Raw genomic sequence first — 975,175 nt, 5'->3', positions numbered from 1 at the left:
ACTTTTTCTTTGTTTTTTGTCCTTTCTTCCTTTTTTATTATTATTTATTTATTCTAACATATTCGTCTCATTTTATTTATGTATAATTTTCGAGTTTTAATCAACTTTTTTTGACAAAAAAAAACGTCTTTAAAGCTTCTCATTTATTTTCAAATATTCATTAAAATTACTAAAAGAAGCTCCCAGTGATTTTATTTTTTATCGACACTCGATTCTCATAAATTGCTATCATCTATCGCTTTCCTTTTTTTCATCTTCTTCATTTCATTCATCTTGTTCTTGTTTCATTTCAATAATTTATGGGTTACTCTTTTTGGATAATTATTTCTTTTTTAAGAGTGAACCCCCTTCTACCGGACGTGTATACAAAGTAGGCTAATTATGAAAAAACGACGAAAAATAATACACTACAATATAATATATATATATATATATATTTTGTATAATTAGGTATTTAAAAAAAAGAAAACGTAACATAAACATTCGTGGGCTATACTTCTTAATTATAATGAAAAATCTTAGTAGCTAAAAACGAAACTAAAAGTACATACGCAGTGTGCATAAAAATTATAAAGGTTTAATGCTACATCGGCAGCCGGCAGCATATGAAATATCACGATTTTTCATTTGCAGTAGACAACTGCAGACATTACATTTTTTTTATTTTATTTTTCGGCGATGCGACTCTCTTATCGCCTTTAAAAAAAAATTACGGGGTTAGAGGATTAAAGAGAAGAGAGAAAAAAATTTTCGAGAAATATCAATTTCCTCTAAATTTTTGAATTCCTTTCTCGAGAATTAATGACTCTTTTTGTTGGCTAGGAATAGTCTTTGAACAAATTTAAATATCGAACATTTATCAAAATATCGAAAATGTATTCGATGCTCAAATTTACAAAAAAAAAAAAAATAAATAAAAGGGAGGAGTCATTAATTCTGAAGAAATGCGGATATATTTTTTTTACATAATGAAAATATTCACACAGAGAGAAAGAGAGTCTAGATTATAATTTTTCTTTTTCTATTTTATGACAATTAAAACTCGTTGATTATGTAGAAATTGAAAAAGAAAGTATAATTTTAGCGATAGAATATTTTTGAAATGAGTTTTTCGCAAATGTCAGATAAGTCCTCATAGACTAAACAAAAAAAGATAAACAAACAAAAAAAAGTCCACTACACTATTTTTTTTCATCCTTATTATCTATACATAACCGAATTTGCCCTAAAATTGGTCTAAAAAAATTCTGCGAGTCTTCATTATCACTCTTCACACAAATTCACACTTTCTAAATCGAGAGATTAATTTATAAAAATTGTTATTTCACGTTTAGTCCAAACATACTTGTGGTTTTATATATATATGTATAATATATTAACATTCCAAAAAGTCTCTCTTTCTTTCTATGAAAAAAATTTTTTTTTTATCAAGTAAAAATGAATCGTCATTTGGACTCTATAATGACTTCCTTTTTTTGTTTGTAATAATTTGATGATAAATCGATGATGAAGAAAGAATGATGATTATTGAGTCAGTTCTTTTTGACTTGGAAAAAAGTTGATATCAATCGATCCTCTAAGTAATTTTTGTTTTTGTTTTTGTTTTTGTATAAAGACACACACATGTACACGATGATAATGATTTTCTATATAGTTTTAATTTTCTAATTCGATAATAAAATTTTTTCTATCAATTTTCTTCGTGTTACTTAGAGAATCGTTTGATTTTGACTCAATTCGAATGTTGAAATGGTGTGTCGAGTATGAATAGTGTGTGTGACACTACAGCGATCGCGTTCAACTTTTGGTGCTATCACTCAATGTATTAATGATTTAACGAGCCGCCCCTGTAACAAAATACCCAAAAAAAATGTTCAATTTTCTTTTTTATAAATTATATTTGAGAACCACTTTAAATAAAACATTTACATTACTTTGTAAATTTTTTTTTACACATAATTTACTTATTTAGAAGAGTGGTGACCCCAACATAATGGCAAAATTAAAATATTATTTTTAACACAAAAGAATATAATTAAAATTAATTGCAAACAATTTTGGAAGATCTAGTTACACTTTTGGAATAAATTATTAGTTTAAAATCTTTCAACAAATAATACATTTTTTTCCTTTTGGTAAAAATGCAATTTTTACCCCATTATTATAAAAATAGTTTCTTTTACTCACTGTACAGCATTATCTACTTTTTAATATTCCAAAAAGTATTTAATATTTATTTATTAAACAAATTTTGTATTGAATCTTCCAGAATTATTTTTTGCAAATAATTTCTATCATATTTTTGTTTGCGTTCAAAATTTATTTTCCAATTTTGAAGTTCTTTTAGAGTCACTAATCTCCTTACAATAATTTTATAAAACAATTTATAAAATTAGACTATTTACAAATTAATCTTCAAAAAGAAAAATTTTTCATTTACGTCAAATATTTTATATCTGAAAAAATTAAAAATTTGAAAAATTAAATAAATATTTTAAAAAATAAAAAAGTTATAAATTATACTAAATTTAATTAGAAGATTTAAGTTCTACAGTAGAATTCCAATTATCCGGACGTCCGATTAACCGGATTCTCGATTTAAAGAAAAACAGTTCTGCGGTTTTGAAATTTGCTTCTGATTTGGAATGTACGGATAGAAACCCGTCCAGAAAAGTTATGAAAACCTCTTAAAATAAAGAACTTGGGGCGTCAATGGTTAAATGGTTTTTGCAGCAGCGTTTTAAATAGCAGATTGAAATCTTATTACTCAAAATATATAAATCTTATGCTCATTTCGATTATCCGGATTTTCGCTTATCCGGATCGGGTCTGGTCCCAATTGATCCGGATAATTGGAATTCTACTGTAATTAAACTTTCCAATTAAATTGAAACAAATTTAATTTTTAATTAAACAGTGACAATAAATAAGAATTTATTTACCAATTTAAATTTTTATAGATAATATTTTATTATTTACGTTCGAATAAATTGTACATTGAAATAATATTAGATAATTTATCTTAAATAATTTCTTTACAAAGTTTAAAATTTAATTTGCCGTCAACCGGGGCTATTTTGTGCACCAAATAGCTATTTTTTGACTCAACGATTTATTAAAGTAATCAAAGTTTGTTTTTTTATAATGTTGAGCAAAACATTTTTTTGATCGTTTCTGCATTATTAAATCTTTTTTGTAAATATTCCAGAGTAAATTAAAAAAAGAAAGAGCTGGTAAAATTTTTTTGGTAGATATACGACAAAATGTAAAATAAAACACTAATTATTGAAATCTGAATCTACTGAAAATTAACAATTTTTCTTTAAAAATTCATTTTTATTTCATTTTTACGAGGTTTTTCATTTAAAAAAAATAGCGTGCACAAAATAGCCCCGGTCGACGGTAGTCATTTTTATTAAATTTTTTTATTGATAATATTAGTTTCCTGATAAATAATATTCGAAAGGAAAATTATTTTCTTGACTGTAAAATAACATTCATTTCTCAATAAAGAGAGAAAAAAAAGACGAAAAATATTTATTTACAAACAAAATATCAATCAATTTTTTCTTGCCCTCAATTTTTAATGCGATCAAAATGAAAACGAAGAACGAAAAAGGAGTCGTAAGGTAAGGTGAAAAATTAGAAATTTTTATCTGTACTATAGAAAAAACAAAATAATAATAATTTGGTAAAAAACAGACTTTCAATTTTTTATTTTTTTGTTTTTATTCTTTTTCATTAACATCAATAATCTAGAAAAGATACAAAAACATTATCAAGAATTTTTCTCGCAAAAAACTAATTTATTAATTTATTTATTGATCCATTTAAGTAATTTATTTATTTATTACTCATTCAACAAAATTTCGTATATAATTGATTTAATTTCAATTACTTTCTTCTTTTTAAATTGTAATTCGTTTCAATTTAAAATAAAAGTAAAAAAAACACTGTAGAACAGGCTGACAATGAATAGAATACAAATTTTCCTTTTCTTTTTTATCAAAAATTTCAAAAAAAAAAAAATAAAAATAAAATAAAAATAATAGGATAAGGACAAGAAGGAGAATGTGTGGCAGTTAGAAGATGGCTGATGTCTGATTTAGTTCTTAGACGAGTCGACGATTGCAGTATTCTGACGTACCCAGCCATTTATTTTCTTTTTAAGCCCAAAAGCAACTATAGTAATTCCATTGAAAAAAAGCATGTGAAATGGTTAATAGGATTAAAAAAAATTAATTTATGTGCAATTACTAAACGATATTATATGAGAGGCTTGTTTTCTATGTTTTTCTTTTGTTATATGCGAACACAAAATAATATATTTTTTAAATTTTATTTCATGAAACCACATTATTAGTAACGATTAGATGGATGTAAATGAATGACTGATCTTTACAATTGTTTTTCATTTTTTCTTTTTTTTGGTAATGGAAATGCGAATAGAGTGCCGATTAAATTACGTACGGTCTATATTTTTAAATTTAACTCTAAAAGAAAATTATCATCAATAATATACTATTTTTATCCTTTGATTAATATTCAATTATTTTAATTAATAATTAATTAATTTTATTAATAATTAATCAATTTCATCCAATAATTATGATCCTAAAATTATGAACCTTCAAAACTTGTGAATCGTCAATAATTAATTAATTTAATTTATCAATTTAATTTATAATTAATTTATTAATTAATAAGTATTATTGTATTCAGCAATTTTATATTAATATACTAATTTTAAAAATTATTTTCAATAAACAAAAAACGTAATATTTTTGAATTGGCACTTTATATAAAAAAAATGTGATTTGATTATATCGAAATGAATGGTTCGTTAAAGATTTTTCAACATTTTATACACTTAGGTATAATGAAAGCAGTGATCAAGGGAGCGTCTGTCAATTGATTAAAAATGTGATTAATGAAAACAAATGAAGTGCTGTTATTTATTTTTTGTTAAAATAAACAATTATTTATATATCGTTAATTATTTACCTAAATTTATATTCTTGATTTATTCGCATTTTAATATCGATTTATTTATTTATTTAACATATATTGTATATATTTCTAAGCATATGTATATAATATAGAGAATTTCGGTTAACTGTGTTTGAATTCGAATAACAAACAAGTTCCGATTGATTTACACAGCACAACCTTATTTTTTTTTTTTAACTATATATAGGTTTCGAAATTTCACGTCTCTTCCGCTCACTACGTGAGTTTTTCTTTTCTATTTCTCACTTTTGTATTTAGCATCAATTAAAAATTATTCTCCTTTATTTTAAGCGGAAGGAACGTATAATTGTTTTATAAATTCTCGACAGACAACTTCTCTTCACTGTCGTTTATCAGCCAATCAATTAAACTATTTTTTATCAAATAAAGATTATTAATTTTTTTCTTTAAAAATCATTTAATCTTAAAAAAATAATAGTACTTAAAACATAAACGAAATTCGATTTAATAATATTATCAGTCATTGAAATTAATAAAAGTAATAATAATAATAATTTTTCTCTCCTTATTGTAGCCACAAAAGAAATATTAATATTAATACAAACAACTTATTTGTTTATTACTGTAAAATAATAATAATAATAATAATAATAATAATAATAATAATAATAATAATAATAATAATAATAATAATAATAATAATAATAATAATAATAATAATAATCATAATCATAATCATAATCATAATCATAATCATAATCATAATAATAGTATATTAATAATAGTCAAAATAATAATTAGCATTATAAAATAATATATCTTAAGTGATAAAAAATAGAAATTAGTCAGCTGACAAACGATATAACAAAATTTTTTCAGCTTCGATATATATTGTACAATAATTTGTTTTTTGCGACATAGGTACACAAGATTGTTCTCTTAACGCACGCATTTTTAGTTTATTTATTCATTTTTTAATGTTTTTTTATTTTTTTTATTTTTTTTTTTTTTTACAAAAAAGTGAATTTTAGAGATCAATAATAATTTATCGATCGTCACGATTACATTTTATATCCATCTAACCGGGTGTTCTATTGCACTTTAATTTACTAATTTTCTTCGATTAAATTGCAGTTCTCTTATAACAAATTTCAACATTCATCAAGGAAATTATTTTATCAATAATATATGAAAAAATATTTATTTCAGTTATTATCGAAATAAAATAAAAACAAAAAAAAACAATTCCTCCACAAGAAAGAAAACTTATTGCAATTAAAATCGATAGACTACATTCGTATTTAAAAATCAAATTTCAATACCAATTACAAAAGTAAATTTTCAAGTTGAAATTATTCAAAATAATCGTTTTTGAATTGATAAAGAAATGTACGAAAAAAGTATCGACTCTAATACAAATTATCTATATTTCTACTTTGATTAAAACTCAATAGAATTCTATATATTTTTGTAATTATTTATTTATTATTTACAAAGTTTTTCGAAATTTGAATACAGAAAAAATTAAAAAATGTCTAAATAATTAAATATAGCATTGACATTGTAATAGTTGTTTATTTGTATTGGAAAATAACAAGACATATACATTCAGAAAATTAATGAAAAAACGAAAAAAACGAAAATTTTCTTGTAATTTTAATTTTAATAAAATTCGTTCAATTATATGCTAAAGTATTTAAAAAAAATACAAATTCGAAATAATAGAATTTAATTTTAATTTTAATTTTAATTTTTAATTTAGTCCAATTCAATTTTTATTTAATTTATTTCTCATTTTAACCAAATCATTCAAGGGAAAAATAAATAAAATATAGGGAAAGAAAGAAAGAAAATAAACTTCAGAGAGTAGAAATTAATTATAAGACAAAAAAAACTTTAAAATAGTCTTATTCAATTTATTCAAATGTATTAAAAAAATAAACAAAAAATTTAGAACAGTAGAAATTAATTACAAGACAAAAGAACTTAAAAATAATGTCTGATTTAATTTTCAATGTAATTTATTCCTTCTATGAAAGAAAAGAATAAAAATTTAGATCAGTAGAAAGTAATAAAAAAAAAAAACTTAAAAGTATAAAGTCTTAGATGCTGAGCGCAAACAAAAAAAGGGGAGAAAAGACAAAAAGATTTCCATGAAAATTAAATTTCACAATACGTACATAGTCTAGTATCAATTGCATTTTAGTTTATACCTTCATGTTCTTTGTTTCAATACCAAATTAAATACTTTTAAATCTGATAATAAATTTTTTTTCTGATTGTATCAATTTTGGTACTTTATTCCCCCCATTTTCCATGATACGTTTTTTTTTTCTTATTTTTAGAAGAAATTGGAGTTGAGTAAAGTAACAAAATTTGTATAAATAGGGCTTGATTCTTCTTTTTCAATTTACATGAGAGGGTAAATTGTTTATTTTAAATTTCAATCACGTTCTGTGATGTGAAATATATAAATATATATATTTTTTGTTTTGAAAACTTGTTCTCAATGATATATGTATTATAAAGTTTTGCGCCAAAAAGCATATCCAGAAATCTTTTACGAACCTGGTTGCCCGGCTGCTTGAGAAGGCTGCTGACCTTGAACGGTACCTTGTACCGCAACGCCCTGACTAGGCTGTCCGTGACCACTTGCCGAAGCACCGCTATTTAAAGAGGCAACTGCAGCCTTTTGCTTCAACATCGTCCAGTCAAACGTATAATCGTATTGATGATTCAAGGTGCGGAACAGAATACGAAACAGTTGTCGAAGGTACATATAATCTGGACTCTCTTCGAAGCGGAGGCCTCGCGTATAGTTCAGGTACATCGCAAATTCAGCTGGGAAGCCCTTTTAAAAACAAAGTCATCATAAAATTATTTACATAAATCCGAAATTAAAAATTCAAGATTCATTTTAGTTCAATCTTTTGTTACAAGTGTAACTTTAAACGTAATTTTCAAATTGATGAAAATATTCAAATATTTACATTGCAGTTTTGAACGTTCAATTTAACAAAATATTTCCAGAAATTACCAATTGCAATATAAAAAGTAAAAACAAACTTTATAATTCATTATTTTAATATCTGACTGAAAATTATAATAAAATTTTATTTTGAAATAATTTTGAAAGAAAGAAATAACAATTACCTTGCACAAAACTTCGACTGGTGTGGACATTTTTTTCTCACTGATTTTTTCATATTTTTGCTTCTTTGTGGCAGCTTTGAGTCCCTGCCAGGGAAGAGATCCACGATTGAAGTACATAAGTACGTACCCAAGTGATTCCATGTCGTCTCGACGACTTTGTTCAATTCCAACATGTGCATTAATGGAAGCATACCTCGCCGTACCAGTCAAATTTTTGTCTTCTCTGTACACAATATGCGATCTTGTGCGACTATCCCTGTATTTCTTCGCGAGTCCAAAGTCAATCAAAAAGAGCTGTCGGGAGTTGAGAAATTAATTTTTTATTAGTCACTTTTGGAAATTTGCAAAAAAAGAGAAAAATTACATAAATTTCAATGGAAAGAACAGAATACATAAGTTAACATTTCCTTTTATTTACAAAACTTCTGAAAAATTCTGTCTTCCTTTTATTCAAAAAAATATATTTAATGTTATTTTATAAAATAAAATTTTTAATTTTTTTTTATAGAATAGAATTTAATTTAATTAATGTTACAATTGTAGTTGAACATCATTGTCAGACATATGTGAGGCATTCCATTTCAAAACGACCCCCTTCGTAAACAATTGCCAATGTAAGACAATTTTTAAATGAATATTTCTTCCATTCTGTAGAACCAAATTACTTTTTATATTAGTGACTTCGAAAGTAGAATTTCTGAACTTTCTGATAATAAAAAAAAATATTTTTTTAATAATTTAATTTAAATAGAAAATTGAGTTTAAAAGTTAAACTTTGAAAAATCTCAAAACACGTTACCTCCGATTTTAATAAAATTCATATTAAAAGAAAGCTTGAATATTCTTCTTTTTATTTATCAAACGATAATAATGGACATTTCAGTGGATTTTGAGAAAATAATTAAATTTCACAAACATTTCGATGGTTATATTGAGAAAACCATTTATTAAGTATAGGGCGGCATTTGTTTTTCCCAATTTATGCATAATAACCTTCTAAATGTCTGTAAAATTTAATTATTTTCTCAAAATCCACTGAAATGTCCATTATTATCGTTTGATAAATAAAAAGAAGAATATTCAAGCTTTAGTTTAATATGAATTTTATTAAAATCGGAGGTAACGTGTTTTGAGATTTTTCAAAGTTTAACTTTTAAACTCAATTTTCTATTTAAATTAAATTATTAAAAAAATATTTTTTTTTATTATCAGAAAGTTCAGAAATTCTACTTTCGAAATCACTAATATAAAAAGTAATTTGGTTCTACAGAATGGAAGAAATATTCATTTAAAAATTGTCTTACATTGGCAATTGTTTACGAAGGGGGTCGTTTTGAAATGGAATGCCTCATGTATATTTATTTTAATATCCTTATTTTAGGCCTTGGATCGACTTCAAAATCCCAAAAAAGTCGCATAGTTTATTAATTATTCGCATAATTAATTATTTTCAAAATAGTTTTTAAAACTTTTTAACATATTTCTTCAAAAACATGATTATTTTAAAAAAAATAGTAATAAAATTCTCCAAAATATAACATTTATTTTGGTAAAATTTCATGAATTTATAATTGTTTGATAATTTTTTAATTATGTAATTACTTTCTGGAATTCAATTATCTTCAAAAAATTTTTTAATTAAAATTTGTCGAAAACCTAATTCTTATTAAATAAATATTTGAATACTTTTAGTAATTTACTTTTCAACAGAAGTTAAAATTTTTTTAAATTTCAATTATTTTCTATAATTTTTAACTACAATTACCCAGAAGTTTAATTATTTTTCAAATGAGTATTTCAATATAATTAAACTTATACATCAATTGAAATTATAAAAAGATTAAAATTGAAATCTGAAATTTAATTTTTCTAAAAATTGCTATTGTGTAATTTCTCCAAAATTCAATTTTTGTCCTAAAATTCTTACTGAAATCCTTTTCTAAATCATTTATTTTTAATAACTTTGAGAATTTAATTATTAAAAAAAAAGTTCACTTACAATACGTCTAAAATACAATTGTCTTCAATTTAATTTTACGAAACTTTGATTATTCAAAAAATTTTCAATTAAATATACGTATGTTCAAAAATTCCAAAAAATTATTAATTAATAACTAATTTCAAAAAAATTCGAATTAAAATTTTTCAAAGAACTAAGTTGTTTAGAATTTTTAATTAGAATTATTCAAAATTCAAAGCTGATAAATTCATTTTTTAAAAAAATCGAGATAAACATAAATTTAATAATTTAAGGACTTTACAAATCGACCTGTCACAATTAAAAACAGATCATTTTAAATATAAAAACATTGTTATAGAAATAAATTATTTCAAAATTTTTATTTTAAAATTAATTTTATTGGTGAAGTGAGGAAAGTCATTTGTTTCAATTTCTCGAAATAAGAAAATATTGATTTATCAAGTTTTGAAAACTTGCTCCTCAACTCTTTCAATACTAGAATGTTTTTACTAAAATTCTAATCTAAATCAATTATTTTTAATAATTTTCAGGAAGTTTTTCGAGAATTGGAGCTTCAATGGAAATGTCCAATCGACTTTGACATCTTTTGACAACATTTGTAAATGGCTTTTACTAACTAAATTTTTCTTAAATTTTTAAATGAAAACTGTGTAGAATTTATGTTTTAAATCTAATTTTCAATGAGTAAAACAAAATTGTAAAAAATAGTTAAAAAAAAAAAGATTTTTAAAATTAGGTGCTATTATTATTCTCCTTCGAGTACCCTTTTGGGATTTTTACGTTTTTAGAATCCCCATTTAAAAAGGAGAGAATTATAAAGTGAAAAAGTAAAAGAAAAACTCTCAGCAATATCGATCAATAAAGAAAAAAAAGAAGAGAAGAAGAAGAAAAATAAAACGCACCTTATTACAGTGACGTCCAATACCCATCAAAAAATTATCTGGTTTAATGTCCCTGTGAATAAAATGTTTGCAATGGACGAATTCAATTCTTCCAATCATTTGATCAGCCAGCATTAGAACTGTTTTTATTGTGAACCTTCGTGAACAGAAGGTAAAAAGGTCCTCTAGAGATGGGCCCAACAGATCCATTACTAAGACATTGTATTCACGTTCTTGACCATACCTAGTTAAATATTTATTATTATTAACATTATTATTATTATTATTATTATTATTATTAGCAAAACAAAATAGTGGAAAAAATTTTCCACTAACGAAACGCGTATGTTTCACATTTTTTGTTGATATTTTGTGAAAGAAATATTCTACATGCAAATAAAATGAAAAAACACGTTCGTAAAAATATAGACGTACTTTAATGTATTGAATCTTTCGATATTGAGAAATGAATAACGTTTGGCAAAAACATCAGACATTGAGTGTTATGTGTATGCAAGTGAGAAATGAGTCATTTAATTTAGTCAACACTGAATGCAACGAGTAAACATTGACAAATACAAATTCAATAAAAAAAATAGAAATTAAATATCGTTTCAAATTGATGAAAATGTAAAAAAAGAAGAATAAAAAAGTAAAAGTGGAAAATGAGAATTTATACACTCGAAACAGTTTTAAACAAATTTTTTATGATCTACAAGTTTTGAAGGTTCAAATGAATAAAATATGTTTGTGCAACACCTGTAAGGAAAGTAATACTTTGCATGCCTGTAAAGTAGGCGCAAAACAGTACTTTGCTGCACTAGTGCGGCAAAGAGCTTACTTTGCTGCACTAGTGCGAAAAAGGGCTTATTTTGCTGCACTAGTGCGGCAAAGTGCTTACTTTGCTGCACTTGTGCGGCAAAGTTCTTAAACTTTTGGGTTTTTTGGTGATATACATAGGTATTTGTTTTCTATTTGTAGAATACCTGTTTATTACAGTAATATACGCGTAGAAAACCACGTATATTACGTGCGGTAAAATACGTTCCAAACCCTGCTAAACAGTACGTATGTTGGCGTCAACTAGCGTTTCCAAACAGCTTTTTTTTATCAAAACCAAAAGGTGTTGCACAAAGTACTGTGTGCAACACGTACGAAAGAAGATTTTCCGAGTTCGTGCAAATTGCTGCCCTCGCTTCGCTCGGGACAGCAAACTTTGCACTCGTCGGAAAACAGCTTCTTTCTGTACTTGTTGCACAATATACTATTATATTCATTTTTTTATTAATTGATTACAACAATTTTAATTAAAACAAAAATTCAAAATCTAAATTTTAGAATCAGAAACTTTATAAATAATTTTTCGTAGATTTGAACGTTCAAAACTTGTGGATTATAATTTTCTTTCTAATTCGATAAAAGAGAATAAAAAAAAACAAATTAAGAAAACAGCAAATAAAATTTGTTCCTAAAGTCCTAAACGTTGAAAAACGAAATTTTGTTGGAAATTCAAATGTTATATATAACATTGCATCACGTAATGAAATTCAAAATGTTTAATTTACGCTTTTAAAATTTATCGCAGTGAGCTTTTTGGAAAAAAAATCAACATAAAGAATCTTCATTTGAACTTTCAGAAATAAAGAATCGTGACAAATAAAAGAATAAAGTACAAATAGAAACAAACAAAGATTCAAATAAATAAAATAATTAAAAAAGTTAAACTAAAATTTAATTTACGCTTTTTTTATTGCAGTAACTATTTTTCGAAAAAAAATCATGTTCCTAAAGTTTCGACCGTCAATATTTTTATTACTTCTTTTAATTTGAATTTTATTTACAAAATATTGTGTTTTATGGTTAAAAAAATGTTTTTTTAGCTAAAAAAATAATTAATTAACATATTTTTCCACTTTAGTCTATTAATTTTTAATAATATTGGAGCATAAAAAAATATTTCGTTCATTTGAACGTTGAATACTTTAGGAAAATAAAAAATCGACATAAAAATAATTTCATTTAAACGTTGAGAATTATGAATTGTGATAAATAAAAGAATAAATTTTAAATAGAGGCAAATAAAGATTGAAATAAATAATATAATGAAAAAAATAATAGAAGTTAAATTAACGCTAACTAGCTAATAATAAATAAAAAAACATTTTCCAACTAAAATGTTGTATACAAATAGATAAAATGTTGTATACAAATTTTGAAAGAAAACGTTTCTAACAAACGTAGAACTGTGAAATTAAGATTCAAATTAAAAAAGAAGATTTCAATTATTTTGAAAAATTGAAAAAAGAAAATTAATTACCAGCGTATGTGGGGTATTCCGATGCCACCGTGAAGAATTTTGTATAACTTGGATTCGTAAAGAAGTTGCGGGTGGCGAGCACGAATATTTTCAAGTTTAATAGCGACTTCCTGAAAACAAAAATTAAATTATCAACTCATTGTTTTCATTTATCAGCGTATAATGATAACAAACATCAAAATTTTCAATGCACTTAATTTTATCATACCAATAATTGAATTCAATTTTTGACACTTATGTAAATTTGTACATAGCTTACATATTTACAAAATATCTCTAAATTTAGCTGGTACGTTTTTTTTCATAAAAACCAATTTTCAAAATTGTCTCTCTAAAAATATGAATAAGAAAAAAAAGACCAAAAATTTAAGTAAATTAATATGGAAAAAATAATTTGTTAAATGTTAATACTGGAATGAAAACGAATTATAATTCTAGAAAGATAATAAATGTGGGACAATTAAAAAGAAGAATTTTGTTAAAAGCAAATTGTCTCGTTTGTAATGAAAAAATGATTTGAAAAAAGTATTTTTTTCTAAATAAATGCAATTTTAACGGGACGCCATAAACATGAAAACGGACTCCAAAATTTTGTGGGTCAAATATTTTTAGACCAGAGAATGAGGATTGAAAGTTGAGATCTTTGTGTCGTCATCTGGCGCAAATCATCCTATACGACTTCCTGGAAAAGTGAAATATAAATTTACCAAGATTGTTTCTGTTTTCGAGTACATATAAACAGATAATATAATCAAGAGACTTGAGAGAATCTAATTTGAAAATTTCGATCCGCACAAAATATACTTATATATATATATATATATATATATATATATATATGTATGTGTATATATATATATATACAAATGTTCGAATACAGTTAATTTTCACTTGAAAACAAATATGGTCATTTTAACAGCGTTAGTGTTTCAAGAAATGATTGTTTCGAGGTTTCTTGTGACCTCGAGTTAAAGTTTCGTAACACCTGCATCGCACTAGTTGGAACAACAAAGCACTAACTGATTTTCATGCAATCAGGTTTCTCTTTCATTTCCTTTCTCTTCATTTCTCTTTCGGGGCATTTAAAATGAAAATGTCAAAATAAAATAAAAAAAAATTTTCAAATACACTTTCCATTCTTGCGTCAAAGTCGTCAAAGTTTATTCCATAAATGGTGGAATCTTGAAAATTGCAATGAGTTTGATACAATTTCCATGGGTTTAGTGAAATTTCACACTCAATGAGGAAAAGGAATTGAAAAATCAAAAGAGAAGAGACAGTTAGACAGTTCGGACAAGGTGAATCGGGACAAAAGGGAGGTGTCGCGATCGAAAAACGGTATATATTTTAATTTTCTATTCACCTCTCCATGGGAGATGTTGATCCCAAGATAAATATCTCCAAAAGATCCAGAGCCAATTTTTCTTATTAACCTGTACTTGCCACCGACAATAAATTCGGATTTGCCTATAGCGAGTACCGACGTCATGTTGCCTGGTGCCTTCTTCGTTCTATGCCTGCCACGCACAAAACACTGCCCTTTTCAAGATCCGCACAATACGCACGAAATCTCGAACAATATTTCACTATCGCGAGCACCCTTTCGGTGCTTTTTCTTTTGTTATCAATCAAGGGCAGAATTTGCGTTAATGGGTTTTCTTACCCTGAATCAAAAATATGTTTAAATACAAAGAGAAATTGATGGCGAAAGTCACTAGTGGCACAGCAGACCCCACCAACACACCGACATTTTCCCCTTCGCCAAAGAGATACGAGCGAGCAACTGACGTTACGGAAATGTTCCTCTGTTTCGATATAGTCAATAGAATTTTTATTCTCAATTTTTTCTCTATATTCACTGTCACTAAATCACTTCAGTACGGAAAAATGTTATTTAACAAATTTATGTTTTGTTTCTATCAAATTTTGACAAGTGATTCATTTATTTTTTTCAAAAGCTTATAAAAAACAAGAGTGCGTTTGATTTACGTAGTAATCGATCCTATTTGTTCGATTCAGGGCTGTATAAACTTGAAACATTTTAATTTATTATTTTACAAAATTAATTTATTCTATGTTTATTTCTTTTCTGATTTTAAACAATAGTGGAAAATATTATTATAGCAACAGTGGTTGCTTTGGAGAGGTACTTAATAAAAACTCGTGCTTTTGTTAATATAAATGATTAAAATTGAAATAAATGAGTTGAAAATCTAATTTTTATTAAATGTTTTTAAATTGTTATTATTTTCTTACTTGGAACATTTACAAATAAATTAGTAAACGTTGCGTACTTTACATGTTGATTTACAAAAAAAACTTATTGGTACTTTTCAAATTTTATTGTTTGACAATTTGTGGGCATGAAAGAACCCGAAACACACTTTTAGGTACTTTCCTGAATCACATATGGCCGGAACCTTGTGCTACATATGAAATGATTGAAAAAGTTTAGTAATAAGTAAAAACGATAATATTTAGCCTCTTTTAGCTATTATTTATAATTTAAAAATAGAAATAACAATTTATTTATTTAAATAAATAAGTATAAGAAGCAAATTTTTAGTCAACTAGAAACTCAACGACTGGAGTTTTTGACACTAGAAATTCAAAATGGCGGCGCACGTGTGTTGAAAAAAACACTTGTTCTCCTTTCTTATTGTTAATTAACAAACCAAAAACTTATTTTTAGAAATTTTTAATAAATTATCAATGGCAGTATCATTTCTCTCATATAATAAGTACGTGAAATTATTTGGATGCTTAAGAAATAGTCGAATATTGTCTGTTACTTCGAAAAGATCTATTATGTCAACTAGACCGAGATTAGAAAAAGTATTGGAGAATTTGCAAAAAAATCCTTATTATGAAAAATATTCACAGAAAATTGCTAAACTACAACAAACAAGTCCTGAAGAATTTTTAGGACGTGTCAGTGAGAATGAGAGAAAAATACAAGAGGAAAAAGGTACACAACTCCAATTTTATTATCTATATTGTTTTATAAAATAATTTGTTTACTTATACGCGATGTTTATTTTTTTAGTCATTTTAAGAATATAGTTTAACTCATATTATTTAGTCTTTCATTGAAAATTTGTTCTTAAATTTTTAATTTACAGGGTGGCCACATGTCAGGCAAATGTCAGGAAAACAAAATTTTTTTTATCAGGGAAAATAACAACAAAATACCACAATTTTTAGTATAATAAAGTGCAACTTATTTCGATTTTTCTAATGCGAAAAATAACTACCTATAAACAAATCTTTGAAAAATTATTCTTGAATCATTTTTTAAGATAATAAAATTTTTGAATTATGTAAATTATAATAAAAATCTTTTTCAATAATTGAAATTTTGTAAAATTTAATTAAAAATAATTAATTTTTTTTCAAGTATTTTGTTACAATTTTTGAAAATCAACTTTTAAAGAATTTTAATTGCAAATTTTAAAAATACAGTGGAACCTTGATTATCCGAACTAACCTAGGCAAGGCCGGGTTCGCATAATCAAAAGTTCGGATAATAGAAATTTAAATTTTTTTCGTAATTAAAGTAAAAAAAATTGTACAGTTGAACAATATATATTTAATTTAATACATTTTTTAAATATTGATAAGTATGTATGTATATAGTATGTAAATATATATTAATTCATAATAATATATTAATAAAACAGAGAATTTTAAGATTTTTTTGTCATAAATTTCGGATAAAATGATTTTTGGTTCGGATAATCGAGGTTCCACTGTAATTGAATTATCAAAAATGTCAATGAAAAATCTTTAAATATAAATTTAAAAATCAAAATTAATGAAAATTAGAAGCTAATTTTTTAACATTCAACTTTTTCAGTATTTTCAATTCCATATTTCCAAAAATTTAAATAAATACAAAAAATAATAACATTTGAGCCTTCGGAAAGTATAACCACACATAAAATTCTGACCTCCATGCTAATTCAATGGGCGTCAGAATTTTATGTGTGGTTATAATTTCCGGTGGCTCATTTTAGAATTATTTTTAACATTTTGGAGAAAAAAATCATGTTCAAAATTTTTAATTAAAATTCATCAAAAAATTAATATTTTTTTTTAAATTATACAAAAATTTTGTTAAGAAATTCAATTATTTTCGAAAAATTACATTAAAATATTTTTAAAAACTAATTCTTAAAATTGTTTTATCAAAACTTTTAAAGATTCAATTATCTTCGAACAAAGTGAATAAAAATTTATAAAAATTTCGGAGAAATGATGGTCATATTATTACAATTAAAATTCTTAAAAAATTTGATTATTTTTATTTATATTTTTCAAAAATTAAATTATTTTTAAAACATTTTACCAAATTTCGATACCTCCGTGCAAAAAAAACCACTCTCACGTTGGTTCTCTAAAGTAACCAGAACTGCTTTTGTTTCCTAACCTCATCATATTCTCTTTCATTCATTTTTTATTAAAAATATAAAATATTTACAATGAAATATAATAAACATTTATACTCTATCAATAGTGACTGATTATAAATTGTGTTTAGATTTTCTTGCAAATAATAACCTTTAAATAAAAAATGTATAAAACAAAATACAAAATATTACCAGGTTATGAGGAAAAATACAGAGTGGTTACTTTAGAGAACCAACGTGAGAGTGGTTTTTTTTGCACGGAGGTATCGATTTCAATTGTTTGAAAATTTTTCAATTGTAGGTATATAATTAAAAAACTATTATTTTTCAAATCTTTTTTAAAAAAAATAATTGTAAGAATTTATTTATTATAATTTTTTGAAAATATTTTACCTTAATAACTTAAGAAAAAATATGGACAGTTACAATTATTATTATAAAAAATTGAGTTTTTGTATTTAAATAATTGAATTCCAGAAAAACTTTCGGAAAATTATTTAAAATAATTGATTTAGAGATGAAGTTTAGTTGAAGATTGAAGAAAATAATTGAATTCAGGTAGGGTTATAATTGTAATTTTTAGAAATTATTAAAATTTATCAATTTTACTCATTTTCCGTAAACTTTTATATTTTCTTGTAAAAATAATTTTGTCAGGGAAAATAATTATAATGTCAGTAAATTGTCAGGGAAATTAATAAACTGAAACTTGTGACCACCCTGATTTGTTATTTTATATATTGAGTAAACTTTTAGATTATAGTAAAGTAATTCGAAATTAATTTGGTATAGGTCCTTAGTTAATTACTTTAGTTTTTAAATAAATTTAAAATGTAAATACATTTTTTTCGTACTAATTCGAATGTTAAAGAAAAACGTGAAAGATGTTTTCAACGGACTGATGCAAAACCATTGGCAGAGACAAATTTACAAAAGAGAGAAGCAAAATTGGCCGACATAATGAAAGTTGAATTAATTGAGGATAAAACGAGGGAGGAAATTTCAGAAATTTGGCAAGAATATCACAAGCATAAAGATTGTATTGCAGGAATATTGACTGTAGAACAATATGAAAGAATATTTGAGCTTGGTGGTAAATATCCAACATTTTTACTGCCATTACCACGTGAGAAAGGCTATGAATTTATTATGGTTCAATTTCATGGATCAGAAATTCATATGACACCATTACTTTGGTTTCAAACTCATAAGGAAAATGCACCCGAGTGTCTAACAATGATTCACTATTGTGAATTGAAAGATACAAAAGGAATTGTTTTAATGCGCGGTGAATTTGATATAAAATCAATTGATGTACAGGAGGCACAATGTTTAGCAAATGAATTACAACTTTATTATTCTGCCGATGATCCTAAACGATTGGAATTAATAAAAACATTCACGGAGAAGCCAGATTCTTTTAAGCATATGGATCTCATCGCACAATTGGAAACAATTTCTCTCACAAGGGAGAATAAAAATACAAAATTAGTTGAAAATAAGAATTAAATTTTTTTGTAACAAAAAGAGCCATTTTAATGTAGAATAAATTTAATTAACTTTACTTCTGGTTTATTTACAAACGGACCTGTACCAAATTATTATTATTTTATTATTTCATTTTATTGTTATTTTATTTCTCTATAAAATAGATTTTTATTTTCTCCATTGTTTACTTTTTTATTTCAGAAATTTCATTCTTTTTCAAAATTTAAGAAACTATTCTTTTCTAATTAATAATTCTAAATTAGTTAATTTTTGTTTTTTTTGTTTGCAATTAAAAACTTGGTTTTGTTTCTGTAAAACATTAACCGATAATGTTCACATAAAATTGTGTTTTTTTTTAATTTATGTGAATTTTGAATGAAATTATTCTCTTTGTGATAATTTTTTGAAGAAGAATTATTTTATTAATTTTGTGAGATATATTATTGGTCGTAATTGTCTTTTACAGTAGAAATTCCTGCTTCGTTGCAATCAGTTAATTTGTCACGAACCTTCTTTTCCGCTTTGTGTCATCAAAATCGTTTTCAAAGAGAAATTTCCAGAAATTATTCATCCTCAGCAAGCGATTACAAATATATTACAACTCCAATTTTTTACGTCAATGATGGTAAAGTAATGTCTAAATTGATTTTTCTAGAAATTATATTGATTGTATTAGAACTTGAAATTTTTTGTAATTCTTTTGAAAATATTATTTGATAATTGAAAATATTCATTTTAAAATTATGTTGATGTTATAGTAAAATAATCATATTATTAATTATGATTATAAATTATATTATTATGAAATTATTTGCAGTTCCTCACATTGGGCATTTATATTCAGCGGCTGTGGCGGATACGTTTGCAAGATTTAATTCGATGTTAGGATATAAGACAATTTTGAGTACCGGAACTGATGAGCATGGAACGAAAATCGAGCGTGCTGCAGAGAAAAATAAACTTCCAAATGGAAAATATTGTGATAAAATTTCTCTCACTTTTAAAAATATGTGCGATACATTTAATATCGGATATTATGATTTTATCCGAACGACTGAAAATCGCCATCGTGTGGCTGTACATAATTTTTGGGTAAATATTGATTTAAAACAAAAATAATAATTTTAAGATTACATTTTTGAATTTTTTAATTAAAATCATATTCCTAAAGTTTTGAACTTTCAAATGAACGACGACAATTTTATTACTTCTTTTAATTTTAATTTTAGTAACAAAATATTATTTTTTATAATTAAAAGAATAATTTTTAACTAAATAAATATTCAGTTACAATATTTTTCTTTTTAGTCTAGTAATTTTTTAAAATATTGGAGTTGAAAAAAGTATTTTGTTCATTTGAACGTTTAAAACTTTAGGTAAATCTAAAATCAAATTATTAATTATACTGACAAGAAGATTTAATTAAACCGAATCACCACTTTTTTAAAAATTGAGCACTTGCAAATATATTTCTTAATATATCGCAGAATTAATTTTTATGTTTATATTTATAATATGAAAAAATATTAATAAATAGTGAAAATACGACTGAGTGATAGAATCATCTCTACTCCTATGAAAAAATATTGTTCTTGAATTTTTTTTTTTTTTGCTTTATAAACTTTGAAATCGACAAGAATTTGAATACAAAACCTAGAAAGCCTTTTCTATTTCTTACAATATTGAAATTGTAATTTACTTTGTAATTGTACAATCTAAATTATTACAATTTAACTTTAATGAAAAATTTTGAAGAAAGTATTTTTTTGAAAAATTTTTTTTTTCTAGAAATTAGTTAAATTTTTAAATACCTATATGTGACCTGGTCTATGAAAAGGGACCTTACGTGTCAAAAAATCATTTTTTACTTTTTTGTTGATTCGGATAGAGTTTGAAACGCTCTTTAAGATGGTGAAAACCAAAAAGTCATAAGTTGATTAGAAGTGTTAAAAAATTTTTTTTAAAGTCAAAAGAAACAATAGTAAAAATACGAAAAAAATGAATTTTTTAAAATTAAAATAACGAAGACGATAATTTTTTATTATTTTGAAAAGTTGACAGTTTTTTTGACAACTGTCAAGAGTTAAAATTCAAATTTGATATCATATTCGTAACCAACGACCTCAAAATCCTTATTACTGTCTTTTTTATAAAAACGACCACTTTTTAGAAAAGTTGACAGCTGTCAACTGTCAAATTGTCAATTTAACATCATAATCGTAATTAGTGGCCTCGAAAACCCTTACAAACATGTGTCAATTATTTATACTTATTGTTGCTATTTAGAAAACTTTTTGATTATTTTTCTTATGTTTGGGGAGTTTGTTATTAATTTATATAAACAATTATTAAAAAAAATTTTCATTACTTGTATGTTTTTTATTTTGATAATGTGATCCACGGTGAAGAAAATAAGCCTAAATTGATTGAAAAGTATTAATATTTAAAAAAGTTACAAGGGTTTTTCTAAGTTAAACTTTAACTGCTGTTTTTTCGAAAACTTGTTTTTCACGTAAGGTCCTTTTTCACTGTCCAGGTCACATATATGTTTAATTGAAAATTTTTCGAATAATTAAATTTTCAAAGAACTTTCTCAACCATTATTCAAAATAATTGATTTAAACAAAGAGTTTTAGTTAAAAATTCTAAAAAATAATTTAATTGAAATCTTAATAATGCAATTTCTGATAGAATTCATATTTGAAGAAGTAATAAAGAAAAAATCGTCAATCACTTTGAGCATTCGAAACTTTAGAGAATTAAATATATATTAATAAATTTTTTAATGTAATAATATTGATATTGATTAAATATAAATTTTTTAATGTTAGTATTAATAAATATATTATGTTAGAACAAATTATCTGAGCGAGGACACATTTATTCAGGAAAGTACAGTGGTTGGTACTGTGTATCAGACGAGGCTTTCCTTTCAAATGACGAAATAACTGAAAAGAAAAATAATAAAGGTGAACTTGTAAAAATATCCTTGGAGTCCGGCCATCCTGTCGAGTGGTACGAAGAGGAAAATTTTAAATTTCGTCTCAGCGCGTTTCAAGACGACGTGAGACACTGGCTGAAAAATGGTATTTACACGATAAAATATTTGCTCGTAAAGAATAATTTTATTTTTTTAATTACTATTTCATTTTTAGTATCATTTATAATTATTTAATTGTAATGATTTACTATTATTCAATTTTATACTATTATTAAATATTTATTGTTGTTATTATTTATTATTATTATTATTTTCTATTAAATTTTAAACATAAAATTTGATGATATTTTTAATACCTTCTTTAATTTATATTTTATAATAAAAATTATTTTGTGTATTTAAAAATTAATTGTTGTAAGTAAATAAATATTGAATTTACACTATTTTCCATTTTATTACAGTAATTTTTGAAAATATTTAAATAGAAAGTAAATTATGGTTGAGTTGAGCTTTGAAAACTGTAGTGATATAAATTCTATTTTATTATTAGGTATTATTTAGGGGCCGTACACATAATACGTCATGCGATTTTTGACCATTTTTAACCCCTCCCTCCCCTATGTCACACTTCGTCACAAATCTTGAACCCCTCCCCTTACGTCACGTCACACACGTAAATTCCACTGTAAATTTTATACATTGGACATTATATATTATATCCTACACTCTAAATTATTGAATCAGTTAAAAATAACTGATTTAGAAGCAAAAAGTCAGACACTAATTCAAATAGTAGGGGAGAGTCTCCAGTTGTGAGACGGGTTTTATTTTTGACCTGTAAATTGTAAACGGGTAAACGAAATTGTAAATAAAATACACCGTTCGAAAGGTAACAGAAATACGTAACTTTTATTAAAAGAAAGTATAGTGTTTCGATAAACTAAAAAAATTTTACGATACATTTTCCGAGCACATCGCTTTTTTCAAAAAAAAAAATATGTCTCATCCAGTTGTGAGACACTCATTAAAAATTGCTAAAATTTAATAAGTTTGACATAAAACGTTATGTTTAGTAGAAATAATTAAATATATTAATAATATATATTATTATATACTAAATAATAATATTTATTCGACAAAATATGACTATCAAATAAACACAATTTAATAGCTTCAACAAGAGCATTAAAATTGATTTCTTCTGAATCAATTGACTTTTTTCCACTTGACAAGCCCAAAAATACTAGAAAAAAATCAAAACAACATTTAAATAGTATGCCTGCAAAGTCGTATTTTTTGTGCTGCCCAGATGGGTGTCGACACCGTCTTACAACTGGTGATATGCTGTGTCTCACATCCAGAAATTGGCGCTATTTTGAAAAAAGAAAATTAAATTATTTTCAACCGTAGGTTGGAACAATGCAATATTGCATTACAAAATATAAGGAAAACACTAAAAGAAAATGCATTACATTTACCTTTCCTAATTAATTAACTTGGAAAAAAATTACTTTGCATTTATTGAAAAAACGCTTTTTAGTCGATTATCACACACAGTGTTGGTATTTAACAAAAACAGTTTATATATCCGCTTCGGCGTACAAGAAAAAGTTGGCTCATATAAAAAGAAATGTTTTTATATAAACCAATCGGCTTTTTAATATTGCATGTTTAAAAAAAAATTGACTGTCTCACAACTGAAGGTGTCTCACAACTGGAGACTCTCCCCTAATATTTTTTTCTGACAATTAGTTAAAAATAACTGACGTTTCAATACAATTTTTTTTTATTAATTCAATTAGTCACGTTTAACTACCTACATAGCACCGAAACTTTTCTAACAATTTATTAAAGATTTACTCGCACGCTTCGAAATATTTAAATGCAAAGTTTAGTGAAAATTGTGTAAAGATTTAAATATCCCACTTCAATAAATGTTTAGCGGGAAACTTTCCTGAAAATTTAACTTAAATTTTCAGGAAAATTTTCACGAAAGTATAATAGTCAAAAATGTAATTCAAATGTTCAGGAAAGTTTCAAGCTATATTTTTAAGAAAATTTGACGATAAACATTTATTGGAGTGAGAAATTTAAATCTTTACAAAATTTTAAAATAAACTTTGCAAGTAAATTTTTTGAAGTATGCAAGCAAATCTTTAATATACATATTTAGAAAAGTTTCAGTGTTTTGTGGATAATTTTTCAGTTATTTTTAACTGATTCAGAAGCAAAAAGTCAGTCACTGCTGATTGTCAGTTAAAACCATGATTTTTAACTGATTCAAATTAAGAGAATATATTATTTATCATATTATAAATAATATACCAATAGATGTTAAACCGGTACATAATAGATATTAAATATAGTTTAAAGCATTTTTAACTTGTTTCATTTAGAAAAAGTGACATTGTCACATATAATTTCTTATAATCTTTGAATTTAAAAGATTGTGACGTAACACATGAGTTCACCCCCCCACCCCTATGTCACACTTATTGTTAGTCCCAATTCTCAGACCCTCTCCCTCCCCCTAGCCGCGTGACGTATTATGTGTACGGCCCAAGTACGGCCCCTTACTATTATTTATCACCAATTTTCAGAGAATGCAGTGAGACCAGAGAAATTTTATAAAATTTTATTGCACTGGGCGAACGATGAAAGAGTTTTTCAAGATCTAAGTATCTCGAGACCCACAAATCGTGTCCCTTGGGGAATTCAAACGCCTAATGATGATACCCAAAGTATTTATGTCTGGTTCGATGCTCTAATTAATTACTTGACAATATTAGGATATCCAGATGAAAAATGCAAACAATTTTGGCCTCCATCTATTCAGGTATTGTAGAGTTTTTTTATCAATTTTTTTCCCGTATTTTCTCAATTTTCGATGAAAATGTGCTTTTTTATTTTCGCCACACACGGTGAAAAAAGGAGAATGCATCGTAAAATTACTTATTTTATAACACACATTAGGTTATTGGAAAAGACATTTTGAAATTTCACGGTATTTTCTGGCCAGCTTTTCTCATAGCAGCAGGCTATGAACCGCCGGAAACTTTATTGTGTCACTCCCACTGGACCGTTGAGGGTCAAAAAATGTCAAAATCAAATATGAACGTTGTTTCGCCATTTGATGCAGCCTCTCACTATACGCCGGAGGGAATTCGATATTTTCTACTGAGAAATTCTGTTACCTACAAAGACTCAAGTAAGGAGCTAAAAAATTATTAAATATACTGAGTATCTCTCTAGGTAAAAAGAAGAAAAAGGCAGACCTTGGATAGTATGATTTTTGTACTATTTTCGACTATTTGAAAAAAACAACTTTCTTCGACTCAGTTTCAAAATTAATGAGACTTTTTCTACTTTTCTTTCAAATATTGCAACAAGATATCACATTTTTGGTATAAAATGTAACTTATTTCAAGTTCTTTTTAGAGTGAATAACAACTATAGTCAAATATTTCAAATATTATTTTATTACATATCATAATCTTCGTTTTTTAACAATTTTTATAAGATAATTAAATTTTAAAAATATTTAATTAATATTATAGTTATTTACACATTGCAATCTACTTTACATATTGAAAAGTAAATATTTTACACACTGTTAAAAAAGTGTCACTTTACGCACAATTTTCAATGTGTAAAATTTCTCTTTAGGGGTTACTGTTGCAAAAATAGTTTTTAAATACTTGCTATTTGTAAAATTTTATTGAAAATTCTTGACTCTTCATTTCATTAAAATTCTTGGAAATTATATTTAGAATATTTTGAATAGGAAATTCTGAAAATAATTAAATTTTGAATAATTTTAATAGCATATTAAATTTTGGAAATTTTTTAATATGGAGCGTTCACACAATTTTTTGAGATTTTCAACCCCCCTCCCCCCTGTCACGCAATTTCATTCAATTTCACATGTAAAAAATACATTGTGTCACGTTTGGTAGAGACCCCCCCCCCTACCCTCAAAAACGTGACATCATTTGTGAACGCTTCCATAGCAAACTCTGAAAATAATTCAATTACATATCACAAAATTGATCCAATGTTTATTTTTTGATCATTTTTCTTTTATTAATTAAAATTTATTAATAATAAATATTGAAGTTTGTTGTTTTTGTTTGCTTTCTTGTTTTCTAATTTTTTTGAAAATTTTTCTTTTTAAATCGCTTGAATTTTAAAGTTGATAAAATTCTAATTTAATGTTCTGAAAATCGAATTATAATAAAAAATAATTAATAAATGGGTTATACAGTTACTGTTATTTATTTTAAAAGAAAAACTGGATTTTATTTATTTAAATGTTATTTTCTATGTAGAATGAGAAAATTAATTTCTAGATTTAGAGAATAAGTTTTATGATTAGGTTTTTTCCGGTAATAAGAGAATTTTTCATTAATTTTCAAAAAAATTTTATTAAAAAAATGTTATTTTTTTATAATTTTAAATCGGAAATATTTTAATTCTTGAGTAGGATTTTATTAAAATTTTAGAAAATAATTGAATTTTTTTCGATAAAAATGTTATAATAGTAATAATAATAATTGAATTCTTAAAGAATTTTAGGAAAATTATTAAAAATAATTGATTTAGAAAAGAAGTTTAGTTAAAAATTCTATAAAATAACGAATGACTTATTGTATTTGTAATTTTTAGAAATTTTCAGGTTTGAAATTGAAATTAAAAAATTGTTAATTCCTGTGCAACAATAAATAACAAGTATTTAAATATTTATATAACAAAATGATTGATATTTTAAATAATTAAATTTAGAAATGTGTGAGAAATCAAGGAAATAAAAAATGAAATTTCTGTTACAACACTGCATAAAATAAACGACTTTTTCGACTTTATTTGTATCTTTTATCAACTACAAGGACTTTTTTTGCGCCTTAAACTCGGTCCGAGGTCTGAAAACATTAATACCAAAAATAAAATAATAAATTTTAATATATGTAATACATATAAGTATTGACATTTTTAATAATTAAGGAATGAAATATAAAGTTAGAAAATAAATTTTGATATATAAATAAATAAATATATATATATATTGAAATTTATTGTATATATATATATATATATATATTTACATATTTGAAAATTCGATTTTAAAAATGTTCTTTTTGTAGACTTTAGCGCGAACACAGTGAGCGAGACTTTAAACGCTGATTTGGCGGATAATCTTGGAAATTTGGTGCGTCGTTGCACTGGCGATCTTATTAATCCACAAAAAGAAATTCCAAATCCAAAATTATTTGCCGACGTTTTAAAATCCGAGCAGGCATTGGAATTGAAGAAAAATTTAGAATCATTAAAATCGACAGCGGAAAGGAATTACGAATCTTTGGATATTCATCATGCAGTTGATGCTGTTATGACGACATTACACAGTGCAAATCAAATGTTTGACTATCATAGACCATGGAAATTGAGAAAAAATACATCCGATCCTGCCGTTGCCAATGAATTGAAAGCCGTGATTTCATTAACTTTGGAGTGCGCACGTATCTCAGCTCTTGTTCTTCATCCAGTTATACCAAAAATGACGAGTGATCTTCTCGACTTTCTTCAAGTTCCCCATGAAAATCGTACCTGGCAAGATACAATTCCAATTTACATGGAAGAATTATCATTAAATGAACGTCATTATATTAAGGATTGTAAATTTTTTGAGAAAATAAGAATAGCAAAGAAGTAACGGAAGTGTCTAGTTTTTTTAATACACTTTTCTTTTTTCTTTTTTTTTCTTTGTTTTGTGGAAGTCTTAAATGCATATATATTTACAGAGAACGATCATACGGATATAGTTTGTTTTTTCTTTTCTTTTTTTTTGTTTTGTTTTAGTGTACATAAATATTTTTTTTTCAACGAAACGTGCCGACGAAACGTCATATATATTTTTTATCTTGAAGATCAAAAAAATGATCTTTACAATAATAATTTATTTTTCCGTCGGTGCGTCGTATACGTTTTTTTTAAAGCTAATGAAGAATTTTTTTTCAAAAGGAAATTTTGTTTTTTCAATTTCCTCTCTTGATCAGATATGTGATTTATAAAGATCGAATTTTAGATTCAACGGGATTTATATATATTTTTTTTAATTTTTGCCAATTATGACGTTATTTTCATTAGCGTTACCCGTTAATTATTGACAAGAATTATATGACTATTTACAAGATGGAAATGAATTGTTTTTCACAGTGCACAGCCTGCGATTTTCTATATCGCTATATATAATAGTTAATATCGAGTCAGCAAATGGAACTTGGGATGTCGATAAGAAATCGGTTTAAAAAATAATAGACTTTTCGAATATTCTCTAAAACAAAAAAAATATAAATTTAAAAAAATTAATAAAAGAGCAATAATAATAATAATAATAATAATAATAATAATAATAATAATAATAATAATAATAATAATAATAATAAAATTTCCATTGAAAACATCCAATTTCTATGATAAAATAAATTAATAATATAAATATATACCATATAAATATAGTAAATAACAAATATTACAGGGTTGCCACAAAAATTTTAATTTGCTTTTCCCTAATTTCTAGACATAATTTTGCCTCCTTCCCTGATCATGAAAAATATTCTGATTCACTCTAAAAATGATTAGATACTCAAAAAAATGTTCTAGGTAATACTGTTATTTGCGAATTTCTTAAAATTTAAAATTATTTCAAAACATCAATATTTTTATTTAGAATAAATATTTAATTAATATTTTTCCATAGAAATTAAGATTTTAAAAAATTCCAAATCCAAACTTTATTAAATTTATGTAACAACTTAACAGAATGTTGTTAATTTCTTCAAAATTATTTTCACGATTTTAATTCGGTTTTCTAAAATTTTTAACTAAAATACCTACTTCTCTAAATTTATAATTTTTAAAATTTTTTGACAAAGTTCTTTGAGAATTCAATTATTCAAAGAGTGGAAAAAGTTCACCTAAAAAACATTATTTTCACAGAATTGCTAATTAAAAATATTAAGAATTTAGATTTTCAAAGATTTTAATTTGAAAGTTTTTCAAAATTCAATTACTTCTAAAAATTGTATTATTTGTAACTTCTCCAAAATTCAATTATTTTTAGTGTTTTTAAGAATAAATTTTTCTCCAAATAAATTATTTGTAATAATTAAATTAAAAATGCAACTAATCTTCAAAGAATTTGAATTAAAATTTTTATAAAAAATAAGTTCAACAAAATTTCTAATTAAATTCATTCAAAATTCAAATATTCTAAAATTTAAAGTGAAAACTTTTAAAATTCAACCCCTAAGTAAGAAGTTGTAAGCAAATTTGAGCAAATTTTGAAAAATTAAATTTTGTTATTTTTTTAACAATATTCTACTTATTGTTTATAATAATTCTAATAGTACTATTTAATTTTTTTATAATTATAAGAGTTTTATTAAATTTTGTAAGTGGTACATATATACATATGTGCCGGAGGCGCGAAAGGGTCAATATTTCCAAAGGTTTCTGGACACCAAAATTCAGAATTTTCTTCTGAAATGTAAAATTAAAGTTTTTTTTTGTACTTTTGATAAAATTCTCTGACTTTTCTCAGATTTCCCTGACCAATTTTACCTTCCCTGACTTTTCCCTGAATTCCCTGATTTCTTTGTCCTGTGGCAACCCTGTTATTAATGTTAAAAAAGATTAATATAAAATGTGAAATTATTATGTTAAAATTTGAATTGAAAGTTCAAGGAAACTGCACTGAAAAAAATTTATTTGATTCAAATTAATTACTTGACATATCAATTAAATACTTTTTAAAATGAAATAATTTTTATTTTAATCTAATCCTATTAAATAATTTTTTATTTAGATTTTGATAATTGTCAAGTAATAACATTAATTATGTTCGAATCGAGTAAATTTATTAATTTCAGTGTGAAGTCTATTCGAAAATTGATATTTTTTTGCCATCGATTTCAAACAGTCCCAAAAATAAATCTTTTTTTTTTGGATTTTAAAAAAATGTTTCGGCATTTGCGTTGTACCATAATTATTTTTTCAATTTATTAAAACATCGATTAAAACTCTGATCTTAAATTAATAAAATTAAGGCCTGGGTAATTTTTACAGAGGCGATTATGAAAAATTCGGCTTTTTCTATGTACAGGGAGATGCAAGCGAACATGACCAGAATTTTTTCCCTCTGTATTATTATATTTATTATCTATTTATTATTATTATTACTATTATTATTTTTTTATTTTTCTTGTTTATGATTTTGCTTGTTAATTATAATTTTTTTTATTGCAAGGAAGTGGAGATTTTTTTCTATAGAAAATGTAGGAAGAACATTAAGGAGCGCATTTTTTTTTCTATATTAATAATGTATTGTAGAATTCTTATTTTTTTAATTAAATTCTTTTGTGTATTTTTAAAAAAAGAGATTTTGTTTCGTAGCAACAGCAAAATACGCCTGTTTTGCTTGCTTCACCCTGTATTTCCGTTGGACAGACTTTTTAGGCAGAGAGTCAAAAAATTATCTCAGGATTTGTAAAAAAAAGGAAAAATTATAGACAAATTTTGATAAAGTACGTTATTTTTCGTTTTCTTTATAGAATTTGAGCAAAATCCTGAATTTTTTATGCTCTGCTTAGAGATATTGAAAACATTTTTATTTTCTTTTTTGTTTCGAGAAAAAAGAAATTTTTCCTATTTTTGTCATCGATATTTTTTTTGGATATGTCTCGAATTAATTTCGTTTGATTGTCTAGATTATGATGTCGATTTGTTTAATTTTTGTTGGTGTAAATTAATTATTTGGTAATTAAATTGAACTAACAATAGTGTCACGATGTTTTTGAGCAATAGATCCAACTTGACAGCTTTCGGCACTCGATCTCGGGCTAATATTACATTCGACGTAGGATCCATTGCGCTTTTGTACGACGACAGAACGAAATTCACCGCATTCGCTTGTTGATGGTTGATTCCCTCGTCCTCTTGCACCTCTCGTGAGAATTCGTTTGAATGCTTCGCGAAATTCGGTGTTGAAAATGCTGTAGATGATCGGATTGAAGGCCGAATTGCTGTAGCCGAGCCACGTCAGGACCTGGAATTTGGAAAAAAACGTTTTTTAAAATATGTTTTGAAATTAATGAATGATTTATACTTTTTGAAAATAGTTGTTGAAAATAAAGAAGAAAGTACCTGAAAAGCTCGATCTGGTATGCAAGTCTTGCAGAATGCGGCGACAATATTGACGCAAAAAAAGGGCACCCAGCATATGAGAAATACGCCCATGATAACACCGACAGTGATAGCTGCCTTGTGATCGGATACATGATAAGGAGTCGTTGGCTTCGTTTTCGTCTGAGGCTTTGGCGACTTGTTGCGAGCACTCTTCGAACGGAAGCTCTTCGTCAATGAGGTGTCAGGTAACTTCGTCACCGCTCTAATACTTTTTACGTGTTTTTGAGCGTAGCAGTAAAGTCTGCAATATATACCGATCATCACTACGCAAGGAAAATAGAATGATATGCAAGATGATACCACAGCGTAGGTGGGCGTCAAGTCGAGAGCACACGTCTGATACTCCTGCGAAATTACAGTCACATTTTACATTTTCATATTCAATTTTTCAAAAACAAAAATGTTTCATTCAATATAATAAAATCGATTATGTATATATTTTTCAGGCTTGCCACAGGTCAGAGAAGTCAGGGGAAACAATTTCATTTTTAGAATTCATACCAACTCTTTGAAATTTTAGAAAATTTTAATTTTTAATGGAGGGAATTAGAAATTTTAAAGAACTTAGTTTTTTGAAAAATTTTAATAAAATTTCTTTGAAATTAGTTAAATTTTTTAATATAGGGGAGACTGGGGCTAAATGTTAAATTTTGCATAAATGATTTTTTTAGACAATAAATCCGCTTAGATGCAAATATGAATAGGGGCCGTCCATAAACCACGTGGACACATTTGGGGGGGGGGGGTGAATCAAAAGTCCACGTTTGTCCACGAAGGGGAGGGGGGTGTTAAAGCAAATGTCAACTTGGACATTATAATCAAAGATATTTCCAAAAAAGATATCTTAAGCTTAATCAGGATGATCATACACGGAGAAAAATGAATAAGTTAAAAGTAGATAGTTAGAAAATATATAATCAAATTTATTATTTATATAGTCAGAAATATTATCTTCCTGAAATATTATTTATTCCCGTTTAGTATATCTAGATAATCAAATTTATTATCCTGAGTCAACTTGCCGAGCGCTTGCGCAGAAGTTTGATTACCGATCACACGCAAGAAACACACCAGGTCATGGCCAAATATACAGGCGCAACGCCAGTATGGGCCAACGTTAATTATATTCTATTCTATTCACACGCAAGAAAAACGGCACTGCCTGTTTCAAATGACGTGAAATTCGTAAACATTCATTTTCTAACAAATTTTTCTCTGTTCACAGGCACTTTTTACAGAATCTGACAACGTACATTTGTCACAAATGTTTTTAATTGTCTGAATTCAAAAGATTTTGTTAATCCATGCAGAAACGCGGTTGCAGGATGATTGGAAATAAAAAAGTAATGTAATGGCAGGCCACAAGACGTATGTTACAGCCATTTTGACAGTAGAGGGCAGAAGCATGCAGGGAGCGTAAAGGTTCAGCTGTCAAAATGATTCGTATTACATTGCTATGGTAATTCCAATACTGCAACCGCGTTTATACATGGATGGACAAAATCTTTTCAATTCAGACAATTAAAAACATTTGTGACAAATGCACGTTGCCAGATTTTGTAAAAAGTGCCTGTGAACAGAGGGAAATTTGTTAGAAAATGAATGTTTACCAATTACACGTCATTTAAACCGGTCAGTGTCGTATTTGTTGGGTGATAACTGTTGGTCGCACATTATCGAGAAATTTAAGAGACCATCGAACACCGTTAAAGAGTTTTATATTATTCGAAATTTAAAAGCATTGTCAAGTTTTTTATACTGAATTTCAGATATAATATTGCTTAAAAAATATTGTTAAAAAATATATAAAACTTACAATTAGCAACATAACCTTTAAACCTGTCAAAAGAATTTAAAAATTTCAAGGGTATCGTTAAATTAATGTATTTTGTTCTTTAAAATTTTCAGATTTTCCATAAACAATTGTTTATCTAGGAAAAATGTTCACTAATTTCTAAAAAAATTAACTTTTATCATTAAATATTTCTTATTGATCAATTTAGATGTGTAGGTATAAACACAGCAACTTGCGTTTATTATCTAGGATAGTCAAATGTGAACATCTTGGATAATGGCAGTTAGTATGTAAGTTTGATTATCCCAAGATACTAAATTTGAATATCTAGATGGTTGTCCTATAGTTGAGTATCCAAGATCATCACCCATGATTATCTAGATTATAAATTTGACTATCCATTTTTCTCCGTGTAAGTTTCAGTTAATCAATTTCCCTGACAATTTACTGATATTAAAATTAATTTCCCTGACAAAATTCTTTTTACAGGAAAATATGAATGTTTACAGAAAATGAGTAAAATTTATGATTTTAATTATTTTTTAAAATGACAATTATAACCGTTCCTGAATTCAATTATTTTCTACAATTTCCACCCAGTAAAAAAAAGTATTGAAAGAGAGCGAATAGTATTGTCGGTGAGTTTCTGCCAATACGGTTTTCACGCGAAAACGTATTGGCAGAAACTCACCGCCAATACTATTCGCTCTCTTCCAATACTTTTTTTACTGGGCAACTAAACCTTCGCCTCTGAATCAATTAATTTAAATAATTTTCCGAAAGTTCTTCTAAAATTCTGTTATATTTTAAAATTATTTTTGAATTTGATTGATAAATTTTAATTAAAAATTTTTAACATGATTGTTTCCTCTAAAATGTTAAAAATAATTTTAAAATGTTATTTTTTTGTATATATTTGAATTTTTGAAAATATGTAATTGAGAATATTAAATTTTAAAAAATTAGAAGCTAATTTTCGTTAATTTTCATTTTTAAATTTACCTTTAAAGATTTTTTATTCTACAAAAATTGTAACAAAAGACTTGAAATAAATTAATTATTTTCAATTAAATTTTACAAAATTTCAACTATTCAAAAAGGGGCCGTACACATAATACGTCACGCGATTTTTGACCACTTTTAACCCCTCCCTCCCCCTATGTCACACTTCGTCACAAATCTTGAACCCCCTCCTCCCCCCTACGTCACGTCACACACGTAAATTTCACTGTAAATTTTATACATTGGACAATATATATGTATATTATATCTTACACTCTAAATTATTGAATCAGTTAAGAATATCGGATTTAGAAGCAAAAAATCAGTCACTGTTGTTCTTTGATTGTTTTTATTATGTGCAAGCTTAATTTTTGAATTATAAAGAGACCCCTATATCTATTTTTTGGTACTAATGTGTGAAGGTCTATATTTCCGGTTTCCGGCTTCCTACTACACTGTTCGTCTTTGCTCGTTAACGTACTCGTTCTTTGTTCACCCAAGTTCTATCTTTGTATAAAAAGTCTCTATAAATAAATACAAATATAATAATAACATTATTATTCCACTTTATTAAATTCTGGCTTCAACAGTCACTAATTCAAATAGTAATATTTTTTTCTGACAATTAGTTGAAAATAACTGATGTTTCAATACAATTGTTTTTGATTGATTCAATTAGTCACGTTTAACTACCTACATAGCACCGAAACTTTCCTAAAAATTTACTAAAGATTTACTCGCAAGCTTCGAAATATTTAAATGCAAAGTTTAGTTAAAATTGTGTAAAGATTTAAATATCCCACTTCAATAAATGTTTAGCGGGAAACTTTTCCGAAAATTTAAGTTATATTTTCAGGAAGATTTTCACGAAAGTATAGTCGAAAATGCAATTCAAATGTTCAGGAAAGTTTCAAGCTATATTTTTAAGAAAATTTGACGATAGACATTTATTGGAGTGAGAAATTTAAATCTTTACACAATTTTAAAATAAACTTTGCAAGTAAATTTTTTAACTTATGCAAGCAAATCTTTAATATACAATATTTAGAAAAATTTCGGTGTTTTGTGGATAATTTTTCAGTTATTTTTAACTGATTCAGAAGCAAAAAGTCAGTCACTGCTGATTGACAGTTAAAACCATGATTTTTAACTGATTCAAATTAAGAGAATATCCCGTGTAGAAATTTCGCTATGGTCCGGATCAGGGACTCATCGGGCCTTCCATATTAGGGAATGAAACACACGGCCTGATATGGCCCTGATCAGGAAATCCACATTTGATCGTCGCCCCGATCTGGCCCAGGTCGGGCCGTGTGTTTCATTCCCTAATATGGCCATAATAGGGATATTTCTACACGGGATATTATTTATCATATTAAAAATAATATGCCAATAGATGTTAAGGGGTAACATCACCCAGAGCCTATACAAAATACGGTCTATTTCAATTAATTATTTTAAGAAAACGGTTCAGTACAATGTTGCTAGGTTTTCTGCAACGTTAAACACATGAATTAAACTTAATTTAAAAATAAAAAAAATTTTTTGTTTTCAAAATGGCGCCTTCACAACAGTTCAACGTAGATCACGTTTTTTAAAACAACCTCTGCAGCCGGAAGCTTTTCTACGTTCCATAAGCACCTAGGCAAAAAATTCAAACGAATTATGAAAGAGGATGACATTTACTAGAAAAGTACATAGGATATTTTAAAAATATCAATTTTTCGCAAAATGGTATGACTTCGATGACAAAAATGTTATTTTTTGTTAAAAAATCAAGGTAAAAATGGTTATAAAACGGAAACGCATTAACCGATCTAAAAAATCCTATGTACTTCGATAAAGAATGTTGTTTTAAAGCTACAGTCTAAATTTTAATTGAATCCGTCAAAAAATGTTGGAGAAATCCTTCCGGCCAGTTTTTTTTACAATTTTTTCACTGTTGGATGTGTAAAGGCGCCATTTTGAAAAATTTTTTTTTGTTTTATTTTTAAATTAAGTTTAACCCATGTGTTTAACGTTGGAGAAAACCCAGCAACATTGTACTTGACCGTTTTCTTAAAATAATTAATTGAAATAGACCATATTTTGTATAGGCTCTGGGTGATGTTACCCCTTAAACAGATACATAATAGATATTAAATAGTTCAAACCATTTTTAACTTGTTTTATTTAGAAAAAGTGACATTGTCACATATAATTTCTTATTATCTTTGAATTTAAAAGATCGTGACGTAACACATGAGTTCACCCCCCCCCTCCCCCATGTCACACTTAGTCACAATTCTCAGACTCCCTCCCCCTAGCCGCGTGACGTATTATGTGTACGGCCCCAAAGATTTGTTTATAGTTATTTTTCACATTATAAAAATCAAAATAACTTGTACTTTTTTTTTACTAAAAATTGTGGTATTTTGTCGCAATTATTTTAAGGAGGAATGGTATAGAAATTCAAAACATTCAGAATCTTTTGATATTTTGGGAAATGATTTGCTTTTATATAATAAAATTACCCACCAAATTTCAGAATTTTTCACTAAATAGTTTACAAGTTAAAAATTACTTAATTTAACATTGCCTCTTATGGAGAGAGCACGAATTTGCATGTTTATCACTAAAAATTTAATACTTAAAACATTCAGAATTTTTTGTAAAAATTTCATCTTGAAGGTCAAGATTTAAGCTTTATTAATCACGAAGGTTCTTTTTTATTCACTAACTAGTTTAAAAGTAATTAATTAGTTTCTGGAAGAAAACTAATTTTATGATAGACAAACAGAGAAAACGTGGCAACACTGCATATAAAAACTTACATGTGACAGCTGTTTAGTGGTACATAGAACCAAGAGATGGCGCCAAAGGTACCAAAAATGACAAATTTTCATTATTTTTAACCACATAAATGCAAATCATAACACTTGACACAGTTACCAACGATCAAAAAACAAACTACTTGCATTGCGAGGTTGTCACGATTAAACGCTCATTACAAATTGTTATTTGACAATGTTTATAATTAATAACATTAATATTACAGCATAATAAGACACATATATACGTAATAATAGCATTTTTTCAAAGTTTGCAATGGAATACTCGATAAATCCGAAAATAATTTTTAGAGAATTTCAGTAACTTTTATTTTCTTAGGTTTTAAATTCGTACAGACAGTAACAAAAATTATTTTCTGCTTTTATAAAAAATGTAATTTAATAAATTTATTATATTTTCCTTATTTAATATATACTTTTTAATATTCATTGATGCCTACTTTTATGATTTCAATAAGAAAAACTGCTATATGTAGCTTAAATAAAAAAATTACAAATTCCCCTAAATGTCACAAACTTTTGGCCCGATTAGGTATACCATTCCTCCTTAAATGAGTCGAAAAAAGTCACAATTTTCTTAATTTCCCTGACAAAAAATTTTTTCCTGACATTTCCCTGACTTTACTGGCATTCTTGCTTTGAAATATGTTCAAAAATAATCTTTTTTATTTTTTAACATACAGGAGTAAAAAAACTTATTTTTTTAATTTGCAATATCCACGTGGACAATTGTATAGGGGGGCAGGTCAAAAATTGGTGAAAAATTGTCCACGTGGTTTATGGACGGCCCCATAGATCAATATTGTAGGGCGACTTGTCCTCAACAACTTTCAATAAAAAAGTTTCTGATATTTTCGCGTAAAATACATGTTTTGTCCTTTTTTAAAAATTTTGTTCTTTTAACATTTAGCCCCATGCTGGGACTAAATGTTAAATGTTAAATTCTATTTCTAGCTTACTAAAACTACTTTCTGATAGGTGTTAAGTAGTAGGTAAGTTAAAGTATGCGTATAACAGGTAACACGCTTTAAAACAGTTTATAGAGTTAATAAATTAAAATTTCAAAATAAAAAAAAATTATATGTTTATTTCACGTGAGCGGTCTCGTTTTTTGACTGTGTAGTTGCCTAACGTCAAATAAATAATTTTTAAACATATAAACCTGAAAAACACGAAAAATGTAAAAAAAAAAACATGGAAAAAATACACTTAACATTTAGACCCAAAATCTAACAAAAAATATTTAGCAAATACCTTTAGGTATATCTTCAGGGGACCCGAATAGGCTAAAATACTTTTCGCGGTGAGAATAAATCCAAAAAATATACTTAAAAGTTGGAATTTTCTTTGACGTAAAAATTTACAAATGTAGGGTCAAAACACACTTATCATATTATGGACACCACAAAAATGAACAGAATGTCACATAACTTCGGATATTTATTTAGAGTGATAAGACCCTTCTATAATCAAAATTGTTATTCTCTAACTATTTCCGTTCGAAAGATAATAAATTTTAACTGTTTTGACTGTTTAACATTTGGCTCCAGTCTACCCTACATTTTAATTAATTATTAAAAATAATGGATTTACATATAGAAGAATTTTAGTTAAAAACGTTAAAAAGAATTGAATTTTGGAGGAATTTACAAATGATTGCAGAAATCCAATTATTTTCAAAAGTAATAAAATTCTTTGTAGAAATTCAATAATGTTTAAAAATTTAAAAAAATTCTCATCAAAATTTCAATTATCTTTATAAATAATAAATTTCTTCTCCGAACTTAAATTATTTTCAAAATTTTTATTAAAATTTTAAGCAAACATTTAATTATTTTCATAAATAATTAAAATTTCACAGGAATTCAATTTTTTATAAATTTCTTCGCAATAATTCCATTATTTTCATAAATAATAAAAAATTTTAAAGATTCAATTATTTACATAAATAATAAAAATATTTTTAGGAATTCAATTATTTTCATTAATTATAAAAGTAATTGCAGAATTGCAATTATTTTTAATCCTACAATATTTTTTTTTAACTAATTTTCTAAAAAAATGTAATTATGCTTAAAAATTTTATTAAAATTCGTCGAAAGAATCCAATTATTTGAGAATTTGTTGATATTTAAATAATTGAATTCGTGTAAAATTTTGTGATAAAAATAGATTTCAAAATGAATTTTAGTTTAAATTTTAGATAATAATTGAATTATATTAGAAGCATTATAGCGTGAATTTTTAGAAATAATTGAATTTTGAAAAGGTTTCAAATTAAAATCTTTGAAAATTTGAATTTTTCATACTTTTAACTAACAATTCTGTAGAATTAATTTTTTTGAAAAAGTTTAATTGAATTTTTTTTGAGATTATTTGAAGATTTTTTTTACTAATATATATTTAATTGAATGCTAAACAATTAATTCTTATTAATTATTTAATTAATACTTTTTAAAAAACTAACATTCAGATTTTCTCAACAAATTATAATAAAGAATTAGAAATTTTATTAAAAAAAATACTATGTAAAAATTTTATAAAAAATAATGTGATTGACAAATAATTATAATTATGAAAATTGTTTCCCATTATTTAACATCTAAAACTCTTAAAATTCCCAATCTTATTTTCAATTAAAAATTGTGATTAACAAATGAAATTTATAAAAAAAATTTTCCTTTAATTTAAAAAAAATTTTTATTTACGTTAAAAATTGTAATTAAAAAATATAAATGGTCCAAATTTTGTATAAAAATTGTGAAAGTTTTATTAAAAAAAATTGTGATTAAAAAATATAAGTGGTTCAAAAATGGTTTTGTTTTTCTTTAAAAGAAGAAATTAAAAGCGTAATAGAGGTAAAAAAAGGTTTTCTATTTTTTTTCTTTACTTTAAAAACGTTTCTGACTTATAAATTTTGTAAACGTAAATTTAAAAAAATGGATAAATGGTGGATTCCACGTTAGTTCAACACACTTATTTTCATGACTTGTTGAGATTTGGCTGTAATTTTGTAAATTTATTACTTTTATAGTGATAAACAACTCCACCAAATATTTTTTCAAAATTTTAAAAATTACCAAAAATATGGCATTTTCAAAATTTTTGTCTTTTTTTTTTAAAGTGCTATAACTTTGGTTCTAATTAACCGATTTTGGATTTTAAAAAAAGGATTTCTTTGGTTTTAAGTATATTTCAAGTTAAAATTAATATAAAAAAAAAAAAATTAAAAAAAATTTTTTTTTTGAAATTTTGAAAAATTAAAAATCCGTTTTTGAAAAAACATCATCTTTGATTTTTTTCAAAATTTTACTAAATGTTAGGGCAAATGTGCTTTACATGTCCTGTAAATTTCATCTTGGGATCTCAAAGGGATTCGGAGTAAAAAAATAAAACGTAACCACAAATTACGAACATATGGGGCAAAATTCCTCAACTGCCCAGGTAAAAAAATGAATTTTCTCTAAACTTTGCTAAAATGTTACTATTATTAGTAGAAGTGTAAATATTAATTTTTTTTTAATTTAATAAAATATTTTTTGAGTTATGGAGTTTCAAAACTTTGATTTTTTTGAAAATATCTTTTTTTCGATTTAATATATTGATAAGTAAAATTAATGAAATTTAAAGTATATGAGTAGTGATTTTTAAAGGGGTTTTCACGGGCTATAAGCTGGTGATGAAAAAAAAGTTGTTTTCTGTCAATTTGACCTTGAAATTCAAGGTCAAATTCTTAATTTCAATATACAGTAGAACCCGGTTAATACGATCCCGTTTAATACGATTTCCCGCTTAAGACGCTCATTTATGGTGGTCCCTGCAATTAAAGACATACATTTTATATCCCGCCTAATACGTTTTCCCACATAAGACGCATTCTTAGTGCGGTCCCTACAGAATCGTATTTAACCAAGTTCTACTGTATCTCAAAATCGGTGTTTTTTATTTTTTTGTAACCTATCCCAATCGAAAGCTTACCTTTTTTCATATAAGCCATGTAAAAATCAGCGTGGGACCATGGAACTTTTTGAAGAAATTAATTATAAATCATCATCATTTATATGTAAAATAATGATAAATTATTATTTTCCTCAAAAATTCACGTGGTCCCACTCTGATTTTTACATGGCTCATAGAAAAAAGGTCACCAGCTTATAGCCCGTGAAAACCCCTTTAAAAATCACTATTCATACTTTAAATTTGATTAATTTTACTTATCAATATATTAAATCGAAAAAAAGATATTTTCAAAAAAATCAAAATTTTGAAACTCCATAACTCAAAAAATATTTTATCAAATTCAAAAAAAATTAATATTTACACTTCTACTAATAATAGTAACATTTTAGCAAAGTTTAGAGAAAATTCATTTCTTTACCTGGGCAGTTGAGGAATTTTGCCCCATATGTTCGTAATTTGTGGTTACTAGAGATGTGCAAGAAGCTCGAAGCTCGAGGCTCGATAGAGCTTTTTCGAGCTTTTCATTTTTCGAGCCGAGCCAAGCCGATCCTAATCAGTTCGAGCCGAGCCGAGCTGTGCAAAAAGCTCGAATAATTTCGAGCACTAGAATTTTCTCAAGTACTCGAACGTTTCGAGTACTCGAATTTTTTCGAGCTCTCAAGTAAATTCGAGTTTTAGAGGAAAATCATATAATTTTTGCATATATTATAATTAGCAAATTGAAATACACTTTGAAATTGAAGATTTATTGACTTTATTGATTCGGTAATTCGCATAATTTCGAAATTTTCTACTTATTAATAGTTTTTTTGTCATTTCGAGTACTCGACTTCACTCGAGTACTCGATACATCGAGCCGACTTGGGCTCGGCTTGGCTCGAAAAAATTTCGGCTCGGCTCTGCTCGGAAATTCGAGCTTTTTGGACATCTCTAGTGGTTACGTTTTATTTTTTTACTCCGAATCCCTTTGAGATCCCAAGATGAAACTTACAGGACATGTAAAGCACATTTGCCCTAACATTTAGTAAAATTTTGAAAAAATCGAAGATGATGTTTTTTCAAAAACGGATTTTTAATTTTTCAAAATTTCAAAAAAAAAAAAAAATTTTGAATTTTTTTTTATATTAGTTTTAACTTAAAATATACTTCAAACCAAAGAAATCCTTTTTTTAAAATTCAAAATCGGTTAATTAGAACCAAAGTTATAGCACTTTCAAAAAAAGACAAAAATTTTGAAAATGCCATATTTTTGGTAATTTTCAAAATTTTGAAAAAATATTTAGTGGAGTTGTTTATCACTATAAAAGTAATAAATTTACAAAAGTACAGCCAAATCCCAACAAGTCATGAAAATAAGTGTGTTGAACTGACGTGGAATCCACCAAATGTAAATTTACAAACATTGACACATTACCTTTTCACCAACATTTAGAACTAGAGGATCATCAGGCCTATGAAGACCCAGACTGATAGGTACGAATGATATGAGACCAGCTAATAGCCACACTATGAAAATGCAGAATACTGCTTTTTTCCTCGTCACCCAGCGACCATATCTAGAGAAGAAAAATTTAATTATTGGTAAAACACTTAATATTCATATTCAATTAGAAATTTTTTTTTAATATCGTTCAATTGAATTAATCTTCCATTAATTTAAATTCGATTCTCGATTTTCATATTAAATTAGAATTTAAAATTCCCCTTTTTCACTAATAAAATATCAATTTAATTTTATAATTCAAATGGAAAGGAGACTGATTAATTAATTTAGCTTTCTTTTAATTAAAAAAAATAATAATCACAAAGAAAAATCATACTTTGAAAAATTTAATTAAATAAGAAAATTGAAGTAAAATAATAGTTCAATGTGATTAGCAAAAAATATCTGAAAATAAAGTAAAAGCAAATATTAAATAAATATTTAAAATAAGTAAAATAAATATGAAATTATATAATGAAGTAAATAAAAACATGATATAATTATTTGTAAGTAGAATGAAATTTAAAATTAATTAAAAGAAATTTAAATTATTTGCAATTAAAATGGTGTTAAAATGAAATTAAGATGAAATTAGAATGAAATTGTTAATTAATGAATGTAGTTAAAATAATAAAAATTAGATAATCATAAATTAATGTTAAAAAGTAGAAATAATTATTGAAATTAAATACCTTTTTTTAATAGATTTTTTATAAATCTATATATATATTGAAATTTGACAAAATCTGGTAACACGATTGAAATTCAAATATTTTTTTGAAAGACACACCCTTTAGTTAATTTTTGTTGTATTCTTTTTATATTTATGTCTTTCGAACATGCAAATGCAATTTTCTTGTACATTTTTCAAGTGTGTTTTACTCAGTGATTTACATTGTTTGTACTTTTTATTTTTTACTTTTACTTTTTTTCCTACATATAATTGCTCAGCTTTATGTAAATTTCATTTTTGTTCGACCTGAATCCTACCTCTGGATTACAATTGGCTGCTATATTTTCTCTGAAAAAAGCATTCTTGAATGTGTGTTAAAATAAATTTTAACTGTGAGATTTAGAAAATTTAAAGAAATAACAATAAATAGATGTATGGTAAAAAATAAAGAGTGATTATAAAAAAAATTAATTTTTATTAAATATTAATTGATAGAAAATTTATTTCAATTTATTATTAATTCATAAAAAATTAATTTTGGTTTATTATTAATTGATAGAAAATGAATTGCAACATTTTTTATTTAAAAACAAAAGTGATTAACAAATTTTTATTTAAGAAAACAAAAGTTAATTAACAAATATTTTATTCCTATTTATTATTATTTATTGAAAAAAAATTATTCCGAAAATTTGGTTTTTGTGATAGAAAAAAAGGAATTGAAAAATTCCGATATTAGGGCTCGAACTAGGTCCACAAATTACATAAAGGTTTGTTTTAGAATCCATGCTTTACACAATCTGTGATGTCATAATGTTACAGTCTGTAGTAGTCTTTACAACAGGACTATTGTAAAATAAGGTGACCGCGGCTGCCTTGCCTTCTTATTTTACTATAGTTCTTCGTAAAGACTACTATTGCTATATTTCTGATTACAAATGACTGTTGTAAAGTTAAAAAAGAAAATTTTCAACTAAAATAAAATTTTTTTCTAATTCATGACTTCTAATCATATATTGCACATTAATTTCACTCTTCCTAGACCACCCACTTCAAGATTAATTATATTATTAAACTAGACAATTTCACTAAACCCTAAGTACATAAATCTAACTTAAATACTAAACGCATAACATAATAACGATCGCTATTTACACATATTTATACATGACTTAAACTTCCTTATATACTAACTGCTATGAAAGTTCACCGCTTGCGAGAAAGACTTATACACTTTAAATGTAAAAAAATCACTTCGTTCTCAATAATTAATACAATTATTGTTTATTGTTAGTCTTTAATATTGTAAGGTCTATTTTTTATTACATTTCCATAGTGAAAATTTTTTTTTCTAATACACGCACCGAAGGTACAAGATTTCTTGCCTGTATAAATTGTTATATAATTTACACAACTTACGTAAGTTACATAACTTACGCAAGTTACGTAAATAACAAAATTAAGTTACACAAATAAGTAAGGAGGCATTTCACGTCAGAAATATCACGATTTGCAAAGGGTATGCCGATTTTCGCAAAACTTCGTGGGATTATAGTTCTATATAAGAGACTTCTTTCCCCCAAATTTAAAAAAAAAAATTCAAAATTGTTGAAGATACGCCATTTTGAATTTTAATATTAATTTTATAAAATTTTGAATTTCTCGAAATATTGTTTATGGATTTTTATGAAATTTACACATTTTTCAGGTAAAAGTATGTACTTTAAAATGCAAATAAAGTTAATAAAAGAAAATTAATTTTTAAATAAAAAAATTATAAAAAAATGTTTTAAACAATTTTTTGTTTATTTACTCCTCTCTGAGAAAAATGTTATTAACATATTTGGATTCCTTATGAATTCACCTTTAATTTTATAAAAAAAAATTGATGGAGACTCAACTGGGTCCGGAGATATTGAAGTATTTGTAAAAAAAAGCGTCGCCGCGCCATAGCACCATACTGCACAAGTCGCGCAGTACGTTACCGCAGTCGTGCATTGCTGCTGTAACTATGACTATTTTTTACAAAAAATTCAATATCTCCGGAACCAATTGAGTCTCCATCAATTTTTTTTTATGAAATTAAAGGTGAATTCATAAGGAATCCAAATGTGTTAATAACATTTTTCTCAGAGAGGAGTAAATAAACAAAAAATTGTTTAAAAAATTTTTTTTTAATTTTTTTATTCAAAAATTAATTTTTTTTTATTAACTTTATTTGCATTTTAAAGTACATACTTTTACCTGAAAAATGTGTAAATTTCATAAAAATCCATAAACAATATTCCGAGATATTCAAAATTTTATAAAATTAATATTAAAATTCAAAATGGCGTATCTTCAACAATTTTGAATTTTTTTTTAAAAATTATTAATAATTAATAATTTTATAATAATTAATAATAATAATAATATTATTAATTATATTATTAATAATAATTAATAATGAAGTAATAGCTTTCACTATACTTCAGGAGTAACAACACTCTTGAGGCAGACATAGAGGCTAAATGTTGATAATTTGTTTTGGAAAAATGAAAAAAGAAATATGATTTCTTTTTGGAAGGTTTGTTAAATACATATTGAAATATAAAAAAATTTATTTAAAATTTTATAACAAAATGTCGGCGATAAATTTCATAGTCAAAATCGACTATTTTCTTATGACCAAAATGCGAGCCAAAATGTCAGCATAATTTTTTTTTAAAGTTTAAGTCCTGAAACAGAAAGCAAAGAAATTTAATGATATATAATATAAACTTTGGTAGCACATATGGGATTTTTTATATTAATTCTTGTAAAAATTGCGCACTTTTTGAGTAAAATAATCGATTTTTTGCCAAAAAATAAACAGTAAATTCTTTATAAAATATAAAGTTTACATTGTGATTTTTTAACTTGAAAGTTGAAAAATCTATATGTACTTCCAAATTTTATAGTAAACAGATTATAAAATTTCTTTGTTTTTTGTTCTAGGACTTAAACTTTTCAAAAAAGTATTCTGGCCGTAAAAAATAGTCGATTTTGAACATAAAAATTTACCGCCGTCATTTTGTTATATAATGTAAACAAAAAGTTTTTTTCATATTTCAATAAGTATTTAATAAACCTTTCAAAAAGAAATCCTATTCCATTTTTTATTTTCTCAAAACAATTCATCAAATATATAGGTCTCTTTTTCTGCCTCTAGAGTGTGTAACCCTTTAAAAAAAGTAGCCAAATTTTTCATGTTTCATATTTTTGGCATTAAACAAAATAAAAAATAAAACATTAATCTTTTGAAACATAAAAATAACTTTATCTAAAGTTTAAAAGCAAAAATTAACAATTCTGACAAACATAAAATAAAACAAAATATGAACGCAGAATAAAAATGTTTTCTGGTTCAATAAATCATTTTTAAGTTACGTTAATATGTCAAAACGAAAGTCAATTTACTTGTCATTCATTATTTTTAACAAATAAAATCTAATCTGTAACTTTAAATATGATTTACTTCACTCATTTCATAAAGTATGCACAATATTGAAACGAGGAGAAAAGTAACAACGTGTTACTTTCCTCCTCACTCTATTTTTCAAGAAAAAAGTTAAAATTACAGAAAAGTATTACACGTAATTTAAAAATACACTGTTACAACTTAAAGACAGATAATTAAGCTTCAAAAAAACGAAACGCACATTTTATAAAACTGTGTAATTAAAAAAATATGAGGTTTTGAAAATTTAAACGAAAACTTACTTTTGACGTATTTTTGTAACGTCATATCACTAGCGGACCTAACCTAACCGGAAATGCTCTTGCACACTATGGAGAAGTTGTGGGGGGCACTACAGATTAAAAAAATTTAACTTTGTATATCGGCTAATTTGTTTAAAAGCTATAAGCGTTGTTACTTTCCTCCTCGGTCTCCCCTATGACTTATTATTGATAAACTATATGAGTTCTATAAACAATAAATATTGGTTTAATAAATAATGAATATATACAGTAAAAAGTAAATCTTAATTTAAGAGCTGCCTTAAATTCAACACTGTCTGCTATAATGTTAAAGGATACGAAAAACGTGCGTAAATTCAACATTGACTGTCTTAAAAATGTTGCATCTTAATTTAAGGCAGCTTTTGTGCCTTAAAATAAGATTTTCTTTTTACTGTGTAGGTTTCATGAATTACAACTACAGATTTAAATAATGTTATATTTTATTAAGAGCAAGTGAAATGTAGTTACAATTTTGGTTTTAACAAGTCATAAATTTTGTTATTGTTAAAATATAATACGTGACATTATTTTATTCTAAATTTTAAATTTAAAACTAAGTGAGCGGCTTTACCCCGAGTGTATTCCTCACATTTCAGAATAAATTTAATTAAATCTTTTTGAAATCAAACAAAACTATATAATTATGTACTTCGAAAAAGGTCATCCAATAGCATCAAAAAAAATTTGCCAAATAAATTAAGGTCATGTTATTCAGTGTGAAGTTTTTCCATAGTAAAGTATATGGGGCACGTGACCACTGAATAACATGACCTTAAGACTCAAAAATAATGATCGAAAAACTTAAAAATCCAAAAAACGTTTTTTTATGACACCTCCAAAAACATTTGATCGCCTCTGATTGATTTTTAAAAAGGTTTCAAATTAAAATCTTTGAAAATATGAATTTTTTATACTTTTAACTAACAATTCTGTAGAATTAATTTTTTTGAAAAAAGTTTAATTGAATTTTTTTTGAAATTATTTTGAAGTTTTTATTTTCTAAAAAATAATTATTTTATTACTCGGTTATCTTTAATTATACAGGAAGATTGATAACTTCATGTTTTATAATAATATTCCTAGGTATAACTGCCGTCCAGTTTAAAAAAGGCACTATCTACATATTTTATGAAAAATGAGTTTTTTATACCGTTGGATTCGTAATGAAAAGACGAATCTAATTGTCGTATTCGTAATTGAAAATTTTAATTAGATTAGAAGATAATTAGCGGTTAATTAAACTATCTACAGAAATTTTCGAGAAATATTTTTTAAAGTGTCACTATCTGCAGAAGGAACCGACCTATCTACAAAATTTTCAGGATTTTCAACCCACTTGACCCCTGAAATCCTGATTCACGAGCACTATTATTGAATATAAGTTTAAGTTTAAATTTCGGAAGTGTGAAGCGCATTGAATGTTGGGTGAATGAGAGAAGTGTTTAGGAGAGGAAGAGAGAGTTCCGGTGAGATAGATTTGTGTGAGCTTCGCTCTGAGAAAAGGACGCTAAGGCGTGAAACAATATCTTGTATTTTAGTATTAAATGTGACGGTTATCCGTGTATTATTTATGTTTTATTAAACTTTGTAAACTATTATTTAAATATATTTGAAATAAACTCCAACAAAATCAGAAGTGGGATACTAAAATGCCGATGTCGTTGCGGTGTATAGTTTTCGTGAGTGAAGCGTGTGGCTTGGTAATAGAGAAATGAACGATTTCGAGAAATTCCAGAGTTCAGTGACAATTTCGCCAATGCACGATAGTGACGAGGACATTGAAATGGCTGATGAGGAAAATGACAGAAAATTGGCGATGGCCTGCGCTGAGCTGGAGAGACAAAAGTGTAGGAGAGCGGAGGAACGCGCTTTGTACGATAGAAATATGAAGGAGATGCAAGAGAAGTTAGCTGCGGCTACAAAACATAATTCTGGAGAAGGTTTAGGTAATGAGACGCCAGGTGCAGCAGCACAGATGATGGGTCCATTTTCCGATGTTCTTTTTAACCTGAACAGGACATTAGAAGGTTTACATTTTACGATTGCAGCCCAAGGTCGGGAAAGAGCGGAGCGAGCGACGCCGACCGCCATGTTTGCTGATCCAAGCAGATTGGTGAGAGAATTCCAAGGCACGGAAACACCCGAACAAGCACGAGCGTGGCTCAATGAATTCGAAAACATTTCGCGCATACATGAGTGGACTGATGTTGTGATTTTAAGTGTGGCTAAGGCACAAATGAAAGGTGCAGCTTTAAAGTGGTTAATGTCGAAAACTACAGCGATTAAAGATTTTAACGCTTTTAAAACAGTGTTTGAAAATACTTTTCTTTTCAAACGAACTGTAAGTGACAAGTTAAAGGTTATGGCAGCCCGAGAACAGGATTATCGAGAAACAATTCAAGAATATGTATTAGACAAAATTTGGTTATGTACTGGACTTAACCTTACATCTGAGGAAATTCGAGACGAAGTGGCAGCGGGACTTTAGTCTAAGGACGCAGCAAATTACCTGTTAGGAAGAACCATGAAGTCAACTGATGATATTTTGAGGGAAATTCTACATTTCGATCAATTGGAAAACTCGAGACGTCAGCGGATTAACGAAAAGCGAGGACATACACCAATGAGGAAACAATCAAATGGAAGCATGTCAGGAGCTGGCACATCTACGGAGTTTAAAGGAGTTTCAAATAACACGTCATCAGCAACAGATAAGTATACTGAGGGAACACCATTAAGAAAATGTTATAACTGTGATTCGACGGAGCATTTGGCTCGTGATTGTACTAATCGTCGAAAAGAAATTAAATGTTTTAAATGTAACCGAATAGGTCATGTAGCTTCTCGTTGTTTTTCAGGTAAAGAAAAATCTAATGTTTCAATGAAGGATGTCAAATCTGAGGAAATAAATACAGTCCAAAGTGATAATAAGGTAGAAAGTAAAGATAAATTTTTAAAAACAATTTCTGTGGGTAATTCAAAGTTAGTGGCACAAATTGACATGGGTGCTACAGTGTGTACGATTCGAGCTTCCGTAGTACTCACAGAAAATTTTAAAATGCAAGCAGTTAAAACGATTTTAGGGGGATTTGGTAGTTCTGAGGTAAATTCACCGGGAATTATTAAAGAAACGGTTTATTTTGACAATTTAGTTCCAAAAGAAATTGCTTTTCGAGTTGTGCCGGACACTGCACAGAATCATGATATAATTTTAGGTCAACCATTTACAGAAGCACTTGACGTCGGTTACACACGAATCGGAAATGAATTAAATTTTCAGAATATAGATCCATCATTATTCGAAAATCAAGATAAAAATAAAATGATGTTTATTGCGAATGAAGAGGTCGAATTAGAGCCGGGAGTAATAAATTTCGTTAATGTTTTGGCAGAAAAGGTTGAGTATGTAATTCCAGTAGCAAATTCGGGAGATAAAAATATCAAAATAAAAAAAGGTCAACAAATTGGTGAAAGTATTTATTCGATTGAGGAAGCAAAAATATTTCAAAAGCGCGAAAGTAAAATTAATCCGGACGAAGTTAAAGTTGATGACAATATAAATTCAAATCAGAAAAGTCAATTGCTTAATATATTAAATGAGCATCGAGATTGTATTGCATTCGATATTTTTGAAATAGGATGTACGGATAAATTGAAAATGGACATTAAATTAAGGGAAAACGCGGTACCATTTAGAGCAAAACCTTACCGATTAAATCCTGATGATCGCGCTGAATTGGATAAATTAATTACGAAATATAAAGCGGCAGGAATTATTAAAGAAACAAACTCGGAATTTGCTAGTCCAGTTTTTGTTATTAGAAAAAAAGATGGGACACTACGAATGGTAATTGACTTCAGGAAAATTAACGCGATTACAGTGCCGTATAATTTTCCTATTCCAAATTTTGAAGAATTGAGGCTCCGGATCTTAAAAGGGCACACGCGCGAACACACGGCAAATAAGTTGGCCCCTGGAGATAAAATTTTGAAGTTGTTCAAAATGAATTTTAAATTATTGTTTCTTGTACAGAATTTCAAGGCGAAACTTTTTTTTTAATAAAAATTTTTTATATAATTTCTCGTTTTCACGTAAATTGAAAAAAACGTGATTTTTTAAGTTAAGAAATTTTAATGAATTTTTGACTTCAACTCGTGACTACTTCGTTAAATATTAATATTTTTCCACGAAATTTACACAGAATATTCTTCAAACTATTCCAAGAGTGAAACAATATTTGGAAATTTTAAAAAAAATTGTATGTCAAGGTAAATAATTATTTAAATAATTTTGTCGGAAAAATGATTCTCCTATTTTCAATTGAAAAAGTTGAGTGACGAATTTTCGTTTTCGGAAAACTTTCAGCGACAAAAATCTTCATTAATATGTTAGGAAGTTTTTTGGAAAATATCTCGCCATTTAATAATAAATTAAAGACAATAGAGCAATTTTAACATCGTCGCGCTCTGCTGTAAAATTGCGGCGTGGCGGCGCACGTGTAGCATGGCCGCCATTACAAGACCAATGCATATAGTTAGACATTGTTTACGTTTACAGCAGAGCGCGACAATGTTAAAATTGCTCTATGAACTTTAATTTATTATCAAATGGCGAGATATTTTCCAAAAAACTTCCTAACATATTAATGAACATTTTTGTCGCTGAAAGTTTTCCGAAAACGAAAATTCGTCACTCAACTTTTTCAATTGAAAATAGGAGAATCATTTTTCCGACAAAATTATTTAAATAATTATTCAACTTTGACATACAATTTTTTTTAAATTTCCAAATATTGTTTCACTCTTGGAATAGTTTGAAGAATATTGTGTGTAAATTTCGTGGAAAAATATTAATATTTAACGAAGTAGTCACGAGTTGAAGTCAAAAATTAATTAAAATTTCTTAACTTAAAAAATCACGTTTTTTTCAATTTACGTGAAAACGAGAAATTATATAAAAAAATTTTATTAAAAAAAAAGTTTCGCCTTGAAATTCTGTACAAGAAACAATAATTTAAAATTCATTTTGAACAACTTCAAAATTTTATCTCCAGGGGCCAAATTATTTGCCGTGTGTTCGCGCGTGTGCCCTTTTAAGATCCGGAGCCTCAATTATTAGAGAATTTAAATGGGGCTAATATTTTTATTACTTTAGATCTTGCTATGGGGTATCTTCATTTACCTTTAGAGGAGGGATGTAAAGATAAAACAGCTTTTATCACGGAGACACAAACGGGCGAATTTCAACGAGCGATGTTTGGCCTAGCAAATGCTCCCATGTATTTTGCAAAGCTCATGGACAAAGCTCTGGGAATAACCCGAAGAAAGGAAATAGCTTTCACGTTCTTCGATGATGTGTGCATATACGCAAAGTGTTGGGAAGAATTGATGATAAATTTTAGAGTTGTTCTTGGCCTTTTAAGACAAGCGGGGTTAACTTTAAATCTTTCGAAGTGTTCATTTGGCATGCGAAATGTGGAGTATTTGGGTTACATTCTAGGTGAAGGTAAAATTAAGCCAGGCGAGCGAAAAATAGTAGCTATCGAAAACTTTCCGAGACCGAAATCACAGCACGAAGTTCGAAGGTTTATTGGTTTGGCGAGTTTTTTCCGAAAGTTTATCGTTAATTTTTCAAAAATTGCAGCGCCGATTACAATGCTTTTAAGGAAAGATGAACCTTTTGTTTGGCGAGAAGAACAAGATACAGCGTTTAGTGAGTTAAAACAGAAATTGACATGTAGACCGGTTTTAAAAATATTTAATCCGAAAGCGACGCGCACAGAGTTGCATACAGATGCATCGTCATTGGGATTAGGTGCAATGTTAATGCAATCCGATACAGATAGCGGTGACTTACAATTGGTATACGCAATTAGCAGGAGAACCAGCGAAAGCGAGGAAAAATACCATTCGAGTCGTTTAGAGTTACTTGCGATTGCTTGGTCGTTGCGTCGTTTGAGAAATTACTTGATAGGTCTAAAATTTACTATTATTACTGATTGTCAAAGTCTAGTCAGTATGAATGCGTGGAAAACGCAAAATCCTCAGATAACGCGTTGGATAAGTGAGATAAGCGAATTTAAGTTCGAGATACAGCATCGAAAAGGGGAAAGAATGGGTCATGTAGACGCATTATCTCGCGCACCGATCGAAAATGAATCAACTACAAAATCAGGGGAAATTTTATCGATAATTACGAGAGAAGACGAACTATTAATGTTCCAGAGATCCGATTCTAAAGCTAATGAATTGATTGAGATTTTGAAAAGGAAAAGGGTCAAAAAGATCTCTATTATGTACCAAACAAGATGAGAAAATCGATAGCGATAAGATACCACGATCTTTATAATCACTTTGGGTTGGATAAAACTTTGAGTAGAATTAGCGAGCACTATTATTTTCCGTATATGAGGCGTTACCTTAAAATACATATCAGGAATTGTATAGAATGTATTATTTCGAAAGGGAAATCAGGTCGTCAAGAAGGAGAATTGCATCCGATTCCGCCAGGGAAAAAGCCCTTTGATGTAGTTCACTGTGATCATTTGGGACCATTTCCCACAGCGTCTGGTAAATATCAGTATGTTCTTGGTTTGATTGACAATTTGACGAAGTTCGCTACGTTGTATGCGGTCACAAATGTAAGTTCGAATGCTACAGTCAAGAAATTGGAAAATTTTGTTCAGAGCTTCGGAGCTCCAAAAAGAATTGTAACTGATCGCGGAACAGGTTTTACGAGCGAAACATTTCAAAAGTTTTGTTGTAAACATGGGATAAAGCATACGTTGAATTCGAGTCGACATCCCCAGGCCAACGGGCTAATAGAGAGATTAAATCGAACTGCACTTCCGATAATGAAAATAGCGACGCAAAATGGAGAAAAGAATGATTGGGACAAAAGTTTGAAAGAAATTGAGAGAAATTTAAACTGTACGATTAGTAAATCAATTGGTTTAACGCCGTATGAGGCTTTATTAGGCTACATTCCGCGACTGAATGAAGGAAATTTAAGATTGTTAACCGAAAATAGCGAAACGTATTCACATCCTAGTGTAATTCAAAACAAAATTATGGCGAGAATCGAAAGCGAGCAAAATAAATATAAAGAGTATTATGATAAAGGACGAATTCAAAATGTAAAGTATGATTTGGGTGATATTGTATTTACGAAGAAAAATCCAATCGCAACGGGATTTTCCAAGAAACTTCAACCAGCTTACGGTGGCCCAATGATTATCGTTAAAGTTTTACCGAGTGATACTTATGTTATCAAAAAACTGAATGAAACGGGAGATCGAGGTTTTACAACGACGGCGCATGTGAGCCAGTTGAAGTTATGGAAAGGCGAAAATAGCGAGGTTGTCGAGAGCGAAAATGAGTGTTCTAGTGGCGAGAGTGAGAGTAATAGCGAGAGTGAAAGTGATGAAGTTGAGGCAACGCAGCGAAATGTAAAAGATCTGGCGAGTAACTGTACTGCGCCTTTGGAAACAAATGAAACAGCTGATGTAAATCCTAGAGTTGATGTTAGAAGAATGGGAAATAGATTAAGACGAAAACCAGACTATTTAAGATACTGAATTCAATTTTCCGACTCAAAAATCAAAATTTAAATTACTGACGTAGAATCAATAATCCTGTAACTTTTGTAAAATGACTTATGTAATGGTTTGGAGGGCCAAACCAAGTGTCAGAATGGCCGAGTATTGAATATAAGTTTAAGTTTAAATTCCGGAAGTGTGAAGCGCATTGAATGTTGGGTGAATGAGAGAAGTGTTTAGGAGAGGGAGAGAGAGTTCCGGTGAGATAGATTTGTGTGAGCTTCGCTCTGAGAAAAGGACGCTAAGGCGTGAAACAATATCTTGTATTTTAGTATTAAATGTGACGGTTATCCGTGTATTATTTATGTTTTATTAAACTTTGTAAACTATTATTTAAATATATTTGAAATAAACTCCAACACTATGTACATAGGTTAGTCAGTAAACTGATCTCAAAAGTCACAAAAGTAGAGAACTATGTACATAGTGACGTTTTTCGTACATATTTTTCTCGAACTTTGGTTAACTTTTTCCCGGAGAGAGCACTATCTACAAGTTTTATTATGAAAATAAAATAAAAATAATAAAATAATTTACAAATAAAGCTTTTATTTTTTACTAACACATATATTTAATGCAAATTAAAAAACAATTTTAATTTTTTTTTGTAAAGTTAACATTTAATTTAATAAAAATTTCATGCAGAACATAATAATCAAATAAAATAAAGTTATAATGGTAAATAAAATTTATGTATTAAGGGGCTGATAGTAAAAATGGTTTAAAATAATAACGAGAGCAAAAGTGGAATAACATGGTTGCCACAAAATCTAGATTTCAAAATTCCAGGCTTTTTCCAGGTTTTCCAGGTCAAAAATATTAAAAATTCCAGGTTAAAATTTAGGAATTATTTGTGATGAAAAAACAAGTATTTTACAAAACAGTGTTAACAATATTCATTATTATGTAGTTATAAGTTAATGCCCCATTAAACAGTTAAAATCACAGGCATTTTTATGTCAAAGTGAGACTATTATTGTCACACACTTACCTATATAATGGTGATTTTTCTGAATGTGCTACATTTGATATTCGATTTTTCAATTTATTTTTTTTAAATTATATGGTTTTTTCTATTAAAACTACTGTATTTCATACTCAAGAGTAAGAATTTAAGTTGCGCAAAATTAATTTGAAAATATTAAAGCCCTTTCTTCTTTGAATTTTACTCGGGCCGATATGTAAAATTTAAATATTTATAAAAGCAATAATATTCCTCCTTTTTATAAATAATATATATGGAAAAATTAAACATCAGATCTTTAACTTTATTTTAATGTGCATTACAATTTTTTAGAGTATTTTTAATGTATAAAAACATCATTAATCATCATGATGTAATTTTAACTTAAATTGAAGACAAAATTTAAACATTTTTATCACATATAAAACGGAGGTCCAAACATTTTTAAAATGCACATAATGATAGAAAAAACATTGTATTTTCTGGCACTATTTTTAAAAAATTTCTAAGAATTTGAAAAAAACCATAAAAATTTAGTTTTCTTATAGAAGTCCTATTGGAGAAATTATAAAAAAACTTTGGAGATGAAATTATTTTAGTTATTGCATAAATTCAGTTGAATAAAATTGTTTAATTTTTTTTAATGATAAGTAAGTGCTAAAGTTTTACTATGAAAATGGTTAATAATATTATTAGAGAGTAGATTTTATAAAATTAATCGAGACATCAAAAATGTCACTTTCAGAAGAATCAGTCATAATTAGAACATTCAAGTCATGTCTAAGTTAAATAATTTTTATCTTTAAACTTTGTTCAAAATCTTAAACAAAAAACAACTAGTAACAAAAAATTTTGACAATCGTAATACTAATAAAGATATAAATTCCTTTTTTTAGAACAATCTTAACAACATTTTTCAGTTTTAGTTAATAATTAAAAAGAAAAATTAAATTAATTTAAAGAGAAGATAACATGGAAAAGGAAAATTGTATGTTAACATTTTTAAAGAAAAATAACATGTTGAATGGAATTTTTCTTAATATCTTTCATTAACCAAAAAAAAATTCCAGAAATTTGTTCAAATTCCATGTTATTTCCAGGTTTTCCATACTCTTTTTCAAATTCCATGCTATTTCCAGGCTTTCCAGGTTTTCCAGATTGTGTGGCAACCATGAATAAGTGACTTAGAAGCAAAAACAGATTAAAATGATTGTGTAATTTCTTGATAAATTAATTATAATAATTACAAAATATTAATTCAAATAAAATAAGTTTTTTTATTATTGACAATATTTTTTAAGCATTAATATAATTAATTTATCAATAAATTACATAATCATTTTAACCCGTTTTTGCTCTCAAGTCACTTATTTCCACTCTATTGTTCGTGATTTTTTGTTCGGTATTTTCAAAATTAAAAAATATAATATAATAATAAATAAAATAAAATATAAAAAAATAATAAAAATATAACAGAAATAAAGGATTGTATTAGAAAATAATGTAGACAGTGACGCTTTAAACAGGAAAGTGGACCGACAAAGCAATTTTAAACGTACTATCTACCACATAGTGCACTTTTCATGTATTCTCCATAATTTTCGGATAAAAAATGTACACTATCTACAGTTTTATTAATGAATAATTAAAATTAATAATTTTTGTTGCACCAATGAAAAGAGCGTGTCCGAATTAGTCAAGAATATAAGTTTGATTACATAATTTTAAATTTTATTAAGAGTTCCAGATGCAAACGCTTTCCTTCAATATCTCCGATTGAGCGAAAATGTAGATAGTGTCTTTTTTAAAAAGGACTGTTAGAAATCACGTATTTTAATTAGTTAGTTCACTTGTTCATGGAAAAGGATTGCGAATCTCGTAAAGTTAGGTTTATAGAAAATAACTGGTAATTATTATCGTAAAGACACTCTTAGTTAATAAAAAGAATAATCTTTATTTAAGAAATGATTTAAACTAAAATTTATTAACATTAGAATTAATCGCACTTAATTGACTCACTCGGCCTATACGTGTTTCTCGTTACTCGATCTAAATCGCACTGCCCTTCGCGGGGACTTATCGCCCAAAACCGTCGCACTCACACACACACACACTAACGAACATTACCGAAATCATAAATCACACGCTATCACTCGGCCATCCTAAAGTATCTCGTCTCGAGATATCCATTTATAAATTCGTTGAAAACCAAAACAAAATTTTTTTTTGTAATTTTTAATTAACATTATAACCATAACGCAATGGAATTTTTCGCACTCTCTTGGGTCGAGAATTTACAATACTTTCAGAATCAGAGATTTCCGTTGCTTTATTATCATTACAATCTTGAATTTTCATACTCTGAATCGATTCATTATCGCTCTCATCGCCACTTACAGAATCTAATTTTTCTGGTTCTGCAGGATGCCATAATTTTAATTGTGCTGCAGACGCAGTAGCAGCGTAACGACGGCCTTTTTCTTTCGACCGTAGATCAGTAATTCCGTACGTATCAGCCGGATAAATTTTTGTAATAACTAGAGGACCACGAAATTTTACTTGTAATTTGGTTGACTCGCCTGTAACCTTGGGTACGTCGCGCATAACTACAATATCGCCCACAGAAAATTTCACAAGCACATGGGTAGAATCGTTACGAGCTTTATACTTTATCTGTTCATTTAATATTTTCTCTCTCGCATTTTCTCTAAGTAACGACGGTGGAGTTTATCGTTCTGGATTATCAATCGTTAAGTGTCGTAAATGTCTTTCGTCATGTCTGTTCGCGTATCCGAATAGTAATTCAAAAGGGCTCTTTCCCGTAGATTTATTCGGCGACTCATTTAAATCTCTTTGCACCTTTTTGAGTATTTTATCCCAATCGTTCCCATTTTCATTTTTAATAGACGCTTGAATAGCGGAAATTATTGTAAAATTAGCTCGCTCGACGAGCCCATTTGCCTGTGGGTGACGTGGTGAATTAAAGGTAATTTTCACACCGTGTTTCGCACAAAACTCTTCATACATGTGGGATATAAAGGAGGTTCCGCGATCGGAAATAATTCGATCAGGCGCACCATACTCAAGAATTACATTTTCTAATACTTTTATTACATTCTTAGTTTTCGTATCTCGAACTGCATTCAATATAACAATAAGTTTGTCAAAGTATCCGCGATAACAAGAATGTAACGATTTTTTGAAGGAGTGGTTACAAACGGTCCCACGTGATCAATGTGGATAAGAGAAAAAGGTCTATAAGCAGGTGGAATAGGGTGAAGCTGTCCTGCTTGTGGACCAGTTTTAGTTTATGTAAACAAACATTGTATGCAACTACGAATGTGCTGGCGAACATATCTGGTCATATAGGGAAAATAATAAAATTGTTTAATTTTTGAGATGGTGCGATCTAATCCGGTATGACTTTGAAGGTCGTGAAAACGTATTACCAAACTTTTGCGTAAGGCGGGGGAAATTACATATAAGAGTTTACCATTTACTCGTTTGTACAAAATTCCGTTCTTTAATTCGTAATCTTTTATTTTGCTTAATTCGTATTTCGTGCGCGCGCTCGCAGATTTTAAAAGAATTTCACTTTTTCTACGTAATTTACTATCAGTAAATTGGTACATACTAATTTCATCCTTAGTGTTTATAATCGAAAATACTCCAATCGAACGCTCTATGAAATCGTCAAAGGTGCTGGCCTCATGAGGGGCACGACTCAAGGCGTCCACATGTGGCATTTTAATACCCGCGCGATGTATTATGTCAAAATCGTAATCCGAAAGAAGATTTGCCCATCTTATTATTTGGGCGTTTTTCGTTTTTTTTGTATTCATGTACAATAATGCTTGGCAATCAGTAACTACGGTAAAATGAATATTTATTAACCACGTACGAAACCTTGAGACCGCCCATATGATTGACAGCAACTCTAACTTACTCGAGTGATAATTGCTTTCAGGTTCAGTTGTACGGCGACTTATTGCATACACGGGATGAAATTTTGAATCATCCCCTTTTTGCATGAGAATTGCGGCCAAACCCACAGAACTTGCATCTGTGTGTAGTTCAGTAATTTTTGATGGAGAAAAAGCTTTTAATGCCGGGGGATGACTCAATTTTTCGCACAATTCTTTAAAAGCATGTCGTTCACATTCACCCATTTTAAATGTTACATTGTTTTTTAATAAATTGTACAACGGACTGGCTATCGAAGCAAAATGGTGCACATACCGTCGGAAGAATCCACATAATCCCAGAAATCTACGTGATTGATGCACGTTAGTAGGTTCCGGAATTCTAAAATGGCACGTAATTTATTTTGACCAGGCTCAATACCATTGGCAGAAATTTCGTGACCTAAATATGTCACTTTTTTCATCAGGAATTTTGATTTCTCCAAATTAATCGTTAAACCGGCATCAGACCAGGCTTGTAAAACGGCAATAAGTCTTACTCTTAAATCGGCCCATGATTTTCCCGGGATAAAAATATAATCAAGAAAATACAAAACTTTCTGGTCGCGTAATGGTCCCAAAACTTTTGCCATTAATTTAGAAAAATAAAAGGGTGCGTTCATCAACCCGAAAACCATACGTGTAAACTCACCGGTCTCGTCGGGTGTGATGAACGCAGTCTTGGGTTGAGCATCGGCTGTCAATGGAACTTGCATATACCCCATTTTTAAATCAAGCGTTATAAAAAGACTACTGTCTCTGATCAATGACAAATGGTCGTCTAAATCGGGGAGGGGGAAATGCAAACGAAGTGTCTGACCGTTCAAAGCGCGATAATCTATCACCAATCTATATTCGCCATTTTTTTTGCGTATTAACAAAACAGGACTCGCGTAAGAAGAATTTGTGGAACGAATGAAACCTAATTTGCGATATTTATTCAAAATTTCTTTCATGATTAATCTTTCCTTGTTACTCGCCCGATACGGTTTCTTCCACACGGGTGTGCTACCATCTTTTTCTAATATTTCCATTTCGATTAAGGATGTACAGGCTAGTTCATTTAAATCTAACGAAATTACATGTCGAAAATCATTTAGAATACTTATCAAATAGTTGACAAATAGTTGACTCGTTCACTTGTATCGGAGGATAACTCACTTTTGAGAATTTTCTTTTCCTTGTTGATAGGTATTGGTTTGTTGCTCATATTCACGAGGGGCACCAGCAGATCGTTATCAGTACCTGAGGTAACACTTATACAACACACAGAGTGGGGAGGTATCTGACAATTTTCGCTGGCATTGTACTGCTCGAAGGAGGGGTGAGAAGAGGGGAGATCGTAGAGGAACGCTTCTTCACATTTTGAAAACTTCAATGTGTCACCAATTTTCGAATAATTAATAGAAGGTGCATCCGTAAACGATCTACCAATTAAAATATCAACTTCTTGATATTCATCCGGCACTATATGTATTAGCACTTCACGCCCTGTCACCTCATCGATGGTCAATTCCGCGAGAAATGCACCATTCGAAACCACTGTATAATTTTGTGGTCCCCAACTTTTCAATGTAATTTTATCACTAACAATTTCGACGTTCAGCGTACGTGCTAACGAATCCTTAATCAGACAGTCAGAACTGCCCATATCGATCATTCCGTTTAATATCACATTTTTCACAATCACTTTTTTCAGATATTTTTGTAAACTATTGTCTAGTCCGGCGTAAGACTGGTCGGTCGTCTCTCGATTTACAACTTGTACTGGGTGTGTACAATATCTTTGAGTGTGGCCAGTTTGACCACATTTTTTGCATTGTAATATTTTTGGTGGTTCTGGGCAATTCCTGGACATGTGTCCGAAATTACTACAGTTATAACATTTGAATTCACCTTTTTCGTTCTTCATTGGGGGTCGTTTGTCGATATTTTGATTTGCGGAAGTACTTGTTTCACGGTCACTGTTCGAAGTGGATGTATTTCCCTTTGACTGCTGCGTTTGAGGAGAATTAAATTTATTTTTGTGGTTTGATGATGAGTTTTGCCTTGCGCTTCTAATTCGGTCTACACGTTGATCATTTAAGCGTTCGAATTCCACTATGTCCCATAATAATTTGTCGACATTATCATGAGTTCTTGAAGACGTGGCCATACAAGTGTCTTTTGACCATAAACCAACCAGTAATTGTTGTTTGGTTTCATCAAAAGATAATCCCAGTTGTACACATAACTTGATTTTTGCGTAAAAGTATGTGTTTAATTTCTCATTTTTCTCTTGAACTCTTGATTTCATTCTCTCCCATTTAACAGTTTTGCTTTTTTCACAAACGTAGGAATTCCAAAAAGCTTGGCGAAAAGTAATCCAGTCTTTGAATTCCCTCCTGCGTAGACAGTACCAGTCGTAAGCACCATCAGTCAGGTTCATTTTTGCGATTTTTTAAATCGCACTTCGCCTTGCGGATTTCTTGAATTTTGCATCTGGTGGGGATGGAAAAGGTCGTCTCGTACGTTGAAATTGTTTGGAGGTGGTCCTAACTGCGCACCTCCTGCGCCCACGTTCAAATCAAGTGCGCGACGGGCATGTCTCGCTGCGTCACGTGGTTGCCCCCCCAAAATAGGGCTCAGATTCTGTGCGTTCGGACCGGATGTCCAACTTCCTCGTCCCCTTGTTGACCATCTTCGCTCTCGTTCTTGGTTAATCGGAGTAAAAGAGTCATTTAACTGATTTGCGAATGCTTCGAATTCATCGTTTAAAATTGCTGATGGATCACCTCCGGTAGCCATAATTGTTTCACTAAATACTAGTACACTACAATCAATTTATCATACCATGTGTGAGACCGACGCTACATCGCGGCATGGCCGACGCCATTTTGAATAAATAATTTACGCACTATGAAATTTTTCTTTTTCACAGGTAGAAACTAACTCAGTTCGAAATTTAGTCACTTAGAACGTAAATCCGTCTTTAAACAAGAAGAATCCCACTTCTGAATGTTTGAAATCACGTATTTTAATTAGTTAGTTCACTTGTTCATGGAAAAGGATTGCGAATCTCGTAAAGTTAGGTTTATAGAAAATAACTGGTAATTATTATCGTAAAGACACTCTTAGTTAATAAAAAGAATAATCTTTATTTAAGAAATGAATTAAACTAAAATTTATTAACATTAGAATTAATCGCACTTAATTGACTCACTCGGCCTATACGTGTTTCTCGTTACTCGATCTAAATCGCACTGCCCTTCGCGGGGACTTATCGCCCAAAACCGTCGCACTCACACACACACTAACGAACATTACCGAAATCATAAATCACACGCTATCAGGACGGCAGTATACCTATAAGTTATTAAATTTAAAAAAGTATGGATTTCGAATTTTTGAGAATTTTGCATAGGAATCATCTTATGGAAAAATAATAATATTTAAATATCTATTTGAAATAAAAATATTGATGTTTTTGAATAATCTTACAATTAAAGAAATACGTAAATAAATAAAATAGAATATTTTTGTAAGTATTATTTAATCATTTTGAGAGTGAATCAGAATATTTTTTATAGGGTCAGAGAAGAAGTCAAAATTAAGTCTATAAATCAGGGAAAAATAAAATAAAATTTTTGTGGCAACCCTGAAATTATTTTCCGAAAAAAAAATCTAAATTATTTTCAGAACTCTTTATGCTATTTCTTTTACTTTTGTATTTGAAAAAATCGATTTTGATAAAATATTCTTTAAATTTTGAGTAAATATTCCTTTAAGCAGGACTCCTGCCTGGTAAAAAATATGAATTTGGATTTAAATTTTGAACTATACATGTGATTTTGGGTGGATTCCACATCAGTTCAACACACTTATTTTCATGACTTGTTGGGATTTGGCTGTACTTTTGTAAATTTATTACTTTTATAGTGATAAACAACTACACCAAATATTTTTTCAAAATTTTGAAAATTACTAAAAATATGGCATTTTCAAAATTTTTGTATTTTTTTTTCAAAGTGCTATAACTTTGGTTCTAATTAACCGATTTAGGATTTTAAAAAAAGGATTTCTTTGGTTTGAAGTATATTTTAAGTTAAAATTAATATAAAAAAAAATTCAAAATTTTTTTTTTGAAATTTTGAAAAATTAAAAATCCGTTTTTGAAAAAACATCATCTTCGATTTTTTTCAAAATTTTACTAAATGAGGAGTTGTATCGAAGAACTCGCTCGACGCTCGAACAAAAGGGATAATACCAGCCAGGTAGCAGTGAACGACCCACAGGCCCTCACTGCTGCCTGACTGGTATTATCCCTTTTGTTCGAGCGTCGAGCGAGTTCTTCGATACAACTCCTCAAATGTTAGCGCAAATGTGCTTTACATGTCCTGTAAATTTCATCTTGGGATCTCAAAGGGATTCGGAGTAAAAAAATAAAACGTAACCACAAATTACGAACATATGGGGCAAAATTCCTCAACTGCCCAGGTAAAACAATGAATTTTCTCTAAACTTTGCTAAAATGTTACTATTATTAGTAGAAGTGTAAATATTAATTTTTTTTTTAATTTGATAAAATATTTTTCGAGTTATGGAGTTTCAAAACTTTGATTTTTTTGAAAATATCTTTTTTTTGATTTAATATATTGATAAGTAAAATTAATCAAATTTAAAGTATGAATAGTGACTTTTAAAGGGGGTTTCACGGGCTATAAGCTGGTGATGAAAAAAAAGATGTGTTTTTGTCAATTTGACCTTGAAATTCAAGGTCAAATTCTTAATTTCACACGCTAAAAAAAGTTCTATTAAAGTAGAGATAACATTCACTATAATAGCTATAAGTTTCACTGTTTTGGCTCCATCGATAATCCATTTTCTCTGATGCAGCGAAAATGATATTTCTTGCGTTACCTTTTGAAAACAACACAACCTCAAAATAACACTTGAATGAAAACATTTTTAAATTAATGTTCAAAGCGTATATTCAAATTCTATTAATTATATTTTTTATGTTATAACTAATAAAATGGAAAATTAGTAAATTAATACGTATTTAGAGGTAAGAAATGTAAATTTGACATTTGTGATTTTAGAGAAATTTCTATGAGAATGGTAAACTGTCAAATATTTTCAATTTTCAATATGGCTGACCAGTTATATTCATTTTCTCTATATCAGAGAAACAGTTTGACTACTGCATTGGAAATCATTCACTGAATTAGTTGCATAGATTCGTTATATTACTAATTTTCGAAATTAGCTGTATCCCACAGTAAAAATTTTGTTCCGTGCAATATAGAGTAGAACCCGGTTAATACGATTCCGTTTAATACGATTTCCCGCTTAAGACGCTCATTTATGGTGGTCCCTGCAATTAAAGACATACATTTTATATCCCGCCTAATACGTTTTCCCACATAAGACGCATTCTTAGTGCGGTCCCTACAGTATCGTATTAACCAAGTTCTACTGTATCTCAAAATCGGTGTTTTTTTATTTTTTTGTAACCTATCCCAATCGAAAGCTTACCTTTTTTCATATAAGCCATGTAAAAATCAGAGTGGGACCATAGCACTTTTTGAAGAAATTGATTATAAATAATCATTTTCTATGTAAAATAATGATAAATTATTGTTTTTCTCAAAAATTCTCATCGTCCCACTCTGATTTTTACATGGCTCATAGAAAAAAGGTCACCAGCTTATAGCCCGTCAAACTCCCTTTAAAAATCACTATTCATACATTAAATTTGATTAATTTTACTTATCAATATATTAAATCGAAAAAAGATATTTTCAAAAAAATCAAAATTTTGAAACTCCATAACTCAAAAAATATTTTATCAAATTCAAAAAAAATAATATTTACACTTGAGCAATTCCATGTGAAATGATCGACGATTTTTGGACATTGTTAGTAATTTTCTTGAAACTTTTTTTTCTTGTAGCTATAAGGATAAGATATGATAAAGTGAAGGCGATTTTGAAAATTTCGAAAAAATTTTGAAAATATTCAAATTTGAAAATTTATGTACTAATTTTTTAAAATTAAGATAACTCCGGTTTTTTTCAATATTTTTTCAAAAATTTTTTTTTCAATTTCTCAGTATAACTAGTACTTTTTAAATAAATTTTTTAGAAATTATTAAAAATTTTTCAAAAAAAAATTTTTTTTTTAATTTTTTGAAAAACACCCCCCCTCCGATTTTTTTATTTTTTTTTATAGTGATAGCCGAAAGTAATAAGAAAATTTTCGTAAAAGTTTTATAATGGGATCGCGATAACTTTTCGAGAAATCAACGAAAAAGTCTATGGCGCCCTGTTGACACTGACGCGCTCACGTACGTATGTCCAAGAAGTTGGCAACGCCATTTCATTTTTTCTCAACAAAATTTTGATAAAACTAAAAAACGAAAATTGTGCTACACTTAGAAAACGATAACAAATATTGTGCTGGAAAAAAATTAAAATATTTTTTAAAAATTAAAAAAAATTTCTTATTCTACTTCAATTTTTTTGAACATTTTTCAAAAATCAAAATTTTGAAAAAATAAAATTTGTGCTGAATTGTTCTCAGCGAGGACAATAAAAAAGTCTAAGAACAATTGTACAAGTTAATAATTATTAAAAAAAATCACACTTTTTGAACCTTTTTGAAAAATCAAAAGTTTGGAAAAATAAAATTTGTCCCGAATTGTGCTCGTGAGCACAATAATACAGTCTCAAAACAATGTTTCAAAAAGTTAAAGAATTATTTGAGAATAATCATAGAGGAAATTGGGGAATTGTGGGTCACCTCCATTATTTAACAATTTTTAAAAATTTTTGATCATCCAATTTTTTTATTTTCTTTTGTTTGTCAAAATTAAATTTTTTATTAGCATTTCATAACTTTACAGTATTTCCCAATTACCTATAAGTCATAAACAACAACCAACTGAAAATTGCAATAAAATATTTATTTTGGGCGTTCAAGTTTTTACAAGAATTTAGAAGAATTGCCTAGTTAAAAAAAATTTTAATATATATTGTTTCTTTTTCTTTTACTTCGACTCCACAAAAAATTTGCATGAAATTTAAATAAAAAAATAATACAAAGCTTTTTGTAAAATGAAGCATTCAGGGAATTGTGGGCTACTATTTTTTTAGAAGTATGCAGGTACATAATATTAAAATCACATATAGCTAAAATAGTAATTTAATTAAAACAATTCTATTCATTGCAATGAATGAGATAGAGCTGTTGTAAAATTGTTTTTTAGACTTTTTTATTGTGCTCGCCGAGCACAATTCAGCACAAAATTTATTTTTTCAAAATTATGATTTTTGAAAAATATTCAAAAAATTTTAGACTCAAAAAATATGATTTTCTTGAATAATTATTAACTTTTTCAAAAACTGTTATACACTTTTTTTATTGTCCTCGCTGAGAACAATTCAGCACAAAATTTATTTTTTCAAAATTTTGATTTTTGGAAAAATGTTCAAAAAAATTGAAGTATAATAAGAAATTTTTTTTAATTTTTAAAAAATATTTTAATTTTTTTTCAGCACAATATTTGTTATCGTTTTCAAGTGTAGCACAATTTTCGTTTTTTAGTTTTATCAAAATTTTGTTGAGAAAAAATGAAATGGCGTTGCCAACTTCTTGGACATACGTACGTGAGCGCGTCAGTCTCAACGGGGCGCCATAGACTTTTTCGTTGATTTCTCGAAAAGTTATCGCGATCCCATTATAAAACTTTTACGAAAATTTTATTATTACTTTTGGCTATCATTATAAAAAAAATAAAAAAAATCGGAGGGGGGGTGTTTTTCAAAAAATTTAAAAAAAAATTTTTTTTGAAAATTTTTTAATAATTTCTAAAAATTTTTGTTTCTAAAAAATTTATTTAAAAAGTACTAGTTATACTGAGAAATTGAAAAAAAAATTTTTGAAAAAATATTGAAAACAACTGGAGTTATCTTAATTTTAAAAAATTAGTACATAAATTTTTAAATTTGAATATTTTCAAAATTTTTTCGAAATTTTCAAAATCGCCTTCACTTTATCATATCTTATCCTTATAGCTACAAGGAAAAAAAGTTTCAAGAAAATTGCTAACAATGTCCAAAAATCGTCGATCACTTCACATGGAATTGCTCACTTCTACTAATAATAGTAACATTTTAGCAAAGTTTAGAGAAAATTCATTGTTTTACCTGGACAGTTGAGGAATTTTGCCCCATATGTTCGTAATTTATGGTTACGTTTTATTTTTTTTACTCCGAATCCCTTTGAGATCTCAAGATGAAATTTACAGGACATGCAAATCACATTTGCCCTAACATTTAGTAAAATTTTGAAAAAAATCAAAGATGTTTTTTTTTAAACGGATTTTTAATTTTTCAAAATTTCCAAAAAAAAAAAATTTTGAATTTTTTTTTATATTAGTTTTAACTTAAAATATACTTCAAACCAAAGAAATCCTTTTTTTAAAATACAAATTCGGTTAATTAGAAACAAAGTTATAGCACTTTAAAAAAAAGACAAAAATTTTGAAAATGCCATATTTTTGGTAATTTTCCAAATTTTGAAAAAATATTTGGTGGAGTTGTTTATCACTATAAAAGTAATAAATTTACAGAAGTACAGCCAAATCCCAACAAGTCATTAAAATAAGTGTGTTGAACTGACGTGGAATCCACCTTTGGTAAAAGTTGAAAATTTGAATTCAAAAAACTCAATTTTAGTACTGTAAAAGGTTCTAAAATTTTTACCGAACAGAAGGTTTGCATAAAGTCGAACAATTTGAAGAATATTTTTTATCAAAATCGATTTTAGTGAAAGAACTACCTTAAAAAAACAAGAATAAGTTTTGATTCTATTTTTACATACAATTGTTCTTTTCTTTACATAAAAAAATTAAATTTCTAGTTTTAAGTAAAATGTTCTCTTATTTGACTCAGATTGGTTATATTTTTTGTCAGCAATTGGTCCGCAATTTGAAATACTTTCACTGTGGTTCGAGCCCTGCGATATTAATCAAGTTTTGAGTATAAATTTCAGATATTGGAAAAATGAAAAAGAAGAGAAAAGGAAAAGAAATTGAAAAAAATGTTTTGAACTGACCTCAGCGGATCTTTGATGTGAATATAGCGATCGAGCGATATGGCACAAAGGTTAAGAATTGAGGCAGTGCTGCACATGACATCGAATGCAATCCAGGTGTCACAAAATTGTGGGCCGAACATCCAGTAGCCGAGGAGGTCGTTGACACCGGCAAAGGTCATCACGAGGCATCCCACAAAAAGATCGGCTATGGCCAGGGAGGCCAGGAACAAATTGCCAATCCTCCTGAGTCCTCGGTCCGTGTATATTGCCACGCACACCAAAACATTACCCGCGACCGACAGGAATATCAGAATGAACAGCAGAAAACCTACGTTTTGCGGCGATCCCAAGAAAAGAAAATAATTAAATGACTTCTATTTTTAGACATGGGATTATTGATTATAGCCCCTCGAAGTGTCCAAGTTGGAAAAAATTGTGTTAAATATTTTTCGAAATTATAATTTTAATTAGAATTGTTAAAAGAATACAATTAATCATTCATTATTTTGCAGATTACAACAGTTTTTATTTTCCAATAAGAAAATTCTGGGGTATTTTTTTAACAATCGAAAGCTTTTTTCAAAATATTTTAAAAATTATTTGGTTTTGATTTAGACCCGCTTTTTATGGAAAAAATTAATCCAAAAATAAATTGATTACTTTAATCTTTTTTGCACTGAGAATTTTTTTTTTTAAATTTAAAAATAAGTAGCCAATCAAGAAAATATGTTTAAATTAATGATATTTTATTATTGAATTAAACACAACTTTTATTCACATATTAACTAATTAATTATTAATATTTTGTGACGAACATCGCGAGTCTTTAAATAATTCTAAAAAGAGCGAAAGTCAGGGTTCGGCTCGCGATAGCCGACACAATAATTTGAGCAGAGATTCCATAATCGAATATAAAGGGCAATCCAACCACTGATCTCTATATACCTCTGTATTGGAAATGCTGTGAGCAGAACTTTTACCACGGCGGCCATCTTTCATTGTAGTAAAAGTACAAAATTATGGCGCGAAAGCCTTGTTTCATATTACAAAGTAAATTTCTTTTTTATTGTAAGTAGATGTATGAATAAACAACTCATGTATAGAATATAAAATGTTAAAATTGATAATTATTATTATCATTATTATTATTATTACTTAAAATACAAGCCTTTGGCGCCATAATTTTGTACTTTTACTACAATGAAAGATGGCCGCCGAACCTGCGACGTAGTTCGATGAGCAGTTGCGAATCGAGACGAGCCACACAGATGAGTAAAGATTGATCAAACTTACCAAGTTCGCAGATTGTTGGTTCGCTGATAAGACGAAAAATAATCCTATTATGGAGAAGGCGCACAACACAAGAAAACAATAAGATTAATAATTGAAAAACATTTAATAAAAGAATAAACTTAAATTATATACAAAATAACGAGGATGCGACGCAGCGCATCGATTACGCGCGGAAAATCGCGGTTTGAAGTCTCGCTTCTCTCTGATGAGAGAATCGCTTGAGATCGTCATCGCAATCCATAACACGTTTCGTGTGTGGCCCGATGACACCCGAATATATAATTCGGTTAATTACCGAAGGTTGCGGTACCTTATGGGCTATCGCTGGGCGCGATAAGTTGTAAGATGGAGAAACTACGAGAACGGCATATTTACAAAAATAAGGAAAACGATTTGGATCGTTACAATTTATTATCTTCAAAAATCTTAATAACATTTTTGGATTTTTGAATTTTTTATAAAATTTTTTATAAAAAATTATTTTAAATTAAAGATTTTAATAAGATTCTTCGAAACAACTCAATTACGTATATATATATATCAATTTATGTATTCAATTTATATATTATTATTATATTATATTATATTATATATTATTATTTATATATTCAATTTATGTATATATATATATATATACAAAAAGGTGAATTATAAACATTTTTAAAATTGAAAAGAAATTCATTAAACGCAAAATTATGTAAATATGTAAAAATAATTTTTAAAATTAAAGGTTTCTTGCAAAAATATACCTAATCTTAAATGTTGTTCTCTACATCTGAATAAGTAAAAATTTGAACTAATTAAAATAAAAATGATAAGAAATTTGTAAAAATTAATTTTGTACCTAATAATTCTACACAAACAATAGTCATTAAAATATATAAAATCCAATTCTTCTTATAAAATAAATGTCATAAATCGTATTTAGTGTTAATAAAAATTAGGGTTTCTACAATTATTTACAAAAAATTTATTATTTAATTAATTTTAAAATTCAAAACGTAAAAAAAATTGTAAACCAAAAAGCAAACATAAGCGACTAATAACTTCAATGTAGGAACTGATATTCGTAGTACAAGATTATTTGGAAACATTTTTTGATCATTTCTATTTTTCATTATTTCTCTCGATTAACTTTTTTACATGTCATTAAAAGAGAAAACTAATTTATGTAATTGATAATATTCTATCAATATTGGAATAATTTTTAGATATTCCAGAGTTGAATTTGGAAAACAAAATATTATTACAGATAAAATTTATAAACGGAATATTGTGTGAATATTAATAGATTATTATTTTACAATTGCAATTGTACTACTATTATTATATATAGAGTTGTCAAAGGCCAGAGAAAAACTCAGAAAAGTGAAATTGATCAGGAAAATCAGGGAGAAGTCATAAATTTTTTTCAAAAGTACTGCAAAGAGTATTAAATTTTTAAAATTGATAACACAATTCATGGTGTTTGGAGTTTAGTAACCTTTGAAAATATTAAAAACATTTAATTCTTTTTGAATTTTTCATGTTCACCTTACAAACTTTGAAATCACCTCCAACATTAATGCTAAACCAATTTTTCCATTTCTGAAAATAAAATTGAACTTTACAGAATATAACATTGAATTTATTTTGAATAATTTAAGTCTTGAAAATTTTTTATAAAATTATTATTTATAAATTATTTAGAAACAATTTTACTTGAAAATTAAAAAAAATAATTGGTTTTTGAAATAGTTCAGTTTTGAATTATTGAATTTCAAAAAGTTTATTTTCTGAAAGTGAAAATATTTTCTAAAGACGAAAATAGTAAACTTCGGGATTAGCAATTTTTATTGCGCATTAATGGCCCAATAATGGGAGCCACCATTCCATTATTTTCCCATTATTGGCACCCAATAATGGACCACTAATGGTAAAATCGTGGGATGTCCACGCCGATGCCAATAATTGGCAAACCATTATTGGCACATTATTGGCTGCCATTGAAAAACAAATAATAAAAAAAATTTTGCTTATTAAATTTTATTAAATAATAAATTTATTTATTTAATAATTATTTTATTTATTATTATTATTATTATTTATTATTATTAAAAATATTAATTTTTTTAATTAATTATTTTATAGAAATGGTTATTATTTTCTATCACATCAAAATGTGAATAACCCTTTCGTTCAGAGTCTAAAAATTATTTACCTCACATCCATCAGTGCAAAAATAGGAGAGGACGGGCAGAATAAAATTCTACAAATATTCGTGAGAATGCTGCCTCCTTATATACTTTTCAAGTTTCATGTTAGTTCCGAGAGAGTTTTAAGCAACACCTCCTATGGGGCGTTGAGCGAACTACATACTTATTACATGATAATTTCTGCAGCGTCGGTAAGTAATTGTATGTAGTTCGCTCAACGCTCTGTAGGTGTTGTTTCAAACTCTCTCGCAACTAACATGAAACTTGAAAAGTATATAAGGAGGCAGCATTCTCACGAATATTTGTGGAATTTTATTCTGCCCGTCCTCTCCTATTTTTGCACTGATGGATGTGAGGTAAATAATTTTTAGACTCTGAATGAAAGGGTTATTCACATTTCGATGTGATAGAAAATAATAACCATTTCTATAAAATAATTAATTAAAAAAATTAATATTTTTAATAATAATAAATAACAATAATAATAATAATAATAATTATTATTATAAAATAAATAAATTTATTATTTAATAAAATTTAATAAAAAATTTCTTTTTTTATTATTGGTTTTTTAATGGCAGCCAATAATGTGCCAATAATGGTTGCCAATTTGCCAATTATTGGCATCGGCGTGGACATCCCACGATTTTACCATTAGTGGTCCATTATTGGGTGCTAATAATAAACCTAGAGAAAACCAATGGCTTCCAATATTGGGTCATTAATGCAACAATGGTAGACTAATGGCTATTTCCCATTGGGGATTGAAAAATTGCGGAAAAAGTGAAGTTTTCAAAAATTTTAGTGTTTCTAAGAATAGATTCTACATTGATGAAAATTTCAGTGTTCTTATATTTCACATTAAATCACAATTTTAGGTTCTAAATTACAATGTTGAAATAGAATAAAAGTTTTTTAAATATATTAAAAAATAAAATATAAAAGTTAAAATCGAGAAAGTAAAAAAACATAAAATTATGAAATACAATAAGGGAGCTTTCACAAATGATGTCACGCAATTTTTCAGGATTTTAGATCCCCCCTCCCCCTGTCACGCAATTTCAATAAATTTCACATGTAAAAATACATTGTGTCACGTTTAGTAGAGACCCCCCACCTCCCCCCCAAAAACGTGACATCATTTGTGAACGCTTTTGTATTATTCTGTGATAATTAAAGTGAAAACTAAGTTAAATAAAAAGTAAGAAAATGAAAAAATTCTGTGACAATCAGATTTCCACATATTCTTTTAAATGTTTATGATTATTATTATTATTATTATTATTATTATTATTTTATTATTATTATTATTATTATTATTATTATTATTATATTGTAATGGGAGCGTTCACAAATGATGTCACGTTTTTGGGGGTAGGGGGGGGGGGGGTCTCTACTAAACGTGACACAATTTATTTTTCACATGTGAATTTGAATGAAATTGCGTGACAGGGGGGAGGGGGGTTGAAAATCTCAAAAAATTGTGTGACATCATTTGTGAACGCTCCCAATTACAAAATATACAAACTATTAATAATAGTCAGTATGGATACTCGAGACTCTTGGTCTTGACATTATTGCTCTCATCTCATCTCGCCTCGAAAAGTTTGAGCTTGCAGCAACACTACATGAAGAAAAATATATAAAGTAATAACTTTTAGTACTTTCATAGTAAAACCTAAACTGTCAGAAACTTCTGCGCATTTCTGGTAACGTTTACTACTTTCGGAGTAAATTTTGCCACGTTCAAAGTAAATTTTACTAATTTTTTACAAATATGTTCTTTGAACGTAGTAAAATTTACTCCGAAAGTAGTAAAAGTTACCATAAATGTGTAGAAGTTTCTGACAGTTTAGGTTTTACTATGAAAATAGTAAAAGTTACTTTAGGTATATTTTTCTCCGTGTACAGAAAAATATTCCCAAAATTTTTAGAGATTCCAAGAGAATAATTATTGTATTACTATAAAAAGAAGTTTCCTGAAATATTTAAAATATATTTTTGTAATTACAATATTATTTTATTATATAATAAACAAGTTGTTCACTTTATGACCATTCATCTTCCTCAATATAATATATACGTACCAATTGCTTAATGTTTTATTATCTGATAAATATTTTAAAGTGTTAAGATAAAATTTCAAAAACTACAAAATTTAAATTTTTTGTGGAAAATAGAAATAGCGATTACTTTTATAAATTTTGATAAAATGTATATACTTTAAATACCTACATCAATCGATTTTCCTCTTGACTATATATATATAGGTACTACACTTGAAAATTTGTAAAAATAATTGATTCTAAAAATTCGAAAATCGACTTTATCATCACTATAAAGAGGAATCACTTTGAGAGAAAGCAAAAAATTATAATTCTTCGAGAACAAATTTACAAAAATATTCTAGAACAATGTTCGAACACCGAAAAAAATGCCTAGGACCCGTATACCAGGAATTGACTAGGTTTCCTAGTTACGAGAGGAGCCAACTATAGAATCCTGGTCAAAGTAATAAGATTCAAGCATAGTTAAAGTGACCAGGAAAATTAGTCGATGTAATCAGGAAAAAATAGTCAAATTGACTAGGAGAATAATATTAGATTCACACTGTGTATCATAATTATTTGAAATTGCTAATCAAATTCTTATTATCAAATAAAAGAGAAAAACTAATTAAAAGAAAAAAGAAAAAAATTAATTATTGTATTTGAACATATTTATATTTGACTTTGTATTTATACAAAGTCAAAAATATATACAATATTTACAAAAACATATACCTTAGAATTAATTTAAACTTATGAAATAAATATTTGACGCAGGGGGGACGCGAACACCTGAACCTAACGAATACTCACTTTGAAATCCGGAACGATAACCACTACACTAAACACGACTTGGTATTTTAATTGAGGGGCTGGATGCTATAATGTGTTACGCGTGAACACACGGCCAGTCAGTTGGGTCATGGAGAGAAAATTTTGAAGTTGTTCAAAATAAATTTAAAATTATTGTTTCTTGTTCAGAATGTCAAGGCGAAACTTTTTTTCTAATAAAATTTTTTTATATAATTTTTTGTTTTTAAGTAAATTGAGAAAAGCGTGATTTTTTAACCTAAAAAATTTTAATGAATTTTTGACTTCAACTCGTGATTACTTCGTTAAATATTAATATTTTTCCACGAAATTTACACACAATATTCTTCAAACTAGTTCAAAAGTGAAACAATATTTAATAATTTTTCAAAAAATTCTATGTCTAAGTAAATAATTATTTAAATAATTTTGCCGGAAAAATGATTATCCTATTTTCAATTGGAAAAGTTGAGTGACGAATTTTCGTTTTCGGAAAACTTCCAGTGACTAAAATGTTCATCAATATGTTAGGAAGTTTTTTGGAAAATTTTTCGTCATTTGATAATAAATTAAAGAAAATAGAGCAATTTTAACAGTGTCGCGCTCTGCTGTAAAATTACGGCGTGGCCGCGCACGTGTGGAATGGCCGCCATTACAAGACCAATGTATACAGTGAGTCAATGTTTACGTTTACAGCAGAGCACGACGCTGTTAAAATTGCTCTATTTTCTTTAATTTACTATCAAATGACGAAAAATTTTCAAAAAAACTTCCTAACATATTGATGAATATTTTTGTCACTGGAAGTTTTCCGAAAACGAAAATTCGTCACTCAACTTTTTCAATTGAAAATAGCTGCATCATTTTTCCGGCACATTTATTTAAATAATTATTTACTTAGACATAGAATTTTTTGAAAAATTACTAAATATTGTTTCACTTTTGAACTAGTTTGAAGAATATTGTGTGTAAATTTCGTGGAAAAATATTAATATTTAACGAAGTAATCACGAGTTGAAGTCAAAAATTCATTAAAATTTCTTAGGTTAGAAAATCACGCTTTTCTCAATTTACTTAAAAACAAACAATTATATAAAAAAATTTTATTAGAAAAAAAGTTTCGCCTTGAAATTCTAAACAAGAAACAATAATTTTAAATTCATTTTGAACAACTTCAAAATTTTCTCTCCATAACCCAACTGACTGGCCGTGTGTTCACGCGTAACACATTATAGCATCCAGCCCCTCAATTTTTTAATAGACACTAGATTTTCGAGTCAAAATACAATACTTAATCAGATGATGTTTTATACATTTCGAGTACACAATTTTATACACTTGTCAAAAACTATTTATTTTTAATTATTTATGACATTCAAATGAAAATAAATTTAAATACACAAATTATTGCAAAGGTAAATTTTCAAACACACTGCGCGATTAAAATAGTAAAAATGTTGTCACCACGTGCGTAAAAATTTCGACGATTTATATTGAAACCTAACCAAAAAAGTCTGAAAGAATTGACCATGAAGTAGTATAAGGAGTTCCCACTCTCTAGAAAAGTTGAAGCAAATTTTTCCGTTTCTCTTAAAACTAACAGAGGTGGCGAACCCTGCAGGGAAAGTTTGGTAACTCCTAAATTTCGTCCGCTAAAAGTGACATTTTAACGAATAGTGATTTAAACATCAGAAATATTTGCTATATATAAAAATATAGTAAAAACACAAGTAAATAATTGATAATATTATCTTTAAGTGACTAAATTATTAAACTTTAAAAAGTTAAATTAGTACACTGTAAAAACAATGTCTCAATGTAAAACGTTTTTGTCCCCATTTTTGAAACATTTGAGGTGTTTTACCTCAATAATTTTGAGGTAAAACACCTCAAATGTTTTAAAAGTGGGGACAAAACGTCTTACATTGAGAAACTGTTTTTACAGTGTACTAAATTAACTTCTTAAAGAAAAGATACCAAGTACCAAGAAAGGTACCCAAGAAGCAAACGAATTATAGGTTGGGTTCGTGTTAGATTTATCTCGATTAAAAGTTTATTTTTAATTATTTGAATTTGAAACCAATTTTCATTAAATATTTTGAATATAATGAAGACTTGAAGACCAACAATTTTTAATTAATAATTGATTCTCTTTCTGTATTTTTACTTAAAAAATTAAAAACATAACCTCAAATTTTTTGCTTCTTATGTACCTTTCCTCAGAGCGTGACACAAATGTTAAACTAATTTGTCTGGCAACCTTTTACAGAGCAACTCATTATAACAATTCTCAAAAAATATTTAAATACAAAACTCATAAAAGAAAACACGACAAAAAAAACGTTCAACTGTTGACAGCAGCGACGGCAGCCATTTGCAAAGGGAGTTTCATGTGTAGGAACTGTATGAACACACCTTATGTCAGTGTGTGTATTAGTTCCAAACTTTTCCGGTAGGTTCGACACCTCCGTTAGTTTTAAGAGGAACGGGAAAACATGCTTCAAATTTTCATGGACTCAACACAGCAGTGAGGCCTCCTTATACTACTTCATGGAATTGACTAATATAATTAAATAGTTTACTTTCTAAAACATGGACCATCTATATTTCCAGAGGTTCCGAGAAACCAGCAATTTTGATGTATGTAAGAACTCCATTTTATGTACAAAAAATAGACGCGAGTAATGATAAAAAATCGTTTTACGAAATCACGACAAATGACGCGAAAGATATAGAGGTAAACACTGTCAGAACAGAAGCAGACGCGTGCGCATTATGGAAATAGGCAAAATTACTAAAATCCTAGTCAATTTGACAAGGATTTGCAGGGTTGTTTTTGCCAGGCTTGAATTTGTTGAATCAACCTAGCGATCCCAACCATAATGATTAGGAATCCTTATTACTTTTACTAGATTAAGATTAACTATTGAGTCATAGTTAATAATACCATCGAGATTTTTTTCGGTGAAAAAAATGTAAAATTGATAGAAAAAGAATAATTGCAAAGTTTAAAGAAAATGTGATAAACAAATAAAAGAATTGACTACATAAATCAGATTATGATTACAGCTTAACGATTAGATACGAGATTACAAATTGCGAGAGCATGATGGGTGAGATTTTATCTCCCGCACTAATCGCTTCTTAGAAAATCTCCAAGTTTCAAAAGGGCTGGCAATGTGTGAGAAGAAAAAGGAAAAAAGCATTGAATTATATCTATATATATACATAAAGAAAGAGGGAGAGAGAGAAAAGTTTGGGTTACTTCGAGGGGCGATCGATCAAATATAGAAAGTTTAGCGAACCAACTAGTAGCACCGACAACAGTGAGAAGGAGTCATCCGGAAGATCCTCTCCATCTGTCAGGTTTCTCTGTAAACAGAAAAGTATTTCCGTTTAATAAATCATGTTCAAGCCGTATATACACATATATTCCTATACAATCTTAAGAGAGGTATTTGCAACAGGACATAATTTATTCATAGATTTCTTTCTGATGGCATTAAAACTTTAATATATCGATAAATTTACTTATTGTATACTTGAGAAGAGTATGCGGGGAAAAAAGATTTATACGGAAATATAAACTTTACTGGTTTCCACAAATATTCGATAAAAGTTTATTATTAAAACAAAAAGTTGTCATATTATTAAGAATTATTATAAATTAAAATTACAAAGTTTGTTATTTTTAAATAACAACTTCAATTTTTTAATAATTTATTCATATTCAAAATTTTGAAAAAATTACTTATTAACTAATTAAATATTATTTTCGAAAATTTTAGTAAAATTCTTCGAAAGAATTCATATAGGAATATTGCTGAGTAAACAGGCTGCAATATTGTCGTAAAATTGACACAAGCTCACGTCATGCTTGCCGCGCAAGATTGCAATAAGTTTACTGCAAATAATTTTATTCTATGAAATTAATAAATTGTAATATCATGAAAAATAATTTATAGCAGCAAGCTTACTGCAAGATTATTTCCTGTCTGGGTACACTGAGAAAAAAAATTAATACTATTGAATTCAATTTTTTTCAAGATTTCTGTATTGAAATAAGTAAATATGTACCAAACAAATTTGAGTTAAACTCTAATCACAGTAACTGTTTTTATCAAAATTGTAACAACTGCACCTAGTCTCCCCTATTAAAATATAATCATTTATAATAGACAACTAGAAGCATAATGTTGTCTACACTGTAAACAATTTAGGGAGTTAACGGACTCGGGAGTAGGGAGTTAAATTTTTCGAGTTAAAAATCAACTCCAAAAGAGAGTTAATTTCTAACTCCCTTCATTCAACACCCGCGCGAGTTATTTTTTCTATGGGGAGTTAGCATTTGGGTGTTAAATATTAACTCTCTTTATTTAACTCCCCTGGCATTAACTCTTCAATGGGTGCGACTTTTATAGAATCCCCTGGGGAGTTAAAATTTTACTCCCTTTTTTTACAGTGTAGTGAAATATCAAGGTTGCCACAAATCAGGGAAAAGTCAGAGATTTTTATTACAAATACTGGAAAAAAATTCAATTTTTAGAATTCATAAGAAAATTATTCTGAATTTTGATGTCTTTTTTGTTTGCTTCATAAAAACTATAAAATTACTACGAATTCTAATATAAATCCTTCCTTTTTTTCTATTTCTGACAATAATTTCTTTTTAAACAATAAAATAAAATTATTTTTAAATACCCGTGTAGAAATTTAACTATGGCCCTAATCGGGGTCAGATCTTTTGATCATTCTGTAGGCCATAACATGGCAATTTCTACACGGGTAAGTCTGGTTTTAAGCCTGATTATGATTAAAACAACTTATACATTAGTACAAATATATATTGATTAAATTTCTAATTAGAAAATGGATTTTAAGACTTGTAATTGTCTTATTTTTATTTTACCCCTTTTGTGCCCCCGCGGGAAACACAGACAGTGGATTTTATTAAAACTTGTTACTCGACGGGTTTTTGAGATCCCTGATTACGAATCTTAAGTCAGATTTTCAAAATTTTTAAAATTCAAAATGTTTCAAGCGAATATGAGCAATTTTGAAAAAAAATGTCCATCAACTTGAATTTTGAAAATTTCAAAAATCTGATTTTAGATTCGTAATCAGCGACCGCGAAAACCCCTGAGTAAGAAGTTTTAAGCAAATTTGAGCAAATTTTGAAAAATTAAATTTTGGTATTTTTTTAACAATATTTTACCTATTGTTTATAATAATTATAATAGTACTGTGTAATTTTGAATTTTTTTATATATAGTAGTTACGTTGGTGATTAAAAAAAGCTATATTAATTGTTAATAGGTTTAAAATTATAAGAGTTTTATTAAATTTTGTATAAGTGGTACATATAGGGGGAAGTCCCCTAATGCCGGACACTTCTAGTTCTTCAACAAATGACAAATCATCAGATTAAAAAATTGTCAAAAAAGTCGCGGAAGAACGTAATAATAAAGAATCAGAGTTTGTCAATAACGCGAATGACCACGATGAGAACACTAAATTGTTTTTTTTAGCGAGAAGACGTTGTATCGTATAAATTTCAAAGTGCGATTACTCCCAAGTAGAAATGTAATACTGGCATAGTACTGACCCAGTACTGACTGCCAGTATAGCAGTACTGACTCCAGTACTAAATCAGTACTGGGAAATCCCTGGCTGGTAACGCTGTCCAGTACACTGAAAAAAAAGTTCTGGTTGGAATTACCAGAAAACCTGTTTTTAACTAGAATTTCGTGTTAAATATGCCCTAACTAGATTTTTTCTGGTTAGGTTAACCAGAATTCTAGTTAATTTAACCAGAATTCTGGTTGTTTTAACTAAAATATCGTGTTAAATATACCCTAACCAGAACTTTTTTTTCAGTGTACTGATTTTTTACCGGCAGTCAGTAATAAGTCAGTATTAAAATATCACTGGCAGAACACCGCCTAATTACTGATTCGCAGGTAAAATTTAACAAATTTGGAAAATGCTGTAACGCGTTCCCTAAAACAAAATTTACCTTTAGAAGCTTATATTAATTTGTTATTTGATTATTAAAGAAAAGGGAGTAATTTATTGAATACTAATAATTGTTATTAATATTTCTGTAGTAAATAAACTTTTATGAGTAACAATAAAAATGTAAATAATTAGCAAAATTGCTTTTATTAAAATAAGTTTAAAAAAAAATTTTTTTCTTTTTTTTTTCATTAATTTATACAATCTTATTTATTTTAATTAATTACTAAATAATTATTATTATTGTTTATAATTATTTAAATTTATATTTTATGTAACACTGTTGAGAATTATACACTAAACACTTAGAACTAAGACGGAAAAATATCGCACGCACGGGGGATCGAACCCTAGACCTCGAGGACGCAAGTCGAATACACTAACCGCACAGCCACGCAAGCTTGGAAGTGATTTTACTTAAACTTCCTCTTGAATTATGGGAAGGATATATACAGTGCTATAATAATAAATTCACTGTATATTATATTTATTTAAAGAAAAATTATTATAAATATATGTTTTATATATTTATATACATTTTAACAAGACGTTATATATTAATTAATAGGTATAGCATAAAAATATGATAAAAATTATTAATTTAATTATTTATTAATTATTATTTATTTATTATTTAATTATTTATTAAAATTATAATAAAAAATGTATATATTTATACATTTTTAAAAAATAAAAAAATTTTATTATTAATAATACATAATAGTAAAAATAATTAATAAATAATAATTTATTATTATTATGATATACCTATTAATTAATAATTAATAATATATTAATTAAGTGTCTGATCTTATTGTTGATGAATAATGTTTTTAAAAATCTTGGAAAATATTTTAATAGTTAATAAATCAAACGATGTTGTTATTAATAGTGGCCGGTTTGATGCCATTATAACAAATTTTTTTTGTTTTTTAACTCCTTCGCAGTACTGATTTGGTGTTATGCCAGTTTTCTGTCAGTACTGATTTTAATACTTTTTTAACTCCGACGTATTACTGATTCGGTTTTGGAGTCAGTATACTCCCAGTACTGATCGGGTTTCAAAAGTCAGTACCGTCGGTCAGTACTGAGTCAGTACCATGCCGGTGTTTAACTCCGTCCTAACTCCGGACATTTCTACTTGGGTACCGGAGGCGCGAAAGGGTTAAGCCCAAAAATGAGTTAAATTGATAAAAGAACACGTTTGAACTGTAAATAATTTTTTAAGACTTTGTTTTTGTTTTGTTTTACAGTCCCGCGTAAAAATGGCAAATGTGGGAAAACTATGGATTAAATTTTTTTAAGACTTCACCCATAGTTACGCCACTATGGGTTAAGTATGGGTTTTGTCCAAATCCCATAGTTACACACTAAAAAAAAAGTTTTACTTTCAGCCTATTTTTGAGGCTGAATTTATGATGTAAACGGAGTCAGCCCCGTTAAACAAGGACAGACTTATGTGAAATACATGGGCTGAATTTAAGGTGTAAACGGAGTCAGACTTTTTTTTTACTGTGTAAACTTTGGTAGTTTATGAATCAAACACTTGATAAAATTTCGCCGATAGTTGTGCCATACTATGGGACAAATATGGAGTTTCTGAGAATCACTTAATTCAAGTGTACATTCTAAATTTGAATCAGTTAAATATCATAGTTTTAACCAACAATCAGTGACTAACTTTTCGCTTCTAAATTAGTCAAAAACAACTGATTGTCAGTGAAAAAATCACTGATTTGAGTAAAATTAATTAAAAAAATTAATTATTTTTGACTAATTGAATCACTTAAAAATATCTTTTAAAATAACTATTATTTTTCAATGATAATCATAGTTTTATTTTTATCTTTTTCTTTACCCAAATAATGATTTTTTATTGAGATTCACGCTATAATATTTTTATAAATTACAGCAACAATCTTTATAAATAACTATAATTTTCATAAGTTATTACTAGAACTTCTTATACTTTAAAAACTGTCCAAGCAGTAAATTTGTTAATGGTTATATTTGCGTTTACAACAAAAATAGTTTTTTCAGTAATAATTTTACTAGGAAATTTTTCTTGATAAATGCTTTTTCGGTTAGGAACAATTAATATCAATATTCAACTATTTAAAATAATTATAAACATATTTTCCGACCCGCCATGGATTTTTATTTCTAAACCCTTTATCTTAAAAAAAATTTGTTAATATAATTATCAAAACGGAAAAAAATTGTTCTTAATTTATTTTATAAATAACCAAGTCCTGCTCTACGCGAATAATCACCCAAATATTAATTTATTTCTTAGTTATTTCATGTAAAATGTTTTCGGGAGTGACTCCCGGAAGTAAAAAAAAATTATTTATGATACGTAAAATGTCACTTTTTTGTCTATTAGGGAACGTCCATAAACTACGTAGACCAATTTTTTGGAAATTTTAACCCCCCCCCTTCCCCACGTGGACGAAATTACACGTATTAGCGCCATTTTTTCCACTTATGGTAGACAATTGCTTGACCCCCCCTCCCCCTAGACGTGCTACGTAGTTTATGAACGTTCCCTTATAAATAAAATTAAAAACATAGAATAAATAAAAGTTTTTCTAGATTCTGTCCAGTGATTGACCAGAAAATCTGGCAAGTGATTAATTAGAAATGTAACGCGCTGCTTTAGCAGTCACTGGTTAAATTATCTGGCCAGTGAGTGGCAAGAAACTGGACAGTTTTCTGCTCAAAATTTAGAATAAAATAAAATTTTTTCTGGCTCTTTTTATTTTGTTTTTAATTACATATTTATTTATATTTTTGTGTTTATTCAAATATTTAAGACTAATGGCCAATTACTCTACCAATAACACTTAAATCTAAGAATGAAAAATTCGCACGCATGGGCGATCGAACCCTAGACCCCGAAGACACAACGCATGTGCGTTACCACGCAGCCACGGTGATTAGATAGTAAGTTATCATAACTACAAGTTTAAGAACTGAAGTTCTATTCCGATTGTGACCAGAATTTCTGGCCAGTGACTTGTCAGAAGTAATGATCAGAAATCATGGCCAGATAAACTGTTTAGTCACTTGTCAGAGACTTGATGGCTTATCTTGTCAAAATTTATAAAAATGTAAACTTTGGTAATGTGACAGTGAAACGATCATAACTTTTATATAAAGTTATTTTAGACTTTTCTGTTTTTGACCGTATGGAACATAAAAAAAAAATATATATATATATATATATATTACAAAAAGATATCGTCGTCGCCGCTGTTTCAAGATTCTGTAAGGGCGCCCTATCCCAAAGGGGCCGTCAAAATTTATGTCAAAATTGACCTATTTTTTACCTATAGGTCAAAAAGAGGATAAATAACGGCCTCACATTACGTTAATATAGGTCAATTTTGAGGGCAGTTTTGACCTAGGCGTCAAAATTTGACAAAGAATTCCCGCTACCCTCAAAATTTAGGTCAATTTTGAGGGCAGTTTTGACCCAGACGTCAAAATTTGACAAAGAATTCCCGCTACCCTCAAAATTTAGGTCAAGTTTGAGGGCAGCTCTGACATAGACGTCAAAATTTGTCAAACAATTTCCGCGCGCAGACTTAATGATGAGGTGAAGTTTGGCATCTTACCTAACAATGTAAGGTAATTTTAAAATTGTGTTTGCTCTTACACCTATCATTTTGACCTAATTTTGACGTTTTATTTTTACTCCCTCATTTAGTTACGTCATAATCTATGTGTAATTTGACTTTTATTTAACTACAACTTAAAAAGGGACAATAAAGGACAATAAACGTATCTATGATACGTCAAAATCTATTTAAAATTTAACGTCTTTTTAACCTATAGGTTAAAATGGGTCAAAATATATGTCAAAGTTTAATCTAATTTTTGACATATAGATAAAAAAGGTACATAACGATTGTTACATTACGTCAAAATCTATGTGTATTTTGTCATGTATTGTATGCAATTTATTAAGATGCATTGATATTAGGAAAAAATTACTTTAAATTTATAAAAATTAAAATAAATATAAAAATAGAGATAGGGGGTTGGCGCGCAGAGGGGCAAAGCTAGTATATATATATATATATATATATATATATATATATATATATATATATATATATACTAGGGGGGCTTCGCCCCCCTGCGCGCTTCGCGCGCCAACCCCCTATCTCTATTTTTCTATTAATTTTAATTTTTATAAATTTAAAGTAATTTTTTCTTAATATCAATGCATCTTAATAAATTGCATACAATACATGACAAAATACGCATAGATTTTGACGTAATGTAATAATCGTTATGGACCTTTTTTATATATATGTCAAAAATTAGATTAAACTTTGACATATATTTTGACCCATTTTAACCAAATTGACCTAAATTTTGAGGGTAGCGGAAATTCTTTGTCAAATTTTGACGCCTAGGTCAAAACTGCCCTCAAAATTGACCTATATTAACGTAATGTGAGGCCTTTATTTATCCTCTTTTTGACCTACAGGTAAAAAAATATGTCAAATTAGACATAGATTTTGACGTAATGTGAGGCCGTTATTTATCCTCTTTTTGACCTATAGGTCAAAAAATAGGTCAATTTTGACATAAGTTTTGACGGCCCCTTTGGGCTAGGGCGCCCTTACAGAATCTTGAAACAGCGGCGGCGGCGGCGGCGATATCTTTTTGTAATATAGGTAGATATATATATATATATATATATATATATATATATATATATATATATATATATATATGTATATATGTAAAAACTCGCTCTCGACTCTACAGATATTGGAAGAAAACAAGTAATACTTGAAAAATTTTTACCTGGGGATTATGATCTTCAGGAATGAATTTTTTTTAAGTTGTAGGTTTAACAGTATTTTTTTTGTATTTTTAATTTTCCAAAAAATTGTTTTTTGCCTATAACTTTAAAAAAATGTTAGGACACATATAAATGTTTTTCCCTAATTTCGTATTTTTTTGATCCATCTTCTGAGCCCTTATTGGACGTTTTTCGTCCATATTACCCGGAAATATTAAACTTTTAAAAATACCCAAGTAGAAATGTAATACTGGCATAGTACTGATCTTGTACTGACTGCCAGTATTGCAGTACTGACTCCAGTACTAAGTCAGTACTGGGAAAACCCTGGCTGGTAACGCTGTCCAGTACTGATTTTTACCGGCGGTCACACTGAGAGAAATGGATAGTCAGATTTTGATGTTAAAAAGATGATGTTACACGATACTATCATTATGCTACTGCCAACCATCACAGATGCTAAAAAAATATAGTTATGCTACCCCGTACTACCAAGATGTTACTCCTGATGATATTGATGGTAACGGTGACTATCTAGATAGCTGTCTGTATACGTAGCATTAAAGATGGTCACCCTAACCACAATTATGTTACCCACTACTATAAATTTCTCTCCGTGCAGTATAAGCTCCTTATTTAATTATTAAAGCATGGGGAGTAATTTATTGAATACTAATAATTATTATTAGTATTAATTATTATTAATTAATTTTTAGAATTCCTTTTATTAAAATAAGTTTTAAAAAAATATTTTTCTTATTTTTTCATTATTTATTTAAATTAATGACTAAATTATTATTATTACTGGTTATTAATTATTTAAACTTATACTTTATGTAACACTGTTAAGAATTATACACAAAACACTAAGAACTAAGACGGAAAAATATCGCACGCACGGGGGACCGAACCCTAGACCTCAAGGACGCAAGTCGAATACACATACCGCATAGCCACTAATGGTAAAATCGTGGGATGTCCACGCCGATGCTAATAATTGGCAAACCATTATTGGCACATTATTGGCTGCCATTAAAAAACCAATAAAAAAAAAATTTTGCTTATTAAATTTTATTAAATAATAAATTTATTTATTTAATAATTATTTTGTTTATTATTATTATTATTATTATTATTATTTATTATTATTAAAAATATTAATTTTTTTAATTAATTATTTTATAGAAATGGTTATTATTTTCTATCACATCGAAATGTGAATAACCCTTTCGTTCAGAGTCTAAAAATTATTTACCTCACATCCATCAGTGCAAAAATAGGAGAGGACGGGCAGAATAAAATTCCATAAATATTCGTGAGAATGCTGCCTCCTTATATACTTTTCAAGTTCCATGTTAATTGCGAGAGAGTTTGAAACAACACCTACTATGGGGCGTTGAGCGAACTACATACTTACTACATGATAATTTCTGCAGCGTCGGTAAGTAATTGTATGTAGTTCGCTCAACGCCCCATAGGAGGTGTTGTTTCAAACTCTCTCGCAATTAACATGAAACTTGAAAAGTATATAAGGAGGCAGCATTCTCACGAATATTTGTAGAATTTTATTTTGCCTGTCCTCTCCTATTTTTGCACTAATGGATGTGAGGTAAATAATTTTTAGACTCTGAACGAAAGGGTTATTTACATTTCGATGGGATAGAAAATAATAACCATTTCTATAAAATAATTAATTAAAAAAATTAATATTTTTAATAATAATAAATAAAAATAATAATAATAATAATTATTATTATTAAATAAATAAATTTATTATTTAATAAAATTTAATAAAAATTTTTTTTTTATTATTGGTTTTTTAATGGCAGCCAATAATGTGCCAATAATGGTTGGGAATTATTGGCATCGGCGTGGATATCCCACGATTTTACCATCAGTGGTCCATTATTAAGTGCCAATAATAAACCTAGAGAAAACCAATGGCTTCCAATATTGGACCATTAATGCACCAATGGTATAGACTAATGGCTATTTCCCATTGGGGAGTTGCTTTAAGTGTTTAAACCATTGAGATACAAAATCTGTCTTATATTGAGGCATTTAATTTCATCTTGTGTCTCATTTTAAAACATTAAAGGTGACTCAATGTTTATAAGTCACATAAAACGTCTTTTTACTGTGAGACGGATACTCGAAACACATATCGTATCTCAAAATGAAGTGCTAAATGTGTGAGACACTTTGAAACGTCTTAAAATGAGACACATATCTGTTTCAAATATGTGGACACAAGACATCTACGCGTTTCAAATATGTGGACAAAACGTCTCAAAATGAGACACTTGTTTTTGCAGTGTAGATCAAAGTCCAAAATAATAAAATACAAATTTTTATGTTTAAAGTTAATTTCGGGTATTTATAGTTTAAATTATTTGTAAATAAAATTATATGTTATTTGCTAAAAAAATTCTATAGTTATTTATTTCTTATCATTTCTTAATTACCAAAACGCGTAATGGTCAAGTTATATAAAAGAATCCAAACCGCGTTGTGGCATTTCTTGATTACCACAATGCGTTGTGGCTGAATATTATAGCAGCCACAAAGCGAACTTCGCGTAGTGGCCCTTTTCAAATTACCACAACACGTTTTGAATACTTTTTGTCATGCCACAACACGAATTTCGCGTTGTGGACAAATTGAAGGAGCCACAACGCGTTGTGGACTATATTTGCGCTCAATGAGCGTTTTCGGTCTTTGAGCCTAACATATTTTTGAGTAATCTCGCTTACAATATACAAACGGATTTGAAAATTCTGAATCAACTTTTTCAAAAAGTATTAAAAATAATTGATTTAAAGAAGAGTTTTAGTTAAAAATTCTGGAAAATAATAATTGAATTGAAATGATGAATAAAATAATTTTGAAGAAGTTATAATAACAACATTCTTATAATGTAAAAGATTTATTTAATCACTCGGTCATCTTTAATTATTATATAAAACATGAAGATATCGATTGCTCCGAGTCTTCAACTCGGAGTGATCGATATCTTCATGGTTTATAATAAATAATATTCTTATAAGTTGTTGAAATTTTTGAAAATCTTAATTCCTATGGAAAAATAATAATGATTAAATATTTATTTAAAAATGATGTTATTGATGTTTTCGAATAATTTTACAATGAAAGAAATTCGGAATTAAATGTAATAAAAATTTTTTTGAGTATCTAATTATTTTTAGAGTGAATCGAAATATTTTTTAGGGTCAAGGAAAATGTCAAAATTTTGTTTGGAAATCAGGGAAAAGTCAGGGATAAACAAAATTAACTTTTTGTGGCATCCCTGAATATTTAAAATGGTAATAATAAATAATAATAATAATAAATAACAATAATAATAAAATACAAGATGAATTTAAATCTATAGTGCAATAATTCTGCCGTTTGAAATAAAAACTTAGGTAACTGACATTTATATCGAAACGAGAAAATAAGGAAAAACTGTTTGCTTTCAAAACCCTAATAAAAATTAAAAAATTGTTCAATTCAACTTCACATACTGGGTATAATGATGGTGCTCTATTTAATTACACTACCGTCGGGAATTATCGGTACGGCTGCACACGCACGGCCCAAAAACATACAAATCTTTAAATCACGATTTTTTTGTAAATACAAATGTCAGAAAATTAACAAATATACCATTCGAAAGATTATTAAATACTACAATTAATGGTACATAACTGAAAATTTTAATAATTTATAAAAAGATTGCAGCAATCGACAAATTTGACAAAAAAATTTTAAAAATACAATTTTTTTGGAAATTTTTTCAACCCCTGCACATTTTTTAATAATTGCAAAAAAATTTTGAAACTTATATAGGTGTGATCATTTAAGTCTCAACTTTAATTTAAGACCAAAAGTGTTTAAAAATCTTATTCGGTTCGTGAGATATCATTATAAACGTCCGAGCATGTTTTTTGACAAATGCATTGAATTAGTCGATTTTGAACGGTTTTTGGCTGAAAATGCTTGGACGTTTATAATGATATCTCACTAACCGATTGAGATTTTTAAATTTTTTTGGTCTTAAATTAAAGATGAGACTTAAATGATCACACCTATATAAGTTTCAAATTTTTTTTGCAATTATTAAAAAATGTGCAGGGGTTGAAAAAATTTTGTATAAAAATCTTTGTATAAATTATTAAAATTTTCAGTTATGTACCATTAATCGTAGAATTTAATAATCTTTCGAATGGTATATTTGTTAATTTTCTGACATTTGTATTTACAAACAAATCGTGATTTAAAGATTGGTATGTTTTTGGGCCGTGCGCGTGCAGCCGTACCGATAATTCCCGACGGTAGTGTATGAAATAAAAAATTAATTATTTAAACAAATTATATGAAAAAATGCACTTGCGTGTTTTTCCGAATGCAAATATGAAGTAAAAAGTTAGGTAAAGTCCTTTGCGTAGTTGCTCAACAAAAATGTACGCGAGCTCGGTCCTCCGATTTGATGGAAAAACTTACCTAACTGACAATGACGTCATGTGGTAAGGGGACGGCTGCTTGCTGCTTGCGACCCGAGGATAAACCGAGTTTAGCCGAATGCAGTTAAGTAGTCGTTCGGCTCTGTCTCGACTGACTTTTTGACGGAATAACTTAGGTAATTGCAAGCGTTGCAGATGCAAAGTTTTTATTTCAAATCCAACGCTCAGACTCGACTACTTATTTGATACAAAAAACACACAAATGCCTTTAACTAAGTTTTTCCTTCAAATCTTACATTCGAGCTCGTAGCTTCGTTTGTTTTTTGGACTACGCAAAGTCCTTTCCTTAACTTTTTATCAAATATTCCTTCATTTTCTGCAATTTCTTAGATTTTTAATATTAATTTTTTACAAACAATAATTTGCAAAAAAAATTTAAACTATAACTATTAGACGCAGTTTTTTCTTACGAGTTCATTGATACCAAAAACTCATTTTTCACCAAAATGTCAGTTAACTAAGTTTTTATATCACACGGCAGAATTAATAGTACATGTTATTAAACCAACAGTACCTATTTGTATTCGAATGATATTGATTCAATAGCATTTTTTTCTCAGTGTGCTACAAGATTATTTCCTGTCTGGTTATTCAAGAGGAAAATTGTTTAATAAATAAGAAAATAAAATCACATAAATGTATTTTAAATAAAATATTTTAAAAGTACAGAAAAAAAATATCTTCATCTGAAATTTTTTCGTTCTTCTTTTTCAAAAAAATATAAAGTCGTTGATGTAGATTCATTTTTTGCGCATATATATCTAAGAAAAGCAACACGTGACAGTTTGTTTCTGATTTAGTTGTGCAACTTGAAAGGACCCTTTACGCCCACACAAGAGTTTCTCAAGTTTGTTAGATTTGCTTTGTTTCTTGTAAATTTATATCAGCGACTATATACTCGAATTCAAATATAACGTATATAGTAAAACTGTAAAAGCTGACAGTCTTAACAGTCATGGGGGTTTTGCTGAGAGAATTCCCTTGGAAGTTTTTCACCAAAAGAGACACGTGACATTTTCACGGTCTTTGAGAATTTCAAGGAGTAAACGCGTTTTCCAAGGGGGAAAAACTAGACATCGAGATAACAGTACATTTACATTCATTTCGCCTGAAGAGACGAGAGGAACGATTACTTTTTAGCGAGAAGACAAGTTTTTTTCTTTTTTTCCTCTTCTGTTCATCTCCTACTTTCTGATCCCTCCAATAGAACAAGTTTCTTATCTCAAAAGATTTTTAGATGAAAAATAAAAAAATTTAAAACCACCAAGTAATTGGTCTTTTTGAAAATTTTTTCTAAATTGCAAAATTTGTTTAGAATTATTATTTTTATCACTTTTCTATATTTAATTTTTGTCGAATATTTTTAAAAATAGGTTTATTAATATCATAATTTTTCTCTTAAAATAAAGAATATCAATTTACTTGAATTTATTATAATTTTTAAATTATTTATAACAATCCGATAAATATTTAAATCAAAAAATAAGTAAACAGTAATTATTGTTAATAGGTACTTTTCACGGACAGTAAGAATATATTTTTCAATTATTTAAAAAAAAGTTAAACTAAAAATTATTAATACAATAGTACTTATAGTTTACTAATTTTACAATATAGAATTTAATATTTCACATTTTCTAAAGAAAAACAATCAAATCTATAAACTGTAAAATGTGAGAATTAATTTTAATTAAATATTTTTTTCCAATAAAAAAAAGAAAGACAAAATATCTTGCACCTCTACAATCCCGGGAATTTTCTCCTTTTATAAACACCTTAATTCTGATTCAATTGGAATCTTATTATTGGAATTTGATTTCAGTTAGAGAAACATTTTTATTATAAAAAAATATTTTTTTCTACTTTTTCTCCATCATTGAACTCTCTCGTTTAAATCCCTTCTACATAGAGTGCAATATAGTCTCCAGCTGATTATTTAATAGAAAAGAAGGAGAAGAAGAAGTCCTGGGGACGGAGAAACCCTGCACCGTTAACGATTTATCGTGAGGACGTTGTCTGTAAAATCAACTTTTACGAGCATCCAAAACAGAAAAAATTAAATTAAATTCCACATCTCTCACTTTAAAGTAATTTGAAAATGTTAGTTTAATAAAATAACAATTTACTTCTTAAGTATATAAGAAACTATTTTCAAAAATTCTTCTCTCTAATCAACGTTACAAAATTTATATCTTTCTTAAAAAACGGAAAATTAATTCTTAAATGTATTTCAAAAAAATAACTCTACACAATATTCCAAGAAATAGAAATAGAAATTTATATTTGTTATTCTTGAAATATTCCTTAATACAGAAAAACCTAAAGTCACTTGAATCGCATTTCAGAATTTTTCAAGTTTTTAACTTTTATATTTTATTTTTAAATATTTTTAATATTTTCAAAAATGTTTCTTTCCATTTCAACATAATTTAGAACCTAAAATTGTGTTTTAATTTCAAATATAAGAGTACTGAAATTCTTCTATCAATTTAGAATTTAGAATCTCTATGCCTGGTTGCTGGACACCCAAAATCTGAATTTTTCTCCAGTTCTAAAAATTTAATATTGATTACAGTATTTCTGATAAAATTCCCTAATTGATCTCTAATTTCCTTGAACTAATTTTAATTTCCCTAAATTTTCCCTGAATTCCCTGATCTGTGTCAAAAAATATTTTAAAATATATTTCTGAAAGATACACTAAAATATTTTAAAAAATTAAAAAGTCTACAATATCCAAGAATAAAGAAAATTTGTTTTCAAAAATTTTTTTTTCTCGAGAAAGAAGATAGAAAATTACTATGAATATTCAAGAAACGTATATTTTTAAAATTTTACTGTATATACTCTCCAAGAAAATAATTTTGCAATATTCTATAAAAAAAATATTTTCACAATAATATTCTAAAAGAATTTAAGGAAAAATAATACCCTCGATAATATCTTATTGCAGAATATTAATGCAGAAGAAAACATTAAAAATATAAATTATAATTGTCTAAAATTCTCTGCAAATAATTTAAACATGTTTCAAGTAAATATTCATAAAATATTAAACGATAAAAAAAATTTTTTCATTACTTCAGGAAAATAGTTTTAGAATATTCGAGAAGAATGTTTTCTAATAGTATTATTGAAAATAATTCTCCAATATTTCCAGAAAAATATTTAATATAATTTTAGTAAATAATTTTCGGCCGTCACATATATGTGATTCTCCAAAAACCGGTCACTTTTAAGTTGATAAAAATTTTTTTTTTAATGTTTAAAAATTGAACTTTCTTTTATTAATTACTGTTCATTGGTATTTAAATAAACTATATTTGAAGTAGGTACGCTACAAAACTATTTAAAGTTTAAAAATAATATTAAAATTATTTAAATTTCACCAGGATCATTTTGAATTTTTTCACGTCGCTCTTTTTCGACATTTGCTTTTTTCTGTTTGTTTAATTATTCTTTTATGTTAGACAATCCATATCAACTATATTTATTTTAAATTACATTTATTAATAAACATTAGTTTTCGTGTAATTAGCACTTTTCGCGTAATTGAAATGAGATGTGAAAAGTAAACAGGAAAACTAACCTCATCAGAGGCGTAACATCGAGGGGCACTGAAATTCATATTTCTTCTATATAGGTATTATTAATTGAATTAAATGATTTATTTTTATCATTTTTAAAATTATATTTAAAAATATATGAAAAGATTAGATAAATTTCAACTTTATTACCTATTTTAAAAAAAGTTTTAGGCACGGGCACACTTTTTACTTGTTTCGCACCTACCACGTGCAAATGTTTTGACACGACAAAGGACTCCACGACAATGGAAATTTGTACGAAATCCATTATTACATATTTTAAACAAAAGTAAATAAAAAAATGGCTAGGTATACACTTTTGTCCTACCAAACTGTAAGTTTTCATCCGTTTTTTATTGATATTTATATTGAAATATTAAAGTTATGACAGCGCACGACAAAGGAATGAATAAAAATACGCAGTGTTTTTCTAGTGTTTTTTCTTAAAAATATGAAAAATATAATTTATTTTCCAATTTCTCTTGGAGATTTGAAAAGTGACATGTTTTTTCTTCAATTTCCAATTGATTTTTATATAAAAAGTGCACGTCTTATAGTTTATTTATACACGTTTATCCTTTGTCGTGCCAGCATGGAGATTTTTAAAGACACTTATATTTTAATAATTATCAATAACTATATTGATGTATTAAAAAATTTCATTGATAAAAATTGAAGCTTTTGAGTTAATCTTTCATAATATTTATTGAATAATTAAAGATAGTTCTTTTTTTATAAGTAATAGTACTTTAAAGTTTGGTACTCAGAGGTAAAGACATATTGAATTGCTGTTTTCCAGCTGTTAAATGTTGTTTTCCACTAAATTTGTGTTAAAAAATTATCGTTTTTTATAAAGGGTATAATAAGTGATGTTTAAATAATATGTTTGTACAATGTTAATATTTAAATGTTAAGTTTTTTAGAAGATATAATTCAAAGACATGAAATTGCCCACTTTCAGGAGAATCACCCATATAGGAAAAGTGCCTTACGAGAAAAAAGCATTGCAATATTTAGTATCCTAGGACAATATTTGATCATCGACGTATGAAAATGATTGTTTAAATATTAAAGGAAAATATTTTAAAAATTCTGCATGGAATTGAGCCTCCGGAAAGTATAACAACACATAAAATTCTGACCGACATGCTAATTCAATGGGCGTCAGAATTTTATGTGTGGTTATACTTTCCGGAGGCTCAATTATTATACCAAAATATTCCAAAAACATTCTAGAAAAATATTTCTAAAATATTACAAAACTGTTTCTAAAATACTTTAGGAAATAAAGTAATAAATTTTAGTTTCTGAAGAGGACGATTGTATCGTCGAAACGTTAAAACGGAGTGTTTTTATTTTAACCTGACTTGGATAGATTGATAGTATTTCATCTCTAATTTATACAATAAAAAATATTATTAAAATAATCATAAAATATTTACAAAATGTTCATATACAATATTATAAAAGTATATCCATAAAATACTGTAGTGAGCTATACCTATCTAAAATAACATCAACTAAAGTATTCCTAAAACATTCAAGAAAAATATTTCAAGAATATTTCAGGAAATATTTCAAAACTATCGTTGAAAAATATTTTTAAAAATTTTTGGAAAAAAAATTCTAAAATATTCCTTCAAGTAAACAATATTTGCAATATTATATAAATAAAATATTTACAGTATAGTTCGACACGAAATATAATTTTAATAATATGGACAAAACTATTCTGAAAATTTTGATGAATAATGTATAAAGGTTGGACGAGAAAAAAGATTTATTTTATATCATAAAAAAAGGGAAAGTTAACAATTTTCATTAAAATTCCATTTTGCTCGTCCGTTTTGTTGAATTCATTTGAGATTCACTGACACCACAAATTCTCTCTGCTTTTCCAGTCGTATAAGCCACGTGCAAAAGCGTATTTTAGCCTGACGTCAGGGACAGTGCACTAGCATTATTAGGTTCCACCCCTATCAGGTACGTTCTCGCGCTATATGTGTTCCAATGCTTTTAAAAAAATACATTTTATTCCATTAAATTATTTCCATTTTTTCTCTGGTGATGATAATTTTTTTCTTTCCTTGTTATCAAAAAAAATAAAAACATTTTTTTTCAAAAAACGTTTCCATCTCTTTTGTTACGATGCAAAATACTCATATTTGAAAGAAACGAGAATAAAAAGAATAAATAACGATTTTATAAATCAAAAAATTTGTTTTTTAATTAAAACAATATATTCTCTAATTAAAATGTATTTCTAAAAGGCAAATCTTTTTTTAACAAAAATATTGTTAGCATATTCGACAAAGAAGGCAAGAACATGCTTATTCAGAAAAAGGCAAGAACGTGCTTATTCAGAATATAAAGTAACAACAAACGAATTCGAAAATTAACCTTTTATGTCAAATTTCAAATGGTACTTTTGTACAATTGTTTTACGAATAATTACTTTTATTTCGTTTCATTGAGAATCATTTTTTTAATATTTTGTTTTTCTAATATGAAAAGTATTATTGATATAATATTCTTGATAATTTAAAATCTGACTGAAAAAGTTAATTTTCGAATTCGTTTGTTTTTACTTTATATTCTGAATAAGCACGTTCTTGCCTTTTTTCTGAATAAGTATGTTCTTGCTTTCTTTGTCGAATAAGTATGATATTGCGCTAACCAGACGGTTTGTAATTCTATTCTAATTTCTTTAAGGGCAGGTGGGAGAAAAAGTCGGGATTTTATTTTATTTTTTGGAAAATATAGAGAAACTCTCTGGGACCCGCTCCCTTCTCGAAATTTAGCAAAACTTTGATAAATAATTATTGAAAAAATTATTTAAACATTCGGAAACGGTTGAACGGTTTGGAATTGACGTCTCATTTTGAGAGGATAAAATATTTCGGGTTCATATTTGGAGGGGTGATAGAGGAATTTCACTCACTGAGGCGCCTCCTTTTCCATTTTTGCAATAATTTTGCGGGAAAATTCTTTTATTAAGGATTGAGACATTTTTTTAGTTCAGCCGCGGCCACAAGCTCGAATTGGCGCCACCTTCTTGACCACTGACACATAGATCCACTTGTCTGTGTGCTCGCCGCCTTATTGTTCGTTACTTTTGCCAAAAATGCAAATTTTTAACTTTCTTTTTCAATAGTATACTTTTTTCCAAAATTACTTGCAAATTTGGAGAATATTCTTCATCAGCACGCTTTCCTCTAATTATCCTGACAAATCCGAAGGAGATATCTCAAGTTATTTAGGAGTGAGATTGAAAAAAATTGTTCATAGATAATTTTTAATTAAACGAACATTTTTTTTAATTTAAAAAATTACCAAATTATCATATTTAACAAATTTAGAAAAAAATTGAAAACAATTTATTATATTGTAATAATATTATAGATTTATAGGTATTTTTAAGGTAGCTCCATCTGTGACACGAATTTGAATGTTTGAAATTTCAGTTTCCGACAAGCTCTTGAGCGATAGACTGTAAATTTGAATCTGACGAATGGTTTTATTTAACTTATAAATATAAAAAGTTGTCTTCGAATATAAAAAAAATGTAGGGTCAGATGGGGTAAATAGAAACAAGGGGTAAATCGAAACAGTAGTTATTTCAGTTAAATAAAAAATTTTAAAAATAAATACGACCTTACATCTTGAAGCTTATATCACCCCCAACAAGTTCTAAGTATTTTCCCATTTTCCGTTTGTCAATTAGCAGCAGTATATACAAAAATATTTCCTATTGCATAAAAAATTGAAAATCAAAGAAGACACCCTTTCACTTTTTTGACTCGCATTTGGAAAAAAATAAAGTAAAAATTCATACTAAAATTTATAATTATCTCTTATTAATACTACAACAAAAATCAACTTTGATTTTTTCATTTTGCAAACTTTAATAAAAAATAGAAGACTGTTTCTATATACCCCTAAAAACTGGAAATTCGGGGTAAATAGAAACAGCAGAAATTTCAATAATATTTCTTATAATATGAATGAGAAAATTATTTCTATCAAATACAACACTATAATAAGAGAGAATAAGAGATAACGGGAGAGAATGAGAGAGAATAGGAGAGAACAAACCTTTATTTGTGTAATGTGTTTCAACTTTTGGCATGGTTTATTTTTATACTTATGTAATGCATTATTATTTATTAGTTTGAATTATTTTATAAATGACACAATTTTTTATGTAATTCTTTGTATCTTTTAACATTTCCATACTTGAAATTGATTTTTTCTTAAATTTTGCAAGAAATAATCAACTTTTTCTATTTACCCCTAAATTTTTGCAAAGTTGAAAAATTTAGGAGTAAATAGAAACAGTTGATTATTGCGATTTAATGATATACCCATATTTTTTACTTCGCTATAAAATTTGTTCCACGGAAGTGGCATAATAACTCAATACACAAAAAACCGAAAGTATTCCGATTTAAAAGAAAAAACTTATGTTATTAGTGAAACTTAGCAAATCTGTTTCTATTTACCCCAACTGACCCTAATATAATTTGAAAAAAAACTGCTATAAAAAAACAAATTTTTAAAATTAAAAGGTAGGGGAAAGGCTTGCAAGTTGTCCCACTTGCGTTATTTTGTATTGTAGAAATGCCATAATTAAAAACGCGACTGATATTGTTGTCAAATGATTAGTTATTACTTTTCATGATCTTTTGGAGCAAAATGAAGCAATAAAAATGTTATTGTTAAACAAATTCTGAAATTGACTTGTGGAAAAATTAAAAATGTGACTTTTTCATGTGCTTACAAATGAAATATTTTTATGGATAATTTAAGTTACAATTTTTTTCTGAGTTGCTTTTTTAATCAATTTTCATAATTCAAAAGGAATTTTTAAAATTGGTAACTTTTAGGTAACTTTGATAATACTTTTAACTTGAATTTAACCTACTTTTTAAAACCTGAACGTAAAAAAAATGTTGTGCCAAAATTTTCTTCATTTTCTTCCGTGGTTTGTAGAACTATACCCATATAAGTCTCATTTGTTATAATCTCATGGAAGAACATAAATTTGTAAAAAGAATTGACCTAACATTAATATATTTAGTTATAAGAATAAACGGAAAAATTTAGTTCTTATTTAGGGACTAGAATTTTTTTTAGGAAATATTTAAGTCACGCAATTGTGATTTAAGAGATTAGGATTATTATCCTAGCTAGAAATAGAATATTCGTCCTTGAACAACGAAAAAATAAACTGCAAGATTAAGGACAGGGAGGAGCGTACAGCGATCAGACAAGGGAAAGAACTTCTATAACTTACTTTTGGAGAAAAGTTCCATGTAATTAATTAATGAAACATTACTTGAATTTTTTAACTTAACTCATTAGTCTTTTTTCATTTAATCTTTATATGAGGAGAAACTTTTATTCTCTTAATCTGCTTCAATATATACTAGTTTTATTTCATTTTTCTTCATTTCATTTATTTCATGATTTTCTTTATTTCATTCCAATTTTTCGTTGATGTCTATTATTTTGTTTCTATTATTATTTCCCTTCTTGTTTTGTATTATTTGTTTCAGATTTATTTTCTCTCTCGTAATTTGCACTCAATATTTGTCTATTGTAGATTATATGAGACATAGGTATGCTTTAGGAAACATAATTTAATTGCAACATTTCTTTGATTCAGAGAAACTTTTTTCTTCACTGGAAAAAAAAATTATTTATTATTTGTTTATTTGTTTACAATGAATACATATTTTTATTTATTCACTTAAAACTTTATATAAAATTCTTTTTATCTATACTTTTATTTTAGTTATTTTATTATTTACCTATCTCATAATATTTTAATACCTTTTTTTCGACAGAGAAAAAATTATTAAAAAAATTTATTTCTGTTGTAATTTTTAATTTTTTTAATGACAAAAGAATTCTTTCAATGCATTTTTTATAGAAAGTTCTTTGTGTAAATAGAATTAATCAATTAATTATTAACTATTATTAATTGGTATAAAATACAGTATGTACTGTGACCAAGGGAAACTAACAATTAAATTTAATTTAATAAAACTAGAATTTTACTTTAAAATAAATCAATGATAATTTCCTTAGACTCTATTTGCTATTTAAATTTTAATTAGTCAAATACGCTTTCAGTCTAATCAACAATTAATTTCTCATGTCTCTCACAAATAAATTTTACTTTAAATAAATGCTCAGTTGAGCGCCAGTTATTTTACTTATTTATCAAATTACGAAAATAACAAAATAATTTATTACTCAAATAAAAATTAGACAACTAAAAAAAATAATAATGAGACTCTAATAATTCGGGTGAGATTCTATTGAGAACGCCACTGAAAGCACATGGCGTGAAACACAAATTTTAACTAATACTTCTATAAATGGACTCACCGATGTTGAAAGGAATAGGTTAATAAATTGAACGCTGGCTAATCCAAACACAATTTATTGAAGTGGTACGCTGGTTCTTCTCGTTAAACTCACACTTAATTTCGTTGAAAAACTTGTGAGATTTCGAAAAGGCGTCACTCACTGTCCATTCTCTCAATCAAATAATAATCCAAAAAAATATCCCAAACTTAAAGGCTAATCGCCACACAAAATAGTCTTCTTAACACTACACAAACTCTCTCTTTACTTAATATACAAAGTCAACGACAGACGCGAATTGTTCGTAATAATGAATTTCTCAAAATTTTACTATCGAAATACACGCCGTTCGTTATTATTATTATTATTTCCCTATTGAAAATCTCCATATGGGAAACCACATGGGAAACCACATGGGATCCTATGTCAGAAATCATGTAAAACCCTACTACTTCCATGAAGGAAACCACGTGGTTTATTATGTGGTTTCCCATGTCAAACTATATGGGAAATTGAGACAGGATTTTAGTTAGGAATAGACATGGGGAATTTGAACAGTTCATCTATGCATAAAACCATATCAAATCCCACATGTTTTTCCCAGTCAAATCCTAAACCGAATCCCATGTGAAAAACAGTATCATTTATTTATAATTATTTTCCCAAGTCAATCCCCAAGTGAAAAACAGTATCATTTATTTATAATTATTTTCCCATGTCAAATCCTAAACCAAATCCCATGTGAAAAACATTATCCGCCTTATTGAATATCCCTACATGGGAATCCACTTGGAATTTTACAAGGGATTTTACATAGGATTTTATATGGGAATTGACATAGGATTTCATGCAAGATTTCACCTAGGATTTAATGAGATATCACATAGTATTTTATTTAAGATCCAATGAAGAAATTTTCAAAGGATTAAAAATTATTTAATAAAAAATTAAATAATAAATAGTATTAGTGTTACAAGTCATCAAAAAAGTAAAAAAACGATCATTTGAAACACGTCCTCTCTGCTACAGGTTCTCAGCTTTTATATACTTTAAGAATCGTCTCAACAGCGAGAGAAGTCACTTTCGCCACCTAGCGGTGGATTTACATGGGATTTTACTTAAGAATTCATTTGGGAATTTATTTCTACTTAAATTCCTAAGTAAAATCCCATGTAAATCCCCACGTAGGAAACCACATGGAATCCTACGTGGTATTCCACCTGGTTTCCTTAGTAATGTTAAAGATTACTGTCGCTCCTATACTTTCACCTCTAGGTGGCGAAAGTGACTTCTCTCGCTGTTGAGACGATTCTGGAAGTATATAAATGCTGAGAACCTGTAGCAGAGAGGACGTGTTTCAAATGATCGTTTTTTTACTTTTTTGATGACTTGTAACACTAATACTATTTATTATTTAATTTTTTATTAAATAATTTTTAATCCTTTGAAAATTTCTTCATTGGATCTTTAATAAAATACTATGTGATATCTCATTAAATCCTATGTGAAATCTTCCATGAAATCCTATGTCAATTTTCATATAAAATCCTATGTGAAATCCCTTGTAAAATACCAAGTGGATTCCCATGTAGGGATATTCAATAAGGCGGATAATGTTTTTCACATGGGATTTGGTTAAGGATTTGACATGGGAAAATAATTATAAATAAATGATACTGTTTTTCACTTGGGTATTGACTTGGGAGAATAATTATAAATAAATGATACTGTTTTTCACATGGGATTCGGTTTAGGATTTGACTGGGAAAAACATGTGGGATTTGATATGGTTTTATGCATAGATGAACTGTTCAAATTCTTCATCCCACATAGCACAATAATTTTCTGCAAATTTGCGGCAAGTTTTCAAAGACAAATTTGAAAACTTGCCTGGCAAATTTGCAGCAAACTTGCGGTAAATACCAAAATGTCCGTTTGGTGGCAAGTTTGCAGAGCAAATTTGCAGAAAACTTGCGTGGCAAGTTTGGCTTTGAAAACTTGCCGCCAATTTGCAGAAAATGATTGTGCTATGTTGGATGTCTATTCCTAACTAAAATCCTGTCTCAATTTCCCATATGGTTTGACATGGGAAACCACATAATAAACCACGTGGTTTCCTTCATGGAAGTAGGGTTTTACATGGTTTTTGACATAGGATCCCATGTGGTCTCCCATATGGGGATTTTCAATAGGGTACTCTCTATACTCTCACAATACAATTCTCAAATCATATATGTCTACACCGGCGTTTTACGCACTTTCTTTGCCTTTTTCATACAGCAAGCACATGTTGACTCAAAACGGAAATGAAAAATCAACACACAAACCAAAATTAAAAACAATTAATAATACTCGTTAGCATATAAAATAAACTTTAAACTAGATATTAATTACTCTAAACAAAATAAATTTTCGTAAGAAAGAATTAAAAATTAAACAATTTTTCTAAATAATAATAAGGAATAATTCAAATATCGAACGGAAACGTCCATTTTTATCGCAGGGGCGGAACTATATAGGGCGCTACAATAAAATCACAATTTATAATCGCCAGTGACAAACCACTTTGTCACAATTCCCCCCCTTTGGCCGGTACTAGCCCGTAGTACCGCCCAGAATCACAAAAGAAAAATAATAACTTAGGCTTAAATGTTTCTATCAAAAACTTAATTTATCACAAAAAAGAAAGAAAAACGCAGGAGCTAAAACAAAAAAAAAATTAAACCATAACACTCTCACTAATCACTCCACAGTCAATGATTTGTGCGACGTCTTTCCTCGAAAAATTCACGCATCGCCAACATTTTTGCCTCGTCCGGCAATCCACGTGGTGCTTGGACCAATGCCCTGGTTCCTCCACAAAACGGTTAACAACGTCTCTGGTCCCGGAAAATTAACATCCTGCGGCCAACAACAATGACGCTGCCGGTAGTACCGAGTAGTTGAAAGAAACCACAGCAACAGTCCAAAAATGAAATCGACGGAATTGTTTATTGGAATATTTGGCACTGCTAACGACATCGTAAGATTCCCTTTATTCTCCGCTTCCCTCAATTCATCCCGTAAAACTCCTGAGTCCTTTGGTGAAGTGTCTGGTTCTGATTCCTTCTCTGAAACAAACCCACCCAAACAAACAAAAATCCCAAACGCTGGAGACAAAACAAAACAACAACAAAAAATAAAAATCAAATTTCACAAATTTATTATTTAATTTAACGCTAGTAACGCTGGAAAAATAAAAATAAATTATTGTCACAAAAAAAAAATCAATTATATAAAAAAAATTAAATAAAATACTCGATCAATGTAGAATTAACCCTTGTTAACATTTCGGGGTGGAAAGTAACGTTTTAGTTCTGAGACGTGCACCTTGGGAATTCGCCTATTATCATTCGTGCCTAACACACCCAGATAGCACAATACTTTGTAGGAACTTAGCAGGAAACTATCCGCGTTAAGTTCCGAACTTAACGCGGTTAAGTTCCTGCTAAGTTCCCTGAACTTTTAAATGTCCTCCGGTTTAAACTTAACGGTGTTAGCTTCCTGGAAATTATCGATATAAATTTGCTGAAAAATTGCAATGTAACTTTTGTGAAAAATAGAAATATAAGTTTAAAGAAAGTTTTCTGTGTAACTTTCCATAAAACTAGCTCTTCTAAGTTCCCTAAAAAATGATAAGCAATTTTCCCCAAAAATAGAAATGTAAGTTTTCAGGAAACGTAATTGATTAAGTTAAAGAATATAATATATGCTATTATATAATTATAAAATTGTACACTTGGAAAATTAATATGTATTTATTACTTATTATTACAATAACAATAATAATAATAATAACAATAATAATAATAATGAATTTATTATAATTTTTTTTTTGTTGACAAAATTAATTATTAATAATAAATACCATTATTAATTTCAATGGAAAAATAATTTTAAAAAATAATTTTACAACTTGCTCTTATCTATTTAATTTATTACTACCTGAATTAAGTTTAGATTTCTAACAACAATTTATTGCGAAACAAATGTTTTTTTAAAATAAAATTTGGGGGAAGTGGGAATTGAACCCTAGTTTGCAGAACAGAAATCGAGAACCTAACCACTAACCTAAACGACCATCTGAATACAGGAAACAAAAATTTTCCACGCATGATGCGCATACCAAGCAGATTGCGCGGGAAAATTTGAAAATGATTTCATTCAATGTAACACGAATAACTTTGTATATAGTTACTTAATATTTATTATATGATTTGTTAATTAAAACTTCATAATATAAATTGATTTTTAAACATTTCTATAAACAAAATTAGAAAATAATTAATTTATTATCTTTACATTTTTTTTAAATACACATTTTTTTCTGTAGAAATTTTTTCAAAAAAAAGTTTGAAAATTTATTTATTTAAATTTATATCTTTTACGAAGAATAAAATTAAATAATAATAATATAAATAAATAAATTAAATAATTGTTACTAAATATTATTGGTTAATTAAAACTTCATAAATTAATTTAAGTAATTTAATTAACTATAAATAAATTAATTTAATTGAATAATTATTTATCTAATTATTAATTCATTTTTAATATAAAACTAATAATAATTATTATACAATTAATTATATTAAATTAATAAATTAAATTAATTTTAAATTAAAACAATACTAAATTAAAATACTATTTTAAATTTATAATTATGCAAATTACAAAACTTTTTATTTTCAAATATTGACTTTAATTTCAATAATTTCACATTAAAAATTTAAAAGAATTCACTTACCTAATAAGAAATTAATTATTATTATTTATCATTTTCAAAAATTGTAATAAAATTACTGTAAAGAATTTCGATTTTTTAAATTTTAATTATATTCATTTAAAATTTGTTCACTGCAATAATGACTAAACTAAATAAATTTAATTTTAGGGTGGTCACAAGTTTCAGTTTATCCTATCTCTTGATTGACAACTCTTGCAACCATATCTCGAAGTCCATCTAATACGAGTCCATCTAATCTAATACGTTTCATACGATCAGTCCACAACGCTGGATCAATTCTCGTAACTGAAGTTGGATTTTCTACAACTCGGCGAAGACTCTTGACTGGTTTTGGATGGCGACCATAATTGAGAAACGCTGGTGATACCTTTGTTGACGCTTGTGTGGCGGTATTCATAGCATGTCTCAATTGACCTCTCAACCGGGTTCGCTTGAGGGTGGTACGGTGGTGTGGTTATGTGCTTTACTCCGCACTCCTTCAGCACTTCCTTCAAGTGACGGTTGTCAAACTCTTTTCCATTGTCGGTGAGAAGGAACTCTGGAGTTTCCCACCGGAAAAGAATGAGTTTCTCAAACGCTTTAGCAATTGTCTTGCCATTCGCTGAACGTATTGGTTTTAACTCCACCCATCGAGAGAAAAGATCTTGAAAGACCACAAGATGTTTGTACTGGCTTTTGCTCGCTAAAAACTCCATGGTGTCGGCAGCCACTACAGACCAAGGTCGTTCAACAATTCTCTCTCCCATCAATCCTTGAGGTCCCAGCTGAGAGACTTTATGAACTGTCAGTCAGGGCACTGCGTGACGAAATTGTGAACGTCATGCCAAATACCCTGCCAGTAATATTCCCTCGCCACTCGATCGTAAGTTTTGTCGACTCCAAGGTGACCAGCCGAGAATTCAGCATGCGCCACGGTGAGTATTTCCTCACGATGTTCTAAGGGAACAACCAATTTCCTCATTTCCGGTGACTGGTGTCAAAAGCGGATCGATTCTTGATCGGTATAACATCTCGTTCTCTATTTTCCAACCCGGAAAACGCTACGGGTGACTCCTAACCATTTCACGACGCTTTAGATACCACGGATCGTTTATTGTCTCAAACCCAGCAATTTGTTCCTCTTCGTCCTGCTCGACTATTCGCGAAAGAGCAACTAGAACTTGATGCAGCGTGCCCTTTCGATGAATCACGTCAAAATTCCACTGTTAGAGTTCCAATGACCAACGCGCAAGACGACCAGTGGGCTCCTTTAAATTACGCAACCACTTCAAAGCACTGTGGTCCGTAATTACACAAAATTTGGAACCCTCCAAATAAGGACGAAATTTCTTCTTCACTGACCACAATAACGCTAGACACTCCTTCTCGGTGACGCTGTAATTTTTCTCGTGCGATGTGAGTACTCGGCTAACATAAGCGATAGGATGTTCTCCATCCTCGGTCTCTTGTGTGAGCACTGCGCCTAACGCTGAATTGCTTGCATCGCACTGAACAGTAAATGGTTTGCTGAAATCAGGGCGTGCTAACACTGGTGCTGACGTCAATTTTGATTTCATGAGATTAAACGCATTTTCTTGTTCCTCACCCCACTCCCAACGCTGGATCTTTTTAAGAAGTTTCAAGAGTGGTAACTTCATTTCACTATCCTTCTCAATGAACCTCGAATACCACCCTACCATCCCAAGAAATCTTCTCACTTCTTTAACATTTCTTGGCGCTGGATAATTTAACACTGGTAAAATCTTGTCAGGGTCAGTTCTTAGTCCTTCGTTGTCAAGAACGTAACCTAAATATGCAACTCGAGAACAACCGAACTCACATTTATCGGGATTGATCTCTAATTTTGCATTTGGCAATTTTTTTAACACCACTTCTAACCAATGTAGATGATCTTCGAAGGTTTCGCTGATGATGATAATGTCGTCCAAATATCCGAATACGTGAGGATCGAATTCTGGACCAAAGAGCGAGTCAATCAAACGCTGGAAAGTACTCGGACCGTTGGTTAAACCGAAAGGTAAACGCTTGAAATGAAAAAGTCCAAATCCAGGAATTGAAAATGCCGTGAACTTTTTACTTTCAGGGGACAAAGGAACTTGGTGATACGCTAGTTTAATGTCGATTTTGAAATAAAACGCGCCTTTCTAAGCTTATCGAGTATAGAATCGATGCTGGGAATTGGATAAGCATAATGAATCGTTACTTTATTCAAATCTCTATAATCGAAGCACAACCTATAAGAGCCATCACTTTTCAGAGCAACAACTGGAGCACTGCTCCACTCGCTGGCTGAACGCTCGATTATTCCCATGTCCAACAGTCTTTTAATTTCCTTTATTCACCAATCCAAAATTGCAGGAGCCATTCTTCTCGGTCGTTGTTTGACTGGTGATGAATTGGAAACAACAATGTGATGTTCTGTGAGCGTTGTCATACCATGCTCTTTCGACGGTGGTATTATCAAATTCTTGACTAACTCTTGAATTTGTTCACGCTGATCACTTGTTATTTCAGAAATTCCTGCACACTCTGCAAAAATGTTACTGTCACTACGCTGGTTCATATTTTTGGCAAACTCGTGCCACTCTTTGCTGTTCACTCTCCACAAACCCTTTCCAAGTTGCATATCCATGTCGAACGCTCGACAAAAATCAACTCCTAAAATTACTTCCTGAGTCAATAAATCGATCGCCCTTAACTTGAATGGCTGAGAGACACCATCGACGGTTAACCACAATTTCAATTTTTTCAGAGTATTTGTAGAACCACCGATAGCACTCTGTATCATTGTGTCGGTTGAGACATTTTTGTCCCCAACGACTCTCAACACAATCCGCTTTTTTCTCTAAACTCAATTTATTCTCAAAAATTTTAACACTCTTATCTTCACAATCAGAGAAAATCTCACTAAATTTTATTTTCCTAATTGCACCTTTACTTTCTCTTGACAAAAATTGGTTGAATGGATCCCCTCCATTCGGTACGCTGGCTAACACCTCTCCTCTTCTGCTCTTGGGTGTGAGTAAGTCCGTCTCACTCAATTTTTCCCTTTCCACTACTCCTTTCTCTTTCTGTGGGAGAGAGCTCGCCTTACTCATAGATGTTTCTCGCTTCGAAACACCTTCGCTCGTGACTGAGAGTGGATCCCCTCCACTCTGTACGCTGGTTGTCATGACACCTTTCTCTCCTACTTGCACTGAGAGTGAATCCCCTTCACTCTGACTTCTACACGCTGGTACATCTGCACTCACAAATTTCTCCACTTTTACGTTGGTCGTGGTGTCTATGCTGGTTGCCCCGGTGTAGTGTTGAGGGGAGCAGGACAGTTCTGTCCCCCCGTACGCTCGTTTCCCAAAGCAATCTGATATTGTCTTAATTGAATACAATTAGGACAATTCGCGAACACGACTCCCGTTGTACCACAAACTTGACATTTTTGCTTCTAAGGACACTGATTTGCATAGTGTCCTTGTCCTTTGCAAAAATGACACACACGATATTGACACTCCGAAGCCTTATGGCCAACACCTTGACAATGGAAGCAAGCTCCCACAAAACCTTTTGGATTTGCTCTATTGTTCGGACCATTTCTCAACGCTGGCTGATTTTGCTGTTGCTGAGGTGAAGTCTGATTCGTTCCCATCATAACAGGAGCAAACGCTGGTGCTGAAGGCTGAGGTGGATTTAAAACACTTGGCGCAGTTGGTGCTTGTGTTTTAAGTGCATCCACTTTTTCACTTTTTTCTTTATTCTTCTTTTTACTCTTCTTCTTTTTCTTTTCTCTCTTTTTTACACTCTTCGTTGACTGGACGCTGGAAGAAGATTCACTTCCCAATTGTTCTTCTTTCAGCGCTTCCACCTTTGCGCCTTTTCCAGGAACAATTGCCGCTGCTGTGGGAAATTTCATTTTCTCCTTTGGCAATGGTGGTGAATAACGAAGATCTGTCGCCTTAGCCTTCTCGAATTCTCTCAAGACTCGTTCCATTTGTGAAAGTGAATTTGTTTTTGAATTTACCAACATGTGACGATACTCTGGAGTGAGACCATTATATGCGATCCGATATTGAAGATCACGAGCAAGTGGCTTCTGAAGATGACCCATAATGATTTTGAGGTTAGTCAAATATGTGGTGATCTTCTCTCCTTTCGCCTGAGTGCGACTTCTTAATTCCTCCATAATTTCCAAGTCATCACTCTCGCTGGAAAATTCATGTTGGAAAGCCTCACGAAATTCTTCCCAAGTCAACACATCGTCACGGATGGTGCGATACCAACTGCTTGCATTACTTCTAAGAACGCTGGGTATAGCATGCAACAACTCTTCGTCTGTGATTGCTGTACACAGCTGACAGTCTTCGACTCGATCCAGGAACTCCTCTGGATCTTGCTTGCCATTTCCGGAAAATTTATTTTCCCAATCCCTCAGGCTTTTAATTATTTTGTGTCGCCTCTCTGTCGTCGTAGTCCTGCGGCGTTGTGAGGTAAAGTTGGACGCTGGTACTTCCCCCTCATCGTACGATGATGTGAAAGCGTAAGGGGAATTTTCCCCCGCCTTTGGAACTTGTGAACCTCTCTCACTAGTATGGGCATGCTCTCTTTCTTTCCCTACTTTTTGCTTGGACTCACGCTCGACAATTTGATTTTTCGAAATAATTTCTTTAGAAAATTCCTCCCTTTTTGGACTATTTTTAATTACCGGTTCGGGTTGGGATTTTTCTAATTGCCTGATTGGGGAACTAAAATTTAAATATTCTTCCTCCAATAATTTACGCTGGGCTCCTTTCCACTCTAAAAACAATCTGTATTCAAGGTCATTTAATAATAAACTAAATTGTTGTAATTTAGCCATATTAGGGGCAAGTTCGGACAAAATTCGCGGAAAATTCGAAGATGATGTTGTGTGGACCATTACGCTGGCATTTGTGCAAGGCGACGTAGAAACGACCGACGTTGTGACGATACTCGCGGATGTCATTATCGGGGTAGAAGAAACTAAAGAAAAGATCAGACTGGCTTCTGTAACCGGGGTAGTATTTGATGCGATCACTGTATTGTCACTATTGTCTATACTAATCACGGATGATTCATGAGCGCTGGTCGCTTTAACCCCCCCTTTAGTTTTCTTCCGTTGGGTAACATTAGCCATAAATTCTGACGTTATCTCTGGCAATGCTTCGCAATCAAAAATTAATTGCGAGTTTCCTCCGTCAAAATTTTCGTCCCACAGAACGTCAATGTCGTCTGCTAATTCTATCCGCATTTCCGCACGAAACAAACGCTCGCGTAGTACTTGAATAGTACCTTCGATACTCGCCATATGTCTATCAAGACCACGAATAACTTGTCCTGGTGACAATGACCGAATTGCCGTCCAAGCTGCTTCAGCTTGGTCGAAACTGAATAACTCGAGAACTCGTTGTGTGTAATTATCCATTTTCAAAAAAAAAATTGTAATCAATAATAAAAGGAAAATTAAATTTAAAAAAAAATTTTTTTTATCAAAATATTAATTCGTAAACTTTAAAAAAAAATTTGAAAGAATTTTAAACGAGTTAACAAAAAATTTTACACTCACGAAAAATTAAAGATTCTCAAATAAACACTTAGAAATTTTAAATTCGAGAAAATTTCGCGCGCAGGAATTCAAACTAATGGTATACTCTTCTGACCTGCGCAATGGGCTTCTTCTTCCTTGAAAATAAAATTGGCTACCTAAAGCAATTTTCAAGGGACAAAATGGCCGACTTCCGAATTATTTCTCACCACGTGCACGACTCAAAACTAAATTCCAAAATTTCAGGTTATGTCACAATTATTCGTTTAATAATTATCACAAAAAAATGAAATGCGCTGGAAAAATAAATTTTACACACAAAATATTCGATGGAAATAATAATTATTACACACAAAAAATATTCGCTGGACATACACAAAATACAACAAAGAAAAATAGACGCGGCTAGAATAAAAATGTGCTTCAAGTCTCAACGTTGCCCCACGTTGGGCGCCAAAAATTGTGACCAAGGGAAACTAACAATTAAATTTAATTTAATAAAACTAGAATTTTACTTTAAAATAAATCAATTATAATTTCCTTAGACTCTATTTGCTATTTAAATTTTAATTAGTCAAATACGCTTTCAGTCTAATCAACAATTAATTTCTCATGTCTCTCACAAATAAATTTTACTTTAAATAAATGCGCTCAGTTGAGCGCCAGTTATTTTACTTATTTATCAAATTACGAAAATAACAAAATAATTTATTACTCAAATAAAAATTAGACAACTAAAAAAAATAATAATGAGACTCTAATAATTCGGGTGAGATTCTATTGAGAACGCCACTGAAAGCACATGGCGTGAAACACAAATTTTAACTCTTTCCTCAATATACAAAGTCAACGACAGACGCAAATTGTTCGTAATAATGAATTTCTCAAAATTTTACTATCGAAATACACGCCGTTCGTTACTCTTTAAACTCTCACAATACAATTCTCAAATCATATATGTATACTCTCTACACCGGCGTTCTACGCACTCTCTTGGCCTTTTTCATACAGCAAGCACATGTTGACTCAAAACGGAAATGAAAAATCAACACACAAACCAAAATTAAAAACAATTAATAATACTCGTTAGCATATAAAATAAACTTTAAACTAGATATTAATTACTCTAAGCAAAATAAATTTTTGTAAGAAAGAATTCAAAATTAAACAATTTTTCCAAATAATAATAATGAATAATTCAAATATCGAACGGAAACGTCCATTTTTATCGCAGGGGCGGAACTATATAGGGCGCTACAATAAAATCACAATTTATAATCGCCAGTGACAAACCACTTTGTCACAGTACCTAGAAATAAAATAGAAAAAATATAACAGAAAATTAGTTTTCTTGTGGAATATTATATGAACTAGCAACAATTCGCGATTAACTTTTTATTTACCATTTTATATAAAAATAAGAATTTTAAAAATAATAGAATTAAAAAATTTATAATTTTAACTTTTTTATGAAAGTAAAATATGAATTAGAATTCAATTACTATTAATAACTATAAAATCAATTTTATAATTAAGAAATTATAGTTTCTATAAATTAAATTCTTTCTTAAGGTCCTTATTTATTGAAAATAATTTTAGATAATTTAATTCATTGAAAATTTTATGACTTTTAACAAACAATTTTGACATTTATATAAAATATATTAAAATATATTAAATACAGGAAATATTTTTCGTTACTTTAAAGTTAAGTGTTTAATGTGTAATTATCAATAAAAGTGGGGATATTTTCTATTTCTTAATCGTTATATTTTAACAATATTCTAATTTTGTGTAAAAATAATGAAAAAATATGTATAATTTCGAATTGATAAACAATAGAGGTGTGCAAAAAGCTCGAAACCCGAAGCTCGAGCGGGTATTTTCGAGCTTTTCATTTTTCGAGCCGAGCCGAGCCGAGCCTATTCAGTTCGAGCTCGAGCCGAGCTCGGGCCGAGCCAAGCTTTATAAAAAGCTCGAATAATTTCGGGTACTCGAATTTTTCGGGTACTCGAAATTTTCGAGTACTCGATTTGATTCGAGCCCTTGAGAAAGTCCAAAATTTTCTACATTAATTTTTAATTAAATTTTTTTTTGTAAAAAAAAAAATTTTTTTTAATTTAAAAGCTCGAATTAAATCGAGTACTCGAAAATTTCGGGTACCCGAATTCATTCGAGTACCCGAAATATTCAAGTACTCGAGTGAATTCGGGTACCCGAATGTTTCGGGTACTCGAAAATTTCGGGTACCCGATACATCGAGCCCGGCTCGGGCTCGGCTCGGCTCGGCTCGAAAAAATTGCGGCCCGGCTCGGCTATTCGAGCTTTTTGCACACCTCTAATAAACAACAATTTTTAACAAAAGTTGTGATTTTCTTTAAAAAAAAAGGAAAACATTTGCAATAATTTCTTTTTAGGATTTTTTTAAAGAATATTTTCATTTTCCTATGAAGTATTTATAAAATATTGCTTTATTACTATTGGGAAAAAAATGGTTTAAAATATTAAGATAAATTGCAGTTTGTAAATTGTTTTTTTCAAAACAGATAAAAATAAATAATATCTACATTTTTCATAATTCTTCCCTATGAAAATGTCCTTATAAAGAAATATCCAGATTATTAAGATATTGAAAAAAAATGACAAATGAATAAAAAAATTTTTACGAACATTTTAAAGAGGAAAAGAAGAAAGATTTCTCAATTTTGTTACATAGATAAATTTTGGCAAATTTCTATGTATATCAAAAGAACTGTACTTTCTTTCTGTCTTCTTTTTTTCGTGTTTGATGTTCAATGAAGCGTTATCGATCATTCAAATGAAGTAAAGGAACGAATAGGTCAGAGAAGGAATCTCCTAGACCCCTGGGAGCGATTTGCTGGAGTGGTTTGCAGCTTCCATTTGTGGTTGATCGAATGGAACAGTGGAGAAAAGTAAAGGAGAGAGAGTGAGTGAGAAGGAAAGAGAGAGACATTGCCGAGAGTGAACTCTCAAAGTTCACTATACCTCAATTGAAATTATCCTGATTGAAGCAGTAGCAGAAGCACACTTCCTAGCAAATTTAGAAACCGAGAGAATGCGCGAAACTTTACTGCTGCTTTTGATAAGGGAACTGAAAGTTTCAGACTAAAAAATCAGATTTTACGAACTACTGCGTGCCTTTTAATATTTTTTTCATCCTTATATATATGTACTCTGTAAAAAAGTTTAAAATTTTAACTCTTAATAGGATTCTATAAAAGTCGCACCTTTTTGGAGTTATAATAAAAGGAGTCAAATTTTAATTCTCTAAATTTTACTCCTTGTGCTGTAAGTCCAAATAACTCTAGTTACCATCAATGTAACTGCGAAATAACTCTCAAAGTTTAATTCACTTCTAACATACATACTAAATTTTTATCTCGAAAAATTTTACTCAAATTGCTAACGCAATAATACAAAAAATGTGAATCAAATCATAAGCTGTTTACTGCAAATTTTATTAGTTCAGAATGTCGGTAGGGGTAAAATAAAATTTTATTATTTTGTGACCAAAATTTTTTGTACAACAGGTCAGACCGGTAAACCCTATACTTATTATATTAGTTTAAGAAGTATGATTTAATTTTAGTGAGGCAGAAAATATTTTTTGATTTATTATGTATTTCGAACTGACAGTTTTTCTAAGGATATCAATTGATATCCATATATTATATATCCATATATTCATATTGATATTTTATATTTAAATTGAGACAGAAAACGTAACAAAATTGTTGCGATGTAATGTTTTAAATGTTTTAATACATCAATGGTCTCAATTTAAGAATCTTAGAAAAACTAGGTTTGGATAATTATTTAAAACATAATTGTATGAATATATTAAATTACAACATAAAGTAATAATTTGAAAAAAATTCTTGAAAAATACGAAATATTTCAATCACATTTCTGGAACATTCTATTGAATGAAAATAATGAAATACACTGAGAAAACAATATTCTCGAATCAAACATAATTATTTTTGTTAATTATTTTTGTATACAGTCAACCAAAAATTATTTTTGAATTATAAGTGTGCATTAGATTTTCATATTTTAGTACCTAACAATTGGAATCTAGAAATATCGCAAACCTATGAAAATAAACAAACGCCTTCTATTAGTTTGGGGCACTTATGTCTGTTTTTTAACAGTTTTTTAATTAAGGGTGGATTTTTTGGGGGGTCGCGCAGGTTCTAACCTTGTGGAAATTGTTTAGTATATTTATTGAGGATTTTTAAAAATATTTTGAGTCAAAAATTTTCACACCTTCTATTAGTTTGGGGCACTTATGTCTATTTTTAATCGTTTTTTAATTAGGGGTGGAATTTTTGGGGAGTCGCGCCGGTTCTTACCTTGTGGAAATTGTTTGGTATATTTATTGAGAATTTTTAAAAATATTTTGAGTCAAAAATTTTCACGCCTTCTATTAGTTTGGGGCACTTATGTTTATTTTTAATCGTTTTTTAATTAGGGGTGGATTTTTTAAGGGGTCGCGCCGGATCTAACCTTGTGGAAATTGTTTGGTATATTTTTAAAGAATTTTTAAAAATATTTTGAGTCAAAAATTTTCACGCCTAATAGTGATATTTAATATTTTATTATTATGCATATATGTTATTTGGAAAGGGGTTGTTTTTCACCCCCAATATTAAAATTTTGATAATTTTTTGTTAGATATTTGTTGTATTTACTGTTCTGAACAAGATTATTGCAGAAAAGTTCATAAATAAAAGAAAAAAAATTTCGTTCAAATGAACTTTCAAAACTTTAGGGTCCTTGCCTGCACAGAAAAAAAATGTATTAAACTTCTTGCGTATAGTTTTCAGATGGTGTTATTTTAACACAACTCTAGTATTATTTTAACACACAAAAAATAGATATTAAATTAACCCGCTCTAGTGTCAATTTAACACATTCTAGTGTTATTTTAACACCAAATGTAGTGTTAAAATAATTTTTCTTTTCTTGTGTGTTCTCTCTCTACTGATTTTAATTTTTAAGACATTTGCTCATTTTCGACATTTTTTATCATTATTTTAGCATTAATATTGATTTTAAGAAAATAGAGAAAAATTAATCTTTTTGTAAAATCCGATTTAAAAATTAATACAATTCTTTTGTGTAGGAATCATTTATTGCATAATTTTTATTTTTTAGCTTCTTTAAGGAAAAAAAATGTTAACAAATATCCCAATTTTTTTTTAAATAAATAACCAATATTTTAATTTCATATCATAATTTTTTTAAAAGTATGGAATTTATACCAAATTGTACTAAATTATACCAAATTGATACCGAAAATTTAGCACGATTTTTTATTTGATCCACGTTTTTGGTATTAATTCGTTGCAATTTGATAATTTCGAGTTAACAGTAATCCTTACGAATTAAAAATCATAAATTATAATCGTAAAATTTAGAAAACTTTTTATCAATATAAAGATAAAATTTTTTAATTCGTATCTGCCTAAACTATTCATAATTTTATCATTTTTTATTATGTTAGATAATTATATAAATAAAAACTATTTGGATTAAATATCAAAATAAAATTCAAAGTGAAAGGCCGAATTTTAAAAATGTAAAATAAATTACACAATCACATCAGAAAAATTTATTTCTATAAATATTTATATGAATATGATATTTCTTGATAAACTCACTCTGATAATGTCACTGGATTCTGTCACAGTATCTTGTCCGGCCATTATTCTACAGCCTTCGCTTCTTCTGCAAAATAAAACGATTTCTACATTTATTTATTTTTTAAAACGGATAAAAAGTAATAGAAGTAAAAAAATATATTACTTTACATTATCTAATGTTAGAATATTTTTTAATTAATTCATTTATTATCAATTTTTAATTCGAAAAGAATATCCATATTCCAGAAATATTAATAATAAGAAATTGTAATGAAATTTATACTATTCGGTTTAAACAATAGAAAAATAAAGTTAAAAAGAATTTTTATTAAATGAAATAAATTTTGTTTTTGTGGAATTTGTTTAAAAAAAAAGAAAATAGAGAGTCGAAAGTGGAGTGCTTATGAAAAAGGAGGAGCACATAAAGTAGTCGAGACGTAGCGTAATATGGAATATGTAGTACGCGCACCTTCGGGGCAGGGTGACTTTCCAATTTGGATTTGTATAATGGAAGGCAATAAGCGGTGCCGCCACTCTTACGAATGAGTGCTCGTTTTACTTGCCGATCCCCGAGGAGAGAGAGAGACGAAAACGAAAATTGCGGCGCATCGCGATAGCAATACCCAACCATCGACTATGTATATATCTATCAGCAAAAATTACGGCGAAAGTTTGTTGCTTCACTTCCGGTCACGTATTTGTTACATTCGTAAATTTATATAATCAACTTTATACATATATTTTTTTTGTCGATAACATAATATATATATTTTTGAGATAAAAACGTCATTTCCATTTCGAAGGAGAAGGACTATTTTATCGATATAATATATATTTTTTAAACTAAAAATTAACTAAGCAATGAAACAAATTAATACATGGAAAAACAAGAAAAAAATTAACTGGAAAATTAGTAAAGTTAATGCAGTAGTAAACGATAAATTTATTGTTTACTACTGATTTTAACTCACACATTTTTGTGAATTTTTGTGCATGTTAAAATTAACGTCTCAGTAGTAACAATTAATTTTTGTCAGAAATATTTTTTAATAAAATTAATACTTTTCTAAAAATAATAATTGTCTGCATTACCTAAATTCCAGGTGTCTGAGAATCAGTAATAAAAGCCAGTTAAGTCAGACAAGAATTTATACCGTCAATTAAAGCATACATATAGAATCAGTATATCTCTAAGAAAAGTTTTTAATTTGAAAATTTTTTATTTGAATTGTAAATAAATTTTAATTTAGTTTCAGTGAGACACTTTTGATCTGAATTATTTCAATAATTTTCTAAGTAGTATAAGTCAGCTTTCAGGCAGCCGAAAGTAAGTATTTAATTTTCTTGTTCTGAATTTTGGTGTCTAGCAACGTTTAAAAATATTAACTAGATTTAAGTCTTTTTATAAATCTTTTTTCTTTCTTTTATAAACTTTGAAATCACCACTAATTTTAATATAAAACCTTAAAAACTTTCCAATTTAAAATTTCAGAAATTTTAAATAATATTTGAATTAAAAATTATGAAGAAATCAGTTTTTAAAAATTTTTTATTCAAATTGTTTTGAAATTGATTGAATTTTTTAAAATATATTTTTTAAAAATAAATTTTAATTAATACACTGCAAGCCCGATCAGCGGTCAGCTCCGGGGGTGCTCGACCGCTGATCGGGCGTAAACATATAGGACCGTACGAACTGTTTTATGATGGGTTACCATTACTTGACTACTGAATTTTTTTTTAAGGGGCCAGAGCGTCTTTAATGTATACGCTACTGCCACAACTTTTCGACTCCCTTATGGCCCCTCGCCCGCCTCATCTACAAACGACGTAAACAAGTGACCACTGATCGGGTGACCGCTGATCGGGCTTGCAGTGTAATTGAAATTTTGTAAAATTTGAATTGAGGCCTTGGATCGAATAACTCGCCCGACGCTCGGAGGCACGCGCTAATACCAGTCGGGTAGCAGTGAGTGGCCCAGAATCTTGAAAGCGTTATTTGCGTCGATTTAGACACGACACGAATTTTTCGTGAAAGTCCCTGATTTAAATAATGCAATATTTTTCGGAAAAAATTTGTTTCTTGAATAAAATGTAATTAAAATTTTTTTAAAATAATTGTATTTCCGAAAATAATTTTTAAAAATTGAAACAATTGAAAATTTTGTTAAATTTCATTGAAATAAATTTGTACATATATTTTAATGAATTTTATTTGGTGATTTAATAAATTATTTTGAAATATAATCGTATATTTTTGAAGAATTCTAATTAAAAACTTGGAAAATAATAATTTAATTTTAAAAAAATTTAGAATTAAACTTATTAACAGGACTTATTATATTTTTCCAGTGCGTGGTACTCGAAATGTTCAATTATTTAATCAAAAATATCTTACATTCAAGTTGTTGTTAGAAATATCTTTGTAATTTCTACTCGAGTTGTTCTAATAATTTTTAAATTTTTAAATTTCAAGAAAAACTATTGAAGGTGAAAGAAGTTAACAATTTTTCCAAATCAATCTCACAAATAAATCTCTTAAATAAATCTCTTAATATAAGCTCATGGGTTTTATATGTATCGACAGCACAGCTGTCGTGGGCTCATATCCCACCATGCTACCGTTTTTTCTGAGCTCTTTGATAATTTTAAAATTATTAATTAATTTCGAAAATATTTTTCAGATTAATCAGGTTTCTGTATTAGGGCAGCTGTGCTGTCGATACATATGAAACCCATGAGCTTATTAAGAGATTTATTTGTGAGATTGATTCGGAAAAATTGTTAACTTCTTTCACCTTTAATATTTAATTACCGAATGATAAATTCATTTCCTTTAATTAAAGAAAAACTGTTAGAAAAATTATATTTTTTTAAAAATGAAGAATTTTCATTAAATTTCAAAAAGAAACTCTTTTAAAGTAACAATAACAACGAAAATTTCACTCGTGCTTGTTCGCGTGTAGTTATGCTAGTTTTCAAAATAATTAAATTTTATATTATAATAAGTGATGCGCTCACAACTTTTGTAATGATATTGTAATGAGTCAATTCCCCAATAATCAGACAGAGAGAGCATCCGGATCAGGGAATTGATCACTCCCCAATGGGAAGTAAACGATTGGTTCAATAATGGGCCATGCTTGGCGAACTCCGTTCCATTATTGGAACATTAATGGCAACCATCATTGGACCACCAATGGTTTAAACTTGGGATGATCACGCTACTGCCAATGATCGGTAGCCAAGCATCGGGCCATTATTAGTTGCCAAGGAATTGCCAAGGAAACAAAATCGATTTTCAAAAGCTTGATTTTTTATTGGCAGCCAACAAAAAACCAAGGTTTTGAAAATTGATTTTTTTTAATTATTAATTAAAATTTATTTTTAAAAAATATATTTTTCAAAAATTTGTTTTAAAAAAATATATTTTTTAAAAATATATATTTTTTTTAAATTAATAGAACATATTAATTTAATTTGCCACCTCTGGTAAAACAAAGATGAAAGACTGATAAATTCCCTCACTTTATATCTTACAGTGAAGGGATAACTGTGAATGTCTTTGCGAGAGAGGAGCAAAGGTCACAAGCGAGAAGAAATCACTAGCATGCACTCTGGCGGCGCTTGACGGAACTGTTTTCTGGCGCGCATGCATATCGCGACATTATCGACACAGCGCTTGGCAACCAACGTTGCGCCACTTCCGACAAGCGCTGCCAGAGTGCATGCCAGTGATTTCTTCTCGCTTGTGACCTGTTACACTGGCTCTATAAGTACCTGCTCCACTCTTGCAAAGACATTCACAGTTATCCCTCCACTGTAAAATATAAAGTGAGGGAATTTATCAGTCTTTCATCTTTGTTTTACCAGAGGTGACAAATTAAATTAATATGTTCTATTAATTTAAAAATAAATTTTAATTAATACACTGCAAGCCCGATCAGCGGTCAGCTCCGGGGGTGCTCGACCGCTGATCGGGCGTAAACATATAGGACCGTACGAACTATTTTATGATGGGTTACCATTACTTGACTACTGAATTTTTTTTTAAGGGGCCAGAGCGTCTTTAATGTATACGCTACTGCCACAACTTTTCGACTCCCTTTTGGCCCCTCGCCCGCCCCATCTACAAACGACGTAAACAAGTGACCACTGATCGGGTGACCGCTGATCGGGCTTGCAGTGTAATTAAAAAAAATCAATTTTCAAAACCTTGGTTTTTTGTTGGCTGCCAATAAAAAATCAAGCTTTTGAAAATCGATTTTGTTTCCTTGGCAACTAATATTGGCCCGATGCTTGGCTACCGATCATTGGCAGTAGCGTGATCATCCCAAGTTTAAACCATTGGTGGTCCAATGATGGTTGCCAATTGTTTTGCCAAGAAAAAACCATTGGGCACCAAGCATGGCCCATTATTGAACCAATCGTTACCATTGGCAACTTCCCGTTGGGTCCCTAGAATAATTATTCTATTGTTGTTTATAACACTTTTCCCGTAGAGCTGAGTCTACGCGTTTGTTGTGCTCTCCTCTCAAATCTGAGATCATTTGTGAAGTTACCATTCATTTGATATGGACTAGATACCACCTGCCTTTCTGGTCTTCGTTGCAGAGGAATCGCATATCTTTTGATTTGTAAACTAATATTTTTATTATTTATATGCACTTGTGTGAATCTATAAATAAATTATAAAGTTATTTGTTATATTAAATTTAATTAATTTATAAAATGCCCCTGCAACATTCACCAACAAATCCCAATGCGTCACAATATAGAGAAGAATTTTGATGAATAATCTTGAAAATAATGCTAATAAGTTTTCAAACTTACAGTAGTGTGAATGAGATTAACTAATTTTTAACTCTTTAAATAATATAATTTACTTAATTTATTACTTGAATTTACTTTATGTTTTGACGAAGCCAAATAGGGCTCATGGAACTGGAAACGCAAACCCGGTGCTCTGGCGTAGAGCTAATAAATAATTATAACGTAATAATTAAGTTGATTAGTATAAGGTACTTTAAGGGTTGCGTTTTTTAGTTGTAAGTGAAATTGTATGTTTAGGTTAAGTAGTTTTTAACTGTATTAGAGAATCTTGAAACCTACGTGAGCAGGGAGAGTAAATACACTTATAATAAATTAAAAATAGGTAAATTTGAAAATGAAGAATTTATTTTACATTTAAATTGAAAATAATACTTTCTCATGTGCATCAGAAATATAAAAAAAATTATAAGCAATATTTTTCATTCAGTCCGGAACGAGAAATATTTCAAAAAACTTATATTCACTTTGAAAATTCGCAATCAAATGGCATTTTAGTAAATAAACATACCCCACAAAGCACAGACATTTTCTGAAAGTTTGCTGCAAGTTTTCCATGCAAATTTCGCAAGTTTGCATTGCAAGTTTGCAGCAAACTTGCATAAATATAAAAATGTCACCCACTTGGCAAGTTTGCAGCAAACTTGCGCCAAATAGCAAAAACTTAAATGTATGCGCAGTAGTTTACTATGACATCTAGAGCTGCGCACTATATTTTAGTCATCTTCCCTACAGGGAAGGTATCGTTCATCAAAATATATGCAATTTGAAAAAAAAAAATTTTTTTAATTTTTTAGGTATTTTAGAAAGTTTGCTGCAAATTTTCCTCAAGTTTTCATTGCAAACTTGCCAAGAGGGTGACATTTTTATTTGTATGCAAGTTTGCTGCAAACTTGGATGCAAACTTGCGAAGTCTGCATGAAAAACTTGCAGCAAACTTGCAGAAAAATACTGTGCTTTGTGGGACTACATATGTACATATAAATAAGAAATAAAAAAACACATATAGATATACTATTTTTGTAAGAAGCTTATCTAAAATTAGATTTAAATATTCCTGGTGTGTTCTTGAGTGTATATTCCATTTCTGTAGATTTTATAAAAGCGTTTTCTCTCTCTACTCTCTACTCTCTCTCCCTCACATTCCCCTCTAAATTTATTGAAAATTTAAAAGCTTTCAGAAATTGGGGATAATATGGAAAAAGTAAACCGATTTACTTTCAATTTACAATAATAGGATTTTCTCACAGGATTAAGTTATTTCTGAAATCGTACAATTTCAATATACCATGCGTTTTATTACATTAGCGATAGAAGAGTAAACATATTTTTGAAAATTATATTAATTTAACAGGTGTGTTTTTTGTTAGAAATTTACAATTTGAGTGGAGATTTTTTTATTCAATGAAATTAAAACAAAATAAATTTACTATTAGGTGTAATTATTTTGCTCATTTAGATATTTATTTATACATTTATTCATTTACCTATGTACTTATTTCTGAAATTGTTTATATCTATTTATTTCCTTCTTTCTTTATTTATTATTCACTTTATTTATTTATTTAATTATTTATTTCCTTGTTTATTTTTTTATATAATAATTTATCTACTTTTCTACTTCAGTATTTATTGATTTGCTTCCCAATTCATTTATTTATTTACTTCTTTATTTATACTTGCTTCATTTTTTATTTATCCATTTATTTGCTTACTTTTAGTATATAAACGATCCAAGAAAAAGAAATCCAATCACATGACGTCTACCTTTGTTTATTTAAGTCATTTGATTGACTGTGAAAAATAAAAGAAATATATGGACTTATTAAATGAGCATAGAGACTTTTGTCTTTAGCAATTTACATCAAATAACTTACTTAAATAAGTCGAAAAGAAAAACAACATCTATTCACTGAAGTTTAGTATTATAATTTTAATTATAATAAAATTAAAGGAAATTCAAAAAGTAAAAGAAAAAAATTTTTAAATAAAGAAAAGATTTTTTTTTCTCTTTTTTTCAGGAATAGTTGTTAAATTCACTCATATATATATATATATATATATATATATATATATAAACGCTCTGGCTGCACAACTCGCTGAACTAAATTGAATGCTTTTATATGCGAGCACTACATAAATCACAGTGCAGTAAAATATAATTAAATTGTTAATCTTAGGCTTGAATTTCTGCTCATGAGATTTAAAGTTCATTTATCGCGTGACAATACAATTATTCTTTATATTGCAGAGAAAGTAAAAAAGAACTTCATATATTTTTTCCTCTTTAGATTTTTAGACAAAAAAAATTCAAATTTTATTAAAAGTAAATATTAAACAAAAGAGAATTATGCAAATAAGGGAGGAAAAGTTACCTTCATCCAAACAGAAAGAAAAAACGATGTTCTAAATTTATGTTGGCTCCTCTTTAATCTTTATTCTGTAATTTATTTTCAGATTTAATATTCTCATGTAAAAAAAATAATTAAAATTTTTTTCTACAAACAAAATTTATAGGTACACTTAAAATAAGATGAAAAATAAAATAAGATTGTTTAAAATTTTAAATAAAAATCTTATATATTTAAAAGTATTTATTTACAATTTTATTTGCTTCATTTTTCAGTTTCCTAAACAATGTAAATTTGGGTCATAGAATGAAAAAAATAATCAATATCTTTACAATAAAAATTTATTTTTAAAGTAATGTTTTTACCATAAAAATTATACTTCAAAACAGTAATAATAACACAAGAATTATACTATTGAAGAACGAATAACAATCATACAAAGAAACAAGATAAAAAAATTTTAAAAAACTAAAAATGAAAATAATATAGGTGCTATTACTCCAATTTTTCCTATTACAAAAAACTCTTATTCAATTTAAATAATAATTATATTATTACACATAAAAGTGAGGATTTGAGATATATATTCTTAAAATTTGGAATAAAATTTTTTCGTTGGTTGAAAAATTTATAATAATATTCCTTCTTGGGAAATGATATTGAGAGAAGTCATTCGCATGGGCAAGAAAAAAAAGCTCGTCGTCATATAATGTTGACGTTAGCTTCCGTACTATATATATATATATATACACTACTTTTTCAAAAGAGTTTGCAGAAAATTGTCCGGATTTTCTTTCAAGTTGAAGTTGATTTTTTTCATTTTCTTTTTTTTTTCCTTGTGAAAAACGTTCAACTTTTGCTACTCTATACACAAATGCAGTGAGAGCGCGCGAGAGTAGATGATTGCGAGAAAGAGAGGGCGTATTCGCCTCCTGCGGCGGGTAAAGTGCTGTGAAAAATCTTAAGACAATTCCAAGGGAAGAGGAGCTCGAGAGAAAAATGCGAAACACTTTCTTTCTATATATATACAGTGGGCAACTACTTTCAACAACAAAAAAACAGAGGAAAACAAGAGAAAAGTGAATAAAAAAAACAACAACTTTATTATCATGACAATTTTCTTTTGACTTTTTTCCACTAGGAAAGAAAATTAAGACAGGTATTTTTAAAGTTTTGGCCCCTTCGATAAGAATATTGTTTTTTTAAATAAATATGTAAACAATTTATTAAATCATTGCACATATAGTTAAAAATTAGGCCAAAATTATAAAATTGTTGGCTCTTTATTTTAAAATACAATTATAATTGTGAAAAAAATGTTAAATTTGGTTCTGAAACTGTAAAATGGCGTTCAACATTAAATATAAACATAACAATGAAGTTAAAATAATTTTTTAAATTTTGAAATTGATAAATTGACAAAAGTATGACTTATACTTTTGCAATAAAAAAAGTATGATTGGAAATAGTAAAAATAAAAAATTTCCCTTTATAGTAAACAATTTTACATATATAAAACAAAAAATTTCTCTCTCCAAGAAAAAAGATTCATTTCCCTCCTGATGTTTTCGCATTAATATTTTTCTTTTTTCAGCTTTTCTCCTTGAAAATGTGACAAAGCCTCGCAAGGGGTAAATTAAAAAGTTAAAAAGAAAACAATTTTTGTGAAGAAAAATGAAATATGTAAATTAAGTTCGTAATTTTTTTATTTTAATTTTTTGTGTAATAAAATTAATGAGGTCGTGCTTTAATAATCTATATTATATTGAATATATAAACACACGGTTTAATGGGGTCGTGTAAGGATGTTGATATACATATAGATATGCATGCTTCACGTCTTACACTAATGACTTTCTTATTCACTAAAGACCCAGATCGAAGGAGCTCTTAACTCTTGAATTACAGGGATTTCAAACCAAGCGTCTCGTTCTTACATACCTGTCGCTGAATGCTTTTACTAGAGTTTCACATTTGTAATTTCCATCTTAAGAGTTGCGCAAAAATATCTCATTTTACTTAATTTTAATAAATAATTTCTTTCTCATTTTTATTTTATAAAAAAACATTCTCCAATAGCACGGAATATTCCATCCACATTTTAGTTATTTTTTTAAAAATTATTCCCATCATTTCAGTTCAATTATTATTTTCTAGAATTTTTAATTAAAATTCTTGAGGCCTCAATATTTGAAACCTTTTTAGAATTAAATTATTTCTAAAAATCCATACTCTAATGCTTTTAACATTCAACTATTATCTACAATTTTAACTGAAATTCATTTTTAAATCAATTTTTACTAGAAAATTCTACGAGAATTCAAATATTTAAATACAGAAATAAATAATTTTTGGAATATTGAATGTTTCCTAAAATTGAATTCTCATAAATAATTGAATCCTTGTAAAAAATTTTATTATTTAGGGGAGAGTGGGGCAAAATGGGGTAGACGGGTCAAATGGGGTACCTCTGTTTTTCCATGATAGGTAGTTTTAATTTTTTTATCCTTGACATATATCATTCATGTTGATAAGAAACTGTTATTAATTATGAAGACACTCAAAAAAAATTTTTTTTTTGAAAGTTATACAACTTTTAAGTTTTAAGTAAAAAAAATATGAATGTTTATCGAAATTAAAGTGTTTACAAAACTTTTTAGGATAATGCATTTAATTTGGCAAGTGTGGGATCTTTTTCAGTACTAATTCTAGAGTAATTTCCAATAGAATAGATTGTTAAATTGTTTACAATAACTTAGAAACATTGCATTTTGTTTTAATATGCAGTGTGGGGCAGAATGGGGTATCTAAGTGTGGGGCATGCCGGAAGCTACGCCGTTTCATTAAAACTATTTAAAAACATTATATTATGTATATTTAAAGGTTTCCTGCAGAAGAATCAATATTTTTGTTTGGAGACATTTATACCATCGATGTTTCACTATCGATATATCGATATTTTTCAATATCGATGTTTTGTATTTATAATCTCATACAACAAGAATTTAATAAATTTTGAAAAAATATTCCATGTTTTGTATAGTTATTTGATACCACCCCATTTTGCCCCACGGGTGGGGCAAAATGGGATTTTAGCACTTTCTCAGAAAATACGATATTAGTTCTTTCAAAAATTTTTTTCTCCGCTATTATCATAATTTTCTCAAAGCTAAGTGTACAAAGAACAATTTTGAAGTTTAGCTGAATCGGTTTATTCGTTTGGTTCTCTGTAAACAGCCAACTTCAAAAAAGTACCATATTTTGCCCCACTCTCCCCTATGAAAATAATAGAATTATTGCGAAGAAATTTATAAAATATTTGTAAATAATTGAATTCCTGTGATATTTTTATTATTTATTTATTTATTATTTATTTACCTACCTAAATGTTGAAAATCATTGAATCGAAGAAAATTTTTGAAAATAATTGAATTGCGGAGAAAAATTTTATTATTTATAAAAATAATTGAAATTTTGACGAGATTTAAAAAAAATTTTTTTGAAAATAATTGAATTTTGGAAAAATTTTATTCCAGTTAATTATGATAATTGAAATTTTGACGAGATTTTTAAACAAATTTTTGAACATAATTGTATGTCTGCGAAGAATTTTATATTACTTTTGGAAATAATTGAATTTCTGCAATCATTATTGCAACTTAGCCAAAATTCTTTTTTTGTGTTTTTAACTAAAATTCTTTTATAAATCCATTATTTTGAATAATTAATTAAATATAGGGTAAGTGCACCAATTGCCGAGGGTACACTAATTGTCGAGGATCATAATTTTCTTTTTCAGATAAATAGTACCTATAATATAGAATATTTAGAAACAAAAAAAGATTTTAAATAATCTTTACATTTTCAATTGTATATTTACGTATTCAAATTTCATAGAAATGCTATAATAATTATTTAATTAAAATTATAATTCACTGCTGTCAAATTTACTCGAATCGACATTTTCTTAATACTTCAGGTTGATTGAAACAGATTTATAGAAATACGAATTGAACGTATTTCTAATTACTTTTTGTGTAACAAATTATAATTATAATATTGTACGAGAACTAAATTAATTTTGTATGTATGTTTTTTTGTTAAAAAAATATTTAATATATTTAAAAAGCAAATCATCGGAAAAAAGATACGAAAATTTAGAATTTTCTTATGAATTCTAAAAATTTTATTTTTTTCTAGTCCCTACTTAGTTTTAATAAAAATCCCTGACTTCCCTGACCTGTGTCAACCCTGAATTAATATTAAAAAGAAATTAATTATTTATATTTCCCTAAAAAGAAACATTTCCATTAAGGAAAAGGAATAAGTAGTTCAGTGCAATAATTATGTAATTTTCATTTGGGGCAATATTTTAATTTTATCATGCGGGAAATTTTCATCACTGTACCAGGAAATTTGTTGAGCAAATGTAGTTAGAAATTTTGTGACATTGTTAAAGGTTAAAACTGTGCCTTGAACCGAAACGCACTCACACACATACACCTATATAAATATGCATGTATAATCTCGCAGACCACAGAATAGTTTCTGCTTCGGAATTTCTCAGTTTGAACTGGTATAACTGAAAATTAGCAGTCTAGACCGTCTAAGCAAATTGTTAACCGAAGTAAAATTATTCATTCTGTTTGATTTCTAGGTCGCTTTACATACATCACCAAGTAATATTTGAGTTTAATTTATAATTATTGGCTGAAAATTTTCATTTATTTCTGCTACGCGCAAATATTTCATTACTAAGACTTTGTATAGTTTTCACTAACAATTTTCATTACTATTTTAATTATTATTACAACTACAAGTCATTTTCATTCATTTTTCATTTATTTTTATGTTTATCATTATTTAAATGATATATTTAAATACGAAGTGGTAAAAATTCAACCACTTTTAATCATTTTTCAATGAACTTTGGTGAATTTGGTATTGCTAATTACGACTCTGCTGTTTGTTTTTCAAAATTCAAAATGGCGCATTCAACATGGCGGCTGGAAAAAGATAGAATATCACTCGGATGTGCTTGAAACTTGTTACTCGGGGGTTTTTGGGGTCGCTGCGATTATGATATTACAAAAGTATCAGATTTTTGAAATTCAAAATGGCGGATTCAACATGGCGGCTGGAAAAAGATAGAATATCACTCGGATGTGCTTGAAACTTGTTACTTGGGAATTTTTTATGGTTTCTGGTTACGAATATTAAATTTGATTTTAATATTTAAAAAGGACACCAAAAACCCCAGTGTAATAAGTCCACCATTTTGAATTTTTAAAATTAATTTCAGATTCGTAATCAGTGACCTCGAAAACATCCGAGTAAAAAGTTCCAAGCAAATCCTTTCAAATTTTGTATTTCTTCCAACATTTTGGATTCGGCATTTTAAAATTTGATGTGCTAGGGAAAATCTATCAACGGATTTTAATTCAGTGTAAAAAATACGTTAAAAAGCTTTTAATACGTTCTTGCTTTTTTGGGTCCAAAAGTTGACTTGAATTTGTTAATAGCAAGAAGACTAGAGACAGGAGGTAAAACTTCGGTAGTGGGGGTATGGCAATGCTGAGTCGCTCAGCTGATGTATGGTCAGGCGTTTACTTTCAAAAAAGTTTTCGCCGCAGTAGACCAGACGGACTTCTGCGCAATCTAACACACGTAAACACGGGAAAATATATTCTATACAAATACAATATGAAATATAAGTGTTTATATTTTCAAACATCTTTTAGTTATTAAAAAAACGTTTTAAAAGCAAAAAAATGTGTAAACTGTAGCATGAAGTGTATTAAAAGTTAACAAAAAGTAATAGTCATAGTGTTGTGTAGGTTTATCTTGCTTCTTGTTACAACTTTTCACACAGCACGTTTTCGGAATTTTGAACTATTTGAATAACACTTAATTTAATAATCACTCACATTATTTCTATATATCCGTTATGACACACATTGTCAATTGTGTCTCGATTGCACTGATTGCACTTTAAAGTTAACCTCAAATTAAAATCATATCATACACATATGTAAAACATATGGTATACAAGAATTTGACTTGATGTGTGAGTGATGTGCAGAAGCACCGCGCCGGCGACTTTTCGAAACGAAAAACGCCTGGTTAATGAAAGGCTCTTGACTCATTCCCACTACCGAAGTTTCACCTCCTGTCTCTAGCCTTCTTGGTTAATAGTAATTATTGTTGACAATAATAATAATTATACTATTACTGAACTAATAAATGAGAATAAATACGTATTGATTATTCCAGTTACGAGAGAAATTTTGGTAATTTTCTGAAATGTAAAATTATCAAAAAGTTGGAAACATAAGATGGAAAGGGAATTAGAGAAATAATGTTTTTGGTGTTATTTGCGTATATATGACAATGCCTACGGAAGTAATACGGCATGTCGTTAGTGTCAGCGACGTGTACGCAGTAATTAACCGCATCGTCATTACGTAAAGGACAATGCTGCTACACTCGTCGGGCGCACACACCACTTATGGTCAGCACGTCACTACGATAAATCCAAATAAATTGTTCCCTGTCGCATTTCATTTTCCCCGGATACGTGAAATTGTTACATTTTTATCCTTCACATCGTTATTTTAGAACAATATCTAAATCGTTGCGTCTTGCAAACACACACGCAGAAACGGAATTGCAAAAACACTTTGCGAAATTAATAATCTTAGAGTTTGAGAAACTCAAGACACTTGCTTGCTTGCTCTCTCAAATAAATTGAATAATATATCAAATAAAAATTATGAAAATCTCACAACAAATTTTTATAATTTTTTTTTGTTCTTTTATAGAATATTGTTTTTAAAAGATTAAAAAAAATAAGAGAATGCAAAAAATTGTATTTTTTCTTGACATACCCGAGTCGAACTTTTAGACCTGCTTACCTCCTGGTAAGTATAATTTAACCCTAACCTGCACCTAACAAACCCTTGGTGTTTTTTCCCTCCTGCGAAAGTTCTATTTGACTCTGACAACTCCTTTTTAAGTCCTAATTCAACCTTAAACCCTGTATTGCTTCTACCACATTCTTACGCAATAGGAAATGTTACGCGCGGTACAAGATATTCAACTTATTATTGTTTTGCAAATTACAAAATTTTTTATTTTGAAAATTTCACGAAAGAATTCAATTATTTTCTAAAATTTTAATAAATCCTTCGAAAAAATTCAATTATTTTTATAAATAGTAAAATTCTTCCGAAGAATTCAATTAATTTTATAAATAGTAAAATTCTTTGCAGGAATTCAATTATTTTCAAAACAATTTTAATTGAATTCCTTAGATGAATTCAAATATTTTAAAATATTTTCATAAATTGCAATTATTTTCTTAAACTTTAATAAATTCTTCGAAATAATTCAACTATTTTTATAAATACTAAAACTCTTTGCAAGAATTAAATAATTATTAACCCAATTAAAATAAAATTAAACGAAAGAATTTAATTATTTTCAAAAGTTCCCATAAAATTTAGTTTCAACAAGAATTAAAAATTTTTGAAAAACAATTTAATTATTCTCAAAATATTTAAAAAAAATTCTATATAAGAATTAAATTACTAGCTCAATACAATTTTTGAATATATTCGTCAAAAGAATTGAAATAATTCTATTATTTTCGAAAAGTAATTAAAATTCTTATGATGAATTCAATTATTTTGAATATGCTTAATTTTAATAAAATTCTTTAAAGAAATTCAATTATTTTCGAAACAACTTTAATTGAATTTTTCGAAAAAATTTCATGATTTTTAAATATTTCTATAAAATTCTTCATAAACAATTTAATTATTTCTTAAAATTTTAATAAATTCTTCGCAAGAAATCACTTATTTTCAATACAATTTTAATAAAATTCTTCTTCATAAAATTCAATTGCTTTCGAAATTTTCAATTAAAATTATTAAAAAAAACTCCATTAGTTTAAAAAAAAATTCAAAGAAATTTTTCAAAAAAATTTAATTAGGATTTTTAAAAATATTAATAAAATTCTTTGCGAGAATTTAGTTATTTTTCTAAATAAAGAAATTCTTTGAAGGAATATTCGATTATTATCAAATTTTTTGATAAAATTCTTTGCAACAATTCGAAGATTTTCAATACATTAATTTTAAAATTGAAAATATTTGAAAAGAAAAATTAAAAAAAGATTAAGAAACCAAAATGTAAACAACAATTAACTTCAAACTGCGAATAGGTTACAGAAACATGTAGGGGAATGTAGTCAAGGTTGGCCTACTGTCTAGGTAGGCCACTCGCGTTTTTTTGTCAAGTTCACTAGCGCCACCTACGCGCATTTTTGTCGAAGCTTGTCTTAGTGAAACCTAACTTTTTGTTCAATTACATTTTCGGAAAATCGAAAATTGTGTTTTCTGTGACGTCGGTACAAAAAAAGCTCAAAAAAAGTTTTGTGCATAATGTGAAAAACCATTAATAAAAGATAAAAAACAAATTGAATCGTCAAGGCAAGTATGCAGAAAATTTGTGGGACTCATGGTTGAAAGGAAAACAAAGTAAAAAATCGAATCCCGAAACGTATTTCTTTTTGTTTACAACAATTCGGTAATGTTACTTACTGTCAAGGTCGGCCACTATGTGTTTAAAATGCGCAAAGTTGAGGACGAGCTACTTCATTTGCAAAAACTGCAATTCTGTATAACTCATAATATAATTGATCATCTTATTAATATTTTTATTTAATTTTATTAATATTTTAGTGCAAAACTTTTTTTTATTTATATTTATTTTTTTATATTGTTTATTGTTATTATTTTGTTATTTCATTAAGTTACAAACTGTAAACAATAAAGAATCAATTTTCCGTAACTCCAAACATGTTATTTTATTTTTTAACGATTAATGCCCTTTGAATTTTAAACATGGCCGACCTTGACTGTAATGGCTAACCTGGACTACAAATTTTTTTTTTTTTAAATCTTTATAACTTTTTCATTTTTAAACCTGTCAATTTACTTTGTACAGAAAAAATGTTCCTATTAAACAGGACTTTCCAACCATATACTTCAATTGTCCAAATTCATTTTTAAAAAAAAGTTATAAACAAAAGTCAAAAAGGTGGCCGACCTAGACTATGTTCCCCTACTTTTTTATTATTAATTTATAAATATTATTTTTAACTGAAATGTTTTGAAATTTTTTTTAAATAATAAAAATATTAATTTATGAATGTTTAAAGGTTATTATTATTAAACAATTTATTTATTTGCTGTAGTGTATTAGTGTCAATTAATGCTTTATTGAATCACTCAACAAGTCACTGAAAATAGAGCGTCTGTGTTCAGTTAGGTTCCGTACACGGAGAAACTTTTAATACCACTAATTCTTAAAACTGGTGAGACATTTTAGTATGTTAGGTTAGATTCAAGGGAAAAACGACATAGGTTATAGAAATTGCTATTGAGACTATCAAAAACACTCATTCAGTATATATTTTACAGTTTTTCATAAGGAAACTAACGAAAATTAGTATGTTGTTTTAGAAAGAAAATAATAATTTTTGCAAAGTTGGGAAAGCCATGAATTAAAAAGAAACACAACAAATTAATTGTCTATAGATACACATAGAGACGATAGTGATACTTGGATCTGATGGTAGATGGCATTAGTGTATGTCACTGTAACTGTAGGTAAATATATTTAACACGACGTAAGAACCTAACCTATATTATTAACGCACATACGCACACGCAAGTAAAGACACGACGATTGGTCACGGAAACCGAAAGATCGCACGATTCGTTAGAAGTACACAGCTGAATCGTCCTTATATATTAAACGAGTGGAAAAGTATGTGCCTTCGAGAGAGAGCATTTTTTAAAATAACTTACTAATCAAATTATGTAAATAAGTAAAAGTCGTGAAAAAAATTATGTTATATTGAGGAACAGTTCTTGAATTTAATTTGGCATGAGGAGACATTCACGTTTATTAATAAAAGGTTTTTTTCTTTCATACACGTGTGAATTTCAACTTCGAAAACATTAGGGTTAGTTCGCGACGTCAGGTGATGGACTCGGTGATGCTCGGGTGAAATCGGTTAAGTCCGCCCGCAGTCCTTCCAAAATTGGTATGTTACGTTAGAATGTCTCTTATATATTCTATCTATATGTGTAAAAAAGGTTAGAATTACCGTATTATTTCACAAACAAAAACTAGCATTTTATTCTTTTCTAAAGAAAAATAAGACTATTTCTAATGCAGATAGTAATTTTTGTACACCGAAGGTTGCTTAATATATAACGAACTTATCATATTTTCGTATTAATGTTGAAATTATTAGCACAACGCACGAAAAATCCTCACATTCTAACGTACTTTTAGAATAAACATAACCAAATATATTTAATATTATAAGAAAAAGTTTCTCCGTGTAGCATAGTGGTTAGGGCGTTAGTTTCGTAGTCCGTAGTTGGTAGGTCGTAGGTTCAAGTCTCGCGTGCGTTAGATTTTATTTATTTCGTAGGTTTGCGTTTATTCCGATTTTTCTGTATTGTATAGGTATAAGTATGCAATTTAATGATTATATACACCGTTAAATAATTTAATTAACAAATATTAAATTAAAAATTTTTTTTTATATATAAATGGATATGTATTAATCCCCACATATATACTAACATTATTTATGAATTCGCTATTGGTCACGATTAAATTTAAAAAAAAAGTAAAAATCATTAAATAATAATGCCATTTATTAATAATTAAAGTTATTTATGAAAATTAGTTAAAAATGATCTCAAATATGCTATGAGCAGTTTTTCCAGGGTTTTTGGAGAGGAAAGAATTCTGTAAGTAAGGGTCAAGCAGTATTTAATAAGGTTCTAGGAACACCTGCTTTCCCCCTTTTACCATCTAAATTTGTCGCTAACCAGGGGTTTGCAGGAGGTAATCAGAGTTAACTTGCAATGCAAATAAACTCTGCTTTCATCCTATTACATCCTTACAAACCCTCAGTTTTAAGGAGGTAAGCAGGTCTAAAAGTTCGACTCGGGATATTTATTCGAATATTTCTTGCTTTTAAATTTGAATCGACAGATATAGTTTATAGGAATATTTCAATTATTATGGAATATTTCGTATATCTGTAAATCAATGTGAGTAAAATTAATGCACTTTGATTGTCCCAGTTCTGAACACACTTTATAGTGCATTATTCTCATGCACTTTGACGTCAAAATGTGTAATTCTTATGCATTTTATATTTTATGCACTTTAAAGTGCATTATAATTACACACTTCGACGTCAAAGTGCATGAAAATAATGTACTTGAAGTGCGTTCAGAACTAAGACACATTTATGCACTTGAAGTGCTTGAGTCACTCACTTCAATTTACACTGCAAAAACAAGTGTCTCATTTTGAGACGTTTTGTCCCCATATTTGAAACACATAGATGTCGTGTGTCCACATATTTGAAACAGATATGTGTCTCATTTTAAGACGTTATAAAATGTCTCACGCACTTTTAGCACTTCATTCATTCATATCTTTAGATATATAATTATGTGTTTCGAGTATCCGTCTCACAGTAAGAAGACGTTTTATGTGTCTTATAAGCATTGAGTCACCTTTAATGTTTTAAAATAAGACACGAGATGAAATTAAATGTTTTAATATATGACAGATTCTGTATCTCAATGGTTTAAACACTTAAAGCAACTCATTTTAAGACACGAGTGATGAGATACCAGTTTTTGCAGTGATATACATATGCAAAAATAGTATTTCGAGAGTATCTCGCAAAATATCCTGTAAATATGCCCTGACGAATATTTTTATAATATTTGTCGAAAATATTTATAATTTTTTTTATAAATGAATGATTAAATAAATATTTAATATAAGTGGGAGAAGAATAAATTTCCTGAAGTATTATTATTATTATTAATTATTTTAACTATAATAATCGTCGTATTCTGCCCATTCTGTTCAGTCTGTCCACACTTGAAGTTAGACTATTGTGCATGCTTTTGTTTTTTTGATATGTTCTGATAGATAATATTATACTTTATTATTTTTTTAATTAAATAATATTATTTATATTTCTCAAATAATTCAAAAATATTTTTATTAATGAGGCATTTCACGTCAGAAATATCATGATTTGCAAATGGTATGCCGATTTTCGCAAAACTTCGTGGGATTATAGTTCTATATAAGAAACTTCTTTCCCCCAAATTTTTTCAAAAAAATTTAAAATTGTTGAAGATACGCCATTTTGAATTTTAATATTAATTTTATAAAATTTTGAAAATCTCGAAATATTGTTTATGGATTTTTATGAAATTTACACATTTTTCAGGTAAAAGTATGTACTTTAAAATGCAAATAAAGTTATTAAAATAAAATTAATATTTTTAAATAAAAAAATTTAAAAAAATTTTTTTAAACAATTTATTGTTTATTTACTCCTCTCTGACAAAAATGTTATTAACATACTTGGATTCCTTATGAATTCACCTTTAATTTCACAAAAAAAAAAATTGATGGAGACTCAATTGGTTCCGAAGATATTGAAGTTTTTGTAAAAAATAGTCATAGTTACAGCAGCTATGCACAACTGCGGTAACGTACCTCCCAGTGAGAAATTGCCAATAGACTTTAATCGGTCCAATATCGGTCCAATATTGGTTGCCGTGCTGGGCGCCGATTGACTCCCAATATTGGACCAATATGGGCTGATGCTTGGGATGTAACGGCATCGCCAATCATCGGTTGTCAATATTGGTCCAATATTGGCCGAATATTGGCAACCAAGAGAAAAAAATTTTTTTAAATAAATTTTTTTTAATTAAATAATAATAATAAAAAATTAATGTTTATAATTTTTGTTTAATATATTTATTTGTTTAATTATTTAGTTTTAATAATTCATGTAAATAATAAATAATTTATTATTTATAAATTATAATTATTTAAAAATGCAGCAGCTATTAGAAAATAGCATTCTGCAAAAAAATTCTATCATTGAGAAATCAATGATAGGCGAGAGAAATCCGCGTCTTTAAAATAGATTCGCAGATGATAGACAAGAGATATCCGCGTCATTAAACGGATTCGCAGATATACTCTGGTCTCGCGACGAATCTCTCGATACTTATATACACTGGAGTCGCCGTGTCAGTTGCGAGAACGGTTACAGCGTCCCTCTTTCGGCGGAGATAAGAATTGTCACGTAAACTGCGGGTATAATAAGGCGGTCGGTAAAGCGATTTAGCAGTTTACGTGACAATTCTTATCTCCGCCGAAAGAGGGACGCTGTAACCGTTCTCGCAACTGACACGGCGACTCCAGTGTATATAAGTATCGAGAGATTCGTCGCGAGACCAGAGTATATCTGCGAATCCGTTTAATGACGCGGATATCTCTTGTCTATCATCTGCGAATCTATTTAAAGACGCGGATTTCTCTCGCCTATCATTGATTTTTCAATGATAGAATTTTTTTGCAGAATGCTATTTTCTAATAGCTGCTGCATTTTTAAATAATTATAATTTATAAATAATAAATTATTTATTATTTATATGAATTATTAAAAATAAATAATTAAACAAATAAATATAATAAACAAAAATTATAAACATTAATTTTTTATTATTATTATTTAATTAAAAAAAATTTATTTAAAAAAATTTTTTTCTCTTGGTTGCCAATATTCGGCCAATATTGGACCAATATTAACAACCGATGATTGGCGATGCCGTTACATCCCAAGCATCAGCCCATATTGGTCCAATATTGGGAGCCTTTATTGGACCGATGATCGGTCTCTTGGCTCCCAATATTGGACCGATATTGGACCGGTGAGAAATTTCTCACTGGGCTACTACGCAAGAAGACTAGAGACAGGAGGTAAAACTTCGGTAGTGGGGGTATGGCAATGCTGAGTCGCTCAGCTGATGTATGGTCAGGCGTTTACTTTCAAAAAAAGTTTTCGCCGCAATAGACCACACGGACTTCTGCGCAGCTACACAGGTAAACACGGGAAAATATATTCTATACAAATACAATATGAAATATAAGTGTTTATATTTTCAAACATCTTATAGTTATTAAAAAAACGTTTTAAAAACAAAAAAATGTGTAAACTGTAGCATGAAGTGTATTAAAAGTTAACAAAAAGTAATAGTCATAGTGTTGTGTAGGTTTATCTTGCTTCTTGTTACAACTTTTCACACAGCACGTTTTCGGAATTTTGAACTATTTGAATAACACTTAATTTAATAATCACTCACATTATTTCTATATATCCGTTATGACACACATTGTCAATTGTGTCTCGATTGCACTGATTGCACTTTAAAGTTAACCTCAAATTAAAATCATATCATACACATATGTAAAACATATGGTATACAAGAATTTGAATGTGTGAGTGATGAGCAGAAGCACCGCGTTGGCGACTTTTCGAAACGAAAAACGCCTAGTTAATGAAAGGCTTTTGACTCATCCCCACTACCGAAGTTCCACCTCGTGTCTCTAGCCTTCTTGCTACTACGCGACTTGTGCTTTTTTTTTTACAAAAACTTCAATATCTTCGGAACCAATTGAGTCTCCATCAATTTTTTTTTTGTGAAATTAAAGGTGAATTCATAAGGAATCCAAGTATGTTAATAACATTTTTGTCAGAGAGGAGTAAATAAACAATAAATTGTTTAAAAAATTTTTAAAAAATTTTTTTATTTAAAAATTAATTTTATTTTAATAACTTTATTTGCATTTTAAAGTACATACTTTTACCTGAAAAATGTGTAAATTTCATAAAAATCCATAAACAATATTTCGAGATTTTCAAAATTTTATAAAATTAATATTAAAATTCAAAATGGCGTATCTTCAACAATTTTAAATTTTTTTGAAAAAATTTGGGGGAAAGAAGTTTCTTATATAGAACTATAATCCCACGAAGTTTTGCGAAAATCGGTATACCCTTTGCAAATCGTGATATTTCTGACGTGAAATGCCTCTAATCTAAAAAAATTATTAATGTTATTATATTATTCATTATTTCCTTTGTTTCTAGAAACTTAGCATTTTGTAACAAACATTTTAGATAATTAACAAATGTACATCCTGCAAAATATTTTCTTTTTTTAATATGAAAAACTTAATTGCTTGACAAAATTTTGACTTCTTCCCTGACCCTGAAGAATATTCTGATTTACTCTAAAAATGATTAGATACTCCAAAAAAAGTATTTACGAATTTCTTTAATTCTAAAATTATTTGAAAACATCAATAACTTCTTTTCTAAATAAATTTTAATCATTATTATTTTCCAACAGGAATCAATAATTTTTAAAAAAAGTTCTTTGAGAATTTTAAAATCCATTTGTTTACAAATCAATTTTATGAAATTTAAATTATTCAGAAATTCTTCAATTAATTACGAATTAAAAAATAAACACTTTAAATAATTTCAGAAAAAACTTCAATTAAACTTTTTAAAATAATTAATTGTACAGAATTATTAGTTACAAGTATGAAAAATACAAATTTTCAAAGAAATTGATTTTGAAACCATTTAAAAATTTAATTATTTCTTAAAATTTATGCTATAATGCTTTTAATATTCAATTATTATGTAAAACTTTAACTGAAACTTATTTTTAAATAAATTTTTATTAGACAATTCAATAATGTAAATGCAAAAATAAATAATTTATTGAATAATTAAAATTTTTAAAAATTGAATTCTCATAAAGAATTTTATCAAAACTTTTTTAAATAATTGATTTCTTTTAACGCTTTTTCATAAAATTTTTAAGAACAATTAAATTTTTCGATAAATTCGATTAAAATTGTATTAAGAATAATTAAAACTCTGCGATGAGTTATATTTATGAAAATTATTGCGAAGAAATTTATAAAAATTTTGTAAATAATAGATTTCATATTATGAAATTCAGGAAAATTTTTGAAAATAATTGAAATTTTGACGAGAATATAAAACAATTCTTGAACATAATTAAATTTCTGCAAAAAATGTTATTACTTTTGAAAATAATTGAATTTATGCAATCAGTTATAATTTTTCAAAAATTTAATTTATTATTGGGAGGCTTAAAAATGAAATTTTGTTCAAAGTTATAGCAAAGCAGTTTTTTGGTCACAAATTTTTTTTTGTTTGCAACAGGAATTTGTCGTAACAAAGTAATTGAATAATTCGTAAAGTACAACTGAAGTAACATTTCAAAAAACTTTATAATTAATTCATTTTTTGAAAGAACAAATATGAAATTTCATGCAAAGTTAGCAAAGCAGTAATAAATTTGGTAAATTTCAATTTTTCACGAAATTTATTTTTCTTATTAAACGAAAAAATAGGCATAATTAAATTAGGCATTAATTAATTATAATTATTTTGTAATCATAATTTTTGCACAAAAGTTTGTTTTATTTTAAATATTTGAATTATTTTTTGTGATTACACATGTGCGTATAGGTACCAGTTTTTATTGTTAATAGGCATTATTATTAATTATCTATACTGACACCTATAATAATTTCAAAAAGCTTCCGTTTCCGGTACCGTTGAGTAGTGCACGCGTTTGTAAAGGGTTAAGAGTTTTTGGCAAAATTTTGAGTATTTTATTGAAGGGTGGGTAGTGTAGTGTTTGAGATAACAAAGGAAAGAGTGGTGGTGAAAGTAAAAAGAGTGTATGTGTGCGAGTGGGTAAGTGTGAGTGATAAAAAAGGTAAAAAAGAGAAGTGAATGTTGTGAGGTTAGGTTGCTTGAAGTGAGAGAAAAGAGAGAGAGAGACAGTGGGAAATATTGAATGATAAGGTAGATTGAAGAAGACTAGAGACAGGAGGTAAAACTTCGGTAGTGGGGGTATGGCAATGCTGAGTCGCTCAGCTGATGTATGGTCAGGCGTTTACTTTCAAAAAAGTTTTCGCCGCAGTAGACCAGACGGACTTCTGCGCAATCTAACACACGTAAACACGGGAAAATATATTCTATACAAATACAATATGAAATATAAGTGTTTATATTTTCAAACATCTTTTAGTTATTAAAAAAACGTTTTAAAAGCAAAAAAATGTGTAAACTGTAGCATGAAGTGTATTAAAAGTTAACAAAAAGTAATAGTCATAGTGTTGTGTAGGTTTATCTTGCTTCTTGTTACAACTTTTCACACAGCACGTTTTCGGAATTTTGAACTATTTGAATAACACTTAATTTAATAATCACTCACATTATTTCTATATATCCGTTATGACACACATTGTCAATTGTGTCTCGATTGCACTGATTGCACTTTAAAGTTAACCTCAAATTAAAATCATATCATACACATATGTAAAACATATGGTATACAAGAATTTGACTTGATGTGTGAGTGATGTGCAGAAGCACCGCGCCGGCGACTTTTCGAAACGAAAAACGCCTGGTTAATGAAAGGCTCTTGACTCATTCCCACTACCGAAGTTTCACCTCCTGTCTCTAGTATTCTTTGGTAGATTTCTGGAATGGCTGAATTTGATTCAAGTAGTATGCGAGAGAGTGAGAAAAAGGCGCGAATACTTAAAAGAGGAATAGGGAAGAATGGAAAGGTAATGACGTGTGAAGACTGTATAGACTTGATGGAGCTAGTGGAAATGTTGAATGAGGCAATGGAAGAGCGTTATGAGAGAGTGTGGAAAAATTTTGTAACGGTGTGTGATTTAGGTGATGAGAGGGGTAAAGAGATTGATGAATTAGATGAGGAAATGGAAAGAATGCAGGAAAAGTGGAAAAGGTTGGCGAGTGACTTGGAAGGTATGAGAGAAAGAGTGGATGATTTGGAAAAATTTATTTTAGAAAAGAAGGAAGGGGATGAGAAAATGGAGGTTATGTTAAAAAAGGGGGTAAAAATGTGTAGTGAGGGGAGTGAAAGTGTATATTATGAACAAAAGGTGAATGAGTTGGAAAGAAGAGTGGAATGGGTGGAAAAGGATAAGAGAAAAAGAAATATAATGATTAGGGGTATCAATGCAAGTTTAAGTGAAGGAAGAAGAGAGGTGGGGAGACTGGCTGAAAGGATAGGGGTGGAAATTAATATTAGGCAGATGAAAGCGATGAGTATGGATGCAAATGGAATTCCGAGGATGTGGTTAGTAGAACTGGGAAGTCAGGAGGAGAAAGAGGAGGTTATGAGGATGAAAGGAAGGTTGAAAGGATGTGTAGAGAGAATAGATGAGGATAGAACATGGAGGGAAAGGAGAATAAGATGGTTATTTGGAGAGAAGGCATGGATGGAAAGAAGGAATGGAAGAGAAGTAAGAATGGGTAGGGAATGTGTGTGGGTGGATGGGGTAAAATGGTGAGTGAGAGAATGTAATGGACGAGTGCTTGAGGTTGGAATAGATGATCGGGTGAATGAAGAAGGATAGGAATGAAGATGGAGGTTAAGGATTTAAAAGGGTGGGGCGTTAATGGGGAATCAGTCAGTATGGACAAAGGGAACTGGAAACGGAAGCCCTGGCACTGGCGAATTTTGAGTGGATTTTGAGTGGATGAGTGTGATGAGAATAGGTTAAGTTGCGTGTTGGTTGAAAAATTGTAATTAGGTTAAATATATATGTAAATAATTGTAAGATTTTGTAATTTATTTTGTAAAAGGATCCTCGAACCCTGCTGTGCGCAGGGAGAGTAAATAAAAACTAACTAATAATTTCAAAAGATAACATTTTTGTAATTTTTCATAAATTTTTAGAAGAATTTTTTTTTTTTTTTTGAAATTTTGTAAAGATAATCGAATTTCTTTTGAGTAATAATAATAATAATAATAATAATAATAAACTGAATACTTTGTTTGGCGGGCGTGACATTTGATACTTATTTATGTTATTTATAAAAAAAATTTTAAATACAAACTTCATAAAATTTAATTATTTTTTTTTAATTTTTAAATAAAAAATTATTCCAAAATAATTAATAAAAAATAATTTTTTCTCTATAGTTTTTCAAAAATTAAATTATTTAAAAAAATCAATTTTAAATCTGTAAAGTCTAATTATTGTTAACAACAGGAATGGGATATGTCCCGATAGCGTGGAGGCGTACAAAAGTTGTATTTATACCTAAAGAGGGCAAGAACGGTTATACCTCACCGAAGGATTTCCGTCCTATTAGCCTTACATCCTTTATCCTAAAAGGGAACGTTCATAAACTACGTAGCACGTCTAGGGGGAGGGGGGGTCAAGCAATTGTCTACCATAAGTGGAAAAAATGGCGCTAATACGTGTAATTTCGTCCACGTGGGGGAGGGGGGGGGGTTAAAATTTCCAAAAAATTGGTCTACGTAGTTTATGGACGTTCCCAAATTAGTTGAAAGGTTGGTGAGATTTTGGAGCGGTTCCCGCTACAAAAGGATCAATATGCGTATAGAGCGGGATGCTCTACGGAAAGAGCTCTGGCTAGAGCAGTAGACCTAATTCATGGGCAACTGCAGAATCAGGGCTTTGCTGTGGGTGTTTTTATGGACATTGAAGGAGCTTTTAGTCAGGCCTCTCCGGAATCCATAAAAAGAGCTATGACAGCTTTTAATATTCCTACAGGAGTGGTTGATTGGACCTGTCATATGTTAAAAAACAGGAACCTCTTATCAACTAAAGGAGACTCAGTCCTGAAAGGGACAGTCAACTCTGGATGCCCCCAAGGAGGTGTTCTTTCACCCTTGCTCTGGTCCTTGGTGGTGGATGAACTACTGAGAATTCTGACCGAAGCAGGATACCATGTAATTGGTTATGCGGATGACATTTTGTTAATCGTTCGCGGTCCCCACCTTGAAGTTATACTCGAAGTGGCCCAAAAGGCGTTAAACCAGGTAGATAAATGGTGTGAGAAGGTGGGTTTATCTGTAAATCTGGGGAAAACGGAAGGGGTTATCTTTACCAGACGGTACAAGTGGAAAGCCTCGTGCTCACTCACGCTGTCCGGAAAAGAAATCAAATACACAGAGCAGGAAAAATATCTAGGAGTAATCCTGGATAGCAAACTGCTTTGGAAAAAGCATTTAGAGGAAAAATGTAAGAAACTTGCAGCTGCTCTTTGGCAATGTAGAAGGGCCATTGGTGGTAGCTGGGGTCTCAAACCGGATACACTATTGTGGATCTATGAAGCAATTCTGCTCTCTAGGCTGACCTATGCTTGTGTGGTCTGGTGGAGTAGAGTTGAGCTAAAAACAGCACAAACAGAATTGGAAAGGGTAAGGGGGATGGTACTTAGAGGCATAACGGGGGCGGTGCGTACAACTCCTACTGCTGCCCTTGGTGCCCTCTTGGTGCTAGAACCCTTACACCTTACAATTAAAGCAGCGGCGGTTAAGGCTGCCCTGCGGTTGAGTGGTCCTGTGGGCCGCAGGGAGGTGGGCGGATGGCGTCTCCCAAAGAAATTGGTGAGAATCCCCCTTCTAAGTATGATTAGGGACAGAACTGTCCCTTTGTACCTCTTCGACAAAAAGTATAGGATTAATATACCTAGTAGAGAAGATTGGATAAATGGACTGACAAGTATTCCAGCTGACTGTGAAGTCTGATACACAGATGGATCAAAAGGCGGGAATGGAGTTGGTGCAGGAATCTATCATGTAACCTCCCAAGTGGGACACTCCTTTAAGTTGGGGACCACTGTTACTGTGTTACAAGCCGAAATTGTGGCAATATTTTATGGTGCTGTTGAAGCCTTGAAAAGTTGTCACAACAAAGATATTTTTATCCTTTCGGATAGCAAGGCGGCCATTTTCTCCTTGAAACGATACGTATCAACATCACGGCTGGTCGGTGATTGTCATGAATCACTTAACAAACTAGCTGAAACGAACCGCGTTACCCTCCTGTGGATCCCTGGTCACAGAGGATTCGCGGGAAACAATAGGGCGGATGAGCTAGCCAAAGAAGGGGCTAGAAAACAACTTATTGGACCTGAACCTCCCATTGGTGTTTCCAACAAATGCCTGACACTGGAAATTAAACAGTGGATAGCTGCGGAACACCAAAGGGAATGGCAGGTAACTAAGGGCTGTAGACAAGCCAAGGTACTCATGGGAAGTAGTATTAACCCTATGAGGAAAGCGGAATTCCGCAAATTAAATAGAAAAGAGGCAAAGATCATAACAGGGCTATTAACTGGCCATAGTGATCTGCGCTATCATAGGCACAAAATGGGGATCCTAGACGACCCGAAGTGCCGTAGGTGTGGAGAGGAATATGAAACCCCGATACAAATCTTGTGTCACTGCCCTGCACTTGTGAAGGAGCGGGAACACATTACGGGCTACTTCTTTCTGGGGGAGACCGTTATTGCTACCAGAAACCTGTTCGAAGTCCTCCTGTTGTGGAAAGGACTTCGGATATAGGGGTGGTTATGGGGAACGTAAAGGGATTACCCAAGCGTTAGTGGCGTTGACCTGCAAGGTCCTAAGTCCACAACCCTCTTCTTAATAATAATAACAACAGGAAGAGTTTGAAATAAATAAAATCTTTTCAATGCTGAAAAATAACATTCAGAATTTTCTTATGAATTCTTGAAACTGTATATGATTTCAGCACTTTTGACAAAATTCTCTGACTTTTTCCTGATTTCTCTGAATAAATTTAGAAAAATAGTGATTTTGTGTAAAATTCTTCTGAATAATTGAATTTTTGAATGTTAATGACATGAAAATAATATTAATTAATTTTGACTAGAAAACTATTAGAAACAAAATAATAAGTAATTAATTGTAATTAAATGTAATTTATTTTTGATAATTAATAAGTCAAAAATAATGTAATGAACATATCTTCCATTATCGTCTCATTGGCATTCACGCTTTCCTATGAACAATAGTCAACCTTAAAAGATAACATGCTTAATGGAATAAAAATTTAAGTCTTATTTTCATGTGGCATGTAATGTAAAAATTACATTATTATATTATTATATATGTTAAAAGTGAAATAAGAAACATCGTAAGAAACTTCACGGGCGTTATTTGTGCTAGTTCAATTAATAATATTCCAATGAAATATGACGAATGTGCCTTTAATATTTTTGTCAAAAAAAGTCTTTCATATTAATATTATTTTTCTATAATAAAATAATAATACAATAAAATAATATAAATTATTATATAATAATAAAATATACAGAATAATCATTTAAAAAATTAATTTTCTTATATATTTCCAGAGAATATTTCTACATAAAAATTATTTAGTTAAATAATTAAATCATACTGTAATACGATTAAAATATTTTATACTGAAGGAATTTCTTTTTCTAACAAATTTTGTACCAAAAACTTGCTTTGTATAAAAAATTGCATATTTTTCAATACACTTACACTACCGTCCGTGAGTATCAGGACGCCCCTTTTTTCATGAGTGGAAAAATGCTTAAAACTTAGAAAATAAGAATGACAAAAATTTTTCGTGTATTTTTTTCCTGAAAGCTAATGAAATTATGAAAAGACTGACACCTGATCGAAGAATTTTCGTTGACTATTCTGTCAGATACAAAAAAAATAATAGATTTTGCATGCTTTTCGTAATTTTTTAATTTCTCGAAAACTAATTAACTTTTATTAGCGCTCTTCGTCTTGTTTTAATCTTTATTTAATGTAGAATCTAAATAATTAACTGGTATTGTGAAATAAATTTTACCAAAAAAATTTGAAGCCGTAAAAGTAGGATTAAAAAAATTCAAAAAATTATCATGAATATTAAAGTGTCAAAAAGGTCAATGTAAAATATGTTCATTTAATATATATACTAAAATTCAAAAAAGCTTTTTGATTACTCAATTATTTAATTTAAAAAAAATTTTTTTTGTTGAAAAAGTGTCAATCTGTTTTTTAAAATTTTTTTATCCGACTTTCACAGATTCAAATTTTTTTGGAAAAATTTATATCACAATACAATTAATTAATTTAGATTCTACATTGAATAGAGATTGAAACAAGACCAAGAACGCTAAAAAAAGTTAATTAGTTTTCGAGAAATTAAAAAATTACGAAAAGCATGCAAAATCCAGTATTTTTTCTGTATCTGACAGAATAGTCAACGAAAATTCTTTGATCAGGTGTCAGTCTTTTCATAATTTCATTAGCTTTCAGGAAAAAAATACGAAAAATTTTTGTCATTCTTATTTTCTACGTTTTAAGCATGTTTTCACTCATGAAAAAAGGGGCGTCCTGATAATCACGGACGGTAGTGTACTTTGCTTCAGTAATGAGTTCATTCAACCGAAATATAAGGCAGATTGAGCAGAGCATTAAATATCAGTTTCAATTTATTTCATTGAGAATTATTTTTATGGGCAATATTTCCCCCCTATGAAGAAGATTAAACATTGTCATTTGGGTAGACTCACATGGTTGCTTGTTCTATATACAGCTTGTGATTTATAACACTGATTTTTTTGTGACCTTCAATTTTCGAAAATTAAAAAACGTGTCTTCTTTGGATAAAAATTTCCGCTGAATATTAAGAAATAAATTTACAGTGTGCCTCTTATAAAATTAAATTTTTGTTTATAATTAAAGTTTTCCCAGTGTAAACTTTTATTTTTACGAAAAAAGTGCTTCTTCTCTAATGAGGTGGAAAGATGTTTTTAAAATTTGCCCGACGAAACAAAATTGAAAGTTATGATTTCAAAGGAAAGAAAAACTTTAGAAGTGTAAAAAAATATTTGAATAAAAAAAGAGAAAATAATATATATATATATATATATATATTACATTTTGTGACTTTAAAAAGAAAATTATTTTTGAATTAATTTCTTTCTCGTTAAACATAAACCGCAAACGTTTTGCGAACGTCACTTTGGCATGAAATTCACGCGAATACTGAAGTATAAAATATAAGAAGAGTAAAGTTAGAAGAAAAGTTTAAAACTTTTATCTTTTATTTTTGACAATTATTATAATTATACTAATTAACTTGATAATTTTTGAAGTAAATATAAATTTTTCACTACATTAATTTACGTGTTTTAAAAATTTTCTTCCTTAAATGTTGCTACTGTTTTTGTTCAAAGCATGCATTTTTTAATAAAATCAATTTTTTTCATGTACAAAATTTAAAATTGACTTGAATTAATGAAATTAATTATTCTAGGTATAAGTCAAATATTAATTGCTATTAAAATTAATTCTACTTATATATATAATTAAAAATAAAAAAAATTTAATTAAAAAAAAAAAATTTTAAAATAATAATAAAAAAAATAATAATAATAATTTAATAATTAAAATTTAATTTTTATTAATTAATTAAACTATTTTCTACTTGATGATAAAATAAAAAAAATCTACTTGCAATTATCATTATACAATAAAAATTTAAGTTTAATTAAATATTATTTTATTAAAAAGAAAATTATTTTATAAATTATAAAAATTAAGTGTTAACAAATGTAAGTAGCGAATTTAAAGGTATTAATTTTTAGTTCAGTATAATAATTTTTGAATATATTTTAACAGAACAAAATTTCATTAATTTTAAAGTTAATATTTTAGTAAAATAAATATAAAAAATAAAAAAAAATTACATATTAATTATTATAAAAATATGTAAAATAATTATAAAATAGAAAATTACAAAATGAAAAATAAAAAATCGCTGCCAAGTTGTATATTTTTGTTATAATGTTGGTGCTATTAAGGGGCTATAGGTACTACTCATCAAAAAAAATTTTTTGAAATTTTTTTTATTGTATTAAATGGTACATAGTCTATCAAAGAATGATATGTAAATACTATTTTTTCGACAAAAATTCATTAAACTACTTTTTACATGACAATTAAAAATTTTAAATTTATTATAGTTTGTTGTGTGCTGGAATATCAAAGTAAAAATGAAAAAATTGTTAAGTCACTATTTGAAATATGTCATATAGTAAATGCATCCTGAAATTTCGCAAATGCGTTTTTCTCAAAACTACATTTTTCAAAACTGCGTAGACTACAGTCTACGCAAAAAAAAAAACACGCATTTTTTTTCTACGCATTTTTTTTCTACGTCAAAAATGGAGCGAGTTACAACTCGCTCCATTTTTGACGGATTCATTTGTCATTTTAACTGTAACTTCTCAGATACATTATCTAGGGAAGTACACATAGGTTTAGTCTAGTCTAGGTACTCTCTAAATCTGAATAAGTGAAATTTCACTTATTGTACGTTATAAGTCGTCTTCTCGATCAATAAGTGCATATGTGACGCGACACGAGAAAAGGGACCTATCGTCGCAAAAGAGAATTTTACAGGGAGAGCGTTTAAAGCGCCGCCATGCGCAGAAAACCCGTGTATTTACGCGTACATGCTTAAAATTCGGGCTTTATATTATTAACACTATTTAAGTTTTTCAACTTTTGATTTTTTCACGTGAAAGAGCAAAGAATAATCTGTCGAATAGCACCATAATCTCAAAATAGATTTTTTTAACGATAGGTCCCTTTTCTCGTGTCGCGTCACATATAGACTTATAAATAAGTGAATTTTTCACTTATTCTGAGTGAAATTTCACTTATTATAAGTGTATATGCACTTATTGAACGAGAGAGCGACTTATAACTTACAAATATGTGAATTTTCACATATTCAGATTTAGAGAGTATGGTTGAAATACCCTAACTGTTGGGCTGTTTCAATTCCAGCAATACTATATGGGTAATATAACCGAAATTATGCCTGTACCTTCCATTTTTAGGGTTCCGTACACCTACGGTGTATCGGCGGAACCCTATTGGTGAGACTCTGTTGTCCGTAGCCAAATCGTGTCCCCCCCCCTAGCGGCTAAACTATTTGACCTAAAGAGCTCAAATTTGGTCCAGATATGTATTTTCACTCGTAGATTACAGGAAAAATATAGCGAATGTGATTGGACGTGATAGGCATAGCGTTGTCAAAGAAATAACAAGATTTTTGGCCAAAAATGCATAAAAAGTGACCATTCCCCCCCTTAACTTCTAAATTATTCGACATGGAGAGCTGAAATTTTGCATGCTGGTGTATTTTTACTCGAATATTACAGGAAAAATATAGAGAACTTGATATGTAATGATGGCCATAGCGTTGTCAAGGAAAAACTAAAAAATTAAGAAAAATTTTTTTTTCCTAACTTTTACATTATTTGACCTAATGAGCTGAAAATTGGTATCCTAGTGTATTATTACAGTCTGACGACAAAAAATTTATTTAAGAAACTTTTTGAAAAAAAATCAAAAAAATTTTTTTTTAATTTAAAAAAAAAATTTTTTTAATTTTTTTTTATTTTTAATTAAAAATGTGATTTTTGAACTCCTGAGGTCAAATAACATAAAGATATGTCAAAAAATCGAACTTGAAAAATTTTTGTATTACAATACTTCCTCTTAGTGGAAGGAAAATAAAATAAATAGAAAAATAGAAAGTGTTACGGTCGAACTCCATAACTTTTTATATTGTTAATATCTTTTTAATTATACTCAAACTAAAATTTCGTACATTATTTATTCAAACAACACAAGATTTTTTTAACACATCATAAAACATTTACACTAAAACAACCCTTTGTAATTTCACAAAAGGGACATTCTTCTTTTTGAATATTTTAATCTAATAAAAGTGACATAAATGAAAAAGTAAAAGAATTGAAAAGAAGATATTGCAAATAAATATAAAGAATTTGTAAAAGAAATATATAAAGAATTTTATTAGAGAAATACATAAAAATAAAAAGAATTAAAAGTTTAAATGAAAGAATCTAGTGTGGGGAATCCATATACATTATTTTCATTAAGAGGGAAATTTCTAATTGATGAGAGAGGTGGTTTCACCAATTGGGCCCGAGGCTGGGAGGAGACTTAATGACAAAGAGGGGAATTTCTGGAGACACTGAGAAAATTTGGCACTATCATTTTACCTTTTGACAAAAACACAATTTAAAATTCGTATGTACGAAATTTAAAAGAACATTTACTTTTACTTGCAAGTTTTTCTTTCTATAAAAACAATTTTCGCCAAGTTTCGGCATTTGTTTAATTTATATTGTTAAGTGGATCCACGTGGCCGATCTTTGGATTGTTGTTTCAACAATATTTGTGATTGTGGACAATTTATGTGCATTTTTTGGATAAGTCTCTTTGTCTCTCATCACGATTGATTCCCACCCTGTTGGTTGTGATATTCTCGAGGGACGCCTCGCACCATAATTTTACCTTTGAAGGAAGAACGCTTCGATTACCCTATTGGAAGGAAGTTTAATCATCACCGATCCGAGTCGCATCATCCACACCAAAGCCTCATCAAAATTGAGTATCATTTGAATATTGTTTTTTTTGTAAATGTGTGTTTGGATGTATGTGAGTCGAGAGTGTTAATCGAGAAATTTATGTATGTTTGTAGTCTGGTTTGATGACGCGTAATATCTTTGTGGGTTATCAATTAATATTGTTAAAAAATCCTAATCCCCTCTTTTTTGGCAATATTTTGATATCAGAGCATTGTTGCGCTTCATTTAAATTCGATTGCATAAACGCAAGCTCTTTTTCTTTTCTTTTGGGGAAGATTTCATAGGGAAGCGTTATCGGTAAATAGGTATTATTATTAAAAATTTTCGGGAAATAACAATTTGTAAGACTTTTGTATAGAATCAGAAAACGGAGAGCTTTATTATTAAACGACTTACATTAATGTATAAAAATTATTGCGTTTTATTTTAGTAATTTCTTTAAATTCCCTAATTTGTTGGTTTAATTCTATTTAAAATTTATAAACTAATAAACTTACTAAATTTTTGTATTTGCTTGTAATTCTTATTTAGTATTTTGTTACACTAAAATCAGCAAAAAGAAAAGTAATTCAGTAAAAGAATTAATAAAAGAACATTAATTTGAATACATTTTAAAGACAACCTTTATTTACGGGGTTTGGGTATTGAATTTTGTGCAATTAGAAGGAATATTAAAGTTCATAGTGAAATATCAATCTAGTGAACCTAGATTATGTATTTTTTGAATTTTCTGGAAAGTCAACTTTAAATTTACAAAGCAGAACACATTTGATGGATTACTATTTCAAAAGGATTGAATTTCTAAGTATCCCAATGGGAAAAAAACCATTGGCGCATTAATGGCCCAATAAAGGGAACTACCATTCCATTATTGTCCCATTATTGGCACCCAATAATGGACCTCTAATGGTAAAATCGTGGGATGTCCACGCCGATGCCAATAATTGGCAAACCATTATTGGCACATTATTGGCTGCCATTAAAAAACCAATAAAAAAAAAATTTTGCTTATTAAATTTTATTAAATAATAAATTTATTTATTTAATAATTATTTTGTTTATTATTATTATTATTATTATTATTTATTATTATTAAAAATATTAATTTTTTTAATTAATTATTTTATAGAAATGGTTATTATTTTCTATCACATCGAAATGTGAATAACCCTTTCATTCAGAGTCTAAAAATTATTTACCTCACATCCATCAGTGCAAAAATAGGAGAGGACGGGCAGAATAAAATTCCATAAATATTCGTGAGAATGCTGCCTCCTTATATACTTTTCAAGTTTCATGTTAATTGCGAGAGAGTTTGAAACAACACCTCCTATGGGGCGTTGAGCGAACTACATACAATTACTTACCGACGCTGCAGAAATTATCATGTAGTAAGTATGTAGTTCGCTCAACGCCCCATAGGAGGTGTTGCTTAAAACTCTCTCGGAACTAACATGAAACTTGAAAAGTATATAAGGAGGCAGCATTCTCACGAATATTTATGGAATTTTATTCTGCCCGTCCTCTCCTATTTTTGCACTGATGGATGTGAGGTAAATAATTTTTAGACTTTGAACGAAAGGGTTATTCACATTTCGATGTGATAGAAAATAATAACCATTTCTATAAAATAATTAATTAAAAGAATTAATATTTTTAATAATAATAAATAACAATAATAATAATAATAATAATAATTATTATTATAAAATAAATAAATTTATTATTTAATAAAATTTAATAAAAAATTTCTTTTTTTATTATTGGTTTTTTAATAGCAGCCAATAATGTGCCAATAATGGTTGCCAATTTGCCAATTATTGGCATCGGCGTGGACATCCCACGATTTTACCATTAGTGGTCCATTATTGGGTGCTAATAATAAACCTAGAGAAAACCAATGGCTTCCAATATTGGGCCATTAATGCAACAATGGTAGACTAATGGCTATTTCCCATTGGGTAGTGAGTATAAAAGTCTTACACCACATAACACACACACTACCCTTTCAATCACACGTACATACGTACCCAATGGGAAGTAAACGATTGGTTCAATAATGGGCCATGCTTGGCGAACTCCGTTCCATTATTGGAACATTAATGGCAACCATCATTGGACCACCAATGGTTTAAACTTGGGATGATCACGCTACTGCCAATGATCGGTAGCCAAGCATCGGGCCAATATTAGTTGCCAAGGAATTGCCAAGAAAACAAAATCGATTTTTAAAAGCTTGATTTTTTATTGGCAGCCAACAAAAAACCAAGGTTTTGAAAATTGATTTTTTTAATTATTAATTAAAATATATTTTTCAAAAATTTATTTAAAAAAAATATATTTTTCAAAAATATATATTTTTTTAAATTAATAGAACATATTAATTTAATTTGTCACCTCTGGTAAAACAAAGATGAAAGACTGATAAAGTCCCTCACTTTATATTTTACAGTGGAGGGATAACTGTGAATGTCTTTGCGAGAGAGGAGCAGGTACTTATATAGAGCCAGTGAAACAGGTCACAAGCGAGAAGAAATCACTAGCATGCACTCTGGCGGCGCTTGTCGGAAGTGGCGCAACGTTGGTTGCCAAGCGCTGTGTCGATAACGTCAGGATATGCATGCGCGCCAGAAAACAGTTCCGACAAGCGCCGCCAGAGTGCATGCTAGTGATTTTTTCTCGCTTGTGACCTGTTTCACTGGCTCTATATAAGTACCTGCTCCTCTCTCGCAAAGACATTCACAGTCATCCCTCCACTGTGAGATATAAAGTGAGGGAATTTATCAGTCTTTCATCTTTGTTTTACCAGAGGTGACAAATTAAATTAATATGTTCTATTAATTTAAAAAAATATATATTTTTAAAAAATAAATTTTTGAAAAATATATTTTTTAAAAATAAATTTTAATTAATAATTAAAAAAAACCAATTTTTAAAACCTTGGTTTTTTGTTGGCTGCCAATAAAAAATCAAGCTTTTGAAAATCGATTTTGTTTCCTTGGCAATTCCTTGGCAACTAATATTGGCCCGATGCTTGGCTACCGATCATTGGCAGTAGCGTGATCATCCCAAGTTTAAACCATTGGTGGTCCAATGATGGTTGCCAATTGTTTTGCCAAGAAAAAACCATTGGGCACCAAGCATGGCCCATTATTGAACCAATCGTTAACATTGGCAACTTCCCGTTGGGTACTCTTTTTACACACATAAAAGTTAGATATATATATGTTTTAGGGTTTTTGGGTAAAATATACATTTAATTGTTTTCATCATAATTTTACATTATAATTTCAAACATCCTATAAATTAACCTATCTTCTCTTACTTTAACCTTCGCGCTACCGGACGTCCACCCAAGGTGGCCAACTAATACATAATGTTGTATACACGGAAAAAATTAGTTGCTGAAATTTTCCGCGACTTTGTAAAAGACTCTCGGATTTAGTGGAAAGTATTTAAATTTTTAAAATCACTGAGTTTTAAAAATCATATTAACAGGTTGCAGGAAAAATAAACCACATTCGAAGAGAATTTGGAAAAAGGATTCGAAACTTTCAGCGTCAGTCGCGGAAAATGAAAACACAGCCGGCGCGCGAACGTTTTGGCGACAGTCGCGGAAATCTTGTTCTATAGTATTCTAAACTTTCATCGATAGTCGCGGAAAATGAAAAATTCGGCCGAACAATGAAAAAAAAATTCTTTCAGTTCTTATTTATTTTATTCTTATTATGCCTTATATTTAATTATATTTATACATAATCACGACACTTATCGCATGTAGTCGAACACTATTTAAACACTAATTTCCTACGTCAAACTAAATAACTAAGACTAACACGCATGTTACCCTACTCTTTCGCAGTTTCGCACGCTACAAATCTACTTTTTCATCGTCCTTATATATTAAATGAAACATTTCTTTACCGCTTGCGAGAAAAAGTGCAATATTTTGAAAATTATAAATCTCAAATATTTCTGCTCAACATATTCTAGAATTTTAAAGAGTATTTTAGTATGCGTTAAGGACTATTTTACACTTATTTCCATTTTATTATTTTTAATTTATCACATGTATAGAAGAATTATAATATTTAATGAAAATAATAATTAAACCAAACAAATTTTTTTCTGTTAATTACTGTAAAAACTTCTTTAACGATTAATAATTATATTTTATATTATTGTATGTTATTATGTTTTTAATTATTTTGAATAATATGATTTGATATATTATATATTATTATAATAATCAATAATAAATTATAATAATTCATAATAAACAATCCTAAAAATGTTGAATATAAAATATGTAAATAAATATTAAAATATAATTCTACAATTTCTATAAATTTATAATGTGCGTATTAAAAGTATTATTTACAATTTAATTATAATGAAATAAGCTCGAGAGTGATTATATTTTTTGATGAAACAAAATATTCATTTAAAGTTGTTATTTAATTGTCACAAATTATTTTAAATTTCTTACCGGATTTTCAAACTCCTCCATCATAAAGGTACGCGATACCAGTTTATTTTTTATAATTTTGTTATTTGATAATTGATTTGAAATCGCTAAGAAAAAAATAAAAAAAATAAAATAAATAAAGAAAAATAAAAAATAAATAAAAATAAATAAAAATAAAATAAATAAAAATAAAAAATACGTAAACAAAGTCAGTCAAAATAATTATTTCACGTGACGTTTACCGCCTGAGAGTTTGCGCATCTTTTCTGCGCATCATTATCCGCGACTCGTCGACGAAAATTTCTATCAAAGTGTTACAATAATTCTACGACTATTTTCCGCTACTAGGTTTATAAAAAGTCCTCAACTTTTTTCAGAGAATTTCTGATAAAAGCGAAGAGTATTTCAAAAAGTCCGTAAAGTTTATTTTCATATCCGAGAGTCTTCAATTAGTAGCTGAAAACTTCAGCCACTAATTTTTTCCGTGTATCTGCTCGAATTTTGTATCAATCGATTCGCCATTTTAACTCACTGAACAAAATTTTATCTACTTTCGAAAAAAATAAAAATAAATTTTTTTTTACATTTCTTCTTGTTTATTTATAACAATTATAAAAGTATGTACAAGAATACTGAAAATTGACCGGGTGTTTTTTTTTATATTGCAAAAAAATAAAAATAAAATCATTAAACTTATACAGTAAAATTGTTTTATATTAATAAATAAAATATATTATGATGTTATAATACATTTTTTATTTGTTTAAACAAATTATTGTTGTTATTTTTTCCAGAATGCACCTAGAAAGTTGCAGTTTTTTCCTAACTTTGCAATTTACTAAATCTTATATGATTACAGATAAAGAATAAAAGTTGAATAAAAATTAAACTATAGTTTAAACAATTTTTAAACAAATTATTGATGTTATTTAACAACTTTTCGCAGAATGCACCTAGAAAGTTGCAGTTTTTTTCCTAATTTTGCAATTTACTAAATCTCATATGACTACAGAGAAAGAATAAAAATTTGATTAGTATTTAAACAATTTTTAAACAATTTTTTGTTGTTATTTACCAACTTTTCACAGAGCGCACCTAGAAAGTTGCAGTTTTTTTCCTAATTTTGCAATTTATTAAATCTTATATGATTACAAATAAAGAATAAAAATTGAACTATTGTTTAAACAATTTTTAAACAAATTATTGTTGTTACTTACCAACTTTTTACAGAATGAACCTACAAGGTTGAATTTTTTTTTTAATTTACACATTTACACATTTTTATTCTTTATCTGTAGCCATAAAAGATTTAGTAAATTGCAAAATTAGTAAAAAACTGCAACTTTCTAGGTGTATTCTGGAAAAAATTAGTAAATAATAATAATAATTTGTTTAAATAATTTTTTAGTAATAAAACATAAATGTTTTATGTCATAAATGTCATAAAACATTATTAAAATACAGTATTTGTATTAACACATAATTATATACAAAATGTTTGATGAATTTTAATCGTTTTGAGAACATAAAAGTAAAATAGCGTTTAGCCACCCCGGGTGGCCGTCCGGTAGTCCGCGTATACAAAAATCTTTGGTAGCGCGAAGGTTAACAAAAAGTAGGGTTCTCAACCTCTTAGTTGAATTAGTAACTAAGTAGAGGGGGAATCCACTACATTAAAGTTTTTTTCGTCCGAAGGACACGTTTAGTTAAAGTTTAAAAATTAACTTTTTAAAATTAAATATTAAATTTCTAAATTCTACTTTAACAGGAAGTAAAAGATAAGAGTTATAACATAAAAAATAGAAAATTAGAAAATATCGGAGGGAAATTTTAAAAATATTAATAGTACATTATGTCATAAACGAGGTTACCTCCCTTGTTGCATACTTTGCTTTATACAACAAAGGCGTATTGTGGTTACTCTTTGCTACCTGTACCGGTGCATGCTAAGTTCTCCCATATAACCCAGCTGGTCAATAAAGTAACCATTATTGCCCTAGGGAGATAAAGGGTTTCTCACACTATAAATAATCTGTAGAATATTATAATAGGTTGTATCCGTTATTTGACAAATTTACTCATCTGCGATCTATTTTTTCAAATTTTTCCATTAAATTCACTTTTCATAATTTAAAAGTTTTTAAAACTATCTTACGTGGGAAATGTATTATTGCGATATTTCAAAAAAATATTTCTCAAGTATTTATAAAGAGCCCTAAAATAATTTCTAAAATATTTTAAAATAATTCACAGTTTTTTTGAAAGTATCAATTTGATACTTAAGTCCATACCAAAAGGTATGGATCAAATAACGAATTGATCTAAATTTTTGATACCATAGTATCACTTTAATACTTCCAAGAGAAGTGTGTTTTAAAATATTTCTATAGTATTTCTAAAATATTCCTAAATTAGAAAATTTAGGATAATATAATAATTCTAGACAATTTTTTCTTCAAAATGAAAAGAAAAATTTATATGAAAATATTTTTGTAATTTGAACATTTATGTTAATATTTTCTATTATAGAATATTTTTAGAACTCAATTAAAGATACAAAGATTATATCAATATTTGCAAATATAAAGATTTTACATTTATTTTTCTAATGTAGAAAAATTTCTTGGAAACTTCTCGTATGTAGTAGAAAAAATACCGGACAAGTGCGAGTTGAACTCGTACTAAAACCGAGGGTTCCGTACCCGTACTGAATTTTTCTTAAAGTCTAAATATAAAAATATATACGAATATAAATCTGCAGTCCACTAGGTCAAGAATTGTAAACGCCAGGGATGAGTATGCACTTTTTTTTACTAAATTTTCAAAAATATCAATTTTTCGTTGAGAACCATATAAAGATCAACTCCAAATATTTTTGCTATATTATTCCTAAAATCTACACATGAAAATACATAAATAATGCAAAACTGCAGTCCACTAAGTCAAGAATTATGAGAGCCAGAGGGGTAAAATTTTTTTTTTTTACTAAATCGTAAAAAATTTCTAGTTTTTCGCTAAACAAATTTTAAAAATCAACTCCAATCCTTTTCTCTGTATTTTTTCTGTAATCTACTTGTGAAAATAAATAAAAATGCCCAACGCCAGTCCACTAGACTAAGAATTGTGAGAACCAGCATAGGTATAATTATTATCGAAAATTTGAAAAAAGATTTTAGGTTTTCGCTGAAAACACAATGAAGATTAATTCTAATCATTTTCGCTATATTTTTTATGTAATCTACACGTGAAAATACATAAGTGTAGGGGAGACCGAGGTTAGTTGAAACGATTTTTACATTATCCAGTATAACTCGGCTAAAAATTGTCCTATTTTTATGAGCTTTGTATTTTTGGATAGGTAGTTTTGTGTAGAATGTGAATCAGAAATGAAAAATGTAAAAAGTTGTAAGGGTTTACGAAAAAATTGCAAAATCCAAAACAGTTCCCGGTGTTACAACTCACCTAATACCAAGGTGAGTTGTAACACATGTCGACGTTAGTTGTAACAGTTGCAAATTTTGTGATTTTAATGAAAAAAATTAATTTTTAATAGCTAAAAATAATATTATATTGTTGGATATTTACAAATTGCAACGATACTCTCACAAACACTTACACAGAATTGTACCTACACAAACAAGTTTAAGTTTATTACTACGGTTCATACCTGAAGGACCAAAAATGGTTAGTTCAAAATTAACTACAGTCGAGTGTAGTTGATTGTCGTTTTTCCAAAATAAAAATTGACAGTTTTAAAGTAATAAGAATAAACCAAAAGACTTTCATATTATCTATTCATTACCTCACGTGTATAAACTGTGTTTATGTGCATATTATACGTTTTATAAAGGAATATAAACTGTGTGTTTTATTTGTGTTAACAGTAAAACCTATTTTCCTTTATTCTGAGAAATATTATTTTATCTAATATTTCTAACATATATAATATAATTTATAGAAATTTAAGAATAATAAAATTTTGTCTGCGAATTTTTAAATAATTAAAGAGTAAATAGAGGAAGAAAATTTATGAGATCAATATAAATCAAATTAAACCGAAAACTAAATAAAAAATGAGCAACAAGTTCAATAATAACAAAAAGACCTATAAGTAGAAGTTATTTTTGACTTTTGTATATGAAAGAGAAACTCGAAAAATAATTTTATTAATATTTTCTTTTACTTTCGAAAATATGAAAGAGATTTACACGTAAATTTGTAAAATTCGAAATACTTTTAAAGCCATAATATAATAAAACAATATACTTTAGCAAAAATCCAAACAGCCTCTATTCGATCAAGCACAAATTTGCGTAAACCTAGGTGAGTTGAATCAGCCTGTTACAACTCGCCTAGGTGTGAAAAACTGTGCATCGGTTCGAATAATTATTTTTTCGAGACTGACACAAAAAAATAAAACCATTTCATGAAACTAGAATATGCAACAGTTATTAAATAAGGTAAATATTAGAATAACAAAAATCTAATATGTGTCGAATAATAAAGTATCAAAATTTCGGCCGAAAACTTACTTTTAGCCATTTTTTTGCACACATATTAAATTCATCTCAAAAACTTTTCTCAGGTGATGGTCAAGTAAATTTGCATCAAATAGTGAATCAAAAATGTAATAAATTCACGCTTTTCAAAATTTTTAAAAGGTCATAGCTTTCGAGGAATCGGCTTTGTTACAACTCACCTCGGTCTCCCCTACCAATTTTCAGCTCTCTAAGTAAAAAACTGTGAGCGCTAGGATGAAATACACGCTTTTTTGACGAAATTTTTAAAAACTTGGAGTTTTTCGCTGAAAAAAATATGAAGATCAAATCTAATCATGTTCGCTATATTTTTCCTGAAATCTACACATGAAAATACATAAAATAAGCAAAACTGCAGTCCACTAGGCGAAGAATTGTGAAAACCAAGATGGGGGGGGGGTATGCACTTTTTTTCTAAATAAAAAAAAATTTCTAGTTTTTCGCAAAAAAAAATGTGAAGATGAACTCCAATAATTTTTTCTGTATGTTGGTTGAAATGTACACGTAATCTACGCGTAAAAATACTTAAGTATGCCACTTTCCTACTCTTTAGGTAAAAAATTGTGGGCGCTAGGGGGGGGGGGTACATGCCTTTTTTGCGAAATTATCAAAATTTTCGAGTTATTTTCTGAAAACACTACACTGTAAAAAATTTAGGGAGTTAACGGACTCGGGAGTTGTGAGTTAAATTTTTCGTGTTAAAAATCAACTCCAAAAGAGAGTTAATTTCTAACTCCCTTCATTCAACACCCGCGCGAGTTATTTTTTCTATGGGGAGTTAGCATTTGGGTGTTAAATATTAACTCTCTTTATTTAACTCCCCTGGCATTAACTCTCCAATGGGTGCGACTTTTATAGAATCCCCTGGGGAGTTAAAATTTAACTCCCTTTTTTTACAGTGTATGAAGATCAATACCAAATATGTTCGCTATATTTTTCCTGTAATCCATTTTTGAAATACATAATATGCATACCAATTTTCATCTTTCTACGTAAAAAAATGAAACCTCTAGGGGGAGGGGTACATGGTCATTTTCCGTAACCGTTTTAATAGGGTTCCCACTGTGTACGGAACCCTAAAAAACCAAAAAACGTTTCATGCATATTACAAAAATATAAAAATATAATTTGTACTCGTTTATGGTGAATAAATAAAAATGAATAAAAATATTCCGAAGAAATTTCAAAAATATTTTAAAGATATTTCACAGAAATTTTGCATAGGTATAATTGTCGGGAACAGTGAAAATATATTTCTTACAAATTAGAGTGTAAATTTTTCTAGTTTTATTATCACGACTAAAAATAAATTACTCCTTTGAAAATATGGAATAAAAGAAAAAGAACACTGCCTAAAAGTGATAAAATGACCCTTGAAAAAAATAGATATCTTACTCTTGTCACAATCGAATTACTGGGTCCCTAATATAGTCGTGAGCTTCCGGTGACTTTCACTAGAAAACGAGTGAAAATAAATTATCCTGTCTTCTTGGACCGATTTTTTCTTTCTTCCCCTTTTTTCTTCTCTCTTTCTTTCTTATATATATATATATATATATATATAAAAAATGTAGCTTGGATCCTAAGGGAGTTGCGCGAGACTTTGATCGGATTCTCCATGGTGAGAAATAGATATCCTCTTTGCGAGGGAATCAGTCAGAAGTAATGAGATATCGACTTGGAAAAATTCCCTATAGTTATATATATATATATATATATATATACGCAGGCACGTGTAAAAGAGGATGGAAAATTGATTTTCGGACATGGATCTTTTGTCATTATTCTTTTCTCTAATTCACAAACACTCTTATTCCCATTCAGTTCATTCTCACTAATTTCATTTAATTGAAGGGCTGGCTGCAATAAGGGGACGAACGCGAGACTTGGAAGGGATACTACCAGTCAGGTAGCAGGGACAAGCCTTGAGCCGCTCACTGCTACCTGACTGATAATATCCCTTTCAACCACGCGTTCGTCCCTTTATTGCAGCCAGCCCTTCAATTTCACTAATATGACATATTAAAAGATCATTCAAGAATCATTTAGTATTCATTTCTATGGATATATCACTTCATTTCTTCAATTTTCTACTTTTTTAGTAAATTTTTTATTTCATTTGTCAAATATTTTTTTAACACCAAAATGGATTAAAATAACATCAAGCATATCAATTAAACTTGATATGATTAATTTAATCTTTTTTGGTGATAATTTTTTAATACCACTTAGTTTACTGTGGCTTTCTTTTGCTTGTTGCTGAAAATAACGTTAATATCTACATTATATTTAAAAAATTTTCTGTACAACTTTCTGTTTTTTTCTTTTTATTATATGAATTTATGTACTTGAAAAAATTCGAATCTTAAAATAATTTTAATTAATTATAAAATAAAACTTTTAAGACTTCTCCGAAGTTACTTGCGAACAAAAAAAATAATTTCAATTTTAATGGACAAATTATTAAAAATTTTAATTAACAAAAAGCGATCGGATATCTTGTCAGAATATACTTCTCGTAATTTTGGGGCCTATGACTCCTCCAAATTATAATCTTTATAATTGTTATTTGATGAAAATTTAAACTTTACAATCATTATTTAATCGAAAGGTAGGAGTCTATAATTTAATGTTAACCATAGAGTGTCCAACGTCTTTCCGGCAGGACAAAAAAGACTCACGTGAGTCCCTCCGAAATCGCTTTGTAATATTAATATGGATTTAGAGCATTTCCATGAAAAACGTCCGTGCGTCACTATTATTAAATAGGCTGTATCTTTTTTTCTAATTATTATTAAAATACATTTTTTTAATTATGATGTATTAAGAAATATAGGAAATTGTCCAATTTCAATTTTACAGCATAATGATAGATAGTCCAACGTCCTTCCGGCAGGACGAAAAAGACTCAGGTGAGTCCCTCCGAAATCACTAAAGAAAACTAACATGGATTCAGATAAATAAAAAATGATATATATCATTGGAAAGGTAACGAAACAAGCTTTCAGCGCATATAAACATCGAGCTTGTAAGTTCAAAACTAAGGGCTGGGTAGTTTGAAGAAGTTACATGTTTCAAAAATTCACATAATTTTTAGTCACAGAATGACGAAGCCCGGTCCTGCCGGCAGGACGCTTTTCGCTTTATTTAAGAGACTGCCTAGCCCAGGTTTATAAATTTAAAGACTCGATATTTACATCATTTGAAAGCTTGTTTCATTACCTTTCCAACGATATATTTAGTTTTATATTTATCTGCTTCCATATTAATTTTATAGAGCAATTTCTAAGGGACTCGCGCCTGAGTATTACTCAGATATACTGAACAATATTAAAAATGAATTTTTTTTTAATTGAACAATTAGGTTTCATTCTTTGAACGTTTCTGAAGAGAAAGAGACTTGTCCGGTCAAAAAATATTGATTTTTGGGGATTTTACATTAAATTTACGAAAAAATGTTTTTTTCACTGTTTAAAAACATAGCAAGTTTGAAGGCTTTGAAAAATGGTTTAATATTATTATTTTAAAAAGTCAAAAATATGTATTTTTTCGTCTTTTCGTCTACTTTAACCCCAAAGAGTGCCAGAAAAGAAAAGTTGAATTTCCTTTTTTTAAAAGCCTTTTTTTCGGAACGTCCTTCCGGCAGGATGGGCGCTTGGACGATTTATCAATAATGTATCAAAGATGCTATTTTCAATGTCGTGATGCACGGACAAAAATGTCCGCTTTTTCGTGGAAATGCCCTTTAGATAAACATAACGAAAAATATATCGTTGGGGAGGTAAAAACGTCAGCTTTCAGCGCATGTAAATATCGAGAACGTAAATTCAAACCCCAGGGCTGGGTAGCTAAAAGAAGTTGAACATTTTTATAGGTTTTTTTTCATGAATCTAAAAATTTTTTTGACTTTTTAGAAACATAGGAAGTTTGAGGGCTTTGAAAAATGGTTTAATATTATTATTTTAAAAAGTCAAAGACAAGGATTTTTTTGTCTACTTTAATCTCAAGGAGTGCCGAAAAAAAATTGAATTCACTTTTTTTAAAAGCCTTTTCGAAAAGGCCTTTCGGAACGTCCTTCCGGCAGGACGGGTACTTGAACGTTCTATCATTAATGATAGATCGTCCAACGTCCTTCCGGCAGGACGAAAAAGACTCAGGTGAGTCCCTCCGAAATCACTAAAGAAAACTAACATGGATTCAGATAAATAAAAAATGATAAATACCATTGGAAAGGCAACAAAACAAGCTTTCAGCGCATATAAATATCAAGCTTGTAAGTTCAAAACTAAGGGCTGGGTAATTTGAAGAAGTTACATGTTCCAAAAATTCACATAATTTTTAGCCACAGAATGACGAAGCCCGATCCTGCCGGCAGGACGCTTTTCGCTTTATTCAAGAGACTACCTAGCCCAGGTTTACAAATTTAAAGACTCGATATTTACATCATTTGAAAGCTTGTTTCATTATCTTTCCAACGATATATTTAGTTTTATATTTATCTGCTTCCATATTAATTTTATAGAGCAATTTCTATGGGACTCGCGCCTGAGTCTATACTCAAATATACTGAAAAATATTAAAAATGATTTTTTTTAATTAAAAAATTAGGTTTCATTCTTTGAACGTTTCTGAAGAGAAAGATACTTGTCCGATCAAAAAATATTGATTTTTGGGGATTTTACATTAAATTTACGAAAAAATGATTTTTTCACTGTTTAGAAACATAGGAAGTTTGAAGGCTTTGAAAAATGGTTTAATATTATTATTTTAAAAAGTCAAAAATATGTATTTTTTCGTCTTTTCGTCTACTTTAATCCTAAAGAGTGCCAGAAAAGAAAAGTTGAATTCCCTTTTTTTAAAAGCCTTTTTTTCGGAACGTCCTTCCGGCAGGATGGGCGCTTGGACGATTTATCATTAACATTATTACAATATTGTGAATATATATTTGTTACAATATTTTATAATCAAATCTTATTTTTAATTTTGATATATTTTCTAAATATTGGAAATATAAATTCCAATAAATTTCACACTATAAAATTGAATGTAATATAAATTTTTCAAGTAGAATAATTAGTTTTTATGATTTGTGCACGGAAAAAAAGTACGTGAAATTTTCATTGACTCGGTACTTGACTTTTGGATACGACACAAAATACTAAAAACAGTCTATAGTACTTTTGCATGAGAGTTTCAAAAGCAGTCAATGAAAATTTCTAGTACCTTGCTTGAGAATTTCATAGACTTTCAAAAAAATTGTAAAATAAAAAAAATAATTTCCACTTGTTCACACAGTTTTTCTAAAATTCACTCATTCATTCACATATTTGGATAATTAATCACACAAACAAAGAACAATTGTTGTATCACTTTTCGACGTTCGTCAACACTTATGAACTAACCTATAACACACACATTATATTCGCGTATAACTTAAATATAAACACACACTTAACACTTAAAAGTACGTATCGAATTGTTCTTATATACCACATGGTGAAATTTTTCACGACTTCTGAGACATGCTATTTCACTGAATACTGATACTTACATAACATTCTGCTTTGTGAGAAACACAAAATAAAAAATATTTTTTTGAAAGTCAATTCTTGAAGACAAATATATATTAACACTATTTGTTTTTCATAAAATAATAGTATATTCACATCTGAAATTAACACAAATGGAAACAGACGATAAAGTGACCATATGGAAATAGTGTCAATGCGGGACACCCGCTTATTTATATGATTTAGTAAACAAAAAAAAGGGTCATTTGTCACAAGAAAAAAGAATCAGGGAATTTGTAGGAGTCAATTGGAGCGGAATTGAAACAAAGGCGCGTCTTATGACATTTACATATTTATATTATGCTTATTTTGTAACATTGAATCACATATGTTTCTGACGATTGAATTTTTCTTAAAATATCACGAAGTCTATCTCTCTCACACTTATATAGGGGAGAGTGGGGCAAAATGGGGTACCTTTTTGAAATTGGCTGTTTACAGAGAACCAAACGAATAAATCGATTCAGCTAAACTTCAGAATTCTTCTTTGTACACTTAGCTTTGAGGAAATTATGATTATAGCGGAGAAAAAAATTTTTGAAAGAACTTATATCGTATTTTCTAAGAAAGTGCTAAAATCCCATTTTGCCCCACCCGTGGGGCAAAATGGGGTGGCATCAAATAACTATACAAAACATTGAGTATTTTTTCAAAATTCATTCAATTCTTGTTGTATGAGATTATAAATACAAACAAAAAGTAGGATTCTTTATTACTATGAAAAAACAAGTAATATTTATTAGAATTTAACAAAAAAAACATGGATATTGCAAAATATCGATATATCGATAATGAAACATCGATAGTATAAATGCCTCAAAGCAAAAATATCGATTCTTCTGCAGGAAACCTTTAAATATGCATAATATAATGTTTTTAAATAGTTTTAATGAAACGGCGTAGCTTCCGGCATGCCCCACACTTAGGTACCCCATTCTGCCCCACACTGCATATTAAAACAAAATGCAATGTTTACAAGTTATTGTAAACAATTAAACAATCTATTCTATTGAAAATTACTCTAGAATAAGTACTGAAAAAGATCCCACACTTGCCAAATTAAATGCATTATCCCAAAAAGTTTGGAGAGCACTTTAATTTTGAAAAAAATTCATATTTTTTTTGCTTAAAACTTAAAAGTTGTATAACTTTCAAAAAAAAAATTTCTTTGGAGTGTCTTCATAATTAATAACAGTTTCTTATCAACATGAATGATATATGTCGAGGGAAAAAAAATTAAAAGTACCTATCATGGAAAAACAGAGGTACCCCATTTGACCCGCCTACCCCATTTTGCCCCACTCTCCCCTACGCTACTGTGCTAACCTGTAGATGCAGGATATTCTTAACTATTTTCCGGGATATGCAGGACATTTTATGTCAAATGCGGGACGTTTTGCGGGACGCTAGTCTTTGCGGGACAAAGGGGAAAAATCCGGGACAGTCCAGCACAATCCGGGACGTATGGTCACTTTAACAGACGATCAGCTGGCATTTACCTTGGGTAGAAACGCGCAACGCACACTGCGCATGCTCTACAGAATTTTCAAGCGCAGTCAACTAATCTTTCACGTACTTTATAAAACTGAACAAATGACTTTTCGTTAAAATTTAAAAAACACTGTTGCCCATACTAGTACTAGAATAACTCTAGGACTTTTCTATATTTTCTAATAAAAAGTATATGATACAGCCTTGTATTTTGTGTCCTATCCAAAAGTCAACCACTTTCAAGGAAGGATTCACGTACTTTTTTTTCCGTGTGTGGAATCTAAGTATATATAAATTAGTATAATTTTTAAAATTTCAAGTAATATAATTGTTAAAAAATTTTATATTTATTTCTTATAATTTTTATGAAATTTAATTTTTGTTTGAAATAATTATTGTTTTATGTATTTTTTAAATAACATAAATTTTAATCCCTGAATTATTATTATTTTAATTTTAGGTACATCATTTTAATTTATGAAAGGTTTATTATTTAAAATTTGTATTGCATAGAATTATTATTCAATATGCTTATTTTATAAACTTTTAATATATAATATATCTTAATTTTTACGCTACCGAATATGTGATTCGTAGTTTTGATCGGACAGCACCACATCAAGAATTTGAATATTCAAAAATTGCAAATGCAATATGTGACCGGGTCTGAGAAAAGGGACCTACTTACCAAAAAATCGATTTTTTTATGATGGTTTCTTATAGTTTAAGGCCCTAGAAATACAATGCAATCTACTCTTGGTTGTCTAAGTGTCAAGAATATTTCCCCTTACAAAAAATTCTACTTAATTCCTCGAAGATGATCCCCAAGTATACCCGTCATCGTATACCTGGTAAAAAAAAAAACGATGGATTATTGTAGAGTTCAGAATTATTCATTATTGTATCAGTTCTGAACTTGCATAAAAAATTTCAGACCTCTAGGACATCCGGAAGTCTTTTAAATTAATTTTGAAAATTTCATAATTTGACTTTTGCAAAGTAAATTGTTTATAACAATTACAGGGTTGTTTGAACAATTATTTAACCATGAAAATTGGATTCAGCATAAGAAAATACATAAAGAACACTCATCATGTTAATTTAAATGTCAAATGTTTCAAGAAATCTAATTTATTTGGATAGAAAACTTTAAACGCGTTTTTCTCGAAAAGTTGATTTTGGTAAGTAGGTCCCTTTTCTCAGACCCGGTCACATACACTACCGTCAGGAATTATCGGTACGGCTGCACGCGCAGGGCTCAAAAACATACCAATCTTCAAATCACGATTTCTTTGTAAATACAAATGTCAGAAAATTAACAAATATACCATTCGAAAGATTATTAAATTCTACGATTAATGATATGCAACTGAAAATTTTAATAATTTATACAAAGCTTGCAGCAATCTACAAATTTGACAAAAAGAATTTTAAAATAAAATTTTTTTAGAAATTATTTCAACCCCTGCACATTTTTTAAAAATTGTAGGAAAATTTTGAAACTTATATAGGTGTAATCATTCAAGTCTCGTCTTTAATTTAAGACCAAAAGAGTTAAAAAATCTTATTCGGTTCGTGAGATATCCCCGTGCAGAAATTAAAATGTGGGCCTGATAGGGTACTATTTATATTAATAAAGGTTATAATTTTTGTTTTCAAATGTATAAGTAATAATTAATATTTATTTAAATTTATCAATTATGTTTGAAAAATAGTTATTAAATATTGAAGGTGTTAAATTTAATAATCTCTCCAAATCATTTTCTCACTTTAAGCTAATATAATATAAAATAATTATTATTATTAATATAATATATATACAAAACAAATGATAAATTCATCCTATAAATTAATAATTATTAAAATTCATTAAGTATAATTTATTAATAATTGTTTATTAATTATTATTTTTTAAATTCATAATTTTTATTTTTAAATAAATGTATAATAATTAATTATTTAATAACTATTATTATTCGTTATTTATAATTTAGTTGTTATTATTAATAAATAAACTTTATTATAATATTGTACTTAAAGAAAAAAAAATTATATGTATTTTCGTTTTTTAAATATATTACGATAATTATTTTATAAAGTGTTTTAAAAGAACACGCTTTTTTTAACTTAAATAACTATTTTAAAAAATTAAATTCATTTACTTGCTTTTAAAACGAGGAAAACTGTCGAGGCCCTGATCAGAGCCCTATTTAATATCTAGTGAACACCTCACTTGGGGTTTTGGCAAGAAATTCTGGTCAAACCCACAAAATAAAATAAAAATCGGACAAGTGCGAGTTGCACTCGCATTAAGATCGAGGGTTCCGTACACCAAAATAAAACTAATTTTTTATAAAAAAAAAAATATATATAAGAAATATAATAAAATTGATTAAAAATAACATATATAAACTTATTGAGCTGAAATTCGGTATACATATTTCAGCTCACCAGGTTGAGATTTGTAAAAGTTAAGGGGGCGACTGGGTCATTATTTTTCAATTTTTTCAAAAAAAATTCAATTTCTTCCCCTACTAGTTCCCAAATATCTCCACCAATCAGGTTCGCTATATTTTTCCTGTAATCTGCATTTGAAACTGAAGATCCTTACCGAATTTCAGCTCATAAGGTTGAGATTTGTAAAAGTTAAGGGGGGGGGACAGGGTCATTTTTTGCAATTTTTTCAAAAAAATTCAATTTCTTTCCCTCCTAGTTCCCAAATATGTCCGTCAATCCGGTTCGCTATATTTTTCCTGTAATCTGCACTTGAAACTGAAGATCCCTACCGAATTTCAGCTCACTAGGTTGAGATTTGTAAAAGTTAAGGGAGGGGGACAGGGTCATTTTTAGCATTTTTTTCGAAAAAATTGAATTTCTTTCCCTCCTAGTTCGCAAATATGTTTGTCAATCGGGTTCGCTATATTTTTCCTGTAATCTGCACTTAAAACTGAAGATCCCTGCCTAATTTCAACTCACCAGGTTGAGATTTGTAAAAGTTAAGGGGGGGGGACAGCCCATTTTGTGTGGCTGGGACGGACACACGAGTGATTTCATAAGGGTTCCGTCAGTACACCTATGGTGTACGGAACCCTAAAAATTATTAAAACGATAGTATAATTACTCTCTTTAATTGTATTCTTCAATTGTTCATTATTTTTTATTAAAAGTAGGTAAGTTTAGAGATTTAATTTTTTTACACCTTATTTAAACAAGGAAAACTGTCGAGGCCCTGATCAGTACCCTATCTAAAATCTAATGAACACCCTACCTGGAGTTCTGGCTAGGAATTCTAGTCAAACCCCTAAAATAAAAAAATTATTAAATAACTAAAATAATGATTGCCTTTCATTGTTAATAGCTTCTACAACAAAAAGGAATTCTAAAAACTTTATTAAAAAAAAATTTAATAGGGAAAACTGTCGAGGCCCCGACCAGAACCCTGTTTTAAAAAGGGCAAAGTGGGGCATTTTCTGCACGGGTCATTACCCGTGCAGAAATTAAAATGTGGGTCTGATAGGGTACTGGACAGTTTTCCCGATCTCTGGTGTGGCTCTGGGTAGAGAAACTGACCAGTGCCCGACTAGTGTGTGACGCTGTTCACGACCAATGCCCTACTTAGGGAAAAACTGGTCAGGGCCTCGTCAGTTTTTCTTAAAATTGCCCTATTTTGTGAGGTTAATTTTATTCAAAAGAAATTTCAATAAAATTACTGTAATTAAAAATATTATTATATTAGAAACATAATGAACATATTCATTATATATACAACATATATTTATACATAACATAATGAGGTATTATAGTCATTTTGACTAATTTAAAAGTGAAAATGATAAAAATAATATAATTTCAAGAATAGAAAAACTTAAAAATTTTTGAAAAATATAATTTTTGGTTATATAATTAATATATTTTTCTTTTAGAGGTTGTCGCTCCTTTCTGCCTCCTTAATTTTATAATATTAATAAAGGTTATAATTTTTGTTTTCAAATGTATAAGTAATAATTAATATTTATTTAATAAATATTTTATTCAAATTTATTAATTATGTTTGAAAAATAGTTATTAAATATTGAAGGTGTTAAATTTAAAAATCTCTCAAAATCATTTTCTTACTTTAAGCTAATATAATAGAAAATAATAATTATTATTAAAATAATATAATATATAATATATATTATACAAACCAAATGATAAATTCATCCTATAAATTAATAATGATTAAAATTCATTAAGTATAATTTATTAATAATTGTTTATTAATTATTATTTTTTAAATTTATAATTTTTATTTTTAAATAAATGTATAATAATTAATTATTTAATAACTATTATTATTCGTTATTTATAATTTAGTTGTTATTGTTAATAAATAAACTTTATTATAATATTGTACTTAAAGAAAAAAAAATTATATGTATTTTCGTATTTTAAATATATTACCATAATTATTTTATAAGGTGTTTTAAAAGAACACGCTTTTTTAACTTAAATATCTGTTTTAAAAAAGTTAATTTTAAAAAATTAAATTTATTTACATGCTTTTAAAACGAGAAAAACTGTCGAGGCCCTGATCAGAGCCCTATTTTATATCTAGTGAACACTCCACTTAGGGTTTTGGCCAGAATTTCTGTTCAAACCCATAAGATAAAAATTTTTTTAAAAATGTAGTATAATTACTCCGCTTAATTAATTTCTTCAATTGTTTATAATTTTATTATGGGAACTAATTTAAAAAACTTAATTCATTTACACTTTATTCAAACGAGGAAAACTGTCGAGGCCCTGATCAGAGCCCTATTTAATATCTAGTGAACACCTCACTTGGGGTTTTGGCCAGGAATTCTGGTGAAACCCACAAAATAAAAAAATTATTAAAACGATAGTATAATTACTCCCTTTAATTGTATTCTTCAATTGTTCATTATTTTTTATTAAAAGTAATTTTAGAGATTTAATTTTTTTACACTTTATTTAAACAAGGAAAACTGTCGAGGCCCTGATCAGTACCCTATCTAAAATCTATTGAACACCCTACCTAGGGTTCTGGCTAGGAATTCTAATCAAACCCCTAAAATAAAAAAATTATTAATTAACTAAAATAATGATTGCCTTTCATTGATAATAGCTTCTACAACAAAAAGGAATTCTAAAAACTTTATTAAAAAAAAAATTAATAGGGAAAACTGTCCAGGCCCCGACCAGAACCCTGTTTTAAATAGGGCAAAGTGGGGCATTTTCTGCACGGGTATATACGTCCGAGCATGTTTTTTGACAAATGCATTGAATTAGTCGATTTTGAACGTTTTTTGGCTGAAAATGCTCGGCCGTTTATAATGATATCTCTCGAACCGAATAAGATTTTTTAACTCTTTTGGTCTTAAATTAAAGATGAGATTTCAATGACTACACCTATATAAGTTTCAAATTTTTCCTACAATTTTTAAAAAATGTGCAGGGGTTGAAATAATTTCCAAAAAAATTTTATTTTAAAAATTTTTTTGTCCAATTTGTAGATTGCTGCAAGCTTTGTATGAATTATTAAAATTTTCAGTTACATATCATTAATCGTAGAATTTAATAATCTTTCGAATGGTATATTTGTTAATTTTCTGACATTTGTATTTACAAAGAAATCGTGATTTGAAGATTGGTATGTTTTTGGGCCCTGCGCGTGCAGCCGTACCGATAATTCGCGACGGTAGTGTATACTATTAATAATTAATTGAAATAATGATTCCTTTGTAAATTATGAAAAGACAGAAAAATTTGGAAAATAAACTATTGGGGTGGGGATAAAAAAATTTCTTTTAAAAATGCGCAAGTTGTAAAAAAAGACAAAATGAAAGGGCAAAATTGACTATTATAGAAATTGAAGAAAGTTAAAATGGTTTTGTTTGGCGTGAGTGAGTGACTCTCTTGCTCTTAGATCTGATTGGGAAAGCGAATAAGGCTCGAGAGATTGTCGAATTAAGGGTCGCTGAGGTGATAAAGTACGTCATACAGGTAATGGGCTCATAGTTGCACTCATGTCGAGTGAAACAGGCGAAATTCGAGACGAGAATCAAAGCCCGATCTCCTAGTCTATATAACGTAATTTCCGCGTATATAAGCACAAAGGGTGGGTTGGACGGACGGTCGGTCGTCATTGCGATGGAATAAAGACGATATATAGAAGAGCATACACATTGCAATTTCATTTTCGTAATCTCCCCTATAATCGACAAATCATGTCGAGTAATTTCAATTTTATTACTTTTCCAAAGTGATGGCTCAAATTTTCTTTACAAGATTATTCAAGCATAATTTTCGGCCACAAAATTATTCAATTTACCTATAAAATCAGAGAAATTTGCCTTGTTACGATATACCAATTTTTAATGAATATATATGAAAATCTTCGCAGAATATTTTCTCGTACAATTTTAAACTTTTATTTTTCAATTTTTTTTAAATTTATTTATTGTTTACGATTTTTTAGTAATTGTTTGCTTACAAAATATATAAATATAAATAACAAATAAATAAATGTAAATAACAATACATAAACAAATAAGAAAAATAAATAAATAAAAAACAACTATAATAATTACACTACCGGCGGAAATTGTGCGACCGCTAACACTTCGAGCTATTAAAAAACACACGCGCACAGAAAGAGTGATAACTCCGTCAAAAATGAAGCTAGATGCTTTTTTTAAATTGCATTGAAAAGCTTATTAAATTTCCAATGAAATGCCACTATTTTAAGTTGTATTGCATAAATAAGAAGTGAGATATCATGTTATAAACACAAAAGAATAGTTCTATTTTTTTCGCAATTTCTTACCCTGACTTTGACTCCTGGCAAAATTTAGAAAAGTTAATGAAAAAAATTGTTACTTTCACAAACTATTCCTTGTAATCTAAGCTTTAAATAGGAACCAAGAACAGCAAAAAATAATAACGGGTTCCCGAGATATTAAAAAAATAGTCTGACCGTGCGAAGCAAAATTTTCAATCATCGATTTCTCTAATTCGCCGTTGAGTCAGTTGCGTGGCTGTGAAGAAAGTGTCGAAAATGAATTTTACCAAGTAGATTCTTACTGGGATCCATTTTTTAATTTAATTTATTATATAATGATATTTAGAAAGTGGATCCCAGTAAGTATGTACTTGGTAAAATTTATTTTTGACTCTTTTTTCACAGCCACGCAACTGACTCAACGGCGAATTAGAGAAAACGATGGTTGAAAATTTTGCTTCGCACGGTCCGACTCTTATTGTAATATCTCGGGAACTCGTTAATATTTTTTGTTGTTCTTGGTCTCTATTTAAAGCTTAGGTTACAGGGAATAGTCTGTGAAAGTAACAACTTTTTTCATTAACTTGTCTAAATTTTACCAGGAGTCAAAGTCAGGGTAAGAGAATGCGAAAAAAATAGAATTATTCTTTTGTGTTTATAACATGATATCTCGCTTCCTATTTATGAAATACAAATGAAAATAGTAGCATTTCATTGGAAATTTAATAAGCTTTTCAATGCAATTTAAAAAAAGCATCTAGCTTCATTTTTGACGGAGTTATCACTCTTTCTCTGCGCGTGTGTTTTTTAATAGCTCGAAGTGTTAGCGGTCGCACAATTTCCGCCGGTAGTGTAAGTATATAAATTCAGAGAGAAATAATTAAGTCAATAAACAAAGAAAATAAATAAATAAACAGTTATGCAAAAAAGAATAAAGAAGTAAATATTAAAATTAATACAACAAACAAATAAAAAACCGGACAAGTGCCAAAGGGCGTACCCTTTGGTATTTTCGCGTGTTTTCGCTTAAAAGTAAAAGTCCCCACTTATACCTCCCCTACACGGAGAGACCGAGATTACTAATTTTTGTATAAAATCACACTAGAATTTACTATTTTCACATTGCAACCACCGGAAATAAGAGGACTTTTTGTATTTTTTACTATTTTCTACACTTAGTCACTAATCCGACAAATGTTCACCAAATTAGCAAAGTTTCTTACTATTTCGTCCAATAGTTCCAAACAACTGTAGTAAACTCATAAGTATTGTGTACGTAAAATTACTATAGTCGTTTTGTAAATACAGAAAGAAAGAGTGAAAGAAAAAATACGGATTTTTATCGCCGGTTTCCCGTCAATTCTTGACTAATGGAGATAAACTGGAAGGTTTTTTACATATACACAGACACACACACACTTATATATTTGTTGGATAAATATTTGAAGACACACACCTGTTTTTTTTGTTTTTTATTGTTTATACTCCTGCCCTATTGGCCTTACGCACTTCGACAAGACTCCCCGAGAAATACTTTTTTTGGATTAAGTATAACCATTCTATATTTGAAAATTTTCTATACATTAACCTAATTTGCGTCTACAGCCGACTTTATTAGGAGTACTCGCATTGCGCCTGGACCACTCGTCAATGGGTTTTCTCGCCAGAGAAGAGGGAAACTGTAGAAAACCTCTCCTGAGTACAACCGGTTTATCGACAGTCGAGTTCTAATGGTGTGTACCGGACAATAATCGACGGTGCACATCATTATACCTCGACGTCAAACCTCCCGCTCAGATTGTCTCACGTGCCGGAAAAATACCAAGCCAAGTGGGCGCGAACCAAGGGTACTTATACCCTTGGTCCTTAAACGACCACCAACGCCAGGCATCTATCCGACTGAGCCAATCTGTCGGTGACACACACCTGTTTATTTTACTTATATGTATAGACGCCCGTGTGGAAAATGAAAATTGGTCCTAGCCAGGTCCTACCTATTTTGCCCTGTTAATAGCTTGGTCCTAGGTTGGCAGTGTAGGTTGGACCAACAATGGGTGGTGATGCGATTCTAGTCTGGTCCTAACTTGGGAGCCTAGTTAGGACCAGTTTATGGGTCCATTTTAGGACCTAGAAAGGACCATCTCAGACAGTATTTTCTATTTCATTATAATTTTAATTAGTTAATAATATTTGTTAAAGAAATAACCTAAATTATTAATAATAAGTATTAGTTTTAATTAATTATTATTTTTTTCAATTAAGTGATGACCAAAAGCGAATTCATAAATAATGTTAGTATATGTAGAGATTAATATATATTCCTCTAATATATACATTAAAAATTATAAAAAAAATTAGAAATTTGTTAATTAAATTATTTTACAGTATATATAATCATTAAATTGCATACTTATACGAATACAACGCAGAAAAATCGGAATAAACGCAAACCTAAGAAGTAAATAAAATCGAACGCACGCGGGAATCGAACCTACGACCTACGGACTACGAGACTAACGCCCTAACCACTATGCTAATGAAACTAGTTGAGATGAAAATTTTTATTGTCAGTGACTTGTGGACTTGCTTTTGATGATTCAATATAGTAATTATTGACACTAATACACGATAATAAATAAAAAAAATAGTTTAACAACAACAATAATAATAAAATAATATCCAAATATAAAAATTCAAAAATTAATATTTTTATATTATATCAAGAAAAAAAATATCTGTACATTTTCGTTAAAAACAGGTTTTTCATTGTTCTCAATCATTTTCAACATTAATTTCTTGGTCTAAAAAAAATATTCGTCTTTTGGACTTGGAAATTTTTCCTAATTAATTAAGCGGGTGATCCACTTTTTAAAAAAATGTCAAAAAAATGTATGTTAAAAACACGTTTTTCATTATTCTAAATCATTTTAAGCATTAATTTTTTGTTGCAAAAAATTTTTTAGACTTGGACTTAGAAATTTTTACTAATGAAACTAGGAAGCCCAGGTAGGTCCTGGGTTGGACCTGGGTGGGTCAGCCCACATTCGAATTGCAATATCTCTTAGTGTTTAGCACCAACTTAAACAAAACTTAAAATCAGCGAACGAAATTAGAAATATACTTTCCTAATGATAATTATATTGCAGTCTGTATCTGTTTAAATAAATAAATAAATTTTGCTGTTATATTAACTTTTGTAACAAATTACTTAAAAATTTGCAGTTTTTATCTAACTTCGCGATTATTACACTTGAGTAGTGAAATATGAAGATAATTTATAATTTTAACAATTCAGCATTTGTTTAAACAAAAAATTGTTGTTATTTATTAATTCTTAAGACAATAAAGCGTCTAGACACTTGTAGTCTTTTAAAATTTTGCAATTAACTAATCTGAGTATTTACTTATTGCAAAATTAGAAAAAACTGCTAGTTTCTAGGTTGATTGTGTAAAAAGTTAGTAAATAACAATTATTTGTTTAAACAATTGCTGAATTAATAAATTAATAAATTAACTTTATTTTATAGTATTTGTATAATTTTCTGATTTATGTCAAACAATAAATTGTTTAAACAAATATGATTATCAATTAATTTTATAAATATTAATTGAGAATATTTATCAATTTTTACATGTTTTTCATGTATCAATTTTGACACTTTATTTTCCTAAAAATTTTTCTAAGTCATAACTGGATCTCCTAGCTAGTACCAAGTTAGGACCAGCCTAGGATATATAAAAAGGGGTTGCCAAGTTAGGTCCAAGCTAGGGCCAATAATCATTTTAGGCATAGCATGGTGATTTCTACACGGGCGCGCGGTTAACTTATACACTAATACACAACTGCACGCACGACAACGAATTTCACTGAAACCCAGTGAGAAATTTCTCACCGGTCCAATATCGGTCCAATATTGGGAGCCAAGAGACCGATCATCGGTCCAATAAAGGCTCCCAATATTGGACCAATATGGGCTGATGCTTGGGATGTAACGGCATCGCCAATCATCGGTTGTCAATATTGGTCCAATATTGGCCGAATATTGGCAACCAAGAGAAAAAAATTTTTTTAAATAAATTTTTTTTAATTAAATAATAATAATAAAAAATTAATGTTTATAATTTTTGTTTAATATATTCATCTGTTTAATTATTTATTTTTAATAATTCATGTAAATAATAAATAATTTATTATTTATAAATTATAATTATTTAAAAATGCAGCAGCTATTAGAAAATAGCATTCTGCAAAAAAATTCTATCATTGAAAAATCAATGATAGGCGAGAGAAATCCGCGTCTTTAAATAGATTCGCAGATGATAGACAAGAGATATCCGCGTCATTAAACGGATTCGCAGATATACTCTGGTCTCGCGACGAATCTCTCGATACTTATATACACTGGAGTCGCCGTGTCAGTTGCGAGAACGGTTACAGCGTCCCTCTTTCGGCGGAGATAAGAATTGTCACGTAAACTGCGGGTATAATAAGGCGGTCGGTAAAGCGATTTAGCAGTTTACGTGACAATTCTTATCTCTGCCGCAAGAGGGACGCTGTAACCGTTCTCGCAACTGACACGGCGACTCCAGTGTATATAAGTATCGAGAGATTCGTCGCGAGACCAGAGTATATCTGCGAATCCGTTTAATGACGCGGATATCTCTTGTCTATCATCTGCGAATCTATTTAAAGACGCGGATTTCTCTCGCCTATCATTGATTTTTCAATGATAGAATTTTTTTGCAGAATGCTATTTTCTAATAGCTGCTGCATTTTTAAATAATTATAATTTATAAATAATAAATTATTTATTATTTACATGAATTATTAAAAATAAATAATTAAACAGATGAATATATTAAACAAAAATTATAAACATTAATTTTTTATTATTATTATTTAATTAAAAAAAATTTATTTAAAAAATTTTTTTTCTCTTGGTTGCCAATATTCGGCCAATATTGGACCAATATTGACAACCGATGATTGGCGATGCCGTTACATCCCAAGCATCAGCCCATATTGGTCCAATATTGGGAGTCAATCGGCGCCCAGCACGGCAACCAATATTGGACCGATATTGGACCGATTAAAGTCTATTGGCAATTTCTCACTGGGAAGTATACATCTTTGTTTCCTCATATATTGAATGATGAAAATTTACAGCACTTACGAAAAAGCAGTTTACTTTTAACAACTTATTATAAGACATAGTTCTTGGGACAGGAATAAATGCAAAATTTATTAATTTATAATGGTCAATTTCTGAGATAACGAACGACCTACGTTTCACTTTATATTTACTTATTGTAGATAATATCCAAATTTATTTTACATACGCGAAACATAGTCACTGTCAATGATCGGATGGCATCGGCTCATTTACGGAGATTGACGAAGTTAGCAACCAATAGAAATGCAGGCGCCATATGACTGCACTCGCTAGCCACACTTGCTCACCAAAAATTACTACAGTGGATAGAAGGTTTTAGTGGAAAATGTTTTCATTTGTCAGATTTTGTCTAATGAAATTAGAGAAAACTATAATCAGTTTTCGCTACATTTACAACTCTTACACAAAATATTAAAACTTGCTATTTCAATGTAGCAAATTTATCTATTTTTTTGTAAATTTATCTAATTCTGTAGTACATTATGCTAAAAGTCCTCTTATTTCCGGTCATTGCAACCATTTTTAGTAATTTTTACAAATGTGGGTCTCTCCGTGTACCATTATTTTTTTCACTCCTTCTATCTGGCACTGAGAATAGAGAAAACCATGATGCCCACACCAAAGAAATGGACGTTACTTCCTTAACTATTTTTCTATCTTTCACTCCTTCTCTAAACAAATAGGATAGACGATAAGTCCCTCTCTTTCTCTTTATCATGCTTTCTCTCTCACACTGTGACGGACAGAATGAATGACGGAATGAAGGAATATCAAGATTAATATAGTTAATTATTAATACATTTTGCATTACTTAGTTTTAAATTTTTTATCTTGTTAATAAATAAATATTCAAGTGCATAAAAAATGAATCAAATAGATTCAGTATAATAGTTTTGAATTGAATATATATGTATAAAGTTTCATTGGTTTAGAAGCAGTCTTATTTCAGTGAAACAAATCGAAAAAAGTCAGATATAGCGATTTGTCTGTGTATTCAGATTTGCGAGTTCAAGTTAAATTGTATTATTTCTGAATTCAGGACATCAAAATCGTAAATTTCTTCTTTTATTGTAAGACTTTTATTTAGGAAAACAGAAACAAAAAGAAATAATTTATTTTATGCTGAAGATATTTTAAAATATTTTATGCTGAAGATTTAAAAACAATTTTTTGTAAACAAGAATTATATTTATGTTATAAATCATTGTTAACAATTTAATTATAATAAATATGAAGATATTTAATTTTTTTTAAAAATAAACAGAAAGAAATATAAAAAAATGTTTGTCCAATAAAATAAAAAAATTGAATCAAAATTAAAAAATAATTTCGTACTGTAAATATGGATAAAGAGAAGAGAAGAAAAGAATAAAAAAAGCAAAAGAATAGAAAGCAGGAAAATAAAACTTAAAAGTAAGTAATTTAAATTAAAAAGAAATCACAATTTTTTTTTACAAAACAACCATAGAAATAGCGTTTTCTTAAAAATTTTAATAAAAACTTTTGTCGACCAATTTATTTTAATTTGAAAAAGGTTTAAAATTACATTTTCAGCTGTCCAAGAAAATAACGAGAAAATATTTTTTTTCAAAACAGGACAAAAAGGAGAGAAAGTTTTTGCTAGATGTTTTCTTCTTTCGTTTTTTTTATTTTTAGTGGTAGTGCAGACTTTTTTACGAGATTCATTAAAGACGTAAGGTTTCGCGCGCGTGAAAAAAGACATAAAATATACCTAAGAATGAAGGCAAATATATCCAACTTGTGCGAATTTGACATTTTCTTTTCTCTCGTTTAAAAACTAAATAAATATAGTAGTTCTTATTTTTTCTACTTTCAAATTTTGTTTAAGTAGTAACCTTATATACGAAAAAAATATATACTCGAAAAATAATGTCAAATCCAGCTGAGCGGTGAGAAACTTTATTTAACTCGTTTTTAACATTGAGGGAAAAATTTTTCTATTATGTCTCGAGAATTAAGTGTCACTTCTTGTCGCACGGTTCCGCCGTAAATAAGTATAAATAAGTATACAGTAAAAAGAAAGTCTTAATTTAAGGCAGGAAAACAGCCTTAAATTAAGGCGCAACATTTTTAAGGCAGTCAATGCTGAATTTAACCCTAGTAGAAATTTGTCATGGAGCCACTCGATTGTTCAAGTTACTGGACAGTTTTTGTCACGGACGCTGATTCTAGGCGGACTGGTAAATAACTGTAAAGTTACTGACCAACGCTCTTCGTCAAAGATTCAAGTTGAATTTTATATTGGCTAGACATAACTTCTGTCTAGTTTTTTTAATGTTAATTTAAAGTACTCCTACACGGAAAAAATAAGTTCAGCAGATTTTACGAAACTAATTTCGCACTATAGCGGATATTTAAGATTCCTTGACGAAGTTTTTCAAAAACCCAGAAACTTTCACTACTTTAAGCAGAACAATTTTCGAGAAACTGCAACCAGTGTTGTAATTTATAAAACAAGCTTGAATGTAGAAATGTTTCGTATTTTCTGGTGAACATTTTATCAGAAAATGGTAAAAATGTTTCGTGCAATCTAAAAACGCGTGGTTTGAGTTTTCACTTCGCTGTCTATCGTGAATTCTCGAACACAGAGTTTCGTAAAATTCTATACGGGGTGTACCAAAAGTCGCGTTATAAATAGATATGTTGAAGCTTGTCTCGTCGCGTCGGTATTAACTTGTCTGCTGTATATAGAGATAATATGGAAGGAAAAAGAGAACTGCTTTACCTGCCGGTAACATTTGGATAATTGTTTTCTTTTACGTATTTCACATTTCATTGTTCCAAATTCGTAACATTTTTTATGTGATTTTGTAATCCAAACTTTTAATTATTATTAATTTCTTTTAATTTACATTCCAATAAATTTCATAGTTTATCATAATATTTACCGATGACAATAAATGTACATATATATTAATTTCTCAAAATTTTAATTAATTCTAATTTTTATTAGTTTTAACTGTTATTACTTCAAATTTTAGACAATTTAATATTAAAATTTTTTGAGTTTGAATTTAATTTTGAAAATTTTTTTGCAATTTATTTATAATTTAAAATTAAGAATAAAATTATTTTTTAAAAATTGAAAAATTTTATAGAGATTTTATAACCAATTATAATTAAAAAATGTTATTTTAAAAACTATAAAATATTTTGTATAACTTTTAAAAAAATGATTTTTTTAAAAATTAATATTCAGTATATTGACATTTCTCACAAGCGCAGTTTTAATCTCCTCAGTTAGTATATAAAGAAACTCAATTCTTTCATCTACAAGTGCGAGTTATATTGTATGTGCGTTGCGTCAGAATTCGTTTATATGTATGCGTATTTCCGTTAAGTTAGTGTCAGAATAAAATAAGCCAATCCAAGCGAACCATTGCGTTGTAGAGTGCAGTCACATGTGTCGAACCAATCATCTATCTCCTATAGAAGACGAGAAAAAATGGTCTTGAGAGCTCATTGGTACATTAAGAAATTCTTTTTTCTGCTTTATTCGTTTTTTTCTCCGTGAATATTTTTTTCCGTGGCGCATGCGCTTCTGGCTAAACATTTTACAAAACTCTTGAATTAGAACGTCCAACCGATCATTTGTGAATTCCATAGAATTTTTTTTGAGTTTTCGAGAAACGCAGTCATCATATATTACTATTGATTCTGTTTTATCTTATACTAAACTCCTCTCCGTATCCGCTATTCCAAAATTAGTTTCGTAAAATGTACTAAATTAATTTTTTCCGTGTAGAAATTATAGTTCTAAGTTTGTCGTGTCGATAATAATTATAATTAAAATAAATTAATTAAAAAAATTAATTAACAATATTAATTAATAAAATAAATTAATAATATTAATAATCAATAAAATAAATTAATAATATTAATTAATAAAATTAATTAATAAATATTTACAATCATTTATAATAAATATAAAAATAATAAAATTAGTTAAAAATTAATTTTCTGAAATTCCATTTTAGTTTAATTATAATTTTCTATTAATTAAAAATTTAATAAATTTATTATTATTAATTAATAATCAATTAATCATATTAAATAATAAAATTAATCAATAAATATTTATAATAATTTATAATAAATTAATAAAAATAATTAAAAATTTAATTACAGTAATCAATTTATTTATTAATTGTTAACGTTGCAAATTAAATTACTAAAAAGTTATAATAATTATAAAATCATCTAAAATGTTTTATTACATAGAAAATATTAAAAGAATATACCAATGCTTAAAATCTCTAGTTACGGCACTGAACTGAAACATATGTGCAGTGGTTATTAATTCTCAGTATTCATTGGGTTGAACGGCCGAGTGCGTTAAGCGGTGCGACTTTAGTCCAGCGGGACCCGGGTTCGCTCCCCGTTACCCCCCAAGATTTTTTCGGTGAAATTGCGTTATCGTTTTAAGGTTTATATAGATTATAATTGTTTATACTAATAAAAAATATTTGTTTCAGTGTTATTGTTAATAATAGTGCATTAAAAAAATGAAAGTTGTTTAAAAACAGTAAATATTTAGGATATTCGAATTTAGAATTTTTTTAATTGAATTAAAAATCAAAAAGTAATGTAGAAAATTACATGTAATAATTTACTATTTACATTATTTTTATATAATAATTCAACTAATTAATTAAAAATTATAAAATATTATATAATTTTTTATTCTATTCCATTTATTATGTAGGTATATATTATAATGGATACAGAAATTATCCAAAAATATTTTTTATTGAATTTCTTTAATGCTAAATAGAAATTTTATATTAATTGCATGAAATAAATGTGTTAACTACAGTAAATCTTAATATTAAACAAATTTTCAGTATTTTAAAAGAATTAATTTGTCTAGTTTTTGTACAGAACCGTTGAACAGAATTTATAAAGTTGGGCTAGATAATAACTTGATGAAAAAAGCGTGACACTTCGTTCCAGTTATTAGCCAGTTGGCTTGTAAAGTAACTAGACAATTTCAAGTGCGACTGGACAGTTCCTTTATAATAACTAGGACAAATTTCTTCTAGAGAAGCAATGGATTTTGTACGATTTAACATTAAAGCAGACAGTGCTCAATTTATATACTAATTATTAAATAAATAAATAAAGAATACAAAAAATAGATAAATAAAGAGGTTACTGAATAAATAGATACGCAATATGTAAAAGAAAATTTAAAAAATAAATATTATATTTTATTATATTTATTAAATAATGAATAAATAAATATTAATTAAATTAATTTATAAAATTTTTTCAATTTGAAGGGATTTCTAGTCTTTTTTGTAATTCGAATAAATTTGCGGTTTTCCTAGTTGTCAATGAGTAATTTAATAATGTAAAATGGAACTTTTTTCGACAAGCGCAATAAGATTAAAAAAAATTGCTGTTTATTTTGAAAAACAACTTTTTTAAAGTAGCATTGTCGAGTGAAAATTCTGAATATTATGAAAGTCTATTGTTCTCATGAGCATTTGAGTGCAAATTGTTACTCAGTGAAACATATCTGTGTCAGTATTAAGTGTAAAATTGAAATTTCTCTCTGTCTCTCTCTCTTCCCCTTTTCTCTAACTTTTTCGTACATATATGTATATATGTACGGCCCCTTTTTGAACAAGTTTAACATTTTTAAGCTCTACTTAAATATCGATAACTTGAGTATTGTTAATATCAATGATAATTATTGTAGGAATTTAAATGTACAACGAATATATTCTCTGCAATAGTAGATTTAGGTGTATGCGTATTCTGGTGGGACCCTTCGTCAATTTTCGTGCGAACTCGAGATAAGAATTAAAATACGAAGTCAGTCAAAATCTAGTCACTGTAAAGTAAACATGCGTCGATCAATTTCTATGTAAAAGTTAATCTTATTAAATTATTATTTTAATTATGAAGTGCTGGGATTTAATATAATTTCACCTCCAAGACGAACCTTAAAAATAAATCCCACAAATTTGGGGGCTCGTCCGGGATCGATGCAAATGATAAGCTGTAAGACGATAAAAAAAACTAGAAAATTAACGACGACAATTTTGACTCACAAATAAAGCAATAAGACGAAATATCAGAGGAAAAATGTTATAATTGTTGAGGAGGAAAGCAGCCGATGATTTTTACCAAAGACGAAAATTGAGAGCAATTAACGACGAGTTCAAAGACGAAAAAGGCAGAAGCATCGAGGAATTTACGATTCAAGAAGTTTGGCAATTTTCATGAATAGCAGCCGATTATAATAAAGACGATCAAAGACGTTGATAGAAACATGAGGAAAGCAGTATAGACGAATGACGCAGAGGGTCACCGCAAGTAAGACGACGGTAAACAAAAAATAAATTTCTGTAAGTGACTCTGAAAATAATTATTAATTGTAAACACAGTGATATTTATTGTAGTAAATTAGAATTTTAAGACGCAACGACGAAATAATTTTAGAAATAATATTGGACTGATAAATTTAAAATTGATTTTTGATTGTTAAAATAAAGTCGATAGTTATGGAAAATTTAGCGCAAATAGATGCAATAAAAAATCGGTTAAGAACAGCACCACGCAAATCGATTGGTGCTTTGTATAAATTGATTTTTGAAGCCGATGGAGATCGGGGAAATCGCGGAAAATTGCGTGAATTTTCGGGATTTGAATTCGAGGAAAATTCGGACAGAATATTGTACATAGTTTAATCAATATAAATTCTTTGGTACCAATAGCCGACGAAACTGATACTGCAGACGATGACGAGAATAATATTGATGAAAATAATAGTTTTGACAACAGAAGTTCACAAGACGATATAAATGAAAATGAAACTAAAAGGGCGGGCAGCACTTCTGGTCAATATAAAAATAAGAAAGTGCAGTTTACAGTCGGATTTAGAGATGTCGAAGAGACAATAAGGGATTTTAAAGGTGATGACGATTTTTCAATAGAACGGTGGGTCGCGGATTTTGAAGACGCTGCAAGCCTTTTTGGTTGGTCAGATTTACAAAAAGTAATTTTCGCTAAAAAATCATTAAAAGGTCTTGCTAGATTGTTTGTGCAGAGTGAAACCGGGTTAAATAAATGGATTAAATTAAAAACCGCTCTTATTGACGAATTTTCAACGAAGGTCACAAGCGCACAGTTACACGTTATGTTATCTGAACGTAAAATAAAAGAGACAGAAAGTGTCTATGAATATTTTTTGCATATGAAAGAAATAGCATCACGTGGGAATGTCGAGCTTGAATCCCTTTACGAATATGTTATTAATGGTATTACTGATACTCCAAGTAATAAAGTTATTCTTTACGGGGCAAAATCAATTAATGAATTTAAGGAAAAATTAAAGTATTACGACAAGATTCGGGAAAAGAGTAGTAAAAGAAATCAGGTTTCACTCAAGGACAAGCAAAATAAACAAGACAATACAGACAAAATGACAAAGACTAATAGAATGCCAGAAAATAATAGATGTTATAATTGCGGAATTAAAGGACATAAGTCGAAAGATTGTCGAATTAAGAAACTTGGTGTCAAGTGTTTTAAATGTAATGACTTTGGTCATTTTGCCGCGAATTGTAAATCCGAAAAACAGGACAGTGGTTCTCAAGTAAATGTAAACTGTGTCAACACAATAAAAGATTCCACACCTTTTAAAGAGATAAATATTGAAAGCGTTAAGTTGAGTGCGATGATAGACACTGGTAGTCCAATAAGTATAATGAGAGAGGATGTTTTTAATAAATTATCAAATGTTGAATTAAAAGTAGTTAACAAACAAGTGTCTGGGTTCGGAAAAGGACAATCGATTACAAAGGGATATTTTAATACAAAAGTCGAAATAGATAATAATGAATATTGGTTAGATTTTTACGTGGTTCCTAACGACGCTATGGGTTTCAAAGTCATTATAGGTCGAGACATAATGAATCAAGCAGAACTAAATTTTAATAAAGACGGTGTAGAAATAAATAGAATTTGGAATGCAGAATTCATAGCGGCGATAGGTTTACCACAAGACACTCAAATAATTATTGATGAGATTTCTGATCTTGATATGAGAAAGAAAGTAAAAAACTTAGTTAATTCTTATAAACCTAATAAATCAAAAACAACGGGAATTGAATTATTTATTTCATTAAAAGATAATAAAATCGTTTATTCAAAACCACGCCGATTGTCATTTTTCGAACGCGAGGTTGTTGAAAAGCAAGTAAGAGAATGGCTAAAAAGCGGTATCATTAGATTGAGCTCATCAGAATACGCTAGTCCAGTATTAATTAGATTGAAAAAAGATGGAACTTATCGTCTATGTATTGATTATAGATTGTTAAATGCGAAAGTTAATAAAGATCGATACCCAATTCCTGTGATAGAAAATCAGATAGACAAATTGCAGAGCGCCAAAGTTTTTAGTACAATTGACTTGAAAAATGGATTTTTTCATATAAATGTGAATGAAGCTAGTAGAAAGTACACGTCTTTTGTAACGTCGAGTGGTCAGTATGAATTTCTTAAGGCTCCCTTTGGATTTTGTAACTCGCCACCTGTCTTTCAGAGATTTATTAATCATGTTTTCAGATCGCTGGCCAACGAAAATATTGTAGTGGTATACTTCGACGACATAATAATATTGGCCGATAACCTGGAGGAAGCATATCAAAGATTGAAAGTTGTATTCGAGGTTTGTAGTAATTACGGGTTGGAAATTAATTTTAAAAAATGTAAATTCTTGAGGGAAAGGGTGGAATATTTAGGACAAATTATTGAAAAAGGGACAGTTTTGCCATCGGAAGATAAAGTACGTGCCGTTGTCAATTATCCTGAGCCGAAGTCTATGAAGGAAGTCCAGAGTTTCCTGGGATTAACAGGATACTTCAGGAAGTTCATCAAATCATATGCAATAATCGCTAGGCCATTAAGCGATCTATTGAAAAAAGAGCAGCAGTTTCGCTTTGAAGAGGACGACAGGAAATCATTTTCAGAATTAAAAGTCGCATTAACAAGTAGTCCTGTTCTGAAGATTTTCAACCGCAATTTGCCAACTGAGTTGCATACTGATGCAAGCAGAGAAGGATTTGGAGCAGTCCTGCTTCAAAAACAAATGGAGGACGACAATCTACATCCAGTACATTACATGAGCCGTAAGACGACTCCTGCACAACGCAATCTGCATAGTTACGAATTAGAAGCATTAGTAGTAGTTGAGGCTGTTAGAAAGTTTAGAACATATTTAATGGGGATAAAATTTAAAATTATTACAGATTGCTTGGCATTCAACCAGACTTTAAAGAAAAAAGAGGTATCACCGAAGATTTGGAGATGGGCAGAGGAACTTCAAGGTTACGACTTCTCCATTGAACACAGGCCGGGGACCAGAATGCTTCATGTTGATGCGCTAAGTAGACATTCTGTCTACACAATTGAAGTGGATGACATCACAGCTAGAATTGCCAAACTGCAAGACGAAGACGACGAGCTTAAGCTGATTAAACGATCTGTACAGGACAAGGTCGATAAAAAGTATGGTCTGCGCGGTGGACTATTGTACAGGATGGTTGATGGTCTTGGTGGTTCCGACTGTGATGGAGGATGACATCATTCGAAATGCACATGAAAAGGGTCACATTTCGTCACAGAGGACTCAGGATTTGATTAGACAAGAATACTATATTCCACAACTTAAATCAAAGGTCGACAAGTATGTTTCGAATTGTGTTCGATGCAGGAAAGAGGGTAAAAAGGAAGGATACTTGCACCCCCTTCAGAAGCCGGATGTGCCGTTGCACACGTATCACATGGATCATCTTGGACCACTTCAATCAACTTCCAAGAGATACAATCATATTCTGGCAATAGTCGACAGTTTCTCCAAGTTCGTTTGGCTGTATCCTACTCGCTCAACAACGACGGAAGAAGTCATTGACAAATTAAATAAGCAGAAAATTACATTCGGGAATCCATGTTGCATCATTACTGACAGAGGTACTGCATTCACCTCTGAGCAGTTTCAGTTATACTGTAATGAAGAGAATATCACACACGGTAGAATAACTACAGGACTTGCTAGGTCAAATGGACAAGTGGAGCGAATCAACCGATTAATCATCCCAATCCTCACGAAGTTATCTGCTGATGATCCGAGCAAATGGTTCAAGCATGTGGAAAAATTGCAGTACACTATAAACTCGATGTACCAAAGAAGCATTTCGACTACTCCTTTCGAATTGCTAGTGGGAGTTAAAATGAGATGCAAAGAAGATTTGGAACTGAAGGCAATTATTGAGCAACAAATGCAGGACCAGTTTGTTGAAGATCGTCGAGAGCAAAGAGTAGCAGCTAAAGAACAAATATTAAAGACTCAGCAAGAAAATCAGAAGACGTATAATTTGAGGCGACGAAATCCCGAGAAGCGAAAGGAGGGTGATTTGGTGGCAATTAAACGAACTCAGGTGGTACCAGGGAAAAAGCTCAAGGCAAAATATTTGGGACCCTATAAAATTGTTAAGGTTAAGGGAAATGACACTTATGACGTAGAGAGAGCAGTATCAGGAGAAGGACCGCAGAAAACAAGCACATGTGCAGAGTTTATAAAATCATGGGTAGATTCATAACAACTTTTATTCGAGACGAATGCTGATTTCAGGTTGGCCGAGTTGTAGGAATTTAAATGTACAACGAATATATTCTCTGCAATAGTAGATTTAGGTGTATGCGTATTCTGGTGGGACCCTTCGTCAATTTTCGTGCGAACTCGAGATAAGAATTAAAATACGAAGTCAGTCAAAATCTAGTCACTGTAAAGTAAACATGCGTCGATCAATTTCTATGTAAAAGTTAATCTTATTAAATTATTATTTTAATTATGAAGTGCTGGGATTTAATATAATTTCACCTCCAAGACGAACCTTAAAAATAAATCCCACATTATTTATTTATTTTTTAATTTGTTAATTAAAATTGTTTTAAAATCAATAAGTAAATTTTTTAAGTTTTTGAAAGAATGTACATATGATATAAACATTTTAAGTTTAAAAGATGCTGGAAATGTTTATAAATGCAAAAGAAAATAGATTATTGGTTATATAATTATTAATAACAATGATAATTGTTAACTTTCAAATCATTTTTTTACAAAATAGACGTACATTACTTAAATAAACATAAATTTGTCTACAAAAAAAAACAATTTTTCTGACGGAGTCTTACCCATACTCTTACTTTTTTTCTACAATGAACGTACCCCTAGTAGAAATTTGTCGTGGCATGACTATAGATTTATTCAAGTTACTGTACAGTTTTAGTCATGGAAGTTTAATCTAGCTTAACTGGCGAATTACTAGACAGTTACTGCATAACACTGTTAAAGAAAATATAAAGTTTAACTTGATTATTACTGTATGGAAGTCCTGTACAGTTATTTTCATGGCACTATCGAGGCGTTCCGAGAAATTATGTTCCAAAGTCTGTCGTGGCGTTAGCGCTACCGCCAGTTTCAGTAACTAAACAGTTGTGTATTGACATTTTCGAAATATTTTCTATAAAATAAATCTTTTGGTTTTACAGTTTATAGTTTTCATATTTTTAATTTTGTTCTTTTATTTTACTGTTGACAACTAAATAACAAATTTTTTAAATTATTTAATATTAAAATTTTGATTTAATAATAAAAATTTATTTTTAATGAAAATTCCTTTAGAAAAAAAACTGTTTTCAAATTCGCTTTAATTAATTGAGTTAATTAAAATAACTAATTTTTTAAATTCAGAAGACAATTTCTTTTCAAGATTATATACTCTTATTATATGTATAAATATTAATTTAACAAACCTGTTTCATACAAAAAGTAAGAATTGGTCCAATAAAGTGAGGTTATGTTTTACATTGATGTATTGACGTTGAAATATGTATAGCTCTCCGATCTGTATAACAGAACTGTCTATAATTAATTACAGTAGCCAGTAACAATTTATTACTAATCCCTTACGGAAAAAATAGACATAATTCTAGTTATACCCGCGAATTATTTCTTTCAGTGAATACACTGATGTATTTATGGAAAATGTCTACATAACACTGTTCAGTTGCTGGACTGACGGTAGCGCTAACGCCACGACAAACTTTGAAACATAATTTCACGGAACGCCTAGACAGTACCATGAGAATAACTGGACAGACAGAACTTCTATACAGTAATAATCAATAAGTTCAACTTTAGAGTGTTATGCAGTAGCTGTCCAGTAATTCGCCAGTTGAGCTAGAAAAGATGAAAAAGGGAACTGCTTTACCTGCCGGTAGAGTATGGTTCTTATTTTTCCGGAATCGTCCATCGACTAAAACGGCCGTGATGCGTAAGCGTGCGTTTAGGTATTTCGTCCCAGTGTGACCCGAGTTCGCTCCCCGATACCGCTAGATATTTTTCGTTTGAACTAAATTAGTTCTTCATATTAGGGTTTACTTATAAGTTTGTAGTGTGATAAAATAATAATATTTATTTCAGTGTTGTGCTTAATTCAAGGAAAAAGTGAATGTTGTTTAATGTAAAAAAATGACATGTGTACAAGAATCAGTAATGTTTATATTTTTTTTTAATTATGTAGTTATTTAAAAATAATTTTACAGATAATTTATTATAAATCATTTATTATACGGAACAGTAGATACACCAACAGTAAAAATATAGTTTCGTAAAATTTTAATTTATTTAATTTGTTGACAAAAAAATTTAACGTTATATTTTCAAATTTGTACGTGTTTAATACGAAACGTCAATATAAAGAAAGTTTTGACATTTCCAAGTGAATTATTTTGTATAGTTTTTAGTTTTTCTACAGGACTGATGATAAGAAACTGTAAAATTTGACTGGACAATAACTTGAAGAAATTAGCGTGACATCACTTTATAGTTTTTAGCCAGTTTAACTGTAAAGTGCCTCGAAATTTTCCAGTGGAACTGTCCAGTGCCCTTAAAGATACTATGACAAATTTCTACTACACTTCGTCAGTATTTTAGGTTGCTCGTTATGCATAGCGTGTTGCATTAGCCAACACGCCCTAGGGGTACTTGGGAAATATTTTGTAATTTTTATCAATACAGTAAGTGTGAATCAAAAATCTAAAATTGACCCTCAAAAAATGTTTCAAGCTTAAAACGCGATTTTAGTTTCTTTTTTAAAGTTATTTTAAAAAAATTAGAACGAAAAAATGAAAATTTTGAAAAGTTACTTTCATATGTGAAACACAGTTTGAATAATAAATAATCACACTTTGTAGAAACTTGCAGTACATCAAGTTGTCTTTGGAGCGAAATCATTTCGATTTACGATTTTTAAATAAATTACAATTATTCATTACGCCCCTAAGCCATTATGTCCCGTTCCCCCAATATACGTGATTTGTAAATATAAATGTATGATTAAAAACATGTAAATCCGGATACAGTGGATGTGATAGTTTAATTCTTATGTATATAAGAAAAACTTTAAATTTACTGAAGATTTAAAAATGAACAATTAGATTAATTTTCTGCATGATTTTTTTAAAAGAACGTCCAAGCGCCTAAACTTTCGGTAGGACCTTCCGGCAGGACGCGCCTCTTATATAATTTATTAAATATATTAACAAATATTGTTATTATATGTTATTTTGAGCTTAAACAAGAAATTCACTTAGAAATTTTGAAAAAATCGCCATTTTTAATGCTATACAAATATTTGAATAACTTATAAAATAGTAAACGTTTTTTAAAGCTTCTCTTCTTATTTTAAAGGTCATTTTCAACAATATGAGAATTACTTCAGGTATTAATGTGTATTCTTTGCTTAGAAATTGTAAGCAAAGCAAAGGTAGGATACCCAAATTAGAAGAAAAAAATAATAAATAGCACAGCATTTCAAAAAAAATTTTAAAATAAGAAAATAAAAACAATCCTCCAAAATTTACCCATCGTTTTAACAAGCAAAAATAAATCACCTCTACTAAGATATGAGACAAAAAGTCAAAAATTCAAAAAAAGTTTTAAAAAAAATTAAGTTTTTCAAAAGTTATTGTCGGATAGACAGACAGACCTACACACACACTGTAAAAAAAGAGCGTCTTGGTTTAAGACGTTAACGTGGTCACATTGAAGACGTTTATAAGCGTCTTTATTTGCCTTCTAAAATGCATGTATTTGGAGGTTATGTTTTTCATTTAAGACGCTTATTTACATAAGACGTTTATAAACGTCTAAACGTCTTACTTTTAGACGCCATTTTTTGCAGTGCAGACGTAATCGCCGGACCATGTTTTTTGGATTTAGGGCACCTCAAAACGAAAAGATTTCATAAAATAAGCAAATAGTATATTAAGCAACAAGGTACGTAAAGGCAGCCTTTAAGTCCCGTGTTACTTACGATATTTTATTTATTATATTTTTATTTATTTTTTATTTTTAGGCACAAAAGTGTCGATTTAAGATAGCAGACGACAGGGAGTAAAAGTCATTCACTTGTTATTCGACTTGTACACGGAGAAAAATGGTGCTGAGTTTCTAGTAAAAGTTCCTATGGAATAGTAATAATTCTACTTTTATATTAAAAATTACTATTCATAGTAAAATGTACTTCGCATGAAGTAAAAATTACTATTTTTGGTAGTAAAAATTACTAATAGTAATTATTACAGTAGTCACGTTTAAAAATTGCTTTAAGAATTTTAATTTTTACATCGTCATTGTAAATTTTATGAAATTTTGTATTACTTTTTACATTCGATATGTTGTAAATATTACTTGTAGAAATTCTAATAATTAATACTGCGGAAAATAAAGATTGCTTCTGCAAGAAGCAACTTTTACTATTGCAGAACAAACTTTTTACTCGTAAAAGTAGTAATCCGTACCACTACTGTTACACACCTATGTGTGTGATCACGTCACTACTGTCATGCGCAGCGACCGTAACCTGACGTCAAAGTGATCCAACATTTCTAGGTTACAAGAAGCACGTGTAGCACGGTTCAGTTCTTTGGACAATTTTGTTTATATCAGTGGTGCGATCATTAATTGCTATATGCATTTTAATTATTTATCAATTTCCAAAGTATGCAATTCATGTATAATCACTTAATAATTAGTTAATTAATTTTTAATGAATTACTAATTAATTAATAAAAAATATATAAATAAATAAAATCATTAACATTATAATCTAATAATTTAATAATTAAAATAAGTAATTTTAAATTAATAATACTGTTTATTATTATTATTATTATTATTATTATTATTATTATTATTATTACTTATTATTATTATTATTATAATAAATGTTTATATTTTAATTCAGTAACTTATCTAAATAAATATAATTTATGATTCACTTTATCGAAAAGAGATACATATATGCGGGTAACATGAAATTTTCTCCATAGCGATTGCGTAGCCGAGAGGCTTAGTATAAATGCGTGCGATTTTAGGTTGCGTTAGATATAAGTTAGGTAGGGTTCGAAACTGTATAGATGTTAAGATTTTCCGATATGTTAAGTTGTTAATTGTAAGTAAGAATGTGAAAAAAAAGTAAAACTTATGAATAATGAATAATAATACACATGCAGAGTGTTAATTACTTGAAAAAATATTTTTTGAACGCACTGATTATTTTATTTTAATTTATTAAAATAAAACGAGACAATATAGCTCTCTACACCAGCATTTTTTTTCGTCACGGCGTGGACAGACGCGCAGGCGCGCCGGCATTCGTTTCGCCCGTCGGTGTGAGGCGCGTCATTGTGTGGATACGGATTACTACTTTTACGAGTAAAAATCTTTACACAAATAGTAATAATTGCTCTGATTCGTAATAAATGTTGCTTCGCTCAGAGTATTAATTGCTCGGGACATTTTAAATATTACTCGGCTTTTAATAAAATTTAGATTCCTTGAAGTAAATTATACTTTTTCAAAAAAGTAAAAATCGTTTGAATACGAAGCAAAAGTTACTATTTTTCGAGCAGTTTCAAAATTACTACTTAAAAGTAGTAATTTTTCATCGAAAAAAGTATAATTATTACTATTTATTTTTCTCCGTGTATGAAAATGGCGGCCTTTTTTTTACATGAGCAAAAATAACGCATGGGACTAGCTGTTTTTTTGCCCATGGGCAAAAAGTTTTGAGGTTAACTACCCAGTAAGAAACGAAAAATTGAAAAGTATTAAAAAGATTCTATTCTTTTGAATGCCATTTCTGTCCAATACTTTTCTATCCAGTGAGAGCAATATAAATAGTAACGATATCAATCCTCTTCAATACCCAGTAAGAAAGCAAAGATTAAGAAGCATTAAAAAAATTCTATCCTTTTGAATACCATTTCTGCCCTATGCTTCTGAATTCCGCAACAGTAGTATAATAATATAATACTAATATTGTTGACATATAGAATGTTCAATTACTTTCAAATAACTGCACTCATGAATTTATTTGCTATTTTAAAAAGGAATAATTATTAAATTATCAGTTAAGAGGGTTAAAAGTGTTTAAAGGTCTCTGAAATTTTTAGGTTATGATTTATTGTCTAACAGAATAACGGCCCTGACTCGTTTAAATGACGTTAAATTGGTAAACAATCAATTTTTCAGCAAGTTTTTCTTTGAACACAAACACTTTTTACAAAATCTGCCACTGTATGTATCTTATAAATTACAAAAATCCAGAAGATTGCTTGAATGCATGCAGAAACGCGGTTCCAATGAAAAATTGAAAAGTGATATAATGACAGGCTGTAATAATTTCGGATGGGATTGGAAAGCATTCAGAAAAAAATTTTGTCTTTGTTAAAAATTACGAAAATTACAAAAAGAATTGAATAGCATTCATTTTTAGACGAAACGTGGTCCTATCATGGTATAGAAAAGTATTGGACAGAAATGGCATTCAAAAGTATTGGATAATTTCTACTACACCATACAGAGTTTGAATTATTTCAATCCTTTTCAATTTTTCGTTTCTTACTGGGTATGGGCTCTTATGGAAAACACTTTATGTATCTTAGTTTTTAGTAACTTACACTTATGGCGCATCTTACGATTCTCAAGTAACTTATCGCTAAACATCTTATTGCAACAGAAACATCTTAATTTAAGATACTTTAAAGAACTTACCAAAGTATCTTACTTTTCTAAGATGGAAGAAATATCTTCATCACTGCTAAAACGTATAAAGCATCTTAAATATCAGTAAGATGCTTTAGAAAACATCTTATTTTAAGATGTAAGATACCATTTTTCCATCTTACATCTTATTTTAAGATATCAAAAAAGACTCCTATTTTTGCAGTGCACCAAATCTAATACCTTGTCATGTGATGAGAATGTAAAAAACCATTTCCAACAAGATAGGACCAAAAATTAAAATGTTAAAAAGAGTCAGACCAGCCCAACTGTGTAAAAAAAATTTCATTGATGTGTACAATGGGGTGAGAAGATGTGGAAATTAATGTAATAATTTTTTTTTCTTTGAGAAATTTTGATTTTTAGCGTTATTTTCGGATTTTTGAGTACTTTTTTACTATTTAAGAGCCTATAACTCCGAAATTTGACTTTCTATGAAAAAATGTTGTAGAGGAAAGTTGTTTGTATTTTTCTAATCTAAAGTAATATAAAGTTAAAAATATTGAAATTTGAAAAAATTGAATTTTTAAAATTTTGAAAGTACTGTAGTTTGTGTAGTTTTCGACGAAAATGGCTGGCTAACGAACTCGATCTGTATTTTAACAGTAACTTTGTACTTGCAAAGTTGCAAGTTGATACAATAAGTTTTTCAAAAGTTATCGTGGCGACACCATTGTGTCTACAGACAGACACGAAGACAGACATACAGACAGACATTTTTTTTATACCATGTTTTTCGGACTTTGGGGACCCCAAAACGTCGAGATTTCATGAAATTAGCGAAAGTCAATTTTCGACCAAAACTAATACTTTCTCATGTAATGAGAATGTAATAATCACATACTTTTTATAATGAGTAACATCATCAAATTTGTAATGCAATTCAGTGTTTTGATTCCAAAATGTTAATATGTACACGGAAAAAAAAAGTTCACGAATCTCTCGTGAACTAGTATATCACTTTTGGATGGGACACAAAATTCTTGAAAATCAACAAACACAGTTCGTCAAAATTTCATCAACTCCTTCACTAGAAACATAGTACGGTTTCCGAACTTTTCGTCAAAGTTAACGAAAAATTCGTGAACTTTTAAAAAATGCTAAAAACAAGAAAAAATAATTTCCAGACACTACTTTTTTATAGTATTTCACTTTATTTGATAACTTGACGCCTATTACGCATCCAACTACACAGAATACACAATTTTATCGCCATTAAAATTCGTAATTCGCTTTACGGGATTCGAACCTAGTACCTATACCCTATAACATAATATTTCTAACAACTAACCGCCACGGCTAAATCTAGATACACTGTCCTTCGACAGTTTTTAGTCAACCTCTTAAAATCGGCCAAAAATATTTTTTTTTCTATTCTATATCGAAAAAAACAGATACGTATTTTTTTATTTTTGTTTAATTGTCCAAATTTTTGAGTTATTAATTTTCGAAATTTTGGGCTTTTAATTGTAGACCTATATTAAGTAGCTTGTAAGTCCAAAAATAATGAGTTTAGGAAAAAGTAGTCAAAGAATGAAAGTTTTAGTTTTCTTTCGACTTTTAAGAAATGTAAACAAAAATTTTTTTTTTATAAACAAATTAATTTTTTTTAACTTTGGACCGGATTTTTTTTATTTTTTAAAAATTTATTTATACCTTATAGTATAGAGAAGATTTTCCAAATAGTTCCGAAATGGGCCTGATGTGTTAAATGAGGTTTAAACCATTTTCAAAAATCACTTGCAAGCATCACAGTGGGATTTTTTTACAATTAACTTTTTAAAACTGTCTACAGCGTAGACCCTTTAATTTAAAACAAAGAACACTTAAATAGACTAAAAATTATACGCTGTAGACAGTTTAAAAAAGTTATTTGTAATAAAATCCCACTGTGATGCTTGCAAGTGATTTTTGAAAATGTTTTAAAACTGATTTAACACATCAGGCCCATTTCGGGACATTTTGGAAAATCTTCTCTATACTATAAGGTATAAATAAATTTAAAAAAAATAAAAAAAATCCGGTCCAAAGTTAAAAAAATTAATTTGTTTATAAAAAAAAAAATTTTTTTAATAAAAAATTAAAAAAAATTTTTTTGTTTACATTTCTTAAAAGTTGAAAGAAAACTAAAACTTTCATTCTTTGACAACTTTTTCCTTAACTCAATATTTTCGGACTTATAAGCTACTGAATATAGGTCTACAATTAAAAGTCCAAAATTTCGAAAATTCATAACTCTAAAATTTGGACAATTAAACAAAAATAAAAAAATACGTATCTGTTTTTTTCGATACAGAATAGAAAAAAAAATTTTTGGCTGATTTTAAGAGGTCAACTAAAATCTCACGTGGAATGCAAATAAAAATTCATGTACTTTTTAGCTAATTTTTTTATTTTTAGGAATAAAAAAACTCTGTAAACTGTTTTACTAGTAACAACTAATAATAATTAATAATAATTACTACTAATAATTAATAATAATTACTACTAATAATTAATAATAATTACTACTAATAATTAATAATAATTATTAACAATAATAATTACAGCTAACAATTAACCCCTTCGAAGTAGGATGAAAAAATCGTTCTTGGGATACAAACGGTTCAAAAAAGAGTTTCTGAAAAACTTGACTACTTAAGTCATATTAAGTTTTTGGGGGTCACTGAATCCGAATTTAATGACGAGTTCCCAGCGAATCTGGAAAATTTTTACAATTTTTGGTCACCATATTGGATCAATCATTTTGGAATTTTTAAAATCTGACATCAGTTTCGAAATTAGCGATTTCAAGAAATAATAACTAATAATAATTAATAACAATTAATAACAGTTTATTAAAATTTATTGTAACATTTAATAAATTAATTGCACACTGAAAAAAATATATTTATATATGGTACTGCCGTAAATATGGCCAATTCTCACATATTATATTGATGGATATGGGACAGCCATACAGTATTGCTGTTTCAGCCATACGTCCTAACCGCATACGAGTATGACAAAATCGAAAATATCATTTTTTTCAGTGCATATATATTTAATTAATATTAATAATTAATACAAAACCATTACAAGTAAATGTTTTCAGAGTAATAGAAACTTATTTGGAGAAAATTTTAAATGTCTGACCATTAGTAACTTTTACTACTACGTGAGAAAGTATTGACCGGACCATGTTTTTTATATGTTTTTTAGGTCGCTTAATTCGAATCCGAACTCAGTTTTGCGCCGCATCACGTCAAGTTTCTTCAAAATGGCGGATTCAATAATATGGCTGTCGAATTTTTTAAAAATGTATCAGATTTACTTGAAACTTTTATATTTACTTCGGGGTCGCTGAATACGAATTTCACCTTAGTTTTAAAAAATCCAAAATGGCGGATCTAATGTGGCTAACGAATTATTTAAAAATTTCTCAGATTTTGAATTTTTGAAAATTAAGGTGGTCATCTTAAATTTTGAATATTTACGAATTTTTTTGATTGTTTAACATTATACAATATTTTTTTAGTGTGTTAAAGTTGTTTTTTAATAGATTCTTCTGATTATTTTCATTTATATCTTGTTTACAGTCAGTTTTTTGCAAATCTTAATAATTTGTGAAGAAACTTGACGTGATGGCTAAAAATAAAAACTGAGTTCGAATTCGAATTCAGCGACCCAAAAAATATAAAAAACATGGTCCGGTCAACACTTGGAGCGCGAAGCGCGACGACCAGAATTCGCGCGCCCCGAGGCGCGAGAATGTGCCCGCCCGAAGGGTGGGCAGATTTTTTTATTTAACATTTCTCAAAAAACTCGTCTCCAATACTTTGGTGTAGTTCTTCATTCGAAAATATTCCCGAAAAACCTATTTTCTTGTTCCCATGCTTTGCTGAACTGTCCCCGTACTTTATCGTTGTTAACCACATATACATTCCGAAGTATGGAAAACGCTCATAAGCCGTACTTTACTGTACTTTGCCCATAATATTCTGTACTTTGATTTCAGGGTCAAATTTTTCCATAAAATGTGGTGCCAAGTCCACTAAAATTGAAATAAAAAAAATTCTATGTACTCGACTGCTACTGTATCCCAGATTAAGAAGCAGAAAACTTGCACGCCGATTTGCAAGTGAAGGTCACCTGTTGCTCCCTCTACATGAGATTATATACGAAGTGTAATATTATATCAAAAACAAATTTTACAAGTTAAAAGTACAATAAATTAATCTCTTTAAACCGATTCCAGTTTACTTTATTCTTTCTATATAAAAAAAATTCATGAAGGTAGAAATTGTGCCGCAAAGTTGTCACTCCCCCTTAACATCCATACGCGAGGATTTTAAGGTCTTCTGACTGAAAATTTCTTTTTTTACTACCTCCGATTATATACCAATAAGCGTTCTTTACAAATTTCTAAATTAAATAAATATATATAATTTATAAAAAATTTATAAAAATGGAGTGAATAGAATAAAAATTAATAATAATAAATAAAAATGTTTGTAAATATTTTGTCTGGCTAAAACTATTGTTTTATACACTGTTTTTAGTTTTTACTATAATAGTAAATGAAAAAAAATTGTTCTAAAACTTTATTTCCAGAAATAAATGAGCTTAATTTTACAGCAAATTCTATAAAATGCACCGTGTTGAAGTTATTTGTCCTGTGAGCGTGTTTTATATTGATGGCACGAGGGCATTATAGGCGTGAAGATATTTATTGTCGAAATAACTAAGACTGTTGACGAGGTGAGCTTAAAGTTCTCGTAAAAACCGAAATCGCAAAAGCAATTAATAGTACGATCAGTGTGATTTAATGCTCCGTGTCACGAATCCACTTTTCTCGCTCGAGTTTCTCCCCTGGGAGTTTTTTTTATTCTGTTTTTTTTCCTTTTTCTACTGCACTGCATTTAATATTATTTCCCTCTCGCGACGACGACGACCACGAAGTTGCCTTTTGTGATGGATCACAAAACGCAGGCTTAATGCATAATATAAATAGAATATTCTATACGCAAATGGTCAAGTCCTCGTACTCTCTCTCGCTCTCTCTCTTTCTCTATAGAATATATATATATATATATATGACGGGTTCCACGTCAAGTGACCCAGGTCAAAAATTTACATGGAATATTTGAAAAATTTGTACACGGAAAAAAAGTACGTGAAATTTTCATTGACTCGGTACTTGACTTTTGGATACGACACAAAATACTAAAAACAGTCTAGTACTTTTGCATGAGAGTTTCAAAAGCAGTCAATGAAATTTTCTAGTACCTTGCTTGAGAATTTCATTGACTTTCAAAAAAACTGTAAAATAAAAAAAAATAATTTCCACTTGTTCACACATTTTTTCTGAAATTCACTCATTCATTCACATATTTTGATAATTAATCACACAAACAAAGAACAATTATTGTATCACTTTTCGACGTTCGTCAACACTTCTGAACTAACCTATAACACACACATATATTCGCGTATAACTTAAATATAAACACACACTTAACACTTAAAAGTACGTATCGAATTGTTCTTATATACCACATGGTGAAATTTTTCACGACTTCTGAGACATGCTATTTCACTGAATACTGATACTTACATAACATTCTGCTTTGTGAGAAACACAAAATAAAAAATATTTTTTTGAAAGTCAATTCTTGAAGACAAATATATATTAACACTATTTGTTTTTCATAAAATAATAGTATATTCACATCTGAAATTAACACAAATGGAAACAGACGATCAGCTGGCATTTACCTTGGGTAGAAACGCGCAACGCACACTGCGCATGCTCTACAGAATTTTCAAGCGCAGTCAACTAATCTTTTACGTACTTTATAAAACTGAACAAATGACTTTTCGTTAAAATGTAAAAAACACTGTTGCCCATACTAGTACTAGAATAACTCTAGGACATTTCTATATTTTCTAATAAAAAGTATATGGAACAGCCTTGTATTTTGTGTCCTATCCAAAATTCAAGCACTTTCAAGGAAGGATTCACGTACTTTTTTTTTCCGTGTAGTTTCTTTAAAACAAAACGAAAATACGTTTTCTATTTTGGATTTTGCTGCTGTTTTTCAACACTTTCTAATAGTGTGAACAAATGTAGAGAAAAAAAATTGTTTGACCTTGAAAAATTAAATTAAAAAATAAAATTTCATTTTTTTATCAAATGGGCAGTTTTTATTTTTTTAAAAAAAATTTTATCATAATGGTGAGGTTTTTTCCTAAAAAAATGTATAGGTCAAAACGTGGGACAAGAACTTTTAACTGGTCAAATTAAGCATTTACATCTGCACTGCACCGGCCCACAGTGGAATTTTTTTTACAATTTCCTATTAAAAAATGTCTATAGCTTACAATTTTTAACCGATTTGAGTGTTCTTTGTCTTAAATTAAAGGGGAATAAATTCTTAAGACATCCTTCGAGGCCGATTTTGGGGATTTTAATTATTTATAATTTTTTTAAATCAAAGTTAACAAATTAATACACTTTTTTAAAAAAGGACGTTTATTTTTTTATTCCGTTGTTGCACGTGATCTAATTCAATTTAAATTTATCCAATATGACCACCAGATAATTATTAAAGCATAAAATAATTAATTTCAATTGTTATAAACAATATACAGCCCAACAACGCGCAGGGGCGGTGGATTGCAGAAGTAAATGTTTATTTTTACCAGTTAAAAGTTCTTGTCCCACGTTTTGACCTATACATTTTTTTAGGAAAAAACCTCACCTTTATGATAAAATTTTTTTTAAAAAAATAAAAACTGTCCATTTGATGAAAAAATGAAATATTATTTTTTAATTTAATTTTTCAAGGTCAAATCTTTTTTTTTCTACATTTGTTTACACCATTAGAAAGTGTTGAAAAACAGCAGAAAAACCCAAAATAGAAAATATATTTTCGTTTTGTTTTAAAGAAACTACAAATTTTTCAAATATTCCATGTTAGACCAAAAGTTTAAACTTTGACCCCCTCCAGTTTTTATATTTGTTTAAATAAATTAATAATATTTGGTATTTTTAATTGTATCGAATAGGACTACTGTTTGTGCAAACTTTTAACCCGATCCCAAACATTTAAAATTTGGACCTGGGTCACTTGACGTGGAACCCGTCATATATATATATATATTCCAACTGGGAATATTATTTCACTTTTTTCGTAGCAAAAAATTTTTATCCTTCATAAAATACGTTTCCGTGAAGAAAATATTATTTTTCGTTTTGCAACGTGTCAAAAAATTTATTCGCTTAGCAAATCTAATTCAATTCAGTCAAAAATTTTCTTTTGCAAAAATAAGGGAAAAGAGAGGAAAATATTTTTTAAAAAGTTATCGTGAATTTAATTTTATAATTATGATTTTATAATATTAAAACTTATTTTATTATTATATAATAATTCGATACAATTTACAATTCTAACTTTCGTATATAAAATCATCAATTTTAGACTTTTTCGTCCTTTTTTCCTTTCAATCTTGACACGTTCTAATCTCATGTTATAATTTTTTATTTATATGTATTTTTATTTAAGAAATTTTTTTATTAAGGGCATGAGGAAAATATTCCTCGAAAAAAGTGTTTTCCCACGTATCGTCTCACTCCTAAATAACTAGAGATATCTCCTTCGGATTTTTCAGGATAATTAGAGGAAAGCGTTCTGATGAAGAATATTCTCTAAATGTGCAAGTAATTTTTGAAATAAGTATTGAAAAAGAAATAAGTTGAAAAGTTGAATTTTTGGCGAAAGTGACGGAAAATACGGCGGCGAGCACACAGACAAGTGGATCGATGTGTCAGTGGTCAAGAAGGTGGCGCCAATTCGAGCTAGTGGCTGCGGCTGAACTAAAAAAATGTCTCAATCCTTAATAAAAGAATTTTCCCGCAAAATTATTAATATTTTTTTTGTCTCTTAATATGGTTAAGAAGAATTTCTAAAAATATCAATCCAAAACAAATTTTTTGTAAAATTTATTAACAATTGTATTTTTTATTACTGCTAAAATTAACAAATTTTTTTCTCGAGTTCCAGTTGCCAGATTTAAAAAATTAAAATATGGGTTTTTTCGTCTTGAATTGTACTACAGTAGGATCTTTCAATAGTGCAGTTCTGAACAGTGCAGTCATTAGTGAGTTAAGTAGACAAGGGGTTTCGGGGGGTAAAGGGAAAGGGAATCTGTGACGTCAAATACAGTGCCGTCGCTCATTTGATTATTTAGTATCATTTAGTGGTGTCCGGTATTTAGTAGTGGGGAACCCTTAATTTTCTTGACACGGACCTGAATGTTTTAGTATTTGCACGCTTCGAACAGTGCACAATATTCCCGACGACTGCACTATTGAAAGATCCTATATTGTATTCGAAAATATTTTTTGTTTTTAAATTATTTATATTTTTTGTTTATAAAATGTTAATAAACAAATATGTTCTTCACGTCCTAACAAAAAAATTAAAATTGTATTATATTCCTTAAACGTCTTCGAGTGTAAAACCGTTTTGAAAAAAATTATTCTCAATTAGAAAGAAAGTTATTAATTAAAAACTGCAGCTGTATAGAGCTTTACATGACGTTAAACTCGCCCCGCGCACATTGGCATTTTTTTACAATTTACTGTTCAAAATTGTCTGGAGCCCACAAATTATATCGGATTTTGACAGTCCCCAGGAGGAAAAGTCGGACGAATGTCGGAGTTTACAACCGCCTGTGATCCGCGCCCGTGCGGACCGCCAGTACCGATGTTTTGTACCGATTCGGATCCCAAAATTCAACCGGCGCGGAACAGATTAGGCTCAGAATTTTGGATCCGCCTTTCTACTTTCGTCAGTACTGGCGTGGTACTGGATTTGTTCCGCCTGCGGATTTCATTCTTCTACACGGAGAAACTTTTAATACCACTAATTCTTAAAACTGGTGAGACATTTTAGTATGTTAGGTTAGATTCAAGGGAAAAACGACATAGGTTATAGAAATTGCTATTGAGACTATCAAAAACACTCATTCAGTATATATTTTACAGTTTTTCATAAGGAAACTAACGAAAATTAGTATGTTGTTTTAGAAAGAAAATAATAATTTTTGCAAAGTTGGGAAAGCCATGAATTAAAAAGAAACACAACAAATTAATTGTCTATAGATACACATAGAGACGATAGTGATACTTGGATCTGATGGTAGATGGCATTAGTGTATGTCACTGTAACTGTAGGTAAATATATTTAACACGACGTAAGAACCTAACCTATATTATTAACGCACATACGCACACGCAAGTAAAGACACGACGATTGGTCACGGAAACCGAAAGATCGCACGATTCGTTAGAAGTACACAGCTGAATCGTCCTTATATATTAAACGAGTGGAAAAATATGTGCCTTCGAGAGAGAGCATTTTTTAAAATAACTTACTAATCAAATTATGTAAATAAGTAAAAGTCGTGAAAAAAATTATGTTATATTGAGGAACAGTTCTTGAATTTAATTTGGCATGAGGAGACATTCACGTTTATTAATAAAAGGTTTTTTTCTTTCATACACGTGTGAATTTCAACTTCGAAAACATTAGGGTTAGTTCGCGACGTCAGGTGATGGACTCGGTGATGCTCGGGCGAAATCGGTTAAGTCCGCCCGCAGTCCTTCCAAAATTGGTATGTTACGTTAGAATGTCTGTTATATATTCTATCTATATGTGGAAAAAAGGTTAGAATTACCGTATTATTTCACAAACAAAAACTAGCATTTTATTCTTTTCTAAAGAAAAATAAGACTATTTCTAATGCAGATAGTAATTTTTGTACACCGAAGGTTGCTTAATATATAACGAACTTATCATATTTTCGTATTAATGTTGAAATTATTAGCACAACGCACGAAAAATCCTCACATTCTAACGTACTTTTAGAATAAAGATAACCAAATATATTCAATATTAGAAGAAAAAGTTTCTCCGTGTACGGGCGTCGGAAGAATGACGGATGTTAGGTCTGTACTGGCTCGGTGCTGGGGCGGATCCGACTGCGGATCTCGTCATTTATTGTTATAGTTCACATTATCAGTATAATCATAAATTTATTTTATTATATATATCATAGCTAATTAATTATTACAATAACTAATTGCATTTATTATAATAATAATATTATTATTATTATTATTATTATTATTATTATTTAACCAATAAATAAATTAATTGTATTGATGCAAAGGAAGAATATAAGAAACTTAATTTTTTCATTATATTTATAAAAATCCAACTTTATTAATGTGCAATTAAATAAATAATTTTCAATAAATAATAATATTAACTTGAAAGAAAATGTGTTCAATATATAATAATACCTACAATAAATAGCACATTAAATAAATATATAAAAAACAGATTATTAATTAATTTATTTATTGTTAATTAATTAATAATCTCTTTTTAATTTAAACAATATATTAAGTAATTATTTATTGACACTTTTCTGCAAATTAAATAATTAAAAAAATGTGTTGTGCATTCAAATTTCATTCAATTATTAATAATAACATAATAAAATATTAAAAAATATAATAATAAAATAACAATTTTAACAAGTTCCTTTTTAAACAAAATATTTTATTATTTATTGCCGCGTAGTAATTTTACAATTTTCATTTTAGCTAGTGAGACTTGAAAGCATTTAAGATTTGAGAGTTCCATGCGAGCGTAGCATAGTGGTTAGCGTGCGTGATTTCGGTGCGTAAATATTCGGTTAGGCGTAGGTTCGTACCCCAAGCGTTAGGATTTTTCAAATGTGAATATAAAAAAATACCGTTAAGTGTATAAAAAAATGTGTAAAGTGAACTATCAGTGAATTGTTATCAGTATTTATCTTTTGCAATTAATTATTATTTTTTTATTGATATTTGTTGAAATTATTATTTTGATCCGAGCCGGTTGTCAGGCGGTAGAATGCCAGCATTGCCAGCGCTCATCTGGCTAGGAAATAAAAGATCCGCAGTCGGTACAGTGCCGGGTCCCAGCCGGTTGAATTATACACGGAACGGCTCTTCGCGGCCGGTTACCGGGCGGTAGAATGCCAGTTCCGAGACGGATGGCCAGCCAGCTCCTGGCCAAGTCATCTTTTGGTAGAATACCAGTTCTCGGGCGGTAGGCAGGCGGTTCCCAGCCAGTACCACTACTCCGGCGTCGGTACAGGCGAGGATCCGCGCCGGTTGGAAATTTCCCACTTGGTCTTTGTCTTAAGTTAAAGGGGATAAAATTGCTAAGAGATGTCTCTAAACCAATTTTTAAATTTTAAATTGTTTATATATTTGTTATTACTCAAAGTTAACAACTTACAATATTTTTAGAAAAAATCATGTTTATTTTCTTATTTTTTCAATGCAAATGATTGAAATCAATTTAAATTATTCTAGCATGACCGCCAGACAAATAATAATGCATAATGCAATTCACTTCAATTGTTACAAACAACGTTAATTAACAAATAGATAACTTTGGTTCTTTTTTGAAAAAAAATTCTTTTTTTTGCACACAAATTTATGTTTATTTAAGTAATCTATGTCAATTGTGGTAAAAAATGATTTTGAACTTAATAATTATCATTGTTATTGACAATTATTATGAACAATAATCAAGTTTATTTGACATTTGTAAACACTTTAGGTATTTTTTAAACATAAAATGTTTATATCATATGTACATTCCTTCAAAAACTTTAAAAATTTATTAGCATAAACAATTACATTTGTTATAAACAAATTATTTACTTTTTAGACTTATAAATGGCTCATTTCTGCAAAAAAAGAAATTGTTTTTCTTATTTTAACCAAAATCGACATAGATTACTTAAATAAACATAAATTTGTATGTAAAAAAAGAATCTTTTTTCAAAAAAGAACCAAAGTTATCTATTTAATTGTTAATTAACGTTGTTGTAATTTGTCTGGTGGTCATGCTAGACTAATTTAAATTGATTTCAATCATTTGCAATGAAAAAATAAAAAAATAAACATGATTTTTTCTAAAAATATTGTAAATTGTAAGCTTTGAGTAACAACAAATATATAAACAATTTAAAATTCAAAAATTGGTTTAGAGGCATCTCTTAGAAATTTTATCCCCTTTAATTTAAGACCAAGACTATTAAAATCCGATATAATGTGTAGGCTCCAGACAATTTTGAACTTACCCAGGCGGAAAAGTCGGACGAACGTCGGAGTTTACAACCGGCTGGGATCCGCGCCCGTACAGACCGCAAGTACCGACGGTCTGTACCGAATCGGATCTGAAAAAGCAACCGGCGCGGTACAGATTATGCTCCGACTGTCGGAACCGTCTTCCCACTATTGTCAGTACCGGCTCGGTACTGGATTTCTTCCGCCGGCGGATCTTATTCTTCTGCGGCGTCGGAAGAATGACGGATATGTTAAGTCTGTACTGACTCGGTACTGGGGCGGATCCGACTGCGGATCTCGTCATTTATTGTCACATTATAAATTAAATAATTATTAAATTATTGCAAGTAATTGCATTATTTTAGAAAATAATTATTAATAAATGAATCTAATCAATATATTAAGTAATTATTTATTGAGACTTTTTTAAAAATTAAATAATTAAAAAAATTCGTTATTAATTAATATTATATATTATTAATTAACATTAATATTATTGAGAATTAATAATAAATTATTAATATTAATAATAATATTAATTAATAATATCTCAATAATAATTGAATAATTGTTTCTCAATATAATATAATATTGAAGGTAATGATATTAATTAGAGGTGTGCAAAAAGCTCGAATAGCATGGTTGAGCTCGAGCCGGGCTCGATACTCGAGCCAGGCTCGAGTTTTAGTTACTCAAAAATATTTGAGTGCTCGAAAACTTCAAGTGCTCAAAATTATTTTAGGTTTAATACTGCACGTGTCGGATGGAATTTGGTTCAAGTTCGGATTGATTTTGCTCAGCTCTGCTAGAAAAACGAAAAGCTTGAAATACTCGATCGAGCTTTTTGCTCAACTCTAATATTAATAATTTTAATTAATATCTTAATAATAATAAATTTATTGTTATTGATATATTATTAATTAATATTAATATTGATAATTTATTATTAATTCTCAATAATATTAATGTTAATTAATAATATCTTAATAATAATAAATTTATTATTATTGAGATATTAATTAAAATTATTAATATTATTACGTTCAATATTATTATATTGAAAAACAATTATTCAATATATGTATTATATAATAATAAAAATATAACAAGTTTCTTTTTTAACGAAATATTGAAATAGTCCTAAATATACATTCAATAAAGGATTGTAGGACAAACGTTCCAATTTAAAAGTTCCAAACCAGAAGTTCCAATCCAAAAGTTCCAATATGAAAAAGTTCCAATATACAAAATGTCCAATTTAAAAAAGTTCCAAAGAGGAAAAGTTCCAAAATAATAATTTCCAATATAAATAATTTCCAAATTTGAAAATACTGAAGTACACAAGTACCAAAGTAAGCTTTCTAGCTGCATTAATTTTTTTACAATTTCACTCTAAAGTTAGAAGCTTTGACAAAAAACAGTACAAAAAAATCAAATATGAAAAACTTTTCTAAAAATTAATCAAATTCGTTCGACACTCGTTACTTTGGGGGTTTCGAGGTCGCTGATTACGAATCCGATGTTAGTTTTTCAATATTCTAAATGGTGGTTCTAATATGTTGGACAAGTAACAAGTTTCAATATATTAAGACGTTCAGAAGCATAAAATCAACTTGGTAAACTTCAAAGTCGTTTTTCTCGAAATCTTTTTTTTTGACCTTAGGTCCCTTTTAACGTTCCCTGGCACATATTTAGAAATAAATATAAAAATCTAATACATATAAATAAATAATGCAAAGAATAAAAAGATATTATAAATTTAAGAACACATAAGAAACAGAAGAAAATTAAAAATTGTACAAAAGGGCATGTCCCGTTATGTTGCTTAAATAAATAAATATAAACAAAATATTAGAATGCCGTGAATACAGCATAAAAAAGTTTTTAAACTCGAAGTTTGAATTTTACAAAAAATGTTGGACATTTTGATATTTGGAAATAAAAATAATTGGAACTTTTGGCTTTTGGAAGAAAGAATTATTGGAACTTTTGGCTTTTGGAAAAAAGAATTATTGGAACTTTTGGACTTTGAAACAAAGAATTATTGGAACTTTTTTTCTCTGGAACTTATTTTTTGGAACTTTTTTCCTCCAACCCAATAAAGTATTGAAAATATAGCGGTATCATTGACGCGTAGTAATTCTGCAAGTTTTATTTGAGCTAGTGACACTTGAGAGTATTTAAGATTTAAGAGTTCCATGCGAGCGTAGCATAGTGGTTAGCGTGCGAGATTTCGGTGCGTAAATATTCGGTTAGGCGTAGGTTCGTACCCCCAAGCGTTAGGATTTTTCAAATGTCTATGTAATAAAAAATTGCGTTTAAGTGTATAAAAAAATGTGTAAAGTGCACGGAGAGAAATATCTGGGCTTTTTAGCATGAAGTTCTTCATACTACGATTGCAAGAAACCTATGCGATTTCGGTAAAAGTTTTCTGCAATGTGATTGGTCGGCCCAGGCTCTGGGCGTGGCCTAATAGCCAGTTGCAAGGGTCTAATACCGAAAAAGCATAGGATTCTTGCAATCGCAGTATACTTTCTTGCAGTCATAGTATACTAACATTTCATACTTTTAAAATACAAAGCATTCATGCTATAAACGATTGATTTTTCTCTCCGTGTGAACTGTCAATGAATTGTCATCAGTATTTATCTTTTGCAATTAATTATTATTTTTTGTATTGATATTTGTTGAAATTATCATTTGGATCCGACCCGGTTGTCAGTCGGTAGAATGCCAGCCCTCAGCTGGCTATTAAATGAAAAATCCGCGGTCGGTAGAGTGCCAGATCCCAGCCGATTGAATTATACACGGAACGGCTTCTCCCGGCCGGTCAGCGGGCGGTAGAATGCCAGTTCCGAGCCAGTTGCCAGCGCGCTCCTGGTTTAGTCACTATTCGGTAGAATGCCCGTTCACATTCGGTTGGCAGGCGGATCCGAGCCAGTACAGTTACACCGGCGTCAGTACGGGCTAGGATCCGCGCCGGTTGGAAATTTCCGCCTGGGTATAATTAATAACTTTCTTTCTAATTGAGACTCATTTTTTTCAAAACGGTTTTACACTCGGAGATGTTTAAGGAATATAATACAATTTTAATTTTTTTGTTAAGACGTGAAGAACATATTTGTTTATTAACATTTTATAAACAAATAATATAAAACATTATATTTAAATAGCGCAATTCAAGACGAAAAAACCCATATTTTAATTTTTAAATCCGTCAACTGGAACTCGAGAAAAAAATTTGTTAATTTAGCAGTAATAAAAAATTCAATTGTTAATAACTTTTACAACAAATTTTTTTTTGCTTGATATTTTCAGGGATTCTTCTTAACTATATTAAGAGTAAAAAAAAATATTTTGGTTCAAAAAGAAAAATTTTTAGTTTTCTGTGATCCATTTGGGAAATTCTGACCCTTATTATTTTAGTTTTTGTAGATTATGTTATAAATATTTTTTTTTATTTTATAATAAATATAAAATTTTTATTATTAATTACTTGAAAAAAATGTTTGTTATTTTTTAAACATTTTATTGTTTTTATTTATTAATTATTTTACTGAGAAAAAAGAAATTATTGATAATTTTTTCCTTTAAAAAAAAATGAAAACTTTGTAACTATTAGCTTCCTTAGTAGCTAACCTTAAAGTTGCTATTATATGGATAGCAATTATTGTTAGCTATCATTAACTATAATAATCGTCGTATTCATTCATTCATTCATTCTGTCCAGTCTGTCTACACCTGTAGTTAGTCATGGTTATTCTTTTGTTTTTTATTCGTTTTGATAGAAAATAGAAATAAAATATAAAATAACGATTTTTTAACAAAATTCATGCTTTTGTTTTTTATATGTTTTTATTGACAATATTATATTTCTTTATATTGTTATTATTTTTTTAATTTAATAATATTATTTTTATTTCTCAAATAATTCAAAAATATTTTTATTAATCTAAAAAAATTATTAATATTATTATATTATTCATTATTTCCTTTGTTTCTAAAAAATTAGCATTTTGTAACAAACATTTTAGAAAATTAACAAATGCGTAAATCCTGTGAAATATTTTCTTTTTTTTTAATATGAAAAACTTTATTACTTGACAAAATTTTGACTTCTTCCTTGACTCTAAAGAATATTCTGATTCACTCTAAAAATGATTAGATACTCCTATCCAAAACATTTTCCATTACATTTATTTACGAATTTCTTTAATTCTAAAATTATTTGAAAACATCAATAACTTCTTTTCTAAATACAGTAGGATCTTTGAATAGTGCAGTTCTGAACAGTGCAGTCATTAGTGAGTTGAGTAGACAAGGGGATTCGGGGGGTAAAGGGAAAGGGAACCTGTGACGTCAAATACAGTGCCGTCGCTCATTTGATTATTTATTATCATTTAGTGGTGCCCGGTATTTAGTAGTGGGGGACCCTTAATTTTCTTGACACGGACCTGAATGTTTTAGTATTTGCACGCATCGAACAGTGCACAATATTCCCGACGACTGCACTATTGAAAGATCCTACTGTAATTTTTAATCATTATTATTTCCCCACAGGAATAAATTATTTTTAATAATTTTTGAAAAAAGTTCTTTGAGAATTTTAAAATCCATTTGTTTACGAAATTTAAATTATTCAGAAATTCTTCAACTAAATACGAATTAAAAAATAAATACTTCAAATAATTTCAGAAAACAATTCAATTAAACTTTTTAAAAATAATTAATTCTACAGAATTGTTAGTTATAAGTATGAAAAATACAAATTTTTAAAGAATTTGATTTGGAACCATTTTAAAATTTAATTATTTCTTAAAATTCATGCTATAATGCTTTTAATATTTAATTATTATGTAGAACTTTAACTGAAATTCATTCTTAAATAAATTTTTATTAGATAATTCAATAATTTAAATGCAAAAATAAATAATTTATTGAATAATTAAAATTTCTTAAAATTTAAGTCTGATAAAGAATTTTATCAAAACATTTTTAAATTCATTTTTTGAAGGCACAAATATGAAATTTTATGCAAAGTTAGCAAAACAGTGATATATTTTGTAAATTTCAATTTTGAACGAAATTTTTTTTTATTTTTGAACTATTTTGTGATTAAGTAGTTAAGTGATTAAGTACCAGATTTTATTGTTAATAGGCATTATTATTAATTATCTATTAATACTAGGAAAAACTACACGCGCGTTTTTTTAGCTGTCACTTGTAATATTTATAAAAGATAACATTTTTGTAATTTTTCATAAATTTTTCGAAAAATTTTTTATTGAAATTTTGTAAAGATAATCGAATTTCTTTTGAGTAATGACAATAATAATAATAAATTAAATAATTTGTTTGGCGGGCGTGACATTTACTACTTATTTATATTATTTATAAAAAAATTTTAAATACAAATTTCATAAAATTCAATTATTTTTTTAATTTTTAAATAAAATATTATTCCAAAATAATTAATAAAAAATAATTTTTTCTCGATAGTTTTTCAAAAATTAAATTATTTAAGAAAATCAATTTTAAACCTGTAAAGTCTAATTATTGTTAAAAACAGGAAGAGTTTGAAATATATAAAATCTTTTCAATGCTGAAGAATAACATTCACAATTTTCTTTTTCAATTCTTGAAATTGAATATTATTCCAGCATTTTTGACAAAATTTTCTGACTTTTTCCTGATTTCCCTGAATAAATTTAGAAAAATAGTAATTTTGTATAGAATTCTTCTGAATAATTGAATTTTTGAATGTTAATGACATGAAAATAATATTAATTAATTTTGACTAGAAAACTATTAGAAACAAAATAACAAATAAATTAATTGTAATTAAATGTAATTTATTTTTGATAATTAACAATTCAAAAATAATGTAATGAACATATTTTTCATTATCGTCTTATTGGCATTCACGCTTTCATTAATTTTCATGTGACATGTAATGTAAAAATTACATTATTGTTATATATATGTTAAAAGTGAAACAAGAAACTTCACGCGCGCGTTATTTGTGCTAGTTTATAATAATGATGAAAGAAATAATATTTTTGAACCGACCCAATGGGAAATTTACAACTGGCGTAGTACTGCGCCAGCACTGGCAGCACTGGCGGCAAGGCTGAGAGCCAGCACTGGCATGGCGCTGGGATGATAACGCCGTCTGGCGCTGCCGAAGTACTGTCTGTCAGTGCTGCCAGACAGCGCTGGCGCAGCACTGGACCAGTGCTGGCTAAGAATATTGCCGCAATAAATGCCGTATTGTTATTAATTAGTCGTAAATTCATAATTATAAATAATTTAACAACAAAATGGTAAATAATATTAATAAATAGTTATTATTCATAAAATATTTCTCTTCTCAAAGAAATTGTATTAAAGATGGAGACTAACAATGGATATGGTAAATGAAGTAGAAAAAAATTGTTTATAACATTTAAAAATTAAATAATAAACAATTACAGTAAGTGTGCATTAGATTTTCATATTTTAGTACCTAACGATTGGAATCTTGAAATATCGCGAACCTATGAAAATAAACCAAATTGCTCACGAGGGGAATCGAACCTACGACCTACGGACTAACAGACTAACGCTCTAACCACTATGCTAACGACACATGTGTACAGTAAATTATTAATATCTCAGTATCATTCAGACATACAATTATTGAGTCAAAGATGAGAAAAAGATAGGGATACGTTAGAAATAATAAATTGAAATAAAATAAATTAAACTAAATTTTTAATAATTAAATTAAATTACTTTATTTATGCATTTAACATTTTACGTAATTCTTAAATTACGTGGTAATTTTTTAATAATTTTTTATTCATAGTAAGAAGTATAATAGTATTTTAATAGGAACCAAATTATTATTGAGATTAAAGTTTAAATTTTGTTTATAATTTTAATTTGTTTAAATAATTTATTATTTACAAAATTAGACAATTGAGGCCTTGGATCAAATAACTCGCCCGACGCTCGGAGGAACGCGCAACTGCCAGTCAGTGAGCAGTGAGCGCCTCTGGGCCACTCTCTGCTACCCGACTGGTAGTAAGCGCGTGCCTTCGAGCGTCGGGCGAGTTATTGGATCCAAGGCCTCAATTGTGTTAAATTCTTATTATTAAATTTAATAAGAATAAAAAATGAACAACTGAAAAGTAAAATATTAATTTTTTTTAATAAATTTATATTTATAAACATTTATAAACTTTTTTTATAATTTTTTTCAAGTTTATGTCAAAAAAGCAGTGTTGGCAAAGAGCGTTGTGAACAATTTTTCTATACTCAGCCAGCACTTGCTGCCGTGGCTTGTCCAAGCTTTGGCGAAACAAAAATTCTGTACTGCGCCAGCACTAATTGTCGAGGCTCGGCTAGACGACGCCAAACAATCGTCTGAGTACTAAGCCAGTGGTGAACATCGGCACTACACTGGCATTTCCCATTGGGGAACATTTATAAAGTGAAAGAAGAGATTTTCTTGGAATTAACAAAATTTTTTTCAGCTGTGTGTGGGATTAGCACACAGAGGATATATACAAAGCAAGCGTTTGTAATTCATTATGTCAAAGAGCATTGAGCATGTTATTCTCGATATATGCGACGTGGGATTGAAAACGGAACGTCATCAAGAAAAGCAGTCATAACCGGCTATGAGGAAGTTGTTGCACCGTTTGAATAACGTAAAGCCAAACTTAATCGATGCCCTAGAACTTGCAACTTGAAGTATAACTACACAAATGCATTTCTGTGTATATGTGTGTATTAAATGCCATGTGGTCAGTGTGCAATAAATATATATAAACATACAAAGTCTGCATTTGGAACTGAAATTGAAATTTCTGTTAGAGAGTGATGGCTGAGGCGTGTTTCCCAACGACACACAAATTTAACATATATTTCATCTACACAAGTACTCTCCAGCTCTCTCACTCTCGCGCGAAAATTCGACAAAATGGGCCCTCTTCTAAAAAGGAGATTTTTTTAAAATTATAAACCATTTTTTACAAGGTTAATGTTTGGGTGCAATTTCATTGTGTCATTTGAAGAAGAAGAATAGAAATTAAACTTATTTAAAATTTTTTAACAGTCTCTATTATGAATAATTTGACGAAATATTGAAATTTTCACTTCTATGAGTACGAAAACAAAGACTCTAACATCAAAATCTCTGGTTCTTCTGGTAAGTTATTTAGATAAGAATTGTTTACAGTCCAGGGCACCTTAATTAGAGATGAAAAATCAAGAGGTTTTAAATTTTTCCACACCTCCATTTTTAAAATACTGATTACTTTTGCAAAGGACCGAAAAAATGGGTCCTTTTCTTTTTTCTAAAGAACCAGTGAAATAAAGTAGTTAAATTATCGATAAATTAATGAAAACCCCATGATTCGACTTGTCAAAACATGTAGATGGATAATAAAAAATAAAAAGAAATTAAGATTTTGCTCAAAAATTACTAAATTGCGATTATCTCGAAAACTAGAACCGACAAAATGGGCCCTTTTCATGTGGACGTCCACACACACACAAACAATTTTTTTTATTGTCATTTGTGACTGTCCACGAGAAAACACGGCTTAGCTTTCACAGGGCGAGTGATTGAAGTTGAAGCAGAACGAAGGAATGCATACAATATACATCTTTAAAACGTTGTATTGTCAAAAGTAATTGACAATTTACAATTTTTGATTTTTCCATTTGAAAAAGCAATATAAAATCTATCGATTAGCATAAAAAACTCAAAATTGATTTTTAGAGCTAAGCCGTGTTTTCTCGTGGACAGTCACATTTTTGGAATTCTTACACGGAGAAACTTTTTCTTCTAATATTGAATATATTTGGTTATCTTTATTCTAAAAGTACGTTAGAATGTGAGGATTTTTCGTGCGTTGTGCTAATAATTTCAACATTAATACGAAAATATGATAAGTTCGTTATATATTAAGCAACCTTCGGTGTACAAAAATTACTATCTGCATTAGAAATAGTCTTATTTTTCTTTAGAAAAGAATAAAATGCTAGTTTTTGTTTGTGAAATAATACGGTAATTCTAACCTTTTTTCCACATATAGATAGAATATATAACAGACATTCTAACGTAACATACCAATTTTGGAAGGACTGCGGGCGGACTTAACCGATTTCGCCCGAGCATCACCGAGTCCATCACCTGACGTCGCGAACTAACCCTAATGTTTTCGAAGTTGAAATTCACACGTGTATGAAAGAAAAAAACCTTTTATTAATAAACGTGAATGTCTCCTCATGCCAAATTAAATTCAAGAACTGTTCCTCAATATAACATAATTTTTTTCACGACTTTTACTTATTTACATAATTTGATTAGTAAGTTATTTTAAAAAATGCTCTCTCTCGAAGGCACATATTTTTCCACTCGTTTAATATATAAGGACGATTCAGCTGTGTACTTCTAACGAATCGTGCGATCTTTCGGTTTCCGTGACCAATCGTCGTGTCTTTACTTGCGTGTGCGTATGTGCGTTAATAATATAGGTTAGGTTCTTACGTCGTGTTAAATATATTTACCTACAGTTACAGTGACATACACTAATGCCATCTACCATCAGATCCAAGTATCACTATCGTCTCTATGTGTATCTATAGACAATTAATTTGTTGTGTTTCTTTTTAATTCATGGCTTTCCCAACTTTGCAAAAATTATTATTTTCTTTCTAAAACAACATACTAATTTTCGTTAGTTTCCTTATGAAAAACTGTAAAATATATACTGAATGAGTGTTTTTGATAGTCTCAATAGCAATTTCTATAACCTATGTCGTTTTTCCCTTGAATCTAACCTAACATACTAAAATGTCTCACCAGTTTTAAGAATTAGTGGTATTAAAAGTTTCTCCGTGTACTACTCGAATAGAAAAACTAAACATTAATTTTCAAATTCTATGCAAAGTACAGACAAAAGTCTGATCTTATTTATAAAGATGATAATAATAATAATAATAATAATAATAACTTTTTTTTTTTGAAAACTTTTTAACTGACTAACAGAAAAAGCTATTTCTGTTTTTTCTGCGAGTAAACATTTTTAAAAAGTGAAAGTTAAGGACTTTGAGTGAAGAATTAAGGTGTATAAAGAAAAAATAAAATTTTTTGTAAAGACTGAAAATAGCGCTTTATGTTGTATTACTGAAAATACTCTGTTAGTGTAAATGCGGACGTTTGTAAATAAAAGCACGTACCAATAAAAATTCTATAGTTACGCACGTAAACCTCACACGTATAGAATCTTATTGTATTTCAAGAAACGTGCCAGAGAAAATATCTCCCAGATCGACATTCCTGTATCAAAGTTCGTGTTTCATCACACATAAAATAACATGTCCAGGAAAAATTTAAATTACTTTTGCACTTAACAAAATATGCTTACAATAAAAAATATTTTTACAATAAAAACTATACTTTTACAATGAAAACTATGTTTAGAGTAAAAAATTTTGTATTTCTTATTTTCATTATGTACAATTAATTTACATATTACATATATATTTTTGACAAATTATTACAATCTGCTGTAGTTCATACCTTAATTATATTTTTAATTATATAGAATCTTTTAAATATAATAGAAAATTTATGTAGGGTAAATGTGAGTATTATTGAGGAATTTTGTATACGTCATACATCCAAGTTGTTTAAAAATTATAAATAAATGTATATGGCTTTGTTTTTTTTTGTAAATGAATATTTAAGCTTTCTTTTCTTTAAAAAAAAATTGCCAATGTTATAGAAAATAGTTTTAATCGTTAAATAAATGATTAAATAGAAGACTCCTTTGCTTGTAATTTCGCGGGACTTGTAATGGCTTCCCAAGTGCGAAATGCCAAGACTGCAAAAACGGCCCATCATTGGTGCAGTAATGTCTGCCGAGAATTGGCAGTAGTTACTGGGCCATTATTGGTAACCAAAACGTCCCATTACTGGGCCAATGATGGTGCCGATGGTCAGAATTTCAAATTTTTTAAGACTGGGCCAGCTCTCGGCCCAATAACGGCACATTCATGGCAAAGTTTATCAATGTTTAATGTCAAAAGACAATTGCCAGTGATGTGCCGACCATCGGCCCAGTAATGGCTCATTATTGGCACTTTAATGGCAAAAAATTTGTATCGTTCATGGCAAATTATAATTACCAGTATTGGGGAGTAGCTTGGCTCAGTAACGGCATAATATTGGCAAAGTTGATCAATCTTTAATGGCAAAATTCAATTGCCAGTGATGTCACGAAGATCGGCCCATTAATGGCACATTAGTGGCACTTTAATGGCAAACATTTTGTATCTTTGATGGCAAATTATAATTGCCAGTATTGGGGCGTAGCTTGGCCCAATAACGGCACGTTATTGTCAAAGTTGATCAATCTTTAATAGGAAAATTCAATTGCCAGTGATGTGACGAAGATCGGCCCATTAAAGGCACATTAATGCCATTTTAATTTGGTATAATTTTTTATAAGAATTGAAATTTAAGAAACATTCAGGTATTCAATAAATTATTTATTTTGTATTTAAATAATTGAATAAGCTTGAAAAGGATTCAAATTTAAATATTTGAAACTTTGAATTTTCTATATTTTTAACTGTCAATTTTAAAGAATTAATTTTTTTGAAAAAGTTTAATTAAGTATTAATTTAAAAAAGAAGTTATTAATGTTTTCATATAATTTTACAATTAAAGAAATTCGTAAATAAATGTTACAGAAACCTTTTTTTGAGTAAAATTTTTCCTTTATTATCTAAAAATTAAGAAATTTTCAATTTCACTTTCAATTAATATTTGCAATTGACAAATAGAATTTATAAACATTTTTTTCCTTCATTTTTTAAAAATCTTTGAATTTTTCTTAAAGCAATTGTAATTAAGAAATAGAAATGATGCAAATTATTTCCTTAAGAAAATTTATTGAATAAATGAATGTTTTTTAAAATTTAATTCTCATAATTCAATTTTAAGAAACATTTAGTTATTCAATAAATTATTTATTTTTGCATTTAAATAATTAAATTCTCGTAGAATTTTGTAGTAAAAATTGATTTTAAAATGGATTCTAGTCAAATTTTCAGATAATAATTAAATACTAGAAATATACCATGAATTATGATATTAAAATTTTTTTAAATTCAATCGCCAATGATGTGACAAAGATTGGCCCATTAAAGGCACATTAATGGCACTTTAATGGCAAAAAATTTGTATCTTCCCTCACAGCACCGGGATATTCAGGATATCCCAGAGACGTCCTGGGGATATCGATTTGTTTTCGGAAGTTTGGATATCTCTGGGATATCCTAGGGACGTCCATGGATATCCAGAGGATAATCCAGGGATATCCAAACTTCCGAAAACAAATCGATATCCCCAGGACGTCTCTGGGATATCCTGAATATCCCGGTGCTGTGAGGGTTTAATGGCAAAATATAATTGCCAGAATTGGGGCGTTGCTTGGCCCAATAATGGCACATTCACGACAAAGTTGATCAATCTTTAATGGTAAAAGACAACTGCCAGTGTTGTGACGAAGATCGGCTCATTATTGGCACTTTAATGGCAAAAAATTTGTATCTTTCATGGCAAATTATAATTGACAGTATTGGGGCGTAGCTTGTCCCAATAACGGCACATTCACGGCAAAGTTGATCAATCTTTAATGGCAAAATTCAATTGCCAGTGATGTGACGAAGATCGGTCCATTAATGGCTCATTGTTGGCACTTTAATAGCAAACATTTTGTATCTTTGATGGCAAAATATAATTGCCAGAATTGGGATGTAGCTTGGCCCAAGAATGGCACATTAATGTCTATCATTTTGTATCTATGATGGCAAATTATAATTGCCAATATTGGGACGTAGCTCGGCCGAATAATGGCACAGTATTGGCCAGTGTAGTGTAGCTTATAAGAACCCTTTTGCTTCCTCGACTTCAAGTCAGAGTAGCAGAGTGGTCAGAGTGTTAGGCTGTGGAGCGTCAGGTTCAGGTATCGATCCCCGCGAGAGGTAAGAATTTTTCAAATATTTGTAAGTTTGCGTTTAAATTAGGGAAATAAGCCGTATAAATGTTATAAATTAATTAGTTAATTAAATAAAAAAAATTATTTTTATTTTTTTCTAATTTTGTCAACACTGGGGGAGTAATGGCAGCCAATATTGGGCCATTAATGTCTGCTGAGATCTGGCTGCCAATAATGGGCCATTAATGTCTGCCGAGATTTGGTGCCAATATTGGGACAGTAATGTCTGCCGAGATCTGGCTGCCGACGTCCAACCGCGGTTAACACCACAAGAGTCGGCGCAAAGTCGGGCCAATATTGTCTGCCAAGTCTCGATGCCAGCTTTGCCAATACTGGGCCAGTGTTGGGCCGCGTTGGTTTTCGCACTTGGGTTGAGGGTATTTTCGCGTGTCAAATATCGCGGATGAGTGTATTATCGCGTGATAAATATCGCGGATAATTTATTTATTGCTTTTTGGATTTTTGTAATAGTTACTTAATTAAAATGTAGTAAATGTAAAAAATAAATTAAAAGGAATAATAATATAGTTTTTAAAAATAAAAATATAAATATCACAAGAACTTGAATTAAAAAAAATGTTAAGCATTATAATAAATGGACGAATTCAATAGTAAACTAGTATCACAAGAAGAAAGATACTTGGTTTTATTATAATAATTTAATTAGTCTCAAAATATAAAATAATACTCTGATAAAATGTTCTAAAGCAATTAAATTATCAAATATTTCTAACGTATAGTCAATTCTCATTTGACACTTTTGCTCCTTTTTTATAGCTATTAAAATTTTTTTCCTTAAATATACAGATCTCACTTACTTTAATTTTTTTATCTTCTCCATTACTCTTTATTTTCTTGCTTGTATTTTGTAACTGTTATAAGATTTACTAAAATTCTGAAAGTTCAAATAAACGAAATTTTTATTGTGTCTAAATGTGTTTAACAGTTACTGTGCAAAGTGGAAAAACAATGTTAATTCAACATTTATTTAGTTGAAAATTAATTTTTTTTTATATATTTATACAAAGTACTTTTATTAAAATATAAATTAAAACAAGCAAAAATAATATCGGATATAATTTCAACGTTTTAAACTTTAGAGACACACTGCTAACCTTACTTTCAAGGGTTATGATAGGAGCCGCGAAAATACCCACATGTTAAAAAAAAGATGTCTCCATTATCGTGACTGTAAATATTTAATAAAAATCAATTTTTTTTAACTAAACAAATTTTTTTTATGAAGAATAACAATAAATTTACCAAAATATAAAAAAAGAATCATCTCTTAGAGTTTTATAGAACATAAAAACAATAATTTTTGACACCACTGTAGAGTTAAATCTCAAACCAAGGTGAGCCATTTTGAACTTTTTTCAGACAACAAATTTTAAAACATTTTTAATAAATTGATTAATAGAAAAATAATCAAAAATATGATGCATATTATAATGTCTTAGTTGTCAGGTTCAAGGAGTGATTTTTTAGTGTCAAAAATTTTTTATATTATTTGAAATATTCATTAAAATATAAAATACCGCGATAATACCCACACCCGCGATAATACCCACTTTTACCCTATATAGTATATTTCATGTGAGAAAAAAACAAAATGAAATGCAAATTTGAAATGTGTTTTAAATTTAAACTGTGTCACATAATTTCTCTGGCCTATTGTAATTTAAAAAAAAATTAATTAAAATTTAACATAATTTGGTATTTTCAAGAAAGAAAAAATGAAAAAATATTATTATTAATTAAGATTAAAGGGGAGAAACAAGTTTCTCTATTATATAAAGCATTTTGAGGTAATTTGATACAACACTTTGTGGTTTGTTAGAGGCCAAACCCAGTATGAGGCTAGTGACAGGTTGGCCTGTTATCTACGAAAATCTAATTACGCGATCAACCCTGAAAAAGACGTTCGACCATGAAAAGGAACCCTTGAAAAAATAAAAGAGTCTTTTTCTTAATAAAAAAATGAAAAAAAACAGGTCTCTTCTTTATAAACCCAACCCACTATATTTTGTATTAACGTCATAAATTGCATCGTCTTTATTATTATAACTATAACAACAATTCGTCCGCGATTTACTTTTTAATTACTATTTTATATGAAATTAAAAATTTTTAAATTTACAATTCAAATTCTTTTTTTATAAAAATAATATATGAATTGGAATTTATTTTAATTAGGGTAGAGCGGGGTGAAAAAGCCAAGGTGCAAAAAAGCCATTTGACTTTTATTTAAAAACTGTTAAACCGATTTACCAGTCACTTAGATTATAAATACTATATTAGGTAATACGCAACTTTTGATTCTAGTTTGGATGTTGTACCTATACCCGTGTAGAAATTTTGGCAGGGGCCTGGCCGGGCTTCCCTAAACCGGGGTGAAACAATAAAACCGACCGGGGCCATGGCAAAAGCCCGATTTGCCCCCGATTTGCCGAGCTCCTAGACCGGGGCCCGGTCGGATTCCCTGTTTCATGCGGGGTCTGGGCCCGGGTGGGCAATTTCTGCACGGGTAGTAATGTAGTTTTTATTGTAATTTTAATTTTTGAGTTGCTCTGCGTATAATATTTCGATGAACTTTTCGAACATATTACAACCTGTTTAAGTGAACGGGTAATAAAAGTAAATGTTTGTACATAAGGAGAAAACTATACTCAAAACGTATACAATGGTAATTTTTTGAAATTGAACTAAATTTAAAATTTATTATAGCTTTTAGAAAAACTGGTCTTGGGGGTGAAAAAGCCAGGGACAAAAATCCATTGAATATTATGTGAAATTCATTTGTTTTTTACTTAAACTAACCTTCTAATTTTACAAAATTTTCGCGTGTTTACTTAATAAAATTGATTAAACACGACGAAAAAATAGTTCAAAGTGCGCTAAGAAAATAAATAACAGAAAAACGGTTGCAACAAAAAATGTCATCTGTGGTAAAATTTAAGGAAGACTTTTAGAAAAGGTACGAAAACTTGGTAGTGTAAATCGAAAACAGGTAAACTTAACATAATATTCAATTTTCCTTGCTAAAAGCTCTTTAAAATTATTAAAATATTTTAAAAATAAGATTATTTGTCATATAAATAAAGGAAAACTATAAAAATACCAAAATTAATAACATATTTTGCTAAAATCGCGAGGTGGCTTCTTCACCCCACTAGATGGTACAAAAAAGCCACTTGCAGTGCTTTCGTAAAACTCTTATAACTTAGTCCTTTTATGAGATAAAAAATATTTCTGTCAAGAATTTTCAAGCTTAATAACAAAACTTTCAATACCAATTGGAAATTTGAGAAAAAATTGAAAATACAGATTTTATAGCATCAAAATAAAAATGTGATTTTTTCACCCCACTCTACTCTACTAGGTAGGGGAGGATGGGGCAAGGATAGTTAGGTAAGACCTTTTTGGATCTAGCGGACAAACTTGAATATGTATCTGCAAACGAAAAGTATTTTTGGAAAGCCTGGCTATTTGGATATAATTTTGCTATACATCATTTTACTGTAGACTCAAATTCCTACGAGATACGAATGAAAAAGTAAACAAAAATTTTTAACTATCCTTGCCCCAGCACCGGGCCAAGGATAGTTAAAGAATCCGAATGTTATAAAAAATCAGTAGATTTTCGTTCTCTTTATTTTATTCGATTTAGACTATTCAATATTGATATCTAAAGTATTAACAATATGTTTTGAATATTTTCTGAATTTTAATTATTATTGCATTAAAATTCGTCTGAACTTGAATCTCAGTTTTAACCAATTTTCTTCAGACAACTACCAATTTCTTGGTCAATAAGCTTTGTTTCCCGTATATAATTATGCACTATTATGTATGTCAGCCTAAAAAGAACAATTAAACCTTTTTTTATAATTTACAGTCGCATTAGCAGAATTGTACCGTGCCGTATTAGCTCTAACTATCCTTGCTTCATGGGGGGAAAAGGAGCCCATATTTCAATTTTTCCTAATTTTGTGGGAAACGACGTGAATTTAATTGAAAATAAATACGATATTCGTGTTCAGCAGGAAATTCCACTCCTGAAAACACTTACGTAAATAAATATTCGGAAGCACTAATAAAGAAAACAATATGATAAAACGTGACAAAGATTGCGTTGATATTTTTCAAAAACAGGTGTTTTTTAAAAATAAACTCCTAACTTCGCAAATGGTATCAGATTGACTTCCAATTTTTACTATCATCTTTTGGTGTTAAGACGCGAAAATATCATGAATGACGCGCTATTTTGAACAAGCCGTTTAAGCAATACAGCCACTAACCCAGTAAAAAAATTCGATACACGGACCGCGGAGTTCGTATACGAGCTCGGTAGCTCGTATGAGAAATATGAGAAAACTCTCATACGAGCCTTTTCGGTAATGAGAAGTGTATAGATGCTTGTATACGAGGTGACTTTTAAATCATTTTTATTAATGTAACTCTATTTTAAAGTAAATGTAGATAATAGAAATGAATTTTCTCATCTAAAACAACCCAGGCGCGAAAGACCAGTGCTGACGATGGGTTGAAACTTGACTGAGTCTTGAACGCCCAGCGTGGGTAACCCAGAGTTGAAGCAGTCTTTATATCATTGTCACTCAATATTGGTTCAGCATGGGACATCAATGTTCGTCCCATGCTCGATTTAACACTCGGTCAATCTTCGTGAGTGGAGCTTCAACATCCAGTCTTTATTCAAGCTTGAATCAATCTTGATAGTTTATTTATTACCGTGTGCACTTAACAATATTAGATATAAATACTTATAAATTATTTAATATTAAAATATTATTTCTGATAATTTTTAGTAATTTTTTATACTATTTAAAAATTATTATTCTTATTATTAATTATTATTAAATAATATAATAAGTATTATTATTATTATTATTATTATTAGGATATCAATTGGTAAATAAATATTAATATTTATTTAGTGTATAATATTTATATTAATTATATAAGATTCATATAAATAAAATTAAATTATATATTATTTTTTTTCTTGCAATTTCAAATTATTATTTTCAAAGTTCAAGAGTTTCGTTTATCTGAAAAATTTTTAGTGAAAAAAATGTTCATTAGGTAGTAATAAATATTTATGCCTAGTAGTTTTACACTAGGTTTAACTGTTTACTAAATATTATCAAAAATATATTTTTCGTCAAACGCGCGCGACTAAACACAAATAACCTTGAGACTTTACAGCGCGACGTTGCGATTGTCGTGCTCCCACCATCCCATCTACTCAATGCTTTCCCCTCATGACGTCACAGGCGGGGAATGCATTGAGTAGATGGGATGGTGGTATTTGTGTTTAGTCGCGCGCGTTTGACGAAAAATATATTTTTGATAATATTCAGTAAACAGTTAATCCTAGTGTAAAACTACTAGGCATAAATATTTATTACTACCTAATGAACATTTTTTTCACTGAAAATTTTTCAGATAAACGAAACTCTTGAATTTAAAAATAATAATTTGACACTGTGCGAAAAAAAATAATATATAATTTAACTTATAAAATTATCAGAAAAAATATTTTAATATTAAATAATTTATAAATATTTATTATTGTACAGTGCACACGGTAATAAAGAAAGTGAATATTGTATCAAGATTGACCGAGTCTTGAATCGAGCATGGGACGAACATTGGTGTCCCATGCTGAACCAATATTGAGTGACGGCACTGGCATTGATATAGTAGATTAGGCGAGAAGCCTTCCAGCTTTCTGTGGCCGAGCGGTTTAAATGCGTGCGTTGAGAACTTCCGGTATGCGTTAGGGGCGGGGTGCGTGAGTTTCGATCCCACATGCGAGCGAATATTTTTCATTCTTTGTTTTAAGCGTTATATAAAATAATAAAATTGTGTGTTGTGTTGTGAATAAAAAATGTGAACATGTTTATAAATAATCTTAAAAGCCTGTTAAAAAATCAAGAAAAAAAATGTAACAGTTAACGGAAAAATTGTTTTTTTTACTAAAATTATTTTTTTTAAATTACTATTCAAATGATATTTATTGTTAGTAATATATTATTATTTATATGGAAATAATATAATTATTATAATAGTAACTTATTATCATTAAATATATACACACATACATGAATTGAAATAATAACAATAATATTTATTATTATTATTAATAATTCATATATTCACATTATATTGAATAAACGTGAGAAACGAGTAAATTTGGGAACAGTGGAAGCAGTCTTGTTTCAGTCCTGCATTAGGCATCCGCAGCATTGATTGAGCATTGGTGCCAATGCTGAACCAAGGCTCGCGCTGCAGTCTGGAATCGGTGTTACATTGAAGCTTCGATCATTCCTACGGAGCGTTAAGCGAACTACATACTTACTTCATGATAATTTCTGCAGCGTCGGTAAGTTATTGTATGTAGTTCGCTCAACGCTCCGTAAGAGGTGTTGTTTCAAACTCTCTCGCAACAAACATGAGACTTGAAAAGTATATAAGGAGGCAGCATTCTCACGAATTTTTGTGGAATTTTATTCTGCCCGTCCTCTCCTATTTTTGCACTGATGGATGTGAGGTAAATAATTTTTAGACTCTGAACGAAAGGGTTATTCATATTTCGATGGGATAGAAAATAATAACCATTTCTATAAAATAATTAATTAAAAAAATTAATAATTTTAATAATAATAATAAATAATAATAATAATAATAATAATAATAATAATAATAATAATAATAATAATAATAATAATAATAAGGGTAAACTCTCTGAAGAGATACCAGGATGCACTTCCTTTGCGGAAACTTCCTGCTATCTTGGAGAGACACATCGACCTCCACGTCCGAACGAACTAGTTCACGTGCCCTTGGATATCATAGACGTCGCATCAATTCTCCGGCAATGCTATAACGTCTATGTAACTAACGGAGGCGGTTCAGGGTCCATCTTGGCCAGATGGTAGTACCCTGTATAGACTCGATCGTTCCCTCGATACGGGGCAAAGAATAAAAAAAATGAAATGGATAAAGAATCAAATAAATTACTCCAAGTGGGTACCTCTGTAGAGGGTAATCCCACCACCGATTCTGATCGGGTTGAAGCCGCGGTAGTCGGTGCAGACGGCTCCAAGGATTTTGGAGGGAGCCAAAGCAAAAATTCTGAGGATGTGGGACTTGGCAGATTCGAAGGTAATGTTTTAGAACAGGTCGATCTGATCCCTAAAATACTGGAAAGTATGTGGCGTGCTTGCAAAAAGCAAAGAAACATTAGCAAGGATGTTCAGGATGGAATGGTGGCATTGGGGAGGGTGCACGAGGTGCTTCGCAGTAACCTGCGCTTTATACCTAAGCCCTTCATTAGCCCATGCAAACCAAGGTCGAATCCTGAAACTCCTGGATCGATGTCGCACGCCACATCCAGCGAGAGCATGTCCATCGACGTAAGGAAGCGCCCTAGAGAGTTTAAAGGTCCGGAGACTGATTCTACTGTGACCACTCCCAAGGGTAAGAGGGTTAAAAGCAAAGAGACCAAGGCAAACCCTACTGCTATGGACACGGAGGTGAGTAAGGCTGCTTCGGCCAGGGTTGCTTCTTATTCGGAGGCAACTGTGGAAAATAAGCCTGAAAACAAAAAAGACTTCGAAACCGTCTCCAATAGGAAACGGGAGGCCCGTAAGAGAAAGGCCTTGAAGAAAGCAGAAGAGAGGGAGAGTCTTCAGAAGCGCCCCCCCAAAATTAGAACCACGGAGGCAATAAAAATTTCGGCCCGGAATCCAGAGACCTACTATGATCTTATAAAACTGGCAACAACTTCGGTAAAGCCAGAGGAAACTGGCACCGAGATTGTGAAAATTAGGAGAACTCTTAAAAAGGAGGTTCTTGTTGTGGTCAAAAAGGGGGGTGAAACTTCAAAGTTCGCTGAGAATCTTACCTCCGTCCTTCAGGACAAGGCCGAGGTTACGGCTCTTGTCAGAAAAAAGTTGCAAAAGCCCGAATTAGATGTGACTTGCCGACTTCTGACACGTTTTGGTGGTACGAAAGTGGCACTAGTACGCTTGAGTGAAACGGACAGCGAGAGTCTGCTTAAGCTAGGCAAAGTGCGTATTGGTTGGATAAACGCATCCATCCGAACGCACTTAGAAGTGACAAGACGTCAAAAGTGCCTAGCCTATGGACACGTGACCCGAATTTGCAAGGGCCCCGACAGAACAAAAAACTGTCGGAGATGCGGCGAAGCGGGACATTTCGCCAAGAGTTGTACTAGCGACAAGCCAAAGTGCATTACGTGTATAGATTTGGGAAAAACGGAAGTCAACCATATCCCTGGAAGAATTTCCTGCCCGGTTTACAAGGAGGAACTGGAGAAACTTAAAAGGGAAAATCCCTAAAGCTCCTTCAAGTCAACCTGCATACAAGTAAGGATGCACAGATGCTCCTGATGCAAACAGCTAGGGAAAATGAGGTCGATATCCTGTTCTGCAGTGAGCAGCAACAAAGAAGCGACCTCGCACCTTGGTATCAGGATAAGGCGAAGAGAGCCGCCATCAAGCTGTGCAACCCAGAATTGCGGGTTGACAAGTTCTTGGAGACAAGCAGCGGGTTTGTGTGGATAGAGGTGGCTAATATACGTATGTATAGCTGCTACTTCTCACCCAACGACCCACTGACCACCTTCGAAGCCAATATAGAAGACCTAGAATCGAGCCTCATAGAATCCAAGTTGAATGTCATCATCACTGGCGATTTTAATGCAAAGTCGCAAGAGTGGGGTGAGACGAGGCTCGACAAGAGAGGAATTCTGATTGGAGAAATGATCTCCAAGCACGATTTATTAGTTGTAAACCGGGGAAAAACATAGACGTTTAGACGAGGTGCAATCGGATCGATTATAGATCTAACGATCGCATCGTCTAATATATTTAGCCGCATAAGCGACTGGCGGGTCTCTGAGGAATATACAGCAAGTGACCACCAGTACATTGAGTTCTTAGTCTCAATGGGAGACACACGAGGAGGAAAAAGACAGAAAGCTCCTAGTCGCAAAACCTTCTCGTGGAACATTAAAAAACTCAACAAGGAGAAGTTCGGCCGGTCCCTAGAAAAATCTATCTTAATTAAGGATTCTGGTTGGGTGAGGAGGCCGAAAAGTCTAAATGGAGAGGTGCGAGCAGTGCGAAATATAATCGTCACCGCTTGCAATGCGTCGATGCCACGTCGCAACGGCGCCTTTGCAAGGAAAAAATCCTTGCACTGGTAGTCAGAAACGCTGGCCTCCTTGAGAAAGGAATGCCTCAAAGCAAGAAGGACATATACCCGATCTAAGGGAGATCCCTTGCTGAAAGAGGCTTTTAAGGAGGCGAAAAAGAACCTCAAGAAAGAGATCCGCAAGTCGCGACGCCGTAACTGGAAGGACCTAATCGAGGAAGTCGATAAGGACCCATGGGGTCTGGCTTTTAAAATCGTTACTAAGAAATTAGCGACGAGGCAAAAGACCCCCGGCCTGGACAATCCCGATTGGGTCAGAAGGATAATAAATTCTTTGTTTCCTCCTGCAGAGCCATACCTTAGAAGGGACTGGAGTTTTTGCAAAGTCGAAGAGAAAGAACTCTTCACACTTAGTGAACTACAAAAAGCAGGCAAAAGATTGAAAACAGGCAAGGCGCCTGGAATCGATGAGATAAGTAACGAGATCCTATAGTTGGTTATCGACACTTCACCCCAGATTCTGCTTAGATGCTTCAATCTTTGCCTTGAGAGAGGAGAGTTCTTTCGCGACTGGAAGCGACAGAGGTTAGTCCTCCTGAGGAAAGGTGAAAAACCTCTAGATAAGGTTTCATCGTACAGGCCTATATGCCTGTTGGATACGATGGGTAAACTTCTAGAGGATATGGTTCTGCAGAGAATGCAAAGCCACTTGACCGGAGAGAATAGTCTATCGGATCACCAATTTGGTTTTCGTAAAGGCAAGTCCACAGTTGATGCCATTCAGGCAGTTGTGGACATAGCCAAAGCAGGAAAAAACAAATTGGGACTTGGGAAAAAGAAGAGCTTCTGCGCGTTGGTAGCAATTGACACACGCAACGCGTTTAATTCCGCAAGATGGAAAGATCTCATCGAGTCGATGAAAAAGAAAAACATGTCGCCCTACTTGTTGCGGATAATGGATAATTATCTTAGCGACAGGTGGGTTATATATGAGGGAGACACCAGCACTCTTAGGGAAGAGATGCAGCGTGGGGCTCCTCAAGGCTCGAGGGTGGGTCCATTTGTATGGAATGTATCTTACGATGATTTTCTGCGAATGGATCTGCCCGAAGGTGCGGTGATCATCGGCTTTGCGGACGACGCGTTGTTCGTGTGCACTGCCGAAAGTGAGGAGGCTCTTGGGACATTGGTGAACGAATGTCTGCGACTAGCTAAAAGCTGGCTGGATACCAGAGGTCTTGAAATGGCCCTGGAAAAGACCGAGGCACTGCTGGTCACAGACAGACGTGGCTATGAGCTCCCACGAATCGTGATAGACGGATTCGAGGTCAAGTGGAGTAAGCAAATTAAATATCTTGGTGTGGAGTTGGATGGAAGGTTAAACTTCCACCACCACATGGCTACGGCGTCAAATAAGGCGGTCGAGTGTGCGGCTAATCTTTCACGGTTAATGCCAAATGTAGGCGGACCCCGTAAACACAAACGGAGATTGGTGGCAAGTGTCGCCCACGCTAAAATGCTCTATGCAGCACCAGCGTGGGCCCCATCCCTAAGGTGCAAAAGATGTGTGTCCATCTGTGAAAATATACTGTCGGCGCAGAGATCGATAACAACGCGTATCATCTCTGCATATAAGACGGTATCTACGAGTGCTGTGCAGGTCCTTGCAAGTGTCCCGCCAGCAGATCTTTTGGCGAGGGAAAGGAAAGAAATGTTTCTCTTTTCTAAAGAAAGCAGTTCCTTGGATGAGGAAATAAGACCAAGCAAGGGCCTGATCCGCAAAGAAGCGAGGCACAGGCTTATAGAAAGATGGCAAGAAAGATGGGATGGTGAGGAAAAAGGTCGATGGACTTATCGCCTTATCCTGGCACTCGCCACCTGGATAAATAGGAAATACGGTCAGGTTTCGTATTATATGACTCAGGCGCTCACAGGTCACGGGTGTTTTAACTCGTACATGTGTCGCTTTAAATTACGCGAGGACGAGGTGTGTGCATATTCCCAGTTCCCTGAGGACAACGCGGAGCAGACCCTCTTCTCATGCAAGAAATGGGACTTGGAGAGGCGGGCCATGTTTGAAGGTGTAAACAGTCAAGTTACACCGGAGAACATGGTATCGCTGATGACCCAGTCAGAAGACAATTGGCGGCAAGTCGAGAACTTCATATTCTCGGTTATGTCGAGGAAGGATCTCGACGGCCGCCAAAAAGCGTAATTTAAACAGCTTTTAATTTGTTTTGTTTGTTTTTTATTAATATATTTTGTGATTTATTTGTCCTTATACATTTTTTTTAATTGTTTTGTGATTTTTATTCATCTTTGTACAGTTTTGTCTTTTTAACATTATACGTGTTTATTTTTTTTCTTTTCTTTTTTTATATCCGTTTGCGATTTTATCTTTTGAATTTTTAAACTTTTTAAAAAATTTTGTTTTTTTTAATTATTGTTGTGCTGTAAATTCCGCTTAGACTATGAAATAGTTTTAATCATTTTTTTAACTACAGACGCAGGAAAACCGCAGAGAGAAGAAGAAGGTCGCATTAGCGACAGAGTTGGAGCGCCACCCTCGAAGGCTAAAGTCTTACGACAGTTCCGAGGGAGGGAAAAGGGCTCCAGAAGAAGGGTTACGGGTTTTAGTGGGTCGGGCTGGTAGTAGGTCGCCAGTTTATTAAATTTACTATAATATATATATATATATATATATTTTTCTTTTTTTATATTTCCTTTTGTTTTATCATACCAACCCTACATAACCTTGGAATGCGGAATCCAAGGTATCTGTAGGCAGATTTCCTAAAAGTCCCTAAGCAAAAAAAAAAATAAATAATAATAATAAATAAAATAATTATTAAATAAATAAATTTATTATTTAATAAAATTTAATAAAATTTTTTTTTATTATTGGTTTTTTAATGTCAGCCAATAATGTGCCAATAATGGTTGCCAATTATTAGCATCGGCGTGGACATCCCACGATTTTACCATTAGTGGTCCATTATTGGGTGCCAATAATAAACCTAGAGAAAACCAATGGCTTCCAATATTGGGCCATTAATGCACCAATGGTAGACTAATAGCCATTTCCCATTGAAGACTTTAATTAAAAATAAATTTTCATAAATTTTACTTGTTTTTAAATTGTTATATTATTTAAAAATAATAAATAATTATTTATTTATTACTTAATTTAGGATCATTGCAATCAATAGTGTGTTAATAATGATATAAAACAATTTATTTTATAATTTACATAAGAAATTGCATTTATTTTGCGCTAAGAAGTTTACAGCCCAACGGTCCTTAACAGGCAACGGGTTAACAGAAAAATAATTTTTAAAATTCAAACATATTTTTTTACTAAATTTTCTTGAAAAATCTACATCATATCATGTTTTATATTTTTTGAAGGATAGTTTTTTGTACAAAAAAATTATTTCAAATTGAAATTTTTATGTATAACTTTGCCGACCTGCAATCCTAGTAAACAAAAACTAATTGAAATAAATTAAAAAGAATTCACAAAGAGCTTCAGTGAATCCCGCTTTGTGACAAATACGAATTGGAGCTATGTTGCAATTTTCCTAAATTCGTCAAACTGTATTGAAATTCCAAACCTTCTATTCTTACTAATTCAATGGACAAGTTTTGGGGCCTTTAATTTTTTTTAATTCGCTAGCACGAATTAAATGCATGCCTTGGTCATTTCTTTCGAATGCGAATTCGTTTGCACAAATTCAGGCAAATTGAATCGAATTTAATCGAATATACAAAAAGCTTGAATGAATCCCGCTTTCTACCAAAAATCTTAATTCATTTCAATCCGTTTGAATTAGTTTTTTTTACTGGAATTTCTAAGAAAAAATTACACGTTAATGTCTACAAGTAATTCCCATTCTGTAGAAAATAACCTTTAAAGTAAGCTTAAGATCACGAAGTAGTATAAGGAGACCTCACGCCAATGCTTAGCAGCGGCAAAAATCAACACATTTTGGGGGGGTTAGAGTTATGAGTATTTGCACCACTAGCAGAGGTTGCGCCATTACGGCTGAAATGTAAACCATGGCCGCCATAACACTTCGTCGTATTTCACTAATTTGTAGGTTATGTTCATATACAGTAGCAGACGAAAAATTTTAGTACAATAGTTTAACCACAGAGGCGCAACCTCTGCTACTGGTGCAATTACCTATATCTCTGTCCCCCCAAATGTGTGCAGATTTCTATGTCCCGTTAGGTCTCCTTATACTACTTCGTGCTTAAGATCATTAAAAGTGTTAATGTTTTTAGAAGTTATTTAAATTTTTATAAAACATTGACAATAATGATTTTTTTAAAATATCTTACACGGAAATAGAATTGTTAAATCTCAATACTCAATAATCTAATTCTTTTAACTTACATTACAATTCCACACTTCTTATTTTTTTGGAAATTTTGTATTGTAGAAAAATAATTTTTAGATTGTGTATGGATTAAAAAATTCAATTTTGAAGTTCTGAATGTTCTTCGCATGCTTGATACTGATAGAACACTACTGCGCATGCCTGACATTGACAGAACACTACTGCGAATGCGTTATAGTGATAGATCACTACTGCGCATGCGTAATATCGACAGAACATTATTGCGCATGCTTGATACTGATAGAACACTACTGCGCATGCCTGACATTGATAGAACACTTCTGCGCATGTCTGACATTGATAGAATACTACTGCGCATGTGTACCATTGATAGAATACTACTGCGCATGCGTATACATATGTATGTACAATGAGTATGTATATATACGATACGATGAATAAATGATGAAAGTCGAACGACCGAACACAGCCATGCGCAGTAGTGTTCCGTTAATGTCAGACATGCGCAGTAGTGTTCGGACAATGTTACGCATGCGCAGTAGTGTTCTATCAGTATCAAGCATGTGAAGTAGTGTTCTATCACTATAACGCATGCGCAGTAGTGTTCTATAAGTATCACGCATGCACAGTAGTGTTCTATCAGTATCAAGCATGCGCAGTAGTGTTCTATTAGTATCAAGCATGCCCAGTAGTGTTCTATAACGCATACGCAGTAGTGTTCTATCACTATAACGCATGCGCAGTAGTGGTCTATCACTATAACGCATGCGCAGTAGTGTTCTATCACTATAACGCATGCGCAGTAGTGTTCTATCATTATTACGCATGCGCAGTAGTGTTCTATTACTATAACGCATGCGCAGTTGTGATCTATCACTATAAAGCATGCGAAGAACATTCAGAACTTCAAAATTGAATTTTTTAATTCATACACAATCTAAAAATTATTTTTCCTAAATACAAAATTTCCAAAGCCCAAAATGTTCAAAATATGAAATTTCTAAAATAAGAAGTGTTGAATTGTAATGTTAGTGAAAAGAATTAGATTATTGAGTATTGAGATTTAACAATTCTATTTATGTGTAAGATATTTTTAAAAAATCATTATTGTCAATGTTTTACAAAAATTTAAATAACTTCTAAAAACATGATAATTATAAGCTTATAAGCTTGAGATCATTAAAAGTGTTCATGTTTTTAGAAGTTATTTAAATTTTTGTAAAACATTGACAATAATGATTTTTTAAAAATATCTTACACAGAAATAGAATTGTTAAATCTCAATACTCAATAATCTTTTTTACAGAATGGGAATTACTTGTAGACATTAACGTGTAATTTTTTCTTAGAAATTGCTGGTCGGCAAAGTTGTACACAAAAATTTCAATTTGAAATAATTTTTTTGTACAAAAAACTATCCTTTAAAAAATATAAAACATGATATGATGTAGATTTTTCAAGAAAATTTAGTAAAAAAATATGTTTGAATTTTAAAAATTATTTTTCTGTTAACCCGTTGCCTATTAACGACCGTTGGGTAGTAAACTTCTTAGCGCAAAATAAATGCAATTTCTTATGTAAATTATAAAATAAATTGTTTTAGGTATATCATTATTAACACACTATTAATTGCAATGCTCCTAAATTAAGTAATAAATAAATGATTATTTATTATTTTTAAATAATATAACAATTTAAAAACAAGTAAAATTTTTGAAAATTTATTTTTAATTTAAGTCACATAGTGTATAAGGGTTTTTGGAGTCGGTGAATTTAATTAATATTAAAAAATTCAAAATGGCGGACATCATTTTTGAAATTCATTTGGATTTTTATCAATTTCAGTACCTATTTTTTCAGGTCGCTGAATTTGAGTTTGACCATCATTTTTAAAACTTCAAAATGCAGGATCCAAATTGGCGGACATACTTTTTGAAAATTTTTTAAATTCATTTGGATTTTTATCAATTTTAGTATCTAGGGATATTTTGGGTCGCTGAATTTAAATTTGTCTTTTAAAATAAAAAATTATGAATTCAAAATGAGGGACGTAATCTTTTTAATTCATCCCGATTTTTATCAAATTTTTTACTCTATTCTATATCCTTTGCATTAGCTGATAAAACGAATCATGACCCCAGAATGTGCCGCGTGGAGGCTGCAAAGGTTTTACATTACACTTTCTGTTCTTTGTTTGTTTTGTTTATAATATCTATTTAAAATTTAAAAATTTTGTCCGACATATTGGTCCGCCATTTTGAATTTTTTTGACGTCATATTTATATTCAGCGACCCCAAAAACCCTTGTATACTAAGTTTCATAAAAATTCATCTACCAGATTTTGCTGAACATTTTGGGCCAATCATATGATTATTTTTCCAAACAGCGAAGGGGTTTATAAGATTGTTTCAAATTTTTTAAATTCTTTTGGTCTAAGTTTATTGCCAACCTGCATCTTCTAAGAAAAAAGTTTAGTATATTCGCATAATTCAAGTTATTTGAATCAAATAAATATATAGATAAAAAAATTATTTGAATGACTACATAAATAATTATTTGACGCAATTAAAGAGATATCGGTCTAAATTAAAATAATTAATTATGAAAAATAATTGCATATTTGATATAAATAAGGGAAATTCCACGTCAACACGGACAGAGCTCTAAACAAAAATTGCTTTGATGGATTTAAACGTTCCAGGGCTTAAAAGATTTCTACATTCATGTACTTTAAGATGCCGATGGGCGTTTTTTGCAAATTTTTATTTCCAATGCCAATAGAGCTGTCAGAAGTCAAAAGGTCCAAAAATCTCAAAATACTTTAATGAATTAAAAGCAAAAAACGGGGTAAATTATTTTGTAACTCATTCTTTAACAGTTTTTAGGGTCCCCGAATATAAATCTAAAGTTTTTTTTAAATGCAAAATGGCGGATCCAATATGGCGGACAAAATTTAAATTGGAACAGATTCGATTAAAACTTGTTACTCGGGAGTTTTTAGGGTCGCTGATTACGAATCTGAAGTCACTTTTTAAAATTCAAAATTCAAAATGACGGAAAAAATTTTCAAATTTGTAATAATAACAAATTGTTTACATTATAGAACAGTATGAAACTAGAATTTCTTAAAAGTGACTTCAAATTCGTAATCAGATACGCTAAAAACCCCCGAGTAACACTTTTTAATTAAATATGATCAAATTTTAAAATTTGTCCACTATATTGGATTCATCATTTTCAATTTCTACAAAGTAACTTTATATTCATAATCTGCGACCCCAAAAGCACCCGCGTTACACGTTTGAAGGGAATAGGATCAAATTTAAAAATTTTTTTCGCCATATTGGATCCGCCATTTTTAATTTTTAAAAAGTGATTTTACACTACTGGTCATGAGAGACCACCTATTTTCAGGCGAATGAAAATCGTTTTAAAACATAAAATTTATTGAAACTAAAATTTTTTTCTGCTCATTTTTTTAAAGATGATAAAATTTTGAACAGACAAGATGTTTCAGAAGTCGTTTGGCCAATAATAATTCATTTAGATATTTTTAAAAAATCGCTATTTTCAATGTTTTACAAAAATTTGAATAACTTCTAAAATAATGAACGCTTTTTAATGATCTTAGGTTGATTTTAAAGGTCATTTGCTACACTTTAAGAATTACTTAGAGGCATTAACGTGTAATTTTTTTCTTAAAAAATACAGGCGGTCAAACTTGAACCAAAAAAATATAAAAAATTTGAAACATTCTTATTTACAGAAAAATAATTTTTAAAATTCAAACGTATTTTTTTTATTAAATTTTCTTGAAAAATCTACACTATATAATGTTTTATATATTTTCTAAAATAGTTTTTAGTACAGAAAAATTGTTCCAAATTTTTTGAATTTTTTTGGTCCAAGTTTGACGGCCTGCATTTTCTAAGAAAAAAATTACACGTTAATGCCTATAAGTAATTCTTATAGTGTAGCAAATGACCTTTAAAATAAGCTTAAGATCATTAAAAAGCGTTCATTATTTTAAAAGTTATTCAAATTTTTGTAAGACATTGAAAATGACGATTTTTTAAAAATATCTAAATAAAATATTGGCTAAATGACTTCTAAAAGATCTTGTTCTTTTTAAAATTTTATCATCTTTCAAAACATAAAAAGCAAAATTTTTTAGTTTCCATACATTTTATGTTTTAAAATTTTTTTCAATCACCTGAAAAAGGATGGTCTCTCAATTTTGACCGGTAGTGTAGATTCGTAATTAGCGACCCTAAAAACCACCGAGTAACAAGTTTTAATCGAATCTGTTCCAATTTAAATTTTGTCCGCCATATTGGATCCGCCATTTTGCATTTAAAAAAAAACTTTAGATTTATATTCGGGGATCTTAAAAAACTGTTAAAGAATGAGTTACAGAATAATTTACCTCGTTTTTTGCTTTTAATTCATAAAAGTATTTTGAAATTTTTGGACCATTTGACTTTTGACAGCTCTATTGGCATCGGAAATGAAAATTTGCAAAAAACGCCCATTGCCATCTTAAAGTACATGAATATAGAAATCTTTTAAGCCCTAGAACGTTTAAATCTATCAAAGCAATTTTTGTTTAGAGCTCTGTCCGTGTTGACGTGCGGAAAGTCCCATAAACCCAGTGAGAAATTGCCAATAGACTTTAATCGGTCCAATATTGGTTGCCGTGCTGGGCGCCGATTGACTCCCAATATTGGACCAATATGGGCTGATGCTTGGGATGTAACGGCATCGCCAATCATCGGTTGTCAATATTGGTCCAATATTGGCCGAATATTGGCAACCAAGAGAAAAAAATTTTTTTAAATAAATTTTTTTTAATTAAATAATAATAATAAAAAATTAATGTTTATAATTTTTGTTTAATATATTCATCTGTTTAATTATTTATTTTTAATAATTCATGTAAATAATAAATAATTTATTATTTATAAATTATAATTATTTAAAAATGCAGCAGCTATTAGAAAATAGCATTCTGCAAAAAAATTCTATCATTGAAAAATCAATGATAGGCGAGAGAAATCCGCGTCTTTAAATAGATTCGCAGATGATAGACAAGAGATATCCGCGTCATTAAACGGATTCGCAGATATACTCTGGTCTCGCGACGAATCTCTCGATACTTATATACACTGGAGTCGCCGTGTCAGTTGCGAGAACGGTTACAGCGTCCCTCTTGCGGCAGAGATAAGAATTGTCACGTAAACTGCTAAATCGCTTTACCGACCGCCTTATTATACCCGCAGTTTACGTGACAATTCTTATCTCCGCCGAAAGAGGGACGCTGTAACCGTTCTCGCAACTGACACGGCGACTCCAGTGTATATAAGTATCGAGAGATTCGTCGCGAGACCAGAGTATATCTGCGAATCCGTTTAATGACGCGGATATCTCTTGTCTATCATCTGCGAATCTATTTAAAGACGCGGATTTCTCTCGCCTATCATTGATTTTTCAATGATAGAATTTTTTTGCAGAATGCTATTTTCTAATAGCTGCTGCATTTTTAAATAATTATAATTTATAAATAATAAATTATTTATTATTTACATGAATTATTAAAAATAAATAATTAAACAGATGAATATATTAAACAAAAATTATAAACATTAATTTTTTATTATTATTATTTAATTAAAAAAAATTTATTTAAAAAATTTTTTTTCTCTTGGTTGCCAATATTCGGCCAATATTGGACCAATATTGACAACCGATGATTGGCGATGCCGTTACATCCCAAGCATCAGCCCATATTGGTCCAATATTGGGAGCCTTTATTGGACCGATGATCGGTCTCTTGGCTCCCAATATTGGACCGATATTGGACCGGTGAGAAATTTCTCACTGGGAATATTTAGTTATTTTAAAAAAATTATTTTATTGATGCAAATAAATATTTATTTGAATTAAAATCCATGCATTACTGAATCAAGTAATTTTCCTAATTGATTTGAAGCAATATTTATTAGATCCAATTATTCCATTCATTTGAATTAAATAATTCGAATTTGCTACAAATAACTATTTATTTGATACTACAAATTAAAATTTTTATATCAAGGGCAGTTCCATACGAAAAGTAAATGGTGGATCACCAATTTTCCTTAAAGTTTGTAATTTTGTAGTATTTGGGGTACTAAATAACTGTGCCAAAAAGTTTTGCAAAACAAAAATTTTTTTGCAAGATATTTAGATTTGGAAAATCAGAAACTGAAAATAAATAAATAAATGTCAATTTTTTATAATATTAAAAAAAAGTTAAGAAAAATTAAATTTTCAATAATTTGTTTAAACAATAATTTTTTATTGTTAAAAAAATATGCTAAGGACATCATGGAGTTTCCTAAAAAAATTATTTTCTCAAAATTTAAACCTTCCTTAATAAGTGGTTAAATTCTTAAAGAAGTGCTTTTTGATGTTTTTGAGAAAAAAATTTTTGAAGTTTGCGCTACGAGTTTTTGTGCGTTGCGCTAACTAAGTATCGCCTATATCAGTGCCCAACGGGAAGTTGCCAATGTTAACGATTGGTTCAATAATGGGCCTTGCTTGGTGCCCAATGGTTTTTTCTTGGCAAAACAATTGGCAACCATCATTGGACCACCAATGGTTTAAACTTGGGATGATCACGCTACTGCCAATGATCGGTAGCCAAGCATCGGGCCAATATTAGTTGCCAAGGAATTGCCAAGGAAACAAAATCGATTTTCAAAAGCTTGATTTTTTATTGTCAGCCAACAAAAAACCAAGGTTTTAAAAATTGGTTTTTTTAATTATTAATTAAAATTTATTTTTAAAAAATTTATTTTTTAAAAATATATATTTTTTTAAATTAATAGAACATATTAATTTAATTTGTCACCTCTGGTAAAACAAAGATGAAAGACTGATAAATTCCCTCACTTTATATCTTACAGTGGAGGGATAACTGTGAATGTCTTTGCGAGAGAGGAGCAGGTACTTATATAGAGCCAGTGAAACAGGTCACAAGCGAGAAAAAATCACTAGCATGCACTCTGGCGGCGCTTGTCAGAACTGTTTTCTGGCGCGCATGCATATCCTGACGTTATTGACACAGCGCTTGGCAACCAACGTTGCGCCACTTCCGACAAGCGCCGCCAGAGTGCATGCTAGTGATTTCTTCTCGCTTGTGACCTGTTTCACTGGCTCTATATAAGTACCTGCTCCTCTCTCGCAAAGACATTCACAGTTATCCCTCCACTGTAAAATATAAAGTGAGGGAATTTATCAGTCTTTCATCTTTGTTTTACCAGAGGTGACAAATTAAATTAATATGTTCTATTAATTTAAAAAAATATATATTTTTGAAAAATATATTTTTTTAAAATTAATTTTTGAAAAATATATTTTTTGAAAATAAATTTTAATTAATAATTAAAAAAAATCAATTTTCAAAACCTTGGTTTTTTGTTGGCTGCCAATAAAAAATCAAGCTTTTAAAAATCGATTTTGTTTTCTTGGCAATTCCTTGGCAACTAATATTGGCCCGATGCTTGGCTACCGATCATTGGCAGTAGCGTGATCATCCCAAGTTTAAACCATTGGTGGTCCAATGATGGTTGCCATTAATGTTCCAATAATGGAACGGAGTTCGCCAAGCATGGCCCATTATTGAACCAATCGTTTACTTCCCATTGGGTGTATTTTAAAAGATAAAATGACCTTTACTGCTCGCCTCTAATACATTTATTAATTATATACGTATATATTATTATTATAAACAGTTTAACTATATATTTTAAACTTTTTTATAAAAATTATTTTCCTTTTTAATTGTAAAAAATCTTTTCCTCCACACTTTATCCAGGCTTATATTTCTAATTTTTTATTTTTATGGTCTTCAGTGGAACAAAAGTCAAACGTTATTGTATCAAATTTATTTTTTACTAACTAAAAAAATGCTTTAAGGAAAAGATTTTTTACATTAACCCATTGATGCCAATAGGCAACGGAATGCAGATATAATAAAAGTAACTATTGGAGTCCTGGCATGGGATCTAATGATAACACAGGCACACAAAAAAATAAAAAAGTCAAAACCCAGAGGTCACACCCCCCTATCCCCATGTTTTTGGGGTCGCTGAAACCGAATAAGACCATGAAAATTTTTTTTCATCGGCCATTTTCCCGCTACCACCCCCTTACACCTGCTCCCGGGGGTTGGAATTTCAGTTTAAAAAAAAGTGGAGTAGGGTGTCTATTCCTATGTTTTTGGGGTCGCTAAAACCAAAAAAGACTACCAAAAACAAATTCTTCCCTTCCTTAATCCCCTACAACCCCCTTAACACCCGAAAGGTGGGGGGTCGAAATTCGAATTTTCACGAAAAGTCGATTACGGTGTCTAAACCTACGTTTTTTGGGTCGCCGAAACCAAAAAAGACTACCAAAATCAAATCCTTTCCACCCTCAACATCCTACAACCCCCTGCAATAATTTTTGATAATTAATATTTAATTTTCAATCTCCCGAAAATCGGTTCGTTTTATTTGAAAAAAATTATTACAGGGGGTTGTAGGGGATCGGGTGGAAAGGATTTGATTTAGGGAATCTTTTTTGGTTTCAGCGACCCAAAAAACGTAGGTTTAGACATCGTAATCGACTTTTCGTGAAAATTCGAATTTCGACCACCCACCTTTCGGGTGATAAGGGGGTTGTAGGGGGTTAATGGAGGGAAGAATTTGTTTTTGGTAGTCTTTTTTGGTTTTAGCGACCCCAAAAACATAGGAATAGACACCCTACTCCACTTTTTTTAAAACTGAAATTCCAACCCCCGGGAGCAGGTGTAAGGGGGTGGTTGCGGGAAAATGGCAGATGAAAAAAAATTTTCATGGTCATATTCGGTTTCAGCGACCCCAAAAACATGGGGAAAGGGGGGTGTAACCTCTGGGTTTTGACTTTTTTATTTTTTTGTGTGCCTGTGTAATTTTTGTCGTTGAATGTTAAAAAAATATTTTTTTAACAATTTTTTTTTATAAACAAACGAAGAGAAGTCGATTTTTATAAGAAACTTATAGCGCTATTTGATTCTACGCTAAAAACCACTACGAAAACATATATTACATAATTTTTTAAAAAAGACCTATTGGTGTAAAAATGTTATAAACAATTAGCCTGCATTCATACTGTATGAGGTATAAGGATCGTTTTTGAAGTTTAGGATTTTTTTAAACAAAATTAGCTTAATCAGGAGAGTTTTTGACGTTAAAAATTTTTTAAACAAAATTTTTACCTTAAAAACTATTTATGTAAGTGGAAATAAATAAGTAAAATGTCTTCCGAGCGAGCGTTAGCGAGCGAGGAATATGCACGTAGAAAAATGGATAGTTAAAAGTAGATAGTTAGAAAATATATAATCAAATTTATTATTTATATAGTCAGAAATATTATCTTCCTGAAATATTATATATTCCCGTTTAGTATATCTAGATAATCAAATTTATTATAGGCCAACGCAGAATAGATCTGTAACCGGAACCGCAATCGTAAGCGTAACCGTAAGAATGAGTTAGAGAAGGATAGGTATATTGTTTATCCTTCTCTAACTAATTCTTACGCTTACGGTTACGATTGCGGTTCCGGTTACAGATCTATTCTGCGTTGGCCTTATCCTGGATAGTCAACTTGCCGAGCGCTTGCGCAGAAGTTTGATTACCGATCACACGCAAGAAAAACGGCACTGCCTGTTTCAAATGACGTGAAATTCGTAAACATTCATTTTCTAACAAATTTTTCTCTGTTCACAGGCACTTTTTACAGAATCTGACAACGTACATTTGTCACAAATGTTTTTAATTGTCTGAATTCAAAAGATTTTGTTAATCCATGCAGAAACGCGGTTGCAGGATTGGAAATAAAAAAGTAATGTAATGGCAGGCCACAAGACGTATGTTACAGCCATTTTGACAGTAGAGGGCAGAAGCATGCAGGAAGCGTAAAGGCTCAGCTGTCAAAATGATTCGCATTACATTGCTATGGTAATTCCAATACTGCAACCGCGTTTCTACATGGATGGACAAAATCTTTTCAATTAAGACAATTAAAAACATTTGTGACAAATGCACGTTGCCAGATTTTGTAAAAAGTGCCTGTGAACAGAGGGAAATTTGTTAGAAAATGAATGTTTACCAATTACACGTCATTTAAACCGGTCAGTGCCGTATTTGTTGGGTGATAACTGTTGGTCGCACATTATCGAGAAATTTAAGAGACCATCGAACACCGTTAAAGAGTTTTATATTATTCGAAATTTAAAAGCATTGTCAAGTTTTTTATACTGAATTTCAGATATAATATTGCTTAAAAAATATTGTTAAAAAATATATAAAACTTACAATTAGCAACATAACCTTTAAACCTGTCAAAAGAATTTAAAAATTTCAAGGGTATCGTTAAATTAATGTATTTTGTTCTTTAAAATTTTCAGATTTTCCATAAACAATTGTTTATCTAGGAAAAATGTTCACTAATTTCTAAAAAAATTAACTTTTATCATTAAATATATAGTAATAAATAGTCAAATGTGAACATCTTGGATAATGGCAGTTAGTATGTAAGTTTGATTATCCCAAGATACTAAATTTGAATATCTAGATGGTTGTCATCCTATAGTTGAGTATCCAAGATCATCACCCATGATTATCTAGATTATAAATTTGACTATCCATTTTTCTCCGTGTGACGCTAGTTTGTAATTAATATAAATCTTCAAAAACCTGATTAACTTATTAAATTTTTTATGCACATAAAAAATTCAATTATTTTTAAAAAATAACATTCTAATTATCTCCAGAAATTGTTAAAGATAGTTAATTGTCTATGAATGATTTTAGTAAAATTGAATAATCAAAATATTAAATATAATTTTTAAAAAATCAATTATATTCAATAATTGTTACACTTAAGATTATTATAAAAATATTAAACTTTTGTATATAAATAATTTAATTCTCGAAAATGTTTTAAAAAATTATTAGAAATATTTAATTCAGAAGAAAAAATTAATTAAATTTGTAAATATAATTATTTTTTAAAGAATTGCAGTTTTAATTTTTAGAAATATAGTTATAACTTTTAGAATGTTTGAGGTAAAATTTTGAAAATTTTTGAAATTCTTGTGAAAAAATAAACAAGTATTTAAATTTTTGTATTTAACAAAATTATTTGATTTTTGAATAATTGAATTGAAAAATTAGTTAAACATGAAGGAAATGGAAAATTTGATGTAAATACTTAAATCCGAAATAAACGACTTTTTCGAACTTTTTTTATCTTCAATCGATTAAAGTAAATTTTTGCGCCTGAAAGTCGATCCGAGGTCTTCAGTTGCCGAATAAATGGATTTATTTTTTTTGTTGCGTTTATTCTATATAATGTCTTTAATTTTTAAAACTAAATGTAAAATTTTTAGAAACATTTGCCGAAAGCGAAAAAAGATTAAAAGTACTTAACAAACAAGAATTTGCATATACAACAGATGACAATGTTGATCGGAAAGTAGAAGCTACAAAGCGAACATATAGGAGCAAAAAAATTAAAGTGGAACCAGAAGTAGAGAAAACCTAACAGGTAGGATCCTAACATTTTATATTTTTTCTTTGTATTTTTTTATTAGTTTTAATTATATTTTATTTAATTTGTAGATTCAAACGACTCAGACAGCAGCGGTGCTTCAGTTTCAAGGAAAAGAGATAAAAAGAATTGACAAAGATTTAAGAAGAGGAAAATAGGTACATAATATTTGACCATTTTTATGTTTTGTTTCTAATAATTTAATTCGTAATTGCTTTTATTCCATTAAAATTAAAAATATAAAATTACAGATAAATTACAGGCTTGAAAGACAGCGATGAGTCAGTAGATGACTTAGAAATAAAGCCAATAGTTAAAAAGGAAAAACGCCTCTCTAAACTAAAAACGAAGACACTAAAAGAGACACAAAAAACAGAAAAAATCTCTACCGGTAAGATCAGAACACATTTTCAATTTTCTATGGCTATTTATTTAAACACATATTAAATGTAATATAAAAATATTATATTACAGAAATTAATGACTTGCATAATAGCGATGAATCAAGGGATGATTTAGAAATAAATCACCAAATTAAAAAAGAAAAATGCATATTTAAATCAGAGCAGAAGATGCCAAACGTCTCAAAGGAAAAAGAAGAAACTTTTACTGGTAATATCAGGACATATTCTATGTTATATTGCTATTTATTTATTTATTAAAAAAAATATATATATGTAATAAAACATAATATAAATTTATTACATTACAGATACTTTTGACTTGCAAAATACCGATGAATCAATGGATGATTTAGAAATTAGGCGGAAAGATGAAAATGAGAAGATATCAAATGTCCTAAAGGAAAAAGAAGAAATTTCTACTGGTATGATTAGGACATACTTTATTTCTTGTTGCAATTTTTTAATTTCTGTAATTTATATTCAATTTGTAGATTTAATCTCCATGGATAGCAGTGAACAACTCTCTAAATCTGAATCAGCGATAAGTATGCCACTATTTCAATTAGCGTATATGCGCTGTGAATTAGTGAAATTTCACTAAATAATCAGTGAAACTTCACTGATTAATTAGCGCATATACGCTGTTTTAAAATAGTGGCATACTTATCGCTGAGAATCAGTGAAATTTCGCTGATTCAGATTTAGAGAGAAGTGATTAAAAATATTTCGTCAAATGAACAAGCCGAAAGTGATTCAAAAGCTTTTAGGGAGAGAAATGCCGGTATATTTTTTTTGAATTTGTTTTAATAATTTAGAGTAACATTTCTTTTATTTTATTAATACTAGAAACATTAAAATTTAGATCTTATTGATTTTAAAAATAACGGTGACTCGATTGTTGGTGAGTAAAAAATGCCGAAAACAAATAAAGATTCTTCCAAATCAAGACAATATATATATATACCGACTCAGAAGACAGCAAAACATCAGTTTCAAGGAATTATGTTAAAGGACTATTCAATACCAACAACATAATTGCAACTGAACAAAATAATGAATATTCTCAAAATTATAAGGAGAGAAAAACAAGTATATATAATATTACGCTGACATATTTATACCCAGGCGCGAAAGACCAATGCTGACGATAGATTAAAGGTTGATTGAGTCTTGAACGCTCAGTGTGGGTAACTCACAGTAGAAGCAGTCTTTACATCACTGTCAATCAATATTAGTTCAATATTGGTTCAACATTGGACCCAATGCTCGTCCCATGCTCGATTCAAGACTCGGTCAGTCTTTATGAGTGAAGCTCGAACATCTAATCTTGATTCAAGCTTGAATCAATCTTTACTCAATATTCAGTTTATCTTTATTTATTACCGTGTTCACTTAATTAAATAATATTATAATAATTGTTTCAAATAATAATAATAATTAACATTAAGTTATCAATTGATAAATAAATATATTATTAATTGTAACATTCATATTTAAAGAAAGTTAAATGGAAAATTTTTTTTTATAAATGTTTTCAAAATTATTATAGATAATTAATAAATAATAATTAAAATGTGCAATAAATATTCCTGACACTGCATCATATTTAATCATTTTATTAATTATGTTAACTTTTAATATTAATTTAATTAATTATTATTTATTTATTTATTAATTATTATAATTTTAATAATTATTATTCAATTAATAAATATTATTATAATTAATAATAATTATAATATTTAACATTATAATTCATTATTATTCCAAATTATATTTATTTACATAATATATTATTAATATATCTAATAATAAATGTTAATAATTTTGTTACTGAATAATAAAAAATATCAATTATTTATCGATGTTTATTAAATTATCCATTAAATATTTTTAATTGTAAAATGTTTTAAAAGTTGAATTTTGTAATGATTACAATTTTATTATGAATTATTTATTATTCATTTTTAATAATTAAAATAATTCAGGATTAGTATGTGTAAAATTTTTAGTCATAGTTTTCACTTTGCCCTTATAAGTAACAAAGTATACGGCACTGGCATTAATATATTACATTAGCCAGAGGTCTCATCGAGACTCAGTGGCCGTGCGGATTAAGTGGTTGCGTCTAGGACTTCCGGAATGCGTTTGGGGCGGGGGGACGTGAGTTCGATCCCACATGCGAGCGGATTTTTTCATTATAAGCGGTTACATAAAATAATAAAATTACTATTTAATCTGTATAATTAATAAGTGTTGTGAATAAAAACTTGTGAACTTGTTTGTAAATAATATTAAAAGTCTGTCAAAAATGAAGTTAAAAAATGTACAAATTATCACAAATTGTGTTTTTTTTTTTGCTAAAATTATTTTTCAATATTATTATGTTAAATGACATTTATTGTTAGTCATATAATATTTATATGAAAATAATATAATTATTATAATAATAACTTATTGTCATTAAATATGTAAATACATATATATTAATAACAATACTGTTTATTATTAATAATAATAATTAATATATTCACGTTATATTGAATGAACGCGTGAGAAGCGTGTAAATTTGGGAACAGTGGAAGCAGTCTTGTTCAGTCCTGCTTTCGGTTTCCGCAGCATTGATTGAAGATTGAACGCCAGTCTTCAACAAAGACTGAGCGTCAGGTTTACATCGATGTTACTATTCCGGACTCAAGTAGCCTTGCTTTCGCTGTCCCACCAATCTTCAACCAATACTGACCAAGTCTCAATCAAGCTTCGTAAAGCCTGAACTCACTGTCAGCTCGCGCCTGGGTATGTTTTTTTACAGTTTTATCTACATTCTTTATGTTTACTTTTTTAAGTCTATTGTTTTATTCGTCTTAATTAATTAATTTTAAAAACATTACATTACAGATATTAATAAACTGCACGGAAAGAAAATTATATTAAATTTTGTAAAAGTGCTTCTCAATTTAGGGAAAAAATGCGACAAGGCGAAATTTTTGTATCAAAAATACTAAACAGTGAAAGGAATAATATGAAATTTAGTATAATAATATCAAATATCAAGAATTTTAATCTAACTTTACTAAATTTCAAATTATTTCTTTCCAAGCTGTAATAAAAATATTTTTTTATGAAATTTGGTTATTCCCTTCATGAATAAAAACAACTTTAAAAAATAATTGTTTAAACAAATTTGTCAAAAAGTTAAAAAAAATTATTTTTTAATAAAATATTATTAATATTCAATACATTCTCTTCAATTTTTATCTAAAACATTTTTTTCTAGGACCAATAGTTTACATGATAAAAATTCCTGAAAAAAAGTGACCAAATAGTTTAATTAACAATATCTTGCAAAATAATTAAAATTTTGCAAAATCCTTGAGTGTACTTGAAAAGCACCCTTATCACAACAAATTAACCAAGTATAAACAAAATCTGAGATTCAAAAGTTCGACAAGCTATGGAACGCCCCAATATTAAAATTGTTACAAAGAAAGATTGAATAATAAATTTCTAATAGAAATAAAAAATATAAATATATAAAAAAATATTTATCATCACTTTTAAAGGTATATAATTTATTATATACCTACTAAAAATTTTCAGGTGAGTACAGAAAAATAAATTAGAAATTAGAAATTAAATTTTTAAATTTTAAATTTTTAAATTATATACCTACTAAAAATTTTCAGGTGAGTACAGAAAAATAAATTAGAAATTAGAAATTATGGCTTTTTTAATTTATTTCTGAAGAAATCAGAATTTGGGTGAAAATTGTGATTAAAAAATATAAATTATGCCTTTTTTTATTTATTTCTAAAGAAATTAGAATTTTGGTAAAAATTGGCATTAAAAAAATGGAAATTTTGCAAGTTTTTTTTTTAAATACTTGAGATTTTATTAAAAATTGTGATCAATCGAGATTAAAAAATATAAATTTTGTATAATATCTTTGTATAAATTATTAAAATTTTCAGTTATGTACCATTAATCGTAGAATTTAATAATCTTTCGAATGGTATATTTGTTAATTTTCTGACATTTGTATTTACAAAAAAATCGTGATTTAAAGATTAGTATGTTTTTGGGCCGTGCGCGTGCAGCCGTACCGATAATTCCCGACGGTAGTGTATATATTTTGCATAATATAAATTTTGTAGAAATTTGTACATAACTTGTGATTAAAAAATAAGAATTATGCAAATTTTTTTCTTCATATTTTCTAAAACAAACTTATAATTTTGTGAACAAAAAATTGTGATTAATAAACAGATAACATGCACAATGGGGATATTTTCTATTTGATGTTAATCGTTATATTTTAATAATATTCTAATTTTGTGAAAAAAAATTGGCATGATTTGCAATAATTTATTTTTTCTCAATAAAATAATAATTAATAATTATAAAAACAATAAATTTTTTAAACTTAATAAACACTTATTTTATAAGTAATTAATAATAAAAATTTTGAATTTTTTATAAAATAAAAAAAAATTATAATAATTATAATATAATCTATAAAAACTTAACGAAAAACAAAAGCATATACAAAAGACTAACTTCAGATATGGTCAAAAAATTATTTATTTTAAAAAAAGAAACGACAGCATTAAATTCAAGAAATTTTTTCATATATACTTTTTAAAAATATTTGATTAATTATAACCAATATTAAAAACAATTGACCTAACAGGATTAGACCAATATTTTTCTAACATTTATTTTCGTTTTGTCTATTGCTGAAATTAATGAAAATATACTAATGGAGTCTAAAAAAATAATATGTGTAAAGAAAGTAAGAAACTCATTCAATCTTAATATTTGGCGTACATAATTTTCAATTTAGGGATGAAAATAACATGTGAGTGCACTTGAATTTTGAAAATTACGAAGTATATTGGAATTTAATAGCTCTTTCACTACCGCTCTTGAGAACCTGTATAAATATGTTTACGCTTGATAATGCAAACAAAATAGCAAGAGACTGTTGAATTTTGAGATTTTTTCACATAGTGGAAATTTTTATTTGTTTAGATTTTAAAATTTTATATTACACGACAGTAATATTATAATTTAAGTTGAAAAACAAAAAATATAAAACTTGAATTATTTTAATATGCCTAATAGGAAATTTTAAAGGAAATTATGGGAGTAGTTTAATTAGAGTTCACGTTTTACTTGTTTCCTGTGATTCTATTCATGAACTAAATGTCCTCATTTAATTGTCTAAAGTTCCGCTTATGTGTATATTGTTTTGTAGAATAATGAAAATTATATCTCATTTATTAAAAAAAAGAAATAAATAAAAAGTTTTATTTTCCTTTATTTTTAATAAATATTTCATTTTTTTAAATTAATTATTTTCCTATAAAGATTATTAATAATAAATAGAAAAGTAATAATATAGTGAGTATATACTATAACAAAAATTATTTCATTAGTAGTAATTACCTCGCTAATTAAAATCTGCTTAATTTTCCTTGCAATATTTTACACAAAATATTCACAGAATTTTTAAGGAATGCCAGATTGATATTTAAAAAATTTTAATTTCTTAAATTTTTCTTCATTTCTTTTATTTAATATTTTATTTTTCTACGCACAAGAATAAAAACTAGAAGAAATCTGTTTTAAAAAAGGTAATAAATAGATTAATCGATTGAGAAATAAATATTTTATTATTATCCTTAGTAAAAAATTTTAGAAAAAACAAAAAAAATTAAAAATGTTAATTCAGTATAAGTAGTAGAAAACGATTTTAGTCAGACTACTCATACTGATTCATATAAATTGTAGGTAGGGGAGAGTGGGGCAAGACGGGGTACTTAAGGTTTAAAGCGCAAAAAAACGAAAATTATCGAATATATACTTTATTATTATTTTTAATTATATCATCTTTGGGAATCAGTCTTTCGTAAAAAGGCGTACAAAGGCCATCTGTTTCTTAAAAAAGCTTATAATTAATAATATTGAAAATAATAATAACCATTACAATAGAGACAAGGTGTATTTTCCACTTTACCATCGCTAATTGATGATTTAACCTGACAAGCTTTTTTCTTTTTGGTCACTCTTATTTTATTCAGTCTTGATTTTAGTAGTTTTCTTAACTTCTCTTATTTCTCTTTTTTTTGCTTAATTTGTGAACCCCGTCTTGCCCCACTCTCCCCTACCCCATCTTGCTCGCACCTACGAAATTGAATAAAACGATTAATTACTACAATGGGGATCATTATATGTAAAGCTAATCTCAGATGGCAGCACCATAGCAAGACTTGTCTAGCGCTTAATTTTTGATTTCGCGAAAAGTCATATTTGTTTTACAAACAAATGGGCGAAGTAAATAAATACTTTTTTTGGAATTGTGAAAAGTTAAAAATTGAATTACTTGGGTGAGAAATTTGTGTCACAGGAAAAAAGACGGTTTTGCAAGTCACAGTATCGTAAAAGTATAGATAAAAAAAAATTGAGGTTATGTTGCCTGTTATTAAAAATATTGTAAACACATTTTAATTTTGAATCTCCCAACATCTTTAAATAGTTTTCCGTACTTTATTATAACCAATATTTCTGATTTAATGATTTTATTCTTCATTTACATGAACAAAAACCATTTATATTGTTTAATTAATATTATGCAACAAATCACATTTAAAATTTTGCGCCATAAAATCTTATAGTAGTGCTGCACTCTACTGGTCAAGTTTGGCTGTGAGGATCCCCATTTACGATTCAACAAAGAAAAAAAAACTTATGCTTCCCTTCTTCTGTAACCCTTGACAGTTAGAAAAAAATTTATACAGTTCATTAACTGTTATTATTAAGTAATAAACACCTCCTAAAAAAAGTGAAAAAATGACAAGAAAATCGTCAAAAACAGTTTTTTTTAGTAAAACAGATAAAAGATTTGTTCTCGTGGCTTTTAGGTTTTGTAAACAAGAAACTATCGTCTCGGTGCAGTATTATGTAAAATATAATCGCAATTGGTTAATTCGTTTGTTAAATAAGGCCGGTACCCCGTCTCTCCCCTACCTATGTCAGTATAGTAAAAAAACATTTTTGTCAAATAAATTTGTTTCAAGGTTAATTAATTAACTTCTAATTTATTCATTGAAAGTTAATTATTTAATTGTTAATAAATTAATTCTAGGGTATTTATGTAACTGTTAATTAATAAATTAATTAAAGTAAATTATTTAAGTGTTAATGAAGGAATTGAAAGTAAGTTTTTTAATTGTTAGTGAATTAATTGAATGTTGATTAACTAACATCTTTAATTGAGGGTTTAAAATCGATTAAAATGTTTAAATTCGATTAATAAATAATTTTTTAGTAGTAAAAGACAATGTAAGCCGACAAGATATTTGTAATTTTTGATAAAATTACTTAAAAAAGGAGTAATTGTTAATTTCCTGTTGTAACAGAATTTTTAAGACTACAATTCTGGAATCAATTTTATTAAATTTTAATAAATAGAGAGTAAATAAAATTTTCATTCATTGAAATAAATATAAAGTATATACTTTTCGTCCTGAATAACAATTTTATTGCTCGAAAAAATATAACACAATTTCGAAAATGTATTGTCGCAGGTAGACAAAAGAAAATTATTCATGCAGTCAACTTTCTAGTTTGGAGGCAATTCTTACAAAAAAATAACAATAAAAAGAAAAAGAGATAGAGGTCAAAACTATTCACTTCTACCATTTTCTACATAGCCCAGAACTAGGGTAAGTCCGGGGGAGATGGCCATAGTTTTTTTAAAGGACTAGCCCCTCCGACGGCCGCAAGCGGCCGTCTACGGTGCTAGTTTTTATATGTCCATTGTCCAAGTCCATTATTTCATTAATAATAATATTAATATTAATTATAATACAGACATTATAATATTCAATTTTTTTCAGTTAATAATTTGCTTATTTATATTTGAAATGTTGACGTTTTTTTTACAATGCAAAATAAGATTTATTATAAGTACTTTCTCTTAACAAAAATAAAATTTATATATTCGCGCTCTTTTTAAATAACATACGACTGCAGCGCCACCTGCACATGTCCAAACAATTTTGAAAACACCCTTCTCTTAATATTTTACATTCTCATTGCCCATTCTTTACTTCGATACTTTTCGATATATTCGACCTTTCCACTCCATGTCTTTTTTAAGAAAGGATTATCAAAATTATAAAAAAGCGTTTTTTGTCTTAACTTTTATTAATAATTAAACATTGACCACTTAACTTTAAAATTACGAAAAATAAAATATTTTCATAGAAACAATCTTAAAATTTACATTTTTCAAAAAGTGCATTTGTCCATCTCTCCCGGAATGCCCGGGTGAGATGGCCACATGTGTGCGGGAGAGATGGCCAATGCTTATAATTTTTGGCTTTTAGCTTAAACTTAATTTTTAATCGTTCACATTACTTTCCTCTTTTTCTGGTCACATTTTGAACATTTTTAGTGCAATTAAGTGCAGTTTTCATGTTGCCAAAAGTGTCGAATACTATCTTCAATCAATATCGTTTGGTTGTAACTTTCGGCACAACCTACAAATAGATCTTTATCTCTGGTGTCAATTGGACAGAAGTAAACATCAAAATATTAAATAAATAAAATAATTTCTCCCTTAATTTTTTGTTTATATCAAAGCGTAGGTTATGTACTACCCAATGAAATTAAAATTTTTAAATTATCACAAAAGGTCACAAAAGGTTGAAAATAAGGTAAATAAAATAATAAGTAATATTTTTTTGCAAATTCTGTAAAATATTTAAATTGCACGGAAAAAATAAGTTCAGCAGATTTTACGAAACTAATTTCGCACTAGCGGATATTTAAGATTCCTAGACGAAGTTTTTCAAAAACCCAGAAACTTTCACTACTTTAAGCAGAACAATTGTCGAGAAACTGCAACCAGTGTTGTAATTTATAAAACAAGCTTGAATGTAGAAATGTTTCGTATTTTCTGGTGAACATTTTATCAGAAAATGGTAAAAATGTTTCGTGCAATCTAAAAACGCGTGGTTTGAGTTTCCACTTCGCTGTCTATCGTGAATTCTCGAACACAAAGTTTCGTAAAATTCTATACGGGGTGTACCAAAAGTCGCGTTATAAATAGATATGTTGAAGCTTGTCTCGTCGCGTCGGTATTAACTTGTCTGCTGTATATAGATATAATATGTGGAAGGAAAAAGAGAACTGCTTTACCTGCCGGTAACATTTGGATAATTGTTTTCTTTTACGTATTTCACATTTCATTGTTCCAAATTCGTAACATTTTTTATGTGCTTTTGTAATCCAAACTTTTAATTATTATTAATTTCTTTTAATTTACAGTCCAATAAATTTTATAGTTTATCATAATATTTACCGATGACAATATATATATATTAATTTCTCAAGTTTTAACTGTTATTACTTCAAATTTTAGACAATTTAATATAAACATTTTTTGAGTTTGAATTTATTTTTGAAAAGTTTTTGTCAATTTATTTACAATTTAAAATTAAGAATAAAATTATTTTCTAAAAATTGAAAAATTTTATAGAGATTTTATAACTAATTATAATCAAAAAATGTTATTTTAAAAACCATAAAATATTTTGTATAACTTTTAAAAAATGATTTTTTTAAAAATTAATATTCAGTATATTGACATTTCTCACAAGCGCAGTTTTAATCTCCTCAGTTAGTATATAAAGAAACTCAATTCTTTCATCTACAAGTGCGAGTTATATTGTATGTGCGTTGCGTCAGAATTCGTTTATATGTATGCGTATTTCCGTTAAGTTAGTGTCAGAATAAAATAAGCCAATCCAAGCGAACCATTGCGTTGTAGAGTGCAGTCACATGTGTCGAACCAATCATCTATCTCCTATAGAAGACGAGAAAAAATGGTCTTGAGAGCTCATTGGTACATTAAGAAATTCTTTTTTCTGCTTTATTCGTTTTTTTCTCCGTGAATATTTTTTTCCGTGGCGCATGCGCTTCTGGCTAAACATTTTACAAAACTCTTGAATTAGAACGTCCAACCGATCATTTGTGAATTCCATAGAATTTTTTTTGAGTTTTCGAGAAACGCAGTCATCATATATTACTATTGATTCTGTTTTATCTTATACTAAACTCCTCTCCGTATCCGCTATTCCAAAATTAGTTTCGTAAAATGTACTAAATTAATTTTTTCCGTGTGGCCATCTGTCCCGTATGCTTATCTCCCCCGGACCAGTTTTATTTTTTTCTTCTTCAACGGAGAAAAAATTATTTGATTTAAATAATGGATCACTTGACAGATTCTCAAATAAATATCTATTTGTATCTAATAAATGCTATTTAAATTAATTAAGTACACATAGTATTTACTACTTCTAAATATAAATAATAAACTAAAAAGTTTAATTACTACTGATACGCAATTTAACTGAATCTAAAAGTAAACTCTTACTAAAACCATTTTTTACTACTGATAGACTACTTGTTTACAAATTTTTTATTATTTTGTCTTACTGTATCCATATTTTACTACTAATAAACTTGATTTCATTATTTTTATTAATTCAGTATGACTAAAACCATCTTTTATTACTGAGTCACAAATTATTATAATTTTTGCTTCCTCGTGAGGAAGCTTTGTAGTCGTTTAGTTTACAAAATTTTTAAAAATCCTTTTAACAAATTTTCTTCTATATAGGACTATGTTATATAAGACCCTGATCGGATGTATGTATGGATGTGTGTATGTGTGTGTGTGGATCCCGTTTTTTGCGAACACGATAACTCGAAGAGGTTTTAACGAATTTGGCTAAAATTTACCAGGTATATTTATCATAAAAATATCTCAAATGGATTGATAGACTTTAAAAAATTCTCAGAAAAAAATTTTTTTTTAACTTTTTTCTAAAAAAAATTTTTTTAAGTTGGTTATTGAAGTTAATATATAATAAAATCTTATTCTTTGTATCAAGACGAATCGATTGGTATATAAAATGTATAAATTGTTTGAGAATTTATAGAGTTAATCACAATTAAAGCTGAAAAATTCGCATTTTTATCAAAAAATGAGTTCTTTCCGCAAAATTATGTTGCCGTATAAGAAAATCTTACTCATTTATTTCTAAAATCTTATTCTTTGCACCAAGACGGATCGATTGGTATATATAAAGTATATATTGTATTTAAATTTATAGAATTAAAACCATTTATAGACAAAAAATTTGCACTTTTAATAAAAATTCATTTTTTCTTAAAAATCATGTTGCTGTACAATAACATATTATTTATTAAAAAATAAATAAAAAATCTTATTCTTTAAATCAAGACGAATCGATTGATGTATATAAAGTATATGTTCTATTGAAAATTATAGAATTAATTACAATCAAATTTGAAAAATTCACTTTTTTACTAAAAATTTTTTTGTTTATTTAGATTCATATTACTGTATAAGAAAATTGTATTCTTTCTATTAAGACGAATAAACTTTATTTTATAAATGTTAAATTGTATTAAAAATGATTTAAAAATTAAATATATTTATCGTTAATGCTTCCTCCACGAGGAAGCAAATTATTTTTGCTGATCGTAAAGAGGAAGCAAAATGTTCATGTAATGAACATCTGGATTTACAACTTGTTTAATTTAGTCTAGCTGTAAATTAATTCTTACTATTTCTTATTTAACGATTGATTAATCTTAGTCTAAAATTAAACAATATTTTTCTGACCAAGCGAGTCTTTTACTACTGATACTCTAGTTAATAAACAATTTTTTATAATTTACTCTCATTTAAACATTTCTTAAATAATTTCAAAAATGTTTTCTGACTAAAAATCTTGTTTACTACTGATACACTGTTATTAAAAAAGTGCGATTTTTTCGACCTTTCCTACAAATATTGTATGCAAAATACCACTCTTTTTATATTATTTCCGAGAAGTTACATTTTATCTTCCAAAAATCTTAATTGTAATTTATAGAAAATTTACTTAATTCATTAAAACAAATACATAATCAATGTATAAGTAATTAACTATTAATCTTTAATTATATTTATTTAATTAAAAGCGTTAAATTTAGTGCATCAAAATAGCTTTTCTTTATTAGTTCATAACCATAATTGGCAAATAATATACCTACGAAAGGAAAACCTTTGAATATAAGAGAAAAATATATATTCAGTTTAGAGGAATCCGCATCAAATCAAGATTACTTTTCTAGGGCGGAGATCTGGCTTTTACAAATCAAATGAAGAATTTTTTGTGCAACGTCCTAATGTTCAATAATCATTGGATCAACCATTCAACGAATAAAAATTATACTCATCATTCACGACAAAATGAAAATGAATATAAAATATTTGAAAAATTGTAAAAATTATCAGGATATTAGAAGGTGTCAAGATTGAAGGAAAAAAGGGCAAAGGACTTTTCCTTTGTAGGGGGTTAGGGAAGTTTGTAGTAACGATGGAGGGAAGCATTGGTCGATATGCCAACGTCTCCTACTTGCCAGTGCACCTGAGGTCATATACAACCCCTGGCTCCCACTTTGAACTCAACACAACTCCCTCCCTCACTTCATATTCGCGTTTCTGTTTTATTACAGCGTTCTTGCCTACTGCGGTAGAAAAGCCGTTATCCATGTGGCCGGATGCTCTGAAAACAAGCTCTGAATCCCTCCCCATGCCATAGTGAAGGCATGTGCTTGCAGGTGCGGCAATAAACAATAAAAATTTCTTGACCTAGGAGAAACTTTTCAGTTCTTGCAAGCTTTTCTCAAATGCCTTGCGCTGACTTTTCAACGAGCGCGCATTATAAGAAAAGTCCCTTTTTTCCTACTTTTTTTCTCCTAAGTGCACCCCAAACCAACTTTTCCTTGTATATTTATGCACAAACATGATTTAAAACTTTATTTCACTTCGCACATAAAAAACGTAATCTTTCCATTAAAATAAAAAAAGAGGAGATGAAAAAGATTGCTCTTCTTCATGTTCTATTCTACAACAATTTATCCTCACAAAAACATGAATATTCCACTTTCAAGGTAGAAAATAAAACTAATTTTCAATATAAAAACAAAATTATCTACTAATTTTTTTTGTTTGTTGAGAGAGATAGAGAGAATTATAAAGAACGATTGATACTACTCGAAAAACAAAAGGAAAACCTTCGCTGATAAATTGAACGAGAAGATTGAGAGAAATTGTGAGAGATAAGAAATGAAAGAAGGGAAAATGTTTCTTTCTAAGCCAGCATCATTCTGATTTTTTTCCAATTCTCATAATCATTTGATAATATACTATTGGATATAAACCCCCATATCGATTCAGATAAAAATATCTCAGAAAGCGACAGAAAGAAATTTGGCAATTATTTCTCTTGTTAAAGTCTGTCAAAAATTTTATTTTTGCAGATCTTTTTTGCTATTTTGTAACTAAACAATAAAAAAATGAAAAGTAAAAGCAGTATTAACAGAACACGAGCATTGAAAATAACATAGTAATTATCAGACTTAAATAATATAGTAAATAATTGTATTTAACAAAGAAATAAACACACTAAAAAAAAGTCTTACTTTCAGCCTCTTTTTGAGGCTGAATTTAAGGTGTAAACGGAGTCAGCCCCGTTAGACAAGGACAGACTTATGTGAAATACATGGGCTGAATTTAAGGTGTAAACGGAGTCAAACTTTTTTTTCCTGTGAATATAAGAATTAAATAAAGAAATTTCCTACTTTCTTTTTAGTTTTATTATTATTAATAAATGTCATTAATTATAATAATGAAGTGAAATAAATGAATCGTTAAGTAATTATTAATGGACATTGAAAATGGTGTCTTGAAAGATATATTATTTACATGTATGCACAGAAACTGCTATATAGAATCGATAATCCTTTGATAGAATAATGATTGCTTGCGCTTCCCAATTGGCACGTAACCCTAATCAATTATAGGCTTAATTAATAAGTCAATTAAACTATTAATTTTAATCACAACACACAGGGATCGAAATTTATCAATAAGCTATATATAACGTTTATAATATATTATATACAATCACAATCGACATAATATTTCCATTACATTTTCATAAGCACATTATCAATAAATATATATCTGCCTCACATAGAAATTTTTTAATATGAGGAGCATTCTATTTCAAACCGTTTCAACAACAAAATACGATCGCGAAAAAAGTGTTTTTTAATATTTTTAACTAAATTTTATTTTATGAAAAGGACCTATTAATAATAAGTTAAAACACAAATTGTGTTTTAAAAAAAAGAAAAAGAATTATATTTTTTTTATATGTAATTTCAATGTAATTTCAATAAATTATTAATTAATTATTATTTATTTATTATTTAATTATTTATTAAAATAATAATAAAAAATGTATATATTTATACATTTTTAAAAAATAAAAAAATTTTATTATTAATAATACATAATAGTAAAAATAATTAATAAATAATAATTTATTATTATTATGATATACCTATTAATTAATAATTAATAATATGTTAATTAAGTGTTTGATGTTATTGTTGATGAATAATGTTTTTAAAAATCTTGGAAAATATTTTAATAGTTAATAAATCAAACGATGTTGTTATTAATAGTGGCCGGTTTGATGCCATTGCATTATAACAAATTTTTTTTGTTTTTTAACTCCTTCGCAGTACTGATTTGGTGTTATGCCAGTTTTCTGCCAGTACTGATTTTAATACTTTTTTAACTCCGACGTATTACTGATTCGGTTTTGGAGTCAGTATACTCCCAGTACTGATCGGGTTCCAAAAGTCAGTACCGTCGGTCAGTACTAAGTCAGTACCATGCCGGTGTTTAACTCCGTCCTAACTCCGGACATTTCTACTTGGGCAGTATTGTAAAATGGCCAAACTGATCTGAGACGTTGTAGCGCCTTGTTAAATTTCCTTACGGAAATTAATAAGGAACTCTAAATATAGCAAAGTCAGTGTAGATGAATTAAGTTATAATGATGTTTCTTAGGATGATAAGCGGAGAAAATGTATGATATAAAGTCTAGTTTTGGAAACTACACATGTGCTTGAGAATCCACTTTAAGTGAAGTAAATTAATAAACGTTGTTATCAAGAACCCATATCCTGAGTTTTACCAGTGTCGGCCCAATGTCGAGCCGCAAGTATAGGGAAAATCTCGTCGAAGAGCAGAAATTGCGTTCAACAACGAAGGTAGACACTAATAAAAGGGAGCATCAGTATTTCTCTAGTGATATAAATATGTATGCAAAGCTGTCGTTTAAAAATCGAACCCTGCCACTTGACTGATATTCTGAAAGCGACTCTCGATAATCGATACCGACAGAATTAGAATGTTTTTTTATTTTTATATTCTTTTTTCTCTATCCAACCCTTTATGTATTCAAACAGCCAAGTTGAAAGACGTTGTAACGATTATATAATACACAAGATATCGTTATTTATTTTATTATTTTTTTCTTTTTTCTTATAAAAATAAACATTATCTTGATATAGTTTTTACTTATGATAATATATTTGATTCATTGAAAAATTATTCTTTTTTACTTTGAAATATTAATTTTAAGTAGGTAATAAATACAAATAAAATAAATATAAGATAATTTAGTACATAACGAAGTTTAATTAATTATTAAAATTTATAGTTTATACTGTTTTAATTAAATTTAATTAATTTTAACTTTTAATTACGTAGGTACAACATTATGAACAAAATTATTTTCTAGTTTTTCGTTATTAAAAACTTCAGTCTCATCTAAATCCGTTAATTATAGAGAAGAAATCATAAAAGAAAAAATAGTTTTAGTTTGGTTTAAAATTTTTTAAGTTCAGTTTTAGTCAGATTAAATTAATAAATTCCTGAAAAATTACAGAAATTAAGTTTCAGTAGTAACCATCGTTTTAAGTCAGACGAAATGTTGTATCTATCATGAAAATTAAAAATCAGTAGTAAATAATGGATTTAGTCAGACATTACTAAAAATCAATCATAGTCAGACTTGTCTTGTATACATTAATTGAGTATCAGTAGTAAAATAGATTTTAAGTCAGACAAATTCATCAACTGCTGAAACTTTACAAATAGTTATAACCAAAAAATCTATGCAGTGAATCTAAATCGTAATGAATTATATAAATAATTATATAATTAGTTCAAAGTAATTTTACTCAATCAAAATATTTAATAAATTAAAAATTATATTAATTATTGATGTATAAAAGTTGATGTATTTCTGTAAATTGAATATTAGTATTCAATTGTTTTAAAAAAATGTAAATTTTCAAAATTCAGATAAATTGTGAATCAGTAGTAAAAGACATGTTTTAGTCAGTCGAAAAAATTTCTCCACATCTTGTGAAATTCGTACAAGTAGTAAATATCAATTTACAGTCAAACTTAACTTGAATATTCATATAAATTGTGAAACGTGATATATTTATCAGTGTCAAAGACGATTTGAATTGGAATAAATTTTTCAGAACTCTTTTCAAATCCTTTCCAGAAGTGAAAAAAGACATTTCATCCATAAAAAAAGGAATTTTCTTCTTGAAGATTCATGTTAATAGAGTTAAGGAGTAGTAAAACTCCTCTTCGGTCAGACTAAAATTTTAAATATTCGTATAAATTAATTATAATAAAACATCTATTTTTTATCACATTAAGTTTAAGAAATATATTTATGCATTTTATAAATTGTGTTTGCATATAATCTATAATGTATATATTATTAATAAAATAATATAAATATATAGGGTAGGGTGGGGCATTACTATTCCTGTTTGGATTTTTGAGTCTAAAAAATGTATTTAAAAAAAAATAAAAAAATGCTTAGGACCGTTTGCAAACTTGACTTCTTAGGTACAATTTTGCCATGTATTATTTTGCTCTAATTCGATTCTGTTCCGAACTACAGCGATTTTGCGAAACCCTTTTTTTATGTCGAAAAAAACGAGAGGCGAAACTATTCCAGCAGCTATTAATGATATAATAGGTACTAAAAAAAATATAAAAAATAATTTGTTAATTGGAGGAGTTTTTCTCTTCCAATTTCTTACCATTCTAACCTAAAAACAAGCACAAAAAATACACTGTTTCGTAGTTTTCGCTGTCATCAGTGGGCGAATAGTTTCGCCCCAACCGCACATTTTTTGAAAAAACACTTGTAAAATTTTTGAACAATAGAATATCAAAAATCCATTATGATATTCGTGTTCAGCACTAAATTTGACTGTAGAAATAATTTTTCCGATAATTTTTCCGACCGTCTATCACTATTTACAATGGCAGACTAAATGAGTGAAAACAAGTAAGCGAGTATATCAAAATCCATTTTCCATTAGAAAAATTCTTTGCTAAAATAATTTTCAATTCGAAAAGTTTTTCGCTGAAATATTTTCCATACAAAAATTTATTTGACAACAATATTTTTCATTTATTTATTTATTTAAGTCTAAGCCCTCAATCACAAGGATCATTAATGGGCAATACAAACAATAGTATATTGTGCAACAAGTACAGAAAGAAGCTGTTTTCCGACGAGTGCAAAGTTTGCTGTCCCGAGCGAAGCGAGGGCAGCAATTTGCACGAAGTTGGAAAATCTTCTTTCGTACGTGTTGCACACAGTACTTTGTGCAACACCTTTTGGTTTTGATAAAAAAAGCTGTTTGGAAACGCTAGTTGACGTACGTAGTTGACATACGTACTGTTTAGCAGGGTTTGGAACGTATGTTACCGCACGTAATATTCGTGCTTTTTTACGCGTATATTACTGTAAAAAACAGGTATTCTACAAATAGAAAACAAATACCTATGCATATCACCAAAAAAACCCAAAAGTTTAAGAACTTTGCCGCACTAGTGCAGCAAAGTACTGTTTTGCCCCTACTTTACAGGCATGCAAAGTATTACTTTCCTTACAGGTGTTGCACAAAATAATAAACTATTAATTATAAAACACAATTATAATGTTGAATAATGAAACAAAAATAAAGTTTTTAAAAGTACGAAGTTTGAGATACAGTAAAATTATGGTGTGTCCGAATGTAAACATGTTAGTTGATTAACAATTACTGAAATCGCAGATGTGAAGATATCTATATCAATTGAAGAGTTTCTATAAAAAAAGTTAATAGTCTCTGTGACATTATATACATAGGCTGTTTTCGGCACTCACCCAGGGTTAACCCCGAGTTAAATATTATCCAATCATCAAAAACATTCTGTTGGTCTAACCAATCACCATTAACCCGGAGTTAACTCGGGGCGAGTGCCGAAAACAGCCATTGGCGCATGAAAACTTGTATACGAAGAAGGTAGAACATTAAGAAAAGGTTGATAGTGTCTACTATTAAATCTCGGAATTTTAAAGTTCAAAAAAGATAACAATTCTGGACAGTCAATAGAGTTATTTATAAGATTAGTTATAAACTTGAACTTAGTGATACTACTACGTTGGTCAAGTGTAAGAACATTATGTTCTTTACAAAGTAAAAATTAAAAAATTAAAAAATTAAAAAATTAAAAATTAAAAAATTATTCACTACCGAGGAGGAAAAGTCGACGAATGTCGGAGTTTACAACCGCCTGGGATCCGCGCCCGTGCGGACCGCCAGTACCGATGTTTTGTACCGATTCGGATCCCAAAATTCAACCGGCGCGGAACAGATTAGGCTCAGAATTTTGGATCCGCCTTTCTACTTTCGTCAGTACTGGCGTGGTACTGGATTTGTTCCGCCTGCGGATTTCATTCTTCTACGGGCGTCGGAAGAATGACGGATGTTAGGTCTGTACTGGCTCGGTGCTGGGGGCGGATCCGACTGCGGATCTCGTCATTTATTGTTATAGTTCACATTATCAGTATAATCATAAATTTATTTTATTATATATATCATAGCTAATTAATTATTACAATAACTAATTGCATTTATTATAATAATAATAATATTATTATTATTATTATTATTATTATTTAACCAATAAATAAATTAATTGTATTGATGCAAAGGAAGAATATAAGAAACTTAATTTTTTCATTATATTTATAAAAATCCAACTTTATTAATGTGCAATTAAATAAATAATTTTCAATAAATAATAATATTAACTTGAAAGAAAATGTGTTCAATATATAATAATACCTACAATAAATAACACATTAAATAAATATATAAAAAACAGATTATTAATTAATTTATTTATTGTTAATTAATTAATAATCTCTTTTTAATTTAAACAATATATTAAGTAATTATTTATTGACACTTTTCTGCAAATTAAATAATTAAAAAAATGTGTTGTGCATTCAAATTTCATTCAATTATTAATAATTACGTAATAAAATATTTAAAAATATAATAATAAAATAACAATTTTAACAAGTTCCTTTTTAAACGAAATATTAAAATATTCATAAACACCGGTATACCATCAGTCCGTATTTCCAAATTGCCTATTGCCGCGTAGTAATTTTACAATTTTTATTTCAGCTTAGTGAGACTTGAAAGCATTTAAGGTTTGAGAGTTCCATGCGAGCGTAGCATAGTGGTTAGCGTGCGAGATTTCGGTGCGTAAATATTCGGTTAGGCGTAGGTTCGTACCCCCAAGCGTTAGGATTTTTCAAATGTGAATATAAAAAAATACCGTTAAGTGTATAAAAAAATGTGTAAAGTGAACTATCAGTGAATTGTTATCAGTATTTATCTTTTGCAATTAATTATTATTTTTTTATTGATATTTGTTGAAATTATTATTTTGATCCGAGCCGGTTGTCAGGCGGTAGAATGCCAGCATTGCCAGCGCTCATCTGGCTAGGAAATAAAAGATCCGCAGTCGGTACAGTGCCGGGTCCCAGCCGGTTGAATTATACACGGAACGGCTTCTCCCGGCCGGTCAGCGGGCGGTAGAATGCCAGTTCCGAGACGGATGGCCAGCCAGCTCCTGGCCAAGTCATCTTTTGGTAGAATACCAGTTCTCGGGCGGTAGGCAGGCGGTTCCCAGCCAGTACCACTACTCCGGCGTCGGTACAGGCGAGGGTCCGCGCCGGTTGGAAATTTCCCACTGGGTATAAATATTTTCCACTCAAAAATTATTTACTGAAAATATTTTCTTTTCGAAAAAATTTTTGCAAAAAATATTTTCTATTCGAAAAATTGTTTGTTAAAAATATTTTCCTTTCAAAAAGTTCCTCTCCTTTCAAAAGGAAAATTTCTTTTGAAATGTTTTTCACTATAATTATTTTTCATTCAAAAATTCTTAGCTATAAATATTTTCCATTCGAAAAATTATTTGCCTAAAACATTTTACATTCGAAAATTTATTTGCCAAAAATATTTTCCTTTAGAGAAATTCTTTGAGAAATTCTTCGAAGCATTTTAATGCTTATCTAAAATATCTTTGAATTGAAAAATGATTTGCAAAAATATTTCACAAATTCGAAAAGTTTTTTGCTAAAAATACCTTCCATTTGAAATAATTCTCCGATAAATATAATTTCCTCTTGATAAATTGTTCGCTTAAAATAGGTACTTTCCATTAGAAAACTTATTTGCTAAAAATATTTTCTATTCAAAAATTTGTCGCTGAAATATTTTCTCTTTTAAGAAAATTGTCATTTTCCTTAAATCGCTCTTTCTGTAAATTAAATAGACTCGAAAAGTGTGAACCTCAACGATATTTACACGAAAAGTAGAAAACTTTTTTCTCCACTTTTGGAATACACCAAAGTTTTCATCTTAAGTTTACTTTTTTGCTTTTCAAATGGAATTTGGGGGTTTTGCTTTGCCAATAGAATTTATCTCTTTTGCAAGAAGAAAATCAAACATAACTATCTCTCTCTCTCTCTCTCTCTCTCTAACTCGCGCGAGAGTGTCAGCAGAAATTCAAGATTAGTTTCGCAAGAATTTCGTTTTGCCGCTTCTCTGCATTTCAAAGGAGGAATTTACCATCTATAATTTATGCCATGAAAAACAAATCCTAAATAGAAATTATAATTATGTGTATATATCTATTTAAGTTGTTTGTATAATTTTTGTACAAAATATTTTTTACTCGAAATTCATTTTCTTCTGTTTTTGTGTTGTAAATGTAAAAATACTAGTTGTAGGCTTTTCGTGCACAAACAAATTGAAAATTTTATCTTTACATTATTTAAAACTTCTTCTAAATTTTACGAATTTAATTTATTATTTCAAATTTATTAGAAAGTGAAATTAAACTTTTTCTTCTGTATTTTATTTAGGGCAAATCCGGGGGAGATGACCATACGGGAGAGATGTCCAATTCAAATATTTTACAGAATTTGTAAAGAAATATCACTTATTATTGGTTATTCGTCAACCTTTTGAGACTAATAATAAATGTGAAAAATAATTTGTTGAAAAATAATAAAATTGTAAGTAGAATCCTTCTTCATTTTTTTTGCATGGTCCCAAAAGAATTTGAGAAATTCAGATTTCTTATTGTTATATTTATATTTTTTAAGATAATTTTTAATTTTATTGAGTAGTACATAACCTACGCTTTGATATAAACAAAAAATTAAGGGAGAAATTATTTTATTTATTTAATATTTTGATGTTTACTTCTGTCATGTATTATTGGGTAAGATGGCCATAAGTGACTTTCATTTTAATTTTTTTATGTTAATTTTAGATATTCAAGAAATATTACAGAAAAACAAATTAAAAACCTCTGATAACAAAATAATTGATCCAATTGACACCAGAGATGAAGATCTATTCGTAGGTTGTGCCGAAAGTTACAACCAAACGATATTCATTGAAGATAGTATTCAACACTTTTGGCAACATGAAAACTGCACTTAATTGCACTAAAAATGTTCAAAATGTGACCAGAAAAAGAGGAAAGTAATGTGAACGATTAAAAATTAAGTTTAAGCTAAAAGCCCAAAATTATAAGCATTGGCCATCTCTCCCGCACACATGTGGCCATCTCACCCGGGCATTCCGGGAGAGATGGACAAATGCACTTTTTGAAAAATGTAAATTTTAAGATTGTTTCTATGAAAATATTTTATTTTATTTTTCGTCATTTGAAAGTTAAGTGTTCAATGTTTAATTATCAATAACAGTTAAGACAAGAAACGCTTTTTTATAATTTTTACAATCCTTTAAAAAAACTATGGCCATCTCCCCCGGACTTACACTATCTCTATTTCTTAATTTTGTTATTTATTGTCTCTGATCAATATTTTTTAATTTTTATAAAGAATTTATAGCGATTGGGGCTCAGTTTTAAATTTTTGACATTTCAAAATAAGGAACAGGTACAAAAAGTTTTGTAACAGTTTGACAAAAAATGAAAAAGACTAAATAATTTTGAATACAATTGTTTTCAAAATTATGTAGTCTTTTTCATTTTTAAATCAATTGACTACAATTACTATATGAGTTTTTAATTTTTTTAATTCATAATTATTTAATTCCCAAATTATTAATTTGCAAGTCGCAAATTCGCTATATTTACATACATGAAAAAATCTCATTTAGAAACCTTAAGAAAACTTGTCAACTTTCGTTCAATTATAATTCAATTTCTTTATTTATATAATTAATTTCACTAATTTTATTTCATTAGTTATTACCTATAGTAGAAATTTAAATGCATTAGGTATAAAATAAATTTTATTTTGGAAAATACTTTGTTGAAATAAAAATATTTTTTGAAATTTAAATTCATTAGTCGAAATTGATGTTTACTGGAAAAGGGTTTGAAATTAAACTTTATTAAGTTAATATTATTAATTAAAAAAAATGTAATATAGAAATTAAACTTGGTTAGATGAAAATTTAAGAAATAAGAAAAGTAATAAAAAAATATTCAGAAGATAAAGAAATAGAAATTTATAAAAAATAAAAGGTACATACAGACACAATTTCTTTTTTTATCATTTCTGGGGTTCTTTGTTGTTGAAAAAGAGAAATTATGCAAGAAAAAATTAATTTTGAACAATTTTTACAGAGAAAAGTCTAATTTTATTAATTAAGATATAGAATAATTAGAATTCCCTTTCTGCTAAAAAAATTCTTACTAAAAGAATTATAATTGAGAAAAAAAGGAAGTGAATTAAAAAGTAAAAATAGATTATCGTTACAAAAATTATTTTTCACTGTGTATATGAAAATTGAAAATAGTTTTATGGATGTATAAATCGAAAGACGAATAGAAATGGTACAACAGGAGTTGTAGGCAGAGGAAATCGAATTATTTGAATATGAAGTAGAACAGTCGAGAGTATTGTACGAACCAAAGCTAATTCGTTGCAGATAGAATAATAATTGAAATCTCAACTGCTCGACTATATTACCAGTATGTTTTCGATGTTTTCATTATTCTCGACAGAATATGGTCAGAGAAGAGATTCACTTTATTAATATTTGCATTTATAAATTGGGTTAAATAAACAAAGTTAATTGTTATGCTTATTATTATATTTCTCCAATATTTTTATTTCTATATATAAAAACACGAAAGTGTTGTAATTATTTTTATTTTCGAAACTTATTTTCCAAAACTTCTAAAAATGTACATAATTGTTTTGCAAAATAAAAAAATGTTTCAAAAAAATACTCCAGTGTTTATATTAACTCACTTCAATTCTGAGGTAATAAATTAAAAACTGAAGTTACAATATACAAAAAATATGCATAATATTTATTACATTTTTGAATGTTAACAATTTATTTAAAAAAATAATTTTTCACTTTTCGTATAGTAAGAAATTTATTTTTTTTATTCTTTTTTACATTAATATATTTATTTATATAACATTTTGTAAAAATTCCAAACGTTCTAATAAACGAAATATTTTCATTTACTGACTGCAGTAAAAATTAAAAATGTAAATTAAATACTCCAAAACTTTAAAAATTGTGTTTTAAAATACGTGATGCAATATTATTTCAATAAAATTTGTGAAAAATTTTCAATAAAAAGAGAAAGAAATTCTTTAATTAAACTTTCAGAACTTTTGTGATATACCTGATTACCTAGTGATATTTAATTAAATAAAATTATAGTTAATTAAATTAAGAAATTAATTAAAAAATGGAATAAAGAATTAATTAATATAAGGAAATAAAGAAAACAAAGAAATAGATAAAATACAGAAATAAAAAAAAATAGTTAAGTGCGATTCCATGAGAGATTTTAGTTTTTTCGGAGTAAGTAAACCAATTGCAATGAAACTTAGGAATTTTAATCTACTCATAAAAAGAAATATTTCCACCAAATATTACGTCAAAATATTCAGTAGTTTTTAAGATGTCAAAATTTTGGAAAAATTTTGAAATCGTTATATCTTCTTTCTATCTTAACCAAATCACTTAATTCTTCTTGGAAAAAATTCAGCATAAAAAAACCAAAAAATTGTTTATATTATGTTTACAAAAAAATTTTATAAACAAAAAAGTTATTAAATAATAATTGAATAACTTTTGAACACAAGGACGAAATTGAATGAGGCAAACACTAAAAAAATCTTAGTTGCGGTTTCTATAAGATTCCGAAATAAAAATTTTGTAATGAGAATGTCTTCGTATAATATTTTTAATATTTTTGTTCACTTTTGTGCATAAACATTAGAAGTTTCTGCTACTTGGGTGTAATTTCAGATGCGCGCGCAGACCTCTCTTTCTAATCAGCTGCTAACTTCTGGTTTTAGAGAGAGAGGTCTGCGCGCGCATCTAAAATTACACGCCAAGTAGCAGAAACTTCTAATGTTTATGCACAAAAGTGAACAAAAATATTAAAAATATTATACGAAGACATTCTCATTACAAAATTTTTATTTCGGAATCTTATAGAAACCGCAACTAAGATTTTTTTAGTGTTTGCCTCATTCAATTTCGTCCTTGTGTTCAAAAGTTATTCAATTATTATTTAATAACTTTCTTGTTTATAAAATTTTTTTGTAAACATAATATAAACAATTTTTTGGTTTTTTTATGCTGAATTTTTTCCAAGAAGAATTAAGTGATTTGGTTAAGATAGAAAGAAGATATAACGATTTCAAAATTTTTCCAAAATTTTGACATCTTAAAAACTACTGAATATTTTGACGTAATATTTGGTAGAAATATTTCTTTTTATGAGTAGATTAAAATTCCTAAGTTTCATTGCAATTGGTTTACTTACTCCGAAAAAACTAAAATCTCTCATGGAATCGCACTTAAAATAAAAGAATGACTAAAATAAAGAATAAATAAATTAAATTAAGTTCGTAAGTGCGAAAATACAAGTTTTTATTTTTAAAGATATTGTTAAAAATTTTTTTTCTTTTTGAAAAATAAAAACAAAAATGTAAATTAAAATTCTGAATGTCCTGTTACAGAAAGTTTTCGATCAATTCACTGTAACCGGCAAGAAGTAGACACTTTGCAAGTTATATTATAGAAAGTCGTGAGTTAAAGCTGCTTAAATCACATAATTTTATGGCTTATCGTATTTACAACTTTGCGTGAAGTTGTCGGTGTAAAAAGTACGTGCACAGTAACGTTATTTTCATCAAGAAAACTCCATTATAATGAGAAGAGAGAAAAAAAACTTTTTTAAACTCATTTAATGTTTGAACGAAAATTTTTATCCTGAAAATAAAAATTGATTTTCCCTTCTAAAAAGAAAATGGTAATAATAAGTAATCGCTGAAAAAAAGAAGAGTAATTTTTTCTTTTTTCCTAATTTTTCTTTACTAATTTCTTTAAATTTTATTACTATTATTACTATTATTGCTATTATTTTATCATTCTCAGATGATATGAATATTTAACTATCTTGCTTGTTGTTTTAATTGATATTGAATATCAAAAGTAGTATTATAATTTGTTGTATTAATAAATTATTTAGTTATTTCATTCTAATAATAATATTATTTTCAATCACAGCCCAGCAAACACGTTACGTAAGTGTTACATAACAAATAAAGCACCTTGTTATGTCTCACTGTGACAATATTGTTATGTAACAACTACATAATGAGATAGTAACAATATTATATAACACTGTTACTGAATGGTGATATAATAGTTACATAATTTTTTCAAATAACTATTATATAACTGTGTGATATATTCATTACATCACAGAGTGATAATTTTTGTCTTGTTAGATTGTTCTCTAATTGTTACATAACTGTTACGAAACTGTGTGACATAACAGATACATAATTTTGTTATAATTAATAAAGTAGGTTACATTATTATATCACACTGTGACAATATTATTATGTAACCATTATATAATGAGATAGTAACACTGTTATATAACACTGTTACTGGATGGTGATATAACAGTTACATAATTTTTTCAAATAACTATTATATAACTGTGTGATATATTCATTACATCACAGAGTAATAATTTTTGTCTTATTGCATCGTTCTCTAATTGTTACATAACTGTTACGAAACTGTGTGACATAATAAATACATAATTTTGTTATAATTACTAAAGTAGGTCACATTATTATATCACACTGTGACAATATTATTATGTAACTATTATATAATGAAATATTAACACTGTTACTGGGACGTGATATAACAGTAACATAGTTTCATAACATACGTATTATACAACAATGTGATACATTCTTTTAAACTGCACTTAAATAAATAATAGGCAGAATGTGTTTTTTACATAGGCAATTTTTTCCTAAAAACAAAAGCAATACACGCAAAGCAATTGCTTATTCTTTTTAAAAAGAAATTTTTGCTTTAGTTCCTAAGGTTAACATAACAAGGCAAATTTTAATTTGAATATTTAGAGAATACTATATTAAATAATAAATTTATTTATTCCAATATTCACAACTAATCCAATGAAGAGATTAAACCTTATAAACAGAATTAATATTATATATATATATATATTCATTTTTACTATCGTGAATATAATGATAATGTATTTTTATAGTTTATTATTTAAAAATTAAAAAATTATATTTTACATTTTTATTAATTATATGTGACGCGATTTGAAGAAAGGGAACTTAGAAGCAAAAAATTGTAGGATATGTTTGCAATTTTTTAAATGAAAATACAAAAAAGTAACAACCGTCAATATAAATAACTGACATTTTAAGTCTTTATTACAACTAAAATATTTAAAAACAAATTATTTAAATAGCAAACATGTTCTGTAACTGTTACGTAACATTTCTGTAGTAATAAGAGCTAAATTACGTAACTGTTATGTAATTTTTATGTAACATAAAAGTAACAATGTTCTGTAACTGTCGTTACAAAATTGTTACGTAAAATTGTAGTCTCTCTGTTACGCAATAAAATTATGTAATTGTTACATAACTGTTATGTAACATGAAACACTATTTTATAATTATTGTTTCGAATAAATATTTTTTATTATAAATCTAGTTTAACTGTTTAAGTTTATTAATTTACAATAAATTATTATTAATAATTATTATCAGTATTATTTATTATAATTATTAATGTCCAAAACTTTTAAAGAAGTACGTAAAAGTAAAGTGGGGTGAAGAAGCCGACTTTTGGAACATTTTACGATATTTAATATATCACTCACTTTTAATTTTATTTAAAATTTTTTAACGTACTCTGAAAAGTTTGTCTATTAAAAATTTAAAAAATATCTTAATTTTTTTTGTAAAAAGTTGTCAGAAATTAATAAAGAAAAATTTTTATTTGAACAAATTTATTTAAAATTAATTTAAAGTTTATAACTCTCAAATTTTATGTGAAGAAAAATAGAATTTTCAGAATAAAATAAAAATTTGTAATCCCGATTAGTATAATTGTAATCGTTTCTTTTTGTTACTCACATGTGTGTGACATTGTTATGTAAATGCTACAAAATTGTTACTTATATGTGTGTAACATTGTTACGTAAATGTTACAGAATTGTTACTGAACACTGTGACTAATGTGTGGTAGATATTTTTATTAACACGTTAATCGTATATTACAAATAAAAAAATCACAAGTTTGTCTTTGTTACGTAATAGTTACATAACAGTAAGTAACAGAATATACGGCACTGCAGTTGATATAGTAGATTAGGAGAATTCTCATCCAGCCTTCAGTGGCCGTGCGGTTTAAATGCGTTGCGTCGGGTCGTCAAGGGCGGGGGGACGTGAGTTCGATCCCACATGCGAGCGGATATTTTTCATTCTAAGCGTTATGTAAAATAATAAAATTACTATTTAATCTGTATATAAGTGTTGTGAAATGTGAATAAAATAAACTTGTGAACATGTTTATAAATAATATTAAAGATCTGTAAAAAAATCAAGTTTGAAAAATGTACTAATTAATAAATCAGTTTTTTACTAAAATTATTTTTGGATATTACCATGTCAAATGGCATTTGTTATTATCTATTGAATAAAAATAATAACAATAATTTTCACGTAGGTCATAATAGTGATGTTACAATTATATAACAAGCTCATCAAATTATGTAACAGAATCTCATAATTGTGATATAATAATAAGTCACAACGTGATATAAGTGTGATATAACAATTATGTAACATATTTACATAACTGTGATATAATAATAAGTCACAACGTGATATAAGTGTGATATAACAATTATGTATCAAATTCTTCTAATTATGTAACATATTTACATAACTGTGATATAATAATTAAATATCACGCTGCAACATAATTGTTATATCACCCTTCTTGTAACAATTATGTAACTGTGACCCTCATGTTACGACATTTCGTGTCACATGTTCATATCATGTTATATCACGTGTGATATTCTGTGACATAACTGTTACATAACTGTTATGTAACAATGTTTTCTGGGAGTTTTCTTAAAAGTATTAAACTGTTACCAAAATAAATCAAATTGACACAGAAAATTTGGATCAATTTATGATTTGATCTACATTTTTGGTACCAATTCGTTGCAATTTGATACTTTCAAAGTAACTGTGATCACAAATTATTTCTAAATTGAGAAATTACATTTCATAATGTTGTTAGAAAAAAAATAATTTTAAATTTCAATTACAAAAAAAATATAAAGAGACGCTTTAATTTTCTTATATCAGGAAAAATGTCTTGTGTTGTATGTAAAGTAAAGTAAAAAGTCGTTTGCATTATAAATTACTTCAGGCGTGAAGGAAAACAAACCCTAGAAATTAGATGAGACTATATTATTTGTCTAATGTCTTACATAATTCTTAACTGGGAAAAACTTTTTACTGAAACTTGGAAATATATTGTGCTGCAGATAACTTCCGGTTAAAAAAAATGAGATCTTGCTTTTTTATACTTGAACACATCACACACGAAATAATTAGAAAAAATTGTATTATTTGAACCAGTAATGAAAATATGCAAATTATATTATTATTATTATTATTATTATTGTTATTGTTATTGTTATTATTATTATATATATGAAAATAATAAATCGGTACTAGAGACAGTTTTTCTCTGAGCAGTATTTCAAATGTGGTGCAATTGTTCTTTTCTTTATATTTTCTAAGACAACAATTTTAATCGTTTTGGCAACAGTATCAGTATCAAGAAAGATTGTTCGCTTTCAGCAATGGATACGATGATGGAGAGAACGAAACGAAAAAGGTCGATTCATCGCGTTTACTTGGATCTTCAATTCTCAGCGAAGCGCGAAAGCATTGAGAGAAGAAACAACCTGGTCCAATTTCTCATCCCATTGTATCAAAATAGAAGAGGTTGAATCAAGAAGATATTGAAGCGACCAATATATAAAATAAGTTGACACCAAGTATATATATATATATAAATTTATTTATAAATATATATATATATATATTTATATATATATATATATATATATATATATATATATATATATATATATATACTAGGGGGGCTCCGCCCCACTGCGCGCCAACCTTCTTGTTTTTTCTTCTTCTTTCTTTAATAATTTACGTCAATAGTATTTTATAATATTTAAAAATTATAATTATTGGTTTTTAGCCAAATTCTTTGAAAAAATTGAGGGGCTGGATGCTATAATGTGTTACGCGCCATTCACTTAACATGGCGCGTAACACATTATAGCATCCAGCCACTCAATTAAAGATTTTTTTATTTTGATTAAGAATTTAATGAAAATTATGCCATGTGACCTATGAGTAGGGAGGGAGTTTTGAGGTTATGTTTGCCATGTTACCTGTGAGTGGGAAGGGGGTTTTGAGGTTATGTTTGCCCTTTGACCTTTGAGGAGGGGGGTAGGTTAAGTAGTAGTAGTAGTAGTAGTAGTAGTAGTAGTTAAGGTAGGTCCATAGTCAGAAACAAGTTACATTTGACCTAAATTCAGGTCAATTTTAAGGGCAGTTTTAATCTACAGGTCAAAAATTGACAAACTAATCCCTCAGCCTTCAAAATTTAGGTCAATTTTAAGGGCATATTTAACCTACAGGTAAAAAATTGACCAACTAACCAATATGCCCTCAAACTTTAAGTCAATTTTAAGGATAGTTTTGACTTAAAAGTCAAAAATTAATAAGCTTATCGCTCTGCCCTCAAAATTTACGTCAAATTTAAGGGCAGTTTTAACCTACAGGTCAAAAATTGACAAATAATTCTCTCTGCTCAAAAAATTTAGGTCAATTTTAAAGGCAGATTTAACCTACAGGTCAAAAATTGACAAACTAATCCCTCTGCCCTTAAAATTTATGTCAATTTGAAAGGCATTTTTAACCTACAGGTAAAAAATTGACAAGCAGAGGCATTTCACGTCAGAAATATCACGATTTGCAAAGGGTATGCTGATTTTCGCAAAACTTTGTGGGATTATAGTTTCATATAAGAGAAATCTTTCCCCCAAATTTTTTCAAAAAAAATTTAAAATTGTTGAAGATACGCCATTTTGAATTTTAATATTAATTTTATAAAATTTTGAATATCTCGGAATAATGTTTATGGATATTTATGAAATTTACACATTTTTCAGGTAAAAGTATGTACTTTAAAATGCAAATAAAGTTAATAAAAAAAATTAATTTTTAAATAAAAAAATCTGAGAAAAATGTTATTAACATATTTGGATTCCTTGTGAATTCACCTTTAATTTCATAAAAAAATTGATGGAGACTCAACTGGTTCCGGAGATATTGAATTGTTTGTAAAAAATAGTCATAGTTACAGCACACGACTGCGGTAACGTACTACGCGACTTGTGCAGTGCTATGGCGCGGCGACGCTTTTTTTTACAAAAAATTCAATATCTCCGGAACCAGTTGAGTCTCCATCAATTTTTTTATGAAATTAAAGGTGAATTTACAAGGAATCCAAATATGTTAATAACATTTTTCTCAGAGAAGAATAAATAAACAAAAAATTGATAAAAAAATTTTTTTAAATTATTTTATTTAAAAATTAATTTTTTTATTAACTTTATTTGCATTTTAAAGTACATACTTTTACCTGAAAAATGTGTGAATTTCATAAAAATCCATAAACAATATTCCGAGGTATTCAAAATTTTATAAAATTAATATTAAAATTCAAAATGGCGTATCTTCAACAATTTTGAATTTTTTTAAAAAAAATTTGGGGGACAGATTTCTCTTATATAAAACTATAATCCCACGAAGTTTTGCGAAAATCGACATACCCTTTGCAAATCGTGATATTTCTGACATAAAATGCTTCAGCAATTCCCTCTGCCTTCAAAATGTAGGTCAATTTTAAGGGCAGTTTTGACATAAACGTCAAAAATTCACAAACAATTCTCTCTGCTCGAAAAATTTAGTTCAATTTTAAAGGCAGTTTTAATCTACAGGTCAAAAATTGACAATCTAACCCCTCTGCCCTTAACCCCTTGACTGCCGATGGCAAAGATGTTTGCCATTTCGGACTTTGCTCTGACTGCCGGAAAACTGACAATCTTTGCCATGATAAAAATTGATGTAAAAAAGTCAAAAATCGCTGAAAATTGAAAATAAAATGATTTCTAAAAAGTCAACGCTATGCAGAATGCGACGCACGTTTCTGTTTTTAAATTCAATGAATTATAAAAATGTTATAAATTTTTAAAAACAACACTTTTAGCAAATTTTTTAAAATCTTTGCCATGGACAATACAATGCATTTTTATTTTAAAAATGTCTAAAATCGCCTGAAATCTATTACTCGGGGGTTTTGGGGTCGCTGATTACGAATATGATGTCAGTTTTTCAAAATTCAAAATGGCGGATCCAATATGGCGGACGACTTTTTTAAAAATTGATCTAAATTACCTGAAATTTGTTACTCGGGGGTTTTTAAGGTCGCTGATTACGAATATGATGAATATATATATATATATATATATATATATAAATGTTACCGGCAAAACCTGAAGACCAGGCATTTTGCGAAATGCCTAAGATTTTAGGAAATACCCGAATTAATTAATTAATCTAATATGACCACCAGACCGTTAATAAAGCATAAAATAATTTATTTCAATTGTTATAAACAATATTAATTAATAAATAGTTAAATTTTTTTTCTCTTCACTCCAATTTTTTTTCACGTTTAATTTTGAACTTAGGTTTATTCAAAAAATATAAGAATATAAGTTAACTCAACCTATACACTCCATTCTTTAATCAATTTCTCGAATTGACTAAGTAATTCGCGAAATGACGAAGCTGTTTTAGGCAAATTGCCAATTTGCCTAAAACAGCCCCGGCATTTCGTAAATCGCTTAGTCAATTCGAGAAATGCCTAGGCAATTCGAGAACTGCTTGTAAATCTCTAGGAAATTCGGGTATTTCCTAAAATCTTAGGCATTTCGCAAAATGCCTGGTCCCAGGCGGAAAAGTCGGACGAACGTCGGAGTTTACAACCGGCTGGGATCCGCGCCCGTACAGACCGCAAGTACCGACGGTCTGTACCGAATCGGATCTGAAAAAGCAACCGGCGCGGTACAGATTATGCTCCGACTGTCGGAACCGTCTTCCCACTATTGTCAGTACCGGCTCGGTACTGGATTTCTTCCGCCGGCGGATCTTATTCTTCTGCGGCGTCGGAAGAATGACGGATATGTTGAGTCTGTACTGGCTCGGTACTGGGGAGGATCCGACTGCGGATCTCGTCATTTATTGTCACATTATAAATTAAATAATTATTACAAGTAATTGCATTATTTTAGAAAATAATTATTAATAATAAATGAATCTAATCAATATATTAAGTAATTATTTATTGAGACTTTTTTAAAAATTAAATAATTAAAAAAATTCGTTATTAATTAATATTATATATTATTAATTAACATTAATATTATTGAGAATTAATAATAAATTATTAATATTAATAATAATATTAATTAATAATATCTCAATAATAATTGAATAATTGTTTCTCAATATAATAATATTGAAGGTAATGATATTAATAATTTTAATTAATATCTTAATAATAATAAATTTATTGTTATTGATATATTATTAATTAATATTAATATTGATAATTTATTATTAATTCTCAACAATATTAATGTTAATTAATAATATCTTAATAATACTAAATTTATTATTATTGACATGTTAATTAAAATTATTAATATTATTACGTTCAATATTATTATATTGAAAAACAATTATTCAATATAATATGTATTATATAATAATAAAAATATAACAAGTTTCTTTTTTAACGAAATATTGAAATAGTCCTAAATATACATTCAATAAAGTATTGAAAATATAGCGGTATCATTGACGCGTAGTAATTCTGCAAGTTTTATTTGAGCTAGTGACACTTGAGAGTATTTAAGATTTGAGAGTCCCATGCGAGCGTAGCATAGTGGTTAGCGTGCGAGATTTCGGTGCGTAAATATTCGGTTAGGCGTAGGTTCCGTACCCCCAAGCGTTAGGATTTTTCAAATGTCTATGTAATAAAAAATTGCGTTTAAGTGTATAAAAAAATAAAAAAAATGTGTAAAGTGAACTGTCAATGAATTGTCATCAGTATTTATCTTTTGCAATTAATTATTATTTTTTTATTGATATTTGTTGAAATTATCATTTGGATCCGATCCGGTTGTCAGTTGGTAGAATGCCAGCGCTCGGCTGGCTATTAAATGAAAAATCCACGGTCGGTAGAGTGCCAGGTCCCAGCCGGTTGAATTATACACGGAACGGCTTCTCCCGGCCGGTCAGCGGGCGGTAGAATGCCAGTTCCGAGCCGGTTGCCAGCGCGCTCCTGGCCTAGTCACTATTCGGTAGAATGCCCGTTCACATTCGGTTGGCAGGCGGTTCCGAGCCAGTACAGTTACACCGGCGTCAGTACGGGCTAGGATCCGCGCCGGTTGGAAATTTCCGCCTGGGGTCTTCGGGTTTTGCCGGTAACATATATATATGGGTGATTCTCCTGAAAGTGGGCAATTTCATGTCTTTGAATTATATCTTCTAAACAACTTAACATTTAAATATTAACATTGGACAAACATATTATTTAAACATCACTTATTATACCCTTTATAAAAAACGATAATTTTTTAACACAAATTTAGTGGAAAACAACATTTAACAGCTGGAAAACAGCAATTTAATATGTCTTTACCTCTGAGTACCAAACTTTAAAGTACTATTACTTATAAAAAAAGAACTATCTTTAATTATTCAATAAATATTATGAAAGATTAACTCAAAAGCTTCAATTTTTATCGATGAAATTTTTTAATACATCAATATAGTTATTGATAATTATTAAAATATAAGTGTCTTTAAAAATCTCCATGCTGGCACGACAAAGGATAAACGTGTATAAATAAACTATAAGACGTGCACTTTTTATATCAAAATTAATTGGAAATTAAAGAAAAAACATGTCACTTTTCAAATCTTCAAGAGAAATTGGAAAATAAATTATATTTTTCATATTTTTAAGAAAAAGCACTAGAAAAACACTGCGTATTTTTATTCATTCCTTTGTCGTGCGCTGTCATAACTTTAATATTTCAATATAAATATCAATAAAAAACGGATGAAAACTTACAGTTTGGTAGGACAAAAGTGTATACCTAGCCATTTTTTTATTTACTTTTGTTTAAAATATGTATTAATGGATTTTGTACAAATTTCCATTGTCGTGGAGTCCTTTGTCGTGTCAAAACATTTGCACATGGTAGGTGCGAAACAAGTAAAAAGTGTGCCCGTGCCTAAAACTTTTTTTAAAATAGGTAATAAAGTTGAAATTTTTCGAATCTGTTCATATATTTTTAAATATAATTTTAAAAATAATAAAAATAAATCATTTAATTCAATTAATAATACCTATATAGAAGAAATATGAATTTCAGTGCCCCTCGATGTTACGCCTCTGATGAGGTTAGTTTTCCTGTTTACTTTTCACATCTCATTTCAATTACGCGAAAAGTGCTAATTACACGAAAACTAATGTTTATTAATAAATGTAATTTAAAATAAATATAGTTGATATGGATTGTCTAACATAAAAGAATAATTAAACAAACAGAAAAATGCAAATGTCGAAAAAGAGCGACGTGAAAAAATTCAAAATGATCCTGGTGAAATTTAAATAATTTTAATATTTTTAAACTTTAAATAGTTTTGTAGCGTACCTACTTCAAATATAGTTTATTTAAATACCAATGAATAGTAATTAATAAAAGAAAGTTCAATTTTTAAACATTAAAAAAAAAATTTTATCAACTTAAAAGTGACCGGTTTTTGAAGAATCACCCATATATATATATATATATATATATATATATATATATATATATATATTATAATTCAACCTTCTATCCATCTTCTACAATGACAAAAATTTGTTTATAAAAATCCAATTACTATTGAGTTTTAAAATGAAAATTATACTAAACGTAATTAATTTTTTAGTATTTCTGATGTAGCTAAAAATTTAGAATTAAGTTAATACCTACACGGAGAAAACTGGAGTGTCAAATTCGGAGGTTCAAAAAGTGTATGTTTCCTTTGCTTATGAAGAGAGTTAAATAGTCCTTCTAAAATAAATTTTGAATTGGTAATGGAAATCTACTTGTATATTCAAATTCAAATTCATTTATTTGTTCATAGGTAAAAACCATTACAAATATATACATACATAATGCCTTATAACACGTGTTGCTCAGAAGGAACATCAACTCAATATACTAAGATTAATTTATTAATACAATACCAAAAAGAAAACTAAAATCAAGAATACAATATGCTGCATTTGCCGCAATTATAACCTGTACGCATACATACATACAGCAACAAAATACACACATAATCAAAATAAAAACAAATGCATCAACAACAATTTCAAGTCTCGATAATATACGTGCGCAATCTCAACACGGCTACTATAAAGTTGGCCACCTTTTTTAATTCAATCTGCGAGTCCGATTCTAGAAGATACACCCAGTACTGAGGCTTACTAATAACCTCCCTAGGCAAATGAAAGATGGAAGATCTCAAATCATTGTACATTGGGCAGGAAATCAGAATGTGGAATAAAGATTCACACTCTCCCATATTACACACACAGCAAGACTTAAGTGGATCGTAGATAAGCGAAAAACCCCCCGATCGAATACAACCGCGTTTTGAACCCATCATTCGTAGTTGCGCAATTACCTTAGGTATATACCTTGGCAGATTTAAGGACAAATATGTACTTTCTCTTGGACTTCCTGATAAATAAGGAAAGATTTCAAGGCTTTGCGAACTCTGCACTCTTAAAACATCTTTCCGTTTCAAGTACCCAAAATAATTGCACAACACCTTCTTTTTATTTTCAATTAGCCGCAGTGGCTCCATACCAGGCCACAAATCTTGCGAATTACCATCTATAAAGAATGCTTTTACTTGCAAAAGCCAATTGTATTTGCTCTCGTTCGGATGTTTAGCCGCTAAGTCATTTAATTTTAATAGACAAATCTTTGGAAATCTTCCATCTTCCATATGCAAGACTTTCTCAAACCATGACAAAGCTCTTTTACAAATGTCAAACGCAAGCTGTACGCAGTCAGTCTCCAGGCGGACAGCATAATTAGGCGTATACATTGGAACATCTAAGACTCTCTTTATAAACAATGTCTGGATCCTTTCTATATCTTCAACATAACGCAGCCGGATAAGGATAAGGAAGGGATTTCTCAAGATGGTTAATTTGTCCCTCTGTTATAAACTCATTTTCCCTCCAAGAGAAATGGCACGAATATCTGTCAATGGTGTATTTGAACATTTAGATTGTTATCCAATAGCTAACTCTCAAATATCAACGATTTGTCCCTCCAGATGTTTAGTCCAATACTCCAGTTTTCTCAGTGTACTAAAAAAGTAGTTTAATTACAGAAAAAACTACAAAATAATAGATATGTATAATGTAATATCATATTTTTGTTTACTGCTGCTAATATTATTACTCATTTATTTTATTATTTACATATTCATTTATATAGGGGAGAGTCTCCAGTTGTGAGACGGGTTTCATTTTTGACCCGTAAATTGTAAATGGGTAAACGAAATTGTAAATAAAATACACCGTTCGAAAGGTAACAGAAATACGCAACTTTTATTAAAAGAAAGTATAGTGTTTCGATGAACTCAAAAAATTTTACGATACATTTTCCGAGCACATCGCTTTTTTCAACAAAAAAAAATGTCTCCAGTTGTGAGACACTCATTAAAAATTGCTAAAATTTAATAAGTTTGACCTAAAACGTTATGTTTAGTAGAAATAATTAAATATATTAATAATATATATTATTATATACTAAATAATAATATTTACTCGCCAAAATATGACTATCAAATAATCACAATTAAATAGCTTCAAAAAGAGCATTAAAATTGATTTCTTCTGAATCAATTGACTTTTATCCACTTGACATGCCCAAAAATACTAGAAAAAAAATCAAAACAACATTTAAATAGTATGCCTGCAAAGTCGTATTTTTTATGCTGCCCAGATGGGTGTTAAAACCGTCTCACAACTGGTGATATGCTGTGTCTCACACCCAGAAATTGGCGCTATTTTGAAAAAGGAAAATTAAATTATTTTCAACCGTAGATTGGAACAATGCAATATTGCATCACAAAATATAAGGAAAACACTAAAAGAAAATGCATTACATTTACCTTTTCCAATTAATTAACTTGGAAAAAAAGTACTTTGCATTTATTGAAAAAACGCTTTTTAGTCGATTATCACACACAGTGTTGGTATTTAACAAAAACAGTTTATATATCCGCTTCGGCGTACACGAAAAAGTTGGCTCATATAAAAAGAAATGTTTTTATATAAACCAATCGGCTTTTTAATATTTCATGTTAAAAAAAATTAACTGTCTCACAACTGGAGGTGTCTCACAACTGGAGACTCTCCCCTATTTATAGTTACATTTAGTTATAGCAAGTTTACTTGGTTACTTATCATAAAAACTTGTCACTTTTTATAGCAATAAAAAACTATGATTTCTTTCAATATTTTAAGTCGAAAAAATGGAAGAAAGCATTAAAAAAACTTTCTATCTTCAGTTTATCTTTTCTTTACAAAAAATATGTAACAAATTTTTATCTGGAATCAACAATTCCATTCGGATATAATAATAAATTATTCCCATTATCTCCTCTTATCTAAATTAATTCTCTTTCAATATTTAGTTTCTATAAACTTGCTTTTATATGGAATTTTTAAATTATTAAATCTTCAATAAGAATATTTTGTCCATTTTCTGTTTCTCTTAAAGCCTAAGAGCGCAATATTTCCGATAAATTTTATAAAAAAGAAATTTTTGAGAATTTTTTTTCTTATTTAATTACATATTTAATTGCATTACAAAATTAATTAAACTATAAACTAATTGAATCAGTTAAAAAAAATTACTATATAAACATCAGTTATTTTTAACAGATCCTAATTTAGAAAGTATAATAATAATGTTACTTTATTATTAAATTATTATTAAAAAAAAATAATAAAAAAAATTAATATAAAATGCAGAATAATAGAAATAATAGAATTTTTCTTCTGAAATTACAAAAGTTTAGATTACAAATTAAGATAATCATTATTAAAATATAATAGATTAAATTAGTATGATAATATTGAGGTGACACAATTTTTTTCTTTTTCTAAAAGTTTTTATAATATCTTTTTTAAAACTGCTCATAATTATAAGAAGATTTACTTAAGTTTCTTTACGTTGGAAAAACTTTTTCTCATTTTCTCTTTCGAGAACCGCAAAAGCGTGCAAGAATACATTTATTTTTATCTAAAGTGAAATGAAGACGTTCTCTAAAGTTATGTGACTTTTCACAATAGAGTGAAATTGAAGAAAAGAAAAATTCTCATGTGGCCTACTCTCTGTCAGTATACAACTGAGGAAAATAAGAAATTACCGAGTCTTTTTTTTCAAAAACCCCCTTTAAAAAATAACCCTTTTACGGTAAAATGGAATAAAAAGCTCTCTAAAAATATGCTTTTCAAATATTCCATCTAAATGAAGTTTCATAAAAATGAGCAATCTCAACAATTTTCAATTATAGTTCTTGGTTCTTTTCAAAATTGTTCATTCATTCCAAAAATATTGTTCATTTTGAATGTAAAGGAGGAGTGGAGCAAAATGGGGTAAACTTACTTTTCTATGACAGGCTTTTTCATTTGTATCAAGTTCCATCCGTCTCTTTTGTATTATTTTGCAGTTTTTTTAAAGCATGCATACAACTTGTTATGAAAATTATGTTATAGGCAGTTATATCCTCATTTTTAGGGTTCCGTACATTTACGGTGTATCGGCGGAACCCTATTGGTGAGACTCTGTTGTCCGTAGCCAAATCGTGTCCCCCCCTAGCGGCTAAACTATTTGACCTAGAGAGCTCAAATTTGGTACAGATATGTATTTTCACACGTAGATTACAGGAAAAATATAGAGAATGTGTTTGGAGATGATGGTCATAGCGTTGTCAAGGAAATAACAAGATTTTTGGCCAAAAATGCATAAAAAGTGACCATTCCCCTCCCCCCCCCCCTTAACTTCTAAACTATTCAACATGGAGGGCTAAAATTTGGCATACTGGTGTATTTTATCGCGAATATTACAGGAAAAATATAGAGAACTTGCTATGTATTAATGTTCATAGCGTTGTCAAGGAAAAACTAAAAAAAATTTTGAAATTTTTTTTTTCTAATTTCTACATTATTTGATCTAATTAACTAAAAATGGGTTTATTAGTCTATTTTTTTTTTAGATTTTTTAACAAAAAAATTTTCAAAATTAGTTCCTCTACTTATTATTGTTTACAATATTAGATATATACAATACTTTAATTTTATTATTTATTTTTTTTATCAAATGATATTAATATATTTTTTTAATTGTTTATTTTAATTCTACCAATTACCGATAAATGTTGCAAGTATTGTTTTAATATTTGTGTACGGAACCCGCCATTGCAGTGCGAGTTCAACTCGCACTTGTCCAATTTTTTTTATTTATTTATTTACCTATAGGAATATATTACCTACTTATCATAATCGTCTTTCTGTCATTCATTCATTCTATCCTCACTTGAACTTAATCATTTTGTGTATACTTTCTTTTGAAATTTAATGTTTTTCCAATAATTTTTTCGATTTTTAAAAATATTTTTCTTTTAAAGACAGTAGGTAGGGGAATGTAGTCAAGGTTGGTCTACTGTCTAGGTAGGCCACTCGCGTTTTTTTGTCAAGTTGACTAGCGCCACATACGCGCATATTTGTCGAAGCTTGTCTTAGTGAAACCTAACTTTTTGTTCAATTACATTTTCGGAAAATCAAAAATTGTGTTTTCTGTGACGTCGGTACAAAAAAAGCTCAAAAAAAGTTTTGTGCATAATGTGAAAAACCATTAATAAAAGATTAAAAACAAATTGAATCGTCAAGGCAAGTATGCAGAAAATTTGTGGGACTCATGGTTGAAAGGAAAACAAAGTAAAAAATCGAATCCCGAAACGTATTTCTTTATGGTTACAACAATTCGGTAATGTTACTTACTGTCAAGGTCGGCCACTATGTGTTTAAAATGCGCAAAGATGAGGACGAGCTACTTCATTTGCAAAAACTGCAATTCTGTATAACTCATAATATAATTGATCATCTTATTAATATTTTTATTTAATTTTATTAATATTTTAGTGCAAAATTTTTTTTTATTTATATTTATTTTTTTATATTGTTTATTTTTATTATTTTGTTATTTCATTAAGTTACAAACTGTAAACAATAAAGAATCAATTTTCCGTAACTCCAAACATGTTATTTTATTTTTTAAAGATTAATGCCCTTTGAATTTTAAACATGGCCGACCTTGACTGTAATGGCCAACCTGGACTACAAATTTTTTTTTTTTAAATCTTTATAACTTTTTCATTTTTAAACCTGTCAATTTACTTTGTACAGAAAAAATGTTCCTATTAAACAGGACTTTCCAACCATATACTTCAATTGTCCAAATTCATTTTTAAAAAAAAGTTATAAACAAAAGTCAAAAAGGTGGCCGACCTAGACTATGTTCCCCTACTAGACAAGAGAAATTAATGTACCAAAATTTTTTTGAAAATTTTCGAAATTGTAAAAGTTACGCCATATTGAATTTTTTGACACTCATTTTTTTAAATATTAATTTTTCCGAAGCCATTTATCGGATTTTAATAAAATTTAAATATGTTATCCCTGAAATCATTCCTTTTAAGACTGTTGTATAATAATAATTTTTTTTAATTTTTGACCCAAAAAAAATCCCAAATTTTTTTTTAACCGTTTTTACTCGAATGGGACCGATTTTCGAGTAGTTTTCGATGTATAATAAAATATTCCTTATAATTTCACCTTTATTTTAAGACCAAGAAAACTATGGAGACTTCAATAGTTTTCGAGAAATCGCAATTTTCGTGAACGCGTGCAGCGTTCTAGCGCTGCAATGTTTAAAGTCTTCCCAGTCAGCTAAAAACAAGTTAATTATCAATCGGCCCTTTTCAGGGCCATTAGGGTGTCCGTTATTTCCCAAGTTTTCTATTTTCATTTGGGTATCGTCAAAATCGTTTCTTTTTGACCTAAAAACAATTCTAGAAACTAGAAAAAAATTTTACGATAGCGTTTAATCCTGCCTAAATAACAATACTTTTCCCATTTAATTAACATGGGATTTTTGCACTTTTTAGAAAATAATTTTTAATTCGTTTATAATACTCTTTGACTAACCAACAATGCTTGATTTTTCTTCTATTATGATTCCTTTAGATAGAGAAATTTTCATATTATTGCGAAAAATTTATTACACAAGTTTTAAAAAGGTCAATTTCATTTTTATTGATTTTTCTGATTATTTTGCTAAATCTACTTATTAATTAATTTTTATTCGGTATTTCATTGAAAGTTTCTTGTTTTATGCATTCAATTGGACCATAACAATAATTTCAATTCATAAACTATCCAAGAATCACACAGTAGACTGAATCCATTTCAAATCAGGCATGTCTACTAACTTCATGTTATAGAAAATAAAATTGTTTTGCTTGTCATTTTTTTCCTTTTAAGTATAATTTAATTTTCTTTTTTGGGACTTGTAGATGGTCTTGTCCTCTTCACAATCCAGTTAGAAATTTGAAAAAATATTTAAAATGATAAAAATAGGGGATGATTTTCTGAAAATAAATAAGATCAATTTTCTCAAAAACACCACCTTTTTTTGTTCTCAAATTTTTACTACAAATTCTTAAAATAATTATAAACTCTTCCTATAAATTTCAAGCGGGCTAAACCATTTTGACAATCAGGAGAATTTTTTTTTAATATTTATTTTTACAAATTTTCAAATTGTTAACGTTTACGTCAACAATGTTATAACGATTCATTTGTTTTTAAAAATGCAAGTTAACAATTTAAAAATTTGCAAAAATAAATATTTAAAAACAAATTCTCTTGATTGACAGAATGGTGTAGCCTGCTTAAAAGTCATAGGAAATGTTCATAATTATTTTAAGAATTTGTAGTAAAAATTTGATAACAAAAAAAGGTGGTGTTTTTGAGGAAATTGATCTTATTTATTTTCAGAAAATCATCCCCTATTTTTATCATTTTAAATATTTTTTCAAATTTCAAACTGGATTGTGAAGAGGACAAGACCATCTACAAGTCCCAAAAAAGAAAATTAAATTATACTTAAAAGGAAAAAAATGACAAGCAAAACAATTTTTTTTTCTATAACATGAAGTTAGTAGACATGCCTGATTTGAAATGGATTCAGTCTACTGTGTGATTCTTGGATAGTTTATGAATTGAAATTATTGTTATGGTCCAATTGGATGCATAAAACAAGAAACTTTTAATGAAATACCGAATAAAAATTAATTAATAAGTAGATTTAGCAAAATAATCAGAAAAATCAATAAAAATGAAATTGACCTTTTTAAAACTTGTGTAATAAATTTTTCGCGATAATATGAAAATTTCTCTATCTAAAGGAATCATAATAGAAGAAAAATCAAGCATTGTTGATTAGTCAAAGAGTATTATAAACGAATTAAAAATTATTTTCTAAAAAGTGCAAAAATCCCATGTTAATTAAATGGGAAAAGTATTGTTATTTAGGCAGGATTAAACGCTATCGTAAAATTTTTTTCTAGTTTCTAGAATTGTTTTTAGGTCAAAAAGAAACGATTTTGACGATACCCAAATGAAAATAGAAAACTTGGGAAATAACGGACACCCTAAGGGCCATACATGATAAACCATTTTGAATTTCATTCAACTAACTATTCAAAAAGAACAACGTCCAATTAATATATAATATATAAATATGGTAAATTTTCCAATTAGGGGTAGTTTTTAGGAGTTGATTAATTAACTCTAGCATGGAATTAAAGTCTGCTTAGCTGGTTCATTTTATTTATAATTTTTAGAGAGGATTTTGCCGAGTATTATTTTTTTAAATGTGTAATATAGTAAATTCTTCAATTTGGGGGTAGTTTTTAAGGGTTGATTCATTATCTCTAGCATAGAATTAAAGTCTGTTTAGGTAGTTCATTTTATTTATACATTTCGTGAAGATTTTAAAAAGTAATAATTTTTTAAATATGTAATATGGTAAATTTTTCAATTAGGGGTAGTTATTGGGGGTTTATTGATTAACGTTAGCTTGGAAATGAAGTCTGGCTAGTTAGTTGATTTTATTTATAATTTTCGTAAAGATTTTGCGGAGTGATAATTTTTTAAATGTGCAATATGGTGGATATCACGTCAAAAGTCCACCCAAAAAAAAATGTTGTCCAATTATTCCCAAATTTTTTTTATGATATGCCCTATAGGTTAGTAATTTGACGGATAAATTTTTTTGAATTTTATAAAAAATTGTCCGAGGGGGAGGGGGTAGAAGTTCTAAACTTTAGCGTGACACGCTCCACTTTGATTATTTCTTATAATTAGAGGAAAATTTTTTTAAAAAAATTAGGATATGGGTTTTTTAGATTTTTTTTATGGGCTTTCGAATGGCACAGTCTATTTTCAAAAATTTTTTTATTTTGACACAAATTTTGAAAAAATAAAAATAAAATTTCACTTTACGGATCTTTGGGTTCATTTTTTCTTTTTCCTTTTATTTTTAAAAGAAAGCTGAACTTTTTTCTGATGAAATACTTGTTTTCCAAAAAACCGTTTTTTTTGTTTTCAAGAAATGAATTTTTGAATATTGCGCATCACGACGTCGCGCCGCAATTTAATTTATAAAACACTAGAACCAAAAGGGCGCGCGTTGCGCGCCCACTCCTGGTCCTTTGACACACAAAATAAAACCTTAATGTAACCTTACAGTAAATCTTAATTTAATAAAAACATATGTTTATATTTTAATAATTATTTTTCTGTTAATAAGATTGTTTAAAAATTTTTTAATTTTTTTAATCTAAGTTTGACGAATTGAATTTTCTATAAAAAATTACACGTTAATGCCTATAAAAAATTCTCATTCTGGAGAAAATCATCTTTAAAATAAGCCTAAAATCATTAAAAAGCATTCAGTATTTTAGAAGTCATTAAAATTTTTGTAAAACATTGAAAATTATCATTTTTTAAAAATGTCTAAATAAAATATTAATTAAATGACTTGAAAATTATGTACAAACTCCAAGGATTAATTTAAAAAGAGAAAAATCAGTAACCTTTTATATTACAGAAATTGTGTAGATTTTTCTCTCAAAATACAGGCGAAATTTTTTTTAAATTAATACTTGGAGTTTTGCACATCAATACAGGGTAATTTAATTTTCCCAAAATATTGAGAACATTCTTGAATTTGCAATTGTTTTAAAGAATTGTTAATAACAATTTTAAAATTTTATTTTTTAACAATCCCTTTATTTTATCATTAAAGTATAGACTTTAAGCTGTAATTAAAAAAAATTACTTAATTATTACTTCCTCATAGAGGAAGTATTGTAATACCAAAATTTTTCGAGTTCGATTTTTTGATATATCTTTATGTTATTTGACCTCAGGAGTTGCGGACATAAAGTGAGCGTACTTTGTGATCGATTAATAAAGTTTAACTAAATTTTTTTTGGATTTTTAATTTTCCAAAAACACGTTCTTTGCCCATAACTATAAAAAAATGTTAGGACACCTATAAATGTTTTTCCATAATTTTGTAGAGTTTTTTTTAACGCATCTTTTGAGTTCTAATTGAACATTTTTCGTCCATATTACCGGAGATATTAAACTTTTAAACATCATAAATTTTAGAAAAAAATATTTTTTTGAAAATTTTGTTAAAAAATGTAGAAGTAATCTTAAAATTATCGTTACCAACTTGTAGAGCATTATAAAACGATTCGATTGATTTATTTTTGAACCTAATTCGATAATAAATTTCGAAATTATTGGTATTTTAAAAACCAAAAATTGTGGAAAATGACATTTTCTCAACTTTTCTGTTTGAAAATTTTTGTTTAACTATTAAACTATTATAACTATATTGTAGAGTATTTAAAAATACATTGATTGACCTAAGATTCAATCACTTTTACCATATTTATAAAAAGTTATTTATATATTTTCCTATTATTATTATTATCTCTATGAGGAAGCAAAGTGTTCATGAAATGAGCGCACCAAAATTATAAAAAATATACAACTTGGCAGCGGTTTCTTTATTTGTTTCAAAGTAATAATAACATGAAGATAAAATGATCTAAAACATTAACACCAAATTACTTTAACAATACAATTTTTTTTTATGAAAAAGTTTCCCTTATTGGAAAAAAATTTTTTTTTCCTTATTGGGTCAAAACCCATTATATTAAAACATCAAAGATGTTTTTGTTGGGATTAAATTATTCTTTAATTAATGATTTATTACCATTTATTAAATCAATTTTAATTAATTGTACACTATCTGGAAAAATTATGTAAATGCTACATTTTAGTGCTATAAATAATTTTTTCATTTTGCAAAATGTATTAATTAACATTTTTCCCGTCTAAGACACTAAAACTCAATATAAGTATTCAAAAATTAAACTTAAAAGTAAAATTTAATTAACTTTTCAAAATCATTAAAAAATTTCTTGACTTTGTCTTGTTTAATAAAATTAATATAATTTTGGAAATACTTTACATGTTTTAATGTTCTTTAGATAAAGCTGAAATAAGCATTCAATTTATTTTAATACAATTAATGTTAATAGTATTAATTTATGCTAATAGTATTTAACATTAAAATCTACAAGTAAATATGTAAATAAAAAAGCCAAACATGACAGAATGTTATGTATTATCCTAACTTCAATGCTTGGCCATTTCTAGTTAAAAAAAGTATCAAGCTAAAACAAAAATTGTCTGTTTCAAAACATTTACAATATAAAATGTTTTTTGCCGTTTTTCGCGAATTTTTTTTTTAAAGTAAGAATTTTTTTGAATGAAATAAAACATTTCTACTATGTTGTTCATATATTTAACTGTAACTCATATTTTTTATAAGCGTTTATATCAAAAATCTTCCAAATTAGGAGCTATTGCATATAGAGCTGCTCCGCCGGAGTTCATGACTGCCGTGCAGTCCTGAGCCCACAAATTTTGTCCGAAAGCAAAAAATCAAGTTTATTCATATTTTATAAATATTTTATTATTAAGTGAACTAACTTTTAAGTGAAAATATTAAAAATTGACACTACTTTAAAAAAAAATTCGATTTTTTGCCTACTTTTTTGCAACTTTTTTATTTTAAAAAAGGTACTAAAAATTTTTTTTCTTTTCAAGTTTAGTTCACTTAATAATAAATTTAATAACGAACAATTTCCAATTTTTCATTTTAAATCGGTCAATAACTTTTTGAGCTACACTGCACGGCAATTTTAAAAATCCTGTTTTGAGAAAAACGCATTTAAAAAAATAGTATCAAAAATTGATATTTAGGGGAGAGTCTCCAGTTGTGAGACACCTCCAGTTGTGAGACAGTCAATTTTTTTTAACATGCAATATTAAAAAGCCGATTGGTTTATATAAAAACATTTCTTTTTATATGAGCCAACTTTTTCGTGTACGCCGAAGCGGATATATAAACTGTTTTTGTTAAATACCAACACTGTGTGTGATGATCGACTAAAAAGCGTTTTTTCAATAAAAGCAAAGTACTTTTTTTCCAAGTTAATTAATTGGAAAAGGTAAATGTAATGCATTTTCTTTTAGTGTTTTCCTTATATTTTGTGATGCAATATTGCATTGTTCCAATCTACGGTTGAAAATAATTTAATTTTCCTTTTTCAAAATAGCGCCAATTTCTGGGTGTGAGACACAGCATATCACCAGTTGTGAGACGGTGTCAACACCCATCTGCACTGAGAAAACTGGAGAGTCAAATTCAGAGGTTCAAAAAGTGTATGTTTCCTTTGCTTACGAAGAGAGTTAAATAGTCCTTCTAAAATAAATTTTGAATTGATAATGGAAATCTACTTGTATATTCTCTCCCATTATATCTGAGGGTTAAAAGTTGCGCAGAAAATGTGTACGATCTGATGCGCGCGAAATTATTTTTCTGACATTTTATGTATTTAATTTAGGGGTTAGGTTGCCATATTTATTCATTTCGCGCCGGATAAGGAAGGGATTTCTCAAGATGGTTAATTTGTCCCTCTGTTATAAACTCATTTTCCCTCTAAGAGAAATGGCACGAATATCTGTCAATGGTGTATTTGAACATTTAGATTGTTATCCAATAGCTAACTCTCAAATATGAACGATTTGTCCCTCCAGATGTTTAGTCCAATACTCCAGTTTTCTCAGTGTGGGCAGCATAAAAAATACGACTTTGCAGACATACTATTTAAATGTTGTTTTTATTTTTTTTCTAGTATTTTTGGGCATGTCAAGTGGAAAAAAGTCAATTGATTCAGAAGAAATCAATTTAAATGCTCTTGTTGAAGCTATTAAATTGTGTTTATTTGATAGTCATATTTTGGCGAATAAATATTATTATTATAATGATTCTAAAACTGGCACCTTATTATTATGGCACCTGTTTATTACCTTCAAGACTCTAATTTTGAACTGAAATAAAAAATATTCTTTTTTTGTTTAAGACAACATAAACTTTTTTATAATAAAAAACTGGGTACTGCTTTAAGATTTATTAAAAAAATATTAAACCATGTAAAGTATTTCTGAAATTATATTAATTTTTTAATAAAACAAGGCAAACTCAAGGACGAGATCAAGCATTTTTAAAATGATTCTAGAAAGTTATTTAAATTTCTTTACAAGTTTAATTGTTGAAAAAGTAGATAATGTTAGTGACTTAGACGGGAAAGTTGTTAATTTATTACATACATTTCTTAATTACAAAAAAGAAAAATCATTTTATATCACTAAAAAGTAGTATTTTACACAATTTTTAAAAACTTACCTCCTTATCCTTATTTTTAATCACAAAAATTTTTTTCGTCTTTTAATTTTGAAAAGAGAAAAAAAGTGTTCTTCACATTGCACTTTTATTTTTCTGTATTATATAATGCGAAAATCTGTTAATAAACTATAACTACACTGTAAAAAAAGAGAGTTAAATTTTAACTCCCCAGGGGATTCTATAAAAGTCGCACCCATTGGGGAGTTAATGCCAGGGGAGTTAAATAAAGAGAGTTAAAACTTCACACCCAAATGCTAACTCCCCAATGAAAAAATAACTCGCGCGGGTGTTGAATGAAGGGAGTTAGAAATTAACTCTCTTTTGGAGTTGATTTTTAACTCGAAAAATTTCACTCCAAACTCCCGAGTCCGTTAACTCCCTAAATTTTTTACAGTGTATATATATATATGTATACTCAAGTATAAAATAGACTACCAACTCTCTCTCTCTCTCTCTTTCTCTCTCTCTCTGGTCACTCAATAGACTGCCTACTGGTTGAAAGAAACCCTTCAAACAATAGGCCAGGTACTCGAGCAGACCTTTCGTTTCTCTTTAAATTTTATATATATATATATATATATCTTTCAAATATCTTTCTGTCTTCTTCTCTCTAAATAAATAACATAAATCGGTCCCTGTTTATAACGCAGAAAATCTAACGCTATTGCTTTCTTCCTCTTTCCAAATAGAAATAACATAAATCGGTCTCTGTTTATAACGCAGAAAATCTAACGCTATTGCTTTCTTTCTCTTTTGAGGATAAGCAACATTAGACTGTCTCTCTTTACCTAATTTGCATATCTACTCGTTTCATATTAAGGATTACATTGAACTATTTTCTGCATTTTACAGGGTTGTGACTGACATTAGAATAATATAATGCCTGCACGGAGAGAAAAAACAAGGCTTTTCCCCGTGACTTCGTTTCATGCGTTTTTAGGTAGTAGCTTCTCATATGAATGAACGATGAAATCATAGGTTTTTAGGCTAAAATTTTTCGTGGGGAATAGCCAGAAAATTTAATGGTTTAAACGCATCACGTCGCGCGAAAGTCCTAAGAAAAATGCCACACAAGTATCGTAGGACTTTCACCGGATTTCCCCATGAAACTCCTGCGTTTAGCGTTTAGGCCACGCCTACTGGCCCTTACTGGATAAATTTCGATTCTCCCGATTCTCCTTATTTAAATCATTATATTAAATTGATTTTCGCGTAAGCATGCTGCAGTTTTGTTTTAAATTATTATTGTTGTGAGTTACGTTTTGTGTAGTTGTTCAGTTTGTTGGATTTCTTATATGTGGTGAGTATTAAATAGTTTTATATTATATTTATAATTTAAAAGTTTAATTTTCGTTTAATCCATATCTTATTTAAGTATGATATAAAGTAAACCGAAAAATTTCTTTTATTCTTTTAATTTATTTGAAACAGAATGAATACAATATTTAATAATTGTATGTTTTGAAAAAAGATAGGCGGTTTTTTCTTGTATACAAGAAATTTAAGAATATTTTTTCAGGATTTATTCAACTTTACGTTGATAAACAAACGAACTTAAATCAAATGGACGATAGTAGTACAAATCCAACACCAACTTCTAATTTTACAAACGGTTTGAAAATTTTTTTTTTTTTTACCAACAAGAAAATATAAGTTTACTTTAATTTCTTATTTTTATATTACAAATAATTGTTATTTCTTGATAATTCAGAGTAAGTTTAAAAAAATATATATATTTTTGGTCATTAATATATTTTTCTTTTGCACTAAGCACATTTTTCGATATTTTTTTTAAATATAAATGTATAATATGTTTAATAATGAATAATTTTATATTAAAAATTTTTAACAGACTTTTCGGGACAATATGTAATTAATACCCCAGGAGGTAAAACATATACCGATTTGAATAATTCATCAAGATTGATACCGACATTCCAACCGACAATTTCTTCGCACTTGGATTCGTCAAATAATTTTGATGCAAACAATAACACTTTTTCAAATGAATTTCAAGGTCCGGCTGTCTGTTTACTAATTGATAATCCCAATAATTCTTTATTTACAAGTGATAGAACAAGCGCAATACCTATTATTGAAGAAGGTATGAATAAATACATAGATTTAAGATAAAATTATTTTTAATAAACAAATGAATTTTTAATGAATTGTTATTTTTATATTCACACTGAAATAAGTTATTTGATTTAGTTGTTAGATTATAATCAAATAAATATTTATTAGTACAAATAAGTATTTTATATTATATTTATATTATTATTAATTTTATCATTTTAAATATTATAAATATTTATTGGTACAAATAAGTATTTTATATTATATTTATATTATTATTAATTTTATTATTTTTATTATTATTATTTTTATTATTATTATTATTATTATTATTATTATTAATATTATTATTTTTATTATTTCAAGGTACAACAAACAGTCGAATTTATAACTATGTGTATCAAATCTTGATGCAAAGTGGTGAGGGTGAATTTCTATTAAAAGCATATGATTTTGAACAAAATCAAGACAATAGAAAATATTTATTGGAGACGAAAAGAGAAACTTATTTCTCTACTCACAAAATTGCAAGACTGATTGTATTCCACGAGATTCATCGCAGCAAATCTTATACGTAAGCAAATACGCAATAGAAGTTTCTAAACTGTTTTGGCAATGTAACCGTTGTTTTGTAGAAATAATAACACATCTTTTTTCTTTTATATAGAATAACTTGTGATAGATTCGAGATTCTAGCAGAAAGTGCAGCAAAGCTTTTTCCATCTTATTTAAAAGAAACTTTTTATTGTCGGCCATCTGAGAATAATAATGCTCATGGTGTTTTTCAAAGTTTTTACTCCGGCTTGCGTGAAAAATCTATTGCCTTAAATATTATAAATTTAACACAAAGGCGGAAAAGAAAATTAGATGAAGGTATGTACACAAATATAATTATTTTCGGACCCCTAAAAAATATTCTAAAATTGTTATTTGTTTATGTTTAACAATTAGAATCAAATGAAATTTTTTTAAAAAATTCTAATTTACATTGGAAATAATTCTTTATTCCCTCATTTGATTTTATTTTACTACATTTCTAGATTTTACTTGACTTTACTAAACTAAATTAAATTTTTTTAAAATTTCAGTTGATTTAAGTTCTGATGATTTGAATGAGCTCAAAAAGGTGGTGAAAATTATTGATGAAAATTACAAAAAAAATGGTCTTCAACTGCAGTTGAAGAAAAAATCTTGTTTTATCGCAAATCAGATTACGATTCAATTTTTGAAGTTTTTCTAAATTTACAAAATCCACTGGGTTATACGTTGGTTAGTATTTCTTCACTAACATTTTATAATTTTTTATATTATATGAGAATTTTAGAATTGCTTTATTTTATAACTCATTTCATTTTACAGATACAGGCAGATTTTTATCATTCTTTTGGAAAATCCACAAACTTGTTCAACGAGAAGTGGCTGTATGTTGCTCAAAATATAATTAAATTAGCAAAGACGAAAAAAACAGACAAACAAATAAAAAATATTTTTAAAGAATATGATCCAAATATAGGTTAGTATATAATTACAATGTTCTAAATACAAGAAATTTTATTGTAAAATGAATGTACTTTTGTTGAATTTGTTATACCTTTAGGGTAGTTTAATAAAGTTATTATTACAATTATTCTAGGATGTGCCAAAACTGTTGCATTGATGCTTCTACCCTTTTTGTTTAAAAAGATAACTAAATTGACTAAACGTTCAAAATCGGGTAAACCGTGGAATCCTGAAAAAACGGAAGTTTTGAGTTCGTTCATTCATCACTTGAAGGTATTTTTTTTATAATTATTAATGATTCTGAAAAACATTTCGATTGTGAAAAAACAATTAACCTAATTTATATACTCTCTAAAACTGAATCAGTGAAATTTGACTGATTTTCATTGACTCTATTCTCGCGATTTAAATCAGTGAAATTTCACAGAAGATCAGTTAAAAATGATTGAAATTTCAGTCATATTTCACTGATTGGCTAATTAAAAAGTAATTGAAATTTTCAATATGCATGACAGAAATTTCTAGTAACTTTTAATTGGCCAATCAGTGAAAAATGACTGATTTTTCAGTTGTTTTCAACTGATTTTCAGTAAAATTCCACTGATTCAAATCGTGAGAATAGAGTCACTGAAAAGCAGTCAAATTTCACTGATTCAGATTTAGGGAGTATCAGATTCATAATATTTTCTTCTATTACATATAATGTTTTGTAACTATGTTGAATGTTTTTACTAACACGCACTCAAATTTTCAAAGACAAATTATAAAATGTCTAATTATTGTTTACAGGAAACAGACAATATCAGCGATTCGTTAAAAACGATATACTCGTCATTGGAGCAGTTGCACACTGACAATAAATTGACTGTAGCACCATTCATTGTCATTTATGGTCCAACTTTGAACGATATAAGATCTGCATATGTTGTGATTAGCAATAATAATATATTCCAAGCAGTAAATGCTGTAGATGCTGTTGATTTGTGCTTCCAGTCGGTCAAAGATTTCAGGAAAAATTTCTCTACTGAATGTAATCATGTATGGCAGTTTTTTGAGCGTGAAATTTATGGATTTGATGTTAAAAATCTGTACGGGTGTGTAAGTCAATTGATTGACAAATTGAAACAGGCTCTGTGAGACAAACTGTTAAATGTCATTCTATTGAGTAGGTTTCACTGTTTTTGAGGTATATTTTACTTCTAAAAATTTTTAAACGATTATCTTTTAAATATTTTATCACTGTTTGTAACAGTGCAAAATTTCTTATATTTAATCGATGTTAAATAGCGTCGGAAATTTTTTCGGATACTTGCAATCACTAACTAAACATTCCAATGGATTTCGGTCAATTTTTTGAAAATCCTAATAAAGATGTCATTGACAAAGAAATATTAAAGCTGACACTTTCTTTATACAATATCCCGTATCTCTGTCGAAAATCTGTTGATGAAGTAATTCAAGTTTTCCATAATTTTATTTCTCAAATATTTGTTCCTTTTATTCAAAAAAATATGGAAATTAATATTAAACCAATTTCAAGTGAAATATTGTATTCAAAAACACAATTTGTTTTGGAAAATGTTAAGGATATTTTCAATACACAAGGAATACACACAAGGAAATTTATGGTTAAAAAAGTACAATCATTCGAGTAAAATTATTATTCCAGTTTATTTATATTTTGATGAATTTGAAACAAGGAATCCACTAGGGAGTCATGCTGGAGAAGAAAAATTAGGTGCCGCATACATCTCGATTGCCTGTTTACCTCCCCATTTGTCTGCAAAATTAAGAAATATTTTTCTATCGACAATTTTTAATTCTAAATACTTCAAACTATTTGGCAATGAAAAAATTTTTGAAAAACTTATTACAGAGCTGAATTTTTTATCAAAAGAAGGAATACCATTGCTTGTTGATGGAATAATGCAAAAAGTTTACTTTCAGTGCATTCAAATTTTAGGCGACAATTTAGGTCAAAACATGATTTGTGGATTCGTCTAAAGTTTTAAATCAAAACGGTTTTGCAGAATTTGCTATGCTTCAAATGAAGAGTGCCAAGAGATGTTAGAGGAGAATGAAAATCTTTTGAGGGATAAAACTTCGTATGACAAAGATATTGCAGAAAAAAATTTTCCAGATAGCGGTATCAAGGAAGAATGTATTTTTAATAAAATTGAAAATTATGACATTTGTGAAAATATTTCTGTAGATGAAATGCATGATTTGTCAGAAGGAGCTGTATCCTACTCACTTTCAGGATCAATAGAAGGATTAATATCTACTGAGAAAATAACTTTGGAGAAGATTAATAATAGAATTGAAAGTTTTCCGTTTTGCGAAAGAGAAAAATCGAATAAACCAAGGCCGTTATTCTACTCACAAGGAAAAAAAGGAGGAAGAAAACTGAAAATTAAACAATCTGCCTCAGAAATGTTATGCTTGGTAAGATATTTTGGACTAATGGTTGGTGACCTTATTAGTGCAACAAATCCTTATTGGAAACTGTACATCTGTTTAAGAAAAATCATTGAAGTTGTTACTTCTCCCTCGTTACATAGAGGGCAAATTCAAAATTTAATCGAAGTCATAAAAAAACACAATAAATTGTATATTAAACTTGTTGGGAAATTGAAACCAAAAATGCATTTCTTGTTGCATTATCCAAGAATAATGCTACTTTTTGGGCCGGTGATACACTTTTCGGCAATGAAATATGAAAGGAAAAATAAAGAATTGAAGGAAATCGCAGTGGGAACGTCATCAAACTTAAATTTACCGTTGACAGTAGCAATTAAGCACCAACTAAAATTATGCTACACAAAAGAATTTTGCCCATCTGTGCAAAGTAGCATTATTCTTGGACCTGTGAACCAATTGAATGCGTATAGTGATTTGCAAAATCTGGTTCCAAACTTACCCTATGGACTGAATTCGATGACTCTGAAATATATTGAACTTCTTGGTGATAAATTATCACCAGGAACGGTATTTGTAATCAGAATTTCCGAAAATGGACCTCATTTTGGTAGAATTAAAAACATTTTCTATTGCAAAAATGTTTACCTACACGTGGAAGAACTGGAAACACTTTATTTTAATCATCATTTTCATGCGTATTGCATTCAGGTTAGCGAAACCCCTAATAATTTATTAATAAATATCGACTTAGTACCAAAAAAATCGCCTTGTATGCTAATAAAAAAAGGTGCAAACACATTTGTTGCGACGCGATATAGCATTTGACGAAATAAAAAAATATGTCCGATAATTTTTATTATTTTACAATGACAAAGAAATACCAATGACAAAAAAAGTCTTTTTTAGACTTTTAGCAAAGCAAATAAAAAATTTAAATATTTTACAATTGTCAATTTGTAATAAAAAAAAATTTAATTAAAATAAAATGTAGAACTTGAGATCTGCGTCTTTCGAAATTTGAATATAAATGTATAAAATGTTTATTTGTATAAAATCCATTTAAATTTAGATTGTTTCAAAAGCATTTTGATTTCATTACGCTAAACAAAATTTTTTCCATGAAAATTATATTTGAAATACAAAGATTTATTAATATTTAATACTAATTTTTGAGAAAAAAATTATTATTTCCAAATAGTGCTTTCTGCATTTTTTATTAAATTCAATTTATATTATCTAAAGTAACAAATAATAATATTTCGTTAGCCATTATATAAAGATAATTTGTTTTTGTTATTATTATTAGTTCTGTCAATACTTAACATACATAGAAATGATAAAATACAATAATTAATCTAAAATTTTTAATAAAAAAAATATTTATATATTAAATAATATTACATATTAAAATTAAATATTAAATAAAAGGAATATTTAAATTGAAAAATAAATTGGCATAAATTAACGTTTGCATTTATTTCCTAAAAACTGGTAGGCGTGGCCTAATCGCTCGTTGCAAGAACATCACCGGGAAAACCCGTGAGCGTCCTGCATTTGTACTGTGAAAATTCTCCTCCGATATTCGTATAAGTGCGTGCGCGTTAAACCCATTATGGCATTGAAAAGTACCATGTTTGTCCTGCCTATATTGCATGAACACTATTGTGCTAAAACACCATAATATCCTAGGATTTTTATGTGACTCTCATACTAATATCGTATGTAAAAATATCACGCGTTAAACCTATATTTTTTCATGGGGAAAAGCCTTGTTTTTTCTCTCCGTGTGTATTATAGTTTTTTTTTTTTTAATAAAAAAAAATTTAATTTTTTAAAATTTTTAACAAAATTAAAAAAAAAATTTTTTTTAGACTTTTATTTCTAATTTAATGCCTACATTTTTTTTATTTTCATTTCTTCCCATTTTTTTTATTTTTTGATGTTGAAAAATTTTCTCCAATTTTTAAATATTTCAAAATACTGATTTCGTTACATTTTCAAAACTGGTATTTTATTTTTTCTTTTTGTTGGCTTTTTTACTTTAGCTGTTCTCGACTTTGTCTCTGTACTTTTTGTTTTAGTGCCCTTATTTTTCTAATCTTTTGACTCGACAGGATATTCCTACAAATGACGAAAAATTGTTCCTTAAAATAACTTCGTTGGCTTTAAATTATGTGGAGTTTCCAGCATCAAAAGATTCAAAAAGTATGGGCACTAAAACAAAAAATGCAGAGACAAACTTGAGAACAGCTAAAGTAAAAAAAAGCCAACAAAAAAATAAAATACAGGCATTAAATTAAAAATAACATTGCAAAAAAATTTTGTTAAAAATTTTAAAAAATTAAATATTTTTTTTTATTTAAAAAAATAAAAAAAACTATAATGCAGGCATTATATTGTACTAATGTCAGTCTCAACCCTGTAAAATGCAGAAAATAGTTCAATGGAACGTTTTATAAATTAAATTGCGGCGCGACGACGTGATGGGCTATATTCAAAAATTCATTTCTCGAAAACAAAAAAACGGTTTTTTGGAAAACAAGTATTTCATCAGAAAAAAGCTCAGCTTTCATTTAAAAATAAAAGGAAAAAGAAAAAATGGACCCAAAGATGCGAAAAATGAAAATTTATTTTTATTTTTTCAAAATTTGTGTCAAAATAAAAAAATTTTTGAAAATAGACTGTGCCATTCGAAAGCCCATGAAAAAATCTAAAAAACCCATATCCTAATTTTTTTTAAAAAAATTTTTCCTCTAATTATAAGAAATAATCGAAGTGGAGCGTGTCACGCAAAAGTTCAGAACTTCTACCCCCTCCCCCTCGGACAATTTTTTATAAAATTCAAAAATATTTATCCGACAAGTTACTAACCTATAGAGCATATCATAAAAAAAAATTTGGGAATAATTGGACAACATTTTTTTTGGGTGGACTTTTGACGTGATATCCACCATATGGTAAATTTTTCAATTAGGGGTAGTTTTTAGAGGTTGATTAACTCTAGCATGGAATTAAAGTCTGGCTAGTTTTTTCACGCAGATTAAGAAGATTCTTGGCCGAATTTTTTTACTTACGTTTTGTGATAATTGTCGATGTACAAAAAGCCGGCACTTTTTGCGGTCCCTCAAAAACCCTACTTTCACCCTAAATTTTCAGGGTCTATTGAGTGTTAGGAGTAGTAAAGTAGGGTCTAATTCTAATACAATTAGACCCTACTTTGACTCCCAAAACAGACGTAAATTTGCCAATCTTCCATTTGGAAAGATAACCCGAGTCGAAATTTAAGCCCTACTTTCACCCTGAATTTTCAGGGTCTATTGAGTGTTAGGAGTAGTAAAGTAGGGTCTAATTCTAATACAATTAGACCCTCCTTTGACTCCCAAAACAGGCGAAAATTTGCCAATCTTCCATTTGGAGAAGCAAAGAAGGGTCTAATTTTAAGAAACCTATACCGTACTTTTAAACCTCGTAGACCCTACTTTCATACTCCTAGACCCTACATTCTAAAAGAAAATTTTGAATTATTTTTTAATGCATTACTTGAAACACTGCAAATGCAAAAAGTACTCCAAATTCATAAATACTGATGTGTTTTACTCATCCCAAGTGCTTCAATTGAATCTGAGCAAATCTTCAAATTTTTCTTTTTCTAGTTGTATGGTCTACGAGTATGAAAGTAGGCTCTACGAGGTTTAAAAGTAAGGTATAGGTTTCTTCGAATTAGACCCTCCTTTACTTCTCCAAATGGAAGATTGGGAAATTTCAGCCAGTTTTGGGAGTCAAAGGAGGGTCTAATTTTAAAAAATTGTATTGAAATCAGACCCTACTTTACGACTGCTAAACCTAAATAAGCCCTACATTTTCAGAGGCTAAGTAGGGTCTAAATTTCGACTCGGGGTATTGCACGACCCAGATACCATAATCGCAAAGATTCCCTTATAGTAATGAACTATAGAAATGCAATCATATATGCTTATTTTTGTTGCACAAAGACAGATAAAAACGATAATTAAAATAATAATATATTGTTATTAATAATAAAGTTGAAATTATCGATCACTCCGAGTCAGCACTGCAAAAACTGGTATCTCACTCGTGTCTTAAAATGAGTTGCTTTAAGTAACTCAATGCGTATAAGACACGTAAAACGTCTTCTTAGTGTGAGACGGATACTCGAAACACATTTCGTGTCTCAAAATGCATTGCTAAATGTGTAAGACACTTTGAAACGTCTTAAAATGAGACACATATCTGTTTCAAATATGTGGACTAAGACATCTTATGTGTTTCAAATATGGGACAAAACGTCTCAAAATGAGATACTTGTTTTTGCAGTGAGGTTGTACGTTTCAACGGCACATCCGTCCTCATCAGAACCTAAAATTTTATTATAAACAATTATTAAAAGAAATTACATAAACAAAACGAAAAATGTTTTACAAAAAAACAATACAAATAAAAAATACATAAATGAAAAAAATTATTAAAACTTCTTTTACCAGTAAAGTATTTTTAAAAAGAATAAATAATATTAAACATCTGAAAATTTGTCGTTCCGATCAACGCAAATTGCTACTTGACACTAATCAAATATAAAACTATTACACAGTCTGTTAATGATAAATAATAATCGAACGGTCATTAAACTAATTACAATAAGTGAAAATAAATAAGAAACGACCGACAGATTGGCTCAGTCGGATAGATGCCTGGCGTTGGTGGTCGTTTAAGGACCAAGGGTATAAGTACCCTTGGTTCGCGCCCACTTGGCTTGGTATTTTTCCGGCACGTGAGACAATCTGAGCGGGAGGTTTGACGTCGAGGTATAATGATGTGCACCGTCGATTATTGTCCGGTACACACCATTAGAACTCGACTGTCGATAAACCGGTTGTACTCAGAGAGGTTCTCTACAGTTTCCCTCTTCTCTGGCGAGAAAACCCATTGACGGGTGGTCCAGGCGTAATGCGAGTACTTCAAATAAAGTCGGCTGTAGACGCAAAATTAGGTTAATATCTAGAAAAATTTCTAAAGTAGAATGGTTATGCTTAATCCAAAAAAGTATTTCTCGGGGACTCTTGTCGAAGTGCGTAAGGCCAATAGGGCAGGAGTATAAACAATAAAAAAAAAAAAATAAATAAATAAATAGGAAACGTCACAGTACGATTAAACAGTGGAAATCACAAATATTATTCCTATCGTTAAGAAAATGTATATAACAATTACTAAGATTTTGAGTGTCATGCTTTTTGTTTTCTTAACGATAGGAAATATTTGTGATTTCCACTGTTTAATCGTACTGTGACGTTTCATATTTATTTTCACTTATTGTAATTAGTTTAATGACCTTTCGATTATTTATCATTGACAGCCTGCGTAATAGTTTTATATTTGATTAGTGTCAAGAAGCAATTTGCGTTGATCGTAACGACAAATTTTCAGATGTTTAATATTATTTATTCTTTTTAAAAATATTTTTACTGGTAAAAGAAATTTTAATAATTTTTTTCATTTATGTATTTTTTATTTGTATTGTTTTTTTTGTAAAACATTTTTCGTTTTGTTTATGTAATTTCTTTTAATAATTGTTTATAATAAAATTTTAGTTTCTGATGAGGACGGCTGTGCCGTTGAAACGTACAACCTGACTCGGAGTGATTGATAATTTCAACTTTATTATTATAAATTTGCCGAGTGATAGCTTCAATTATTATTTATATTGTTATTAATATTTTTTCTGATTAATATCAACTTTTTTTGTTGATTTGTTACATAATATAATAGAGGGGAGAGTCTCCAGTTGTGAGACACCTCCAGTTGTGAGACAGTCAATTTTTTTAACATGCAATATTAAAAAGCCGATTGGTTTATATAAAAACATTTCTTTTTATATGAGCCAACTTTTCTTGTACGCCGAAGCGGATATATAAACTGTTTTTGTTAAATACCAACACTGTGTGTGATAATCGACTAAAAAGCGTTTTTTCAATAAATGCAAAGTACTTTTTTTCCAAGTTAATTAATTGGAAAAGGTAAATGTAATGCATTTTCTTTTAGTGTTTTCCTTATATTTTGTGATGCAATATTGCATTGTTCCAATCTACGGTTGAAAATAATTTAATTTTCCTTTTTCAAAATAGCGCCAATTTCTGGGTGTGAGACACAGCATATCACCAGTTGTGAGACGGTGTCGACACCCATCTGGGCAGCACAAAAAATACGACTTTGCAGGCATACTATTTAAATGTTGTTTTGATTTTTTTTCTAGTATTTTTGGGCTTGTCAAATGGAAAAAAGTCAATTGATTCAGAAGAAATCAATTTTAATGCTCTTGTTGAAGCTATTAAATTGTGTTTATTTGATAGTCATATTTTGTCGAATAAATATTATTTAGTATATAATAATATATTATTAATATATTTAATTATTTCTACTAAACATAACGTTTAATGTCAAACTTATTAAACTTTAGCAATTTTTAATGAGTGTCTCACAACTGGAGACATTTTTTTTTTTGAAAAAAGCGATGTGCTCGGAAAATGTATCGTAAAATTTTTTGAGTTCATCGAAACACTATACTTTCTTTTAATAAAAGTTGCGTATTTCTGTTACCTTTCGAACGGTGTATTTTATTTACAATTTCGTTTACCCGTTTACAATTTAAGGGTCAAAAATAAAACCCTTCTCACAACTGGAGACTCTCCCCTACATATTTCTTTCCCATCAAATATAATCTCCACGCTTACGTTTCTTCGTTGTTTCGACTTCAAAATCAAACCTTTCAGTAGAAGAAGATTATTTTCTGCATTGAATTGTTTTTTCACCAATTGGGGTAAATGAGTGAAATCTTTTTGTGCCAGTAATTGATTGAGCTTTATCAAATCACTGTTTTAATGTTCTTGCCTTTTTGAGGTGTTCTTTTTCGGAACAAAATATTACTTTTATATTCGTTAAAGCAATTGAGCCCCATTCATACAAATCTTTTGCAGTTAAAATTTGTTTATCACTACTGCGTTGCAAACAAGCCCTGCTAGCTTCTCGTTTTATAGCACCCCCAATGTCATCACAAGGGCTTTTGCCATGTGATGTCGCAAAGAATTCCCAAAAAGCCTCGATGTCAAAGTCACGTCTGTGATAAAGCAGGTTAATGAAATTGCTTCTGTTTTTATATTGTGAAGCTGCGCCGTCTGAAAAATAAAATATTGTTCTAATAGAATGTCTATTTTTAATTCAGTTATAATTTTTTCCATAAATAAATGAACTGCGCTCGTATTATGTTCGAGATCTTCTGAGATTATGACATAGCTTTCACAAACAACTTTATTGTCATTTTTGAAATAAACGACAGCGGGATGAATGGTAATCTGTTTTTTGCTCCAATATTCACTTTGAATAACTGTTTCATAATTTTGTGAAAAGTCTAGTAATATTATGAAAACACCATCTTCAAGGGATTCCTTAGAATCTTTTAAAATGACTTTGTTTTTTGCGATAAAATCGTGTCTAAGCAATTCAGTAAGATAAGAAGCCAGTTTTTCCAAATATACCTCCGTTGTGTCACAAAAAGTTTCCAGTGATGTGCGATCTGTTGATGTCCAACCATTATATGTAATATTTTCAACGTAATTATTATCAAAAATCTTCTCCAATAATTCTGCCACAGGTGTGACACCTGGGCAAGTTTTACACAATCCAAAAAAGCAAGAAGATGTTTTTGAATCGCAAATCATTTTAGTCAAAATGGTCTTATATGATGTTAAAAATTTCATATTGGCATCATTAATTAGTGCCTCAAGATTTGCGCCATCAATTAAAAGTTTTGCATTCTCATGTATTTTGCAGACACAAGTAGAGTGTGTGCCACTAGCGCCAGAAAAAATGCATTCTTGGGGCCTCAATTTTACAAAAGTAGAAAATCCAACTTTTAAATTAGGATATTGCAGTTTAAAAGTTGCATAAACTTCCTTTAAATTTCCTACACTCTAAATCTGAATCAGTGAAAATTTCACTGATTTCAATTCAGTGGCCCAGTTCTCTTTAATTCATCAGTGGGATTTCACTGAGAATCAGTAAAAACCACTGATTGTCAGTGAAATTCCACTGATTCATCAAAGAAAACTGGGCCACTGAATTGAAATTATTGAAATTTTCACTGATTCAGATTTAGAGTGTAAAATTAATCTTTTTTGCAAAGATTTTCGAGTGTTATCACTTTGCTTTACAGATATTCTATCTTTTTTTCCTGGCAACTGTACACTAATATCCGACTCATAATAAAAATCTCGAACAGTTTGTACATTTTCTTCTGGTAATTTCTTGCCTGGTCGAGGATTTGGTGTTGACCCTATGCCATTTGCAATATGAAGTTGTGTAGCTTTCTGAGCTAGGGTATATGGCACTTCAAATTCGGTTGCCATTTTAAGAATACTCCAACTCTCTGGAAACATAGTTAAGATTTCTATTTTTCGAGATTTACTAGGGTTCTTTTTTAACTCCTCTTTAATTTCATCAATAAATTCTACAAAATCATTTTTATTATTTTCCGCTTGAAATACTTTTTTAAATTTATTTTCAAAATCCTCCCGAATTTTACTTACCTTTTGTTTTTGTTCCCGTTGCGTTCGAAGGTCTTTGCTAGTATAACCCAGATAGCACGCAAGCTTGCTGCAAACTTGCACTGCAAGTTTTGCAAGATTGCAGTGCAAGCTTTCTGCAAGTTTGCAGCAAGCTTGAAATGTCTGGACTGCTGCAAACTTGCACTGCAAGCTTGCAGAAAGTTTGCACAGCAAGTTTGTAGAACGCTTTCAGCAAACTTGCTGCAACCTTGCTGCAAAGTTGCAAAATTTTTTTGTATGCATAAAAAATTATGTTTTTTTAATCTTTTTTTGCAAATAATTTTAATTTTATTGAATTTTAAAAAGGTACAAAAAGCAGAATTTTTTATGAATATATATAAAAATTTGCAACTTTGCAGCAAGATTGCAGCAAGCTTGCTGTGCAAACTTTCCACAAACTTGCTGTGCAAGCTTGCAGTGCAAGTTTGCAGCAGTCCAGACATTTCAAGCTTGCTGCAAACTTGCAGAAAGCTTGCGTGCTATCTGGGAACAATTGGCAAAATATGTAAAATCTGTAAAATTTCATTTAATTTTCCAATGTCCTTTTCTCGTTCGTAATTAAAACTCATGTTTTCCATTACATTTTTATCCGAGTCATCAGGCTGAAAGAACTCTTCTTCAATTATTTCATCGCATATATTTTCCACAGAATTAAATACATCTTGTTTCTGGGTGAGGGTTGAAGATTTTGATTCTTTATTTATTTGAAGGCGACAAGTATTACAGATAAATTGATTGCTATTAATTGAAAATCTTTCAATAATTTATTTTGTAACAGGACGGAGAGTTTCTTTATTAGTTTTGAAATGTTGTAGTTTTGAAAAGTACCTTGGCATTGTAATGAAAAAATTATTACTCTAGTCGAACTTAAACTTAAACACTATCTAAAACTACTTATTACAACTAAATAAAAAGAATAATGAAAGAAACACTCAGAAAGACAAACAAAAAAACTTAAGAACTATAGATACAAAAAACACTGAGTTAATAAAAATGAAAAATAATAGGTACAAAAATAATATAAAAAAAATATTACAATCACATAGCACTTTTCAATATTAACTATTTTCCATGAGAATTAAGAAATAAATACAAACAAAGCTGCGTTATGCAATATACTCGCTGTGTGAAGACGCCTGTGCAGGTTTGTGCATGTTTGTCCGCTCGGTTCATATTCCGCCTTGCTACGGAGTATACTTCCGCGGTACGCGCTCCCACTAAAATCGCATATCTCGATAACTATTAGAGTCTCCATAATTTTTTTTTTCATGAAATGAAAGGTGAAATTACAAGGAATTGATATTTAGGTACTTATTAGAAAATTCAAAAATTAGGCCAACTGAACTAAAAATTAACTCAAAAATTTTTTTTGACAAATTGTGAAAATTTTGTTTTGGTTATAATATAAAATTAAACTACGTATGTCGCAATGCGAATAATAAATTGAGAGACCAAAATGTATATTATTATAAATTGACGAATGTGTGAGGGCAATTAAAATCTAATTATCGAGGTGTGAATGAATCATAGACGAAGCCAGAAAATAAGAAAGAAAATATTATCAGTACTCGATATAACTTCGCACACGAAACAACAGACTTTTAATTTGAACTTTATTAATTAATTATTGTAATTTTAAGGAAAACATGTGGAGTGCTTTTCATTGAAATTTAAACATTAACTGTAAATTGAATAAATATTTGTATTACTTTCGAATTATTAAATTGTGAAATATATTAAACTTTAATGTGAAGTGAATCTTATCATTGCTAATCCTTTCGCCAACCTATCAATAAATAACTATCAAAAAATAAACTTTTTATAAAACTGTGAAAACAAACTAAACAAACAAAAGTGAATTGATAGTGTTGTTCAACGTATTTTTAACTATTTCGCCTGTAAATTTTATTAAAATTGATCAAAAAGTTTTAGAGATATTAATTTTTGAAAAAAACGCAACACTCATTTTCAATATAGCGTAGCGGCCGCCATTTTGAAAATTTTTCAAAATCCTGTTAGTGTTAAATTTAACTCATACATAAGACTTTTATTTCCCAAGGTTTCAAAGAAATCGAAAGACCACTTGCAAATCGCTTTTTTTCTGACGGAGTCTTACCCTCTTACAAATTGTAAAAAAATATCGAATTAAAACTTGTTTTTAACACTGTAGTACTAAATTTACGCAATGGATTTAAAAAAAATTTTTAAAGACTAAAACTATATTCTTAACATTAGATCCTCAAAACTCAAGAATTGTATGTTTCGTCTGACTAAAGTCGACTTGGACTACTTTCACTTATGTTAAATAAACATAAATTAAACGGATTTTTTACTAAAATTAAATTTCGCTACTTATATTTATTTAAAAATATTTATATTGCAGTAGTTTGACTAAAAATTAACAATTTTTACGATAGTAATAATTTTACGTTGTAAATTTTATGTCATTTTTTATTTTTTTTAATAATTTAATTTTTTATAAAAAATGGAATAATTATTACACGGATAAAAAATATTAGTTTTTAAACTTAAGAAACTGATAATGACTACTGAAATTTTTTTTTTAATTCAGAAACGTTTTGTCATACGTAAAATAAAAAAAGTTCCTTTCTCTCTCTCTCTATAATGTGGAAAAATCTTTTTCTCTTAGTGTAAAAGATTTAGTTAACATATTAAATTGTTATGGTTATGTGAAAAATTTTTTTTCCCGTTTTCAAATAAAAATGACTTAGAAATTGTTTTGCGGCAGGAGATAAAAATAGAAAAGTTGAAAAAAGAAAAAAATTGGTGTATTTCTGTGTGTGAAAAGCGGAAGTCGTTCCAGTCGAGTAGTTGCATCGCAATTGAATTTCTCGGGAATATTTCCAGGGGCATTTCCTATGAAAATCTATAAGTTCCTATACACGTCGACGACGCGACGGTTAGAATATGCACTATATGTGAATACATATCGGTTCGATAAAGGCGAAGCCAACTGTTGCTCGTTGGTCTGCGAGATTATGTCAGTTTCAACGTTTGTACGAATTTTACATTCAAATCTATATACATGTATATATTTTAGCCGGCAAATTTCAAATTAATTAAGTGTTCATATGTGAAATTGCTTGCGTTTATAATTATTATATACTTTTGATCTCAAAAGCGATATGGAAAACAGTTGTAAACTAAATTTCGGTAAAGTAATTAATTAATTACCTAATTCATGTTTACCCAATTAATAATAATAAATAAGTTCTATTCTATAACTTTAAGTTCTATTTGTCTGGTCCATTGTCATGGCTCCCTGACTTGTTAAAAAGGATACAAATCGATATTGATTACGTTGTACAGTGAGCCTATGATAATGGACTTACTCTCAACTCGGATAAGACTCAGGCCATGCTAATATCATCATCGAGAAGCCCTGCAACTGTGACGTTCTCCCCCCTTATGGTAAGAGATAACCCAATTATCTTTAAAGAAACAGTGAAGGACTTGGGATTAATATTAAATTGTACTTTATCATGGAAGGACCACGTGGGCAGCATCACTCGTAATACGTACATGGTATTACAACAACTTAATAGAAGCAAGGACTCTTTCCCAACTGAAACTCGTCTTCTACTTGTCAAGACACTTATCCTCCCATTTTTGGATTATTGTTGTCCAGTTTATGATGATATTACTGATGAACTAAATTCTAAACTGGAGAGATCTTTGAATGCTTGCATACGTTTTGTTTATAACTTACCAAAAAGTGAACATATTTCGAATTATAGGATTAAAGCCGGTTTATTAAATGTTGCAACCAGAAGACAGTATTTTATGGGTAATTTACTTTACTCTGTTATTAATAATAAAATTCCTGGGTATCTTTATGATTTCCTTGAATTCAAGAATGATAAAGAATCAATTAGCAGTAAACTCCGAGAAAGAAAATCTGTATTAAAAATACCCTTCCATCGCACCGCTAAGATGCAGAAATCTTTTATAATTAGATGTGTGAGACTTTGGAATAAGTTACCAACTAACATTAGAGATGCTTCGAGTCAATTCATATTTAAAAAATTATTTTTTGATTTCTTATTTAAATGTAACAACAATTTGTTTGATGTAACATATTGGTAAAGTTTTGTTATTTTTTGATATACTTTTTAAAAGATTTGTTATCTTTGTCAAATGTTTTTCAATATCCAATTTTACAACTTTTTTCGCAGCTATATTAAATACCACTTAAAATATAATATACTTATTGTTATCTACTGAAATAAAATTATTTATATATATGTATTTGTTCCTCGAAGGGCTTTAAGCCCTAGGAACTTGATTTTCTTAAATAAATAAATAAATAATAATAAATAAATAACTAATTATTATTATATGAATATTAATAATTAATAATCATTAATATTTTCAATTTATTTGTTTATTTAGATATATAATTATATTGTAGGATTTAGAGAGGACTCTATTTAAAATACAGTGTTTATCAGAGCAAAAAATTATAATTTTTTGCTCTGATAAACATTTGTCTGACTAAAGTTGTTTTTTACTACTAATATTTAACACTATACTCCCGAGTTGAGTATAGTATTATATTAAAATTAAAATATCTCCTACTTGTAGGATCTGCAGAGAGCTTAAAATAAATACTTTCCTTCTCACTCCACTAGTTCTGCGTATTTTATAATAATTGTTTGCAACTTTTTCTAATAATAGTTTGCGAATAGGATAATGTGAATAATGTAAATTCACATAGGTAATAAAAATACTTAACAATTATAAAAATTAATATTAATTATAATTAATTATTACTAACTTGAAAGTCCCATTAATGACTGCACATTTTAAAAGTAAATAATGTAAATTCATGTAGATAAAAAAACATTTAACAATTATAAAAATTAATATTAACTAACTTGAAAGATCCATTAATGCCTGCACGTTTTAAATTGAATTAGAATTTGAACTCCATGGGAAGCGAACTACCGAACCGACTTGGATATGCACTTTCAACCTGTTCATATGAAGTTCAACTGTAAAAAAGAAAATTTTCCGATTATTAATTTCTTGCAAAAAGCGCTGTAAAAAGTGTAAAGTTTTTTTTATAAATAGGATAAATATTCATATGAGCTTACTTAATATAATAAACGAATACAACATAAATACACCCACAGAAAAAGTTTATTTGTCTCTGATGTGGTCTAAATAAATAATTTATTTGTGCCGAATAATATATTTATCTCAAACTACCAATTTCAATTAGTTAAAAATAATTAATTATTAGAAAAACTGTGGTTGATTTGTTGCTTCAGAAATAAGTAAAAAATATAATCAATTATTAGTAAAAAATTACTAATTATTAGTAAATAAATTAAATAAATACACGGAGAAAAATATAAAGTAACTTTCACTACTTTCATAGTAAAACTTAATACTGGCAGAAACTTCTGCGCATTTCTGGTAACTTTTACTACTTTCGGAGTAAATTTTGCTACGTTCGAAGCAAATTTTACAAATTTTTTACAAATATGTTATTTGAACGTAGTAAAATTTGCTTCGAACGTAGCAAAATTTACTCCGAAAGTAGTAAAAGTTACCAGAAATGCGCAGAAGTTTCTGCCAGATTAAGTTTTACTATGAAAGTAGTAAAAGTTACATTATAATATATAATGTACATTATACATTACATTATATAATAGAAAAATATTATAGAATCCTACAAATTTTGTTTATTGTTTCATTAAGTTAGTTTGAAGTTAGTTAGCGTTACTTTTTGTAACGTTCAGTAACGTATTATTTTCTTGTATTTGTAACCCTTCACAAGTTGTAAACCATAAAGGATACATTTTCTGTAACGCTAAAAAAGTTATTTTATTTTTTAAGGGTACCTTAAACAAACTTTTGCCTTTTCAAACATGGGCCGACCTAGATCATAAGGGCCAACCTTCACATACATATTATTCACATACATATTATTTTTTTTTTGAAATCATTATCACTTTTTCATTTTAAAACTAATCAATTTACCCTGTTCAGCAAAAGTGTTTCTATTACACAGGACTTTCTAACCATATACTTGAAATTGACCAAATCCATTTTTAAAAAAAAGTTATACACACAAGTCAGAAGGTGGGCCGACCTTGACTATGTTCCCCTACTATTTGAATCAGTGACTGGTTACTTACTATCATTATTGATGCACCTGAATCGCCTAAAACTGACTGTTTACATTTACCCCAAGATTTTGAAATTTTCCTAAAATTCGGGGTAAATGTAAACACCACTGTAGTTAAGCGAGGTTTAAGAAACAAGTTTTTTCAAGTATACTACTGTTTTAAGGGATAGAAAAACTGAAAAAAAATTCTTCGTAGATGTATAGTAAATCAACCAGTTGACTGATAATGTATCATGTTATCATATAAAATAAACAATCAACCATTACAAAATTAGTAATGTAAAAACTTGAATAACTTGAACAAATTTTAATAGATTCTCATTCAACTTGGTAAAAAGAAGTTTTTAAGGTTGCTGAATAAGAATCTAAAATCGAATTTTTAAATTTCAAAATGGTGGGTCCAATATGGCGGATGAACCTAAAAATAATATTTTTAAAAATTGATCAAATTTGCTTGAATCTGGCTACTAGGGGGTTTTTGAGGTCGCTGAATACGAATTTGACGTCAAATTTTAAATTTTAAATTTTTTTTCCTTTTCTATGTAATTTTACATTGCCAAAGTAATGAAATTGTGAAATAAAAGCAAGTTTATTCAATTATTTTCTTTTAAAATGTAGTTGAATTTCTGTTTACATTTACCCCGAGTTTTCGAATTCTCGGGGTAAATGTAAACACTTAATTATTTATTAACTGAATTGACGAAAATCAAAAATCAAAGTTAATTTTTGTTAGGGCATTAATAAGGAAGAATTACATATTTTTGTTTGATTTTTAAATTTATTTTTATGCAAATGCGAGACAAAATACTGAAACAGTAAAACTTTGATTTTCAATCTTTTTTGCATTAAAAGATAAATTACACTATGGCATTGCCAATTGTCAAAATCAAATATTGGCAATACTCAGAACATCTTGTAGGTGAGCTGAGGTAAAAATATTGACGTCGTACTTATTTTTTAATTTGTAAATTTAGCTGAAACATCTGCTGTTTACATTTACCCCTTGTTTACATTTACCCCAAATGACCCTAAATGAGAATTTTGACAATTAGGAACTTTGTTAAATGTGAATCAACAATTAGTTTGATAAATGCAGTTAAGGGGACTTTCTGGTGCAGAATTAGTAAAAAAGCACATTCTTTTATACTCTTATTGTAAGAAATGTATTATAGTTATTGCAAAAATACCGACAGATTGGCTCAGTCGGATAGATGCCTGGCGTTGGTGGTCGTTTAAGGACCAAGGGTATAAGTACCCTTGGTTCGCGCCCACTTGGCTTGGTATTTTTCCGGCACGTGAGACAATCTGAGCGGGAGGTTTGACGTCGAGGTATAATGATGTGCACCGTCGATTATTGTCCGGTACACACCATTAGAACTCGACTGTCGATAAACCGGTTGTACTCAGAGAGGTTCTCTACAGTTTCCCTCTTCTCTGGCGAGAAAACCCATTGACGGGTGGTCCAGGCGTAATGCGAGTACTTCAAATAAAGTCGGCTGTAGACGCAAAATTAGGTTAATATCTAGAAAAATTTCTAAAGTAGAATGGTTATGCTTAATCCAAAAAAAGTATTTCTCGGGGACTCTTGTCGAAGTGCGTAAGGCCAATAGGGCAGGAGTATAAACAATAAAAAAAAATAGTTATTGCAAAAATAAACTTTTAGATATTGTTACATATGACAAGAAGTTAAAAAAAATTTTGAATTTTTATATGTGACCTAGTCTATGAAAAGGGACCTTACGTGTCAAAAAATCATTTTTTTACTTTTTTGTTGATTCGGATAGAGTTTGAAACGCAAACCAAAAAGTCATAAGTTAATTAGAAGTTTTTTAAAAATTTTTTTTAAAGTCAAGAGAAACAAGATCGGAGTAAAAATACGGAAAAACTGATTTTTTGTTATTATACAAATTAAAATAACAAAGACGATAATTTTTTATTATTTAAAAAAGTTGGCAATTTCTTTGACAACTGTCAACAGTTCAAATTCAAATTTAATATCATATTCGTAATCAGCGACCTCAAAAACCTTATTACTGTCTTTTTTACAAAAAAGAAAAAACGATTACTTTTTAGAGAATTTGACAGCTGTCAACTGTCAAATTGTCAATTTAACATCATATTCATAATCAGCGGCCTCGAAAACCATTACAAACATGTGTCACTTATTTATACTTATTGTTGTTAGTTAGAAAACTTAGATTATTTTTTCTATGTTTGGGGAGTTTGTTATTAATTTATATAAATAATTATTAAAAAAATTTTTTCATTACTTGTATGTTTTTTATTTTGATACTGTGATCCACGGTGAAGTAAATAAGCCTAAATTAATTAAAAAATATTAATATTTCAAAAAGTTACAAGGGTTTTTCTATCTTAAACTTTAACTGCTGTTTTCTCGAAAACTGGTTTTCGCACATAAGGTCCCTTTTCACCCTTTTCACTGTTTAGGTCACATATATTTTCAGCGAAAAACTAGAAATTTTTTACGATTTAGTAAAAAAAATATTTTACTTCCCCCCTCCCAATGGGAAATTTACAACTGTCGGAGTACTGCGCCAGCACTGGCAGTACTGGCAGCTACGCTGACAGACAGCACTGGCATAACTCTGGGATGATAACGCTGTCTAACGCTGGCGAAGTACTGCCAGAGAGCGCTGGCGCAGCACTGGACCAGTGCTGGCTGAGAATATTGCCGCAATAAGTGCCGTACTGTTATTAATTAGTCGTAAATTAATAATTATAAATAATTCAACAACAAAATGGTAAATAATATTAATAAAAAGTTATTATTCATAAAATATTTCTCTTCTTAAAGAAATTGTATTAAAGATGGAGACTAACAATGGATATAGTAAATGAAGTAGAGAAAAATTGTTTATAACATTTAAAAATTAAATAATAAATATTACAGTAAGTGTGCATTAGATTTTTATATTTTAGTACCTAACGATTGGAATCTAGAAATATCGCAAACCTATGAAAATAAACAAAATTGCTGACGAGTGGAATCGAACCTATGACCTACGGACTAACAGACTAACGCTCTAACCACTACGCTAACGACACATGTGTACAGTAAAGTATTAACATCTCAGTATCATTCAGACATACAATTATTGAGTCAAAGATGAGAAGAAAATAGGGATACGTTAGAAATAATAAATTAAACTAAATTTTTAATAATTAAATTAAATTACTTTACTTATTGCATTTAACATTTTACGTCATTCTTAAATTACGTGGTAATTTTTTAAAAATTTTTTATTCATAGTAAGAAGTATAATAGTATTTTAATAGGAACCAAATTGTTATTGAGTTTAAAGTTTAAATTTTGTTTATAATTTTAATTTGTTTAAATAATTTATTATTTACAAAATTAGACAATTATGTTAAATTGTTATTATTAAATTTAATAAAAATAAAAAATGAACAACTGAAAAGTAAAATATTAATTTTTTCAATAAATTTATATTTATAAACATTCATAAACTTTTTTTATAATTTTTTTCAAGTTTATGTCAAAAAAGCAATGTTGGCAAAGAGCGTTGTGAAGAATTTTTCTATACTCAGCCAGCACTTGCCGCCGTGGCTTGTCCAAGCTTTGGCGAAACGAAAATTCTGTACTGCGCCAGCACTAATTGTCGAGGCTCGGTTAGACTACGCCGAACAATCGTCTAAGTACTAAGCCAGTGGTGAACATCGGCACTACACTGGCATTTCCCATTGGGCTGGCGCTCATAATTTTTTGCTTAGTGGACTACAGTTTTGTATTATTTATATTTTCATGTGTAGATTTCAGAAAAAATATAGCGAAAATGTGAAGTTGATCTTTATAATGTTCTCATAAAAAAAATTGAAATTTTTGAAAATTTAGTCAAAAAAGTGTGTACTCCTCCCAGGCGGGTACAATTTTTGACTTAGTGGACTGCAGTTTTACTTTCGTATATATTTTTATATTTATAAAACCCATAGGAAAAATGTAATGAAAAAGATTAGAATTCAGTACGGGTACGGAATCCTCGGTTTTAGTACGAGTTCATTTCGCACTTGTCCGGTTTTTTGCAATTGCAGTGGCGACTTAATTACATAAATTAAAAATTCAAACTGGATTTTCTTCATAAGAGTTTTTTGTAGACAACAAATCTCAAAAAAAAATTTTTTTAATATTTTACAATTCTTTATACACATTTTTTCAAAAAACCGAAAAAAAACCCACTATGTATATTAACAGGGGGTAAACATGTAGACAGAAAATTTTAGAGGTTTGTTGTCTAGTTTTTTATACAAAGAATTTAATAATTTTTGGTTTTACTTCCTCATAGAGGAAGTATTGTAATACCAAAATTTTTCGAGTTCGATTTTTTGACATACCTTTATATTATTTGACCTCAGGAGTTCAAAAATGACATTTTTAAAATGTGTGTATGTGTGTAAACATCACATTTTCATCAATATTTATTTATTTATTTTTATTTATTTGTTTATACACCCGTCTTAAGCCTACAATCTTGTCTATACAAGTGTTTTTACAACCGTAGAACATTCCTTACAAACATTTCTGAATACTAAATTTTTGCGCCTACAGAGCGACTTGAAAATTAGGAGTACTCGCATTTGCCTGGACCACCCGTCTAATGGGTTTTCTCGACAGTGGAGAGGGAAACTGTAGAAAACCTCTCCGAGTACAACCGGTTTATCGACAGTCGAATTCTAATGGTGTGTACCGGACAATAATCGACGGTGCACATCATTATACTTCGACGTCAAATAACCTCCCGCTCAGATTATCTCACGTGCCGGAAAAATCCCAGGCTAATGGGCGCGAACCAAGTACCCACATTTTCATCAATATCTCGAAATCACAAAGAGCTTTTGGGTTGAATTTTTTTTAAATTGTAGATCTCACCTGCGGATATAAAGTGAGAGTACTTTCTGATATATTAATAAAGTTTAACTAAATTGTTTTTTGATTTTTAATTTTGCAAAAAAACGTTTTTTGCCCATAACTTTAAAAAAATGTTAGGACACCTATAAATGTTTTTCCATAATTTTGTAGAATTTTTTAGACGCATCTTTTGAGCCCTAATTGAACATTTTTCGTCCATATTAACCGAAGTTATTAAACTTTTAAAAATCAAAAATTTTGGAAAATAAGACTTTCTTGAAAATTTTGTTGAAAAACGTAGAAGTAACTTTAAAATTATCGTTATGAACTTGCAGAGCATTAAAAAACGCTTCGATTGACCTATTTTTGAACCTGATTCGATAATAAATTTCGAAATTATTGGTACTTTAAAAACCAAAAATTGTGAAAAATGACATTTTCTCAACTTTTTTGTTTGAAAATTTTTGTTTAACTATTAAATTATTGTTACTATCTTGTAGGGTATTTAAAAATAAATTGATTGACCCAAAATTCAATCACTTTTACCATATTTATAAAAAGTTATTCATATATTTCTATTATTTTTATCTCCATGAGGAAGTAAAGTGTTCATGAAATGAGCACCAAAATTACACGGAAAAACCTTTGAGAAGTCTGCCTTCCCACTGTCACAAAATTTCGCTTCTCACTGCATGGAAAGTCTGATCGCCCGCCACTGGGTGCGTAGCATTACCGTTTTCGATAGACAAACTTCCCAAAAAGTTTAGAAAATTACAACTGGGTACGTTGGTCACCCAGTTTGGGAGTGCAGATGAACAAGTTTAGTGGTGGCGCTGACGCATAAGTTTCGGGTGAGCAGACTGCTTAAAGGTTTTTCCGTGTATTAAAAAAATATACAACTTGGCAGCGGTTTTTAAAATCGGTTCAGTAGATTTCGAGGACTGTTTAACAGCATGTGACTGTTACAGAAATCAATGTTAATTTTTTCGACCACTTTTCTCTTAAAATATTAAATAAATTAAGCTAGTTTTTTGTGAATAACTCTAAAATATAATAAAGAAGAGCAGTGATGTGCAAAAGTTTTAATAATTCTAAAATAAATTATAAAAAAATACTTTGAAATCGGAAAAGACGAGAAATTGATTAAAAGTGATTTTGAGAACTGATAATTTTAAAGTTATTTTTTAATAAATAATTTTAAAAATATTAAAACTTTTTCACATCACTGCCCTTCTTTATGATATTTTAGAGTTATTCACAAAAAACTAGCTTAATTTATTTAATATTTTAAGAGAAAAGTGGTCGAAAAAATTAACATTGAATTCTGTAACAATCACATGCTGTTAACGAGGTTCAAAATAGGCATAAGATTAGCATTCTCTAAATCGTTAGGTTTGACAGGGTTTTAAATAGGACTCCTTATGAGGAAAGTAGGCCCAAAGGGTTTTTGAATAGGACTTCTAGAACTAATAAGGCTTACAGGAGGTTCAAATGTAAAAATTAATAAAAATCAAGTAATAATGATAGGAATGTATTACGTGCAAGTTTGAAGAATGAATAGTATTTCATTTAGAATCTTTATTAAAGAACACATGTGATAATTAATATGTCCCTGAATTCTAAGGGGTTGGATATACTAGATCTAGATTGGCTTGTTACGATCCATTGTTCGACTACTGAATGCATTCTATATACTTTATAAGTGAATGTTGGCTACCGACGATACATACGAGAGTCTCGTTCAATAGTGGGAACAAATCAGTGGTACAACGTGTCCTGCACAAGGTTTCCTAGTCTACTGAATGATGAAAGCACCAAAAGAGAGATTGATAGAAACCCTTTTCAAGATAAGAGATGGCAAAAGGTAAAAGAAAAGTATATCATTGTAAGGAAAAGATCTCATCGATCTATACTTTACTACTTTCCCTCTCTCTCTCTTAACATTTATTGAATTACTATTCTAAAATGATTCGTCTTTTCGAAAAATCGTTATCACATTATTTACAATTCATTTTATCACAGAAAAAACTTAGTCTCAAAATGAGTAGCGTACGATACTCAAAATGAGTTGCAAAAAAATGAGACTCCTTGTCTCATTTTGAGCTTACATAAAAATTACTCATAATGAGACCAATCATATTCATTATGAGTATAAAAGATACGTGGAAATTTTCATCAAATAATGAATAACCCAATAAAAATATAAAATATATTAATTAACTGTGCGTAAATAACGTAAAAAATATTATGTAATATTCATTTCACATATATTTTGCCTACAATTTTTCAATAAAGGCAATCAAATTTTTAGGTTATAAATGTTTGTTGACATACCAGCAGGCCTGCATACCAGTAGTGCCAATCTGATTTCACATAACTTACTTCAATTAAATTGCGCTAAGTTTGAAAATTTATTCATCCTGTTATGTGTAATTTACTTTGATTAAGTTAATTTTTAATTAATAAATTGATTTTTAAATAAAAAGACATTAAAATATTTTTAAATTAATGAAAATTAACATTTTTCACAGTAAATATATATGAAATATCACAAAATGACAAAACTGCAAATGTTACCAACCCAACATTTTGAAAATGTTTATCGACAGGTAATACTCATTTTGAGCAACTTGAATTCAGTAATTTGTTAAAATTGAGTAGTAGGGGAGAGTCTCCAGTTGTGAGACACCTCCAGTTGTGAGACAGTCAATTTTTTTTAACATGCAATATTAAAAAGCCGATTGGTTTATATAAAAACATTTCTTTTTATATGAGCCAACTATTTCGTGTACGCCGAAGCGGATATATAAACTGTTTTTGTTAAATACCAACACTGTGTGTGATAATCGACTAAAAAGCGTTTTTTTAATAAATGCAAAGTACTTTTTTTCCAAGTTAATTAATTGGAAAAGGTAAATGTAATGCATTTTCTTTTAGTGTTTTCCTTATATTTTGTGATGCAATATTGCATTGTTCCAATCTACGGTTAAAAATAATTTAATTTTCCTTTTTCAAAATAGCTCCAATTTCTGGGTGTGAGACACAGCATATCACCAGTTGTGAGACGGTGTCAACACCCATCTGGGCAGCATAAAAAATACGACTTTGCAGGCATACTATTTAAATGTTGTTTTGATTTTTTTTTCTAGTATTTTTGGGCATGTCAAGTGGAAAAAAGTCAATTGATTCAGAAGAAATCAATTTTAATGCTCTTGTTGAAGCTATTAAATTGTATTTTTTTGATAGTCGTATTTTGGCGAATAAATATTATTATTTAGTGTATAATAATATATATTATTAATATATTTAATTATTTCTACTAAACATAACGTTTTATGTCAAACTAACTAAATTTTAGCAATTTTTAATGAGTGTCTCACAACTGGAGACATTTTTTTTTTTGAAAAAAGCGATGTGCTCGGAAAATGTATCGTAACATTTTTTGAGTTTATCGAAACACTACACTTTCTTTTAATAAAAGTTGCGTATTTCTGTTACCTTTCGAACGGTGTATTTTATTTACAATTTCGTTTACCCGTTTACAATTTACGGGTCAAAAATAAAACCCGTCTCACAACTGGAGACTCTCCCCTACTCAAAATTAGAAGCAACAAAAATGAGACCAAGTTTTTTCTGTTTTAGAAAATACTATAATTTTGTTAAAACTGTTAAAAGTAGTAAAAATTTTGTTTAAGTCAGACACAATTTCTTTAGTATATAAATAATTACTTGCATTAAATATCATGTTAATCGAATATCAATAGCGAAGACTTGTTTTGGCCAGACCAAAAGTTTAATTATTATTCATGATAACTGGAAATTAGTGATAAAAATGGTTGAACCTTCGAATTCTATAACAATAATTTAATTAAGAATACGGAGTCGGACTATTAATATGTAAAATTTTGTTTTAGTCGGACAAAAGTAGTTACATTCTAAAAATTTAAAAGCATTAAAAACTTACGGAAATTGAATTTCAGTAGTAAATAACAGTTTTAGTTGAACAACAGATATCAGAACACTTGTAGAATTCAGATTCAGTAGCAAAAGTAATTTTCAATCAGACAAAACAAGTACATATAGTGCGTGTATAATCGAGTTTCAGTAGCGAAGATCGTATTTGGTCAGACCACAAGTTTAATTACTGTAATATAAAATTAAAATTAGTGCTAAAAAGCAGTTTTAGTCAGACAAATTTTAAAAAATACTGTAATTTTGTTGAAAATAGTAAAATTTTGTTTAATTCAGACAAAATTTATTTCAGTATGTAAATAAGTAACTAAGAAAATTGTTAAATTTGATTTACTGAATTAGATGTACAAAATTTTAGTTGTATTGACATTATATACCTGAAAGTGAATTTAACTAAAATACCCTGAGAATAATTTTGAAACACATTTGCAAAACAATTTAAATAAAAATTCTGCAAGTTTAATTTATTCCAAAGTTTATGAGAGAAAGAAAAAAGTTTAGGAAGAATTAAATCTTGTTAATATTTTCAAACGCAGCTAGACATGAAAATCCAGAATTTTCTTATAAATTTTTGAAGTTTAATAATTTTCCAGTACTTTTAATAAAATTCCCTATCTTTTCCTTGAATTCTCTGTTTTCTCTGATCTGTATTTGACTTATTTTGATGAAATGTAATATTCGGTATAAAATGACACTTAAATTTTAAAGGCTACAAATTAAAATTTTTGAAAATTTTAATGTCGAATAATTTAAATTAAAAATTCTAAGGAACTTAGTTTTTAAAAAAATTCTGATTTATATTTTTTATAAGTTAATTCAATTTTTAAATATAAATATTTAATTGAAAAATTATCAAATTATCGAAATATTGTAAAATTTAATTGAAACCAATTTAATTTTGAATGTATTTTAAATGAAATTCCTTTTTTTAATAGATAAATAGTCAAAAAACTTTTTAAAAATTACTAAAAATAATTACTTTTATGAAAAATTTTATTTAAAACTTCTAAAAAATATATAATTTAATTTTGGAAGAATTTTAATTTTTATTATAAATAATTAAATTTTAGACGATTTGAAATTGTAATTTTTTTAAATTTTTGATCTTGTTGAAAAATAAATAATAATAAGTATAAATTACTGAAGTACTAAATAATTTAATAAAAGTAATTCGATTAATAGGAAAAAAAATTAAAACATTTTTAAACAATTGAGAATTCTTGTGAATGTTTTCTTGAAAAAGTACACTTGGGGTTAGGCAGCCAACGCTAAATTTTTTGTCTTTTTGTGTTGATTCTATTGATTCTTCTAAATGTTTCTTTCTTTTTTTTCTACTCCAATAAATTTTAAACTTAACATTTAATTTTATGAACCATTTTGTTTAAGAATAACAAATTTATATTTCCTTAAAATGTTTTAAATTAAATTTAATTAATGTTATTATTATAATATCCCAATGGGAAATAGCCATTAATCTACCATTGGTGCATTAATGGCCCAATATTGGAAGCCATTGGTTTTCTCTAGGTTTATTATTGGCACCTAATAATGGACCACTAATGGTAAAATCGTGGGATGTCCACGCCGATGCCAATAATTGGCAACCATTATTGGCACATTATTGGCTGCCATTAAAAAACCAATAATAAAAAAAAAAATTTTATTAAATTTTATTAAATAATAAATTTATTTATTTAATAATAATAATAATAATAATAATAATAATAATAATAATAATAATAATAATAATAATAATAATAATATAATAATAATAATAATAATAATAATAATAATAATAATAATAATAATAATAATAATAATAATAATAATAATAATAATAATAAGTATTATTATTATTATTATTATTATTATTATTATTATTATTATTATTATTATTATTATTATTATTATTATTATTATTATTATTATTATTATTATTATTATTGTTATTGTTATTGTTATTATTATTATTATTATTATTATTATTATTATTATTTTTTTTTTTTTTTTTTTTGCTTAGGGACTTTTGGGAAATCTGCCTACAGATACCTTGGATTCCGCACTCCAAGGTTATGTGGGGTTGGTATGATAAAACAAAAGGAAATATAAAAAAAGAAAAATAAATCTATAAAAAATTAAATTTAATACACTGGCGACCTACTACCAGCCCGACCCACTAAAACCCGTAACCCTTCTTCTGGAGCCCTTTACCCTCCCTCGGAACTGTCGTAAGACTTTAGCCTTCGAGGGTGGCGCTCCAACTCTGTCGCTAATGCGACTTTCTGCTTTTCTCTGCGGTTATCCTGCGTTAATAGTTAAAAATTTAATACTATTTCACTATAAAGCGGAACTAACAGCACAACAATAATTAAAAATAACAAATGTGTAATTAAGTGTAAAAAGTCAGAAGATAAAATTATAAACGGATATATAAAAAAAGAAAAAATAAACGCGTATAAAAAATTCAAAAAACATAAAACTGTACAAAGATGAATAAAAAACACAAACAATTAAAAAATGTATAAGGACAAACAAATCACAAAATAAATTAATAAAAAACAAACGAACAAAATTAAAAGCTGTTTAAATTACGCTTTTTGGCGGCCGTCGAGATCCTTCCTCGACATAACCGAGATTATGAAGTTCTCGACTTGCCGCCAATTCTCCTCTGACTGGGTCATCAGCGATACCATGTTCTCCGGTGTAACTTGACTGTTTACACCTTCGAACATGGCCCGCCTCTCCAAGTCCCATTTCTTGCATGAGAAGAGGGTGTGCTCCGCGTTGTCCTCAGGGAACTGGCAATATGCACACACCTCGTTCTCGCGTAATTTAAAGCGACACAGGTACGAGTTAAAACACCCGTGACCTGTGAACGCCTGAGTCAAGTAATAGGAAACCTGACCGTGTTTCCTATTTATCCAGGTGGCGAGTGCCGGGATAAGGCGATAAGTCCATCGACCTTTTTCCTCACCATCCCATCTTTCTTGCCATCTTTCTATGAGCCTGTGCCTCGCTTCTTTGCGGATCAGGCCCTTGCTTGGTCTTAATTCCTCATTCAAGGAACTGCTTTCTTTAGAAAAGAGAAACATTTCTTCCCTTTCCCTCGCCAAAAGATCTGCTGGCGGGACACTTGCAAGGACCTGCACAGCACTCGTAGATACCGTCTTATATGCAGAGATGATACGCGTTGTTATCGATCTCTGCGCAGACAGTATCTTTTCACAGATGGTCACACATCTTTTACTCCTCAGGGATGGAGCCCACGCTGGTGCTGCATAGAGCATTTTAGCGTGGGCGACACTCGCCACCAGTCTTCTTTTTTGTTCACGGGGTCCGCCAACATTTGGCATTAGCCGTGAAAGATTAGCCGCACACTCGATCGCCTTATTTGACGCCGTAGCCATGTGGTGGTGGAAGTTTAATTTCCCATCTAACTCCACACCAAGATATTTAATTTGCTTACTCCACTTGACCTCGAATCCGTCTATCACGATTCGTGGGAGCTCATAACCACGTCTGTCTGTGACCAGCAGTGCCTCGGTCTTTTCCAGGGCCATTTCAAGACCTCTGGTATCCAGCCAGCTTTTAGCTAGTCGCAGACATTCGTTCACCAATGTCCCAAGAGCCTCCTCACTTTCGGCAGTGCACACGAATAACGCGTCGTCCGCAAAGCCGATGATCACCGCACCTTCGGGCAGATCCATTCGCAGAAAATCATCGTAAGATACATTCCATACAAATGGACCCACCCTCGAGCCTTGAGAAGCCCCACGCTGCATCTCTTCCTTGAGAGTGCAGGTGTCTCCCTCATATATAACCCACCTGTCGCTAAGATAATTATCCATTATCCGCAACAAGTAGGGCGGCATGTTTTTCTTTTCCATCGACTCGATGAGATCTTTCCATCTTGCGGAATTAAACGCGTTGCGTATGTCAATTGCTACCAACGCGCAGAAGCTCTTCTTTTTCCCAGGTCCCAATTTGTTTTTTCCTGCTTTGGCTATGTCCACAACTGCCTGGATGGCATCAACCGTGGACTTGCCTTTACGGAAACCAAATTGGTGATCGGATAGACGATTCTCTTCGGTCAAGTGGCTTTGCATTCTCTGCAGAACCATATCCTCTAGAAGTTTACCCATCGTATCTAGCAGGCATATAGGCCTGTACGATGAAACCTTATCTAGAGGTTTTTCACCTTTCCTTAGGAGGACTAACCTCTGTCGCTTCCAGTCGCGGAAGAACTCTCCTCTCTCAAGGCAAAGATTGAAGCATCGAAGCAGAATCTGGGGTGAAGTGTCGATTACCAACTTTAGGATCTCGTTACTTATCCCATCGATTCCAGGCGCCTTGCCTGTTTTCAATCTTTTGCCTGCTTTTTGCAGTTCACTAAGTGTGAAGAGTTCTTCCTCTTCGACTTTGCAAAAACTCCAGTCCCTTCTAAGGTATGGTTCCGCAGGAGGAAACAAAGAATTTATTATCTTTCTGACCCAATCGGGATTGTCCAGGCCGGGGGTCTTTTGCCTCGTCGCTAATTTCTTAGTAACGATTTTAAAAGCCAGACCCCATGGGTCCTTATCGACTTCCTCGATTAGGTCCTTCCAGCTATGGCGTCGCGACTTGCGGATCTCTTTCTTGAGGTTCTTTTTTGCCTCCTTGAAAGCCTCTTTTAGCAAGGGATCTCCCTTAGATCGGGTATATGTCCTTCTTGCTTTGAGGCATTCCTTCCTCAAGGAGGCTAGCTCCTCTGACCACCAGTGCAAGGATTTTCTTATGGGAATGGCGCCTTTGCGTGGTATTGACGCATTGCAAGCGGTGACTATCATGTTTCTCACCGCTCGCACCTTCCCATCCAGACTGCTCGGCCTTTTCACCCAGCCCAAGTCCTCAATCAAAAGGGATTCTTTAGGGACCGGCCGAACTTTTCCTTGTCGAGTCTCTTCATATTCCACGAGGAGGTTTTGCGACTAGGAACATCCTGTCTTTTTTCTCCTCGTGTGCTTCCCATCGAGACTGAGAACTCAATGTACTGGTGGTCACTTGCGGTATATTCCTCTGAGACCCGCCAGTCGCTTATGCGGCTAAATAGTTTAGACGATGCGATCGTTAGATCTATAATTGATCCGATCGAACCTCGTCTAAAAGTCCATGTATTGCCTCGGTTCACAGCTAATAAGTCGTTTCTGGAGATCATTTCTCCAATACGAATTCCTCTCTTGTCGAGTCTCGTCTCACCCCACTCTGGCGACTTTGCGTTAAAATCGCCAGTGATGATGACATCCAGCCTGGATTCTGTGAGGCTCGCTTCTAGGTCTTCGATATTGGCTTCGAAGTTTGTCAATGGGTCGTTAGGTGAGAAGTAGCAGCTATACATACGTATATTAGCTACCTCTATCCACACGAACCCACTGCTCGTCTCCAGAAACTTGTCAACCCGCAATTCTGGGTTGCACAGCTTTATGGCGGCTCTCTTCGCCTTATCCTGATACCAAGGGGCGAGGTCGCTTCCTTGATACTGCTCACTGCAGAACAGGACATCGACCTTATTTTCCCTTGCCGTTTGCATTAGGAGCAACTGTGCATCCTTACTTGTATGCAGGTTAACCTGCAAAAATTTTAAGGATTTGCCTTTTTAATCTTTTGCAGTTCTTCCCAGTAAACCGGGCAGGCTCTCTTTCCGGACTCATGATTTGTTTCTGGCTTTCCCAGGTCCAAGCATGTAAGGCACTTCGGCTTAACGTTACAGCTCTTCGCGAGGTGTCCCTCTCCGCCGCATCTCCGACAGTTTTTACTTCTGTCGGGGCCTTTGCAGAATAGGGTTCTGTGTCCGTAACCTAGGCACTTTTGGCACCTAATTACTTCAACATGCTCACGAATTGGAGCGTTTATCCAGCCGATTATTATTATTATTATTATTATTATTATTATTATTATTATTATTTTTTTTTTTTTTTTTTGCTTAGGGAATTTTGGGAAATCTGCCTACAGATACCTTGGACTCCGCACTCCAAGGCTATGTGGGGCTGGCGTGATAAAACAAAAGGAAATACAAACAAATTGAAAAATAAATATATAAAATAGTAAATTTAATAAACTGGCGACCTACTGCCAGCCCGACCCACTAAAACCCGTAACCCCTCTTCTGGAGCCCACCACCCTCCCTCGGAACTGTCGCAAGACTCCAGCCTTCGAGGGTGGCGCTCCAACTCTGTCGCTAATGCGACTTTCTGCTTTTCTCTGCGGTTATCCTGCGTTAATAGTTAAAAATTTAAAACTATTTCAATATAAAGCGGAATTAACAGCACAACAATAATTAAAAATAACAAATTTGTAATTTAGTGTAAAAAGTCAGAAGATAAAATTATAAACGGATACATAAAAAAAAGAAAAAATAAACGCGTATAAAAAATTGAAAACATAAAACTGTACAAAGATGAATAAAAAAAAAAAAAAAAAAAAAAAAAAAAACACAAACAATTAAACAATGTATAAGGACAAATAAATCACAAAATAAATAAATAAAAAACAAACGAATAAATTAAAAGCTGTTTAAATTACGCTTTTTGGCGGCCGTCGAGATCCTTCCTCGACATAACCGAGATTATGAAGTTCTCGACTTGCCGCCAATTCTCCTCTGACTGGGTCATCAGCGATACCATGTTCTCCGGTGTAACTTGACTGTTTACACTTTCGAACATGGCCTGCCTCTCCAAGTCCCATTTCTTGCATGAGAAGAGGGTGTGCTCCGCGTTGTCCTCAGGGAACTGGCAATATGCACACACCTCGTCCTCACGTAATTTAAAGCGGCACAGGTACGAGTTAAAACACCCGTGACCTGTGAGCGCCTGAGTCAGATAATAGGAGACTTCTCCATGCTTTCGGTTTATCCAGGTGGTGAGTGTTGGAATCAGACGATAGGTCCATCTGCCCTTTTCCTCCCCATCCCATCTGTCCTGCCATGTCTCGATAAGTCTGTTTCTCGCGTACTAATTTGCGGATGCGGTCCTTGCTAGGTCTTTCTTCCTCTGGGTACTCGGGATTATTTCTTCTTTTAAAAAGAAGAAATACTTCCTCCCTTTCCCTTGCCATAAGATCTGCCGGCGGGACACTTGCAAGGACTTGCACAGCACTCGTCGAGACCGTCTTATATGCAGAGACGATACGGGTAGTAACACATCTCTGCGCAGACAGCATATTATCGCAAATGGTTTTGCTTCTTGTTTTAAGTGAGGGAGCCCACGCTGCTGCTGCGTAAAACAGCTTAGCGTGGGCAACACTAACCACCAGTCTCCTTTTCCTTTCACGTGGTCCGCGAACGTTTGGCATAAGTCGTGCCAAGTCTGACGCACACTTTATCGCCTTATTCAAGGCCGTCGCTATATGGTAATGGAAGTTTAACCTTCCATCGAGCTCCACTCCTAAATACTTAATATGTTTACTCCACTTGACCTCGAATTCGTCTATCACGATTCGTGGGAAACTATAACCACGTCTGTCTGTGACGAGCAGAGCTTCGGTTTTTTCCAAGGCCATTTGAAGACCTCTGGCATCCAACCAGCTTTTAACTCGCCGCAGACATTCGTTCACCAATGTCCCAAGGGCTTCCTCGCTTTCGGCTGAGCACACGACCAACGCATCGTCTGCAAAGCCGATGATGACCGCGCCTTCAGGTAGACCCATTCGCAGGAAGTTATCATAGGATACATTCCACACGAATGGTCCCACCCTCGAGCCTTGGGGGGCACCACTTTGCATCTCTTCCTTCAGAGTCCAGTTGTCCCCCTCATATATTACCCACCTGTCGCTAAGATAATCATTCATTATCCGCAACAAGTAGGGCGGTATTCTCTTCTCCATCATCGACTGGATGAGATCTTTCCATCGTGCGGAGTTAAACGCGTTACGTATGTCAATAGCCACCAATGCACAGAAGCCCTTCTTCTTCTTTGGTCCCAATTTGTTTTTTCCCGCTTTGGCTATGTCCACAACTGCCTGAATGGCATCAACCGTGGACCTGCCTTTGCGGAAACCAAATTGGTAATCGGATAGACTATTCTCTCCGGTCAAATGGGTTTGCATTCTCTGCAGAACCATATCCTCTAGAAGTTTACCCATCGTATCTAACAGGCAAATAGGCCTGTACGACGAGACTTTATCCAGAGGTTTTTCACCTTTTCTTAGGAGGACTAGCCTCTGCCGCTTCCAGTCGCGGAAGAACTCTCCTTCTTCAAGGCAAAGATTGAAACATCGGAGCAGAATCTGGGGTGAAGTGTCGATAACCAATTTTAGGATCTCGTTACTTATCCCATCGATTCCAGGCGCCTTGCCTGTTTTCAATCTTCTACCAGCATTTTTCAATTCTGTAAGAGTGAAGAGTTCCTCCTCACCGACTTCGCAGGTACTCCAGTCCTTCCTAACCCACTGTTCTGCAGGAGGAAATAGAGCTCTTATAATCCTTCTGACCCAATCGGGATTGTCCAGGCCGGGGGTCTTTTGCCTCGTTCCTAATTTCTTAGTAACGATTTTAAAAGCCAGACCCCATGGGTCCTTCTCGACTTCATCAATTAGGTCTTTCCAGCAACGGCGTTGTGACGCTCGAATCTCTTTTTTCAGGCTTTTCTTGGCCTCCTTAAATACTTCCTTTAGCAAAGGATCTCCCTTAGAACGGGTATAATTCCTTCTAGCTTTGAAGCACGCTTTCCGCAAGGAGGCCAGCGCATCCGACCACCAGTGCACCGAGCTTTTACGTTAAGCGGTACACCTGCGACGCGGCATAGATTCATCGCAGGCAGCGGTGATGGTTTTCCTCACCGCTCGTACCTCTGCATCCATGGTATTTGGCCTCTGCACCCAACCCAATTCCTCAATGAGGCGGGATTCTTCCAGGGATCGGACAAATTTCTCCTTATCGATTTTCTTTACATTCCAGGAGAGGCGTTTTCGACACGGTGCTTCCTGTCTTCCACCATTTCCTGTGTCTCCCACTGAGACTGAAAACTCGATGTACTGGTGGTCACTTGCGGTATACTCCTCAGAGACTCGCCATTCGTTTATGCGTCTGAATAGAGGAGATGATGCAATCGTAAGATCAATGATCGATCCAATTGCACCCCTCCTAAACGTCCATGTCCTTCCCCGGTTCACAATCGTTAAATTGCTCCTGGAGACCATTTCTCCGATCACTCTGCCTCTTTTATCGAGCCTTGACTCGCCCCACTCCGGCGACTTAGCATTAAAATCTCCGGTGACGAGTACATCCAACCTGGATCCTCTAAGGCTCGACTCGAGTTGCCGAATGTCAGCTTCAAAGTCCGTCAGTGCATCGTTTGGCGAGAAGTAGCAGCTGTACATACGTATGCCTGCAACCTCTACCCAAACGAATCCACTGCTCGTCTCCAGATACCTGGCAACCCGCAGCTCAGGATTGCACACCTGAACAGCGGCCCTACCTGATTTATCCTGGTACCAAGGAGCGAGGTCGTTTTTCCTGTGTTACTCGCTGCAGAACAGGATGTCGATCCCTTTTTCCTTGACCGTCTGCATCAGGAGGGCCTGCGCCGTCCTGCAGGTGTGCAGGTTGACCTGCAGAAACTTTAAGGGTTTGCCTTTTTAAGCCTCTGCAGCAATTCCCTGTAAACCGGGCAAGAGCTTTTCCCGGATATATGGACAATATCTGTCTTTCCTAAATATGTGCATGTTAAGCACTTAGGTTGTTCGACAGAACAGTTCTTTGCCATGTGACCCTCACCGCCGCATCTCCGACAGTTTTTAGTTCTGTCGGGGCCTTTGCATGATCGGGTCACGTGTCCATATGTAAGGCACTTTAGGCATCTCACAACTTCCAGATGCTCTCTGACTTGGACGTTTAGCCATCCTATTCTCACTTTGCCGATCTTGAGCAGAGTCTGACTATCAGCCTCTGCCAGGCGGACCAACGCAACTTTTGTGCCACTAAAACGTGGCAGAAGTCTGCACACTATGTCCGTGTCAGGCTTCCCCAATTTCTCCCTCAAAACTAAAACTACATCCTCCTCAGTCGTAGTTTCATCAAGGCCGTTCAATTCCAGACACCTCTTATTTACAAGAGCCGTAACCTCAGCCCTACCATGTGAGGCCGAGGCCAAAGCCCCCGCAAACTTCAAGGTGTCACCGCCCTTTCTCACAACAAGGAGAACATCTTTATTGAGTGCCCTCCTGATCCTGAGAACCTCAATATTGGACTCTTCAGGCCTCACAGAGCGTTTCATTTCAGTCACGATCTCAGCGATAGCCTTTGGGTTTTTCGCTGAGATCCTTACTGCCTCTGTATTTCTCGGCTTTGAAGGATACTTTTGGAGCTCCTTCTCTTCTTTCTTTTTTAAGGCCTTCTTTTTGGCCTTTGCCTTTTTATCGATGACAGCGGCAAAGCCGTCGCCATCCACTGTGTCATCCTTTGAGCTAACTGAAGCGTAAGTCTTTTTGACTTCTTTCTCGGCTTTTTCTCCACTACCTGGCTTCAACGGAAGGGTTTGCGCAGGTACTTCCTCGCACTTCCTCTTCTCAGACTGGCCATCAGGATGTGGACTCGCTTCTGGACCATTCCCGCTTCTCCGGCGCTTTCTATCATTAGTTGCACCGCTCGGACTCGCCGCAGCACGTCTCTGTGATGGTGATACACAGTTTGCGTTTGTTGGCTCTGGGATTATGAAGGGCTCGGGGATAAATCGCATGTTCCTGCGAATTATTTCGTGCACCTTTCCTAACGCCACCATTCCGTCCTGGACGTCCTTGCTAATGTTTTTCTGCTTTTTGCAGGCCCGCCACATACCCTCGAGTATTTTAGGCATTAGTTCGACCTGATCTACAACATTTTTTTGGAAACTGTTAAGTCCCTTCTCCGCAGAATTTTCGTTTTGGCCCCCCCCAAAATCCGTGGGGCCTGCGACGGTCTTTGAAAGACCGACGGGAGTATTGTCCCCTTGCGGGGTTCCTCCTTGGGGTAATTCATTTACACTTTGACTCATCTTCATTAATTTTTGGTTTTTTTTATCAGGGAACCACCCTGTTGGTTGTCCTTTAGTGAAAAGCCCCGCCACCACGGCAAGGTCTACCGAACATATCCAAGGTGACAGTCGTGTCTGGCAGCGACCCCACCTCTCCCAACTCATCAAAGAAATCAATCATGTCTGGCAGTGGACCCACGTCTCCCAACCCATCAAAGAAATCAATGATGTTCGGCAGCGGATCCACCTCTCCCAGCACATCAAAGAAATCAATGACACCCGGCAGCGGATCCGCCTCTCCCAGCAAGTAAAAGACATCGATGATGCTCGGTAGCGGACAACCATCGGCGGGGATTATTATTATTATTATTATTATTATTATGATTTATTATTATTAAAAATATTAATTTTTTTAATTACTTATTTTATAGAAATGTTTATTATTTTCTATCACATCGAAATGTGAATAACCCTTTCGTTCAGAGTCTAAAAATTATTTACCTCACAGCCATCAGTGCAAAAATAGGAGAGGACGGGCAGAATAAAATTCCACAAATATTCGTGAGAATGCTGCCTCCTTATATACTTTTCAAGTTTCATGTTAATTGCGAGAGAGTTTGAAACAACACCTCCTGCGGAGCGTTGAGCGAACTACGTATGTAGTAATTGTATAATTACTTACCGACGCTGCAGAAATTATCATGTAGTAAGTATGTATAGGAAACACGGTCAGGTTTCCTATTACTTGACTCAGGCGTTCACAGGTCACGGGTGTTTTAACTCGTGCCTGTGTCGCTTTAAATTACGCGAGAACGAGGTGTGTGCATATTGCCAGTTCCCTGAGGACAACGCGGAGCACACCCTCTTCTCATGCAAGAATTGGGACTTGGAGAGGCGGGCCATGTTCGAAGGTGTAAACAGTCAAGTTACACCGGAGAACATGGTATCGCTGATGACCCAGTCGGAAGAGAATTGGCGGCAAGTCGAGAACTTCATAATCTCGGTTATGTCAAGGAAGGATCTCGACGGCCGCCAAAAAGCGTAATTTAAACAGCTTTTAATTTTGTTCGTTTGTTTTTTATTAATTTATTTTGTGATTTATTTGTCCTTATACATTTTTTAATTGTTTGTGTTTTTTATTCATCTTTGTACAGTTTTATGTTTTTTGAATTTTTTATACGCGTTTATTTTTTCTTTTTTTATATATCCGTTTATAATTTTATCTTTTGACTTTTTACACTTAATTACACATTTGTTATTTTTAATTATTGTTGTGCTGTTAATTCCGCTTTATAGTGAAATAGTTTTAAATTTTTAACTATTAACGCAGGATAACCGCAGAGAAAAGCAGAAAGTCGCATTAGCGACAGAGTTGGAGCGCCACCCTCGAAGGCTAAAGTCTTACGACAGTTCCGAGGGAGGGTAAAGGGCTCCAGAAGAAGGGTTACGGGTTTTAGTGGGTCGGGCTGGTAGTAGGTCGCTAGTGTATTAAATTTAATTTTTTATAGATTTATTTTTCTTTTTTTTATATTTCCTTTTGTTTTATCATACCAACCCCACATAACCTTGGAGTGCGGAATCCAAGGTATCTGTAGGCAGATTTCCCAAAAGTCCCTAAGCAAAAAAAAAATAATAATAATAATAATAATAATAATAATAATAATAATAATAATAATAAATTAAATAATTATTAAATAAATAAATTTATTATTTAATAAAATTTTTTTTTATTATTGATTTTTTAATGGCAGCCAATAATGTGCCAATAATGGTTTGCCAATTATTGGCATCGGCGTGGACATCCCACGATTTTACCATTAGTGGTCCATTATTGGGTGCCAATAATGGGACAATAATGGAATGGTGGCTCCCATTATTGGGCCATTAATGCGCCAATAGTTTTTTTCCCATTGGGATTATTCAAATATAAATTTTTAAAGTTTACTGACAGAAAAAAGTAAATTAGGGACAACTACTTTGTAATGTTTCACCAATTTTAACTTTAAGATATGTTTATTGACTATTAAAGCAATTGGCTGCCTCACCCCGCGTTTTGCAAATATGCCAAAAACGTGGTCCTTTGGGAAAACGGTTGTAGAAATTTTTAAGTGCAACCTACGTCAAATTGTTCTATGGCGATTTTTTAGCCAAAAAGACAAGCTTTTTAACGTGTCATTAGAATTGAAAAAACCTATTCAAATAATTGCTTCGCAAACCAAAATGTGCCGTCTTGGATGCCTCGCCCCGTTCTACTCTACGCGAAAATGCCTAATTTTAAGTGTGGACAGAATGAAATTATTATTACCACTAAAACATTGTTTGTTTAATTCATTAAAATGTTCTTTTATTCTCGCAGATAAATATTGTATGAAATTATGAAAGTGAAATATCTAGTCTGAAAACAAAACAATTAACCCGTTGACTGTCGCTGACGCATATATGCGCAAAACTAAACTGGCCAAAAGTAGTTCATGTCGCATATATATGCGCAACTTAAAAAAGGTGATTAAAACTTCTTAAATGTTCCTGAAACCGCTTACTCGGGGGTTTTAAGGGTCGCTGATTACGAATCTAACATTAGTTTTTCAAAATTCAAAATGGCGGATCCAATATGGCGGACAACAAAATAAAAAATTAATTATAATGGCTTGAAACTGAATACTCGGGGGTTTTTAGGATCGCTGATTACGAATCTGTCATTATTTTTTCAGGGTATTTATCGAAATTTGATTTCACCAAAAATTATCATACTGATGTCAGATTAACCAGTTTCAAACAAGTTCAATAAATTTTAAAAAATTTTTCGCCATATTGAACCAGATATTTTGAATTTTGAAAAACTGATTTCAGATTCGTAATCAGCGACCCTGAAAATCCCCAAGTATTCAATTTCAAGCCAATCTGATCAATTTTTTATTTCGTTGTCCGTCATATTGGATCCGCCATTTTGAATTTTGGAAAACTAATGTTAGATTCGTAATCAGCGACCCTTAAAACCCCCGAGTAACAAGTTTCAAGCAAATTCGACGAATTTTGAAAAAATTTCCGCCATCTTGGATCCGCCATTTTGAATTTCAAAAAACTGATGTCAGATTCGTAATCAGCGACCCCAGAAACCTTAGGGTACTAAGTTTCATAAAAATAGATTAAAAAATTTTTCAACACACTTTCGGCCCAAACAGTGGAAATCTCGTTGACAGCCAAGGGGTTAAAGATATAATTCTAGCTTTATTGTTTTTCTTTGTTAGTTTCTTTTTTTATGATAGTGCGATAGGAAATCGATGTATAAAATCAAAGGAATATTATAGATATGTATATTTGATGAACGTCTACAATCTAAAACGACGCAAAATTAATCGAATTAATCGCTTCAACAACTATATCTAGATTATCCGACAAAGCGAATTAATTTACTGAAATATGTGTTCATGCTCGGCAAACTTCACGAAACTGATGAAATAAAAGAGAAAATAAAAAGTTCGAGTCATATATTGTGGATTGTGTGTCTTTTATGAATTCTACTTTCATCCAGATTTTCATTTTCCTGTTTTTTGAGCAAAAGGTGAAAGATATTATTATTTCTCTTACAATATAGACCAAATTCTCTTTTCTTTCTACTCATCTATGTCGTGTGACATAAAGAATAAAGAACAAAAGAAGGTAAAAAAAAATTTTAAAAAATTGAAAAAATCCACGAAGGAAGTAATCAACATTTTCTTTTCTCAAGATTTAAGAATTCTGCATGTATATTTGTTTCTTTTCTCTCTCTCTCTCTCTCTCTCTCTCTCTCTCTCTCGCACGCTTGACTCTGAAACGAAATGAATTAATGCAAATTACTATCTTGCCAGAAAGATAATACCGAAAATTCCTCAGTAGCATCATTCCCCATTGGGAGATTCTCTCTTCGGCGAATGCTGAATATGTAGACTGTAACAAATGCGATTTTAAGGACTTTTGCCCCACATATACATATACTGTATACATGTATATACGACTGCCATCCCCCAGTTGTAGTTTCAAGACTTGTTTCCAAGTGTCGTGAAAAGTTATTTTCAGACGCGAGAGGGGAATTTAAATCAAAACGTCATCTTTGTTTGCAGTCCGTTGAGAACGATTCAAACGTAATAGAACAATCGTCTTTTCACTACAATTCCAATTAAACTTTCCTAAACTGATTTTCATTCTTTTCTAAAGTGTTTTATTTTACACCGTAAGAGGAAATTTTTATTCAAAATTTAAAAGCTGTTCTTTAAATACAATTTCCATTAATCTAACAAAAAAAAAACAAACCATCAGTTTTCCTTTCTGAAACTCATACACAGAGAAAAAAATGCTATTGAATAACATGTGCTATTAATTATTGCACTATAGATTTAAATTTTCTTGTATTATATTATTACAGAATTCGTAGTGTTGACAGGCCGAGCGTAGCTGTTATTATTGCACGCTACGACTTTATTCATTTTTAAGAAAGATATATAGATGTATATATAGATGTATATATAGATGTATATATATATGACGGGTTCCACGTTAAGTGACCCAGGTCAAAATTTTAAATATTTGGGATCGGGTAAAAATTTTGCAGAAACAGTAGTCCTATTAGATACAATTAAAAATACCAAATATTATTAATTTATTTAAACAAATATAAAAACTGGAGGGGGTCAAAGTTTAAGTTTTTGGTCTAACATGGAATATTTGAAAAATTTGTAGTTTCTTTAAAACAAAACGAAAATACGTTTTCTATTTTGGGTTTTGCTGCTGTTTTTCAACACTTTCTAATGGTGTAAACAAATGTAGAGAAAAAAAATGTTTGACCTTGAAAAATTAAATTAAAAAATAAAATTTCATTTTTTCATCAAATGGACAGTTTTTATTTTTAAAAAAAAATTTTTATCATAAAGGTGAGGTTTTTTCCTAAAAAAATGTATAGGTCAAAACGTGGGACAAGAACTTTTAACTGGTCAAAATAAACATTTACTTCTGCAATCCACCGCCCCTGCTCGTTGTTGGGCTATATATTGTTTATAACAATTGAAATAGATTATTTTATGCTTTATTAATTATCTGGTGGTCATATTCGATGAATTTAAATTTATTTAGATCATGTGCATCAACGGAATAAGAAAATAAACCTCCTTTTTTAAAAAAGTGTATTAATTTGTTAACTTTGATTTAAAAAAAATTATAAATAATTATAATCTCCAAAATCGGCCTCGAAGGATGTCTTAAGAATTTATTCCTCTTTAATTTAAGACAAAGAACACTCAAATCGGTTAAAAATTGTAAGCTATAGACATTTTTTAATAGTAAATTGTAAAAAAAATTCCACTGTGGGATGGTGCACGGCAGAAGTAAATGCTTAATTTGACCAGTTAAAAGTTCTTGTCCCACGTTTTGACCTATACATTTTTTTAGGAAAAAACCTCACCTTTATGATAAAATTTTTTTAAAAAAAATAAAAACTGCCCATTTGATAAAAAAATGAAATTTTATTTTTTAATTTAATTTTTCAAAGTCAAACAATTTTTTTCTCTACATTTGTTCACACTATTAGAAAGTGTTGAAAAACAGCAGCAAAACCCAAAATAGAAAACTTATTTTCGTTTTGTTTTACAGAAACTACAAATTTTTCAAATATTCCATGTAAATTTTTGACCTGGGTCACTTGACGTGGAACCCGTCATATATGTAATGTAGGAAATTATTTGCTGATGAAGAATTTTAATTAAGGAAGATTTCGACTTTATCAGCAATTAGTGACATCTATTAGACGTCAATTGAACTCTTTGGTTTAGAGTCAGGTGTTATTCTTAAGATAATTATTCCGATATGGTTGTCGGTAAATAATTATATTATATATATATTATATTATATTATATTATATTATATATTATATATATATATATATATATATATGTACTAGGGGGGCTTCGACCCCCTGCGCGCTTCGCGCGCCAACCCCTATCTCTATTTTTATATTTATTTTAATTTTTATAAATTTAAAGTAATTTTTTCTTAATATGAATGCATCTTAATAAATTACATGCAATACATATATGACAACATACACATAGATTTTGACGCAATGTAACAATCGTTATGGACCTTTTTTATCTATATGTCAAAAATTAGATTAAACTTTGACATATATTTTGACCCATTTTAACCTATAGGTTAAAAAGACGTTAAATTTTAAATAGATTTTGACTTATCATAGATACGTTTATTGTCCTTTATTGTCCCTTTTTAAGTTGTAGTTAAATAAAAGTCAAATTACACATAGATTATGACGTAACTAAATGAGGGAGTAAAAATAAAACGTCAAAATTAGGTCAAAATGATAGGTGTAAGAGTAAACACAATTTTAAAACTAGGTAAGATGCCAAACTTCACCTCATCATTAAGTCTGCGCGCGGAAATTGTTTGACAAATTTTGACCTCTAGGTCAAAACTGCCCTCAAACTTGACCTAAATTTTAGCGGGAATTCTTTGTCAAATTTTGATGCGTAGGTCAAAACTGCCCTTAAAATTGACCTAAATTTTGAGGGTAGCGGAAATTGTTTGTCAAATGTTGACGTCTAGGTCGAAACTGCCCTCAAAATTGACCTAAATTTTTAGGGTAGCGGGAATTCTTTGTCAAATTTTGATGCGTAGGTCAAAACTGCCCTCAAAATTGACCTAAATTTTTAGGGTAGCGGGAATTCTTTGTCAAATTTTGATGCGTAGGTCAAAACTGCCCTCAAAATTGACCTAAATTTTGAGGGTAGCGGATATTTTTTGTCAAATTTTGCCGTCTAGGTCAAAACTGCCCTCAAAATTGACCTAAATTTTGAGGGTAGCGGGAATTCTTTGTCAAATTTTGATGCGTAGGTCACAACTGCCCTCAAAATCGACCTAAATTTTGAGGGTAGCGGATATTTTTTGTCAAATTTTGCCGTCTAGGTCAAAACTGCCCTCAAAATTGACCTAAATTTTGAGGGTAGCGGGAATTCTTTGTCAAATTTTGATGCGTAGGTCACAACTGTCCTCAAAATTGACCTAAATTTTGAGGGTAGCGGGAATTCTTTGTCAAATTTTGATGTGTAGGTCAAAGCTGCCCTCAAAATTGACCTAAATTTGGAGGGGAAAACTACAGGTCAACTCTTGACCTGTAGGTCAAAAAATCTTGAAACAGCGGTGGCGTCGGCGGCGATATCTTTTTGTAATATATATATATATATATATATGTATATGTATATATAGATGTCTTCTTCTATATCTATATATTCACCTGTATGCAATATTATGTCTGAGGAAATTGTAAACTTTGTAAATAAATAATTAAAAAAAAATTCAATTAAACTTTTTAAAAAAAATTAATTCTACAGAATTGTTAGTTAAAAGTATAAAAAATTCAGATTTTCAAAGATATTAATTAAAAAACATTTTCAAAATTCAATTATTTCTAAAAATAAAAAACAGAAGTAAATTATAGTACCGGGCCGGTGCTGACCCAGATATTTTTAACCAACCGGCCAGGTACATATTAACAGTACCGGTACAAATCAACATTTACCACCGGGCCGGTACTGGGCCAGTCGTTATGCTGGTCGTTAGTGCTGGCGCACCTCCAACTTTTCTACCTGGGTATCAACAAATTTTTAAATAATTGAATTCTTTCGACGAATTTTAATAAAATTTTTAAGAATAATTGATGGGCTGGATTCTATAAGGGGATACGCGCCATGTTAAGTAAAATGGCGCGTATCCCATTATAGCATCCAGCCCCTCAATTATATTTTTAAAGGAATTCAATTAAAATTGTATTAAAAATAATGGAAATTATGCAATGAGTTTTATTATTTATGAAAATAATTTAATTCCTAAAAAGAATTTCATTAATTACGAAAGTAACATAGTAAATTTTGAGGTATTAAAAAACGTTGCAGATTAAATTAACACCCAAAAAAGATTAAAATAATTCATTTTGATATTATTTTTGACTATGAATGAAGTTTTACTTCAAATCAAAACCAAGTGAATGATTTGTCAGAATTCACGAAATTTAGCTTAATCAGGAACAACAGATCCTGATCTACGTAAGTAAGCAAGCAAGAAAGGAAGCAAGTAAAAAATGTAAGCGAGTAAGAAAGTAAGCAAGGAAGCAAAAAGGAAATAAACAATAAGTATATGTAAACAAGTAAGGAAGTAAGCAAGAAGGAAATAAGCAAGTAGTAATCAAGCAAGTAAGCAAGTTATTTCCTTCTTGCTTACTTTCTTGCTTGCTTACTTCCTTACTTCCTTATTTCCTTCTTGTTTACTTGCTTACTTACTTTCATACTTTATTACTTGCTTGCTTACTTATTTGTTTCCTTACTTACTTGATTTCTTACTTACTTCCTTACTTGCTTATTTTCTTCTTGCTTACTTACTCAGATTAGTAGCTATTGTCCCTGGTAAAGCTAAATTCGGTGAATTTTGACAAATCATTGACTTGGTTATAATTTGTAGTAAAATTTCATTCATAGTCAAAAATAATACCAAAATAGTTTATTTTAACCCTTTTTGGTGGTAATTTAATCCATTCTGGTGTTATTTTAACATCTCACGATTTACTGTGTAATTGACTTCCTGTAAAAAATGTTATTATTTAATATTTATGAAAATTAAAGGTTTTGTATTAAAATTCGTCATAATTTCATACTTTAGTAGGTGAAGAAAAAAGAAACCAAAATTAAGAATTTTCTTCTGAATTCTAAAAATTAAATTTTTTCCAGTACTTTTAATAAAAATTATTATTGTCAGATTAATTTTACGAGGCCTTTAAATGGATTTAAATAGGTGTTATTTTAATAAATTAATCTGACAAAATATTTTAAAAAACGGACGTAAAATTATTTGAACAAAAATTATTATTATTGAATTACTTAATTTACTACCCCTAGGGATCGTAGGACCTTGCAGCTGGTGGGGTGGCTTAAAGGCCTAATCGGGGAGTACCTCTGGATCCCGTTCTTTCCCTCGTTGGTCATTTGCTGCGGCCTGCTCCTCATAAGGGAGGGACCGCCCAATAGACCAGCTCCATGGAGTAGAGGGTAAGAATGGTGAGGAAGCAACCTTTGGGCGTTCAGAAATGATCACCACTGGAAGCGGAGGGGTGTACTGCCTGCGGGGCCCCAACTAAGAAACGGTCCCCCAATCCAAGATGTTTCTGCCGTGTCGATGGATGAATGGCACTAGGGTTACCAAATCTGTCGCTCACGACGGGCCGGCCGCCTGTCTGTCTCTCGGGATTGTACTGGTCGGTGAGTGATCCCGTAAAGCTCGGGGGAGCGATCCGGCTGGGGTTCCGGCAGGCGGGCGGGCGGCTGGTCTTGGCGTGATGTGAACGGAGGTGTCTTAAACGGCGGCTCCGGAACACCGGTCGACCTTCCGGTAGTATTAGCCTTACTCCTGCAAGCGGGGCTCTGCAGGAGTGGACTTTCTTTTCCCTTGCTACTCGTGGGTCTTCAAATGGAGAATCAATTCAACAATTTAAATTTGGGTGACAAAGGGGTCTCGTTGGCTGCGTCTACAACCTCCTCGGAAGTTGTGGATGTGACGGTCTCGAATCCTGAAGTCGTGGGTCAGTCTCCCCCCTCCTCTTTGGCTGCTCCTTCGGGTTCTTCGGGATCTGATGGTAATGTGGTCTTAGGTGGGGGAGGAGATTCGGAGGCTGTGCAAATGGCCCCAATCAGAAGAAAGCGCCTTACCGGTTCTGAAAAGAAACGGTTAAGGAAAGAACGGCTAGCAGCCGGTGTAAACAACTCGGTTTCCTCGGGTGTTGCTACTGGGTCGAAGAGAAAGAGTGGCCAGGATGCATCACCTCTGGAAAAAAAAGAGGGTGTAAAAAGGCCAAAGTCGGTCCAACAGAGTACCAGGAGAGAGGGGTACAATGTTAGGCTAACAATGGCACAAAGGACAAATCCTCTAACGATGGTGGTCTATAGCGAGGGCTACCCAGATGTGGCGCTCACTGATGAGCAGTTTGGACTTCTTAGGAAGACCGTTCTGACGCTCACCTGTGAGGAGCCGGTCGAAAGGTGGCCGCGTTTTGAGACTTCCTTCTGCAGAGGAGGAGTCTTTATCTTCATCGCTTCCAACCCGGAGGCTGTGGAATGGCTGACAAAATGTGTGGCCGACCATGAGCCCTGGAAGGGAGCGAGGTTGAAAATTGGTGGGGTTGAGATGCTCCAAAGAATGGTAAAGGCTACTGCGTGGTTCCCGGGAGAAACGGCGGACGCGCGGACGGTCTTGCGACATTTGGAGGCTTTCAACCCCACGTTGAAGACATCGACTTGGCGTTTGCTGAATGTTGATGGGTCTCAGGTGGCGAACAGGGGGGACAAGAGTTTTCTTCTTGTCGCTCAAGTCCCTGAAAGTCAGGCGAGGGCTATAGAGGCCCTCGAATTTAAGCCTCACTATCACTTCGGGCGGATAACCTTTAAGGTAACTGTCCCTGATCGTGACGGCACAAGCAATGTAGAGGAGGGAGAAGAGCAAACATAATTCACTGTTTGCAAACTCTCTGCTATTCAGATTAACTTGCATCATAGCAAAGGCGCCTCATCAGTACTGACGAGGAGCATGGCTAAGTTGCACACAGGCATCTCACTAATCCAAGAACCATGGTTAGTAAGAGGTGTCATTAGAGGGCTTGGTGGGGTTGGTCTAGTTTGTTACAGGGACTGCAGAGCTGCCAAACCCAGAGCGTGCATTCTTACTAAGGGTGTCAACGCAACTCCACTATTGGATCTGTGTTCAGGGGACCTAATGGTGGTGGTAACTAACCTGGAGGGTATAGGTAAGACGGTCGTAGTATCGGCATATTTTCCATATGATAATAAAAATAATCCGCCAATTGAAGTTCGTAGGTTGGTGGACTACTGTATGGAAAAGGGACTTCCTCTGCTGCTGGGCTGCGATGCAAACTCACAACATACGGTGTGGGGGAGCTCAAAGGACAACCAGAGAGGACAGGAGCTACTGGAATATCTAATCGGAACGAATCTAGATATTCTCAACACGGGTTCGACCCCGACTTTTAGCAATGCGATTAGGCAGGAAGTGATTGATATCACTCTCTGCTCCAAAAGCATTGGAAATAAGGTAAGAAGATGGAAAGTTTCTAATGAACCTTCTCTTTCTGATCATTCACAGATAGTCTTCGAGGTGGAGTCTGCGGTCCGATCCGAAACTAAGTGGATTCGTAATCCCAGAAGGACGGATTGGGCTAGTTATATCTCAGAACTTCGAAGGACACTTTCTGGTTTACCGGGTAAGATAAGAGATTATCAGACCCTGGATGAGGCGGCCAATGATTTTACAAAGGCTATTAAGGCAGCTTATGAAAGTAGCTGCAAACCGACAAAAGTATTCTCGGGAAAAGAGGTGTGCTGGTGGAACGAGAGATTAGAACATCTCAGGAGAGAAACCAGGAGACTCTTTAAGCGTGCCAAGAAAAGGCGCACGACTAATGGTTGGTCTGATTTTACGAAAATGAGAGACGACTATAGAAATGAAGTAAGGAAAGCAAAACAAGACAGTTGGAATGCTTTCTGCTCTAGCATCGAAAAAGGGAAAGAGGCGGCCAGATTGGATAAGCTGCTCGCTAAGAACCCTGATGCAATTCTGGGCACTTTAATGTTGCCGGACGGGACTTTCTCTGAGTCGGACGATGGAGCCTTGGCTTGCCTGGTCCAGGAACACTTCCCGGGCTTTTCGAGGTCTGGGGAGGGCGGATCCGATCCTGAGCCGCCAACAAACCTTCCGCAGGCTGATTACCGGTCTCGGAGGCAGTTGGCTAACAGGATTGTGACTGCCGAGAGGATCAGATGGGCCACGGAATCTTTCAGCCCTTACAAGTCTCCGGGTCCTGATGGCGTCTACCCTGTCCTCTTGCAAAGAGCGATAGATGAGGCTGTTGGACCATTGGTAAGACTTGCTAGGGCGAGTCTGACTCTGGGATATGTCCCAGTAGCGTGGAGGGGTACAAAAGTGGTATTCATACCTAAAGCGGGCAAGAACGGTTATACCTCACCGAAGGATTTCCGTCCTATTAGCCTTACATCCTTTATCCTAAAATTAGTTGAAAGGTTGGTGGATAGATATATTCGCAGTGAGATTTTGGAGCGGTTCCCGCTACAAAAGGATCAATATGCGTATAGAGCGGGATGGTCTACGGAAACAGCTCTGGCTAGAGCAGCAGACCTAATTGATGGGCAACTGCAGAATCAGGGCTTTGCTGTGGGTGTTTTTATGGACATAGAAGGAGCTTTTAGTCAGGCCTCTCCGGAATCCATAAAAAGAGCTATGACAGCTTTTAATATTCCTACAGGAGTGGTTGATTGGACCTGTCATATGTTAAAAAACAGGAACCTCTTATCAACTAAAGGAGACTTAGTCCTGAAAGGGACAGTCAACTCTGGATGCCCCCAAGGAGGTGTTCTTTCACCCTTGCTCTGGTCCTTGGTAGTGGATGAACTACTGAGAATTCTGACCGAAGCAGGATACCATGTAATTGGTTATGCGGATGACATTTTGTTAATCGTTCGCGGTCCCCACCTTGAAGTTATACTCGAAGTGGCCCAAAAAGCGTTAAACCTGGTAGATAAATGGTGTGAGAAGGTGGGTTTATCTGTAAATCCGGGGAAAACGGAAGCGGTTATCTTTACCAGACGGTACAAGTGGAAAGCCTCGTGCTCACTTACGCTGTCCGGAAAAGAGATCAAATACACAGAGCAGGCAAAATATCTAGGAGTAATCCTGGATAGCAAACTGCTCTGGAAAAAGCATTTAGAGGAAAAATGTAAGAAACTTACAGCTGCTCTTTGGCAATGTAGAAGGGCCATTGGTGGTAGCTGGGGTCTCAAACCGGATACACTATTGTGGATCTATGAAGCAATTCTGCTCCCTAGGCTGACCTATGCTTGTGTGGTCTGGTGGGGTAGAGTTGAGCTAAAAACAGCACAAACAGAATTGGAAAGGGTAAGGGGGATGGTACTTAGAGGCATAACAGGGGCGGCGCGTACAACTCCCACTGCTGCCCTTGGTGCCCTCTTGGGGCTAGAACCCTTACACCTTACAATTAAAGCAGCGGCGGTTAAGGCTGCCCTGCGGTTGAGTGGTCCTGTGGGCCGCAGGGAGGTGGGCAGATGGCGTCTCCCAAAGAAACTGGTGAGAATCCCCCTTCTAAGTTTGATTAGGGACAGAACTGTCCCTTTGTATCTCTTCGACAAAAAGTATAGGATTAATATACCTAGTAGAGAAGATTGGATAAATGGACTGACAAGTATTCCAGCTGACGGTGAAGTCTGGTACACAGATGGATCAAAAGGCGGGAATGGAGTCGGTGCAGGAATCTATCATGTAACCTCCCAAGTGGGACACTCCTTTAAGTTAGGGACCACTGTTACTGTGTTACAAGCCGAAATTGTGGCAATATTTTATGGTGCTGTTGAAGCCTTAAAAAATTGTCACAACAAAGATATTTTTATCCTTCCGGATAGCAAGGCGGCCATTTTCTCCTTGAAACGATACGTATCAACATCACGGCTGGTCGGTGATTGTCATGAATCACTTAACAAACTAGCTGAAACGAACCGCGTTACCCTCCTGTGGATCCCTGGTCACAGTGGATTCGCGGGAAACGATAGGGCGGATGAGCTAGCCAAAGAAGGGGCTAGAAAACAACTTATTGGACCTGAACCTCCCATTGGTGTTTCCAACAAATGCTTGACACTGGAAATTAAACAGTGGATAGCTGCGGAACACCAAAGGGAATGGCAGGTAACTAAGGGCTGTAGACAAGCCAAGGTACTCATGGGAAGTAGTATTAACCCTATGAGGAAAGCGGAATTCCGCAAATTAAATAGAAAAGAGGCAAAGATCATAACGGGGCTATTAACTGGCCATGGTGATCTGCGCTATCATAGGCACAAAATGGGGATCCTAGACGACCCGAAGTGCCGTAGGTGTGGAGAGGAATATGAAACCCCGATACACATCTTGTGTCACTGCCCTGCACTTGTGAAGGAGCGGGAACACATTACGGGCTACTTCTTTTTGGGGGAGACCGTTATCGCTACCAGAAACCTGGCCGAAGTCCTCCTGTTGTGGAAAGGACTTCGGATATAGGGGTGGTTATGGGGAACGTAAAGGGATTACCCAAGCGTTAGTGGCGTTGACCTGCAAGCTCCTAGGTCCACAACCCTCTTCTTAATAATAAATAAATACTTAATTTAATACAGAAATTTTCTCTTCAAAAAAATTGACTTCGATAGCATTGGCGCTATTTAATCAAATTGTTTTTTCTGAGTGTAGGTCACGAAACAAACTGATGGTTTAAAATGAAATAAGAATGACAAATGGAATTTTAATTAATTTTAGTTTTTCAAAACTTATACTAAAAAATCTCATTGGTAGGTTACGTAATTACAAAAATTACGTCGAAATGTAAATCTTAAAAAGTACCGTTAAAGTAAAAAACATTGAATGTAAAATCAAAATTTGGAAGAAAATCACAGCGTTTAGAAAAAAACGTGTTAAAAATGACAAAGTTATAAGATAAAGAGTTGCAAAAATAAGAAATAATTTAATTTTAAATCTTCGTTTAGTTGAGGGAGTAACGGCTGTTATCGGAAATTCGTTATCCTTTTTATTCAGACCGTATCCTAACTGGTTTCCTGGACTGTAAATTGTGCTTGTTTGGTCCGAGCTGTCACGCGTAAAAATACATCGCATTCGACTCTTTCTCGATAACCTTATAGTGCATTTTAAGGTTTTAGAAGTGCATTCTCTCTTTCTCTCTCTCACTTTATACGAGTGCAAATATAAATCTTGCACTTCATTACAATCGTATCTTCCTCTTTCAAGTGTAGTGCGCACCAAGAAATAGCGACTTTCTTCCCGAAACAATTCTTTGGTTAAATTTAATTAGAAAAATTTATAATTAATTAGAACTAATTATTATAGAGTTTATAATAGTATTAGACCTAACCTTAAAAAAATTAAAGAGACTGTTTCATAGTGTCGCGAGGTGTTATGGCCACGTTATTTCTCGTCAAATTACGCTTCAGATAAGAATTGTTTACAGTCCAGGACACCTTAAAGATGCAAAATCAAGAGGTTTTAAATTTTTCCACACCTCCATTTTTAAAATACAAATTAGGTTTGCAAATGACCGACAAAATGGGTCCTTTTCATTTTTCTAAAGAACCAATGAAATCAAACAGTTAAATTATCGATAAATTAATGAAAACCGCATGATACGACTTGTCAAAACATGCAGATTGATAATAAAAAATAAATAAAAAATAAATAAATAACAAATAATAATAATAATAATAATAATAATAATAATAATAATAATAATAATAATAATAATAAATAAATAATTACTGTATTATGGAGAGATAATGAGTTATTGTTTAGGAAATTGAAGTTATTAAAGAGAATAATATGTTGAAAAAAACGCCAGTAATCATTAGAACGGAAAGAGAATCCCTCGTTTCCGCGAAGCGTGACATAACTCAATTTTTGATGTTTTTTCATGAAAACTTGTGTTACGAACTAGTCCAAGAGAATCGTTTTATATATATAAATGCAACAAAAAAGCAGAAAGAAAAGAAAAAAAACAAAAAATATATATGTATATAAATTGAGAGAGAGAGAGAAATATTAAAATTCATATCAAGTATGTACGACAGGACCCTACATAAAAGGGTTTAAAAATCATAGAGAGAAAACTCAGAAATACAGAAAACACATATGAAGTCGAGTTCCGGGCAAGAGGTCCCCCATTTTTTATTTTCTGCGTCCGACAGGATTAAACTTGAATTAAAACGTCGTCCTCTCACGAGTCGTAAAGCCGTACTTAATTACTTTTCGTTTCGCAAGGCACTCTCCTCGCACTTTATAAAAATGTTTTTCTTAAAAAAAGGAAAATCAGAAAACGGAAAATTGTTTTATCTGAAAGCAGAGAAATTTCGAAATTCCTTTATCTTTGGATATAATTGAAAAGAAGGGAAAAAAAAGTTCCATACAATTTAAGTCTTTCGTTTAACTTTTTTACAAACCTTTTTTAACCTTATTTTGTTACGTCTTTTTATTCTTTAAAATAAGAAAAAAAAAGAAATTAAAATTTAACAAAATAATTTAATGTTTAAAAAATTTTGTTATTCTAGATGAAAACTGGTACACTAGAAAGAAATTTCAGAGTAATATTATAAAGTTAATAAACACGTATAATACCAGTTTCGATATAATTCATGTCTTTAGAGGGAATTGGTAAGAACATGAATAATGACGCGGAAGATTTTATCATATAATTAAAATGTAAATTGCTTTGGAAATATTTTAAATTGACCTTAATTTTTGAGAAACAATTTCTATGAACAGAAAGAAACTAATTTTATATACTATATTCGAAATTATAGATAAATTATGAATAATCTCAATAATAATTATAATCATTTGTATTAAGAAAGTTGTTTTTAATAATAAAATATAATGTTTTATCTGCCTACTCTACTTAACTACTGATATGAAAAAAGAGAATTATAAAATATAAAGTCTGACTACATACTGATCTGTACTACTGGGAGAGAAATCACTTCCACGGGAAGTGATCTGAAGAATTTTCGATGATTTTAGCAATATTAATAATACTTACCGAATTTGTTCCCTCATATACATAGAATAAGAATGTATAAAAGTTTCGTTCCAAATCACTCTACAAGTCACAATTTTTTGCCAAAAGGATTTTTCTTTTTTTCTAAATCTTCGTAATTAAGTTTTCTATCGATCTCTCGAGCCCGGTTTTGAAATTTTGTTTTTAAACATTTTTTTAATAACAATAAGTGTTACCGGTCACCGTGTGAAGGGATGGGACCGGGCAAAGAAGCTACCCTTAAGGTTTAAAAGTAAAATAGTTGGAAATAGTTTGAAAGAAAATAAATTAGTTATATCTTATTCCCCTTTTTAATTATCATGATAAAATAAAGGAAGGAAAAGACTGTAGGTGGAGAAGAAAGGAATTTAAAACCCACGTACAAGACGACGAGTGCTAGGAAAGGAATGAGAAAGTATAAGGCCCGCGTTCAAGACGACGAGCGAGATTGGGATTTAGATAGAAGGCCCGCGTTCATGACGACGAGCAAGGTTAGGATGTCCCAGGCGGAAAAGTCGGACGAATGTCGGAATTTACAACCGGCTGGGATCCGCGCCCGTACAGACCGCAAGTACCGACGGTCTGTACCGAATCGGATCTGAAAAAGCAACCGCCGCGGTACAGATTATGCTCCGACTGTCGGAACCGTCTTCCCACTATTGTCAGTACCGGCTCGGAACTGGATTTCTTCCGCCGGCGGATCTCATTCTTCTGCGGCGTCGGAAGAATGACGGATATGTTTAGTCCGTACTGGCTCGGTGCTGGGCCGGATCCGACTGCGGATGTCGTCATTTATTGTCACATTATAAATCACATTATAAATTTATTTTCAATAAATGTGTCATAACTAAATAATTATTACAATAATTAATTGCATTATTTTAGAAAATAATGATTAATTAATAAATGAATTTAATCAAAATATTAAGCAATTATTTATTGAGACTTTTTTCAAAATTAAACAATTAAAAAAATTTTTTGTGCACTTATACTTTATAATTATTATAAATAAATTTATACTATTAATATAAATTTATTATTATTAAGATATTATTAATTAATATTATTGAGAATTAATAATAAATTATTAATATTAATAAATATTAATATTCATGTTAATAATTTATTATTAATTTTTTAATAATATTAATGTTAATTAATAATATCTCAATAACAATAAATTTATTATTATTGTGATATTAATTAAAATTATTAATATTATTATGTTCAATATTATTATATTGAGATACAATTATTTAATATATTATATAATAATAAAAATATAGCTGTAGCATTGACGCGTAGTTATTCGACAAGTTTTATTTCAGCTTGTGACACTTGAGAGTATTTAAGATTTGAGAGTCCCATGCGAGCGTAGCATAGTGGTTAGCGTGCGAGATTTCGGTGCGTAAATATTCGGTTAGGCGTAGGTTCGTACCTCCAAGCGTTAGGATTTTTCAAATGTGTAAGTAATAAAAAATTGCGTTTAAGTGTATAAAAAAATAAAAAAAATGTATAATGTGAACTGTCAAGGAATTGTCATCAGTATTTATCTTTTGCAATTACCCGAGTCGAAATTTAAGCCCTACTTTCACCCTGAATTTTCAGGGTCTATTGAGTGTTAGGAGTAGTAAAGTAGGGTCTAATTCTAATACGATTAGACCCTACTTTGACTCCCAAAATAGGCGGAAATTTGCCAATCTTCCATTTGGAGAAGCAAAGGAGGGTCTACTTCTAAGAAACCTATACCGTACTTTTAAACCTCGTAGACCCTACTTTCATACTCCTAGACCCTACATTCTAAAAGAAAATTTTGAATTATTTTTTAATGCATTACTTGAAACACTGCAAATGCAAAAAGTACTCCAAATTCATAAATACTGATGTGTTTTATAGCGTCTATATACACTTCGTGTATATAGACGCTATAAAACACATAAAATTCCACTTTTACTCATCCCTAGTGCTTCAATTGAATCTGAGCAAATCTTCAAATTTTTCTTTTTCTAATTGTAGGGTCTAGGAGTATGAAAGTGGGGTCTACGAGGTTTAAAAGTGCGATATAGGTTTCTTAGAAGTAGACCCTCCTTTGCTTCTCCAAATGGAAGATTGGCAAATTTCAGCCTGTTTTGGGAGTCAAAGTAGGGTCTAGTTTTTAAAAATTGTATTGAAATCAGACCCTACTTTACGACTGCTAAACCTGAATAAGCCCTACATTTTCAGAGGCTAAGTAGGGTCTAAATTTCGACTCGGGTAATTATTATTTTTTTATTGATATTTGTTGAAATTATCATTTGGATCCGATCCGGTTGTCAGTCGGTAGAATGCCAGCGCTCAGCTGGCTATTAAATGAAAAATCCGCGGTCGGTAGAGTGCCAGATCCCAGCCGATTGAATTATACACGGAACGGCTTCTCCCGGCCGGTCAGCGGGCGGTAGAATGCCAGTTCCGAGCCAGTTGCCAGCGCGCTCCTGGTTTAGTCACTATTCGGTAGAATGCCCGTTCACATTCGGTTGGCAGGCGGATCCGAGCCAGTACAGTTACACCGGCGTCAGTACGGGCTAGGATCCGCGCCGGTTGGAAATTTCCGCCTGGGGTGGAGAGGAAAACCCGCGTTCAGGACGACGAGCGTGGTTAGGATGTGGAGAGGAAAGCCCGCGTTCAGGACGACGAGCGAGGTTATGCTGGTTCCACATATACAAAACGCGCGCGTATCGCGTAGACGCGTAAGGCTTGCGTATGCGTATAGTAGTAGACTATACGCATACGCAAGCCTTACGCGTCTACGCGATACGCGCGCGTTTTGTATATGTGGAACCAGCATTAGGATGTGGAGAGGAAAACCCGCGTTCAGGACGACGAGCGTGAACAGGAGGTAGGAAAATGCCTGTGTTCAAGACGACAAGCGAGGGTAGGTAGGACTGTAGGAGAGAGAGAGAGAGAACCCGCGTACAGGACGACGAGCGTAACGAGGATGGAGGAAACCCGCGTACAAGACGGCGAGTACAGGAGGAGAGAGGGAAGTAGTCTAAGGCTAGAGTGGCTACAGGAGAAGGGGAAAGAACTACACGGAGGAGTTCGAGTTTCTAGTATTTTATTTGGTTTTTCCAGGGATACAAGTTTAAGCGGAGGACTTGGCGGCGGGGAATCGACTGAACGACTGTGTATTTTCGTCGCCTTTTATACCCACCAAACGTGTGCATAAAAAATCTGTCCCTTGGAAGGGGAAATTTTTTATACATGTGAGTGGGCTAACCAGAGACAAAAGTACTAGCCGTTTTACAAACATTTAAAATCTTAGAACTAAATCTTAAAACACACAAAAATAACATAAAATGTCGAATCTTTACTTAAAATTATTACCTAAAATAATTGATATTTATATAATTTCGATGCAAATTATATTAAAGACACGTTAATATTTATTTTAATATTGAATTATTAATTCTTTAATTAATAATGATTTAGTTATTGATTAAACGATTAAACAATATTTAAATTAATACTTCAGATAATATAAATGTGTTAATCCTGAAATTATTATTACATGAATCATTTCTTAAAGCAAATTGTTTAACATTAAAAGACGATGTAATAAAAGCATAGTAATGTTGATAATATTCGGAGTATGAGCAATAATAATAATAAATGATAATAATAATAATAACAATAATAATTTGTTGACACTTACTCAGTGAAATATACGTAGCTATAGTGGTTGCTGGGCCCTGTGGGTGCTTTGCCAGAAATGAAAAGAGAGAGAGAGAAGAAACGTAGAGTAGAGAAAGGGAGAGAGATAGATAGTAAAGAGACAGAAAAGTCGCGCGGTCAGGAAAAGCGAAGAGTTAGGCCCAGCCAGCCGATTTTTTCTACACGTCGGTGTCGAAAAAGTCAAACCCAAGGGAAGATACCACATTTTCACCGGGTTGTGACCTTCGGAAAAAGGTTCTCAACTTGAGCAGTGGTGGTTTTTTCCGCGGTAACTTTCACATGTAATGTGACCGGTATCATAAGTTTTAAAAAAATCATAAAATCGTAAAATATATTTTTTTCAGCTTCAATCATTCAGAAAATTAATCAAAAAACCTATTAAAAGAATGTTTGAGTGTTTCTGATGTATCACAAAAGTATACCAATTTATTAAATTGTTTAAACAATTAATTGTCATTTCTTTCCTAAACTGTACTTACCCAGGCACGAAAGACCAGTGCTGACGATGGGTTGAAACTTGACTGAGTCTTGAACGCCCAGCGTGGGTAACCCAGAATTGAAGCAGTCCCAATGGGAAGTAAACGATTGGTTCAATAATGGGCCATGCTTAGCGAACTCCGTTCCATTATTGGAACATTAATGGCAACCATCATTGGACCACCAATGGTTTAAACTTGGGATGATCACGCTACTGCCAATGATCGGTAGCCAAGCATCGAGCCATTATTAGTTGCCAAGGAATTGCCAAGGAAACAAAATCGATTTTCAAAAGCTTGATTTTTTATTGGCAGCCAACAAAAAACCAAGGTTTTGAAAATTGATTTTTTTAAATTATTAATTAAAATTTATTGTTCAAAAATTTATTTTTCAAAAATATATATTTTTTTAAATTAATAGAACATATTAATTTAATTTTTCACCTCTGGTAAAACAAAGGTGAAAGACTGATAAATTCCCTCACTTTATATCTTACAGTGGAGGGATAACTGTGAATGCCTTTGCGAGAGAGGAGCAGGTACTTTTAGAGCCAGTGTAACAGGTCACAAGCGAGAAGAAATCACTGGCATGCACTCTGGTGGCGCTTGTCGGAACTGTTTTCTGGCGCGCATGCATATCGTGACATTATCGACACAGCGCTTGGCAACCAACGTTGCGCCACTTCCGACAAACGCCGCCAGAGTGCATGCCAGTGATTTCTTCTCGCTTGTGACCTGTTACACTGGCTCTAAAAGTACCTGCTCCTCTCTCGCAAAGGCATTCACAGTTATCCCTCCACTGTAAGATATAAAGTGAGGGAATTTATCAGTCTTTCACCTTTGTTTTACCAGAGGTGAAAAATTAAATTAATATGTTCTATTAATTTAAAAAAATATATATTTTTGAAAAATAAATTTTTGAACAATAAATTTTAATTAATAATTTAAAAAAATCAATTTTCAAAACCTTGGTTTTTTGTTGGCTGCCAATAAAAAATCAAGCTTTTGAAAATCGATTTTGTTTCCTTGGCAATTCCTTGGCAACTAATATTGGCCCGATGCTTGGCTACCGATCATTGGCAGTAGCGTGATCATCCCAAGTTTAAACCATTGGTGGTCCAATGATGGTTGCCAATTGTTTTGCCAAGAAAAAACCATTGGGTACCAAGCATGGCCCATTATTGAACCAATCGTTAACATTGGCAACTTCCCGTTGGGGTCTTTATATCATTGTCACTCAATATTGGTTCAGCATGGGACACCAATATTCGTCCCATGCTCGATTTAACACTCGGTCAATCTTCGTGAGTGGAGCTTCAACATCCAGTCTTTATTCAAGCTTGAATCAATCTTGATAGTTTATTTATTATACCATGTGCACTTAACAATATTAGATATAAATATTTATAAATTATTTAATATTAAAATATTATTTCTGATAATTTTTAGTAATTTTTTATACTATTTAAAAATTATTATTATTATTATTAATTATTAAGTATAATTATAAAGTATTGTTAATATTAAGTAATATTATTATTGTTATTAAGATATCAATTGGTAAATAAATATTAATATTTATTTAGTGTATAATATTTATATTAATTATATAAGATTCATATCAATAAAGTTAAATTATTATATATATTATTTTTTTTCTTGCACAGTGTCAAATTATTATTTCAAAGTTCAAGAGTTTCGTTTATCTGAAAAATTTTCAGTGAAAAAAATGTTCATTAGGTAGTAATAAATATGTATGCCTAGTAGTTTTACACTAGGATTAACTGTTTACTGAATATTATCAAAAATATATTTTTCGTCAAACGCGCGCGACTAAACACAAATAACCTTGAGACTTTACAGCGCGACGTTGCGATTGTCGTGCTCCCACCATCCCATCTACTCAATGCTTTCCCCTCATGACGTCACAGGCGGGGAGTGCATTGAGTAGATGGGATCACTGCAAAAATAGGTGTCTTTTTTGATATCTTAAAATGAGATGTAAGATGGAAAAATGGTATCTTACATCTTAAAATAAGATGTTTTCTAAAGCATCTTACTGATATTTAAGATGCTTTATACGTTTTAGCAGTGATGAAGATATTTCTTCCATCTTAGAAAAGTAAGATACTTTGGTAAGTTCTTTAAAGTATCTTAAATTAAGAAGTTTCTGTTGCAATAAGATGTTTATCGATAATAGTTACTTGAGAATCGTAAGATGCGCCATAAGTGTAAGTTACTAAAAACTAAGATACATAAAGTGTTTTCCATAAGAGCCCATAGTTAACCTCAAAAACTTTTTGCCCCAAAAATACACAGAAAATGTGTACGAAGATACTTTTAACATCTTAAATTAAGATGTTTCAAGTAACTAAAAAGTGTCTACCAAAACATCTTAGAAATGACTACCAAAACATCTTAAATTAAGATACTTCTTTTTGCAGTGATGGTGGGAGCACGACATTCGCAACGTCTCAAGGTTATTTGTGTTTAGTCGCGCGCGTTTGACGAAAAATATATTTTTGATAATATTCAGTAAACAGTTAATCCTAGTGTAAAACTACTAGGCATACATATTTATTACTACCTAATGAACATTTTTTTCACTGAAAATTTTTCAGATAAATGAAACTCTTGAACTTTGAAATAATAATTTGACACTGTGCGAGAAAAAAAATAATATATAATTTAACTTATAAAATTATCAGAAAAAATATTTTAATATTAAATAATTTATAAATATTTATATTTAATATTGTACAGTGCACACGGCAATAAAGGAACTGAATATTGTAACAAGATTACTGAGACTTGAAACGAATATGGGACGAACATTGGTATTCCATGTTGAGTGACGGCACTGGCATTGATATAGTAGATTAGGCGAGAAGCCTTCCAGCCTTCTGTGGCCGAGCGGTTTAAATGCGTGCGTTGAGAACTTCCGGTATGCGTTAGGGGCGGGGTGCGTGAGTTTCGATCCCACATGCGAGCGAATATTTTTCATTCTTTGTTATAAGCGTTTATATAAAATAATAAAATTGTGTGTTGTGTTGTGAATAAAAAATGTGAACATGTTTATAAATAATGTTAAAAGTCTGTTAAAAATCAAGAAAAAATGTAACGATTAACAGAAAAATTGTCTTTTTTTACTAAAATTATTTTTTTAAAATTACTATTCAAATGATATTTATTGTTAGTTATATATTCTTATTTATATGAAAATAATATAATTATTACAAATAATAACTTATTGTCATTAAATGTATATATACACACATACATGAATTAAAATAATAACAATAATATTTATTATTATTATTAATAATTCATATGTTTACATTATATTGAATAAACGTTAGAAACGAGTAAATTTGGGAACAGTGGAAGCAGTCTTGTTTCAGTCCTGCATTAGGCGTACGGAGCATTGATTGAGCATTGGTGCCAATGCTGAACCAAGGCTCGCGCTGCAGTCTGGAATCGGTGTTACATTAAAGCTTCGATCATTCTTGCTCTCGCTGATTCACTCACGCTCAATCAATGTTGACCAATGCTCGGCCAATCTTTATAAAGCCTGAACTCGGCGTCACTTCGCGCCTGGGTAAGGTTAGAAATTTCTAGTTTTTTCTCAATTTTTCAATTTTTCAGGAGTAAAACATTTGAAAAAAACCAAATTATTTATTTATTACATTGTTTGAACAATTAATTGTTGTTACTTTTTCATAAAATATACTTATGGTGAAAATTCTAGTTTTTTCTCAATTGTTACAATTTTTCATGAGTAAAACATCTACTGATGATAAGAAATAAAAAATTATTTATTATAAAACTGTTTAGCCAATGAATTGTTGCCATTTTTTCATAAATTGCACTTAGGGCTAAAGTTTCTAGTTTTTTTAAAGTACAATTCATTAATAATAAAAAACTATAAATTAAATAATAAGTTTCTAGTTTTAAGTTCAGTAAATTGAAAACTTTACAAAAAATAAATTGTTTAAATAATTAATTTTTAGTTTTACTTTTATTCTTGAATGTTTTAGTTACAAAAAATGAACAATAAAAAAAACTAGAAGTTTCTAACCTTAAGTAGAGTTTAGGAAAGAAATAACAATTAATTGTTTAAACAATTTAATAAATTGGTACTTATTGTTATTAAAAAAATGTTTAAAAACAAAATTTCAAAACCGGGCTCGAGAGATCGATAGAAAACTTAATTACGAAGATTTAGAAAAAAAGAAAAATCGTTTTGGCAAGAAATTGTGACTTGTAGAGTGATTTGGAACAAAACTTGGGCCGCCATAAGCGAATACATGCACGAGTCCCGGCATGCCGCGCTGGACATTTTATTTTTTTTCTCGTAAAGTTATTGTTGTCCCCTAATTAAATTTATAGGAAGTATTCTTGACTTTATAGACAATAACTACAAAAAAAAAATTTTCAAATCGAAGAGGTATTTTTTTCAAAATTTTTATTCAAAAAATTTTTTTTAATTTTTCTTTCTTTTTATTTTTTTCTTTAAAGTGCTTCTTATTATGAGTATTTTCCAAAAAAAAATATCTTAATCGGTTAACAAAAAAAAAATTATGTGCCTTTTTTGAAAAACCGATCAAAATTTTGAGTAAGCGGTAACTCAAAAAAATTTGAAAATTTTGAAAAAACTTTTATACATTTTTATTCCATGTATATGAGGGAACAAATTCAGTAAGTATTATTAATATTGCTAAAATCATCGAAAATTCTTCAGATCACTTCCCGTGGAATTGCTCAATACAAAATCTTGAATTTCTGAACCGACTCAAATAACCTACTTCACTGCACCTAAAGAAAAATTCAATTTAAACTTTAAATATATAATTTATTTGAGTTATAAATAAAAGTCTATTTGTCTCAGAGCTTATTACTAAATTATTTATTAATTTTAAATAAAAATTTTATTCGACATAATATTTAGAAGTTTAAATAAATAATTAATCAATATTATTTTCCCACAGGAATTAAAATTTTCAAAAATTTTAAATTCAAACCTTTTGAAATTCAATAACTCATAAGATATTATAAAACCTGAAGATATCGACCGCTTTCTTCATGTTTTATAATAATTAAAGGTGACCGAGTGATAAAATCATTATTTCATATTATAAGAAAATTGTTACTGTAACTTCTTCAAAATTATTTTCATCCTTTCATTTAAATTATTATTTTCTACAATTTTTAAATAAAATTATCTTTAAATCAATTATTTTTAATAATTTTTGAAAAGTTCTTCTATGAGAATTTTTAAATCCATTTGTTTACCATTCAATTTTACGTGAAATTTCAATTTTCGAAAATTCTTCAATTAAACGTATTATATTAGAAAATAAAAACTTAAAACAATTTTAAAAATTTCGATTAAGCTTTTTGAAAAAAATTAGTTCCATAGAATTTTTAATTAAAAGTACGAAACATTCAAATTCAAGTTTTCAAAGATTTTAATTTTAAACCTTATTGACAACCCATGTAGAAAAAGCCACGTTCGAACCCCACTGTTTAGTGGCCCCCGGCGGGGACCTACGTGCAGGTTCCATGAGAAAGAATCCACGAGGGCACCAATAGGGCCCCGCTCTTTGCTCTTACGGTTACCCTGCTTAAAAATTTATCCAAGTTTCAAAAAACAATTTTTTTTATTAAAAAAGTTTAGTTCAGAATGCATTAAATTACATTTCAAAGCACCCGAAATAAACATTGAGTGACATTTTTCTGGATATCCTATCACAAAGTTATGGAAATTTACGAGGGCATCAGCAGGGCCCCTGCTCTTGGCCATTATGAATGCCCTGCTCAAAAAACGTGTTTTTAACCGAAATGTTTTGACATTTTTTTCTTTTTTAAAATAATAAAAATATTAATTTATGAATATTTATCGTTTATTATTATATTATTAATATTATGAATAAAAAATGTTTTGATTCTTCTGTTTGGCCTAATGGCTTCAGTATATATTTATATTTATAATAAGATGACGCGTTTCAATTATCTATGTAGATCTGATGAGGATGTGGTATTCCATATCGAAACGCGTCATCTTATTATAAATATAAATGAGGGCGTGGAACGGATAACTACCTGCAACGCATGGTCGAAAGGGACTATACCAGTCAGACATCAGTATGAGAGGCCTAGAGGCGCTCACTATTGTCTGAGACTGGTATAGTCCCTTTCGACCATGCGTTGCAGGCTGTTATCCTTTCCACGCCCTCAAATATATACTTAAGCCATTAGGCCAAACAGAAGAATCAAAACATATTTTATTTATATAATTTTATAGCTTCCAAAAATATTGAATTACTATTATTAAACTATTTATTTATTTATGAGTGTGTATTAGTGTCAAAAAATGATTTATTGAATCATCAATAAAGCAAGTCAACAAGTCACTGACAATAAAACATTGGAGTTCAACTAGGTTCCGTAGCATAGTGGTTAGGGCCTATTTCCTCATGACTATGGCATTTACCTCTCCCTCTCCAAATTATAAAACCTTTTTCTTTTTTTTAGTCTTGTTGTTTCCTTTTTTTCTGTTTAAAAAAAAGAAATAAATGTGATAAAAATAACTTATAACTGTCTTTTTTTAAATTGTATTTTATTTTGTAAATTCAGAAATTTAAGTTTCAATATAACTATTATAGCAATTTGCCAAGTTTCGATTTTTCTTTTTATTAAAATTAAGATTTATTCTCTTGGAGAACAATTTTACATTAAAGCCATAATGGGATATATATGGGCAATTCCACACATTTCAGTTCACATTTTAAATTTGACCAAAACAATTTTTTTTTTATTCTTTGGTGAAAAAAATGGATATAATATATATATATAGTATATTTTAAATAGTTATATTACATATAATTCAATAGTCATCCCTGCCATTATTGAATCAAATTAATTCCATTCAGTGACGTAAAAGAGATTAAAAAAATGTCCCACCTATAATTGAACAAAATTTCATGAAAACGATAATTAATTAATTTAATAATCAAATCATCATATACAGCTTAAATTGTGAAATGTAATTAAATGACATTTAGAGAGTATAATTGCGTCAAAATTCAATTTTCCAGTCACACACAGTCACATGAATTTAATATATATACATATACAATTGGTCATGTGTGGCATTAATAATCTCTGGCAATGGGAAATAGATATATAGTGATATTTGCAGACTTGATGGAGCTGCGAAAATGTGTGTAAATAGGCCGACGTTCTGATATCTTTAAATGCGTTATATAGACCCATTTGGAACGTTACTTTAACACGCACACCTCATACCATTTTCCATATCTAAATCTCAGCGTACATATAATATCCTACTGATATTATTTCATCATCATATTATTCTCATTGCCTTAATGACTTACTTTCATATTATATGATCACATTTATTATACAAAGTAAAAATATTTTATAATATTATACATAAATATTGTCAATTAAATAACACGAATATTTTCTTTATTATTAAATTTTATATATAAATATATAAACTAAATACAGCGCAATGTTTAAATTACGTCGTTAAAATTTACTGGACGCTTAAAAGTCCCATATATGGGATAATTTATTTACATGCGATTCCATCGCCTCCAAGTTAATAATTTCTCTTAATTAAACTTCGCTTGAATTAATTTTCTCGTGTGTGCTAAAGTTGAAATTATTATTATTCTATATATTAAAGCAGCTCATTTTGTACCCGAGTTTAAAGAAAATAATAATATTTTCACTATTTTATAAAAACAATTATATGCTATTAGCAGAAAATAATATATACAGTGTAAATTTGTCTACACTGAGAAAACTGGAGTATTGGACTAAACATCTGGAGGGACAAATCGTTGATATTTGAGAGTTAGCTATTGGATAACAATCTAAATGTTCAAATACACCATTGACAGATATTCGTGCCATTTCTCTTGGAGGGAAAATGAGTTTATAACAGAGGGACAAATTAACCATCTTGAGAAATCCCTTCCTTATCCGGCGCGAAATGAATAAATATGGCAACCTAACCCCTAAATTAAATACATAAAATGTCAGAAAAATAATTTCGCGCGCATCAGATCGTACACATTTTCTGCGCAACTTTTAACCCTCAGATATAATGGGAGAGAATATACAAGTAGATTTCCATTATCAATTCAAAATTTATTTTAGAAGGACTATTTAACTCTCTTCATAAGCAAAGGAAACATACACTTTTTGAACCTCTGAATTTGACTCTCCAGTTTTCTCCACATCGCGAAATATTACTATAATGGAATAATTAAGAGTTATCCACCAAAGTACATATCGATTTACAGTTTTACAACCCAACAAACAGTTACTTTTTTAGTTTTGTTAATTCAAAGAAAAATTTGGTTCATTTTAATTTTTTAGTAAATTCATAATTAAACCGTCAAAATAAATTTGATAAAATATTTTATTTCTTTTAAATAAATTTTTTTTTCTATCGAAAAAAAATTGTTTATAAGGAAACAAAAAAATTGAGTTGAATGCAATAACGTGTTTGGTTCATTTAAATAAAAATATTCAATTGGAAAATTTGGTTGAATTAAAAAATCATATTTAGTCAACTATAGAATAAGTCCGGGGGAGATGGCCATAGTTTTTTTTAAGTACTGTAAAAATTATAAAAAAGCGATTTATGTCTAAACTTTTATTGGTAATTGTTTAATTGTTTATTGAACACTTAACTTTAAGTAAGGAAAAATAAAATATTTTCATAGAAATAGTCTCAAAATTTATATTTTGTAAAAAGTGCATTTGGCCATCTCTCCCGGAATGTCCAGGTGAGATGACCACATATGTGCGGGAGAGATGGCCAATACTTATAATTTTTTACTTTTAGCTTAAACTTAATTTTTAATCGTTCAAATTACTTTTCTCCTATTCTGGTCACATTTTGAACATTTATCATGGGATTCAGTGCAGTTTTCATGTAGCCAAAAATTTTAAATACTGCACTGAATCCAATCTTCAATCAATGTCGTTTAATTGTAACTTTCGACTCAACCTATAAATAGATCTCCATCTCTGGTGTCAATTAGATGAATTATTTTGTTCTCAGACATTTTTAATTTGTTTTTCTTTAATGTTTCTTAAGTATCTACATAAAAAATTTTAAATAAAAGTCATTAATGGCCATCTTTCTTACATGACAAATGTAAACATAAAAATATTAAATAAATAAAATAATTTTTCCATTCATTTTTTGTGTATATTGAAGCACGAGTTATGCACTACTCAATAAAACTTTAAATTAAAAAATCCGTTAAAAAATAACAATGTATCAATAAGAAATCTGAAATTCTCAAATTATTTTGGACCCATGCAAAAAAAATGTAGAAGAATTACGCTTACATTTTCTTTTTCATTATTTTTCAACAATTTGTTGTTTACAGTAATCACAAAAGGTTAAAGAATAACCCATAATAAGTGATATTTATTAAAAAATTCTGTAAAATATTTGAACTGTCCATCTCTCCCATATGGCCATCTCACCCGGACTTACCCTAGCAATGGTTTATTTGGTTGATTTAACAAAAATTTCGTTTTTTCAATAAACATTTTTTCTGAGTGTGAAAGAAGGAAAAGTTGAATTTTTTCTAATTTTCCAAATTTCGGAAATTATTAGATTATTTCATACAACATATAATTAAAAACAGAGAATAGAAAATGAAAGAAGAAAGAAATGAAATATGGAATAGAGAATAAAATTTCTCGACGTTTTTCTATTACAGGTAGAGTACATAAAAATTGAAAAGAGACCAAACAATATTCCATTTTAGTTATATATTTGACGATTTATTAACAAACGTTTCCGATACAGGGTGTATCATTTATGGTTTGGAAAAGCAAGAAAGGGGAAGAAAAATACGTGACTTATTTCTTTGGACTTTAGTAATCCCCTTGGGGGATGGTGTATACGCCAGTTAAGAAACTCTCTTGAACAGAAGTTGCCGAGAAAGTAACAGCCGTTTCAGGGAAAACAAAAGAAGAATAAATAAATGAGCTTTTAAGATCGACATCGGAGTTAGAATTGTTAAGAGGACGATATAATTTTAGTGCCCTTCCAAATAAACTACCCCACGAATATATAAACGAAAGGAAAATTTTTATTAAATATTACAAAGGAATATTTAATTATTCCCTCTTATTCAGGAATAAAATAACTGCATTGTTTGCTTACATTTAGAATCCAAAATGTCTGACTGATGCCCGACTACTGAAACTGTCCTGATTTTTCATTAAAATGCTTATATTTTATTAAATACTCAAAAATTTGTAAAAAATGGTAAACATTTTGGTAGGGGAGATTGGGGAATTGTGGGCCACCACAATTATTTAATAATATTTATAAGTTTGATCATCCAATTTTTTTTTAATTTTCTTTTGTTCATCCAAAGTAAATTTTTCATTAGCATTTCATTACTTTACAACGCTTTATAATTACCTATAAAACCGTAAACAAAAATCACCTGAAAAATTGCATTCAAATATTTATTTTGGACCTTTATGTTTTTATTGTTTTTACAAGGATTTTCAAGAATACATTATGAAAAATATTTTTTTAATTATTGTGTGGGATTGGTACTTTGACTCCAAAAAAAACTTTGCATTAAATTAAAATGAATAAATAATACAAAGCTTTTTGTAAAATGAAGCATTTGGGGAATTGTGGGTTACTTTTTTTAGGGGTAGTATTTATTGCTTATTTTAGGCGATTCAATTGCAAATATTATTAAAATCACTCATAGTTATAGTAATTAAACCAAAACAATTCGTTTCATTGCGATTCATGCGATAAAACTGTTTACTTAAAAATTTGTAATTAATTCATTGTGACTCCGATTAATTTCATTTTCTTACTTTTTCTTTTCGAATTTTAAACTAATAATTAAACATTTTTAATATTTCTAACCATGTAGAGTAAATATATTTCATCGTTATTTTTGATTTTGAACTCAATTTAAGCAGTGGCCCACAATTCCCCAACATTTTTAAAAATCATAAAATTGCACTCTTTGGTAAAACTGAAATTTCTTTAAGGTAAGTGATAATTTTGGGAAACTGACTATGATATACATATGTTAGTTTGTACATCCTACTGACACGAAAAGTTTGAAAATTTGAAAAATAAATTTTGTGTGTAACATATTGAGCTAAAAATAGTGTGGCCCACAATTCCCCAATCTCCCTTACATTATTTTTTCGTGTGCTTAGATTCTAAAAATTATGTTAAATTTAAGTTAATAGTACTAGGGGAGAGTGGGGCAAAGGCGGTAGGTTTACATTTATCGATGTATACTTTTTAAATTAAGCAATTAATTTATGCGGTCTTTGTTTTTCATTATTCTAAAACTAATCAACAAGAAATTTTAATAGTTGTTATTTAGTATATTATAATTATAAATAATTATTTAATGAAATTTAAAAACAATGTAAAAAATGCCTTTGCCCCACACGCTGGGCAGCGACTTTTTCGCTTATATTTCTAAAAGAAAGCATTTATAAGCCTTAAAAAAATTAACAAGTGATATTTATTAGTATAATATTTACGAGACATAAGGTTAACAACATATTATTAAAAGAATTAAACTATTTAAATAAAAAATAAAAACTTTTAGTGATTTTAACCTTACATTGTGAATTAATACATAGAAAATTCGAAAATTCAATTGTTTTTAACCAAATTATGTTCATTATTGCCTTTGCCCCACATAACAAACTTTTTTTTTACTTTAAATTTAAAATATTTAGATAGGGGAGAGTCTCCAGTTGTGAGACACCTCCAGTTGTGAGACAGTCAATTTTTTTTAAACATGCAATATTAAAAAGCCGATTGGTTTATATAAAAACATTTCTTTTTATATGAGCCAACTTTTTCTTGTACGCCGAAGCGGATATATAAACTGTTTTTGTTAAATACCAACACTGTGTGTGATAATCGACTAAAAAGCGTTTTTTCAATAAATGCAAAGTACTTTTTTTCCAAGTTAATTAATTGGAAAAGGTAAATGTAATGCATTTTCTTTTAGTGTTTTCCTTATATTTTGTGATGCAATATTGCATTGTTCCAATCTACGGTTGAAAATAATTTAATTTTCCTTTTTCAAAATAGCGCCAATTTCTGGGTGTGAGACACAGCATATCACCAGTTGTGAGACGGTGTCGACACCCATCTGGGCAGCACAAAAAATACGACTTTGCAGGCATACAATTTAAATGTTGTTTTGATTTTTTTTCTAGTATTTTTGGGCATGTCAAGTGGAAAAAAGTCAATTGATTCAGAAGAAATCAATTTTAATGCTCTTGTTGAAGCTATTAAATTGTGTTTATTTGATAGTCATATTTTGTCGAATAAATATTATTATTTAGTATATAATAATATATATTATTAATATATTTAATTATTTCTACTAAATATAACGTTTTATGTCAAACTTATTAAATTTTAGCAATTTTTAATGAGTGTCTCACAACTGGAGACATTTTTTTTTTTTTTTTTTGAAAAAAGCGATGTGCTCGGAAAATGTATCGTAAAATTTTTTGAGTTTATCGAAACACTATACTTTCTGTTAATAAAAGTTGCATATTTCTGTTACCTTTCGAACGGTGTATTTTATTTACAATTTCGTTTACCCTTTTACATTTTACGGGTCAAAAATAAAACCCGTCTCACAACTGGAGACTCTCCCCTACAAAATTAAACTAAAACACCACGCCAGTTGTGTAGAGAAATATGTAATTTATTTACATGTTACGGTTTTAAAATTAAATACTTAAACATATGTTTAAAAAAATAAAAGTTTGTTCAGTAAAATTATGATTTTATTTTTGCAAAACAATTTTTTTGTTATATTTCTTAAAATATTTGATATTTTTAGGTTCTTCTTTTTTTAATCAATTGGTCTGATTGCATTGCAACTTAATTTTTAATACCAATTAGAATAGACAGAAAATAAAGGAGATATTTTAAAAAACGTCTTTGCCCCGCATAGCGCCTTTGCCCCACTCTCCCCTACTATAAAAGTTATCTGAAAGAGGACAAATTTAAAAAAGTTACTTCGGAGTTTTTGGTGTCGCTGAGTATATGTTTATGAACTATAAACTAGTAGGTAGTTACTGAATTTTATAAAAATTTAACATTTTTATACTCCATAGCACAATTCTGTATAAATTCAGATTACACTGCAAAAATAGGTGTCTTTTTGATATCTTAAAATAAGATGTAAGATCACAGTGAGAAATTTCTTACCGGTCCAACATCGGTCCAATATTGGGAGCCAAGAGACCGATCATCGGTCCAATAAAGGCTCCCAATATTGGACCAATATGGGCTGGTGCTTGGGATGTAACGGGTTCGCCAAGCATCGGTTGTTAATATTGATCCAATATTGTCCAAATACACTGTGCAACAATTTTTGGTTTATTGTTTCTTTCACAAATGAGCCTCTCTAAATCTGAATTAGCGAAATTCCACTAATCTTTCGAATAGTATATTTGTTAATTTTCTGACATTTGTATTTACAAAAAAATCGTGATTTAAAGATTGGTATGTTTTTGGGCCGTGCGCGTGCAGCCGTACCGATAATTCCCGACGGTAGTGTACATTAGTCACTAAAATAGAGTAAAACTAACAATTTTCAATTATTTTTCGGTTTTCTTGTCTTAAAATAATTCAAATTAAATTTTTAAGAAATTGCTAAAACCGATTTTTCAATTTCCATTTCCCATAAATAATTATAATATTGACATAAATAAATAAATGAAAAGTACTTTTTGTATGAATGTTTATCCCACTGAAATCAAAGTAATTTTTTAATATTAGAAACTTGATTTTACTTTTACAAATCTGTGATTTATGAGGAGGTTAAAGTTTTGAACGTTCAAATGAACGAAATTTATTTATTTCTTCTTCAAATTAAATTTTTATTACTATAATTTTGCGTCACTATTAAGCAAATTAATTATAATGTTTCTAAATGTAAAATTTGAGTTTTTAATTTGAATTGTAATCAATAATCTACACGGAGAAAAAAATGCTGTTGAATCAATGACATATGGGTTTGATTCATTGAATAGTGTCATAACGGGCTGCCTAACGTATATGCTGTTGTTTTGAAAGCACCGATTCTAATGATTCGATAGTATCACTTTCTTTGAAACAAAAGCATATTTCTCAAATTGACAGCATACTATGTTAATTCGAAGGTGAATCCTTTTGAATCAATAAACAAAATTTTTTAATTTAACAGTATATGCTTTTGAGTCAATGACTATAACTTTTAAATTTAAAAGCATCATTTTTATGATTCAAAAATTTGTACTCTTAATTTTTTTAGTTGTTGCTATCGATTGAATAACACCATACTGTTAATTCAATTCTTTTATGTGGTTAAATATATACCAACGATAAATTGAAAAAAGGGAATTTTTGTTCACATGTTTTTTATATACTATAATTAATTCTCACACCTTTAACACAACACTTTTTATACACATCTTTTTTTCAATTTTTCACACTAACATATACATCTTTATTATTATTTTCATTTTTCCCAACGGCTAAACACACACACACACATACACATTCAAACACACTTATCTTTTTTAGTCAGAAAAATACGGCTATTCCCAAGCGGTCACCCATCCATTTAGTAACCGCGACCAACGACGCTTAACTTCCGTGATAGACGAGAACCGCCGCGCTGCAATGTAATACATCCGCTTCTCAACGTTGGGCACTTACTTTGTGGTTAAATACCGTGCTCGAGATTTTTCGCGTATATAAGGGAATTTATATAGTGAATTTATATTTAACTAGTCATTAATTAATTAAAAGAATTTAAATAATACTTTTTTATATTAGAATCTCAAAAATGACAGGTTTAATAAACATATAAATATATGTGGGTAAGTATTTCAATAAATTTAGTACCTGTCAATGTCTCAAAACATAGTGTTCTTATTTTTATAGCATATGCTATAGGCAGTCCGCAATAGCACCACTCATTGAAACGAAAGCATATGCTTTCGTTTTCAGAGCGCGCTTCTTTAGAGCAAACAATTTTTCATTTGATTTAAATTTACATGCATTTTCTTCAAATTTATCTATTAGATGCTTCAAATGAATAATGTCAAAGAAGCAATAAATTATTCTGTTGCTATATATAGATGAACTATAGAAACAATTTGCACAATATCATTAATTCTACAGTACCGTACTTTTAATTTAAACAGTTTCATTTTTTCGTTTTAAGCAATATACTTTTCGATTAATAAATGTGTCATTGAATCAATGACGGGGAATTCAATAGCATGGAGATATTTGATTCAACAGCACTTTTTTTTCAGTGTATGAAAATATTTTTAACAAAAAATATTTCGTTCATTTGAACGTTCAAAACTTTTTGTTCATGATTTATGAAATTGTGCTTATAAAAAGAAATAGACCATTCGTAATTTGTTATAAACAAATTATTAATGAAATTACAACAAAAATTAATTAAGTCGATGACTTTTATGGATCCTCGTAAAATTTGTTACTTGGGGGTTTTCGGAGACGCTAATTATGAATCCAATGTCAGTTTTTAAAAATTCAAAAACTTAACGTATTCGTCTGAAAATCGGAGGTCAGTTTTTTTTAAATTAGCTATTGTTTCTATAATTTGTTCAAACAATTTAATTATGTTTTTTAGTTCTACTATATTTATAATTCATAGATGTGTAAAAATACATTAAATAAATAAATTATTAATAATAATAATTAATTAATTAATTAATTACTATTTATTAATATTATTAATAATTAATTAAATAAAAATAAATTAAAAATTAAAAGCAAGTTTAAAAACTAGAGGTGTGCAAGAAAGAAGCTTAATATGTCTAGCCAAGTCGACTTTTTGCGGGGCGAGTTGAGCTTGAGCTTATACCCCGAGTATCGATTTTCGTAATCAGCGATCCCGAAAACCCCCGAGTAACGATTTTTAGACGAATACGTAAGTTTTTTAAAAATTCGTCCTCCATATTAGTTCCGCCATTTTAAAACTTGATAAACTGACATTGGATTTTTAATCACCGACGCCGTAAACTCCCGAGTAACCAATTGTATAAAAATCCATCCATTATTTTTATGTTAATGAGAATTTTCTTGACACGATTTTAATTAAACTGTTTTTGTTAGTGCCATTAACTTAACGTTAAAGTAGTTTTCATTTACATTTAATTAAATAAAATAAAATTTAAACAATGTAGAGATAAAATTTAGAATGAATTTGCAAGTTTGACAGCTAGTTATTGATATAGAAGATTAGTTGCGTAGTGAAGTGCATTTTAGATTAGTGAATTGACTAATGTCAGTCATTGACCGACGGTTTTGCCTCATGAACCAAGTTCCTAACACGTGCACAGGAAGATAACGCTGAAATACATAATGCATGTTTCGTAGACATTCACACATACACATAAACACTCTGGCTTATGTGAATTTGTAGCTGAATGAACATTTACGTACAGGTGTATGTGCGACGCGTGTTAAAACGAGTCCAGTATATAGGGGTCGATGTCGAGCCCCCGGCTTGGAGATTAAATGAGACCATACTTTGAGCTTTACAGTAATCACAATTATATTGTCGATTCAAGTCCAAATAACTCTATTCTCGACTTCATTTCTCCCACTTTAATTGTATATATGTTTATCTGATAAAAGCCTATTTCACGCAATTCTCGCACAATACAATTATTTTCACTTTATTGCATATCTACCATTCACAAAATGTGCTGCAAAATTCATTATAATAATTCTATGCATTTGTATATCATTTTTTCGTGTTTCAATTCATTTTTCAATTCTTTCAGCATGTAATTAATTTTTCTTTTCTCGATAAATTTTTAATTCTCATGTGTGTAACCTGTTTATGCGTAAAAAATTGAATTTTTAAATTTCCTTATGTTAATAATTTTTGAGAATTCTGTCCCTACTAAAAATCCCTGTATAAGATCTTGTACAAGAAAATGCACACGTTCAGCAGCTGAACTTGTACAAGTTCTGGTAAGAACATGTACAATTTCTTGTACCAGGATTTGGAACAAGTTCTTGTATTAGAACTTGTACAAGAAAATGTACGAGCACTTGTACAAGAAAATAAACTTGTACAAGAAAATGTACAAGATTTTGTACAAGATCTTGTACAAGATCTTGTACGGGTTCATGTGCAAGTACTTGTACATTTTCTTTAAACATTATTTTTAAGTTGTAAAAATTAAAAACATTAAAGGCTACGCAGTAGTTTTTATAAGCTTTTAGAGCTGCGCAATAGTTTTTGGCTTGCCTAAAGTGGAGAGTCTTAATGCTTATAAGTTATTAAAATGCCAATTTTAAAAAAAAAATTTATTTATTAATTTACTTGATCCAATTTTCTAAAAAAAAATTATTTATAAATATACTTGTGCAAGAACATGAACGTGTTCATGTACTAATACTTGTACTTGAACTTGTAAAAGATCTTGTACATTTTCTTGTACAAGTTTATTTTCTTGTACAAGTTCTAATACAAGAACTTGTTCCAAATCCTGGTACAAGAAATTGTACATGTTCTTACCAGAACTTGTACAAGTTCAGCTGCTGAACGTGTGCATTTTCTTGTACAAGATCTTATACAGGGATTTTTAGTAGGGGTCTGACTGAAATTTTAATTTATTATTGTAGTATCAAAATGGTGAGAGTATTAAAAGTCTGGTCTGACTAGAGATAGTTTCTACTACTAGAAGAAGTAGAGTTCTGTCTGACTGAAACGAACTTGTACTACTATTAAAGGTTATTAAGGTACTACTACACTTTACAATTTAAAAAAATTTAATTTTTTTTTATTGTATTTTCTAACTCCTTATGACTTCAGAAAACACCTAATGTATTCATAACCAATTTTAAAAAATAAAAGTAAATTTTTCAAAAAATATTCTATAAATATAAAGAGCCATTGACAAATTAAGTAAGTCTTTAAGGGGATGGTGGGGTCCAGCTTTTCGTTACGACCAGTAGAAACATTGGTGCTAATGTATGTAACAGTGTCTGACATAAAAAAATGGTGGGGTTTCAATTTTCAAAAGAATTTTAGGTAATTTATGGATGGCCTCTAACGATACATAGGGGTGAGTGGGGCAAGACGGGGTACTTAAGGTTTAAAGCCCAAAAAAACAAAAATTATCGAATATATACTTTATTATTTTTTTAATTATCATCTTTGGGAATCAGTCTTTCGTAAGAAAGGCGTACAAAGGCCATCTGTTTCTTAAAAAAGCTTATAATTAATAATATTGAAAAAATTGCAAATCTCCCCATCTTACCCCACCGGCGGGTAAGATGGGGTACTAAAAAAACAACCTATTTCTGTCAACAAATTTTACAAGTAAAGGTTGCATTTTTATCTTTGACATCGACACCAGCACAACTGCTCAAAGCCCATTGGCCGCAGACAGAACAAGCAGCCCAGCCTTCATTTGAGTCTAAATAATAACCATTGCAATAGAGTCAAGGTGTATTTTCCACTTTACCATCGCTAATTGATGATTTAACCTGACAAACTTTTTTCTTTTCAGACAGTTTTATTTCATTCAGTCTTGATTTAAGTAGTTTTCTTAACTTCTCTTATTTCTCTTTTCTTTTGCTTAATTTGTGTACCCCGTCTTGCCCCACTCACTCCTATAACGTTAAACGCGTTTTTCTCAAAATAACGTTTTCTCAAATTGCGGACAGTTTATCTCTGAATCTACTGAACCGATTTTAATAAATGATAACTCGTTTTGTTTGTTAGCATGTCCTGTGTGAGAATTCACCAGAAAATGGTCAAAAAATTTAAAAAAAACATTTTTGCAGACTAGAATAATACTGAAAAACATAGTGTACTATGACAAAAATTATTGAAACATCTGCTATTTTTTTATTTTAGTCGATTTTTTATTAATGGTGGCACTGCAAAAACTAGCGTCTTCGAAACGTCTTATTTTAAGACATTAGACGTTTTGAAAACGTCTAGTCTGGAATAAATGACTAATTCATCTGTCTTTCATGCAAAGTGTCTAAAAATTTGAGACACTTCTTGCGTCTTACAAATGTAAACAAGTCACTTTCAGTGCTTATAATTTAAGACATATAATGTAGACGGTAAAAGTGTCTACATTTAAGTCATTTTTGCTAATTTAAGACGTTTTCGAAGTAAGACACTTTGAATAAAAGACATTTTGTGTATTCGAGTATCTTCGGTAATATTCGTCTTGCCTCGTCTCGATGAAAGTTTCCCGCGCAATATCAATGCATACATGCATTTTTAGGTTATGTATCAATTCAAGCAGAAATTTCATCTGAATGAAGACACTTTAAACGTCTCCAAAATAGTCACTTTTAACATCTTCCTAAAAGACATCCCAAAACGTCTTACAAATGAGGACAAAAGTGTCTCAAATATAGACACCTGTTTTTGCAGTGGGTGGATTTCTATGCAAGACACCTTCCTTTTTAAAAAGCAATTTGAATTTTTTGTTTCCGATTTGTCAATCTTAAGATAAACTGTCCGCAATTGGACAATTAACTTTTTGGAGTTTCGATCTGAATGCTGTCTGCAGATTATGATATTAAATAAAAATTAAAAACAAACCATTATTTTTATTCTCCAAATATGTACTAATATAGACAAAAAAGTTTTTTAAATATTTATAATAAAAGACCTAAGAAATTTTTTTTTTAAATTTGGTCTTTTAAGAGCCTTCTAAAGTGTAGTAGTACCTTAAGCAAAAATGTGAAATTTCAGAAAATTTTTAATGAGCAAAAATATCTTTTCTTTACTTACAAATAAAACTATAATATTTTCAAAGGAATTTTGTCTAATTATTGTGACTCACTTTTGCTAATAAGCCAAAAAATGTAATAATTGAAAAGCCTCCATTAGATTCAAAATTATATCTACATTTTTCATTTTAACCCTTAAACCGCACACTGGGTGTGCGACACCCGGGGACTTTTAAGTGTGTTCTCCAAGCTGGAATAGGATATTATCTTTCGGAAAAATTATCTTGTATAGCTCATTACATCTATTTTGAAGGAAAATAGGTTTCATAATGATTTATTTAATTTTAATAATTAAAAAATTGTTTTTTAAAACTACTGAAATTACCTTAAACCAAAAACTGGGTGTCAAACAAGCAGAAATTTTTCGCCGACAACTTCATAATGTTATCAAATACACAAAGACACTTGGAAGACTAATGTCCCTCACGGAACTTAAAGTTAAGTACAAAATGTATCGTCCAATAACGACACATGTTCAATTTTTACGAACTTAACCGAAATATTAGAGTAAAAAGCTAGAATATGGGTGTCGCACACCCAGGGTGCGGTTTAAGGGTTAAAGCTAAAAATTAATTTATGTCATTCACAGTCTGACTGGAATTAACTTTTACTACTGGTACACAAAATTTGTTTGACTAAAATTGACACTCACTACTCGTGCAGAAAGAATACCAATTAGAGTTTATTTGATCTGACTAAAATTGGCATTGACTAAAGGTTGAAAAAAGTGCTGACTAGAATTTAATCCAACTGATTAACACAGACTGACTAAAAATTACCGGTACCACTAAGACAAAAATAATAAAAATTAATTAATTTCTAGTCTGACTGAAATAGATTTTTATTATTTGGTGGAAATTAATATACAGAGAAAAATACGGAAATTCAAATTAATTATCAAAAGTCTAACAAAAACTGACTTTTACCCAAATTTTGATAAACTTTTAAATGAACTAAATAAATTGAATTATAAAAAATTGATTAATTTTTTTTGTATTTAAAACAAATTATTAAGAATTAAGTGATAAAACTATTAAAGAATAAAGTAGAAATAGATGCAAATTTCTTTATATTTCTTTTTCTGTTTTGTCGATAGGATGAAAATTGAGTGTAAAACAAAAATGCAAATTTCCACTTAAAAGCTATACAACTTGCCTCTCTTTTTTACACTTTACGATTCTCGGATAAAAATATATCAAATCCCATCAGGAACATTCAATAAAAATAGTTTATTGTCAATCTCCCTTTTTTCCTCCCTTAAGTTTTTTTTGTTTGTCCAGGTAAAAATAACTTCTTTCATTTCAAAATTTCAAATAAAAAATTTTTAAGTTGTAATTATAATTGGGTAATTATAATGAAGTAGAAAGTTCTTAATTCAAACAATTGTTTTTTAATTTAAGACTTTTAAAAATTATTTTGTATAAAATGTACATTATTTGTTTATTTATAAATTAATTAATTTATTAAAAAAAAAATCAATTTTTGATTTTATCCACATTTTTGTTATCAAATTGTTGCAATGTCATATTTTTAAGTTAAGAGTATACAAAACAATATAAGATAGTATTCTTTATTCTTATAGAAAAAATTAAATATTTCATTCATCTTCTTTTAATGATGAAATAAAGTTTAGATTGAGATATTAAAAACAGGAAATTTTTATATTTTATATTTATATTTTCGTATAAAATGTTATGAACTTCATTCTTGACTCGACTTTTTTATTTTCATTTTTTTTCTTTTAGGAAAGGCTGCGTTTTATGTTCCATGGATATATTTTATGCTTTACTGTTTCTTGATACTTTTCGGCTTACTTGGCACGATTTTCAAGAGTTGAGGCATAAAAACCGATGAATTTATTGAAATGTATTGAGAATGGTGAATACTTTTTAGGTCTCTAAAGGTGAAAAATATCAGTTAAACTTTCGGTTAAATCTAGTTTCATAGGGATTAATGGCATAAGAATATGAAAAAAAAATTAAAATCGATTCGAAAAAATTGTTCTTAGTCTAAATTAAATTCTTGCATTGTATTTATTTTTTATTTAAATTTTGTAAATATTAACATCACAGATAGTCTTCGAGGTGGAGTCTGCGGTCCGATCCGAAACTAAGTGGATTCGTAATCCCAGAAGGACGGATTGGGCTAGTTATATCTCAGAACTTCGAAGGACACTTTCTGGTTTACCGGGTAAGATAAGAGATTATCAGACCCTGGATGAGGCGGCCAATGATTTTACAAAGGCTATTAAGGCAGCTTATGAAAGTAGCTGCAAACCGACAAAAGTATTCTCGGGAAAAGAGGTGTGCTGGTGGAACGAGAGATTAGAACATCTCAGGAGAGAAACCAGGAGACTCTTTAAGCGTGCCAAGAAAAGGCGCACGACTAATGGTTGGTCTGATTTTACGAAAATGAGAGACGACTATAGAAATGAAGTAAGGAAAGCAAAACAAGACAGTTGGAATGCTTTCTGCTCTAGCATCGAAAAAGGGAAAGAGGCGGCCAGATTGGATAAGCTGCTCGCTAAGAACCCTGATGCAATTCTGGGCACTTTAATGTTGCCGGACGGGACTTTCTCTGAGTCGGACGATGGAACCTTGGCTTGTCTGGTCCAGGAACACTTCCCGGGCTTTTCGAGGTCTGGGGAGGGCGGATCCGATCCTGAGCCGCCAACAAACCTTCCGCAGGCTGATTACCGGTCGCGGAGGCAGTTGGCTAACAGGATTGTGACTGCCGAGAGGATCAGATGGGCCACGGAATCTTTCAGCCCTTACAAGTCTCCGGGTCCTGATGGCGTCTACCCTGTCCTCTTGCAAAGAGCGATAGATGAGGCTGTTGGACCATTGGTAAGGCTTGCTAGGGCGAGTCTGACTCTGGGATATGTCCCGATAGCGTGGAGGAGTACAAAAGTTGTATTCATACCTAAAGCGGGCAAGAACGGTTATACCTCACCGAAGGATTTCCGTCCTATTAGCCTTACATCCTTTATCCTAAAATTAGTTGAAAGGTTGGTGGATAGATATATTCGCAGTGAGATTTTGGATCGGTTCCCGCTACAAAAGGATCAATATGCGTATAGAGCAGGATGCTCTACGGAAACAGCTCTGGCTAGAGCAGTAGACCTAATTGATGGGCAACTGCAGCATCAGAGCTTTGCTGTGGGTGTTTTTATGGACATAGAGGAAGCTTTTAGTCAGGCCTCTCCGGAATCCATAAAAAGAGCTATGACAGCTTTTAATATTCCTACAGGAGTGGTTGATTGGACCTGTCATATGTTAAAAAAACAGGAACCTCTTATCAACTAAAGGAGACTCAGTCCTGAAAGGGACAGTCAACTCTGGATGCCCCAAGGAGGTGTTCTTTCACCCTTGCTCTGGTCCTTGGTGGTGGATGAACTACTGAGAATTCTGACCGAAGCAGGATACCATGTAATTGGTTATGCGGATGACATTTTGTTAATCGTTCGCGGTCCCCACCTTGAAGTTATACTCGAAGTGGCCTAAAAGGCGTTAAACCTGGTAGATAAATGGTGTGAGAAGGTGGGTTTATCTGTAAATCCGGGAAAAACGGAAGCGGTTATCTTTACCAGACGGTACAAGTGGAAAGCCTCGTGCTCACTTACGCTGTCCGAAAAAGAGATCAAATACACAGAGAAGGCAAAATATCTAGGAGTAATCCTGGATAGCAAACTGCTTTGGAAAAAGCATTTAGAGGAAAAATGTAAGAAACTTACAGCTGCTCTTTGGCAATGTAGAAGAGCCATTGGTGGTAGCTGGGGTCTCAAACCGGATACACTATTGTGGATCTATGAAGAAATCCTGCTCCCTAGGCTGACCTATGCTTGTGTGGTCTGGTGGAGTAGAGTTGAGCTAAAAACAGCACAAACAGAATTGGAAAGGGTAAGGGGGATGATACTTAGAGGCATAACGGGGGCAGTGCGTACAACTCCTACTGCTGCCCTTGGTGCCCTCTTGGGGCTAGAACCCTTACACCTTACAATTAAAGCAGCGGCGGTTAAGGCTGCCCTGCGGTTGAGTGGTCCTGTGGGCCGCAGGGAGGCGAACCAAGGGTACTTTATACCCTTGGTCCTTAAACGACCACCAACGCCAGGCATCTATCCGACTGAGCCAATCTGTCGGTTACTTTCTTTTTTATTCCACTTGGAAAAACGCCTTAAAATTGAGGCCTCTAGACCAGAATACCCCCTTAATTTAAGCCAACGGTAAAAACCATCAACCGGCAATATAGGGAACAATTACAATTACAATTTTCTACTATCAAAAATTTTGCTGTAGGTAATGCTTTATAAGAATTCACAATTTTTCAATACAATTTTAAAAAATAAATAAATATTGTAATATAAAAAGAAGTAAAACAAAAGGAGAACACTGCAAAATTTTGATTAAATTAAGAATTTTTATTTTGAAAGACTATATACATATATGGGGCATTTCTCAAATGTCCCAGGCAAAAATTAAAAGTCTTGGGATTGGCTTGATACTTTTGAAAATTGTTGTCCTATACATGAAAGTAATAAATTTGTAATATATTAGCTCTAAAAAAACTGTAGAAAATAGTGGGGGTTAAAGTTTTGACATTATAAGTAACACTGCCATTTTCAAATCCATATAACTTTTATAAAACTTTATCGATTTTAATTTTTCTTTCATGAATTTATTTTCATGTATTTTTTATGCACTTTCTGAAAATTTTACAAAACAATTTTTAAAAACACTTTTAATCCCCTTTTTTTAGTAGTAGAAAGTTACTAATGAAATTACGAAAAGTCGGCCATCAAATTATTTACCAATAATTATTAACAAATCAATAATAATTTATCAATTATTAGTAGAGCTTTACTAATTGCTTTGTAGAACTGTTTTATTAATAGTCGATAAAACAGTTTCACAAATTTATTTGGTGAAATAAATGACTTTCAATTAGTAGAATTTTACTAAAACATTAGTAATATTTTACTAACAATTATTAATATTCTACTAATTGAAAAAATTTTACTATTTGTTAGTAGATTTCTACTAATTCAGATTTACAGAGAAAAAAGAAAGCTTAATGCTTAAAGATAAAATATTTTTCTAATACGATTGAAATAAAAATTTATCTGCGTAATTTAAAAAAATTTTTAAACACTTTTGAAACAATTTTGAAAAGCCTGAGTTACTATTATTATATTAACTTAAGTTTGAATTTACAAAAGTTGTTTTAAATTTAATTGCAGAGCTATTAAATCATTTTTTGCAATTTTACTCGCTTTTTTTGTTGAGAAACTCGTGTATAGAACAGTGATATTTGTGTCGTTCAACGGCGCAGCGCCAGCGTAACGTACAGTAACGCGGGCGCACCATTTAGTTTGTGTATAATTTTCTTCTAAAATTATGGCCATCCCACTATAAGGTTTACATGTTTTTGTTTAGAAAAAATGTCAGTTTTTCAATAAAAATTAAAAATAAATTTTTTTTAATATACATTTGGGTCAAAATTAAAAAATAAACCTAATTTTTTTTAAAAAAGAGGGTTAAAAGTTTTTTTCAAAATTGTTTTGTAAAATTTTTAGAAAGTGCATGAAAAATGCTTTAAATTCATGAAAGAAAAATTAAAATCGATAAAGTTTTATAAAAGGTGGATTCCACGTCAGTTCAACACACTTATCTTTATGACTTGTTGGGATTTGGCTGTACTTTTGTAAATTTATTACTTTTATAGTGATAAACAACTCCACCAAATGTTTTTTCAAAATTTTGAAAATTACCAAAAATAAGGCATTTTCAAAATTTTTGTCTTTTTTTTAAAGTGCTATAACTTTGGTTCTAATTAACTGATTTTGGATTTTAAAAAAAGGATTTCTTTGGTTTTAAGTATATTTTAGGTAAAAATTAATATAACAAAAAAAAATTCAAAAATTTTTTTTTTAATTTTGAAAAATTAAAAATCCGTTTTTGAAAAAACATCATCTTCGATTTTTTTTAAATTTTACTAAATGTTAGGGCAAATGTGCTTCATATGTCCTGTAAGTTTCATCTTGGGATCTCAAAGGGATTCGGAGTAAAAAAATAAAACGCAGAGGAGAGTGGGGCAAAAGCGCTATGCGGGGCAAAGACGTTTTTTAAAATATCTCCTTTATTTTCTGTCTATTTTAATTGGTATTAAAAATTAAGTTGCAATGCAATCAGACCAATTGATTAAAAAAAGAAAAACCTAAAAATATCAAATATTTTAAGAAATATAACAAAAAAATTGTTTTGCAAAAATAAAATCATAATTTTACTGAACAAACTTTTATTTTTTTAAACATACCCAGGCGGAAAAGTCGGACGAATACCGGATCGTCCAACCGTCTAGCGCCCGCGCCGGTTGAATTGGAGAGTCAATGCCAGTGCAGGCAGTCTGTACCGATTCGGATGAGAATTTCTGCTGGCGCGGTACAAAGTCGGATCCGACTTTCGGTACAGTCTTTCTACTGTCGGCAGTACAGGCGCGGTACAAGATTTGATCCGACCGCCGGATCAAAATTTATACCACCTCGCAACCGGCGTTGTACTGGCATTCGTCCGTCTAACGACCCGAGCGGTACAGGCATTCTACCGACTGAGAACTATATAATTTATCTTATTATTAGTATATTAATTAATTTAATTTACTTACTTATTTATTGATTTATTATAAATAAATTATAAGTAATATTAAATAAATTTGATTGGATTTATTTAATATTACTTATTTGTTTATTTATTGATAATAAATCAATAAATAAGTGAATTAAAAATTATTAATTAATTTATTTATTAATAAGAATATGCTTAGAATATAGTAATTGTTACTAGTTTTCAAATTAGTTTTATTTTTATATTGGATAATTTTTTTTAAAATGCGCTTTTAAAAATCTTACCACAAATATCTTTTAAAATCTGACAAGTTTTGCTATTTTTTATAATAAAAATTAATAATAATAAATTTAATCTATCATGCTTTAAACATTTTTTGTATTAATAATTTTTAAAGAGTCGAAAGTACATTCGCACTGTCATTCTATTGCAAAATGCGTCCGGCTCGGTGCAGGTTTCAGCCCGCCAAACACCCGGCGTTGTACTGGCATTCGTCCGTCTAGCAACCAGCGCGGGCCAAATTATATTCTTTATTAAAAATTCAAATAAAAGAAATGTTTAATTAACTATGCAAGGTGAATGTTAATTAATATTTAATATTTCTTTCAAATTAATTACATTCATCTTTTTCTCTTTTTTAAAAACATTTATAAAGTATAAATGAAACGCACTAAGTTACAAATATTTATTTTAGTTAATTTTGTATTGATTTCGAATAGTTATAAAGTAAAGTGTTAAACTAATTATTCATAAATAATAAAATAAAGATAAATATTAACCCGTTGCCTGTTTGCGACCCAACGTTGGGTCGTGAAAGTTTTAGCAAAAAATAGAAATTTGTTATTTAAATTATAAAATAAATTCTTTTATATCATTATTCACATACTATAGGTATCAATGATACTAGAAAAAGTAATAAATAAATAATTGTTTATTATTTTTAAGTAATATAACAATTTAAAAGATTTTGATGGACATTTTGGGGCACTAAAATGAATATTTTTCCAAACAGTGAAGGGGTTAAAAACATTGAAGATTAAATAAAAATATAATAAAACTTTAAATTTATTTGCATAATATAAATAAAATGCTAAAATATTGAAAAATATTTGAGTAAAAATCATTATTCACTTTATATATAAGTTTTTGTTTAGCGGTATTGTATATTGGCGTTGTTATGCTCACATCCGCAAGCGAACGAATAGCGTAGTGGTTAGCGTATTAGACTTCGGTGTGTAGATTAGGATAGGCTTGGGCTTCGTATCCCACTGCGAGCGTTTAGAATTTTGATGTGTAAAAAAATGTAAAATGTGTAAAAAATGCTTCAAATGATCTATAAATAAATGTTAATTAACATGCACCATGCATAGTTAATTAAATATTTTTTTTACTTTATTTTTCAATAGAGAATATAATTTGGCCCACGTCGCTTGCTAGGCGGACGAATGCCAGTAGAACGCCAGTAGAAAGTCATGTTTCAGAACAAAATTTGGCCCGTCCTGGTTGCCAGACGGACGAATGCCGGTACAACGCCGGTTGTTCGGCGGCATCAAATCTGTACCGAGCCAGGCGCGCAGCCACTACAACACATTGTCAGGTTCCAGTACAATGTCTGCACCGCTCCGGTCGTCAGGCGGATTCATGCCAGTACAGTCTTACCGACGTCTGTACAGGTGCGGTACCCTGGCAGTGGGAAATTTCCGCCTGGGTATGTTTAAGTATTTAATTTTAAAAACGTAACATGTAAATAAATTAAATATTTCTCTACACAAATGGCGTGGTGTTTTAGTTTAATTTTGTATCTAAATATTTTAAATTTTAAGTAAAAAAAAAGTTTGTTATGTGGGGCAAAGGCAATAATGAACATAATTTGGTTAAAAACAATTGAATTCTCGAATTTTCTATGTAGTAATTCACAATATAAGGTTAAAATCACTAAAAGTTTTTATTTTTTATTTAAATAGTTTATAAATGCTTTCTTTTAGAAATATAAGCGAAAACGTCGCTGCCCAGCGTGTGGGGCAAAGGCATTTTTTGGATTGTTTTTAAATTTCATTAAATAATGTATTTATAATTATAGTATACTAAATAACAACTATTAAAATTTCTTGTTGATTAGTTTTAGAATAATGAAAAACAAAGACCGCATAAATTAATTGCTTAATTTAAAAAATATACATCGATAAATTTAAACCTAGCGACTTTGCCCCACTCTCCCCTAACCACAAATTACGAACATATGGGGCAAAATTCCTCAACTGCCCAGGTGAAACAATGAATTTTCTCTAAACTTTGCTAAAATGTTACTATTATTAGTAGAAGTGTAAATATTAATTTTTTTAAATTTGATAAAATATTTTTTGAGTTATGAAGTTGCAAAATTTTGATTTTTTTGAAAATATCTTTTTTTCGATTTAATATATTGATAAGTAAAATTAATGAAATTTAAAGTATGAATAGTGATTTTTAAAGGGGTTTTCACGGGCTATAAGCTGGTGATGAAAAAAAGTTGTTTTCTGTCAATTTGACCTTGAAATTCAAGGTCAAATTCTTAATTTCAATATACAGTAGAACCCGGTTAATACGATCCCGTTTTCTACGATTTCCCGCTTAAGACGCTTATTTATGGTGGTCCCTGCATATAAAGACATACATTTTATATCCCACCTAATACGTTTTCCCGCATAAGACGCATTCTTAGTGCGGTCCCTACAGAATCCTATTAACCAAGTTCTACTGTATCTCAAAATCGGTGTTTTTTATTTTTTCGTAACCTATCCCAGTCGAAAGCTTACCTTTTTTCATATGAGCCATGTAAAAATCAGAGTGGGACCATGGAACTTTTTGAAGAAATTAATTATAAATCATCATTTTCTATGTAAAAATAATGATAAATTATTATTTTCCTCAAAAATTCTCATGGTCCCACTCTGATTTTTACATGGCTTATAGAAAAAAGGTCACCAGCTTATAGCCCGTGAAAACCCCTTTAAAAATCACTATTCATACTTTAAATTTGATTAATTTTACTTATCAATATATTTAATCGAAAAAAAGATATTTTCAAAAAAATCAAAATTTTGAAACTCTATAACTCAAAAAATATTTTATCAAATTAAAAAAAAATTAATATTTACACTTCTACTAATAATAGTAACATTTTAGCAAAGTTTAGAGAAAATTCATTTTTTTACCTGGGCAGTTGAGGAATTTTGCCCCATATGTTCGTAATATATGGTTACGTTTTATTTTTTTACTCCGAATCCCTTTGAGGTCCCAAGATGAAACTTACAGGACATGTAAAGCACATTTGCCCTAACATTTAGTAAAATTTTGAAAAAAATCGAAGATGATATTTTTTCAAAATCGGATTTTTAATTTTTCAAAATTTCAAAAAAAAAAATTTTTGAATTTTTTTTTATATTAATTTTAACTTAAAATAAACTTAAAACCAAAGAAATCCTTCTTTTAAAATCCAAAATCGGTTAATTAGAACCAAAGTTATAGCACTTTAAAAAAAAAGACAAAAATTTTGAAAATGCCATATTTTTGGTAATTTTCAAAATTTTGAAAAAATATTTGGTGGAGTTGTTTATCACTATAAAAGTAATAAATTTACAAAAGTACAGCCAAATTCCAACAAGTCATGAAAATAAGTGTGTTGAAATGACGTGGAATCCACCAAAAGTTATATGGCTTTAAAAAGGCAGTGTTACTTAAAATGTCAAAACTTTAACCCCCACTACTTTCCACAATTTTTTTAAAAGAACTAATATTTTACAAATTTATTACTTTCATATAGGACAACAATTTCCCAAAGTATCAAGCCGATCCCAAGACTTTTAATTTTTGGCTGGGACATTTGAGAAATAATGCTCCATATAGGGAATTGGAAATGACAACAGGTGTCAATGGTAATTTTTCCGTGATAAATTGAAGTAATAGATTGGATGTAAACATTTGTTAGTAGCAGACGTGATCTAATTGTTAAAGTGGTTTACCCTGTTACAGCAAGTTCGAGCTGATAACTCCAGCTTTAATTCAAACGTAACTTCTCTCTACGTGAAAGTTTATATGTACACCGGGAAAAGGAGGGAGAGAAAGAGAGAGAAAGATGTATATATATGCACCATTACAAGAGTGAGATATATTTCAGAAACGAGATTAGGACAAGCCATTTGTCGTTTCACGAATCCTCATTCACTGCACGTGAAACGACAGAAGCTTCAAAAAGAATAAAAAAAAAGAAATATTCTCTGCATGTACTTGCTGAAGTGAATTGATATGAAATAGTACACTTTTCATGTAGCTTCAAACAAAATGTATAAACATTTCAAGGTAAACTCCTCTTAGAGATTCAATTCTTTGAATCTGTTGTTCTTATTACTCTATTTAAATAAATTGTTGTAACTTATGATTAATTAATAGGATTTAGAAAAATTATGAACTATTGCTAGACTATCGTTTGGTTAACGTTATTCTAACGTTAGTGACCAAAAAATGGCCTTAGATTAACGTTAGCCTAACGTTAGTCTAATGTTAACTAACTTTTCCACCTGGGAAAAAGCGTATCAAAACGTTGCATCGCAACAATTCTGATGCGTTCTTTTTCAATTTGATATTCTTAGAAAAACTAAGATAAGTAGACGATTCTACTTTCACTTTCATTCTCATTTTCACATTAATCGATTGGTAATTATGCAGTTAAGAGGTTTCTGTCATATCTAGAAATTTAGAGCTTTTTTAATATTTTTTTTGTCAGTTTCTCTTATTTTATGACTAACTAGGAGGGGCAGCAAGATAAAACAGGCAATTTCATTCTCACTTTCACTTCAATCGATTTTTATATCGCGGTTGTAAGGGATAATACCAGTCAGGTAGCAGTGAACGGCCTAGAGTAAAATATATGTTTCGTATTTTTTTCAAAATTTTGTTTTTTTACATTTAGCCCCATGCGGGGGCTAAGTGTTAAATTCTATTTCTAGCCTACTATAAACTACTTTATGATAGGTGTTAAGTAGTAGGTAAGTTAAAGTATGCGTATAACAGGTAACACGCTTTAGAACAGTTATAGAGTTTCTTTGACGTAAAAATTTACAAATGTAGAGTCAAAGCACACTTTACATTATGGATACGACAAAAATAAACAAAATGTCACATAACTACGGACATTTATTTAGAGTGATAAAACCCTTCCATAGTCAAAATTTCAATGCTCTAACTATTTCCGTTCGAAAGATAATGAATTTTAATTGTTTTGACTGTTTAACATTTATTCCAGTCTCCTCTACCAAAAATCCTCTTCATTGTTGACAATAAAAGATGACTACACTTTTATTAACTGTGTTAATTAGTCGCAAAATAAAAAGTCCCCTAAGATTAAACTGAACATTATTATTCTTTACTTAGTTTCTCAATTTCTAATTTTCTACTCTTACTTTTGGAAATCTTACCCTTAAAATAAAAATGTAATAATTTTTAAGAATTTTTTGTTTTGCACCATTTTTTACATGCAATTTTTTTGTTGTGCATTATCGTTGAAAACTATTATCGATTGCAACCATTATCGACTGTTCTGCTGACGAACCCCCCCCTCCTCTCCGCACTGTTCATACTCTCAACATAGGGTCCCTACGCTCCAGTGGATATATAGTAAACTTCATCGACATAAAGTTAGATCAAGTTTCCTTCATGTCACTAAACTTTATCATATGTCCTGTAATATTATAATTTGTTATCGAAATACTGTTTTCCATTATAAAGTTTTATTATAAAATAGAAAACAACATGACGGACAAAAAGTATCTTTTTTTAATATAGCAACAAAATATAAAGAAGTTGTATTATATTTCTACAAAATAATTTCTTGAAAAAATTCCGCTTTACATAGGCATTTTACTCAAACAAAGTGTGAAGGCTTGTAGGAAAAACATTTCTTAGTATTTAAAAAAAATTCAAATCGGTGGAGATTTATGTTGTCAGCAGAATTTTGTCCAAAACACTGCATTTCTTCCCACTGTATGTGGCGACCAGAATTTTAAAAAGAAAAAGGAAGAACAAATTTGATTTTAAATTTATTATTTTTTTTAAACTTACCATCCCTAGGCTTTTCGGATCGTTCATTTCAAATTTTATGTCAAATTTTTAAAATTCATAGTGGCGAACGATATTTCTCTGATAAGATGTTAATAATATCAGCAATAATTACAATCTCAAAATTTATATGAGAACCAGCAGGGGTAATAGTATTTTAAGCATGTATACAGTCTTTAGTTGTTTGTTTCAATTTTTTTGTTGTATTAAAAATGAAAAAGGAAAGAATTTTGTTAAGTTTTCTCAATATTTTTGACACCTTTATAGAATTTAAGCAAAAAAAAAACTGAAATGACTAGCGTTGATTATAAAATATTATTGTAATAATAAGCGGAAGTCAATTTTTTAGATCGAAATCCCATTTGGACTTTTTAACCTTAGAAAAAGTGTTTATCAGAGTATAAAAACATTATTTGCAATTAATATTTGTTAAAGTAAACAATCTGTCAAATGACATTTATAAACATTAAAAAATATATTTTATTAGATTTCACTAGTTGCTTATGTTAATCATTAACATTAACAAGTTTCAAGCGATTTCAAGTAAATTTTAAAAATACGACCGTCATATTGAATCCGCCATTTTGAATTGTGCAAATCCAACCGCAAAGTCGTAATCAGCGATCTTAAAAATCCTTTTGTACCAGATGTTTAAAATTTATATTAAACTGAAAGTAGGTTTACTTGTTGGTAAAATTTTATTTCACAAATTGTTTGGACATTTACGAAAACCCGTGAAGAAATTGCCCTATCTAGCCACATTTGAAGTAAGGCGCTGATATGGCCCTTGTCAGTTTCTTCATAAGTATGGCATTCCTTAAATGGCCCTTGTCAGCTTTTCCATATGTACGGCATTCCTTAAAGTGGCCCGCTGGTCAGTTTTAAACATACGTGTTTTGGTTAACAGAACGAGGGAAGTATAGTATATCTATATATTTTTCCTTTATTTTGATTTAATAGCCCACTGTACGGTGAATCTCTGAAAAGTGAAAACCCACGTGTTCCAAACATGATAATTATCTCACACTTGCGTATTTGACAATTCTCATTCTTATATCATATGATTGATATAATAGAAAGAATGTTATTGTTGAATTTAAAATTTAATTGATAATTTAATTTTCGTTTTCCCAAATTTAAAGATCCTCTAACAATGAGGCACGCGTCAAACTATATCAACTAATAAGATCTTGTTTTGACAACATATAGTAATAAATTCAAAGAATGATATTATGTGATCTAAATTTCTCTTTAATTTAATATTATATTATATTTTTGAGAAAATGTGCCGCTTTGTAACCAAATTAAAGGAATCTGCTCCAATAATTAATTATTCGGTAATTCATCTTTTGTTCTTTTCTATTTTATCCACTACTAAATAGGATAATTTTTTATCTTTCTTTCTTTCGTAGGATAATAATAAAATAATAAATTAATAAATTAAAGTTAAATTATAACAATTAACACAATTTTAACTATAAAGGAATCTTTTATGACGATATAGTTGCTATTTCCACATGAATTGACTCAATAAAATAAATTATAAGTGTCATTTACCTTGGGGTATATTTAACTTTCTCGCATACGATTAAATTGAACTGCTTCAAATATCCTTTAAATCAATTCTATAAACAAAATTTAAATAAAATTTAATTTTTAATCTTCACAAATCCTGCCTAAAATTACAAGGTCAAGTTTTCCCTATTCCCTAAATTAACTATTTTCTAACCAAATAAATATTCTTCAATATAACGTATGAATTTTTCAAATCTTGATTTATTTTAAATATTATAATTTAATAATATTAAAAAATGCTCAAATTTTGTTTAATTCAGCTACAGAAATCTATTTATTTCTCTGAAAATTTAACTAAATAATGAATTCAAGTGAATTAATTATTTCCTATTATAAATAATGATTTTGGAGTGTTAGGTTCAATATTTAATCCCTTTGATTGACTAGATTTAGGCGCTTACCCCTTCCCTTTGAGGACGCTCATTTTTGCCATGCATTTCTTACCGCCAATTCTATCCCACTTTTCACTTTTCGGAAAGCGTCTATTTCTTTTTGCCAATAATATTCAAATTTCATACTTAAAGACAGAGAGATATTTTTTTTCTCTCTAGTCTCCAACGTGTCTAACGTTTCCCAAGAACAATGCCATTGTTTAGTTGTCAATCACTTTTCTTTATGAATTTATTTTATTTTTCTTTATTTAAATAATTCTTTAAATAATGAATTTTTATTTATGCTAATTTTTCATAATAATATCTACTAATTTTTATCTATTTATTAATATAAATTTTATTATAAATTTTATTATATCTTTATTTGTTGTAGCTTATTTTAATTATTAAAATTAATACTATTTTTATAAAACAAAATATACAATTTAAATAAAAAATTAACATTGTGTTAAATTTTTATGATTTATTTTTTTAATAATTATTTAAACTCCCAATTAATTTTGAACTTCTAAAATATTAAATTTTCTTTTCTCTTTATTAACCTTGGTCTTGAATCAGCTGGGCCTTTTCATATTTTTGTGTATCTTAGTACACTCGTACTCAGTTAACCTTATTTTGAATTTCTGATACTCTGAATTTAACGAAATTATATTTCTTATTGTCAAAATTATATTTTAACATATAGCTGTTCTACACTGCGTATAGCTAAAACAGCAATACTGCGTATGGCTGTCCTATATCCACCAAATTAATATGTGAGTATTGGCTATATTTATGGCAGTATCATAAATATATTTTTTCCAGTGTAATATTATTATGTGGATTCCACGTCAGTTCAACACACTTATTTTTATGACTTGTTGGGATTTGGCTGTAATTTTGTAAATTTATCACTTTTATAGTGATAAACAACTCCACCAAATATTTTTTCAAAATTTTGAAAATTACCAAAAATATGGCATTTTTAAAATTTTTGTCTTTTTTTTGAAAGTGCTATAACTTTGGTTCTAATTAACCAATTTGGAATTTTAAAAGAAGGATTTCTTTGGTTTTAAGTATATTTTAAGTTAAAATTGATATAAAAAAAAATTCAAAAAATTTTTTTTTTGAAATTTTGAAAAATTAAAAATCCGTTTTTGAAAAAAAATCATCTTCGATTTTTTTCAAAATTTTACTAAATGTTAGGGAAAATGTGCTTTACATGTCCCGTAAGTTTCATCTTGGGATCTCAAAGGGATTCGAGTAAAAAAATAATACGTAACCACAAATTACGATCATAATTATGGGACAAAATTCCTCAACTGCCCAGGAAAAAAAATGAATTTTTTCTAAACTTTGCTAAAATGTTACTATTATTAGTAGGAGTGTAAATATAAATTTTTTTTGAATTTGGTAAAATATTTTTTGAGTTATGGAGTTTCAAAATTTTGATTTTTATGAAAATATCTTTTTTTCGATTTAATATATTGATAAGTAAAATTAATCAAATTTAAAGTATGAATAGTGATTTTTAAAGGGGTTTTCACAGCTATAAGCTGGTGACCTTTTTTCTATGAGCCATGTAAAAATCAGAGTGGGACCATGAGAATTTTTGAGGAAAATAATAATTTATTATTATTTTACAAAGAAAATGATGATTTATAATTAATTTCTTCAAAAAGTTCCATGGTCCCACTCTGATTTTTACATGGCTCATATGAAAAAAGGTAAGCTTTCGATTGGGATAGGTTACGAAAAAATAAAAAACACCGATTTTGAGATACAGTAGAACTTGGTTAATACGATTCTGTAGGGACCGCACTAAGAATGCGTCTTATGCGGGAAAACGTATTAGGTGGGATATAAAATGTATGTCTTTATATGCAGGGACCACCATAAATAAGCGTCTTAAGCGGGAAATCGTAGTAAACGGGATCGTATTAACCGGGTTCTACTGTATATTGAAATTAAGAATTTGACCTTGAATTTCAAGGTCAAATTGACAAAAACAACTTTTTTTTCATCACCAGCTTATAGCCCGTAAAAACCCCTTTAAAAATCACTATTCATACTTTAAATTACATTAATTTTACTTATCAATATATTAAATAAAGAAAAAGATATTTTCAAAAAAATCAAAATTTTGAAACTCCATAACTCAAAAAATATTTTATTAAATGTAAAAAAAATTAATATTTACACTTCTACTAATAATAGTAACATTTTAGCAAAGTTTAGAAAAAATTCATTTTTTTACCTGGGCAGTTGAGGAATTTTGTCCCATATGTTCGTAATTTGTGGTTACGTTTTATTTTTTTACTCGAATCCCTTTGAGTTCTCAAGATGAAATTTACAGGACATGTAAAGCACATTTGCCATAACATTTAGTAAAATTTTGAAAAAAATCGAAGATGATGTTTTTTCAAAAACGGACTTTTAATTTTTCAAAATTTAAAAAAAAAATTTTTTGAATTTTTTTTTGTTATATTAATTTTTTACTTAAAATATACTTCAAAACAAAGAAATCCTTTTTTAAAAATCCAAAATTGGTTAATTAGAATCAAAGTTATACCTAGCACTTTAAAAAAAAGACAAAAATTTTGAAAATGCCATATTTTTGGTAATTTTCGAAATTTAGAAAAAATATTTGGTGGAGTTGTTTATTACTATAAAAGTAATAAATTCATTAAATTACAGACAAATCCTAACAAGTCATGAAAATAAGTGTGTTGAACTGACGTGAAATCCACCTATAATTGTACAAAAATAATAACAATAATATTTATTATAATTATTAAATAAATTCATATTGAATTACTGAATGAGCGTGAGGAACGAGTAAATTTAGGACGAATCCTCAATCAAGAATCGTAAAGTATGAACTCAGCGTCAGTTCTCACCTAGGAAGGCAAATGTCGGGAAAACTCGTAAGGTCCTGGCAAGCTTTGCCCTCAGTGGGGTAAACCTCTGCGAAACGGTTTCAAACCACTACTTGGCCCAGACTAGTTGACCATGCTAGGCGCATGCCAGAAGTAGGGTAAACTGGCAAGGGCCATGAGAGGCCCATATTCAAATTTCTGCATGGGAATGTTTACTGGGCGTAACTTTTTGCATCGAAGATGTTTTTGATGGAATATAGTATATTTATTTATATAAAAATTATTTATAATACTTATAGTTGTTAATAATAACATTAAGTTGTGAAGAGTATTTCATAATGTTTTCCTATCATCAATCTCCATCATATGTCTATAAATGTGTAAGTAAACGGCAGAGAGTTTACTGCCGATAGTAAATAGTGTTATATTGCAACCTTAAAGTAAGAGTAATGAGACTTTCAAGTCACGGGCAAATCTTCCGCCTTGGTAATCTAAGGTTACGATTTCGAGCGCAATTATACTCATTAATGGGACAAACCTTGCTTAAATACAAAGTGCAGATCATGACGCATAAATATGTACATCTCGATGTACACTTACATGTATGCATTCAGTCGGCGGAATTTGAAAATCGATTATACACATACGCGGTTATAAAATCGAATCCCAAATGGGTTATTTGGATAATGTGGAGGGTCACACATTTACGACACGTGTACATATATAAACACACACAAAACATAGTTTCATACAATTATGTATAACTGCATGTAATTCCATGTGCGAATACCGCTTGAAATTAATCACGCAGATTTGCCTGCTACACGAAATATATATTCCGTGAGAACCCAAGCACTCCTCCTCCCTTTGCATTAGAATATTCCCATAGAGATTTTCTCCAGTAGGAAAATGAATGTAATGAAGTATAATTCCGTCTTGGAAAATTTATTGCGGAGAAAAAGAATGAGAGAATAGGAAAAGTAACATGGGAAAGAAAGATGGTTATAGTTTTCATTCAAATGTGTCATCATCTTCTTTTTAAAGACGTTTTCTATATTCTTTATCATTTCTTTCATTGATTTGTCAAGTTTATACCAATTTTAACAAAAATTTAACCCGGCAGAAGTACATAGGCAAGTGTATGGGGCAAAACCTCATTAACACGAAAATCCCGCTTTACACGTAACACGAAGTCAATTTGGTCTGATTTGGTCCCCTACTTTCATTATTACCTGGTTAATACGAATTATCATCAAGTATGATAGTAATACTAACATTGTCTCTAGAAAATTTATAAGTTGTTTGGATTCTATCTGATTGGAGTGTATTTTATTCGCGTAATCTTAAAACCCAAACAAGTATAAAATCTTTCTTTGAAAAAAAGTAATTTAATTATTTCATGCGCAAATTAAAAGATGACTATAATGTTTTTTAATATTCTAAATATATACATTTATATCATCGTTGAAATAAAAAATGACTTTTAACAATATACATATTTTATTTTGTGTCAGTTAACCCGAAAAAATTTGTGTTAAATGGGGAGCTCCTTTCCTCGTTAACTCCAAATTCCGGTTAACATGAACGACTCTCTATCCCCCTAAGAATTCGTGATAACGAGGTTTTACTGTAAAATTAATAAAATAAAAAGTTAATAAAATTGTATAAATTTAATACAATTTTATTAAACAAGTAATTTTAGGGAAATTTTTACTTAAGTATTCATGGATTTTGTCTGAATAAATTTCACTTTTGTCCCTTTGAAGTCTGACTAAAAATATGCTTCTCTACTGACACATAAAGAAGTGGAAATTAAAAAATATTCCCTCTTGTTGCACTGAACCAAAATTGTTAAATTCAATTAAATTAAATTTTAATTTTATTAAATAATTACTTAATTTTAATAAAATTTAATTAAATGTATGAACTATGAGTTTAATTGAAACCGTCTTTTACTATTGAAGTTAGAATACGACTTAATCAAAACCCAATTATTAATTAATTGAAACCAGAAATTAATATTATTATTGCTGTAATGTTCGTTCTATAGTAATATAAATTTTATATGCGCTAAATAATAATAATAATAATAATAATAATAATAAATAATAATAATAATATAATAATAATATATATAATAAAATAATAATAATAATAATAAATATATAATCATATAACTAATAATAATAATATATAATAATAATAATAATAATAAATAATAATAATAATACTAATAATAATAATAATAATAACTAATAATAATAATAATAATAATGAATATACTAATAATAATAATAATAATAATAATAATAATAATAATAATAATAATAATAATAATAATAATAAGAATAATAAATAATAATATAATAGATAATAATAATAATAATCATAATAATAATAATAATAATAATAATATAATACATATACTAATATAAGAATAATAATATAATAATAAATAATAATAATAATAATAATAATAATAATATATAATAATAATAATAATAAATAATAATAATAATATAATAATAATAATAATATATAATAACAATAAATAATAATAATAATAATAATAATAATATAATAATAATAATAATTAAGAGGCGTGTACCAGGCATTCAAGCGCCAAAAGAACGTCAGTCGTGACATCCAGGATGGCGTGCGGTTTTGGAGAGTTCGTTCTTAACAATTTGTAAGAATTTACGTTTATCCCCGAGCCGTTCAAGACCAGGCGCCGCAACATCCAACTGTGGGAGACTCGAGATCAGACGGAGAGCACGACTACAGCTCTGGACGGCGTAACCTGCACGCCCAATAGGCAAAGGGCGTTAATAAGCGCCCCAGGGAAGGTGCAAGCCCAGATGCGAGTCCGCAACGGGCGACTCAAAGCGGGAAAAGAATTAAGCGAAAGGATGCTCCACAGCTTGGTTCTGAGTCGCTAGATGGAACGAAAGAGGCGCCCTTAAATAGTCCTGGCAGTTCGTATGCTGAGACCGTTTTAAAGGACGGAGCGGACAATGGGGACGGCTTCAAAGTTGTTAAAAGCAAAAAGAAACGGACTCCAAAAGAGAAACCCTCAGGTGAGAAAAAAGAGCTTCCGAAGCCCCCTTTGAAGCTGAGGAGCACGGAAGCTGTTAAAATTACGGCAAGCGACCCAAAGCTTTATGAGGGTATCTTGCCGCTGCTAAAAGCAAAGGTAAACCCAGAAGATACGGGTACCGTGATCCGGAAAATCAGGAGAACCTTTAAACAGGAGGTTCTCGTGATAGTGAAAAAGGGCGGAGAGACCTTAAAATTTGCAGATGCACTGTCTTCGGCCCTGCATGGTAAAGCTGAGGTCACACCTCTAGTGAATAAAAGGTCTCTAGAGATTAAGGATTTGGACGAAGCCACCTCAGAGGATGAGGTAACTGCAGCACTAAGAGAAAAGCTGGGTAAACCCGACCTGAAGATGGAGTGTCGACTTTTGCCGCGATACAGAGGAACTAAGGTTGCTCTGGTACGTCTGACAGAGGCAGAAAGTAACACTCTGCTAAAGCTTGGTAAAATAAAAATCGGCTGGATAAATGCTCCAATTCGCGAGCATGTTGAAGTAGCTAGGTGCCAAAAGTGCCTAGCATACGGACACTCAACCCGAACCTGCAAAGGCCCCGACAGAAGCAAAAACTGTCGGAGATGCGGCGGAGAGGGACACCTCGCGAAGAGCTGTAAAGTTAAGCCGAAGTGCCTTACATGCTTGGACCTGGGAAAGCCAGAGACGGATCACGATTCCGGAAAGAGAGCCTGCCCGGTTTACAGAGAAGAACTGCAAAAGATTAAAAGGGCAAATCCTTAAAATTTTTGCAGGTCAACTTGCATACAAGTAAGGATGCACAGTTGCTCCTAATGCAAACAGCAAGGGAAAATGAGGTCGATATCCTGTTCTGCAGTGAGCAGTATCAAGGAAGCGATCTCGCCCCTTGGTATCAGGATAAGGCGAAGAGAGCCGCCATAAAGCTGTGCAACCCAGAATTGCGGGTTGACAAGTTTCTGGAGACGAGCAGTGGGTTCGTGTGGATAGAGGTGGCTAATATACGTATGTATAGCTGCTACTTCTCACCCAACGACCCACTGACAAACTTCGAAGCCAATATCGAAGACCTAGAATCGAGCCTCACAGAATCCAGGCTGGATGTCATCATCACTGGTGATTTTAACGCAAAGTCGCCAGAGTGGGGTGAGACGAGACTCGACAAGAGAGGAATTCGTATTGGAGAAATGATCTCCAGAAACGACTTATTGGCAGTAAACCGAGGCAATACATGGACTTTTAGACGAGGTGCGATCGGATCAATTATAGATCTAACAATCGCATCGTCTAAACTATTTAGCCGCATAACCGACTGGCGGGTCTCAGAGGAATATACCGCAAGTGACCACCAGTACATTGAGTTCTCAGTCTCTATGGGAGACACACGAGGAGGAAAAAGACAGGATGCTCCTAGTCGCAAAACCTCCTCGTGGAATATGAAGAGACTCGACAAGGAAAAGTTCGGCCGGTCCCTAAGAGAAGCCCTTTTAATTGAGGACTTGGGCTGGGTGAAGAGGCCGAGCAGTCTGGATGGGGAGGTGCGAGCGGTGAGGAACATGATAGTCACCGCTTGCAATGCGTCAATGCCACGCAAAGGCGCCACTCCAGTAAGAAAATCCTTGCACTGGTGGTCAGAGGAGCTAGCCTCCTTGAGAAAGGAATGCCTCAAAGCAAGAAGGACATATACCCGATCTAAGGGAGATCCCTTGCTGAAAGAGGCTTTCAAGGAGGCGAAAAAGGACCTCAAGAAAGAGATCCGCAAGTCGCGACGCCGTAGCTGGAAGGACCTAATCGAGGAAGTCGATAAGGACCCATGGGGTCTGGCTTTTAAAATCGTAACTAAGAAATTAGTGACGAGGCAAAAGACCCCCGGCCTGGACAATCCCGATTGGGTCAGAAAGATAATAAGTTCTTTGTTTCCTCCTGCGGAGCCATACCTTAGAAGGGACTGGAGTTTTTGCAAAGTCGAAGAGGAAGAACTCTTCACACTTAGTGAACTGCAAAAAGCAGGCAAAAGATTGAAAACAGGCAAGGCGCCTGGAATCGATAAGATAAGTAACGAGATCCTAAAGTTGGTAATCAACACTTTACCCCAGATTCTGCTTCGATGCTTCAATCTTTGCCTTGAGAGAGGAGAGTTCTTCCGCGACTGGAAGCGACAGAGGTTAGTCCTCCTAAGGAAAGGTGAAAAACCTCTAGATAAGGTTTCATCGTACAGGCCTATATGCCTGCTAGATACGATGGGTAAACTTCTAGAGGATATGGTTCTGCAGAGAATGCAAGGCCACTTGACCGAAGAGAATCGTCTGTCCGATCACCAATTTGGTTTCCGTAAAGGCAAGTCCACAGTTGATGCCATCCAGGCAGTTGTGGACATAGCCAAAGCAGGAAAAAACAAATTGGGACCTGGGAAAAAGAAGAGCTTCTGCGCGTTGGTAGCAATTGACATACGTAACGCGTTTAATTCCGCAAGATGGAAAGATCTCATCGAGTCGATGGAAAAGAAAAACATGCCGCCCTACTTGTTGCGGATAATGGATAATTATCTTAGCGACAGGTGGGTTATATATGAGGGAGACACCTGCACTCTCAAGGAAGAGATGCAGCGTGGGGCTCCTCAAGGCTCAAGGGTGGGTCCATTTGTATGGAATGTATCTTACGATGATTTTCTGCGAATGGATCTGCCCGAAGGTGCGGTGATCATCGGCTTTGCGGACGACGCATTATTCGTGTGCACTGCCGAAAGTGAGGAGGCTCTTGGGACATTGGTGAACGAATGTCTGCGACTAGCTAAAAGCTGGCTGGATACCAGAGGTCTTGAAATGGCCCTGGAAAAGACCGAGGCACTGCTGGTCACAGACAGACGTGGTTATGAGCTCCCACGAATCGTGATAGACGGATTTGAGGTCAAGTGGAGTAAGCAAATTAAATATCTTGGTGTGGAGTTAGATGGAAGGTTAAACTTCCACCACCACATGGCTACGGCGTCAAATAAGGCGATCGAGTGTGCGGCTAATCTTTCACGGCTAATGCCAAATGTTGGCGGACCCCGTGAACAAAAAAGAAGACTGGTGGCGAGTGTCGCCCACGCTAAAATGTTCTATGCAGCACCAGCGTGGGCCCCATCCCTGAGGAGTAAAAGATGTGTGACCATCTGTGAAAAGATACTGTCTGCGCAGAGATCGATAACAACGCGTATCATCTCTGCATATAAGACGGTATCTACGAGTGCTGTGCAGGTCCTTGCAAGTGTCCCGCCAGCAGATCTTTTGGCGAGGGAAAGGGAAGAAATGTTTCTCTTTTCTAAAGAAAGCAGTTCCTTGAATGAGGAATTAAGACCAAGCAAGGGCCTAATCCGCAAAGAAGCGAGGCACAGGCTCATAGAAAGATGGCAAGAAAGATGGGATGGTGAGGAAAAAGGTCGATGGACTTATCGCCTTATCCCGGCACTCGCCACCTGGATAAATAGGAAACACGGTCAGGTTTCCTATTACTTGACTCAGGCGTTCACAGGTCACGGGTGTTTTAACTCGTACCTGTGTCGCTTTAAATTACGCGAGAACGAGGTGTGTGCATATTGCCAGTTCCCTGAGGACAACGCGGAGCACACCCTCTTCTCATGCAAGAAATGGGACTTGGAGAGGCGGGCCATGTTCGAAGGTGTAAACAGTCAAGTTACACCGGAGAACATGGTATCGCTGATGACCCAGTCAGAGGAGAATTGGCGGCAAGTCGAGAACTTCATAATCTCGGTTATGTCGAGGAAGGATCTCGACGGCCGCCAAAAAGCGTAATTTAAACAGCTTTTAATTTATTCGTTTGTTTTTTATTAATTTATTTTGTGATTTATTTGTCCTTATACATTTTTTAATTGTTTGTGTTTTTTTTTATTATTCATCTTTGTACAGTTTTATGTTTTCAATTTTTTATACGCGTTTATTTTTTCTTTTTTTTATATATCCGTTTATAATTTTATCTTTTGACTTTTTACACTTAATTACACATTTGTTATTTTTAATTATTGTTGTGCTGTTAATTCCGCTTTATATTGAAATAGTTTTAAATTTTTAACTATTAACGCAGGATAACCGCAGAGAAAAGCAGAAAGTCACATTAGCGACAGAGTTGGAGCGCCACCCTCGAAGGCTAAAGTCTTACGACAGTTCCGAGGGAGGGTAAAGGGCTCCAGAAGAAGGGTTACGGGTTTTAGTGGGTCGGGCTGGCAGTAGGTCGCCAGTTTATTAAATTTACTATTTTATATATTTATTTTTCTTTTTTTTATCTCCTTTTGTTTTATCACACCAACCCCACATAACCTTGGAGTGCGGAATCCAAGGTATCTGTAGGCAGATTTCCCAAAATTCCCTAAGCAAAAAAAAAAAAAAAAAAATAATAATAATAATAATAATAATAATAATAATAATAATAATAATAATAATAATAATAATAATAATAATAATAATAATAATAATAATAATAATAATAATAATAATAATAATAATAATAATAATAATAATAATAATAATAATAATAATAATAATAATAATAATAATAATAATAATAATAATAATAATAATAATAATAATAATAATAATAATAATAATAATAATAATAATAATAATAATAATAATAATAATAATAATAATAATAATAATAATAATAATAATAATAATAATAATAATAATAATAATAATAATAATAATAATAATAATAATAATAATAATAATAATAATAATAATGAGGGTAAACTCTGTGAAGAGATACCAGGATGCACTCCCTTTGCGGAAATTTCCTGCTATCTTGGAGAGACACATCGACCTCCACGTCCGAACGAACTTGTTCACGTGCCCTTGGATATCATAGACGTCGCATCAATGCTCCGGCAATGCTATAACGTCTATGTAACTAACAGAGGCGGTTCAGGGTCCATCTTGGCCAGATGATAGTACCCTGTTTAGGCTCGATCGTTCCCTCGATACGGGGTATAGAATAAAAAAAATGAAATGGATAAAGAATCAAATAAATTACTCCAAGTGGGTACCCCTCTAGAGGGTAATCCCACCACCGATTCTGATCGGGTTGAAGCCCCGGTAGTCGGTGCAGACGGCTCCAAGGATTTTTGAGGGAGCCAAAGCAAAAATTCCGAGGATAAGGGACTTAGCAGATTCGAAAATAATGTTTTAGAGCAGGTCGATCTGATCCCTAAAATACTTGAAAGCATGTGGCGTGCTTGCAAGAAACAAAGAAACATTAGCAAGGATGTTCAGGATGGAATAGTGGAATTGGGGAAGGTGCACGAGGTGCTTCGCAGTAACCTGCGTTTTATACCTAGGCCCTTCATTAGCCCAAGCAAACCAAAGTCGAATCCTGAAACTCCTAGATCGATGTCGCACGCCACATCTAGCGAGAGCAAGCCCATCGACCCAAGGAAGCGCCCTAGAGAGTATGAAGGTCCGGAGACTGATTCTACTGTGACCACTCCCAAGGGTAAGAGGGTTAAGAGCAAAGAAACCAAGGCAAACCCTACTGCTATGGAGACGGAGGTGAGTAAGGCTGCTTCGGCCAGGGTTGCTTCTTATTCGGAGGCAACTGTGGAAAATAAGCCTGAAAACAAAAAAGACTTCGAAACCGTCTCCAATAGGAAACGGGAGGCCCGTAAGAGGAAGGCCTTGAAGAAAGCAGAAGAGAGGGAGAGACTTCAGAAGCGCCCCCCCAAAGTTAGAACCACGGAGGCAATAAAAATTTCGGCCCGGAATCCAGAGACCTACTATAATCTTATAAAACTGGCAACAACTTCGGTAAAGCCAGAGGAAACTGGCACCGAGATTGTGAAAATTAGGAGAACTCTTAAAAAGGAGGTTCTTGTTGTGGTCAAAAAGGGGGGTGAAACTTCAAAGTTCGCTGAGAAACTTACCTCCGTCCTTCAGGACAAGGCCGAGGTTACGGCTCTTGTCAGTAAAAAGACCATCGAAATTCGGGAACTCGACGAAACAACTTCAGAGGCGGACGTTTTAACCGTCTTAAAGCAGAAGTTGCAAAAGCCCGAATTAGATGTGACTTGCCGACTTCTGACACGTTTTGGTGGTGCGAAAGTGGCACTAGTACGCTTGAGTAAAACGGACAGCGAGAGTCTGCTTAAGCTAGGCAAAGTGCGTATTGGTTGAATAGACGCATCCATCCGAACGCACTTAGAAGTGACAAGATGTCAAAAGTGCCTAGCCTATGGACACGTCACCCGAATTTGCAAGGGCCCCGACAGAACAAAAAACTGTCGGAGATGCGGCGAAGCGGGACATTTCGCCAAGAATTGTACTAGCGACAAGCCAAAGTGCATTACGTGTACAGATTTGGGAAAAACGGAAGTCAACCATATCCCTGGAAGAATTTCCTGCCCGGTTTACAAGGAGGAACTGGAGAAACTCAAAAGGGCAAATCCCTAAAGCTCCTTCAAGTCAACCTGCATACAAGTAAGGATGCACAGGTGCTCCTGATGCAAACAGCTAGGGAAAATGAGGTCGATATCCTGTTCTGCAGTGAGCAGCATCAAGGAAGCGACCTCGCACCTTGGTATCAGGATAAGGCGAAGAGAGCCGCCATCAAGCTGTGCAACCCAGAATTGCGGGTTGAGAAGTTCTTGGAGACAAGTAGCAGGTTTGTGTGGATAGAGGTGGCTAACATACGTATGTATAGCTGCTACTTATCACCCAATGACCCGCTGACCACCTTCGAAGCCAATATAGAAGACCTAGAATCAAGCCTCGTAGAATCCAAGCTGGATGTCATCATCACTGGCGATTTTAATGCAAAGTCGCCAGAGTGGGATGCGACAAGGCTCGACAAGAGAGGAATTCTGATTGGAGAAATGATCTCCAAGAACGATTTATTAGTTGTAAACCGGGGAAAAACATGGACGTTTAGACGAGGTGCAATCGGATCGATTGTAGATCTAACGATCGCATCATCTAATATATTTAGCCGCATAAGCGACTGGCGGGTCTCTGAGGAATATACAGCAAGTGACCACCAGTACATTGAGTTCTCAGTCTCAATGGGAGACACACGAGGAGGAAAAAGACAGGAAGCTCCTAGTCGAAAAACCTCCTCATGGAACATTAAGAAACTCGACAAGGAGAAGTTCAGCCGGTCCCTAGAAGAATCTATCTTAATTGAGGATTCTGGTTAGGTGAGGAGGCCGAAAAGTCTAAATGGAGAGGTGCGAGTGGTGCGAGATATAATCGTCACCGCTTGCAATGCGTCGATGCCACGTCGCAAAGGCGCTTTTCCAAGGAAAAAATCCTTGCACTGGTGGTCAGAGAAGCTGGCCTCCTTGAGAAAGGAATGCCTCAAAGCAAGAAGGACATACACCCGATCTAAGGGAGATCCTTTGCTGAAATAGGCTTTCAAGGAGGCGAAAAAGGACCTCAAGAAAGAGATCCGCAGGTCGCGACGCCGTAGCTGGAAGGACCTAATCGAGGAAGTCGATAAGGACCCATGGGGTCTGGCTTTTAAAATCGTGACTAAGAAATTAGTAACGAGACAAAAGACCCCCGGCCTGGACAATCCTGATTGGGTCAGAAAGATAATAAGTTCTTTGTTTCCTCCTGCAGAGCCATACCTTAGAAGGGACTGGAGTTTTTGCAAAGTCGAAGAGGAAGAACTCTTCACACTTAGTGAACTGCAAAAAGCAGGCAAAAGATTGAAAACAGGCAAGGCGCCTGGAATCGATGGGATAAGTAACGAGATCCTAAAGTTGGTAATCGACACTTCACCCCAGATTCTGCTTCGATGCTTCAATCTTTGCCTTGAGAGAGGAGAGTTCTTCCACGACTGGAAGCGACAGAGGTTAGTCCTCCTGACGAAAGGTGAAAAACCTCTATATAAAGTCTCATCATACAGGCCTATATGCCTGCTAGATACGATGGGTAAACTTCTAGAGGATATGGTTCTGCAGAGAATGCAAAGCCACTTGACCGGAGAGAATAGTCTATCGGATCACCAATTTGGTTTCCGTAAAGGCAAGTCCACAGTTGATGCCATCCAGGCAGTTGTGGACATAGCCAAAGCAGGAAAAAACAAGTTGGGACCCGGAAAAAAGAAGAGCTTCTGCGCGTTGGTAGCAATTGACATACGCAAAGCGTTTAATTCCTCAAGTTGGAAAGATCTCATGGAGTCGATGGAAAAGAAAAACATGCCGCCCTACTTGTTGCGGATAATGGATAATTATCTTAGCGACAGGTGGGTTATATATGAGGGAGACACCTGCACTCTCAAGGAAGAGATGCTGCGTGGGGCTCCTCAAGGCTCGATGGTGGGTCCATTTGTATGGAATGTATCTTACGATGATTTTCTGCGAATGGATCTACCCGAAGGTGCGGTGATCATCGGCTTTGCGGACGACGCGTTGTTCGTGTGCACTGCCGAAAGTGAGGAGGCTCTTGGGACATTGGTGAACGAATGTCTGCGACTAGCAAAAAGCTGGCTGGATACCAGAGGTCTTGAAATGGCCCTGGAAAAGACCGAGGCACTGCTGGTCACAGACAGACGTGTTTATGAGCTTCCACGAATCGTGATAGACGGATTCGAGGTCAAGTGGAGTAAACAAATTAAATACCTTGGTGTGGAGGTGGATGGAAGGTTAAACTTCCACCACCACATGGCTACGGCGTCAAATAAGGCGATCGAGTGTGCGGCTAATCTTTCACGGTTAATGCCGAACGTTGGCGGACCCCGTGAACAAAAACAGAGACTGGTGGCGAGTGTCGCCCACGCTAAAATGCTCTATGCAGCACTAGTGTGGGCCTCATCCCTGAGAAGTAAAAGATGTGTGACCATCTGTGAAAAGATACTGTCTGCGCAGAGATCGATAACAACGCGTATCATCTCTGCATATAAAACGGTATCTACGAGTGCTGTGCAGGTCCTTGCAAGTGTCCCGACAGCAGATCTTTTGGCGAGGGAAAGGGAAAAAATGTTCCTCTTTTCTAAAGAAAGCAGTTCCTTGGATGAGGAATTAAGACCAAGCAAGGGCCTGATCCGCAAAAAAGCGAGGCACAGGCTCATAGAAAGATGGCAAGAAAGATGGGATGGTGAGGAAAAAGGTCGATGGACTTAGCGCCTTATCCCGGCACTCGCCACCTGGATAAATAGGAAACATGGTCAGGTTTCCTATTATCTGACTCAGGCGCTCACAGGTCACGGGTGTTTTAACTCGTACCTGTGTCGCTTTAAATTACGCGAGGACGAGGTGTGTGCATATTGCCAGTTCCCTGAGGACAACGCGGAGCACACCCTCTTCTCATGCAAGAAATGGGACTTGGAGAGGCGGGCCATGTTCGAAGGTGTAAACAGTCAAGTTACACCGGAGAACATGGTATCGCTGATGACCTAGTCAGAAGAAAATTGGCGGCATGTCGAGAACTTTATAATCTCGGTTATGTCGAGGAAGGATCTTGACGGTCGCCAAAAAGCGTAATTTAAACAGCTTTTAATTTGTTTTGTTTGTTTTTTATTAATTTATTTCGTGATTTATTTGTCCTTATACATTTTTTAATTGTTTTGTGTTTTTTATTTATCTTTGTACAGTTTTGTCTTTTCAACATTATATACGTGTTTTTTTTCTTTTGACTTTTTAAACTTCTTAAAAAATTTTGTTTTTTTAAATTATTGTTGTGCTGTAAATTCCGCTTAGACTATGAAATAGTTTTAATAATTTTTTTTTAACTATGGACGCAGGAAAACCGCAGAGAGAAGAAGAAGGTCGCATTAGCGACAGAGTTGGAGCGCCACCCTCGAAGGCTAAAGTCTTACGACAGTTCCGAGGGAGGGTAAAGGGCTCCAGAAGAAGGGTTACGGGTTATAGTAGGTCGGGCTGGTAGTAGGTCGACAGTTTATTAAATTTATTATAACATTTATTTATTTATCTTTTTTTAATATTTCCTTTTGTTTTATTTTACCAACCCCACATAACCTTGGAGTGCAGAATCCAAGGTATCTGTAGGCAGATTTCCCAAAAGTCCCTAAGCAAAAGAAAAATAATAATAATAATAAATCCGTGCCCGGTTGGAACTTTTGTTCTAGTTGGAACTTTTGTTCTACCTGGGGCGCATTAGAACTTGTTCTTTTTTGCGGGGTTGCTGGTCCTCTATCGGACGCGTGCCAGGTGGCGGATATGTTAGCTTTCTAGAAATAGGTGGTATCGAGGAAATCAAATACTCGACGCGGACCAAAACCAGCAAACAAGAAAACATCCATCATGAGCGATTGTAAAAACGAGGAAGAGTACCTGCGGGGTAATGCTACGGCTAAATCCCTCACTGGTTCCGATCGTCAAGCGCATAGCGTGGGGACGGTGGCCAGTGGCCCAAGGATGCAGGAGGGCAACAACGCGTTATTAGTGCCACAGATCATCGTGGACAGGTCGGAGAGACGAGGGAGTACGAGCAGCGTGACGAGTCAAGCCAGCTGCATTTCTGTCTTCAGTAATGATTCTGCGATTGACACTGCTAGCTGCAATGAGGATCGAGATGAATGCGTGAAGCTGCGGGAGGAAGAGGCAGCGAGCATTCTAGAAATGGAGGAGGAGGTCAGCAAGATGCTGATGTCCTGTGAAGTCCAGAAGAATGTCAATAGGACAATCAAGGATGGACTCAGAAGCTTAACATCGCTCATAAGGGAGGTTAGGGTGAAGCACGCAGCAGCAGCAGCCAGAAAAGACGAGAAGTTTTACCAGGGACTAACTTGGTCGGAGGAAGCACGAATGGACCGAAGACTGAGAAGTGACCGTTTTAATGCAGTGGTGCTTAAAAACGTTGTCTTGGATATCAAAGAAGCGGAAAAGAAGTGATCCTGAGGTTACGAAGGACCCAAAAAAGAAAAAGGAGAAAGAGAAGGGACCTCCCAAATGGTCCAAAGGCAAGGAGACCAAACCGGCACCAAAGCCAAATCCAGATAAGAAGGGTAGAGCCACAGTGGTCGTCAAAGTGGCTGAAGGAGCTACCTTTGCTGAAGTGCTGGCAAAGGTTCGAAGGGAGGCTGACCTGGAGGCAAGCCAGTCAAGAGTTGTAGGAGCTTTACCCACTAAAAAGGGAGACCTTCTCATTAAAATTGGAGGGTCTTCAAACAAGAAGCTGTTTACCGAGGAGGTGACAAAGGTAATCGGCGATTTGGGTAAGGTGCAGATAGCGGACCGGCAGACTGTGCTGGAGATCCGCGACATGGACACCCTTACCGAACAGAAGGATGTCAAGGAGGCCCTAGACAAAGTATCTACGGTACCAGAAGGAAGCAGGAAGGTGACGGTCCTCGGACCAAATAAGCGAGGTATCAAGCTCGCTGTCGTGGTCACCACCCAAGAGGACGCGAACAGGCTGGAGAAAATGGGGCACATTATGATCGGTTTTGTGTCCTGCAGAATAAGTAGAAGAGTTATGGTCACAAGGTGCCACAGGTGCCTTGGCTTTGGCCATATAGGTCGAGACTGCCAAGCAGTAGATAGGTCGGCTGCGTGCTTCAAGTGCGGAGAAGCCGGCCATAAGGTAGCAGATTTTAAGAAGAGCCCATGCTGCTTCTTATGCAAGGCGAAGTTCGGCAAAAAAGAGAACATCTAACACGTCGCTGGATCAGGGAGATGCGGAGTCTTTAGAACTGCCCTCCAGGAAGCAAAGAAGACTCTGTCAAGGACAAGGAAGAAATAAGGCCAAAACAAAGAGCGGAACGGGAGAGTCGCGCCAACGACTACATGGGACCATTCATCTACGAAGTCTGAAGCCACTAGGTAGTTCCGTAGGTGGATAAAAGGTTCGAAACCCAGGGGATCAAGAAGTTTTTTTAGTCGGTATTCGTGACTGCCTAAAGCAGGTATGCAAGGTTTATTTTTTTATCCTTGCATTTTGTGCGTTGAGTCCGACATACCCCAGCGCAAGCGGGAACTTCCTGGACATGCATAAAAGCATTTTTTTTCTCTTCTCCCCCGTGAATTAAAAAAAATAAAATAATAATAATAATAAGAAATTACAATTAATACCCAGTTTTATTGGTCACTTAATTACTTTTGTAATTGTTCTCTTTTATTAAAATTAAGATTGTGAAGCATAAAGAACTTATTTAAGGTAAATGAAAATGTAATGCTGAAAAAAATGTAGGGGAGAGTGGGGCAAAATGGGGTACCTTTTTGAAATTGGCTGTTTACAGAGAACCAAACGAATAAACCGATTCAGCTAAACTTCAAAATTGTTCTTTGTACACTTAGCTTTGAGAAAATTATGATAATAGCGGAGAAAAAAATTTTTGAAATAACTAATATCGTATTTTCTGAGATAGTGCTAAAATCCCATTTTGCCCCACCCGTGGGGCAAAATGGGGTGGTATCAAATAACTATAAAAAAAAATATTTTTTCAAAATTCATTAAATTCTTGTTGTATGAGATTATAAATACAAACAAAAAGTAGGATTCTTTATTACTATGGAAAAACAAGTAATATTTATTAGAATTTAACAAAAAAACATCGATATTGCAAAATATCGATATATCGATAGTGAAACATCGATGGTATAAATGTCTCCAAACAAAAATATTGATTCTCCTGCAGGAAACCTTTAAATATACATAATATAATGTTTTTAAATAGTTTTAATGAAACGGCGTAGCTTCCGGCATGCCCCACACTTAGATACCCCATTCTGCCCCACACTGCATATTAAAACAAAATGCAATGTTTCTAAGTTATTGTAAACAATTTAGCAATCTATTCTTTTGGAAATTACTCTAGAATTAGTACTGAAAAAGATCCCACACTTGCCAAATTAAATGCATTATCCTAAAAAGTTTTGTAAGCACTTTAATTTCGATAAACATTCATATTTTTTTTACTTAAAACTTAAAAGTTGTATAACTTTAAAAAAAAAATTTTTTTTGAGTGTCTTCATAATTAATAACAGTTTCTTATCAACATGAATGATATATGTCAAGGATAAAAAAATTAAAACTACCTATCATGGAAAAACAGAGGTACCCTATTTGACCCGCCTACCCCATTTTGCCTCACTCTCCCCTACCTTCAAGAAATTGTGAAATTTCAAGAATTTTATTACATAAAATAATTACATCTTGAAAAATGTTATTACTCGCGGTACAAAATTTTAATTTAGCTTCTAACGAAAATCTTTTATTTATTAGTGTTTCTTATGAAGGAAAAAATAATGTCACTATATTCGTTTACGCGGGATTGTAAACTAAATTATATAATTAAATAAATATTATCTTCGGCTAAATAATTTTCACATTCTCAAAAATCCAAAACATATAATTGAAAATTTATATATTACTTTAATAATTTGACTATTTTTTTAAAATAAAGCAATTACTTAATTATACATATTGAATAAACTTTTACGTCCCAGTTGATTTTAATTGGAATAGTAGGTAAACAAAATTTTTACACTAATACATTCTGACAAGTGATTTTTTAATATAAAAATTACTCCAACGTTTCGAAATCAATCCGATTTCCTCTTCAGGGAGTCTACAAAACAATACAGAAAACAAAAATAAAAAATACAGAAAACTAAGACGTTCAATAATAATTTAGAAACATTTAACAATAAATAAAATAATAATAATACAGAAACCAATAATTAGAATACACGAAGACTTTAAATAATAATTTAAAAAACATCAAATAATAAGTAGTAAATAAAAATACAGAAATAATGTAAACTGAGGATAAAATAGAATTAACTTAATACAATATTAAAATTAATATAAAAATGAAAACAAAAGTAAAAATCGCTGCCAAGTTGTATATTTTTTTAATTTTGGTGCTCATTTCAGGTACTACTACACTTTAGAATTTAAAAAAAAAAATTTATTTTTTATTTTTATTGTATGTTTTAACTCCTTATGACTTCAGAAAACATCTCCTAAAGTATTAAAAGTAAAGTATTATTAAAAAGTAATAAAAAGTAAAGTATTATTATTAGTATTATTAGTATTAGTATTATTATTATTATTATTATAGTATATTATTATTATTATTATTATTATTATTATTATTATTATTATTATTATTATTATTTTTTTTTTTGCTTAGGGAATTTTGGGAAATCTGCCTACAGATACCTTGGACTCCGCACTCCAAGGTTATGTGGGGTTGGTGTGATAAAACAAAAGGAAATAAAAAAAAATTGAAAAATAAATATATAAAATAGTAAATTTAATAAACTGGCGACCTACTGCCACCCCGACCCACTAAAACCCGTAACCCTTCTTCTGGAGCCCTTTACCCTCCCTCGGAACTGTCGTAAGACTTTAGCCTTCGAGGGTGGCGCTCCAACTCTGTCGCTAATGCGACTTTCTGCTTTTCTCTGCGGTTATCCTGCGTTAATAGTTAAAAATTTAAAACTATTTCAATATAAAGCGAAATTAACAGCACAACAATAATTAAAAATAACAAATGTGTAATTAAGTGTAAAAAGTCAGAAGATAAAATTATAAACGGATATATAAAAAAAAGAAAAAATAAACGCGTATAAAAAATTGAAAACATAAAACTGTACAAAGATGAATAAAAAAAACACAAACAATTAAAAAATGTATAAGGACAAATAAATCACAAAATAAATTAATAAAAAACAAACGAACAAAATTAAAAGCTGTTTAAATTACGCTTTTTGGCGGCCGTCGAGATCCTTCCTCGACATAACCGAGATTATGAAGTTCTCTCCGCGTTGTCCTCAGGGAACTGGCAATATGCACACACCTCGTTCTCGCGTAATTTAAAGCGACACAGGTACGAGTTAAAACACCCGTGACCTGTGAACGCCTGAGTCAAGTAATAGGAAACCTGACCGTGTTTCCTATTTATCCAGGTGGCGAGTGCCGGGATAAGGCGATAAGTCCATCGACCTTTCTCCTCACCATCCCATCTTTCTTGCCATCTTTCTATGAGCCTGTGCCTCGCTTCTTTGCGGATCAGGCCCTTGCTTGGTCTTAATTCCTCATCCAAGGAACTTCTTTCTTTAGAAAAGAGAAACATTTCTTCCCTTTCCCTCGCCAAAAGATCTGCTGGCGGGACACTTGCAAGGACCTGCACAGCACTCGTAGATACCGTCTTATATGCAGAGATGATACGCGTTGTTATCGATCTCTGCGCCGACAGTATCTTTTGACAGATGGTAACACATCTTTTGCTCCTCAGGGATGGGGCCCATGCTGGAGCTGCGTAGAGCATTTTAGCATGGGCGACACTCGCCACCAGTCTTCTTTTTTGTTCACGGGGTCCGCCAACATTTGGCATTAACCGTGAAAGATTAGCCGCACACTCGATCGCCTTATTTGACGCCGTAGCCATGTGGTGGTGGAAGTTTAACCTTCCATCCACCTCCACACCAAGGTATTTAATTTGTTTACTCCACTTGACCTTGAATCCGTCTATCACGATTCCTGGGAGCTCATAACTACGTCTGTGTGTGACCAGCAGTGCCTCGGTCTTTTCCAGGGCCATTTCAAGACCTCTGGTATCCAGCCAGCTTTTTGCTAGTCGCAGACATTCGTTCACCAATGTCCCAAGAGCCTCCTCACTTTCGGCAGTGCACACGAACAACGCGTCGTCCGCAAAGCCGATGATCACCGCACCTTCGGGCAGATCCATTCGCAGAAAATCATCGTAAGATACATTCCATACAAATGGACCCACCCTCGAGCCTTGAGGAGCCCCACGCTGCATCTCTTCCTTGAGAGTGCAGGTGTCTCCCTCATATATAACCCACCTGTCGCTAAGATAATTATCCATTATCCGCAACAAGTAGGGCGGCATGTTTTTCTTTTCCATCGACTCGATGAGATCTTCCCATCTTGCGGAATTAAACGCGTTGCGTATGTCAATTGCTACCAACGCGCAGAAGCTCTTCTTTTTCCCAGGTCCCAATTTGTTTTTTCCTGCTTTGGCTTTGTCCACAACTGCCTGGATGGCATCAACTGTGGACTTGCCTTTACGGAAACCAAATTGGTGATCCGATAAACGATTCTCTTCGGTCAAGTTGGTTTGCATTCTCTGCAGAACCATATCCTCTAGAAGTTTACCCATCGTATCTAGCAGGCATATAGGCCTGTATGATGAGACTTTATCTAGAGGTTTTTCGCCTTTCCTCAAGAGGACTAACCTTTGTCGCTTCCAGTCGCGGAAGAACTCTCCTCTCTCAAGGCAAAGATTAAAGCATCGAAGCAGAATCTGGGGTGAAGTGTCGATTACCAACTTTAGGATCTCGTTACTTATCCCATCGATTCCAGGCGCCTTGCCTGTTTTCAATCTTTTGCCTGCTTTGTGCAATTCGCTAAGTGTGAAGAGCTCCTCCTCTCCGACTTTGCAAGAACTCCAGTCCCGTCTTAGGTATGGTTCTGCAGGAGGAAACAAAGAACTTATTATCTTCCTGACCCAATCGGGATTGTCCAGGCCGGGGGTCTTTTGCCTCGTCACTAATTTCTTAGTTACGATTTTAAAAGCCAGACCCCATGGGTCCTTATCGACCTCCTCGATTAGGTCCTTTCAGCTACGGCGTCGCGACTTGCGGATCTCTTTCTTGAGGTCCTTTTTCGCCTCCTTGAAAGCCTCTTTCAGCAAGGGATCTCCCTTAGAACGGGTATATGTCCTTCTTGCTTTGAGGCATTCCTTTCTCAAGGAGGACAGTTTTTCTGACCACCAGTGCAAGGATTTTTTCCTTGGAAAGGCGCCTTTGCGACGTGGCATCGACGCATTGCAAGCGGTGACGATTATATTTCGCACCGCTCGCACCTCTCCATTTAGACTTTTCGGCCTCCTCACCCAACCAGAATCCTCAATTAAGATAGATTCTTTTAGGGACCGGCTGAACTTCTCCTTGTCGAGTTTCTTAATGTTCCACGAGAAGGTTTTGCGACTAGGAGCTTCCTGTCTCTTTCCTCCTCGTGTGTCTCCCATTGAGACTGAGAACTCAATGTACTGGTGGTCACTTGCTGTATATTCCTCAGAGACCCGCCAGTCGCTTATGCGGCTAAATATATTAGACGATGCTATCGTTAGATCTATTATCGATCCGATCGCACCTCGTCTAAACGTCTATGTTTTTCCCCGGTTTACAACTAATAAATCGTTCTTGGAGATCATTTCTCCAATCAGAATTCCTCTCTTGTCGAGCCTCGTCTCACCCCACTCTGGCGACTTTGCATTAAAATCGCCAGTGATGATGACATCCAGCTTGGATTCTATGAGGCTCGATTCTAGGTCTTCTATATTGGCTTCGAAGGTGGTCAGCGGGTCGTTGGGTGAGAAGTAGCAGCTATACATACGTATGTTAGCCACCTCTATCCACACAAACCCGCTGCTTGTCTCCAAGAACTTGTCAACCCGCAATTCTGGGTTGCACAGCTTGATGGCGGCTCTCTTCGCCTTATCCTGATACCAAGGTGCGAGGTCGCTTCCTTGATACTGCTCACTGCAGAACAGGATATCCACCTCATTTTCCCTAGCTGTTTGCATCAGGAGCACCTGTGCATCCTTACTTGTATGCAGGTTGACTTGAAGGAGCTTTAAGGATTTGCCCTTTTAAGTTTCTCCAGTTCCTCCTTGTAAACCGGGCAGGAAATTCTTCCAGGGATATGGTTGACTTCCGTTTTTCCCAAATCTGTACACGTTATGCACTTTGGCTTGTCATTAGTACACTTTTTGGAGAAGTGTCCCGCTTCGCCGCATCTCCGACAGTTTTTTGTTCTGTCGGGGCCCTTGCAAATTCGGGTTACGTGTCCATAGGCTAGGCACTTTTGACATCTTGTCACTTCTAAGTGCGTTCGGATGGATGCATTTATCCAGCCAATACGCACTTTGCCCAGCTTAAGCAGACTCTCGCTGTCCGTTTCATTCAAGCGTACTAGTGCCACTTTCGTACCACCAAAACGTGTCAGAAGTCGGCAAGTCACCTCTAATTCGGGCTTTTGCAACTTCTGCTTTAAGACGGTTAAAACGTCCTCCTCTAAAGTTGTTTCGACAAGATCCCGAATTTCGAGGGTCTTTTTACTGACAAGAGCCGTAACCTCGGCCTTGTCCAGAAGAACGGAGGTAAGATTCTGAGCGAACTTTGAAGTTTCACCCCCCTTTTTCACAACAACAAGAACCTCTTTTTTAAGAGTTCTCCTAATTTTCACAATCTCTGTTCCAGTTTCCTCTGGCTTTACCGAAGTTGTTGCCAGTTTTATGAGATCATGGTAGGTCTCTGGATTCCGGGCCACAATTTTTATTGCCTCCGTTGTTCTAATTTTGGGGGGGCGCTTCTGAAGTCGCTCCCTCTCCTCCGCTTTCTTCAAGGCCTTTTTCTTACGGGCCTCCCGTTTCCTATTGGAGACAGTTTCAAAGTCTTTTTCGTTTTCAGGCTTATTTGCCACAGTTGCCTCCGAATAAGAAGCAACCCTGGCCGAAGCAGCCTTACTCACCTCCGTCTCCATAACAGTAGGGTTTGCCTTGGTCTCCTTGCTCTTAACCCTCTTACCCTTGGGAGTGGTCACAGAAGAATCAGTCTCCGGACCTTCAAACTCTCTAGGGCGCTTCCTTGGGTCGATGGACTTGCTCTCGCTGGATGTGGCGTGCGACATCGATCTAGGAGTTTCAGGATTCGACCTTGGTTTGCTTGGGCTAATGAAGGGCTTAGGTATAAATCGCAGGATTATTATTATTATTATTATTATTATTATTATTATTATTATTATTATTATTATTATTATTATTATTATTATTATTATTATTATTATTATTATTATTATTATTATTATTATTATTATTATTATTATTATTATTATTATTATTATTATTATTATTATTATAGTATTATTATTATTATTATTAGTATTAGTATTATTATTCCTAAAGTATTATTAAAACATCTCCTAAAGTATTTATAACCAACTGTAAAAAAATAAAAGTAAATTTTTCAAAAAATATTCAATTAATGTAAGAAGTCATTGACAAATTAAGTAAGCTTTAAGGGGATGGTGGGGTCCAGCTTTTTGTTACGACCACTAGAAACATTGGTGCTAAGGTATGTAACAGTGTCTGAAATAAAAAAAATGGTGGGGTTTCAATTTGCAAAAGAATTTTAGGTAATTTATGGATGGCCTCTAACGATACATATAAGTTTAAACGCGTTTTTCTCAAAATAACGTTTTCTCAAATTGCGGACACTTTATCTTTGAATCTACTGAACTGATTTTAATAAATAATAAGTCGTTTTGTTTGTTAGCATGTCCTGTGTGTGAATTCACCAGAAATTAGTCAAAAATTTAAAAAAAAAACTTTTTTGCAGACTAGAAAAATACTGAAAAACATAGTGTATTTTTATTGAAAGTGTATGTACTTGTATGTATTGTGTATGTATTTTTATTTTAGTGTATTTTATTGAAACATCTGCTATTTTTTTATTTTAGTCGATTTTTTATTACTGGTGGTGGATTTCTATGCAAGACACCTTCCTTTTTAAAAAGCAGTTTCAATTTTTTGTTTCCGATTTGTCAATCTTGAGATAAACTGTCCGCAATTGGACAATTAACTTTTTGGAGTTTCGATCTGGATGCTGTCTGCAGATTATGATATTACATAAAAATTAAAAACAAACCATTATTTTTATTCTCTAAATATGTACTAATGTAGGCAAAAAAGTTTTTATCCATATATATAATAAAAGACCTAAGAATTTTTTTTTTAATTTGGTCTTTTAAGAGCCTTCTAAAGTGTAGTAGTACCTTTATGAAAACTTTGCTTCCTCATAGAGATAATAATAATAACAGAAATATTTGAATAACTTTTTATAAATTTGGTAAAAGTGATTAAATCTTGGGTTAATCAATGTATTTTTAAGTACCCTACAAGATAGTTATAATAGTTCAACAGGTAAACAAAAATTTTCAAACAAAAAAGTTGAGAAAATGTCATTTTCCACAATTTTTGGTTTTTAAAATACCAATAATTTCGATTATTATTATTGAATTAGGTTAAAAAATAAGTCAATCGAAGCGTTTTTGATGCTCTACAAGTTCTTAAAGATAATTTTCAAGTTACTTCTACATTTTTCAACAAAATTTTCAAAAAAGTCTTATTTTCCCAAATTTTTATTTCTAAAAGTTTAATATCTCCGGTTAATACGGACGAAAAATGTTTAATTTGGGCTCAAAGGATGCGTCTAAAAAAACACTACATAATTATGGAAAAACATTTATAGGTGTCCTAACATTTTTTTAAAGTTATGGGCAAAAAACTTTTTTTTGAAAAATTAAAAATCCAAAGAAAATTCAGTTAAACTTTATTAATCTATCTCAAAGTACTTTCATTTTATGTCCGCAGGTGAGATCTACAATTTAAAATTTCATTTCGAGATATTTATGAAAATGTAATCTTTACATACACACACACATACGGAATGACATTTTTTAAAAATGTCATTTTTGAACTCCTGAAGTCAAATAACATAAAGATTACGTATGTCAAAAAATCGAACTCAAAAACTTTTGGTATTACAATACTTCCTCTATGAGGAAGTAAAAAGAAACAAGAAAATATATGGGACATTCCACGTCAACACGGACAGAGCTCTAAACAAAAATTGCTTTGATGGATTTAAACGTTCTAGGGCTTAAAAGATTTCTACGTTCATGTACTTTAAGATGCCGATGGGCGTTTTTTGCAAAATTCCATTTCCGATGCCAATAGAACTGTCAAAAGTCAAAAGGTCCAAAAATCTCAAAATACTTTTATGAATTAAAAGCAAAAAACGAGGTAAATTATTCTGTAACTCATTCTTTATCAGTTTTTAGGGTTCCCGAATATAAATCTAAAGTTTTTTTTTAAAAATCCAAAATGGCGAATTTAATATGGCGGACAAAATTCAAATTTGATCAGATTCGATTAAAACTTGTTACTCGGGGGTTTTTAGGGTCGCTGATTACGAATCTGAAGTCACTTTTTAAAAATTCAAAATGGCAGATCCAATATGGCGGAAAAAATTTTCAAATTTGATCCGATTCCCTTAAAACGTGTTACTCGGGGGCTTTTGGGGTTGCAGATTATGAATATGAAGTTACTTTGTAGAAATTCAAAATGGCGGATCAAATTTTTTAATTTGATCAGATTTAATTAAAAAGTGTTACTCGGTGGTTTTTAGCGTATCTGATTATGAATTTGAAGTCTCAAACACAAAGTAACTTCATATTCATAATCTGCGACCCCAAAAGCCCCCGAGTAACACGTTTTAAGGGAATCGGATCAAATTTAAAAAATTTTTCCGCCATATTGGATCCGCCATTTTGAATTTTTAAAAAGTGACTTCAGATTCGTAATCAGCGACCCTAAAAACCCCCGAGTAACAAGTTTTAATCGAATCTGATCAAATTTGAATTTTGTCCGCCATATTGAATTCGCCATTTTGGATTTTTAAAAAAAAACTTTAGATTTATATTCGGGAACCCTAAAAACTGATAAAGAATGAGTTACAGAATAATTTACCTCGTTTTTTGCTTTTAATTCATAAAAGTATTTTGAGATTTTTGGACCTTTTGACTTTTGATAGTTCTATTGGCATCGGAAATGGAATTTTGCAAAAAACGCCCATCGGCATCTTAAAGTACATGAACGTAGAAATCTTTTAAGCACTAGAACGTTTAAATCCATCAAAGCAATTTTTGTTTAGAGCTCTGTCCGTGTTGACGTGGAATGTCCCATATCTTACCAATAAATAAAAAGGTTTTACATTACATGTCGAAGGAATTAAAATTTGTTAAAAAATTGGAATGTAACATTTGGAGTTAGTAACTGAAATATTAAAATACTAAATTACTAAAATGTGTTAATATAGATAGAAAAATTAAGTTAATTAACAAAATTAAATGAAAAAAATAATAAAATTAAAAAATAATGAAAAATTAAATAAAAATTATAGTAAAGGAAATTCAATTAGTAAATTAAATTAAAATAGTAAAGAAAAATCCACTTGTCTGAATGTATTCGCGTAAAAATTTTTTTACCTACTATTCCAATTAATTATACATTTTGGACACAAAATTTACAATATATTAATGAAATGAATGGTTGTGGTTTCAAATACCTGTAGGAATTTCTATTCATAATATGAAAGAAAACACAAGATGACCACTAACCTGAAACAGAAAAAGAAATTATTTTTGTAGTAAATATTTGTAAAGTGGATATAATGTTGTTTAATTATTTCTGTATTTTAAATTTTGTACACAGTTAAAGAAATCACTTTACTTTTTTATATTAAGAGAACAGTGCACCCTAAAAGAAAAAAACTTTTTTTAAATAAAAAGAGATACCTATCTAAGTGAAACTTTCCACATTTATTTTCACAACAAAATAATGTACAAAAAAATTTTTTTTTAATCTAGCATGTTTTTTGACTTCTGTAGATTTTTGAAAAACAAACATCAAAAAAATACGGTGGGCGTGATTTGGACTCACTGGAACGCCTTAAAAAAATAAGAAAAAATGTTATTATAATTACTATAGAGTGATCTCACTGCAAAAAGAAGTATGTTAATTTAAGATGTTTTGATAGACACTTTTTAGTTATTTGAAATATCTTAGTTTAAGATGTTAAAAGTATCGTCGTACACATTTTCAGCATGGTTTTTGGGCAAAAAGTTTTGAGGTTAGCTGATTCGAATTGGCTGATTCGAATCGAATGTAGACCGAGTCGAGTTGTGCAATTCATAATTCGAAATTTCGAATTGGCAAGTTCGAATCGAATTTTCTCTCAATTCAATTTTTGCACACCTCTATAGAATTGAGCTATCACATCCAGTGTAATCGGAGTCAAAAGTTTGTAGCCTCGTCTCAGACAGTACTGAAACTCTTCAAAAAATTAATTAAAGATTTACTTGCAAACCTTGAAGTATTTACTTTCAAAGTTTAGTGAAAATTGTGTAAAGATTTCACCATTCGTTACTTTTTATACAATATGAACTCTCTAAATCTGAATTAGTAGTTTTCTACTAATGAAATAGTGCGGATTCGTTTATTACCAATTGGATTAGTAACAGTTTTTACTCATTTTTAGTAGTTTCTACTAATTGCTGGTAGAAAAACTACTAATTCATTAATAAGTCGGCTTATTAATTTGAAATAGTAAAAAATACGATTTACTAATTGAATTAGTAGTTTTCCACTAGCAAATAGTAGTTTTTTTACTAAACATTAGTCAAAACTGTTACTAATTCAAATTAAAAAGCGAATCCGCACTATTTCATTAGTATAAAACTACTAAATCAGATTTAGAGAGAATTTTTTCACAAGATCTGGGTTTAATAGTTTTAAAGTTCTATTTTTCTTGAAGAAAATGTACTAAATTTTTTGAATTAAAAAAGCTTTAAACAACTTTTCTTTTATATAGTATTGTGTTATAGAAGATCCTGAACAATTGTCTGGATGTATGTTGTATGTGTGTGTGGATCTCGTTTTTTGTGAACACGATAACTCGAAGAGGTTTCAACAAATTTGGCTCAAAAATTCTAGGTATATTCATCACAATAATATCTCGAAATAGATTGACGGACTTTAAAAAATCCTCAGAAAAAATTTTTTTTTACTTTTTTCAAAAAAAAATTTTTAAGTCGGTCACTGGGAAGTTTTTCTAGATTTTGGCCAGTAATTGACCAGATATTCTGGCAAGTGATTGATTAGAAATGTAACGCGCTGCTTTAGCAGTCACTGGTTAGATTATTTGGCCAGTGACTGTCAAGTAACTTACCACGCAGCCACGGTGACTAGATAGTAACTTATCATAACTACAAGTTTAAGAACTGAAGTTCTATTCCGATTGTGACCTGAATTTCTGGCCAGTGACTTGTCAGAAGTAATATGATCAGATGAACTGTTTAGTCGCTTGTCAGAGACTTGACGGCTTATCTTGTCAAAATTTAGAAAAATGTAAACTTTAGTAACGTGACAGTGTAACGATCATAACTTTTAAATAAATTTAAGACTAAGAGTTTATTAATAGACTAAGAGTCTATTGTTATGGGACTGGTGCTTTGTTTTTTCCCTTAGTAACTGGTCAGTTTCTGTGTCCGCGGTTTCTTTTTTTGATACTGTGAAGATTTTCTGGATAGAGATTTGGAAAAATCTGGAATAATTCTTTTAATAGGATTCGGCAAGTTTTTCTGATCAGTGTTAGAATAGTTTTTCTGGGTGGAATCTTAAATAATTCCACAGCCCCACAAAAAAAGTGTCGTGCGCGGCAGACCTGACTAGTCATTTCCTATGTATTTTGACGCGCTGAACACGAATCCGAAGTCCGTTTTGCTCCATCACGTCAGAATTCTTTTCTAACCTCAAAAAATCTGTCGGATTTTGAGAGGTAGGCTATTTTTTCTTAAATTAATGGATTTACTTCAAACTTGGTAACTAGGGGTTTTTTGGGTCGCTGATGACAAATTTGAAGTTAGATTTTCAAAATTCAAAATGGCGGCTCCAATATGGCCGACGAATTTTTTAAAAGTTAATGGATTTACTTCAAACTTGGTAACTAGGGGTTTTTTGGGTCGCTGATGACGAATTTGAAGTTAGATTTTCAAAATTCAAAATGGCGGATCCAATATGGCGGACGAATTTTTTAAAAGTTAATGGATTTACTTCAAACTTTGTAACTAGGGGTTTTTTAGGTCGCTGATGACGAATTTGAAGTTAGATTTTCAAAATTTAAAATGTTGGCTCCAATATGGGGGACGAATTTTTTAACTATTGATGGATTTACTTCGAAGTTGGTATCTAGGGGTTTTTTGGGTCACTGATTACGAATCTATAGTCAGACTGTCACATTTTAAACCCCCTGCACGGAAAAAATGTCCGTGCACCGCTTGTCTCACTTCCAGTGCAGTTGATGCAGAGGTTGCCCGATGGAGGTGCGTTTGCTGTCTCTAAAAAGGGCCATATATGATCCCTTTTCAAAGTGTAAGATTTGTACTGTAATTAAGGACCATTGGTGCACATATAGAGATAAACAGTGCACAGAAATTTTTTCCGTGTGGCTGCTCCGAAAGATTTTTTGGTAGAGTGTTGTGTAGCGGGAACTGTAATTTTTTGTTTTGTAATGAACTACTCTCAAGAACTGACAGTTGGGTCTCATTGCATCATAGAGATCAATTCGGCAAATGCACAAAACTTTTTTCATTGAGGTAATAATGTGACAATAAGATCTAAAAGTTAAATAATAAATTTTTAAGCAACGAGATAAAAAGGAACTTTAATATCCTCTATCCTTCACTATCTTATTCCTTAAGTATACATTGTTTACCTTGTACGCTTTGCACTTTTATTGTGTTTCAGCACAATACTAATCCTGCTGCTTCGATAAATGTAGTCGGAAAGCTCTCATACTTAGGCCTGGGGAGGTATGAGGGTTATCACCCCTAGGACGGCGGACTCACCTGCGATCGGGCCAGGATCCCTAACGTGCAGGTTTTCACATAAATCATGGCTTCTCAAAATCAAAACAATAATAAAACTCCAAAGGCTTCAAAACTTAATTTTGCAGTAACAACGTCGGAACACTTATGCGACAGCAATGCAGATGCATTTTGTTACATATGTGGACAATTCGATGTCCCCAAAAATCGTAAATCAATAAATGAAAATATCAAACAGATCTACAAAGATTATTTTGATCTTGAGATAACCAATCAGGATAAAAATTTTGTTCCACACAAAATTTGCAGTTCCTGTTACACAATGTTAACTCGTTGGAATCATAAAAAAGAGGATAAACTAAAGTTTATAAAGCCAACTTTGTGGGAAAAACCATTAAATCAAAAAGATTGTTATTTTTGCAACACCAATGTGCAAGGATATAATAACAAAAATAAAAAGAACATATTGTATGCTAATGTCCCCACTGTAAAAAAACCAGAAATTTCATGCAATCCACCTTCTTCTCCCAAAACCTTGGAAATTGACAGTTCAACTGAAGATGTTCTAGATTTTGAAAATAAAGATATGAGAACCGATGATGAGGACGACTATTACCTTCCGTATGATGAACAGGAGATAAAGATTCGACAAACGTTTAACCAAGAAGAACTTAGCAATCTCATTAGAGATTTAAAATTGCCGAAGGATTGTGCAGAACACCTAGCATCAGTATTGAAGAAGAAAAACTTGTTATCAAAAGGCACAACAGCTAGCTTTTATCGAGACAGAGAAAAAGAATTCCGACAATATTTTACAAAAGATGAAAATCCGTCGTTGATATATTGCTCAGATGTTGTCGGACTCATGAATAAATTAAAAACAAATATATACAAAGATGAAAATTGGAGACTATTTATTGACTCTTCGAAAAGAAGTTTAAAAGTAGTACTACTACATAATACTAATATTTATGCTCCAATTCCAATAGCGCATTCAACGGAAATGAAAGAAAACTATGAATATATGAAACTAGTTTTGGATAAAATTAGATACCGAGAACACAACTGGCAAATTTGTGGAGATTTTAAGATTTTAAGCATACTACTTGGACAACAATCAGGATTTACAAAAACACCATGTTTCCTGTGTTTGTGGGACAGTAGAGATCGAGCAAATCACTACATTAAAAAACAATGGCCAAAAAGAAATTCTTTCGAACCAGGTTCAAAAAATATAATAGAAAATCCCCTAATCGACCCTTCAAAGGTGATAATTCCATCCTTACACACGAAACTAGGAGGAATGAAACAATTTGTCAAAGCCTTAGATAAAGAAGGAAACTGTTTTAAATACCTGGAACAAAAGTTTCCAAAAAAATCTGATGCGAAACTAAAAGAAGGGGTTTTCGACGGACCACAAATTCGCAAATTGTTAAAAGATGAGCAATTTATCACCAAGATGATGAATAAAAAGGAGAAAGCCGCATGGCTTAGTTTCAAAGCAGTTGTCGAAAATTTTCTGGGTAATCACAAGAGTGAAAATTGGGAGCAAATAGTTAGTGATATGATTAAAAATTTTTGTAAGTTAGGATGCTTAATGAGCATAAAGATGCATTACTTAGACTCGCATCGGGATCGATTCCCTAAAAATTTGGGAGATTACAGTGAAGAACAAGGAGAACGATTCCATCAAGATCTTAAAGAATTTGAGCGTCGTTATCAAGGAAGATGGAATGTAAATATGATGTCCGACTACTGTTGGATGCTGAAAAGGGATATTGTACCTGGAGGCACCAATTTAAAACGAAAACCATTACACAGATCCTTTGAGGACAAAAGAGTGCGCTACCATAAAAGGACGTGAATACCTTACTTATGTATATAAGAATTTCCATTTCAAGTTTTGAAAATCTAACTTCAGATTCGTAATCAGCGACCCAAAAAACCCCTAGTTACAAAGTTTGAAGTAAATCCATTAACTTTTAAAAAATTCGTCCGCCATATTGGATCCGCCATTTTGAATTTTGAAAATCTAACTTCAAATTCGTCATCAGCGACCCAAAAAAACCCCTAGTTACCAAGTTTGAAGTAAATCCATTAACTTTTAAAAAATTCGTCGGCCATATTGGAGCCGCCATTTTGAATTTTGAAAATCTAACTTCAAATTTGTCATCAGCGACCCAAAAAACCCCTAGTTACCAAGTTTGAAGTAAATCCATTAATTTAAGAAAAAATAGCCTACCTCTCAAAATCCGACAGATTTTTTGAGGTTAGAAAAAAATCCTGACGTGATGGAGCAAAACAGACTTCGGATTCGTGTTCAGCGCGTCAAAATACATAGGAAATGACTAGTCTGGTCTGCCGCGCACGACACTTTTTTTTTGTGGGGCTGTGTTCTTCAAATCAGTGACTGGTCAGTGTCTGGAAAGAAATTCTTATCACGATTCTGATCAGATTTTCTGGTCAGTGACTTGACAAAAGTACTGTTCACAAAGGGGAATTGTTTTTATCCAGTGAAACTGGCCAGTCACTTATTCAGGACTGGCCAGATTGTCTTGGCAAGTAAAACTCGCTCTCGACTCTACAGCTACTGGAAAGAAACAAGTAATACTTGACAAATTTCTACCTGGGACACTTATTATCGGTTATTCTTCAACCTTTTGTGATTACTAATAAATGTAAACAACAAATTGTTGAAAAATAATGAAAATGTAAGCGTAATCCTTCTATATTTTTTTGCATTCAATGTTTAATTATCACTAAAAGTTTATACATAAATCGCTTTTTTATAATTTTTACAGTACTTTAAAAAAACTATGATATTATTATTTATTTTTATTATTATTTGATATTATTTAGCACTTTATGAGAAAATACGATATAAGTTCTTTCAATAATTTGTTTCTCCGCTATTATCATAATTTCCTCAAAGCTAAGTGTACAAAAAAGAATTCTGATGTTTAGTTGAATCGGTTTATTCGTTTGGTTCTCTGTAAACAGACAATTTCAAAAAGATACCCCATTTTGCCCCACTCTCCCCTAGTCTCTTCTTGAAGACCCAAAAAAAAAAAAAATTTCTTGTATTTTCAATTTTAAATGTACATAACGAATTTTTTTTATTAAAAACGCGCGCCAACGCCACAGTGAATTGGTTGTCGTGGACAAATCAGTCTAGAGGTTACAATATTATTTGTTTTTAATACATTTGTTTTTAAATGAAAGTCTATAAAATTGGGCACTTATCTATGGTGGTAAAATTTTGATAATTATTAACAAATTATTTTTATTCAACACACGGAGAAAAGTGGGGTATTCAACTTACTATCAGGAGGGATAAACAGACTATATTTGAGATTAAATTTTTCGTAACCATCTCGGAGGGATAAACAGACACTCCGATGATTAATTTGACTAACTCGGAGGAAAAAGTTAACTATCTAGAGAATTAGGCTTAACACTCAAAACCTAACCCCCCAAGTTTGACTATCCAGTTTTCTCAGTGCAATATATTATGTATTTTGTATATTTTTTTGGATAGACTCCCTGAAGAGGAAATCATTTAGATTTCAAAATGTTGGAGTAAATAAATATTTTATTCATTGTTCGAATGTTTTCGTTTAATTTTCCTTAATTTATAAAGGATCTCGGACGTTAAAGATTATTTAACTAATGATAAAATATATACTTTATACACATTAATCGATTCGTTTTCATGTTAGGAATACAATTTTGACAAGAATTAATTAAATTTTTAATAAAGAAAAAAAAATATTTCAAAAAATTCAAAAATCAATTTTTGTCTGATTTTAGGTATTTATGACCGTAATACACCTACCAAATTTTATTAAAATCCGTCAAAACGTGTAAGAGAAAATTTGTCCACAAGAATCGGTGACATACATACACACACATACATCCGGACATTTGTTCCTCTCGACGAATTATATATATACTACACTTGAAAATTTGTAAAAATAATTGATTCTAAAAAATTCGAAAATCGACATCACCATAAAGCTTCCTTTAAGAGGGAGCAAAAAGAGTTCCAGATAAACAATATTTAAAAGTATAGACTAAATAAAAATGTATTTAATTAGTTATAAACAAATCAATCTACGATCCTTACCTTTTTAGGACAAATGAATGTTTTTATGTTTTGAACACTTTTTTAGTAATTCCGAGAAAAATTGAGGTTAGGCATCATCTGTTGTCAACAACACGCAGAGTTAAGCATGCTCAGTGGTATCTCTTTATATTTGCTAGTTATCAAATATTTATGTTAGGTTGGTAACAGTTCTTCAGTAGCATGGAAGGTAGGGTAACTGTGCAAGAAAGTTCGATTTCTCCTCTTTTCTCGCAATAGTGCGTCAAAAATTGCCTTTCAGTCGAGTTTTTGACGCAAAGTGTTACATAAAATAATATAATTTACAATAATAAATAAATAAATAATATTATTTAAAAGCAAATAACCTTAAATTTTATTAAACATAAAAAAATCAGTTTATTTGTGAGGTTCTCGTGAGTTCTCGTTCTGATAAGAATGTGTTCGCAGATTTTTTATATATTAGTTGAATTGAAATTTGTGTCTAAACTTTTTCAACCAGTAAATGTATCCCCAAAGCTGTATTTTTTGAAGATTTAATGACAATAATAAACTTAAAGTAGTTTATCAACAAAGTATTAATTGTGTATTTCATTAGGAGATAGTGTTTCAAAAAGGATCACGTAACGTCCTCTGTAAATGAGAACTTTTAAAAGGAAACTGAAGTAGTAAAACGAGCATCAAGTCTATAGAAACTGAAGATAAAAGCAACGTGGGAATCGATGTTTTCTACAACAGTTGACAACATTTTATCCTCTGGTTTCTTCTCTGACATTATACATATCATTTTTAATTTATGTTTTTGATTTTTATTCTAGTTGAATGAAAAAAAATTAAACCCTTTGTGAAAACACTATATTTCTTTGTCCAGTTTGGGTGTGAATTGAAAAAAATCGCTTTATTTTTTTTAATAAAAATGTTCTTCTCTGATAATAGTATATTAAGCAACAAGGGTATAAAGGCAGCCATTTGTTTACGGTGATTTTTGTGACACGAGTGTCACAAAAATTGGCTGCCTTTATTCCCATGTTACTTACGATATTTTTTATTCCTAATGCACAAAAGTGGCGATTTCAGATAGCAGACGACAGGGAATAAAAGTCAGTCACTTGTTCGACTTGAATAAAAATGGTGGCAATTTTTCCCATGGGCAAAAATAACACATGGGATCAGCTGTTATTTTTGCACATGGGAGAAAATGGTCGCCATTTTCATACGGTCGAACAAATAAGTGACTTTACTCCCTGTCGTCAGCTATCTAAAAGCGCCATTTTTGTGCATGTGGGATAAAAAGAATTATTTTCATAATAGCAATAAAAATTTAATAAAATTAATTCACTATTCGAGTCGCGTTTTATGGGACAAGCGATATTTTAGATTCGTTTTTATTAATTTTGTTTTTTTTAAATAATCGATTGGCAACATCAATTTTATGGTCTCCACTTACAGTAAATTTTTTTTAACAACCTTTTTTTGGCTGTTTACATTTCTGTTTTCACGTGTATGTGTGTTAGAGAGAGAGAGAGAGAGAGAGAGAGAGAGAGAGAGAGAGAGAGAGAGAGAGAGAGAGAGAGAGAGAGAGAGAGAGAGAGAGAGAGAGAGAGAGAGAGAGAGAGAGAGAGAGAGAGAGAGAGAGAGAGAGAGAGAGAGAGAGAGAGAGAGAGAGAGAGAGAGAGAGAGAAAGCTATCAATATTTCCAGCTGCGCAAAAGGCGTGAAGAATTTTCAAACATTAATCAAGATAATGACGACGTATCAACGATGCGAAATAGAATTTCCGAGATAAAGCCTCGTAGACAGCTTATGTAAAATCACTTTGTAACAAACGCTTCTACGCGTGCGCTCACTCTCACTTGTGTATAAAATAAAACCCCCCAAAAAATTTACCAGTGAATTAAGAATTCTTTTTCTTTTCTTTTCTAATTCAAAAATTAATGATATCTTCTGTAAGAACCAATCATTCTCTGTCTCACTCTGAGAAACAATTTTCTTTCTAAAAAATTTATTTTATTTTTCCAACCGTTTTTTCTGCTTGTAAATAACTATTTATAATAAATATAAATTAAATTAAAAAATTATTTCACAAAATAATAATTATTAAAGACTATTATGGCAAATTGATTAATTATTCTCAAAGAATTATTGACATTCAAATGAACACTGAAAATAAATATATTTTTTTATTTATTCAAATTGTTGTCGCCGTAAGAAACAACTAATATTATTTTTTATGAGTTGGTTACTCAACTGAGAGCCAAATCTATTTTATTTATTTAACAAGTAAAAGTACAAAAAACTTGGAGTTAATTAATTCTACCAATTCTTCACTGAGCCTTATTGGAAGACAATCGTGCTATCACTTTGAGTAGCGACTAATTAACCCTTTTACAGTGTTTGACGTCTATAGAGGCCAAAATAATTCGTGCCCCCAGTGTGTATGACCGCTATAGCGGCATCGAAAAAAAAGTTATTTAAAAGTTAACGAATCTTGCTAAAAATGCCTACTCGGGGGTTTTCGGGGTCGCTGAATCCAAATCCGTTATTGAAAATTTTAAATTCAAAATGGCTTCTTCAAAATGGCGACCAAAATTTTTTTAAGTTTACGAATTTGTCTGAAAATGATCATTTGGGGGTTTTTAAGGTCTCTAAATCCAAATATTTAGTCAAAAATTTAAAATTCAAAATGGCGTCTCCAAAATGGCGACCAAAAAAATTTAAAAGTTTACGGATTTGACTAAAAATGTTTACTTGGGGGTTTTTGGGGTCGCTGAATTCGAATATTTGGTTAAAATTTTTAAATTCAAAATGGCGGCTTCAAAATGGCGACTAAAAATTTTTTTAAGTTTACGAATTTGGCTGAAAATGCTCATTCGGGGGTTTTTGAGGTCTCTAAATCCAAATATTTAATCAAAAATTCAAAATTCAAAATGGCGGCTCCAAAATAAAAAAATTTAAAGTTCTCAAATTAGTTCTTAAAATTTAAAGCAGAGAAATTGAGGCCTTGGATCCAATAACTCGCCCGACGCTCGAAGGCACGCGCTAATACCAGTCGGGTAGCAGTGAGTGGCCCAGAGGCGCTCACTGCTCACTGACTGGCAGTTGCGCGTTCCTCCAAACGTCGGGCGAGTTATTGGATCCAAGGCCTCAATTAATATGTCCGATGTTTTAAAACATTGTAAAATACTCAAAATCGATCTATATTAAAAAATTTAATAATAGTAATTAAATTAAATAGTTCGTGACTCCGGATTCGACTAAGAGCGGTGTTTTAAATAGTTTCTGTAAATATATATAAATATAAAAATATAATATATGTAAAATATATTATACATATATAAAAATATAAACCCCAAAAGACTCGAATAATTATTTAAAACCACATTCGTAAACTTTAAAATTTTTTCGGTCGCCATTTTGAAGCCGCCATTTTGAATTTTAAAATTTCAACCAGATATTCGAAATCAGCGACCCCAAAAACCCCCCAAGTGAGCATTTTTAGTCAAATCAGGAAACTTTTAAATTTTTAAAGTCGCCATTTTGAATTTTAAAATTTCAACCAGATATTCGAAATCAGCGACCCCAAAAACCCCCAAGTGAGTATTTTTAGTCAAATACGGAAACTTTTAAATTTTTAAGCCGCCATTTTAGAGCCGCCATTTTGAATTTTTAAATTTTGATTAAATATTCGGATTCAGCGACCCCGAAAACATAAAATATAATAATATCAAGTAATTAAAAAAAAAAAATTTTGCACATTTGTGGCACGAAAAGCTTATTTTGACTACACTGCTAAGGGGTTAATCTGACCACACCTGTTTATGCTTTAGTTTTAAAGGACTGTGAACTCGTACCCACTCTTGACAATACACACTCATACTTCATACTGTAGACAAAATGAACAAAATACTTTTTATTAATAATATTTTCATAAATTAATTATTGCAATAAAAATTTAAAACTTAAATTTTACATTTAAAAACATTATAATTAATTTTTTTGAAACAATGACGCAAGATTATTGTAAAAAAATTTAATTTGATAAAGAAACAAATAAATATCGTTCATTTTGTACGTTTAGAAATTTATAGACATATTATCGAGTATAATTGAGGCCTTGGATCCAATAACTCGCCCGACGCTCGGAGGAACGCGCAACTGCCAGTCAGTGAGCAGTGAGCGCCTCTGGGCCACTCACTGGTACCCGATTGGCATTAGCGCGTGCCTCCGAGCGTCGGGCGAGTTATTGGATCCAAGGCCTCAATTATAGGTAATTAAAAAATTGTTTTAATTATTATTAATTAATACAAAATGTGATAATTTTTAATAAGTATATAATTAACTTACAATTAATCATTTATTAATAATTGGTGTAAATTACTATTATCTTATTACTCATGGTACCAATCGATCCTTGTCAATAAAGGGTGACTGTAAATTTGATATTTGTAAATTTGATCCAAGGGAAATAGCGTAAAGCTTATATTTTGCATATCAAATTTGTCATGTTGAAAATTAATCATTTTACATGTGGACAAATGAGAAAAGAGACAATGCAGAACTAATATACGTGGTATTAGTGTTTATATATTTCCACAATTAGGTATATATGGGGCATTCCAGACCAAATCGGAAATTATTTTGTTTATTTTTAACAATGTATGTATCGATAAATTTTTTTCAAAATTTCTTTTAAGAAACTAGCACACTAAATTAACAATTTTTAAGCCTTGTCCGATCGTGGGCAAACGATGGGATCTATTTATTTTGAAATTTTTAATTTTTATATACGCAGTGGTGGCCAAATGACTAACTTGGCATTGGACAAAATTACACAAATTTTTCACAGCCTACCGTTTTTACTGTGTATATAAAAATTAAAATTTTTTAAATAAATAGATCCCATCCTTTGCCCACGATCGGACAAGGCTTAAAAATTGTTAATTTAGTGCTAGTTTCTCACAAAAAATTTTGAAAAAAATTGATCGATACATACATTGTTAAAAATGGAATGCCCCATGTATAAAGTATAAACCTATATGGAAATATTGATCATCTATATATTGTTTATTTATTTCAAAACAAAAATTTTGTAATTTCACATTATATGTAGAAGAAAAAAGACGATAAAATAAATAGAAGGAAAGAATGAAGAGACAAAATGTGATGTAAGTACTCAAAACTTGAAGCATGTACATTCAATCGTTCACGTCTGACCTAACATGACCCTCTTCTACTTAAGAAACGATTGATTATATCTCCCGCAAAGAGAAGGATTGGATTCAAGATTTTTTTCCTTTTTTTATAAATATTTATAAATTCCATCAATTTATAGAAATATTTGTATATGGAAAGAAAATTTGAACTTTTATCCTATTCAGTTGACGTTCTATTCGTATATTCCATCAAAATTGAATAAGACTTCATTATTTTCATTTAATACTCAAGTATTATAAAAATTTATTTCCCTTTCTCTCGATATAAAACAGAAATGAAAAAGGATCGTCAATTATTTATGCGCTTAATGCTATTTCGATACAAGTATTTTAATTTTTTACATTTTCTCAACAATCTCAAGTATTTTTAATTTCAATTATTTATTTATTGTTTTATTTATTAACTCTTATTTATTATTAATTTACATTAAACGGCATAAGTTAACAATATTATTTATTATCAAAACTTTAATTTTAATAATGTTTATTATTATTAAAAATAAAAATAAATAAATATTAAAATAATAAGTAGGTATTTAATATTTAATAATTATAAAATTAATAACTTAAAAGTTCATAAAAATAATAATAATAATATTATTATTTTTGATATTGTTTATTTTTGAACCTTTAATACTTTTAATTAATTAACAATTAATAATAGATACCTTCATATTAATTAGTAATTATGTAATATTGACAAAAATTAAAGTAAATTAATTAATTAAGAAGTAAAATAAAGAGAAGAAAAAAGAGTTCTTTTTGGAAAAAATATGAAAGAAAATTTTTTTCTGGATGTAATTAACAAAACTAAAACGTCGCGAAATTAAAGTGAAACTTTATCAACCGGAAGTGCAACTGTAGTTACGACCAGAAACAAATTGCAACTCATTGTAACTGTGGACTTTTCTTTTATTTTGTGTCTGACCTAATGCGGTTCTATCTCCTACTTGAATTACGTAATCGTGGAATTTTCTTATTTTCAAAACCAGAAAAACAACCAAAGGCGAGAAAAAAAGTTATAAAATAAAATTTTTACAGTACTTTTAATATTTTTATACAGGATAATTTATTTTATAACAACTGTTTTATTTGTCTGAAATTTATTAAACATTATTTACTATTTTTTCTCAACAATAAACAATTGTCTAAAACTATTTTATTAATTTTATTAATTTTATTAGTTGTATTAATAATCTGAAATAAAAAATCTAATTATCAAAAAAATATCTCCAAATTTTTATTGCAAAATAAAAAATTTATAATAAAAAATAATAATTTATCGTTTTTGGAAAAGTTAACAAAAATTATTGAATTTTAAAAAAAAATATTTAATTTTCTATTAGGTAGGGAAAAAGGGATTAATTTTTTTTTAGTAAAAACATGAATAAATCAGGACGCAACGATTTTCATAACTATATCTTGCAACCGATCAACTCTCTCATCCTCTGTCAACATATATATGCGGTATTGCTGTTCGTAATAATGGAATTTCAAATGTCAATAAAACGTTCCCGTTCGAGTATATGCCCATCCTGTGATGAATTCATCTCAAAACCACCAACGAATCTCCGGATTTACTTCATTTCACGTTTCACCGATGAAAAGATAGATAAATAGCTTGTCCCGATTAAATAGACATTTTTATTCCTTCAAAAAAAATAATTCTTATTTTTCTTACAGAAAATAAATTTTATTTCTACTTTTAAAAAATGGTATTGATTCTTCCTCTTTTGAAAAAGTAATGATTTTCTGTCTTTTTTAAAAAAAAAGGTACGACTATGACAGAAAATATACGTCAAAAAAGATCACTCGCAAATCGAATATTTTCTGACGGAGTTTTACTCAAAATAAGTAATTTTTATCATTTAAAAAAATAATTACTTTTATTCCATTAAAAAAATTACTTTTATTTTCTTAAGAAAGTTTTTTTCATTTTTTAAAAATAATTTCTATTCCTTTGTAAAAGAAGATTTTTATTTTCTTGATAAAAATAATTTTTACCTACTCTTTTATGAAAAATACTAATTTTAATATTAAAATTAAGTAAATAAATAAATTATTTAATTAAAAAGATTTTATTTTGTTTAAGTTATATCCCAGGTGCACTACAAATCAAAGTGAGTGAAATTCATGCACTTGAAGTGCATAAATTTGTCCCAGTTCTAAACACACTTTGAAGTGCATTACCCTCATGCGTTTTGGTAACTAAAGTAATGTATTTCACTGTTTTATGCACTTTAAAGTGCATGAGAGTAATGCACTTCAAAGTGAAAAGTTAACATTAGACTAACGTTAGGCTAACGTTAGTCTAACGACATTTTTTTATCACTAATATCAGATTATAACGTTAGTTAACATTAGTCTTACGTTAGTCTAACGTTAGTTAACGTTAGTCTAACGTTAGTAGCATTAGCTAACGTTAACTTTTCCACCTGGGATCCTAATTATTATTTTAAAAAACAAAAAATAATAAAAAAATGTATTTCCTTGTCAGCAAAATAATACTAACAGCTTTTCGGAAAGTGTAAAATATATCCTTTAGGAATAATAATTATAACTCCACTCCTTATTATGGGAACATTAATTAAAAATTCCCTGTAGAGATGACTAATTATAAGTTTATTAATTTTGCATTTAATTTTTTGTTTTACAATAAAAGAAAGGGGAGGGGGGAATAATGTCAATTTTCACCGAGTTATTAAAATATTCATAGCAGAACTGTGAAATAATGTTAAAAGTTTTTTCAAATGAAATATTTTACATTTCTCATGGTGTGAAATTATGTAAAAAAGTTCGTCAAGTTTAGTCCAACTCTCATCCGTTACAAAAGCAGAATTTTCCATTCAAAAAGTTTAATGAATGTATTCAAAAATATTCATAAGTATTGCTATTAAATGTCCCTTTTTTAAAAATCAAATCTATTCTACTTTTCAAAAATTTTATTCTTATTATTACTATGGTAATAAATATAATTATATACCCATTAATCGAATTTCGTTGAATTAACCCGAGTCGAAATTTAAACCCTACTTAGCCTCTGAAAATGTACACTGAGAAAACTGGAGTATTGGACTAAACATCTGGAGGGACAAATCGTTGATATTTGAGAGTTAGCTATTGGATAACAATCTAAATGTTCAAATACACCATTGACAGATATTCGTGCCATTTCTCTTGGAGGGAAAATGAGTTTATAACAGAGGGACAAATTAACCATCTTGAGAAATCCCTTCCTTATCCGGCGCGAAATGAATAAATATGGCAACCTAACCCCTAAATTAAATACATAAAATGTCAGAAAAATAATTTCGCGCGCATCAGATCGTACACATTTTCTGCGCAACTTTTAACCCTCAGATATAATGGGAGAGAATATACAAGTAGATTTCCATTATCAATTCAAAATTTATTTCAGAAGGACTATTTAACTCTCTTCATAAGCAAAGGAAACATACACTTTTTGAACCTCTGAATTTGACTCTCCAGTTTTCTCAGTGTAGGGCTTATTAAAATAATTAAAAATAATTTTACAATTATTTTATAAAATTATTATAATTTAAACTTATTATTCTATTACTTTTAAATACAAAAAATGAAAGACCAATTCCTCTACATGAAAAAATACTTTATACCTATTTATAAGTTTGATCGTCCAATTTTTTTAGCTTCTTTTGTTCGTCCAAAGTAAATTTTTCATTAGCATTTCATGACTTTACAACGTTGCTTTACAATTACCTATAAACCGTAAACAACCGTAAAGAATTGTGACCTGTACAGTGATTTAAAACGAAACTTGCGCCGCCATAAGTGAATACATGCACAAGTCCCGGCACGCCGAGCTGAAAACTTTATTTTTCATCTTGTAAAGTCATTGTTGTCCCATAATTAAATTTACAGGAAGTATTCTTTACTTTATTGAAAATATTAACCAAAAAAAATTTTTAAATCGAAAATATATTTTTTTCAAAATTTGAGTTCAAAACATTTTTTGAAATTTTTTTCGGGAAAAAAAATTTTATTTTAAAAAAAATTTTTATTTTTTTCTTTAAAGTACTTCTTATTATGAGTATTTTCCAAAAAAAGTTATCTCAATCGGTTAACAAGAAAAAAAGTTATGTGCCTTTTTTGAAAAACCGACCAAAATTTTGAGTAAGAGGTAACTCAAAAAATTTTGAAAATTTTGAAAAATCTTTTATACACTTTTATTCCATGTATAAAAAGGAACAAATTCTGAAAGTATTTTTAATATTGCTAAAATCATCGAAAATTCTTATTATCACTTGGCGTGGAATTGCTCAACTTATTTATAAATGATTTATATAATTTTATTTTTAACAAATCTTCTGGACGAACCCTTTTGTACATAGTTTTTCAAAAGTTTGCAAAACCGCAATTTTTATACATTGAGGAAGCTAAATGGTCATGAAATGAACAACTTGTTTTTTATTTGAGATGCGTTACAAATGTAGCAAATTATTTATTTAAATAATTTATATTTTTTTAAAAATGACCAGTGGCCTGATGATAGTGTCAAACCAAGACGCCGAAACGTTGCACAACTAATGAATTAGTGTTTCATTTATTACTCTTTCAATAATCAATTAAAAGAATATCAACAAAATTCAACAACGGAAGAAAAAATCAACTATATATTAAACAACATATTCATTCTTCTGAATAATAGAAAAATACTTCCTAGCATCTTATTAAGATAAGGATTCTTATTAATTAACCTTAGTAATAAAAAAATTTATAATTATAAATTACAATTTATTCACTTCATTTTTATAATTCTGAAAACAGTTTAAAAATCGTAAAAATTAAAAGCACTGCAAAAGTCATACCTCATCATGAGAAAAATTACGATCAACGAAATTAAAATTAGAGATAATTGCACGCTATTGTTTCGTATATGAATATTTCAGACACACGTGTTGCGCCGAAAAAATGTGGCGAATACAAAAAATCGTCTTTGAAATTTACAACACTTTGTATAGAACAAAAAGCAGAGGAAACAATAAACTTGTTCCAGCTTGCATAACATATATAAGTAAAAAAGAAAGAAAGAGAAAAAAGAACTAAAACGATGATTAATTTGCTAGGTTTTTAATTATCGTTACTCGGAAAACGAGTTTGTAATTATAGTCATACAGAAATTAGCTTCGGAATTGTCACACAACGATACTCTGAATTGTGATTAAAGTAATCGGGTCGCCTTTGCGAATTAGATAACAAGATTCGTTCGTTAGATGGATTAATATAATTATTTTAGATTCTGTCCTCTCTCTGTCTCACTTTCTCTTTGTATTGTGTATATGCGATAATCATCTTTCATGAAACTGCAGTTTTAAAAGTAATTAACCTCTTTGTATTTTGATAATATATAAAAGCACCTTCCTCTTGGCAAAATGAGAACGGTGGATTTTGAAACGAAACAAAATCCTTTTTTTCTTTTTTTTAAATCGTAAAATAATCCTTTGATCCTATAACTAAATTCCTTTTTGGATAAATTATATGTTATATCGTTTCATTATATAATGAAGCTTTTGGAGTTATGTAGAGTCTAATTCGAATTAATTGTATCGCAAGTAGACCCTACGTTACGACTGCTAAAATCTAAAATAAAACCTAAATTGTAGGCTGAATGTAGTAGGGCTTAAATTTTGACAAATAAAAATATTACATCAATAAAAATTAAAGAAAAAAGCAATTTTTTAAAAACGAATTAATATAATAAAAAAATATTTTGGAAAGCAAAAACATACCCCAAACATTTCTAAAATTCAAGAAGAAAAATTTTAATTCGGATTTATTATTTATATTTCATTTTTATAGTGAAAAATAGTTGTATTTAAATATTAAAAAGTAGCTACAGAAAGTGTCACATCAAATTGACAAAAAAATTTAAGGGGACACCTAAGTCACCTAAAAACAATGCAAAAAGAGTCAACTTTCGGTACACTTTTCTCGAAAACTATTATTCCAATTGCGTTCGCCCTTTTTTATTCGATTACAAATATAATCAAGTATATGAATAAGAAGTAATACGACGTTATCTTCAATAGAAACTTTTTTATGAATATTTATACCCAAAGCAAAATAAAAATCCCATTTTCTCTGATTCATTGACTCATATCTCCGTTTGTACAACTCAAAATGATGTTAAACTTCTTATTAGTATTCTTGGAACCTTACTGAACAAAGTAAAAAAAAGAAATTACAAATCGGTTTAGTAGATTCGGAGAAAAGTGTACCGAAAGTTAAAAAATTGGAAAAAAACAATTTTGACAGGAGACACGAAAAAAGAAAAAATACTAAAAACTCATGGTATTCAGAATCATGTAATCAGATTTTTTCTACTCTTCAGAAAAGGTTTTAAAAAGTCTTGTTCTATTCCTAATTGAGTCAACTTTTAGAAAATCAAATTTTAAAAAATCGATTTTTTTGTCATTTTTCCACTTAGGTGTCCCCTTAAAAATTTGCATTTTTTTAAATTTTTCGAATTTTGTGAAAAAAGTTATAACTTTTGTTCAGCATGATATTTTTCAATCGAATAGGTATGGCTAAGATTTTAAGTTAGACTAATACCATAAAGACTGTAAAGATTCGTTTTAATCGGTCAAGTAATCTTTGTGTTTATCCCGGACAAAATATTGCGGACAGACATAGGTACATGCATACATAATTTTTTTATTATCATTTTTGGAATTCTTACTGCTCAAATAGAAAAACTAAACATGAATTTTCAAATTCTATGCAATGTACAGACAAAATTCTGATCTTATTTATAAAGATAGTAATTTAAATTATTACAATTTTATTTTCTCCCTGCTACTTGCTTTACCTGATGATCACTTGTCCTAAAATCAATTAAGAAAATTAAAAGTTTATACAGTTTTCAGTTATTAATAATTAACAGTTGATAAATTTTTCACTTTTCATAATTTACAATAATCATGAAACTTAGTATTTTTAGAATTTATTTTTGACATAATTTTTATTTTGCATAATCGTTAATTATTAGATAAAAATGTTTTAGAGTTCTTTAAATGTGTTTGACTTATTTACAGGGATCACAGTTAGTCCCCATTTATAACTAATCTCCATTTTCTACTCTTTTCCCCTTTTTAACCCCTTACATTATTAAAATCCCCTAAAACGCCTAATTTCATAGATTTTCTCCCTTTATTTTTAAGAAACTGGAAATAGCGATTTTTAATAGCAAAATTATTCAAATTTTCCTTGAAAATTTACAATTAACTATTAGAAATTCTTATTTTTAGAGTAAATATTATACTGAAAATAATTATTTTTAATAATAAATTAATTTTACTAATTTTTTTCTGAAATTTACTTCCAATGTAGTAATATTAATGGTATTTTAAAACAAAATTAGCATTGTAATAAAGATTTTTCTTAATAAAGGAAGTTACATACTACGGAGAAAGATAACAAAATATCAATAATTAACAGTAAAAGTTTGATAAAAAATAATTTGATCTAAAAAAGCTACAGTTATAAATTGAAAAATATTATTGTCTGACTAAAAGGGAGTTTCCCGCCAGCAGATCTTTTGGCGAGGGAAAGGGAAGAAATGTTTCTCCTTTCTAAAGAAAGCAGTTCCTTGGATGAGGAATTAAGACCAAGCAAGGGCCTGATCCGCAAAGAAGCGAGGCACAGGCTCATAGAAAGATGGCAAGAAAGATGGGATGGTGAGGAAAAAGGTCGATGGACATATCGCCTTATCTCGGCACTCGCCACCTGGATAAATAGGAAACATGGTCAGGTTTCCTATTATCTGACTCAGGCGCTCACAGGTCACGGGTGTTTTAACTCGTACCTGTGTCGCTTTAAATTACGCGAGGACGAGGTGTGTGCATATTGCCAGTTCCCTGAGGACAACGCGGAGCACACCCTCTTCTCATGCAAGAACCCGTGTAGAAATTTCGCTAGGGCCCTGATCAGGGCCGGATAGGGCCGACCTATTAGGGAATGAAACGCCGCGCCCGATGTGGCCCTAATCAGGAAATCCACATTTTCTTGTCGCCCCGATCTGGCCCTGATCGGGCGCGGCGTTTCATTCCTTACTATGGCCCTAGTAGGGCAATTTCTACACGGGAAATGGGACTTGGAGAGGCGGGCCATGTTCGAAGGTGTAAACAGACAAGTTACACCGGAGAACATGGTATCGCTGATGACCCAGTCAGAAGAAAATTGGCGGCATGTCGAGAACTTTATAATCTCGGTTATGTCGAGGAAGGATCTCGACGGCCGCCAAAAAGCGTAATTTAAACAGCTTTTAATTTGTTTGTTTGTCTTCTTTATTAATTTATTTTGTGATTTATTTGTCCTTATACATTTTTTAATTTGTCTTGTGTTTTTTATTCATTTTTGTACAGTTTTATCTTCTTCAAATTATACGTGTTTACATTTTTTTCTTTTCTTTTTTATATCCGTTTGCAATTTTATCTTTTGACATTTTACACTTCTTAAAAATTTGTTTTTTTTATTATTGTTGTGCTGTGAATTCCGCTTAGACTATGAAATAGTTTTAATAATTTTTTTTTAACTATGGACGCAGGAAAACCGCAGAGAGAAGAAGAAAGTCGCATTAGCGACAGAGTTGGAGCGCCACCCTCGAAGGCTAAAGTCTTACGACAGTTCCGAGGGAGGGTAAAGGGCTCCAGAAGAAGGGTTACGGGTTTTAGTGGGTCGGGCTGGTAGTAGGTCGCCAGTGTATTAAATTTAATTTTTTATAGATTTATTTTTCTTTTTTTTTATTTCCTTTTGTTTTATCATACCAACCCCACATAACCTTGGAGCGCGGAATCCAAGGTATCTGTAGGCAGATTTCCCAAAATTCCCTAAGCAAAAAAAAAAATAATAATAATAATAATAATAATCATAATAATAATAATAATAATGTCTAGAGATAGGTATTGTTTATAATAGATTGGAATTATCAAAGGAGATATTCAGCTTTGAGTTAGTCGTTATAGATATGAATCGTACACTCAAGGGACACACTTGACCAATGAGGGTGCTTCATACTTCTCAAGTAGAGAAAACTTGATGATAAATGCCTACGCTCGTGCTCCAAATTTGTAAGATCGCCCTCTTAAAAAATATATTTTTCCTCTTTAGGCCTTGAAAAATGATCAAATATTATTTGTAGGAAACAAACCCATGTGCTAAAAATAGAAGAACCTGTTTTTCTTTTGACTTTTTAGTATTTTTTCTCTCAGTAGGCAAGAGATATTTCCAAAATACTCTAGACTTTTTTTCTAACACTAATTGGATCACATAAAATACATTATTTAATAAATCATTAAACTTATGATTAAACTTTTATACTAAATTATTAATAGATATTATTGTTTTATAATTTTTACTTTTATTATTATTAACTGTTAAGGATGAATTTTGAATACTTTAATTTATTAATCAAAATTCTTATTTTTACAAAAATTAGTTTTAACAATTTGCTAACAAATTAATTAAACACAAAAATTTAAATAAAAATGTCTCAAGGTAAAACGTTATTTGCTCTTCGAAAATAATTTATTTATTTAAAGGTTGTGGACCCTTTCTTAGATTATTATTTTTCAACAACCCCGGATAGACGGTATTTATAATTAAATAAAAGGAATAAAGTAAAAAAGACAGGTGTGAAAAAGTTAATTGTAATAAAACACTACAATGTGTGTGTAATGTGATTCTCACAGTTTATTCAACTTTAAATTCTCCAAGATTAGAAATAATAATGTGTATCTTATATTTTTACATATATTGACAATTATAGTTATTTCAAATAATTAGCTATAACTCTTTATAACTCTTTAGCAATAGTTATTGCACATTTTATATTTAGTTAATATAAACAGAAAAAGGTTTTTTAGAATTTATTAAATTCATGTCAAATAGTATTGCGTATGACTCTCAATGTGTGTGTGAATAATAGTAGTTATTTGAAAATTTTACTCACCAATAAAAATAACATATTTTATATATTGTTATTACCCTTAGACTTCTGTGTTTTTCCTCAAATAATCCAAGTTATGTCACTTGAAAAATGACACTATTGTCATCAAAATTGCTTATCGATTATTTTCTCTAATTTCTTTATAAAGAATCTTCTTTAATTTGTTCCAACAATAAATAATAAATTAATAATTTCAAATCAACTTACAATATTCAAACTGCAGGGTCACTGCATTTAAATATTTGGTTGATGATATTATTTAATCAATCGATTTTAAGTGCATTAGACGGAGGTTGATATTTTTAATATCAATGAGACTTTAATTATTTTAATTTATATTATTTAATTCAAACTATTTCTTTACTATTTTATTACTACTAAAATCACTTTCTTTCACAAAACTTTAATTCAATATTTAAATCAACTTTTTTTTATAAATATTTCACTTCACAATTTATGTCGTATAAATTCACTATAATTATTAAATTCACAAATCAACCCTTTTTTTGGGGATAAAATATAAACCTCCGACTTTGCGGGAAATACAAAATATAAACTCTACCAATTTTCGGTAGAAACAATATATTACGCAGACATACTGCGGGAGGAACAAATTCAGACTCAATCGTTTAATCGATCGAAGTTATGGATCACACCCTGAAATTGCATTAAAATGTTAATAGTGGGGAGACTGTAACACACAGTTCATTAAACTTCTTTGTTGCCAGGCAAGCTTTTAGCAAGCTTGCAAATTCCTAAAGTTGGCTAACACGAGTTCAATGCTCTAAATCCACTATTCTTTTAATGTGCATGTTTCTTTTCTTGGTATTTGAACCAATACATTTAGAGTTTTCCAATGGAAAATAACTCTTTCGAAATATGTGTGTTGTCCATACTTCTTAACAATTCTTAATTTTAATAAAATAAAATGTCATTTAATATTGTTGGTACAAAGAAAATAAATCCAAATTACTATTTAGGTAAAATTAAGGATAACAAATAGTAAATTTGTTACTTTTCAATGATAAGTAGTTTAAATTGTCTTTGTGTGAATGATTTGTATGTATAGTGTACTTAAATCTAATTACAAAATACCCAATTTTTTAATGAAGTTATATAATATAAGAATTTTTAATTTATTAAAATAAATTAAAAATAGTTACGAAGTCATACGTAACATTAACTATTTATTATTAATAATAATATTAAATAATACAATGTTTTACAATAATATAAATAATAATAATCATTATTAAATATTATGGAATATTCCTTTACTCTAAAAAAATTTATTTGAATCAAATAAATGATTTCTTGCCTATTATGACATAAATACAATGAAATTTATCAATGTTCATTTTTATTTTTTATTTATTTTTTTCATTTTTTTGGTATTATGTTAATTTTTTATTAACTTTCAGTTTTCATATATTTTACGATATTCATTCTCAAGAATAGGAATGGAGTATTTGGTGCTATTGAAATATCAATAATGGTAACAAATTGATATTGATTACAAAAAAGGAAAAAAATGCGAAAATATTTTATTTTCAAAAGTGATAATCAATCGGTGAAAAATAATTTTATGAAATCGTTTTCTCAAACAAATAGAAAGTTTTTTTTTGTTGAATAAAATGTGAAAGGATATTTTTCTCAATGTTTGAACTGGAGATACGTGATCTGTTTTAAAAGCCAAACATTTGCCAAAGTTGTGAGCCAACATTGAATATTCGAAATTTAAAACTTTTTCTTACATATATGTATATATATATATATATATATACATATTGGGAAAATATTTCTCTTTTGCCTCAATGAGTTTTGTAAATCAATTTATTGTTTTTTTTATACTTTTGAGAAACAATTCTATTGAATCAAAACGTTTCTTTCGATTCAAAATAATTTTCATTTTGTGTTTCCTTTTATTTTGTTCGTTGAAATAAAAATATTTTTTAATATTAGGGTAAGTCCGGGGAAGATGGTCACAACTTTTCTTAAAGTATTGTAAAAATTATAAAAAAGCGATTTTTGAATAAACGCATTTACTGATAATTAAACATTGAACACTTAACTTTAAAGTATCAAAAAATAAAATAAAATATTTTCATAGAAACAATCTTAAAAATTACATTTCTTAAAAAGTGCATTTGGCCATCTCTCCCGGTCATTCCGGGAGAGATGGCCAATACTTATAATTTTTAGCTTTCAGCTTAAACTTAATATGGCATAATTTTGTCTTTACATTTAGCAAAATTATCAATAATTTAAAAACTCTTTTCTTTCTTTAAATACTTAGGGGAGAGTGGGGCAAAGCCGCTAGGTTTACATTTATCGATGTACAGGCAAAATAATTTTTGTTTATTTTGTGATATATTTTATATATATTATAAAAATATAATAATATAAATATAATAATAATAATATAATAATATAATATAATATATATTATAATATAATAATATTATAATAAAATAAATAGAATAACAAATCAAAGTCATTTTAAAGAAAATAATTATATTTAAAATTCATCGCAAAAATTAAATTAATTTTTATAAATAATAAAATTCTCCTGAGGAATTCAATTATTTTCAATACAATTTTAATAAACTTTAAAAATCAAATATTTAAAATTACCTATTAACAGACACGATTATTTTAAAAAGTTGAAAAAATTCTTTGTATAATTCAATTACTTTCAAAATTTTCAATTATAACTATTAAAGAAACTCCATTATTTTAAAAAAGTTTAAAGATATTCTTCAAAAGAATTTAATTAGGATTTTTATAAATTTTAATTAAATTTTTCGCGAGAATTCGATTATTTTCATAAATAATAAAATTCTGCGAAGGAATTCAATTATTCTCAAATTTTTTGACAAAATTCTTTGCAAGAATTCAATGATTTAATATAATAATAATATAATACATATTTTTAAATAAGGTTATTAATAAATTATCATAACTTCTATTTCATATTTAAAGATCATATGATTTAAAATGGTTGATACATCCCTGAAAGTTTACTCACTAATAGCATTTTAACGAACCTCTCTACGGCGGAATCGTCTAATTGCTTTTCGCCGTAGCGAGGTTTGCCTGTATATTTTTTAAATTAAGCAATTAATTTATGCGGTCTTTATTTTTCATTATTCTAAAACTAATTAACAAGAAATTTTAATAGTTGTTATTTAGTATATTATAATTATAAATACATTACACAGCCACAAAAAAAAAAAAGTTCTGATCTGGGGGTCTCACTATGTAGACTTTATGTTTTTTGGGTCGCTGAATCCGAATCCGAGGTCCATTTAACCCCATCAGATCAGGATTTTGACATAACCTCAAAAAACCAATATGGCGGACACATTTTTGAAAAGTTCATTGGATTCCATTGAAATTCGTTACTCGGGGGTTTTTGGGGTCGCTGATTACGAATTTGAAGTCTGATTTCAAAAATTCAAAATGGCGGATCCAATATGGCGGACACGTTTCTGAAAAATTCATCGGATTCGCTTGAAATTCGTTACTCTGAGGTTTTTGGGGTCGCTGATTACGAATTTGAAGTCAGATTTCAAAAATTCAAAATGGCGGATCTAATATGTCTGTGTCAGCCATATTGGATCCGCCATTTTGAATTTTGAAAAACCGACATCAGATTCGTAATCAGCGACCCCAAAAACCCCAGAGTAACAAATTTCAAGCGAATCCGATGAATTTTTCAGAAACGTGTCCGCCATATTGGATCCGCCATTTTGAATTTTTGAAATTAGACTTCAAATTCGTAATCAGCGACCCCAAAAACCCCCGAGTAACGAATTTCAATGGAATCCAATGAACTTTTCAAAAATGTGTCCGCCATATTGGTTTTTTGAGGTTATGTCAAAATCCTGATCTGATGGGGTTAAATGGACCTCGGATTCGGATTCAGCGACCCAAAAAACATAAAGTCTACATAGTGAGACCCCCAGATCAGAACTTTTTTTTTTGTGGCTGTGTTATTTAATGAAATTTAAAAACAATGCAAAAAATGCCTTTGCCCCACACGCTGGGGCAGCGACGTTTTCGCTTATATTTCTAAAAGAAAGCATTTATAGGCCTTAAAAAAATTAACAAGTGATATTTATTAGTATAATATTTACGAAACATAAGATTAACAACATATTATTAAAAGAATTAAACTATTTAAATAAAAAATAAAAACTTTTAGTGATTTTAACCTTATATTGTGAATTAATACATAGAAAATTCGAATATTCAATTGTTTTTAACCAAATTATGTTCAATATTGCCTTTGCCCCACATAACAAACTTTTTTTTTACTTTAAATTTAAAATATTTAGATACAAAATTAAACTAAAACACCACGCCAGTTGTGTAGAGAAATATTTAATTTATTTACATGTTACGTTTTTAAAAATTAAATACTTAAACTTATGTTTTAAAAAATAAAAGTTTGTTCAGTAAAATTATCATTTTATTTTTGCAAAACAATTTTTTTGTTATATTTCTTAAAATATTTGATATTTTTAGGTTTTTCTTTTTTTAATCAATTGGTCTGATTGCATTGCAACTTAATTTTTAATACCAATTGGAATAGACAGAAAGTAAAGGAGATATTTTAAAAAACGTCTTTGCCCCGCATAGCGCCTTTGCCCCACTCTTTCCTATAAACGATAGATAGAAAATTTGCGAAAAAGTGAAGTTTTCCAAAATTTTAGTTTTTCCAACAATACCCAAGTGCGAAATGCCAAGACTGCAAAAACGGCCCATCATTGGTCTAGTAATGTCTGCCAAGAATTAGCAGTAGTTACTGGGCCATTACTGGTGTTCAAAACGTCCTATTGATGGGCCAATGATGGCGCCGATGGTCAGATTTTTAAATTTTTTAAGACTGGGCCAGCTCTCGGCCCAATAATGGCACATTCATGGCAAAGTTGATCAATCTTTAATGGCAAAAAGCAATTGCCAGTGATGTGCCGACCATCGGCCCATTAGTGGCACTTTAATGGCAAAAATTTTGTGTCTTTGATGGCAAATTATAATTGACAGAATTGGGGCGTAGCTTGGCCCAATAACGGCACATTATTGGCAAAGTTGATAAATATTTAAAGGAAAAATTCAATTGCCAATGATGTGACAAAGATCGGCCTATTAAAGGCACATTAGTGGCACTTTAATGGCAAACATTTTGTATCTTTGATGACAAATTGTAATTGCCAGAATTGGGGCGTAGCTTGGCTCAATAATGGTACAATATTGGCAAAGTTGATCAATCTTTAATGGCAAAAGACAATTGCTAATGATGTGACAAAGATCGGCCCATTAAAGGCACATTAGTGGCACTTTAATGGCAAAAATTTTGTATCTTTGAAGGCAAATTATGATTACCAGTATTGGGGCGTAGCTTGGCTCAATAATGGCACATTCATGGCAAAGTTGATCAATCTTTAATGGCAATATTCAATTGCCAGTGATGTGACGAAGATCGGCCCATTAATGACACTTTAATGGAAAAATTTTGTGTTTTTGATGGCAAATTATAATTGCCAGAATTGAGACGTAGCTTGGCCCAGGAATGGCACATTAATGTCTATCATTTTGTATCTATGATGGCAAATTATAATTGCCAATATTGGGACGTAGCTCAGCTCAATAATGGCACAGTATCGTCCAGTGTAGTGTAGCTTATAAGAACCCTTTTGCTTTCTCGACTTCACGTCAGAGTAGCAGAGTGGTCAGAGTGTTAGGCTGTGGTGCGTCAGGTTCAGGTATCGATCCCCGCGAGCGGTAAGAATTTTTCAAATATTTTTAAGTTTGCGATTAATTTAGGGAAATAAACTGAATAAATATTATGAATTAATTAGTTAATTAAATAAAAAATATATTTTTTTAAAATTTTTTCAACACTGGGGAGTAATGGCAGCCAATAATGGGCCATTAATGTTTACCGAGAATCGGCCGATGATTGGCTGCCGACGGCCTACCGCGGTTAACCTCCCGACAGTCGGGCCACTATTGTCTGCCAAGAGTAGGCACTGACTATGCCGTCACTGGGCCAGTTTTGGGCCGTTTTTAATTTCGCACTTGGGTAGAGACTCTAAATTTGATGACAATTTCAGAGCTCTTATATTTCACATTCAACTACAGTTTTTGGTTCTAAATTATGTTAAATTAGAATAAAACATTTTTAAAAATATTTAAAAATAAAATATTAATTTAAAAATCCTCTATTATATTAAGTTGAAGAACGACTGACCGACCGACCGACCCTAGCCGTATATATATATATGTATATATCTTTTAAAAACAATATTAACACATGTATACATATTCACAAATCACGTATGCGCAGTAGTGTTCTATCAATGTCAGGCATGCGCAGTAGTGTTCTATCAATGTCACGCATGCGCAGTAGTGTTCTGTCAATGTTACGCATGCGCAGTAGTGTTCTATCAATGTTACGCATGCGCAGTAGTGTTCTATCAATGTCAGGCATGCGCAGTAGTGTTCTGTCAATGTTACGCATGCGCAGTAGTGTTCTATCAATGTCAGGCATGCGCAGTAGTGTTCTATCAATGTCAGGCATGCGCAGTAGTGTTCTATCAATGTCAGGCATGCGCAGTAGTGTTCTGTCAATGTTACGCATGCGCAGTAATGTTCTATCAATGTCAGGCATGCGCAGTAGTGTTCTGTCAATGTTACACATGCGCAGTAGTGTTCTGTCAATGTTACACATGCGCAGTAGTGTTCTGTCAATGTTACGCATGCCCAGTAGTGTTCTATCAATATTAGGCATGCGCAGTAGTGTTCTATCAATGTTACGCATGCGCAATAGTGTTCTATTAAATCACGCATGCGCAGTAGTGTTCTATCAATCCATTCTTCCACTCTATGATATTCAGTTGAAGAACGACCGACCGACATTACACAAAGTTATTTATTTTAAGTTCTAGTAAGGATATAAAGTTAGTTAAGATCTTATTTCAAAGCTAATATTTTCTACTTTCATAATATCAAAATAATAAATTTGAAAAAAACATATTCTTCATTATTGTTTAAATGCAATTACCAATAAACAATTTTTTTAAATGTATGATAATTTAAAAACATATTTTTCTCATGTTTGTACGTCACGTAAATCTCAGGGACCGATTCTAAAACGAAAGTAAATTAAAAATTTACGTTTAATTTAGTTTCATGTCAACTAAAAATAAATTATAATTCTATTGAAGTCTCCATATACTACTGTATATCTATTATTAAAGTTATAATTCTATTATTTCTTTAAATATTTTATTGTTAGCTGTGATTTTTTAATTAGAACTAGGTAATTGAGTTTCTCAGATATTTTTTTTGATCTGTACTAAAATAAATTCAAGTGTTTAAAAATCTAATTTATTTTTTTTAGTTTAGTTTGCAGTCGACATGAAACTAAATCTAATTTGTTAATTTAGTTTCGGGTCGACACGAAACTAAACGAACAAACTGAATTTAGTTTCGATACAACACGAAACTAAACTCAGTTTGTTAATTTAATAGTTTTGTGCCAACTCAGAAACTAATTAGGATAAAACACATTTATCCAGCATAAGTTGTTAATAACAATTTTATAAACAAAATAAGACCTGGAGAAGAAAATAACACATACAAAACTTTCTTAATTTTCTACACAGAATCGATTTACGTTAAGAATTTTCGATAATTTTTAAATTTTTATTAATTGGTTTAAACAATTATTGTTAAATAATTGTAAATTAACAAAAATCGGTACATTTTTTTCAATTTTTTACTCAAAATGCATTTGTTTATGCTTGGGATAAAACATCCTATACTCAGCATAATTTGTTTATTTTTAATTTGTTTAAACAATTGGAAATTAAAAACAAAAAACAGGTCTATCTTTTTTTCAATTTTCTTATGAATCCAATTGTTACTTTTTAAATAAAACGTCTGGTTTCTTCATGGGACTTAATGGGTATTAAATTAAATTTTATATTTGTTACAATTCTATATTAAAACTTTAGTTCTAAATTTTACTTGGTAAACTTTTATTTCACTAATTGTTTGGACATTTGCAAAAACTTTTACTTGTCGGATCTTTTTACATCAAAGATGTTTTTATTGGGATCAAAATACTTTTTGCATCATTAATAAAATTGTAGGGTATTTATGAAATTGTTTAGTACTTCAGGCTCTACGTTTGTCTAAATGTCAAAGAATCCAATTTTGTTTAGAAAAAATTCAAATATTTTAAAAAATACTTAATGTATTGGAATTTCCTGGAACATATATCGGGATTTTAGCCCAATTTATTAAATTCTAGAGTATTCAACAGCATGTGATTGTTAGGCTTCAATGGTAATTTTTCCAACCACTTTTCTCTTCAAATATTTATAAATTGAGCTGAAATTTTGTACAAAAGTCTAAAATACAATAAAGAAGGTCAGTGATGTGCAAAAGTATTACTATTTTTAAAATCAATTATTACAAATTACTTTAAAATTATCAGTTGTCACGGTCACTTCTAATCAATTTCTCGTCTTTACCGATTTCAAAGTGTTTTATTATAATTTATTTTTTAATTATTAAAACTTTTGCACATTACTGCCCTTCTTTATTATATTTTTGACTTTCTTACAAAATTTTCAGCTCAATTTATTAAATATTTAAAGAGAAATGTGGTCAAAAAAATTACCATTGAATGTCTAACAGTCACATGCTGTTAGCAAATCTGTTAAGGAGTTTAGTCTATACGTTTGTCTAACTGTCAAAAAATCCAATTATTTCAAAAAATATTTAATGTATTGAAATTTCCTGAAATATATTATCGAGATTTTAAACCAATTAATAATATCACAGCCACACAAAAAAAATAAAGTGTCTTGATCTGGGGTCGAGACATATGTATTCCGATGTATTTCGATGCGCTGAATCCGAATCCGCCATCAGAATTTGGCCAATGGGTCCTGGTTTCGTCCTAACCTCAAAAAATACCCTAAAATCGTTAAAATGGTCACTTTTAATTTATCAAAATTGAATCTAACCGCATATTGTTAATTTTCTAAGATCCCTTAATTTAAATAAACTATTCTATAAGCTTTTTATTTGAAAATTCATATAAAACATTAAATCTATCGAACCTAACCTCAAAAACACATCTAAGATTCCAAACAAACAAATTATACCATACACAGCGCAATAAAAAATAGGTAAGGTCATGAAAGTTACAACTTAGGTGTTATTATGACTGCTGATTACAAAGCCGGTGTTAGTTAATCAAAATTCAAAATGGCGGATCCAATATGGCGGACAATATAATTAAAAATTTGTTTGGATTGGCTTGAAAATCGTTACTCGGTGGTTTTTGGGGTCGCTGATGACGAATCCCATGTCGGTTTCTAAAAATTCAAAATGGCGGATCCAATATGGCGATCTTTATTATTTTAACGATTTTTTTAAATTTATTACTCGCGGATTTTTGGGACCTTTGTTAACGATTCCTATATCAATTTTTATTACCTTAAAGTCTTACGAATTGTTTTCTAACAATTTTTTCTAACAATTCGTAAGACTTTAAGATTATAAAAATTGATATACGATTCGTTATCAAAGGTGCCGAAAAACCGCGAGTAATAAATTTAAAAAAATCGTTAAAATAATAAAGACCGCCATATTGAATCCGCCATTTTGAATTTTTAGAAACCGACATGGGATTTGTCATCAGCTACCCTAAAAGCCCCCGAGTAACGATTTTCAAGCCAATCTAAACAAATTTTAATTATATTGTTCGCCATATTGGATCCGCCATTTTGAATTTTGATAAACTAACACCGGATTCGTAATAAGCAATCATAAAAACACCTAAGTTGTAACTTTCATGAGTTTACATAATTTTTATTGCGCTGTGTATGGTATAATTTGTTTGTTTGGAATCTTAGATGTGTTTTTGAGGTTAGGTTCGATAGATTTAATGTTTTATATGAATTTTGAATTAAAAAGCTTATAGAATAGTTTATTTAAATTAAGGAATCTTAGAAAATTAACAATATGCGGTTAGATTTAATTTTGATAAATTAAAAGTGACCATTTTAACGATTTTAGGGTATTTTTTGAGGTTAGGACGAAACCAGGACCCATTGGCCAAATTCTGATGGCGGATTCGGATTCAGCGCATCGAAATACATCGGAATACATATGTCTCGACCCCAGATCAAGACACTTTATTTTTTGTGTGTGGCTGTGTATTCCAAAATATTTTGCAAATCCGTTTAGAAATTTAGTTTTCTTTGCTTTAATTCTATAAGATTTTAACCCAATTAATAATAATATTCCAGACTATTTTACATATCCGTTTAGAAGTTTATACACCGAAAAAAAATATTCTTGTTTTGAGAGGACAATTCCTCTTCTAAAATCCTCTTACACAGAAAAAAAAGTTCACGAATCTCTCGTGAACTAGTATATCACTTTTGGATGGGACACAAAATTTTCATTTACTTTTGATTAGAAATGGCGAACGTCAACGAAAAACTGAAACAAAGTTAATGAATTTTTGATGAACTGTTAAGGAAGAGTAGTTCGTCAAAAGTAGAGGTACAAGTTCACGAAAAAATCGTGAACTCGCGAGTGTCAGTAGTAGGCGCAGTTCGTAATGCGCATCAAATATGGCTGATCAAGCATTCATCATTCAGTCGGTGTCATCGGTGTTTACATTCGGGCAAATTCTTTGATGAAAGTTATTATTTAGAATCAGTGTTTTTTATTACTTAGTGAATATTTTTGTTTGCTAATTTCCTTTGTGAAACAAATAATTCATAAAATGAATTAAAAGTTACGATAAGGGACTTTTTCTACTTTGCACGGTCCTGAGTTTTACAGCAGACAAAGCTAATAATCGTTTCGTTTGTCGAAGGACAGTGTATCTAGATTTAGCCGTGGCGGTTAGTTGTTAGAACGAGTGTTATAGTGTATAGGTACTAGGTTCGAAGCCCGTGAAGCGAATTACGAATTTTAATGGCGATAAAATTGTGTATTCTGTGTAGTTCGGTGCGTAATAGGCGTCAAGTTATCAAATAAAGTAAAATACTATAAAAAGTAGTGTCTGGAAATTATTTTTTCTTGTTTTTAGCATTTTTTAAAAGTTCACGAATTTTTCGTTAACTTTGACAAAAAGTTCAGAAACCGTACTATGTTTCTAGTGAAGGAGTTGATGAAATTTTGACGAACTGTGTTTGTTGATTTTCAAGAATTTTGTGTCCCATCCAAAAGTGATATACTAGTTCACGAGAGATTCGTGAACTTTTTTTTCCGTGTACAATTTATTCTTGAATTAAGAATATTACTTTTCATTGGAGACTATTCCTCTATAAGAAGAATTACTCTTAAGTGAAGAATAATCCTCTTCAAATAAGAGGACGTTTTTGAGCCATATACAAGAGGAAAATATGAATTGAAATAAGAGAAATCTTCTTAAGACAGAAATATTTTTTCAGTGTAGGCTCTACATTTGTCAAAATTTTAAAAAAATCGAATTGTTTTCGGAAAAATCTAAATATTTCAAAAAATACGAAATGTTTTAAAATTGCCTGAAATATATATCGAGATTTTAAACCAATTAATAATATTCCAAAATATTTACAAATCCGTTTAGAAGTTTAGTTTTCTTTGCTTCAGTTCTATAAAAGTATCCAAAATATTGAATAACCTTATCATAATTCTTTCTTTTATCATTCTTTATCCAACAAAAAAATTGAGCAAAATCAGTAAAGATTTACTCGAGTTATTCGATTTTATCGATAAACAGTTGATATTTACAAAAATAAATTTCTAATTCGTTAAAAAAATTTACAAAAAAAAGTAAGAATCCGACAGTAGTCGGCCACTTAAGGCAATCTTTTTAATTAACAATGTTTTAAAAGTGCCTTTTCATATTTTTTTCGAATTCTTTTATGTAATGTTGTTCCTTACGATCACAAAAAACTATTAAAACAATCATGTTTATAAAAAATAAATTTTTATTCGTTAACAAAATTAGTAAATAAACAAGTAAGAATCTGACAGTGATCGGCCACTTAAAAAAGCTTTCAAAAACCGTACAAAATTTTTTTTTCAATTACAAAAGCTTAGATTTGTTTATAATCACCTTAGAAATGATTATCAACAAACAAAATATTTTTATCTCATACGGTTTTATAGCTATTCAAAATTGAAAAGTGGCCGACTACTGTCTGGTTTACCCTATACACGGTTTTTAATTTTTACTTAGCGGCAATTCTCTACCACGAATCTTTATATAATTTTCTAAATAGTTTTTTATTAGGGGAGAGTCTCCAGTTGTGAGACAGTCAATTTTTTAACATGCAATATTAAAAAGCCGATTGGTTTATATAAAAACATTTCTTTTTATATGAGCCAACTTTTTCGTGTACGCCGAAGCGGATATATAAACTGTTTTTGTTAAATACCAACACTGTGTGTGATAATCGACTAAAAAGCATTTTTTCAATAAATGCAAAGTACTTTTTTTCCAAGTTAATTAATTGGAAAAGGTAAATGTAATGCATTTTCTTTTAGTGTTTTCCTTATATTTTGTAATGCAATATTGTATTGTTCCAATCTACGGTTGAAAATAATTTAATTTTCCTTTTTCAAAATAGCGCCAATTTCTGGGTGTGAGACACAGCATATCACCAGTTGTGAGACGGTGTCAACACCCATCTGGGCAGCATAAAAAATACGACTTTGCAAGCATGTCAAGTGGAAAAAAGTCAATTGATTCAGAAGAAATCAATTTTAATGCTCTTGTTGAAGCTATTAAATTGTGTTTATTTGATAGTCATATTTTGGCGAATAAATATTATTATTTAGTATATAATAATATATATTATTAATATATTTAATTATTTCCACTAAACATAACGTTTTATGTCAAACTTATTAAATTTTAGCAATTTTTAATGAGTGTCTCACAACTGGAGACATTTTTTTTGACAAAAGCGATGTGCTCGGAAAATGTATCGTAACATTTTTTGAGTTCATCGAAACACTACACTTTCTTTTAATAAAAGTTGCGTATTTCTGTTACCTTTCGAACGGTGTATTTTATTTACAATTTCGTTTACCCGTTTACAATTTACGGGTCAAAAATAAAACCCGTCTCACAACTGGAGACTCTCCCCTATTTTTAAAATTCTTTTACGTATGGAAATGGAAAAAATTCATTTCTTTAACCCTTTAACGCCCAAATGTGCTGATTTTTAACTTCGGTTTCAAGCTTATAATATTAAAAGAAAAAAATTATTAAAAATTCTACAAGGACATGTCCATATGTTTTTGGGGTCGCTCTTTCGAATGGCATGGTCAAAATTTCCAAAAAGTGACGTTTAACCCTTATTATTTTCAAAAATACTCAAAAAATATAAAATTTTGGGAAGTATTTTTTTTAATCCAATTTTAGTTGTGATACCGATACAATTTTCCAAAGTTCTTGAAATCGCTTGAAATCTGTTACTTGAGGATTTTCGAGGTCGCTGATTACGAATCTGAAGTCAGATTTTAAAAATTCAAAATGGCGAATCCAATATGGCGGACAATAAAATTAAAAATGCATAGTATTCGCTTGAAATTTGATACTCGGGTGTTTTCGGGGTCGCTGATTACGAACCTGAAATTAGATTAAAAAAATTTAAAATGGCGGATCTAATATGGCAGACTAGAAAATTAAAAATGCATCGCCTTCGTTTAAAATTTGTAACTTGGGGGTTTTCGGGGTCGCTGATTACGAATCTGAAGTCAGATTTAAAAAATTTAAAATGTCGGATCCAATATGGCGGACGACAACATTAAAACTTCATGTATTGGCTTCAAAATTGTTACTCGGAGGTAAAATATGTAAATAGCCAATAGGATAAAGTTTTAATTTTATCATCCAGCTATATTGAATCCGTCATTTTGAATGTTTAAAATCTGATTTCAGATTCGTAATCAGCGACCCCGAAAACCCCCAAGTAACAAATTTGATGCGAATACTATGCATTTTTAATTTTATTGTCCGCCATATTGTATCCACCATTTTGAATTTTTTAAATCTGACTTCAGATTCGTAATCAGTCACTTTTTTTGACCATGCCATTCGAAAAAGCGACCCTAAAAACGTAGGGATATGTCCTTGTAGAATTTTTAATAATTTTGTTCTTTCAATATTATGAGCTTGAAACTGAAGTTAAAAATCAGCACATTTGGGCGTTAAAGGGTTAATACAAATTGAGATTTATTTGAATCTATCACTGATTTATTTTGATGCAAATAAATTGAGTATTTGGACTATATTTAAAGCAATTAAAAGTATATTAGTCTGAATTAACATAATAAATTATGAAGAATAATTGCATATTTGATACAAATAAGTATTTAGTTATTTTAAAAACAATATTTTATTGATGCAAATAAATATTTATTTGAATTAAAAACCATGCATTATTGAATCAAGTAATTTTCCTATAACTGATTTAAAGTAATATTTATTAGATCCAATTATTTGACTCAAATAATTCGAATTTGTTACAAATACCTATATATTTGATACTATAAATTAAAATATTTATATCCAGTAAATATTTACTTAGCACAAATAAATAAAAACAAAGAAATAAGTAAAAACAAATAAGTTTAATTACAACCGAACGAGCGTTAGCGAGTGAGGTATATGTAGCTAGTAAAATATTAAAGTTAAAAACGAGAAAGTAAAAAAACCATTAAATATTGAAAATTATGAAATGCAATTCGAAGTGACTTGAGACTTTTCTGTGTTATTCTGTAGTGTTAAAGTAAAAATTGAATTAAAGAAAACGGAACAATTAATTTATTAAGCGTTTTTTCTTTATAATAATTCATCAATAATAGAAAATAAGAAAAAAAATTTCCAAGAAATAAAGTGTTGTATATTAAAGAAAGATTGAGGTAACATTTATTTTTCTAATAATTAGTAGAGACTCGAGACTGTCAACTATCAATTGTCAATTACAAGTATAATCTCCACAAAGTGTTAATTCTATTAGTCGATCTTAGGACAAGTGGTCATTAGGAAAAGCAGGTATTTTAACATTTTACTGCACTGAAGTTTATTTAAATTAAATAAATTTTTTTTCAGTGAGCGCCTCGAAAACTGTCAAGGCTGACAATTGGCTAAATAAAGAACAAATTTTTACAGCCAGTATTGTCCCTCGACAAACACAATTGGAAAAATATTGAATAAATTTCTATCGACAATTTTTGGCAATTTTTTTTAAAAAGGAAATAAACAATTGGAAGAAATTGCATTAAAAATATGTAAAGAAAATAAAACGGTCAAAATTTTCGTTTGTGAAAAATTTTCTAAAATACAAAAATTAATGAATATATTTATATTTTATAAAAAAAAATAAAAATACTATTCGTATTTTTTTCTCGTTTTCGCAATAGACAAAAGCCACAGAATTGTTTTCAATTATATTTCAATTTAAACCGCACCCTATTCATTTCGATTAACAAATAAAAATCAAATTCACTACAACGAACCCTCACAGCACCGGGATATTCAAGATATCCCAGAGACGTCCTGGGGATATCGATTTGTTTTCGGAAGTTTGGATATCTCTGGGATATCCTAGGGACGTCCATGGATATCCAGAGGATATTCCAGGGATATCCAAACTTCCGAAAACAAATCGATATCCCCAGGACGTCTCTGGAATATCCTGAATATCCCGATGCTGTGAGGGAACAATTTCAATTTTCATCAACAAAATAGAAAGTCACAGTGTTTGAAAAAAGGGTATAAAAAGGTGAAAAAAGCAAAACAAAAAGAAAAATTGTTTTTCAAACTGACAATAACGCCAATTAATTGAGGAAATAATGTTTCTATTCTTGTATGGATTGGAAATTGGTGTATTGTTGAGAATCTCATATTATATATATGAATTGTTTTGTAAAGTATCGCGCGGACAGGTCAACGATAGTTTGTGCAACGCTTGTGGATTGGATAGTTTGAAAACCTGATTTATCTGTCTAGCAATTTCTACCTGGTTTTGGAATTAGCGTTTCATTATTATCAGCGATGCTGTGTATTTACTGTACGATTCAAGCGTACGTATTTAATCGTGTGTTGGACCCTTCCAAATACCAAATGAGATTTACACAGTCTGCAAAGCCATTTATACGGCCATTCGTCGAATTAACTATCCAATTAGCGGGTACTTTCACGAAGAGGAAAATTACATTTACCTGTTCAAGGGGGAGAAATAGAAAGAGAAAGAAAGAGGCATGTTGTCCTGTTGTTAACTTCTTTTTCTTTCGATTTTTTTCTGTTTTTTATTGTGTATGTGCATGGTGCGCGTATGTGCGAGCAAAGTGATATTAAGCGCGCTAAAAGTTGACCCACTAAAAAAACTACCATGACAACTTTTCTCTAATGCTCTTACCACTTTATTATGATAAATTGACACCGAAAAGTAAGGTATGGCGCTCGTGCGAAATTAAAAAATAACGCATTATCATTCTTTTTAAACTTCTATACTTATTTATCTATTACATATTAAGTATCTTTCTTGGAAAATAACGAATAAAGTAAATTTTACTTTTTTCTGTAGTAAATTTTTTCAAAATCTAAAATGGTTGTGTCATGTGTATATAAACTTTTAAAAAAATTTTAAAATCCTTTTTTCACTTTTTAAATGTTTATTGAAAGAGTCTGTGTCAGAAAATTCCTTTATGTTTTAAATAAATTCACAATATTTAATATACGTAAAAAAAGTTGAACAACAAAAAAATGGTTGTAATGTAATTATTTATATAAGGATCAATTTACAAAAAACTTGATGCACTTTTTAAAAATGTTATTCAACTGTCTTTCTTTTGTTTTTAGAAACCCGTGTAGAAATTGCAATGTGGCACTGGTAGGGGGCGTATAAGTTTTCCCTTTTAATATTAGGGGCCGAATAAGGCAAATTGCTGGGGACCTCACCAGTTTCGTTACGCAAAAGGTAATAGGGCCCGACAGTGGAAAATTAATGTGGCCCCAAACAAGGGCCTAACAGGACCCCTATCAAATCCCTACTAATTACAAATGACCGCCTACTTAAAAAACCCTGGTTTTTATTCATTTTTGACTATTTCTTGTAGTTCCAGGAGGCGTAAATAATTAGGAAGATGAGTAAATAATTATCATAAATTAATATCATAATTCTAACATTAATTATCATAGCTCCTGGAGGCCCCAATAAAAAACGTAGTTGAAACAACTATAAAAAACAATTAAATTAATTATATAAAGTAGGTAGTAAACTGAAATTATTTATTTATTTATTTATTTATGTTTAATAATTGTTTAATTTCGTTTTCTAACCTTTTTTCCTACGTACTTTTGTTTATTTTACCTCATATATTTAATACAAATACATCTAACAGAGAAAAAATTCCTAAACGCCGGGAATTGAACCCACGACCCTAATATTCGCAAACCGATAATCTAACCACCTAACCACGCTCGCACGCTACAATGACTTCCTTAATACTTGAGGACATTTATGTTCACATTAATTATTAATTTACAAAAAATAATGTCTCTATCAGTAATTAAAACTTGTTACTCAGGGGTTTTTGGAGTCGCTGATTACGAATCTGATGTTACTTTTTCAAAATTCAAAATGGCGGATCCAATATGGCGGTCAAAATTCAAATTTCATCAGATTCGCATGAAACTTGTTACTCGGGGGTTTTTGGGGTCGCTGAATAAGAATCTGATGTCACTTTTAAAAATTCAAAATGGCGGTTCCAATATGGCGGAAAAATTTTTAATTTGACGCAGTTTTCTTAAAAATTGTGACTCGGGGGTTTTTAGGGTCGCTGACTACGAATCAGAAGTCACTTTTTACGAATTAAAAATGGCTGTTCCAATATGTCGGAAAAAATTCAAATTTGATCAGATTCACATAAAACTTGTTATTTGAGGGTTTTTGAGATCGCTATTTACAAATTTGAAGTCACTTTTAAGAAATTCTTGCTTTCACTAATCTATAATGTAAATAATTTATTATTTTTACAAGTTTTAAGCGAATTGGATCATATTTAAATATTTTATTATCTATTTTGGATCCGACATTTTGAATTTTTAAAAAGTGATATTAAATTCGTAATCAGCGACTCCAAAAACCCGTGAGTAACAAGTTTTTTGACAATCTATTTTGGATCCGACATTTTGAATTTTTAAAAAGTAAAATCAGCTTCGTAATCAGCGACTCTAAAAACCCCCGGCTTACAAATATTATTCGAATCTGATCAAATTTTTAATTTTGACCGCCATATTGGATCCGCCATTTTGAAATGTTTAAAAATGACTTCAGATTTGTAATCAGCGAGCCTTATTCCTCTGACTGGGACCGTTGAAAGAGATTTACTTCGCGTGCCACATTAATAAACAAATTGTTTAAATAAACTAAAATGTTGCAAGGAGCTATTTTTTTAATTTTTTAAAAATATAAATTCATAATAATGAATAACTAATTAATAATTATAATATACTATAATATAATAATATATAGTAGTTGAATAAACTGAGACTAACAATTTGATTGTATAATACTAGACGCAAAATAATAAAAAATAATTAATTAAACTTTTAATATTAGGGACCGTATTTGTTCTGTTTGGGACCCTTATAAGGGAATTACTTCGCGTGCCATATTATATTCGAAAATGTGGAATTCGGTCTCATCAATTGGGCCGTATTAGGCCCTGATAGGGAAAACGATATAATTTTTTGTTGGGGAAAACTGTTACGGGCCACAAAAGAGCCCTATTATTATCAGGGACTATAATGGCAATTTCTACACGGGAAGGATTTTAATGAAGCGTCACATTGTTCTTTAACAAAAGCATGAATTTCATGCTTTTTTGCTATTAGCTATCGAAAAAGGGATGTGACGAGTTTCGAGAATCGATAACCTCTCTCTCCTATCGAAAGTTACTTTCTTCGCTTTTTCAGTCCACCGAAATGCTGGGCTTTATCGTTAATCCTTTGCGAGTTTGTGTCCTGATTGAGGACGAATTGCAACATGAATGACCAGTGGCCCGTTTAAGAGAAGCTTATGTGAGATTTTCATTTCGGAATATAATGGTATTTTTTAATAGAATCACAACGAAATGGTAATTGATATTTTATGTATTAGTTTTTTTTAAATGATACTAGATTCAAATATATTTCGATTTTTAACACCAAAGATGCAAAATAGAAGAAGAAATAACACGCAATAAATTTTATTCTAGTAGGTAGTGCCATGTTCTCCCAGGTAGAAATTGACGACCGGGATGGTACCGGCTCGGTACAAACGGCGGATTATAAGTGCCGGGCGGTACCGGCATAAGACCGTAATTTTTACCGTCTTGGTACCGGCAAATTGCCGGATGATAACTGCGGCAGGTATCCGGCATACGTACCGGGCCGGTACCGAATAATCCACCGGGGCGGTACTGGCCCGGTTATTGTTGGAAGGCATTTTTCTCTTCTTTAATTCTTTTTCTGCTAGTTTAACATTAGCTGGGCCGGTACAAATATTATCAATGGCAAATCTTCTTTGGCGGTATAAAAACAGAACTAAATTATAGTATCGGGCCGGTGCTGGGCCGGTAAAAATATTATCACCGGCAAATCTCCTTCGGCGGTATATAAACAGAAGTAAATTATAGTACCGGGCTGGTGCTGGGCCAGATATTTTTAATCAACCGGCCCGGTACACACTACCAGTACCGGTACAAATCCACATTTACCACCGGGCCGGTACTGGGCCGGTATTTATTTCATATCCGGCCCGGTACCTTTTTGCCGGTACCGGCATAAGTCCGACTTTACAACCGGTTCGGTACCATGCCGGTCGTTAGTGCTGGCACACCTCCAACTTTTCTGCCTGGGCTATGTCATATAGCTTCATTGCCATGTTTTATTGTTCAAATTAACTCTCAGTGAAGTTAACATTAAACTTACTTTATTATTTTAACTCTTTTTCTATTAACTCCGAAAACGTTGATCTTTATATAATCCAGTTGGGACTTGAATTTTAACTTCTTTTTTACAAGTGTAAGTAGGATAAATAGATTTCAGTCAGACACAATTCATTCTACACATGTTAAAATAAATGTCTATGTAGGTAAAGTCAATTTAAGGCAAATAGAATTTTTTTCAAAATTGAGCTGAAATTTTGTAAGAATAAGTCTAAAATATAATAAAGAATAAGGCAGTGATGTGCAAAAGTTTTGATAATTTAAAAATAAATTATAATAAAACACTTGGAATTCGTTAAAGAAAGAGAAATTGATTAGAATTGATTTTAAAGTATTCTGTAGCTAATAATTAATTTTAAAAATATTAAAACTTTTGCACATCACTGCCCTTCTTTATTATATTTTAGACTTTCGTACAAAATTTCAGCTTAATTTATTAAATATTTAAAGAGAAAAGTAGTCTAAAAAATTACCATTGAGAACCTAACAATCGCACACTGTTAACTAATTTAAATTTAAATACAGAAAAACCATGCTGTGATTTTTGTTGCGTATGAAATTAACCAACACAGAAAATAAAAAGTGTTATTTTAACATCAAATTCGATGTTAAAATAACACTTTTTATTTTCTGTAAAGAGTTATCAATTATTTTAATTAATAATAATAATAATAATAATAATTATTATTATTATTATTGATAATAGTATTTAGAGGCCTTTTACAGTGCAAACATTGAAATTGAAAACATTGAAAAAAAACATATTGAATTGAAACATTTTAAAATTTCAACCGTAAAAAGCCTCTAAATACTATTATCAATATTATTAAAAAACGGTTCTTAAATAATATTATTAAATTAATAATAATTATTATTACTATCAGTTAGTTGTAGTTTATTTGTAAAATTTAGTTTTAAGTCTAGGATTTGGTCTAAAATTCTAAAATTTGACTTGAATTTAAATTTTACATTCCTCACTTAATTATTCATAATTCACATAAAATTTATATTTATATAAATATTTATATGGGGCATTCTTTCTGAACGGGAGACCCCTATCCATCCAAAAATAAATTTGACCTAGAGAGTTCTATTTGGTATTAAAATTTAGCTCTTTGTGTCTACTTTTGAATGCAAAGTGGCCAAACACGAAATTCAAGATGGCTGACATAATATGGCTGAAAATGTAATTAGAATTCATAAAATTCATTTTAAATTCCTATGCCAAAAAGATTTATTTTGACGGAAAAAGTTGTACGAGGTCTCAAAATTTAGCTGTTAATGTCTACTTCAAAATAAAAAATGAGAAATTAAAATATTCAAGATGGCGGCAACAATATAGCGGCTAATTTTTTTAAATTGCTTAAATTCACTCAAAACTTATTACTCGGGGGTTTTTTTGGTCGCTGATTACGAATCTTGAGTTAGTTTTCAAAAAATGCAATATGGAGGATCCAATATGGTAGACGAATTTCTGAAAAAACTCACGAATTCGCAAAAAAAACTCGTAATTCGAAAGTTTTTTAGGTCGCTGATCACGAATCTGCTCATTAATATCAAACACTAAAAACAGCGGATCTAATATGGATAGTTAAGTTCAGGTTTGTTAAGACAAGACTAGCTTTGGGCCAATAAGCTAAGGTAAATTAAGATCAGTGTCCAGGCAGTCAAATCAAGACTAGTTTAGGTTCAACCAGCCAAGGTGAGACAAGATCAGTGCCCAGGCAGTCAAGCCAAGACTAGTTTAGGTCCAACAAGCCAAGGTTAGACAAGATCAGTGACCAGGAAGTCGAGACAAGACTAGTTTTGGGCCAATCAGCTAAGGTAAGACAAGATTAGTGCCCAGACAGTCAAGCCAAGACTGGTTTAGGACCAACTAGCCAAGGTTAGACAAAATCAGTGCCCAGGCAGTCAAGCCAAAACTAGTTTAGGTTCAACCAGCCAAGGTGAGACAAGATCAGTACCCAGGCAGTCAAGCCAAGACTAGTTTAGGTCCAACCAGCCAAGGTTAGACAAGATCACTGACCAGGTAGTCAAGCCAAGACTAGTTTTAGTCCAACCAGCCGAAGTGAGACAAGATCAGTGTCCAGGCAGTCAAATCAAGACTAGTATGGGTTCAACCAGCTAAGGTGGGACAAGGTCAGTGCCTAGACAGTCAAGTCAATTTTAGTTTAAGTCCAACCAGACAAGGTAAGACAAGATCAGTGCACAGGCAGTCAAGCCAAGACTAGTTTAGGTCCAACCAGCCAAGGTAAGACAAGATTAGTGCCCAGGTAGTCAAGCCAAGACTAGATTACGTCCAACCAGCCAAGGTAAGACAAGATCAGTGCCCAGGCAGTCAAGCCAAGACTAGTTTAGGAACAACCAGCCAAGGTTAGACAAGATCAGTGCCCAGGCAGTCAAGCCAAGACTAGTTCAGGTCCAATCAGCCAAGGTTAGACAAGATCATTGCCCAGGCAGCCAAGTTTGTCAAGCCAATTTGATACCCATCAAAAAATGAAAAAATGGCTTGACTGCCTGATCACTGATCTTGTCTAACCTTGGCTGGTTGGACCTAAACTAGTCTTGGCTTGACTGCCTGGGCACTGATCTTGTCTCACTTCGGCTGGTTAGACCTAAACTAGTCTTGGCTTGACTGCCTGGTCACTGATCTTGTCTAACCTTGCTGGTTGGACCTAAACTAGTCTTGGCTTGACTGCCTGGGTACTGATCTTGCCTCACCTTGGCTGATTGGACCTAAACTTGTTTTGGCTTGACTGCCTGGGCACTGATCTTGTCTAACCTTGGCTGGTTGGACCTAAACCAGTCTTGGCTTGACTGTCTGGGCACTAATCTTGTCTTACCTTAGCTGATTGGCCCAAAACTAGTCTTGTCTCGACTTCCTGGTCACCGATCTTGTCTAACCTTGGCTTGTTGGACTTAAACTAGTCTTGGCTTGACTGCCTGGTCACTGATCTTGTCTCACCTTGGCTGGTTGAACCTAAACTAGTCTTGGCTTGACTGCCTGGGCACTGATCTTGTCTAACCTTGGCTGGTTGGACCTAAACTAAAATTGACTTGACTGCCTAGGAACTGACCTTGTCTTACCTTGGCTGGTTGGACCCATACTAGTCTTGATTTGACTGCCTGGACACTGATCTTAATTTACCTTAGCTTAGTGGCCCAAAACTAGTCTTGTCTTAACAAACCTGAACTTAACTATCCATATTAGATCCGTTGTTTTTAGTGTTTGATATTAATGAGCAGATTCGAGATCAGCGACCTAAAAAACTTTCGAATTACGAGTTTTTTTGCGAATTCGTGAGTTTTTTTGCGAATTCGTGAGTTTTTTCAGAAATTCGTCTACCATATTGGATCCTCCATATTGAATTTTTTGAAAACTAACTTAAGATTCGTAATCAGCGACCAAAAAAACCCCCGAGTAATAAGTTTTGAGTGAATTTAAGCAATTTTAAAAAATTAGCCGCTATATTGTGGCCGTCATCTTGAATATTTTAATTTTTCATTTTGTATTTTGAAGTAGACATTAACAGCTAAATTTTGAGACCTCGTACATTTTTTTCCGTCAAAATAAATCTTTTTGGCATAGGAATTTAAAATGAATTTTATGAATTCTAATTACATTTTCAGCCATATTATGTCAGCCATCTTGAATTTCGTGTTTGTCCACTTTGCATTCAAAAGTAGACACAAAGAGCTTAATTTTAATACCAAATAGAACACTCTAGGTCAAATTTATTTTTGGATGGATAGGGGTCTCCCGTTCAGAAAGAATGCCCCTTATATATTTTAATTTTTAAAGATTTTTGAATTTTTTGTTTCCTAATTTGCTCGTTCATTATTAATTTAATACATTTAATAAAGAGAGTTGTTTTCTTTATGAATTCTCGCACAAATTTTATATTGAAAATTTCGCCTCATGTTTCATGGGAGAAATAACTCGTTTTATGTTTCAATCTGCTTAAGTGCATTTCGAGTGTCAGGAACCACAAAAAAACTCGACGACAAAATTCTCTCAAGACAATTTAAATCTCGTACTTGCGCTGTTCAATCAGATTATCCTTTCGTCTTGAGACTAGAATGAAAAATTCATTTGTTGTTTTTCTCGTCAATCTTTGATCATATTTTATATGTATGTGTGTGCTCGCGCGAATTCTTAGTGAAACTTCAAGTGACAGTGACACTGTAAAATATTTCTCGAATCACAAAGCCATCGTAAAGTCTTGCATCAGGTGCGCGAGCATGCTTGGGAAATATTATGCTTCCTTAAGAAAATTCCTTGTAGCAAGAGAGAGAACGTACAAGAGTCTTGTTATTTTATCCGTCACATGCTCTCGTGTCAATATTTCTCGTCACTTATTTTTCAATGTAAAAAAGGATCAACGTCATTTCTCGTTTAGCATTCAATTGATTCTGTAAACCCTCGAGAAATATTTGTAGTACAGAAAGGAGCAAATGGACAGTGCTGATAGAAAAAAAGTGTGTATAAAATATCATTAGATTTTATTTTTTTTTGAAGGTTAATAAAAAATTTATTAAATTTTTAGTTGTATATAGTTATGAACTCTCTATGGATAATAATAATTAATCAAAGTGGGTAGTAAACCATAAAATTGCAAAAAAATGTCCTTTTAAAATATCGAGGGGAAAAATGCAGTTAATCTAAAATTCACCAAGAGACTATAAACAGCATGAAATGTGAATAAAATAGTTAAATTTCCAAATGGGGGTGTTGTAGCTTTAAAGATATGTTCGAACATTCGCCTCTCCTTTGACACACTTGCTTTCTACTCCTTGCATTATATGCTTTTGCTTCTTTTATGAGGAGTTTCATCATTCACGTCCACTCGTCGAGTCTATGGCCATATACCCGGCTGACCTTACACTGACTTTCTCCACTACTAACTTGCAGCACACACAGGATATCCGACCAATAAAGCCAACGATATATAACCTCACAATGGATGACAAACGAAATCGCAACCTTCACGACCTCAAACGAATGTGACTCTATACTCTTTCCTTCCAAAAGAAATTTACAGCTCTCAAGATAAACGCATTATATATACACCATCTGAAGATATTTATCTATGTTTTCTCTAAATTTTAGACTATATATTAATTGATAATCAATTTTCCGCAAATTTAACCTCAAGTATACAGGAGTATACCTGAAACGAAAAAAGTTTTTAACCCGTTCTAAATTTAAACTCAAGGAAGAGAAAGTGGGGCAAAATAAGGGAAGAACATTTTTATAAGAAATTATACAGAGTAGATCAAACAATTTATTGTTTGGAATCTGAGCATTTTTAGAAGGTAATTTTTGTGTTTATCAGTAACAGTAGTAATAATATCAGTTATAATCAGACACAAATATTTGCGAATTTTATTCTTTTAGTCTCAGCAGTAAAAGTGAATTTGATGTCAAATTTAAGAAAAATTAAATAATCCAAAATGTCTGCTAAAATTCAAAAAACTTTAACAGATTTACTTGAAAAGTGTTGGTTGGGGGGGGTTTTCGGTATCAAATTTATAAAATGACAAAAGAGCGGATCCAAATTTTGATAATAGAAAATGTATAAAATGAAAGATCCAACATGGATGGTTAATATTTCAGAAGTCTGCTATATTGAATTATTAAAATTTGACTTCAAATTCGTAATCAGAGACCCGAAAACCTCCTAAGTAACATTATGTTTTAATTAATTCCAGTAAACTTTTATTTATTTATTTATTTATTCAAAAATACACAGGCTGTTATTGCCCATAACTTATATGATTTACAACTAAAAGAAACTTAAATAGCTGCACTGCTATAATTATTGACATCGAGTATTATGCGTCTTGCTTTTTGTATAAATGTATTGAGGGATACTCCAAATAAATCCAATGAGTCTCTGTGTTCATTCGCCTCCCTGCTTAATCTATTAATTACTGAATTTTCGAAATAACTCGTTTTAGCTTTCGAACGACAGAACAGTAAAGTGCATCTAGTTAATCTTTTCGGTACATAGAAGTTAAAGAGACTCAGAAGTTCAGCACAATTTAACAAACCGTTTATGACTTTAAAAAGAAATAGCAGGTCAGCAAAGAAAAACCGTTGCGACATCAAAGGAATACCCAGAGCGACCCTCAAATTAGTATAATCGTGATCCCTGTAGTCAACAGGAATACCAATCTGCTTAGCAACAAAACGAAGAAATTTGTTTAGGACACGCTCAATTTCTAGCAATAAATAATCCTGGTATGGCCACCAAATAACTGACGCAAACTCCAATATAGGTCTGATCAAAGAAAAAAATAATATTTTAAGAACTTTTACATTTTTGAAACATCTAGCATTTCTTGTGACGAAACCCAGAGCTCTGTTTGCTTTATTGATTGTATAATAGATATGGTCATGATAAGAAAAGGAAGAATTCAGCATGATCCCGAGATCTCGAACAACAAAAACTCTCGTTAGAGTAGTACTATTGATTTTATAATCAAAAAAGTTTACTTTTCTCGATTTGGAGAAAGTAATCGTATTGCATTTCTTAACATTGAGAAATAAATTATTTTTTTGAGACCAAATTTGCAACTGTTTAAGATCAGATTGAAGATCAAATTCAAAAGTTGATAGTCCAAAATGTTCACAAAGAAAAATGGAGTTTGAAAAACTGGGAGTCAATATTGAAAAAACAGGACTCAGTCCAGTAAAAGTGCATTAATTCATTTCCATCAAGCATCTTAGGGTGATGCGTATAGTGTATAGAGGGCCTTAGTTCCAAATGTCACTTTAAAGAGCATTGAAACACAGGCGAAGATTATAAGGCGCGCTACAGTGTGCATAGAAGAGAAACTGGACTCAGTCCCCTACTTCGAAATTTTCACAATAAAGAAACGCAGGCGCGGAACCTGTCAAAATAAATGGCCGACGCGACGCAAAACGAGTGTTTTCTTTTATTCACTTCGTCAATTTTATATAAAAAAACAATAACCAATCATTAAAAAAAGAAAAATATGTTAAATGCACTCTTTATATATTCATATTCATTAATTCACAAGTTTTATTCTTCCCACATCTTCATACTTACAATTAACAACTAAATGCATCGGAAAATCTTACAATCATACGGAATTGAACACCTACCTAACCATACAACTAAATATACGCATAATTATAAATCGCACGCTTTTACATTAAGCCTCTCGGCTACGCAATCGATGGGGGAAATTTCCTATTTAAGAAACATCCCTTACCAATGAAATAAATTAGATCATGCGTGAATTTTACTTTGTAATTAATGTGAGTATGGATGTCAACAATATTCATTATATTGAATAAATAAGATTGTCAACTAGTTTAAATTTGATACGATTATTAGAATTTAATAATAAATAAATAACAAACATTAATTTTTTCTTAACCTTTTTCAAGTTTAAGACTCCTCATGGTAAATGTGATTATTCTTTTTTTTACGTGTACAAAATAGTGAATTGACCTTGAATGAAATGTATAATTAATTATTCTCACAGCAATATTTAATAATTTAATGAACTTAACTGCACTGCATAATAGTTGAGAGTAGTAAGAGTAAGTGAAACGGTAAGATAAGTGAACGACCATTAGTGTGAGAAAGAGAATAACTTGTTGTTTTCGAGTAGGTATCTACTTTATGTGCACGGCGTTCATTTTTCAAAAGAACTGGACTGAGTACTAGTTGTTCAATATTCGCTTCTATTATTGACTTGTGTTTTGTACACTGCCGCGTTCTTTTAACAATTACATGAGAAAGTAATTTCTCATTTCAATTTTTTATACTCTTATTCCCTCTTAGACTATATAAACAGTCTTGTTTAACCTGATGAATGGGATAACATGTGTTAAGTCCCAAAGTGTTCAGCTATGAAACTTCTAATACTATAGTGCGTACCTGTCACATATTATTCTATAAAGGACTACTACACTGACTGCATAAATCATTTTTCCATATACAAATAAGGTTTTTCTCATAATTAATATTACTTTTTAATTTTACAGATACGTAATTTAATTACCTACTTTAAAAACGCTTTCATCAATTGAATCAAAATAATTTTTTTTTAAATTTTTATTTCAAAAAATTTTTTTAAATTAAACATAAAATTCGTTTTTATTTAAAAAATCTAGTTGTAAATTAATTATTGAAATTAATTAATAAAATATATTTAAATATTTGCTAAATAAATTAAAATTACATGAAAAAATAAACATAAAAAAATTTTTTGAAAAGATTATCGAAATTTTTATTAAATTAAATTAAAAATAATTATCGATTAAAACTAATCTGAATTTCTAGAGAATTTTCTACTGTAGCTTATAATAATAATTATTTATTTATAGGTACCTAATATTTATTGAATATTTAAATTTCATTTTTTTACTTTAAGCTAATTATGGCAAAACGAAGAATTGATTTGGAATATTCAGCCAATCATCAGTCATGACTATTTCTAACTAAGTTTTGTATTAAATATGTAAAATAGATTAAAATGTAAAGCATTGAAATTCGTGATTTTTTTACAATTTGTAATTTAAATCCCACTAAATGTCCCGTGTTCCAATTTATAAAGTGATTTTTATGCAAAGCACGTTCTTAGTTACATTATTATATGATATAGTACAGTGTATATAATATAAAAGTCAAGAGATTCTTGAATTCAACCGTACAATTCTGCATAAAGACATCAAGAAATGAGAATAGAAATTACCAAAAGATTAAATAATTCCCACAATACATATATATATATATATATATATATATATATATATATATATATTGTGTGTGTTATTCACAAAGAGCTTTTACGTGAAATAAAGTTGAGCTTTTACTTTCGCGATCCTTTCGATTAAAGCTTTTTCAAAGTACGCCTTCGGCATTATGTGCGAGAAACGGCCAGTTCTACATTCACTGAACGAGTTTTTTTTTAACATAAGAAAAGAATAAAGAAAAAAAATCTCCAACAAAGATATCACACAAAAAAAGGAGGAAATAAAACATGAAGAAGAAGAATTATTTTGTTATAAGAAGATTGAGAAGTTTTGAAAAAGCGGTTCCACTAAAATTGATATTCATCTTTTTTTTCTTCTATTCCATTTTTTACTTTTAGAAACATTTAAGTATTAAAAGTTACATAAACGTCGGCTTTCGCAACTCCTTCCACGCGAGACTTGAGACTTTTAGAGTTGGCAATGAAACTACTTTCAGAGCCATTTACCCAAATATTCAAGTACCCAACTGAAAATAAAACAAAACAAAAAAAAGAAAAAAAACTAAAGAAACAATTTTTGTTGTAATTAAATTCATTTTTTTCTCTTTATTTCATTTTAACTCTAAATCTGAAAGGAATGCGAAATTATTTAATAAATCTTTTATTGCAATTAAGATTTAATATTTTTAAAATAATAAATTTTAAAATATTTTATTTACAAAACAAAAAATTTTAAACAAGTCAAAAATACTAAAAACTAAAAAAAATAAATTCATAATTAAAAAAATTACAGTAAATATTTCAAAATTAGTTAAATTATAAACCTCAAATTTAATACTTACCTTTTTACTTTAAGATTTCAAGTCAAAATTTTGACTTTTTCCTTTACCAAAAAGGTTAATCTGGAAAGCAAACCTATGAAATAAACAAAATTGAAAAAAATCATTTAGACATTCAATTATTTAAGTTAAAATTTTGTTTACAATTTAAATTTGTTTAAATAATTTGTTATACAGAAAATTAGAAAATTATGTTGAATTATTCTTAATAAATTTATAAAAATAAGAAATAAATTATTGAGAATGTGGTCGGAGTGGAAAACAGAGAAATTAAAAGACAACTAAATTATTATCATTAAACTAAAGATTTTATTTTTTTTAATAGGAGCCCAGATCCATCCCAGATTAACCCTTGGGTAAATTTCCACATGTGATATTATTTAAATATTAATATAATTAACTAACTTTTTATTTTTCTTAAATTTTTTGTTGATTTATAACAGAAAATCCAATTAAATTTCAGTTTGTGAATACTTTAGGAAATCCCAGTTGGGGCCAAGTTGGGTTGACCCGAACATAGTATACTAAAAAAAATTTTTTTTTCCACTTTTCACTAATAAGCAAAAATTAATCGTATACATGCTTGAAATTAACATAAGGATATATCTAAAGTCTTTGATTAAAAATTCATTATTAGAAATTACGAATTGTAAATTCCAAGTGTAAAATATTCTTTTCGGAAAGAGCTATTTTGACGAATATAAAACAAATTAACAGAAATGCAATTTGAGTTTAAAAAATGGCCATTGTGAAAATCTGATAGTTTTCTATTTGATAGGATTCTGAAAAAAAATTGTCAATAAATGGAAGCAATTTATTTATATATAAGAAGTAACGCGGATTCATCCAATGAAGACGGAGATTGCACTAGAAATTTCATGATATATGGAATTGACTATTAAAGTCATTACAGAAAAAAACACAAAACATTCTCAATAAAAAAATCGAATAGCAAGTTTTCATGTTATCTCTTTATTTCAACAGAGAGTCAAAAATAATTTTCTGCAAATAATTTTATAATTTTAGGAATTGAAAAACTTTAAAATTTAAATTTTATTATCATTATTATTATTATTATTTTTTTTTTCTTGCTTAGGGACTTTTGGGAAATCTGCCTACAGATACCTCGGATTCCGCACTCCAAGGTTATGTGGGGTTGGTAAAATGAAACAAAAGGAAATATTAAAAAAAAAGATAAATAAATAAATGTTATAATAAATTTAATAAACTGGCGACCTACTACCAGCCCGACCCACTAAAACCCGTAACCCTTCTTCTGGAGCCCTTTACCCTCCCTCGGAACTGTCGTAAGACTTTAGCCTTCGAGGGTGGCGCTCCAACTCTGTCGCTAATGCGACCTTCTTCTTCTCACTGCGGTTTTCCTGCGTCCGTAGTTAAAAAGATGATTAAAGCTATTTCATAGTCTAAGCGGAATTTACAGCACGACAATAATAAAAAAAAACAAAAATTTTTAAGAAGTTTAAAAAGTCAAAAGATAAAATTACAAACGGATATATAAAAAAAATAAAAAATAAACGCGTATAAAATATTGAAAACATAAAACTGTACAAAGATGCATAAAAAACACAAACAATTAAAAAATGTATAAGGACAAATAAATCACAAAATAAATTAATAAAGAACAAACGTACAAAATTAAAAGCTGTTAAAATTACGCTTTTTGGCGGCCGTCGAGATCCTTCCTCGACATAACCGAGATTATGAAGTTCTCGACTTGCCGCCAATTGTCTTCTGACTGGGTCATCAGCGATACCATGTTCTCCGGTGTAACTTGTCTGTTTACACCTTCGAACATGGCCCGCCTCTCCAAGTCCCATTTCCCGTGTAGAAATTGCCCTACTAGGGCCATAGTAAGGAATGAAACGCCGCGCCCGATCAGGGCCAGATCGGGGCGACAAGAAAATGTGGATTTCCTGATTAGGGCCACATCGGGCGTGGCGTTTCATTCCCTAATAGGTCGGCCCTATCCGGCCCTGATCAGGGCCCTAGCGAAATTTCTACACGGGTTCTTGCATGAGAAGAGGGTGTGCTCCGCGTTGTCTTCAGGGAACTGGCAATATGCACACACCTCGTCCTCGCGTAATTTAAAGCGACACAGGTACGAGTTAAAACACCCGTGACCTGTGAGCGCCTGAGTCAGATAATAGGAAACCTGACCATGTTTCCTATTTATCCAGGTGTCGAGTGCCGGGATAAGGCGCTAAGTCCATCGACCTTTTTCCTCACCATCCCATCTTTCTTGCCATCTTTTTATGAGCCTGTACCTCGCTTCTTTGCGGATCAGGCCCTTGCTTGGTCTTAATTCCTCATCCAAGGAACTGCTTTCTTTAGAAAGGAGAAACATTTCTTCCCTTTCCCTCACCAGAAGATCTGCTGGCGGGACACTTGCAAGGACCTGCACAGCACTCGTAGATACCGTCTTATATGCAGAGATGATACGCGTTGTTATCGATCTCTGCACAGGCAGTATCTTTTCACAGATGGTCACACATCTTTTACTCCTCAGGGATAGGGCCCACGCTGGTGCTGCATAGAGCATTTTAGCGTGGGCGACACTCGCCACCAGTCTCCGTTTTTGTTCACGGGGTCCGCCTACGATCGGCATTAACCGTGAAAGATTAGCCGCACACTCGACCGCCTTATTTGACGCCGTAGCCATGTGGTGGTGGAAGTTTAACCTTTCATCCAACTCCACACCAAGATATTTAATTTGCTTACTCCACTTGACCTCGAATCCGTCTATCACGATTCGTGGGAGCTCATAACCACTTCTGTCTGTGACCAGCAGTGCCTCGGTCTTTTCCAGGGCCATTTCAAGACCTCTGGTATCCAGCCAGCTTTTTGCTAGTCGCAGACATTCGTTCACCAATGTCCCAAGAGCCTCCTCACTTTCGGCAGTGCACACGAACAACGCGTCGTCCGCAAAGCCGATGATCACCGCACCTTCGGGCAGATCCATTCGCAGAAAATCATCATAAGATACATTCCATACAAATGGACCCACCCTCGAGCCTTGAGGAGCCCCACGCTGCATCTCTACCTTGAGAGTGCAGGTGTCTCCCTCATATATAACCCACCTGTCGCTAAGATAATTATCCATTATCCGCAACAAGTAGGGCGGCATGTTTTTCTTTTTCATCGACTCGATGAGATCTTTCCATCTTGCGGAATTAAACGCGTTGCGTATGTCAATTGCTACCAACGCGTAGAAGCTCTTTTTTTCCAGGTCCGAATTAGTTTTTTCCTGCTTTAACTATGTCCACAACTGCCTGGATGGCATCAACTGTGGACTTGCCTTTACGGAAACCAAATTGGTGATCGGATAGACGATTCTCTTCGGTCAAGTGGCTTTGCATTCTCTGCAGAACCATATCCTCTAGAAGTTTACCCATCGTATCTAGCAGGCATATAGGCCTGTACGATGAAACCTTATCTAGAGGTTTTTCACCTTTCCTTAGGAGGACCAACCTCTGTCGCTTCCAGTCGCGGAAGAATTCTCCTCTCTCAAGGCAAATATTGAAGCATCGAAGCAGAATCTGGGGTGAAGTGTCGATTACCAACTTTAGGATCTCGTTACTTATCCCATCGATTCCAGGCGCCTTGCCTGTTTTCAATCTTTTGCCTGCTTTTTGCAGTTCACTAAGTGTGAAGAGTTCTTCCTTTTCGACTTTGCAAGAACTCCAGTCCCTTCTAAGGTATGGTTCTGCAGGAAGAAACAAAGAACTTATTATCTTTCTGACCCAATCGGGATTGTCCAGGCCGGGGGTCTTTTGCCTCGTCACTAATTTCTTAGTCACGATTTTAAAAGCCAGACCCCATGGGTCCTTATCGACTTCCTCGATTAGGTCCTTCCAGCTACGGCGTCGCGACTTGCGGATCTCTTTTTTGAGGTTCTTTTTTGCCTCCTTGAAAGCCTCTTTTAGCAAAGGATCTCCCTTAGATCGGGTGTATGTCCTTCTTGCTTTGAGGCATTTCTTTCTCAAGGAGGCCAGCTTCTCTGACCACCAGTGCAAGGATTTTTTCCTTGGAAAGGCACCTTTGCGACGTGGCATCGACGCATTGCAAGCGGTGACGATTATATTCCGCACCGCTCGCACCTCTCCATTTAGACTTTTCGGCCTCCTAACCCAACCAGAATCCTCAATTAAGATAGATTCTTCTAGGGACCGACCGAACTTCTCCTTGTTGAGTTTCTTAATGTTCCACGAGAAGGTTTTGCGACTAGGAGCTTCCTGTCTATTTCCTCCTCGTGTGTCTCCCATTGAGACTGAGAACTCAATGTACTGGTGGTCACTTGCTGTATATTCCTCAGAGACCCGCCAGTTGCTTATGCGGCTAAATATATTAGACGATGCGATCGTTAGATCTATAATCGATCCGATCGCACCTTGTCTAAATGTCCAGGTTTTTCCCCGGTTTACAACTAATAAATCGTTCTTGAAGATCATTTCTCCAATCAGAATTCCTCTCTTGTCGAGCCTCGTCTCACCCCACTCTAGCGATTTTGCATTAAAATCGCCAGTGATGATGACATCCAGCTTGGATTCTATGAGGCTTGATTCTAGGTCTTCTATATTGGCTTCGAAGGTGGTCAGTGGGTCGTTGGGTGAGAAGTAGCAGCTATACATACGTATATTAGCCACCTCTATTTACACAAACCCGCTGCTTGTCTCCAAGAACTTGTCAACCCACAATTCTGGGTTGCACAGCTTGATGGCGGTTCTCTTCGCCTTATATTGATACCAAGGTGCGAGGTCGCTTCCTTGATGCTGCTCACTGCAGAACAGGATATCGACCTCATTTTCCCTAGCTGTTTGCATCAGGAGCACCTGTGCATCCTTGCTTGTATGCAGGTTGACTTGAAGGAGCTTTAGGGATTTGTCCTTTTAATTTTCTCCAGTTCCTCCTTTTAAACCGGGCAGGAAATTCTTCCAGGGATATGGTTGACTTCCGTTTTTCCCAAATCTGTACACGTAATGCACTTTGGCTTGTCGCTAGTACAACTCTTGGCGAAACGTCTCGCTTCGCCGCATCTCCGACAGTTTTTTGTTCTGTCGGGGCCCTTGAAGGACGGAGGTAAGATTCTCAGCGAACTTTGAAGTTTCACCCTCCTTTTTAACCACAACAAGAACCTCCTTTTTAAGAGTTCTCCTAATTTTCAGAATCTCGGTGCCAGTTTCCTCTGTCTTTACCGAAGTTGTTGCCAGTTTTATAAGATCATAGTAGGTATCTGGATTCCGGGCCGAAATTTTTATTGCCTCCGTGGTTCTAATTTGGGGGGGGGCGCTTCTGAAGTCTCTCCCTCTCTTCTGCTTTCTTCAAGGCCTTTCTCTTACGGGCCTCCCGTTTCCTGTTGGAGACGGTTTCGAAGTCTTTCTCGTTTTCAGGCTTATTTTCCACAGTTGCCTCCGAATAAGATGCAACCCTGGCCGAAGCAGCCTTACTCACCTCCGTCTCCATAGCAGTAGGGTTTGCCTTGGTCTCCTTGCTCTTAACCCTCTTACCCTTGGGAGTGGTCACAGTAGAATCAGTCTCCGGACCTTCATACTCTCTAGGGCGCTTCCTTGGGTCGATGGACTTGCTCTCGCTGGATGTGGCGTGCGACATCGATCTAGGAGTTTCAGGATTCGACCTTGGTTTGCTTGGGCTAATGAAGGGCCTAGGTATAAAACGCAGATTACTGCGAAGCACCTCGTGCACTTTCCCCAAAGCCACCATATTATCCTGAACATCCTTACTAATGTTTCTTTGTTTCTTGCAAGCACGCCACATGCACTCTAAAAAAAAAGTTTTACTTTTAGCCTGTTTTCGAGGCTGAATTTAAGGTGTAAACGGAGTCAGCCCCATTAAACAAGGACAGACTTATGTGAAATACATGGGCTGAATTTAAGGTGTAAACGGAGTCAGACTTTTTTTTTCCTGTGTGCTTTCAAGTATTTTAGGAATCAGATCGACCTGTTCTAAAACATTATTTTCGAATCTGCTAAGTCCCTTATCCTCGGAATTTTTGCTTTGGCTCCCTCCAAAATCCTTGGAGCCGTCTGCACCAACTATCGGGGCTTGCACCCGATCAGAATCGGTGGTGGGATTACCCTCTTGCGAGGTACCCACTTGGAGTATATTTTTGTCGTTTTTGTCCATTTCATTAGTCTTTATTTCTGTGTTCCGTGTCGAGGGACAATCGGGCCTTAACAGGGTACTACCATCTGGCCAGGATGGGCCCTGAACCGCCTCCGTTAGTTACATAGACCTTATAGCATTGCCAGAGCATTGATGCGACGTCTATGATATCCAAGGGCACGTGAACATGTATGTTCGGACGTGGAGGTCAATGTATCTCTCCAAGATAGCAGGAAGTTTCCGCAAAGGGAGTGCATCCTGGTATCACTTCACAGAGTTTACCCTCAAACTTAATTAACTTAACTTTAATGAAGATCCTAACTTCTAATTTTAACCATTATTTTTTTAATACTTGGAAAAAGTAAAAAATGTCTTCTAATTTAAATTCATTTCTTACTAAACTGAAAATATATATCATATTATTTTCCTAGTATTAAAATTACATTAGATAATAATTTTTTTATTAATAATTTTAATAAATAATTATGTTTATTAGAGCTGTGCAAAATAATTCGAACCGAACTGTTCGAATTTTTTCGCCTAGTTCGAATGTCGAAAATTCGACATTCAAGTTAGCTTAGTTCGAATGTCGGTTTTTCGACATTCGAACTAGCCCAGTTCGGATGTCGAATATTCGACATTTCGGCGCCCCAAAACTGAACAAAACTCGGTTCGGTTCGAATTTTGCACAGCTCTAATGTTTATAAATATATAATTCAATAAAAATGTTTAAATAGGTACTGTTAATATTATCTCAAATAAGTAAGAATTTTTACTAATTAAAGTAATTTCTTTAGTAAAACTTTAGTAAAAAAACAAATAAGAATCATCAAACGAATAGTAATATTTTACTAATAAAATTAATGAATTAATAATAAATAAAAAAAATTGAATTCTGTGGAAAACTATGTATTGTGAATATTTTTTCATTTATTTTTCTAATTATTGAATAGTTTGCCTAATAAGATTTTATTAAAAGCGTGTTCAGAAAAGAAAACAAAACCAAAAACAAAGTTGATCAAATAGTGAAAAGAAATAAACGTTACGCTTAAAGAAAGTATACTCGACAACTTTTTTGTGGTTTTGATAATAAAAAGGCTTTTACTGTTGCAGTTAGAGCAAACGAAAAAGAGTGTGTTTCAGAAAGAAAAAAAATAATTCAATACAAAGCAGAAAGTAATATAATGTCAAAAGTATAAGGGCGGTTAGCACTATTTTTTTCTCTCTCTAATATATAAAAATCGTTGTACAAGGCAATTTCACGATTTTTTTCTTCCGTATTGTGGACTTTTTCTGTTTCCCTTTTCACTAAAGGTGAAACAGATTCAATTCAAAATAAAAAATGGTCAATTTTTTTTCATTTAGTATTTATTATTTTTATATATTTCTATCTCTTTCTATATATATATGTAGAGTGAAGATGAAAAGAAAAATCCCCAGGGTTTATTCTCGGAGCGTTTGACCCGACACGACGAGGATTATATTTCCTCTCCCTTTTATCGACACTTTCCGCGTGTAGAAAGGCTTATTTTTAGCTATTATATTCCAAAGTCATGCGCGCATTTTTTTCTTCAGGTTTATTATAAACTTTTTATTAGTAATTCACTTTTTGAAAACTATGAGGTTCGCATTTTTTTCTTAAAACGGCAAATTTTATTTTTTAAATAATTATTTTCCCTCATTCTTTAGTCGTGAAATAAATTTTAGTAAAAAATACTTCTATATTTTTTAAAGTCCAATTTTTATGAAAACTTAATATTCATACTTTATATATATATATAACAGAAAATTGTTGTTACTTGGGAAATTCATATTAGCTATTGAAAAAAAATATTCTTTAAATCATTTTATTGCAAAATATGTCAATTATATCGAATTTAAATTAATTTTGCATCAAGTTTTAAAAAATATTTTTTGATTAAAATTACAAAAAAAATTAATTAAACTGGTGTTTTTAAAGAAGATTAATTAAAAATTAATAGAAATTTGAAATTTTGTATTAAAATACAAATTTGTTAAAATTGGTTTCAACGTTAGTATAGTTTTGATTTTAATAATTAAGAAGAAAATTTTTAAAATTGTTTAAGAAACTTTTCTAAAAAGTCGAAATTAGACGAAATAATCTAAACTTTAAATTTTAAATTAGAATGAAAAATTTTCAAAATAATTAGGTTTCTGAATTTAGCGTCGATGCCAAACGTAATCAAAATTTTTCTTTATATACAAAACAAAAAAAATAAACAATTTAATCAAAGACTTTGTGTTCAAATAGTTAAATGGAAAATTTAAAATTTCTATGTACATATGAATGAATTATATTTTCAGTACTAAAAACCTCAAAAAATAGTTTTTGATGCTTTCTTAAATGTGTTTTTCATTTAAGTAAAATGCGTCGATGCCAACTTCAAATAAATAAATAATTTTTAAAGTAGATAAAAGATATTTAAAAAGTAAAAACAAAAAATTGATTTTGATGTTGTCAGTTTTTGTTTTGACAAACAAGAGAAAAACTTTGCATTTGGCAAGAGTTAATCAAATTAAATCAAGTTAAAAAAATTGTTTGAAGAATTTTTAAGGTCTAAAAAAGAGAACTATAGAGAACAAAAATTGAAAAAATTGGTTTTAATGTTAGCACAATTGCTTCTAATTTCTGCATAATTTTTTCAAATCGTGCGCTATTGATAATGTAGAGTGCTTATTAGGGTGGTTCTTATTTTGGAAAAGTTGGAATTTCTTAGGCCGCCGGTCGGAATTTGAATTAAAATGTGAAAAAAATGAGCTACCCACAAGAACAGCCCATTTGATAAATATTAACCCGTGCCGCAGAAGGGTTAAAGTTTAAATGGGGTTTAACATGGGTTTGGTGCAATTGTGCAAATATTGTATTATAACTTTTCCATTTCTCGATAATTTTACTTGGGTCTAATGTATTTCAGTAGTCTTTTGTACGCTGAACACGAATATGATGTCAAAAATAACTTTCGACAGCTACCGGTTGTCAAAAAAGCTGTGACAATTCTGTCAAATTTTGAAAAATAAGAATTTTCACGACTTTTCCATTAACTTCCACGAATAAAAAGGTTTGTTGTGAAAATTTCAGTTCACAGTTTTCAAAGAGTTTTAAATGAATTATCACAAAAATTGGTTCTGTGGGTAAATTTAGTTCATATAAGGTATGTAATATATTTTGGCAGCTATATTTCTGACAGCTGTCAATTTAGTTGTCAACTTCTATAAAATTGGATTTTTTAAAAAGTTGATAATTATTTCTTATAAATGATTTTTCAAGAAAATTTAGTTTATATCTAGAAATTTTATATATTTTAGCAGTTGACAACTGACAAAACAGATGTCAACTTATATACAACAGAATTTTTTATAAACGTTTTTATTTAATAACACGTAGAAACATTTTCTTCAGAAATTTCTTCCTGAAATTCTGTTCTCCATTATGGTCATCATGGCACAGTTGCCGGGGATCGTCACCAATCCCAAGTGCGCATACCTCGTGCTTCTATTTTCATTGATGAAAATTTCATTTAAAACTCTTTGAAAACTGGTTTTTATAAAAGTTGACAACTCATTTGACAGCTGTCAACTGTCAAAGTGTATTTAATTGTTAAATGTGAACTGAAATTTTCACAACAAACCTTTTTATTCGTGAAAGTTAATGTAAAAGTCGTGAAAATTCTCATTTTTTAAAATTTGACAGAATTGTCACAGCTTTTTTGACAACCGGTAGCTGTCAAAAGTTATTTTTGACATCATATTCGTGTTCAGTGTACAAAAGACTACGGAAATACATAAGACTTAAGTAAAATTATCGAGAAATGGAAAAGTTATAATACAATATTTGCACAATTGCACCAAACCCATGTTAAACCCCATTTAAACTTTAACCCTTCGGTGGCACGGGTTAATATTTATCAAATGGGCTGTTCTTGTGGGTAGCTCATTTTTTTCACATTTTAATTCAAATTCCGGCCGGCGACCTAAGAAATACCAACTTTTCCAAAATAAGAACCACCCTAGTGCTTATGGTAGTTTACTTTAGTTGCTAACAGAAGGGCATTATTGCTGCAGCAGTTTAACAGTGACAGTATCATTTATGAAAACAGACTTTTCGGATGTAACTTTTCTAAGAGTTATTTTTGTGATTTTAGTTAATTGAGTTTCACGAATAAAATTCATGTAAGTGTTTTTCAATGCAGAATTTAGAGCTGAAGACGATGGTGATAATGGAATTGCAATATTTTTAATATTACGGGTTTTGTGAATGTTTTCTTAAAAAAGAACTCGTGGTAGAAATTTTTAATTGCAACCTACGTCAAAATGTTCTATGGCGATTTTTTAGCCAAAAAGACAAGCTTTCTAACGCGACATTAAATATGAAAAACCCTATTCAAATAACTGCCTCTCAAACCAAAATGTGCCGTCTTGGCTGCCTCACCCCGTTCTACTCTACGTAACGCTTCAGGGGGTCAAGATATTTGTTACACTCAGCATAAAAATGGCGCAAATGTATGTAAAAGTTTGTTACATGGGAGAGGGGCGGGGGTGTAAAATATGGCCAAAAAGCGTTACGTAATTTAAGTATGGCCCCTAAGAATTGCGGAAAAAATAAAAAATATCAGCTTCTCGCGATGAAGCCGATATCTTTTTTTATGGATTTACCATCATTTCAATGGCATTAGTCATAAAGTTGCGTCTCATAAAAGTAGCAGCTTTTTTCCATGAAAAAATTATTATTTTTCAATGTTTATGGGAAAATAGTAAAGGTACTTCTTCTTTCTCTATTTTTTAGCTTTTTTTGTTTTTTGGAATGACGTACCTCAAAATCTATTCAACGAACAAAACTCAAATCATGCCATTGTTATATATATATTCTTGCGCTTAAAGCAATAAACTTCACCAGAATCCAGTATAAATCGATCTTACAATGAAGAGAAAGTATTCCCAAGACTGAAATCCGATATTATTTTTTTACACATAACGATCTCTCTCTGTGTTCCTCTTTTGATAGATGTGCTTCAAAAATGAAAAAAATATAAAAAAACGGAAATACGAAAAATCAAGTTTTTTAAATCAAAATTTAATGTATGGTTATTGTGTATATCGTTTTTCACATCCCTTGCGAAATCGTTTTACCAAATGTCTCCCCACGTGGGTATACATTTGGGATACATTTGGGAGACATTTGGTAAATTGCTTTATAATTCTGTTAAAAGACAGAATTTGATGAAAAAAACAATTGGAAATTGAAAAGGAACATTTGGAGAATGAAATTATGCAAATATTTTTATAAAGAAAGCTTTGAATAATTAATAATTAACTGAAATGTGCAAAAATGTCATTGTGATTTTATAGCAAGGTTATTTTTCATAATTACTTATGAAAACGGTGTAAATAAAGGAAAAAATAGTGTATATTGTTAAAAGAACGTAAAAATATTAATTACATCTATTAATAAGACTAATTAAACAATAAAACTTGTAATTTAATTAAATGCAAATGGTAAAGTGATATTAAAGTAATATCTACTTTACCAATAACTTATTCTATTTCAGCATTAGAAAGACACTAGAAACAATCAAAAGTCCCTAACGGCAGATATCCCCGCGCGGCGTTTGGTTTGACGCAATATTCTACAGGGTGTTCTTTTTTTAATGATGGCAGAGAAATGCTACTTTTATATTAAAGTAACTTACGGTTATTATTTCTAATTGTAAAATAATTACCGTTTAAATTTTTTAATTATAGTCACCATCAATATTTTCTAAAAATTAAATATTCTCACCTTTTTTCCAGGGCATGTTCCGAATAGAAAAATTGCATTTAGGAAAAAGGAGGAATTTAAATATTATTTTTATTGGCCAAAAGTCTCTATCCTTTTTCTCTTTAAAAGTTAAAACAAACATTATATTTTTTAAAAATGATAAATATTCTTAGAATTTTTCTCAATGGAGCAACGAATAAAAACATTGCGCTTTTTGTAAATAGGAGGAGGAAATATTTAATTTTTAAAAAATAAAACATAATCCCAACCCCCCCAAAAAAATTGATGCTTTTAGACGAATAAAAATAAGAAACAAACTCCTCTTATTTTCAAAATCAATTTTTCTATTTGTTGGTTAAGTTAAACAAAATGGAGAAAATACTTAATATATGAAAAATAAAACATTATAACCTCAACCCCCAAAGAAAAAATGGTTGCTTCACACCAATCAAAATAATAAACAAACTCCTCCTATTTTCAAAATCAATTTTTCTATTTGTTGGTTAAGTTAAACAAAATGGACAAAATACTTAATATTATATGAAAAATAAAATATATAACCTCAACCCCCAAAGAAAAAATGGTTGCTTTAGACCAATCAAAATAATAAAAAAACTCCTCCTATTTTCAAAATCAATTTTTCTATTTGTTGATTAAGTTATACAAAATGAAGAAAAGAATAATATTTTTAAAATAAAACATATAATCCCCAACCCCCTAAGAAAAAATGGATGTTTTAGACCAATCAAAATAATAATCAAACTCCTCCTACATAAAGAAAGAAAATTTTCTATTTGTCGCTTTAGTTAAACAAAATATGAAGCGAATATATTAAATTTAAGCTCAACCCTTTACAAAAAATATACTTCTAGCTAATAAAAATAAGATTCAAACTCCTCCTACTTAAAATTAAAGTTTACTATGAACTATACAAAAATAGATTGAATCTCCTCCTATTTTTTCGGAAAGGGTTGTGGTTAAATTTCATATTTTTTTAAAGTTTAATATTTTCTCCATTTTGTTCTATTTGAACACACGAAGGAAAAATATCTTTCATTCAGAAGGAGGAGTTTAAGTTTTAATTTAATTGGTTTAAAACATCCATTTTTTCTTTTGGGGGTTGGAAAAATATGTTTTATTTTTTAAATATTAATTTTTTCTGCATTTTGCGTTTAACTTAATCAAAAAATAGAAAAATTGATTTTGAAAATAGGAGGAGTTTGGTTGTTATTTTGATTGGTTTAAATCATCTATTTTTTCTTAGGGGGTTGGGTTTATATGTTTTATTTTTTAAATATTAATTAGATTCTCCATTTTGTTTAACTCAACCAATAAATAAAACATTGCATTTTGAAAATAGGAGGAGTTTATTTTTATTGGCCAGAAGTTTTTTTTTCTTAATGGGTTAAGACTAAATGTAACTTTTTAAAAATTAAATATTCACTCCCTTTTTGTATTGTTGAACCAATCAATAAAAAATTTGTTTTCTTTAAGTAGGAGGAGTTTGAATCTTATTTTTATTAGCTAGAAGTATATTTTTTGTAAAGGGTTGAGCTTAAATTTAATATATTCGCTTCATATTTTGTTTAACTAAAGCGACAAATAGAAAATTTTCTTTCTTTATGTAGGAGGAGTTTGATTATTATTTTGATTGGTCTAAAACATCCATTTTTTCTTAGGGGGTTGGGGATTATATGTTTTATTTTAAAAATATTATTCTTTTCTTCATTTTGTATAACTTAATCAACAAATAGAAAAATTGATTTTGAAAATAGGAGGAGTTTTTTTATTATTTTAATTGGTCTAAAGCAACCATTTTTTCTTAGGGGGTTGGGGATTATATGTTTTATTTTAAAAATATTATTCTTTTCTTCATTTTGTATAACTTAATCAACAAATAGAAAAATTGATTTTGAAAATAGGAGGAGTTTTTTTATTATTTTGATTGGTCTAAAGCAACCATTTTTTCTTTGGGGGTTGAGGTTATATATTTTATTTTTCATATAATATTAAGTATTTTGTCCATTTTGTTTAACTTAACCAACAAATAGAAAAATTGATTTTGAAAATAGGAGGAGTTTGTTTATTATTTTGATTGGTGTGAAGCAACCATTTTTTCTTTGGGGGTTGAGGTTATAATGTTTTATTTTTCATATATTAAGTATTTTCTCCATTTTGTTTAACTTAACCAACAAATAGAAAAATTGATTTTGAAAATAAGAGGAGTTTGTTTCTTATTTTTATTCGTCTAAAAGCATCAATTTTTTTGGGGGGGTTGGGATTATGTTTTATTTTTTAAAAATTAAATATTTCCTCCTCCTATTTACAAAAAGCGCAATGTTTTTATTCGTTGCTCCATTGAGAAAAATTCTAAGAATATTTATCATTTTTAAAAAATATAATGTTTGTTTTAACTTTTAAAGAGAAAAAGGATAGAGACTTTTGGCCAATAAAAATAATATTTAAATTCCTCCTTTTTCCTAAATGCAATTTTTCTATTCGGAACATGCCCTGGAAAAAAGGTGAGAATATTTAATTTTTAGAAAATATTGATGGTGACTATAATTAAAAAATTTAAACGGTAATTATTTTACAATTAGAAATAATAACCGTAAGTTACTTTAATATAAAAGTAGCATTTCTCTGCCATCATTAAAAAAAGAACACCCTGTAGAATATTGCGTCAAACCAAACGCCGCGCGGGGATATCTGCCGTTAGGGACTTTTGATTGTTTCTAGTGTCTTTCTAATGCTGAAATAGAATAAGTTATTGGTAAAGTAGATATTACTTTAATATCACTTTACCATTTGCATTTAATTAAATTACAAGTTTTATTGTTTAATTAGTCTTATTAATAGATGTAATTAATATTTTTACGTTCTTTTAACAATATACACTATTTTTTCCTTTATTTACACCGTTTTCATTCATTTTTCATTTATTGTCCTGTAGCTTCGATAGGGTAGTGGTTAGAGTGTTAGGCTAGAAGTTCGTAGGTCGTGGGTTCGATTCCTCGCAGCGTCAAATTTTATTTTGTTATAGGTTTGCGTTTATTTTGCGTTGTAAACATTAATTTGATTAAAAGTTAAAAGTTGGGGATTCCCAATGGGAAATTTACAACTGGCGTAGTACTGCGCCAGCACTGGCAGCACTGGCGGCAAGGCTGAGAGCCAGCACTGTCATGGCACTGGGATGATAACGCCGTCTGGCGCTGCCGAAGTACTGTCTGTCAGTGCTGCCAGGCAGCGCTGGTGCAGCACTGGACCAGTGCTGGCTGAGAATATTGCCGCAATAAATGCCGTATTGTTATTAATTAGTCGTAAATTCATAATTAATTTATAATAATTTAACAACAAAATGGTAAATAATATTAATAAATAGTTATTATTCATAAAATATTTCTCTTCTTAAAGAAATTGTATTAAAGATGGAGACTAACAATATGGATATAGTAAATGAAGTAGAAAAAAATTGTTTATAACATTTAAAAATTAAATAATAAACAATTACAGTAAGTGTGCATTAGATTTTCATATTTTAGTACCTAACGATTGGAATCTAGAAATATCGCAAACCTATGAAAATAAACAAAATTGCTGACGAGGGGAATCGAACCTACGACCTACGGACTAACAGACTAACGCTCTAACCACTATGCTAACGACACATGTGTACAGTAAATTATTAATATCTCAGTATCATTCAGACATACAATTATTGAGTCAAAGATGAGAAAAAAATAGAGATACGTTAGAAATAATAAATTAAAATAAATTTTTAATAATTAAATTAAATTACTTTACTTACTGCATTTAACATTTTACGTAATTCTTAAATTACGTGGTAATTTTTTAATAATTTTTTATTCATAGCAAGAAGTATAATAGTATTTTAATAGGAACCAAATTATTATTGAGATTAAAGTTTAAATTTTGTTTATAATTTTAATTTGTTTAAATAATTTATTATTTACAAAATTAGACAATTGTGTTAAATTGTTATTATTAAATTTAATAAGAATAAAAAATGAACAACTGAAAAGTAAAATATTAATTTTTTTCAATAAATTTATATTTATAAACATTTATAAACTTTTTTTATAATTTTTTTCAAGTTTATGTCAAAAAAGCAATGTTGGCAAAGAGCGTTGTGAACAATTTTTCTATACTCAGCCAGCACTTGCCGCCGTGGCTTGTCCAAGCTTTGGCGAAACAAAAATTCTGTACTGCGCCAGCACTAAGTGTCGAGGCTCGGCTAGACTACGCCGAACAATCGTCTGAGTACTAAGCCAGTGGTGAACATCGGCACTACACTGGCATTTCCCATTGGGTTATTACATGTTTGTAAATATAAATTAATTTTTTTTTATTATATTAACATTGAATTTAAATAAATTTTCCACTATATTGGAAAATAGATGGTCTGGTCTGATCTAGGCCAGCGCCAGAAAATTTTTCTACACGGGAACTAAACCAGTACTGAACCAGTACTGCGCTAGTACTAAACTAGTACTGGCTGCCAGTACTGCGCCAGTAATATCAAACCAGTACTGAAGAGCGTTATCATTTCGGTCAAATGCCAGTACTGGTTCAACAATGGCGGCCAGTACTCCGCCAGTACTGGCGCAGTACTGCGCCAGTTGTCAATTTTTGCTTGGGCTTGAAAGTTACAGAATGTTAGTAAAAAAAATTTTTCCTTTCTAGATAAAAGAAGAAGGATATGGAATTATAGTTTTTGGTCTTCTGAAATAAATTGATGCTCAAAACGTATTAAGTCTGACCGCATATTGATTACTTCTACTGATGACATAATTACAAAATCTTAGGAAAATCCTGTGGGATCAAAAATGATTTTTATTACTCTTGTCTTAACACTATTATGAAACATTAGAAGAATTTCATCTTAGTGAAACTTAGTTTTACCACTATGTAGTAACATTTATTTAACAATTGAAGGAACTGATCTTCCACTACAACGAGATAACTAAAAAATTATCAGAAAAATAAATTTTCTCGAAAGAGAAGAAGAAATTACATAACGCACAAGTTTTTTCAATATTATTTTTCTTAATTTTCACCAGTTTTTCCTCGGATCAGCCCGAGCACACTAGTGATTTCTTCTCGCTTGTGAGCTGCTTCACTGACTCTATAAGTACCTGCTCTTCTCTCGCAAAGACATTCACAGGAATTCGTCCACTGTGAGATACACGGTGAGGGAATTTTTATCACTCTATCACTTTTATTTTACAAGAGGTGAAAAATTAAATCAATACATTAAATTAATTAAAATATTATTTTTAAAAAATATATATATAGGTACCTATTAATTAATAATTAAAAAAATCGATTTTTAAAATCTTGGTTTTTTGGCAGCCGATAGGCTGCCAATAAAAAATCAAGCTTTTGAAAAACGACTTTGTTTCCTTGGCAACAAATATTATCCCGATGCTTGGCTACCGATTATTGTCAGTAGCGTAATCATCCCAAGGTAAAACCAATTGTGGTCCATTGTTGGTTGCCAATTATTGTTCCAATAATGGCACGGAGTTCGCCAAGCATGGCCCATTATTGAACCAATCGTTTACTTCCCATTGGGTTGCTAATTGTGGTTTTCTGTGAGTTTAGACTAAACTCGTTCTTTACTACTTTACTTTCCAAATTTAAATTAGTAGAATTTTTTACTATAGGTACTTCAATCATTACATATTTAGTTTTAACTATTGAGTCATTTAATTCTTTCAAAATTATCCAAATGAATTAAAATCTGATACTTCAAAAATGCAAAATGGTTTGTAAAATATATATTTTACAAACCATTTTGCATTCTTGAAGTATTAGAAAGTCTATAATCAGTTACATATATACAAATATACAAAAAGCATAACTTTTACAATTTACAATTTTACATTAAATTTTGAATTTTGTAACTTTAAAAACTCCCGTGAAAATATTTTGAGACAAATCCGTCAACTTTTAAAATATTAGGTCGTCATATTGGATCCGCTATTTTGAATTTTGAAAATCTGACACCAGATTCGTATAATCAGCAACCCCTATAACCCCCGAGAAATGAATTTCGATCGAAACACATCAATTTTAAAATTATCCGCCATATTACCCAGGTAGAAATTTCAACTCTATAATGACCAATCACTGGGAAGTTTTTCTAGATTCTGACCAGTGATTGACCAGAAAATCTGGCAAGTGATTGATTAGAAATGTAACGCGCTGCTTTAGCAGTCACTGGTTAGATTATCTGGCAAGTAACTGACCAGTAACTGTTCAGTTTGGTAATGTGACAGTGAAACGATCATAACTTTTAAATAAAGTTACTTTAGACTTTTCTGTATTTGACCATGTGGAACATAAAAATTATTTTTAATATCTAATTACAAATGATTGACTGAGAGTGTATTTTTATGGGACTGGTGCTTTGTTTTTTTCCTCAGTAACTGGTCAGTTTCTGCGTCCGCAGTTTCTTTTTTTGATAGTGTCAAGATTTTCTGGCTAGAGATTCGGAAAAATCTAGAATAATTCTTTTAATAGGATTCGGCAAGTTTTTCTGATCACTGGTGGACCAGTTTTTCTAGGTGGAATTTTAAATAATTCTTCAAATTAGTGACTGGCCAGTGTCTGGAAAGAAATTCTTATCGCGATTATGATCAGATTTTCTGGTCAGTGACTTGACAAAAGTACTGTTCACAAAGGGGAATTGTTTTTATCCAGGTGTATTCCACGTCAGTTCAACACAAAAAATTTTATTAGGTTTTGGGATTCGGTTGAAATTGGGTAGATTATATCCTCTGGTGGTAGTAAATAAAATCCCCAAGCGATTTTAAAAAATTTCAAAAATTGGCGGACATATTGGATTTTCAATTTTTTTGTACTTTTTTTTGAAAAATATATATCTCTGCTTCTTCTTAACGGATTTTAGTTTATGACCTCTTAAATTGTTCGTATTGAAATATACTTTTATTTAAAAAATTAAAATTAAAAAAATTATTTAAATTTTTTGTTTAAAAAATTAATTTAATTTTTTGAAAAGCCATAGAAAAAATATGCTACCTTCAATTTTGATCGTTTTTTTACCATTTGCAGCCATAAATGTGTTGAATTTGTCCTGAAATTTTCATCGTGGGACAGCCAGTAGTTTTTGAGAAAAAAAATAAAACGTAAATCCTCGCATAGCACTGTAGCGCTCAGTTTTAATGCCGCACGATTGTAAATGGAATTTTAATGAAAGTACGAGTTTTTATTAACCCTAGAACTAAAATATGATTTTTTTATGAACTAACGAAAAACTGGGGTGGTTTGGTACCCCAGATTTGAAACAATTGTAAAAGGTTACCTTTTTTGTAATTTTTTTAATTTGTCAACAATGTGGTTAATTTGAAAAAATTAAACGGATTTTAAAAGTTAAATAAAGAAAAACTGTAAGACCTCGGAAACTCTCCCGTAAAAAATAGAAACCTCCTTTGTAATAAATAATTTTTATTCTATTTTAAAATCATTTAACATTTGTATATATTGTAAATAATATTTAAATTTTCAAGTTGCCTTAATCAAAATAAAATTGTCTCTATTTACCTTTTAAAATCCGTTTAATTTTTTCAAATTAGCCACATTGTTGACAAATTAAAAAAATTACAAAAAAGGTAACCTTTTACAATTGTTTAAAATCTGGGGTACCAAACCACCCCAGTTTTTCGTTAGTCTATAAAAAAATCATATTTTAGTTCTAGGGTTAATAAAAACTCGTACTTTCATTAAAATTCCATTTACAATCGTGCGCATTAAAACTGAGCGCTACAGCGCTATGCGAGGATTTACGTTTTATTTTTTTTCTCAAAAACTACTGGCTGTCCCACGATGAAAATTTCAGGACAAGTTCAACACATTTATGGCTACAAATGGTAAAAAAATGATCAAAATTGAAGGTAGCATATTTTTTCTATGGCTTTTCAAAAAATTAAATTAATTTTTTAAACAAAAAATTTAAATAATTTTTTTAATTTTAATTTTTTAAATAAAAGTATATTTCAATACGAACAATTTAAGGGGTCATAAACTAAAATCCGTTAAGAAGAAGCAGAGATATATATTTTTCAAAAAAAAGTACAAAAAAATTAAAAATCCAATATGTCCGACAATTTTTGAAATGTTTTAAAATCGCTTAGGGATTTTATTTACTACCACCAGAGGATATAATCTACCCAATTTCAACCGAATCCCAAAACCTAATAAAATTTTTTGTGTTGAACTGACGTGGAATACATCTCCAGTGAAACTGGCCAGTCACTCATTCACACTATAAAAAAAAGGTTCTAAATTAGAGCTGATTTCGGTACTAAAATAGAACCAAATTACGATTTAGTACCAATTTTAGTACTAAATTAGTACCTTTCTTTTTACAGTGCAGGACTGGCCAGATTGTCTTGGCAAGTAAAACTCGCTCTCGACTCTACAGCTACTGGAAAAACACAAGTAATACTTGACAAATTTCTACCTGGGTAAGTCGCTCACAGTAAATCGTGAGGTATTAAAAAGTGTTGCAGATTAAATTAACACCAAAAAAGATTAAAATAGTCAATTTTGGTGTTATTTTTTACAATGAATGAAATTTTAGTTCATTACATTTTTTTATAACTATAAAACATGAAGATATCGATAACTCCGAGTCTTCGACTCGGGGTCATCAATTTCTTCATATTTAATAAAAATTAAAGATGACCTAGTAATAAAATCATTATTTTATATTATAAGATTATTATACTTCTTCAAAATTATTTTCATTATTTCAATTCAATTATTATTTTCAAAAACTTTTAACAACAATTTTACTTTATATCTATTATTTTAATAATTTTTGAAAAAGTTCTTTGGCAATTTTCAATTCCATTTGTTTACAATATTCAATTTCTCGAAATTTCAATTATTCCTAAATTCTTTAATTAAATACATATTAGAAAATAAAAACTTCAAATAATATAAAAGAAAATTCAATTAAACTTTTTCAAAAAAATTAATTTCAAAATTCAATTATTTCTAAAAATTTACACTATATTGCTTTTAATATTCAATTACAATCTAAAATTTTAACTGAGATTCATTTTTATGAAATGAAAATCAATTTTTATTAGAAAATTTTACAAGAATTTAATTATGTAAATGCAAAAGTAAATAATTTATTGAACAATTGAATGTTTCTGAAAATTCAATTCTCATAAAGAATATTAGTAACAAATTTTTAAATAATTGAATTCTTTTTGTCGAATTTTATTAAAACTTGCATGAACATAATTACTTTTTTCAAAAAATTCAATTATAATTGTATGAAAAATAATTGAAACGCTGCGATTAGTTTTATGATAATTTTAAAACCATTTTTATGAGGTAGTAAATTTTACGAGAATTAAATTATTTAAATACAAAAATTAATAATTTATTAATTTCATGTTTCTTAAAATTAAATTCTCGTAAAAAATTTTATCAACAAATTTTTTAAATCATTAAATTCTTTGGATGAATTTTAATAAAATTTTTAAGAATAATTACATTTTTCGAGGAATTCGATTAAAATTGCATTAAAAATAATTGAAATTCTGCAATCAGTTTTATTATTTATGAAAATAATTGAATTCCTAAAAGAATTTTATTATTTATAAAAATAATTGAATCCCTGTAAAAATTTTTATTATTTATGAAAATAATTGAATGTTTGCGTAGAATTTTATTGAAATTTTTTTTAATAATGGAATTCTTTTGGAAAATTTTATTGAAATAGTAGATATTGAAAATGATTGAATTTTAAAAAACTTTTGAAAATAATTGAAATTTTGACAAGAATTTGATTAAAATTTTGTAAAATAATTGTATATCGGAGAAGAATTTTATTATTTATAAAGAGAATTGAAATTTTGACGAGAATTTAAAAAAATTTTTGAAAACAATTGAATTTAGTAACTATGTTACTAAGTTAGTTAGTAAGTTAGTAACTAACTTACTAACTTACTATTCTCCATGGAGAAGCTAAATTCGTTGAATTTTTACAAATCGTTGACTTTGGTGTTTTATTTAAAGTAAAATTTCATTCATAGTTAAAAATAACACCAAAATAGATTATTTTAATCCTTTCTGGTGTTAATTTAATCCTAGAGGGTTTAAACTGTTGCAGATTATTTTAATCCATTCTGGTGTTATTTTAACACTTCACGTTTTACTGTGCTATATTGGAACAGTAACAGTTGATTTTCAGTTGATAATGAATTCCCCGAGAGGTTTTAATAAAATTTATATGAAAATTCCATTAAAAATTCGAATCAGCAAATTTTTTCTTTTTTTTCTTTTTTTTAAGAAGAAGATGTAATAAGAAAATATTTCCTAGAATGAGTCACGAATACCAACACTTTTTACTTGAATTCTGATGTTCGATATTGACTTTCATGAGATTTTTTATTGCTTCTACAGGAAGAAAAGGATTTTTTATTGTTTTTTGATCGATTTGCTTAAATTATCAAGAAAATGTTTTTCTACAATTAATATCATTTTTCTGTAGTGAAAGTAAATCAATAAACTCATTTTTTTAACTCTACACACTAATTTGTTTTCTATTAAAAAATTGCAAAGTTAAAATTTGTCAATTAAAGAAAGAAAAAATAGGTCAAAGTTTTGAATGGAAAAGTGCTTTTGTAAACACTTTTGAAATTCATTTAAAATGGAATTAAAATCGGGACTGGTTTAATTAAATCGAACAAAGGAAATCCATTTTCATCTTTTGAAGCGGCTTAACGCGTTAATTTTAAGGTTTAACTTTCGTGCAACGCGGTTGGATAATTACTGTTTAAAATTTAGCAATAAAACATTTTTCAATTTTAAACACTTCATATTTTTCACTCAATTAGAAAAGAGATTGTAGAAAAGTTTTTATTTTATTTTTGAAACTTTAATTTTCCAATAGAGCTCAATTTTTTCTCTTAAATTTTTTTTAGCTAATAATGAACAAATTTTCAGTCTTTTATTTAATCAAAAAGTTTTTATTCGATAATAATTATGATCAAACTTGATTGCACTCTTTATAAGGAGTGTAAATTTTAACAAAATTTAAAGTACTGTTTTTATGTAAATTTTATTAATATCAAAAAGCTTCAATTTGTTTTTAAACTATTTATATAAAAATTCATTAAAAATTTTATAAGCAACAAAAAAAACTTCAATTTGCTTTTTAAACTATCTTTTTATAATTATTTAACAAATTTATATCTAAAACGTTGTTTTATATTCAAGAATTATGGAAAATTGGTTTATTCATTTATTTACAATTTACTCTGAATCTTTATAATTATTTTTAATGTAGAATTTCTAATATTTTGAATATAAACAAATTTTAAAACTTTATATAATTCTTTACAAATGTGCATAATTAGTTTTGAAATTGGTATTTAAAATTATTTTTGAATCTGAGAATTATTTATAACTATTATCAAATGCTTACAATTATTTAGAATGACCTATAATTATATTTAGAATAATTTTTGAAGACTTATAATTATTTACAATGATTTTTGTAACGTGTGAAATCTTATAATTATTTACATATTATTTTAAAACTTTATAGTTATTTATTAACTTTTAAATTTTGTTTTTAAACATTTAAAATTATTTGTTAAATTTTCATAATTGTAAAAAAATATTTAGAATTAATTTTAAAACTTTATAATTAAGTACAAACTTAAGTAAAGTTACTGCTTAACTTAAATAGCTTTAAAATCCTTATAATTATCCACAAATATTTATAAATTTTAACTATTTAAAGCTATTGTATAAATTTTTATAATGTCCGTAAATATTTAGAACTAATTTTTAAACTTTACAAATAGGGTAAAGTGTGGAGAGATGCCCCCCAATTCGAAAATTACATCTAAATTCAACAAATATTAATATTTTTAATTGACTATTCGATTTTCACACACTACAATAAATAATAAATTAATCAGAACGAAAATACAAAAGGTCTGCATTTGGCCATATATCCCACCTGGGTGGGTAAAACGCACCCCGCGGTAAGTTATTATCATTTATTACAGTAATTATTATAAAAAATGGAAAACGTCGATCTAATATGTTTCTCTGATTAATTTGAAACAAGAAAATAATTGCAAATATTTTCTTACGTGTTAAATATCCTTGATTCTTGTAATGAGGAATTTTGTCCAGCGGTTTGAAAATTTTTGGACATTTTCAGCAATTTGAAATTTTTACATTATTATAACTAATATACCTGGGGTGCCAGCTAGCTGGAACTTTATAGTAAAATTGTTATAGACAATAGGTATAAAAAAACTAATAATCCATAAATATAGTTTCTTTCATATTGGAGATCTGAGTAAGGGGGCATTTATCCGCACTTTACCCTACACGGAGAGAAGTTTCTATGAATATTTACCGTGCTGCCACCTGAAACTGTGTTCAAAGTGTATTCCTGCAGTTTTTACAGTGCTGCCTCTACAATCTGTAATGCAAACTTGTAGAGGCAGCACTGTAAAAACTGCAGAAATACACTTTGAACACAGTTTCAGGTGGCAGCACGGTAAATATTCATAGAAATTTCTCTCCGTGTATTATAAATCTTGATATAACTATTACTACATAAATATTTACAAATTTAAAAGATTCTCCTTTGTAGCTACAAAAAAAAAAAAATTGTAATTACATTTCTCGTTTCTTTTGCAGTTTTTTGCATAAATAAGTTATCAACATTTATTATAAGGAATCGTAAAGTAATGAATGTCTTGGAAGTTGAAGGCTTTCAGATGTAAACTGCGCGATAGCTAAGAATAAATTTAGAGGTATTTAATGTGAAATAATCTTTCAGAATAAAGGAGTCATGAGTTTCTGAGTTCTACCTTAATAAAGTAAGAAGCCATACGGTAGAGAACGATCTGGAATTTCATAAATGAGATTCCTGATAGCACCATCATGCCTTTCTTCTCCAGGGAAAATGAGAGAACCGGTGTCCTTATCACAATCAAGGGATTGCACACTAATCAATTTTCCACTAAAATTTTCCTTTGTTTTTTCTTTTTCTTCAAAAAAATATATTACACAACAAGTTAAATTTAATGTAATTTCTTCAATTTTGGCATAAATTTTACTACTTTTACTTTTTAAGTTGATGAGCCATTAAATTTTATTCACAAACTTAAAATAAAATATCAATTATTTTATAATATTTATCTACACGGATCTTCTAAGGATATCAAATTGAGACAAAAAACGGATCAAAATTGTTGCAATGCAATGTTTTGATGCTATAATGGTCTCAATTTGAGAATCTTAGAAAAACTGTGCAAATATATATATTTAAATAAAAAAATATTTAACGAAATTGTTAATTTAATGAATAAATAAATATTAATACACAGAAAAAATTGAATTCAGAATGATGCTCGTATTATACTCATTTTGATAATAAGCTGAAAAAGTAAGTCCAAAGTTATTATATAATAAGTCTTATTATATAATAAGTGAAATATCACTTATTCAGATTTAGAGAGTACGTCAAAATCTATGTCTAATTTGACCTATTTTTTGACCTGTAGGTCAAAAAGAGGATAAATAACGGCCTCACATTACGTTAATATAGGTCAATTTTGAGGGCAGTTTTGACCTAAGCGTCAAAATTTGACAAAGAATTCCCGCTACCCTCAAAATTTAGGTCAATTTTGAGGGCAGTTTTGACCTAGGCGTCAAAATTTGACAAACAATTTCCGATACCCTCAAAATTTAGGTCAATTTTAAGGGCAGTTTTGACCTAGACGTGAAAGTTTGACAAACAATTTCCGCGCGCAGACTTAATGATGAGGTGAAGTTTGCCATCTGACCAATGTAAGGTAATTTTAAAATTGTGTTTGCTCTTACACCTATCATTTTGACCTAATTTTGACGTTTTATTTTTACTCCCTCATTTAGTTACGTCATAATCTATGTGTAATTTGAGTTTTATTTAACTACAACTTAAAAAGGGACAATAAAGGACAATAAACGTATCTATGATACGTCAAAATCTATGTAAAATTTGACGCCTTTTTAACCTATAGGTTAAAATGGGTCAAAATATATGTCAAAGTTTAATCTAATTTTTGACATATAGATAAAAAAGGTCCATAACGATTATTACATTACGTCAAAATCTATGTGTATTTTGTCATGTATTGTATGCAATTTATTAAGATGCATTGATATTAAGAAAAAATTACTTTAAATTTATAAAAATTAAAATAAATATAAAAATAGAGATAGGGGGTTGGCGCGCGAAGCGCGCAGGGGGGCGAAGCCCCCCTAGTATATATATATATATACCCCTAGTATATATACCCTAGTATATATACCCCTAGTATATATATATATACACTAGGGGGGCTTCGCCCCCCTGCGCGCTTCGCGCGCCAACCCCCTATCTCTATTTTTATATTTATTTTAATTTTTATAAATTTAAAGTAATTTTTTCTTAATATCAAATCTATCTCTATTTTTATATTTATTTTAATTTTTATAAATTTAAAGAAATTTTTCTTAATATCAATGCATCTTAATAAATTGCATACAATACATGACAAAATACACATAGATTTTGACGTAATGTAATAATCGTTATGGACCTTTTTTATATATATGTCAAAAATTAGATTAAACTTTGACATATATTTTGACCCATTTTAACCTATAGGTTAAAAAAGGGGCAGATTTTAAATAGATTTTGACGTATCATAGATACGTTTATTGTCCTTTATTGTCCCTTTTTAAGTTGTAGTTAAATAAAAGTCAAATTACACATAGATTATGACGTAACTAAATGAGGGAGTAAAAATAAAACGTCAAAATTAGGTCAAAATGATAGGTGTAAGAGTAAACACAATTTTAAAATTACCTTACATTGTTAGGTAAGATGCCAAACTTCACCTCATCATTAAGTCTGCGCGCGGAAATTGTTTGACAAATTTTGACGTCTATGTCAGAGCTGCCCTCAAACTTGACCTAAATTTTGAGGGTAGCAGGAATTCTTTGTCAAATTTTGACGTCTGGGTCAAAACTGCCCTCAAAATTGACCTAAATTTTGAGGGTAGTGGAAATTGTTTGTCAAATTTTGACGCCTAGGTCAAAACTGACCTCAAAATTGACCTATATTAACGAAATGTGAGGCCGTTATCAAACTTGACCTAAATTTTGAGGGTAGCGGGAATTCTTTGTCAAATTTTGATGTGAAGGTTAAAACTGCCCTCAAAATTGACCTAAATTTTGAGGGTAGTGGAAATTGTTTGTCAAATTTTGACGTCTAGGTCAAAACTGCCCTCAAAATTGACCTAAATTTTGAGGGTAGCGGGAATTCTTTGTCAAATTTTGACGCCTAGGTCAAAACTGCCCTCAAAATTGACCTATATTAACGTAATGTGAGGCCTTTATTTATCCTCTTTTTGACCTACAGGTAAAAAAATATGTCAAATTAGACATAGATTTTGACGTAATGTGAGGCCGTTATTTATCCTCTTTTTGACCTATAGGTCAAAAAATAGGTCAATTTTGACATAAGTTTTGACGGCCCCTTTGGGATAGGGCGCCCTTACAGAATCTTGAAACAGCGGCGGTGGCGGCGATATCTTTTTGTAATATAGGTAGATATATATATATATATATATATATATATATATATATATATATATATTTATTTTAATATATATTTTGAAAAATATATATATATATATGTTACGGGCAAAGACCGAAATTGGACATTCTCCGATAATGCCCGGTCATTGTCGACATTGTCCTGTAAATTTTACCACTGTTCAAAAATCTTTAACAATGCCCGGACATTGTTGATAATGACCGTTACAAATTAAGCAAAGTTGATAAGAATTAAATTAATTATTTTATTATTTTTAAAAATGATTAGTTCTGTAATTAAGGGGTTACATCACTTTGACCCGACCAAAATATAAGCTTTTTCAACAATTTTTATTGAAGAATAGAAATTTTTTTAAGAAAATTAAAATACAGTAGGGTATTATACTACTCTTGAACTACAAAAAAAATTTTTATTAAAAAAATGTCGGTCTGACAGATGATATGGCGGAGTGCTTAAAAAATGTAGTGTAAGTCGGGGGGGATGGCCATACGGGAGAGATGGACAGTGCAAATACACTACCGTCCGTGAGTATTAGGACGCCCCTTTTTCATGAGTGGAAAAATGCTTAAAGAGGTTCTCCGGCTGCTACTCTTGAAAAAATCAATTTTCTTCTAATTTTATTTAAATTTTGAGAAATTGTTTCTTCGAGTGCGCTCTAAATGTGGTAGATATTTCAGAACCCTTTGCCATGCTAAATTTTGAAATATTCAAGTTCAAACTTTAGCTTCTACATGCGATTATTTTAAAAATGAAAAATGCCAACTACGATATCTCGTTTCTTGACATGGCAAAAGGTTCTGAAATTTCTACCACATTTAGAGCACACTTGAAGAAACATTTCCTCAAAATTTAAATAAAATTGGAAGAAAATCGATTTTTTCAAGAGTAGCAGTCAGAGAACCTCCTTAAAACGTAGAAAATAAGAATGACAAAAAGTTTTCGTATTTTTTTCCTGAAAGCTAATGAAATTATGAAAAGACTGACACCTGATCGAAAAATTTTCGTTGACTATTCTGTCAGATACAAAAAAAATAATAGATTTTGCATGGTTTTCGTAATTTTTTAATTTCTCGAAAACTAATTAACTTTTATTAACGCTCTTCGTCTTTGTTCTCGATGGAGATAAAAATTTAGTTATAATCCTCTACTTTATTAGTTTTGCATTTGGTGTTTGGATGTGTTTCTGTTGCCGTTTGTTTTGGTTTTGTTATGGTTCTTGGTTTTCACTATTTAGCAGTTTAGTTTATAGTTTTTGTGAAGCTGTTGTCTAGTTTACGATAAGAAACTGACACGTTCTCTGACAGTTCGGAAAACAATGGTTTTTCGTCTGGGCTGAATCTAATCTGTGTCTCTGACAGTTGGTAAAAAAGGTTTATCAACTGGGCTGTAATGTTTTGAAAATCTGACAACTGAATAAAATATTCAGTAGTACTGGAATATAATGCCTGAAAATCAGGATAAAAATCAGACTGATTCGGCTGTATCCTTCCTTTTTCTCCTGTTCCGTTTCCAACAAAAAGATTTTTATTGATAAAATGTTCCCACTTGTTATTACCTACGGCTCACATTGAGTGATAAACGCCGGAGCCCTGCTGAGAGGGTCGAGGCTTCAGACCCAACGTCGGCGACTAACAATAAGGCGCCAGACTTAACGGCGGGGACTAACAATAGAAGCAAGAGGAGAGGGAAAAAACCACCTGGGATCGAGGAAGGAAAAAGAAGATAATTTGGCAGTATTGACGAAGAATTTGTTTAGTGCGGGTGTCTTCACGTCTAATAATATTCATTTAATATAGGTTCTATTACTGTTAATGTTAACAAAAATATATAATTTGCTTTAGTTATTTGTGATGCTATATATAAAAATAAAATAAAATTTGTAAAATTTAAAATATTAGAAAATTTTCTTGAACCCAGAACAGTCTTGTTTTAATCTTTATTTAATGTAGAATCTAAATTATTAACTGGTATTGTGAAATAAATTTTACCAAAAATATTTGAAACCGTAAAAGTAGGATTAAAAAAATTCAAAAAATTATCATGAATATTAAAGTGTCAAAAAGGTCAATGTAAAATATGTTTATTTAATAGATATGTTACGTACCAAGCCCGAAATTGTACAAAGCCCGATCTGTACAACGATTTTTGTACTGATCGCGGTTGGTACAAGCTGCTTTGTACAGAGCTGTAATTTCCGGGCTCTATACAGAGATATGTGTACTGAGCTAGCTCGGTACAGAGATGTTTGTACAAAGCCAGCTCAGTACGATTTCTCCTGTACAATGTTGTCCATAGCAGTCGATTAAGGATTGTCACGGCGGTGGTGAGGGGCTAGGGGATTGTTCCTATTGCTCCCATGTAAAATCTTGCATGTTTGCAACCTCAAAAAAAAATTTCAGTTTCATAATTTTTATCAAAAAACCTATATATTTATTTTATTGAAAGAAAAAAAACATTAAAAAAAGATGTAAAAATTAATGATAAAATTTTTTAAGATTTAAATATTATAAAAAGTATTTAATTAATTTTTTTAAGAAAAAACTACGTGGTAAAAATTCTGAAAAAATTCATATGTTTCTAAAATAATATACAGAACAAACTGTCAAATTTTTATAAGTTTCTCTCATTTCCTTATATTGCCGGTGACAATCCTTAAAGAAATGAATGTTTTAGTATGAGCAGATTTTAGTATATTAAAAATTTTATTATTATGAACAAAATATTTCACACTTTCGCTGGCATTATTATGTAAAGGAACTATCAATTTTTTTCCATCTTCAATTATTAATACGTCATATCTTCTCAAACGCCGATAATCACTTAAACTTTTTTAATTTCATTTTTTAAATCGATTACTTTTTGTATTATATCATTGTACAATTTATTTTAAAAATAATTTTTTATGTCAAAAGTATTCATGATTATATTTACGTGTACCTTCGAATAAATTTGCTATAATACTGAAATCGTTTCCAATTTATAATTTAAATTATTAATCATTATTCTTTTGATATGATTGTTGGTAAAGTGTCAACAATAAACAAATCAACTATTATGGACAACATTGTACAGGAGAAATCGTACTGAGCTAGTTTTGTACAAACATCTCTGTACCGAGCTAGCTCAGAACAAATACCTCTGTACAGAGTCCGGAAGTAACAGCTCTGTACAAAACAGCTTGTACCAACCGCGCTCAGTACAAAAATCGTTATACAGATCGGGCTTTGTACAATTTCGGGCTTGGTACGTAACAGATATACTAAAATTCAAAAAAGCTTTTTAATTACTTAATTATTTAATTTAAAAAAAATTTTTTTGTTGAAAAAGTGTCCATCTGTTTTTTAAAATATTTTTATCCGACTTTCACAGATTCAAATTTTTTTGGAAAAATTTATATCACAATACCATTAATTAATTTAGATTCTACATTGAATAGAGATTGAAACAAGACCAAGAACGCTAAAAAAAGTTAATTAGTTTTCGAGAAATTAAAAAATTACGAAAAGCATGCAAAATCCAGTATTTTTTCTGTATCTGACAGAATAGTCAACGAAAATTCTTTGATCAGGTGTCAGTCTTTTCATAATTTCATTAGCTTTCAGGAAAAAAATACGAAAAATTTTTGTCATTCTTATTTTCTACGTTTTAAGCATTTTTCCACTTATGAAAAAAGGGGCGTCCTGATACTCACGGACGGTAGTGTATTTTACAGAATTTTTTAATAAATATCACTTATTATGGGTTATTCTTCAACCTTTTGTGACTACTAATAAATGTAAACAACAAATTGTTAAAAAATAATGAAATATAAGCGTAATCCTTCTATATTTTTTTGCATGGGTCCAAAATAATTTGAGAATTTCAGATTTCTTATTGCTATACTGTTGTTTTTTAACAGATTTTTTAATTTGAAGTTTTATTGAGTAGTGCATAACTTGTGCTTCAATATACACAAAAAATGAATGAAAAAATTATTTTATTTATTTAATATTTTGATGTTTACTTTTGTCATGTATTATTGGGTGAGATGGCCATTAATGACTTTTATTTAAAAATTTTTATGTTAATGTTAGATACTTAAGAAACATTAAAGAAAAACAAATTAAAAATGTCTGAGAACAAAATAATTCATTTAATTTACACCAGAGATGGAGATATATTTGTAGGTTGAGTCGAAAGTTACAATCAAACGACATTGATTGAAGATTGGATTCAGTGCAGTATTTGAAATTTTTGGCTACATGAAAACTGCACTGAATTCCATGATAAATGTTAAAAATATGACCAGAATGAGAGAAAAGTAATTTGAACGATTAAAAATTAAGTTTAAACTAAAAGTAAAAAATTATAAGTATTGGCCAACTCTCCCGGACATTCCGGGAGAGATGGCCAAATGCACTTTTTACAAAATGTAAATTTTGAGTATGTTCCTATAAAAATATTTTATTCTATTTTTCGTTACTTTAAAATTAAGTGTTCAATGTTTAATTATCAATAAAAGTTTGGACATAAATCGCTTTTTTATCATTTTTACAGTACTTTAAAAAACTATGGCCATCTCCCCCGGACTTACCCTATAGCCGTGCGGTGGACACTATAACTCGGTACAGTTTTGAGCTAGACCAAAAACTAAAAAAGTATTAGTTTCTGCAGCTCAAAATCTAGCGAAATACGTAACCGTTTAAAAAAATGCATTTTTCGCAAGATGGCATCGATTTAAAGGAAAACGTGCAAAAAAATTGTGGCAGCTAGAGTGTCCACCGATTTTTAAAATACAACTTTGACGCGAACATGACTGGGTAATGTCGACAATGACCGGCCATTGTCAACAATAATGTCCGGGCATTGTTAAAGATTTTTGAACAGTGGTAAAATTTACAGGACAATGTCGACAATGACCAACGATTTTGGGCATTGTCAACAATGACCGGGCATTATCGTAGAATGTCCAATTCCGGTCTTTGACCGTAACATATATAGTTAACTAACTAATTAACTAACTAAATTAAAATCAAAATTTACTGTTGAAAAGACAAACAAGCCTAAAAGTTTAGGCTTATGTATTAAATTAAATTTAACGTGTATAGGTCAAAAAAAGTAGATACTGTCTATAAAGGAAGGCTAAAAAACAGATTTTAAAGTCAATTTAAAATTACAAATTCAAAAACTACAATTTATCTATAAATTCAGACAAATATATCTAGGTCAAAAGATAAACAGATTCTGAAAAAAGGTCAGCAAATGAACAGTAATTGCACAATTTAGGGTAAAATTAGAAGTCAAAAGGCGAAAAAAGATTAAAAAATCAGGACGAATATAACGGGCCCATACACTGAAAAAACCTAGGTTCAAATTGAGTAGTCTACGCTACTCAATTTGAAACGCAACAAAAATGAACCTCGTAGGTGGCGCCACGTTTTATGGCGCTTAACATATTTTAAGTTGTAACAGAAATGAGACCAGGTTTTTTGTGTGTAAGCAAAAATAACCTTACCATTTAAGTTAAGTGTTCAGGTCAAAAAGAAAAACGGAATTTAAGAGTGTTAAAAGCTATAGTCTGACTAAAATTGTCTTCTACTACTGAAATTATAAAGTTTGAAGAATTCAAAGACGTTTCATTTGCATACAAAACAGTCTTAGACTATATTCTATAACACTACAGATTATAATACTAAACATGTTTTGTCTTACTGAAGACTGTTATTTAAAAAGAATAAGAAAAATTCTTTTATTCAAAATATTTTTTGCGTTATGTTATACTTAAAAATAGTGTCAATTTTTTATACCTGCTTTCGAAGTGGATTATGGCAAAGAGAAGAAGAACACTCACCTGTACTTAAAAATAGTGTCAATTTTTTATACCTGCTTTCGAAGTGGATTATGGCAAAGAGAAAAAGAACACTCACCTGAAACAGAAAACAAATTAAAATTTATAATTCTTTTAACTTTATTTTAATTTTATTTTACTTAAGTATTAAAATTTATAATCTTTAACTAAATTTTTAAATTACATTACATTTAGAAATTATATTCACTTAGTTTTAGGGGCAGTTAAAAGAAAGTAATGCTTTTAGAGGGAGGGGGGGGGGGCGTCAAGTTATTTATTACGGTGAGAAGAAAAATGTCCAATTGAGAATTATATTACTTAAAATTAAAAATCATTAAACTTAAAACTGTCAAAACCCTAAACAAAAATATATTTGAAAATGTTTAATTTCAGGTGTGGACAGAATAATAAATGACGAAATGACAATTACTATTATAAAAAGTAAATAATAATAATAATAATAATTATTATTATTTATCTTGAAATTTATCAGTTACTTTTAAATTATTCCTTATTTTAAAAAAAGTACTTTTCTCAGCTTGCGAATATTAAAATCGCACTAAAAGCATCCGTTTCTGGAAACAATTTTTTCCCTCATTTTTACACTTTTTAACCTCTTTAAAAGTATTACAACTCTTTTTGCTCATCAATTTACACACGTACGTGAACTTTCACACATATGTATATATATATATATTGTATATATGGGAGGCACAATCTAGGGAAGAACGAGATAGGCGAGAATTTCCAAGGGTTCTCGTGGAAAAGTGATGAGCGACTGTACGTGAGAAGAAAAAGAAAATGACAAAAAAGAATACGTTTTCAGACGAAAAACTATGTATATATATTTATCTTAGCTAAAATAAGTATTGAAAAGACAAAAAGATATGGACCAATGATGAGAGAAACAAGTGACTTCACTAGGGATTATTTGTACTAAAAAGGTGTTTCTCTCTCTCCGATTCTCCCTGTCTCGGTCAATTCATAGTCCTCCTACATGCTCTCTCATAAAAGTCGGACATGACCTTCTTTCTAAGGAAATTTCGATTAAAGCCTCTCACGTGTAAAGATCATCGTTATAGGGAATCGAATCAAATTCTAATTAGAATTTTGTAATTAAATTTCCGATCAAGATTAGTCTCGGATAGATTAAAGTTTCTGAAAATATTGAAATACTTTCTATATATACTTCATTTAATTGATTTCATTTTTATTTGGAGAAAATAATATATACGCTATATTTATTAATATCGCACTATTTATAAATTCACCTTCAAGATTAATTTAAAAAAATTAATTTAGATTCAACATGAAGGACAGAAATAAAAATTACGAATTATTCAAGTTAATTTTATATTGAAAATTAGTATTAATTGTTTAATTAATTATTGTAATTATAATTTAAATTAATTATTAATTTTTTTTTATTTCGCAAATGTTCTTTACATTTCCTAAAGTTGAAAATTATTAGAATGAAACTAAATATAAATTTTTTTTACTTAGTAGTTAGTACTTTAGTAGATAAATTAGTAAATCTAAAACAAAATAGCAAAATTAAAAATTACTTCAATTAAAAAATAACTAAAAATTGTATAGAACCTAAAATATTAATATTAGGTACTGAAAGTAAAGATATAAAATTGAAAATTATTTGAATAAACTATCTATGTAAAATTTATTTTAGAATTTAAATAAAGTAAAGTTAACAATGATTATTAAAATTAAATGAAACTAAAAAGTTGTTGAAATTCAAATTACAAATTACTTCAATTACCTAAACTAAGTAATTAAAAATAGTTAAAATTAAATTAAACTGAGAAAAATTATGCTGTTGAAAAAAAGTAAAAACTGTAAAATCTAAAAGTATAAAAATCACTGAAAGTAAAAATTAATTATATTGCAGATAATTAAACTAATTTGTAAATTATTTAAAGAAATAAAGGAAAATGAGAATAATGATCTAAAAAGCCATTTTCAATATTCTCCTTTGAAAACGATAAAATTATATCTAGTTTCATACCTCCCATAAAGCTTATCTTAAAATAATCAGGTTATCTACTCGGGTGGTGTGTATATCGTGAACGCGTTATATCTTTGCAATTCTCTATAATACGTTGAAATTTACCCCGATTGTATATATATAAGGCATAAATAATGCCGTGTACTATATTTCAGAAAGAAAATTGCGTTAGAAATAATGTCAATTTGGAATCTTGTTAGAGGAGAAAAAAGTAGACGCAAGAGAGAAAAAGAGAGTGGAGAGAGAGAGCATATCTGGGTGATTCTTCTGAAAGTGACATTTTTGATGTCTCGATTAGTTCCACAAAATCTACTCTCTAATAATTATTATCAATTTCCATAGTAAAAATTTGCCACTTACTTGTCATTTAAAAAAAAATTAAACAATTTTATATTCATCTGCATTTATGCAGTAACTAAAATAATTTCATCTCCGAAGCCCTTTTAGCATGTCTCCAATAGGACTTCTATAAGAAAACTAAATTTTTATAGTTTTTTTCGAACTCTGTTATTTCTATGTTTATATGCATTTAAAAAATTTTTAGACCTCAGTTTTATTTTTGGTAAAAATGTTTAAACTTTGTCTTCAGTTTTAGGTTAAAATTACTTCACGATGATTACTGATTCAATTTCATCTCCGAAGCCTTGCTTTTTATTAAATAATTGAATACACTAGTAAATTTAACGGAATATTTCGATAATAATATAAAATTACGACGTGAAATTTGTATATTTTACTAAAAAAATATTTTAATCGTGCCTTTGTGAATAAATGTGAAAAAATGTATTTTTCATCTCCGAAGCCTTTTCCTTGAAATGTGCGAGTTTTTCTTTTGCTTTTAGTATTTACCTTCATTATTTTTAAAAAATTAACCCAAATAATGTCAAGTCAGATACTTCAACTAGATTTATATTTTAATCGAACTGAATATATTAGGTATTATAATATGAAAATTATTATTTTTGAATCAGTGTAATTTTATCTTGGATTACGTGAACGATATTAACGTGTATTTTTAATAGAAAAACTCGAGAATCAAATAAAACTAATCTAATGGATCAACAAAGTCAGTCTTCTTCAAAGAAGAAAAACTTTACTATTTTTAACAATTAATTTTGCGCAACTCAAAAATCTTACTCTTGAGTATGAAATAAAGTAGTTTCAATAGAAAAAACCATATAATTTGAAGAAAAAATAAATTGAAAAATTCAAGTTCAAAAGTAGCACTTTCAGAAAAATCAGCCATCTATATATTATCTAAAAACAAATAAAGACTATATGTGACCTGGACAGTGAAAAGGGACCTTACGTGCGAAAACAAGTTTTCGAGAAAACAGCAGTTAAAGTTTAACTTAGAAAAACCCTTGTAACTTTTTTAAATATTAATATTTTTTAATCAATTTAGGCTTATTTTCTTCACCGTGAATCACAGTATCTAAATAAATAACATAGAAGTAATAAAAATTTTTTTAAAATAATTTTTTATATAAATTAATAACAAACTCCCCAAACATAGAAAAAATAATCTAAGTTTTCTAGCTTGCAACAATAAATATAAATAAGTGATACATGTTTGTAAGGGTTTTCGAGGCCGCTGATGACGAATATGATGTTAAATTAACAATTTGACAGTTGACAGCTGTCAAATTCTCTAAAAAGTGATCGTTTTTTGTAAAAAAGACAGTAATAAGGTTTTTGAGGTCGCTGATTATGAATATGATATCAAATTTGAATTTTAACTGTTGACAGTTGTCAAAGAAACTGTCAACTTTTCTAAATAATAAAAAATTATCGTCTTCGTTATTTTAATTTGTATAATAACAAAAAATCAGTTTTTTCGTATTTTTACTCTTGTTTCTTTTAACTTAAAAATTTTTTTTTTAAACTTCTAATCAACTTATGATTTTTTGGTTTTCACCATCTTAAAGAGCGTTTCAAACCCTATCCGAATCAACAAAAAAGTAAAAAATGATTTTTTGACACGTAAGGTCCCTTTTCATAGACCAGGTCACATATGAGGAGAATGAGAGTGAGTCGAAACTCTGCGTCTATAGTGTCCAGTATCTTATGCTCAAGTAGAACGATCAGCGATTTAAAAATCCAACTTTGGAATCCTCGCTCCATTGAGCTTCTGCAAGAAATTTTCATGCTCGATTTGTCAGCGTAACCGAGAAAAGACGGTTACAAAGATTCTCCTTCTTTTTTTCATTCTCCTCCTACTTTTATTTTTTTTCACCCTTCCCCCACGCTTTTACACCTCACGTTCCATATATACTGTGTATACTATTCGATGTTATTTCTACTGACTTTTTCCAAACGCGTCAGGGATTAAGGGAATGAAAAATAAAAAGAATTTTTTTTTTCATTGGAAAAAAACCATAAATTTTCATTGTAAGTATACTTATATTTCGTTTGTTTTTCTCTTCTGGAAAATAGAAATTGTTTTTTTATTTTAGAAAATAGAACAAAGGGGTGAAAAAAATGTTGAACTAAAAATTGACTTTCAGTATTAGAATGAAGGTTTTGAAAAATTGTTAAGAATAGATTTGTCTGACTAGAATTGACGTTTATTTACTTCAACTTAAGATAAATTTCAAAAAAGCTTGTTAATGTAAAGAATAACTTTTTACTTCTGCACTGAAAAAGAATTTATTCGATTCAAATAACCGATTACTTGTCTATATATCATCCAATATAGTATATTGTGCAACAAGTACAGAAAGAAGCTGTTTTCCGACGAGTGCAAAGTTTGCTGTCCCGAGCGAAGCGAGGGCGGCAATTTGCACGAACTCGGAAAATCTTCTTTCGTACGTGTTGCACACAGTACTTTGTGCAACACCTTTTGGTTTTGATAAAAAAAGCTGTTTGGAAACGCTAGTTGACGCCAACATACGTACTGTTTAGCAGGGTTTGGAACGTATTTTACCGCACGTAATATACGTGGTTTTCTACGCGTATATTACTGTAATAAACAGGTATTCTACAAATAGAAAACAAATACCTATGTATATCACCAAAAAACCCAAAAGTTTAAGAACTTTGCCGCACAAGTGCAGCAAAGTAAGCACTTTGCCGCACTAGTGCAGCAAAGTAAGCTTTTTGCCGCACTAGTGCAGCAAAGTACTGTTTTGCGCCTACTTTACAGGCATGCAAAGTATTACTTTCCTTACAGGTGTTGCACAAAATATTTTATTAAGGCAAATAATTTTTATTTCAATCAATTAAATTATATTTGAATTACTAACTTCAGTATTAGAAGGAAATACCAATTAACTGACTCAAATAAGAATCAGGAGAGAGTGGGGCAAACCGGCCAGGTGTCAATATCTCCGAAATGGCGAAATTGTCAAAAGTGTTGTTTACAGATTTGAAACAACCATGTGTAGTATACCTTATATTTTCAATTTGACAGTAAAAAAAACGTTTTTTGGCCATAACTTAAAAAAATTGTTAGGACACCTATAAATGTCTTTCTTTAGTTTTGTAGAGTTTTTCAGACGCATCTTTTGAGCCTTCATTGAATATTTTTCGTTCATATTAGCCGGAAATATGCAAGTTTTAAAAATCTAAAGTTTTGAAAAATAAGACTTTTATGAAAATTTTTTACAATTATGTATAGAAGTAACTTTAAAAATATTATTACTAATTTGAAGAGCATTAAAAAACGCTTCAATTGACCTATTGTTTAACCTGATTCGGGCAGAAATTATAAAATTATTGGTATTTGAAAAATCAAGAATTGTGGAAAATATCATTTTTTCAACATTCTTATTTATTACCATCTTATGGAATATATAAAAACACATTTTTTGGACCAAGATTTCATGGACCAAGTGTTCATGAAATAAACACCAAAATTATAAAAATGTACAACTTGTCAGCTGTTTTTTTTAAATCCAAGGATATAAACAGATTTAAAAATTAAATTTTAATCTAAAAATTTAAAAAAAGGCGGTAAAAAATTTTTTTCATAAAAATTTTTAAAAGTTTATCAGAAACCACACAATTTTTATATAAGAAAGTTTAAAATTAATCCACATTTGTAGAAGTTATGAGCATTCAAAAAAACTTTTTTTCAAAACATAAAAATTCATATCTTGTAAACGGCTGTATAAAAAAATTTGAAAAAAATCATGAAGCTCTTTTTCAACTAGTACTAAAACATAAAAAATGTTTGAGCCAAATAAAAAATGTGAATTTTGACGATATGTTGGTTTGGCGTGGAATGTCTCATTTATGAAGATAATTTAATAATTTTATGATAGTTATATTCAAGAATTAAGTTATTTGAAAAAAGTTATATTCAGAAATGGAAAAAATTGAAGGTTCGGTATTAGAATTCGTGGTAGTTTTATAGTTTGTGAGGCAAATAAAAAAGGTACTAAAGTTCAAAATTTTCTTCTCTCTGATCAATTCTAGCAATATGCGAATAAAAATCAGATTTTATTAATATAATGTTAATAATAATATTGTTCATAATATCACAGAAAATTGTAGGGTATTATCTGCAACGCTCTAATCCATCAAGGATTAAAATAATTCATCGAAAGATTATTGTTTCAAAATGTTTTAAAAATAATTTGGTTTTAATTTAGACGCATTCTTTTTCATGGAAACAATTAATGCAATAATTGATTAATTTAATCTTTTTTGGTGTTAATTTAAGCTGCAACTGTTTTCTCTTAGTTTATATTGTTATAATATATATTAATAATAATATATTTTTCTATCTAAATTATTGTTTCACATCAAATGAGACATATCGAACAAAATTTAAGAAGCCTTGTCTGACCGAAAATGTCCTTTACTACTGAAAAAATATGTAAATAATCTAAAGCGCAATGTCCGACTAGACCTACCAATTACAACTGAAATAAAAATAAGAAAAATTAAAAACTATTTAAAAGTGTTTAATAATTTGATTTTCTATTTAAAGAAAGAAAAAAACTTGAAAAGTATACACTACTTTTAAATACCTAGTGCAGCACTTGGAGCGTATCGTAATTAGTTTCTAAAATGTGAATAGGTAATTAACTGCTGGACCTTTCAAACCTAATGGGAATATCTTAGAGTTGGGTCACTGTTGGCCAATATTGGGATTTTATTACTTCAATATTGGACTAATACGTAACGGGAATAGTTCATCACTGCTAGATGTTTGGGGTGTAAACGGTAATGCCAATAATTACCATCATAATAATGATCAAACATACACTGCACTCAGTATGAGAATTGAGTCAAATATTTGACCATTATATTGACTCAAAAAAATGAAAATAAACTACAATCGACCACAATTGTATAGACCAATTTTCTTCGAAATAACTACACAAAAGCATTTATTAATTTATCGAACCATCTAAACTTAATTGTCCCGAAAAAAATCAATTTCTGTTACAATTACAAAATAATATAATCAAATTATGTTTTTAAAAAACAATGTAATATTTTGGAAAAACTGTTTACTTTTCTAAATAAAGAAGTAAAAATTTTCAATTGAACAGAATTTTCCATTTCACATTACAAGAATATTCCACTGAAACACTGGGAATATTTCATCTATACATTTTAGAAATTTTTCCGAATTGTAAATGAAACTTTTCGAATTTCAGATGATTTGGTTTTGATTTAGACACATTTTTTTCATGGAAAAAATTAATCTTTAATTATTAGGCTTTAAAGCTAAATAAACTTGAAAAAGTGAGGAAATTTTAAGTAAAAAAAATCAAATTGTCAAAACATTTTTTGTTCCAGTGTTGGTTATTGACAAAATTAGATTATTATAAATGTAATTAAAATGAATTATTTAAATACTTTTTTACTTATTTGTTCATGTTACATTATTTTTACATATAAAGAGGAATTCATTCGAAGATGTGCATTCGTGTAATTATTTTTTATTTGTGAGACCGAAAATTAATTTTATTAATTTTATGATTTGAAATAATTTACTACATATTTATAAGTTTGCCTTAAAACTAAATTTTTGTTGATTCCTTCATTTATGTTGTAATGCCCCTTATTTTACAATGTGGTGAGTTATTCCCTCTTCACGTGTGTAATGGTGTAATTATTTCTAAGGTGTGTGACGGAGGGTTAAGAAATTAAAATAAAATTTTCCAGAAGCCTTATTTTTTGAAATTTTAAAATAAATTATTTAAAATTTAAATAATTTTTTAAATAAATATTTAAATATTATTAATTTCTTAATAGCAATCGAAATTTTCAAAAAAATTTTGTTTGAAACCTTGGTCCAGAAATTAAATTATTTTTGAAAACATTGCAACTTTTCTCAACTAAAAATTTATGTAGGGGAGAGTCTCCAGTTGTGAGACACCGCCAGTTGTTAGACAGTCAATTTTTTTTAACATGCAATATTAAAATGCCGATTGGTTTATATAAAAACATTTCTTTTTATATGAGCTAACTTTTTCGTGTAAGCCGAAGCGGATATATAAACTGTTTTTGTTAAATACCAACACTGTGTGTGATAATCGACTAAAAAGCGTTTTTTCAATAAATGCAAAGTACTTTTTTTCCAAGTTAATTAATTGGAAAAGGTAAATGTAATGCATTTTCTTTTAGTGTTTTCCTTATATTTTGTGATGCAATATTGCATTGTTCCAATCTACGGTTGAAAATAATTTAATTTTCCTTTTTCAAAATAGCGCCAATTTCTGGGTGTGAGACACAGCATATCACCAGTTGTGAGACGGTGTCGACACCCATCTGGGCAGCACAAAAAATACGACTTTGCAGGCATACTATTTAAATGTTGTTTTGATTTTTTTTCTAGTATTTTTGGGCATGTCAAGTGGAAAAAAGTCAATTGATTCAGAAGAAATCAATTTTAATGCTCTTGTTGAAGCTATTAAATTGTGTTTATTTGATAGTCATATTTTGGCAAATAAATATTATTATTTAGTATATAATAATATATATTATTAATATATTTAATTATTTCTACTAAACATAACGTTTTATGTCAAACTTATTAAATTTTAGCAATTTTTAATGAGTGTCTCACAACTGGAGACATTTTTTTTTTTTTGAGAAAAGCGATCGCCTTCTAATGGAATATTTCAGAAATGTGAATGGAATATTCCGTATTATTAGAGAGAATACTCGATCAAAACATTGAGAATATTCAATAAATATTTTAACATTCAGGGAAAAAGTTTATTTAACTTAACTTTACAATAAAACAGTTTTGTTGATTTAAACGAACATTTAGCTCATTTTAATAATGAATAAAATATTTTATTTTATTTAAATAAATTTTTTTCTTGAACAGAACAAAATATTGAAGGAAACAAAAAATGTTGTTATTTCAAATATACGTAATTTTTTTATAAGACAGTAATAGGGGAGAGTGGGGCAAGACGGGGTACCGCACGGAGAAAAATGGATAGTTAAAAGTAGATAGTTAGAAAATATATAATCAAATTTATTATTTATATAGTCAGAAATATTATCTTCCTGAAATATTATATATTCCCGTTTAGTATATCTATATAATCAAATTTATTATCCTGGATAGTCAACTTGCCGAGCGCTTGCGCAGAAGTTTGATTACCGATCACACGCAAGAAAAACGGCACTGCCTGTTTCAAATGACGTGAAATTCGTAAACATTCATTTTCTAACAAATTTTTCTCTGTTCACAGGTACTTTTTACAGAATCTGACAACGTATACATTTGTCACAAATGTTTTTAATTGTCTGAATTCAAAAGATTTTGTTAATCCATGCAGAAACGCGGTTGCAGGATGATTGGAAATAAAAAAGTAATGTAATGGCAGGCCACAAGACGTATGTTACAGCCATTTTGACAGTAGAGGGCAGAAGCATGCAGAGAGCGTAAAGGTTCAGCTGTCAAAATGATTCGCATTACATTGCTATGGTAATTCCAATACTGCAACCGCGTTTCTACATGGATGGACAAAATCTTTTCAATTCAGACAATTGAAAACATTTGTGACAAATGCACGTTGCCAGATTTTGTAAAAAGTGCCTGTGAACAGAGGGAAATTTGTTAGAAAATAAATGTTTACCAATTACACGTCATTTAAACCGGTCAGTGCCGTATTTGTTGGGTGATAACTGTGGGTCGCACATTATCGAGAAATTTAAGAGACCATCGAACACCGTTAAAGAGTTTTATATTATTCGAAATTTAAAAGCATTGTCAAGTTTTTTATACTAAATTTCAGATATAGTATTGCTTAAAAAATATTGTTAAAAAATATATAAATCTTACAATTAGCAACATAACCTTTAAACCTGTCAAAAGAATTTAAAAATTTCAAGGGTATCGTTAAATTAATGTATTTTGTTCTTTAAAATTTTCAGATTTTCCATAAACAATTGTTTATCTAGGAAAAATGTTCACTAATTTCTAAAAAAATTAACTTTTATCATTAAATATTTCTTATTGATCAATTTAGATGTGTAGGTATAAACACAGCAACTTGCGTTTATTATCTAGGATAGTCAAATGTGAACATCTTGGATAATGGCAGTTAGTATGTAAGTTTGATTATCCCAAGATACTAAATTTGAATATCTAGATGGTTGTCCTATAGTTGAGTATCCAAGATCATCACCCATGATTATCTAGATTATAAATTTGACTATCCATTTTTCTCCGTGCGGCCCTATTTAACAAACTAATTAACCAATCGCGATTATATTTTACATAATACTGCACCGAGACGATAGTTTATAAAACCTAAAAGCCATGAGAACAAATCTTTTATCCATGTTTTACTAAAAAAACTGTTTTTGACGATTTTCTTGTCATTTTTTCACTTTTCTAGGAGGCGTTTATTATTTAATAATAACAGTTAATGAACTGTATAAATTTTTTTCTAACTGGCAAGGGTTACAGAAGAAGGGAAGCATATGTTTTTTTTTGTTGAATCGTAAATTGTAGTAATTAACCTTTTTCTTCAATTTCGTAGGTGGGGGCAAGATGGGGTAGGAGAGAGTGGGGTAAGACGGGGTGCACAAATTAGCAAAAGAAAAGAGAAATAAGAGAAGTTAAGAAAACTACTTAAATCAAGACTGAATGAAATAAAACTGTCTGAAAAGAAAAAAGTTTGTCAGGTTAAATCATCAATTAGCGATGGTAAAGTGGAAAATACACCTTGACTCTATTGCAATGGTTATTATTTAGACTCAAATGAAGGCTGGGCTGCTTGTTCTGTCTGCGGCCAATGGGCTTTGAGCAGTTGTGCTGGTGTCGATGTCAAAGATAAAAATGCAACCTTTACTTGTAAAATTTGTTGACAGAAATAGGTTGTTTTTTTAGTACCCCATCTTACCCGCCGGTGGGGTAAGATGGGGAGATTTGCAATTTTTTCAATATTATTAATTATAAGCTTTTTTAAGAAACAGATGGCCTTTGTACGCCTTTCTTACGAAAGACTGATTCCCAAAGATGATAATTAAAAAAATAATAAAGTATATATTCGATAATTTTTGTTTTTTTGGGCTTTAAACCTTAAGTACCCCGTCTTGCCCTACTCTCCCCTATTTAAAAAAAACCTTCAGAATATTTCTTCAGAATAATTCAGAAATATTCCATAAATTCAATTTTATTCAAATTTGTAGAAATACCCAAAGAAATACTTGCAATGTTCGAATTGAATATTCTAGGAATATATGAGAGAAAAAAATATTCCTTGCTATTGAAAAAAGCTTATACAGTAAGAAAAGCTATCCGTCAGTCATAGGAAAGTATGGGAATCGCATAAGTCTGTCTCACTCCCACTCATGGGACATGACTGACGTGGTAGGTTTTCGTACTGTATATCTATTTTTAATAAGAAACACAAGATTCTTATTTCTGTCAAGGTATAAATAATGTTCCAATACATTATACGTTGTAAACGTTGAAATGAAATCAAAATGAAATATATATATATATATATATATATATATATATATATATATATATATATATATATATATATTCTTTTTTCACTAATTTCAATTTTTTTAAACCTCATCTTGAAAAATAACAACATTGAAGATCATTGAGGATTTTTTCCTTTCAGTGAGAAAATTGAAAAAATATAGAGTATACTCTAAGATGATGAGAGAAAAAAAAGCGGTAGGGTTATAGCAGAAGAGAAGAAGTAGAAGTAGAAGAAAGAGAAAAAGAGGAAGAGAAAGAAGGACATGAAACTGAAAGAAGATGCCACTGCAGGTAAAATGGAATTGGCTAGCCAGTAAAAATTCCACATCAAAATTTATATTCTTTGAATTCAACAATTTTCCCATTCTTTTATCTATATACTCAAATCTTGACACTAGAAGATAAAAAGATTCACCTAAACAAGAATCGGAGAGATTTGATAATAAATTTTAGTACCAAATACGGATTACGCTAATAATAACAATTCGATACGAAAAATATCAATAAAATTGAAAAGAATATTTACAAAAACGGGTGTTTTTGTGTGACAAAAGCTTTTGTCTCACTGTTAACTTTTGTCACTAATAAAATAAAATGTAGGTAACGAATTGATCTCAATTTTTGGTATCATTTTTATCTAATTGGGTATCAATTCGATACTACTTTAGGAGAACTGTGAGTGTCTTAAATTCAGAAATTTGTTGTGTCTCAGACATTAAAAGTGTCTTGATTTAACCCTTTAAGGATCAAATGTACTAAAATTATACTTAAAGTATTAGGTAAATATCAGCTTTAGCCAAACAAAATTTTTTAAATATTCTAGTTCAATTAATAATTGCTAATAATGAATTAATATTTATAGAAACTGAAGTTTTGATTTGAAAAATGTCACTGTTAACTTAAAAGTATTAAATTTCATCCAATTCTTTACCACATTAATAACTTTGAGCAAAAACACAAAATTTAAAAATAGCTTAGAATAATAACTGATTGAACGAAATACTTTCTTTAGAGAGTGAGGTAATAAATAAAATTCCTTTTTTTAAAAATTTAATCACCTTCACCTCGTCGTAAATTACTTTATGAGATAAAAAAGTTTTTTAATTTGAAAAATTTTTAAAGTATAAATTAGAAGACAGCTAATTAGTCTTTAAGGATCTTGAATTCTGAAGCGTCAACGATCAGGCTTCATGTAAAACTTTAACAAGGTTTAGATAGATATAATTAATAAAGTTCCCTCTTAATCGCACTTTTATATCAAACTTTTGACTTTAATTACACTCCCGAATGTCGTTATAATTAAATAATTTCAAATATATAGATACGAAATAAGAAACGATCCCAATTATTTAGATACATACAAATTGATTGACTTTTCGATCATTCTTATTTTTATAGCCTTTTTGTATAAAGAAAAAAAAATTTTTCATAAATTAGAGAATAATTTTTTCAGATAAATTTATTTTACTTATTGAGTAGAAAAAAATGAATTAATAAACATAATAAATTTATAATTTTCAAATAAACCGTAGATGAAAAATAAATTGTATACTTTTTAATGCATAACTATTAAATTTGCGTAATTGAAATTAAAGTGATGTGAGTATAAAACGTGAATGAAACTCGAGAAATATAATTTCGTATTATAAAATATAATCCGTGATGTTTGCACCAATGAAATTTGAGATGCGATTATATACAATTTCCATCACGCGCTTTTCGTATGCAATAAGATTCTCATTAAAAATTTTGTTTTTGTTTTCTTTTTTTTTTTGTTTTGAAAGCCACTTATTTCTGATTTTGATATATGAGAGATGCTTCCAATAATTAAAAAAAAAAGAAAGAAAAAAGAAGGAATGAAAATTATTTGCAATCTGTGTGTTTATAGATGCACTACTGGTGGCAAAACATGGGAAATTATCCGCATGTACGTATTCACGCTTCGGGCGAAATAAAATTTCACTAACAAAAAACATAGAAGCTTCGTCGCTCGCGCCGTAATTAAATTCCATTTATCCTGATTGTCATCTGCGAAAAAGTTGGCTGCGTGAGTCACGCCACTTTGAGCTGGCCAACTGATAAACTTGAGCCAACTATATATGTATATAGAAAAAATCACATTTTTTTACAACAAATGCATCAATTCACTATTTAACGAGATTTTAAATTTCTTCATTCTTTCGAATAAATTTAATATTCACATGAAAGAATTTCTTTTTAAAAAGTTATACTTCCTAGAGTTAAAATAAATATGAAGAGAAACATTTTATCAACTAGGGTGAACTAGGGTGAACCAAAAGAGAATGCATTGAATTTTTGACTATAGTTATATGACATTCTGTTCATTTTTGTGGTCTCCATAACACGAAGTGTGTTTTGACCCTACATTTGTAAATTTTTACGTAAAAGAAAATTTCAACTTTTAAGTATATTTTTTGGATTTATTCTCATCGTCAAAAGTATTTTAGCCTATTTGGGTCCCCTAAAGATGTACCTAAAGGTATTTGCTAAATAGTTGTAGTTAGATTTTGTATATTTGTTGTTAAAGCCAAAGACGCACCCTGGGGCTAAATGTTAAGTGTATTTTTCCCATGTTTTTTCGGGTTTATTTGTTTGAAAATGATTTATTTGACATTAGGCAAGTACTCTGTCAAAAAACAAAACCGCTCACGTGAAATAAACCAAAATTTTTTTAAAAATTTTATTTAACTAAATAAAAAAAATAAAATTAAATAAAATAAAAATAAATAATAAATAATAAATAATAAATAATAAATAATAATAATAATAATAATAATAATAATAAATAATTTAATATTAAATTAAATAAAATCTAAATGTTAAAAAAAACAAAATATGTATTTTACGTGAAAATATCAGATACTTTTTTATTGAAAGTTGTTGAGGACATGTTGCCCTACAATATTGATCTGTACATATTTGCATCTAAGCGGATTTATTGTCTAAAAAAAATCATTTATGCAAAATTTAACATTTAGCCCCAGTCTCCCCTAAAGATTAAAAAAAACTATTTTACTTTTTAAAACAAATGAAATTCACTGCAGCTATTTAATATTTTTAATTAAAAATTCATTTTTATTATTTTTTGTTTCTCCTTCTTTTTATCATTTTAATACCATTTCATTAAAATTTTAAATTATTAATTTAATATGAATTTGAACAGAAATTCCATTTCATTTTCTCCCTCTTTTTTTTCTTCGTTATCTTTCTTTCTCTAAGCAATATTGAACTGTCTCTCCTTGAGATTGTATAATTAGAAAATTTTCGAAAAAAGCAAAATTAGATCCAGAAATGGTGAATTTTAATCTTTTTCTCTTCGTAATTTATATGTATGTGTGTGTATATATATGAGTGTGTACCTTATACTTGAAACTCACGCGAAAAAGTTTCGAGGCAATTGTAAAAAGGTAAAGGTAAAAGAACTAGAAAGGAAGAATTCACGACCACTAGTCAAGTGAGCTGACAGGGACGTTATCACTATAGTTCCGAAACGAAGGAATACTTCGTACCGAATTCGTGAAAAATTTTACTTCAACTTTTCAACACTGAGCCATCACAAGTTTTCAATGAGAAAAACTGTTTGCAAATGAAAGTGTCGAAAGAGAAAATTTTAAATTAATTTAAAATATCTTGAAAATAAAAAAAATTAATTTGTATTGTTTTGCTATTATTATTATTATTACTCAATTTTCAATCACATGCAACTATTTTCTTATATATATTCCATTTTTCTATTTCGTCAAATTTATCATTTTAACACTATTATATTCAAATATTTATTTACTATTTCTATTTAGTAGGTTTTTTTCATTTTATAAATAATTTTATTTTACAAACTAATCATTATTATTAATATTATTATTATAAAGCATAGAAAAATATATAAATATTTTCAAAATATTTTCTCAAAACTTAAATTTGCAATAAAAACTTTTTTGAGAAAAAACATTTGAAAAATTATTGACTAAAATACATATATTTCAAATAAATAATATATTATTATATTATTACATATTTTTCCAACTTTTTTTAGTTTTAAAAACTAAAAAATTTGATAAATATATATTTAACATACATAAGAGAGTGTAATTAAGCTATTTAAAACAATGTTAATAAAAAAATTTTAATTATAAATAAAATAGCCCTTCAATATTTTTTTACCGAGGGCTATTATTTTGGCATATAAAATAATTTAACAGCATAATTAAAAAAATAATATGATTACAAAAATATAGTTTAAAAACTATAATAACGACAACCAAAATTAAAAAAGTTAAACAAAAAATATAATTACGAAAAAAAGGTAAAAATTAAATAGAAACTATAATTACGATAATGAGATTAAAATAATAGAGTTAAAATAAGTGAAACCGGACACTTGAAAAAACTTTGTCTCAAATTTTCAAGTTATCTATGATTTTTGGTAGATATATATGAGTACACTTTTTCCCCCTACAATATTTTTCAAAAAAAATTTTATTTTTGAAGTTATCAGGTGTTGAAGTTTTGAGTTATTTTATTTTCATTTCATTATTGCTTTGAAACAAATAAAGATAATTAAGTGATTTTTTTTTAAATTTAAAGCTTAAAGTCTATACTTTAAGCTTTAATTAAAAATTAGAATTACGAAAACAAAATGAAAATAATAAATAAATCATATAACCAAAGTAAAATTTAATAAATAAAACAATATGTAATATAATTAAAAGAAAAGAATAACTCATAGTTGAAATTCAAATAATAAAAGAAAATCTTTTTTCGAAAAGAATTTTATTGTTCGCAAGAAAAAGAGAATGATTTGTTACTGGGTGTGAAATAAACAAAACTGAACAAAATAATGAGTGTGTATATATCAATGTTAAGACCCCCCCTTAAAGAATATCCATCATTTTTCAGTAAAGTTTTATCTTTCAAGTTGGCAACAAAACTGAGCTCACGATAACTGCTTCGAGATGAAGCATCACGTATGGATTTAACGAATCATAAAATTTAATTAACGGTCACTATATAGTTGCTTTGTATTTTTCCTTCGCCTTCAGTCGGATGGAAAAATTTACAAAAAAGAGGAAAAAAACAAAAGAAAGAAAAAATAGTTAAAAACTCAGAAAACAGAATTTAATTAAAAGCGTAAGACTCTAACAAATGTTTCACTTTCTTTTTGCATCCAAAGAAAAGACATTCTTGTAATTAAACTGCAAATTTGTGATTTATATAATTGTTTGATTTTATATTTTTTATTAATGAGCAATTAGTGTATAGAATACGCTGGAAAATTATTTCTGCAATGTAAATAAAAATATTTAATATACGAAATGTCAATATAATTAACAAACAATTACATAAAAGTTAATTAAAAGAAATGTTTTCTGAAAAAACAGTGGTGACATTGTGTCAAGAATATTCGTTACTCAATATTAATAGTAAAAAATTAGTTATGGGATTTAAACAATTAATTAGTTATTAAATTCTATTAATAAGAGGGATCACAGTTAATACTCTTTTTTTACCTATACTGAAAAATAGTATATTAATAGCAACAAGGGTATAAAAGCAGCCATTTGTTTACGGTGATTTTTGTGGCACGAGTGGAGGTCGAGGGTAAAAAAAATAGGTTTTCGTAAAAATTCCTTATTCTCATAGTATTTTACATTTATTTCCATAAGGGTTAGATTTTCTCAAGTGGACTTTAAATTTTCAAAAGTTGAAATTTATCAGTGTAAATGTGCAAAAAGATAGTTCTATTAGAGTTACGAATAACCAGTAATTTTATTAAAAAATATTTAATTGTTTATTTTTTATAAACAATTGAAATTATATGCATAACATTTTTAAAAAATGCATAACTTTGACAAAAATTGACGAAACTTGATGATTCTTTTTGCAAATTAACTATGAAATTCCAAACTTTATAAAAATAATGTTTTCTCCATCGAAGCTCTTAATTTGTTATAAAAAATAATTATTTATTATAAACAAATTAAAAATAAAACGTGTTCTGGATAACCATATTCAATTTTATAAATAAGGACTTTAAGAGAATTTATTAAGGATTGCATATCAAAAAGAAAAAATTGTTTCAAGCAAATATTTTATTAATTATGAATTTTTTTGTAAGCGCGCGCAAGCTCCGTGATGTGGGCTCCCGCGCCTGACGAATGTCGTGTGCCCCGCTTTGCACGCTTTAACTTGTTTATTTTGGAAGGTTTTCTTTCATAATTTTTTTCAAATTTGGTTTGTATGTTTCAAACTAAAATTCAATTGGAATACTTGTTTATAATAAAATTAGTAATATATTATTTTATTTATATTTATTTATGTAATCTATTTTAAGTTTATTGTTTAATTGTTTTCAGTTGAATATTTCTTGCATCCAGAAAAACAAGTTTTAACTAATTTTTTTGTATTATATAATTTAAAAATATTTTTAATTTACTTGTAAACTTCCGTACCAATTAAAATTAAAAAGTAGTAATACAATATATTTTACTACTAAACAGATTAAAATTTTTATGAGTGGTGTATTCCACGTCAGTTCAACACAAAAAATTTTATTAGGTTTTGGGATTCGGTTGAAATTGGGTAGATTATATCCTCTGGTGGTAATAAATAAAATCCCCAAGCGATTTTAAAAAATTTCAAAAATTAGCGGACATATTGGATTTTTAATTTTTTTGTACTTTTTTTTGAAAAATATATATCTCTGCTTGTTCTTAACGGATTTTAGTTTATGACCTCTTAAATTGTTCGTATTGAAATATACTTTTATTTAAAAAATTAAAATTAAAAAAATTATTTAAATTTTTTGTTTAAAAAATTAATTTAATTTTTTGAAAAGCCATAGAAAAAATATGCTACCTTCAATTTTGATCATTTTTTTACCATTTGTAGCCATAAATGTGTTGAACTTGTCCTAAAATTTTCATCGTGGGACAGCCAGTAGTTTTTGAGAAAAAAAATAAAACGTAAATCCTCGCATAGCGCTGTATTAATTATAATGCTCATTTTTAATGCCGCACGATTGTAAATGGAATTTTAATGAAAGTACGAGTTTTTATTAACCCTAGAACTAAAATATGATTTTTTTATAGACTAACGAAAAACTGGGGTGGTTTGGTACCCCAGATTTGAAACAATTGTAAAAGTTTTCCTTTTTTGTAATTTTTTTAATTTGTCAACAATATGGCTAATTTGAAAAAATTAAACGGATTTTAAAAGGTAAATAAAGAAAAACTGTAAGACCTCGGAAACTCCCCCGTAAAAAATAGAAACCTCCTTTGTAATAAATGATTTTTATTCTATTTTAAAATCATTTAACATTTGTATATATTGTAAATAATATTTAAATTTTCAAGTTGCCTTAATCAAAATAAAATTGTCTCTATTAACCTTTTAAAATCCGTTTAATTTTTTCAAATTAGCCACATTGTTGAAAAATTAAAAAAATTACAAAAAACAATTGTTTCAAATCTGGGGTACCAAACCACCTCAGTTTTTCGTTAGTCTATAAGAAAATCATATTTTAGTTCTAGGGTTAATAAAAACTCGTACTTTCATTAAAATTCCATTTACAATTGTGCGGCATTAAAACTGAGCGCTACAGCGCTATGCGAGGATTTACGTTTTATTTTTTTTCTCAAAAACTACTGGCTGTCCCACGATGAAAATTTTAGGACAAGTTCAACACATTTATGGCTACAAATGGTAAAAAAATGATCAAAATTGAAGGTAGCATATTTTTTCTATGGCTTTTCAAAAAATTAAATTAATTTTTTAAACAAAAAATTTAAATAATTTTTTTAATTTTAATTTTTTAAATAAAAGTATATTTCAATACAAACAATTTAAGAGGTCATAAACTGAAATCCGTTAAGAACAAGCAGAGATATATATTTTTCAAAAAAAAGTACAAAAAAATTAAAAATCCAATATGTCCGCTAATTTTTGAAATTTTTTAAAATCGCTTGGGGATTTTATTTATTACCACCAGAGGATATAATCTACCCAATTTCAACCGAATCCCAAAACCTAATAAAATTTTTTGTGTTGAACTGACGTGGAATACACCGAGTGTTTTAATGCAATCTGCTCGGTTAGCATAATGTGGTAAAATTTTGTTCAAAATTACGTGAAGGTAAAAAAACTTTACTCAAACTGAAAGGATTTTTATAAAATTTATTTTATAAAAAAATTATATTGTAATTTATATAGTATAAAATAAATTTTTTTAAAATCCTTTCAGTTTGAGGATTTTGTAAAATTTTAGTTATAAAAAGATAATATTGTAATATAAATTTTTTAAAAGTTCTTTCAGTTTGAGTAAAATTTTTTTTTACTTTCACGTAATTTTGAACAAAATTTTACCACATTATGCTTACCGAGGAAATTGCCTTAAAACCCTCATAAAAAATTTTAGTCTGTTTAGTAGTAAAATATATTGTATTACTACTTTTTATTTTTAATAGACGAAAGTTTACAAGTAAATATATAAAATTATAGAATTAAAAAAAATTAGTTAAAACATGTTTTTTTCGAAGCGAGAAATATTCAACTGAAAACAATTAAATAACAAAAAAATAGTTTTGTTTTAAGCGGATTCCTTTTTTTTAATGCATATTTTCCTCTTAAATATGGATCAAAAACAATCCTCTTATCTTAAGAGCAAAATACTCTTCCATTAAGTGTAATATTCTTGATTCAAGAGGAATTTTCCTCTCAAAAGAAGAATATTTTTTTTCAGTGAATAAACTTAAAATAGAAATTATAAATAAATAATATAAATAAAATAATGTATTACTATTTTTATTATAATCAAGTATTGCAATTGAATTTTAGATCAAAACATACAAACCAAATTTGAAAAAAATTATGAAAGAAAACCTTCCAAAATAAACAAGTTAACGGTGTTGCGCAATTTCAAGCAGTGGTCGCCTTTTAAAAATGGCTGCTTGAACGTAAACAAAATTTCAAAAGGATTTTTCTCCCAATTTGGACAATTATTGCAAAATAGGGAAAAATACCAGTTATCCTGAAATTTTGTTCTTTCATTTGTGCACAAGAAATTGAAAATCCAATATAATACACGACGTCAGGAACTAAAATGAGAAAATTAGATCTGCCCATTAGGTGCTGCCCTCTGGTGGTAATTTTATGTATGTATCAAGTTTCGTCAATTTTTGTCAAAGTTATGCATTTTTTAAAAATGTTATGCATAAAATTTCAATTCCTTATAAAAAATAAACAATTTAATATTTTTTAATAAAATTTACAGGTTATTCGTTACTCTAATAGAACTAGGGCAGTTCCATACGAAAAGCAAATGGTGGATCACCGATTTTTCTTTAAGTTTGTAATTTTGTAGTACTTGGGGTACTAAATAACTGAAAAAATTTTTAACGTCAAAAACTCTCCTAATTAAACTAATTTTGTTTAAAAAAATTTTTAACTTCAAACACGGTCCTTCTACCTCATACAGTATAAATGCAGGCTAATTGTTTATAACATTTTTACAATATGTCTTTTTTTTAAATTATGTAATATACGTTCTCGTAGTAGTTTTTAGCGTCGAATCGAATGGCGCTATCAGTTGTTCATGAAAATCAATTTTTTTACGCTACCATTTTTTACGCCTACCATTGGTAGGCGTTAGTCCCGCGAAAGGCAGCTATTAACTGGGGTTCGAGTCCTCACAGATGCACAGTGCAGTCGTTCACGCAGCTTATTTTTTCAGATCAAAAATTAAATTCAAAAATATAATTATTTACCGACAACCATATCGGAATAATTATCTTAAGAATAACACCTGACTCTAAACCAAAGAGTTCAATTGACGTCTAATAGATGTCACTAATTGCTGATATAGTCGAAATCTTCCTTAATTAAAATTCTCAATCAGCAAATAATTTCCTACATTAACTATACAGCTCTTCGACTAGTGTATGGGCTTGATCTGAGATTATAAGAAACGTGAACGTCCAGGCTGTGTTGGCATGGTGCATTGGTAGGCGTTAGTCCCGCGAAAGGCAGCTATTAACTGGGGTTCGAGTCCTCACAGATGCACAGTGCAGTCGTTCACGCAGCTTATTTTTTCAGATCAAAAATTAAATTCAAAAATATAATTATTTACCGACAACCATATCGGAATAATTATCTTAAGAATAACACCTGACTCTAAACCAAAGAGTTCAATTGACGTCTAATAGATGTCACTAATTGCTGATATAGTCGAAATCTTCCTTAATTTCAATTTTTCTTCATTTGTTTATAACAAATTGTTTAAAATTTTTTTTTTTAAATATTTAACGTCAAAAATTATCATTAGACCCTACGCTAGGATCCCAATAGTTACTTTTTATATATGCGTTCCTGTGCCCATGGGCATTAATGGGTTAATAAAAAGGAAAATAATGTTTATAAAAAAGTTAAAAATATATTGTTAAACTGTTTATAATAATAATATACGTATATAATTAATAAATGTATTAGAGGCGAGCAGTAAAGGTCTTATCTTCTTTTAAAATACACTGATATAGGCGCTACTTAGTTAGCGCAACGCACAAAAACTCGTAGCGCAAACTTCAAAAATTTTTTTCTCAAAAACATCAAATATCACTTCTTTAAAAATTTAACCACTTATTAAGGAAAGTTCAAATTTTAAGAAAATAATTTTTCTAGAAAATTCCATGATGTCCTTTGCTCTTTTTTTAACAATAAAAAATTATTGTTTAAACAAATTATTGAAAAATTAATTTTTCTTAACTTTTTTTGAATATTATAAAAAATTGACATTTTTTCTACAATTTTGAATAAACGACTTTTTCTTGTAGAATCAATAGTTTTCGAAATAAAAATTCTCAAAAAAAGTCATTTTTTTCATTTTCCGATTTTTCAAATCTAAATATCTTGCAAAAAAATTTTTTTTTTGCAAAACTGTTTTGCACAGTTATTTAGTACCCCATGTAATACAAAATTACAAACTTTAAGAAAAATCGATGATCCACCATCTGCTTTTCGTATGGAACTGCCCACTATCTTTTTGCACATTTACACTGATAAATTTCAACTTTTGAAAATTTAAGGTCCACTTGAGAAAATCTAACCCATAACATATTATTATTTTTATTATAATTATTATTAAACGAGAAAAATGTCTCTAGAAATTATTATTATTAAATTTTTTAAATTCTTCATTAAAATATTAGCAAATAATTTATTTTGTTTAGAAAATAATAAGGTAAAGAAAAACAAAAGAAACAGTTTTACATATGTACATAAATCAATATAATACGAGAATTTTTTTTTTTGCTTAGCTCTGGAAATTTAAATTTTTGTTCAATAAGAAAAAGTTTTCCCTTATGAATGTAAAATTGAATAATTTCAACTTAGAGAATTTTATCCATAAAATGTTGACTTCCTGTTCCAAGAATATTATCGAGAGGATTTTCTTGAAGAAAAAGTCAAATGGGATCGTATAAAAGTTGGCAAAAAATCACACGATGAAAATATTAGGAATAACAAAATGTGGAAAGAAAGAAAGAAAGAGAGAGAAGTACCCTTATAATATCGAGCCTAGTTTTATGAAAGTTTATCAAAAAGGAAAAATTTCTTTCGATCTTACAAACTGTTGAAAAAAATAAAGAGGGTGAATTTCCAAAAAAAAAATGTAAATATGTGACCTTGTATGGTATATATGTAAGGTTGAATCGAATTAAGGGTGTCTTATCAGGAAGACGAGTCAAGACCCCCAAAGTTACTTGGATTATTTTGGATTAGGTTTATCGCAAACTCTCAAGTTCTTGTCTAGTTCCCTGGGGCTTTTGGATTCATCGTCAAAAAGAAAAAAATAATAAGAAAAAAAGTACTTCTAATTATCGAGAACTAAAAAAAATTGACATACTAAAGAAAACCAAGTCGGCTCTCTATTATCTTTGTCAAGTTAGTGAAATCTCACTGTCCTATCAGAAGTTTACATCGACTTTTCTACAAAGAACTTTAGGAGAGAGCTTTCACGAGAATGGCAAAGTTTAAAGTCAAACGTAAGCCTGCCAATGATACGCTCTAAACATAACGACTATATATAGACAAGAATATTATAATTACCCTTCAGGATCAGATTAACTTCTGGGGTTAAAATTCATTTCCTTATTTATAACCCGACAAATATTAAAATAAATAATTAGAATATCGCAATCAGGAGAGATAAATTTTTATTTTTTTAACACAAAATTGTACTGTCTCCTGTTTACTTATTACTATTTTTAAAAATTAAATCTCAAATTTTTTCTATTTCCGATTTTTATTTCTCGATTTACGTCTTTTAATTTTGATTTCAATACTTGTTTCTTAATTTTTTATTTTGCTTTCCGATTTTCAATTTTTTCTTGCCGTCTTTTAATTTATATTTCACATTTGAGGGGGGAAACCACATTAGAACACTGTTTTTTAGCCGTTTTTCTCGAATTTTTTTTTAAGATAAGAATTTTTTTGAATGAAATAAAACATTTCCACCATGTTGTTCATATATTTAACTGTAACTCATATTTTTTTTAAGCGTTTATATTAAAAATCTTCCAATTTGGGAGCTATTGCATATAGAGCTGCTCTGACGGAGTTCATGACTGCCGTGCAGTCCTGAGCCCACAAATTTTGTCCGAAAGCAAAAATCAAGTTTATTCACATTTTATAAATATTTTATTATTTAAAAAAAGGTACTAAAAATTTTTTTTTCTTCAAGTTTAGTTCACTTAATAATAAATATAATAATTCCCAATGGGAAATGCCAGTGTAGTGCCGATGTTCACCACTGGCTTAGTACTCAGACGATTGTTCGGCGTAGTCTAGCCGAGCCTCGACAATTAGTGCTGGCGCAGTACAGAAGTTTTGTTTCGCCAAAGCTTGGACAAGCCACGGCGGCAAGTGCTGGCTGAGTATAGAAAAATTGTTCACAACGCTCTTTGCCAACATTGCTTTTTTGACATAAACTTGAAAAAAATTATAAAAAAAGTTTATGAATGTTTATAAATATACATTTATTGAAAAAAATTAATATTTTGCTTTTCAGTTGTTCATTTTTTATTCTTATTAAATTTAATAATAACAATTTAACACAATTGTCTAATTTTGTAAATAATAAATTATTTAAACAAATTAAAATTATAAACAAAATTTAAACTTTAATCTCAATAATAATTTGGTTCCTATTAAAATACTATTATACTTCTTACTATGAATAAAAAATTATTAAAAAATTACCACGTAATTTAAGAATTACGTAAAATGTTAAATGCAATAAGTAAAGTAATTTAATTTAATTATTAAAAATTTAGTTTAATTTATTATTTCTAACGTATCCCTATTTTTTCTCATCTTTGACTCAATAATTGTATGTCTGAATGATACTGAGATGTTAATACTTTACTGTACACATGTGTCGTTAGCATAGTGGTTAGAGCGTAAGTCTGTTAGTCCGTAGGTCGTAGGTTCGATTCCCCTCGTCAGCAATTTTGTTTATTTTCATGGGTTTGCGATATTTCTAGATTCCAATCGTTAGGCACTAAAATATGAAAATCTAATGCACACTTACTGTAATGTTTATTATTTAATTTTTAAATGTTATAAACAATTTTTTTCTACTTCATTTACTATATCCATATTGTTAGTCTCCATCTTTAATACAATTTCTTTAAGAAGAGAAATATTTTATGAATAATAACTATTTATTAATATTATTTACCATTTTGTTGTTAAATTATTTATAATTATGAATTTACGACTTATTAATAACAATACGGCATTTATTGCGGCAATATTCTCAGCCAGCACTGGTCCAGTGCTGTCTGGCAGCACTGACAAACAGTACTTCGACAGCGCCAGACGGCGTTATCATCCCAGTGCCATGCCAGTGCTGGCTCTCAGCCTTGCCGCCAGTGCTGCCAGTGCTGACGCAGTACTACGCCAGTTGTAAATTTCCCATTGGGAACGAAAAATTTCCAATTTTTTATTTTAAAATCGGTCAATAACTTTTTGAGCTACACTGCACTGCACACAGGATTTCAAAAATCCTGTTTTGAGAAAAACGCGTTTGAAAAAAAGTATCAAAAAATTGATATTTATACAAAAAATTTTTTTTAAAGTGATTACACTTTAATCGGCTATTCCAGCACTATACATATCCCTTCATCTGCTTCATAAATAGCATGTAAGTCTAATAATTTCTCTTTTCGTACCTTTCTGCGCGCTACGTTCATAACCAGTACAGCAAGGACGTCGAATTTTGTTCTAAAAACTTTTTCAGCCTATTTTTGAATACATTAACTAACAATTTATGCAAAAAAGAAAAAATCGATTTTTTCAGACGTCTAATGTGGTTTCCCCCCTTATTTTACTTTTTTCATTTTGATTTTCTAGTATTTTAGAGTTTCGATTTAAAATTTTCAATTTTACATACAGATTTAAAAAATTTTGTAAATTTTGGTTTCAGATTTTATCAAATTTAATTGCAATGTAAAAATTTTAAAAAAATTTTATTTTCGATTTTTAATGTTTGTTTTACGAATTTAAATTTTATTTTCTACTTTAATCTTAATCTTAATTTTTCATCTTGAAATTTGACATTTAATTGTTATTTTTAATTCCAATATTAATTTCAATTAATATTAGAATATTGTAATTTCAAATTCAATTTTTGAATTTTGACATCTAATTTTTAATATTAATTTCCATTTGAATTAGAATTATCGATTTTGATATTTGTCATTCAATTTTTAATTTTAATTTCAAGTTTTGCTTTTGAATTTTTTATTTAGATTTGTAATTTTCAATTTTTAATTTTCAGTTTTAACTCTTAATTTTTAACTTCGATGTTAACTTTCTGTCTTGAAATTTGACGCTTAATTTCTAGTTTTAAATCCAATTTTAATTTCAATTAAATTATTATTGTAATTTGAAATTCAATTTTCGATTTTTGAATTTTTATATGAAGATTTTAATTTTAATTACAACTAGTGATATATCCCTCGATCGCTAACGCTCGCTCGGTTATGTTTAAACTTATTTATATGTACTTATTTATTTACTTATTATTGAAATTTTTGTATTTATTTCATATATATACACTACCGTCCACGAGTATCAGGACGATTACACGCGACTCTATAAAAAAACATGCCATCACTTTTTCAATCATATCTCGGAAATTAAAGGAGATACAAAAAAACTTAAATACGGTTAGAAAGCTGATTAAATTTTGGGTAAAATAAGCCGTCTTTGAAGTCATTTAGTTAACTATTTTTTGAGCTGTAGAGTGAGAAAGAAATAAAAAAAATTACTAAATTTTCTCATTTTTGTCTCTTGACTTCAACTTTTTCAAAAATCTAAGAAAATGTGGATAAAAGTTTTTAAGAACACAGAAATCTTCGTTAGAATTTCAGCTTTAAAATAAGCCTTCGAAAATTAAAAAAGATTAATCCGTCTTCGATATATCATTAAAAATGTGAAGCCGTGTTTCGACCGATTGGTGCATTGAAATTCAACTCTGACAACTCGATTCTGGCTTCGCGCGGCTGCGAATGAGAGAGAAAGCAGGGACGAATGCATGCGGAGGAACGATAAACTTTCGAGTTTCTTTATATTACTCGTGAAACATCATTAATTATTATTCCCCAGCATAAATCCTTCTCTGTTTTCTCTCCCATTCGCAGCCGCGCGAAGCCAGAATCGAGTTGTCAGAGTTGAATTTCAATGCACCAATTGTCGAAACTCGGCTTCACATTTTTAATGATATATCAATGACGGAGTAATCTTTTTTAATTTTCAAAGGCTTATTTTAAAGCGGAAATTCTAACGAAGATTTCTGTGTTTTTAGAAAAATTTTATCTAAATTTTTCTAGATTTTTGAAAAAGTTGAAGTCAAGAGACAAAAATGAGAAAATTTCATCATTTTTTTTATTTCTTTCTAACTCTACAACTCAAAAAATTGTTAACGAAATGACTTTAAAGACGGCTTAATTTACGCAAAATTTAGTCAGCTTTCTAACCGTATTTAATTTTTTTTTGTATCTCCTTTAATTTCCGAGATATGATTGAAAAAGTGATGACATGTTTTTTCATAGAGTCGAATGTAATCGTCCTGATACTCGTGGACGGTAGTGTAAATGAAAAAAAAGTGGTTAAAACGTAAGGACATGAAGCTCATGGTGCAAAAAAAATTAATTACTGAAATTGACTGTGATCTAAAACTCGATAGTTCTCCCTGTGAAATTTGTGCGACAGGAAAAATCACCCGTTTACCATTTCCGAAAGAAAGTCAACGTACTTCAAGTGTTCTCGAAATAATTCATACGGATCTGTGCGGGCCAATGCGAACAACGTTATTGGGTGGAGCTCGATATCTCCTGACCTTCACAGATGATCATACTTGATGGACCGAGGTGTTTTTTCTCAGCAGCAATTTGGAGGTCGCTTCGAAGTTCAAGGAGTTTAAGAAATTTGCTGAGATACACACTAGAGTAAAAATTAAAGCAATCTAATAGTACAACGGGAAGAAATTTGCAAATACGAGATTGGATCGGATTTTGAAGTACGCTGGGATTAGGAACCGTTTGACACCACCTTATACCCCGCAACAAAACAGAGTATCAGAGCTCAAAATTAGGACTCTGATCGAATATACTCGATGCCTCTTAATTGATTCTAAGAAGAACTTCTGAGGCGAAGCTGTGTTAACTGCGTGCTATCTACGTAACAGGTTTCCAACAAAGTCATTAGAATTTCGAACACCTCATGAAAAATGGATCGGGAAACGTCCGGATCTAAGGCATTTATGGAAATTTAGACTCAAAGTCAAAGCAAGTCAAAGCAACTCAAAGCAAGTCCTAATGCCACATGTAATCTCGAATTTATTCTGAATTCGAGAGCGAACTAAAATCTTCACAACAATGAAATTTAGCCTCGACAAGCGACCGAACAAGGACAAATTGGAGCCATGAGGGATAGAAGGAATTTTCGTAGGATGTGCCACCAATGCTAAGGCATAAAGAGTCTAGATACCATCCGAGAGAAAAGTACGTATAACACATGATGTTCAGTTTACGAGTCAATATTGGAAAAACGATCAAGCAAGTCCTAATGCCACATGTAATCTCGAATTTATTCTGAATTCGAGAGCGAACTAAAATCTTCACAACAATGAACTGGTCGTTGCTAATCCACACGAAGAAATGGAATATTCAGGCGAGGAATAGGAAAATCCAGGCGAAAGAATGGAAGGATCGTTTGTACAAGTGTACTGTTGCTTTTGATTATCACCCTCTTATAAGAAAACTCTGAAGGCGAATCTAGTAAAGAACAGTTCTACAGATCATGATGAAAATATCACTATGAACGCTTGTGAAATTTCCTTAAAGGAAGCCCTTTCTTGACCTAAAGGCAACAAATGGGAAGACGCTATTTAAGAAGAGATTAGAAGTTTAGTCTCAATTGATACTTTTGATCTTGTTGATAGACCGAATGGCGAAAAAGTGATCAAATGTCGGACAGTGCTTCGAAAGGGTTCCATTAAGAAAAGGCTGTCTGAAATGTTTAAGATCACAGATCTCGAAGAAGAAAAATTCATTCTAGGAGTAGAGATCACTCGTGATTAAACTGGAGTAACCTTATCTCAGTCGACTTACATTCAAGATATCATCCAAAGATTTCGGATGGAAGATCGCAAACCCGTGGAACACCGCTAGCTGCTGATAAAAAATTAACAAAGTCTTCAAATGATCCATCTCCTACCAATGAACTGACCAGAGCCTTGACCTATGCCGCACATAGAACCCAACCAGATATTTCGCACGCGGTCAGTGTGCTGAGTCAGTTCAGCAGCAACCCTCTAAAAAAACATTGGACGGCAGCCAAACGTGTCCTCCGCTATCTCAAGGGAACTGCTGATCTAGGACTCAAATTCACAAAACAATAGTCCGATTGACAAGCGTTTATTTACTGTCTCAGTTTTTGTATTAAGTGGAGTTGCCATATCATGGGAATCACGCAAGCAACGCACGGTTGCACTCTCGTCCACCGAAGCTGAGTAAATGGCGATCACTGGTGCCTCAAAGGAAGCTTTGCATATCAGCAATTTTTTCAAAGAACTCAGATTCCCGGACCTTGCAAAGGTAACAATTTTCAATGATAACCAAGGAGCCGGAAAATTAGCCGAGAATCCTGAACATCATTCCCGATCGAAACATATAGATGTTAAGCATCATTTAATTCGTCAAGTGTTGAAGCAGTATCCAGTCGATCTCATCTACATGCCAACTAAAAGAATGCCTGCCGATGTCCTGATCAAGGGATTACCAGGACCTAAACATCTCGATTGTATCCGTGATCTTGGAATATCATCAATCAAGTCATCTCCAGTCTCGACTTAAGGGAGAATGTTTTAGAAATTGATAATTCGCGCCTTTTACAGTGATTTATATTATATTAACACAGATAGCACACTTCATTCACACACAGACACTCACGTTCTAAAGAAACTTCTTTTCTTTGTTCAGTTTACCAGGCCCGGTTAACTCTATTGTATGAACACGGTATTTTTTGGCGCCACCTACCACCAATATATCAACTAAATTTTACCTAGCTTGTATATCTATATGTCGTAGGCAGATAGCATAATCCGGCAGTAGGCAAACTGCCTAGGCAGTTGGCCAACCGCTGGCAGTTAGCAGAATGACTGGTTTAAAATGAATTCAATTAGTCATTTAGTCAACTGCCTAGGCAGTTTGCAAACTGACCAAGACGTTTCAGGCAATTAGAAAAAAAGAAGATATATTCAAAAATCAAAATATTGTAATAAATGATATTAAAGGAAATATTGTAATTTATTAACATTTGTTATTGACATGTACAAAGTAAACAAATATAAGAAGTTATTCAAAAGAATATTGTTGTTTTCTTACATTATATAAATAAAATATTAGGGCCTTAATTTCGAAAACGATTTAACTACAAAATTCATCAAATATTATTTTAGTTTCGAAAAGTCGTTTGCAAATTTCAGCTGCGTCTTATTCATCCTCAGATTGATTAACTGCATTTCCTTCCATTTTAAATTTAAACACTAATATTCCACTTAATTAAAAAAATTGAATTTTATTAACTGGATGAATAAGACGCAGCTGAAATTTGCAAACGACTTTTCGAAACTAAAATAATATTTGATGAATTTTGTAGTTAAATCGTTTTCGAAATTAAGGCCCTAATATTTTATTTATATAATGTAAGAAAACAACAATATTCTTTTGAATAACTTCTTATATTTGTTTACTTTGTACATGTCAATAACAAATGTTAATAAATTACAATATTTCCTTTAATATCATTTATTACAATATTTTGATTTTTGAATATATCTTCTTTTTTTCTAATTGCCTGAAACGTCTTGGTCAGTTTGCAAACTGCCTAGGCAGTTGACTAAATGACTAATTGAATTCATTTTAAACCAGTCATTCTGCTAACTGCCAGCGGTTGGCCAACTGTCTAGGCAGTTTGCCTACTGCCGGATTATGCTATCTGCCTACGACATATACATACAATAGATATTGATATATACTGTATACATATATGAGCGATTCCATGTCAAGTGGTCAAGGTGGACAAAAATTTTTCTCCAATCGTACCTAAACTTGGGGCTTTTGTAGTACTAGTAGATAGTAATTTTTAGTGAAAATATTTTTTTACCTAGTCAAATATTTTTCGAGGGGGAGGGGGTGAAAGTTTTGAGGTTTTCAATACAATGCTTATTTTAATAATTCTTTACTCTTTAACAATTAAACCTAAAAATTTGGCCGAGTACAGCTTCGAAAGGTTTTTTCATGCTCTTTCAATTGGAAATAAGCATTTTGAAAAAAAAATTTTTTGACCTAAAAAAATCAAAATTAAAAATAAATTTTAATTTTTGGGGGGGAAGGATACGATTTTTTTTTAAACGAAAGCTGAGGCTTTTTCCTAAAAGGACATATATATGCAAAAGTGGGCCTAGAATGTTTAAACACTGAAAAAAAGAGATTTCTACCAAACGGAGCCAAAAACCGGGTTTGAGCCCTCCGGTCAGTAGAAATCTCTTTTTTTCAATGTTGGAATAAAGTAAATTTTAAGTTCACGAAACTATATTTATACTTAAAAAAAGATTCAGTTTGTTGCCTATAGAGGGCGCCAAAGTTTATCTCGCTTCTCTACAAGGCAAATCGGTGAGCAAGATTCTGGTTAGACCGTTTAATCTAAAACAAAAATTCAAAGTTTTTCTGAATCTGTGATAGATTTAGCTTTCGACTATGTAGGATATTTTAGAAATAATAGTTTTTGTGTATTTGGCAGTTGTTTAAAGCAAAAAGTCGATTTTTATGGCGAAATTTTTTCAAAATATCTATTGCCCAAAAAAATCAGCTACGTACTCAACAGCATTGACTAAATAACGAACTGAAAACACTTTGGCCGAAGTCAATAAATTCGATCCAAACTGTTCGAGCCAGACTCTCCACCGATTTGAAAACGGGCATAGGGGAGAGTACGGCTGGTTGCACCACGGGGCAAGATGCACTATACGAGATATTTCTTACATTTCTGGACATTTTTGAGTGTTGATCACAGATGGTGTTAGTTACACACAACACCTAACCTTATACTTCGAAAAAACCTTCCAAGAAGGTGCCCAAAAAGAAATTGAGATAAAAATCAGAAAAAATGAACTATTATTAAAACCTTTATGGTAACTTAATTTAAAAATGTTTTTCTTCTAATAAAAATACTTTATAATAAAAAAAATTTTAGTCTACTGTTTATTTATTGCTTTTTTGAAATTAATGAACGTGCTTAACAATATTTAATAGTGGATTTGATGTGAATTCTTTAATTATAAAATGTGTGGTGCAAGACACCCCACCTGTGGGTCGTCTTGCATCAATAGCGGCTTTTTTTCAATGTTGTTGCCATGATTGAATCATTTTATAACGAGATATAAATATATACCTATATAATTTTAAATCATAAATGAGTGATTGCTTTTTTAATTTATCGTATATATAACCTATGAAATAATTGATATTATAAAAGTTATTAAATTTAAAAAAAAGTGGTGCAACTAGCCCCACTCTCCCCTAATATCGAGAAAAACGCATTTAAACTTCTGTAATGTGAAAACATGAAAAATGAAACCACTGTTAATCTACGACACCTGCACCATATAAGTGACTTTCTACATTAATATTGCCTTCATTTCCATCCTTTTGAGCAATTTGAAGCTGTCTTCAGTATTCTTGAGCTGCTACGATAAAAGAAAAAATATCCAATTGCGCTAAAAAGCACTCGAAACGCTCTTGGACACCTTCTACAGATTTCGATTTTTTTCAAATAAAATAACTTCGAAATTACTTCTCATGATATAATTTCTATTCTACACATTATAAAGTATCGTTCAAGCAAAAAGAAAATAAAGTCAATTTTTTCGGGTCAAAGGTGTCACTCCCCCTTAAATAAAAATTCATTTGTTTCGTTTCTAAATTAAATTGTCGTTACTCGTATTACCCAAGTCGCTAACTCTAACATTTTCAATTTTTGCTTTCTTAATTTTAATTTTTTAATTTGAATTGTTAATTTAGGTAGATTTTTAATTTTCAGTTATTAATTTTTTTTACATTTAATTTTTAATTGCAATCTTAATTTTAATGTTTTTATATTTATTAATTTTTTAATTTTAATTTTTATTATAATTCATAATTAAGTGAATGCAGAATTTATTTTTTAAAATGATTGACTTCCAGATAAAAAATATTTTTTAGTGATTTTTAATTTTTGCAGCTTTTAATTTTGACATTAATTTTATTCATTTTAATTTTGATAAATTTTGAAACCAAAATTATTAACGTATTAACCATAATTATTAATTAATAATAATTGTAAAGGTATTCATTATTAATTAATAATTAAATATTTACAATTATATACTTGTGAAACGAAAATATTTTTTAAATTTGAATTTTCAAAACGCACTGTAATCATTATTTGCAACAAACCATCGTGTGTAGTTCCAGAAAATGGTTAAACCCATACGGAGATTGGAACCCTAAATAATTACCTACTTGCAATGAATTATGTCTCAAAGCCATAACCCCAAGCTGGCACTAAATAATGCAGAAGCGATCGGAAAAAGAAGCAAAGGGAAGATATCTTAATATGAAAAAAATTTAATTCCTTACATTCATACATATTATAATAAAAATAAAGATAAAAGTAATTTATAACAAAATTTCAAAAAAGAAAAGAATAAAAATAAATATGGATATATAAAATAATAAAAATTAATATGTATTATTATTTATAATTTTTAATATACATAATAATAATTTGCTATTCCGTGAACAGGACGTGTCGTCTTTTGTTTTTCTATATATAATGAATGTTTTGACAGATATCAGATATGTTTTAAAGTGTTGTTTCTATTTTTGTGGTTAAAAATTCGGGGCGCATGACTTCCCCCAAATTCTACTTTATACAATTATAATTGTTATTTAATAGAATTTTAAAGTTTATAAACACCAATTACTCTTAAGGTGAGTGGCTATAATTTAATGACAACATTATTACAATTCTTAATATTTTAATTTTTAAATACAATCGTTAAAAATATAATATTTATTTCTCATAATTTTTATGAATTATTTTTATTTATTTAGAATAATGATGGTTTTATAGGATATTTTTCAAATAACATAAATTTAAATACGCGAAATAATATTTTACATAATTTTAATTTAATAAAAGATTTAATTTTTTATAATCTCTATTGTATATAATCAACAATAGATTTTCATTAATTCATAGAATATTCTACGAATTACGTATTCAGTGACATAAAATAAAAACTAAGCAATAATGTTAGCATTAAATTTTAGATATCTACCTTTTGAGTAAATAATAATTACAAAGTTTAAAATTCCATGAAATAACAATTATATAGAGTTAAATTTGGGGAGAGTCATACGTCCCTAAATATTGACAATTTAAGGAATTAAAAATTTGTAATAATAATTTTTTTGTGCGCTATATTTAACAAAATTCCCGGTTTTTTCACGACTTTGTCCTAATTATTTCCGGTTTTTTTCTCAAACAAATGACGAGAGACAATTTAAAATTTTGCGATTGTTGAGTAGTTCAACAATTATTCTATCTAAAGGTCAGAAAGTTTCCATTAAATTCATTATAATTTTTATCGAAAGCTCTTAGCACACGGAAAAAATTTTTTCAATCAAAGTTCCCGAACTGTACCTAAAGATGTCCCTGAATTTTTCAAAAATCTGGCGTGAACTTCGAGAATTTCTCCTGCTCTACACAGTAGATTCCTGAAAAGTTTAAGAATTTCTTTAGTGTAATGCAGGATTAGACCTCAACTTTTTCTCATGTTCTTTTCTCACTGTTCAGGTGTTCAGGTACAGTACGAGAACTTTCCCTGAAAAATTTTTTCCGTACATTTTCAACCTACCCTTTTTGTAGGATTTTCAAAATTTTTTCCGTATCCATAGTTCTGAAATATATTCTTTATTCTATTAATTATGAACATTTTTCCGTATGTACTTTTTCTGTGGTAAGACAGGCAGGTAAATTGCTACCGTGATAATTCTTTAAATCATTCACGCGCGCGTAGGAATTTGCTAGATAATTATATTTTACAATTGAATACAAAAAAATATAATTATTATTCAAATATGTAATTACATTTTTTTACAATTATTTAAAAAATAAAAATAATTATTAAATAATTAATAAATTAATTATTAGTTACTTAATAAGAGTGATAATTAATTATTGTTATTAAATAATAATAAATTATTCAATAATAATTTCATTTCAATAAACATCAAGAAAAAAGACCACATGTAGAATAATCAGACTCTTTGTTCTTTGTGATTAATATGCTATGAAAAGAGACAGTAAAAAGCTGTTGACGAAAGCACATTCGAAACAATTGATAAAACTTTTTGTCACAAAAAGCTAATATATAAACGTGAAACAAGCGTTCATTTTGTTCAATTTGTTAAATAATATTTTACGATAAAAGAAAAAGAAAAAATATATTATCCAAACAGTGAGAAAAGGCGAATTTCTACACTGAGAAAACTGGAGTATTGGACTAAACATATGGAGGGACAAATCGTTGATATTTGAGAGTTAGCTATTGGATAACAATCTAAATGTTCAAATACACCATTGACAGATATTCGTGCCATTTCTCTTGGAGGGAAAATGAGTTTATAACAGAGGGACAAATTAACTATCTTGAGAAATCATGGCAGTTAGTATGTAAGTTTGATTATCCCAAGATACTAAATTTAAATATCTAGATGGTTGTCCTATAGTTGAGTTTCCAAGATCATCACCTATGAGTATCTAGATAATAAATTTGACTATCCATTTTTCTCCGTGTATATAAAAAAAATTCAAAATTTTTTTTTTGAAATTTTGAAAAATTAAAAATCTGTTTTTAAAAAAACATCATCTTCGATTTTTTTCAAAATTTTACTAAATGTTAGGGCAAATGTGCTTTACATGTCCTGTAAGTTTTATCTTGGGATCTCAAAGGAATTCGGAGTAAAAAATTAAAACGTAACCATATATTACGAACACATGGGGCAAAATTCCTCAACTGCCCAGGTAAAAAAATGAATTTTCTCTAAACTTTGCTAAAATGTTACTATTATTAGTAGAAGTGTAAATATTAATTTTTTTTTAATTTAATAAAATATTTTTTGAGTTATGGAGTTTCAAAACTTTGATTTTTTTGAAAATATCTTTTTTTCGATTTAATATATTGATAAGTAAAATTAATCAAATGTAAAGTATGAATAGTGATTTTTAAAGGCGTTTTCACGGGCTATGAGCTGGTGATGAAAAAAAAGTTGTTTTCTGTCAATTTGACCGTGAAATTCTTAATTTCAATATACAGTAGAACCCGGTTAATACGATCCCGTTTAATACGATTTCCCGCTTAAGACGCTTATTTATGGTGGTCCCTGCAATTAAAGACATACATTTTATATCCCACCTAATACGTTTTCCCGCATAAGACGCATTCTTAGTGCGGTCCCTACAGAATCGTATTAACCAAGTTCTACTGTATCTCAAAATCGGTGTTTTTTATTTTTTCGTAACCTATCCCAATCGAAAGCTTACCTTTTTTCATATGAGCCATGTAAAAATCAGAGTGGGACCATTGAACTGTTTGAAGAAATTAATTATAAATCATCATTTTCTATGTAAAATAATGATAAATTATTATTTTCCTCAAAAATTTTCATGGTCCCACTCTGATTTTTACATGGCTCATAGAAAAAAGGTCACCAGATTAAAGCCCGTGAAAACCCCTTTAAAAATCACTATTCATACTTTAAATTTGATTAATTTTACTTATCAATATATTAAATCGAAAAAAAGATATTTTCAAAAAAATCAAAATTTTGAAACTCCATAACTCAAAAAATATTTTATCAAATTCAAAAAAAAAATAATATTTACACTTCTACTAATAATAGTAACATTTTAGCAAAGTTTAGAGAAAATTCATTGTTTTACCTGGGCAGTTGAGGAATTTTGCCCCATATGTTCGTAATTTGTGGTTACGTTTTATTTTTTTACTCCGAATCCCTTTGAGATCCTAAGATGAAACTTACAGGACATGTAAAGCACATTTGCCCTAATATTTAGTAAAATTTTGAAAAAAATCGAAGATGATGTTTTTTCAAAAACGGATTTTTAATTTTTCAAAATTTCAAAAAAAAAAAATTTTTGAATTTTTTTTTTAAATTAATTTTAACTTAAAATATACTTAAAACCAAAGAAATCCTTTTTTTAAAATCCAAAATCGGTTAATTAGAACTAAAGTTATAGGACTTTAAAAAAAAGACAAAAATTTTGAAAATGAAATATTTTTTGTAATTTTCAAAATTTTGAAAAAATATTTGGTGGAGTTGTTTATCACTATAAAAGTAATGAATTTACAAAAGTACAGCCAAATCCCAACAAGTCATGAAAATAAGTGTGTTGAACTGACGTGGAATCCACCATATGTATTTTTATATGTAAATACCCAAACGTTAATAAATTTTATTGATTTTTTTAAAAAAATCGGAAAAATTACCCTATTTTTATTGCACACAAAGTAGTATAATCCCTTAAGTACTTTCTGATAGAAAAGTGTAAGTGTGACGTAACAAAACAAGAAACCCCCTTCCCCCTATGTCACAATTAGTAACATTTTATTAACCCCCCCCCTAAAATGTGTTACGTAATTTGTGGACGAAGCCTAAGTAACGTAACTGACAAAGCTAACGTATCTAACGTAACAAATTTAACTAACGCATAAAGAGTTAAAGAATTTGTGTCAAAAATAAATATTTTTAATATTAAATTCACAGTTTCTTAGCAAAAAGTGTAATTTTTTTATGCTTCACGATTGCTTTAAAGAGACGTACAAGTCCACCACCTTAAATTTTTTTAAAATGCCACCATGCATATAAAAATAGAGGTTCCAAGTTGTAGTTTAAGCCCTATGTTGAGTTTTTTCGTTTAAATTAAAAATGGACAGATAGGGGGTAAAATTTGACAAAGAATGACCCAAATATTAAAAATATGTAAATACAATTTTTAATGCTGAGCATCGACAACAACTTCAGAAACCTAAAAGTTAAAATTTTTTTTTATTATTAAAATAAATAGTAAAATAGGAAAGAAACAAAAATTTCTAACAATATTTTTACAAATAAAAAATAACTTAAAACTTGTAACACTTTCTAATTTGATAACTATTAATTTTTTTAAACGAGAAATCGATATAATTGTATACAAAAGTACAGGAAATATTACTATTGATTTCATATAAAAGGGAAAAAAATATTTTGCACAGTAACGAGAAAATCAATTATGTAAAGCTATATGTGGTTCAAATCTCAAAGCTTTAAATATGCAGGATAGTTACGCAAAAGGAAAACTAAAAAAACTTTCAACCTGCATTGAAATTGTACTCTCAAAAGAATTTACTTGAATCAAAATAGTCGATTAGTTGAACATTATCAAATAAAAATTTACTTCGCTGAAAAAGAATTCTGGTTGGAATAACCAGAAAACCGTTTGTGATCCAAAAACAAATTTTTTACCAAACTGCAAAGGAGTTAACGATTTGCAGGTTGATATTCAATTGTTTTTTAAACTTAAAAATTGATTTTTAGTAACTAACTATTGTTGAATGCTGAAAAGGGATTTTATATAACGAAAAATATTTATTCTGAAATTTATAGAGTAGGTATATATGAAGAAGACTATAACTATCTATAACTCAATTAAAATTTTTTTCAGTGTAAGTGATTCGAAAAGAAGAAAAATTATTCCAATTTTGGTTTTAATTATTAACACAATAGTTACTTTTTAATTACAAAAAGGTACGATATAGGAAAAAAAGCACACAAACAAAGAAAAACGCATATAACCTGACACAAATACTGAAAATATCAAATTTCCTATACAGAATCCGTACTCGTTTTTCACACTTCCATTTCTCGTGAAATATTTTATTTCATACATTTATGATTTTTGAACAATACCACTGCACATTTAAATTTTTAAATCTAAATTTTAGTTTAGTGTTACGTCCGTAACTTCTTCACATACACTTAATTTAACTATAATATTTACATGTTTAATTCCTTTTAATTTTGCCTATATATTATATTGTAAATACTCTCTATATGTTTTAGTATATCTTATAAATATGGTAATCATTATTATATATCTTATACATATGTATTTATAAATTATAACAAAATTAAAGAAAGAAGAGTAATGTTTAGAACTATGTAAAAAGAATAACGATCATGCATTAATTAGACGACCTATTAAAAGCTTAACTACATAAAAGAAGAAAAGCAATGTTGAATCACGTAAACAGAATAATAATTTTCAACGATTTTCGACAACCTTCGACACGTGGAAGAATAGAAGAAAGCAAAATATATCATTAAGGATTACACATACATGTTCTACGAATTAAGTCATAAAGCAGGAAGAGGCACATGGAACGTCGTGAGCCAAACATTTAAACACACGTCGAGTGGGGAGGCTTGTCGCACAAGAGACACATGGAACGTCGTGAAAGAGCCAAACATTCATATAGCATTAGATTAATGAGGAAAGTTTGATATAAAAAGGGGTACCATTTCTGTTTAGAACAGAGAGTAACTATTTAGAAATCAACCTGAACACATCGTTCAGTACAGAGAGTAGTTTTTTGAAATCAACTTAAACACATCGCTTAGTACAGAGAGTAACTATTTGGAAATCAACCTAAACACATCGTTCAGTACAAGAGAGTAGGTTTTTTGAAATGAACTTGAACACATCGCTTAGTACAGAGAGTAACTATTTGGAAATCAACCTGAACACATCGTTCAGTACAAGAGATTAGTTTTTTTGAAATCAACTTGAACACATCGCTTAGTACAGAGAGTAACTATTTGGAAATCAACCTGAACACATTGTTCAGTACAAGAGATCAGAGAGTAATTTGTTGGAAATCAACCAGTACCCATCATATCGTCTACAAGTGAACTCAAAATACATCTTTAAAGTGAACAGTATATCCCCAAGTATTATTTTTGAAAGTACATCTTTAAAAGTGAACTATTTCCTCAAGTATTAAATTTGAAGTGAACTTTAAATCGACCTCTTATAAAACATCAATTTGCAACGTATAAATTTTAACAATTTCCAAAAAATATAAATTTGGAAATAAACTCAACTATCAACGAAGGTCTAATATTGAAACAACACATTCCAAATTTCGAACCATTGAAATTTGCTCAAGAGGCGACAACCGTCTGGAAGAAAGCAGATATTTTCACAATACAATACACTATCTCATTAGTGTAAACAAGAGCACTAATACCCAACCATTAAGGACAACAAGCAGAAGGCCCCTTTTCGTCTACCGCTCAACACAAGTGAGATTGGACAACAGATAATCATCACACCACCAGTAATCGTTATTCTTTAAGTAAGATTCATAATTTTTGTACTCATTGTATTTTTGTCAACTCTTTTCTTTCTTGTTGGTTTTTAAATAAATTATTCTCTCAATACATTTAGTAGGCTCATTGACTTATCCTCATCCCAAATTAGATTCATTTATGAAACTAATTTAAAACGAGGAACGTTAGGTATATTTAAAAAGGTTTCTCGTTTTGACGTAACATTAGCGTCAAAAAAATTCTTTTCTTGCAATAAGTTTCTTTTAGAGGAAATTTAAAAAATAAAAAGACAATTTTTTTAAAATTCTTAACTATTATGAATTTTGTTCACGTGCAATGTAGGGTAGAGTGGGGCAAAATGAGGTACCCCTGTTTTTCCATGATAGGTACTTTTAATTTTTTTATCCTCGATGTATATCATTGATATTAATAAGAAAATGTTATTAATTATGAAGACACTAAAAAATTTTTTTTTGAAAGTTATATAAGGGCAATTCCACGTGAGATTTAAATCGACCTCTTAAAATCGGCCAAAAATATTTTTTTCTATTCTGTATCGAAAAAAAACAGATACCTATTTTTTTATTTTTGTTTAATTGTCCAAATTTTCGAGTTATGATTTTTCGAAATTTTGGACTTTTATTTGTAGACGTATATTCAGTAGCTTATAAGTCCGAAAATATTGAGTTTAGGAAAAAGTTGTCGAAGAATGAAAGTTTTAGTGGGATTTTTTTTACAATTAACTTTTTAAAACTGTCTACAGCGTAAATCCTTCGATTTAAAACAAAAAACACTCAAATAGACTGAAAATTAAAGTTTTAAAAAGTTAATTGTAAAAAAATCCCACAGTGATGTTTGCAAGTGATTTTTGAAAATGTTTTAAAACTCATTTAACACATCAGTCCCATTTCGGGAGTTATTATTCTATTGTGCGATTCCATGAGAGATTTTAGTTTTTTCGGAGTAAGTAAACCAATTGCAATGAAACTTAGGAATTTTAATCTACTCATAAAAAGAAATATTTCCACCAAATATTACGTCAAAATATTCAGTAGTTTTTAAGATGTCAAAATTTTGGAAAAATTTTGAAATCGTTATAAATCTTCTTTCTATCTTAACCAAATCGCTTAATGCTTCTCGGAAAAAATTCAGCATAAAAAAACCAAAAAATTGTTTATATTATGTTTACAAAAAAATTTTATAAACAAAAAAGTTATTAAATAATAATTAAATAACTTTTGAACACAAGGACGAAATTGAATGAGGCAAACACTAAAAAAATCTTAGTTGCGGTTTCTATAAGATTCCGAAATAAAAATTTTGTAATGAGAATGTCTTCGTATAATATTTTTAATATTTTTGTTCACTTTTGTGCATAAACATTAGAAGTTTCTGCTACTTGGCGTGTAATTTTAGATGCGCGCGCAGACCTCTCTCTCTAAAACCGGAAGTTAGCAGCTGATTAGAAAGAGAGGTCTGCGCGCGCATCTGAAATTACACCCAAGTAGCAGAAACTTCTAATGTTTATGCACAAAAGTGAACAAAAATATTAAAAATATTATACGAAGACATTCTCATTACAAAATTTTTATTTCGGAATCTTATAGAAACCGCAACTAAGATTTTTTTAGTGTTTGCCTCATTCAATTTCGTCCTTGTGTTCAAAAGTTATTTAATTATTATTTAATAACTTTTTTGTTTATAAAATTTTTTTGTAAACATAATATAAACAATTTTTTGGTTTTTTTATGCTGAATTTTTTCCGAGAAGCATTAAGCGATTTGGTTAAGATAGAAAGAAGATATAACGATTTCAAAATTTTTCCAAAATTTTGACATCTTAAAAACTACTGAATATTTTGACGTAATATTTGGTGGAAATATTTCTTTTTATGAGTAGATTAAAATTCCTAAGTTTCATTGCAATTGGTTTACTTACTCCGAAAAAACTAAAATCTCTCATGGAATCGCACTATTATCATATTATTATTATTTTATCATTCTAAGAGTTACATTTGTAACACAAAAAAAGATACAATATCAAGGTTGGAGCTTCAAAAGTTAAAGTTCGTTATAGATCTAAACAATGTTGTAGTGAATCTTACAGTGTAATAATGGAAACGAAGTAACCCAATGGGAAATTTACAACTGGCGGAGTACTGCGCCAGCACTGTCAGTACTAGAAAAAAAGTTTATTTAGATCCTCGTTTAGATCTAGCAATTTAGTCTTTACACCTTTAATCAAAACAGCGTATTTATCTTAAGGACCGTTTTATACTATTATTTAGAGTAAAGGTGTAGTCATTAACAAGACATTAATTAAACCTTCGTAAGAAAGTATATTTTAGTAACAAATAAATTAAACTAAATTTTTAATTATTAAAATAAATAAATTTTCTTATTGCATTTATAATTTCACCACTGGTAATTTTTAAACAATTTTTTATTCACAGTAAAGGGCAATTCAAGTATTACGTAAACATATTTTTGAGGTTTTTAAACCCCCCCTCCCTAATCGTAAAATTTTTTACATGTGTTAAATTATTATTATTATTAAATTTAATAAACATAAGAAATGAATAACTGAAAATTAAAATATTAAATTTTTCAATAAATTTATATTTGTAAACATTCATAAACTTTTTGTTATCATTTCTTTCAAGTTTATATAATAAAAAGCAATATTGGCAAAGAGCGTTGTGAACGATTTTTCTATACTCAGCCAGCACTTGCCGCCGAGGCTTGTCTGAGCTTTGGGGAAAGAAAAATTCTGTACTGCGCTAGCCCTAATTTGGAGGCTCGGCTGGACTACGGCCGAACAATCGGCTGAGTACTAAGCCAGTGGTAAGCGTCGGCACTACACTGTCATTTCAAGACGTTGATTTTACATTATTGGAAAATTAACAGTCAGTAGTAGAAGGTCGATTTCAGTCACTTAGTCAGTTATTAGTTGGCCAAAACAAATAACATATACGTTTTAGGGTTCGTGTAATATATAATTATGTAATTCAAGTCAGTAATTATACAGACAAAACAATTAAGACCTAAACATACCTAGGGCCGTTTCAACAAAATTACTGATAAAAAGTCAATGATTAAACCCACAATCAACCAATCATAAGCCGTTAAACTGGCTTTAATCATTGATTAACTTTTAATTGAGGTTGGTGGAATTAGTTCATAATGTCAGTAGTAATGAACAGTTTTAGTCAGAAAGCAGTTAAAAATTAAGGAAATTAATATCACACAGAAAAAAAGGTGGTATAAATTTTGTTGTGGGTAATTTTAACCAATACTAATTCAAATAGACAGTGACGCCCACACTTAGGAGAAAATTTGTTGCAGGGAATTTTAGACGGACATAATGTTTTTGTAGATTAAGTATTAGTAGTAAATGTTGATTTCAATCAGACGGGCCATAGTAGAAGTCGCATAACAGTAATTTAAGTAGTTAAAGACGGTTTTCAATTAGACGAAAGGAAATTCATTCATTCATTCAGATTATTCTTTCGAATTGTCTATGAAATGATTTTATAAGTAGTAAATAACGTTTGTGGTCAGACAATAGCTCAAGTAAAGTTGTACATTGAAAGTAGAAGTTTAAACGAGCGCATCAGTAGTAAAAGACGAATATAGTCAGACAAAACGTTTTGAATTCTTCCCAGTTCAGTTGACAAAATGCCAAACAAGTTTTTTTCTGAAATAAATTCGAGGTAAAATACAAAAGTTAGAAAATTCCACTCCTCAGTGGGACTATAATTCAAGAGAAAAAGGTCCATACCAAGGAATCAGGGATCGTTGCGTAATAAATACACAAAGTCTAACGAGGAAGGATATAAAACAATTTATTCGATGGAGAAAACTGAAATATCAGTTCTTTTCAAAAGACCCCTTTGAGATTTACGAAACTTGTCAGAGATGAGAGAGGCCAATGAGGGAAAGTGTCAAGAAAGCGGAAGTGAGGCAAGTGGGAAAAGCGAATTATCCTCGTGTGCAACAGGCACAGACCTCGGAGAGCTGCCAAGTCTAACCGGAAGTAGGGTTCGCGTGCAATCGCCGCGACGACCGTACGGATAATCTATTAAATGGCGTTACTGGAAGCTTTCAAAATGGCGACCACACCATCGATCCCCCTCCCCTTTCGACTATTCTATCACTTTATCTCTCTTTTTCTCTCCTCTGATATTCTCTACCCTCCCCCATTACTCCTCCAATCACTCTGCTCTTTATGCCTTTATTTTTAACACTATCTTTTCAATAATGTAGGCCGCACTCTCCCCGAGAAAAAAATGACGAGAAAATAAACTTTTCTCTCTCTCTCTCTCTCTCTCTCTCTTTTATACACCCTTCTGTATACTATTAACCTCATCTGCTATTTTAGTATATTATTATTTTTAAAGTATAGTGTTTTTACACCAAAAATTTAAAAGTAACACAGAAAAAACTTGTTGTAAATTTTTTTGAGTGTGAAATTAGTCAATGTTAAACAATATAGAAAGTGGCGTCACCTACGAGTGTAAAATTTGTGTTGTTCTTTGGTATTCCCCACATCATTTTCTTATTTTGTACATAATAGATTTTGCTCGGTACTTCACTTATTACATTTAACATTTTACCAATAATAATTTTTAAATTCATAGGAAGTTTAATAAGATTTTAATAAATGCAGTTATTTAATTCAATAATTAAAGATTTATTTTATTTCAATTTATTATTTCTAACCTAACCATATATTTTCCACATATTTGATTCAATTATTGTAACTGAAAACGAAATTAAAACTTGTCTGCAAGTCCATAGCCTAGTGGTTAGAGCGTTAGTCTATAAGTCCGTAGGTCTAAGGTTCGTTTCCCCTCGTGCGCAATTATGTTTATTTCATAAGTTTGCGTTATTTCCAAATTGTAATTGTACTAACCAGTGATCACCGTGATTTATTCATATAATATTAGGTAAAAAAAATTTTCTTCAAAAATAGTGAAATTTAAAGATAACAATTGTTATTTTCAAAATAACTTTTACTATTTTGAAAGACAATTTTTTTTATAAAAATTAGAAGAGTTTAATACAAAAATAATAAAATTTACTCTGGAAATAAGAATTTTTAATAGCTAATTGTAATGTTCAAGGAAAATTTGAATAATTTTGCTATTAAAAATCGTTATTTCCAGATTAACACAGTGAAAAGTAAATCTTAGTTAAGGTCAGTCTTAAATTCAGCACTATCTGCTATAATGTTGCTAAGCAAAATAAATTCTCGTATTATATTGTTTCATGTACATATGTAAAACTGTTACATTGTTATGTTATGGAAATGAATTACTTAAATTCTTTCACATAGTATAATAAATTGATTATTCGAGAAACCTTTCTTTAATTTATTTTTAAAAATAAAAAAAATAATCAACAACCCAATCACGACTTTGACAAGCATTGGTAGCCAATATTGGATCACTATTGGCTGCCAAGGCAAATGCCGGACTTTCCAAGCCTTGGTTATTCATTGGCAACAAGGATTGGAACAATATCAATAACCAATTAATTACCAATGCTTTAAAATTAAATTAATGCTTGGTTATTTATTGGTTACCAATACTGAACCAACGTTTGAAATCAATATTTTACAAATACCAACATATAGCAAAAATTTTTCAAAACAAGAAAAAATTTTATCTTTTAAAAATTAAAAAGAAAGAAAAATAATTAATTTAATTAGATCACTCTGTTAAAAACAGAATGTGATAAAAATCAGACAAAGATAATATTTGTCTACGTTTGAGAATGCAAGCGTCTCTTCTTATATAGAACTGGCAAAAAAACTTGCTAACGAAAGGAAGAAACTTTGGCGCACCCTGGTGGCACTTATCCAAAGTAATTTCAAGCATATACTTTGAAGCAGCGCGGGACATTTCAAAATCGAACAACAGTTCTATAAGAAGAGACACTTGCATTCTCAAACTTAGACAAATTTTGTCTCTGTCTGATTTTTATCACATTCTGTTTTTAACGGAGTGTTCTAATTAAATTAATTATTTTTTTTCTTTAAATTAGTAATTTAATTTTTTTTTTTTTTTTGAAAATTTTTGCTATGTGTTGGTATTTGTAAAATATTGATTTCAAACGTTGGTTCAGTATTGGTAACCAATAAATAACCAAGCATTAATTTAATTTTAAAGCATTGGTAATTAATTGGTCATTAATATTGCTCCAATCTTTGTTGCCAATGAATATCCAAAGCTTGGAAAGTCCGGCATTTGGCTTGTCAGACAATAGTGATCCAATATTGGCTGCCAATGCTTGGCAAAGTCATGATCATCCCAAGACTCTGGCAATAATTAATAGCCCAATATTGGTTGTCAATGTTTGACCAAGAAAAAACTGTTGGCAGCCAATATTGGTCCATTATTTAGCCAATGGTGAGCATTAGCAATTTCCCATTGGGAAGGGGACAAAGGCAGCTATTTGTTTCCGTGTTACTTACAATATTTTTATTCCTAATGCACAAAAGTGGCGATTTTAGATAGCAGACGACAGGGAGTAAAAGTCATTCACTTGTTCGACTTGAATAAAAATGGTGGCAATTTTTCCCATAGGCAAAAATAACACATGGGACCAGCTGTTATTTTTGCACATGGGAGAAAAAGGTCGCCATTTTCATACTTTACTTCCTGTCGTCAGCTATCTAAAAGCGCCATTTTTGTGCATGTGGGATAAAAAATGTCATATTGTAGTTTTTGTGTAAAAGACGGTATTTTAATCCCTAATATAAAATAATCTTATTATCTCTTAGCTCCAAATAGTAGAAATCCATTTTTTTAAACCTAAGAATTAAAATATCCAGTAACAACCCAAAATTAGATAACTAATTTATTATTAAAAGTGAATGACTAATTTATTAGAAAAATTTTATAACTCACTTATTGGAAAAATGCAATATCTAATTAATTATTAAATTGGATAACTAATCCTTATTAATAAAATCAGACTTTTGTCTGTACATTGCATAGAATTCAAAATTTCTATTATATTCCTTCTTTTTACACTCTAAGGAATGCGAAAATACTATTAAGAAAATTATGTGTTTTTGTGCATATGTGTGTATGTGTGTATGTATGTCCGCAAATTTTCGACCGCGTATCACGGAAAAACGGTTCGATCGTTTGAAGTAAAACTTGGCAGTCTTTTAGGCATTAGCCTAACTTAAAATCCTAGCGATAGTAGATTAAAAAATATTAATATGGACGAAAGTTATGCCATTTTTTCAAAAATTCGAAAATTCGAAATTTTTAGTTTTTTCATATACTTTAGTGAATTGTACTTAAACTTGGTACAGGGTTAATTTTAGTGTTTCTTATTAAGATTTAATCGTCAGAATAATAAAATTTTGAATAACAAATAAAAAGTGTTAGATTTAAATATTGAAAAATTAAAAGTTTAAAAATTGAAATTTTTTTGTAATTAATTTTTATACGGTTGTATTTCTTAGGTCAACAATAAAAATTTGTTGTTGAAATCATAAGTTTACTTTCTTAAAAGAATTCTATTAGGTCAGAATATTAACAATATCCATATAGTTAATATGAGACTTTTGTCAGTATATTGCACAGAATTCAAAATTGCTATTATATTATATTAATTAATGATCAAAAAATGAAAAACTCAAATTTCATTCTGATGACTAAATTGTAATAAAAAATACTAAAATTAACCCTGTGTCAAATTTAAGTAAAATTGATGACAATAATTATTTAAAAAGATTAATTTTGAATTTTAAAAATTTTGAAAATATATAGCACTAGCTGTCGTACCCGTCTTCGACGGGTTTTAGTTTCTACCAATACATTTAACAATGTTTCTACCAATCTGGAAAATCAAAAATACCCGGGAATTTAATTTCACCAGAAAATTAATAATTAGTTACCATTAGCTATTTCGGTAGTATGATTATACTATTTGAATAGTCTCCACCCTTTAGCAAAAAATCAAAAATTATCAAAAATTCGAGAAACCGAATTTCTTAAAATTTAACATTTTTTTCTTCTCTTTTATATCATTAAGCTTCATTATTTTTGTACTCTTCAAAAATACTTTACTTATATTTAATAGTCTCCACCCTTTGGTAAAAAATCTAAAATTATGGAAAATTAGCACAAATTCAAAAAACCGAATTTCTTAAAATTCAACATTTTTTCTTCTCTTTTATGGCTTTTGGCTTTATTATTTTTGGGCTCTTCAAAAATACTTTACCTAATTTGTTATCTCCACCCTTTGGTAAAAAATCTAAAATTATGGAAAAATAGCGAAAATGCAAAAAAATGAATTTCTTAAAATTCAACATTTTTCCTTCTTTTTATGGCATTTAGCTTTATTATTTTTGTGCTCTTAAAAAATACTTTACCTAATTTGTTATCTCCACCCTTCGGTAAAAAATCTAAAATTATGTAAAATTAGCAAAAATTCAAAAAACCGAATTTCTTAAAATTCAACATTTTTCCTTCTTTTTTATGGCATTTAGCTAATTATTTTTGTTTAATGTAGCAAATTTTTTACTTTACATACTGATCTTTAAATAAAAAACTTTAATAACTTTTCCTGAAAAGCTTGCTTAAAGATTAAAAATCACTATTTTCTTAGAAAAAAGTTGATCTAAAAAAACGAAAAAAAATTTCAAAATACGTCTTTTTTAAAAATTTTATTGTAGAAATGGGTTGTATTTATCTAAAAAAGTTAGCTAAGGATAGTTTTGCATTCATTTTACAAAAGATAAAAAATTTGCATTTTTTTGATTTTTCGAATTTTTTAGAAAAATGTCATAACTTTCGTTCAAGTTAATATTTTTTAATCGGATAAGGCTATTATTGTAAGTTACGTTAATACCTAATAGACTGCCAAATTTCATTTTAATTGGTTGAACCGTATTCAATTGATGCGCGAACAAAGTTTTGCATACAGACAGAGACAGACAGACAGAAATTTTTTTTTACATTTTTAGAATTCTAATGTCTCAAAACGAAAAAATATATAAAAATTTTCAAGTTTGGAGCAATGTACAGATAGTAATCTGATTTTATTAATATAGATAATGTTCGTTCACATTAATAACTTTTAGTTTACTATAGCTACACTAAAAAAAGTTATATGATTCAAGTAATTATAATTATTTGAAAAATAATATTTTATTTAAAAAGTTTTTATTTCGATCTAATAAGAATTTATTTCGTTTAAATAATTTTATTTAGTTAAATCAAATAAATCTTAATTGGATTAATTAAATAAATACTTGACTCTAATAAATGAATTTATTTAACACAAATAATTTCTAAATTTTATATTTTTTCATGGATTGCTTCTAAACTTTCTATAGTTGAGTATTACATGTTATTTATTAACATTTTAGCATAATTTTGCAAAAAATAATACTTTATAACTAAAATGGAAATATAAAGATATGGATAGCTTTTAAACTTTATATAATTGAATATTACATGTTATTTAGTCACATTTTAGCATAATTTTTCAAAAATACTTTCTTATAACGAAGATGTAAGTATAAAAATGTTTTGAATATCAAAAAATTGAAAAAATTATAATTGATACCAATTGCTATAAAGCTTAATTCAGTAGTATTTGTGGGCTCTCTGATTTAACTTTTAGAAATATCACTTGATCAATGTAAAGACAAAAGTTAAACACGGTGTTTATTTTGGTTTAAAACAATTTCCGGCTTTGTCCAAATTTTTCCTGGTTTATTCGACGGGTTTTTTTTTAATAATACACTGAGAGAAATGGATAGTCAGATTTTGATGTTAAAAAGATGATGTTACACGATACTATCATTATGCTACTGCCAACCATCACAGATGCTAAAAAAAATATAGTTATGCTACCCCGTACTACCAAGATGTTACTCCTGATAATATTGATGGTAACGGTGACTATCTAGATAGCTGTCTGTATACGTAGCATTAAAGATGGTCACCCTAACCACAATTATGTTACCCACTACTATAAATTTCTCTCCGTGTACATTTAACAGGGTGTCTACCAACCAGAAAAGACGTAAAATATCAGGGAATTTAATGTAACAGAGAAAAACTGGATCTACTTGCTATACAATTAGTTCGAATTAGACTGTACTATAACTCAAAAAACTGGAGGAAATTTTAGATTGATTTTAAATTTTTAATACATTATATTGATTAAAGTACTACAAATTGAGAAATATTGTTTTCTTCATTTGAATTAGTTAAAAATAACTAATTTAATAATAAAAAGTCGGTCACTGTTTCAAATGGTATTATTTTCCTAATGAAATAGACAATAGTAACTAACTATTATTTTTTCCCTGTCAAATCAAATTCCCGGCTATTTTCCGGTTTTCTAGGTTGGTAGATACACTGTTAAGTGTATTATCAGAAACTACAACCCGTCGAAGACGGGTACGACAGCTAGTTCACTAATAAAATTGACTGGCTTATTAGGGAAATTTAAATTCCCGTTAATTATTATTAAAACTTAATAACTTATTTATTAAAGGGATCGCAGTAATTTTTTCATGTAACTACAGCTAATTTAAATCAAATTATTTTTTTTTGTTAAACTTTTTCTGTTAATTATTGATATTTTTTATCTGTTTTCGTAGTATGTAACTTTCTTTCAATTTTTAATCAAAATTTTGATTAAAACGCTACTTTTGTTTTAAAATTCCATGAATTTTTAGTAGGGTAGGGTGGGGCATTACTATTCCCGTGGCGAAACTATTCCATAGTCCTGGAGAGAAAACTATTCATCCGATGAAGTCCCTTTTACACTGTATACTTGTCATGTGAAATGAACATTGTATGCCACATTTGAGCTTCTGGCGCCATCTATCATAGGAGTTTGGTACTCAAATGTGATTTTAATAAACTCGCTTACTTGTTTTCACTCATTTAGTCTGCCATTGTAAATAGTGATAATTTTTGTATTTTTTTTTAGTATTATATCATAAATAGCTACTGGAATAGTTTCGCCCCTCGTTTTTTTCGACATAAAAAAATGGTTTCGTAAAATCGCTGTATTTCGGAACAGAATCGAGTTACAGCAAAATAATACATGGTACTGGGAAATCCCTGGCTGGTAACGCTGTCCAGTACTGATTTTTTACTGGCAGTCAGTACTAAGTCAGTATTAAAATATCACTGGCAGAACACCGCCTAATTACTGATTCGCAGGTAAAATTTAACAAATTTGGAAAATGCTGTAACGCGTTCCCTAAAACAAAATTTACCTTTAGAAGCTTATATTAATTTGTTATTTGATTATTAAAGAAAAGGGAGTAATTTATTGAATACTAATAATTATTATTAATATTTCTGTAGTAAATAAACTTTTATGAGTAAAAATAAAAATGTAAATAATTAGCAAAATTGCTTTTATTAAAATAAGTTTAAAAAAAAAATTTTTTCTTTTTTTTCATTAATTTATACAATCTTATTTATTTTAATTAATTACTAAATTATTATTATTATTGTTTATAATTATTTAAATTTATATTTTATGTAACACTGTTGAGAATTATACACTAAATACTTAGAACTAAGACGGAAAAATATCGCACGCACGGGGGATCGAACCCTAGACCTCGAGGACGCAAGTCGAATACACTAACCGCACAGCCACGCAAGCTTGGAAGTGATTTTACTTAAACTTCCTTTTGAATTATGGGAAGGATATATACAGTGCTATAATAATGAATTCACTGTATATTATATTTATTTAAAGAAAAATTATTATAAATATATGTTTTATATACACTGAAGTCTTGGTTATACGGAAATTGGTTATACGGAATGTGATGGCGCTAAAACGGGATAGGGGTGAAGGGAAGGGTCGTGCTTGACTCGATGATGTCAGTAGCGCACCTATCACTGGATCCTTTTTTTCCCTTGATATAACCTAAACTCAAAATTGTTAGTGAGCTATCAGACAATATTAATTAATTTATTTATTTGTCTACAAATGTAATTTAATAAATTCAAATTATCAATTTTACACTATATTAATAAATTTCAAAGATATAAAAAAAATTAGCAGGCGATTCTATTTCAACCGAGGGCAAAAAGAATCTTCGTACTGTCCTGCATATTTATACTTTTTCGTCAAGGTGACCTATTTGGATTATACGGACACACACCCGAGTTGTCCGTATAACCAAGACTTCAGTGTATTTATATACATTTTAACAAGACGTTTTATATTAATTAATAGGTATAGCATAAAAATATGATAAAAATTATTAATTTAATTTTATTATTTATTAATTATTTTTAAATTATTTAATTATTTTTTATTTATAATTTAATTATTTATTAAAATAATAATAAAAAATATATATTTACACATTTTTAAAAAATAAAAAAAAATTTATTGTCAACCCGTTGACTGTCGCTGACGCATATATGCGCAAAACTAAACTGGCCAAAAGTGGTTCATGACGCATATATGCGCAACTTAAAAAAGGTGATTAAAAACTTCTTAAATGTTCCTGAAACCGCTTACTCGGGGGTTTTAAGGGTCGCTGATTACGAATCTAACATTAGTTTTTCAAAATTCAAAATGGCGGATCCAATATGGCGGACAACAAAATAAAAAATTAATTATAATGGCTTGAAACTGAATACTCGGGGGTTTTTAGGGTCGCTGGTTACGAATCTGTCATTATTTTTTCAGGGTATTTATCGAAATTTGATTTCACCAAAAATTATCATACTGATGTCAGATTAACCAGTTTCAAACAAATTCAATAAATTTTAAAAAATTTCCGCCATATTGAACCAGATATTTTGAATTTTGAAAAACTGATTTCAGATTCGTAATCAGCGACCTTGAAAATCCCCAAGTATTCAGTTTCAAGCCAATATGATCAATTTTTTATTTCGTTGTCCGTCATATTGGATCCGCCATTTTGAATTTCGAAAAACTGATGTCAGATTCATAATCAGCGACCCCAGAAACCTTAGGGTACCAAGTTTCATAAAAATCCATTAAAAATTTTTTCAACACACTTTTGGCCCAAACAGTGGAAATCTCGTTGACAGCCAAGGGGTTAATAGTACATAGTAGTAAAAATAATTAATAAATAATAATTTATTATTATTATGATATACCTATTAATTAATAATTAATAATATATTAATTAAGTGTTTGATCTTATTGTTGATGAATAATGTTTTTAAAAATCTTGGAAAATATTTTAATAGTTAATAAATCAAACGATGTTGTTATTAATAGTAGCCGGTTTGATGCCATTATAACAAATTTTTTTTGTTTTTTAACTCCTTCGCAGTACTGATTTGGTGTTATGCCAGTTTTCTGCCAGTACTGATTTTAATACTTTTTTAACTCCGACGTATTACTGATTCGGTTTTGGAGTCAGTATACTCCCAGTACTGATCGGGTTCCGAAAGTCAGTACTGACGGTCAGTACTGAGTCAGTACCATGCCGGTGTTTAACTCCGTCCTAACTCCGGACATTTCTACTTGGGATGTAACACGAAACATGCGAAACACAAAAAAAGTAACGGCGCAACGCGCAGCAGACATTTTCTATAGTTGTTGCCAACATAACACATACACAAAAAATAGAACCTGACATTTTTTTCATTTTGAGTCACTTGAAGTTGCCGATTACTCATTTCGAGACCGACTTCCAAATGCGTTGCAACAAAAGTGAGTCGGGTTTTTTTCTGTGCTCGCGAGAATTTTATCGTTATTCACATATATATATATATATATATATATATATATATATATATATATATATTCTCGATAAAGCAAAAATATAAACCGTTACGTGATTAGAATGTGAAAAAAAGACTGATAGGCATTTTTTACAGTGGAAGATACTTATCAAGTGGCACATTAGGGATCGTACTCGTGGGCACTGCCTCGATACTTAAACTTTATGTCCTATTTAATTTTAATTTTTTTTTTATTTTCTTCAGCTATATATATATATATAATACTATTGTCCATGCAGGACAAAAGTACTTTATACATTATTTTATGACTCGAGGTTTGCTATATATTTCTGCTTAAATGAAGCACGAATACGGCTTTTTGTCTTCTTTTGTGGTCGGTGTAATTTAAAAAATAAAAATAGAAGAAAGAAAATTTCCAAGATAAGTATATTGAGAAAATGCCACAAGCACTAGATCGCTTCACGTGTTATAATATATTTTTTCTCATATATGTTCATCACTTTTTACAATATTTACATAATTTTTTTATTCTTTACCGAAAGAATTTTTATACACATTTATACAAAGTTTAAATGAAAAATAGCGAATGAAAAATTTTCCTTAATAAAAAGAGGATCATTTTCTTAATGTCTCTGTAACTTTAATGGAAAAAAATATTTTCTTAAGTTCTGACTAATTTAAATTGACGTTTCAAAAGTGGAAGAAGAAATGGAAATTTTTGTAAATTTAAAAAATTTTTATATTTCAGGCACAAAATAAGCGCTTTTAGATAGCAGCCGACAGGAACTAAAAGCCATTCATTTGTCCACTTGAATGAAAATGGCGACCTTTTTTATACAAGTCGAACAAGTGAATGACTTTTACTCCCTGTCGTTTGCTATCTGAAATCGCCACTTGTCTCGGGGCGCCCTCGACCTCCACTTGTGTCACAAAAATCACCGTAAATAAATGGCTACCTTTACGTACCTTGTTGCTTAATATACTATTGTTTATTTAATTCTATTAGGTATGAATTGTTTTTATTTTATTTTACAATTTAAAAATAACAATTCATTCATTACTTTGATTTTCATACTCTCTAAATCTGAATATGTGAAAATTCACATATTTGTACGTTATAAGTCGTCTTCTCGATCAATAAGTGCATATACACTTATAATAAGTGAAATTTCACTCAGAATAAGTGAAAAATTCACTTATTTATAAGTGTATATGCACTTATTGATCGAGAGGACGACTTATAACGTACAATAAGTGAAATTTCACATATTCAGATTTAGAGAGTATATATATATATATTATATTCTCTTTAAACATATGTAAAATATAATAAAAAAATTATAAACTACCCAAGTAGAAATGTAATACTGGCATAGTACACTGTAAAAAAAGGGAGTTAAATTTTAACTCCCCCCGGGGGTCTATAAAAGTCGCACCCATTGAGGAGTTAATGCCAGGGGAGTTAAATAAAGAGAGTTAAAACTTCACACCCAAATGCTAACTCCCCAATGAAAAAATAACTCGCGCGGGTGTTGAATGAAGGGAGTTAGAAATTAACTCTCTTTTGGAGTTGATTTTTAACTCGAAAAATTTCACTCCCAACTCCCAAGTCCGTTAACTCCCTAAATTTTTTACAGTGTACTGACCCAGTACTGCTCTCTAAATTTGAATCAGCGAAAAGTCGCTGATTCACCAGCCCAGAGTATGCAGCTGATGAAACAGCGTATATACGCTGGAAAATCAGTGCATATACACTGAAAAACTGTTGGTAGAGCTGTTTGCCCAATGCGGTGAACTGCTGCGTTAAAAAGAAACGCACAGCTCACTTTATTTTTGGGCGAGTTACTCTCCTTTTTGGGCGAGCAACTCTCCTTTTTGATAGAGCTGCTGACCTTTTTGTCAAGCAGCCGCTCGCCAACGCCATTGGTAGTCAAGTTTAGGAGAGCAACTCGCCTAATTTTGATAGAGCTGTGAGTTTAAAGTTAAGTAGCGCTGCACAACAGTCAATAGCGGAACTGCTCTACCAACAGTTTTTCAGTGTACGCTGTTTCATCAGTGTATATACGCTATTTCATCAGCTGCATACTCTGGGCTGGTGAATCAGAGACTTTTCGCTGATTCAAATTTAGAGAGTGACTCCAGTACTAAATCAGTACTGGGAAATCCCTGGCTGGTAACGCTGTCCAGTACTGATTTTTTACCGGCAGTCAGTACTAAGTCAGTATTAAAATATCACTGGCAGAACACCGCCTAATTACTGATTCGCAGGTAAAATTTAGTAAATTTGGAAAATGCTGTAACGCGTTCTCTAAAACAAAATTTACCTTTAGAAGCTTATATTAATTTGTTTTTTGATTATTAAAGAAAAGGGAATAATTTATTGAATACTAATAATTATTATTAATATTTCTGTAGTAAATAAACTTTTATAAGTAACAATAAAAATGTAAATAATTAGCAAAATTGCTTTTATTGAAATAAGTTTTAAAAAAAAATTTTTTCTTTTTTTTTTCATTAATTTATACAATCTTATTTATTTTAATTAATTACCAAATTATAATTATTATTGTTTATAATTATTTAAATTTATATTTTATGTAACACTGTTGAGAATTATACACTAAACACTAAGAACTAAGACGGAAAAATATCGCACGCACTGGGGATCGAACCCTAGACCTCCCTCGAGGACGCAAGTCGAATACACTAGCCGCACAGCCAGGCAAGCTTGGAAGTGTGTTTACTTAAACTTTCTTTTGATCTATGGGAAGGATATATACAGTGCTATAATAATGAATTCACTGTATATTATATTTATTTAAAGAAAAATTATTATAAATATATGTTTTACATATTTATATACATTTTAACAAGACATTCACATTATATATTAATTAATAGGTATAGCATAAAAATATGGTACAAATTATTAATTTAATTATTTATCATTTATAATTTAATTATTTATTAAAATAATAATAAAAAATATATATTTATACATTTTTAAAAAATAAAAAAAATTTTATTATTAATAATACATAATAGTAAAAATAATTAATAAATAATAATTTATTATTATGATATACCTATTAATTAATAATTAATAATATATTAATTAAGTGTCTGATCTTATTGTTGATGAATAATGTTTTTAAAAATCTTGGAAAATATTTTAATAGTTAATAAATCAAACGATGTTGTTACTAATAGTGGCCGGTTTAACGCCATTATAACAAATTTTTTTTGTTTTTTAACTCCTTCGCAGTACTGATTTGGTGTTATGCCAGTTTTCTGCCAGTACTGATTTTAATACTTTTTTAACTCCGACGTATTACTGATTCGGTTTTGGAGTCAGTATACTCCCAGTACTGATCGGGTTCCGAAAGTCAGTACTGACGGTCAGTACTGAGTCAGTACCATGCCGGTGTTTAACTCCGTCCTAACTCCGGACATTTCTACTTGGGTACACTGAAAAAAATTCTTAGTACATTTTACTACTTTTTAACTACTTTTCTTATTTCAATAAGTTGGGGAAAGATATTTTTGAACTTAAATTAATTAGTGGATATGTAGTTGAATGAAGCAGGGGAGTATAGTCGAGGTTGGTCCACTGCCTAGGTAGGCAATTCGCGATATTTTGGACAGTTCACTAGCGCCACCTACGCGCATGCTTGTCGAAGCTTGTCTTAGTGAAACCTAACTTTTTGTTCAATTACATTTTCGGAGAATCGAAAATTGTGTTTTCTGTGACGTCGGTACAAAAAAAGCTCAAAAAAAGTTTTGTGCATCATGTGAAAAACCATTAATAAAAGATAAAAAAAATTGAATCGTCAAGGCAAGCATGCAGAAATTTTGTGGGACTTATGGTTGAAAGAAAAACAAAGTGCAAAATTTTTTTTATTTATATTAATTTTTTTATATTGTTTATTTTTATTATTTTATTATTTCATTAAGTTACAAGCTGTAAACAATAAAGAAACAATTTTCTGTAACTCCAAACATGTTATTTTATTTTTTAACGATTAATGCCCTTTGAATTTTAAACATGGACCGACCTTGACTGTAAGGACCAACCTGGACTAAAAATTTTTTTTAAAAAATCTTTATAACTTTTTCATTTTAAAACCAATCAATTTACTTTGTATAGAAAAAATGTTCCTATTAAAATGGACTTTCTAACCATATACTTCAATTGTCCAAATTCATTTTTTAAAAAAAGTTATAAACAAAAGTCAAAAGTTGGGTCGACCTGGACTATATTCCCCTATAGTAATACAATTGCATTAACTACTTTTCTTAGTTAAATAGGAAACAACCAATGACAGTTTTGCAGTAAAATTAACTGCTTATTTGTAATTGAAGTTACTAAGATAATTCAGTAGTAAAGACAACTACTTAAAATAGTAAAATAATATTATTTATTATAAATATTATTGAGTTCCATTTTTTTATATTTTTCCCTACTTACTAAAACTCTTTAACAAAAATTACATCGATAATTATTCAACTGATAGAAGAAGTAAAATCTACTACAAAATTTCACTTCACTCTACATTTAAACTGTCATTGGAGCCTATATCGAACTACTTTAAGTAGTAGAATCTACTACTTTCTGTAGTTATTTCTGTAACATACATACCTGCAGTTACAAATTTAACTACAGATTTACTTTAATTGAATTAATAAATTTTAACTACATAAAATAGTTAAAATAAGTATGCAATAAAGATAGTTAGATTAACTGAAAAAGTAGTTCCTTTTATTACTTTTTACTCTACTAAGGGGATGTAGTTGAAAATGTCTCATGAATTTTTTTCAGAATAATTAAGAATAAAGAATAGGTAATACATAATTGCTAATGAAAATAATTAATAATAATTAAGTAGTAGAAGGAGTAATAGCAATAAATAAAATATAAATAAACTAAATAAATAATAAGAATAATCTATGAAAAAATTGCAAAAATTTTTAAATGATGTTATGCCAAATAAACTATAATTTTTTAATATTAAATTTTCCACTTTGTTAAAGCAATATTTATTTGTTAATTATTTTCCAATTTTAGAAAATCGTGGCTCAAATTAAAGTGAATGATCATATAATCAATGCCGTTAACTGTTATTTACTATCGACCTTATGTCAATAATGTTTGCATGCAAATATACATGATATACTGACAATGAAATTAACTCTGTCGAAAGTTGTTCGACATTCAATTTCATGATAACCATCATTGAAAGATATTACATTTTCTTACACTTTGACCGGTGAAGGGAAAACAAAATTTATTTTCTCCAATAATAAAAAACATTTCAAACTCGTGAGTATTTTTTTTCCAAATGGCAATATCTCAACGCAATATCTTAGTTTTTTTAAAAAACTAATTTTTGGAAGAATAATTTTTAAAATATAATCTTTGCAAAAATATAATTTTTGAGAAAATAAATTTTTAAAATATAATTTTAAAAAATTAATAAGTAGGGGAGACTGGGGCGAAAAGTTAAATTGTGAAAACAGTTAAAATTCATTATCTTTCGAACGGAAATAGTTAGAGCATTGCAATTTTAATTATAGAAGGGTGTTATCACCCTAAATAAATGTCCGGAGTTATGTGACATTCTGCTAATTTTTGTGGTGTCCATATTTAAATTTTTTTTCACCCTACTTTTGAAAATTTTTTTGTATAAGAAAATATCAACTTTTAAGTATATTTTTTGCATTTATTCTCACCGCGATTTTTTTACTTCATTATTTGGGTCACCTGAAGAGATACCTAAAGGTATTTGCTAAATATCTTTAGTCAGATTTTTTATATTTGTTGTTAAAGCCAAAAACGCACCCTGGGGCGAAAAGTTAAATGTATTTTTACATGTTATTAAAAATTTTTTTTTTATTTTTCGTTTTTTTGGGTTTATTTGTTTAAAAATTATTTATTTGACATTAGGCAAGTACTCTATCAAAAAACAAGACCGCTCACGTGAAATAAACCAAACAGTTTTTTTTTTTAAATTTAAATTTATTAACTTTATAACTATTCTAAAGCTTTTGTTAAGTAAACAAAGATCTTTTATTAACTAAATTACTTGTTTACGTATACTTTAACTTATCTACTACTTATCACCTATCAGAAAATAGTTTAAGTAGGCTAAAAATAGAATTTAACTTTTTGCCCCAGCCATTCAACTTTTCGCCCCAGCATGGGGCGAGAAGTTAAAAAAAACAAAATTTTCAAAAAAGGACAAAACATGTATTGTATGCGAAAATATCAGAAACTTTTTTATTGAAAGTTGTAGGGGACAAGTTGCCCTACAATATTGATGTATAAATATTTGCATCTAAGCGGATTATATTGTCTAAAAAAAACCATTTATGACCGACAGATTAGCTCAGTCGGATAAATGCCTCGCTCGACGGACGCTTAGGACCAAGGGTACTTGGTTCGCGCCCATTAGCCTGGGATTTTTCCGGCACGTGAGATAATCTGAGCGGGAGATTTGAACGTCGAGGACTTGGTTGTGACTTCGAATTTATACATCCAAGACTCGGCGTCGATAAATCGGCTGTACTCAGTTAAGGTTTTCTGTAGTTTCCCTTGACTATGGCTAGAGAGGGCCATGTGAATACGAGTACTTCTAATAAAAGCCGGCTACGGACCGCAAATAGGGGGTATTGGGAATCTGGGGAAAATTGGAGAATATAGCAAGGGGTTGTCATATATGTAAAAACCCAAATAGGGTATACATAAAGAACAATAAAAAAAAAAAAAAAAAAAAAAAATCATTTATGCAAAATTTAACTTTTCGCCCCAGTCTCCCCTGTTGTTAAAAAATTACACCGTTTTGGATATATTATGAACACCCGGTATAGATAGAAAGTGGATTAACCGCCACTGGTTGGTCGTTATTTTTAATGAAATTCATCCGCTTTTAAACCTCTGATGATCTAGAACCTCTACAAAATTTATTTTTACACATTTCGAGAAAAACAAAAAATTGCAAGTAAATATTTTTAACTGTCCATTAAAAAATTTTATTTCTCTTTTAATTTTAAATTTTCAACGTTCAATTGAATTTTATTTAATTTATGTAATAAAGCTTAAAATCGAATGAAAAATTGAAAATTGTTATAAAAATACATTTCCAATGTAAAAGAAAAATTTACTTTATTATTTAATTTTATTTACTTTTCTGTTATTTTTCTCTTATTTTCATTCTTTCAAACTTTATGCTTCTGATACTTTATTTACAAAATTGTTCCTTATGTTATTATTTTCTTCTTTCTTTCCTATAGATTTATATAAATTTATATCTCTATTTGATTTTCATTCATAAATACGATTTCTCTTTTCTCAATTTGTCAATATCTTTTATTTTTTTATATTTCTGGTATAACAGGTGGACTATCATTTCGTACAAAATAAATTAAAATTAATTATTGTAATTATAATTGCTTTTAATAATCATTGTTCCGTCATTCCTTTATTCTGTCCTCATAAGTCGTTATATGTTTTGATTCTTTTAGGGTTTGGCTGTTCAAATTTAATTACTTTAAAATAATTTTGTTCCCAAATTTTATTATTTTTCCTTTGAAAACAAAACTATTTCTAAAAATGCACGAAGAAAAAAAGTTAGCTATTTCAACTATCCATAGAATATAGCAAACTAATTTTTCTCCGTGTGTCAATAATTTCTTTAAAACAAAAAATGAATTTCATTAAAATGTAACGAAATATTCCATTGTTTCAAAATTTTTCAATTAATTGTTATTTTTACATATGTAATTCAATAATCTTGAAAAAATTTTAATTAAAATATTTCAGAAACAAAATTTTAAAAAAAATTTTAAATTAAAGTATTCAATGCTTGAGTAATTTTATTAAATTATTTAAAATACTTATTATTTAAATTTAAATCATTTAAAATCTTCTACAAGAACTAAAATTTTGAAAAATTACAAATTCAAATCTTCTGAAATTGAATATTATTCCTAAAAATTACAACAGTAATCTTCCGAAATTAAATCATTTTTTAGAACTTTTAACAAATTGTTTATATGAATTTTCTTTCTTTGTTTAAATAATTGAATTCTCAAAGAAGTTTTCCAAAAATTAATATTAAAAATAATTGGTAGGAGAGAAGAATTTTTATTAAAAATTCTAGGAAATAATTAAATTGAAATCTTGAGAATACTTTTGGAAAAGGTACCTCTATACCTAGTACTGTGAATAGGATCATTCTTTTCGGTCAAGGAAAAACTTAAAATTCTGCCTGAAAACCAGAGAAAAATCCGGGAAAAACAAAATAAAATTTTTCTGTCAACAAAAATAATTAAAATAGGTATATAATTATTATATTATTATAAAACTGAAATTGTCAACATACATTTTTTGATGCTTTGTTTTATTCAAATCAAGAAAATTGCATCAAATGAAAAGAAAATTACACAAGATTTTTTTTTAAAAGCAGAATAAGAATATAAATCATGAACATCCATACATAAATATATCAAATTCTTGAACGCTCAATTTTCGTAATCTCGTTTCCACATAATTTAACATCTGCTAGCAATGTCTCTAAGTCTCGAGATGATAAATCGAATAATACTTGAAGTCAATCGGATGAGCTTTTTTTATGTTTCCCCGCAAAGAAACGGAAAATTCTCTCTTTTTTCCCATATAGAGAAAGAGAGAAAGCGAAAAGAAAATTTCCGGAAATTCCCTATTCACATAAATATAAGCATAATACACTGGAAATATGAGTCAATGAAATTGTAATGTTATTCCATATATTTCTATCTTTCCCTGTCAACAGGTAATTTACACAAACAATCAGAATCCATTGTAGATATACAAAATAATACCCAGCCAGATAGAAATTTCAACTTTATAATGACCAGTCACTGCGAAATTTTTCTAGATTCTGGACAGTGATTGACCAGAAAATCTGGCAAGTGATTGATTGGAAATGTAACGCGCTACTTTAGCAGTCACTGGTTAGATTATCTGGCCAGTGACTGGCAAGTAACTGGACGGTTTTCTGCTCAAAATCTAGAATAAAATATAATTTTTCCCGGCTCTTTTTATTTTGTTTATAATTACATATTTATTTATATTTTTGTATTTATTCAAATATTTTAGACTAATGCGATTTTAGACTAATATTTTAAACTCTACCAATAACACTTATATCTAAGAATGAAAAATTCGCACACATGGGCGATCGAACCCTAGACCCTGAAGACACAACGCATGTGCGTTACCACGCAGACACGGTGACTAGATGGTAACTTATCATAACTACAAGTTTAAGAACTGTAGAACTGGTCACCGATTGTGACCAGAATTTCTGGCCAGTGACTTGTCAGAAGTAATGATCAGAAATCATGACCAGATAAACTGTTTAGTCACTTGTCAGAGACTTGACGGCTTATCTTGTCAAAATTTATAAAAATGTAAACTTTGGTAATGTGACAGTGTAACGATCATAACTTTTAAATAAAGTTACTTTAGACTTTTCTGTTTTTGACCGTATGGAACATAAAAAATATTTTTAATATCTAATTATAAATGATTGACTAAGAGTGTATTTTTATGGGACTGGTGCTTTGTTTTTTTCCTTAGTAACTGGTCAGTTCCCTAGTAGAAATTTGTCCTAGTTATTATAAAGGAATTGTCCAGTCGCGCTTGAAATTGTCTAGTTACTTTACAAGCCAACTGGCTAATAACTGGAACGAAGTGTCCCGCTTTTTTCATCAAGTTATTATCTAGCCCAACTTTATAAATTCTGGTCAACGGTTCTGTAGAAAAACTAGGCAAATTAATTCTTTTAAAATACTGAAAATTTGTTTAATATTAAGATTTACTGTAGTTAACACATTTTTTTCATGCAATTAATATAAAATTTCTATTTAGCATTAAAGAAATTCAATAAAAAATATTTTTGGATAATTTCTGTATCCATTATAATATATACATAATAAATAAAATAGAATAAAAAATTATATAATATTTTATAATTTTTAATTAATTAGGTGAATTATTATATAAAAATAATGTAAATAGTAAATTATTACATGTAATTTTCTACATTACTTTTTGATTTTTAATTCAATTAAAAAAAATTCTAAATTCGAATATCCTAAATATTTACTGTTTTCAAACAACTTTCATTTTTTTAATGCACTATTATTAACAATAACACTGAAACAAATATTTTTTATTAGTATAAACAATTATAATCTATATAAACCTTAAAACGACAACGCAATTTCACCGAAAAAATCTTGGGGGGTAACGGGAGCGAACCCGGGTCCCGCTGGACTAAAGTCGCACCGCTTAACGCACTTGGCCGTTCAACGCAATGGATACTGAGAATTAATAACCACTGCACATATGTTTCAGTTCAGTGCCGTAACTAGAGATTTTAAGCATTGGTATATTCTTTTAATATTTTCTATGTAATAAAACATTTTAGATGATTTTATAATTATTATAACTTTTTAGTAATTTAATTTGCAACGTTAACAATTAATAAATAAATTGATTACTGTAATTAAATTTTTAATTATTTTTATTAATTTGTTATAAATTATTATAAATATTTATCAATTAATTTTATTATTTAATATGATTAATTGATTATTAATTAATAATAATAAATTCATTAAATTTTTAATTAATAGAAAATTATAATTAAACTAAAATGGAATTTAAAAAAATTAATTTTTAACTAATTTTATTATTTTTATATTTATTATAAATGATTGTAAATATTTATTAATTAATATTAATAATTTATTTAATTAATTATTAATATTATTAATTAATTTGATTAATTAATATTGTTAATTAATTTGATAAATTAATATTATTAATTTATATTAATAAATTAATTAAATTTTTAATTAATAACAAATTAAAATGAAATGTCACTTAACCAGGACTGGCCAGATTGTCTTGGCAAGTAAAACTCGCTCTCGACTTTATAGCTACTAGAAGGAAACAAATAATACTTGACAAATTTCTACCTGGGTAGTTGATGAAATAAAATTAATAAATTAATAAACGAATAAGCAATGAATGTCGTCAGGCTTTAGAGAAGACCGAGGCTCTGCTTGTTACAGTCCGGCGAGTTTTTGAAGCCCCAAAGGTAAAAATAGGTGGAACTGAAGTCTCATGGGGAAATCAACTTAAGTACCTGGGAGTGACGTTGGACCGAAGGTTAAGCTTCGGTCCTCACGTGAACATCACAGCACTCAAGGCCGCCGAATGTATGGGTAAACTATCTAGGTTAATGCCCAACATTGGTGGTTCCAGGGAAAAGAAGCGGCGCTTGGTGGCGACCGTGGGTCTAGCAAAGCAGCTTTATGCTGCCCCTGTATGGGCTGATGCCCTTAAGACCCACGCCATCTTGGACAGATTGCTCTCTGTGCAGACAGGGAGCGCACGGAGAGTAATCTCAGCCTGCAGGACGGTGTCTGATTGCGCTGCTCTAGTTCTTGCGAGTACACCGCCAACAGATTTGTTGGCAAAAGAAAGACAGGAAGTCTTTCAGCTCAATAAAGAACGAGTTGCCTCGCAGGAACAACAGAGCGGCGGTAGCCTAAAGATGGCTATCCGCAAATCGGCAAGAATCAGACTAGTCGATAGTTGGCAAGCAAGATGGGATGGGGAATCCAAAGGAAGGTGGACATACCACCTGATTCCCCACCTCGCCACCTGGTTAGAAAGAAAGCACGGCGAGGTTGGCTGTTACCTTACGCAGGCGATGACTGGTCACGGCTGCTTCGGTCAGTACCTTCATAGATTTAAGATCAGAGAAGAGGCGAAATGTGTGTATTGCGGCGCTGAAATAGACGACGCGGAACACACTCTCTTCTCCTGCGGGCAATGGAATGAGCTAAGACGGGCCATGTTTGACGCAGTGAAAACTCAATTCACCGCTGATGACATGGTCTCAACTATGCTCTAAAGCGCGGACTCTTGGCGCCACATCGAGTTCTTCATTACCTCGGTAATGAAGACAAAAGATGTGGACGGAAGAAGAGGTTAACCTGGAGTAATCACTGGGGACGATTCGCGGGAGGGGGAGGAGGAACGAATTCTCGTTCCTCCTCCCACTCCCGCGACTCCCCCCCGGTGGTTAATGGAAAGATTGTTTTTTTAACAATGGATAGAGAGGAGTAAGAGAGAGGACTTCCACTTGCGAAGTAAAGTCATTAGGTAGTTCCGCAAGTGGAAATAGAGTCCTGGAAATAGGGAGTTGGTTTTAGTAGGTCGATAGAGCCTAAGCTAAACTTGTTTTAGCCTATGCTACACGCGGCTCAATGTTCAACCCTGCAAAACTCGTGGTACGGGCCACGAGGGATCTGATGAACAGATTTCCAACTTCCTTCGTAAAACAAAAAAAAAAAAAAAAAATGAATGTCGTCAGTGGGCAAACGATATTTTATTAAGGGGTCTACCCACTTTAAACGCTCTAAAAAAGGCTATTTTTGTACAAACAAAAATAGTTTTAATTAAAAAAATTTTTTTTTTATTTAAAACTAATTATTAAAAAATATTTTTAAAAAGTACGCCGTTGATGAAATTTTTAGCATGGATGGTCTGAGACAAAAAATCCAAACAGTATTATTCAGCATGTTAATGCACGGAGAAAACTGGATATTCAAAAGTAGATATTGAAAAAATATATTAACTCTTAACATTAAAAATATTAAACTTTAATATCTAGATATTCAAATCACATGCTAGATATTAACGCTTAACATCCAGATATTTACTTTTAATAACTAGATAGCTGTCCCTATGTTGAAGAATAAAAATATTAAACTTTAACATCTAGATATTTACCTTAAATATCCATTTTTCTCCGTGTAGCTATAGCGCATAACATACGATTTTTTTTGTTTGCAAAATTGACAAAATGGTGGATATTTTTAGAAAAACATATAAAAATCGTTGTTTTTTCACCGTTTTGGGCTATTTTGGGCCACAAAAAATATATATTTAAAATAAAAACTTTTAAAATCCTTTGATTTTATTTATTTACAATTTAAACCTGAAAAAAATGTACAATAATAGCCTTTTCCTGAGTCAAAATTTAGACCCTCTTTTTTTAAACCTTTTTTGAACTTGAAAACGATGTGGAAAAATCCATATTCCGATGTTTAGAGGTTGAAAAGAGAATTTCAAATTTTTATAAAATTTAAATTTTTTAAATATCTATCTATGCTAATAGATTTATTAAAATCATTCAAAAACTATTATTTGCATCTTCTATAGGGCAATTAACCCTCCTACGGTTTAATTAAATTGCAGAAATTGGTATATCAAAATGGTTTAATTTACCCTGCGTAGAAAATTTTATATCTCACCATGCTTCAATAGTTTTTGGGATCGCTGATTTCGAATCCGGTGTACATTTTTGAAAATTCAAAATGGTGGATCGAACATGGCGGATCTTTTCAAATTTTTTTTTTAATATCCGCCATATTGAATTTTGAAAATCTAATGCCAGATTCATAAACTTTTAAAGGAAATGATAAAAAAAAGTTTATGAATGTTTATAAATATAAATTTATTGAAAAAAATTAATATTTTACTTTTCAGTTATTCATTTTTTATTTTTATTTTTAATAATAATAATTTAACATAATTGTCTAATTTTGTAAGTAATAAATTATTTAAACAAATTAAAATTATAAACAAAATTTAAACTTTAATCTCAATAATAATTTGGTTCCTATTAAAATACTATTATACTTCTTACTATGAATAAAAAATTATTATAAAATTACCACATATAAAATGTTAAATACAATAAGTAAAATTATTTAATCTAATGCACAGTTACTGTAATTGCCTATTATTTAATTTTTAAATGTTATAAACAATTTTTTTCTACTTCATTTACTACATCCACTGTTAATCTCCATCTTTAATACAATTTCTTTAAGAAGAGAAATATTTTATGAATAATAACTATTTATTATTATTATTATTATTTTCCATTTTGTTGTTAAATTATTTATAATTATTAATTTACGACTAATTAATAACAAAACGGCATTTATTGTGGCAATACTCTCAGCCAGCACTGGTCCAGTGCTGTCTGGTAGCACTGGCAGTCAGTACTTCGCCAGAGTTACACGGCGTTATCATTCCAGTGTTATGGCAGTGCTGTCTGTCAGCGTAGCTGCCAGTACTGACAGTGCTGGCGCAGTTCTCCGCCAGTTATAAATTTTCATAAGCTGATTTCATAAACTTTTTGATTAAATGCACATTATCCACTTATTAAAAAACTTGCTTGTGTAACTAACATTTAAAGTTATGTAACTTTGATAAAAAAATTTTTTATCATTGCTATCAAATATTTTTGAAAAGCTTATAGCATTAGCTTCAATTTCCACTTTAGATTATGTAATTCCGATGTATTGTTGACGAGTTATAAAATATTTAGTTACCCCGAATATACTCGGGGTTAACCGTTTTGGTACAGTCAATTTACCCCGAGTTAACTCGAGACAAACCGTAGGGAGGTTTTTGGAGAACTAAAAGAGAGTTCAAATTTTTAATCGGGTTCTTAGCGCGTCTAAAGTGGGTAGACCTCTTAAAGTCTTGTGAAATTCGTCACAATAGTAAAATACATTTTTAGTCTAACAAAAAATGGAAATTGAGATATCATTGTAATTACACGGAAAGAAAAGGTCTGGAAGAGATATCCATAAAAATATTGTTGAGCAGAATATTGTTGTGTTATCCAATTCAATGGAAGAGACAACTTTTAGGATGGAAGCACATTCCATATTCAATGGATGAGGGAGCCATATTATATTGTTGAATCAAATATGGATGTGACATCCATAGGCATGGTTGGGCTTACAATTCATGCTATGGATTTTCACATATGGCTGCCTCATCCATATAAACTTTGGTTGGGAGATCCATAGTTAGTTCAAAATTTCGATACATGTTGCGCGCAATTCATTATCATGGCATCCATTTAAAAATGGTCGTCTCAATTTTTCCGTCGCGTCGGTTTCCTGTCACGTCTATATAATCACGTTGTGAGTTTATTGTGTATAAATAGTGTTATAATTGTTTATTATTTATTATCGTTATTGTCTATTAGTGTTTATGTAAATTCATTTTCATGAAATATGTGTATAGTATATAAGGAATATTATATGCTCAAATATTGTAGTTGCGTGTATAGTGTAGTGGATAGCGTTAGTGTTTAGTATGCGTTAGGTCTAGGGTTCGTGTCTCCCCCCATCGGTTAATAATTTATTTCGTAAATATGCGGTTATTCAAAAAGTGGTGTGTATTAATTAACAAAAATGTGTATAAAATATCTCAAGTGACATGGAATTTAATTAATTGAGTGATTCAAATTTTTTTGTTTCTCATTTCCATTACTATGGATCACCCAACCATAGATCTTTTGCTGCTCCAACAATATACAGCCAGCCATAGAATATGGATGCAGCAACCTTAACTATGGATATCCCGTATTTTTCAATATAATATGGCTGTGATATCCATGTATCTGGATGTGTCAACTATTCCTTTTTCTCCGTGTAGTAATAGATATTTTTGGCCAGAGATATTAACTTTTCATATTTCAGTAGAAAATGTAAATTTGTGTCATCAAAACAAAATCGCAGGTAAAGTAGTAAATGACTATTTTGTGAAAGTCCGCACGAAGAGCGACCACTTTCGGACTATTGGACTTATCTATATGGTCAAATTCCTTGTAAAATTTTGAAAATTTTGATACGTCAAATATCGAAATTTCGTTTCCAAAAAAACGAAACTTTTGCAACAGACCGACAAAGTGGTCCCTTTTCATTTTTTTGTCTGACAACGAAATAAAATACTTGGAATCTAGAACCGACAAAGTTTTTCATGTGGACCTCCACATTTAATAATCTGACAAAACGTTAGAAATTCAAAAAAATTGCTAATTATGAGTAGCAACAGTCAGTTTAAAACGTACAAAACAATAATTTTTTTTTAGTATGAGATAGTTGGTTTTGGTCAGACAAATATTTAAAATTGTAAATTCCGTCACTTTTGTTTATTTAGTGTCAGTAGTAAAATACTAATTCTGTCAGACAAACTATATTAAAGTTGAATTAAATTTGGGAGTAACTAGTGAAAGACAATTTTCAATTAGATTGAAAAATAATCGAGTAAAATAAAATACTTGTTCAGTCGGAGAAATTATAAAAATTCTTTTAAATTTGAAAATAAATATAGTTAAAGACAGTTTTTAGTCAGGCAAAGATTTTTCATGTTATTTATTACTGTAAAAAATAAATCTTACTTTCAGTCCATTTTTGACTAAAGCCATTTACATTAGAAACATTTTAGACTGATTCTTAGCCTTTAGAGTATAATTATTTTAAGTTCTAAAATTGACTTAATCTAGTTTTAATCTTAAAAATAGGTTTCGTTTTAATCGTTTCGGTTTTAAGCTATAAACGGTTTTAGACTTTGTTTTTTCAGTGTAGTTTTGATACTTATTTTAATTGAGAAATAATCTAGTTATGTATAATACATCTAGATTGTATTAGAGGCAAACCAGATTGTAGGGAGTAATGTTATGATTGTACTGGGTAACATAATATTTTTGTAACAACTTTGATGGTATAAAGTAGAATACACTGAAAAAAATTTGTTCTAAAATTTCAACAACTTTGAGTACTAGAGTGAAAAGTAGTCAAAGAAATTATTTTTTAGTTAATCTATCTCAGATTAAATAGTAAATTTTACAATTTGTTATGTAGTAGAAAATTTTGAATTCAATCTACTAAGAAAAGTAGTTAAATTTTAAAAACAAATACAAAATTTTATTTTATTAACTACATCCTCACTTCTTTTAACTACTTTTTGGTGGTGAATACAAATTTTTTAAATTGTTTGTGAACTTATTGAACTAAGCAGAGTAGTTAAAAAGTAGTCCTACTAAGAATTAAAATTAAAAAAATTTTCACATTAAGGCACTTAAAATTCGTGTAAATTAAAAACAAGTCATAGAGAAAATTGAGTGTCAGTAGTGAAAGACAGTTTTAATCAGACATTATTGCGTTTTATATTGCAGTCGAAAAAGTAAATTTGTATCAAAACAAAATCTTGTACACTGTTTTTAATTTCCGTTTCAATAGTGCCTGTTAATTTAGTTGAAACATAATGTTTAAACATCACGAATTTTAACAAAGCAGATTTTTTTAAACTTTTCCTCTCTTTCTCTCTCCCTGTTGTGAAAAATCCCAAACAAACAACAAATCCATTCTCCTGTTTGCTATTAAGTAACACTTGTCCCTCTAGTGATTCTCATTCAATAATAATGATTTTTCAAACAGATGTTGAATTTATCAATACAAGATTTTTTAGAAAAAACTCTACCCTCTTTTAAATTTAAGTTTAATTTTTTCAATTACGCTTAAAATTCTCCGCCACAATAAAGATTTTAATTAATCCTCTTATTCGTATTCAAAGCGTTTTTCAATCAACACGTCACTACAATGAAAACCCAATAATAAATTATTTAAAGAAAATTTATTTCACTCCCGAAAAGCGAATCAGTAAAACAACTAATTGATAGTGGTTATTGTCACGATTTCAATACGTTAAATTTCACTGAGTAGTAGTTTAAAATTACTTAATATTTAATAATAATATAATGTTTTTTATTTCTATTTATTTTATTTTTATAATATTATTATTAATAATAGTACTAATAATTAATACAAATATGGGTTAAATTTATCACAGTCGGTTTTTTAAACAATAATAGCTATTAAAGAACAGTGTGAAAAAATATTGTCCTACACATTTTCCAAAGGTATATTTTTACTCTTTACAATTGCAGAAAAAATTTTGTAAAATTTTAAAAATTTAACTCTTTTTTAAATATATTTTCGACTTTTATTTTAAAAAAGTACCTTTCTTTTTGTTTTCTTTTTGCCTTAAAATAAAGTTTAAAATAAAAAATTTTAATAATCAAAATTAAAAAAATGACGTTTTTCTTTGTTTTGAAGATATTAATTATTTAAAAAATAAAAATTGATAAGAAATTATATATATTTTAGAAAGATTGTATGAGAAGTTTTTAAATTAATTATCAGATTTTCACATGACTATCTAGAACTGCGTTCCATATTTAAAATTCCCTGAATAAAGTATCGATTTTTATTTTCTGATTTAAACTTTCTTTCCCACATACTTAACGGTCATATAGATTCTCCTTGCATATTATCTCTTATTTCTTTATCGGCGCCGATTGTTTCCACTAGAAGTGTAACCACTTTCCGTATACCCTTCCATCGTACTAATTATGGTGAGAATTGTCCACTATCACGTATTTGCAGAGAAGCAAATTTTTATAAAAATGTAGATTTTTTTAGTTTTCGAAAAGGGACAAATATAGAATTTTTTTAAAACATTTTTTCAAAAATCCACTATTCTGACAACCTGTAAATTTGAGATCGGTACACTTCAGAAATATTCGCTCCAAATATATTTAACAGATAACAAATTAATAATAACTATCTATTTCAATAGAAAATTTATAGAACCATTCAATTTATATTTAAAATAAATAAAATAGTCAACTATAAAATTTGTTTTTATGAAAATAAATAAAACTAACTATTCAATGAAAATATAAAATAACTATTTAAATGACAAAAATTGGTTTTCTTTAAATAAAAATAAACAATTAAATGAAAGAATGAGATAATTAAAATATTAATAATTACACTAAAAAAAAATTAATTTGATTCAGAATAACCGATTACTTGGTTATTATCAATTAAATATTATTTGATTCAAGTAAATATTTAATTTAAAATATTCAAGTAATTGGTTATTTGAATCAAATAAATTTTTTTTGCAATGTAGAAATAATAATAATAGTAATAATTACTTAATAAATTAAATTTAATTGAATTTAATATAATTTTAAAGAAATAATTTAATTTAGTTTTTAAAAAAATTAATTTAATTTTACTTAAAATAAAATATTAAATTAGATTTAATGTTCTTATTCAGTTGTTATTGGTTCTTTCATTCAGTTTCAAGCAAAGTAATAATGGAATGTCGAAACAAAACGAAAATTTCAATAATTGTTAATTGCATTTTTAATTCATTGATGTAATTTCAATAACTGCTGTACTTTAATCTGTTAAAACGGCTATCCAAATTTCATCACTTCACTTTAACACATAAAATCCCCATATGTAATTAAAAATTTCTACGTTGCACTAAAAAAAAGCAGTGAATAATTTTTTTCCTGTAGTAACATTATTGAATGCTCAAGGGAAAATTTAAAAATATCCTCTTATTTTTATCCTCAGGTGCTGCAATACCATAATTCTACATATAATAATTTCCCACCTTTGTAAATATTCAGAAAACTCCTTCAATTGTAGATATTAGTAATTATTCTCAATTATCGTGGTCATTTCCATTATTATCACTTTCGAAATCATATTTTCTCCTTTTTTTTGTTGAAACGTTGGCAAAATTTCAGTTTCAAAAACCACAAGAACTCGCGAATCCGTCGGAAATGAAAGTGTTCACAAAAAAACCTGTTGCGGAAGCGAATTCACTTTTTCTCTCTTCGTTTTTTTTCCTAGCACGAACGATTTCCACCAGCAAAAGTTGTTTAATGTTTTTGAGTAAACTTTTTATCAAATTTGACGATTAGTAGGGTAAATGTTCATTTTCAAACTGTAAAAAGACTTTTTCACGAGAGTTGAATGCGTCTTTTGTTTTGTCTCCAATTTCAGGTCAAATTGACCATCGCAATTCAGATATTTGAGAAAATAATTGCCATAATCGATTATGATCTATACAAAACGATCACCAAAAAAAACAAAGTCGTCGACACGCGAAACGATCAATTTTCAGATAAGAAATTATCTTCCAAGGATCGACAAACACACTATCCTAATTAATCGTACACTGATAAATCTAGTAAACGGGAAACACTCAGGGGTGCAATTAACGACGAAAGAAACAGATTGTTTCCTTTTTTCTTCCATCACTGAGATATATTATCGTTTTTATTGTATTTCTTCAGACTTCGTTTTTTAGCAATTTTTTGTAACTTTAAATTTCAACAATTTAGTTGAAAAATTTTTATATTGTGGGCAAAAAATTTTTTTTCATGGGGTTGAGTAACGAGAGTTGTAAATAATCCATTTCCCTCGGCGTGAGCTGGAGCGTATTTAATGTCGTGCATAAACGAATGTATCATGCGAAAATAGATGTGCGTAATTTTTTTTTCATGTAAAATAATAATCGACGCACTCGCGGTTTTTTTTACTGTTTTATTCTCCTGTAGCGGTATTAGAAAAAACTTTCTCAAGTTTTTTAGTATTGCTTTTTTTAACTTTAAAAAAAAGAAACAAAAAGAAAAATTGTTGTAATTTCTTTTCAATGTAAAATATGAGAGTGACAAAAAGAAAGAGAGAGAAGGAAAGGAAAAATAAAGAGAGAGAGAGAGAGAGAGAGAGAACTCGTGGTTGCTCACCTGGGGTAGTATCATGACGTGCGGCAGCTGGCGCGCCTCGCCGCGCACTGACTGCTCTGCACCCCGAGCATATCACCCTCTCAAGCTTTTCCCACCACCCTTTCAGGAATCCCAAAACCACCGCCACCTTCTTCTTCTTCTTCTTTCACATGAACCATCTCTCTCCCCCCTCCCCATACCTTTCTTCCATTCCGAAAAAAAGCTCGAGACGAATCCCTTGCGCCGTCCAGCAAAAGTATACGATGCTCGTTTTGCTCCAAGACGGAAGCGCTTATATTAAAAAAGTCACTTCACTTTTCACCAAATGTGAAGAAAAGAATTTCAACCTTTTCACAGAATAGTAAATAATATTCTCTTGAAAAATTTTCTCTATAGATAAAAGAAAAATTACGGAAAAAGATCATGTTATTATTAATATAGTAGACTTTGTGTATTTTGTACTATAATAGAAAAAACAAAATTCTTTTTTCTAATGTAGAAGAAAATTATTTTTGAAAATTTTTGACTCATTTATATCAAATATTATATGGGGAATTCCAGGCCAAATCGGAAATCATTTTGCTTTTGCATCTCAAATTTTTTTTAAACATTTTTTTCTTTTAGAACTCTTTGAAATAAGCTACCTTGATTTTTTTCATAAAGCGGTTCAGGAGATACAGATTTTTGAAAAATGACGTTTTTTACGTAAATCTTTTCTTTAAATGCTTATAACTCGGTCAAAAAATGATCAAATTGGACGCTTTTATAATGAAAAGTTTTGTTTTCACGCGTAGTTTTTAATAAAAATATTTTTAAAAATTTTTTAAATAATTTACGATAAGATTTTAAAATTTTTTAAATAAAATTATATTTTTAACAATGTATGTATTGATCAATTTTTTGTGAAAAACTAGCACTAAATTAACCAATTTTAAGCCTTGTCCGATCGTGGGCAAACGATGGGATCTATTTATTTTGAAATTTTTATATATACTTAGTGGTGGTCAAATGACTAACTTGCCATTTGACAAAATCAAACAAATTTTTTACAACAAATGTGTTTTCAGACTAAGTCTCTCTCTAAACTTAACCTTCTTTCTGTGTAAAATTGTGATTTGGTCAAATGGCAAGTTAGTCATTTGACCACCACTGCGTATATAAAAATTAAAAATTTCAAAATAAATAGATCCCATCGTTTGCCCACGATCGGACAAGACTTAAGAATTGTTAATTTAGTGCTAGTTTCTTACGAAAAATTTTGAAAAAAATTGATCAATACATACATTGTTAAAAATGAAATTTTATTAAAAAAATTTTAAAATCTTATCGTAAATTATTTAAAAATTTTTTAAAAATATTTTTATTAAGAACTACGCGTGAAAACAAAACTTTTCATTATAAAAACGTCCAATTTGATCAATTTTTGACCGAGTTATCCTTAATATGAAACGAGTAGATATGCAAATTAGGTATTAAAGAGAGACAGTCTAATGTTGCTTATCCTCGAAAGAGAAAGAAAGCAATAGCGTTAGATTTTCTGCGTTATAAACAGAGACCGATTTATGTTATTTCTATTTGGAAAGAGGAAGAAAGCAATAACGTTAGATTTTCTGCGTTATAAACAGGGACCGATTTATGTTATTTATTTAGAAAGAAGAAGACAGAAAGATATTTGAAATATATATATATATATATATAAAATTTAAAGAGAAACGAAAGGCCTGCTCGAGTACCTGGCCTATTGTTTGAAGGGTTTCTTTCAACCAGTAGGCAGTCTATTGAGTGATCAGAGAGAGAGAGAGAGAGAGAGAGAGTTGGTAGTCTATTTTATACTTGAGTATACATATATACACTGTAAAAAATTTAGGGAGTTAACGGACTCGGGAGTTAGGAGTGAAATTTTTCGAGTTAAAAATCAACTCCAAAAGAGAGTTAATTTCTAACTCCCTTCATTCAACACCCGCGCGAGTTATTTTTTCAATACCACCCTCAATGGGTGCAACTTTTATAGAATCCCCTGGGGAGTTAAAATTTAACTCTCTTTTTTTACAGTGTAGTTATAGTCTGTTTATTAACAGATTTTCGCATTATATAATACAGAAAAATAAAAGTGCAATGTGAAGAACACTTTTTTTCTCTTTTCAAAATTAAAAGACGAAAAAAATTTTTGTGATTAAAAATAAGGATAAGGAGGTAAGTTTTTAAAAATTGTGTAAAATACTACATTTTAGTGATATAAAATGATTTTTTTTTTGTAATTAAGAAATGCAAGTAATAAATTAACAACTTTCCCGTCTAAGTCACTAACATTATCTACTTTTTCAACAATTAAACTTGTAAAGAAATTTAAATAACTTTCTAGAATCATTTTAAAAATGCTTGATCTCGTCCTTGAGTTTGCCTTGTTTTATTAAAAAATTAATATAATTACAGAAATACTTTACATGGTTTAATATTTTTTTAATAAATCTTAAACCAGTACCCAGTTTTTTATTATAAAAAAGTTTATGTTGTCTTAAACAAAAAAGAATATTTTTTATTTCAGTTCAAAATTACAGTCTTGAAGGTAATAAACAGGTGCCATAATAATAAGGTGCCAGTTTTAGAATCATTATAATAATAATATTTATTCGCCAAAATATGACTATCAAATAAAAACAATTTAATAGCTTCAACAAGAGCATTAAAATTGATTTCTTCTGAATCAATTGACTTTTTTGCAACACTAACCTGTAAAATTGAATTTTACACACAGAAAACTGTGTGTAAAGTACTTCTTTTTATAGCGGTGTGTAAAGTGTTACTTTACACACCGCTAGCAGTGTGTAAAGTGGATTCCAGTGTGTAAAGTGATTTTCAGTGCGTAAAAAGGTTACTTTACGCATTCTTGTGACTGTTTGATGAGAAACAATGAAATAATGCTTTTAATTAACAATTTACAATCACATTTTTTTATTTTAGCTTCTAGAATACTTCATTTAACAGTTCCCCACTACACCTAAAGTTACAGTAATATTAGCAATATTGCTGCAAGTATAGTTGTTTTAGTGTTGCAAAAAATTTTGTATGGCACTCGTGCGTAAATCAGATTATACTTGTGTGACTTGCAGCACTCGCCTTCGGCTCGAGCTGCAAACGTCACACTCGTATAATCAACGATTTTACGCACTTGTATCATAAATAACTATTTTCCACTTGACATGCCCAAAAATACTAGAAAAAAAATAAAAACAACATTTAAATAGTATGCCTGCAAAGTCGTATTTTTTATGCTGCCCAGATAAGTGTTGACACCGTCTCACAACTGGTGATATGCTGTGTCTCACACCCAGAAATTGGCGCTATTTTGAAAAAGGAAAATTAAATAATTTTCAACCGTAGATTGGAACAATGCAATATTGCATCACGAAATATAAGGAAAGCACTAAAAGAAAATGCATTACATTTACCTTTTCCAATTAATTAACTTGGAAAAAAAGTGCTTTGCATTTATTGAAAAAACGCTTTTTAGTCGATTATCACACACAGTGTTGGTATTTAACAAAAACAGTTTATATATCCGCTTCGGCGTACACGAAAAAGTTGGCTCATATAAAAAGAAATGTTTTTATATAAACCAATCGGCTTTTTAATATTGCATGTTAAAAAAAATTGACTGTCTCACAACTGGAGGTGTCTCACAACTGGAGACTCTCCCCTAAATATCAATTTTTGATACTATTTTTTTAAATGCGTTTTTCTCAAAACAGGATTTTTAAAATTGCCGTGCAGTGTAGCTCAAAAAGTTATTGACCGATTTTAAAATGAAAAATTGGAAATTGTTCGTTATTAAATTTATTATTAAGTGAACTAAACTTGAAAAGAAAAAAAATTTGTAGTACCTTTTTTAAAATAAGAAAGTTGCAAAAAAGTAGGCAAAAAATCGAAATTTTTTTTAAAGTAGTGTCAATTTTTAATATTTTCACTTAAAAGTTAGTTCACTTAATAATAAAATATTTATAAAATATGAATAAACTTGATTTTTTGCTTTCGGACAAAATTTGTGGGCTCAGGACTGCACGGCAGTCATGAACTCCGGCGGAGCAGCTCTATATGCAATAGCTCCTAATTTGGAAGATTTTTGATATAAACGCTTATAAAAAATATGAGTTACAGTTAAATATATGAACAACATAGTAGAAATGTTTTATTTCATTCAAAAAAATTCTTACTTTAAAAAAAAAATTCGCGAAAAACGGCAAAAAACATTTTATATTGTAAATGTTTTGAAACAGACAATTTTTGTTTTAGCTTGATACTTTTTTAACTAGAAATGGCCAAGCATTGAAGTTAGGATAATACATAAAATTCTGTCATGTTTGGCTTTTTTATTTACATATTTACTTGTAGATTTTAATGTTAAATACTATTAGCATAAATTAATACTATTAACATTAATTGTATTAAAATAAACTGAATGCTTATTTCAGCTTTATCCAAAGAACATTAAAACATGTAAAGTATTTCCAAAATTATATTAATTTTATTAAACAAGACAAAGTCAAGAAATTTTTTAATGATTTTGGAAAGTTAATTAAATTTTACTTTTAAGTTTAATTTTTGAATACTTATATTGAGTTTTAGTGTCTTAGACGGGAAAAATGTTAATTAATACATTTTGCAAACTGAAAAAATTATTTATAGCACTAAAATGTAGCATTTACATAATTTTTGCAGATAGTGTACAATTAATTAAAATTGATTTAATAAATGGTAATAAATCATTAATTAGAGAATAATTTAATCCCAACAAAAACATCTTTGATGTTTTAATATAATGGGTTTTGACCCAATAAGGAAAAAAAAATTTTTTTCCCAATAAGGGAAACTTTTTCAAAAAAAAATTGTATTGTTAAAGTAATTTGGTGTTAAAGTTTTAGATCATTTTATTTTCATGTTATTATTACTTTGAAACAAATAAAGAAACCGCTGCCAAGTTGTATATTTTTTATAATTTTGGTGCGCTCATTTCATGAACACTTTGCTTCCTCATAGATATAATAATAATAATAGGAAAATATATGAATAACTTTTTATAAATATGGTAAAAGTGATTGAATCTTAGGTCAATCAATGTATTTTTAAATACTCTACAATATAGTTATAATAGTTTAATAGTTAAACAAAAATTTTCAAACAAAAAAGTTGAGAAAATGTCATTTTCCACAATTTTTGGTTTTTAAAATACCAATAATTTCGAAATTTATTATCGAATTAGGTTCAAAAATAAGTCAATCGAATCGTTTTATAATGCTCTACAAGTTGGTAACGATAATTTTAAGATTACTTCTACATTTTTTAACAAAATTTTCAAAAAAATATTTTTTTCCAAAATTTATGATTTTTAAAAGTTTAATATCTCCAGTAATATGGACGAAAAATGTTCAATTAGAACTCAAAAGATGCGTTTAAAAAAACTCTACAAAATTATGGAAAAACATTTATAAGTGTCCTAACATTTTTTTAAAGTTATGGGCAAAAAACGTGTTTTTGGAAAATTAAAAATCCAAAAAAAATTTAGTTTAACTTTATTAATCTATCACAAAGTACGCTCACTTTATGTCCGCAACTCCTGAGGTCAAATAACATAAAGATATATCAAAAAATCGAACTCGAAAAATTTTGGTATTACAATACTTCCTCTATGAGGAAGTAATAATTAAGTAATTTTTTTTAATTAAAGCTTAAAGTCTATACTTTAATGATAAAATAAAGGGATTGTTAAAAAATGAAATTTTAAAATTGATATTAACAATTCTTTAAAGCAATTGCAAATTCAAGAATGTTCTCAATATTTTGGGAAAATTAAATTACCCTGTATTGATGTGCAAAACTCCAAGTATTAATTTAAAAAAAATTTCGCCTGTATTTTGGCAGAAACATCTACACAATTTCTGTAATATAGAAGGTTACTCATTTTTCTCTTTTTAAATTAATCCTTGGAGTTTGTACATAATTTTTCAAGTCATTTAATCAATATTTTATTTAGACATTTTTAAAAAATGATAATTTTCAATGTTTTACAAAAATTTTAATGACTTCTAAAATACTGAATGCTTTTTAATGATTTTAGGCTTATTTTAAAGGTGATTTTCTCCAGAATGAGAATTTTTTATAGGCATTAACGTGTAATTTTTTATAGAAAATTCAATTCGTCAAACTTAGATTAAAAAAATTAAAAATTTTTTAAACAATCTTATTAACAGAAAAATAATTATTAAAATATAAACATATATGTTTTTATTAAATTAATATTTAATGTAAGGTTACATTAAGGTTTTATTTTGTGTGTCAAAGGACCAGGAGTGGGCGCGCAACGCGCGCCCTTTTGGTTCTAGTAAGCATTTAAAGAAAAAATTTACGTAAAAAACGTCATTTTTCAAAAATTTGTTTCTCCTGAACCGCTTTATGAAAAAAATCAAGGTAGCTCATTTTAACCCTTTAACGTCCAGCGGTACATATGCTGTACCATAAAGAATAAAAAAACCTATCTTCAAATAGGGTTAATATATTTAATTACAAAATGATATCTAGGGGTTTTCGGGGTCGCTGATTACGAATCTGATGTCAGATTTTGAAAATTCAAAATGGTGAATCCAATATGGCGTATCGAAAAGTTTAAAATTTGATAGATTTTTATGAAACTTTGTCTTTAGGGGTTTTCGAGGTCGCTGATTACGAATCTGATGTCAGATTTTGAAAATTAAAAATGGCGGATCCAATATGGCGGACGAAAATTTACAATTCGATGAATTTTCATGGAACTTGGTATCTAGGCGTTTTCGAGGTCGCTGATTGCGAATCTGATGTCGGATTTTCAAATTTTCAAATGGTAAATCCAATATGGCGGATAGAAAAATTTAAAATTTGATGGATTTTTATGAAACTTAGTATGTAGAGGTTTTCGAGGTCGCTGATTATGAATCTAATGTCAGATTTTTAAAATTCAAAATGGCGGATCCAATACGGCGGACGAAAATTTAAAATTAGATGGATTTTCATGGAACTTGGTATCTAGGGGTTTTCGAGGTCGCTGATTACGAATCTGATGTAGGATTTTGAAAATTAAAAACGGCAAATCCAATATGGCGGACCGAGAATTTTAAATTCATGAATTTATATGGAGCTTTGAATCTAGGGGTTTTCGATGTCACTGATTACGAATTAGATGTCATATTTTCAATATTCAAAATGTCGCATTTAAAGATAATAGATAAATTTTAGAAACTGTATTAGGTCTTTAATAATTTTTAAATACGAAACCAACTTACACTTTGCGTGACCCAGAACTAACGACGTGGACTTAGTAAGCCACTAGTTCCAAGCTACATTGGATTTATAATCAGCTACCACAAAAACCCCTACATACCAAGTTTCATAAAAATCCAACGAATTTTAAATTTTAGGTCCGCCATATTAGATCCGCCATTTTAAATTTTTAAAATCTGACTTAAAATTCGTAATCAGCGAACCCGAAAACCCCTAGATACCAACTTCCATGAAAATCCATCGAATTTTAAATTTTCGGTCTGCCATATTGGATCCGCCATTTTGAATTTTTAAAATCTGACTTAAAATTCGTAATCAGCGACCCCGAAAACCCCTAGATACCAAGTTTCATAAAAATTCACCAAATTTTAAAATTCCGGTCCGCTATATTAAATCCGCCATTTTGAATTTTTGAAATCTGACATCAGATTCGTAATCAGGGACCCCGAAAACCCCTAGGTACCAAGTGTCATCAATTTTGAATGGAAAAAAAAATTTGGACGTTAAAGGGTTAAAGAGTACTAAAAGAAAAAAAATGTTTAAAAAAAATTTGACATGCAAAAGCAAAATGATTTCCGATTTGGCCTGGAATGCCCCATGTATATATACACGGAGAAAATTTGTTCCTTATATTTTACCGAATTTTTCAATAAAATTGGGATATAGTGGCATAATCGTAATTTTTAAATTATTTTTTTAATAGCAATATTTAAAATGTAATGTGATATCTTTATTCCTTACAAGATAGTACAATAAATGTTGTGAAAAAATGTTTATAAAATATATATATATATATATATATATATATGGGGCATTCCACGCCAAGTCGGACACCTTTTGACTTTTGCATCTCCGATTTTTTTCAAATATTTTTTTTCTTTTAGTGCTCGTTGAAATGAGCTACCATGATTTTTTTCAAATTTTTTCATCAAGCGATTTAAGAGATACAGGTTTTTGAAAAATCACGTTTTTTACGTAAATTTTTTTCTGAAATGCTTAAACTCGGACAAAAATTGATCAATTTTGACGTTCGATATATGAAAATTTTTGTTTTTACACGTAGTTTTTGATAAAAATATTAAAAAAATATTTTTTAAATTTACCAAAAAAAATTTAAATTTTAAAAATAAAATTTAATTTTTAAGAATGTATGTATCGATCGATTTTTTTCAAAATTTTTTGTGAGAAACTGGTACTAAATTAAGAATTTTTAAGCATAGTCTGATGATGGGCAAACGATGGGATCTATTTGTTTCTGATTTTTCAATTTTTATATTTATAGCTAAAAGTATGAAAAATGAATGAATTATCGTAAGAATGCGATAGAGAAGGACAGACAAAGCTCCTGTCCTCTTCTATCTCATTGTTTTGTTATAAGTTCACGTCTTAAGATTTCATTGTGCGTTGGCCTTTTTCTATTTTACGCGCTGCGTTCATCCGCTACATCTCAAACCTTTAAAATATTTAAACGGTCACGAAATTAAATGTTTTTCTACATATGAATATGCTTTCTCAAAATTACAATAAAGTAATTAATATCCTGAACGTCTTGTAATTCATTTTTCATACTTTTAGCTATAAATATAAAAATTGAAAAATCAGAAACAAATAGATCCCATCGTTTGCCCATCATCAGACTAGGCTTAAAAATTCTTAATTTAGTACCAGTTTCTTACAAAAAATTTTGAAAAAAATCGATCTATACATACATTCTTAAAAATTAAATTTTATTTTTAAAATTTAAAATTTTTTTGGTAAATTTAAAAAAAAAATTTTTTAATATTTTTATCAAAAACTACGTGTAAAAACAAAAATTTTCATATATCGAACGTCAAAATTGATCAATTTTTGTCCGAGTTATAAGCATTTCAGAAAAAAATTTACGTAAAAAACGTGATTTTTCAAAAACCTGTATCTCTTAAACCGCTTAATGAAAAAATTTGAAAAAAATCATGGTAGCTCATTTTAACGAGCACTAAAAGAAAAAAAATATTTGAAAAAAATCGGAGATGCAAAAGTCAAAAGGTGTCCGACTTGGCGTGGAATGCCCATATATATATATATATATATATATATATATATATATATATATATATATATATATATTATATATGTCGTAGGCAGATAGCAGAATCCGGCAGTATGCAAACTACCTAGGCAGTTTGTAAACCGCGGGCAGTTAGTAAAATACCTAAATTTGAATGTATGAAAACAGGCAATATGCAAAATGCCTAGGCAGTTTACATACTGCCAAAGACGTTTCAGGCAAATAGAAGAATGTATTGAAAGTCGCAATACTCAATATTTAAAATATGAAAATATTATTGACAGTAACCGAAAATTGTAATTGATTAAGATTTATTAATATAGCATGTACAAAATAAACTAACATAATATTGATAGAATTTATTGAAAATAATACTATTGTTTCTTCCATTTATATATTACTGAATTATTTGGGCCCTAATTATACTTTAGTTTGCAATTATCGTTCTTAGACTTCAGATTGTCTATCTATAATTTCTCAATTACGTTTATTCTTATTAACCATTTTTGAAACTGGAAGAAAGTGCAGTGAACGAGATGCAATTTCAAGAGAAATTAATATTAGCTTTTAAACAGCAAAGTGGAGCAAGAGCAATGTGGGATAGGGCACGGTTAGACAGTGTTAAATGCGGATCAAGATGTCACAAATCTATAAATTGTTGCAACAAGTAATAACAGGATAAAAGTTGTATTTCCTTTAGAATAAGTTATTCTAATTAAAAAAATTTGCGACTTTCAATACATTCTTCTATTTGCCTGAAACGTCTTTGGCAGTATGTAAACTGCCTAGGCATTTTGCATATTGCCTGTTTTCATACATTCAAATTTAGGTATTTTACTAACTGCCCGCGGTTTACAAACTGCCTAGGTAGTTTGCATACTGCCGGATGAAACGTCTTTGGCAGTATGTAAACTGCCTAGGCATTTTGCATATTGCCTGTTTTCATACATTCAAATTTAGGTATTTTACTAACTGCCCGCGGTTTACAAACTGCCTAGGTAGTTTGCATACTGCCGGATTCTGCTATCTGCCTACGACATATATATATATATATATATATATCTACCGCACTGAAACAAGAACAATGAGAGAGAGAGAGTCATTTAAAACTAACCTTTCTTCTGGTCAGAACGGGCAAATTTGATGATTGATTATTTTGTTAATGGGTTGTTCATTTGTTAATTCTCAGTCATTACTATTTTGAACTTTTCACTATTAACGGTTTATTTAAATGGGACAATTTAAAACACTCATTTTTAACCTCACGTTGTTTTCGTATCTACTCGTCTTAATTTCTCAATCTTTACGCGGCTATTTAATTCGACTATCTATTGCTTTGAGTTTGTTATATGATCACTGTCATATATTCAGAGCAATTCAAAGTGTGGCGAAAGGGCTGCCAAAATTGTATAATGTGCGAGAGAGAGTAATTAACAATTTTTAGATTATTTTTAATGAATTGATTTAAATTATTCCACTTCTTTATTTTGTGTTCACTAAAACTTCTCAGTCTTATCTATTCCAAACACTTCGCGATTTTTGAGTTTAACGTCTACCCGAATTCGATTGCCCGTGGCGAACCCTTGAACCGGTCGAGTTTCGCAGACGGTCAACCTCACGATAACCTGTCTCCAGGAGTTAACTGTCGCGAAGAAGCGAAACACCAGTTTTATTGCATGAAATTGAGGCTTAGGTGTGACAAATTATTGGGAAGGGTTAAGTATTAGGAAATATGTTCTGATGAAACTGAATAATTATGATTTCATTGCACTTTTTCTTATTGTGCAAAAATGCTTAACTCATTTTTGATTTTGCATCATGTGATGGCAATAAGGTCTGTGAGGTTAAGGACCTTTTCAGAAACGCCTGCGTTTCTGTTTTGTCAACAAACTACAATCTGGTTATTGAACCAAAAGAGTCTTTGACACTTAAATTTTCGAGTTAATGCATAAAAGTGGTGAAATCATTATTGTATTTTGTGCTTGTCAATTATTTTAAATTATAGAATCGTAAGAAGGAATAGAATATGAAAGAATTTGGAATTTCTTAATCATGCAAAAAGACTGTTATGAACTCGAAACAATCCTTATGTTATTGACCTGTTTGCGACACTACGGCTTTTACAAATAAGTTCATTGAATTTAATAATCTATTTAAATTTCAAATAACAATTAATTATTATATATGGCACATAATCAAATAGAGATCCGATTTTTCAAAGTGTAACTTTTAAATCAATAATAAAAAAGAACGATACTTTGAATGTATCGTAACAATAAAATTGGAATATAGTGGCATAATCGTAATTTTTAATAATTTTTAAATAATTTTTTCAGTACCAATATTTAAAATTTAATGTGATATCTTTATTCCTTACAAGATAGTTAAAAAAAAATGTAAACTGAACGTTTAATATAAATTAAATAAATACCTCGAGGGGGCACTTACTTGTGTATTAGCGTGTACGCTCCTCCCGTAATAGTCACGTAATAGAGTATTATAGAGCATTATTACGTCAGTGTAATACCACCCCATGTGGAAGGGTTTTCGGAAAACTTCCGGAAAATTTCCGGAAGCGGTTTCCGGAAGTTTTCCGGAAATTTTTTTTTGTACAGAAATTATTCGGAAATCTTCCGGAAATTTATTTTTTGTACGGAAATCTTCCGGAAACTTTCCGGAAATTAATTTTTTTTGTACGGAAATCTTCCCGAACATTTCCGGAAATTTATTTTTTTTACGGAAATCATCTGGAAAATTTCCGAAAATTTATTTCTTTTTACGGAAATCATCCGGAAATATTCCGGAAAATTTCCAGAAATTTATTTTTTTTTACGGAAATCTTCCGGAAATTAATTTTTTTTAATTAAATCACTTTGAAAACTTTCTGGAAATTGATTTTTTTACGAAAATCACTTCGGAATTGGACCCTGCACAAAATACACGTAAAAAATCTTCGAGTGGAATTGTTTGAAACTTCGTGGGAATGAAGTTTTAAGAATGCTAAACAAAATACTGAAGTCTAAAGTGCCCCACTTAAGGTCAGAAATAGGACTAGGAGAGGTTAAAATCAATTTGTAAATTGTCATAAATTTATTAAATAAACAAAATCTGTTGGGTTCATTGTGAATATTTTTGTATGATTAAACAAATGTTTTAATTAATTAATTAACTAATTAATTATAACATAAAATTAAATAATTTTTTGAGAAAGTTCTCGGACAATTAAATTTATTATTCAAAAAAAATCTAACCTAAAATAATACTGAAGTCCTGTTGCTTACAATTCAATTTTACGTAATTGAAATAATTTAAATTTAATTTATTATGTCCAGAAACATTAATGGTAAGTAAAATTTAATAAATTTATTGAAGTTGTTCCATATTATCTATTGTTCATGGTTGGTCAACCTGCAAAACTAAATTTCGAAACGTTGATATTACATCATTTTTAAAATTGTATGTAAAAATCTAATTTTTTGCATAATTTAAATTATCTATTGGGTCAAATTCGTACTTTTTTAGATCCTTTTTCTAATGGTTTGTTCATATAAATTATTCTTTTTTTAGTTATGAGCAAAAAATCTTAGATGTGTCAAACTACAAGCCTTTCCCCTAAATAATGTTTACTATAAAAATTTTTTTATTATATCTTTTATTTTATTTACATAGCCCATTGAATTTCAAACATATCAAACTATTATCAAAGTGTACAAACTATAAAAATAATTAATTTTAAAGCAAACTAGACTTGCCATTTCCTACAAAATGTACTCTTAAAATCTAAAAGATGCATACTAACAGTTTCGTCATGGTACTCAATCTATCTATGAAAATATTCCCAGGCTATACTCAGAATCAAAGAAATCCTCAATATGAGCCTGAAACTAGTCTTCAAATAATTCTTCAATTAGACCAAAACGCAAGTCCTCAAAAGAGTCCTCAATCTAATCATAAAACTAGACCTACAACAAGTTCTTAATCTGATCCTAAAAGTAGTGCTGGAATAATGTCTAAATATCATCCTAAAACTAGTCTTAAATCAAGTCCTCAATCTGATCAAAAAACTAGTTTTAGGATCATATCCAGGACATAATTCAGGACTTAATTTAGGATCAGATTTAGGACTTGTTTGAGGATTAGTTTTAGGATCATATCTAGGACATAATGCATGATTTGTTTTAGGATCAGATTAAGGACTTGTTTGAGGACTAGTGATAGGATCAGATTTAGTACTTGGTTGAAGACTAGTTTTAGGATCATATCAGGACTTAATTCAGGACTAGTTTTAAGATAAGAATTACGACTTGTTTGAGGACTAGTTTTAGGATCATATCTAGGACTAAATTGAGGACTTGTTTTAGGATCAGATTGAGGACTTGTTTGAGGACAAGTTTTAGGATCAGATTTAGGACTTGTTTGAGGACAAGTTTTAGGATCATATCTAGGACTAAATTAAGGACTTGTTTTAGGATCAGATTGAGGACTTGTTTGAGGACAAGTTTTAGGATCAGATTTAGGACTTGTTTGAGGACAAGTTTTAGGATCATATCAGGACTTAATTCAGGACTAGTTTTAGGATAAGACTTACGACTTGTTTGAGGACTAGTTTTAAGATCTGATTTAGTACTAAATTAAGAACTTGTTTTAGGATTAGAATGAGGACTTGTTTGAGGACGAGTTTTAGGATCAGATTTAGGACCTGTTGGAGGACTAGTTTTAGGATCATATCAGGACTTAATTCAGGACTAGTTTTAGGATAAGACTTACGACTTGTTTGAGGACTAGTTTTAGGATCTGATTTAGTACTAAATTAAGAACTTGTTTTAGGATTAGAATGAGAACTTGTTTGAGGACAAGTTTTAGGATCAGATTTAGGACCTGTTGGAGGACTAGTTTTAGGATCATATCAGGACTTAATTCAGGACTAGTTTTAGGATCAGATTAAGGATTTGTGTGAGGGGAAGTTGGGAAGTTAAAGGACTTGTTTTAGGACTAATTTTAGGATCATATCTATGACTTTTTTTAGGACAAGTTCTTAGAGGGCACATGGACGTCTTAAAGACGTCCCTTTTTGTCCGAGGACTATTCGTGGACAATGATGGTAATGTTTCTGAGTTATCAAAAAGGCAACTAAAAGACGTTCTATGTCTAGTCCAAAAGACGTCAAAAAAACGTCTATAAGACATAAGAAAGCACGACTAAAGTACGTCTCAAAGACTTCTTTTGGACTTCTAAAAGACATAAAAGGGACGTCTAAAAGACGACTTTTTTACTTTTCGCCAGATCTTAAATAGACATTTCTTTTATAACGTTTTCTAAGTTGAAACTCAGTAATATTGTATTAAATTTATTTTAAGGCGTACTTGCGTTTGCGAAGGCAAAAAATAGGCCCCACTTTAATGTTTTTTTTCACAGTTATTTTATTTAAAATATTAAAAAAGATTTTTGCCCCTCAAAGTACGTTATAAAAACTAAAAAAAGAAAAAATTGTTTCGTTTTTTAACCATTATTTACAATTCGTAGAGGGCCCCAAAAATGGCGATCTCAAATTTGTAAGAGTTTGCGGTGCCCCGCATATAGAGCCTCTCCTGACTCTCTAAGATCAAAAAAACAATATTTATTCTTTAGTATACATTAATACCTGGTGGACGTATATGATGAAAGTAAAAAAAGTTAAATAAACGAAAATGCGGTACTTTTAAAGTCAATTTTTAAGAAATGATGATTTTGATCTTTTGAATTTTTGACTTTAAAAGTACCGCATTTTCGTTTTTTTAACTTTTTTTTAATTTCATCATATACGTCCACTAGGTATTAATGTATACTAAAGAATAAATTTTGTTTTTTTGATTGTAGACAGTCAGGAGAGGCTCTATGCGGGGCACCGCAAACTCTTACTGTGACGAACCGACTTCGTTACAATTTATCCCTTCGTGATAACAAAATATAAATATAATGTTTATAAGAAAATATTAACACAAATATAAATATCCATGTTAAACACAATAACGAAACATACTTAGTTCATCTTTTCGTTATAATCTCGTTTAAAAAGAGTTTAAATATTAATAAAATATAATATCTCTCAATTATTTCAGTTAATTATATTTCACATTTTTATAAATTTACATTGAAAAAGATTAAGAATTTAACTTTAATTAAAAGAATGAGGCTTCAGATACCAATGTATTGTGAAACTTAAGGAGTGGTGTGTCTAGGTTAATGAACCATGATCACACCACTGCCTAAAACTGCAAGCTTGCAGAAAAGCGCCTGGCAACGAGCAGGTGCAATAAACTAAAGTATGATTTCAACACTGTAATGTCGATTAATAAAATCGATTGACACAGGGAAATCTGGGCATTTGCCCGTGTGTCTATAGTGTGGCTATAGTGCCAGATAAAGTTATTGTACGAAGCCCTTGTTTGTTTAATTAAATTGAAGGTCTGAATAATAGACCACAAAAAAAAGATGAAGTAATAAAATAAGTGAATAAATAAATTGTTATAAAATAAAGTGACAAAAGTATGAAATGAAAAGTGAAATATTAATTAAAGTGCAAGCGCGTTAAAAAACAAAGGATATTAACTAAAGGAAATAAAACTAAAAGAAAATATATAAATATATGACAAAGGTGAGCTAAGTTGTTTTACACACTAAAACACAATACATGCACATAAACACATTACACATCAGAAAATAGATATTGTGTAGAATCACATACTTAAAAGAAGATAAAGATTGTAATCTTTAAGATAAAGTAAATAAGGGAAATTTAGATAATTGTATTAGTGTTTAGAAGTTATAATATATTCTCATTATTTTGTAAATTTGTTTAACTTTATTAGCATCTACACAACAATTCCAAAACCCTAAAATCCACCATTTCCAAACAGTAGAGATTCTCACCTCACTACTTGAACAATAAGTAGGAAGGAGGGGATCCACTACCAAACTTTAAAGGTTACAAGTTTTCTTGTGTAATATTTTACCTTTAATTTTATTGTTAATTAAATTATTATTCATAATTTTAATACATTACAATTGGTGGCAGCGGTGGGATTACTCTCCTTTACTTTTGCAATAGTGGATTTTGGATTTTTAAAAGTTGTAGGTACACAAAAAAACAGAAGTTACACTTACACAACATTTTTTTTTTACTTGAGAAATTTTGCTTTGATGCAATTTATATGAATGAAAATTATATTGTGACTAATACGTTTTAAACTTTTTTCAGACAAAAGAAATATATTTAAAAAAAACATATGCTTAGAGAAAGTGCGGGTAGTAGCTAAAGCAGGTCGCTAACGTCGGACTGTAGGGGACCAGTAATTACACTTGTATCGACAAGTGTGATTTCTTTAATAAATCGCGCCCCTCCCCCGAATAACCTTGCCGAAAGTGTGTAGCCACTTGTGCAAGTGAGAGGTTTAAAATTCCGAAAAAAAGTAATCGTGTAAAACAACAATTTAAAATAAATATTACTTTATTCGGTTAAATAAAATCTTTCATTAAAAATATACTACACAGATTTTCATGTTTTAAATGAAAAAGAAATCGAAAATATAAGGGTCTAATAAAAAGAAAATCGTGAATAAATTTTATAACAAGAAAATTACTATTTCAACATAAGTAATATAAACTAAAAAAAATTTGATAAACGAAAATTGAAATAAAGAATTGAAACCCAAGCAAGAAAATGAGGTTCAAAGTTTGAAGAAAAACCAAAAAAAGGAGCCTTCGTCTTGAAGATCATCAACGAAGATAATATTCGGAAAATGATAAAAATTAATCGTGAAATTTATTAGATTTTTTTTTGAATAATAAAAAGAAATAATTGAAATAAAACATAGAGAGATAATGTGCTAAATTAGATAGGTATACGAACTCGGTTACGCGACACTGTGTCGGGTTACACCTCAGGTGTATAGGTCAGTAGGAAGTAAACATTGAAAGAAATGCTTATATAGACAATTAAAAAACTCATTTATTTCTGTATAATTTTAATAAATAAATACATTTTTTTATTGTTTCTTTTTCAATAAAATTCATATTTGATAAATAACAAATAAAATTTTAACGAAATTAAAAAACCTAAAATTATAAATTGAATAAAAATCCTAGTTAAAGCGCATAGAAAAATGTAGGCAAGTGCAGTATTTTATTAAACTTCGAAAATTAAGAAAACTTAGGAATCTTATTTAAAATTTTATAGCACAAAAATTTTGAATATTATGACTTTAGTGAAATCAGTCTATAAAACAGAAGGATTGGTATTAACATTTTGAAAGAAAACCTCCAACACTTGGAAGATCTACTAGATCATGCTGAATTAGCAGAACTACGCGGACAGAGGACTGAAATTTAAAACAATGTCGAAAATTAATCGCAGAGAAGATTCTTTGATAGTGAATCAAGCACTAGCTCTTTCACTGATTTTAGCACAATTTAAAAAAGACATTCATTCATTCCTTTATTTGATGGATATAATGTACCAGTTAAAGAATTCATACAACAAATAGCATACACATCGTCACATAAACCAGTTATTTATGAAGCTTCCGTGATAGCAGCTATACTAAGTAAATTAAAAGGTGACGCAAAAGCTAGCACTGAATATATCCAATTTGAAATTTTGACAGACTTATTAGACCATCTAAAAGATAGATTTTCTCCAAATATTCCATTCGAATATTATTTTAATCAAATTAACAATCTGCGCATGCTTAAAGAAGAAAATGTACATGAGTTATACGATCGGGTGAGGATCTACATTAGTGATGCAAAAGACACACTTCGGGTAGATCATGACAAAGATACTATTCGGGGTGTAATAGATTTTTTACAAAATCTGGCTAAAAAGAAATTTACTAACGCACTTCCCAGCAATACAAAAATTATAGTAACAGCACGAGGTCCTAAGACGTTAGAAGAAGCCTTTAAAATAGCGAAAGAAGTACTTAGAGACGGCATCGAAGTGGACCAGAATGTATACAGCACCTATCAATCTAACTACAATTATTCGAGGACCTATTATGACGAAAATGACCAATATAACTCGTATGAACCAAGGAAACAGCGACAAAAATGGAATCAACAACAGAAACAGCATTACTGTAAAAGAAGCAACAACTACAGTGGATTTATCAATCGAAATAAAAACAAGAATTTCAGAGAATGTAAACAAGACAGGAACATGAGGTCACAGGATTATGAAGGACAACATTTTGATAAGAAGAATCGGAGTTTTGACGAATATAACGTCGATCACAGAAATTCACAACATTACATTGTGAGCAGAAGATACAACAACGTTCAGAATGGTTACAGAAGAAAGCAACATAGAGACCATAGATATACTAACTACGAGGAATCTTATATGAGCTGTGAGGAACCATCTTTTAATAATGATTATTGTGAAACAAATTATTTAAAAGAAAACAGTCCAAAATTTAATAAAACATATGATTATGATTTTATCATACCACAAATTCGTTTCAAGGATTCGACCACAAACCAAACTCTTTTAGAGGACGAAAAACAACAAAAATATAGTGTTTCACCTTCCGTAAATGAACCACAGCTCGCAACGGAAAAAGAAGAATCAAGCAACAAGAAAGCTATTCAAAATGTAGAAAAGCGTCTAGAAGAAGAACAAACAGCAGTGTATATGAATCCTATCATAGATACTTTAGACGATGAAGAAGATATTAGCCTCAGTGAAGAATTTTCAAATAAAAAAATGGTGGATACATATAGTGACTCAACTAGAAGATTCGATTTGTCATTAGCGAAGAATCAAACTCATTTTTGTGACAGCAAAGTGTTCGAAGAGGAGGAAGAGAATAAAAAGGAATCTTTACAAAAGCCAAATTCGGAAAGAAGCAACAACTTAGGCGAATCAGAAGAAATGAGTGAATTGAAGAATTATAGTTGTCATAATGACGAAATTTCACAGCAAGGAAACAATATTTCAAAATCTGAAATTAGTCAGGAACTAAACGAGACAAAACCAGATCAAGAAAGAAGTGGAAGAACAATGGAAGAAGAAGAACGTCATAAACATTTTTGCGATAAAATTTTACTCAAAACAAATAAGAAAGAGAAAATAAGAAATAAAACAGATATACATAACTTAATAATGAAAGCAGACACTATAAACACAGAAATAAAGAAGAAGGTAATGTTATTAAACACTAGAACAAACTCTGCGCGCTACGCGCGCCCATTCAAATTTTTTTAACTATAAACTTCTATGCTACAAATTAAATTTTATACCAATACCACAACATAATTTTAAATTTTAAACATTTTTTCAGGTATTTGATTATTTTTATAAAATATAATAAACTCATTCAGAGTAATTCAACTATTTTCAAGAATATCAATATTCGTCACAAGAATTCTTTTTTTTCAAAAGTAATAAAATTTTTTAAAGAAATTCAATTATTCTTAAAAAATGTTATTCTTAAAAAATTATTATTATTTATTATATAATTATTATGATTAAGAGTCTAGTCTCTTTCAGTATAATCAAGTTATATCTTTTGGTGTTGTTAGCAGAGAGAAATATTTGTATTTTTTAAAATTTACACTGATCTTTCCCTTCAATGTAATGTTTCACATTTGAAATCCCAAAGGAATTCAACATAACAAAATAAACTAAATTAAGAAAAGTCCAAAATTTCTCTATAAACATAATTTTTTATATATATATTACTTCTATTTTCTCCTAAAAATATTTTTACGGAATCAAATGATTTTACTCTTGATAATGCAACATACATCTGACCATGATTAAAAACATCTCGTCTTAAATCAATGAATATTTTATTAAATGTTTGACCTTGAGATTTATTAATGGTCATTGCGAAAGCCAATTTTATAGGAAACTGTCGTCTTTTAAAAGTAAATGGTTATAAGTTTTCACAATATAAAGTTACTCGATGTAAAAAAACAATATTTCCACTCTTATCTCCGGTTAATATTTTACATTTAATAACATTATGTGATAAATCTAAAACAATTAACCTTGTTCCGTTACATAATCCTTCATTAATACTAAGATTTCTAATAAGCATTACAACAGAATTAATTCTTAAATGTAATTCATGTGGTGGTAAAGAAGGTGGAGAGAGAGTGTTTAAATATTCTGGTAATAAAACTTCAGAAAATTTTCCATTATCACAACTTTCAGTTGAATCAATACTTTTATATATTTTTTCACCTTTACTGTCTAAGAGATTTACCACCCTCTTATTAATATCATCAACGTCAACATTTCTTGGTGCTAAAATTGCACACATTGACAAATCTTTAAATTTTTTCTGTTGTATCAAATGACTATACATTTCTTCAGCAATATCTATATTTCCTTGTTGAATAATATGTTCTGGTAATTCGATGTTATCATCTATATCATTTAATTCGCCATTACCAACTTTAAGTAGAAATTCTACAAATTCTGTTTCCTCTGGTAAAGCTCTCATATTTTCTGTTAATGTGTATTTTGTGAAATGTTGCCATAAATGACTATTTTTTATTGATAAATTTATTATTTCTGATCTAGTACCTCGTTCTTTTATCGGTAAAATTTGTCGAAAATCTCCTCCTAGAATTACAATTTTTCCACCAAAAACTTCATTTGATTTCATTATATCTCTTAATAACTTATCCATAATTTCTAAGGCATATTTTGGAGCCATTGGTGCTTCATCCCAAATAAAAACATCAATATTTTTTAAAAATTGTCCTTCTTTTGACTGAACTTTAATATTTGAAGATGAATCATTGTACAATGGAACAGGTAAGCCTAAGACTTTATGTACAGTTTTCCCATTAGGAAGCAGTGTGGCAGCTATGCCTGTAAATGCCATGTTGCAAACATTTATTCCTTTACTTTTTAATAAATGCCATAAGGTAGTATATAAAAAAGTTTTTCCAGATCCTCCACAACCATTAATATATAAGCATTTAGAACTATTAGAAGAAGAATCTTTTATTACTTCAAGTATATAATCAACTATATTTTTTTGTTTAACATTTAATTTAGTATAATTCTGCTCTCCTATTTTTATATGTTCAAAAATATTTATATCATCAACCTGCGCAGGAAAATTTTCATCTATATCTAATAAACCCTGAAAATCGGTTAAACAATATCCTTCATTCAATAACATTGATTTTATATTTCTATAAGCTATTTTTTCAGCTTCAATATTGTCAATTTTTGAATAGTCTTCTGACATTTGACCTTTAAATTTCTCCCAAAGTTTTTCCGGATGTACAGGATGACAATGAATTAGAATTCTTACAAATAATTGTCGAAGTGAATGAGGCATCATCCATAAAGTAGCTTCTTCCATTGTCCTAATCCACTCACTATCATCTTCTATAAGTCCTAATGCCAAACAAGCAGATGTAAAAGATTCATGAATAACTCCATTAACTGTTCTTAAACTTTGGAAAGAAGTTACTCCTTTTACTGTAAGTAACAATAATCTAAGGTGAAATAATTCCAATTGGCGTGGATTAACTGAATACATTCTTCCCAATACTTTTTCTTTACGACTCCTTTTTTGCCATTCAAGAGTTTTTTTTATCCACGTATAATGTTCTGGTATTTGTGTATAATAATACTGACGAGCAGTACTATCACGCTCATTAAGTTTAAAAAAATCGAGCAATTTTGTATTTTTCTGTAAATCAAAAGAAACATTGTTATTATCTTTCCTTTCGCGAATAATAACATTCTGTTCATTTGGTAAATGTATGGGTAAACGATTTATACTATGGCTCTTTTTCCCTAAAGGTTTACTTAAAATTCTCCAAACAGCCTCAACAGGACCTACATACCTATTTTCTTCATAATGATTAATTTCATTGTGATTAACAGTTACCTCACCATTCGCATTTGTAATAATAATGGATGCAGCATCATGACCCTTGAAAATATATTTATATAGATATTTAACAGATTTAATACTTGAAACTATTTCCACATTTATATGTCAATTAAATATTTCCGAAAGTGTAGGGCAATATGGAACCACATTAGAATTGTCAACAACAAATCCATTTGGTCGCTCATACGTTTTATTATTATTTCTTCGACGACAACGAACATAACAGTTTTCTTCAATTGTAGTTTCTTCTTGGTAACTTTTTGGAAAATTTTTTGAACATTTACCATCAATTAAACACCAATCTCCACAAGGTCCGTGAATGTTATTTTGCATTATTATGTTATGCAAGGAAGGATTGATATTTTCATCAGGAATTTCTGCAGAAATATAACGATCAACACTTTCAACTGCTAATATTTTAGAATTTTCTTTTAATATAACTAACAAATGAATATGTGGTAATCCTCGCTTTTGAAATTCAATAACATAAACATAAGACTTAACCTCTCCAAATAATTTGTTGTCAACAATAACATTTAAAAGTTGTTTCACCTTCAATGCAAAAACTCTAGTTACTATATCAGGTCTATCAGAAGCAGTTTGATGAGGTAATAAATTTTCTTGTATCTCTTTCCAATTTGGATTACACGTCATTGTAATAAATAAATCTGGTCTACCATGACGACCAACAATAGCCATGGCATCCTGATATTGTTGCATCATATTACGAGGTGATCCTATAAAAGTGGAAGGCAATATAAGCATTTTTCCAACATGTACATCATTTTCTAACTCATTATTTTGTAAATAATCGATTAATCATTGATATGTTTCACTTCTCAATTGAGCTTGATTGTTTGCACAAAATTGCAATCTATCTTTCTCTATTTTTACATAATTGTCAACTACCCATTGTTGAAACAATCTTCCCCCATATAAAAATTGATTAAATTCCTTATCTCTTATAGCAAGTTTGTATTTACAATAGGCAGACCTAGAAATATTATGTTTTTTACTTCTAAAATCACTATCACTACGAAGCATATTAATATTATAACCTTTATTTCCAAGTGGATAAAATATGGGATAGATCCATGGTTCAACATTCGGATCTAAATTACTAACTGATTTCAGTTCCTTTGTAGACTTATTATAAACTGTTACATAAGATTCTGGTATTTCTCCTTCTGAGTTTGTATTGAAAATAGCAGCAACTTCATTGTAACTTTGATAATTATATCTTTTTTTATCAAAACCTTTTTTCAACGTGAACAATAGTTGTAACTCTGGAACATCTTCATTATTTTGTCTTGCTAATTCAGTTTCTATTTTAATTACTTCTGACATCATCATGTAAGATTTTGTGTATGCGTTTGAAGTTCTCATAATATTTTCTATATTTTGTAAAAGTTCTTTGTCCAAATTTTCGTTACTTTTTAATCTGTATCTGATTGATTCGTCAGGGTCATAAATAAATAATTGACCAAAACATGGATCCTCACCTTTATCCGGATATAAAGCACTATTAATTTGATAGTAAATTTGACCTTGAATTTTATAACAAAATGGCCCTCTTCTTCTGTTATTAAAATTAATTACATTAGCATTTAAAGATGCAAAAGAAAAAGAATTATTGTACAGCCTTATATTCTTTTTAAAATGACCAGATTTTTCATGAAGCCCTTTTAGCAAAAGCTTTAATTCATCTGGATATTGTATGGAAGTTAAAACAACACCTCAATGACTACAACAATCATTAAAACTAACTTTTCTACCAGCAACTTGTTCATCTTTAAAATGTTTAGCTTGACAATGTGTGCAATAATAATTCATTAGACCTAGATAATTTTCAACATTATTTGACTTAAATGTTTCATTATCATCTAAATCTATATTTAATATTTTCTTTGGAACAGAAATATTCAAATTTGAATTTATACTATTATTTACCAGTTTCAACTCATTTTGAATTTGATGATTTAATACTCTTTCACAATAATTTCTTGGACATAGAGTATTTTTTGTTTTTGACAAAGTACTTCTATCACTGTTTATATTTTTTAATTTAAGGTTTTGAGCATATTCTATTTTAGATTCAACTTGAAGTTTTTTCTTAGTTGAAGTGTGCACTTCACCTGAATAATTTACATTATCACTTTTACATTTCAGTTTTTGCCTTTCGCGATAATTTCTTTGAATTTCAGCCTTACTTTGTTTAGGTGTTGTTGATGATTCAACATTTCCTTCATTTATTTTATTTATTGCTCTCGGAAAAGAAAGGGAAGTGTTTGCTTCCTCTGAATAATTTGGATTATCAACTTTACGCTTCAACTTTTGCCTTTCGCGATAATTTCTTTGAATTTCAGCCTTACTCTGTTTAAGTGTTGTTGATGATTCAACATTTCCTTCATTTATTTTATTTATTGCTCTCGGAAAAGAAAGGGAAGTGTTTGCTTCCTCTGAATAATTTGGATTATCAACTTTACGCTTCAATTTTTGCCTTTCGCGATAATTTCTTTGAATTTCAGCCTTACTCTGTTTAGGTGTTGTTGATGATTCAACATTTCCTTCATTTATTTTATTTATTGCTCTCGGAAAAGAAAGGGAAGTGTTTGCTTCCTCTGAATAATTTGGATTATCAACTTTACGCTTCAATTTTTGCCTTTCCCGATAATTTCTTTGAATTTCAGCCCTACTTTGTTTAACTGTTGTTGATGCAATACTCCCTTTATTTATTTTATTTATTATTCTCGGGAAAGAAATTTCTTTCTTCATAGAGTTTTTAGAAAAGTTTGATTCTCCATACTTAAGTTGAATATCTTTTTCATTTAAAAGGCAATTCCAGTCATTCACAACTATGCAAGATCTACTATTAGAAAGTTGTTCAGAGGGAAATTCACTTAAACTATTGTTTTTGAACATTAACATTAAATGATTTCTCATATTACAATAATAGTAATTGACAGAATCAGGCATAATATTAAAAAATAACGATGTTGCGAATGCTATTGCATATATTCCACAAGCAAGACTGTTTAATGGTGGTTGATCAACAGTTGTGAAAACTACTGGTGGTTCAAAAGGATATAATCTAATTAAGTAAGCCCTTTGATCGTCATTTAAATATTTTTTATTAAGACTATCAAAAATGTAAAGGCTTTTTCCATCATAATAAGTACAAATCCAATGACCAGACTTATAATATCCACTAAAAAGTATTTGAATGTGCTGCTTATTTTTCTCGATTGGAACTATCAAATCAAGTGTTTGTAAACACAAAGTATTTTGCATATTATAAAAAAAATTTGATTGTCTTCCCAATAGCTTTTGAAATTCATACATATGATCATTATTTAGCATTGCTCCTTCAGTGACAACAATACTTAAATCATCAGTAGTCAAATTAACAGTTTCTCCTTTGTTAGACATTGTTCTTTTATTTTATAAAATTTACTTATATCAAGGAATTAAAAATTTAAAAATAGCAATATTACAGTAGAATTTTAAGATCAAGTTTTATACATTTAATTATAAATATTATAATTTCCTTTTATTCAATGATATTACCAAATTTTGCCTCCTATAGAAAATACAAACAAATTTCCAATTTTGTCTCTTATCCAATATATAACCAATTTACTATTTTTCCTTTAATCCAATTTAACCAATTTCTAGCTTTCTTTTTATCCAATATAATTAATTTCCAATTTTGCTTTTTATCCAATATAACCAATTTTGCCTTTTATCCAATATAACCAATTTACTATTTTTCCTTTAATCCAATTTAACCAATTTCCAGCATTCTTTTTATCCAATATAATTCATTTCCAATTTTGCTTTTTATCCAATATAACCAATTTTGCCTTTTATCCAATATAACCAATTTCTAATTTTTTATTTTATCCAATATTCCTGTTATACAATTCAACCAATTTCCAGCTTTTTATCCAATATAACCAATTTTGCCTTTTATCCAATATAACCAATTTTGTCTTTTATCCAATAAAACCAATATAACCAATTTTGCCTTTTATCCAATAAAACCAATGTAACCAATTTTGCCTTTTATCCAATATAACAAATATAACCAATTTTGCCTTTTATCCAATAAAACCAATTTAACCAATTTCCAGCTTTTTATCCAATATAACCAATTTTGCCTTTTATCCAATATAACCAATATTTATCCAATATAACCAATTTTGCCTTTTATCCAATATAACCAATTTTGTCTTTTATCCAATAAAACCAATATAACCAATTTTGCCTTTTATCCAATAAAACCAATGTAACCAATTTTGCCTTTTATCCAATATAACCAATTTAACCAATTTTGCCTTTTATCCAATATAACCAACTTCTAATTTTGCCTTTGGATTCCAATTACATACGATTTCCAAATTATAACAAATTTTTTAATTTATTAATAAACATAAAAAAAAATTTTTTTAACTTTATTAATTAACTTCGAAAACTAAACACAACTCAAATACATAATTATTTAAATGATTGAAAAAAATTAGAAAAAAGTATTTTAATGTATTTCTATTATTATTTAATATTCACTTATTTAATTATATTCACTAATACTTACTATTCACTAAATCACTATTTACTAATTCACGAAGAATTCACTGATAATTCACTTATTTAACTTTTTTATTCACTCACCTATAGTGAGTGAATTCCCAAAAAAATTGTTATACTTCAATTTCGTTGAAGACACGTAGAACGTGCTCCAAGGAAAATAATCGACGATATGATTTTTAAATTAAATTTTCGTTCTTATATTTAGGTGGTAGGCCCTAAACGTGAGTGTCCTCTTCGCACTCATAGATATATATATATATATATATATATAGGCCTGTATTCGACCCTAAGAAGGATTACGAACCCTTAAACAATAGCCTTTGTAATGGGGATTACCTCGGAGAACCCAGGTAATATTTTCTTTCTTCCTTCATCGCAAGGGAAATATAAAGAAAAGTCTATTATATGTATATATATATAATATATATAGTAATAGAAACTCCAAAGGTAACGGTCTCGATAACGTCTGGATAACGGCGCCGATAACGCTTTCTCTGGTAACGGCTACCTTTCTTTCTTTCTCTAAAGGCAATGTCAATAAGAATGTCTCTCTTTACCTAATTTGCATATCTGCTGATTTCATATAAGGACCACAACTCAGCAAAAATGGTCTACTACGAAAATTATGCCAATCACACGGGAAAATAATTTGGTGAAGTTAAAATCAAAAAGAAAACTTCGCACTTTAAAAATACGGACAATATTACGAAAATTAGTTGAAGAAAAAGGGGTTCATCTAGTTAAAAAACAAGGGTTTAACATCAAAGAAAACTCGAAGCGCAAGTCAAATACGCCTCACCTTGAAGAAATCGAAAAATTACAGGATAAAACGTGGAGGAAATTCGTAACAAAAGTTAACTCGGAGAGGTTAGGAATAGGTTAGACGTAGTCAAAATCAAGCGGGGGGAGTCATAGTAGTTTAGGCATGAAACATATTTAACAATTTTCTTGGGTAAAATATTAAACTTACTTATTCCTTACAAATCTCATACACTAATTGTAATATAAATTAATTGGGTTTGACATTTTTTTTCCATTGTACTATTCCGTACTATACTATACTATTTTTATTTTCGCGTAGAGCAAAAGAAAAAGTCAAAATATTTTTAACAGTAAAAATAAAATGTTAAATAAAGACAAACAACTCTATGAAAATAATTTCGCTTACTAATTTAGTAAAAAAAAATAAGTTATTCATAATACATTTAATAAAGATTCAAAAACTAACACATAAAAAAACATGAGCCTAGTTAATGCTTTGAATATAAATAATAAACTTAAACTAATGGAATACGCTATAATAATAATTTAAAATTATCATCATGAAAAAAACCATTAAAATATCAAACTAAAAAAAAATTTATTAAACAAATTTCAAAAATGAAATCTTGTATGTTCTAACATTTTTATTTTTTTATAATTTTAGAATTGTGTATAATTTTATTATTATTAACCAAATTAACTACATTTAAAAACAAAAAGTATTTCATTAATAACAATATTATGAAATTAAGAATATTATTCGTTGAAATACTTAAAAATTACGTTTCATTGATGCTCTTGTCAAATTATATTGAATTTCAGATTAAAATACGCTTTAAATACTTCTAGAATCTGCGACTATTTTTTTTATAACTCCTTAAAAAGACATGACGCACTAAATAATATTAAAGGGAATGCTTTAAAGTTCGAGCATTTATTAAACCGTTGTAACACCACTAACACAAATATAAATTAACAATCTTAACACTATTAAATTGGAAACATTAATATGAAAATACTCTTAAAAGATAAAATCAAAAAGAACTATTGATCTTAGAATACGTGAATTTATTTTTATGGTTTTTTGATTAAAAAAAAACTACAAAAAAACGTAAATCAATTCAAACGAAATATAAAGGCAAATTCCAAAAAATTCTGAACATTGATTTCTAACTGAAAATGCAGTTAACTTTTTTTAAAAAAAACAGCATTCTTGTAAGAGAAAATCTAGAAAGAAACGTCATGCTTTACATTTTCTCTGCCTAAAAAAAGAATAGAACTTAAAAAAACTTATACTCATATTAAAAAAAAGATAATTTATTCAATTCACACTATTTCTAAAATAAACTTACAAAGAAATTGTTAAAGAATGAAAATTTTTGATACAAAACACTACATTTAATTGCTCAAAATAAAATTAAAAAAGGAAAAAAATATAAGAAACAATTTGAAAAAACTTCATTCTTAAAACTATTTGACCAGATTTTTTTTAATAATGAAATAAAAAGAATCAAAATCTTACATTTTTTTTCTATGAAAAATCTAATAAAGAAACAGTGTTATATAATAATTAAACATTTTTTCTTTAAATTTTTCACGTCTTTTAAACGAACTATAAAAATTTCACAAAGTCTGTTTGCATTTGTCAACTTTTTCTAATTAATGACTAAAACTATTTATCTTGATGATAAAAATTTTGTAGTTCAGAAAACAATTTTCTAAAATCAAAATCTATTCTCGCTACTATAAATTATAATAATTTAACCATACAAATGTAAAAAAATACTTTATTATTATTCATAAAATTAATTTAAACAGAAGTTTTCAGGGAAACTATGAAAATTCACAATATTCTAATCAATGAAAGTATTTTTTTTACGAAAACGAAGTTTTTATCTTTTTATGATGTAATGAAAATATCCTGCAACCTGTGTAAAACTATTTCATAAAAGCATTATAAAAAACTAAAATTGAAATGATAAAAAAATATATAATATAGACTTCATGATTTGTAAAATACATTAGAAAGGATAAATTAAAATTTTTAAACTATAAACTTTGTCACTCCATTTTTAAAAAAAAATACAATATAAAAGAAAATTCAGAAAAATTACATATCTTAACGGAAACGAATATCTAGGTTGGTAAAAATGCAATTAAAATGTAAAAAGTTAAAATTCTGTTTATTTTTTTTAATGATTTATTTAAAAGATACGTTTAATTAAAAAAATAAAGCATTTTTTTACCACACTAGACCATAAAATACTTAAAAATTCGTTTTATTAAATGCAAAAACTATATGCTAATCAACGAAAATATTAAAAACATAATTTTTATATTAACAATAAAATAAATCGTACTCAATACAAAGTTAATATGTAAATCTACAAAAAACTAGTTTTTTGCTTCTAATGTAAACTAAAATTAAAACTATACTATAACTCAAGACATTAAATTACCCCTATTGATATAAATCTTTAAAATGCGAAAAGATATTACAAAAATTGTAAAGAAAAGAAAAGAACAAAAGCATTTAGAAATGGCTGCCAAGGGACGTCAGCCTAATTAGAAGGGGGGCATGACAACAGAATTGTCACAATTTTTTTTCTTCTCTTTTCGAAAATAATAAAAATTTAATTATGACAATCACATGTAATACAATTTATGTAGTCATCGTTGCGTTAACATATTTATTTATTTATTTATTTATTGAATAAATCCTACAGTCATAAGACCAACTACAGGATTATCGCTAATATAATTATAATTTCTATAATACAAAAATAATTATTCAATCTGAAACTTAATACTACGCATAAGTATACGTGTCAATGAACCAACTCCTCTTTAAAATAGCGAATAACATTGTCCAAAAAAACATTCAACGATTGATCAAAAATATCAAGATGGCCGATGCTTTCACAATATAACCTATTATAAGTATCGCATATTTTTATCATTGGTAAAGGCTTGCAAAGGCTTCCAGTATAAAATTGTTTCAATTCTCTAGAGTAAAATTGTGGAACAGAAATAGGAATCAGAGATAGCAAATATTGACTAGAAATCAAACCGTTAATTAATTTAAAAAGAAATCTTATACCATCAATGGTTCTTTGATTTTCCAAGGAAAGTTCATTAAATCTTTGACACAATTGGGAGTACTCAGAACCCTGGGGTAAAAAGACGCCGTATTTTTTATAATATAAAAACTTTAAAAATCGTTTTTGACATTTCTCGATTGCATCTGATAAATATGCTGTTTCATTTTTCCACAAGATTGAACAATAACTGAATTTGGATCTAACCAATGAGTAAAATAATATTCTAATGGCAGATTCGCTCCTAAATCTTTTACAAGTTCTAAAAATGAAACCCAGGATTCTGTTGGCCTCCCTAACAATAGTATCTATATGTGTGTTAAATTTAAGACAAGGAGTGAAATGAACTCCTAAGTCTTTAACTAAGTGAACTTTTTCTAATGAAACATTATTAACATGATAAATAAATGAAATAGTCTCTTTCCTTCTCGTGAATGTCATAACTTTACATTTGCCTGGATTAATATCCAGAGAACCATTTTTACACCATTCATTAAATGCATTAACATCACTCTGTAGATCCTCACAATCCTCAATACAATTTATAGGTCTAAATAATTTAGTGTCGTCAGCATACAATAGAAAATCACTTTGAATGATGCTATTCAAATTATTCATATAAACAACAAACAATAGAGGCCCAAGATTTGAGCCCTGTGGTACCCCGGACGTTGGTATGAACGAGTTAGAAACAAAACCATTGTATGATACCGTCATTGATCTATACATTAAATAGGATCGGATCAATTTCAACAATTTATCGGGTACAGATAAGTTTTTTAAATTATCAATAATAATTTCATGATTGACACAGTCAAAAGCTTTGGAGATATCTGTGAATATTACATCAACTTGCTGATTGTACGATAAATAATTCTCTATTTTGTTATATATGACACAAATGAAAGACGTCAGCGAATAAAGTCAAACTCGACAAAATACTTTTAAAATTATATAACTAAACTAAAGACACAATAACCTACATAAATATCTCTACCAACGAAAAAAAATTTAGCTAAAAACACTTTAAATAAGGAACTTAGGTAGATACTTTATGTGAAATTCCTTTTTTTTAACATGTTCTATAAATGAAAACGTATTTAATTTTATTTTATTTAATCATTCTCCAAGATCAACTTTTGTAAAAAAAACCATGTTAAATCGCATTTCATTTGGGACATGTTTTATAAATGAAAATATATTAAATTTTGTAAGGCTAGTTTTTTAAAAAAAGATTAACTTAATCACTCTCCAAGCTAAAATTTTTGTAAAGAAAGATAACCAGGATACGATTTTTGTAAAACTGAAACGAGTTATATCTAAAAATTTTAAAAGAGGATCTTCGATGACGCTTTCCCGCAGCTGACAAGGTACGTCAGCCTATTAAAAGGGGGGCATTTGTGACGAACCGACTTCGTCACAATTTATCCCTTCGTGATAACAAAATATAAATATAATGTTTATAAGAAAATATTAACACAAATACAAATATCCATGTTAAACACAATAACGAAACATACTTAGTTCATCTTTTCGTTATAATCTCGTTTAAAAAGAGTTTAAATATTAATAAAATATAATATCTCTCAATTATTTCAGTTAATTATATTTCACATTTTTATAAATGTACACTGAAAAAGATTAAGAATTTAACTTTAATTAAAAGAATGAGGCTTCAGATACCAATGTATTGTGAAACTTAAGGAGTGGTGTGTCTAGGTTAATGAACCATGATCACACCACTGCCTAAAACTGCAAGCTTGCAGAAAAGCGCCTGGCAACGAGCAGGTGCAATAAACTAAAGTATGATTTCAACACTGTAATGTCGATTAATAAAATCGATTGACACAGGGAAATCTGGGCATTTGCCCGTGTGTCTCGGCGTGACCAAGACGGAGAGTTAGGGCTATAGTGCCAGATAAAGTTATTGTACGAAGCCCTTGTTTGTTTAATTAAATTGAAGGTCTGAATAATAGACCACAAAATAAAGATGAAGTAATAAAATAAGTGAATAAATAAATGGTTATAAAATAAAGTGACAAAAGTATGAAATGAAAAGTGAAATATTAATTAAAGTGCAAGCGCGTTAAAAAACAATGGATATTAACTAAAGGAAATAAAACTAAAAGAAAATATATAAATATATATGACAAAGGTGAGCTATGTTGTTTTACACACTAAAACACAATACATGCACATAAACACATTACGCATCAGAAAATAGATATTGTGTAGAATCACATACTTAAAAGAAGATAAAGATTGTAATCTTTAAGATAAAGTAAATAAGGGAAATTTAGATAATTGTATTAGTGTTTAGAAGTTATAATATATTCTCATTATTTTGTAAATTTGTTTAACTTTATTAGCATCTACACAACAATTCCAAAACCCTAAAATCCACTATTTCCAAACAGTAGAGATTCTCACCTCACTACTTGAACAATAAGTAGGAAGGAGGGGATCCACTACCAAACTTTAAAGGTTACAAGTTTTCTTGTGTAATATTTTACCTTTAATTTTATTGTTAATTAATTAAATTATTATTCATAATTTTAATACATTACACTTACAAATTTGAGATCGACAATTTTTAAGGCCCTCTACGAATCGTAAATAACGGTTAAAAAACGAAACAATTTTTTCCTTTTGTAATTTTTATAATGTACTTCAAGGTGCAAAAATCGTTTTTAATATTTTAAATAAAATGTCTGTGAAAAAAAACATTACAGTGGGGCCTATTTTTTACCTTCGCAAACGCAAGTAAGCCTTAAGTTTAATTTTACTTTTTCTAAAATGTTGAGAAATAATGAAAAAATTCCTACGAAGCTGGGATCGAACTAGGATACCTTGAGCTTAAAAACTGCGCCTTCAGCATCCCAGCCGTTTAAGATAGATATGAACCTCTACAAAGTTAATGATCTTCCTTGTCAATGAAATGAATTTAACTTAGAAAAATTCCACAGACTTTCACATTCATGAATTTTTAAGTCCAGGACTTATTTTAGGAGAAGTTGTAGGATCATATCTAGAATTTATTTCAGGACTTCTTTTAGGATCAGATTGGAGAGTTGTTTGGGGACCAGTTTAAGGATCATATCTAGGACTTAAATCAGGGATTGTTTTAGAATCAGATTGAGGACTTGTTTTATGACTAGTTTTTGGATCAGAGTGAGGATTTGTTTAAGGACTAGTTTTAGTATCAGATTTAGGACTTGTTTGAGGATTAATTAGCCGCGTGAAGCTAGCAGACCAACACTGGTCCGCAGCCACATATTTTCAGCTGCCACGTGTGGCTGCGGACCGCTGCTGGTCTGCTAGCTTCACGCGGTTAGGATTAATTTTTGGATCAGAATAAGGATTTGTTTTAGACTAAGTTTTAGAATCATATCGAAGCCTTCTGTCAGGGCTAGATTTAGGATCAGATTGAGACTTATTTCAAAAATTGTTTTAGGATCAGATTGAGGACATGTTTTAGAAGTGGTTTTTGTTTCATATTTAGGATTTGTTTAAGGACTAGTTTTTGAATCACATCACTTTATTGAGGTCCAGTTTCAGGATCATGTCGAAAACTTACTTTAGGATCAGATTAAGAAGTAGTTTTAGGACTAGTTTCAGGATCAGATTTAGGACTTGAATCAGGACTTGTGTTAGGATAATAACTAGAACTTACATAAGGACCTGTTTTAGGATAATATCTCGGATATAATGCATGACTTGTTTTAGGATCAGATTTAGCACTTGTTTAAGGACTAGTTTCAGGATCATATCTAATACTTAATTAAGGACTTGTTTTATGATTAGATTGAGGACTTTTTTGAAAACTTGCGTTTTGGTCAAATTAAGGAATTATTTGAAGACTAGTTTCAGGCTCATATTTTTAGGATTTCTTTGAGGACTAGTTTTTTGGATCATATTATGGTCTTGTTTGAAGACTATTTTTTGGATTAGATTGAGGACTTATTTGAGCCTTGGTTTAGGATCAGATTAAGAACTAGTTTTATGATGAAAACTAGTCCTCTATCATGTCCTAGATATGATCCTAAATCAAGTCCTTATTTAAGTCCTAGATGTGATCCTAAAACTTGTCCTCAAACAAGTCCTCAATCTGATCCTAAAACTTGTCCTCAAACAAGTCCTCAATCTGATACTAAAACAAGTCCTTATTTAAGTCCTAAATATGATCCTAAAGGTAGTCATCAAACAAGTCCTAAATCTGATTTTAAAACTTGTCCTGAAACAAATCCTCAATCTGATCCTAAAACTAGTCCTCAAACAAGTCCTGAATCTGATCATAAAACTTGTTCTCAAACGAGTTCTGAATCTGATACTAAAACAAGTCCTAGATATGATCTTAAAAGTAGTCATCAAACAAGTCCTTAATCTGATCCTGAAACAAATCATGCATTATGTCCTAGATATGATCCTAAAACTAATCCTCAAACAAGTCCTAAATCTGATCCTAAAGCAAGTCCTGAATTATGTCCTGGATATGATCCTAAAACTAGTTTTTGATCAGATTGAGGACTTGATTTAAGACTAGTTTTAGGATGATATTTAGACATTATTCCAGCACTAGTTTTAGGATCAGATTAAGAACTTGTTGTAGGTCTAGTTTTATGATTAGATTGAGGACTCTTTTGAGTACCCACATAAAATTGACCAATTCTGAGTATAGCCTGGGAATATTTTCATAGATAGATTGAGTACCATGACGAAACTGTTAGTATGCATCTTTTAGATTTTAAGAGTACATTTTGTAGAAAAGGGCAAGTCTAGTTTGCTTTAAAATTAATTATTTTTATAGTTTGTACACTTTGATAATAGTTTGATATGTTTGAAATTCAATGGGCTATGTAAATAAAATAAAAGATATAATAAAAATTTTTTTATAGTAAACATTATTTAGGGGAAAGGCTTGTAGTTTGACACATCTAAGATTTTTTGCTCATAACTAAAAAAAGAATAATTTATATGAACAAACCATTAGAAAAAGGACCTAAAAAAGTACGAATTTGACCCAATAGATAATTTAAATTATGCAAAAAATTAGATTTTTACATACAATTTTAAAAATGATGTAATATCAACGTTTCGAAATTTAGTTTTGCAGGTTGACCAACCATGAACAATAGATAATACACAGAGAGAAATTTCCAATAAAAATTACTGTGCTTGTCACCTGAAAGTATGTGCAAAATGTTTTTACTGAACTATTTGTATCGGAAGAATAGAAATATTGACTTGCGCACAATTTTATTTCATATGGAAAAGGTTTATTTCCAAAATGGCCTCGGAATATTTCTTTGAAAGCACTGTAAAAATTTCTGAACCAGGACTTTCTAATTTGGTCCTATGCAAAATATATTAACCGTACCATGAAATAGTCATGCGCAGGTTAATAAAATAGACTGTGCTCCTCACAAATTTTTACTGTTCTGCCTGCATGAAGTCAAGTTAAAGAAGGCCGATGATACCCGAAGTATATATGATACCCGAACATCCATTTAATATTGCTACTGTTGTACTTTCCTCACCTGTTGGCAAGGTAAATTTTTGCGACGTTTTCGATTTTATGTTTCAATTAGTGATATAATGAAATATTGGAAATGAAATAATTTTTACTGTCCATGATTTCACATTACCTAGAAATTTTGAATTCGAACTTGTGTGCCTTGTATGCAATGAATTTACTATGGAATTTCAACTTAACCTCAAATATTGATTTGATAATATCATGATATACATGGAATATAATAATCGTGTCACATGTAAAACGAATAAATATTAACAGTAATTAATTAACAAACATTATTATGTTAATTCATTACATGAATTGTAAAAAAAGAATGTCACATACACAAATAGCTTATGTCAAATTATTTTTCTGTGTATTTTCTTTGCTGAGGTAGCACAGTAATTTTTGTAGTTAAAGAGAAAGCAAATATTTTCGATTTTTTAAGTATAAACTGTGTTGGTTAATGGTACATTCTACTTTGCCAACAAAACGAACCTATTTTATACGGAAGCACAGTAATTTTTTCCATAATTTCCTTACAAAAATTAACAGAAATTTCTCTCCGTGTATGGAACAACTTTAATAAATTTATTAAATTTTACTTACCATTAATGTTTCTGAACATAATAAATTAAATTTAAATTATTTCAATTACGTAAAATCCAAACAGATTTTGTTTATTTATTAAATTTATGACAATTTACAAATTGATTTTAACCTCTCCTAGTCCTATTTCTGACCTTAAGTGGGGCACTTTAGACTTCAGTATTTTGTTTAGCATTCTTAAGACTTCATTCCCACGAAGTTTCAAACAATTTCACTCGAAGATTTTTTACGTGTATTTTGTGCAGGGTCCAATTCCGAAGTGATTTTCGTAAAAAAATCAATTTCCGGAAAGTTTTCAAAGTGATTTGGTTAAAAAAAATTAATTTCCGGAAGATTTTCGTAAAAAAAGCAATTTCCGGAAGATTTCCAGATGATTTCCGTAAAAAAAATATTAATTTCCGGAAGATTTCCGTATAAAAAAAATAAATTTCCGGAAATTTTCCGGAAGATTTCCGTACAATAAAAATAAATTTCCGGAAGATTTCCGTAAAAAAAATTAATTTCCAGAAGATTTCCGTAAAAAAAAATAAATTTCCGGAAGATTTCCGTAAAAAAAATAAATTTCCGGAAATTTTACGGAAGATTTACAGAAGATTTCCGTAAAAAAATAAAATAAATTTCCGAAAGATTTCCGTACAAAAAAAATAAATTTCCGGAAATTTTCCGAAAGATTTCCGGATGATTTACGTAAAAAAAAATTTCCGGAAAATTTCCGTACAAAAGAAATAAATTTCCGGCAATTTTCCGGAAGATTTCCGGATGATTTCTGTAAAAAAATAAATTTCCGGAAAACTTCCGGAAACCGCTTCCGGAAAGTTTCCGGAAACCCTTCCAGCTGGGTATGATTGGCCCAAAATGTTCAGCAAAATCTGTTAGATGAATTTTTATGAAACTTAGTATACAAGGGTTTTTGGGGTCGCTGAATATAAATATGACGTCAACAAAATTCAAAATGGTGGATCCAATATGTCGGACAAAATTTTTAAATTTTAAATAGATATTATAAACAAAACAAACAAAGAACAGAAAGTGTAATGTAAAACCTTTGCATCCTCCACGCGGCACATTCTGGGGTCATGATTCGTTTTATCAGCTAATGCAAAGGATATAGAATAGAGTAAAAAATTTGATAAAAATCGGGATGAATTAAAAAAATTACGTCCGTCATTTTGAATTCATAATTTTTTTATTTTAAAAGACAAATTTAAATACAGCGACCCAAAATATTCCTAGATACTAATACTGATAAAAATCCAAATGAATTTTAAAAATTATGCCCACTATTTTGAATTTTTAAAAATGAAGGTCAAATTTGAATTTAGCTACCCGAAAAACCCCTAGATACTGAAATTAATAAAAATCTAAATGAATTTCAAAAAGTATGTCCGCCAATTTGGATCCTCCATTTTAAAGTTTTAAAAATGATGGTCAAACTCGAATTCAGCGACCTAAAAAACCCTTAGGTACTGAAATTGATAAAAATCCAAATGAATTTCAAAAATGATGTCCGCCATTTTGAATTTCTTAAAAATAAGGTCAAATTTGAATTCACCGACTCCAAAAACCCTTATACACTAAATGTGACTTAAATTAAAAATAAATTTTCATAAATTTTACTTGTTTTTAAATTGTTATATTATTTAAAAATAATAAATAATAATTTATTTATTACTTAATTTAGGATCATTGCAATCAATAGTGTGTTAATAATGATATAAAACAATTTATTTTATAATTTACATAAAAAATTGCATTTATTTTGCGCTAAGAAGTTTACTACCCAACGGTCGTTAACAGGCAACGGGTTAACAGAAAAAAAAATTTTTAAATTCAAACATATCTTTTTACTAAATTTTCTTGAAAAATCTACATCATATCATGTTTTATATTTTTTCAAAAATAGTTTTTTGTAGAAAAAAATTATTTCAAATTGAAATTTTTGTGTATTACTTTGCCGACCTGCAATTTTTAAGAAAAAATTACACGTTAATGTCTACAAGTAAATCCCATTCTGTAGAAAATAACCTTTAAAGTAAGCTTAAGATCATTTAAAGTGTTCATGTTTTTAGAAGTTATTTAAATTTTTGTAAAACATTGACAATAATGATTTTTTAAAAATATCTTACACAGAAATAGAATTGTTAAATCTCAATACTCAATAATCTAATTCGTTTCACTTACAGTACAATTCAACACTTCTTATTTTGGAAATTTCATATTTTGGGCATTTTGGGCTTTGGGAATTTTTATTGTAGAAAAATAATTTTTAGATTGTGTATGGATTAAAAAATTCAATTTTAAAGTTCTGAATGTTCTTCGCATGCTTTATAGTGATACAACACTACTGCGCATGCGTTATAGTAATAGAACACTACTGCGCATGCCTGACATTGATAGAACACTACTGTTTATGCGTACCATTGACAGAACACTACTGCGCATGTCTGTCATCCACAGAACATTACTGCGCAGATAGAATACTACTGCGCATGCTTGACATTGATAGAACACTACTGTTCATGCGTACCATTGACAGAACACTACTGCGCATGCCTGACATTGATAGAACACTACTGCGCATGTCTGACATTGGTAGAATACTACTGCGCATGCGTACCATTGATAGAACACTATTGCGCATGTCTGACATTCACAGAACACTACTGCGCATGCGTACCATTGATAGAATACTACTGCGCATGCGTATATGTATGTACAATGAGTATGTATATATACGATACAATGAATAAATGATAAAAGTCCTGCTCCAAAAACAGTCGAACTTTGCCAGTGTTCGTGACGTCATAGAGTGCCTCAGAGTAGAGCACAGCTTTTTGAGAGCAGAGTAAACTATACTCCTACACCGAGCAAGATCGCTCTCGGAGCAGATAACCGAATTCGCTATGATAGAACACTATTGCGCATGCGTAATATTGACAGAACACTATTGCGCATGCGTAACATTGTCCGAACACTACTGCGCATGCCTGACATTGACAGAACACTACTGCGCATGCCTGATATTCATAGAACATGCATAGTAGCGCATGCGTATATGTATGTACAATGAGTATATGTATCAAGAAGGCTAGAGACAGGAGGTGAAACTTCGGTAGTGGGGATGAGTCAAAAGCCTTTCATTAACCAAGCGTTTTTCGTTTCGAAAAGTCGCCGGCGCGGTGCTTCTGCACATCAGTCACACATTCAAATTCTTGTATACCATGTTTTACATATGTGTATGATATGATTTTAATTTGAGGTTAACTTTAAAGTGCAATCAGTGCAATCGAGACACAATTGACAATGTGTGTCATAACGGATATATAGAAATAATGTGAGTGTTTATTAAATTGTTATTCAAATAGTTAAAAATTCCGAAAACGTGCTGTGTGAAAAATTGTAACAAGAAGAAAGATAAACCTACACAACACTATGACTATTACTTTTTGTTAACTTTTAATACACTTCATGCTACAGTTTACACATTTTTTTGTTTTTAAAACGTTTTTTTAATAACTAAAAGATGTTTGAAAATATAAACACTTATATTTCATATTGTATTTGTATAGAATATATTTTCCCGTGTTTACGTGTGTTAGATTGCGCAGAAGTCCGTCTGGTCTACTGCGGCGAAAACTTTTTTTGAAAGTAAACGCCTGACCATACATCAGCTGAGCGACTCAGCATTGCCATACCCCCACTACCGAAGTTTTACCTCCTGTCTCTAGTCTTCTTGATATGTATATACGATACTATGAATAAATGATAAATGATAAAAGTCGAACGACCGAACGATGAAGTACGGAAGTACACGAACGACGGACGACAAAACGACGACGAATATGTTAATATTATAGGAGATAAGTAAAAAGATAATATAAGTTATAATAATCTGATGAAAACAATCTGTGTTGTTTTTACTTTGTAATTTATATTATGAACACAATTAGTGAAATAATCTTGCATAATTGTTGTGTTCTTAAATTAAGGTTTTCTTTTGTCTCAAATGATCAGGAGTGGGCGCGCGAAGCGCGTCGTTTTGGTTCTAGTAATATAATAAATTGAAATAAAGTTATTTATTAAATTAAGTACACTGTAAAAAGAAAGGTACTAATTTTGATACTAATCGTAATTAGGTTCTATTTTCATACCGAAATCAGCTGTAATTCAGAACTTTTTTTTACAGTGAATATAATTTTCAATTATTTCTCAGTGGAATTTAACGGATTGAAATTTTGCCAATAACCACTATAAATTAGTCGTTTTACTGATTCAGTTTTCTGGAGTAAAAATAAATTCTCTTTAAATATTTTATTATTGGGTTTTGATTTTAATGACGTGTTGATTGAAAAATGCTGTTAATGTGAATCAGAGGATTAATTAAAACTTTTATTATGACGGACGATTTTAAGCGTAATTTGATCTCTTATTGTGGAAAAAATTATGACAGGTGTTGCCAAAATTCATTTTGAACACACCTTAAAAAATTAATAGTAAATTACTTACATTAATTAGTTTATAATCTTTTCACATCAAAACCTTACAAAAATGATTTTGTTTTATTATTTTCGCAGCTGTACTAGGTGACGTCTATTTCAAAAGGTACACTGAGAAAACAATAATATATTTGAATCAAACATAATTATCTTTTTTATACAGACAACCAAAAATTTCAGGGTTTGACAAATTTATTGTTATTGTACATATTATTATTTCCGAGGTTATTGACGCGTCGCGTTTTCTTCTTTCGCGTTTTTTTTACACGTTGCTTAAGATTTTTATTAGGTATTTTTTGGATTGTGCTTTGTGAGTAGAAGCCAATATAAATAAGACGCCGGAATACAAGAGAGCAAATATAACAGACAGAAAAGATTGGTAAAGTCTGATATTTATTTTTTCATTTATTAAAGGTTATATTTTTTTTATTAATATATTTTTCAATTTAATTTATATTAATTCTATTTAGAAACTTCATTCATTCCACGTCAAATTTTTTTATGGCATTTTAAAATCCGTTAATCATATTTTTTTCTCATTCTTCCCAGTGAGCAAAAAACCATCATTGTTTTAAAAACGTTCCAAAAACGTTTTTAGAACGTTTCATGTCTGCCAAATAATGTTCCAAAAACGTTCCATTGCTTTTAAAACGTTTTTAAAACATATAACGTTTTTGGGACGTTATTTGGCAGTCATGAAACGTTCTAAAAACGTTTTTGGAACGTTTTAAAAACAATGATGGTTTTTTGCCCACTGGGTTTATAGAAAAATATTAAATAGGGGAGTGTTGTTAGAGTTGGGCATAGTTTTGACTTTTTTTCATAACTTCCCCTGTAGAACGAATTTCGCTATTTCGCGCATATTGTAGGAAAGATCAACTCAAATGCAATGCTTTTGCTGAACATAGTAAAAAAATTTGACCAAAAGATTCAGAGTTATAAGCAATTTAAAAAAAAATGTTGTCAGAGTTGAACATGGTTGCCAGAGTTGGGCCACTGTAGAAAATCAATAAAATATTTAGGTAAATGATTAAAAATGACTTTCAAATGATAGCATGACACTTGGGAATGAGGATAGGAACCATGAAATTAAAATAAAATCCCATATTATGCATTTTCATATAACTTTAGATAATTTATTCCTCATGAACGAAATCCATAATTGAAAAATTAAAAAAATTAAAAATGGTTATCAAAAAAAATTTTTTTCTCTCTTTCCAATGGAAATGAAGTTTTTAACACCTCTTTAAGTGAAAAAATGAATTTCTGTTGCAAGTACGCTTTGTAATTGCAAAATTTCCCTCATAGCCCAACCCGTCGTTTTGCGTCATAGGGGCACAGAACACAAACACCAAAATACTTTACACATTTTCACATATCATCCTAATGAATAATTTCTGTAAACTTATTTTGTCTTTGGCACATTTCTTCTACATTTGGTTCTTTTCTTTTGACACCTCAAAAAAGTTTTTGCTGAGCGTATATCACTAAGTGGTACAATACTCAAGTATAGGTTCGTATACTTAACTGCGACTCATATGAAAAGATGGCTGACACTTAGTAGCAAGAATTTACGTACAAAGGTAGATGGCGATATTGTGATAAAAATGAAATAAACGCGGTGGCTTAACCCTAAACCCTGTCCAACTCTGACAACTCTCCCATACGTATTTTCTTATTCTTCCATATTTGCCAAAATTTTCGTGTTATGAATTTTCGAAATTTTGGATTTTTAAAAGTAGACCTGTTTTTAATAGCTTATAAGTTTGAAAGTATTGAGTTTAGAAAAAAGTTGTGAAAAAAAGAAAATGTTGGTTTTTCTTCAACTTTTAGGTAATGTAAAAAAGTTTATATTTTTTAAACAAATTAATTTTTTTAAATTTGGGCGCGATTAATTTTTTTTATTTATTTATACCTGATAATATACAGAAAATTTTCGTAGAAAAACCGAGATGAGTTTAAGGAGTTTAACAATTTTTTCAAAATTCGCTTGCAAGTTGCTCGTGGGCTACGCTACGCTTCACGCTTTTCACAGCTCGGGTTTTTTAGAAAAATTTTTGGTATATTATCAGGTATAAATAAATAAAAAAAATTGGAATAGTAGGTAAAAAATTGTTTACACGAATACATTCGGATAAGTGGTTTTTTAATTTAAAAATTACTCTAATAATTAAAAAATTTAAATTTACTTCCTATTTTGATTCTGATACTGTAACGAAACATAACCAATAGTCTATTTCACATTATATTCGGTTTTCTTATAGAAACAGAAGTCGATTCGAATTCTACTTCAGATTTGGTATGTAAAAACGATATTATCTTCTGATATATTTGACATTTGCAACAAAATTTAGGTATTTTAGATATGTGTGTTAATGTTGCGTGTAAACTAAACTTGCTCAATAATTTAATGAGTACTTAACTCATGCACAGTAATACTGTGTGTACTTTTGTCGGCATGCGCTTTATTTGGGATAGGTTTAAGTCAATCAAACACTTTTGATATGTACGAAAAACAGTCGTTTATTTAATCGATACGATCCACGTCTTGACGGTCGAAAAGTATAAAACGGAAGTAAAGGAGATGAGGGAGTGCGTGCGCATACTGGTGTAACTCGGACTCATAACTGCTAGAGTCAATCGAGTAAAGCATACCGCGAACATTCAAATTTAACACTCCCTCCCGAGATTGACTCTTATAATTATTTAATAGAGAAATTCTTAAAACTAATTAATCAAACAGTACAAAAATATTTAGTCAAATGCTATAAAAGTACAAAAACAAAAAATCCTTAAATTCAGTAGGATCACAGCTTTTCTCAAAATACTGGCGTATCTTTATCAGATCGTTTTTTTTTGGCTCGGATCAATAATTGGCACAGTTGTCAGTCTCGATTATAGCTAGCTGTCAATCAATGTCTGTTCCTCTATCCATTAGTTGTCGAAACCTTCAACTAATTAAGAACATTTTTATTATTAAAAATCAGTCGTATATTCCATTATCTTTAATTATCAATCTTCTAGAACACTGTCGTGTGAAGAAATAATTTGTTCAATCAAAAACTGTCGTTATTTAGAATTTTATTTCTTAATTGAGTATGAACATCAAATCTAAGAGGTTTCGTCATAATGTCTGCTAATTGTTTCTTGGTGGAAACCCATTCAATTGTAACACGGTCGTATTTCACACATTCTTTAACATAATCTTGGTGAACATCTGTCATATGTCTCAACTTATTTCCACCGTTCGTTTTAGCACAAATCGTAGCAGCTTTATTATCGCATTTGAGAATTGCCGGAAGCAAACTTGTTTCGAAAATTCTCATCAGGGATTTATTTATCGCAATGATTTCCTGGCAAGCCTGACTCATCGCAACATATTCAGCTTCGCAAGTTGACAGAGCAACATAGGATTGTTTATTCGCGCGCCAAGCGATCGTGTCTCCAAACAGTCGTATACGAAAACCGCAAGTCGAAATTGAGGATTTGCAATCCGCAAAGCTAGCGTCGGAATAAGCTAATAAATCGTCTCGTCTGCCTAGAAACTTAAGACCTAAATCTTTTGTTCCCTTCAAATACTAAAAGACTCTTTTAACCACATTCCACTCGTTTTCGGTCGGATCAATTTGATGTCTGCTGAAAATGTTAACCGCATAGGCTATGTCTGGGCGTGTAGCACCAGATAAATATAAAAGGCTACCAATCGTTTTACGGTACGGGATGTCAAGAGGTTTTTCGCAAATTTCGTGACTGTCATTTTCTTCTCTTTCTCTACGTTTGCAATTAGTTACTTGTCGTGTCGTCATTGGTGTATTTTTTGTAAATTCATTATCAAAACCAAATTTCGTTAAAATTTTCTCTATGTATTTTTCTTGAGTAACTGTCATGATTTTCAGATTTCTCTGTCTTCGAATGTCCATACCTAAATAGTGTTTAGGTTCACCTAAGTCTGTCATTTCAAAAGAAGTCATCAGTTTGTCTTTAATTTCTATCATCTTTTACTGTCTTTTTTTGTCGTTACTGGCTAATAAAATATCGTCAACATAGATCAATAGTATAACTATTGAATCGCTTGATCGACAAATGTATAAGCAAGGTTCGTAATCGTCATTAATCAGTCCTAAAGAATGAGCAACTTCTGAGAATTTTGTATTCCATTGTTTCGGACTAACTCGCAAACCGTAAATCGCTTTGTGAAGTTTGCATACTTTGGCCTGTCGTAATTTTTGAGGAATTTCCACACCGTCTGGAACTTCCATATAAATTTCGTCTTCTAGAATACCGTTCAAGAAGGCAGATTTAACATCTAATTGGCACGCTTCCACTGCGCTGGGATAAGTCAAAGAACAGTATTACATAGTTTAAAAAATCATCGCGACCGGCGTGCTCGCGGCGTGGTTTGCCTATCGCGCAGAGGCCATTTTTGAGTGTGTGCCCAGATCATTAACGAGTAGTATACGACGATCAAAGAAGAAAACGAAGTGCTTTTTGGTACCAAACGACCGTTCACAATGTCGACTGCAACGAAAAGAATTATAAATAAATGTCTACGACTTCTCGAGATGGATAAGAGTGCCGTAGATGTCGAAGTACAAATGGACATCAACAGCTCTTCCCTCAGAGTCACTTTCCCTGAAGGTGAAAAAATCAGCTTAAGTAAGTAATTTAACTTACTTCACGACAGCAAAATTCTTTTAACGATTGTTTGAATAATTTTCTAAATGACTGTTTTAATTTCTGATCTTTAAATAAAACTTGTTTTGGCTGAAGTTAACGACTGTTACTAATAAAATATTAACGATTTATTTTTCAAAGATAAAGGAATGGCTATTTATACATATTAAACGATTTTGTGAATAATATCGATAATCTAAAATTAATTTAACAAAACGATGTGTGAACCTGTTGAGACAGGAAAATTTCACGGTTAATGAATTTCCTACCTTATCATGATAACTTATTATAGATACAAAAACTGCATGGTAATCAATAGCCTTCCTACTTTATCTGACGACAAGGTAATTAAATTGTCCGCTAGGTGACAATTGTACAGTTAATCCTCATAAAAGAAATTAAAATTTACGAAGTTCGAACTAGATAAATAAATAAAATCACAACTGTATAATAATTAACAAATATGAAATTTCTAGAAATTGTATTTTAACTTAAATTGAACGAACGTTTCATTTAATGATTATAATCAGAATTTTTTACGCATTTCTTTCAAAATTAATGAAAGATCCTTTTGATTCAAAATTTGAATCAGAGTATATACTCAAATCAATTTTTAATAATTGACGTCGTTAAAATAAAAATGCCTTTAAACGAAGGACCGTTTGTTAAACGAATGTTTGTATTTTTCTTTTAATGAGAAATTTACTCATTTGAATGAGATATCACGATTAAGGAAGACATATAATTTTTATAATGACAAATATCTTTTTTAAATGTCAGTTTAACTCTTTTTTGACGAGTGACTTCATTATTAACGAATAGTAAATATATTTATAAATTATTTCTCCCTATTGTATTTTAGACACACGAATCCGTTTTTCTGGGTTGTTTTTCATTCTGATAGAATTGTGTTCGTTCATGAAGACTGAAAACAACTAGATTTGTTTTGTATTGTGTTCAATAGTAATAAATACAATGGAACAAATCAGTTCTGATGCATCCTAACATGTGTTCTGTTTTGATGTTTCTAGAGCAGATGACTAATTTTCGCTTCGATTACTATATGTGTATATACGTATGTATATATACATATATATGTATGCTGAATACTTTGAAACTTATTTTAAATTCACTTTTAAAGGTAAACAATCCCTTAAAACGACTGGAACGATTTGTTATTCGAACTGAAGAAAGCAGAAAAATTGTCAAATCCAGTAAGCGGCGACGGCGAGAGCATTTCGGGAGAAACTCCAAGTGATTCCTTGGCCGCGGAATCAACTCGCGAAAAACCCGATGGACCAGAGGAACAAATTTTGTCAGAGACTGACGTAATGTCAGATATTAATAATTATATCAATGGAGTGACCAAAACTTCAGGTGATCAATATAAAACGATTGGTTTACGACCATTTACAATTGTTTATTTTTAACGATTTGATTAACGAAAAATAACGACAGTATGACTTTTATGACAGTATATATAAATAACGATTTGTTTGACGATATGTTACGACAGTACGACCGTGTTGTCGACAACATAATAAAATGACAGTTTTAACTAATTCTAAATCTTTATCTGATAGGTGTGTCATCAGTCGCTCAACGAAACGGTCCTGAATCCAACAAAGAAGCAGTCTCAGCCAGTTCTGAAGCAAAGAAACAGAACATTTCTCTTGGTCCAGTAAACTCTGACAAACCCTCTAACGACATTTTTTCTCACGAAGTTAAACACGACGCGAATAACGACAAGCATACAGACGAGACAAAAAACGACAGTATTAATGAACGACCGCTTATAAATAACGACAGTAACTTTGATAAAATTAACAAAATTTCTGGTAACAAGGAAAATAACGACAGTTTTGAAAATAATAAAGACAGTTCGATACTTTCTCACGAAGAATGTGCAGTAACTAACACCTCTGGCACAAAACGACAGTTAAATAATGACAGTACTTTAGACACGAGACCATCCGAGTTAGTTGAAAAACGCATCGATGCCAAGATTGTCCAACTAGACAAAATCATGGAAGTAACACTCGCGTTACACAACAAAATGCAAACAAGCATGAAAATGTGGCTCGATCGATGTGAATCAAGCAACCAGGTAAAAAGACCAAGAATTTCTAGCGATATAACCATGCCTCCTAATTATAAACTAACGACTGTTCCCATTGAAACAAATTTGCATGTTTTAAATAAACAACCGTTAAATAATTCACAGCCGGTTAAAAATAACTTAACGACAGTAAACAATGAAAGTTTTAACGATTCTAACTTACTCGCGAATCAAGTTAAAGAAGCCATTAAAATCAAATTGATCGGTAAAGAAGGCGGTATTAAACATGATTACAAATTAACTTCGCAGACTAAATTCGAACATTTTTACGAATTTTTAGCATCCGAATTATGAACGAAAGATTTACTCTATGTTATTGATACGACAGTTTCTCCTCCAGAAAGTTTAAACGACAAGCTAAAAGAAAAACATAAATTTCGAGCTCGAGACATTTTAATTAATCGGATTGATAAAATTTATCACACACGCGTTTTACATATTAAAGACCCTGTAGAGATTGTTAAAAAATTACGAGAATTCAAACGATGCGAAGTCAATTTAACGAGTGTTGCAATTCGAAAACAACTTTACTCAATTCAATACGACGCGAAACGAGAATCAGCAGCAAAATTTTTAGACCGCTTTGAGGAAATTATTTTAGATTATGAAAATGCCCCCGGTTCGACTTTATTATCCGACGAAGAAAAACGAGATGCCCTATTTAATGCAATCATGAACCAACTGCCTGAAATTCAGTCTGTTGAGTTCATGACAAAAAATCAAACCGGTAAGGGACTAAATTTTGATGATTTAAAATTATTTATTATTCAGGCCGAAGCAAATCGCGCACAGGCAACGACGAAGAATCACCCGAGTTCGAAACCCTCAGCCCAAGCGTCAGTTCAGTTTACTAACTCGAACCAACGCAAATGGATTAATGAGAGGTGCTACGAATGCGACGAGTATGGTCACCTCAAAAACGAATGTCCTTTAAAAGGACAAGGTCTACGTAAATGTTACGAATGCCAAAAATTCACGACGCACAAGGCCTTTGAGTGCGAGAAACGACTGGCCAAAACCAAAACCAGAGGCAGAGGTATGACTGGTAAGTTTTCAAATAATTTTAACGACCGTTTTAATTTTCCTCCTCGTCCCAATTTCAAACGACAGTTTAAATCTCAATCAAATCGAGGTCAAAAGTTTTTCAAAGCTTTTAAGCACGTTAATAGCAACAACAAAAATCCTTATAAAAGAAATAACGACTATCCCAAATAAAGCGCATGCCGACAACTTTACACATGCGCAGTAATGTTCAATGAGACTTATACATACGCAGTAGTATTTTATCAAAATTAAAACAAAAAAGAATTTTGATATTGGAATCAAAACTAAATAGAGAGGAACTTTGATTTTGATATTGGAATTAGAACATAAACAACAAATCAAAAATAAATATTTTTGATTTGGTTATCTGAATCAAAACTGAATAGAGACTAATATTTTGATTCTGATACCCATATCCAATTTTGTTTTGATTCCGTGACGGTCCCTGGTTAAAACTGATGCCAATTTGCGAATTTTTCATAAAAATATATAATCGTGGGTACTTCCCTAGCAAAAGTAATGTAGATTAACGTCAAATTTTGTTTTTTACTCTTGGTACTGTTCGCAGAATGTTATGTTGTACGCAGATTCGCGTTTCGAAAAAAATTCATTTTCCGTTTATCATTAGTGAAGTTATTTTTTGTATCAAAAGTTATAAATAAAAATTTTTTTCTTTACCTCAAAACCTGTATAATAAAGCCTCAAACTTTATTTTGATCCATATAATAGTTTCCAAGAAAAAAATTCCCAAAAAAATGTTCATTTTTCAGTGCGCCTGGGTAGTATACCCCTTAATGCATACCTAACTGTTATAAAAATCAATTCTATTTGAATATCTATTTGAATCAATTTTAATATTTCAATCAAATATGTATCATTTTTTGTACTCGTGAACTCAAGTTTGCATATTACATAACTCATAAACTCATGAAATTTACAGTTAAAAATTAGAAATTTCATGAGTTTATGACTTATATGCAGACTTGAATTTAAGTTCTTATAAATTACTATTATCGCAGAAATCTAAGAGCTACATGAGTATTCTCGAGTCAAAGTTTTACGATACGACTCTTTAAATTACTCATAATTTTATCATATTCAAGAGTGCGCTAATTTATAAATAATATATCATAAAAAGTTACAAAAATTTTGCTTCAATCCAATTCTCTATTTAGTTGAACGGATTAAATAAAACAAAATCGTTGGTTAACTTTGAAGCAATGCATTTCGTCGGAACTACTGCAATACCGCGTATCTGGAAATTCTTTAAGGGTCATATTGAGAAGCAAATTGCACAAAAAGTATTCTTAAAGAATTTGCGGGTAAAAGGTATTGCAGTAGCTCCGACGATCTATTTCTCTGATTCCACAAAAAATTTGTTTTCTCAAATTTTTTCTGAGTATATTACCTCATAAACCTTTCAAGTATTCTCGAAGGGAATTAAAAGAAGCTTATTAAATCATATATAAAATTGGAAATATGGTGAATTTAAAAAAAAAGAAAAAATGGTGATAAACCGTTTTTTTCATTTTAAATCCTAAACAAAATATTTTCCTACCTAATAAATTATTCCTCCCGAGAGAATAACCAATATTTTTAAAATCTTTGTTTCTATGAAATGAGGGAATTTTCAATTCTTAAGTTTATTAGCCTACATATGCTAATTTCAGTTTTTAAAATAGAATTTTTAATGTGCAAAATGAGAAAAAATAATTCTAATTAAGTTATGAATAATATTAAAAAAAACTGTATTGTACAAAATTTCATACGTAATTTATCTGAATTTATTTAGGTATGCAAATTTCTTAATAGATGAATATGAATAAGTAATTAGAATCTTTATATAATTAATTTTTCCTTTTAGTTTTGTCATTCATACAAATCATTATGGTATTTAATTAAGTAATTGTTGCAATTAACTAATTAAACAGCTCTATAAACTAATTAATTCTTTACCCAGGCGCGAAGTGACGCCGAGTTCAGGCTTTATAAAGATTGGCCGAGCATTGGTCAACATTGATTGAGCATGAGTGAATCAGCGAGAGCAGGAATGATCGAAGCTTTAATGTAACACCGATTCCAGACTGCAGCGCGAGCATTGATTCAGCATTGGCACCAATGCTCAATCAATGCTGCGGACGCATAATGCAGGACTGAAACAAGACTGCTTCCACTGTTCCCAAATTTACTCGTTTCTCACGTTTATTCAATATAATGTGAATATATGAATTATTAATAATAATAATAAATATTATTGTTATTATTTTAATTCATGTATGTGTGTATATATACATTTAATGACAATAAGTTATTATTTGTAATAATTATATTATTTTCATATAAATAAGAATATATAACTAACAATAAATATCATTTGAATAGTAATTTTAAAAAAATAATTTTAGTAAAAAAAGACAATTTTTCTGTTAATCGTTACATTTTTTTCTTGATTTTTAACAGACTTTTAACATTATTTATAAACATGTTCACATTTTTTATTCACAACACAACACACAATTTTATTATTTTATATAAACGCTTATAACAAAGAATGAAAAATATTCGCTCGCATGTGGGATCGAAACTCACGTACCCCGCCCCTAACGCATACCGGAAGTTCTCAACGCACGCATTTAAACCGCTCGGCCACAGAAGGCTGGAAGGCTTCTCGCCTAATCTACTATATCAATGCCAGTGCCGTCACTCAACATGGGATACCAATGTTCGTCCCATATTCGTTTCAAGTCTCAGTAATCTTGTTACAATATTCAGTTCCTTTATTGCCGTGTGCACTGTACAATATTAAATATAAATATTTATAAATTATTTAATATTAAAATATTTTTTCTGATAATTTTATAAGTTAAATTATATATTATTTTTTTTCTCGCACAGTGTCAAATTATTATTTCAAAGTTCAAGAGTTTCATTTATCTGAAAAATATTCAGTGAAAAAAATGTTCATTAGGTAGTAATAAATATGTATGCCTAGTAGTTTTAAACTAGGATTAACTGTTTACTGAATATTATCAAAAATATATTTTTCGTCAAACGCGCGTGACTAAACACAAATAACCTTGAGACGTTGCGATTGTCGTGCTCCCACCATCCCATCTACTCAATGCACTCCCCGCCTGTGACGTAATGAGGGGAAAGCATTGAGTAGATGGGATGGTGGGAGCACTACAATCGCAACGTCTCAAGGTTATTTGTGTTTAGTCGCGCGCGTTTGACGAAAAATATATTTTTGATAATATTCAGTAAACAGTTAATCCTAGTGTAAAACTACTAGGCATAAATATTTATTACTACCTAATGAACATTTTTTTCACTGAAAATTTTTCAGATAAACGAAACTCTTGAACTTTGAAATAATAATTTGACACTGTGCAAGAAAAAAAATAATATATATAATAATTTAACTTTATTGATATGAATCTTATATAATTAATATAAATATTATACACTAAATAAATATTAATATTTATTTACCAATTGATATCTTAATAACAATAATAATAATACTTAATATTAATAATACTTAATAATTATACTTAATAATTAATAATAATAATAATAATTTTTAAATAGTATAAAAAATTATTAAAAATTATCAGAAATAATATTTTAATAAATAAACACGGTAATAAATAAACTATCAAGATTGATTCAAGCTTGAATGAAGACTGGATGTTGAAGCTGCACTCACGAAGATTGACCGAGTGTTAAATCGAGCATGGGACGAACATTGGTGTCTTATGCTGAACCAATATTGAGTGACAATGATATAAAGACTGCTTCAACTCTGGGTTACCCACGCTGGGCGTTCAAGACTCAGTCAAGTTTCAACCCATCGTCAGCAATGGTCTTTCGCGCCTGGGTATTTATTATTATTTAATTTTTTCTTTTGCTTATAAACTCTAAATTTGAATTACTGAAAGTCATCCACTAATTTAAATTAATAAAAATTTCGACAAACATTTATTATTTTGCACTAATTTTTAGTAGAATTTTTACCATTTATTATTATGGTATAAATATTATTATGTAGAAATGTATATTGTTTTATATTGTTTTTATACTGCAAAACTATGAAAAGTGAATGTTTTTTTAAGGGAGTATAAAAATATATATGTACATAATAAAAAATAAAATATGAGACTTGGGAAGTAAAATTTCCTCAATTTAAGTCAAATTAAATTTAGAGATGAATTTAGTTTAAAGCGTTCAGCAATTTTTTTCATTCGTAATTATATCACGCGTAATGTATCACGCATTTTCCACGAGCTTTATTACCATACTTATCGTACATCTGCCGTAAGATAAGACGCAAATTATACGTGCCTTGCAATTCGTCTACGTAATTACAAAGACGTTCAGTGATATTTTATACAGTCAACTACAGTGAAAACTGTTTTTTATTCTATACTATATTTATGATGCTTTCAAAAAATCTCTCTACAATTTTTTCTGTAATATACACCTATTTATATTTATAAATGTATGTATAATATATCTATATTATTATAATTAATATATTAATATTTATAATTATCGGTACGACTCCACGCGCACGGACCAAAAACATACCATACTTTAAATCACGATTTTTTTGTAAATACAAATGTCAGAAAATTAACAAATATACCGTTCGAAAGCTTATAAAATTCTACGATAAATTATACATAACTGAAAATTTTAATACTTTATACAAAAATTTCAGCAATCGACAAATTTGACAAAAAATTTAAAGAAATAGATTTTTTAAATTAAAAAAAAAATTTTTTTGCATGTTTTTTAAAAATTTAAGAAAAAATTTAAAACTTACCTATGATTTCCGACGGTAGTGTATAAATTATAAAACATATCTATAATAATAACACAAGCTTGCAAAAAAATAAAAATTTCCGTCGTCTGAGATGGAGAAGTCATTTCCTGTAGTTTTTGTGCGCTAAATCCGACTCTGGCAACCAAAACCTCCCATCACGTCAGGATTTTGAGAAAAGTGGAGGTAAAATTCCCTAAAATCACTTTTTAGCAGTTTTTGAAAATTTCTACCGGGTAAATCCGACGTGCTAGAGACTTGTCATAGGAGTGAAATTAAAACTTGAACCCTCTACTTTACGAAGATATAGCGATATTGACAACCACGAACTAAATTAGCTGTTAAAAATGATTTTTTTAACAGTTATCAAGCATAAAAATCGACTCACCCTGTCCGTAAATACAACTCCTATGAGTCTATGACAAGTCTCTACCACGTCGGATTTACCCGGTAGAAATTTTCAAAAACTGCTAAAAAGTGATTTTTGGGACTTTTACCCCCACTTTTCTCAAAATTCTGACGTGGTGGGAGGTTTTCGTTGCCAAATTCAGATTCAGCGCTCCAAAAACTACGGGAAATGACTTCTGGATCTCAGACGACGGAAATTTTCATTTTTTTGCAGGCTTGTGTACTTGAATACATCACAATCATTAATATTATATTCCTAATAATTTCATTGAGACACGTGAACTTTTCCTTAAAATAACTGTGAGTTTAAAAAATTTAAACTTACAATTACTTTAATGAAAAATTATTAATAATTAATTAAAAACCGCTGCCAAATTGTAAATTTTTATAATTTTGGTGTTCATTTCATGAACACTTTGCTTCCTCATAGAAATAATAATAATTGAAATACAGTAGAACCTCGATAAGTCGAAGAAAATGTCCATTCCCTTCCCCAGAAGCCCAAAAACCTCTGTGACTCGAACTTTGCAACCTCTATAACTCGAAGTAATTTTAATTTCCCTTCAACAACTTTTCCATGTATTTCAACCTCTTTAACTCGAGGTTCAGTTTGGAACCTCTATATCTCGAAGTTAGTACATATGGCCCTTTTAAACCTCTAGAACTTGAAGGTTTTGTTTTTCGCTACATCTATATCTCGAAGCTAATACAATACAATTGTTATCAAACAGTGGTTCCTGTATTGAATTTAAAATTATTATTATTTTTATTAATAATGTTAATAATAATATGATAACAAACATACGTATAGAAACTTTTCTATTGTGTAAAAATATAAAGTATGTAAAAACAGAGAGAAACTGAGAGTACGCACGTAATGCAAATCGCTCTTTCCTTTGAAAGTCTGCCCCCTCGCGGCCAAAAGTCCCAAGCTTAGGTGGTTGGCTATATATATTGCCTAAATCGGTGAGCTTGCACACATATGTAAAGTGTAATGGCTAAGCCGAAGTATAATCGGAAGCACTCGTGATCGCTCGTAAAATGCAAGGAAGGCGAGGAATAGAACTGAAGTAATGTGAAAAAAATGATATTTAGAAAAATGATTTTTAGTCCCGAAAGTAAATCTATCGCAATGCTGAGAATGAAAAAGAGAAGGACAGCGAAATATGATCGTCCTTCCTTTATTCCTTCTTACTATTGCGATTTGAAAATTATTACATAATAATTAATATAAATAATAAATAAATTAAAAAGAATAAAAATTAATTTTTAAGAAATTTAATTAATAAATTAAAATTAATTCAAGTAAAAATAAAAATTTAATTTACTTTAATAAAATTAATTGAATTTTTTAAAATTGAAAATTAGTATAAACATACCTAAGAGAGAAAATTAATTAAATTTTGTTAAAATTGATTTTAAATAAAATTTCATTTTATTAAATTTGTATAGGATGGAATTAATTTCTTAATATTTTAATTTATTTTTTTTTTAAATTTATTGTTATTTTTTGTTATTAATTATTTAAAAATGTATTTATTTGTGTAGATTTGAATAATGTTTAATTTAACGTTAATAATTAATGAAATTAAAGCAACCAAAATTATATTTTTTTCTAGATTAGAAATTTACGGTGTAAAATTAATTGCGAAGAATTAAGCAAATTTGATTAAATTAAATTTTTTCTAATCATAATGTGTGTACATAGATATTTATTAGTATAGGTACTCTCTATTTTTGAATTGGTAAAAATGTTTACTAATTTCAATCAGTGTCTGACTTTTCGCTTTTTAATTTGTAAATTTTACTTTTTTAAATCAGGGTGGTCACAAGTTTCAGTTTATCAATTTCTCCGACATTTCCCTGACAATTTACTGACATTAAAATTACTTTCCCTGACAAAATTCTATTTACAGGAAAACATGAATGTTTACGGAAAATGAGTAAAATTTATGAATTCTAATAATTTCTAAAAATTACAATTATAACCCTTCCTGAATTCAATTATTTTATACAATTTTAAACTAAACTTCATTTCTCAATTAATTGCTTTAAATAATTTTCCAAAAGTTCTTCTAGAATTCACTTATTTAAATACAAAAACTCAATTTTTTTATAATAATTGTAACTCTCCATAGTTTTTAAGTTATTAAAAAATTAAGAAGATAATTGAATCTTAAAAAATTATTATAAACAATTGTAATTAGGGTCAGACCATTATATTTCAAATAAAGTCGTTGCGGACTAATTTTTAAAAAAATTGATACTTTTAGAAATGAATCTGTATGATCTCTGAAGAACGAAATGAAAAGAATTATATTAAAATATTTATTATTTTTCTTAAAATATGAGTGTAAAGTGGAGAAGGTGAAAAAAAATAGCACTTTTTTAGCAATTAGAAAATATTTAAAAAAGTATTGAAAAATTCTTAAAAGTGCAAAAAGATTTATTGATTCATGTTTAAAATTAGTTGATTAATTATTCTTGAATAAAAAAACTAGTAAAAATATAAAAATAATAGATAAAATATGTTTTTAAAGTCGATCCGTCAAATAACCTAATTTTGACGTTTTTATCAATAATTACGGGAAGGTGGAACTATTGAATTAAATAAAAACTCACCGAATATAGAGTATTTTTGATGAACTTTCAGGATTTCTTATCACTTTTTTAATTTTCCCTTTAAATATACAAGAAATATTGAGTTGAAAGTACGCGATTTCTGAATTGTTGCGTACTTTACAACTTAATAACTCCGTTAAAGAAAAATAAAAAAATTTGGCACTTTCATAACTTCTAAATCACAACGAAATCTATACACTCAAAAATTTTCTTTTTGGTCCCGGGTCTAATTTAATAAATATAAAGGTTTCAAAATTGCACACTTTTTCAGGTTAAAACTATTTATTTTCTTAAAATTGAAGTTGGCTTTTAATTTAAACACTGGTGTATTCCACGTCAGTTCAACACAAAAAATTTTATTAGGTTTTGGGATTCGGTTGAAATTGGGTAGATTATATCCTCTGGTGGTAATAAATAAAATCCCCAAGCGATTTTAAAAAATTTCAAAAATTGACGGACATATTGGATTTTTAATTTTTTTGTACTTTTTTTTGAAAAATATATATCTCTGCTTGTTCTTAACGGATTTTAGTTTATGACCTCTTAAATTGTTCGTATTGAAATATACTTTTATTTAAAAAATTAAAATTAAAAAAATTATTTAAATTTTTTGTTTAAAAAATTAATTTAATTTTTTGAAAAGCCATAGAAAAAATATGCTAATAAATAAATAAATAAACCAATAAATATTGGCAAACCTTGACAATTTCCACACGGGTTCTCTTAATTAATTGATAAAAACGTCAAAATTAGGTTATTTAACGAATCGACTTTAAAAACATATTTTACCTATTATTTTTATATTTTTACTAGTTTTTTATTAAAGAATAATTAATCAACTAATTTTAAACATGAATCAATAAGTCTTTTTGCAATTTTAAGAATTTTTCAATACTTTTTTAAATATTTTCTAATTGCTAAAAAAGTGCCATTTTTTCGCACCTTCTCCACTTTACACTCATATTTTAAGAAAAATAATAAATATTTTAATATAATTCTTTTCATTTCGTTCTTCAGAGATCATACAGATTCATTTCTAAAAGTATCAATTTTTTTAAAAATTAGGCCGCAACGACTTTATTTGAAATATAATAGTCTGACCCAATAATTAGTTTTTTAAAATATTTTGGTGTAGGGGAGACTGGGGCGAAAAGTTAAATTTTGCATAAATGATTTTTTTTTGGCTATATAAGCCGCTTAGATGCAAATATTTGTATATCAATATTGTAGGGCAACTTGTCCTCTACAACTTTCAATAAAAAAGTTCCTGATATTTTTGCAAAAAATACATGTTTTGTCCTTTTTTGAAAATTTTGTTTTTTTTTTAACTTTTCGCCCCACCCTGGGGCGAAAAGTTAAATTCTATATTTAGCCTACTAAAACTATTTTCTGATAGGTGATAAGTAGTAGATAAGTTAAAGTATACGTAAACAAGTAATTTAGTAAATAAAAGATCTTTGTTTATTTGACAAAAGCTTTAGAATAGTTGTAAAGTTAAAAAATTGAAATTTCAAAAAAAAAAAATTTTTTTGATTTATTTCACGTTAACCGGTTTATTTTTTGACAGAGTACTTGCCCAATGTCAAATAAATCATTTTTAAACAAATAAACCCAAAAAAACGAAAAATAAAAAAAAAATTTTAACAACATGTAAAAATACATTTAACTTTTCGCCCCACCCATTATTTAACTTTTTGCCCCAGGGTGCGTTTTTGGCTTTAACAATAAATATAAAAAATCTGACTAAAGATATTTGGCAAATACCTTTAGGTATCTCTTCAGGGGACCCAAATAAGGATCTAAAAAATCGCGATGAGAATAAATTCAAAAAATATACTTAAAAGTTGATATTTTCTTTTTCGAAAAAATTTTCAAAAGTAGGTTAAAAAAAACTTTTAATATAGACACCACAAAAATGAACAGAATTGCACACAACTCCGGACATTTATTTAGGGTGATAACACCCTTCTATAATTAAAATTGCAATGCTCTAACTATTTTCGTTCCAAAGATAATGAATTTTAACGGTTTTGGCAGTTTAACTTTTCGCCCCAGTCTCCCCTAATTTTTCGAAAATAATTGAATTTCTTGAAAGGATTTTTGTATAATTTAAAATTATACAAAAATTATACAAAATTATTCAAAAGTTGATGTTTAAAAATTCTAACAAAATACTTGAAAGAAATTAATTATTTTCAATAAAATTGTACAAAATTCCAATTATTCAAAAAGATTTTTATTATAAATATGTATATTTGAAAAATTTAATTATCTTAAAAAATGATTCAAAAAAAATTTTTGAAAGATTTGTTTATAGTTATTTTTTGCATTATAAATAGCAGGTCCTGATATTATTCCTCCTTCTCTCCTGAAGTCCTGCTGCTATTCTTTTGTTGAACCTCTCTACATTTTATTCAATTGGTCTTTAACTTGTGGCGTCTTTCCACTTATGTGGAAAAGAGGTACTATCGTTCCTTTTTTTAAGGAGGGTAATAAAAAAGACGTTACTAACTATCGACCCATTGTTCTATTAAGCGCTATAGCAAAAATTTTTGAGAGTATAGTTCATGATGAACTTCGTAGACAGTTAAATTACTTAATTATTGATGAGCAGCATGGTTTCATGAGGGGAAGATCAGCTTTAACTAATTTAACAATTTTTTCAAATTTTGTACTGAGTAAACTTGAAGCAGGTACACGAGTGGATGTGGTCTATACTGATTTTGCCAAGGCATTTGACAAAGTCGACCATGGCATTCTCTTGGCTAAGCTTGGGGCTCTGGGGTTTTCTACGGGATTACTTGATTGGATGAAAAGTTATTTATCAAACAGACTACTTTATTCAGTTAAAGTTAACAATACTTTTTCAGATATTTTTATGGCTACATCCGGCGTTCCCCAGGGATCGAATTTGGGACCATTCTTTTTTTTGCTGTTTATTAATGATGTGAAAACTTGTTTTAAATTAAGTTTGTTTTTGTTGTTTGCTGATGACCTCAAAAGTTTTCAAATCTATCTCTAGTGACAGTGATATTTTTGCATTACAGCATGATCTTAAAAAATTTCGACGTTGGACAAAAAAAATAATCTTTTTCTAAATATAAAAAAATGTAGTGTAATTACATTCACTAGATCTAGAGAAGTTAGTAATTTTAATTATTTGATTGGTACTGCGGTTCTCCATAGAGTAACAACAATTCGTGACCTTGGGATTTTGCTTGATGTATCCTTTTCCTTTTCTGAACATATTTCTTTTACTATTAATAAAGCCACTAGAGTCTTGGGCTTCGTCATGAGAAATGCTAAACATTTTCGAAATATAATTGCGTTACGATCTTTATTTTTTTCGCTTGTTAGATCGCAGATTGAGTTTCTTTCAGTATTATGGCATCCTTATCAAGCTGAACTTATGATTGAACTTGAGCGTGTACAGAATGTATTTCTGCGTTTTGCAGCTAAACAAATTGGTTTGCGTTATGATTTTTATAGTCATGATTATACTGAATTACAGTCTGTACTGAATATCCCCCCGCTTGCTACGAGATTTTTGTTTGCAGATCTTATTTATTTTTTTAAGATAATTAATGGGTTGGTTGATTGTCCTTTTATTTTGAGTTTATTTAAATTTTATGTTCGATGGAAAACTACTCGTCGATCACAATTACTAAAACTGCCAACTGCCAGAACATGTTATCTTGATAACATTCGCGCCTGCGCGAAGTACAAAGTAAAACGTGCTTACAGTTGTCTCCGAAATAAAATCGTTTTTTTTCAAAGTATTTATGAAATTGGTGGCTTGCAGCATTATTTTTGTTTGTTATAAATTTTTCCGTAACGGTTTACAATAATTTCCATTTTGTTAACTTTTTTTGTGTGGATATTTTCATGACTTTCTGATTCATAACCTTAAAGTGAAATGTCGCAATTAAAAGTGCCGGATTCCGATAAATTGTGTCGGGGGTGTGATTTGGAAGTGCAAAGAGGAATGTCTCGCTGTGAAAAGTGCAACGCTCCTTATCATCAGAGTTGTATTAAAACTAAAAGAAAGTGTTGTTCTTCAAGACCAGGTTCACCAAATACATCGTCGTTTACAAGGGAGGACATGATTGGCATGATGGCAGACCAAATGAAACAGATATCAAATCAGCTGATTCCTATAAATACCAAGCTAAATGAAGTATCAATTCAAATTAATGAAGTTTCTACTCGAGTTAATGGTATTAAAAATTTTATCATGGATGCCTCAACTCGCATGGATGAAATAGAATCAGATATTGAAGGTATAAAAAACGATATTACATCAATAAACAACAATTCTATTATTAACTCAGAAAAAGTTTTCTCTGAATGCATTAAAGAATTGGATGACAGAAATAGTCGCAAATCAAATATAATTTTATTTAATGTTCCTGAGAATGTGAGAGAATTACAGAATGCGAATGGAACCAATTTGAGTTCTGACTCTGTGTTAATTTCAAAAGTTTTCAAGTTCTTATCACCCGATACAATTTGGACTGTTCGCTCTTTTAATCGTATTGGAATTCACTCACAGATGTCAGCATCGCCTCGTCCGCTGCGAGTTTCATTAACAAGCGAGGAGACAGTTCACTTTATGATATCATCTTTCAGGAGACACAAGGCGAGTCGCACCTCCTTTCCCCCCGACATACCAATGAATCTCTCCATGTCATTGGACAAGACGAAAATTCAACAGCAAGAGTTCAAGAGGATTCGTCAAGATTTGGAAGAACGGAAATCTCAGGGAGAGGTGGGTCTTCGAATAGTGTATGTGAGAGGAGCGCCGTGTGTAGTTGCCCAGAAGAAACAAGTACCCCACTCTTCATAGGTAATACTCACTCACAGGGACACACACTAAACCCGTTAGCTGATTCATTCTGCCATTCTCGAAATGATCATAAGGGAAACAATTCGATCACTAACATTTCAATCTATTATCAAAATGTAAGAGGACTAAGGACCAAGCTTCATCATTTGCGTCAATCTATTCCTCTTTCAAATTATGACATAATTGCATTTAGTGAAACTTTGTTACATGATGGGATTAGTGATGCAGAGCTTGGTTTTATAAATTACGATATATATCGTTTTGACAGAAATACAAGTTCAAGTGTAAGTTTACGGGGCGGTGGTGTTCTAGTTGCTGTAAAACAAAATCTAAAGTGTTCTATCATTAACTCAAATATAACTTCTGTGGAGCACATTCTCATTAAGTTAACTTTAAGATCGAAAGTTTTTATTATTGGTTTATTTTACATTCCCCCACGGTCAGATCATAATTTTTACCTGTCAGTTTGCTCAATACTTGAGAACGTTTCTGTTGCACATCCAACAGCAACGTTGTGTGCTTTGGGAGACTTTAACTTGCCATTTGTCACATGGAGTGACAACGTCGATGATGTACGGTTGTGTGTCCCCTGTCAAGGCTCTTCACGTCAACAAACTCAGATTACGTGCTCAATTTCAGAAACAATGCAATTTCTCAATTTAACTCAAATAAATTTAAATACTAATTTCAGTGGTTAGTTATTGGATTTAATTTTTTTGAATACAGTGAATTATATATTGGAAATATCTAACGACCCAATACTTTCAGTTGATAATTATCATCCGCCATTAATTTTGAATATTTCTTTTATAAATAATTGCAACTTGTTTAATGTTTCCCCAGATTGTTTCTTTAAGGGGTTATGCCACTCTAGGCTTTTAAAAAAATCGATTTTTATTTTTTTGCATTAAATAGTCCCTTAGGGTATCAGAAATAACATATCGTAGTATTACGGCTAGGGAAAATCTCTAAGTAATTTATTTTCGTAGTTTCGTATTTTCGTAGCGGCGAGGTCCTTTTGGTAGCGCGCTACGGGAGGTGATCTTTGAAGGATCTAGAGCAGGTATAAGGCTACTTTTCTGTCTAAACTATAGTCTATTCTACACAATTTGGCTTCACAAACAGTATGCAAGCGTCTGTTTCAGTCAGTTAGGCATAGTCAAGCATGTGAAGAGCATATTAACTTTAAACTTTAAACGCGATTATCTGAAAACTACATTTTTCGAGTTGGCCGCACTAACAACTCGTACAATTTTCAACCGATTAAGTTCAAACTTCACAAACATCTTTGAAAATATATTTTTTAAGGCATCACGTAGGATTTTTTTTTATTTTGTATTGTTCATTTGTTATTAACAATTTACTGATGATTTTTTGGTAGAATTTTTGGTAGAAGTGCTTTTTGGTAGAAGTGCCCCATTTGACCATGGATCAATATATCGAAAAAATCCTACGTGTTGCTTTAGCTATTGTAATGTACAATAAATAAAAAATTATATACTCAAGATATTTCAAAATTTACAGGAACAGTTGGTGCGGCCACGGACCATATGCGCCACAGAGATGTCGACGGAAAACCCCAACAGCGTCGCCATTTTTCATTAAATTATTATGAAAATTTATATTTTTAAACTTCAAAAGATGTACAATAAACTCCTCATATTCCAATTTTAATTGACTTTATAAATTCTCTGCACAAAATTCACAAAAAATGCCTATTTTTTCGGTTTCTAGAGTGGCATAACCCCTTAAGTATGATTTCAAAAATGCAAATGTATCAGGATTGTATAATTTCATATTGAACGTGGACTGGAGATTGCTTTTGGACACACTTGATATAAACGATGCTGTTGATATTTTTTATACACATATTTACACTGCTTTTGATTTTTTCGTTCCAATCAGGGTTGTCCGTAGGTCAGATTTCCCTTCTTGGTTCAATTATGAACTGAAAAGGAAAACTTTTCTTAAGAAAATTGCTCATCTTCAGTATAAGCGTTCAAATAATTCTCGAGATTATGATAATTTTTCGCGATTAAGAATAGAATGTAAACGACTTTCAAAATGTTGTTATAAGGATTATATTTCTAAAGTGGAGAATTCAATTGTTAATAATCCTAAGGATTTTTGGAATTATGTAAATTCTCTACGTAATGATAATCGAATTCCAAATACTATGAATTATAATAATCAATCAATGGAAAATGATCACGACATTGCTAACGCATTTGCCACTTTTTTAGAAATGTTTATACTTCTCCTACGGTGAATCCTGATGTTGTTCTAGATAGTAAATATGACTCATTTCATTTGAATACTTTTCACATAGAAAGGCAAAGCATTTTGAGGAAACTTAAGGAATTGAATGTAAGAAAGAGCACGGGACCAGATGACATTTCGCCGTCCCTCATGAAGTCGTGTCGCTTAGCATTCTTGGAGCCATTATACATCTTATTTAATAAATCCTTATCTTACCTATTTATAAGGATCATTCTAAAACTGAAGTAACTAATTATCGTCCAGTGACTATACTTAGCACAATTTCTAAAATTTTTGAAAGTTTAGTTTATGATGTTATTTATTTTCAAATATCAAATTATCTTATAGATGAGCAGCACAGCTTTATGAGAGGAAGATCTGTGGAGACGAATTTATCATTGTTCACCGATTTTATTTATCAAAATTTAGAACAAGGTTTACAAGTGGATGCTGTTTACACTGACTTTTCGAAAGCTTTTGATAGGGTAGACCACGGTATCCTTGTGGCAAAGTTGGAGGGAATGGGATTTGCATCGGATTTAATTTCTTGGTTTAAATCTTACTTAGAAAACCGTAATTTACATATAAGAATAAGACATGAATTTTCTTTTGGTTTCACTCCCACTTCAGGTGTACCCCAGGGTTCGAACTTAGGTCCTCTATTATTTATATTATTTGTCAATGATATAAACTCAGTGTTTCAACACAGTTTTTTTCATTGTATGCAGATTTTTAAAGTAGTGGTATCATTAGAAGACTCTCTCGATCTTCAATCAGACATCGATCGATTAGATAAGTGGTCTGTTTCAAATAACTTATTATTAAATGTTAAAAAACGTTGTATTATTTCTTTTACTAAATCACTATCACCTAAATTTTTTACTTACAAACTTGGAAATGACTTTTTACATCGTGAAACAATGGTTCGTGACCTTGGGGTAACCCTTCAAAATAATTTCTCTTTTCACACACACATAAGTAACATAATAATTGATGCATTAAAGGTGTTAGGTTTAATCACCAGAAATGCTTCAAACAGATATTTGCGTTTTATTGCTTGGAGATCGGGGACACCTCACAATTTCTTCCTCCATGATTATACTGAACTTAGAAAATTGTTTAAAATTAGTGAGTTGTCCCTGTTATTTCTCTATAATGATTTGCTGTTTATATACAAAATAATCAATGGATTTTTTATTTGTTCTAATTTGCTTGCTTCACTCGATTTTTATGCTCCTTGCAGGACATTCAGAGGTGTGGCAATGTTTAAGTTGGGTTTCCACAGAACACAGTATGGGGATAATTCATTAATTAATAGAATTTGTAAGGAAGCTATCAGTTTAGGAAACTCACTAAATTTCTTCGAGAAATCAATTTATAAATTTAAGGCGAATTTGAGAAGGCACATTTTTGACGTTAGCAATGACGAAAATAACAATGAAAATTAAATATTTGAAGACTAACGCCCTTGATTTGCTTTCTATTGTTAATTTAGTTTTAAGTAGTATTATGTTTTTTGTTAAGTACAAAATTGTACAAAAGAGTCTAGAGCCCGTTTATGATGAAAATAAATAAATAAATTATTAATAGACTTAGTGTGGAGACAAACAAATACAATGATCTTATTGATTTTTTTGGAGTTACTCTTAGTGCGTTTGTAAGAAATTTGCGTACCATAACTACGGATGTGAATAATAATGCGGCCAGTTAGCTTTTAGTTATTAATTTAAGTACAGTCTTTAGTTATTTTAGTACTCTGTACGAAAGGGTTTTACACGTCAACTTCTTGAATAAATAAATTATAAAAATCGAAAGAAGTTGCACTTTTTTACTGAAAATTGTGGTATTTTGTTGCAATGTTTGGAAGAAAAGTCAAAATTGTGGCAATTTTTGAAAATAAGTTGAAAAAAGTCTTAATTTTCTTACTTTCCACGACAAAAAAAAATTTTTTTCTGACATTTCCCTGACTTTACTGACATGTGGACAGCCTGTAAATCTAAAATCTTTAAAATAATTGTTTCATTTTTTCGGTTTTGTGAAAAAAAATTTTTTTCTATGCTCAACATCGACGCTAACTTTGCAGGGACTTTAGTAATGTAATTAGTAAAATTTTAATTTAATTTTAATTTGACTAATAAATAGTCATTTTTACTAATTTATTAGTAAAATGTACTAATTCAAAAGCAAAAAGTTAGTCACTGATTTAAATTAGTAAATACTTTTACTAATTCGTATATATTTAGTTTATTTTTATTCGATTTTGATTTTTCCTGTATATTTCAGATAGAATTTTGCGACTTTTTGACAATTATTTGTGAATATTTTTAATTCTAAACTTTTATTTGAAACATCAACATAACGTAAATTTTAATTATTGTCAGAAATGGAAAAAGTCAAAAGTTTTTTTATTTGATTTTTTGTATAAAAATTGGAAATGATTCCAAAAGTTAGAAAGTGAATTAAGAAAAATTCCTAAATGTTTTCAATATTATCAAAGATTGGTGGACATCGCAAAAACCTGAATTTTTTTCTCAATTTTGGTAATTTAATATTTTTTCCAGTACTGTTGATAAAATTCCCAAATTTACCCTTATTTATTCAATTAAAAGAGTTTATATCGCTTAGTATAAAAATAGGTACTGATAAATGTTTATAATTAAAATTATTGACGACACAATATTTATTTGCCAATTTTAATTCCTCTTTTTTTAAGGAGAATTTTTTCCTATAAATATTTAATCAAATATAATTATGTCAAAATAAAGATAAGCCTTAATTAAAATGTTATACGCTCAAATTCCTAAAATAATTTATATATTTCACTTAAAAAAAGTGTATAAATATGTACTGTAAACAGTCTTTCGGGAATTAATTCGTCTGAAATTTTGTGTATCATAATTTGTATAGTTTTGAAGCTAGAAATTTTAAATAGTAGGCTAAAGTGCCGTATTTAAACTGGAAATTAATTGTTATCTATCACATTGAACTATTGCAAATTTTGGTGTAAATGCAAAATTTTATCAGCATAAAAACCACAAAAAACTTTGCATGAACGATGTGTACAAATGTCAAAACATTGTCATAACCTCTTTTTACTTCTATTCCTCGTGTTCGCGTTCCTTGCATTTTACGAGCGATCACGAGTGCTTCCGATTATACTTCAGCTTAGCCATTACGTTTTACATATGTGTGCAAGCTCACCGATTTAGGCAATATATATAGCCAACCACCCAGTGGGAAATTTCCAACCGGCGCGGATCCTCGCCTGTACCGACGCCGGAGTAGTGGTACTGGCTGGGAACCGCCTGCCTACCGCCCGAGAACTGGTATTCTACCAAAAGATTGCTTGGCCAGGAGCTGGCTGGCCATCCGTCTCGGAACTGGCATTCTACCGCCCGGTAACCGGCCGCGAAGAGCCGTTCCGTGTATAATTCAACCGGCTGGGACCCGGCACTGTACCGACTGCGGATCTTTCATTTCCTAGCCAGATGTGCGCTGGCAATGCTGGCATTCTACCGCCTGACAACCGGCTCGGATCAAAATAATAATTTCAACAAATATCAATAAAAAAATAATAATTAATTGCAAAAGATAAATACTGATAACAATTCATTGATAGTTCACTTTACACATTTTTTTATACACTTAACGGTATTTTTTTATATTCACATTTGAAAAATCCTAACGCTTGGGGGTACGAACCTACGCCTAACCGAATATTTACGCACCGAAATCTCGCACGCTAACCACTATGCTACGCTCGCATGGAACTCTCAAATCTTAGGGGCCGTCCATAAACCACGTAGCCCCATTTTTGGAGAATTTTGACTCCCCCCTCCCCCCATGTAGTACGCTATTACATGTATTAGCGCCATTTTTTCCTCTTGTCGTAGTCAATTGCTTGACCCCACCTGCCCCTCAAGAGGCTACGTGGTTTATGGATGGCCCCTTAAATGCTTTCAAGTCTCACTAGCTAAAATGAAAATTGTAAAATTACTACGCGGCAATAAACAATTTTCAAATACGGACTGATGTTATACCGGTATTTATGAATATTTTAATATTTCGTTTAAAAAGGAACTTGTTAAAATTGTTATTTTATTATTATATTTTTTAATATTTTATTACGTAATTATTAATAATTGAATGAAATTTGAATGCACAACACATTTTTTTAATTATTTAATTTGCAGAAAAGTGTCAATAAATAATTACTTAATATATTGTTTAAATTAAAAAGAGATTATTAATTAATTAATAATCTGCTTTTTATATATTTATTTAATGTGTTATTTATTGTAGGTATTATTATATATTGAACACATTTTCTTTCAAGTTAATATTATTATTTATTGAAAATTATTTATTTAATTGCACATTAATGAAGTTGGATTTTTATAAATAAAATGAAAAAATTAAGTTTCTTATATTCTTCCTTTGCATTAATACAATTAATTTATTTATTGGTTAAATAATAATAATAATAATAATAATAATAATAATATTATTATAATAAATGCAATTAGTTATTGTAATAATTAATTAGCTATGATATATATAATAAAATAAATTTATGATTATACTGATAATGTGAACTATAACAATAAATGACGAGATCCGCAGTCGGATCCGCCCCAGCACCGAGCCAGTACATCCATCATTCTTCCGACGCCCGTAGAAGAATGAAATCCGCAGGCGGAACAAATCCAGTACCACGCCAGTACTGACGAAAGTAGTAAGGCGGATCCAAAATTCTGAGCCTAATCTGTTCCGCGCCGGTTGAATTTTGGGATCCGAATCAGTACAAAACATCGGTACTGGCAGTCCGCACGGGCGCGGATCCCAGGCGGTTGTAAACTCCGACATTCGTCCGACTTTTCCTCCTGGGCACCTAAGCATTTGCATTACGTGCGTACTCTCACTTTTTCTCTGGTAAAAACCTCTATAATATGTCGAATTATATTTTCAGAAACCTCTATAACTCGGAACCCTCTATAAGTCGAAACCTCTTTAACTCGAAGTTTTCAGCGTTTCCCTTTAACTTCGACTTATCGAGGTTCTACTGTATAAGAATTACTTTTTATAAAAGGGTTAAAAATCATTCAATCTTGGTCCAAAAAATGTGTTTTTATATATTCTATAAGATGGTTATAATAGTTTAATAATTACACATAAGTTAATAAAACAACAATGTTGAAGAAATTATATTTTCCATAATTTTTGATTTTTCAAATGCCAATAATTTCATAATTTCTGCCGAATCAGGTTCAAAAATAGGTCAATCGAAGCGTTTTTTAATGCTCTAGGAGTTGGTAATGATACTTTTAAAGTTACACTACCGGCGGAAATTGTGCGAACGCTAACATCTCGAGCTATTAAAAAACATATCCGCACAGACAGAGTAATAACTCCGTTAAAAATGAAGCTAGATGCTTTTTTTAAATTGCATTGAAAAGGTTATTGAATTTCCAATGAAATGCCACTATTTTAAGTTGTATTGCATAAATAGGAAGCGAGATATCATGTTATAAAGACGAAAAAATAATTTTATGCAACACAGCACTGTAATATACGCACTTTACGCCACCTGTTTTGCAGGTTGTAAGTTACTCATTATAGCCCGGTGCGAATAATACTGGAGGAGAGTACACTTTATTTCGTGTTAGTTACATTATAGACCCTAGTTACATTATAGACCCAATAACCGGGTTATAATGTTACTATTTCTGTACAAAAGTATGATATAATGTAACTAGATGCTGTCAGACGCACAGTTCCCATGGACTCTCACTAAATGCACCCAGGCGGAAAAGTCGGACGAATGTCGGAATTTACAACCGGCTGGCATCCGCGCCCGTACAGACCGCAAGTACCGACGGTCTGTACCGAATCGGATCTGAAGAACCAACCGGCGCGGTACAGATTATGCTCCGACTGTCGGAACCGTCTTCCCACTATTGTCAGTACCGGCTCGGAACTGGATTTCTTCCGCCGGCGGATCTCATTCTTCTGCGGCGTCGGAAGAATGACGGATATGTTAAGTCTGTACTGGCTCGGTGCTGGGCCGGATCCGACTGCGGATGTCGTCATTTATTGTCACATTATAAATCACATTATAAATTTATTTTCAATAAATGTGTCATAACTAAATAATTATTACAATAATTAATTGCATTATTTTAGAAAATAATGATTAATTAATAAATGAATTTAATTAAAATATTAAGTAATTATTTATTGAGACTTTTTTCAAATTGAAACAATTAAAAAAATTTGTTGTGCACTTATACTTTATAATTATTATAAATAAATTTATACTATTAATATAAATTTATTATTATTGAGAAATTATTAATTAATATTATTGAGAATTAATAATAAATTATTAATATTAATAAATATTAATAAATATTAATATTCATGTTAATAATTTATTATTAATTCTCAATAATATTAATGTTAATTAATAATATCTCAATAATAATAAATTTATTATTATTGTGATATTAATTAAAATTATTAATATTATTATGTTCAATATTATTATATTGAGATACAATTATTTAATATATTATATAATAATAAAAATATAGCGGTATCATTGACGCGTAGTAATTCTGCAAGTTTTATTTCAGCTTGTGACACTTGAGAGTATTTAAGATTTGAGAGTTCCATGCGAGCGTAGCATAGTGGTTAGTGTGCGAGATTTCGGTGCGTAAATATTCGGTTAGGCGTAGGTTCGTACCCCCAAGCGTTAGGATTTTTCAAATGTGTATGTAATAAAAAATTGCGTTTAAGTGTATAAAAAAATGTGTAAAGTGAACTGTCAATGAATTGTCATTACTGTTTATCTTTTGCAATTAATTATTATTTTTTGTATTGATATTTGTTGAAATTATCATTTGGATCCGATCCGGTTGTCAGTTGGTAGAATGCCAGCGCTCGGCTGGCTATTAAATGAAAAATCCACGGTCGGTAGAGTGCCAGGTCCCAGCCGGTTGAATTATACACGGAACGGCTTCTCCCGGCCGGTCAGCGGGCGGTAGAATGCCAGTTCCGAGCCGGTTGCCAGCGCGCTCCTGGCCTAGTCACTATTCGGTAGAATGCCCGTTCACATTCGGTTGGCAGGCGGTTCCCAGCCAGTACAGTTACATCGGCGTCAGTACGGGCTAGGATCCACGCCGGTTGGAAATTTCCGCCTGGGCATGTGCATTCGGTGAGGGTCCCTGGCAACTCTACTGTCAACTAACCTAACTAGACGTTTGAATGTATATCGGTACACTAGTAGTATGTCACATATTACCCCGTTTTTGTCTTTAGGTGTTTGTAAAAAAATTGAAGCCTTTAGCTCTTTTTCTTTCTGAGGTATTGAGGCAAATGTAATGTTAGTACACACACACATCGGGATATTTTTTAAAATCCGTTTTTTGGACTTCTGAGGTCAAATTACATCGAAATTTTTTTATATTTATTTATAACATCTATACGGGCAGTGCCCATTCGTACATAAAGTACTAAAAGATTAGGTAGGGGAGAGTTAGGCAAACCGGCCATACTAACGGTTCTTTCACTCTTGTGACTAAACGAATCAACCGATTTCATTTTTCGATGGCTTGTTTGAAAGATCATTTAATTGCGCAACTTTTTCCCAGAGACACCTATACTTCATCTTTTATTGTTTAGTTGCTGTGTTAACTTTAAAAAATTTTGCAAAAGGTCCGGTTTGCCCCACCCCCTGGGGTAAACCGGACCCTTTGGGTCCATATAAAAAAAAATATAAATATATATTTATATATTATAAATAAAAAAAAATAAAATAAAAAATAAACATTTAAAAAAAAAAAAAAAAATTTTTTTTTTTTTTTTCGAAAATTCAAAATGGTGGATTCATAATGGTGAACAAGTTTTTTAAAAATCCATCAAATTCGTACCTATTTGATCCACCATTTTGAATTTTTGAAATCTGACATCCGATTCGTAATCAGCGACCCCAAAAACCCTCGAGTAACGAATTTTAGACGAATTTCATCGATTTTTAAAAACTTGTCCGCCATATTGGATCCGCCATTTTGAAATTTGAAAAACTAACATTGGATTTAAAATCTACGACATCAGGAACCCTTGATTAGTGATGTTAGTCACTTTAGGGCTTAAATAAATTTTATTACTTGAATTTTTGCTGCAAATGTTTATGGGAAATACTAAAAATGAAGAAAGTAGTTTCGTTCACTAAATTTAGTGTAGAATTGTCATTTTTAATCCAATCGAGGTCCACAAGGGCTTAAAATTTTTGTAATCATATAGTCTATCAATAAAAAAATTAAAATCAAAACATTTTTTCCTGTTTAATGTAGAAAAAAATACTAGAAGTTACTTAAGTGTCAAAAAATCATCAAAATTGGCATGAAATTTGATCTTTAATCGACTGTAACTTTCTCAATTTTCATTGAATTTTATTCTGTGACGTATGGATCGAAAGGTAATTTAATAACCTTTCTAATGATACTTCATTTATTATATTTTGATAAGCTAATTTTCCTACAGGTAAGTTTAAGTGACGTTTAACCTCGAAAATGCAAAATTTGAAGCTACAGAAAAACTGCACGAGGGGAAAAAATTAAAACTATGATTTTCTTACTCAAAAAACACCTACTATTCGAAAAAAAATGTTTTATTCGATTGACAAAAAAAAGTTATTAATTTGTAAACCTGTGTTATTGTTGCATATTAACCAAAGGTATTTTATAATAATAATAGTGAACTTGAGCTGTTTGAGCTGTCGCATATTGTCTTAAATATTATCACATGAGCAATTAGTAACTCCAACGAGAAGTTACTTTTGTGGGTATTTGCTGTAGATCCCCAGTGGATTAAGATACTCGAAATCTAAAGTGCCTTTAACTAGGAGGTCCTAATTACCAGCGATTCTATAACTGCACAACATAGTTCCATTTTACGACTGTATTTAGTTATTTACTCTTTGATCTGTGATACGTCACCTCAAGTAATTTAAACTCCTTTAAACTAGCACATTGATTCCCAATGTGCATAATATAAATTTATAATTCAGAAAATATGTCTTATAATTGGAATGAATTCATTTTGCAATCATTATGGAAAAAAATAATTTGCCTTGGAAATTTTGCTAATAATTTATCAACTCGGATGAAAAAAGCAATTTAAGTTGAAATTACAATATACCTAAAAAAGTGAAACATTTTATTTTTCAAGAGTCTCGACTTTAAGTGCAAGTTTCAAAACATTAACAGTGTTTTCTTGTATTCATCGTTATTTTCAGGAGAAAATTTTTTATTGTTCATTAACAGCTATTGATTCTGGAAAAAAGTTTTCCATGCGCAATATTTTTTTATAGAAAACACTATAGTGTGTGAGAAAATTGCTACGTGTAGGTATTTTTGTAAATTCAAAAGGTAAATTTCAAAATTTATAGACAGAGAAATTGAACATTTCGGAAATTATTCTATCTTTGCACTTTAGAATTTTAATTAAAACTCATAGAATTACATAAATTTTAAAAAAGTGCAGTAATTTTTGTGAATTATTCACAGTAAAAAGAAAGTCTTATTTTAAGCAGAAAGGGAATCTTAAATTAAGATGCAACATTTTTAAGACAGTCAATGCTGAATTTACGCAATGGATTTTGTATGATTTAACATTATAGCAGAAAGTGCTGAATTTAAGACTGATCTTAAATTAAGATTTACATTTTACTGTGTTATATCGCCATATTTAATAATATAATAATAATATAATATCTAATATAATATATTAATAATAATTATATTATTAATAATTTAATATAATATATTAAATATAATATTTAATAATTTTCACTTTGTTTCGGAGGTTTTTATTGGAATTAAAAAATTAAAATACTAAATTATATGTATATATGGGTGATTCTACAAACAAATATTAAAAATTACAAAAGTTATGGTTATTTATAAACAATTTATCCAGACAATTAAAATCGTGTCAAGAAAATTCACATTAACATAAAAATTAATGAATGGATTTTTATAAAATTGGTTACTCGGGGGTTTTTGCGGTCGCTGATTTAGAATCCAATGTCAGTTTTTCAAAATTCAAAATGGTGGATCCAATATGGCAGACAAATATTTAAAATTCACTTTAAAATCATTGGAAACTACTTACTTGGGGGTTTTGTAGTGTAGTCGCAGGTTACGAATTCGCAGTCAGTTTTTTGAATTTTAAAATGTCTGATCCATCTGTTAAAAGAATTTTAAAAAAATTGTTCGATTTTTATTGAATTTGATTTTGTAAAATATATTTAAACGTTAAATAAGTTATTAACCTAAAGGAGATGTTAGAACTAACAATTTACAAGTTACCAACATTCTCCCAACTTTTGAATCAGATAGTTCAAGATTATTTAAAATACGGAATACTTGATGCATACGGAAATTTCCGAGGACTGAAAAGAAATCGAGTACCCGAAAAAATCGAATACTAAATACTTTAAGTACACCTCTAGTTTTTAACGTTGAGTTTAATTTTGAATTTACTTTATAATATTTTATTAATTTATTTGTATTTAATTTATTTAACTAATTAATAATTAATAATAATAAAAATAAATTTTAATTAATTAATTATGATTATTAAAAATTATTTAAAATTTATTTACTTATTTTTATACATCTATGAACTATAAATATAGTAGTAGAACTAAAAAACATAATTAAATTGTTTAAACAAATTGTAAAAACAATGGTTAATTTGAAAAAAGTTGACCTCGGATTGGTAATAAGCGAAACAGAAAATCACCGAGTAACGATTTTCAGACGAATATGTTAAGTTTCTCCAAAATCGTCGGCCATATTGGATCCGCCATTTTGAATTTGAAAAATTTTTAAAACTGACATTAGGTTCTTAATCAGCAACCCCGAAAACCCCCAAGTAACGATTTTTACGAGGATCAATAAAAGGGTTAGAGGACAAAAGTTCCAAAAAATAAGTTCCAGAGAAAAAAAGTTCTAATAATTCATTGTTCCAAAGACCAAAAGTTCCAATAATTCTTTTTTCCAAAAGCCAAAAGTTCCAATAATTCTTTCTTCCAAAAGCCAAAAGTTCCAATTATTTTTATTTCCAAATATCAAAATATCCAACATTTTTTGTAAAATTCAAACTTCGAGTTTAAAAACTTTTTTATGCTGTATTCACGGCATTCTAATATTTTGTTTATATTTATTTATTTAAGCAACATAACGGGACATGCCCTTTTGTACAACTTTTAATTTTCTTCTGTTTCTTATGTGTTCTTCAATTTTTTAATATCTTTTTATTCTTTGCATTATTTATTTATATGTATTAGATTTTTATATTTATTTCTAAATATGTGCCAGGGAACGTTAAAAGGGACCTAAGGTCAAAAAAAAAAGATTTCGAGAAAAACGACTTTGAAGTTTACCAAGTTGATTTTATGCTTCTGAACGTCTTAATATATTGAAACTTGTTACTTGTCCAACATATTAGAACCACCATTTAGAATATTGAAAAACTAACATCGGATTCGTAATCAGCGACCTCAAAACCCCCAAAGTAACGAGTGTCAAACGAATTTGATTAATTTTTAGAAAAGTTTTTCATATTTGATTTTTTTGTACTGTTTTTTGTCAAAGCTTCTAACTTCGGAGTGAAATTGTGAAAAAATTAATGCAGCTAGAAAGCTTACTTTGGTATCTCCGTCACAAATTGAGAAATCTTGGTTAATAGATTAGAAGATTTAATAAAACCCGATTGGTTGATACAGGTCACTAAATGGTAGGGAAAAAACAAAACATTATTTTTCGTTCCCGTATTTTCTTGGCCGAGCCAATGCTTACTATCTTAAAGGAAAATTGTAATATCTTTTTTTTTTAGTTTTCTTTTTAGACATTCTTTCGCGGTAAGTTGTTTAAAACCAAGCGTTTTTCGAAGCAATACTAGTAATTAACAATTTTAAATGTATTTTAGCGTATAATGATAAAGGGTTATTAGGTTATATTGTAATATGTATATTTTATGCTATGTATTATATAGATATATGTATATATATATAGTTTAATATATAACATTTTTATAATCTAATAATACCGTACATTATAACTTAGTTATAATTTTAGTTTTAATTAAAAATTTAAGTAAATTTAGTAAATTAGGAAAGGCTGAGTAATTTTATTTTTTAATTTTATTTTAAGAGAATTCTTTGAGATATAGGAATAACTCGCGAGAAGACGCGCGACTCTGTCTCTGGCCCAAGCGAAACGAGTGAACCGTACGCGCATCGCGTTGAGTCAGAGATAGGAAGCGCAGACGCGAGTTGCCCTCACTCTTAGAGAAGTTCTCCCACCGTACGTTTTGGGAAGTTGCAGATCGAGGGAGCTCGATGCACTGGACCAAAACGTCAGTTCTGTCCTGAGCTCACCTAGAGGTTGGTCTTCCTCCTCCGCTCAGCCTAACCACTACGTTATACTTATACTAAAATTCCGAAGTTTGTACTTAGAAAATTTTCGCACAAAATTGGACTTAGAAAATTTTCGAAGAAATTTGGACTTAGAAAATTTTAACCCAAAGTTGAACTTGGAAAATTTTCGAAGAAATTTGGACTTAGAAAATTTTCGAAGAAATTTGGACTTAGAATATTTTCGTCCAATTTTCAACTTATAATATTTTCACCCAATTTTGAACTTAGAATATTTTCGTCCAATTTTGAACTTAGAATATTTTCGTCCAATTTTGAACTTAAAATATTTTCGTCCTTAGGAACTTAGAATATTTTCCCGAGCTCCGATACTTAAATTTCTTCATTGACTTGTACTTTTAAAATAAACTGTCTTTGAAACTTTACATGCTTTTGACTCGATTCAATTCATTTATTTGCATGCACCCCCCCCGCCGTCTTTAAACATAGCATAGTATTGAGTTAGATATCCTCTCAATACCAGTGCACTATATTTCATTGAGCTGGTTATCCTCTGAATATTAGAGTAAAACCGAACTGGTTATCCTCTCGACATCCACAAATCACCACCGAGTTGGTTATCCTCTCGGACACACAACATCATACGTTGAGTTGGTTATCCTCTCGACATCCACACAAAACAACCGAGTTGGCTATCCTCTCGGACGCACAACATCATACGTTGAGTTGGTTATCCTCTCGACATTTACACATAACAACCGAGTTGGTTATCCTGTCGGACACACAACATCATACGTTGAGTTGGATATCCTCTCGACATCCACACATAACAACCGAGTTGGCTATCCTCTCGGACACACAACATCATACGTTGAGTTGGTTATCCTCTCGACATCCACACATACCAACCGAGTTGGTTATCCTCTCGGACACACTACATCGTACGTTGAGTTGGTTATCCTCTCAATACACCAACACTTTTCATCGAGCTGGTTATCCTCTCAATATCCACACACATCAACCAAGTTGGTTATCCTCTTGGGCTTACTACACTATGCTTCGAGTTGGATATTCTCTCAACACAACAACAATCAACGTCGAGCTGGTTATCCTCTCGACATCACTCCGTTATCAAGTAGATCAATTAAGCGCTTATTAGTAACTCTCTTTTCAACTCATCGAACCTTTGTTTACCGACAATCTCAATTGTCCAATTCTGAGCCAGTTAATCTCCCCCCTACAATTTGACTAGTATCATGGTATCACATTTAGTTTCGTTTAATTAACAACTACAACGAACAGTAACTTCATCAGAATGTTGATTTTTAATCATTTTTACATTTTTTGCACTGCCAGACGAATAATAAAAAATTCAGGGGACAAACTTCGCGACGATATTTTATAAATAAGATATAGAGAAACGTCATAATTCTTTTCATATTAGTAATCTTCAACTATTCAAAACATTTGAAAAGTGATATTTATTCTCAATATGAACTGTCATTCTCCGAAAGGGACATGCCAGACGAATGAAAATTTAGCACTATAATGTGTATTTTTTGCAAAAAAATATATTTTTTTCATCGGTTTTTTTTCTGTGCCATAATAGAAACCATTAAGATGACCTACACATCAAAAATTGACAAACAGTTACCGCTGCCCTTAAAATTTAGGTCAATTTTGAGGGCAGTTTTAACCTACACGTCAAAAATTGACAAACAATTCGCGCTACTCTCAAAATTTAGGTCAATTTTAAGGGCAGTTTTAACCTGTAGGTCAAAAATTGACATACTAATCCCTCTGGTGTCAAAATTTAGGTCACTTTTAAGGGTAGTTTTTACTTAAACGTCGAAAATTGCCATACTTATAGCTCTGCCCTCAAAATGTAGGTCAATTTTAAGGGCAGTTTGACCTAAACGTCAAAAATTCACAAACAGTTCTCTCTGCCCTCAATATGTAGGTCAATTTCAATAGCAGTTTTAAACTATAGGTCAAAAATTGACATACTAATCCCTCTGCTCTCAAAATTTAGGTCAATTTTAAGGGCAGTTTTGACCTTCACGTGAAAAATTGACAAGAAAATTTCCTGTGACCTACTGTTTCCTCAAAATTTACGTCAATTTTAATGGCAGTTTTGACCTATGGGTAAAAATAAGGCCCACAAGCGTGTATGACATTACGTTGAAATATTAGGTAATTTGACATTTTCTTTTACTTACAGGTCATAAACGGCCAAATAATGGCCATTACATGGGAGAACACGGCCGCCATTTTCATACGGTCAAAGAAATGAATGACTTTCCTCCCTGTCGTCTGCTATCAGAAAGCGCCATTTTTGTGCATGTGGAATACAAAAAATTTGAAACTTACAAAAATTTATTTTTATTTCACATGCACAAAAATTGCGCCTTCTGATAGCAGACGACAGGGAGGAAAGTGATTCATTTCTTCGACCGTATGAAAATGGCGACCGTGGGCAAGAAAAAAGTGATTTAAGTTAAAAAAATTTTTTTAAACAAATAGCCATATTTTCAACACGGTGTATTTGTTTATAAATCAGAGCAGTAAAGTTATAGAGAATCATTTTCTGAAGAAAATATGCCATGATTAACTTATTACTATGCATTTATATTAAGGGATAACACTACCCTAGAGTCAGAAAAAGAGACCTATATCTTTGATGATTTGTTTTGAGAAAATAGAAACTAGAATAGGATTTCTTTTTGGAGGGTTTACTAAATACATATTGAAGAGTAGAAAAAAAATTGTATTAAAAATTTTATAACAAAATGGCGGCGGTAAATTTTATAGCAGAAGTCGACTACTTTTTTAACGGCCGGAAAGGTTTCTTGAACAGTTTAAGTCCTGAAACACAAAACAAAGAAATTTTATAATCTATGTAATATAAACTTGAAAAGTACATAGGATTTTTTTAATTTGATGTAAACTTTAATTTTTATAAACAATTTACTTTTTATTTTGTGTCGAAAAATTGATTATTTTACTAAAATAGAGCACCATTTCTACAAAAATTGATATAAAAAACTCCTATGTACTTTTCAAGTTTATATTATATAGATTATAAAATTTCTTTGTTTTCTGTTCCAGGACTTAAACTTTTCAAGAAAACTTTCCGGCTGTTTTGGTAAAGAAAAAAATAGTCGATTTTTCCTATGCAATTTACCGCCGCCATTTTGTTATAAAATTTTTAATAAAATTTTTTTTTCTACTCTTCAATATGTATTTAGTAAACCCTCCAAAAAGAAATCCTATTCTAGTTTCTATTTTCTCAAAACAAATCATCAAAGATATAGGTCTATTTTTCTGACTCTAGGGTAGTGTTATCCCTTAATATAAATGCATAGTAATAAGTTAATCATGGCATATTTTCTTCAGAAAATGATTCTCTATAACTTTACTGCTCTGATTTATAAACAAATACACCGTGTTGAAAATATGCCTATTTGTTTAAAAATTTTTTTTTAACTTAAATCACTTTTTTCTTGCCCACGGTCGCCATTTTCATACGGTCGAAGAAATGAATCACTTTCCTCCCTGTCGTCTGCTATCAGAAGGCGCAATTTTTGTGCATGTGAAATAAAAATAAATTTTTGTAAGTTTCAAATTTTTTGTATTCCACATGCACAAAAATGGCGCTTTCTGATAGCAGACGACAGGGAGGAAAGTCATTCATTTCTTTGACCGTATGAAAATGGCGGCCGTGTTCTCCCATGTAATGGCCATTATTTGGCCGTTTATGACCTGTAAGTAAAAGAAAATGTCAAATTACCTAATATTTCAACGTAATGTCATACACGCTTGTGGGCCTTATTTTTACCCATAGGTCAAAACTGCCATTAAAATTGCCGTAAATTTTGAGGAAACAGTAGGTCACAGGCAATTTTCTTGTCAATTTTTCACGTGAAGGTCAAAACTGCCCTTAAAATTGACCTACAGTTTGAGAAGAGCTATAAGAGCTATAAGTTTGGCAATTTTCGACATTTAAGTCAAAACTACCCTTACAATTGACCTAAATTTTAAGGGCAGAGGGGTTCGATTGTCAATTTTTTACCTTTTGGTTAAAACTGCCCTTAAAATTGACCTAAATTTTGAGAGCAGAGGGATTAGTATGTCAATTTTTGACCTATAGGTTAAAACTGCCATTGAAATTGACCTACATATTGAGGGCAGAGAGAACTGTTTGTGAATTTTTGACGTTTAGGTCAAACTGCCCTTAAAATTGACCTACATTTTGAGGGCAGAGCTATAAGTATGGCAATTTTCGACGTTTAAGTAAAAACTACCCTTAAAATTGACCTAAATTTTGACACCAGAGGGATTAGTATGTCAATTTTTGACCTACAGGTTAAAACTGCCCTTAAAATTGACCTAAATTTTGAGAGTAGCGCGAATTGTTTGTCAATTTTTGACGTGTAGGTTAAAACTGCCCTCAAAATTGACCTAAATTTTAAGGGCAGCGGTAACTGTTTGTCAATTTTTGATGTGTAGGTCAAAACTTTCCTTAAAATTGACCTAAATTTTGAGGGGAGAAACTACAGGTCAACTCTTGACCTGTAGGTCAAAAAATCTTGAAACAGCGGCGGCGGCGTTGGCGTCGGCGGCGATATCTTTTTGTAATATAGGGATATAGTATATAGTATATATATATATATGTACAAAGAATGATTTGGGGACGTATGTTTTTTCGCGCATATATAGCTTCCTCATTATCTAAATAATAAGGCTAAAGAGAATAATTGTAATATACTCTAAAATTTCTAAGTTTAAATCGACGATAAAGTAGACAATGCATACTTTAAGGACATAAAAATGTGTATATCGCAAATGTCCTCAAACCATACGTTATACTTGTACGTCTTTCATATGTACAAAGCATTATATGAGGACTAAGTTATATATAAAACGTATAATTTAAGGACAATTTCATACGTAAAACGCATACTTTGAGTACAATTTTAAAAATTAATTTGTCCTCAAAGTATACTTTATACATATAATAAAGGCAAACTAACATGCATGAAACCCCACAATATAGTCCCTAAAGTATGCGTTGTATAAATATAGATAATTTAGGCGTTACATAAATATATATAAAAAGGACAATGCTCATATCAGTTTTATACTCTTTTCATACTTTTATGCGCAGTAATTTTGTGTGTAAAATGGATCATGCGTAAAAGTTATATTTTAAAGAGCAACAAGCATACAATGGGGACTCTATATGTTTTACAATTAGATTCTCTGTAGTAATTCTATAGGTAATCTAACGGAAAGGAAAAGGCATATAAGTCACCGACTGGGCAGTATTCGATATTGAAAAAATCTGTTATTAAATTTCAATGTACTATTGTTCCATTAAAGACAGACAAGTCGTATATCTTTACGAAAAGAAGGTTTCACCTAAAAAGACAGTTCACGCACAGTAAAACAAGATGTGAAGGATTCATCAACTTGATTCTCTATGCATGTGTGCAATGCATAGTCAAAGTAAACAAGATTTAAGTTTTTGTTTCTCGAAAATGACTTACGGTCCTATGTTGCCTTACTTGTATATTACATTTAAAGCTTGTTTTGAACAAAATATTAAAAATGACCTACTTTTAAAAACTCAAATTGAATTTTTTTTCAATTTTCTGTCTCTTATTTTTTAAAAATATACTTTAAAACAAATCTTTTAAAACATTGTAATCGAAAATCGTATGATAAATTAAGACTAAAGTTATTGCATTTCAAAAAGAAGTGACTAAAAAATTTTAAGTCCCGCATCTCCGACATTTTTTAAAATTTTGTTACTCAGATATCTTGTTTCTAATAATAAAGGCCGTAGCAGTATAAGCATGTAAAAATTGCCCCCTCCTGGATTGGGTCCATATTTAGGGAATAATTTTGACCTATTATGAGAATTATTTTCACTAAGTTTCAACTCGAAAAAAATTTTGTTTTTGAATTAAACGATTTTTTTGAAAAATTAAAAAATTTGTTTTTCCTCCAAAATTAATGAACCGATTTTCATGAAAAAGTTTTTTTTGTACAATACAATATGAACAGTTGATAAAAAAATTGACGACCAAATTCTAACAAAGAAAGTCAGTAAAATGTCAGTAAAAAAATTTTTTTTTTAAATTTTTTTAAAAAAACCTTTTTTTTATCGAATTTTTTTTGCACTACCGCCATTTTTTTCTATACAATAATAGTTATTTCAAAAGTAACATATTTTTTGCAAGATAATTGAAAGGGTACTTCATACTTTAAAACATAAAAAATCAGTCAGAGAAGCAGGCGCAATGCGCCTACATCGCATCGTAGGGTTTTGTGGCCTAAAATGACAAAAAATAAATAAATAATAATTTATTTAGACATTTTTTTTGTACTTAAGATTGAAATTTTTTTTATTACCATAGTAACGGTTGCCATGGCAACGGTTTTTATGGCAACCATTACTATATCAACAGTTGCCGCGGCAACGGTTGTTGTGGCAACCATTAACATAGCAACGGTTGCCTTGGCAACGGTTGTTATGTTGTCTTAACCCTTTAACGACGAGATGTGCAACTTTTCAACATGAAATTCAATCTCTTACAATTAGTAGAAAAAAGCCATAAAAGTTTTTAAAAGTCCATACCCTACTATTTTTTGGGTCGCTCTTTCGAATGGTGTGGTCACAATTTTCAAAAAATGATATTTAAACCTTCTTTTTTCAAAAATACTAAAAAAAGTCAACTTTTTTTAATGTAATTTTTTTCTGTGTCATAACGCTTTTCAAATAGAACAAAAAGTATCAAAAACGTGTTCCCGATAGTTGTACTTGAAAAATATTCATTTATAAATTTTATTTTTTTCGATTTTGAATTTAAAATGGCGCTTAAAGGACAAATTTTTTTTCTTATTTTACGTAAGATGACAAACTTTTTCAAAATTGCTCAAATCTGACTGAAATTTGTTACTCAGGGGTTTTCGTGGTCGCTGATTACGAATCTGATGTCCATTTGTCAAAATTCAAAATAGCGGATGACTTTTTAAAAAATTGATCGGATTCGCTTGAAACTCGTTACTCGATGGTTTTCGGGGTCGCTGGTTACGAATCCGATGTTAGTTTTTCAAAATCCAAAATGGCGGATCTAATATGGCAGACAAAATACAAAAATTGGTCAGATTTGCTTGAATCTTTTTACTCGGGGGTTTTTGGGGTAGCTGATTACGAATTTGATATCAGATTTTCAAAATTCAAAATAACGGATCCAATATGACAGATGACTTTTTTAAAAATTGATTGGATTCGCTTGAAATTTGTTACTCTGCGGTTTTTCGCGTCGCTTATGACGAATCTGACGTTAGATTCAACAAATTCAAAATAGCCAAAGTATAATGAAAAACTAATTTTTTAAATTTACTCAGGTTTGCTTGAAATTTGTTAGCGTGGTATTTTTGGGGTGGCTGATTACGAATATGAAGTCACATTAAAAAATTCAAAATGGCGGAATTATTATACTCTATTTGCTCTGACTCTACCAGTATCAACTTATCTATATTTAACAATATGTGACAGGAAAATTTAAAAGTGATCTATAATACGAGAAAATCGATGTTAGTTTTTCAAAATTCAAAATGGCGGAACGAATATGGCAGTCGAAATTAAAAATTAGTCTGATTCATTTGAATTTTGTTACTCGAGGGTTTTCGGGTCCGCTGATTGCGAATCCGATGTTCGTTTTTAAAAATTCAAAATGCTTGGTATAAAATAGCTATAAGAATTGGTAAGGATATTTTTTAAACCTAGTCCGCGATATCGGTTCCACCATTTTGAATTTTGAATAACTAACATCGGATTCGCAACCAGCGACCACAAAAACCCACGAGTAACGTGTTTAAATCAGGTTTGAGAAATTTTAAAAAATTCGTCCGCCATTCTAGATTCGGCATATTGGATTTTTTGAATCTAACGTCAGATTCGTCATTATCGAACCCAAAAACCCCAGAGTAACAAATTTCAAGCGAATCCAATTAATTCTTAAAAATGTCATCTGTCATTAGGATCCGCCATTTTGAATTTTGAAAAACTAACATTTTTCTACTAATTGTAAGAGATTGAATTTCATGTTAAAAAGTAGCACATCTCGTCGTTAAAGGGTTAATACAATTTAAACAATAGCAAATACTTTTTTGCTAAATAGCAATCTATATCATTTCTTACTTTATTTACTAGTCAGTTGATGACAGGGTTTAAATGTTTATCTAAGACATTTAATATTTAATATATTAGATATTTAATATTTATCTAAGATATTTATTTAAGATATTTAATATATATATTTATTTATATCTTAAGATATTTAACTCTATTTGTAGAAACATAAAAATAAGAAATATGCAATTATTTAAAGTTTTCCTTTAAGTTATGTTAAAAAAATCGGTGGCTTAAAAGGTGGTCGATATATCGACCACTGGGACTGAAAGGGTTAATACAATTTAAACATTAGCAAATACTTTTTAGCTAATTTGCAATCTATAACATTTCTTACTTTATTTATTAGTCAGTTGATGACAGGGTTCAAATATTTAACAAATATAATTTTAGCTTAAGGGGGGAACCTCCTTTAGACGATCGAAAAATGCGTCATTTTTGGGATCTTTTTTCTCGGGTAAAATAACTTCAAACGTTTTGTAATTTATAGGGATCTTTAATACATGTCTTGAGAGTCTAAAAAAAATTTTGGAGAAAAAACAAAACATTTTTAGTATGGAAATATACACCGCGTCCATGGCACCTCATTTTATCTGTGAACATTCTAGCGCTCTGAATTTCTTTCTAAAACAAAGAAACCAACCTTTTTTAAACTTTAGGATAATACCTTCTATATGACATTTCGATTTTTTAAAAAAAATTTCGAGAATTGATTTTTTTACCCACTTTTAAGTTAAAAGTGATTTTTCGTGCATAAAAATTGACTTTAAAATTCCAAAAAAATATGAAAATTTTTTTTTTCAAGAAACACTAAATGTCATATTAAAGAAAATTTAATTATCTTTAAAATGATGTATCATAAAGCCCGATTGGTTCAAAAGGGCGTTCTCAATCGTGTTCACAAAATTAAAAAATGGTGTTTCGAGAAAAATGCGTTTGAAGTTTTTTTTAAATAAAGTGACTCGAATGTCAAACAAGTGAAAGAAGGGTTGCCACATAGAAATTACAAATTATACTGACAGTGGTACTCTGAATGAAAAAAGAAGACAGATTGAATGCTAAAACAGAAAAAATTCTGGACTCTGATAAACATTTCACCAGACGACACATGAAAAAAAAATAATTAAAAATATTGTAACTTCTTCAATAATACAGAAATCGACTTAAAATTTGATGGGTATATTCTTGAATAGTTGTAGTATCAATTAAAGTTATTTCCAGAAAGTCGATTTTTTTGACGCAATAAAGGCGGTTCCCCCTTAAAACTCCGATTTGATGCAGCACCCTAAACTATGCATCTAACTTTTTTAATAGAATTTGAACATTAGCAAAAATTTTTAGCTAATTTGCAATCTATAACATTTCTTACTTTATTTATTAGTTAATTGATAAGAGGGTTCAAATATTTAACAAATATATTTTTAGCTCAAAAACTCTGATTTCATGCAGGTCCCCAAACTATGCATCTAAGTTTATTAATAAAATTTGAACTTTATCAAATACTTTTTAGCTAAATTACAATCTATAACATTTCTTACTTTATTTATTACTTAGTTGATAAGGGTTTTCAAATATTTAACAAATATATTTTTAGCTTATAAACTCCGATTTGATGCAGGTCCCCTAACTATGCATCCAGCTTTTTTAGAACAATTTAAACAATAGCAAATACTTTCTGGCTTAATTGCAATCTATAACATTTCTTACTTTATTTATTAGTTACTTGATAAAAGGGTTCAAATATTTAACAAATATATTCTTCGCTTAAAAACTCCGATTTGATGCAGGTCCCCAAACTATGCATCTAAGTTTTTTAATACAATTTAAAAAATAGCAAATAATTTTTTGCTAAATAGCAATCTATATCATTTCTTACTTTATTTATTAGTCAGTTGATGACAGGGTCTAAATGTTTATCTAAGATATTTTTTAGCTTAAAAAATCTGATTTCATGCAGGTCGCCAAACTATGCATCTAACTTTATTAATAAAATTTGAACTTTATCAAATACTTTATAGCTAAATTACAATCTATAACATGTCTTACTTTATTTATTACTTAGTTGATAAGGGTTTTCAAATATTTAACAAATATATTTTTAGCTTAAAAACTCCGATTTGATGCAGGTCCCCTAACTATGCATCCAGCTTTTTTAGAACAATTTAAACAATAGCAAATACTTTCTGGCTTAATTGCAATCTATAACATTTCTTACTTTATTTATTAGTTACTTAATAAAAGGGTTCAAATATTTAACAAATATATTCTTCGCATAAAAACTCCCATTTGGTGCAGGTCCCTAAACTATGCATATAAGTTTATTAATAAAATTTGAAATTTAGCAAATACTTTTTAGCTTAATTGCAATCTATAACATTTCTTACTTTATTTATTAGTCAGTTGATGACAGGGTTTAAATGTTTATCTAAGATATTTTTAGCTTAAAAACTCTGATTTGATGCATGTCCCCAAACTATGCATCTAGCTTTTTTAATACAATTTAAACATTAGCAAATACATTTTATCTAATTTGCAATCTACATTATTTCTTACTTTATTTATTAGTTAGTTGATAAGAGGGTTCAAATATTTAACAAATATATTTTTAGCTTAAAAACTCCGATTTGAAGCAGGTCCCTAAAAAATGCATCTAGCTTTTTTAATACAATTTAAACATTAGCAAAAACTTTTTAGCTAATTTGCAATGTATAACATTTCTTACTTTATTTATTAGTTAATTGATAAGAGGGTTCAAATATGTAACAAATATATTTTTAGTTCAAAAACTCTGATTTGATGCAGGTCCCCAAACTATGCATCTAAGTTTATTAATAAAATGCGAACTTTAGCAAATACTTTTTAGCTTAATTGCGATCTATAACATTTCTTACTTTATTTATTAGTTAGTTGATAAAAGGGTTCAAATATTTAACAAAAATATATTTGTAGCTTAAAAACTCTAATTTGATGCGGGCTTCCCAAAGTATGCATCTAAGTCTTTTAATACAATTTAAACAATAGCAAATACTTTTTTGCTAAATAGCAATCTATATCATTTCTTACTTTATTTATTAGTCAGTTGATGACAGGGTTTAAATGTTTATCTAAGGTATTTTTAGCTTAAAAACTCTGATTTGATGCAGGTCCCCAAACTATGCATCTAAGTTTGTTAATAAAATGTGAACTTTAGCAAATACTTTTTAGCTAAATTACAATCTATAACATTTCTTACTTTATTTATTACTTAGTTGATAAGGATTTTCAAATATTTAACAAATATATTTTTAGCTTAAAAACTCCGATTTGATGCAGGTCCACAAACTATGCATCTAAGTTTATTAATAAAATTTGAACTTTATCAAATACTTTTTAGCTAAATTACAATCTATAACATTTCTTACTTTATTTATTACTTAGTTGATAAGGGTTTTCAAATATTTAACAAATATATTTTTAGCTTAAAAACTCCGATTTGATGCAGGTCCCCAAACTATGCATCCAGCTTTTTTAATACAATTTAAACAATAGCAAATACTTTCTGGCTTAATTGCAATCTATAACATTGCTTACTTTATTTATTAGTTACTTGATAAAAGGGTTCAAATATTTAACAAATATATTCTTCGCTTAAAAACTCCGATTTGATGCAGGTCCCCAAACTATGCATCTAAGTTTTTTAATACAATTTAAAAAATAGCAAATAATTTTTTGCTAAATAGCAATCTATATCATTTCTTACTTTATTTATTAGTCAGTTGATGACAGGGTCTAAATGTTTATCTAAGATATTTTTTAGCTTAAAAAATCTGATTTCATGCAGGTCGCCAAACTATGCATCTAACTTTATTAATAAAATTTGAACTTTAACAAATACTTTTTAGCTTAATTGCAATCTATAACATTTCTTACTTTATTTATTAGTTACTTAATAAAAGGGTTCAAATATTTAACAAATATATTCTTCGCATAAAAACTCCCATTTGGTGCAGGTCCCTAAACTATGCATATAAGTTTATTAATAAAATTTGAACTTTAGCAAATACTTTTTAGCTTAATTGCAATCTATAACATTTCTTACTTTATTTATTAGTCAGTTGATGACGGGGTTTAAATGTTTATCTAAGATATTTTTAGCTTAAAAACTCTGATTTGATGCATGTCCCCAAACTATGCATCTAGCTTTTTTAATACAATTTAAACATTAGCAAAAACTTTTTAGCTAATTTGAAATGTATAACATTTCTTACTTTATTTATTAGTTAATTGATAAGAGGGTTCAAATATGTAACAAATATATTTTTAGTTCAAAAACTCTGATTTGAATCAGGTCCTTAAACTATGCATCTAAGTTTATTAATAAAATGCGAACTTTAGCAAATACTTTTTAGCTTAATTGCGATCTATAACATTTCTTACTTTATTTATTAGTTAGTTGATAAAAGGGTTCAAATATTTAACAAAAATATATTTGTAGCTTAAAAACTCTAATTTGATGCGGGCTTCCCAAAGTATGCATCTAAGTCTTTTAATACAATTTAAACAATAGCAAATACTTTTTTGCTAAATAGCAATCTATATCATTTCTTACTTTATTTATTAGTCAGTTGATGACAGGGTTTAAATGTTTATCTAAGGTATTTTTAGCTTAAAAACTCTGATTTGATGCAGGTCCCCAAACTATGCATCTAACTTTATTAATAAAATTTGAACTTTATCAAATACTTTATAGCTAAATTACAATCTATAACATGTCTTACTTTATTTATTACTTAGTTGATAAGGGTTTTCAAATATTTAACAAATATATTTTTAGCTTAAAAACTCCGATTTGATGCAGGTCCCCTAACTATGCATCCAGCTTTTTTAGAACAATTTAAACAATAGCAAATACTTTCTGGCTTAATTGCAATCTATAACATTTCTTACTTTATTTATTAGTTACTTAATAAAAGGGTTCAAATATTTAACAAATATATTCTTCGCATAAAAACTCCCATTTGGTGCAGGTCCCTAAACTATGCATATAAGTTTATTAATAAAATTTGAAATTTAGCAAATACTTTTTAGCTTAATTGCAATCTATAACATTTCTTACTTTATTTATTAGTCAGTTGATGACAGGGTTTAAATGTTTATCTAAGATATTTTTAGCTTAAAAACTCTGATTTGATGCATGTCCCCAAACTATGCATCTAGCTTTTTTAATACAATTTAAACATTAGCAAATACATTTTATCTAATTTGCAATCTACATTATTTCTTACTTTATTTATTAGTTAGTTGATAAGAGGGTTCAAATATTTAACAAATATATTTTTAGCTTAAAAACTCCGATTTGAAGCAGGTCCCTAAAAAATGCATCTAGCTTTTTTAATACAATTTAAACATTAGCAAAAACTTTTTAGCTAATTTGCAATGTATAACATTTCTTACTTTATTTATTAGTTAATTGATAAGAGGGTTCAAATATGTAACAAATATATTTTTAGTTCAAAAACTCTGATTTGATGCAGGTCCCCAAACTATGCATCTAAGTTTATTAATAAAATGCGAACTTTAGCAAATACTTTTTAGCTTAATTGCGATCTATAACATTTCTTACTTTATTTATTAGTTAGTTGATAAAAGGGTTCAAATATTTAACAAAAATATATTTGTAGCTTAAAAACTCTAATTTGATGCGGGCTTCCCAAAGTATGCATCTAAGTCTTTTAATACAATTTAAACAATAGCAAATACTTTTTTGCTAAATAGCAATCTATATCATTTCTTACTTTATTTATTAGTCAGTTGATGACAGGGTTTAAATGTTTATCTAAGGTATTTTTAGCTTAAAAACTCTGATTTGATGCAGGTCCCCAAACTATGCATCTAAGTTTGTTAATAAAATGTGAACTTTAGCAAATACTTTTTAGCTAAATTACAATCTATAACATTTCTTACTTTATTTATTACTTAGTTGATAAGGATTTTCAAATATTTAACAAATATATTTTTAGCTTAAAAACTCCGATTTGATGCAGGTCCACAAACTATGCATCTAAGTTTATTAATAAAATTTGAACTTTATCAAATACTTTTTAGCTAAATTACAATCTATAACATTTCTTACTTTATTTATTACTTAGTTGATAAGGGTTTTCAAATATTTAACAAATATATTTTTAGCTTAAAAACTCCGATTTGATGCAGGTCCCCAAACTATGCATCCAGCTTTTTTAATACAATTTAAACAATAGCAAATACTTTCTGGCTTAATTGCAATCTATAACATTGCTTACTTTATTTATTAGTTACTTGATAAAAGGGTTCAAATATTTAACAAATATATTCTTCGCTTAAAAACTCCGATTTGATGCAGGTCCCCAAACTATGCATCTAAGTTTTTTAATACAATTTAAAAAATAGCAAATAATTTTTTGCTAAATAGCAATCTATATCATTTCTTACTTTATTTATTAGTCAGTTGATGACAGGGTCTAAATGTTTATCTAAGATATTTTTTAGCTTAAAAAATCTGATTTCATGCAGGTCGCCAAACTATGCATCTAACTTTATTAATAAAATTTGAACTTTAACAAATACTTTTTAGCTTAATTGCAATCTATAACATTTCTTACTTTATTTATTAGTTACTTAATAAAAGGGTTCAAATATTTAACAAATATATTCTTCGCATAAAAACTCCCATTTGGTGCAGGTCCCTAAACTATGCATATAAGTTTATTAATAAAATTTGAACTTTAGCAAATACTTTTTAGCTTAATTGCAATCTATAACATTTCTTACTTTATTTATTAGTCAGTTGATGACGGGGTTTAAATGTTTATCTAAGATATTTTTAGCTTAAAAACTCTGATTTGATGCATGTCCCCAAACTATGCATCTAGCTTTTTTAATACAATTTAAACATTAGCAAAAACTTTTTAGCTAATTTGAAATGTATAACATTTCTTACTTTATTTATTAGTTAATTGATAAGAGGGTTCAAATATGTAACAAATATATTTTTAGTTCAAAAACTCTGATTTGAATCAGGTCCTTAAACTATGCATCTAAGTTTATTAATAAAATGCGAACTTTAGCAAATACTTTTTAGCTTAATTGCGATCTATAACATTTCTTACTTTATTTATTAGTTAGTTGATAAAAGGGTTCAAATATTTAACAAAAATATATTTGTAGCTTAAAAACTCTAATTTGATGCGGGCTTCCCAAAGTATGCATCTAAGTCTTTTAATACAATTTAAACAATAGCAAATACTTTTTTGCTAAATAGCAATCTATATCATTTCTTACTTTATTTATTAGTCAGTTGATGACAGGGTTTAAATGTTTATCTAAGGTATTTTTAGCTTAAAAACTCTGATTTGATGCAGGTCCCCAAACTATGCATCTAAGTTTGTTAATAAAATGTGAACTTTAGCAAATACTTTTTAGCTAAATTACAATCTATAACATTTCTTACTTTATTTATTACTTAGTTGATAAGGGTTTTCAAATATTTAACAAATATATTTTTAGCTTAAAAACTCCGATTTGATGCAGGTCCCCAAACTATGCATCCAGCTTTTTTAATACAATTTAAACAATAGCAAATACTTTCTGGCTTAATTGCAATCTATAACATTTCTTACTTTATTTATTAGTTACTTGATAAAAGGGTTCAAATATTTAACAAATATATTCTTCGCTTAAAAACTCCCATTTGATGTGGGCTTCCCAAAGTATGCATCTAAGTCTTTTAATACAATTTAAACAATAGCAAATACTTTTTTGCTAAATAGCAATCTATATCATTTCTTACTTTATTTATTAGTCAGTTGATGACAGGGTTTAAATGTTTATCTAAGGTATTTTTAGCTTAAAAACTCTGATTTGATGCAGGTCCCCAAACTATGCATCTAATTTTGTTAATAAAATGTGAACTTTAGCAAATACTTTTTAGCTTAATTGCAATCTATAACATTTCTTACTTTATTTATTAGTTAGTTGATAAGGGGGTTCAAATATTTAACAAATATATTTTTAGCTTAAAAACTCCGATTTGATGCAGGTCCCCAAACTATGCATCTAGCTTTTTTAATACAATTTAAACATTAGCAAATACTTTTTAGCTTAATTGCAATCTATAACATTTCTTACTTTATTTATTAATTAGTTGATAAAAGGGTTCAAATATTTAACAAATATATTCTTCGCTTAAAAACTCCGATTTGATGCAGGTCAATAAACTATGCATCTAAGTTTTTTAATACAATTTAAACAATAGCAAATACTTTTTGCTAAATAGCAATCTATATCATTTCCTACTTTACTTATAAGTCAGTTGATGACAGGGTTTAAATGTTTATCTAAGATATTTTTAGCTTTAAAACTCTGATTTGATGCAGGTCCGCAAATAATGCATCTAGCTTTTTTAATACAATTTAAACATTAGCAAATACTTTTTAGCTAATTTGCAATCTATAACATTTCTTACTTTATTTATTAGTTAGTTGATAAAAGGGTTCAAATATTTAACAAATTTATTCCTCGCTTAAAAACTCCGATTTGATGCAGGTCCCTAACCTATGCATCTAAGTTTATTAATAAAATTTGAACTTTAGCAAATACTTTTTATCTAAATTGCAATCTATAACATTTCTTACTTTATTTATTAGTTACTTGATAAAAGGGTTCAAATATTTAGCAAATATATTTTTAGCTTAAAAGCTCCGATTTGATGCAGGTCCCCAAACTATGCATCTAAGTTTTTTAATACAATTTAAACAATAGCAAATACTTTTTTACTGAATAGCAATCTATATCATTTCTTACTTTATTTATAAGTCAGTTGATAAGAGGTTTTAAATATTTAACAAATATATTTTTAGAGTGATAAGCGTTAAATCCTTCCATAGTTTAATTGTTAGTAGTAAAATAAATGATCATGGGAAGGTGAAGAATTGAAAAAATTCAATGTATCGTCAAAATTGCGACGTTACGTTGGCTAAGGTTTGCCAACCTCATCAGGCTAAATTTATTTAAACAGAAAAACACTTCAATATTTATAAAGGTTTAAAACAACACTATACACTTTACTAAAAATATGTTTAAAGAATATCCTACCAGGTTTGTTAAAACATAAAAATCGCGTTCTAACTCGTTAAAATAAAAAAGATTTCATAGAGAAAAAATATTTTTTTATAAAAATTTTCACATGTATTAAAAAAGAAAAGTTTCTTCATATGAGCGGAAGACATTTCAGCACCCTAGTTCAGTGTCAACTGAAATAAATTAAAAATTTGCTATTTTGAGAAAGTCAAAAGAATCAAGATAAAGAAAAAGTCAATGAACCGAATATAAACACAGTTTTATCATAGAGGGAGCAAGTTGTGTTATTGTTGTGTCATTATAGACAAGTGTCTAAACGTCTGAGAAGAGGAAAAAAAGTTCTGTTTAGAGTGAAAATATCTTCCTTTCTATTAATAGTGGAATGATTTGTTTTTATATGGATCATTTCAGATATTCGTCGTTTTATAAAATTTGGTCCATTGTCCAAAATTTTGGCATTTTCCCAATCGAAGTCATGATTACAATTAATTCGATGGCGGTAAACTACAGAGTTATCATTTACTTTTTTATGTTCATTTATGCGAGTTAACAATGATCGTTTTGTTTCACCTATATATGTTGCTGGACAATCTTTACAGTCAAACTTGTATACAAAATTTGTTCTGTCCCATTTTTTAGATGAATCTTTACCAAGTCTAATTATAGAATTGCAGTTTTTATTAATAAGTGGAATCGCAGTAAAATGAAACTCTTTAAGAATATTTGACAACTTAAAGAAACATTTTTCATTGAACGGTAAACAAACCTTCGGGATTTGACTGTAAATACTAATTTTATTTCGATTATTGTTATTATTATTATTAACCTGAGAAAATTTTATATGGTTTATACGAATTTTTATATGTTTATCAATAAAATCCAAAGGATAGTTATTGTTTTTTAAGATGGATCTTATCTTCTTTAAGTTATCAAAATAAAACTCTTTGTTGGACTATGAAATCGCTCTATCAACAAGATTGTATACAATATTCTTTTTTTGTTGGATTGGATGATCTGAAAAATAATAATTAATGAGTCTATCCGATGAAGTCGGCTTTTGATACCAATTTGTGACAATTTTGTTGTTTTTTCTAGTAAGTTTTAAATCAAGAAAATTAATTGAGTTATCCTTTTCTTTCTCAATAGTAAATTGTAATTTTTGATTGTACGCATTAAAAGTATTGATGACTAAGTTGACATGTTCTTTTTTTACAGCTAATATTGTGTCATCAACATATCTAAAATAAAAAAGGGGGACACAATTGTGATCCTCCTTTAATTTTGTTAAACAATCAGTTTCCAGATCATCCATGACAATGTCTGAAACGAAGGCTGAAATTGGTGAACCCATCGGTGTACCATAAATTTGTCGATAAAATTTTTCTCCAAGAGAGAAATAGGTGTTGTTAAATACAAATTTAGTACAGTCGATAATATCTGAAAAAGGAATCTTACATTTCTGTCTTATAGAATGAATACGTCGATCTAAACTCTGAATGACCAGTTCACAAGAAACATTTGTAAACATAGAACTTACGTCGAGAAAAATAAAAGTATAGTTATCGTCCATAACAAGATTGTTCAGTTTATTTTTAAGTTCTAAACTATTATTAATATGTGAACGAGGTAGAGTAATACAATTTTTTAATGAATTATACAATATTTTTGCAAGAAAATGTGTTGGACTGTTTATTAGAGATATAATTAGACGAAGTGGAACATTTTCTTTGTGTATTTTTGGAAATCCATATGCCATTAATAAAAACTCCAATTCTATAATTAGACTTGGTAAAGATTCATCTAAAAAATGGGACAGAACAAATGTTGTATACAAGTTTGACTGTAAAGATTGTCCAGCAACATATATAGGTGAAACAAAACGATCATTGTTAACTCGCATAAATGAACATAAAAAAGTAAATGAAAACTCTGTAGTTTACCGCCATCGAATTAATTGTAATCATGACTTCGATTGGGAAAATGCCAAAATTTTGGACAATGAACAAAATTTTATAAAATGACGCATATCTGAAATGATTCAAATAAAAACAAATCATTCCACTATTAATAGAAAGGAAGATATTTTCACTTCATCTAACTTTTTTAATAAAATTTGAACAATAGCAAATACTTTTTAGCTAATTTGCAATCTATAATATTTCTTACTTTATTTATTAGTTAGTTGATAGGAGGGTTCAAATATTTTACAAAAATATATTTGTAGCTTAAAAACTCTAATTTGATGCAGGTCCCCAAAGTATGCATCTAAGTCTTTTAATACAATTTAAACAATAGCAAATACTTTTTTGCTAAATAGCAATCTATATCATTTCTTACTTTATTTATTCTTCAGTTGATGACAGGGTTTAAATGTTTATCTAAGATATTTTTAGCTTAAAAACTCTGATTTAATGGAGGTCCCCAAACTATGCATCTAAGTTTATTAATAAGATTTGAACTTTAACAAATACTTTTTAGCTTAATTGCAATCTATAACATTTCTTATTTTATTTATTAGTTAGTTGATAAAAGGGTTCAAATATTTAACAAATATATTCATCGCTAAAAAACTCCAATTTGATGCAGGTCCCCAAACTATGCATCTAAGTCTTTTAATACAATTTAAACAATAGCAAATACTTTTTTGCTAAATAGCAATCTATATAATTTCTTACTTTATTTATTAGTCAGTTAATGACACGGTTTAAATGTTTATCTATAACATTTCTTACTTTATTTATTAGTTAGTTGATAAAAGGGTTCAAATATTTAACAAATATATTCTTCGCTTAAAAACTCCGATTTGATGCAGGTCCCCAAACTATGCATCTAAGTTTATTAATAATATTTGAACTTTAGCAAATACTTTTTAGCTAAATTGCAATCTATAACATTTCTTACTTTATTTATTAGTTAGTTGATAAGTAGGTTCAAATATTTATTAAATATATTTTTAGCTTAAAAGCTCCGATTTGATGCAGGTCCCCGAACTATGCATCTAAGTTTTTTAATACAATTTAAACAATAACAAATACTTTTTTGCTAAATAGCAATCTATATCATTTTTTACTTTATTTATTAGTCAGTTGATGACAGGGTTTAAATGTTTATCTAAGATATTTTTAGCTTAAAAACTCTGATTTGATGCAGGTCCGCAAACTATGCATCTAAGTTTATTAATAAAATTTGAACTTTAACATATACTTTTTAGCTAATTTGCAGTCTATAACATTTCTTACTTTATTTATTAGTTAGTTGATAAGAGGGTTCAAATATTTGACAAATATATTCTTCGCTTAAAAACTCCGATTTGATGCAGGTCCCCAAACTATGCATCTAAGTTTATTAATAAAATTTGAACTTTAGCAAATACTTTTTAGCTTAATTGCAATCTATAACATTTCTTATTTCATTTATTAGTTAGTTGATAAAAGGGTTCAAATATTTAACAAATATATTCTTCGCTTAAAAACTGCGATTTGATGCAGGTCCCCAAACTATGCATCTAAGTTTTTTAATACAATTTAAACAATAGCAAATACTTTTTAGCTAAATTGCAATCTATAACATTTCTTACTTTATTTATTAGTTAGTTGATAAGTAGGTTCAAATATTTATTAAATATATTTTTAGCTTAAAAACTCTGATTTGATGCAGGTCCCTAAACTATGCATCTAACTTTTTTAATAAAATTTTACCATTAGCAAGTACTTTTTAGCTAATTTGCAATCTATAACATTTCTTACTTTATTTATTAGTCAGATGATGACCGGGTTTAAATGTTTATCTAAGATATTTTAAGCTTAAAAACTCTGATTTGATGCCGGTCTTCAAACTATGCATCTAACTTTTTAAATACAATTTAAACAATAGCAAATACTTTTTTGCTAAATAGCAATCTATATCATTTCTTACTTTATTTATTAGTCAGTTTATGACAAGGTTTAAATGTTTTTCCAAGATATTTTTAGTTAAAAAACTCTGATTTGATGCAGGTCCTCAAATTATGTATTTAACTTTTTTAATACAATATAAAAATTAGCAAATACTTTTTAGCTTAATTGAAATCTATAACATTTCTAACTTTATTTATAAGTTAGTTGATAAAATGGTTCAAATATTTAACAAATATATTTTTAGCTAAAAACCCCGATTTGATGCTGGTCCCCAAACTATGCATCTAACTTTTTAAATACAATTTAAACATTAGCAAATACTTTTTAGCTAATTTGCAATGTATAGAGTTTCTTACTTTATTTATTAGTTAGTTGATGAGAGGGTTTAATTATTTAACAAATATATTTCTAGCTTAAAAACTCCGATTTGATGCAGGTCCCCAAACTATGCATCTAAGTTTCTTAATACAATTTAAACAATAGCAACTACTTTTTTGCTAAATAGCAATCTATATCATTTCTTACTTTATTTATTAGTCAGTTTATGACAGGGTTTAAATGTTTTTCCAAGATATTTTTAGTTAAAAAACTCTGATTTGATGCAGGTCCTCAAATTATGAATTTAACTTTTTTAATACAATATAAAAATTAGCAAATACTTTTTAGCTTAATTGCAAACTAGAACATTTCTTACCTTATTTATAAGTTACTTAATAAAAGGGTTCAAATATTTAACAAATATATTTTAGCTAAAAACCCCGATTTGATGCAGGTCCCCAAAGTATGCATCTAACTTTTTAAATACAATTTTAACATTAGCAAATACTTTTTTGCTAAATGGCAATCTATATCATTTCTTACTTTATTTATTAGTTAGTTGATAAGAGAGTTTAAATATTTAACAAATATATTTTTAGCTAAAAACTCTGATTTGATGCAGGTCCTCAAAATATGCATCAAACTTTTTTAATACAATATAAACACTAGCAAATACTTTTTAGCTTAATTGCAATCTAGAACATTTCTTACTTTATTTATTAGTTAGTTGATAAAAGGGTTCAAATATTTAACAAATATATTCATCGCTAAAAAACTCCAATTTGATGCAGGTCCCCAAACTATGCATCTAAGTCTTTTAATACAATTTAAACAATAGCAAATACTTTTTTGCTAAATAGCAATCTATATAATTTCTTACTTTATTTATTAGTCAGTTAATGACACGGTTTAAATGTTTATCTATAACATTTCTTACTTTATTTATTAGTTAGTTGATAAAAGGGTTCAAATATTTAACAAATATATTCTTCGCTTAAAAACTCCGATTTGATGCAGGTCCCCAAACTATGCATCTAAGTTTATTAATAATATTTGAACTTTAGCAAATACTTTTTAGCTAAATTGCAATCTATAACATTTCTTACTTTATTTATTAGTTAGTTGATAAGTAGGTTCAAATATTTATTAAATATATTTTTAGCTTAAAAGCTCCGATTTGATGCAGGTCCCCGAACTATGCATCTAAGTTTTTTAATACAATTTAAACAATAACAAATACTTTTTTGCTAAATAGCAATCTATATCATTTTTTACTTTATTTATTAGTCAGTTGATGACAGGGTTTAAATGTTTATCTAAGATATTTTTAGCTTAAAAACTCTGATTTGATGCAGGTCCGCAAACTATGCATCTAAGTTTATTAATAAAATTTGAACTTTAACATATACTTTTTAGCTAATTTGCAGTCTATAACATTTCTTACTTTATTTATTAGTTAGTTGATAAGAGGGTTCAAATATTTGACAAATATATTCTTCGCTTAAAAACTCCGATTTGATGCAGGTCCCCAAACTATGCATCTAAGTTTATTAATAAAATTTGAACTTTAGCAAATACTTTTTAGCTTAATTGCAATCTATAACATTTCTTATTTCATTTATTAGTTAGTTGATAAAAGGGTTCAAATATTTAACAAATATATTCTTCGCTTAAAAACTGCGATTTGATGCAGGTCCCCAAACTATGCATCTAAGTTTTTTAATACAATTTAAACAATAGCAAATACTTTTTAGCTAAATTGCAATCTATAACATTTCTTACTTTATTTATTAGTTAGTTGATAAGTAGGTTCAAATATTTATTAAATATATTTTTAGCTTAAAAACTCTGATTTGATGCAGGTCCCTAAACTATGCATCTAACTTTTTTAATAAAATTTTACCATTAGCAAGTACTTTTTAGCTAATTTGCAATCTATAACATTTCTTACTTTATTTATTAGTCAGATGATGACCGGGTTTAAATGTTTATCTAAGATATTTTAAGCTTAAAAACTCTGATTTGATGCCGGTCTTCAAACTATGCATCTAACTTTTTAAATACAATTTAAACAATAGCAAATACTTTTTTGCTAAATAGCAATCTATATCATTTCTTACTTTATTTATTAGTCAGTTTATGACAAGGTTTAAATGTTTTTCCAAGATATTTTTAGTTAAAAAACTCTGATTTGATGCAGGTCCTCAAATTATGTATTTAACTTTTTTAATACAATATAAAAATTAGCAAATACTTTTTAGCTTAATTGAAATCTATAACATTTCTAACTTTATTTATAAGTTAGTTGATAAAATGGTTCAAATATTTAACAAATATATTTTTAGCTAAAAACCCCGATTTGATGCTGGTCCCCAAACTATGCATCTAACTTTTTAAATACAATTTAAACATTAGCAAATACTTTTTAGCTAATTTGCAATGTATAGAGTTTCTTACTTTATTTATTAGTTAGTTGATGAGAGGGTTTAATTATTTAACAAATATATTTCTAGCTTAAAAACTCCGATTTGATGCAGGTCCCCAAACTATGCATCTAAGTTTCTTAATACAATTTAAACAATAGCAACTACTTTTTTGCTAAATAGCAATCTATATCATTTCTTACTTTATTTATTAGTCAGTTTATGACAGGGTTTAAATGTTTTTCCAAGATATTTTTAGTTAAAAAACTCTGATTTGATGCAGGTCCTCAAATTATGAATTTAACTTTTTTAATACAATATAAAAATTAGCAAATACTTTTTAGCTTAATTGCAAACTAGAACATTTCTTACCTTATTTATAAGTTACTTAATAAAAGGGTTCAAATATTTAACAAATATATTTTAGCTAAAAACCCCGATTTGATGCAGGTCCCCAAAGTATGCATCTAACTTTTTAAATACAATTTTAACATTAGCAAATACTTTTTTGCTAAATGGCAATCTATATCATTTCTTACTTTATTTATTAGTTAGTTGATAAGAGAGTTTAAATATTTAACAAATATATTTTTAGCTAAAAACTCTGATTTGATGCAGGTCCTCAAAATATGCATCAAACTTTTTTAATACAATATAAACACTAGCAAATACTTTTTAGCTTAATTGCAATCTAGAACATTTCTTACTTTATTTATTAGTTAGTTGATAAAAGGGTTCAAATATTTAACAAATATATTCATCGCTAAAAAACTCCAATTTGATGCAGGTCCCCAAACTATGCATCTAAGTCTTTTAATACAATTTAAACAATAGCAAATACTTTTTTGCTAAATAGCAATCTATATAATTTCTTACTTTATTTATTAGTCAGTTAATGACACGGTTTAAATGTTTATCTATAACATTTCTTACTTTATTTATTAGTTAGTTGATAAAAGGGTTCAAATATTTAACAAATATATTCTTCGCTTAAAAACTCCGATTTGATGCAGGTCCCCAAACTATGCATCTAAGTTTATTAATAATATTTGAACTTTAGCAAATACTTTTTAGCTAAATTGCAATCTATAACATTTCTTACTTTATTTATTAGTTAGTTGATAAGTAGGTTCAAATATTTATTAAATATATTTTTAGCTTAAAAGCTCCGATTTGATGCAGGTCCCCGAACTATGCATCTAAGTTTTTTAATACAATTTAAACAATAACAAATACTTTTTTGCTAAATAGCAATCTATATCATTTTTTACTTTATTTATTAGTCAGTTGATGACAGGGTTTAAATGTTTATCTAAGATATTTTTAGCTTAAAAACTCTGATTTGATGCAGGTCCGCAAACTATGCATCTAAGTTTATTAATAAAATTTGAACTTTAACATATACTTTTTAGCTAATTTGCAGTCTATAACATTTCTTACTTTATTTATTAGTTAGTTGATAAGAGGGTTCAAATATTTGACAAATATATTCTTCGCTTAAAAACTCCGATTTGATGCAGGTCCCCAAACTATGCATCTAAGTTTATTAATAAAATTTGAACTTTAGCAAATACTTTTTAGCTTAATTGCAATCTATAACATTTCTTATTTCATTTATTAGTTAGTTGATAAAAGGGTTCAAATATTTAACAAATATATTCTTCGCTTAAAAACTGCGATTTGATGCAGGTCCCCAAACTATGCATCTAAGTTTTTTAATACAATTTAAACAATAGCAAATACTTTTTAGCTAAATTGCAATCTATAACATTTCTTACTTATTTATTAGTTAGTTGATAAGTAGGTTCAAATATTTATTAAATATATTTTTAGCTTAAAAACTCTGATTTGATGCAGGTCCCTAAACTATGCATCTAACTTTTTTAATAAAATTTTACCATTAGCAAGTACTTTTTAGCTAATTTGCAATCTATAACATTTCTTACTTTATTTATTAGTCAGATGATGACCGGGTTTAAATGTTTATCTAAGATATTTTAAGCTTAAAAACTCTGATTTGATGCCGGTCTTCAAACTATGCATCTAACTTTTTAAATACAATTTAAACAATAGCAAATACTTTTTTGCTAAATAGCAATCTATATCATTTCTTACTTTATTTATTAGTCAGTTTATGACAAGGTTTAAATGTTTTTCCAAGATATTTTTAGTTAAAAAACTCTGATTTGATGCAGGTCCTCAAATTATGTATTTAACTTTTTTAATACAATATAAAAATTAGCAAATACTTTTTAGCTTAATTGAAATCTATAACATTTCTAACTTTATTTATAAGTTAGTTGATAAAATGGTTCAAATATTTAACAAATATATTTTTAGCTAAAAACCCCGATTTGATGCTGGTCCCCAAACTATGCATCTAACTTTTTAAATACAATTTAAACATTAGCAAATACTTTTTAGCTAATTTGCAATGTATAGAGTTTCTTACTTTATTTATTAGTTAGTTGATGAGAGGGTTTAATTATTTAACAAATATATTTCTAGCTTAAAAACTCCGATTTGATGCAGGTCCCCAAACTATGCATCTAAGTTTCTTAATACAATTTAAACAATAGCAACTACTTTTTTGCTAAATAGCAATCTATATCATTTCTTACTTTATTTATTAGTCAGTTTATGACAGGGTTTAAATGTTTTTCCAAGATATTTTTAGTTAAAAAACTCTGATTTGATGCAGGTCCTCAAATTATGAATTTAACTTTTTTAATACAATATAAAAATTAGCAAATACTTTTTAGCTTAATTGCAAACTAGAACATTTCTTACCTTATTTATAAGTTACTTAATAAAAGGGTTCAAATATTTAACAAATATATTTTAGCTAAAAACCCCGATTTGATGCAGGTCCCCAAAGTATGCATCTAACTTTTTAAATACAATTTTAACATTAGCAAATACTTTTTTGCTAAATGGCAATCTATATCATTTCTTACTTTATTTATTAGTTAGTTGATAAGAGAGTTTAAATATTTAACAAATATATTTTTAGCTAAAAACTCTGATTTGATGCAGGTCCTCAAAATATGCATCAAACTTTTTTAATACAATATAAACACTAGCAAATACTTTTTAGCTTAATTGCAATCTAGAACATTTCTTACTTTATTTATTAGTTAGTTGATAAAAGGGTTCAAATATTTAACAAATATATTCATCGCTAAAAAACTCCAATTTGATGCAGGTCCCCAAACTATGCATCTAAGTCTTTTAATACAATTTAAACAATAGCAAATACTTTTTTGCTAAATAGCAATCTATATAATTTCTTACTTTATTTATTAGTCAGTTAATGACACGGTTTAAATGTTTATCTATAACATTTCTTACTTTATTTATTAGTTAGTTGATAAAAGGGTTCAAATATTTAACAAATATATTCTTCGCTTAAAAACTCCGATTTGATGCAGGTCCCCAAACTATGCATCTAAGTTTATTAATAATATTTGAACTTTAGCAAATACTTTTTAGCTAAATTGCAATCTATAACATTTCTTACTTTATTTATTAGTTAGTTGATAAGTAGGTTCAAATATTTATTAAATATATTTTTAGCTTAAAAGCTCCGATTTGATGCAGGTCCCCGAACTATGCATCTAAGTTTTTTAATACAATTTAAACAATAACAAATACTTTTTTGCTAAATAGCAATCTATATCATTTTTTACTTTATTTATTAGTCAGTTGATGACAGGGTTTAAATGTTTATCTAAGATATTTTTAGCTTAAAAACTCTGATTTGATGCAGGTCCGCAAACTATGCATCTAAGTTTATTAATAAAATTTGAACTTTAACATATACTTTTTAGCTAATTTGCAGTCTATAACATTTCTTACTTTATTTATTAGTTAGTTGATAAGAGGGTTCAAATATTTGACAAATATATTCTTCGCTTAAAAACTCCGATTTGATGCAGGTCCCCAAACTATGCATCTAAGTTTATTAATAAAATTTGAACTTTAGCAAATACTTTTTAGCTTAATTGCAATCTATAACATTTCTTATTTCATTTATTAGTTAGTTGATAAAAGGGTTCAAATATTTAACAAATATATTCTTCGCTTAAAAACTGCGATTTGATGCAGGTCCCCAAACTATGCATCTAAGTTTTTTAATACAATTTAAACAATAGCAAATACTTTTTAGCTAAATTGCAATCTATAACATTTCTTACTTTATTTATTAGTTAGTTGATAAGTAGGTTCAAATATTTATTAAATATATTTTTAGCTTAAAAACTCTGATTTGATGCAGGTCCCTAAACTATGCATCTAACTTTTTTAATAAAATTTTACCATTAGCAAGTACTTTTTAGCTAATTTGCAATCTATAACATTTCTTACTTTATTTATTAGTCAGATGATGACCGGGTTTAAATGTTTATCTAAGATATTTTAAGCTTAAAAACTCTGATTTGATGCCGGTCTTCAAACTATGCATCTAACTTTTTAAATACAATTTAAACAATAGCAAATACTTTTTTGCTAAATAGCAATCTATATCATTTCTTACTTTATTTATTAGTCAGTTTATGACAAGGTTTAAATGTTTTTCCAAGATATTTTTAGTTAAAAAACTCTGATTTGATGCAGGTCCTCAAATTATGTATTTAACTTTTTTAATACAATATAAAAATTAGCAAATACTTTTTAGCTTAATTGAAATCTATAACATTTCTAACTTTATTTATAAGTTAGTTGATAAAATGGTTCAAATATTTAACAAATATATTTTTAGCTAAAAACCCCGATTTGATGCTGGTCCCCAAACTATGCATCTAACTTTTTAAATACAATTTAAACATTAGCAAATACTTTTTAGCTAATTTGCAATGTATAGAGTTTCTTACTTTATTTATTAGTTAGTTGATGAGAGGGTTTAATTATTTAACAAATATATTTCTAGCTTAAAAACTCCGATTTGATGCAGGTCCCCAAACTATGCATCTAAGTTTCTTAATACAATTTAAACAATAGCAACTACTTTTTTGCTAAATAGCAATCTATATCATTTCTTACTTTATTTATTAGTCAGTTTATGACAGGGTTTAAATGTTTTTCCAAGATATTTTTAGTTAAAAAACTCTGATTTGATGCAGGTCCTCAAATTATGAATTTAACTTTTTTAATACAATATAAAAATTAGCAAATACTTTTTAGCTTAATTGCAAACTAGAACATTTCTTACCTTATTTATAAGTTACTTAATAAAAGGGTTCAAATATTTAACAAATATATTTTAGCTAAAAACCCCGATTTGATGCAGGTCCCCAAAGTATGCATCTAACTTTTTAAATACAATTTTAACATTAGCAAATACTTTTTTGCTAAATGGCAATCTATATCATTTCTTACTTTATTTATTAGTTAGTTGATAAGAGAGTTTAAATATTTAACAAATATATTTTTAGCTAAAAACTCTGATTTGATGCAGGTCCTCAAAATATGCATCAAACTTTTTTAATACAATATAAACACTAGCAAATACTTTTTAGCTTAATTGCAATCTAGAACATTTCTTACTTTATTTATTAGTTAGTTGATAAAAGGGTTCAAATATTTAACAAATATATTCATCGCTAAAAAACTCCAATTTGATGCAGGTCCCCAAACTATGCATCTAAGTCTTTTAATACAATTTAAACAATAGCAAATACTTTTTTGCTAAATAGCAATCTATATAATTTCTTACTTTATTTATTAGTCAGTTAATGACACGGTTTAAATGTTTATCTATAACATTTCTTACTTTATTTATTAGTTAGTTGATAAAAGGGTTCAAATATTTAACAAATATATTCTTCGCTTAAAAACTCCGATTTGATGCAGGTCCCCAAACTATGCATCTAAGTTTATTAATAATATTTGAACTTTAGCAAATACTTTTTAGCTAAATTGCAATCTATAACATTTCTTACTTTATTTATTAGTTAGTTGATAAGTAGGTTCAAATATTTATTAAATATATTTTTAGCTTAAAAGCTCCGATTTGATGCAGGTCCCCGAACTATGCATCTAAGTTTTTTAATACAATTTAAACAATAACAAATACTTTTTTGCTAAATAGCAATCTATATCATTTTTTACTTTATTTATTAGTCAGTTGATGACAGGGTTTAAATGTTTATCTAAGATATTTTTAGCTTAAAAACTCTGATTTGATGCAGGTCCGCAAACTATGCATCTAAGTTTATTAATAAAATTTGAACTTTAACATATACTTTTTAGCTAATTTGCAGTCTATAACATTTCTTACTTTATTTATTAGTTAGTTGATAAGAGGGTTCAAATATTTGACAAATATATTCTTCGCTTAAAAACTCCGATTTGATGCAGGTCCCCAAACTATGCATCTAAGTTTATTAATAAAATTTGAACTTTAGCAAATACTTTTTAGCTTAATTGCAATCTATAACATTTCTTATTTCATTTATTAGTTAGTTGATAAAAGGGTTCAAATATTTAACAAATATATTCTTCGCTTAAAAACTGCGATTTGATGCAGGTCCCCAAACTATGCATCTAAGTTTTTTAATACAATTTAAACAATAGCAAATACTTTTTAGCTAAATTGCAATCTATAACATTTCTTACTTTATTTATTAGTTAGTTGATAAGTAGGTTCAAATATTTATTAAATATATTTTTAGCTTAAAAACTCTGATTTGATGCAGGTCCCTAAACTATGCATCTAACTTTTTTATTAAAATTTTACCATTAGCAAGTACTTTTTAGCTAATTTGCAATCTATAACATTTCTTACTTTATTTATTAGTCAGATGATGACAGGGTTTAAATGTTTATCTAAGATATTTTAAGCTTAAAAACTCTGATTTGATGCCGGTCTTCAAACTATGCATCTAACTTTTTAAATACAATTTAAACAATAGCAAATACTTTTTTGCTAAATAGCAATCTATATCATTTCTTACTTCATTTATTAGTCAGTTTATGACAAGGTTTAAATGTTTTTCCAAGATATTTTTAGTTAAAAAACTCTGATTTGATGCAGGTCCTCAAATTATGTATTTAACTTTTTTAATACAATATAAAAATTAGCAAATACTTTTTAGCTTAATTGAAATCTATAACATTTCTAACTTTATTTATAAGTTAGTTGATAAAATGGTTCAAATATTTAACAAATATATTTTTAGCTAAAAACCCCGATTTGATGCTGGTCCCCAAACTATGCATCTAACTTTTTAAATACAATTTAAACATTAGCAAATACTTTTTAGCTAATTTGCAATGTATAGAGTTTCTTACTTTATTTATTAGTTAGTTGATGAGAGGGTTTAATTATTTAACAAATATATTTCTAGCTTAAAAACTCCGATTTGATGCAGGTCCCCAAACTATGCATCTAAGTTTCTTAATACAATTTAAACAATAGCAACTACTTTTTTGCTAAATAGCAATCTATATCATTTCTTACTTTATTTATTAGTCAGTTTATGACAGGGTTTAAATGTTTTTCTAAGATATTTTTAGTTAAAAAACTCTGATTTGATGCAGGTCCTCAAATTATGAATTTAACTTTTTTAATACAATATAAAAATTAGCAAATACTTTTTAGCTTAATTGCAAACTAGAACATTTCTTACCTTATTTATTAGTTACTTAATAAAAGGGTTCAAATATTTAACAAATATATTTTAGCTAAAAACCCCGATTTGATGCAGGTCCCCAAAGTATGCATCTAACTTTTTAAATACAATTTTAACATTAGCAAATACTTTTTTGCTAAATGGCAATCTATATCATTTCTTACTTTATTTATTAGTTAGTTGATAAGAGAGTTTAAATATTTAACAAATATATTTTTAGCTAAAAACTCTGATTTGATGCAGGTCCTCAAAATATGCATCAAACTTTTTTAATACAATATAAACACTAGCAAATACTTTTTAGCTTAATTGCAATCTAGAACATTTCTTACTTTATTTATAAGTTAGTTGATAAAAGGGTTCAAATATTTAACAAATATACTTTTAGCTAAAAACCCCGATTTGATGCAGGTCCTCAAACTATGCATCTAACTTTTTTTTTTTTTTATTGTTTATACTCCTGCCCTATTGGCCTTACGCACTTCGACAAGAGTCCCCGAGAAATACTTTTTTGGATTAAGCATAACCATTCTACTTTAGAAATTTTCTATATATTAACCTAATTTTGCGTCTACAGCCGACTTTATTAGGAGTACTTGCATTACGCCTGGACCACCCGTCAATGGGTTTTCTCGCCAGAGAAGAGGGAAACTGTAGAAAACCTCTCTGAGTACAACCGGTTTATCGACAGTCGAGTTCTAATGGTGTGTACCGGACAATAATCGACGGTGCACATCATTATACCTCGACGTCAAACCTCCCGCTCAGATTGTCTCACGTGCCGGAAAAATACCAAGCCAAGTGGGCGCGAACCAAGGGTACTTATACCCTTGGTCCTTAAACGACCACCAACGCCAGGCACTTATCCGACTGAGCCAATCTGTCGGTTCTATGCATCTAACTTTTTTAATACAATTTAAACATTAGCAAATACTTTTTAGCTAATTTGCAATCTATATCATTTCTTACTTTATTTATTAGTCAGTTGATGAAAAAGTTTAAATGTTTATCTAAGATATTTTTAGCTTAAAAACCCCGATTTGATGCTGGTCCCCAAACTATGCATCTAACTTTTTAAATACAATTTAAACATTAGCAAATACTTTTTAGCTAATTTGCAATGTATAAAGTTTCTTACTTTATTTATTAGTTAGTTGATGAGAGGGTTTAATTATTTAACAAATATATTTTTAGCTTCAAAACTCCGATTTGATGCAGGTCCCCAAACTATGCAACTAAGTTTCTTAATACAATTTAAACAATAGCAACTACTTTTTTGCTAAATAGCAATCTATATCATTTCTTACTTTATTTACTAGTCAGTTTATGACAGGGTTTAAATGTTTTTCCAAGTTATTTTTAGTTAAAAAACTCTGATTTGATGCAGGTCCTCAAATTATGCATTTAACTTTTTTAATACAATATAAAAATTAGCAAATACTTTTTAGCTTAATTGCAATCTAAAACATTTCTTACCTTATTTATAAGTTACTTAATAAAAGGGTTCAAATATTTAACAAATATACTTTTAGCTAAAAACCCCGATTTGATGCAGGTCATCAAACTATGCATCTAACTTTTTAAATGCAATTTAAACATTAGCAAATACTTTTTTGCTAAATAGCAATGTATATCATTTCTTACTTTATTTATTAGTTAGTTGATAAGAGAGTTCAAATATTTAACAAACATATTTTTATCTTAAAAACTCTGATTTGATGCAGGTCCCTAAACTATGCATCTAACTTTTTTAATAAAATTTGAACATTAGCAAATACTTTTTAGCTAATTTGCAATCTATGACATTTCTTACTTTATTTATTAGTCAGTTGATGACAGGGTTTAAATGTTTATCTAAGATATTTTAAGCTTAAAAACTCTGATTTGATGCAGGTCCTCAAACTATGCATCTAACTTTTTTAATACAATTTAAACATTAGCAAATACTTTTTAGCTTAATTGCAAACTAGAACATTTCTTACTTTATTTATTAGTTAGTTGATAAGAGAGTTTAAATATTTAACAAATATATTTTTAGCTAAAAACTCTGATTTGATGCAGGTCCTCAAAATATGCATCAAACTTTTTTAATACAATATAAACATTAAGCAAATACTTTTTAGCTTAATTGCAATCTAGAACATTTCTTGCTTTATTTATAAGTTAGTTGATAAAAGGGTTCAAATATTTAACAAATATATTTTTAGCGAAAAACCCCGATTTGATGCAGGTCCTCAAACTATGCATCTAACTTTTTTAATACAATTTAAACATTAGCAAATACTTTTTTGCTAAATAGCAATCTATAACATTTCTTACTTTATTTATTAGTCAGTTGATGACAGGGTTTAAATGTTTATCTAAGATATTTAAAGCTTAAAAACTCTGATTTGATGCAGGTCCTTAAACTATGCATGTAAATTTTTTAATATAATATAAACATTAGCAAATACTTTGTAGCTTAATTGCAAACTAGAACATTTCTTACCTTATTTATAAGTTACTTAATAAAAGGGTTCAAATATTTAACAAATATATTTTAGCTAAAAACCCCGATTTGATGCAGGTCGCCAAAGTATGCATCTACCTTTTTAAATACAATTTTAACATTAGCAAATACTTTTTTGCTAAATGGCAATCTATATCATTTCTTACTTTATTTATTAGTTAGTTGATAAGAGAGTTTAAATATTTAACAAATATATTTTTAGCTAAAAACTCTGATTTGATGCAGGTCCCTAAATTATGCATCTACATTTTTTAATACTATTTAATCATTAGCAAATACTTTTTTGCTAAATAGCAATCTATAACATTTCTTACTTTATTTATTAGTAAGTTGATGACAGGGTTTAAATGTTTATCTAAGATATTTTAAGCTTAAAAACTCTGAATTGATGCAGGTCCCCAAACTATGCATCTAGATTTTTCAATACAATTTAAACATTAGCAAATACTTTTTAGCTAATTTGCAATCTATATCATTTCTTACTTTATTTATTAGTCAGTTGATGAAAAAGTTTAAATATTTATCTAAGATATTTTTAGCTTAAAAACTCTGATTTGATGCAGGTCCTTAAACTATGCATTTAAATTTTTTAATACAATATAAACACTAGCAAATACTTTTTATCTAAATTGCAAACTATAACATTTCTTACTTTACTTATTACTTAGTTGAAAAGACGGATTAAATGTTTAAGAAAGATATTTTTAGCTTAAAAACTCTAATTTGATGCAGGTCTCTTAACTATGCATTTAACTTTTTTAATAAAATTTGAACATTAGCAAATACTTTTTAGCTAAATAGCAATCTATAACATTTCTTACTTTATTTATTAGTTAGTTGATAAGAGGGTTCAAATATTTAACAAATATATTTTTTGCTTGAAAACTCGGATTTGATGCAGGTCCTCAAACTATGGATCTAAGTTTTTAATACAATTTAAACAATAGCAACTAATTTTTTGCTAAATAGCAATCTATGACATTTCTTACTTTATTTACTAGCGACATACACCTCGCTCGCTAACGCTCGCTCGGTTGTCATCTTATTTATTTCTCCTTACATATATATTTATTATTACACATTATTATTATAATATTGGAAATTTTATTATTTATTGAATAGCATCTTCATTGTTAAAATATACATATAAGTAGTATATGTACATATTAATATTAATTTTGTATATAATTGCATATTATTAAATTAATAATTGAGTTCTTTTGACGAATTTTAATCTAATTTTTAAGAATAATTTCAATAATTACATTTTTCGAGAAGATTTATTAAAATTGAATTATTGCGAGGATTTTATAAAAAAAGTTTTAAATATTTGATTTTTTAATAACAATTTAGATAAATTCTATTTTTAATATTTCAATTCTTATGAAAGTTTAATTCTTTTAGAAAATAATTGAATATTCTTTTAGAATTTTGTCAAAATTTTTTTAGATAATTAAATTCTTTTTGGAAATTTTATTAAAATATAATAGAAATACAAATTATTGAATTAAGAAAAATTTGTGAAAATAATCGAATTCTTGTGTTGGATATAATTGAGGCCTTGGATCCAATAACTCGCCCGACGCTCGGAGGAACGCGCAACTGCCAGTCAGTGAGCAGTGAGCGCCTCTGGGCCACTCACTGCTACCCGACTGGCATTAACGCGTGGCTTCGAGCGTCGGGCGAGTTATTGGATCCAAGGCCTCAATTGAATTCTTGTTATTTATAGAAATAATGGAACTTTTACAATGAATTTTATTAAAATTTTTTAGGAAACTCCAGGATGTCCTTAGCATATTTTTTTAACAATAAAAAATTATTGTTTAAACAAATTATTGAAAATTTAATTTGTCTTAACTTTTTTTTAATATTATAAAAAATTGGAACTGCCCTTGATATAAAAATTTTAATTTGTAGTATCAAATAAATAGTTATTTGTAGCAAATTCGAATTATTTAAGTCAAATGAATGGAATAATTGAATCTAATAAATATTGCTTTAAATCAATTAGGTCAATTACTTGATTCAGTAATGCATGGATTTTAATTCAAATAAATATTTATTTGCAACAATAAAATAATTTTTTTAAAATAACTAAATATATATGGGACATTCCGCACGGACAAAATTAAAATTTTATCAGATTCGATTAAAACTTGTTACTCAGTGGTTTTTAGGGTCCCTGATTACGAATCTAGACTACCGGTCAAAATTGAGAGACCATCCATTTTCAGGTGATTGAAAAACATTTTAAAACATAAAATGTATGGAAACTAAAATATTTTGCTTCTTATTTTTTGAAAGATGATAAAATTTTGAAAAGAACAAGATCTTTTAGAAGTGATTTGGCCAATATTTTATTTAGATATTTTTAAAAAATTGTCATTTTCAATGTCTTACAAAAATTTGAATAACTTTTAAAATAATGAACGCTTTTTAATGATATTAAGCTTATTTTACAGGTCATTTGCTACACTATAAGAATTACTTATAGGCATTAACGTGTAATTTTTTTCCTAGAAAATGCAGGCCGTCAAAGTTGGAACAAAAAAATTCAAAAAATTTGGAACAATTTTTCTGTACTAAAAACTATTTTAGAAAATATATAAAACATTATGTGGTGTAGATTTTTCAAGAAAATTTAATAAAAAAAATACGTTTGAATTTTAAAAATTATTTTTCTGTAAATAAGAATGTTTCAAATTTTTTATATTTTTTTGGTTCAAGTTTTTATTTTAGAAGTTATTCAAAGTTTTGTAAAACATTGAAAATGGCGATTTTTTAAAAATATCTAAATGAATTATTGGCCAAACGACTTCTGAAATATCTTCTTCTGTTCAAAATTTTATCATCTTTAAAAAAATGAGCAGAAAAAAATTTTAGTTTCAATAAATTTTATGTTTTAAAACGATTTTCATTCGACTGAAAATGGGTGGTCTCTCAATTTTGACGGGTAGTCTAAAGTCACTTTTTAAAAATTCAAAATGGCGGATCCATTAAGAAGAAAAAATTTTCAAATTTATCCTATTCCCTTAAAACGTGTTACTCGGGGGCTTTTAGGGTCGCAGATTATGAATATAAAGTTACTTTGTAGAACTTGAAAATGATGAATCCAATATGGTGGAAAATTTTTTAAATTTGATCAGATTTAATTAAAAAGTGTTACTCGGGTGTTTTTAGCATATCTGATTACGAATTTGAAGTCACTTTTAAGAAATTCTAGCTTCATACTGTTCTATAATGTAAACAATTTGTTATTATTACAGACTTTAAGCGAAATGTATCAAAATTGGACATTTTTTCAGTCATATGGGATCCACTATTTTCAATTTTTAAATTGTGATTTCAGATTCGTAGTCAGATACCTTAAAAAACCCCCGAGTAACACGTTTTAATTATATCTGATCAAATTAAAAAATTTTTCCAACTTATTGGATCCGCCATTTTTATTTCTAAAAAGTGATTTCATATTTGTAATTTGTGGCCCCATAAGCTTTCGAGTAACACGTTTTAAGGGAATCGGATCAAATTTGAAAATTTTTTCCGACATTTTGAATTTTGAATTTTTAAAAAGTGACTTCAGATTCGTAATCAGCGACCCTAAAAACCCCCGAGTAACAAGTTTTAATCGAATCTGTTCAAATTTGAATTTTGTCCGCCATATTGAATCCGCCATTTTGAATTTAAAAAAAAACTTTAAATTTATATTCGGGGACCCTAAAAACTGTTAAAGAATGAGTTACAAATTGATTTACCCCGTTTTTTGCTTTTAATTCATAAAAGTATTTTGAGATTTTAGGACCTTTTGACTTTTGACAGCTCTATTGGCATCGGAAATGAAAATTTGCAAAAAACGCCCATCGGCATCTTAAAGTTCATGAATGTAGAAATCTTTTAAGCCCTAGAACGTTTAAATCCATCAAAGCAATTTTTGTTTAGAGCTCTGTCCGTGTTGACGTGGAATTTCCCTTATTTATATCAAATATGCAATTATTTTTCATAATTAATTATTTTAATTTAGACCAATATCTCTTTAATTGCGTCAAATAATTATTTATGTAGTCCTTATACCAAATTTATAATAAATAAATTAATGTTCTTCCATTTGCATACGTAAAAGTATTAGAACACTAAAAAAATTATCTCATTCAAAAAATTTTTGTTATCTATATATTAATTGATTCAAATAACTTGAATTATGCGAATATACGAAACTTTTTTCTTAGAAAATGCAAGTTGACAAGCTTAGACCAAAAGAATTAAAAAAATTTTAAACAATCTTATAAATCCCTTCGCTGTTTGGAAAAATAATCATATGATTGGCCCAAAATGTTCAGCAAAACCTGGTAGATAAATTTTTATGAAACTTACTATACAAGGGTTGTTGGGGTCGCTGAATATAAAAATGACGTCAAAAAAAATTCAAAATGGTGGATCTAATATGTCGGACAAAATTTTTAAATTTTAAACAGATATTATAAACAAAAAAAAAACAATGAACAGAAAGTGTAATGTAAAACCTTTGCAGCCTCCACGCGGCACATTCTGGGGTCATGATTCGTTTTATCAGCTAATGGAAAGGATATAGAATAGAGTACAAAATTTGATAAAAATCGGGATGAATTAAAAAAATTACGTCCCTCATTTTGAATTCATAATATTTTATTTTGAAAGACAAATTTAAATTTAACGACCCAAAATATCCCTAGATACTGAAATTGATAAAAATATAAATGAATTTTAAAAATTTTCAAAAAGTATGTCCGCTAATTTGGATCCTGCATTTTGAAGTTTTAAAAATGATGGTCAAACTCGAATTCAGCGACCTGAAAAACCCTTAGGTACTGAAATTGATAAAAATCCAAATAAATTTAAAAAATGATGTTCGCCATTTTGAATTTTTTAAAATTAATTAAATTCACCGACTCCAAAAACCCTTATATACTAAATGTGACTTAAATTAGAAATAAATTTTCATAAATATAACTTGTTTTTAAATTGTTATACACTGAGAGACCTTTGGGACTGTAGCGGAACAACGTATGTGACAGCAGCTCCCCTATGGTTTTGGTGCGCTGCGGTAAAATCTTGGGCGCGTGACAGTCCCAAATGTTGGTGAGCAGCTCACCGAAGTAGTGGGAATGCCGCCTTTGGTTTGCAGCTGAACAACTTTGGGACTGTTACGCGCCCAAAATTTTACCGCAGCAACCCAAAAGTATAGTCTTGTAGCGTTCCTCCAAAATGGTCAGTAGCAGCCTATCGAAAGTCTGCTGCTGACCCAAAGGTCTCTCAGTGTATCATTTAAAAATAATAAATAATCATTTATTTATTACTTAATTTAGGATCATTGCAATCAATAGTGTGTTAATAATTATATAAAAACAATATCATGCGTTATTTATTTTATAAATTACATAAGAAATTGCATTTATTTTGCGCTAAGAAGTTTACTACCCAACGGTCGTTAATAGGCAACGGGTTAACAGAAAAATAATTTTTAAAATTCAAACATATTTTTTTTACTAAATTTTCTTGAAAAATCTACGCCATATCATGTTTTATATTTTTTGAAGAATAGTTTTTTGTACAAAAAAATTATTTCAAATTGAAATTTTTGTGTATAACTTTGCCGACCTGCAATTTCTAAGAAAAAATTACACGTTAATGTCTACAAGTAATTCCCATTCTGTAGAAAATAATCTTTAAAGTAAGCTTAAGATCATTAAAAGTGTTCATGTTTTTAGAAGTTATTTAAATTTTTGTAAAACATTGACAATAATGATGTTTTAAAAACATCTTACACAGAAATAGAATTGTTAAATCTCAATACTCAATAATCTAATTCTTTTCACTTACATTACAATTCAACACTTCTTATTTTAAAAATTTCATATTTTGGACATTTTGAGCTTTGGAAATTTTGTATTGTAGAAAAATAATTTTTAGATTATGTATGGATTAAAAAATTCAATTTTGAAGTTCTGAATGTTATTCGCATGCTTTATAGTGATAGAACACTACTGCGCATGACTGACATTGTCAGAACATTACTGCGCATGCGTAACATTGTCCGAACACTACTGCGCATGCCTGACATTCACAGAAAACTACTGCACATGCGTAACATTGTCCGAACACTACTGCGCATGTCTGACATTGATAGAATACTACTGCGCATGCCTGACATTCACAGAATATTACTGCGCATGCGTAACATTGTCCAAACACTACTGCGCATGCGTTATAGTGACAGAACACTACTACGCATGCGTAATATTGCCAGAACACTACTGCGCATGAGTATCATTGTCCGAACACTACTGTGCATGGCTGACATTGTCAGAACATTACTGCGCATGCGTAACATTGTCCGAACACTGCTGTGCATGCCTGGCATTGATAGAATACTACTGCGCATGCGTAACATTGATAGGACACTACTGCGCATGCCAGACATTCACAGAACACTACTGCGCATGCGTACCATTTGATTGAATACTACTGCGCACGCCTGACATTGTCCTAACATTACTGCGCATGCGTAACATTGTCCGAACACTACTGTAGCACATGCCTGACATTCACAGAACACTACTGCGCATGCGTAACATTGTCCGAACACTACTGCGCATGTCTGACATTGATAGATAGATAGCAAATACTATTTTGCTAAATAGCAATCTATAAAATTTCTTACTTTATTTATAAGTTAGTTGATAAGAGGGTTTAAAAATTTAGCAAATATATTTCTAGCTTAAAAATTCTGATTTGATGCAGGTCCCTAAACTATGCATCTAACTTTTTAAATACAATTTAAATATTAGCAAATACTTTTTAGCTAAATTGCAATCTATAACATTTCTTACTTTATTTATAAGTTAGTTGATAAGAGGGTTTAAAAATTTATCAAATATATTTCTAGCTTAAAAACTCTGATTTGATGCAGGTCCCTAAACTATGTATCTAACTTTTTTAATAAAATTTGAACATTAGCAAATACTTTTTAGCTAATTTGGAATCTATAACATTTCCTACTTTATTTATTAGTTAGTTGATAAGAGGGTTCAAATATTAATAAAAATATATTTTTAGCTTAAAAACTCTGATATGATGCAGGTCCCCAAACTGTGCATCTAGCTTATTTAATACAATTTAAACATTAGCTAATACTTTTTAGCTAATTTTCAATCTATATCATTTGTTACTTTATTTATTAGTCAGTTGATGACAAAGTTCAAATATTTAACAAAAATATTTTTAGCTTTAAAACTCCGATTTGATGCAGGTCCCTAAACTATGCATCTAACTTTTTTAATAAAATTTGAACATTAGTAAATACTTTTTATCTAAATTGCAACTATAACATTTCTTACTTTACTTATTAGTTAGTTGATAAGAGGGTTCAAATATTAATCAAAAATATTTTTTTAGCTTAAAATCTCTGATATGATGCAGGTCCCCAAACTATGCATCTAGCTTTTTTAATACAATTCAAAGATTAGCAAATACTTTTTAGCTAATTTGCAATCTATAACATCTCTTACTTTATTTATTAGTTAGTTGATACGAGGGTTCAAATATTTAGCAAATATATTTTTAGCTTGAAAACTCCGATTTGATGCAGGTCTCCAAACTATACATCTAAGTTTTTTAATACAATTTAAACAATAGCAAATACTTTTTAGCTAATTTGCAATCTATAACATTTCTTACTTTATTTATTAGTTAGTTGATAAAAGGGTTCAAATATTTAACAAATATATTCTTCGCTTCAAAACTCCGATTTGATGCAGGTCCCCAAACTGTGCATCTAAGTTTATTAATAAAATTTGAACTTTAGCAAAATACTTTTTAGCTTTATTGCAATTTATAACATTTCTTACTTTATTTATTAGTTAGTTGATAAAAGGGTTCAAATATTTAACAAATTTATTCCTCGCCTAAAAACTCCGATTTGATGCAGGTCCCCAAACTATGCATCTAAGTTTTTTAATACAATTTAAACAATAGCAAATACTTTTTTGCTAAATAGACATCTATAACATTTCTTACTTTATTTATTAGTCAGTTGATAAGAGGGTTAAAATATTTAACAAATATATTTTTAGCTTAAAAACTCTGATTTGATGCAGTTCCCTAAACTATGTATCTAAACTTTTAAATAATATTTAAATATTTACAAATACTTTTTAGCTAAATTTCAATATATAACATCTTTAGCGTTTTCTGTCAGTTACTTTTTGAATGTTTTTGATAATGCCTAATCTTGCAGATATGATTTCATGTTCATACATTAGATCCAGAATTATCTACTGCGCATATATCTGTTTCAATCAAAAAAACAGCGCATGCTTCTCTTTTAATAAAAGAAACAACGAAACTTTTCTCTTTTGTATATTTACTGCGCATGTCTGGTTTTAGATATGTCAACTGATATCGTTTGCAAAAGAGTTTGATGAAGTGCGCATCTCTTTTTCTCAATCAGCATTACTGCGCATGTATTGGTTGCATATTCATTAACTGCGCATGAGTCTGTTTCAAGTAAAGAAGCAACGCAACTTTTCTGTTTTGTATATTTACTGCGCATGTCTTACTTAAAATATGTCTGCTGATCACGTTTTCAAAAGAGTCCGATGAAGTGCGCATCTCTTTTTCTCAATTAGCATTACTGCGCATGTGTAAGTTGCAGATTTATCTAATGCGCATGAAGTGCGCATCTCATTTTCCCCTTTTACTATTATTGCGCATGTATTAGTACCAGAATTATGTACTGCGCATGTGTCTGTTTAAATGAGAAAAACAACGCAACTTTGTTACTTTTTTATAAATACTGCGCACGTCTTGTGTCACATATGTCTACTGATCACGTTTGCGAAACAGTCAGGTGAAGTGCGCATATTTAATTTCTAACTTTGGATTACTGCGCATGTATTAGATTTATCTACTGTGCAAGATATATATTAATTAAATAAACTGCGCAATTGTTTCTTTTATGTGTCTTCACTGCGCATTTATAGGTTACAGATTTTTCTACTGCGCATGTATATATAAAATGTGTTAAAGTTACTCTCATTTAGCTGTACTGCGCAATTTTTTTTTATTATAAATTTATTTAATATTGTAAATACATGTACAATGTTAAAGAGTAATATTTACTTAAATTTTTTTCAAAGTATATTTTGAGGACTCTCTAACGAAATCCATATTTGTTCTAATTTCGACATCGACCTGCCATCTCTTAGTCCTTCAAGAACTTTTAAGTCCTCAAAATATACAATTTCACCAAAATCCCTAAAATGTCCTCAAACTATGCGATGTACTAAGTGATAGTTTGGGGACGTCCCCAAAGAATCAAAATGTCCCCAAAACATGCGTTCGTTTCACGAAATGGTCTCAAAATATGCGATCGACATATATATATATCTACCTATATTACAAAAAGATATCGCCGCCGCCGCCGCTGTTTCAAGATTCTGTCAGGGCGCCCTATCGCAAAGGGGCCGTCAAAACTTATGTCAAAATTGACCAATTTTTTGACCTATAGGTCAAAATGAGGATAAATAACGGCCTCACATTACGTCAAAATCTATGTCTAATTTGACCTATTTTTTGACCTGTAGGTCAAACAGAGGATAAATAACGGCCTCACATTACGTTAATATAGGTCAATTTTGAGGGCAGTTTTGACCTAGGCGTCAAAATTTGACAAAGAATTCAATTTTGAGGGCAGTTTTGACCTAGACGTCAAAATTTGACAAACAATTTCCGCTACCCTCAAAATTTAGGTAAATTTAAAGGGCAATTTTGACCTACCCATCAAAAATTGACAAACAATTTCCACTACCCTCAAAATTTAGGTCAATTTTGAGGGCAGTTTTGACCCAGACGTCAAAATTTGACAAAGAATTCCCGCTACCCTCAAAATTTAGGTCAATTTTGAGGGCAGTTTTGAGCTAGACGTGAAAGTTTGACAAACAATTTCCGCTACCCTCAAAATTTAGGTCAATTTTGAGGGCAGTTTTGACCTAAATATCAAAATTTGACAAAGAATTCCCACTACCCTCAAAATTTAGGTCAAGTTTGAGGGCAGCTTTGACATAGACGTCAAAATTTGTCAAACAATTTCTGCGCGCAGACTTAATGATGAGGTGAAGTTTGGCATCTGACCTAACAATGTAAGGTAATTTTAAAATTGTGTTTGCTCTTACACCTATCATTTTGACCTAATTTTGACGTTTTATTTTTACTCCCTCATTTAGTTACATAGATATGTGTAATTTGACTTTTATTTAACTACAACTTAAAAAGGGACAATAAAGGACAATAAACGTATCTATGATACGTCAAAATCTATTTAAAATTTAACGTCTTTTTAACCTATAGGTTAAAATGGGTCAAAATATATGTCAAAGTTTAATCTAATTTTTGACATATAGATAAAAAAGGTCCATAACGATTGTTACATTACGTCAAAATCTATGTGAATTTTGTCATGTATTGTATGCAATTTATTAAGATGCATTGATATTAAGAAAAAATTACTTTAAATTTATAAAAATTAAAATAAATGTAAAAATAGAGATAGGGGGTTGGCGCGCGAAGCGCGCAGGGGGGCGAAGCCCCCCTAGTATATATATATATAGTACGAAAACCTACCACGTCAGTCATATCCCATGAGTGGGAGTGAGACAGACTTATGCGATTCCCATACTTTCCTATGACTGACGGATAGCTTTTCTTACTATATATATATATATATACTAGGGGGCTTCGCCACCCTGCGAGCTAACCCCCTATCTCTATTTTTATATTTATTTTAATTTTTATAAATTTAAAATAATGTTTTCTTAATATGAATGCATCATAGTAAATTACATACAATACATATATGACAAAATACACATAGATTTTGACGTAATGTAACAATCGTTATGGACCCTTTTTGACCTATATGTCAAAAATTATATTAAATTTTAACATACATTTTGACCCATTTTAACCTGTCGGTTAAAAAGACGTTATATTTTACATAGATTTTTACGTATCATATATATATGTTTATTGTCTTTATTGTCCCTTTTTAACTTGTAGTTAAAAGAAGGTCAAATTACACTTAGATTTTGACGTAACCAAATACAGACTTAATGTTGAGGTGAAGTTTGCCATCTGACCTAACAATGTAAGGTAATTTTAAAATTATGTTTGCTTTTTAAATGTTTTATTTTTACTTTTTCACCTATAACTTTTGAACTAATTTTGAGGTTATGTTTACTGTCTGACATCTGAACTAATTTTGAGGTTATGTTTATCCTCTATCTTTTGAATATTGAGGATATGTTTGCTTTCTAACCTATCATTCTGACCTAATTTTTAGGATATTTGCTTTATTTTTATTTGACCTATCATTTTGAGCAAATTTTAAGGTTATGTTTGCTCTCCCACTTATCATTTTGACTTAATTTTGACGTTTAATTTTTCCTCTCTTTTGAACTAATTTTGAGAGTATGTTTAGTCTGACATATGACCTAATATTGACGTTATGTTTACCGTCTGACATATGACCTAGTTTTGAGGTTATGTTTACCCTCTTCTCTTTTACCTAATTTTGAGTTTATGTTTACCCTCTGTCCTTTGACCTAATATTGAGTATATGTTTTTTCTCTAACCTATCATTCTGACCTAATTTTGAGGTTATGTTTGCTTTCTGGCCTATCATAGTGACCTAACTTTGAGGTTTTGTTTACCGTCTGTCATATGACCTAATTTTGAAGTTATGTTTACCCTTTGTCCTTTGACCTAATTTTAAGGTTATGTTTACCCTCTGTTCTTTGGCCTAATATTGAGGATATTTTTGAGGTTATGCTTGCCCAGTGATCTGTCCGTGCGGATAAAGGGGGAGGGGCAATTTTGAGGTTATGTTTGACCTGTGACCTGTGAGTGGGAATAGAGGGGGAGGAGGGATTTTGAGGTTATGTTTGTCCTGTGACTTAGGAGTGGGGGAAGATGGGAGAGGGGCTGAAGTTATGTTTTCCCTGTGACCTATAGGTCATATATGAGTGGGGAAGAGGGAGGAGGGGGGTTTGAGGTTATGTTTGACCTGTGACCTATGAGTGGGGGAGGAGGGTGGATGGAATCTTGAAACAGCGGCGACAGCGATATATTTTTGTAATATAGGGAGATATAATTGAGGGGCTGGATGCTATAATGTGTTACGCGTGAACACACGGCCAGTCAGTTGGGTTATGGAGAGAAAATTTTGAAGTTGTTCAAAATGAATTTAAAATTATTGTTTCTTGTTTAGAATTTCAAGGCGAAACTTTTTTTCTAATAAAATTTTTTTATATAATTGTTTGTTTTTAAGTAAATTGAGAAAAGCGTGATTTTCTAACCTAAGAAATTTTAATGAATTTTTGACTTCAACTCGTGATTACTTCGTTAAATATTAATATTTTTCCACGAAATTTACACACAATATTCTTCAAACTAGTTCAAAAGTGAAACAATATTTAGTAATTTTTCAAAAAATTCTATGTCTAAGTAAATAATTATTTAAATAAATGTGCCGGAAAAATGATGCAGCTATTTTCAATTGAAAAAGTTGAGTGACGAATTTTCGTTTTCGGAAAACTTCCAGTGACAAAAATATTCATCAATATGTTAGGAAGTTTTTTTGAAAATTTTTCGTCATTTGATAGTAAATTAAAGAAAATAGAGCAATTTTAACAGCGTCGTGCTCTGCTGTAAACGTAAACATTGACTCACTGTATACATTGGTCTTGTAATGGCGGCCATTCCACACGTGCGCGGCCACGCCGTAATTTTACAGCAGAGCGCGACACTGTTAAAATTGCTCTATTTTCTTTAATTTATTATCAAATGACGAAAAATTTTCCAAAAAACTTCCTAACATATTGATGAACATTTTAGTCACTGGAAGTTTTCCGAAAACGAAAATTCGTCACTCAACTTTTCCAATTGAAAATAGGATAATCATTTTTCCGGCAAAATTATTTAAATAATTATTTACTTAGACATAGAATTTTTTGAAAAATTATTAAATATTGTTTCACTTTTGAACTAGTTTGAAGAATATTGTGTGTAAATTTCGTGGAAAAATATTAATATTTAACGAAGTAATCACGAGTTGAAGTCAAAAATTCATTAAAATTTTTTAGGTTAAAAAATCACGCTTTTCTCAATTTACTTAAAAACAAAAAATTATATAAAAAAATTTTATTAGAAAAAAAGTTTCGCCTTGACATTCTGAACAAGAAACAATAATTTTAAATTTATTTTGAACAACTTCAAAATTTTCTCTCCATGACCCAACTGACTGGCCGTGTGTTCACGCGTAACACATTATAGCATCCAGCCCCTCAATTATATAGAGACATTTATTTCTTTTCATTTCTCTCCTTAGCAACTGTATAGAATCAAATGCTTTATAACTTCTCCGAATTTGTTTATAATATAAAATCAGATAAGGTCCTATGGGACCACACTCCGTCAAAGCATTAGTCAGTCGCTCGTCCGCTCTCTTTTAATAAAGACTTACTTTAAATTGATTGTTGTCTTTTATTCAGTTATATACTTATTTGTTTCTTTTATCCTTTAAGTCAATATACTTTAATATTAAAAATCCAATAGTTTTCGAGACAAAAAAAGACAAGTCAATACTAATTGTTTGGAATTTTCATTATAAAAGTATTAAGAAAAAGAAATAATAATAGCACAATAGTAAAGAAACAAAATTTTCTGTTCTAAATGTAAAAATATAAAAAAATCTCTTAAAAGCAAGAAGCTTTTTTATTCCAACAACATAAAATTTATTTGTTAAATTTACGCGGAAGAATAACCGACATACTTATATGTATATAGGCGGTGAGTATTGATTTGCAAAGCTTTAAAGTTGGAGCTGACCAAAACCTTTTGCATCTACTTAAGTAAAATATACTTTACTCAGGATTCTTTTTACTAATACTCTTTTATATACAAGCTCACGTAGTTTGCTAGTGAAAATTTAAATTTGAATAAATTTAAAATTTTGACACGCAAAAATAAATTAACGTACATCCTAACGGATAAAAAAGAAAATTTAAACTTTGTGTCTAAGTCAAGAAAATTGCAAATTTTTCGCAGAAAAATACTCCTTGATGTTTCAAGTGTTCTTTCTTGATCATGGAGAATATTCTACTGTTTTCCCTCTCTCAACTCTTGTACATTTTATCTGTTACAGTAAATATTTATCAAATTTATTAAATATTTATTACCTATGTTAATTAATTTTACTAATTAATCATATTTATGAAGTTCGTTTTCAATTAAGATATAATTTTTTAAAATAATAAATTTTTAAATACCAATTATTTCGAAATTTATTATCGAATTAGGTTCAAAAATAGGTCAATCGAAGCGTTTTTTAATGCTCTACAAGTTGGGAATGATAATTTTTAAGTTACTTCTGCATTTTTTAACAAAATTTTCAAAAAAGTCTTATTTTCCCAAAATTTTTTATTTTTAAAAGTTTAATATCTCCGGTTAATATGAACGAAAAATGTTCAATTAGGGCTCAAAAGATGCGTCTAAAAAGACTCTATAAAATTATGGAAAAACATTTATAGGAGCTCTAACATTTTTTTAAAGTTATGGGCAAAAAACGTTTTTTTGCAAAATTAAAAATCCAAAAAAAAATTTAGTTAAACTTTATTAATCTATCTCAAAGTACTCTCATTTTATGTCCGCATTTTATTTACAATTTAAAAAAAATCAACTCAAAAGCTATTTATGATTTCGATATATTTATAAAATTGTGATGTTTACACACACACATAAGGACATTACATACGACATTATTTTTAAAAATGTCATTTTTAAACTCCTGAGGTCAAATAACATATAAGGATATGTCAAAAATCGAACTCGAAAAATTTAGGTATTACAATACTTCCTCTATGAGGAAGTAAAATATTGTAAAATACTTGGGCGTGCATATAGATGAAAAACTTACATTTAACAAACATAGGTATTGAATTAGCATTTGAAAAAGCAAAAAAATAATTTTTTAATTATAAAAGGATATTTTACTCCTCAAAACTGAACGCAAGAGTTAAATTAATCTGCTATATCCTTTTGGTTAGACCAATTCTCTCTTGTGGATACCAGATTTGGTATGAGGTGGCGCCATCAACGATGGAACGACGTTGTTTGAGAGCATGTCTCGGGATATATAGGAATCCAGGTGCTGATTTTGGCAAATACGTATCTAATAAAAAACTATATGATGCAGCGAATATTCCAAGGTTTGATGGATTTGTTGTCAGTCTATTGCGAAATCATATTAAAAAAAATGCAGTAATCCCTTGATATCGCTTCCATTTATGAAGAATGACATAAATTTGGGAAAATTAGTTAACACACGGGGTACCTGACTCCCGAGACATTTTTATATTTAGATAAAAATAATTTCGTACAGGATGAACATAACATAACGTTCAAGGGACCTGAAAGAAAACGAAATCGTCGAGTTAAGATACTCTACGAGTATATCAAATAAAGAGAGCGAAGATAATTACAGACTAAGAACTGAAAAATATTTGTGGCTGCGCTGACCTGTTGTTATTCGTGACAAATTGTAATTTTTCATTGTATATATCGTTTTGAATTGTATTTTTAATTTTTAGTTTTAATTAAATTTTATACAAGAATTTGAATGTGATTAAAACATAACAAAAGATTAATTAAAATAAATTGAAATAATTACCGATATAAAAAAATTAGTCGATGGGACGAATATGCGACTATTCATATCGTTCAATTTTGTTCTTGTCTTATTATTCTCTTAAAAGTGCGAATATTATTCAATTAAAATGATTTTTCTTTCCCTCTTTTTACTCCAATGTATATAGCAATCAGAACTAGTTTTTTACACATGTAGTGTTTTTCTAGTCGTTATGGATATATTGTTAAATTAGTATGGATTAAAATTATAACATGAATGAAAGTCTTCAAAGATGTAAATGTTGTGAATGAAAGTCGACGAGTTCAGGCTTTAGTGCCCGTTCGACAAAATATATACATATAAAACGAGAAACCGAGCACAACGTTCTTTTGCATCATTTATTGCGTTATGTAATTATATGTATATTTCTATGTTACTAAAAAATAAATGAAAAAAAATGTGCGTTGATAGGCGTAGGTCCCGCGATGTGTAGCTGTAAACTGGGGTTCGAGTCCTCACAGATGCACAGTGCATTCGTTTACGCAGCATATTTTTTCAGAGCAAAATTAATTTAAATCTCGATTTAAATTGATAATTATTTATCGACAACCATATCGAAATAATTATCGTATGAAAACATCTAACTCTAAACCAAAGAGTTTAATTGACTTCTAACAGATGTCACTATTTGCTGATAAAGTCGAAATCTTCATTCGTAATTATTTAAAAATTAGTTAAATTATGACCGCTTTTGAATACTTGTTACTTTAAGAATTTGAAAAAATTAATAAATGCCTCGAATAGTATAACTTTATCGACTTTATTCGATTATATTTATAAAAAATGCGTCATCTTACGTCAGAGTTGCCAAAAATATTTGATTTTTCTCCTGTCTTTTTACAGTTATTCAGACAGAATTTTTACTTTTTCCTTGACCAAAAAGGTTCATTTGATTCACACTACTGTTAATTTTCTGAAAGTATTTTAAACAATTAAATTGAATTATTTTATAGAATTTATAATAATTTTCTATATACACGGAGAAACTTTTAATACCACTAATTCTTAAAACTGGTGAGACATTTTAGTATGTTAGGTTAGATTCAAGGGAAAAACGACATAGGTTATAGAAATTGCTATTGAGACTATCAAAAACACTCATTCAGTATATATTTTACAGTTCTTCATAAGGAAACTAAGGAAAATTAGTATGTCGTTTTAGAAAGAAAATAATAATTTTTGCAAAGTTGGGAAAGCCATGAATTAAGGAGGAATGGTATACCTAATCGGGCCAAAAGTTTGTGACATTTAGGGGAATTTGTAATTTTTTTATTTAAGCTACATATAGCAGTTTTTCTTATTGAAATCATAAAAGTAGGCATCAATGAATATTAAAAAGTATATATTAAATAAGGAAAATATAATAAATTTATTAAATTACATTTTTTATAAAAGCAGAAAATAATTTTTGTTACTGTCTGTACGAATTTAAAACCTAAGAAAATAAAAGTTACTGAAATTCTCTAAAAATTATTTTCGGATTTATCGAGTATTCCATTGCAAACTTTGAAAAAATGCTATTATTACGTATATATGTGTCTTATTATGCTGTAATATTAATGTTATTAATTATAAACATTGTCAAATAACAATTTGTAATGAGCGTTTAATCGTGACAACCTCGCAATGCAAGTAGTTTGTTTTTTGATCGTTGGTAACTGTGTCAAGTGTTATGATTTGCATTTATGTGGTTAAAAATAATGAAAATTTGTCATTTTTGGTACCTTTGGCGCCATCTCTTGGTTCTATGTACCACTAAACAGCTGTCACATGTAAGTTTTTATATGCAGTGTTGCCACGTTTTCTCTGTTTGTCTATCATAAAATTAGTTTTCTTCCAGAAACTAATTAATTACTTTTAAACTAGTTAGTGAATAAAAAAGAACCTTCGTGATTAATAAAGCTTAAATCTTGACCTTCAAGATGAAATTTTTACAAAAAATTCTGAATGTTTTAAGTATTAAATTTTTAGTGATAAACATGCAAATTCGTGCTCTCTCCATAAGAGGCAATGTTAAATTAAGTAATTTTTAACTTGTAAACTATTTAGTGAAAAATTCTGAAATTTGGTGGGTAATTTTATTATATAAAAGCAAATCATTTCCCAAAATATCAAAAGATTCTGAATGTTTTGAATTTCTATACCATTCCTCCTTAAAAAGAAACACAACAAATTAATTGTCTATAGATACTCATAGAGACGATAGTGATACTTGGATCTGATGGTAGATGGCATTAGTGTATGTCACTGTAACTGTAGGTAAATATATTTAACACGACGTAAGAACCTAACCTATACAGGGTTGGGCGCGTAAAATACCTCGGGTAAATTACATGGATTTTTACAGTAAAATACCTCGTATTTTACTTCAAAAGTTTTATACACAATGTATTTTTTGGAAGAGGGGGGTAAAATACGTATTTTACATATGTAAAAAACCAAGTATTTTACGTCAAAAACCTCGAGTGACGCGTCACTTCCCAACACTGAACCTATATTATTAACGCACACACGCACACGCAAGTAAAGACACGACGATTGGTCACGGAAACCGAAAGATCGCACGATTCGTTAGAAGTACACAGCTGAATCGTCCTTATATATTAAACGAGTGGAAAAATATGTGCCTTCGAGAGAGATCATTTTTTAAAATAACTTACTAATCAAATTATGTAAATAAGTAAAAGTCGTGAAAAAAATTATGTTATATTGAGGAACAGTTCTTGAATTTAATTTGGCATGAGGAGACATTCACGTTTATTAATAAAAGGTTTTTTTCTTTCATACACGTGTGAATTTCAACTTCGAAAACATTAGGGTTAGTTCGCGACGTCAGGTGATGGACTCGGTGATGCTCGGGCGAAATCGGTTAAGTCCGCCCGCAGTCCTTCCAAAATTGGTATGTTACGTTAGAATGTCTGTTATATATTCTATCTATATGTGGAAAAAAGGTTAGAATTACCGTATTATTTCACAAACAAAAACTAGCATTTTATTCTTTTCTAAAGAAAAATAAGACTATTTCTAATGCAGATAGTAATTTTTGTACACCGAAGGTTGCTTAATATATAACGAACTTATCATATTTTCGTATTAATGTTGAAATTATTAACACAACGCACGAAAAATCCTTACATTCTAACGCACTTTTAGAATAAAGATAACCAAATATATTCAATATTAGAAGAAAAAGTTTCTCCGTGTATCAATTATTAATTTTTTAAAAAGTTCTTTTGGTACTTTAACTTCACGGTAAATGAACAGGTTTTGAAAATAAATTATTGTATTTAAAAATAAGCATGCATTTGTTTTTTGTAAAAGAAATTTTGAAAATCTGTACTTTGTGCCAAAATGGATAAAAAAAAATTATTGAGGAGAATAAATAAAAGATTGGAGAAAAGGCAGCAGAGGATCGTAACTTGCCTCCTTCGTGTACTTAAAGTTAACGTTTGCTTTGCTTCTTTTTCCTCTTGTCAAGGGGAAGCGTTTTGTTTACCTTTCCGAGGGAAGGAATCGACGAGGCAATAAAATTGCCTCTAGCTTTTTTTCAAATTACCATAACACAGTTAGGATATTCACCCACACTAGTGTTTTTTTCATTTTATCAACTTTTAACTTTTTAGCTAAATTTTTCTTTTCCTATATGTATGTATTTCCATATAATTAAAAAATTGAAAACAAAATTTTTTCCTCTTTTTTCTCTAAAGTTGCACAAAAATGTCATATTCTGTCAATAATAATAATAATTTTGAATTTTTTTTAACTCAAATTCTGCCAGATTTGGGTTTACTAATATAAATTTATTCTATTTTGAGTGTCTGGGACGGACACACGAGTGATTTCATAAGGGTTCCGTCTGTACACCAATGGTGTACGGAACCCTAAAAATTTACTTTTTTTTATTAAAAGTATAAGAAAATCTGGTTAAAAGTTTCTGATTACTTTTCTGGTCAATGTAACTAGAATTTTTCGTTAAAATGAATAGAATTTTCTAGGTCTAGTTGATTTAACTAATTGGAAAAAATTTCAATTTTCTGTATCGAAAATTCAATTTTTCCAATTTTATCGAATAATAAATTATTAATAAACTAAATGGAGTAAATTCTTATTAATTAACTAATTATTTATTCATTATTGATCAATTAACTTATTAATTATTAGGTGAATAATATTTATTTATCAATGACAATTTAATCTATTATTAATTTCTAAATTATTATTTTTGTTATTAATACCTATTAATTTAAAAATAATGAGTAATATTCATTTGGTATAAATTTATTTCATCTTACAATTTTTTTTTACTTAATTTAAAGCAAATTAAATAATGTATTTTTCGAATTTATCAACTGGCTTGCTAACAAAAATTTGTATTTATTTGTTAGTAATATTATTTATTTGCCTATTATTTTGTTCAACCTTACGAAGAGTATATTTAATATAGAAAAAAAAATTTTAGTTATTGCAGACTAACGCAGACTTTATTAATTTTATTTAAGTTTTGCATCTTTTTCTTACAAAGAATTAATTTATTCTTTTTGTTCTTAGGTTTTTCATTTTTTTCCTACAAAAATAAATAAATTTATTCTATTTATGACAAAAAAATATAGAACTTAAGAACAAAATTTATAAAGTCTACAAAAGTTGTAGTTAACTCTAAATGTCCAATACTTATAAGTAAAAAATAAATTTATACCAAATGAATATTACTCATTATTATTAAATTAATATTAATGACAAAAACAATAATTTAGAAATTAATAGTAGATTAAATTGTCATTGATAATAAATAAATATTATTCACTTAATAATTAATAAATTAATTGATCAATAATGAATAAGTAATTACTTAATTAATAAGAATCTACTCCATTTAGTTTATTAATAATTTATTATTCGATAAAATTGGAAAAATTGTATTTTCGATACAGAAAATTAAAATTTTTTCCAATTGGTTAAGGGGTAACACTACCCTAGAGTCAGAAAAAGAGACCTATATCTTTGATGATTTGTTTTGAGAAAATGGAAACTAAAATAGGATTTCTTTTTGGAGGGTTTATTAAATACATATTGAAGAGTAGAAAAAAAATTGTATTAAAAATTTTATAACAAAATGGCGGCGGTAAATTTCATAGTAAAAATCGACTATTTTTTTTACGGCCGGAAAGGTTTCTTGAACAGTTTAAGTCCTGAAACACAAAACAAAGAAATTTTATAATCTATGTAATATAAACTTGAAAAGTACATAGGATTTTTTTAATTGGATGTAAACTTTAATTTTTATAAACAATTTACTTTTTATTTTTTGTCGAAAAATTGATTATTTTACTAAAAAAGAGCACCATTTCTACAAAAATTGATATAAAAAAAACTCCTATGTACTTTTCAAGTTTATATTATATAGATTATAAAATTTCTTTGTTTTCTGTTCCAGGACTTAAACTTTTCAAGAAACCTTTCCGGCCGTTTTGGTAAAGAAAAAAATAGTCGATTTTTCCTATGCAATTTACCGCCGCCATTTTGTTATAAAATTTTTAATAAAAATTTTTTTTCTACTCTTCAATATGTATTTAATAAACCCTTCAAAAAGAAATCCTATTCTAGTTTCCATTTTCTCAAAACAAATCATCAAAGATATAGGTCTCTTTTTCTGACTCTAGGGTAGTGTTACCCCTTAAATCAACTAGACCTAGAAAATTCTATTCACTTTAACAAGAAATTCTAGTTACATTGACCAGAAAAGTAATCAGAAACTTTTAACCAGATTTTCTGATACTTTTAATGAAAAAAGTAAATTTTTGAGGTTCCGTACACCAGAGATGTACTGACACTCAGAATAGGCTGTCCCCCCTTAACTTCTACATGTCACAACCTGGTGAGCTGAAATTCGGAACAGATACGTATTTTCACGTCTAGATTACAGGAAAAATATAGTGAACCCGATTGAAAGTCATGGTTACGAACTAGCACTGAATTAATTTGATTTTTCAGAAAAAATTACGACAAATGACCCTGTCCCCCCACCTGTCATGACCTACTGAGCTAAAATTCGGTACACATACTCAATTTTAAGTGTAGATTACAGGAAAAATATAGCAAACCTGATTGGCTGTCATATTTGCGAACTAGAAAGGAAAGAAATTTAATTTTTTTGGAAAAATGCCAAAGATGACCCTGTCTTCATACTTAACTTCTACATATCGAGACCTGCTGAGCTGAAATTCAGTACACATACTCATCTTTAAGTGTAGATTATGGGAAAAATATAGCGAACCTGATTGAATGTCATATTTGCGAAGTAGAAAGGAATGAAATCAATTTTTTTCTAAAAAAATTTTAAAAATGAATTTATCCTACCCTTATCTTCTACATTTTGGGACATAGTGAGCTAAAATTTAGTACACATTTGTAGTTTTACCTATAGAGTACACGAAAAATATAGCGGATCTGATTGGAGGTCATGCTGTCGAACTAAAAATGAAAGAAACTAATTTTAAAAAGAAAATTCCCAAAAATCACCCTGTTCCCCCCCTCAAACGTGGTTCAGTATTGGTAACCAAGAAATAACCAAGAATTAATTTAATTTTAAAGCATTGGTAAATAATTGGTCATTAATATTGGTCCCATGTTTGTTGCCAATGAATAACCAAGGCTTGGAAAGTCCGGCATTTTCCTTGGCAGCCAATAGTGATCCAATATTGTCTGCCAATGCTTGGCAAAGTCATGATCATCCCAAGACTCTAGCAATAATAGCCCAATATTGGTTGCCAATGTTTGACCAAGAAACAACTGTTGGCAGCCAATATTGGTCCATTATTTAGCCAATGGCAATTTGGAATGACCATTGGCAATTTCCCATTGGGTCCTACCTATCTCTGACTCAAAACAATGCGCGTATACGGTTCACGCGTTTCGCTTGGACCAAAGATAAAGTCGCAAGCCTTCTTGCAAGTTTTTCCTATATCTCAAAGAATTCTCTTAAAATAAAATAAAAATAAAATTACTTAGCCTTTCCTAATTACTAATTAACTAAATGTACTTAACGTCTAATTAAAACTAAAATTATAACTAAATCATAATGCACGGTATTATTAGATTATAAAATATTATATAGTAAACTATATATATATATATATAAAAATATAACCTAATAACCCTTCAGCATTATACGCTAAACTACATTTAAAATTGTAAATGAATGTTATTGACTAGTATTGCTTCGAAAAATCCCGTTGTTTAAACAATTTGCGGCGAAAGAAAGTCTAAAAGAAAGTCTAAAGAAAAACTAAAAATGATATTACAATTTTCCTTTAAGATAGTAACAGTGGCTCGGCCAAGACTATTTTTTCAAATTTTTTTGCTGATCGTAAAGAGGAAGCAAAATGTTCATGTAATGAACATCTGGATTCACAACTTGTTTTGATTGGCAAAGAGTATATAAATAAATACTTGAGGTTGCCGCAGCAAGTATCGTTAAATGGACTCGGAGAATCCTGAGAAGTCGATTGAGAAGGGCTTTTAAAGGTGCACATCCTGCTCTGTTTTGCAAAAGGGAGAATCATAAATAGCAACACACTTATGTGAGTAAACACGTACCTGGTTATTATCTGCACATGGTTATCCTATTCCTGATATTGGCGGCATTAAAGCAGCCATATTGTGCCTATAAATGTTTATCGCACCTCAACATTCAACCCATCATCACGTCAAACCTGCTAACCATAAAAAATACAACATTTTCTCATAAACTGATTCACAATTATTAATAAATTTACATGAAGGAAAATTCCTATTCCCCAAAAAGTTAAAACACAAAATTTTATTTTAATTTTGATAAATGACACATTATTAAAGTTATCAATTTATTTTTATTATTTGTTCTATTATTTTGTTTTATACAAAATTAGTGATAGTTTTGCTCTGAAATGAAAAACCAAAAAATAATGTTGTACTTTGCCATTTTAAAAAAATTATTGTTTCAAAATATAGAATTCTGTATGAGTTTTGACTAATAACTAAAGTTCCATTAATTTTTATAATAATTTTGAAATTTTTACAAAGTGTCTTAAAAATAATAGATTAAAAAACATGAAATAATAAAATTTGACAAATTTTATTTATTTATTATTTTATAAAGTTTTTATTTATCTGCACCCAATAAAATTTAAATGATAAAAAATTGATATAATAAGATATTGAATAGCTGTAGGGTTTAATTTTTAAAAAAATAAGATAAATGTGAAATAAAGGAAAATATCTAATCTGAGAGTGAAAAATTATCTTCACTGTGTTTTTCTATAATGAATAAGAAAAATTTCACTTTTAGACGGACGCAAATTTGTAGATCATTTATATTAAGCTTTTCTCCGAGAGAAAGTGACATATGAAATATTACTATAAATCTGAACCTTCCGCTTTTTATATATTAACCTACATGACGAATATAAATCTAACGATTATTTTTCATGATCATAAAAAAATAGTCAAGAATCTAAAACTTCGTTTAAGTCGAATACAATTATTCTCCCTTGTAAAATATTTATTCGATCTTTATATTTAATTTTATTATTCCTCAGTGACTACTGACAGAATATGCTGAACTAACACCAAAAAAAGAAAAAAAATATCCAACTGTTTAAAAAAATTTTTTAATTTGTGTGTGAAATAATATATTTTTTTAACAGTTTTTCTTTTTCACTTATTTACTATTACTTCCTGATAATTAAATTACCATTATTTAGGTGTATAAAATTAATTCTAAGAAAATTTTCAAATACGAAAACTTAAATTACAAAATTTTAGAAAATTAGTTATTCATTTATTTATTTACATCTTTTGTAAATGAATTGGTATTAACAAAATTTAATGTTCATTTTTTTCATTTATTCAAACAGTTTTCGAAAAATGAGTTTATTAATGTTACGTACAAGGTACTTAACAGTTAATATTTTATTATTAGCTTCCTTTTAATAGAGCTACAAAAGATAGGACAGAATTTATAAAACATAAATCCCTATATATTTTATAATATTGTTTATAAATTATATGCATAGATTTATAAACATTATTAATACTTAAAATTTTATTAAATAAAAGAAACTTCTATTTCAAAATAATTAAAAGTAATGCACTTCACACACATGCATTGAGACGACCAAGGTGTATACGTACACATCCACTGACTCCGCTGGCTACGAGATCAAACACACCCTTGAGCTCTTCGCGATACGGGCACACATAAAAGCATGCTACACATGTCTCTGCTCATTGCCTTGTCTCTCCTTCCTTTTTCCCCTTTGGGCCTACAAGCTTAGGGACTAGAATGTCATAACAAATGCACATGCATTTGGCAGCTGACTCAACGCTTTATATTGATATTTTATTTTGTTTCAAGCACAATTCCAAATTTACAAAAACGAATTTGATTATAGCTAAACATTTTGTTGTAACTTTTGTTCACTACAAAATGCCGGAGGACATTATGTTGCATTATGTGTATAGTATATGTATACTAGCTCCTCCAACGGTGCTAGTTTTTATATGTCCATTGTCCAAGTCCATTATTTCATTAATAATAATATTCAAATTTTTTCAGTTAATAATTTGCTTATTTATATTTTAAATGTTGACGTTTTTTTGACAATGCAAAATAAGATTTATTATGAGTACTTTCTCTTAACAAAAATAAAATTTATATATTCGCGCTCTTTTTAAATAACATACGACTGCAGCGCCACCTTCACATGTACAAACAGTTTTAAAAACACCCTTCTATTAAGATTTTACATTCTCATTGCCCATTCTTTACTTCGATACTTTTCGATATACATTCGACCTTTCCACTCCATGTCTTTTTTAAGAAAGGACAAAATACATATACTAGTAACATATTAATGTAGGACCAATGTAGTCGTTATTTATACGATTTATATCAGACTCTTATAACTATAAATGAATTCTAATTATAAATGAATAATTCTTTCTTCTATAATATAATTATAACTTATATCTTTAGTTATAAAAACTACTTCAGTAAAATATCAAATTCCAGACCATTCCCGTTCTCATGAGACTGTCGTGAGAATCAAAATTGTCAGCAAAATGCAACGTCCAATGGGCCTGAAAGATTTCTCCTACTTCTAATTCTAAAAACCCTTAGTCGACAAAATTATCCACTTTGACATCAAGACAAGGAGTAGAGGCAAAATTTCCATCGCCGCTGTACAATTTTCCTCTTCAAGCGATCAACACCTGTCCCGGCTACGGCCTGGCAGATCTGTTGGTCGCAAGAAAGTAGGAAATGCCGAGACTAAGCTCGTCTGCGCGTCGGATCCCCGTATAGAACTCATCGAAAAAACCTAGTATAATGCGAAAGGCGGACGAAAAAATAAAATAGAACTCTTCAAGCCGACGAAGTCCAGTGCGAGCTGTGTTGAGTGAGGTTTCAGTTAATTAAATATTAAACAATTCAAAAATCTTGTTCCTCAACCGGCCAGTCAGCGCGCGTAGCGCCTGCGCCGTCTAAAAGGAATTATGCCCTGTCGGTAGGATTAAGGAAAATATTAGAGGTGTGCAAAAAGCCCGAAACGTCGGGTCGGGTCGGGCCGAATTTTTTTCGAGTCGGGTCGGGCCGAGCTCGAGCTTTCTCGATGTATCGGGTACCCGAAAATTTCGAGAACCCGAATGTATTCGGGTACTCGAAAATATCGGGTTCCTCGAATCCATTCGGGTTCTCGAAAAATTCGGGTACCCGAAAAATTCTCGAGAACCCGAATGCAATCGGGTCACCCGAAAATTTCGGGTTACCATTAACTATAATTAAATTCTTAAAGAACTACACTGTAAAAAATTTAGGGAGTTAACGGACTCGGGAGTTGGGAGTTAAATTTTTCGAGTTAAAAATCAACTCCAAAAGAGAGTTAATTTCTAACTCCCTTCATTCAACACCCGCGCGAGTTATTTTTTCCTTGGGGAGTTAGCATTTGGGTGTTAAATTTTAACTCTCTTTATTTAACTCCCCTGGCATTAACTCCCCAATGGGTGCGACTTTTATAGACCCCCCGGGGGAGTTAAAATTTAACTCCCTTTTTTTACAGTGTATGCGATCAAGTTTGGCATCCTATTTTTGTGTTCACTACAAAAATGAATAATCTTAATTTGATCTTGGCTAACGCATGCTTAAGCGATTTCGAGAACCGGAATGTAATCGGGTACCCGAAAATTTCGAGAACCCGAATGTAGTCGGGTATCCGAAAATTTTGAGAACCCGAATGTGGTCGGGTACCCGAAAGATTTCGGGTATGTAAACAAGCTCGACCCGGCCCGAGCTCGGCCCGAACCCGAACTGACTAAGCCCGACCCGACCCGACCCGAAAAGTGAAAAGCCCGAAATTACCCGGTCGGGTTTCGGGCTTTTTGCACACCTCTAGAAAATATACGTAAGTAATTCTGTATGGTTCTAATGTCGAATCTATACAAATTTTTATATCCTGCAACACAAACATTAGCAAATTTTGTTAACTCCTTTTCATTCTGTTCTGAAATAATGTTTCAATAAATGTTGTCATGTAAAGTACTAAATCTGATTTACTTTTTTTAAAACTCCTGAACTAATTAAAGTCAAAAGAATTAAATTTATAAATCAAACGAAGCATCGCAGATTTCTTTTAAAAGTAGGATAACGATCTCGCAAATTAAACAAGGTCCTTCAGACCTTGGCAGCTTGGTGCCTTCCCAAATTAGAATTTAGAGCCATCTCAAAAACTCAATTTTTAAACAATAAATGAATTCTGGTTTGTAACAATTAAATAAAAAAATTAAATTAATAAATGTTTACGACAAGTTGAATAAAAATATTAATAAAATAAAAATTTTTATTAATAATCTGCCACAATTTTTTTTCTTGGTTCATGAAACGTTTTCAATTCATTTTGATACAGAAATTTTTAAAGTTCAATATAAATATATAATTTGATTTTTGAATTTGGTTCCTGCTCCAGAGAGAGAGAGAGAGAGAGAAATTGAAAAATACAACGTTAATCTTGAACGAAAATACTGAAAAGTACACGGAGAATACAACCATATAGAAAACACAGGTGTACTTGACACAGACAACCTTCATGTCTTAGATTTGAAATCCCAAGTGAGACAATCTGTATTCGCTCCTTCTTCGTGAAACTCTTGCGACACGAAAAAAAGAACAGAAACCAACATATATATAAATATAACTGTCGAAAAAGAATTTCCCCTCCCGCCACCATAAAAGAAGAAAGAAAAAATATTACCAAGAAATATCGAAGCAAAATCTAATAAAGCCAAAAGAGATACATTTTTCAAGTTAATATTTAAAAGAAAGAAACAACTCTTTTTACCAATAGAAAATTTTTAAATGAAGTTTATTCTTTTTCTATTCAACTTTATCGTTCTAATTAAATGAAAGAAAATGAATTTATCATTCGGTAGTTAAATATTAAAGGTGAAAAAAGTTAACAATTATCCCGAATCAATTTCACAAATAAATTAAATATCTTAAATAAATCTCTTGATAAGCTCATGGGTTTCATATATTCATCGACAGAACAGCTGCCCTAATACAGAAACCTGCTTAATCTGAAAAATATTTTCGAAATCAATTAATAATTTCAAAATTATCAAAGAGCTCAGAAAAAAACGGTAGCATGGTGGGATACAAGCCCACGACCTTTCTACTGCCGGTAGACTGCTCTGACCACTGAGCTACATGCACCCCGAGACTCTCCGAGTTCCTTGACGTATACTATCCCTTCCTACATTATTTTAATGATAATGCAGGAAGTTTCTTAAAGATGGTAAGCCCAATATTTCAATTCATAGGCAGTTATAATTAAAGGAAATGAATTTATCATTCGGCAGTTAAATATTAAAGGTGAAAGAAGTTATCGTTTAATTATCCCGAATCAATTTCACAAATAAATTAAATATCTTAAATAAATCTCTTGATAAGCTCATGGGTTTCTTTTTAACTGTTCTCCTTTTATTATTGTACTTTATTTTTATTTAAAAATCTAATTTAATCTAATTTAAATAATAATAATAAACCGCTGCCAAGTTGTATATTTTTTTTATAATTTTGGTGCTCATTTCATGAACACTTTGCTTCCTCATAGAGATAATAATAATATAAATATATGAATAACTTTTTATAAATATGGTAAAAGTGATTGAATCTTGGGTTAATCAATGTATTTTAAGTACCCTACAAGATAGTTTTAATAGTTAAACAAAAATTTTAAAATAAAAAAGTTGAAAAAATGTCATTTTCCACAATTTTTGATTTTTAAAATACCAATAATTTCGAAATTTATTATCGAATTAGGTTTAAAAATAGGTCAATCAAAGCGTATTTTGATGCTCTACAAGTTGGTGACGATAATTTTAAAGTTACTTCTACATTTTTCAACAAAATTTTCAAAAAAGTCTTATTTTCCAAAATTTTTGATTTTTAAAAGTTTAATATCTCCGGCCAATATGGACGAAAAATGTTCAATTAGGGCTCAAAAGATGCGTCTAAAAAGACTCTATAAAATTATGGAAAAACATTTATAGGAGCTCTAACATTTTTTTAAAGTTATGGGCAAAAAACGTTTTTTTGCAAAATTAAAAATAAAAAAAAATTTAGTTAAACTTTATTAATCAATCTCAAAGTACTCTCATTTTATGTCCGCAGGTGAGATCTACAATTTAAAAAAATTCAACCCAAAAGCTTTTAATGATTTTGAGATATTTATGAAAATGTGATGTTTACACACACACACACACACACACACGGAAAGGAATTGTCGTTAGCGGTCCGCCAATGAGAAAATGTCCAGGTGTCAGTGCATTAAAGTCCTCTGCATCTTCAGTGAGCGCAGATAGTGGTCTCGAATTTAGTACTGCTTCAGTCTGTAACAGAAAGGTGTTCATCTTCTCATAGGTGAGAAGATGATCACCGATAACTCTCCGTAGATGATGTTTCAAAGATCTCACCCAAGCTTCCCAAAGTCCTCCAAAATGAGGTGCAGCTGGCGGATTGAAGGACCATTGAGTGCTGTCCTTTGCGAGTAGCGATGACATAGCTCCAAGCTCTTTTGATGCTGATGTGAATAAATTGCGAAGTTCTTTATCAGCACCGGTCAAAGTTCTTCCACAGTCGCTTCTCAAAGTTGAGCAGATTCCTCTACGTGCAGTGAATCGTTTATAAGCGGCGATAAAGGCATCTGAACTGTAATCCGTTACCAGCTCTAGATGTATAGCAGCCGTGGCTTCGCAAATGAATAAAGCGATGTATGCTTTATACGTTCGAGCTGCTCGTCCCTTCCAAGTTTTGAGTAGCAAAGGTCCAGCATAATCCACACCAGAGTGTAGAAATGGTCGAGATGGAGTGACTCGTTCCATTGGTAGTTGACCCATAAGTTGACATCCACGAATCTTTCGATGCCTTGCACATTTAACGCATTTCCAAACGAACGAACTAATTGGAACACGTCCTCCGAGTATCCAAAATTCATTTCTGGTGTAAGACAAAGTCAGCTGAGTTCCGCTATGCCATGTGCGTTGGTGAGCGTCAGAGATAATTAGTTGAGTGATTGGAGATTCGCGAGGTAAAATGATGGGGTGTTTCGAGTTGAATGGTAAAAATGATGCATTTAGTCTTCCTCCAACTCTCATAAGATTCTGAGAATCAATGAATGGTGTCAGTCGAGCGAGTGGGTGTGTTGCTGAGAGAGATTCTCCTTTTAAAAGTACACTTCTTTCCTTCTGGAACATCTGTTGTTGTGTAATCAGAGCCAATGATTGTTTAGCATCAGCAAGTTCCTGAGTGGTGATTGGTGATTTCACAATGTTGTTTGCTTTTTTCCTCAGGATCAGTGAATATCTCTTCCAAATAGCTGTGATTCTCAGAAGCTTGTTCAAATCTGAAAATTGGGTCAGTAAATTCCAGATCTTGTTATTAGGTGTTGTGTTGTTGAGATGTACGGCAGCTGGACGTTCTTCCAAATTGTCTTGTTCTAAAGGTGGTTCTAAAGTTCTGGGCCATGATTCGACAGATTCCTGAAGCCAATCTGGACAAGTCCACCAATGTTTATTTTGAGCAAGTTCCACTGGACTGAGACCTTGAGTAGCAAGATTAGCTGGATTTTCCTTTCCAGGTATAAAATACCATTTTGCAGTTAGAATTAACTCTTGAATAAAGCAGACTCGATTATGAACAAATTCCTTCCAACGAGATGGGTGATTGTTGATCCAAGTATAGGTTATTGCTGAATCAGTCCATAGATGGATCGCCACTTTTTCCAGGTTTAAGACCTGCTGAACATGATGAACTAGTTTCGATCCAATTACAGCAGCAGACAATTCCAATCGAGGAATGGTTAGTCGTTTGATGGGAGCGACCTTTGTTTTTGCGCAAACAAGAGATGTTTTTACTTTTCCGTCTGGATCAACAGCGCGAAGGTACACAGCAGCAGCCAGAGCGGGTTGAGATGCATCACAAAATACATGTAATTCCAAGGATGCATCTGGTGTGATCTTAATCCATCGAGGAAACGGTAGTTCATTGATGTCCTTTAGTTGATCCATGAACGCATTCCATTTTGCAGTGAGATGCGGAGGTAATTGTTCATCCCATCCAAGCTTGAGTGCCCAAAGATCTTGAATCAAAATTTTACCAGTAATCACAACCGGAGCTAATAATCCAAGAGGATCATAAAGTTTGGAAATTGTTGATAAAGTTGTCCTTTTCGGCACTTTAGAATCACATGGTAGAGTTGAAGTGAAATGGAAGGTATCTGTTGCAGGATTCCATTTTATTCCTAACGTGTGAACCAAAGTTGCAGAACCTTGGTCAATTGATCTTGACTCAGCAGCTAATTGCTTCTCAGCTGGTAGTTTCTGCAAAATAGCGGGTTCGTTGCTTGTCCATTTTTGAAGGGGAAATCATTGACTTGATGAACAACTTCTTGAGCTTCTGTAATTGAATGAGCTCCTCCAAACGTATCATCAACTTATCTTCCGTGAGTCAAAGTTGATACAGCTAAAGGAAATCTGGAACCTTCATCCTCGATCAGCTGTTGCACGGTACGAAGGGCGAGAAACGGAGCACACGCAAGTCCATATGTCACAGTTGTCAACTGATAATCAACAATGTTGTTTGTAGAATCCATCCATAGAATTCTTTGTAACTTCTGATCATCAGCATGAACCTTGATTTGCCGATACATTTTCTCTATATCGCTGGTGAACACATAACGGTACTGTCGAAACCAAAGAAGCACATCGAGAATGTCAATTTGCAACTTTGCCCCAATGTGAAGGATCTCGTTGAGGGAGATGCCGGTAGATGTTCTGAATGATCCATTAAATACTGCGCGTAGTCTGGTGGTGATGCTGCTTTCTTTGATGATTTCATGATGAGGAAGATAAAAGGCACCTTCAAGTGACTCTTTTCCAGATGTTGACACACGTCCCATGTGTTTTAAATCTTTATAGATCTGAAGAAATTCACTGTAAGCTTCCTTCAGTTAAGGATCACTGTTCATCCGAGCAATTAATTTAAACAGCATTCTTATAGCACTGTTCCTTGAATCTCCCAAAAGCGATGTTGATTTCTTGAGAGGATAACGTACGATGTATTGACCATTTGTATCCCGAGTGTGTGTTGATTTAAAATGATCTTCACATTCTTGTTCTTCTTGTGATAGGCCAGATGAGTTGGAAGCAGGTACATCATCCAGTTTCCAAAAATTTTGAAGAAGATTATATAGCTCCTCGTCGAGTGACACGTGATAACTTTCAGAAGTCATTATTGCTGGTGATGAATTTGATGGACCAAAAAGAATCCAACCAAAGTTGTTGCTTGAGCAGCTGGAGACGAGGAAGATCCACGACGAATTCCTTCTTCCAAAATTAATCCATAATAATCAGCTCCAATGATTATATCAATTTCGCTCGACGACGTGATATCAGGATCAGCAAGTTGAAGATCATTGAGATGAGTTTGCACAAGTTTTTCAGAAATAAACGAAATTTGAGATCCTGGATCAACTAACGCTCTAACTTTAAGTTGTTCTCCTTTATCAGATGCTGCAATGAGTTGAATTGTTGCTAAGATAGTTTTGGAAGGTGAAGAAGTTTGATTCACTGATGCACAGTTCACTTGAGCACTTGAATCGGAAGAAGAAGTTTCATTATTTTCTTTGGTAGCTTTGTCAAAATTTTCTTTATTGGCCCGATGAATGGTTGTGTGATGTTTTTTAGCACATTTCATACATCGTCTTGTCGAACGGCAATCAGCAACACGATGTGATCCGAGACAGTTGTAACATAGTCTATTCTTTCTCACTAATTCATTGCGGTCTTGAACAGTTTTTCCCGTGTATTCCGGACATTTAGCTATATAATGTTCTCCTGAACAAATAGAGCACTGAGTATTGTTTTGTTGATCCTCTGATGCTAGATTCACTCTTGCAGGTTGTGAACTTGATGAATTTGCAGGATTACGTGATTTTTCTACAGCTTTGAGAGTTAACAGTCTAGTAAGTAAAAATTTAACAAGTTTTTTCCACGTCGGAGGGTCTTGAGAAGAGCCTAAATGCAGCTCCCACGCTTTTATTGAGTCGCAATCCAGTTTTTGCACAGTTTGAAAAACGAAGAAATCATCCTGCTTATCAACTGATCTGCCGAGAGTTTCTAAAGAACGATGAATTTGCGTGACAGAAGTATATAAGTTTTCCATTTCCACAGATGATTCCTTTGTCATTCTTTTGAGTGTGATAAATGAATACAAAGCTGAATTGACTAATAACCGTTTATTTTCATAGAAAGCAATTAAAGAATCCCATGCCTTTTGAAAGTTGTCATTTGTTAATGTTGTATTTTTTAGTAAATAAGCTGCAGTTCCTTTGAGACATTGTTTTAAATAGTGTAGTTTCCGTACGGGTGATAAAGATAAATTTGATAACACCATAGAATCAAACAAATCTTTAAAAGGTAGCCATTCCGAGGGAGAACCATCAAAACTCGGTAAATTTAAATAAGGTAAACGTGGACCAGAATGTCCGCTTGAGGGAAAAGATGACACTTGTGAACCTGATTGAACAGAAGGGGAACGTGAATCCTTTTTTAAACGATCAAGCATTGAATCTATAGTTTCCAAAGCTTCAAGATATGCTTCTTGTGTGGCATTGAAAAGCTTTTCAGAAAAATAAGAGCGTCGAAAAATGTATTCCTTATCTCGCGATGTTAATCGACGGACAGCAATTTTAATTGCATCATTTTTCAATGTAAATTTACTCCATTCCTCTTGAAGGGCGGTTTTTCGCGTTTCAATACGATGTGATGACACATTAGACACACCAACACTTGTTAAGTTATTCACAGCACTTGAGATAAAATCCATATGCGACACTTGATCGTCAAGATAATTTTTTATATGAGACACTCTCATTTTGAACACGGATTAAAACTAAAAATCACTTGAACTGATATCCAAAATATCACTTAATATCCGGCTCGAAGGACCAAAAATGTTTAGAGAATGTCACGTATTTTCATTTGAAAAAAATACAAAGAATTAACACGCATAAAATACGCCAAAGTTATTACTTTATTATTGTTCAATAAATAGATAACATCGCCTATTTTGAATGATAACACATTATAAATAGAGGATAACAAATTAATATTGTATGATAACACTTTTGATACGATTGAGAGTACGTTTTATCAATTTTATAACTCTGTTATTGGAGTGATAACTTTTACGAAAAAGATAACATGTTGTTGAAAATGATAAAGTTTCTTAATTGAGTGATAACTTTTAGTATATTGATAACACATTTACTAGAGTGATAATCTTAAGGAAGGTAAACTTATATGAGAATGATAACTTGACGAGAGTGATAACTTTTAGAGACTTGTCACGAGTTTAAGAGAATGATAACTTTAAGAGATTGATAACCTTTTGTGAGAATGATAACACTCTGGAAGGTCGAGAATGGGTCCCTTGCAGGCATAACACAACTCATAAGGGCCCGCAAGGGAGAGAATCAACATAGATAATAGACTTTCACATAAGGACTTATCTAGAATGTTATCCCCTTTTTTTAGAGAGTAACTTGATTTTGATATGATCAAATAACAGTTTGTTGAGAATAGACTCGTGACTTTTGAATGTCCGGTTAACGTTAACACTTTTGGGAGGTCTCTACGAAAGCTAAGGCAAAAGCGAACTAACTACCCGATTTGAGCAAAAAGGGCCTTATCCTTTACCCGATGTACCGATACCAGAAAAAGAGGAAAGAAAAGCAATGTTTTTCTTTAAGATGTCAGTTTTCATCTTTTTGGAAAAGTCTTTTTAGTCAAAAACTAGCACATGTTTTGCAGTTTTCAATTGCTTTTGTGAGTAAGTTTATAAAAAAAGTGAAAGTTTGAACGATTTGAAAAAGCCGTGAGAAAATACGGTTTAACTTAAATTTTTGAACTCATCTTTAAACAAAGTCTTATTTTCCAAAATTTTTTATTTTTAAAAGTTTAATATCTCCGGCCAATATGGACGAAAAATGTTCAATTAGGGCTCAAAAGATGCGTCTAAAAAAACTCTACAAAATTTTGAAAAAACATTTATAGGTGTCCTAACATTTTTTTAAAGTTATGGGCAAAAAACGTTTTTTTTAAATTAAAAATAAAAAAAAATTTAGTTAAACTTTATTAATCTATCTCAAAGTACTCTCATTTTATGTCCGCAGGTGAGATCTACAATTTAAAAAAAAATTCAACCCAAAAGCTTTTAATGATTTCGAGATATTTATGAAAATGATGTTTACACACACACACACATACGGAATGACATTTTTTAAAAATGTAATTTTTAAACTCCTGAGGTCAAATAACATAAAGATATGTCAAAAAATCGAACTCAAAAAATGTTGGTATTACAATACTTCCTCTATGAGGAAGTAATAATAATAATAAGTGGGTCAGGTATGTCCAGGCGAATGCGAGTATTAATAATAATTAATACTAATAATACTAATAATAATTTTTTAAATAAAAAATATAATTTTTCGTTTCACTAAACACTAGTTCGATCACCATTTTACTTCAAATTTAGAATTTTTTATACGAAAAAAATTTTTTAAAAGACACTCAAAGATTTTGACATTAAACAAATTGACTAACGAATTGAAGTTCGTTCAGTTGACATAAAAACAAAAATTCAAACAATTTAAAAATATATATTTGTGGAACAAATAATTGGTAGAAAATAATATTAGTTAAAAAAAATTTAGTGGACAAAAAGGTTGTTGGAAAAAAGAATTGATGGAAAAAAGGTCATTGGAAAAAAGAATTGGTGGAAAAAAGATCATTGGAAATAAGAATTGGTGGAGAAAAAAGTTAGTAGGAAAAAAGGATTGGATAAACTGGTGTACAATCCTCCTAACCTAAGTCGGTTGCAGCCGCAAAAGTAGGGACCCCGAGAGTTTGTGAGTTAGAAGAGTTTAGTAGTGATGTTGAGGAGATTGTAAAGGCCCGAAAGGGCCTACAATGAAATCATACTTTACTTTATAAGTGGGTCGGGCTTGCAGTAGGTCGCCAGTTTATTAAATTTATTATGTTATTTATTAATTAATTTATTTTTATATATTTCCTTTTGTTTTATTATACCAACCCAACATAACCTTAGAGTTCAGAATCCAAGGTATCTGTAGGCAGATTTCCAAAAATTCCCTAAGCAAAAAAATAAATAATAATAATTATAATAATATATATATATAATATAATAATAATTATTATTTTTTTTTGCTTAGGGAATTTTGGGAAATCTGGCTACAGATACCTTGGATTCCACACTCCAAGGTTTTGTGGGGTTGGTATAATAAAACAAAAGGAAATATAAAAAAATAAATTAATTAATAAATAACATAATAAATTTAATAAACTGGCGACCTACTACCAGCCCGACTTACTAAAATCCGTAACTCTTCTTTTGGAGCCCTTTTCCCTCCCTCGGAACTGTCGTAAGACTTTAGCCTTCAAAAATTTAAAACTATTTTAATGGCTAAACGGAATTTACAGCACAACAATAAAAAACAAATGCTAAAAGGTGTAAAAAGTCAAAAGATATAATAGTAAATAGGTATAAAAAACAGAAACATATAAAGTAAACAGATATATGAGGTTAAAAGATACAATTGTATAAGGACAAATAAAAATCACAAAATGAATTAAAATTGTAAAAGGACAAATAAATCACAGAATAAATTAAGATAATACGGAACAAAATAAATTTAAAATCTGATTAAATGACGCTTTTTGGCGGTCGTCGAGTTGTTTTCTCGACATAACCGAGATTATAATGTTCTCGACATGCTGCCAATTTTCTTCTGACTGGGTCATCAGCGATACCATGTTCTCTGGTGTAACTTGACTGTTTACAACTTCGAACATAGCCCGCCTCTCCAAGTCCCATTTCTTGCATGAGAAGAGGGTGTGCTCTGCGTTGTCCACAGGGAACTGGCAGTACGCACACACCTCATCTTCGCGTAATTTAAAGCGATACAGGTACGCGTTGAAACACCCGTGTGCCCTGTAAGCGCTTGCGTCAAGTAATAGGAAACCTGACCTTATTTCCTATTTATCCAGGTGTCGAGTGCTGGGATAAGGCGATAAGTCCATCGACCCTTTTCCTCACCATCCCATCTTTCCTGCCATCTATTTATGAGCCTGCGCCTCGCTTCTTTTCGGATCAGGCCCTTGTTAGGTCTAATTTCCTCTTCTGAGTAATTTCTTTCTTTAGAAAAGATTGCTCTTGCCAAAAGATCTGCTGGCGGAACCCTTGCAAGGACCTGCACTGCACTCGTAGATACTGTTTTATACGCAGAGATGATACGCGTTGTTATCGATATCTCTGCGCCGACAGTATCTTTTCACAGATGGTCACACATCTTTTACTCCTCAGGGATGGGGCCCATGCTGGTGCTGAATAAAGTATTTTAGCATGGGCGACACACGCCACCAGAAGACTGGTGAGTCTTCTAGAAGACTCAATGCCGAATGTAGGCAAACCCCGTAAACAAAAAAGATTTTTTGTTTACGGGGTTTGCCTACATTTGGCATTAACCGTGAAAGATTAACCGCACACTCGATCGCCTTATTTGACGCCGTAGCCATGTGGTGGTGGAAGTTTAACCTTCCATCTAACTCCACACCAAGATATTTAAGTTGTTTACTCCACTTGACCTCGAATCCGTCTATCACGATTCGTAGGAACTCACAACCACGTCTGTCTGTGACCAACAGTGCATCGGTCTTTTCCAGGGCCATTTCAAGACCTCTGGTATCCAGCCAGCTTTTTGCTAATCGCAGACATTCATTCACCAATGTCCCAAGAGCCTTCTCACTTTCAGCAGTGCACACGAACAACGCGTCGTCCGCAAAACCGATGATCAACACACCTTCGGGCAGATCCATTTGCAGGAAGTCATCGTAAGATACATACATTCTATGCAAACGGACCTACCCTCGAGCCTTGAAGAGCCCCACGATGTATCTCTTTCTTAAGAGTGGAGGTGTCTCCCTCATATATAACTCACCTGTCGCTAAGATAATTATCCATTATTCGCAACAAGTAGGGCGGCATGTTTTGCTTTTTCATCGACTCGATGAGATCTTTCCATCTTGCGGAATTAAACGCGTTACGTATGTCAATTGCTACCAATGCGCAGAAACTCTTCTTCTTCTCTGGTCCCAATTTGTTTTTTCCTGCTTTGGCTATGCCCACTACTGCCTGGATGGAATCAACTGTAGACTTGCCTTTACGAAAACCAAATTGGTGATCCGATAGACGATTCTCTCCGGTCAAGTGGCTTTGCATTCTCTGCAGAACCATATCCTCTAGAAGTTTACCCATCGTATCTAGCAGGCATATAGGCAAATCTCTGGAAACTTTAACATTTGAATTTTTTTTTAAATTTTTTGTGTGCACAATTTTGACATTTTTAGTATTACATCTTCGACCAAAATAAATTTCATTTTTATTACTGTACAACCATTATTTGGTTGCCTTCTATTTTAAAATATAAAATTTTTGGAAAGAAAATAATGTTAGGTTATCTAAATCTGTAACAAGATATACATAAATATTTTATCTCCCTACAATTAAGTATAAGTTATTTCTCAGTGTGATATTACAAAAACATATAATTAAACATGAAAATAAATACAATAAACGTCTAATACAACTAATATGAAAAATTGAGGGGACGGCTTCTTAAAGGGGATACGCGTGGATTCTCGCGTTTAAGTTTTGTCCACTTGGTCAATTTTTGAAAGTATTACAAATTGCAATTTGAATTACCGAAGTTTGTGGAAAATGGAAAGGCGCATCTTTTTTCTTTAAGAAATAACTTTATATCTTTTTTAGTTTATGAAATAATGAGAAAAAACTAAATTTTTGAAAACCAAAAAATTTAAATGTTTTACGTCTTTAACTCGTGCTGGTGTTTTTGATTTTTCATATTTTGTAATCAAACAAAAACAAACTCACAGATTAAGGTTTCCTGAAACCAACTATATTTTTAAAACTTCAAAATCTTAATTAATAAAAAGTTTATTAATTTTTTCGAAAGACATTGCAAAAAATGTTTTTTTTCAACTTTCAACGCTTCGTTTATTTAGGAAATTTCAAGGTACGAAAAAATTTCAGTGAGAAAGTTTTTTATTACGATACGGACAAGTTTTCTCTAAAATTTTATTAAAATGATATGGATATTTACAAAGTTATTAATGTTTAAAGCGTATGGTGCGTCAGATTTCTTGCGCCTGGAACGCATTGAGTACCGAATTGTTCGTTTGCATGGAACATATTAAGACTATTTTAGTTTATTCATTTGTTTACTTAAAATAAATACAATTTTTATTAAAGTCACTGATAAATTTTTGCAATATTATTATTATTAAGAAGTAACCAATAATAATTAGCCAAAATCGTCTGGAAATAGTTAAAATTTACTGACATACAAATAATTAGTACACAGTTATTTTGACATAAATGTAATGTTAATTTAACTAATAAAAGTTTATTAAGAATAGTAAAAATATTATTATTTTAATTTTTGACTGGTTTTTTAATATCAAAGTAATTATTTTTAAATAATATTTAACTATGGATTATGACGATTCATCTAACTTTATATAACAGTATAGCATCAGTTTATTTATTCTAACATGTATTGTACGTAAAGATATATGAAATTATTTTTAAAAAAATATTGCAGAATTATTCGCAAAATAAATTGTACAATAATTCCATATTGTATTTAATACTTGAAGTTAAAACAAATTTTATTTTATTTATATCTGTATTTTGGCAAACATTTTCATACAATAGATTTTTTTTTGTTATCATGTGCACTTTTCAAGGAAGTAACCCTTTTTTATATGCTATTTTTCCCAAAGTTGTCATTTGTTTTCACTCTACGGAAGAATATGGTGTCCAGATGAGTCGCGGTTGCCGCGACCGTTGACTGCAAAAAAAAGGGTTCGGTAAAACCCAATACAATTTTCCCAGGTTTTCGAGATTTTTTTATCACAATTAAGGAAATCGATATCTTTCTCCAAACGGACAGGAGTTTTTTAATAATTATTTTAAAAACATTAAATGTAGTAAACGAGATCATTTTGACGAAGAGTGGAAACCTTGAACTAAATGAAACAAGAAACTTAAAAATAAGAAATATTATTTTAGTTGACTTTTGTACATATAACAAAATAAAATATTTAGGTTAAAAATAAATTTCAATAAATTTTATTATATATATTGACAAAATATTTTTAACGCGTTGCAAACGAACAATTTGGGACTCAATGCGTTCCAGGCGCGAGAAATCTGACGTACCATATGCTTTAAACATTAATAACTTTGTAAATATCCATATCATTTTAATAAAATTTTAGAGAAAACTTGTCCGTATCGTAATAAAAAACTTTCTCACTGAAAGTTTTTCGTACCTTGAAATTTCCTAGATAAACGAAGCGTTGAAAGTTGAAAAAAAACATTTTTTGCAATGTCTTTCGAAAAAATTAATAAACTTTTTATTAATTAAGATTTTGAAGTTTTAAAAATATAGTTGGTTTCAGGAAACCTTAATCTGTGAGTTTGTTTTTGTTTGATTACAAAATATGAAAAATCAAAAACACCAGCACTAGTTAAAGACGTAAAACATTTAAATTTTTTGGTTTTCAAAAATTTAGTTTTTTCTCATTATTTCATAAACTAAAAAAGATATAAATTTATTTCTTAAAGAAAAAAGATGCGCATTTTCATTGTGTATAAATTTATTTCATTGAATTTGAAAATTGAAAATGTTTTAAAATCACACTATTCGTCAATACTTATACGTGAGAATCCACGCGTATCCCTTTTTAGAAGCCGTCCCCTCAATTACAATAAAAAAATTAAAGAAAATCTTTTACGTATAAGTATTTAAATTATTAACATGAACTTTTCTAATTGTTTGATTGGCTGAATTGTTTTTAAAAAATATCGAGGATTTTAATATAACCTTGAAAAAACACTAACAGTTTCATGAACGTATAATAATAAATAAATAAATATTACTTAAGTGCCTTCCGTTGATAAATTTTTCATTCTGCGCTTCCTTTTTCTCGCTTTTTATTTTCTTTTCTTTGATTTTCTTTCATCTTGTCACTTTTTAATACATTTTTGGTTACTTCGTGATAAATAACATGGAACAAATAAATGCGAAACTTCAGATTGATTGGAAAACGATTGATTTGACCAAGCGACTTATTTGACAAGCGACAATTTGAATATCCACGTATAAAAAATAATTAAATAAGAATTAGAACAAATAAAAACATATGCACAGTTTTAAACACATCTAAAGTAATAAATGTGCCCCAATTTTGGAGCAAATTAAATAAGAAACTTTGGAGAAATTAATGATTTGACCAGCGACATATTTTTCGTACTACACCAGTATCACAAGTATCCAACAATTATTTTGCTTAAAATATAGTGGAAAATAAAAATAAAAATAACGCACATAAAATTTGAATTACAATTCAATTGTGCCTCTTATTTCAAATTTTTTCATTTAGTTTTTTAATGTTTACTTTATAAAACCATTTTGATTTCACCAGCGACACAAAAACTAAGGGACACTTTTTAGAAGATTATAACTTTTATAATTTTTACTTTTTATTTTTTTTAAGTTTGTTTATGGAATTCTTAAGATATTTTTAAATAGTTTATAACAGTAAAAAACGTGCTTTCAAAAAAAATGTTATTTAAACAGTTAAAATACTTTTAGAAAAAATGAAAGTGACACTTGCAAAATCATGGTATTGTGAACTTTAATAAAGAAAAACATAGAAAAAATAAACAAAATAATTTATATCAATGGTTAAATCGTAATTCTTATTTTCTTTTTAAAAACATGTAGATATTTAAAAATCATTAGTTTTTATATTTAGGCTGTTTAAGTGAAAATAATGTGAGGGACATAAAGGTTAAAAGTTCCAGAGATTCGCCCATATAGGCCTGTACGACGTAACTTTATCCAGAGGTTTTTCACCTTTTCTTAGGAGGACTAGCCTCTGGCGCTTCCAGTCGCGGAAGAACTCTCCTTTCTCAAGGCAAAGATTGAAACATCTAAGCAGAATCTAGGGTGAAGTGTCGTTAACCAATTTTAGGATCTCGTTACTTATCGCATCGATTCCAGGCGCCTTAGGCTGGAGTCCCATGACAGCGTTTTGCGTTGCGTTTTGTAACTAGACCATGAGTGTGAGAAAGATACAGATATAGATTTGCTCTATTTGCACTCATTGCCTAGTTACAAAACGCAACGCAAATCGCTACCATCGGACTCCAGCCTTACCTGTTTTCAATCTTTTGCCTGCGTTTTTCAATTCACTAAGTGTGAAAAGTTATTCCTCTTTGACTTTGCAGGAACTCCAGTCCATCCTAAGGTATGGCTTCGCAGGAGAAAACAAAGACTTTATTATATCTGTCTAACCCAATCGGGATTGTCCAGGCCGGGGGTCTTTTGCCTCGTCACTAATTTCTTAGTAACGAGTTTAAAAGCCAGACCCCATGGGTCCTTATCGACTTCCTCGATTAGGTCCTTCCAGCTACGGCGTCGCGACTTGCGGATCTCTTTCTTGAGGTTCTTTTTCGCCTCCTTGAAAGCCTCTTTTAGCCAGGGATCTCCCTTAGATCGGGTATATGTCCTTCTTGCTTTGAGGCATTCCTTTCTCAAGGAGGCCAGCTCCTCTGACCATCAGAGCAAGGATTTTTTCATAGAAAAGGCACCTTTGCGACGTGGCATCGACGCATTGCAAGCGGTGACGATTATGTTCCTCACCGTTCGCACCTCTCCATTCAGACTGTTCGGCCTCCTCACCCAATCAGATTCCTCAATTAAGAGAGATTCTTCTAGGGACCGGACAAACTTAATAACTCTTAATATTCCACGAGGAGGTTTTGCGACTAGGAACATCCTGTCTTTTTCCTCCTCGTGTGTCTCCCATTGAGACTGAGAACTCAATGTACTGATGGTCACTTGCGGTATATTCCTCAGAGACCCGCCAGTCCCTTATGCGGCTAAAATTATTATTATTATTATTAGTGATAATAATAGCAATAAGTTATAATTAATAAGACAATTATTATTATTTTGGAGTTATTATAATTATTATTTATTTATAATTTATTATAATGTATTATTACTTATTTACTATCATTACTTAACTAAAAAATTATCAATTTTTATTAATTTATTAACTTAATAATTTTATTTATTTAATTATTTAGTATTAAAGAGCTGATATATACAAAAACGCCCTTGTTTAAATATATTTAGAATATATTTCGAGAAAGAAAAATTTATGTCATTTTTATAATTTTATATTTATAGATATATGCATTAGAAGTCAGCATAAACTTTACCCACCCACAATTTGATATTAATTTAAAATGCAGCATCAGCAAAATGTCTCGCCAGATGCATTTGCAATTCCCCTAGAAAATATGCGCGAGATTATTATTATTATAAAAAGAAATGAACTTATAGAAGTAGAAAATGCAACGCGAACTTTTCTAAATAATTAAAAAAATATTCTTTAGCAAAAGAGAAGTTATTCTCCTATATAAAAGATAAGAAAAAAAAGAATTTACATTTACAAAGCAAATTTACTTTCCGACTGAATTCAAACTTCTTATTCTTTCCTCTTTTTTTGCACATTTATTTACATTAATTCAACTCAAGTAGGTCCTCGTTCCCTTGTCTTTAGTCCTTGAGAAACTTTAAAATTGACTTTTTTGTGAAAGATTATAAAATAGTATATTTCGTAACGAGTGCGAGCAGTTACCAATTTTTGAATGAGCGCTTTTTTTGGCAACTGCTCGCACTAGTTACGAACGATATTTATCATAACAAGGTGCAAAAAGTGCCCTTTTTAGCACCGCGTTATGAAAAGTTAATTAATTATGATAAGTCGATGATTTCTAAGCTGAGAAAAAAAACATAAATCTGGGGGTCTTTACGAAGAAGACGATAACAATTTTTAGTTTTACACTGAAAAAAATGATAATGTCAATTTTGACATACATGTATGGTTAGGATGTATGGCTGAAACAGCAATACTGTATTGATGTTCTTAAAATACAGTATTGGTGTTCTCAACATACATATTACTGTATCTCACATACATATGGCTGTTATACACTCCGTATGGCTGAAACAGCAATACTGTATGTCAGTTCCATATCCACCAATATAATATGTGAGAATTGGCTATATTTATGTCAGTACTATAAATATATTTTTTTCAGTGAGCATTTTATGGAAATGAAATGTATTTTAAGAAAATAAATTTTGTATTATAAATTTTCTTTTTAATATAGAGATTTGGGGAGAGTGGGGCAAACCGGCCAGATGTCAATATCTCCGAAATGGCAAAATTGTCAAAAGTGCTATTTAGAAATTTGAAACAACCATGTGTAGTATACCTTATTTTTTTAATTTGACATTTTTTACTATTGTTTGTGCAACGCTGGGAGCAAAAGTTTTTTTTTAGTTTTTTTCTACACTTTTACGAATTTTTTCTTAAGGAAATTCTGAGGAAATCGTGTAATATTTCCAAATATTAGGTCTTAGGTTTTGAAGGTACACACCTCAGGAATATTTTCTACCAAAAACTTTGATGAATTTGCAAAGCGTTTTTTTAAATAAATATTTATTCTCAAAATGAGCCTGTGGGGCAAACCGGCCATAGGATTTTTTCATTGTATCAGAGTTTCACGAAAATTATTATTAATTAGAATGTTTTTGTCGTTAAAATATTTACTTTCAATGAAAAATAATTATCTTCCAATGAGAATTAGACCCTTTAATATTGATTTCCTGATAATTTCAAACTTTTTTGTTTTGTTATTAAAAAACATTATTTATTTAATTAAAATTCAATCCTGTATTATTATTTACATGATTACAACCATTGTTCACATGATTCTTTATGTTTGTTGTTATTGTAGATTATACAAATGAAATATTATAGATAAAAAAACCCAACTGGCCGGTTTACCCCAGGGGCCCGTGTAGAAATTGACATAACAGGGCCCTGACCCCGCATGAAACGGGGAACCCGACCGGGCCCCGGTCTAGGAGCTCGGAAAATCGGGCTTTTCGCCATGGCCCTGGCCAGTTTTATTATTCCACCCCGGTTTGGGGAAGCCCGGTCTGGACCCGGCCAGGGCCATGTCAAAATTTCTACGCGGGGGGTGGGGCAAACCGGTCAGTTTGCAAATTTTTTAAAAGTTATCACAGCAACTAAACAATAAAAGATAAAGTATAGGTGTCTGTGGGAAAAAGTTGCTCAATTAAATGATCTTTCAAACAAGCCATCGAAAAATGAAATCGGTTGATTCGTTTAGTCACAAGAGTAAAAAAACCGTTAGTTGCAAAGAATTTTCTTATTTCAGACGTTAATGGGTTAATCACTAAAATAATATTATAATATTTGGGGAGAGTGGGACAAACCGTCCAGATGTCAATATCTCCGAAATGGCGAGATTGTCAAAACTTTTGTTTAGAATTTCAAAACAACCATGTGTAGTATACCTTATTTTTAAACTAACATTTATACTCAAAATGAGCGTACGGGGCAAACAGTAATAATTTCAATAAGTTAAAATTTGAATGGTTCCCTTTTTAAATTATTCTCTTTATGTAAATAGTAATTTTTTCCATAATTATTGAAATACCAGATTTTCTGTCTTGGTAGTTAAGATTTGCAATGCAGATATCAAATTTTCTTGCACTTTCTTTCTTCTTTTCTGGACGTTTCGAGGAACCATGGCTACTTTTTTCGTAATTCGATGACGTTGTCGCAAAAGGTTCTATTGGTGCACTAGTATCTTAATATAAAAAAAAAGTTTGCAATCTTATAATCGAGTCAGTCAAAATATAAAATAAATGAACTAAAAAAGAGTTGTAAAAATGAAAAGGTTTTTTTATTTTAAGTAAATTAAACTTTTTTTATAATTTTCTCATTACCAGGAATTTGCGGTTTTCATTAATTTATCGATAATTAAACTGATAGATTTCATTGGTTCTTTAGAAAAATTAAAAGGGCCCATTTTGTCGGTCATTTGCAAAATAAATCCTTATTTTAAAAATGGAGGTGTAATTGTCGAAATGAAAATTTGGATATTGCATCAATTTTTTCATAATAAAGACTGTCAAAAAATTTTAAATAAGATTAATATCTATTCTTTTTCTTCAAATGACACAATAAAATTGTACCTAATCATTAATCTTGTAAAAATATTATATTAAGCAACAAGGGTATAAAGGCAGCCATTTGTTTACGGTGATTTTTGTGACACGAGTCGAGGTCAAGGGCGCCCCGAGACCTCCACTTGTGTCACAAAAATCATCGTGATTAAATTGGCTGCCTTTATTCCCGTATTACATACGATATTTTTTATTTCTAATGCACAAAAGTGTCGATAACAGATAGCAGACGACAGGGAGTAAAAGTCATTCACTTGTTCGACTTGTATGAAAATGGCGGCCTTTTTTACCTTGGGCAAAAAAAGTATGGGACCAACTGTTTTTTTGCCCTTGGAAAAAAAATCGCCATTTTCATACGGTCGAACAAATAAATGACTGTTCAAAACAGGCAAAAAGAAGGCTTTTTAGTATTTATTATTAAAATAACTATGACATTTATTTAAAAAATTTCTTTTACATGTAAAGAATAATTTAATTAAGAATTTGTAAAAAAAAAATTTTTTCATTTTTATTTCAAAATGGCGGCGATATACGCCATTTTCGAAAATGCCAATTCTCAGTGGTAAGATCGATTCCAAACTTTCTATAACACATAAAACCAAAAACGAAGTGACATTCTCTTCGTTAGATATTTATTTAGGTGTGGAACCTCAAAAAAGTGGAATTTTCTTTCCCCCCTTTTTTTAGAGTACTTTTTCTCTAAAATATGCAAAAAAAGGTGTTTTTATTCAGAATTTCTCTTATAAAATAAAGAGATTTAGAAATTTTCCAGTTTTTGAGGTTCTACTTATAGGCATGATGACGCTGAATCAAAGGCCGTTTGATTTTTTAAAATCGCTTCAGAAGAACTCGAGATATCACTCTTACCAGCTCAAAAAAAGACATTTTGAGAAAAACGCATTTTAAGTTTTTGTTCATAAGTTTTAAAATTTTTTTAAAAAAATCATCGGATTTGCTTGAAAATCGTTACTCGGGGGTTTTCGAGGTCACTAATTACGAATATTGAATCAGATTTTTAAAATTCAAAATGGCGGATCCAATATGGCGGGCATTCTTTTTTTAAAATCATTGGATTTGCTTGAAAATCGTTACAGGGGGATTTGGGGTCGCTGATTACGAATATGACATAATTTTTTTATAATTAAAAATGGCGGATACAATATGGTGGACGAAAAAAAAATTAAACGAAAAAAAAATTTTTTAAAAAAATTTTCTTTTCCGCCATGTTGGATCGGCTATTTTTAATTTTGAAAATTTGATATCTAATTTGTGATCAGCAACACCAAATACATTTTTGTTTGTCTTTTTTAAAAAATGCAAATGAGAAAACATTTAAATCACTCGATTGCTTATTCGCATACAAAAACATCTTTGACATGGCGAAGAATAAGGATGTATAACTTTTGTTGTACTTCGAACATTGCAATATTATTTTAGGAGAGTATTCTTGACACTATAAAAAATCCGAAAATAAAAACAAAAAAAAAAGATTTTTTTGACATTTTGAACTGGAATGTCCCATTAAAGATGAATAAAAAGTCTTTAAAGGCCAATTTAAACATGAAAATTAGGTTCTAATTTTTAAAAATTCAATATTTTCAGTATTTTTAATTTATATTTCCAAAAATCTAAATACATACATAAATAATATTTTAGAATTATTTTTAAAAGTTTGGAATAAAAATTTATGTTTAAATTTTTAATTGACATTCATCAAAAAATTAATAATTTTTTTTTAATTATACAAAAACTCTTTTAAAGAAAACATTTAAAATTTGGTAAAATCTTTTACAAATAATAGAATTTTTATTAAAAAATATTAATAAAAATGATCAAATTTTTGTAGAATTTTAATTATGAACAGGACCATAATTTCTCAAAAAATTCAATGAGTCCAAAAAGTAAATATTCATAAATTTTTATTTACATTGGGGTAAGGCTTTCTGAAGTGTACTTATGATTTGCGAAGGGTATTTTAATTTCATTGAAACACTATATTTTAAAAGTAAATGAGATAAGTAATTCAATTTTCTTTACAGCATTTTATTCTACGTGAAATGTGGAACTATATTACAAAAAAAATTTCTGGGCCTGCATTTTATTTACAAAATAAAGCTATATTTTTGTTAAGCGCCATATTGGATCCGCCATTTTGAATTTAATTTTAATTAAAATTTTTAAAATTATGTATCAAATGCTTAATAAATAAAGCATTAACTAACAAATTGAAACCAATTCAACGCATGTAACGCGGCAGTGCAACCGCCCGCGAAACTGCACGCTCCATGTCTTTTTTACAGCGCATAACAGGCTTAAAAAACCATCGCTACACTTCAGAAAGCCTTACCCATTGTTCGAAGATAATTGAATCTTAAATAATTATACGAATTAGTTTTTTAAAATATTTGCGATTGTTCACAACTGGAGGCGGGGTGGGAGTCAAAAATTGATGAAAAATTGTCCATTTGGTTTATGGAACAACGATAAAATTTATACCTCTCACTCATACCTCGTTTTCGATCTCCCTTTCTTTTACTCCTTAATCTATCTGTGAGTGAAAAAAGAAAAATAATTAGCCAATAAGGAAATAAGACGCTCATTTCGTATTTTGGCTTGAAAGTAAAATTCCCCACTTTTCCTTTCCCTGTCAAATTCTGTTCCTCTCTTTCTACCTGACACGGAAAATGGAGAAAACATGATACCTTCTTCTAAACCCAAAAAGTGGGCATTACTTTCTTAACTATTTGTCTCTCTTTCGCTCCTACTCTAAACTAAAAGAAGAGACAATACCTCCCTCCTTCTCTTTCTCTCTCACTGTGAACAGAATATATAAGGAAAGACTAACTTAATATATATAGATATAATAATAATATTTGCTTCTCTTTCGCTCCTACTCTAAACTAAAAGGACAGGCGATACTTTCCTCTCTTTCTCTCTATCAACCTTTCTCTCTCACTGCGGACAGAATGTACACGCTCTGGACAGACTGAATGAAAGAATACGAAGATTATTATAGTTAATTTTCTCTTATCATTTATATTTATTAACTAGTTACAAAAACACACATTAAAGCGTACGAGTTTTTTCTTCCTACTTACAAATTAGCATAAGGTAACTGTCCCAATTGGTGCACGTGTACCGATTTGTGAACATTTGCGCATATATGTGCAAATTAAAATAGAAATCAAATAAATATAGTGCCGTGATTAATTAATTTCTATTATATAAAGTATTTTTTGATAATAAATGGTAATTTTTGACAATAAATGTTTTCATAATTAAATTTTAAAAAATTAATACTTATAGCCTTTTTCCATCTGCAAGCAATCAAGAGAAACATTTCATCATCTTGTATTATTTGTCATTTGATAGATTAACATTTTAAAGTTTGACGAAGAAAAAAAACTAAATTTTTATAAATTACAGTAAGTATTTATGAGATTTGATACCAATTTTCTTTTTTTAACAGCTGGTACATGTAAAGGTGAGTTGTATTTTAACGTAAACATGAAAAATACAAATCGGTATCACACAAATTACTTATGCTTCTATTTGTGAACGAGAAGTAAAAATTATTTATAAACAATACAATTTTTACATTATATAAAAGTAGATATTATTTTAAATAACCTAAATACTCTAATTATTCAAAAATATTATTAACTTTTAATAATAAACAGACTTTTAAAGTATTAAATCATTGAACAAAAATGGTCAGTGTCAACATGAGTGTTGTTTCTTTGTCAATAGAGCCTTAATATTGGTGTTATTGAGTTCTAACTTTTGAAATTTATTAAAAAGAATTTCAAAACATTTTTTATAACCCTGTGGTTAATAATTAAACAATTTAAAATTAATAATATTACATTATTGCAGTAAATTAATAAATTTACAAAAATATTGAAAGTGCACTAATAGGTACACGTCTTTTCACAAATTGGGACAATAAGAATGTAAACGTCTACAAATTGGTAGGTACTTATTAACATTTTTTTCATAAAAACGCTATTATATTTTACTATATTTTGACAATAAAACTTTATTTAAAGATGTATTTGCTTTAAAAATTGATATATATCTTCTTATCATAAGAAAATGATTTTTGGAAAAAGAAGGTAAAAGGCATTTTTTAACTATTAAGTGTAGAGGAAATTTAAGTAGACCAAAAATTGGGACATTTACCTTTAATTATAACTATTATAATTATAGATAAATTATACAAACAATGAAATTGTAAAGTGTAATTGTCTATAAAAATGATTAAGTTATTTGTAAAATAACTTTTTCATAAGGATAATCTCTATAGGTTGCTTAGGAGATATATTAATCGTAATAAATTTGATTCACTTTTGCCCAAAAAAATCCGTACGATTCAATTGATTATTAAATTTGTTTAAGGGGGAGTGACACCTTTGAGGCCTCTTTTGAACCTGTTTTTCATGAATTTTTTTAAGACACGGGAATACGGTAAACAAAATTTGGGTTTGAGGTATTTATTTGTTAACTTTTTAAGTTTACAAAAATATATTTAAACGTAAAAAAAAGTTTAAATTTGTTGCCTATAGAGGGCACCGAAGTTGGTCTCCTTTCTCTGCAGAGCAAATCGGTGGGCAAGATTTCGGTTAGACCGTTTAATCTAAATCAAAAATTCAAAGCTTTTTTGAATCTGAGATAGATTTAGCTTTCGAGTACGTAGGATACTTTAAAAATATTAATTTTGGTGTGTTTGGCAGTTGTTTGAAGTAAAAAGACGATTTTTAGGGCGAAAATTTTTCAAAAAATCTGTTGCCAAAAAAGAACAAAGAAACCAAAACAAAATCCGCTACGTATTCGAAAGCATTAGTAAATGACGCTCAAAAAAACCTTTGTCCGAAGTCAATCCGATCAAGACTGTTCTAGCTAGACTGCCCACCGTTTTGAAAAACGTCATTTCGAGAAAAACGCGTTTAAAGTTTTGAAAGTACTTGAAGCGCTCTTGGACACCTTTTGCAGATTTTGATTTTTTCCACATAAAATAACTTTGAAATCATATCTAATGATATAATTTCTATTCTACACATTATAAAGTATCGTTTAAGAAAAAAAAATAAATTAGATTTTTTTTTGGGTCAAAGGTGTCACTCCCCCTTAAATAATTAAGAAAAATTATTGCAAAACATCAAATTCATTAAAAGAAAGTTTAATCGCAATAAGTTCATTAGCAATCTTCAAGTCCGTCTAATTCTAGATGGTCCATCAAGTCCCGAATCAGTGACTTAACAGATGGGCTTAGTAGAAAATATTTAAGTCAAATAAGTCCGTCTAGTACGGTGTTATTAAAACTGTCTAGATTTGGTCTACGATGTTATACGCGCATGCGGCGATCTATACCCAGCTGTTAAGTAACATGGCGTCGCATCGCATTGTTTGGCGTCGTTAGATCAGTCAGCGTGTGGTGCATTTTCTTTGTAAATTTTAGTATTTGTTGTGGTTTCTGTTTTATGTGTTATGTTGTTGTTGATTTCTGTATAATTTAATTTTAAATGTGCACTGAAAAAAATAGATTTTGGTGTGTTTTTATTAGTCGGCTAAAGCTAGCAGTCATACTCAGCATCAATCTTTAGGCGTCATCTACCAATATGCCTCTCCTTCAAATTTAGTAATACTTAATGATTTAAAAAATCATCGAGTATTGTTATTTGAGAATTAATAACCACTAAATAGCAAATTTAGTAAGTTTTTATTTATTAATTTCATTAATTAGTGGTTGACGCCTAAAGATTGGTGCTGAGTACGACTGCTAGTTTCATCCGGCTGTTTTGATTTGCAGTAAATTTTATTTTACAAAAAGACTACTATCTCCAATGCCAAAGATTGGGAGGGACACAAAACCTTACGCTTAAAGAAAGTTGAAGTGAAAAAAACAGAAAGTTAAAATATTTTTTTATACTTTTTATGTAAAAAAAAGTCATCAAAATTATTTCAAATATAATTAAGTCTTATCATTCTAAGAATAGTTGTCATAAAATATAATGAGAAATTTTGAATAGACGTAGATTAGAATTTAATAATGCTGATCAGACCAAAAACGCTATTTCATACCTCAGGCACAAAATAGGCGCTTTTAGATAGCAGCCGACAGGAACTAAAAGCCATTCATTTGTCCACTTGAATAAAAATGGCGACCTTTTTCTCCCATGGGCAAAAAAACAGCTAGTCCCATGCGTTATTTGTGCTCATAGGAAAAAAAAGGCCGCCCTTTTCATACAAGTCGAACAAGTGAATGACTTTTACTCCCTGTCGTCTGCTATCTTAAATCGACACTTTTGTGCCTTTGGAATAAAAAATATCGTAAGTAACACGGGACTTAATGGCTGCTTTTACGTACCTTGTTGCTTAATATACTATTCTATTTTAGACGATAGCGTGGAAGTGTCGTTTCAATTCTGAACAGCCGCTCGACAAGACCGTCTGTCCTGGGTCTAGAAAGACGTTAGACGGTCTATTAAGCGCTTGGTCAGCACCCTAAAATTTTTCCACACTTTAAAGTGTAATTGTTTATATAATTTGTTTATAACAATTTGTAATCTTAGAAACAATCTTTTTACTACTTAAACACCCCCAGAAATAAAATGTATGCAATATTGAGAATGTAAAAAATTTTTTGTTTTAAATATATTAAAAAGTTTAAAAAATCTTTTTTTACACTTTACATTAACAGTAAAAATTCATAAAACAAAATTTAAAAAATCGACTCTGACAGATTTTAGATAGCTTTTTTAGATAGAAAATGGCGTTCAATTTTACCCTAGGGCAAAAATAACAGCTAGCTGTTTTCGTGCGTTACTTTAGCCCTAGGGTAAAAATGAACGCCATTTTCATACAAATCGAACAGGTGTGAATAAAATGAATGAATGACGGAACGACAATTATTATATTATATAAAATATTTTCTAAGACTCTAATTAATAAATATTGTAATTAAATGATCAACTAATTAATTGATTATTAAATTTTCATAATTAACTTATGTTATTTAAATTAATAAATGTGGAAACTTAAATTTTCATTAATTAATAAAGTAAGGTAATTTTTTTTCTATTTCTGTGCTTACTTCTCATTTTTACCTACTGCGTCAGTGAAACACCTATGCTTTTTGAATTCCTAATCACATTCATAGAGAGGCTTAGAGTGTGACATTTATACATATACATATATACACAGTTCTGGGACACATAATAAATCTACATCATGAAATGGAGGTTCAAAATTCCATGGGAGATGGCTTAACTAGGCGTTAATGAAATGATCGAGTCATTTCCCTAGGGGAAAGCATCCCTTCTATCTCTCATAATCCTCGCAAAACACCGACTTAAAATCTCCATATTAAATTGTTGAATCAAAAAATAAATTTAAAAACAAAATTCAACCATCCGAAAATTGGGTTAAGATTAATTACTACAAAAAATGTACGATGGAATAAAAACTTTTTTTTTCTATTTTTCTTTAGAAAATATTTCTTATTTTTGTACAGGGAAAAGTGAAAAACAATATTTTGATATACAATATTTATACAATATTTTGTAATAATTTGAAGGAAGCAATAAAACAGGAAAATTATCATTAACGTTTCTAATTTCAGAGACAATTCAAACAATTTTCTAAATTTGCTTCAGGAGAAACAAAATTTATTCAACTGTCAATCGCGGATAAATTTTCTACTGTGATAGTTTTTATTATTATAAAAATCATCATTATAATGAGCGTAACGTGTATCAACATTATTTCTGACAGTAGAAATATATTAAAGTAAATAAGGTTATCAGTGAAAGCAAATCTAAAGCCATACCACTATCGAAATTGTCAAATAGGCTGATGTGTTTGTCGATATCACGTGCCATAGGTCTATTACAGAAGCAAGATGAGCATAAAGATACCATTTTGAGCGGAATATGTGTGTATGTATTTAAATTTATTTATTTATTTTTAACGCATCCAGGGAAGAGACATAAATTATATCAATCATTTTTTACATTTCGATTAAGGACACAGGGTAACATTATATATATACATCCCTAAACTTTAATCTCTCCTATAAATTTAAGAGAAATAACAAAAGCTGTTTCTCTACATTTTTTATATACAATTTATACAATTTTATTTTTAAATAATTTTAAAAGTATAATAAAAACGTGTACGATTTCAAAATAAATAAAAAATACGAAAACGTTCTCAATAATTTGTTGCTTAATTCAAAGGAACAAAATTAATAGCAATTAATTAAAATTTAAAGGAACGAAATTGATAATTTAAAATAAGTTTTACAATATTTTGCAGAAAACACATTATATACAATTTGATTTAAACATAAAAATGTATATGAAATATTATGCAATGTTATGCACTTTAATGAAGTGCAATTAACGTTTCATAGTTACAAACTTCAGAAAATGTAAATTTAAAGCTCTTAAGACAGAAAGTATGTCAAAATTACGTGAAGCCTCTATTAAATTTAATATTTACCATAATTAAGTGTAATATAAACCTTTTGCATAAATTTAATAGGCATTTGTACCGTTAAATTTTGAGGAAAATACACATCTGCTTATAATAATTATTTATAATTTAATTAAGGGGTTCAATAAATAGTTCTTGTAATTATAACATGCCAAACTTTCATTAAGTTATTTTTTATTCATTTGAAAAATAATTTTTAAATTATTTTAATTAACGTATTAAGGAATTTATTAGAATTATAGTAAACTAATACATTTATTATGATTAATAAATAAATTATTTCAAATATCGTTAGAAATTAAAAATTATTAAAAAAATTGGTTCAATAAAAATTTTTTATACATAAAACCTTCGTACTTGTATGAGAAGTTTGTTTTTAGAGAGGAAATTACTACTAAAGTCCAAAAACATTTAAACTACAATTATATAAATATTTATTTTCGTTGGATGTATAGAGTATATAGAGTGTATCTTGAATGGTATGTCATCTGTATGTAAGTAGCTGTGATAATTTGTAAATCAAAGTATTTTATTGTCTTGATGAGATGTATATGGCTTTATTTAACTTTATACGATATATATTTTATTAATTACTGTATTTTTAATGGTTGTCCTCGTGGTATTTACCTAGGACATAATAAATATATTCTATTCTATTCTATTCTATAAAAAACAGTCAAAATTGTAAAAATAGATTTTTTATAAATTAAATGCTGTTCTTAGTGACTTAAACTGAAAACAATTTGATTTTAAACTCCAAATTCTCAATTTAAAACAATTTTTTTTAATTCAAATAGAAAATTATTTTTGTAAATTGCTTGTTTTGTAAATTTCTACTTAAGGACATCTGGAAAAAATAGTAGTTTCGTAGAGTAGACTTCATTTAAAAAGAAAAGAATATTTTGGGTTGGAAATTATTGGAAATAATAGAGGAAGGTACCTATATTAGGAGCTCTTCTCGATATTTTGCATAATTTTTATAAATAATTGTTAAAAAAATTGTTTAAACATTCGGTATTCACCGAAAAAGGGCTTTTCTAGAATTAGACGACACAAAAATTCTTAAAACTCAAATATTCAAATTCAAGCTTCTCTATTAATGTTCAAGTAATATTTTTGTAATTTAATGCAATCACAGTAAACTAAGAGGTATTAAAAAGCTTAAATTAAATTACCTAACAAAAAAAATTAAATTAATCTATTTTTTGATTATTTTTCCATAAAAAAATGTATCTAAATCTAAAACCAAATCATTTTTAAAACAGTTTGAGAAAATAATCCTACGATGGATTATTTTAATCCTTTATGAATTAGCGTTGAAGATTATTTTAATCCATTTTAGTGTTAAAAGAATACCCCACAATTTTCTGTGATTTGGATTTTTTCAATAAGAGCAAACTCAACAAATAACAACAAAAAACAAATTTAAAAAATCGCTGCTTTTGTTTTCAAAAATAACACCCGTTAAAAATCCTATGAATAAATATGCATTATTCGAGAGACGATAATTTATTGAAATTGTAAAGAAAAATTGAAAGTCTTGAAATCGATACACTACAATGTAGAGAGAGAGAGAGAGAGAGAGAGAGAGAGAGAGAGAGAGAGAGAGAAGCCATCGATAAGAAGTGCCAATGCCAGAGAGTAACTAACTAACTAACCCGTGTCGAGAACGTTACATCAATCAATACCAAATTAAAACGCCTCTGGTCGTAGATGCCTGTTATTCCGTGAAGTACTGAGGGTTATCTCCTATCATGATCGGCAAGTTAATCGTCTGTTAGCCAGAAACGTGCTTCTGACCCAGAGTCTTCGACGACGAGTCGCCCTACAGAATCCTTGAGAGGGAACTTTTCAGATTTTCCTACACAATTGCTAGAGAATTGATCCTGTAATTGCGAGAACCATTGGCCTTTTACGACATCATAGATGCCAATATTTCAAAAGGTATTTAAAAGGAACAATAAAGTACAATACACATTGGAAATGCCTAAATATTCCCTCAGGCAATATATTGACTGCGACTAATGAAAAAAGTCCCTGACTTTTCACTGATTTCCCTGAAAAAATTTGTCCCCTGCCTTTTTCCTGATTTCGAGATTTCCCAGTGTCCACCATGATGAAGTAAAAGAGATTAAAGTAAATGAAGTGAAAATTAATATGATGTGAGAATGAAGTGTGAGTGAACGTTAAATGAGAGTGTAATTTTTATTATACTATAAAATAAAAGAGGCCCAATAACGGCCTTACATTACGTCAAAGTCTATGTCTAATTTGACCTATTTTTTAACTTATAGGTTAAAAAGTGGTCTCCATGTGGGCCCTTACATTACGTCAAATCCATGTTTAATTTGACCTATTTTTTGACCTATAGGTTAAAAAGTGATCTCCATGTGGGCCCCTACATTACGTCAAATCCATGTTTAATTTGACCTATTTTTTGACCTACGGGTTTAAAAAGGGGCCTTAATGTGGGTCATTACATTATGTCAAAATTTGACCTGTTTTACCTACAGGTCTAAAAACGGTTGAGTCAGAGCTTGCCCCTCAAATAGGGGCGTCAAATAGGACGTCAAAGTCTATGTCAAAAGACAAATTTTTTAATTGCAGGCCGTTATGTTACTACAAAATTGATGACAAAGATGGTAAAATACGATCTTATGATTTTGGCCAATCTGAAATTTTAAATTATCATATATAATAAAAATTATTAGAAATCTTTTTAAATTTGGTTTTTAAACAAATTCTTTAAAAGTCAAGTATACTTACCTATGTGTTTGAAATTTAATTAAAAATTTATTTTAAAATTCAAAAATTGAGTTAGTATATTCGATTAAGTACATTTTTTATTTTAAAATTTATTAGTTAGTGTTTATTTACTCTCCCTGCAATAGGCAGGGTTCGAGACTCCCAGATACATTTACAAATCAACCTATTCTATATGTACAAAATTTCTTAACCTATAACGTCGCTCTTATTCCACATCAACAACTTAACCAATACGCAACTTAACCTATTCTCATCACACTCATCCACTCAAAATTCGCCAGTGCCAAGGCTTCCGTTTCCAGTTCCCTTTGTCCATACTGACTGATTCCCCATTAACGCCCCACCCCTTTAAATCCTTAACCTCCATCTTCATTCCTATCCTTCTTCATTTCTCCCCATTCACCCGATCATCTATTCCAACCTCAATCACTCGTCCATTACATTCTCACACGCACCATTTTACCCCATCCACCCACACACATTCCCTACTCATTCTTACTTCTCTTCCATTCCTTCTTTCGATCCATGCCTTCTCTCCCAGTAACCATCTTATTCTCCTTTCCCTCCACGTTCTATCCTCATCTATTCTCTCAACACATCCTTTCAACCTTCCTTTCATCCTCATAACCTCCTCTTTCTCCTCCTCACTTCCCAGTTCTACTAACCACATCCTCGGAATTCCATTTGCATCCATACTCATCGCTTTCATCTGCCTAATATTAATTTTCACCCCTATCCTTTCAGTCAGTCTCCCCACCTCTCTTCTTCCTTCACTTCAACCTGCATTCATACCCCTAATCATTATATTTCTTTTTCTTTTATCCTTTTCCATCCATTCCACTCTTTTTTCCAGCTCATTTACCTTTTGTTCATAATATACAGTTTCACTCCCCTCACTACCCATTTTACCCCATTTTTTAACATAACCTCCATTTTCTTATCCTCTTCCTTCTTCTCTAATATAAATTTTTCCAAATCATCTACTCCTTTTCTCATACGTTCCAACTCACTCGCCCACCTTTTCCACTTTTCCTGCATCCTTTCCATTCCCTCATCTAATTCATCAATCTCTTTACACCTCTCATTACCTAATTCACACACCGTTACAAAATTCTTCCTCACTCTCACAAAACGCTCTTCCATTGCCTCATTCTACATTACCACAAGCTCCATCAAGTCCATACAGTCTTCACACGTCATCACCTTTCCATTCTTCCCAAACCCTCTTTTAAATATTAGCGCCTTTTTCTCACTCTCTCGCACACTACTTGAATTAAATTCAGCCATTCCAGAAATCTACCTTATCACTTTATATTTCCCACTGTCTCTCTCTCTTTTCTCTCACTTTAAGCAACCTAACCTCACAACATTCGCTTCTCTTTTTTTATCTTTTTTATCACTCACACTTACCCACTCGCACACATACACTCTTCTTACTTACAACACCACTCTTTCGCAGGAAGTCATCGTAAGATACATACATTCCATACAAACGGACCTACCCTCGAGCCTTGAGGAGCCCCACGCTGCATCTCTTTCTTGAGAGTGCAGGTGTCTTCCTCATATATAACCCACCTGTCGCTAAGATAATTATCCATTATTCGCAACAAGTAGGGCGGCATGTTTTGCTTTTTCATCGACTCGATGAGATCTTTCCATCTTGCGGAATTAAACGCGTTACGTATGTCAATTGCTACCAATGCGCAGAAACTCTTCTTCTTCTCTGGTCCCAATTTGTTTTTTCCTGCTTTGGCTATGCCCACTACTGCCTGGATGGCATCAACTGTAGACTTGCCTTTACGAAAACCAAATTGGTGATCCGATAGACGATTCTCTCCGGTCAAGTGGCTTTGCATTCTCTGCAGAACCATATCCTCTAGAAGTTTACCCATCGTATCTAGCAGCCATATAGGCCTGTACGGCGTAACTTTATCCAGAGGTTTTTCACCTTTTCTTAGGAGGACTAGCCTCTGCCGCTTCCAGTCGCGAAAGAACTCTCCTTTCTCAAGGCAAAGATTGAAACATCGAAGCAAAATCTGGGGTGAAGTGTCGATTACCAACTTTAGGATCTCGTTACTTATCGCATCGATTCCAGGCGCCTTAGACTGGAGTCCCATGACAGCGTTTTGCGTTGCGTTTTGTAACTAGGCCATGAGTGTGAGAAAGATACAGATATAGGTTTGCTCTATTTGCACTCATTGCCTAGTTACAAAACGCAACGCAAATCGCTACCATGGGACTCCAGCCTTACCTGTTTTCAATCTTTTGCCTGCGTTTTTCAATTCACTAAGTGTGAAAAGTTGTTCCTCTTTGACTTTGCAGGAACTCCAGTCCATCCTAAGGTATTTTAAGGGCAGTTTTAACCTACAGGTCAAAAATTGACAAACTAATCCCTCTGCCCTCAAAATTTAGGTCAATTTTAAGGGCAGATTTAACCTACAGGTAAAAAATTGACAAACTAACCCCTCTGCCCTTAAAAATTGACGAACAATTCCCTCTGCTACTCGAAGCTATTGTTTACATGAGATGTTGGTAAAGGAATTACAGTTTTTAACTCTTCGTATATGATTTTGGCCAAAAAATGAGTTGGACTATATATTAGCGAAATAATAGGACGAAGAGGTGCATTATCTTAATGAATTTTTGGCAAACCATAAAATTTTGCCAATGAGGTATTAGTCATAGTTAACTGATTATTATGATATTTTCGTTAAAGAAATTCATTGTTATTTAAATTTTTATAAGTTCTTGATTGTAATTTGGATAAAACTTCTTTCATTAAAATTTCTTTATAAGTGCGTCGATCGGAAAGTAAGTCATGGGCTTTGGAAATGTAGTCCGATTTTTTCATACAAACTGAAACATTTCCTTTGTCTGAATTAGTAAAAAATATATCAGGATTTTCTTTCAAGAAACTTTTTGCAGAATTTAACTTAATGGCAAAACTTCTGTCTTCAAATGTAATGTAGTTTTTTTGGACAGATTTGGCATTACACTATTACCAACTTTTTGTCTAATCTCATTTTTGACTTCAGAACTACTATCGGTTTAAAAAGTATAGTCAGTTGACTTTGAAGGCTTGTAACTTGAATAAAAAAAATCGCACAATATTGAAACTGTATGGAATCAGTAAGTAATTTATTTCTACATTAATGTAAAAAATTAAAAACAAATTAAAGTTTTTTTCTTAAAGTTATTAATTTTTGAAGGAAAAAAACATGTTTTTTGACACTATTTTCAATAAGGCCTACTTTGGTAACATGTAACTCGTTTAATGAGAGTCCTATGATATTCCTGATTTTATTCTATGTTCCTTAAATCTTTCTGAATAATGTTATTTAAACAAATAACCGTTATTATAATAACTTTTTGAGATTATTAAACGAAACCGTAGTTATGTTATCTTTGTTGGAAATTAAGGTACGAAGATGAGACAAAGTACACGTTACGGAGAATACGACACTTATTACGATTCATCAACAAAAGTTTGGAAAAAAAATTATTTTAAGTAATTATTTGCAAAATTATTTTTAGTTTTTTGCTTCATTGCACCATTAGCAGTCAAGTGCATACTACTGTAAGTCTTTTTGTCCGAGACTCCAAGTTTAGCACTACTACCTTTTTTTGGTCATTTTTTTCTGTGGTTGAAACTGATTTATAACTTTAAAGATCTGGTTTCTAAGGATGTTCAGAGGTGTAAACACCCAAAATATTTTTCCTGTCTTAAGAAATTCAAAATTGTATAAAGGTTTGGGTAGAAGTGACCTGAAGTCCTCACTTACCTGCTCATGTCTACAATAATACAGTTAATCGCATTTAAAATGTTGACGCCTATGGGAAATGGTTTATGATGGTGTGCACCTTACCGCTAATGGTGCAATAAAGCAAAAAACTGAATATAGCTTTGCAAATAACTTCTTGAAATAATTTTTTTTCCAAACTTTTGTTGATGAATCGTAATAAGTGTCGTATTCTCCGTAACGAGTACTTTGTCTCATCTTCGTACCTTAATTTCCAACAAAGATAACATGACTACTATTTCGTTTAAATATCTCAAAAAGTTATTATAATAACGGTTATTTGTTTAAATAACATTATTCAGAAAGATTTAAGGAACATAGAAAAAAATCAGGAACATCATAGGACTCTTATTAAACGAGTTACATGTTACCAAAGTAGACCCTGTGAAAATGATGCCAAAAAACATGTTCTTTTTCCCTTCAAAAATTAATAACTCTCGAAATAATTTTTTTGTATTTCCTTCATATTCTACAGTAACGTAGAAATGTTGTAGCTACTGATTCCAAGTTGTTTCAATATTATGCGATTTTTATTACTCAAGATATAAGCGGTCAAAGCCAACTGACTTTACATTTTACACCGATAGTAATATCTAAACTCGAAATAGTACATTCTAAATTTTTTATAATATTTATAAATTCCTGTTTTGAAACATGTTTAGTATTCTGTTTAGTACAACTGTAAGTTTGGCCCAAAGAAATGAAATCACAAACTTCTTGAGGAATGACAGTATTAGTTAAATTGATTAACCAATTTTGTTTTTTTGAGTTAACATTATGAACAGAGTTTTTCTTATTAAGTAATAAATTAAATTTTTTAATTAGTTTGTGGTTACAAAGTGAATGAATAGATGAAAATTTTTTCTCAGAAAACAGGAAAAAATTAATTTACAATATCCATTGTTAGTCTCCATCTTTAATACAATTTCATTAAGAAGAGGAATATTTCATGAAAATAATAACTATTTAGGGTCAATTGGGGTAAATGTAAACGGAATATCTATTTTTCACCAAAAACATTAGTTTTTTTGGTTGAAAGGTAAAACGGACGAATTTCTTTTGCATGAACTTGTTACTAGAGTTCCCTAGAAAAATTTTATGAGGTACAAAAAAATATTGATGCACCTGAATCGCCTAAAACTGACTGTCTACATTTACCCCGAGATTTTGAAATTTTCCTAAAATTCAGGGTAAATGTAAACACCACTGTAGTTAAGCGAGGTTTAAGAAATTAGTTATTGCAAGTATACTACTGTTTTAAGGGATGGAAAAACTGAAAAAAAATTCTTCGTAGATGTATAGTAAATCAACCAGTTGACTGATAATGTATCATGTTATCATATAAAATAAACAATCAACCATTACAAAATTAGTAATGTAAAAACTTGAATAACTTGAACAAATTTTAATAGATTTTTATTCAACTCTGTAAAAAGAAGTTTTTTTTATTTTGCTGAATAAGAATCTAAAATCAAAAATTAGTTTACTCCAACTAATTTAAAAAAAAAATTTGAAAAAATTTAAAAATTGATCAAATTGGCTTGAATCTTGCTATTCGGCGGTTTTTGAGGTCGCTGAATACTTTTCAAAATGGCGGATAAACCTAAAAATATTTTTAAAAATTGATCAAATTTTCAAAAAAATTTTTTTTTTTAACAAATTTTTTTTTAAAGAGGACCTAATTTCCTTTTCTATGTAATTTTACATTGCCAAATTAATGAAATTGTGAAATAGAAGCAAATTTATTCAATTATTTTCATTTAAAATGTAGTTCAAGTTCTGTTCACATTTACCCCGAGTTTTCGAATTGTCGGGGTAAATGTAAACACTTAATTATTTATTAACTAAATTGACGAAAATCAAAAATCAAAGTCAATGTTTGTTAGGACATTAATAAGGAAGAATTACATATTTTTGTTTGATTTTTAAACTTATTTTTATGCAAATGCCAGACAAAATACTGAAACAGTAAAATTTTGATTTTTAATCTTTTCTGCATTAAAAGATAACTTACACTATGGCATTGCCAATTGTCAAAATAAAATATTGGCGATACTCAGAACATCTTGTAGGTGAGCTGAGGTAAAAATATTGACGTCGTACTTATTTTTTAATTTGTAAATTTAGCTGAAACATCTACTGTTTACATTTACCCCAAATGACCCTATTAATATTATTTACACGGAAAAAAATAGTGTGCTATAAACACATGAGCGAAACTGTTGTGTATATTGCACGCACGTTAGGTATATTCACGCACACTACCATGCGTGATTTGCTTGGAATCCATCCTATTTTCGCATGGTGCCTTAGCGAAAGCCACATGAGCCATGGCTTTTACTGCAACACCATGCGAAAATAGGATGGATTCCAAGCAAATCACGCATGGTAGTGTGCGTGCAATATACGCAACAGTTCGCTATGTGTATTTTTAGCACACTATTTTTTTCCGTGTACCATTTTGTTGTTAAATTATTTATAATTATTATTTTACTGCTATAAATAACAATACGGTCACGGAGAAAATGTAGAAGCACTGAGTACTTTTTCTCACAGCACTGATTACTGTGTGGATTAAAAAATTAACTTTGGAAGTTGTGAATGATATTCGCATAGTAGTCACTACTGTGAAGAAAGTAATTGCTACTTTTCTTGACAGTTGTCAGAATTTTGGCGCACATTAGTAAACAACAAAGCATTCAAAGATGTGAATATAGTAATGAATGTTTTGCTCGAAGTGGTGAATGATTTTTTCACAGCTCTCAGTACTGCGTAAAATTATTTTTGAAAATTAGTAGATAAAAGAACGCTTAACCTTGAATTATAAAATAGATAATTTTAAACAAATGCTTAAGACCAATTTAATCAATTAAATGATTAATAACTACAAATTTTTAATTTAATATGTATTCTTGTTTGACGATACTTTTATAATTTAACGAAAATTACGCTTTATTAAAGGTTAAGAACAATAAGCTATTTTTAAAGAAAATGACAGAGTTATGTAACTGTTATTTAATAAAATAAGTGATGTTTTTTTAAACCATTATTTTAGAAGGAATTCCATAACTTATTGTTTTTTTCTTATAATTAAATTTAGTTTTTATATTCATAAAAAATAAATATTTATTAATTTAATTATTTCAAACTATAATTTTAACTTATAGAACAAATTTAAGAGTTTTTAGATTCTGTAATATGTATTAAGTAATATTTAAATTTTATATCAATTGAATATTAATTGTTCGAATAAGTAAATAGAAAAAATATAGATATATAAGTTTAATTAAAATAGGCATTTTCTATACACGGAAAAAATTTAGGCACGTCAGCTGTACATGGTGTGTCAAAATTACTTGTACATTCATTTTGAACGCCATCTGTGCTAGTTTTACGCAACAGGCGTACACTATGTACAGCGTTTGTGCCAAACTTTACGTCTGCTCTCTCACAAATGCACCGCAGACGTACATAATGAAATGATCTTCTGCTGTCACTGACTTTTCGCATCTGACGTCCCAAAATTTTTTCCGTGTAGTAAACCAATTAAAAAAACAGTAAAAGATTTAAAATTTATAGTTAAAATTATAAGCAAATCCAAATGATAATTTTAATAATTTAAAAATTTCATTACAAAAAGGAGTCTTATTTTAAGGTAGAACAGCAGCCTTGTTTTAAGATAGGTACAACATTTAATTCAAAGCTTTGACAACCATAACAAATTATAAAGTGTATTATTCCTATTTCAAAACAAACGTTCTTTTGTTTTTTAATATTGAAAAATAATTCTACGCAGGACTGAGACCCGTGTAGAAATTTCCCTACTTCGCCTTATTTGAAAAGGGGCGCTGATAAGGAATTAGTAAGGCCAACCACACTAAAAATTTCTAGATAGGTGATAATCGGGCAGTGACTAGAATGCCCTCTTTTTCAGATAGGGAAATCTAACTGGATCTATTTATGTCCCTTTTAAATATTTCAATCAGGCCGTGGCTAGAATGCCTCTAGTTGAATTCACACATTCTGATATTCTACTCAAGCACTGACACGGCGATCTAGTTAGAACCTCTCTATTTTTCCACATCATCACCTGATAGTCCAAGCGTGACGAAATTAGACAGGTCCTGACGAATTTTCCTAGTTTGCGCCTCACTTTCGAAAAGGCATCTATTCAGGGCCTTATTAAATCCTATTTTCAATTTCTACACGGGGAGCTGTGAAAAAATCATTCAATACTTCGAGTTAAACATTCATTACTATATTCACATCTTTGAATACATTGTTGTTTACTAATGTGCGCCAAAATTCTGACAACTGTCAAGAAAAGTAGCAATTACTTTCTTCACAGTAGTGAGGGGCCGTCCATAAACCACGTGGACAATTTTTCACCAATTTTTGACCCCCTCGCCCCCCGTTGTGGACAGTCGTGGACATTTGTAAAACCCCCTCCCCCCTATACAATTGTCCACGTGGATATTGCAACTTAAAAAAATAAGTTTTTTTTTACTCCTGTATGTTAAAAAATAAAAAAGATTATTTTTGAACATATTTCAAAGCAAGAATGTCAGTAAAGTCAGGGAAATGTCAGGAAATAATTTTTTGTCAGGGAAATTAAGAAAATTGTGACTTTTTTCGACTCATTTAAAATAATTGCGACAAAATACCACAATTTTTAGTAAAAAAAAGTACAAGTTATTTTGATTTTTATAATGTGAAAAATAACTATAAACAAATCTTTTTGAATAGTTGAAATTTTGTCAAATTTAATTGAAAATAATTAATTTATTTCAAGTCTTTTGTTACAATTTTTGTAGAATAAAAAATCTTTAAAGGTAAATTTAAAAATGAAAATTAATGAAAATTAGCTTCTAATTTTTTAAAATTCAATCTTCTCAATTACATATTTTCAAAAATTCAAATATATACAAAAAAATAACATTTTAAAATTATTTTTAACATTTTAGAGGAAACAATCATGTTAAAAATTTTTAATTAAAATTTATCAATCAAATTCAAAAATAATTTTAAAATATAACAGAATTTTAGAAGAACTTTCGGAAAATTATTTAAATTAATTTATTCAGAGGCGAAGGTTTAGTTGCCCAGTAAAAAAAGTATTGGAAGAGAGCGAATAGTATTGGCGGTGAGTTTCTGCCAAAACGTTTTCGCGTGAAAACCGCATTGGCAGAAACTCACCGACAATACTATTCGCTCTCTTTCAATACTTTTTTTTTACTGGGTGGAAATTGTAGAAAATAATTGAATTCAGGAAGGGTTATAATTGTCATTTTAAAAAATAATTAAAATCATAAATTTTACTCATTTTCCGTAAACATTCATATTTTCCTGTAAAAAGAATTTTGTCAGGGAAATTAATTTTAATATCAGTAAATTGTCAGGGAAATTGATTAACTGAAACTTATGATCATCCTGATTAAGCTTAAGATATCTTTGATTATATGTCCACGTTGACATTTGCTTTAACACCCCCCCTCCCCTTCGTGGACAAACGTGGACTTTTGATTCACCCCCCGCCCCCCAAATGTGTCCACGTGGTTTATGGACGGCCCCTGACTACTATGCGAATATCATTCAGAACTTCCAAAGTTAATTTTTTAATCCACACAGTAATCAGTGCTGTGAGAAAAAGTACTCAGTGCTTCTACATTTTCTCCGTGTATTTATCGCGGCAATATTCTCAGCCAGCACTGGTTCAGTGCTGCGCCAGCGCTGTCTGGCAGCACTGGCAGGCAGTACTTCGCAGAGTAAGTAAGGAGTGTATAATCTCTCATTTTTTGTTTAGCCATCCATACTTCATTTGTTTTTAATTTTCGCCTTTAGTTTTATTTATTCCTTTCATTCACAACTATTACCCATATTTGTGTATGTTTGTAGAATACAATATCTGTTGTTTCGTCTGTCTATTATCTCTCTCATATCAATATTCTATATTCTTAGAATATTTAATATTCAAACATTCCTCCATCCACGATAAAATCGAGTCCCTAACCACTATGCTACGGAACCTAACTGAACACCGACGTTTTATTTTCAGTTACTTGTTGACTTGCTTTTAATGATTCAATAAAGCATTTATTGACACTAATACACCATAGAAAATAAATAAATAGTTTAATAATAATATTAATAATATAATAATAAACCATAAATATTCATAAATTATTATATTTATTGTTAAAATAAAAGTCATTACATTTCTGTTAAAAATGCGTTTTTTGCATCTTCTTTATAATCATTATAAACATTAATTTGTTATTGTAAAAAAATATTCGTTGTTTGGATTTAGAAATTTTTGATAATCAATTATGTGAGCCCTAAAGATTCGCCCTCATCTATAGAGTGTCCAACGTCCTTCCGGCAGGACAAAAAAGACTCACGTGAGTCCTTCCGAAATCGCTTTGTAAAATTAATATGGATTTAGATAAACATAACGAAAAATATATCGTTGGAAACGTAAGAACGTCAGCTTTCAGCGCATGTAAATATCGAGAACGTAAATTCAAACCCCAGGACTGGTTAGCTTAAAGAAGTTCAACCTTTTTATAGGTTTTTTTTCATGAATCTAAAAAAATATTAAAAATGAAATATTTTTTAATTTAATAATTAGCTTTCATTCTTTGAACGTTCCTGAAGAGAAAGAGACTAGTCTGGCCAAAAAATATTAATTTTTGTAGATTTTACATTAAATTTATGTAAGAATGTTATTTTTTTACTTTTTAGAAACATAAGAAGTTTGAGGGCTTTGAAAAGCGGTTTAATATTATTATTTTAAGAAGTCAATATTTTCAAAAACATATTATCAACATTTTGTTAAAAACGCGTTTTTTATAGTTTAAAATCATTTTAAACATTAATTTGTTGGTTTAAAAAATATATTTGTTGTTTTAAGTTTTAGACATAAATTTTCAAAAAGGAACCATATCGGTTTTGTTTTTATTTGATAATTAAAAGGACTGAAATTTGAATTCATTTAAATTTAGATATATTTAATAATTGAATTCAGAAAATTTTTGTCTAAGCAGGATTTCTGAATATATCCTCATTCATAAAAATCATGTTTTAAGGAAAATTAAAAAGAATAATAATGATAATAAATCATTTTTTAATGATTTATTATCCTAGGGGAATCGATTCCCTAACCGTTCGAACCAAACGCAAGCGCTTAATGAGCAAGGCTAACGTTATTTTTCTGAATTAAAAAACGGACAAGTGCGAGATAAACTCGTACTAAAACCGAGGGTTTCGTACGTGCGTACTGAATTCTAATAATCATTTACATTACATTTTTTCCAAGTAATCTAAAAATAAAAATATATTTTACTATATTTTATCACTACATTGTTGTTCAAAATTATTATAATGAGAATAACAATGTAATTCATTTTATTATAGTAATTTTATTTTTGTACACTACCGACGGAAATTGTGCAACCGCTAACACCGAGAGCTATTAAAAAACACGCCCGCACAAAAACAGTGATAACTCCATAAAAAATTAACCTAGATGTTTTTTTTAAATTGCATTGAAAAGCTTATTAAATTCCCAATGAAATGACACTATTTTCATTTGTATTGCATAAATACAATCATAGCAAGATATCATGTTATAAAAACAAAAAAAAATAATTCTATTTTTTTTTGGAATTTCTTACCCTGACTTTGACTCCTGGCAAAATTTAGAAAAGTTGATGAAAAAAATTGTTACTTTCACAAACTATTCCTTGTAATCTAAGATATTACAAAAAGAGTCGGACCGTTTGAAGCAAAATTTTCAATCATCGATTTCTCTGATTCTCCGATGAGTCAGTTGCGTGGCTGTGAAAAAAGTGTCGAAAATTAATTTTCTCCAACACTTGCTCTGAAAGGAGTACTTTTCTTGGTAGAAAAGTGTGGCGAAAGTAGAACTTTTCTCAACTGCTCTGAAGAGCGTGGCGAAAGTAAAATTTGGCGTGGCGAAAGTAAATTCAGCGTGGCGAAAGTAATTTTTAGCGTGGCGAAAGTAAATTTGGCGTGGCGAAAGTAAATCATGAATTTATTCTTTTTTCTTGTTTTTTGACCGAGATTTATTTTGTATCTAACTTCTTCCCCACTCAAAACATTCGTCTTTTATTATATTAAACATAAGAACATTTTAAATTCAAATTATACGAAACTCACGAAGAAACCTTTCCTCGCAAGGCGTTGGAGAAAACGTAGTGCACAACTCGTGGTGAAAGAATGATTTTTCTCGAGTGATTGCTGCTCTCGCTACGCTCGAGCCGCAAACTTCACTCTCGAAAAATCACACTTTCGCCACTAGTTGTACAATGTACTATTACCAAGTACATTTTTAGTAGGAACCACTTTTTAATTTAATTTATTACATAATGATATTTAAAAAGTGGATCCCAGTAAGAATCTACTTGGTAAAATTCATTTTTGACACTTTCTTCACAGCCACGCAACTGACTCAACGGCGAATTAGAGAAATCGATGATTGAAAATTTTGCTTCGCACGGTCAGACTATTTTTTTAATATCTCGGGAACCCTTAAATATTTTTTGCTGTTCTTGGCCTCTATTTAAAGCTTAGGTTACAGGGAATAGTCTGTGAAAGTAACATTTATTTCATCAACTTTTCTGAATTTTACCAGGAGTCAAAGTCAGGGTAAGAAATTCCAAAAAAATAGAATTATTTTTTTGTTTTTATAACATGATATCTTGCTATGATTGTATTTATGCAATACAAATGAAAATAGTGTCATTTTATTGGGAATTTAATAAGCTTTTAAATGCAATTTAAAAAAAGCATCTACCTTAATTTTTGACGGAGTTATCACTGTTTCTGTGCGTGTGTGTTTTTTAATAGCTCGAGATGTTAGCGGTCGCACAATTTCCGCCGGTAGTGTATATATGTTACCGGCAAAGTATGAAATCCAGGCATTTTATAAAATGTCTAGGCAGTGTATAATTTCAGGCAATGTATATAATTAAATTATTTTTTTATACATTGCCTAGGCATTTTATAAAATTCCTAGGTATTTTATAAAATGCCCATCGAGCATAAGGTAAAGTATATATAATAGTCTGAGCAGCTTGAAACGTCTACCTTTTTCTATAAACATTTTCCATGATTTTTCTATTACAAATAGAAAATAATAAGTATATAACAATAAGTATTTTAGCTATGTTAACATAGCCGCATGTTAGCAGTGAGTAATTTTATAATGAAGTTCAATATTTCTCACTTTTAAGAATAATACTTAATTAACAGAAAATATAAATTTTATCAGTCAATTCTCACATTTTGAGGTAATCAGTCGCAAAGACATAAATTTTAACTTAAAATGAGTGCGGAAATAGTAAATGTTTCGGTGACAAGGGATAGATTTTATTCCGAATATTCTAAAATATTGAAGATATACAAAAAGAAAAAGAGGTTTCACTTAGAACGGTCGCTACTAAACAATCATTAGGAACAGGCCAAGGTTTTGTGAAATGTTCTTGTAAAAAAAAATGTCAAAGCAACAAATGTTTATGCGTCAAAAGTGTGTGTCAGTGACAGTCGAAATGTCATTCAAGTATGCCATGTTACTTTGCCTAAAGTCTAGTGGGCATTTTATATAATGCCTAGGCAATGTATAGAAAATCATTTTTATACAAAACAAGTATGTAATCCCCGCTTTCTCGGCGCGTTTTTGAGACGCAAAGTATGCCTTTACTTCAAGCAGCAGTTTTACGGTCCTAGGACGAGAAAGTAGTCTTTACTTTCTCGTCCTAGGACCGTAAAACTACTACTTGAAGCAAAGCCATGCTTTACCTCTCAAACCGCTTGTTTACAGTACTCGGCTTCGCCCCGTACTGCAAAATCAAGCTCGGACGAGAAACTTGCGCTTTGCGTCCTCGTTGCACAATGTACTATATTATACACATTGGCTGAAATGGACAGGCATTTTATATACTGCCTAGGTATTTTATAAAATGTCTGATTACATGCTTTGCCGGTAACATATACATATTAAAGAAGATAATAAGTAAAACTACAGTCCACTAGGCCAAGAATTGTGAGAGACAGGGGGATACACACTTTTTTTATTCTGAATCGAAAAAAAATTTCTAGTTTTTCGCTAAAAAATATAAAGATCAACTCCAATTATTTTTGCTAATCTGTTTTCTAAAATCTACACGTGGAAATAAATAAAAATGCTTTACGCTAGTCCACTAGATTAAGAATTGTGAGAACTAGCAAAGGTAAAATTATTATCAAAAATTTAAAAAAAGATTTTTGTTTTTCACTGAAACCACCACGAAAATCAATGCTAATCATTTCCTCTACGCATGAAAATACATAATTATGCTAAACTGAATGCATATTTTCGCATTATGGCGGACAAACTTTAAAATTTTTTTGAATTTCCACTTTTCTTAGGGACCATTCAAGTATTACGTAAGCATTTAAAAGGGAGGGGGTCTAGCTATTGAGTATTTCCATTAAAAAAATGGCGCTAATGCATATAAAAAATCTTACATGGGGAAGGGGGGGTCTAATAACCTGAAAAATATGCTTACGTAATACTTGAATGGTCCCTTAGTATCTGGAAGTTTTCGGGGTCGCTGATTACAAATCTGCAGTTTTTTGTCTTCGTTACTTCAATAGACAGGAAGCGAATAATTCTACACATCCCCTTTCGTGGCAGTTGTCATCGCCTACTACATCTATCTAAGCAGCAGGATTGAAAAACACACAAAATTTTTTTAATTTGACCGTCATATTGGATCCGCCATTTTGAATCTTTTTAAATCTGACTGCAGATTCGTAATCAGAGCCCTAAAACAATCGTTTTGAGAGGAAAAATTGAGAGGATATTAGAAGGGAATTTTTCCTCCAATTATGGGATTACTTTTTTGGGTGCATGTAAAAGAAATGGTTCAAAATTTACAGATAAATTAAAATTTAGATAAAACTTAATTAAAAATAAAATTAACTTGAATTATTTAAAATTTTACAGAATTAAATTCAGTTTCTGCATTCATACTCCATTTCAAGTATTGATATTTGAAATTTTTACTAAGATACAAAAAATCCGAATGTACATTTTGTATTAATTATTTTAGCCTTTACTAAACTCCGATTGGATTACCGTTTCTTATTACAATTTCTAATCGAGAAATTAATTTTAACAGTATGCAATTTAATAGTCTCTTTTCGGTGGACAAAAAAGCAGATAGCATATATTTCCAACAGAAACACTTCGCACCGTTTTCTCTACCGCTTGTACAAAAAAAACCCATATTAAAAATTTCAATTAAAAAGAATTTTTTCAAATTGTTATCACTTTTATTTTTACATTAATAAACGATTCTTAATAAATTCCATTCAGGAATTCTTTTCTACATTTTCTTGTGTTTGCGTGCGTAAGGGTAAATGGGGGAGAAAAAGTTTCCTGTGATTCTCATAATTTATTTTCTATTAATACCGTCTACATGTATATATAGACGAGAATCATGCTTGTGTATGCCTAGAGGAATATAAAAATGGGAAGAGTTATAAAAGTATGTTAGAAAAGAAGAGTGGGCAGATAAACAGAATAGTGTACTCGCGCGCAAAAGGTGGAATAATAAAAACACGCAAATCTATTTATCATTATTGAAATAAATGGCTTTGTGAGTTGGCATTCGTTCCGATTGTATATACATATATATATATATATATATATATATATATATATATATATATATATATATATATATATAAATGTAAAACCCGAGCCATATATCCGCGTACAATAGAAATCGGAACATGCTAAATAAAGCAAACAACCATTGACAACTAACTTCATCTTTCTGGAAAACACTCATTTCCATTTAGAAAATTTGAAAACAAAAAAACACCTATCAAAACGTTGAAATGAAAATTGGAATGAAAATTTCGATGAATATTAGCTATTAAAGTTAAAAACGATTTATAAATGTGCAAAGTGGAGAAAATATTGTGAGGAAAAATATTTACTTTACTGCATGAAAATCGTATTTTTTTAAAATTATATTCAAAAATTTTTGAAAAATTGAAACATTAACCATATGGGGAAGCCTATCTATGGTTTCCACAATTTGTATTTTTACTACTTGTTTTGTATATATTGAATAATAATTAATTGTAATATTATTTTTATAAATTATAAAAATAATTAGGGGACATCCATATATTACATCACAACTATTTTTGAATATTTTTGATCCACCCCCTCCCCTCCCCATGTCACAATCTGTTACATACATTAGCACAACTTTTTCTGCAGGTTGTCACAAATTGATGACCCCCGACCGCCCTTTGAAGTGTGACATAATATATGCCCTGTAAAAAAAGAAGAATTGGGTGGTCCGGGATTTCGAATTGGGATGTCGTTTCTTGAATTCGAGAAAACGACTTTTTCGAATTGGACTGATTTCTGAATTCAGAAATGTATGGCTCCGCGATCAACCCAATTCGACAGATATTTTAAAGATGAAAATAAAGAGTTTTACACTTCACTGGACATTGAAAAGTGGTTAATTGAGACTGTGCACGTTATTCACGTAGGTGAATACATTTCGTTAAGCAATAATGTTAATTTACAATAAAATAGAGAGAATTAAAAATTTGATGTGGTCTTTGTTTACAATAGGAAAAGTTTTCTACTTTTAGGGTTATTAAAACAGCTTACTTACCGACAGCTGAGAAGTATTATGATAACAAATCAAATGATGATTTCTATACGAAAGTATCATTTACGTCGGTAATTGAATATTAATAAATTAATTTTAAATTTTTGTCTTTTAAATGTATTTAAAAGTAAATTGTAGAGAATTACAATAAAATTTTATAAAATGTAATTAAAAACTTGATTTCAGTTTTTAATGATTTTAAGTATATAATTTTGTAATCAAACTTGGAATTAATTTCATTTCCAGTTTTAGTATATTTTAAAACATATAGTAGATTTGTTGAACATATTTTTTTTTAATTATTAATGCTCTTAATATTAATTTAAAATTTTCGAAATGAAGTAAATTTTAATTTAATTGAAATTAAATAAAAAAAAATGAGTTTAAAAAACTGACAATTGCTAGTAAATTGAAAGTAGGATTTAAAAATGTTAAAAGTAGTTAGAATATTTGTTTTTTAATTATAATTTAAAAAATTAATGTTAAAATTTTATTAATTTTGTAATGTTATTAATAAATGTGTAAAATATTAGTTACCAATTTTTTTTACATATTTTTTCAAAACAAGACAAAAAAATATATGAATTAATTTGTAATTAGAAATAAAGAAAATTAAATTCATTTACTTTTTGTTTAAGATTTTTTAAATTTATTAAATTTGTTTAAACATTTAGAATAAAAAATGTGTTGATTAAATTACATAGGTCATGTACAATGCACAATATTTGATAAGTAATAGCAATAAAGTCAGATATAATATTTTTTATCATTATAAAATATATTTATATAAATATTTACAATAAACACATATCGTTTACGAACTTTCATCTTACAATTTTTTCTGAAATGTAACAGTGTTAAGTGAATAATTTTTTTAACATATTACTTTTAACACTATTACTTTTCAGAAAAAATTGTAAGATGAAAGTTCGTAAACGATATGTGTTTATTGTAAATATTTATATAAATATATTTTATAATGATAAAAAATATTATATCTGACTTTATTGCTATTACTTATCAAATATTGTGCATTGTACATGACCTATGTAATTTAATCAACACATTTTTTATTCTAAATGTTTAAACAAATTTAATAAATTTAAAAAATCTTAAACAAAAAGTAAATGAATTTAATTTTCTTTATTTCTAATTACAAATTAATTCATATATTTTTTTGTCTTGTTTTGAAAAAATATGTAAAAAAAAATTGGTAACTAATATTTTACACATTTATTAATAACATTACAAAATTAATAAAATTTTAACATTAATTTTTTAAATTATAATTAAAAAACAAATATTCTAACTACTTTTAACATTTTTAAATCCTACTTTCAATTTAATAGCAATTGTCAGTTTTTTAAACTCATTTTTTTTTATTTAATTTCAATTAAAGTGCGATTTCATGGAAGATTTCAGCTTTTTCGGAGTAAGTAAACCAATTGCAATGAAACTTAGGAATTTCAATCTACACATAAAAAGACACATTTTCACCAAATATTACGTCAAAATATTCAGTAGTTTTTGAGTTAAGATGGAAAGAAGATATAACGATTTCAAAATTTTTCCAAAATTTTGACATCTCAAAAACTACTGAATATTTTGACGTAATATTTGGTGAAAATGTTTCTTTTTATGTGTAGATTGAAATTCCTAAGTTTCATTGCAATTGGTTTACTTACTCCGAAAAAGCTGAAATCTCCCATGGAATCGCACTAAATTAAAATTTACTTCATTTCGAAAATTTTAAATTAATATTAAGAGCATTAATAATTAAAAAAAATATGTTCAACAAATCTACTATATGTTTTAAAATATACTAAAACTGGAAATGAAATTAATTCCAAGTTTGATTACAAAATTATATACTTAAAATCATTAAAAACTGAAATCAAGTTTTTAATTACATTTTATAAAATTTTATTGTAATTCTCTACAATTTACTTTTAAATACATTTAAAAGACAAAAATTTAAAATTAATTTATTAATATTCAATTACCGACGTAAATGATACTTTCGTATAAAAATCATCATTTGATTTGTTATCATAATACTTCTCAGCTGTCGGTAAGTAAGCTGTTTTAATAACCCTAAAAGTAGAAAACTTTTTCTATTGTAAACAAAGACCACATCAAATTTTTAATTCTCTCTATTTTATTGAAAATTAACATTATTGCTTAACGAAATGTATTCACCTACGTGAATAACGTGCACAGTCTCAATTAACCACTTTTCAATGTCCAGTGAAGTGTAAAACTCTTTATTTTCATCTTTAAAATATCTGTCGAATTGGGTTGATCGCGGAGCCATACATTTCTGAATTCAGAAATCAGTCCAATTCGAAAAAGTCGTTTTCTCGAATTCAAGAAACGACATCCCAATTCGAAATCCCGGACCACCCAATTCTTCTTTTTTTACAGGGTGGACGACCCCTTAAAATAAAAGAAAAAGTTATTACAATATTAAAGGAGAAAGAAGCTATCAATTATCCGAATCAAATTTTTACAAATAAATTAAATATCTTGAATAAATCTCTATAAGCTTATGGATTTCATATGTATCGACAGCACAGCCGTCCTAATACAGAAACCTGCTTAATCTGAAAAATATTTTTGAAATTAATTAATAATTTTAAAATTATCAAAGAACTCAGAAAAAACGGTAGCATGGTGTGATACGAGCCCACGACCTTTCTATTGCCGGTAGACTGCTCTGACCACTGAGCTACATGCACCCCGAGACTCTCCGAGTTCCTTGACTTTGGGAAATCTGCCTACAGATACCTTGGATTTCACACTCCAAGGTTATGTGGGGTTGGTATAAAAAATAAATAAAACAAAATTAATAAAATTATAATTGTTTAACAAGCTGGCGACCTACTGCCAGCCCCGACCCACTAAAACCCGTAACCCTTCTTTTGAAGCCCTTTACCCACCCTCGGAACTGTCGTAAGACTTTAGCCTTCGAGGGCGGCGCTCTAACTCTGTCGCTATTGCGACTTTGTTCTTTTCCTGCGGTTCTCCTGCGTCAATAGTTAAAATTTAAAACTATTTTAATGTAGAAAAATAAAGAAACAAATGTTAAAAAGTGTTAAAAGTTAAAAGACAAAATTGTAAACGGACATAAAAAACATAAATGAATCAAATAAAAGAATAAATAAACAAATATATAAAAGTTAGAAGAATAAAAATGTAAAAAGACAGTAAAAAAACCACAAAAAAATAAATAAATAATTTAAATAAATAAAATAAATTATTAGCTCCTTTTAATACTTCTTATTTGCTTTTAGTTCTTGCGAGAGTCATCTTCGCCTCCTCAAGAGCCGTCCTGAAGACTCCGCATCCTGCGCTGCCTGCAATATGGATGGTTGACACCTTATTGTCAAACTTTCCCTTGCATAAAAAGCAACTTGGGCTCTTCTTACAGTTGGAGAACCTGTGAACGGCTTCACCGCACTTAAAGCACGCAGCCGATCTGTCCACCTTCTGGCATTTCGCTCCAATATGACCGTATCCCAAGCATCGATGACACCGGACGACCATTACTCTTTTTTTAATTGGGCAACACATAAAACCAATTTTTACGTGTCCCAATTTCTCCAGCCTGTTCGCCTCTTCCGGGTTGGTGACTACAACCGCGAGCTTCATCCCTCGGCGGTTGGGTCCTAAGACCGTCACTTTCCTGCATCCTGGCTTTCCTATCGCTTCCGACAACACTCGTTGCACCTCGGCTTCTTGGGTAAGGCAATCCAAATCACGGATCTCGAGTGTAACTCTTCGATCCAACGACTGCACCTTACCCATGCTTCCAACCGCTTTAGTGACCTCAGCGGTAAAAGCGCCCTTGTCGGAGCCTCCTCTGATCTTAATCAGAAGGTCTCCCTTCTTTGTAGCTTTTGCTGCTACTATTCTCGTATGGCAGTCGTCCGGGTTGACCTCTTTGCGAAGTTTACCCAGAACGTCAGCATACGTTAATCCTTGACCGACTCGGATTAGAACTGCGGATCTTTTTGACCCCATTCTTTCCATTTGAGGAATCTTTGGATCTGGTACTTTTAATGTACAAAACGATGCAAAAATTGCGAAGTAAACAGCTTTTTTTAAATAACTTTTTTTAATTTAATAAACATATTGTATATATTTTTTTGTGAAAATTAATTTTCAGAATTATTTTACAAGATTTGTTCTATCAAAATGTCCATTGAAAAAAGTTAGCAAAATTAAAGTAATTGAATTATATACCGTAACTTTAAAGACTTGCAACTTTTTTGTGTATTGAAATATTGCCTTAATTTTTTGTTTCTTTTCTTGATCTTGACAAGCACATTGAAGGGTTAAATAATTGTCTTGATGAAAGCTGGAATTTTAAGCAAAAAAGACTCATTTTTTCGAAATTACAAAATGGGGCTATTAGGAACAAGGCGGTAAAAACCGTTGGAAAACGTATTTAAAGTTAAAGAAGTTATTTTTTATTGCTCGAAAGTAAACACAGAATATAAAACAAATGTAAAAACAAAACTAAAAGAGCGAATGTGTGTTTTAAACGTTGCTATATCATCAGTTGAGGTCGATGATGGAATCACTGGTCGTTTTTTGTGACTTGTCGGTACCAACACTCTTTTACAATTTCGAATCATCTTTGAACACTAAAAACCAAATTAGGTGATAAAAAACAAAAGAAATTACGAAAAACTTACGTTCTGACAACACATATAACAATTCGGAAGAAATAATTGTGTTCCTTATATACCCGCCATTTGTGAATTTTGGTTTTTGTTTCTAAAATCTTACTGTGTAAATACAAAATAAATATATTTATTACTTAGTGAACTCAATAAAGTTTCCCATAAGAAATCCTATTAATAAAAAACAATCACTTTGAGAAGTTAAGAATGAAACAACATACCTCAGCAATCAAATGTTTTCCACGTTTGAAACTTCACTAAAACACATTAAGTCACTTACAAGCTACTATTGTTTACAAAATAATTTGTTAAAATCCAATAAAATACTGCGGTAAAACAAAGGACGAAAAAATAACAAAACACATAAAATTTGAGTGGAGTCTATAATACACTTTATTATACTTTATCACATTTAATTACCGACACACTTGTGTCGTTGTCAAGGGCTTATCAATCACTGACTCCCCTTTCTTGACTTTACAGCGATTTCACCTCTTTCCCGCAATTTTCTCCCAAAGTTTTCCCGCGAGTAACCCAAAATAGAGGGCACCACCTTTTCTATCACGCATTTTCAAAAATAAAATATATTACATTAAAATTTATCCTTGTTTCTAAAACTAATTTCCAACATCCTCCCACCTTGAGACTCTGTCTCACTATAAAAAAGATTACTCACATCCAAAAAACACACATAAATAAATTCACTGACATTGAAAATATTCAGGCTTTTTAACAAGGCGTCCACTTTTCGTTGTAATTATTTTTATCCCTCTATCTATCGAACTATTCTTTGACTTTTGTTTATTTTCATGAATACAATTGTCACTAATCACATTATTTTGAAAATCTCGCGGTACATTTTTAATATTATTGAACTCACTTTGAGAAATTTCAAGGGGATAGATTCGTTGAACCGGTCTCTTTAATCTTCCCTCTTTTGTTTTCAACATCACAACTCTTACGTTTCCATCTCTACCAACAAACATTTTTTCAATCTTTCCCAACGGCCAGTCTATACGCTTATGATTGTCATCGCCAATAATTACAATATCTCCTATTTGCACAGTACTACATTTCTTTGATTTACTTCTCGCCGTTAATTGTCCCAAATATTCATTTCGAAAACGTTTTCTCAAATGTTCTACAATTTCCTGTTTTCGCTTATATTTACTCGTCAAATCTACTTGACTTGCTATGTCGATATCCGGTGTACATGTTTCTTTTATTTCGTGAAGGAACATTGCTGGCGTTAATACTTTTAAATCATCAGCTGATTCTGACATATAAGTTAAAGGTCGCGCATTTAACACTGATTCACAGTCACACAATACCGTTAATAATTCCTCAAAGGTAAGACAGGATTTTCCTAACACTCTACGCAACAAATTCTTGAGCATGCCAATCAACCGCTCCCACCATCCTCCCCACCAAGGGGCCGATGGTGGGTTAAATCGCCACTGAATTTGTTTCGCAGAAGAATATTTATTAATATAATCCCAATTTATTGTTTTCAAGATGTTATTCGCACTGACGAAATTCAGCCCGTTGTCACTGTACATAATAGTTGGCCTTCCTCGACGACTAATAAAACGACGAAAACAACATAAAAATGCTTGAGTTGACAGTGAAGTAACCAGTTCCAAATGAATTGCACGATATACGGCGCATGTAAATAAACAAATCCATCCTTTCTGATTACCACGCAAATACACAGGACCCGCGAAATCTACTCCTGTAATCTCGAATACATTGGCATCTCTCACTCGATGAATCGGCAAGGAAGCCGGTATCGTTTCAACATTTTTTGCGTTAAATCTTTTACATGTAATACACTTCGAAATCACAGCTTTCACTGTTCTTCTCATTGACAAAATCCAAAACCGTTCTCTCAGCTGACACATAACACTCTGTACTCCTGCGTGACACATACCTTCATGAGTTTCTCTAATTATAAGCTTTACTGCCTCGTGTTTACCATCTAATAAAATTGGAAACAAAAAGGGGAAATTGTCTTCTCTTTCAATAATTTTCGTTTTTAATCGTATTAAACCATCATTACAAAGAAAAGTCTGTAATGTTGCCAATCTTTGATCATTTTTTGGTAAAAACATTTGTGATTGTAACGTCTTTAAAAATTTCGATTCTACTTCACACAATTCTTTGTATGTGATTCGCGTACCCTTTTCGCTTCCAATCCCAAGTTTAAAATTCTTAAATCGCAACATTATCGCAAAAAATCTTATTAGTTTATTATATGACGAGAATTTTCCCACTATATCTATATTTTCTTTTTCGTTTAAAGTGACCATTGAGACCTGTGCCGTCTTTTTTAATTCCGTTTTTACTTCGCTTTCATCTATTGTAAATTTATCTTGTGGCCAATTTTTTTTGTTATCGCGAAGCCACGCAGGCCCCTCCCACCACCGAGAATCAAAAAGTTGTTTTGCATCGCAACCACGTGATGGAAGGTCTGCGGGGTTCTTTTCTCCCGGCACATGTCTCCATGTTCCTAATTTAGTTAACTCACGAATTTCACGCACTCGATTGTTTACAAAAGTGTTCCACTGCATATCTCGTTTAATCCAAGCCAATACAGTCGTAGCATCTGACCAATATATTATGGGAACATTCTCACAATTCAATGCCCTAACTACTTCATTCGTTAAACGACTTCCGATAGTAGCAGCCAAAAGTTCTAATCGCGGTATTGTGGTTTTTTTCCGGCGCTCCTCTTGTTTTTGAACTTACGAATCTAAGTTCAACACCTTCTGTTCGTTCGATCCGTAAAAAAACAACCACCGCATATGCCAGTTTACTCGCATCACAGAACATATGTATCGACCAATTTCCGTTACCAAACTTTCTTGGAATTTCTATACGATTCAAATAATATAACAAATTTGACCATTTAATAAATTCATCTCGAGTCTCCTCATCCACGGGTACATCCCACTCATTTTTTAATCTCCATAATCTTTTTAATATTAACTTTGGGATCAAAGTAACAGGAGAAACAAAACCCATGGGGTCAAATACTTTGTTCGCCGCGGAAAGAATTGTCCTTTTTGTTACGACTTTTTCTAGATCAATATTTAGGACAGTCGGATTTATTAATATCGTATCGCGTTTTTTGTTATATAGAATACCCAAGACCAGAAAAGAATCTTTTTCCGCATTGTCGTTCGTATACTCCCAATTTCTTAAGTCAAAACCTCCCTTACTTAGAATTTCTTTAGAATCTTTTATAAAAACTTTTAATTCTTCAATAGAATTTACACTTGTTGTGCAATTGTCAACGTAAAAGGCGTCATTTAATTTTAAAATCGTTTCTTCCGACCAATCGTTCTCGAAAAACTTTTCTCTTACGGCTCTTAACATATTGCACAAGTGTAATTCTAGTACTGCTCCTAATAAAAAAGGGCTGCAAGTTAGACCGAAAACTACTCTCCGATGACGAAAAATACGCATTTCTCCGTCTTTAAACCATAAAAATCGTAAAAAATCACGGTCTTCTTCGTTAACTTCTATCTGTAAAAAAGCTTTACGAATATCCGCAACAACTGCTATTTCATTTTTTCTAAGACGAAGTAAAGAGGTAGGAATTAATTCTATTAAATTGGGTCCTTTTTCAAGGCATTGATTTAAAGCGGGATATCCCTTTTCACTCGAAGATGCGTCGAAAACAGGGCGTATAACCGTATTACTCTCTAGTTTTACTACGTGGCGATGAGGTAAATAATGCGCTTCTTTTTCTATTTCATTTTCCGGGACTAATTCCACAATACCTTCATCTAACCACTCGTAAATTACATTACTATATTTTTCAAAAAGATCTTCAGATATTAACTTCTTTTTTAAATTTTCTAATCTTATTTTTGCAATGTTAAAATTCGAAGCCACTGACGCATGGTCATCAATCCAGGGTAAACACACAACATAACGATCATTTTCTTTTAGCTTGACGGTATTTAAAAAATTCTCCTTAACTTGCTTATCCTTTTCTATCCGGTTTAACTTTTCAATGGGGTCTTTTATTCCTATAGTATCTAAACTCCAGAGATCCGATACTTTTGCTTCTTGTACAAACATGGAAAGAGCTGTCATTGTAAAATCTTCTCTATTATTATTATCAGGTACTCTTCCCATTATTGTCCAACCTAAATTTGTCTCAAAAGCAGTTAAACCGTTCGAACAATCAAATTTATTTCCCGTCATTAGTTTCCCTATAACGTCCGCGCCTATGAGCATGTCTATCGAGTCTTCACCTTTTTGTGAATTGGGATTATAATCGCAAAGTTGAATATTCCTTTTCTCTAATTCAAACATCCAATTAGCTTGTTTTACACAAGGAATATTATTGCAAATAACATCTTGGTTCATTACCTGAAAGTTACACGCGTAAGTCCCCGTACAATTCTTTACTCTAGCCAAATAAATATTATGTACTTCGCTTTTCGTTCTTTCCCCGCCGAACAAAGAATGAACTATCTCTTTACTACCTACTGATTTGTATCCCAAAGACTCAGCGACCCGAGATGTAATGTAAGATCTTTGCGATCCTGTATCAACGACTGCACGAACGCTCATTTCACTCGAATCTGAAAATAAAATTACCCGTAGTGTCTGCAAGTAAACTTCAGGCAAATTACAAAAACTAGCTAAATTTTGTTCTTTAATTTGAATACTACCAGAAGTCGTTTTTCCTTGATCCATTTTTGCAACACTATTACTATTACTCATAGATGGACATAAAAGAACAGAGTGACGACCATTACACCCTGAGCATATGATTCTAACTCGACAATCTTTCGCGCAATGTCCGCGCTTAATACATTTGAAACAACATTTATTCTTACCAATTATATTCCTACGATCTTCATAAGACATCCTTTTCGCCTTCTCACACACTGCACTATCATGCTCACCGTTACAAAAGATACACACACACTTTTTCGGCTTATCACTAGTGAGAAGAACACTGGCGGTGGGGTGCTCCCTCGATGACCATGCTGACTCCTTAGTTGCCTTGGTTTTCTCCTTCTTAACCCCCTCTCCAAAAACTCCAAAACCATTGACAGCCATATGAATTCTCTCCTCGTTTTCCACTTCGCTTCGTAAGAACTCGAGTAATTTCGACAAACGATTATTAGTTTGTGAATCTTGAGTCTGCGTATTGGCACTTAGTGAAATTGAACGTTGCCAAGTCCTCAAAATCTCCTCGGGAAGGGACGACTCAACCAAGGGGTACAACATTGTCGCGCACTTGTCTGTGGTTACACCCAATGACTCTAGAGCACGTATGTGTGCTGATATCTTATCATAGATCTTTGCCACGGACACTTTCACTTTATGAGACGACGCATTTTGTAGAACCAAATTTAATAACTCACGAGTATAAAACTCCACCAATAGATCGTCACGACCGAAACGATTTTTGAGACTCTCGAATGCTTTCGAGTAGTTTTCTGCACTAGTGGGATATCCGGAGACGACATTATCCGCTTTTGACTCTTTCTCCACAGATTGTTTTAAATACTCCAACTTGTCTTCTTTAGAGATTGAATCATCTTCGTGAACCTTACGAAAATGAGACCAGAACTGGAGCCAATCTCCCACGTTGCCACTAAATTTTGGTATTTCTAGAATCGGTTTCTTAAATGGTTTCTGTACACGCGGAACGGTCAAGTTACGCTCGCCTACTTGTTCGGTAGTAATACTAGAATGTTCCAATGTTAACTCTTTATAAGCGAACTTCACTTTAAGAAATTGAAGTTGATAATCATCGTTCGATTCAATTTCATGTTCGATCTCTTCTTCGGAACTATCTGTTTCGAACAGCATTGTAATATACTTTGAGCTCACTTCTTCCAATTCCGTCATCCGCGCTTCCAGTAGATGCATGGCGATCTTTTTCTCTTGATCAGTCGAATTTGGCTTCTTACAAATGTCATTGAAACTGGTCAATGTTCTGGTAAATAACCGTCGTTTAATAGACCGATATTTCTTGCAAGCGTCCATCTTGAATATTTGAAGCGTCTGCCTCGTGCAAACTTGATCACCAAAAATCCACTCAAACACAATTTTCCTTCACCGCAGTCCTGTCACGGTCGCCAGAAATGTTAAAATCCAATAAAATACTGCGGTAAAACAAAGGACGAAAAAATAACAAAACACATAAAATTTGAGTGGAGTCTATAATACACTTTATTATACTTTATCACATTTAATTACCGACACACTTGTGTCGTTGTCAAGGGCTTATCAATCACTGACTCCCCTTTCTTGACTTTACAGCGATTTCACCTCTTTCCCGCAATTTTCTCCCAAAGTTTTCCCGCGAGTAACCCAAAATAGAGGGCACCACCTTTTCTATCACGCATTTTCAAAAATAAAATATATTACATTAAAATTTATCCTTGTTTCTAAAACTAATTTCCAACATAATTAATAATCACAATTATTGCATTGAAAAGTGTTGCCAGTTACCGCAGCAACAATTTTTCAAAAGCAAGTAACACAATTTATCGATAAACGGCGCCGATAGCATCAACTCCACCCGAAAACAGAATTTTGTTCCTAATAGCCCCAGTTTACGGTATTTGTTTTGTGATATTATTATAAAACAATTACAGTGAAACAAATTTATCGTTCCCGGTCATTTTTCCGAAAAAATTTTTCCGCAAGTCTAATTTTCCGAAAAAAAAATTTCCGAATCTAAATTTACGAAATAATTTTTCCGAAAATTAATAATTCCGAAAATTCGCTATTTCTATAAAAATATTTATGGAATTTATTTTAATTTCATATTTTGTTTATTACGGATATTTTCCTTGTGTGGTTTTACGTTTAAGGAGCTTATTTACAGGTATGCAGACCTTCAGAAAAAATATTGAATTGACATTAAAGATTATCATTATTATTGTAGGGGAGAGTGGGGCAAAGGCGCTATGCGGGGCAAAGACGTTTTTTAAAATATCACCTTTATTTTCTGTCTATTCCAGTTGGTATTAAAAATTTAGTTTTAATGCAATCAGACCAATTGATTAAAAAAAAAACCTAAAAAATTTCTTGTTGATTAGTTTTAGAATAATGAAAAACAAAGACCGCATAAATTAATTGCTTAATTTAAAAAATATACATCGATAAATGTAAACCTAGCGCCTTTGCCCCACTCTCCCCTATATATTAATGAATATTAGTATTATTGTTACTCGTATCTTCTGGAAGAACAAATATCAATTTTCAAGAAAAATATTTAAAACTTACAAAAATTGTTTATTTAGTCATTTTGCATATGATCAAAGTTTTCTTTATATTAAAAGGTTAAACTTTTTCAAAACTGATTCGATTTAAGATATTTGTTCTGCAAGCCTTTTTAAGTTATTTTTCAGATTGTCTCGTATATTGGTTAAGAAACAGATTTCAATTGTTTTTTTTAAATTTTTTTATTTGGCAAAATTTTTTACTAATTTATATGAGAAGAATTAGATTCGGAAAATTTTTTTCGGAGAAGTTTATATTCGGAGAATTGGATTCGGAAAAATTTTTTCGGAATTTTTTTTCGGAATAAATGATTTTTCGGAAAAAAAACTTGCGGAAATTTGCTTTCGGAAATTTTTTTTCGGAAAAATGACCGGGAATCCATATTTATTGGTGAACATTTATTACAAACATATTCAGAACAAATACAATTTTACAAGTTTTATGGAAATTGAAATCAATGCTATTCGCATTTGAATGCCAATAAATATGATTTTGAAATAGCTTTTTCAGATGTAATATATATATATATACCTATATATATATTTAATGGTGAAAAGAAAGTAAATTTTATTAGCTTTCAGATGAGTTATTTTTATACAAAAAAGAGATAAAATATTCTCATTCGTTATTGTTATTACTAGATAGAATATTAAAAATTTCTAACCGATGGGTCTATCACGATGTTCGATTTTCAATTGTTTTCTATTCGTAAATATTTATATTTAAATAACCGTTAAGTTTGACGTGCATCTTTCAAAATTTTTAGTAACAATTTAACCTGTTTCATTGAATTTCTAAATTGAAAGTTGAATTTAAAAATTAATTTGCACGCATTGTAAAAGAAAAAATTGTATATCGATGGCTACATCTATTACAGATCTATAGGGTTGAAAAGGGTCGTACTTATTGGGAGTGTAGAAGAGCTAAAGGGATTCAGAGAAAAGAATGCTCTGCGAGAGCTATCACAAAGTTGGATGGTGATGATGTCGTCGTGATTAAAGGTTCGGTTTTAAATGTACATTGAAGGTAACATTCTTATATAACCTTATCGTTTCAACTTTAGGCTATGATAAAATTTTTAATTTTTGAATGCATAATTTTTTTTTGGAAATTAGGAAAATTAATAGAATTAGGAAGTTACTATCTGTATATTGAAGTAAAAAATTGCAAATCTTTATTAATACACTACCGTCGGGAATTATCGGTACGGCTGCACGCGCATGGCCCAAAAACATACCAATCTTTAAATCACGATTCTTTGTAAATACAAATGTCAGAAAATTAACAAATATACCATTCGAAAGATTATTAAATTCTACGATTAATGATACATAACTAAAATTTTTAATAATTTATACAAAGATTGCAGCAATCGACAAATTTGATAAAGAAAATAAAATTTTTGTGGAAATTTTTTCACCCCCTGCATATTTTTTAAAAATTGTTGAAAAAATTTTAAACCTACATAGGTGTGATCATTTAAGTCTCATCTTTAATTTAAGACCAAAAAAGTTAAAAATTTTAATCGGTTAGCGAGATATAATTATAAACGTCCGAGCATTTTTAGCCAAAAACCGTTCAAAATCGACTAATTCAATGCATTTGTCAAAAAACATGCTCGGACGTTTATAACGATATCTCAAGAACCGAATAAGATTTTTTAATTTTTTTGTTCTTAAATTAAAGATGAGACTTGAATAATCACACCTATGTAAGTTTAAAATTTTTTCTACAATTTTTAAAAAATATGCAGGGGTTGAAAAATTTTCCAAAAAAATTTTATTTTTTTTGTCTTTGTCGATTGCTGAAATATTTGTATAAATTATTAAAATTTTTAGTTATTTATCATTAATCATAGAATTTAATAATCTTTCGAATGGTATACTTGTTAATTTTCTGACATTTGTATTTACAAAAAAATCGTGATTTAAAGATTGGTATGTTTTTGGGCCGTGCTCGTGCAGCCGTACCGATAATTCCCGACGGTAGTGTAAATATTTCAAAAAGGTGTCACAGGAGGCATTTTTCTAGGAGCTTCGCGGCACGCGGTATAAGTAATTTAAATTTCAGTCTAGAATCAAATAAAAATTTTTTTATCCCACATGCACAAAAATGGCGCTTTTAGATAGCTGACGACAGGAAGTAAAGTATGAAAATGGCGACCTTTTTCATACATGTCGAACAAGTGAATGACTTTTACTCCCTGTCGTCTGCTATCTGAAATCGCCACTTTTGTGCATTAGATATAAAAAATATCGTAAGTAACATGGGAATAAAGGCCTGGCAGCCGATTTGTTCCAATTTGTTTTCTTAATTTGTTCCGGTCACGGGGCGCCTACGGCGCCCTCGACCTTCACTCGTGTCACAAAAATCACCGTAAAGAAATGGCTGCTTTTATACCCTTGTTACTTAAGGGGACCGTACACCACTTTTGCGTGTTTTTTCAACATTAATTTTTTTATAGTGAAATGTATCGAAAAACTGGGCTCTTTTCATACATATTAACACACATATTAAGGATTAAGAAAAAAATATTTTTTATTTATTCTGCCCTTCATGTCGACAAAAAGGCGGCTGAAGTGATTGTCCGAAAAAAACTGGTTGACACGATATCTCTGCTTAAAAATGTCGGAAACAAAAAATCTAAAAAATTTCTTAAAATATATGTCAGTGGCTATGGCATGAATTACAAAAAATGAATTTGGAAAAAATGAGAAAATGGCGGCAGTTTGAATTCGGCCCAGTGTTTCGTTACATTTAACTATGAAAAAATAAATATTGGAAAAACACGCAAAAGTGGTGTACGGTCCCGTTAATATACTATTTTCTTACTCTAAATGAGAATAGCTAGGTGAAAATTAAAATTAACAGAATAGATCAAATAGTCAACAAATTTGGTTTAGAAAAAATGAAAGGTGAAAGGCTAATAGTCTGTTATTTTTGTTCTTATCATTTCTACTAACCGACAGATTAGCTCAGCCGGATAGATGCCTTGCTTGGCGGTCGTTTAAGGACCAAGGGTAAGTACCCTTGGTACTGAGGGAGAATCTGAGCGGGAGGTTTGACGTCGAGGTATAATGATGTGCACCGTCGATTATTGTCCGGTACACACCATTAGAACTCGACTGTCGATAAACCGGTTGTACTCAGGAGAGGTTTTTTTTTTTTCTTTCTACAGTTTCCCTCTCCACTGGCGAGAAAACCCATTAGACGGGTGGTCCTGGCAAATGCGAGTACTCCTAATTTTCAAGTCGCTCTGTAGGCGCAAAATTTAGTATTTAAGTTAATTAAGGAAAAATTTGTAAAGAGAAATTACGGAAAAATGTAAAAACACTTGTATAGCCAAGTATGTAAGGCTGAAGACATGTGTATAAACCAATAAATAAATAATATCATTTCTACTATTACATGTAGTAAATGTCTAATGATATCCTTCCGTTTTGGAGTATGAAGAAACTATTTGCAATTTCCTAATTTTTAAATGGGGAAATTCACTATGACATCTAGTTTAAAAGTTATACTATATTTCGCTTTCGTAATCTGCTTCTCTCCTAAGATCAAGTTACTTTACCATTTTATGCGGGATTAACTGAGGAAAAATCTCATACTATGCAGATGCCACATCCGAAATGTAGACAACAACTTTCAGGGAAATCTTAAACAAGATTCTGAAATGCCTTTTCGTACCATTTTCTATTTCAAAGGCAGCAGAATAAATACAATTAAAATTTGCAAACGGAAGAAGAAGTTTTAATTATTATTTTGTGAATCTATTAGAAAATAGAAAATTATATAAAAAGAAGTAACATTTACTTCTTTTATAGTAAAACACAAACTTCTTGACACTTTCGTATTTAACCCGAACTGTCACGATTAGATCCGATCATTGACAGTGATCACATGAGAAGGTATTAGTTTTTTGCGAATTTTGACTTTTGCTAATTTTATGAAATCTTCACGTTTTGAGGTACCCTGAACCCGAAAAACATCTGGTCAGATTTGGACCCGATCTGGGAAGGTGTTTCATGACAATAATAGGGACGCCAGATCTGGCCCCGATTAGGGCCATGGAAAAATTTCTACACAGGCTATGAAGAAGCACCTTAATTTTGATAGTTTTGTTAATCACTTTTATGTTGTTTGAGTTACTTTAATTTAATTTTTTAAAGTTCCTTTTTAACAATGATTTACTTGCTTTCATCTTAATTGTGATATCATTATATTTTTCGGAAAAATAAGTGAGAGACAGTAATATATATGTGAAGAACACCAATACTGTATTTGAAGAATAGTAATACAGTATGTTTATCTTAGACAAAAGTCCTAACCATAATCGTATGTTAGAATTAACAATATCATTTTTTAAGTGCATCTTAATTCAAGTTTACAGTGTTTATCTTGTGAATCCAGGTGTTAATTGTATGAATGTTTTGCTTCTTCTTTAGGATCATCAAAAAAATGTGCTTCCTTCTGGAGTTCTCATAGATTTTACAAACGTAAAAATCAATAGGATTTACATAAAATTTTTTACTCCTAGGTTTTGGGACCGCTTATTACGATTATAAGGTCAGTGTTTAAAATTTAAAATAGCGGACCTATTATTTCGGCTGACAAAATAAAAACATTGGTAACTAGACGTCTTGCAGTTTTTAAAATTTAAATACGTAGCCAATATGAATGATATATTTTTTAAATCCCTAAACTGGCTAGCAATTGTTTAAACAAATAATAGTTGCTAGTTACGAACTCTTTACAGAAAGTACTTCATTCTCATGTAGATTTTAAAAAAATTTGCAGTTTCTTTAGTAAATTATGTTTTTACGAACCCCAAAAATTTACTAAATGTATGTTTATGGGCTTAAATAGTCCAATTAACCTTGTAGTCCTTGTATCTTTGACTTTATCTGATATAATAAAAAATTGAGTATGTCGTAGAGCGTATAATTTATTAAATAATAAATATTTTAAAAAGTGATGCAAGTGCAGGTTTTACGTACCTAGGTAGAAATTTGTCAAGTATTACTTGTTTCCTTCCAGTAGCTGTAGAGTCGAGAGCAAGTTTTACTTGCCAAGACAATCTGGCCAGTCCTGAATAAGTGACTGGACAGTTTCACTGGATAAAAACAATTCCCCTCTGTGAACAGTACTTTTGTCAAGTCACTGAACAGAAAATCTGATCATAATCGTGACAAGAATTTCTTTCCAGACACTGGCCAGTCACTAATCTGAAGAATTATTTAAGATTCTACCTAGAAAAACTGGTCCATCACTGATCAGAAAAACTTGCCGAATCCTATTAAAAGAACCCAGGTAGAAGGTGACTAGATGGTAACTTATCATAAGTACAAGTTTAAGAACTGCAGTTCTATTTCAATTGTGACCAGAATTTCTGACCAGTGACTTGTCAACAATAAACAGTTTAGTCACTTGTCAGAGACTAGACGGGTTATCTTGTCAAAATTTAGAAAAATGTAAACTTTTGTAATGTGACAGTGAAACGATCATGGCCTTTAAATAAAAAATACGAAAAATTTTATATTAATTAGTAAAGAATCATAATTTTAAAAGCATGTATAAAAGTGTGCATGTTATCTAAGATTATGAATGTTTTAAAAAGACTGTTACTTTAGACTTTTCTGTTTTTGACCGTATGGAACATAAAAATTATTTTTAATATTTAATTATAAATGATTGACTAAGAGTGTAGGGGCGATTGGGGAATTGTGGGCCACCTCTATTATATAATAATATTTACAAGTTTGATCATCCAATTTTTTTTTTATTTTCTTTTGTTCGTCTAAAGTAAATTTTTCATTAGCATTTCATAACTTTACAACGCTTTACAATTACCTACAAACCATTAACAAAAATCACCTGAAAAATTGCATTCAAATATTTATTTTGGGCCTTCATGTTTTTATTGTTTTTACAAGGATTTTCAAGAATTAATTATAGAGAATATTTTTTTAAATTATTGTGTGTCATTGGTACCTACTTTGAATCCAAAAACAAAATTTTGCATGCATTAAATTAAAATGAATAAATTTTTTCTAAAATGAAGCATTTGGGGAATTGTGGGACCCTTTTTGGGGGGAAGTATTTGTTGCTTGTTTTTAGCGATTTAATTGGAAATATTATTAAAATCACTCATAGTTATAGTAATTTAACAAAAACAATTATATTCATTGCGATTCAAGCGATAGAGCTGTTCAATTAAAATGTGTAATTAATTGAGCCTATTTTACTTGTCTAAATTGTGATTCCAATTAATTTCATTTTCTTGCTTTTCGTTTTCTAATTTTATACTAATAACTAAACATTTATAACATTTTTAATATTTCTAACCATTTAATAAATATATTTCATCGTTATTTTTTTTAACTCAATTTAGGCAGTGGCCCACAATTACTTAACATTTTTAAAAATCATAAAAGTGCACTCTTTGGTAAAACTGAAATTTCTTTTAGATAAGTGATAATTTTGGTAAACTAACTATGATACATGATAGTTTAGACCTCCTACTGACACGAAGAATTTTAAAATTTAAAAAAAAAATTTTTGTGTAAGATATTGAGATAAAAAATTGTGTGGCCCACAATTCCTTAGTGTTTTTTTCTTAGTGTCAAGATTTTCTAGCTAGGAATTTGGAAAAATCTAGAATAATTCTTTTAATAGGATTCGGCAAGTTTTTCTGATCAGTGGTGGACCTGATTTTCTAGGTAGAATCTTAAGTAATTCTTCAAATCAGTGACTGCTGACCCAGCAACTGACCAGTTACTAAGGAAAAAAACAAAGCACCAGTTCCATAAAAATACACTCTTAGTCAATCATTTATAATTAGATATTAAAAATATTTTTTATGTTCCATACGGTCAAAAACAGAAAAGTCTAAAGTAACTTTATATAAAAGTTATGACTGTTTCACTGTCACATTACCAAAGTTTACATTTTTCTAAATTTTGACAAGATAAGTCGTTAAGTCTCTGACAAGTGACTAAACAGTTTATCTGGTCACGATTTCTGATCATTACTTCTGACAAGTCACTGGCCAGAAATTCTGGTCACAATCGGTTACCAGTTCTATAGTTCTTAAACTTGTAGTTATGATAAGTTACTATCTAATCACCGTGGCTGCGTGGTAACGCACATTCGTTGTGTCTGCAGGGTCTAGGGTTCGATCCCCCATACGTGCGGATTTTTCATTCTTAGATTTAAGTGTTAATGGTAGAGTAATTGTTCATTAGTCTTAAATATTTGAATAAACACAAAAATATAAATAAATATGTAATTATAAACAACATAAAAAGAGCCAGGAAAAATTATATTTTATTCTAGATTTTGAGCAGAAAACTGTCCAGTTACTGGTCAGTTACTTGCCAGTCACTGGCCAGATAATCTAACCAGTGACTGCTAAAGCAGCGCGTTACATTTCTAATCAATCACTTGACAGATTTTCTGGTCAATAACTAAACAGAATCTAGGAAAACTTCATAGTGACTGGTCATAACAGAGTTGAAATTTCTACCTGGGTAGTGCTTAAAGCTTCAGGATTGGAATACCGTGTACCAAATACCGTGGATGATCTAGTTAATGTGTGCCTCATACCGCGAAAATTTCAACTTGTAGAATTGGCAAACGGTTGAATGAAATTAAGCAAATTTGAAACAATGGTTTATTAATTTAACAATAAATATTCTTATATTTTAGCAGATTCTAAATAATAATCACAGAATTCGTTATAAATCTAATAATATCTTTATTTAGTACCTAATAACATTTAATTAAATATTTTTTATGAAAATAGTAAGTATTATTATATAAAAATATTATTTGTTCTAAACCATTTTGAAATTATTTTTTAATTCCTGCGGTTCTCCTTTAACTTGAAAAGCACGATTTGACACTTTATACATATTATTAATGATAATAACGACTCACGGTATTTGGCGCACAAGATCAAAACGTTATCGAATTAACGTGTTGATAAAATAAAAATAAAAATAAAAATACGTTCAATCATAATTTACCACGAAGTTTTGACTTTAAAGATACATTAATTAATCAAATATACAAAAATTAACAAGTTTAAAAGTATTAATAATGAACAACTTGTTTCAATTATTTATCACCATTTTCCCAATAGTCAAGAATTTTAAGGGAAACACGCGATGGAATCCGAATGTTTACTTTTACTTTCTTTGGTAATTTGAAAAAACTAATATAGTAATTTTGCGTACACGATCGTTCTAATTGTAAGTTTAAAAATATTATACGGAGATAATAAAAAATAATAAGAAAATTATAGTAAAAAGTAATGCAAATAAATAATAAAAGTTACTCTGTCATTTTCCGTGAATACAAAATAAGGAAAAAGAAAATACAGAAAAGTTAGAAACCTGAATTGATCTATTTTTTAAAAATTCACTATCAAGCGCGCGAAAATTAATATTGACTAGCATCAGAATCAGGATTGCAATATCTTCAGGGTGTAATTAATTCCCTTGTCAATGAAGTTTACTAATGTCAAAATAGAATGTCGTTTTAGCAGAGAAGGAGCAGTTTAATTTTAGCAACAGGAGGATGCGGAAATCCAATGAAAATGAGTTGTTATGCTCTCTCTCTCAATTATTGTGAAGTATGCTTTTCGATGTTTGAATTTAGGATGAGAATCGTCCAATGGCATACCTTTCCTTTAACTACAGTATCACGTACATACTGTTCTCCAAATATAGCATGCAAATTCCAGCAGGCACTTTCACATTTGACAGATATGTCGGATATGGTTGTCAGCTATGTATGTAAACGTGTTTCTCAGTGTATTAGGTCGCAAGCTCAGGACAAATACGATTATACTCCTCTCTCTCTCACTTACTCCCTCTTGTCCTCAGTTGTAGTTAAACAGACATTTGTAGATACACAAATTTGCCCTAGATATACTATTCTTTGACATCATTCATTGTTAAAATAATATTTAACAGATTTATCACATAAGCTCCAAAAACCGTCATTACTAAGATTTAATTAGCGAATAATAAACTAAGATTGCCAATTCAACATTTTACTATGTTATTGAAGCGTCATGCACTGTTCATTCGAATGTGTCAAATTGATAGGGTAAATTAGTTATAGATGACACAGATTTGAGGCAGTCGCTTATTCTCTGAATCTAAACTAGTAGAAAACAATCTAATTTATAGAGAAATTTTGTAGAAAAAGAGAGAGGTAAATAATTTAGAAGCGACCTTAAACGATGATATAAATGTAAGTAAAATAATATATAAAACACTAAATTATGTACCTAAATAAATAAAAGTAACAAAATTATTTATTTAACTAATATTGCGAATTTCCATGCCATCCAGGCAGTAATTTAAAACATTTATTGACGTGAAACTCCAAAAGAGAAAAATTTAATTAATATATTAGTAGTAAAAACATCCGGGGAAAAATATCATCCGCCCCTTTACAAAGTCTATTAATTAGAAAGTGATATCCAAAGTTGGCTCTATGAAATGATACCGAAAATAATTTATAATGATTCTCATTAGCATAATGAGGTTAATCAATGACAACAGAGAAGTGCTATATGTTTTACCATTTAGTGCCTGTAACGAACTAAATCGTTACGCGATCAATCTCCATTTATTTAGTTAACACGTGGTTTCTATTCGTCAACTCTTTAATTTACTAATTACTATTTCAAATTATTCCCGCGTTTGAAATATAGGTGTCGTCTATGCTTCCTCTAGCAGACGACAGAAAAATACCGCGTGCCGCCAAACTACGACGAGAGAGACTAAGAAAGATTTGCGAGGTCTTCGACTCAAGTCGTGCTGTGACACGAAATTATAACCATTGTATATAACCAAGTTTCATTTTCTTAAATATATTATATTAAGTGTTATTTTGAAGTTTTATTGTGTACAACACCAAATTGCATTCTTCTGAGACGCGGCTGACCTGAACTCGAATTCGTGTGATCCAACGTGGAATCAACACCGGTAAGTTCACCATTGTTATCAACCTAGTTCGTCTTCACTTGCAACTGCTTGCTCAGCCGCCCGTCTCAACATTGCTGGTAACTGGTGGAAATTTTTCTCGTATTGTGTGCTTCATTCTCGAGTCCTACCCACGTGTTTTATTAATATTAAAAATAAATTTTAAATCTCAAGAAAGTCGCCACATGCCTTATATATATATAAGAACATCAAGTCTGCAAACAAGAATCTCAACTTTATTAATGGTGTGACAAAAGATCGACGCAATTCATTTTATTCGTGGGTGTATCTGTTACCGGCAAAACCCGAAGACCAGGCATTTTGCGAAATGCCTAGGCAATTCGAGAAATGCCTAAGAATTTAGGAAATACCCGAATTTCCTAGAGATTTACAGGCAGTTCTCGAATTGCCGGGGCCGTTTTAGGCAAATTATCAATTTGCCTAAAAAGGCTTCGTCATTTTGCGAAATGCCTAGTCAATTCGAGAAATTGACTAAAGAATAGAGTGTATAGGTAGAGTTAACTTATTTTATTGTTTCGCAAATATAAAAAAGTAAAAAATTATTATTTGTTGCAACACGTCGAACTGTTATGGCATTTTGAGTTGCATAGAATATTTTTTTTTCTACAAAGGCATCTTTTTGTATTGCACGATTTTGTGCAATTACAGCGCAAATATCCTTGTCCAGACGTATTAGACTGTTGTGTTGCAACAGAGCTCAGGGAAATGCTCTCGTTGTGGAGAACTTCTTCCTTGTCAATAAAGTTCGTCTTGCATTTCTCGAATTCTGACCTGCAAATATAATTACAATTGTTATTAAAATTGGTAAAAAAAATTATTTACTATAAGAACTAATGATGAATTAATTTACCTGCTGTATAATCGGTTTATTATACCATGACGTGTTCCAACTTTAAAAAGATCGTGCTCTATTTCTAAGACTACTCCAACAACGTTCCTAAGGTCACTTTTCGCCTTGTCCACATCCGGAATTGGAATTATTATGTTGTCTCCAACTTCAATCGCTTCATGATGTTTATCAGAAACTGTTTTCATTTTTTTTGCTTGCCTTTCTAGCCTTTCTGCAGCTTCTTGTCTAGCGGACATAATTTCTTCTTGTCTTCTGTCTATTGAGTCGTCTGATGATGAACTTCCACTTGCATCGTCATTTTCATCTACGTCATTACTCTTCAGCACGTCTTGAAGATCATCTTCAGTTCGGATTTTTTTTATAACGTCACTCGGTAGCTTAGAAGTAGAGAGGCCAACTTTTGGATCCGTACCAAACATGGCTTTATATGGTGCCTGTTTTGTTCCGGAATGCAGAGATCTATTTTTCATAAATTGAATAAATTTTAATCCTTCTGCCCACTTGGTCGTTTTATTATCTTTCATCCACACAGCTAACATGTTTTCAATGTCTTGATTTGCTCTCTCAACCGACCCCTGGCTTTGGCTGTGTCTTGGTTTTCCGTGGACAATTTTGAGTTCAGGCCATAATGATGCTAATTCTGTGATAATCTGATTCACAAATTCACGGCCATTATCAGACTGAAGGATAACAGGGGCACCGAAAGTGAGAAATATGTCTTACAGTTGATAAGCAATCTGTAAAATATAATAGGGTCAAAATAAGTGAAACCGGCCACTTGAAAAATTTTTATCTCCAATTTTCAAGTTATCTATGATTTTTAGTAGATATATGAGTACACTTTTTCCCCCTAAAATATTTTTCAAAAAAAAATTTTATTTTTGAAGTAATTAGGTATTGAAGTTTTAGGTCATTTTATTTTCATTTTATTATTACTTTGAAACAAATAAAGATAATTAAGTAATTTTTTTTTTTAAATTAAAGCTTAAAGTCTATACTTTAAAGATGAAATAAAGCGATTGCTAAAAAATGAAAATTTATAATTGTTATTAACAATTCTTTTAAACAATTGCAAATTGAAGAATGTTCTCAATGTTTTTGAAAGATTAAATTACGATATATTGATGCGCAAAACTATAAGGATTCATTTAAAAAAAAGAAAAATGAGTAACTTCCAATATTATAGAAATTATGTAAATTTTGCTGACAAAATGCAAGCAAAAATTGACTCAAGTTCCTGGAAAAAGATAAAATTGCAAACGAATAAATAAGATCTTCTTTTGTTTTGTTAGAAACTTCACGCTTTCAAGCGGATTTTTAAGATTAAAAATCGATTTTGCCCTTCATTTTGGCAGAAAAATCTACACAATTTCTATAATTTTGGAGGTTACTCATTTTTCTTTTTTTTAAATGAATCCTTATAGTTTTGCGCATCAATTTATCGTAATTTAATCTTTCAAAAACATTGAGAACATTCTTCAATTTGCAATTGTTTAAAAGAATTGTTAATAACAATTATAAATTTTCATTTTTTAGCAATCGCTTTATTTCATCTTTAAAGTATAGACTTTAAGCTTTAATTTAAAAAAAATTACTTAATTATCTTTATTTGTTTCAAAGTAATAATAAAATGAAAATAAAATGACCTAAAACTTCAATACCTGATTACTTCAAAAATAAAATTTTTTTTTGAAAAATATTTTAGGGGGAAAAAGTGTACTCATATATCTACTAAAAATCATAGATAACTTGAAAATTGGAGATAAAAATTTTTCAAGTGGCCGGCTTCACTTATTTTGACCCAATATAATATAATATAATGTAATATAATATAATATAATATAATATAATATAATATAATATAATATAATATAATATAATATAATATAATATAATATAATATAATATAATATAATATAATATAATATAATATAATATAATATAATATAATATAATATAATATAATACAATATAATATAATATAATATAATATAATATAATATAATATAATATAATATAATATAATATAATATAATATAATATAATATAATATAATATAATATAATATAATATAATATAATATAATATAATATAATATAATATAATATAATATAATATAATATAATATAATATAATATAATATAATATAATATAATATAATATAATATAATATAATATGTTTTCAAATCTTTATTTATATTTTTTAAATTTTTTAAATGAAAGTAAACAATACTTTTAATATTCGTTTAAATTAAATAATGTAATAATAAACTGTTTAAAAATGAAATACCTCTGCTGCACGTTTTGATGACAGCGGTCGAAGAATAACAAATTTTGTTAGGTGGTCCTGGTACACCATGACGAATTTATAATTATTGTCAGCTTGTGATTGTAAATCTATGAGATCGACTTGACATCGACTATTCATTTCTTTGTGAAGAATTGGTTTAAAAACTAAACCACGTTTCCTCTTTACTTTTTTTTGGTGGCATGTTTCACACATCGATAGAAATTTTGTGATTGTTTCACGAGTAATATTTGCATATTTCTTGCTAGTTTCAGACAGCATACGATCTCGACCTCCGTGACCAGTTGCGATGTGAGCTGCTTCCAAGATATCAAATATTTCCTCTGCCGGCACAATGTACTTAACTTCACCGTTCGTGCACTTTGAAATTAATTTCGACAATCTACCAACTTGCAAAACGTCATATTTATACATTCTTCTATACTGAAGACTGTTTTTTGCACCATTCAATTTTATATTAACAACATCTTTTAAAATTTCGTCATATTTTTCTTGCGAAAATATTTTATAATTCAAGGATTGATTAATTATTGAGTTAAAATTATTTTTCAACTGCTGCTTCGAATCTTCACTAGCCATTATAACTAATATGTTTACACCTCAAAGTCAGTACAGATACTAATAATAGTAAGCAATGTAATTGAGTATTGAAGGAAATTTTGATTATTTGTTTTTGTCTATAAATGACTCAGATAATCTATTTCTCAATTTGCCTAAAATTACGAAGCCTTTTTAGGCAAATTGATAATTTGCCTAAAACGGCCCCGGCAATTCGCGAAATGCCTAGGCAATTCGAGAACTGCCTGTAAATCTCTAGGAAATTCGGATATTTCCTAAATTCTTAGGCATTTCGCAAAATGCCTGGTCTTCGGGTTTTGCCGGTAACATATCTATAGAATAGCAGCATAAGTTGTTTCGCAACAAAAACGAAGAAATCTATATTGTACTCGCTCTATTCTTGTCAAGCGGAATGTATAGAAAAGAACCCTAACTACAGAAAGGTACACTATAGAAGTGATATAACTAATGTAAAAACAAAACATTAAATGTACTTAAATTCTTAAAATAAGAAGAATATCTGATTACAAATCCCAATGTTCTTAAAGTTCTAGATACACTACCGTCCGTGAGTATCAGGACGCCCCTTTTTCATGAGTGGAAAAATGCTTAAAACGTAGAAAATAAGAATGACAAAAATTTTTCGTATTTTTTTCCTGAAAACTAATGAAATTATGAAAAGACTGACACCTGATCGAAGAATTTTCGTTGACTATTCTGTCAGATACAGAAAAAATACTGGATTTTGCATGCTTTTCGTAATTTTTTAATTTCTCGAAAACTAATTAACTTTTTTTAGCGTTCTTGGTCTTGTTTTAATCTCTATTCAATGTAGAATCTAAATTAATTAATGGTATTGTGATATAAATTTTTCCAAAAAAATTGGAAACTGTGAAAGTCGGATAAAAAAATTTTGAAAAACAGATTGACACTTTTCAACAAAAAATTTTTTTTTAAATTAAATAATCAAGTAATTAAAAAGTTTTTTTGAATTTTAGTATATCTATTAAATGAACATATTTTACATTGACCTTTTTGACACTTTAATATTCCTGATAATTTTTTGAATTTTTTTAATCCTACTTTTACGCTTTCATATTTTTTTGGAAAAATTTATTTTACAATACCAGTTAATAATTTAGATTCTTCATTAAATAGATATTAAAACAAGACCAAGAGCGCTAATAAAAGTTAATTAGTTTTCGAGAAATTAAAAAATTACGAAAAGCATGCAAAATCCAGTATTTTTTCTGTATCTGACAGAATAATCAACGAAAATTCTTCGATCAGGTGTCAGTCTTTTCATAATTTCATTAGCTTTCAGGAAAAAAATATGAAAAATTTTTGTCATTCTTATTTTCTACGTTTTAAGCATTTTTCCACTCATGAAAAAAGGGGCGTCCTGATACTCACGGACGGTAGTGTATAAATTCAGAGATATGATTATTAAAGCATAATTTACTATTAAAAAGCAAACCAAGATCACGTAATTCATCAACCCTAAAAAATTCGTGTTGACCAATAGTGTAACAATATTTAAAATTTGTTCTTTTAGAAAAAGATATTATAGAACTTTTAGCCATATTAATAGACATTAAGAGCAATTATCAGAAAACATTGCTGTTCTTATTTTTATCTCCACTTTTATAAACAGGACTACTTAATTATGTTCTTCCTTTAATCAGAAGGAAATACACTTTATTAACTACCTTCTGATTTTCAATGTAAATACTCCAAAAAAGAGATAAATGACATTCAATAGTATACAATAACTTCAAAAAAATCATTTATCCATAATTATAAATGAAAATATTTTTAATTTCTTATATCTTTCAGTTATCCGAATCGGGTTCCCCCTAATTATATTCGGATAATCAAGGTTCCACTGTATTATTATTTTACTCCTAACAAAAGTATTAAATTGATACACTTTCGGACCAACCCATCAATACAAATTAACTGCAGAAATAGGGACATTTTGTTGGGAAAAGTGAACCAATTTTACAATACCTTAGGGAGGATTATTATACGACTATGAAATATACATTTTTTATTTTTTGAGGGAGATATTGTAGAGGAATCAGAAAACGTTTCCGGAGATCGAAATGTAAATTATCTTTGATTTGATCATTCAAGTTCACGTCTATCATTCATACATATATGCGTATTCAGCAGAGAATGCAGTTGGTGATATATTATACATAGAATACACGAATCCAGATGCTTCTACAGTCGTTAAAACACTCGTACAAACTTCTGCATTGTGTTTTGAATTTTGCGGGTTCAATTAAAATGTAGCAGTTATATAAATTTCACAGGATATATGTATAACGTGATGCAGAGGAAACTATTCTGCATAACCCTACTATGAAATCACAATTTATTTGTTTTCAAACGTGAACAGCATTGTGACCATTTCCATAAAGTTTCATATGCTTCACAAAGTGTTTATTATGTCATGCGTGGTAAATTTCTTGGTATAAATGCTCTCAACTTTATCCATTTAAATAAATATACATGCACATACTTATATATTTATATGTCTTTAAATTTAAATATAACTATTTGTGGACGTCCACATGAAAAGGGCTCATATTGTCGGTTCCAGTTTTCGAGATAATCGCAATTTAGTAATTTTAGAGCAAAATCTTAATTTTTTAAAAATTTTTTATTATCAATCTACATGTTTTGACAAGTCGAATCATGCGGTTTTCATTAATTTATCGATAATTTAACTGTTTGATTTCATTGGTTCTTTAGAAAAATGAAAAGGACCATTTTGTCGGTCATTTGCAAAAGTAATCCGAATTTTAAAAATGAAGGTGTGGGAAAATTTAAAACCTATTGGTTTTTAATCTTTTAGGTACCCTGGACTGTAAACAATTCTTATCTGAATAACTTCCCAGAAGAACTAGAGATATTGATGTTAGAGTCTTTTTTTCGTAATTGTGGAAATGAAAATTTGGATATTGCGTCATTTTTTTCATAATAGAGACTGTCAAAAAATTTTTAATAAGTTTAATATATATTCTTTTTCTTCAAATTACACAATAAAATTGTACCTAATCATTAATCTTGTAAAAAATGGTTTTTTAATAGAAAAATTCTCCTTTTTAGAAAAGGACCCATATTGTCGATTTTTAGTACTTAAGTACGAAATTTTTGAAAATTAAGAGGGGGGATGGTTTTAAAAATTTTAAACCTGTTGGTTTTTTATCTTCAAGGTGCTCTGAACTGGAAACAATTCTTATCTGAATAACTTCCAAGAAGAACCAGAGATACAACAATTAGTTGATATCGCAATCTTTAATTCCGTTTTTCTCGAAATGAGGTTTGTGGCGTTCTAAACTTTGAAATTTCGTAACTCAGCGAATTTTTAACCAAAAAAGTTCTAAGACCACTCAAAATTTTCCAAATTTTTCCAGGAATACGCCGATATAGATAACTCCAATAGTGCCAAAATGGGCCCTTTTCATGTGGACGTCCACATTTAAAGATTTATATTAAGATTTAAATAATTCGTCCCTTCTAGAAGAAATCGATTGGAAACAATTGAAAACAATTCAAAAGAATTGTCTATTGTCCTCAATCGTGTTTCTTAATCGTGTTCTTACAATTGGGGACGATTGACTTTTTAATCGTTCTTAATCGTGCCCTATCGGCTACATTGCATGCACTATTTGGTGGGAGATTTGAAAATTTTAAAAAGGGTTATTTATTAATTGACATTGTTATTAAAAAAATAACATTGTTTAAAAGATTATTTTTTGGACTAAAAATTAAAATATTAATCAATGCATTTGTCACTCAGAAAGAAAACAAGATACTTTAGCAAAAAATTAAGTTATTTTTTTATTCGTCTTTGAATAATGCTGCAAAAAACTAAGTATTGATAGTTTATTGAAAAAATTGTAAATAATAATTGTTGACAAATACATCAAATATTATTTTAATAATTAAATTCTGTTTAAAAAAATAATCTTTATGACACTGTTATTTATTCAGCCAAAAGGGTAGACCTGAAAAAATAAAATGAATTAAATTATTCTTATTTTTAAATAAATGAAATATATTATTAATTTTAATATAAAAATACTAAATTTTTAAAAAACTGATGTAAAATTCAGTATAATTGTATGAAATATTATGAATATTAGGGTGATTAAATTTAAAATGTCATTTTTGATCCTACTAACTTTGATTTTTCGATGTTGGATTTTGAACTTAACGATACTCTATTTTGGTTGACTAGAATATATGATGGACAAAAATAATAGTGGTCGAGCAGGTGGAAGCAAATTTTAATTTTCACCAGGTGAAAAACGATAGGCAGAAATGATAAGAAATTTTCTGTTTTCGTTTATTCTTTTCTCAAATAAATTCTTACAACTTTAAAAAGTTAAAATATTTCAAATTACAATAATGAATGTTTTAGCATGACTTAAAAAATATTTGTAATGAGTTCTGCCATAAATTAATATACTTTTGAAGACCAAAAAGACATATGAACATTGAGGGACACCACTGACATTTTTGAAAGATTTCACTGATAATTTTTTTTGAATAGTGAGAATAAAATCAGCTTATAAATTACAATCCAGTATCAAATCTTCATTAACTGCATATAAGGAGTAAATTTAACACAAATTTATTAAAAATAAAATAATAAGATGCAAGAAACAGAATTTTGATGGGACACCACTGACAAGGGACACCACTGACATTTTGCTTCATTTCTCAATTTCGAAAAAGAAAGACTTTATGTTTAAGTTCAAGTCGGTGCGGTTTTTAAAGTACGTGTAATAACTGAAAACGAGATACAATAAAATTTAAAAAATATTAATATTATGAACAATTTTTTGATGGGGACACCACTGACATGGTGTGCTCGACAAAGTGTTACTTGCTTTCTGCCACCAACCGTACAAGTTATAGATGTGATAGAATATTGTAATGTTTTTTCTTTAAGAAGCTATACATATCACCAATACTATTAACGCTTAATAAGGCAATTATCTACACTAGGTTATTTAAATATCAGACATGATATTGAAAATTTGCGATAATTACTTAAAAATATGAAACTTACGGTCAGGCGATTTTGATTTTTTTTCGAGCACTGGATCAAAATTATTCTGTAAGCACAATTACTATATAAAAATATAGACTCTTAGCTGTACAAAATAATTTTTCTGGTACTAAAAGTGTGAGAATCAAAATTTTTATTATCAGGTAAAGTTCTGATTTCTTAAGTGCGGACAAGGGACACCACTGACATTTTGCTTCTAATTCTTCTGCCTAATTTTTTCAGGGAATTTTTAGCGACTAAGAATTATTAATTTAAGTAGAAGGAGTGATTAAGAATATTAATTGATTTCAAAAACTTTTATATATGAACTAGTATTCCAGATTTTTGGGCAGGACATGAAAATGACATTTTAAATTTAATCACCCATTAATTAATTTTCAAATTTTTTTCTTCAAAATTACTATTTGTTCTTCCAGAAGATACGAGTAACAATAATATTAAAAAATCCTTTAATGTCAATTTAATATTTTTTCTAAATGTCTGCATACCTGTAAACAACCTCCTTCAACGTAAAAACTCTCAAGGAAAATATCCGTAATAAACAAAATATGAAATTGAATTAAATTCCATAAATATTTTTATTGAAATAGCGAATTAATGTTATACTCTTTGTTATAGAGTCCTGCATGAGAGATTCAAAAAAGTCAATGAAAATTCCTTGCACCTTCTTTGAGAGTTATTTATTGACTGTCAAAAAAATAGTAGGTTTATGTATAAAAGAAATAATAATTTCAACTTGTTTACAGTTTTTCTGAAATTTTTTTATTATTCACTGACATTAACAAGAACACAGGTTACAACACTCTTTTTGATTAACAAAAACAACCTACCATTAGTCCATATATTGACTAAAATTCTGAATTGAAAATTGATTTCAAGACCTATAAGGAAATTTCCTTAATTTTTTAACCCCAAAAATGAGTCTAATGTAAGAAAAAACACGTTTAAGTTGTAAATACTTTAAGAATTTAGTTTTTATAGTGCACAATAATTCTTCGTATCCACTTTGACACTTATCAACTAACCTATAAAAAAGCACAGAATAAAAACAGATGATCAGATACATGACAATACACACTTGACACTGCGCATACTCCCTACAGAATAACACTTCTTAACTCTCAATTGTTCTGAATCGTGTTAAATATACCCCAATTGGCGACAATTGAAAACGATTAGCTCTGAATCGTTCTTAATCGTGTTAAATATCTTACAATTGCCGACAATTGAAAACGATTAGCTCCCAATTGTTCTGAATCGTGTTAAACTGTATCCCAATTGGCGACAATTGTAAACGATTGGAGAGTTGATAACTTATTATCGTTTTGAATCGTGGTCAATCGATCTTTTCTAGAAGGGGTCACTGTAATTGCTTAAATAATAGTGGAGATAGGGGTATTGTCCCAATTCCCTTTTTCTTAGCTCAATATCTTCAAAAAATTTTTTTATTTCAAATTTTTTAATCTTGTCAGTAGGAGGTCTAAACTAACATATATCATAGTTAGTTTCCCAAAATTATCACTTATCTAAAAGAAATTTCAGTTTTACCAAAGAGTAAAATGAATTTATTAAATAGGTAGAAATATTAAAAATGTTATAAATGTTTAATTATTAGTTTAAAAATAGAATAGAAAAAGTAAGAAAATGAAATTAAATGGAATCACAATTTGGACAAGTGAAATAGACTCCATTAGTTACACATTTTATGTAAACAGCTCTATCGCATGAATCGCAATGAATAACATGCTTTTTGTTAAATTACTATAGCTATGAATGCTTTTCCTATATATCTGCATTGTGCAATTAAATCGCCAAAAACAAGCAACAAATAGTTCCCCCAAAAAAGTGGCCCACAATTCCCCAAATGCTTCAGTTTACAAAAAGCTTTGTATTATTTATACACCCAGGTAGAAATTTCAACTCTGTAATGACCAGTCACTAGTTTGTGAAGTTTTTCTAGATTCTGGCCAGTGATTGACCAGAAAATCTGGCAAGTGATTGATTAGAAATGTAACGCGCTGCTTTAGCAGTCACTGGTTAGATTATCTGGCCAGTGACTGGCAAGTAACTGACCAGTAACTGGGCAGTTTTTTAATCAAAATCTAGAATAAAATATAATTTTTCCTGGCTCTTTTTATGTTGTTTATAATTACATATTTATTTATATTTTTGTGTTTATTCAAATATTTAAGACTAATGAACAATTTCTCTACCAATTGGCAATGAAAATTACCACCGCGGGCTCGGTGTCGCTAGTGTTTTACACCAAAAATGGACGAAATGGATGTACAAATTTAAGAAAATATAAACTTAGGGTAAGTGTGTCAATTGTGGCGGGTGCTCTAATTATGGCGACTTTGTAAAAAATAGAATTATTTACTATTTTAGAATAATATAGTTATTTGAAAATGATAGAAAAAGTTATTTTCGACCTTACTCGATATAATTGTACGAAAAAAAACACATTTGAACTATTATTGGTTTAATTATTTAAGTACAAAAATTGTGCCCCGCCATAATTGGCACATTTTCATTGAATGTGCGTACTCCAGTTATGGCGCGCAACACAACCTCTAAATACACGTTATTTTCCCCGCCGTAATTGGCGCGCCGAAATTGACTCAACCGCGCAATAATTGACGTTTTTAATCCTAATTCTTATTGCTTTAATTTTGTTTAAATAATTAATTTTTATAAAGTTTTTATAAAAGTTTTATTATCTATATGACACGGGCTTTTAGTTTAATAAGCCATAAATTTACTTCTTTCGTTATAATTTTTGAATTTTCTATTTCAAAGACGGCTAAACCAGAACCGCGCCATAATTGGCACACTTACCCTATATTGTGACTTTTCGGTTTTAATTTTAAGTAGTTTTTCAATAAAAAGATAAATAATGACCAACAATCTTAACAAATATTTCTTAAACATTAGAATACTTTAAATATTAACAATTTTTGCAACCTTGTACACCCACAGCAGCCATTTTTTTAGTTCACTTTATGGTCACTATGTGTCGCATTGCAATTTTAAATCCCCAATAACACTAAAATCTAAGAATGTAAAATTCGCACGCACGGGGATCGAACCCTAGACCCTGAAGACACAACGCACACCACGCAGCCACGGTGACTAGATGGTAACTTATCATAACTACAAGTTTAAGAACTGCAGTTCTATTCCGATTGTGACCAGAATTTCTGGCCAGTGACTTGTCAGAAGTAATGATCAGAAATCATGACCAGATAAATTGTTTAGTCACTTGTCAGAGACTTGACGGCTTATCTTATCAAAATTTAGAAAAATGTAAACTTTGGTAACGTGACAGTGAAACGATCATAGCTTTTAACCCCTTGACTGCCGATGGCAAAGACCTTTGCCATTTCGGACTTTGCTCTGACTGCCGGAAAACTGACAATCTTTGCCATGATAAAAATTGATGTAAAAAAGTCGAAAATCGCTGAAAATTAAAAATAAAATGATTTCTAAAAAGTCAACGCTATGCAGAATGCGACGCACGTTTCTGTTTTTAAATTCAATGAATTATAAAAATATTATTTTTTAAAAACAACACTTTTAGCAAATTTTTCAAAATCTTTGCCATGGACAATACAATGCATTTTTATTTTAAAAATGTCTAAAATCGCCTGAAATCTATTACTCGGGGGTTTTTGGGGTCGCTGATTACGAATATGATGTCAGTTTTTCAAAATTCAAAATGGCGGATCCAATATGGCGGACGACTTTTTTAAAAATTGATCTAAATTACCTGAAATTTGTTACTCGGGGGTTTTTAAGGTCGCTGATTACGAATATAATGATGGTTTTTCAAAATTCAAAATGGCGGATCCAATATGGAGGATGACTTTTTAAAATATTGATCCAATTTACCTGAAATTTGTTACTCGGAGGTTTTCGAGGTCGCTGATTACGAATAGGATGTCGGTGTTTTAAAATTCAAAATGGGAAATCCAATATGGCGGACGACTTTTTTAAAAATTGATCTAAATTACCTGAAATTTGTTACTCGGGGGTTTTTAAGGTCGCTGATTACGAATATGATGATGGTTTTTCAAAATTCAAAATGGCAGATCCAATATGGCATACATTTTTTTAAAAAATTTTGGATTTGCTTGAAAATTGTCATTCGGGGGTTTTCGGGGTCGCTGATGACGAATCTGATGTCAGTTTTTCAAAATGCAAAATTGCAGATCCATTATGGCATACCGTGGAGATCCACTTCACTCATGAACTTATTGGAAAGGTGAAATGCGTTAGGACATTTCAATGGAATTTCAATTTTTGCACTCTCTCTATAGCTGTTCTATGAAACCGGCATTTGTAAAATTTGTTCTGCTTTTATGATAAAAACTAAAATTTTTTTAAAAAATGTCCGCCATATTGGATCCATCATTTTGAATTTTTTTAAAACAGACATCCGATTCGTCATCAGCGACCTCAAAAACCCCCGAGTGATAATTTTCGAGAAAATCCAAAATTTTAAAAAATTTGTTGCTTGTTTTTAGCGATTTAATTGGAAATATTATTAAAATCACTCATAGTTATAGTAATTTAACAGAAACAATTATATTCATTGCGATTCAAGCGATAGAGCTGTTCACTTAAAATGTGTAATTAATTGAGCCTATTTTACTTGTCTAAATTGTGATTCCAATTAATTTAGTTTTCTTACTTTTTGTTTTCTAATTTTATTCTAATAATTAAATATTTATAACATTTTTAATATTTCTAACCATTTAATAAATATATTTCATCGTTATTTTTTTAACTCCATTTAGGCAGTGGCCCACAATTTCCCAACATTTTTAAAAATCATAAAAGTGCACTCTTTGGTAAAACTGAAATTTCTTTTAGATAAGTGATAATTTTGATAAACAGACTATGATATATGATAGTTTAGACCTCTTGCTGACACGAAAAATTAAAAAAAAAAATTTTTTGTTTAAGATATTGAGCTAAGAAAAAGTGTCGCCCACAATACCTTAATCTCCCCTATTTTTATGGGACTGGTGCTTTGTTTTTTCCTTAGTGTCAAGATTTTCTAGCTAGAGATTTGGAAAAATCTAGAATAATTTTTTTTATAGGATTCAGCAAGCTTTTCTGATCAGTGGTGGATTAGTTTTTCTAGGTAGAATCTTAAGTAATTCTTCAAATCAGTGACTGGCCAGTGTCTGGAAAGAAATTCTTATCACTATTATGATCAGATTTTCTGGTCAGTGACTTGATAAAATTACTGTTCACAAAGGGGAATTGTTTTTATCCAGTGAAACTGTCCAGTCACTTATTCAGGACTGGCCAGATTGTCTTGGCAAGTAAAACTCGCTCTTGACTCTACAGTTACTGGAAGGAAACAAGTAGTACTTGACAAATTTCTACCTGGGCATTTTAGTTTGACGCAAAATTTCTTTTTGGAGTGGAAGTATCATTGCCACACAATAATTAAAAAAATATTTTCTATAACATAGGACGACAAAATTTTTTTTAAAGGAAGTATTGAGCGGACTATGTTTTTTATTTGTTTTTTGGATCGCTGAATTCAAATCCGAACTCAGTTTTCCGTCAAGTTTCTTCAAAATGGCGGATCCAATATGGCTGTCGAATTTTTAAAAAATTTATCAAATTTACTTGAAATTTGTTACTTGGGGGGTTTTGGGGTCGCTGAATACGAATTTTATCTTAGTTTAAAAAAATTCAAAAGAGAGGATTCAATATGGCTAACAATTTTTTAAAAATTTATAAGATTTTGAATTTTTGAAAACTAAGGTGAAATTCTTATTCAGCGACCCCAAAAATCCCCTAGTATAACGTTTCAGGTATATCTTGTTTACAGTCCGTTTTTTGAGAATTTTATTAATTTGTGAAAAAACTTGACATGATGGTGGATAATTGAGTTCGGATTCGAATTCAGCGTGGTTCTGTGTAATTAATTCTTGAAAATCCTTGTGAAAACAATAAAAACATGAACGCCCAAAATAAATATTTGAATGCAATTTTTCAGGTGATTTTTTTTACAGTTTAGGGGCCATCCACTTATTACGTCACACTTTAAGGGGGAGGGTGGGTCAAGCAATTTGTGGCACCCTGCAGAGAAAATGGCTCTAATGTATATAATAGAGTGTGACATGGGGTGGGGGGGGGGGGGTAAAAAATGACCAAAAATAGTGTGACGTAATATGTGGATAGCCCCTTATAGGTAATTGTAAAGCGTTGTAAATTCATGAAATTCTAATGAAAAATTTACTTTGGACGAAAAAAAGAAAATAAAAAAAAATTGGAAGATCAAACTTATAAATCCTTTCTTAAAAAAGACATGGAGTGGAAAGGTCGAATGTATCGAAAAGTATCGAAGTAAAGAATGGGCAATGAGAATGTAAATTCTTAATAGAAGGGTCAACATTTCAAATATAAATAAGCAAATTATTAACTGAAAAAATTTGAATATTATTATTAATGAAATAATGGACTTGGACAATGGATATATAAAAACTAGCACCGCGTAGACGGCCGCTTGCGGCCGTCGGAGGAGCTAGTATTATTAAATAATGGAGGTGGCCCACAATTCCTACAAGAATTCAAGTCGAAATAGAAACACGAATTTCATGTGTAATTTCATATGTATCTAGCAAATTCTTAAAATTTAGGTTGAAATCAATAACGAAAGAGACGGAATTATTTCAAAATTCAGATCAAACGGCACATATCAGAAGCAAACAAGAAATCAAAATTTATACCATAATTTACAGGTCAAGAGACTAAGGAAATTTTAGGACTTCAGGTCAAATTTACATGTCATTAGACGTCGCACGGTGAGCTTGGATTGACTTCAACCCAAAAGTCCGACCACCTCACCGTTTTCTTTTGGAATGACTTTGGCAATGTCTTCTGATTATTTTAAGACCAAAATGAAAATAATTGGTGGAGGGAAACTTAAATTATATTGATTTTTTTCTTTTTTTATTGGTTATTTTGTGTTATTTTTTTAAAAAAAAGATTAAACTAAATTTTTTATGCAGAAGATATAGTTTGGCATCAATAAAGAATCTCTACAATAAATAATATAATCAAACATTATTAATTTTATAATATTGGAATGAAAGTTACAGAATTTTGATAATTTGAATCTTTGTTTCCATGATTACTTATAATTGTTTATTTTCGTCTTTGTTTTTTAACATGCCAGTGATCCATAGTTTCTGAGATAAGTTTTTGTATTAATTAAAATGCGAAAGGCAGGAAGACATAATAAAAATCGTTCAAAAGTTTGTTTATTGTGTTTTGGAAGGTCAAAAATTATGATTCGAGTGCAAGGAAAGTTAAATAATTACTTTGAGGAGATGTATGAGTACGACCCTTGTGATAAAAGGTTACCTAATGCTTTGTGCAAGAATTGTCAAATAAAACTATATAAAGTCAAAAGTGGTACAGAAATCAATCTCAAATTATAATTTTCTTCTTCTCTTAAACCACTCAACAAAATTAATACTCGTTTGAACAGCAAAGCTTTGAGCCTCTGTTATGTTTGCCAACATGTAAGGAATTCTGTACCCATAAATTTCTTACAGATATAACAAAAAAATCAATTTCAGGTATGATATTTTATAACTTTTGTGTAAATTTATTACTATTTCTATATCTGTACACCTGACTTCCGAAACTCATTAAAATTTTCATTAAAATCTAATTTTTAGGAAAAATCAATACTTTTTTAGAAAAACGTTGCAATTACTGTTTTCATCAATTGGCAAAGGATACTGATAGCATTATTAGGGTAATGTCACCTTGAGTGGACCGCCTAAGCATTTTTTTTAATAAATTCTTTATAAAAGCAAATTAATCGGAGGTTTCTATTCCAAGCTTTAGTTTAGATCCCTAGATAAGTGTTTATACCATAATAGCTTTGACTTTTTTTATTTGGAAAAAACAATTGACTTTAAAAAAATAGCTAATTTTTAAGGAATGAAAAAAGTGTAACCTTGAGTGGACTACTCCTAAAAAATTGTAAAAGTTATTCTAAATTCTTTAATGTATTTAATACTTTTGATATATTGAAACAAAATTTTGCTTATGCAGCTTCAGACCATGTATGTGTCGCAATCTTTACAAGTGAAACCGCTTTTAATAATTTTGGCACATATATCACATCAATATCACAAAAAAATTAATAAAGAACATAAAACATAGTTTCAAACCAACTTATTGTCAATTAATTTCCATAAAAATTGTAAACTGACATTAACTTACTTATAGTAAGTGTCCAAAGTAGTTGGAAAAAAATAAGTTACCTTTTAAAACTTAAATTTTACACTACTTTTACACTTCCGAATCACTTTACTCATTGTAAGAGGGACTTCTTTTTTGGTTTGTGTTCTTAAAAATGCGTTACATCAAACGATAACGTATATAATTATCGCGGAACTTAATTTCTTACGATTTCTAGGTGCGGTGCTGCTATTCGTTTTATTTATTTTACGTTTGCGATGTCAGATAACTTAAAAACTCAGGTGGTCCACTCAAAGTGGCGGTCCACTCAATGTAACATTCCCTACTAAATGTTTCTTTAACTCCAAAAAATCATGCAGTATTATTCTATTATGTACTTGAATTCTGTTCAAAAGTACAAACCGGCCTCGGATTTTACAGTGAGCATTTGAGTCTGTTTATTCTGGCTTTAGAACCATTTGGAAAAAGTATAAAATTTCCAAAGATCTTTCGGATTATCCAAACTGACTGTTAAGAGCTGTATGTGAATACAATAATTTACATATCCTATGATACAGGATATAGGAATTTGAAAAAAATAATTTTACAAATAATATGCTCAAAAGTCAAAAGTTCGATTTCGTCATTAAATATAAACTTCAACGAGTTATAGTAAAACGTTTAACAGTCTTCCTTTTCAGTTTTACATAAAATTGAATGTACTCTAATTCATATGTGGGTGATTTTATTGTTAAAAGGAATAACAGACAAGTTAATTTAAGAAATCTGAGTAAAATCCGTATTTCCCCCTCAATTTTCAACAAATTTAATAATTTTAAATATTTAAATGTATTATATATTGTAGAGTTTTTATTGATGCCAAAATATATATTTTGCATAAAAACAATTTAGATTAACCTTTTTAAAAAAGAAATAACACAAAATAACCAACAAAAAGGAAAAAATCAATATAATTTTAGTTTCCCTCCACCAATTATTTTCATTTTGGTCTTAAAATAATCAGAAGACATTACCAAAGTCATTCCAAAAGAAAACGGTGAGGTGGTCGGACTTTTGGGTTGAAGTCAATCCAAGCTCACCGTGCGTCTTAACTGGAAATTCGTAGGAAAAAATAACAAGTCAATATATGTAGGTGAAAATTCCCGTATATAATTTAGGTCATAAGGTGAACATAAATTTAAAATTAAGGGCAAACACCGAAGATAGAGTTAGATATTTCGTCTAAGTTTACATATTAGGAGGTTAATGTAAACATAAAAATAGAATAAAAACTGCAAATCAAAAAATAAACAACTTATTAAAATAAAAATTAAAATTGAAATTTAATAAATATATATAATATACAAAATTAAATATAATGCATAACAATTTCATGTCAACGTTACTACAAAATTGATTAAAAAGTAGTAGATATTTTTGAAATTTTTAATAATTTCTAGAAACACACTTTATTATATATTTTTACTGCTCTTGATTTGATACTAATAAATATGAATTATCAATAAATAACATGCATTTAATTTAACTTCGATTTGTAAAATATAAATTTCTTTTCCTCAAAACAACACGGAAAAAAATTAATCTCTAAATTAGAGATTAAATCTGAGATTTAGGCATAAACTATCACTGGAATCGGACGTAAGATGTAAGCAGATCACTAAAACTGAAATTTGGTATTATATCTAATCCGAATATTAGTATTGTGAAGAACACACGTATTTCTTATGCCTAAAAATGATATTAGGAATCTCAAATTTTATAACATATGGAACATATGTTCTAAACTATCAACTTACTTGATTAAAAATTTTAGTCGTATATTTATATAATTCTTATTTTTGTAATAACTCGATGTAATAAGAATTTATAATTTATCACAATTTAGAGTGAGAATTATTCACAAAATTTTTATATTGTTTTCCCTGTATGAACTATACATTGACAAGTATAAAAAAGTAGTTGGATATTTTTAAAACACAATACGAATTTTATATTTTTATTTCATTTTTTTGTTTTAACGGCGTTGGAAGGTCTGTAAAATTTGTAGGTTACAATTATCGCCCAACGAAATACGACACTGACTGATTTAAATGACGTGAAATAGGTAAACAAACATTTTTCAACCACTTTTTCTCTAAACACAGACACTTTTTACAAAATAGGCCAACATACAACGAGTAGGAATCTTCTTAATTACCTAAATTCAAAAGATGGTTTAAATTCATGCAGAAACGCGGTTGTAAAATGTAAAATTGGAAAGTGATGTAATGCTAAGAATATAACAGCTGGACCATTGTGCTCTCTGCATGCTTCTGCCCTCTTCTGGCGACTGGCAGTAATCAGCTTCTTGTTGTCTGTCATTACATTACTTTCCAATCATTTCCAAATTTACATTTTACAACCGCTTGACAACCGCGTTTCTGCATGAATTTAAACAATCTTTTGAATTTAGGTTACACAGGTTTACAAATTAATAACTTTTTTTGTCAATCGAATAAAACATTTTTTTTTCGAATAGTAGGTGTTTTTTGAGTAAGAAAATCATAGTTTTAATTTTTTCCCCTCGTGCAGTTTTTCTGTAGCTTCAAATTTTGCATTTTCGAGGATAAACGTCACTTAAACTTACCTGTAGGAAAATTAGCTTATCAAAATATAATAAATGAGGTATCATTGGAAAGGTTATTAAATTACCTTTCGATCCATAGGTCACAAAATAAAATTCAATGAAAATTGAGAAAGTTACAGTCGATTAAAGATCAAATTTCATGCCAATTTTGATGATTTTTTGACACTTAAGTAACTTCTACTATTTTTTTCTACATTAAACAGGAAAAAATGTTTTGATTTTAATTTTTTTATTGATAGACTATATGATTACAAAAATTTTAAGCCCTTGTGGACCTGGATTGGATTAAAAATGACAATTCTACACTAAATTTAGTAAACGAAACTACTTTCTTCATTTTTTGTATCCCATAAACATTTGCAGCAAAAATTCAAGTTATAAAATTTATTTAAGCCCTAAAGTGACTAACATCACTAATCAAGGGTTTCTGATGTCGTAGATTTTAAATCCAATGTTAGTTTTTCAAATTTCAAAATGGCGGATCCAATATGGCGGACAAGTTTTTAAAAATCGATGAAATTCGTCTTAAATTCGTTACTCGGGGGTTTTTGGGGTCGCTGATGACGAATCGGATGTCAGATTTCAAAAATTCAAAATGGTGGATCCAATAGGTGCGAATTTGATGGATTTTTAAAAAACTCGTTCACCATTATGAATCCACCATTTTGAATTTTTGAAATCCGACATCGGATTTGTAATCAGCGACTCCGATAACCCCCGAGTAACGAATTTAAGACGAATTTCATCAATTTTTAAAAACTTGTCTGCCATATTGTATCCGCCATTTTGAAATTTGAAAAACTAACATTGGATTTAAAATCTACGGCATCAGAAACCCTTGATTAGTGATGGTAGTCACTTTAGGGCTTAAATAAGTTTTATTACTTGAATTCTTGCTGCAAATGATTATGGGATACTAAAAATGAAGAAAGTAGTTTCGTTCACTAAATTTAGTGTAGAATTGTCATTTTTAATCCAATCAAGGTCCACAAGGGCTTAAAATTTTTGTTATCATATAGTCTATGAATAAAAAAATTAAAATCAAAACATTTTTTCCTGTTTAATGTAGAAAAAAATAGTAGAAGTTACTTAAGTGTCAAAAAATCATCAAAATTGGCATGAAATTTGATCTTTAATCGACTGTAACTTTCTCAATTTTCATTGAATTTTATTTTGTGACCTATGGATCGAAAGGTAATTTAATAACCTTTCCAATGATACCTCATTTATTATATTTTGATAAGCTAATTTTCCTACAGGTAAGTTTAAGTGACGTTTATCCTCGAAAATGCAAAATTTGAAGCTACAGAAAAACTGCACGAGGGGAAAAAATTAAAACTATGATTTTCTTACTCAAAAAACACCTACTATTCGAAAAAAAAATGTTTTGTTCGATTGACAACTTCACTTTAAACCAGTGTTATTAAGAAGATTCTTACCCATTGTATGTTGGCCTATTTTGTAAAAAGTGTCTGTGTTTAGAGAAAAAGTGGTTGAAAAATGTTTATTTACCTATTTCACGTCATTTAAATCAGTCAGTGCCGTATTTTGTCGGGCGACAATTGTAACCTTAAAATTTCACAGACCTTCCTTCACAGACCTTCGCTTTTATTTGGATATTTGAAAATAAAATTAATACTTAATTAATTAAAATGGTTTAAATCTTTTTTGTCACTGATTAACTTAAAACACAATGTACCTAATTCATATAAAAAAAGTTGTGAAATTAACAAATCTCTAAATCAGAGATGTGAATTTATGGCGTTTTCTGGTATAAAGTTTGACAGAATCAAACACAACTTATCACAGTAATTGTGACTATAATGTTTAATTTAGATACACTTATATTTCATTGGACTTCAAATTAATATTATTTCAAGTTTAGAGATTAATTTTTTTCCGTGAATAATATGAAAATAAAATTAAAAAAAATTTTAAATGTTGAATTTAAAAATAAAAAAAAAATTTTTTGACTGAGATTTTAATAGTAACTTAATTAAAGTAAGTAACATTCAACTGTGAATGTTTACAAAAGTGAAATGTAAATATGAAACGTCTTGTATATATGTACCAGTTGCAAACATTTAACGCCAAACGTAACTTTGTACATTGTAGACACGATTCAAGTTGGCAAATATTACAGTTTAATAATTTCAATTTAATGCTTTCTTAATTACTTCAAAACATCTGCTCGTTTACATCTCGAACATTTTACATGAAATAGAAAATGATCTTTACTTATGAAAACAAAAAAAAGCGTACTTTTAATTAAATTATTTCAAAAGATCTGTGAAATTAAAATAAATAAATATAAAAAATGTAGATAAATAATTAAAAATTACAATTGATAGAAATGAGAAAACAATAATTCTAATTAATTTTATTTAAAAAATGCCTCAAATTAAAAGAAGAAAAACCAAAAATCGAAACAACTCAAAAATTTTTTCACTACATTAAAAAATGTAATTAATTTAGTTTACTAATTGAGAACTTGTATCGAAGAACTCGCTCGACGCGCGGTTGAAAGGGATAATACCAGCCAGGCATCAGTGAACGACCCAGAGGCCCTCACTGTTGCCTGACTGGTATTACCCCTTTGAACGGCGCGTCGAGCGAGTTCAAGTAAATAAAAGCGAAAAAGTAATTTAATTAAATAATAACTTAAATTTATAAGAAAATGTTATAAATTTAAATAAATAAATGTATAAATAGATAATTAAAATTTATTGTAATAAATTTTTTCACATAATTTAATTAAATAATTAAAATGTAATTAAAATATTAATAGATACTGTATTTAAATTGTGGAATATTTAACAAGTAAAAAAATGACTAAATTATTATTTTTTGAATGAAAAAAAGCAAGAAATATTTAAAATTGGTGAAATAAATTGACTCTCCAAGTTCATTAAGGAAAGATTTTTTAATTGTAAAGATATCTCGTTAAAAATCAATTGCCATATAAAATTGGTGCATATATATGTACGTATGTATATATAGTTCATATATGAAGGCAATTAGTGTTTCTTTTCGTTTCTTTGCCTTCAAATATGATGCAATCGTATTTTTTTTCAACGATTTCCGTTGTATCATTAGAGAAAATTGAGTTTTCACGATTGCTATGAAAATTGTGTTACACTGCTCTGTAAAATGAGTGTATTTGTGTACAATTTCTACGATCGCGCTGTAGGAAATATTCAAATTTCCATTTTGCATAGTTTGGTTAATAAACGAAAATCGACAAAACTATTTCGCTGACAAATAAAATTGCGAAATAACCCAACTTTTAACTGCACTAGAGTTGAGAAATATTTTTGTTTGCATTGCTAACTGTTTCTCATATCGACAAATTTTTCAAATTTTTGTAAAGGCAACTTTTTATATATATGTTTACTTACTAAATAAATTAATTAATTAATTAAATCGTAGTATCTATATGAATAAATCGGAAAATAAATAAACAAATTAGTAGATAAATAAATATAAAAAGTAAACAGAGGAATAAATAAATGAATTAATGATTAGATAGTTGATTAATTAATTAATTAACAAATCAATATGTTGATAAGTAAATAAATAAATAAATATAACTAGATTAATAAATAAATGATATGAATAAAAAAACAAAAAAGGAAATTTAAGTATTTTCTGATAAATTTTTTTAAATTCATTATTGTTTTACGCGTGGGGAAAATTTTTTTAGTATTCATTTTCGCTTAAAGCGAAAAGCGAGCAACATTTTTCCCAGTTTTATAATTTATTTACAAACTCTCGCGAAATTGTTTTATCAGGAAAACTTTCTTTTTAAATATTAATGGCCTGTTAGATAAATTAATTTTAAATTTATTAAAAACTCTCCTAAAACCTGAGAACTTTTAAAAGGGTAATTTAAAATGTACTGAAGACTAAAAGTCTTCATGTCATCAATTTTTAAATGTACCTTAAGTCTACCTTTAAATCATTAAAAATACTTTTTCCAAAACTGATAAATGCTTTAGGAAACAAGTGAGCTTTACGAACATCCCCCTCCTCCACTTATTTGATTATCGGTTTAGAAGCAAATATTTTTTTAAAATTTACAATTTTTAGAAAAGAAATATTTATTAATATTTTTTTAAAATAACAAAACGATAAAATTAGAAAAACTGAAGCTTCAATACAAGCAAAGCTTGAAAGTTTATGCTATGCATGAATGAAGAGAACGTGTCGCCGCTTGACTGCTTTTATTTCCGACGAGTTTACTGTTTCAATCAAGAATTGAGGGGCCGGATGTATCAACTGCCTCTACGCTCGAACGTGTTGTCTGTCTCTTTTTTCGCAAGATAAGATGTCGGAAAAAGTATCTGAAATTCCGAAGTCAATGAAAAGCAAAAATAAAAATTGTTCTCAATAGAGCTTATATAAATACACATTTTTTATTAAGAAAATTTTGTTCTGTGACTTTTATTTTTCTTGATAAAAAATAAAAACTAAATTTTTCCACCGGGTTAAAATAATTAAATTTTAATACTCAACTCGTGATATTTTGTTAACCAATGAAGCAAAATAGTTGTAACTTCACATACCTTCGTAGAAAACCTCGCTGATTCCAGCGAAATGATTAAAATAATAAAAAAGTATAATTTGTTAATAGTTTTTAGCTGCAAAGTAAGTATTGTCGTGACACGTGTTTTAGAAACTTTAAACGAAAAAACATTGCGATGAAGTTTCGAATTTAAAAAATTTTTTTATTCTAACTTGTTAAGTAGTATTTGATAAAGTTTTTCTGAAAATATTGCTTTCTTTAACCGATAACTATACTTTCTACAACAGTTTGTTTAAAAAGACGTCAGCACGCTACGAGATGTTTCGCAGCGCAGCACTCGCAAGTAAACGACAACTCCTTTGATATAAGTCTATATAATTGTTTTTGACAGGAGAAAAAAGGGTTTATAATATAAATAATAATTATTTTCAAAACATTTGAAATAAATCTAAAAATTTTTTAATACACATTTTACATTTCGAGTTATAAAAATATTGTAATACATAGAATGTAACTGGATTACTTATACCGTATATTAGTCTATGGCAATTTTAATACTTTTACGTTACGTAACAACTAAACAATGAGTAATTTAATTTACATTTATTTTTGTAACATTTACGACGCTAACTAATGAATTATTATGCATAACTTTGGTTTGTTTTTTACCCTTTTCAAGTTTTTAAATAAAACATTTTTAATAAGAAAATAATGTTCTTTAAGATAATACGACGTTTTTCTTTTAATTTTAATAAAATTATATTCTCGTTTGGTACGCTGTGTACATTTATGCATAAAAATGTTTCGTTCCTTTAATACGTAGATTTTTATAGTTTACAGAAATATCCAAAATTCTGTTTATTTAAACGATCAAATTCAATTATCAAAGTTTATTGCAAATTTCTAATCTTCCTTTGTAGATTTAACTCCTACTTGTTTTAAGTAAGTTGCAAAAAACTGCCGCGACTCAGGAGATACAAAACTCAATAACGCCTTTAAATCATTAATTTTTTCCTTCGTAATTCCAACTTTTTTAGCAAGAGAGCAGCTTCCTAAATCATCGAAACTTACTGTTTTTTCAATAAAATAAGTTACTGGTATTTCTTTTCAGTAATGAAATGAATAAACTAAAATAGTCTCAATCTGTTCCAAACAAACAACTTGGGAATCAATGTATTCGTTTACTTGCGAGTGCTGCGCTGCGAAACATCTCGTAGCGCGCTGACGTCTTTTTAAACAAACTGTTGTAGAAAGTATAGTTATCGGTTAAAGAAAGCAATATTTTCAGAAAAACTTTATCAAATACTACTTAACAAGTTAGAATAAAAAAATTTTTTAAATTCGAAACTTCATCGCAATGTTTTTTCGTTCAAAGTTTCTAAAACACGTGTCACGACAATACTTACTTTGCAGCTAAAAACTATTAACAAATTATACTTTTTTATTATTTTAATCATTTCGCTGGAATCAGCGAGGTTTTCTACGAAGGTATGTGAAGTTACAACTATTTTGCTTCATTGGTTAACAAAATATCACGAGTTGAGTATTAAAATTTAATTATTTTAACCCGGTGGAAAAATTTAGTTTTTATTTTTTATCAAGAAAAATAAAAGTCACAGAACAAAATTTTCTTAATAAAAAATGTGTATTTATATAAGCTCTATTGAGAACAATTTTTATTTTTGCTTTTCATTGACTTCGGAATTTCAGATACTTTTTCCGACATCTTATCTTGCGAAAAAAGAGACAGACAACACGTTCGAGCGTAGAGGCAGTTGATACATCCGGCCCCTCAATTATATCCTCGAGTGAAAGAAAGTTTGCTACCGACAGCTGCGCAACTGTATTTTATGCTTTTTTACTTAAAATGGTAATGTGAAATAGAAATTAAGTTTAAATTATATATAAAAAATACTCTCAATCCTTTTCTCTTCTTGGCAATAAAAAAAAAGAAATTATACGAGTCCAAGTAAATAAAATGAAAATTCAAATAAAAAAATAATCACTAAACTTGCTTAATTTCATTTATTAAACAACACAAAAACACACACACTCACTAATGCAATTTGATTGTCAATCTTAACGTTTTAAGTTAATGAGAAAATCTCTAACAGGTAATCGAACATCAAGTCGTCCATAAAACATTTTTAATTGTTTACTGCACAAACTCATTAACCTTCTATTGTTAAATATAACCTAAAGTGCTGCGCTTTTTAATTAAAATCTCCATTTTCCAATTACAGCATAAACTGAGATTAAAATTTCCCAAACAATAAAAAATAAATAAATAATAGTCATCACTAATTTTTTGTTTCGTTAACAATAGAAAAATAAATTTTTAACTACTTTAACGATTGACAATGATGGATAATTGAAATTTCATGTTCTCAATTTTGACGTGAATTTGCAAACAAAAATTGTAGATTCCAATTACTTAAAAAACTAAATTTACTGACAAAAAAGGTTTCAAGTAAAAAATTTCATTAAAAAGGGTAGATAAATCTCTGCGCTAATTATAATATAAATTGGATTAAAGTACATATAGCTATACGATTATCAGAGAATGGCATCATCATTAAGGATTGTCGCACCATGAAAACTTATGTGAAATTATCAAACTCGATAATAAAATTTAAAACCATAAATAATAAATCGCTGTTATGCCATTATAAAAGCCTTTCATCTCTTACCATTTTCCAAAAAATTATATATATATATATATATATATATATATATATATATAAGTTCAGTAAACGGTGTATTCCACGTCAGTTCAACACAAAAAATTTTATTAGGTTTTGGGATTCGGTTGAAATTATGTAGATTATATCCTCTGGTGGTAATAAATAAAATCCCCAAGCGATTTTAAAAAATTTCAAAAATTGGCGGACATATTGGATTTTTAATTTTTTTGTACTTTTTTTTTGAAAAATATATATCTCTGCTTGTTCTTAACGGATTTTAGTTTATGACCTCTTAAATTGTTCATATTGAAATATACTTTTATTTAAAAAAATAAAATTAAAAAAATTATTTAAATTTTTTGTTTAAAAAATTAATTTCATTTTTTGAAAAGCCATAGAAGAAATATGCTACCTTCAATTTTGATCATTTTTTTACCATTTGTAGCCATAAATGTGTTGAACTTATCCTGAAATTTTCATCGTGGGACAGCCAGTAGTTTTTGAGAAAAAAATAAAACGTAAATCCTCGCATAGCGCTGTAGCGCTCAGTTTTAATGCCACACGATTGTAAATGGAATTTTAATGAAAGTACGAGTTTTTATTAACCCTAGAACTAAAATATGATTTTTTTATAGACTAACGAAAAACTGGGGTGGTTTGGTACCCCAGATTTGAAAAAATTGTAAAAGTTTTCCTTTTTTGTAATTTTTTTAATTTGTCAACAATGTGGCTAATTTGAAAAAATTAAACGGATTTTAAAAGGTAAATAAAGAAAAACTGTAAGACCTCGGCAACTCCCCCGTAAAAAATAGAAACCTCCTTTGTAATAAATGATTTTGATTCTATTTTAAAATCATTTAACATTTGTATATATTGTAAATAATATTTAAATTTTCAAGTTGCCTTAATCAAAATAAAATTGTCTCTATTTACCTTTTAAAATCCGTTTAATTTTTTTAAATTAGCCACATTGTTGACAAATTAAAAAAATTACAAAAAAGGTTACCTTTTACAATTGTTTCAAATCTGGGGTACCAAACCACCCCAATTTTTCGTTAGTCCATAAAAAAATCATATTTTAGTTCTAGGTTTAATAAAAACTCGTACTGTCATTAAAATTCCATTTACAATCGTGCGCATTAAAACTGAGCGCTACAGCGCTATGCGAGGATTTACGTTTTTTTTTTCTCAAAAACTACTGGCTGTCCCACGATGAAAATTTCAGGACAAGTTCAACACATTTATGGCTACAAATGGTAAAAAAATGATCAAAATTGAAGGTAGCATATTTTTTCTATGGCTTTTCAAAAAATTAAATTAATTTTTTAAACAAAAAATTTAAATAATTTTCTTAATTTTAATTTTTTAAATAAAAGTATATTTCAATACGAACAATTTAAGAGGTCATAAACTAAAATCCGTTAAGAACAAGCAGAGATATATATTTTTCAAAAAAAAGTACAAAAAAATTAAAAATCCAATGTGTGCGCCAATTTTTGAAATTTTTTAAAATCGCTTGGGGATTTTATTTATTACCACCAGAGGATATAATCTACCCAATTTCAACCGAGTCCCAAAACCTAATAAAATTTTTTGTGTTGAACTGACGTGGAATACACCGGGAAAAGACTCAAAATGAGTCGAAGGGGTATCATTTTGTGTTTATGATAAAATTACAATCACATTTGGAATTACTGGGAATAATTTACAAAAATACGAATTAAAATAATTGTTTATAATGAACAAACACGTTGAACTTATCAAAACATTAATACTTGGAGTGAGAAATAAAAAAATTAATTTTTAGGTAGACACTTGTGAATTGACTGACAGGGATGGCAACTATGTAACACGAAACATGCGAAACACAAAAAAGATAACGGCGCAAGGCGCAACAGATTATTTATACAGTTGTTGCCAACATAACACACAAAAAAACTAGAACCTGACTTTTTTTCATTTTGAGTCCCTTGAAGTTGCCGATTACTTATTTCAAGTCACTTTAAGTTGTCGATTACTCATTTCGAAACCGACTTCCAAATGAGTTGCAACAAAAGTGAGTCGGGTTTTTTCTGTGCATTCCGAAGTATGGGAAACGCTCATAAGCCGTACTTTACTGTACTTTGTCCATACTATTCTGTACTTTGATGAACTTTGCTGGATTTTGCCCAAACTTCCTTTTCGACGCGGGTAAGGATAAAGACATTTTAGAGAAGAATTTTTGAACTTAACATTAGAAGTCTTGAACATATAATGAAGGAGAAATCGTTTGAGGATCATCAAAGTTTACTGTGTGTGGACGATCCAAGTTTATTTAATGTATTTGAAATTCCATGGATCTCGGAATTGGCGTTTTAGAAGGGTTTTTAAGTGCAATAGGATGAGAAACTAAAGGATCGGCTCCTAATTGCTAAAGTTCGAAGAGAGCTGAGTGCCAGGTGTGTTTTAAGGGGTCCTGAGTATTTGATAAGGGATGAAATATTAAAAATCTTCAACCTTCGGACTTGATTTTTTTCCAGAAAAGTTTTCTTTTTAAGCATCATATTTTACAAAAAAGTTAATTCAAATTATCAACATTATGCAAAAACATCTCTACACGGAGAGAAAAATCAAGCGTTTTTAGTATGGACAGTTAACCTTATTTAGTAAAAGAATGCACATGCGCAATAGGCGTAAAATTTCTGCTGTATTTGTATCAATTTCTACGTTATCAGCATAAAAGTTCTACCTTTAAACGCATGAGACGTCAGTATACTACGATTGCAAGAGATCCATGCTATTTTAGTATATGTTTCATGCAACTGAGGTATAAGGACACGCCTCTTAAGCAGGGCGTTAATACAAAATTACCATAGGAAGTCTCCATACTAAAAACGCTTGATTTTTCTCTCCGTGTATTAATAAAATCAGTCTTTTGTCTTTGCATTGCTTAAGATCAAAATTCATTTTTTCTGTGGATTTACATTTGATCGAAATTTGAAACAAAATTCCGAAAAAATGGAAATCGACTAAAAGAAAATTCTGTCAAATGACATTTGATGACATGAAAATACTAATTAATATTAATTATTTCAATATTAATATATATGATTAATATTAATGAATATTAATCATTTCACGTTGCTCGAAAGTAGTTATCCAAATTGAGAATCTCAATACAATTTCTTTAGTTTTGATCGTCTCGTATCGTCTCATTTCTCGACTATGTTCTCATTACAGCAACTATCACTAGATTAAATGACGAATCAGCGAATAAATTAATTATAATTAAATAAATAAAAAAAAATTAATTAATTATTAGTTAACTAATTAACACAATATATTTTTTATAATATACTTATTTTCAAAAGTTTGTTAATTCTTATTGCTTTTAATTTATTAACAATTATATTAAATGCATCAATATTTATTTATGCATTAAACCGAAAATAATTTTTACGTGTCGTACTGCTAGATTTGTGAGATTTTGTTCATTCAGTACCCTTCTTTATCATTTCGAGCAAAATAGAAGGTAATTTTACTTCCAATGGGCTGTTTTGAAATTGTATTAAACATTTAAAATAAAATTTGCTATTTGATAACAATTTTAGACTAATTTATGATGGTGAGGAATTTGTAAATTTTAATTTAGATAAAAATTATTGTATTTTATTTCAAACATAACTCCTGTCATCGTTGACATTTTAAGCAAAATATTATTGTAGCCAGCTTACTGTAACATTATTATGATTAATTAGTAAATTTTAACTATGTTTTAATTATTTCTGGTGCTTTAAGAGTTTTTTTTTCGAAATAGTAGGTGTTTTTTAAATAAGAAAATCATAGTTTTAATTTTTTTCCCTCGTGCAGTTTTTCTGTAGCTTCAAATTTTGCATTTTCGAGGTGCGACGCCACTTAAACTTACCTGTAGGAAAATTAGCTTGTCAAAATATAATAAATGAGGTATCATTGGAAAGGTTATTAAATTACCTTTCGATCCATAGGTCACAGAATAAAATTCAACAAAAATTGAGAGAGTTACAGTCGATTAGAGATGAAATTTCATGACAATTTTAATGATTTTTAGACATTTGAGTAACTTCTACTATTTTTTTCTACATCAAACAGGAAAGAATGTTTAGGTTTTAATTTTTTTATTAATAGACTATATCATTACACAAATTTTGAGCCCTTGTGGACCTCGATTGGATTAAAAATGACAATTCTACACTAAATTTAGTGAACGAAACTACATTCTTCATTTTTAGTATCCCTTAAACATTTGCAGCAAAAATTGAAGTAATAAAATTTAGTTAAGCTCTAAAGTTACTAAAATCACTAATAAAGGATTTCTGAAATCGTAGATTTCGAATCCAATGTTAGTTTTCTAAATTTCAAAATGGCGGATCCAATATGGCGTCAAGTTTTTAAAAATCGATTAAATTCGTCTTAAATTCGTTACTCGGGGGTTTTCGGGGTCGCTGATTACGAATCTGATGTCGGATTTCGAAAATTGAAAAGGATGGATTCATAATGGTGAACGAGTTTTTTAAAATCCATCGAATTCGCATTTTCTTACTCAAAAAACACCTACTATTCGAAAAAAAATTGTTTTGTTCGATTGGCAAAAAAAAGTTTTTAATTTGTAAACCTGTGTAATGCATCACTACTAATTAATTCTAGAACTTATTCATGTGTCTCAAAAAAAGGTTAACAACGTTCCTATACCTTTAGAAAAGAAACACATTCTTTAATTTTGCTTCCTAACTATAACAGAAAATGAAAAATTAAGTTCCTAAAATTTGAAAAAAATGTTGAGCAATATGTAAAGTAAAAATTTTAAAATTATTTATAGATACGAAACACTCACCGAAACCGACTATGACAGGTAGCAATTTATATAACAGAAAAAATTACATTTACCGCAATTGAAATTTAATTAACTAATGAAATGCTTCATATCACAATTTCAATTAAATGGAACTATTCCCACCAGCTGAAGAATTAATTCAATGGGATTCAATTCACTGAATAGAATTCTTTCTTTATTCAGTGTGACAAAATTCTATTAACCAGTAAAGAGGAAAAAGGGTATGCAAAAACGAATTGATCAACGAAATTGAGACTCTCTTTTTTTTAGGTAAAAAGTGTAACATTCTTTGTGTGTTAAGGGAGAAAATTCATTAAACAATTTCTCGTTCGAATTGAATTTAATTTCTGTAAACTAGAATTTTGGGAATGGGATGAAAATTAGTTTTAGTGTTGCTTCTTAACTCAATGTCTGGGAAGCTTCAACTGATTGTTGAAAGTGAGTCGAGTTTAAACTTTCTAGACGTGTCTGTATCTGACAAAAGCTTATACACATCTGCAATAATTTACATACAAAAGGACTTACGTTAAATTAAGAGTGAGAGAGATACAGAGCCCGCAAATCCAGTGATAATTCAAGAAATCAATTTCGATTGTTTCTGATATTCATCTACCCGTAATTGAATGGTAGCGCCAACGTCCCAATTATTGCGGTTTGCAAACAAATCGCTATTTGGGATATTCGAATTTTCGAAAGAATTATATTCAACATTCTCTACATTTTTGATTAAAAATAAATTATAGTGAAAACGAATACGAAAACTAATTTAGATAAATAATAAATATGATAAATAAAAACTATTAAATCTAATAATATGTTTTCAGTAGATTCCAAATATTAAAACGCTGTCTGCTGTTTACGAATTACAGAAAAGGAAAATATATCAACTGCTAATTGAATTAAAAAAAAATTATAAAAAGTAGTTATTCAACTTTTCGATATTCGTCCAAGTGGTCATTTTTACAACTTATAATTACAAGTTTCTACGGAACCTAGAACAAATTACTCTCAGGGATTATAATGAAGCTAAAAACAGGATTTCGACATTTAATCCCTGGTTTTATTCCACGTCAGTTAAACACAAAAAATTTTATTAGGTTTTGAGATTCGGTTGAAATTAGGTAGATTATATCCTCTGGTGGTAATAAATATAATCCCCAAGCGATTTTAAAAAATTTCAAAAATTGGCGGACATATTGGATTTTTAATTTTTTTGTACTTTTTTTTGAAAAATATATATCTCTGCTTGTTCTTAACGGATTTTAGTTTATGACCTCTTAAATTGTTCGTATTGAAATATACTTTTATTTAAAAAATTAAAATTAAGAAAATTATTTAAATTTTTTGTTTAAAAAATTAATTTAATTTTTTGAAAAGCCATAGAAAAAATATGCTACCTTCAATTTTGATCATTTTTTTACCATTTGTAGCCATAAATGTGTTGAACTTGTCCTGAAATTTTCATCGTGGGACAGCCAGTAGTTTTTGAGAAAAAAAAACGTAAATCCTCGCATAGCGCTGTAGCGCTCAGTTTTAATGCGCACGATTGTAAATGGAATTTTAATGACAGTACGAGTTTTTATTAAACCTAGAACTAAAATATGATTTTTTTATGGACTAACGAAAAACTGGGGTGGTTTGGTACCCTAGATTTGAAACAATTGTAAAAGGTAATCTTTTTTGTAATTTTTTTAATTTGTCAACAATGTGGCTAATTTAAAAAAATTAAACGGATTTTAAAAGGTAAATAGAGACAATTTTATTTTGATTAAGGCAACTTGAAAATTTAAATATTATTCACAATATATACAAATGTTAAATGATTTTAAAATAGAATCAAAATCATTTATTACAAAGGAGGTTTCTATTTTTTACGGGGGAGTTTCCGAGGTTTTACAGTTTTTCTTTATTTACCTTTTAAAATCCGTTTAATTTTTTCAAATTAGCCACATTGTTGACAAATTAAAAAAATTACAAAAAAGGAAAACTTTTACAATTGTTTCAAATCTGGGGTACCAAACCACCCCAGTTTTTCGTTAGTCTATAAAAAAATCATATTTAAGTTCTACGGTTAATAAAAACTCGTACTTTCATTAAAATTCCATTTACAATTGTGCGGCATTAAAACTGAGCGCTACAGCGCTATGCGAGGATTTACGTTTTATTTTTTTTCTCAAAAACTACTGGCTGTCCCATGATGAAAATTTCAGGACAAGTTCAACACATTTATGGCTACAAATGGTAAAAAAATGATCAAAATTGAAGGTAACATATTTTTTCTATGGCTTTTCAAAAAATTAAATTAATTTTTTAAACAAAAAATTTCAATAATTTTTTTAATTTTAATTTTTTAAATAAAAGTATATTTCAATACGAACAATTTAAGAGGTCATAAACTAAAATCCGTTAAGAACAAGCAGAGATATATATTTTTCAAAAAAAAGTACAAAAAAATTAAAAATCCAATATGTCCGCCAATTTTTGAAATTTTTTAAAATCGCTTGGGGATTTTATTTATTACCACCAGAGGATATAATCTACCCAATTTCAACCGAATCCCAAAACCTAATAAAATTTTTTGTGTTGAACTGACGTGGAATACACCTATAGTCGAAATGACATCGTTTTTTTCTAAGCGTTTTAAAATTATGTTACCAATAATATCTTTATAGACATTTTTTATAGCCATTTCGCCTATAATCAAGTGAAGAGCTCATTTGTTATCTTTCTTTGTTTATAGCATAAACAAATAATACCTATTAAAAATGTCTATAAATATATAATTATATTTCATTTATATTCTCAATTTAGAACACTAATTTGATCAAACGCAACAAAAATTAAAAAAAATTTTTTTAAACCAAATGAATTTTATGCATTTGAGCAATTCCACGTAAAATGGTCAAATAAAAATTTTAATTTTTTCAGATTGGTTTGATATTCTGGTAAATTTACCATAAACAATTGTTTTACATAAAACAAAAGAAATAAATAATTCAAAAATATTAAATTTTTAAAAATTTAACTATTATTTAAATTTTAATTTTTTATTGTCATTTTGATTGGATACATGAGATTTTTTCAATACATTGTGTAAAATTTAAAACTGGGACAATAATGGGTTTTCTAGGAACTAAAAAAAGTATTCAAAAAGTGTTTTTTTATTTTCTTGAAAACATATTTTTAACTTTTTCGTGTAAACATATTTTAGTACCTATTAAAAAACGAAGTTTTCTAATTATAAAATTCACTATACAAAAATGTAAATTTTTTTAAAAATCATATTAATTTGAATACATAATAATGTCCCTGAACAACAAATATTAGCGATTAAATAAATACACGTAGAACTGCTCATTTATTAAAATTAAATTTAATTAAATTTAATTTAACAATTTGTTTCAGGGAAATTATGATTTTAAAAATTTCTTTGAAAATAACATCCCCGATAAACAAATTTTGAAACTATCCGCCATATTGGATCTGCCATTTTGAATTTTGAAAATATGACATAAAATTCGAATTCTGAGACCGTTTTGTAAGAGACTTTTTTCGAACCATTTTAGGCATAGGTACAAGCGATTATTTAACTAGATCGCAAAGGGGGTGTATTCCACGTCAGTTCAACACAAAAAATTTTATTAGGTTTGAGGATTCGGTTGAAATTGGGTAGATTATATCCTCTGGTGGTAAAAAAAAAATCCCCAAGCGATTTTAAAAAATTTCAAAAATTGGCGGACATATTGGATTTTTAATTTTTTTGTACTTTTTTTTGAAAAATATATATCTCTGCTTGTTCTTAACGGATTTTAGTTTATGACCCCTTAAATTGTTCGTATTGAAATATACTTTTATTTAAAAAATTAAAATTAAAAAAATTATTGAAATTTTTTGTTTAAAAAATTAATTTAATTTTTTGAAAAGCCATAGAAAAAATATGCTACCTTCAATTTTGATCATTTTTTTACCATTTGTAGCCATAAATGTGTTGAACTTGTCCTGAAATTTTCATCGTGGGACAGCCAGTAGTTTTTGAGAAAAAAATAAAACGTAAATCCTCGCATAGCGCTGTAGCGCTCAGTTTTAATGCCGCACGATTGTAAATGGAATTTTAATGAAAGTACGAGTTTTTATTAACCGTAGAACTAAAATATGATTTTTTTATAGACTATCGAAAAACTGGGGTGGTTTGGTACCCCAGATTTGAAACAATTGTAAAAGTTTTCCTTTTTTGTAATTTTTTTAATTTGTCAACAATGTGGCTAATTTGAAAAAATTAAACGGATTTTAAAAGGTAAATAAAGAAAAACTGTAAAACCTCGGAAACTCCCCCGTAAAAAATAGAAACCTCCTTTGTAATAAATGATTTTGATTCTATTTTAAAATCATTTAACATTTGTATATATTGTAAATAATATTTAAATTTTCAAGTTGCCTTAATCAAAATAAAATTGTCTCTATTTACCTTTTAAAATCCGTTTAATTTTTTTAAATTAGCCACATTGTTGACAAATTAAAAAAATTACAAAAAAGGTTACCTTTTACAATTGTTTCAAATCTGGGGTACCAAACCACCCCAGTTTTTCGTTAGTCCATAAAAAAATCATATTTTAGTTCTAGGTTTAATAAAAACTCGTACTGTCATTAAAATTCCATTTACAATCGTGCGCATTAAAACTGAGCGCTACAGCGCTATGCGAAGATTTACGTTTTTTTTTTCTCAAAAACTACTGGCTGTCCCACGATGAAAATTTCAGGACAAGTTCAACACATTTATGGCTACAAATGGTAAAAAAATGATCAAAATTGAAGGTAGCATATTTTTTCTATGGCTTTTCAAAAAATTAAATTAATTTTTTAAACAAAAAATTTAAATAATTTTCTTAATTTTAATTTTTTAAATAAAAGTATATTTCAATACGAACAATTTAAGAGGTCATAAACTAAAATCCGTTAAGAACAAGCAGAGATATATATTTTTCAAAAAAAAGTACAAAAAAATTAAAAATCCAATATGTCCGCCAATTTTTGAAATTTTTTAAAATCGCTTGGGGATTATATTTATTACCACCAAAGGATATAATCTACCTAATTTCAACCGAATCCCAAAACCTAATAAAATTTTTTGTGTTTAACTGACCTGGAATACACCTATAAACAAATGGACAGTTCATTTGTTAACTTAATTTGTTTGTATAACATAAACAAATGATTACTTATGAAAAAAATCTATAAAAAATATTATTGGAGGACATAATTTTAACAGGATTAGAAAAAAATACCATGCCATTTCACTATGGGGTATTTTTCCTAAATTGTGGCCAAAATTGCAATTTTTTGATGTATTAAAAAATTTTGATCATTGCTGAATGTCATTCCCCATTTTGCGACTACTTGCGATTTTTAAAATATCTTATATTTTGTAGATACGAATCCAATGAATTTTTATAAATATTTTCGTCATGTTAAATCTACCATTTTGGATTTTTAAAATCTGACTTCAAATTCGTAATCAGCGACCCCAAAAACCCCAGAGTAACGAATTTCAACCGAATCCGATGAATTTTTCAAAAACGTGTCCGCCATAGTGGATCCGCCATTTTGAATTTTTGAAATCAGACTTCAAATTCGTAATCAGCGACCCCAAAAACCCCCGAGTAACGAATTTCAAGCGAATCCAATGAACTTTTCAAAAATGTGTCCGCCATATTGGATTTTTGAGGTTATGTCAAAATCCTGATCTGATGAGGTTAAATGGACCTCGGATTCGGATTCAGCGACCCAAAAAACATAAAGTCTACATAGTGAGACCCCCAGATCAGAACTTTTATTTTGTGTGGCTGTGTTATTATACTGATGTCAGATTAACCAGTTTCAAACAAATACAATAAATTTTAAAAAATTTTCCGCCATATTCAATCAGATATTTTGAATTTTGAAAAACTGATTTCAGATTCGTAATCAGCGACCCTTAAAACCCCTGAGTAACCAGACGGAGAAAATGTAGAAGCACTGAGTACTTTTTCTCACAGCACTGATTACTGTGTGGATTAAAAAATTAACTTTGGAAGTTCTGAATGATATTCGCATAGTAGTCACTACTGTGAAGAAAGTAATTGCTACTTTTCTTGACAGTTGTCAGAATTTTGGCGCACATTAGTAAACAACAAAGTATTCAAAGATGTGATTATAGTAATGAATGTTTTGCTCGAAGTAGTGAATGATTTTTTTACAGCTCTCAGTGCTGCGTAGAATTATTTTTCAATATTGAAAAACAAAAGAACGTTTGTTTTGAAATAGGAATAATACACTTTATAATTTGTTATGGTTGTCAAAGCTTTAAATTGAATGTTGTATCTTAAAACAAGGCTGCTGTTCTACCTTAAAATAAGACTCCTTTTTGTAATGAAATTTTTAAATTATTAAAATTATCATTTGGATTTGCTTATAATTTCAACTATAAATTTTAAATCTTTTACTGTTTTTTTTAAATTGGTTAACTATAAAAAATGCCTATTTTAATTAAACTTATATGTCTATATTTTTTCTATTTACTTATTCGAACAATTAATATTCAATTGAGCAGTTTCAAGCAAATTCGACGAATTTTGAAAAAAATTCCGCCATCTTGGATCCGCCATTTTGAATTTCGAAAAACTTATCTCAGATTCGTAATCAGCGACCCCAGAAACCTTAGGGTTCCAAGTTTCATAAAAATCCATTAAAAATTTTTTCAACACACTTTTGACTCAAATAGTGGAAATCTCGTTGACAGCCAAGGGGTTAAAGAAACAAAAAATTCAGTTTACTGCAATAACGTGTTTGGTTCATTATAATAAAAATATCCTACAGAAAAATGTAGATGAGTTAAAGAAACATTTGTTAAATATGAAGTAATGCACTTATTTAATTGATTTAAATAAATTGGTTGCTTCAAATAAATTTTCTTCTGAGTGAAAAATATTTATCGGATTTCATGTTATATTGCTGGCTCACAATTCACTAATTTAGATCTAGAGAGTGGATATTCATTTCTTCTTTGTCACAAGAGATGAAATAAATGAAACGATAATAATTAATGCGAACTTAGTTATCAATATAACTTTCTTACTTCTTACACTCAATTACTTTTAAGCTTTTCGGAGGATTGTCGAGCAAATGATTGTAATGTGCTTCAAAGTAGAGAATTTCTCCCCAATTTTGAACAACACTTAATTGCCTTAGAACTTGTAGGAAATTTAATGCACATACAAGTACGTTACATTTACACTAAACTACTTATTGTTTTACAGTATTCCAATTATCAAGTTTACGTTAAAGGAGAAATGACATAGTCGCACAAAGAGAATATTTTTACTTAAAATTTAAATTTGCATCAGCACATTAAAAAGTTGTTTTTTAATATGATACCTCTATACGTTATTTCCATTGTTTGATTTGAAAAGTTAGATTTCTATATTATAGTACATATCATCATAAGTACTTTTTGTTATCCGGTGACCATGCGGATGATGAGAAACTATTGAGTAACGTTGGACATATATTTCATTCCGACTTTACTCTTCAAGAAAAATGTTGAACATGAAACTCGCAATGACACCCGATAGATATTTATTACATAGAAATACAGAGAGGAAGAGAGAGAGGACAACGTGGGCGAACGTATGTCTGTCACCTTTACGGGTTACCATTGTTCCCAAGTTTCTGATAGGAGAAAACGAGGATAGAGCGGATTTCAGATAATGCCCAAGTTACAAAGAGATAGTGAAAAAGGATGAAATTGGTAAGGGAAAAGTTTCATAGAGAGAAGAGAGGAGAAAGATTATTCGCAAGTACTGTTAGGAAGAAGAAGTTTCGGAAGCGATAAGTGGCTTGGAAAACGCGCTGTACACATTGTTCAACAACTCATATATATGTATAGAAACGAAGAAGCATCGGACTCGTCACAATTACGTTCTCTGACGCGGACAAAAACTTATAATCACGGGAATCAAACTCGAAAATTAATTTGCGGAAAACATTTGATAAATATGACAATGAGGTACACTTGATATAGTTATGCAGCTAGTATTCAAACTCTCCACTACGGGGAAAAGTATTTTCATAAAAAAAGTATTAAATTACATTATTAAAAATAAATGCAATATTATAATGATGATAATAATAATAATAATAATAATAATAATAATAATAATAATAATAATAATAATAATAATAATAATAATAATAATAATAATAATAATAATAATAATAATAATAATAATAATAATAATAATAATATCAAAAGCAATACTGATAATAATATTCAAGTTAATACCAATAATTATATTCACAAATTAATACTACTATGGTTTCAATCATAATATTAACAGTAATATAATATGTAAAAGTATTCACGATAATACTAATAATATCAATATAATTAGATTAATATTATTAGAAATATTAATGTTCAAAAATAAATCTGAAAAAGAGCAACCAAAAGAGAAATGAAATAAATAGAAACATACATACTTTTCGATAAATAATGTGATGAAAAAAAAATCGAAGACACTTTCGAACAAAATAATTACTGGCCATTACATAAATATTTATATCTATATACAAAGAGTGCGCAATGAGTGAAAGAAAAATAGAAAATACTGTAAAGGCATGGTAAAGCCATTTGAAATGATTACATTGCACAGTTTATTTACTGAACGCTCAGTACTACTATAGTCTTCAATTTCTTCGTTAACTGAGAAACGCGTCCACCACACTGCATTTATCTCGTCCCAGAAAAGCAGTTCAGAGGATAAATGTTACAAAAAGCATAAAACGTCACAAGCCCAAGTCGCTTACATTAAATCTCCAACGCGAAAGCATGACAAAGTGTACATGCGAAAGCACAAAATCGATTTTTTATGCATATAGATATATAATATACACACACAATGTGCCCGAGTATGAAAAGCGACAGGCAAAAAAGTCAGGCAAACGGAAGAACAACTTTAAATATTCTAAATTTTTAGGGTTTCGTACTCTATTAAAACGAAAAATGATCTTGTACCCTCCCCCCTACCTGGTATATGTATATGGGAAATTCCACGTGAGATTTTAGTCGACCTCTTAAAATCGTCCAAAAATATATTTTTTTCTATTCTGTATCGAAAAAAACAGATACTTATTTTTTTTATTTTTGTTTTTTAATTGTCCAAATTTTCGAGTTATGAATTTTCGAAATTTTGGACATTTAATTGTAGACCTATATTCAGTAGCTTATAAGTCCAAAAATATTGAGTTTAGGAAAAAGTTGTCAAAAAATGAAAGTTTTAGTTTTCTCTCGACTTTTAAGAAATGTAAACAAAAAATTTTTAAAAAATTTTTTATTAAAAGAAAAATTTTTTTTTATAAACAAATTAATTTTTTTTAACTTTGGGCCGGATTTAAAAAAAAAATTTTTAAATTTATTTATACCTTATAGTATAGAAAAGATTTTCCAAATAGTCCCGAAATGGGCCTGATTTGTTAAATGAGTTTTAAAACATTTTCAAAAATCACTTGCAAGCATCACAGTGGGATTTTTTTACAATTAACATTTTAAAACTGTCTACAGTGTAGACCCTTTAATTTAAAACAAAAAACACTCAAATAGATTAAAAATTATATGCTGTGGACAGTTTTAAAAAGTTAATTGTAATAAAATTCCACTGTGATGCTTGCAAGTGATTTTTGAAAATGTTTTAAAACTCATTTAGCACATCAGGCCCATTTCGGGACTTTTTGGAAAATCTTCTCTATATTATTAGGTATAAATAAATTTAAAAAAAATAAAAAAAAATCCTGCCCAAAGTTAAAAAAAATTAATTAGTTTATAAAAAAAAATTTTTTTAAATAAAAAAATTAAAAAAAGATTTTTTGTTTACATTTCTTAAAAGTAGAAAAAAAATTAAACTTTCATTATTTGACAACTTTTTCCTAAACTCAATATTTTCGGACTTATAAGTTACTGAATATACAATTTAACAATTAAACAAAAATAAAAAAAATACGTATCTGTTTTTTTTTCGATACAGAATAGAAAAAAAATATTTTAGGCTGATTTTAAGAGATCGACTAAAATCTCACGTGGAATTGCCCATATGTAGGGGAGACTGGGGTAAACCCGCGCACAGGGTAAACCCGCTCACCAGCGATTTAACGCGATGAACTCAACTTAAGATGGAGATATTGATACTGTGAATAGTACTTAACATTCAACTTATATTAACGAACTTTCGTTTAGTTTTTTTGTGTAATAAATGTGTTTTTTCTCTTGCTGGTCTAAAATTATATATTTGTTTTTTTAAAAAATGACATGAGAACAACGTCTATGTCAATAACAAAGCTTTCGTCCTTCAAAGAAAGACCTCCTCAGTATGAATTTTTTACAATCAATAAAATCTGTTTCAACAGTCATATTTTTTGACTAAATAGTCAATATTAGCAACTAAATTAAAATTTAAGTTGCACGTCATAATATTGCACGTCGAATTGCACATTTTTACATTTAGTTTAAATATGATTTCAGAAACAGCATAAGAAATATATTAGTTGTTTTTCGACATGTTCCCTTTAAATTGTCAAAACATAATTGTGAGCAGCAAGAGAAAAAACACATTTATTACACCAAAAAACTAACTTATTTTATTCTGGTCAACACCAATTTACATCTTCTTGAACTTTCGTTTAGTTTCATGAATTCAACATAGAATCAGAGGCAATCAAATGTTTTTAGAGGTATCAGAAAAAAAACGTTTTTTGGATTTTTAAGTTTTTCAATCATTATTTTTGAGTCTTAATTTATTTGGCAAATTTTTTTTGTTGCTATTGGATGTCCTTCTTCGAAGTATATGTATAGTTTTATCTTATTTCAAAAAGATTTAATTAAATTTATTCTGAAATGTGAGGAATACACTCGGGGTAAAGTCGCTCACGTGAAGTCGGGGTAAACCCGCCCACTTAGTTTTTAATTTAAAATTTAGAGTAAAATAATTTCACGTATTATATTTTTACAATAACACTATTTATGACTTGTTAAAACCAAAATTGTAACTACATTTCATTTTCTCTTAATAAAATATAACATTATTTAAATCCATATTTGTAATTCATGAAACCTATATTCATTATTTATTAAACCAATTTGTTGTTTATAGAATTGTTTATGGAACTCACAGTTTATCAATAATAAATCACACTTAAGACGGGAATAAGACGAATTTTAATATTTAAAAAATAAAACTGTTCCGTCTTTAAAAGATAAAGTGAGCGGGTTTACCCTGGAAAATTGTAATTTCGAAATTTGGTACATGTGTATTAAAAAGTTTTTCTAAGTAAAACTAAAAAAGATAAATCAAAAACTCTTTTTTATTTTTTTAGTAGAAATCATAAGCTTTCAAATGATATAAATTAACTTGGATTTAGAGAATAATTTCCTAGATTTTTACCGATCTGAAAAAAAGTAAGCGGGTTTACCCCAGTCTTCCCTACCCCTAGTTTTTCAACTGGAGAATTAAAAATTGGTACACACATGTATTTTCACGCGTATATTTTAGAAAAACTATAGCGAACGTGATTGGAAGTGATCTTTATGGAGTTTTCTACCAGAAACATAAAAAAGTTTGAAATATTCAAAATTAATGTTGAGTCAATTTTGTGACAATATTGATTATGTTGCAAATAAAACAGGGTGAAGAGTCAAGAAAAAATACAAGCTGAAGCAAAAACAGAAGAAGTAAAAATGAAAGCTGAAGCTTAAAGAGTAGAAGAAATGGAATCAAGAACAAGAAGAGCATAAAACAGGAAAAAGAAACAAAATCAGTAACAACAACAAAAGCAATAAGAGTATAAGAAGTAGTAAAATGAGCAAACTGGGCTAAATCAGTAATAGAAACAATACCAAAATAGCAGAAGAAAAAATAAAAGCAGAAACAGAAGCTTTATATAAAAGAGAATAAAAAGTAACAGAAACAAAATCAGAAGAAGCTGAAACAGAAGCAAAAGAAGAAATAGAAACAAAAGTAAAAAGAATAGAATAAAAATCAAAACTAGTAACAGAAGCATAAGCAAAAAGAGAAAACGAAAGAGAAGGAGAAACAGATGCAGTACCAGTAGATATGTAAAAACAAGAGTAATATTAGGAGTAAAAAAACCAAACGAATAACAGAAACAAAGTTAAAAAAAGAAAACCAAGCAGAAGAAAATCTAGAATAAAAATTAATTATAGTAGCAAAAACAAAAAGAGCTTTCTAAGCAGAAACTATAATAGAAGCAAAAGTATGTAAAAAACAAAAGAAAAAATAAGAGAAAGCGACAAAGAATTAGAAGAAAAACTAGCACTAGTAATAGAAACAAAACCAAAAAGGGCAAAAGAAGCAGAAGAAAAATCAAATGCATAAAAAAACCAAAAAAAGAAGAATTAAAATTTATTTATTTAGATATATAAACGGGGGATAAACCCTTTACAAAGTATAAAGATATTGACAAGAATTTGTCGCATTTTAACATTTACATAATACAACCTAATGGATATTTAACATGTTAGTATTATTTTGCGCACCTATTGAAATTAGTATCAAAAAAATTCAGCAGTCGCTGTATAGAGGTTACCTTCTCTACACATTACTTCCTCATAGAGAAAGTATTGTAATACCAACATTTTCCGAGTTCGATTTTTTGACATATCCTTATGTTATTTGACCTCAGGAGTTTAAAAATGACATTTTTAAAAAATGTCATTCCGTATGTGTGTGTGTGTAAACATCACATTTTCATAAATATCTCGAAATCATGAAGAGCTTTTGGGTTAAATTTTTTTTAAATTGTAGATCTCACCTGCGGACATAAAATGAGAGTACTTTGTGATAGATTAATAAAGTTCAACTAATTTTTTTTTTGAATTTTAATTTTGCAAAAAAACGTTTTTTGCCCATAACTTTATTCCCGTGGGGGACCCGGGCGCAGAATAGGCCCCCTGTGATCCGATGCATGTCGTATGAGGCGACTAAAACGGGCTCGGAGGGTCGCCAACACTTGCAGTTAGTCCTCGGTTCGCCTTGGCTATCTTGTAGAGTGTTGGCATACTGATGATGATGGGCAGTGCCGTGTCGGCCCGGCAAGTCTAATATAGACCGACAACCTTCGCCCATTGTTGGTGTCGTCGATTCGAATGGGACACGCCGACAATAGGGCCGTGTTTAACCCGGCAAGAGAATAGGCAATCCGCGGTCACAACTGCGTGTCGTAAGAGACGACTAAGTGACTATCAAACGCATTACGCCCGTCTCGTACGGGTCTGGTGAGACTTCGGTCTGGAAGCAGAACCTCCGCGTGGTCCCCGCTGGTAGTGCACGAGGCTTGCCCTCGTCAATCTCCAGCAATGGGGTATTGGCGGGGTCAATACGACTGCAACTAACTGCTTCTCCCTTTCATTGGGCACCGGTCTTCTTGCATTTCAGGCATTGCCTATCTTTATCAGAGGTGGTAAAGGAATTTAATGCTTTGAAAGCGTTTTTCCGTCCCCTCTTGACAGTGGTTGAAAGCTCAATATGCTGAGTTAGAGGCGTGTTCAACGCCTGCCTGAGTGAGTTGCAGGTCCTCAACTCGGGCGGTTACCTGCAGAGTAACCAGGGATTAGAGAGATCCCGCCCCCCACCCAGGGGCCCTATGAGTAATCCTCGTTGGTTGCTTGTGGGGTGGGTAGACGGGAGGTTGTAAATGCAACTTTCCGTCGACGTTGGCCGAGCGTATCTCGGCCCCGTGTCCCATGGGGGACCGTGTGGGTATACCGGTATCGGGAGGTCCTACACGTTAAACTCAAAAGGCGATGCCCATAACTTTAAAAAAACTTTAAGGACACCTATAAATGTTTTTCAATAATTTTGCAGAGTTTTTTTGGAGCATCTTTAGAGCTTTAATTAAACATTTTTCGTTCATATTAACCGGAGATATAAAACTTTTAAAAATCAAAAATTTTGGAAAATAAGACTATTTTGAAAATTTTGTTGAAAAATGTAGAAGTACATTACCGTCGGGAATTATCGGTACGACTGCACGCGCACGGCCCAAAAACATACCAATCTTTAAATCATGATTTTTTTGTAAATACAAATGTCAGAAAATTAACAAATATACCATTCGAAAGATTATTAAATTCTACGATTAATGATACATAACTGAAAATTTTAATAATTTATACAAAGATTGCAGCAATCGACAAATTTGCCAAAAAAATTTAAAAAATAAAATTTTATTGGAAATTTTTTCAACCTCTGCACATTTTTTAAAAATTGTAGAAAAAATTTAAAACCTATAAAAGTGTGATCATTCAAGTCTCATCTTTAATTTAAGACCAAAAGATTTTAAAAATCCTAATCGGTTAGCGAGTGCGCGTGCAGCCGTACCGATAATTCCCGTCGATAATTTAAAGTGTAACTTTAAAAATATCGTTACCAATTTGTAGAGCATTAAAAAACGCTTCGATTGACCTATTTTTGAACCTAATTCGATAATAAATGTCAAAAATATTGGTATTTTAAAAACCAAAAATTGTGGAAAATGACATTTTCTCAACTTTTTTGTTTGAAAATTTTTGTTTAACTATTAAACTATTTTAACTATCTTGTAGGGTATTTAAAAATACATTGATTGACCCAAGATTTAGTCACTTTTACCATATTTATAAAAAGTTATTCATATTTATTTTTTTTTAAAAAATATACAACTGGGCAGCGTTTTCCATTTATGCTAGAGTTATTCCCATAATTTGTTCTATGAAACTCAACATAAAATGTGGAGGAGTGTCTGGAGAAGCGAGTTGGAGCACAGAGTTTTATTAATGACAATAATGTAGGACAATTCATGTGACCATTGAGAATTTTGAACAAGAAAAGCAAGTCATTATATTTAAATCTGGCTTTAATTTTTGGAATTTTTAAATTGCACCGTAAAAAAAGGGAGTTAAATTTTAACTCCCCAGGGGATTCTATAAAAGTCGCACCCATTGGAGAGTTAATGCCAGGGGAGTTAAATAAAGAGAGATAAAATTTAACACCCAAATGCTAACTCCCAATGGAAAAAATAACTCGCGCGGGTGTTGAATGAAAGGAGTTAGAAATTAACTCTCTTTTGGAGTTGATTTTTAACTCGAAAAATTTCACTCCCAACTCCCGAGTCCGTTAACTCCCTAAATTTTTTACAGTGTAGAACGTGAGTCATCATAATTATGTGAAAATGAATTAAAGGAATAATGGAAGCAAATTTGAGAATTGACTTTACATATGAAAAATATAGAACTTTAAGAGAAGCCAAACTTTTAAAATCAGCAGCATTTCTTATGATAAAGCCTAAAGAGCGAAGAGCTTTACTCACAGTAAAAGATATGTGCTCCGTGAATGTCAAGTCTGAACTTAAAATGACCCCCACATCTCGAATCTGTGTTGATCGATTTAATACAATGTTGTCAATAACATAAGTGTAGTTTATAACAATTTTTTTTTAAAGAAAGAAATTACTGAACATTTATTTATAATTAGAAAAAATTATTTTGAGAACCCCAATCCTGCAGAGAATCTAAGTCAGATTGAAGATCAATATGAGCAAAAAATGAATTGAAACAAAAAAGGGAAGAAAAACCAGAGCAAAATGAGTTACAGAAAGAAGAAGGTTAAGCACAAGTAAAAATAAAATTTAAAGTTATAAAATAACAGAAATAAAACCAGAAGAAAAAAATTCCAAATAAAATAATAGAAAGAATAGCAGAAGAAAAAAGAAAATCAGAAGAAAAACTAGAATTATATTAAAAACCAAAGAATAAGCAGAAACAAAAGCATAAGAAGAAGGAGAAACAAAAACCGAATCAGAAATAGAAGATGAACCGGAAGAAAAAATTAAAGTAGAAGGAGAAGCAGAAGAAAAAAAAAGAAATGAGAAACCACTGATGAATTTTCAGACAACTGAAATTTTTCATTTAAAATACCATTGTGATGGAAACTAATCATCAAAGTTTTAATCTGTAATTCTGAAGATAAAACTTATATTAAAGTGAGACTTAAATCTAATCCAACTAACTGTCAAATGAAATCAAATGAATTGTAAAATTATCTGAAAAGTTGAGAAAATTTCAATAATTTGTTTTTCAAACTCGATTCGCGTTTTCTCTCACTTCTTAGTTCTTCCTCGGTAATTGTCCCTCTACTCTGACTATTATTGGCGGTTTACAACTCTTCAAGTTGAGCAAAGGGAAAAGAAAGTTGGAGAGAGAGAGAGAGAGAGAGAGAAGTGGAGTGAAGAAGTTGAGAGAGAATTTTCCCTCGGGCACGTTCGACAAATACTGAAGTCGATCGAACCCATTGGACATTGGGCAACTACAAGTTTAACAGACTTTCCAGAAATTCACAGTTTAAGTTCAATCACTTCTAACACAAGAAGGAATAACAGTCTAGTCCAAATATATCAACGGCGAAAATATTGTCGCACGAAACAGTTTCCTCTGACAATATTTTCACAGTTATAGCTAACTTCTTTATGTTAAAGTAAAAGCAGAAAAAACCGAGAAGAAGATATACTTAACTCCTAAGGAAGTAATTTAATGACTAATATTGAAAGCATAATCCATTTTGAAAATTGAAAAACCTGACAAATTCGATTAGTGATATATGTATTTTTTAATTTTTTTTTAATTTTCTATTATTTAAATGTATATTAATTAATTTAATACTATTACCTATATACTTCTTAAATCTAAAAAAGCGATAAGTATACTACATATTCTAATTAGCGTATGTACGCTGTGAATTAAAGACAATTCACTGATTAATTAGCGCATATACGCTTTTTTAAATTATTAGTGGTATAAAAATATTCAAGACAGAAAGTAGAAAAAGTTTTATTAGACTTTTTTATTGTGCTCGCCATACAAAATTGAGCAAAACTTTTACTTCTTAAAAAATTTGATTTTTGAAAAACTGATCTAATAAATTGAAGTATAAAAAGAACATTTTTTTCTAATTCCGACAAATATTTATACTTTTTTGTTAGCACAATATTTGGTATTGTTATCTAGGTTCAGCAGAAGTTTTGTTTTTAAGTTCAATAAAAATGGTGTTTATGAAAAACTTGTTTAAAATATAATATTTTTAAGAAACTTTTTGCAGCACAATTTAGCACAAATTTTCATATTTGAGAAAAAATGAAATTGCGTTGCCAATTTCTTGAACATCCTTTTTCTACGAATATTTTATCGCTCGTTTTCTAAATTTGGTAACAAATTTTTAAAAAAGAAATTTCAAAAAGTTATGCACACTTTTTTGGAAATTATGTGAATTTTTGACAATTTTGTTTAGAAAATAATTTTTGTTTCATATTTTCAGTAACCGGAAATATATTTCAACTTGAAATATCGCATCCGTAATATCCAAGCTTAAAAATAAAAAACCTAACTTTTAAAAATTCCAAGATATTGGATCCAAAATGGCGTCGGAAGCATTTTTTCCAATACATGAATATTCAGTTTACGCTTTTATAATATTCTCATCACATGAGAAGGTATTAGTTTTGGTCGAAAATTGACCGAAAAACCCGAAAAACATGGTCCGGCGATGGTCTGTCTGTTCGTTTGTCTATCTGTAGATACAAAATGTTGTTCCCATGATAACTTTTGTAAAACTTATCGGATCGTTTTTAAACTTAACACACTTAAAGTTGTTGTAAAAATGAAGGCTAAGTTTGTTAACCAGACATTTTCGTTGAAAAATACAAAAACTACAGTAGTTTCAAAATTTTAAAAACTCCATTTTTCAAATTTTCAAATTTTTAACTTTATATTATTATTTTAGATTACGAATTTAGGAAAATACAAACAACTTTTCTGTACAACATTTTTTGATAAAAACTCAAATTTCAAAAATTCAAAATAGCGGATCAAATATGGCGAACGACATTTTAAAAATCGAATGTATTTGATTAAAACTTTTTACTCAGGGATTTTTGGGGTCGCTGATCACGAATCTAAGGTCAAAAAAATGGAAAAGTAAATATTTTCTGTTTTGCATGCAGTAAAAAAAATTGAATCATCAAAGTTTTTTTACTACACTGTAAAAAAAGGGAGTTAAATTTTAACTCCCCAGGGGATTCTATAAAAGTCGCACTTATTTGGGAGTTGGATGAATGGAGTTAAAATTTACACAGTAAAAATAAGAATCAACTCCAAAAGGGAGTCAATTTAATAATTAACTCCCTTTTGGAGTTGATTTTTAACTCGAAAAATTTCACTTTTTTATAAATTTCACCTTTTAATAAGGAATCTGATGTTAAATTTTAGAAATTCAAAATGAGGTAACCAATTTGTTGGACTTTCTTTTAATTTATTGTATTCAGTGATTTTTGGGGTCGTTTATTACGAATTTGGTGAAGTTTTAAAAAGATTGATTTACATATTGAATTCGCCATTTTAAATTTCGAAAACCAGATATCAGATTTGTAGGCAACCTCGTAATTCGTTAAAGACATTCTTTTATATACTTTAAAATTTTAAACAATATAAATTGAAAATTGTCCCGTTTATTACCAAATCTTTTTTCTCAGTGTAATTTTTCAAATACATAGTAAAATTTTTTTTATACTACATTTACACTAATGATAACACATCAAAATTTTTTCAAAGCAGCAGAAATAAAAAGTAACCAGTATTTTATAAAAATAACGTTTAAAAGAATAAATTATAGTTTCCATATTCTAGTATAGGGATAAGCAAGGAATTGTAAACCATGCCTTTATTTTTCATATTATCCTGACCTATCAAAACTTTTAAATGTCCCTTTTTTATTTTAACTGCTGTTTTCTATCTACTGCGGGAGAATGGATGTGAAAAAAAATATTGAAGATATTCATCGTTAAATGGAATGGAAAGGCAGGCTGAAATTTAGTTATCCGCAGAAATAAAAGGCACATGACACACTTTTGTAATAGTACTGAAATATCAGTATGTATTTAAACCGCACAAAGTGCAAAGTGAGAGAGTCTCGAGGGTATTTTAATTGTTAGAGAATCTAGAACCACATTTAGTATTTTGACCAGTGTCAAATAAAGGCCTTCTAACTAGTGAGTAACAATTTCCATTTATTCAACACATGCTGAAAAAACTTTTTACCAAACTTTTTGTTCAGTAATGAATTCCCAGTTTTGTCTCTTTTGTAATATAGTTATAATGTTCTGTTACTGTTACGTAACGTATTATTACTAACTAATAACTTTACTGAAATAATAATTAGTACCTAATTATTTATGTTTCTAAAGTCGATATTTTTGTTACTTCTCTTAATTTGTATTTTACTATAAAAATTATTTCTTGTACATATTAAAAAATTAATTGGTAACTAAATAAATATTAAATTTACATTATTTTTTCCATTTTATAATAAAATTTTTTTAAAATATTTAAATAGAAAGAAATGTTGTTCTTTTGAACATTGAAAACTTTAGTGACATTTAATAATTACACTGTTAACTTAACAGTTAGGTAACATACAGGTAACAGTGTCAGATAAATGTTACATAACCATCTTGTAACACAAAAATGTCCAAATATTCTACGAAAGTAATTTGTAATAAATACTTGTTACGGAAGAGTGACGGAACATTTTGCATCATGACAGACAAATATAAACGGGGCAAAATTCCTCAATTGTCCTAACTTAAAATCGAAAGTCTTCAAATCGGGCTGATTTTTGCACAAACTTTAATACTATGGGAGAGAACTTTACCCATAAAATATTAAGATATTTTATTAAAAATTGTAGGGGTGAGAGGGGGTTAAAGTTTTTGGTAACGTGTGGACAGTGGATTCTTTTAGCTAATATAGCTAAAATACAGTAGAGTGGACAAAATTTTGACCTATATGTTTTCGAAAGGTTTTTTCCTCCTCTTTCGAATGGTGTAAAAATTTTTTTTTTAATTAACAATTTAACTAATTTTTTTCAAAATTAAAAATATTTTTCACTTTTTTTTAAAAAACGGCATTTTTTCTCTTTTTTTTCTTTAAAATAAAGCTTAATATGTGTACTTTCCATAACTGATTCTGAAAAAATGACGTTTTTTTTGTTTTCAAATTATTAATTAATTAATTAATAAAAATCAGTAAAAAATTACTAAAAAATGAAATATTTTTTAAGCAAGTAAACTTTTCTGAATTATGAGATTATCATCGTAAAGCTTACCTAATTCCGCATCCAACAAGCACAAACTAAACTGTTTTTTATAAATAATTGTTAAATAAATAAATAATTGATTATTTATTTATTCATTTTTGGAAAAATGACATTTTTTATTTTTATTCTTATTTCAAGCAAAGCTTAATATGTGTACTTTTAATACCCGATTAGGAAAAAATGACATTTTTCTTTTCGTATTATTTATTAATTAATTAATAAAAATTATTTTAAAAAATTATTATTTTTCAAAGAATTAAACTTTTCTCAATTTTGCGCTTGCAAACGTAAAGCTTACCAACTTCCGCACCCAACAAGTTTATTTTTAACTATTTTTTATAAACAATTTCAAAAAATTAATAAATAAATTTTCAATTATTTATTTATTTAACAATTATTTGTAAAAATAGGTGTAATTATACTTGTTGGATGCGGAATTAGGTAAGCTTTACGATGATAATCTCATGATTCAGAAAAGTTTACTTGCTTAAAAAATATTTCATTTTTTAGTAATTTTTTACTGATTTTTATTAATTAACTAGCTGTCGTACCCGTCTTCGACGGGTTTTAGTTTCTGCCAATACATTTATAACAATGTTTCTACCAACCTGGAAAATCAGAAAATAGCCGGAAATTTAATTTCACCGGAAAATTAATAATAAGTTACCATTCGCTACTTCGGTAGTATAATATTACTATTTGAATAGTCTCCACCCTTTAGCAAAAAATCAAAAATTAGCAAAAATTCAAAAAACTGAATTTCTTAAAATTCAACATTTTTCCTTCTTTTTTATGGCATTTAGCTTCATTATTTTTGTGCTCTTCAAAAATACTTTACTTATTTAATAGTCTCCACTCTTTGGTCAAAAATTTGAAATTATTGAAATTTATCAAAAATTCGAAAAACCGAATTTTTTAAAATTTAACATTTTTTCTTTTTTTTTATGGCATTTAGCTTCATTATTTTTGGGCACTTCAAAAACACTTTACTGATTTAATAGTCTCCACCCTTTGGTCAAAAATTTGAAATTATTGAAATTTATCAAAAATTCGAAAAACCGAATTTTTTAAAATTTAACATTTTTTCTTTTTTTTTATGGCATTTAGCTTCATTATTTTTGGGCACTTCAAAAACACTTTACTGATTTAATAGTCTCCACCCTTTGGTAAAAAATCTAAAATTATGGAAAATTAGCAAAATTCGAAAAACCAAATTTCTTAAAATTCAACATTTTTTCTTTTTTTTATGGCATTTAGCTTCATTATTTTTGTGCTCTTCAAAAATACTTTACCTATTTAATAGTCTCCACTCTTTGGTCAAAAATTTGAAATTATTAAAAATTATCAAAAATTCGAAAAACCGATTTTCTTAAAATTCAACATTTTTTCATCTGTTTTATAGCATTTAGCTTCAAAAATATTTCAAAAATATTTGGGCACTTCAAAAATACTTTACTTATTTAATAGTCTCCACCCCTGGGTAAAAAATTTAAAATTATTGAAATTTATCAAAAATTCGAAAAACCGAATTTCTTAAAATTCAACATTTTTTTGTGCAAAATTATGCTAAAATATGACTAAATAACATGTATCACTCAATTATACAGAGTTTAAAAGCAATTCATCAAAAAATGTAAAATTTGAAAATTTGTGATTTTTAAAATTTTTTGAAAACATTTTTATACTTACATCTTAGTTATAGAATATTATTTTTGTCAAAAGATTTTTTCCGTCCAAAAGATGAGTCTATTAAGCAACCTATTCAAACTACATAGCAATTTTCACACAAAAGTTGTTCAAAAATTACATTTTGGAACGTCAGGGGCCTTATAAATTTAACTGATTTGATACCTATTGTTAGTATTAATGATATTATCTGTCTCAATGAGACATGGGCTGTGAACGACCCTTCTGTCACCTTCAAGAGACACTTTAACGGTTTTGATGTTCTGTACTCTCCAGCGACGAAGACGGCGACAAGGGGAAGAGCGAAGGGAGGAATCATCGTGGCCTTCAATCAAAATAAATACAACAAGGAAATTATAGGAATCACCGAGGACTGTATGATTGTGAAATTCGTAAATCGATATTCTAAATTTGAATTCATAGTAAGTACTGTTTACATTTCTCCTACCAAGGACCTTGATGTTTTTTTGTCAAATTTTGAAGATTTAATTGATCAGATAAGTAATAAATATCCTAATTTACCTTTTTATATTGGTGGCGATTTTAATTCTCGCATTGCTGATTTAAATCAATTGACAAACGAAATAATTGATGAAAATTGTTATCTCAACAGCGAAAGATTTAACTTAGATAAGAAATTAGATGTAAGGGGTAAAAAACTGGTAACTTTTATGGAAAGAAATGCCTATCTTGTTTTGAATGGTAGAACTAAGGGAGATATTCCTTCACGATACACACATGTAAGCACTTTGGGTAAATCTACAATAGATCTCGCTTGGACTAATATTATAGGTCTAGAAGGGGTGGAAGATTTTTCGGTTGATTATATTTTTACGAACTCGGATCATTTCCCGATATCAATAAAAATGTTAAAAGCAAATGATAAAATTTTATTTGTTAAGGACGTGATTCGTTTAAAATGGAAAAGTGAATTAAAGGAGGAGTATACATCTCTTATGAGTGAAACACTGATAGATATAGGAAAAAAAGAGAATATTAACGAATTGTCGAACGCTTTGGTTAAAAATATTTGTGATAACGCGATTAGTTTGGGTATGCGGGTAAAGGATTGCGCGATAAAATCCAAATCAAAACCTTGGTTTGACAGCGAATGTGTTTACTTTAAAAATAGTATGAAAGAGTCATTAAAAAAATGTAAGAATAATAACTTTGCTATAATAGAAATGGTCCAGGATTATAACGATAAGAAAAAAATGTATAAAAGTCTTCAAAAATCAAAAAAGGAAGAATATAAAAATTCGTTGTTAAGCCAATTATCTTCGGTGAGAAACTCCGCTAATTTCTGGAAAATTATAAACAAATTCAGAACCCGCTTGACTATAGAGGATCAAATTGATTTAAAAGAATGGTTTTGCTATTTTCAATCAATATTCCCATCGAACTCGAATATTCCTTCAATTGTCATCCCATTGACCAACCCACTTTTAGACGAAGAAGTTACTTATTTGGAAATAAAAAAGAGTTTGGGAAGATGCAAGGAGGGTAAGTCTCCGGGCTCTGATGGGATTTCATATGAATTTTTAAAGAATCTTCCAGATATATGGATAAATTATTTTCTAACTTTGTTTAATAAAATCATGGAAAGGGAAGAAGTACCAAATTCATGGGCAAATATATTAGCAAAAATGATCTTTAAAAAAGGTGAAAAATCGAACCCGGAGAATTACCGTCCAATTGCACTCGTAAACAACTCTGCTAAAGTTTTTACGCAAATTCTCGCTACGAGATTATATAAATGGGTTGAAGAAAACGACCTTTTACCCGAATGGCATACGGGATTCAGAAGGAATAGAAGTTGTGTTGACAATATTTTTTCATTAAATGCATTAATACAATCCCGTTTATGCACGCATAAATTATTGTGGGAAAAATTATACAAAATGGGAATAGGAAGCAAATTTATTAATATATTAATAAATCTATATTCTAAAGCCAAAATTGCAGTCAAGGGTTTTTCTGGTATTTCAGAATATACAAAGGTTACTAGGGGAGTCTTGCAGGGAGAGGTTTTGAGCCCTTTGCTCTTCTCCTGTTTCATCGCGGATTTCGAGGAATTTTTAAAATCAGAGGGGATTAGGGGAGTTTCTCTAAGTCACCTCACTGAAATAATTTTATTTGCATATGCAGACGATATCGCAATTCCTGCTGATTCCTATGTAGAAATGAAAAAAATCCTAAAAGCTTTAAAAAGGTATTGTGAACTTAATAATCTTGAAGTAAATATGAAAAAAACCCAAATAATGATTTTTAGAAAAGGTGGCCATTGCCACAATCATAAATATAATTCTTTCATGTACGACGATAAAGAAAAAATCGAGATAGTCTCGAGATATGATTATCTGGGTGTCACTTTCTCTAATTCCGCAACCTTTTTGAATGCAGCTGATAGTGCCATCAGTAAGGCAAATATGGCTCTCGGTGCTACAGTTTCGTTAATTAATCGTTTAAACTTAAAATCGTGGGAACCAGTCAATAAATTGTTCAAAAGCCTCACAGTAAGCAATTTAAGCTACGCGATACAAATATGGGGATTAAGATATTTAGAAGATGTTGAGAAAATCCAAAACTCATTTTATAAAAAAATTTTACATTTACCCCAGAATACACCGAATTATGCTGTGAGGCTGGAAACAGGAGTGGCAAATTTGTCAGTAGTAGTTTTTAAATTAACCCTAAATTATATCGAAAAAATTTTGTTAATGGAAGATAATAGACTCCCTAAATTATGTTATTTACGTTTGAAAAACCTTGCTGACGGCGGTATCGACTGCAAACATAAACATAAATTTAATTGGTATCTGCAGGTGGAATCTATATTTGACCTCATAGACGAAAAAACAGAATGGGAAAATCTTACTGGTGTTCGACTACAATTTAAAAAAAAATTATTTATTGATAAATATAAAAATTTTTTATATTTAGAGGATTTAAAAAGACTGAGTAAGTCCAGCTCACTGCGGATTCTACCACACTTAGCGTTGCTTAGAGGACCACAAGAATTTTTAAAAAAAAATTTCCCCTTAGATCATATTAGAGTATTTAGTCAAATTCGTCTTCTAAATAAATTTTTCACTAGAATTAAAATTAATAAGAAGACATACAAGTTGAGTGTGGCGGGAATCTGCGGCGGGTGTGGAATGAATACTTCGGAATTGTCGTATCACCTTTTCATGGAATGCCCTTCTCTATTAGAAGAGAGAAAAAAGTATATTTGTGCGAATGAGGAAGAGTCGATTGTTAAAACCGTTTTTATGAGTTTCTTAGAACAACCTCAACAAATCAACATGTTAAATCTGTATCAATATATAAAAGCTATGTGTGAAAAATTGGATACAATATAAAATTTTTATAAACAAAATGTAAAATAGTATGTATAAAAAAAAAAAACTGCGGCAACCTCTTTGTATTGACTCCGGTCATAAAACAAATAAATAATAATTATTTTTGTCAAAATTATGCTAAAATGTGACTAAATAACATGCTATACTCAATTATAGAAAGTTTGAAAGCATTTTAAAAAAAATATAAAATTGAAAATTTTTGATTTTTGAATTTTTTGAAAAAATTGCATATCTTCCGTTCTAATTAATATTTTTCAAATCTGTAAATTTATAAACCTTCCTTGGCCCGAGGTCTAACATTCTGCCAAATTTGGTTTCAATCTGTTCAGCCGTTTTTAATTGATGCGCGAACAAAGATTCTGTGACATACATACATACATACATACACGAAATTTTTTATTGGTATATTTGGAATCCTTGATACTTAAAACGAATAATTATGTGTGAAATTTAATGTTCTAAGCAATGTACAGACAAAAGTCTGATTTTATATATATAGATTAATTAATAATTCGAAAACAAAAAAAGACGTCACTTTTTCAGAATCAGTTATGGAAAGTACACATATTAAGCTTTATTTTAAAGAAAAAAAAGAGAAAAAATGCCGTTTTTTAAAAAAAAGTGAAAAATATTTTTAATTTTGAAAAAAATTAGTTAAATTGTTAATTAAAAAAAAAATTTTTACACCATTCGAAAGAGGAGGAAAAAACCTTTCGAAAACATATAGGTCAAAATTTTGTCCACTCTACTGTATTTTAGCTATATTAGCTAAAAGAATCCACTGTCCACACGTTACCAAAAACTTTAACCCCCTCTCACCCCTACAATTTTTAATAAAATATCTTAATATTTTATGGGTAAAGTTCTCTCCCATAGTATTAAAGTTTGTGCAAAAATCAGCCCGATTTGAAGACTTTCGATTTTAAGTTAGGACAATTGAGGAATTTTGCCCCAATTACGTATATTTCTTATTATTTTTGCAACAGTTATGTTACATTTGTATAACAGTTATGTGACAGAATTTATTTAAGGCATACAGTAATAATATTAGATTTCTAATACAATGTATGTAATGTGTGTATCAGTGTATTCCCTATATCTGTATCTACACATTCACGGAAGACTCTTGCAACCCTCGTCGGAGGCTGACAGGGTGACGGATTTCACGGGACGCCGAGCTAACGAAAAACTAGTCGGCTGTGAGGTGAGAGGGCAGAGACTTTACCCCCCTCTTAACCCCTTTCACCGACAGCTTTCATCCAACATTCCTGCAACACGTGAGATACTGCTGCTCAATACTCAAAAATATTATCGTTTGTTGTCCACCACTAACTGAAGGATTAAAATCCAAAATCGTCAATTGCAAAATGGAAAATACTCCAAGAATATTTATTCCATTTTTTTATTTTACACCATCTTTCATTTTTTTAATCCTCAGACGTATTTTAATGGAAAATATTAAAAAATATTTATATTGTATTCTACTGAAAAATAAACTTACTTCATTCAAATAGCCGATTACAATGGAACCTTGATTATCCGAACTGTAAATCATTTTATCGGATGCGGAACTTTTTTACCACCTCTAAGGTTCCACTTAAAGCAATTTAATTGATTTCAATAAAAATTACTTTATTCCAGTAAATATTCTATTTAATAATAGACGCATTTGAGATTTATAATTTTTGAATTAGAAATTTTCTTTGTCAATACGTGATAATTTTGTTTAATTTTGAATGTGTGTAGATGAGTGCTAGTTAGAGTGTGAACTCAGTAATTTTCTTGTACATAATCGAATCGCGGTAAATAAATTAATAGTAGGAGGAGGGTCCATAAGGCCAATTTTTTGGACCAGACGTCGCACATTTTTCCATTGCATTTCTGAATAGTATAGGCATCAAGAGCATTTCAAAACACACAATAAAAACCCTTTTACGTTGGGACAAGTGATAGTTATACTTGATCAAAGTTAGAGTAACGTTGCGAAACGAAGAGTATAAGTTCACACTATTTAATCTTCAACAACGAAAGCACTTGAATGAAACTTGTTATTCTTTACTAGGAATGCTCGTTTGCTTAATTGTTTTAATATTCTGACGACCGAGTGATAAAATCATTGTTTATATTGTTATTCTAGGGTTTTAAAGGTCGGTGATCACAAATCTGACGTCAGTTTTCAAAAATCTAAGATGGCGAGTCCTAAATGGCGGACGAAAAAATTAAATCTCGGCTAGATTTGAGGAAAACTTGGTACTCGTAGGTTTTTTGGGTTGATGATCAAGAATTTGATATCAGTTTTTAAAAACCAAGATGGCTCACGGAAAAAATTGAAACTTAATAGGATTTGCTATAAACTTGATACTCAGGGGATTTCAGGGTCTCTGATCAGAAATCTGATGTTAGCTTTCAATAACTTACAATGATTGTAAACTACGTTAATAATAAGCACGAATTATATTACATATTTTTTAAAACTACGATTATTACTATACACTGAGAGAAATGGATAGTCAGATTTTGATGTTAAAAAGATGATGTTACACGATACTATCATTATGCTACTGCCAACCATCACAGATGCTAAAAAAAATATAGTTATGCTACCCCGTACTACCAAGATGTTACTCCTGATAATATTGATGGTAACGGTGACTATCTAGATAGCTGTCTGTATACGTAGCATTAAAGATGGTCACCCTAACCACAATTATGTTACCCACTACTATAAATTTCTCTCCGTGTATGTACTGTTCCTTTGAGGGCTTGTTAGCCCTAGGAACTTATTCTTTTCTAAATAAATAAATAAATAATAGAAATTTACTATAGAGTTTTTTCAGGGCCGCTGATAATAAATCTGATATTAGTTTTCAAAGATTTAAACTTGTAGTTAATATCGGATTTCCATCACACGACATAATATTAACAATACTCGAACAGGCAAAAAATATTCAAATTGAGAAATTGAATTAATTTGCAAATCAGATATTTCCTAATATAATTAATACGACTGTATGTAAACTTTTTTATCCATTCTGGATACGCCATTTTGAATCTTTGAAATTGGATACGCCATTATCAATTTTTGAAAATTAACATCACATTTGTGATCAGCGACCCTGAAAACCCATGACATGGTGGCGACTAAAAATAGTCAAAAAATTTCCTTGACATTTCCCTGATTCTTCCCTACAACTGAGTGTTAAAAACACTCAGAATATTTATCAGGGAAGGCCCTGACAAATATTCTGAGTGTTTTTAACATAGTTCCTAATGAATAGTAATTCAAGTAAAATGTTTTTAATATGATTCATTTCAAACAGGGGAAAAGGATGTTTTTAAGGATTCTTAAAAATTTATAGAAATAATTAATAAAATTCTTTATATTAATGTTAGTATATATTTAGTTAAAGTATAAAATAATTTTACAACGCTACAATAAACATTTAAGTAAAATACCGAATTAAACAATTTGGCCCTCAGTAGTTTTCACTTAAATTATTCTAATTATATTGTTTTTTTGAGTGACTTGATTTTTTTTCATTTAATGATTCTTCTTCTCACGGTGAGTTTAAACTGATTATTATGAGATGAGAGGTCTAAACAACCAAGATTTCTTTTTTGGGATGTTTTCTATACCCACAAAGAAGATATTTCCAGGAAAAATCCAAATCATCCGTCGGTCCCTTTTTGAGAAATTTGATTTTTTCTATAAAAACGCGTAATTTTTCGCTTTAGAATCTTTTCATGTAACTAATTGTCAAGAAAATATATTCTTTATTATTTGTCTGAATTACCCAGGTAGAAATTTGTCAAGTATTACTTGTTTCCTTCCAGTAGCTGTAGAGTCGAGAGCGAGTTTTACTTGCCAAGACAATCTGGCCAGTCCTGAATAAGTGACTGGACAGTTTCACTGGATAAAAACAATTCCCCTCTGTGAACAGTACTTTTGTCAAGTCACTGAACAGAAAATCTGATCATAATCGTGACAAGAATTTCTTTCCAGACACTGGCCAGTCACTAATCTGAAGAATTATTTAAGATTCTACCTAGAAAAACTGGTCCATCACTGATCAGAAAAACTTGCCGAATCCTATTAAAAGAACCCAGGTAGAAGGTGACTTGATGGTAACTTATCATAAGTACAAGTTTAAGAACTGCAGTTCTATTTCAATTGTGACCAGAATTTCTGACCAGTGACTTGTCAACAATAAACAGTTTAGTCACTTGTCAGAGACTAGACGGGTTATCTTGTCAAAATTTAGAAAAATGTAAACTTTGGTAATGTGACAGTGAAACGATCATGGCCTTTAAATAAAAAATACGAAAAATTTTATATTAATTAGTAAAGAATCATAATTTTAAAAGCATGTATAAAAGTGTGCATGTTATCTAAGATTATGAATGTTTTAAAAAGACTGTTACTTTAGACTTTTCTGTTTTTGACCGTATGGAACATAAAAATTATTTTTAATATTTAATTATAAATGATTGACTAAGAGTGTAGGGGCGATTGGGGAATTGTGGGCCACCTCTATTATATAATAATATTTACAAGTTTGATCATCCAATTTTTTTTTTATTTTCTTTTGTTCGTCTAAAGTAAATTTTTCATTAGCATTTCATAACTTTACAACGCTTTACAATTACCTACAAACCATTAACAAAAATCACCTGAAAAATTGCATTCAAATATTTATTTTGGGCCTTCATGTTTTTATTGTTTTTACAAGGATTTTCAAGAATTAATTATAGAGAATATTTTTTTAAATTATTGTGTGTCATTGGTACCTACTTTGAATCCAAAAACAAAATTTTGCATTAAATTAAAATGAATAAATTTTTTCTAAAATGAAGCATTTGGGGAATTGTGGGACCCTTTTTGGGGGGAAGTATTTGTTGCTTGTTTTTAGCGATTTAATTGGAAATATTATTAAAATCACTCATAGTTATAGTAATTTAACAAAAACAATTATATTCATTGCGATTCAAGCGATAGAGCTGTTCAATTAAAATGTGTAATTAATTGAGCCTATTTTACTTGTCTAAATTGTGATTCCAATTAATTTCATTTTCTTGCTTTTCGTTTTCTAATTTTATACTAATAATTAAACATTTATAACATTTTTAATATTTCTAACCATTTAATAAATATATTTCATCGTTATTTTTTTTAACTCAATTTAGGCAGTGGCCCACAATTACTTAACATTTTTAAAAATCATAAAAGTGCACTCTTTGGTAAAACTGAAATTTCTTTTAGATAAGTGATAATTTTGGTAAACTAACTATGATACATGATAGTTTAAACCTCCTACTGACACGAAGAATTTTAAAATTTAAAAAAAAAATTTTTGTGTAAGATATTGAGCTAAAAAATTGTGTGGCCCACAATTCCTTAGTGTTTTTTTCTTAGTGTCAAGATTTTCTAGCTAGGAATTTGGAAAAATCTAGAATAATTCTTTTAATAGGATTCGGCAAGTTTTTCTGATCAGTGGTGGACCTGATTTTCTAGGTAGAATCTTAAGTAATTCTTCAAATCAGTGACTGCTGACCCAGCAACTGACCAGTTACTATGGAAAAAAACAAAGCACCAGTTCCATAAAAATACACTCTTAGTCAATCATTTATAATTAGATATTAAAAATATTTTTTATGTTCCATACGGTCAAAAACAGAAAAGTCTAAAGTAACTTTATATAAAAGTTATGACTGTTTCACTGTCACATTACCAAAGTTTACATTTTTCTAAATTTTGACAAGATAAGTCGTTAAGTCTCTGACAAGTGACTAAACAGTTTATCTGGTCACGATTTCTGATCATTACTTCTGACAAGTCACTGGCCAGAAATTCTGGTCACAATCGGTTACCAGTTCTATAGTTCTTAAACTTGTAGTTATGATAAGTTACTATCTAGTCACCGTGGCTGCGTGGTAACGCACATTCGTTGTGTCTGCAGGGTCTAGGGTTCGATCCCCCATACGTGCGGATTTTTCATTCTTAGATTTAAGTGTTAATGGTAGAGTAATTGTTCATTAGTCCTAAATATTTGAATAAACACAATGATATAAATATATATGTAAATATAAACAAAATAAAAAGAGCCAGGAAAAATTATATTTTATTCTAGATTTTGAGCAGAAAACTGTCCAGTTACTGGTCAGATACTTGCCAGTCACTGGCCAGATAATCTAACCAGTGACTGCTAAAGCAGCGCGTTACATTTCTTATCAATCACTTGACAGATTTTCTGGTCAATAACTGGACAGAATCTAGTAAAACTTCATAGTGACTGGTCATAACAGAGTTAAAATTTCTACCTGGGTAGTCCAATTCTTACAAAAGAGTTCGCATTTAAACATTATACTTTTATTCGTTGCTTTATTACATTTTTTCTGTTTTTTTTAAATTTGAATTAAAAAGTGTAAGATTTTATTGATTGAAACAGTTGTCGGTTTGTTTAAGAGATCAAGCCATTTTTCATTTATTTCGTTTAAGTCATCAGCTTTAGTTATGTATTTTCTTCTTTCTGAATTTAAAGAATTGCACTCTTTTTTCATATGTAAAATATATTCATTTTCCTGTAGTTTTTTAAAACAGTTGTTACAATATTCTTTGGATTTAATGTAAACAATTTTTTTTCCAGATCAGTCTAGTTTGAAATTAATTGATTAGTCGCAATTGATCGAACATATTGCCCACCTGACCAGCCCAATTGAGTTTTAGGTCTGACGATACACGTTTGTTTAAAATTCGCAGTCTCTCATAACCAGGATGGTGAGTTTTTTTAAATCTGAATTCCCGGTCAATTTTATAAAATTTCCCGGTCAAATTGTTATCAATAATAATTAAATACTATTGTTGTATAATTTTTTAAATGAACAAGAATGAGAACGAAAAAATATGAAGACAAACTATGTCTTTAGTTTATTATGTAATTAGTAATTTTTGAATATTTAACAAATTTTAAGAACAAATAGTCGAAAGAACACAAGAAATTCCCGGTTTAAAAAAAATTTCCCGGTTTTCTACTTTATAATTTCAGTACCTAAGGGTTTTTCAGGTCGCTGAATTCGAGTTTGACCATCATTTTTGAAACTTCAAAATGCAGGATCCAAATTGGCGGACATACTTTTTGAAATTTATTTGGATTTTTATTAATTTCAGTATCTAGGGGTTTTTCGGGTAGCTAAATTCAAATTTGATCTTCATTTTTAAAAATTCAAAATAGTAGACATAATTTTTAAAATTCATTTGGATTTTTATCAATTTCAGTATCTAGGGATATTTTGGGTCGCTGAATTTAAATTTGTCTTTCAAAATAAAAAATTATGAATTCAAAATGAGGGACGTAATTTTTTTAATTCATCCCGATTTTGATCAAATTTTGTACTCTATTCTATATCTTTTGCATTAGCTGATAAAACGAATCATGACCCCAGAATATGCCGCGTGGAGGCTGCAAAGGTTTTACATTACACTTTCTGTTCTTTGTTTTTTTTGTTTATAATATCTATTTAAAATTTTAAAATTTTGTCCGACATATTGGATCCACCATTTTAAATTTTTTTTGACGTCATATTTATATTCAGCGACCCCAAAAATCTTTGTATACTAAGTTTCATAAAAATTCATCTAACAGATTTTGCTGAACATTTAGGGCCAATCATATGATTATTATTTTTCCAAACAGCGAAGGGGTTTATAAGAATCTTTCAAATTTTTTAAATTCTTTTGGTCCAAGTTTGCCAACCTGCATTTTCTAAGAAAAAAGTTTCGTATATTCGCATAATTCAAGTTATTTGAATCAAATAAATATATAGATAAAAAAAATTATTTGAATGAGATAATTTTGTTTAGTGTGCTAATACTTTTACGTATGAAAATGGAAGAACATTAATTTATTTATTATAAATTTGGTATAAGGACTACATAAATAATTATTTGACGCAATTAAAGAGATATTGCTAAATAAAATAATTAATTATGAAAAATAATTGCATATTTCACAGTGCAACAGCATTTTTATTTTTGGAATCGCATAGGGTGATTTTTATAGGTTTTTTGATGCTGAATACGAATCCGTAATCAGAATTGTTCCATCACCCTAGATTTTTGAGAAATTTGACCTTGAAAATTTAAAAAAGGCCGTTTTTGGGGTACTTTTTGGTTTTTTATCAGGATATAAAAATTTTTCCTAGGGTTTTCACTATGTGCGTACGAAAGCCCATATCTACCTTAACAATTTCCAATTTGGACCTTTTAAAAATATCTATTTTTCGATGAGTTATCTTTGTTTGAAGTTCGCGTCGCATCATAAAATCAGCAAGAATGCCGTTTTTGAGGTATTTTTTTGTTTTTTATCAGGGTACCAAAATTTTTTCTAGTGTTTTCATGATATACGTACGAAAGCTCATATCCTTCTCAACAATCTCCAATTTTGACATTTTAAAAATATCTATTTTTCGATGAGCTATCCTTGTTTGAAGTTCGCATCGTAACGTCAAATGGGATAACAGTGAGAAAAATATTAACATAATATTAATATTATTAATATTAACCCATTAAATCTCAAGCAGATACCAATGATTCATTAAAGAAATTATTATATTTTTAGGAAAATCAAAAATAAATTGACCATTTTTTTTGTTTATCATTTCAAATTCTTTAACAATAATTTAACAAAAACAAAGATAACTCATCGAAAAATAGATATTTTTTAAATGTTTAAATTGGAGATTGTTGAGGAGGATGTGAGCTTTCGTACGCATATCATGAAAACCCTAGAAAAAATTTTTGTACCCTGATAAAAAACCAAAAAGTATCCTAAAAACGTCCTTTTTTCAATTTTCAAGGTCAAATTTCTCGAAAACCTTGGGTGATGGAACAATTCTGATTACGGATTCGCATTCAGCATCAAAAAACCTATAAAAATCACCCTATGCGATCCCAGAAATAATAAAAAAGTGAAATTCTGTTGCACTGTGTTTGATATAAATAAGGGAAATTCCACGTCAACACGGACAGAGCTCTAAACAAAAATAGCTTTGATGGATTTAAACGTTCTAGGGCTTAAAAGATTTCTACATTCATGTACTTTAAGATGCCGATGGGCGTTTTTTGCAAATTTTCATTTCCGATGCCAATAGAGCTGTCAAAAGTCAAAAGGTCAAAAAATCTCAAAATACTTTTATGAATTAAAAGCAAAAAACGGGGTAAATTATTTTGTAACTCATTCTTTAACAGTTTTTAGGGTCCCCGAATATAAATCTAAAGTTTTTTTTAAATTCAAAATGGCGGATCCAATATGGCGGACAAAATTCAAATTCGAACAGATTCTATTAAAACTTGTTACTCGGGGGTTTTTAGGGTCGCTGATTACGAATCTGAAGTCACTTTTTAAAAATTCAAAATAGCGGAAAAAATTTTCAAATTTGATCCGATTCCCTTAAAATGTGTTACTCGGAAGCTTATGGGGCCACATATTATAAATGTAAAATCACTTTTTAGAAATAAAAATGGCGGATCCAATATGGTGGACAAATTTTTTAATTTGATCAGATATAATTAAAACGTGTTACTCGGGGTTTTTTTAAGGTATCTGATTACGAATATGAAATCACAATTTGAAAATTGAAAATAGTGGATCCCATATGACTGAAAAAATGTCCAATTTGGATACATTTCGCTTAAAGTTTGTAATAATAACAAATTGTTTACATTATAGAACAGTATGAAGCTAGAATTTCTTAAAAGTGACTTCAAATTCGTAATCAGATACGCTAAAAACCCCCGAGTAACACTTTTTAATTAAATGTGATCAAATTTAAAAATTTGTCCACCATATTGGATTCATCATTTTCAATTTCTACAAAGTAACTTTATATTCATAATCTGCGACCCCAAAAGCCCCCGAGTAACACGTTTTAAGGGAATACTGGTCAAAATTGAGAGACCACCCATTTTCAGTCGAATGAAAATCATTTTAAAACATAAAATTTATTTAAACTAAAATTTTTTTCTACTCATTTTTTTAACCCCTTGACTGTGGATGACGTGTATACACGTCATGAAAAAAACTGGCCCAAACTGTGGATGACGTGTGTACACGTCATGGCCCAAACAATAAAAACATCTTAACGTATACTCGCATAAATTCTTACTCGGAGGTTTCTAGGGTCGCTGATCACGATTCTGAAGTCAGATATTCAAAATACATAATTTTTTATTCAAAATGGCCGCCAAAAATTTTGAAAAATTTCAAAAGTGGATAAATTCTCTTAAAAATTAAAACTCGGGGGTTTTTGGGGTCGCTGATCACGATTCTGAAGTCAGATTTTTAAAATATATGATTTTTTATCCAAAATGGCCGCCAAAAATTTTTCAGAATTTTAAAAGTGGATAAATTTTTCTAAAAATTCTTACTCGGGAGTTTTTGAGGTCGCTGATTACGATTCTAAAGTCAGATTTTCAAAATACATGATTTTTTATCCAAAATGTCCGCCAAATTTTTTTAAAAATATTAATAGTGGATAAATTTTTCTAAAAATTCTTACTCAGGGATTCTTTAGCTCGCTGATCACGATTCTGAAGTCAGATTTTCGAAGTACATCATTTTTAATAATCGTCTGCCATATTGGATCCTCTTTGTTGAATTTTGAAAACCTAACATCGGATTATAGCAATCAGCGACCCCGAAAATTCCAGACTAACAATTTTCAGACCAATCCAATCTAATGAATTTTTAAAAATGAGTTGCTATATTGGATCTGCCATTTAAAATTTTTAAAAATTAATGACTGTTTCGTAATCAGCGACCACAGAAACCCTCGAGTAAAGTATTTTGAAATTTTTGGACCATTTGACTTTTGACAGCTCTATTGGTATCGGAAATGGAAATTTGCAAAAAACGCCCATCGCCATCTTAAAGTACATGAATGTAGAAATCTTTTTAGCCCTAGAACGTTTAAATCTATCAAAGCAATTTTTGTTTAGAGCTCTGTCCGTGTTGACGTGCCGAGTGTCCCATAAATATTTAGTTATTTTAAAAAAATTATTTTATTGATGCAAATAAATATTTATTTGAATTAAAATCCATGTATTACTGAATCAAGTAATTTTTCTAATTGATTTAAAGCAATATTTATTAGATCCAATTATTCCATTCATTTGACTTAAATAATTCGACTTTGCTACAAATAACTATTTATTTGATACTACAAATTAAAATTTTTATATCAAGGGCAGTTCCATACGAAAAGTAAATAGTTTATCACCAATTTTCCTTAAAGTTTGTAATTTTGTAGTATTTGGGGTACTAAATAACTGTGCCAAACAGTTTTGCAAAAAAAAAAAATTTTTGCAAGATATTTAGATTTGAAAAATCAGAAACTGAAAATAAATAAATAAATGTCAATTTTTTATAATATTGAAAAAAAGTTGAGAAAAATTAAATTTTCAATAATTTGTTTAAACAATAATTTTTTATTGTTAAAAAAATATGCTAAGGACATCATGGAGTTTCCTAAAAAAATTATTTTCTCAAAATTTAAACCTTCCTTAATAAGTGGGTTAATTTTTAAAGAAGTGCTTTTTGATGTTTTTGAGAAAAAAATTTTTGAAGTTTGCGCTACGAGTTTTTGTGCGTTGCGCTAACTAAGTATCGCCTATATCAGTGTATTTTAAAAGATAATATGACCTTTACTGCTCGCCTCTAATACATTTATTAATTATATACGTATATATTATTATTATAAACAGTTTAACTATATATTTTAAACTTTTTTATAAAAATTATTTTCCTTTTTAATTGTAAAAAATCTTCTCCTCCACACTTTATCCAGGCTTATATTTCTAATTTTTTATTTTTATGGTCTTCAGTGGAACAAAAGTCAAACGTTATTGTATCAAATTTATTTTCTACTAACTGAAAAAATGCTTTAAGGAAAAGATTTTTTACATTAACCCATTGATGCCTACAGGCAAAGGAATGCAGATATTATAAAAGTAATTATTGAAGTCCTGGCATGGGATCTAATGATAATTTTTGTCGTTGAATGTTAAAAAAATATTTTTTTAACAATTTTTTTTATAAACAAATGAAGAAAAATCGATTTTTCTAAGAAACTTATAGCGCTATTTGATTCTACGCTAAAAACCACTACGAAAAGATATATTACATAATTTTTTAAAAAAGACCTATTGGTGTAAAAATGTTATAAACAATTAGTCTGCATTCATATTGTATGAGATATAAGGATCGTTTTTGAAGTTAAAGATTTTTTTAAACAAAATTAGCTTAATCAAGAGAGTTTTTGACGTTAAAAATTTTTTTAACAAAATTTTTACCTCAAAAACTATTTATGTAAGTAGAAATAAATAAGAAAATGTCTTCCGAGCGAGCGAGGAGTATGACGCTAGTATTTAAGTATCTTAATCCCCATACCTGTATACAATAAAACGCAACGCTCGACACCATAGTTTGAAATAATTGATAAATATGTTGCCAAGAGTCAATTTGAGCCTTATATATTAGTGACAACGTAGAATCTGAAGCCAATGAGGTTTTTGTTAAATTCTAATTTAAGTTATCTGAAAAAGTTGCTGAGTTACTAAAAATGGTACCTAGATATGTATAATTTTTTACCACCTCGATTTCGGCTTTATCATAGGGTCAAAATTTCTCAAACTGATCACTTTAAAAAAAATAATTTTGATTTTTATCTAAAATAATTTTTTTACTCCTCGTAGAGTAAAAAATAGACCCTGAAAATTTTTTGTGTATGTTATTAACAATTTAGTTTTTTTGTAGTCTTAAATTAAAAATATTTTTTCTCGAAAACTATTTGACCGATTAGAAAATTACGATATGGGTTTTGGCTATTTGGGATTTTGATCTAAATAATTAAAATGTATATTTTCATAAATAAGAATTATATTTTTGTCGATTTTAGTCGAAACGGGGGTGTTTCGGCCAGACTAGCTTTTTGATACTATTTTTTTCAAAAAAAAGGATGTGAAAAAGGCACAAAATTTTTTTTTTCGAATTTGAAGTCGGATATTAGAAATTCAAAATGGCGGATCCAATATGGCGAAAGAATTTTGTAGAACTCATAGAATTCAATTGAAACTCGTTACTCGGGGGTTTTCAGGGTTGCGGATTACGAATCTGAAGTCGGCGTTCGAAAATTCAAAATGTCGGATCCAATATGGCGGACGAGTTTTGTAAAAACTCATGGAATTCAGTTGAAACTCGTTAGTCGGATTCTGACATTTTGAAATTCAAGATCAAATTTTAATCAGCGATCCCGAAAACCCCCGAGTTACAAAATTCGTTCGCCATATTGGATTCGCCATTTTGAATTTTTGAAATCCGACTTCAGTTTCGTAATCAGTTCCCTAAAAACCGCAGAGTAACAAGTTTTATGTCAATTGCATTAGAATTTAAAATTTTTTTTGTTTATGTATGAATGTCCCTAAAGTTCAGTTTAGATTCTTGCTTTGCATAAAAATAAAAATGCACACAAACATGTATAAAAAATTTTCACCACATAAACTTTGTTGGAGAATCAATGTAACAATTTAATTGAAATGGGTTGAATATTTTTTTCCCAACGAATGTAATGAGTGTTGTATTATGTCATGAGTGTCCCAAACCTTTAGCCCAAGTTTTACCTTAGAACAATTCTAAAATGTTAAATAAATAGGCATAATACTATTTTTTTAACTATTTTTTTTAATTATTTTCTCAACTTTACCAATGCATTAAATATTATAGAACAGAGTCATAAAATAATATATTAATAGCAAATTCTTATTTTCTTGGCGAAATGAAAATGTCATTTTTTCATTTTAACTCACTTTTCTCTGTATTTTGTTTAATTTAAAATGTTTTTCTTTATCAAACGTAACCTTATAGTGAAATTTATGGTTCGTTTGAGTTTCATAATTGTAAGAGTAACGAAACAGTACTTGTCCCTAACAAATTAATCATCACTAAATGGAAAATTGTCAAAAAATTTTTTTTTGAAAAATTTTACTGAGCGCACGCGCAATATTGGCACTCAGGAGCGTACACAAAATTTCGTGCGTCGAAAACAAAAAACAAAACAAAATACAAAGCAAAAAACGTTTTCCGTATTTATACAGAATAAAATAAATGTTTTCAATTTAACTATAATCCGCACACCCCCTTTTCGTTAGAAGAAAACTCCGCAAGAGTTTTCGTTGGTGTGTGTTAAATTGAAAACGATCGAATAAAATTTTAAAGAAACGAATAATAATAATAAAATACAAAACACAAAGAGTCTTTCAGTTCACCTCACCGTTTCATCTGCTTATTCACGGGTCGCATTTTTTCTTTGCCGTAAACGTTAACGGTTACCTGCATCAGCTGTCCGTTGACGTATTTCAGTAACTTCCTTCTCTTTGGTGGATTTTGGGATCTTGAGTCGACGTTGGACGCACGGGTTGCTGCGGGAGCTTCTTCGGGCGGGATTCAAACGGTTTGGCTTTGCAGTCATCCTGTGGTGTCGTTGAGAGCGTACGTCAATTCCCGTAAAACAGGGCGTTCAGGACATTGAAGTTCAGTACGTTGACATGATATCGTCCTCCATTGTTGGTCCGTACACGATGACGTAACGATGCGAAAAAACACTATGACGCACTAGGCGTCTGTTTTATAGCGTTTCCGCGAATTTACGAGTCCTCTGGCGGCTCAACGGAAATTTGAAGCGGAAGCGCGCACTTTTTTTAAACTGGAATTGCTACCTCGTGGCGTCGTGTGGTCCGTTATCTTCTTCATGAAACGGCTTGATGTCCTTGAAGTCGGTTCTCCAATGGGCACGTCGAACGTGGACGTCTAATGTGCCGTGCTGACGTCACCCATTTGATTAACATTGTGACGTCAGCACGGCACGTCAGGCGTCCACGTCTGAACGTATCCATTGTGGAACCGACTTTACGTTGGCTCTGGCGATGTTCCCTTGGTCGTCTTTTAACTCGATGATGGTTCGACTCACAATTCTTTCGACTACGTACTTTTTTGAATAACGCGGCGCTAATTTCGCAGAAAAATTGTCGATGGCAGAGGACAAATGATGTTCTCGTTTAACAACTTTTTCTCCAATTTCCGGCAACCAGTTACGTCGTTTCTTGTCGAAATTACGGCTTTGATTCGTGAATGCTCGTGCTGAATTAACGCGTACTAATTCCAACGTATCTTTTAATTGTTCGACTAACGGTTCTCGGTGTGACATGTTCTTTTCTTAGTCGGCTTTAATCGTTTTCGGCGGTAAAATTTCTCTTAAGTAATTTAAATACGCGGGCGTAAATTGCGTCGATTCGTGTTTCGCGGTGTTAACGGCGAATTGAAATTCGGGTAAAAGATTATCCCAAGATTTTTGATTTTCTCCGACGTACTGAGAAATTATCGTTTTTGCGGTTTTATTCGTTCGTTCCACCGGGTTACACTGCGGTGCGTACGGTATGGCGTTCGTTGTGTATGATTCCGAAACTTTCTACGACTTTTCGAAAATCGTTTGCGGTAAATTCTATGCCATTGTCGGTAATGAGCACTCGTGGCGTTCCGTAACGTAAAATGACTTTATCTTTAAAAGCTTGAATGATCGGACGTGTTTTCTGTTCTCGTAGCGGATGCAATTCGACCCATTTAGTGAATTTATCGAACATCACTAAAATATACTTGTTTCCACGCGAAGATCTCGGTAACGGACCCACGATATCCATGGCGACGTACTCCCACGGTTGAGTCGCGTTGCACATTCCCATCTTTCCGGCTACTTTCGTTTACGATGTTTTATGTCGTTGACAAGAAACACATTGTCTGACATACTCCGCGATGTCGCCATTCATGCTGGGCCAATAATAATTATGCGCGATCCGAGCTATTGTTTTTGCAATACCGAGATGACCCGCAGTCGGCGCGTCATGATTCTCGTTAATCACTTTGTTTCTCAACGGAAATGGAACGCATAATTTCCACGTTTTCTCGCGTTCGGTGAAATTCAGGGAGTGATGGTACAATGCACCATCGCTTACCGTGTACTCAGGATATCGATCGGGATTCTCCTGAGTGGCTTGCAAAAGATTTTTGTACCAGTCACATTGTTCGGCTTCTTTAATAACAAATGCCGTTTCGTCTGTTTTGTCGTCAGAATCGTCTTCGTCGGGAAGTGGGTCACGCGATAGAGCGTCGGCAACTTTATTTAGTTTACCCTTTCGATATTTAATAGCAAAATCAAATTGCTGCAAATAAATACTCCATCTCGCGATTCGTCCGGCGGGGCTTTCGATCGATTGTAGCCACTTTAACGATATGTGGTCGGTTACGACGGTAAAAGAATAACCTTCAAGATAATACCTGAGTTTAGAGATACCCCAAACAACTGCAAGGCACTCCTTCTCGGTAATCGAATAGTTTCTTTCCGATTTATTTAATGTGCGGCTCGCGCGCGTTAATACTCGCAATGGTACGCAATAACCATTTCTTTTCCGTCAGTTTCTTGAGTTAAGACGGCGCCGAGTCCGTCTTCACTCGCGTCGGTTTGCAGACAAAAAGGTATAGAAAAATCAGGGACAGCGAGAACGGGAGCTGTCGTTAATTTTCCTTTTAACAACTGAAACGCGGTGCCTTGACCGTTTTCCCATTTCCACTTATTCTTCTTTTGTAAAAGGTTCGTCAACGGTTTCGCAAGCGTGGAACAATCGGGGATAAATCGACGATACCAGGACACAATGCCAATGAAGCGACGAAGTTCAGTGATATTTTCCGGCGTTTTAACTTTAACGATAGTTTCGACTTTATCAGGGTCAGTATGGATACCTTTTCCATCGACGACATGACCAAGATACGTGATTCGCGTTTTGAAGAATTCTGATTTTTCCGTGTTTATTTTCAGATTTGCTTCGCGTAGACGTTTCAAAACCCGTCTGACGTTTTTCATGTGGTCGCTGACCGTGTTGCCCAAAACAATTACGTCGTCCAAATAAACAAAAGCAGAGACACCGAGTTCGGGACCGAGAACTTTTTCAACGATTCTCTGAAAAGTTGCAGAAGCGGAATGTAAGCCAAACGGCATGACTTTATATTGGTACAACCCACGACCGGGAATAACAAAAGCCGTGATCGGACGACTTTCTGCAGCCAAGGGTATATTCCAATATCTGTTACGAAGATCGATTTTCGAAAAATATCTCGAATCTCTGAGTCTATCCAAAGTCGCGTTTATGTGGGGGATCATATACAGTTCACGAATCGAGACTGAATTTACTCTGCGAAAATCGTTACAAAAACGATACGATTTATCTTTTCGCTTCGTCAGTACGATTGGTGAACACCACTCTCCGTTAGCGGGTTCTAATACCTCTGCCGCTATCATTTCGTCTATAATGCACGTTGACAGGTTGAGCACCGGGCTTAAGATGTATAACATGTTCACCTTCCGTAGTCGGTTTATCTATTTTCTCAAAACGTTTCATATCTTTTTTAATTACGTGAAGTGCATCGTTCATTTCGTCTTGATTCGAAACTTCGATTTCTTTTACGTGTGCGATAGACGAATAATCGAAAGCATAATTCACGGCCGTTAAAATATCGATTCCGAATAATGAATCGACATATAATTTAGGCAAAATCCGGAAATTAGCGTTTATCGTTTTACCGTTAAATAGGATAACTAAATCGATAGTTTCGCGTACTTTAGCGCTTCGTCCGTCGGCAAATTTAACGTTCAATTCGGCTGAATTCGTTTTCACCGAAAACGGTTTTCACCGTTTGTTTTTATGAATTCGTACACGTCTTCGGATATATACGACCTACTCGCGCCAGTATCGAGAGGCGCGTGAAATGTCGTATTGATAAAACGTATTGGTTCGAAAAATCTTTTATCGCGAGAATTTACAACTCTGATGTCATCTGCGTCCGGCCGGTTACGTGTATCTCGTTCGCGGGCCGACTCTGTACCGGTCTTTTCGTGTCGGTCCGTCTTGAGTTTTCCGATTTTTCTCAATTACAATCGGTATAGAAAATTCCCGGAGTACCGCACCATGAACAAAATTTCTTGGCTGGGTTCTTGCAATTTAAACGACTGTGGCCGCCTTGACTGCAACGCCAGCAACTCTCTTCCCGGACATATTTATTTTCGACTGCCGCGACGGTTTCTCTCGATTTTTATTTTACGGGGTCCTTATTTTCAGTTTCGCTTACGAGAAGCGATTGTGGTGAAGGTTTATAATTTTTCTCCGTACACACGATTAGTTCGAACTCGTTCGTCAAGCTTATCAAGTCGGAAACATTACGTATATCATGACGTCTGATATAGCGACAGAACTCGGGTCTGAGATTAATGTATAATCTCTCGAGTTCGCTTTGTTGGCTCATTCCACCGTGACGTCTGATTAACGTTTGTAAGGCCGTGACGTAATCGTGTGCGGTTCGACGATTGTTGCGATACCATAAAATTGCTTTACCTTTAAAAAGCATTAGTAGGCAAGTCAGTAAATCGTCGAGGGGAATTTCGTACGTAATACTTAACTCCTCAATACGCCCGAGAAAATTTAAGACGTCTCCTTTTCCGTCAAAGGAAACACCTCATTTTCTCACTCGTTCGGCGAGACTGTTATCGCGTGGAGCGTATTGTCAATCATGGTCGCGTTCAGAGTAACGATCGCGGTCGTCCTGCTGATTTCTCGACAACGGTCGGGAAATATTTCGTGATTCGGGAAAATCATTCGTTTTCGGGCGGTGACGCAAAGCATCATTCACGTGCATGTCGTTACGTAGTCTTCGAATGGCAAATTCGCGATCACGATCGATGTGATGTCGATGATCGTTATTGGCACCTCCGCCACGGTTGTCTCGACGTTCATTACCCGGGGTATTTTCGTGGAGATGGTTATCTCTACGGTCGTTTCTACTCGGTCGGTTTGCGAGTAAAGCACCCTCACGGCTCGGATGACGACTAAGTGCTCGACTCGGGGGACGACTGGGTTGTCGGCTTGGAGCGCGGCTAGGTTGTCGACTACTGTCACGGATTAATTGGCGACTACCGTTACTACTTAGCCCATGCACGAATGCTGTATCACTATTACTTCGCGTTCCGTTGTTGTTTCTAATTTGGTCGTTAGCGTTTCTGTTTTGTACACCGGTCGCGTGGTTTCCGATTCAGTTATTGTGTTAAAGTTCGCCTTCGTTTCGAACTTCTTGATTAGCGTATATCGCGGCGCGTAACAATTTTTATAAGACATCGCGAGTTGAATCGACAAGAAACGGCATATTTCTCGCACGTAACGCGTTTTCCATAGCTGGTTTGGTCATAGACTAAATTCTGGTTTTTGTAAAAGCTTCGTTGTCGTCTGCCATCGTCACAATAAATGTCGTTTATTCGCGTTTACAATTATTCCGTCCCTGTTCGGGCACCAAATCTGTAATAAATGTTAAAGGTTGGGATTTGCTCGTCGGTCAGGGTACTTTTGAATAAGTTTTAACATTGCAATTACAGAATCAAACGAGATATATTTAAAAAACGAAACGGTCAAATTGAAAATACAGACAAGAAATATAAACGATAAAAAATGACGTGAATAAACCCGTCCACGCAAAGACGGCGACGGACAGATAGCGCGCTAATGATGTAAAAACCATGAGAATCAGTAGCAATAGAAATACGTGGAATACCATTTAAAATTCGACGATATGAACAATAAATCTCTATTGATAACGCGACCGCGTTTCTCGGGTTACAAAATTAAGTAAAAAGACGAAAACCGTACGAACGTTGACTTTTCTTATCTAAACGGTACCGAACGATTTCGTGGAAGAGCGCGTTACAGTACTTGAGGTAACACCTCTTAGTCTCTTCTGCGGTAAAACCGCTTTGTGGTAAAACCACTTTACTCTACCTGTGGTAAGACCACTACGAGAGACCCTATCGCGGTAATACCGCTTCGAAAAGTGACGGTCTCAGAGCTATAATCGTCACATATTCTAGGGCTGAACTATCTATACAATCGATTAAAGACTTCGTTGAGACTCTGGATGATGAATTATGTATCCTTTTGAAGCATGATTTTCTTGCCAATTCACAAGGCGATCACTTGAAGCAATTACAAAATTTAATTGGGCAGAGAGAATTTATCGTAATTCTTGACTTTGCTGAAAATTATACTTTTTGTATTCAAGATGTTATTCAGGCTCATCACTAGAATAACGACCAAGTGACAATTCATCCCTACGTTTTATATTACCGGCGTAATAATAATCTGGAACATCACAACTTTGTAATTGTTTTAGAATGTAATAAACACGATACGACTGCCGTTAATTTGTTTAAGAAAAAAATGATTTTATATTTAAAAAACATTCACGGGGAGCAAAATGTTAGAAAATTAATATTTTTTTCAGACGGTGCTGGGTCTCAGTAGTATAAAAATAAATATAATTTTTCTAACGTTGCTAATTACAATGATCCATTAGGAATAAAATAACACTTCTTTGCCACTTCACACGGCAAAGGTCCTTGCGACGGTATTGGTGGGTCAATAAAATGTTTAGCGAAAAAAGCCAGCCTTCAGCGTCCTGTGGAAAATTAAATAACCACCCCTAACATTTTTTTCAATAGGCACAAGTATTTAAAAAAAAAATTTTGCTTTCGGGACAACAGCTGAATACAACACAGAGTACAGATCTGTACGAAAAAGATATCGAAATGCAATTGCAGTCAAAAATACCCGTCAATTTCATTCTTTTGAATTTGTTGACACAAATACCGTTTTATGTCGAATGTTCTCTGCAGCTCAAGAATTTGTTGAATGTAAAACATAGAGTAAGCTAAAATAAGCTGAAATCGTTCAAGTTCGTAAAAAATTTATTGATATTAATAATTAAGAGATTTGTTTACTTTGTCATTTATATCAAATGTATCTATATAAACTGTTAAATTATATTGTGATATTAATATATTTAAACGGAAATTTTATATAAATAAATATATATATATACTAATAATTTAAAACTTTAGCTTTTTCTTAAATATTGAGACTGATACAGCGTATACAAACCTGCAGTGTAGCGCCAACGCACACGGGTGCCATGAGATCCATGTTTGTATTCCAAATATATTTATTTCAGGGTTGCCACAAAACATGGATTTTAAAACTCCATGACAGGGACCTTTTCCAACACAAATAAACACAAATATCAAGTGTGTGTTTGTGTTGTGTTCAGAACACAACACATTCGAATATTGAAATTGTGTTGAATACAGAACACAACACAATTCAAAAAATTGAAATGTGTTGTGTTCTGAACACAAACAGATTTCAATAGTAAATTGAACTCGCCACATGTGTTTAAGCAAATGTGTTTTTTCAAACACAAACACATTTCAACTTTTTGAATTGTGTTGTGTTCTAAACACAACACAATTTCAATATTCGAATGTGTTGTGTTCTGAACACAACAAAACTCAACACAAATTTTTAGTAACTGTCCCTGCTCCATGACTTTTCCAAGTTTTCCAGATCATTTTTTAAAAAATTCCAGACTCAAAAGTGAAATCGTTTTGATAAATTTTTGTCTAATTACGACAAAAATTTTTAAAATATCCAAGTTTATTGAGGAGCTGGATCGAAGAGCCGGTTCTTCGATCCAGCTCCTCAATTATAAATAACATAAGTTATTAATTTTTAATTTTATAAATAATTAAATTTGCTAGATTATTTGTGATACACTACGAAAAAAAATCCTAAGAAAATCATAAAAGCAATTTGTTATATTTGTGTTATTTTTAATTTAATTAAAAGTAAAAAATTAAAAGTTTTTGTTTAATTTCGTAAAACCAAATTTAATTTTGATTTATTATGTTATTGTAATGAAGATTTTAGTATTAGTTTTTTATATTCAGAGTTAATCCTCTTTGTGTAATTTCATTCAAAAAATATTTTTAGAAAAAATGCATTTTTATATGAGTTATGGAGGGGGAAAGCAAAATCAAAAAATTGATTTTTCTCGAAAACGGCTTAACCGATTTTAATTTCAAAAATGTGCTTATTGTAGAATCGAAAGACGAATTTTAAAAAAAATACTCAAAAAAATTTTTTTTTGAAATTTTGAAAAAAAATTTTAACAGGGTTATTGCAGAGGTACCACTTTTGAAATGTGACAAAAAAAATTTCTAAAAGTGGTTACTTTAACCTGTAGTTTTTCTAGATTTTTAAATTTGGTGGAACATATTCAAAAAAATGTAAAACCGAGACCGTAACGTCATTCTAGCATATGTGTACTTCGGCTTAAGAAATAAAATAGTTTTTTTAAACCTTTCAATAAAACTCAATTTTCATAATCATAAGATGAATAACAAAATAAATTTTTTTTTAATTTTTGCCCAAAAAACCCGGAAAAAAAAATTTTGAAAATTTTTTTAAGAGGGTTGTTGCAGAGGCAGCATTTTTGAAATGTGACAAAAATATCTCTAAAAGTGTCTACTTTAACATATAATTTTTCTAGATTTTTAAATTTGGTGTAAAATATAATTAAGTAGTAAAAGTTATTGCATTGAGAATGGTTTACATTATTCTAGTGTTGAAGCATTTTACGCCAGAAATATAAGAGTTCTTTATTTTAATCACAAAACACCAAGAAAAATACTTTTTATAGTGAATATTAGTAAATATTTTTTTAACATTTCAGGTTATCATTTCGATTAATGCGGGTACTGAACTTTTTCCTGCAAACTGTTCAAAAAATAGTAATCTTGAAGTCACAGAGGACACACAGACAACACCTATGTTAGCTGAAAATATAATGGATGATATGGAAGTACGATAACTTTATTTTATTTTTTACATTGAACTAAAATATCTTCAGCATTGAGGGTTTTAAATTATAATTTTGTCTTAAATTTTTTTACACAATCGAAATTAAAAAAATATTAATTTACTAGTAAATGTATAGATATATTAAATAAAAAATTTACGCAGGTATATTTATCGATTATATTGTTGGTATAAGTATTTACCCAAGAATGTCAATTTCCTTATTTTCAGCTTGTGCAAAACGAGAATGAGCTTGAAGAAAATATCGAGGATAATATCGTTTTAGAATTGGTTTTTGATTCAAAAGGATACCTTTTCGAAGAGGAACCTAATTTTGTTCGACGATTGCAAAATTTTTGTTTGTTTTATGTGCAATATCATAGAACAAATTACGGTAGAAATTCTATTATAAATAGACTATGTCGCGAATCTAACTTATACTGTGACAGTTTGGACTTTTTTGGAGTTATATAGTTTGGCACAATTTACTCACAGATTGCGCACAAGTATTTTAAGTTCATAAATGTTAAATATTGATATAATATCTGTTAATATATTAATAGATTTATTTTTGTATTTAATTGTAGGCAAAATTTTAGTCTGCAATATTTAGTATTATTTGTAAAGGGTTTTTTATCCCCTTTAAAAACAATAAAATAGAAAATTAAACTACTCTAACAATTACAAAATTTAAATTAATTAATCGTTGCAGCGCTCATAAAGAATTTTAATTAAAGCGTCAACAAAACATTTAATAGTAGTACAATATGTCGTAGATATTAAAACAAAAAAATCGTCCTTCGTGCACACGTTGTTACCCAATATTTTATGAATTGGCGCTAGTAGGTGATTACAAGCAGGGCAAAAAGCAAGAATGTGATATAGCGAATCGACTTCCAGATTACAAGAGGCGCAAGTTGCATCGGGGTGAAATATATATTTCTTTTTTTAAAACAACACGACTTACGTGCTTGTTTAAAAGTCTGATTTGCGCAATTATTCTTTTATAAAAAAGTGGCAAACTGGTATTCAGATATCCTTGCATACCCGGATTCAAAGAAAGATTTGGATAAATTAACAGACTACTAGAAGAGGGGCAACAGTTCATATCTTGACTTTTAAGGTGCGTCGCGAACTGTTCAAGAATGAGATCACTATCGGGAAAAAAAGACTCTAAATTGAAATTGAACCATAAATCTGATAAACCACATGGGTCAAAAAAGTTTTTTAATTGTGTAAACCAATTGAAATTGTTATTTGGATTTGCCTTTGCAAGCTTAACCAATCTTTCTAAACACAGCCTAGGGTACCTAGAAGAATCCATTTTACTAATTTTGTTCAGCTAAGATAAGGAAAGTTTTAAGACTTTATGTGCGAGATGAACAATTCCCAACTCAGTTCTAACTGCATAATTGGGTGTAAAAATAAATTCCAGTAATTATTTCAGAGTTGAATAATTCGAAAAGTGGTCAAAGTTCAGTTATTCCTTCGAAAAACCGCAACATGGATATTGAAAAAGATACACTTGATGTTGTACACGTTCCCGTTGCAACCAATGAGAATCTTCATAAAATTCAATCAGTTAACTCAGATTTGAATAATTCAGAAAGGAACTCATTTGTTAATTCAGGAAACCTCGTACTTGACACACCGCCAATCGATGAAACTACGAAAGAATTACAGGTTCGGGAAAAGGTCGTTAATACACTGCAAAAATAAGTGTCTTATTTGATATCTTAAAATAAGATGTAAGATGGAAAAATGGTATCTTACATCTTAAAATAAGATGTTTAGCGATAAGATACTTGTGAATTGTAAGATGCGAAAAAAATTTAAGTTACTAAAAACTAAGATGCATAAAATGTCATACATATAAGCCCATAGTTAACCTCAAAACTTTTTTCCCAAAAAATATGATGAAAATATGTACGGAGATACTTTAAACATCTTAAATTAAGATATTTCAAATAACTTAAAAATGACTACCAAAACATCTTAAAAAAGATACTTCTTTTTGCAGTGTACTTGTAACCAACAATCTGAAGCAGATAAATTACCCGAAAGTTATGGAAAATTGTTATTCTGGCCAAAAGAAGATTCGCAAAAGAAAACGAGTCGTGTAAATACGAAAACCAAATTTCCGTCTGTCTTAACTTGCCCTAAGTAGCAAAATATTGCGCAAAATAAAGAAGAACAAAAACGAAAGATCGAAGATGATAAAATAGAAAGAAAGAAAATCAAACAAGAATAGCAAGAAGCAGCGAAAATCGAAAAAGAAAACAGTCGTATTCTAAAGGAACAACAAAAAATTTTAAGAGAGCAAATAAAAATCCAAAAAGAAAAAGAGAAGTTTGCGAAGCAGCAAGAAAAAATTATGGAAATGGAGGCTAAACAATACGCTAAACAACAGGCTTTACGAAAAATTTAAGAATTAGAAAAGAATTTCAAAGTGATCTAAAATTTGACTTTATTTTAGAGATTACTATTTTGATAAAAAATATTTGATGTTTTTTAAAGTTATTTAATGTTATTGGGTACTATATACTTTTATTCAAATTATAATTCTTGTTAAAATTTAAAATTAACTTTTTTTTTAAATTTTGGAGTTGTTAATAAATTTATAACGAATTCTGTAATTAATATTTGTACCTACTAAAATATAAGAATATTTATTGTTAAATTAACACGGTATTCCGGTCCTGAAGCTTTGAGCACCACGGTAATACCTGCATTTGCATTAATTTTAAAAATATTGATTATTTATTAAAATATACGCTCTACGACATTCTCAATTTTTTTATTATATCAAATAAAGTCAAAGATCAATTTAAAAAAAAAAATTATACAAATATCTTGTGAGGTTTGTTTACAATCTATTGACTAAGTCTGCATTAGATTTTAAACCACGGTAATACCCACATTTACCCTAGTTTTCAATAAAAAAAATTTTTTAATTTAAGACTACAAAAAAACTAAATTGTTAATAACATTCACAAAAAACTTTTATTTTGTTCTAAAATTTTTTACTCTAAGAGGAGTAAAAAAATTATTTTAGATAAAAAACAAAATTATTTTTTTAAAAGTGATCCGTTTGAGAAATTCTAACCCCATAATTGAATGTTTGGTTTCGTTTGTTTTTACCTCCTTTATTAAAAATTACAATTTTTGTTTTTTCAATGTTAACTTCTAATTTATTCTGTTCACAGTATTCAAAAATATATTTGAGGATTTTATTCATTTCATTAATCGTGTCGGCACATAACACAATATCATCTGCGAACGCTAATAGAAGTATTCCAGTCTTATAGTCTAAAAATACCCCTCTCACTCCTTTTGAACAAAGGAATTTTTCAAAGTCCGCAATAAATAGGGTAAATAGCGTAGGACTAAGAGAGTCCCCTTGCAACACGCCTTTACTGTCAAGAAAATATGTACAGATATGTACATATTTATATGTTTATATGTGTGTGTAAATTTATTCTTTTGTTTTGAAAAATGATCCCAAAACACACGAAAAATATTCCCTTCTGACAACCACAATAACACATTAGATTCTAACAAGTTTAGATGAAATTAGTAAAAAAAATATATATCTTTTCCAAAATACCACAGAACACATTAACTCACGAATATAATCATAAAACATTAGAATAGAATAGAATTTATTTATTAAGTCCTAGGTAAAAGCAACGCAGACAATCATAAAAAATACAGTAATTTAGAAAATATACATCATATAAAGTTAAATAAAGCAATATACATCTTATCAAGACAATAAAATTTTAGTTGAAATGTCTTTGGACTTTTAATATTTGTTATAGAACAAGGATGAGATTACCATTGATTTATTGCAGTTACAGTAAACGAATTTTTATATTTTTCAGTTTTACATTGTGGAGCCCTAAGAATGTATGAAAGTCTTAAATGTTTAAAAAATTAAATGTTTGCGTGTTCTGTTTAAAAGTTAACAAAATTTGGGATTTAAATGATAGAAATAAAATTTGTAAAAAAGATCTTATGTGACTATGATTCATCTCGAGAAGATTTACCTACAATCTTTTGTTGTGGGTGCTTAAAGAAACTTTATGATTCTTCAAAAAACAAAAATCATTAAGGAATAATAGTGCAAGATTAAAAACAATTCAAAATAATATATTAGCTTTATTTAAATCTGGCACTGTTATTCCTTGATGATTTTTGTTTTTTAAAGAATCATAAAATTTCTTTAAGCACCCACAACAAAAGCCTTTAGGTAACTCTTTTCTAGAGGAATCAAAGTCACATAAGATCTTTTTAACAAGTTTCTCAATTTCTCCGTGGAGTTATATTTCTCATTTTATTTATGTTATTTAAATCTTGAATTTTGTTAACTTATAAACAATGTTTTACGATTATCTTTGTATGAGTTATTGCCTTCCGAGGCATTTTGTTTTTCAAAACAAAAGAATAAATTTATACACACAGACAAACATATAAATGCATATTTATACACATCTGTACATATTTTTTTGACAATTAGTTTCATGAAAATATTCTAAAGCGAAAAATTACGCGTTTTTATAGAAAAAATCAGAGATCATTTAATCTATCCTCCTTTCTTGAAAAATTTTCCATATTACGGACGAACATTAACTTTTCACAGATTTCTTTAAACTGTTTTTCAACTTTATCGGCTTCCAATCCCGAAATTTGTCTCTTTTTAATTAAGGAGTTTAAAGCGATGCGTAGGCGACTATCTCGGCAATGTGACAAAACTGCGACGGCTGGGTGTAGAAAAGATGTACCCTTTGTAAGAATGTAATTCAATGGAGACCGTTTCTGCAGTTTTTCACTCAATTTTTGCAAACCTTTTCAACATTGAAGTTGAAACTCTAGAACATCCCGATCACTCATAATAATTCGCACTTTAGATATTGCTTCGCGAATCCCATAACCAATTTCTACATATTTGATTTCAGAAGGCTTTTTTCATCAAAAACGTCAATGGTTTGTACGAACTTTGCTGCTGAAATAATATCAGCCCATTATGTTTTTAATAATTTTACATAAAGCTTCGTATAAAAACGGAGCCATAGGCTTACTGATCTGAAATTCTCTTAGGAACAGATTAATAAAGTATCCTTTAACGCCACTTCCACAGTTTTAAAACTTTTACTTTTAAGTATCGCTTTTTTGTCTCGCGTAATACCTTCAATGTACTTTTTGAGATGCGTAATAATAGCAATTGCCTTATGAAAAACTGATCCATTTTCAAGCCAACGAATAGTGCAGAATTTTAGCGGAAACAATTTAGAATTTGAATAGTGTGTGTAGTCTCCTCTTCGAGCTCGTGAATCTTTAAATATGTAATATAAAGTTTTAAGAAAATCTGAAATGTACCAAATCTGAATCTTTAAATATGTAATATAAAGATTTAAGAAAATCTTAAATGTACCAGTCAGTAGATTTCAAGCCCGCTTTGAATGCTATTTACACTGTGAAGCCCACAGCTATCAATATCTAGGAGCAATCAATCATCAGGATCTACTGTCAAGCGTGATTTAAGAAAGCAGAATTGAAATATCTCGTTGAAACTTGATCAATATCTTGTCGCCAAAACCTAACGAAAAGATCCATTTGCCTACGTTGAGCAACTATATTTAGAGACTCGTCGAAACCAACCACGATATCAATGCAGTTTTTTAATTGGTTAATTAGCTGATTGTGAAAGAATGGAGCTAAACCATGAAGTAATAAATATGCTAGTTTCGTGCTGGAAACATTAATGGGAACAACGAAATACTTTTAGCAGCAGCACGTAAAGAGTTATGCGTTTCAATAGTATGGAGACACCACATTATTTCCGCACGAGTAACATTCTCGCTGACCAAAAACGTCTTGATTCCCTACGAAGTTCGATTGTCCCGAATTTAGACTGCATCTTGTGGAATGAATTAATATGCACTTCTTCATTTAGTATCTCAGATATTTCTAAAGGACTGGCTTTCTCGATCTTTTCACCAGTAAGAAGCGATGCGTCAATATTATGGTTTTTATTCCTTGCTCTTAGTATACTTTTTTTACTCTGCCTGGCTTGAAATTACTCGTTTTCTCATACATTATATTTATATTAAAACGAAAAAAAAATAATAATGAAGTTATCAAATGAAATAAATAGCATCGGGCACTGAGAACTTTTTTATTCTACAATTAGGCAGGGCACTGATCGACATTTCAAAGTCTCCGCTAGCCCTCCACCTTTCCTCGCCAACAAACTATGTAAACAGAGTCTCACCGATTCCGAGCTCACCGATCCAGACTCCAGCGTACTCGAATTCACTCGAGTGAAAAAATTCAAGTACTCGAAATTATTCGAGCTTTTTACACAGCTCGGCTCCAGCTCGAACTGATTAGGCTCGGCTTGGAAAATGAAAAGCTCGAAGAAGCTCGATCAAGCTTCGAGCTTTTTGCACACCTCTATAAATTATAAATAAAATATAATTACAAATTATAAACGTATAATACACTACCGTCCACGAGTATCAGGTCGATTACACGCGACTCTATAAAAAAACATGCCATCACTTTGTTAATCATATCTCGTAAATAAAAGGAGATAAAAAAAACTTAAATACGGTTAGAAAGCTGATTAAATTTTGCGTAAAATAAGCCGTCTTTGAAGTCATTTAGTTAACTATTTTTTGAGCTGTAGAGTGAGAAAGAAATAAAAAAAATTACCAAATTTTCACAATTTTGTCTCTTGACTTCAACTTTTTCAAAAATCTAAAAAAATTTAGATAAAATTTTTTTTAAAAACACAGAAATCTTCGTTAGAATTTCAGCTTTAAAATAAGCCTTCGAAAATTAAAAAAGATCAATCCGTCTTCGTTTGAAGACGTGTCTTCAGCGTGAAGCCGTGTTTCGACCGATTGTTGCATTGAAATTCAACTCTGACAACTCGATTCTGGCTTCGCGCGGCTGCGAATGAGTCTTTTATGTCAAATGAACTTTATGTCAAATGAGAATTACGTTAAATGACATTGATACCAAATGAAATTGATGTCAAATGAATTTTATAACAAATAAAATTTACGTTAAATGAGTTTTATGTCAAAAGAAATTTATGTTAAATGATTTTTATGTCAATAGAAATTTATGTTACATATCTTTTATGTCAAATGGGAATTAAGTTATCTGAGTTTAATGTAACATAATATTTCTGTTTAATGAATTCTATGACAAATGATATTTATGTTAAATGGTTTTTGTGTGCAATGAAATTTATGTCGAATAATGTGCATATTATGTGAATTTTAAGTTAAGTAGTTTTATATCAAATAACTATTTGGTTAAAAAAGATTTTGGGAATAAGCATGCGTCTCCTACCGAACATATCCAAGATGCCAGTCGGGTCTGTCAGCGAACCCACTTCTCCCAGCACATAAAAGAAATCAATCATGTCTGGCAGTGGACCCACTTTTCCCAGCCCATCAAAGAAACTAATGATGTTCGGCAGTGGATCCACTTCCTTTTCATACTATTTTATATACACTATTTTTATATTAATACTTGTTGTTTTCTTACATTTATTACTTTTTATTATTTTTTAAATATTTTCTTTTAATTTACAATATATTCACTTTCGAAGGTTTAAATTTGGACTCGTTACTGACTACACCTCTCCTCGAATTCACAGCAGAATCCAAAATTACGTAATGCTCAACCTTAATATTCACTAATTATTAGTTAAACAAACTACGATAGGTACCCGAACTCCATCCGGCGAGCGAATTCCGTAGCAAATAAAAATCATATCATTACACATTACAGGATTATTCAAAACCGTTTGATAACAAACAGCGTCCATCTTTCTATCTAAGCCAATTCAATGTTTCACGTAATTTCACGCGTGCGTAATAGCAATGTAGGGGAGAGTCTCCAGTTGTGAGACACCTCTAGTTGTGAGACAGTCAATTTTTTTTAACATGCAATATTAAAAAGCCGATTGGTTTATATAAAAACATTTCTTTTTATATGAGCCAACTTTTTCGTGTACGCCGAAGCGGATATATAAACTGTTTTTGTTAAATACCAACACTGTGTGTGATAATCGACTAAAAAGCGTTTTTTCAATAAATGCAAAGTACTTTTTTCCAAGTTAATTAATTGGAAAAGGTAAATGTAATCCATTTTCTTTTAGTGTTTTCCTTATATTTTGTGATGCAATATTGCATTGTTCCAATCTACGGTTGAAAATAATTTAATTTTCCTTTTTCAAAATAGCGCCAATTTCTGAGTGTGAGACACAGCATATCACCAGTTGTGAGACGGTGTCAACACCCATCTGGGCAGCAAAAAAAATACGACTTTGCAGGCATACTATTTAAATGTTGTTTTGATTTTTTTTCTAGTATTTTTGGGCATTTCAAGTGGAAAAAAGTCAATTGATTCAGAAGAAATCAATTTTAATGCTCTTGTTGAAGCTATTAAATTGTGTTTATTTGATAGTCATATTTTGGCGAATAAATATTATTATTTAGTATATAATAATATATATTATTAATATATTTAATTATTTCTACTAAACATAACATTTTATGTCAAACTTATTAAATTTTAGCAATTTTTAATGAGTGTCTCACAACTGGAGACATTTTTTTTTTTGAAAAAAGCGATGTGCTCGGAAAATGTATCGTAAAATTTTGTGAGTTCATCGAAACACTATACTTTCTTTTAATAAAAGTTGAGTATTTCTGTTACCTTTCGAACGGTGTATTTTATTTACAATATCGTTTACCCGTTTACAATTTACGGGTCAAAAATAAAACCTATATATTTTTTAAGAAAGGATATCACATGAAAATTACTAAAGAATTTTAATTGTAAAAAGATTATTTTTTATTTTTCGTTTTTAGAAACACTGCAGACTTGAGTTATTCTAAATAAAGTTTGTTTAACGTAAGTAAATATTAAGTTGATTTAAATAAACATTAAGTTTATTTTAATAAATTTTGCGTTCGAGGAAAGAATTTCGTCTCAACCAAAATTTGGTTGTCTCAAGTAAATTTTTTTCTCATTGTACACTGAAAGAATAACTATAATATTATTTAATATCTTCATATAAATATTTAAAATGAAATGTATCAATTTAGGGAAAATCTCTCAGTTTTTGAATTATTATTTCAGTATTTAAGAAAATATATTATGAATTTATCATTGTACAATATTTAAAGAATAAAAATTACTATATTTATTTTAAAAATTCAGTTTTTGAATATGAAAGTATACAGAATGCCAAAAATTATTACAGTTATTTTCATCTTCTCTTAAGGAGAGTCCAGAATAGGGTTTGTGAACGTCGGTAGAAGCGCGTTGGTCACGTGATCTCCATATGGAATACATAGAATCAATTGACTTTTTTCCACTTGACATGCCCAAAAATACTAGAAAAAAAATCAAAACAACATTTAAATAGTATGCCTGCAAAGTCGTATTTTTTGTGCTGCCCAGATGGGTGTCGACACCGTCTCACAACTGGTGATATGCTGTGTCTCACACCCAGAAATTGGCGCTATTTTGAAAAAGGAAAATTAAATTATTTTCAACCGTAGATTGGAACAATGCAATATTGCATCACAAAATATAAGGAAAACACTAAAAGAAAATGGATTACATTTACCTTTTCCAATTAATTAACTTGGAAAAAAGTACTTTGCATTTATTGAAAAAACGCTTTTTAGTCGATTATCACACACAGTGTTGGTATTTAACAAAAACAGTTTATATATCCGCTTCGGCGTACACGAAAAAGTTGGCTCATATAAAAAGAAATGTTTTTATATAAACCAATCGGCTTTTTAATATTGCATGTTAAAAAAAATTGACTGTCTCACAACTAGAGGTGTCTCACAACTGGAGACTCTCCCCTACTACTTATATAGGTATTCATATCTCAAGAGATTTTAGTTATAAAGATATTTGAGGTAAATAGATTTCCACAAGTGGTGTAAAATTTCGATAGTTCATATATAAAGAAATCGAGAGGTATGCTTTCAGCGAAGTTCATTGATATGCGTATACTTGTATATGCGTAGTAGTATTAGTTATAGCGAGAGTGTATGTATAAGTTAGGTTGCGCGTGTTTGTCAATGTATATTCAATATGTGTAATATAAGTATGAGTTCTTCTATTCATCCTCAGATTCTCTAGTATACCTTCTCAATATTCGATAATTAACGGAAACGCACGAAGGGCCCCGAAATTTTTCCGGCGTCATTCCGAAATTTTAGTATACATATATCTAAAACCAGAAAACTACATTACAAAAATTGGTAAAGTCTTTACCGCATTTTAAGAATAAGACACTTTTCCCTAAATTAGAAAATAGTATATTAAAATATGACACAAGATTTAGCATTTTCTACAAGTAAATTTCTTTCAGTGTATTTAATAAAAAATTTTAAAAATTATTCATTGTATTTAATAAAAAAATATTAAAAATTATTCATTATATTTAATCAAAAAGTATTCGTATTGATAATCCAATGTAGTGAATGCTCTCATGTTTAAAACATTTAATTTTAAATTTTTTCTTTTTTTATCATCACTCTTGCAATATATAAGAGAAGAGTGTGTAAATTAACAGCACTTAATGAAACGATATTCCTAACGACATAGAGTGCTCCCAGTGTTGATGATGAGAAAAAAAGAGAGAAATGAAAAAAGATAATTAGCGAAATGAAATATATATATGGGCAATTCCACGTGAGATTTCAGTCGACCACTTAAAATCGGCCAAAAATATTTTTTTTCTATTCTGTATTGAAAAAAAACAGATACGTATTTTTTTATTATTTTTTTGGAGGCCAAATTTTTGAGTTATGAATTTTCAAAATTTTCGTTTTTTAAATGAAGATATATTTTTAATGTCAGATAACTCAAAAAATATTGCTTCTTTTCATTTTTTGACAAGAAAAAAAAAGTTTTGTTTTTCTCTCTACTTTTGAATAATCATAACAAAAAATTTTTTTTTTCATTTTTTATTAAAAAAATAAAAAAATTTTATAAACAAATTAATTTTTTTTAAGTTTGGGTATGATAAATTTTTAATTTTCTTTTTTTAAAACATACCTGGAAATGATAAGAAGGTTTTGCAAAAAGTTTCAGAGTGGGCCTGACAAGTTTGATGGGTCCAAAAAAATAATTAAGCTGTCCGTGCAGGTCGCACGCACGCGGCACAATGGGAATTTTTTACAATTTATTATTAAAAATTGTTTAGAGCCTACAAATTTTATCAGATTTTGATTATTATTGAATTTGGAGGCTCTAAACAATTTTTAATAATAAATTGTAAAAAAATCCCATTGTGCCGCGTGCGTGCGACCTGCACGGACAGCTTAATTATTTTTTTGGACCCATCAAACTTGTCAGGCCCACTCTGAAACTTTTTGCAAAACCTTCTTATCATTTCCAGGTATGTTTTAAAAAAAGAAAATTAAAAATTTATCATACCCAAAGTTAAAAAAAATTAATTTGTTTATAAAATTTTTTTATTTTTTAAATAAAAAATGAAAAAAAAAAATTTTTGTTATGATTATTCAAAAGTAGAGAGAAAAACAAAACTTTTTTTCTCTTGTCAAAAAATGAAAAGAAGCAATATTTTTTGAGTTATCTGACATTAAAAATATATCTTCATTTAAAAAACGAAAATTTTGAAAATTCATAACTCAAAAATCTGGCCTCCAAAAAAATAATAAAAAAATACGTATCTGTTTTTTTTTAATACAGAATAGAAAAAAAATATTTTTGGCCGATTTTAAGAGGTCGACTGAAATCTCACGTGGAATTGCCCATATGTACATTGCCGTGCTAAAAAGTACATTTCGCTGGCAAATTAACGAGCATACGAAGAGTAAATCTTGAGTTATTAGGAACGCGATTTATTTCATTATTTGAAAATTTTACGATGAAAGTCAAACCATCATTAAAACTTTTCCTTTACGACTACCAAATACCGTTAACATCTCTCAATCCTTTCTATACATCGCATGAGAGGTATCAATGCATTAGAAATTTCTTCCTTTGGGTCAGACCATTATATTTCAAATAAAGTCGTTGCGGCCTAATTTTTAAAAAAATTGATACTTTTAGAAATGAATCTGTATGATCTCTGAAGAACGAAATGAAAAGAATTATATTAAAATATTTATTATTTTTCTTAAAATATGAGTGTAAAGTGGAGAAGGTGCAAAAAATGGCACTTTTTTAGCAATTAGAAAATATTTTAAAAAGTATTGAAAAATTCTTAAAAGTGCAAAAAGATTTATTGATTCATGTTTAAAATTAGTTGATTAATTATTCTTTAATAAAAAAACTAGTAAAAATATAAAAATAATAGATAAAATATGTTTTTAAAGTCGATCCGTCAAATAACCTAATTTTGACGTTTTTATCAATTAATTACGAGAAGGTGGAACTATTGAATTATATAAAAACTCACCGAATATAGAGTATTTTTGATGAACTTTCAGGATTTCTTATCACTTTTTTAATTTTTCCTATAAATATACAAGAAATATTGAGTTGAAAGTACGCGATTTCTGAATTGTTGCGTACTTTACAACTTAATAACTCCGTTAAAGAAAAATAAAAAAATTTGGCACTTTCACAACTTCTAAATCACAACGAAATCTATACACTCAAAAATTTTCTTTTTGGTCCCGGGTCTAATTTAAAAAATATAAAGCACGCTAAAAAAAGTTCTACTAAAGTAGAGATAACAATCACTATAATAGCTATTAGTTTCACTGATTTGGCTCCATCGATAATCCATTTTCGCTGATCTCGCGAAAATGATATTTCTTGCGTTACCTTTTGAAAACAACATAACCTCAAAATAACACTTGAATGAAAACATTTTTAAATTAATGTTCAAAGCGTATATTCAAATTCTATTAATTATATTTTTTATATTATAACTACACTGAAAAAAAAATTATTTGAATCAAATAAAAATTATTTGATTCAAATAAATCATTTATTTGGTTATATTCCAATAAATGTGTATTTGAACCAAATACATAAATATTTGAACTAAATATTTTATATTATCGCACCAAATAATTATTTATTTGAATCAAATACAAACAATTCAAATCAAATAAATAGAATATTTGAATCTAATAAATAATTATTTGAATCAAATTCAAAAATTATTCAACTCAAATATATATTTATTTGACCCGAATATTTTATTTAATTGTATCAAATAACTATTTATTTGAATCAAATACAACTAATTCAAATCAAATAAATAGAATATTTGAATCTAATAAATGATTATTTGAATCAAATTCAAAATATATTCAACTCAAATGTATATTTATTTGACCCGAATATTTTATTTAATTGTATTAAATAACTATTTATTTAAATCAAATTCAAATTATTTTAATCAAATAAATCGAATATTTTAATGTAATAAATAATTATTTGAATCAAGTATGAAAATTATTTCATTCAATATTGATAATTTCAACATCAACAAATATTAATAAAAAAATAACTAATTGCAAAAGATAAATACTGATGACAATTCATTGATAGTTCACTTTCACATTTTTTTATACACTTAAACGCAATTTTTATTACATACACATTTGAAAAATCCTAACGCTTGGGGGTACGAACCCACGCCTAACCGAATATTCACGCACCGAAGTCACGCACGCTAACCACTATACTACGCTCGCATGGGACTCTCAAATCTTAAACACTCTCATGTCTCACTAGCTGAAATAAAACTTGTAGAATTACTACAAGGCAGTGAACAATTTTGCCGCTATATTTTCAATACTTTATTCAATGTATATTTACGAATATATTTCAATATTTCTTTAAAAAATCAACTTATTGTAATATTTTTATTTATATATTTTTTCATAATATTAATTATTATGTCAATAATAATAAATTTATATAGTAATAATATAAATTTATTTGTAATAATTATAAATAAAATAAATTTATTGTGTCAAATAATTTTTATTTGCATCAAATAAAAGAAGTATTTGAGTGAAATAAATGAAAGAATAGTTTCAAGTAACTCATTATTTTCGTTTCAAATAATTATTTAATTGATTGAAATATTTTTTTATTTGTCTTGATAAAATGTATATTAGCTTTAAATAATGAATTATTCGGATTAAATATTCCAGTCTATTAGAATCAATAAAATAAATTTACTGAATCAAATAATTCTTACTTGCATCAAATAAATGAAGTATTTGAGTGAAATAAATGAAAGAGCAGTTTCAAATAATTCATTTTTTTCGTTTCAAATAATTATTTAATTGATTGAAATATATTTTTATTTGTCTTGATAAAATATTATATTAGCTTTGAATAATAAATTATTCGGAGCAAATAATTCCGCTTATTTGAATCAATAAAATAAATTTATTGTGTCAAATAATTTTTATTTGCATCAAATAAACGAAGTATTTGAGTGAAATAAATGAAAGAATAGTTTCAAATAATTCAATATTTGTATTAAATAAATTTATTTATTCAATTCAATTAACTATTTATTTGAATCAAGTACGATTTATTTGGTTCAAATAAGTATGATTCAAATAATTGCAGATATTTAAATCAAATACATATTTTTTTGATCCAACTAAAAAGTATTTAAATCAATTAAATATTTTTCAAATAATTTGAATTATTTGAATCAAATAAATTTTTTTTTCAGTGTAATAAAATGTAAAATTAGTAAATGAATACGTATTTAGAAGTAAGAAATGTAAATTTGACATTTGTGATTTTAGAGAAATTTCTATGAGAATGGTAAACTGTCAAATATTTCCAATATGGCTGACCAGTGAAATTCATTTTCTCTATATCAGAGAAACAGTTTGACTACTGCATTGGAAATTATTCACTGAATTAGTTGAGTAGATTCTTTATGTTATTTATTTTTGAAATTAGCTGTTCCCCACAGTAAAAATTTTTTTCCGTGAGGTTTAAAAATTGCACACTTTTTCAGGTTAAAACTATTTATTTTCTTAAAATTGTAGTTAGTTTTTTATTGTATATCACGTTCCGATCATAGTGTTTAAATTAAAAGCCAACTTCAATTTTAAGAAAATAAATAGTTTTAACCTGAAAAAGTGTACAATTTTTAAACCTTTATATTTATTAAATTAGACCCGGGACCAAAAAGAAAATTTTTGAGTGTATAGATTTCGTTGTGATTTAGAAGTTATGAAAGTGCCAAATTTTTTTATTTTTCTTTAACGGAGTTATTAAGTTGTAAAGTACGCAACAATTCAGAAATCGCGTACTTTCAACTTAATATTTCTTGTATATTGAAAGGGAAAATTAAAAAAGTGATAAGAAATCCTGAAAGTTCATCAAAAATACTCTATATTCGGTGAGTTTTTATATAATTCAATAGTTCCACCTTCTCGTAATTAATTGATAAAAACGTCAAAATTAGGTTATTTGACGGATCGACTTTAAAAACATATTTTATCTATTATTTTTATATTTTTACTAGTTTTTTTATTAAAGAATAATTAATCAACTAATTTTAAACATGAATCAATAAATCTTTTTGCACTTTATGAATTTTTTAATACTTTTTTAAATATTTTCTAATTTCTAAAAAAAGTGCTATTTTTTCGCACCTTCTCCAATTCACACTCATATTTTAAGAAAAATAATAAATATTTTAATATAATTCTTTTCATTTCGTTCTTCAGAGATCATACAGATTCATTTCTAAAAGTTATCAATTTTTTTAAAAATTAGTCCGCAACGACTTTATTTTTTTGAAATATAATGGTCTGACATTTATTTTCCCCCGATGTCAAACGCTTTTGAAAATTTATTGCACGAAGATAAGTACCTATATTTAAATTTACAGAAATTGTGATACAGGTCACTAAATGGTAGGGAAAAAACAAAACATAATTTTTCGTTCCCGTATTTTCTTGGCCGAGCCAATGCTTACTATCTTAAAGGAAAATTGTAATATCTTTTTTTTTTAGTTTTCTTTTTAGACATTCTTTCGCGGTAAGTTGTTTAAAACCAAGCGTTTTTCGAAGCAATACTAGTAATTAACAATTTTAAATGTATTTTAGCGTATAATGATAAAGGGTTATTAGGTTATATTGTAATATGTATATTTTATGCTATGTATTATATAGATATATGTGTATATATATAGTTTAATATATAACATTTTTATAATCTAATAATACCGTACATTATAACTTAGTTATAATTTTAGTTTTAATTAAAAGTTAAGTAAATTTAGTAAATTAGGAAAGGCTGAGTAATTTTATTTTTTAATTTTATTTTAAGAGAATTCTTTGAGATATAGGAATAACTCGCGAGAAGACGCGCGACTCTGTCTCTGGCCCAAGCGAAACGAGTGAACCGTACGCGCATCGCGTTAAGTCAGAGATAGGAAGCGCAGACGCGAGTTGCCCTCTCTCTTAGAGAAGTTCTCCCACCGTACGTTTTGGGAAGTTGCAGATCGAGGGAGCTCGATGCACTGGACCAAAACGTTAGTTCTGTCCTGAGCTCACCTAGAGGTTGGTCTTTCTCCTCCGCTCAGCCTAACCACTACGTTATACTTATACTAAAATTCCGAAGTTTGTACTTAGAAAATTTTCGCACAAAATTGGACTTAGAAAATTTTCGAAGAAATTTGGACTTACAAAATTTTCACCCAAAGTTGAACTTAGAAAATTTTCGAAGAAATTTGTACTTAGAAAATTTTCACCCAAAGTTGAACTTAGAAAATTTTCGAAGAAATTTGGACTTAGAAATTTGGACTTAGAATATTTTCGTCCAATTTTGAACTTATAATATTTTCACCCAATTTTGAACTTAGAATATTTTCGTCCAATTTTGAACTTAAAATATTTTCGTCCTTAGGAACTTAGAATATTTTCCCGAGCTCCGATACTTAAATTTCTTCATTGACTTGTACTTTTAAAATAAACTGTCTTTGAAATTTTACATGCCTTTGACTCGATTCAATTCATTTATTTGCATGCACCCCCCCCCCGCCGTCTTTGAACATAGCATAGTATTGAGTTGGTTATCCTCTCGACATCCACACATAACAACCGAGTTGGTTATCCTCTCGGACACACAACATCATACGTTGAGTTGGTTATCCTCTCGACATCCACACATACCAACCGAGTTGGTTATCCTCTCGGACGCACAACATCATACGTTGAGTTGGTTATCCTCTCGACATCCACACATAACAACCGAGTTGGTTATCCTCTCGGACACACAACATCATACGTTGAGTTGGTTATCCTCTCGACATCCACACATAACAACCGAGTTGGCTATCCTCTCGGACACACAACATCATACGTTGAGTTGGTTATCCTCTCGACATCCACACATAACAACCGAGTTGGCTATCCTCTCGGACACACAACATCATACGTTGAGTTGGTTATCCTCTCGACATCCACACATAACAACCGAGTTGGCTATCCTCTCGGACACATAACATCATACGTTGAGTTGGTTATCCTCTCGACATCCACACATACCAACCGAGTTGGTTATCCTCTCGGACACACTACATCGTACGTTGAGTTGGTTATCCTCTCAATACACCAACACTTTTCATCGAGCTGGTTATCCTCTCGATATCCACACACATCAACCAAGTTGGTTATCCTCTTGGGCTTACTACACTATGCTTCGAGTTGGATATTCTCTCAACACAACCACAATCAACGTCGAGCTGGTTATCCTCTCGACATCACTCCGTTATCAAGTAGATCAATTAAGCGCTTATTAGTAACTCTCTTTTCAACTCATCGAACCTTTGTTTACCGACAATCTCAATTGTCCATCTCTGAGCCAGTTAATCTCCCCCCTACAATTTGACTGGTATCAACTGGCGCCCAACGTGGGGCTCGACATTGCTTTTCTAGCTTTTGGTTCTGATGGATGTCAGAACGAATTCACACACCTGATGTCTCCTTCTCCCAGCCGAGCTAACCAACAAACGCCCATAACCTCTGATCCAGAAAAGAGGACCTTAAGGAACTTACCAAGTCGTCGAGCGAACGGACTTTTCCGCTCGCCGCCTCTCATCAGACACGCTTCAGAGCAGCGTCTGAGTTCGGGAGTTCGTCCAAGCCGACGAGAATCTATCGCCAAGGGGCTAGATAATCTCACGGAGATCGAAATACCTCCTTTCAATCCGCCCTTAGGACCTCCAGTTCAACACAGTCCTCCTACGACTAACCAAAGTATACGTAGCGATCTTTCCGCGTCGGCATCCTCGATTAGAGTATCTCCACTTCAAGGGGGAAGCTCTCAAGAAACTATCACGACTTCCCCTTCAAGAAACACTTCCGGGAGTGGTCAAGAAAACCCGGTGGCGCCCAGTCCTTCAAACAGCTTCATCTTAAACATGGCGACTTCCGGTCCGCCTATCACCTCCTCTCCACCTACTACATCGGGGGAGACAGCACCGCCTCTCAACCTTCTTGGTTCTCTCATCCCGATACCTGACGGTTCGGGATCATCAGAGAGCTCCTCGTTCGCCCCTTCAACATCTCTTCCGTTAGCCATGCCGTCGAATTTAACGGCAGAAGATTGGATGGGACTCATTAGAGCCATCCAGGCTCCCGCTCCCCCCTTTCCTGAATTTAACGGTCAGGACTATGAAGATCCACAAAAATTTCTGCAAGCTTGTGAGAAATATTTCTGTAACGCTCGCACGGATCCAGACCAACGAACGCAGCTCGTAAATAAGGGACTAAAGGGGGATGCCCAGAAATGGTGGGCATTGTACAAAGATCTCTTACTGCCGTGGGGAGAATTCGAGTCTTTGCTGTTAAGCAAATATGCCAGTAGCACTGCAGTAATGCGATTACATGAATCTCTGTATTCGCAAAAACAGGGAGAGAGAGAACCTGTCGCTATCTTTCTCCAGCGAAAAATCTTGTTAGCGAGACGATTAAATCCTCAATTTGATCCCGCAGACCTTACTACCTTGCTTCTAGAATCCTTAAAGCCTAGCTTGCGCAAACTCGTTAGACTTTCAAAACCGAGAACAGTCACGGAACTCTTAGAAGTGTCCTCTAAAGCGGAACAAGACGAAGCCGATTGTGCTCCCCGAAAATCGGTTCCTACTAAAGAAGAACCTCCAAAGAAATCAGTTTCGGAACCACTTAACCCTCGTCAACAAAGATCACCGCCCCCTTGTCACTTCTGTCCCGAGATGCACGTTCATCGGGACTGTCCCGTACTCCAAACTCAGCGTTCTCAACCCCGTCAGGAAAACTGGCGAGCCCCGGCGGGTACCACTCCAGCAGCACCCGTCGCGGGAAACTCCCAGTCTTAAGCGCCATTTATTCTTCAGCCCAGGATCTGCCTCGTGCTCGAGTCCGCATTGGTACCCGAGAAATCGTGGCAGAAATTGACTCCTGCGCCACTCACAACTTCGTACGATTAGCAGTGCTCACTGCTCACGAACGTTCCCTCCTTCAATCAGGACCTACACAGGCGAAACTTGCCGCTAGTGGAGCCACGATACAACTACAAGGCTCGCTGACCCTCTGCCCCCTTATCGGAGACCAAGTTTACCCAGGTGTTTTCCACGCTTGTCGCGATTTGCGCGCTGATATCGTCCTTGGTAGAGCATGGCTCAAAGATCACGATGTTCATCATGAACACCGAAACGATTGTCTCTACCTTGGAAGAAAGCAACGCCGTCAAATTTATTTGACACCACTATCAGTTCCCCTCGCCGAGCCAACAGAGCCGCTACCATTTGATTTAACCTCTGTTCCGACTCAGTACGAAGCAGCAGTTCGAAGCGTTTTAAAAACTTTTGACCCGATCTTCTATAAGGGCGGAAAACTTCGCCACACCATTGCCACTAGTCATGAAATCCGAATAGCAAATCCCCGACCTTTCAGAGCCGCTCCCCGTCAATATTCGGTAGAAAAACGAAGATTCATTGACACCGAGACAAAGGAAATGCTCGCCCAAGAAGTCATCGAACCAGCTACAGCTGACTTCAGTTCGGCTATCGTTGTTGCTGATAAACCTGGAGGGGGTTTCCGTTTCTGTGTCGACTATCGTCCCGTCAACGGACAGACTGAGGACGCACCACAGTGTTTGCCCCGAATCCACGACGTCCTAAAAACCGTAGGGACCGCTACGATTTTCTCAACAATGGATTTTAAAAATGGCTATTGGCAAATCTCCATGTCCCCAAAGTCGAGAAAGTATACCGCTTTCTCAACGCCTGATGGAGGCCAATACCAATTCAAGAGGATGCCTTTCGGCTTAAAAAACGCACCAGGCACCTTCCAAAATTTGATGCGTCAAGTACTCGCCTCATTCTGGGGGGAGTTTTGTATAGCGTATCTGGATGATATCATCATATTCTCACATTCGTGGGAGGAACACCTGGTACATTTAGCCAAAGTTCTCGAAAGGATCCAAATCTTTGGTCTCACATGCAGCCCCGCCAAATGTCGTTTTGGACACACCAGACTTCCGTATCTCGGTCATGTCGTTTCGGCAAACGGAAACGAAGCACAACCAAAACACATCGAAGCTATTCAAAATGCTTCACCTCCAAGAAACCGGAGACAACTAGCTTCCTTCTTAGGGACGTGTAATTGGCTAATGGAGTACGTGCACCATTACTCAGAATTGACGGCCCCTCTGACGAACCTGTTGTCCGTAAAAAAGCCCTACAAATGGACGGAAGTGCATCAGAAGGCTTTTGAAACAGTCAAAGAAGCCTTTAAAGAACCTCCAGCTTTAAGTCGTCCCGATCCACAACTCCCCTACGTACTCCAGATTGAAACAGGTTCACTTGGTATGGGAGCTGTCCTGTTCCAAGAAACTCAAACTGGAGAAAGGCGGATCATCTCGTACGGTAGTGCAAAGTTTAAACCCGTGGAAACCCGTTATCCGTTAGACGAACAAACCTGTCTGACTATCGTCTGGGCCTTTAAAAAATACCGTCCGTATTTAGAAGAACGCCCGTTTGTCCTCCGAGCAGATAAAAAGGCCCTAGTCTGGTTGGACAAACTAAAAGGTACTCGGACCAAATTAACAAGTTGGCACATCTTGATTAACGAGTTTAAATTCACTGTGAAGCACGCACCGAAAAATGATCGAGGATTACCTAATGCCCTATCCTCCGTTCCTGATCCAATGGAAGGAGCCCCTGGAGAATCAGATCTGGAGAGAATCATGTTTCCTGATCAAAATTCTCCTCCTACACAAGAAATAGATCTACCAGTCATTAGTGCAATTTATACCCCCACTCTTCGAGACGAGATCGTGGAGTTGCAACAAAATGACCCACTCATTGGTCGACAAATGCAAGAGTGGATCTCCATAGGACAACGGGGACCATCCAACCAACGAGAGGAGAATTTCTATGAAAACAACTACCTCGACGAGCGTGGGTTCTGGAAGTTTTGCCCATACAACGAGCGATGGCAACTACGTGTTCCTACCACAATGAAAGAACGAGTATTATGGGAATACCACGATGTCCCTTTAGCTGGGCATCCCGGTGCGGAAGAAACTTTCCGCAGTATAAGTGAACATTTCTTTTGGCCGAAAATGGGTCGCGACATCCGCTCCTACGTGGCCAGTTGTCATTTGTGCCTCTGCTCAAAACCGATACATCACCGGAACCACGTCGGCCTAAAACCCCGAAAACCTCATTCAGCATGGGAAACAATTGCCCTAGACTTAATGGGACCATACCCCCTAACCACTAAAGGTAACCGCTTTATCCTGGTAATCACAGACCTTTTTACCCGATGGGTTGAAGCCTTTCCGATAAGAAATTCTCACTCTTCAACTATCATCAGAATTCTCGAGGAAGAAGTTTTCTCCCGTTACGGATACCCACGTAAAATCTTAAGTGATAACGGCCCTCAGTTCCGAAGTAATTTGTGGGCCAAATCTGGTGAACAATGGGCTTGTACCTTGTGGACTACACCAGAATATCATCCCCAAGGAAACCCCACGGAACGACGTAACCAAGAGGTGAAGAAGGGTCTTCGACTCCGTCTCCATGATGGAAATCAGCGAATATGGGACCAAAAGCTACCACAACTACTCTTTGGCCTTCGGCGGCGCCGAAATGCCACCACAGGATTTACTCCAGCAAGTTTAATGTTCGGTCGACAAATCCGACGTCCCGGAGAATGGGATTTACCTATCGATCTGGAACCAAAACAGGATGAAGGATTTCAACATCGCGAGAATAAGGCCTTCCAGCACCAAACGCAATACCAACGACGCTACGCGGGTCCACCAAATGAACCCCCCTTCAAAGTTGGAGATTTGGTTCTAGCAAAAAATACACGCCTTTCAAATGCCGCCGAACGGTACAATGCCAGATTGGCGCCTATTCTGACCGGGCCTTATCTAGTTCTAGAAATCGTGTCCCCTGGTGTACTTTGGATCCAAAAAGAAGATGGGCCCCACAAAGTCTATGTTACGGACGTGATATTAGCTCCCATCCTGAAACGCGATCCAGTAGTTCCAGAAGTACCTTCGCCATCAGAGGATCCCACTCCAACTAGAACAACGGTCAATGAGGACGAGAAGATGACTGATAACTCCGAAGAGTTATTTACAAATGAGGCGGTACACGCTCAAGTCAACTTCCCTCTCAGACTTACATCTCCGACTATTCTCAACAATTCAATCCCTGAAATTACCCAACCAACCACGATTCCACTTGCTGAGCAGATTGATATGGAGATTCCTGCTACCTCACGTCAGCAAGAACAACTCGACGATAGTCCACACGTCGAACTACAATATCGCTTGCGTCCTCGTAAAACCGCAAAATATCGCGACGCTCGTCCTTACGCACGTCATAAAAAATAAGTTTAAAATTAGCATTTTCTACATATTATCAAGTCGTTTCTTGTACCAAAAAACACTCTCATTTAAGATATCCAGACCCAATAAGTTCTCTCTAAGGGACTTTATTCCTCCTGGAATAATACCAATAATAAATCGTTGAACGAACTTAACCAGTTGATTGCCAATTCCGAGAAATTGTCTTATCATGAAGTTGTATACACTCAAATCCATACTGGTTTAGTTCACCATCTTCAGCTAATCCCGATATTTCGATGACGAAACTCGTGCTGCACCTTTTCACTCGAGTTTCTCAGCAAGCCGCTCCTTGCCTCGGCCGACGTAAGGACCTCGAAATATTCAAGGATTACTGCGAGATACCGTCACTTCGGACGAAGTGACAAAGACGAAACGTGAACTCGGAATAGTTCACACTACCAGCGCTTCAAGAATCACCACCAGAGGACCCTTGGATAAAACAACAACAATGACACATGCGGCTGGAAAAGCTCACGTGTCCAACTCGCCAACAACCAACGACCAGGAAGAGGACATCTACAAAGAAGATATACAGTCGAACTTCCTTCGTTGAAATAAAATCTGTAACTTCATAACTACTAGTCTGCTTCGAACAACTCTTTAATTCGTAACTATTGTCTTTCCAAGAAGGGGGTTGATACAGGTCACTAAATGGTAGGGAAAAAACAAAACATAATTTTTCGTTCCCGTATTTTCTTGGCCGAGCCAATGCTTACTATCTTAAAGGAAAATTGTAATATCTTTTTTTTTAGTTTTCTTTTTAGACATTCTTTCGCGGTAAGTTGTTTAAAACCAAGCGTTTTTCGAAGCAATACTAGTAATTAACAATTTTAAATGTATTTTAGCGTATAATGATAAAGGGTTATTAGGTTATATTGTAATATGTATATTTTATGCTATGTATTATATAGATATATGTGTATATATATATAGTTTAATATATAACATTTTTATAATCTAATAATACCGTACATTATAACTTAGTTATAATTTTAGTTTTAATTAAAAGTTAAGTAAATTTAGTAAATTAGGAAAGGCTGAGTAATTTTATTTTTTAATTTTATTTTAAGAGAATTCTTTGAGATATAGGAATAACTCGCGAGAAGACGCGCGACTCTGTCTCTGGCCCAAGCGAAACGAGTGAACCGTACGCGCATCGCGTTAAGTCAGAGATAGGAAGCGCAGACGCGAGTTGCCCTCTCTCTTAGAGAAGTTCTCCCACCGTACGTTTTGGGAAGTTGCAGATCGAGGGAGCTCGATGCACTGGACCAAAACGTTAGTTCTGTCCTGAGCTCACCTAGAGGTTGGTCTTCCTCCTCCGCTCAGCCTAACCACTACGTTATACTTATACTAAAATTCCGAAGTTTGTACTTAGAAAATTTTCGCACAAAATTGGACTTAGAAAATTTTCGAAGAAATTTGGACTTACAAAATTTTCACCCAAAGTTGAACTTAGAAAATTTTCGAAGAAATTTGTACTTAGAAAATTTTCACCCAAAGTTGAACTTAGAAAATTTTCGAAGAAATTTGGACTTAGAAATTTGGACTTAGAATATTTTCGTCCAATTTTGAACTTATAATATTTTCACCCAATTTTGAACTTAGAATATTTTCGTCCAATTTTGAACTTAAAATATTTTCGTCCTTAGGAACTTAGAATATTTTCCCGAGCTCCGATACTTACATTTCTTCATTGACTTGTACTTTTAAAATAAACTGTCTTTGAAATTTTACATGCCTTTGACTCGATTCAATTCATTTATTTGCATGCACCCCCCCCCCCGCCGTCTTTGAACATAGCATAGTATTGAGTTGGTTATCCTCTCGACATCCACACATAACAACCGAGTTGGTTATCCTCTCGGACACACAACATCATACGTTGAGTTGGTTATCCTCTCGACATCCACACATACCAACCGAGTTGGTTATCCTCTCGGACGCACAACATCATACGTTGAGTTGGTTATCCTCTCGACATCCACACATAACAACCGAGTTGGTTATCCTCTCGGACACACAACATCATACGTTGAGTTGGTTATCCTCTTGACATCCACACATAACAACCGAGTTGGCTATCCTCTCGGACACACAACATCATACGTTGAGTTGGTTATCCTCTCGACATCCACACATAACAACCGAGTTGGCTATCCTCTCGGACACACAACATCATACGTTGAGTTGGTTATCCTCTCGACATCCACACATAACAACCGAGTTGGCTATCCTCTCGGACACATAACATCATACGTTGAGTTGGTTATCCTCTCGACATCCACACATACCAACCGAGTTGGTTATCCTCTCGGACACACTACATCGTACGTTGAGTTGGTTATCCTCTCAATACACCAACACTTTTCATCGAGCTGGTTATCCTCTCGATATCCACACACATCAACCAAGTTGGTTATCCTCTTGGGCTTACTACACTATGCTTCGAGTTGGATATTCTCTCAACACAACCACAATCAACGTCGAGCTGGTTATCCTCTCGACATCACTCCGTTATCAAGTAGATCAATTAAGCGCTTATTAGTAACTCTCTTTTCAACTCATCGAACCTTTGTTTACCGACAATCTCAATTGTCCATCTCTGAGCCAGTTAATCTCCCCCCTACAATTTGACTGGTATCAATTGGATCAAATATAACTTTTACTCAATTACTCTACCTCTTGCATATTTTATAATATTTGCACAGAAATTAATTTCCACTCTTATATCTGTATAAATATTCTCAACAACCCAGCAAACACGTTACGTAAGTGTTACATAACAAATAAAGCACCTTGTTATGTCTCACTGTGACGATATTGTTATGTAACAACTACATAATGAGATAGTAACAATATTATATAACACTGTTACTGAATGGTGATATAATAGTTACATAATTTTTTCAAATAACTATTATATAACTGTGTGATATATTCATTACATCACAGAGTGATAATTTTTGTCTTGTTAGATTGTTCTCTAATTGTTACATAACTGTTACGAAACTGTGTGACATAACAGATACATAATTTTGTTATAATTAATAAAGTAGGTTACATTATTATATCACACTGTGACAATATTATTATGTAACCATTATATAATGAGATAGTAACACTGTTATATAACACTGTTACTGGATGGTGATATAACAGTTACATAATTTTTTCAAATAACTATTATATAACTGTGTGATATATTCATTACATCACAGAGTAATAATTTTTGTCTTATTGCATCGTTCTCTAATTGTTACATAACTGTTACGAAACTGTGTGACATAATAAATACATAATTTTGTTATAATTACTAAAGTAGGTCACATTATTATATCACACTGTGACAATATTATTATGTAACTATTATATAATGAAATATTAACACTGTTACTGGGACGTGATATAACAGTAACATAGTTTCATAACATACGTATTATACAACAATGTGATACATTCTTTTAAACTGCACTTAAATAAATAATAGGCAGAATGTGTTTTTTACATAGGCAATTTTTTCCTAAAAACAAAAGCAATACACGCAAAGCAATTGCTTATTCTTTTTAAAAAGAAATTTTTGCTTTAGTTCCTAAGGTTAACATAACAAGGCAAATTTTAATTTGAATATTTAGAGAATACTATATTAAATAATAAATTTATTTATTCCAATATTCACAACTAATCCAATGAAGAGATTAAACCTTATAAACAGAATTAATATTATATATATATATATATATATATATATATTCATTTTTACTATCGTGAATATAATGATAATGTATTTTTATAGTTTATTATTTAAAAATTAAAAAATTATATTTTACATTTTTATTAATTATATGTGACGCGATTTGAAGAAAGGGAACTTAGAAGCAAAAAATTGTAGGCTATGTTTGCAATTTTTTAAATGAAAATACAAAAAAGTAACAACCGTCAATATAAATAACTGACATTTTAAGTCTTTATTACAACTAAAATATTTAAAAACAAATTATTTAAATAGCAAACATGTTCTGTAACTGTTACGTAACATTTCTGTAGTAATAAGAGCTAAATTACGTAACTGTTATGTAATTTTTATGTAACATAAAAGTAACAATGTTCTGTAACTGTCGTTACAAAATTGTTACGTAAAATTGTAGTCTCTCTGTTACGCAATAAAATTATGTAATTGTTACATAACTGTTATGTAACATGAAATACTATTTTATAATTATTGTTTCGAATAAATATTTTTATTATAAATCTAGTTTAACTGTTTAAGTTTATTAATTTACAATAAATTATTATTAATAATTATTATCAGTATTATTTATTATAATTATTAATGTCCAAAACTTTTAAAGAAGTACGTAAAAGTTAAGTGGGGTGAAGAAGCCGACTTTTGGAACATTTTACGATATTTAATATATCACTCACTTTTAATTTTATTTAAAATTTTTTAACGTACTCTGAAAAGTTTGTCTATTAAAAATTTAAAAAACATCTTAATTTTTTTTGTAAAAAGTTGTCAGAAATTAATAAAGAAAAATTTTTATTTGAACAAATTTATTTAAAATTAATTTAAAGTTTATAACTCTCAAATTTTATGTGAAGAAAAATAGAATTTTCAGAATAAAATAAAAATTTGTAATCCCGATTAGTATAATTGTAATCGTTTCTTTTTGTTACTCACATGTGTGTGACATTGTTATGTAAATGCTACAAAATTGTTACTTATATGTGTGTAACATTGTTACGTAAATGTTACAGAATTGTTACTGAACACTGTGACTAATGTGTGGTAGATATTTTTATTAACACGTTAATCGTATATTACAAATAAAAAAATCACAAGTTTGTCTTTGTTACGTAATAGTTACATAACAGTAAGTAACAGAATATACGGCACTGCAGTTGATATAGTAGATTAGGAGAATTCTCATCCAGCCTTCAGTGGCCGTGCGGTTTAAATGCGTTGCGTCGGGTCGTCAAGGGCGGGGGGACGTGAGTTCGATCCCACATGCGAGCGGATATTTTTCATTCTAAGCGTTATGTAAAATAATAAAATTACTATTTAATCTGTATATAAGTGTTGTGAAATGTGAATAAAATAAACTTGTGAACATGTTTATAAATAATATTAAAGATCTGTAAAAAAATCAAGTTTAAAAAATGTACTAATTAATAAATCAGTTTTTTACTAAAATTATTTTTGGATATTACCATGTCAAATGGCATTTGTTATTATCTATTGAATAAAAATAATAACAATAATTTTCACGTAGGTCATAATAGTGATGTTACAATTATATAACAAGCTCATCAAATTATGTAACAGAATCTCATAATTGTGATATAATAATAAGTCACAACGTGATATAAGTGTGATATAACAATTATGTATCAAATTCTTCTAATTATGTAACATATTTACATAACTGTGATATAATAATTAAATATCACGCTGCAACATAATTGTTATATCACCCTTCTTGTAACAATTATGTAACTGTGACCCTCATGTTACGACATTTCGTGTCACATGTTCATATCATGTTATATCACGTGTGATATTCTGTGACATAACTGTTACATAACTGTTATGTAACAATGTTTGCTGGGAAGATTATAATAAATTTCTCTCCCACCCTTTTTAGTTTCATTCACGGAGAAAAATGAAAATTCAGATTTCGGACTGAATATAAAACAATTTGAATGATTTGTATTATCATAGGAAGAAATATTAAATTTTGGTTCTCTATCCTAAAAAGTTTAGTAACGATTTTCAATAAAGATTAATGCTAAATATCTTAATAAACGCCAATAGTCTTCTTTCAACAAGTGCAATCAAATTCCGTAATTAATTCAAAGGTGAAAAGAATTAGGTACAATTATTATTATTTGCATTTATTTTAATTCAGCTACTCAATTGTTACAAACTTTGTATCAACGTTCACTTAAACGGGGACTGTTCTGTGCGAGAGTCCTTAGATTCATTCCCAAAAAGTTTTTAGGAATGCGAAACTCTGTGGCGCGCCTGCGCCCGCGTTTGTTCAGTTTCTTCATTTTTGATATACACGGAAGTCTCGGTGTAGTTCGTAGTGTATTAATTGTTTCAATTAATAAAAATTTTAGTTTTAAATATAATAGTGAGTGCAGTTTTGTAATAAAGTTCTAGTGTTACAAATGAATGTAGAAGAATATCTATGTGAAATGTTTGATCTCATTTTGAGGTTAGGTGTGTGTTTATTTTGTTTTTAGCCGGTTATGCACTGCCTAATTGTTAATATATTTTATTGTAATGTTCAATTTAGGCAACTAAATGTAAAGTCTAAAATGAAATAATATTTTAAAAAATAGAGAATACACGGAGAAAAATGGATAGTCAAATTTATTAGGGGAGAGTGGGGCAAAATGGGGTACCTTTTTGAAATTGGCTGTTTACAGAGAACCAAACGAATAAATCGATTCAGCTAAACTTCAGAATTCTTCTTTGTACACTTGGCTTTGAGGAAATTATGACAATAGCGGAGAAAAAAATTTTTGAAAGAACTTATATCGTATTTTCTAAGAAAGTGCTAAAATCCCATTTTGCCTAACCCGTGGGGCAAAATGGGGTGGCATCAAATAACTGTACAAAACATTGAATATTTTTTCAAAATTCATTAAATTCTTGTTGTATGAGATTATAAATATGAACAAAAAGTAGGATATTTTATTACTATGAAAAAACAAGTAATATTTATTAGAATTTAACAAAAAAACATGGATTTTTGCAAAATATCGATATATCGATAATGAAACATCGATAGTATAAATGCCTCGAAGCAAAAATATCGATTCTTTTGCAGGAAACCTTTAAATATGCATAATATAATGTTTTTAAATAGTTTTAATGGAACGGCGTAGCTTCCGGCATGCCCCACACTTAGGTACCCCATTCTGCCCCACACTGCATATTAAAACAAAATGCAATGTTTACAAGTTATTGTAAACAATGAAACAATCTATTCTACTGGAAATTACTCTAGAATAAGTACTGAAAAAGATCCCACACTTGCCAAATTAAATGCATTAACCCAAAAAGTTTGGTAAGCACTTTAATTTTGAAAAAAATTCATATTTTTTTTGCTTAAAACTTAAAAGTTGTATAACTTTCAAAAAAAAATTTTCTTTCGGGTGTCTTCATAATTAATAACAGTTTCTTATCAACATGAATGATATATGTCGAGGTTAAAAAAATTAAAAGTACCTATCATGGAAAAACAGAGGTACCCCATTTGACCCGCCTACCCCATGTTGCCCCACTCTCCCCTATCTAGATAATCATGGGTGATGATCTTGGATACTCAACTATACTCTCTCTCTCTCTCTCTCTCTCTCTCTCTCTCTCTCTCTCTCTCTCTCTCTCTCTCTCTCTCTCTCTCTCGAAACCATCCAGAGAAATATATGTGTGTGTGAGTTATATGTGCGTATACGCAGGTAAGATTGTGTTGTATAAAGTCCGCCTGAAAATCAGTCGGAGTTCGAGCGATTCTTATAAGAAGAATCTAATACTTTTATAGCACGTTCTCTTTATATTTATAATAAAGATTTCGTGCAAAATTAGCAGCTGCTTTTTGTTTTTATTGCATCGAACTCTCCATTACATTAAATAGATGATTTCGTATATAAATTATTATAAACTCAAGCTAAAATTCTATTCAGCAGTGACTAATAAAATTTGTAAAGATTCTGCAAGCAATAATAGCAACAGATTTCTCTCCGTGTAGGACAACCATCTAGATATTCAAATTTAGTATCTTGGGATAATCAAACTTACATACTAACTGCCATTATCCAAGATGTTCACATTTGACTATCCTAGATAATAAACGCAAGTTGCTGTGTTTATACCTACACATCTAAATTGATCAATAAGAAATATTTAATGATAAAAGTTAATTTTTTTAGAAATTAGTGAACATTTTTCCTAGATAAACAATTGTTTATGGAAAATCTGAAAATTTTAAAGAACAAAATACATTAATTTAACGATACCCTTGAAATTTTTAAATTCTTTTGACAGGTTTAAAGGTTATGTTGCTAATTGTAAGATTTATATATTTTTTAACAATATTTTTTAAGCAATACTATATCTGAAATTCAGTATAAAAAACTTGACAATGCTTTTAAATTTCGAATAATATAAAACTCTTTAACGGTGTTCGATGGTCTCTTAAATTTCTCGATAATGTGCGACCAACAGTTATCACCCAACAAATACGGCACTGACCGGTTTAAATGACGTGTAATTGGTAAACATTCATTTTCTAACAAATTTCCCTCTGTTCACAGGCACTTTTTACAAAATCTGGCAACGTGCATTTGTCACAAATGTTTTTAATTGTCTTAATTGAAAAGATTTTGTCCATCCATGTAGAAACGCGGTTGCAGTATTGGAATTACCATAGCAATGTAATGCGAATCATTTTGACAGCTGAGCCTTTACGCTTCCTGCATGCTTCTGCCCTCTACTGTCAAAATGGCTGTAACATACGTCTTGTGGCCTGCCATTACATTACTTTTTTATTTCCAATCCTGCAACCGCGTTTCTGCATGGATTAACAAAATCTTTTGAATTCAGACAATTAAAAACATTTGTGACAAATGTACGTTGTCAGATTCTGTAAAAAGTGCCTGTGAACAGAGAAAAATTTGTTAGAAAATGAATGTTTACGAATTTCACGTCATTTGAAACAGGCAGTGCCGTTTTTCTTGCGTGTGATCGGTAATCAAACTTCTGCGCAAGCGCTCGGCAAGTTGGCTATCCAGGATAATAAATTTGATTATCTAGATATACTAAACGGGAATATATGATATTTCAGGAAGATAATATTTCTGACTATAGAAATAATAAATTTGATTATATATTTTCTAACTATCTACTTTTAACTATCCATTTTTCTCCGTGTACTTTGAATTTTAAAAATCTTTGCATTGGAATTTTTGTTTAATCTGTAGATATTTAAATAAAATCTCTTTCTTTAAACGTTTTAAAACAGATCATTTTAGTAAAAATGGCAAAGGACTTGTATTTAATTTTCAAAGAGATTCTACGTTTAAATATCTAAAGAATAATAAAAATCCCAGTGAGAAGTTTTATAAAATTCAAAGTATTCTAATATTTTCAGTTGTTTCATTTTTCGATTTTATATTTAGTTTCAAATTGAATATTCCAATAAAAGTAAATATTTTGACAAATAAAAGTAATAATGTAGGTCACTAGAAGATCTGCTTACATTATATTCAGTATGGGACTCGGCACTAGACTTGCCTTGGACTCCGCCCAGAAGCGCCTATCAATGTGTTTAGTCTGCTTTGTTCCGCGTATAAGTGTGCATAAGAACGAAAACATTTTAACCTTACTGACGTGCTTTAAACCTTTTACGATTCATTTCCCTGTTTTCTATCCTGGAGCCGCAAAGGTAGACAAGTTTGGGAATGAAATCTAAGTTACTAGCGCTGAACTCCACAATTTTCAATCGGATTTTTCTGCGTGATTCTAAAAAAGTTATTCATTTGTTACAAATTCACAAAATCGTATAATACAGAAAAGAGGCTAATTAAGAATTGGATTTAATCATACAGAATAAATCCCCTTTTTCGACAAATTGTCAGCAACTGTAATTTATTAACTTGCCCTAAAAATAGGAAAATCGAAAAATTTGAAATATTCGAAAGGAACAAATGATTAATAATTTAATATGTTTGTTGGAAGGTAAAAGGGGAAAAAATGCCAAACGCAAATGAAGAATCGGAAACTTCTCCTAGAAACAGAATCAAAAGAGCTCAACAAGATTGTAATAAATTGCTTTTCTATTTTATTCTAAAAATCTTTCTCTGGTGTTATTCCATTGTTTCAAATTCAAAACAATTGTATGATGCAGAAAAAAGGCTAATTAGAAATTGGATTTAATTGTATAGAATAAATCCCTTTCTTCCGACAAATTGTAAGCAACTGCAATTTATTAACTTGCCCTAAAAATATCAAAATCGAAAAATTTGAAATATTCGAAAGGAACAAATGATTAATACCTAATAATTTAATAATATGTTTGTTGGCAAATAAAAGGGGGGAAAATGGCAAAAAGCAAGAAATTATTAATATATATGGTGTAGGAAAAACAGGCAGTAAATATCGCGTGTGCGAGAAGGAAAACTGACAACAGCCAGTAGTATTTATAGTGAAAAATTAGAGACATAAGCAATCGTGAGAGACTTGACGAATGTTGCTTATGCAGGCGAGATAAATTAATCAAGTGGACTATTTATCGATCAGAATTCTGGTCCTAGAGCGGAAGCTCTTGAAAATCAAAAGCGACGCTTCTTCCAAGCAGCACTATAAGGTAATTGGGCAAATCCACGAAACTGTTAACATTTATGATACTCGAATCGAACACTTAAAAGTCCGTATTATTTTAGATTGAAACTTATTGTTTAATCATATTTTTCTAAATTATATACTAAGCAACATTTATGTACAGTATTAGAACAAAATATTAATTTGTCAATTAATTTTATGAGTTTAAAATTGAAAAAACGCTTAAATTTCATTTGAAACTCTCAGAAAAGTAAACATTTTTAACGTTTTTATTTTTGCGGCGTGTGAAATATTAATTCAGCTACAAGGAAAATAGCTAAAAGACGTATGTTTTCAAACTTTTTTCACTATCCCATTAGTGTGCTACGACTGTAAAAAAATATATGAAGGTTTTATTGAATGATGGCACTTTTTAAGAAAATTTAATTAAACGTCTTCTTATGGAAATACCTAGTGCGGCGTAGAATAAAAATAAAAGTTCAATAAGTTTCCAAATAGACAATAAAAAATCGAACATTTTAAGACCTTTTTCATTAGTGTGCCTATATTTGTATTCCTGTAGAAACAATTTAAAGATGTTAATACAAATCGTGATTTTATTTAAATTTATACATTTTTGAAAGGCACAACTACAATTTTACTTTAAACAAGTCCATGTATAGTGTGATCGAAGCATTGCCTTACAGATATTCAAAAAAAAGTATGCCGCTCAAGGATTTTGAAAACTATCAATTTTATAAAGTTAAGAATATGCTTAAAATTTCAGAAGTTGAATTCTTAAAATCAAAAACTTCAATTACTCATTTTAAATTTAAACTTTAAATTCGTAATCAGCGACCCCAAAAACCCCCGAGTAACGAGTTTCAATCAAATCCAACTATTTAAATTTGTCATCCGTCATAATGGAGCCGCCAAAAATTCAAATTTTGAATTTTGAAAAACCGACTTCAGATTGTCCAGCAGCGACCCCAAAAACATCCGAGTAAAAAGTTTTAACTGATTTAATTGATGGGAAGGTCTTACACATTTTTGGTTCACTTTATAATATATCAGTTCCGGAAGGGGTTAATAATAAGTGTTAAACATTGGGGGCATGGGTTAAAAATGAATCACGCATACGAATTTGTGGTGCTAAAACATTCTTGAACACGTATGCAAAGTGACATCTATGTGCATACAAATTAATAAAAAAAATTTTTTTTTCTTAAAAGTCAAAAGTTTTATGGATTTGCCCAATTCTTCTCTTAAAACTGGTAGAAATAGGCCGCACATAGCAGGAGTTGAGTTCAAGGGTAGAGGGGACAGGAAAGGGGTTCACTATGTGTCGCGGACATTTTGATCGATAGAATATACCCTATACCTGCACCAACACATTCTCTCTCTCTCTCTCTCTGCTTCGTCGTCCTAATATTACAATACCACCATAAAGTATCGGCACGTAAACGACCGCGCGCGTGTTTACTTGCACTCCACACAGAGGCATATAAAATGTAATATTATAAATACGTGCAGGAGGTAGTTCAACATAGAGCCAAGGGAAAATCCGCTTTTCATTATCTTTTCCGTATCCCCGTTTCTCTCTCGCTCTCTCCCATAAGAGTCACCCGCACTCTTTTTGTCGTTTCCGCGTCACGACAGTGAAAATCGGATTCCTAGGAGTATTTGAAAAATTGCTACTTTCCACATTGAAAGGTCTTTAACTCCCAGTCATTAAACAATGTCGAAGACAAACACTTTCCCATCAACTTGATAGAGAGGGAGAGAAGAGGGAGAGCGGATCAATCGAAATAACTTTGCCTTCACAATATATAATGTATATAGGTACACAGCGCAGTAAAACAGGAAGATAAACTTTTAATACAAATAGAAAACATCATCGATTATAATGCAAAGAAAAGAAACAGTAAATTTAAGACACAGTGATTAAAAAAGTTAAAGATGTTTAAATTAATTGAACTTTGGATAAATGGTTAAAATTATTCGAAAAAGGGATAAATTTTTAAAAAGCAGAATTCACGGTATATTTACATTTTATATAGAACTAGCATCATAACTAGTATCGTTTGCCTAATAATATTTTTTTAAAATAATAAACATTTATTTAAACATTGTCTTTAATATAGGTTTGTGAACCTCTTAATTAAAATTTTAATTTTTCCATCATGAAATGTTAGCCAACTTCCGAAAGTTTTTAGAAATGAAAGCAAAATCAACAGAAAAATATATATTGTCTTCAGACAAAGATAATGATTTGTTCAATTATGAAGATCGCTTGATTCAATAATTCGCGTTCTTTTAATTCAAATATTTATTTGAATGAATAAAATAATTTTTTTGAAATAACTACATATTTATTTCTATCAAATATTCAATTATTAATCATAAATAATTATTGTAATTGATACCAATATCCCTTTAATTGCGTCAAATAATTATTTGAATAATTCAGGTACTTCTGGATACTTTATTACTATTGTGACATTTATTAATTTTTCACAATATTTTACTACTAACAATTTTTCACAATGTTTCAACACCAACGTTGGTATTTTAAATTATTTATTCCAATAATATAAATGTTTTTACTCTGGAGTAACTGGTCTAATTATAGTGAAATTTAATTAAATAATTAATTATTTATCCTACATGCTTTTAAGGACTCATATGCTTAAAAATATTAACATTAAATTCTTACAATAATAAATTAAAATTTGAAACCTACGGGGATCGAAACACAGTCGCACTTACCTAGTCTAAAACCTATAACTGAAGATCCCTAACTCTGCTGTACTAAGGAAATAGGAAAAACAAACTACATCGTCAACGGAAATGACTTATTTTATCTAAATATTTTGTTATTTTTTTTATTAACTACTTTATTTGCATTAAATAATCCATTATTTGCATTAAATAAATTATTATACTTGAAGTCATAAAATGAATTGTGTCAAATAATTTTTATTTTATTTATTTATTTAAGAAAAATAAGTTCCTAGGGCTAATAAGCCCTTTAAGGAACATAATACATAAATTAGTACAGCGCAATGAGTATATGCATTAACTTAAGTTAAACATTATTTCATAAAATTTTAAATGTGGCGCGTTTTAAAACATTTTATTTTAAATTAAACCATTCAAATGTTCATAAGCATTGACTGTCAAAATGTTTACAGATTTAATGAACATAAATTGTACTCATACTGAAAAAGATTACCAAAAGGTTATATCGAACAATCCATTACTTTTCTTGAACAAAAATTCGAAATACAAGTTTTTAAATATAAATTGAGATGGTGCATTCCTTATTGTGTCTGGTAATTTGTTCCATAATCTAGCACCTCTATAATTATAAACGATCTCTGCATTTTACATGTTCGATGCCTAGGTATATTTATAACAATTTTCCTATCTCGAATTCTGCCATACAACGACTGGTCTAGATTTCAGTTATTTTTAACTGATTTTCAGTGAAATTCCACTGATTCAAATCGCGAGAATAGAGTCACTGATTCTCACACGGAGAGAAAGGAATAGTTGACACATCCAGATACATGGATATCACAGCCATATTATATTGAAAAATACGGGATATCCATAGTTAAGGTTGCTGCATCCATATTCTATGGCTGGCTATATATTGTTGGAACAGCAAAAGATCTATGGTTGGGTGATCCATAGTAATGGAAATGGGAAACAAAAAATTTAAATCACTCAATTAATTAAATTCAATGTCACTTGAGATATTTTATACACATTTTTGTTAATTAATACACACCACTTATTGAATAACCGCATATTAACGAAATAAATTATCAACCGATGGAGGGAGGACACGAACCCTAGACCTAACGCATACCAAACACTAACGCTATCCACTACACTATACACACAACTACAATATTTGAGCATATAATATTCCTTATATACTCTACACATATTTCATGAAAATGAATTTACATAAAAACTAATAGACAAATAATATTCCTTATATACTCTACACATATTTCATGAAAATGAATTTACATAAAAACTAATAGACAATAACGATAATAAATAATAAACAATTATAACACAATTTATACACAATAAACTCACAACGTGATTATATAGACGTGGCAGGAAACCGACGCGACGGACAAATTGAGACGACCATTTTTAAATGGATGCCATGATAATGAATTGCGCGCAACATGTATCAAAATTTTGAACTAACTATGGATCTCCCAACCAAAGTTTATATGGATGAGGCAGCCATATGTGAAAATCCATAGCATGAATTGTAAGCCCAACCATGCCTATGGATGTCACATCCATATTTGATTCAACAATATAACCCAATGGGAAATTGCCAATGCTCACCATTGGATAAATAATGGACCAATATTGGCTGCCAACAGTTCTTTCTTGTTCAAACATTGGCAACCAATATTGGGCCACTATTGCCAGAGTCTTGGGATGATCACGACTTTTCCAAGCATTGGCAGCCAATATTGGATCAATATTGGCTGCCAAGACAAATGCCGGACTTTCCAAGCGTTGGATATTCATTGGCAACAAATATTGGACCAATATCAGTGACCAATTAATTACCAATGCTTTAAATTAAATTAATGCTTGGTTATTTATTGGTTACCAATACTGAAACAACGTTTGAAATCAATATTTTACAAATACCAACATATAGCAAAAATTTTTCAAAAAAAAATTACTAATCTAAAGAAAAAAAAATTAATTTTATTGGAACACTCTGTTAAAAACAGAATGTGATAAAAATTAGACAAAGATAATATTTGTCTAAGTTCGAGAATGCAAGTGTCTCTCCTTATATAGAACTGGTAACACAACTTGCTGGTGAGTGAAAGAAGCTCTGGCGCACCCTGGTGTTCGATTTTGAAATGTCTCGCGCTGCTTCAAAGTATATGCTCGAAATTACTTTGGATAAGTGCCACCAGGGTGCGCCACAGTTTCTTCCTCTCACCAGCAAGTTGTGTTACCAGTTCTATATAAGAAGAGACGCTTGCATTCTCAAACGTTGACAAATATTATCTTTGTCTGATTTTTATCACATTCTGTTTTTAACAGAGTGTTCCAATAAAAATAATTTTTTTTTCTTTAGATTAGTAATTTATTTTTTTTTTTTTGAAAAATTTTTGCTATATGTTAGTATTTGTAAAATATTGATTTCAAACGTTGGTTCAGTATTGGTAACCAATAAATAACCAAGCATTAATTTAATTTAAAGCATTGGTAATTAATTGGTCACTAATATTGGTCCAATATTTGTTGCCAATGAATATCCAACGCTTGGAAAGTCCGGCATTTGTCTTGGCAGCCAATATTGATCCAATATTGGCTGCCAATGCTTGGCAAAGTCGTGATCATACCAAGACTCTGGCAATAGTGGCCCAATATTGGTTGCCATTATTGCACCATTATTGGTACTGCTGGCTCCCAATATAGGACCATTATTGCGCCAATGGTTAATTTCCCATTGGGAATATGGCTCCCTCATCCATTGAATATGGAATGTGCTTCCATTCTGAAAGTTGTCTCTTCCATTGAATTGGATAACACAACAATATTCTGCTCAACAATATTTTTATGGATATCTCTTCCAGACCTTTTCTTTCCGTGCAGTAAAATTTCACTGATTTTCAGTGGAATTTCACTAATTCAGATTTAGAGAGTAGGGTTTTCATTATATGGGTACGAAAGCCCATATCCTTCTCAACAATCTTCAATTTTGACATTTTAAAAATATCAAGCAGAAACCAATGATTCATTAAAGAAACTATTACATTCTTAGGAAAATCAAAAATAAATTAACTAATAATTAATAAATTAACTAATTAATACAATTTTTATTTAAACCAAATATTTAATTAATATTGGTTGAAATAAACAAATAAATTTTTTTAAATAACTCATTATCTACTTTGGTTTCAATAAGTTATTTATTTGATTAAAACATTTTTTATTTGTTTTCATTAAATAATGCATTATTTCAAAATTTCAAATAGATAATTCAGTTTACTTGAAGCGATAAAATAAATTAATTGTTGCAAATAATTTTTATTTATGTCAAATATCCAATTAACTGAGCGAAATAAATAATTTGTTTTAAAATAACTCATTATTTGTTTTAAATAAATTTATTTATTAGAGTTAAGTAATTACTTAATTGATTCAACTAATTAAAATTATATAAAAGAAATAAATAATTATTAGATTGAAATAAAAACTTTTTAAATAAGATATTATTTTTCAAATAAAAACTTGATGCTCTGAGCTTTAGGTCAGACAGTGACTACTTTATGTTTTTGGGGTCGCTGAAACAGGATCTGAAGTCCATTTAACCCCACCACGTCAGAGTTTTGAGATAATCTCAAAAAACTCAAAATTTGACCCCAAAATTTTTTAATCAAGAAAAATTTTTATTTTTAAGCCTTAGTATCACTGCCTTATGTTTTTGGGATTGCTGAACCCAAATCTGAAGTCTACTGAATCCCATTACGCCAGGGTTTGAAGATATTCTCAAAAAAAATCTAAAAATTTGACCCCAAAATTTGTAAATCAAGAAAAATTCCTATTTTCAAGTATTAGTATCACTGCCTTATGTTTTAGGGGTGTCTGAATACTGAAACTAAAGTTTATTTAACCCCATCACGACAGGGTTTTAAAATAACCTCAAAGAATAAAAAAAAATTGACCCTAAAATGTTTAAATAAAAAAAAATTATTTTAACGTCTCAGTATCACTACTTTATGTTTTTGGGGTTGCTGAACATGAATCTGAAGTCTATTCAAACCCATCATGCCAGGGTTCTGAAATAATCTCAAAAAATGCAATTTAACCCCAAGATTTGTAAATCAATAAAAAAATTTACTTTTAAGTCCCAGTATCATTGCCTTATGTTTCTGGGTCGCTGAAGCTGAATCTGATGTCTGTTTAACCCCATTATTACAGAGTTTTGAGATAAACTTAAAAAAAATCCAAAATTTTTTGATTTAAAAATTTTGAGGTATTTTTTCAGGTTATTTCAAAACTCTGGCGTAATGGGGTTAAATAAACTTCATTTTCAGCTTCAGCGACCCCAAAAACATAAGTCACTCTGGCGGGTTGGGCTACCGTAAATCTACCCAAGTTATGGTAGATTTAAGGTAGGTTTTGGGTAGACTTAAAAAATTGCTATTATTCAATGAAATATTATAAAATAAATTATTGGGAATAATAAAGTAACATTTGTAGATTAAATTTTTTAATTATATTATGTAAATTGAACAATTATAAATAAATTATTGATATGTAAAAGTGACAAAGTAGTTTCCAGTGAATATAGTGGGTTTTAAATAGCATATTTAGTGAATAATGAAAAGAAAAAATTAAGAAAACTTATTTAATTTAACAAAAGTAATCATTAAAGCATTTATTTATTACATATTTAGGGCAAATTAATGTTTACTTATTGAATAATTAATGTTTAAAGTTGGAAATGTCAGTTCTACCGTGAGATGTATGCGTGTGTGTAAAGCGATGATAATATACTACTTGATATTTCGCCGCGCATTTGTCACGACAGATGGCGGGACTGACATTCGAACTCCTCTGTTTTATCCACATTCAAAACAAGAAATAGGAAAACCAACTTTCCAAGATGAATTTTATTTAAAGCAATTCTAAAAATTGTATATTGAAATTAACCTTTTTTTAATTTAATCAATTTCAATGACAATTATTAGTATGTTTAATAGAATATAAAAAATAAAAAAGCAGAAAATAAATAATTATACTAAGAAAGATAAAATATGCAATTTTTTCCCATTTTTCTAAAATTTCTAGAAAATTTACTTTTTAGACCAATTAAAATGAGATTCTAACTCCTCCTACTTTAAAAAAGCAATTTTTTATTCGTTAGTTCAACATTACAAAAAGGGAGTGAATATTTAATTTTTAAAAAGTTACATTTAGTCTTAACCCATTAAGAAAAAAAGATGTCTGTCCAATAAAAATAAACTCCTCCTATTTTCAAAATGCAATTTTTGATTTGTTAGTTGAGTGAAATTAATATTTGAAAAATAAAACATATATAATACCAACCCTCAAAGAAAAAATGGATGATTTAGACCAATAAAAATAATAAAAAAACTCCTCCCATTTTCAAAATCGATTTTTCTATTTGTTGGTTGAGTTAAACAAAATGAAGAAAAAATTAATATTTAAAAAATAAATCATATAATTCCAACCCCTAGAAGGAAAAATGGATGATTTAGACCAATTAAAATAAAATTTAAACTCTTCCTTCTTAAAGAAACCTTTTTTTCTATTTGTTGGTTGAGTTAAACAAAATGGAGAAAAAAGTAATATTTAAAAAATATAAAATTTAGTCCCAACCCCAAAAGATAAAATGGATGTTTAAGACCCATTAAATTAAAATTTAAACTCCTTCCTCTTAATAAAAACTATTTTTTATTCGTGGGTTTAATAGAACAAAATGGAGAAAATATTAAACTTTAAAAAATATAAGTCTCAACCCCTCACGAAAAAAATGCTATTAGCCAATAAAAAAAATCAAACTCCTCCTATATTTTTATTCATTGGTTCAGTTAAGCAAAATGGAGAAAAATTTATTATTTAAGAAATAAAACATAATTCCAACCCCCAAAAGAAAAACTGAATGTTCTAGACCAAGTAAAATAAAATTTAAACTCCCCTAATTAATCAAAGCTTTTTTTTTCTATTTGATGGTTGAGCTAAACAAAATGGAGAAAAAATTAAATATTTTAATTTAAAACATACTATTCCAACCCCCAAAAAAAATAAATGTTCTAGACCAATTAAAATAGAATTTTAACTCCTCCTTCTTAAAGAAACCTTTTTTTCTATTTGTTGCTTCAATAAAACAAAATGGAGAAAATATTAAACTTTAAAAAATATAAAATTTAGTCCCAACCCCTCACGAAAAAATAGACTGCTATTAGCCAATAAAAAAAAATTAAACTCCTCCTACAGATATATTTATTTATGGGTTTAGTTAAACAAAATAGAGAAAAATTAATATTTAAAAAGTAAATCATATAATTCCAACCCCCAAAAAGAAAAATGAATGATTTAGACCAATTAAAATAAAATTTAAACTGCTCCTTCTTAAAGAAACTTTTTTTTCTATTTATTGGTTGAGCTAAACAAAATGGAGAAAAAATTAATATTTAAGAAATAAAACATATAATTCCAACCCCCAAAAGAAAAAATGGATGTTTTAGACCAATTAAAATAAAATTTAAACTCCTCCTTCTTGTAAACTCTGTGAAGAGATACCGGGATGCACTCCCTTTGCGGAAACTTCCTGCTATCTTGGAGAGACACATCGACCTCCACGTCCGAACATACATGTTCACGTGCCCTTGGATATCATAGACGTCGCATCAATGCTCCGGCAATGCTATAACGTCTATGTAACTAACGGAGGCGGTTCAGGGTCCATCCTGGCCAGATGGTAGTACCCTGTTAAGGCCCGATTGACCCTCGACACGGGACAAGAATAAAAAAATGAAATGGACAAAAATTTAGATATTATACTCCAAGCGGGTACCTCAAATGAGGGTAATCCCGTCACCGATTCTGATCGGGTTGAAGCCCCGGTAGTCGGTGCAGACGGCTCCAAGGATTTTGGAGGGAGCCAAAGCAAAAATTCTGAGGATGTGGGACTTAGCAGATTCGAAGAAAATGTCTTAGAACAGGTCGATCTGATCCCAAAAATACTTGACAGCATGTGGCGTGCTTGCAGGAAACAAAGAAACAGTAGCAAGGATGTTCAGGATGGAATGGTGGAATTGGGGAAGGTGCACGAGGTGCTTCGCAGTAACCTGCGTTTTATACCTAGGCCCTTCATTAGCCCAAGCAAACCAAAGTCGAATCCTGAAATTCCTAGATCGATGTCGCGCGCCACATCTGGCGAGAGCAAGCCCATCGACCCAAGGAAGCGCCCTAGAGAGTATGAAGGTCCGGAGACTGATTCTACTGTGACCACTCCCAAGGGTAAGAGGGTTAAGAGCAAGGAGACCAAGGCAAACCCTACTGCTATGGAGACGGAGGTGAGTAAGGCTGCTTCGGCCAGGGTTGCTTCTTATTCGGAGGCAACTGTGGTAAATAAGCCTGAGGGACGCATGACGATTCCCGACAAAAATCCTGTATAATATTCGATAGACCTTATTTCATTTGTCAAAATTTCTTTTTCATGTAATTTTCTTTTATAAGAATAAGAATGTGTTCCAAATTGTTTATAAACACAATGTTTTTTTAATTAATGCTAATGAATGAAAATAATAATTAATATGAAGATGGAAATAAGAGAATGTTTAAAAACTTGATTTCATAATATATAAATTTTTATTGAACCGAAATAATTTTGAAAAGAAACTTTTGTTTTGATAAATTTTTGTTAAATAGAATTATAGTTTAGCAAATATTTTAGGTAATAAATAGTTTATAATGGAAAGTTTACATTTATTAAAACTTGCATATTTCAAAACTTAAATTGCAACAAAATGTCATTTTTCAGAATTTATGTTTAAGCAGCTTTCATTGAATGCAAATTATTAAACAGAAAAATTTATAATTGACTAAATGTTTAGTAAAATGAATTATTAAATATGTTAATATTTTATTACAACAAAATTTTCTTTCATGTTATAGTTATTAAATAGATATTAAATTCAGTTGATTGTTTATTTAGACAAATTCTATAATTTTTCAATTAATATATAAACGAATTTTCATATTACAAATTTTTTAAATAATTTAAATGATATGTGACGGAGTTTACATTAGATCGAATTTTAATTTATCGACATTTTTATTTGCTGGAATATCTATTAAACGAAATGTTCATTTCAACGAATTTTCAATAAACAAAAAATTCTATAATTAATTCCTTCTTAACGTACTTATTATTTCATTCAAATATTATTTCACGGAAAGTTAATTTAATCGATTTTTTATGTTTCAGATTCGTTGTCTAATAGAAATTCAATGAACGGAATCTTTGTTTAGTGGAATTTTCATTTTTCTGAATGTTCAAATGCTATGAATTTCATTTGTAGAATTTTATGTGACCGAATTGTCATAAATATTAATTTCTACATTACCGACATTTAAACACACGAAACTTAATATCGCCGAAACTCAATTTGTCCTACCTTTTTCTATTGTTGTCCTTGTCTTACTAATGGACAAGACAAGGACAACAATAGAAAAAGGTAGGACAAATTGAGTTTCGGCGATATTAAGTTTCGTGTGTTTAAATGTCGGTAATGTAGAAATTAATATTTATGACAATTCGGTCACATAAAATTCTACAAATGAAATTCATAGCATTTGAACATTCAGAAAAATGAAAATTCCACTAAACAAAGATTCCGTTCATTGAATTTCTATTAGACAACGAATCTGAAACATAAAAAATCGATTAAATTAACTTTCCGTGAAATAATATTTGAATGAAATAATAAGTACGTTAAGAAGGAATTAATTATAGAATTTTTTGTTTATTGAAAATTCGTTGAAATGAACATTTCGTTTAATAGATATTCCAGCAAATAAAAATGTCGATAAATTAAAATTCGATCTAATGTAAACTCCGTCACATATCATTTAAATTATTTAAAAAATTTGTAATATGAAAATTCGTTTATATATTAATTGAAAAATTATAGAATTTGTCTAAATAAACAATCAACTGAATTTAATATCTATTTAATAACTATAACATGAAAGAAAATTTTGTTGTAATAAAATATTAACATATTTAATAATTCATTTTACTAAACATTTAGTCAATTATAAATTTTTCTGTTTAATAATTTGCATTCAATGAAAGCTGCTTAAACATAAATTCTGAAAAATGACATTTTGTTGCAATTTAAGTTTTGAAATATGCAAGTTTTAATAAATGTAAACTTTCCATTATAAACTATTTATTACCTAAAATATTTGCTAAACTATAATTCTATTTAACAAAAATTTATCAAAACAAAAGTTTCTTTTCAAAATTATTTCGGTTCAATAAAAATTTATATATTATGAAATCAAGTTTTTAAACATTCTCTTATTTCCATCTTCATATTAATTATTATTTTCATTCATTAGCATTAATTAAAAAAACATTGTGTTTATAAACAATTTGGAACACATTCTTATTCTTATAAAAGAAAATTACATGAAAAAGAAAAATTGACAAATGAAATAAGGTCTATCGAATATTATACAGGATTTTTGTCGGGAATCGTCATGCGTCCCAAGCCTGAAAACGAAAAAGACTTTGAAACCGTCTCCAATAGGAAACGGGAGGCCCGTAAGAGATAGGCCTTGAAGAAAGCAGAAGAGAGGGAGAGACTTCAGAAGCGCCCCCCCAAAATTAGAACCACGGAAGCAATAAAAATTTCGGCCCGGAATCCAGAGACCTACTTTGATCTTATAAAACTGGCAACAACTTCGGTAAAGCCAGAGGAAACTGGCACCGAGATTGTGAAAATTAGGAGAACTCTTAAAAAGGAGGTTCTTGTTGTGGTCAAAAAGGGGGGTGAAACTTCAAAGTTCGCTGAGAAACTTACCTCCGTCCTTCAGGACAAGGCCGAGGTTACGGCTCTTGTCAGTAAAAAGACCCTCGAAATTCGGGAACTCGATGAAACAACTTCAGAGGCGGACGTTTTAACCGTCTTAAAGGACAAGTTGCAAAAGCCCGAATTAGATGTGTCTTGCAGAGTTCTGACACGTTTTGGTGGTACGAAAGTGGCACTAGTACGCTTGAGTGAAACGGACAGCGAGAGTGTGCTTAAGCTAGGCAAAGTGCGTATTGGTTGGATAAACGCATCCATCCGAACGCACTTAGAAGTGACAAGATGTCAAAAGTGCCTGGCCTATGGACACGTGACCCGAATTTGCAAGGGCCCCGACAGAACAAAAAACTGTCGGAGATGCGGCGAAGCGGGACATTTCGCCAAGAGTTGTACTGGCGACAAGCCAAAGTGCATTACGTGTACAGATTTGGGAAAAACGGAAGTCAACCATATCCCTGGAAGAATTTCCTGCCCGGTTTACAAGGAGGAACTGGAGAAACTTAAAAGGGCAAATCCCTAAAGCTCCTTCAAGTCAACCTGCATACAAGTAAGGATGCACAGGTGCTCCTGATGCAAACAGCTAGGGAAAATGAGGTCGATATCCTGTTCTGCAGTGAGCAGTATCAAGGAAGCGACCTCGTACCTTGGTATCAGGATAAGGCGAAGAGAGCCGCCATCAAGCTGTGCAACCCAGAAGTGCGGGTTGGCAAGTTCTTGGAGACAAGCAGCGGGTTTGTGTGGATAGAGGTGGCTAATATACGTATGTATAGCTGCTACTTTTCACCCAACGACCCGCTGACCACCTTCGAAACCAATATAGAAGACCTAGAATCGAGCCTCATAGAATCCAAGCTGGATGTCATCATCACTGGCGATTTTAATGCAAAGTCGCCAGAGTGGGGTGAGACGAGGCTCGACAAGAGAGGAATTCTGATTGGAGAAATGATCTCCAAGAACGATGTATTAGTTGTAAACCGGGGAAAAACATGGACGTTTAGACGAGGTGCGATCGGATCGATTATAGATCTAACGATCGCAACGTCTAATATATTTAGCCGCATAAGCGACTGGCGGGTCTCTGAGGAATATACCGCAAGTGACCACCAGTACATTGAGTTCTCAGTCTCAATGGGAGACACACGAGGAGGAAAAAGACAGGAAGCTCCTAGTCGCAAAACCTCCTCGTGGAACATCAAGAAACTCGACAAGGAGAAGTTCAGCCGGTCCCTAGAAGAATCTATCTTAATTGAGGATTCTGGTTGGGTGAGGAGGCCGAAAAGTCTAAATGGAGAGGTGCGAGCGGTGCGAAATATAATCTTCACCGCTTGCAATGCGTCGATGCCACGTCGCAAAGGAGCCTTTCCAAGGAAAAAATCCTTGAGATCCTTGAGAGATCGATAACAACGCGTATCATCTCTGCATATAATACGGTATCTACGAGTGCTGTGCAGGTCCTTGCAAGTGTCCCGCCAGCAGATCTTTTGGCGAGGGAAAGGGAAGAAATGTTTCTCTTTTCTAAAGAAAGAAATTCCTTGGATGAGGAAATAAGACCAAGCAAGGGCCTGATCCGCAAAGAAGCGAGGCACAGGCTTATAGAAAGATGGCAAGATAGATGGGATGGTGAGGAAAAAGGTCGATGGACTTATCGCCTTATCCCGGCACTCGCCGTCTGGATTAATAGGAAACACGGTCAGGTTTCCTATTATCTGACTCAGGCGCTCACAGGTCACGGGTGTTTTAACTCGTACCTGTGTCGCTTTAAATTACGCGAGAACGAGGTGTGTGCATATTGCCAGTTCCCTGAGGACAACGCGGAGCACACCCTCTTCTCATGCAAGAAATGGGACTTGGAGAGGGGGGCCATGTTCGAAGGTGTAAACAGTCAAGTTACACCGGAGAACATGGTATCGCTGATGACCCAGTCAGAAGAGAATTGGCGGCAAGTCGAGAACTTCATAATCTCGGTTATGTCGAGGAAAGATCTCGACGGCCGCCAAAAAAGCGTAATTTAAACAGCTTTTAATTTGTTTTGTTTGTTTTTTATTAATTTATTTTGTGATTTATTTGTCCTTATACATTTTTTAATTGTTTGTGTCTTTTTATTCATCTTTGTACAGTTTTATGTTTTCAATATTTTATACGCGTTTATTTTTTCTTTTTTTTTCTTTTTTTTTATATATCCGTTTATAATTTTATCTTCTGACTTTTTACACTTAATTACACATTTGTTATTTTTAATTATTGTTGTGCTGTTAATTCCGCTTTATATTGAAATAGTTTTAAATTTTTAACTATTAACGCAGGATAACCGCAGAGAAAAGCAGAAAGTCGCATTAGGGGCAGAGTTGGAGCGCCACCCTCGAAGGCTAAAGTCTTACGACAGTTCCGAGGGAGGGTAAAGGGCTCCAGAAGAAGGGTTACGGGTTTTAGTGGGTCGGGCTGGCAGTAGGTCGCCAGTTTATTAAATTTACTATTTTATATATTTATTTTTCTTTTTTATATTTCCTTTTGTTTTATCACACCAACCCCACATAACCTTGGAGTGCGGAATCCAAGGTATCTGTAGGCAGATTTCCCAAAATTCCCTAAGCAAAAAAAAAAAAAAAAAAAAAACTCCTCCTTCTTAAAGAACGACAGATCTTTAATAGAACAGAAATATATGATTTATTTTTTAAATATTACTTTTTTCTCCATTTTGTTTAACTCAACCAACAAATAGAAAAAAGGTTTCTTTAAGAAGGAAGAGTTTAAATTTTATTTTAATTGGTCTAAATCATCCATTTTTCCTTTTGGGGGTTGGAATTAAATGATTTATTTTTTAAATATTAATTTTTTCTCCATTTTGTTTAACTCAACCAACAAATAGAAAAATTGATTTTGAAAATGGGAGGAGTTTTTTTATTATTTTTATTGGTCTAAATCATCCATTTTTTCTTTGAGGGTTGGTATTATACATGTTTTATTTTTCAAATATTAATTTCACTCAACTAACAAATCAAAAATTGCATTTTGAAAATAGGAGAAGTTTATTTTTATTGGCCAGACATCTTTTTTTCTTAATGGGTTAAGACTAAATGTAACTTTTTAAAAATTAAATATTCACTTCCCAGCTGAAAAAAATCGTCTGGATTTTCCCATGGACTTTTCAGGTAGAAATTCATATGGAGATTTGAAACTATCCACATGAAATCCGCGTGGATTGCCATGTGGATTTCCGCATGGATTTTTTTAAATTCTTAATAAACTCCAAATATGAACGAAAACCTCTTTAAAAATGCAGAAAGTAGTGAGTGAGACCCCTTCGGGGTCTCAGAATTCGAATTTGATGTTTATTTTTGAAAATATTTAAAAATAGAAGAAATAGAAAATTTCCATGTGGATTTCCATGTAAATTATTTCAAATCTCCTCATGGATTTCTGCGTAAATTTCCATGTGGAAAATCCAGACGAACTTTTTCAGTTGGGTTTCTTTTTGTAATGTTGAACCAACGAATAAAAAATTGCTTTTTTAAAGTAGTAGGAGTTAGGAATCTCATTTTAATTGGTCTAAAAAGTAAATTTTCTAGAAATTTTAGAAAAATGGGAAAAAATTGCCTATTTTATCTTTCTTAGTATAATTATTTATTTTCTGCTTTTTTATTTTTTATATTCTATTAAACATACTAATAATTGTCGTTGAAATTGATTAAATTAAAAAAAGGTTAATTTCAATATACAATTTTTAGAATTGCTTTAAATAAAATTCATCTTGGAAAGTTGGTTTTCCTATTTCTTGTTTTGAATGTGGATAAAACAGAGGAGTTCGAATGTCAGTCCCGCCATCTGTCGTGACAAATGCGCGGCGAAATATCAAGTAGTATATTATCATCGCTTTACACACACGCATACATCTCACGGTAGAACTGACATTTCCAACTTTAAACATTAATTATTCAATAAGTAAACATTAATTTGCCCTAAATATGTAATAAATAAATGCTTTAATGATTACTTTTGTTAAATTAAATAAGTTTTCCTAATTTTTTCTTTTCATTGTTCACTAAATATGCTATTTAAAACCCACTATATTTACTGGAAACTACTTTGTCACTTTTACATATTAATAATTTATTTATAATTGTTCAATTTACATAATATAATTCAAAAATTTAATCTACAAATGTTACTTTATTATTCCCAATAATTTATTTTGTAATATTTCATTGAATAATAGCAATTTTTTAAGTCTACCCAAAACCTACCTTAAATCTACCATAACTTGGGTGATACTAAGACATGAAGATAAGAATTTTTCTTTAATTTACAAATGTTAGTGTCAATTTTTTTTATTTTTCGAGGTTATTTCAAAACCCTGTCGTGAAGGGGTTAAATAAACTTCACATTCAGCTTCAGACACCCAAAAAGCATAAGGTACTTATACTAAGATTTGGAATTTCTTAGAGTGTAAAAAGAAGGAATATAATAGAAATTTTGAATTCTATGCAATGTACAGACAAAAGTCTGATTCTATTAATAAGGATAAACAAACAACTTAAAACAGGTTCCAATTCACTATAATTATACTTAACTGTAGAATTACTCATAACACAGTGCACAAAAGTGGCGATTTCAGATAGCAGACGACAGGGAGTAAAAGTCATTCACTTGTTCGAATTGTATGAAAATGGCGGCCTTTTTTTTCATGAGCAAAAATAACGCATTGGACTAGCTGTTTTTTTGCCCATGGGAAAAAAGGTCGCCATTTTCATTCAAGTGGACAAATAAATGGCCTGACCCAAAAACTTAAAAAGAAAAAATTAATTTTCTATGAAAAAATGTTATAAAGAAAAGTTGTTTGTATTTTTCTAATCTAAAGTAATATAAAGTTAAAAATTTGAAAATTTGAAAAAATTGAAATTTTCAAATTTTGAAAGTACTGTAGTTTTTGTATTTTTCAACGAAAATGGCTGGTTAACGAACTTATCCTTCATTTTTACCTCAACTTTAAGTGTGTTAAATTTAAAAACGATCGGATAAGTTTTTCAAGAGTTATCGTGGGAACAACATTTTTGATCTACAGACAGACAGACACCATCGCCGGACTATGTTTTTCGGATTCAGGGGACCCGAAAACGTAAAGGTTTCATAAAATTAGCAAAAGTCAATTTTCGACCAAAACTAATACCTTCTCATGTGATGAGAATGTAAAAATTTTGTACCCTGATAAAAAACAAAAAAATACCTCAAAAACGGCATTTTTGCTGATTTTACGATGCGACGCGAACTTCAAACAAAGATAACTCATCGAAAAATAGATATTTTTAAAAGGTCCAAATTGGAAATTGTTAAGGAGGATATGGACTTTCGTACCCATATAATGAAAACCCTACTCTCTAAATCTGAATCAGTGAAATTCCACTGAAAATTAGTGAAATTTTACTGAGAATCAGTAACTCTATTTTGGCGATTTGAATCAGTGAAATTTCACTGAAAATCAGTTAAAAATAACTGAAATTTCAGTCATTTTTCACTGATTCGCCAATTAAAAAACTACTGAAAATTTCTGTCACACATATTGAAAATTTCAGTTATTTTTTAATTGGACAATCAGTGAAAAATTACTGAAATTTCAATCATTTCTAACTGATCTTCAGTCAAATTTCACTGATTCAAATCGCGAGAATAGAGTCACTGATTTTCAGTCAAATTTCACTGATTCAGTTTTAGAATGTAGAAAAAATTTTTATACCCTGATAAAAAACCAAAAAGGTACCCCAAAAACGGCCTTTTTTCAATTTTCAAGGTCAAATTTCTCAAAAATCTAGGGTGATGGAACAATTCTGATTACGGATTCGCGTTCGGCATCAAAAAACCTATATAAAAATCACCCGATGCGATCCTAGAAATAAAAATGCTGTTGCACTGTGTAAGTAATCTCATTCGTTGATTATTAACTCTGTGATCACTAAATTAATTAAGATAAAACGAAAAATCAGTAAAGGAAGCTGGCAAGCAAAGCGACATCTTAGGGTTTCGTGGATATGCGAGCAGTTGCTATGGTTACCATAACAAGTAAAGTATAAAATTTAGGAGGATTTTAGAACAGGAATCCTCTCAACACAAAAATAGTTTTTTTTTGTGTAGAAGGAGAAATAATTTATGAAAAAGTTAGGGAAACTTTCTTAAAATTATTATTTATAAATTATTAAAAGAAGAATAATTCAAAAATAACTGGATTTTGAAATAGTTAAGTTTGCAGTTTATAAAAATTATTAAAAGCCATTCAAGTGATTTAAGTTTTTTCTGTGTTGTTAATGTTGTTATGTGTCGATTAACTTTCCTTTTTAATGAATTAAAGTATACAAAGTTTAGTAAATTTTACTAATAAATAGTAATTTTGATTAATTCACTTGTAAAATTTACTAATTCAAAAGCAAAAAGTCAGTCACTAATTCAAATTAGTAAACATTTCTATTAATTCAAATTTAGAGAGTACACCCAAGTAGAAATTTCCCTAGCTTTGCCCGATGTTTAATTGTGGCCCATACATGGAAGCCATCCATGGCCCATCCAAGTTTTGTAACCAGCAGCAGACTTTTTCCCGACTTTTAAAATTTCTATCAGATCATTTAATCAGTCATTTCTTGTCATTATTGCATGACTTTGCTTGTTTCAGTAAACCCGAAAATTAAATTATTGAAATAACATCTTTTGAATTTTTTGTGTCACGGATTTTCCAAAAATTTCGAAATTTCAACTTAATGATTCTTCGAGCTCTACATTATTTGATCTAATTAGCTAAAAATTGGTATACTAGTGTATTTTTATAGGCTGATAAAAGAAAATTATTTAAGAAAATTATTTAAAAAAATTTTTTTTAAATTAAAAAAATTTTTTTTTTTAAATGATTTTTTTTATGATAATTGTTTATTTTAATGTCAGAAACCATTTAAAAAAGATTCCAAGAGGATCTAAGTCGGGGAAAGCAGTGATTTTTTTTTGTTACGGATTTTTCGAAAATCCAGGAATTTCAAGTAAATTGTTAATTCCTCGGCTTGGAAACAATTTTTTTTCCTTAATAACTATTTATTTTAATCTTCAAAACCCTTAAAAAATTGCAAGAGGTTGAAGTCGGGGAAAGCAGGGGTTTTTATTTTTTTGTCACGGATTTTCCAAAAATTTCGGAATTCTAACTTAATTAATAATTTCTTGCCTTGGAAACAATTTTTTCTTTTGTTAATTGTTTATTTTCTTATCAGAAGACATTCAAAAAAGTTTCCAAGAGGATCCGGTTACAAAACTTGGGTGGGCCACGGATGGCTTCCATGCATGGCCCACGTATGGAACAGGGCTGCCAGACAAGGGCCATGGTTGGATCCAGGCATAAGTTTCTACTTGGGCAATGACAAAAGAAGTTAAAAGTAGAAGTAATAGAAAGTGAAGTACAAAAGTACAAAAGCAGAAGATAAAGTAGAAAAAGAAGTAAAAGCAAAAATAAAAACTTAACTGAAATCAAAAAATAAAAATAAATTTGAATAACTTCTAAAATAATGAACGCTTTTTAATCACCTTAAGCTTATTTTAAATTTCATTTTATACAGAATAAGAATTACTTATTATTATTAATAACCTGTAATTTTTTTCTTTGAATAAGCAGGATGTCAAAATTAGACAAAAAAAATTTGAAATAATCTTATTAAAAGAAAAATAATTTTTAAAATACAAACATATTTTTTTTATTAAATTTTCTTGAAAAATCTAGACCATATCATGTTTTATATATTTTCTAGAATAGTTTTTAGTACAAAAAAATTATTTCAAATTTTTTGAATTTTTTTGTCTAACTTTGACGTCTTGCTTATTCTAAGAAAAAATTACTCATAGGCATTAGCCTATGAGTAATTCTTATTCTGCAGAAAATGACCTTTAAAATAAGCTTAAGATCATTAAAAAGCGTTCATTATTTTAGAAGTTATTTAAATTTTGGTAAAACATTGAAAATGACGATTTTTTAAAAATATCTAATAAAATTCTGGACAAATGACTTCTGTAAAGTCTTATTCTTTTCAAAATTTTATTATTTTTTAAAACATATAACGAAAAAAATTTTAGTTTTCATAAATTTTATGTTAAAAAGTTTTGTTCATTCCCTTGAAAATGGGTGCACTCACAATTTTGTCCGATACTGTAATTACCTACTTTTTTAGTTAATCTAACACTTTTTGTATATTCAATTTACTAAGAAATGTAGTTAAATTCCAATAACAACTACAAAATGTTATTGCATTAACTGGGTCAAATCATACCTAACAAATCAAAGTTGTCCCTCAGTTCTCCGATTTTTGTGAAACTTTGAGAAATTGTAAAGGAATAAATGCAAATAAAAATTCCAAAAAAAGATTTTCGAAAATTTAAAAAATTTGTGGTTGTTCAGGGTTTTCAATTTTTTTTGAAATTTTGAAAACGCAATATCTCAGAGACATATGGATGGATTTTAATGATTTTTTCAGGGATTACTTATTATTTACAAACAATTAAAATGAAAAAAATTGCAAAAAATTTTTTTTTGTTTTAAATAAAAAATTTAAAAAATATTGTTTAAACAAATTTTTTGTTTATAAGCGTATCTTTAATTTTATTGTTATAGCGATATTTTGATTCCTTAGGATTTTACGAGTATTTTGACATAATGAAATCGATGGAATCAAAATCAAAATATCGCTATTAGAAAAAAATTAAAGATACGCTTATAAACAAAAAATTTGTTTAAACAATATTTTTTAAATTTTTTATTTAAAACAAAAAAAAATTTTTTTGTAATTCTTTTCATTTTAATTGTTTTTAAATAATAAGTTATTCCTGAAAAAATCATTAAAATCCATCCATATGTCTCTGAGATATTGCGTTTTCAAAATTTCAAAAAAAAAATTTGAAAACCCTGAACAACCACAAATTTTCAAAATTTTCGAAAATCTTTTTTGGAATTTTTATTTGCATGTATTCCCCTACAATTTCTCAAAGTTTCACAAAAATCGGAGAACTGAGGGACAACTTTGATTTGTTAGGTATGATTTGACCCAACTACATTCTCAGTTCATTTATATAACTACTGTTTAATGGTCAACATAAATTGTTTAATTATTTTGGGGACTAGAAATATTTTTGGAAATGTTTTTTAAACTAAGCATAATAGTTAAAAAGTAGTCAAATATTTGGCAGATTCCAACAAAAATAATTCTTTTTTAAATACCAGACAATCCACAGTTAAATATGGAATTTTAAAAATTCCATTTCCGATGCCAATAGAGCTGTCAAAAGTCAAAAGGTCCAAAAATCTCAAAATACTTTTATGAATTAAAACCAAAAAACGAGGTAAATTTTTCTGTAACTCATTCTTTAACAGTTTTTAGAGTCCCTGATTATAAATCTAAAGTTTTTTTTAAATCCAAAATGGCGGATCCAATATGGCGGACAAAATTCAAATTTGATCAGATACTCGGAGGCTTATGGGGCCACAGATTACGAATATGAAGATATGAACACGTTTTAAGAGAATTGGATCAAATTTCAAAAATTTTTCCTCTATATTGGATCCACCATTTTGAATTTTTAAAAAGTGACTTCAGATTCGTAATCAGCAACCCTAAAAACCCCCTAGTATAACAAGTTTTAGTCGCATCTGATCAAATTTGAATTTTGTCCGACATATTGGATCCGCCATTTTGGATTTTAAAAAAAACTTTAGATTTATAATCAGGGACTCTAAAAACTGTTAAAGAATGAGTTACAGAATAATTTACCTTGTTTTTTGCTTTTAATTCATAAAAGTATTTTGAGATTTTTGGACCTTTTGACTTTTGACAGCTCTATTGGCATCGGAAATGGAATTTTTAAGAAACGCCCATCTTTATCTTTAAAAACATGAATGTAGAAATCTTTTAAGCCCTAGAACGTTCAAATCCATCAAAGCCATTTTTGTTTGAAGCTCTGTCCGTGTTAACGTGGAATGTCCCTTAAATATAAATGTTCCAAATGTTCAAAAACTTACCACATCTGTTTGTAGCTAGTTTTCACCCCGGAGTCATTCTTAACTCAAAATCTTTAGGCACACCATCACACACAATTATAAAAACTACATATACTTCAGAAATTACTTTAAAACCGTTAACGAAATTATTAAACATTATATTACTAACCAACCGCAACGACAAAATATTTGAAAACACTCGCAAACTTACTTTTTAACCGAATAAGAATTACTGAACGCTCGCTTTTTTAAAGAAAAATCGAACACTCCCGAAACTAGTTCGAACTGAAGAAAATTCCAGATTGATATCAATCAACTCTAACTTCCTGCACAGTGAAAATAAATTACTGAAGAAGTGATCCTTCTTTTTGGAGCACCCCTCCTGAAAAAGAAAACAATAAATTGTGATTGTAGTTTCTGTGCAATTTAAATTGTTATTTACAAATGATCAAACATAATTTACTAAAATACAAAGAAGTTTATAATCAATTCCACTATTTTAATAATTCCCAAATTCTACATGCACCACAAGCAAAAACCTCATAAAAAATGTAAAATATTTCCGATACAACCTATTTCCCGTGCAAAATCCCGGGTATTACCTTTCTAAAACACATCAAAAAATAATTTTCAAATTTTACATCTCTCTCTTCCTTTCTCTCTCACTCTTTAGGTGAGAATCTTTTCAACATTATTAATTAAAAATGCCCATCTCCGTGCATATGAAATTTCGCACCGAATTAATCCGCAAAATCCTTTTTGTTTTTCATTTGCTTCTTTGTTTTTATTTTGAAAACAAGTAGAGAACTTGAAATTCGCGTGCCTCGTTTCAAATTTAGCAGATGTGCATGGTACCAATTGAGAAACATTGCGCTCATGCATGACCCAATTGTGGAAATCGTCGATTAAGCGCGAAAACATGAACGAATAACTGGCTGTACCGCAGCAAAAACAAGTATAACCTATACACACACACACACATATATATATATATATATATATATATTCTCTAAACTCGGGAAGCTGCAAGAACACATAAATCTATATGTAGAGCCCCTATATACCAAAAGTGCAGAACGCAGTTTGCTCTTGTCATTGTTGTGTCACCGCCGCGACATGCCACACAATTTACATTTTGGCCCTTGTCTATACACTTTATAGTTTATATACTGAATGCCCTTTTCCATACAAACTATTATTATTGTTATTATGATTTCTATTACTTCTTATTTATTTAATCAATGGGCCCTCGTCCCTGATGAAAGTCCTGTTTAATAGGACCATTTTTTCTGTACGAAGTAAATTGATTGGTTTTAAAATGAAAAAGTTATAAAGATTTAAAAAAAAAAATTGTAGTCCAGCTTGGCCCTTACAGTCAAGGTCGGACCATGTTTGAAATTCAAAGGGCATTACCCTTAAAAAATAAAATAACGTTTTTTGCGTTACAAAAAATGTATCCTTTATTATTTACAACTTTTAAAGAGTTGCAAATACAAAAAACAAAAAAGTAAAACGTTATTGTTACAAAAAACTAACTTAATGAAATAATTAACAAAATTTACAGGATTTAATATTATTTTTCTAATATCTTTGACAAAATATGTGAGTATGAGTGTCTTCCAATGTTTTTTGTATATTTATTAAAAAAGTATCTGTCAAATTCATGTATTATAAATGGTGGTCCGACCTTGACGATTCATTTACATGATGCACAGAACTTTTTTTGAGCTTTTTTTGTACCGAGGTCATAAAAAACACTACATTTAATTCTCAAAAAATGGAATATAACAAAAAGTTAGGTGTCACTAAGACAAGCTTCGCCAAGTATGCGCGTAGGTGGCGCTACTGAACTTGTCCAAAAAATCGCGAATGGCCTACCTAGACAGTGGTCCAACCTCGACTATACTCCCCTACATAAGTTAACTATAAAAACATTAAATAAATATGAGAAATATATGTGAAAAAATATTATACGTGAAAAAATAGAACGATATTGTATAGGCTTTAACGATTTTAATAACAAACAAGTTACTATACAATTAAAAATGTTTAAAGAACAAAAAATTTTTCAAAAACTAACTCTTATTGTAAATAAATACTTATTTTTAATTAAGATTAGTTTAAAATTTGTATTTATTCCACATTAACAATTTAGTTAACAAAATAAAAAATTTATATATAAAATCTGCACCAAACAGATTAATATTTTCATTAAAAATTAAGTTTACTTTAAAATTATGTGTTTTAATATATATTTAATTTAGTCTTCAATTTGCAAAAAAATGTATAGTTTGAAAATTAAACTTATCAATAATGGTAATTTAAGAAAAAATAGTATTATCTTATGATTTTATTAATTTACCTGCAATACATATATATGATTTTATCATTTAAATGTAGACACATTAAATTCAGAACGAGTTTCTCGTTTGATCGCAGAAATTTATTGCGTTTGCGAAATGTTCACTTCAATAAGACGAACAAATTTGACAGCTCAGTTGTCAAAAAAAAAAAAGAAAATCGATTTTTGGTTTGTTTCTCGAATCGTGTCGCTCGAATGAAACGCTATTCCTGATGTACTCGCTACATCTAAATTAGCGAAATTTCACTGATAACTTAGTGAAATTTCACGAATTCTCGGCGTATAAGTGCTTTAAAGTTGACTTGACTTAACAAATAAGGGCCATGAATCGTAGAATTAATAATTTTGAATAAAATTAGCAAAGCGGAAACAATTTGTCTTTAAGGTAAGATTAGTGTAGTAAATCGTTGGCAAAATTCGGCATAATTATAAATACAGTAGGATCTTTCAATAGTGCAGTCGTCGGGAATATTGTGCACTGTTCGAAGCGTGCAAAAACTAAAACATTCAGGTCCGTGTCAAGAAAACTAAGGGTCCCCCACTACTAAATACCGGGCACCACTAAATGATATTATATTAATAATAATAATAATTATTATTTTATATTATATTAGCTTAAAGTGAGAAAATGATTTGGAGAGATTGTTAAATTTAACACCTTCAATATTTAATAACTATTTTTCAAACATAATTAATAAATTTGAATAAAATATTTATTAAATAAATATTAATTATTACTTATACATTTGAAAACAAAAATTATAACCTTTATTAATATTATAAAATTAAGGAGGCAGAAAGGAGCGACAACCTCCAAAAGAAAAATGAATTAATCATAAAACCAAAAATTATATTTTTCAAAAATTTTTAAGTTTTTCTATTCTTGAAATTATAGGTATTATTTTTATCATTTTCACTTTTAAATTAGTCAAAATGACTATAATACCTCATTATGTTATGTATAAATATGTTGTATATATAATGAATATGTTCATTATGTTTCTAATATAATAATATTTTTAATTACAGTTATTTTATTGTAATTTCTTTTAAATAAAATTAACCTCACAAAATAGGTCAATTATAAGAAAAACTGACGAGGCCCTGGTCAGTTTTTCCCTAAGTAGGGCATTGATCGGGAACAGCGTCACACACTAGTCGGGCACTGGTCAGTTTCTCTACCCAGAGCCACACCAGAGATCGGGAAAACTGTCCAGTACCCTATCAGGCCCACATTTTAATTTCTGCACGGGATCTGCAGAAGGAGATGACCTATCCACAAAATTTTCAGGATTTTCGATCAACTTGACCCTGAAATCCTGATTCACGAGCACTATGTGCATAGGTTAGTCAGTAATTTGATCTCAAAAGTCACAAAAGTAGAGAACTATGCACATAGTGAAGTTTTTCGTACATATTTTTCTCAATCTTCAGATAACATTCCGCGAGAGAAAGAGCACTATCTACAAGTTTAATTATGCAAATAAAATAAAAATAATAAAATAATTTGCAAATAAAGCTTTTATTTTGTATTAACACATATATTTAATGCAAATAAAAAAACAATTTTAATTATTTTTTTTTGTAAAGTTAACATTTAATTTAATAATAATTTAATGCAGAACATAATAATCAAATCAAATAAAGTTATAATGATAAATAAAATTTATGTATTGAGGGGCTGATAGTAAAAATGGTTTAAAACTTTAAAATAATAACGGGAGCAAAAGAGGAATAAGTGACTTAGAAGCAAAAACAGATTAAAATGATTGTGTAATTTCTTGATAAATTAATTATAATAATTAAAAAATATTAATTCAAATAAAATAAGTTTTTTTATTATTGACAATATTTTTTAAGCATTAATATAATAAATTTATCAAGAAATTACATAATCATTTTAACCCGTTTTTGCTCCCATTATTATTATTATAAACCATTTTTACTATCAGCCCCTCTATTGTTCGTGATTTTTCGTTCGGTATTTTCAAAATTAAAAAATATAATATAATAGGTGGATTCCACGTCAGTTCAACACACTTATTTTCATGACTTGTTGGGATTTGGCTGTACTTTTGTAAATTTATTACTTTTATAGTGATAAACAACTCCACCAAATATTTTTTCAAAATTTTGAAAATTACCAAAAATATGGCATTTTTAAAATTTTTGTCTTTTTTTTAAAGTGCTATAACTTTGGTTCTAATTAACCGATTTTGGATTTTAAAAAAAGGATTTCTTTGGTTTTAAGTATATTTTAAGTTAAAATTAATATAAAAAAAATTCAAAAATTTTTTTTTTTTGAAATTTTGAAAAATTAAAAATCCATTTTTGAAAAAACATCATCTTCGATTTTTTTCAAAATTTTACTAAATGTTAGGGCAAATGTGCTTTACATGTCCTGTAAGTTTTATCTTGGGATCTCAAAGGGATTCGGAGTAAAAAAATAAAACGTAACCATATATTACGAACATATAGGGCAAAATTCCTCAACTGCCCAGGTAAAAAAATGAATTTTCTCTAAACTTTGCTAAAATGTTACTATTATTAGTAGAAGTGTAAATATTAATTTTTTTTAAATTTTATTAAATATTTTTTGAGTTATGGAGTTTCAAAATTTAATTTTTTTGAAAATATCTTTTTTTATTTAATAATATATTGATAAGTAAAATTAATCAAATTTAAAGTATGAATAGTGATTTTTAAAGGGGTTTTCACGGGCTATAAGCTGGTGATGAAAAAAAGTTGTCTTCTGTCAATTTGACCTTGAAATTCAAGGTCAAATTCTTAATTTCAATATACAGTAAAACCCGGTTAATACGATCCCGTTTAATACGATTTCCCGCTTAAGACGCTCATTTATGGTGGTCCCTGCAATTAAAGACATACATTTTATATCCCACCTAATACGTTTTCCCGCATAAGACGCATTCTTAGTGCGGTCCCTACAGAATCGTAAATGTATCACTGCTACTCATAGGGTTAAGTATTAATTAACCATGTAGAAATTTCCCTACGTTTCCCTACCAATGGTTGGATTCTAGCTAGAACCACGCCAGAGAATCAAGTCTAGGAAAGCCTGACTAGAACTGGCAAGATTCTTGTGAGGAAATCCGGATTAGAAATATCTCCCTAGATCCCACTTGGATTCTAGAGAGGAAATTCATACTGGAAAAAACTGGTAAGGCCCCTGATAAATTCTGGACAGAGATATCGAGTTGATATCTCAATGTACACTGAGAGACCTTTGGGACTGTAGCGGAACAACGTATGTGACAGCAGCTCCACTATGGTTTTGGTGCGCTGCGGTAAAATCTTGGGCGCGTGACAGTCCCAAATGTTGGTGAGCAGCTCACCGAAGTAGTGGGGACTGTCTCGAAAGTTTAGTTTCGTTATAGTGTTTGAGTTGACACGAAACTAAATTAACAAAGTGACTTTAGTTTCAAGTCGACATAAAACTAAATTAACAAACTGAGTTTAGTTTCGTGTCGACCCGAAACTAAATTAACAAATTAGATTTAGTTTCATGTGGACTCAAAACAAAAGGTTGAAAAACATAATTATTTAGTGTCAATCACAGAAAAATTGTTTCCCCTGACTTACGTAACTAGAGCAACGTAAGTAATTAATGTAATTTACGAAACCAGAGTAAATTACGTAACTAAAGTAACTTACGTAACCAGAGTAAATTACGTAACTAAAATAACTTACGTAAGTTACGTAACTAGAATAACTTACGCAATTAATCAAACTTACGTAACTAAAATAAGTTACACAATTAAATGAACAATACGTAAGTTACGTAAATCACGGAATTAATCAAACGTACGCAATTAAATAATATTACGTAAGTAAGTTTGACCATTAATGTAAGTTACTGTACGTACGTAACTTACGTAAGTTCATTTAATTGCATAAGTCATTCTAGTCACGTAACTTACGTAATTTTGATGAATTGCGTAAGTTATTCTAGTTACGTATCTTACGTCAGTTTGATCATTTACGTAAGTTACTGTAGTTACGTAATTTACTCTGGTTACGTAAGTTACTTTAGTTATGTAATTTACTCTGGTTACGTAACTTACATTAATTACTTACGTTGCTGTAGTTACGTAAGTCAGGGAAAACAATTTTTCTGTGATTGACACTAAATAATTATGTTTTTCAATCTTTTGTTTTGAGTCGACACGAAACTAAATCTAATTTGTTAATTTAGTTTCGTGTCGACTTGAAACTAAAGTCATTTTGTTAATTTAGTTTCGTGTCAACTCAAACACTAAAACGAAATTTAAATTGTAATTTTCTATTTAGTTTCGTTTTCGAAGCGGTCCCTGATAAATAATAATAATAATAACAATAATAATAATAAAGAATAATAATTAATAATTATTTATTATTATTATTATTTTTTTTTTTTGCTTAGGGAATTTTGGGAAATCTGCCTACAGATACCTTGGATTCCGCGCTCCAAGGTTATGTGGGGTTGGTGTGATAAAACAAAAGGAAATAAAAAAAAAGAAAAATAAATCTATAAAAAATTTAATTTAATACACTGGCGACCTACTACCAGCCCGACCCACTAAAACCCGTAACCCTTCTTCTGGAGCCCTTTACCCTCCCTCGGAACTGTCGTAAGACTTTAGCCTTCGAGGGCGGCGCTCCAACTCTGTCGCTAGTGCGACTTTCTGCTTTTCTCTGCGGTTATCCTGCGTCCATAGTTAAAAAAATTTAAACTATTTTAAACTAAAAGCGGAATTTACAGCACAACAATATAAAAGCAAATGCTAAAAAGTGTAAAAAGTCAAAAGATAAAATTGCAAACGGATATAAAAAAGAAAAGAAAAAAAAGTAAACACGTATATAATGTTGAAAAGACAAAACTGTACAAAGACGAATAAAAAACACAAAACAAATTAAAAAATGTATAAGGACAAATTGATTCACAAAATAAATTAATAAAAAACAAACAAAACAAATTAAAAGCTGTTAAAATTACGCTTTTTGGCGGCCGTCGAGATCCTTCCTCGACATAACCGAGATTATGAAGTTCTCGACTTGCCGCCAATTCTCTTCTGACTGGGTCATCAGCGATACCATGTTGACTGTTTACACCTTCGAACATGGCCCGCCTCCCCAAGTCCCATTTTCTGCATGAGAAGAGGGTGTGCTCCGCGTTGTCCTCAGGGAACTGGCAATATGCACACACCTCGTCCTCGCGTAATTTAAAGCGACACAGGTAGGATTTATAACAGCCGTGACCTGTGAGCGCCTGTATCGTATAATAGGAAACCTGACCGTGTTTCCTATTTATCTAGGTGGCGAGTGCCGGGATAAGGCGATAAGTCCATCGACCTTTTTCCTCACCATCCCATCTTTCTTGCCATCTTTCTATGAGCCTGTTCCTCGCTTCTTTGCGGATCAGGCCCTTGCTTGGTCTTAATTCCTCATCCAAGGAACTGCATTCTTTAGAAAAGAGAAACATTTCTTCCCTTTCCCTCGCCAAAAGATCTGCTGGCGGGACACTTGCAAGGACCTGCACAGCACTCGTAGATACCGTCTTATATGCAGAGATGATACGCGTTGTTATCGATCTCTGCGCCGACAGTATCTTTTCACAGATGGTCACACATCTTTTACTCCTCAGGGATGGGGCCCACGCTGGTGCTGCGTAGAGCATTTTAGCATGGGCGACACTCGCCACCAGTCTTCTTTTTTGTTCACGGGGTCCGCCTACGTTTGGCATTAACCGTGAAAGATTAGCCGCACACTCGATCGCCTTATTTGGCGCTGTAGCCATGTGGTGGTGGAAGTGTAACCTTCTATCAAACTCCACACCAAGGTATTTAATTTGTTTACTCCACTTGACCTCGAATCCGTCTATCACGATTCGTGGGAGCTCATAACCACGTCTGTCTGTGACCAGCAGTGCCTCGGTCTTTTCCAGGGCCATTTCAAGACCTCTGGTATCCAGCCAGCTTTTTGCTAGTCGCAGACATTCGTTCACCAATGTCCCAAGAGCCTCCTCACTTTCGGCAGTGCACACGAACAACGCGTCGTCCGCAAAGCCGATGATCACCGCACCTTCGGGCAGATCCATTCGCAGAAAATCATCATAAGATACATTCCATACAAATGGACCCACCCTCGAGCCTTGAGGAGCCCCACGCTGCATCTCTTCCCTGAGAGTGCAGGTGTCTCCCTCATATATAACCCACCTGTCGCTAAGATAATTATCCATTATCCGCAACAAGTAGGGCGGCATGTTTTTCTTTTTCATCGACTCGATGAGATCTTTCCATCTTGCGGAATTGAACGCGTTGCGTATGTCAATTGTTACCAACGCGCAGAAGCTCTTCTTTTTTCCAGGTCCCAACTTGTTTTTTCCTGCTTTGGCTATGTCCACAACTGCCTGGATGGCATCAACTGTGGACTTGCCTTTACGGAAACCAAATTAGTGATCGGATAGACTATTCTCGACGGTCAAGTGGCTTTGCATTCTCTGCAGAACCATATCCTCTAGAAGTTTACCCATCGTATCCAACAGGCATATAGGCCTGTACGATGAAACCTTATCTAGAGGTTTTTCACCTTTCCTTAGGAGGACTAACCTCTGTCGCTTCCAGTCGCGGAAGAACTCTCCTCTCTCAAGGCAAAGATTGAAGCATCGAAGAAGAATCTGAGGTGAAGTGTCGATTACCAACTTTAGGATCTCGTTACTTATCCCATCGATTCCAGGCGCCTTGCCTGTTTTCAATCTTTTGCATGCTTTTTGCAGTTCACTAAGTGTGAAGAGTTCTTCCTCTTCGACTTTGCAAAAACTCCAGTCCCTTCTAAGGTATGGTTCCGCAGGAGGAAACAAAGAATTTATTATCTATCTGACCCAATCGGGATTGTCCAGGCCGGAGGTCTTTTGCCTCGTCGCTAATTTCTTAGTAAGGATTTTAAAAGCCAGACCCCATGGGTCCTTATCGACTTCCTCGATTAGGTCCTTCCAGCTACGGCGTCGCGACTTGCGGATCTCTTTCTTGAGGTTCTTTTTCGCCTCCTTGAAAGCCTCTTTCAGCAAGGGATCTCCCTTAGATCGGGTATATGTCCTTCTTGCTTTGAGGCATTCCTTCCTTAAGGAAGCTAGCTCCTCTGACCACCAGTGCAAGGATTTTCTTACGAGAGTGGTACCCAGCCCAAGTCCTCAATAAAAAGGGCTTCTCTTAGGGACCGGCCGAACTTTTCCTTGTCGAGTCTCTTCATATTCCACGAGGAGGTTTTGCGACTAGGAACATCCTGTCTTTTTTCTCCTCGTGTGTCTCACATCGAGACTGAGAACTCAATGTACTGGTGGTCACTTGCGGTATTTTCCTCTGAGACCCGCCAGTCGCTTATGCGGCTAAATAGTTTAGACGATGCGATCGTTAGATCCATAATTGATCCGATCGCACCTCGTCTAAAAGTCCATGTATTGCCTCGGTTCACAGCTAATAAGTCGTTTCTGGAGATCATTTCTCCAATACGAATTCCTCTCTTGTCGAGTCTCGTCTCACCCCACTCTGGCGACTTTGCGTTAAAATCGCCAGTGATGATGACATCCAGCCTGGATTCTGTGAGGCTCGCTTCTAGGTCTTCGATATTGGCTTCGAAGTTTGTCAGAGAGTCGTTGGGTGAGAAGTAGCAGCTATACATACGTATATTAGCTACCTCTATCCACACGAACCCACTGCTCGTCTCCAGAAACTTGTCAACCCGCAATTCTGGATTGCACAGCTTTATGGCGGCTCTCTTCGCCTTATCCTGATACCAAGGGGCGAGGTCGCTTCCTTGATACTGCTCACTGCAGAACAGCATATCGACCTCATTTTCCCTTGCCGTTTGCATTAGGAGCAACTGTGCATCCTTACTTGTATGCAGGTTGACCTGCAAAAATTTTAAGGATTTGCCCTTTTAATCTTTCGCAGTTCTTCCCAGTAAACCGGGCAGGCTCTCTTTCCGGACTCATGATTTGTTTCTGTCTTTCCCAGGTTCAAGCATGTAAGGCACTTCGGCTTAACGTTACAGCTCTTCGCGAGGTGTCCCTCTCCGCCGCATCTCCGACAGTTTTTACTTCTGTCGGGGCCTTTGCAGAATAGGGTTTTGTGTCCGTAACCTAGGCACTTTTGGCACCTAGCTACTTCAACATGCTCGCGAATTTGAGCATTTATCCAGCCGATTTTGATTCGGCCAAGTTTAAGCAGAATGTCACTTTCTGCTTCTGCTAAGCGGATTAGAGCCACCTTAGTACTTCTAAAGCGCGTCAAAAGGTGGCACTCTATCTTCAGATCAGGTTTGCCCAGCTTATCTCTCAGAACTGAAATCACCTCAGCCTCCGTCGTGTGGTTTCATCCAGCTCCTTGATCTCAAGAGACCTTTTATTTACGAGATCAGTGACCTCGCATGGCAAGGCGCCATGCAGAGCCGAGGACAGTGCTTCCGCAAACTTCAAGGTATCTTCACCCTTTTTCACTATCACAAGAACCTCCTGTTTAAAGGTTCTCCTGATTTTATGAATCACGGTACCAGTGTCTTCTGGTTTAACCTTTGATTTTATCAGCGGCAAGATACCCTCAAAAGATTTTGGGTCTCTTGCCGTGATCTTTACCGCTTCCGTGGTTCTAAGCTTCAAAGTGCGTTTTTAGAGCTCTGTTTTCTCGCCTGGGGGCTTCTTTCTTGGAGCCCGTTCCCTTCTTTTTCCAACAACCTTAAAGCCGTCCTTATTGTCCGCTCCTTCTTTTAAGACGGTCTTAGCATACGTCTGGCTAGGACTACTTGAGGACGCCTTTTTTCTCCAACTAGCGACTCAGAATTAAACGGTGTAGCATCCTTTCGCTTAATCCTCTTTTTGCTCCGAGTCACTTGTTAGGGACTCTTATCCGGGCTAATACCTTCTCTGGGGCGCTTATTTACGTTCTTTCCCTTATTAGAATCTGTAGCTGCTGCACTATCAAGAGTTGCTGCAGCACTTCTCTTTTGCCTTGGAGTTCCCATAGTTGAAGTCCGTGACTCCTGATCCCTGAACGGTTTAGGGATAAAACGCAGATTCCTACAAATTGTTAAGAACGCACTCTCCAAAACCGCCAGGCCATCCTGGATGTCGCGACTGACGTTCTTTTGGCGCTTGAATGCCTGGTGGACGCTCTTAAAAATCCCGGGAATAGCCAGGAACTGATTTGCGACATTTGATTCGTAGCATGTCAGCTGGCTATCTATTTGGCTCCCTCCAAAATCCTTGGAGCCATCTGCACCGACTATCGGGGCTTGCACCCGATCAGAATCGGTGGTGGGATTACCCTCTTTCGAGGTACCCACTTGGAGTATTTCATTTAAAATTTTGTCCATTCCATTAATTATTTTTTTTATTTCTTTGTCCTGTGTCGAGGGACAATCGGGCCTTAACAGGGTACTACCATCTGGCCAGGATGGGCCCTGAACTGCCTCCGTTAGTTACATCAACGTTATAGCATTGCCGGAGCATTGATGCGACGTCTATGATATCCAAGGGCACGTGAACAAGTTCGTTCGGACGTGGAGGTCGATGTGTCTCTCCAAGATAGCAGGAAATTTCCGCAAAGGGAGTGCATCCTGGTATCTCTTCACAGAGTTTACCCTCATTATTATTATTATTATTATTGTTATTGTTATTATTATTATTATTTTTATTATTATTATTATTATTATTATTATTATTATTATTATTATTATTATTATTATTATTATTTATTTTTTTTGTTTTACGAGGGAAGTTGGAAATCTGCTCATTATCAGATACCTTATGGTCCGTACCATGAGGTTATGTGGGGATGAACTCTGAGCCACTACAAAGTGTAGCTTCAGCTAAAACAAGTTAGCCTAATGCTCTGTCGACCCACTAAAACCAACTCCCCATTACCAGGACTCTATTTCCACTTGCGGAACTACCTAATGGCTTAACTTCGCAAGTGGAAGTCCTCTCTCTTACTCCTCTCTGTCCATTGTTAAAAAACAATCTTTCCATTAACCACCGGGGGGGGGAGCCGCGGGAGTGGGAGGAGGAACGAGAATTAGTTCCTCCTCCCCCTCCCGCGAATCGTCCCCAGTGATCACTCCAGGTCAACCTCTTCTTCCGTCCACATCTTTTGTCTTCATTACCGAGGTAATGAAGAACTCGATGTGGCGCCAAGAGTCCGCGCTTTGGAGCATAGTTGAGACCATGTCATCAGCAGTGAATTGAGTTTTCACCGCGTCAAACATGGCCCGCCTTAGCTCACTCCATTGCCCGCAGGAGAAGAGAGTGTGTTCCGCGTCGTCTATTTCAGCGCCGCAATACACACATTTCGCCTCCTCTCTGATCTTAAATCTATGAAGGTACTGACCGAAGCAGCCGTGACCAGTCATCGATTGCGTAAGGTAATAGCCAACCTCTCCGCGCTTTCTTTCTAACCAGGTGGCGAGGTGGGGAATCAGGCGGTTTGTCCACCTTCCTTTGGATTCCCCATCCCATCTTGCCTGGCAACTATCGACTAGACTGATTCTTGTCGATTTTGCGGATAGCCATCTTTAGACTACCGCCGCTCTGTTGTTCCTGCGAGGCAACTCGTTCTTTATTGAGCTGAAAGACTTCCTGTCTTTCTTTTGCCAACAAATCTGTTGGCGGTGTACTCGAAAGAACTAGAGCAGCGCAATCAGACACCGTCCTGTAGGCTGAGATAACTCTCCGTGCGCTCCCTGTCTGCACAGAGAGCAATCTGTCCAAGATGGCGTGGGTCTTAAGGGCATCAGCCCATACAGAGGCAGCATAAAGCTGCTTTGCTAGACTCACGGTCGCTCTTATGATTTTTTGGACCCAAATCGGATTGCCTAGACCAGGGGTTTTTTGTCTTGAAACTAATTTCTTAGTAACAATTTTAAACGCCAAACCCCATGGATCATTCTCGGTCTTCCCGATTAGGTCTTTCCAGCACTTTCGTTGGCTACTCCTTATAGCCCGCTTGAAGATTCGCCTGGCTTTATGCCAATCTTCTTGCAGCGTGAGGTCTCCCTTCGAGTGGGTATATTTCCTCCTCGCTGCATTGCACTCTCTCCTTAAGCGGGCTAATTCATCGCTCCACCAGTACAGAGCACCCTTCCTAGCTTTTGTTTGGCGCTGGCGAGGCATGGAGCAGTTGCAAGCACCCGCTATAATCTGCCAAGCCTCTCGCGCCATACCCTTTGCAGAAGTTGGCTTCTTCTGCCAGCTGGACCTCTTGATGAGGCGAGCTTCGGCCAGGGACTTTACCAACTTCTCCCTATCTAGTCTCCTGAGGTTCCAGGAGGGTTTCTTTTTGCCCTTTTATAGACGATTGCACCCTCCTGGCTCTTCCTCGGAGACTGAAAACTCAATGTACTGGTGGTCGCTCATGGTCACCTGGTCCAGCACCTTTCAGTTCTTTGCTCTGCGGGCCAGGCGAGGAGATGCAAATGTCAGGTCAAGAATTGACCCTGACGCTCCTCGCCTAAAAGTGAGCTGTTTGACCCGGTTCATCACCACCAGATCATTCGCCGAGACCATATCGGTGACCAAGATTCCTCTCCTGTCCTGGCGGGTCTCCCCCCATTCCGGCGATTTACTATTGAAATCTCCCGCAATGAGGACATCCCCGTCGAAAGCTTTTACGCTTTCCTCAAGAGAGCGAATCTCGGTATCGAACTTCTTAAGGGGATCGTTTGGGGAGAAGTAGCAGCTGTAAATACGAGAACACCCGCCACCTCCACCCAAACGAAGCCCTTATCCGTCTCGAGGAAATCGCTGACAGCGATGTCCGGGTTGCAAACTTGTATCCCGGACCTCCCCGATGCGTCCTGAAACCAGACAGAGAACTGTGGCTTTCTATACTGCTCACTGAAGATCAGTATATCGGCCTTCCTCTGCCTGGCAGTCTGCATCAGGAGGTCCTGCGCGACTCTTCCTCTTCCGAGGTTAACCTGGAGGACCCCGAACTTTGGCTTTTAAACCAGACAGGATTCCCCAATAAACTGGGCAAGCCCTACTTCCCGGAAGGTGGCTTATCTCCTTGGACCCCTTATCGGAGCAAGTCATGCAACGAGCTGGGCTCTTGCAGGACCTGCTCCTGTGATCCAGGCCACCACACTTCCAACAAGCGTTCCTTCGATCTGGGCCACCGCAGCCCCGTGCCAAGTGGCCGTAGCAAAGGTATCTAAAGCACCTATTTACTTCCACTCTAGCCCGGATTCTGCAGGTAACCCAGCCGATCTTAACGCGTCCGGTCTTCAAAAGCGACTCCGCGTCCGCATCTGGCAGACGCAGAATCACCATCTGCGTGCCGCCGTATCGAGGAACTATCTGGCAAGGCACCTTCAAATCGGGCTTGCCCAGACAACTCCGTAGTACCTTTTGTACTCCTTCTACGACTACGGTTTCGTCGAGGTCAACGATTTCTAATGACCTCGTCGAGACCACAGTCGTGACTTCCGCCTGACCTTCGAGGACAGTAGTCAGCTCACTGCTGAACCGCGTAAGATCCTGCCCCTTCTTAAGAACCAGAAGAACTTCATTCTTTCTGGATCTACGGACTGACAGGATCTCAACGCTGTTTTTAACAGGGCTGACCCCTGCGAACATATCATCCATGATCTTGCTATAATCTTCCTCTTTATTAACGCTTATTTTTATAGCATCTGTGTCCCTTCTCTTTTTATTCTTTCCCCGGGCTTTTTTTGGTCCCCCCTCTGGGTCTTCGCAACTTTTCTTTTTTTCTTTTTCCTCTTTCCTGTGGCCTTAATCCAGGTATCCCCATCAACCCCAGCAGTTTCCCGAGTCTCATCAGCAGAAGCCTCTTTATTAGTCTGTCGAGGTGACCCGGACCCCTTTCCTTTCTTCGAAACCCAATCCTGGGGTGTCGTTGAAGCCTCCCTCTTCTTTCTATCTGAGAGGGGAGTCCCCATAGGACTATTAGCTTGCTTCGGGATTTTTCTTCTTGCCTTTAGAAAGAGAGGGCTAGCTTCTAGTTTTTTAAAAAGCTCTCCCCCCTCTTCTCTTAAATTCCTGGCGATGCCGGCGGCGCTTTCACTAAGGTGAAAGGCCTCCACGTCACTGTCCTTCACTGGCTTCGGGTTGTTCTTCAGGATGCCCTCCTTCACAACTTTAAGGGCCCTGGACATTTTCTCCGAAACTTTGCATTGCCTCTCCATAAGAAGAAGCATCTTCTTAAATCCCTCAATCAACAGGGATATATTTGTTTGCCTTGTAGTGGAGGCAAATGTTTCTACAAACTCTGTCTCCATTTTTGCGTCACCGTTATGGTCAGAAGGACCAGTGTGCTGTTGGCCCCCTCCAAAATCCGTGGGCCGTGCGTCGACCATCGGGACTTTCACCCAATCGGAATCGACGGCAGGATTATCCTCTGTCGAGGTACCTGCTTGGAGGATAACGTTCGTTACATCACACATTTCATTAAAAAAGAAGTTCGGTATTTGATATGGGTGTGATAGTTAACAGTGTAAGTGTATATGTGTCGTGTTATGTAAGTGGGTGTACCTATATCAGTGTAAGTCAGCCTCTTTTCGAACTTTCGCCAGCACTTCGGCGAAAGTTTTTCCTTCGGCCACTTTAACGATCACTGTGGCTCTTCCCTTCTTGACCTGGTCTAGCTTTGGAACCGTTTTGATCCCCTTGCCTCCAGTCTTTTTTGGTCTCTCCTCCTTTTTCCTTTTTGGATCCTTCGCAGGCTCAGGATCACTTCTCTTCCGCTTCTGAGCATCTAAGACGACGTTTCTCAACACGATTGCGTTACAACGATCTCTTCTAACTCTGCGATCTTGTCTAGCTTCTTCAGACCAGGTCAAACCCTGGTAGAAACTCTCGTCCTTTTTGCAGCTGCTGCGTGCTTCTCCTTTACGTCCCTTATAAGCGATGTTAAGCTTCTGAGTCCATCCTTGATTGTCCTATTGACATTCTTCTGGACTTCACAGGACTTCAGCATCTTGTTGACCTCCTCCTCCATTTCTAGAATGCTCGCTGCCTCTTCCTCCGGCAGCTTTATGCATTCATCTCGGTCCTTGTTACAGCTAGCAATGTCATTCGCTGAAGCATTACTGAAGACAGAAATGCAGCTAGCCTGACTTGTCACACTGCTCGTACTCCCTCGTCTCTCCGACCTGTCCACGATGATCTGTGGCACTACCAACGCGTTGTTGCCCTCCTGCATCCTTGGGCCACTGGCCACCGTCCTCACGCTAGGCGCTTGACGATCGGAACCTGTGAGGGATTTAGCCGTAGCATTACCCCGCAAGTACTCTTCCTCGTTTTTACAATCGCTCATGATGGGTGTTTCTTGTTTGCTGGTTTTGGTCCGCGTCGAGTATTTGATTTCATTATTATTATTATTTTTTTTTTGCTTAGGGACTTTTGGGAAATCTGCCTACAGATACCTTGGATTCCGCACTCCAAGGTTATGTGAGGTTGGTAAAATGAAACAAAAGGAAATATTTAAAAAAAAGATAAATAAAGACAAAACTGTACAAAAACGAATTAAAAAAAACAAAACAAATTAAAAAATGTAGAAAAACAAATAAATCACAAAATTAATTAATAAGAAACGAACAAACAAATTTGAAAGCTGTTCAAATTACGCTATTTTGGCGGCCGTCGAGGTCCTTCCTCGACCTAACCGAGATTATGAAGTTCTCGACTTGCCGCCAATTCTCTTCTGACTGGGTCATCAGCGATACCATGTTCTCCGGTGTAACTTGACTGTTTACACCTTCGAGCATGGCCCGCCTCTCCATGTCCCATTTTCTGCATGAGAAGAGGGTGAGCTCCGCGTTGTCCACAGGGAACTGGCAATATGCACACACCTCGTCCTCGCGTAATTTAAAGTAACACAGGTACGAGTTAAAACACCCGTGACCTGTGAGCGCCTGAGTCAAATAATAGGAAATCTGACCGCGTTTCCTATTTAACCAGGTGGCGAGTGTCGGAATAAGGCGATAAGTCCATCGACCTTTTTCCTCACCATCCCATCTTTCTTGCCATCTTTCTATGAGCCTGTGCCTCGCTTCTTTGCGGATCAGGCTCTTGCTCGGTCTTAATTCCTCATCAAAGGAACTGCTTTCTTTAGAAAAGAGAAACATTTCTTCCCTTTCCCTCGCCAAAAGATCTGCTGGCGGGACACTTGCAAGGACCTGCACAGCACTCGTAGATAACGTCTTATATGCAGAGATGATACGCGTTGTTATCGACCTCTGCGCAGACAGTATCTTTTCACAGATGGTCACACATCTTTTACTCCTCAGGGATAGGGCCCACGCTGGTGCTGCATAGAGCATTTTAGCGTGGGCGACACTCGCCACCAGTCTCCGTACTTGTTCACGGGGTCCGCATACGTTCGGCATTAACCGTGAAAGATTAGCCGCACACTCGATCGCCTTATTTGACGCCGTAGCCATGTGGTAGTGGAAGTTTAAACTTCTATCCAACTCCACACCAAGATATTTAATTTTCTTACTCCACTTGACCTCGAATCCGTCTATCACGATTCGTGAGAGCTCATAACCACGTCTGTCTGTGACCGGCAGTGCCTCGGTCTTTTCCAGGGCCATTTCAAGACCTCTGGTATCCAGCCAGCTTTTTGCAAGTCGCAGACATTCGTTCACTAATGTCCCAAGAGCCTCCTCACTTTCGGCAGTGCACACGAACAACGCGTCGTCCGCAAAGCCGATGATCACCGCACCTTCGGGCAGATCCATTCGCAGAAAATCATCATAAGATACATTCCATACAAATGGACCCACCCTCGAGCCTTGAGGAGCCCCACGCTGCATCTCTTCCCAGGTGTCTCCCTCATATATAACCCACCTGTCGCTAAGATAATTATCCATTATCCGCAACAAGTAGGGCGGCATGTTTTTCTTTTACATCGACTCGATGAGATCTTTCCATCTTGCGGAATTGAACGCGTTGCGTATGTCAATTGCTACCAACGCGCAGAAGCTCTTCTTTTTTCCAGGTCCCAACTTGTTTTTTCCTGCTTTGGCTATGTCCACAACTGTCTGGATGGCATCAACTGTGGACTTGCCTTTACGAAAACCAAATTGGTTATCGGATAGACGATTCTCTTCGGTCAAGTGGCTTTGCATTCTCTGCAAAATCATATCCTCTAGAAGTTTACCCATCGTATCTAGCAGGCATATAGGCCTGAATGATGAGACTTTATCTAGAGGTTTTTCACCTTTCCTCAGGAGGACCAACCTCTGTCGCTTCCAGTCGCAAAAGAACTCTCCTCTCTAAAGGCAAAGATTGAAGCATCGAAGCAAAATCTGGGGTGAAGTGTCGATCACCAACTTTAGGATCTCGTTACTTATCCCATCGATTCTAGGCGCCTTGCCTGTTTTTAATCTTTTGCCTGCTTTTTGCAGTTCACTAAGTGTGAAGAGTTCTTCCCCTTCGACTTTGCAAGAACTCCAGTCCCTTCTAAGGTATGGTTCTGCAGGAGGAAACAAAGAATTTATTATCTTTCTGACCTAATCGGGATTGTCCAGGCCGGGGGTCTTTTGCCTCGTTACTAATTTTTTAGCAACGATTTTAAAAGCCATGCCCCATGGGTCCTTATCGACTTCCTCGATTAGGTCCTTCCAGCTACGGCGTTGCGACTTCCGGATCTCTTTTTTGAGGTTCTTTTTTGCCTCCTTAAAAGCCTCTTTTAGCAAAGGGTAAGATTAGATCGGGTGTATGTCCTTCTTGCTTTGAGGCATTCCTTTCTCAAGGAGGCCAGCTTCTCTGACCACCAGTGCAAGGATTTTTTTCTTGGAAAGGCGCCTTCGCGACGTGGCATCGACGCATTGCAAGCGGTGACGATTATATTCCGCACCGCTCGCACCTCTCCATTTAGACTTTTCGGCCTCCTCACCCAACCAAAATCCTCAATTAAGATATATTCTTCTAGGGACCGGCCGAACTTCTCCTTGTTGAGTTTCTTAATGTTCCACGAGAAGGTTTTGCGACTAGGAGCTTCCTGTCTATTTCCTCCTCGTGTGTCTCTAATTGAGACTGAGAACTCAATGTACTGGTGGTCACTTGCTGTATATTCCTCAGAGACCCACCAGTCGCTTATGCAGCTAAATATATTAGACGATGTGATCGTTAGATCTACAATCGATCTGATTGCACCTCGTCTAAACGTCCATGTTTTTCCTCGGTTTACAACTAATAAATCGTTCTTCAAGATCATTTCTCCAATCAAAATTACTCTCTTGTCGAGCCTCGTCTCACCCCACTCTGGCGACTTTGCATTGAAATCGCCAGTGATGATGACATCCAGCTTGGATTCTATGAGGCTCGATTCTAGGTCTTCTATATTGGCTTCGAAGGCGGTCAGTGGGTCGTTGGGTGGGAAGTAGCAGCTATACATACGTATATTAGCCACCTCTATCCACACAAACCCGCTGCTTGTCTCCAAGAACATGTCAACCTGCAATTCTGGGTTGCACAGCTTGATGGCGGCTCTCTTTGCCTTATCCTGATACCAAGGTTCGAGGTCGCTTCCTTGATACTGCTCACTGCAGAACAGGCTATCGACCTGATTTTCCCTAGCTGCTTGCATCAGGAGCACCTGTGCATCCTTACATGTATGCAGGTTGACTTGAAGGAGCTTTAGGGATTTGCCCTTTTAAGTTTCTCCAGTTCCTCCTTGTAAACCGGTCAGGAAATTCTTCCAGGGATATGGTTGACTTCCGTTTTTCCCAAATCTGTACACGTTATGCACTTTGGCTTGTCGCTAGTACAACTCTTGACGAAGTTTCCCGCTTCACCGCATCTCCAACAGTTTTTTGTTCTGCCGGGGCCCTTGCAAATTCGGGTCACGTGTCCATAGGCTAGGCACTTTTGACATCTTGTCACTTCTAATTGCGTTCGGATGGTTGCGTTTATCCAACTAATACGCACTTTGCCCAGCTTAAGCAGACTCTCGCTGTCCGTTTCACTCCAGCGTACTAGTGCCACTTTCGTACCACCAAAACGTGTCAGATGTCGGCAAGTCACATCTAATTCGGGCTTTTGCAACTTTTCTTTTAAGATGGTTAAAACGTCTGCCTCTGAAGTTGTTTCGTCCAGTTCCCGAATTTCAAGTGTCTTTTTACTGACAAGAGCCGTAACCTCGGACTTGTCCTGAAGGACGGAGGTAAGTTTCTCAGCGAACTTTGAAGTTTCAGCCCCTTTTTGACCACAACAAGAACCTTCTTTTTGAGAGTTCTCCTAATTTTCACAATCTCGGTGCCAGTTTCCTCTGGCTTTGCCGAAGTTGTCGCCAGTTTTATAAGATCATAGTAGGTCTCTGGATTCTGGGCCGAAATTTTTATTGCCTCCGTGGTTCTAATTTTGGGGGGGGGGCGCTTCTGAAGTCCCTCTCTCTCCCCCGCTCTCTTCAAGGCCTTTCTCTTACGGGCCTCCCGTTTTCTATTGGAGACGGTTTCAAAGTCTTTTTCGTTTTCAGACTTATTTTCCACAGTTGGCTCCGAATAAGAAGCTACCCTGGCCGAAGCAGTCTTACTCACCTCCGTTTCCATAGCAGTAGGGTTTGCCTTTGTCTCCTTGCTCTTAACCCTCTTGCCCTTGGGAGTTGTCACAGTAGAATCAGTCTTCGGACTTTCAAACTCTCTAGGGCGCTTCCTTGGGTCGATGGACTTGCTCTCGCTGGATGTGACGTGCGACATCGATCTAGGAGTTTCAGGATTCGACCTTGGTTTGCTTGGGCTAATGAAGGGCTTAGGTATAAAACGCAGGTTACTGCGAAGCACCTCGTGCACCTACCCCAATGCCACCATTCCATCCAGAACATCCTTTCTAATGTTTCTTTGCTTTTTGCAAGCACGCAGTTTACCCTCATTATTATTATTATTATTATTATTATTTTATTATTTTTTTTGCTTAGGGACTATTGGGAAATCTGCCTACAGATACCTTGGATTCCGCACTCCAAGGTTATGTGGGTTTGGTAAAATGAAACAAAATGAAATATTAAAAAAAAGATAAATAAATAAATGTTATAATAAATTTAATAAACTGGCGACCTACTACCAGCCCGACCCACTAAAACCCGTAACCCTTTTTCTGGAGCCCTTTACCCTTCCTCGAAACTGTCGTAAGTCTTTAGCCTTCGAGGGTGGCGCTCCAACTCTGTCGCTGATGCGACCTTCTTCTTCTCTCTGCGGTTTTCCTGCGTTTGTAGTTAAAAAATGATTAAAACTATTTCATAGTCTAAGCAGAATTTACAGCACAACAATAATAAAAAAAAATTATTTAAGAAGTGTTAAAAGTCAAAAGATAAAATCGCAAACGGACATAAAAAAGAAAAGAAAAGAAAAAAAAGTAAACAGGTATATAACGTTGAAAAGACAAAACTGTACAAAAACGAATAAAAAAACAAAATAAAACAAATTAAAAAATGTAGAAGGACAAATAAATCACAAAATAAATTAATAAGAAACAAACAAATTAAAAGCTGTTTAAATTACGCTTTTTGGCGGCCGTCGAGATCTTTCCTCGACATAACCGAGATTATGAAACTCTCGACTTGCCGCCACTTCTTTTCTGACTGGGTCATCAGCGATACCATGTTCTCCGGTGTAACTTGACTGTTTACACCTTCGAACATGGCCCGCCTCTTTAAGTCCCATTTCTTGCATGAAAAGAGGGTGTGCTCCGCGTTGTTCTCAGGGAACTGGCAATACGCACACACCTCGTCCTCGTGTAATTTAAAGCGACACAGGTACGAGTTAAAACACCCGTGGCCTTTGAGCGCCTGAGTCAAATAATATAAAACCTGACCGTGTTTCCTATTTATCCAGGTGTCGAGTGCCGGGATAAGGCGATAAGTCCATCGACCTTTTTCCTTACCATCCCATCTTTCTTGCCATCTTTCTATGAGCCTGTGCCTTGCTTCTTTGCGGATCAGGCCTTTGCTTGGTCTTATTTCCTCATCCAAGAAACTGCTTTCTTTAGAAAAGAGAAACATTTCTTCTCTTTCCCTCGCCAAAAGATCTGCTGGCGGGAGACTTGCAAGGCTCTGCACAGCACTCGTAGATACCATCTTATATGCAGAGATGATACGCGTTGTTATCGATCTCTGCGCTGACAGTATCTTTTCACAGATGGTAACACATCTTCTACTCCTCAGGGATGGGGCCCACGCTGGTGCTGCGTAGAGCATTTTAGCATGGGCGACACTCGCCACCAGTCCTTTTTTTTGTTCACGGGGTCCGCCTACATTTGGCATTAACCGTGAAAGATTAGCCGCACACTCGATCGCCTTATTTGACGCCGTAGCCATGTGGTGGTAGAAGCTTAACCTTCCATTAAACTCCACACCAAGATATTTAATTTGCTTACTCCACTTGACCTCGAATCCGTCTATCACGATTCGTGGGAGCTCATAACCACGCCTGTCTGTGACCAGCAGTGCCTCGGTCTTTTCCAGGACCATTTCAAGACCTCTGGTATCCAGCCAGCTTTTTGCTAGTCGCAGACATTCGTTTACCAATGTCCCTAGAGCCTCCTCACTTTCGGCAGTGCACACGAACAACGCGTCGTCCGCAAAACCGATGATCACCGCACCTTCGGGTAGATCCATTTGCAGAAAATCATCGTAAGATACATTCCATACAAATGGACCCACCCTCGAGCCTTGAGGAGCCCCACGCTGCATCTCTTCCTTGAAGTTGAGTCTCCAATGTGAGAGAGGTGCGCATCGATGTTCATAGCTATAGATATACCACAGCATAATTTAGTATGCCTATAGCTATGAACATCGATGCGCACCTCTCTCACATTGGAGACTCAAATTGAGAGTGCAGGAGTCTTCCTTATATATATACCCACCTGTCGCTAAGATAATTATCCATTATCCGCAACAAGTAGGGCGCCATGTTTTTCTTTTCCATCGACTCGATGAGATCTTTCCATCTTGCGGAATTGAACGCGTTGCGTATGTCAATTGCTACCAACGCGCAGAAGCTTTTCCTTTTTCCGGGTCCCAACTTGTTTTTTCCTGCTTTGGCTATGTGTACAACTGCCTGGATGGCATCAACTGTGGACTTGCCTTTACGGAAACCAAATTGGTGATCCGATAGACTATTCTCTCCGGTCAAGTGGCTTTGCATTCTCTGCAGAACCATATCCTCTAGAAGTTTACCCATCGTATCTATCAGGCATATAGGCCTGTATGATGATACTTTATCTAGAGGTTTTTCACCTTTCCTCAGGAGAACTAACCTCTGTCGCTTCCAGTCGCGGAAGAACTCTCCTCTCTCAAGGCAAAGATTGAAGCATCCAAGCAGAATCTGGGGTGAAGTGTCGATTACCAACTTTAGGATCTCGTTACTTATCCCATCGATTCTAGGCGCCTTGCCTGTTTTCAATCTTTTGCCTGCTTTTTGCAGTTCACTAAGTGTGAAGAGTTCTTCCTCTCCGACTTTGCAAAAACTCCAGTCCCTTCTAAGGTATGGCTCTGCAGGAGGAAACAAAAAATTTATTATCTTTCTGACCCAATCGGGATTGTCCAGGCCCGGGGTCTTTTGCCTCGTCACTAATTTCTTAGTAACGAGTTTAAAAGCCAGACCCCATGGGTCCTTATCGACTTCCTCGATTAGGTCCTTCCAGCTACGGCGTCGCGACTTGCGGATCTCTTTCTTGAGGTTCTTTTTTGCCTCCTTGAAGGCCTCTTTCAGCTAGGGATCTCCCTTAGATCGGGTATATGTCCTTCTTGCTTTGAGGCATTCCTTCCTTAAGGAGGCTAGCTCCTCTGACCACCAGTGCAAGGATTTTCTTACGGAAATAGCGCCTTTGCGTGGCATTGGCGCATTGCAAGCGGTGACTATCATGTTCCTCACCGCTCCCACCTCCCTATCCAGACTGCTCGGCCTCTTCACCCAGCCCAAGTCCTCGATGAAAATGGCTTCTGTTAGGGACCGGCCAAACTTTTCCTTGTCGAGTCTCTTCATATTCCACGAGGAGGTTTTGCGACTAGGAACATCCTGTCTTTTTCCTTCTCGTGTGTCTCCCATCGAGACTGAGAACTCAATGTACTGGTGGTCACTTGCGGTATATTCCTCAGAGACCCGCCAGTCGCTTATGCAGCTAAATAGTTTAGACGATGCGATCGTTAGATCTATAATTGATCCGATCGCACCTCGTCTAAAAGTCCATGTATTGCCTCGGTTTACAGCCAATAAGTAGTTTCTGGAGATCATTTCTCCAATACGAATTCCTCTCTTGTCGAGTCTCGTCTCACCCCACTCTGGCGACTTTGCGTTAAAATCGCCAGTGATGATGACATCCAGCCTGGATTCTGTGAGGCTCGCTTCTAGGTCTTCGATATTGGCTTCGAAGTTTGTCAGTGGATCGTAGGGGTGAGAAGTAGCAGCTATACATACGTATATTAGCTACCTCTATCCGTCTTAATTTGGGACACTTGATCCACCTGCGGAACTACCGTCAGGCCTTCAACTTCGCAAATGGTGGTCCCCTTGTCCTACTCCTTAACTGGGCCTTAATCCGCTCTAGCTTTGTGGGAACGTGGGTGGGAGGAAAACTAAATGATTTCCTCCCCCCCACACTCACACACAGCTGAGCACTGGACTCCTCCGGTCAACATCGTCTTCCGTCTCTTGCCGCTCTTGTTCTGGCATTATTTCCTCCTTGTCCTTAACAAAGTCTTCTTTGCTTCCTCGAGGGCAGTTCTGAAGACCTTGCAAACTCCTGATCCGGCGACATGCTGGATATTCTCCTTCTCGCCGAACTTTGCCTGCCATAAGAAGCAGCATGGGCTCTTCTTACAATCTGCTGCTTATGGCCAGCTTCTCCGCACTTAAAGCACGCAGCTGACCTATCTACACCTTGGCAATCTCTACCTAGATGGCCATAGTCAAGGCACTTATGACACCTTGTGACCATAGTTCTGCTTCTTATCTTGCAGGAGATGAACCCAATCTTTATGTGCCCAATTTTCTCCAGCTTATCAGCGTCTTCCTGATTGGTGACCACGACAGCGAGCTTTACTCTTCGCTTGTTTGGTCCTAGAACCGTCACCTTCCTACTTTCTGCTGGTACCGTAGAAATTTTCTCCAGGGCACACAGTACGTCATCTTTTTCTGTTTCTGTAAGGGCATCCATATCGCGGATTTCCAACGTAGTTCGCCGGTCCGCCATCTGCACCTTACCCAGATCGCTGATCACCTTTGTCACCTCTTCGGTGAACAACTTCTTGTTTGAAGACCACCCCAATTTTAATGAGCAGGTCTCCCTTTTTAGTGGGTAAAGCTCCCACAACCCTTGTCTGACTGGCCTCCAGGTCAGCCTCTTTTCGAACTTTCGCCAGCACTTGGGCGAAGGTAGCTCTTTCAGCCACTTTGACGACCACTGTGGCTCTTCCCTTCTTAACTGGATTTGGCTTTGGTGCCGGTTTGGTTTCGTTACCTTTGGACCTTCTAGAAGGCCCCTCCTCCCTCTTCTTTTTTTGGGTCCTTCGTACTCTCAGGATCACTTCTCTTCCGCTTCTGAGACTCCAGGACAACATTTTTAAGCATTACTGCATTAAAACGGTCACGTCTCATTCTTCGGTCCTTTCGTGCATCCTCTGACCAGGCTAACCCCTTGTAGAACTTCTCATCTTTTCTGGACGCTGCTGCGTGCTTCTCCTTCACATCCAGTATGAGCGATGTTATGCTTCTAAGTCCATCCTTAATTGTCCTATTGACATTCTTCTGGACTTCGCAGGACTTAAGCATCTTGCTGACCTCTTCTTCCATTTCTAGAATGCTTGCTGCCTCTTCCGCCCGCAGCTTCACGCATTCATCTCGATGTTCATTGCAGCTAGCAATGTCAATCGCAGAAGCATTACTGAATACAGAAATGCAGCTGGCTTGACTTGTCACGCTGCTCGTACTCCCTCGTCTCTCCGCCCTGTCCACGATGATCTGTGGCACTCCCAACGCGTTGTTGCCCTCCTGCATCCTTGGGCCACTATCTTCGATTGAGCTAAAATGTAGATAGTGTCTTTTTTAAAATGGACGGCAGAATATACTTAACACTGTAATAAAAGGGAGTTAAATGTTAACAGGGGATTTTATAAAAATCGCACCCATTTTTGAGTTAAATCGAAGGGTGTTGGATGAAGGGAGTTAAAATTTACACAGTAAAAATAAGAATCAACTCCAAAAGGGAGTTAATTTCATAATTAACTCCCCTTTGGAGTTGATTTTTAACTCGAAAAATTCCATTCCTAACTCCAGTCACTCCCTAAATTTTTTACAGTGTATTCTCGAGATATTTATAAAAATGTAATTTTTACACACACACACACACTCACGGAATAACATTTTTTAACACTTGGACGGGCCAGCGGGGTCCATTGGACCTCGCGAGTATCTATTTTTTAAATTTCTCCGAATCCGTATTAAAATTAGTTCATCCTAGAAAAGACGGAAAATACATCCGAATACTTTTACAGTTTTCATATTTCAATTTGTAAATGATGCCGCATGGGTGTTTAAACTTTTTACCGGCACGAACGAGCAAGCGGGATCCAGTGGACCCTGCATTGTCATAAGCATAAAAACATTGCGATAACGTACACGGAAAAAATTTACTATGGTGACAACAGTATCACTTAGTGGAATAGACAAAATGTACAAATTGTGCTATATGCAAATAACAAAATAGTGTTTTTTTCAAGAAATTTGCGCCTACACCAAATAATCCTGCCTTGAACTCAGAACGGTGTGTGTATTTTGAAAAAAATAAAATTATTTTCAAAGGGAACTGTAGTGCTTAATGATTTCTATTATGCCACAAAACGTTACTCGGTTTTATTTTACATTTTATTTAAAAAATATTATCTTGAATTTTGTCTCTCGAATTAATTCTCAGTTTTCTGGCATCATAAAGAACGTTAAAATTATTAAGAATTTTCATTCCGATTAATTCACCATTTTTCACAGTGCTTAGTAGGGAAGACTACGTGCAGTTGTTACAAATGGAATATCTCAGAAACAGTTAGTTATAGAGATGGGGTTCCAAAGAGAAAAATGTTTAGTTTTTATGTACGAACTTACTGCAATATGTTTTTTAAAATTATATGCAAGCTTTAGAAGTAAAAAATATGCACATTGGTTTTTAGAGGCAAAAAGTAAATATTTCTCTGCCTGACATTTTTAAATAATTAATAGACCTTTATACTTAACAAAGTACATTTTTTTAATATCAATTCTATGAGTATTAAGCTTTAAAAAACTGCGTTGGTTGTCCACATTTATTGTATACTTTTTTAATAAAGTGTTTTATTATAAAAAATGTACTTGTTGTGCAGTTGTCACAAGTGCTAATGAGAAAGGATATTTTTTCCAAAATTCAGCAGATTCGTTTGAAATGTAAAATATTTGTCAAAAATGTAATCACACTCATTTTTTATGAAAAATCTCATGGTTTTTCTAAATTCGTCTTCAAAATTAATGAAAAAAAGACTTTTTTAAGTTTCTTTCACTTCCAAACAATATTAATGCTGCCATCTCTATGGAACTGTCACGTACTATTACGTTGAGTCAAAAATTATGAATAATTAATAAAAGTTGTTATAAGAAATTATTTGTTTTCAATTTAGAAATGTTATAGATGATTTTTGGTATTGTAACAACCGACATTCACTTTGTGCAGTTATTACAATTTACACGCTCTCACTCAAATGCTTGTAGTTAATTGAATAATAGATATAGAACTAAATCAATTATGGCCTTTTAAAACTAGATAATATACCGTTGATTTAATCGTTTCACCAAACAAATTGGAGTTAAACTCTAATCACAGTAACTGTTTTTATCAAAATTGTAACAACTGCACCTAGTCTCCCCTAAAGCTTAACTAAATATGATACCACTTGCATTTTACTCAACTTTCAGTTCAATTATATTGGAAATATTCTTCTCACTGGTACAAATTAAATGAGGAGCAAATTTTCAAAGCTGATAAATCCATTTTTAAAAAAATTGAGATAAACATAAATTTAATATTTTAAAGACCTCACAAATCGACCTGACACTGTTAAATGTTATAAAAAAAATTTATTAACAACGAATTTTCAATTTAAAAACTTTTTGACATAACCAAAATGACTTACAATTTTTATGTTTTTTATTAGAAAAAATTAGCAAAACCTTTAAATTATTTAATTATGATAATGTTTAATTAGAAACAGAACATCTTAAATATAAAAATATTGTTATAAAAAAACTAGCTGCGATACCCGTCTTCGACGGGTTATTAGTTATTGTTAGGGTAATGTCACATTGAGTGGACCAGCTGAGTTTTTAAGTTATCTGACAGCGGAAACGTGAAATAAATAAAACGAATAGCAGCACCGCACCTAGAAGCCGTAAGAATTTATGTTCTGCGATAATCATATACGTTATCGTTTCATGTAACGCATTTTTAAGAACACAAACCAAAAAAGAAGTCGCTCTTACAATGAGTAAAGTGATTCGGAAGTGTAAAAGTAGTGTAAAATTTAAGTTTTAAAAGGTAACTTATTTTTGTCCTACTACTTTGGACATTGAAATTGATTGTCTTAGTTTAATAAGGTGATAATTATGACTCAAAAACAAAAAATTTTGGTATCTGCCATAAAAAGTTGCATGTCACCATGAGTGGACCACAGTTTATAACCATGAGTGGACTGACTGTTTTTTATATTTTTAATGTCAGTTAAACATTTTTATGGAAATAAATTGACAATAAATTGGTTTAAAACTGTTTTATGTTCTTTATTAATTTTTTTGTGATTTTATGTGATATGTGCCAAAATTATTGAAAATGGTTTCACTTGTAAACATTGCGACTCAAACATGGTCTGAAGCTGCATAAGCATAAATTTTGTTTCAATATATCAGAAATATTAAATACATTAAAGAATTTAAAATAACTTTTACAATTTTTTAAGAGTGGTCCACTCAAGGTTACACTTTTTTCATTCCTTAAAAATGAGCTATTTTTTAAAGTCAATTGTTTTTCCCAAATAAAAAAAAATCAAAGCTATTATGGTATAAACACTTATCTAGGGATCTAAACTAAAGCTTGGAATAGAAACCTCCTATTAATTTGCTGTCATAAAGAATTTTTTAGAAAAAAAGCTTAGGCGGTCCACTCAAGGTGACATTACCCTATTCCTACTTATATATTAATAGCTGCGATACCCGTCTCCGACGTGTTTCTTAGTATTTTTATAGTTTTCCATATTGAGTATTGATTGGTATTTAACCAACTACATTTAAACTAATTTTCTTGATGATTATTAATATTAATTAATGAAGAAGAAAACAAAATTTTAAGAAAAGTAAAAAGATAATGTTTAGTATTTTTAAAATCGCCCTAAATGTGAAAACCATCATGGCTTAATAACGGCCCAGTACTGGCAAAGTTGTCACGTAGTCTTGGCCGATATTATTGGGACGACTCTTGTGGTGTTAATTACGGTTGGACGTCGGCAGACGTTAATGGCCCAATATTAACTGCCATTACTTACCCAGTATTGGCAACATACAAAAACTAATATAAATTATTACATTTTTTATTAATTAACTACGTCCCAATATTGGCAATTATATTTTGCCATCATAGCAGATACAAAATTTTTGCTATTAATGTGCCATTACTGAGCCGAGCAACGTCCCAATATTCTGAAACTGAAAATACCAACGTTTATTCGACGAAAATTTTTACTTTAGCTAAGTGCTTATTTTAATATTAACAGCCTTTTAAAAAAATTACGAAAGGATCACGGATTTCCCGAAATTCCTGAAAATTCAACTAAATTATTGTTTCCTTGCCTCGCAAGCATTTTTTTCTCTTAATAATCAGAAGCCATTTAAAAAAATTGCAAGAGGATTCGAGGCGAGGAAAGTAGTGATTTTTATTTTCTTGTCACGGATTTTCCAAAAATCCCATTATCATTGGTATTTCCTGTTTTTGTTTTTTTACCACAATTCTAAGAAAACCATAATTAACTTGAAGTAAAATTAGTCATAATTTGTGTATATAAAGAAGGCAATTTTTCTTAACAAAATCATTCCTGCAGTTTAAGTTGTTCAATCAACATATCAGAAAAACATCGTGAAATTCAAGTGCGCTTAAACATCTCGTTTTAAAAAAATCGCTATAGTTAAAAGTTTAATTTTAGTCTGATCGGAGTTAATCATTGTAGTGAAAAAAAATTGACAGTTTCAATACAAGTGATAAAAATGAATTTGGATAAATTAAATGCAGGAATTAAAGTTGTGGAAAGTGATAAAAGCTCAAGTTATTGTAAAAATTTTGTAACAATTATGAACAATGCTTTTAAAACATTAAGTAAAAAAACTACAACAGAGGAATTAAATTTTTGGATAAATAATAGTGTAAAAAACATTAGATTACTGAATAGATTGTTAAGAAATGGATCTGTGTCATGTGGAGAAAAAAAAAGATTTTGTCAACTATTGGACTATTGAAAGCAAATAGCAGAAAGTTTAAGAAACTAAGAAGAACAGGAACTGGTTTATTTAAAAAGGATGAGAGATGGATCAGGTGGGAAGAATTAGAGAATGCTTTCGAGAATAGAATTAGAACAGGTGTTGTTATTAATTTAAAACATAAAAATATGGACAGTTTTCTCAGTGATGCAAAGAAAATGATTATTTCTCGATTAAAAAATGCATTTAAAAAGGTGGGAAACATGAAAGTTAATGTTGTTCTTGCGGCAAATTATACTGTTTTAGAAGAAGGTGAGGAAATTGAAGATATTAAATATTTCAATACTAAAAATTCAGAAATTTTAGAATCAACAAACTTTGATGAATGGTTTGATCATAAAATTCGTAAAAAACTTTTTGTTAAGATTGATGATTTTCAACAAAAAAAGTCAGGTTGGTCTTTAAATGAAATTATAAATTTAAGTGTTAATATAAATAAATATGTTCCTCTTGCGGCTGGATACTCAACTTTTATAAGAATGCCAAAATTTATAATCGATAAAAGAGCTGTTATTAATGTTAAAAATTTTGATAAATACTGTTTTTTATGGTCTATCATTGCACAACGTTTTCCAGCGAATAGTCACGTAGATTGTACAAGTTCATATCCTCACTTTAAAGATACTGATTTAAAGTTTAATGATTTTGAATTCCCCATTTCTCTCAGCGATATTCCAAAATTTGAAAAATTAAACAATTTAAGTATTAATGTGTACGGAATTGATAAAAGCAGTAATAAACAGAATAAAATTGTTCCACTTTATTTAAGTAAAAACAAATCAGATGAACCTACTTATCACTTATTAATGATTGAAAATACAGAACTTGATTTAGACGATGATGATAATGATAATAATTTTCAAATTAACAAAGTTTATCATTTTGCATTAATCAATAATTTATCTCGTTAAGTAAAATCTCAAATAACAAAAGATCGAAATTGAACTATACTTTGTGATAGATGTTTATGCTATTTTAAATATGAAAAATCATTTAATAATCATAAAATTGATTATGATAAAATAAACATGTGTCGAGTAATTTTACCTAAAGAAGAGGATAAAATTTAAAAATTACAGAAATAAAGAAAATGTCCCCTTTGTCGTTTATGCCGACACTGAAAGTCTCTTAGAACCTATAGCATGTACACACACAAACACATCAACATACCAAAAACATATCCCGACAAGTTTTGCTTTCTATGTACATTGCAATTTTAATGAATCTCTTTCAGAATTTAAATCATATCGAGATCCAGATTGTGTTGATTGGTTCATGGCTGAATTAAAACAATTAGCTGAAAAAGCAAACTCTTATTTTACAAATATTATTCCAATGGAAAATTTAACTATTTTACAACAAATTCAATTTGGCACAGCAACAGTTTGTCATATTTGTGAAAAACCTTTTGAAAATGATGACATTAAACACCGCGATCATTGTCATTTCACGGGAAAATATCGTGGTCCAGCACATCAAGGTTGCAATGTAAATTATAAAGATTCGCATGTAGTTCCCATAATTTTTCACAACTTGTCAGGATATGATGCACATTTCATTATTAAAGCTTTAGCAACGTCTTTTGAGGGTGAAATGAAACTGTTGCCAATAAACAAAGAAAAGTACATTTCATTTTCAAAATATGTGAAGGGTACCAAAGTAGTATTAAGATTTCTTGATTCATTTAGATTTATGCCCAGCAGTTTAGACAAATTATCCTCCTATCTTGAAAATGATGAGAAAAAAATTACTAAAAAGTATTGTAAAAATATGGACGAGTTTAATTTATTGACAAGAAAAGGAATATTTCCTTACGAATATGTTAGTAGCTGGGAAAAATTAGAAGAAGGTCAATTGCCTCTAAAAGATTCTTTTTACTCTAAATTGAATGACTCACATATTTCAGACGAAGACTATGAACATGCTTGTAATGTATGGAAAACGTTTAATTTAAAAACAATAGGAGAATACTCTGACTTGTATTTACAGACTGACGTTTTACTACTTCCCTGTAAAAAAAAAGTATTGGGAGGTACGGGATTCCGTATTGCAAGTGCCAACCTGCCAATGCGGTATTCGCGAAATACCGCATTGGGTGTCGTGGTGAATACGGAAATCAAGGGGTCCCAATGCGGTGCAAGTTTTAAGCTTTAAAAAAAACGAAAATACGTGACAGGAGGAAATAATTAGTGTCAGTGGAGAAATATGCGAGTTAAAGGAATGAGAAAATAATAATAGTGAGTGTAAAAATGAAATTTTAAGAAAAAAAGATAAGTTGAACTGTCAAATATTGGCCCAATGCGGCATAGGCTGATTTCAATGCGGTACACAATCGGTACATAGTGCAAGTCGCCAGTAGAGGGCAGAAGCAAGCAGAGCGAATCGAGCGAACACAGTGGCCCAGCTGACATATGATTTGCATTACATTACTTTCCAATTTTTTATTTTATAACCACGTTTCTGCATGAATCTAAACAATATTTTCGATGATTGTAATTTAGAAGATGCTTACCAATTGTACGTTGGCAGATTTAGTGAAAAGTGTCTGTGTACAGAGACAAATGTGTTAGAAAATGTTTGTTTACCTATTTCACGCCATTCAAACCAGTCAAAGTTGCTTTTGCTGTGGCGCATTGAAATCAGCCTATGCCGCATTGGGCCCATATTTGACAGTTCAACTTACCTTTTTTCTTAAAATTTCATTTTTACACTCACTATTATTATTTTCTCATTCCTTTAACTCGCATATTTCTCCACTGACACTAATTATTTCCTCCTGTCACGTATTTTCGTTTTTTTAAAGCTTAAAACTGGCACCGCATTGGGACCCCTTGATTTCCGTATTCACCACGACACCCAATGCGGTAATTCGCGAATACCGCATTGTCAGGTTGGCACTTGCAATACGGAATCCCGTACCTCCCAATACTTTTTTTTTAAGGGTTGCTGATATTTTTGAAAATTTTAGAAAAACTTGTTTTACAACTTATAACTTGGACGCGTTACATTACTATACTGCCCCAGGACTGGCATTTGACGCTATGCTAAAGTACACAGACATAAAACTTGATTTGTTGACAGATGTAGAAATGTTGCTTTTTATTGAAAAAGGTATAAGAGGTGGAGTTTCACAATGCTCAAACAGATACGCGAAAGCTAATAATAGATTTATGGAAAAAGATTTTAATCCCCTAATACCAGAATCTTACATTATGTATTTCGATATAAATAATCAGTATGGTGCTTCTATGAGCGAAAGCTTGCCTTATATAGATTTTGAATGGTTTGAAAATTATAGCAATGACTTTTTCTTGAATATTCCAGATGATTCTCCTGAAGGATATATTCTTGAAGTAGATTTAGATTATCCAACTCAACTTCATGATTCACATAAAGACTTGCCGTTATGCCCTGAACATTTCATACCTCCTCTCCCAAAATGTACAATTCCTAAATTAATTCCAAATTTATTACCAAAGAAGAACTATACAATTCACTATAGAAATTTAAAGCTATATTTATCTTTGGGAATGAAATTAACTAAAATACATAGAGTTTTAAAATTTAAGCAAAAGCAGTGGTTAAAACCCTACATTGATTTAAATACCGAGCTTAGAAAAAAATCGAGTAATGAATTTGAGAAGAATTTTTACAAGCCAATGAACAATTCCGTATTTGGCAAGACAATGGAAAATGTTAGAAAACACAAAGATGTTAGATTAATAACAAAATGGGAGGGAAGGTATTGCGCGAAAAATTTAATTGCTCAACCAAACTTTCATAGTTGCACCATATTCGATAAAGATATGGTCATTATTGAGATGAATAAAACAAAGGTATGCTTTAACAAACCAATTTACATAGGATTCACTATTTTAGACATATCAAAAATAATAACATATGACTTTCATTACAATTACATTAAAGAGACTTTCAGTGATTCTGCAAAATTACTCTACACAGATACTGACAGTCTTGTTTATCACATCACAGTACCAAATTTTTATGATTATATTAAAAGAGATTTACATAAATTGGATACATCCGATTATCCTGAAAACAACATTTATAATATACCACTTGCAAATAAAAAAATCCTGGGTCTTATGAAAGACGAAAATAACGGTAAAATTGTAGACGAATTTATAGGTTTAAGATCAAAACTATATGCATTCAAGTTATGGGGTGATGAGGAAGCTAAAAAAAAAGCAAAAGGAGTAACATATTCAACTTTAAAAAAAATAGGTTTCGATGATTTTAAGCATACTCTCAATGAAAATGAAAACCTGATCCGATCTCAGCACTTTATACGCAGCAAAAAACATGAAGTATTCACTGTCAAACAAAATAAAATTGCTCTAAGTTGGCAGGATGATAAAAGAATTTTGATACCAGGGAAAACTGACACCTTTCCTTGGGGTTACCAACAGCATGATCCAATGGAAATAGATGAAATTGATGTATAAAATGTAAATATTTATTTAAAATGTAGTTTGTATTAGTTCTCTACTATTCGCTTTATACAATTTTTACAATAAATTATATTTTAAAAAATTGTAATTTATTATAATAAATATGTTTAAATAAATAAATGTATTCAAAATAAATGTCGTTTCTTATTCCTGAAAACAATAAGGTTAGGTTAGAAATAATAATTACAGTCCAATTGATATTTTATAATTTTATTGAGGAAAAAAATTGAATAGATTTTCAACTAAAATACTCAAATATTACAGTTTTTGCAGAACCAAGTTTTTCAGTTTATAACATTCTGAAGAGCACAAGTAAAAGTTTTCTTGTTGATTAAATGTTTTGAACAAGTTCCAATACATGTTTCAATGTTTAACTTTTTTAATAAAGGACAATTCAAATCATTCATGTCGATAATTTCAATACAATATTTTTCATCGATTAAGCTTTTTAACCATTTTTTCTTCTCTAAACCTTTAACATAAATTGTCTTTGCTTCTTTAAACACATTTTCTAAAATTTCTTTTAAATAAACGTACGGTACATCACCAGCATTCGAACGAATACCATGGAAATTATTTTCTAACCAACGATTGATACATTTATATTTGTTTGTGACGCAATTCCATGGACAAGGAGGTTGGAAAACCATATTTATTGGTATTGAATCATTATTTACAGAAACTATAGCTAATTCTTTTAAAACAAATTTATTAATTGGCAATTTGAATCCTTGCACATCTATCAAGTACTGCATTTTTAAATCAACTAAGCTCATTACGCGTAAAGAGTTAAATATATATAAGCTTAAAGTTAAACAATTTTTTTAACAATTCCACTGATTGGTTTATATTCAACGATGCGGTCATGCAAAACTAAGCAATAAGCTGAAGTATTGGCGGGAAAATTTTCTTTTGATTCAAATTCTAGGCGGATATCAACTGGTCCACCTTTTAAAAGACTCGTTTTTTTTAACCCTCAGGGTACTGACTATAAAAATGTAACGTTCCGTACTGACATGGGTTAGCGTAACCCAGCAACTTTGATCGCCTGTATCTTGGGCTGTAATTGATGAATTTAAACTCTTTTTTTGTAATCTGTTTAAAATTTCCCCAGGAATATGCCGGATTTGTCGGATTAGTGATATTTTTTTATTTATAAAAGTTATTATCAAAAATACAAATGGTTTTCAAAAAATTTTCATGAAAAAAAATATTTTTTTCAAAAGCTCGTATTTTTATGAAAAAAAAGATAAAATCATTTTATATAGGTGTTTTGGAAAGGTGAAAAGTTGATCTTTAAGATAGCGTTAGCCGTTTTTTAATTAATCTTAAAAAGTATATTTTTTTTAGATTTGAAAATGCTCTATTTTTGACATGTAAAAAAAAGTCAAACGATAAATTCATTAAAAATATCGCGAAAATTTACAAACCCAAATTCACCAAATTTACAAAATCCTTCCGCTTTACACTTTATGAACTTTTAAATGTAATTTATGAATAATTTTCGATTAATTTAATGAGATTTTACAATTCACAAAAACATGGATTTTATAACATAGCGTACTGACTGGGTGTAATTCACCCGAATACAAATTTCAATAATTCACAGCTTGAACAGCAAGTGCCGACCGGCTCTGCCGAATCAGCTACTTTCGGTTCTAATCTCAAAGTTTTTTCCCCCTCCGGTCCGAGCCGCCTCCATCGATTTGTTTAGAAATGGCGCAACTTTCAAAATTCGCCTGGGTTACGCTAACCCAGTCAGTACCCTGAGGGTTAACAATCCACTACAACTAAAAGAGCATATTGTAAAAATTCTTTTTTTGATAAAATCAGATAACATCACATCAGATAAATCACAATGATCAAAATAAGTAGAGTTTTGAACTGTATTATTTTTTCTGTTTCTCTGAAACCCTAATACAATAAATCTAGGTTTCTCTAATTGACATGAAGTTTTCACACTCCAAATGTGCTTAGGAGTAATTGGTAATAAAGGATATTCATACAATTCCCAAGTTGATGAGGTGTATGGTTGTTGCGCATGAACTTCATAATGAGCAATAGATTCATCAAAAATTACTGGTGAATCAATATTTAAAATTTCCCCTTCCATAGCAAATAATAATACGTTGAAATACAAATGCACAAATACAAGTAAAAATAACCTTAAATCTCTTTTTTACTCTCTTCCTTTTTTTACAATCTTTAGACCGAGATTTTTCAGTAGTTGTAGGTTCTGAGGTGTTAATCTCTTCAAGATTCGTCGACGACTGATTTGATTCTGGCATGGTGTTTTAATTTTATAACCAAAACCAATCCTTTTTCTATTATTAAAAACAATACCCATTATTTTAAGGATTTAATATGAAGCCTTATTGTTAAAGTTTCCCCTCGAAAATTAACTAAATTTCCGTCTTGGTCTACAATTCGCAATTGAATATAGTCTATTGTCTTGACAGCGACTGGCAGGTAAATGACGTGATTTGGTACTTCCACTATTTTATATCCTGGTGGAACAATAGGAAAAAATTCATGAATTGTATGCACTTTTTCACCATTGATGTATGCTCCCGTTGTTATATTACATTCTACTCTTAATGAATTTATTTTAATGATTGACACTGGTTGATCAGACTCATGGTATTCTTAAGCTTTTAATTTGCGAGGAGAAAATCCTAACAAACTACCTATAGAATCATTGGGTTTAAAATTAATTTCTTCATCACAATAAACTGTACATTTCAATGTATTATTGTTTGGTTTGATTCTAAAATTAATTCCTTTATTTTTTAAAATTAAATGCAAAACTTGATCAATATCACTTACTTCATAACTTCCTGTGGGTATAATAATTTCTTCATTTCCTACGTAAAATTTATTTTTCCCAGCATCTATATTAGGAATAGAATTAAAAGATAAAAATTTAACAAGACCAAGAGCATAATTTTTAAAATTAGACAACTCTATTGGTGAAAAGAATTGAGATTCTAAGATGGAAGAATTTCCAGACAACGTTAAAATAAGTGAATCGTCCATGATGAAGTCAAATTAATAACTGACATATAAACCAAGAATATCATTAATTTATATGCAGAGTATACAAATCAGGAATATTCAATTGTTTACATAAAAATTTAAGACATAAATGTCCGCATACATATGTATTATAGTTTTGATATCGTTTATGATTATATTTTATGCTACCAACACCAAAATATTTAACAAGATCCGAAGGTGGTTGAAGATTACCAAAGCTATCAAAATATATGATTTTATCTTTATTATTTTTATAGGCACACCAATGTGTACCAGGACCATTTTTATCATCTAGATTAATAATTGCAAATTCATTTTCTTTAGGACCACGCATAGGTAGTTCATTTCGCATAAAAACTCCTCGAAAATATGGAATTTTTAAACTTTTTGCAAATTTTAGTAAATCTAAATCTGTTAGCGCACGGTGAGGTAGCTTTACTTCAAGTTTTTTGACTTGCAACCTTGTCCTAATTTGTAGGGTTTTAGATGAAGGCCTAGTCCTGCTTTATATGGTTTTAGAAAGAGACCTTTTCCTAAGGCAATAGATTCCATTGTTTAATTATGTCGCTTGCTTTCCTCTAGTTGACGTTTTGCAGAATTTGCATCATTTACAGCTTTTGCTATGCCAGCTGCTCCCCCTGCTAGAGTCCCTGTTGCACTTAAACCCGCAAACAAAGGAATAAGAAAAGGTAAAATTCCTCCCACTTTAGAAGGTATCGGTAAAACTCGAGGTTTATTAATTTTTCGCCTGCTACCAGCAATTTTAACTGCCAAACGTGCACCTTCAAGTGCTGATTTAATAGTAGACTGTGCATTTGTATCTAATTTCATAGATTTTTTCGCTGCGGTTACAATCTTTCTCAACGTTGATTTTTTATTTTCCCTCTTTTTCTTCATATTTTCTTTTGATTTAATTCCCATGCCCAATTTTGATTTGACCTTCATTGCATTTGTTATTGCGTTAGCTGCAGCTCTTTCACTATAATTTGCGTTAGGAGCAAACACACGATGCCAAGCTTTATCAGCAAGTACTCTATCAGCTGCGTTTCTCGCTTCTACACTTTCCCTATTTTTTGAATAAGAAATATCGTGCTGTTTACAAGCAGCATCGAGAGGGTTGATTCCTGGATCACCTCGTGCTAATCTTTTCGCCAATTTTGTTCCTGGACCACAGTATTGATAGCCAGGTATATGAAGTTCGAAAGGTAATTTATTGATAATTTTATTCAAGAAACCTCGACCTCGTCTTACTCTTTTCGAAGTTTTCTTTAAACTAATTTGTTTTTTATTTACACCCATATTTATATTCTTTACGGTAAGAAAACTTTTTTAAGACTAAAGGGGAAATCTATATAACCAATGTATTTATAGTTTTTTTGCCATTTGACTACAAACAGTCGACCTTTAATGATCTAACAAAAAAATTATGCAGTAATAGTCAATTATCCCAGTTGCCTCCGACAGCAGGGCCTAACGTAGACCTTGCCCAAAGCATGAAAGAGTTAACTATCGACACAAAATCTCAAACATCTCCTAAGAAACTAGACCTAGCAGCATGAAGGAGTTAACTATAGAAACAAAATCGCAAACATCTCCTAAAAAAGTAGACCTAGCAATCAAATACTGTAAAGTACCATGGACCTCATTACTGAACTTGCATGCAAACGTTACAAGCGTCTACAGTAAACTGACATTGATACTATTTAAAACCTTGTATTTATAGTTTTAACCTCAGTTATCGTAAGAATGGAGTTTGAAGCACAATCGATTAAATTGCCAGTATACAATTTTGACACTCTTGTTCAAGATTGTAATAAGAAAACAGAAAATCGTAATGGAAATTTATTGCCAAATAGTGTGAGAGCAATATTTTGTGGACCGTCAAATTGTGGAAAGACAAATGCTTTACTTGCTCTTTTAATAAATCCCAATGGATTACGATTTAAAAATGTTTATGTGTACTCAAAATCGTTATATCAACCAAAATACAAATTTTTAGAAAACATTTTGCAACCAGTAGAGGGTGTTGGCTACTTTCCATTTAATGAACATGTTGATGTTGTAGAACCAAACAATGCGTTACCAAACTCAATATTTATATTTGATGACGTAGCATGTGAAAAACAAGATAATATTAAGGACTTTTTTGCTATGGGAAGACACAAAGCTGTGGATTGCTTTTATTTATGTCAAACATATGCGCGCATTCCAAAACATTTAATACGTGACAATGTTAACCTAGGACATAATAAAATATATTCTATTCTACTCTATTCTAAATACTGATATGACATTTATGGAATTTAAAAAACTTTGCAACTCTTGTTGGAAAAATAAGCATGATTTTATTGTGATTGATAAAGATCGTGATATTAATGAAGGTAGATATAGAAAATGTTTTGATTGTTTTATAAAATTATAGAAATTATATTCTTTATAAACAGTTTCATTCAAGACATTGGTCTATTAACATGTCTTCTACACACTTGAAACATTTGCGAAAACAAAAAGATATTCTTGGTCAAATTGCAAAAGCCAGTGATGCTATTCGACGAAAGCATAGACTGATGAAATTGGGCAAGGAAGAAATTGAACAGACTTTAAATAATACCTTTAAACCTATAGTGACACCAATTCAGAAATTAGTTGACGACATTGAAATTGTTAAACAAATTCGACCAGTAAAAATTGAAAGAGAGGGAGACCTTCCCTTAGAGTTTGAAGAAGAAGATCAAGAAGTTAAGAGAGAGAATGAATCATTTTTAAGAGATGACTTATCATTTGCAACAGCTGCTGATGATGACGATAACGGTGATGATTATGATGATGATGGAGATGATAATGGAGATGGAGATAAATAAGAGAAAGATGGTGCTATTTTATATCTTCAAATGTTGGATAAAAAGGGAAAAGATTTAGATCCTTCATAAGGAGTTCGTAAATTATCTAAAGGGCAATTAATGATTGGTAATTCAGGAATAAATTTTAAACAAAATAATATTAGTGTAGGTAATAAAACATATCCTGCAACGAAAGGTTTACTTGAGCTTTTATTCAAAAAAGTTCCAGAAGAAGCTGTTTTAAGTGTAGTTGATCGGGAAAATTATAAAAATATTGTAATATCAACTGATGCTCATAAAAAATATTACAAAGCAGATGGCGCTGTTAGAGATAAAAAGAGTTCCAAATATCTAAACTATATAGCAGTACATTCTGGTGAAGGTTTAATTCCAGAATATATGACTCAACAAGAAGATACAAAAATTGATTATGTTTATTGGGATGATCCTAATGAATTAGTTGATCGTTTAAGATTGCTCTTGGCATCTCAAGCAGCTGGAAATCCCAGTCATAATAATGAGATAATATCAATTATTGAAGAGTTGAGAGAAGCTGGAATTGTTTATTAATTAACATTTGTAGAAATTTTTATCATTTTCACTATGAGTATCGACATATTCGGACGTCAGTTTAAAAGCACAGAAACTTCAAATCGAGGTCCACCAGGACTTGGTTTTAAGTTGACTGCTGAAGGAGATTTTAATATTGAAAATAAGAAACTTTGTAACGTAGCTGATGCTGAGAGCAACAATGATGCAGTAAACTTGAATATTGTAAACAAAGTTATTGAATCTAAAGCGAACGCCATGTATGATGTAATCGGTTCGGTGAGAAATGATGTAAATGACAATGTAGTAAAGATTTTAGATTTAGAAGATTTGATAAAAAAATATTTTGAAAATCTAAGAATCAGTATTGAAAGAAATATAGAGATGATGTCTACCAACAAAGACATTATTTTACAATTAGACAGCAGACTGCGCACACTTGAAGGTAATTAGCAATGGAGGATCAAAAACTACAGTTGGTGAAAGAGTTACATAAACCAGCGAGAAAAAATTATAAGCGAAGAAGTGTTGACATTCGAGGTTTTGACGAGACTTGGCAAGCTGATCTTGTTGAAATGCAACCTTATGCGAGAGAAAATAAAGGTTACAAGTACCTGTTAACCGTCATTGATACATTTTCAAAGTTTGCCTGGGCTGTTCCAGTAAAGTCCAAAAAATTTGAAGATGTGACTGCGGCAATGAAATCTATTTTAATTAAAAAACGCATACCGAAAAATTTGCAAGTAGATAAAGGAAAAGAATTTTATAATTCACATTTTGAAAATCTTATTAAAAATTATAACATTAATTTGTATTCTACTCATAGTAATTTGAAAGCGTCAATTTGTGAACGATTTAATCGTACTTTGAAGAATAAAATGTGGATGCAATTTAGTTTACGCGGTAATTACAAATGGATAGATATATTAAGTGATTTAGTAAATGCGTATAATAATAGTAAACATCGAACAATAAAAATGAAACCAATAGATGTAAATGCTGAAAATGAAAATAATTTGTTGTTTAATGTATTTAGAAAAGTTGCAGTAAACAGGCAATATAACAAATTTAAAGTTGGAGATAGAGTACGTATAAGTAAAGTTAAACATGTTTTTGAGAAAGGATCTAATGTATTTGTAAAATGGTTAGGTTTTAATAATTCTCATAACAGTTGGATAAACGAATCTGAATTATAATGTGTTTAAAGAAGGTTAAAATAAAAATAAATTGAATTGTATGCATTTTTGTATTTATTTATCCTCTCTTTACAATAATTTACCATTTATACATTGAATATTTGACAGTAGATGAATGGCTTCATTTGATAATTGTTTGCAGTGAAATGTGACAAGTTCCAGCAATAATGTCTCTAAATTTAAAACATTTATTCTTCCCATCACTTTTTGAAGTATTCTACTGTAATATTTTTTAATAAAATTAGTGGCATGTTTTGTAGACTTTACATTATTTTTGAAGATTAATTCTGCAACAGACTTTACAATTATATCTTTACTATACTGCAAATTGAATTTTAATAGTTCTACATATTTTTGTTCGACACAAGGAATAAGTTCATTAAAAATTGCAAATGACGTTTCACTAAATGTAAAAGATTTATCTGAACGCTCAATTGATATTAAACGATATGTAACACTAAAACGTATTGTAAACGTTTCACAATCCAGCACTGATGCATCACAATCTCCGTTAAAAAATCGTATGATATGCTTTACTGCATCACACAATAGGCGCCATTCTTGAAGCTCCAAAGACAATGATACTCGTGGATGGCTGCTTCTTAGTTGAATTTTAGGTATTATATTTCCATTTATGTTTAGTTCTGCTCCAAAGACAACTTGCTTTGTAAATGATGGATTCAAGTTGTAAATTTTTGATAATAACATTTCTCTGCATGGTAAATATGACATTTTATGTCTTCTACTGGTCAACTCCCTCAGGAACAAACTCTATCTGATTGTAAGGTCCTCCACGATTTCTTAAATATACACCACCTCTGACAGCTTCAGCTTTTAGACTGTTGAAAAGATTTGCATCCTCTTCAAATATTTTTAGCATTCTTGGTGGTAGGAAAATGTTAAATTCATTATTTATTTCAGCAACAATTTTCGGACCAAATTTCGTATCAATTTTTCGAATGTCTGTTACTTTATAGAATGCATCGATGATTAACTCCTTTGTTGTTTTCGTGACAAAGACTTTGCTTGCTTTGTTTAACTTATCGAAATTCATTTTTATGACTTAAATTTAAATTTTCAAATTTTTTTATTAAAATATTTAACTGTGACCTTGCTTCAATTAAACTTTTAACTTTATGTATTTCTTGAATTAATTTGTTCAAGCGAACTTGAAATTCACGACGTTGTTCTGCTAATATGTTCATTAACCAACTTAAACTGCAGGAATGATTTCGTTTATAAAAATTGCCCTCTTTATATACATGAGATATGACCTATTTGACCTTCAAGTTAATTATAGATTTCTTGGAATTTCGGTAAGATCAAAAGCATTCTTATGAAAAGAACCGAAAATGTTTGTAAAAATTTCTTAGATAGGAATCTAATAAACAGTGATTTGCAATATTTAGACGAAAATAATAATTCCAAGACTAAAATAAGTAAAAAACAAAAACAGGAAATACAAATGATAATGAGTCATCAACCCCATTTTGCAACAAACAAAGAAATTATGTGTCATCGTTAAAGAATGCACCCTGTAAAAAAACAAAAACGGGAAATTCCAATAAAAAATTGCAAAATTCTGAGTCATCAACCCCTATGGAAAATTCTAGGATTGTTTTATAATTCCAAGAAATTAGATAAATTCCAAGAATCACATTTACATCATGATCTCAATACCCCCCCTCGAAAATTCTAGGAAGTATGACGTCATATCTGGCTCAGCATAACAGTCTGAATACCCCCCCCCCCCAATGGTTTGAGTCTTGGCTAAGTGGTTTGAGTCTGGGCTAAAAGTGTCGGTAACATGTCGGTGCAGGGATCTCTAGATAGAACGCTCCCTGTATATCTACTGTTGGTCATGGATCTTTCAATTTTTGTGAAACTTGGTATAAATGTAGTGTTTTATGACAGTAGATTTTAGAAAAAAAAGATTTTTCAAAATTTTCAAAATTGTGGATGTTACCGGGCATGAAACATTAAAGCACATTTTTTTTGAAAAACGAATAACTTTTATCCATTTAGTTAGATTTTGTTTATAGTTTAGGTAATAATAGTTGATTATCTAACAATTTAAAGTACATTATTAAAGAAAAAAATCCAAAATTTGCCCGGAAAAAATGTCAAAAAAAATTTTGATTTTATTTTTTCGGGCATAAGCACTCCTTCGATTTTTTTGTAACTATAATATTTGGATTCGTTATCTTCTCCAGAATTTTTTGCAAAAAAAAAATCCCTGGAGACTTTAAAACTAACCGAAATATTGAATTTTTTGTCTCGAGGTGCACATATATCGATCTCGCGTAAACACGCCTGAGATGTGCACCAAACGTTCTTAAGCGTTAATTTTCGCATTCTTATATTTTTTTTGTTAATTTTGAGTAAAAAAGGAAGGTTTAAAAATCAAGTTTTGCAATTACAAATTTGTTTTTAAACAATTTTGAATCTCAAAATGTGTATGTAATATATAAGGGGCAAATTTTCTCAAGTGTACCAATGTCAAAATTGCAAGTTGTTAGATCGGGCTAATATTTTCACAGTATTTAGAACTATAAATCAGTACTTAAAACCACCAAGTAATTATGAAATTTTATAAAAAAAATGTAGGGGGAAGGGGGTTGAAGATTTTGGATAAGTATAAACAGTGAGTTTTATAAAAAATCGTAGCTTTTATATAATAAAGAATAAAAATTGTGACCTATATGTTTTTGGTAGGTTTTTTTCTGCTCTATCAAATAGTGAGAATTTTTTTAAAAAATTCAAAATTTAACCCTTCTTTTAAAAATTAAAATTTTTTTTTTAACTATACTTCCCGGCTTAATATTTTTTGACATTTTCTAAAGTACATTTTTTTAATTTTTACATTTTTGATGTAAGAAGTGATGATTATTTTTTAACTAAATAATTTTTTATTATTTTAATATCAATATCAAGCGTGATACATAAGGTGTTGAATATTTTATTTAAACAATCGTTGCAAATAACTGAAATATATTTTTTTAAAGTAGAATTATATAAACATTTGTTTTAAAAAAAACTAACACTTTATCTTTATTTTTATAAATATTTATTTGTAAAACGTCAATTTAATCAAAATACTTCATATTGTAAAATATTTCAATTTTTATTAATTAATTAATTAATAATTCAAAAAAAACTTCATTTTTTTCATTTCATAAATTGAAAGTACACATCATAAGCTTTCTTTTGGTACAAGAAAAAAAGGGCTTTTTTAGAAAAAAAATCAAAAAAAATTTTAATTTTCAAAAAAGGGTTAAATTTTGAATTTTTTAAAAAAATTCTCACCATTTGATAGAGCAGAAAAAACATATAGGTCACAATTTTTTTTCTTTATTATACACGGAGAAAACTGGAGAGTCAAATTCAGAGGTTCAAAAAGTGTACACGGAAAGAAAAGGTCTGGAAGAGATATCCATAAAAATATTGTTGAGCAGAATATTGTTGTGTTATCCAATTCAATGGAAGAGACAACTTTCAGAATGGAAGCACATTCCATATTTAATGGATGAGGGAGCCATATTATATTGTTTAATCAAATATGGATGTGACATCCATAGGCATGGTTGGGCTTACAATTCATGCTATGGATTTTCACATATGGCTGCCTCATTCATATAAACTTTGGTTGGGAGATCCATAGTTAGTTCAAAATTTCGATACATGTTGCGCGCAATTCATTATCATGGCATCCATTTAAAAATGGACGTCTCAATTTGTCCTTCGCGTCGGTCTCCTGTCGCGTCTATATAATCGCGTTGTGAGTTTATTGTGTATAAATAGTGTTATAATTGTTTATTATTTATTATTGTTATTGTCTATTGCTGTTTATGTAAATTCATTTTCATGAAATATGTGTAGAGTATATAAGGAATATTATATGCTCAAATATTGTAGTTGCGTGTATAGTGTAGTAGATAGCGTTAGTGTTTAGTATGCGTTAGGTCTAGGGTTCGTGTCTCCCCCCATCGGTTAATAATTTATTTCGTAAATATGCGGTTATTCAAAAAGTGGTGTGTATTAATTAACAAAAATGTGTATAAAATATCTCAAGTAACATGGAATTTAATTAATTGAGTGATTCAAATTTTTTTGTTTCTCATTTCCATTACTATGGATCACCCAACCATAGATCTTTTACTGCTCCAACAATATACAGCCAGCCATAGAATATGGATGCAGCAACCTTAACTATGGATATCCCGTATTTTTCAATATAATATGGCTGTGATATCCATGTATCTGGATGTGTCAACTATTCCTTTTTCTCCGTGTATGTTTCCTTTGCTTATGAAGAGAGCTAAATATTCCTTCTAAAATAAATTTTGAATTGATAATGGAAATCTACTGGTATATTCTCTCCCATTATATCTGAGGGTTAAAAGTTGCGCAGAAAATGTGTACGATCTAATGCGCGCAAAATTATTTTTCTGACATTTTATGTATTTAATTTAGGGGTTAGGTTGCCATATTTATTCATTTCGCGCCGGATAAGGAAGGGATTTCTCAAGATGGTGAATTTGTCTCTCTGTTATAAACTCATTTTCCCTCCAAGAGAAATGGCACGAATATCTGTCATTGGTGTATTTGAACATTTAGATTGTTATCCAATAGCTAACTCTCAAATATGAACGATTTGTCCCTCCAGATGTTTAGTCCAATACTCCAGTTTTCTCAGTGTATAAAAGCTACGATTTTTTATAAAACTCACTGTTTATACTTATCCAAAATCTTCAACCCCCTCCCCCTACATTTTTTTTATAAAATTTCATAATTACTTGGTGGTTTTAAGTACTGATTCATAGTTCTAAATACTGTGAAAATATTAGCCCGATCTAACAACTTGCAATTTTGACATTGGTACACTTGAGAAAATTTGCCCCTTATATATTACATACACATTTTGAGATTCAAAATTGTTTAAAAACAAATTTGTAATTGCAAAACTTGATTTTTAAACCTTCCTTTTTTACTGAAAATTAACAAAAAAAATATAAGAATGCGAAAATTCACGCTTAAGAACGTTTGGTGCACATCTCAGGCGTGTTTACGCGAGATCGATATATGTGCACCTCGAGACAAAAAATTCAATATTTCGGTTAGTTTTAAAGTCTCCAGGGATTTTTTTTTGCAAAAAATTCTGGAGAAGATAACGAATCCAAATATTATAGTTACCAAAAAATCGAAGGGGTGCTTATGCCCGAAAAAATAAAATCAAAATTTTTTTTGACATTTTTTCCGGGCAAATTTTGGATTTTTTTTCTTTAATATTGTACTTTAAATTGTTAGATAATCAACTAATATTACCTAAAATATAAACAAAATCTAACTAAATGGATAAAAGTTATTCGTTTTTCAAAAAAATGTGCTTTAATGTTTCATGCCCGGTAACATCCACAATTTTGAAAATTTTGAAAAATCTTTTTTTCTTAAAATCTACTGTCATAAAACACTACTTTTATACCAAGTTTCACAAAAATTGAAAGACCCATGACCAACTTTGATTTTTTTGAGAAAATTTGACCCACATGTACTTTTTGATACAAGCAAATATTTTTGTTTTACTCAAATAAAATGATTTGGTTGAATCAAACAAATTGTATTTAATAAACAATAGTCTCTATTCAAAACACTAATTTGGTTAAATGAAACAAATAACTTCAAATAAAAAATTTCTTTCGGATAACCAAACAAATTTTACGTATTTATTAAAAAAAACCAAATTTTCATTTAAATCAACGAAATTGTTTTATCGTAACAAATAAAATAGGTTAATTAACCCCTTAACTGTTTGAGGAAAATACAACATGATTGTCCCAAACTGCCCAGCGGAATCTGATACTTTCTCAAATAGTATAATATATTTAAATTATAATTAATTATTCAATTATTTTCTAAAATATCATTAATGACCCTTATAATTTCTTATAATATTGATATGAAGAAAAATATCTATCAATTTATATACAAATTATATTTATTTTAGTGATAGTGAACACGACCCACGGGTGGGTCGGAAACAGTTATGGCCATACTTTTTCACGACCCACCCGTGGGTCGGAAACAGGCAACGGGTTAAACAGTTTGGTTAAGTGAAATAAACTTTTTCTCTGAGAGTCAATATGGGACTCAGCATTAGACTTGTTTTGGACTCTGCCTAAGAGCGCCTATCAATATGTTAAGTCTGCTTTGCTTCGCCTACACTGTAAAAAACGGGAGTTAAATTTCAACTCCTCAGAGGATTCTATAAAAGTCGCACCCAATAGGGAGTTACACTGAAGGGAGTTGGATGGAGTTACACCAAAACAATGACAAAATAACTCTCGCTGGAATTAATATTTAACTCGAAAACTTTTACACCCAAAACCGGTGACCGTCAACTCCCTAAATTTTTTACAGTGTATAAATGGACACACACGGAGAAACTTTAGTTTGGAAAATTAAATAAGGTAGGTAAACCTACAAGTACCACTTTCACAAAAAAATTTTTCTTCTAAACCAGGATTAAGAACTAATTTAGTGCTAATTTAGTACCATATTTAAAAATTTAGAGCTGCTAAACTTTTTAAAAAAACGTATGGTACTGCCAGCTTGACGTATAGCTACAAGTACCATACCCTAAAAAATAACAATTTTTAAAAAACTTTTCCACAGGAATTTAGAACTAATTTAGTGCTCTAACATAACGTTAAAAAGAATTTTCCAAAACTACCCTTAATCTCAAAAACTACCTAACGAAAAAAAAATATTTTTTCAAAATTTTTTTCATAGAAATTTAGAACTAATTTAGTGCTCTCACATAGAATTAAAAGGAGTATTTTACAAAAACTAACCTTAACCTCAAAAACTACCTAGAAAACATAAAAATGTATATTTTTTCGAAACTTTTTTCAAAGGAATTTAGAGCTAATTTAGTGCTCTAACAGAGCATTAAAAAGAATTTTCTAAAAAATACCCCTAACCTAAAAAAGTAGACAAAGGAAATAAAAAGGCATTTTTTAAATTCTTTCTTCACAACAATTTAGAACTAATTTAGTGCTAATTTAGTAGCATATATAAAAAATTAGAACTGTTAAATTTTTTAAGAAAACGTATGGTACTACAGGCTTGACGAATAGCTACTAAGTACGATACCCTAAAAAATAACAATTTTTAAAAACTTTTCTACAGGAATTTAGAACTAATTTAGTGCTTATCTAGTACCATTATATAAAAATTTAGAGCTGTTAAACTTCTTAAGAAAACGTATGGTACTACATATGCTTGACGTATATAGCTATAAGTTCCTGACACTAAAAAGTAAGAATTTTTAAAAATCTCTTTCAACGGAATTGAGAATTAATTTAGAGCTCTAACATAGCATTAAGAAGAATTTTCCAAAAACTATCCTCAACCTCAAAAACTACCTAGGGTAAGTGCGTCAATTGCTGCGGATGCTTCAATTGCTGCGCGTTTGTGAAATGTGTAATTATTTATAATTTAACAAAATAATTATGTTTAAAAATGTTTGGAAAAATTATTTTAATCAATACGTGATACAATGATCTATAAAGATACACATTAAAAATATAATTAGTTTAATTATTTAACTTTCAATTCTGCTTACCGCAGAAATTGAAACATGTTTGTAAAATGCATGTACTTCAATTGCTGTGGACAAAATGACATCTAAATGCATGTTATTAAGGCCGCAGAAACTGACGCGCAGCAATTGACACAGCCCACAGAATTAGAAGCTTTTGATATACTTTTTAATTATTTAATTATAATCAAACGCTCTAATTTTATAGGCTATTAATTCTTGTAAAAATTTCTTAAGATTACAAACAATTAATTTAAAAAATTGTAATTTAATTCCTTTGCTATAAATATTTTTTTTCTACGCAAAAGATATCTTAGCTAAAATGCCGCAGGAATTAGTGCACTTACCCTACAGAAAATAAAAAGGCGAAATTTGTAAAAAAAAATTCATAGGAATTTATAGGTAATTTAGTGCTCTAGAATGGCATTAAATAGATTTTTCCAAAAAGCTGCATTTAATCTCAAACCCATAAAAATTGTACTACATTTTAGTCTAAAAGTACTCATGTATTAGTGAGAGTCTACTAACTTTATTGTAAAATACTTACTAATTAAATGTAACTCTTTGCATACGTATAATTGGTTTTTTTCTATAAAATTACTAAGTTTCTAGTGTTAATTGAGTAGGTTTATACTAGAAATTAGCAAATTGTTCTATTGAATTAGTAAACGTTTCCATATTTTCTACTTAGTATAGAAATTTCTAATTCTTATTTAGATTGTGTAATATTATGTTCTGTATTAAGGTAGGGGAGAGTGGGGCAAAGGCGCTATGCGGGGCAAAGACGTTTTTTAAAATATCTCCTTTATTTTCTGCCTATTCCAATTGGTATTAAAAATTAAGTTGCAATGCAATCATACCAATTGATTAAAAAAAGAAAAACCTAAAAATACCAAATATTTTAAGAAATATAACAAAAAAATTGTTTTGCAAAAATAAAATGATAATTTTACTGAACAAACTTTTATTTTTTAAAACATAAGTTTAAGTATTCAATTTTTAAAAACGTAACATGTAAATAAATTAAATATTTCTCTACACAACTGGATGGAGTGGTGTTTTAGTTTAATTTTGTATCTAAATATTTGAAATTTAAAGTAAAAAAAAAGTTTGTTATGTAGGGCAAAGGCAATATTGAACATAATTTGGTTAAAAACAATTGAATATTCGAATTTTCTATGTATTAATTCACAATATAAGGTTAAAATCACTAAAAGTTTTTATTTTTTATTTAAATAGTTTAATT

At 30.3% G+C, this 975,175-nt stretch overlaps 8 protein-coding genes and 1 long non-coding RNA gene across 15 annotated transcripts; 3 read left to right on the top strand and 6 right to left on the bottom strand.

Moving 5' to 3' along the window:
- Positions 1 to 215: 215 nt before the first annotated feature.
- LOC122497581 (casein kinase I) lies at positions 216 to 15,166 on the bottom strand. Of its 2 annotated transcripts, none has more exons than XM_043604797.1 (6): positions 14,667 to 15,129; positions 13,304 to 13,413; positions 11,008 to 11,230; positions 8,125 to 8,418; positions 7,540 to 7,822; positions 216 to 1,847 (listed from the first exon to the last, which is right to left on the bottom strand). In XM_043604797.1, exons 1-6 carry the CDS (start codon positions 14,790 to 14,792, stop codon positions 1,834 to 1,836), a joined length of 1,050 nt encoding a protein of 349 aa, XP_043460732.1. In that variant the 5' UTR covers positions 14,793 to 15,129; the 3' UTR covers positions 216 to 1,833. The 2 variants fall into 2 exon arrangements, with proteins under 2 accessions (XP_043460732.1, XP_043460731.1); XM_043604796.1 differs by lacking the exon at positions 216 to 1,847 and adding an exon at positions 2,946 to 4,182 and having other exon boundaries at positions 14,667 to 15,166.
- Positions 15,167 to 15,720: 554 nt separating this feature from the next.
- LOC122497579 (methionine--tRNA ligase, mitochondrial-like) lies at positions 15,721 to 27,856 on the top strand. The gene is made up of 7 exons (XM_043604788.1): positions 15,721 to 16,271; positions 19,667 to 19,825; positions 20,018 to 20,292; positions 22,055 to 22,286; positions 24,742 to 24,977; positions 25,115 to 25,349; positions 27,283 to 27,856. The coding sequence occupies exons 1-7, from the start codon at positions 16,016 to 16,018 to the stop codon at positions 27,849 to 27,851; spliced, it is 1,962 nt and encodes a 653-aa protein (XP_043460723.1). The 5' UTR covers positions 15,721 to 16,015; the 3' UTR covers positions 27,852 to 27,856.
- LOC122497580 (dopamine receptor 1-like) lies at positions 27,607 to 580,675 on the bottom strand. Of its 6 annotated transcripts, XM_043604790.1 has the most exons (11): positions 580,616 to 580,659; positions 419,677 to 419,728; positions 315,098 to 315,214; positions 314,998 to 315,016; positions 116,191 to 116,257; positions 78,147 to 78,213; positions 68,514 to 68,823; positions 42,387 to 42,528; positions 31,343 to 31,729; positions 30,975 to 31,244; positions 29,464 to 29,811 (listed from the first exon to the last, which is right to left on the bottom strand). In XM_043604790.1, the coding sequence occupies exons 3-11, from the start codon at positions 315,108 to 315,110 to the stop codon at positions 29,758 to 29,760; spliced, it is 1,329 nt and encodes a 442-aa protein (XP_043460725.1). In that variant the 5' UTR covers positions 315,111 to 315,214; positions 419,677 to 419,728; positions 580,616 to 580,659; the 3' UTR covers positions 29,464 to 29,757. The 6 variants fall into 6 exon arrangements, with proteins under 6 accessions (XP_043460729.1, XP_043460728.1, XP_043460725.1 ...); XM_043604794.1 differs by lacking the exons at positions 29,464 to 29,811; positions 419,677 to 419,728 and adding an exon at positions 27,607 to 27,745 and having other exon boundaries at positions 580,616 to 580,674; XM_043604793.1 differs by lacking the exons at positions 29,464 to 29,811; positions 419,677 to 419,728 and adding an exon at positions 28,094 to 28,472 and having other exon boundaries at positions 580,616 to 580,675.
- On the top strand, positions 246,116 to 246,658 carry LOC122497582. Its single transcript, XR_006301139.1, has 3 exons — positions 246,116 to 246,258; positions 246,333 to 246,419; positions 246,513 to 246,658. It is a non-coding gene; the product is annotated as an uncharacterized LOC122497582 (long non-coding RNA).
- LOC122513138 lies at positions 333,962 to 334,564 on the bottom strand. Its single transcript, XM_043629411.1, has one exon. The coding sequence runs from the start codon at positions 334,562 to 334,564 to the stop codon at positions 333,962 to 333,964; it is 603 nt and encodes a 200-aa protein (XP_043485346.1).
- An 82,802-nt stretch (positions 580,676 to 663,477) lies between the features above and the next one.
- Positions 663,478 to 723,510, bottom strand: LOC122513137. The gene is made up of 4 exons (XM_043629409.1): positions 723,073 to 723,510; positions 720,826 to 722,932; positions 663,584 to 663,711; positions 663,478 to 663,504 (listed from the first exon to the last, which is right to left on the bottom strand). Exons 1-4 carry the CDS (start codon positions 723,508 to 723,510, stop codon positions 663,478 to 663,480), a joined length of 2,700 nt encoding a protein of 899 aa, XP_043485344.1.
- Positions 723,511 to 723,842: 332 nt separating this feature from the next.
- Positions 723,843 to 725,486, bottom strand: LOC122513135. Its single transcript, XM_043629408.1, has one exon. It carries the CDS (start codon positions 725,484 to 725,486, stop codon positions 723,843 to 723,845), a length of 1,644 nt encoding a protein of 547 aa, XP_043485343.1.
- A 62,361-nt stretch (positions 725,487 to 787,847) lies between these two features.
- On the bottom strand, positions 787,848 to 791,167 carry LOC122513134 (KRAB-A domain-containing protein 2-like). Its single transcript, XM_043629407.1, has 4 exons — positions 790,736 to 791,167; positions 788,446 to 789,095; positions 788,242 to 788,366; positions 787,848 to 787,906 (listed from the first exon to the last, which is right to left on the bottom strand). Exons 1-4 carry the CDS (start codon positions 791,165 to 791,167, stop codon positions 787,848 to 787,850), a joined length of 1,266 nt encoding a protein of 421 aa, XP_043485342.1.
- A 47,173-nt stretch (positions 791,168 to 838,340) lies between these two features.
- On the top strand, positions 838,341 to 867,903 carry LOC122513133. The gene is made up of 4 exons (XM_043629406.1): positions 838,341 to 838,444; positions 851,243 to 851,373; positions 867,305 to 867,433; positions 867,661 to 867,903. The coding sequence occupies exons 2-4, from the start codon at positions 851,371 to 851,373 to the stop codon at positions 867,901 to 867,903; spliced, it is 375 nt and encodes a 124-aa protein (XP_043485341.1). The 5' UTR covers positions 838,341 to 838,444; positions 851,243 to 851,370.
- Positions 867,904 to 975,175: the final 107,272 nt, after the last annotated feature.

The sequence above is a fragment of the Leptopilina heterotoma genome, unplaced genomic scaffold (genome assembly GCF_015476425.1).
Source record: "Leptopilina heterotoma isolate Lh14 unplaced genomic scaffold, ASM1547642v1 Lhet_134, whole genome shotgun sequence".
Classification (NCBI taxonomy): Eukaryota; Metazoa; Arthropoda; class Insecta; order Hymenoptera; family Figitidae; genus Leptopilina; species Leptopilina heterotoma.
This window is presented reverse-complemented; position numbering and strand designations above follow the sequence as displayed.

Excerpts from the sequence above, each read along its gene's own strand:
- LOC122513137 (XM_043629409.1), bottom strand. The coding sequence starts at position 723,510 with ATGGGACGTGTGTCAACATCTGGAAAAGAGTCACTTGAAGGTGCCTTT. Across the intron at positions 663,712-720,825 it reads GCTAACGACAATTCCTTTCC|ACAACATAACAACCGTTGCC; the intron begins GTGTGTGTGTGT and ends TAAAGGGTTAAG. Across the intron at positions 663,505-663,583 it reads CCATGGCAACCGTTACTATG|GCCACAAAACCCTACGATGC; the intron begins GTAATAAAAAAA and ends TTGTCATTTTAG.
- LOC122513135 (XM_043629408.1), bottom strand. The coding sequence starts at position 725,486 with ATGAGAGTGTCTCATATAAAAAATTATCTTGACGATCAAGTGTCGCAT.
- LOC122497581 (XM_043604796.1), bottom strand. The coding sequence starts at position 14,792 with ATGACGTCGGTACTCGCTATAGGCAAATCCGAATTTATTGTCGGTGGC. Across the intron at positions 13,414-14,666 it reads TCAACATCTCCCATGGAGAG|GAAGTCGCTATTAAACTTGA; the intron begins GTGAATAGAAAA and ends TTTTGTTTTCAG. Across the intron at positions 11,231-13,303 it reads GGAATACCCCACATACGCTG|GTATGGTCAAGAACGTGAAT; the intron begins GTAATTAATTTT and ends ATATTTAACTAG.
- LOC122497579 (XM_043604788.1), top strand. The coding sequence starts at position 16,016 with ATGGCAGTATCATTTCTCTCATATAATAAGTACGTGAAATTATTTGGA. Across the intron at positions 16,272-19,666 it reads AAAAATACAAGAGGAAAAAG|TAGAAATTCCTGCTTCGTTG; the intron begins GTACACAACTCC and ends TGTCTTTTACAG. Across the intron at positions 19,826-20,017 it reads AATTTTTTACGTCAATGATG|TTCCTCACATTGGGCATTTA; the intron begins GTAAAGTAATGT and ends AATTATTTGCAG.
- LOC122513133 (XM_043629406.1), top strand. Across the intron at positions 867,434-867,660 it reads ATATAATGGATGATATGGAA|CTTGTGCAAAACGAGAATGA; the intron begins GTACGATAACTT and ends CCTTATTTTCAG.
- LOC122497580 (XM_043604789.1), bottom strand. Across the intron at positions 31,245-31,342 it reads TACCAGATCGAGCTTTTCAG|GTCCTGACGTGGCTCGGCTA; the intron begins GTACTTTCTTCT and ends TCCAAATTCCAG. Across the intron at positions 29,812-30,974 it reads AAAAACATCGTGACACTATT|GGTTGCCACAGGACAAAGAA; the intron begins GTTAGTTCAATT and ends CATTAATAACAG.
- LOC122513138 (XM_043629411.1), bottom strand. The coding sequence starts at position 334,564 with ATGTACAGCTGCTACTTCTCGCCAAACGATGCACTGACGGACTTTGAA.
- LOC122513134 (XM_043629407.1), bottom strand. The coding sequence starts at position 791,167 with ATGTATAAATATGACGTTTTGCAAGTTGGTAGATTGTCGAAATTAATT. Across the intron at positions 788,367-788,445 it reads ATAAACCGATTATACAGCAG|GTCAGAATTCGAGAAATGCA; the intron begins GTAAATTAATTC and ends TTATATTTGCAG. Across the intron at positions 787,907-788,241 it reads TGGACAAGGATATTTGCGCT|GCATTTCGCAAAATGCCTGG; the intron begins GTAATTGCACAA and ends CGAATTGCCTAG.